We start from the raw sequence: 1,117,758 nt of genomic DNA, 5'->3' as shown, positions 1-1,117,758 counted from the left end.
CACTGGCCCACCTCTCACCGCCCGCCCCTGGGCCCCCCACCTCTCTGCCCCTTCCCCACTGGCCCACCTCTCACCGCCCGCCCCTGGGCCCCCCACCTCTCTGCCCCTTCCCCACTGGCCCACCTCTCACCGCCCGCCCCTGGGCCCCCCCACCTCTCTGCCCCTTCCCCCCCTGCCCCGCCTCTCACCGCCCGCCCCTGGGCCCCCCACCTCTCTGCCCCTTCCCCCCCTGCCCCGCCTCTCACCGCCCGCCCCTGGGCCCCCCACCTCTCTGCCCCTTCCCCACTGGCCCACCTCTCACCGCCCGCCCCTGGGCCCCCCACCTCTCTGCCCCTTCCCCACTGGCCCACCTCTCACCGCCCGCCCCTGGGCCCCCCCACCTCTCTGCCCCTTCCCCCCCTGCCCCGCCTCTCACCGCCCGCCCCTGGGCCCCCCACCTCTCTGCCCCTTCCCCACTGGCCCACCTCTCACCGCCCGCCCCTGGGCCCCCCCACCTCTCTGCCCCTTCCCCACTGGCCCACCTCTCACCACCTGCCCCTGGGCCCCCAGCACCCCTGTGCCCCTCCACCCCGCCCCACTTCTCACCACCCGTCCCTGGGCCCCCCACACCCCTGTGCCCCTCCACCCCGCCCCACTTCTCACCACCCGTCCCTGGGCCCCCCACACTCCTCTGCCCCTTCTCCCCCTGCCCCGCCTCTCACCACCCGTCCCTGGGCCCCCTACACTCCTCTGCCCCTTCTCCCCCTGCCCCGCCTCTCACCGCCCGCCCCTGAACCCTCCCACACCCCTCTGCCCCTCCCCCCCCGGCCTGCCTCTCACCACCCGCCCCTGGGCCCCCCACACTCCTCTGCCCCTTCTCTCCCTGCCGCGCCTCTCACCATCTGTCTCTGGGCCCCCCGCACCCCTCTGCCCCTTCTCTCCCTGCCCCGCCTCTCACCATCTGTCCCTGGGCCCCCCGCACCCCTCTGCCCCTTCCCCCACCTCTCACCACCCACCCCTGGGCCCCCCACACCCCTCTGCCCCTTCCCCCCATGCCCTGCCTCTCACTGCCCGGACCCAACCCTGGGCCCCCCACACTCCTTCACCCCTTGCCCCACACCCCGCCCCCTCTCCTGTTCCCCTTGTATTGGCTAAGCAGCTATAATAGCATTAGTAACACACTTAAGATTTGTTTTTGATGTATAGTTTTTAATTTAAAAAAATTCAAGGGGAACGAAATGTAGCAGCCCAGTGCCCAGTCATCGCTCCTGAGCAGCCCAGCTCCAGCCAAAAAGCAACTCAATGATGCCATGTTCATGTCAAAGCTCCAGACTAGAAGTAGGCCCCAATCCTGCCAGTGTTGCTCCTAGTCACGTTTCATATCAGTAAAGTTATTCACGTGCATAAGTGTTTGAAGGATTGGGCCCTTCATTCATACTTGCCTGGGGTGCTTTGTGGTTGAAGATTTCTGGAGTCATGTACCTTGCTTTCCTCTTAATCAGGGATGCTGGAACAATTGTAAGGGGGGGTGCGGAGAGCCCCACTGAACCAAACTGTAAACCCTGCATGTGATGGAAACCACTTTAAGCCAGGAGGTGGGGCAGCACCCCCAGCACCTGTAGGTCCAGCACCTATGCTTTAAATTACTCCCGCTGAATAGCTATGGGATTGCTCAGTCAAGCATTCCTTGGGCAGCCAAAAATTCCATTTAATCCTCTCCAAAATGTATAAATTGTGTAAAGCTGCCTATTTTAAGAAATGCATCATGATGCAATGGATACCTTCTCACTTGGGACTATGATTCCAGCTATCATTAAAAGTGTTAACAAATGCAAAATAGATCCAGGGACAAGAAAGAAGAATTTTTATGCCGCCGAGGCCCTGATGCTACACACGCTTTTGCACATGCTTCATTTTATGTGTGCCGCGAGTAGTCCAAGTTACTGCAGTTGGACTACTCACAATATGTATAGTCAAGCATGTGCATAAGCCTTTGCAGGATCAAGGTCCTTTTACTGGTCTCCGTCATACATTGCAACAGACTGTGATTCTACTGAAGGGAGAATTTTCATTTGAACAGAATAAGCTCTTGCAAAGAATATCAAAGGACTATAACTTTTCAAGGAGCAGGGTGCTCTGTCTCCTTATTCGCACTGCTCCCTTCACGTCGGTTTGAACTCGATTAAAGTGTGCACTTGTGCCACAGTCACTCCATAACCAAAAGAGATTATGACAATTTACTTTAGAGCACTCTTACTTTATTACACGTTCAGAGCATTATACGAGTTTCTGTGCTTGTGCTTATTGGTTGTGTGAACTTGACTCATCCTGTTTGCTCTGGAGACTTTTTTCCTCTCCAAATCTTTGTTTTGTACTTTGTATTCAATATGTGGTATTAAAACAAAAAACAAAACCCCAACTATTAATGCACCTACAAGATAGAGGAAAATATTTTGGTAAAGGGGAAAAAAGGTTTAGCAAGCCTCAGAAAAATGTTTATAAATAACATGGGAGGGGAGAGATTGTTTAAATGATGGAAATTATCTTCAGAATGCCCTTTTAAACAACATTACCTTCAGGGTAGATGTCAAAACAGTGAGATGAAAAGAATCACCTGGGGAAAGGGCAAGAGCCCCGGGCTCCAGCTGCTTTGGGTAGTTTTCTCATTGCCTTGTGGTTTTTGAGTCTTCAGGGTAATCTTAAATCATGTTTTCAAGATTTTGTCTAATCCTGAGAGACTAGAAACTTGTTTTTTGTTTTTAATTAAAGCTGTGATTCTCACCTAATCGCATGCCTCCAGAAGCTGGGGATTTAAGAAAAAACACCAAATATTGTAAGGCATACAATAACATCTCAAGAGTTGGCAACATAGTGTTTCATAGTCTGCCATCCCACTTTGTAACTACTACCCCTCCATTTCAAGAGGAGATGGGCTCAAAACCAGTACCTTTTCCCAAAACCAAACAAAACCTCCCCTCTCCCTCCACCTTGAACACTGTAATTAGGCATCTTAGCACCTGAGGCAAGCAAGTATATTTGCGTCCCCTTCCATTTTTGGGCCATTTTTCCACGCTCACAGTTTTGTGCGCTGGTTGGCTGCCCCGCTCTTCCAGCCCTGGTTGCGGCAGTGCTGGGGGGTTGCATAAAAGGAAGAAGTGCTCAGACACCGCAGGGCAGGGCAGGGCAGGGCAGGAAGCAGTACGGAATAGCTACGAACCATCAAACAAAATGCAGGCAGACTGGACAGGGGCGGATTTTGCATATTGAAAATCTCCACCAGTTTTGCAGATCCACCCCCTCAGGCTTCGAACTTCGTGTGTTTCCTGGGTTCCCATCAAATGGGCCCTGGATCCAACCCCCCAGCTTTGGTTTGGCAAACAAGATTTCTCCAAAACTCAACCCCAAATCCACCGCGGCGTTGCCCACCTCTGATTGCAGGGGGACCCTGCTCCTCCTCCCTTCCCCGGGCCGCGGACACAGGGCTGCTGAGGGCCCTTTAAGAGCCAGGCACAGGCTGGAGCTAGGCGGGCCGGTATCTCCCGTCAGTCCCAGGCCGCCGACTCCCTCCCTCGCCGGGGAGCCTCCTGCGCCTGGCGCTGTCCCTTTAAGAGCTGGCCGACGTGGCAGAAGCAGGAGGGAGCAGCGGCTTTCGCGGCACTTCCTGTGCAGGCGCTGGCAGGAGAGGCAGGGCTGCGAGCGCCCAGGCAGCAGGCGGACGCCCAGCCGGCAGGAATCCCCCTCGGCAGCACCCACCCAGCCACCCTCCCTCCCTCCCTCCCGGCCGGCCGGCCGCCGAGACCATGGGCCAGAATGACCTAATGAGCACGGCTGAGGACTTTGCGGACCAGGTGGGTGTCTGTCCCTCCCTCTGATCCCTTCCCTAGGCTGGAGGCCTCCTCCACATGGAGGGTGTATCCCTCCCGGGGGCTGTGGGGTTCTCCCACCGACATAAAGGGGGAATCGGCCTGTGATCTGTACCTCTGGCGGGGTGTCCCCACTTCCCCCCCCCCCCCACCCAGAATAAATGGGAATCGGCTAATCTTGCGCATCCCTGAATGAGCCTGCTAGGGGGTCCTGCCCCTCCCAGGATAATGGGGTGGGGGATCAGTCGGTGGTGTGTGTCGCCGGCAGGCCAACACCCTAGAATATTGGGGGGTTAGGGAAACAGTCTGTGGTTTGTACACCGGAGAGACCATGGTGTTTGTCCCTGCCCCCTGAATAAAGGAGGGGATCGCTCAGTGGTGTGTACCCCTGAGGAGCTCTGGGGTCTGCCTCTCTCTGATCTGAGGATTTCATTAACTCAGCCAGAGTTTATGGGCCTCTTGGGTGGCTGAGGGTCTGTGGCCTGCAACATGCAGAAGGTCGGACTAGATGATCATGATGGTCCATTCTGGCTTTACAGTCTATGAGCCGTACCCTCCCACCTCAAGGATAATGGGGAATCAGTCAGTGATGTATATCCTGGAAGGGACATGAGGCATCAACCTCCTTTATTCTCAGGGTGTGACAGTTGGTGGTAATCCTGCCCCCCACTAACTAAAGAGGTATTTGTCATTTTTGTTACCCATGAAGGAACGGATCTTGCTCCCACCCTGGAGCCTGCATCTTGAGCCTTGTTTGAATGAAACTGTCAGATCAGTGCTGTAACCCTCCTCTCCTGGGAGCCTGGCTTCTTCCTATCTGTTAATAAATGTAAAGAGCCCCATAAGGGGGTGAGGAAGGCCAAGCCATTCTTCCTATCTCTCTCCAAGAAGTGTCCAGGTGGCATGTGGCAATAGGGGATATGCGAAAACAAACGTGCAGTGAAATGATAATGGAAAATCCTAACCCCAGACTGCTCTTAGACCATGTCCAGAATCATTAAGTGGAACAGATGAGGAGGAACCATCGGTCTCTGTCTAAGCTTTAGGTTCAGAATAAAAGTCAACCCGGATTGTTAAACATTCCTTATAAACTGTCCTTGTAGATGTTGACGCCAACCTAGACGGACCATCTTGTGCTGTTGCGTAATACAGATATCTATGATAAGTCAAAGCTTAGAATCGCTCATCTTGCTGTGAGTGAGCAGAATAGTATGAATGAAGCGTTCAGTCACTCTCTTTGTGACAGTGTCGTAAAGCAAGATCTTTGTTGGCTTGGTGACCAGTATATTTAAAATGAGGTAGTAACATCTGGCTGCCTAGAGCTAAGATCTGAAAAATCGGACTTGATCTGACTCTAGACTTCTAAAGCAGGATGAAGGTTGGATGATGCATATTACAAGATCTAAAATGGATATGTCACCCTTGAATCTCTGTAACTGACCAGCACTGGAAAAACCTGCCATTTGCTGTCTTTTCTAGACAGATGGCTTGTTTAGGGCCAGATTCTGCTGTCTTTATGTTGATTTCAGTGGGACTCCGTATGGTGTTTGGTAGTACTCAGCCTGAATAAGGGTGTCAAAATCAGGCCCAGTTTGTCTTGTTGACACATCAGAAGTGGGAGGACAAGATAAACAGTTACTGTATTATAAGGACTCCTCATTGGTTTTGCTGATCCAGACTAACACGGCTACCACGCTGAAACCTGGCAGTTGCTGTATTGTGTTCATACCCTTTGCTAAATGTTATGACTCTGGAGTCCTAGCTGCTACTGAGGGTTTTATTGTTTTAATATCTGTGTGTTTATTCCCATGTGACTATTTCTGGGATCTTAAATATTTCGTAAGAACTCCTGAATGCCTTTTTGTCCAGCATGAAACCATGTCTGCCCCCTTCCTGGAATAACTTTCACTGACACAACTTTATTTCTCTTTGACCTCATTTTATTTTAAAGTGACTATTCTTAGCTACAGCCTATTCCTGATGTTTGTGGACACTCAGCCATCAGATTGCAAAACCACGCTTAGGTTTTGCAAGTAAGTAATTCATTTGCTAACTCTAGGTCCAAATAGTTGACCCCTGCTTATTCTAACCACTACCTATGCTGCTAAAACACAGACCCATACGCATGTGGGAGTGAGTTTACAAAACAATAAGCACTGGGTATATTTTTGCATGGTGGGTATTTTGTATTAGGGAAGTTCTTAGCTCATTTGGAACAAAACATTTGAACTGGGATTAGACTGAAGATTTTTCAGATGGTTGGGGTGGGTACATCAGATTAATACCCTAGACATCCTTATTCCTTCCCATTCCTTGTTATAATAGTTGGGATTAGCTAATATGCTATTGCTTTCTCCCCAGGGGTGTAATGAGCAGGTTATTAGGGAAGCTCGAACCTGTGACCTTCAGCACCCAAAGCACAGGCATCTGCCCCTTGACCTTAAAGAGTAATGCTGCTAACTAGCAGCAGTAATAAGCTTTTAAGCCGTATGTGGACCAGCCACTAGAGGGGAATATGGCACACTTAAGTGTGTTACAAAGCTGACAGTGTTCTGAAGGAGAGATAGATTGGGGTTAGGATTGACCTTGGCTCTGGAAATGGTCTTTCTCTTACAACCAATGTTTGTCCACTTCATGGGTGTGCAATACAAGACACCTGTTCTTGTTTGGTGTTTTTCTTAACTGTGGGCTTTAAGTTGAGCGGGCTTTGCTGGTTGGCAGGTGTGGGTGGCTTAGGGGAAAACCAGCTTCTCTGATTTGATGGGATAGGGAATAATTATTTGTAGTGCCCAGTACAAACAGAAGATGCAGTCCCTTCTCCAAAGAGCTTACAGTCTAACTGTAGGTAATGTGGAATTGTTTCCTGGGTCTAGGCCCACATCTGCCATGAAATGGAAAAAAATCTCCATAACTGGGAGCAAAACTTCTCAAGGATCAGTGCTGAGAGCTTCTAATTGAATACAAAATGTTCAAGACTGAGCCTTTAACTGTGTTTCTAAATACTGTCTGCATTATCCAAAGCTGAAATAGCTGTAACTAGGTCTTGCGTTGAGTTTGCACTCACTACCTAGATTTGCAGGAGCAGTTGCCTATCTCTGAGGGAGCAGACTTCTGGCTAGTCTTCCATTTGTGCTGATATCACTTGAGAAGGTGGTTGTTTGGCACTCTACTCCATGTAGAGAGGAGTGCGGGGAGACTATGCAACTACTGTAAATGAGTGAAGTGATTCTAGCTGGTGGAAGGAGTGAGTGTGATGCCCAAACCATGTTCCTGTGGCCAAAAATGCAGAGTTTTCTTTAATCTTCCATCCCAAGGGCCTGTGAGTGTGCAGCTGATCAGATCTTCCTTCTGACCTCTAGCTTTCTGAGATAGTTCATATAAAAACAATGGGGTGAAGAAACGTTTTGGTATTAAACCTGGTCCTTTCATTTTCCAGTGAAGCTAACAGAGCATGGAAGGTCCTTATTTCAGCCTGGCATGTCCAAATAAGTGCACTGATCCTGTTTAGTAATAAGCCAAGCACCCTACTCCTGCCATAATATGGAAGTGTGACATTTGCTCCTATGGAGAGGATGGGCAGCCAAAGACTTGATGTGCCATGAGCCCACCTGGCAACTGGAGTGCTGTGAATTGCACTCAGGAGGCTTGTGTGAAAAAGGGAAAATGGAATGCTATGGGGAAACCTTAAAGCTCAGAACAACAAAGATGAAACCCTCTAAAGAATAAGATGTCCAGAAAGCTTCTGGCCTGCTCTTGTCCTTCCTCTGACCTCTTTTTAAAGTGACAGAGTGAGCCTATAGCAGCGTTTCTTAAATGCGGCCAACGTGGCTACATGCGGCCACCAGTGGCTTTTCTTGTGGCCACAGCGTCCTGGGCTGTGATTGGGAGAGGGGCTAAGCAGCGGCCCCTCCTCCCTGTTGCTCCTGGATGCCCCACCTTGGTGTTGGTTCCTGGCACCACATGCAGGAGTTGGGCCCTGCCCCCCTCTGAAGACATCTGGGGCACGGTGTTTGAGGAGTTCTGGCCCCCTTCCCCCCGCTGGCCCTTGCTGCCTTCCCCGACACCCCATCCAAGGCTTAATTTGTCCCATGTTTGCTGGGGCTGAGTAAATCTGCTGTGAAAAGTGATACCTGTATGCTTGTTGATATCACTTTTCACAACAGACTTACTAGCTAGCAATAAATAAATTGCAATGATTTGGACGCGTATATGCACACATGTATTTGTTTTTCCGAAAACGAAGTATTTTAGGGAAAAGTGAGAGAGCGGCCACCAGCAAGACTTGGTGGCTGCACTCTGAGGCTACCAACTAATTTATCTTGAGAACCCTTGGCCTATAGTCCCTCTTTCTAAATACTGACTCCTCCTGGGAGGAGGGGAGGTGTCATTATCCCCACTTAATAGACGGGTTGAAACAGAGAGAGAAGAAATGATTCACCCCAGGCTAGAGTGTAGAGTTTGGTGCCAGGCGTGAAATGAGATCTTCAGCATTCCTTGCTCCCAGTCCTGTACTTGGGCCACTGGCTCATGCGTCTCTCCATATGGGAAACAGAGCGGCTCCACATCAGGGTTGCAGGGATGGGTCCTGTATCTTTATCAGAAACACAAGTCTGTAAACAGTATGTTGCAGTCCAAGTGTCTCTGTGCTGTTTGCTTGGCAGCTGCCTTTACCACTTTGATCCTAACGGTCACTAATTCAGGAATAAACAGAGGAGTCTCTTTCCTGGTGAACTTTGGAGCATTCTTCTTGTTCCTGTGTCCCCACCGGCATTGTGGAGATGAGAGCCCCAGGTGAAGCTTGGCGAAATCAGAGCTGCTTATAAAAGAGCAACTGCTTGCAGTGTGCGGTGGTCTTGATTAAAAAATATAATGCGGGGATGGGGAGTTCACTTAAGCACCTAGGTGAAATACAAAGCTAGGTTTGCCCAAGGTAACATGAGACATCTATGTATGTACGTCCCAACCAACCATCATAAGGTATTATCTCCCCCACCTTGTTTCTATAAGAAGTTTTATGTCAGAGCCAGGAATAGAATCCAGATCTTCTGGCTCCCAGTTCTGTGCATCAGTCTTAAACCCATCATATATCTACAGTCTCCCTAGCTGCTGCTTTCATTTTTGCTTATTACTTTGTAAGTGCCATAAATTAGCATTGTGCTTTAGAGGTGTGTATGTATAGAGACAGACCTTGCAACTTAGACCAAAGATGATGGGGTGATAACAAGGGATGGGGTTGGGAAGGAGGATGATTTGATCACTTAAGGAGACCAGGTGGGTGAGAGAATATCTTCTGGCTGGCCAGCTTCTGTTGCTGAAAGAGACAAGCTTTCAACAACAACACTGCAAATCACTTAAGGGAGTAAAGCAGGTGAGTCAAAGATTCGAGTTCTTTATTTGTTGTTTGGATTACGTAGCCTCCTTGAGGAAAGCCATTTGGAGAAGGGACTTGATCCAGAGAATGCTGGATCCTTGCGTGTGTTTATTCCTAAACTAAGAAGAGTATTTAAATCTGTCTGTGTCCTCCACAGGGCTTGGTTTACTGCCCTCATAACCTCATTAGAGGAGAAAATGCCAACACAAAGCCCTTCTGCAGTATGTGTTAATGACATGGCTGGGAGTGAAGAACCAATTGTCCTCTCAAATAATATTGTTTAGTTTTTCCAGCTTTGGCTGTGCTTGTGTGAGATGCAGTCTTCAGTGTGGTCCATGCAAGGCCCACAGAATAATAGGTCATTTGATATTCAGTGTATAGAAAACCCTAAACTACAGATGTGCCATGAGTTTAACGTAATCTCCTTCCCTCACTTGAATAATTTTAGTTTTAGGTTAAGTGTATTGTGTCAGTGAAGCTCAGGTAATTACATTCTGTGTACCTCTAATTCCCGGGTAGTTTCAGATGGATAAGATTTTAACTTTGTCCTAATCTGTTACTATGAACTGTTAAACAGCTGTACCCCAGAGGTGGCTGCATTGCAACAGTGGTTGAAGTGATTCTTACTATAGCTATAGTTTGCATGGTGCTGTAGGGCATTGAAATGAGATTTATAAATCATGACTACTAGAGATGGGCCCAAGCTGTAACATGTGGATCAGCACTTCCATGAAGTTTGATGTCTGGATCTGGCATTCTGGTTTGGTCCTATTGATTCAATCCCACCAGTAGAAGTTGCCCATTCTAGATAAATTCCACTGTACCTAGTTAAATCACTGAGAGAGTTCAGTACATAGGTACTCTGAATCCTAAAATCACTAGACACTTCTGATACGTGTCCCGCGCTATCATAGTTAACTATTGCTTTCTCCTCTCCTCCTAGATCTCCTCCGTTAGTCTTACACTTTTTTGTTGCGCATTCTATTTCTGAATTTGCCTCATTTTCTCTACCTTTGCTATGAGCAGTGGCCTCAATGCTTACATGTGAGTTGCATAAACACAGCTGTATGCATGACTGATGTCAGAAGATGGCTTGCATAGCATTGGTTGCCTAGCATTGCTCCCACCTTCAGTCCATCCTACTTGTCTTCCACTGATTGGATCACAAGCACTCATGTTTACTAGGCAACAAAATTCTTTCCTGTGTGTGCTAAGAAGGGAGGAAGCCTGAGTGAGGGAACAATTTACACTTTCTATCATAGGCTGTTTGGTTTCAGGGAAGGTGACAACGAGACTCGTCCATGTGACTTATTACAACAAAAGATGGCAGGTTCCAAAGCTGATTCTGGGAAGTAGAGCTGCCCCTTGGCAGTTGTGCTTATTTTGCAACCTTTCCACAGTCATGTTCCTGCTGATCTTCAAGACAGCAACCTCCCATTACACTCTCTCACCTGCTTCCGTTCTCTGCAGAAGTTGCCAGGGCAGGCTTCTCTCCACCTTTCCATTTTCCTGCTCCTGCTTTATCAAATCATTTTAACCTCTGCTCTTCCCCTCGCTTTAGGCCTAAATTTAAAAACTCCCTCTTGTAGAACGTATAACTTCCTCCCTCATTGGCTTGTTAGTGTGACCGATTTGTTGTTTAACAGTTGAAAGTTCTCTATTGATCCCTACAATTGTATCTGTTCATCTAGATCAGGGGTAGGCAACCGTATGCCCGCGTGCCGGAGCTGATTTTCAGTGGCAGTCGCACTGCCTGGGTCCCGGCCAACCATCCGGGGGCCTCTGCATTTTAATTTAATTTTAAATGAAGCTTCTTAAACATTTTAAAAACCTTATTTACTTCACATACAACAATAGTTTCATTATATATTAAAGACTTCTAGAAACAGACCTTCTAAAAACGTTAAAATGTATGACTGGCGCACACAACCTTAAATTAGAGTGACTAAATGAAGACTCGGCACACCACTTCTGAAAGGTTGCTGACCCCAATCTAGATACTTTCCAGACAGCCCCCATCAAGGAAAGGAAAGGTTTAGGAAGACTTTTTTTTTGTTTTTTTTGTTCTGTTTTTTAAACTGCCTCTCATTCCTCCTAACTCTATTCATAAAATCGCACTCTGAACCACCTTAAATAATTTGTGGCCCTGCCTGTCGCTTTTCAGACCTGTGGACACTTTTTCCTGGGCCTGGACTACACCTAAAAATTAGATTGACCTAGCTATATTGTTCAGGCCTGTGAAAAATGTCACGCCCTGTGCGATTTAGTTAGGTTGACCTATCCCCCATGATAGATGCAGCTCAGTCAGTGGAAGGATTTTTCCATAGACCTAGCTACCACTTCTCGGAGAGGAGGATTAACTGCACTGGCAGAAACCCCCTTCTGTCAACGTAGGAAGAGTCTATACTAGGATGCTGCAATGGCACAGGACTGTAGACATACCCTTAGTTAAACATCTCTAAAGCTCTTCCCACAACACACAGTCAACCTGGGGAACTCTTTGCCAGAGGATGTTGTGAAGGCCAATACTATAACAGGGTTCAAAAAAGAACTAGATAAATTGATGGAGGTCCATCAATGGCAATTAGCGAGGATGGGCAGGGATGGTGTCCCTAGCCTCTGTTTGCCAGAAGCTGGGAATGAGCGACAGGGGATGGATCACTTGATGATGACCTGTTCTGTTCATTCCCTCTGGGGCACCTGGCATTGGCCATTGTTGGAAGACCAGATACTGGGCCAGATTGACTTTTAGGCTGACCCAGTATGGCCATTCTTATGTTCTCTCCAGCTTCTGATGTAGCTGAAGAACAGGGGAAAGCTGCTGTCAAGGTGGAGAATCCTTTCTCCCTTGTAAAGGCCGAAGTGTACAGAATGCCCAGGGAGAGGCCTCCCTGCTCTGAGAGAGGCCAGGTCAGACCCAGAATTACATGCTCCCATGTGGGGGAGCTGGATTGAGGTCTTTAAGTCAGTGTGCACACACTCTCCCTTCCTCTGAACCCTAGGAAGAGCCAGCTGATTTGGCTTTCTCTGGCAGGTTGGGTTTGCATACGCTTTGGGTGGCGAGGAAAGAGACAGCTGTTTGAGAGTCTGTTTCTGACCCCCTCCAGGAATTCACTTGGCATTGGCACAATCTGTTCAAACGCTTGGGATGAAGAGTCTTCATTTCTGTCTTAAATGTAGTTAGTCTGTCACCTGGGAGAGCTTGTCTTAACATCGCAGTGTGGTATATTCTAACAGGACTCAGAGCTGCAAGCAGGGCAGGTGCCATTTGCTCGCTAGAAATCTTTTTTAGCAAGCTGTGGGTCAGTATAAACACAGAACTACTCTAATTCTAGGCCCAGGGTGGATATGGCACTTTGAATGCAAACATTTTTCACACCCCTGAGCGACACAGTTGTGCCGATATAGGTTTGTAGTGTAGACCAGACCTGAGTTAAGGATCTCTAATCAAAACTTGATCCTTGGAAGGTGGATCACAGCCTGCCTCTCTTGCCTTGTGCATTTGGGCCTTTTCTTCCAAATCGGCCACTGTTTTTAGCAGGTCTCTTACACACTTGCTGCATGCTCTGTACGCTCTCTACCTAGTTGATGGTACGAGCCAAATGTAGATCCCGTTCCTCTTGTTCTAGGAAGAAGACAAGGCTGCCCCCTATTTGTGACTTGCTGGTTGTGTATTCTTTTTGCATGGGGATTTCCAGTGCAGTGCACTGATGCTAAAACAGGTGCTTTCAACCCTCCTGATGCCCAGGTGTTGAGCTATTATGCTTTCCTGTCCAACGTGGCTGATTAGGGTGTTGCTGGGTGCTTTGAAAGCTTCTCCGTCGTTAGACTGATGTTGGAAAGTGCTGTTTCCTCCTGATTAAAATTCATCAGATGTCTAGCATGTTGCACAAGCAACACCTCAGATTATTTCCAAACTGAGGAGTAAGACTTGCTATAGAAACCCTCTAGTTCTTTTCTGTAGGCATTCTATACTTTCTATCCAGTACTTTTGGAGCATTTAGTTCTTTTTTCCCCATGTCTCTCTGTGGAAATCCTGCTGGAATTCTGTGCCACTGTACAATGCAGAATTTGCACAGAATTAACGTTCCCCATAGAATTTTAATTTTTCCTGATGAACCTGTGATCTCCCGTGCATGGCAGCCAGAGCCTCGCCATGCGCAGGGCTGACAGTGGGAGCCGCAGCTGGATGCAGAATTTTAAAATATTCACAGAACCTTTAATTTTTTGGTGCAGAATTCCCCCAGGAGTATCTGTTGTTTGTGATAGTTTCTGTCTCTGCTACAGAAAAGGACCCTTCTAAATCAGTCTTGGTATTATCACAAGGGCCATAGAAGCTTGATCTGTAATTCTTCTTTCCCTGTAATCTTATCCTCTTCCATGGAAGTCACATGGTTTGTTTGCTTGTGTTTGTTAGCAAAGTCAACATGATTGCCTAATTGTGAGAATAAGGTTTATTAACTTGTAGAGGCTGAGTCTGGGGCCCCATTTTAAAAAATGGGAACAAAATTACAACAGTTATAATTTAAAAAAATATATAAACAATACACTTACTGGCAGAGGATAACATTTAAAGCATGCCAAATTTTGGGCTTGAACTTTTGGATGAAAGGTATAACTTTGTTATGTACAATAATGATCTGTTTGTTTTGTTTCTCCACTTGGGGTGCATGTAGGAGTTTCTTAGGTAACTCAAATACAGTTTGAAGCTCTCTTAATCTGCTATTCTGGACGAAGAAAAGAGCTCATTTGCAATTTTTTTTTTTAACTTCACATTGGTTAATTTTAGGTCACATCTCCCTTGTATTAATGTGTATTTAATTGTTCGGTTTGTATCTCACTAAATGACAAAGATCATAAGAAATGTATCTCTCCAGATTCACTCATCTAGCTGTTTGAAAAACATTTATATTCAAAAATCCCAAAGTATAACATTCAATCTGTACGTGGTTGAGGTTTGTGTTCAAAGTATGTTTAACTGACTTGAATCTTGACCCTTTAGACTCTAGATGCACATGAGCAAGACTAGTGTAGTTTGCTCTTCTGATATTAACTATTTGGGCATGTCTGTTGTGTTAACATTTCTGCTCTGTTTTTACTCATGCTGACCTTGAATTAGGCAGCAAGGAAGATTTCTAACTTGCACAGAACTTGGAACATCCTTTATTAATTGGTTAATTATGGTGGTGGGAATAAGCTTTTAGAAGTGCCTTTAATCTCCTGCTGCCCAGCTGTTGTGAAGCCAAATGTTGCCAGAGCTGCAAAATCATACTAACTAAAAGCAGAAAGTGAAACTGATTAGTCTAGTTTCATTGTCCAAACTGAGTAAAATGCAAGAAGTGAACGTCATAAACAATGAGAAGCTAACTTAATTTTTTTTGGTCAACATACATTTTTACTAGTTAGTTTGCTGACTCGATTAGCTAAATTCTCTGCTAGTATAAATTGGTGTACCTCCATTGACGTTAACTGAGTTGCATCAACAGAACATGGTCAGTGCTGGGTGTGACTCTGTACCTTTTTTAAGTTCCTGTTCCCTAATGGTACAAGAAACACTTGTGCAAGGGGACCAACACAAGATATATACACTGTTTTTTTCATTGTGAATTTCCTCTTTGTGGCGTTCCTGATACCTTTTTGAAGAACACCTCTTCAGGTGGGTGGGTTGGTTGGTATTGTGGGGTCCCCCCCCGAACATAGTTTAGATTCTAACACTGAGTAAAACGACTTGAATCAAAGTCCCATAAATTGTTTTTAATACATACTGTGTATGAGTTGTAGGAGGTTATAACACATGGTTCCCCTACCGCTAAACCAGGAGTCTCTGCAAAACCTGGCATTTCTGCATCAGGAGTCAGGCTTTTGCATGCATCTGGCTGTGACATTGCTCAGCGGGAACTGCCAATAAAATCAGGAGATAGGCACCTTCTGCTTCTCTTCTTCTGCTGTTTAATTTAGAATTGACCATATCTATCTCACATACAACCCCTGACAGATGTCACTTGAATTACCATTACCTCACTTTGTCAAGGATGTAACTTGACTGTTCTGCACCTGGTGTTGATGCCCTAAATATGTTTCTTAAATAAACAGTCACCTCACTTTCAGCCAGTAGGCGTTTTCTGTTACCAAATGTCTGCTGGTACTATTACACCACTGCTTTCTATACAAAAAGTGGAATGTGCTATTTGCAGGTTTGTTAAGAAATAAACAACTTTTATTAATACCTTTCTGTACCAAAGGGATGGTTGGTTGGGTCGGAGGAATAACACCGGACACTTTTTAATATTAACCGGGGATCAATGCAATGGTTCTAAATTTTCAATAATGGAGTGCAAGAATCCAACACCCACGTGTATGCCAGCTTGCTCTAAAGGTACATATAATCATAGCAACTGCCTGCAGAAACACAATTGCTGATTAAGTCATATGTGTTCTAGGTGCCCGCATGTGGCTCCCTTTGCACACCAAAATTGTGGCCTTTTAGCCTGAGATTTGTGTCAGAGCATTAAATCTACAACCAGTTATTAATCCCCCTCAGGATATGCCTTGGTGCTCTATTACAGTTATTTAAATATGAATGAAGACTCAAACGATATACTAGCTGAGAACTGGAGAGTGAAGAGGTGATCAGATTTTTTTTTTTAATATGCAAATATCTTGCATGTGTGTAATTTGCAAAAGAAGCTAGACTCCTCAGGGTGTATGTTTTGGTTCTGCTCAGCAGTAGTTGCTCCTATATAATCTATAATTCTCACAATGGCAGAGTGATCTAATGGTAAATTTTCAGCATTCTGTTCACAGGATCAGACACAACTTTCCTTTCCAAGAAGAGAAGCGGTGTGCTCACTTCCTCGTGCCTCTTGGTGATATTTTTTTTAAATACTAGGTTGCATTGAACTGTAGTTATATATAACTGCCTAGTTCATCTTCCTGAGTAGTGTGTTTTTGTTATGTGGGTTGTGATTCTTAATGGGACTAGGGGCTGACCTCTGTCTCTGTATGTGTTTATCCTTGAAATCAACTAATATCCTATCCAGGATATCCAGTTTTTCATCTACAGTCAAACCCTTTTAGTATTGTATAGGAGAGTCTTAGGCCTGATGCCACAATGTGTTGATATTTGCAGAGGAAGAAGTCAGTGGAAATTTTGCCCATGAGAACAGGGGAAATGTAAAGGCATAGGTGTGTTAAACCAGCATGATATCGAGAGGGTTTGGCTTTATCTAATTCCCCAGCACATCTGCGTTCAGCGGGATCCTTGTGGTGGAGGTGGGTGTATCCATGTGCACACGCCAGTGATATACCTGCAGTCTGCAGAGGGGCATGGCTCTTGGTTGCCTTGGACATTACTCCTCCTGCACTGTCTGCCCATGTAGTTCCTGCGAGTGACGAAGCAGTACCTTCCCCACGTGGCCCGTCTGTGCCTGATCAGCACCTTCCTGGAGGATGGCATCCGCATGTGGTTCCAGTGGAGCGAGCAGAGGGATTACATTGATGCCACGTGGAACTGTGGCTATTTCCTGGCCTCCATCTTTGTGTTCCTAAATCTCTTCGGACAGCTGAGTAAGTGGCTCTTAATGGCCTATTAGGGCAGATGCCAAATCGCCCTAGTGTTTCTGGCTCATGTTAGCATGGGAAGCCTAGTTTATTTTTCTTTACCCATCAAGCATTTTATATTTTGATGATGCTTCATAGGTTGAATAAAGACTTTTCATTGGCCTCCCCATGTTTTGCTCCTTGACTTTTGAGTCCCCATGGTACCTCTTGGTCAATGAAAACTCTCTGAGGAGTCCCTTAGTTGACAGTAGTATTATCTATTTAATTCTGTATGTGTACCCAGATGTTGATAGGTGCATTCTGTAAATAAAATACTTCCTGTATTTAAAGAAGAATTCATCCAATATATCAAGATGATTACAGTGCCATGTTTTTCTTGCCTCAGCCCAGTATTGGCTCTTATAGAGGTTAATGTCAACTGGAAAAATTATTTTTTGTCTTGTTTTTATACGGGAAGCATTTCAATCCTGCCCTGTTCACAAAAGCAATAGCACTGTGTTAGTTCATGAGGACTAGGAAGTGGAAACAGACTTGACACTTCAAGTCTAGCTTCTGTGTTCATGCTGAGTGAACAGTATCACTGGTGGGAAAGGAACTAAATTCTCCCTGTTTTATATTGCGTGTCCCCCTTTTTAAAATTGTCTCACGCACTCCAATTGCCTAGTCTTTCAAAGTCCTGTGTCCAGGGTTGGTTGGTTTTTTGTTTTTTTTTTATTTTGTCCAGGCAAAAATTTAATTTTGCTAAATCTTTTCCTCTGTAGACTTTTTTTTTTTTTTTTAGTCAAGTTCTCAACGTGGAAATCCGCCTGCTGGGAAATGCGATCAGTTTTCTTTTGAATGCAAGATTTACAGGAAAGCTTCTGTTTGTTTGTTTAATATTCTGTACTCTCGAAAGAACTATATCATCCTCCCACCACCACCTCAGGAAAGGCAATATCCAACATCTACATACTTGGCTGTTTTTTGTCTAACGTCTTGTGACCTTAAGCGTATGTCTACATTACCATAGAGCCGGGGTCAATTGACTCGGGTTCAGGCTGCAGGACTAAAAGTAGCAGTATAGACATTCAGGCTTGGGCTGGAGCCCAGGATCTGAGACCCACCCAGCCACCTTGCAGGGTTTGAAACGGCGGGCCCCAGCCTGAGCCCAAATGTCCATATTGAAATTTTATAACCCCCCACTCTGAGCTCCACAAGCTGGAGTCAGCTGACCTGGGCCAGCTATGGCTGTGCTGCAGGTCTTTTATTGCAGAGTAGATGTACCCTTGCATGGCACCTGCCAACTAGTACGATGTGCCAGGGACTAAACAAAGATTATGTTTGATCCCTTGCTCCATCACCTGGTGGAATAATGGAGAGATGTTCTTCAGGAGCCATACGACAATGTCTCACTGTGGAGAATGCAGACTTTAAAGCTGACCCCCCCCCCCCCCAAACCAGCAGTGTTTTGATACCAGATATCTCCTAGCAGAGGCTCTCTGTGACTTGGCTACATGAAATCCTTAACCTGCTGAAATTCAAACCAAAACCAACTGTTTCCTGTGTGAGCTGGAGATGTGGTAACGCTGTTTATTTCCCTTCCTCAGGCGGCTGTATCCTGGTGCTGAGTAGGAATTTTGTGCAGTATGCCTGCTTCGGCTTGTTTGGAATTATAGCATTACAGGTAGGAAGCCTCAAGTCTTCCAAAGTACAGTCCCTATCTTTCAGGCCCTCCCCACCAACCCCAATGGGACTGATCTGTCTCAGTTAAAGAAGCAGGAAGGATTGCCCTGCTCAGCCCATTGAGCCCACTGCCCTCCTTCAATTGGCCATGATCTCTTATGGCAACATGGTTACAGCTGTTCTTCCTCTGACATGCACAGCGGCAAGGTATTCTCCTTGGATGCTGATGCAGATCGGATCAGCCAGCTGTTTTTTCCAAGCACTGACAAGTATCGAATCAATCCTGTCCCATATAGTAGGAGGAGGTCCCCTTTGCAACTCACATGAGCTTCAGCAGCCTACTGCATAAGAGACCTATAACTGATTTGGTCTTGACCCCACAGTGATTGCTACAAGAATATCCCAAAGTGGAAGGATCCCCATTGAATGCTGAAAAAACAAAAACAAAAAAAACTTATTTTGGACAGGAAAGGTTTTCGTTAACATTTTGTCTAAAGCAGAAGAGTAGGAGTTATAACTTCTGGGTTCTATTCCCAAATTCGCCACTGACTAGTTGTGTGATCTTGGGCATTTAGTTTAACCTTCCTGCCTCTCTATTTTTCCCCATCTGTACAATGGGATGGATACTTGACTGCCACAGGGGATTGTTGAGGGTTAATTAACTATCTGCAAAAAGCTCAGAGTCACAGATATGCGGGTGATATAAAAAGCACCTGGGCTAATGAGTGAGCCTGACCTTCTGCATCCAAAATAGATTCTCATAAAAGCTCCTTATTGTCGTCATGCCAAACTACTTGCTAAACTAAGTAACTTTTTGTAAGATGTTATTGATTCTTACATCCTGCATTTAATCACACTGGCTTTGAACACTCTCTAAAAGCTCTCCCTTTTCAAGGAGGTGGAAATAGCTTAAATATTTCAGTATTTCTTTTTTTCTTTTCCCCTCCCAGACCATTGCTTACAGCATTCTATGGGATCTGAAGTTCTTGATGAGGTAGGTCCTAGTTCATTTTACTTCCCTGTACTGTCCTTGCAGACTTGCTTCTGTGCATGTCACTCAGGGACAGGAATGAAGAGGTCTTTATAAAGGTCACATTTAAGGCCATCTCTACCCGACAAACTTTGGTCAACGCAAATTACGTCGGCACAAAGCTGCTGCAATCAATAGATTGCTTGCGCAGGTGCATACTTGACTCCTTGCGTCAACACTGCATATGCTTGCCAGGAGTGCTTCTGTCAATGTGTAGTGTACCATGGATAGATATCCCAGTGTGCAACCCACCACCATCCAGTGCACTGTCTTTTGGGGAAGTTTTGGCAATGCATGGCAGGGCAGAAATGAGTCGCGCGGAGTGATTGGGAGCAAGGAGTCTCCATCCCATAATGTCATCTATGTCCCATGTTGTTTGCACCTTTTTAAAAAAAAATCCCACAAATGCATGTAGTCTTTGATAGACGCTTGGGGCCTGCATAGCTCCACGCTATGGTCATAAGCATTGCAAGCGCTGGATGCACGATCCTCTTGTATCTGCAGAGCCATAAGAACTACTGAATCAGTGGGGGAACATGATGCAATCTTGGAGGGCAGATTGCTGTGGGACATAATGAAAACCAATCCAAGGTTGTTGGCATTCTCACTCATTCAGGTAGAATAATCTTCATGACACATCCAACAAGCTCTATGATGTGGCTTTTATTTTTCTTGCACTGACCTGTAGATTTTTTTTCCTTCTCTATGCCCCCCTCTCTCTCTCCCCAGGAACCTTGCCCTTGGGGGAGGCTTGCTGCTGCTTTTGGCTGAGTCACGGTCAGAGGGGAAAAGCATGTTTGCCGGGGTCCCCACCATGCGGGAAAGCTCCCCCAAACAGTACATGCAGCTGGGTGGACGTGTGCTGCTGGTCCTCATGTTCATGACACTGCTACATTTTGATGTTAGCTTCTTTTCTGTAAGTATCTGGCACAGAACTGGGAGTCAAGGCATTGGGCTTCACTGCTCTGCTACAGCCTGGGTGGGATCCCAATCCAGCAATTCTTCTCCTTCGAGTCCTCATCTATTTCACTGGGTCTCCTTATGTAAGAATGCCAGATTTGGGTCCTGTCAACTAGAGATACCGTGTTCTGAGTTAATGTCTATAAAGCATGTGATCTGCTTAGCACAAAGTGCTAGAGCAGGATAAAGTATCAGTCTTTTAACTAATTAATAATTGAGCCTTTCTTTAAGCAGTAGGGTAAAAAATATTTCTTCAGGTCTGAGTGACAGCAGAGAAACCTCAATCCAAACTACTCACCTCTTCATAAACAAGATCTTAGCTTAGGAAGCGCCAACTTGAAACTAAATTCCAGGGAATGGTACGCCAAAATCTACACTCAGGGTCCCACACAAGCTGAGGGTTGACCCTTGCAGCCATCAGTCACGCAAGTCCTGCCACTGGATCATTGTAATGAGTGGGACAATTCACATGAATAGAGGTAGCTGGAAAGAGCCCTTTAGTTACTGAAGGAACTTAGAGATGTCAGATAATCTAGTGCTAACCTGCCCTAGCCCATCTGTATCACAGCCAGGATGGGTAAGGATGGTGTCCCTGGCCTCTGTTTGCCAGAAGCTGGGGATGGGCAACGGGGGATGGATCGTTTGACTATCTCTTCTGTCCATTCCCGCTGGGGAATCTGGCTACTGTCGGAAGACAGGATACTGGGCTCGATGGACCTTTGGTCTGATCCAGGAGGGCCATTCTTGTGTTCTTACAGCAGCCTGTTGAATGGCCTTTACCTGAGCAACGCTGCAGCGACTACGCCGCCTCCATGCATGTTTCTTTAAGGCTACGTCTGCACCTACAGGCACTACGTGTGTAGCTACACACCCCAGTGAAAGGCTCTGGCGGTGGGGAAAGACTCCTACAGCTGCCAGATGCTTTCACTGTGGCAAGGAAAGGCTCTGACAGGAGGAGGCAGCAGAACATGACACTGCTAAAATTAGCAGTGCAGACATGGGTGGCATGGCTTGAGTGTGCAGGGTCTATACCCTGAGGTGTGTAGGACACTCTGCCCACCCTAAGCTGTGGCTTGCTGTCTACACTGCTATTCATACCTGTGCAAGCTGGGTATGCAGTGCCTGTGCTCTATAGGATACCATAACATAGCTGTGTATAACCCTGACTCTCCTCTTTCCTCCCCACTCTGCTCCTGCAGATTCTCCAGAACATCGTGGGCACAGCCCTGATTATCTTAGTGGCGATTGGCTTTAAGACCAAGCTGGCTGCCTTGACTCTGGTCATCTGGCTGTTTGCCATCAACATCTACTTTAATGCCTTCTGGACCATCCCGGCCTACAAGCCCATGCATGACTTCCTCAAGTACGACTTCTTCCAGACCATGTCTGTCATTGGAGGGCTTCTTCTGGTGGTGGCGCTGGGTCCTGGTGGTGTCTCCATGGATGAGAAGAAAAAAGAGTGGTAATGGGAGCAATGTAGCTTCTCAGGACACGACAGCTTAGGTCCAGGACGGATTCTCTATGGATTCAACAAAACCTGCCAGCATTTTACATATACCTGCTCCTGCTGTACCTTCCCCTGTTAAAGGCACAGATGTCTTGAGAATTTAATTTACAGTGGCACCAGTAATCTGATGATAGATGAGAGATCCTACTACTTCGAGGAACATTGCCTAGGGTTATTTTATTGTTTTGTTTTTAACTTCCTAGAATTGGAACTAACCCAAGGAATCCACATTTCATTGAGTACTTCAGTATTGGCTTTTAAATTTTAAAGTATTGTGAGCAGATACACAGTAGTATCATTCAGTGTGCTGTTTGGTTATTTTTTCTGTTTCCTTTTTAACTCTAACAAGTGAATACCACATTCCCCTCAGAACTAAAACGCCTCTGGGTATATAAAATCCAGCTGCTGGTTAGAGCATTGTTTGTACAATTGGAGAGTTATGCTAAGAAGACATTGGTTTTAAAAATTACAGTATTCTCTACCCAGGTCTGAGCAAGGGGAAGGCCCTTCCACACCCGGAGGGAGGGAGGGGAAAAAGAGAATGTCAGAAGCAGCTGCATCCTTCTCTAGGTGAGGAAAGAGATGGTTTTATTCATCAAATGTCTCATTTCTGTTCCTGAGCGGAACAAGGGGGTAGTGGTGTTTATATTGCTTTAAAGATTTCAGTAAGATGGGGGGGTGGATTAGTGGGAAGGCTCTCAAGACAGATTTCATTTTAAAAGGTGCTGTGCCAAAATCAATCCTTTTCAGCATTTTCCACCCACCAACAAAGGGGAGCAAGCCAGGCAGTGATTCAGAGACAGCTCCTTTCAGCAACCAACCACCATTTATCTAAATGTGGCTCCAGGTTCTTTCAATGTGAGCAGTAACTGTTGGAACCAATATTTGCAGAGCTGTGAAAGACCCTGTTCCTGGCATTGAAAGGCAAAAGCTCAAATGGTTAGCATTTCATAATGCATGCAGGTCCGCATCACCTCACCAGTGGGTTCAGAGCAGTGTCTGATCTTCCAGCCTAGAGCACCCTTTGCTTTCTTGATCCATTGCTGCCAGTCTCTCTTGTACATGCAAACTCTTTTTTTTTTTTTCCCCACTGTGCAACAGCAGGTACAGAACTCTCAAGGGAAAAGCACGTGCTCTAGCATCCCAGTACAGACACTCATGGGCTGGGGGAGAGAATGCTTTCCTGAACAGGCTCCATTGTTCCTGTATTAAACAGTATGCAAAAATCAGCTGTATGATGCCTTACTGCACTGATTCTCAGTCCTGTGTCTCAAATGGCATCTGCCTCATTTTTGACAGTAGTAGCTAAGACTTCTAGTGAGTAGAACATACTTGACAGTGTCTTAACGGCTAGGGGAGGTACCTTATGCATTTTAACTCTCTGCTGTGCATTTCGCTCAGAGAGGAAATAATCCTTTAGTGTAAGTGGGTTGAAAGGAAACAGAGGTCCTGACTTTGCCCCATCAGCGTAATCTCTTCTTTCACCTCACATTCATCCCTGCTGGGAAGGGGCATTTTAGCCTCTGCTAGTGGCCTAAAGTGGTGGGATGGGTTTGCTCGTTTTTTTGGTTGGTCTTATTGACTTGGACTGTGTGAGACACTTGCCCTGTGACCTTAACTAGCAGCTCAGCAGGCTAACTGCCCTGGTTTCCTGCATCAATGGCTCCCTTCACCGTAGCTGCTTACATCTCCACTTTGAAGAGCAGCCCAGCTCATCATCTCCAGCAGGCAGCCAGCTCCTGGGCTTTCCTCCCCAAGGGATGCTGCTAAGCCCATTGACCTGGACAGCGCACTCTTGCCTTTACCCTGGAAAACAGGATTCTCAGCAGCTGGTGATAAATAGAAAAGCCTCCAAGAATGTTCAGCCACTTACACTGCTCGTAAGGGAGAATGGCCTCTGTAGTGATAGAGGGCACTATCACTGGAGAGATTTCTTAAATTAATTTGAGAGCAAGAGGGTTTAATAGTTATCCTGTGCCCCCCCCCCCACCCCCAGCAGGTTTTGTAGGAAAGGTTTTTGCCTCAGCTGCTCTTGCAGTGCCTGTGTCTTCATTGTGCAGGAAATGAGATCTTTCAGCTTCCTCCTGATGTTCAATACATAAAAGATATGACTGACTTTCACACTGCAGTTACAACAGGCAACTGTTTAGAATACACACATGCTCCTTAGCTGCAGCAATATTCTCTTCCAAACATTCTAGCTGCTGTGGGCAATTCAAGTATTTATAAGTGAATAGGTAGAAACAGCTCTTGTAACTACCCCTTAATTAGCTTCCTTAGGGTTAATCCCCTCATTCTGCCCAGCTAAGGAGCTTGATCACTTCAGAAGAGGGACTGTTTAATATTTCAGACACTAACTGATACAAAAAAAGGAGTACTTGTGGCACCTTAGAGACTAACATTTATTTGGGTACAAGCTGGGTTAAAACAAACCCACAGGAAATTCCTCTCTCCTGGAGAGGCTGCCTGCAGCCCCATAGGAAGTTCAGGCATCACAAAATAGATGTTCCCCTTTAGGAAAGGGGAATGTTACTAGCCATTTGCAGCAGGGATCTTGCAAGTAAAGTACAACATCAGCAGTAAGGAGAGGGCTTGTTTTTAAATACACTGCTCTCTTCCTACCAGTACCCTACCCAAACTGACTTTTTAGCCAACGTGTCCTTTGCAAGAGGGCTAGCTGTTTCTCACATGCGCTGCTGTACCACATATCTCCCAGAACTGATGCAGTGACTTCTCTAACAGTTGGAATGCTCTCTCAAAGGCAGGATGTAATCTACCAATTGGCTTTGCAAAGTGTTCTGAGTTCACTTTTTTTTTTGTTTTGCTTTATGTGGAAAGAGAAATAAGTATAAACTCTCATTTTATGCTGTATTTTGTATCTTAGTTGTGTTTGAAAATGTTTTGATTTTTGGAAACCATCAAAATAAAACTATGGCATCTTTGTTGTATCCAGCTTGAGCGCACAGTTGGTGACCCTTCAGGGATGGTGTTCCCTGGTTAACACTTGGTATTAATATCCTCTGTGTAGCAGATTCCTGGGTGTTGTGAAGTGGAATAAAAATGACACCCCTTTCAGCAAAAAATAAGGCACCCAATCATTGGTATCTCAGTCAGAGCTTGGGGATGCCTCAAGAATCAACCCTTAACCCATTTGTGCTCCAGCTTACTAAAGCCCCCTCCCCATCAGAAACAGATGGTTGGAATCTGACAACGGGGCAGGCTTTTCAGTAGGACTTGTGCCACCCTGCCCCATTTAGACAACAACACTGCCACATAACTACCTCCAGCCAACTAGTGTTTCATACTTATAGAAAAGTTTATTTTCCATTGGCTGCTTTCCTGAAGCTTTTGGGTTTTCGATGGTGACTCTTAAATTTCTTCTTTAAGGAATTCAACTGTGGCTGTGGAGAGAGAGAAATTGCACTGTCTTTCCAAGAACCTCTGCATGTGTCCAGGGTTAGAATGCTCGCACAAAGCATCACACCAAACTTCTTGTTTTTCAAGTTGAGAGTGTCCATACAATCCCAGTCCTAGTTATTGAGGACACAGGGCCAGTAAGAGACAAGACTTGACTTCCAGCTCCCCTCAGCCCTTGTATAAGATCTACAAACAACATCCCCTCCCTTTCTCCCAACAAATACAGTGTCTGTACCAAATGCTCCTCATAGAACTGAGCCATAAAATACTGCAGATCCTGTTCTTCCCCGGGTAGAGGAAGGGAGACAAGGAGGAAATCTACCTCCTCCCCTCTGAGTTGTCTTCTAGAATCATCCTTTTAATCAGCAATGATGTTCCTGAAACCCAGACCACTTTACACATTCAGGGCCTGAACATGCATTCCTGCTGTTTTCCAAACACACAAGGACTGCAGGATCAGGACTAAAATGTCTGCTCCTGTGAAGAGATTCCACAGGCAGAATCAGGAACACTGAGAAAGGGTAAAGGGGGCAACTTGATAGGGTTTAAATCCTATCAACCTTTTCATTCTAAAGGAGACTGATTAAGGAGGGAGTAGTGGATGTAATTTTAGGACCTAAAGGACACTTCTGTCTCCTTGGCCTAAGATTCCCACTCCTGGGGCAGCAAGCAGTAGGATTCAAACCAGGACTAGACATTTGTATGGGTAATAATATCCCCAGTTACTCTAGCCAGGATACAAGTTCACTAAAGGATAGAAACCCAATACTTCAGGATCTAAGCCAGTCACGAGACTTCCAGGGTCAGGAGGAAACATCCCCTGAAAGGTGAGCCCATCTTGCATCGGCCCCTCTCACAGACAGGAGAGGGGATGGATCATTGGTCTAATCATGCAGTACATCCTCACACACAGAGGCTCACCTCTGATTCTGCAAACACTCTCCCTTGATGTGGCTGTGCATGGCAGCACAGCACTCACCTTTCCCCTTTTGTTGCCAGCTCGTCTGGTCTCGTCCATCTTTTCACTCTCCTCTCCATTCATGCTGCTGTTTTCCTCTGCAGGCTTGGCCCCATCTTCCTCGCTGTCTGTCACAAAGTCATCACCACCTTCCCTGTCTCCTTGCACCACCGGCCTTTTTTCTGGGAAAAGCTCAGCTAAAACACAAAGTAAGGCCCAACTTGGGATCAGATTCCTCTGCCTACTGCTTTGACTTAGCCCTTACTCCAATGGCTTCCCAGGCAACTTTCTTAAAGGTGTTTCATCAGCAAAGGCACTGGAGGTTGCAAAACTGAAGCACCAAATTCCAGTCCTTTTATCAGCAATAGCTGAATATCCCCGACAGCTGGGCAGCACATTACTACCAAGACACCAGGAAGACAAATATAACCCCCGTATTTCAGTAGTAAGTGTCCAGTACCCTTATTAGCCCAGCTACAGGGGATATTTAGCAGACATACTCCAGTAGCCTTACAACCCCACCTCTCCTCCAGTCTTTTTTAGACAGGAACTTAATAGAATTCACCCTACCTGGTAGGAAATCCTCTGCAGGGTGGGTGGGATTGTAGGCTCCAGGACTGTTCTGGGAAAGGCAGAGGAGTGCATGTCGCCTGTGAGCATGCAGGTTCCGGCAGGTCCTGTGCTGACAAGTGCTTCTCCCCTTGTATGATCTCAGTCTTGGTGGCGATTCAGTGAAAATTGGCATTTAATGCTCAGGATCTGGAGATTCCCCACCCACTCTGGATTCTGTGTTTAGGAATCACCACCTTCCCACATACATGTTGTACGTGCCACGTGTTCCTCCTGCTGGCATTACACCAGTAAAATCATTGGCTGGATCCAGTCCTGCTGCTGCCCTCTAATGCTAGCAGGAAGGAAACGCTACATCTCTTTTCCTACAATTTTGTTCTTTTCTGTTAGCAACCAACAATAAATTATCTCCAGGCATCCCTCCCCCATGCTGCTAACGAAGTTTAAATTGACATTAAATTGAGTTGGCTTTGTGGCTTCCCAGCGGGTAGCCAACTAGGAAGAGGAGGAGCCAGGGAATAGAAACTGAGAGCACCCCTTTAAGACAGTCAGAAAACACAAAAGCTCTTGCTCACATGGGTACAGGTCGCTCATGCTATCATCTGTGTCATCTTCTTCCTCTTCACTGGACATAGGCTCCCAAAATTCTCCCTTTCTGCGGGGCTGCCTGCTCCCCTCGGCCTGGTCATCTCGTCGCCGCTGTCTCTTCTGCAGGAGGCAGGCAGGGACGTACTCCACGCCCTCCTTCTGGCACTCCTCATCTAAAAACAAACCAGGCAGGGCTCATTCACAAATAATGCAAATGGTTCAAGAATTTGGTGGTCTCGTTAAGAACAGAATGGACTAGAAGCAGAGCACAGTGCTAGGCAGCACGTCAGAAATGCAAACAGCATCTATGAGCAGATCTAGAGGGACTTTAAGCAGACCTAGGGAGCCTAAGATTTTGTCACGCTGCCCATATTTCGGTTTCTAGCAGCAGCAAAGGGGGTGTGTGTTTACTGTTTGTGAAAGGTGCCCTGCAGACTGGAGTCCACTGAGGAAGTACAGCACGAGCAACACCAATGCCAGCTTCCCACACACACTGCCCCAACTCTCACTGGGAGATCCCTACGAGAGCTGCAGTGTAGTTCAGTCTTCCTGGTCCATTCAAAACTTGGCTTATCTGATGAGAATGCCAATAGTACCTACAGATACTGTAACTGCAGGGGAGATGTTTTATATGAGGTGGCTGCTTGCTCACCAGAACCTGGACTGGGATATGCCAGCTCACTTCATACAGGCCATCAAGCAGCCAACAGATGCTGACATTTAGTCACTGCTGACCTGGGCAGGATCTGAAGACCAGTAATCTGCAACCTCCAGTACCTTTGCTGATGAAACATAACTATGTCAAGAGCCAGACACAGTTAGTCTTGAGAATGACTTGAAGTCTTAACACAATTCCCCACAGATAGGAGCTGTTATGCAGGTTTGCATTAGTGAGGCCCAAGAAGTTCACAAACTGTGGTGTGCAGATAGGTGGCTAGTCACTTGGTACCAGTTCCTCCCCATTTCCAGCTGGTAAGTTGTACTTAAGGGTGTTAGGGGGCTTATTCCTTCACCCACTTACTTCCCTGGTCCTTCTCGCATGAACAGAGAGCAACAATACCCGAAGTCCAAAGGTGCAAACAATTCGATGTTTATTGGGGTGAACTTCCAGCAAGCATGATTCCAGTTTCCTTCCTTAGTATCCTCCTTCCCAGCTCTGACACCACAGAGCCTTACACCTGTATCCCTGTTCCCATTCCTACCCTTAGCCAAACATGATTCCAACTTCCTTACTCCCATTCCCTGTTCCCATTTCCCCCTTTAGCAAAACATGATTCCAATTTTCTTACCCCCATTCCCTGTTCCCATCTCCCCCGCACACCCACCCCTCCCACCCACACCCACTTCCTCATTGACTACAGATTATATAGTAAAACTTGAGTTCCGCTTAGCTATACCTTAATCAATCATTTTCCTGAAATTTAACTAACCAATCCTAACATATTGTAACATGATTATGTAACCAATTATATCCCACCACCTTAATTAGTTTACACCCAGCAAAATTAATTATACAGCAGACAGGAACAATCACAGAACCAGAGAGATTATACAGACAAACAATAGCAAAGTGGGAACTATAATGACAAAACAATACAGAAGTGAGGATTTCACATCCCAGCTATTGATAAGTGAGTTCTTGCCAGACAGGATGCTATCAAACTAAGTTTCCTTTTACATTTTCTAGGCACTTCCCTTTCTCTGGAGGTGATAGGAATACAATCCTGTCCTGATAAGTGCCTAACAGCCCAATAGCACCTTATTTCAATGTGACTAGTTTGGAATGTGAGGATGTGACTGTTCGCTTCCCAGCTTATGGCTGCCTCTGCTGCTTAGCCAAAGGTCTTAGCCTAAGAACAGGGCCTCAGACCATCACAGTAAGAGAAGGCCCTTACACCAGCAGATAGTGATTTTGATTCTTTCTTTTATACCTCTATAATTAGCCAAGTGATAAGAATACACCTAAATTCTTAAAGTACAGGCCTTTGCAGACTGGCCTGAATATCTTTATCCTAACAAAGGGCAGCTAAAAAAATATTAAATAATTTCCTAATTACATTTTTGGTGCAAGTAACAATTGCCACAGGGACATTACGAGATCACAAATGGAAGGAAACATGTCTACAAGGCAATCCCTGAATTAAAGTGTGACCTACGCTATTGGAAAGTTTGAGAATCCCTACTTTAAAGTAGACACTCCAATTTGTTCACTATAGGAAACCATTGCTCTCTACTTTTGAAGTCACCCTTCCTTCCTGGCTGGGGGAAGCATGCAGGAGCACTGCTCTGTATTACTGCCATGCTGCAGAACGATTTCCAAACACTCTACACATGCATAGCAGGAGAGCACGTTAAAAGGTCAGAAAGGGAAGAGAAAAAACACAGCAGAAGACGATAGAGCCACTTACATTTTTTCAGCGCTCTCTGATAGCGCCTTCCTTGGACATGACGCAGCACATGCTCTGGAAGCCTGTTGATGTGCCTGAGAGTGAGCTTGCAAAACAGCTGGTGGCTAGAGAAGAAAAACCAGACATGCAGTTTAGTAAAATTATTATATAAAAGAAATGAAAGTCTCTCACCTCTAAGCGGCCAGTTCAGAGTCAAAAGCTGCTTTATAAATGCTTTTCCAGCCCACTGGATGGATACCTACTTAAACACTCAGGCATCACTCCCCCATTGGCCATACAATTAACAATAGCAAGAGCTCCATGTGAACATTAAGGAAGAAACAGACACGCACGGATTCTTAGTACTGGGCACAATGTGTGGCTCGAATTCGCTGTAGTCAAATGCTCTTGCGGTCTTTATCAGTCTCAGATACTTCTTGCCACTAGTATAAGCTTGCAGCTCTGGCATCCGACATGGCAGCTCGTGACCTGTCAACCTGCATTTTACCTGAGCAGCCAAAAAGGAGAGAAGAAAACAGCCTATTGGAGCACTGCAAGGGCCCCTGTGATACTCTGGCTCTTTCCAGGCTAGGCATAAAGGTCTCTAACTCCTCTTCCCCGGCTCCAGACACCCCCAAGCAACCTTCCCTGCGGTTTACATCATTTTGGTCCCCAAAACCCCACCCCTAACAGAGCAACGGGCAGGGGTAGCAGACCCCTCCCCTGCCCACCCTGTGGGCCCTGTCTGCTGGGCTGGTATCCAGAGGTGCAGGCAGGGAGATCTGTGCTCCCCTTCATGAGCGCTGCACCACCCTCCCCCTGGCTAACACTTCCTCTGACTTGGAGATCCCCCCACCCCCGGACTGGGGTCCGCCCCTGGGCTGCTCACCTCAGCCCACCCCCCCTCCATCCCTGGGACTGCCCCCCTTCTGCCCCAGGCCACTCACCTCAGCCCGCTCCCCCTCCATCCCTGGGACTGCCCCCTCCCCGGCCACTCGCCTCAGCCCGCCCCCCCTCCCCCTCCGGGCCACTCGCCTCAGCCCGCCCCCCCTCCACCCCTGGGAGTACCCCCTCCCCCCCGGGCCACTCGCCTCAGCCCGCCCCCCTCCACCCCTGGGACTGCCCCCTCCCCCCCCCCCCCGGCCACTCGCCTCAGCCCGCCCCCCCTCCCCCTCCGGGCCACTCGCCTCAGCCCGCCCCCCCTCCACCCCTGGGAGTACCCCCTCCCCCCCGGGCCACTCGCCTCAGCCCGCCCCCCTCCACCCCTGGGACTGCCCCCTCCCCCCCGGGCCACTCGCCTCAGCCCGCCCCCCCTCCACCCCTGGGACTGCCCCCTCCCCCCCGGGCCACTCGCCTCAGCCCGCCCCCCTCCACCCCTGGGACTGCCCCCTCCCCCCCGGGCCACTCGCCTCAGCCCGCCCCCCCTCCACCCCTGGGACTGCCCCCTCCCCCCCGGGCCACTCGCCTCAGCCCGCCCCCCTCCACCCCTGGGACTGCCCCCTCCCCCCCGGGCCACTCGCCTCAGCCCGCCCCCCCTCCACCCCTGGGACTGCCCCCTCCCCCCCGGGCCACTCGCCTCAGCCCGCCCCCCCTCCACCCCTGGGACTGCCCCCTCCCCCCCGGGCCACTCGCCTCAGCCCGCCCCCCTCCACCCCTGGGACTGCCCCCTCCCCCCCGGGCCACTCGCCTCAGCCCGCCCCCCCTCCACCCCTGGGACTGCCCCCTCCCCCCCGGGCCACTCGCCTCAGCCCGCCCCCACTCCACCCCTGGGACTGCCCCCTCCCCCCCGGGCCACTCGCCTCAGCCCGCCCCCACTCCACCCCTGGGACTGCCCCCTCCCCCCCGGGCCACTCGCCTCAGCCCGCCCCCACTCCACCCCTGGGACTGCCCCCTCCCCCCCGGGCCACTCGCCTCAGCCCGCCCCCCCTCCACCCCTGGGACTGCCCCCTCCCCCCCGGGCCACTCGCCTCAGCCCGCCCCCCCTCCACCCCTGGGACTGCCCCCCCCCCGGGCCGCTCGCCTCAGCCCGCCCCCCCTCCACCCCTGGGACTGCCCCCCCCGGGCCGCTCGCCTCAGCCCGCCCCCCCTCCACCCCTGGGACTGCCCCCCCCGGGCCGCTCGCCTCAGCCCGCCCCCCCTCCACCCCTGGGACTGCCCCCCCCGGGTCCCCCGCCTCACCCCGCCCCGGGACTGGCCCCCCCGGGCCACTTGCCTTATTGCCCGGCTCGACGAGGCGCAGCACCGGGTGCTGCTGTAGGAAGCGCTGAACCTCCGCGGGCACCTCGCACATGATGGCGCTGGAGGGTGGCGGAGCCCGGCCGCCTCCTGCTCCGCCCCGGCCCCCACGTGGGGGCAGCCGGCCAGCCTAGGCCCCGGCCCACGCCGGAAGTCAGGGAACCCCGGAGGCTCCGGGAGCCGGAACCATAGAGAGCAGCGGCCGGCCGGCCGGACACCCCCGACTTCCGGTGGGAGCCGGAAGAGGAAGCAGCGGAGGCGGGGCGGAAGAGCCGGGGAGCGGTGCCCCGCTGCTGCTCGCTGGGGCCGCTATGGCCGGCTGGGGCCGGTTGCTGCCGCTGCGCAAGGCCAGCTACCAGGTAGGAGCTCGGGGCCCCCCTTCCCCGGCCGGGGCCCACAACTGCGGTGGGGCCGGGGCTTGCCCGGGCTGCCCGGTGAGGCGCAGGCCACCCCGCGCTCCGCTGCCAGGCTGGGCCAGGGGCCTGAGCGCTGTGTCAGGCCGCCTGCCCCTCGCTCCTGCCGCGAACGGTGTCGGGGAGGGAGGGAGCGCTGGTACCCGGCCAGGCCTCTCCTCGCCCTGTCGCGGGGGCTCGGGGGCAAGGTGGCCATGGGCTTGATCTGTGCTGTTAGGTTGGGTGTATCTAGTCTGTGGGCCCCCAGGGGTGTCAGGCCGGGGGAAGGGGTGTAGGTAGGTGGGGGTGTGTGGGGGTGTTTATTATGAAAGATACGCTGCTTGTTTCCAGCTGGGGTACTCTGAACAGAGAGGTCTCAAAAACGGAGTGAGGCTCGCTAAAATATCCCACTGAAACACAATTGGGGAGGAGGGGTACATTCATCACAAAAGGGAGCGTGTATAACGACTGCTGTAAATGAAATCCCCGTCTGTCTGGTCTCTTAAACAGCACCCAGAACTCTAGTCCCTTCTAAAACCGTCTAAGGATACATTAGGTTATATTAGACGTGTTAAATATTGCATTATTGTCAATAGCACTGTGTGCCTCCAAAGTGCTTAGTTAATGTTCCAGGCTTCATGTAAGCTTAGGCTGAACACATCCTGGTTGGTCTGCTTGCGCCTGCAGTCACTGCACCACTTCTGGAGATTACTCATTTTTGTCAGTTAGACATTGAGCTTGTGAGATGACTGAAGGACATAGATAAATGGGACATCTTGTGTCAGGGATTAAGCCATCCAGTAGTGTCCAAATCCAAATGAAGCTAGTTCTAAAATACTGACCAATAACGACTGACAGCTGTCAATCTGTTATTAATCAACATGATGATGTTGGTAGGGGACAAAGTATCTGAGTCTGGCCATGTCTGTTAGATGGTAATATGCCAACTGATTTAATGAAGCTCAAAAGTTATGAGGTACCAGAACTCTGGTGGCATTTATAGCAAGGAGATGTTCCCAATCATGTTAAGAAACAGCATCCTAATTTGTTCTATCTGATTTCTAATACAGAATAACATGAAGGTAAAGAGCAGTCATAATTGAACTATATTCCTACAATTGAAATTTGATTTTAAATTCTTTGTTTTGTAATCTAAATCAGAATGAGTTAGGGATGATGGTTCAAAGGAGATCTACAATACCTTTTCCCCAGCAAATAAAATCTTATAAGGTCACTGTGACAACGATTATCATGTGGGGCCAATTGCAAAGCAGAGCAGCTACAACAGGGGTTCTCAGACTCGGGGTCGGGACCCCTCAGGGGGTCACAAGGTTATTACATGGGGGGGTCATGAGCTGTCAACCTCCACCCCAAACCACGCTTTGCCTCCACCATTTATAATGGTGTTAAATATATTAAAAAGTGTTTTTAATTTATAAGGGGGGGTCACACTTAGAGACTTGCTATGTGAAAGGGGTCACAAGTAAAAAAAAGTTTAAGAGCCACTGGGCTACAAGATGTCTCTCATTTTGTTTAGATATCAAACTGTTTGGTCAGAAGAAATTTTTTTGGATATTCTCTTATTAAAGCACATTCTGGTCTGGTTCAGCAAAATAAAGGTAAGGGAGAATTTTTTGGGTCCTACTCAGTTTGTCTGATTCCAGAAGGTGTTGTATTTTGAGCAGCCATGTACCTGTGCTTCATTGCAACAATATTTGGTATGAGGAGAGTGAAAAGAGGAATAGCTTCTGCTTTGGTAGTGGGTAATTTATTTTATTTTAAATGTATTAGGATTCAATGTAATTAAAAGGCTATTGTCATAAATAGAGTTCTTTCACCCACCTCAAGGAATGCAGGGAAGATTAACTAATTATAAAGCTCTCTGAAGATGAAAATCTCCAAGTGTCCTATTAATAGATACCTCATATAATGTAAATAAAATAGCTGACTAGCATTAAGCCAGTAGAATGGTAGCTTTGGAGCATGTTCACCTTCCATTTCTGATGGGGCAAACCCTGCAGGAATTTAGCTGGGTCCTGTTTCTCATTTTAATGTATTCCAGAGATTTGCTTGAGACCCTGCAGATGTGGAAGTTCCACAGCAGCTTCTGCTAAATCTGAAGAGGATGTCTTATTCAAGTGGGGCCTTTTACTGATCCCCCTCACCACATTTTGTCTTGGTACATGGCAGGTAAATACCACCATTTCATTCTCCTGAGATATCTGAGCACTTAGGAAGGAGTGGAAACTGTTCAGGATGGTGCGTGGCCTAACTCAAAGACATGGCCCTCTTAAGTGGCAACACAGAGGGTGGCCAACCCCCAAATTTGACCCCCCCCCCTTTTTTTTTTTCTTTGTGTCTGTTGGCAAATTCCATGCAAGTTTGAGGATGGGAGATTCATTTTCCTTAAACCTATGTTTTAGTACTCTTTTTTTCTCCCTAAAATGTAGTGGTCTCACTTTTCAAATCACAGGCTTTCCTGTAATAGACCAATGTGACCCATGATGGAGGAAAAAATCCTGATGATGATATGGAGTTCCCTCCCCAAATTGCAAGAACTCATTATAAACAGCTCCCATATATATGACACTGCTGTGCACTACTACTTGTGCGTTTGTGCATTCCCAGGTTCAGCGTCGGAAGTGGAAGCTAAAATTGATAGCAGATTTGGAGTCAAGAGTTGCGTCAGAGCCCGTTCCTCTGCCTATAGAGTAAGTGTGAGAGTTGGGATGCTACTGTTTGTTTATGTAGCTCCAACTATGTGCTAGGAACTTTAGACATAATCCTCATCCCCAGGGGCTTACTAGATGACATACAAATGAAGGGATGCCACAAAAAACAATGTGAACAAGAAGGGAAGGAAGGTAAATGTCATGTTAGTTCCATTATTTTAAATAGGGACTGGGAGCACGTCGCTGGGAGAGGCATCATGCAGTGCCATAAATATACGCAGTACTTTTAAAGACTTGCAAAAAGGCAAGGTCTCTGTCTTGTAGAGTTTGCAGTATAATTCAGACAAGTATGATGCACAGGATGACCACTCCGGGGCAGGAAGCTATTGGAGGTATTGCTGGGGATGAGATCCATAGAAGGGACAGTGTTTAGGATTCGATCCAAAGACCACTGAAGTCAATGGAAAGATTCCCATTGATTTCAGAGGGCCTTGGATCATGCCCTCAGTACCTGGGTTCTGGCCGAGCATGGAAACCGTTTGTCAGATGGAGGAAAGCGGTGTGGGAGAAGGGTTCTGTTAGATCACATGGCCATCCAATACTGAGTGTGAAAACACTCCCAGTTTGTGCAAATTCGGGGATTGAGACAGGAAGGGAAATCTCTCCTGTTGATTTGGCATCTATGTGCTGTGTTAGCAGGAAGCAGACCCTCCTCCTCTCTGACTGGTGTTTGCCTAGCTGGGACACATAAAAGTGTTTGGGTGCAAGTGGCATGGAAGAGACTCAACTGATTTATGCATCTGTGAATGCACTCAGAATACTACTGACTGATCTTACTGTGAATTGATGTAACCTTTTCTCTTGTGCTACTAAATTATGAAGCCAGCTGTTTATCTCAAGGGCATTCTCTCCTGCCCCCCCCCCTATTTCCACTGTTGCTGGTGCCTTCTTTGCTTTACTTGCCACCTTGCAAATTCGTCCATGGGGGAATAACAGGAGGAAGGAGATAAATCCTAAATGAAATTATGGAACTCACTGCATCTTTCATCTCCGTGCATCATGTTTCCCTGCAGCCCCATGGAGCTAAAGGAACTGGAGTACAGGTCTGTAAAGGCCCGAGGGTATTTCGACCACTCCAAGGAGCTCTATATTTTGCCACGTTCATTGGTGGATCCTGAACGAGAATCCAGAGAAGCTGGACGGCTGACATCCAACCCAGAGAGTGGAGCAAATGTCATTACTCCCTTCTACTGCACAGATCTAGGGTATGTTCAGATACTAACCAGAGAATCGTGTGTATTACTGCTGTGCTACAGCCAGGCACCTGAAACTCTGAAGCATGTGTTGCTTCCTCCTCCCTTCCAAAGATTGAATTGCAGCAGCTGGACTTGTATAAATCATTCTTTTCCCCTTATAAGAATCTTCCTGATAACCAGTAGGGCCACTGAGCCCTGACTCCGAATTGTTGATTACAGTGGGTTTTAAATACATTTAACAGGCTAAAAAAAAGTGGCCACCAAACGCCTGGCTTGCTAACCTCCTTGGTAGGTAGTTCAGGAAGTAGAGGAAGGTGATGGGAGTTCTGCTTTTGCTTGTGAAGGACTTTTTCTTTTCTTCTCTCTGTTTTTATATGTAACTGTAGGATCACAATTCTAGTCAATCGAGGATTTGTCCCTAAAAAGAAGGTGAAACCAGAGACCAGACTGAAAGGACAGGTAAGAGGAATAGCGTAAAGCCTCACTAGTTAGAGTTCTGCTGGGACTGTCTGGGAGAAGCTGTTCATATGCCAAGTAAGACCACTAGATGCGTTTGGCACCATAGTAGGTCACATGACTATTCAATATCTTGAAGTGGACGGATACACTGTACTACTCAAAGCAGGTGGAGTTTTTCTCCCCTTTGGCTTGAATGAATGTAGTGCTCTTTAAAATGAGAAACTGATACTGATCTGCCTATTCCTCTGCTACACATCTCTGTCTTAACCTGCGGCACCATCAGTTCTCCCCTCTGTGGGCCTTGGATGGTGCTGGAGTTTTATGACCCAGATAAATATTCACCAGGGCCCAAGGGAATTTTGGAAAGGTATAAGCTGCAAAGAAATCTGCTGTTTTTTTGTTCCCTTCCTTTAGATCCGAGACGAAATAGACCTTGTTGGAGTGGTGAGGCTGTCGGAAACCCGGAAGCCTTTTGTGCCTGAAAACAACATAGAAAAGAACCGCTGGCATTACCGTGACCTGGAGGCTATGGCGAGGGTGACTGGCGCTGAGCCCATCTTTATCGATGCAGATTTCAGTAAGACAAAGGGGAATCTAGCTCTTTGTCTATCTTTTGTCCAATCTACATGGACCTATCTCCTCCTCAGTTTGAGAGTGGCCTAGTGTGTCTCTTGCCCTGAAATCTGTAATACCTGTGGGAGGCAGAGGAGTCCTAGTGCAGTGACTGACAGAAGTACTTTGCTTATTTTTCTTAGTGTAGAAATATTAATTTGCTAACTGGCTTAGACTTTAGTGCATTTCTCTAGAGACTTACCTCAGGCATTTCAAGACAGTAGGCGGGGCAGACAGGTATTGCACCTCTATCTTTGTTTCCTGTATTTTGCCAAGTTTAGTATCTTGAATAAGATTACCAGCACTGCAGAATGACAGCTCAGTATACAAAGGTGCATGAGAATTCTATGTTCTCACCTCCATTCCTATAGCAAGGGGCCAAGCCAGCACCCACAGAGAGATAAGAGCACCTGTTTCATGTGGCTGGGCTCAAGAAGGAAAACAGCACCTGTTATAGAATGCTGCTGCTACAGCAAAAATATGTTTTATATTCACCATTGAGCTCCCAGGGAAGAGTCAACTCTACAGCTGCAGTAGGTTTTGCAAATAACTCAAGAAACTTGTAGGCACAGTGGGTAATAGGATGGGGAGATACTGACTCCATTGTAGTTCTGATTCTAGAACAGTCATGTGCGATGCAGACTATTAATTTATATTACCATAGCCCCAGTCATAGACCAAGACCCCATTGTGCTTGGTGTTGTACAAACACTATTCTTTAAGCCTGTTTTAATCTGTGGCACCATATTGCACTTATAGGGAGCACAGTCCCAGGGGGACCCATTGGAGGCCAGACAAGAGTGACCTTGAGGAATGAACATATGCAGTACATAATTACCTGGTAAGCCTGCATTTACTATTACTTTAAGCTTCCAGAGTTTAAATTGGCTGACTTACTTAAGCTTCCAGAGTTTAAATTGGCTGACTTATGCAACACTGGGAGGACTGAAAGTGAGGGAGTTAACAGCATTGACTCGAAAATATCTGGCTTTCCTACTGCTTCGCTTTATGGCCTGTGACAAGTCACTTAAGGAAATGGAGGCCCAGAAAGGCTATCTGTAAAATGAGTTCTTTTAAGGCCTAATGTATGGAAAATACGTGGAGATCTGTGCATGGTAGATGCTCCAGTAATCCAAGCTGCAGCTACAGAGCAGTATATAATATTGTCTGCCAGCCCTCCCCCTTTAAAATCACCCGCTGAAACTGTCTTGTTCCCTTTCTGACTGACTCTTCCATTCCCATTTGCAGGTATGGCTTATGTGCTGCAACATCCTACATGTGGTACAAAAAGTTCATACAAAAAATACCCCTCTGAGAGAAGGCCCCCTATGGGTCTTTCCTTGATGCAACACATACAAGACCTCAAGCTCTCAGAAGACCCACGGAGAAGAAACTGGCCTGACTGTGAAAGAACCAAATTCACAAATTGCAAGTTTCATTTGAGTCTTCATCCCAAGCTGGCTCTGGCCTATCAAATGCTTGTTGTGGCTATGCTGCTCTGTAAATCAATGCAGCTAGTGAATGACCATAAAACTGCTGATCAGCTTCTGTAAAAGAAATCTGTAAAGCCAGATGTTCTAGCATCTTGAGTCTGGCCACTCCCTGGAAATTGGTTGTAGCTGCTTCTTGGAAGCATTGAGCCATGGTTGTGTAGGGCTTATGCTATCACTGCCTTGCCTGTTTTTGCATAAGGTGGGGAAGAAATATTTTCAAATTGATTACTACTTTCACCTGGTGTAGGTGATAATTCAGGAAATGGTTTATCAATCACAAGGAGGTATGAGGTACAACTTGAGTACTTCTGTCATGATTGTGGAAACTATTAGAAATACCTCTCAAAGTTCACTCATGATCCAATGAATCAGGTCCTCTGGATTGTTTTATTAAAGAATGCACTTTACAGGGGAAGGTTTGCAGATGAGGAAATAAAGGGCTCTTTGTACATGTGGTCTTTTGCTCTGTGTATATCTGAACCAAGAACTCACCATGTCTTATCAGCTAGGAGATATTAGATCCTCTGCACTTAAGCTTCCTTAACTTAATGGGGTAGGTGCTATAATACTAATAGTTGAGGTAGCCCTGGCATTACCCTGAAAGTGTCTATGCCCCACCAGTGCTGACTAAGGGGTTCTTTCATCTATCTCACCTTTGGGGCCCATTCTGGTAGATATGGTCTGGGCATGCCTAAACCTACACAAGGAGTGGGGGAAGGATGCACCCCTTAACCTTTAGGCTAGTAGCTACAATATCTGTGCAGGATACACAGGTTCAGGCCCCCCCTGTAAAGGCAAAGAGTAACTAACTTCCTTTGAGAGGCGGGGCTTAAGTAACAAGTTTTGTAGTGGCTAACTTACACATACTGGCTTTTATGAATCCCATTCTTTGGTAGCTAGGCTCCCTCTACAATATTCAGAGTGTTAAGTGCTAAACTCTAGGTTGTGAACAGCAGTTGGCTAGTTCTGCACCTTAGACAGGGCTTCCTTTATATTAACTGATAAAAGCCTAGCTACAAAAAAAGTGAGTCAGCATTTATCCAATGACCACCAAAAACAGCTACCTCTGTCTAAGAGCTTGCCCACACAAAGCTATAATGCATACTACAGCAGTGGGATTTCTAAAGCACGCTAACAGTTCCCTAGTGCTAGTTGAAAGAGTACTACACTAAAATGCACAAGTAAAGGTTACTCATTCCAGTAGTACATACTGTACATTTGTTACATGTACAAAGAGCTACGCTTGAGGGCACTCTGCCAAAAACTAAAAATTCTGCACACTTTAAAATTCTGCAAATTTTGTCAAATAAACATGGAGGCTTCAATAGAGCATTGGGGAGCACAGGCCACTGGCTGCATAGAGGGGGGAAGACCACTGTGCAGCTCCCAAACATGGAGGGATTGAGGTGTGGGTTGAGAGGGTTCTACATGGGGCAATCTGGGTGCAGGTGGTTCACTGGGGGATTAGGGAGATCTGGATGCAGATGGGCTTGTTAGGGGTTCTAGGTGCAATGGTAATGGGACTCTGCAAGGGGAGGCAAGCTGAAGGTGGTTGGGGCAGGACAGAGCTTAGTGGAGGGTCCAGCTGATAGGAGAGTGGCACTCTGGGGTGGGGATCTGGGTCCAGCTGGTTGAGTTACACTGAGGAAGCAGTTGCCTGTACAAGGATCCCTCCCCCCTGCAGCTGAGAAGCCATAGGTGCAGAAGGTGGTGGGGAGGGTTGTATGACTTCCTTTGCTTACCCCTCAGTCATTTTTCTGCAGAGAAACAAGAAGCTGTGGAGGACAAATTCTGCACAGGCTCAGAACTCCCCAGGAGTTTTCAGCATCTACATAAAACTCAGAAATTGCAAACACTAAACCATGGAAAACAGAAGTGCCCTCTTGACATTTGCTACAGTAAAGCTTGAGCCTGTAAGCAGGCCTTGACAAGGCTTTTAAAAGGCATGATTTTGATTTAGGTATGTCAGCTACATAATTTAAGGCAGTCAAGTGAAAATAGTTTAATATAGCTAGCTTGGTACATGCATAGTTATGTTTATTAGATCAAGCTTAGAAAATTAGAATGAGTTAGATCAGTGGCTCTCAAACTTTTGTACTGGTGACCCCTTTCACATAGCAAGCCTCAAGTGTGACCCCCCTAAACACACTAACACCATTACAAATGCTGGAGGCAAAGTTGGGTTTGGGGTGGATGCTGACAGCTAGTGACCCTCAGGTACAACCTTGTGACCCCCTGAGGGGTCACAACCCCCAGTTTGGGAACCCCTAAGCTAGATAAACTAGCTTTTAAATCACAGGCCTGGCCTACAGTCATGTATCATCATAGCTTGTAGACAAACCATACTTGCATCCCCAATAGGGATTATACTGCTTTAGCAATACAGGTCTTGTGAAGAGTATTTCAGACAAATCCACAACAAACGGTTAGGGGAAGGGACTCCTCCAAGAGCCAGAAGGAAAAAGTCTCCTGTTTTACAAGTTGTGTACTGATTAAGTGCGTCACTGCACAGGAGCAGCAGGTTCAGTTCCTAGCTTTGCAATGGGAGTCCTGAGGCCCAGTGTACTGCCATAGCCACAGGTCCATTTAAAGAGAAAAGTGGGCCATACATACATGATGCATTTAAGGTTAAATTTTCTGGTGAATTTCACGAGGTTTTACAGCATATATGTATTAAGGCAGAAGTTATCCAGGACACTACAGAAGACTGGCAGTAAGGGGTAAAGTGGTTTCTAGTTTACTGAGTCTTTGCAGTAGGTTCAGTGGCTTCCTTCTTTTTGTTAACTGGGTTTACACTCCCAGCACTAAGGGATTGATGAACACTCAATGGCTATTCAGTTCTTGTCTTCGCATTTACTTAGGACTCAAGTGCTTTAATACTAGCTTTTTTGAAACATCCCAGATCAGATGCCATGCTGAAACACTGTTTTAGATTTTATTTTTTTATGTACAGAAAAATTTATGTCCAGTACATTTAGCCCAGCTTGGTGGCTAGTTCTTTAGCCTTGGCTTTCTCAAGCTTGGCAATGCGAGCCACTGATTTTGGCCCCAAGACATTACCACCCCAGTGACGACGGATCTAGAGAGGGGGGAAAAAAAAAATAGGTTAGGCACCCTTTCCCAGTAAGTCCAGCATAAGCTATCAGAATGATTAGTTAACCCTTTATCCCACAGTGTGGAACTTTAACAGTTCAGTTCCTGCAAGTCACTGACTTCAGGTTCCAGATGCTTAAAGAATGTCTGTATTTGGCAACTACATCACATCTTCCCCATGATGGATTTACTAAGCAGATTGTGAAAATCACTAAGACTGAGAAAAGAATGGGTTTGAATTCACTGAATTTGTACATAACAGTGAAACATGATCTGAACTGGTATCCTGGGAGCTGTAATTTTAACTCCAGGAAGCCCTGGTTCTGGAAGGCAGACTGCAAAGTTCCTATGAAAGGACCAAAAGGTGCTGTGTGCAGAGGTTTGGGCCTGTCAGACAGTTGGTGTCATTTATTTCTAGCTACTTGCACCTAAATCTGCACTGTTTTCCGCTTCTGTCCAATAAGATTTTTTTTCAAGGAATCTTGAAGTGTATGGGCTCAAGACGGATGTTGACACAAAAAGGGCTAGTGGCACAGAAATTCTTACCTCATCATATCTATCATTATAGTTGGTCTTGACAGCCTCAACCAGCTTGGCTAGGGCTCCTTTATCCTCACTGTAATGAGATACTAGCATTAGTTCCTTTGGAACACCCACAGAAATAGCAGCCGCATTTTCTGAGGAACCTTTTGTCTCAGGGTTAAAAAGCTCTTAATGCCACATGATTTTTCAGGTGAAGAAATTCTATTTGCATCATTGTCAAAAGGTCCACCATTATTAAAACCACCATTTAGCATGGCCTCTCCATGCAGCAGACTGACAATACTTCACAACTATTCCCCCTCCCAAACGGAGTCGGGGCCCAGGCTCCAGCCCAGATGTCTACAATGCAATTCTAAAACCCCACAGCCCAAACCTGAATCAACTGTCCTGGGCCAGCTACAGCCATGCCATAGGTTGTACTACTGTGTAGACATATCCAGATTTACACCTGTATTAACAGTGGTTTTATCAGGCCCTATGTACTGTTCAGTTTTTTAAGTCTGTTGGTACTTAGTCTAGAATAGAAATCTGGTGTAGCTTTTTCTTTGGAAGATGGTCTTCCCCTCCCACCCCCCAATCTTTAACTAGGAGGATGGCTGTCTGCTCTCTGCTTCTGAGCTAATCAAATTTAGATTCTTAGAAAGCATGAGAACAAACTTACGGGTTAACCTGTGTGAAGGCAACACTGGTGCAGGTCTTTCTGTGGACCAGCCGCCCCAGTCTGGCCTTGCCCTTGATGATACAGTACGGAACTCCCATTTTGCGGCACAAGGCAGGCAGGAAGACCACCAACTAGGAAGAGATTAAGGATGTGTAGGGTCAGAGGCCCAAGAATGAAGACTACCCTCTTGGCTTTGCAACATGCAAATAAAAGGGTGGGCTTTGGCAATTGCTCAGGGTTAAAAAGCTCTTATATAGTTTACTCTTCATGGTTGAGTTTCAGGTGAAGAAATTCATACATCATTGCAATGGCCAAGCCTCACTATGTAAAAGCCAAGAACTCTACCACTAAGACCATTCAGTACAAATTTGGTTTATTACATGTTGTACAGAACATGCATACAAAGTAACAGTAACAAATTTCTCAGATTCTTTCAAGGTTAGTTTTGCTACTTCATAATGAAATAATGAATAATAATGTTTTCTATAATGAAAAATGTCTTACTATGCCTTTGCCTGAGCTAGGCTCCAAACCTGGCATAGCAAATTAATGCCAATTATGGCTTTACCCTTTCCTAGCTCAATCCAGTTAGAGAGTTGTGTTACTGAATTACTGATATTGCTCCAGACACCCCTAGAAGTCCATATAATAGAGGGATCTGATCAGGACTATTTTAGAACAGAGTACTTACAAAAGAATAAGCCACTTACCTCAATGGGATCCACATCATGGGCAATCACTACCAGCTGAGCTTTCTTGTTCTCTACTAGAGTAGTGACCGTGTTGACACCTGCAAAGAAAAATCAATGAAGTAAGGTCTTTGCTATGGCCAAGTTTTTGAAATAGCCAACAGAAGGCCTTTGAGTATTACATGGCTTGTATACAGATCTACGATTCAAGGGACAGTTGTGTGTGGCCACCAGCTCCTACCGATCAAGATTTGCAAGAGAAATATTATATGGACAATCTGCTATAGCTCAGGGTTAAAAAGCTCGTTTTGTTTGCTCTTCAGTTTGCATTTCAGGTGAAGAAATTCATACATCATTGCAATAGCTTGTCCAAGTCATTGATCAATGTGGAGAAGGAAGAACACAAAAGAAAACAAACTAGCCTACTCTTGTCAGTTGTAGAATAAGGCCTTGTCTCTCTAGACACCAAGGCAAGTTAAACACAAAACAAATGTAGACAGTTACCAGCTCTGAGGACAGGTGGTCTCTTAGTAGGAACATCCCCCTTTCCTGCAGCTTTCTGCTCAGCACGAGCCAGCAGCCTCTGTTTCTTCTCTTGCTTGGTCTCGGGTCTGTATTTGTGAGCCAATTTCAGAAGTTGAGTAGCTGAAACATAATCCAGATTCCATTAGTTGCCTTAAAGACAGGTTATCCCCCCCCCTCCCCACCCCCCAAAAAAAGATACTTTTGTGCATCAGCGATCTTGGTGGTGAGTAGTCATCATTAATGCTCAGATAGCAAATATTAATCATCATCATCTGCACAGTGTTATCTTATTCTTGCACTACGCAGCTCTAGTGCCAATTTTAGGCTCTGCTGCTGTGCATGTACCTTCTCATTTGCATGTCACAAGTTAGATCTCTTCCTGGCACCCCTGCTTCATTCATACCAACATAGATATCTGCTCATAGTATCAGCCAACTAAACCCCTCTTTCTACAGGATCTATGGTTAAAGTGTGGGCAACTTATCCCTTGTTGTCCCCCTCCTTGTAATAGAGGAGCACATTTTATATCAGCCTCCCAGATAACTAGTTACTCTGTATTACTTAGGCTGAAAATTCTTCTATACTTATTGCTCTTTTACAAACCATTTCCGTGCGTTGGCAGTTGTATCTTTCTGACCTCCAGCCCCAATTTTCCCCTTATTCTAGCTCAACTTATCTGACTGCTGTTCCCTCCACAAGCCTGCACCCCAATCCAACTCTACTCAGGAGACTATTTACAGTGATGCAACTGGGCCCCATACTTTCCATGTACACTTAAGGTACATACTAAGGTCCAAATTCAAGATCAGGGCTCTTGTATTTTTGGGAGAACATGGAGAGTGGGAATGATCTAACATTTCCCCAGACAGATAGTGAACCCTGATGATGCACAGGTGTGTTCAGATAGCTCTTGAATGGAACTACAAATTCCCCCTCCCCCACACAGATCAGTATCAGAACCCACACAAAAAACCTTTCAAATTGAATGTAGATTTTTACATGTTAAGTCAAAATTTTGTTTTCTCAGACCCTCATTATAAGCAACTAGAACCAAGAAAGGTTTTTCAGATCTTGATCTTACCTGTTTGGCGGTCCAAAGCCTGGGTGAACTGGTTAATTGCAGGGGGCACCTTCAAACGTTTGTAAAGAATGGATCTCTGCCGCTGGAGTCTGATGTAGCGTGGCCATTTCACAAAACGTGTCAGATCACGCTTGGGCTGGATATCCTGTCCTGAAACACAGACCACCATTCAGATGCTCCAAAGCCATTTGAGTACACTATGGAGCACAGATAGGAGTGCATCAGCGATCTTGGTGGATATACATGTCAGCACTATCACTCAGATAGCAAATATTCTTTTGCATCATCTGCACACAGTATGAAAAGCTGCTGTTCAACTATTTTAGCAAACTATGCGGGGGGGGGGGGCGCACGGGTGGTGTCAGGTCTGGTCTCTGTTAAAACCAGAATTTGAGAATGTTTTCTACTACCATATTCAATCCCTGGTCTCCCTCCCCACCACTCCTAAACCCAAGATTTCTGTCCACAGCCTATTAGAAATGGCATTTCTATGAAAGGCGCCCATTTACACCACAATTAGATACTCATCTTATTTCAGACAACCATAATATATCCCTATCACACGATGAACTCTGCTAATTGCTTAACAATGCTTTACCACCAAAACATAAGACACATCTACATTAGATTTTCATTTAGCATGTCGTGTCTGTGCAGCCAGTAAGCCTAAACAGTTAACTTCACTATCAGTTGCAGGGGTAGAGGAAGTCCACACTACAACTTTAATCAAATGCAACAAAAATGTTGGTTATGCCTGAGACAAACACCATTACCTATTCAGAGCATTATCTCTTGAACAGCAGCTGAAACAGTCCAAAGCACCCCAAATGCCCATTTACTCACCAATGCCAAAGTTCTTGGGCCTCTTCTCGAAGAGAGGATTTACAACCTTCTTGGCCTCCTGCTTCTTGACTACAGCAGGGGCAGGTGCCACCTTCTTGCCCTTAGCCTTCTTTCCTTTTGGCTGCAAATGAAAGAAATGCTAAATTCCCTCCATTCAAGCCATGCCCGCTTGGAGAGGCTTATGTTTGTTAAAAATGGAGCATATTAGTGTGCAGGTCTAGACCCTGCCCTTGCAGGGGGAGCCATGATGCCTCAACCCCCTCCTCTTGATTATTGAGGCTCTTTTAAAGAGCCTCTTGTAAGAGATTTTGCTTGTGCAGATCAATGAGCCATTTTTCATCTCACTCAAACGCCCTTAGTCACAGAGAAACTCCGCCCAGTGCACAGCAATGTCCCAGCAGAGAGCTGCACCTAGTCTCCTCCAAATGGTGGTGTTGATGCTTTGCGATGGGAGCAAGAGCCCCCTCTCCCCCGCCCCAGTAAAGAGGAACTGGCTCCTCACACCGTCCTGCAGTACTGAAACCAGAAGTGATTATCTGCTCCGCGAGGAGACCATTCAGCAGGCAGACCCAGGGGCTTGGTTTGGACGCGGGTCCCAATCGCCTGGGTCTGCCGCATTTGAGCCGCGGCATACCAGGTGGTGCGAAGGCCCTTTGCTGGTTGGGGGCGGCTTGAACCTCAGCCCGAGGGGGGGAAAAAAGAGACCGCGCAAGGGCCGGGAGAAGAAACACGCCCGCCGGGCCGGGAGTCTCCTCTGCGGGTGCGAGTCCCCCCGGCCCGACACCAGAGGCACCGGCCTGCCCTTGTCCCCGGGGCCCCAACCCATCTCTGGGAAAGGCGCCCGAGAGCCCAGAGACGCGGCTCCCCACGGGCTACCCTCAGCCCCGCAGGGCCCTGCTGCAGGCGGCGGAGGCCCCGGCCGGCCCCGACTCCCGCAGACCTCGAAAGACAGCCCGGCCGGGCCCCTCCCGGGGGCCGCGCGTCCGCCCCGCCCGGTAGCGCCCGGCTACGACCCCGACGAAGGGGCGGATGGCGGCGGATTCACGCTCCCCCCCCGACCCGGGCCCAGCAGCAACCGCCGACACTCACCATTTTGGATTGAGGTGGAAAAAGAGAGAGCGGGGCATACTGGGTAATATATGTATGGAGCTGGAAATCCCGCGAGAGCGAGGCAACGCTCGAGAGAGGCAGGGAGCAAGCAAGCCGGAGAGGATTTAAAGGGGCCGTGGTCTACTTCCTCTTAAAGGGGAAGTTGCCGACATTACCCTTTCGTGACCCCCTAACCTAGGGGGTGGTGGGGCTGAAACGAACAAAGGACGGAGCTTGTGGACGTAGAGACTGGACTCAGGAGATGTTCTTGTGGTGACCCCTATATTGGATGCAAATAAAGAACCATGGTCTATTTAATTAGGGGCATTTTAGGGAAACCCTGTTTCCCTGAGCAAAGCAGGTATTTCTCTCTCAAAGGTGTATTTCTTCTACTCCGTTTACTATTTAAAATGGTCAGGCGAGGTCCCTTAAAATAAGGGGCAAGTGGTCACGCTGTGTTGTTCCTTGTCTGGTGGAAGTGAATGGGGACGTTGCTATTAATGCATTACATTCCACAGCATGAACCAGACACGAATGGAAAGCTTAAGAAAGTTTTGCACCAGTTTCCCCCACCCCTGCTCAACTAGGGTTGGGCCATGCATTTACTTTGGAATGGGGCCTGTTTATGCCCAGACAGGAGCTGGTACTTTGTGTCGGTGGCTCTGCCTTGTGCTCAAGACAAGCTTTAATAATAATAAATACAGTCTCACTAGCTCTTCTGGCTAGAAATTCTTCGAGAAGTGACAAATGGAGGGATATCTGCCGGACCCTTCAGACAGCCCAGCTTAAATGCTATAGGCCGATGCTTTCAAGGCTGCTTAAGGGGGGGCGGAGGGGGGGAAGAAGAGAGAGAGAGAAAGGGTCCTTCCAAGTGATAAAGGTTTGGAGCAATTCTGCAGCTTCCCCCTTGCATGCACGTCCTTAAAGCATGTGAGGGGTGCCTTTTTAAAGAGCAGGGACTGCAGACATTCTAGTGTCTGACCAAGCCGCAAGTCAGGGACGGGGAGACAGACAGACAGACACCCACACCCCTACTGCGGCTTTAAAAAATGTGCTCGCTCAACTCTACTTGAAACAGGTCCTAAGCCGGGGCAAAGGACTGGCGTCTGCAGCAGCCAACCACCGGCGAAGAGGCGGCCAATCTAGGGGAGGCGGGCGTGCGGATGGCCAGCGGGGCTTGCTCGCCGCGAAGCCCGGGCTGAGAGCAGCCGTGCTCGGGGCAGGTGGCGGCCGGGAGCGGGCAATGCCCTGCGTCGCTCGCTGGGTGAGTGAGGCAGAGCCTGCAGCACGCACTGCCGGCCGTGGCTGCTTCGAGGGAGGGTGCCGATGGATGGATCCCTGCTAGAGATGGATCCCTGCAAGTTCATGCACAGCCCTGCCTGCAGGGCGAACGCTCACTCCAGCAATCAGGGAGGCTACTAGGTACCAGAGGGCTTGGCTAGGGGGACCTTCTTTCCCGTCCCCAGGGAGCTGGTTTGCCGGGGATGCTGCCTGGAAATAGCTGTGGTGGACCCCTATAACGTCCCCCTGCGGCCCCTGAGAGTAACTATTCGCCTAGGCGGATCTTTTGTTTAAATTGTTGTGTAGATTTAAGACTGCAGAGCGGCCCAGTCCTGCTCTTGTTGGTCAGTGGGAGTAGAATTGCAGCCCTTACTGGTTAGGGTAGGGAGAAGAGATTGGCTTAGTGGGGTTTTGACTCCTAGTAAAATTAGGAGTTTCACAGGAAGTATTTAGATATGCTGGTGTAATGTTGGGCTGGCTCGTAACAGGCTCTCTCTTCCTGCCTTTCAGTTACAATCTAATTTAACACAATGTCACAACAACGAGTCCTGCCTCAAAGTAAAGAGACCCTCCTACAGTCCTACAACAAGAGGCTGAAAGATGACATCAAGTCAATCATGGATAACTTCACAGAGATCATCAAGACTGCTAAGGTGGGTATTTGAAAGAAGGTCAATGAAGTCAATACCTATTTAGTAGCAGTCAGAGCAAGGCATGGGTATAGAAGTCTATCCCAGAGCCCATTCAAGTTTTATTTCCATTAGTTAGAAGAACCCTCTAATCCTAGACAAGGGAACAAGTGTCTGTACATAACAGACACAAAAGTGTTAAGTCTTATGTAAAGATGGATTTTTTTAAAACATTCTCTCCCTTTCCATAGTTAGATTTTAGGCAAGCTATCTGAGAAGAGTCAGTTTTCTGTACTACTTAAAGGAACAAATTTCCTCTACTAACGTCACATTTAACAACTATATATCAAAACACTCTTACCCCAGATGTATACATCCTGGAGATGACTCCTAATAACCTTCAGCTTGGAGCACCTTCACAGTTGTGGGGTCCCTAAATCTTGGTTAACTTGCTTTGTCACTACAAAATCAGTGTATCTATATTTCTTCCTCCTTTTTACTTAGACTTGTTAACCACTCTCCCAGCCTATAATATATAGAACAATCCTCGGGCCTGTGACCAACTAGAATAGTCCCCACCTTCTTACACCAGCTTCCTCATGTAAAACACCTGTGGGTGAGGCAAAGGCCAATTAGCTACTCTGGAAAAGGCAACACATTGCAGATGGGGATTTTCTGACAGCACTAAACAAAAGAATAGATCTGTTCATCCTGAAAATAGCTGTAGATAATCAGCAAACTTCTGATCGGACTCCTTGTTTTCTAACGAACTAATAGAGACTAATTAGCTCTCTCACTGAAATCTAGAGCAGAGGTGGCTCAGTTTGAGTGCTGGGGAAAAGTGATCCTTGTCTATAATTTTTTGAGGTGCTTTGGGATCCCTTTGGATGAAAGGCACCATAAAAATGGAAGATTATAATTTAGGCCCTGATCTTCCAGTCAGTGGGACTATCTGCATCCTAATTATGCATTTGTAGGACTAGATCCTAAGGTAACATGGGTTGAAATATAAACATAGATCCAATAATTTTGTTCAGAATGATCGTTACACTGATCTGAAGGCTAGAAATACCCATCCAGCTCACAGGAAAAGGCTGCATTTGAAAATTAACCAGTGAGATGTAGGTGGCTCATAGAGATTCAGCAGCTGAAGCTTTCACTTCCTGGAGTCAAATTCTGCATTTATGCATCTATTCTGCATGTACACCAAGCTTAGCCTTATTCTTCAATGAGGCTTTAATAGCTTTGCAAGGGATGAGGGGAGGTTGATGCCAAATTTGGACTCCTGAGTTTTCAACAGTTCTTTTTAGCAGGTTACTAGTGAACAGCTGCAAATTATGCTACTCAGTTTTCAAACAAACAGTCCAATCAAACAAGCTGGAAGTGCTGGAAAATCAATGGTGGGAAGAATCCAAGAAGACAGTCCAAGGAAAACAGAGAGGCGAACATTGTTCTGCACAGCAATTGATTAACATGAGGGAAGAGATGGGAGCTCAACAAATGGTGCACTCTTAACTCTGATCCTACCAAAAGCATCTGCTAGATGGGATCAGGGACATAAGCCCCTTTTATATGTGGTTTGAACTGAAACAAGATATTCTTTTAAGTAATAACCTCTTCTGGGATGCAGGAATATTGGGTGAGCTGAAGACACATGGCTTTTTTTAAATTGATTTTTAGATTGAAGATGAAACCCAAGTCTCTCGAGCAACCCAGAGTGAGCAGGACAACTATGAGATGCACGTCAGAGCTGCCAATATAGTAAGTACAGCTTGTGTGCCAAGCCGGCGTGCTGCCTAGCGGATCTTGTGTGTTCTGTGCTCTGTTACAGCATCCATGAGGAGCACTCAGAATACTAATGTCAATTACTGCCAGAGGTGTAATCGTCACTGGGTGGCTTTCCCAGTGCAAAGGAAGGGAGTGATTTTTCTGTTTCCTCTGGATTTCTCTTTCAGTCCCAACCCAAAGCTACCAACTTTCACTTTTAGAGCTGCCCAGTTTTAACTGGTGAGGCCCCTGACTAAAATCCTACTCCTGGCTTGCAATGTTAATACCTTCTTTTGCCTTTGGTTGGTGACAAAACATACAGTTCTGGGTTTATACTACTGAAGGCTGTGCTTGCCTGTGAAACAAAAGAACATCATTGTTTGTGCATAGAGTGCCAGAAGGCTGCACAGTACCCAGGGTGTGCCTGGACAACTGTATTGTGCTAATGCATTCTTCTCTGGTACTGCAGGCTTTTGGCTAGCATTTTAGCCAAGTTGCTCCCATGTTGCAAAGTCTGGTATCAGGAGGCTGAGGGAGCAGCCCAGCAGACCATGTTGCAGAGCCATGGTAAAGGACCCCAAAGTCACTTTGTGTCCGTTTGCTTAATATTTTATCCACCTTGCAAGGTCCGAGCTGGCGAATCCCTGATGAAGCTTGTGTCTGACCTGAAGCAGTTCTTGATTCTCAATGACTTCCCCTCCGTGAACGAAGCCATTAACCAGCGTAACCAGCAGCTGCGGAGCGTGCAGGAAGAGTGTGACAAGAAGCTGATCTCGCTGAGGGATGAGATTTCCATTGACCTGTATGAACTAGAAGAAGAATATTACTCTTCCAGGTACAAATAGGGCCATGGACTCCCATGTACTAACAAGCCTCCTCTTGTCTCCAGCCCTTTCTGAGAAACAGGATAGGAGAGCAGATTGTCCTTAAGACACAAGCCTAAATGGATATTTCCCCTTAAAATTCACACCTGTTTTTAATTAGATCAAACTTGTCTTCTGCAACCTAAAACAAGCTATCGAGATGCTAAGCAGTCAGGCTGATATGGGGCAGAGCCTCTTTGTGTGCTCTTTCACAAGTGTCTTAAACTACATAACATGCCTATTCCTTGTAGCTCACCCCCACCAACTGTCTGAAATCTGTTTAAAATGAACTAAAGGGACATCATCAAGTAGCTTAGAATCGACATTTTTCTATCTCTAGCAGGGTGAGAGGGTTGGTGGTTTTTTGTAAAAACTTACCACTAATGTATCTTTTGTGAAATCTTTTTAAAGACTTTCAGTAGAACATAGGTTCTGGTGGATACAACTTTTTTTCCCTCCTAATATTATTGCAACCCCCAACATCGCTAGTTAATGAGGTCCAGTAAATGAAAGTGACCAGAATCCGATCTGAAAGGGACTGGTTTGGTTGCACTGTCCAAGCTCAGTGAAATGCAACAAATTCTAATAATTACAAGCCACATCTAAACACCACAGACAAATTAATCAACAGCATAAATGGTAAAAAGCAAACTAGCTCTTTAAACTTCTTTCACTTTTAATAAGCTTTGATAAGATGATTTTTTTTTAAATTTTATTATTTTTTAATTCCCTAAAATGTTTAGTGGTAGCTACAGATGCTCAATTCAACTGGAATTTAGAAAATCAGGCCGCCATTTACTGGTAATGCAGGTATTTTAGAAATAAAAGTTAGCCCAACAGTGTCCCTTTAAAATTGATGCATTATTTTAAGAAAATTTACCTTTCATAGCTGCGAAAAGGAGAGCAACAATTATAAAAAGATGTCTTAGGACAGTGAGAGGCCCACTAAATATTTTGGAGATGAGTGGAAAGGAAGTTGAGTAGGGTTACACAATGCTGACTGATCTAAGCAAAAATTCTGGTCTTAACTGGGGTCAGGACTTTATTATTTCATAACTTGATTGGACAGCAAAGCAGTCAATGTTGTCTAACAGGGGTGTGTGCAGTTATGGTGACCCAAATGTGAGCCTGTGATGTGTGTTTGTGGTATTGTAACCAGACACTCTGGCATGTACACTTGTGGTTCTAAAATGGTTATTTTAATCTTTGGACCAATGGGTTCTGACCATGCTAGTGTGGTCTTTTATCTACCTAGCTCTGAAACTGCACTAAGCAATCATTCCTAGCAGAACTACTGTCTAAGCAGGAGTGGGGGGGAGGGGAGGTTGTCCCTTCCCTCCCCCCGTTGTACCAAATCAATCCATTCTTCTGTTTCTAATATGAAGTGCTCGTTTGGTGAGAAATCTTGCCTAGAATATAGAGCTATGCTCTCTTTAATGACCCCTCATGTCCTGTAGCTGCACCTAGTGTTTTATCCACTGGTCCTTGAGCACTTATTTCCTTTTCCTTCATGTGCCATCGGCTACAGGTTTTAACCAATCTTTATTTCTGCACCAAAGAAACATGTGAGTGTTTAAATAGAAACAACAAGTGGCTTATTCAAAGTACTTTTATAAATGGTCATAAGGATTTTTTTTAACAGAATTTTACTGTCTGATGTGGAGAAAGGGGTTTCTATTTTGTATTAAAGCACACATGGCTGTAGGATGTTAATTGTGTTTAAACGGCTGTAAAGAGTCAGTGTGTACCTGGAGAGGGCGACATGAAACTCATTCTGAGAGCTCAGCTGGGGGTCAGTAGCTGGCAGCTCCTTGTGCCGCCTAGGATCAAGCATATCATTTTGTGCTATAGTGGCCTGATCCTGCTCTCACTTAAATTGATGGGAGCTTTGCAGTTGACTTCAGTGGGAGCAGGACAGTAGGATTCCACACAACCACCATTCCAAATTGCTCTCTCAATCTCTGGTTTCCATTGGTGGATTTTCACCATCCCCAATAGTTAGAGCTTCAGAGTTTAACACTTGAAACACTGTTGTTTCCTGGCATCCCTTTGGGTGAAGCTGCAGAGCACTGCGTTCTCTGCACCCAGTCTGTTAGCCTCCGGCTGGTCCCTATGTATTGGTAGGGCCCAAAAGTCCTTGTGCAGACAAAACTCCTGTTGACTTTACTGCTTGTCTGTGAGAGGACTATAGAATTAGACTCTGTGCTTTTGGGTAGGTGTCACCTGGAAGGGCATGTTCTCACTCCCATCACGGTAGCAGGGGTTTGGGAGACACTCTTGCCCAATATACTGGTAAATACTGCGTGTCCGTAGGGTTTTTGCTAGTAAATATTGACTTCGTGAGGAAACTTGCGAGCCAAGAATCTTTCAAAGCAACTCATGTGCTTTTGTGTTCTAGGCAGGTGCCTTCCCACACAGTCCCAATAGTGTGCCCTGGGAGAGCATTTAACATCTCCTTTGGGTTCACATCCAGCCAAGCCTCAGGGTTCTCTCCACTGGGAGGCTGGATGGTGCCTTGCAGAGCCCCATAGCAACTATGAACTTTGGGTTACTGACTGGAGAACTGTAGTGTAAATTTTGAGGTCTCTATAATTTGGAGGGAAGGGGGGGGGTCAGGGAGGGAGAAGAAGGAGAGATGCCCACTTCCTTTCCAGAGCTGCATTCTACCCGGATGCTAGGCTGAAGAGTTCTTAGTAGTCCTCCAGTGTGAGGTGTGCTGGACACCAGACCCTAGTGCTCTGGGATCCGGTCCTGAGGGGCTGAGATCCAGGAGTAAGGGAGAGAAATGGTTAGTGGATTCAGGACTAGTGGCAGCTTTGTTTTGCATAGTCACTGCAGGATGTGATGCTAAGCCTTCATACCCCAATGAAGGGACCTCACTTGGTAATAGTGCAAAAGCTCCAGATGCTAAGCCCCCACCCCTCTTCTCTAGCAAGCCCAGCGGGGCAACTGCTGGGAAAGAGATGACTTGGCATTGAGTGAATTCTCTGTAACCGCCAAAAACCAAGTGTCTAAAATCAGTGACCTCCTCATGTGCTTATTCCCCGAAGATGTAGCTCCGTGCACTCCAGCTTGCCTTCTCCAGCCACTTGTGGCTGGAGCTCTGAATTCCTGGTCCACCATTCCCGTCTCTTTGAGAGCATGGCTTGATGACTGGAGGGTGGGTTTGGAGTTCAACCTGTTAGACACATCTCTTCAGTTCAGAGTGTTTAGTCTCATATATATATATTTTGCTCTTAAAATATTTCCCAAAAATCTCTATTTGAGTCTATTAATGGTAAAACAAACCCAAGGGGTCCAGTGGTTTTCTTGGTTCTGTTTTATTTATTTTGAACACAAGCTACTTCCTGTTCCAGCACTCACTTCGGTCTCTGGGTGTCTCTTGCATGGGCAGCTCCTTCCTCTCTTTCAGCATTTTTTCCTCTATTTTTATTTTGGTTTATAGCCCTGCCACTGTGCATCCGCCTCAAACTTCAGAGTAGGAGCTAGGGCAACAAAGGGACAAGAGATAGCCACTGACTTAGGAACACAGGATTTGCCATAACTGTTCACCTTACTGGTCCACCTAATCTTATACCCTGCAGTGGTCAACCACTGTCGCCTGCTTTTTCAGAGGAGCTGAGCACACACAATTCCTGTTGAAGTTAATGGGAGCTGCAGGTGATCAACACCTTTGAAAGTCTGGCCAAAGATGCTGCAGGAGAAGGCATAAATCTCCCATAAATCTTTGCCAATCTTGTAATGCTGGAGATGGGGGAGGGGAGGTTTCCTGACCCCTGCAGTGATCCTGCAGCATGAGACTCAATTGTCCTTTTCTTAGCACATAACTTTTGTAGCTATTAGTCATAACACTAGAGTAGGGGAGAAGGGGGTAGAGACTTTGGGGTTTTTTGGTTCTTAACAAAAAGAATGGAGTGATGATCTTACAAATACAGACCTTCAAACAATTCAGTGACAATCTAGTAATGCTCCTTGAAAGAACTTAAAGTACATTTTTTGGTGGGGTGGGGGGAGGTTGTTTGTTTTTTGCCCCATGGTAGATCAAGAATAACCCTGATTCTAAACACTTACAGCCCAAACTTTTAAAAACTTTTAGACCTGGGTTTGAGAGGTGTAGAGTATTCACAGCTCCAAGCACCTGGAGTTGTGAGCACACTCTGCTTTTCTAAAAACTCAGGATCAGATGTCTTAAGTTGGGCACCCAAAATCACTAATGAAATTAGGGCCGAAGGGTCTGATTCTCCTCTTGGTTGGTTCCTGATCCAACTCTCAGTGAAATTGTTAGAGATGAAACCCTGGCCCTGCTTACGTGAATGGGAGTTTTGCCATTGACTTTAAGGAGGCTGGGATTTTGCCTCAGGTGTCTTTCCTTTGACTTGAATGGGAATTAGAGTGGGAGCACACGCCAGTTTCAGACTGGAGTAACCCCACTGGCTTCAATGAAAGGACTCCTGACCCTTCCCAGGGCAGTGAGATCACACACCAGCCTGAGTCCTGTTAGGGAACATCAGTGTCATGAGACTCGTGATAAAATTATGATCCACAAACATGATGTCCATGTATCAGGGGGTAGCCGTTTTAGTCTGTATCCACAAAAACAACGAGGAGTCCGATGGCACCTTAAAGACTAACAGATTTATTTGGGCATAAGCTTTCGTGGGTAGAAAATTCATCTGAAGAAGTGGGGATTTTTACCCACGAAAGCTTATGCCCAAATGAATATGTTAGTCTTTAAGGCGTCACCGGACTCCTCATTGTTATTATGTCCACGGATGCTTTTGCCATTTTCTTAACACTTTGCTTCTGTCTTGCTTTCTCTCCCCGCCTCTTTTTTTCCCCCCCTCCGCTCTCTGATTGCACCTCCTGTCTCTCCTTACTGGGGTGGCTTGTTCTGGAAAGCTACAGTCTATGTGACACCAATGATCTTCCTCTGTGCGAAGCCTACTGGAGAGAAGACCCTGCCGTGCTTTCCCCCGAAGGCCTCTCCATGCCTCTGGCAGCTGCCACGGCAGAGCAGAGCACTACAGCCCCTCAGAGCTCAACCCCATCGCACCCTCACGTGAACGGGCACGGGGCAGGTCCAATGGAGCACTCCTGAAGAGGATGCCGTGCCCGCTGAGCACACTCAAACCAGTGGTGCTGAGCTGCTGGAGTCTTCCCAGCTGCTGAATTGGGCCAACTTTCTCCCACTGCTGGAATAGCCTACTGTAGCTGTGTTTGCAGGTCAGCTGCTGCCGTTCACTGGATATCAGCAGTGTCTTCTTCACCTCTTGAGCCGCGCCCGTGAAAGTGTTCCCATAGGGGTATGGTAGAAGTAATAGGCCAACAGGAAATTGACTGCGGTAGCAACTTTGAGCTAGGATTTATCTGATGTTACCACATGATGGCTACATGTAGAGACCATTAGGAGCATGGAGTTTGTTTCCATGTGAATCCCGGGTTGGGAACATGTTGTTGCGCTGTGCAGGAATCTAGTGTATTCTGGTTCTGAATAGGAAATTTGGGTCAAGGTTTGGGGTGGGTTTTTTTAGTATTTATTTCTTCCTAAGACTCAAGTTAACCAACATTGGGGTGCTTCCTATATCAGTATTCTCAGCCTCTTCCTCTTCTGGGGTGGCACTAAAATGACTTCTGCTGTAGTTTACAAGAATAATAACCTCCTCAGTACTTGTATATAACACTCTTCACCCTCAAGGTGCTCTGCAAACTTGAATCCTTGTGCTCAGAAACTACTGAGATGGGAGAGCTAAAACTACCTGGACTCCCCAGAACACCGCTGCCACAGACATAAATACTATTCCCATTGAAGTGCAAGGGAAACTGAGGCAGCAGTGCAGTGACTTGCCCAAGGCTATAGTTGGAGGCAGTGTCAGCGCCAGGATTAGAATTAAGGACTCTCTGGCTCCCAAGTGGGTGTTCTCTCATAGCCTGAGACCACTGCAAACTGCTTCCTCCTTTCAGTCATTTAAGCTACTTCTACTTGTATAATTGAAAGTATTTGAAATGGGATGTAACCATTAGATCAATGTCCAATCATTGTTGAACTACTGGTGTACCCAGAATGCAATTAAGTCCCTGGTCAGTATTCTACTGTAGCTTCACACGTCTCTGTGGGGTTGTTTTTCCCCCCACTCCATTTGTTTTGTAAGTAGATGGCTGAATAAAACTAACTTTGTTTTGTATAATTTTTAAAGTGTGTGTTTTCAGCTGCAAGGGGCGGATGACGTGAGCATCTTGTGTGTGTATGTAGTGGGAAGAGCATTTCCCAAAATGTTCAAAGCAAATATGAACCACTCCAGCTCCTCTTCCTGCTGATACTGAAGTTGGGCTATGTAGAAGAGTTGATTATTGCTGAGCTGAAACCTACAAGGTGAAACAGGAGGTCCATGGGGCTTGTCTGGGGAGCTGCTTAGGGGCTTTCTCAAACGTTGCTATGCTTTCTCACCTACATCACAGGCCAGTGCTTTGACTCAGTCTGGATGTTACATCTCGGGGTCACAGGTGTAAAATCTTTGTTGCGAAAGCCTGGCAACATGCAGAACATTAGCATCTAATTTGTCACTTCTCAGATAGACCCTACGGACACTTCACGCACCTCACATCTTGCTATGAAAAACTAAGGCTGAGATTTCCAAGAAGAGTTAGGCACCCTGCTCCCACTGAAAGGCACCTATGAATCCTAACCCACTGAGGCCCCACTAAAAATCCCAACCGAAAAGATCACTGTCCAAAATAATTCCTGGGGAGGATTCCCTGTACCAACCTCATGTAGTGCTCTTAATATGAACACTGCTTTAGTGCCATGAATCCAACTAAAATGTCAAATAAGGCTACTGTGGTCTTTGCTAACTGGGAGAGTAACTTCTATTCTAACACGATTTTTATTTTACTTCTAAAGACCAGTAAAGCTGCATTGCGAGTGCTACCCTAACAAGTCCTTACCAGAAAGTCCTTTCCGCTCTCCCTTCGTCACAAGGAAAAATACTGTTAGGGATGCAATTTTGCAATCCTTACTCAAGCTAATGTTCCACGAACGTTAACCTGGGTTGAGTGTGAATATGTGGACTAGAGGAGCAGGACTTACAGCTTGGGGACTCAAAACCATATAGAAATACTCTTGCACAGTGATTAATCAACTGTGCCCACTGCAGTGTTTACAGTACTTTATTAATAAAAGATAAACATGGTATGTTATCTTGTACACAATGCATTAGGTCATCTGTAAACTACAGGTGCACTTCCTGGATGGATATAGCAGGATTCTCTACTGCCGCATTGTACAAAGAGTTAATATTAGTTACATATTTGCTCTATGCTTATTTATTGTTGCTAACTCTCATGATTTTAGCACAGGTTCCATGATAGTTGGTGTTTTTTTTCTCAAAGCCCAAGTTCCTGGAGTCATGTGATTTTATGAGCATCTGAGCTTCCACTAAAAAGAAAAAGTTTCTACTGTGAAAACGTGATCCCGTTCAGTCAACCCTAAAGACTCAGAAACACAAAAGCAACTACAAAACACCTGAAGTATATTATTTTTTAAAATCTCATGATTTTTGTACATTTCAAGTTGTCGGTATTGTGTTAAGTACATTAAAATCAGGATGTGTGTGTTCTGTTTAAAATATTTCAGAATAAATAACACCCAGGGCAGTTTAAACAAGATTAAGGGCAAGGTTGTTTCCACAATCCCCACCTATCTTAGTCAATTTACATTTGCATAATTGCATCCTGCCTCCCTAAAATTCCTTGTGTGGTTTCAATTCACTGCCTGGCCTAACTGAAGGATGACCAGATAGCCAATGTGAAAAATCGGGACACCTTTTTTTCAGGGGACCGATATAATTGCGTATATAAGACAAAGTTCCTACTATTGGGATGGTCCCGATAACACTGGGACGTCTGTTCGCCTTACCTAACAGCTATGTTGTGTTGTAAACTGTTCAGCGTCAGCTGTTCCATCCTAGAAGTGGCTGAATTTTGGTGACTGGGCAATGAACTTGTAAGTTAGTTAGCCTCTAAGGCGCCACAAGTCCTCCTTTTCTTTTTGCGGACACAGACCAACACGGCTGCTCCTCTGAAGCCAGAAATAAAGCAGGAGCTCCTGGTGTGGACACAAGTCTGGAATAAAAATTACTTTATTCGGGAATAATTCACTCACCAAGCAGAATAATGATGATGGGATAAAAGTGGCTTTATTCTGGCATACTGTCGGCACCGGAGGAGCTACGCCAGCGAGTGGCAGTTTGTAGACAAGGGGACAGAGAAATCTCTGGGACACGTACAAAGAGTCTCTCCCTCTCACACACACACGCGCAGAACTGGTTTAATTTGGACGCAGCTGCAACAGAAGGGAGCCGGCAGAGGGGTTTACAAATTCAGCTTTCAGGCGGGCACGGCAGTGCCGAGGGAGCAAGGCGGGGGCGGGGGATCGCTGGGGAGCTGCGTGCGACCGGCTGTAGGCACAGCCTGGCCCAGCGGCCTGCAACCCCCCCCCCACCACGCTGCGGCGATACAACAGAGCGCGCGCCGCAGGGCCCCGGGGCAGGCCAGGCGGCCCCACCCCGAGCCCGGCTTCCCCCGCGGGCCCCGCCCCTCGCCGCCTCCGCCAATGGGAAGCGAGGGTGCGCTCTGCGTTCGGCTAGCGCTGCCTGCCCGGCCATGTGGGGCCCTGGCTCGGCTGGCAGGCGGAGGTGGCGCGCGGGTGAGGCTGCTGGGGTCCCTCCACGGTCAGGGGGCGCCTAGGACCCTCCCGCCCCCATTGCCCCCTCCCCCTGTGCCCCCCATTGCCCCCTCCCCCAGGAACCCCCTTCCCCCATCACCCCTCCCCCTGTGCCCCCCATTGCCCCCTCCCCCAGGAACCCCCTTCCCCCATCACCCTTCCCCCTGTGCCCCCTCCCTCCCCGCTGACCCCCGCCCACCCCCGTAGCCCCCTCTACTGTCCCGACCCCCGCCCACTCCCCGTGTCCCCTTCTACTGTCTGCACCCCACCCCTGTAGCCCCCTCTATTGCCCCTCCCTTCCTCCCCGCCGTCCCCCCTTTCTCCTGCAGCTCTCTCCCCCAGTTCTCCCTCCCTCCCTCCTCTTCTGTGTTGCCCCGTGCAGTTATAAAGTTGCTACCCAAGTCTACGTTATTTAATGCAAAAAGAGAAATGTAACAACGCCCCTTGTCATTCTCTCATTAACCAGCTTTTTTTTTCAACATCTAGGGCAAGGAGATGGATGTTGCAGCCCTCTGGACTTCATTCGGTGCTGGTGGCCCTGCTCCAAGGAAGGACACGTGTGTGGAGCGCATCATCGCTTGAATTGAGCTGCTCTTAGTTCTGGGGCACTACTGTGTAGATTCTCCTGTATTTTATTGCTGTTGCTGGGTGACCTGGATTAGACATGGCTAGTCTGGCCACCAAAGACTCATACCTGCAGAGTTTAGCTAAGAAAATTTGTGTGCAGCAGGTCCAGGAGCCACGGAAAAGAACGTTTGGTATTATTTCTATTTGCCCTGTGCAATGAGACTCCATTTCTTGATGCTAATTTCTGATCTCTAGAAACCCTGTCTTGTAGCATGGTTTTCTTAGTAGGGTTATTAGGCCGTTTGATCTGGTGTGTAAGACTTGGTAGGTAAAAATCAAACCATACTATAATGTGGGCCCTGATCCTGCAAACATTTAAGCACATGTGTATCCACTCATTATACTCCACACCTGAACATCGCCATTATATGAACAACATATCCCCATATCTCAATGTCTGTACTTTGACCCGTTAACCTTTTACCCCAATCGGGGATATTACAGATTATGTATTCCTTACGCCACCTGATCCTAAACCGAATTTTGCACTCCTTGATAATCTGCACCTTATTCCCTGATAACCAGAAACTTCTATGCTTAAACTCTGTACTGTTTTATTTTAATATCATCTTAATACAGTTACTCACATGATTAGCTCCCTTGACTGCTATGCAGCTGTTTATGTGCATAAAATTATACACATTTAAATAGTTGCTGGACCAGGGATGTAGGATACAACTGGGCTGTAGCTGGGTTCTCCTAATGTCTGTCATTTTAACATAGATAAAATCTAAATCCCATAACTAAAGAGAGGTTTATGTCTGCATTAAAATTAGATGCAGAATGTTGCTGGGTGCCTAATTTTCAGTAATATGTGGTTGGTGAGGGGGACAGTGAAGAAATAGCTGTCCTATTACTTTCTAAACCTTTCCTGTGCCTTTCAGCTTCCAAGCGAGCTGGGTCTGGAGATGCTAGCAGCGAGCCGAAGAAAAAGAAGAGAAAGAAACCCAGAAAGCAAACTGAGAAGGCAAATTCCCCTCCAGCTAAGCAGGCAGCACCCAGTACCAGCAAATCTTCTCCAGCTAAGCAGGCAGTACCTAATCTTAACACATCTACTCCAGCCAAACTGACAGCACCCAATGAGAGCAGATCCACTCCAACTGGAACAGCAGTGAGCAAAACTGAGAACGGAACCACAGGTGAGAGGGCTCAAATGGCGGATTCACAGGCTAAATATGTCTGAGCCAAGCCATGTCTTTCTTCCTTCCCCATGCCAACAAACTGGGACTGGGAAGACTGTTCAGAGTCTCCAAGCACAAGTACTGAGTTTGTCCTTTGCTAAGATCAGACTGCAAACTGGCTCTGAAACTGAGGTTCAAGACAAGCAAGTTGTAATGTTGCAGCTGGGTACACTTACTGGAGATGTGCAAAGGAGAGTTGTCTGTAACTGCAGGGGGGAAAAAAGAGACTCTGTTGGTTCAGATCTAATCTAATTTTGTTGAAGCTTTTTGTAAATCCTAAAATTGACAAATATTTCCATGAATATTTAAAAATCTAAATTCCAACACAAACCGTTGTTCTTAAACTAATAAACACTCAATTGTAGGGCTTGCCGCCTAACTGTCCCAGCACCTGTAGGGCTCTAGACAAAATGGAAACTGATTAACTGATTTTTCATTGTCCCAGTTGGGAGAAATGAAATATGGATCATGTGTTGTACAGCAGGTTGGTTTAATGGACTGAACCACTACTGTGGAATAACTAGATTCCTTGCAGCAGGGGTGGCCATCCTGAGTCTGAGAAGGAGCCAGAATATACCAATGTACATTGACAAAGAGTCACAGTAATACGTCAGCAGCCCCACTGATCAGCGCCTCCCCCTCCCTCCCTGATCAGCTGTTTTGTGGCATGCTGGATGGGGGGAGGAGCGAGGGGACGGGGTGGAAAGGGGTGGAGTGGGGGCTGGGCCTGTGGCAGAGCCAGGGGTTGAGCAGTGAGCACCCCCCGGCACATTGAAATGTTGGCGCCTGTAGCTCCAGCCCTGGAGTTGGTGCCTATACAAGGAGCCGCATATTAACTTCTGAAGAGCCGCATGCGGCTCTGGAGCCACAGGTTGGCCACCACTGCCCTGGAGCCATGGTTTTGATCTTAATAGGGTAGAACTCAGCCCTTGTTCTTTGCAGCTATGTCATTTTGAGTTCTGTGTTTGGGGATCTTCTGGAAGAGATCTTTTAAGGGAAAAAAAAACCCTCATAAAATTCTTTCTGCGTGGAGCAGATATTTAGCTTAAATTTTCCTTTTCTGCAGTCCTTTGTAGCATGTAGTATAGTTGCCTTTCCCTGGTACACTGAATATATTTAGTCTGCAAAACCCTTAGAAATCCTTCAGCAGAATATACAATATTTTTCTCATTAAATGTTCTTATAGAAGTGAAGATTGTGTGTGCGCACGTGCACATGTGAGACCCAGCTTCACAAGGTGGTTAGTAGGGGGTTTTCTGGAAACATAAATCCCTTAAATCACCGCTTCTCAATCTCTTCATATTGTGGATCGCTTCGTCAACTAGCAATTGTCACGTGGCTGACGCCCCTGCCAGTCCCCACTTACTCTGCAGCAACTAGAGTGCTTGGTCACCTGAAAAAGTAATTTTTCACACATTGCTAAGGAGAGAGGCTGAAAATAAACTCACTCTAATTTGATCGCTATGGCTGCTTGGTTCTTTGTTTCCACTGCCTGGGAGTATGACTTCTCCTTTACAGGCACCCTGGAATCTCCCCAAGCAGCAAGAGCTGTAAGCAGCTCTGATCTCCCTAGGTCACTCTGCACCTGCTTCACCAATGTTAAAGAGGCAACTTCCTGAACCACAGTTGGAAATGCCACCCTAATGTATTGAGGAGTTGGGATATGTCTGCACTACAGCTGCACAGCTATGGTGCCGCAACTATGCCACTGTGAAGCTGTAGTGTAGATGATGTAGTTAATCAACCTCTCCGAGAGGTGGTGCCTAGATCAAGGGCAGAATTCTTCTGTTGACCTAGCTGTATCTATAGTGAGGGTTAATATAAAGTTTTTCACAGCCCTGAGCAGTGTAGCTAGGTCAATCAAATTTTTAGGCATAAAGCAGGCCTGTGTTTGAAAAGGTGTGTTTCATATGAATAGAGAGGAGAGTCTTTGTAATTCTCCCCCCCTTTCAGTCTTCAGTGAAAAGGCTTTTGTCTGGATTTAGACATTCCCCCTTAGTGTTTGCAAGTGTGATAGCTCAGAGCTGCACTAAAGGCATGAGAGAGAAACTGACCAGCTGCTGGATGGTGCTAAAACATTCTTCTGGGCTCAACCACCTTGAATAGTGTTAGGGATGGAGGGGAGGAAATTCTAAAGAAATGTTCCTTTCTAAGGAAAGTGCGTCTTGCATTTCCTTCCTGTGTCCCACTGGAAACTGTCAAAGATCTTTCCAGTGTGACTAGTGCCTTATTCTAAGTGAATTACTTCATTCTCCCACTCTTTTTACCAGGTGGAAAAAGTGATCCCGGTTCGTTTTCTGCTGTGAATATCTTGCGTCAGAGGTTACATGAGAAAATGCAAGAAGTCTCTGGTCAGGTAAGGGCGTTAGCCACACATTGGATAGGTTTGTTGGTCACTTTTTTCTCCCCCCTGCAGTGCAGCTTGTTGCTGGGAGACTGGGACTGAGTGGCCACCCTGCAATATCCAGAGCTTGCTAAGTGACCTGTGAAGGGAATTCATTCTCATTGAAGATGATGTGTTTGGGGCTGCCTCCTGGGGGACACTCCTATTGATGTCACTCAGGGTTCTGTGCATGAGTTGAAGGTAGTGTATGGCCCAGAGTGACTAGGAAAACTAGATAGACCTCTTTGACAGCCAGTTCATACACGCCAGTCTTGGAGAACATCTACCCGACCAGAGGAAGGGCACTGTGGTGGGAATCTCATGAGAGGTGAAACGGCTCCAGAATCAAGAGCTAAGGAAACCCCAAGGTCTGTGGACTCCACATAGTCTGAAGTCAGGGACAGTAAGGGAGAAGCTCATTCACAAATGTGTGAAGGATGGAGGTTAGGAGAGTCCCGGAAGGCTGAGATCTAGCAGGATTTGAGATGCACAGCTGGAGTTGGGAGTTCTGGGCGCCCAGCACCTCTGAAAGTCAGCCCCATAACTTGGATTGTCCTGTGATAGATGGTAAATGTTTAAGGTGTTTGAGAAATGTAAATCAAGGGAGTTGTGGTCATCTCTGCTGTAATATCTAAATTCTGTACAACCCCTTTACAGCCTCTCTTTCTCTTCTGGCCTGTCCTTTAGGGTGGCACTAAAGAGCTATCACCAGCTGTGCTGGAGAAGAGGCGCCGAAGGAAGTATGAGAAGGAGAGAAAGAGGCGCCGGAGAAAGGAGCTGAAGATGAAGGAGAAAATGGAGAAGAAGGGAGCCCAGGAGGCAGCTGCAGCTGTGGAGCCGCAGCAAGCAAAGGAGGAGAACAAGGTTGGGATCATCTTCAACCAGGTCAAAGTCTGTGAGGAGGAGGAGCTGAGCAAGACAGAGAAGAAGAGAGAGAAGAGGAAGAGAGTGAAGGGAAACCTCACTCCTCTGACAGGCAAGAACTACAAGCAGCTGCTGAGCAGGCTGGAAGCCCGGAAGAGCAAACTGGAGGAGCTGAAGGACAAGGACCAAAAGAAAGCCATGGAGCTGGAAAATAAGATGAAATGGACCAACGTCCTTTACAAGGCAGAAGGCGTCAAGATCCGCGATGACGAGGAGCGTCTGAAGGCTGCCCTGAAGCGCAAGGAGAAGCGCAAGGCCCAGCGCCAGAAGCAGTGGGAGAAGAGGACGGAGCACGTGGTAGAGAAGATGCAGCAGCGGCAGGACAAGCGGCGTAAGAACATCCAGAAGAAGAAGGTGGCCAAGGTGGAGCACAGGAAGGACAAGGCCCGGAAGAAGGGTCGTATCCTGCCAGAGGACTTGGAGAAAGCTGGTGTGAAATGAGACTAGGGCTTCCAGTGTTGGTGGCCTGGAAATGGACACTCAGCCTGTGTTCATGGAGCTTGTTGTGGGATCTCTTAATAAACTGTTTTACAAAACTGCTCTGATACCTGCGCCTGGTGCCATTTATCCTGTAGCCACCCAAACGCATATTTAGGCACCTATGGATGTGGCCTGATTTTTTCAGGGGTGCTGAGTGTTGGGCCTGGGTTTGGTTTACTTGGCTGCTTAATGTTAAGTTTGGAAGATGCGGGCCCTACTTCTTCTAACTTCATGATGCCCAAAATGGAATGTTTGTATTCCAGGTATCCGCTGACTAGCTCTCATTTCTCTCAGATTGCAACGGTTTATCCCTGTGGGGGAAAATCCGTGGCATCTCTCGTTCATTATCACTTAGTCTGTAGCATGTTAGCGCATCTAAAATTGCATAGAATCTGATACAGGCTTTTGAGGTTTGGCTCGGCCCCCTTAATGCCTTCCATGGGGGGCATGGATCAGCGTTCACTTCACGCTCCCCATCAGTTCGCAGCCTGGAGAAGCTAATGATCCAACCAGCAGACCAATTTTGATGATGGTGCCTGGCCCCCTGCCAGCTGAGGCACATTGCACATATGCAAAGATGATGCCTTACACACCCAACCCGGTCTTTCTAACTTTATTCATCAGCTGCAGGTCTCCACGCACACCCCCTTCCCCTATTTCCAGTTTTGAGCTCAGGGTGAAGTTCATTTTTGATTCCGCCCTTCAGTGCCAAAAGGGGCTCTTACAAATTGTGAACTAAATGGCAAGGAAGGAAAGAGCTGTGTGTAGCGCCATGCTCTTAAAGAGCACCGCAACATGCTCCCTGGTAGCCACTCTCTGGCCACAGACACCAGAGCTGGAGCACAGGGTTTCCATATGGCAATGCAGAGACAGAGTTCTGTTTTCTGTTGTACCAGCGCAAATCTATTTTCTGTAAACAACAGGAGTGGAACTTCCATGATCATTCAAATTGCCAAGTTTGGGGGGGGGCGTCCTGTTAACCTGATCTTTATGGGCTGATTTATTATAGGCTTGCAAATAATCTGACCGGAAAATACTTAGGTTCTTGTCCTGAAATCAGGTTACAGAATTAGAGAACGTGGAGAGTTCAGTACTTTGTCCAGCTCCTTGGGATGTGTGGCAAAAGACATTCACACTGAGGACAAAGCCAGGCTCTAGAGATTTTTATTAAAATAAAGGAATTATCAACACTCCAAACCATCCAGCCACAAAGCACTAGTACAGTTCTGTAGACTCTTGTGGTGTCATCCTGTTACCAAGCTACTTAAGCTAGCATACACACATCCTTCCTTGGGGACCTGGGAGTGGGAGACAAAGGACCAGCCTCATCTCTGGCATGCCTGATAAATTCAGTGGTCCAGGTTCCTCAAGCCTGAGATGGTGGAGATCAGGGTCAGGTGTTAAGTAGCTGAGCTATATTGCAAAAGGTGAGTTGAAACCCAAAACAAAAGATGCCTTAGGCCAAAGAGAAGGAAAATGATCTAACCGCCACATGGGGGCTTGCCCTGGCACTATCCTGAATATTCACATCATTGCCCAGCCTTCCATCCCCAAATCGTATTTCCTCACCCAGATAAATCTCAGGGTACTCTTACACTATTTGTTACAATATTCTCAAAACCGTAACCTTTGGCCTGAGCTGTTACTTCCATGTTCTTGCAGTGTACCTGGAGGTTATCGGTGTGTTCCAGAATTGTGGTAAACACATTCAGTTCCCCCAAGTTAAAACGGGTAACAGGTAGGACATTTCTCTATGCCAAAGGTTATAGATACTTCTGGTAACTTGCTCTATCTAATCATAGAGGGTACAGGCCTGTAGATTCTTTGCATTACAGCCAAATATAATGAAATAATGTTTACTGAAATTACTCAGTACAAAAACATAAAACAATATCATCAAACCAATAAAGAAAAACATATAATCTAGCAGGCTAGCCCCATAGGCTACGCAACCACTGCCCCTAAACAATCTGGAGGTAGTCCATGTGTAGATCCCCCTACTGCTCCTTGAGCATATGTGGTCTAGGTACAATATTGTTCCCTGCATACACTACAAACAGCATGCTCTGAGAAACCGGGGTAGGGGGGTGTTTCCAGTTAGTGGGAGCTCCTTAAACTGAGTGCCTGTGATTTGATAGTAACATAGATCACTATGAGCTTTATTGCGGTCTGTGCTGCATAGACATCTACACAGCATTCATTAAACTGCCAGAGTCCAATCCCACTGTACATGGGACTCACTTCAAAAACCTGGGATGGATTCTTGGGGGCCAATCTGTTGTTTTGTTCCAAGAGTGAGACTGGGCATGTGGCAGGGATGTTCCCAGGATACCATATTGGGCTCTAATCAGAGGATGGCAAAGGAGGGGAGATCATGAATTCATCGGCCAATTTTCATTGACTCTAAATAGGGGATGGAGGATGATAATTAAAGGGGAAGGAGGGAGGGAGGGGTGTGCTAGATCTCTCATAATGTCTTCCAAGTGTTTAATTGAGCATTTACATAAGTTTTAATATAAGAAAATGTTCTTTAACATCTGATCTTTTGGTTATTCCACTGTCCTCCATAGCAGCTTCTGGGTACATGTGAAAAAAATAACTAAAACTTGCAAACCCATCAAATGAGATGTGGGCAAAGGTCAGTGCAAAAGCTCGTCTGCATTTCTAAGGTGTCCATCACCATGGCATCTAGGCACCAATACATCATTTTAGAAGTAACCAACAGTCCTCCCTCGCTCCCTCTCAATTATAGTTTGAGCTGCTCATGTATGAGGCATTGAATCTAGATGGCTTACTCGAGGAATAAAATGTCATCTGATAGTATCCCTTTAACTCAAAGTGTCATCTCTAGAGATGGAAAAAAATTTCCTAGCACTGCCCACGTTGGCACTGTGCCCGTGAGAGAGGGTGCCTTGCTCAGAGCAGGTTTGCTCCAAAGGGCATGATCACCTATGGGCTCCTGGAAGCAATTTGGTGGGTGAATGCATGGTATGGTGCAGGCACATTAGGGGCACCACGTAGTTAGGACAATGTTCTAGTGCGGACAATGACTCAAAGTGGCTCCCTGAGGCATATGATACAGCAGGGGTCAGCAACCTATGGCACGCATGCCAAACATGGCATGCGAGCCAATTTTTAATGGCATGCTGCTGTCTGCCGGACCCGCAAAACCTTAAATTAAAGTGAATAAATGAAGACTCGGCACACCACTTCTAAAAGGTTGCCAACCCCTGTGATACAGTCATTTAAAATCAGTACAGCAGATCCTGTCCTGGTTTGTGCAAGTGCTTTGGTGGAAAGGAGCCATTAGTGTCACATCCCAGCAGCATCTGAGCCAGATTCCCCCCCGAGGGCTTGAGGGAGCACCAGGAGGGCACACTGACCACCACAGCTGCTGGCACGTAAGGTCCAAAAGAAGCAGGGTCTGCAAACTAGGGCATTTACCCAGGTCCCCAGCCAGTTAGCTCCTGAGGGGATGAATGCTGTAAGCAGCCATAAGGCTCACCTAGTAGTATACCCTCGCTCCCCTCGCTTTGCCTTCCACAGTCAGGGTGGCTCTAGGCCAGGGGTCGGCAACCTTTCAGAAGTGGTGAGCCAAGTCTTCATTTATTCCCTCTAATTTAAGGTTTCACAAGCCAGTCATACATTTTAAAGTTTTTTAGAAGGTCTCTCTCTATAAGTCTATATATTATATAACTAAACTATTGTTGTATGTAAACAAGGTTTTCAAAATGTTTAAGAAGCTTCATTTAAAATTAAATTAAAATGCTGATCTTAGGCCACCGCCCCACTCAGCCCATTGCTGGCCTGGGGTTCCATTCACCTAGGCTGGCAGCGGGCTGAGCGGGGCCTGCGGCCGGGACCCCGGCTGGCAAGGGGCAGGCAGGCAGCCAGAACCCCAGACCGGCAGTGGGCTGAGCGGGGCCTGCGGCCGGGACTCCAGCTGGCAAGGGGCAGGCAGCCAGAACCCCAGACCAGCAGTGGGCTGAGCAGGGCCTGCGGCCGGGACCCCGGCTGGCAAAGGGCCAGCAGCCAGAACCCCAGACCGGCAGTGGACTGAGCGGGGCCTGCAGCCGGGACCCCGCTAGCAAGGGGCCGGCAGCCAGAACCCCAAACCGGCAGTGGGCTGAGCGGGGCCGGTGGCCGGGACCCCAGACCGGCAGTGGGCTGAGCTGCTCAGCGTGCTGCCGCTCAGCTGCCATTCTGTCCGCCGTCTCCTGCCAGCCAGGGTCCCGGCTGCTGGCCCCGCTCAGCCCGCTGTCGGTCTGGAGTCCTGGCCCTGTCCACATAGAGTGGGTACCTACCTTCTCCCTGGTTCTAGCCATTCTCTTCCTCTCTCTACACTGAGATGAGGGTGGGAGTGCGCTGAGAACAGGGCTGTGGGTGAAGGAGCAGGCTGGGACTTGGGGTTCAGGGTCTGGCCAGGAGCTAGAATGAGGGAGGGGGCTCAGGGTTCGGGCAGGAGGTTTGGGTGTGGAGCACTTATCTGGGCTGCTCCCATTTGGTGTGAGGGGTGGAGGTGGGAATGTCGGGGTGTGTGTGTGCAGGAGCTCCTGTTTGATGCTCAGGGTGGGAATGGGTATGTGGGGGGTGCAAGAGTCTGGGCATGGGGTGGGAGGGTCTGGGTATGTGGGGGGGGGTGCAGGAGTCAGGGCAGAGGGCTGGGAGTGTGTGAGGGGGGTGCAAGGGTCAGGGCAGAGAGCCGGGGGTGTGTGAGGGGGTGCAGGGGTCAGGGCAGAGGGCTGGGGGGTGTGTGAGGGGGATGCAGGGTCCGGGCAGAGGGCTGGGGGGTGCAGGGTCAGGGCAGAGGGCTAGAAGTGCGTGAGGTGGGTGCAGGGTCAGGGCAGAGGGCTGGGGGGGTGTGAGGGAGTGCAGGGGTCAGGGCAGAGGGCTGGGTGTGGGGGGGTGCAGGGATCAAGGCAGAGGGCTAGAGGTGTGTGAGGGGGTGCAGGGGTCAGGGCAGAGGGCTGAGGGTGTGTGAGGGGGTGCAGGGGTCAGGGCAGAGGGCTGGGGGGTGTGAGGGGGTGCAGGGGTCAGGGCAGAGGGCTGGGGGGGTGTGAGGGGGTGCAGGGGTCAGGGCAGAGGGCTGGGGGGTGTGAGGGGGTGCAGGGGTCAGGGCAGAGGGCTGGGTGTGTGTGGGGGGGGTGCAGGGTCAAGGTAGAGGGCTGGGGGTGTGGGGGGGGCAGGGTCAGGGCAGAGGGCTGGGGGTGTGTGTGTGGGGGGTGCAGGGTCCGGGTAGAGGGCTGGGTGTGTGTGAGGGGGGTGCAGGGTCCGGGTAGAGGGCTGGGGGTGTGTGAGGGGGGTGCAGGGTCCAGGTAGAGGGCTGGGGGTGTGTGGGGGGGTCAGGGTCAGAGCAGAGGGCTGGGAGTGTGTGAGGGGGTGTAGGGTCAAGGTAGAGGGCTGGGTGTGTGTGGGGGAGCAGGGTCAGGGCAGAGGGTTGGGGAGGCAGGGGCAGGGCAGAGGACTGGGGGTGTGTGAGGGGGGTGCAGGGGTCAGGGCAGAGGGCTGGGGGGGTGTGAGGGGGTGCAGGGGTCAGGGCAGAGGGCTGGGGGGGTGTGAGGGGGTGCAGGGGTCAGGGCAGAGGGCTGGGGGTGTGTGTGGGGGGGTGCAGGGTCCGGATAGAGGGCTGGGGGTGTGTGGAGGGATTAGGGATCAGGGCAGAGGGCTGGGGGTCTGTGAGGGGGGTGCATGGGTCAGGGCAGAGGGCTGGGTGTGTGTGTGAGGGGGTGCAGGGTCCAGGTGGAGGGCTCGGGGTGTGTGGGGGGGGTCAGGGGTCAGGGCAGAGGGCTGGGGGTGTGTGGAATGCAGTCCTGCATATTAACCTCAGTAAAGTCACACCAGTGTAATGTGGGAGAGAATTTGTTCCTCTGCATTTTACCTGCACACATTTATGTATATATTAATATAGGACTCAATCCTGACCCACTAAAGACAATGGAAGTTCAGTCGGTGCAGGATAGGGCCCATACTTTTTGATCTATTTGGGGAATATGGATCATTGTCAATAAGAATATTAAATGAAATACTGCACTGGCTTTCTATCAGATGTAAAAAGCACTTTTATTTTGCTGTCCCCATTGTCTGAGTTGGTCTGTATATTTACAAATAATTTTTGGGGAAAATCTAATACCCAAAAATCCCAGGCTCTGAGCTGGATTTGTAGCTTTCTTTGCATTCGTCTAGCATGTGGCAGAAACCCACCATTTGTGAATGTAATTATATGGCAGTGACAGTCTAAATCTCCAGCTTGATTGTGCAATTCCTTGTAAGTAGCCCTAGTCAAGTCAGTGGAACAGCTTGCATTAGGACTACTTGCATGAGTAAGGATTTCTAGACATTCCATATCTCCCTTTCTTTCCTCTGTAAACTATAGATTTCATAACCCTTTCTTCAGGGAAATGTCAGTAACCAACAGGTTTTCCTGAAGCTGGGTTCACTCTGGAGAAAAAGAGCAATTTGTGTTTAAGAACTAACCCCTGCCCCTAAAACGTTTCAATCTTTTGATTTTTGATCATTTGTGTGATCCAAATCTGCACGGTCCAGAATCTTTAGTAAGACAGAATACTCTCTCCATGTTTCTCTTGCCCACCTTTTGAAGGTTTAAATTACTATGGAAAATTTCATGGAGATTACCTTAGAATTGCCTCAGGGATTGTTCCCTGAAATCACATGCATCGCAGAAAGGAAATGGAATGCTTTATAGCCATTTTTTAATTTTTTATCCCCAACTTTTTACTGTACAGTCCTGGCTCCAAACCCTGCAGTCATTAGTAGATGTGTGGGGTCTGGCACCTGCTAATCAGAGAGTAAACACCTCCCCTTGGCATTCAGTTTATATCAAGCAGGTTTCTTTCTTTAAAAGAACAGGACATTGTCCAGATATATCTATAATATCAGACTGCATGATCTGAATCAAGTTGCCTAAAAATGTTGAAGAACTGGTGGTAGCTGCTTCCATTGTTGTTGCTGAAAAAGCATTGGACTATGATTTATTTTGCCTTCTGGAGTACTCTGGGCACAGGGCAGTATTTTCAGGGGATGTGTCAGGGACAGTTGTAGAGCTGCATATGATGTGGCCTTTACAGATTTTTAGATGCAAATTGGAGCTAGCCAAAGAAGGGTGTTTCCTAGCAGCTGATCCCTTCTATTGCAGCATTAGATCCACTGGCAGTGTTGGTGGATCCAGTCCTGTCCAACGAATGCTGCTCAGTTAACCAGCCTGTATGGGTTACCAGTGAGTGCTGGCTTTTGAGCAGCCCCATTATCCATTGGCTTGGATGTGGTGAGTTAATTTCAAAGGAATAAATGGGCCCAGAGGGCCAAGGGTGTTAACAGGACACTGTCACTGTACAAGCACTAAACAGTTGAACATGGTTTGGGGTTTTTGAATACAGAGCCCTTGGCCTGTTTAGCCCCATGGCAACCAATGCCATTAAAAATTGTTATTATCTTTTATTAAAGATACAGTAAAAAGGGAAATCAGTTGAAGCATTTAAAATGTAATGCATTTATTAAAGCTTTCATTTAACGAATTTCCCTTCCTCCCTTTCCCTTTAGCTGGGGTTTTTATAAGGAAAACCTTCTCTTTGATAGTCTTTTAGATGATATTAATAATCATAATAACTGCCATTTTTTGGAGAAAAGAGCAAACCTTAGTTCAGAGGGGCTAGAGCTGCTGTTATTGTTAACGTCTGATCCAGTTTCTTTAAACACAAAACAAGATAAACACAAACAAAAGAGAAGAAAAAAGATTAGCAAAAATAGAAAATGCTGCTTCTGTCTCCACTGGGAGGTAATTTTTGGACATGTAGCCACTAACTCACAGGAAGTTTGGTTTTCTAGATCAATCATCACAGCCAAACAGCTTATTGCTTAGATAGAAAAGCAAATTGCTTCTGGGGATAGAAGCTTGGCACAGTAATATGTGGACTTGGAACCAAAAAAAAGATAATGTTTTGGAGAAGAGGGACCTCGGACAAGTTTGAAAAGATTTGGTCTAATTTTTTGAAACCTGTGATTAATTCCTAGTGAATGGAAACCAAGATGTCGCTCTTCTTTCCTCTCCCTGCCCCATTTCCTTCTCCTTTCTCTCTGCCCATTCCTTTACTTTTCTGTTTTCTGCCTCCCCTTAGTTAGCAGTGGGAGGGAATAGATATTTTTCAATAAAATATAAATTAAAATACTTCTAAATTTTACTCCTGGCTCTGACATTTTTCACTGCGCCTCAGTTTTCCCACAACAAAATGGGAATAATAATAGTCACTGTAAAGTGCTAGGTAACTACTGTCATTATTTATTAGTCTAGCAAAAGTTTTATGCAGACTGTGAATGGCAAAAAAAATCTGCTCATTTTTTTCTCAACAAGCAGAACTTTTTATAAGTGAATTTCATACTGGTGGAAGCTGCTGCCGTGGCAGCCTTGAAAACTGCAGACTCCTTCCTATTCACACAAGTACTTACAGAGGTGGCAGCAGTACAAGCTTCTACCAAATTGCTTCACGTATCAGAGTGGTAGCCGTGTGAATCTGAATGTTATAATTCTTGACACTATCAGATGCTTGTTCACCTGCACATCTACCAATGTGATATATGCCATCATGTGCCAGCAATGCCCCTCTGTCATGTACACTGGCCAAACCGCACGGTCTCTATGTAAAAGAATAAATGGACACAAATCAGACGTCAAGAATTATAACATTAAAAAACCAGTCGGAGAACACTTCAATCTCCCTGGTTACTCGATTACAGACCTAAGTCGCAATACTACAACAACAAAAACTTCAAAAACAGACTCCAACGAGAGACTGCTGAGTTGGAATTCATTTGCAAACTGGGCACCATTAACTTAGGCTTGAATAAAGACTGGGAGTGGATGGGTCATTACACAACGAAAAACTATTTCCCCGTGCTTATTTTCCCCCTGCTGTTACTCACACCTTCTTGTCAACTGTTGAAAATGGACCACCCTGATTATGACTGCCAAAGGTTTTTTTTCTCCCGCTGATAACAACTCACCTATTATTACTATTAGGCTTGTTCTAGTTGGTATGGCAACACCCATTTTTTCATGTTCTCGGCGTATATATATCTTCCCACCGTATTTTCCACCGCACGCATCGGATGAAGTGGGTTTTAACCCCCAGAAGCTTATGCTCAGGTAAATGTGTTAGTCTCGAAGGTGCCACAAGTCCTCCTTGTTCTGTTTTGCTTCACGTCTGTGACTCAGAGCCAGATTCACGGAGTCCATGCGGCGTAACTGTGGTTCAGACTCAGTGGATCACTCGCTTCTGGGCCTCTGCTGGGACCCGCTGGTGCCACAGGTAACACCGGTCCGCTGGCACTGAGACCAGCACCGCCCTCCCCGGAGGCCGCTGAGCAACCAGCAAATGGCATCAGCGGGGCGGGGGGCGGGAGGCAGGGCCCCCGTGCAGCAGGCCCCAGAGGGATGACGCAAGCCTCGGCCCGCCTCCCTGCGTTGCCCTGGCAACAGGCAGCCGCTCGGAGAAGGCGTGCCGGAGTTGACAGGTTCTCGCGGGAAGATGAGCTCTCGCGCTCTCTCTGTCTCCGGCGCCTGGGGTTACCATGGCGACTAGGAGACTCTGGGCCTAGCCGGGAAGCCGCGCTGCGAGGCTGTTCAGGTAGTAGGGCGCTTGAGAGATTAACCGCCCCCGTCCTGCTGTGGGCAGGGGTGCTGGGGAGAGTGACCCCCTATCTCTGCTGGGGCGAACCGGTAGCCTGCGCCCCGCTCTGGTCCTGCCGGGGGGGTTGGTAGAATTCCCTCCCCGTCGCCATCTCACCGCATCGGAACCTCGCTGCTTCTCATTGCTCTGATCCACGCGCCCCGTTCATTTCACGCGAGCGCTAGCGGCCTCCCCCCATTTCATAGAACCAGAGTATCAGGGTTGGAAGGGACCTCAGGAGGTCATCTCGTCCAACCCCCTGCTCAGAGCAGGACCGATCCGCAACTAAATCCTAGGGACAGACTTGTCTCACATGAAAACAAAAAAAATCTCACTTTGGGGGGGAGGGATAGCTCAGTGGTTTGAGCATTGGCCTGCTAAACCCAGGGTTGTGAGTTCAATCCTTGAGGGGGCCATTTAGGGATCTGGGGAAAAAATGGGGGATTGGTCCTGCTTTGAGCAGGGGGTTGGAGTAGATGACCTCCTGAGGTCCCTTCCAACTCTGATATTCTATGATTCTATGATCCCAGCCAGGGCTTGGTCAAGCCTGACCTGAAAAACTTCTCAGCCAAGGTGCAAGAGCCGAGGCGGGAGGTGCCTTGCTCGGGGCTCAGGGGCCAGGCTCTGCTGTCCAGAATCTAGGTTATGGAATCACGTATCAGAGGGGTAGCCGTGTTAGTCTGGATCTGTAAAAGCGGCAGAGTCCTGTGGCACCTTACAGACTAACAGACGTATTGGAGCACGAGCTGTTGTGGGTGAATACATCCGACGAAGTGGGCATTCACCCACGAAAGCTTATGCTCCAATACGTCTGTTAGTCTATAAGGTGCCACAGGACTCTTCGTAGGTTATGGCAGAAACACACTGCCAAATCACAGCTGTGGTCTTCATTAATAGCTTTTTGGATGGTCATCATCATTGTTTTTTGAGTTTCTGTGGGTAGAAGCTTTGCATAACTTTTCTCTTACAGCCCTGATCTTGCAGATCCTTGTGCCTGTGTGGATCCCAATCATTTCAGTGAGACTGTGCAGCAGGCACAGGGATCCACTCTCATGAAGTGATCTTGCAGGATCAGGGCCTATGTAATTATTTTTTTTTAAAGCTTTCAGTAAGCAACAATATTTCTCTGCAGCGGGGTGATGGCAACTCAATTTTTTTTTAATTTCACTGACTTCAAAATATGTCTGTATCTTAGTGGGCTTTTAATAGTTTGTCTTGAGTTTTTAAAAAAGAATTTAAAATGTATAAGCTTTTCTGTTCCCCTGTTTATTAAGGGTCTTTCAGAGACAAAACTGCCTACAACCAGAAACCCAAATCCATCCCTGTGCCAATGCTGGGCTTAAATTTAGGGACTGGAAGAGGCAATGAGGACAAGGTGCTTTTCCTATCCTGGGGGCTGCCTGGGATTGCCTTGATGCCTGGCACAGATTAGAGAACCATGAAAGTTACCCCAATTTGCTTGCCTGCTGGAATAACTGTTGTGGGGTGTTGCAGAATAGCTAGATGGTAGGCAAGTCCCCACCCCACCCAGGGCAGTCCTGTCAAATGCACAAAGTAAAGAAACCACCAATGTTTTTACATCTTTAAGTTATAATAATTGTAGTGTATATTTATAATGATATAGAGGTGCAAAATTTTCAGATCGATGTCTAATTCTAAAGTTGATGGTGTCCTTTAAAGATTTAATTCTCATGCCTCCCTCTCTCTTGTGCCCTCTCCCCCAAGTTGGTACAAGGAAATTGTTCTGCAAACAAGCCAAGAATTGAGGACTTTGCAATATGGTGCTGGTGGGAGCAGTACGTGTTGTCCCCAGTGGGAAAATCTACAGGCAGATCTTCGACGATGAGGTACAGGAACATCAGAGTCTAAGCCAAATTTACTGTTTTGTTCCTGCTGTTGTGAATTCAGTAGTTAGACCAGAGATGAATTTGAACCTTTTGGATTTTTGGTTTGTTTTAGCAGAAAATAATTTTAATATTGTCAGGGTGCCCTCTCCATCAAACCCTTTAAGATCCTACTATGTGTCTTTTGAACCTCAGAATGTATTTGCCAAGCCAAAATTTGCTATGTTAATGACATGGCAATGATGGCTAAATTCAGAGGTTTAGTTTGCCAGACTCAGAAGGATTTGGCTAGTGTACACAGCTCGTTTACTTTTTAAAAGGAAAATCAGCATGGCTTAGCGGTTGGAGCATGGGACTTGAAGTCAGGGTTACGTAATTTCTGTTCCTGACTCTGCCACTGACTTGCTGTGTGACCTTACGCAAGTCATATAACCTTTCTTTGCCTCGGTTTCCCCATCTGTTAAAAGGGGGATGTTCTTGCTCATTTTGTAAAGAACCTTGGATGAAAGATGTTATGTAAGTGCAAAGAATTGTTTATTACTTTATCTCCTATTCAGCCACTTTTACCCCATTGTTTTCAGTGCAGCTTCTTTGATCTTCTCTGCCTTCAGTGGATTACTGAGAATTTTAACACCTTGATTATGTTTCTATGAAGGTGCAGTTAGTACGCTCTCTGAAGGAAGTGAGAAACAAGGCAGAGCAACACAAGTTTCCTATGAACAGTGGAAGGATTCCTGTGGTTAGGGACTTGGAAATGTGTGCTGGTAAAGGATTGTTATCTCATCGCCAGCAGAAATGGGTTGAGGGAATGCCCAATGATGACTTCACTGAAAACCCAGTGTTGTACAGGTATAGATTGGAAGTATACATTTATAATTATATCTGGTTACTGGTTGGGTTAAACCTCTTTGAAACTAGTGGGTATCACAGCCAACCTTCATTATTGATAAATGTAAGAAACAGTTAAGCTCCTTTATGGAACCAGCTGAAACAATAGCAGCTTCCACCCAGAACAAAGGCACATGTCACCACCCAAAGTAAAGGCACATGTGGGTGGAGGGCTGACACTAGGTATTGTTTGGTGGAAGTGTGTGTCTCTGTCTTTGTGAGAGGGGAAAAAAAGAAACAGAGAAGCTGGGAGAGAAACCGCAGAAAGCCAAAGATGCAGCCAGAGCAAGCACTGGGAATGTGGCCCTGAGAAAGGCCGAGAGAGATAACTTTTGGTCTAAGTGCTAACTGGAAAGGGGCTTGGAACTGTGAGTAAAGAAACTGTCACCTGCTGTGTTGAGGGAAACAGGACTTGGTACATTCTTTGTAAACAAACAGGGTTGCATCAAAGAAAGACCTGACTCCAACATCCATTTCTCCTCCTAACCAAAACAACCCACTAGATACCAAATTTTGGCCCTAGCTACTTGGGTCAAAAAGGGGTAACAATATGTATTATGACTAAGGGCAGTGAGGTTTGGGCATTGAACTGGAAGCTAGGAACTCCCTGAATTTTAATTGTGCTTCTGGCAATAACTCCCTCTGTAGCATTGGGAAAATTACTCAACCTCCATGTGACTCAGTTTTCCTAGCTATGAAGAGGGGTAATATTGGCCTACTGCACATGGATTTGCGAGGATTAATTAGCCAGTGTTTGTAGAGGGCTGCATATTATGGTTTTCATTTTTAAAAGGTATTGTACTTCTTTTTTGTTTAAAATGGTCTAGAACTATGCACAGTTTTCATTGGTCTTTAAATTGCATTTATTTTTAGAAAAGTGACTATGTAAAAAGGGTCCCTTGCTAAATAGATTAGCATCTTGTATGCCTTTAAGTCTGATGCACCTATTAATTACGAACGAAATTCTACTCCTGTTAGACCATAGGTGTAGATCAGCTTTGGAAGAATGAAAATAGTCTGTTCTGCTTCATGCATCCTCAACAAAGTGTCTGCTAAGTTCTAATTGCAGAATCTCTATTAACAGTCAAGATATAAGAGGGAGAGAAATCATAGTTGGATTTGCAGATCCTAGGTGGACTTTGCAATGAATAAAATAGTCTTTGAACGTGTAAAGTAAGAATATTGTATCTGGAATATCACTGAACGAGAACAAATATGCTGTTCAGTGTGTAACCATAGCCATGACCAGAAGTGGAAGTAAAATTGAAATCCAAGTTATACAAAGGTGATACCTGCGTTAACAGAACTGACACATTTTAAACCCCCCATGAAAAGTTTCTGTCTCCAATGCATTTGTAAAACATGTGAGAGATGTTCCTGCTGGCAAATATCTTGTTATCTGTGAGGAAAGTCAGGTCTGTCCTAATTGAGAATTGGTCATTGCTCTCATAGCAGAACATGAGAAGACTATAGTTTTAGAAGTGACACAAACGGTCTATCCAACTAGTGTTTTCTTTTTGTCTCATTTTGCTGTAGAGTCCCTCTAGTATTCTAGTATTAGTATAGTAGAGTCCCTCTAGTATTCTAGTAATTCTGAGAACAACCACATAGAGAAATACATTGTGCCCCACTGACTGGAAGAGTCAGAGGGCAGAAAAATGTACTTTTGTATTGTAATGTATTTCAAGTACTTTTGCCTAAAGCTTGCCTTATATTTTGCAGATTGCCTCTATAGTTAGTATGTATTTAATTCTGGGATTTGTTGCTATTATGCCATTATATTCTGGGTTATTTTCACCAAATGAGCTATGATAAAGAATTTGGCCCACTTCATCTGTGAAAATAGTAACATTCATTCTGTGAAACACTAGCCCCTCCAAATTCACTACAATTATGATGATGCTTATGGTCATTTAGATTTTTTACAAATGAAGCTAATTTACAAAATGTGAAGCAATGCCTTTTGGAGATCCCTACTTTTTCTCGTATGGCATAGGTCAAGGCTTTCATCTCTGTTTCTATTTCAGGAAAATTACATTTAGAAAAGCTCAAGAAAGTGAAGATGTGATTGCAGCCCGGGAAGTCAGAGGCCTCAGTGATTTCATTAGTAAATTTTACTTACTTCATCTTACGTTATTTTTTATGATTTTTTAGGAATTCTCCAGATGGAAGGGAGGGAATAATCACAGAAACATTTATTGTATTTTTGTACTTGTTTGATTACTTAGAATGAATAGATGTGGAGTCAAATTCAGCCCTAGTATAAGCAGACCAAAATCCTTTGATGTCAGTGGAGTTTCACCTGTTTATACCAGATGTGAATTTAATAGCTGGTGTGTTTTTGTCCATTACAGAAACAAAGCTTAATAACAAACACTAAAAATCAATATTTGGCTTTCAGAGAACCATTCTTTACAATACAGTATGGATTAACCTTTACCCTTGTAGACTTTCTGTGATAGGAAAAGCATTTTAGCACTGTTTTGCAAAAATGTAATGGGCAAATATTTATTGTAGAGCTCCCATATCTCACTTAGTGCATCACCTATTAAAATCCATATCTTTCCAGTGTATACCAAGGGGCTCTGCCCTTTCTCCACTGCAAATATATTCTCCAAATAATTATGTGATACTGAATTAATATTGTATCACAAGGTTCCCTCTGAGTTTTTCGCTCAATAACTTGTTCATGTGTGAAAATTAAAGACAAAGTTTTCTAGAGGCTGGAGCAGGGGAATGGGAGTCAATATTTCCTGGGTTCTATTCTGTGTCTTTACTATTTGGCAAGTCACTTAACATCTCTTTGGCATAATTTTCCCTATCTGTGAAAATGGAGATAATATTCGCCTACCTTACAGAGGGAATGTGAGACTTAATAAATGTATTCAAAGTGTTTTGGCATGATAGGATAAAAAGTGCTGCATAATTGCAGGGTGCTATAATCTGTGCCCTTTTCTATTTTGTAAGGCTTTGGATCTTTTCTGCTGCACAAAGCCCAGAGATCTTAGTGTTGATAGTGCATTGGTGTCTACATTAGACATTCTGCAGCAACACATCCAGTCTGCATCATCTTTATTTTCTTCCTTGGCAGTTCCTGAGAAGACAAACAGCAATATCATTGAACGCCTCTCAGAGCGCAGACGAGGCCGTCACAATGAAGCAGTGGCTGTGTTACACCAGGAGTTAGCCTGCATTGGGAGGGTGAGACTCTAGGTAGTCTGGACTGTTATATTAGGGTCAAGGCCTAGTACCCAATATCTCACTCACATATCTGCCTGTTTTAGGAAGTGGAACCGTTCATTTTGGAGTCTGGAAAATTGCTTTTGACAAAACTGTCAGAATCTGATAGAGCCATTGAACTTCTGTTCAAAAAGATTGAGAGTGACACTGATCTGGAAACCTTTTCAATCAAAGTAAGGGAGTGTATTTGATTCGATCTAGTTCTCTAGCTCAAGCCCTTGTCTCTCATTTTTTCTTTGCTTGCCACGTGTATATATAATGTCTATTTCTACCTCCTGCTGCAGTCATATTTTTTCATTTTTAGTTTTCCAATGGGACTGACATTACATTTCTTCTTGCAGAGTTTTGAGGAGTTATGGGATGCCATCTCCCAGGAGTCCTTGTATAGAAGAGAGTGGATTAAAGAAATGGATGAAACGTTAATAAAGCTTGAAGTGGCTCGAGCTGAGAAAGTGAGCTAAAGTTTGAATGGTTATTAATTAATTGCTGGATTAAGAATTTGTTCCTAACCCTGGGTAAGGAGCAGGAAGCAACTTGCTCCCTATGGGTTGTATTCTGCTACAGGCCCTGACTAATAGCAGGTTACTGCCTTCCTTTACTGGATTATCCTGTCATTCTTTACCTACCTGCACAGGTGGGGAGAGATGTGTACCATGTTCACAGCCTCTGCTTCCTCCCTCCTCCATCCCGGCACCTGCAACAGACACATGAAGAGGCCATGCAGGTGTATGTGAGGTGTCTGAGTCTTCCTTCTGCCGCTGCTTGGTTGCTTTAGAGCAAAGCCATGATCAGACCCTAAAGTGTTTGTCAGTATGCAAATCAAACACCACCACTAGTAACTTCTATGTACTATCTGATTATCCATTGTGACTACCATTGTAACATTTCCAGCCTTTTAAGCAACCAAAACCTCTTTAGAAGGAAGGGTTGCTTATCATTTATTTATTTGGATTTATAAAATGCTTCACTTTAGGCACATATGCAAACGGTTGCATACAAAAACACATGCTAGTATTACAGTGTGAACCAATGTCCACAACAGAATCGTCTCAACTCATCAGGACTGCTATTTTTCTTTCACCCATGCTATATCTTTCTCAACTTATTCTTGAGGAACCTGGGAAAAGAAAGACGCCTGGCTGTAATGAGTCATTCGCTGAATAATTGTAAACATGATGGAAACAAGTAAACAAACAAAATCATCCTTGGCCCTTGAGTACCCATTTTCTGAAGTATATTTGATCTCCTGTAGCATTGATAATGAACAGTTTTACTTCAAGCTCCAATATTTGGTTATCACTTAACCTATTCTTTGTTATAATATGATAGTATACAACTCTGTTTTGCCAGTCTTTCATACAAACTGTAATAAAATATGAAATACAATACGGTTCATAATAAAAAGTCATTGCATGTATCAGGATCAGGCATATAGCTCCTTACATATGAGCCATGAAACTTCTCTGTGCCTCAATTTTCCCATCTGTAAAATGGAGATAATGATATTGCCCATCTTTTCAAAGCTTTTTTAAAAGATAAAATAGTATCTTTTACAGATGAAAAGTATGATATAAGTGTTTAGAGAGAAAACACTCATTGGTTCATTGGGTAGGGTGCAAGCCAGGGGTTTGGGAGGTCTAGTTTCAGTTTCTTGCTTTGCAGAAGACTTTCTGTTCGCTCTTGAGCGAGTCACTTATTCTCTCTGGGCCTGAGGTCTATCTGTAAAGTGAAGATACTAGTATTTCCCTACCTCACAGAGTGGGTTGTGAGGATAAATACATTAAAGCTTCTGAGGTGCTCAGATGCTATACTAATGGGACAAATAAGTGCCTTATTTTCTTATCCCTATTTAAGGATCTCCTCACAACGCCTCTGTGATGTATGAGGAATAATATTTCTATTTTACAAATGGGTAAATTGAGGGTCAGAGAGTTAGATGAGTTGTCCAAAGCCACACAGGAGGTTGTGACAGTGCCAGAAATAGAGCTCAGATTGTCTGACTTCCAGTCCTGTGCCTTAGCGACACATATACAGCAGCAAGAGGCTTGTGTGCTTAGTGCTGTTGTTTAAACGGGGCCTTGGATTTGGCTGTAAATATCTAAGAGGAAGTTGATTCAAATGTTTCACTTCGTTTGCAACCTGTCTATGGTGATCTACAGCAGTGGCTCTCAACCTTTCCAGACTACTGTACCCCTTTCAGAAGTCTGATTTGTCTTATGTACCCCAAGTCCACATCACTTAAAAACTACTTGCTTACAAAATCAGACGTAAAAATACAGAAGTGACACAGCACACTATTACTAAAAAATTGCGTACTTTCTCATTTTTACCATATAATTATAAAGTAAATCAATTGGAATATAAATATTGTACTTCCAGTTACGTGTATAGTATATAGCGCAGTATAAACAAGTCATTGTATGACATTTTAGTTTGTACTGACTTCATTAGTGCTTTTTATGTAGCCTCTTGTAAAACTAGGCAAATGTCTAGATGAGTTGATGTACCCACCCTGGAAGACCTCTGTGTACCTGTAGGGGTACACATACCCCAGTTGAGAACCACCAATCTAAAGGGTGAGGTATATTAAGTAGCAGTTGATTTTAGTAATGGTTGTATCAAATATTTTAGTAACTATGTTTTTATTATGTCTTTATTTATTAAAGGTGTCAAATTTTAGAAGAAAAATACAATAGTTTGTCTTAAGTCATACATCCAGCTTTAAATCTGTGCTATGACTATGTATTTCAGTCAGCTGAATTTTTTTTTTAAGGAAACAAAACATCTATGTCTTATTTCAGATCTCTTGTCTTAAGAAATACTGATTTTTTGGGCTCTTTCTTTTTTCTCTTTCCTTTCATTTCCCAGATAAAAGATTTACTGAAGAAACATACCAAGATTCTGGAGGATATTTCTTATCTCTTACCCTCTGATGTTCACAGGTTCATACATACTGAAGCCATGGTAAATCTCTCATATTGATATGCAGTCATTCATTTGTCTCAGAGGCTATATTGAAAGTAGCAAGATGGAATACTTCCTGTGTACTATAAGGAGTGATTAATTTTCTTCCTCTTTCAGTCGGGAAGTGTTAGTCACTCTTCTACCTCTCTTTCAAACTTATCACCTTCTTAACAATGAAAAGATAAAAGAGCTGAATCATCATTTCTCATAACGTTTTTCAGCTGCAGTTCCCTCCATCCAGGTGCTGTCTTATCTCTCTGACATACATCAGTATTTTCCAGTACTCAACAAATCATTCCATTCTGAAACATATAGGTCCATTTTCCATACCTTTTTACTGTCCATTAAGGAAAGAAAATATCCTTCATTTTTAATATGTACAGTTCCCTCAAGCTAGGCGCTGACAGCGATATGATCAAAATCAGAGTGTTTGCTCACTCGTGTAATTCAGCTGGGCATACTGTGTGAAGGCTTTTCTTTCAACATATTTTTATATTTATAGCATTTACCTCACTGGATCATACAGCTGGGCCATTATGTCTAGTATTCTGCCTCTAAGGCTGTGCCTAAGCTGGCAGTTTTCAGGAAATCTCCCACTGTTGCAGCTCTACAGCTATGGGAGATTTCCTGACTGTAGACAAGGTCATCACTGTCTAATACCTTGTGCTTCAGAGAAAGTCTAAAACCCTCCCAAATTGCATATGGCTATTGTGCTATGTCTGAATCAGTGACTTCTTGATTTGTTCAGTGCTGTTGTTCAAACATATCGTCATCCCAGTGCAGGAGGAGTGTTCTCTATTGTACAAAATACTCCCCATTTATGCTCCCCATTTTCCCACTGTCTCTCTAACAGTCTCTTCTAGTTCAGTGCATTGCGCTGGATTAAAAAACTATAGCTGTCAAATTTTTGTATGCTTTATGCTGCCCTTTATTCCTCTTTGTATCTTCCAATACACAGATGATAAACCAAGCCCTACTAGCCAATCAGAGGGCAATAGCCAAGTTGTTTGTTAATCTGATGGAGGCAGACCTGAAGAGGGAGCTGTCTCAATGGTTCAAGTGGCAAGAGAGGCTGAAGGACTGGAAAATCATACAGAAGGACTTTGTGGTTCGCAGTTTCAGGTCTGTAATTCTGCAACAGATTTATATTTTTAGTGGGATTGAAACTAAATGACCAGACCCCATTTGTGTTTCTGTTACAGAATAATCTTTGATTCTGTTCTCTTTGTAAAGTTAACAGTGTTCTGGCAATTATGCTGGCATTTATACTCCTTTTTAGTGACTGGGGTTAAATCTATGTGGTTCAAAATAACTTTTAGATGTCAAGATACAGATTGTCCCAAACATACCTTTATTTAAATGGTTACTTGTGTCCTGCAGAGAATTTATGGCAAGGAAGGAGGTACAGGAACCCACATCTGTAAAAAGAGACTTGGAGAACATGATAAAGGACCAGATTTCACTTAGTAGAAGGAGAATGGAGCTTCTGCAAGTTCTTTGGTATGAAGTGAGAGACAGAAAAAATAGTGTTTCTTGCTATAGTGAACAATGCACCTGATTTGACACTGTAAAATGGACCAACACAGTACTAAATGAGCCCCCAAACTTCTTTTTATCTTTCACTGGTGAGGTGATGCTCATGGTTTTCAGTGGGCAGATTGTGTTGAATGAAAGTGTCATTAAATGTTTCATTATTAGCAATGTCAAGTAGCTGGAAGTAGTGATGTACAGGGATGATAAGAAGGAGAGAAAGGGGAGACAATTGGCCCGGGGCTAGAGCTCAGGGCCCCCCAAAATGTCTGTAACATCCATGAAAAGTGAAATGGAAGGGGGTGGAGACCCAGCGAATATGATATACCAGACCGCAAATTTCTCTGAATAGGCCTGATGTAAAAACTCTAAAGAGTAGAAATCAGTGGCTCTGGAAGTACAATATAAATAGTGGCAAGTCAGGATGAATGGGAAGGTAAAAATCCCACAACCCTAACTTGGCCTGACTGAAAAGTTTGAGTGCCTCTCTTGGGTATGGTGTGAGATTTTAGTATATATAGTAAATAATCAGCAGAGGAGACAAAGGAAATCTCATACAATATATCTGGGACACCCTCCATTCTAAACCAGAAAAGTTGCTATGTGTATAACCTATTAAAATATTCTAATTTTAAAATAATGATTCCTTTTCATTTTAAAACTAACATAGCAACTAAACAGAAAACAATTCATCTGTTTTCCAGAAGGCAGCTTTTTTGCACAAATTGCAGCCATCTTTATGGTTTTGCCTTGCTGATTTGGCTGAAAATCTGTCTTCTAACAAACAGAATGTGGAAAAACAGTAGTGCTATTATACTACTTCACAGTTTTAACCCATTGAGAACTGGAATGGATTATGTATGAAATGTATGTGTCTCTTGTTTCTTATTTTGGTAGTGATTTGTTGCCTCCGACACATTCAAAAGCGGAGATAAATGAATGGTACGAATCTCTTGTGGCTTTAAACAAATATATAGGTAAGTGAGGAATTCATGACAATGAATTGGGATTTAAGCAATCATTTTCTTTCTAAGGCCATGATTGAACTGTACCATGTGTCTATACATACATCTGCTGCCCTGATCTTGGTCTCTCCATTTTTTTTTTCTCTTTAGAATGAGGGGGGGAAAATGATCTGAAGTGATTCTTTCCTCTACGTTTTGCAGTATGCCTTGTCTTTCTATATGTGTGTCTTCTAGACTAAACTTTCCAGGCAGGAACTGTCTTGATAGTTGTAGCCTGTTTAGTAGCGCAAACAGTGTTGGACTGTAATAAAAATAACAGTTCACCATTACTAAGCATAATGGCAAAAAGATTTGGGTAGAGGCAGCCGAGTGATGTTGGCTGGTAATGCCCATATACGAGAGTCAAGTATGCCAGTAGGGTAAAGTGAGGTTAGACACAACTGTTCAGTCATATTCACATGTGTTACAATGTGAAATGGTGAAGTCTTCACACTGGACTCTTAGTTACTTTCCTTCTTTTCTAAAGACACCCATAATGTGCAGCATATGATGATCATTCGCATCCAGTATGAGAGAGTTTGCCAGGAATGTTTGGCCAATGTACAGCTATGCAAGGTCAGTGTCATGAGAATGAAAGTTGCTGAATTTGGAGACCCAATGAAGGATTTTGGTAGCAGCGGATCATCCAGTATAACGTCTGGTTTGAGACCCACTATTTCAGCGTGGCAACCCAAATTACTCACGAAGTTCTCTTTTATTCTGTTAGTCAAAAGTATGTTGTGTACTTTACTTCACAATAACATGGTATTTGTATTTGGAACGTGTAGAATAGCAGTAACAAATACTAATTTAGTAGAGGGAAGATGTTATGCTTATAAGAAGCACACAGAATCTTTTTAAAGGGGATAAGGCAATAAGCTGCATTTATTGAGAGTACAATTTAAGCATTAAAAATCAGCATATGCTTCCATTCCCTCACCCCCAAAAGAAAAAAATTTAAAAATGGGTTCTTCAGCTGGATCTTATAGTTACCAGTCCTTAGTGTTGCTTGGTCAGTTCCAGTGGCCAGTTGAAACTGCACAGGAGGGAGGGGAGCTTGGTCTCTGTCAAACACATTCAAAGCTCCAATGTTGCTGCAGAACAAACCCGAAGTCCCATGGCAATACACCCTTCTTTTATAGTAATAAGTTCCCATACAAGTCTATGGCCCTTGCTGTGTCACACTGGAGCTGTCAATCATGATTTATTCAGGGTTGCTCTTAATTAGCATTATTTTGAGTTGTTACCGGGAAGATCCGCAGCTGTTTCTTATCTCATAGCTCTGGCTTAACTACTTATTTTGTGCCTGGGTGTATGCCTGTGCTTTAGTGTCATCAATCTGTCATCCAGGTGATTCTGATAATAAAGTTTGTACCTCTCCACTCCCCTTTTGACCATCCGGCCCAGCTGTCTCTTCTCAGTTAATCAGTATACCATACATTTTTCATTCACACAGCAAACAGTAAATAAGACAATAATTACAGCCATAAAACTTTTGTCCTTCTAAGAACAATCATTAACACAATCAGCAAAGAATAAACTCAGAGCAGTTTCTTCTTACTAATTCAAGGCTACAATTTGTTCTTACTAATTCAAAGCTAGCAAAATGGAGTATAAAGCAAAATAAGCAAAATGAGTACAATTTACTCAAGACAATTTCTCCCCATTAGGCTTTTGGCCTACAAAGAGAGTCCACTACTTAAGCTAGGAGATTGAGAGTCAGGACTCCAGCATAGCCATGGTTCGCTCTGTGGCCTTGGGAAAATCATTTAACCTCTATACCTCAATTTCTCCATATATAAAATGGGGATAATACTACTGACCTGCGGCATAAGGGGGTTTTGAGGCTTAAATCCACATTTGTAAAGGGATTTGAGAGTTTTGGATGACAAAGACTATGTGTAAATACAAAGCATTAATTATTTACAGTTTTCTAGTATTTGCAATTCAATCACAGGACTCAAATATCACAGGCATTCATTTTCTGAAACTATTACTGATTGTTATAAACAGTATGTCATCAAAGACTTAGTGCTCTTCCTGTTGGAAGGGTACACAACTCCTCACCTTGCACACCCACTGTCTATTCCCAGCTTAATTTTTCCTCCATTTAAAGTTTCCTCAGGAAAAGATACTGAAGTTGGATATTTATTTCTGAAACTATCAGTTCAAAAGAAAAGAATGCATGTTGAGGTTAAACAAACTCTGTTGAACCATGCAATATGTTAACTGGGATGCCAGGTACATTAGAGAGATAAGGTGGGTGAGGTAGTATCTTTTATTGGACCACCTTGTGTTGGTAAGAGAGACAAGTGTTGAGCTTACAGTGAGCTTCTGGTCCAGACCTGAAAAAGAGCTCTGTGTAGTTCGAAAGCTTGTCTCTCTTACCAACAGAAGTTGGTCCAATACAAGATAATACCTCATCTACCTTGTCTTTCTAATATCCTGAGACCAGCACGGCTACAACAACACTGCATGCCAGGTACATGTCAGTAATGTAATATTCCTTTCCTTTAGGATAAACTGTTGAGTTTAAAAGTTTGCACAGAGAAAGAGGCTGAAAAGGTTGTGAATCCTGACTTCTTCAAGATGGTTGGAAGGCTGCAGCGTCGGTTTGAACAGGAGCTGGAGCAGATGGATGTACGTTTACTAAGGCCATTCTTTTTATTGCATCCTGGGAATAGTCAAATCCAACATCTATCCTGCAGTCTATGCTGGTTTAAATTTTCACATTTCATTTCATTATTCTACTGATGCTCTGTTAGAGAGTGTGCAATGATATCGACTACTTATCCTGTAAATAGAGACGCTTGAGGCGATTCAATGATAGTTCATAACTTCTGGTTTTACTTTTACCATGACTATATATGAAAACAACTGGCCTGTTTTGCTCAAGGTTCTAGATGGCTAAATAATTCAGGGCTCATGCAGAGCTTAACTCTGTGGTTGCTACTCTTGTGGGGGATGGATGGTCTTTTAGCTGAAGTACTAGCTGTGAATTTTTATTCCTGACTCTGTCGCTGACTTGTTGCGTGTTCTTTGAGATCATAAGATGGAACGTGATGTATAAGTGCAAAATATTATTATTTTGTTGGCCTCTTCTATTTGTTTACGCTAGCTATTGTTTTTAACTTGTGCTAATTCTGTGCTAATTTATATGGGAAAGGAGGTGGGTTTCCGGTATTATCCACCAACAAAAGAGGACATGAATATTTTTTTGAGTGGTAAATGAGCTGAGCTTTAGCCATATGTATATGTTTTATTTTGATGTATTTACACATGACTATTAGATGTCAGAAAGCTATTTTTCCATCCATTGTCTTCGACTAATAAAGCATTATAGTACATATACTGATATCAGTTATAAATATCATAATCTGCAAAGTCATCTGTGAGGTTCATCCACTTTGGCACTTTGTTTTAGATTTTATCAGTGGTGAGAAAAATGTTCACTGAATTTACAGGACTGGAAAGGAAAAAAGAGTAGTCCAAAATCAGAGGCTGTGCAGTTGTTCTTTCACACTCTGTGTTCTAAATATCTTTCCAGGTTCTCATACCTTGCTCTTTGTCATGGTACCTCAGGGCTTCCAATTTCTGAAAAGTGGACTACTACCCCACTCCAACACCCCCACCCAAACAGCATTGTGGTGCTATCTTCTAATCGTATGATATGTCATTGAAAGTGGTAATGCTAGAAATTATATTGTTGATGGTAATATAATTCCCATTAGCACAGTTGCAAGAACAGATTGGATGGTAGTGACATGAAAAAAGATGGTGTTCTCTGATTCTTGCTGTACTTTCTGCTTTATCAGGTACCTGTAGGATTCCTCCAGGCAGCCTTGGCAAGTCAGCTATCCCCCTACTACTCATGCATCTCTACTCCCAGATATCAGTCTAATAATAATTTAATGATAATTTGTTCTATCCGTTTGATTGTTTTAGAGAGACTTTGAGGATCTGGCTAAACATATTGAACAGGGTTGCAAAGACTTGTACAAATATTTCCAGCAAGCTATTGTCCTTTGGGATGAACATCAGCTCAAACTGTCCCAGCAAGAAAACGAACTTCAGGTGAAACTGAGTGAGTGCCGGCGGAAACATGAAAACCTAAATCAGGTACAATCAAAAGTCTAAAATGTTGGTGTGGTGTAAAGAAACCACTTCCTAGCAAAAAGATGCTATTGATATCCAAAGAATCCTTTATAGCAAGTATAACTTAAAATGGGAGTGTTTCTCATGGTTTCTGCGTTTGGAAGGTGGCTGCATACTGCTAAGTGTATTAGTCTAATATCTGATACATCCTCTGAGGGAGACTATATCTTATTATTGACAGGGGAATGACCTCATTTATCTAAATTGGTATTTTCCAGCTCTAGCAACTAGAACCTTATTATTACTCATATGCGGTTGCATGCACATTCACAAGGAAAGTCTTATGCAGTTACAGAACCATGCATGTATATTGAGTTATCACATCATATTTGTGTTCTGTGGCTTGATAAAAGGATATTTTCAGGGCATTGTTCAGAATCTTTAAATGATTTTCGTACCTGTCAACTTTTGGAAAGAAAGCAGCATGGTCTCCCCTCTCTATGTAAGATCACTTTGCCCCTTCTGGAATGTCTTGTGCAGTCTCCCTGATCTCCCTGTACCTTTGGCAGAGGAAGCAGTAAGTGCCAATGGTGACTGAATTACTGGATATAGAAGCCTAGTCTGGATGTCTGTTGTTCATCAATCAAGATCTCACTTCTACCAGGCTTGATAGAGCCCCAAAGAAGTGGATGAGGTAGTGCTGCTTGATGATGAATTTACCAGGCCAAACATCCCAGATGGGAACTGAGACAGAGGTGTTCTCACATGTTATCTAGTCTTCACTGTTCTTTTGCTTGGGCAAATTCTATCCATTAGAATCTTCAGTAACTACTTTGGTCCTGAAATGATGGGCCACCATGACTAGTCCAGGTGTCAGTGAGACTCTGGAGGTAGCTGAGGAATCCATTTTCTCCAGAAGCAGAGGTGAGTCTTTGACTCTTCCTGTGGTTCACTGGAGTGCCTGACTGCAGTGAGTAGTTTTGGTGAGCTGAGATTCACATCACTTGCCTTGGCCAGTGACAAATGTTGTGTTTGCAAAAGAGCAATAGCCTTGGAGTAAATGCATGTAACACTCACAAGGCATGTGCTAGCTCTTTACAATAAGTTCTTGATAGCTTAAAACTGAAATTCTCTTGCCTTATATATATTCTTTCTCTCCATTATTCTCTTTCTTACATGCATGGGCAAATACACATAGTGCTGTGATCACTTATTCTTTTTTAACGGGCACTTGATGCCTCTGATTTGGGGGAAAACATACTGTCCATAAATAGACATAAGGAGTTCGAGACAAGTTAGATCAAATTTTGAGCCTCAATAATGCCCCTTTAAAGTATTATCTAATGTATAATTAAAATACAGACGTGTACATGAAACTAATTACTTGAATCCTAAATAGATATGAAATATTTGGGCTTCTTACAGCTTTATGCTTATTGTTTGTTTTTCATATGGGCCCAGATAAGGGAAGCTAATCTGGATATAATTTTGGACAAACTGAGAACACAAAGCTCTGAGGGAAAGCTGAAGAATCTTTTAGGAAAGGCCTTTGCTTCTCTGGATGACATTAGAGCTGGGTATGTATTCTGGATTGTAGAAAATGTGACAAACATTCCGAGTGAGGGATGTCCAAATCTTGATAAGACCATTTCAATCACATTTGTGTTGTATTTTGAATGCATTTGTAGAAAAGCCAAAATTGCACTAGCTACTTCACCTTCAGGAAGACTAATGTCAAATAATGTACTCTCCTGTCTTATTGCATTTGCTCAGAGTGGGCAAAAAACTGTTGGCGCAGAACTCTGCTTTTTTAAAGAGTTGGGGGGAAACAAACAAATAAATAAATACGTGATTTTTAAAAAATGTCTTTCATTTGAATTTCTTGGGTTGACCTCATTAGTGTTCTGTATTATGCTAAGCTAGTCCAGGATATGCTAGCATAAAAATTAATGATTTAATCACAAGAACATTGCAGTAGCCCTGGAAAGTAAAGATCTTAGATAATGGACTGCATAGGTCAGGAAATTGATTTATGCCAACAACTTCACTTCTAGATCACATATTAGATGCAGATGTATATTATGTTCACATTTAATTTTTATTATATTATGTAATGAATTCTCTTAAATAGCAACCTGGTATTTGACAGGTATGAGGCCTTTCACCAAGACATTGTGAAGATGGTAGCATCCTACCCAGAAGCTATACTGAAGGAATTGATTTCTTATAGTGCATCCATTGGCCAGTATTTTGGCGTAAAGGAAGTCTATAAACAGGTATAAAGAAAACAAACTTCTTATGATTTGAAATCTGGCTGATGCATTGTTGTTTCATTGTTGGGGATCTTGCATTCAAATCCATTTAGATTTGATCAATCAAAGATTAGATCAAATGAAGAAGAGTTTTGGCCACCATAGGACTGAGGTTCATTGGCAGAGCTGAGTGAGGGAGACTTTTTGCATCATCTGCCCACACTGTGCTTACCTCCATCCTAGTCTCAAATCTGTCATTTTCATGGCCTACGTTTCAACAACTTCACCTACATTTTAAAACAGAAAAATTAGAATTAAAAAATCATTCAAATCTGGATTACATTTTAGAAATGAGTTCCTTTTAATGATAAATTATTACTTTGAACTTTCAAATGCTGATGGAGTACATTAATTTTGGAAAGTGAAGTGAATTTGATGTTATTCTAAACAAGTAACTTGTCACCTTTGTTTCTTTTTCTTCTCACTCTTATCCGGGGAGATGGGCTCTGCATATGAAGAGCAAGGTAATGTTTCAAGAGTACAAATCTTTATTTTTTTAATCTGTGCTTCTTTGGAATGTGACTGATGACATTTCTGTCTTATTTTAATTGGGAAGTATTTGTTGAAGACTCAGAAGTTGAAAATATGGCAGAGGCGACAGGGGATAGCCTTCTACAAGAAACTGAAGAAACAGAGCAACAGGCTGAGAGTTTTCCACAAGGAAGTACAGAAGCAGAGCAGCAGGCTGAGAGCCTCACAAACAAAACTGAAGAAACAACGACAGTCGAGAATGAGGAGAGCATTGTACAAGAAACTGAGGAAACAGAGAAACCAGGGGATGAGGAGAGCACAGCTCCAGAAAGTGAAGAAACTGAACACTTAGAGGACAGTGAAGAAAGTGAAGCAAATTCATTTGAGGATGGAGATAGTCCTGCACAAGTGTCTGAAGAAATGGATTATTTGAAAGATATTCTTCCTGAGTCTGAGGTAGGTCTAATTTCTTCATAAAAATAAATCAGCTTCAGCACAAATGCAAATCTTTTTGATGTTTATACAACCAAATCACATATGGGTCTTTCCTGTATTAGTTTAGTGACGTTCTGTAATATGTACCATTAGGTATTTAGAGCAGCTGAAGATTCTGTATTGAGATGGTGAAGCCCATACATTAGTGCATGACCATTCCCTCTTGCACTTTTCCTGTCCTTTTTCCAAGAAACAGCCAAAAAGAGACTTTTCTGACGTGGGTCTGTTTCCTTCCTTCATTTAGTATTGTCAGCCCAAGGTGATGATATAACACTATCTCTATAGTTCAATGTTTTCTTTTCAGGTCTGTACTTAGTGGAGAACCTAAATGGTCAGTGCCGCAATGTAACAGAGCCTTTTATGTGAGTGGCGTGCCTCTGAATAGTTGGGAGTTGGTGGCAAGACATTAAAACAAAGTTAACTAATTAGTGTAGTACTAGTCCCTCACCGTATGTCTGGCCTTGCCACGTGTGTGTTCTGCACATTTCAGCAGCACGATCCTGAACTGGAATTCTTCTCATCCCCTGACATTAATGGTCCTATTAGGTCAACCCAACTGGGAACCAGTAAGCATTTTGCAAAGAGAAAAGGAGTACTTGTGGCTGTAGCTCACGAAAGCTCATGCTCAAATAAATTGGTTAGTCTCTAAGGTGCCACAAGTACTCCTTTTCTTTTTGCGAATACAGACTAACACGGCTGCTACTCTGAAACCTGTCATTTTGCAAAGGTTGTCTCAGCTGAAAATCACTCTTTGCTTTGTGTATTTTACAGCTGACAGAAAGAAAAACTAGTTCCTAATTGTAATATTGCTTTGGGGACATAGGGAGAGCTGAGGAAACTCTCTCTAAATTACAAAAGAGCATTTCAACAAAAAACTACAAAGGCAATTACAAAATCTATAGTGAAACTAGACAACCTTTCAGCCCATATATCCGAGCATTTGCAGCTCATGTTTCAAAGGGATTGAAATAATAATAAAACTCAGCAAAGAGGATATATCTGTATCCAGATCTTAATACGGTTCTTTAAAAAAAATCCAAATCATGCAGACCTTTTGCTGGCTATGCTGTAAAGTTTCATTTGTATTATTTCTGGAGACACTGACAGAGGTACTGGTGACCTGAAGCTAGTGACCACCCTGAAGTACTAGGATATTCTTAATTTCTCTGTAGATTGAAAAAAATTGAATGACTACCTTCTACTTTTTGCCTTGCACAAACACTGCTAGGCTAACAGCAAAGTATCAGCATGCTGAGATGCACAAACTTGCGTGCTCATTATAGCTTTGTTTTCCAAATTAGGAATCAGAACATGGCTCATGATTCTTGAAATCTATAGGTTCTCAACATTAACCTGTGTATGGCCCATGTTAGTAGGTCTTTAAAAACTTGTCAGTAGCAAAGATAACAAATGATGATTTCCTGTTACCTTCCTAGGTTCTGTTCCATGATTACAGTGAGGCTGAAAGCTGTGAAGTAATAGCAGAAGTCTTCACCACCTCTAGTGGGAACACTTACTCAGTCCTTGGGCATGAGGAGACAGGCAAGACCAAGACCTCCGAGATCTATTATGCTGCATTTGCAGAAAAAACACTTCCTGTGTACCTGGAGAATGTGCTTGTACCAGACAGCTTGTTTACAGAGCTTAAGAAAGAGTTAGTAGAGTTTAGTTTGTCCTTTTTTCTTTCCCCTAAGTAATTGACACACCTCAGAAGGTTTGGAGGTAAAGTTTGAATGAGCATCCAAAAGTTATCTTAATGCTACCCCTTGTTATTATTATTTCCAAAAGAATAATAAGAAACATTTTATATTGCATTCCATCAAACGTTTAAGTCTTACTGCACCTCTGTGAGGAAGACGTTATCCTTATTTTAAAGACTGAGGCACTGAGAGGTTACTGCCTTGTCCAGTCACACAACAAAGCACTGGCAGAGCCATGAACTCAAAGCATCTAGCCTCCAATTCCTTGCTCAAAATTCTGAACCCTATCCCTCCAAGTCCCTTTTCTTATCCTTCGTTTTGACAAAGCACCAGCTCTTCTGCAGTTGTATTTTAGCAGTTGTATTTCGATTGAAAGCAGTGGATTAACTATATCAAAGAAATCCAGGGCAGGATGAGTGAACTGAGATGCTGTAAAGAGAATAACAAGTTGGGCAGGCTAACATTATTTATGTTTGATTGTTGTGCGATTGGTGAGAAACCTTATCTCAGTGGAGTCAGACTCCTCAGAGCTTGTTTTTTTTTTTTACTGAGATCTTTGAAGAGTTTTTCTCCAAAATGAAATCCTTTGTCTCTCACACACATGCATGCACTCTGTCTCCCAAAGCAATGTGTTTGCTTTTCAATCGTAGGATCCGCCTCTGCTTTTTTGAGCACCTCGAGAAGTGGTTTCCCCAATCCTTGTCCAACTCCTGGATCATTGTAACAGCCAAGAAAGAGGAGCTGAATTCGGAACTGCAACTGCGTCTTCACATGCATCAGCCAAGGCGCGCGCACATAGAAAAGGATATCCATAATGTCAGAGCTGGTACATATATTCACTTTGGGCATCACATCTCTTTTTTAGAGCTCTCTGGGTGTGACTCATAACGTGGCACAACAGTGGCTAGTGTTAATTGATTCAATATTGGGGAATAATGTGGGTTCAAGGGACCTTTTCCAGCTCCTACCCTAAACTTGCTAGTTTCTTACATATTGTGGGGGGGTTTTAACTTTCCTTTTTCATAGCTCACATTTGTTTTCTCCTGGTTCACACTAAGAAGAGATTCATGAATGACCCTCTGAGCTGATCGTTAACAATGCAGAGCATCCACAGGTCCCATTGAAGTCAAAAGGAGCAGTGGATGCTCAGTACCTTTGAAATTCAGCTAATAATGTTTTGTTGTGGCAGACAAAAGAAAAAGGGGGGATTTTAGAATAGTTTTAGAGAAAGAAGTGACAAAGTTTAACAAGAGCCTGGATGTAGGAGAAGGATTGAGGTGTTGAAGGTATCACTGAGGTTTAAAGCTGGCCAGAAAATGAAATTTCTATCCTGTGGAAAATGTTAAAGTGTAGGAAAAAATTACATCTCCATTTGGGATGAAAAATAGAAACCTCTATATTTTTCGCAGGACAGACATTCTAAAAATTTCATTTTAGGTCAGCTTGCTATCTGGCTGCCTGGAAGGCTCTTGTCAATGTCTCTTTCCCTCTTATATCCAGCACTCCAGCTCTCTGCCTCCCTGTCTTTCAGTCTCCCTGCTTCCCGTCCGGAGAGGGCAGGTGGACAGCCAAGACGTTCAGTCTCCCTGCTTCCCCACAAGCTTGGCTGCAGCTCCCCTTCAGGCAGAGAACTGGGAAGCTATCATTTTGATTTTCCTAATGGAAAATCAAATTTTTTTTTTCAAAATTGAAATTTTCCCACAGAAAAATTTGGCTTTGCAAAAGGAGCATCATCCATTGGACAATCATTCAGACAAGAAATTTCCCAACCAGCTCTACTGAGGTTGCAAGTCTGGGTGATGGGAAGGATAGTGGAGATGTCAGCAATGACTGAGAAGGGAGGGAGAGGAGAAAGCATAGGAGCAGAGGGGAGAAATTCACATTTTAACATATTGAGTTTGAAATAAATCCAGGAGAAGTCAGAGAGGCATTCAGAGATGGAAGAAAAGTCAGGGATACAAAGGCAAATTTTCCTCTTCTCGGTGCTAATTTCATGGCTGATATGAGATTTGCCTGGTTTGTTTTCACCCCTCTTTTCACACCACCAGCCATCTTCTACTGAGCATAGTGGCTAGTTGTTGGGGTAAGGCAGAGTCACCTGTGTTGGAAGTCAGGAGCGGTCATGTCATGCTTGGGCTCAATCCAAGCTTGAGGCGATGGCCATCTGAGAGTATTTTCCTTTCCTCTCAGCGGAGTTGCTTCTTCACCAAGACCGTTTGGAGTGTCACTGTGCAGGGGTGGTGGAAGCTTTGACCAAGGAGAAAAATGAGTTTATGAAACTGAGAGAGGACCAAAATAACATCAGCAAGAACTTCGGCAGAAGGATCCAGGACATGGAGGCCATCTTCCTCAGTTCCACTAAGGCTGAACAGTAAGCACATCATGAGTCTCATGATTTGTGAGGTTTCCCACTCCTGGACTGCATCCTGAGTCTGCCTTATCCCAGATTTCCTGAACAGCAGCATGTATCATCATTCTTTGAAGCATTTATCATACTGTTTGATTGCCAGACAGCTCATTTGACTGAGGTAGGATCATTTGATCTAATTATTGTTCTGTCCACCTTCAGCTGGACAATAACTCAGAGTGGGACAATCTTTACCAGGTTCTTTTGTATAATGTACAGTCACATGACTCTGTGATCTAAAACAGAAAAGCTTCGGCATAGAGGAACAGATACTTGTACACGCTGAGATCAAAAAGCTCATGTATCTGAGACATTTATCATTATCCAGCCTTCGTACAGTATTTATTGCTCTTCTGCTACTTTTAGGCTTCTCACCCATGTTTTACGGCAATTATAATAATGAGGGAACAATGGTGTGAAAAATAAAACTAAATACAAACACACTTTATCATTCCCAGGATACAAGAAGGCATGTCCAATAATGTTTGGGCAAAAATGAAATAACAAATGGAAATGACAATGTGTAAATAAATAAGAGGAAAATTCCATTTACATTCATTTATTTGTGTGCGTGTGTGCCCGTCTGCGTATATGTACTAACTTAGCTCACACAACTATTTCTCACAACAGTGATGGTGTCCAAACTATGGAATAAACATAAAGATTGGACCACGCTGAGTTCTTTTTTTCCATAATATCCTTTGCAAGGGAGACACGTGGAATGCTTTTCTCACTTTAATCTCCATTCCTTTGAGTGATAGTCTTCATTACAAAGAAATCCTTTGGTTAACTCAGTTAGACTCTCTGTTTCCTCTCTCAGTGCACTGTAAAACCTAGAAACCCCAGGTACTGTGAAGTCAGTTACTCCAGGTCTCTTTGGCAGAAGTAGAAGTTAATATCTCAAGACCAACACCTTCTGTGCCATTACTCTTTAATGTGTTACCTCATAAATATGAATAGGAAAAGTAAAGCCTCTTCCGGGTTTATCTCCCTGCTAAGAAACTAAAGTCATTGGTGAATTTTATAATAATTTTAGAATAAAGTAGAAAAAGCTTGTTTCATGTATCCAGATTTTATCCAGGCTACCTATCCTGTATACTAGCAGCAATTGGCAAGTTAGGTTATGATAGCACATGTATGAGATTCCTCTTTCATACCACTGACTGTTTGCTAGTAGTGTGTCTGCTGTATGCTGCCACATCAAAACATTCACAATGGAAGGGAAACAGAAGCGCACTGATTAAACTCTCATTCTTCTGGTACCTCTAAGACACAGCAGCCTTTAAAAAGGAATGTCTAGTCTTCCATAGATTTCCCTGAAAAGGCTGTCTTTTGTTATTTGCTCTTAGGTTGGTTGCTCTAAGCAACTCTCTGCACTCAGAGCTGCTTAATCATGTAGAAGTTATCCAAATATCCCTGCGGAGTTACCGGAACTATTTAGAAGAAGCCTTGGGGAAACTACGAGATTCAAATGTGGACTTTCTTAAAGCTTGCAGGTATAAGGGGGAGGTGCGAGTGTGTTTATTTCTATATCAATCTCTGTTTGCCTGGCTTGTATGGTTTTATTTCTCTCTCTCTCTCTCTCCTTGTGTCCTTACCTAAATTCTGTAATTTATTGTCAAGTCAGCAAAATAAAATTCAAGTTCATCCTTTAAAAAAGTGTATTGCTAATATTATAATAGTGTTTTCATCCCATGAAAAAATATATATAATAGGGATTGTTCAGCTAAGGATTCTTTTGAGGAGGTGGCAGAACCCTAAGACAATTACTTTCCTTTCTCACCTATTGTTTTCAGATTGTTTTCAGAAGGAGGTAACTTTTCTCCAGAAGAGGTGGAGTTCTTCTGTAAGCGTCTGGAGAAAGAAACGGGACGCATTGACTTCATTGAAGGCTTAATCATGATTGATATGGAGAAAATGGAGTCAAACTACTTAGAGCAAGTGGGCAGATCTTCATTCCCTTCTAGTGTTCAAATTCCTGGCTGCTGCTCATGTAACCATTGTAATCCCCTGTGTTCCTAGATTTTGGTTGTGAGACTTTCTTAGATTTAGTTAATATTTGTGTGACATGATAATAATGGAAAATGATTATATAAATGCTAAGTGTTATTATTAAAGGCTAAGAAAGACAGGTTTAAGACTGATTTATCTCCTGATTTTTGGCTTTTGTTTTCAAGGCTACTGAGGTTATCAACAAGTTTGAAACAAAATTCCATAATCTTGCAGTGGACCGTCTCTTCATGGAGAAAATCCAGAGGTTTCTAACAAACCTACAAGTGAAAATCAAATCAGAGGTACAAATACAAATTCCAGAACTTTAGTTTGGTTCAATCTCAATCATTTATATATTTCACTTATTCTATCCAAAGGGGTTTTGGCTGGGTTTGGAGAGACAAATGCGCAGATGGGACATAGGTACAATGTTTTTATCTATTATTTAAGGACTGTGTTTTCCTCTGTCATTGCCAGCCTTGAATCTGGGGATTTAGGACCCAATCCTGCTCCTGTTGCAGTCAAGTAGGATCGCACCCTAGGTTTGCAGCACTTCACTCTAACCACCTACAACTAAATAGACCAGCCATCTGGTTGATGCAATATAGGCCATGAAAAAAGAGTTACTGTTGTAAATCACTGAATTTGGCTTCCATTTTGGGTACCAGTGAGTCAATGTTTTTGTTCTTTGAAAATAAATAGTATGCTCTTTCATGAGGATCTCTGTGCTTGCTCTCTCCTGGAGAAATCTTTTGATAGTTCTATAAATGTTTGAGTGTTCATTTATCTCAACTGGGTTTTCATTTCACTAACATCTGCTTCTGTTCTAGGTGGCAAACTCCAATTTCCAGGCACAGACATTAAACTCTTCTTTGGAGAAATTCCTTAAGAAAATAGATGCTTGTGCTCATCCTACTGTGGATAAAGAAGTAAGTTCCAAAGAGACATCATGTAGCTGTATGATGTGCATGTTTGTGTGTGTCTGTTAGTATCCACCATAGTTCATTGTAGTCAAACTGGCATGACATATTGTATTGAACTATAGAGGGAAAAGGAGGATATTGCCAAACCAGCAATAGGAAAAGTGCGCACACATAAATATATAGATTTTTTTTAAAAAAAAAAAGTCAAGAAAAATACCCAAGAATATAAATAAAGCTTTTGAGAAACATGAATTTTGGTAATGAGGCTGCAAAACTGGCAGTGCCAATCAATCCTCTTTAAATTATCAGAAAGTCTTTTTACCTGCTTTTGGAACAGTGAACTATCAGATTCGTGCAGCTGCCTACTGTTTAACAAAGGAAAAATTCGTAATACATAATAAAAAATCAGCTACATCCAGGGTCATGTGGCACAGTAGGTTAATGCATAGGCAATTTACTTGAGGAGCACTGAGTTCAAATTCTAAATTTTGACCTTGTTCATAAGTGGAAAATTAGTTCACCCTGAAATGAGTCTCCATTTGTGCACATCAAAAAAATCACCAAACAAGTTGACGTGGCATTCTTCGCTCAAGAAGCTGTTGTGGAGAGGCTTACTCTAAGGTGTCCAAGGTAACAAAGAGCCAACTCAGCCTGTCACACAAAATTGTTTATAAAAATGAGCAAAACTTGAAGCAAGACTGGAAGAAACAAAAGTTTACTACCACTACTCAAGGACTATGTTAAGATCCTGACTGGTGAACAAAAGAGAATGGAATCGGAAATTAATTAACTAAAATTGATGTGTTGGAAGGTTGTCTTACTTGGTCCTTTTGAGGTCCTTAAAAAGAGACAGGGGAGGGAATCAAGATGCCAGGATGAAGGAAAAGTAGACTGAAAGGAATTAACTTTATCATTATGGTTCACACTCCTATCATCTCTTATGACACGGGGTCCACCATGATACCATTGGGCCTTCGTCAACCTGATCCTGAGAGATGTCCTGGCCAGACTAGGCCAGAAATAGGGATCCACACATCAACACCTGGAATGTGTCATGTGTCTTTTACCTTCCCAACCTTATTTCTTCTCTTTCCTATCGCTCTCTTTTTTGCCTTCTGTTTAATAAGAGTCTGGCTTAACTGACCAAGACTATCTCTATCGCAACAGTGCCATGAGCCCTTGACCAATGAGGCAGCTAAAACCAGTGCCCTAAACAACAAGTTTGCCAGGTTTTGGAGTGGCTGATGAGGCCATGTGTTTCTGTAGCAGTGAGGTTGCAGGTGAAAGTCATCACCAGAGACAGATGCTGCATTTTCTGCCTTTGCTATTCTTTGCTCTCCCCTTCTGTGTGTATTTGTTTTGTGTAGTCTTAAAGGAAGCAGGACTGGATTTCAGCAACAACAACATCAATTCCAGACCATCTTAGCTTGTTTTTTTTCTTTTCCCCAAAAAGGACAGTTATTACCATCTAAAAGGCTGTCAAACAGGAGGTTCTCACTACAAAAACTCTCTACAGCTAAAAAAAGAATAAGGGATATTTTTAAAATGTAAGCTTTTCTTAATACTCTACATTTTAAATGATTTAATTGTTTTTTCTTCCTTTTTCTATATCTTTAATAAAAAGTTATAAAGATTTTTAATGACATTTGTTGCCCTGGGCTAAGCAGGCCGAGGTCTCTGTACTCAAAACCCTCAATCATGTTAAGCTGTTTAGTGTTTTTTCAGTGATAGGGTCAGGTTAACGCCTTTGACTCTCGGGGGTCCATTTATTCCATTGATATTAACACAACAAAGTTCCTTCTCCATGCTTCCTCGCCCTACTATATCACAGCTGATAAGAGTCATGAGAAGTTGCATTGGTAGAGACACTAAAACCACTAGTCCTTCATTTTCCTGACCAGCATATTCACACTCAAAATTATTTTCAAAAAAGAAAAACATCAGCTTCTATAGGCAGTGAATTGATCCCTTGGTTTCCACGAATGCCTAGATACAAGTGATAGAACAGATTAGAAACATCTTCGACAGACAGATGTGATATGTCAACATGTTTGGTACATTCTAAATTTTCTACCATATTGAGCAAAATGCTATCCACATTATCCTTTCCTTTTAACTAGGCTGTGACTTCGGAAGAACTGTATGACTTTGCCAAAACTGTGATGAAAGAACTGAAAAAAAGGAGCAAGTATCTCAATTGCCTACTGGTAACAACAATCATCCCCTTCTGTACTGTAAGATAACAGGAGCCGGAATTGCTATATTTTGTGTAATCTTCGGGTGAATTTTACTATTCAAATGCAAACTATTTTGATTACTCCTGTATTTTAAAAGGTTTTCAGAATGCATATTTTGAATTTTCAGGTAAAGCGTACGTATGCCATTGAATTTCAAATGATCACAAGCTGCCCAAGAGGTGGTGATATAGGGCCCAATCTTGCAAGGTACTGAGTGCCTTCAACCACCAATGAGGCTATCAAGTGTTGAGGGTGCTCAGGACTACTCAGGAGATGCTCAGCACTTTGTAGAAGGTGATCCTTAATGAGAGGTTGTGCTTGTGCATGCATGTGTGTTTGAGTGTGTTTTTAAAGGTTTCTTTAAGGAATTCAGATGCACTTGCTGAAGGCTTTGATGGGATAGCAGATTTTGTATCAGGTGATTAATCTTCCTTATTGGTTGGTACATCTTCTTTATAGAGTGTTTTATTTTGTAAACTAGAAGGCATCATTATTATTAATTATATTTATTTGAAGATTGCTTGTAATAATTATAGTTATACTTAACTCTTAACCTCTCATAGCTGCAGAAAGGGGAAAAATCAATTGGAAATGTTTCTAAGTTATAAAACGTTTTCATCTAGCCTGTGGGGCAGCACAGATGGTAGCCGGCACCTCCATGGAATAGTATAACTAACTTCCTGTTCTCTTTAGTAATATCTAATTTTGTTTTCCTTCACTTCCAGGACCCCATCCCAGCTCAGACAGAGTTTGCATTACGAGGTTCCATTGCAGCTGCAATCCGATCAGAGAGTCTCAAAGAGGAGAGTAGGATGATGGTTATGGAGGCAGATAATGTTCCACTGTTGAATTCAAGCAGAATTGGAAAGTCAGTAATTGATGATGTAGCAGTAAGCGTTATCAAAAATTTACTCCAGTAAGTAAATGCTCTCTGTGCCTAAAGCTGTTAGTCCTTTAACTTACTTAATTTTTTGCTCACTGTCATGTTGTGCACAGGAGGCAGTGTAAGCAATTCAAATACATATTTATTACTTTTGCCCAACAATTTATGTTCCTTTGTGTGTCTTGACAATTTTATTCTTAACTATTGTTTCAACTAATTTGCCCAGTACTGATGTTAGACTTACTGGTCTGTATTTGCCGGGATCACCTCTAGAGCCCTTTTTAAATATTGGCGTTACATTAGCTATCTTCCAGTCATTGGGTATAGAAGCTGATTTAAAGGACAGGTTACAAACCATAGTTAATAGTTCCGAAATTTTGCATTTGAGTTCTTTCAGAACTCTTGGGTGAATGCCATCTGGTCCCGGTGACTTGTTACTGTTAAGTTTATCAATTAATTCCAAAACCTCCTCTAATGGCACTTTAATCTGTGACAATTAATCAGATTTGTCGCCTACAAAGGATGGCTCAGGTTTTACTAGTTCTATTAAATTTCACTAGTTCAACTAAAGTGCTGTAAAAATAGATGTTAACTGGCTACTAGTTTTCTGGCTTCAAGGGCATTGTTTGAATTAAAGGGAGATAAAATGTTACGTAAAGGTAAAAGTATGAGGAAAATGTATAAACGTTAATGAATAATTAGACAGTGGATGGTGTGAAATGGCAAGCTCCAGACCTTTTCAATAGCATGCTTGAGTGTACAATTGTGCTTGCAGAAACTTCTAATTTACAATTATGCTAGCTCATTTGAATTGTTCTCACGCAAATTATTGCAGTTAGACGTGCATTTGTAAATTTAGCCCTAACATTAGGCAGTATCTCAGAGATTAAAGTGCTCTCAGACCATGACAACAATAGAGAACTGGTAGCTGGGTATTTAGAAGCCACATAGCTCTTAATTTTTGTTGCAGAATTCAGCAACCAAAGAAATCTCCAGAACTGCGGCATGAGAGAGATGATCGCTCACAGTCAGTAGCAGGAGGTATGCAAGCAGTCTTTTTACTGCTGAAGTTTTCTTTCTTATGGATTGACAGAAAGAAATATATATTTTAACTGGAAACTCTTAATATGTGACTATATATTTATACCTCTGAGCAGGAATAAAGTACATATCAGCCTACTACAGGCCATGTTTTTTCTTGCTTGCATCATACATGCCAGTTGACTGGGTATGTGTGCACCAGACATCCTTTGGGATATGGCGTGCAGGGAAACATACTGGATAGCCATATCTCCTAGTACTGTCTTGAGAGGTTTGGATGAATCCTGTCCTGCTGCTTATGAGAAGGAAAGAGGCCCCCTACACACTCTTTGTCCCCAACCATATGTGTCAGTATACAGGGGACAAGACTTATCCCTATATCTTTATGTGAGTGCATATATACTCCCATTAGGAGAAGGCAATGATATTCTCTCTCTCTCTTTTTTGTTTTTGTTTTGTTTTAAATGAAGGATTATGTTGGTTTAGGTAAAGTGTTTGTGGCAGCTGTTCATGTAATTCCATTGAGGTTTTGAAAGTGGCAGCTCTCCATATAACTCCCATGGAGGTTAATAGGAGTTTTAGAGCTAAACCCCATGCAGCACTTCGAAAATGTAACCGTGATGGAGATCCAGTAATAGAGTAAGCCCTCTTCCCACATCCTTGCCTTGGTCCTAGACATGATACAATGTGAGCTTTCTCAGGCTGCCTAATCAATAACCTCCCTCTGACATGGAGAGTCCACTCTGGGCTAGCCATACCTGCTCATTTCTGAGCCTCCCTTAAGCAGACACTGCCATTTGTGTCAAACATGTGGTAGTTTTATGAGGACACACATTCACCAGAGGCTGAGTTGAGGCCATCAAACTCAGGTCACTTAGTACTTCAAGTTGGACTTAAATTCTGGTGTGAAAAATGAAAGCGGAGAGCTGTAGCCAGAAAAGAACCCAACTTCTTATGAAAGAAGTATCTAATCAGGCAGGGACAAATTGGTTTGGATGAGATAAAAATATGCTCATATCTTCATCCAAACCTTTCTGAGGTTCAGAAACTGTTTGCTTAACTTCTCTGTATGTTTTCCACTTGCTTTTGTTTCTAATTTAGTTCAGGACCTGAAGTGGAAATACCAAAACACAATGAAGCAGACTGTTCTTTTGTGGCTGGATTTTACCCTTGTCTTAAATGGCACTGCAAGGGAATAAGACCCCTGAGCCCTTTCTTACCTTTGTGAGATATACCTGGATCTTGGGCCTGCATCTGGTGCAGAGGGCAGCTCCTAGTTTCTAGATTCTCTTCCCATGAGCATATACATGGAATGGGGCTGGAGGGAAGCCAGGAGTGGCAGAGGCTCATACCTCTTCCCTACCCAAAGGTGATGCAAGGAGCCCTTCCCTGGGTAACTGCTGGGGCAGCATACCTACATCTTGCATAGAGTAGCACCTAGACTTCTGGGTGCTGAATCCAATTTAGAAACATCTTGATGTTTTCTCTTCACTTGTGTCAATTAATGTGAGGAGTACTCAGCATGGAAGTGAAAACACATGCTGTATAAATGTATAGAAATGACTTCAAATTTGACTTACAGAATTTACTTCTTTCCTTATAAGGGATTTATCAACCCATTTATCAGCCGATTTATCAAGCAACTTATCAGGCTCCCACAGCACAGAGAGGTTCTGTTTCAAATCTGCAGGCTGAAAATCCCCAGAACGCTGTTCTTTATAGCAATTTATCTGTAGGACCCAAGATGTCTACCTCTGTAAGCAAAAAGTTGTCAGTGGGGAGGTAAGGACTATGGAAAGAGAAACTCCAGCATCTTGTGTATGTGGGGTTTTTTTTGTCTACTTCTCTTTCTTGTCTAACACTAGCCTGCTTTCCATCCTCCCACACATTCTCACTACTGTTGGTGTGAGCCTTTTCCCCAGCGGTGCCTACCATCTGGAACAGCTGCGCTGTGTATTTGTGCCTTATCTGCTCGCTCTCATTTTAAATCGCGTCTCAAACCTCACCTCTACCTATTAATTTCTCTCTCCCTCTCCTATTTCAGTTAATACAAAGGGTTTGGGGATGCAGGTTGATGCTAAGTTGTGTGTATGTAATATAAAAACACACAGTAATTTCCAAATATATGGATGTGTGTGTATATTATTGATAGCACAGACAACACAGGTATTCGCAAAAAGAAAAGGAGTACTTGTGGCACCTTAGAGACTAACCAATTTATTTGAGCATAAGCTTTCGTGAGCTACAGCTCACTTCATCGGATGAATGCGATCCGATGAAGTGAGCTGTAGCTCACGAAAGCTTATGCTCAAATAAATTGGTTAGTCTCTAAGGTGCCACAAGTACTCCTTTTCTTTTTGCGAATACAGACTAACACGGCTGTTACTCTGAAACACAGGTATTATAATTTTCAAATGTGGGTGCCTAAACTGGATGTCCTATTTTGGAAACTCAAGTTGGCTCTTAGACACATTAAATGGGCATTTATGTGGCTAGATGCTAATCTGTATGCAGTGTAGTTGTAGTGATATTGATCGCGGGATATTAGAGAGACAAGGTGCGTGAGGTAATACCTTGTAGTGGATCATCTGTTCTAAAGGAAGGTCAGGAAATAGAGGATCTGGAGGGCCCATAGGAAGCAGAATCCTGAGAACGTCTCTATCAGATGATAATTTTCATGTAATATAAATGTGGGGCATGAAAATCTTCCCAGCTTTTTTTTTTTTAATTTGATAACGCTCATATGACCATAGTATCATAAACAACTGGTGAGAGGGGGTGGAGAGAGACTATGTATTAAAAGTCTGAATTCTTTTGAATAAAGTAGAAAATCTTTGCCTTTTCAGCATACAAAAATACTCCAGAACAGGTCGAATTGACAAGAAGTTCCACATCTTTGGAGAGAAGCCTAAAGAATCTGAGTAAGTTTGCTCTGTATTTCGTAAAGTATTGATCCAATACACCATTAAATTGCTATTTTTGAAAAGCTAGATTAGACAATTGTACAGTCTTAATGTGAAGTGTTAATTATAGGTGTGGTTGTTTTATATTATTTGATGCATTGGACAAAAAGGGGTGGGACACAAAAGGAGAAGGGGTGGAAACCTGTCAAAAAGCATAATGTTGGAAGCTATGGAGCTATATTATATATGCTCTTTAGTGTAGAAATTTAGCTGGTTTTGCCTTTTTTGTTATGCTACACCTAATATTTTCTGCATGGGCTTTTGTATGTGCATTTTACTCTTGTCTTTGCTTGCCTTGAAGAGGAGCTGTACCCAGAGGGATGGGGTCATCTTAGGCATTCTTACAGCAACGTACAAATATATGTTATTTACATTGTATTTATGATTATTTTAATATATGTACCTCTCATATTCAATGAGATAAAATGTTTTTAAAAGTCAGAAATATTCCTAGTACCAAGTACTTTTTGGATTGTCATTGTGTTTTGGTTTCAGTCATTTTAAGGGGATTATCACCTGTATTCTCTGGGAGGGTAATGATACCTTGCTGTATCTTGCTGAGGTAAGAAAACTTCATTTTCTGCAGTAAATTTCTACTATTGTGGATTTACTCCGGTAGTAGCTTAGCAATTTGGTTCTACTATATTGCATTGGAGCTCCACAATAATTTGTCTTACTCTATTAGTGCATCCAGTGTATAATAATAATAATAATAATACTTAATACATGCATTGGCTTTTATATCTTAAAGTTCTGTACAAACAATAACTAAACTTTATACCATCCCTGTTTGGCAGAATAGCAGGTGTGGATGAATATACATACCTCTGCCATAGTTATGTGATAGAAAGGCTTCATTACCAACACAACTCAAACCCTGTTAGTTGTAACGGGATCAGACGGTAGGCGCAGATTAAGACAAAATGGAGGTGAAGAAGTCTTGGTCTCAGTTTTTCACAGATAAGGTATAAATATACCAAAATGCCCTGCTTTTAATGGCCATAACCACACCTCAGTGTCATGAATTCAGAGACTAGAACATCACCTTAATAACAAGATGATTAGGAAAGCTGAGATCAGAGACTGGATGTGATCTAGTTACAAGGGAAAGAGATTTGACAATACGCCTGATATCTGGTAAGGAATCTGCATTCTCAGCAAACATTCCCTCTCTGAGCTCAGGTCAAAGCTGCTGGTAAAGTTCAAGTCGGGGAGGATAAAGGTGGCACAGAATGAAGGGGAGGTTGAAAGCCCTAAAGATCCACTGTACTGATATATTTGCAATGGTTACTCTTAGACTGGACACTTTGTCAAGTCCTTTTCTTTACCACATCTTTACCTTCCAAAGGAGTTTTACCGAAAGGATAAGCATCAAATCACGAGGCCTGAATATCTGCAAGAGACGTTTGACCATTGTGCAGAATTGTTTGGGCAAAAGCTCCTGTCTTATCAGAGCCAGACGGATGATTACCATAATTCCTGCCTAATAGGTAAAATCCTAGGGCTTAATACGTTGTCATATATATCAATTGGAATTGAAAACTGAAATGATCAGAAGTCCAGAGTTTTCTTAAATCAGTCTTGGGCCAATGCCAATGGAAGAAGAAGGAACCAGAGTAGCCTTAGTATAAATGTAAGGTCCTGTTATCATTGAAAAGGCTGGAATCTCCGCTTTCAAATTATGCAGTTTTAAAGCCTAGTTATGTTTCCACTCCAGTCAGTGGCAATGCTCTTATTAACTTCTGTGGGACCAGAATTGGGCTAATTACCTGTAACTGGAGTGCTGTCAGTTACTAAAATTATGTGAGAAAGACCACTGGAAAAATATTTAATTGAAAGACCTGTACAAATGCTTCATGACCTGTGTGTGTCTCCAACCACTGGTCCTGTGAAAAAATTATCCCTGTGAAAGAAAATTCCAGTCACTTTTGGCACTTATACTATACATTAGTTTGATTGGTTTCTGGTTCCGTGACGTCAATGTCTGTATGTGACACAAACCTTCCTCTGGTTGTACCTTTTCCACCAGAGTTCTGGGATCAGTTGAAGTTGTTTGAAGAACATCTCCCTCAGATCTCCCATCTGGTTATCGACAGCCTTCTCAAAGAGCATGAGCAGCAGCTCAGACACTTCACTGATCAGATCCGGCAACTCTTCAAAGAACAGCTGGAAGAATGGGACAATGCAAAGGTATAGTTTATGGGCATGCTGGAATACCCTTCCACATAAGGTATCCACAGTGTGACAGAACATGTTATTGTCATTTACATTAAACTCATTTGCTTGCTTATGCCACTGACTCCTAAACTACCCGCTGATTTAATTTCCTAGTTTCAGTCTCATGTTTTTAACTAGAATAGTTAAACTTGGAGGTAAGTTCAGGCTTTCAAAAGCATGTTAGGATTTTGTTTTGTTTCCAGTATTTTTATTTGCTGTCATATGAATCTCTGTTCTTTGATTAAAAAAAAATCTCTAAGTGCTGTGTGTTAAGTGGAATGGTGATCCTTAGTTGACACTAGTAAGCTTGTGTGCACTATCCCTTTGGGAGCAGAGAATCTGGAAGTTCAGTGAGTATTCAGTGGATCAGGGCTGGGCACTCCAGAGGAATGCTCGGAGTTCTCAGGTGCTATGTGCTTCTCGCTAACCTATACGGAGAGAGCGAAGCCTGCAAAGGCCTGCAGGACAGTGTTAGTGCTGCCAGAGGCTGGTGGAATCAAGGGTCTGACCCACAGTAGCTACAACAAGACTTCCTTGTGCTAAGGGCAGGTGATAGAGAGGTGCCTCACAACACAGGGGACCCTTGAGAAGCATCACAATATCACTGATATCTCAGGGTTCTCTGCTGAAGCCTATCTGCTTCCCTCACCCTCTGTCATCTCTCTGTCCCCACTCTGATCTACCTGGGGATTCTCTCTGTGCAGCTTGTGGCTGTTCTTTATAGGGGAATCAGCTGATCCCTGCTCAGGTGTATCTCCTTAGTAACTAGGGTTGGCTGGCCCCAGGCCTTTAGCCATTAAAGGGCATGCCACCCTGTTACAACCGATACACAAAAGGGTTGTGTTTCTACTTATCCCTCTTTCTCTCTAGGACCTAGTCACACATTCTTTACAAAAAATGCTAGTGATGTATTTGTTTGATTAAAGGCTGAGAACAAGAACAAACTGCGTCCAGCTCTGGGGCACCCGGACAACTTACTCCAGCTGGAGGCTTTGTGCCAGAAGGAGTTAAAAAGACAAAAAGACCAAGCTGATGGGATACTCCTTAACGCCCAGAAACTGCAGGTATGAATGACATACTAGACTGTGGCTTGTTAGAACCTATTTGATTTCTTGCTCAAGGTCAGAGGTTGGAGTTTAGGGTGCATTTTACCTCCCCATTAAAAGTGAACTGGAAAAGATTTTTAGTTTTAGGCAGCCCCATTAAAGACAATATCATATGACTCTTAATTCTGTGCTGTCACCACTAGACCATGCTTTCTTCCTAAGATTGTAGTCAATCTGTTGTTCGCATGGGGTATTTAGTCACAGTGCAAACTGAGGAAAGGGATGAACTTGCATTTGTCTGCTCCCATAATGACAATATTCTGGGTTCTGAAGCTAGTGTTGTAGTGATGGCATGTGAGAATGGAGTAATGGTGACATCTCCTGGTTAGCTATCTTAATTGCAGCAGGTGATGAGTGTTTTCCCTGTGGATGTTTCAGTTTTCTGTTTAATCATTTTGTGCAACTCTTCGGGCAGATTCTGTCTAACTACACAGATCTTCTTGTGCCATTTTATAATTTACATCAATCTGATCAGTGACGTGTTTGCATTCGGAGCATTCCAGAGAGGCCACTCTGTGAGCTTTTCATAAAGTGCTGCTCTGTAGCTGTTGCACAAAAGCAAAGTTGGAGAGTTGTGTAACTCCTCAGAGCTGCTCTGAAAGGAGATGAGATTCTTTGGAGGGAGAACTTTTCCCATCTGCACTCATACTTGAGTCCTAAATGATAACTGTGTCCCCATAGGCCTGTGCTGCTGAGTGTGCCCAGAAATTTGTTTCTGCGCTAGCGAGCCTCACAGAAAAACTGCTTCTGGAGTTGGATGAAAGTATCACCATTGATGATATACAAGTAGCAAGTAAGTCAACTGAATGGAACACTTACCCAGTTCTCCACTTCCTTCTTGATGCTTTCAGTAAAATGTTGTTAAAAGGAGAAATAGAGTTCCTTCTGTAATCTTCTGCACTATTCCTTCTAGAATTGCATATGCCTATTGCTTTTCATAGCTATATTTCATTATACTGAATAACTTGTAATACCAAACGCTGTCATCCATTGCTTTTTTCTATAGTGTTCCTTGTCTAAAGATTTCAAGGGAAGTTTTATGCAATTTAAGTTTTGTAAAAAGTACCCAGAGATTTGGATGGGTGCTATTCTGGTTGCTTTTCAGACTAACTACAAGTACAAATTTAGAGTTTGTGATTTCAGATCAAGTTCTCGAGAGCGACATATTTGCATCTCCCTTCTTCCCTGACTGACACTGTAGGTGAGGTTCTGTGCTGTGCCCCTTGGAGATGCAGCATAGACAGCACAGACGGGAGGAAGTGGTGAGGGTCCAATGATAGTTTGTGCACGCAAATTCAAAGTTGTCATGGAGGCTAATGCAGCCCCCGGATGCTCTAATTACAGCTGCCTCCCAGGGCTGCCTGTTAACTAGTTTGTAGCCCAGAACCTTACCCCTGCCACCCCCTACTCTGGGTCTTGTGATCAAACCAGAATTGGCCCTGAGGATGTTCCAGCACCTCAGTCCCACCACATGGCAGTTCAGGATGCTACTAACAGGGTTCTAGGGCCAATTGGAAAACTATTTCTGTGCTCTGGTGATGGGGTTTAGGAATAGGAGACCCTTGAGTACTGTGAAAGGAAAGAATTTGGATGATCCACTGACTTTTGCAAAGTTACCTCTTGAAAACTGAAAGTATCCAGCTTTGTACAGTTGCTTTGGAGCAATGATATGTAGCTGATCTTGTTTTGCTGTTACTAAGTCTGTCCTTTGCTATGTCCCAGAAATTGAAATGCCAAAAGAGAAGATCTCCACCTTAATCCGTCGTAAACAAGCTGGGCTTTCTTTAGAGATCCATGACATTAAGCCATTAACTGAACGTGGCAGCAGGTATCACTAGTATATATTGAATGCTTCTCTGTACATTCTGTCAAAAATGCTTCTGGGTACTGTCCACACAGTTTTCTACTATACTTGTTGATGTCACTACACTTGTTGAACTTCCTAAGTTCTACCCACAACAGTTACGATGTTGTTTCTCTAGTAACTAATGTACTTCAGAGAGGGGGGAAATGCCTACCTCAGGACAAACCCTACCTGTTTTGATCATGTGACCACATATTAATCAATGGGATTCACACATAACAAAAAACAAAGCATTTTTTTGTTCTAGTTTTTTTTAAATAACTAAATTCCCCACTCCTAGGCTAAGAATATGAAAGACAAGTATTAATCTAAATTCTGCTTTTGTGGAGATTTCTTTCTGGAAAAAAAAATCTGTATTTCCTCTTTAGGTATAACTAGCAGTAGAATCGTTCTACTCCCTTACTCCTCCTCCTCCACCAAAAAGTTTTTAAAAAATTTCTTGTTTGTGGTTTTAAGGACTTGGCCAGGAATACCCAAGACCACGCTCACAGACGGTCCAGACCATATTCTCTGCAGAGAAACTGCCTCTGTAACAACAGCCAAAACTACTCTGGGTCATGTTTCAGCAAAAGAAGCAAGAGATGCAGCCTATGTGGTTTGTGCAGGGGAGAGGTGTAATTTCAAGGGGCTATAAGAGAAGAAAATGTATCTGCTCATAAAACCAAGGCACACTGCGAGTCTTTTCAAAGATTATAGTCAGAATCAATGTGACTAGAAATCCCCTCTCATTTCCATTTCTTTATGATGGTGACAAAAGTAGAAAGTGCTTGAGTGATTTCTGCTGAGAGCCTTTTCCATCAGGCCCTTCCCCACTTTTCAATAGGACAAAACAATGAGTGTTGCCAGAACAAATGATCACTATTGTATGTAAAGTTGATGATGATGTAGAGTTGCAGTTTGGAGAGTAACAGTGTTGTCAGGATTTCCCCCTCGTGCTGTTTCAATACAGCACTCATTTCTCTTCCCAAAGTCTGCAATTTCAGTCTTGGATCACAAGGCTAGTTCTCCCTTGGAGTGGAATGGGTAGTAAGAGCCATTCCCATTTCCATCCTAAATCCTGAGTCATCTCAGATTTCTCTGCCACTAGCAGGGTCACTCTCTCGTCACTTTGGTCATTAGGAAAAATGAACAGATTCCATTCCAGACTCCTTCAAAGCCCTCCAACTCACATTGCGAATAGCTCAAAGAACAGCAAAATCAGCAGCTGGGGAGAGGTGCTTTGTTAAGTCCTCATGGGAATAAAAGATCAATGCTGCTGGGCCAGTTCTGGAAGTGACTTTATTTCAACAATCATTTTGTATGGACAGTAAAAAATATATATATTATGGCAGAGGTAGCAAGACCATAAAACCGTGTCAGTTTTATATGTGTAGTAATGATGATGAAGCACTTGCCTCAAAACACTCCTGTGAAGTAGGAGTGGTGTATGCGTAGATGTATGTAAGTAATATTAATCAATGGTATATATCATATAGTACATACATGCTGCACAATAAAATATATTTTGGTAAGGCAAAATGAAACAATGTAGGTTCAAGAAAACCATTTTCATTTTTAGAATAAGAAATCATTTGTTTGGTCTGGAGGTTTTAATGATGGTAAAAGGTTCACAACTTCCCCATCCTGTCTAGGTGATGTACCTCAGAGCAGCTTCATCACACAGTTTAGCTCGTCTCTTTGCCTTACTGAGTTGTAGGACAAAAGTAGATTTGAGACTTAAAGCCCTTCCCCCTTCTAGAACAGGTAGATCTTTAGTCACATGAACTCACTGAGGTGAGATAGAGAATCTTACATTTTAACCCAATGTATACTTAAAAGCAAAACTTAAATATTTATTTTGTTTATTTCAGTACCCATTAAATAAAGGAAAGGAAAGAAGGCAATGAATAATTAAATACCTGTGTAGCACTATTGTCAAATATGGAAAACAAGTGGCCAGTACACAATCATTTGACACAGCAGAGCAGGGCATGGAGTTAGAAACTAAAAGAAATGGCAGGTATATCTGATCTTAACCAGTTTCTTCTTTTTGGTTATTTGTTCAGAAATATAAGCATAAGCTGGAAGAGGAGTTTGCCAAGATTAAGGAGGAAAACACAGCCCAGCTAATGAAGGCTCAGCGCTGGGAGGGTTGGTGGAAACAATCTGTTCAGAAGATAAAGCAGCTGTATGCTTGAACCTCTTGTTACATGTAAATCTGTGTTGATAATATATCAGTATCTTTGTTCTACAAATAAAACTTTATACTTTACTTTATTAGAGGAAAAAGTATGAACATCCTGCAACTTTCCTAGAATAATTGGTGAGTGTCTGTAACTGGTCCATGGACAGTCCGTCTTTGCTGACTGGTCTGTGTCCAAAGCTGATTCTGTCATGAGAATAATTAGTTGTGCTTGTGTCTCTTTATAACAGCCACTAACTGATGGAGGTTAGGAAGAAATTTCTCCTCTAGACTAGTTATTTTATAATTGTCCACTGTTGGATTACTTGAACCTTACAGGATGCTGCATTAGCTGCACCACAGCTCTGATCCAATCTGGCAATTCCTGTAACTAATGTACTTGATACCAAAAGGCTGATTGGTCTGTAATTAGAATAATCTGTAACACCTTTTTAACATTGCTGCCCCCTGGAATAATAGCTGATTATATGGAGAGACGGGCTATTTTTGTTAATAACTCAGACACTTCAGTCTTAAATTTCTTGAGAATTCTCGGATTTATCCCATCCCTTGTACTTGTATCCAGACTGAAAATGCCTTGTTCTTCCCTCCTAGAGCTTATTTTCTAAACCTTGAATCATGTACATTGTTTTCTTCTGAGCTCTTTCTTTCTCTTATTTCAGTGAACTTTAAGGACTCTAGTCTTAAGGGGTCAAAAGTGTACATGCTTTAGCTCATCTTCTGGCCATTTAAAAAATTATGTTATTACATGCAGATAAATTCAAGCCTCTTCGGTAGAATTTTTTAACAATCCTCCAATCATTCAAGCTAGGGCATAATTAACATACTAATTGCATGAATTTTTTGAGAGACGGGTTTGAACTGAGGGCAGGGAGTTGCTGTTAAGTTGTTCGTTTGTTTGGAACCCCATGAACTGTTTTATTTTATTGTACTCCAGCAGCTCTACTCTGAAAAGAGACTCTTTGGGCCAGAACCTTAGCTGGTGTAAATCAATATAGGTCTGTTAAAGTCAATGGAGCTACATCAGTTTACTCCGGTGCTGTAAAAGTGACCGTGTGAGGTTTAATGGTTATTGTCTTGACAATTTCTATGTCAGATGCACTCAGTTTGCCACCCCTCAAGCTTCAAGATCAACCTGGTCTCTAAGCATCAGAATGGTTTCTTTCCTTCTCATGCATCATCATCAGAAGTAAACTTCTGCAGGCCCCTATTAACTCTTGGTGGCAGCTCCATTGAACCAAATGATGCCTTCAGTGACAAGGATACATTTTGCACTATTGTTTCTTGATTCTGATACCTTTATGTGGAGTCCTTTCATGCTTACTGTCACGTTGTCTGGAGTGGCTCATAACCGTGAGTGCATGCCTCAGGGCAGACTGTCAAGAAGCAGGGCAGAGACTCCAGATAGGTTGTGTGTTCTATAATTAGACTTCACCAACCCAGTAACAAGTATGAACTCCTAAGTGCTATAATAATCTTACCGTGGAGTCACAGACCATCCCTTGGGGCATTCCAGTCTATTTTGCAGCCAGGCAAGCTGAACTTAGTGACAGTTGGTTGCTATACACCAGTGGTCTCCAAACTTTTTACACACAAGATCACTTTTTGAATTTAAGTGCAACCCAGGATCTACCCTGCGCCTTCCCCGAGGCCCCTCCGTGCTCACTTCATCCCCCTTCCCTCCGTTGCTTGCTATCCCCCACCCTCACTCACTTTCACAAGGCTGGGGCAGGGGGTTGGGGTGCGGGAGGGGGTGCGGGCTCTGGGCTGGGGCCAAGGCATTTGGAGTGTGGGAGGGGGTGAGGGTGCAAGCTCTGGGAGGGGGTTCAGGGCTGGGGCAAGGGGTTGGGGTGCTGGAGGGGGTTCAGGGTGCAGGAGGGGGTATGTGATTCTGGCTCTGGAAGGGGGCTCCGGGAGGGGCTGGGGGTTGGTGTGCAGGAGGGGTGCGTGCTCCCGCTCGGCGGCACTTACCTCGGGCGGCTCCTGGTCAGTGGTGCAGTGGGGCTAAGGCAGGCTCCCTGCCTGCCCCGGCCCCATGCCACTCCTGGAGTACATCCCTGTAGCCCGGAGTGGGGGGTGAGCATTTGGCTCTGTGCGCTGCCCCTCCTTGTAGGCACCGTCCCCACAGCTCCCATTGGCCGCAGTTCCCCATTCCCAGTGCTTGCAGGCAGGAGCAGCACACAGAAACCCCTTCCCTCCCACCCAGGGGCATGCTTGTTGCTTCCAGGAGCGGCAGAGCGCCAAGGCAGGCAGGGAGCCTGCCTTAGCCCCACTGTGCCACTGGACTTTTAGCAGCTGGAGATCGCACTGACTGTTAGAGGCTCCAGGGTCAACCAGTCGATCGCGATCTACTGGTTGGTGACCACTGCTATACACCAAAGATTGCAAAATATTCAGGTTGCTCCCAGTTCCCAAGAGACCAGTCACTTACCCCACTTACATTGATCTCACACCAAAGACAACGCCTGTAGCCAATCCTATAGTAAATTACCTAAGGGTTTATTAATTAAGAAAAAAATGAGAGCATTATTACAAGGTTAAAGCAGGCAAGCATATTATACACAAATGGGTTACAGTGTATGGTTTCAAAAGGTGACAGAGTTGTAGTAATCTGTCAGCTCTGAATAACCTTTTGGTCTAACCCAGGTTGACACTGGGGATCTCTGCTTCTGTTTCGTAGCTCCAGCCCTGTGAGCGTCCAAATAGCAAAAGACATGCAAAAATGTCTTGTCAGCTATTTTAATTTCCTTCTTCCAGAAGTCAAGATGATGGGACGAGCCTTTTTGCAGGGAGCCTCTTCATGGACTGAAGGAGCAATTAGCAAAATCTTTGCATGGTGATGTCCCACAATGGTCCATTCAGTTTTGATAGGTCTGCTTGATGGGCAGGAAAGGATCCCTCCTGACTGAGTTTGCAGTTTCACAGCAAATATTTTTACAGTTACAAATCAAAACCTTAAATATTACCTTATAGCATGTGATAAAGAAATTATAAGATTAATGCATGCAGCAACTTACAAGCATTTCATAAAGCCTACACACTAAACATATTGTTAGGCTACATTTTTGTCATGGGTATTTTTTGTAAAAGTCAAACAAAAATTAACAGCCCCTGACCTGTCCATGACTTTTACTAAAAATATCTGTGACTAAAACTTGAGCAGGGGGCTGTGGGTGCTGGGGGAGGTGGCCCAGGACCCTGCTGGTGCTGGGTAGGTGGAGTGTTAACGGGCCTGGCAGGGGCTCCCTACCTGGTTCCATGTCCCTGCAACTCCTAGGTGGCGGAGGGGCACAAGCGCTGGCTGCCACAGTTCCCATTGACCCCCCGACCCCTCCGCCGCTTAGGAGCTGCAGGACCATGCCAGTGGGAGCCTCCCACCCCGAGGTAAGCACCCCCCTGCATGCTCCAATCCCCTGCCCCTAGTCTTAAGCCCCCTCCCATACACCCAAACTGCTGGCCCAGGGGCTGCCCTGCTCAGGCAGCCCCTAAGCCAGGACCAGCTGCTGCAGAAGTCATGGAAAGTCATGGAATCTGTGACCTCTGTGACAGACTCGCAGCCTTCGTAAAAAGTCCAATACCCATTTTACTCATGTTAACACAAGTGAAACAGACTGGTTTCCAGCAATGAATTTGTCAGTGCTCTGCTGAGGCCGAAAGCCTTGGCAAGAGCTGGCGTCACACTCACTGTAAATGCTGGTTGCTATAAAGCAGGCAAATGAGTTTTGGCCTGTGTTTTGCAGTACTCTCTCTCCTTAGATTTTATAGGTATTCCCTATGGCAATTTTCTGCCACTTGATCCAAGACTTAGGAGGCTGCCATTGTTAGCACTGATGTGGTTATGAAATGGGCTCCCCGGCAGTGGCAGATGCTGTTGATTCTCTCATCCTCAGGGGACATTCGGCACATCACATGTAATATCGAGTGTTTGTTTGTTCATGCACGCCCAGGCTAATGGAGAGCTTTGAATTGCAGACCCTTTTTGCGTGGCCAGTCAATGCCAGGTATGTTTTCGAAGGGACCTATCCTGGAAAACGATCCCTTACTCTCCCAGATCTTGGGAGACAGGCCAGTCCTCGCTTACAGACAGCCCTCCAACCTGAAGCAAATACTCACCAGCAACTACACACCACACCCCAGAAACACTAACCCAGGAACCTATCCCTGTAGCAAACCTCGTTGCCTACTCTGTCCCCAAATCTACTCTAGCGACACCGTCAGAGGACCCAACTGCATCGGCCACACCATCAGGGGCTCACTCACCTGCACACCTACTAATGTGATATACGCCATCATGTGCCAGCAATGCCCGTCTGCCATGTACATTGGCCAAACCGGACAGTCCCTATGTAAAAGAATAAATGGACGCAAATTGGACATCAGGAATGGTAACATACAAAAGCCAGTAGGAGAACACTTCAATCTTCCTGGACATTCTAGAACAGATTTGAAAGTAGCTGTACTTGAACAAAAAAACTTCAGAAACAGACTTCAAAGAGAAAAACAGCAGAACTAAAATTAATTTGCAAATTTAACACCATTAATTTGGGCTTGAATAGGGACTGGGAGTGTCTGGCTCATTACAGAAGCAGCTTTGCCTGTCCTGGAATTGACACCTCCTCATCTATTATTGGGAGTGGACTACATCCCCCCTGACTGAATTGGCCCTGTCAACACTGGTTCTCCACTTGTGAGGTAACTCCCTTCTCTTCATGTGTCAGTATATTTATGTCTGCAGCTGTACTTGTCATGCCATGCATCTGAAGAAGTGGGGTTTTTACCCACGAAAGCTTATGCTCAAATAAACCTGTTAATCTTTAAGGTGCCACTGAACTCTTTGTTCTTATTTGGGGGGAGGGTCACCTTTTTGGTTAGCAGACTTTGTCTAACGTAAAGCACCATGTGCCTTAGAGCTCATCATAAGGCTTTGGAGTGGATGGGCAGGAAGGCCTCTCTGGTCCAGCCAGTGCTATGTGTTATGATAATTATACACAGCGCTCAGAGAGTCGGAAGGACGTTTTCATCAGAGGCACGCCAATAAATGCAAGTCGTCTCTGTTAGTATGAAACATGGTTGTTTCAGTCAAGTCAAAAATTACTTAGACAAGTTAGATGTCTTCAAATCACCAGGGCCTGACAAAATGCATCCTAGAATACTTAAGGAGCTGACTGAGGAGATATCTGAGCCATTAGCAATTACCTTTGAAAAGTCATGGAAGACGGGAGACATTCCAGAAGACTGGAAAAGGGAAAATATAGTGCCATCTATAAAAAGGGAAATAAGGACAACCTGGGGAATTACAGACCAGTCAGCTTAACTTCTGTACCCCGAAAGATAATGGAGCAAATAATTAAGCAATCAATTTGGAAACACCTAGAAGATAATGAGGTTATAAGTAACAGTCAGCATAGATTTGTCAAGAACAAATCGTGTCAAACCAACCTGATAGCTTTCTTTGACAGGGTAACAAGACTTGTGGATAGAGGGGAAGCAGAAGATGTGGTATATCTCGACTTTAGTAAGGTTTTTGATACTGTCTCGCATGACCATCTCATAAACAAACTAGGGAAATGCAACCTAGATGGAGCTACTATAAGGTGGGTGCATAATTGGTTGGAAAATTGTTCTAAGAGAGTAGTTATCAGTGGTTCACAGTTGTGCTAAATGAAGGGGTTGGGGGGTAGCTCTCTTTTATGGACACCCAGCCAGCCAGTTAGCTATAAAGTCCCTCTTGATGTCTGTTCTCTGCTTGCTTTACCTGTAAAGGCTTTAAAAAAAAAAAAGTCCCTCAGGTAAAGGAAAGGGAATGGGCACCTGACCAAAAGAGCCAATGGGAAGGCTAGAACTTTTTAAAAAGAGGAAAAAAGCTTTCCCTTTGTCTCTTTGTTGTTCTCTCTTGGCTGAAGAGACAGGAGCAGCAGGAATGCTGTGTAAAGTTTGGACCAGGTATGAAAAATCATCTTCCATACCTAGAAGGATTCACTGGGACAGGCAATGTTTAGATAAATTCAGGTTTGTTTCTTTATTTTGCCTTGTAGACTTCCTCTGTGCTAAGCTCAGGTATTTTTGTTTTCTTTTGTAACATTAAGCTGAACCCCAGGGAGCCATTCCTGGTGTTTAACCCCTTTTCAGTCGCTCTATAAGATCTAGCAATAGCTTGATTTGCCAGATGTGTTTCCTTTCTTCTTCTTTTTTTTTTAAATTTACCTTTTTTAAGAACATGATTGATTTTGTGTCTTAAAAGGTGTGTGCATATGTTTTTCAATTAGCTGGTGGCAACAGCTGGGTTTCCCTTTTGTTTGTTTTCTTTCTCGGCTTCCCCAAGGGAGGGGGGGGGAAAGCCGAGGGGCCTCAGGAAAAACTTCCCAAGTGAGTTTTTCCAGGATTTGCAAGAGGCAGTTTTTCACTTGGGTGGTGGCAGCATTTATGAAGCCAAGTTCAGAGAAAAGCTGGAACTTTGGGAGTTTAATACAAGCCTGGAATTTAATACAAGTATTAATTTTTAGAATACTTGCAGGCCCCCACCTTCTGTACTCGAAGTGCCAGAGTGGGGAATCAGCCTTGACAACGGTCATGCTGGAAGGACATAATGAGTGGGGTCCCACAGGGATGGGTTCTGGGTCCGGTTCTGTTCAATATCTTCATCAATGATTTAGATAATAGCATAGAGAGCACACTTATAAAGTTTGCGGATGATACCAAGCTGGGAGGGGTTGCAAGTGCCTTGAAGGATAGGATTAAAATTCAGATTGATCTGGAGAAATGGTCTGAAGTAAATAGGAAGAAATTCAATAAGGACAAATGCAAACTACTCCACTTAGGAGGCAACAATCAATTGCACACATACAAAATGGGAAATGACTGCCTAGGAAGGAGTACTGCAGAAAGGGATCTGGGGGTCATAGTGGATCAGAAGGTAAATATGAGTCAACAGTGTAACGCTGTTGCAAAAAAAACAAACATCATTCTGGGATGTATTAGCAGGAGTGTTGTAAATAAGACACAAGAAGTAATTCTTCTGCTCTACTCTGCGCTGATACGGCCTCAACTGGAGTATTGTGTCCAGTTCTGGGTGCCACATTTCCGAAAAGATGAGGACAAATTGGAGCAAGTCCAGAGAAGAGCAACAAAAATGATGAAAGGTCTAGAAAACATGGCCTATGAGGGAAGATTGAAAAAATTGGGTTTGTTTAGTCTGGAGAAGAGAAGACTCAGAGGGGTCTTGATATCAGTTTTCAAGTACATAAAAGGTTGTTACAAGGAGAAGGGAGAAGAATTGTTCTTCTTAACTGCTGAGGATAGGACAAGAAGCAACGGGCTTAAATTGCAGAAAGGGAGGTTTAGGCTGGACATTAGGCAAAACTTCCGAACTGTCAGGGTGGTTAAGCAATGGAATAAATTGCCTAGGGAGGTTGTGGCATCTCCATCATTGAGGATTTTTAAGAGCAGGTTGGACAAACACCTTTCGGGGTGATCTAGATAATACTTAGTCCTACCTTGAGTGCAGGGGACTAGACTAGATGACCTCTTGAGGTCCCTTCCAGGTCTATGATTCTATGGTTCAGTGCCTTTTGGTTGTACTATCTAAGAGCCTGACTGGGCCCCTCCTGCCCACATTCACTGTGTAGTACCTTACTGCAGGAATATTTCCTTGCAATATTACCAACCCTGAAGGTTCAAAAATAATGACTTAGGACCCCCCCCACCCAAAATCATGAGATTGGCTCAAAAATAACACTTTTTGAGGCTTTTGATTTGCCTTCTGGTATTGGAGCTGTTAGGGGGGTCATGTTTGCAAGCTTTCTTTGCAATCAAGAGAGACAACTTACTTTTTTAAAAACATGCAAGCTGAGATTCCCACCTCATCACAGAGCTCCAGGAGCTGAGGCTTGCAGAAAAACACAAGACTCGTTATAAAATTGCATGAGTTGGCAACACTGCACTGGGCTCCTGGCAGTGCTGAGCATTATGCCCTGTAGTGTTTGCAGGATTGGGCCCTTGAAGGGTTAATGTCTAGCTATTCCACCTGGAAGCAGGCGGGGCACACCCTGACTGTTTCCTAGGAGCAATGCACACATTGCTCTATCCAAGGACAAGGGCTAGATATGAACCCTGAGAACTTGATTGTTTGGACAGCAACTGTGGGAGGTTTCTTTAGCCTGGGCTCAAGGCCTGAGAACCAGGATTGTAGTAGATAGAGGATGGTAACTAAGCATATGAATCAACGTCATACATTCCTTTGTGTAGCAGCGTGTAATGCTTAGGGGGAGAAATATAATAAAAGGAGAAGGTGGAAGGCAGGGGGGGCAGAACAGCCCATCTCTGCTGACCAGCCTGTTTGCTTGCATAAAGCTGTGTTCTGTCTCATCACTGAACCGCAACAGGGCCCTGCTGTTATCATTATGGGCTTGCCTGAGCAAGGGCCAGCCTGCAAGCTGCACTGCCCCAGAAATAGCTTCAGAGACACCCCTATTAGGCACAAATCTCCTGATGCTCGCCTCTTGCGCTGGGTCTGGGAGGTAAACCGTCTGCTACAACTTCTCCAGCCCCCAGCTGCAGTCAGCTCTGTGAATGGGCCTGGGGAGGTATTGTTCTGCCCCTGTATGCCCACCTGCCCATTTTTGGAGGGAGGCAGGGCACACAGTCCTTGCTTCCTCCCCCTCCCCTTGAGCTCCCTACCAGCAAACCTGGAGCTACAATCCAGGCAGGTCTTACCCAGCCATACTCCCCTGCCTGGCTGCATAAGAGCCAGCCAAAAACCTAGCGCTATAACCATTTAAAAAAACATGTATTCAAGCTTTGTACCCAGCACCTTTGCCTATGCTCTCTGACTGCCTGCTGCATGTCTCTGCCACCCTCCCTCTGCTCCCCTCGTACAATAGCTTAATGGAACAATAGTAAAAATCTTTACATTGGGTAGGCCCTGGATACATATAGTGCTTCATTCTCCAGGGCTGTCGGTCTGTTATCATTTCCCAGAACGACGTTAAAACACGGAACAGGAGGAAAATTGTTGCTCTGGAGATGAGACCTCTTATGCCAAGACTAATCCTGGGCTGAGTGTTTACCAGTGCGCAGTTGTTATTCCTCCACTAGACATTCTGGCTGGACTGCAGTCCCTGGAAACAATCACAGCTGCAATGCAGCGGCACTTCCTGCTCTCTTAGCGCTGTAATCAGGAGAGGCAGGTCTGAGCACAGGAGAACGGCAAGGAGGGAAGGGCTGCTAGAAAATCTGGCTGAGCTCCTACTTGGGGATCTGCAGAACACTCAGGTAAGAGTCCGGAATTGCCAAACGTGACTCTATTAGGATTTTAAATGTCAGGCTGCCCTGATCTTTCTTCATTTCTTGGCAAGCACTAACTCCTCCAGTCCAGATACTATGGGCACCATGGAAATGTGCGTGTGATAATAAAGAAACTTCATTTGCTTTCTGTTCTCCATTCTGTAGGAGTGAAATTAGAAATGGGGAAATACTAAGGAGTCCATGTAGTGCATTGCCCACCCTCCCCTGGGCCCACGCAGGATGGATCCCCGTGGTACATTCTCCAGTGCTGTGTGGGCAGGTGATATCCAAGCACTGTTTACAGCTAAAGGGCAGTCCCCAGCAGAGACCGCTCTAGGCACAGACTAGCTAGGCAGCTGTCTGGGGCAGCAGATTCATCAGCAAGTTGGGATGTTACCCACCAGGCACTAGCTGTCTGTGTGTACCCTGCTGATGCAAATCAACGGTTCATTAAAGCACTTTGAGCTGGTCCCTCCTGCCCTTCCCATGCCATCAGCTGCCTTCTCTAGTGTCCTGCTCCATCTACCCCCTGTGTCCTATTCCCCAACCCCATCTGCCCCAGGATCTGCTCTCTGCCCCATTTTCCTAGCCTCTCCCTATCCTGTTTGCCCCTCACTACATCCTGAACCCCACCCCATCTGTCCTCTGTGTCCTGGTCTCCCCCGAGTCCTGGTCCCCATCCCTATCCCATGTCCAGGCTCTAGTCCCCCAGTATTATCCCTCCATTGTTCCCCCATGGCTTGCATCCCCAACTTCTCCCAGCTACATGATGGGGACTCTCCACCCTGTAACGTGGTGCAGCTCCACTTGCACCAATGTTGCCAGATGTCCAGTTTTTGACCAGAACGCCCGGTCGAAAAGGGACCCCAGTGGGTCCGGTTGGCACCACCGACTGGGCCGTTAAAAGTCTGGTCAGCGACACAGCGGGGCTAAGGCAGGTTCCCTGCCTGTCCTAGATCCATGCAGCTCCCGGAAGTGGCCACCAGGTCCCAGCAGCCCATAGGCACATGGGTGGCCAGGGAGGCTCCATACGCTGCCCAGTCCTGAGTGTCGGCTCCGCAGCTCCCATTGGCCAGGAACCGTAACCAATGGGAGCTGCAGGGACAGCGCCTTCAGGCACGAGAGCAGCACAAGGAGCCTCCCTGTCCGCCCATGCGCCTAGAGGCTGCAGAGACCTGGCAGCTGCTTCCTGGAAGCTGTGGTAAGCGCCGCCGGGACCCCTCACCCTGTCCCACACCCCTGCCCCAGCCAAGTGGAAGTGAGTGAGGGTGGGGGAGAGCGAGCGACAGGGGGGGGGGATGGAGCGAGTGATGGCAGGGCCTCAGTGAAGGGGCGGGGCAGGGGTGTTCGGTTTTGTGCCATTAGAAAGTTGGCAACCCTAACCTGCACTGTAGGGTGCCTTTTGGATTGACCCAGAGGGATGTCTTGGGATGGGGTTGCTAGATGCCACCTGGGGAGGGTACAGCAGATCGAGCCGAATGCTGCAAGTCCCAGCACATGCTGCTCTTGGGGGCAGATCTGTAATGCGGGCCTGGGTAGGGCTGCTGGCTCCTTTGGGGCCTCAGTGGCGGGGTACTTCCAGGGAAGCCTCTAAAGGAGGAGTTTGCTGCTATATTTGCCTCTCTGTCACCCTGAAAGAGAACTGACTAGGGGTGGGGACAGGGAGCGGCAGGGTTCCCATCTGTCTGCATGAGGCATCCTCTTTGAAATGTGGGTGCTGTTTTAAAGGAATCACTTTGGTCCCATCCACATTTCTACCAGATCCTGGGTGGGAGCGACAGTCACTTACCCACCCACCAGGCCAGGACTGTAGCCAGGTTTAGCACCTCAGTTCGATCCAGTTTGTGTGGACCAGACTTGAGGGGGCTCCGCCCCTTACATCGCTGCTGGGGTCTCTGTTCCCTGATCTCTGGGCCTCACACACAATCGTATAAACCTGGCACCCATGTTAAGGAACTGCCAATGCTCACCGGGTGCACACTGTCTAGTAGAGGGGGGCAGCACACGGAAGTCCTGTGTACAGGCCTGCCAATGAGGGAAAAGGGGCAATTGCTCAGGGGCCCCTGGTGATTTAAAATGTTGATTGTCTGGAGCAGCTGCTGGTTCTTTGCACCAGCAGGAGCTGGGAGCTGAGAGCAACACGCTGGGCTGCCAGGCAGGAGGGAATTGCCTTGTGTTGCCCCTTATCAGACCTTCCAGCTGTTTAAGGTGTGACTCAGGGTTGTGTCAGGGCTACAGAGACCACCCTGAAATAGAGATCCATTATTATCTAGTCTATATTATGGCTCGCATCTGTTCCATATTACAGGGTGTTACCTTGACTATGGCAGATCCCAATTTGCCTTCATCTCATATGCACATATGCTGGGATCTTTCTGTCTTGGGCAATTATTAGCCCATGGAGGCTGGTATCTATATTCTACAGTGATGACTACATTAACTGTACCTACCCTCTGATATCACTGAGTCCAGCAGCTTACTAAACCTCAAAAAGAGATTATAGCTTTATCTGAACAAGTGGCTTCACGCAGGTTAGGATAAAATTAGGAGGGCTATCAACCTCCAGGCTTCGGGACATAACCAAATGAGCCACTGTGATCAGGAAAAACTACAAGGAGTCCTTGTGGCACCTTAGAGCAGCTTATATGTAAATATACAGCACATGAAAAGATGGGAGTTGCTTTATCAAGTGGGGGGTCAGTGCTAATGAGGCCAATTCAATTAGGGTGGATGTGGCCACAATAGTCTATTACAGTATAACTAGCCAGGGCATTGTGGCCATAGTGAGGTTTCTCTGATGCAGCTTGGGAAGACAGCTGTAGAGACTAGCTGGGCTCTCAGACTGTTGCAATCCAACCCCTGCTGGATTCCCGCATGCGCAAGAGGAGGAATTAAAACTGTGAGATAAAATGAGCCACATAGCATTTCATGCTTCCCTGTGTGTCCCTTGCTGTGGGATCTTTATACCCAGTTCGAAGACTAGTGCCTCATCTTTTGTCCATGGCCGATTGAGAACTGCTGCGAATGGAAATTTGTCTTTTTTTTGCTTCACTTTAGGAGAAATGACTTGCTGGAAAGTGGTGAAATCTGTTCTCATACTCTGCCTGATCCTCATTCCCATATTTATCTGGTGAGTATCTACTGCTGGCCTTACTTACCCACTGACTCATACTCGAGGAATGCTCACAGGCAAACACTGCTAGTGATGCATCACAAACCACTTGGAAGGAGACTTTATTGTTACTATTTATACTTTGCATGTATTTCTGGCCCTATACTAATGGCTGTTCTGCACCATTCCAGGGGTGGCTGTCTGTCACCAGTGGTGAAGGGAGCCCTATATATTTACATGGTTTGCAGTCTGTAAAACACTTTGATGTAAATAATAATAATACGACTCCTTTACTTTAAAGTTGGAGCTTATTGGACATCAGCCGTTCATGGTGCCCTTTCGCATATGACCAGCAGTAAATTAGTCCAAAAATGTTCACAGAGGTTGTATATCACTGTATTCTGCATCCGCTGGTGAATTGGCTAGATAAGCTAGCAGGCCGTCTCAGGCTCTGTGTAGGATTCTGAGAAAACCTTTGAAAATCCTGACAAGTGCTGGAAAATGTCTTCCTACCTTTTAATGCTTTCTCCTGTTACTTACAGGATGACTGTCTGGAATGGGCCAGTCCACTACCTTCCACACTACCTTCCTTGCCCAGAAATCTTGTAAGTATCCAGTTTGAGACCGAGCTGAAATGATGACTTGCCTAAAGTCACACAGTGTGTCTTGGCTGAGGTGGGACTAGAACTGAGATCGCCTAGTTCCTGGTCCTTTTCCGTGGTGACTGGATGATTATTATTATTTGTTATCTACATCGCTGCAGTGCTTAGAAGTCCTAATCTTGGAGCCAGGCCCCTTTGTGCTAGGCGCTATACAAACACAGAACAAAAAGATGGCCCCTGTCCTAAAGAGCTTAGGCCCAGATCCTCACAAGTATTAGGACCACTTACTTCCATTGATTTCAATGCAAGTTAGGGGCCTCAATACCTTTGTGAATCTGGGCCTAACACCTAAGTAACCATAGGATCTTAGTCAGTGGTGTTAGACAATATCATTCCCCACTCCATGTCACGGTCTATTGTTCTTGTTAAAGATTCCATTACTTAGAAATGGGAAACACAACATTCTGTAGGGAGAATAAGAATCTAGACGTTTCGGGTTGCTTCTCAATATACTCAGCTTGAAACATTCACTGTCCATTAAGATGCATATGCCTCTGAAAGCCATTTTATCCTGGAATCTGTTCCAGCTGATGGAATAGCTCCCTTCCCTCTTCTTTCTTTAACAGGTCATATGTTCATAGTTTAATAAAAGCACAGAGAGCTGCATGCAATCACTCTGTGGCTCCCTCACCTGGAGTTCCTCATCTCCCTCTTTCCCTCTAGTATTTTTGTTACACTCCATAACCATAGGTTTCAGAGTAGCAGCCATGTTAGTCTCTATCCGCAAAAAGAAAAGGAGTACTTGTGGCACCTTAGAGACTCACAAATTTATAAGCTTTCGTGAGCTACAGCTCACTTCATCGGATGCATTCAGTTTTTCCACTGAATGCATCCGATGAAGTGAGCTGTAGCTCACGAAAACTTATAAATTTGTTAGTCTCTAAGGTGCCACACCTACTCCATAACCATGTTATTTGGCTCTGCAAAGCAATTTGGGATACAGAAATCAAGCCGTTCTGAATGGCTACGAACAGCACCACCCTGCTGTGTGAGCTCAGCAACTGCCCAAGTTATCTTTAAACAAATCCAGTGCAGCAGGCGGTGGAAGGAAATCTGACCGAGGGCATCTCGGCTAAGCCTTCAGGTAATGAACTCCAAGTAGGCTGTGAATGTGTGGCTTAGCGATGCTGGAAATCCCGCCAGGCTGCTTTTCTCAATAGGCTTGATACTGGCTGCAGCAATGCAAAGTGCTGACCACGCTGCACTGAAAGCTGTGCTCGCCCAGGGATGATGCGGTTAAGAAGTGACGTGTCAGTTCTCAGAAATATAGGGCCAGGTTCTGCGCTGCCTCTCCGGAGCGGTTTAGCGCCTGTGTGGGAGAAGTCAGGGTAAAGGTGGCTGTCAGCTGCCCTCCTGCGCCCGTGTTCTGGGCAGCTGCAGCGACACAAGATCAAAGCTAAATTCTAACCTGTAACGGAGGGAAGACAAAACAGACGTGCCTGCTCCCTATGACAGAGCCTGCAGTGGGGTAGGGGTAGCGGAGGGCTGTCTACATCGGCCCTCTGCGGCTCCTGTGGCCAGTGGAAATCTCCTGCAGCTCCTCGACAGTCCACTGATCGGAATCTAGAGTTTTCTGTTTTGTCTTCCCTCCGTTACAGGTTAGAATTTAGCTTTGATTTTGTGTCGCTGCCCAGTGCTGCTGGGATCTGTAAACAAAGCTGGTGCCCCTTGAGTTCTCACCAGCAACGAAGAACTGGAACTTTGGTGTCAAACAGTGTTATTGGTCAGAGGAGAAGCCAGTATTCGCTCCCCTGTCATTGTTCTGGCGTTGCGGGGCTAAGAGGAGGACAAATGTCCTTTGGTCAGCAGGTGGGAATGGAAGCCTTAGCCCTGCTGAGTAGCACTCCTGCTTGCATTCCAAGGGGCTTCAGGGGGACACTTGTATACGTGTGACTGCACGTGAATCAGGCTCAGATTCCCTGGCCCAACTCTCCTCCCTCTACATCGCAAACCCCATCTCTCCCCAGCTAAAAATTCCTCCAGTAGTGGGGGGGGGCGGTGCCCCAGTGGGTACAGAGCCAACAAAGTGCAGTGCATGCTGACAATCCCTTGCTAGCGTGTATTCCATTGGCTTATTGCCCTGAGGCTCTAGCCTTCTCCTGATTCCCCCAGAGAATCTGGGAGGTGTAAAGGACTCCCCGAAAGCCCCCAGTCTCTCCCACCCCATGGGGTTGTGTGGCGAGGTGCCATTTTAAAGGACTGGTTTCTCTAACGGCTCTTAAAGCTTTACCTAGGGAGGCAATGCATGCAGCCCCTGCCAGGCAATGCAGCTTGTGCGGTAGGAGCAACCAGGGCCTGTGCTTTGAGGAGTATTTGGTGCAAGGACCAATCCTGAAACTGACCTGCCCCCTTGTGTCAAGGAGAATGTACAGACCTTTCCCTCTTTCCTTCTTCTTATGCAGCTCCATGAAACTACAATATGCAGAAGAGAAGCCTGTCCAGCTTTTCCCCCAGTAAGCACCAATCTTTGTAATGTCTCCCCTTTTAAATGCTTTTCCTCTCCTCCAGGCCTAGTCCTCCATTATTCAGTGGATGTTTGTTCTCCTTTGCAGGCTATTTTATCCTCAGCCCAGATTACTGGATCAGAAGTAAGTCTCCTCCCAGGACAGTCTGATTCTGCGACACCCCCTCCCCACCCCCAACAACTGATGCGAATAGCACCACTGACTTCAATTCGGGGCGCCCGGGGTCTGTCAGGATTGGACCCTTTAAGATGACGGGTCAGATTGCAAAACGCTTAATCACACTGAACAGCACCTTACTCTATGAGTAGGCCAATTGAAGTCAATGAGACTGCTTGTGGAGAAAGATACTACTCAACAGGAGTAACGGTAACAGAATACAGCCTCATGAAGACTAATGGGTAGCTGTGTCTCATCCCCAGGCTGATGTATTATCTTCCAAATATTTTGGTGTTTGGTGTCTTCGGCCTCATTCTCTTTTAATCCTCCCCCATTAGCCAATGAGGAATGCCTAATTAGGTGAGCAGATGCTATGGTGATGGCCAACGGTATAAAACCCCAAGAGAGGCAGTTTCAGTTCCCTTTGGGTGCATCATTAGGATTTGGAAGGATCCTTGCAATGCTTTTCCATAGTGATGACTTACCAGAGAGAAAAGTGCAGTCACTAATCTTCCCCTGGCTTCAGCAGGGAGCTGAGCATGCTCAGCACCTTTGCAGGAGTGGGCCCAACAGGAGCAGTGTGTCTGACGCCTCTAACAAGTTCCCTTCATTAGCCACCATTTTAACACCTAACGTGTGTCTATCCATCCATGTTTGCATCTCGTTTCTGTTTTGCTAGGACACATGGGGCCTAATTCTCCTCTCACTCACGCTGGTGTAAATTGAAAATAACTGCAGTGAAGTCAATGGAGTTATATTGGTGTAGGGTGACCAGATGTCCTGATTTTATAGGTACAGTCCCGATTTTGGGGCCTTTTTCTTATATAGGCTCCTATTACCCTGCATTCCCTATCCCGATTTTTCACACTTGCTGTCTGGTCACCCTATATTGGTGTAAGTGAGAGGAGAATCAGGCCCATTGTGTGGTATTTTATAGCAGCTTTTTGTGTGAAATGTTTCCGGGGAGAGCTAATTAGTGGTTGCATATGCTTCGCTGAGTGTATAAATACCATGGAGGATGAGTCACCCAGAGAGATCCAGTGAAGCCCTTTGTAAGGAGAGGAAATTGGATACAAGGGATAAACTTACTCCCAGGGTGTCCAAAAATAAGACCTCAGATAACTGATCTGGAAAGAGAAGATCTTGGTTAAATTAATGTGTTTTCTACATACAAAACCAAATTCTAGTCTTTCTCCCCCATCAGTTCCTGAATTTATTTTTGTCTCAATATATCAGACTTCCCTAATGTACAAGGAAGTCACACTCAAGGCTCACCAAACATTGTGTCCAATCTGACTGAATCTGCTGCAGCTGAGCTACGATGCAATACAATGTTGGGCCACCAAGCTATTCCCCTGGTTCCTTGAACCTAGCTTACATGCCCTCTGTGGCCTTAGGGGATCTGGGTTGGAAGGTGGGGTCGGGAAGACAGCTGCATATTGGCATAGTCCCAAAACGTGGCCAAACAAGGCTTCTGCTAAGTCTCAGCAACAAATCTCAGGGTCAGGCAAGCATCATAAAACATACCTCATAAAACACTCCAGAGCCCTTGCAAACAGCCCTTCGTATAGGAAGAAGGATAAAATGTGAGTGAACTACTGTGGTCAGGTTTCAGAGTAGCAGCCGTGTTCGTCTGTATTCGCAAAAAGAAAAGGAGGACTTGTGGCACCTTAGAGACTAACCAATTTATTTGAGCATAAGCTCACTTCATCGGATGCATTCAGTGGACTGTGGTCAGGAATAACAGGCCTCTGTTACGTGTGCATGAGATGCTTACACTGTGCAGGTGAAAGAGGGTATGGATTTCCCTTAGCTTTGTTACATGTCCGAATGCTGGACCAGATATTAAAAACATTAGCTATGATCCAACATATGAAAACTACATTTCCAGGCTGGGATAATGCAGTGCCATACCACAGATTGCCCCGTTGCCATGGTTATGAAAAGACAGTTTTGTTTAATTTTAATAATTTTGCATATATTTTAAATCCATATGCAGCTACCCGTATAGGCCTGCAACAGATATAAGGAGGGTATGCGTGGCCTCCCCCTATGTGGAGTTCAGTGGCCCTGTGCAGAGATCCCATGGGCTTAAGTAGGATGTAAGTGGAGCATGGACCTTTTGCTAGCCCCTCTGCACAGGACTGGATTTCACCCTAGGAGCAGAAATTCAGAGCCTGCTTTATCTTGCTCTGAGGCCTCCTGCAATGAGGTGATGGAAGTAGCTGGAGAGAATCATATAGTTATGAATAAGGCTGCGTGTCTGTCACAGAAGTCACGGATTCTGTGACTTTCTGTGACTTTTGCGGCTGGCTCAGGGGCTGCCCGAATACTCAGGCACCCCTGGGCCAGCAGCAGCTGTAGATTAGGGGTGGGGGTGCAGGGCGGTGGTTACTGGGGGGGCGGGGGAAGGCTCCTTGGAAGCGGCCGGCATGACCCCGCAACTCCTGACCTAGGCAGAGGAGCCAGGGGGCTCTGCACGCTGTCCCTGCTTGCAGGCACTGCTCCCGCAGCTTCCATTGGCTGTGGTTCCCAGGTAATGGGAGCTGCAGAACCGGAGCTCGGCGGGGGCAGTGCATGGAGCCCCCCTGGACTTCCCTCTCCCTAGGAGCTGCAGGGACACACGGAGCTGGGTAGGGAGCCTATCAGCCCCACCAAGCCCCTCCCTGCCCAGCACCAGCTGGGGTCCCGGGTCACACGCTGTCCCCGTACCACCCAGCACCAGCAGAGGTCCCAGGCCACTCCCCACAGCACCCATGGTCCCCTCCCCACAGACCGCCCCCCGAGCACTGAGGGCCCCAGCCCAAGTTTTAGTTATGGGTAAACAGTACAAATCATGGACAGGTCATGGGCCATGAATTTTTGTTTACTGTCCGTGACTTTTACTAAAAACACCCGTGACTAAATCGAAGCCTTAGTTATGAAGCCTCCAGGCTGCCGTGAGGGAAAATTTCCAATGGGGGAGCCTGGCATGTTTCATGTACAATGGAACTTGAAGGGTTAACTATTGACTTCACACATGCATTATCCAGCATCTCTTTCACAGCCGTACTGGGCTCAGACCAAAGGGGACTGTTTCGTTTTGTTTACTGCCCTTCTCGTCTTCCTTCAGGCGCCAGGACGTGCTGACTCTCACGCCTTGGCTGGCCCCCATTGTTTGGGAAGGAATTTTCAACTCCGAACTCTTGGACAGTGCCTACAAGCCACTGAACCTCACCATAGGGGTGACAGCCTTTGCCGTTGGCAAGTAAGTGAGTCGCACAACGGCTCTGGTTCGTGAGGCAAAAGGTTTGCGTCCTCCCAAAGCTCCCCAGCCAGCATTGTCCCCAGTGTTGGTCCTCCCACAGAGGACTAGGTGGGGGGCAGTGAGAGCAAGAGGAGGGCAAAGGTGGAATTAAAGGAGTTGCTCAGAGAAGAGAGACCAGACTCGCACAGGCTAGAGAGCTGGGGTCAGGAACAACCTTTTACGTCTGCTCAAGTTTCCCCTCTGTAAGAGTAAGGGCCTTGTAACCTGTTGGTAGCAATGACACTGGTTAGAGCCTGGCCTGGTGGAATCAGCTAGAAATAGGCATCATCATCCCTTGCTCTTGTATTGCACTTGGCATCAGTAGATCACCAACGACTTTATGCTTTACACCATTAGCCCCCTTTTACAGATGGGCAAACGGAGGCCTAGAGTGGGGAAATGACTTGCCCAAGGTCGCCCAGCAGGCTAGTGACAGAACCCAGGTTTCTGGAGACCTCGGCCAGTGTTCTAGCCACTAGACCATGCTGCCTCCCAATAGCTCAAGTAGGTTCTATTGCTGCCTATCAGCCCTGCTGTGCTGAGTAACACCGGTGCTAGTCCAGTGCCACACCTCCTCTGGCATCCAAGCCACCGGCTCCTGCTGGCCTAGTTACGTCAGGCCTGGTCTTTACTTAAAAGTTAGGTTGGCATGAATCACTCCTCCAAGCGCCGTAGCTATGCCAGCCTAACCCCTGGCTAGGTCTTCCATCACCTTAGCTACAGCTGCTCGGGGAGCTGGATGACCTGCACCGATGGAAACACCCCTTCCATCACTGTAGGAAGCATCTACACTTCAGCGCTACAGTGGCACAGTTACAGAGCTATCGTCATGCCACTGAAGTGCCCGAAGCGCAGCTGTGGCCTCAGTCAGGCAAGAGGTGTGAGCCCTGACTGACAGCACTGTGCTGGCAAAAGCCCCGATGAAGACGCAGCGCTATGGGCAAAGCCGACCTTATACTAGTAGAGCTTGTTTCACTCCGGGGGGGTTACGATACCGGTATTTGCCGGCATAGCTGCGTCCACACTGGAAGCGCTTTGCCAGTGTAGCATATGGGTATTCCTATACTTGGTAAAGCCTTCTAGAGTAGACAAGGCCTGGCAGGAAGGCTGGTTTTATTACATAGATAAGTATCCACCAGTGAGTAGGCCAAGACCACCAAACTCCGTTCGCTGGTATAATCGAACTCGGACGTGATCATCTCCAGAGGCTGGCATGCAATAACCTACCTTGCCAGCCATCAACCCGCAATTTTAGAGAATCCCAGGAACAGGAGACGCAATGTCCGTCAGACTTTAAATTAAACGTGTGGTTTTGATGCTGAGTGTAAGTCAAATGACTCCCCAGGGACTTGCCCCATCTGCCAAACTGGAACCACATGGGTGATCATTAGACAGTCTGAGAAGAGACCCCTTCTGTGATGGAAAGACCTGCTGCGTGCGCTAAGCCAGGAGCGTGAGTCACCGCTGCCCCGTGTGATCATTTACACCCACACGGATCAGACTGATGATGTGTACAGCGCAACGGAGGTGCGATTGCCGCACGTGTAGACCCAGCTGAGCTAGCTCGGGTGCTAATAGCCGTGAAGCGGTGGAACCCAGGCTGCAGCGTAGGCCAGCCGCCTGCGTACACGCCCGCCAAGGAGCCTGGCTTCTTGGCTGACTAGTGCATGCTGCAGCCCAGGCTGCCACAGCTTCGCTGCTGTTGGGACCTGAGCTAGCTAGATCAAAGCTTGCTCGGGTACGTCTACACATGCTGCAGTCACACCTCTGACTGTCATGTGGACGTATCCTAAAGGGCCACATGAGCTGTAAGGCCACAGAGAAGCACAGTCAGCAATTTTGAAAGTCCATCCCAGGTTCTCTGTGAGACTAGCGAGAGCTGGGACATGTGGGATTTCTAGTTCATTTCAGGTAGTTGACCAGCCAAGGCATGTTCTTTAGTGTCTCTCTGCCCTCATCTAATGTAGCGCTATTCCAACCCATTGCACCTGTAATGTGCCCATCGTTAGAGCAGTATCTAGGCAAAACTCTTCCTACCACATCCTAGTGTACTATAGACCCCCAGTAACCTGGGCCACGGCCCCTCTCCTCCATGGTGCTATGCATCAATACCTTTGTGTCTGCACAGGTACACCACATTTGTGGGCCGCTTCGTGGCTTCTGCGGAGAAGCTCTTCATGAAAGGCTATCGAGTGAAGTACTACATCTTTACCAACGACCCCCAGGTGATCCCCAGAGTCCAGCTGCAGCCCGGCCGGAGCCTCAGCATTGTCCCCATCAAAAAATACTCTCACTGGCAGGAGATTTCCATGCGCAGGATGGAGGCAATAAACAGGCACATCGCAGAGGTGAGCCACCAGGAGGTGAACTACCTCTTCTGCCTGGACATCGACATGGTGTTTCACAACCCATGGGGGGCGGAGACTTTGGGTGAGATGGTAGCAGCCATACACCCTGGGTACTACAATGTCCCTCGCAGCCAGTTCCCTTATGAGAGGAGGAGCTCTTCCGCTGCCTTCATCCCTGACAGCCAGGGGGACTTCTACTATGCAGGGGCCGTCTTCGGCGGGCTGGTCAAGCAGGTGTACGAGTTTACCAGGGCCTGCCACATGACCATCCTGACGGACAAAGCCAACGGGATCATGGCGACCTGGCAGGAGGAGAGCCACCTCAATAGGCACTTCTTTTCCCACAAGCCCTCAAAGCTCCTCTCCCCGGAGTACGTGTGGGATGACACCAAGCCCAAGCCGCCTGAGGTGCGCCTGATACGCTTTTCCACGGTGGATAAGGACTACAAGGAGATACGGGACTGATGTGTCAGGCCCTCTTGGAGGTATCTAGCCCTCTCTTTTTTGCCATGCAATCAGGCCCTTGATCTGCTGCCAGTGCAGGATGTGTCCCAGTCAGTGTTTTGGCTCCCCTCTGTGGATGGATTGTGGAGCTGGCACTGGGAAGGGCAGGTGGTTCTTTCAGCTCAGGGATGGTGTAAGGTACTTGTTGAGAATGGTGTGATGATGCCTTAGTGATGGTGACTCCTTGAGCTACTTGATTCCTCTTCCCTGTAAAACTGGGAGGCTGCCAGGGCCTGGATGGTGGCCTTTTGCCAAGCAATACCAAAGCTTAGAATCCCCTGTGTGCTGGTTTAAAAGAAAAAAACCCAAATTGTAGTTTGGTCTGAGCCTGGGCAATAAAATGACAATCAGTCCTGTCAAACCTCAGCCCTGAATGGAAAGGTGCTGTTAACTTTCATGATGATTTTCACGCTCCAGAAGCAAGGCTCAACTCGTAATTAGCCTGGGGAACTCATTGCCACAAGTCATTGCTGAGACCAAGAATTTAGCAGGATTCAAAAAAAGATTGCACATTAATCTGGATAAGGAGAATATTCACAATTGTGGTAAAAAAATTAAAAGAATAAACAAGGAAGAAATATAAACCCTCATAGTGCAGGGCATAAACCAACCTCCAATGATTGGGGTCCTGAGGAAGCTTTTCCTGGAAGAAGGTTTTTCTCTAGCTGCCTCCCACAGGGTTTATTGCACCTTCCTCTGAAGCAGCTCGTTCCAGCCACTGTCAGAGACAGGATACTCAACTAGACAGAAAAATGATCTTACCCTGTCTGGCATTTTCTATGTTCCTCATATCCTGCCCAGTTTTGCAGACCCAAGAGATCTGAACAGATCAGATACAAATCAGGCCAGCATCTGAATGTCTGCATGCATATCTCAACCAAAGCCAACCTCTGAACCTTTTCAATGGTTCATATCTCTCTGTGGATCATTCAGTCTTCTCTGATAAAGAAAATTTGGCATTGAGGTGTCCAGGCGCATCCCACTATTCAGTCCATTCCAGCGTTCCTAAGCTCTGTGAAATAAATTGGCTAGAAGCTGCTGGGTTGCTGGGAGTAACAGTAACACCTAATGTGTTTTGTAGCAAATGGGTTAATTTCACTTTGTCCTATTAATGAAATACTGCAGTGAAATGGCAAGTTCTACTCTGGGGCTCCCTGCTCCAGCTGAATAACCTTGACGTGACAGTCAGAGGAGGGGGAGTGGAGGTGCGAGGTGGGCCGAGGTTACTATTTGTTTGGCATGAGAACAAGGAGAAGCTGATCTGGGTACTGGGAGCCTCAGAACCCGACTCTTCCTCTGGAACCAGAAGAGAAATACAAATGCAGGAAAACAACAATCACCTGCAATGGTGGCTGCCTAACTAAGGCCCAAATGCCACCCACCCTGCTGAAGCACCTGTGCCATAAGCATCTTTCAAATAGCTCCCGAGGCACACGACCGAAGAATAACGCACGTCTTTGCCACGCTCGTTTAATGAGAGCTGGTAGAGAGATCTTGGGGAAGAGCAGAGACTGCCTGAGCACAGCTCTGCTCCTGCACTGGAAAGCAAGGAGGGGAGGGGGCAGAGGTGAGAGGGCTAAGCGGTCTGTTTCCAAGGAAACCGTTCAAAAAAGACTCATTTGGCAGTAGAGGGAGGGAACATGGGGAAGAGGCAGCTGGCTGCTCTTGCCTCAGATAATTGCTAAATGGCAGTGAATCAAGCGGTCCATTTCCAAAGGCGAGTGGCTAATGCGGCTATTCCAGGCTATTCCGATTATCACTCAGGTGTGTCACTGTGGGCATTTACCTGCTGCAATGCATGTTAGACAGGCCCTCAGCATTTCCATTGTTGTTATACATTTTATGGGCAACACCCCCTCAGCAATCATCACCAGCTGGACCCATTTTGCTCTCCTGTGATGCTTTCTTCATTAGGGCTTGGATGCTGATGTGTGCCTTAGAGAGATATTTGGATCCCCTATTAAAGTGCCCACCTTGGAGAATTGTGCTCCTCATCCCTTCCTCGGGACCAGGAGGCCAAAGGAAAAGCCCCATCCTATTTCAAGCCTTACGCCCCTTCCCCCCAAGATCTCTAGCTCTTATTTGTTATTTGTATTGCAGTCGTGCTTGAAGATCCCAGCCAAGTTCCAGCTCCCATTGTGCTGGCTGCTGTACACATATGGATTAATAGGTTATCAGGCCAGAAGGTACTATTGGGCTCAACTAGTCTGATCTCCTGCATACAACAGGCCATTGAATTTCACCCAGTGAGGCCTATGTCAAGCCCATAACTTGGGGTTGAGCTAGAGAGTATCTCGTAGACAGGGATCCAGTTTTGGCTTGAAGACTTCGTGACGGAGAATCCACCACTGCCCTAGGTCAGGTGTTTCATGGGTGAATTGCCCTCACTGTTGAAAATGTGTCTTATTTCCCATTTGAATTTGTCCAGCTTCAGCCTCCAGCCATAGGATATCGATCTGCCTTTGTCTGTTACATTAAAATGCTCATTGCTATCAGAAATCTTCTCCCCACCAAGGTTTACAGACTGTGACCACGTCATCTCTCCATCCCCACCACACACAGCGAGAAGCAGTCCCTGCCTCAGGGCCATGCAGAGGGGATAGTACCTGCTTTCATGACAGCTGCTTATGGGGCCTCAGTTAAAGGTGTCTGTATCCAGCTGTTTGAGAGAAGTTGCAGCTTTGCTTCCCAGGCTGCTGCTAACCTGGTGCTTTCCAGCCAAATCAAAGGCCCGCAGTCACCCCAGTGATTGGCATAGCATAGGGTCTAAGCTGTACCATGTCATGGGCCGTGTTGTCCCTGGCTGGCCCACACGCTGCAGCTTCTCCCTAGGGCTGACCTCCTGTCATGCAGCCTGCTCTGCGAATAGCGCTTTGCGGGGCTGCAATTTGTAATTGCATCTGGGGAATCCCTGTGCATCCAGGCAGCAGGGCTGTGTGACAGGCGAGATGCACGCCCAGCCTGGGAGGAGGGGGTGGGGCCCTGGATTAGCTCATGCTGGCTGAGAGCAGACGGGAACCAGTCCTCTGCCATCACCTCTCCCTGCTTCACCCCTCTGGAGCCAAGAACACTCCCTTCCCCCAGCACTAGCAGGCAGCTTTGGCTCCTGTGGGAGGAGAGCTGGAGTCTGTCTATGGCAGCCAGCCACAGGGCACCATCCGCTGCCTCTGTCCGCTCCCAGGTGGCCTCCGTAATTAGACAACAGCCTGATTCTTCTTTTCCCTACAGCTCAGGGTGGCATTAACACCAGGGCAAAGTGGGTCTAGATTGCCATCATTCCAATTGGGTGGCACTCTGCCCTCCTGTAAATGATGGCCTGAGACCCAGGCCCCCGGAGAATTGGGCTGCCTGGGGTGGGAGGTCTGATGTAGGAGAAACACAAATAAGGAAACCACTTACCTTCAAAGGGGAGTGCGTGGGCTGAGGCCTGAAATGAGCCTGGAAGCATCACTCCATCACAGTGTCAATCTAGGGTATCATTGCATAGGGGAAACTGAGGCACCCAGCAGTGAAGTGACCTATCCCTTTATTTGGTGGCAGCACGCTAGACTGACTCTGCTTCCTGCTGTAACCACTGGACCATGCTGTCACCAGAGTTCTCATGCCAATGGAATTGAGTTGATTCTAAGTGTCCACATAGTACCATATTAGAGTATACATTAGAGGTAGAAATACAGGACCAGATCCTCAGTGGGTGCAAATTGCTGTCACTCCCTGGAAGTTAGTTCACACCGGGTGAGGCTCTGGCTCACTGCTTTCAAGATATTTCTGACTCAACCTCATCCTTGACCAAGGGCCCCCTGTTCCATCCATCCCCCTCCAGATGCATGGAACAGACTCATCGTTCATTGTCTGTCTAATGCAAGACCCTTCTGACAAGCGTTTTCTTTCCCTCTCTTTGCTGATTTCTTGTGCGATGCATTAAACCACAAAAGGAAGTCTGCGGTAGGCTGCTGGGGACAGAAACCCCCAGTGTGGAAGAGAATCCCGAGAGAGGCCAGCTAGTGACCCACTTGATCCCGTCAATGGCGTGGAGTCTTTTCTGTGCCAGGCCATGCTGGCACCACTCTGTGGCTCCCGTTTTGGCTACTCTTGATCCTCCTCTAGATCCCATCTCAGGCCCTGGTGCTCTGGGTCATGTATCCGAAATGTCACTTGCAACCAGTTAGTTTAAAAAAAAATAGTAGCCTGCCTCCCCCTACCCCAATTAGGGGGCTGGTTGGTGGCTGGGAAGAAGGGAACTGAGGTGGTCTTTAAGGGAGCTATGACAGAGGCCTGTGGGTAGTGTATTAGTTGTAAGTTCCTCGTGCAAAGCCAGCACAAGGAGGCTGGGAAAATGCAGCAAAACAAGTGCTTCTGGCCAGCTTAATGACATGCCTGGGCAATGAGAGGAAGCATGGTCCAGTGACGGGTTTCTGAGCTGCAACTCGGGAGATCTGGGCTCTCTTCTCCGATCAGCCACTGAGCTGCTGGGTGACCTTGAGCAAGTGACTTTCCACCACTGTTCCCTCTAAGCTGTGCACGTGTACGCACGCACACAGATCTTAAACCCCGCGCACACGGCGAAACACCGCACGCACTCCGGTTTTGGCGGCGGTACAGAAGAAATTTTTTGCGCACACGGCCTGTTAAAAATTAGAGGGAACATTGCTTGCCACCTCCGTTTTCAGCTCCCCTGCCCTTTGCTTTATCTGTTTAGATTGTGAACTCTTCGGGGCAGGGACTGTCTCTTGCTCTGTGCACTTACAGCACTTCGCACAGCGGGATCACCGTCTTCATATTAGTAGAAATAATAATAAAAACAAGGTGCGCTGGTAGGATTTCTCCCCCAGTGAGCAATAGGGTTGCCTTGGCGGAGCTTCCTCCCTGAGCACCCCGGCTCTGCTTCACAACACTGCTCCTGGAGTCGCACGTCCTGCGGGTGGCCACAGCCATGCGTGGGGATCTGCAGAGGAGATGTGTGCCAAGAACACCAGCAATGTGCCCAGCCCCCTTTCTGTCTAGGAGTGACAACAACCGCAATGGGAGGTGTGGGGGTGATCGGGAATTGGAGGAGGAATGCTCCACATCAGTCTGCCTTCCATTTACACTGAGACCCCCATCCTGCCATCAGAGCTGTACCTAGGACTGCAGGAGCAACTCCGTTGGGAAAGTTGTGATGGCTGAGTGTACTGGGCGTGTGAATTTTAAAGCTCAGTAACCCTCCTTCCCCCATCACCTCCCAAATAGAGATACTTTAGTTAAGCTTTTCCAGACTTAGTTACAGATTCACCTAGATGCTTTCAAGCAGAACAAGTTTAAGGCTATCTGAATGCAAAACCCTGGCAGCTTTGAACCAGGAAACTTCCCTTTTTCTCTCTCGACATTGAACTGATTTAACAAGAGTTAAATGCTAGTAACCCTTTTTTAAGGATTTTATTCTGAGCCTTTGTAGCAACATTTTGCCATGAGCAAATTTTACCATCAACTTAAAGGTCCAAAGTCTTTCAAACCTGTATTTTCTCCACTGTGCAGCTGTGGCTTGTTACTATGATTAGAGCGTTCATAGTAGTGTAGTGACATCTAGTGCCACTGGGCGTAAATGAGAACAACCTTTGTCCATGATTCTCCTCTTCTGTTGAGTTTCTATTCTGTTCACAGAGCCATGGATGCCTACATTCTGTTGAAGGTGAAGGAGACTACAAGAGACAGTGAGGCATCGGGGGGCTAAACGTGGAATCCAGTCCCAGCTCTGCAGCTGACTTGCCTGTGGCCTTGGGCACATCACTACACTTTTCTGCCTCAGTTTCCCCACCTATAAAATGGGGATAATCCTTCCCTACCTCACTGGGATGTTGGGAAGACGAATTAATGTTTGCAACGTGCTTTGAATACGTAATCATCATATAAATGCTAAGGCTTATTTTATAAGCCAGGAAACCAGAGAGAATCCCCTACTGGTCTTGAAAAGTTAAGTTCCGTTTTCCATTTCTGCACAGCACCAGCTGCCAAGGGTGGATAGCAGAAGCTTTAGTGTGTTTCAGCTGAAGAACTGCAGCTGTAGCAAAGCAGCGACCCCTCTAGTGCTGAGTGTGGTGCAGATGGAGCTAGGAGATCCAGTTATATCTGCAGTCAGCAGTGTGAGTTCTGGGTATGAATGGAGCCAGGCCCTAGTATAAGACATAAAGCCACAACTCTAGCCTGGAGGGGAGAGTTTTGTCAGCAGTGTCGAGTGTTATAACAATACAAGAGCTCTGTGTGTACAAACATGAACCCGTTTATCCTCGCAGCACCTCAGTGAGCTCAGGATTATCATGCCCCTGGTACGTATGGAGGACGGAAGCTATGAAGTTAAGGGACTTGCACAGAGGGAGTTGGTGGCAATGCTGGATTTAAAAGGCAGGAGTTCCTGCTCACCATGCCTGGCAATAGCCTGCTGAAAACGATCACTCAGACCTGATAACAGGTCTCAGGACACCACAAACTCTCCTCTGGCCTTTTCTTGGAGCGATCTAACAACACTGACTATAGACATACACGCTCACTGGTTTGACTGCGGCCTAGCTCGGCAGGAACCCAGAGCCGTTCTCAAAGCTATGCCGTGGTCTCTGTGTAGGGTTGCCAGGTGTCCGGTTTTTGACCAGAATGTCCAGTCAAAAAGGGAACCTGGCAGCATCTAGTCAGCACAGCTGACTAGACACGAAAGATCGGGTTGGCCACAGTAACCGGCCTCCACGCCTGTGGGGGCAGGAAGTGCAGCAACGGCGGCTGCAGCCACATGGGTGAGCTGCTCTCTGCTCAGCTGCTGACACGCGCCTGACAGAGCAGTGGCTGGCTTCTGGACCGGGCTCCAAGAGGTAGGTGCTGCCTGGGAGGGTGGAAATCCTGTCCACCCCACATTTTGCTCAACTGTGCCCCAGTTGTCTCCGTGCCCTGGCCCCTCGCTCCGGGAACCGACCTGCGCTGTGACCCGACGGGGCTGGCCGGCCGGCTTCATGTCATCTCCTCCCAGCCTGACCCTGCAGGCAGCAGGTGAGCCCCGGGAGATCGGGGCGTGAGCGAGGGGGGAGGAGGGAAAGGAGTGAGTGGAGGCGGGGCCTCAGGGGAAGAGGCGGGGCAAGGGTGTTCGGTTGTCAGCAATTAGAAAGTTGGCAACCCTATCTCTGGGAGATTAGTGGTGGTTCTCAGTCCAATTCTAGTGGACAGGGGGCCACCACATGCTGGAGACTGGAGCCCCTTCTTGACCAGAGACTGCCTGTAACCTCTCAACCCAAGGAGTAGCTCCTGCACCACCTGAGACGAGGCATGTTGGTGGGGTTCTGTGTTTCAGAGGACTTCGGACTCCAGGGCTGCCAGGCTGGTGCCAGCCGCATTAGAACTGAACTCACTGCTTGAGACCCCATTTTTACTGCTCCAAAAGGGCCTGGGGACCCCAGCTGGCCTGGCCCTGCCGTTCTAATCTGAGCCAGCTGCCCAGGACCTGACTGGGCCCACGCTCCGCCAGCGTGTGTGGGCGGCCTCCTCTCCCCTGAGCTCCTGCCTCTCCCAGCATCCCTCTGAAATGGCACATGTCACCGCCCTCATAAATATGAACAAGGAGTCTCCTTTAAACAGCAGCCTTTCTGTTTCCATGGAAACCCCGTTCTGCTCAGCCCTCTTCAGTATCAAAAGCTTGGCACTCCAGCAAATTGATCGTGCGTGGAGATTTCCAGCAGCTTTTTCCTCCTTGCTTCCATTTCAGGTGTCCGTTTGAACAGAGATGAAACGGCTGGGGGTGGATGTCGTTTGCGCAGCAGCCCCACAGTCACGATACCACACGGCGCTAGAGGATGCGGCTCGGCTTGGCTAATTAGATGGGTCCTGCTGGGATGTGGCTGGCTTTAGTCCCCCAGCTCTGCTCCCTCCCATTCCCCTGCCCCCATTGATAGCCTTACAAAATAGCTCTCTCCAGGCAGGAATCATTGCAAAAGGCCTCCCCCCTCCTGGCTGGGCCTGGTGCAGGGGAGGGGACTCCACTTCTGGTGGCTGGTTTGGCACTGAGCTCTCTGGGTTGGCATGAGCCGGGGGGTGTGGTGAAGGAGGCAGTGGTCTCTGTGCTCAGATGGGGATGGTGCATCTAGGGGATGGGGGTGGGTCTGGCCACAGGTAGCGGAGGAATCAGAGGGAGCCCTTGGAGTTGTACCTCCTACAGGGCCCCACACTTGGTCCGTGGAGGTGAAGTGCTGAGCCAGCCCCTGCTGGCCAGCTCCAGAGGGAGCCAACTCATTGACTGGATGGGGAGACTCTGGGAAAAGGTGCAATAAGGGTTTCCAGAGGGCCCATCCCACTCCACTGGATATCCCCCATCCCTAGGGGCCCCTCCAAAATATCCCCCTGGCTGTTGTGTAACCCATGTCCCCCTTCGTGTTAACTAGGTTTTCTGTCTGCTGCTGAGAACCTAATCTGTTTTGCCTCTGCCAGCGGCCTGGTGTGTGTGAGAGCAGAGCAGGGGAGGGAGCAGGGGTTAGTCACCCGAGGGAGGAGTGGCGTATCTGGGAAGAGACAGGGACCAGCCTCTACTGAACACAGCTGGTGCCCTGCAGGCGACCGAGTGGCAGTGTGGGCTCATCAGTCACCGCGTGTTGCTCCAGCCCAGACAGGGAAACCAGCTCAGATCAAACCCAGCCCCTGTCCTGAGGTCTGACAACACTGGGCTGACATCCCTCACCAACCTGTTTGATTCAGGGCCGGTCCATGGGTCTGGCCCATGCTTTGAAGAGGCACCTGACATGTGTCACTACAGACAACACACCATCACGCCCAGCCAGTTGCAGGCCCTACCTCTCTCTGACTGACATCAGCCCCAATTTGAGCCTGCCTTTGTGGATCTCTGTGACTCAGCTGAGCCCCAGATGGATCTAATGGAACAGCAGCATCTGCTGCAGACTGTTAGTCCCACGCTGGGAGGAGCAGGGCCTCCTGGGGCAGCCCGGAGGAGGGAACTGGTCAGAGGCGCTGAGGCAAAAATAGATTCTTCTGTGTGGCCTGATCCCAGTACTGCGTGTGGCAGCGTGCGTAAACAGATGTGCAAACCCAAGAGACCTCAAGGGGCTTTGCTTTCTCCCACGCATCGCTTGAGCACTTTGTGCTGGGCACGTGACCCGGAAGGTAGATCCGTTTTACAGGGTGGTGCTGAGGGGGAGAGCCAGCAAGCAGGTAATCCAGGGCAGTGCCCTCCCTCTGCCAGGCTGGTGCTACGCCCTCACTCCCTTCCGTTTGCAGTTTGCCAGGTGGCTTTTGGCAACGAGCAGCCCCTTTCCGCTCTCCCTGCTGGAGCTGTGACAGAAAGAGATGCCCAGGGACACTGTGGTGCCATAATAAACTCATCAGATTTCTGCTGGGGTGCAAAACACCTGCCTGGGAGTGCAGGGCAAGGAGAAATGTGTTGAGTGTGAGTGACATCTGGGTGTCTGCAAGTGACTGTGTATGTGTGTGACTGTGCACCTGTCATGGACTCCGCCTGGGGGATTGGTGTTTATGAGTGACTGGTTCTTAGTGTAACTGTGTGTGGTTGTTGTGTCTGTGTGTAGCAGTGAGCCCAGTGATTGTGGGTCTGGGAATGACTGAACTGGGGTCACTGGTGCCCAGCTAACATGGTTTTGAACTCAGCTGTCTTTGTCTATGTGCCATAGTGCTTGACCAGGGGCTCATTCAAATATTGTGCTTAGCACAATTTACTGCCAACTCATTTGCTCCAGGCAGGCGAAGCCTGGGCGTCTGTAAGACCAAACCCTACAACTCCAAGGGGCTGAGGAGCATTAGGGGGTGGTGATCTTAAATTCGAAGCACTGACACCATCCCTCCCCTAATCTCCTGGGAACTCCCCTGTCTCCTCGGTTACCCCAGGTGGGATCAAAGCTCCAGGAGGAAAGGCTGACCTGGGCGGGGGGGAAACCCTGCCTTTCCCTGAGCCACACGCCGGCTGGATCTCGAGAATCATCCGATCGCCTGCTCCAGCCCCGCCTGGGCGATTGGATTCCTGGCTGCTTCGTTTGCAACGATTTTTTGTTGTTAATGCTGCTGCTCTCCTGGCTGCAGGGAAGTTTCTCTGCCCTGGAAAGGGATCCAGCGCAGAGACCCGGGGAAGAAGGCTTTATTCTGGAGCTCCCCTTAAACGCCTGGTGCCTGATTCATTCCCTCCCCTTCCACCGCCTTTGCACACACACGCTCACGCTCGCTTTGCAAATTGTTGCAGCCAAGCCGTGTGTTGGCTTTGCAATCTGCCGCCTGCAACGTGCGTTTGTTGGAAAGCTAGCTAGCTTCCCCCCCCCCCCCTCCGCCACCGGGGCACGAGCTCTCGGGTCCCACACGCTGGATTTCCTCGCAGGAGGAAGAGGAAGAGAAGGCAGGGACTGGGAGCTTTCCTAAAGGGGCAAAGCTACTGCTCCGTGGGGTTGTTTGCAGACAATGGGAAACTGACCCAGCCCCCCCGCGAGGAAATGTGTCTTCTGGAGACTGCTCCCGTCCTTCGGGTCCCTGGATCCTGCTGATTCCGCGTGGAGCTCCGAGCTGTGGTTTTGATTTGCAATGTGACCATGGCAGCCCTGTGTCGGGGATGCCGGCTCATCACCTGCCTCTCCTAGCCTGTCAACGCCTTGAGCCTCTCAGCCCTGACAAGGGATCTTACCCGGGGGATTCCTTCCTTCCAGCGCCAGGAGATGGAAGGCAACCGGTGACCCAGCAGGGCTTGGGGTGGGGGCTAGGACCAGCTTCCCCTCACCCCTCCTAGCCAGAGCACCCTCCATCTGAATCCCTGAGAGAGCGGCTGAGCTGATGGGATGGAGGCCTCTGGATACCTTTCTCTGTGAGGACCCCACCGAGGAGATGAGAGGGAGATGATGATGATCGACACACAGGTGAGCTTGACAGGATGGGTGTCCGCGGTGCTGCCCTGGTCTCTATGCCGGTGAAGTGGGATCAGCGGGATAAATACTTAGATCTCCTGGATTGGCACCATCCCGGGTGGCACTCAAGCCCCCGCCGCTGGGGAGATTCAAGTACCAGCTCTTACCCAGGCTGCTGCTGCACCGGGACGCTCAGGGTCAGTAGAAGCCACCTGTGTTAATTAGGAGCCGTGGGATAGATAAATGGATCCACCTTCGCTGCTCCCAAACGGTCTTGTCTGATGCACTGAGTGAGATGAGGCGGCTCACATTTACTTACAGAAGGCCCTGTGTGCTAATTATATTTCCTGTAGATACGTGTGCAGGGTACAACCCCGACCAGGCAGCCACTCGGCTTCTGCCACCACATGACAGCATCCCCGAGGTTTCCCGTCAGGTTTTGTTGAACCTCTTGTTAATGCCCCACACGTCTGTTGGGCACGGGGCACGGTGGCAATAAGGGGGGCATGGCCTGGCATGCTTTGGGTGGGTACAGGGGACAGATGGCAGTAATAGGGAAACAGACCACGGCAGGCATGCTTGGTAAGGGGAAGTAACCACAGGGGAGCTTCCCATTCTGAGTTCTTGGTCTCTGTGAAAATGGCCGAAGAAAATGGCACACTGCATGTGCCAAAGGAGGTGGGTCATGGAAAGGGGAGGGATCCAGAGTCTAAGAGACCAGGTGCTTTTAAACTAGAGACCAGCGGTTCTCAAACTGTGGGTCGGGACCCCAAGGTGAGTTGCGACCCTGTTTTAATGGGGGTCGCCAGGGATGGCGTTAGACTTGCTGGGGTCCAGGGCCAAAGCCGAGCCCCACCACCTGGGGCTGAGGGCTTCAGCCCTGTGTGGCAAGGCTCAGGTTACAGGCCCCCCCCCCCAGCCCCCAGGACAGTGGGGTTTGGGCTCGGGCTTTGGCTCACCCCCCTATCCCCACCTACCCGGGGTGGTGGAGCTCGGGTGGGCTTAGGCTTTGGTCCCCCTCCTGGGGTCGGGTAGTAATTTTTGTTGTCAGAAGGGGGTCGTGCTGCCATGAAGTTTGAGAACCCCTGCAAGAGATGCTTCAGTCATCGCTGAGCTGAGTGACAGACTGGTGGGCAGCAAATGCTCCCGAATGGTGAGACTCTGCTCCACTGTGTGATGGGCTTGGAGCCACATAGGCAATGCCTAGGCCAAAGAGACATTAGAAGATGTCAGGCCCCCTTGCACTGTCCCTTATGCCCCAAACTCTCTGCACCATCCCAGCGCCTTGATGGGGCAGGCTCAAGGTGAAATGGGGCCTAGGCAACCAAATCGCAGGGCCTCAAACCCTCTGGAGCTATTTCTGGGAGTGGGTTGAAGTTGGAAACATTTGGAGAGTGGGTCCTGGATTGGCATGAATCCTCAACTGGCTCCTTCCTCCCACTCCTGCTTTTCCCCCATCAGTTAACCCCTAAGAATTTGCATGTTCTGACAGATGCATGCCTGGGCCAGATGCTGAGCTTCCCACCAACTCCTCAGACTGGGGGACCTGATCTTCCACTCTCCTAGGCTGGTGAAACATCACTGACCTCAGTGGAATTCCCCCTGGATTTACACCTGTGCCCGTGAGAAGAGAATCTGGCCCTAAGCATGGAAGCACATCCTGCAGGCGCTACCCTCCATCTGGTCAGCCTTGAAGCACTGCCTGGGGTCTCTGGGCTCTGCCTGTAGCAGGCACCAGAGGAGGGCCTGCCGTGTGAATTTTAGATTGATGCTCCCCCTCTAAATCCCAAACCTGCACGCGGACCAGTCCAGCGAGTGACTTCCAGACTAAATCCAACTCCTAGAGCAGGAGGCAAAATGTCGGCTGAAGGGAGATCCCTGCCTCTCCCTTTGTTGGAGGAATTACATGGGCCTTTGGGGAGAAGGGAGTGATTGTTGCATTGGCAGATTCAAAACGGGAGGAGCCTCTGATAACACACTGATCTCCAAGGGGTAGTGAGCGAGGCTGGAACCAAACTCTGGTCAGTGCCTTTTCTTGAGTGTTGGCCTGAAGTTTAGCAGAGAGCGGAGCCTGGCCTGGAATGACTCTTCATCCAGAGCTCCTCCTGGCTCTCAGCTGGTCTGTGGGGGCTTGGACTTTGGTACCAAGGAAAGCTGACAGAGGGTACACAAAGGAGTCCAGCTGCCATGATGTCCTGGTGGGGACATCCTGAGTCTTTCACAGACTGGTTCAGCTGGTGTATTTGGGACCCCTATTTCCAAATGTTGGTGCAAATTAGGGGCCAGGGGAGCCCCTTTAGACACCAGGTGCTGGCAGGTCAGGGGGAGAAAGGCAAGCTGTGCAGATAGCACCAAGGCAGACCTGTGGCAATGGTTATCCTCACGCTGTAGCCCAGTGCGGGTTCCCCCCTAGGGCCCAGTTTGCTCTGAGAGCCCGTTTGGGGTTTTCCAAGACCAGTTTTCCCAGTGTCTTTGGGTTTGTGTTTCTTTCTGTCACTCCAAGTATTTCTGCTGCACTCCTTGTGCTGGGCTGTGGGGCTGCTAGGGGCTGGGGAGGCTGGTGAGAAGCAGCGTTCCCGGCCCTGCGTAGGAATCCTGGAGAAAGCTGCATTGCCCACAGACTCGAGCTAGGTTTCCAATACATTGCTATAGCAATGATCATTCCTGAGGATGCCAACCTGCTATCTACATTGTGATAGCCGAGGAATCATTTCACCTGCCATTGCCTCAAACTCACTCATGGAACAGGAGTCGCTAGCCAGCCTCGTACACACACCAGCCTAGGGCAGTAGGAGGAGAGGAGTCCAACCGGAGCGGGGGGTGGCGGGGGCAGATAACTAGCAGATTCAGGAAAGTGCAGGGGCAATTTAGAGAAGCTGAATGTCTGTTCCCCCACCCACCCCCTTCTCCCCACTGGAATGGCCCAGGACTGCAGGGTGACAGGCTGACACTTCCACAGAAATGACCAGGAGTCCGAGGACTTTGCTTTTAATCTCTTCCAAAAAGAGCAGCTTATGTCCTCATCGATCAGCTTCGGCTGATGCTGAGTGCACTCAGCTCCCCTTTGTCAGGAAGGCAGGAGGCGGGGTTGGGAGGTAGGGTTCACCTGCAAGATGTTGATGGGGAAAAGCGATTGTTTGCCCGTTTTGACAGAGACTGTCCCAGGCGGTGTTTGCTTCTTTCTCCACACTGGGCTGGCTACAAGCGCCTTTATATGAAGGTGTCGCTGGATGGGATTTAGCACAGTGTCCCTGACCCATTCTGCCCCCTGTCCTGCTGCTCACTGTGCTGAGTGAAGGACAGGATCAAGCCGCAGGTTGCCCCACACACTCACATCCCACTGCTGGACGGGGAGACCTGGCCAGTCAGTGAGCGGCTCAGTCCCCATTCCCTTCAATGGGAGCTGAGCACCTCACCAGCTCCCAGGCCCACGTGGGCCTCAAGCAGCGGTTTGTGCTGCTTGTCTCTGGCCAGGGGTTCCCTCAGGCCCTGTGACGGATGGACATGCCCAGGAAGGAGGTGGGATGGGCTGGGATCTGAGCCAGGATGGTGGAGGTGGAAGGGCATTGCCCGAATGCTACCTGGACTTCCTGGCTGGTGGCTCTCTATAGACAAATACAGCTGCTATGGGGGTCCTGCCATGGCTGGGAGCCGCTGTCATTCCCCGCAGTGCTAGGGGCACACAGGTAAGAGGTCACACTGCTTCGTGAGGCTCCCCATGACTTGCAGCCATCTGGGCCTCAGCCAGTGTGTGCGCTCACCTCCCCAGTGCCAGCCTGCGCAGTGGATAAATGGAGCAGGGAGGGAGCTGACGGCTCAGTGTGATGCCTCCCCAGCCCCCTCCCTCCCTCCTCAGGGTAATCGAGCTTGAGGGTGACATTTGTTGAATCATTCTTGAAAAATCAACACCGGTAAAAGGTTAGAAGAAGGGGGGGAGGGGGAATTCCTGGTCCCTTCCCGGATCCCCGACCCTCTGGGGAGCTGGTGCCGCAGAAGACAGCTCGCACCGTTGGGGACGCAGAGCTGGGACTCCCAAAGGGCTGCAGCAAGCCCCCACCTCAAGCCATGGGCAGGGTGGGAGAGGTCGGTGCTTGGGAGGGTTCTAGATGGGTGGCAGTGGTGTCGCTGGCTCAGTAGGGGGCGCTCCGCTCCCTGCATCGATGTCGTGTGGGTGTGTTGGAGGGCAGAGAGGGCCTCTGTGTGCAGCGTTACCGTTCCCACTACAGTTCTCTCCTCTCCTGATTGATTGTTTGAACGTTGGAAGTGATCACTAGGGCTGGGCCTGAGCCCTGTGAGGTTTGGCCCCTGACCCGGATGTGCCCAGAGACTGGGGTTTGTCTCTGGGGCTTGAGCCCTATTGTCGCTGTCATGCAACCCTTTGACGTTACTGTTACAGGTGGCTGCTCTAATCCGGGTCTATTATCCTGGAACAGGAATGGAACCACCATGGGGGCTGGGGCGGCTGGGCAGTGCAACACCCCCACAATTGGTATGGGAGACTCAGATCCATCCAACAGGCACTAGGTAACAACCTGAGCTGTGCCCCATGCCTGGGCATGACCCAGGAAGTCTCTGACCTGCTGCATCTGGAGAGCTTGACTGTCCAGCAGGTGGCGCTGTTGCTTTCTCTATGGAATATCAGCTGGTCACCTCTCATGAGTCCACTGGGAAATGTGACCCACCTCCAGGGCATGGGCTTGGCGACTCCCTGTGGCTCTCCTCATCATGCTTGGGTAGCCTCAGTCTGCACAGGGACCTGGACTTCCCCGCGGGGAGGAGGGGCTGGCGGAAGGTTGGGGAGAATGATCTTTGCCTCTCAAAGGCCTTGGTGCCTGAAGACAAGGTTTGCTTTGCCATTGATGGTGATGATGGTGATCATTAATACAAAGTTGCATTTATTAAGCAAGGCAGTGGCTGTCCCATGCACACTTAGCTAGGAGATCTGGGTTCCATTCTCAGTCCTGCCACTGATCTACTGCATGACCTCAGGGAGGTCATGGTAACGTCTCTGTGCCTCGGTTTCCCCATCTGTAAAACAGAGATAATGATACTGACCTTCCTTTGTAAAGGGCTGTGAGATCTCCTAATTAAAAGCACCATATAGCCGCTAGGTACTATTTATAGAGGTCTTGATCCAAAGCCCACTCACTTTGGTGAGAATCTTTCCATTGACTTTGATGGATTTTGGATCAGGCCCAAAGTACCTTTCTGACCGAATGACCACAGAGTGCATAATTAACTATGCACAGAAGTTACTTCACCCAGCCCTGAAATGCAGCAACTTCTGGGATGGGGCCTGGCAACTGTTTAACTACCACACTACCCCAGTTTAGGACAGGAAGTGAAGAAGTATCCTCTATGCCATAAAACTGCAAGGAGGGCTTAGGTATGTGGAATGTACCAAACACACCCATGCTGGAGACCAGTTGGCACAACTGGGTGAACATCCCAGAACCCAAGGGTTACATTTCAGAGAGTTTAGGAAGGCAGAGCAGACTGACTGGAGTTGGAATGTACCCAGCGTGGTTATCTCAATAACCAAAGCGCTCTTCCGCATTTTGTTGGGATTATTTCCACTTGAATCCTGTCTCCCAGGATCTCAGTAATGGGTGCTGTGATGCAGAGACTCTGCTGTTTCATGAGTGAGCACAGCATGCATCTCTGCCACCCCTGAGACCGATCTTCCATTTTATTAGGAAAAGCCAAACCAAGCCTTCATTTGGCACATGAAGCTGGGGGCTCATGGGGGCCCTGCTGCTGTGGCTGGAATATAGAAAAGAACTGTATGAAAACCAGCATGTAAGGAGCAGCACACAGGGATCACCTCTTTTCCTCAAGGACACTTCAACCCATCAGAATAATCCTTTGCCCTCTCTGCCCCCTTCCCTCAATGCATCTCCCCGTGCTTCACGAGCATTTATGTCTTGCATCCCTGTGAGGTTGGACTGTATTGTTATCCCCATCTTACAGAGGGGGATGCGGAGACGCAGGTTTGGTGGAGCGGAGAACAGACCCAGGATGGTGGCTCCTGTCCCTACATATCTGGGGCCTGGAGTTAGAACCCGTCCCCAGCCCAAGTGATAGAGGGATTGGGATATTGTCAAGGGAACAGCCTGCCCTTGCGTTGAGAGTTCTCCCTCACATGTGCGGGATTTATTCTGCTCTGGGGGTGTGCGTAGATCCCGCTGCTAATGCTGATAGGACACATCCAGTGACAGGAGAGAGCTACACAAGGTGTCCCAGCCATCTCTTATTTAAAATGCACTGTTCACCTGCACCCATCTGAGGTCCTTCCAGGGCACAAATCTCAGAATGCGGCCCTGCGTTACTACGGTGACGAGGGCCGTATAAGTACTCAGATACTGAGGCCCTCATCACCATAGTATCCCACTGCTTTCTTCTGAGGTTCAGATGATTGGGGGCAAGGTGGTGTATTTTTATGGGAACCTGACACAAAGCTTACCATACAGAACGTACTCCTCACTGGGGCCGGAGCTGCATGAAACGCCTTTGCCTTTGTCTGCTGTCTAGATCTAAGCCCCTGTGCTGCTGGTATTTGCGTCAGCGGGTGCTTTTGGCTGAACCATGATAGAACGTGCTCTGCTCTTGCTTGTGTGAGAGGAAGCTGATATTAGGGACCCATGGCTTAACTCCGGTGGCTGTAGCATAGATGGGACATAAAGGCTCTCAGCTGATGGTTGATTATTAATTTGTATTTCAGTATTGTCCAACTGAGAGCATGGCCCGTTGTGCTGGGCACCGCACATACACATAGTGAGATGGTCCCTGCCTCAAAGAGCTTCAATCTAAACGGACAAGACGAAGGTCAGGAAGGGAAGTGGAGGCACAGAGAGGTCACATGACCATGCTGAAGGTCACACAGCAGGTCAGTGGCAACGCTGGGACTGGAATCCCGGTCTGTTGATTCCCAGTCCAGTGCTCTGTGATGCCTGGAAGGAAACTGACCTGCCCTACAAGGTGGCTAAAGAGATCAGGGTGAAGAGGCCCCAGCAATGAGGAGGGCACTTTGTGCTCTTGGCTTTCGGCAGAGGCTGCTATAAAAAATTTCAGCTGCCAGCCATTAATGTGCTAAGTGCACTGAATTTACCACATGCCCAGATCCTCTCTGCATGGAGCCATTCCCTGCCATCACTGCTTATCAAATGACCTAATGGCAACAGCAGGGAGAGCGGCCTGGACCTTGCTGGGGCCCTTTGTTCTATTACTGACATTTGATTGTTGCTGGGTTAGCTGTGGCTGGGAATGTCTGACCGGCTCAGCCCCGGTCAGTATCACCGGATGAATTCCCATCAGGTCTGTGGTGGGATCGCAGGTTTGGTGTTCCCCAGGGATCTGTGCCACTGGTTGAGTGACTTCTCTGGGCCCTGTTAGCTCGTAAAGCAGCCTGAGAATGACTGTGCATTCATCCCAGGAGGGCTGCAGAATCAGTTGTCTAACGTCCATCGAACTGGCTTTCTCCTTTGTATCGGATGTTCTGTTCTCCACATTCTTTTGTGTCCCTGCTTTGCGCGCTTTGGCCATCAGTCAAAGAAAATGTTTGTAGACACAAGCTGACGTCAAGGGCTGCCTGGTGACTGCATGTCATTGATCACAGGCTTCCAAGACAGAGCTCCTGCTCCCTGGAGGCCTGGTGCAGACAGTGGGAGTTCATCCATTCAGGAGATCGTTGTGTGCCCTGACAAATTTATGGTCTCTGGCTCCTCCTCTGTTGCTGTCTCCTTGGAGCATGACTGAGCTGGACAGAGATGGGATGCTGGGTCTCTGTGCCAGACTTTTCTTTCTGAGCCCCGGGCTGGCAGACGTCTGCAATGGAGGGCGGGGGGTGGGATGGCAGTGAGGTGGGCCTTGTTTCTATTGAACTGTCTGTCCCAAGCAGGATAACAACCTTCATTATGTTGCCTAGAGAGAAGTGTCTTCAGGGGGATAATTAAGGGGAGAGGCTGTGAGACAGAGAAGGTGAAGGATGAGGGAAAGCACCCAGGGGTGAAATTGGAACCAACCTAAACACACGCCCATTACAGAGCCAAATTGTCTGAGGTTCTGACACGATCAGCCAACCCTCTCCCCTGGCCCTCACCCTGGCTTCTAGCCATGACTGGAAGCTGAGGCCACGTGGGACCCTGTACCTGAGGGACATCCAGCCCACTGCTGGAGCCTCGGGAGCTTCAGAGAGGTTCTGGGGCTTGGTGGTAGAGCTCTGGGTTGCTCTTCCCAACCTGGATTCCAAGCCTTCCTGAGCTTCCCCATCAAAGAGCGTGAGGAGGTGGTGAAGATAGGAGGAATGGGGTGAGTGGTGCTTAAACTTCTGGAGGGAACTGTTCAGGGGACACTCTGTGTCGGGATTTGACGTAAGGCGCCGTGAGCCGGGCACAGCCTCCCCCAAGGCTCATGCTAGCTATTATTATCCCTTTGTGTTGACATATGTGGTTCCATAACAGCCATCTCCGTCTCTGCCCCTCGCCGGTTTCTCAGGATGGTGAGAACCTGATATTCCTTTTCTCCCCTTCCTCCAAAGCTTCCCCACCTCCCACCTCGCCCTGCCTCAGCTAAAAATGCCCCGCTCCTTTTTTAGACAGGACATGAACTCTGTAAAGGTTGCATCCGACACATTGGCACTTGCCAAGTCGTCCTGTAGAAAGAGAATGGGTCGGCCTGCCCATCAGCTTTGCACCCAAGGATGCATAGGGGTGGGGAGTGCAGGGGTGTCTCGCTGTGCCTGGGGAGATTATTTTGGACCCCTGTAAAGGCCTCCAGGTTCCGTCCTGTTGTGCATTCCTGGCCTCACTGCTGCCATCTGATGCCAGATTTCCTGCCATGTGTTTACTGCCATGGGAGCAAAGCAGCCGCTCTGCAGCATGTTCTGTGCTCATAGGCCCGTGTGGCCTGTGTTTCCAGCCTCCCAGTGCAGCAGTGAGGAGTGCTGGCTGGAGACTTGACTAGTGTAAATAACTGTGACAGGAATTTGGGAAGGAACCTATGATTGCAAGTCAGTGAAAGGCCGGCACAGCAAACTCTGGCTTCTTCCCTGAGAAAGAAGGAAATGGCCCATCCAGAGGATGCTCTCTGACGCATTGGGTTATGGAGACCTGGCTCCGAGAATGGCTTTGAGTGAACGGGATTTTGGCCGACGGCTCAGCCTCTGTCTGGTTCCTCCAGGAAAGGGTGGTTTGACGCTTGGGGATCAGGCAAAGGCCAGGGCTGGAATAGCTGGGTGTAAAAGGTCAATGGAGGGTCCCAGTTCTGGAACAGCAGCAGAGGCTGAGAGTCAGGACTGAGGTCCCTTGGCGGGGCTCATTAGACAAGAATAGCAGAGGGTGCACCAGGTTCGGGTTAAGGAACATTGGCAGAGTTGTGCGTGAGGAGCCCTGAGCTGGAATACCAGGGGACAGGAAGGCTTCCAGTTGGGACAGTGGTGCGTTGGCAGAGCTATGGGCAGGGTGGATTTGATTTAAATCAAATTGATTTAAATCATGATTTAAATCACTAGTCAGGAAGACTCGATTTAATCATGGATTTCTACATTAAAGTGCATTCTTGTTGGTTGTTATAACATTAATACATAATTCTTCACAACTCAGCGATAGATGTAGGTTTCATTTTTAGAAGGTAAACACTAAACATTTTTAAAGTGATTTATTTTGAAAACTTTTCAGATTAGTTTTACAGCTATATCAGAAAATGAATGATTGTTTGGTTATTTCATTTACCAAAGGTAATTGAAGCAGATATTTATGAAGTCATTGGGCGGTGAACTAGCTCCAATTCAACAGATTAATCATTAACATTTGGAGGATTTTCTTGCCATGCTTTATTAGTCGGAGAACATCACCAGACAAACATTTAAATTGTTTTATTTAACTAAAACAACGTTATGTTTTCTGGATTTTTTTCTTCAACAGCAAACATATAATATTTTAACAAAACAAACATATGAATTTTTGAATTTAGTTAAACATTCAAGTTTTTAAAAATCAGGTTTGTTTTTGTTAAAATTGTTTTTAACTAAAATAGTTAAATTAAATATTTAAAAAACAAAACAAAATTAAATTAACTATATCAGCCAGGTCAACATGAGAAACTTAAAATAATGGCTTCTGCAGCTAACTCAGTTGTCTTCACCTTCATTTTCCTGTTTGTTCACAATCTGGAAAAGAAAACCAAGCTTTCCTGCTTTTTCAGGTCCCAAACGATTTCTCAATTTGGAATGAATTAGTCCAAAGGAAGAAAATATTCTTTCCACACCAGCAGAAGAAGCTACTGCTGGTAAAAGTGAGATTATCGCTTCAACAGTCTTTGAATCCTAGTGCTTAAGTGACTTCCACGAGTTCACTGGTGTGACTTTCTTTAAAACATCATCAGCAAACATATATTTCTTGAATGGCTCTTATTTCCAAACTGGGTCTCTTTTACGGCCTGCTGCCATTATAGGTTTTCCCTTCTAGTGAGAGAATGGTATGGTAGATCTCAAATCAATGAAGGCTACACTCAGAAAGACCTCAAGACTGCGGGAATATGCTTCTCACTTTTGTTTCTACTGCCTGTCCCTCCCTTCTCACATTTATCTCCAAACTTCTCCTTGTCCAGATCTATTCCGCCCCTAACAATCTTCTATTCATTGAACTTTTTGAAACTTTGCACTTTTAGAGAGAGGTAAGGGATTGACTCTGTGTACACAAATTTGCAGAGGGACAATAGGGTTGAGGTCTGTTATTTCTTTCCTCTATATATTATTGATTTATTTAAAAACATTTTTGCTGTTAACAAGCATGTTATCTCTGGAGACACATATTCACAGTTTGAGAACTGTAAAACTAAGCATCTCTGATGGTATCTTCTAGACTGAGCATTGGATAAATAGATTATATAGGTTAATCTTTCTATACAGAAGCCCCTGGAACCCCATAAGATTGGGTCCCTAATCCATGAACTATTGGAACTCATTTACAAAACTTTTCTTAAACATGACATGAATATATTGTCTCATACTATAGAATTAGAATTTATAATCCTTGTTCCATGATGAGATATTTTTGAACTATAATGTATCTTAATTAAAACTATCTTTAGATAGGTTTTTCCTCAAAAAACATTTTATCAAAAAAATCCAATTTAAATAAAAAAAATCCGATTTTTTTGAAATTTATTTTTTAAAAATCATTGATTTTTATCCACCCTGGCTATGAGGAATCCCCGGGCTGGAAGAGCTCCGCGAGTTTGTGGTCAGAATTGCAGGGCTTTCTCTGTGTGTGCGGTGGGCGCGGGTCCGAGGACCGGAGGAGCCGGGGTGCTGCAGGGCAGGATTGAAGTACCCTGGTCGAGCCGTGTGGTGACCTAGCCCAGCTGCACTGAGGTGCTGAGCGGACAGATGGGGAAGGACAGAGCAGACAAGTCTGCCAGGAGGCGTAATGTGAGACGAAACCTAGGGCAGCGGGAAGGCCCTTGCTACGGGAGAAGGTGTTTCTCCCTGCTGTCGTGTGGCTTCAGTGGCTTGGCGAGCGCTAATCCCATAGCAGAGGGGCCTCCGAGTGCTGCACTGGGCCCTTTGGGCCAACAGGAGATGGAAAGGTCGTGAGTCTGTTACCCAGCCAAGCGCTCTGGAGCAGCGGTGCCTGTTCTGCTTGGCAGTGGTTCAGAGTCCCAGCAGGCTTCCACATTTCCATGGCGATGGGGCGGGAGTTCCTGTCAGCCGCGCTGTCCTCAGGGGCACTGAAATAACAAGGCTGGAGTGAGCTGTGCTGCGTTGTGATCGGTGTACTCCAGTTCCTGTGGCTCTGTAGCCCAGTCTCAGCACAGGCCGGATGGTCACAACTCTACCCCATGTGGGCCAAGACTGGGTCACTCCCCTCAGGGAGGCCAGATTCTTGTGGCAAGAGACAGATTAATAATAAGACTCTGCCCTTCTCCGTTAGGAGCACTTTACAAACAACAGCAGCGCCCCGCAAGGTCTGTCGGTATCACCATTCCCATTCTGCCCTCGGGGAAACTGAGGCACAGAGTGATGCGGCAACTCACCCTAGTCCCACAGTGAGCCAATGGCAGAGCAGGGAGCAGATCTCACATGTCCTGACTCAGCCCTGTGCTCTAACCACTAGGCATGCTTCATCCCAAAGGCTAAGTGGGATCCAGATCTGACTGGACAGACCATTCCTCCCACTTGTCTTCCTCCTGCTCTTCTATCCCAGAGGAGGATCCCCAACCCAGCAGCAGCTTGAACCTTTGTACTCTGCCTCTTCACCTGCTGCACCCTCTGAGTGCAGAGCCTGGATCCCACGGGTTCATGGCGCCCTGCCTTGATCTGCTGTTGGTGAGTAAGGCCACGTGCTCTGAATTATGTGGATGCAGCCAGTGTTCTTGAGAGCAGATTCAAATAGGGGGAAAGAGCCCCTTTCAGTGGGACTGGCCCATCGGGCACTAGCCCCTTTGGGAGTATATGGGAGTGATTGGAATGCCAATCCCACTCGTGCCAGTGAGGTGCAAAAAGAGAACAGCTTAAGCATCCATATTCATAATCCAAGCTGGGAAAATATGAGGCCTGGCAGTTGCCCAGCGTAAGAGAATGACTAAAGGGGGGGTCTGTGGGTGTGCTGTGATGTGGGAAATGCTGTCGTTGGTATTAGGCACCAGCCTGACATTTGGATTGCCTGCCATTATTAAAACTCCTCCAGTGGCATTCTTCAGAAGAGTTGGGCCCGAGCCCCAGTGGCTTGGCCAAATCCCAGTCATCCTGTGTTGCCTAGCAACGTTTCCTTGTTGGCTCACTAGGATACAGGATTTTCCTTCGCTCCTTGTCCCTCAAGCTCCTGTGTAGAGCTGCTGGTGCGACTGCAGTGGCTTTGTATCTCCTCTGCCTCGCGCCTGCTTAGACCTGGCTGCAAAACAGAATTGAGTCCTGCAGGAAATTCCGAAATTTGGTTTTGTCCCGAAATCTCAGAATTTTTTGAAAAATGAAATATCTAAAAATACTTCCTTTCCACTGATAAATAAAAGTCACAAAATGTTTTGTCCTTTATCATGATGAATCTTTTCAGCCTTTTTGAGATTTTCTGTGGGAATCTCCATGTTCCTGCAAAACATTTAGCTGTTGTCAAATCAGCATAGGGAAACTCTTTGACCAGCTTTCCTATCGCCTCAGAAAAGTGGCTGCATTTCAGTAGGGCATGAAGTGAAGGAATTCCACTGTGTTCCACTGGGTATGGACCCATTCCTAAATGCTCTTACATATGTGACTAGCCCTTGTGCAAAGGGTTCTTACTGACTGGGTTCAGGCTCTTGTAGTTTGTAACTCAGAGAGCCCTCTGAGGATTGCAGCAGGGGCTCTATGAATCTGTGAATAAACTCAGGTGCAAGTGTGTACAGAATCTCTGTGGCAGGGTATAAGACGATGCAAAACTGGACAGCGCTATTGAGAGCTTAAATGCATGGGATGTTAGAGATTTTACTCTGTATTAGGTGGTGCTGTGCACTTTAAATCTCATGGAAAAATGGCCTCTTTCATAATAATGTGACACATATTATCACCTAGTTGCACAATGTTTTAACCAACTGTATTGGAATCTTTGGGAGCATAAATTCCACTGGCCCGGTCGGGGACTAACAGCTGCCTCCCCCATCAGGGTTAGTGATTTGAAGGCCTAAGCATGTGCTCCCCAGAAGAACCCAGTATCTTTGTGGGAGGGGGGAGGGGTTACAAGAGACAGTTGCACCTGCAGCTACACCCACCGTTTCTCCGCTTTTGGGAATTCACCCGGCCTTGGATAAAGCCAACAGGCCGTGTTCCCGGGCTTTGTAACACTCTGCTATTTACATAACCCCCCTTTGCTCCATCCTCATTCCAATGCTCTTTGAAAGTGTGTTTAGTTAATAGGATTATAAAGCTTTCCTGTCGTTAAGCAACAGAAATCAATGCTCAGCCCCAGGCCTGAGCTTAATGTCAGTTACAATGGTCTGTCACTAGGTGGCTCCAAGCCTCCTACCTGACTCAGGTTATGGCAGTGGAAGACCCAGAGCGGAGAGAGCTGGCACAGGGGAGCCTGTGCGGATGGGCAGGTAGGCAGCTGTCTGAACCGGGTCCCTGCATCCTTTACCCTGCTGCTCAAGCCCTCTGAGGGCTGGTGTTAAACCCAGATGGTAAGAGCTTGTGTGTGTCCACCCACAACAGCTGCCAATGGGGTTCTGCCTGGTGGGTGGTCCCAGTTGGCTGCAATGCCTGGGATGATGGCTCTTGCTCAGGCTGGCCTCTGTGTGGACGGGACCGCCTGAGGCAGCCTTCCCAGCCCAGTCCCACAATGCAATGCGTCAGCCCCTGCTCCCAACAAGTGCCAACCACATGGGGTCGTTGTTCTCAGAATGCACCAAGGGCAGAAGCTTCCATGCATTTCATACAGTCACTGCAGTGGCTTCCTCACTTGGTGCTGAAGTCCAGGGAGCCAAGGCACCTGTTTTCTTTGGGCCAGGGGAATCTTCCTGCCAGGCCTGGTAAATGAGCAGCAGCCCCATCTCACAGGAGGGCTTCCCCTTCTCTCTGTTGGTTTATAAAGCATCTGGAGCCAGCCTCCCTCGACTGAGTGGTAGCTTTGCAGAGGGCCCCCTGCTAGTGCAATTACTGAACAGAGCTATTTGACGCAAACCAGCTCAGTCCCAAATCTGTGAGTGGCTGCAGAACTGGCTCTTGTTGGGAACCTGGCAGGGATCCAGTCTTCTCTGTGGTAGGCTGAACTACTGTGCTCCAGAGGCGGGGCCAGGCCTGGGAGAACTGATATTTGACACCAGCCCTCAAGGAGGTCAGGGCAGGACCTTTGCAACACCTGGATTGTGTCCACCAAAGCAGACAGCCCTCCTGCCCCACTATGCCCTTCCCCTGCCTCCCCTCCCTCCGAGCGAGAGTGCGGGACTAAAGCCAGACTGCGAGGGGAAAGGAAGAGATGCAAACTAAAGTGACTTTCTCTCTCTGGTCCCTGGGTGCGGCTGAGCCAACTTGGAAAAGGGAAAGGTCTGCAGAAGGGATCAGCTTCCCACGCTGCTGAGGGATTGGCTCCAGCAATATTGGGCAGCTCTTTGTCACGGTAAGGGGTGGGGAGATGTTGAGGGACTAAATTTTTGTGCGCATCACAAAGGAAATTCTCAGTAGAAAATGGACCCGCTCAAAGAATCTGTCTCTATGATACACACTTTCCATCCACCCACCCACCGCCCGAAGCAGAGATGGTAAAAGAATGGATCACCTGTCAAATGGAAATCTGTAGAAAAGGCCAAACCTGCAAAGCAAGCACTGAGAGGAAGGACGGCCTTCCTGTGTGACTCCGGGCACATCATCGCTTTGTGCCGCAGTTCCCTGCCTGTAGGATCTCCTGGCTTTTGTCTATTTAAATTCTTGTAGTGCTGTCAAATGTCACAATATTTGCTTTGAGCCCCAGCCCCTGGAGACAAGCTTTCGATGAGAATCTCTGCTTTCATTTTTAAAAAGTGTCTTGCTCACGTGGCTGTGGAGAAAAGTTTGAAAATGTGACCTGAGTGTGTCCTAAGGGCTCAGAAATGAGAAGACAAGGAAAAAGAGCTCCATACGTGCTTACCACATACAGAGGTATATACGTCTCTATGCATACATATTGCCCCTTCTATTGATCCATCCAGGAGAGGAAGGATGATCCAGTGGTTTGCATGCTAGTCTGGGCCGTGGGAGACCCAGGTTCAATTCCTGCTCTGCCACAGACTCGCTGTGTAGTCCCTGGGCAAGTCACTTAGCCTCTGTGTGCCTCACTTTCCCCACCTGTCAAACGAAGAGGGTGGGGGGTGGGAATGGGCTGCTGATAACTGGAGGCTGTAAAGCACCCAGGAAGGAGTAGGGCTATGAAGGGTGGAGCAAGGGGGTAGAACTAGGAGTTATGAGATGAAATTAAGAAAAGGAGTATTAGTATCAGGAAACACTTCCAGTCCTCCGGTGCGATGGGCTGGGCTGTGGAATGGTCTCCAGAGGGAGGCGGTAGAAGCCTCCTCAGTAAGCCCTGGAGAAGGCAGCTCTGTGCTGACGGGAATAATCCTGCGCTGACTGGGAGGGAAGGAGGATCCTAGGCCTGGCCATGCCTAACACCTGTGAGTTTGTGGGTGCTTCTGCTGTGAGGAGAGGAGCCCTTCCTGCACAGAGCACTCTCCTTTGTGTGCACACACGCACTCTCTGGTGGACACCTGTTTACATGTGTGCTCGCACACAGGGAAGCACCCTGCCCTGCTGGGGTTCTGACTGCATCACCCAGGCGTGCAGGTTCCCTGGACATCCGAGGAATCCTGTCTCTAAGGCCCTTGCAGAAGAATGATAATTGGTAACTGTTGAGATGGCCGCAGCTTGCTTGTGTCGTCATTTCTGCCAGCCCCAGGGCACCTGTGGATTCTCCAGACAAGGCAGCCAGAGCCTCACCTGCAGCCAGGCTGGCTTCTGGGCCCTGCAGCTCCTGCAGGCTTGGGGTTGGCTGGGTGGTGTGTTGGGGATGAGGGGGGCTGCCTTGGGTGGGGCCTTCAGAGCTGTTGCTTTACCCCTCTCTGCTCCAGCTTGGGCCCAAGCAGGGCACTGCACGTGTAACTGTCTGTTTTGCACGTTCAACTGCATAGCTTCTGCTCACAGTGGCCTTGGTTCTTGTGCACGCCTGTGTCACATGGGTGCCTGGTTTTGAAATGGGCCCCTCTTCTCTCCATCTGCCCCAGAGAAAGATCCTTTCCTGGCTCTTGGGAGTTTCAAATGCATCAAGCTTTGCCCTCCCTAGGGGCTAATCACCTGCTTCATAGCTGCTCAGCTTCTCTGCCTCATCAGGCCCTAATGAGGTGACCTGTCCCCTGTGAGAGCACAATGGGGAAGCAGATCAAAGTGGTTCTGATGGAGCTGTCCGTGTGCTCCCCGGGTGCCTAGACTCTCATGTGTGCCTGAGAAATGCCTCTTATTTCTCAAACCTCCCCTCCCGCCATTCCCCAGGAACGATGCCTTCAGGGAAGTGTTAACGAGACGCAGAGAGGGGGAGATAGGCTGGCTAGAGGGGCAAGGGGGCTGCATATGGTGGGAAGCAGCCTCTTGCTGCTATTACCCACCCTTTGCTCCTTCTGGGTGCATGGGAATGCCATTTTTGGATGGGGAAGAATCTAAACAGGATTCCTTTGCTGGGATTTACTGGGAAGGGCTGGGAGTGCTGGGGAGACAGCCCAGCTGTGGTGGTGGGACGTGCCTTTTGTTGCTCAGTAGCACCCCTTCTGGTTGATAAAAGGAATGCCGGTGGCAGACTTTACAGCATCTCCAGAAGTCCTCCGCTGGAAAGATGATGAGGCAGGAGGCCTGGAGGTTAATCCGGGGCAGAAATGACAGTGAGCCCCACTGGCCTAGCACACTGCAGAGGGCGCTGCTAAGGTTGCGGCAGGGTTGGTGTACTCATATGCAGTGCAGCCACCTGATGAAGCAAGCTGGTCAGAGTGGAGCCAGCTGGCACACTGCTCTATCGCAGCAGTGGGGGGGAGGCAGTGGGGGGCCAGGGAGCTCGCACTGGTGTTACTCCCCTTGGCTGGGCGGGATTAGTCAGGAATGATGCAGGCCTCTGGAATGGTGTTCATACCCGGCTCAGGAATGCTCCCCGCTCTTGACAGGGGATTCCTCTCTGACAGCTGCTGCTGTCTCACCTAGATGGAATAGTGTGTGTGTATGTGAGCATGTGTGTGTGTGCGCACGGGGAGGGGAGAGTCTGAGTCACCGGGGCCAGCTAGGACAGGCCCACCCCTGTGACCTAATACCAAACCCAAACACTGCAGGTCTGACACCTTGACACACACTCTCTCTCTCTCTCTCTCTCTCTCTCTCTCTCTCTCTCTCTCTCTCTCTCTCTCTCTCGGGATCGTGTCAAAGCTTAGGAGAGCCTGGGGTGGGGGAGAGGGAGTATGAAAAACAAATCTAATGTGGCAGTAAATTCCGTCTATTTCCCATCTGTAGGGTCTCTACTTTTGCCAGTCTAGATGGCGGGGGTGGGGGAGGCTCACAGACCCCTAATGCAGGGCACAGGCTGCCCTATAGCTGAGAAAACAGGTGGTTGAGTTTTTAAGATGAATCTGCCATGGGGGGGGAGGGAAATGATGGGTTTAAGTAATGGGGGGTGCAGGGGTGGGAGTGATGAACTCAAGGGAGTACAGTGACCCAAAACAAACGGCTCTAGAGAGTCACGAAACCGCAAGCTGCACCTTTTCTCCGCCTCCCACAATGGCTCAGAACTACCTCCTGCCCCACTGGATACACCATTCTGCTTCCCAGCTGTTGGCCCCACCGGGCTAGCCCCTTCCCAGCCCTCTGAGCTCTGGAAACGAGAGGCTATGTCCCATCATGTGGCAGACTCAGGACTGACTCGTCATCTCCGTCCCCACTATGCAGTCAAAAATCCATCTGCTTACACCTTTGCTCTGTGCCGGGTTGGTGGTAACCTGGCCGGTAGCATAGTGAATAGCGGATACCTTTGTATCATGTGGGCAGACAGCTGGTTTCCAGGTAAACAGCAAAATAGATTGCTCAGTTTCCAACCCGTCCCTTGGCTGACACCCTTTCAGTGCCCCATGTGACTCAAGATCAATGCTAGGCGTGTCTGGGTGAGGCTAGGCATCGTTGTCAGGGAGTGTGGGCAAAACACCAGCGCTGGAGGGGAAAAGACGACAGATGTCATTTGGGAGGCGTGGCCGTTAAAGAACAGCTGTTAGACAGATGTTGTGTCCCCATCCAGAAGTGAGTCACTCACCGACAACATCCTGTTGTAGGCAGTTTTCAGTGGGGGATGGAGGTCCAGTTTCCCTGACTGTCCATGTCCAGGGAAGCCAACAACAAATACAGACGATATTCTGTAGAACTGACTCAATCACACTGATAAGGCACCACACCTGGGCAGTAATAGAGGGCAAGGGACATAACAGGGATCGTATCACCTGCAGAGTGGCCTTTGTGTTTCTACCTATCCCTGCAGCTGCAGAAGGGCTCCAGTTTGCCACGTGTTTTTGGTTTTTAATACCTGGGGAGCCAGGGTGAGTGATGGGATGGGGCAGCTGTATTTATCAAAGAAATGTGGAGGTATTTATTAGCGCATGCATGCAGCTCGTATGCATATTTGTGGGGTCTGTCTTCATGCATATGGTGGGCTGTTGCGGGGGTGACTGGATGGATGCACAGGACATGTGCATCCATGCCTCTGTGCAGTGTGTGTGCTGTGTTCTATGGTGTGACATTCATCAGGTCTCTATCACTCGACCCCATCTTGCTGTTGAAGCGGACGCTGATTACGACCTGTACCTCTGTCTGTCACCGCACCCAGAAACCCAGGGTGTCCAGCAGAACTGGCTACGGAAATGGCCTCTGGCAGATCACATGCTCTTCAGAAGCAGGGGGTTTTCTATGGAAACTCAATAAATTTTGTAACCATAGCAACCCCAAGTAAAGATCACCCCCCGTCTCCTCCAGATGAAATACCCTTCATGACAGCTCAATGTTACCAACTCCTGGGGGATTTATTTCAGCTGGAGAAAGCACTTTAGCGTTGAATAAGGCAGTTGGATTGCAAGCAACAGAGCTGCTTCTTCTTCTTTTTTTTTTTTAACTGATGAATGAAGATGTGTTTAGAAGCAGAAATGACGTTCATAGATAACTGCCATTCCCTCCTGACCCGGTGTAAGAAGCAGCCCCTCTGCTATTTTGGTGCCATTTCCTAAAAACACCCCCTTTGTTCCCCTCTCCTCCCGCCCCAAACAAAACAGGCTGCTTGAGATGCATCTGTATCCGATTTTTTTTTTTTCTCCATCGGTTAGGTGGTTGTTGCATATGGTCGTCTCCATGGAGACAGAGCCCGGCTCTGCCATATCCTAGATACCTGTTTGATTGATGGTGAGCAAAACCAACAGCTCATTTTCTATTTGGAATTAAGTAAGGATAGCGACTGGGATCTCCGCTACGTTCAGGTCCTGGTGTGAAATTCCAACCCACACAGGAGCTTAAAAATCAAAATACATCAAGTGTTAAAGGCGTGGAGGAATCCCGTGAAAACTAATTGGTTTTCCCTTTTAATGCTCGTTAGCTGTTCAGTTTGCATTGCTAATTGGCGCTCTGAATTTATTAAAAGGCGCTTCATAAGGTCTTGATTGCAAATGAATTTCACATGCCTGTCTCTTCTGGGGAGCAAGGGAGTTTGCAGAGTGATGGGAGTCCATGGCATTCCGTGGACTTGGGAGACAGTTCAGGCAGTGGAATTTATTAGGAGTTGAACTCTCTGGTTGAAGACGGAGAGCATGTCAACTAATCCACATCCTCATCTTCAGGGCAGCTGGCAGCAACACTGGGCTTTTCCTGACTGGCTCCACTGCAGAAGGAAAGTGAACGCAAGGAACAGAAGTAGCCAGGTGTATGGGGATCCTGTGGCAGAAATAAGCTTTGATGGGAATGAGGGTGGAATGTTCAAAATGCTTCTTCGCCATTCAGGGACTGGAAGTCAGTGCAGCTTCTGTTCTTATGTCCCTTAGGGCCAGACTGGCAAACGTATCTTAGGTGCCTAAAGATGCAGATAGGCATCAAGTGGGATTGACAAAAGTGCCTAAGTGAATTAGATGCCTAACTTCCGTTGACTTTGAATGGGACTTAGGCACCTGACCTCCATGGGCACATTTGTGAATCTGACTAGGTGCCTAAATACCTTTGTAAATCTGGCCCTTAGGCTCTTTGCTAGTCCCACCCAGGGGGATTCTGTAGAGGGACTCTGTGAGGATAAGATTTCTGTGTTTATAAAACCAGATTTCCTCCCTCTGTTACTGCTGGGTATCAAAGGGGAAGAACTTCTTGGAAACCTTATTTACTTTTCATTCCTCAGACTGTTTTATTTCCTATTTACATTTCTATCAGCTTGGGGCAGTGAAAACAAAAGGGTCCATTTCAAGGTGTTTCTCCTGAATTTCACATTCTCCTGTGTGAGCAGGATGCTGCTATGTTTGGGTTGCAGACAGCTCACGGGGTTGTGATTTCCTTTGGAAAGCAAACTTTCCATTGTCTTTATGGGATTTCTTTAATAGCATGGAGCCTTTGATGTTTGACTTGTAAAACCTTCAGGTCAGATTGTGCAACCCTTGGTGAACACTGTCTCCTGTGAGCTGTCTACTCCCCTAAGGTCTTGCCTATGCTGCATTTTTAAGTCACTCGGTACAAATCTGTGCCAGGTCTTTGTAAATGGTGTCTATGCTTTGGGTTTGCACCATCGCAACTACACCAGTGGCTAAAATTTCAGTGTATACAAGGCCTTTTGGTTTACAAATGCTAGCTTCAGTGCCCTAAGTTGAACTGATGATGAGCAAACCTCACACAGCAGCCTTTTCCTTACAGTCTGCAGGGATCTGCTGGGCAATCAGTCTCACAGCCGAAAACCTGGGAGCATTTTCATAAAGGACCTTGGGGGTTAAAAACCACCCTGTGTTGGGAGAGGTGCATGTCCCAGACAGGCAGTTGTCTATCCATTAGGGCAGTGGTGGACCAGTCAGAGCCCGCGGGGACCTGCGTAGGAATTCCTAATGAACTTCCCTGGAGTCATTCCTTTCCTGACGAGACCTTTACTGGAAAGCGGCGTTTTCCCAACAATGGTTGCCAGCTGCCTGGCTGGACCTGCAGGAAACAATCAACCGCAAGCTCCTGTGCAAAATTGATGAGGTGGAATTTTGGCCATATGCCCAAGTCCCTGGGGATCCTTGTGGAAAGTGGCTGGCTTGTCAAGAGCAAGGGCAATCTCTGCATTCCACTCCTGTTGAAGATCCCTGATGAAGCCATTCTTCAAAGCTCCTGGGATAGGGTCACTAGTTTCCCCATCCTACCAGAGCTGTTGGGAGAACACTGAAGGGGAATGAAACATCCTTCGTGGATGGAGAAGCTTGTGGTGTCCTGGCAACGACTTCAGATACCTGATGGGGACCAAGGAAGAGCCTGATTCCCCCAAAGAATCCACCCCAGGTTTTACCCAGTGCATGTTGGGATCATGGTCGGTGGATTCTCCTCTGGAGATCATATAAAGCCGGTCACCTTCCTGACCAGCAGTCTCAGAGCTCTAGTTTTAAGACGCTGTCAGCAACAGCAGGGTTGGCTTAAGTCTGGGAGTCCATCACGGGTGAGAACTGCTGCCTGTCGTCTAGGGACATGGAGCAGAATGTAGGATGGGGGGCTATGAACTTTGTGAATGCAAAGGAGTAATAGCCTGGAGCCCCACTGCTGGGCCTCTGCTGGTGCCTCCCTGGCAGAGCAAACCCTTATCTTTCCCTTCAGCCACCTTTCCACCAGATCCAGCTGCTACTTGTTCCAGGTGCGCCTGCCCTGTGTAGCCCCCCAATCTCTTGCTGCCCATGCTCCTCTGTTGCAAGTGGCACCAGCCTTTCCCTTGGGCCAGTCCAGGGGACCTAATGTTTTGTTTTTCTTTCAAAGTCTTTTGCATGGTTTCTGACTCTCCCTGAGAGGTTATTTCCCCTCTTTGACAGCTTTATGGCTGCCCTACGCAGAGGTCACTGAGCTCTGGGGCTTGCGGAGCAGCCACTGGCCCCGTGCCAGCCATGTGCTGACTTGGAGACAATTACCCCTGTCGCTTTTCTCTTTTTGCTGCCACCGGGGATGGGGACAGACCCATCCACCAGGTGGACAATGGGCCTCGGTTTCCATATCGCCACTTAATTAATTGCAGAGGCTTCCATGGGAAAGAGCCAGGGAACTGTTCTCCTAGGGGACTTCAGGGCTTGAACCTGACCTCATTTTCCTTCTCCAGATGTCAATTCTGCCAGTGCCCACATACACTGGTTCATTGCGTGGTCTGATGGCGAGCCTAAGCTGTGCCCCCTGGCTTGTTACTGTAGGGATGTGTCCCACTGTGGTTTGTCGCGTGAGCTGGGCTGTGTATACTGGAGCCAGGATTTGAACTTGGGTCTTCAGAGCGGGGTCTGAAACCATGATCCCCTGCACCTACCATCACTGGAAATGTAGTTGGGACTTGAGCTCGAACCCCAGGGGAAGGGAACTAAAGGTCCTTATAGACCATCCTACACAGAGGACTCCGGTCTCCTGCTTTAGAGCATGAGCTGATCAGCACAGGGGCAGGGAGGAATTGCTCACCCCACCCTCTTGTAGAGCCTTGCACAGCACTAATGGAGTGCATTAAGGGCCCCTTTCTTAGGGGTGCTAGCAGAAGGTATTGGTTCGCACTGGAGGCTTTAAGCGCCATCTAGCTGGTAAAACCTATGAAAGAGCCCCTCCCCTGGCACTGCTGGGGGCAAATTCCCCCGTCAGCGATGCCGGGGTCAGTCCTTTAGGACTGATTCCCCATTGCTTTAAGGGCTTTTCTAAGCATAAAGTGGCCTTTGGGTAGGAGCCATCCTGACTGGTGTAGGAAGAACATATGGGTTCTACACTGGTCCCCTCACAGTCCCCAGCATCGGGGCATAGTGGGAATGGTTAGAAAGAAGAAGAGGGTGTGGCTGGAACGCTCTGGCTATTCTCAGCTGCCCATGAGCCATAGGCAGCCTGAGCTCCCATTAGAGCAACCTCAGAGCTGCTCTAACTGTCCGAGAGCCAGGCAGGCCCCTGGACAGGCCCAAAACATGGGCGGCAGACATGCCAAACCCATGGGGAAAAAACACAGAAATTGGACTTGGTTTTGGCTTAATTGGCTTGTGAGTTGCTTGTTGGCTAGTTTGGGGCTTGTTGCTTGTTTGGCTTGTAGCTCGTTGCTTCTTTTTTTTTTGATCGGCTCCTGGCAAGCAGGGGCAAGGGGCAAGCAGGGACAATGGGGTGAGAGAGTCAGGGGTGCACAGCGGGCCCACCACAGTCCCAGACTGTACGCTGGGGGGCCTAGTCACTTAGAGTGTTGGGGTTCTTAGGGATTGGATTGTTTTGGCCTCGTTTTGTAATGGGATTAGCTTGATTTTTGGCTTATTGTGAAGGTTGGGGTGCTTATTTACCGTGTGAAATTTGGCAACTGTGCGGTACAAAGGTGGTATTTAACCCCACCCTCTCGGTTGTCGCCCTGAGTGCAGGCCCTGGGTAGCAGACCCTGGGCCCACGGAGCTCAGCAGAGGCCCTGCAGATTTACCACAGTGTAATGGAGGGAACACTCTGGATCTCAGCCTCTCCCGGCTGTGCCCTGGTTTATGCTACTAGACAGGGATGTTGCTGGGCCTGAGGCAGCATCGCCTCTAGTAGGCACAGCCCCCAGCTCCGGGTAGCTGGAGCCTGGGGAACAGTTCCAGCAGGAGGCTGGGAAAGTCCCCTCCCATGTGCCCAGGGACAGGCTATCTCAGCAGGGCTGACGGAGCGTGCCAGGCCCCCTGCCCTGAGAGGCAGTGGCACAGAGGAGGCTGTAGCTTTTCCCCATGAGGCTGTGCATGTGTGAGGCCTGCCCGGGCCCAGGGGCTTGGACAGCTCTGGCTTGTGTGCGAGTGACGCGCCCACGTCGGAGGAGGGCAGGAAGAGAGCGGCAGTGGCTCCGAGGCTGAACGCTGAGCAGCCGGTTACCTAATGGCAGAGGAATGCAAACCCCAACAGGTCCCTGCCCGTGCTCCCCGGGAAATCCACGTGTGCTCCAGGCCAGGCCCTGTGGCCAAGGCCAGCCGGATGGAGATGGAACAGCAGGGACAGTGGAGATTCAGGCCTCCTTGTGTGTGCCCGGAGCCGAGGGGTTCCCGTTCACTGCACCCCATCATGCTGCGCCCCCACAACCGGCTGCGCAGGGGCTCCCTTAGCCCCTGGTGAATATACCCAGTGTGATTTTGAAAGGCCTCTCACGCCGCACAGCCAAGGCGAAATATTCTATGTGCCCAAGTTGGCACAGCTGCCAGGTGCCGGGGTGAGGGTCCAGGAGGGTCAGTGCGGGCCGAGACAGGGCAGCTCTCTGCCACCAGTGCGGCAGATGGGAGTTTACACTCCGCCGTTGGCCTGTCTACAGAGACTACCTGGAAGGGGGCTGGTTGTGAGGGTCGCTCTCGTTAGTAGGGACCCGGCAGAGCCATTTGAAATCATACCTGTTGGAATCTAGAACTAGCCCTGCAGCGAGTACCCAGGGGATTCCAGCCACTTCCAGTCTGCTCACTGGGCCCAGTTACCTGAGCCCTCTGGCCTGCTCCTTTGTGACTAGCCATTTCCACCAGACGGGACAGGCCTGATTTCAGGCCCTGGTGGGGATAAGGGCCGTGGCGCCGAGCGGCCTTGCCATCTGGCCGGAGCCGGTGCTCTGCTGCAGGGTGAGGTGCTGAGCCGCGCAGAGCTGAGCAAAGGGCAAAAGCAGCAGAGCCATGCTTCCTTGGGGAGCAGCCTCTCTATAGCCAGTGCCCATCCACCAGGAAAGGCCAGGAGGACACAAGTACTGGGTGGAGACACCCCAGGGGCCCTGTTCTGTGACGGATCCATATGGTGACCAGCAGCCTCGTTTCACTGGGTCCCCAGTCTCCAGATGTTGGAGACCAGTGCAGTTGTCCCAGCAGGTCTCTCATTTGCTCCTCTGCACCCAAGAGGTGTGCTCCTAATGCAGGTGAGCAGAAGGGTCCTAGGGACGGGGTTTGCTGGGGAGACTGACCCATGGAGGCAGGGACACTAAACTCCTAGTGGAGGGAGAGCTCCCCGCTGACACCGATCCAGTCACTGCTGATGGACATTATGGGGGGACATGCTCCATGCCCAGAACATACCTCCAGCAAAGCCTCATGTCAAACTCAAGGCACAATGCAATGGACTCCGTGGCTGGCAAGGCTCCCTGATAGGTGGCATTGCCTGGCCCATGGGGCAAAGCTTTTCACGAATGAAATGATTGAGAATCTCACCTGGTCCGTTTTAGAAATGCACTGCTCTTCCATAACAGGAACCCCCAGCGCTCTCTGGGCATGAATTATTTGAGCCTCCTGGTGCCCCTGTGAGCATAGGGAAGCATTTGTCTGAAATGGTACCTCACACTATACAAGAGAGGGATGGAAAAAGGAAAGAAAAGGGGGAGGATAAGGCTGAAGTTTGCCCTCCCCACACACCTATTCCTCCAACACAGCTTGCCTACCTGACACAACAACCACAGGGAAATGCTGTAGCTACAGCAGACACAGTTCGATCCTAATAGGAAATCAACAGCAGGCAGGACCTGTTGTGGCTTGGAGACAATGCACAGGGGTTTGCGAGTGCCATGCATGTAGATGAGGCTGGAAACCCTGCGCCAGTGCAAAGCGGCCGCAGGAGCTAGCAGCATAGATCACACCAAGTGAGAGGAAGAGAGGCTGGGGAAAGGAGCACGTTGTGGCACGCTTGCAGAGAAGGGCTGTTTCTCAGATCTCGAGAACATCGCTGGCTGCACACGCACACGGAAAGCCTCTTGGTGTGGCTCCGCGGCTCTTTGATTTGCAAGGAAGGAAATAAGACCTCTTAGTGCAGCAGAAGCAGCAGCTGTTGGCAAGATGCACTGGCAAAGCTGATCAAAGGGAGAGCTTCAATCTACTTCATCTCCAGGGCTGGACTTACTCTTAGTCTAAGAATTGGAAGGAAAGAGAGAGAAAAAGAGGGAGAGAGAAATCTTTCCAGTGCTGCGAAGATGGAGGCAAAACCTTTGTTCAATGTGCAGAAGGCTCTGGTTCAGCCCATGCAGATGTGCATGCTGGATATTCCCCTGAGTGTCCAGGATGATGATGTGAGTACAGAGAAAGCAAGTAAAAGGGGTGTACTGCTCGAGGGGGTGGGGATGGGGCATAAGGAGCTGGGAGGGGTTTTTGATCCCCATGCTCCCATCCAACCAGCAGCATTCCTGGGAACGGGGAAGTTCTGGTGAAGTTAGAGCTGCTGAGGGCTGGTGTAATCTCCATGAGCAACAGTTTGTCTCCTTTGCAGAGGCGTATTTTGTGGCAGACTGTCTCTTGCTCTTCCAAAATCCAGGGGACCAAATATGGGAGGAGAGGGTGGGGGAAACGTTTCTAGAAAGTTAAATGCATTTCACCAGTCAAAGCAAAAGAGGATGTTTGTCATGTGAAGTGGGACAACAAGTGAAACCCCATTTCTGTGTCACCCCAGGGCAGCCTGTTGGTATGGGTTGCCTTGTGTCAATGCAGGACAGTTCTGATGTGGGATTTCAGAGGCACCATTCCGCTACAGAGCTTAAATCTCCTTCCGCACAGGCTTTGTTTTACACCTTCAATCACTGACTCTCCAGCTGTTTAGTAGTTCACTCTGAGCTAGAGTCTGCTCTCTATTACTCTAGTGCAAACCCCACTGGAGCAACTCAGAGTGGTATTTGGCCCATTAAGTGCAAAATTCCTGTCTGGTGCATTTGGGAATCTCCTCCTCAATGCTGCATTCAATGCCAGGAAATTCAGAGGCAAGGTTCCTTCAGCAACCTTAACTCTGCCCAACGTGTGAATACATTACAGACCTGATTACACAGCACTGGGCCATGTGACACGCTGTACTGCTCAACGACCCAATATCACTGCCCCTCTTTCCGTAGGCTTAGACACACGCAGGTGGCATCTGGTCTCCCTGTTCATACTTCATGTTGGGTGTTCATATGGTACCCAGTCCTGGTCCTGTTGGTGTCTGGGGTAAAACTTCTTCTGGCTTCACGGGGGGCAGAATTGCGCCCATCATGGGTATATCCAAGGGGGGCAGGCGGAGTTTGGTTGTTGCAGGGACATTACATCTGAATTTCTTGACAGTTGTGCAATTAACGTTTTGATGTTGACGTCACACTTATTGATTGAGTGATTATATTTATTGATGTGATTCCCATGTGGTGGCGGTGGTTTTAAAGAGACCCAAAAAAGACAAAGAAGGAGAAGGACCTTGTGCCTCCCCTCCCCCACACGCCCATGTGGCAGGTTCCGGTCCCAGCAGGGAGGGAAACCCCCAACAGGCCGTGCTCAGCAGCCTGGGAAAGTGTCTCCATAAATAAAAAGTGACTTGCACAGCATCTGCAATTAGATACACCCCAGGGCTTTGGCCAGGAGATGCTGGCTGGCTGCTGTGGCTGTGGTAATGAGGATTCCTGGGTGGCTGCCACACAGCTGGCTGGAGCTAGGTAACCAAGCTGTGTACGGAGAGGTGCAGCAGGTGGGGGGCCAGCTGCTTACAGGGCTCAGCACTTTGCAACTCCCACTGCAGTGACTGGGGCTTGGGGGCAGCCCAAGCTTCTCAGGACCAGCTCTGAGGGGCGTGGAGGAAGACAGGAAGCTTCGTATTTCAAGGGAGTGAGGAGAGGTGTGCAGCCAACCCACACCCTCCTCCAGCGCTGCAAAGGGCTGGGGCGAAGAGGGCCGGATCCTGCCAGTGGTCCCGTTGTCCTGACACTTCCGTCATCTCATTCTCCTTCCCATGTCTGTTGTGCTCACCGCTGCGGTATCTGAGCACCTGATTTGCCTGTATCTCTTAGGGCAGTGCCTCCTGGCATCTTGTTCATCATTTAATTTGTCTGCAGTGTGTTGGCAGGTTCCTTAAGGCTAGGGTGACCAGATAGCTAGTGTGAAAAATCGGGATGGCCCTGGGGGTATTAGGGTCTTGTGAGGGTAAGAGGCACCTATATAAGACAAAGCCCCAGTAGTGGGATGGTCCAGATAATATCAGGACATCTGGTCACCCTATTTAGGACCAAGGGGCTTGTACAGCCCTAACCAGGCTGAGTGTTTCACTGTCATGTAACTGAATTCAGAAGTGTAGTCAGTCCAGAATCCATTCCTGCTGGGCAGGGAAAGCCAGTGCTGGATTTACCTGTGACTGTTGGAGCATTACCTAGGGAACTCGCTGGGCTGCCCCAAGACAGTTAGAGGATTCTCTGGGAGATTAATGTAAACTAAGGAAGACGAAAGTCTGAACTGGATCTTTATGCTCACCTGAGCTGGCCTCTCAGGACTGAATTTAGGAGGAGAAAACCCTGGCCTGGATTGATCTGGAACGGCCTCTCCTTGTTAATGTCACTCCTGGTTTTAGAATAACAGCCGTGTTAGTCTGTATTCGCAAAAAGAAAAGGAGTACTTGTGGCACCTTAGAGACTAACCAATTTATAAATAAAATTGGTTAGTCTCTAGGGTGCCACAAGTCCTCCTTTTCTTTTTACGCCTGGTTTTACTGCACGAAGTCAAATTTGCTTTTATTTCAGACCATAAACACTGTATTTTAGGAGTTATTTCCATTAACCCCTTTGCAGCTGCTGGAACATGCACAGGTCTCAGCAGCCAAGTCGCTGTGAGAGGCCCAGATAGTTGGCTGGAATGTCAGGGTGTGTCCTGGTCCTGGGGTAGCTTGTTTTTGGGGTGCCCCTGGCTCCACCAGAGAGCTGTTTGTCCTTGAACATACCAGGTCTCCTGTTCAGGATGGAAGGGTTAATGGGCATTTTCCTATGGCCTCAGGTCTGGTGTAGATTCTGAATTCTGCTCTTAGTTACTTTGGAGTGAGTTCAAGGTAGGAGGAGTTGCTCTGGATTTACACCATCATAGGTGAGCACGGAATTTGTCCCAGCTTTCCCATTGCAAGTACAACTTGAGTGCCTCAGTGTATGGCTTGTGCTTTGTCCTGAAACTCTCCTAATTTAGGAGAGTTACAGGGTAATTCAGGACAAAGCGCAAGCTATACACAGAGGGTGTCAAGCTAACTTGAAGGGAGTTATTCTTGTCCATCATGCGCAAAGCAATGCTGGCATTTTCCAACTTCTTGGCCTTCCTGCTTCTAGCAGAGAGCATTTGGATTCCAGCTGGGCGAGTGTCACAGGCAATGCTTGGGAGCAGACTGCGGCTTTTGAGTAGAAGGATTAGCATCTGCAGGTTGGAGATGGGCTCCTTCTTGCTGTGTATAAACTTGCCTTGAGTCCCTGCAGTCCCTCTGCAAGCCTGGGAAGAAATTAACCCTGTCCATCAGCCCTGGGAAGTGGGGGAGCAGTTGCATACAAATATGCTGGCAGAGCTGGCATCCTTTCATACTCCTCCTCTGCTGGTTGGCACAGCTCACGCCATAGTGGAAACTTCAGTGGGGAAATCCAGAGCCGTATCTCTCATGTGCCAATAGGGAAACTCCACTTGCACAATCTCAAGTGCTTACTCGCGCTCTCTGCCCGGGGGAGGCCAAATTGAGCATATTATTCCCGGCATGCCCACGCTCATATCTTCTGTTGCTGTGCTGGCAGCATCACCCGCCCGCCTGTGGCAGGACGGGGAGACCCACCCCAGTGAGAGCCAGTGAGGGGTGCCTGCCCTGGCATTTCCCCTGAAGGAGGAATCTCAGCTTCCCAGGCCGCCTCTCTCAGTGGAGTCAAGTTTGGAAATCTTTGGTGACCCTGGACCGTTGGGTATTTGGAGAGGGGGATCTCTGCACCCTCTGATCTCTGTTCTCCGGCCCCCCAGGAGATCCCCAAAGAGACTCTTTTGGAGACGTATTTCCCAAGACCTTTCATGGTCTCTCATTCCCAGCCCAAAATTACAGGCAGTGATTGTTTCACCCCAACCCTTGGCTCAGCAAACCAACTCCACGTCCCTCCCAGCCCAGGGAGTGGAAGCCTGCCCAACTTGGAGTGCAGTTTCCAGGGACCTGTGTTCAAATCCTGCTGCAGGTTACAAGCATGAGAGGAAGTTGGTCTCCTCATCCCCAGTGGATCTTTGTCCGCTTAGTCAAACATCACAGTTCATGAGAGGGGCTGGCAGAGCTGCGTGGGGGCTGGAGTGTGGGACAGTAGGGGATGTTGTGGGTCAGGACAGTAGCACATTGGCAGAGCTGAGTGGGGGGGGCATGGGCAGGGGATTCTGTGGGTCAGGATGGTGGTGCATTGGCAAAGTTATGTAGAGGAAAACTTGTCCTGTGTCTGCCCTTCACTGGATGTGCCTCCAGTCAGTGAGATCAGATTCTCAACTTCCCAAGCAATGAAATTCATCCAGATGCAGAATGAGCAAATGATTGAATACATGGGCCCCGCCGCAGTGAGCAGGCCCCAGCCCCGATCTGATCTGCTAGCAAGAGAGAATTTGGGGGGGGCCAGGCGGGGGAGATAAAAAATGAACTTCACGCAAAGGGAGGCAGCAGCTTCCCCAGCACTGTGCTGCCTCAGCAGAGTGTGAGTGCCAGGGGCTGAGTCACTGACCCGCTCACGCTGCCTGATGCTCTTTCCCAGAAGCTCCCAGGCATGTCAGCGAGTCGTTTTCCCTTGCACTTGATGATGATCAGCCCCCACTCCCCCCCCCAGCGGTTGCTGTAGGCCCTGCTATCTTGCCGTGGAGCCCGGTCCACTCTTTGCCAACAGCATAGCACTGCCAACAGACCCCTGCAGCGCCTCTTCCCAGCTCCACCTCTCTGCTCCCTCCCTGATCAGGCACCAGTACCGCCAGGTTAGCAACATGGCACCTTTGCTGGCTGCCATGTTCCACCCCAGAATTGGCTGCATTTCCACAGTGGGTGGAGAGATACCTGTAAACGTATGGTGGAGCCAGTTTGTCTTAGTGTGAAAGATGCTTTCCACGTAGTTTCAGGCTCCCTGCTGGGTGCTGTGCAAGCTTCTCCACACACAGCCTGACCCCAGCGTTCTCGGGTACCCCAGAGCTTCAACGCGTACAGCATTCCTAGTTCACTAGAAATAATCACTGCCAATTAACTGTACTGATTTTGGAGTGCCTGTGGACAGAGCAGAGATGAATGAAGGTAGACAGCTAATAGAAATTTGACTGTGTGGATGGTTAGACATACCACTTGTAGTAAGAGGCAGTGTTAGCTGGTAAGTAGAGCATTGGACTGGGATTCAGGAAACCTGGATTCTTTTCCAGTTTTTACTGTTGTGACTGTGGGCAAGTCACTTTGTGTCTCCGTGCCTCCGTTTCCCCATCTGTAAAATGGGGAAGAGGATGCTGACCTTCCTTTGTAAAGTGTTTTGAGAGCTATTGATAACATGGGATCGATTAAAACTATCATTGCTGGGCCTGATTTTCAAAATCTGGGCAGCCTAGGGCTGTAGTGGGGGGAGGGGGGAGAGAAGTCTGTGCAATTGCACAAGTAATTGGTGAGTACCATTGTCATGATTGTGCCTGCAACATCAGGTCTTTGGGCTGAATGGCTAGTGAAGTATTTTTGCCCCCAGTGCGGTGGCTCTTGGTTTTTGAAAAGGAGGTCTAAAGTGTGTGTTAACCGTGCCAAGCTGACATGTTTTTAAACATGACTTGTCCTTTGTCTGCACCACTATGTTTAACCTCCTTTCGGGTAACATGCTCTCTAACATGCTGCATTTTCCCAGTGCATCTGTACCCTATTGTGGGGCTTATTGCAGTTCCACTTGCAGCACGATGCAAACTTTGCTGCTCAGTGGGAAGCAGTGACCTCGCTATAGGAGGGCTCCAGTGGCTGTATAAGCCTGTCCAAGCATCCCTTGGGAGGAGAGAAGGATTCAGACCATCGGTCAAGGGGGAAGGACAGGCGTGCAGGAGTACAGCAGGGTCTGGACAGGAGCTCTTGAGGACAAACGGACACAGGGTATCAAGAAGACAGATGGACAGGAAGAGGACTATTGAGAGGCACTAGGGGGAGAGAGAGATGGGCTCGGGTTAGCTAGATATTGGAAGGATAGCTGGCCAGGATGTCTGGAGGATGGATGGATTTGGGTGGGAGCTCGGGAGAACGGATGGAGAGGGCACCCGAAGGAGAGATGGACGGCAGATTCAGGTGGAAGCATAGAAGGGCTGCCTGCAGCTGGGGAAGTGGAGCCCCTCGCTGTGGCCTGCGCCTCTGGCTCTGATTAGGAGCTCGTCTGGTGTGATTTGGGGCCAGGAGAAGACATCATTCTCCAGGTATGCAGCTGCTGTTGTCCCATCTGGCGATAACGTCAGGCGGCCCTTTCCCATCCGTGATGGGAAGTCCTGGCCTGGCTCCAGGCTCAGTGTCCCGGACGCGCCCCTCCCGCAGGCAAGGGGGAGATGGACAATTGGCTTTGTGTGTTTTTAAAACAGACGTAATTGCACCGGGGGCCATTTGCTGAGTGATAACAAGGCTCCTGTCCAGCAGCTTCATGCTGAGTCTCTATGCAATATCCTTGTACAGGCTGGGGTGCAGCACACCCTCAAAAATGCCGTTCCCTGAGAATGGGGCCCTTCCCCATTGCCCTGAAACCCACCAGTGGGCAGCAGAAATTGGAGAGCTCCCCTCACCTGCCGGGAGTGTCCAGGTGCACAGGAAGAGCTGTCTATTAATTGGAGCACAGACCTGGGGGGATGAGTTCTGGGTTCTAGTCCAAGTTCTGCCACTGACTTTCTATGGGACCATGGGCAGGTCACTTTACCTCTCAGGTTCCCTGTCTGTAAGATGGGGCTTGGTAACCCTGTCCTCCATCACGGGGTTGTGAGGGTTAGCACATTAAGGGCTGTGAAGTGCTTTGAAGTCCTGGATTGCAAGGTATTAGTTTGGTGCCAAGGGTCTAGTCTAGACTAGAGCCCATTGAACGTGGTGTTAAGTGACTCTCAGTAACTCCTGTGGGTTTTGGATCAGGCTGCTGGTGTCTGAGCTTGGCAGGTTCTTGAACCTGTGTCCTGCACCATGTGACCCAAACCCTTGGGCTGACATACCACAGTGCTGTAGGTCCGGTCGAGGGGCAATGGCAGAGCTGTGCAGGAAGCTTGACTGTGGCCCACCTGTTCTTGGCCTCTTGCTTCCACGACTCAGCAGAAACAATTGCAAAATCCACCCCAGAACAGCAAGAAAGGCAAAATGGGAAGGATTGCTAAAGAACCTGGAGTGCTTTGCCAGCAAAAGAGCAGCTGCTTCTATGGCTGTGCAAGCCGATCTGAGAAGGGGAAATCCATGCACTGGCTGCTGCAAGCAACGCACACTGGTTTTTGGGGGCATCTCTGGCATATTTGTAAATGCTTCATCAAATGGCACTTTACAGTACACTGCTTTGCCAGCTGAACCAGCAACATCCGCACCCTGAGAGACAGTTGGAAGCTGCAGGATCAGGAGGGACGAGTGCGATATGTCCCATTATGATGTTACACTCTATTACAGGGAGCAACGCAAAGTACAGTGTGTCAGCCTAATGGTTTGGCTCACTTGGTGCAGGAGATCATAGGTTCAAGTCCCCATTATTCTGTGAAGCAATGCAATCAATCCGCTCCTGTACGGCAATGCATTATAATGCAATACAGTCAGTCCAGTGCTGTATTACAATGCACTGCATGTTAAAATGCAATGTATATGGTCCATTCCTGGCTAGAGTATGCTGCAAAGTAATGCAGTGTAACACAACCATTTATATAACCCATATCACTGTAGTACCTAAGCGCTACATAAGCTGTACAGAGAAAAACAACTGTGGACACTCTTATTCCAATAGGAGAGGGCCTTTTTCCCTATTTAACTTACGTTGCTTTGGAAGGGTTTTAATGCAAAGCAGATCAACCACTCTAATACCAGAATAGCAGTAACCACAAGGGGTTATAGTGGTGTAACTATAGCAGGGTAACTATACCAGTATCACTGGTCAAACTTTCCTGTGCAGACAAGCCTTAAGTGACACAGGAGCACAAGTCCTTGCACTCCTCTGTCACTTGGATGCTTTTCCAAATTCCACCCCTTAGTCAGAGATGTTCTCGAGGGTCCGTTCCCCTCCCTCTACCTGCACAGCAGGTTTGACTTCAAAGATATTAGAAAATATTTTCCACTCAATGGGCTAATTGGTTAAATTGTATTTCACATGCTGATTTATTCCTTTAATATATTTTTCTCCAGCACTCTGGAAGCTGGAAGATAAACACTTAGTTTTGAACTTAGGCTCAGGAGCCGAGGCAGGAGATGGGAAAGACATTTTAGGGCCCATTTTACCCAAGTGCTAGATTGTTCCCTGCCACATTCAGTGCTTGGTGCAGTTGAGCTTTCGGAGTAAAAGCAGGCTGCAAGCCCTGGGTATCTTAGGTTTAACACTGGCCTATGGCACATACAAAAAGAACTTTCAGATCAGCTGTAATGAGCTAGTAATTTACTGGTTTCAGAGTAACAGCCGTGTTAGTCTGTATTTGCAAAAAGAAAAGGAGTACTTGTGGCACCTTAGAGACTAAATAAATTGGTTAGTCTCTAAGGTGCCACAAGTACTCCTTTTCTTTTAGTAATTTACTGTCTACAGCACTTTACAGCTTCAAAGCACTGTGCAAACATCAACTAATCAGTCCCTGCAAGGCTCCTAGATGGGAATACATGTTGTGCCCTTGCTCACAGAGGATGTGCTCAGGGTCCTACAGTGAGTCAGTGGCAGAGCAAGGGTTAGAACTCAGAAGGGCTGAACTCCCAGGTCCATGTGCAATCCACTTGAGCAGACTGCCAACCTCATACTCTTTTACTGGGGTTTAATCCTCTTCCTTAAGTAAAACCCATCACAGAAGGGAGGACTGGTGCACAGGGGAGGCAGTGTGGCCTAGAGGATGGAGCATTGGATTGAGACCCAGCAGAAGGGTCTAGTCTCTTTTCTGCCGCTGGCCTGCTGGGCAACCCTGGGGAACTCTCTTCCCTGCTCTGTGCCTCAGTTTCCCCATCCATAAAATCTGATAGATTTTTCATGGAAGAGTGAAATGTAGAAGGTTTCTCTTTTAGGGAATGAGCATAGAGACTGCACTGCTGTATCCTTTCACCCATCCACATGGTCCTTTTGTGTCAGAAACTTCATTCTCCAGGGCTCCCAACCCAGCTCCTTTCTCCCAAACTCACTGCTAACAGCTTCCCAAAGGGAGTAGCCCTGCGATGCTAAGAGCCTCAGGGAGTAGTTTGCTGCCTTGCATCAGCACATCCCAGGCTGGCACACAGCCCATGTGCCTCTCGTGGCCTCCTCATCAGCGTTAAGTGCCTCTCTGTCTGTGGCTATGCAAGCCCGGTTTTGTTCTGCATGCATGAACGGAGCAGACACGTTTTGCTGGTGTGTCTGGCTGTTGCTGTTGCTCAGCCTGTGTTTGGATTAATCCGTAGGCTTCGCCGGCGCATGGGCTGTTTGGATGGACTGACAGTCACTAGCAGCCCCGGTAATGAATCAGAGACATTGTCATGTTGATCTCATACACTGTGTCTTTTCCACTGCCCCTGCACTGTAGATGTTATCGGGAGGGTGGAGCTGCAAGCTAAAAGTTGGACTGTTTCCTGGTGAAGGCTGTCGTTCAAAACAGCACACCCTCTCCCCTCGCTCTCAGCACAGAGCACCAAGCCCTTCTGTGGTGCGGCGCGAAGGGTGGGCTGGTTTCTTTGGAGAAAACTAGAAACCACAGAAGAAGTGATCCGGACCAAATCTGCCCCTCACATCCAGAGGTGTAAATCCAGAGGCTGTTCTGTCGAGCCGGTGAGGTTACTTTGGGTTTACACCAGCCAGGCTGAGAGCTGAGTTGGGCACCACGAGCCATGAGGACTGTGTCTGCGCTGACAATTTTAGACACCGCCCCCCCGGGTTCTGTTGCTCTAGCCTTGCACTGCCCCTGCAGTATGAGTGCTGGTGGACTGGTTTCCAGTGGTGTCTCACCCTGTTCTGAGGAGGACTGGATGGCAGCGTGGCCGGCTACACGAGGGTTCCCATGGTTGCTAGTCCTCGTGGGGCTGCGCTGGTGCCAGAGGACTGCCCCAAAATTGTCATTGTCGACCAGGCCTATTGCAGGTTCTCCTGTCTGTCTGTGCTTTATTCCCTGAGCATAACCCAGCTGGTGACGTGTGTTTCATTTAACAGGCCTCACGTTTATCTTTAATGATGGTTTCAAGACTCAGCAAAAAACGACTCAGCAGCAAATGCCAAGAATAACCCCATGCGGCTCTCAGTGCTTTTCATCTTCAAAGCCCTCTGCAAACGTTGGCTGGTCGCATTAAATGGGAATGTAATTAATAATCCCAGCCAAACCCTTCGTTTGCCCAGAGTGCAGGCAGAGAGTTCTCCGCGAGAGGCCCTCTGCTTTGGAGCCTTGGGGACTGAAATAGCTCAGGTTTGTTGGCCACCTGGAAGAATCGTTTTGCTCAGGCTCCAGAGGAGGGAGGCGCCTGGTTTGGGGGTGTTCTCGTGGCGTGTGTGGTGAGTGGGAGTTGGGTGCCGTTTAGCTGAGGAAGCGAGGGGCCTGCGTGGGGGTAGGTGCCAGGTTTGGTTATGTGTCCCTGTTCACGGGTGTCGGAGGCAATGAGAGGTTTCAGAAGGGCGCCTCTTTGTGTACATTTATCACTGGAAATAAATAAGTAACGCAAGGTCGCTGCGGTGACGGTCCCAGCAACACGCGCTGAAGGCGGCATGAGCATCAGTCAATTTGATGAGACTATATTGGCATGACAAGCTGGCCGAGGGTTGCCCCTCTCTTGTCTGTCAGTCAGGTAAGAACCACGCAGGCTAGGGTTACACCTGGGGCCTCATCTCCTGTGCCCATTTGGCCGTTGCTGCTTGACCGTGGAAACCTCACTCACACACCCAGTCATCCCGCTATCCAATGCACTCCCAGGCTCCTCCTCTCCACAGCAGTTCCCTCACACTGGTTTCCTCTACATCACATGCACACGCTAGGGTAACATCTGATCTCTCCAGAAACGTACGCTGGTGAAGTTTAGAATGTGCTGTTATAGGCAGGTCTTTGTCCTCTCCACCTGTAGGCCCAGTCGGTTTATTCAGAGCAGGCCTTCCCTTCAGAGACCCTGGGGAGGTTTGTCTAAGGCAGAGCTTGCCTCAGGTGGTCAGACGGATCCTCTACAAGTAAGCCACCTCTCTCCGCCCCTGGCCCCAGTGGGATGTGATCAGGGTGGGAAGCACGTGGAAGAAACTGCCCAGGTGATATCTGTTGTATGGTAACAGGACATCAGACATCGGGGCTGGCACTAAAATGACAATCCACTAACGGACCCAATGGCAGGTTTGTGTGGGATGGGGTGAGACGCTGCAGACCCTCCCGGTGAGGGGCATTGGAGGGCCAGGCTGCACAGGGGCTTGGGGTGCTGCCGGACCTTCTGGCTTGAAGTGGTTTTCGTCATATTCAGTTTGGTTCAGTGGTTCTCAGCACCCCCACTATACAAATTGTTCCAGCCCCCTGACAGGCTGCCCATTAGGGTGCTTTGCCCTGAATTCCTTTTCTTTCCTCCAGGCTGTGTCTACTGCTTTCCCGGCTTTATCTGGCATGTGGGTCACAGGCCAACACCACTAGAGCATGCGCTTTCCATGATCCATCAGTCCAGACTCCATCGCTCAGACCATATCTTCCAGCTGCGGCTGGGAGGCGCCAGGGAAATTGGGAGAGATGGCGTTGGGTGCTCCCTCTGGGCTCCAGCAGAGGGACATCCATACACCACTGCACACCTAGAAATAGCTTCCCCTTGTAGGAGGGGTAATGTAGCAATATTTCATTTGAATGAACAGCGCTGGCTGGGTGTCATTGCACAAGCTGTGGGATTGGTGCAGTTAAAGCAACTTTAATGGTTACTGTGCTGCAAACTGGGAAAGAGTTGCCACTTCCTGCAATTGTTCGATCAACCTGCTTTCAGTGTACAAGAATAAATGACTGTATTTTATCCACTTCTGGTGGTAACCGTTGCAGTGCAAAAATTAGAATGAAACCTGTGTAAAATACCATGTGCCAGATCCTCAGCTGGTGTAGAGCAGGATAATTCCAGTAAAACTATCCCAGTTTACACTAGCTGAGGACATGGTTTGATGTAAATGGTTTCACCCTAAAGCTTGTCTCTTGTCACTCCATTTCCCTCCTTGTTCATTCTGTTCACCTAGTACCCAACATCCCTCTATCCCATTACCTCTGCAGCTCCTGGAGTCTGGGATAGCTTTTCTCTATGGCTCTGCCTCCTCCGCATTCCACCTAAGATGGTGTCTCATCTTCCTTGCTTCTGCCCCTTCATTTCTCTCCCCTTCCGCTCTCATTTTTCATCCCGACGTTGTCACTAGGTCATCTCACTCCGTAAAGCGTCTGGTGTTGCAGCTTGTGCAATGATCCATAATCAAGCCCTGTTGGGGCGCCTGGTCGCTGATTGTAATTCGTTACCTTTTCTGAGTGCTGCAGCTGGACAGAATAAAATTTAGCAAATTGTCTGTGGACAGTGCTTAATTTGTAATGAAAGAGGTGCCGGGGTTCAAGCAATTTTTTTTACATTTGTAACTGATGCAGCAAGCCCTGAGGTGCTGGGGCTACGAACTGCCACTCCTTGCAGCCCTTGCAAGCCCCAGCACAAATTCAGCCCTGGCTTTGGGAATGATGGAACGCGATTGGCTGCTGCTGAACAGTTGCATTCAATAAGGGTCTGTCGATACAATTTGCTGTCAGCTGTCAGTTTGCATCATGGCGGATGGGTTTAGGACAGTACCATTAGAAAACTGGCTGCCGTTGGGAGCGCTAGGAAGGCTGTGTGTACATGTGACTAGGAAGATGGGTGGGTGTCTTTAAAAAAAAAAAAGTCAAGTCAATGTATTGACTGATGTGGTTTGTTGTAGCAGTTCAAACACAAGTGCTGTAATTTAAATCAGTCATGTGGGGCTAGGTTGCCTCTGGACTGAGCTGCCGCACAAGGGCATAAGGGCCTCCGAACACTGTTGCATGCCCTTCCCAGGTCTTGGATCGAGAGCCCGTGCACTTTCTCCTTTCTCCCCACCATCTCCCATGTGGGCAGGGGAGTGGCCAAGGCTGAGCTCTCCCTCCCCCAATGCACCAGCCCTGGCAGGGAGCTGGCAAAGGGAGAGGACAGTAATGTGATATGGGTAGGGGCCAGCAGCAAATTACTACCCTGCTAGAGTAAGGGGAATGCAGGGAAGGACTGGTGCTGCCCTGGCGTCTGATGCCTTCCCTCTGCTACTCCATGCAGCTCAGCTTCGAGTTCTGAACTGTGGCTCATCCGCACTCAGATGGCCTCCGTGGGGGAACGGGGTTTTCTGGGCGATGAGTTAAGCCCAATCATTACACCCTCCAAAAACACTGCCATTCACTCCTCTGGGAGGTCAGACCCGGGGGCTCCCTTCTCCCTGTTGCGACAATAAAAAGCACAGGCCACAGCCATGCTCCCCTGGGGAGAGAGGAGTGGCAGAGATGGGGTGATCATGCTGAAGTTTGGGTAAACTGGGCTTGCATCTAAGGGTCTTTGTTGGAGTGAAACAGAAGCTGCTGGCCTCACAAAGAGACTTGTGTTGTGCTTGCAGCTCATCTTGATGACTCAAGCTCTGCCCTTGTGGTTTATGGTGTCGACAGAACCTGTTAATGGAAATATAGCCTCAAGTTACATGTATCTTATCTCTTGTAATGCATAGGGCATCTGGACTATCAGTCAAGACACCTGTGCTCTGTTCTAAGCTCTGCTACTGATTCACCATATAGCCTTGGCCAAGGTACCAAACCTTTCCGTGCCTCAGTTTCCCCACCTATAAACCAGTTACACCTCCTTTCTAATGGGCTCTGAGATCCAGAGGGTGCTATATAAGTGCTGCACATCACGGCCATGACTCAGGACAACATATAAGCATGTGTTTAGCTTTTATCGCATTCTTAAGTGCTGTCCGGAAAAGGAATGCTTTCCTGAACTGGGGCCTCCGGGTCTACTGCTGCCAGCCTTACTCACATCCAGCAGTACCTCATGACTCAGCTAGCCTCTTAATTTCAGCGTGACTGTTTGCATAGTAAAATGCTACTCCCTGTGTGTCAAGGATGGCATGATTCAATAATGATCAAGAGCTGAATAGTATAACCTCTTGGGTTTTACTCTCATGCATTTTCAGTATTGATGCCTCTGCTGGAAACCTTGGTCACACCCCACCCTTACGAAATGCAACTCTCCCCAGGCCAAGCCGCCTTTGCAGTTTGCAGGAAGGGGCCTTTGATTTGGAGATGTATAGAAGCTGTTTGAAAGATGCCTGGAACTGAACAGTGTGACAATCTCAGCAGCATCGAGCTGTGATCCTAGCAACAGGCAAACAGATGCGCACCAACTTCCTCTTTACAGCTAGTGGACTGAGTGGAGGGGGTTTGTGCAGCCAGCCTGTCAGGCTCTAGGATTTGAGTTCAAGATAACTTAAAATAACCTCTCTCTGCTCATCCTTCCTTCCCCCCACCTCTCAGTTTTTATCTGCACAGCTCTGGGTTTCTTTTTCTCTTTTCATCTTAGATCCGCTGTACGAAATGCTTAACTTCCAGAACCAAAAGAGAAGTTAGAGGCTGCCAACACACGAATAAAGAAGTGTGATTCTCAGTGTTATTTATGGCTGGTTGAACAGAGCAGCCATGAGCAGCTGCAATACACACTTGAGAACACTAGTAGGAACTGAGGGGGCTGAAAGCGAGAGGAAAAGGAGATGGCAACTGCTGTTGTATTGTTGTGAGCTCGCTGAGCCACTCCTCAGCCGCTGGGGCAAAACCATCCATAGATCCTGCACTCCTCCTCTGTGGGGTCGTTTGGCTATGGCTCCACTGGCCATTCCCCTGCCACGCCCCTTGTGACTCCAGCCCCTGTAGTCACCCAGGCCCATGTGGGGGCTAGGAACTGAAAAACAGTCTCTGTTGCACCCTGCATGGGGACACAAAGAGCCAGATCAGAGCAGCTGAAAATCCAGGGGTTCTCTTTCCCCTTGGTACATGGATGGCTTAAACAGTGGCTCCGGTGAGTCTCAGCTGAGAGAGGGTAAGGGATGGCTGGGCCATGGGCCCAAACTCCGCTCTCCCCCGTGCTCCACAGTGGTGGTTCCACCAAGGCAGGGGAGGCCTTTTCTGCAGGGATAAGACTCCAGTGGCTGGATTTACTAGTCCAGCCTCTTACTTATCGGATTAATTTTGCTGCAGCCCTCAGAAAAACTCCTGTCCCCAGGCGTAGGGGACATGACAGCTGTTAACAATCCAGGCCATAGCAACCCAGCAGCAAACCCCACCCAAGCGAGCAGGGAAACATAACAAACCCCAATCCCCCTGCCTCTCTGGTTTCCAGAAGAGCCCCTCCCTTCTCCGACCCACAAACTCCCCAAACTAGGGGCTTTGCAGCAGACTCTGCAGATCCATGGGAGGAGCCAGTTTCAAAATCCAGGTGCCCTGCTGGGGTCCAACCTTAGAAAAGGGCTTATTTGCTGCATACTTCCAAGCTGGTGCCTTATACCTGTCAGCCCTGAGTGAATTCTTGCTGCTGAGTTTCAGAGCCCAGTGTGTGTAATGGAAATGCTGACACGACTCCTGGCTAGAGCATCCTACATAACAGTGTGGTAATTAACTGTTGATAAGGAGATAGTGTTACCAGACTGATTTAAGCAATAAACCTTCATCAATTGAGGCTGCTCAGCAGGAAGTAAAACAACCCATCCATCTGCTGAGAGGAGAGTCAAATAATGTAGCACTGCTCACTAGACAACTCACTGTACCCCCACGGGCAGGACGTATCCCAGGCTGTGAGGAGATCTCTGCAGGGATCCTACACTGCTGAATGGGGAGGGATCCTCTTTCCTCCTGGGCCCGTGGAAGCCAATGGAGAGAGTCTCATTGACTTCCATGGTGGCTGGATCTGGCCCTGAGCCAATGCTGGTGAAGCTGCTTTCCCCAGATCTCTGATGGCAGCAAGGAATGGATGCTCTGTGTGTGTGCTTGTCTGCTGGAGGCTTTCTTCTGAGGTGAACTTCTCTAGCCCTAGGCGGTGGGAGGCAAAAGTCCTGCTCCTTGAAAAAAACCCCAGGCCCTGCTTCTGATAGACTGCCAAGAGCCAGCAGCCCAGTGCTTGAATTATGGGGAAACGATAGGGGGCCCTGACTGGCAAGCAGCTTGCTTCAATTTAAACAGTAGGGAGAAGGAAGGGAGCCATAAGACAGAAGTGAGGTGGGCCCAGGCTCCCCATAATTCAAGTACTGTTCTCAGTTTTGTTCCAAATGCAAATCCCAGGCATAGGGTCAACATCTGAAGGGTCAACAACCCCAGGTAGTCAAAAATCATGAGCCAGGCCCCCCAAAATCATGAGATTGGCTTAAAAAATACTTGTTGAGTTCTTTTCATTTGGATCGTGAGCCTTCAGGGAGCACTCGGGTCACGCTTTCAAGCTTTCGTCTGCAACCATGGGGATGAGAAACAGCCAGTTTTTAAGGAACGCTGAGATTCTTGTGCAGTCACGTGACTTCAGGATCTGGGGCCTCCAGAAACACAGCATAAATTGCAAGGCTTGTGATTAAAACCACGAGAGTTGGCAGCACCGCTCGACTACAATGACACCGGTGTGGGGTGTGGGTGAGCGACACTGATGCAATGTCAGCGGCGTCACTCCATGTTTGCCCCGGTGTAAGAGGTGAATCTGGTCCTCTGCCACTGGAGTCCAGTGTTGTTTGGAAGAAGTCTTGCTTGCAATTGAAAGGCATCCAGACTAACATCCCTTCCTAAAACAATGCACAGTGGAAACCTCTTTTAGTGCCAGTAGAAGAGGCGGAGGGAACATCCTTTGTCTGTGTTGTTAACAATACCAGGGAACATTTAAATGACTTTAAATTTCTTACTTGCTTTTTGTCACTGCTGCTGTTGAAGTTGCATTTCACTTAGTTTGGGGCCTGGACCACGGAACTTTCTCTTTCTGACCCTCACGCTAGTTTTCCTTTCTGATTTTCATACGAAAGACAATGATCTTGTGTGTGGATTGATACTACTACAGAAGGACGTTTAAAATTCCATGCATTTTCCGATGTTGGTCCCTGCACAGCCACGTGGGTGAATTTGGGTCGAAGTGACGTGCCCGGGGTCACATACCAAATCAGTGTCAGAATCAAGACTAAAACCCAGGGGTCCTGATTCCCCGTCCTGTGCTTCAACCGCTAGAGTCAGACCGTGTAACATTTTCCTCTCTGCTACGAAGCACTTCCTCAGACTTCTCTGTTTGAATCCTGCCAGGCTGTGCTCAGCATCCTCCTCGGTCAGCTGCTCGGTTTAGATCACATCAGCTTTCCACTTTTCAGTTCACCTAAGCCTGACAGCAAGGTTTCATTCTTCACTTTAAAGCTCGTCAGCTCTCTTACGGGGAGCTCCCTGCCTTCTACAATGCTGTAGTATTGCTTTCCATTTTAAATGAGTTTCCTTCAACACCAAATGCTTACAGGGCTGCTGTTGCCACCTGTCACCTCCTCTGCCATCCTTTAAATTGCTTTGATCCTATTGTTTAATTTGACTCCATGGTAAGCTTGCGCCCTGCTGTGTTAGGGGGCTATTGGTGGCTTCCAGAGAAGTCCCCCTCCCCGTGCCCTCCTGCAGTGGGGGGTCAGACAGTAACTGCAGCTGTAGGAATGTTAGAGAAGGTGCTTGAGTGGTGTTCTAGGTTTGCCGAGGTGCCATTCTCACAGGCCCCAATTCCAGCTGCAGGGCAGGCCTGGAGGATAACCCATTTCACACCGTTACTTAGAACTCAGTCCTCTGTCCCTGTGGGCTTGTAAGTGAGAGCCAGTGTGCCATGCACAGGCTGGGCAGATTCATAGAGACAGCTAGGAGACTGCTACATCCATCACCAAGAATAGAACCATAGACACTGTTCCACAGCTGGAGAGCACGGCCCAGATCATGCCACGTACGAAGACCGTTCGGCGCCGTCCCTCTTTTCTGTCTGTCCGCTCCATGGGCGAGTGTGTGTGTTCCTAATGGTTCCATCATGCACCTCCCACTGGGATAGATCAGAACAGAAGGGAACTGGGATAGAAAATGTATTGGGGCGGAGCTGGCAGGCACGTGCCCTGCTTAGCAAAGTTTCTTCTTTGTCTCATGAGGCTTCTCTGTTGATCGGGTGCCAAAGGCTGTTTCTGAGATTCTCTTTTTACTCAATTCAGCTAAATGTATCATTTTGGCTGTATGTGGTTTGCTGGAAAAAATGTACTCACTGCTCTTGAGAGGAGAGCGGAGCCAGAGCCTGATTTCTCAGACCCCCAAGCTCCGCTGCCCACAATTCATGCCTCACACCAACCCCCCAAATTTGCAAACCAGTTCCCAAATTATACTTGGAGGTGCTGTGGTCTGAGTGCTTCGAGCAGGGGTGGGGAGGAGGGCAGAGAAAGGCTAAAGATGATGGTTGTGTCAGAGTGAGGGAATGACCCCGCCCCAAAGATAATGTCAGTGAGGGCCCCCCAGCATCCTAATGCTGGCTCAAGGAGTGGAGAGGGAGGGGTTTATGTCAAGTTGGCTGTTTTCCCAGAGCAGCTGAAACAGTCCATAACCCAGAGCAACAGCTATTTCACCAACTGCAAAGCCCGTGCTAAAAGCCCAGATGGAGGGGAGGACGCAGGCATGGTTCAGGAGAGAGCTTCTTATGCCCCCTGGATAATTCTCTTCTGATTTGACTGGGGCTTGGAAACCAAAAGCTAGATTTACTGAACTGAGCGGGAGTTTTAACAAGCCATTAGCTTTGCACTTTGCTAAAGTTTACCCCTCTAGATGGAGCGTGTGGGGAAGTGAAGATGCTCTCTAGGCCCACTGGAACTGTGTACAGGAAGGCATGGCCCGTAATATACATGGACTTTGTGCAGGGTATAGGAGAGCTTTATCTGGTGTGCACTGTGCAGCCACAGACATTAGAAGGATCCTATAGGACAGCTGCAGGCAAAATGCTCCTTGGACTTCACAGCTATCTCCCACTTCGGCTTCATGCAGCCAAAATGTCCCAGAATCAGGAACGCCCTGGTACGTCTTGAGTCCCTTCCCCCATTGTCTCTCTCAGCTGCTTAAGAAGAGGGTGAAGGAGAAAACTGTGAACAAACTGTGTAGATCCAATCAGAAAGAATGGGTTCCAATTCAAATCTGTTTCCCACCCCCCTTCCCCAAAAAACCCACATGCAGTTGGATTGATTAGGTCCAGACAGAACTGCTTCTCTGTGAGATCCAGACAATTTCCTGCTTTGGTCGCTGTGACCATTAGACTCTCCCCTGGCCTGGCATCTCCTGCTGTGGTCAATATTTCACAGGCAGTTGATGGTTAGCGTCACTGCTGTACACACTTTTGCATAATTAATACTACTGTATATAGCTTGGAGATATTGCTTATGTACATTCCACTCATTTGTCCCCCCACCCTCCAATAATTTAATGTAAGGGGAAGAAATAGCGAAATACATAGAACATCCTCCATAGATTCTAGTCCCTAGTGGGTGGGGAGGGGAAAATAAGCTATGCCCAGTAAGTGCCTTTATAGCTTGGGCTTTCTTTTGGGAAATGGTGAGGCAGCTGGGACTCGGGAGCTAGCTTGACTTTGTTCTGTGCATCTGTACAGCCTCGAGTTGTTATCTGGTCTGCTAAGATAAGCAGGGATGGGCTCTGTCATTCCTTGAGTAAGAGACCTGTGAGGAGCACGTAGGAGTTTCAGGAAATGATGATGGTGAAGAGAAATTGACATTATTCCTCCTGAGTCAGGCCTGTGATCTCCCAGCATGGTGTTAGATGGAGATGTCACCACTTGGATCAAGTGCAACATTGAGGTTCACCCGATTTGGGTTTCATTGTACAAAAGAGCAAATTGTACGTGCTCACGGTGTGAAATTACTTTTATTTTAGAATAAAGGGACAGTCTCAATTTGAAAACGGAATTTAAAGAATTTAGGTAGTACGCCTGCCCTGTGTCCCGGCCAGTTTTAGTGTTTTCCCAACCACGTTTTCCTATGAAAAATATTTCTCTCTTCCTTGTGTGACAAAGTTCCTGCTCTACCTTGGTGGGTCTTGCACTTATAGGCGGATTTGCTCACCTTGGAGCTTCATGGCAGCCCTCAGCTTGGCCGTTTTTCTGAACCCACAGTCCAGGTCGACTCCTCCTGTGTCTGACCAGGAGTTGGGAGGATTTGGGGGGAACCCGGGCCCGCCCTCTACTCCGGGTTCCAGCCCAGGGCCCTGTGGAATTAAGCTGTCTGGAGTGCCTCCTGGAACAGCTGTGCGACAGCTAAACTCCCTGGGCTACTTCCCCATGGTCTCCTCCCAACACCTTCTTTATCCTCGCCATAGGACCTTCCTCCTGGTGTCCGATAATGCTTGTACACCTCAGTCCTCCAACAGTCCACGTTCTCGCTCCTAGTGCCTCTTGCTCCCAGCTCCTCACATGCACACCACAAACTGAAGTGAGCTCCTTTTTAAAACCCAGGTGCCCTGATTAGCCTGCCTTAATTGATTCTAGCAGCTTCTTGATTGGCTGCAGGTGTTCTAATCAGCCTGTCTTAATTGTCTCCAGAAGATTCCGGATTGTTCTGGAACCTTTCCTGTTACCTTACCCAGGGAAAAGGGACCTACTTAGCCTGGGGCTAAATATTTGCCTTCTATTATTCTACTATAGCCATCTGACCCGACCATGTCACACTTGCTACTGTATGAAAGACCCATGTAAGCAACAGGAGAAACTGACTAAGTGGCTCAACTGGGAAAACAGTGAAACTGGCTCTACACAAATCACTGTCAAACAATGGAGGAAAAATATTTTTCCTCTATTTTCTTTCAGTTGTAGTCGCTTTAGCTGGTACTTGTTACAATCACAGATGAAAATATTCAGAGAGAAGGGTGATGTTAAGCTAACAGCATCCTTTCAAGCAAAAAAGCACAAGAAAGAACAAAAGTCAAGTCTCCCGGGGAGAACACAGTGTGGTCTCTTCTGTGTAAAAGGCTGAGCCCTGGGATCAAAATGGCTGCTGAACTGTGCTCACAGGGAGAGTGCTTAGACATATAAAGTTATAGGGCATGTAAAGTTCAAGTTCCCATACAAGGTGTAACACATGGAAAACAAAGGCATCACAAATTCACAGTGACACGCATCACGCTGGCCTCTTGTGATCATTAAAATATCCCATGACACTTTGCGCAAAAGTAGAGCTGTTATCTCTGGTTTTCTGGACAAATCCCAATGTAAATAGCTACATTGTGCCTCTCTAAATTCTGCATGTAGTTTACATTGGCTAAGGTAAGCTTCCCTTCCCCTCCTGATAACAGTTGTGTCGTATTGCAGTGTACTGTTATATAGCCACTGAGCACCTCCCCAGAGGTAGCACCTGCATGAGAGGTGTTGTGCAAAACTGTCAGACAGGGGCTTTTGAATTCGGATTGCCTGGGGGGTGGTGCCTGTGTCCTTGTGCTGCTTCTGGGCACTAGCTGTAATTAGGAGCTGGTCTGGCTGTGTGAGACAGTGTGTATGCTTAAAGGCGACTTGGAAGGAGAACTGAGCTCCTGGGCTAGCACTTGTGGCTTAATCTAGGGCCAGAACCGGCGCTAGGAATAAGCAATTGCTAAGGGCCCCAAGCAGCTCAAGGGGGCACCCTATTAATCATTAGTATGTGTTGTGAGGGGGCCCCCAAAATATTCCTGCTGAGGGGCCCCAATGGGCTAGCACCGGCCCTGTCCATGGCTCCCTGTGGGGGGAGCGGGCTTTGCTGAGGAAGAGCAATATATCCCAGCTGGAGAACAGGTGCCACTGGGTAGAAAGGGCACAGAGTACAAAGCCAGAGTCAGGCTTTTTAATCAGCAAAACAGAGAATCCCAATCAGTTCAAAAGATTCAGTGGTTCCATCCTGCGAAGCACCATGAGGCTGAGTCAAATGGTGCAGACCTCTCAGATCTGAAACAGCAGGCTGAATGTCTCAGGGAATTAGGAGCTGTCTACCTGGGAAAGTCTTTCCAGATTAAGGTAGGATGTGAATGTAAAGCGGAATAGCTATTCATAATTCTGCAATTGCTCCCATGTAGACACACTTATTCCCGAGGAGCAATTCTGTAATTCCTATTCCAGTGAATTCTCTATGTAAACAGGTCCTAAAACTGTTCTTAGGGATTGCTGACTGGGATAGGAGTGTGATGGTTGCATCCTTCCTTGCTGTGTTCTGACGCACATCATCCAGCCCTGGCTTGGACCAGGAAATTCAGGGGGGCGCAGAAATGGAAGTTTTTAAAAATAAAATGAAACAACAAAAAAGTTTTGGTTCAGGATTCAGTTCAAGTCAACCTGAACAGAGCACTGGGACTAATATTTCATAACTCTTTGTACTCCACAGTCCTTTGCATCCAGAGTGCCTCACAAGCAGCAATGAGTTTAGCCCTCCACCACTCCTGTAAAATAGGACGTATCCTGAGACACAGAGCACTGAAGTAACGTATCCAACCCCATGTAGTGAGTTAGTACTAGAACTGGGACTAGGGCCCAGACAGCTTGTTGCCCAGCCTACAGTATTCCCCACAAACCACTAGAGCAGGGGTTCTCAAACTGGGGGTCGGGACCCCTCAGGGGTTCGCAAGGTTATTACGTGGGGGGTCATGAGCTGTCAGCTTCCACCCCAAGCCCCGCTTTGCCTCCAGCATTTATAATGGTGTTAAATATATAAAAAAGTGTTTTTAATTTATAAGGCGGGGAGTTGCACTCAGAGGCTTGCTATGTGAAAGGGGTCACCAATACAAACGTTTGAGAACCACTGCACAAGACCAGGCTGCCTCTCAGCCTGGGAGTTTACCAAACTCTCTGAAGCAACAGAAGTCACTAGCTGATAATAATCGGGGGGACACTCCCCTAGGATTAGATGGTACGTGCCTGTCCCCTCCTAAACGGAGAGCTGAAAACAGGGGTTCTGAATTCTCTGCTCTGATGCCTGCTCCTCTCTGTTAGCGTTTTTGCTTTCAAAGGCCTGAGGGAGATGTACATTGTGTAACTCAGAGACCAATGTACGATCCCAGGACAGCTGCTTGAGATATTTGTACAGTTACACGAGCTTATGCGTCAGGACTTGTCCATGCCAATGTTCTGTATGAACAGACATTTTGGAATTGTGCATTGTCTGGGTGGAGAAACCCAGGCATGCGGATAAGGAGCGAAGGGTCAGTGTATGGCAACGGGAATGTGGGGGATTTATCCAAACAGTGTATTGACATGTGAAGCATCAGCGTGTGATGACAGCACGTTGGTGCGGGGGCGGGGAGCTTTGTCACTCTCTGAGCCAACATCAGGATGCAAAAGCAGGAACCGTGCTGCATGGGGAGCGGGATTGCAGTGGGATTGTTTTGTTCTGTAGGAAATACAAACAAGTGGAAAGCATTAGCGAGGAGCACAGGGGGCTAAAGCTGTACAGGGAAGTCAGGGTGAGGTCTGGAGATCCAGTGTGGGCAGAGCTTTAGATGTGTCATTTATTGCTCCCTCTTTCCCCTTGAGGTAGATGTGTCTATCTCCATTGACTTAATCCATTTCCCCCTTTCCTCTTGTTTCTGGGAAGCAGGACAGACCCTCTGGACCCACTCCATAGTTTGTAGCCCCCCAGTGGTAGATTGCTGCCTTGTCCCAGCTGTAATGGTTTCGTCCTGAAGTTCAAACAAACACTTAACCTCTCCATGAATCTTTAAACCCGATGGTGAGAGAGGACCCTGCTATCCTGGGGACTGGGACACAGCACGGCTGTTTCTGTTTTCTGCATCCCCTTGTTCCTTCCCTGCCACAGTGACAAAGTGGCTGAGCAGAAGCAAAAGGCAAAGAGCCATCAATAGGGTTACACTGGACTTGAGGAGAACACACAGGCAAGAATGGTTCAAGCATCAATCAGGCTGTAATGTAGACGAAGAGAAGCTGAGTGATACAAAGTGACGGCTTTATGATCCCATCCTTAACTAACCCCACCGTACCCTGATGCCGTGAGGTCCCAGCCAGCCCCTAAGGTAGTCTATTGCAGGATCTGGGGGCCACTGGAGTATTGTGTATGCAACTCCCAGAGTGGGGAGGGGAGGAGGCCACACATAAGTTTCAAAGCAGCATACTCGCTCTGGGATCATTATTTGTGTGGGTTTGGCACCTTCCGTCTCAAACCACCTTAAAACCATTAATGCATTGAGCCTCACAGCTCCCACACCCCCAATGTGGGAGACAAGTATTATCATCCCCATTTTGCAGATGGGGTTACTGAGGCACAGACAATTTGAGAAACTTGCCCAAGGTCACACAGTGAGTCAGTGGCAGTACTGGGAATAAAGCCCTTCTCTCCTGCACTTTAACCACTAGACATTTTTCCCCCTCTGTGGCATGTTGTAAGGCAGTCAGGAAAGGAGAATGCAAACCACAGAAAAGAAGGGGTTCTTAAATGACTGAGGATGGAGAACTGGGATGAGAACCAGGGGGCCGTTTCAGAAGATTGGCAATCACTTGGTTTCCTAACCTCTCCAAAATAAATTGCTAAATGGGCAAATACAGTTTGAGGACTGGGCACTTTGAATCCTTGTGTCTAAATATAATATTGTCTTCAAATAAGCTCCCCAAATGCTGCCACTCCAGCCAGCATGAAGCCCGGCACCCGGAGATTAGAACAGAAACACTGACGCAGCCTGGAGGTGAGCAGTGCTGATGGGCCAGGAGAAAAACGTTGGAATATTGGACAGATCGCAGAGGCTCAGAAAAAGCCTGGGGCCCAGAAGGGCTGAAAACGATTAAAATCGTCTCTGTGGGATTTGAACTCTCTCTTTGGGTTGGGTTTTGTTCTTTGAGTGTTTGGAAATAAACACATTGGTGTGTTGAATGTAAATTCCCTCTGACGCCCGGCAGCCCGGTCTTGCTGATTGTTCTGTGCAAGGGGCGAGGTTACTAAGCATTTCTCTGGCTAGTGCTTCGAAGAAGCAGAGGTCAAGAGGTGGACGGATGCAGAGTGATCCAGAGGCCTGGCTTGGAAAGTGGGTGCTGGATCTGACTCAGTTTCCCCATCTGTAAAGTGGCGGTGATGATACATGCTCAGGGGTCACATGGAGATTAACATGATTTGCAAAGCAACGCTGGTGCTGATGATCAGTGCTAATGCTAAGGGACGTGACCTAGGCCACGTGGCCACCTCCTACCAACCCTTTCAGTACCTCTTCCCCTCACTCCGGAATGTTTACAATAGGTTGGTGCCAGCATTAGAGAAAGTGTGCCCCCTAGGGTGTTGGAGGAAGGCTGTAGGAGCCCACGTGCAGCCGGCACAGAGCCCTGCTGATCCTGGGCTATACAGATAGGCCAAATCTAGGAGTAAGATGGGGATGGGAAGCGCTGTAAGGGGGACATGAGGAAAGTGGCCACAGGGAATGGGGCAGGGGGAAGAGATACCACAGGAGAGAGGAATGAAGAAACCTGGGGTTAGAGAGGGACTGTGTGAGAAGTAAGAAATGGGAGTAGTGGAAGAAGTAGAGAGAGAGGCACAGGGAAGGTGTGTGTGCGACAGGTGTGATGGTGTGTGTGGGGGGCACAGACTGTGGGGGGGATAAATGAACAGGGAAAGGGGAGGACTATAGCAGGCAGGGATGAAGAAGAGAGACAGGAATAACCAAAGGGAAAAGGAAACGCACAAGGCAGGCAGGGAAGGAAAAGAGGAACTGGTAGGAAGTGAAGGAGAGAGAGAGGGAGAGCAGGGACACACAGACACAGCCTCAAGGAGAGAGAGACAGAGAGTGTGTGTGTGTGTGTGTGTGGTTCCAGCACTGATTAGAGAGGGACACAGAGGGATGGAGTTTGCATCATGCTCAATTCCTATTCATTGGCCTAATTCTATTCCCACGTTAGTTAATAGGAGGTTTACCACGGACGTACGTCAGCGGGAGCACAGTTAGGCCAAAGCACTCAACGTGCTGTGAAACCTTTCTGCTGTGGGTAAAACCCACATTGCCATTTTATCACAAGTGTCATGTTTCATGTTATTTCTTAAAGCCCCAGCTCCTGGAGTCATGTGAAAGCCTCATTTAAAAAATAGTACATTTCTAGTCTTCATGGTTATGAAGAAAGGCTTGAAAATGTGATCTGAGTGCATCCTACATGGTCAAAAGTAGGAGGTAAAGAACACCCAATTAGGTTAAAAGTCATGAAACATTTTAATAATCTCATGATTTTGGGAGGGCTAGTTCATGAATATTGAATGCGTGGGGCTGGCAGTACTGAGTAACTGTTCTGCGCTTGGGCCAGTGACTGTGGTTTGAGTGTTTTGTTTTTCAGGCCCAGAAAGATCCCAGGAGAACAGAGAGGAAACCGTCCAGCTATTTTTAAAGCCTTATAGTTTACTTCCTATCATGTATTATTTGTTACCCACTATCATTAGTATTATTCCAGGGAAACTGTCTTAAGTGGCCAACCAAGGGACCAGCAAAAATTAGTCACCTAGTGGAGCTGCATCTTTTAGTAAAGGACAAACATAGCTGAACTGGAGACTGGTGCGAAAGGCATGGGTCTGCCTACAGAAAGTGATGATGATGATGATTAGTCTGTATTGTGGTAGTGTGTAGGAGCCCTAGTCATGGACCAGGACCCCATTATGCTAGATGCTGTACAAATACAGATCCAAATGACAGTATCCGCCCCAAAGAACTTACAATCTAAGGGTATGTCTACATTAGAGCTCACAGTGGTGCAGCTGCACCGATGCAGTGAGGTAGCGAGGTCTAGATGTCTTGGCTTCCAGTCCTTTGCCTTCACCACATGCCCATCCAGCTACTGGTGAGAGCCCTGAATTTTAGCAATCACACACATGGATTGCCAACTCTCTCTATTTAGGAGGGACACTTTCTGTGTGTTAAGCACAATCTCTCTCTTTTTTCTACTGAGTCCCTATAAAAAATACCCATCCAACCGATTTCAAAGGAGTGCCCCTGTTCACCTCCCCATGTGTTCCTATTTATAACTTCCAGATGTTGCCAGGACTGCATTCAAATCCAAAAAGGAGGAAAAGTCTGCTGATTGTAGGTTCAGGGTCTCTGCTGGTTTCCTGCAATTTTTGCTCTTTGTTAAAGTCCCTAAATTGGGGTTTAAGAAAACAAGGAAAAATTTGTAGCCTTCCAGTGTCTGGGCTGATCACCTTTCAACTGATGCACCATTGTTCCTTTGGAGTCTGCAGATAGGCTGGGACAATAGCACGGATTACTCTCATTCATCTCAGGGGGCTGTTAACTTTCAAGTTGACTCATTATCACTTTAGTGTTGGCTTTGTTAACCCTTTCTTTACCCATCATCCTGGCAGAAGCTTCCAACTGCTCATGTGCTAATCTAAAAATACAGCTGGATGTACTTATCTCAGCCTGATGTTCTCCTAGGTAATGTGGCTGTGGGGTTTCGAATACACAAAGAGTTTAATATTCTTTCAGCTGTTCGGAAAACTGAGACGTGAAAGTCCAGGTTCTGACCTTGAGATTGGGACTCCATGTTTGCAGGATTGCACCTTTTAGCAGCAGTGACAGCTAATGAACAGTTTTGCCTGGTTCTTTTTGGTACTTAATAATAGTTACAATATGTGGATTCAGCATCTGTTTGGGGGCTCAGAGCCCATTGGTTAAGATCCACAACCCCCTCCCCATGCTGGCATCATGAACCATGTACTGGGTCAAATTCAGTCCTGCTGTAACCCATTTGCATGGGAGTCTTCACCTGTAGCCCCTTGATCTCTGGTACAGCAGGACTGAGTTGGTTCTGCTCTCAGGCCTTCTGCACCCACCGAGGGCACCAAGGAATGTCCACGCTGCATCAGACCTATGGTCACATCCTGATACTGACTTGCTGGGAGATCTTGGGCAAGTTACTTCATCTCCTTGTATCTCAGCTTCCTCTTCTGAACAATGGTGGCACAGACCATGACCCACAGCCCTAGGTAGTTAATGATTGCATAATACTTTTCAACATTTCCAGTAGCTAAGGTGGGACAGGTCCTGCCCTCCGCAGGTGGGAGGTGTGTGTGTGTGAGGTGCTGTCCCTGGGGTAGGCAGTTGCAGAGCGAGCCTGTCCTGGATTGACCCCGCAGCAGCTGTCCCGCAGGGCTGGCTGGGCTCCCCACTCTGGCCATTGTGACTTGGCCCCTGGTGCCACAGGGTCGCAGCACTGCTCAGGTTTGGCCCAGCCCGCTGTTGGCAGCAGGGCAACCTGGCCAAATCTGAGCGAGTGGTGCTACTCAAATTTTGCCTGGTGGCTGCTCCCCTCCCATGCCCCCATCAGGGGGTTCAGGCCAAACCTGAACAGCACTGAAACCCTGTGCACTAGGGACCAGGTTGCAAAGCTCAGAGGGGGGAGCCAAGCCCAGCCAGGCCTGTGGGACAGGAGCTGCTTCAGCTGTGGTCTTTCTTTGCAATCTGGGGCTTCAGGGATCAAAGAAGGACAGTCCCCATGAAAGCGGGAACTGTTGGGAGTTATGTGATTGTTCAGTGCTTTGAACATGGGGTTTTTCATACTTGCCCAGAGTATGAAAAATCGGGACAGCATGTAGGGGGTAATAGGCACCTAAATAAGAAAAAGCTCTGAGTATTGGGACTGTCCCTATACAATTGGGACCTCTGGTCACCCTAACATGTGGTGCTAAGGGTTAATCTCTCTCTCTGGTCTGGTCTGTATTACAAAGGTTGCAATGGTGTAACTAAATCAAATTCTAATCTGCCTAGACACCCATGCAAACCACTAATGTACGTGTCTGAAACTGAATGATTATTACTGTATCACCTAGGGACCTCAGTCCTAGGCCAGGACCCATTGTGCTAGGTCCTGTACAAACACATGGCAAAAAGACAGTCCCTGCCCTGAGGAGTTTATAGTCTTTGCTTACTTGGTTTAGTTTAATTTGATAATTTAGGAAGCTAAATTAAATCAACATTAAACCAGGCCTGAAGGGGGTTAAATTTGTCTCCAGCAGGGATTCCCGCTGCTGTGACTAGATTGATTTTAAATAGATTGAGTTACAGGGGTGCAGCTTGTCTTCGGCAGACCAGTCCTGCCTCTCTCTGTGTGCGGGTTTCTCTTGCCGCAGATGTGTGTCTCTTGCCATTTAAAGCTCCCTGCCAGGGTCAGATTTTCAAGGGCTCATGATCACTGCCAGATTTTCCAAAGAGCTGAGCTGAGGGGAGCATCTCCCATGGAGGCCCCAGGGCCCTGTTTCCCAAAGCAGCTTCCCCCGGCTGAGCTCTTCTGAGAGCCCGGCGCTCCAGCTTCCCGTCGCGGGTGCTTTGTGGCGATCGGCTCCCGTCCTTGCCGGACCCTGCCGATCCGCCGGGGGCTGAGGAGAGCGGCTGCCCTTCCCCTCCCCGCCAGAAGGGCCGGCTCCAGCGCCTGGCTTTGCGGGTTCCCCTTTCGGCCGCGGCGGGGCGGGCTGACGCCGGGGCTTCTCCCGCGGGTGGGTGGGATCAGGCTGCCCAGTGCATGACAAACCCGCTGCGCGCAGGGGAGCCGCCGGCTGCTCGGGGCGCGTCGGAGCCGCCGCCGCCGGGCTGGGGCTGGGGCTGCGGCGGAGAGCGAGCCAGAGCCGCGCCGCGCCGGGCCGGGCCGGCAGCGGGTCCCGATGGGGGGCTAGCGGCCCGGCGGCTCCCACGGTGAAGCGCGGGCGGGCGGCGCGGCGCGATGCCGGGGCGGGCAGCCCGGAGACCATGTTCGAGAGCTCGCGGAGGATGCGGAGCCTGTGGGACGGCGTGAGGCTGGAGGTGGCCGGCGAGAGCAGCGGCCGCCCCGTGGTGCTGCACAGCTTCACCCAGCTCGACCCCGACCTGCCCCCGCTGGAGGTGAGGCTGGGGCTGCGGGGCGCGGGGGGCCCGGCTGCGGGGCGCGGGGGGCCCGGCTGCGGGGCGCGGGGGGCCCGGCTGCGGGGCGCGGGGGGCCTGGCAGCGGGCTCCGGAGCGAGCCTGGCAGCGGGCTCCGGGGCGGCTCTGCTGGGCCCCGGGTGGGGAGAGAGCCCCGCTGGGTCTCAGCAGAGCTCAGTCCGGGGGCACGCTGTGGTTTAGACCGGGGTAGTAAATTATTATTTTCCAACGAGGGGAGCTTGTCCCATGGAGGCACCAGGGCCCTGTCAAGGTCCGGGCACCAGGGAAAATAATAAATTATCTCCTTCCTCCGCCCCCAATAATAAGTAAATACGATTTCAGGGTCTGTTCCAAAGCACCTGGTAGTTTGGCTTTGGCCCGCGGTCTGCCTATTGACTACCCCTGGCTTAGTCTGTGTGAACGCCTGCTTCAGGATTCACTTATAGGCTTTGTGTTTCATTCTCCCCTCCCCACACAACACAGGCTTTATAGAGGATTGATTTCCCCCTTGGGATTTGGTGCTCTGGGTTATTGACATCATAGCTAAAAAACACTTGGGGGTCCTTAGCTGCTTTACAGTGCAGGTAACTGTTGGGGAGAGTGTGCATGCTCCCTTTTCTCCGGATAGGGACTCCTGGCTTGGTTTGCAGGTGCTGTGAGTTTGCACAGTCTCTGCCTAGTGTGTTTCTGATGCTGGCTTGTGTTGTGTATCTGATGCTCAGAAGCTGAGCCCTGGCATGGTGAGGGAGGCCGGAGCATATGGTGCAGGTTGTCTGAGAAGGAGAGGAGCACAGTTGAAGGTATTTTGGCAGCACGTTTTGCCTTTCACTAGGAGTGGGTAAATAGCTGTCCTCTGTGATCTCTTTACTCCCCCTTATGCCATTATCCTTTTGGCAGGCCTGCTGCCAAGCTGGAATATCTATTAGGAGAAACCAGAGAGATGCGCGCCATCTGATGCAGCTAGCGGAGAGCTAGAACCAGGGCCTTTAAATATTTTATTTGAGAGTCTGGCATCCTGTTGGAGGCTTGCGGTCCCATCTGCTCTGACTCTAGCTGCCTGTGAAGGCTTTGGGCCTGTCCAGGTTGCAAAGGAAGACCCAAGCATTCTCCCCCATGGTGAGGAAGACCATGGGGATTGGCCTAATGGGACACTCAGTGGAGGATGCAAAACTGTCATACTCTAGGGCAAGACCGTGGCTGTTTCTACTAGCACCAGCCCCCAGCAGCTCTTGCTGGCTTCAGATCCAGGCTGCCCTTCTAGGGGGATGTGTGACACACAAAACAGCCTGCAGGGTGGTGGCTGCTTTTTGTCAACAAGGAGTTTGGTTATGAAACCTTCACATGTTGGGAAAACATGGGGGACCCTGATCAAATGAGAGGTTCAGCTCAGGGAAGGGAGTTGGCATAGCACAGCATAACATAGGAAGGGAACTGGGGGCTCTCAGGTCAATGTTGGAGACCCACAAAGCATCCCTTGGTATGTCTCTGCAAGCCAGGGCTATGCCCATCAACCACTTCTCAATCCTCTGGGTCAAAAAGAGCACTGAGCCATTCATTCACTAGGATAGTGGCTTTGGCTCAGGGTGGTGAGTGTTCAGAGACCTTCCATCAATCCCTGGATAACTAATGCTGTGTTTCACAGCGGGCTCATTCATTCTGTCTAGTTCCTTCCGTTGGTGGGATGGGGGAAGTTGAAGTGTGCACATGTGTCCCAGTGGTGATGAAGAGATTCAAACCAGAATGGGTCAGCAAGATCCATTTCCATCAGTATTTACAGCCCTATGTTTATCCAGCCCTGGATATGTCTTGCTGTTGAGTAATCCCACTAAAACTTTTGGGATTACTGCACAGATAGCTGGGGATGGAGGGAAGACCAGATTTCAATAGGTTGCAGGGCAGAGTAGGTAGCACTGGGATTAACAGCCAGTCCCCATGGCAGAGGCAACTTCCTTGAACAGCTCCCTGCCCATGTAGAGCCCTGGTCACTCAAAATCTGAGACAGGAAGGAAAGGAAGTATCTGTGGCACCTTAAAGACTAACAGATTTATTTGAGCATAAGCTTTCGTGAGTTACAGCTCACTTCATCGGATGCATGCAGTGGAAAATACAGTGGGGAGATCTTATATACACAGAGAACATGAAACAACGGGTGTTATCATACACACTGTAACGAGAGTGATCAGGTAAGGTGAGCTATTACCAGCAGGAGAGGAAAAAAAACCTGGCTTCATGGGGCATTGGCTGTGTCACCCCAGGCCTTGCTTGTCTGGTCCTCTCGCCCCATGACAGGTTTTCTAGGGACCGGCCCCGTCAACACTGTAGAAAGTACACAAATGTGCCATTGAGTCTGTTTTCCTTCCCTCCCCCTTCCTCCTGCTTCTCTCTCTCAGGGGTGGGCATAGTGACATTGTTTAGAGCACATCATCTGCTTCTTGTTATGTCTGGCAGATCCCCCTGCGCTCGCGGAGCCTGGCTCTTGGCTGGGAGAGCATTCGGCGCAAGTGGGCGGGGAGGAGCGCCATTCTGCTTGTTGCGCTTCTCCTGGTGGGAGAGCGGTTGAGCATAGTGAAGCCCTCGTGCACTCTGGCCCGGGGCTTGGAGTTCAGAAGTTTGGCAGGACCCCAGGACTCGCAGCAGGGGTTGGAAAAGGGTGATTGGGGGCATGGTATAGGAACAGAGCTGGCTTGTATCACCCCCTGCTGGCAGCCTTATGGTAAAAACACTGAAGGAGGCACCTGTTTGGTTATTTGTTTGGTTTAATGGCCCCTTCCCCCCCTCCCCCCAGTCCTCTGACCAAGGGGGGTGTCTTATCTCAGTACTTCTCCCTTTTGTTGACTGAGGGAAAGAGAGTCGTCTAGTGGTCAGAGCAGTGGACTAGGCATCAGGATTCTTGGGTTCTATTCCTGACACTGCCACTCTCTCCCTGTGTGAGCATTGACAAGTCACTTCTCTCTGTACCTCAGTTTCCCCATTTATAACATGGGCATATTGCTACCTAACCAAGAGGGGTGTTGTGGATTAAGGCTAGTAAATGGTTTTGAGAGCCTCACAAGGAACATGCTTTGAAAGTGCTGCTATTCTGATTGAATTGTATAAGGGCCTATTCGTTCCTCTTTGAGTGTTTTTGTGTTTTGTTGTGACAAAACAACTAGAGAATGGCAAACTGTTAACTCAGTGCTGTTGTGGCAACTTCCTCAGCAGCAGCCTGGTGTGACTAAAAGCAGAGATGAAGTCGTTCTGTGGGACTTACCCTGGGGGAAGAACTCAGTTTATTTTTTTTTTTTAAATGAGAAAAGCTTTGGAGACATAAGAATGGCCACACTGGGTCAGACCATTGGTCCATCTAGTCCAGTAGCTTCTGACAGTGGCCAGCGCCAGGTGCTTCAGCAAGAATGAACAGACCAGGCCAATTATCGAGTGATCCATCCCCTGTCGTCCGGTCCCAACTTCTGGCAGTTGCAGGTTTAGAGACACCCAGAGCATGGGGTTGTGTCCTTGACTGTTTAGCCACTAGCCATTGATGGACCTACCCTCCATGAACTTCTCATTCTTTTTTGAATCCTGTTCTACTTTTGGCCTTCACACTCTCCCCGGCAATGAGTTCCGCAGGTTGACTGTGTGTTGTGTGAAGAAGTTTTTCCTTATGTTTGTTTTTAAACCTGATGCCTATTAATGGACTGTGAATGGAAGTTAGAAAAACCATTGATAATCTGTCTCTAAACGCCTTGGGATGCATGAAGAATCCCTGTAATCAAGGTCAGGGGAGAGCCTAGGGTTTACCTTGACCTGCTGATACATGTTAAAACGACATCCACCTTGTCCAAGCTAGAAGTTTACCGTGTGTTAATCAACACATGGCAAAAAATGTAGGTTTTTTTCCAGACTTGGCTTTTATTCATTCCTGGCTCAAACCTTTTCTATGCATTGGGCCACAGCTTCACCAATTGGTCCAACAAAGGACCAATGCTTATAATAGGGCTTCATGAAAAGCTGTTTATCTTCTAAGTGCATATTCTCCTCCTGGCCTCAGCTGATCTCCTGCGATGCCTGTGGAGCAAACAAGCCCACACTGCTCTCTGTACCATGTCCAAGGCATCATCTTGATGTCTCCATTCAGGTTCTGTTATACACACATGCTGCATCTTCCTTACGCTGGGGGAAGGTTGTACGGTTGCCACCCAGGCTGTACTTGTACCACAGACAATAAAGAGGCCTGCTGTTGTTTAGTTGGTCCCTCGGTAACATGAATTGCTCATGGGACCAGTGCATCACACGGTATGGTTTGTGGGAGAGGAGACCTCTCTTCCCCTGGCCTCCCGCGTTTGGTTTGGGGAGCAGAGATCCTGTCTGCACAGAGTGCTCTCCTTTGAGCTCAAGTTGCATCCTGATAGTCTCCTGCAGCCCGCAGGGCAATCATGTGTTGGTATTTCCTGGATGGGGATCTACCTTCTGGCACTGTTCCAAAAGGTGCAGCCCCGGCTGCGAAGCGGGCTGAGGAGGTGGTGATTGTGTGTGCAGAAGAACATAAGCAGCCAGGCTGGCAGGATTTTTTTTTTGTTTGATACCATTAAAGCGGGATGGGGGAGAGGCTTCCAAGTATGTTTGTATAAGGATCGTGTTACCTGGAGATTGCTGTCTCGGTTTCCATAGGAGGGAGGGACCTTCCAGAGCCTGGATCTGTTTGGGGTGTAAGTGGATTTAGTGCTGGATTGGCAGCCCTGGCAGAGGAAACCTCTTCTTTATCCACAGGCTCAGGCTTCCCCACCCACCCCTTCATCATGCCTCTGCCCTGCCCTAGGGGGATCACCTGGCAGGGATGAGGAAGGAGGTGTGGGTTCTCAGCCTGGCCTGGCCACTTATTCCTTGGCCTCCCAGGTGAGAATACCAGTGAGGGGACTGAATAGTTCCAGTGATATTGGAGCTGGATACTGTCAAATTCACGTCACATCTGCCCAGATCAGTAGCACCTGAGTGTTGGATTTGAACCAGTGACTTAGGCTTACAGGGCCTGATCCGAAGGCCATTGATGCTAACAGGAGTCTCTCCATTGACTGCAGTGGGTTTTGTGGCAGGGACCGTCTTGTAGTTCTGCTTGCACCAAACCTAGCACAGTGAGCTCCTCCGCACTCCTGGAATGCAGATAATAAATAGTAGCTGGCTTTGATTTGATTGAAGTATAATATAGCTACCTTTTAGTTCTCCAGCAACCAAGCCGTGATAAAGCTCAGGCTGAAGTGATTGTAAGCTAATGTTGAGGAACTGGGGCTGAGTAGGAGGGACCTGTGGGAGGAGACCAAGACTCATGTCACTTGCAGAGTACTAGTTTTATGTCCCCTATTGGGGTGTGTGTTACAGAATCTCCTTTGCTCCTTAGAATCATAGACGATCAGGGTTGGAAGAGACCTCAGGAGGTCATCTTGTCCAACCCCCTGCTCAGAGCAGGACCAACCCCAACTAAATCATCCCAGCCAGGGCTTTGTCAAAATGGGCCTTAAAAACCTCTAAGGATTGAGACTCTACCACCTCCCTAGGTAACCCCTTCCAGTACTTCCTTCCTAGTGCTCAGAGCATTGCCATAAACCCTATGAAGTCAAACCTGAGTTAGAGAGAGGGAAAGGGCAAAGGAGTATTGGCTGTTTACTGTTCGGGGGTGGAACAGGTTCTGCTCACAGAGAGATTTCTCAATGGGATAACAAAGGGATGCCTGTGCGGGTTTGGTACCGTTGTGTGTTGGGAAGCCTGGCCCTCCCTTTGGGAGTCCTGGGGGCTGTGATTGTAACCCACTGGCAGTGAGTCTAGGAGTGTCAGTGAACGCTATGTTCCTCCATTGCACTTCGGCTGGGCTTGTCATTGAAATGGCATCTATACGGGCAGGCCCATCCTTTCTGGCACTTTGATTAATTGCCAGTCACTGCGTGTGTGTCCTCCCCCCCCCCCCCCCCCGGGATGTATAACTGAAACAGCAGTCAGGAGCTTATTTAGGTCACTCCAGACCACATTTAAAGGCCTAGCGTCCTCCTAATCTGTACTTTCTCCAGCGCCGTTGCAGTCAGAACTGCCCAGTGGCTCTTCTGTTCAGGCAGTTGTATAAATAAACACAAGGAATGTGGTTTTGCAGCGCTGTGGTGCTGTTGCAACTCACAAATATCTCTGCATTGCCGATGGACCCAGCAAGGGGGGGGAAAACTGTTGCTAAGGAATGGGATTTGGATACAATGCCGGCTGAGCTGGCCACATGTGGGGAGAGCATCTTACCCGTGACTTCGCTTTCTGGGAGGTGGAATTCCAGCATGAGCTCGGTCTGTGGTGGAATTTGTGCGTCTCCTCCGTATAATGGTATCTGCAAAGGGAGTACATGAGAATGTGCTCATATGGGTAACTGGACCCTTCGAAGGGAATGCTGAGTGATAGGACGCATCCCATCAATGGATTATATTGTCTGTCTGGTGCTATAAATGTGCCAGGCATCTTATAGATCCAAAGATAATGTCCCTGCCCCAAAGAGCTTACAGTCCAGATAGTTTGCAGTCAACATAAAAGCTACCTAATTAAAAATGTTTTATATGATGCTCATGCAGTTTATCCAAACGGCCCCAGAGGGCCATTCTCTTTTCCATGTAAGCATCAGTGCACTGCAATGTAAAACTGACGTGTATGAGCGTCTTTCCCATCCCCAACATCCCCCAAATGGCTTTGATGTTGGTTATCTGGAGAATACATTCAGGGTTATATTGCAAGGGGCAAGTGTTCTATTGAAACTGTGTCCACAAACCTACATTTTAACAGACCCATCCAAACTGGTCAGTGATGAAATAGTTAAGTGGCCTTGCTACTTAAACAGTCATAGTTAGCATCTCAGGGTTAACATCCTATTGAGCTGGATGGATGCAGTTCACGCCTCTCAAGGCAGGCCCCATCCAAAGCCCATTGAAATCAGTGGAAAGATTCCCATTGACCTCAGTAGGTTTTGCATCAGGCCCTTAGTCTGTGTCTTCACTGCACTGTTAATCTGGGTGACTGGCCCCTGGGTCAGCCTTAGCATCCCCACTGCAAGGCCCTTCTCGCGTTACTGTGACCTCACTAGTTATGTACTTGCCCCATGTGTCTGGGGCTGTATCCTATGGTTCTTTGGGACAGAATCCTAGAGCGCTCTGCACACTCAATTGAGGGTGAACCTGTTTGTCTTTTGGGGGGGAATTGTGGGATTGGAGCTTTAGCAGCACTCAAATGACTTTTGCTCCCATCCTTACTGCAAAGTGGATAGATTGGAGCTGAGCTCGGCTCTGACCCATCCCTCCACCTGAGTAAACTAGCGTAAAGCACCTCCAAACCTGGGTCAGAGGCTTTTCTGTGTGGATGGTAGAGGATTCTGGGCTAAAACCCAGGTAAGAGCCTGGATTAATTGTGCAGTGAAGACAAAACTGTTAGAGCTGTTCTCTCAGGCTGTCTGGAAACATGGGAAGACCGTACTGCCAAGTCTAGAAAAAACTGTTTAAGACAATGGAAATCCGAACCCCTTTAGACTCTCACGTAGCCGCTTTCAGAAAGTGCTGTTAAATCCTGTTGTCATGTGCCTGTTCAATCCATGCTTTATCCACAATGCACTAGATTGGGCTCCCTCTTCAATAAAGATACACTTGGACATTGGTCCCAAGGCAATTAAAGAAAGAGACACAGCGAAAGAGCACAGTAACACCAGCTGGTTCTGTGGAACTGTCCCTAGGTCCTCTGCCTTGTAAATGGATCCACCACTGCTTGACTGGTTCAGCTCAGGCTGGCTGTGAAGCAGAGGGGAAGTGAAAACCAAGTGCTAGGCTTCAGGGCTAAATTGTGCGTTTAAATTTCGTCCTCCCCTCCCCCAGGTAGGAAAGGGTATGTCTCTGGAGACAGCTAATGATCTGTATCTCTAACTCTTTTAATAGCTAGTTTCAATACATGCAGTTAGCAAAAATAAATATGTAAGCAGCCCTGCTGACTTTGATGGAGTTGTTCCTGCCTATAAAGGTGTTTGCATGCAAGGGTCCTCAATTCTGTTCAGACAGATTTAAAAAGGGTGAGGCTTTGCTTTCTGTGCTGTCTGCCATGAATTCCCTTATGCCATAGAAATTGGAGAGAAGAGAGTTCCTCTACAGATTAATCACTGGGCAACACTGGTAATGGATTGTTAGCTCTCTGGGGCAGGGATTGCCTTTGTTATGTGTTTGTACAGCGCCTAGCACAATGTGTCCGGAACCCTCTGGCTCTACTGCAATATGAGAAAATAATAACTGTAACTTGGCAGTAACATGGAGCATGTCATGTCTATGGCTTTCTTTTCCTTTAGTGCTATGCAAATGCTAATTAGTTAATGAACATAGAGCATGTGTCCCCAGGGCTCCAGTTTGTTTTGGTTTTAACAGGACAGTTATTTGACATTAAATAACTACCAAACATACCTGAGGAGCAGCAGTAACGTAACAGCTGGCATTGTCAGAGTGTTGTCAGAGCTTTGAGCTGACATACATGCATGTGTAATGCATATTTATCTTGCATAACTAAACAACAGTGGGTTTGTTTTTATTACTCAGCTGGTCTTTTGCTTGGGTTCATCTCAGAAATGTGACTGTACAGAGGGAAATGGCCTCTTCTTACTGCTCACATTGGCTTCTGGGCGCTTTCTGAATCGTGCACCATGAACGCAGCTGCCCGGCTAAATTCTGATTTCTCAGTCCTTGATGCTGCTGATACTGTAGGAAGCAGGAAAAACACAGCTTAAATTTCCATTCACCAAGGTTGAGCTTTCAGTGCTGGCATTTGGGACAGTGGGGGAGAGAAGAAAAATTTTGTTTTGACTTGCAAACGAAGCAGATTTAATAGGAAAGTCAATGGTGGTGACTTAATCTGGAATGCTGAGGTGTTATTTTTAGAGTTGCTTTTCTCTCTGTTAACCACATTTTAACAAATAACAGCTGAGCAGAATGCCTGTATGGAAATCTGGCTTTTAAACTGTTCCCTACCCGTAATACAGAATGTCTTTCTGTATGACAGAGCAAAACCACTGAGATTTCCCCTCTCTTTATAGTGAACGTGTTTCCATAGTGACGCGAAACCTGAGAGTCCGCTCCGGGTGCCTGTTTGAGGTTGATGTTTTCAGTTTAATAGATTTGTTTGTTTTGTTTTTTTAACCTGAATTAACTTCAAGGAACATGTATGTGCATGTGTGTACACACAAATTCCTTCTCTTAGTGAAGCTGGACAAAGCAAGACTGTTTGGAGCCAAAACTGTAGACGGGAACTGAAACTGAAATCCTGACTCCAAACCCCTGGAACTTTGAGGAAACTTGGATCCAGCTGAACCTTTCAGCTCAGGCCAAAAACTTGGGGTAATTCAGCTCTGGGTTTGTTTTATCTGAACCCTCATAAAGTTCAAAAAGGTCTGGGTAAATGGTTCTGCCTTTGGCCCCTCTCTCTTGCAGGGTCTGGCTCCATGCACCAAATTCCAGTTGAAGTCAATGGCAAATGAAGATTTGCAGGATGTAGCTATTATAGTGAGTAAGGCCAGGATTGACTTGATCTTTCCCCAAATGCTCTCCATGTAGTTTCCAGGAGTGTCACTGAAAGCAGGGCAGGGGAAGGCTGTTGTTTGGTTTGCCTTAGTCAAACAACAGAACTTTCCTCCTGCTTGTTTTTACTCAGCTGCACTTTGGAAAGTGGGTATTTTGGTTAAACTTTTCTCTTGCCTCTGGTGTTTAAATCCCTTGGCTGGAGCCTCTGGATGGATGGTGCGGCACCATTGCCTGTTGCTAGTTTGCAGCTCTGTGGCTGGTTGGCCGTCTCTTGACGATGTCATTTAGTGATGGTGTCCTGGTCCTCACAATGCAGCTTAGCTTAGTGTAGGCACTGGCCTCTCTTTCGCTTCTGCGAGCATCTAAATGACTCAGGACATCGCTATGGCTTACTGTTGGCAGGGTGATGTAACTAAGCCCCTGTTTCCTGCAGTAAGAAAAGGAGTACTTGTGGCACCTTAGAGACTAAGCAATTTATTCGAGCATAAGCTTTCGTGAGCTACAGCTCACTTCCTCAGATGCATATCGTGGAAACTGCAGCAGGCTTTATATATACACAGAGAATATGAAACAATACCTCCTCCCACCCCACTGTCCTGCTGGTAATAGCTTATCTAAAGTGATCATCAGGTGGGCCATTTCCAGCACAAATCCAGGTTTTCTCACCCTCCACCCCCCCACACAAATTAACTCTCCTGCTGGTGATAGCCCATCCAAAGTGACAACTCTTTACACAATGTGCATGACAATCAAGTTGGGCTATTTCCTGCACAAATCCAGGTTTTCTCACATCCCCCCCACCCCCATACACACACAAACTCACTATCCTGCTGGTAATAGCTCATCCAAACTGACCACTCTTCAAGTTTAAATCCAAGTTAAACCAGAACATCTGGGGGGGGGGGGGTAGGGAAAAACAAAAGGAAACAGGCTACCTTGCATAATGACTTAGCCACTCCCAGTCTCTATTTAAGCCTAAATTAATAGTATCCAATTTGCAAATAAATCCCAATTCAGCAGTTTCTCGCTGGAGTCTGGATTTGAAGTTTTTTTGTTTTAAGATAGCGACCTTCATGTCTGTGATTGCGTGACCAGAGAGGTTGAAGTGTTCTCCGACTGGTTTATGAATGTTATAATTCTTGACATCTGATTTGTGTCCATTTATTCTTTTACGTAGAGACTGTCCAGTTTGACCAATGTACATGGCAGAGGGGCATTGCTGGCACATGATGGCATATATCACATTGGTGGATGTGCAGGTGAACGAGCCTCTGATAGTGTGGCTGATGTTATTAGGCCCTGTGATGGTGTCCCCTGAATAGATATGTGGGCACAATTGGCTGTGTATATATAAAGCCTGCTGCAGTTTCCACGATATGCATCTGAGGAAGTGAGCTGTAGCTCACGAAAGCTTATGCTCTAATAAATTGGTTAGTCTCTAAGGTGCCACAAGTACTCCTTTTCTTTTTGCGAATACAGACTAACACGGCTGTTACTCTGAAACCTGTTTCCTGCAGTGTTTCTGATCATGTTGGATTGTGCCATAACTTTCATCTCTGGATTTTTTTGAATGCCCCCCAGATTTGAGTGTGTCTGGCCCTGGAGTGGATTCAGACCCATCTCTGCTAATGTGTAGATGGGTCTCAATGAGCCTGGGAAGCTTTGGACATCCTGCAGAGAAGCCCCTGAATGCTTGGCTGTTGAGTTGCATCTTCTCCAAGCTGTCAGAACTTCTTGGGGCTTTGGATCTGGGCCATCAGTGCTGTAACAGCCTTTTATTGCACTGAAGTAATTCCCTCTCCAGTCCTTTCCAGGGCCCGGAGTCTGATCCCATGCAAGTGAACAGAGAAAGTGGATGGGGTGCTAGAGAGTTCAGAACCTCCCCACAAAGCTCTGGTGTCGCGAGAGGGGACAGTTCAGGGTGGTCCTTCCTTCCGCTCAGCCCCTGAAACCCAAAGAGTTGTGGGTGGAAGGCAGGAACCTCTGCCTCTCTTGCACACCAGTGCTTACGCAGTGACGGTGGATGTTGCCTACGGATCCCAACAGCTGTTGTTTTGGGGCTGCTGAGGCCCCTCCAGCAGTCCTTGCCCTAGAGAAATGATTTTAAACAGGAACGTGGCTTGGAATTCAGACTGAGGGGATAAGTCTCTGTGGCGGCGGGTAGCTGGTAATCCGGAGCAGGTGAATGAGGCTCCGCAAAGGGAAACAGAGTGCTAATCCAGCTCTGGAAAGTTTTTGAGTGGGAGGAGCAGACCAGTTAGCCCACCAGCATGTGTCTGCAGTGGCTTGTTAAATTGCTGCGTCTAGGGATGAGCTGACTTTGCTCAGTGTTTATTATTTGATTTTCTGTGCAATGGGAGCTGCAGGTACTCTGGTAACATGACTGAAAGGCGGTCCCTAATATCTGTAATGTGCTGCTGTCCTGCCCAGAACGTGGCCTCAAAAGTGCTAGCTCAGGGCAGGGGAAATGGCCCCTGGGCAGAAGCTGCCTCACCCTAGGACGTATAACCTAGGATATTGATTTTAAATCTTCGTGTTACAGGGGATTTCTTGGCTGCATCGCCAAATGATCAGCCTTTGGGTGGTGCTGGGGTGGGCTGTGCTGCAGGCTATGCATGCACAAATGCAATGCAGGCCAAGCAGGGATGAGGGGGATCAAGGGACTATGTTCAGGCAGGTAGCAGAGAAGACCATTCTCAAGCCCTGATGTTGCCCTAATTCTGTGCGCTGAGGGCACAGAGCCTGGGTACTCTTTTCCACCTCGCTGGGGCTGCTCTCAGCAGCGTATGCAGGGTTGGGCCCTCGGACCCTTTCGGGCAGGAACTGTGGTCAGAATGTTCCGACCTGGGTGTTTACCAGTTAGGCTGCTCGGTGCACAGGTTAGGCCCTTAAATGAGAGTAACTTGATTCTCAAAGGTGCTGAGAACCTTCAGCTCCCATTGTCTTCAGTAGCTCAGCACCTGTGAAAACCAGGCGGCTTTAATTCCAGATATTGATGTTCAGCTCCCAGGTGTCAACTTGTTGGCCTGTGACTCTCTTTCCTGATTGCAAGCACCTACCGACCTGTGGGCGCCATCTCTGCAGTCCCAATAATATGAGATTTTCCTAATTACAAAACAGAAGCGCTTGCTGTCAGGTCTCCTCCCCTCCAGCTCTCTTTTCTCCTCTCCCTCCTCCCCCCCCATGGCAGAACCGACTCTGGGGGCTGGGAGGGTAACCATCTGAGAGGAAAATCTCCAACTAATCAACATTGCCAGGCACATCCCCATTTCACGGTGGTGGAGCCGAAGGAGACACTGCAGCATAGGGCTCTGTCATGAAATCTGGGCAGTCAGAAGGCTGTGGGGAGCGGCTGGGGGTGGGGGGGATTGAACCCTCTCACGCGGTGCAGAACAACCCAGAAAGCACAGCAGTAACAAATGGAAGAGTCATGCGTCAGCTGTGTCCGGAATCGGGGGCGGGGAGCATGGCCGGAGAACAAAAGCCCTCGTTTTCTTTCTCCCTGCCTTTCACAAACAGCCCCGCGCTGGCCGCTGCATTCAATGGACCTTTCCTGCATTTTCTCTACTTCAGCTGTTTACTGGGTCACCCTAAATAACAACAACAACAGAAAGAAAGCTAGGGAGAGAGAGAGGGTGGTTTTTTGATTGGCTAGACTGTACAATGAGACCCTCTCTGCCTTAATTAATACAGTAGCAGCATTGAATTGGGTTACTTGAGTGCATTGACCCTGCCGTGCCATGCGGATCAGTGGTGGGGCTGGGGTTCACAGCTTGCAGAGCACTCAGGCCATAGATTTTCGGTGGGGTGTCTGGGGATTGTATATATCTTTTTGGGAACCCTTCGCTAGCCGCTTCAGTGCCGTTACATTGTGCAGGTGCAATGGCTGATCCAGACAAGGGTGCAAATGAATCTGGGTATCTAGGACCTTGTGGCATCCTCCTTCCTGTAAAAGGGGAAGAAGCTGAGGTAGAGAGATTCTGGCTGACTTTTCAAAATAGCCCACTCACTTTCGCTGCCCCCCTTTTTCATACACCAGCCTACCTTGCAGAAATCTGAGAACCAGCTGCGCCCACTGGTTTCTGCTGGAGTTGAGAGCTCATCACCTCTGAACAAAGTCCATGCATGTCCCAAGTCGGACACCTGAAATAAGTGCGTGCTTTTTTTGGAAAATGTTTTCCTAAGTGATTTGATGACTGCCAAGAGAAGCAGTTGGGGTCACCAGGACTCTTAAAATGCCGGAATTCTTGACTCTTAGGGTTTGCCTAGGCATAGAGTTTGTACCAGATTAATTAAAATCTGAATGTAATCCTATTTAAACTGGTACACATCCCTGTGTGGACACTCTTATTTGAGTTTGTGTGGCTTGCTCTGGTTTAGCTTAAATCAGTTAGGAACAGCCCCTCTTAAACTGAAATAAGCGTGTCCACACGGGGCCTTGCACTGGCTAAAGTAAAGCAGTGCTAATTTGTGTACAGGCAAGGTCAGATCCCTTGGCAGTCATCTTCATCAGCAGAGAATGTCGGTGCCTTAGAGATGGCTAGCACTGATGCAGAGATCCTTGTTTCCTCTTGCCAGTCCCAGACACTGACTTGATCTTTATTGCCACTTTAGTAACCAGGTCTGCATTAAAGGCATCCAGTGGAGTGGGAGGTGGGGGTGTGTGTGGAAAAAACAGAAGTGAGATTGGAATCGCACAGCTAAAACATGTTTGAACTGCGGCCAGTTGATGAGTTACAAGCTAAAGCTGGTGGATTATTGAATAGGCAGCTATTTACAGAGTAGTGGAGCTGCAGTGAGTGGCTGCTCTGGAATGGTGCATGGATAGGAGAAGAATGGATTGGCCCCTGTGGAGAGGGTTGAGGATTAATCCCTCAAGAGGAGAGAAGCCCCCCATTCCACTCCTGTCCCAAGAGCTCAACAGGCAGCTAGAAACCAGCGTGGACTCATTTTAAATCACAGCAATTTAAAGCACCAATTTTAATCATGATTTAAATCAACAATCAGGAAACCTTGATTTAAAGCATCAATTTTAATTGTGTTTTGCATTTGTACTTCAGTTATTTCCCTAAAGAGAGGTTGATTCTCATTGGTTGGTAACCATTAAAACATGTTGATTTGCAACTAATAAGCTTGGCACTAAAATTGGTGCTTCTTTTTGCTAACCAGAAGGTTACACTATTCTGTACACATTTATTTAAACAATTATATAGCTTGACTTTGGGGGTTTTTTTTGTTTTTTGTTTTTCCCCCCAGATTCTTAACTTTTACATTTTTTATGATGTTAAAAAATGGTGAATGATAGCTTTCATACTTGTGATTTGGTGTCAAGCTCTGTTTGGATGGAAATTCAAATTCAATGCACAAAAGATATATTTTAATTTTTTTATTAAATAAAACTTCCTTAAATGTGCTGGATATATAAGGAGAAAAAGGTTTATCAAAATACATTTTGCATTTAAAACTAACAGGTTTATTAAACAAAGGAAGTAAATTGTGAGGTTTTTGCAGGAGTGGTGGGTGAAATTCTGTGGCCTGCGTTGTGCAGGAGGTCAGACTAGATGGTCATAATGGTCCCTTCTGACCTAAAAATATCTATCTATGAATATTTCTGGTTACCATAGCCTTCAAGATTTTAAAATTGATATCTCTCATCCTTTGATACCTAGTTCTTATTCATAGATTAAAAGAGGAATAAAACCTTTTCTGCTTTTTCATCTCCTCGGTGCAAGGGCTCTGTCTTCCCTATGTGTTTGAATACCATGTGTAGCACAAAGGGGCCCTGGTCATGTGTGTGCACTGCCATAACATAAATAATTACATCTGCTGGACGCATTTCTATTATATTCACGAGAGAAGGTGGGTGAGGTAATATCTTTTATTGGACCAACTTTGGTTGGTGAAAAAGACAAGCTTTTGGGTTCATGCTTTCAGTGCAGAGATTTTTTCCATCCAGATTAAACACGGAACCTTTAATTCTCTAGTCTGTCAGAGTTCGTTTTGCTCATTTCTAAAATCAAGTGGTAGATTTAGGTTTTGCAAAACACTAAAATATTTGATTTTTTGTAAGCCCAATCCCCTTGTGTCCTCCCCACATGCCTCCAAACCAGAGTTATTTTTTACCTGGCTCTCATTTTAATTATACATGTTCCTAGGTTAGCAGCGGGACTGAGGACAGATAAGTGGTTCTAATTCTGGCCTATCAAGGCTGCGAATAGTGATGGTCAAAAATGCAGGTAGCTTTTTCTTGGTTTTCAAATCATTGCTAGGCAGATCTTATTTTTGCCAAAAAACCAAACCCATGGGTCAAGTACTGGCTCCCTGGGAACCTACCCCCGAGGCATGGCTGGAAGAAGACAGAAAAATCACTATGGTTTTGATTCGTCTCTAAGTTGTAATGATGTTGTTGCATATCAAATGCACCCATTACAATAGTGTCTAGACACTTCCATCTCTGGACCCCTCTCTCTCTCTCCCTCCATCTCCTGCACCACGTCCCTGCATTTGGGGGTCAGATCTACGTCGTTTGAGTCCTTCTGAAGTGGAGTGAGTTACCGTCAGACACTCTCTCTGTTTAATCCGATGCAGTGATACCTATTGTTGTTTTGTGTACTATTGGCCACCCACAGTGACATTCTGGTTCCTCTTCCTTGTGCCCTAAGCTGTGCCCTCGTGTGTGAGCAGCATGTGGCCATGCGTGGCTGCCGCTGTATATAATTTGTGGAAATGCAAGCTTAAGTTAACAAGAACAGAAAGCTCAGAAATGTGGAAGCAAGGGCTGAAATTGCTGTGTTGGCTGGGTGCTTTTTGCCCTGAGCTTTTGGGTGGAGGGAGAAACGTGCAGCGCTGAGTTTTCTCATGAATTCCATCACCCTAGAAAAGGAGCTGTTCCCAGAATGCCTGTCTGTCCTTGGAAGTCCTGCCTCTGGGGAAGCTTGTCCGTGTAGTTTTTCATATAGGGTGCAACTGTCTGCGTGCACAAGTGGCCGTCGTACATTGTTGTGTTCAGAGATGTGGGGTTTGGATTAAATCCAGCGCCCCGGTGTCTCGCTCAGTCAGTGCTTCCACACTGTGGAGTGCAACTCTCCTGTGTGTTCCATGTAAGGGGCCTGAGTTTCAGAAGCTCTGAGCCCTGCGGTTCCAGCTGAAAGCGGTGGGGACTTGGTGGGTGCTGAGCACCCCTTTAAATCCAGCCCGTTATTGCCAGCGGATGAGGAGACTGTGTGCAGCAAAGAGGTGTGGGTGTGGCTTTTTTTTTTTTTAAACCCCCTTTAGAAGAGAAACCAGACCAGAGGAGAACTCCGTCTCCCTGCACTGCCTCGTGTCTGAACGAAGAGGTTTAGTTCCTAATCCCCAGCCACTGACTCACTTGTGCAAGTTGCAAAGACTCCCTTGTAACAGACCCCCATGCCATTGGGGTTCTCTTCTGCCAAAACAATGAGTGTGGATTTTAGTAACTCAGGCCAAGGTTTTTCCGAAGGGCCTAGTGATTTTGGGTGTCTTGACTTGAGGTGCCTTAAAAGGGCCTACTTCCCCCCCCACCCCACCGACCTGAAAATTGGGCCCCTTAAATGTGTGTCAGGTTGGGCCCCCAAAACCACTGGTCACTTTGGAGAATCTTGGTCAAAATGGAGCAAGCTGTGGAATAGTTCCCCAAAGGAAGGGACGGGAGCCCCATCCCTCGAGTCACTTAAAATTCGACTGGACTTAATACTGGAGAATATGCCTGCATTGGTTCCCGACAGTGGGGGGGTTCATGGGTATCTCCCAGATCTTGATTTCAGTCAGGGGCAACTTGAGGTTTCTAAAGCCATTGAAAATACTGGTCCTTCAGGTCCGGTAGCTCAGGCTGGCTCCGCTGGGGCCAGGGACTGCAATTTTCCGCTCTTAATGCCTAAAGTAAAACAAAATATGCATTAAGTGTGTCAGGAAATCCTGACCTGCAAAGCCAAGCAGCTGATGGGGCGACTGGCCGCTCCCATGTCTTGGGGGAAACCATTCTCCTCTGCTCCCTCACCCCCATTCAAGTTTGGCTTCTGGCCCCTGGTCCATACCTTTCCTGTTTTCCCCTTTGTAGTTACTTTTTAATAGGGCTTTGGAATTGTTCCTTGACTGAAGTGGCTCAAGGACAGGAAGGAAGGAAGGCAGAGACTCTATAGAGTTGGAAGAATACATCTCCATCTGTTTAACTTCCTGACACTATTGTTCTGATGCTTGAGTGATTAGCTCTCAGGGATGGAGCCGCTGGAGGCTACAGTGGGCTTGGTAACCCACAGTAAGGGAGGTTGGCCCTGTCTCCCCTTCCAGTCAGTGAGACTGGAGAAGGAGACTGGGAGTCAGGATCTTTGGGTTCCTTTCACAGCTGCTTTACTTTTCTGTGTCTCGGTTTCCCTATCTGTAGAATGGGGGTGATCATGCCTGCCTTTCTCACAGGGGGACTGTAAGGTGCTGTTCAACGTTTGTGCTTTGAGAACCAGGGATGAAGGGAGTTGTGGAAGTGTGTATGTTCCCTGTATTGCGGCATGCGGTGTCTTGGCAGTGGTGGGGCACCTGCAGTTCCCATTGGACTTCAGAGGAAGCGAATGCAAGGACTTCACGCCACTCAGGGTGTGGTTAGCATCTTGCTGGGTTGAGCCTGTTGCTGTTCTCCCCATCTGCTCCCACCACCCAGTGCAGATTCAGCTTCCAAAGGACTGCTCCATCTTGGCTCCAGAGACCATCAGCTCAGTGTTGCTGGGTCTCTCCAAAGCTCCCTCCCTGGTTATGTGTTAACAAAGATGTAATGGTTGAAAGGGGGTTGATTTAAAGCACCTCTGCCTCAGTGTTTGTGAAGACCCCATCTCTCTGCACAGTGAAACCCTGCCCCTGGAGAATAGACAACAGCAGGGCCTGAGGGGCAAAGTTCTAGCTCAATGGGCATCCGTGAGGTTTTTGCCTCTTGTGATGGTTTCTCAGAAAGGCTGGCCCTACATGCTGCCCCAGGTGCAGTTGGTGCTCTACTGGTACCTTAAATGGGTGTCCTACATTCCTGGCACCTTAAGTTGCTTGTCTACCAAGGCCCATGCTAGCAGTAATCTAGATCTGGTATGTTGTTACGCAGGGCATCTTTCCCGTGTCCTTGGCCCTTGGATACCACGGGGATGGGGTTGGCACAATAATCAGAGTATGGCCTCTCTCGAGGACATTCTGAGCATGGCACTTGAAAGGATATGGCTTAGATCCCTGTGTGTAGATGGTGAGGGGAGGACAATCCCAAGGGGTGGGGAAAACAAAACTCTGCTGCTTGTATTGCCGTTCTCTGGCATTGCATGGAAATCCCCCCAAGAAAACCTCTTGCGTTGCTTATTCTTATTTTAGACAAGCAGAACAAGGCGGAGCTTCTGCCTTTGTGTCCGATTCACAGAAAGGAAGCTGTTTTTCTCTCACTAGAGAGGGGTTTTTTTGTTTCCTTTCAAGCAGGGTCACATGTTGTGGCTTATGTAAGAGGCCCAGAAGTAACTGCAGTTCATCCTGATGAACCCAGGCTTCTGCTTCAGTGAATGAGGGAAACCCTACTCAGGGCTTGTGTGAACCCTGGGGGAAAGGGGCATAGGTGGAACACATTTCTAGAGGAAGCTTCTTGGCTTTCTCTGAAGGACTCTTCCCAAGTTATCAATGAGTGAGCGCTGTCTAGAATGGGGCACCGGAAATCTTACTTTCACTGACCTTGAAAAAGTCACCTACGTTTTGATCCGAAGTCCGTTGTACAAAATGGAGCAAGCTGTGGAATAGTTCCCCAAAGGAAGGGACGGGAGCCCCATCCCTTGAGTCCCTTAAAGTTCGACCATTGCATGCAAAGACTCTCATTGACTTCAATGGGCTTTGGAGCAGGTCCTTAATCTTGTCTAGGCTAGCATTCTCAGCCTGTTAATTCTCAGCAGGTGCAGAGCCACTGGTGGCGGGTGAATTGTAGACAGGGTTAGATGAGATGACGGTAAAACACGCTTGAGTCTTGGCCTGTACGGCAGCCTCCACTTCCACTGCCGCTGGAGTAGCTGCATTTATTTGGAATTGTGCGTCCAGATCTACCCTGTGGTAGTAACCGCTCCAGTGCCCTGTTTTTTCCTATCTGTGTAAACAGGGTGATGGTATCTCTTGGGGAAGGATGCAAGGTATCATTCACTTAGGCTCAAATAATAAACAGTAAAGCATTTGTGTTCCCCAGCTGGAAGGTGTTAGAGAAGTGCAGAGTCTTATTATTTAATCCAGATGCTGTCCAGGATGCCTCAGTGTAAAAATAGCTTCTCTGTCACCTGTATTGCAGGCTGATACCTTTTTAATAACAGTTCATTATCTGTATTTACTGACGGCTAAGTGTGAACTAATGGGCACATGAGTTAACTCTTAGGCCTTGGTAATTGTGTGTTAATTGTTTGTATGTCACCTGCAGTGGCTTTGTCATGCCCACACTTAAATTAAGTCACACACTTCCTCTCCTCTTTCACCTTAGTTGACTCATCTCAAAGAAGTTAAAAAACCAAATTTGTTTGCCACTGTTTCGGAGGCCTTTCAGGAGCCTGTTGCCAAGCCACTAGATCTCACCTCATTCCCAGTCCAACTTCCTGTTCTGTTTCTGCTAAATTGCAGAGTAAGGGGGAAATATTAGTGCAGATGTCAGTTTGGGCCTTAGCTGCCTCTGTGTTTCTGCTTTGTTTTGCTTCCTTAGTTTCTGGCCAACATGTGCAGAACGCACAATCAGCAGGAAAAAATGGGGAGGAAAGAGGAAGCTGATGCCAAGAATAAAGATTTAATATTTAATAGAGTCCCATCCTAGCAACCCATCAGGCCCTCGGTGCGTGCCTGTCCTATGCCCATCGGATATCCGTTTACTTTGTGCATGATTTGTCAAGAGGGTATCGCAAAACTCATCGGGGGAAAAAATAACTGAATCAGAAGGACTCAAAGTAGGAAGGAAATGGAGTTTGCACATATATGTGACAAAACAGGGTATTCCATCTGCATGTGACATGGAACTCGTGAGTGGGATTGATTGCTGAGTCATAACATTGCTTTCCCTTTCAGCTGCATGGCAACTCTGCTAGTGATTCATGGATTAAACACTGGAAATTTTGTACTTGCCAATATATGTCTGTTTATATTTTAATTAGGTGAATTCAGTTTTAGCAGTCCTTCAAAATTCTGCATCAGGAATTTATAGCGGCTGAATCAAGCTCTGCTCTTAGTTATACCCAATTAAGGGCTGATCCTGACTGGTACTGGGCACCTCCAGATCCCCGTTCACTTTGCTGGGAGGTACAGCTGCTGCTCAGCATCTCTTGGGATCAGGCCATAAATCCAGAGGAACCCGATTATCACCAGATTTACACCAGTGTAATTAGAGAGCAGAATTTGCTCCGCAAGTTAGATTATGGTGATTGCACGAGTGGCAAAGCAGAAACTGACCAACTCCATGTGTGTCCCTGTGCAACTGGATAGGTCCTTTTGTGGGAGCAGGGTTTGGTTTCCTCTGAAGCATTTGGTGGTTGCCATCCTAGAGAATAGGGACTAATAGGCTGATCCGGTGGGAAAATTGCATGTCTGAGGGTGTAAATTACAGGAAACATTGTCTTTTTTGTGGAAACATCAACAATTTGGGACAAACCCTTCTGGCTGAAATGGTTTTTAAAAGGCGTTTCTTGGCATTCTTTTTAAGCAGACTGGGCCTAAGAATGGGTGTGAGGATTTGTGGTATAATTAACACTATCGTAAGGGATATGCCTTGACTTCAGAGGAGCATGTGTGTGTTCCAGACGCCCATACTTAACCACGTTCCCATTTCACTGATCCCCATCTAAGGCCTTGTCTATTTGGACATTCTTATTCCAGAATAAGTGTGGCTTGTTCTTGTTCCTGAAGCTAAACAAGCACAACTACATGTGGAGTTTTTCAGGAATAGCTATTCCTGGATTACTCTCTGCGTAGACAAGCCCTAAGCTGTGAAGTCAATGGGGGGTGGAGCGGAGGGAATAGTTTCCGCCGTCTGTAGCTATGATGGAGATGGCTGCCTGCAGGGATTGGTTCAGGGTGGCTTGGTTTGTTGGTTTATGATAGAAATGCTTCCTGCAATCTCTGCTGGAGAAGCCAAGGGACTTCCATGGCTGAGAACTCCAGGTTTTGCAGAAATCCTGGAAAGACCCTTACCCAGCAGACCCACCATTTGCATGACTCCCTCTTCCCCAGACAGAGCTCGCTTACGGGGAGCGTCTACCCCAATCCAATGCCCAGGTTAAATCCGTGCAGTGGCAGTCACCACCAGCTGGGCTCAGTTTGTGTCTGAGTAGGAAGGCAGGGTCCCAGCATGGGAGCAGCTGACTGGGGTCAGATCCTGCTCCTGTGGAAACCAGGCTGTTCTCTCCACTGGATGGGGTTTCTGTAGCAGCACAAGGTGTCTCCGTCTCCTCAGCAACAGGCTCTCGGAGCCGGCTGCCTAACTCAGCTTTTCAGCTGGAAACTGGGAGCCAGGCAGGCTGCTACAGGAGCTGGTCGCTGCCCACCAGGCTGGGGCCAGCCCATTTGCTTCATGCGCTCAACCCCGGTATTGCATCAAGTTTGTGTTTTCCCCTCCGAGGCGCGCAAAGGTGAGCGGCCAGCCCAGGTTAGATAAACGATGGCGCAAGGGGTCCCTGTGGCCGTGCAGGGCGGCTTTCCTGCCTTTTCGCGGGCATGTGTTATGGTTCATAAACCAAAGTGCAATGTCTGACTGGGCCAAACCCATCCCTGGGGTGGGTCCGTTAACCTCAGTGGCTGAGAAAGCCCGTTGCGCATCACCCACGGGAACTAGGAGGGCTGTTGCTAGCCACCGTTCCTTTTGTTCCTTTGCTCGCTCTGCAGTGTCACAGCCCAGCTTTCTCTCTGTTGATGTGCTGTGTGTACACAGGAGGGAATTGGCTGCAAGCCTCCTCTGGGTAAATCTCTCCATTGAACTGGCTTAGCCAGGTATTGCTGTCAGGTGTGTTCTCCATAGGACAAGTGGCAGGTTTATTGTATGTCAACATGTTTCGCCATTTTGGGCAGGAAAAGGCGGGGAGGGAGGGATCCCCCAGTGTTTTAAAAGGATCCGGATAAATCCTCTTAGAGGGAGTTTTGCCTCAGCAAGCCGTAGGGAGGAAGGGCCATAGGCTTCTGTGGAGCCGTTGTGGGTAATGGAGCTAAATTGGCCTCATTGGCCTGGAGGCCTAGAGCCCAGTTCAAGGCTGCTTTGCAGCTGCTGTGACAGCTATGCCAGCTGGAGGGGAGCTTGGGGAAGCAGGCAGAAGTTAGAGCAACCATCAGAGCTGCCCTAACCAGCCTCCTGGACCAGTCCAGACCTCAGGATCAGTCAGGCGTAAACTGCCACTCCTCGCCCCCCCACCCCAAAAGCCCTTTCTCTGTGGGGGGCAGAATGGTCTTTTGGATGAGCTCTAGGGCCTTCAGTTGGGCCAGAGGATTTGATTCCTAGCGGAGCTGTAGCCCTCCTGTATGGCCTAGGTGCAAGGCACTTAGCCCCCCATTTTCCCAGTGACTGCTAATTTCGGGTGCTCTGCTTGAGAAAACAAAGGCCTGCTGTTCAGCCGTGCCAGGGACCCGCAGCCCTGTTGGCTTCAGCGGGACTTATGGGTGCTGAGCGCCTCTGAGAATGGGGCACCAGGCACCTCTGGTTGAGCACTCAAGAACCGCCACACTCAAAATGTGGGGGCACTGGAATGTAGGCCAGGTCTCTCATTTGCACAAAGGGGATCCTGGCACGTATCCCTCTCACGTTCGGTGTTGGAACCCCTGACACTAGTATTTGCAAAGCGCTTCAGGGTCTGTAGAAGGTGCCATCAAGAGAGGGGCAAAATATTGGTACCTGAATGCCCTGGTGATGGGTCCATTAGAAATGGCTGGGGACAAACCAGTCAGTGGCATGTCACTGCAGTGCCTCCTGTGGATGCGGTTTCAGAGTAACAGCCATGTTAGTCTGTATTCGCAAAAAGAAAAGGAGGACTTGTGGCACCTTAGAGACTAACCAATTTATTTGAGCATGAGCTTTCGTGAGCTACAGCTCACTTCACGAAAGCTCATGCTCAAATAAATTGGTTAGTCTCTAAGGTGCCACAAGTCCTCCTTTTCTTCCTGTGGATGCAGTAATTCAGCCTCTCCTGTCTGTATCCAAAGCCCACTTCGCAGGCTTTCCCTGTGTCTGAGCTTCCCTGCTGGATGTTGTCTCCCGAGCAGGTTCCCTGCCACAGGTGCGATCCCTCGCTCCAGTGCAGATTGGTTTCACTGTGACGGTTTGTTTGTTACGTGTGTTGTGATTGCACGGCCCAGCAGTGAGGCGCAGAGGGCAGAGTGCGGTGTTCCCCTGTGCGGTTACCAGAGGGACTAGGAAGTGCTCCAGGGGCTGGAATGGGCAGCAGCCCAGGCAAGGAAGGGAGAGCAACTGGAGCACTACTACTACGTTCTGGCAGCTGGGAGCACTCGCTCCCAGGTTAAAACCCACCAGGGAACGCTGCCGACCTAGCCCCAAATGCTGCCGAAGTGTTAGCTGCAGGGGGCGGGGTTCTTGCTCTGATCAGCGTCAGGCACCTTGGGCCTGATTGGCAGAGGGGCTGAGCACCCTAAAGGCAGTGGGAGCGGCTGTGTCCGAGCTCGAGGCTGTGATTTTTGGCCCTTGGCCCCCCTGCATTTTGGGGAGGAGGCGAGTTTTGGGGGTTCAGCTCTCCTACAGTTTGCAGGACAGGGGGTTGAGTGACCAGCTTATTGAGCTGGCTCTCCCAGTGCTTGTGCTGCTGTTGAAACACGGATGCATTAGGAGGTGCCCCCCTTACCGATGCCTATCTGTAGGTAGGTAGAACCCCCCCCGGTACAGCACTCTAGAGCTCTTCTTACATTAGAAGAGAAGTACCTGTAGGCTTTGCTCCCCCCAAAAAACCTTCCTACCCCCCCCCCCAGGACTGATGCCTCCTGATTTTCATATTTAAATATGCAAATGTCACCATCTTGGCCTCCCAGCCATTCCCAGGGCTAAATTCCCCCATGCCGTGAAGGTAACTGCGCTGTTTCCTCTCCCCATGGCAGAGCTCCACACAGGAGATTGGAGAAGAGCTGGGAGACGGAGTGATCTACAGCATATCGCTCCGGAAGGTGCAGCTCCACCATACAGCCAACAAGGGGCAGCGATGGCTCGGGGTAAGCTGGGCCCAGCCTCCCTTTGTCCTCTCTGACTACAGCTGTGCTGATTTCCCCACGCTTGCTCCTCCTTGTGCCTTCCGAGCATGGCAGCAGGTGGCCTTCGGGGTGTCGTGGTTCCAGCAGGGTGGGCACATGCCACATAAGCCACAGGTCCAGTTCTTAGCATGCTAGGGGCAGCGTTTCCTACAGCGGCCAGGAGATCCATTCGTCCTTTCCCTCTCCAGGCCTGTCATTGCACCTACTGTGGCACTCATTGTGCTGCCTGCAGGCAGGTGGCTGGCTTGGGGATCATGGGCATACAACAGTCAGGGTGAGGGGATGGAGCACCCCAGCCAATGTGGACACAGATGTTTCGATTTGCCAACTGCAGCTCCGTGCAGGGGGTGACCCCCCAATAGGACGGCCTGATGAAACATGCTCACATGTGCCTCATCCTCTTCCTGCTTTGGGCATTAAACTGGGCATCCCCATTTTGGGGTCTCCTACCAAGAGCTCACCAGCACCTGGCCCTGTGTCTGGATTGAGTGTGCATGGGAGAGTTCAAATCCTTGTCTGACTCCTTGCCAGAGTTGGAAGGAGAAGGTGCCTGACCCTGGGGAGGCAGGAGGAGCCATGTGATTACTTGCACATCAGGAAGGGATTGGGAGGGATGCAAATTAGGCTGCCCTTTGCAGAATAGGGCCCCAATCTCCTGGGAAGGGCCGAGCACACATTTCCCACTGAAATCTGTGGGAGTTGGAGAGCTCCGTGCTCAATGGGATCTGGTGCTTTGTTCCCTGGAGAAGAAGGGGTTAAGAGAGGCTCTCTCTCCTGCTGAACAGCCTGTCTTGGAGGAAGCCGACATCCTTTTTGTCCTTCCCATACCAACTCAGACACGGCCAACAAAAAGCCTCTCCCCTCCGGGAGCTGGCATGGGGCCGGGGGACCAGACAGGCCCGCAGGAATGCAGCGCTGGGTATTATTGTTTCCGGCTGTCCAATTCCATCACATTCCAGTGGCAGAGCGGATGGGCAACCCCTGCATGGGAGCGCTGAGAGAAGGATCCCGGAGCCATAAGGTTCCAGGCCTGGTTTTCCCTGCTGCCCGCGGGTGGGTGTGTCTCATGCAGAGTCCATGTGGGAGCCCTGAAGCCAGTAGAAGGAAGAGGCGGCTGCTGGAGATCCTCATTTTGCCCTTCCCCGCCTATTGTTTTCTCTTTAACTTTCTGTTTCCTGAGCTGAGCCAGGCAGGTCCAGGCCGTGGGCAACGGGGAGCCAGGGATGCCAGCCCTTCTGTCTGCTTGAGCAGGGATAACAGATACCAGGGGTGTAGGAATGGGGAGGGCATAGCAAGTTGGATCTGCTTGGGCACCTCCCCACTGGGACAGATTGCTCTGTCAGTAGAGGGGCGGACTGGGCATAGGGCTGGAAGCCAGGAATGCCCCAGTTCTAATCCTGGCACTGACAGCCTCTGTAGCCTTGGGCGAGTTGCTTGGCCTCTCAGTGCCTCAGTTCCCCCCCCCCGTAAAATTGGGGTAATCACCCCCCCCCCCAGGAGTGTCATGGTGAGTCTTTAGCCAGACCTGCCTGGACACATGTGCTGGTCCAATTCTGATTTTGTCCCTCTGTGAGCAGCGCCTCCCATGGGTCACTAAACAGAACTGCAGCTCTCACAAATGCATGTGCGCTGAGCAGGATCTCCTTGCATGGAGCTTTCCAAGTGCCCAGGCTAGGGGGAAACGCAAGGCCTCTAGGAAGGGGGCGGAGCTCTTGAGCCTTTTGGTTTCCAAAGGGACTTGGTTCCCCATCCCTACCCCTTGTGACCTCCCTGTCTGTGGAGCCCATGCTTGCGATCATGCTTAAAGGAGCAGGCCCATTGCGGGAGCGTTGCCCTGGCCTGATTGAATGCTGCAGAAGCTCCTGGGGAAGCTACTCAGGCTTTACTGGACTGAGTCCCTGTCCACACGAGGGAAGTGACCCACTGGTGACGGATTCAGTGGCGTAGCAAGAACCAGCACAACGTCCGCATTTGTCCTGTGCTCATTCCAGCGCTGCTTTGCACTGGGACACCGTCCCATAGCGCCCTGAAGGGAGAGGTGCCCTGGCACCATTAGGGAAATGATTGTGTGTGTGTGTGTGTCCCCCTTGGGGCCTGGCTTCCTCAGCTCTGCGCTCGTGTTCCTCTCTCTGTCCTCCGCCTAACGCCGTCCATCATCCCCCACCTCCAGTTTGAGAACGAGTCGGCCTTGAACCTCTACGAGACGTGTAAGGTGCGGACAATAAAAGCTGGGACCCTGGAGAAGCTGGTGGAGTATCTGGTCTCAGCCTTCAAGGGCAATGACTCCACCTACGTCACCATCTTCCTTTGCACGTACCGGGCCTTCGCCACCACCAAGCAAGTGCTAGACCTGCTGCTCAACAGGTGATGCTGCCTCTCCCTCCCTGTGGTGCCCCTGGGGTGGTGCTCAGGGTTTAGCTGATCGCCATATTTGGGGTCGGGAAGGAATTTTCCTCCAGGGCAGATTGGAAGGCCCTGGAGGTTTTTCGCCTTCCTCTGTAGCATGGGGCACGGGTCACTTGCTGGAGGATTCTCTGCTCCTTGAGGTCTTCAAACTACAATTTGAGGACTTCAATAGCATAGATATAGGTGTGAGGTCTCTTTTAGGAGTGGTGGGTGAAATTCTGTGGCCTGCATTGTGCAGGAGGTCAGACTAGATGATCATAATGGTCCCTTCTGGCCTAAATATCTATGAAATCTATGAAGTCTGTGCCCTATCCGTGCCACGATCCCTCCTGTGCCCCACACCCCCATGTTCCAGACAGGCGATTCATGCAGCTCTCTCCTCCGGGCCCTGCTCGTGCGGGTTCATGCCTGCCTCTGACCATGGCTCAGCACCTCACATCACAGCTGCTCCTTGGGGGGGCCCCTCTGGGTTTAGCGGGGAGCTGCCCCCATTCCAGCCTCAAAACTCTGGCTGGGCTGGGTCCTCTCCTCTCATGCAGACTGAGTGGGGGGCAGGGTGGTGGGGTGGTACTCAGCCATGCTACAGCCTCAGGGATGGAATAGTCCATGTAGCGTGTCTTTCCTCCCCTCCGCCCTCCCCCCACCCCCCCAAGGCCCATAGCTGGGAGTGGAGATCTTTGTGTAGTCCCGGATCGACCAGCTCTGCCCTTCCCTTAGCCCACCTGTGCTCAGGGCCTTCCAAGCCCGACAGGAGGTGGAGCAGGGCACATCCCAGTACTGTGTGGAAAGCTAGGCTAGGAGAGCTGCTCCTGCTTTCTCCAGAGACGTTAGCGTCCCCAACCTTGAGTCCTTTTTCATGCTGCTGTTTGTAACTGGAGCTGTATCGCCCCCACCCCCTCCAGAGGCAGCCTTTCATTGTGCCCCTAGCACAGCGCATTTGCCAGGACGCCGGAACAATGGGGGCAATGTTAGCGGGAGCGCATACCAGGGAGCATGTATACTCCCGGGATTGTCCGGGCATTGCACTCTGTGTGGGGGGAGGAGGGGGCCTTATGGGCCATGCGATGACTACAGCAGGGGGGAGACAGTGTGAACTCTGCTCTTCATGCCTGTGCTGTCCCTCTCAAAGGGCCAGTCCAGTCCAATGAGTCTGTGAAATGCCCAGAGCTGCCTCGGTGCCGGGTCTCAGCATTCCTAGATCAAAGCCAGGTCCATCCCACCGGGTACCCTGTTCTGACCGTGGCCAGTGCCTGCTGCTTTAGGAGAAGGTGGCCCTCTGTCTTCTATAATGCACCTGGTTCATTATACATTGAAATACTCTAAGAGCATCACCGTGGGGGTGGGAACACTGATTGATGGATGTTACAATGGCGTTCCCAGAAGTGCCGCCTCTGGGAATGCTGTCCAGACGTGACAGCCCTGTCGGCTGTCTCAAGCAGTGCGGGTACTTCAGGAGATGCCCATGGATGCAGTGCCACTTCCCTGGCACCAGGCTGAGCCAGAGAGACATGGGCTAAGCTGTCCAACTCTGAAACTGGTGTGGTTTCATTGAACAAGTTGGTGACTTTTGCCTGCCAGCTGCAGCTTCTCTTTGCCTGGCAAGGTATGCATGGGAAAGGGCGACCTGTCGTGGTTGCTTAGGGTGGTTGTCCCTGTGTGCATGGGACATGGGCCGGTCCTGTCGTCCCCCACAGTTTGAAATCCAGAGTCCTCCTAAGGCAACCCTGAGAGTCCACAGTGGGTACTAGTTGCCCCTCCTGGCTTGGCAACAGGCTCCTGAAAGGCCCCTGGCAGGAGTGCATGGATATAGGTGTCTTCGGAACCCTGCCCTGGCTGAAATGCCTCGTAAGTCCCCAAACTCCATGCAGGGGGTAGGACTCATTTGGCCGGGGGCAGGTGGTATGCTGGGAAGAGATCCAGAGCGAAGGATGCCTGCCTGCTCCAGCAGGGTCGCTGTGGAGAGGCAACTGCCCAGGGGTGTGTGGTTTAACTGGCGCATTTATCCCCTTGTCAGGTACGGCAAACTGCATGTCCAGGTGAATGGGGACCACACCAGATACACTGTGGATGAGAGACTGGAGCTGAAAAAGTAAGCATACCTCTGCTGCCATGAGCCCTCCACTCGGCACCAGGGTAGGGAGGGAATGTGTCTGCCTGGCCCCTCTGCTCTCTTCATGGATGGAACTGTCTCCCGGTGCCAAAGGACCATCCACTCTGGGCTGTGTGCTGTGGAATTAGGTCTAGGAGGATACAGGCAGGGAGAATGCTGGGCTGAGATGGGCTGGGATTTGGATCGAGTCAGAAGCTGGGAACTCGGATTGGGTGGGTCTTGGAAAGAAGCCAGGAATAGAATCCAGGTCTCCCGAGCCTGTCTCCTTCTCCAACTGCTAGGCCATGTGTCCTTGCCTGTCAAGGTCCAATTTGTTGAGCTGTAATATCCTGTGGCAGTGAGTTCCACAGGTTAATGATGTGACACTGCTGAAAGTACATTTGCAGCTCTGTTAGCACATTTGGGGGATGTTGGCTCTCGGCTGATGGGCATGTGGGCGCTCCGCCATCAGACGTGTACGCGTACGTACACTTTGGCACGCGCCTGCACACAGGTGTCACTTTATGCCCACTTTTAACAGCCAGTCTGTCCGTCTGCTTCTCCCCAGCACCATCTCCTCCATCCTGGGTGCCTGGCTGGACCAGTATTCTGAAGACTTCCGCAAGCCCCCAGACTTCACCTGCCTCAAGCAGCTCATCTCCTACGTGCGCCACAACATCCCTGGCTCGGACCTGGAGCGGAGAGCACGGATCCTGCTGGCCCAGTTCCAGCAGCAGGAGCACAGCGAGGCAGAGGCAGACGGTGAGCGGTGCTTCCTCCCCGTGCCCCTTAGTGCTCTGTGTGGTGTGTGTCCTGGGCTTCCCTGGTGACGCCTGTGAGAACTGCGTGTGAGGGCCGTCGGTGGGGCCTGGGTGGAAAGGAGGAGGGTTAGCACCCCGGAGGATCTCCAGAGCTGAAAAACCTGCCACATGACCAAAGCCGAATGAATCCACCCTTAAATGAGTCCGTTCTGTTCTGCCCTGCCCTCTTGAGCCCCTCGGACCTCTTCGTGCCCACAACAAGGGGAATTCAGTTTGTAAATGACCCTGGGAGGATTCAGTCTGGGGAAGGATGCTGGCTTTCCTTGCATTGGGCGGGAGTTCCTGCAGGCACCTCCTGTGCGCCCTCCTGGCCTGTACAAGATGGGTGGCCTGAGGGGTGTGAGCGTGTCTGTTTGTGTAGGGGGAGGGGAGGGCAAGCTGTGTATCGGGATGTGGGAAGGGGGGTTAGGGGGAAGGGTCTGGCTGTGGTGTGGGGTGTCTGTATTTGGGGCGAAGTGTGTAACTGAGGAATGGAGGGTTGTCCCTTTGTCATTTCCCCCTGTTTTTCTCAGCTGCGGACCAGACCAGCTGCACCTTCCGGATAGTGGAGGAGAACGGGCTGGGGGAGGGGAAGCCAGACTTCCTCGCCTTCTCCCAGGAGATGGTGGCTGAGCAGTTCACGCTGATGGATGCTGTGAGTACTGCTGCCTTGCCACGGAGTGCTCTGCCCATGTGCTTGGGGTCCTGCCCGTTTGCGCTCTGCTGTCTGCCTGGCCTCTGCTGTCTGCCTGGGCTCTCGCTCTCCTGCTTGCACGTTCCCTGCTCAGAGTTCCCTCGAGAGACCCATCTCCAACCCTCTCTCTTCCAGGAGCTGTTTAAGAAAGTGGTGCCTTACCACTGCCTGGGCTGCATCTGGTCCCAGCGGGACAAGAAGGGCAAAGAGCACCTGGCCCCCACCATCCGCGCCACCGTCTCCCAGTTCAACAGCGTCACCAACTGCGTCATCGCAACGTGCCTGGGGGACCGTTCCCTCAAACCGCAGCAGAGGGCCAAAGTGGTGGAGCGGTGGATTGAAGTGGCTCGGGTAGGACTGTCCTCTGTGATGCCAGCCGTTGCCCAGTGGGGTCTTTCTGGGATGTCCCTTGCTGGTGCTTGAAGCAGTGTAGCCCAGTGGATAGGGCACTGGCTTGGGAGGGGGTTCTAAGCCCCGCTCTGCGACCCTGGGCAAGTCTCAACTTCCAGGGCCTCCGTTTCCCCCTCTGTACAGTGGGGATAATGATACCCGTTATAAAGCCTTATGAATGGGGATAAGAATTGTAACTAATGGCAGGAACTCCCTGTCCCACCTACCATGCCCCCACTAGAAAACTAGATCGTTTTCCAAGGAGCCCATGGCTGAGGGGGACCAAACTAAACCCCCATCATCTGTGGGTTTGAGTAAGTGGGGTTCAGCTCTGACATCCCTCTGCCTTGGACTTTTGATTCTGCAGAATGAAAACTCGGCCAGTGCGGTTCTGTAGAGCTAAAGTCACCCATTCCTGTCTGTGTGAAGGGAGACCCCCGTTTGAGGGGCCTAAGCCTGGGCTGGGACCTACCTGAAAAAGGTTTGCAGGGAGGGGAGGGTACAGATGGGACTCGAGATGTTAAGGGGCCAGCTGCCCAGCTGGGCGAAATCAGCATAGCTCTGACTTCAGTGGAGCTGCACTGATTTACACCAGCTGAGGATTTGGCCCTAAAAGTCTCCATGGCCAAAGGGGGAAACCAATAACTATTGCCTGGCTGCCATCTTTCCAACTAACATTAAACCTTGCCGCCTCCCTGTCTCCCCTCAGGAGTGTCGCATCCTAAAGAATTTCTCCTCTCTCCGAGCCATCCTCTCCGCCCTGCAGTGTAACGCGGTTCACAGGCTGAAGAAGACCTGGGACGAGGTGTCACGGTGAGCGCAGCCCCTTGAGTCCCGTGGCCGGAGTGTTAGCATAGTTTGGGGGTTCCCATCTATGCCACAAGCTGTAACGCTGTCTGACTCACATCCCAGGGCTATAGCCAGGGCCTGGTGATCGTGCAGATGGCACTGTGATCATTTCGGCTCTCCTCCTGGAGTGTGTCCAAAAGCCAGGGACCAATGTAAGACATTTTGCTGTCTTATCAGCATGAGGAAACTACGGTAGATCCCACACGTAAAATATTCCTGGATACCCTCCAAAATGGCAGAACTACCCACTAATGCTGTGATCAGCTGGGTCCTTCCCAGGGGCATGGCCCAGCCTGGAAGGGAATGTTTCATTCAGGCAGATTCCCAGGCAAATGAGGTCAATAAATCTGCGAGCCAAAGGGGAAGAATGGCCATTCTCCCAAGGCATGCTGGGAAAATCTTCTCCATCGCCTAAGAAAGAATCCAGAATACAAGCTGGTGTTTTGGGGAAGTGGAAATTTGGAGAATGAAATGGACTCGTGGTCTACTAGCAGCGTGGGGCTTAGAAAGGGGCATAGGCTTGCACAAGAAGAGGGGAAGACAGCCCCAAACGGGTTGGGGACACCGGTGCTGATGCCTCCTTGTTTCGCCCCGAACAGGGAGAGCTTCCGCACTTTCCACGAGCTGTCGGAAATCTTCTCGGATGAGAACAACCACTCGCTGAGCCGGGAGCTTCTCATTAAGGTACCAGGAGCTCAGAGTCTCTCTACACGTGGGCTTGTTTCTGAACCGGGGGTGGGATGGGAGTTTACCCTGATGCTGCCCAGTCTGCAGTGAGGATGTGTGGAGCAATGGGAACGGGTAGTGAAGTCTATAGCAGCACATACCATGAGATGATAGAGGTCTTGCATGATCTTTAAAGCATGCCCTTTACAGACACACTAAGTGTGCACACACAGACAAACTTTTTGCACGCTTCTGCACCCAATGGGAATGTATATGGGAGTGTGGGTGATTTTAAAACCGAAATGAGGATTCCCTCTGAAATATTTGCATCTCTGATGTTGCAGCCTTTTGCTGGAACATGAGTGTCAGGAAGTGAGAGACTTGAAACTGACTGGGCTATTTCGGCTGCCCAAGATGAAAGGAGAAAGGGGCATGTGGTTTGTAGAATCCTCCCCAGTTTTAACTGTCAGGCAGTGTTTATAATACACACAGGGGAAACTAGTTTTTCATGGGCCAGATCCTCAGTCTATGTAAATCGATGGCTCTTCAGTGGAACTACATCAGCTGAGGGTCTGGCCCAGAACTTCCAACTGGACAGTTTCCCTTTAAGTCTGAAAGGGGCAGAGCAAGGCGGCATGTTGTGAATGGCTGATGCTGACAGCCTGGACTGCTGAGCATGGCTCTGATTGGGCTTGGGCTGCAGCCAGCTCTGGCAGCAAGGAAATCCCCAGCGAGGGCAGAAGATAAGTAGGGGAGAGGCTTATCTATGAGAGAGGAGTGTCTGCAGAGGGATTCCCTCCCCTTATCTCCCTGGAACAGAGGTAAAGGAGCTCTGGCTGTGTGAGCCCATGCCAGATGCCGGCTGTGAGATGAACTCCTGGACTGGCTCCTTGCGCATGCACACACGCGTGCTCTCTCTCATATATGTGCGCTTGCTGGCCTAGTGTGTGCAGCCAGCACCGCGGCAGCCGCCCCCGCCTGTTAGCTGCCTAGAAAGGAAGTAGCCGACTTGGTGGCCAAACCAAGACTGCATCTGAAAATCTCTCTAGTGGGCCTGATTCTGCTCTCGTTCACACCACCGTGGCACAAGAGTAACCCGGCTGATGGCAGCAGCCTTGCACGAGGATGCAGTGGGTGCGAAAGGAGTATTGGAGCCTGCTTGTTACTGTATTGCCCAGTGTCATGTATGGAGCTTTCATTCTGGCTCCATGTAGGGCTGGGCTTAATGGTTCTGTGCTGGAATCGCCTGGCTGCCTGAGGCCCCAGGGTCAAATCCCAACATCAGAGGGGTGTGTATAGGATGTTGTGCACCAGGTGGCTGCTCTGCCCCAGAGGTGGCTGCATTTTAGCAGCCCTGCACATACAAAGGGCCTGCCCAGAGTCCCACTGTCATAGATTGTCTGTCATAGAATATCAGGGTTGGAAGGGACCTCAGAAGGTCATCTAGTCCAACCCCCTGCTGAAAGCAGGACCAATCCCCAACTTTTGTCCCAGATCCCTAAATGGCCCCATCAAGGATTGAACTGAAAACCCTGGGTTTAGCAGGCCAATGCTCAAACCACTGAGCCATCCCTGATTTTAGGGTGCGCAGTGAGTGCTCAGCCCTTCTCAGGCTCGGGCCCAAAGCTTGTAAAATGCTGCTATAGAAATGTCCATCTCCGCATCAGGGCGTTCACTCGGACGTTGCATCCCATCTCTGTCTGGGGCTGAGATCACAAAATCCAAAAGGGAACAGAGCATCCCTTTGATGAGCTATTAATATGTACGTGTGTGTGTGTGTGTGAGAGAGACGGAGAGAGAGATTGAGATGAGGGGAGGGCGGCATGACTCATATCGGGTGAGACTCCTCCTGTTTATAGCATGAATGCTCAGCTTTGATCATGTTCCCACCCCCATAGAGACAGAGGTCTTGTCCACATGGGATGCTATACTGGTATAAGGTAGGGTGTGAATTTAAACCGTTATCACTATACCAGTTTAACTCCCCTTGTGGGCGCTCCTGTTCCGGTAGAAGAGGGCCTGGTTTCACTTGAGCAAATGTCGCTTTGGAAGCTGTTTAATAATAATACCCGGCTCTTTATCTAGCGCTTTTCACCTGTAGCTCTCAAACTGAGGTACAGAGGGGATGTGCCTGAGGTCACCTAGCAGGCCAGTGGGAGAGGTGGGAACAGAAAACCAGGTCTCTTGCGTCCCAGTCCAGTGCTCTGTGCAGTAGGCAGCACTGTTTAAGATGAGCCAAAAAAAAGCCACTCTTAGTCTGGGATAAGTGTGTCCGCATGGGGAGTTGTGCCAGTAGAACTGTAGCAGCTTAACTGTGCTGATATAATTCTACACCAGAAAAGTCTCCCACATAGACAAGCCCTTTGCCCCTCAGCAGGTGGGTGGCACTTCTGTAAACCTGGCTGGGTGGGGCTCCTGTGTTCCCTGCCCTACCTGAATTTCTGTCTGACAGCATGAGCTGCAAGGCAGGGAGTGGGACTTACCCAGGGTTTGCAAAGCACTGTCTGAATTCTTGCCCCAGGAGGCCTGATCTTAGCGATCAAGGAGAGCCTCTAGCAGGGACGTTAAATCAATAAGCCAACCTATGTCGTCTTCCCACCAATCCAGGAGGGGACGTCCAAATTCGCCACCCTGGAGATCAACCCAAAGAGGGCCCAGAAACGGCAGCAGCAGCAGCGGGAGATGGTGAGTGGCGTGGCCGCCCGTTGCTGGTAGCTCACTCAGAGCTCTGCGGCCGTCGCTTGTGTGGGGCTCACCCCGGCTCTCTCTCCTTTTCCAGGGCGTGATGCAGGGCACCATTCCCTACCTGGGCACCTTCCTCACAGACCTAGTGATGCTGGATACTGCCATGAAAGACTTCCTGGATGTAAGTATTCCCCCCCCGCCTCCCCTTCTCTGCCTGGCTTCCCTCACTGAGCCCTGGAGCTCCCAGAAACTGGCTGAGGGAGGCTGTGGCTGAAAATAAAGGGCTGGATCCCTGCATGGTGAGACTCCCGGGACGCATGGGTACATTACTGAAGTCACGCTGCCCCCTAGCGTGATGCAAGGCCTCGCCTGTCTTGCTCTGCGGGATCGGTTCCCAGGGGGAGGGGTTATTGGCAGCTGCGGGAACCCTCGCTTGCAGGTTCCCTGTAACCTTTGTTTGATTTCTATCTTTCAGGGGGGGCTGATCAACTTTGAGAAGAGAAGGAAGGTGAGAGCTGTTCACGTACAGCCGAGCTTTCAGCTTGAGCAGACCTGGGTTAGAGGAAGGGGCTGACTTTGTGCATCCAGGCAGCTGGGGCCCTGCAGATACCTCAGCCCAGTTGGGCTCCCTCATTCTGAAGTCTGAAGCTTCAGTAGCTGGCTCTGGGGGAGTGGTTCCCTGGGGCTCTGAGATTCCATGTATGGTGCCTGTCTAAGACACACACCCCTACCTCATGGGGCAGGAGTCTGGGGGTCTGGTCAGCCAGTAGGAGCGGGCCTCATTCTGTCTCTGCCTCGGCTCCCTGCAGGAGTTTGAAGTCATCGCCCAGATCAAGCTGCTCCAGTCGGCCTGCAACAACTACAGCTTCACGCAGGAGGATCGCTTCGTGGAGTGGTTCCATGGCGTGGAGCGGCTGAGTGAGGCTGAAAGGTGAGCTGGGCCCGGAGCCAGGGGCTTTAGCTACCGGTCCGTCTGCAGGGACCCAGCACCTTCCTCCTCTGGATGGGCCTCCAGAGCGTGGGCTGTTCTGCTGCTCACCCTCCCTCTGTGACGCTCTGCTGCCTGGACCCATAGCGGGACCCTTTGTCTCCTTCAGATCCAGGCTGCTGAAAATCTGCGGCTGAGCCCTTAGGCCCGTTGCTCTGTCCCCTCCACTGTGCGCCGCCCCGAGCCGCCTCCCTGCAAACCCCAACGCACTGGGCGAATCTGGCACTGGGAAAGGGGTGCAGGGTTGGTGACCCTGCAGACTGACTCCCCCAGAACAGGGGGCGTCTAAACACCTGTAGCCTCCCCGCTCTTCAGATGCCAGGCTGAAACCTCAGGACTTGGACCACAACCCCACCTTGCACCCCAACTCCTGAGGCTGTCAGAAACCTGCGGTCACCCTAGTGCTGTGCGTGGGCTCCAATCCGTTCCCTTCCCTGCACTGTTAACATGGCTAGCTCTGGAGGGGGACCCTAGCCTCACCTGACTGAATCTTTGCTCTCTTCCCCTCTCCTAGCTATAGCCTCTCATGTGAGATCGAGCCCCTGTCTGAGTCGGCCAGCAACACGCTGAAGGCAAAGAAAAACACAGGCATCATCAAGCGATGGAGCGAGTGAGTCTCCCTGCTCCCCTTCTCACCAGGGCCCCAAGCAGAGATGGGCTGCCCAGAGCTAGCGGCCAGGCCAAGCTGTGGGGGGTGGTATTTGGGTAACTGCTGGCTGGCATGTCTCCCTCCAGCCCCCCGCTCTTGACCCAAGTGCTGTGGGTGAAACCAGCCACAGCAGCGAAGGGCGCCATGGGCCGAGAGTAAGGGGCGATGGCCAAGCTGGGGGAGATCCTAGGGGGCTGCCTGTTAACAATGAGCTGCATTGGCAGAGTTTGGGCCCCAGGCCTGGGATAGCAGGGGTGGCTGCACTTCAGGCTGTGGGTGCATTAGCACATCTTGGTTGTGGGGTCAGGGTTAGAATAGCAGTGGGGCTGTGCGACGTTAACAGAGCTGGGGGAGGGCTCACGGTTACAGAAGGGAACTGCTGGAGCTGGAGTGCAGGCAGGACACTGGGCTCTTTCTAGAGCGGAGGGAGCTGGGCCTGGGACAGAGGCTTCAGAGGGCATGGGGTGGGTGCTGCGGGGCAGGTTCCCTGGGGGCGGGCAACAGAGGCTGCAGGGGCGGGCGTGGGGCGGGTGCCCCGGCTGCACGGTGCATGTCTGCTTTGTTCCTTCCTGACCGTATCTGTCTCCCGCGTCCTGCAGCCGGCAGGTGCCGAGCACTGAGCCCTGCACTAGCAGCAGCTCCCACTCCAAATCCTTCGACCAGCTCAAGTGCGGGCAGTACCTGTGCAGCGGGGACGCGGCCGACTCGGTCAGCGTCACCTCGGCTGGCTCCAGCAGCTCCGACGTGGAGGAAATCAACATCAGCTTCATCCCCGAGTCCCCCGACTGCCAGGAGAAGAAGGTACAGGGCAGCTCGCTGGGCTCTCCTCGCACCCAGGCGATCAGGAGCCAGGTGCGCCCATTGCAGCCCCGCCTCTGCCCTGGGGGGTGGGGGTTCCCCCCACGCGTCTCCTAAAGGCTGGTTCTAACCTGGAGCAGATGGGAGGCTGAGCCCCTCTCCTTCCATCCCTCCCGTCCAAGGCATGAGTGGGGGTTGTCATTGGGAATTCCCTGCCCCCCCGCTGTGGCTGTAACTCCCTTGAGCAGAACCCCCGCTCCTCTCCTGGCCCTGGGGGTGCAGTTGGGGGAGACACCCGCTTTCCTCTCTGGATGGAGATGCTGAAGCCGGTGCTTGTCCCTCCTTCCCCCCCAGTTCTGGGAATGCACCTCGCTCTCCTCCCTGGACACGTCGGGGATCGGCTCTGGCTCCAGCAGCGCCTCCTCCTCCTCGGTCTCCTCCACCCCGGTGACGGCCTCGCGCACCCACAAGCGCTCCGTCTCGGGCATCTCCAGCTACTCCTCCCTCTCCCTCCCCCTCTACAACCAGCAGATCGATGACTGCTGCATCATCCGGGTTAGCCTGGCCGTGGACAATGGCAACATGTACAAAAGCATCCTGGTGAGCACTGGGTACCCGCAGCGCATCCGGGGGAGGGGGCTAGTCTGGGCTAGTGCATCCGGGGGAGAGTCTGCTGCGTGCCCAATCCCAGAGCCTCCTGAGGCAGGTGTTTGATCCTCACAGCACCTCCTGGCAGAGCTTGCAGCGGGAAGGACAGAGGGCGATTGCTGCTGAACTAACAAGCAGGGGGGCATGGGACCTGTCTTAGGCCTGGCAGCCACTTCTGGGTCCTTGTCCCTGATCCCTGGATTGATGAGCACTCTCCCCTTCCAGGTGACGAGCCAGGATAAGACCCCAGTGGTGATTCGCAAGGCTATGGCCAAACACAACCTGGACGGGGACCGGCCGGAAGACTACGAGCTCGTTCAGATCATCTCAGAGGAAAGAGGTACCTAGGGCTTCTGCTGGGACCCTGCCTCTGGCATTAACTGCCCCTCACAGTATCCTTCGCTTCCTCTCCCCTTCGGTATGAGGCTGTCACCCCAGACTTCTGCCCCTATCATGAGATGGAGCGTGCCCTCACAGCGCCCTGTGTGAGCAGAGGCCCTTGGGCAGTTCAAAAACACCTCTGCTGGCCAAGGGAGACTAGAGCGTGCTGCTGCTGGGATGCTTGGCCTGAGCCCTTAGCTCTGCACCACCCAGCTGCAGAAGCCGCTGAAAGGAACGAGCTGTCCTGGTGTTTGCTGCTTCTCCCAGGCCAGCTGGGACCAGGCCCTGCAGAGTTGGGGTGGGGAAGCTAATGGACCCATTCTGAACTTTGTGACGTTTTGGGTCTGACACATGTTTTGTCTGACACGGTCCCCCCTTCCTAGGGCCTTCTGGTGTCCCTCGTAGCCTGAGCTGCCCATGTTACACTGGGGTATGTCTACACAGAAGCTGGGAGGTGTATGTCTCGCTGAGCTAGGAATTACATGTGCTAGTACTCTAAAATAAGGCCTAAACTTTTAACGGGGAGAAAAATGAACCATTGGAACAATTTACCCGGGGTCAGGTGGATTCTCCAGCACGAACAATTTTCAGAACAAGAGTGGATGTTTCTGAAAGATCTGCCCTGGGAATTATTTTAGGGAAGGTCTGTGCTCTACAGGAGATCAGATTAGATGGTCACAACAGTCTCTTCTGAGCTTGGGATCTATGAAAACAGCAGCCGGGGCTGCAGCTGCGCAGCCAGGGGCTTGGGCTGGTGACCCAAGGACAGACCATAGCTCTCCCGTAGGGTTGTAGTTGGGTAGCTAACCCCAGCTGCTGGGGCTATGCTATTTCAGCACAGTAGCCTGAGTAGAACTAGCCTGTGTACATCTGGCAGCTGCTGTGTAGGCAGAACCTTAGATGGAGCTGTCCACAACTCCTTAGAGGGGATGTGCCCCCCAGGGAAGGAGCTACTGGAGCTGCTTCTGCCATCACTTTCTGGGGAGAACATTCCCCTAGAGTCGTAAAAGAAAGGATGGCCCGGCGCTTAGGGTACCAGCCTGGGCTGCTGGAGACCCAGATCCTGTTCCCTCTCCACCACAGACTTCTTGTTAGACCTTGGGCAAGTTGTGTAGTCTGTGGGCCTCAGTTCCCCCACCTGTAAAATGGGCCCTCCCTCCCAGATGCTCTGAGCCAGAGAGATTCCCTGTGATCCTCCCAGTGGCTGAGGCAGCCCCATGCCGCTCTCCTGTCTGTCAGGGAGGTGAGCACCATCTCCGTCCTGCCAAGGCTGCAGCACTTGGCCAAAGTTAAATGTGAGTCAGCGGCAGAGGTGGGGCTAGGACCCAGGGGCTCACCCTGTGCAGTCCCAGCCTTGCTCTACCTTGGCTCCTGGCTACGTGCTCCTTCCCCTTCCGTGAAGGCAGCCGGAGCCCGTGGGTGACTTAACTGAACTCTCCTTGCAGAGCTGAAGATCCCTGACAACGCCAACGTCTTCTACGCCATGAACTCTGCTGCCAACTACGACTTTGTGCTAAAGAAGAGGGGCTTCTCCAAGGGCGTGAAGATCAAGCACGGCTCCAGCTCCACCCTGCCCAGGATGAAGCAGAAGGGCCTGAAGATTGCCAAGGGCATCTTCTAGCCATGGCTGGGCTGCACCCCTCGCTGACTGGGCTTCGAGGGCAGCCTGCTCTGGGCCTGGCTGCTGGTCTATCTTTACGCCACCCGGCCTGGGTGAGGTGAGCCAGCCTGACCCGCGAGGAAGGGTATCACTCTCCTGGAGCTGCATGGGCGGGTGTGGCTGTGGCCTCTCGGTGGAACCCTGCGTTCCGAGCCGGGCGCTCTCCTACACGCAGGCTGGGTTTTTAACTCCTTCCAATGTGTGACACTGCTGTGGCCGTCGGGTCGCCCAGAGCTGGGCCCTGCCTCTCTGCCTTAGGTGCCTTCTGTCAAAGAGCGGAGGAGAGGACTACTTGCCAAGGGCCCCCTTCACCTACCTGCAGGGGGGGCCACATGCAGGGAGTTTTAGCGGACTCCCTGGAGCGAAAGAGCTGAGCTCTCCCTCTCCAACGGGGTGTATCCCCTCCTGTGCTGAGTTGGGCCCTGAAGCTGCTTTCCCTCCAGGTCCCTCGTTCCCCTTCTGGGGTAAACTGGCAGCATGACCATTTTGCATCGCCCACCTGCCCTTGGGGAGCTGCACTTTGCCTCTGGACCATTCCCCTAGGGACACGAAACTGAAAACCACGCAGCTGCTGTTCCACAGGATCGGTGGGGCATCCTTGGTGTGATGACCTGGCCGGTGGCTTTGATGACTCAGCTCTGCAAGGCTGCTTTTTCTTTCTACTGATCCTCTGGGTTGGACTCCCGTGTCCCTCCAGTGCTCTATTACTTTCAAACCTGCACCAAAGATCAAATGCCAGTGTCTCTTCGTCGGCAAAAAACACCCAGCCGGAACTGCCATCTGAGCCAGGAGGAGCGGAGCCAACTTCTGTACAAGTGTCTGTAAATAGAGACTTTCTTTTTGGTTGGGTGGGAGAGGAGCAGCCAGGTGGGGCTAACAGCCCTGGGCTCCATCCACCCAGCCCCTAGAAAGTGCCACTTACATTGGGCTTTAAAAAGACTTTTTTAAACATTTGACAATGAAATGGAGGAGGGGTGTGAGCAAACTTTTGTAAAAACAAACCCCTGATGTTTACTGAATCTTTTTCAATATTTATTGGTTGTAAATAGGACCGTCAAATGTGTACATTTTTACTAACCCTCCCCGCCCTCCGCTTGTCTTTAAAGTTGCTGGGAGCCATCTTTGTAATGGCTGCCTTCTGTTGTGTGCAGGAGTGGAGACTTTTCCACATCCCCTTTGTTTCTTTATCACTAACAGGGAATTGCTTCAGCAGGGGAGAGAAAAAGCCCAGTTTTTTAAATCACTGAACAAAACACTCACAGTGGGGGGGCTCTTTGTTCCTGGAGCTCCTCAAGCCCTTTCCTGTTTATGCCCATGCCCCTGCCCATTGTAGCAATGCTGGTGAGCCTGCCAGCTCTGGGAGCAGACAGGACCTTTCCTGAACAAGCCTGTAGGAGTGCTAGTCCCTGGGAGCTGTCTTTTAGGAGCCAGGTCTGTAGGACCCTGTTGGAAGTTGCCACCTGACCTGCATGTCTCATCTGTGCTGTGACTTGGGCCATGCAGGGAGGAAAGCTAGACACAGGTATGTAGAGGTAGCGTCAAGCTGCGGGGAGCATGGGGAGGGAAGCTCTTATCCCAGCATGACTGTATCCAGCGCATGCTGACCTTTCCCGGGACCTGCCTGCTCTCTTCCACCCCACTTCTGTCTCTAGCAGCTGCTTCTGGGTTGGGTGGTAACTCCTAGCAGGGCCTTGGGCCTGTCACTCTGGAGTGTTGCTGCTTTGGGGTCTGGCCTGGGCACTTTGTAAAGGGCATTTGTTCATGCATCTGCATGGGCCTAAGCTTCAGGTAATACCCTCTCTCCTCTCCTTCCCTCCCCCACCCCCCAGCTCCTGCACATGAAGGGAGCCATGGCCTCCTTGAAGCAGGAGCCTCTCCTCTCTCCATGGCCTGCCTACAGCGTCTCAGTGGCCCCTTTGCCAGGCACAGCCTCAACAAGCTGGACCTCCTCCGCTGGAGGCTGAATGAGCGACTCCCCGGCTGTGCTGCAAACCAAACCCCTCCAGCTTCCGCCAGGCAGCTGAACCTGTCCCCTCCTTACCTGAGGAGTATTGTAGTATCAGGGGAGGCTGGGAGGAAGAGATCATCTTCATGCAAGGACTCTCTGCAGATCAGCCAGCATGGCCAGCCTGCAAGCCTAGGGCATTCCCTTACCCTACACTACGCTGTGGCAGAAAGTGCCTAAATGCTACTGTCTTGTGGGGGCGCCCTGGCTCCAGAGGATCCTACAGGGTGAACTGTCACTGTGAAATATTCCCTTAACTCCCTATGAGAATGTGAACACCCCTACATCCCACACACTCACAAACTGACCCCACCCCCACTGCCCTCTCCACTGGACAGCTGCCTGCTCAGCTTTTGTACTGCTCTGTGCCTGAACACCTGTGCCCACTCCTGAAATTAAAGGCAGGGCAGGGTCAACTTCCCTGTCTTTCCAGGTGGGCTCAGCTCGCCCCATGTGTATGTGATCACTGAAGCTGGATGTATTATATGTATGTATTTTGTAACACAACTTCAATGAAGGAGCACACTGAGCGGTGTGACATGTACACAGCAATGTAATTAGTCTTTGCAATAAAATACCAATGTGCAAATGTCACAGCCAGGAGGCTGGATGCAGTTTGTCCTCAGGTGCTGGCCTACCACAAAAATGAGGAAAGGACAAAGGCTGGTGCTGTTCCTGCGAAGCCCTGGGCTTCTCACCAGCCAAAAGAGGAGCAGGGAGGGACTGATGCCTGCAGGGATTGCTCGAGTGAGTGACATTTTATTGCTAGGAAAAGAGTGAGGCCCTGAGGCAATTGACAGGATTTGAATCACTGTGTTTTTTCTATTACTAGCAGGTCTGCTCTTTCAGATGGGAGCAGAGATGGTCCTGCTGGATTGATGTCAGCAAACTATCTACTTCTCACCTAAACAGACTGGACCCCAGGTTTCCAACACTGAAGTAGCATTGCATTAGGCCACTGAATCCCACAGCGAGAGCAAAGGAGGAGGGTCAGGACCTGACAGCTGGTCGTAGCTCTACCCATTCTGGGGTAAGTCAGTTCCCCATCTGTAAAACAGGGCTAAATATCTAGTTAATATGGTAGAGATTTTAGTAGGGTTAGCACCATGCCTGCATGAAGGCTTAGGGCCAAGTAGCATTAGTGAACTGATCTCATCTGGTGTAGTGCAGGAGAAAGCAGCCAGCTTTCTAAACAGGGCTCTTCTGTTGCCGAGGATTGTCAGTCAGTGACAGCTTTATGAAAGACCCCCATTTCAAGCAACTCCTTTAAAGTCTCTCTGTGCAAGGTTTGACCTTTACATGAAGAGCAATTTACTAGGCCAAGATGATGATGCAGGTTTGATGAATGGCTCCATGCAACAGGTGCCACCAGGTATATTTTTCACAGAACAAAACTGCCCACTAAATTTGATGTCACCCCTTCTCCCACCAGCTCTGAATGTTCTTAGGGAAAATTCTGTTGTAGTAAATAGACCGGAAGAGGCCAGGAGGTGCAGCCAGAAACAAGCATTTAATCAGAATTTGGCGAGGAGGAGTAGTTTTTTTTACAGAATTGGTGTGCTGGCCTGGCTCTAATCCAGGAAAGGTAAAGAAAGGTCGGGCAGGCTCTGGTAGGTCGTATTCCAGAACTGCACGTAGGAGGCTCTCAGACCTTGCTTCACCGAATCATAGTTGATGTCGCTGTTGATTTCGAGGTAGAAGCTCTCCTCCTGAGTGTAGGGTATCCACCTAATGGGTACAGTAGACGTCCCTTCGTTGGGGTCACTGAAAAAGCAGACGAAACAGCTGGTATTAAATGCAAAGCTGCCAAGGGGCTCACAGGTCAGCCTTTCTAATGGCCTATAAACCTGGGAGAGGGAAGCATTTGCCTGCACACCTTTTGAGGAGCTAGACCTAAACCTTGGGGCTGCTGGGCAGAGAAATGTTGTGTATGTTAGTACAGTGAACTGCCACGGTGCACACCCAGGTTTACACTGGAACACCACTACCTCACCATCACGTTCAACTCAAGATCCCAGTTCAGTGTGTTTGCCATTCCCCTATAGCAGGGGGACCTAGTGGCCACCTACATGTGGGTGGGTGCTGCAGGTGTGACAGATTCCCCCCCGCTGTGGGAAGATTGCTCACTGGAATTTTGCATCAAGCTGTGCAACTAGCAGGGCATTGCCCCACACAGGCTGAGTTCCTTACCCGGTTCTGGCAAAGTTGGTCCAATAAGCTATCAAGGCCTTTGAGACGGTCCTGTGCTTAGGCCAGTAACCCAGTGGGGTGCTGAAGGGTTTCCCAAAGACATATTGAAGGTCATCTGCATGGTCTGCCCCTACCCAGCTGGGGTACACAGGCATTCGAGAAGGCTGGGAGAACACATAGGAGTAAGTCTTGGCATTCCTACACAAACCAAAATAGATTCTCAGCAAGTGAAGAGGATCTGCACCACCATTACTCCCTATGCACAAAGTCAGACAATATTGGCACTGGAAGAGGTTTGGTCTTGCAAGATCCATGCACTGTCAGGTTAAAATCCTATTACAAATACTTGCCCTTCCATTTTACCTTGGCCACCTTGACTTGAGCCGTACAATTTTTTTTTTTTTAATAAAACCTGTTTCCATGGGAATCTTTAAATGTTTTCTGGGCCCTGTGCGTAAAAGTTCATTTTTACAAACGAAACCAAATTTGACCCCACGAAGACACATTCGTGGCTGAACTGAGTCACCAACCTACTCCTAGGGTAGATAAAAATCAATGATTTTTAAAATGTAGGTTTATTTTTAAATAGAAAAAAACTAATTTGGAATGAAGATACATTATTAAGGCTTAAATTTACTATAACCTATTAATCATTTAAATAAAAAATATTAAGCAGTATATATTTGCTCCCAAAGTGTTAAAGGTAATCAAGTCACTGGCTGAGCCCCTAGAACCAGAGTTGCGGGGCTAATCCAGTTTTTGACAGCAGTAGCCTCTTCTGCATGTGCAGAAAGAATTTATTTTTTCATGTCAGTTTATTCAGCTGGCACAGCCCAATGACTAACTCAAAGTTGAGAAACTGACTGGGAGTTGCAAAAGCAGAAATGCTTGTTTTCCCATATGACTAAAAATGAGATCTAAACTTTTGAAAGACAACAGTGACCAGAAATAACCAGTTCAATTCACTAACTACAGTTGATACTTTAATACAAACCATGTTATTTACAGTAGCTTATTTTAAAATCCTGGTTCTGTGCATTTAATAAAATTTCAGTTTCCATCCAAATGCAGCTTGACACAAGTAAAAATATTCATCTAGTAGATTAAGAAATGCATGGGTAACCATTTTCTAAGTAAAATTTAAGCTAAACTATTGCTTCGAGCTATGGTGTAACTTCCAGGGTAGCAAGAGAACCTTTACACTTAATTTACTACAATTAAACAAGTTTGAGTGGCTACCAAGCAATGAGAATCAACCTTTCTTTAGGAAAATAAAGAGCAAAACAAGATTCCAGTGACTGTTTCCAGCTCGCTGATTTAAACCATGAGTAAAGTAGCTGAATCACAGACTCTGCCTCTGGGCCCACCATAACCCTCTCGGACTCACCTAGCGTTCGCATTATGCAGAGCAAGTGCCTGCTGCGTGGGACTCAGGAAGAGGTAGTCTGTCTCCAGGTCCACCACTGTCCTTTTCATGACCTCCTGGTCAGGTTTGTCATTCCACAACTGGGTGTATAGGGAGAATGTGGCATTTGCGGCCTGCACCCCCTTCTTTAGAGTCAGCCCCTGCACCAGGTTGTAGACCTCATCTCTGAAAAGACACAAAACATCTTAACTAGGTCCTGGTTCTGAGCTCACTGCTCAAAGCAATAGATCTTGGTGCTATAGATGAGATACCTTCAGGCAGTAGGCTGCTAGTGTAAATCCAGCTCAAGGGTGACTGCAGGTTACCATCATCCTGTGACTCACAACTGGTAGCTCAACCTTTGGCAAGGCTTGCAGCCTGGGAAGACAGCTGGAAGCTAAGCTTGGTGTAGCTGGTGAATGTGACTTTCACTTCCAGCCCTGCCTGGGTTCAGTTCCTGGCTCCGAGGGATTCAGCATCTCAATTTTCTATCCCTTTTCCCTTCCCAAAGAGCAGGAAGGAGCCAGGGGGATTTGGAGCCCTCTAGAATACTGTTCTATAGAGGTCCTTATGCCCAGTGACTTGGTACAACTGTTGCCCACTGAGTCAGCCTTGTTCTTTACACGCTACTTGTGAAGCCAAGAAACTTTTGCTTTCTGGAACGCAGGATGTCTGACAGGTGAGGGACCCAAAAGCCCCCACCCAGATGGGGGGGGAGAGAAGCCACAAAGTAGTTTGAAAGCTGGAGGAAAAAAGGAAGAGTTCTCCTTTCTAAGCCCCTGGCTAAACGATACAAGAGGCAAAGATCCAGGCTGGCTCTTGGAAACTGTTCTCTGCCCTGCCATTGCATTCATATGCCGCAGGAGCAAAGCTGGCTCTAAACAGGTGCTATTTTGGCCCAGGCCTGATCTGCAGCGGTTCTCAACCTTTTGTATAGGTGACCCCTTTCACACAGTAAGCCTATGAGTGCGACCCCCCTTTATATTAAAAACACTTTTATATTTAACACTATTATAAATTGTGGCGATAAAGCAGGATTTGGAGTGGAGGCTGACAGCTCACAACCCCTCCAAGTAATAACCTTACAACCCCCAGTTTGAGAAGCCCTGATCTATGGGAGTGGTGGTGTTATTGACAGGGCGCCCAAGCCAATCACTGCATTGCCAGTTCTCAGGTGCTCTACTCATTGGTTGTCCCCTTCTCGACAAAAGCCCAACTTGCTTTTCCTTTCTATGGAACTTACGCTGTGATCTTCACAAGCGGGCGGTTGATAGCAGGCATGTCAAAGCCAGCGAAGAAGTGCCCGTCCATGTTGTTTATGCCCGCAATGTAGTCAATGTCTGCAGCGTTAGCGAAGAGATTCTCTGGCCGGTCTGGGAGGAAATCTCCATCAACCACAGGAATGAAAGAGAGGTAATGGACTAGAGGATCTGCAGGAGGGAACAGAAACAGAAATCCACTATACATCTGTGAGAGGAGCCAACAGCCCTCGTGCCATGGCCGACAGCTGCTTTACACAGGGAGCTTCTGGGTGATATCCTGGCTGCACTGGCATCAATGGGAGTCTTGCCACTGACTTCAGAGGGGCCAGAATTTCCCCCGTTACATAGTGGAAGGTGAGCATATACCTATATACTATAGACCTCTCACCTAGCACACCCTATGGCTGCCTTGCACAGGGAGCTTCAGGGTATATACAGTATATAGTGCAAGACAGGCTTTAGCCAGATATCACAGACACTGCATTAAGGTGGCAGGAGGGCGCAAAACAGCAGACATCTGTGTCAGACCAGTGTCAAAGTCAGCTAACTCGCCCACCCAAGGCTACAGAAGAGTGGGGCTTGCTCCTGAGCGAAAGCTCCTCCGTTCGTTCCAGCCCTGTTCACCTGCTGCCAGCAGCAGAGGATTCAGACATGGGGCTGCAGGGCAACCATTCTTGTGAAAAGCTAGTCCTGTATTCACTGAATTGGCAAACAACACTTCCCTACCAGCTGTACTGGGAGTGGGTCTTGCTGGCTCATATGCCCCACCTAGTGGCCCAACTGAAAATTGCAGGGCAGTGGCAATTTTTGAGCATTGCTCCTGAATTCTGCTCTCTGCTTTCACAGAATATAAAGTGTGGTACAGTACTGGCCAGTACAGCTGTCTCCAAGGGACACAGAGGTTGTGTTAAGCCATGCCATGGCTACCTCGGTAGTGCAGCTCCACTGTGCTAAAGAGAGCAGCATCTTTTCCAGCATGATCAATCCCAGTCAGTACAAAATGTACTTTATTGAGCTGGGGGCTGACATCTTCCCTTATCGAATGATCAACATAATGTCCCATCTGCTCATTGACTGGGCTCTGTGGGCACGCAACACACAGTGCCCTGATTCCCATCCTGGTAGCACCCACTGACTCACATGGCAGGTTGACTAGCGGCAGGTGATAGGCCAGCGTCACAGCCTGGGGGTCGGTGACCCGGAGGCAGTTGCCCATGGCCGTGGTGTTGTCCGTAGGGCAGCCCACCTTCTCTGCCACCTTTGGAACATGAATGAGAGAAACTACCTTGTAGTTACACTCCTAGCCATTGTTGGCACAACCAGCCAGGAATTAGCACTGAACTAATACCCATTGGGAAAGGGGGAGTTTCTTTTTAATCCTAGAGGATTTTGTTTGCAAGTCTCCATCTCTATGGAGTATTGTCCTGCTCTGAACACTTTTGGTTTTGCTTCTGCTCCTGCTTATTAAATCACCCTCAGTTTTTCACATGCAAGACAGACCTTTAACTGCAGGAAGTCTGGCCAGGACAGCTGGCCTCAGCTTGGGAGTATCAGTGCGTCTCTGAATCCAAAGGCCTTGGACAACTGGAGCACCATTTGTCCTCCTGGAGCTGTAACTACCGTGCAGCTTCTCCCAGGCTCAAATCTGACAAAGACCCTAGGAAACTCTTGCCTCAGGACACTGCCCTACTTCTGGAGTCCACTTTACCTTGGTAGCCCAGAAGAGAGGGTTCTCCTGGATAGCCCAGGGGCACAGGCCGACTCCGCTTTGGCTGATGCCTCGTTTGATCAGCCCCTTGTTGTACGGAGATAGTGTCTGCAACATGGAAGAGAAATAAGAAGGTTATTTGGTATCAAGTCCTGAAAAGATCCTTCCGTATTCTGGCATGGCCATGGCAGAGAGCTCCAGCTCCCATCCAGGCTTTACGTGGGACTCAAAAGTCATTAGCTCTTTTCAAGTCTCAATTACAGTGTCTCAGGAATCCAGGGACTCAATCTTCTAAACCACCAGGCAGCTGAGGTGCTCAGCTATAGAGCCAGCAGGGCAGTACAAGAACCCCTATAGGAGAACAGAACTGGGGCTGAAGATAAAGAGATGCTGTTACATTAGGGGAACCCTAAGGTGGATCATCACTTGGGAAAGCAGTACCCTCCAGATCTGGAAGGTTTAGAAAGGACATTTCTAAATCAAAGCTGAGAGAGCAGCTGTGAGGAAAACAATTACTTTCTCTATCAGGGTGGGCTGCTCAAAACGGGATGTTAATTAACCCACTGTGGCTGGACCTACTCCCGGGACAGCACCTGCAGTGAGAAAAGACCAGCAACTGTGATGGGGCAGTTTTGACCCTTCACAAAACTGAGGGGAAAAGGAACCCCATGATGGCCCAGCGGCAATCACACACCTGTAATGAGACACTGGCGGCACCAGCTGACTCCCCGAAGATGGTGATGTTTTCTGGGTCGCCCCCGAAGGCCTTGATGTTTCTCTTCACCCATGCAATGGCCATGTGCTGGTCCTTTAGCCCGTAGTTACCTGGCCAAGGGAAGGCATTTACATTTCAAGGAGGAGAGTTGAAGCAGTGAGGCTCAAAGCCCACCCTGCCCAGTGCCCCCAGCTCCACTCAGTATCAGAGCTGGGGTTAGAACTCAGGAGTTCCTGGCTCCTGCGTTCATGTCTATATGTTTTGTGAAGCTGTGCGTTCAAACAAGGGCTTTTTCCCTCTCAACACCCATGTTCTCCTCGTGCCACATGCTGAAAAGAAACCAAGATCTCGTGCTGCTGGATGTTATCCCCAGCTATCACAGAAATCACTGCAGTATCTTAACTCTGCTAACCGTCTGGTCAGAGAGGAGAGACAAGATGTGCTGGGTGGGTACCCAACCCATCTAACAAACGCCAGCTGTGCCTCAAATACCCAATCCACTTGCAGCCTCTGCTCCAAGTATAAACGTGGGCCCTCTCATCCTGTGAGAGAGATCTCTTCTGCCACACTCCCCCATACAGAGTGAAGGTGGCACCCCGCCGTGCGTGCGTGAGAGAGGGGGACATAACATGAGACAGCTCAGTATGTTGTGTGAGGGGAGTGTGGTGGCAGGAGATACCCCAGCGTGTGCGGAGGTGTGGGGGCAGACTGGAGGTCTCTGGAGCAAAGTGAAATAGCTGCCATACCTGGAATACTGGCATCCCCCGTGCTGAGGAACCCCAGCGGTCCCACTCGGTAGTTGAAGGTCACCACGATGACGTTTCCTCGCACTGCGATTTCCTGGCCGTCGTAGAGGTAGTTATTGAGGAAGTTAGCACCCTGCCCACCTCCCACGAGGAATCCGCCTCCATATATCCATATCATCACCGGCAGATTTGTGGACACTGCGGGGAGGGACAGACCACACAGAGTCAGACGAAAGCCCTTCCTTGTCCAAATGAAACCAAGTCCCTTGATGCCACGTAGGCAGGATACCACCTGTTGGGCCCATTCATCAGCAAGTACTGCCTCACTCAGGCATAAGCCCATCTCTTGTGTGAATATACAAACATCTGACTCCAGGTCCACCTGGCCACAGACACAGGCAGATGATTCATCATGACAATGGACTTAGGACTCAGCTACTTTGCTCTATCAGGGCTTAAGGAGCCCGGGGCAGCAATACAGTGCAGAAGAGACACCCAGCATGGAACTCCAATCTCTACTCGCCAAGAGAAGCACAAGCTCTCCATGGAAACAGGTTCAGTGTTGTCTCCAGTATCACCGTCTATCCTCCCAGAGCCTGCAGGGAGGGTCATGTCCACAGAAACACAGTGCTTTGCAAGAGAACTCACCATAACGGGAGTGGGGGCTGTAGCTGCCATAACCCGAGGAGCCCACTACTGCCCATGGAGTTGGGGAGAATACATGACTGCAGACTGACAGCCCCAAGGGAGTCTGTCAGGGATGGGCAGCCAAACACAGAGCTGCTCAGGCCTGCAGAGAACCTTCTCCCTAATCACCTAGTGTTACCATCATGCCTGTACCTCCTTTCCTGTCTTGAGGGATCCAGATGTTCAGATAAAGACAGTCCTCTCTCCCACGAGTACTGGTTTGGGTGAGCGTGACCTGCAGACAACGGTTTTTGTACTCCTTGGCCTTCAAAGTACCTCCAAGGAGAGAGAAAACAACATCCCACTTTAGAACCCTCGGTTCCATCCTGCAGGCCTGTGACTCAGGTCCCATTCCCGGCCCTCACTCACCGCCACGGCGTTGTTTCCAACTAGCAAAATAGCTGTGATGAGACAGCCCCTTTCTGACTGGCCACCTCATACCCACGAGACTGCAGAAGCTACAACGACTTTAAGCTTGCGGGAACCTCGGGAATTGTGGCCACAGAATCTGCAGGTTCCTAGCTCTGTCCCTGCACTTCCACGCAAAGTTCCTGTCTACAATCATCAGCCTTTCTAACAGCCCGGGCAACGTCTTAGTGACATTCACTTAGTGAATGAAAGCAACATACCCAGCTGATCACCTGAATGAAAGTGCAGTATGTTACCGCTGAGGCAAGGTATGCCACAGAGAAGGGCAATGACAGAAAAGGGGAACAGAACTTTATGACGTTCATGAGGGTGGAGCAAAATATATCCCCAAATAAAATCATTGGTAGCCACCCTTGACCAGCAGGGGTATGAAAGCTAGAGCCCCTCGCAGAGGAGGCCTCTGTCATACTCAACAAGATGGCTAATGCAGTATTGGGGAAACAAACCAGGCTTCCAAAATGGTATGAGAATTAAAATGTTCTGGGGATGAGGGCAGAAAACAAAAGATATTCTAAATGTGTGTCTTACCATCCCAGCCAGGATGTTGTTGGGGGTCTTCAAAACTCTTTGGAGGAGCAGCAAAAGGGATTCCTTTGAAGATATCGACGTAGTCACCAAAGAGACCCAGTTTTTCACTGATGCCCTCAACAAAACCTCCTTCAGTGTACACTACACCCAGCTAAACACATGCCAAGAGGAGAGAGGGGACAGCAAACATCTTCCCGTGAACGCAGATAGGCAGAATTCACAGCAGGAACACAAATCTCCCCAATCATTCAGCCCTAAGATGCATTCGCTATGAAAACAGTATGTTTCCACAGTAGTGGTGTTCCTAACCAGACTTCAACTGAAATAGCATCCTCTGAAGACTCTTTATAAAATTAATGACCACCACACTCTGTTAATGAATAACTTGCACTTGTGTTCAGGATTTTATCCAGCAGGCATTTCTAAGCGTTTTACAAATATTAGATGGTGATAAATCCTGACTGCATTTTACAGATGGGGATGTTGAGATACAGCAAAGGAGTGACATGAAGTCAAAGGGAGTTCCAGCAAGAAAGTTTTGAACTAAATGTTGTTTTATGCAATACTGAAGATACCAGCCCATGCAACACAAGGGTTGGGATTTTTAATGAAGCTTAAGGAGTCAGGCACCCAGATCCCCTTGAATATCAACACACTGGGATTCTCAATGGAGCCTAAGTATCAGACTTACTCCAACTGGCCATTTCAAGGACTACAGAAGCAGCGAAATTAACTCATAACGAACAGAACTGGACCTTAAATTACTTTGCAGAGAATCTTACAGTCAAGATATAACAGATGATATGCAAAAGGTAAATGTTTGCCACCACCTGCTGCCAAAAATTATCACAATGGGCTCCCTAATATTGGACCAGGAGCTGTACAGAAGAATAAATCCTACCCTTCAACATTACTGAGGAGGCAGGAGCTGCTCAAACAAGTTTGAGCATGCTCAGGGAGACACAGCAGGGAGAAGGCTGGGTGGCTCTCGTTTCATTGGATGAAAGCTACCCAGATACCAGGAAGGCGAAGATGAGCATTGGCAAGAGAAACATAGGCCAGCCCCATTCAAACACTCTGGGTACACGTTAGCTGCCTGCACTCAGTAGCTAGAATTGCCCATTTCCATTATTTACTTTATGCAAAGTTAAAAAAACCAGCCCCTTGCTACTTTGCTTTCCTACTTAACCACAGCCCACCAGTACACAAGTGTTTTGGCTGGTGGATCAATACAGTTTGTAAAACTGCTTCCCTGTCCCTCACGTCCCTTCCTGACATGCCCATTCAGACTCTGTGGAAAGACCATAAGACAGGGCTCTGCCACACACAGGATGTGGAATATCCCTTATGCAGCTACTCTGAAGGCTGCCTTGCAGTTCCGTCGCTTTCCCGAATTCACAAAACAGTACAAAGGAGTAGAGAGAACAGAAAATTTATCCCAAATTAATGCATAATATCGAAGAATAAGTTAAAACTTATTTTGCTTGTATTTGATTCTAGATATATCACACAAGGTATGCTTCTACTCAGATACCATGGTAACCAGCCCTTTCTGTGTACTTGATCAAATTTTTCTCAAAAATGCTCTGTTTGGGTTGGAACTTTCCACATTTCATCTCATCTGTATCTAAGTGGTTCACTGTGCTGGAAAGTTGACTTAAGGTCTGTTCAGCTACTGATGTATTAAGGCAATTGGTGGGAAAGAGATTCAGTTTGTTTTATAAAAAAAATCGGTTGCAAAGTTAAATACAAAATTAAAACAGATGATATTTAAAAACAAACCACTCTGGAAGAGTTAAATTGTGCCTGAACCTAAATTCCTGGCATGCCCAAAATTCCCACTGATTTCAGTGAGTTTTGGATGCATGCAGGGTCAATGGTATGTTTGAGAATATATATTTTAAAGTACATTGCAAATAAAAACAGTTTGTTTCGTTATATTGTTGCCTGCAACTATTGATTAACTCCACAGTGCTCCAGGTATATTTTAGGTATCTCTAAAGTGGCAACATTTAAAAGATACTGAGTTGCGTAAATCAGTATTGAACAATACTATAGCGTCACAGATAAAGTTGTTTCTGTTCTTTAAATCCTGGTCAAAAGGGAAAAAAAATGCAAAATCCATGAATCAGGAAGTGCAAACATTAAGGTTCTAATGGCAACAATGAATCACCCACACATACCCCTTAATAGTATTTTCAATAGCTAAACGTAGAACTCTGTATAAAACAGGTGTAAAGTTTCCATTGGAATGTTAAAATGAGTATTTCCCAAATAGGTGTGCATTCAGATTTGCAATCTGCATATTGCAGTACCAACAAGGTTTCCGCACTTAATAGATTCCTTTTCTTACTCAGAAAAATGAAGAGGAAGAAAGAAAAACCGGAAAGTGGAGTGCTGCAGACGATAGTTTATATCAGCGAGGTAGTAGGCAACGAGCTATACATTAAAGGAGAACTGCAAAGGAAAGGAAAAAATGGGTTGGAGCCCTTTATATACTATAAAATAGCAAGGGGACACAGCCCCCTTTTTCCCCTTTCTCCTTTAATGGAAGTCTTAGGTAACTATCCAAAATAGCTACATCTGTTTTCTCATCTAGCTAATGGCATACAAAACCTTAAAAGCACATTTTTCTTCTACCCAGGCAGCCTGTTTTCACTCTAACACAATTTACCTTTACACTGATGGTTATGCATCAATGAACTACCTCATACTTACTGTTGTAGCCCTTGCTACTCCAAGGTAGCAGGCTAGGGCAAGGCACAGAACCTCCCAATGACACATGATGCGTGCTAGACAAGCCTGTCCCAGCACGTATGCCTATATATACGGAATAGGAGTGCAGAGAAACTGGCACATGTCCACGCACTCTGCGGAACGCCCTTCTCGCTGCCGTGTGAACCAGCAGAGACCACGCACACCTGCAATTCACCTGGCTGCAACCAAATCTTCCATTTCATGGTTGAAAATGTAGATAACTGGCACTAGAGTATGAGAGACCTCCAGCTGTTGCTGTTATGGGCTGGAAGCCAACTGTTTCATGAGTTCCATGTCTATAAGAGTTCTATGCGGGAAGGGAAAAGACTTAAGAAGGCCCATGTATGCTACATTTAAAGTTAGGCTAAACCATGCATTAGAAAACGTACTATAGGCCAGGCAACAATCTTGCACTGGTTGGGGATTGGAGAATATAAGACTCAACAGGTCCCAAGAGATCTTTAATTTCTATGACAGAATGTCAGAAATTCAGCAAAACAACAGCATGTTCATGGCTAGAGGTCCCAGGCTCCAAGCATCTGAAGCTGTGTGTTTCTGTCCCCACACTCTCTCGATGAGCAGAATCAAAAGCCGGCTGATGACTGCAAAGTTGTGGGAGTAAATGCCTGGCAGGGACAACATGCATCATCATGGAGAAGTGAATTACTCACTGCCATGGAAGTCTTTTCTAATTTGAGTTCCTTCCTACTGCTTTTCTTTCCAACTTCTCAAGCTGATCGAATGCAGAAGGTGCAGTCAATGTACAAAGAATATTTTATTCCCACTCAGAAGAGCAAAAGGCAACACATCCCAGTAACTGCGAGGTATGGAATTCCTTCCTGAACTTCTCTCTCATCTTTACCCATCAAACTGAGGATGTGAACCCAATCAGTGCATTTTACAGGGAAGAACAAACACAGAAATCCAATTCAGGTTTTTCTCCTTACTTCAAGTGAATTATCAGTCTGATCCGGATCTTTGTCTCAGTTTATATATCTGACCACCAAGTAAAACTCAGTTTAGATGAACTCTCTTAATCCAACTCTTAGTTAAAATTCTCAAATCAGAATCACTTACCTAATGAATGTCCAGTTTACCAAAATGTTTCTGTTGACTCAAAATCATTTTGGGGATATTGGCTGTATTATGTATATCTACACGGAAATCCATGAAAGAATGTGTTATTGGAAAAAGGAAGAGTTTTATTAGAAAAATAGACAGGGGGTTCTGTTTCATGGGGAGATGGACTTTCCCCAAGAGAAATTACTGTTTGCTTCTCATGCATATGCAAAGTTATTACAGATACCTGCACATGTCCCATTGGATAGACTCCACATTTGATTTAAGCCAGCCCAAATGACACTCTCCAGAGCCTCTTGATTAAGAATCAGCAATGACCTTGTTCGATACAGAATTAATTTTGTTTGAAGTTTTTCCCACTGACCCAGACACTAGGTTTAGAATGGTGTGACCTTCACACATTCCCTGCAATGGTTCTAATGAAAGGTTAACACTTTGGGCCCAAGAGGCCAGTGGAACACCTCTGATCTGGGTTGGATTCAGCACTTGTTGAAGTCTCTGACATATCAGAGCTAGCAAGGATGAAGAGGCTCTCAACTTCTGGTAAGAGGAGACAGTACACTAACATACCCTCACAATGGCTGTCCTAGGAACACCTATATGGTCTCAAAGGGAAGTATAGATCTCTTTGATGATGGGATCAGATGTTGCAGTTTGTAAGCACAGGGAGGGAAGGGAAAACAAACAACAATCTAATGGCCAAGAGAACCAAAGCAAGTGAAATCCCAACCAGCTCCACTCTGACCAAAAAACTGCCAGAGTAAATGCCGGCCATGCATGTTGCCTGGGATGGGCCAGCATCCCACAATGCCACCTTCACAAATGCTTGTCACCCCAGCACTGTGAAAAGGTGATCTTTAGCGCCTGCACCTTCAGAGTACTTAGCACAACTGCTAGCACCACATCCCGTGAGCCATGAGTTTGGTTAGCATCTTCCCGAAAGCCTGGTCATGATTCCATATCCCCCAGGGCTCAAGGAACAAAAGTTCCAAGCAGCCTCATCCTGCTCGCTCACTGTGTCACACATAGTCCAGGATCTCTGTTTCCATTTCATTCTCGCTCCCATCAGAAGGCTTGAAGTCCTCCTCCTCCTCTTCATCCTCTTCCTCTCCAGAATCGTACGTCAGCTGTTCTTTGCCATCTTCAGTGTTCGACGTACTCGAAAACAGAGCTTAGTCAGAAAGAGAAGAAAAGATGTCAACATTACTTCCCTCCTCACTAAAACCGGGGACGTGTTTGCAGATAAGATTAACAGAGCCAGCCAGAAGATGTAAAAATGAAGATCATAGTTACAGTCAGGCACCTTAATAAAACCAAATAAAAAAAAAAAATCAAACAAAAGCAGCTTTCCTGTGCCAGGAATTCTAACAGAACAAGGCCAGGAGGTTTTGCATTTAGAGTGATCGTGCATCTCATTCCAACTGAGACTAACCTAATTCCTTGGGCCAGGATCACGACAAGAGACTTTCCTCTCCTGTCCTTGCTCTATTACAGTATGCTATTAAACACATTAATGAAAAGATCCAGATGCCTCCAATTTGAATAACTATAAAAACATGAGTAAGAGTATCATGGAACGAAGACATTTAAAACCTAGCCACGATGACATTGGAAAGGCAAAGTTGGGAGGTTCTTACCCCCAAACTATTTCATACTCATGCCTCCATTCACTTTGCTGGTCTTCAAATGGCAAAATCTAGTTACATTTTCCCAGTGCCACAGAGTTTTAGGTCTTTTTCCAATGGCCTAACCAGTGCTGCTTTAAGAAGAGCAGGTGTCCTGCAGGTATCCAGGTTGATGACATCAACTTGCACATCATGCTAACATTGCAAGTGAAGAATCTAGCCACCTACATCTAACCAGGCAGACTGAGTCTCCTACCACAAGAGGAGGGGATCTACAGCAGGAAACGAACAGACAAGTTCCCAGTGCTACTGCAAAGTGCAACACTGTGACTCAGCTGCTCCCAACAACATGCCCCCCTGTGTCTCGAAACATTTTTTTATAACATACCCTCCAAGGCTCAAAACCCCAGAGCCATCCTTACCGGGTCTGGTGGATCTGATGATCTGCTTTATCATCAGAGACATGGTATCCCTCAGATCATCACTGGTCTTCTGAAGGCACCACCCGTCCCGTTCTGTGCATTCTGCCTCCATGCCATCATTCCGATGGATGATTTTCTGTAAGCTAAATAGCCGTCAAGAAAAGAGTCAGCCTCCGGCAGCCAGATCTGACTCTGAAACCTTCCTATGCCGCCAAACACCACACAGGGCACGAACAAGGCTCCATTGTTCAAATCACTTGTGCTGTTTGCCCGAACGGCCACACTGCTGTGTTTCTATAACTCAGCTTTTTACAAGGCTACGCTGTTGACCTATTACTCAACCCCCAACCTGGAGGGTCAGTGGACTGCTCTTCATCTGGTCCCTGCCCTATGACCTGTCCAGCCTGAGTGGCACTAGCAGGAGTTAAAACTTCTGCTGCTATAGTTTTCAGAGTCACTGGAAGAACCTGCAACCAGAAAAATCAGTGTGATTCAGGGTTGCATTCATGAAACAGATTAAGTAATAAAGTTTGTAGTGCTCCTCCTCAAGGATCTCGTAGCATGTCACACACATAAGACCTCCATCGTAGAGCTCGTTGGGAATTTTCCTACAAAAAAAGGCAGTTTCTGCAAAACTGAAATTTTTCATTGGAAAATTTAAATTTTGCCTACGTTTTTCAGTTTTTTATTGTGAAAAAAAATCAAAACCAACTATTTCATTTCAGGTTGATTCAATCCAAACTGGAATATTTCATTTTGGTGAAAAGACCCAAAACATTTTGTTTCACATCAGTTCGATTGTTCAAATGGTTTAGAGAATAAAAAATCAAATTTTTTCAGAATATTTTGTTCTGTGAAAAATTTCAATATTCCAATGTTTTGTCCCAGACTGAGATGAAAACACTTGTTAAATTTCAGAATTTCCCACAAGTTAAGGCCAAATTTCGCTCAGCTCTACTTGCTAACCACCTGTAAAGTAAGAAAGTTATTTCCAATGTACACAAGGAAAGAATGAGGCTCAGATAGATGAAGTACCTCACTCAGATTGCATGAGTCAGTTGCAGAACCAATAAGAGTCCCAAGCCTGTGCTTCAATCACTAGATCATGCCATGCTTTTCTTCTCAGGTAGGTTTCTCTGGCTGTGCTTTGTTCTACTTGCCTATCGTACCTCAACTATGTCTACCCTATCCCTCTGTAACAACATATGCATCTTATGAATGCAGAGGGAAATAAGACTGTAAATAAAATGCTTTTCTAAATGTGATGGCTAGTTGGTTACATTAAGTGTCTATAGTGTATATTTTTAAACCTATAGGGGTACATGTGTACATGAAAATCCAAACTAAAGTAACAATGCATTTCCCCAGAATTATGTGACAATTTGTTTTTCCTTCTGCAGGTTAAATATTTATCCAATGGGAGTAGGGCCTAACCTACTCCTGTTGAAGTCACTAGGAGTTTCCCCACTGATTTCAATGGATTGGGATCAGGCCCAAAACACGTGTTGGGAAAGTATATTTTGCTAGCTCATACAACTTTACTGGGAAGGAATTTCCACTGTAAATAAAGTCTGTCTGTTGAGAAACTAGGAATCTCCTAAGCATCCGGGTCAAGGAGAAAGATAGGAGGTTAGGTACAAATGGGGGCCTTTGTACTCAATCATCTGCAAAATCTCCCTTTGTCAAAAGATCCAGCTAATCGGGTGCAGTACCTGTCCACATTCAAGTCACAGAGCTGATAAAACATCTGTCGATATGGAGGCAGATCTCCTTCCTGGAAGATATAGATGGAGTCCTAGAAGGAGGCAAAGACAAAGATTCAATGGGCATTCCAAATCATTTCCACACCCATACATTAGAGATCCTTCCTTAAGAGCTATTTCAGGATCCAGGCATTTCCTGTAAGAGTTCAGTTCCCTGGCAGGAAGAGGAGTGTGAGAGAGCGTGTGAGTCTGTGTGCGGTAGAGGACAAAGTCAGACTGTGGATGCAGCAGAATTGCACTGCAGCCTGCCAGCCACAGCAATCAGAACTAACACAGCAAAGTTCTGTGGAGAAAACCATTCACACCTATTAACAGTTACACTATCACCCATACTTCAAAATGAGGAAGGGGGGAGGAATTGCCATTACAGGAAAATGGAGAATGGCAAAAGTATAGACTACCCTGTTCCCTTATTTCTTTTGCTTTACTGGATTCTACAGAGCAATCTGAAAATGCACCATAATGGGCTTAAGAGTTTGCTATTCATAGCACTCCACAATCTGCTTCCTGAAATGCAATGTAAGTCTCATTCAAGGCAAGGGCTGAATGTATGACTTTCCATGCTTAGAAAAGACATTAAAAACAACAGCAAACTTTGCAGTGATGTGGATGACTACTGGCTTTCCAGATAAGTCTACCATAAGGTTAGCTAGAGAGGCAATATCTTTTACTGGACCAACTTCTGTTGAAGACAGAGACAAGCTTTCAGGTTTACAGAGAGCTCTTCTTAGCTAGTCACTTGCATCTCCAAGTAAAATCTGTATCAATGCCCATAGTACATCTGGGTCAACACTGCCCCCAAAAGAGTGACAAACCATAACAGATACCCTTCCTATTACACCACTCCGAGCTCTTGGTAGGAGAGAGTAATACCTACTTTAAGTTTGTACCTGCTGGAGGCAGGTTTTTTTGCACTGGATGTACTCGCTGTGTCCAGCCCATGTTTTAGGTCCTGTACACTGACCGTGTGACTTACTGAAAGACATAAAGGAAGAAGATTCCTGAAGTGCACAATAGTTTGCACTTCATGGCATAGTATAGTATTTTAGCTGCTTCTCTACTTCAGTTCAACTTTGTTGGCAGCAGAAAAATAGCCAGCATAGCAAAAGTTAGCGTAAACATTCATTTTTCATTCCTCCACTTCATTCCCTCTACCCTGTTTTCTGGCAGTTGTATTGCCAGGCAGACCATTTCTGCAGCTACTGGGAAGTGTTTCTGATACAGCCTCATTCAAATAGACCCCTTTTCTAATTTCTGATCGCTCACCTCCCATTATTACCCCTGGCTCCATCAGCCAGACATGTCTTAAGACATGCCTCAAAGGGCAACACTTCCACAGGTTTTAATAGGGCACATATATCGCGATCTGAGATAAAGGAAACCCCAAAAATCTACTGAAATAAGTTGAACTGTGTTCTCTTCACCCACCAGCAGCAACGAAAAGATGAAATGAAGAAGCCACGGTAAGCTGCGCACCTTTTTCCAACCCCTTTGCCTGTTCGGCATACCTGGTTTTTTGATAGTGATGGGCAGGCTGTAATTGTATGTGCTGCGTTTTGCTTTCACGGGCATGTCGCTAGGGGCGTAACCTGGAGGCCAAGAAAGAAAACAGTTTCTGAACAGAGATCAGCATCCTGTAGAATATTCCAGTTTTTATAACACGGGGCGTAGGACTAGGGTTTGAAAGGAGAGCCAACCAATACTGTGTTGTTGATTTTGGTGAGATGGAGAGAGAAAGAACAATCAGGGAAATAAAGCTATTTAATATGACAAGGTGGGAAGATGTGCCCTGTCACTGACTTACTGCATGGTCATTAGACCTCAATTTCCCCCTCTATAAAATAGAGATGATAATACTTAGAGATTTAGTAGTTTGTGAAGAGCTCTGAGATCCTTGAAGAATAAGCACTATCATTATTGTATTGAAACCCCCCCACAAAAAAAGAGAGACCTAAATTTACATCACACATCTAAAACTATGGCAGGGAACGTATGAAACTGAAGTACGAAAATGCAATAAATGAGGTGTTTTGTACAGAGCTGAGCACTACACTAAACTTAAATAGGCCAAACGAATTGGTAAAAACAACACACCCCAGATGTGTTACAATGGTATAAACCAAAAACTCATGCAATGGCATAAGCTAAAACAGGGGTTCTCAAACTGGGGGTCGCAAGGTTATCACATGGGGGGGTCGCGAGCTGTTAGCCTCCACCCCAAACCCCACTTTCCCTCCAGCAGTTATAATGGTGTTAAATATATATAAAAAAGGTGTTTTTAATTTATAAGGGGGGTTGCATTCACAGGCTTGCTATGAAAGGGGTCACCAGCACAAAAGTTTGAGAACCACTGAGCTAAAAGATCTTAAACTCTCACTGTGTTGTCTGTAGCATCTGATAGGGCACTATGGGATTTTTCTTGTAGGGCGGATGAGGATGGATAAGAGCCAGATGCATCCTTGAGTTCATAATGCACATTCCTCCATTTTGCACAAGTCTTATGTGCTTTTCCAGCTGGTGGCATTAAATGTTATTATTATTTATTTTTTTAAAAGAAATTGCTTCTCCAGCATTAGTTGGCCAGATGGACAAGTCATCCTTGTAACAGTCACTCAATTGGTCCCTTCTGGAAGTGGAAGAAATGACAAAGAAACGAATCCTTAGGTGGCATTTTAAATGTCTCCCCCTTCTGAAATTGTAGCAGGTCCTGGAGTGGGAAGGAAGATAACAAGATACCCCACTGACACACATTTGTGTTTTGAACATAACAAGGAAGGAAGTTGAGTAGCTTTTTGTTAGGCCTGGAATATGCCCAGTGGCCAAATAAAAGTCCCTTCTGCTCCTCTAACTTGGGGTTATCGGATGTCCCCATAGATTCTAGGGAAGGAAATTCAGAAACAATCACCGATACGACCTCCTCTCCCACACCTTTCTGCGGACAGAAAGCTTGAGGAAAGAGGCCCTGAGGGTTTAAAAACAAATGGAAAGAGATGACAGAAGAGCTGTGGGGGGGGGGCGGCGTTTTAGTGAATCTATTTTGCTTGGGCCATTTTACCATATTTCATTCCACAGCGAATTCTGAAGTCCAGGACTTGATAAATCTTTGCTTCGGGATGTTTCCTGGGGTCATACCCATACCGAACCCACAGGCTTCTCCAGGGACCTGTGAGCTGCACAGATACAGAGTATGAGTGGTTACAGGAGACAGTACAGAGATGCAGAGTTTAATGAGCGCAACAGTGTTACCCCAAAATATTTATTTTACAGATTCTCCCTCCCTCCCTCTTTTCCCCCTTTCAACACACGCATTTAACACCTAACCTTGGGCAAAGGAAGGCTACATGCTGCAGATATTTGTGATTTCAGAAATGAAGTCCAAAGCTCACAGCAGACTGTTTTTGAGGGCTCCTGCTAGCATTTCCAGACAGACAGTCAATTTGACTGTTTGTTACTATAACTTTAAGGCAGACCAGAACCAACAGTAGCACAAAGCCACTGCATCACTCATTGCTTTAATTGGTAACTATGCGTGGGTTCCATTTGGAAGCAAGATTTTCCTCCTCTCTCCACCCCTCCCAAAAAAAGTTGGAATTCCTACTTAAGGATATTTAATGCAAAGCTTTGGGTACCAGACAGGGGAATCTGAACAGTAGATAACCAGGAATTGTCCATAGACATCCAGCTGGTTCTCTCATCCCTTTGCCCCCAAGTCTGCCTCAAATAAGAACAAGCTGCACAGCAGGTATACAAAGAAACTCACCATATAATAGGCCAAATATGGTAGCAGAAGTTTAAGCTTGTCCGGATGGACACTGATATTGGCCTTTACAGCATTCCGAGACCAAATGGGACGAATCTCAAACAGCTAAAGAAACACACAAAGTGGAGAGTAAGCGTTAATAATGCCAATTTCGATTTCCTAATGGGAATCTGCTTTTTATTACAGCCTCTGCCCCAGACTAAAAGCTGTCACCGCATTTCTACAGTGCAGCACGATGGCAATGGAAAGAAAAGTAAAAATAAGCCTTATTTAAGGGATGTTGGCACAGCGAGGGAACAAGCCTGCCTTTCATCTCTGAAGAGAAAGGCTCAAATAATAACTTGGGTAGCACATGAAATGAACAGTGGTCTCAGCTTAGTCCCTAGGCAGTGGCCTGTCCCATCAACAAAAACACACCAGAAAATTCAGTACAATAGATGGGCTCTGCTCCTGAATGGCTTGAGAGCTGGTAGGCTCAGGCAAACTGAAAGATATGGTTTCACAATATATGCCCACATGAAAAGGATACATTTTCAGAGCTATGGGTAGGGTTTCAGACACATGACATCCACTGCCTTTAACAGAGTTGCTCCTGATAAACTTTCATCCCATATATCTCACATTTAAGAACACATAATTCACTCAAAGTTTAAAATACGTGGGGAAGTGGAAGAAGGTAATGGATGTACCACCTGGCTGTTCAGGTTTCAAGTAACTTAGGATAATTATAGCTTCTCCTTGGTGGTTTAAGCCATGCCCTATCCTTCAGTGTATTTACTCTTGCTTCCAATAGAATTTTCATAAAACCATGAAGAACCCTAAAACTCTTGGCAATGAGAATTGTAAGTGTCCTGGGGATCTAATATTTCTATAGCACCTTACACCTCAAGATTTCAAAGGACTTGGCAAACATTAAATATTATAACCAGGTACATCCATGTTATCATTCCCATTTTACAAATCAAGAAACAGAGAGAGGGATAAAACACTGACAAAATTACAAAGCAAATAAGAGGCAGAAATATAAACAGAACCCATGAGTTCTGGCTTTCCGTTCCCTGCTCTAATGATCAGACCACACTGTCTCATTCACCATCACATTTATAATACAGCACCTTGATCAGTCTTTAGAATCCTTTGTGGAGGTCTGTAAATAATGTTAAACACAGATATATAAAATAAATCCTTGTAGATAGCAGTTTTCCGGGAAGTCAAAAAAGTCACTGAAGGCAGCTGATGAAGTTTCTCCCACACACTGTGCACTGGGGTGGCTTTTGGCCCAGTCCCTTCCCCTGAGATTTGGCCTGTACCTTTCTCAGCTCTTCCTCCACGTTTTTATCCACAGGATTGGTGCACACTTTCTTCCAGGTCTGCACTGCAGGCTCTAGCGGCTTAGTGGGGATGTCATCATCATCAAAGTTCACAAAGATGGCATTGTGTGGTCGACGGGCCCTGCTGAGGCCGATCAGGTTCTCACAAGACACCTGGGGATTGTTGTAGCCATCCCTAAGAAGCAATGCAAAGTATTAGTCATACTTTCTTCCTCCTCCTCTTTTACACTTAGTGGCCTCCACTGAACCACGTGGAAAATAAGTTTATTTTCTGGTCTTAGAAAAAGTGGTGGTGGGGAATTGCATTAGGTAGAATAAGGGGTTTCTGAACTAGCCCTTTGCCCCTCAAGATCTAGGGTCGGAAGATATTTGGGTCCCAAGTAAACATGGATTTGGGTAGTCCAAGCTAGGTCACCATTAAAGACTCCTTTATGGAGTAGTCCAGAGTGAAAAAGTTGAGAATCACTCTTCCAATGAGAAAACTATGATCGATGTCCAATACCCCTAGGACAGAGCTTCCATGTACTGATATTAACTGAAATAAACCTTACTCCAGTGGTCCCCAAATTTTTGAGGGTCTGCGCCCCGCCGCCCCCTCCCTGGAGCCGGGAGCAGTGATGCGGCTCAGGGGCGGGGGAATGTGGACGAGGTAAGGGGGCCGAGGCTGGGAACAGAGCCACAGACAGGGGCCTGCAGCTGGGTACGGAGCCACACTGAGGCTGGGGATGGGGCCAGGAGCGGAGCCACGGCTGGGGGCAGGAGCAGAGCTGGGGGCGGGGCGGTACTCCCCGCCACTCGTCCCTCCCCAGTGGGGGCTGGCATGAGCCTGCTATGCCCCTCTGAATGTTCCTCCACGCCCACCTACAGGTGCATGCCCCATAGTTTGGGGACCTTTGCATTACATGTTAGTCACTCAATCAGAATTTTCAATCCACAAAGGCAGGCTTAGCTTCCATGGGTACCTACTTTATGTTCCCATTGCTACAGTCACCAAGAGTACAGGGATATACAGGGAGATAAGGCAATGGAGCAGTTAAAAATTCAATCCTGGAGTCAGATTATATTTATTTGCACTTTTTAGCCCCAATGAAGGACAACAGTGAGAAAAATAAAGATGTTTCTCGTGGGAGACATCACAGATTTCATTTATGGCAAAACAAACAAACAAAGTAACAGAAGCAAACAGTGCCAGTGAATGCTAGCCCAACAACACATGGCATGTGCTCTTGCACCACTCTCCATCAACCTCCAGCTCACTGGAAACACATGGAAGCCAGCCAAAAGGCCAAACTGATACAACTTCACATTACCATGCAGTGTCCAACTCCCACTCTTAGGAGTGGAAATTTTCTCTTATGTTTAGATGCAACAGACCTTCAACCCAAAGTTTCACTTGGGAACCCGCCAAGAGTGCCTAATGAAACAAAAAGCTTTAAAGCAGCTATTAAAATGGGATTTCTCAGCTCACCTGCCAAAATTTCTAGGGAGGGGGAGAGAGAGAGAGAAAGAAGCTGCCAAATAGTCTCAAGCTGCATCTCAATACTGGGAGAAGAGTGGAAATTTAAAACAAAAAAAAATAAAAGATTTATTTTGTTATAGTTTTAGTTTGGGTTTAAAGTAGACAGAAGGCTTTTAGGGAAGAGAATGCATGGGATGGAAAATGGACACGCAGGTGAGATCCTAACTCTTTATGTTTCTGAGGGAAAAACCTATCTAAGATACTTATATAGCATTCATCAGTGTAGTGACAGAGCACCTCACAGTTGATACTGTATTTTTCCTCACAAACATCGGTGAAGTAGAGAAGTGCTATTATCCCCCTTTTACAGATTGGGAACTGAAGCACACAGACAAGTGATTTGCCCAGATCTCACAGAATATCTGTGACAGACTGAAATTAATCCAGGTCTCTGGAGTTTTAATCCACAACCTTGACTATGAGGCTATCCTTCCTTTTTCTCAGAACCTTGAATGCCACAAGCTGGAAGTCCTCTGCCACAATGAGATTTGAAATCACATTAATACTTTTCCAGTAAGAACCACATTTACATACTGCACAATTCTCTAGGATACGGCACACTATTTTTGATGTTTGTTTTGAGACTGCCTGAAAGCAAAGTGAGGTGAGATTGCAGTGCTATCCACCAGGCTGTATTTCCCAAAACATGATCCCATTAATGGCTCTCTCTTACACAGTGCAATTTCTCCACAGGGCTCCTTTGTTCAATCCCCAGTAGGCTAGTGCAGGATTACTTCCCCACAGTATACTTTCTACCCATTTCTTCCTTTTTTTTAAAAAAAAATCTCTGTGACAATGGCACTTGTTCCCCCCAAACACAAAGGAAGTCCACTAAACTCAAACCAGAAACAACTTAATAGGCCACAAGCCCCAACTAAGCAACCCCTTATCTCCACTCTGGAGAGACCTATTTTGTGCAGGTGACTATAATTATCATCTCAGTTAGTTCAGAACAAGAATAAGGAAACAGAAAGTAGTGACTTGCCCAAGACCACACACTTGCTAGTGGCAGAGCTCTTGACTTTCAGAGCCTCATTTAGCCCGTGCTACCTTCCAAGTATTTTTGTCCATATTGTATTGAAACAAACAAAGCTAACACAGAAAGAGAGATATAACAAAGGCATATAACAGTTATAGCTGTTTGCCCTGATGAGGCATATGACTGAAATATTTTAAAATGCTGCTCTGAAAGAGCACAGATTCCACTATTAAAAAACACTCAGTGGTATATTGGTTACTTTAATTCTATTTTTTTCTCATTTCAATTACATAGATAGACTCTGGACAAAGAAACAAAAAACAAAAGCGTCCTATGCTTTGGTCATGATCGCTGCCTGATACAAACAACATGACCCCCAAGGTCATCAAACCCCATCATTTTTCTTATAGGCCATTTTGAAAGATCCTTTACTACTGAACCACGCCAGTTATACTACAAGAGATTTCTTCAGGTTGAAGCAGGGATATCCTCCCAGTGAACTTGAAAATTCAGATTTTATAAGTGATATGCTGGCCCAGTAAAAGGTTTCCATTATCTATTCATTCAAGAGACAATGTAACTATTTACTACATCACAAGAAAAGGCACTGACCGGTGTTGTACATCTGGCCGATAGAAATAGTCTATAGGGGTGTCCAGACGTGAAAAAATAGGTGGGGGGATGTAGAGGGGCAATTCCCTATTGAAGAATTCCTCCTTTTCTGGTTTGAGCATCAAGACCTTGTCATACATAGAGATCTGTTTGCTATCAGGTCCAGAATGCATTGCCAGGTACTGGAAATCAGACATTCCTATGAGGAAGGAAAAGTCAAGATAAAAATGTGTATCAGAGACAATAATATGCTGCACAATACCTAGTTCTCCTTTCCTCAGACAGCTCACTCAGGGAAGATGCTGTTTCCTGAGCTGAGTTAAATGGGCTAGGTATTAATTCACGTTGGGAAGCAGCACCACGGTCCCCCTACACTGCATTCATAAAAGCACCCTAGAAGCCTTGTCCTACTTTCACTTTCAAAGCATAATACTTTCTATTTCCTTATCTTAAACATCTGCCAAGCAGTCAACTAAAGATTAAAAACAATAATACATGAAACTACTACTTTTCCCCTTCCTCCTGCATAGGTGCATCCATTATAGAACATCTTGGATTACACCATAACCTAATGCAACAGCAGAGAGAACAATGTATTATTAAGTCACAGTACAGAAGGGGGACGGTATCAAATCCAGGTCACACATTGAGGTCCCTAGATACCAGCACTGTAAGGCTGACATGCAGGGTTTTCTGAACACACTGTTTGTTGGACTCAAGCAAGAGGGAGCACTGCCCTTTTCCCACCAGAACTGCTAGTCACTACTCCACACACATGGTCCGATGAAATTACTACCTTGAAATTTGTAAACAGTGGAGACAACCCCAAGAACTTCCATTTCAAACTTGACTTCCTGTTGGGTTTCTCCTTCAGCTTCCAGCTGCTTCCTCCTGATCTTCCTCTTTACCTTGAACAGCATGGAGGAGGTAGGGAAACGGTTGGCACACACAGGATGGCAGTAGGGATCCTTGGGGCGGAAGTACAACTCGAGCCTTTTTCCAGGGTCGGCATATATCTACATTACCAAGAGTGTAAGCACTTTTCAACATCAAATTTGTCCCTCCAAAAAAACCACTGAATTTTCCTTTGCATCATACCCCCTGCCCAATCCACCTCCAAACCAAAACGCTATCCCTGTCTTCCCTTAGTGACCATCACCTCCTTTCCACAGAGCACCATGCCAGAGCAAGTCTCTTTACCCCAGAGAACCATAGATTCTCACACTCTTATTTACGGCATTGCCCTCCAATTACAGTCTATCTAATACCCCTACCTGAGCCCTACTCTAATCCCAACACGTACCTTATGGGGTCACCCACAGCAAGCGCTGAACTGGATCATCCACCCTTACTCAGCACTCTAGACCCTCTTCCCAGGGCTCCCTTTATCCACGACAAATACCTTCATTACCCACCCCCCACCTCTGAAGTTAACATCTCCAACATCTCCCTCTATCCTTCGCCCTCTGCTTCGCTAGGATAGCCCCCAGCCTCCTTCCCCTTGAGGTCCCGTTAACCAGGACATCTCCCACCTTCTGAAAAATCCCAGGCCCTTCTCACTGTAACCCAGTCAACTCTTACCAAGAGCACCCTGTTCCCAGCCCCCCTCCGCAGCGCACCCCCACCCGCTCCCTGAGATTTACTGGGACAACCCCTCCCCCAGGAAGCCCTTAGCTCCATCCCCACGTTACCCCGGATGACCCGCACCCAGGGAACCCCTCACCCAGGAACCCGCCCCAACAGGCCTGCAACCAGCCAGGAAAGCCCCCGCCACCCGGGCATCCTTTACCCAGGAAGCCTGGTTACCCCGAGCTCGCCCTCCCCCCGGGGCCCCCCTTACCCGGGACACCCCCTCGTCTCCCCCCAGAGTCTGCAGCATCTTGCCCACGTCGCGCACCAGGCCCGGATACTCCACGCATACCAGCCGCGGGCCGCGAGGCAGCTCGAGCACGGCCGAGCCCTGCTCCCCGCCTCCCCCGGCCGCCATCTCCCGCCGCGCCGCCTCCGCCGCCCGGTTCTGCGACACCCCCCCCCCTCCGGTCCGCCCCTCAATGCGCTCCCCCAGCCGGTGCAGCACCAAGGTTCCGGGGAAGAATGGTTCCTGCCACAACAACCTGCCCCCAGCCAGACTGCAAGGGGGCGAGGTGGGGGAACAGCGCCCCCTGGAACAGCCTGGCTCTTGACATTCCATAGCTTCCCAGCCCCCTCTCCCAAGGGCTTTGTGGCTCAAACAAGGCCTGACAGCCTTTGTGTGGCTCCCACCCGCCTCCCCACCCGCTTTGTGTGGGTCCTCCTGCTCCAGCCCCTTCATTTGTGCCTCTTCCACTTCTCTGCAGCTTGGAGACCATTAACTAGCTTCCCTCCCACAGCGCCTTTGCTTTCACCCCCAAATCCTCACCTGTTGCCTCAAGTCCTGCGTGCGGCTCCCACACACACACCTCAGCCTGTAGCCTCCATGCCCTTGTGTGGCATCTCCCAAGCCTGTACTTTTTACAGCTCATTCACCACTCTTCCATTCAGATTCTTATACCATCCCTATTATTCTTGTATCTGGGTGCCTTCCAACGATGCACTTCTGATGAAGTGAGCTGTAGCTCACGAAAGCTCATGCTCAAATAAATTGGTTAGTCTCTAAGGTGCCACAAGTACTCCTTTTCTTTTTGCGAATACAGACTAACACGGCTGTTCCTCTGAAACCTGAGTAACATGGTGAGCCTTAAGTGTAGTTCCTTTCCCAAGGACCCAGGAGGGGGAAAGAGGCACAGAGCAATGGAGTGACTTGCCCCTCAGGTCACACAGCAGATCCATAGTAGAGGACAGAACAGAACCTGTGTCTTCTGGCTATCAGGTCAGTGCCCCATTTATTGTACCACATTGTCCTCCTTTGTTTTCCTTTTAGTACTGGTAATGAACCTGGAGAGCTGTTTTTTTCTGGGATGTGCTGATGTAAATTATGGAGAAAGCCGAAGGTAGATAGAACCTATCATTTAAAAAATTAGTGCTTATAGAATCATTGGGCCTTATTTTACTGTTTTGGCTGATTTAAATCAGACATAACTCCACAGCAGAGAGTGGAGTTACACATATTTTAATTTATCTCTAGTGTTTCATTGTTTTACACGTCTTAAATTTATTTTTTTTTAATTGTTTGCTTTTCTTGTTGTTGCAGCTGTAGTTAATTGTTTTGTGCTACACCCAGAGAACCTTGGTAAAGGGTGGAAGTAGTATAGCCGATACCAAGTGGTCAAAAGACATGAATCAGGACACCCAAAATCATGAGATTATTTTACAGATTATGAGATTTATAATAAATAATTAATTTGGGGTTGTTTTTATATACTTTCTGTGTTTTGAGCTCTCAGGATATTCCAGCATCACATTTCTAAGCTTTTCTCTGCAACCATTAAGGTTAGAAACTGACTTTTTAAAAAATGAAAGCTCAGATTTGAAATACTCGCTTGTTTTTGGGAGCTGGGGCCTTAAGGAGTACACTAATTATCTCAAGATAATAGTGAAAATCAAGATAATATTGTGAAAGTTGGCAATATTGCAATTAATAAAACAATCATCATTTCCTATTACATACTAGGTATTGAAAGAGTTCTTGCAATAGTTGCTGATTAGAGAAGCAAGGTAGATGAGGTAATATCTTTTACTGGGCCGACTTCTGTTGGTGAGCGAGACAAGCTTTCGAGCTTACACAGAGCTCTTCTTCAGCTCTGGGAAATCTACACAGAGTGTCACAGCTAAATACGGGGTGGAACAGATTGTTTAGCGTAAGTTGTTCAAGGTTAATGGTCCCTAGAAATACATGTTAATAACTTATGCTAAACAATCTGTTCCACCCCGTATTTAGCTGTGACGCTCTGTGTAGATTTCCCAGAGCTGAAGAAGAGCTCTGTGTAAGCTCGAAAGCTTGTCTCGCTCACCAACAAAAGTGGGTTCAATAAAAGATATTATCTCGCCCTCTTTGTCTCTCTAATGTCCTGGGACCATACAATTGTTGCTGATATTCATCTGACCTACAGCAGGGGGCGCATTAGGACAGAATTCAGCTGATAGCCGCACTGTGGTTTGTTAATCGAACAGGGTGTTGTGGTCATTTAGAATAAGAATTAGACGTCAATAATTCCCTGGGTGAGCACAATAGGAAGTCAGTGTTCGCCATGACAGAGACACTTGTTTTTAAGTTAATATTTGAGAAAGAATTAACATCTTACAAAGGAATAAAATACTCTAGAGTTGCTAGGGAGGCTCATCATCTGCACTGATTCAGGTACCGGGGGACATGGAAGAACTTGCAGCCCTGTGGCTAGGTTTGGATGTTTGCCACCTACCCACTTTTCCATCCTTCACTCTTATGCCAGCTCTCCCTATCTATTAGCATGGTGGTTTCTGTCCATTTGAAGGAAAAACACATGGGTGGATTGACCCTGACTCTGATCCTTTCAGGTCAGTGGGAGCTGCAACCACTTATGCCAGGGCTGAGTATGTCATCTAAGATTACCAAAGATGCTGTTCATGTGACAGCCAGTAAAAGGGACTCAAAGAGCATTGGTGTTTCCCCACCTCCCCATCCCACATTTCTTCTGCTCCTCCAACCTGAGATAGGGCAAGTACAGATGTGTCAGTTCTCTGCTAGCTGTGGGGGTGAAGAGCTTTTTGCATGAAGTACCCAGTTCAAATATTGTGAGCTGGATCAGCAGTCTCATATGGGTGACTTATTTTTTGTTGTACGAGATACTTAGCTTCCCAATAGTCAGTTACATTAATGTTCAGCCCTGTTCTTATCTCATTAACTGTCACCCAGGCTATAGTGTTGAAGAATGAATACTTGCCACAATAATACATTTCCAAGGTCCTAATGTGTGACTTTAACAGGTTTCTAATATGCACTGGTCTACAGGTGTGGTATTGTTCTGATCAGCAGTACCCCATCTCCAGTACACAGAGCTTGGGTTTCCTCTTGCTTACACTGGTGTAAATAAGGAAGAGTTATGTTGGTGTGAAACTGGTGTGAGAGCAGAATCAAGGTTCACAGTTTTCATCCGCCAGTATACACAAACACACATACTCACAACTTGACATCACAAATTCTTGAGCAACTTTTGTGAATTCTGCGTAAGGCTGACTTTCTGGCTTTCCTGCTATGTCTTCATTTTGCATTTGTGTTTCCGTCTTGTGTACAGCTCTATCTTGGAGTTTTGCAGACCTCAGGGGGACCACTGGAATGGCCCATGCTGCAGGAAAGGAGTGGCTTGTGAATACTAAATATGAACTGGGAAACTTTATTTTCTACAGGATAATCCTAGATCATCAAATATGGGCAATATAGATCTCTTCCTATAAAAGGCTGAGCCATTAAAGATTCCATGGCATTTCTTGTAAGAGTAGGGGGGTCTTTAATTGTTATGTCCTGGTCAAATTCCAGTTTTGGAAGTAATATTTTTTCTATCTAAACTGTTGCATTTTCTTTTCATTTTCTCTTCTGTCATGGAGTATTGCTTTGAACTGTTAAGCAGCTGCCACATTCTACTCCAGAGGTGGCTGCCTTTTAATGGAAGGTGAAATGGTTGCTGACCAAGATTTTCTGAAGTAAGTAGTGATGCTCGGTGCCCAACTTGAGATATCTTAAAGGTGCCTGATTTTCCAAGAACAGCTGCTCAGCACTTTCTGAAAACCCAGCCCCTTTAAGGTGTGTCTCACCTTGGGCACTCAGACTTTTGAAAATGGTAGCCAGTATTTTTGTATTAGTATTAACACAGAAAGTACTTTTGAAAATAGCTTGCATGATAGAATGGGCATCATATTATAATATTAAACAGATTGGACCAAATTCTGCTCTCACTTACAGTCTTGAAAATCGAGAGTAACCCCATTGACACCAGCACAACTACGAGCAGCATGAGCCCCATTTCCGCCCACGCTCCTGCATTGTATTGTACTGCTAGCAAGCTCAGCATTTGAAGGTATTAGCACTGCAAGTTCTTAGCGCATTTTCATGTGTTTTTTATTCGACAAAAAACAAAATAAAACAAAGAAAGTCTTCATAAGTCCTGACAGTCACTGGGCCACATGACTCTGTCGCCCTTTATCTCCCTCTTTGTGCCACACTTTCCCCTGCTCATCTCTGTAATCTGACATTGTGATTTGTTCACTTATATGCTTGTTTTTCTCCTCTAAGAAGATTTGCTGAATCATCGGGGAGGAGGCAGGGGCACGGGAGGCAGCTGGCGGGCAGTGATAAAACTGCGGCCACATCCAGCCTCTAGGTTTTGCCAGTGACAACCTGTCAGTTTAAGGCCTGAGTCACATTCCATTTCTGAGCTAAGATTGCTGGGGACACTGGGATTGAAGGAGTGGGGCAAAGGAAGAAATTCCCAAAAGTTTAAATGATTGACTTTGACAGCTATTGTTTATTATTGTTATTAATAATAATAATAATTTGTATTTTTATTACCATGGGCCCAGAGCCCCAAAGATATTGAGGCACTTAGTTCCCATTGAAATCAATGGAACTTAGGCACCTAAATACTTTCAAGTATCTGGGCCGAAGCACATGGGAATCCCAGACGCGGACCAGGACCCCATTGTGGTAGCACTGTACAAACACAAAACAACCAGGAGGCTTCATGTTACCTCTCCTGTGAAGCTTAAGAACATACGAACATAAGAATGGCCATACTGGGTCCGACCAAAGGTCCATCCAGCCCAGTATCCTGTCTACCGACAGTGGACAATGCCAGGTGCCCCAGAGGGAGTGAACCTAACAGGTAATGATCTAATGATCTCTCTCCTGCCATCCATCTCCACCCTCTGACAAACAGAGGCTAGGGACACCATTCCTTACCCATCCTGGCTAATAGTCATTAATGGACTTAACCTCCATGAATTTATCCCATTCTCTTTTAAACCCTGTTATAGTCCTAGCCTTCAAAACCTCCTTAGGCAAGGAGTTCCACAGGTTGACTGTGCGCTGAGTGAAGAAGAACGTCCTTTTATTTGTTTGCAACCTGCTGCCCATTAATTTCATTTGGTGGCCCCTAGTTCTTATATTATGGGAACAAGTAAATAACTTTTCCTTATTCACTTTCTCCACACCACTCATGATTTTATAGTTCTCTATCCTATCCCCTTAGTCTCCTCTTTTCCAAGCTGAAAAGTCTTAGCCTCTTTAATCTCTCCTCATATCGGACCCGTTCCAAACCCCTAATCATTTTAGTTGGCCTTTTCTGAACCTTTTCTAATGCCAGTATATCTTTTCACCCAGAGATCTCTGTAACAAGGCGGCCTGCCCCTGTAAGGGCCAGCAGGTCTTGGGTCAGCCAACCCTGTCCCATTCACCCTGCCCAGCTACACCTGCATTGGGTGTGGGACTTAAAAGGAGCTCATGTAAGTGTCACTGAGACTCCAGCTAGGGAGTGATAGGAAGGACAGAAGCCTGGAGCTGCAGGTGAGTATTGAGGGAACAAGACTACTTTCTGCAGTGAATAAAGGAACAGAACCCTGATCTGGGAAGGAGGGTTGGGATGCCAGACTCAAGGGAAGGAAAAACAGTGAACTGGTGTTGGGTCCTGTAGGGTTAATATGTTAAGGGCTAAATAAATTGGACCCCAGAATGGGAGAGTTTTAATTGCCATTGGACTGTGAGGTGGAGTTCTTGTGGAACTTTATAGGGATGGAAACTGAGGCATGGCAGTGCAGAGCTACCCCAGGCCACCAGAGGATGCTTGGGAGGCAGCTGCCAAGTTACAATCTCAGAGCACTCTACAAAGGAGTATCATTATCGTGATTTTACAGATGGGGAAACTGAGGCACAGTGGGGCAGTGATTTGCCCAAGGTCACTCAGCAGGCCAATGGTAGAGCCAGGAATAGAATAGAATAGAATAGAACCTAGGTTTCTTGAGTCCCAGGCCTGTGGTCTGTGCACTAGGCTGTACTGCCTCTGAATGCAGCTGAAGTTCTTCTAACTCTCTCTTTCAAGGGTTATTGAAGGGCAGTTCTTGAACCTGACTCACTTGCAGTCAGGCTGGTGCAGGCTGGATCAAAATAAATGGCCGGCTACAGCAGTGAATGATTGACATGCTGACTCACCAGGCCCCGGTGCCTTTCAGGATGTGGCTCCTTAAGGAACAGTAATGCTCCAGTCTCTTGACTTCCTAGTCCCCACTTGAGGCAAAAGATAACTTATATTTTATAAAGGGAAGAAACCAACAGGCTTGGCCACTGCCAAAAATCCTGTTAAAGCTCCTAATATAGAAGGGCCTGGGAAGCGAGATAAGTCCTGTTTTAAAATGACCCAGTAGGGAGCCAAAATCAAGGGGGTAGTGGGTTGTTTTGTTGAAACCTTTGAAACTCAGAGTGGCATTGACAGAAGTTGGGAATGGATGAATCGCTTTAGAACCAGCCTCAGCCTTCTAGAGGTGTGAAGGGATTGGACAGTGCACGGGGCTGGTAATGGGCTGGAGAGCAGTAGATTATGGAATGGAACAGAGGGGGCTGTGGGAATTTGACCCCAAAGTCTCTTAGTTCCCTGAGAGGAGTGAGGGTATCCTTCCCACAGAGTAGCATGGCAGATGGTGGCATAGGACACTGGGATGCTACCCACTGTTTCATTAGCAAAGAGTGAAGCAATACAAGTTAAGTTGAACAAATGGAACTTTATTAAACCCTGTGCACTGCTCTGTTCATTTGACTGAGGTGCTTCCAGTCTAAGCAACCCGTTCCATTGATGTCCAGTCGGTCCCCCCAGGAAACATAGGCCCTGAGACTCCAGTTTCACTGATCATGATACATTCGTGGTGCAACACTTCTTTTGCTGATACAATCTGATGCTGCATGGACACGGTGCATGGGCAGAAGCAACCAAGTGTGACTGCACTTTGCCAAAAAAGTTTTATTAAGTAGCATTATGCTGGCAGCACTACGCCTGCAGAAATATTGCCAGTAAAACTTTCTAGTGGAGTCTGGACAAGCCCTAGGTCATCAGTTTGAATGCAGCCTAAGAGCCAGAGCATGGCTGGTTCTGATGCAGGGTGAGGGCCTGCAGGTAAGCAAGGCTCTGTCACAATCACAGTCCTTGCAGAAATGTATAAGAACATAAGAATGGCCATACTGGATCAGACCAATGGTCCAGACAGCCCAGTATCCTCTCTTCCAACAGTAGATGTGTCAGAGGGAGTGAACCGAACAAAGTGATCCATCCCCTGTAATCTAGTCCCCCAAAATGGGAGTGCTTCTTCTAGGTGCCTGCCCCAGTGATGTACAGCACCCTGAAGGGGGTGGGGAGGAGTTATAATGGTTCTTTCAGTCCATGGCCTCTCTGCTGAGGCTGCCATCAAAGTGTCCACAATGGTGCTTATCTGTGTGTGGCACATATTACTACTTCTGTTCAACACAAAACCCAAAACCCACTCAGCTCCCTTTACACTGTGCTGGGAATTTAAAATGAGTGGAAATGTAATTGCTTATTGGGCCTTTGGCTTTGCTGGCTATAAATGCCATCTACTCCTAAACTCAGGCTCCTTTATACTGCTGGAGTGGTGTAAAGGGGCCTCAGTGTAAATGGGTATCTGGCCCAATTGCTCAGCTACATATTAAAGCAGCTGGGGGCTTGTTGTTTCTCTCTGATTCCCCTCCCCTATTTTCTTCTTTTATAAGTCCCCCCTACCTCCCAAGGAAATTATACACAAAAGCCCACATTAATGCTGCATTGAAGTCTCAGATTTGATCCACAAAATGTCAGGAAAGCTAATGTCCCAAAACAAATGTTTTCTCAGCCACATTGAATAGGTAGTCTGCTCAATAACTGGCTGGGCTATTTGCTGGAAATCTGAATGTACACTGCTGGCAAGGCTCCTGTTAGAATCTTAACCTTTGCATTTCCTGGAGATTTTATGGTCAAATTTGCAACTTTCCTGTTGCATTTAACATAGTTATTTGCATGGAACAGGTCTGTCTGTTGAGGCCTGGTTGGGCTTGACAGTCTTTTCCTGCCAATCTGTCTGTTGTTCAGATGAAGTGGTTGGAAAGCACGCTCTTTCTCCAGCTCTCTCTTTCATTCAGACGCTCTGATAAGGCATGGGCTGTCCTATCTCACACCAGGAGCTGTTCCTCCTCCCTAACAGGCCCGCTTTGCTGGCTGACAGTTAGCAGCCGGCAGTGCTTGATAAACTTATCAGACAAAAGCTGAGCTCGATGCATGGTCAGCTCCTCCCCAGCCTCAGATTTCCCCACTCCTGCTCTCTCTACGCTTGCTTCTCTTGCTCTTTTGCCCTTCCTGATTGGCAAAGGGAGTGCTCCTAGGTCACCAGTTCAAAACCAGTCTCAGGGCCAGAATAGCAAATATTTGCCTTTAAACTGCTCCTTGAAAATTAAATCTTCAGTGAAACCAGACTGTGGCAGGATGATTCTTAGGCTTAATGTCCCCCTAGGTCTCTTTCCTTGGGATGTTCTTCACAGTTGCACATACCATTGGTGGTCTGGTTTGTTCTTTCTCTTTATTCTTCCTGTCTCTTGGGTATGTTGGGGGGTTATTATAGTGCTGGGGGGTTATTATTTGTGTGTCTGGTTAGGATGATATTCTCTTTCATCCTCTGATAGTTCTGGAATTAGATTGCTTTGCAGAGTTATTTTTCTAATTAACTATTTGTATTCTAATAATGCCTAGAGGGCCCAACTGAGATCAGAGCTTCATCATGTTGGGCGCTGTTTATATAAATAATGAGAGTCAGTCTCTGCCCTGAAGATCTTACAATCTAAGTGGATAGGGCAGACAAAAGGTTGGAGAAAGGAGGTATTCTCTCCATTTTACAGATGGAGAACGGAGGCTCAAGGATTAAGGGACAGGTTTTAAAAAGTGGGTGCTGAGCAATTATGAAAATGTGAACTAAGTGATTTGCCCAAGGACACAGGAAATCTGTGCCAGATCTCTGGAGCCCTAGCCTGGCCACAAGACCAACCTTTCTGTCGACATTGACTCATGATATGTTAGAGTGCCCTTGTTCAGTAACTCTGCTGCATAGATCTGTGTTGTCTCAGTCCTTCTCTACAGAGTACATTGACTGTCATAGCTATTCTGGTATAATTTAACTATTCCACAATAATGCTCCCTTGTGGACTCTATTCCAGAATAAAAGTAATTTTTATCCCAGAATGGTTACTCCACTGTGTGAGTGGAGTAATTCTTTCTGAATCAAAGACACTTTTAGTTTGGAATAGAGTGTCCATATGTGGATCTATTCTGGAATAGCTAAATTATACCTGAATAGCTTTTCTGGAATAGTTTATTCACAGATATGCCGGTCAACTTCCCCCCTGTAGACAAGGCCTTAATAATAGGAAAGAATCTTTATTAGACTAACGGGGAACATGTTTCTGCAGCTGTATTGTGAGACTGACTAATGTCCTGAGGCTTCCATTTATGTCCTCTGTTTAGAGTGTAGAGCGGTGACTTGCTGATCCCCTTGAGCTGAGAGAAGCTCCCAAGGGATGCAGCACTTGCAGAGAGGTGGGGATTTGGGCTGGGAAATGGGCTTATTTGTTTTCCCTTTCAGTGAAAACACTTCCTCATAACCACAGCTCAGGAGGGAGGCAACAGCACTTGGCAAACAAACTCCTCTGAAACCTGCACTTGCTGGACATGCTTAGGCTGTTTCTGAAGAGTGTGTGGCTTGCTTCTGCCCTACCCTGGCCTAGAAGCAGCCATTTTGCTTAGTGAGTGTCCGCTACTCACAGACCTCACCTGCACTAGGAGAACAGAAGGGTTCTTCCCTGGTGCTAGCTAACATGTGGTAACCAATACGAGGTAAAATCCTAGTAGAGATAAGGCATCTTGTAGTTTTCACCTGAGTCAGCATAAGTCAGGTTAAAGACTAGGGGCGGCTTTTTTACACTTAAAACGCTGCATCAGTACAGCTGCACTGCTGTAGCGCTTAAGTGAAGATGCTCCTATGCTGACGGGAAAGCTTCTCTCGTCAGCGTAGTTAATCCACCTCTGCGAGAGGCGGTAGCTATGTCGACCAGAGAAGCTCTCCCCTTAGCACAGCACTGTCTACATGGGGGGGTTAGGTCAGAATAACTACCTTGCTCAGGGGGTGTGGATTTTCACACCCCTGAGGGGATGTAGTTACACCGATATAGGTCTGTAATGTAGACTGGGCCTAGGCCTCCCCATAGTCTTTCAAGAGGCTCTGATTCAGGAGAGGACTTAAGCGAGTCTGTTTCTATTCATAGCAACGCTAATCTGCTGTCCTGAACAGAGGTGCTTTCCTGAAACTGGCACAGATTTTGGTTCCCATCAACACCCTCCAACCTCACTTACTAAAGCTTTTTTTCTTGCTGGCACTCCCCTGGGAAAGTATTCCCCTCTCCTTTCCCTCCTCCCAGCTCTTCCCAGTTTTGATCATTCCGGGGCCAGGCTATGTCCAGACAGATCCATGATCAATAGCATGCAGCTGGGCTGGAGCCCTCTATGGCTGAAGGCTGCTGGGAGCAACTCATTCCCCTCCCCCACCTTTTGGCAGCTGCCCGGAGGGATCGCTTTGCATGGCCCTCATTTGCTAAACAAAACAGTCCAAATACCAGGATTTCTTCCTCCAATAAAGGAACGAAGGTGTTGGGGGAGAGACATGGGAGGGGGGAAGGGAGGGCTCAGCGAGGAGCAAAAACAGTCAGCTCTTTCTTCAGCCACAAAGATTAGTTGAGATTTTTTGTTATGTTATCTGGTTTCTTGATTGACTGACCAAAATGTTCTGATGCTGGGATAGACGGTGGGAAGGGGGCTATGTTCAGAGCAGTCAAAATTGGGAAGGATTTGTATGTTTGGGGAACAAGGGGGCAGGTGTGTCCGAATCTGATGACACCAGTGGCCTGATCCTGTAGGGTACTGAGCACCACCAACTACCAGCTAAGTCAGCTGAGCAGCTCCCAGGTTTGGATGAAGCATGAGCCAAAGGGAAGCCCTTTACAGCAAAGCCTAGCCCATAGGCTAACTGACTTCTCGAAAGAGGCTGTATGCTGCCTAAAGGCCTCCTCCCTATCTTGTGCCCATGATCTGTTCTCTGCTGACAGGTCTCCTTCCAGAATTCGGACCTGAAGGCTCTTCCACCAGCCCTGTGCAGTGTGGTGTGTCTGTAGGCACAACTGCTTCCTCCTTCCCTCCCTCCTTCACGTGAATTTCAACAGTTTTAGGTGATGCAGATTAAAGTGTGGAATTGTGCAAAGGAGAATCACTTAGCTCCATAGTGTTGCAGCTGTGGGCCTTTTGCTTTTCTTCCTCCTTTCCCTTTCCTTTTCAGAAAACCAGGGAAATGAAATGCAAAAAGCTCTGTTGGGGCAATGTTAGAGTGCACTGACATAGTCAGCTCAGGTGTGTGGGAAGTGTGTCAGTGCAGAGTGCTGTAACAGGGCTCCCACTGGACAAAGGAGCCTTTTGTGTTGGCAAAGACGAGGACAACAGAACTGTGATTTCTGAACAAGCGGTGTAACATGAAAGGGTGCTTAGGGCTATGGCCCACACTCATGTCTTGGGTGTGCTGTGAAGCCCAGTAGGTTGGCCTGAAATGCACTGTTGTGCTTAGAACATTGTTACTTCATTGTGGCTGTGACTCAGGTTTCCCCACCCCTATCCTCCTGGTCTCATAACCCCATGCAGTTTGGAGTCCTGGTTGGGTAACTGGATCCCTTCCTCAAGAGGAGCCATGTTATGAGATAAGAGCAACTTACATGTTGACCCCAGTCTGGGGCCTCTCAGGCCCCTTCTCACAGGGATAAGCCTAGATTCTCAAGGATCTTGTGAGGAAAGACCTGCAGGGCTCTGCCCAGTTTCCTCCTGGCCTGTGATTAAGCTCTCCCCTCAAACTCCACATACCTATGAAACCCCCTTGGCCACCACCCAAGAACAAAAGCTATAGGGAAGGGTAGAAGCCAAGAGCACAACACACAAAGCGGGGATGGAAACCAGTTGGAAAAGGTCCCCTGCACCCATTGCATGGAATGGAGGCTGAGCAGAAATCAGGGAATGCAGGATGCAGAGGAAATGACCAGTGTCCCTAGAGCTATCCATTGTTTGGCAGCAGGGAGCAGTGCCTGGCCCTACCCCAGGTATACTGTTACCCTACGTGAAGAATAGCTGTGGTATCTCAGCCTCCAACCCAATAAGTTCTATCCCTTCCCCCTTTCCCAGGTCACCTTCCATTTCTTCCCGTCCCCTTCTGCCAGCTGGCCTCATTCCACCACCCATGCTCCTAGAGATGTGCTCTGAGAGACTTCTGGGCACGGGGAGGCTTCTAGGTCAGGCAGACCCTTCTCCTGTTGCATTTGATCTGCAGATGAGCTCTCAGTGCATGGCATCTTCTGGCCACATTGCAGCTTTCAGTAGTGGAATGCCTGAATATCATAGTACCCCGAAAATGTGTTTCTCTAGAGGCTGCCTGTCTAGCCTGTGTCTAAAGTCAGCCTTGCATGACATGAGACTCCAAGATATACAGGGCTCATGTGATCACATAATTAGCATAAATGTAGGGCTGCCATTGCTTACTCCAGTCTAACAACTCTTCAGTTATCCAGTCAGCTCAGTGATACCAGGGCTGATACCAAGGCAAAATAAATGACTGAAGCGGGTGAGTGGCTTTGGTTCGAAGGAAAGAAGTTGGCTGTGGAGGCAGGGATTCAGGAGAGGAGATATCAGCCCCCTCCCCCAAGCAGCGACTCTGCCATCCCATGGAAATCAGTGATAACAATGGAAATGTCCCAGACACAGCAGCTGTTGTTTGCTAGTGCTTGGAAGAACCAGCTGTCTGATTTGTTTTTATGAGTGGTTTTACAGGTTCTCTTGGTGTAGCTTCTATTCAGGCCACGCCAGCACTGCAGTGACCAGCTCTGCCCCTAACTTAGTCCCAAACACCTGCTGCCACAGAGCATAAGGGCGGGAGGTTGGGAGTGGGAAGCAGTCGAGAGGTTCAGATACCTGGGAACTCCTTAAATATTTTTTTTATAGATTTTAGGGGTGCAAAATAAACAAACAAATCGCAATCAACATTTGGATTCTTGGCAGCACTTCTAGTAATCTTACAATGACTTTTTACCCTGCGGAGGGGTTGCACACGCTGTGTGTCCCCGAGTATGTGTGAGTGTGTGTGTGCTTGCTGTCCCATTCGTAATCCTGAGAGTGATTCCTCAGTCCCATTTCCCCCCACTTGTTGATACCCAACCCATGAAGCCCTGCCATTGACCAGGATCCTAACATTGGCTGTGATCTATTAAAAGAGCTGACCAAATGGGAGCTGACTATAAGTCTCTCTCAGTGTATTACCTGCTGATGGTAACTGTACTCTGCCTATATGGGGCTCTCTGTATGTATCACGCTGTGAACAGGACCAAAACCTGATCCAAGATTTCTTTGCTGGTCTGAGTGTAGGCTCTGAGTAGAGGATGCTCTGTAGCAACTGAGTGTGCCTTAGCCACTAGGTTATGCTGGCATTTCCCCCCAAGTGACACTTTAGTTCATGGCGTGGACTAGGCCCCTGTGATACGTAAAGAGAGAGATTTGTAAATCAGACAGATTACTGCAAATCCAGTGCTGGGCATGGTCAAAGCCTTTCTTGAAATTTGTGTCTTTAGTCCACATAGTGTTGTGATAGTCTTCCTCCCCCGGGTGCTGAGAAGAAACATAGCGTTTATCTGGGAAATCTAACAGGCCCGTACAGGTTGTTACAGTCTGGTGTATTACAGTAAAAATATACATTACAAGAAGTATAAATACATATGTAAATGTACAAGCAAAGGAGGGGAGAGTGTTTTGAGTGGCCAGATTGCATATTAGTGGAAAGTAGCCTAGACACAGCACAAACACTGAGGCTTTTATGCTTCACATCCTCGGCCAGAGCCATTGGGGTTACTTTGGATTTACCCTGGGGTAACTGCGAGCAGGATTTGGCCCCTTTCCTCCTGCCAGTAAATGAATTCTCCACTTGCATCATGTCTTTCCTGTCTGTAGGAGAGTCACTGCAGGGCTTTTTGTTTCCTTCATCAGTGCTAGGGTAAGGAGAGGGGCAAAGGAACCGACGCTGCATCCCAGCCTCAAGCTAAACACAGCGATGTCACTGTTTGACACAGTGTCCCAGGCTGACTTGGTTGGGGCTGCATTGCCCCTCTCATTTAAAGGCACGTCTCTCCCTAACATAGCACTTTGCCCTTCTCTAGTGTCTTCCAGCTGAGGGTCTCAAAGCACTTGACAAGTCTGGATACATTAATATTTATCGTCTCCATTTTACAGATGGAGAAGCTGAGTCAGAAAGAGGGGAAGCGCCCTGCCTGAGGTCACATAGTGCGGTTGTAGCAGAGCCAAGGAAAGAACCCATGGCTCTTGTTCTCAGCCCTGTGCTTTAACTGCTAGACCAGAGAGAGAAGGAAATCCTGCTACTTTGCCTTGCTAATACTTGTGGGGTACTCACATACTAATGGGATGGGTGCAAGATGGATAGATCAGCTTCTTCTTTTATAAGAGTGACCGGGAAACAAAATTCCCCATGGTCCTGAATTCCGAGTAGCTCAGAAGTCCATGTAGGTAGCCAGGTGGTACTAATATGGGCATGCAGCATCTGATTTTTAGTTTCCTCCCTCCCCCCCCCCCACTCTATTGTAAGATAAACATGCAGTGCTACATATTTTTCACCCGATAACAAAAAGACTCCTGTTGAAAGAATGTGAATCTAGGTGTATGTGCCCCACATTTATGCCCTCTGTGGGAACCCTGTTTTAGCTGAGCGCAGCTCATTGAATGCAAATTATTTGCATGCCCAGGCCTTATCTTCCTAACCATCAAAGTAAAGCGTGGTTAGGGAACCCGCCTGGCACAGATTGCTAGTCAGTTGGTGTCATCAACCCAGGAGTCCCTCTGTGTTGCCAGTGGATGAGATGAGCCAGATCCAGCACTCAGTGTAAATCCAGAGTAATGATGACTCCAGGGGATTTACAGCCGAGTAACTGAGATCAGAGCCTAGCCCAATTCCTATGACAAAACTAGACAGTGAGTGCTCCTGGCAGTGCCATTCTTGGTCACGCACAGGGGGATGCGGGGTAACACCAGGGAGGATGACGTTGCTGTGCCAGTCCCACAGGGAATCTGGGCAGAGATAAGCATTTAACAAGGTGGGTGCCCCAAGCCAAGCAGAGGGAGAGACGAGGCCAGAATACTGGTGGGATTCCATGTGGCTGGGAGTGGGGGTCCAAGACAGAGCTCGGGGCGCGCTCTCACTTCAAGCTGTGCTGGGTCTCCCTGTGCCGCCGCAGGTCCACCTTGCGCTGGAAGCCCTTGGCACAGAGCTCACAGCTGAAGGGCTTGAAGCCGGTGTGCTTGCGGCTGTGGGTGATGAGATTGGAGCTCTGGCTGAAGGCTTTGCCGCACACTTGGCACTTGTGGGGCTTCTCCCCTATGGGACAGAAACAAACCATCACGGATCCAAACTGAGGTGGCTGTTTGTGCTGGGCCGATGGGCGTGGGCAGTGCGGGTCTGTTCGCCACACACTGCCCTGCTGATGTGCCGCCACGCGGCCCTGTAGGGCTGAGAGGGGAGCTCGGCCTGCAGAGCCCATTCAGTCCCTGGTCTCTCTGCCGCGGCTGCTCAGTCAGTGCCCCCTCTGCTCTTTTTCACCCTCTTTTTGTCACTTTTTTCTCATCCCCCGTCTCTGATCCCTGCACCTCTTCCCCAACTCTCCCAAGCAGAACACAAACTCAAACCCCCTACACTAGGGAAAATGGGCTCATCCCTCCCGCCTGGCATTACGGACTGGGTCCCAAGGGGGAACATTCAACCCCTGCAGGGGGCCAGTGGGACTTCATTGGTGCCGAGACCTTGTGCTGCCCCCTCCGCCTCCCCCCCACCCCCACCCGCACAGGTGTGAATGCATCTATCATACCCTCTGGCATACATGCAAAATTAAAAACACATATGCTGAGCCCACAATTGGACTCACCATCAGCATCTTTCTGTACATCATCTCAGTGCATATGCACAAGTGTGTGCGTGAACACCGGGCTCACGTGTCTGTGTACATGTGTGCACCGGTGTGTGCATGAATGTTGTGGGCTCGGGTGCGCATGTACAGGTGTGCAGGTTAGTGTTGTCAGTTCAGGTGCATGTATGCACGTATAAGTGTGACTGGTGTGTGTGTGCGTGTGTCTGTATGCGTGACTGCTGTGGGCTCAGGTGTGTGTGTGTGTGTGTGTGTGTGTGTTTCATGTCAGAAAGGTTTCTCACCGGTGTGAATGTAGGTGTGTTTCTTCATGTCCGATTTCTGGTGGAAGCGCTTGCCGCAGTACTGGCAGGGATAGGGCCGCGTGTCTGAATGGATCAGGAGGTGGGTGGACAACGTGGACGAGCGTTTAAAAGTCTTTCCACACATCTTACACTCAAAGCTTCTCTCCTGTTGGGGGAAATGAAATGTTGGGGATCAGATTTGTCATTCACAGGTGAAGTGATGGAGCCCAAAGCTAGCAGAAAACTAGGCAGGCTAGCAAGTTAGACAAGACAAATCAGGTAATCCTCTCCTAGGAATACTATTATTATTATTCATTTGTATTGCAGTAGCACACAGCAGCGACTAGTCATGGACCAGGAGGATCCCATTGTGCTAGGTGCTGTCCAAACACAGGATAAAAAAGTCTCTATCCCAAAGAGCTTAAAGGAGTCTAGTCACTAGATTGTGTCATGCAGGAGGAGTGTATCACAGGAGGAAACTATTGCAAATGAACCACTGACATGAGCAGGGAATTACCAAGGAGAACATTGAGATTTGTGAGAACAGAGAGCCAAGAATGAGGTCCATTGTCCTCAGTCCTCCTGACTGTTGTGGATGTGTAAATGTTTTTGGCACTGGTGTTGCTCTGTTGGTGTGTCTGCAGGAAGGCTGTTGTGTTTACCTGCTGGGGATTCCCCCTTTGTTATAGCAGATGGCTGCCAGCCAAATTCCTGTATCCAAATACTCTCAAACTCTGGGGTGGCTTAGACCTGAATGTCAGGGTGCGCCTGTCTTGCTGCAGTGGACTGAACCAAAACCCTGGTTATCCAGACAACCCCTTAACTCTTAGGACATTTGGATCTGGCTCCAGATCTGAATGTTGTGGCCAGGGCCAGCCCACAACATTTTGGCACCTGAGGCGGAGAGCTCAAATGATGCCCCCATGCCCCCTCGCTTGGGCCAAAACTTTGAAACTCTGGGTCCTAGTGGCGCCCCCCAGTCTGGCACCTGAGGTGGCCTACTCAGTTTGCCTCATGGTAAGGCCAGCCCTGGTTGTGGCTCAGACCCATCTCTAGTTATGTCTGTTCCCTCCCAAACTCCCTGCTATTTTTCAAGAGGGCCTGCCAATTAAAGTCCAGCAAATCATATCATGTCACGTGAGGTGTGCCACCAAACCTAACAAGGAGGACTCAGCACGAGCAGGGATTTGCCCAGAATCTGCTTCGAGGTATCAGAGGAGCCAGCCCCTTTCGGAATTCAGTGCCACGGGTGACTCTGCAATGCCATCGGCTCCCTGTTGGCGACCAACCTGGGAGTGGACGTTCGTGTGCTGCTCCAGGCTCACAGCGTGTCCAAAGGTTTTGCCGCACACATCACAAGCAAAGGGCCGCATCCCACTGTGAGATCTTCGGACATGGACCTCCAGCCCATGTGGGGTAGAGAATACCTGGAAGAGGAAAGCTGCCAGTGAGGATCCTGGGAGCCAGCCATGTCTCCAACTCTATTTTCCAGTTCCCTCTCTTTGTCTGATGTTTCCCTCCAGCTGCCCATATTAGCTGAGCCCAATCACAGAACTATTTCCCCAGCCAGGAGAGTGAATAGCTAGCTGTCTCCGCTAGTTCTACTTCTGGGCTAGTTAAAATGAGGTGCTCTTATTTACCAGCAGAGAGGGGCTCAAACCAAACCCCTGGGAACACACCCGCTCTTCCCAAACTTTTATGCTGGCTCTGAACGTGGCAGCTAGCCTTACTCTCCCAGTGGGCTAAGCCAAAACTCTAGATCCAAACTTTAGTGATGTTCAGATTCAGATCCATATCCAAACTCTGTGGCTTATGGCAATCTCTGCTCAGCAGAGCCAGGTTCTTGTTTACAGAGACCTTCTGCTATCAACTTGATCGTGGTTGGTAGTGTAGGTGCCAGTGCAGGAGCTATACTTTTGGTGTGGCATGGGTGGGGGAGCACTGAGCACCAAGTACATGTTGCCTGCATAGGCTCCCGGTGCCCTTGGCTGTATCGGACCCATGGTATCCATCCTCCAGCTGGGTCCCTTGTACCTTAAATCAAGCCTGTGGGACACTGGTGTATGTATGTGATGAAAATCATCCCAGGCTCCTCCCCAGCCCTATGGCTTTAGTTGGTGATGTACCTTGTTGCACTTCACACAGTGGTATGTCTCCAGGTCCGGTGAGTAACGCATGCTGTAATCAATAGGCGGCTCAGAGCTCGGCAGGAGGTGGCTGCCATACAGACTAACTGAGCGCTCCAGGAGGGCTGACTGCATGCTGGAAGACATCTGCCTGTAGCTGTATGGAGAATGGAAGGCATCCCAAGAGAATCTGGGCTTGTAGAAGGTGGGGGTGCTTGTGGAATTGCTGCAGCCCTTCACTTGCAGAGCTGGGACGGATGTTTCTGAGGTGGCAAAGGAGAAGGAGAACAGATTGGCAGGCTTTCTGCTTTGCCTGGGTACTCATGCAAATGCTCCCAGACCTGCTCAGCAAAGTCATTTTATTACTGCTTAATATCTTTAATGAGAATACAAGACTCAGGAAAGCTACAGGGAAAGATTAGTAACCAGTGCGCTTCAATTCAAACGCTGATCTCATCTACAGATGGGCCTAAGCCACAGCATTCAGATCAGGATACAGTCCCTTTCATGGATGCCCAGACCAGGCCAGGGCTTTGGGAGAGCCTGTGTAATGAGACTAGTGCAGTCTGGGAGCTCGAGCCTCAGAGAGACCTGCAGGATATGGCTGTGCCTCTGTAATAAGTCCCCTTTGCATTCATTACTGTCTCTTCTCTCTTGTGCAGGAAACGACAGAACGAGCTCACCGTTAGGGGGGTTTGACATGTTTCTAATCTCAGTCTGAAATGTATGGCCGTGCTGTCTGGCATGAAACAAATCTATCCCAGAAGCACAGAGGGAAATGCTGCCCGTGGGAAACACAGAAAAGCCTTCTCATAACTCTGGTAGGTGGGCAGAGCTGTCTTAATTCTGCTGTATGTGGTCTAGGAGCCACCCTAGACACAAATCTGTCCCAGCGTATGGTGGCTGGATTAGCTTCATGTTGCTGATACTCTAGGCAGGGCAGTTAGTACTTCCCAGCAGCTCAGCTTGTACTTCCTAGTTTGGTGCGGTGCCTGTCAATGGCCTGCTACATACAAGCAGACTGGGCAACCTACCGCAGACGGAGAACAGAGGGGTTGAGGTACTAGTGGAGACTGTCATCAGGTGGTGCTGTAAGAATGTGGTGGTATGGACGTGTGTGCACATGTGGGGCCATATGCAACCGTGACAGTAACAACCCCAGTCTATCTCTCAATCACCAACATCTCTAAGGTGCCCATACTGTAGTAACCATATGCCAAGCTCATCAGATTTAAAGGCCACCAGGGCCTATGAGGTAGGGAAGAGATGCTTCCAGCACTCATGTTATCTTGGCGGATATGAGACTTCCCTTTAACACGGGGCTAGTGGTGCTGGTGCCGATGGGCCGTGACATTCCTACATTCAGATGTTGGCTGTGAAGGTGAGCTAGTGGATGAAACCCTCTCAGAATCACTAGGCCTTTAGTTGGTCAATACCTCATATAATCTGGAATAATATCTCTTGATCCCTATTTATTCTGAGGTCCTCGTTACCAAAGCAACAACCATTGTGCAATTCTTAGATTCATGAACCATTCAGGGCCAGGTTTTCAAAAGGGCTCAGCTCTGCCATAAACAGTGTGATCAGAGGTGTCACAATGGGAGTCAGCTGGGCACTGAAGTCTTTTGAAAATCTGGCCCTAATTGTAGGTGCAGAGCATGTGAAAATCAGGCCCTGAGCTCTTTGGAGAGTCTGGCCTTGTATAGCTAACCTTGAGCGGGAGGCCCTGACAATGTCCTGTTCAGATACAGGGCAGGCGCACCTTCTTCCTTCAGTCCAGCACGGTCCTTGTCTTGTTTTGGAACAAGGCATTCTGGGTACTCGCTTTTGAACTCTGCGCTGAAGGTCCTGACTTCTTCTGATGACTTGTCACATGGGGCTGTGATCAGAATGGCATCAGGGTTAGTTTATTCTAGCTGGCAAAATATCAATAATGTAATGAGTTAGCGAGTGTGTATGAATGAGTGTGTCTGTGTATGTGTATATACTACATTGTCCTCTGGTGGAGGGAATCAGAACTGCTTAACTGTGTGTCATAAGCCCTGTGGTGCTAATGGAGATTATTCTTAGCTCCAGAATCAGGGCCTGTGCATGCTGGAGAAGAAGAATCTGAATTCTATCGTTGCCTTGACGGCTCAAGTGGAAAACCATGGACTGGGAAGAGGGAAGCAGGGAGGAAGGAGTGGGGCATTTGGTATGCAGCAGGCTGACAGCCATGAAATCCTAAGTGTCCAGGGGTTTGTTACAGTAAGTTGCACATATATAACACCTTTCATCCAGGTGCTTAACAATCATTAACAAATTCAGCCTCACCGCCCTTCCTGCAGAGCATTCAGGATTATTATTCCCAAATCTAGACAGATAAACTGAGATTAAAGGGCTTGTCACATTGTGGCAGAGCTGGAAACAGAGCCCAGAAGTCTCCTCCCTACCCCAGCGTTCAATGACCCTCACATTTTCTACACCTGGCCAGGCCATCTCTAAAACAGACCCACCACCTTTTGCTGGTTGGCAATAGGAGATGGAATGGGCCTGTTCCAAGTGTCTGAATTGGTCTGAGGCCAAGTACTGGTTTCACCTCTCTCCTTGCTCAGCAATGGGTTGACCTTGGAAATGGGAGGAGTTGGGCTATCTGAAAAGGGAGAGTGTCGTAGATTTCAGAAGAGGCTGGGGTTTCTTGAGGGTAATAGAGATCAGAGAAAGGCCCGGACCCTTCCTTGATACTGAACTGGACAATACGACTCTCCAAAGGATGGGGATTTACCATGCTGTCTCTTTACTTCTTCCCATGAGGGTATGGCAGGGCTAGGCTCTAGTTTCACAGATGGGGCCAAAACAAACTGTAAATTGAGCCTGAATTTGAATAAAGTAAATTTGAATGGTGCCTGAGGGGTGCAGATAACTGCCCCATCTGTCCTGCTCCAGTGACAGCTGTGGGAGAATGCATGGGAGGAGAGAGGGGTTGGTAGGGGCGGGAAATCCATCCACAAAAGAAGGCTGGTTTAAGTTCAGGCAACACACATCAGCTTGCCCCTCAAGTTCCTCACTGTGAAATAGTCAGGGGGCAATTCCTTCCACGGTCGTGACTACGCTGGTATCCTGTCACCCCTCCATCCTGCTGTGAAATTCCTTGCAACTCACCGGCGGTTGGTATTGCACAGACAGTGGGGTATAGACACAGGTTACGCTGCAGCTGGGGTGTGATTTGCAGCTCAGGTAGACATATCTGTCTTCACTGCACCCTAGCTTAGAAGTGAGGATGCTGTGGTGCAGGCTTCAGCACCACCTGTGCAAGCTAGTGTGTACCTCGATGTGTACCTAGCCCCCATGGAAGCCCAGGCTATAGGGACCTTGCTTCTATTTTTAGTGAGCTAGCTAGTGCAGGTATATCTACACAAGCTGCCATTCACTTGCGCAGGTGCAGCATAGAAATACCCATAGCGACAGTGCACGGATGGGGCCTAGACAAAGAGTGTATGTGTGGCAGATAGGTATACAGGCAGCATAGTTAGGCACCCGTGAAAATTCATCCACCAACTCCAAGCATTTCTGATCGCTCGTGGATGTTTGCTGGAGTCAGCTGCCGTGGCTGAACATAAGTGCAGCGAGATCCACACAGGTTTCGCTGCATGTCCTAAACCTGCCCTCTGGGGGGAACATGGGAATAAATATTTATATTTAAAATGAAAGAAAGCAGAAGAAGGGAGGGTTTTTTGCAGTGATTTCCATGCAAGCAAGGCAGGGATCTGGGAATCAATAGAAACACATTTATTCAAGCTTTTAAATTCACAGGTGCGAGCAAAGCCCTCCAGTATAGTATGGTATCTCTGTGCTGCCCCTGGAATCGCTAAACCATCAAGTCAAAGGGGAGACACAAACAGAGGCCAAATGCAGTTTCTGAAGAAAAGGTGCAATTCCATTGACTTCAACAGGGTTGCACCTGTTTATGCCAGCAGTGGATTTGGTCTAGAAGCAGGGCAAGGGAGAAAGCACGTAGAGGGGAAGCCACTGTCTGTGTATTGGGGCCCTTCACTCACTGTTTAATCAGTTCATACTCACGCTTTACTCAAGCTAAACGCCCATTGACTTCAATAGGCAAGTTTCTTAAAGAGGTTCCCAGCTGGTGTCACAGCTCTGTGTTCCAGCATGGCTTTCCAATTGCTGTTTGCCTTGGTGTACTTCAGCAAGCCCAGAGGATGCATCTGACTCACCAAGACAGAGCGATGGTATGGGATCCCATGTGGATACAGGCAGGTCCTCTTCCACAGAGTGGTGCTGGTGGTAGGTATGGGCCTTCTTACTCTTCACCAAAAAAGAACGTGGCATTTTCCAGGCACTTCCTGGGCAGAAACATTGAAGGATGGGATAAATAATGGTGAGGGACAGAAATGTTTTCTATCACTCTCCACTCTCCTACCCCTCAGCTCCTGGTGCTTTGATGACCAGAAATAAAACCCTTATGTCATGTTTATGGATGAACAACCTATACTGAGACAGAGCATTCAGTTGAAAGATCCTGCTCCCCCTACTCCTAGCCAGTCAAAGAGGAATGGCTGCAGGGAATTAGGAGCTGGGATGGATTCAGCTCCAGGGCAGGAGACTGAAACCCATGGACAGGGCAAGAGGAGCACCATGTCATTGTCAAACACTGTTTGTCAGTGGCTGCAGAGATGACTGCAAATCTCAAAGTGCTTTAATATAAGCCCCCTGCCCTTTGAGGCAAAGAAGTATTGTTATCTTTATTTTACAGAGGGAGAAAATGAGGCACGTTGAGATTAAATGATTTGCCCAAGGCCACACAGTGAGTCAGTGGCAAAGACAGGAACTGAATGCAGAACTCCTACTCCCCAGCTCTAGCCGCTAGACAATGCTGCATCTCTGATTCTAGTCTTTTGAATGGACAACAAAGTGGGAGAGCTGGCTGGAAAACATCTCTTTGGGCCAGAGGGTGTCTTTCTGTTCTGTATCTCTACAGTACCTAGCACAGTGGGGTCCTATTCCATGATGGGACTCCTAGGTGCTGCCACTGTACAAATGCTAATGATGATAACAACAAAACAACGTGAAAGACATGCTGAACAACGATAGAGAGGGAGCCTTGATCTGATGTGGGGTTAAACTCTTTAATGCACATGAAATTTCTTTACCAGCGCTGCGAGATGATTTGGCTTTTTATCTGACAAATGACAGTCAAAGCAATGGCATAGCAGAAGTGCTCAGTGGGAAAGGGTTACACGCTGTCTCTGAAACAAACACTATGAGGCTGTTGAAATGCACGAGTTAGAAACAAACATCAAATGCTGGAATTTAATCATATGAAATTCACTTGCAGTGCATCTGTTATCTTTAGTACCCAGGCCTACTCCCTCCCCACTTCCCAAGGGCTAATAACTGGTCTTGTGCTAGAGAACATGGGAAAATGTTCAACGTTAGACACTACAAGGAGATCAGGTGATCTCTTATTTGCATACACATTTGCATTTTTCCCTATACTTGTTCAGTACAGGTTTCAGAGTAACAGCCGTGTTAGTCTGTATTCGCAAAAAGAAAAGGAGTACTTGTGGCACCTTAGAGACTAACCAATTTATTTGAGCATGAGCTTTCGTGAGCTACAGCTCACTTCATCGGATGCATACCGTGGAAACTGCAGCAGACTTTATATATACACAGAGAATATGAAACAATACCTCCTCCCACCCCACTGTCCTGCTGGTAATAGCTTATCTAAAGTGCTGGGCCATTTCCAGCACAAATCCAGGTTTTCTCACCCTCCACCCCCCCCCCCACAAATTCACTCTCCTGCTGGTGATAGCCCATCCAAAGTGACAACTCTTTACACAATGTGCATGATAATAAAGTTGGGCCATTTCCTGCACAAATCCAGGTTCTCTCACCCCCTCACCCCCCTCCAAAAAACCACACACACAAACTCACTATCCTGCTGGTAATAGCTCATCCAAAGTGACCATTCTCCCTACAATGTGCATGATAATTAAGGTGGGCCATTTCCAGCACAAATCCAGGTTTTCTCACATCCCCCCCACCCCCATACACACACAAACTCACTCTCCTGCTGGTAATAGCTCATCCAAACTGACCACTCTCCAAGTTTAAATCCAAGTTAAACCAGAACATCTGGGGGGGGGGGTAGGAAAAAACAAGAGGAAATAGGCTACCTTGCATAATGACTTAGCCACTCCCAGTCTCTATTTAAGCCTAAATTAATAGTATCCAATTTGCAAATGAATTCCAATTCAGCAGTTTCTCGCTGGAGTCTGGATTTGAAGTTTTTTTGTTTTAAGATAGCGACCTTCATGTCTGTGATTGCGTGACCAGAGAGATTGAAGTGTTCTCCGACTGGTTTATGAATGTTATAATTCTTGACATCTGATTTGTGTCCATTTATTCTTTTACGTAGAGACTGTCCAGTTTGACCAATGTACATGGCAGAGGGGCATTGCTGGCACATGATGGCATATATCACATTGGTGGATGTGCAGGTGAACGAGCCTCTGATAGTGTGGCTGATGTTATTAGGCCCTGTGATGGTGTCCCCTGAATAGATATGTGGGCACAATTGGCAACGGGTTTTGTTGCAAGGATAAGTTCCTGGGTTAGTGGTTCTGTTGTGTGGTATGTGGTTGTTGGTGAGTATTTGCTTCAGGTTGCGGGGCTGTCTGTAGGCAAGGACTGGCCTGTCTCCCAAGATTTGTGAGAGTGTTGGGTCATCCTTCAGGATAGGTTGTAGATCCTTAATAATGTGTTGGAGGGGTTTTAGTTGGGGGCTGAAGGTGACGGCTAGTGGCGTTCTGTTATTTTCTTTGTTAGGTCTGTCCTGTAGTAGGTAACTGCAGTTTCCACGGTATGCATCCGATGAAGTGAGCTGTAGCTCACGAAAGCTCATGCTCAAATAAATTGGTTAGCCTCTAAGGTGCCACAAGTACTCCTTTTCTTTTTGTTCAGTACAGTGGCAGTAAAAGCAAAGCCTGGTATATTTTACCCTGGAAAGTTTGTAGTAAATCCTGGCTCTGTGTTGACAGGGAAGTGTTCCTCTCCCCCTTTCCCTCTCACCCCACCCCCACATGAGAGGAGTTGAAGCATAATGTACATATTTACTAAAAAAAGAAAAAAGCCTAGCACCTGTAGAGCAAGAATGACCTGAAATGTCTCAGTGAGGCAGGATAGGGCAGCCAGGGAAAGTTGTGAATGGATCATGGAAACACAGCAACTAGAGATGGGAAAGGTCTCTGAGTTCATCTAGTCCATTCTTCAGGGCCCAGTGCAGAAACTGACCTAGAGTATTTGAAATATAATTGTATAGGCTAGTGCTTTGTGCAAGGGACAGGGGAACAGATTTCCAAAAGCATTTAGGTGCCGGAAGGTGCAAATAGGGTGACTAGTGTGATTTACAAAAGTGTCTACGTAGGTTAGGTGCCTATGTCCCATTTAAGTCAATAAGAGTTAGGCACCTAACTAGTTTAGGTGCTTTTGTAAATCACACGTCACCCCATCCTCATCTTTAGGCACCTAAATACCTTTGTAAATCTGGCCCAGGGCTCCTATCACTTAACCCATCTATTAGGCCAAATCTTGAACGCCCTAGTCAGATTTTACTCTGAAATAGGCTCACCTGGTTTTCTTCAAATTTTACTAAGAAAATTTCAAGTGACTTGAGATTAACATGTGAAAGTTTGGGTCACAAGGAGAATTTTTTTTTTATGTTAGAAAGTTAGAAGGGGACCAATATAGAGCTGAAAATGAACAGCGTATTTTAACCATCAGTGTTGATTAGCAGGCAATGACTCCATATTACCTAGTTCTATTTACTTTCCCATAACTCCCTACTGAGGCTTCTTTTAAGCACCACAAAGTTACAGGGCCCAGTCCTGCAAGTCAATGTGTGTAGAACTGCCACTGAAGTCAATAGGAGTTTCCCAGGTGGGGTGTTTGCCAGATTGGGCCCACAGTGTTTCATTTAGATACACTGGGCCAAATTCTGCTCTCAGTTCACTAGAATAAATCTGGAATAGCTCCACAGAAATCAATGGAATTACTCCAGATTTACACCAGTATAAATGACACCCAAATTTGGCTCAGTGTCTGTATGGCAGATAATGGCCTGTGCCTAGTTTAACAATCTTTTATGCACTACTGAACGTTGCAAAAGGAAGTCCCCCTCCCCCCACCCCACATTACAGAGAAAACAGGAACTGGGAACCCAGAGTGTAGTTAATTAACTGCATCAGATTATATTTGTGATTCACACGACCAAATGTGAGGAAAGCTGGAAGCACAGATTGTGAGAGAAAAATATTATCTCCCCCTGAAACACAGATTATCAGTAGCAAGTGGTCAACTGCTACTAATATCTAACCATGATATCAAGGGAAACCAGCACTATGGACCCCACCTTAAACAGACAACACATGTATTATTTTATAGGCTTGCCAGCCCTCCAGGATTGTCCTGGAGTCTCCAGGAATCAAAGATTAATTTTTAATTAAAGATTATGTCATGTGATGAAACCTCCAGGAATACATACAACCAAAATTGGCAGCCCTATGTCTTAAGCAACCACTGAGTCTTCCAGCACAGTTTTGTTCAACCTTTAGTTTAAAACCCATCTTTTAGGGAGCTGGTTTTTGCTGGTCTCTTTGGTGACAATCCCTTCCTTGGATGGTGATCATCCGATGAAGTGAGCTGTAGCTCACGAAAGCTCATGCTCAAATAAATTGGTTAGTCTCTAAGGTGCCACAAGTACTCCTTTTCTTTTTGCGAATACAGACTAACACGGCTGTTACTCTGAAACCTGTCATATAAGAAAGGTTTCACTGATTAGCCAAGGATGTGGCTCAAAATGTGACTGTTTTGGCTTCTTCTTGGTTCAAAAGAGAATGTAAATTCAATGTCAGACTTATCAGAGTTACTTGTTTACTGCTCAGTTACAGAACGCACAACTGGCTACTGTATTTTCCAAGCAGCCAGAGGAAGCCCCAGGGAGAGTAGCCAAGTTACAATTCTGGCTTGCAGCATGGAAAAAATATTCCTAGATTTTTAGATCAAAAGTGGCTCGTGATTTAGTGATTTTGGACTTTTTGATTTTTGGGTGCCTAACTTGAGACCCTTTAAAGGTCCTGATTTACAAAGGGTGGGTGGTCAGCAATTTCTGAAAATCAGGCCCCGTTAATGCATCTTTGGTACCCCCAAAACTGAGGCACCCAAAGTTACTAGCCCCTTTTGAAAATCTAGGCCAATGTTCACAATAATATCTTATATTTGCAGCACACCTTCCATCCCAAAGGTTCCTAGAGCCTTTAGGACACTTTTGATAGGTGGACAATAGAATTTATAGGGACATCTAATCAAAAATGTGTAAGATGTACTGCAGTCACATTGTTACACTCAATGTACAAGAACTTCTATTAGAATGTCTTATTTTCAGGGGTTTCTGACTTCTGTTTGAGCTGAGACATGGGGCCTGAGCCTACATTCCTTGTGCATCCCTGACTCGCACTGAAATGAATTGGAGTTTGCAGTGCACAAAAAATGCAGGATCAGGCCCTTTGTTAGTGCTGTAAAGGGTTCTTGTGCCTGTCAGAAGACTGCTGTTATGGAGAGACAAATATGGTCTTCATAGCTTAGACCCTGATCCTGCAAACACTTACTCCCGAGTGAAGCACTTACAGCTGTGAGTAGTCCCATTGACTTCAAGGGGAATACTCACAACAATAAGCAAACATTCGATAGCAGATGTTTTCAGGATTGCAACCTATGGACCTAATCCTGGAAGGCACTCAACACCATCCAGAATCAGGCCTTAAATTTGTTACATATGTTCCATTCTAAGACAGACTTTCATCTCCTTGTAACTCCTGAAATTCAAATCTCTCTATCTCCGAATTTGGAAAGTTAACTCTCAAGATGAAGGAAGCTTTTTTCACTATGTTTGAAGGAAATCCACAACAGACTTTTAGAGTTACAAATAAAATACATTTTCAGATGGGTTGCTCATTGTACAAGTGTTCAGCCCAGGGGAAAATATTTTCTTCTTCCTACAAACTTTAATTGATATTATAGTTTTTTTCCCAGTATTCTGGTGCAAAACAAAACAAAACAAACAACAAAACCAAACCAAAGCACAAACCTTATAAAAATAAAGAACTCTCTGTTTTACAGAAGATTCTACATTATGAAGAAACCTCACTATCATCCGCATGTATTTTAATTTTTTTGAGTACTGACAAAATAAGAGGTTTTACGGGCTCCTGACGCTTTGGATCTTAAGTAGCATTCAAAAAGACTTTCAGTTTTTTAAACCAAAACTTAAACTCACTAGTCCAGCCTTATAAAATTCTACTCATTAGGAATGAGTAATTTGTGCTTGTTTTTAGTGGAGAGGTAAACATATAATTAGTTCTTCATTATCATGGTAAGGTTGGGCAAATGGACGTTGTGCCAGGGCTGGCAATTTTTCATAAAAATTTTGCCCATAATGTGGATGGAAATACTCGCCCATCTGGATTAAATACATTTTTTAAAAATAAAGGGATTTAAAAAGTGATTCCAGGATTGTTCATTAGGAGCGGATTCATTGACTTCAATGGGCATTGGATCGGGTGTCAAAGGATAAATAGCTTTGACAAGGTACTGTAAAGCAAATCCTATATTCCTTTAATTTACAGGCTCACACATCGTGTGGGCTTGTCATTTGTTCACTCTCCTGACCAGTGCATTGAGCCGATCTGGCTGTATGTCAGGTGGGAGTTCAAACTTATTCCATATGCTAAAAATTATGCCACATTAATCAACATATTTAAGAGGGGGAAAAACAAGTTAAATCAATTGGTAAACTGGAGCCAACAATACTAAATAATATGGGCCAAATCCTCAACTGTTGTAAACTGACATAGCTTCATTGAAGTGAATGGAGCTTTGTGAATTTACTTAAGCTGAAGATCTGGCCCCATGAAAATATCAATTAAAAGAAAAAATGTAATATGTTCTCATTGCTGAGATACAAAGGGGCACATCTGGAAATGAGTTCTGCTTATAGGTGCTTGTTGTGACCTAGGTGTTTAAGGGCATAGTAATATCTTATCTGTACCTTTTTTGCTGTTATCATTCTCTGCTACTAATTACTTAAGTGTGTGTGCATGCACATGCCCGTGTGCATGTGTTTAACTTAAATAAATGTACAGTTTTTAAAAGGTTTGATCATTTTATCTAAGCACCTTATTATCCTGAAAAAATCCCCAGCACATGTAACTGACTCATGTGGTGGGATATATCTGCAAACACAAGAAAAGAAAAAAGAAAAGCTTATGAAGACACATCATAGGAATGAATTCAACAAAGTCAGTAAACGTGTAAAAAAAAAAAATCACCTGTTTGGGGGGCTGTGGTTTGCAGGAATCAAGCTCAGCCTTGAAATCTCCCCAGACAGACCCCCAGCAAGAGGTCTTCTCTTTCTCTTTTTGTGGCTCTTTCTTCCACTTTTTCACTTGGTAGCTGTCTTCTGAAATAGATACTTCTCCTTTTTTCTTTCTGTTTTTTGCCCCTGTTCCCCTCCCTGATTTTTCAATCAGATTATTTGTGTCAAAATCTGGCGGTGAAGAAACAACCAATGGAGAAGCAGAGCCTGCATAGTATTTGCTTATCAAAACTTTCCAGGACTTTGAAAACTTGAAGAGAATTCATGTTGCTCAACTATGCTCCGTAGAAGCAGTGCCCTTAACACAGTGGGGCTTTCTGCTGGAATAGTCTTTTGTGATACTGACAAAGTGCATGACACAGGGAAATAATGTACCAAACAGACTTTACAAAAAAAGAAACGGCTGTTAAGGAAGCTGTATTTGTACACACATTCATTTACACATCACAGCTCTCAGACATCTCACCACTCTCTCTCATACACACACTCACACACTTCAGACTCATGCACAAAACCATTTAATGCACATACACAAGATTTTTTTTATTTCAAAATGTATCTTTACCTCTGCAGTCTACATGGAAAAAAGGATTAGATACCTCCATCTAATATCTGCAAAAGATGCTTGTTAATGATCTTGTATTTTTGCTAAATGTATGCGTGTAATGTATATACATATTTATTTTTGTTGCATGCATATGTATATGCAACAAAATGTACATTATATGCGTGTAATGTATATACATGCAACAAAAATAAATATGTATATACATTACACGCATACATTTAGCAAAAATACAAGATCATTAACAAGCATCTATATGAATAATTACACATACTTCATTCACATATGTATTATATAAATATATATTTAGAAAAATGCAAGTTAATTAATAGACCTCTTTCCAATATGCTTTTCCACTCAAGAGTAAAGATAAGAATTTGTACTTCTGTAGCTTCCTTCACCCGAGAATCACAAAGGAATTTACCAATATGAAACAACTGAACATCACAACACCTTTGTGAGGCACTTTGCAAATGGGGAAATCTAGTCACACAGAGGTAAACTGACTTGCCCAAAATCACACAGTGAGTCTGTAGAGAGCTGGGAACAGAATCTGTGAGTTCTGAATACCAGCAACTTGCAATAATCATTAGACAGTGCCCTCACTTGCTGCACTGATAGTTATGTGATCTCCCCAAATGACATGCCAATAAAAACTTGTCCTCCACTTTCTCCTGTTCTCTCTGATCTTCCCTATCAGAGACACACTTGTATTATAGCATGTGCAAAGCGTTGTGCTCTATCAGCATGCTCAGCAATGTACAGAGCATGGAGTAGACAAGGTGTCTGCCCAAGGAGTTTACAATTTAAGAAGTGTAATCTAAGATTAGATGCATATCCATGCATGGAGTACAGAACACGCTCATGGATGCCATCAAAGAAAAGCTTTCACTTAGTGGAGTTTTGCTGCTCAGTAGGAACCTTTTCAAATACACCTTATTTTTTGGAGAACCAGTCCACCAGAAATCAGCGTGTCCTTTTGTCCTATACAGTTCAACGTGGTGCAAGTATAAGGAAGCAATACCATTTCTTTTACAGTTAAAAGAGATCCTGTTGCAATGTTACAATCATCCTGAAGAAGTAAAACTACTACATATAAGTGACAGGTATTTTAGAGTCTACTCATAATATGCAGTGTTGTTATAGCCATATTGGTCCCAGGATAATCGAGAGAGAAGGTGGGTGAAGTAATATCTTTTATTGGGCCAACCTTTGTTGGTGAGAGAGACAAGCTTCCAAGCTACACAGAGGAAGAGCTCTGTGTAGCTCAAAAACTTGTCTCTCTCACCAACAGAAGTTGGTCCACTGAAAGACATTACCTCATCTACCTTGTCTCTTTACTAATGATAGTTCTTGTGAGGTTTTCTATTTGTGGTGCCATCTGCTGGTGCTATCTCAAATTACAATGCACAGCCAGCCCCCAGCCCTTCAGACTCCTTACTTCACCAGGACACTAGACAAGGCAAGGGCCGTTGCTATAGGTTTTGTTGCAACATTTAGCTCTAGATCTAGACTTCTCCAAAGTTCAGAAAGATTCAGATCTTAAGGTTTTTGATTCTGTCACATCTGTGATTTTGTTGAAGGATAATTAATTCTTGTTGTTTATAGAAGCAGCATCTCCTCTACCTCCTCCCTCCTATTCCCCCCTTTGATTTTTATTTATCTAGCAGAGTTTTGCATGAAAGAAACTGTTCACAAAGCATTCTGCTGGCAAACTTATTTGCATCCTCTTAAACACAGACATTTGTGGGATTACATTTTCCCCTACAAAAACATGCATTGTGAAAGAAAACCAATAAGTGAACTGGAATTTCAGGGGGATTTTATGTGAAGAGAATTGCAGGAATTAAAAAAAGGGAAAGATGACAGGCTGGTGAAAGGGTTGAGATGTTATTTCATGACACACTTAGGGCTAGAATCTGGTTCTGGGACTGTAGTTGGGGAAAACAGTCACCCAATCGGGCATGACTCTATTAGGTTTTGTTTGCTGGGCAATCTGTGCAGGGAACCCAGCAATGTACTCAATAAATTCTCACCAAACCCAGCTGGTTGAATCAGGTGTCAAAGGCTTCAAAGCGTTTAGCGTCCAGCGCTCACTAGAAGGATGACAGCTAGATTCCTGGGCCTCAGTGACCAATGGGGAGGAGTACAGCTGGAACTATGACATTTATACCAGCCAATCCACTGTCCCAGTTTGCCATAATCTCCCAAAGCAGAGATGTCATTGCACACAATCAGATCATTAACATAATAGGTACAGTTGTTTTATTAATTATTATATGTAGCCCAACACAGCCTAGAGGCCCAACCAAGATCAGGGCCCCATTGTGCTAGGCACTGTACATAAGAGACAGTCCCTGCCCCCAATCTAAATACACAGCACAGACAAAGGGCAGGAGGAAGGAAGGATTATTATTATCCCTATTATACCTCATGGAAAGTTGAGGATCAAAGAGTAACTATTATCACCCTTCCTTCAATAGAGCCGCAGCTGTCTTTACTGCATATTAACTCAATTGTATGTACACTTGAGTTAGTCCCCCTAAGTTAGCCTACCTTGAATGAGAGTGGCCATGCTGAAATAACACTGGAGCTGCTGTGTCCACACTGGAACTGCACTCACTTGTGTGTGGTACTAAGAGTTCTGGGGGCACATCCCTTGGTTTTTAGTGCCACATTAAGCTGAGCCACACTATGAATTCTTTCCCAGTGACGTATGAGAGTTGTCTGTCCTTTCTGGGCACACAAGGAATTGTGGCAAGACATTGGAGGACACTAGCCTATGTCCATCCTACAGAGTGGTCATGTCAGTAGCTGATGAGTTGTGATCACTTGGGTTTTACCCGAAACGCCCTGATGGGCTGCACAACTTGAGTTGAAGGATTTTGTGTGTGGACAGGGCAACTCTCATGTCATAACTCCAGTTAACTTTGCAGTGCAGAGAAGCCCATTGAGAGAGCTCCCACAGCAGCAGCTACCCCAGAGGCACACCCTTTGAGGGGGATTCCCACTATGGATACACTTGGGGCTGTATTTTCTTTCTGCTCTGATCTCCACTGGGCTGATGTGGGCACAATACATATCTGTCTGGCCCTGCTTCAGCTGATTCATTCCCCATCTCATCTGTTCCCCCTTGAAATTTCCAGGACCAGTAGAGCACCCTCTGCAGAACCTAGGAGGAAGGAAGGCAGGCTGCCTGCCATGGAGGGCTCAAGTGAGACTGCTTAGGTTTGTGCTGGCTCCTTACACAAGGATGAATTTCACCCATGGTACACTGGGGGCATACTGGAGGCAGGACTATTTGTGCTGTCCACTGAGGACAATTTAATTCTGAGTTTTGCTACCTGCTCTTAATACACATCACATGCTCAGATGGCTCATGATGGGCAAATTAAACAAATCATTGAAGTATGTAGGTAAATAAGACTAAGCAAGGTTAATTATATCACACAAAAACCACTCTTTATGCACTATTCTTTCCTTTTTGTGTCTGTCCAGCAATAAGAAGCATGTGCAAACCCCTCCCAGCTTGTCTGGGTTTCCTTTTGTGCTGGTAGTACTATGGTAATTAAGTCAATGCGGAATAACACCACTAATTGCTTCCATTTCTTTTCTGAAACTCAGCCTAATTTGAGATCTTTTTTCCAGGAAGATTAAATAAACATGTCCCCAGCACAGCAGGGAGAGAAAAAAAAGCCCACTCAGCCCAGACTGGAATAAAAATTAATTATAATGCACAAAGCAGGACTAGGTTAGAGACATGCTCACATCTAGAAACTCTTTCTCACCCTACAATAGGATGACCTATTGCAGGTGCAACATCAACGGAAACAAGCTCAGAGGGATCTCAGTTCCACAGGGAGAGCAATCAGAGCTGTAACATATGCCATCTAGTGCTGCAGTAGTTAAAGAGCAACGGATACCTCACCAGTAGCATTATAATCCTGCTTTTATTTTCCTTGAACCTAGGCTCTATCTTGCCACCCTTATGAGAGAATTCTCATTAGCTTCAAAGGGACTACTAGTATGAGTTGCAGAATCAGGCCAGAGGTTCACAATCTGTAGCCTGTGGATCACCAGAGAGCCACAGAACTCTTCCTGCTAGCCCACAGAATGAAACTTTTTTGAGAACCAACCTATATGGAGACTGGGGTGCGGGGTAAAGAGATGGTTGGTGAGAGGTCCATGAATGGTCTACAAAATTAAAAGGCAGGAGAACCCCTGTTTTACATAATTTCATTCTTCCGCCCTAAATTCTTGCACTTTGAACTGGATAAGATATACTTAATCTCTAAACCTGAAGGGGTGAAATGTTATGCATCTTCCCACAGTTGCTGCATTTTGGCAAGGGGTGAAGTGATCCCTGTGCAAGGTTTGTACATCAGCTCATAAAGCATTTTGCAATCCATCACTGTATAGATCATTAAAAATATAAAGAATGGCATGAACTTTGCTAACTCAAAGTAAAAAGTAGATCACATTTTGAGCATACCAGACTTCAGAGTTTTCCTGTAAATTTTTTGCAACAATGGTGCATGCCTCCATACTGTCTTGTAAATATTATTTCACATAAACCTAAAGTTATCCTCGGATCATGTTTTCATGCTTTTCTGCACAACCCTGAGCCTAGAAACTTTTTTTAAATGAAAGCTTAGATTCTCATAGTATCCCATGAGTCTGGCTACTGTGGCACTAAGTATGTGTCTATCGTGTCTTTGCCTTAATCTGGCCTGTGCAAGGATGTATCACTGCTGGGGAGCCGAGTTTGAGGAGTCCAGCTGAACCCAGGTGGTCACATTTTGAACATCTGCACAATCTGCTGTGAGTCTAATCTCATTCTGGTATCTTGAGTGGGCAGAGCTTGGTGTGGGCAGAACTTAGTGGGACCACCACTGTTCTCTGGTGAAGGCCGTGGAGTTACATCAGGGGTGGAACTGGGCCAGCGTTGCAAGGATGTTTCTTTTTCAGATATGCAGTACTATTATTTTTACACATGGTGGTGCTGCAACGCATTCTTTGTCCCAGGTTAAAAGTACACTGGCAACCACAGCAACTGACAGCCTAAAAGAACGGAATATTTTGATAGCTGTGAGTTTTCAATAGTGCCCCCTGACACACAGCCATATGCTTTCTTATACCTTCCACGTACTTTTACAAGTAAGGTAGTTTTGTTCTTTGTGGGCTATGAAGGAGCTTGTTCATTGCAATGTAAATTTGAAATGGCACTCTGGCTGATAGATTCTAGGACAGCCCATTTTGTACATTTGCAATGGTAAGGTTAAAAATTACAGCACTCCATGGGAATTACATGGCTAAAAAAAATTTCAGGAGTTTCCAGAAATGAAATTTACCATGGCTTAGAGAAGACAAAAGGAGGATAAAAATGGGGCTTCGTTAGATCCCTGTTTTAAACTGGTAACAGTACGATCTGTGGATGAATGGAAATTGCAAAGGTGCATTACACAAGAAAACAGAGAGATGTGCTGCTCGTTTGATCATTACTTCACCAAAACAGTACTTCCAACTTCAAGCATTCAAAAAGCATGAGTCAGGGCCCCCCAAAACCACAAGTGGCAAAAATCTTGAGATCTTTTTAAAAAAGTAAGTGCTGAGGTTCTTTTCATTTACTTTTCCGTTTCTGAGCCTTGCTTCATGTTTTCCAGCTTTCCTCTGCAACCGCGAGGACTAGACATATCCTTTTTTTTTCAATGAAAGCTGAGAGCCAATTGATGCCAGGAGCTGGGCACATATATTGCGAGACTTGTGATAAAGTCTTGAGAGTTGGCAACACTGCATAGGAGCACATTCTGGTTGAGAAGGTCAGGGGGAGGTCTACATAGGTCACATTTATATGTAGTGTAACTCCATGGATTTCAGTGGCATCACCATCTTCTGTCACCCTGGCAACATGGTGTCAGAGTATTGCATTGCATGGTGTCAGAGTATTGCAGAGTATTGCTGTAATATTGCCGTGGTGCGGCTGGGGCTTCTCATTGTAGATGTCAACGCAACGGTGGCCTCATTGAGCGTGGCCATGGCGTGTTGTGACTGCGTGTCTACCGTGGCATGTCACCATGGTGGTGCCACAATGAACTGCCGAGAGCCACTCTGTGTGGCACCTCCTGTGTGCGGCTGCGTGCGCCCTTGGCACTGTAACATGACAGACAGCCTGCCTGGAAAGCTGCCTGAGCTCAGCACTCAGACACCCTTGGGTGCTAGGCGCTGAGGCTGCAGCAGGTCCAGGCCCACTACCAGAGCCATCCTGCCTCGCCCCCACAGGCAGCAGGCCTTGTTTACCTCCCAGCCTGACTCGCCCCGCCCACTCCCTCCCGAAGACTCCGAATCACGTGATCCTCAGCCGGCGCTTCTTGCGGCCCTCTCCAGAATCACGAGACCGCTCTGGGGCCGCTTCGCTCCCTCTTGAGATAACTCCGCGCCATTTCGGCGCGGGGCATCCCAAGCCTGGAACGCGGACCGCCGAGGGACAGAGGCCGCTCAGAGGAAACAGCGAGGGCGGGGCGCGGGCAGGCGGCGCCGTATCGCGCAGACGGGGCTGGTCCCGCGCACTACTTTCTGCAGCGGAGGGATTCGAGGAGTGACTAGCTAGGCTGGGGGTGGAGAGGGGAGGAGGGAGGGAGGCAGGGCCAAGATGGCGGCGCCCTGTGGGCTAGAGGAGCCCCGAGTGGTAAACAGCTGAGTTGGAGAGAAGGAGGGGTGAGTATCCTGGACCCGCACCCAGGAGGGAGCTGGGGAAGAGTGAGAGAGAGAAAGGAGGGGGAGGGATAGAAAGAAAAGGGCGTTAGAGAAGCTGGGAGTGAGGAGGGGGAGTAAGAAGAGGAGGGATAGAGGGGGAAGTGGATGGGAGATGTGAGGAGGGGGAGGAAGGAGAGGAGGGATGGGGGAAGGGGATGGGAGATGCTCGGAGTGAGGAGGGGGAGGAAGGAGAGGAGGGATAGATGGGGGAGGGGAAAGAAGGGGATGGGAGATGAGAGGAGGGAGGGAATAGATGGGGGATAGGAGAGAGGAGGTGATGAGGGAGAAGAAGGGGATGGGAGATGTTAGGAATGAGGAGGGGGAGTGAGGAGAGGGGATAGATGGGGGAGGAGGAGAGGAAGGAAAGAAGTTGTGGGGGGAAGAGAGAGGATGAATAACGTGTAATTTCCCCCTCCCCCCTTGTTTGTGTCCCCCAGTTAAACCTGGTCTTTGTCATCAGCTCCCCCATGTGACTCTGCCCAGACACGGCTCCTCTGGGCATCTCCTTTTAAGATGGTTTCTCTCTCTATTTTGTTTTATTCATCTGGTGCATTGACTGTGGAAGCAGACTCTGCACCTTCCTTTCAAATGCTGAGTGGCAATTTCCAGACCTGACCCCAAGGACTCTCACACATTTGCAAGGGGGACTCATTCCTTTGAGATTAATTTTAAAGCAGTTTTTAAAAGTTTCTTTCTCTGGTGATAAAGGATTTTCTCATTCTCTTGTGGAATGGCTGATGTGTCAAGTCAATGGAAAAATTGTTTGGATACTATTAACTTTTTAAAAAAAATCACACTTTTGCTTGAAAATATTTTGTTAGTGTTACAAGTAACACCTGAAAGGACTAAATCTAAGAGGGTAGAGACAAATTATTTTTTTTCTTTCTGTCTTTGTTTACTTTGTATGTAATTTGTATGGGGGAAGCAGAATAATACAGTCAGTCTCTTTCTCTTATTGTTTGTGAGAGTCTCATACAAGTCAACAAGGGAGAGAAACACAGGCCTGTAAGGAGCATGTGGGTCTGAAACCACACAAATTGGCAGGGAGATTTGGAAGCAGCTGGAGTGTACAAAACCACTTGAAACTCTTGAAACTGGATGCTGAGCACCTCCTAGGAGATGCTAGAATTGAAGGTTTTCAGGATGCCATAGGATCAGACTGACAATTATTATAAGTTATTTTCTGTACAAGTCACTGTAAGCTTGTCAGAATGGAAGTGGTATTATAATGATACTGTTAGATCAAATAACTCTTTTCAATTCGTTTGTTACTAACAATATTTTAGACATTTGAAAACAAAGAACTAAAAATTAGATCTTCCACAATGTATGCAGTTTGTTTTACTTTTTTGTGATAAGTAAGAATACACACTTTTTTTTGTTGTGGTTCTTAGTTGATTTCATTTCCTGTTGTGCACTAGTACAAGGCTTTGGTGTTGCATTATAAACACTGCTGGGTAATGTTTAAATGCACACTAAAATCATTAATTAAAAAGAGCTTTATAAAAGAGAGAGAGTTAGTTTTGTAACTTTTTTTGAGCAACGAAGGAGACCCACATGACTTCATTGAGAAAGCAGGTTTTGTTTAAACTAAAATATGATGGTTACAGCAGCTGATGTAGATAAGGTAAAATCACTTAAATTAAAGCAAATCTCAATTCTCTCTTTTTTTTGACAAGGTGTCTAACACTTGAGTATAAAAACTAAGGGTTATATTGACTAAAACTACTTTGCTCTTTGTTAAAGGGCTTTAATCTGTGGTGTATAGTCCAACTACAGATATTTTAATAAACAATCTTTTGGTTTCTGTAGTGACTTCTGGATTAAAACATACATATGTGATCTAGAACTGATGCTGATTAGTAGGATGCTGATTTTTTTTTTATCTAACCCTAGCAGTCTTGCACTATCAAAGATCTTGTTCACCTCATGTTGCAAATGGAGTATCTGATCACTGACGCTGGTCTTTACAGGAACTGAATGTTCTACCATAGAAAACAATCAGAAAATATGCCTTCAACAATGACAAGTCAGCAAGTCAAATGAGTAAACACAACAGCCTCTAATGGTGTCCTTGGGGGACTGTGGGATTTGTATGATATGTAGCAGCCAGGTGTATGGCTTTTTAAAGGGGTATTATAATGGCTTAGGATAGAATTCACAATGTAGTGGCCACAAACTAGGTCATTTAGTTTAATATAGTCAGTGGGATTACCGGAACCAGAACAGCTGTATTTAGAAAGGCAAATGTTTGCCTTTGGTATGCCTTGTGTATCTGCACTGTTTTCTTTCTTACCTTACATGCAACCCAGAGAGTATCAAGTATTTTCCTTAATTTCTATGGGAGTTAAAATGCTTAGTCTAACCAGACTAGTTACCTTATCTGTCTTGCACTATATTCAAGAGCAGGGTAGTTGCAGCCCAGTTCAGTGAACATGTGCCAAGAGTACTGTTGTTGACAAAAATTTGTTCTCAAGATTTAGGAGAGGCCTGATGCTTATATATCTCTGTGGAGTGTAGAGCCCTTCCCTTGCCTGTTAGTTTACCTAAGGGATCTGACAAGGTATTTACTATTTAATAAAAGTAGTATAGTAAAATGGATCACTCTGTTCCTTTTTTTAAGTAATCTATTTTGAGTCTTGTAAGCAGAGCTAAAATAAAAAATTCTCTTTCAGGTTAGTAATGGCTTATTAGCAGTAAGTCCATGGCTTCTATCAAAGAGCCAAAGAGTATCAGCCCTACCAAGCTTCATTCCCACCCCCCACCCCCTTTCCTGACGTGCTTTTTTAATTTTCTTCTTTTTTTCCTCTGTCAGGTATTTGTAGGGAAGCAATTAGCATAGTATCTTGGCACAAAACACAATTTCAAGAGAAGCATAAAAAACACTGAATTGGACTCTGCTCTTACAGTCCTAGGATTTGTCTGTTTAACCTTGATTTTTTTTCTTTTTTCTTCCTTCCTGTTGAGGGTAACCTTTTGCAAAAAGGTAGATGAAAATGGACAGGCTAGGTAACTATGATTTTAACTCAGTAGTTGGTAAGTAACTAGAATTGGCAGCTTACATTGGACTTGAAAGTGAACAGGGCAGAGGAGATGTGTGATGTGTTACTAGTGGCTAATTCTATTGAAATGCAGGCTGCCACATATTATAACATGCTGGAGTTATTGTTTGGACTGTTGTAATCCCAGCTACATAGTGGTGTTGGTTAAGACTAGACAAATGTGTGCATCATAGTTGCTAGGTCTGAGAGGAAACAGTGCAGCTTTGTAAGTCTGGGAGTGGAAGGATATCTTTTGCTACTTTCTGCAGCCAGAGGGAAAAGATGAACTTTGCATGGCCTTAGGGTAATTACTGTTTTGACAGTTGGAGAGCCCATGTAGTTGTAGAGTGTGTGGTCAGTGCTTTGGTTAGCTGTTCAGTGCTTCTCTCTCCATACAAGCATTACTCTCTTCTGAGTTGAGTTACTGTTTTTCATTGTCACTTATTTCATCCATTATCTTTGTGGCAATGATGATAGTCTTACCTGAAAAGGAAGTGTACAAATGGGCACTGTTAGGATATTGATGGCAGTAGAACCCATGGTGACACATAGGCTCTCGGAAGTCTTGTATCTCAAGCGAGAGGAGACAGGATTGATCCTTTTGGGACTGTATGTAAGTGCTGCTGAGGATGAGGAGCAATTGCTTATCAATTTCTGAGTTCTCATTGAAACGAGTGATTACACCACCACTCACTCCCATTGTCCGCTAATGCTGGTTAAGCAGCACTTTGTGGTGTCTGCCTAAAATACTAATTAGGTGGAGTAGTATGAGCCTGAAGGTTTGTCGTACCATAGCCAAGTCTAATTCCTGATTGTGAAGAGTCCAGGGTGTTAGTGGATGTCATGTGCTGTTGAAGCGTTTCTGTGTTTGGTAACATTTAGTCCCCCTTATGGGGTGCATCTTGAAACAATTTGTTGGCCTCTTCTCCCTCCCCCCCACCAAACGTAAAGTCATGGCAAGTGGGGTGAAATACTGATGTCAGCAATAGAAAAAGTGCCTCACTTGTCTGAATCTGTATTACTATAGGAAGTGGTATTACCTTTATGGAGGAAATGTGTGTTCCTTTCTTCTGCTTGGGATAAAAGCTCACAACAGAAGAAAATTTTCTCTTGACAAAAATGTGTGTGGAAGTCCTGTACCCTACAGAGAGATCCCATTATCTCTTTCACTGTACAGATGCTTTGTTTACCCTTTCCCTTCTGGCCTCAGTCTATTGTTCCTTGACTGGTTACAATGACTTGTGGGCAAACTGCACCTTGAAAAGAACACATCGTTTATAGGTCCCATAATTGAGGTTTCCTGGCTTCTCCCTCTTTCTCTGTAGGCCAATTCTTTAGTCCTACTGCTTTGACTCATTTAATAAGATTCTCTTTTGTGAAAGCTCCTGAATGTAAGATTAGGATAATTTGCTATAGCTATTTCTAATTTTTCAATGGGAGGGGATGAACTTGTGTGTGTGTGTAAACACTTAAACAAGTTCATTTCTTCTTTTCTTTTTTTTAATACCCAACCAAGGGATCTTGACTTTCCTTGTAGAAGATATTAAAATTAGCCACAAAAAAGGTATAAATACTAGGGGCTAAAATACCTAGTGATAAACTGGAAGAAAAGTTATTGATTCACCATTGTCATCCTGCCAACTCCAAGCACTGACAGTATCTTGCTGAATTTACTGTCTCTAATAGGGGACTGAGAACATGCAACATGCAAACTGGGAAATAAGGAATTTTGTTTTCAGTCTGTCTTGTGCACAGTGTAAACGGCGATGAAGGAAGTGACTTTTCTTCACATTAGTACAAGGGTCAGATGGAGAGCTGGTTTACTACTGACAATATTCCAAATCCTAGTTGGATATAATAATACCAAACAGCTATGATAGTCTTCATCTGAAGATTTCTGTGTTTTACATAGTAGGGTTAAGTATCTGTATTCCCCACCTTACAGAAGAGAAACTCAAGTGATGTCTGTGTTTTTTGCAGAAGATTATACAACAGGTCTTTGGACAGGAATGGGTATACATCTTCCAAACCTGTGTTTTTCATTGGAACACATTGCCTCCTTATAGATGTTAAATACTTTCCCAAAATTGACTTTAAAATTGATTTAATTATTAGAGGACAACTTGTAGCTTAGTCTTCAAGAGTGATGTGGAAATATGAGTTCCTTTGTCTTACAGTGAGCATCATAGACCAGGTTGATCAGAAAGCCACAATTGACAGCTTAAGACTATATCAACAAATAATTCATTTGAAACCCTGTGTCGGCAAAGTATTTAATTTGCCTTAAACGTTTTTAGTTCATGGCATTGTGTTACTTGCTGTTTTCATTTAACTTCAGCAATATATCAGATCGGGTTGCAAGATGCTGTACAGTATAAATTTGAAACTTTTATTTAGAATGTTTTTACACGTGTTTAAAAAAATCAGCTTATTGGAGTGAAGATTGTTAGTACTTCTATAAAAATAGAGCAGTAATAATGTACAATCCACTGACTGACATGTCTTGTAGGAATATTCTGCATTTACTGGCACAAGGTCACTCCAGGGTTTAATTAGTTAGGGAACCGAGTAATTCTTTTAGATAACTACATCTCTGATAGAACAGCCATGTTCTTTACTATCCTCCTCATCTTTGTCAGGTTTTGTGAAGACTAAATTTAAACAGATTGACACCCTAAAAGTTTGACATTCATTTATCTGCAGAACAGGTACATCACCAACAATGCTTCCCCACACTCCTCTCATTGTGTTGTGGAACCTTGTGCTTGAGAGACGTATCTGCTTTTCCTACATGGGCATTTTTCTTAATTTCCCACTGGTATACTAACACCAATATAGCTTCACATGCTCTAATGATAGCAAGCACACTAGTGAGGAGCTGCTGTTGGTGTTATTACCACTTTCATCTAGACCTATTCTGAGCATTTATAGAGGATGCTTTTTTTTTTAAATGAAAGTCTACACTCTGTCTACAGTAGTGGAAACCCTACTGTAGGTGTACCTGCCTTGGTGGTATGACAGAGGGAGATCAGAAGAAAAAGGACAATGTAGACAAGTCCATATAGAGTAAAAGAGTAGGCTAGAACTTACGCCCCTTCTGTTTTTGGCCTCTTGGTCTCAAAATAGGTGTCGCTTGTCACTGTTTTGATGTGGATATGTGCACTAGTAATGACTTAGATCACCAATTCTGTTAATTTAGGCAACCAAATAGTTGTGAAATAATAACTTTACTTCACTATTGTTCTGGAATGGATTCACCAGCATCCTATGTTTGGCAGATTCCATATCCCAAAAAACAATTGAGGCATCAAGCTCTCTAACTCCATTATATAATCTTGCAGATAGTGGCCACGGAAATCAAGGAACGGGCTGCTTGGTTGTAGACCATGCTGCTTGCAGGCAAGCAGTTTTCTCCCATACAGTTATGCCAATGTACCTCAATCCTGATGTGTAGTATGCCTATTAAAAATGTGGATGTCTCAGGTGAAGGTTTTAACTGTCAAACTTAGAGGTGTAGACCTACTCAGAGGGGAGTTTGAGACTAACCCACTTGTGGTCTATTCAGGTTGAATGCAGTTGCTGAAGTGAAAGGCCAGTGCATTAAGTCTCTTGAACGTAGGCTAGAGAGCGGGCTAGCTGTTTTTTTGTGTTTTGTTTTTTGTTTCCTTTTTTTAATAAAGGATTGTGTGTTTTATTCCTCTCTCTCCTTCATATCTCAGTTGCCTTAATAAAATGCAGTCCCTTTCCCAAAGGCTCACATTTTAACTTTGGCACACTCTGGATGCTCGTGTGGTCCAATCCCTGTAAAAATAAAGAACCACCCATCTGCTTTGGAAAACACTTGAAAACAAGCTGCTGATGAGAATTTGAAACAGGTGTTAATAGTCTCCTGTTAAGTATCTTCCATTGGAAGTCTTGCTATTGATCCCAGTTGGAATCGTCAGTCAGAGCCTAACAGTCAGACTGTGTGAGGGGATAGCTTTTACATTTGAAACATTTGACTATTGAAGGACTCTGAACATAACACTGCTTGTTTATAAATGGACTGTGACATTTCACTTTGACTGTCCAGCCATGACTGCTGAAGACTGAATTAAAGTTTTATTGCTAAAGGGAAGAGCAAAGTGTGTATGCTCTAGCCATGCTAGTAACATAGATTATTGGAACATTATTGGATAGTTTGTTGCGAAAGATATAGCTCTTGCAAAAACAACTAAGTTGCCAACTTTGAACTTGCAACCATTTTCCTCTTACTCTTCACACTTCTGTCTTTCTTCTGTTGGGAATGGTCAGTGGTTATCACTTTGTTAATCTTGTCTTTGTTCCTACACATGAATGTGTATTTTTCCTCACTGTCCATCCTGAGAATGACAGGCAAAAACTTAAGTAAACTAAACGAGTAATGAGATTCACTGGAAGAAGAAATGGTATTTCTAAGTCAGTTAATTGGAAAACTGAAATACATCATAAGTTAACCTACATCATTTCTACTGTATAAATTGCTCTATATGTGCTAAGAAATAACCCCTCTCACCTCCCCATACAAAATCAAGCCCACGTGCATAATAACTTTTCAAAAGCACCTCTTTTGAAGGTGTATAAATATAACTTCTTGGCTGCCACTCTACCCAGTTACACCAAAAACCTTTTTCTTCAGAGGATCAAGTGATATCGCTCCCCTTTGAGGGGCCTGTGCTTATTGCTTGTATAGGGATTGACTCAGTGGTCTAAATCTTTCTCCTTTTCTAACTTTTGCGATTCTATGCAAGGCCAGGCAGCTGTATTGTGACAGTCCCTCAGTAGGGTATCTGGTGTGTCCATGGCTTCACCCGTGAACTGGATAAACCCAGCTCACGTTTTAAAACACAACTTATCAGTAAAGGTACTGAGCATGAGAATCATTGAAGTGTCAGGCTTAATAATTATATGATCTTATAAATGTCAGAGACTGCCCTACAACCCCCAGCTAACTCATAGCAGTGTGTCCAAGTAATAGAAATGGCCCAAAAGTTTAGGTGTGTGAATGGAATTATTTTCTGTAATGAATCATCTTGAGATGCGCAAGTGTGTTTATTTTTATATATATGTATGTATATAAAAAAAGTACAGCTTCCTTTTTTTTTTTTTTTGAAGCAATCCTGTCAACATAAAACATGTTTATTTAAAGTCCTTGATTCTGTTACTAACACTGTAGACAAAACTGAATTTTAATCTTTTATTTTCTACAGTTTTAATTTTAGTTTTGTATCTTGCTCAATTTGGACAGCAAAATGAAATGGTCCTCTTCACTTCTGTCTAAAGTCCTCTTCTCTGCTTCTTCTCTGGTTCATGATTCTCTAGGGGAATGTTTAAATACAAAAATCTTGTGTTTATTAAAGGTATACACTAAAAAACGTCTCTTCATAGCAGATTTTGTAAATTCATACCATTAAGCACAAATATGAATGTGGAAGCCAACATTTTGTTGATTCTCTTGTGGCTTTAAGCTATCAAGAACCAGAAGAAGTAACCATGCAACTTATTTGGTTGTTACTCAAATTGGGGGCTGATGTTGTAATGCAGGAACGACAAAACTGCAGTGAAACATAACAGCAGGCTTTTTCAACTGCTTTATAACAGTGTTAATGGTAGCATATGCTAACCTCTCTATCCTTTTTTCAATTCAGTGATCATGAAAGGTGCCAGATTGACAGCACTGGAAACTGAAGTCCTACTTGTCCACAGAACAGGTACAGCATACCCAATAGCAGTTAAAAGCTTCCCCTGCACGCTCTGTTGTATTTCAAACCTGATTTTGAGGGAGGACTTCTGAGGGGGGGAGAACAGTTCAGGACTTGTAAAATTTGTCCAAAACCTACTAGCCAGAGGTAAATACAAAGGGTAGGGCCCTCACCAGTGAGATTATTGGTGGGGGAAAGCCTAGTGAGACACCAAGGCCCTTCTGCCACGTCAGCTGCTGGTAAGTGTGCTGTCCCTGGACGCTGCTGGAAGGAGGGAAACTCCATCATTTGCATCAGGTTGTGACTAGTAAGCATCTTATCTAAAGCCCTTCCCTAGCTGCTAGAAGGGAGGAGGTTTCTGTCTTGTCTTCCTACTGCTAAGTTCCTGGCTGCTGTGAAGGCAGGGTTGTCACCACTGTTTCTCAACCTTTTTTTTTTTTTTCATTCCTTCTCCTTGAATAACTCAAGTGCCTGTCTCTGTTCATAGCTTTCCCAAGTAGTGTTAAGAGTGTGAAAATTCTTGATTCATTACTGCTCACAACATTCTGAATATTGGCACTGAAACTGTCCGGAGTTTTGTTATCTTCATACTGTTTCTTGGTAAAGCTACGAACAGCAGTAGTCACCGGAGCCATCCTAGCAGGTTTAGGAAGATGGCACTACAGCTGGTTTTATTTGCAAACATAAAAGCTAGGAATTTAACTTTTAAAAAATGAAAGCCTGAAATCTGCAGAAATTTTTGGCTTAAGTCCTTCTCTTCCCACTCTAAGGGGTTCTCGGAATTCCTGTTGAAGCTCTGAGTATCGATCCATTTCCTCCTCCTCCTCCTCCCCACCCCCCCATCCTTTCCAAACACTCTTTCCAAAAGTTTGTGTGATGGTGAAGTAATGCATTGAAATCATTCAGTTTCCATGAATCTAGGACTTTTCAAATATAGAAGTTTAAGCCTGTGTGACTATCTTTCTGGAGCTTGGAGAGTTTGGTTTTGCTGGTCCCTGACCAATTTTTACAATGACTGTATAGCAGCACCTACCATAATGGGGGTTGTAGCCTTTACTTTATTACTTGTATCCATTTGGTGGGTTGTGTTCATGTCTTGAAATTGGCATTTAATATTTTTCTTTTCAGAAGAGCGGGCATAACACTTAGCTGTTCCCAATGCTGGAAGCAAAGAGTAAAGAAAGATGCCACAACAGTAGTTTGGACTTCATCCTGTAGACCCATGCACACTCTCATTACCTTTGTATTTGGGAATGAGACAGGATTAAATGTTTAAGATAGGCATTTTCACAATGAATGTTGGAGGATTTGAATCAAAGTGAAGGATTTGGTCTCCTTGTTCCAGGACATATACACTTGAGATACTTGCAGTTTTCAAACACTCTCTTTTTTACAACAGCAAATGCACTTCATTTTCAGAATCTGTTTTAATGCAATATGATGAGTGAAACTTTAAATGCACAAATCAGGAAATTCAAGGCAATGGTTCCCACAGTGACCAGAATTCTGCTATCCTGTACTTAGTATTACTGTATGCTGTTAAATTTGTGTTTTAATACATGCAATGTAGCCACATAGCAGCTGTTATCAGGAAATTCAGTTATGGTTACTACAGCTGCTGTTACTTGGCTTTACTGCATGTAGTAAGTCACACACTGAGCAGCACAACTTAATACAAATACAGGCAGGCCAGGGAGGTTCTGGTTACTGTGGGAACTATAAGTTAGAATTTTCTGATTTGTGTATTGAGTTTTGCTTACAGTATTTAATTAAAGCAGTGTTTAAAAATTAAGTTTGCTTACCCTTGCTGCAAGATAATGGTTGTATCTTTGTTTTTCATTGAACATATCTGAGTTAAGAATATCAGAATTAAAGGTGATTAGAAGATCTCATTGTCAGTCAAGTTATTTACTTGAAAGAGATTGGAAAATGAATTTTCTTTATAAAATGTTAGAGACTAATAAAAATTGCACATAGAAGACTTTTATTGGGAGCGATTTACCAAACTTTTATCAGGTTGTATTTGTCACAATTGATAACTCTGGATGCTACCTGATTGAAAAGGGATTCTTTACAATTTGAGACATTTGCTATCCCATCTATGTGCAGAAGATTTAAATAGTTGACACCTGTTATAACAGACACACTTCAAGTAGACTCTAGAGTCAAATTAAGCCTCATCCTGTCCTTTTTTTTTATGGGCAAACACTCCAATGTGAATGAGAGTTTTCTGTGCATATCTAGGTTAGGATCAATAAGACATTGCCCTTCTTAGTTATTTACCAAGCTGCCTCTTCACTAAATTGCATTTGTCTCTACTTTTCCATTGACCAGCTGGTATGCATTCTTAAAATCTTTTGGTTATTCCTTTTGTGTGCTACTAGCACACTCTTCTCAAATTAGAAATTGTACTAAATAAGTTTTCTTCTAGGCTTTCTAAAAATGTGGTGTTCCTAAGCAAACATTTGCTTCATACTTTACATTCTTTAAGGAACCTTTCACTCAAGATCTGTGTACTGAGCTTCAGGCTCTTTAAATGACGTGCTCTCTAATACAGTTCAGTACCTCTGGGGAGAGCCGTATTTGAGTGGTAGTATGGAGATACTTTTTTAGATTTTGTTAGTCTCTAAGGTGCCACACGAACTCCCTTCTGTTTTAGATCACTTGAACTTAAACAGAAGTCCTTTGCCGCCTCCTGATATTGTTGACCTTAGTGCGCTATGGGGGGAGGGGATTAACCATAATTTACTTAGAGCTGCCCCTCTTATCTCCCCTAGGTAAAGCTCATGGAGTGCTTCAGCAAATTATCTTTGCATCTGCAAAGGCTGACCCTTTCTGATTTCTAAGTTAACCTTGTCTTTATTGAGCAACTAGCCCTTGTTCTAAAATAATAAAGCTAATCCATTTTAACGCTTTACTAGTAACTCTTGGGGGAAAAAAGTACAACTTAAAGAGTCTTATTTCTCTGCTCCAGATTAACCAGGTGATTTCCATGTTTTGTTTATTTTATATACATATGTGATATGTTCCTTGTTTAGCACAGTTCTAACTCTTATCTACTGGGATTTATTTTCTAGATTGTTCATACTATAAAATCAATAGTTGCCTTTCCAATTTGGGTGTAAAGGTCGATTATAGAATAACTTCTAAAGTGAGACTTGTTAACACTGGTTCTCACTTGGAATTAGAGAGTTGTGATGCTTGCATTCAGAATGTCAAGCTGTCAGCACTGCAATGTAAAGCTGACATCAAAACCAGACGATGGCAAGTGTCCAGTTTGCTTGGCTACAGCCACGGTAACTGGTTTCAACTATTCAGCCTAGATTTCAGTATTTGCAAAATGCAGATTATTGTGGTAAGACTAAAACGAGGCTCTCTGTGGTTACTTGATAAAGGCTTGTCTTTCTATCACAGAAAGAGATAATTGGTAATAGTTGCTTATTCAGCAAGAACTAACTTATCTGAGATTTGGTGATCTAGTAAATGTTTTAAATGGCTTTATACCATATTTTTCCTTGAAGGACCAGGAAGGAGGTTGCCCAGAAGCTTGAATAACTGAAATGAAAACATCAAAGTTTAGTCCTTCAAGGTAGAAAAAGAGGGGAAACTTATAACTTTAAAGTTTACATACTGCTGATGATTTAACATGTTTTTTGATTCACAAGTGAGATTAAAGGGACCTTCTACAGATTTCCTTTAAGAATACATTACGCTAGAAGGCAGAGGTGGTTCTCCCTCTTCCCCCCCCCCCCCCCCCGAAGTGTTACGAAGCACTGCAGTTGCAAGTAGGATGTAGAGTGTGGACTTGTGTATTTTGCATGGCATGCTTCTGTATGAAAGATTCAAAATGTAATACAACATTTTTCTAACTCGCAGGCTTGCCCTCTATATTAAATTGAAGTAATTTCTCTTTCCTGCTCTGACTGAATCTTCTCTACTTCAGTCCTTGTTTAGAAAAACATCTCAATACATGTGAAAGTGCTAACTGTGGGTGTGAATCTGAACTTTGTATCCTACCCAGTTTCTTAATCCTGGGTATTAAAGTCCTGATAAAGTTGACACTGACTGAATCTACAGCTAAACAGTCTAACAGATAAACTACAGCATCCCATTCCACTTGACCCATAATAGGCTGTGATCTTCTTGCTGCTGTTGATTTGGCTCTTGACTTCAAGAAAACAGAGCAAGATACTTTTAGTGAACTTCTCTCCAGTTTGACTCATGTTAGAATTAAATGTTTCACCTTATGTTCTTAGGAGCCATGATTTAACTATTTGTCAAGTGACTGGTTTGTTTTCTGTTGTTCACTTTTTCCTTCACCTTTATGCTAAATGCTTAGCTTGCTATTGTCCAGCTAAATATGAACTCTGACTTTGAGGGTTCCAAACACAAGATGTCAAGTATCCGGGGTAACCATGTTAGTCTGTATCCACAAAAACAACAAGGAGTCTGGTGGCACCTTAAAGACTAACAGATTTATTTGGGCATAAGTTTTTGTGGGCTAGAACCTACTTCATCCACAAGATGATGACTCTCTTGCTTTAGGAAACTTCTAACACAGTCTGCCATTCTTGGTGTATTCATGAGATTGTGATTTCTGCTAGTTGGGCAATAAACCAGGATCCCAGCATTGTTTATTGTGGACTCAGAGCAGGGCGGTATGTGTAAATCTGTGCTTTGACTCCTAATCCACTCAAGTTTGTCTTTGCTCATTTCACTTCCTGTTTGTGATGTGCTGTTAACTGTACTTGTTCCCTCTAAAAAATTAAGTGGGCAGGCTGTAGACTACTAAAGAATGTGATTTGCCATATTTTTCAGAATTTTATCTATATAGGTGATAAAATTATCCTCCCTGTAATTCATACATCTTGTTTCATGAAATCCAAGCAAGTAGTCAGAAATGTCACTGTGCTGGTTTTCTGCTAGTCTAACATTTTGTATACCTTTTGGGTAAATAAAATCGCCCTGTCCCATTTAGTAAGGATCAACATGTTTTAATTTGAATGTAGAATAACTGTCTGTTTGCTGGCGTTATCTGGAGAGGTTGATGTTTTACTTTTCCTTTGGGTAAAATAAAGAATGGAATTACATTAGTAAATTATGGAATTTTGGCTACTAGTTATGCACTCGGCAATGGCTTATGCATCCATGTGTTCAAAATAGGAATCTGAAAGGTTAATGTAGTAAAACATTACTGTCACAAAAAGAAAGGGAGTACTTGTGGCACCTTAGAGACTAACCAATTTATTTGAGCATAAGCTTTCGTGAGCTACAAATTGGTTAGTCTCTAAGGTGCCACAAGCACTCCTTTTCTTTTTGCGAATACAGACTAACACTACTGTTACTCTGAAACCTGTGATTACTGTCATAAAACCTGGTCTGAATGCAGTTCAGTTTTGCCCTATGTATATTAATACAAATGTGCCACTCCCTATTTAGATGTCTATATTGTGAACAAGATTCCTCCTATTTCAGAAAAGTCATCAAAATTCTTGTCAGCAGCTGGCTTGGTAGACCATTTTTTGCTAGTATGGTAAATATTTTTCCTTGCCCCACAGAAACTGTACAAATTGCTAGTTTAGTTGCAGGAAACCTAATGCAATTAGGCTGCAGATCATCCCTTTCTAGGTTCTAATCCAGCTCCATACTACTTTTATTGGAGTCCCCTTACAGTTGATTGACAGATACCACCATGTTTCTTGGGTCATACTCTTGCACAGTTAACTTCATCTGCACTTTATTACCTCCCCCCACCTTCCCTTTTTCCGTTCTGTACCCTTTCCCACACCAACCTGTCCACTCAGAGTTGATCTCATTCACTAAAGGGCTATGAACCTCTGGAAGAATGAGGAGGGGCTGTAAGTAAGTCTCTGGAATGAGGCTGGATTGCAGCTGACCTGAAAATATGGGAGGAAAGAGAATCTTGAGTATGCAGGCTACTTCCTGAGTGTAGCCTGGTATGTGTGAACTGTTCTAAAGCCGGGCTGCATTAGGGGCCACTGTGGGAGGAGGAGGAGGATTGGTGCTTTCAGGGAGCTATTGCCACTTTGTTCACAGCTGCTTTTTCTTGTAATCATAACTGGCTGACCAGATCTACACTAAAGATTCATAGCACTCTGATGAGAAGGGCGTAATCCAGGTGTCTCAGCCAACATATTCTCAACAAAACAGGGTCTAATGTTCAAGGTTGCATATAATGTATTGGTTTCATTGAGTGTGAAGGGAAAGTTATAAACTTTCTCCCATGCATGTGCATAGGAAAAATATCCCTAGTAGCCTCTTCAATTTAACATTACAGCAGAGTGAGAACTCTGCTATAGTCAAGATTAAGACCAACTTTTTCTGTTTAAAGCTCAATTCTAAGTGCTCTGAAATCTACATGGTTACATGGATTGACTTGAAAGTTGGAATGCCTCTTGGAGGCTTGGGTTATTTTAGTGATCCAAATTTGGGGGCATTTGACCAAACGGTTCCAGAAATATAGCACCCAGGGAAAAAGCAGTTTTGGTTGAAGTTGCCAGAACCTGTCAACTATCTTTGCTCACTGATAGAGCTCAAACCAGGGCTCAGCTCATTGCACCATGATCTCAAAGATTATCCCAGTAGAGTGCATGGCACCCACTGGGGAACATCAAATTAAAATCTTTTTTCAAAAAGAGTTTGCTTCTGAGTTATCAGGCACACAAAGAGGCATGCAAGTATCTCTCTATGCACATGCTCAGTGTAATCTATCTGGAAAACTACCCCGTATTACAGGGGCTGGGTGGCTCTGAGGATGTTTTAAGTTCATTGAATCTGAGCACTACCCAAGGCACTGTGAGGTAAAATCCAAGCGAGGGCAGAAATCTGAAGGAAGAAAAGTTGGTATACTGCTCCAGTCTGCCTCTGGCAAAGGGGAGGGGGTTATTTTGGAGAAATATAATCTGAATACAGCAGAATAGTCAGAACGTGCTGAAACTATTTAAAAAAGAAAAAAAAAGAAAACTGTGCAAGCAAATGCTTGCTGGGAGGGGAGGGTGATTGGGGTGGAAGAGTAGGTGAAGTGGGAGGGGAGAAGATAGGAGAGTGGGAGGGGGGACAGGGGAGTGAGTGCTTGGAGAGCTGGGAGAGGGCAGGGGCACATGTCAGCCCCACATTCCCCTGCTCTGTGTTTCTCCTGAGGGCATTCTGCACCTAAAAATTCTGCAAATTTTATTTGTCAAATGAATGTGAAGGCTGTAGCATGGCATGGGGGAGCATAGGCCACTGGCTGCACAGAGATGCAAGATTACTGTGCACCTCCCCCTGGGACCTGGACTCAGCGGTGAGGCTACACCCAATCCTGATACAGCGCAAGGACAGGGCCTGCCCCAGAAACACCCCAGGGCCGTGCTCTCCATACCAGGTGTGTACAGGCAGGCTCAGCAAGGCAGGATCCAAGTGTGAAAGGGTTTAGTGTGGGGGAATCCAGCTGTGGGTTCAGAGGGTTCTGTGTGGGGCAGTCTGAGTGTGGGTGGCTCAGTGGGGCATTTGAGTGTGTGGGAGGTCTGGATGCACAGGGGCTTGTTGTGGGGGGGCAGGATTCTGGGTGCAATAGTAAGGGTACTCTGCAGGGGGGTCCAGGTGAAGGTGGTTGGGGCTAAGTGGGGCGGGGGGTTGGGTGTGTGGAGGATAGAGCTCATCAGAGGGCTCTGAGTGCGGGGGGCTCAGTGAGGGGTCCAGATGCTGGGGGAGAGGGACTCAATGGGGTGGGGATCCAGGTGCAGTAGGGGGTTGATAGGGTGGGGATCCAGGTGTGGGTGGCTCATCAGGGTAGTCCAGGGGGAGTGGTGCTCATTTGGGGGGGGAAGGGGTAGTCTGAGTGCGGAAGGGTTGGGCAAATGGGGGAGCAGCTCCTTGTACAGTGATCCCTCCCCCTGCAGCTGAGGAGAGATGGGTGCAGGAAGTTGGGGAGGGGAAGGAGAGTAGAGTTTGCAGAGCTTATCATGTGGGGGAGAAATCTGAAGGTGGGTCTGACACGGCCCGGATGCTGTGCAGGGAAAGAGGAAGTCCCGTCCTCCCCACCCAGCTGAGCCCAGTGCAGGATAGGAGCCACCAGCTGGGTCTTTCCTAGTCCCACCTCATGCCCCACAGTGATTTACCTCTCTGCCGGCTGCCCTGGGCACCCAAAACATATTGCTGGGAAGGGTTGCATGGCCGCTCTTGTGGCTTTCCTTTGCTTCCCTCCAGAAAAATTACTTTGATAGTGAAGCAAAGAAATATATGGGGGACATAAATTCTGTGCATTCACAGTGGTGCAGAATTCCTCCAGGAGTAACACTGTGTGTGTGCTGTCCTTGGGTCCCCAGCCCATCTACAGTGGTGTGACCCTCCCATATGAGCCGGGTTCTGGAGGAGGCTTGCCTATCTGTGGAATGTCTGAGCCCCTGCTTCTTGCCCCTTGTTTGTGACATGCTTCGGGGGTGGGACTGCACATCTATGGCAGTCTGTTCCCCCCTTCATGTGAGCCAGGTTCTGGAGGTCCCTGAGCCCCTATCCCTACCCTACCATGCAATCTGAGATCTGCGGGGTCCCTGCTCTGCCCCTGCTCCTTATCCCCTATGTGTGCTGGGATCTGGGGGACTCCTGCCCATCTGTGAGGTATGACTCCCCATCTCTCCCCATGTGAGCCAGATTCTTTGTGGGGGGTTGCTTTTCTTTGGCGGGGTCTGAGCCCCACTCCCTTCCCCTTATGTGAGCTAGGATCTAGAGGTCCATGCCCTCTGGAGTTGTCTGAGCCCCCTCTCTGACCCTCTCCCTGTGTGTATGCCAGGATCTGGGGGCCCCATCCCATCTATGTGGGGGCTGATCCTATCTCTGCTCCCCTGCATGTGAGCCAGGTTCAGGGTTGGGGGGGGCTGCCTTTGTGGGAGTGTCTTAGCTCCTCTCCATACCTCCCCTGTGAGCCAGTATCTGGGGAAGCCCTCCATCTCTGGGTGGGGAGCTTAGAACAGACATGCTCAGAGCATGCACCAAGAACACGCTGCTGAGGCTGCGGTAAGGAACTGAGAGTGGGTATGCTTGGCACACATCTGGAACTCTCCAGCAGTGGGAAAGGTAGAAAAGGAATGCTTACTGATGTGAATGGAGCAGCTCTCTGTCAGAGTTATTGTTTCAGGCTGTATTCATTTCCATTAGGTACTCTCGTCTCAATGAGAGGTTCTCAGCTGAAAGAATGGGCCAGTTAATATCTCTGAGCCTACAACTAAGGCTATGTCTATGCTACTGCCTATGTTGGCAAAACTTACATCACTCAGCGGTGTGACTGTTCCACCCTCTGAGTGACCTAAGTTATGCTGACATGAGCGCTAATGGGCACAGTGTTATGCTGGCAGGAGAGTTTCTCCTGCTGACAGTTTGTTTGTGGGGGTGGGTTTTTTTATACCAATGGGAGAGCTCTCTCCCATCGGCATAAAGGGTCTTCATCAGACGCACTGCAGTGATGCAGTTGTAGTGCTGTATGTGTAGACATGGCTTAAGTTTGAAACCCACTCTGGGCAGAAATCTGAGTGTGACGGGTTGCCCCCCTTTCAAGGTGCCGTTTGATGTGCTGAGATCCCACTGAGTCCACCTGTTCTGCCAGCATAGGTCCCCTTTAACCTGTCTTGCTGAGCCGGGCTATTAAGCCTCCTCTAGTACACACATAGGCAGGGCCACACCCCGCTGCAGACACAGATTGAAGTCAGCTAGCTCTGTGTGAGAGGATTCTCCCAGCACTCACGGGTACACCCCTTTTGAGGAATAAACCCAAAATAATACCGTCTTGTGCTGTAGAGAAATATATACAATGTAAGCTCATAAATTTGCCCCCTCCCTCACTGTGGAGGAAGAGATGCATAACTTCTTGCACTCCGCAGTTAGAAATTGCGCAAACTGGGTTTAATAATAAACCAAACAAATTTATCAAGTATAAAAGGCAGATTTTAAATGGTTAAAGGAATAGTAAACAGAACAAAGAAGATTACTAAGCAAATAAAACAAAACACGCAAACTAAGCTTGATTCACTGAAGAAAGGGGTTACAAAATGTAATTTCTCCCTGAATGTTGAATTAGGCAGGATGAGGAGTTTCTACAGCTCAGAGTTCCAGATATTTCTTCTTATAGACTGGAACTTTGTCTCAGTCTGGACTCACCCCTGCCTTTCCCTTCAAGTTAGTTCCTTTGTCCCTTCAGGTTCTTTCAACAGTCCTTCCTCTTGGGTAGGCAATGGAAGAGAGTCCAGTTTGCCTTCCTACCCACCCTTAAATAAGATTTACATAAGGCGGGAATCTTTTGTTTCCCAAGCTTGCCCCCTTCCTTCTCTCCCCCTCCCCCCCAGTGGAAAGTTACAAGAAGTCCAAGATAATGTTTAGTCTTTAGTATTAGGTGACAAGACCACCTGACCTAGTATTCAGAGTAACAGCCGTGTTAGTCTGTATTCGCAAAAAGAAAAGGAGTACTTGTGGCACCTTAGAGACTAACCAATTTATTAGAGCATAAGCTTTCGTGAGCTACAGCTCACTTCCTCAGATGCATATCGTGGAAACTGCCACGATACGTGGCAGTTTCCACGATATGCATCTGAGGAAGTGAGCTGTAGCTCACGAAAGCTTATGCTCTAATAAATTGGTTAGTCTCTAAGGTGCCACAAGTACTCCTTTTCTTTTGACCTAGTATTGTCACAGCTAAGTCCCAGTATGCCTTCCTCCTAATGGCCCATCAAATTTGATGGCCTGTTGTCTGGTGGGTGTCTTCGAAATACACACCCAGTAATTGTTACATAGTCCATATTCCTAACTTTAGATACAGAAATGATACATGCATACAAATTGGATAATCACATTCAGTAAGTCATAACGTTTCCAGTGATATCTTACATGAGCCATCTTGCATAAAACATATCTTAGTTATGTCATATCCATATCATAAGCATATTTTCATAAAGAATATGGAGTGTAATGTCCCACTGAGAATGAGCTGTAAACAGCTTAGAAAAATCTGTCTCTGTCAAGGTTTTTAATAGGAGAAATGTTAGCTGAGTACAGCAGAATATTCAGAAGGTGTGAAACTATTTTTTGAATAGAAAATAAATTACATGTGAGAATTCTCACTGGAAGGGGAGGGGCAAAAGAGTAGGTGGTGGTCGGGGAAAGGAGAAGTGAGGGATGGGCGTATTTTGGGGAGAAGAATAAATGGAAATGAGGAGTTGGGGAGAGCTCAGGTTAAGGGGGAAGAAGTAGGGATTAGGGATAGGTTGGAAAATAAGGAGTGGCAGAGGAGTTGGGGGGCAGTCAGCCCTGAATTCTCCTCTTCTGTATGTGTACTCTAGGATGTAGGGGACCTCTGCCCTGCAGGAGTCTTAGCCCCTCGCCCTGCCCCTCCATATGAGGTGGGGGGACTGAAGGTAATACACGTTTAAACATCTGAAAACACCAGAAAATAAATAGTTTAGATACACATCACCCATGTGGGGTGGGAGGGAGCTGGCCAGAATGTGGTGGGGAGGCGCTAGGTTTGGAGGAAGGGCAGACTAGGTGAGTCTGGGGCCTGAGAGGGGAAGACTGGCTGAAGCAGAAGTCCCAACTGGAAATGGGTAATGGGAGTGAGGGGCCCAGCTCTGTGCAGCTCATCTACATGTCCAAGGCAGTTTGCCACCCTTCAGTAAGCTGCTGTCTGTGATACATGTATGCAGCAGCATAAGGCAGGAGAGAGCAAGGAGCAATTTTTCTTATGTATTAATGGCTTCTACAGTGTCAACTAATGTCTTAATGGGATGGGAAGGGGAGCTGGAAATGTTGGTGGGGGGCTACATGTTGCGGGGAATGATGGGCCAGGGGGTGGAGAAGGAAAAAGAGAGACATCAGTCTTCTCTCAATGCTTAAAGTTACCTTAACAACCATATAATAAAACTGTCAAGGTTTTGGGACACAGACCATGGATGAGATTTCTCTCACCAGCCCTGTTAGCAACTAGACACTGAATATATTTCAAAGCATGATCATTATTCCCATTCCACTATCACAGAATATACAGGATGAGAGAGGAGCACTGAGGAATCGTATAGCAACTATGTGGCTTCATGGAAAGACCACTTGACTGGGACTATTCCTAGCTCTGCTATTGGCCTGCTGGGTGACCTTTGGCAAGTCATTTCACCCCTCTGTGTCTCAGTATCCCCATTTTACAGATGGGAAAATGATGTAAAGTTGACATTTTCTGGTGAAATGCAGTATATAAAAGCTAGGGGTATGCTTACACTTAAACCTCTACAGTGGCGCAGCTGCACTGCTGTAGCACTTCAGTGTAGACACTACCTATGCCAGTGGTTCCCAAACTAGGGGTGCTGCTTGTTCAGGGAAAGCCCCTGGCGGGCCAGGCCAGTTTGTTTACCTGCCGCGTCCGCAGGTTTGTCCGATCGTGGTTTCCACTGGCCGCTGTTTGCTGCTCCAGGCCAATGGGGGCTGTGGGAAGCGGTGCGGGCCGAGGGACATGGTGGCCGCCCTTCCTGCAGCCCCCATTGGCCTGGACCAGCTAACCGCGGTCAGTGGGAACCACAATCAGCCAAACCTGCAGACGCAGCGGGTAAACAAACCGGCCTGGCCCGCCAGGGGCTTTCCCTGAACAAGTGGCGCCCTTAGTTTGGGAACCACTGACCTATGCCAGTGGGAAGGCTCTTCTATCAGTATAGAAGTGGTGGTAGTTAAGCCAGCAGAAGATAGCGCTAGGTTGACAGTAGAATTCTGTACCTGGGGTTAGGTTGGCATAGCTATGTCTCTCAGTGGTTTGGATTTTTCACACCTATGAGGGATGTAGCTATGATGATGTAAGTTCCCAGTATAGACCAGCCAAGGGTCTTTTGATTTATTACATAGTTATAGCAGCATATCATCTGCAAACCTGTGTGAGAACTAAAATTGTCTAAATGACCACTATCGCCTATCAGTAAATATTTCTCTTTCTGTTTAAAATCTAGGAAACTAAATAGCAAAAAATGTCGTCAATGCAAAGTTAATGTTTCCTGGGGATAACTTGTGCCCTTTGAGAAAATTAAATTCAGCAAACCTCAGACTTGTGAAAACCAGGAAACATAGAGTCATGGTAAATGCCAACACAACTTTAACTTTACCCTCTTTCAGCGATGCACCAATACAGCTATGATACACACACTTCCATTCAGTCCATCTTACAGTGAAAAGGCAATTTGTCCTTGCCCTGTGTTCAAACACTGAGCCTCTTCTCCCAACACAATAGAACACTTTAAAAAAATTTAACAGCCATTTTATACTGTTTTAGAACTCCTGCACACTTGAACACAGGATACCGTCTAAACTTATCCTTTCCTGTACCCATCATTAAATCCAGACTGCTCTCATATCCCACTTCACTACTGGCAGTACCCATGGCAAAGAGACCCCCAGTGCCTTGCCACTGATACAACCTACACAGTTCTGCATTGAAATAATGTAGACTGGAGCTTCATGGCACATATGCACCTCTTTCCTTTGATAATATACATAGGGGACTCAGGCCCAGATCTCCTAAATCACAGCTTTCCCAACAGTGTGTTCCTGTTGCTAACAGTGTATTCCTCCACCATTCAATACAGCTATACCTAACACTGTGACTACAGCTAGAGCGCATGCATATAATTCCCATTGGCTGTTGCCAGCTCTAGTGGGGCAGAGTTAAGGTTCTCTGAGCATTTACCTTAACTCTGTATTTCCTGGTTTTCAGAAGTTCGAGTTCTGCTGAACTCGATGTTCTGGAAGGGTACAAGCTATCACTGGGCAGCCTTAATTCTGCACTAACAAACGTTTTTGGTATTTAACTGTCAAAAAGGGTAATATTGCAGCTACCAGTATAGCAGTGATGAGGTCTTTGAGATGAGAAAGATATATTCTGTTATCTGTACTCTGCTCTGTCTTCCCAGTGTGGTAGGGGCACCAATGAGGAACCTGAAGAAATTTTAACTTGCACATTTATATAACACGTGCATAAGCCTATAGTAGTAAACAGAATGGCCCAGCAAGCAAATATTGGTGAGCTCCTCTCTATGTTGGATTCTTCAGTTCTGCTTGTCCAGGAAGATATAACAGCTGTCTTCAAAGATAACCTCAACTCTGGTATGTGCCTCTTAGATGTTAAACTGGAGGGTTGGAGGAAGCTTTGTAGAGAAATAAGCAAAAAGTTGAAGTTCCCTATCAAATCTACTCATTATCTCCTGCAAATGTGACTTACTTTGAAGAAACCCTCTGTCAGAGGCAGTGATTGCTTCAAGGATTAATGCTCCTTATGTTCCTCCTGCTAAAAGAGGCACTTCTTGGAAGGTCTGATAAACTGTAACTCCTGGTTCCTTGAGACGGTGGTCTTGACCCTTTTATAAGGTTACTAGGGTTTTGTGGTGTACTAAAGAAAACATGCACACCCCGGTTTTAAGTAGATATCATGCTCTCTTCCTACCAAGTACGTCCAACAAGTGAAGGTGTTTCATCCACGTCAGTCACTTCAAACAATGCCTTCTCCTTGTGAAATGCCATTCTTCATTTTGCTATACAAATGCTTTCTGCTACCTCTAAGAGCATTCCTATGGCTATTAGTGGACCCATTTCAGTGTGGAACAGCATCATTACTCCCCTTGCCCCTAAACTTGCTTCATGTGGGGAACGGAGGAGGGAATCCAGCTGATTGCCAGATTTCACCCAGCAGCATGGAACACTAGCTGTAGACTCTCTACAAAGGTTTAGTCAGTGTCACACATCTAATCATTTAGTTTGGGACACTTCAGGAAATCCTGGTGTCAGTTTTCAGGAAGGTCTGTTTCCTCTCTCTCACCAAGCTAGACAATCAGAGAGACACTTGGGGGTGGGAGAATATAATTGGGAGGTCTCATTTTTAAAAACCTGGGTAACTTTTTAGAGGCACTTGTAAGAATAAAATTGCAGAATTGAACAACAATCTTTTACAATAGAAAATTTTTGTTCATTTTAGTTTATAACCTGTCCTATTCCTTTTTGTTGCTGACAACAATCTGTAGACCGTGGACCGATGCTTGTGAATATGCTAGTAGATTACTACTTGGAAAACAATTCTCAGCAGGCATTGCAGATCCTGTCCACATTGCAAGAGCCTCATGACAAGGTAAAATAACTTAGTTTTTGGAGAAGATGGAGCATGGCAGATGTTACTCTAGTATTAGAGAAGCTTCTAAATAGAAGGCCAGTTAAAATTCTTCTTTTCCCTTGATGTAGAATCAATTGATACATTTTATCTGTGTTGTAAGAATGGGTTGAGTTTTGTTTTTTGTTTTGTTTTGTTTTTAAAAAACTAAACCTAAACACAAAACTTCATTTTGTTTCATGGATTACTTAAACTGGGTCCATGGCTGCCATCAACTTTACATGTTGATCACGAGATGAAATTACAAAGCTCATAAAAGATCTTTCATACAGATACTTAATATCTTTTACTGTAATGAATTGCTTTACAGCTTGTGGCAGCAGCTGCTTATTACTGTTACTAGATTTGTTTCCCATTGAAGGGAGGGGAAAGTGCAACTGCACAAGAATATACAGGGATTCTGCAGGCATGTGGGAATTTTTAAATGAACACTTGGCAAAACTAACAGCTGTTTTTTTTCTGCTATGGCTGAATACTTTGGAGCAGAATGAGTTTCCAAGCACAATGACAAATTCTGTTTTGAACAACATTTTGTTGTCAGTATCACCACAGAGAGACTTAATCCGTATCCCTGTGTTGTACTCACAGAATTGTATTCAGTCTGGCTCCCTAGACACACTTGTAAAACGCATGTAATTCCTGTAACTGAGAAGAGCAACTTGTCAAACATACAGATTGGTGTCCTTTCCTGTTGTTCATCAGGTTCCTGTAAATATTTTGTAACATTTCATTTCATTTTCTACTCCTCCGCCTCCTCCCCCAAATTTGGTTTCAGCACCTACTGGACAAAATTAATGAATATATGGGCAAAGCTGCTACCCGTTTACATACTCTCTCACTGCTGGGTCATGTGATAAGACGACAGCCATCTTGGAAACATAAACTTTCTCAAGCACCTCTCCTGCTTTCCTTACTTAAGTGTCTTAAGGTAAGAACTATGTCAACACTGAGTATTTATTATATGTATTATAAGGGGCCCTTGCTGTAATATCTGGGTGCCATTTGCATGAATTGGTTAGGGGAAAGGAAAATTTTGAAAAATAGTGAGTACATTCTCTATTTCCATTGAAGCACACTGGTGGAGGAAGCTTACACTGACACTTCCCATGTGGTAGATGTTCTGTGGATCACTGATAATCCTAGGTCTGAATGATTCTTGTTTTATAAACACTGAATTTTCCTAAATTGTACAACTTTGTATCCTTTGCTTTATGAAAACATGTAAAAAGTTAAGATACTAAGTTAATATAGGGAGAAAACAATGTTTTGTGATTAGCAGGAAGACTGCAAGTCAAGACTCCTGGTTTCTTTTCCTTCCTGTGCCCCTAACTTGCTGAGAGAACGTGCCAGACACTTGACCGTCCTGTACTTTTATTTCCCCATCTGATAAATGAGTAGTAATTTATATACTCTGTGTGTATCTCACATGCGAGTTATGAGAATAGATTGAAGTTTGCAAAGATACATGAATACAAGGTACCGAAATTTGCATAATTAGTTATAGTAGATTAGCATTAGTAGAGTCACTATTCATAAAGTTTTGTTTATTTTTTTCTTTTAAATTGGAGGCATCGGGCAGACAGAATTTACAGTTTGGGACCTCTTCAGCTACCTTAGATTTATCATGCAACAGTGCCTTCAGCTAACATAAGTGTTTTGTTTCAGCAGTGCTCAGTTTTTTGGTCTGTATTTCAGCAATCTGACAAACTGGTTGTAGCTAACCTCAAGTTTTAATACTAAAGCTCTAAACTCAAGATACAGATTATTATGCTCTGGTCCAAATGGTTTCATATTTATCATGTTTTTGGCCTTGTTACTATAACAGGTATACTATTTAACTTGTGTGGCTGTACAGAAAGAGGCTTGTATGCATGTAAGAGATGTTAACATGAGGACAGCTGGGGCCTAGTTTTAGTCCTCTGCCAGGCATGTGGGGTACCCAGATCAAATTTCAAATCTCTTGGGCTCTGGAGGCAGAGCATGTTTAGCTCTAGACAGGCAGAGGTAGGTATACCAGTAGTGGTTCTCTCCATTCAGATAAGGAACTGGTATAAAGACTGCCTTTGAAGAAAGTTAACGAATTCTTAGGCAGCAGGTCAGTGGTTGGAAGACAGAATGGTAGCTGAATCCCTGACTTTCTCTTGGGGATCTGCAAGATTAAAGGGCAGGTGTGAGAGTGAGTCAAGGTTTGGTTGGTTTAGATTACAACCTGATAAGGGTCCTTACTTTAAGGATGCCTAACTATGTGATGTCCATTGTGTACCAGTGCTGCGTCAGGAAAAAATGAAGCTTTTCCATTTGAATTCTGACTAATACGACTTTTCTTCATTGCAGACTGACACAGATGTTGTAGTACTCACCACTGGTGTCCTAGTGTTAATAACCATGCTGCCAATGATTCCACAGTCAGGCAAAATGTACCTTCATGATTTCTTTGGTATATTTGGCCGTCTCTCATCCTGGTGCTTGAAGAATCCAGGTGAGAGATCTGACTTTGTTGCAAGTATGATTCAGTAGCACCATTTCTCTGACTGCTGGCGAGCACTTTATCTTGGGAGACTAGCGGTGGGCTGCAGTTCTGACTCCTGGGGTTAGTTAAATGGGGAAAATTAGATACTAAACTCAAAGCTGTTTCTTTTCTTTGACAGCTAATGTCTGGATGTTGCTCTTGCACCATGGTGCTTATTGGTACAACACTCTGAAATGAGGGATTCTGTGATGCTTTAAGATCAGTAGTGCTGTTTCTGCCACTACATGGCAGGAATGCAACCCTTAGAGCTCTAAGGATGTGGATGGATAGTTAGGTCTAGTAGATGGAAAGGTGAGAGAAAACAACTAGCTTGAACCAGGTGCTAGTTTGGAGGCTCTCAGTTATGAGTGTTAACTATGGATGTAGGAATTTCTGACAATGCTTCTGAACCAGTAACCACTAAAGTGCTATTAGTATTAGACTTTTCATTTTAACATTGATTGGTCTTAGTCCATTCTGACAATCCATACGCCATTTTGGGGCACTATTCTAGAAATTGTATGTCTTCTGTCTGTGTGACCCTGTGAACAAACGCCATAGTTGAGTATATAGAGGGGTGATTTAGAAGGCTATTTTGATATTGACTAATATCATAGCTGCATCTACAGGCCAGAAAGACAAGCCAGTAGTTACACAATTCAAACTTGTGATACTTTTTTCCCTGTGGTTATCGGATTTTTATTTGACTTTGAGCGGAAAGGGGTATCCTTATTGATTTGCTTAGTGTTCAGTCAGTCATGCAAGCTATGATGGTTGAAAAAATAACTCTTCTGCAAAGGAGCCAATCTGAATAGAAAGCGCTTTGTTTTAAGGATTTATTATGTGTATTGCTGTAGCATGTAGGCTTCCTAGCTGTGGACCTTAGGTACTATACAAACACAGGATAAAAGACAGCCTGAATGAATACTCCATTCCTGATTTTACTTTTTAGTTCAGAGCTGATTGACACTTGTGACATGCAAGTGCGGCCTCTCCTTTCACACAGATGATAGTGTTAAGCATTGCTAGGCTATTGTACTTCCAAACTGTCATTTGTCTTGAATCAGAACAGACATTCTTAAAGCACTATCTCTTAACTTCTGACGCTCAATTTCTTTGATCTCATCAGCACAATTTCTCTTCTTTCTCTCCTCCAATTCCATCATGTAAAAAGGCTCTAACTATTTCCCCCAGGTCATGTGGCAGAGATCTATCTCGTCCATCTCCATGCCAGTGTTTATGCACTCTTTCACCGCCTTTATGGAATGTATCCTTGCAACTTTGTCTCCTTTCTGCGCTCTCACTACAGTATGAAGGAAAACTTGGAGACTTTTGAAGAGGTGGTCAAGGTAAAATATGGCTTATGTTCATATCAGCTAAGAAGGTGTAGTTTATAGCTGCAAGACTGTAGTTATCTGCCAGAGTTACTGCATTGATATAATTGGATTGAGTACTGTGCAGTGAAATGGGATCATGACAGATTACTGGCAGAATGAACCCTTAGTGGAAGCAAAAACAGCTTTCTAAATACAAGCAAGTCTGAAAAATTAATCTAGCTGTCACACTTGTGTAACTGTCCTCTAAACTTTTAGCCCTTGCCTATTTCAACTACTTGTTGTTGCTCCATTTTTGGAGTTGAATATGGTACGAAGCTTTTTCAGAAGCACTAAATACATATTTCTGTGTTTTGCCCCCACTTTTCCAGCCAATGATGGAACATGTACGAATTCATCCAGAATTAGTGACTGGATCCAAGGACCATGAACTGGACCCACGAAGGTATATAAATTCACTCCTCTATTAGGAAAGGCTGTGAATGAGCAGTCTTTAGATGGTCTTTTTCAGGAGGCTCACAACAGAAATTTGTGCCTGCCAACAGAAAAGTCCTATGCCAGTGATACTCTGCAATCAATATTCTAAGGTACCCCAGATAAATCATAAGGTTTCTGCATCCTAGCTTTCAGTTGGGGGTGGGGACACAAAAATTGTTGGAATAGGTCATTTACCAGTTGTTTGTTTGGGGGTTGAACTTCATTTTGTGTCTGGTGGGTGGATAATTACAATACCTGAGGAAGATATTTTAGTTATGGAAGAAACCAGTTAGTACTACTGTGATGTAACAATGTTATCGACAACTAATTTGCTCATTTTTCTTAACAAAATAAAGAGGAATCTGCAGGCTCATTATGTGCATTTTGATTTGACATAAGCTACCCATATCTGTTTCACTGGGTCAAGTTTTAATATTGTGTTTTTTTACCTTTGGCTCATTAGAAGTGCTTAATAGAATTTAAGTATTTAAAATGGCTTCAGTGTATCTGATCTGGTGCCTAGAAAATTCGATTCGGTTAACAGATCAATTCTTTTAACAGGTGTGTCTTTATGTGGCCTCAGCTGTACTAACTTTTAGAAATAGGCCCATTTGCCTGCAGCAGCACCACTTGCTGCTTTTCTCTTGTCTCCACAGGCCCAGCAACTGAAGAGGAGAAATTGATTCTTGTTCCTGCACAATAGTGCTCTTCCCCTGCTTTGAGTCACTAGGAAAACACTACTAAATGGGAACCCATTGACTATCACAATGATCAATTTTGCAGGCTTCTCCCAGCTGCATTTTGGGGTGGGGGCAGGGCAACACCTCTGAAGAGTTAGATTGGCACAGAATTGTCAGTTAAAGCCCTTTGGGTTAGTATCTTGCATAAACTATCTTACTTCAAATGTTATCTTATGGCCAAAAGCAAAGCAGCTTCTAAATGGATAACTTCCCATTTTTTCTTACTATACTTTAACATGCAATGAACTTCCATCCTCTGAGGTCTTGGTCTGTTCTAATTTGACTGCTGAGTTTAGTTACTCAGTTATACAGAGAAGAGGTGTACAGAGTGAAAGAAACAAATATAATATTTGTGCCCAAAACTTAAAACAAGTAAAACTCCTTAGTTGGTGTACCAGATAGCAATTTGCAAAATAGTTTCAGATTCTGCACTGCTCGTTTGTCTAAATTTGGACTCCCAACATCTGAGGGTAGCTGATCTGATCTCTCCATGTATTGAAGCTCAGGACCATTCAAGCCTTTGTATGCTTTTCCTCCTTTCCAGAGTGCTCCACAGAAGACTCTGCTTGGTTCAAATAGATCTATTTCAAAGCGGTTATGTTTCCAAATTGGAGTCACCTCTTATGAGTCATCTAGGTGCAATTTCTTTGTAAACTGTCTAAAATGTTGCAAGGCACTTGTATGGTGCCTCAGTCGTGTTTCAGATGGGATCATGCAAAGCTGGCAGGAACACAAATGAGCCATCCGACAAACCAGTTCCTAATATGTCCAGGAACCTTGATTTAGAATCATAATTAGCTTATTTAAGACTAACTTATTCTTTTGGCTCCAAAAACTATCTGCAGGTGGAAAAGACTAGAAACTCATGATGTTGTGATAGAATGTGCCAAAATTTCCCTGGACGCAAAAGAAGCCTCATATGAAGACCGCTATTATTCTGTGTCACAGCCAGTCAGCATATGCTTGCAGCCCCGTCAAACTGACCCCAATGCCAGTCCTTACATTGACACACACAGCAGCTACGGTAAGAGCTGATTGGCACTTTTAATATCCATTGGAAGCAGACCAGCTATGTTACAAAAAAATCAGTTCTTACTATTATACCCTCCTTAGAGTTCAGTTCTGCAAGGCGACTTTCGCAAAAAGAACATTCTGTCTTTGTCTCTCCCCCCCACCCCCTTCTGTACATGCGTATGAAGTCCTGATATTACTGTTCTCTAGCAATGTCACAAAGCTGTGTCCTTTTTCCTTGAAGGATGAGCTAAGACAATTCCTGTTGCCTTGTCTGTCATATACTCAGAATTGACAGTAGTGATTAGCTGGTCAAGTGTTCAGCACTTTGAGAATTAGGCCTCTTTAAGGTTGCACGCTCAAATACTGAAAAAATCATTAGCCACTTAAAATTAGTGGTGTTATATATTTTGCATGGATGGAAAGGGATAAATCTGCTCTCCAATAGCCAGATTGTGTATAAGAACGGATGAGTGGATTTGATTTTTTTTAAATAAAAACTTAAATATCTGCAAGAAGGACCATCAAGACCTAAATAAGATTTGATAAACTAACATGAATGTTCCTTTTCTTTTCTTTTTTTTTTTTTTTAAACTCCAGGGACTTCCACTTCTACCCCTTATTCCACTCCTAGGCTAACCCTATTACAAATGCAAGGGCAGCTACCTCCGATTCTGAGCCCACAGTCTTCGCGGCTGTCAACTGAGCCACAGCAGGTAATGCACCTAACCATGGCATACCAGCTTCTTATTACAAAGATGTTCACTCTTCAGTTCTTAAATTGGCTTTTTCATTGGATTTGGATATTTTAGAAATAAGTGCATTTTCTTTCAGTTGAGCAAGCATTGCAGCTTCCTAGTATAACTTCTGTACCTAATATAGTAAAGAATTAAATGTAATCCTCATTTATACCTTTTTGTTTTTGACATTTGGCATTGGCCAGAATGTGTGTATTTCATTTAGGTTTTTATTACATATGCCTAATTGATTTGCTTATATTGTGAGTCAGGTTACCATCTGGAGCCCCTCTGCAGTTTGTGGTATGACCACTCCACCAACCTCTCCAGGAATTGTCTCGTCAGAGTCCTCACAAACTTCATCACAGCCTTATAGCAAATATTTTAGCACACCTGGTATGTACTGCATTTCAGAGTTAGTATTTTAATGGGTTTTTTAACTTGGTCTAGAAGTGATACTTTGTTAAAAATATCTGTGTAGATACTTAGGGTTGCATACAGGCTCTTTAAAGGTGAATCTAAGTGTATTTGGAACTTCTTTAAACTGCTTTTCCCCTAAAAATTCTCTTATGTAGTTTGCTGTTTGTAAGTTTTGATGTCTTTAGCTATATCATTACTCTACACTTGAATGGAGCATACAATTTTTTGAATGGCCGTCTTAAATGGGAACTGCCAATTCTGCATTTGAGTTCTCCAAATCAGCATTTAGACATCCAAGTACTCATTTACACAGCTAAGTTCTACTGTGAACACTGATACAGAGAACTGGGTACCCCGAATTAAGTACCAAAGTTTGAAAACTGGATGTCCCATATGAAACTGAAAATTGTGAGGTTTGAATGGCAAATCATTTGAAGTGTGTATTACTTGAACTTTATGAATGTGAAATTAACTCAAATAAGAAGGATATGGAGTTTTAATGGTGATTAACCTTTTCTTTGCCTTTTGAGCAGGTGGAAAAGGAACCCCACTAGGAACACCAGCCACCTCCCCTCCTCCACCCTGCATTTCAGATGACTTTGTGCACGTTTCACTCCCTCCAGCTGCTGCCACACCTCTCAAGAAGGTAAAGACAAAATGTAACTTGCAGGCAAAGCTGGCTTCAGTCTTTGGGTTAACTTTTCATGAGAACCTGTTTTTCACTCATGGTTGTCTGTGTGTAAATCAAAAGTATTTAATTATGAAAACATAGTTTGGGCCTTAACACAAACTAACAAATTGCCTGTAACTTCAGGCAATTTATATTTGGGTTAGCCTGTCTCCGAAGTCCTTTATCAATTTACCACTTAAAGTCATCTGTCTGGAAAAATTCCCTCTCACTGAACATGTACTAGAGGCTGCTTTATGATAGATGTCTGTTGCAAAGAATCCTTATTTTCTTCCAGGAGGACAAACCGGATCCCGGGAGGCCTTCGCTGTCCCGACAGCAAAATGTCATAAACAGCGAGAAAGCATTGGGTAAACTACATCCTCTTCTCCCAGCTCTCAATAGTCTTACCCCAAAGCAGTGATCTCATTTGTGGATAAATGTTTCCAGTTACGAAAGACTTCTCCCTTGCCCTTTCTCCATTTTTTTTCCCCATCCATTCCATAGTGGTTCCAGAATCCCACTCTAGCACTACGATTCAGCTTAACTTCACATGATAAAAACTTTTTATTTGTTTTCTGTTAACTATTCATCTCCAGAAATACTTTGCATGGACTGCCTTCTTAGCTGCCCCTCATCCCCACCCCAGTGTTCCACAATTTAAATATTTAATGTTTGGAACACAGAACTAAAGTGAAGGTTGCAAAAGATTAAAAAGGAGAAGTTCAAGCTTTGAGGATGATCTTTGGAAGCTCTCTTATGTTTAGATTCCTCAACTTCAAAAGGACTTGCAGTGTTATGCATCTATAAGACTGCCCAGGTGTGTTCCTTCACTGCGTCAGCAGTTCAGTATAGACTCTTTCCCCTCAAATGCTTCTGGAAGCAGAACTTGGTATTTTTTCATGCTCCTGCAGTGTTACTATATCACTGCATTTGAGAGAACCCTTTCTAGTTACTTGTGGAGTAGTAAAATCTATAGAGAATGTTTGAGAGAAAAGTGTATCTTACTGGAAAAGGAATCTGTATTTGCCATTTCCTCTTCCCTCTATCCCACAGCCACACATCTCTGGAAGGGGTGGGAAAGGACTTTGATGGCACCACACTTAGGATGTTAAAGAATTGCTGTAGAAATGTTTTCAGGGTGGAGAAGATGCTGGAATTTAAAACTAGCTTTCCACAGTGGAGTTGTCTTGCAACACTGGTATCTGAACTTTCTGGTATTTGGCATTTGTGCTAGACTTTCCATTGGATTCACAGCTTGTGACTGAGCTGCGAACCTAAGGTTTCTGTCCCTGCATTGCTTAGTATGTGCCTCTCTATCATCTGTCTCAGACTTTTGATCTGTTATTCAGTCACACATGGTTTAGTTTATACTGCATTCATTCGGTTAAGCTTTTTTTGTAGGTAAGTACTGTTTATTGGAGCAAGATGAGTGTTTTAAAGGGAGTTTAGATCTGGCCTGGAAATCTAGCAGTGCAAACATATTTGAGACGTAAGCTTTGTCCTTCCTTTTCGTGGGTAGGAGAACTGCAGACAACGTACTTCTCTTCTGTGGAGGAGACTACCTCATCTCACTCTGCAGTAACACTTCTTGTCATTTCAATATCACATTGGCTGTCTCTGGAGGGACCAGTGACCTAACACTTCAGGACTCTTTGATTTGCGGGTGGAGCAGAAATGGGGTACGCTCCTGTTTTGGGGAGGATCTAGAGGGATGGAGAATGTTGTTTGAAGATTATTTCAGCAGAAGTGGAAGATATCATATTGTTAAGTCTTATGATGACATATAGCACCTGTACAATTAATTTTTGTTTTTTTTTCTTCAGAAGTGCCTGGCAGTAAAAGTTCTGTAAATTTAAGTGATCTTCCAGAATTTTTAGGTTGCCTGGCCTCTGATGAAGATAGTGTTGAGAAGGACAGAGAAGAAGGTAATGTCTGTTGGTATTCTTATGTAGGTTTTATATGCATTTAGACCTCGAGCTAGTATGGTACTGAGTTTGACGATGCAGACTTTCTAATTTTATCAAGCCAGTTATAAATGAGTATTAGTTATTACTGCAGCCAGAAGAAAATGTGTGGATTCAGGGAACCTATCGGGGATACCAGCTGCTTCTTGATAAGTATTCCAAAAGTGGCATAAATGTATAGTTAGTTAATTTCACCTTGCTTCTTATCAACTCTTCCCCTGTAAATCAAGAGACTTCATATTCAATATGCAGCAACTCTGCACATATTTCTGATGAGAAGGAAATATCCTTAATTTCTGAAAGAAGTTGTTCCTGTCAAGGTATACTGAGCCACACTGCCCTGCTTAATTGTTGTAACCCCCCCTATTGGCTTTGTCTTCCTGGTCCATTTAAATGTTCTATTTTTGAAACCTCCTCCTTTTATGCAACAGTCCTCGTAGCGATCCTTATCGTTTACATATGTATCAATGTAAAAATCGGATTATTTCAGAAGTAAGTGTAATACATAAATAATAGTAAACCCTTCTTTACATGACTAGTGTTAAGGCTGTATTTCCTCTTTTTAATCTGGGAAGAATTTCTGACTTTGAGACAATCAGTAAGTCCCGAGTTAACTCTGTGGACTCTTTTTTTGCACTGGTTTTAAAAAAAAAAATTACTATTTATAGGCAAGTGGAAAATCTATTTATTTTAAAATCAAGGATCAAACTATCTTAATTTTAGGACATTATCATTTACATTTTGTAAGAATGAATTACTTCTGTGCACCCATCCCTGACATACATGATGATTACATAGTCCCTTTATAAAATATTCTGGTCAAGATAATTTTGAAATAAAACTTTATAATGTTCCTTAATTAGCATGCCAGGCTAGATGGCACGGCTCTAGACTTTTCTTCTAGTGACTTTATTTGGGGCCTGAGCCAAAGTCTATTGAAGTCAATAGAATGATTCCATTGACTTCAGTGGATTTTAGATCAGGCACTTATAGTATCTCTTTTCACTCTCCCTTAAGATTTTTTTTCCAAAATTTTATAGAGTTTTTAATATCTACAGGTTAACTTTCCTTTTTTCCATCCCTGTTCTGTTAGTTTTTTGATATTCTGTAAAACAGCATAATATCTGTATTTTCTAGATACATAAACAGGGATAGCCATTATTTAAAAAAAAAAAAAAAATGGTTGCAATACCCTTAACTATTCCTTTGAAAAATTATTCCATCCTAAAGTCTGTACTTATTTCCAGTATTCACAACAGCCTTCTTTCCCCACAAGTAAAAAATCCAAACTCTATACTAGGAAGTAGTTAGCAGAAAGGAAAAATCAATTTCCTCTCTGTCAAAATTTCTAAAAACAAACTTATAGGAGGATAAGCAAATATTTGATTTTTGTATAAAAATAGACCCCCTACTTGCTATGTGGAAAATTCACCCTTATGGAGAGGCCTATTGCAAGGTTTATGTACCACTTAAAACCCTATTTTGAGTATTTGAGTGAGACAGTAGTCAGTTTCATAGTAGTGTCTTAACACACATTGTGTTGATAGGGTGTCCTTCAATATTTTCTTCATATTAGCACTATAAGGGACGATATAACACTTTTTCCATGTTTAGTATAGTTAGTCTCCCTTTTTCTTACAGATGTATGTGACTCTTTAATTCAGAGGCGTTTTTTCCTATGGATAAACTAAACAATATATTTACAAATTTATCACTCTTCTTTGGAACTTCAATTGACAAGGACTCGAATTAGATAAAAAAACCCCAAAACTCTAGAAACAAAGTGCATTGATTTACATCACCAGTTTTGATCATGATTTAATTCAACAAGCAGAAAACATTGATATATATAATTCTTTATATTTTTAATTACTTTCCTAATGAAAGGTTGATTCTCATTGGTTGGCGACCATTAAAACATGTTGATTTGTAACTAAATATAGTCTTTTTACACAGACTTTAGTGGTGCTTTTTGAAAACCAGGAGGATACAATATATCTATATACCTATATTTAAGCAATTATATAGTGTGACAAAGTTCCTGCTCTACCTTGGTGGGTCTTGCACTTATTGGCGGATTTGCTCGCCTTGGAGCTTCACGGCAGCCCTCAGCTTGGCCTTTTTTCTGAACCCACAGTCCAGGTAGACTCCTCCTGTGTCTGACCAGGAGTTGGGAGGATTTGGGGAGAACCCGGGCCCGCCCTCTACTCCGGGTTCCAGCCCAGGGCCCTGTGAAAATGTAGCTGTCACAAGTGCCTCCTGGAACAGCTGTGCAACAGCTACAACTCCCTGGGCTACTTCCCCATGGCCTCCTCCCAACACCTTCTTTATCCTCGCCATAGGACCTTCCTCCTGGTGTCCGATAATGCTTGTACACCTCAGTCCTCCAACAGTCCGCGTTCTCACTCCCAGCTCCTAGTGCCTCTTGCTCGCAGCTCCTCACATGCACACCACAAACTGAAGTGAGCTCCTTTTTAAAACCCAGGTGCCCTGAGTAGCCTGCCTTAATTGATTCTAGCAGCTTCTTGATTGGCTGCAGGTGTTTTAATCAGCCTGTCTTAATGATCTCCAGAAGGTTCCTGATTGTTCTGGAACCTTCCCTGGTACCTGACCCAGGGAAAAGGGACCTACTTAGCCTGAGGCTAATGTATCTGCCTTCTGTAACTCTCCTACAGCCATCTGGCCCGACCCTGTCACAATAGCTTAACTTACCTCTATTTGGTTTCTTAATTTTCACATTTTTTATTGTTGAGAAATGCATCGTTCACCATTGTCTATTTACTGAACTTATTTTTTTTATTTTTGATTTGTGTAAAGTGCTATTTGGATAGAAATTCAAATTCAGTTAAAATGCACAAAAATAACTTTTTTTTTATTCAATAAAACTACCGTAAATGTGCTGGATACATTTTAAAAAAAACTTATCAAAACATGCTTTGCATTTAAAACTAACGGTTTTATTAAATGAAGTATTATCTCTAGTTAATGAATTGAACTGATGATTTCTGGTCAGTGTCTTTCAAGATTTTAGAATGAATAGATCTCGTTTTTTCATACCTAGTTTTTATTCATAGATTGGAAGAGGAAAACAAGCTTTCCTGCTTTATTCAACTAGTTCATTTCAGTGTTAAGAAATTGATTGGAAGCTGAAAAACTGAAATGAAGAAAAGATTCTCTCTACACCTGCAAAAGAGGCTACTGCTGTCAAAAGCTGGTTTAGCACTTTCACAAACTCTGGTTCCAAGTGTTTATCCAGTGACTTTCACTATTATTCAGTGGTTTGACTTCTTCCTAAAACTTAGCAGCAAATATGAACTGCTGAATATTTTTTGTATTTGATTAAAATGATTGTAATTTGTAATAAGTTTAGGCCTTAAAAGAAGTTGTCAATTTTAAATTAAATTTTAAGTATTTAATGAAATTTTAAAAACTTCAATTTTTAAATGACAGGTTTCAGAGTAGCAGCCATGTTAGTCTGTATCCGAAAAAAGAACAGGAGTATTTGTGACACCTTAGAGACTAACAAATTTATTAGAGCATAAGCTTTCATGGGCTACAGCTCACTTCATCGGCTGTATAGAATGGAACATATAGTAAAAAGATATATATACGTACGTACAGAGAAGGTGGAAGTTGCCATACAAACTGTAAGAGGCTAATTAGGATAAGCTATTATCAGCATAAATGTTTCTTAGTTGGTGTTTTTATTCACCCTGTATAGAAAGGCTGGTTTATTTTATTTGCTTTATTTCTAGCTTTTTACCCACAAGCTAGTTTTTCCAATTTAATAAAACTTACTCTTATTTGTATTATCTTAATTGTGGTAAATAATTTAAATCCTATTGTGTATATTCCGAAATACTTTGTCTGGTGTATTTCAATGTGAAAAATCTTCCCAAAGTTTTAAGAACTCACTTTACACTTTTGAAATTACACTTTGAAAAATTCATCTCTCTGACATAAAGCCATGAGTTAATTTGCATCCCTCAGTTTTGATATTGGACCCTGTTCTAATTTTACATTAAGAAAGTGTACAGGATTTGTATCCCAGGTTACAAAGAGCAAGCCTGAGTGTGTGCCAGGTAAACTGATGTCTAAATGTTCACAGAGTTGGTTTGGGGGCGTTCTATAGGGGGTGAAAGGTGGATTGTCTTAACACAGCACCAAACTTATTTTTTTTAAAGCTTTTTTGCCTATTAACTGCCTTTCCTTTTTTTTCCTCAGATGCAATATCAAAAGAGATTTCTGAGATCACTACAGCAGATGCTGAGCCCGTGGTGCCTAGAGGAGGATTTGACTCTCCTTTTTACCGCACAAGTGAGAGTCTACCAGCCTCTCAAAGGAAGCCCCATTCAGTAGTCTCCAGTGTTCAAGGACACAGTCTGAACTCTGAACCATTAGCCTCGTCTCTAGACAAATCTGGGCCTGAGGGTGCACGAGACACACCAAAACAAGCATTTACTCCCATTGACAGACCCTGTGGAGCCTCTCATGAAGGCCCTGCTGGTATCAGGGTAGGCCAATCCTCTATGGAGACCAGTATCCTCACTCCCAGCCCTTGCAAAGTATCAGCACAGAGAAAAATGGGGTTTGGGAGCGGGCAGCATCCCTCATATGAGCACCTTTTTGAGGTTGCATTACCAAAGACTGCCTACCTCTTTGTTAGCAAGAAGACTGAGGAACTGCGAAAGAAAGTCAAGGGAAACCAGGAAGAAGACTGCACATCCTCCACCTCTCCAATGGAAGTACTGGATAGACTGATACAGCAAGGAGCAGATGCACATACCAAGGAGCTCAACAAGTAAGTGTCTACAGACCTTGCTCTGCAAACACTTGGTTACCATTTCATTATTCCTTTCCTTGTCAGTTCATATATCAATAGCTGTGCCTAAAAGGCTGCTTTGTTTGGAAACCAAGAAGCTCTGCAGACATGGCTCTGTAGTCCTTATATTGAAAGTGCAGAATTGCTTCATGTTAAGTCACCTCTTCAGAGGTTCCTAGCTGGACATGCGTGAGTTCTTGAACGTGAACTTTATAGCCAGAAAGGTAGCTTAACATCTGTATAAGTAAAATGTCTTTATGAAGGTAGAAATTACCACATCTGAGGTGGAAGTCAAACTCAAACAGCTTAATGGGACTAAATCAGGCAGCCCAGATAATCTCCATCCTAGAATATTAAAGGAACTGTCACATGAAATTGCGAGCTCAATAACAAGGATTTTTAATGAATCTGTAAACTCAGGGGTCATACTCTGACTGGAGAATTGCTAATATAGTTCCTATTTTTAATAAAGGGGAAAAAGTGACCCAGCAAACTACAAGCCTGTTAGTTTGACCTCAATTGTATCCAAGGTCTTGGAACAAATTTTGAAAGAGAAAGTAGTTAAGGACATAGAGGTGAATGGTAATTGGGATAAAATAGACATGGTTTTACAAAAGGTAGATCCTGCCAAACTAACCTGATCTCCTCCTTTGAGAAGATAACTGATCTTTTAGACAAAGGAAATGCAGTAGATCTAATCTACCTGGATTTCTGTAAGGCATCTGATATAGTTCCACATGGGAAATTATTAGCCAAATTGGAGCAGATGGGGATTAATATGAGAATTGAAAGGTGAAGAAGAAATTGGTTAAAGGGGTGACTACAGTGGGTCATACTGAAAGGTGAACTGTCAGGCTGGAGGGAGGTTACTAGTGGAATTTCTGAGGGTTTGGTTTTGGGATCAATCTTATTAAACATTTTTATTACTGACTTTTTGGTTTAAAAAAAAAAAGAGTTTGTGCTAATAAAATTTGCGGTTGACACAAAGTTGGGAGGTATTGCCAATACCAAGGAGGACCCAAAATATCATACAAGAAGATATGGATTACTTTGTAAACTGGAGTAATAGAAATTGGATGAAATTTAGTAGAGCAAAATGCAAGGTCATGCATTTAGGGACCAACCACAAGAATTTTTGCTATAAGCTGGGGACTTATCAGGTCAAAGTGACAGAGGAAGAGAAAGACCTGGGTGTATTGATCACAGGATGACTATGAACTGTCAGTGTGATGCAATTGTGAAAAAGGCTAATGCAGTCCTAGGGTGCATCAGGTGAGGTATTTCTAGTAGAGACAGGGAAGTGTTAGTACCATTATACCAGGCACTGGTCAGATCACATCTGGAATATTGTGTGCAGTTCTAGTGTCCCATGTTTAAGAAAGATAAATTCAAATTGGAACAGATGCAGAGAAAGGTTATTAGGATGATCTGAGGAATGGAAAACCTACCTTATAAAAGGAGACCCAAAGAGCTTGGCTTGTTTAGCCTAACCAAAAGATGGCTGAGGGGAGATATGATTGCTTTCTATAAATACATCAGAGTAATAAATACCAGGAAGGGAGAGGAGTTATTTAAGTTAAGCTTGAATGTGGACACAAAAACAAATGGCTATAACCTGGCCACCAACAAGTTTTGGCTCAAAATTAGGCAAAGGTTTCTAATCCTCAGAGGAGTGAAGTTTTGGAACAGCCTTCCAAGTGGAGCACTGCTGGGCAAAAAACCTACCTGGCTTCAAGACTGAGCTTGATAAATTTATGGAGGGGATGATATGAGGAGATTACCTACAATGGCATGTGGCCCATTGGCTATCATCAGTAGCAAAAAAAACCCAACTGCTGGAGACAGGACACTAGATGGGGAGAGCTCCGAGTTACTACAGAGAATTCTTTCCCAGGTATCTGCCTGTCGAGTCTTGCCCACATGCTCAGGGTCTAACTGACTGCCATATTTGGAATTGGGAGGAATTTCTCTCTGGGTCAGGTTGGCAGAGACCCTGGGGGTTTTCTCCTTCCCCTGCAGCATGGGGCATAAGGCACTTGCAGGTTTAAACTAGTGTAAATGGTAAATTCTCTTGAAGGTAAAGTCTTTAAACCATGATTTGAGGTTCTGGGTCTATTTCAGGAGTGGGTGGGTGAGGTTCTGTGGCCTGCCATGTGCAGGAGGTCAGACTAGATGATCACGATGGTTCCTTCTGACCTTAAAGTCTAGCAGTCTGTGAATAACCTAAGGACTCTTGCTGCCTTTGCTGATGGAGCTCAGCTGTGTTGCTAAACCTGATGGTGAGGAAGTGGAGGACCATTGGCTGCCTCTCTCTAATGTGGCTTAGATGCTTGTCTGAGACAAGGTTAGGTTGAGATAAGTCAGGTTATGTCGGCCTAATAATATCAGTGTACACACTGCAGCCTTCTCCCGCCAATATAAAAGTGCCCTTCTACATTGACAAAATAACTCACCCTACGCCTCTCGTGGAGGTTTTTTGTCGGGGTAGGTAGGGCAACGCAATTTCTGTGTAGACACTGCTATTGGCTGTCTTGTCAATTTCAGGGCTCCATGCTGCCAGTGCCTGGCTCCCCACTTAGGGAGCTGAGAAGGTCCAGCGGCTGCTCCCACTCCCAGCGGAGAGCCAAGAACTCTAGGGGGAGGCTGGTCCCCCTGCTCCTGGTGGGGAGCTGCATGGAGCTGAGAGTCCTGGCTCTCAGCCCCCGCGCGTGCGTGCTCGCGCTCTCTCTCTCTCTCTCTCTCTCTCTCTGTCACACTCGCACTCACACACCCCTCTTCAGTTAGTGGAACCACTCCTAGGGAGGATGTGCACCACTGACAGAAGGAGGGTAATGTGGACATATGTCAATTTAAAGTCTGTAGTGTAGTCATGCCCTTAGATAAAGTTGTTCATGAGGGCAGAGTTATGTGTCCAGTAATGGGGCGAAGTCTAGCGCCCAGGAGAAGCATAGCAATTCCTTCCCCCTAGTGTGAAAGTCAGGAACTGGAAAAACTTGTTTGGGCCAAGGTGTAAGAAGGGAGATTCATATATGGATGCATCCATGTCTGTTTTCATTTCCTATTATGTACTCCCTTCATCTCCTTATCCTACTTCCTGCTTCTCCCCTTTCTCAAGCTGCTTTTTACACTTGGGACAGTCTCTCCCATTCTGTCTACCAAGCATCCTTTCTGTCTTTCAAATTCCGCCTTAAAGCCCACTTCTTGCAGTGATCTTTACACCCTCTTACCTGAATTATTCTCGAGTATGATGTTTCATTTGTTAGATTGCAAAGCCTTAGGGACAGGGGCTGTATTTCAATCTGCCTTGTAAAGTGTTCACTTACAGCGTATATAGAACATAAGAATGGCCATACCGGGTCAGACCAAAGGTCCATCCAGCCCAGTATCCTGTCTCCCGACAGTTGCCAATGCCAAGTGCCCCAGAGGGAGTGAGCCTAACAGGTGTGGAAGAAAACAGAGTCTTCGCTCTTAGGTTGGTTGCAGCAAGTCAGAGACAGTCTTTATTCTCTAGCAGTTGCAAGGCGGGAGAGAGTACACACAGACAGGGATTCCCCCTTCCTCGGCCGGTCTCTCAAAAGAAAAACAATTATGTCAAGCATTTATACCTTTTGTTACATACAATAATAATCAACAGCTGCATTTTGTTTATACATATTCCTTCCTGATATCTTATTTTTCTCAACAATTTCTGCTATAGTCTGCTTTCCATTCTTATCTTAAAGCAAGGTCCCTTGTAGTTTTCCCATCCGCTTCACACAAACCCCACTTCTACAAATCTTGCGTTACTAGGGTTGAGGTTGGCCTATTTCTTGCTCTGTCTCTTAACCAAACTAAAATAACTGCACACAAATCTTCTTTTCCCTTTCACACTTCCACACAGGTAATGATCAAGTGATCTCTGTCCTGCCATCCAACTCCACCCTCTGACAAACAGAGGCTAGGGACATCATTCCTTACCCATCCTGGCTGTTAGCCATTAATGGACTTAATCTCCATGAATTTATCCCGTTCTCTTTTAAACCCTGTTATAGTCCTAGCCTTCACAACCTCCTCAGGCAAGGAGTTCCACAGGTTGACTGTGCGCTAGTGAAGAAGAACGTCCTTTTATTTGGTTGCAACCTGCTGCCTATTAATTTCATTTGGTGGCCCCATGTTCTTATATTATGGGAACAAGTAAATAACTTTTCCTTATTCAATTTCTCCACAGCACTCATGATTTTATAGACCTCTATCATATCCCCCCCTTAGTCTCCTCTTTTCCAAGCTGAAAAGTCCTTGCCTCTTTAATCTCTCCTCATATGGGACCTGTCAAGGTTCCTTCCCCACTCTGAACTCTAGGGTACAGATGTAGGAACCTGCATGAAAACCTCCTAAGCTTACTTTTACCAGCTTAGGTTAAAACTTCCCCAAGGTACAAACTATTTTACCTTTTGCCCTTGGACTTTCGCTGCCACCACCAAACGTCTAACCGGTATTATTATTAAGAAAGAGTCCGTTTGGAAACGTCTCCCCCCCCCCCCCCCCAAATCCTCCCCAAACCCTTCCTTCCTGGGGAAGGTTTGATAAAAATCCTCACCAATTTGCATAGGTGACCACAGACCCAAACCCTTGGATCTTAAGAAGAATGAAAAAGCATTCAGTTTCTTAAAAAAAGAATTTTAATAGAAGAAAAAGTAAAAAAGAATCACCTCTGTAAAATCAGGATGGTAAATACCTTATAGGGTAATTAGATTCAAAACATAGAGAATCCCTCTAGGCAAAACCTTAAGTTACAAAAAGACACAAAAACAGGAATATACATTCCATTCAGCACTGCTTATTTTTCTCAGCCACTTAAAGAAATCAGAATCTAACGCATATCTAGCTAGAGTACTTACTAAGTTCTAAGACTCCATTCCTATTCTGTCCCTGGCAAAAGCATCACACACACAGAGAGAGAGAGAGAGAGAGAGAGAGGCTTTGTTTATCCCTCCCCGCAGCTTTTGAAAGTATCTTGTCTCCTCATTGGTCATTTTCGTCTGGTGCCAGCGAGGTTATCCTAGCTTCTTAACCCTTTACAGGTGAAAGGGTTTTCTTCTGGCCAGGAGGGATTTAAAAAGTGTTTACCCTTCCCTTTATATTTATGACAGGACCCGTTCCAAACCCCTAATCATTTTAGTTGCCCTTTTCTGAACCTTTTCTAATGCCAGTATATCTTCTTTGAGATGAGGAGACCACATCTGTATGCAGTATTCAAGATGTGGGCGTAGCATGGATTTATATAAGGGCAATAAGATGTTCTCCATCTTATTCTCTATCCGTTTTTTAATGATTCCTAACATCCCGTTTGCTTTTTTGACTGCCACTGCATGGACGTCTTCAGAGAACTATCCACAATGACTCCAAGAACTTTCTCCTGATTAGCTGTAGCTAAATTAGTCCCTATCATATTGTATATGTAGTTGGGGTTATTTTTTCCAATGTGAATTACTTTACAATTATCCACGTTAAATTTCATTTCCCATTTTGTTGCCCAATCACTTAGTTTTGTGAGATCTTTTTGATCTTCTTCACAGTCGGCTTTGGCCTTAACTATCTTAAGCAGTTTAGACAAACTTTGCCACCTCACTGTTTACCTCTTTGCCACCTCACTGTTTACCCCTTTCTCCAGATCATTACGAATACATTGAATAGGGTTGGTCCTAGGTCTGACCCTTAGGGAACACCATTAGTTACCCCTCTCCAGTCTGAAAATTTACCATTTATTCCTACCCTGGAAATTTACCATTTATTCCCTGTCCTTTAACCAGCTCTCAGTCCATGAAAGGAAATTCCCTCATATCCCATGACAACTTAATTTACATAAGAGCCTTTGGTGAGGGACCTTGTCAAAGGCTTTCTGGAAATCTAAGTACGCTGTGTCCACTGGATTGCCGTGTCCACATGTTTGTTGACCCCCTCAAAGAACTCTAATAGATTAGTAAGACATGATCTCCATTTACAGAAACCATGTTGACTTTTGTGCAACAATTTATGTTCTTCTGTGTGTCTGACAATTTTATTCTTTACTATTGTTTCAACTAATTTGCCCAGTACTGACGTCAGACTTACTGGTCTGTAACTTACTGGTCTGTAACGATAAACTGTTAATACTGTGTTTTTATTTTCAGATTGCCTCTGCCAAGCAAATCTGCTGACTGGACTCACTTTGGAGGTAAACAAGTTTTTCTTGGTTTAGGACCATAAGTGTAGTCCGTAATCAGTAAAAATACATTTCTTTGTATCTTCTTCTACTTGGTTTACTTAAATGGTGGACTGCGTATTTGGCTTCTTTCTTTTCAACTGCTGCAGTTCCATGATGACCGTCATTAGGATCAGTGTCAGAGTAGCAGCCGTGTTTGTCTGTATTCGCAAAAAGAAAAGGAGTACTTGTGGCACCGATGACACATTTCATTTTGTGAGCATCCAATGAAGTGAGCATCTGATGAAGTGAGCTGTAGCTCACGAAAGCTTATGCTCAAATAAATTGGTTAGTCTCTAAGGTGCCACAAGTACTCCATTTCTTTTTGCGTCATTAAGATATAGTTTATCTGCTCAGCAGACGGTGCACCTTTGTGTTTCAACATTACAAGTTTCTTTTTCTTTGGAAAGTGATAATTGCCTTTCCTGCAGAACCAAAAATATTGCTATGTGCTTTTTTCCCCATTAGATTGGAGTGGTACTCATGCCCATTATCAAATCTGCAATTGCATGTACAGGCCTTCTTCAAAGGGACACTCGTTCTCTTTATGGGTTTGTTTTTATGGCCACCTATGCAGAAACAAATTCTACTCAGGTGAATGGCCCTTCAGTTTTAAAGCTGAATTCCACCTGGTTTAAAGACCTACTTAAATATTCCCCCCGCTCCACCCCCAGCTGATCATAACTCAGCCTAAAACTGAAATCTTTCCTCACCATTTTAACATATATCTCACAGTTTTGTCACCTTAGGCTTCCTTTTGACTTCCATGATGGTAATATTTACTCCTCTGGGGAGATTTAAAAAAATGAGCCGGTTGAAAAATCAATATAACTATGAGGCAGAGGGGTTTTAGAACAGAAGTTGTTTTTGGACACATTGGTCTGGTTCCCTTAATTCAAATATGTCCCTTGTCTTTCTTCACTTGAGCCATCTGGAAGCTCCACTTAAGTCATAGCTGACTTAAGCACAGTTTTGTCAATCAAAAATCTACTTTGTACAGTGTTAGAAAACTTTTCAGTGTTGCCTGTGCTTAGGAATGCTTTTAGATAAATCTGTCTTACTAAGGTAGGATGGTGAAATAACAAAGGAGTGTGAAATTGGCCTGTCTTAAAATCTTTCCCGTGGCTTTTTGGAAGACATCATCTCTTGAAATATTTAAAACTGACATTTTTAGATGGCTTGAGGCTAATCTCAATCTTACCACTTTTAGATGGTGCAGTAAAAGCCATGTCCTACAATTTCTCATTACTCTTTCCCAGAAATAATAATGTAAGCCACAAGCACAGCACTCATGAGCAACCTGCTTATGAGAGACAAAAACATGTAATGTAAGAGAAAATGTTGGCAGGGAAACAGACTTCAGTTTCAGGCTTCAAATAGTTGTTGTATTATTTTTTTTAATATAATTATGAAGGCTATATAGGTTGGAGGAATGAGCCACAGGCTTAGAAATTGGAAGGTCCTAAATTCTAATTCTGGTTCTGTCACTGATTTGCTGTGTAACTTTGTGCAAATTAGTTCTTTCAGATTCTGTGGGTAAAACTTTCAAAAGTGTCTTCGGTAGCACTGGAAGTCAGTGGAACGTAGGTAGCTTAGGCTAGGTCTACATAGCAAAAAAAAAAATGTAGAGCCCAGTCTCAGAACCCAGGTCAGTTGGCTCAGGCTGTAGGGTTAAAAATAGCAGTATAGACAGGCTAGAGCCTGGGCTTTGAAATTTGTCAAGGGGGGAGGGTCTTAGAGCTCAGGCTCCAGCCTGAGGGGGAATGTCTGTACTGTTATTTTTAGCCTGGCTGCCTGAGCCCTGTAAGCGCAAGTCAGTTGACCCAGGCTCTAAGCTGGTGCCGTCAGTTTTTTACTTTGTAGTGTAGACATAATCTCACTCACACTTTCTAAAGTATCTAAGCCATCTAAACACTCTAGAAAACTTTACCCCCTTCTGTAAAGTGTAGATAATAAATTAGTACTGTGAACTGTGGGTATGATGAAGATTCAAGACTGTATAAAGTTTTGAACATGTAAAGTTTTGTGCTAACTATTGATACCTTTATTTAAATTCCTAATTTTTTCCATTCAGTTTTGAAGTTAAAAAATAACCCTGGAAAAGAAGAATGGGCCTGAAAGAGGATGTAAGTTTGAATGTATGTAATAGAATCAAATATATTTAGCAGTAACCTCTGCTCTGTCATTTAACTCTGTCTAGGTTCTCCCCCTTCAGATGAGATTCACACCCTGCGTAACCAGCTGCTTTTGCTACACAACCAGTTATTGTATGAGCGCTTCAAAAGGCAACAACATGCCCTTCGGAACCGGCGACTCCTGCGGAAAGTGATCAAAGCAACAGCACTGGAGGAACATAATGCTGCCATGGTGAGCAAGGATTTAAGAGTTGGGCATGCCAAGAAGTGCTACTAATACATCACTATCAAATCTATGAATGCCTGCCCCAGACAACATCTACTATAGTATCATAGAACTTTAAAATCTTTTAAAGTATTTATTTTTGAAGTTTTTTCTTGTTTTTAAAGTAACCGTTGAACACTCCAGTTTTTGTGGAATAGATTGTGGATAATTTTGATGCAGTATGATTAGTTGAAACTGGAAATTTCCCATAAAGGGCATTGAACTGAACACATACATGAAGAAGCCAGCTGGCTTAAATAACTGCCAAACTTAGCTTAGAAAGATGTTGTGATTTAACAGTTAATGTTGTGCTTGCTTAACATTTGGGCAGTCTTAGCATTAGGCTAGTAACCTTGTTAAGTTTCCTGAAGAGGTACATACTTTCCATTTGAGGAGGAAGAATGCTGGCAGAAAGCTAAGTATTTCAAGTGTGTTCTCCCTTTCAGAGTCTCTGAATCTGGCCCTAATTAGTGATGGAAACTTAGTTGTGTGGAAACCATTTGAAATAACTTTAATCTTGTTTGAATTCTTAAGTCCATGTTATAAAAGCTGCCATGTAAATTGGGATCTTTATTGCAGTCACAGCAAAGAGGCTAAGAACGAAGTAATTATTGGAAATGGAACTACCCTCTCTTCCCTGAGGCTGTCCCTTTAGGTCACTACTGGAGCATGGGGTGATGTGGAGGAACATACATAACTGCTGACCATATTTCATGGATGTAACTTCAGTTTCCAGTATGTTCAGCCTGGCATCTTTAACCATTTCTTTAAAAAAACAACAAAAAAAAACTTTTTATATGAGGAACATACTAAAGTGCTGTAACATAGCCAAGTTTGAAGATTGTGCTATTAGTGGGTTTTGGTTTTGATCCTTTATTTGGTGCTTGACTTGGGGCAGTGGTCTCTGATGTACTAGTTGAAGTAGCAAATCTGGTCATCTGACTTTTGGTATATGGTTCCGGACAGAAAGATCAGCTGAAACTACAGGAGAAAGATATCCAGTCCTTGAAGCTTAGTCTGCAGAAAGAGCAGGCCAGGTACCACCAGTTTCAGGAAGAACATGATAATATAGTGGCTCAGCTTCACAGCCAGATCCGACAGCTGCAACATGACAGGGAAGAATTCTACAACCAGAGCCAGGAATTGCAGGTATGAAACATAGCATGGAAAAGCTATAGTGAACAGATAACATAGCTTTAAAAATAACCCCCCAATGATCTGGCTCTTAAGTATATTAAACCTCTCACTTCAATCCAAATAAGACAACATGCAGTTAAAAATTCATCTAACTAATGTGATTCTGTTCTTTGTGGCTTTGTTTTATTTTGCTTTGAAATGGAAAATTGCATGCCTTTCACTAGTCCGTAGATGATGATCATTTTTAGTGTTTAGTCTGTAACTGCTGATTATGCTGGGTGGGGGGAATGCTGGCCATCCTGCCAAATGTGTATTTTGCTAGATTTGTGGTACAGTTTCAGAACCTTAAGCCTCTTGCTGTTTATTTAAACAGACCAAGCTGAAGGACTGTAGGAATATGATTGCAGATTTGAGGGTAGAATTAAAGAAAGCCAACAACAAGGTGTGTCACACAGAGTTGCTTCTCAGCCAAGTTTCTCAGAAGGTAAGATTCTCCTTGTGGCCCTTCTGTTATGTCTTTTTTTGTTAGTACCCATTTCAAATTTCTCTTCGTTCCTCATAAGGCCTCTATCACTTTGGGTAAGCTGCTCCTCATACCACACTGAGTTCCATGGTATTGATTTTAAATGAGTGAGAACAGAAAGAGTATGAAAAATGTTATGCTGAAGAAATTAAATGTGCGTTGTCCTGATGCTTCTGAAATCTCGCTCCTCATTTTGGGTCTGGCCCGCATTTGGAATTTCACAGATTGAGCAATGCCTGAGGGCATTCTGTGCCAAAAATATAAAAATTCTGCACACAGTGTTTAAAAATTCTGCAAATTTTATTTGCCAAATAAATATGGAGGCTCCAGCTTGGCACTGGGAAGCACAGGCCACTGGCCGCACAGAGGTGGGAGATCACTGTGCAGCTCTTCTTCGCCCCCCCGGCCAGGACATGGACTCAGTGGTGAGGCCGCACCCAACCCTGACACAGTGCAAGGACCAAGCCTGTCCCAGAAACACCCCAGGGCCCTGCCCCTCCATGCCAGGTGTGGGCAGGAAGAATGCAAGTGTGGAGGGGCTTAAATGTGGGGAGATCCAAGTATGGGTTGAGAGGGTTCTGTGTGGGGCAATCTGGGTGTGGGTGACTCGGTGTGGGATCTGGCTGCGGGGGAGATCTGGATGCACAGGGGCTTGTTGGGGGCAGGGTTCTGGGTGCAACAGTAATGGGACTCTGCAGGGGGTCCAGGTGAAGGTGGTTTGGGCTTAGCGGGAGGGTTTGGGGGCGGGGGACTCAGTGGGGGTCCAGATGCTGGGAGAGTAGGGGTCCAGATGCAGCTGGTTGGGCATCAGTGGGGTGGGAATCTGGTGGTGGGTGGCTTGTCAGGGTGGTCCAGGTTCAGGGGGCGTGGGGCTCAGCAGCCAGATTCTGAGTGCGGGTGGGTGAGGCTTGGCAGAAGGGTCTGGGTACGAGGGGGTCTGGATGCACCTGGGTTGGGCAGATGGAGGAGCAGCTCCCTGTACAGGGATTCTTCCCCCTGCAGCTGAGGAGCGATGGCAGTAGGAAGCGGCAGGTGGGAGGAGGAGTTTTGCAGAGCTTCCTGCAACTGGGGAAGAAATCTGGGGGTGGGTCTGACCTGACCCTGGATGCCATGTAGGGGAAAAGGAAGTCCCATCCTCCCCAGCCCAGCCAGGACTAGCAGCTGAGCCTAGCACAGGGTAGGAGTCACCAATCAGGTCTTCCCCAGTCCTGCCCTCTGCCCCACAGTGACTTACCTCTCTGTTGGCCGCCCTGGGCACCCAAAACATATTGTTGGGGAGGGTCTCATGACTGCTCTTGTGGCTTCCCTATGCTTCCCCATCAGAAAGTCATTTTACTGCAGGGAAGTAAAGAAATCTGTGAGGGACATAAATTCTGCGCATGCGCAGTGGCACAGAATTTCCCCAGAAGTAATTAATAATGTGCTTGGATTAAAACTTTCTGTATGTTAAAGAGCTCCTGTCAGAAGTTAAAGGGACTTCACATACAAATGGAGAAGCAGTTACCTTATTTGAAGCAAACTGAGGGGTTAAGCTAACTAAATGCTGCATTTGTCTCATGGAATGTCACAATTTACCAGAAGCAACTTTGAGTAACATCCATTCACTTGATTGTCATAATTGCCTGCTACTTTCCCTAGGCACCATGGTTTGATTTTCCTTTTTCCTCTCAGTAAAAAATAACCCCCAGATGTAGTGCAGGTCAGGTGTGACACTTAGATTAAACTGTTCACTGCGGACTCTTCTTTTTTTAAAATTTTTTTTTAAGCTTTCCAACAGCGAGTCAGTCCAGCAGCAGATGGAGTTCTTGAATAGGCAACTTCTGGTTCTTGGGGAGGTCAATGAGCTGTACTTGGAACAGCTGCAGCACAAGCATGCAGACACAACAAAGGTACCGTATGTGGGTCACAGGCAAGGCTTTCCTGAAAAGATTTGTCTTAGGATCATCATCAAGTTCAGCAGTGGCTTTTCAGTGAAGAAGGAAACTCTTTATAAATCAGCAAACAGACATAGATGTTTGCATCCAGTTTCAAAGCAAATGAAGGAATATACTACTGTGATTTATCTTTCAGTGAGAGCTTTTGTGTTAGTCATGCCAGGCTATCCAGTCTGTCTTCAAATAGCTTCTTGGATGGCATAGTTTTTACTAGGTAAATAATGGTTTTTACTGCACCAGGAAAAACTAGTTCATCACAGTTTAAGTCATTTTCTATTTTAAAAATTGTTTAATTGATGCAGACCACATTACACTTAGGTTTAGTTATACATTCAGATTGTTACATAATGCAGTAGATGCATAGATTAATTTAGAGTTGCACAAATAAAAAGTAAAAGTGCAGTGGACGTAATACTAATATATGTAATTATTATACCGAACATTGGAATGACTGTGCATTTTGGTTTGGTATTTTCTCAAGGAAGTTATTCATGTCATGACTCATTTCAGTTTTCAGTATTATATAAATAAAAGTCGAAAACATTATAGGAAAATGACAGTAATGCAGAGTTGTAGGCTTGACGCATTGAGCAGTCAGAAGCATGAGAATTGCAAACTACCAGTCCATTTGGCCATGCATCAAAAGACCAACTTTGATATAATAGATAGACTGAGCTTATTCCTCAGTTTTGAATGGGTATATCCAAAGGTTGAAAAGATTTGTTCTCTGCTTGCTGAACTCACTGGATGTGGATGCAATTATTTTTCTCAGTTTAAACTGGATTTAACCTGGTATTTACCAGCGTCCTGGCATAAACTAGCTTTTCCTGGAAAATTGCCAACCCTTAATAGGTTCAGTGACCTTGGAAACTTACATTTGTATCACCCTGGAGCAGAAATCCATATTGCATATCATTTTCTAGGTGAAGGTAAAAAGAGAATCTGCTCCTTGAGATATTGCATGGGAATGCGCTTAGTGTTAATACAGTAGGTCTCAGCATGCAGAAGTAGTGCCATGTCACTTCTTCAACAATTGTCACCAAAAGTGCTTATCTCTGCAACCACACATACGTCTCATGCTCCTTGCTTCTTTTTTTGTAATAGTTCTAAGGACCATATGATTTTATTACCCCTGCTCAGGGAAACATTTTTGTACCAGTAGGGCAAGTGACATTTACAGCACAATGTACCTGCTTTTACATGAGAGACAGCAACCAGTAAAAGTGAACTGTAAAGCCAAAAAAAGTGCCCTTTTGGCACTTTGAGGGCCACATTTCAAAGAAATTGAAAATTATCCATTCTAATCTGATACAAGATTACCCCTATTGGAAAGGGCTTAAGTAAGGAACACTGATGTGCTAATAAATTCTGGTCATGTGGAGCTATATTCATGGTAATTTAGTATCCCTGATACATTCACAAATTCTCCAATTCTGCATCTCTTTTTTTGGACACTTGCTTTGTTTCATCTTGCATAGAAATTATGCTATCTGTAACTGTATGCACACGTATAAATACTACAAACCATATAGGAATCCTGTCCCTATTAAAGCCCTATTTAAAACCTTTCTTCCCCAGTGAAATCCTGAGAAAACAGATTTAGACTCTTCAAAACAAAGGGGCATGGGATGGATCTACTGTTGTAGATATTTTACTATATCTGATGAAAGTTAGCCTTTTTACTTATGTGACACTAAATGGTATATTGCTCAGGAACACAGAATACCCCTCTTTTTCAGGAAGTGGAAATGATGCAGGCTGCTTTTCGGAAAGAACTGGAGAAAGCAAAATTCTGTGTTCAACAGCAAAGCCAGAGGCTTGATGCCTCCCAGAAGCGGATAGTTGAACTGGAGTCTCAGCTTTCTAAGAAAGATCACCTGTTACTGGAGCAAAAGAAATATCTGGAGGATGTCAAAATCCAAGCAAGGTTGGGATTTCAACTTCAGTAACTAATACTAACTTACATTATAGATAAAGTTGTTTGCCATTTTGTTGTAGCTGTAGGTCCCAGGATATTAGAGAAATAAGATGGGTGAGGTAGTATGTTTTATTGGACCAACTTCTATTGGTGCAAGAGACAAGCTCACACGGAGCTCTTCTTCAGGACTTGAAGAAGCGTGTGTAAGCTTAGAAGAAAGCTCGTCTCTTTCACCAATAGAAGTTTGTGCAATAAAATATATTACGTTGTTATAAATAAAATTCAAAAAATGTATTGGCAGATGGGTTATACTTTGAGAAATTTAAATTGATAGTAATGTGTTCTTTGTATGTTCAGAGGCCAGCTGCAAGCGGTAGAGAGCAGATACAAAGCCCAGAAAAGAATTACACAAGCATTTGAGCTGGAGATTTTAGATCTGTATGGCCGATGGGAGAAGGATAGCCTATTGAAAAAACTTGACGATGAAAAAACAGAAGCAGCTGAAGCAGCAGAAGAAAGGTAAGGACAATATTACAAAACTTGGTGAGTGACTTGCAAGCTGCTTGAGGTAAACCTCCCTTAGTAATGTTTAGCATTCAGTGTCTGCCATCCTTAAGTATCCAAGTACTTTACTCACCTTTGCGAAGCATCAGTTTTTCTCATTCTTACAGGTGATGAAACTGAGATGAGTGGCTTGTCCAGGTAACCCAGTGAGTCAGTAACAGAGTTGAGAATAAACTGTAAAGGAGCTCTTTAGTAACTACAATACTATGCAAACTAGCTACACCTGAAACCCATTCCAGTAAAACACTCTATTTTCTCTCTGAAGAATTTGAGTTCCAGTAGCTCACATCCAGGACCTATCATTTTAATCTACAACCAAATAGAATTTTCTTAACTATTCTAATTGCTGCATAATGAATCTAGTTTAGCTTGTCTGATTGGGCAGCTCTACCCTTTGTAACAATTAGCTGACTGACTAGCAGGAACTAGTGTAGGCAGTGTAGACAATACCTTCTATTTAAATGGGATGTTGTCCAGGGAAATAGTTTACTCCATTAGCACTTTTTGTTCCTGTTGCATTAAATAGGGACCGTTAGGATTGCTAATATCCAAATTTGGATGTTATGATCTAATCCAAACTGCTGCATTAGCATGAAAGTTGCTGAACCCTCATTATGACTACAAAAGTCTCAGGAATTGACCATCTTTTCTGGTCTGAAACATTGTCAGTTATGAGGCATTGTTTCTCACAACTTATCTGGATTTACCATCATCACACCAAAACTTGGGCATGACTGGCTTGTGTAGAAGATGTCAGAGGCATCTCTTTTATGCTAGCACATTTGAATTGAAGCTATCTCGAAGTCAAAGAAAAGCTCTCTATTGCTTTCATTGAAGTCTAGAGACTTTTATCTGAGTTTAAAAAGGGATTCTCCACTGGGGGAGGAAATAATAATAACCTTGATTATACTCAACGGTTACCTTTGCCCTCTTAGGAATTTGTCTGTTCTGCTGATTAGCATCCACCTATATATGATTTAAATAAATCCTTCCCACTCATGAAATGCTTCCTGCTCCTAACCCTGTAGTAATTTCAGAATGGCTACAAAAAACAATTGGTATAGTGAGAGCAGCTATTGTTCAGGTCTGCAGCAGGCAAAGGATAGATCTACAAATCCAAGTGGGAACTATAGCCCCATTCCTTTCCTAAAGCAGTGAGGATGCAGGTACATCCTACCCTTTGGCTCTCTGCCAGTCCTGGACCTACGACCACCACTAAATCTGTGATGTTGGTTATGTTTCTGGCTGTAGTATGTTCAATGGTTTATGCTTTGCTGCAGGATTGATTTGAAAGGAGAAACTGGTGAGGGTATGTTTTAGCCCATCTGCAATGGTAGAGTTAGAAACTAATCAAAGTAAACTGCCTTTTTCTCCAGCAAGCTTAATCTCTTCATGGTGTACCTTTGCTACCATCACTTTGACTCTCTCTTTCTCTGTCTCATTCCAAAACAGGTTGGATTGTAGTAATGAAGGATTTGCAGACTCTGTGGCAGGATACGGTGAAGAAGCAATTGGTAGAAATGGAGAGACCAAACCTCCGAGCACCCGGGGTGGTGGTAGTAGCACTAAAGGCAGCGGCAGCAGCAGCAGTGAGTTGTCCACCCCAGAAAAACCCCAGAACCAGAGAATGGGTCAGTTCAGCAGTCGCTGGGAAGCACCCATGTTGCTGGAGCCTTCCACTAGTGTCCCACTAACTGTAGGCTCACTCCCCAGCTCCAAGAGCTTTCTTGGAATGAAGGTGCGTGAATTATTCCGCAACAAGAGTGAGAGCCAGTGTGATGAGGAGAGTATGACCATCAACAGTCTTTCTGACACTCTAAAGAGTGAACTATGTAAAGATCCAAGCATGGTGGAGGTAAAGGCTCCTTCAAGCCCTGACAACCCCAGTCCCTCGCCCATGAACCAGGAAAGCAGTGTTGGACAGCTTCATATCATGGACTACAATGAAACTCATCATGACCACAGTTAAAAAGGAAGATAGTCAATCAGTGTTATTTTCATATTCTTGGCATAGAACAGGAGGCGTGAATGCAAGTTTAATTAAAAGCTTTTATGTTTCATTGGTATGAGCAGCTAGCTCGTGGAGTGGAAACAGGACTGATGTTTTTTTTGCAGAAGATGACTGCTGAATGAATGCAAAACGGATTTAGGGTCTGGAACGGTAATGCCCAACCTAACTTTCTTTTGCTTCTCCTCTCTCAAATCCCATCAGTAGTAGTGTGTACTAATTTGAAGGGGCAACTGTTAGCATTTATAAGTATTTTTTCCCTTCTCCCCTCCCCAATGAGTGGTTGCATCCTATGAACTTGAGTGCAATATGAGGCCAAATTAACTTTTGTGAATCTACCTATGAATGGCACCTTAGAGACTAACAAATTTATTTGAGCATAAGCTTTCATGAGCTACAGATCATTCACGAAAGCTTATGCTCAAATAAATTTGTTAGTCAATAAGGTGCCACAAGTCCTCCTTTTATTTTTACCTATGAATGCTTAGTGCTTTGCTTAGCTGAAATATCTCAGCAAGCTTCCAATTTAGAACAGTTAATTGTGTTGCCCTTGCAGGTGACTTTGGTTATTATGTTCTGTAAAGAAGCAAAACCAGAGTTTCTAGTGCATTCATCTGAAGGTCTTTATTTTGCCTCTTTGTTTTCCCCCAACTTTAGTCTTTATTAGATTGGACTATGATCAAGTGACTAAATGGTTAAAGAACAACACATATCTGCAAACTGATGTTGCATTCACCCCAATTCATAATCATTGTTTCTTTTGTCCTTAACATTTCCTGGAAAATTACATGTGAACAAATGTTGTCCCACCCCAAGGAACTCCAAACTATTTGCTGAGGTCTCGTTAAAACACTATTGCTTCTGATTTTTTTCCTTGGGTGGGTAAGGAGGATGTTCATTGTTTGTTTGACAAACTGGTACTTGTCTGACCTTAAATTGTTGCATGAGTAGAGGTGATGAGAACTGAATACTGAGTGCAGGAAGATCCAGACAAGGACAGTATGTAGAGATTTTGTGTAAAGTAGTGGGTTCACCAAAACTTCCAAGTGAGCATTTTGAAGAAGATTCTGCAAATGTTTCTCTAGGCTGGGAGACCATTGTGATGCCTGGACTCTTTTCATTGTGGTCTTTGTCCAGGCTGACCAAGACAGCCTCATTCTGGGTTGAAAAATCTCAAACATTCTTCTTCCCAGGAGTAGGTTATAAGATTCCAGGCTTGATTCAAGAATAATTGGATAGACTCCCAAAGGAAGTCCTCCCCACAGTGCTATTGCTCTCTTGGATACAGAGGTCATGGCAGTCCAATTTGTGGCTACCTAGTTTTCTCCTTTTCTCTCTCCTTCCCCCTCCACTCCAATTTCCCAAGCAACTGAGCTTGCTGTTGGGCCAGTGTATATAGCTCAAAATTATATACAGGACCCAATCCTGCAGCCTTCCCATCTTTATTATTCCCATTGAAGTCAATGGGGAGCCTTGCATGCTGAAGGACTTTGGGATCAGGATTTATGTCAGTCATCAAACTCTGGTTTCCTTCTTGTCAGAACAGAGATCCATTATTAGGAAAGAGAGAGAAGTTCATTTTTGTGAGACTCTGATATGTCTTGGGTCCAGGATTACTTAGTCTGTAATATGACCTTTTCAGCTTGAGAGCCAAGCTGCAACAGTATTCATTTTGTTCCTACTTTTACAGATGTAGTCTTTTTTTTCCTTAAACAGTCTACATGGGTGGTGGTGAGAATTTTCTGAAAGGTAACTACACTTGTACTCTGTTTTTCTAGCTTGACCTAATCTAAATAGGGATAGAACTGATCAAAGCAGGCTGGCATTCTGCTAACCTGACAAACAGAGCTGCTGTGATTTCCAGTCTTCTCACCACCACCCCACCCTCATTGCCCAACCAGACAATACCTTCCCTTCCATTCCACCTCTCCCATAACACCTATGGTCTGTATACATTTCTGCCTTTCAGCCAGTCCTGACTCTGAAAGTAAAGGTGAACTTCAGTGTTTTGTTTTTTTTTTTTTCAAAGCTTGAACCTGCACAGAATAGGAAATAGTGTCACTTAACAAATGACATTGACTGGTTTCGTTGACACGTCTGTAGGTTTTCTAAGACTTGGTGGTAGTTGCAATAGTAAATGAGTGAAGACTCAAAGGCTTCATATCCCACTCACCCAGAAGTAAACAGTTTGCACATTGCCCCTAAAAGGGCTAGCTCAGCTATTGGGTACGGTTCTGTCACGGGAATCAGAACATCCCTACAGTTTGGCAATTCCCAACAGACTATCCTGCCACATGGTGACTCACTTCTTTTAGTGGAGGGTCTTTTGTTGTTGTTAGTAGCAAAAATGCTCTGGAGCTAATCAGAGCTCATCAGTAGGTGACCTTTTCTCTTTTAAAAGGATGTTAGCACTGGGATGGAATCAGAAACCACTTTAGAAGGTTTATCTATGGACCACAAAGATTATGGAGGAACAAATTTTGCCATTGTTTTTTGTAAATCTCTAAAATTATGGATCTACTTTATGTAGTAACTTGCATTTTGTTTAAAGGGATCCCATCAGTGAAGTGGAGACAGATATTTTTTAACTGACTGCTTTTAGTTAAATCTAAAAACACTGTCTTTGTCAAAAGTTAATCTGTTCCCTGCCTCGCTCTTTATAAGCATGTTAAACAATCCACATTAAATGCCATAAATATGAAATACAAGGAAAAATGGTACAATCTAAGCTAAAGAGAACTTTAAACCAAAAGGAGGTTTTGCTGTCCTTATTAGAATGTTCTAAAATGTCAAGGCAGTTGCTTGTGTTTAACTGTGAACAAATAAAAATGTATTGTTTTGCACTACTCTGTGTTGAGCTCTCTGCAAGCTGTGCCCTCAGGGTGAAGGATCTGTGCCAGTAACCTATACTGACTAAACGTGAGCTGTGCAGGAATAAGATTAGCATTAAAGCGCTTTTCATAGCATTAAAGCACTTTTAGAGGTCCAAGTGTTTAATAGTATTGGGAATGTTACAAAACGGATAAATGTCCTGCCCTTCAGATGGGGTCCTTTATATTTCTATAACCTATTTTTATAGATAGCATGAGCAATTTTTCCCTCTTTGCAAAATAGCTTTGATGTTGTCATAGCTATGTATAATCCAGTAATTTAACTGCACATATAGTTTTCAGTGTTAATTCTGTGCCAGACCTATTACTTCTGGTATCCAAGCATATCTACAAACCCAGAGATACCTGCAAGTAGTCTGGATATTTGACTTGTCTTCTACGTAGCACTGCTTGCTGGTCTGGAGGGTAGGACTATGATCAGAATGCTGCTGTTCATCTTCTACAGCAGGGGTTCTCAAACTGGGGGTCGTGACCCCTCAGGGGGTCAAGAGGTTATTACATGGGGGGTCACAAGCTGTAACCCTCCATCCCAAACCCCACATCACCTCCAGCATTTATAATAGTGTTAAATATAAAAAGAAGTGTTTTTAATGTACAAGGGGGGGTTGCACTCAGAGGCGTGCTGTGTGAAAGGGGTCACCAGTAAAAAAAAAAAAAAAAAAATTGAGAACCACTGTTCTACAAGCAGCCAATGATAGTTGAACATCACAGTGGTATAGTGAGCTATCCTTTCCAGAAAGAAAGCATTTACCGTTGTGACTTTATTCCAGATGTCAGCTTCAGATGCCATACCTGAAGTTCCCAAAGAGAAGTTGAGTGTGTTTGGAGGCCCCCAAAGACAACAGAAAAGTGTCTAGTTGTTGGAACACATTTAACATCTACTGCAGATGACCCAGTTAGAATCATCTTAAAGGTCTGACTTGTATTAGAATCTTGCCAGCTAGTTTTACTATGATTAAGGTTGTGACTACATAACAAATTCCACTTTGGGACTTTTTACATAGGAGTGTACCAGCGTAGGGAATTGTATGCACTGAAGGACCAATAGACCCAGAGAACAACTTCTCAAATGCAATGGAACAGCCATTCTTAAATACAGATGAGTCAAAAGATGTTTCAGAAGCTGACCTGTGCTCTTATAACATTCTGGAATCAGAATGAAAATCTGAAAGAGCACAAATGCAACTTTTTTTTTTAAACTTGCTCTTCGAGCATGAATCTCAGTGGTGCAGTTAAAGTACTTTGAGCATAAAAATTAACACTTTTAAATGCATGAACCAACTTGGACCGTTTGATGCTGCCGGAGAGATCATATTATTTTTGCACAGGTCAACTACTTGTATGGGGATAAACTTCATCCCCAAAACAGGATTTATCCAAAGCCTACCACACTTTAATCCCTTACTGTGAGGGTCAGATGGTGTGGGAAGCCTTGTTGTGACTCTCTGCACTGGGATGAATTTTTCCAATAGGATGTAAATGGCAGAAAAACAGCAGAAACAGAATCTTGACTCTCTTTTATTGAGTGTTACATATCTCAATACAAGTTTAACATTCAAAAACTGCTCTGACCAGCATAAAAATAGTTAACTATATATTTCCACAAAGGTAGAAAAAGAGAAATAAATTATCCTTGTTACTTTCTAATGCTCATAAACACAACCATGAATAAGAATCATACAACAGGAGAGGAAAATACTCAATTACTCATTTTACTGAATCTGTACAAGAATTCCTCAATGAATCTTGATTTTATTACTTTAGCTATTTAACTATTGGTGCAATGGTATGGATTTTAAAAACAATGTGAAAAATTATTTGACATCTGAGGATGAAATATTTTAGGAAATGAACAAAAATTGATTATCCAGTTGCCTTCTTGATTTGTAGACATGCTAGAGGCTTGACTTGTAGGCAAACAGCTAAAACTTAAATGTGCTTTGTTTCTGAGACTAATTTTAATCCCAAGTGGTTTTAATGATTTTGCTGCCCTTTGTGATTACACTTCCAATGGGCCTGAGTTTGCAAGTCCTTTTCCAAGGCGTTCTCTCACAATCAAGACTATTTCACGCAAGCTTTGGACTCATTGCTTGACACGCTTTAATGTGTATATCAGTTCATAATTCTATTTTTCTAAATTCACATTATTTTTCCACCTCTGTGTTAACCAAAAATAAGTCAGTGGAAGATTGTAATCTCAAATCAAAGTCTTGATCCTATCCCTCAAAAGAAAGCAGAGGAATGGGGGTCCTCCACTTCCAAAATACGATCACTCTGTGGTTTTTACTTGTTCAGTTGAGTTACATAAAATATACTCTTCCAGGTAAAAGATCCAATGGGCTCATAGTAACTGAGTCATGAGTGATTAACTGTTTTTAAATCAAAACTACTTTTGAAATCTACAGTCACGAGTTTCTGATCAATGTATCGCATCTGGGACTTAGTTCAGAAGGAAAAATGTTTTCAGTAAGACAGCTAATGGCTAATGGCTATGAACTGTCTTTCATGGGTGTTTCACTGCAGTAGTTTGTTCTGGATTGCACAAAACAAACTGTCCAAATTCAGGACTGAATTTAGACATAGCAACGCTTATCAATTCAGTTTCAAGATCTTTGGCATCCCTGTTGGCTCATCTTAATGCATCTGATGAAGCGAGCTGTAGCTCACGAAAGCTTATGCTCAAATAAATTTGTTAGTCTCTAAGGTGCCACAAGTACTCCTTTTTTCTTTTTGCAAACTGCAGAGTGTTAGTACAAACCCCACAATATAGTAAGAAGATTGTTGCTTGAGCACTGATGTCTGGGATTCTTGAACTTCTGATAGGGTAACAAGCGTTTTTCTGATTTTTTTGTTCACTTTAAAATACTGTTGTAAAGTATACTTATTATTGACAGCATTCAAATTAATTTAGTGGATATGGGCCAGTGCATTTCCAGACATAGAATTCTGTGTGCTTTGCTGTACATTGCTGTTGTGCTCTTCAAAAAATGTACTGTGTGTCATGCTGTCCCAGAAAAAGCACAACAGGTTGATCTTCAGGAACTCCTCAGTCCACAGTTGCTATGGCCCTGAGCCAAACTCCTGGTTCCTCTTCCCATCCTTCCAGTAGCCTGGCTTTCCTCCCAGCTCACAGTTCTGCTGCCACGTACCAGACTCTCCTTTTGACCTTCTTGTTGTGTTCTTTAGTGCTGCTTCCCAAACCTGACCACTAGAGGCCTCCATGACTCTGCCACCTCACTCAGAACTAATCTTTTGAGCTGCAGAGCTCAAAACTCCCTGTTGTGATTCCATGCAAGACTTTTCAGGTCTAGCTGAATCCCTGACTTCCTAATTGTTGACTTGATCCTGGCTCTCTTCTGGATGGCTTGTAAGCAGCATCCTTTTGGTTATGGTGTCTCCAGTCTTAAAGATTTGGTTTTTAAAAGTTTAACCTAAGGGGTATTTTGGATTTGATACAGGTTGTTGATTGATGCCATCCCCTGTCTAAATTGGATCAGAACTACAGAAGTAGTATGTAGCATACAGACAGCTGGATTTTATTGGGATCCTGTGTACTCTGCTTGTATCTGTATTTGTCTTCAGAAGGAAAAGCAGGTGATCAAGGAGATCTTCAGGAACTTGAGGAACACAAAGTAAGTTAGTTTGGCTGCCTGACAGGCTTCTTGTGTTTGTGGGTATGAACTTGGAAGACAAAGTTAAAGCAAAGTTTTTTATTACAGTGCTATGTTTGGATAATTACATTCCAACTACCGCAATTTCTACTCAGTGTCAACTGGATTTATGGCAAGATGGTACTCTTTCCAACATTGCCACTAGGTTGCTGCTGCAAAGCTGATTCTTGTCTCTTCCTACCCTACGAACCTTCTAAATTTCTCTCAAACTTCGCTCTATCTGAAGTAGTGGTCATCTATTTTGTAGAGGAAAACTTGTATAGAAACTAAAGTAATTTGGACAAACTGTTTTTGCAACTTATCTTTGAAAAAATCTTCCAAAAGACCATTGTCATGTTATTGCAAAACTATAGTTTCCCTAGAAACTTCCAATTTTTCCATTCAAGAGTCCATGAGGAATTTTAGTGAACAGGACTGGGTGAGAGGACTGGGGCAGTTAGTTTTGGAATTATTCACTAATTTGCTAAGTTTAGGAACTCTTGGGTAAGACATGAGCAACAGCTCTTAACTTGTTGGGTGGCAGGGTTCTGATATTTAATACACAAAACTGAAAGTGAACTGGTACTATGTTAACCTCAAAATTAATACGGTAGTTTGAGCTGATCAGAAGCCAAATATTGCAGCTTACACGATATAAAGAATGATGTTAAAACTGGATTTTCAGATCTTATACTAGTGCAATAAGACCTGGTCTGTGCCCAGGACTAGGAGTCAAAGCTGGGATTAGAAATCAGGAATCCCCAAAACTTGGACTTTGGCCTTGGGCAAGTCACTTGACCTCTCACTGTGCCTCAGTTTTCCCATCTGTAATTTGCCGATCTCACAAAGTTGTGAATGACTTAATGTTTGTAAAATGCTTGGTAGATGAAATATGCCTGTCTGCCCACCCTGCAATTTTTGTTTTGTTTTGGGGAGATTTTGTGCTTTCCCTCTTCTAGAGTCACTGAGCTCCCCTACCATAGTAGAGATTCTTTTTTCAGACTTATGCAGCTGCTGGAACAATGTGCTGATCAACATACGAAAATGCACAAACAAATGCTAGGACATTTATCTTTCATATACCATAACTTTTGATTAGGCTGGCAGACATTTACAGTAAGTGCAAATTCCCTATTTTCATACTATTTTTTTATTTAAATATAGGTCAGAACGTATGGTCACATAACCACTATTCTCAGAAATCCTAAACTGCACTCATTTTATGTAGCAAGAACAGATAAGTGATAACTAACTGCTTGCCTTTGACATTTAAAATACAGGTATTTAAAGAGAATATAACTGAATATCTGTTTTAACAATTGCATTTTTTAATTGCCATTTTAGTCACACTTGTGGCCCTTTTAAAACTAAATTTAGATGGTGATTTCTGATCAACTTGTACTGCAGTAAAAAGAGTTGGTAGTTTTAATGAATGGGAAATACCCTTGTTAGATTTCCCCCCTCTCCCCACCCCCAGCAATTCTGCTGTGTGGCATAAGCACAGGCAAAATAATGGAACCCTGTTACAGTGAGAGTAATTAACCATTGGAACAACTTAATGAGGGTTGTGGTGGATTCTCCATCACTGGAACAGTTAAAATCAAGATTGAATGATTTTTATTTTTTTTTTTAGAAGATATGCTCTAGTTCAACCACAGCTATTGGACTTGAAGCAGGAATTTATTCAAGGAAGTCTTGTGTCCTGTGTCTAATCTGGAGTAGGGTGCAGCTGTGGAAGTTCAGACTGGCTGACACACTGATACTGAAGAAGGGTTGTTTTTAACTTGCTAACACAGGTCCTGATTCTTCTCTCACTGAAATCAGTGTCAGTGTTCCCTTTGACTTAAATGACAGAAGGATGGGGGCCCTAGTTTTGCAAACTCCCTTAAAATGCCAACTCCAACATCCCCCAGTGTTTGTTGTGTATGTGGATCTGGAGACACTCTGGATATTGGTTGCAGATGTACTTTCAGTGCTCTGCAAGTCTCAAACTGAGCATGCTCAGCCAGCCTTTTCCAGAGGCGGAGTGATACCCTCTGGGGGTTTTCCTTTGCTGCTGGTAGTATTTACACCCACTCTCTGGGCTGACATAGCAAGGGGCTTCAAGAAACTGATCGTTAGTGGGTAAAAATTATTCTTGTTGTAGCCCCTTTCATCTAAGGATTTTAAAAGGTGCTTTTACAAACAATTAGCTTCCCAGCCCCTCTGCTTTCCTGAATTTCAGATTGGGAAATTAAGCCACAGAGGTTAGATGACTTTTACCTAAAGTCATTCAATGAGGCAATAGCAGAGCTGGGAATAGGACCTGGAAGTGGTAACCTTCAGGCCCATGGTCTAACCAATAGCCCACATTTCCTGCTTAACAGTTCCTGCTCCAGAGAGCATTTTATCTGTTACTTGTCTGTACAGTGCCTAGCACAATCAGGCCTGAAACTTGACTTGAAGTATTTAGATGCTATTAGTGACTTTAATTTTTCTCTCTAAAGCCACCTCCATGATACAGCTATTAAATAAAGCCTTCTACAGGAAGGTGGCTTTTTTGCTAGTTAAAATCTTTTCTAGCAACTATGTCTGTTAAATAGCCCAACAATCTTCAATCTGTTCGAATTCCCCAGTAGTTTCAGTTGAATAGGATCACTTAAAAATAATTGACGTTTGCTGAAGAAATCATGTCTATCCCAGTGCTGAGGGTTAGTGCAATGATTCCTGTACATCTTATGAAGAAGTGTGTGAGTGGTGGGGGAAGAGAATGAGAACAAATACATAGAGGGGGAGGTGAAAGTTCACCTGTAAATACTTCCGAACTGCCATTCCCTCCTGCACTTCCTTGTTTGCTCAACCCTCCCATCTCAGTTGATACTTGTTTCAAAAATCTGGTCATCTTAAGGTAATAGCACCCCCATAATTTTAGCAAACACAGCCATGCATGCACGGGAAACTTTTATTCAGGAGTGTCTTCAGGCAGGAGGCAAAAGAACAGGAGCTAACTTGCCTGTAGGAGGGGAAAAGAGCAATCAGATACAGGAAAATACATCAGACTATCAAGATCTTGTTAAGAGCTTAGTTAATGCTTCCATAAAGCATAGAGCAAATGATACAGATCAGTTCTAAGTGATAACTGTGGGAAGAGAGCCTACAGATGGACTGGCTTTCATAACCTAGTCCTGGAAAGGTAGATAGCTAGCTGGCTTCAGAGACTCTGTAGGAAGGCAAGGATTTAAAAATACTTTGCACTTTTCTATGCACACTCCATCAGCTGATCTCAAATGCCTTACGGCTGTTAATGCCCCAAGCATCAAACACCTCTGTGAGGTAGGTAAGATGTACCCAAGGGAAAGCAGAGGCACAGAGACCTTGAAGTGCAATTCTACTCTGAAAAGAGGCTGTGTCTGAAAATGGTCACCTCTTCCTCAGTAGATCTGCTCCCTGGATTGGAGTCTTGCACACTAATACTAGTGATAAATAACTTTTTCCTCTAGTTAGCCCTGCATAGCCAAAACAGCTCTGGGAGAGTGAGCTGGATTCTGTTGTGGTTCACACACTGACAATTAAACTACAGGACCACATTCTGTCCTCACTTACACCTATGCAACCCCATAGAAAGTGAAGGGGTTGAACGGCTATAAATGAAGTCAGATTTTGGCTTAGTCTTTGTTACTAGTATTGGTGTGGGATGCAATGCACCCAGCTTAGATTTCAGATAGCAGGCTATTTACAACAGTAAGTTTGAGCAACCTGTAACCTGAGAAAATCAGATAGGAAGTCATACAATTGGACTTCAGGTGACTTGCCCAAGACACAGCATTGGTGAGAGACCAGAATCTGATTAGTCCTAACTCCATCCACTACCCTCACCACTAGACCTGTCAAGGAGGAATACATGTGACATATACTACCCCTGTTCCCACTCTTTCTCTGGATCTCAGTAGAAAGGTGTCTGATAAGATCTAGGTTTATTTGCTTTTGGAGACTTACAGGACTACCTATATTCAGAACTTGGGTCAAGGCAGGAGGAAACAACTGAAGTGAATACTGGATACCATATTTAATAACCAGCCACCTCTATGCAAAAGATGTATGAGCTTTGTTCCTTTTAAAAGGAGTGTTTCCCAGGTGGTTTCCAGGGTCCATTGAGAGATTTCCAAGTGGTACTCCCTGTGCCATTCAGGTGCTTTTTTTTACCATGCTTACTGTTCTGCTCTCGTGAATAGTCCTTGTAACTAACCAAGGTCTGAGTAGCAGTAGTGAGGATAGCGGGACGTGGGCCTAGGGGAGCAGATGCCTTTGCTGACACATCCTGCTGTGTTCTCTTCCGAGAGTCAGCACTTCCATCACTCACATTTTGCAAGAAGTTCCGAGGTAACTTCTCACTGTGGGCCACCCATGATTTCATGCAGTCCAGGACTATGGGTATGAGGCTCACCACACCTCCATAGTGGTTCTTTGCTTCATCGCAGCTCAGGTGATTCACCACATCATGAGGGTACCTGCGGGGGGCAGGAAGCAGTTATTTACCAAATAGTAAATAAACACACATGGAACCCCACAATGCCACTTTCAGGGTCGCTGCTACAAGTACATAGACACTTTCAATTACTTTCTCAAGACAAAAGGTCAGTGATGGTCAGAACTAGACTGTGTGGCTGAAATCGTTCCTGTCCAATAACAATCCTCACCACTGGGCCCAAATCTGGTTGCCCCCAGATTTAATTTCAACAGCGTGTAAAAAATACTTGACTCTCCTCTGCTCGTTGCTCAGTTGAAATAAACCATTGACAGTGTGGGGTGGGGAAACCCTGTATTGCCATTGCATGTGACTTCAGTATTCTAGGCTGCGCATATGTTACATTTCACTAGCACTGAAATTCACAAATTAAAAAAAAAAATCTAACCATTTGTGAGTGGGGAGTAAATAGTATTGGGGGAAATTCTCCAAAAACCAACGGGATTACTGGGGCACCCTTGCTCTTTTACTGGAATTAGAAGACCTAGTCACATGGCTTTAATGGATGGGTGGTGGTGGTGGTGGTCTGGAGTACAAATTTTGCTTACATCCGCAGAGGACCATGCCTCTCTGATTGTTTCCCAGCTTTATAAGTGATGTGATGTTTGCTTTTTTTACAATGAGAAATGTATCAAAGTGAGCTGATAATAGACCTACTTGGCTCGGATGGTGCTCAGGTCGTTGCTGGGGCTAACGAGCAGCTTGCATTTCTCCAAAATATTGTTCGTTACACTGGTACCAGGATGCAGGGCTTCTAGCTTTTGGCAGAGTTTGTTCAGATCACTACAGATGTTCAAGAACAAAAGGAGGATGCGTCTGTCGGTAGTGTTGTTACAGTGATGATCCATGTATGCCTGCACCTGTGTAATGCAACATGTACAAGGAAGGGCAATATGTAAACTGCACTGAAACTAGTTCAGACAAGCTGGTGCCGTTTTTATTGCTTTACATTCAAAGGGCTGCTTCGATGCAGTTTGTGTTATATTGCAGAGAAACTGCCCTCTCAACCCTGGCTCCGAAGGAAGCAATGTGCAGTGGAACCTACATGCAATTGGATTTCCGGAGCCTGCCTGGGTAAAAAGCTTCCTCTGTTCCCATGCAATAGGATTTGGAGAGGTGTGGCTGGTGAAATCCACTGATGTGCAAATCCTTGGCCATTCTTCTCCCTCCCCTGCTGGAACAGGAGTGCTGGCCGAGCTACTGCAGCCACGTGGCCAGTGTGGCTCCATTACTATGATCTGAGGGTGTTTCCTGTCACCTTTTTTTTTTTTTTTTTTTATACTAGTGAGTGGTGGATCAAAATTAAAGAGATGAAATGACTAGGTACAAGGTCTTCCTGCCGAGTAGCAGGAGGTGGATTAGTTTGAACCTTAGTCATTGACATAATAATTTACACTTACAAAGCATCTGTATTGCTAAATTTATTATTTAATAAAAATTAAGACTAAATCTCAATGCTAATTCCTGGTAGAAACTGACATTTCATAACACAATCTATCCAGATACTCTTCTGAATAGTGAACAAAGCCCTGGCGTTATTACAGTAGAAAAATTAAATCGTAATGAACCCTGATTTTGATGACACATGCTGTCTCCACATGCAAAGGGATTGATCCTGGTGACGTAATATTGCTCTCAGCACAATTGTAATTTTATTGAGATTTTTTTCCCAGTCTCTCTTCCAGGCTCTGAGTTCTTCACATTATTTAAAATATTCAATATTTTTGAAAGTTCCAAGACAAATTACATACCAACTCAGAACCCCCTACTCTCTAGAGACATTCAGCCCTCATTCCATCATCCCACCTCTCTAACACAGCCATTATTTAAAAAAAACACTATAGAAAGATACAGTAGCTCCAATACCGGGGGAAGAGGCAAGTAAGCTGCTTACTACAACAAGTGTGGCAGGGGAGGATGAGTTTGTTCGTCTTGTACTGTATATTTGTGGTTAGGAGTGAGGTGGGGAAATGGGGTGGTTAGGCTAAATTGTCTAAAGTGGTACTGAGCAGTATAGCATTTGTATAAATGGGTAGATCATCATGTAGATACTTTTGTATCTATTTGATCTATTGTAGCATATAATAATGAGTTAATAAACAGATCTTACTAGAGGGGTTTGTATATAGTTTCCCCTAGCAAATAGTTATTTGCCACTGAAATATACACAAGCGCATAACAGCATTATGCTATCCCCATCACTACTGGCAGAGATCTTTGTGCTGATTTCTTTGTTACCTGTCCAATACTTGCTACAGGCCTGATCTTGTCATGTGCTTCCTCTCTGGTGTGGTCCAGTGCTGCAATAAATGTGAACTGCTGTTGCTGGAAGACCTTGTAAGTCTGTTCTATGTTTCTCAGACACTCTTTTACCTCGTTCATTTTCCCGCCCTCCTGGATTTTGAAAAAGGAGAGGGAGGAAGTTATTTTTTTAACGTGATACAATTTTACATGTGCAACTTTATTTTCACCTACAGCTCTAGCCAGATGGGTTGAATTGCCCCCCAAAAATGAAAAAAAATCAAGAAGATGGGAAAATATATTGTGTTAAGGCTCTGCAGCCCCAGAGCGCCAAACAGTAAGTCAATGAGGTAGTAATGATGCTGCAAACAGAGGCAGAGAACCCAGAGGGGACCACTGACAATCAGATGCCATAAACCCTAGTGGATCTATTGTAAACATAATGTAGCAATGCATCTAACACAATGCTGTGAGAGGACCAAAGGGAGAAATATCTTCTCTTATCCAGTGTAAAACTATTGCCCAAGCGGCTTGAAAACTGTCTTCTAACATTAAATGAAGGCCAGCTTGAGAGGCAGTGTGCAGTAAAGTGCGATGGAACAAGGGAGACCTGGACTTGAGGTTAACCTCTGGCTCTTTCACAGCAAGATGGGGGCCTGGCAAGGGGTGCTGATTTCCAGTGCTGGTCTTGTATGAATGTAGAGGCGGTGTGAACACTGCCTAGGGCTACCAGTTTCTGTACTCCCTGCATCCCCATAGTTGTACCTTAACTTGCCTTGCTCCTACTCCGGAGATGCTGCTATTGTTCTTTCCCTTTTGATCTTCCTCCAGTTTAAAAACCAACAACAAATCATTACTATTGCTCCTAGCCCCAGCAATCTAGATGCTGAAGGGGCACTGTGGGCACCACCACCATTTGCATGTCCTTGGGTAAATCTGGCTCTCAAGTTCTGGGGTCAGAAGAAGGATTCTTAGAGTGCCCATAAATGCACACACCACTCAGCTGGGAGTGGTATTAATACTCCGAGGATACAGTGCAGAGCCAGAAGGTGACCCAGAATGAAAGGCAAAACTGTCCATGGTTCCAAATTTCATGGCTGGATTTGTCAAGTGTATAGTTACTTTTGGGGTGCCTTCTCCATCAGCAGATCATGAGGATTTCCTCTCTTACGGACTGAACATGGGCCACCTCCCAGTTGCTAAAATCCCCCATCTCTACACTTCTGATGATGCCCCATAGCAACAAGCACCCTGATGTCCCTATCTTCCTCCAATACTAGTTTGAAATCTTCCTGTATCCCCATAATCTGTTTTACCCAGCTGCCAAACCATCCCACTCCCAAATATGTGGTGGAGTTTATGGATGTATGCCTGAGGCCCCACACATCCCCACATAAAAACTATAGCTGGCCCTCAGAAGCCCTCATGTTGGAGTGAGGTAAAATCTACATATACTCTGGGATGGGTGAGGATGGGAAACTCACTTGGGTGGGCTTAGGTTTGTCCCTCTACCAAGATCAAAACTGATCACAAAGAAGCTATTTACACTTTCTGCATGTTTAATAACTAAGTAGCAATTTGGCATTGAAATCCACAATGTAAAAGTCTCCAGTGGAGAAAATGTATTTTTTCCCTCAATCCTAATAGTTTGACACAGCAAACATGTTTACATTTCTGCACTAAAAATTGTTTGTTTGTAAAAGGGTAGAGATTAGATCAGAAATATAACAAATCTAAATTAAATACAAAATGCATCTGACTTTCCATAAAAAAAAATGGGTAATATATCTTGATTCTTCCCAAAGGTACTGAGCACCATCAGCTCCCATTTGAATTCAGTGGGAGTTGGATTACATAGCTCCTCTAAAAATCAAAGCACAGGTCAAATGAATTTATTTGCAGGTGTCATAAATAGGCTACAACTCTGTTAGGAAAAAAATGTCCAAAGGGGCCAAAAAAAAGTATAGGTCTACAATGGATTTCAGAAACAGAGCAAGTAACAGGTCTGACTATTGAGTTTTTACAAATATAGCTTGTACTCCTTACTATTAGGGTTTTACTAGCAAAATAATTCATTACAAGATCTATTAATGGATGTTTTTATAAGATAGTAAATAGGTTTAACTAAAATTGTATATTCTTGTCTAAAGTAGCTCCCATTCCTTACCATGCGAATTGCTTAAAGTCTTACACTTCATGGGCAAGTTTGAAAAACTTTTGAGATACCTTGCCTTTAAAATCACCCTCTGTAACTCTCCTCTTACAATTTATTTTTATGAGCAAGTTTTCATTCAAGTGGAAACTCTAGCAGCTTGGAAGATACAATAGGTCCTCAAATTGCCTTTAAGGTTTCAATGGGGCACATAGGGCACCTAGCACTTCCCAGAATCAGTCGTGGCATTCACTTGTTCCTGTTGCTTGTTCGTCATCTCTACAGTCCTGCCTCTCTGTGACATCAATACAGTTTGACTGTCACAAAAGTGAGACTACACTAAGAACAGACAGACTAAAACTCTCAATCTCATTTTCATCCAGTAGTAAATAGAGACAGGAGGATGGATGGGATTTTCCTAGGAATTAAGTGTCCTCACAGTGAAATTCAATGGGATCTGGGAACCTAACTCCCTTAGGCTCCTCTGAACACTCCCTGCTGCTGTGTAAAGTGCTTTGAAGTCTTTAGCAGAAAGGCCTTAGACAAGAAAAAAAGTTGTTTACTAAACGGCACACAAGGAATTGGTTTCGATTAGCGTGGCTGCCAGTAACGCAGCATAAGCAAACTTCTCCAGCAACTGACTTATGCCAGAAGTGCCTTATCTTGTAAAGCGTTCTTGAGGCTAACTAGGGCCTTTAGTAAAAACTTTCACCGACTGACCAGGACCCTACAGCTCAGAGAAGCTCATGATCAATTCAGTTACAGAATATAAGCCTACTCTTTATCTCTTGTCATTGTTAACTTTTGCATGTTGTCAACCATCCTCTTTCCTTACCTGTCTTACTAATGACACCTTACCTTATTCAAAACGGTATTTAAAATCAAGTTCCCTTCTTCCTGTTGGAGGATTTATTTTCTATAGCTGTCAAGGCAGGAGGTCAGTTTCACTTAGCTGCTGGTTAGTTTCGACAGCAGCCCCTCTAGGCTGCGCTGTTTGGGTCGCTGATAGGACAGAGGCGGGTTGGCTCAGGAGCCTGGCCGGTAAGTGGGATATGGAGGGGCTGGCGGAGAACGGGGCTGTGGCCTTGACCAGAGGCATGGTCAGAATTTTGAATAGGCAGCTTCAGCCTTTGGGGCCCGCTGCAGGTGCATTGATCGCCCCATGCATCCAAGGGCTGAGGGGCTCGCGGGTGCGGAGAGGGCATTTGCATTGGCTGAGGGGCACCCCTTATCCCAGCCCGGCAGACTGGTGAGTCCCTCTGGCCAGTCCAGACTCCGAGCTACACTCACCTGTGGCTGCTGTCCCACCCCTGCATGTCCCGGACCTCCTGCCCCCGACACCGCCTGTTTCCCGGAGCCCTGCGGGCGCCAGCCCCAGCTGCGAGCTCCCAGCAGGGCAATTGTTACAACCGTCTCCCGAGGTAACGGTGACGTAGGGTATCCACGTCTCCCCCTGCCATAGGGCAACACAGACCAGGGGGCGGGGGAAAGTCAGTTTGGGTCGAGTAGGGGGAGTGGGCATTGAGCTGGGCAGCATTGGCAGGGGGGCTGTGAGGGGCATTGTTGGCGGGGAGCATTGGCAGGGGCACTGGCAGGAGACCATATGTGAGGGGGCAGGGGCACTGATGGGGAGGCAGGGGCTGTGTGGGGGAGGGCCGGGGGCACTGGCAGGGGGCTGTGGGGGAGGGGTACAGATAGGGGGTTGTGGGGGACGGGGGCCCGGGAGGCACTGGCACGGAGACTGTATGTGAGGGGGCAGGGGCACTGATGGGGAGTTGTAGGGGAGGCAGGGGCTGTGTGGGGGAGGGCCGGGGGCACTGGCAGGGGGCTGTGGGGGAGGGGTACAGATAGGGGTTGTGGGGGACGGGGGCCCAGAAGGCACTGGCACGGAGACTGAATGTGAGGGGGCAGGGGCACTGATGGAGAGTTGTAGGGGAGGCAGGGGCTGTGTGGGGGAGGGCCGGGGGCACTGGCAGGGGGCTGTGGGGGAGGGGTACAGATAGGGGGCTGTGGGGGACGGGGGCCCGGGAGGCACTGGCACGGAGACTGAATGTGAGGGGGCAGGGGCACTGATGGAGAGTTGTAGGGGAGGCAGGGGCTGTGTGGGGGAGGGCCGGGGGCACTGGCAGGGGGCTGTGGGGGAGGGGTACAGATAGGGGTTGTGGGGGACGGGGGCCCGGGAGGCACTGGCACGGAGACTGTATGTGAGGGGGCAGGGGCACTGATGGGGAGTTGTAGGGGAGGCAGGGGCTGTGTGGGGGAGGGCCGGGGGCACTGGCAGGGGGCTGTGGGGGAGGGGTACAGATAGGGGTTGTGGGGGACGGGGGCCCAGAAGGCACTGGCACGGAGACTGAATGTGAGGGGGCAGGGGCACTGATGGAGAGTTGTAGGGGAGGCAGGGGCTGTGTGGGGGAGGGCCGGGGGCACTGGCAGGGGGCTGTGGGGGAGGGGTACAGATAGGGGGCTGTGGGGGACGGGGGCCCGGGAGGCACTGGCAGGAGACTGTATGTGAGGGGGCAGGGGCACTGATAGGGAGTTGTAAGGGAGGCAGGGGCTGTGTGGGGGAGGGCCGGGGGCACTGGCACGGGCTTGTGTGGGGGGTAGGGGCTGTGGGGGACGGGTCCTGGGGTGGGGATTTGGAAGGCGCGAGGATCTGATTCAGCTTTTCTCTCCCCCGCCACGTCCAGACAGCGAAGGGCTCGTGTCCACGCCCTTGGGTGAGAGGCAGAAGGGGGGGGGGGGTCATTGACTCGCCGGGGCACGGACACGCCGGGAGCAGTTGCCGCCCCTTTAAAGGAGTCTGTCGCTGTTTGATGAGGTCACACGCCCCATTCCGAGCCTGGGGAAGGCTCGTGCCGATTCGGGGGCGGGCGAGGCCTCCTGCGTCGCGTGGTGAGAACGTAACCTCCTTAGCGACGAGCGGTTGCTAAGGGTGCGATGGACGCTACCTCCAGGCCGCTCCGTGTGCCCCGGGAGATGGGCATTTATGCGGAAAAGCACGAGCTCTTCCAGCTCCTGCAGGTGAGGGCAGGGGCGGGGAGGCCGCAAGTCCCTTCGCCCGCAGGTTATACTGATGGAATAACAGTGTTCCCCCCAGCCCCGGAGGGGGGACACCTCCCAGTATGCACTGGGGCACCCAAGGGCTTGGGGGTGGGTATGGTGGTGGTTATCAGCAACCAAAGTTCCCAGCGTGCCTTGGGGGGCCCAAGCCAGAGGTGAAGGGAGGGTGGTAACAACTATAGTTCCCAGCATGCACCAGCATTGGTTGGAGGGGAGCCCCCTATAAGGAGGACTGCTCCTAGCATGCATTGGGGTGCCCAGCGCAGGTGGGTGGTGCTTATAATTCCCGGCACTGGTTAGGCTGCACCCAGCATGCAGTGGGTTCTGCCCCATGTGTGGGGGTTTAACAGTTGCTGCCACCGTATGCTGGTATATTGGACATATTGACAATTCCTAGCACGCACTAGGTAACCCTACTCCAGGCCTGGGGTTACCTGATGCAGACTGTTCCTGAGTACCAACATGCCACAGTATATTTGAGGACATGAGGCATAATGACTGTTCCCAGCATGTGGTAGAGTGCTCAGAGGAGGTGTATAAACCATTCCCAGCATACAGTGGGGTACGCTGAGGGTGGGAGAAAGTGTAATGACCATTCCCAGCAGGCAGGTGAGAGCTGTGGGGTGGAGGGGTTCAGCTCCATGAAGAGTGATGCTAGCACTTGCTGGGGTGCATCTGGCAAAAAAGAAGCAATGATTCCTCGGGTACATCAGGGCACCTCTGATATGCAGTTGGGCACTTTTGGTGCAGGCATCACTTACAACACGAGGTATCTGACCATATCTTTCAAGATATATTTATGCCTGTATCTGTAATTTTCACTCCGTGCATCTGAAGAAGTGGGTTTTTTTACCCACGAAAGCTTATGTCCAAATAAATCTGTTAGTCTTTAAGGTATCACCGGACTCCTCATTATCTTTCAAGAGGGAGCACTGTTTATGTCTGCAGCCTGGGGTGTTGTCAAATTAATCATAAGGAAATATGAATCTCTTTGTATCCCCCATGTATTGAGGTTATCGTTATTTATTTAAGCACTATGATTCTTTACTTTTCAAGCACTATCTTGAGTAGTTTGCCACTCTGGAAAACTTAGATGACACAGTCCCTGTCTCAAGGAAATTGGACAAGCTATATGCTAGAAAAACATAATGCACTGGCTATCAACAAGGTTTAATTGCAATCTATAATTCTGTAAAAATGTTGACTGTCTGTGGAAGAAAGGTGTTGAGTCGATCAAATGCAAAGCAGGCCTGATAAGTATTATACTTTGTGGATTGTGATGGAAAGTAGTATGGTAGAATAGTAGTAGGGAAATCTGTATTTAAAAATTATGTGAAGGTACCTGCCCTTTTTGAAACTAGATTAGTGAATTAATGCATAATCTTAATATATGTTGGGGTTTTTTTTGGGGGGGGGCATTGTCTATTTTGTGCTGTTTCATCAAAAAATTATGCTCTTGTTGTGCCTTTTTATGAATATGTACAACTAATATGAAACCAATAAAAACAGAGTTACAAAGAAGCCTTGTTATTTTAGTAAAGAATGAGATTGACTTCTTAGCCAAAAAGGAGGTTGTGAGTTTCTACAGTCTGTTCCTTAGGTCTAATTTACTTATGTTGAGCATTGAAAAGTTTGTTGAGGGATAAGAGTTCTAATATTGTGATGAACATTGTTATAGTTTGTTATAAAAAGTGTCCATAACACATACCAGTGTTAACATTGTTCACATCCTTATTTTGTGCATTAGGAAGATGGTCTCTTCTCAAATCTCACCCCAAAACATACTTTTTCTCCTTTGCATATGCCTTTTTTTCTCTGTCTCTACTATTATTTGTTAGCTCTGTAACTTAATCATGTTATTCTGTGAGAATTTTGAGATCCACTTAGTATGAGCAATGCTGTATAAAATTTGTTCTTTAACATAAAACTTCATTCTGCATGCCAAAGAGAGGTGAAAAACACCAGCATGACCGCACATCACAGAAAATCCTTCTTGGACTGCTAAGAGTGAATCTGGATCTGCTCAGATCACAGCTTTGTTAGCCATCTGAGGGCACAAACACACACCTGTAAATAATAGCCCCAACTCTTCAACATTTATGCATTTACCTAACCTTAAACACGTGAGTAAAATTAAGTTTGTGCATAAGTGATTGGAGCACTGGAGCTTAGAATCATAGAAGTAACAGTCATCAACAGCTCAAAGAACCATGTGTCATCATAACTTCACAAGTTTTCTGGGTTTGTTATTTATAATCTTTAAAGAATCACTGTCAGGTAAACTTAGGTGCCAAATTTGGTTTTGGGGGTTTTTTAAAATAATTTTTTAACAACATAGTATATTTTTTCATGTATTTACACTGTAATACCAATGAAAACAATTTTCTTTCCTGAGATTTAAATATTTTCCTGTGGTGTTTGTTACCCAGATGTTGCAGCATGAGCACTTGCAAGTGAAACTGGTTAGTTTATTTTCATTGTCCAAACAGCATAAAATACAGAAGGTAAACTGCATAAATTGGATAAAATACAAAAGGTAAACAGCATAAATAGTCAGGCAGATATGCTGTAGATTCATTGCCCCTCACACACTCAGTTTATCGAAATGGAACAGGAGATGTGGAATTTATTTGGATAAATGGGGTTTTGGATATGAGTGTAACTGTGGCTCATTATGTTTCCTACCTTTAGTTAGGAAGGTTTTGGATGTGAGGCTTTATTAGGTTAGAAATGAGTTGCACACAGTACTCTGGGAGATAAGGATTAATTGGTGGACGATACCAAGCTTGGAGGGGTTGCAAGTGCTTTGGAGAATAGGATTATAATTAAAAATGATCTGAACAAACTGGAGAAATGGTCTGAAGTAAATAGGATAAAATTCAATAAGGACAAATGCAAAGTACTCCATTTAGGAAGGAACAATCAGTTGCACACATACAAAATGGGAAATGACTGCCTAGGAAGGAGTACTGCACAAAGGGATCTGGGGGTCATAGTGGACCACAAGCTAAATATAAGTCAACAGTGTAATGCTGTTGCAAAAAAAGTGAACATAACTCTAGGATGTATTAGCAGGAGTGTCGTAAGCAAGACACGAGAAATAATTCTTCTGCTCTACTCTGTGCTGATTAGGCCTCAACTGAAGTATTGTGTCCATTCTGGACGCCACATTTCAGGAAAAATGTGGACAAATTGGAGAAAGTCCAGAGAAGAGCAACAAAAATGATGAAAGGTCTAGAAAACATGACCTATGAGGGAAGATTGAAAAAAATGGGTTTGTTTAGTCTGGAAAAGAGAAGACTGAAAGGGGACATAACAGTTTTAAAGTACATAAAAGATTGTTACAAAGAGGAGAGAGAGGAATTGTTCTTCTTAACCTCTAAGGATAGGACAAGCTGCAATTTAAGTCCATTGGTTCAAGGGAGGTTTAGGTTGGACATTAGGAAAAACTTCTAACTGTCAGGGTGGTTAAGCATTGGAATAAATTGCCTAGGGAGGTTGTGGAATCTCCAACATTGGAGATTTTTAAGAGCAGGTTAGATGAACACCTGTCAGGGATGGTCTAGATAATATTTAATCCTGCCATGAGTGCAGGACACTGGACTAGTTGACCACTTGAGGTCCCTTCCAGTCCTATGAGTCTGTGATAAATTCCCATCATGCAACTTCCTCCATCCCATAATACCATCCCTATGGCATAATTTTCAGACCTTTTGTTAAAATCCCACAAACCTGCATGGCAATTGTCGCTGCCTGCTATCTCTGACAGAAGCGTGGAGCCCGCACAGCTCTGCCCTGTTGTCATGAACATTGCAAACACAGGACATGCGATCCTCAGGTAATTGAGGAGCCGCACAAAGTACCGCAACAGTGGGGGACAGGATGATTTCTTTGAGGAGGGACTGCTGAGGGGCACAGCAAAACCAATTAAAGGTTGATGGTGTTCACAGAGCAGCTGCAAGAGGTGGATCACTGCTTCTGGGTCAGAGAAATGAGCACTGAATGGTGGGATTGCATCGCAATGCCTGTTGGGGATGACGAGCAGTGGCTGCAGAACTTTCAGATGCAAAATGCCACATTCCTGGATCTGTCTGCCGAGCTCACACCAGCTCTCCAGAGCCTGGACACCAGAATGAGAGCTGCATTGATAGTTGAGAAGCAAGTGGTGATTGCAATGTGCATGCTTGCAACACTGGATTGCTACCGCTTAGTGGGAAATAATTTTTGAGTTGGTTAATTGGCTAAGCAGGACTGAGATTCTCAGCAGTATGCACGACATCGTGGATGGATTTGCAGCTATGGGATTTCCAAACTGCAGTGGGGTGATAGATGGCTTGCATATCCATATTTTGACCCCATCTCACCTTGCAACACAGTACATCAGTAAAAGGGCTACTTTTCTATGGTTATCCAAGCATTGTGAGTCACTGGGGTCACTTCACTGATATCAGTAGGGGCTGGTCAGGGAAGGTGCATGACACTTGTATCTTTAAGAACACAGGACTGTTCAGAAAGCTGCAAGCAGGAACATTCTTTCTTGATTGGCAGATTATTACCATTTGTGGTGATGAAATGCCAATAGTGATCCCGAGGAACCTGGTTCATGGAGCCTTACACTAGCCAGCTTGACACTTCCAAGGAAAGATTCAACTACCAGCTCAGCAGGTGCAGAATGACAATTGAATGTGTTTTTGGTGGATTGAAGGGACACTGGTGATGTTTACTCACTAAATTAGCTCTCAGTGAGAAAAATATCCCAATGTTATAGCTGCCTGTTTGTCCTGCATAATATCTGTGAGGCAAAGGGGGAAGGCAGAGGTGGAGCATCTGTCCGCTGACTTTGAACTGCCAGACACCAGGTCTATAAAAGAGCTCAATAGGGAGCTACGCAGCTGAAGGAGGCCTTGAAAGAGCATTTTAACAGTCAGCAATGTTAATATGTTGTGCTGGACTATGCTGTGCCTGGCCCTGACGTTTTGGGGGGTGTTTGCAATTGTAGAGTACATTTATGAATATCACACTGGTTACTGGACTTTTATAATGATTACAGTGTGTTTTGCACTGAACCTATGAATTCTGTGATCCTGTTCAACTATAATTTAATGTGTGCTTTCGATAGCACTAGGTATTCTGCTGTATATGTTATGAAGTAAGATAAATTAATTTCCAAAAAATAAAAATGTATTGTGTAACAAAAACAGTGCAAAGAGTAATGTGCAGTTAAAAAGCAGACTTATAAAATAAATAAACAGAACAGAGCTTTAAAATTAGGACATGAATGTTTTCTAGCAATTTCAGTTCATTTCTGCCAAACATACATCAACCATGGTTCTCACAGATCAGTATGTGTGAAGCTGTGGTTTTTGTTATTGTCTCCTGGCACGGAGTGGTAATGATAGGGATATAGCCCATGATGCCATGTGGGGCGTAGGGAGCAGGTGAAATGGAGTTCTCCACTGATTGCAAGGGGAGGCGAGCACTTGACTGTTGGACCTGTAGGACAACAGGAGTCTGCAGCATTTGCATTTGCTGCCTGAGATGCCCTTTTATACCCTGGGGCATCTCCCTCTCCTTTTCCTGCTGGATCTCCTAGGCCTTTCTCCTGTCTGCTCTTTCCTTCTCCAGGCTGACTTCTATATTCACCCACCAAACCCTCTGCTTGTGGTCCAAGACAGCAGTGGCCTGCAGGATCTCACTGAACATGTCCTCCCAAGTCTGCTTCTTTCTTCTCATCAGGGTCAGGCATTCTGTGGGTGTGAATGGGGCACCCTTCAAGGCTGCAATGGCAGCAGCTATGGATAAAACAGACAGGTGTATCGTGTTTACAGTCACAAAGGAAAGCAAAAGATAAATTTCAGAACTCCTTTCCCCTATTCCCATAAAAGTTTTAAATCAGATATGCTTCAATCAAGACACCTCAGCTTTGGTGCACCTCTGTACAACACCACTGTCTAGCTGGAGCCATAGTGAGTCTGGCTTGCTGAGGGTGAGGAGAGAGTAGGGTGAAGAGTGAGTTGTCTGGTTAAGTAAACCAAAAAAAATCTGGCCCCTATTTCTGTGGGTACGAGTACAGGGCAATGGCACTGCATACTGGTGCTGTATTCCACAGGCAGTGTGATTTTAGCTGTTATCTCACTTCTGAGGCTAACAAAGGCACAGAGAGCACAGCAACTGTTGGTGTCCTGAAGCTGCCCAGGCCCTTATCCTGCTAGCTTGTTTACCCCAGTGGTGCCTGCTGAAGTCGTTGCAGAGTGGTGTAGGAAAGTGTCCTACTGAGGAGGGAGAAATACAGCAACCTTTCCTCATATCCTTTGGGAAAGGATTTGTACTTCCATGGAAGTTTCATTGATATCCCTCAGAAGTGTATAAGGGACATCCCTGTATACATAAACTAATCAGCATTCCACCCCACCCAATAATACAAGGGAATGAAAAGCAGATAACTCTACCTCTGTTTGTTGTACCTCTGTGTCTTTTTGTACGAGTGAAACAGTGAAAAGCAGATGCCTGTGTCCTGCTAACTTGGGTTTGTGCTGGGTACCATCTTCACATTTAAACTTTTTATGGGAGAATACATGCATGTGCTTATCCTGGTCTCTTCCCCTGGATTGGGCTTGGCTGGCAGGACTGGTTAGACTGTGGTAGAGTCTTGAATAGATCTTGGCTCACTCATAGCTGGACTCCCCCCACCATGGGACCCCCGCCCCCCTTGTTCACAGCCTTGGTCTCGGACTCCACTGAGGAACCCAGGGTGCTCTGCAGGGTGCTGGTGGGGTCTCCGCCAGGTATGGCATGCTGCTCCCTGTAAAACTAGCAGCAGGTCTGAAGCTCTGCACCAGGTTGAGTGTTGGCCTCCCCGGCCTTATGAGATGCCTGCTGCAGTTCCTTCACCTCTTCATGTCACTGCTGCTGATCCTTGTCATACCCTTTCGCTTTCGTCCCCTGTGCAATCTTTCTGTAGATGACCATGTTTCTACGAGTGGTTTCTAGCTGTGATTGCATAGCCTCTTCTCTCCGGAGGCCCAGGAGATCCAGTACCTCCTGGATACTGGAGGCCAGGAGCATGTCTATAACATATCGCCAGCAGGATCGGTTGGAAAGTTGCACACAACAAGGGAGAGCTGCTAGGTGTGTTCACCAAGCTGGCAGTCAGGAAATGGCATTTAAAAAATACGCAGAGATCAGGGGGTAGGGATTGGCTTCTGGTCTCCATGACCTGGGCAGTGGAGTTCACAATTGTGATCAGAGTGATCACTGTCAGGCATTGTACAACACCTGCTGGGGGAGTGGTAAGGTTGACATATGTCACTCAATGTCTACTTTGCATTGTGTTGACCATGGTACATCAACCATGAATCAATGCCATTTGGGGAGGTGGTGTTACTGCTTCTCAAGAATGGGGTGCTTACATCAGCGGGAGACACATTTGAGTGTAGACACATGAATAAATAGTTGACATAAGGCAACTTATGTCAAACTAACTTTGTAGGGTAGACCAGTCCTTAGGCATCACAGAAAATGGAAGGAGGTTTTATTGAGTTAGGTCCTATATTCCTAAAGGCTAACCTCCAGAGCGTTGCGTCCGACAAAGTAGGTATTCACCCACAAAAGCTTATGCTCCAATACGTCTGTTAGTCTATAAGGTGCCACAGGACTCTTTGCCGCTTCTCCAGAGCGTTGTTGCCTGCTACCAGAAATAATATGCACCACCTTATTATGATAAAATTCCAGCACTGAAAAAGCTAAGGAGTAATATTAGAGACATTTTTCACATGTAGGTTATGGACTTATCTGCTGTGATGGAGTGCTGGGTAGTTACAGTAAGAGTGTCTGAAAGTTAGGATTCCTGGATATTATTCCAAAGTCAGTGCAAAGATATCCATTGATTTCAGTGGGAATTGGATCAGATCCTATATGAACCTGAGAAATGGAAACGTGACAAGGTTGTGGGCATGGTGGAAAGAAGTTTGTGCTCTTTTTTTTTTTTTTTTGGTTCTTTATGAAGTATGAAGAAGACTTGAAAACAATATTTTTTTTAAGGCAGGGTTTTTTACAACAGAAATTCAGGTCTTGTCTACCCTTGAAGCCTGTAGGCTACCGGAGAACTAATAGGATTATGACCAAAAGAGGATGGGGAAACTGATCAAGAGGGAAAGTTATTTTTATTTACACTAGTCACAATTCCTTATTTTTTAATTTGTTTGTGTTAACACTGACTTGATTTGGCTGAGAAACGTTTGGGACAAAGGATGTCTTTAAGATTCACCATCCTGCCCTTTCAATGAAGGTCTGAGAGAGCTGACAATCCACATTTCTATGTTCTCCAAGAAGCCTTTCAGCAAGAACAGGGAAGACCATATGTGAAATTCTTGATACTTTTAGGGTAAATCAAGTAAGGGGGGGGAGTTTATAAATAAAATAAATAACAGCCCCCAAATCTTTCAGGCCTTCTTGCTGCACCATAAACAATAAAAGGTCCACACATCCATTTATTTTCCTTTGCAAATCGTCTTTGAACCGCTATGTACTTAGTCTGTCCCTCTCTAAAATGGGCTTCATATTTCCCTACCTCACAGGAACTTATGAAGATGAATGAATATCAATCTCTGAGGTCCTCATATGAAAGATTGCTATAGAAATGCAAAGTATCATCATCATCATCATTATTATTGTTATTTATTTATTATTATTACTACGGCTGTGTTAAATTTCCTGCTGAGTCTGTCCTATTTACTTTCAGAACATGCTTGAAGGGTTGTTAATCCATAAACCTGATGAGCCCATCCAGTATATGATAAGCCACTTAAAGCAAGACAATGATCATGGTAAGTGAAAATGAGAGACCATATGTAGTTCAACTCGTGATTTATAAACCATTGTTGTGAAACTCTACTTCAGTTGGTAAATGGTGGATAAAAGTTTTCAGCCTGTGTCTCAAATTTTTTTAAGCAATTTGGAATAGTTATTGGTAAGATGTTTTTAATTTCTTTTCTAGTGGATAATCAAATAAAAATGCACTTTAACTGTTATAAAAATGAAATCCTCTAAGGGAATAACAAAGAGTTCTAGTGTATCAATTATTAATGCTTTCTGTGCCCCATCTGATATTTTCTGTTGTCTTTAAACTCGCTAATTACCCCTTTTGTCAGGTGTAAAATTGGTTTCCCATTCTACCTGGGCTGGCAGCTTCTCTGTTTTTTTGAGTACTTAGTTACTTGCTACTGTTAATGAGTTCCACAGCTCAGTGGCATCTCAGATGAAGGAACAGCAAGCATGCCTACCCATGTGTATAACAAAACCTGATAAATTGAATAGGAAGTATGTATTCTGCACAATAAAAGCATGTACACTCAATCAAATTATTTGATTTACAAACTGTTCACCCTTAGGCAGATTATATTTGGAGATGCACAACTGAACTATAATTTTTGTTCTGCATGAGCTGTCAGGAATAGCTGGTATCACGTTGCTTTGATGTTTCTTTAAAACCATAGTAAACCATTATGAAAGTTCTGCTACAGCATCAATGAAATCATTATCACAAGAGATGCTAAGAGCTCTTTCTCCTTCGTGATCAGATGGCTGTCAACTGAAATGCGGCTAAATAGCAAAAATCAAATCCTGCAAATTGTGTCCAGCCTGTTCTGATGTGGGCAGCATGAGAAATCTGATCTGTTTTACAGCCCCGTTGAAAGTATACAGATGAGGAGTTTCATGAGATTTTATAGAATGCTGATAAATCTCCATCACACTGAGCTAAGGCTTGTTCTTTAACCCCACAGTATTATTTGAACAGAATCAAGCAGGTTGCCATTCATAACTTCAGTAAAACAAGAGACTAAAGAATGAACCACAGCAATTGTTTGTCAAATGAAAAACTGCTATCTGTTTGTGGTTTGAAAGAATCTATTAAGATGTGGAAGGAACTCCAATTAAAATTAAAGCCTAAATGTTGTTTTAAAAGTAAATTTTATGGAAAACAATGTAAGAGAAATCTGTAGTAGAGATTATATTTACTTTTTGATCATGGTGGAAGGTGCTGACTCTTTAGAAGAAAAAACCCTTATCAGAGCCATCAGTAAAGTGATGAATTTTCATGAGCTTGCCTAGCTAAACAGGTTTAGCCCCAGAGAAATTTTCAAACAGAGATGTGGGAAAAAGGTATTGCAGCTACCCCAGGTGTAAAGTTAGAAAATCTATTTAATTAACAACAGTATCTAAAGCACTCTTAAAAAAATACAAACAAACCCAATGATTATAACTTACAACAATCCTGATGAAGCTTTTAGGTCAAATCTTACGTGACTGGGCTCTCGTACTCAAGGCCATGTGTTAGTGTTCTTTCATGTGATTGTTCTAAAAAGTGAGAGCGGTGTGATGACTAAGCTATTTTTTAATGCAAAGATGTCTGTTTTGTACACTTTATCTGGGTTTGTGCTAATAAAAGGTTTCCAGAATCCAAGTAACATTTTTTTTGGTGAGTACTTCCTATATAACCATGCCCATGATGAAATGTTACAAAATTCTGGAAAAATGTTAGTCTTGTACTGTATGCTTCTCCGGTTCAACAGAGGAGTTGCCTTACATGTTAAGTTATTTTTTTTGCATTAATATTAATCACCGAATCATTTGGACTTGACGGGACCCCTACCGAGTCCAACCCATCCTTTTGCATTGTGCCAGGAATAATTCAATTCCATCTAAAACTGAATGCTAAATGTTAAGACTGCTTGGAAAAGTAAATTCTGTAACATCTCAAGACTCAACGTTGAGATGTGGTTTATTACCAAAGAAAAAGGTGTTGGGCAGATTTCTCAGTGTTCATTTAGTTGCCTGTGTGGACCTCAAGCATTTAATATTAACTGTGTGCTGATTTGAGGGGTTAAACATTACATACAGTGAGTGAAGCTCTGGTTGTGCCCTTGTGTCATATGTTTAGGGGAAAATGCCTTAGAAGATTCTTACAAGTGTGCAAATGAGTAAATCAGTGCATTACACTGCCTCATCTGCTGCCAGCCACTAAGCAGAGAGAAAACCAGATTTAGTACAAAGTGAGCATTTACAGTAGCCCTGGGCAATATTAAAGCATGATATGGTGTATATAATGGTACGTTTCGTTTTTCATCAAACGTTTGTCCAAGAAAGTTGTGTATTAAAGCTTCAATACCTAAGGGTTTTCTTGTGAATTTTAAATCATGCTCCTAGTTAAACCTCAAAAGGATCTGTGGATGGAAAGGTTTTTTGATTTTCTTTGAAGTGGTTTGAAGAAGTTGATTAGTGTTGGCACCCGAGCACTCTTTTATGACGCTGTTTATAAATAATTCCTCAGTACCGGGCTGAGTTTCAAGGTGTTAGATTTTAAGAAACTAGGATTTAATCACATTACATTTGAAAGAAATTAGGTGATAAAAACAGCTGATGTATCCTTTTAAAGTATTTTTCGACATTGTGTACTAGTTCTGTTGCGCTTGCAAGAACCAATACAGGGGGAGTTTTCCTTAAACCTTCCCAGTCAAATAACTTTGTAAAGATTAAGCTGTAATTTGGGTTCTATGAATGTTTAAAAATTGCACCTGCCCAACTGCTCCTACGTGTTTGGAAGGTCCTCATAAAAATACATTTCCCATTCTTTCCTGTCTGCTGAGATCAGAGAGTATATATTCCTTTTGGTTGTCATGACCTGGGGAGGTTTTTGGCTGGATAGATACCCTAACTCATCTTCTTTGACCCATACTACTGCCAATAAATACCTATCAGTCACTGTTTTCAAGCCTGATTCCTTCTCTCCCCGCAATGGAAAGTGGAGAGGAAAAACCCAAGGTGTTAATGTAGCATGACGATTCAAGGGATCACAGCCCAAAATGCATGCGTGCAAAAAAAGCCTCAAATCTTTCTCAAGCAATATTTCCCTTTCTCCTTGTTTTTTCACACTGCTGATCCTTCCCTACATCACCGTAGAATGAGAATAATCATTGTGTTGTCTATATGATAGTAAATTTCTTGGGACAGGGGCCTTATTCAGTTTTTTTATTCTTTAGGTTGCCTTGTACAGCTGTGGCACTATACGAATAATAAAACTGGAACTAATAAATACTAAAAGAGATGAGACAGGAATTTGTGTGCTAAGGGAAAAGAGGTTGCTGCCATGGCAAGTAACTCTTTTTCCTTCCTTCCCTCTTGCATCCCCTCCGTATGGAAGGGAGACTGACATGCAGCAGATAAACACAAAGGGAGAAAAAAATGGAACTTAATGCTGACTAGAGAAATTGAGGGCATTTAAATGGATAGAGGAGAAATGTGGAGTAGCCCATTTTCTCCCGTGATTATGAAAAGTTTTAGTGTCCCACAGGTAATCTGAAAAATGTTCCGTATACATTTTTTTTCTATTTCTACCCATGAGGTAGCTATCCTCAATAGCAAGGAAAAGTGCCCATTTTGCAATGTATAAACCTTCCTGATCCATGACATAAACTGTCTAGAGAAAGGTGTGAGTTGAAATTATATTACTCGTGTTTCATTTTCTAAAAATGAAAAGGAAATGCATTATTAGTACAAAGTAGTAAAATAAGAAACTATACACTTTGAAATTTTCCATCATACTGCAGATACAAAATTAAAATACTTTACTGTAAGATGCATCAGATCAAAACCATTTAACCATTGGCCTGCTAAACCCTGGGTTGTGAGTTCAATCCTTGAGGGGGCCATTTAGGGATCTGGGGCAAAAAAAATTGGGGATTGGTCCTGCTTTGAGCAGGGGGTTGGACTAGATGATCTCCTGAGGTCCCTTCCAACTCTGATATTCTATGTTGGGAATAAAAAGAAAAGTTAGAAAAATAAGTATTCAGTATTTATGCCCTGTTTATGTGAGTTACAAATAAGCTACCTGTGCTTAAAGCTAGATATGTGCTAAGTGCCTGGCCAAATCAGAGTCTTAAACGTGTTAACTATGGAAATTAATTAAGACATAGCCATGACTAGTTTGGTCCCCCAATCCTGCAGTCCTTACTCAAGCAGGACTCCCAGTGAAATAACTGTATTACAATATAATTACATATGTTGTATATTATGTAATATGGAGAAACAATAAAGGTGTCTTGCCTTTCTGTATTTTGACATTCATGTATATTTATTCTATAGTTCCAAGAATTTGTATACTTGGTCCACCCGCCTCTGGAAAAACCACTATTGTAAGTATATTACCTTAAGTGTTATAAAACTGCACTGCCATATATTTGCAAATAAGAACTTGTTCTTCAGTTATGCTAGAATAACTATGTATTTAGAAGTCAAAAGTCTTGTGACTATAGAATAAAAATAACTTTTATTCCTGTTTTGTGGGCTTTTGTGTGCCATAGTTTTGGCCTGTGCCTAGATACCACAGTGATAGACTGACTAGATTAGATTAGACAGAAGCACAGGCACCTCAGAACAGGGGAACTGAAAAAATGTGAGAAACGAGCGGTGTCTACACAAAACAACCTAGCAAGCCTATTACATTTATGGATTTGAGACATTTAGGTTCAAATTTTCGGAAGTGTTTTCTAAGTTTTGGGTGTACAACTTTAGATGTTTTGGGCTTGATTTTCAGAGGTGCTGGTCATACACAGCTCCCAATTAAGTTGGAGTTCTGGGTGCTTGGCACTTCTGAAAATCAGGCTTGAGGGGTACGATTTTCATAGTGCCTATGTGACTTAGGAGCACAGATACTATTAAAGTTAGTGTTTCTTAATCACCTGGGCACTTCTGAAAATTCTACCCTGAGTGTCTAAAGTTGGGCACTCAAACTTAGAGGCCACTTTTGAAAGTGTGATTCTTAGTGTACTGTTGTGTGTGTGTGTGTGGTGGGTGGGAGGGGAGGGGAAGGAGGGAGTTGAGCCACACAGAATTTAAAATGTGTTAATTGTCACAACTGCTTTTGACTTAAAAGTTTTACAGTTTACAGGACTACAGTATAACAGTGTATTTTCCAAAAAAAAAAAAAATTATGGCTTTTTATCTTTTAAGAATTAATATCCATTTTTATTTTTATTTTTTAGAAACTTTTTTCAGATGCAGTTAAGACTTGTCAAAGAAATGGTCTTTGTACAACTAGCACCTTTCTCAACAGCTTCCATTCTCTGTGTGTATTTAAAATCACATTTGCAAATTTCAGGGACAAAAATAAGTTTCTACCGTTTTTTGTTTTTTGGTTTTTTTTCCTCTCCTTTTGGCAGTGCAGAAACAGTGCAGTTGTGAGATAGGGAGCTGGATTCTGATCTGGTTTGTGCATCATTGAGAAAATGGTTAGCTGGTTCAGCAGCAGGGCCAATATTACTCTCATTTACGCTGGTACAACTCCATTGAAAACGATGAGGTTGCACTGGTGTTTATTTTCCGTGTAACATAAATATATATTTCCATTATGTGGCAGGGTACTGGTATCTTCCCTTGACAAGATGATAAGACTTTATGGAATTCCCAGCCAAAAAAACTTTGTGAAAATGGTGTTAAACTTGTAAATACACATTAAAAATGTAAAAAGGGGAGGAAACAAACTTTAAAAGAACTGTGGAATTTCAAAGAAAACATTGAAAAGCTAGGAAATTAAGTTAAATTAAAAATTTTAGACAATACTATGTAATTAGAGAATTAAAGTACCATACGTTATCTATATTCTGTCCTGATATCCCCGCCATCCAGTGCACCCTACTTGAAAGATAGGTACTTGATCGACAAGTATTGTTGTATATTACAGCCAGCTGCCCTATTCAACCCGACATATAGCTTCGTGGTTGGCCCCTGACCTCTCGTGTCTGGGAGACATCTTAAATCCTATGTAGTCAGTGGGAGTTGGAGATGCTCAGTACTTCTCAGGTTCAGTCTTATAATTTGGTGGTTCATCCATAGAGTTTAAGAAATCTGTAACTCCAGACACCTTTACAAAATTCCCCCCTGGACTGATATACCATGGTTTACATAGTTGAGTTTCAAGTGTGTTTAGGAAACTATATTGGGAAAGTGAGGAAGAGGTTAAGTGAGTCATTCAGGCCTTGTCCAAAATGTGCTGAAGTCAGTGGAAATACTCTTTGATTTCAGTGGGCCTTGGATTGGAACCTTTGTGCTTATGACTTGTAAAAGGTAAGTATTTGGTGTTGCCATGTTGTGAATGGAGGACCGTCTGTGACCATGGAGTGGGTGGGTATTGCACAGATTATGCTGAGTATGATCACAGTGTAATGGGAGTATTTGGCTCATTATTCAATGTCTATCTAAGGTATTAGAAACCTATTCAATTACTTTCTAAGCCAGGAAAGATGTCATACAGGCATAAGGTTGTGTCATTAATTTGGATGGAGGGTTAGGGGCATGGATACAGAGTTAAGGTTGTTTTTGTGTTTCTTAACAATGCATATTCATATTTGTCTGCTTTTTTAAGTTTTACCTTAAAATCAGTTTTTCCTGGCTGTTCAATATATATGGTTTTGAAAACTTCAGCATTCTTTTATTTCCCCTTAATTTACTGATAAGTATTCACAACCTTAATTACATATTAACAAAGCATCTGTTCTGCAATGTGAGTACTTATTAAGCTTAGAATTACGGATTATTTGTCTAAATTGGAGGCTAGGAAAATACTGACTTGTTTTGCTTTCTGTGGGGCTTCTGAAAACATATTTTATTTTCTTTGCACCCATCTCCCCCTGCCCCTTCTTTCCCCAGGCAACATGGCTTTGTAAACAATTGAATACCCCTTGTATCACTCAGGAGACTTTATTGGAAGAAACATTAGAGCTGACAAAAGAAGTAACGGCATTTCAAGAGAGAGGACAGGTATGTAGGGAGAGGTAATGGTACCAGCTCAGTGCGCTACGGAAGACAAATTATATGACACTGCCATGATTTCAAATGGTGGACAACTTGATCAGATTAAAGTATATAGTTTTGCATCAATGGTGGTTTGAACATGGGTGTACGAATTCGTAGGTGCAGGGGTTTCCATAGAGACAAAATAATCTTTTTGCTGCATATGATAATATGAACAGAGATAAAAATATGCTATGACACAGACAGGGATGGGAGAGACAGGGATTGGCAATGATTGAAAACCTTAACATTAGATTCTTATTAGATACTAGATATACATTTCTGGGTATGCACAGTACTGTTTAAAGAGTTATACGGTTTCACAAGAGAGACCCTGTTCTGTTTTAGCATGTTTGATGATCTCCATTAAGTAAGCACTATTCTCTGGGGTCTGTTTCAGTACAAAATACTTCCAGAAGATATGTTCATGGAGACCAAACACTTCGATGTGACAGAGCTACTTAGCTATGTAGGGTTGATTTTTCTGTAGCATGACACAAATAATGTACTTGGTGCACTAATTTAGAGTAGTGTGCCAATCTAGTCATTTGGTGAGTGCAAACCCAAGAGGCACTCAGGCTGAGGAGGCAGCAGCAGGGTTAGGAGGACTTTTAGAGTATGTGTGTACTGCAGTGTAAGCCCAGGGTTTGAACTCAGGCTCAAGACTAACACCCCTTCCATCTAAACACAAATCATGCTCACCCAGGGCTCAGACCCAGGGTCCCAGGACTCGATGAGGGTGGAACCTCTGAGTCGGGACCCAGGTTTCTAGCCCTATTGCTTTGTAGTGAAGATGCAGCTACACTGGACTCACACTCTCAGAGTCCACCAAAAGTATTCCACAATCCCAAGTGCCGACTTTCTTTGTCCTCTGTACAGTCAAGTTTGGTGGACAATGAAGTTTTCCCACACTGCACCTGAACAAAGGGCTAGAGTGGCCACATTTTGGGAAGCCATTAGGAAGTCTGGGATATGGGTGGTTGGACTCAAGTCCACATAATGCCATGTAGATGCTGGGGTCCCACATTGGGACCCAGGGTTCAACAGTTCCTAAACTGGGGTTACAGTTGAATGTAGATGCTGAAGCCCTTGGTTAACAAACCCAGGATCTGGTAGGTTAACCAACTCAAGTTCTACTAATCTGGGGTTTACATAGCAGTGTAGACATACCCAGTTCCTAGGCTGGCCAAATTTAAATGCTCCAACCAACCGTCAGAAGAGCATTTGTTTCACTACTCTCTCTGAATTTATTAATCCTTCCACCCCACATCTATGGCCCAGTACTCTGGAGCCATTCTTTCCCCGTCCCTAACATCTCATGGAAGATTTTTTGAAATAAGTTGTTCAGTGAGCATTTTTGCCAGTTGACTTGAGGTATGGTATTGACATGAGAGTTACTTGCCTTGTAGGTCAGTGAAGTAAGACGTACAGCAGTGGTTCTCAAAGCCGGTCCGCTGCTTGTTCAGGGAAAGCTCATGGCGAGCCAAGGCTGGTTTGTTTACCTGCCACGTCCGCAGGTTCGGCCGATTGCGGCTCCCACTGGCCACGGTTCACCACTCCAGGCCAATGGGGGCTGCGGGAAGGGCGGCCAGCACGTCCCTTGATCCGCGCCGCTTCCCGCAGCTAGTGAAGATAGAAGAAAATGAAATGGGGGAAGGATGTCCTGAATAAATCGGGTCAGCACCCTCTTTACCCTCCCTGCCACAAAAAAATAAAAATAAACCCCTGTATTTATTACATTGAATCAAAGAGTAAGGTTTGGAGATGCCTCGAGTAGCACTCCTGGTCTGAAGATTTGTGAGGAAAAAGTCCATCAAAATCACTGAGACTACCTCCAAAACGTCTGCTTTTGAATGGGATGGAATAGGTTGGTATAAAAATGGCTTTTATTGAGAAAGTGAACTTTAATAATTTGAGTGAAGGGTTTTTTTAAAGATTATTTTACTAGATTCATGAAACTCAATTCAGAGAGGGGGAAATTTAAAACAAAAATTCCCTTTGGTTTAATTACTGTAATTATTAACATATCTCAGACTGAAGAGAAGCACTTTCAAGGGTGTCCTTTTGGGCTTACTTGATTTAAAAACACTGATGGTGTAGAAGATTAAAGCCAAAGATATCAGGGCTAATCAAGTGGCAAAGAGCATCTGAGAGCTGAAATCGGTGGTGTTTTTGTGTTGTGCTGTTTACACCTTTGTTTGTAGGATGTTAGCTACTAGAGGGATGACTTTCATAAATAATTTTTCCAATTCCCTTGCATGATTTTGTCTTTTCATGTATGACTGTTATGACTAAGGATGAAATTCTGGCTCTATGGAAGTCAGTGGGAGCTTGGCCACTGATTTAATTGTGCCCAGGATTTCCCCCTCAAAGATTTTTTTTTTTCCTCCTTGCTCACTCCTTCTGTCCATGATCTAAACCCACTTTTGGCATAAGTGGCCATAATTCCAGTGGTGAATTTGATGCCATATGCACACTTTGCACCCATTAGCACTAAGAGGAAAAGGGTGAGTATGCAGAGACTAGAATACAGAACGCAATATACATATAGCTCAATATACAACTGGGCACTAAAGAACTGCAAACTTCTCCAAAGCAGTTTAATAAATGAAATGAGCTTATGTTTTGTAAAGTCCATCTTGAAGATCATCCATTGCAGTTTAATTTATTTAGATGATCATTTTACTTCGTGTGTATGAGATAACCAGGGCTGAATTAGCCCAAAGGCCAAAAAGCTCAGGCATTCATTAACTTAGTATACCTATGTATTGTTACTAGAGCTGGGCATGTACTGCAAAACAATTTCCACAAATATTTATTCAAACTTTTTGATTAGTTCACTTTGGCCCCATTTGCTTCCTGTGAAAATTTGAGCATTTGAGTTTTACTGGCCCAGAGGTTTATGGAATGGGGATTTTAAATGTATGATTATTCTCAGAAACTGAATTTTTAAATTTGCACATGCAAGCATTCACTAACCCATGGTCTAGCACTGACTAATGAGCTCAAATAGTGACAGCCAGCTGTCATCAATATACATTTACAAATATTCAAAGAAGAAGTCAGATATTTTTGAATACTGGATAAATTTGAGGGAATCATGATCTGCTAACAAATATTCCATGAACGGAAGTAGAGGGTCCATTTTTAGATAAATTATTGCAAATTATTTCCTCATCTCTAGTTATGGCAATGTTAATACAGTAGAAACCACCTTCAAGTTATTCCTCTAGTGAAGTGTAATGATTAAGTATTTAAAGATTTACTTATTTTGTCAACTGGCTAAAACAAGAAATTGAAACAACTATAGGTGTTAGGGGCTTGTGTGGAAAGTTTGTTCTTTGGACTGTAGCAAATTGTAGTGCAGATATTTGCATACTATGTAATTACTTAAAAGTGCTCTGCTGTTGCGAGTCAGCACCTGCATAGTCTCCCTGTGTGTTTAAAGGAGAAATAAAGAAGAGAAGAAAAACAGAGGCATCCTTATCTTTGCATGCTCAGTGATCAGATCTGTTCCAGGACAAAGCACTACAAAAGAACAAATAGAAAATGTCTGTATGTATGAGTCGCATGGTACGCACACCCCATCCTCCTTTGGGGCATGGTGGGGTTGTGATACCACCACAGTTACAGTCTACCAGACAGTCTTTAGGCTGAAAGCAGCACGGCCCAGAGGTCAGAGACAATATGGCTGCCCTTGGGGTCAGGGCAGTGCAGCCCAATGGCCAGAATCAATTACAGCGGCCTTTGCATTCAGGACAGCGCGGCCTAGTGGCTAGAGTCAATTACAGCATCCCTTGTATTCAGGGCAATACAATACAATAGTGTAGTGATCTGGTCTAAAGTGATTGAATATGCCCTATTAAAATATTAAACAGAGTGGTGATTTTGTAGACTACTGTTTAGTGAAAACTTCACTGACCAGGAAACTAAACTGGAATTGAGCCATAGTCTTCAGAAAGATCTGGCTTGAGTGCTGATAAAGTGCAGCACCGATACATATGCCCTTGATTATTTTTCTCCGGCAAATTCTGGTCAAAAAAGAGGACTAAGATTACCACTGCAGTGAAAGAAGTTAGAATAATTTTGGTTTAAATTGATTTGGCAGGGCTCAGCAGAGTGGACCCCCTGGCAGTTGCTAGCCTTTCTTGACATGACACATCAAAGAAGTCAGTAAGACACTAGCTGTTTCTGATAGCAGCATGACGCACCTTTGGAAGGTGACAGACTCAAAGCCACAGACCCAGGCTCCAACAATGAAGGGCTGCAGGAGGCTTTGACGCACCACCCTATGGGACTGACTGACTTTCAAGAAACAGAGCAATTTCTTTCACTTTTTCTCTTTTACCTGCTTGAATGCTGTTTCGTGAATGGCTGATATTAGGAAAATGATTGAGAATTGGAGACATTAGAGATAACAAAGACCTAATTGGGTCATCTTGGCTATTCCCCAGCAGGGGCAGCATTGTTCTCTGTAGTATATTCTTAAATGCTTTTTCCATCCAATTTTAAATGACTTGCATAATGGAGCTTTCACCATTTCCTTTGGAAATTTTCCATGGTCTAACAGAGATCATTGTTAGGGAATCTTTCCTGATGTTCAGCCAAATTTTCTGTTGTTCACTTTCATCTAGTTATACCCACTACGTTATCCTAAACAAGAAGACCAAAAAACGAAACAAAAAAACCCCAAACGAAACCTTCTTCAGGTTTACACCCATCAGATTGTGTGGTGAAAGCAAGGAATGGGGAAACCCACAAGTGATGTAAATGTTTATTTGGAACAACAAACATCAAATGCACATAATCAAAGAGTTTTCTGAGTTAGGTGGAGGATAACTTTGAGTCAGAAAGTAGAATATCCAACTAGAGAAGTAATCCTGGATCTAGTTCTTAACAATAATGGGGAACTCAATGAGATTGTGAAAATTAATAGGGGAGCTTGGTACCATGGACCATGAGCTGCTTCAATTTAGCAGAGTAATTAATGATTTTGCTGAGCAGTAGAGGGTTTTAGACTTCTGCAAGGTACATTCTGGAAAACTGCAAAATTAAGGTACTTATCCTGCAATGAACTCTGTGTGGGCCCTTGGGGGTCCGCCTATGCAAAGCTCATTTTAGGATCAGGCCCCTAGTGAATAAGAAGTGGTAGAAAGGGATTTTAAGATCCACCAGTCTGGATGACCTAAATAAGGCTTAATATGTTAAGTTCCAAAGAAAAAGAAGTATCCAATGTACATTGCCTTTATGAGGATACTCAGTCAGCTAAGACTTTTAAGTAAAAAGAAAAAGAGCCAACTGCCCTAGTAATTTAATAATTAATAGTTATCTTAACATTGATAGAATGATACTCCTTTATGGTATTAGAGTAATTAGCTAATGAATTTACCAAACCATTATTCATTATTTTTGAAAAGCCATGGAGAAATGGGAGGTACTAAAATAATGGAGAAATACAGCTGTGATACAGCCTTCAGAAAAAGAAAGAAGGGTGTTTCTGACAATAGCTGCCAAGTGAACCTAGTAAAACAATGGAACAAATATTAGGGGAAAAAATCATTAAACATCTAGAATAATATAATCTCTTCTGCTATCTGACATGGAAGATATTTGCTTATGAAATATTGCCAGAAAGTAAAGATATTGAGAAGTTGGATAGAATACAGAAAAGAGTAACTGAAAGGAATGGGGCTGAAGGGGTTTAATTATGAAGAAAGATGAAAAGCTTTTGTTAATGTTTAATTTGTCTGACTAACAACTACAGCTTTGTGGGGTGGGACATGATAATTGTCTGCCGATATGTGGCGTACACAGCACAAATTATTTAGGGAGATACAAAGAGTTATTAATTAGGAGTATTGCGATAAAATAAAGAAAGGGAAATTCAAATTGATTATCAAGAAAACTTTCCTGACAGCAAGAGCTACAAGACCGTTGAATATTTTCCTAAGGGAAGTTGTGGAAGCCATATTGCTCAGAACATTAAAAATTACACTGACTTAAGCTCTAAACAAAATATGGTAGGGAACAGTCTTGGCTTACCAGAGGATGCACTAGGTGGCTTAATAGATTTTTTTTTCTATATCCAATTTCTTTGAGTCAAGGATCCTGCATTATGTTTTCCCTCTAAGTTTTAACATTTAATTGAAGAAAGCGACCATGGGTGTGTGGCATGATTTGATTTTTATAAACCCATGCTAGTTATTGCTTGTAGTTCCATCATCCTGTAGGTGTTTACGGATTATTTTCCTCTTGGAGAGTTGTTTGGTTATTTGAACAGTGATTTAAGTTAGGTTCTTTCAGTGAGTAATTACCAGGATTGCCCTTTCCTCTTTTTTTGAAAAGTTAGTGTCCTATTTGTGTCTCTCCTCCTCTCCTCCAGTATTCAGGTGTTTCTCTAGTTTTCCTTGGCTTCATAACAATGTCAGTAGCTCAGTACACTTGTTAGCAAATAATTCATTTAGTAACCCGTGTTGCAGACCATCCAGACCCGTTGAATTAGTATAGATTGTTTTTGTTAATGCATTCTTCATTTTTTCTTACTGTCTGTACACTTTTCATCTTTTTTCCTTGTTATTAAAAAAACGTTAAGTAGCTTTTTAGAATCATTGTGAATTTCCTGTCTCCCACTTCTCTTATTAGTGAACCTACAGTATTTGTATTTGTTTTCCTCTGATATATTTGTAAATTGTTTCCCCTAATTTAAAAGGAGAAATGCTTTTGGGAAAAAATATGAAGGACTGTTTTAAGAACACAGGAAATTAGCAGTGTATATATGTAAAAAATTCAGAGATATAAGATTATAAAATACAGTATTTGAAAATCATGTTCTCCCTGATTGCCAGTGCTGAGTTCAGGGTTCTTCATGTCCCATGTTACAGCTGATAACATCACTAATGCCACAGACCTTGTCCTGTAAAACAGCACGTAGACCAGAATTCTTCTGAAGTCAGTGGGACTTCTTATGATCATAAGATTTTTTTTCACTTGCAGGATTGTGGCCTAACACAATAGTAGGAGTGTGGATCTCGGGGCTGTTTACATGTTCATGACATGTTTAAGCCTGGTAGGTGAAAAGCAGAACCATGAACTCAGACCTTAGCAAGTAAAAAGTCATTTCGTTTATTTTTAAAATGAATTTCTGTGTTCTTTTTAACTCAACATATATGTTGTGCTAATGATTTGGGGGTCTCAGTTTGATTGATTGATGTATTTTAAGAAGACATTTCAGTCCACCATTAGCCAGAGTGCCTGAGTGATAAAATTCCTTTTGAACTCCATTGTGAATATTCAGCCTTTCTTTTTTTGTTTTATTTTTTGTTTTGTTCTTTCTTTAGAAAATTCCCAATGCACTGTGGGCCAATCTGATCCAGGAGCGTCTGTCAAATGTGGACTGCATCAAACAAGTAAGAATTGCTCCTTGGAGGGCCAGTGGATAAGCACTTACAGGACTCACACACAGTAGTTAGCATTCCAAGTCCCGAGCAGAGGAGGGAATGGGAGCAAATCAACAGGGACTGAGGAGCGGATTGCTTTCTTGAACATCCGTGGAGGGAGTTTGGAGCTTTACTAGCAGGATGAAGGGGAGGATGAGAGTATGCATATGCTAATCGTATAGCAGTGAGATGATCAAAGGTTGAACAAGCATAGCTTTGTTGATTGCCTGGGGCAACTGGCAGTTACAGTGGACAAAACAGATAAACAGAAAATACGTAAAAATCAATATATTGGTTTAGAGTTTTAACTTCCCTTGTAGGTGGGGAGAAAGAGCCCTAATGTTTATCATTTCATTTCAATCTCCTCTGTTTCTCATCATATCTTTTTTTCCCCCTCCATGCTAAGAAATGCTGTATTTGAACATATACTCTTCCCAGTAATCATTAATAAGTTAATTATTAGGTTGCAGAAATGGGCAAATGAATAGGCTCGAATATGCCCATGGGTGCAAGAAATTCTTTCCTGTGGGCTTTGCATAAATGTAAGGAGGGTGTCCTAAACTGGAACTTCTGAAGTAGATTAATACTGGGCAAACTGAGTGGTTTGAATCTGGACTAAAGGAAAGCCCAACCCCCTCTTGTGTATTTCCTTTAGATCTGCAGAAGCTGTTATGGTTATTGAGTCAATAATCAGTCCATTAATAAGATTGTTAGAGCCATAACAGTCTGTTGGGTATAAAGCCTCTTTTTGAATTATGCCATAACACAGACTATGCAGTATATGGTGCACTTTTCTAAAAGCACTGTACAGACCACAGTCTACATTAGGTTCACGCAGTCTGTGGTGTATCAGCTGAACTGTGCCTCAGTTTACCCACCTGCAGATGGCAATTCCTGCCATGACAGGGATGTTGTGAGGTTTGCCATTTAATAAAACCTTGTCCCTTTTTGACATCACTGCCTGGCTTGTTCATTGAATAAAGCAAGACAGTAGCTAATGTTGAGATAATGTCTTATTGAAATACTGAAAAATCCTCTCCTAAAACAGCCTTAACAGATAATTGCAGGTGCCAAAAATATCATGTAGCCCATGAATCTGTAGTGTTTCCATGATTTGTACTGCATTTTGCAATGTTCTGCAAATTCTAGGCTTTTGTTTTAAGAGGAAAAATAGAGGCCTTGTTTATTTTACAAAACCAACCACATTTAAACATCCGGGGCTGGAATAAGATTGTAACATGTCATGGTCCCATCATCACAGGTGAGACCAAACCATGGGCCACCACATACTTGGGCCACTACCTTGTGCTTTAAGATTGTAGATTTTGTGGCACAAGTAGTGTAACTCTTCTATCTATTTTTGTTGCAAGTACATAGCTATGACCACATAAGTGGTGTGGTACTGTCCAGTAGCAGAAAATGCTGTCCAGCCGAGCAACAGCTGAAGTGTGCACTGTTCCATTGCTCAACCCATTACCACCATTAAATCTGAACTTAAAAGTTTACATGCAACCATTTAAATGACAAGGTGGAAATTAAAAAAACAAAAACAAAAAGGAAACCAAATGCAAAAAACGGCATTAATACACTATGGTTACATATTTGCAGTTCACAAAAGGCCAAACTGTGGTACCATTATTTGCGTTATGTTGTGTCTTACTCCTTAAGTAATTTCATTCAAATCTAAAGAGAAGGCATCAAAGGAATAAACAAATCACAGTCTGTAAATTCCTATATGGGGAAAAATATTTAATAAAGCGCTTTTCAATCTAGTGGATAAAGATATAACACAGTTCAATGACTGGAAGTTGAAGCTAGACAAATTCAGACTGGAAAGAAGGCGTACATTTTTAACAGTGAGGATAATTAACCACTGGAACAATTTATCAAGGGTCCTTGTGAATTCTCCATGATTGGCAATTTTTAAATCAAATTCGGATGTTTTTCTAAAAGGTGTTCAAGTGGAATTATTTTGGAGAAGTTCTACGGCCTGTTATATGAGGTTAGACTAGATGCAAAATGGTTGCTTCTTCCCTTGGAATCTGTGAATCTATTAAATTATTGCTACATATTTTACAAATAAAGTTATTTTAAAATACCTTAATATATATTTAGCTAAATATGTATTTACTAAGGAGACTGGAGTCATCCAAAAAATCAGGGTATGCTTTGTAACATTTCAATAAGATTTTTTTCCAAGTTACCATGTATTCAAAAACCCCAAACAAATATATACCATAACTTTACAAAAGGAAATTTATAGACCAAGTACCTGATTCACCATTACATTAATCCAGATTTATGCCAGTGTACCTCCCTTGAAATCAATGGGGTTACAGCTGCATAAAACTGGAGTAGCATAATGATGAATCAGGCCCCAGATATCTAAATTACATCATCTATGATGAAAGACACAACTTTATTAGTTCAAGCTAATGCTCCTTCCCTAAATCTAGCTGTTATTTCCCCTTTGAATCCTCATGGTATAGTGGTATGAGTCCAGGACAGAAAAAACTATGGAATAGCTTTTGAGTTCATTATGTATAAGACTTCCCCTCCCCCTCCTTTTTTAAATGGCCTATTTTCTTTGCATTTTAGAATGTCCTGGCACACTCTCCATCTCTCAACCACTGGGAGATTTGAAACAATCATTTTGAATTGTTAGAAAGAAATTAGTAAAGAGTTTGGGAAAAAAACCTAAATGTCTGGGAAGTGGTTGTCAGTTTTCCTGTACAAAATACTGTATGCCTTAATCCATAATTTATCTGTTCATTTTGAATTTGCAAAGTAGAATTAAACTTATGCATTGCAAATCATTATGCTTGAATTATTTGGGTCTGCCTAGTTTCTCTTAGAGCTTTTTTTAAGATGATCTGCCTTTTTTTTTTTTTTAAATGGTGATAGATGTTTATCCCTTCAGGCCAAATATCTGGTGGTATTTACTGTATTTGCATAAATGTACTAAATACACTCTGGAATTAAGCCTTTCTGTGTAACTGTAGAATGTGTTTAAAAACACAACTATACAATACACAGTCTTGTACAATTATGTGATATGTGGTTTAGCAACTGCTGAACTCAAGTGAAACCAATATTGTCAGTTGTGGGTATAATTGAAACCGAGCAGAATGGGGCAATAGAAACAACCAAAATTTTACATCGAGGTAGTGCTATGAGACTGTCAAAGATCTGTGGCAATTCTATGGCAAGGAATGATTCAGTTTATTGTACGATTGTTGCCCTCACAATTGGATATGAACATTTTAATATTTCTCTAGTTGAGTAAAATCAGCATGCTTATCATGCCCCCTAATAATAGTGACACAATTCTCACTTAGAAGGCAGGGAGTATGATTTAATGGCTAGACCAGGAGAGTGGGAGGTAAGACACCTGATGGCTATAAAGTGCTAGATGGAACTGCTTGCTTGTTCTCAGAGGCCAAACCCACTGAAATAAAAATAATTACAAAACACAGCAAAGCCCAGAATGAAACCCAGGAGTTCTGACTGCTAACCACTAGACATACTGTCCTTGCATTATCAAAGAAAGGAGTGTCTATGCTAGGTTTTTATTTTTACTCAGATTTGCCACCATAACTACCACTGGTGGAACTCCACTGCTGGTGGAAGCAATGGGGTCGCTAGCGTAGACAAGGTTACAGGCTGCCACTAGCGTTTTTAAAAGCATGTTTTTTAACCATGGTCAGAGCAGACCTACTGAAATGATAGCTGCTGGTACATTGTGTACATTAGTGCTTCCATTGTTGTCACCAGTAGTGGAGGTGATTGGTGGTAGAAATGGTGGGAAATTTTAGAGAAAGAGGTTATGTGCAGACAAGGCCTTCAAAGCAGATTCTGTTTACTGGTGAATAATTCTTCAGTTTAGGAGTTTTTGAAAAGCACCAGAGTATTTCTAAACCTTCTGTAATGTACTCCCATCCCTCACAGAAACCATATTCTCTCTTGCTGAAGCACACACGTTTTTAACTGCTAAGTTTCTTACATGTTCATTGTGGTGCTATTAAGATAAGTGTCGACATTCTTCAATATGCAGACAAATTCCACTCTTCTCCAAAGGTCCTGTGCACACTACACTTTTTTGCCCCATATTTTCCACAGTTGCTAATGCTGTTTAAGCTCCACTAGTGGTGGCAATGATCGGAGCTTGAGTCAAGAAAAGGCACTTCCAGCTGCTGACATTTTAAGCATGTAGACCTACTCTGAGTAGGACATCATGATGTTTAAAATGCCAGCAACTGCCTGGAACCCTGTCACTCCCATTGTTGTTACTGCCAGTAGAACTGAACCAGTGCTTGCAGTGATGGGACATTTGGGGCAATAAAAACTTACAGACATCTCCAAAAAAGCCAAGTTAAGCAAAAAGGGAGTGCTTGCTACTAGTTGAGTTAGATGTGAATAAGTTCACTGGGCTCTAGAAAGAATGTATAATGGTGCAGTAATCAACAGCCACTAAACGTAAGGCTGTCCTCTACTTGCGCATGCTTAATTTCCATATGAAAGAGGATCAGTGCATTTTTATTACGCTTTTTAAGTGAAATCTAATACAATTAATATTGTGGACTGTAGATTTTTGAATTCTTTCTATAGATTTATGCTATATTGCTCATAACACAATTCAGTATTTTATACTGAAGATGTTACTAGATTGCAGGAGCAGTGTGCTGGACTAACATAGTACCACCAGCTGTTTGTTTTATTTCTCCTTGTGGTGTCATTGGGCTGGCATTAATTGCACAGCTTTCATCCCACTGACAGTAGGAATACAGAATTTTTTGTGCCATTGTTTTGACACTCACAGGTTTATAGATGTCACAGGCATCCTCTAAGGAGTACAATTTTATTGATCAACAGCTCTGCTGAGATTGTATGTGTGTGTTCCTCTAACACAAATGTAGTTAGGACTGCAAGGGATCAGGCAGGTAGGTCTTACAGCATACACAGAAAACTTATTGCAGGCATTATGTTAGAACAAGGGACCTGTGAAGCTGATATGAGGATGTTTCATCTTATAGGGTTAGTACATGGTGTCTATAGCTCCACTGGCTATTACCTAATTCTTGGTGCTGTTGGGATGTAATTTTGTGGAATGAATTTATAGAACTGGAGAAGTCTAGTGTAGAGGTTGGTCAGTGGTGAATTTGCACCCTTAGGAATGGCTTTTTGAGAGAGTGGCAGTTGAACCTTATGTACCAGTCTCAAGATCATTTGGGAACTTAGCCTTTGCCAGTGATTAACTTGAGTAATTGGGGTATTTTACTTGTTGATACTAAGCAGTTTGGGAGAGTTGAAGAGGCTTTCATTGATGTGAAAGAAAAGATTGCTGGTGGTTGGGTGTAAAAAGTGATGAACTCACACTTGCATTGGCTACAGGAACTTTCTTTGGTTATTGTTTGGTGGATGAGATCATGTAATCATGGGCCAAATCCTGCCTCCTGTTTCATCTGTGCAACCCCATGCAAGTTGATAGTGTACTGTGTTAGTGTAACAGAGGGGAGAATTTGACCCATTAACATTAATTTATTTGTCTAAACAGGACACGGCTTCTTATTCAGTACTGAGGCTACCAAAATGCTTTTTGTGTGGGAAAAGACTTTCCTGTCCAATAGAGAGATTGACAAAGTGTGACCTCCTCCAACCTCTAGTCCTCCTTGTGACGGGTTGCCCCCGTTTCACCCCTGTCTGGGGTGCCACCTGATGTACTGGAGTATCCCTGAGGCTGCCTGTTCCACCAGCCTGGGCTTCCTTACACTGTCCTGCTGAGCCAGGCCCTCAGGCCTCCTCCAGCACACACACAGGTGCAGCTCCAGCTGCAGAAAGACACAGACATTGAAATCAGCACTGTATGGGAAGGCTTCAGCTAAGGAATTGCTTAGCACTCAAGTGCACACCCCCTCTGGAGTGTAAACCCCAAATTGTATTGTCTTGCGCTGGACAGAGAACTATACAGTGTAAGCTCATGAAATTCGTCCCCTCCCTCAATGTGGAGGAAGATATGCACAGCTTTTTGCTTCCCAGTTATGAATTCCACAAACTGGTTTTAGAGAAAACAAAACTAAGTTTATTAGATTTTAAAAAGATAGATTTTAAGTGATTATAAAGGATAGCCAACAAATCAAAGCAGATTACTGAGCAAATAAAACAAACACACAAACTAAGCTTAATATACTAAAGAAACTGGTTACAGATAGTAATTTCTCACCCTAAATGTTGTTTTAGGCATTTCTTTCATAGGCCAGACACCTTTTCCAGCCTGGGCTCAGCTCTTCTTCCTCCCCCACTTTTGTCCTTGTTTCTAAGATGTTTTCAGCAGTCATCCTGGGCAGGGATTCAGTGAAGAATGAAACCTGATTAACTCATTTCCCTGTCTTAAATAGGATTTACATATGGCGGGATTTACTTTGTCTTTCAGTGGAATTCCCACCCCTCTTAGTTGAAAATACAGGTATTCTATGATGGAGTCCAGTACCAGGTGACATGATCACATGGCCCTGCAGTGTCAAATCAGCCACGAGTCTAAGGACATTTGTAGCATTCCAGGAAGCTTCTCAGAAAGGTGGGAGATTAGCATCTTCAAAGTCCTATTGTTTTCCCCTATGGCCCATCCAGACTGATTGCATTCTGTCTTGTGGGCGTTCCCCAGGTACAAACACTTTTGTAACTGATACATAGACAATATTCCTAAGTTCAGATACATAAACGATACATGCATACAGATAGGATAATCATATTCAGCAAATCATAATCTTTCCAATGATATCTCAAAAGACCCATCTTGCATAAAACACATCTGAGTTATGCCATATTCACAGAATGGAGATAACAGTATCTCTATGAAGAATATGGGGTCTAGTGTCACACTCCTAATACCGACAAATTGCAGGAATCAGCTTGTCAGTAGATACTGTCACATATACTGCCCTCTGCATAGTGATTATTGTGGCATCTTTGCTAGAGGTATCCTCCCCGATTCCCTTTGGTCTTGTTCCCCCAGTTCATAGGGATGGAGGAAGAGGATGTGCCCAGTACAGAATAAATAAAGGAGTAGTTCACTGCAGAAAAGATTGTACAATTGAAGCTTATAGAGATGCCATCAAAAGGCCTGAGACAGTGCATTGTATTGGCAAGAGGTATGGTCATGGGAGAGTTTCAGTCGGTAAAGGTCATGCAGCCTACATCAGTCCGGATGCTCCTATTCTTGTAAGAATTATTATGTCACCTTTAAGTCTGTCTGCTTATCTCACTATTTATACTGCACTCCATGCCCCGGTATCTAACAGACTTGGGTCCACAGAGGACTATATTCATTGATAATTTTTTGTTGTTTGGTTACCTCTCCTTTCTTTGGATGGGAGGGAAGGGCATATAATACATTTTTAAAAAATCTGAATGTTGTGGGAAAACAATGGTGGAGACATTTTGTTCTGAAGGCAACAAGATTTGTGGGCTTTCTAATCTTTTATGAAAGGGCATTCCAAAGCTGTGGGCCTGTGGCTGAGAATTCTTTCTCAAGTCTAATGTGATTGAGTGTTGATTTTCTGCATTTCTTCACTCTTTGCCTCGTTCTAACCCTATCTGTGTAAATAGCTTTCTGTTTTTGTAATGAGTTTTGAGGATGCTCAGGCCAAACACTAACAAAAGAAAGCTGAGTGTCAGTGTAACTATTATTTGGGTGGAAGGTGTCAGTCACAGATAGGTTGATAGCAATACTGCACTGTAGCAAAGGACACCCATGTTTGAGAATGACCTTGGGTTTTGTCTGCTTCAGATTGCTTGAATTTGAAGGAGTTAGGTGATATCTGTACAAATACCTCATTGCTGCTGATTTACACAGTGAGATAGGTCTCCAAGGAGCACTTTACCTGACCTTAAGGCAAGAGCTGAATGCTGCATTTATCACTGTCTTTAAGTTGGAGGGGATTTGAGGGTCCAGTTGTGGGGAGTAGATGATGGCCCCAGAATGAAGCATTATGGAATCCTCAGGATCCTAGCTTTTATTCACGGCTAGATGTGAGGATGTGCTGCCCATGCTTGGATGCCTGGAGGTTATTGTTATCAAGAAGAGAAAATAGATGGCTTCATAAAGAAACACATTCTTATCAAGTGAAGTTACTAATTACACTTTAATGATAGTCAGGAGGGCAGAAAAGACCGGTGTTTGCATAAAGCACGATAGGCATATTTTAAGTCAGGTCTTGCTCTGCTGTATGTTGCTACCTCTTGCTTAGTTCCCAAGCCACACTCCCTTTTTACTGTCTTTTTCTTTTTTTATCTGTGACATCTGCTTGGAGCTTGTCCCTCCTGTGATACCATACTACTTGCAGCTGTTCAGACCTCCAGCTCTGAGCTGTGCATGGGGTGCCCTGAGCATACGGCCTTTTTGATGTGTGATAAAACAGAACCAAGCCACTGGGGGTATGGAGAGGGAATGCATCAGAATATCAATAAACCTGCTCTGAACAAAGCTCCAACTCTGTGGTAGAATAGACATTTCACTGAAGTGTCAAGTAGATGGATAATATATTCTAATTAGGGACTATTGGTACCTCAGAATTCAGAGACCTTGGAAATAAGATCCAAAAAGCTAACTATTTATATAGGGTTTATTTATTATGTATTTGTTTAGTGACTTAAAATATATTTGTTACACGCAGCTATTCACTGAGCTATGATTTCTTACTTAAACTTTTAGCCATTAAATTGTATGCGATCTGCTTTAAGGGACTTTGGCATTTGTATAATTGTATGTGAATCTTATGAAGTGTGTTGCATCTTGTTAAAAAGATCATCCTCTATCTTTTGTTCATTGCCAAGTATTTGCTTTTGAGCTGTAATGCTTCTAAACTGCCCTGGCACCAGAAAGCTTGTAATATGTTGTTTAGTTTGGATTCCAAAGAATATTAAACTAGGAATGGAGATAGTGGGTCAGGTCCTCAACTGGTGTAAATTGGCATAGCTGTATTGATGTCGGAGGTGTTATACTCATTTACACCATCTTAGGATCTGGCCCACTGTGGGTACAGGACTCAGTTTCACATGTATGACTGAACAGATCACATTTACAATGCCTAGGATCCTAACATACTGCTAAAACACCGTGGAACCTATTTCTGTTTTCTCTCCTCGGTAACTCTCAAGGGAAAAACTGATTTTTTAGCACCTGTGTGACCTTATTCAGTGGTTCATCCTAATTTGATAAAGCAAACACTGGGAGTGGCAAAATATGGCTTGCAGTTACTGGAGTCTTTTTTTATTGTCCTCAGATAACTGCAGGATGGCATATGAGTGAAATCGGACTAATTAGGGAATTTTAAGTAGTCTACTCTATTTTCTTGTGTAATTAGAATGCCCGGATTTCCTCCTACAAAAGTCACTGAGGTATGTTTAGCTGAAATAATTCTAAAATCTTTGTACCCCATAGTGATAGAGCTTCAGATTTATGTGGGAGATGACGATGATTGCTAGCTAATGCAATACAGTATTAAAATGTCTTTTTTCATACAAAGATATGTTCTTTCAGCTTCCTTACCACCTCAGAAAGTTATTGGGAGTACAGTGACAAGCACTTGTTCAGCTAAACAACTAACAGAGAGAAATTTAGACAAAATTTAGCAGATTTAGACTCAGGAGACATAAGAGAGGTAGATTTCAGATACTGCATCACATAGAAATTGAGTAATGCTGCAGCACTCCTGTGGTATTTCATAGATCTGTAAATGCTTCTTTTTTAAAGACGTTCAGTCCAACACTTATCTGGCTATAACAAGGACTTAAGGGAGCAAAAGGATTTTCTTTCTTTTGCTCTGTTGCTTCATTAGCTATGGGAAGTAGGTTTCCATTACTATGAGTTTTCCTGTATAATTTAAGAAAATAATGAAAGAGTGCATATTTTCTTCAGTGCTCATTGCTCTTTAGATTTGTTTAGTTTCTCTTTTTTTTAATCCATGGTGTGGCTTGGTATTCCTTTGAATATTTCAAAATTGTAGTGGTGGGTTTGTGCTGTTTGAGGGTATTTTTGCCTTTTGTTTTGTTTTTTCAAGAAAGAAGACATTTGTTTGTATCCTTTTAGGTTTTTTAGATTGAAACTTTAAAAATAAATCACGAGTAGAATATGTAAGTGTCCATTTTACTGTGATGATGTTATTAGTGCATGTCATTTTCCAACATATTCAACACTGCAAATGGTCAGTTTCTTTTCTCCCAAACATCCACAGTAGAACAAATCTTATGCTCTAGGTCATTGAGATGCTTTTCTCCCTGCTGGATGAAATTCATTTTTGGTACTGAGTACAAGGTCCCATTTTGAGGCAAAACTTTGTGTGCAGGCAAAGGGGCATCACATCTGTATTGTGGAGGGGTGGACTACCCTCTGCAGAAAGCTGGAGTAACCACTTTAGAGGGACTGCATTGCAACGCCCTGGTCTGCCTGCAGATTGGGATGTGTAAATGTTATATTTCCTTAATGCCTGCTTAATGGTTCACATCAAATCTGATTTCTTGGGCTTTGGGCGGATGTGGGTGTGAATTCTACCTTAAATAAAGGAGAAAGGATGATATTGCAGCTAAAGCACAGGACAAGAAGTGAAGAGATCTGGTTCCTGTTACCTCCTCTGATTCCCTGTCTGAACTTGAGCAAGTCACTTCACTGCTCTGTTCCTCAGTTTTCCTGTCTGATAAATGGGGATAATAATTTGACCTGTCTGATTTCACTGCCCAAGCTGAGTGCTAATAGTTCAAGTGGTGAAAAGTACATTTGATTTAAGAAATTATTTCAGTTGTAATAAATTGAGATGATGGTGTTAACATGTGAAATTATTTTTTAACATCTGCTGCTAATTTTTGGTGGTGTCTCTTTAAGTTTAATTTATATTATTTATAATACTATGTGAACTTAATGAATCATACAATGAGTGAGGAGGAAGATGGTATATAATCTTCAATAGGAATTGGAAGTGCAGTCAACTGAAAGATGGCTTTATTTGCAGTTTCTCATGTACCAAAATCTTCCATAAATGTAATATTTTTTTAAACTATCCAAAATTAGGAAAAAAGTTAATCACATAAATGATCTAAAATATGGCAAAATAGAAATAAATCTGGATAAATTCATTTGCATTTAGCCAGTCCCCAGCTCACTGCACCCTAACTTTATGTATCCTATAGAAATGTTAAGAGATCAGCTTTCTAGAAAAAAGATGAACCACAAGGCAATAAGAACTAGGCATTTAGAGCCAGACCTTGGCCCATGCTATGACCCCATTGTACAACTCTGCTGGCATAAAGGGGCCGTAAAGCTGCCCTAAAATGACATCTGAAGATTCCCCCCAGCAAAGAGGAATTCCAGACTGGTTTACAGCTAGTCTGTTCTAACATCTAAAATCCACCCCCACCCCCATATAGGGTTATGTCGGGGCAGTGCGCTTGGAAAGAACATGGTATACCCCAAATATCCCCACCTGGCATTTACACCATAAACTAGAGCAGTGCTGAGGCTGCTCTGACACATGCAGAGTATGAACTGGCCCCCAGTTGCCTCTCCACCTTCTCATGTCCTGTGTTGAGCATATCTCAGTCAGATCCAAGGATCCAGGCTTTATCCAGATAAATATTCAAGAGGTAATAACTTGATGTAACTAGCAATATTACCAAGGGCTCAATCCTGGGGGAGGTGTGTGTGTGTGCTATGTCCTTAAATCCCATTGATTTGAATGGACTGAGAATCAAGTGCTCTTGACGCCTTACAGAATTGGGTCTCCAGTGATCTGTAGATGTAATTAAATCTTCTTGACACTCAAAAATCTCAAAAGTGCCCAGTACTGAAACTATCAAGCTTTCAAAACATCAAACTTATAACTACCTCCACTCACTGGAAGTGATTATGATATTCCATAGATGAGCTCAGTGTTGGAAGAGTCTTCATCAGTCATTCATTTAAGAGGTTTGTATGGATTGTACTAAACAATTTCTTGGATGAGTACTCTGAATATGTTCATTATCCAAATCCTCCCCTTGTTTTAGGGTCAGTATAAGATTATGATCCTAAATCTCTTCTAAAAATATTTCATAGGTTGAACTTGTCCACTAGGAAAGAATGAAATGAGGTTACAATTGTTTTTGTCTGAGCAGGTGAGATAACTCTGTGTTTCAGAGAGGTAGAAGGAGATTCAAATGTTAACTGATATTTTAGTCTGGGAAATGGGTACATTTTCCGGAAACATTTGGGAAGCCCTGGTCTAAATGCATGACTTATTCCTGATTTACACTGATGTGAGATCAGAATCAGATAGTCTGTGTTCAACAAATGGGATTTTTAGTCATAGGATTTAATTGTTAAGATTCCCTCTGTTTAGATCAATAATTCTTTCATGTTTTTTGTGCAATAGGGTTGGATTTTGGAAGGTTTTCCTGAAAACCGGGACCAAGCATGGATGCTGCAGTTAGCTGGCATCACTCCGAGACATGTTGGTAAGAAATACAAGATTGTTTTGTGTGCCAGAGGCGAAAGCCACTACTGACCTAAACAAAAACACCTTAAAACGTTAAAACCAGTATTTCTTAAATGCGTATAACATGCCCAAGAGATCAGAGCAAACCAGAAACAGTCACTGGACTGGAGAAAATGGCTAAATGCCCCCCCCCCCCCCCGAAACTTTGGGGCAGTCTGTTGAATTATTTACCCCACCTTACCTAGATGAACCTTTGTCTTCTTACCACTTCGGAGCCCACTACCTCCCTCTAGTCCAGAAAATTCAAGCCTCTTCTGGCAAGTGACTGCAAACAGCTGTGCCTCTCTGCCTCTCCATTGAGTCTAAACCTCCTCTGACCTCAGGACCCAAATCTCAAGGATTCTGCTTTAATTGATCCCTGGGAGCAAAAAGGATCTAAAAGAGCCCCCAAGCCATTCCCTCTGTATGATAGAATAATAAATACAATTTACTGAATACACACAAAATGAAATGGAAACACCCAGGTCTTAAGCCTGACCTTTCATGCCACAGGTGGAATCTTGGGCAAGTCAAAGCAAAGATAATTCTATAGTGGCAGGGCCTTGAAGGACAAGACCCTAGCACCTGCCCTGCCCACCTTCGGACTGTCTGCATTTCCAAGTCATTATTAAATAGGGCCCTATCCAAAATACATGAGAAAAATGAAAATTGGGGTGAGGGTGGGGCTGGTGAATATGATTTAAAATCTGCACAGCTCAAGTGTGAGTAATAAACCAGCCCCAGTTGTAGTCAGCAGAGACAGGATAATTTGCTACTTTGGATTTGATTTGTACACAATTCCGCTGTTAGTAAAGGAATTCAGAATCACTGTGATAGTGTTTAGAAAAATATGTATATTGGATAGTACTTGTATGTAGTACATGTGTTTAAATGGTCATTTCTGAAGGTAGCTAACAGTATTGAAGGTCAAATTCTTTCCTCAATTTTATCGGTATAATCAAGAACAAAATAGCACCCTTAATTAGAATATAAATGAAGAAGAACCTTGCAAGATCGAATGCACATGCCTAAATTAGTTGAATTTAGTAAGTGAATGACCATTAAAGAAGCAAGATTATTGCATCACAGAATGTACTAAATTGAACTATGTATTTATCACAATATATTTCTTCCTAAAAGTGCCACCTGACTGATAGTTTTGGCCAAAATTTTCCCCCAAAATCAAATGTTCATAGGTAAAATACAGGCAAATAAGGAAAAATGCTACAAATGGGGAAGATGGCTAAATGTAGATGAACTGCATCAATCCATCCTTACTTGCAGAGCACACTTGGAAGCATCTCCAAGAAATGAAATCAGTAACTAACTGAAAATGCATTTCTATTCTGTTTCTTCTATGCTTAGTCGTGCTGTATGCTCCAGACACTGTGCTTATTGAGAGGAACCTTGGGAAAAGGATTGATCCATCCACAAAAGGTGTAGTATGCTTTTGTTACTGATCCCATCAGGAGAACATTTTTGTGTCAACCCAAGAGACACTGAAGTGTTGATGCTTTTAAAGTTGATTTTTACTGCTGTCCCTTTACGATGTGAGTAGGCAATGTAATTCTGAATCAGATGTTGTTTTAAATTCAACTTATATCATTTTCTGCACCAATTTAGTGGGGAAAGTATTTGTAAAGACCTGTTTTGCGGCAAGCAGCACTGCTGTATTACAGCACAGGTCACCCTAATGTGTAGTTACACCATAAGAATTTTACTGTTTACTATGGCATCTTTGATAGACCTTGAATGTCTGCCTCTCCATAAAAGGCAGTAACACCTTTGGATAACCTCCACTGTGTGTGATGCCAAGTGGGAGAGCCAACAGGAAATGGCAATGTTGCAGGTGGCACGCTTTGGATGTTCCACAGGAATCCATGTCAGTTGTTTCAGGAGTAGCACTGGGAGGACATGCTGAATAAAAGCCATCTCTTTAATTTGCTTTTCTACAAAGGCCTTGGTTAAAGTTCAGGGTAGGAGCCAGGAAATCTAAGTCCGGTTCCCAGCTCTGCCACAGACTTCTCGTGTAACCGTGGGCAACCATTCTGCACCTCCATCTCCCCATTTGGAAAACAGGGATAATATCCTACCTTACAGCTGTGCTATAAGAATCAATATTTTAATGCTTAAAAAGTGTTTATTGATCATTAGGTGGAAGGTGCTAGGGAAGTGCAAAGTATTATTCGTATTCTTAATTAAAGGCTTGATGTTACCAGATATGCATAGATCTGTTCTGGAGATCCCAGTGTGTAGTGGTAGCGGGCACTAAGGGACATAAACATACCTACCCCGCACTGTCACATGGCTGGCTAGTTCTCTCTGCCACTATCTGTCTTCTTTGTGGAGCTATGCAGTAGTAGTTAGGAAGGAATCACTGTGCTTCCCCTCTCCTTATGCCCCAACCTAAGGTCTTAGTACAATCTAGACCTTGATTATGATGAGGAACCTTTTTGCAAACTGAACAAGTTCTATCAAATTCTTTTTCGTAATGGGTCCTAATTACTGTTTAACTTCTAGAGGTGTACCATACCACCTTTGACTGGCCAAGCGACCCTCTGGTGCAACAGCGTTTGGTGGAGGCAGAAGGCATATCTGAACAGGAGACTGCAAAGCACCTGCTGGAATATCATAGAAACTTTCCCAGAGTTTTCCAGATCTATCAGCAAATATTAAAATTGATCAATGCCGACCAACCTTGTGCAGACGTATTCTCCCAGGGTAAATATCGATTATGTACAATTAGAAGGAAATTTGATAGCTGACAAATTCTCATCTGAAAGATTTCAGAGAGGTAGCCGTGTTAGTCTGTATCAGCAAAAACAACAAGGAGTCCTTTTGGCATCTTGGAGACTAACAAATTTATTTGGGCATAAGCTTTCATGGGCTTTAGCCAGTGGGTTTTATAATAAATTTGTTAGTCTCTAAGGTGCCACAAGGACTCCTTGTTGTTTTTTCATCTGAAAGAGTGATTCCCAAACTTTAGATAGGTTTCAGAGTAGCAGCCGTGTTAGTCTGTATCCCTAAAAAGAAAAGGAGGACTTGTGGCACCTTAGAGACTAACAAATTTATAGAGCATAAGCTTTCGTGAGCTAAAGCTCACTTCATCGGTGTAGCTCACGAAAGCTTATGTTCTAATAAATTTGTTAGTCTCTAAGGTGCCACAAGTCCTCCCGAACTTTAGAGACAAGTGTGCCAAGTTATAGGACTAAGATCTCACCTGTATCAGTCAGTGTTGATTTGCCTCTAATTTGATTGTGTTCCCTGTAACTTGCTGAGCTTGGGCTGTTCCAGACAGCTTCTTTGCTGGTTAGAACAGGCACGGTTGAATGGGAGGTCGTCTTGGTTCTGTAACCCTTACTCAGAACGAATAGCAATTCCTCATAAGAGCAGTCCCATTGGGGATGGAATGTGAGTAAGGGTTACAGAATCATTTCCTAAGTGATGGGGAAGCCTAGAGCTGCAGTTATAAAAGCCTGCAGTATCCATATTGGTACGCATACTGGAACCACTGCTAGTCTCTTGTACAGGTACTACCTGCACAAGTCTATTAACAAGTAGTGGTCGTTCAAGGCAGGTTGTATTTCATTATATAAAAGTTGCCTGCACTGAAAGGTTTGCTATGTGGTAATGCTTTGTTTGCTTTTGTTCAACTTTACTTTGATGCATTCTGATATTGCATGTCGATTCTTCATGAAAAAATGAGGAAACTGTCGGGAAGACCAAGTGATAATGTACTTTGTATCTGTCAGCCTGTTGATGGTCTATTATAGCCCTGTAATTTTGCATCTCAAAAAGGTCTTTTTTTAATGACAAGTGCTGCACTTTTAAGATAAACAACTAGGAAGTTTATATTCGGAATTTACACATTAATTACCTCTAAATTACTTAATTAAATTTAAAAGTTCATATCATAATTCATAAATCATGCATTGAATTGTAAATAAAAATTTGAGTGCCTGAATATTAATTATTATTAATTAATAATGTAGTGAGATAAATTGAAAACTGGAATGAAAAAAAATCCTCTCTAGATCTTTTTCTGCAGTGCATCAAGCAGCCAGATATTTTTTAAAGGAATAATTAGATGTGGAGACTGTCTGGGGGATCATTACTCCTAATTAACTTGGTTATTTACTGCAAATTAAGCATCATTTGTAAGCAGGATGGTTTGCCAATAATGTTTGTGCTTTTGGATACCCTGGTTGTGGAAAGTGCTTAGAATAAATAGAGCCCTCCTTGGTTAGCTGACATTTGTTTTTGGATAAATTATGTGATAGACAGATTATGATTTTCAAGATTTGTATGTTTAATTTGTATGTTTAATGACAGATGTGGGTGAGAAAGGGAGTCAAGAAATTGCAACTTCATTACATTTTTAGGAACTGAGGGTCTGGTTCTGATCCCACACCAATTAGACACCAGTGCAACTCCAATGACTTAATTGGAATTGCTTCTGATTTATTCTGGTGTGAGATCAGACTCACATCCAATATATTCAGTGATCTCAGCTGTACAGCATTCACCATGGTTTGGGAGCAAGGAATGTATCCCATGCACTATGATTCAGTATGATTCAAGTGCTCCTTAGCAACTACTCCCAGTTCAGGAGCTAGAAATGTCAGAACTGGAATGTGCTATTCTGACTTTTTTCTACAGTAGGAGGTACAAGGATCTGGAAATCAGACACAAAGGGGGATCATTAAACAAGTATACGTTAGTGTCTCAAAAACACGTAAAATGCTAGATTAAAGCACCAATCCCTTAAAGTGCCAAATGCAGTGAAGGAGAACTTGTTTAAAATATGGGATTACTCTTAAAGGGAAAATCAGTGTCTAAGATTTGGATTCTTGTACCCATTTTATTAGACTATTATAGTGTGCATCACAGAGAGTCATAGAATCTATTTGAATTTAAGGTTGTCTGGACTGAAATAGTCATTCAGACATTCAGTTGTGTCTTCCATAGTCCATACACTATTGTGTAACATGGGAAATTTAGAGTCTTGCTTAAATGTTTCTATTTCTCTTTAGAGAGACAAGGTAGGACAGGTAATATCTTACCTCTCTTATATCCTGGGACCAACACGGCTACAACAACATTGTATATCTACTTTGTCTTGTTCATCAAGGGCCTGATCCTGAAAGGAGTATGGGAGTTGAGGGTCTCAACGCATTGGCAGACTGTGTTCCAAATATTCTGATGATAAAATATCTTCATTATCAAGCTAAACCTTACTGTACCTTCTTTCAGACCTATCTTATCAACTTTTCTTCTAGGACTGCAGCAAAGTTGGGATCACTGTAATGCAACAATTTGAATTATTCTTTACAAGGTCTATGGTCTTTTCAGAGTTCCCAGGAGATGGGCCCCTAGACTGATATAAAATTAATAGTTTCCTACCCAATACAAAGCAAGATCAGCAAAAATTAAGCCGTGTCCAACAGGGAGAGTGGAGCTGGGCTGAGAACATCAAGTTGTCTTTACCCTTCATGCAAAAATTATGTGCACAAGAATAAAATCACATGTAATTATATGGCATCAATGCTATATTGTGTCATGACTTACTAGTCCCACAAAAATTTAAAACATACTAAATAGGGGGGCATTAATCACATATGAAGCTGGGGAAGTGTCATGACAAATTGATATCCTGCCTCTTTCATAATTACCATATCTATTTGTTTAGAAACTACCGTAACTATTAAATGTAATGATATCCCCCTGCAGCTTGCATGGTAAGTGTAGCTAAAAAGCAAAGCTGGTTTCTGTTAAAAATTGCATGGTAAAAGTGCAGTTAGTAATTGAATCTCTCCTTTAAAGTGCTTTGAGATCCACTGATGAAAGGCACAATATAAGTGCTAAGTATAATTTAGCTATACTAGGATTCCTAAAATGCCTGTCACCATAGTATGGTAAGTTACAGATAGAATATGTCAGGTATGTTGGAGCCCTGATCTCAATTCATGTAATACAAATAAATGATGATAATGTCATAGTTATAAATAAAGAAATTCATCAATTATTGTTTCTGTTAAGAAAGCAAAAGTAAATGGATTTTAACTCTTTTTATAGGCTTCTAACTTTCTTATCCTTCTGTTACCTTTCTAGCTCTGACCTATGTCCAAACCTGGTGCCGATCAGCTGCCCCCTTTACACCACGGATTCTCTTTTGTGGACCCCCAGGCAGTGGGAAGAGCCTGCAGGCAGCACTAATAGCTCAGAAATACAGCATTGTCAACAGTAAGTTCTCAGTAAATATGCACTTTGCTCCATTCCCTCTTTCTCTCCTTTTGATCATTTATCTTTTGCTGTCTTTCTTTCTTACTCGCTCGTAAAATTTCCCTGTTAGTCCATCACTGTGGATGTCAAACTTTTTGCGGGGGGGGCTGGAAAATCTTGCAATAAAAAAATATTAACCAATAAAAACATATATCCTGTGCCAAACTAGCTCCAACATTTTTTTTAGTCATCATTTTTTATACCCTTTAGATCAGTAGTTTTTCATGTGTTATACACCAGAGGTACTCCTGTGAATAGTCTGTAGTGCTCTGAATTCTCCATCGCATCAGTGGGTCTTGCATAATGACTTTGCACTTTCAGATGTCTACTCAGTATTGGGAGGCTTTTAAAAGAAAAGTGGTTTTGAAATGGGAAGAAGACTCTTAGTGTCTTATTATGTGTAATAATGGTGTAATATTGTGTAATACTGGAAAAACTGCAGATATTTTGGAATTGTGATGTAAAATTGCATAGCTGATCAGCTCTTCTCCTTCAAGTAATATTTAAGCAGATTTCATTAGTGTGCTTTAAACACCCAAAACCCTACAATAATAACCAGAAATAATAAGTTTTAGGGAAAAAAGACAGCAGTAGGCCTGATCCTGCCTCCTATATTGATGTGACGAGTCCTGTGGACTTAATTGAACTCTTGCTGAAGTCAACTGAAAGAATTCAATGAGAGCTGGATCAGGCCCTCAGCAAAGCAATCCTGTGAGATTACTCTTGTGAATAAGAACTGAATGATCTTACCTGTGTTATTACAGATCAGAAAATGTCATTAAAAATGTTGATGAAAACAAAAGAATACATTTGTCTACATTGCTGTGGAAAATTTGGCTTTTTGTCAAAAAACAAACCAAAATTTTAGACAGAAAACAAATAATTTTTAGATTTTGATTTTTTTGACAAAAACTCAAACTGTTCTGCAGAAGGTAGACACCTTTTGCAAAAAAAAAAAAAAATATTGTTGAAAAACCCTCTTTTCTGTCAAAACTGTTTCGACAGAAAATTTTTGACCAGCCCTACATTTACACTAGTCCTAGTCATGGCCCAATCCTGTAAGTGCTACGTGCTCAGAACCTGCAATGAGTTCAGTGTGAGTTTGCTGTATGGATTGCAAGAGAGGGCTCATACGTTCCTTAAGCTCATTGCCATTAAAGGAAAACATTTTCAGTCCAGATCTTTAGCAGGTATAAATTGGTGTAGCTCCACTGAAGTCATGAAGCTATGTTGAAATTATGCCAGTTGGGGATCTGGCCCCTGTATTTTTTTATTTTGAACAATTATCATTTTACTTAAATGCTTCTGAAAATACACTACAAATAATTAACAAACATTATCTAATAAAATTAAAAAAAGATAAGAAACCTTATTTTTAAATCTGTATAATAAAAAAATTAAATCTGTAGATAGAATTAGTAAAACCTTACTGTACCTTGAAGTATGTTAATTCCATTATGTTACATTGTATCTTTATTTTTAAAAATATTTTATTAATTTTAACAAAAGCTTTATTCTTTAATGCAGTAATGACTGTCATTTGACTAATCAAAAATAAAATTGGTTGGTTACACTTTCTCTTTAAATTCTTCATATTTTGTATATTTCTATACACTTTTCTGAACTTTATAAGAATAGACTAAAGTTTGATTTAATATTTTAATATTTCATCTAGATATACAATTTGCATTTTATTTTCCATAAAACAGGCCCATCATCATGTACTGAAAGACCATGCCATAGTGCGGGGGTCGGCAGCCTTTCAGAAGCGGTGTGCTGAGTCTTCATTTATTGACTCAAATTTAAGGTTTCACGTGCCAGTAATACATTTTAACATTTTTAGAAAGTCTCTTTCTATAAGTCTATAATATAGAACTAAACTATTGTTGTATGTAAAGTAAATAAGGTTTTTAAAAGGTTTAAGAAGCTTCATTTAAAATTAAATTAAAATGCAGATCTTATCAGTTTAGTGTGATCCTTGCCCTTGCTTTTCCTTGCTGAGTTTTCCAATATCTGGCATGTATTTGGATACTTTAAGCTGCACACAGGCTTCTGAGTGATCAGTTGTTAACCGGCTCCGAGAGGGACAGAGAACAGATTTCATGTGTGAAAATACCTGTTCAACACAGGTTTGTGGATCCAAATGCTGAAAGCATTGCAAACACAATTTTCTTCAAACAGTTAGATTTTACTGGCAGGGACGTCCAGCAGGTCAGAATAGAAGCCTCATGATCTCTCTCGGTAGCTTCAAGTGCACTCTGCAGATCTCCAATCTTTGATGCCTACAATTCTTAGCATTTTAACTGAATGAGCTGCATTTCGAAATCTTCAGCATCCATCCACTGAAATAAAATCGCTTTCGTTGAACTTTTCAGGTTTAGTCAAAAAAGAAAGCATTGGGTCAAATTGCTGGAAATCTTGAAATCTGTCAGAAAATTCCGATTCCAGTTCTTGCATGTAGATTCTAATCTCAAAGTCAAATGCAGTGTGCGGTTCCACATGGTGTGATAGTGATGTAAGCAGCAAATCAGGACTTAAAAATATCCCAGCACAGTGGCACTGGAACAATTTTTAAGGTGGGGGTGCTAAGCTGTGCTCTCTCTTTCCCCTGTCTGAATCCCTCACTGCCCCAGGCTAGGGCCAGTGGGCCACAGCTGGGGATGGCTGTAGAGCCCCGGCCCAGCAGCTGGGACCCCAGGCCAACAGCGGAGCCCCCCGAGTTGGGACCTGGGGCCAGCAGCAGGCTGAGCAGGGCCGGTGGATGGAACCCTGGCTGGCAGGGGCTGGCAGCCAGTACCCCAGGCCAGCTGCGGAGCCCCCCGGACTGGTGGCCAGGACCTGGGGCCAGCAGCTGGCTGAGCAGAGCCAGTGGACGGAACCCCAAGTGACATGGGGCCGACAGCCGGTACCCCGCCCAGCAGCGGAGCTGGCCAGGACCCAGGCAGTGTGAGTGCCACTGAAAATCAGTTCGTGTGCCGCCTTTGGCATGCGTGCCATAGGTTATCTACCCCTGCCATAGTGCATACAAAGGGATTGTTATCTAGTATTTAGCACAGATGATTGGGAGTCAGGAGTTTGTGTGACCTTATACAAGTCAGAACGTCTCCATGCCTTAGCTTACCCCTCTGTAAAATGAGGATAATACTTATCTAACTCGCTTAGGGGTAATGAGGCTTAATTAATTTGCTGGGATGAAATGTGCCATATAGGTACAAATATTGTTATTTAATATGCAGTGGCCTGATTTGGTATCTTAATTCTAAATTTCATGATGTTCTGCTTATTTGAACTTTGAACCATCATATTGCATTAATACAGTTTCATGAACATAATTCTTACATGATTGTTAAATGATCCAAGGGGCCACTTTCTTGAACTGCATATTATCCAGTACCTCTAGCAGAACTGTTCAGATGCTGTTCAGCAAGTGTAACTTTATTCAGTAATTATAAGTTTTATAAAAAGTGAAAACCCCACCAGCTATCCCTTGAGTTATTATTTTAGTAACGTATTTGATTAGTATCTTTCTCTCTGCGTCCGTTTTTAATATGTTCCTTGTCAAAAGTATTCTTTTTTATTCAGTATTCTCCCTTGCTCAATCTCTTTGCTTTTTGGTTTGCCTGGCCAAAAAAACCCAACCCCAAAATCCAAAAAATCCCACAACTTTTATTTTATTCAGTGACCTTTTTCCAATATGCAGCTTCTTGGGTTTTTTCTCTTTCTTGCTTGCTTCCTTTTTAAAATTTAACCTTGTGTCTTTTTGTTCCTCCTTCCTCTCAGTTTGCTGCGGGCAACTGCTAAAGGAAGCTGTTGCAGACAAGACAAAACTTGGAGAACTCATTAAGCCTTATTTTGACAGCAGATGGCCAGGTAGGGCATGTTGTTGTCTTACTGCATTGTAGTTACTAGTTCATGGGAGAAAATAATCTGTGGGAGAAATTCATACAGCCACTGGTGTAAATATAAAGTTACTTCATTGATGCAGTTTAGTTATTCCAGATTTACACTGGAGTTAACTGAGATCAGAATTTTCAGTTGGTAAATCTCTTCAGGGTAACTGAGACTGAATACCTATGTGAGTGAAGCCCAGACTCTTTACTTCCAGATCCCATATTTGAATTCTAATTGTTGTCCCTGAATTAAAATTAGGAATCTGGTGTTGTTTTTTTATCACTGGTAGTTTGTAAAACACAACAACCTTTTGATTTTCATTTGAAGCATGCTCTGATGGAGATTGTCTGTCTGGTTTGACGCAAGTATTTTAACTTAGGAGAAATGCTACTGCAAGATTTGTCCCATAGGATTTTTTGGTGAGGGGGCACCATAAGAATTTAACAGTTTTGCCTTTGGGAGGCTGACGAGTGATTATATTGAGAAAAATGGTAAAGATTGTAAGCTTCTCAGGTTAGCAGCCTAATCTTATTCGGACGTTAATTGCCTTGCACACTATATATATGGCCATAACGGTGCAAGTCAATTAACAGCCGAATACGGCTAGGCTGCTGCCCTGAGAAGCTTACAGTCTTTACCATTTATTCTTATAGATATGAAAAAGACCCCACAATTCCAAAGGGTAGGCTGTATATCAATGTGGTGAAGGAATGCTTGTATTTTGGCAAGTACAAGAGCCTAGACACTATAGGAACCTCCAGTCCTTTTTCTGGCACCATGCCAAATAGTTACCAGAGGAACAAGTATTACAGGGAAATAGTCTTGCTGAAGATGGAGAAATCTCAGTTAAGCTTTAGTATTAATGGAGTTTTGAGCAAACCCCCTCTGAGTGCAGGGAAATCTGCATTGTCTTTTTTTTTCGGAAAGGAAAGCCATTTGGTGAATTGGAAAGCCCAGCAAGTCCCCTCTTTCATACAATAGCTTAATTCTGAGATTGAATTACATAGATCCGAAACGTGAGCCTATAAAATTAACTGATGTTCCCCAGATACCATGTCAGGAGACAGAGTACTTTTTGAAGCATTTCAAAAAGGCCTCCGGCAGGCTGCAGTATCCTATCCTCTGTCAATTTGTCAAACCACATGATAATAATTTTTAACACTTAACTTCAGCTCCACTGAATGGGTCATGTTCATTGCTGGTGCAATAACTCCATCTGGTTCAAGATATGTAATACAGTGTGACAGTCACCATCTTGGCTGACATCAGGGATTGAACCAGGGACCTCCAGAACATGGAAGTATAAGCTTTTACAACTTGAGCCAAAGAGGGTAGGTTGTATTATTGGGGTCTGCAACAGACGCATCTCCTCCGTCGATCCAGCAGTGAGGGGGACACACAAAGGACACTGACCAAGTGGATTACAATAACTTTCACACGCCTCCTACCACCACCGCGTCGCCGCCCCTTTGTCTTGGAGCTGCCATTTTTAAGAGAAGGTTCTATATATTTCGAGCATTAAGGTATTTTCAGTGCTAAACTTGGTGGTCATATAACTCAAGGGTAGGAGACCTATGTGGGTTATTAGTAAAAAAAAATCACAGAAAAAACATTTATGTATGGGACTCCTCATGTGTGAAGTTACTTGCATGCCTAAGTGGTTGCAGGATCAGGGTCCATGTATCTTTCACAGTTTATAATACTTTTAGACACTCTTATGCATATTCCATTTTCACTTTCTCCTCAGCCCACTAGACTGAAGAACAACTATTGTAAAGACATGCCTCTCTAAATTTCAATTATAGCTGTTTTCAGAGTAGCAGCCATGTTAGTCTAACAGTCTCTAAGGTGCCACAAGTACTCCTTTTCTTTTTGCGAATTATAACTGTGTTGGGAGCCTGGGTGAATTATATCCTTATAGGAAAGTCCTTTAAGAGCTTTACCATGAATGCTTCAAGTGTATTTTACAAACTTCTCCTTAATGATTAAGGTCTTTAACAAAGATGTTGGGAGCATTTCCAATATGTTAAAATAATTGGAAGGCTATTAATATCCTAGCCAGTCCAAAAAATACATCCTTCCTTAGTCCAAGTGAGCTGCTTTCACTTCAGCAAAATGAAATTGGAATTATAACTTCCCCAGAAAATTAGGAATTATTTCAAATTTATGTGAACGTATTTTTATTGTAACATGCAATAATGCAGCTGTCCAATTCTTATGTGAGCCATGACTATTCCTGTGCACTGTGCTAAAAATTTTTCCCATAGTTTTTGCTTATATATACACTGTTTGTTTGTTTTTGTTTGTGGTGGGGCATACTACAGAATTAAGGACTGAATAGCAATAAATATTATATAGCAGTATCAGGAATAATAAGTTCTGTGATTTCACTAATCCTCCTCTCCAAGGGATAACAAAGAATGAATATACATTAGTAAACACTAACAAGAATTCATTAGTGCCCTCACAAAGGCCTTGAGAAAATGAAAGAGCATAGCATACTGAGGAGAGAAGATGGCAAAGAATTCCATTTAGAATGGTGCAAAAATGCAAGCAGGTTAAAACAGGAGAGAAACATAGATAATACTTGACCGAATTTGGTCTCGGGGTCACATGTCAACTGATTACTTAATTAGCCAGCAACTGGCAATATTTAAAATGTGAAAGGCAATTAATATTTGACTGACCTTTTCATGGCATCCCTAGCCCTCTGAGCCAACAAACCCCACAGGGTATAGACAAAGGGGCCCTATTCCTCCTTCCAAGCAATGACTCATAAATGACATCAGCCACTACGGGGGAACCAAACATAGCCCCTGTGAAACCTAACCCCCAAGTTATTATCTCTCAGAATCATAATAGTCTTAACATCATGTGACTTCTCTGAAACTCTCATATAAAGCCAAGTTTTAAGACTGGCCTGAACCCGGCCACTCTTTTTGTGGGCATAAGTAATTGCACAGTTAATGTCAGTTAGATACTGAAGTACCACATTGTGCCCATGAATGAGACATTTCAATGTCTGACATTAACTGTACCCACAATATTGTACTTTCAAATTATGGGCGTGAAACTGGAGGTCAGCTTTTAAAAATCTGACCCCAACACATAAACGCTGCAGCAATGTATGACAGTTTGGCATATGCCAATAAATTAACAACTAGCCCAGCTACAGAGCATAAAAACATAATGAAAATGCTTAAGGAAGCCAGTAACAAGCAGTAGTACTAAGATCTAAATGTAATAGTTTTATCACAGAGTCTAGAAGTGGAATAGCCCTGTTAAGGCATCATTTCTCCTCCTGCCTATTCAAGATTGTTCTACTATAGTACAATCCTTGAGTACTTTGTCCAATAGAGCTTCCACCACTTCCCTTGGGAAACTGTTTCATAGTCTGAACTTTACAAAGGCCGTAAGTAGCATTATCTGTATTTTGCAGATGGGGAACCGGAGATGTAGGGAGATGATGTGAATTGCCTAAGGTCACTCTGCAGTCCAGTGGCAAAGCTGGGCATAGTGCAAAGTCTGGAACTTGAAGTGTGCCCATAGCATCCACACTGGGGAGTTACTGTGCAGCACTTTAGTGCACACTGCTATTCACAGTCTGAACTGAGGGGCAGGGTAGACATGCCCTAGACAGTGCTGTGGGGCTGTTTATGTTATGGCAGCCTGTCCCTGGCTGCCTATGGACAGCAACACTGCACAGAATCTTCACAGTTGTAGGTGCTGTAGCTTCATCCCCAACACCCACCTCCAGACCCACCCTGGCAAACCCCTTTATGTCAGACCTTGCGAAAGTGTCCTCAGATGACAGCCTGTAGCTGTCTTCTTCACTTCCTGTGCCAGAGGAATTCTCTCACAGGCCTTTTTGAGCCCCTTTGCGTTGCTCCAGCCTTTTTACTGATGTAAAGGGGTCAGAGTGGGGGTGAGACACTCTATGCATCACGTGGTAAATTTGAGCCCTAAATCATATAGTTATGTGCTACCAGAAGGATCTTGATACTCTCCTTTCCAGCAATATAGTGGCGTTTATCTGGGTTCATACCAGTTCTTAAGTTCTGGTAGATAAGCACAGCTACTCTGTTAGCTTTTAAAGATTTAAAAACAATCACAATTATTCTTGGTATTGCCGGGGGATGTTTTCCCTGTGATTGTCCTTTACATAGATTACATGTACTACAAGAGGACCCCAATCTTATATTCAAACAATTCTATTATTCAAGCCACTAACAAACTCTGTACATTTCTATTCTGTGCATTTGCTTACAGTCACACTCTCCTGAAGTTCCAACTCCTTGCTTTATCAGCCTCATCCATGTTGTTCATGGTGATTGATTTGGCTTAATGAAGGCAGCATAAATGTCCTTGAGTCCATGAATTTTTAATTTCCCAGGACACTTATCCTACACTTTGTGCCCATTGGATAATTAAAAAATGTATTTTCACTCAAAAGTTCAGCATCCAAATTCTTTCTGTCTGTCATGTCCATAGAGTGATCCTTTGGATAACCAGTCTGAAATGCACTGACTATTCCTTAGGGGTTCTTTGATCTTGTGTTTTCACCAAGTGTTAAACATGAATTATTGCTAAATTTACTCTTGACTGTATGTGAAAAGTGACAGTATTAGAGTTTGATCCCAGTTTTCTGGAGCTAAATCCAGTGAGTCTAATTCTCCATTCCCGCTTTTAGTTAACAGTGTTACTGGATGTTAGTGGTATGGTAATGCTGACCATTCTCACTCTTTGCACGTTTTTTGCTTGCTCTGTGCATTGGCTCATGCCAGAAAGCCCATAGTCAACAACAACACAAGGCCCACATTAATCCAATCTATTTGATTCCCTCCAAAATATTATGGAGAGGCTGTTTTGCAGACCACCTCTCTCCTACATCCTTTTGGGACATAGTCAAGGAATCTACATGCATAGGGACCATTCATGTACACTCTTGACCTTTATGAACAGCTACCACCTACTCCCTAGATTATTATTAGTAATAGTAGGGCTAGATTGCACATGGAGCAGATCTCTGCCAGAGTACAGGTGCACAGTGATGCTGCTTTTGCCATTTTTCAGATGCCTGTCAGAATATGATACCTTGGGAGGACATTAAAACTTCAAAAACGTGTATCAGATTTTTCAGTTGAAATCCTTCCTGTTCGGTATGTGAGGAGTGTGGTTTTATTAACAAAAATAAAAGCAATAACTTCCTGGGATGTGAGGTTATCACGAGAACACCAAGGTTAATCTTCACATGAGAAGGAATTCATGTGTCATTCTTTACCTTTCAAACATTTGCATGTGTTTATCAGAGAGATGGGATGGAAGAATCACTGCTAATTCATATACCTGTTTGGAATACTGCAATAAGCCGAGCCCAGAAAAAATTAAACAGAACCATGCAAAGCAAGCACCAAAATGTAAAAAACTAGATGCTTCTTTTCAGCTGGGAAAAGCACTGTTTGTTTGGATAATGGCTTTTCCACCAAAAGGGAAGATTGAGATAGTAAAGATAGCTGATTCGTGGAAGATCGAAAACATCCTACTATTTGCAGCCTTTTAGAGTCAAACACAAACAATCTGTGTTGCTTTTTTTTTCCCCTTACCTTTTCTATTTATAAAATAGTAATATCTGAAGCAGTCCCCAATAGCATTCTACATGTGGGGGTATAAAATATGGGATTCCCTAATTTCTGAAATTACTAATACAAAGTATTGCTATACAAATGTAGCTTTTTTTTTAAATCGGCATGATTTTAAAGGGGTGCTTTTGGTGCAGTCTGTGAAAGTTGGGGTCCCCTGGCAATGGTGATCACAGCCTCCCTGAAGCACTTCATTCCTTTTGACAGTAAATTAATATTCTCATCACTAAGTGTGAGCTAAAGATTTAACAATAGAACAGCTTTCTCTTTTGTTAAAAACTTGGAAAGAGCTTGAGAGTTGAAAGGAGAAGTAAATCTTGATATCTAAGGAGGTAAGCTTAGTGTTATTTCTTGTTTTTAACAGCGTTGTACTGGCGAGCTGCAAGCTGTCTGAACATTGGAGAGAGACCCTTTGGGAGCTCCATTGGTTTTCAGCAAGTCTTTGCATGCAGTGTGTTTGTACTAGCTGAAGACAGCGCATGGCTCTCTAAATAATTTACAAGTTGATTAATAGACTCACATGGGTATAATTAGAAGAGGGAGAGACAGCAGCTACAGTAACGGGTACAGTGCTTGGGGGAACTAGAGACTTTATTTTTTTTAAAGAAACTTTCTAGGGTGCTGGGCGTTTGAAGATAAGTTGGGAAGAGCTCAGTGCCTCTTCTCTTTTGAAGTGGAAATAGGACAGTTTGAATCCGTCGAGTTTAATTTTTCACAAGGTTTAGAGGCCCTGCAGTGCAACTCCCTTTTTATTATTGAAAAAAACTCTCCACTTTTCTTTCATTTTTCACATATGCACGCACATACACATACAGTCCAAACAGATTGATTTTCTATTTTATGAAAGTTCTATTTATACCCAGGCTGTACATTCATCTGGACCTTCTGTACGCCACATCTATATCACGAATAGACGGTATAAAGTTATAGAGATATTTATTAACACACCACACTTAAATTTATACATTTTTAAGAACCCTTCACCTCTGCTTGACAATGCTTTTGAAGTGGCTCCGTTTTTCAAGTCAAACTTTTGACTTTTCCACTGGGACTGCTACAAAGATTTCTTTATGGAAAATAGGTAGGAGCCTTTTTTTTCCACTAGTAGAAAATTGGTGGTCAGAAGAACAAAATAACATTTTAAAATATAGATATTTTCCTTTTTAAATGCTAATGTTTCAATAGAAAAGGAGAGGTTGTAGACTAGTGAGCTGTACATCAACATACGTGGGCTATATGTTGTCCCTCTGTTTGTCTGAGTTTTGGTGTTATTTTTTTCCTTATGTGTTTGAATTGTCACAGTGATGAGAAATTAGTGTCCCCTTTTTTTTTAATTTAATATCCTGGAATCTATTGGCTGTATTTCTGCTCAACACAGACCAGCTAAAATTGACAAATACTGTTACCAAATATTCAGATCAGAAATGGGCCATGGTGAGAATCACTCGGCAAAGAAATAAAAATCCCAAAGACCCATCCTGTTAAAATGAAGATCCCATCTTGGACCCCAGATCGGAGGAAATAGATACTAGTGAGGGTATTTTCCAATGCAGATAGATGTGAGCATTAATTAGTTAATGGGCCTACTCTGATTAACATAAATGAAAGTTTTGCCATTGGCTTAAGTGAAAGTATGATCATGACCTCAGGTCCTGATCCTCAACCCTTATTTAAAATTATTACTTGTATTTTGGTAGTATCTATTAATGACCCTTACTTAGATGAGAAGTTCTATTCAAATTAATGGAATTATTCACATAAATAAGGGGTGCAGGATGGGACGCATGTTACAAGGTGATGTGTGTCCACAACTCCCATTGATATCAGTGGGCCCAATCTGCAGAGTGCTGAGTGCCCTAAATCTTGACTGATGTCAGTAGGAACTGAGGGTGCTCAGCACTTCATAGGATGAAGCCCTGTGTTCATAAAGAGCTTTGAAGAGGCAAAGTGCTACGTGTTAATCATTTAAAATTTATTTGACTCCTTCTTGTTTACAAGAATTCTTGGGAAGCTGACAAATATCTTCTTTCCCTTCCCACTACTCTCCATCCTGCCCAGCTGACTAAACCAGTGGCTCATGAGCACTAGACTGCTAACTTGGTTTCTGTTTTGTTTTTGTTTTTAATAACAAATTTTATTTTCCCAGTGGGGTTAAGTAATCACATCAATTTATAAGATACCTATGAAGGGGAAAGCGTATCACATTTTGGCAGCCACCTTTTTTATTCTGTAAATACTAAAAATTAAATTCTGTGGGTATGTTTCATCCTTGTGGGTACGTTTCATTAGGAGCCATGTATATAGAATCAGGCCTTAATGCAAAACTGAAATGCTGCTTTTTTTTTTTAAGAGGTTTAAAAAACATACTTAGCTCTTACATAACGCTGTATATTTTCAAAGCATTGTATTAACATGAACAAGCTGTTCTGTTCTCCAAGTGACAGGAAAAATGGCCCGGTGGGGTTCCAGATTTGTTGCCTTAATGACCCCTTATCAAGCTTGTTCAGTTTAGAAGTCAAAGATATTTTTTGCAAGTGCTGGCCTAGGTGCTTTCCTTCCTGCACATCGGCAGCAGTAGGAAAGATTCTGCAGGCCAAATTCTTCCTTCAGTCACAAACCCTATGATCTTCAGTAAAAATGCACAGGTGTAAATGAGGGAAGAATCTGTGTCTTCGGTTGCACAATTCCAGTAATTCAACATGAGCTGACAGAGAATTCTATTTGCTGTCCTGTAGCCGTATTGGCTCTGCAGTAGTAGTACAAATGTATTTTTGTCCCTAACATTAGCAGATAGAACTCTGAATACATGTGGAGAGCAGAGATGTAGAGTAAACTGATGCCATTTTTACAGAGTCACTTGTCAGATTAGACGCATCACTGTGAGGTAGGGAAGTAAGTAGTATCTCCATTTCGCAGATGGTGAAACCGAGGCAGAAAGCTTGAGTAACTCCCTTTAAAGCCACGTAGCAAGTCAGTGGCAGAACCTGGATTAGACCCGAGGAGCTCTGGTTCCCAGCTCACCATGGACTGGAAAAATTCAAATAATATTTTAGAAGAGAAACTAAGTAGCTTTTTATGTACCAGCCTTTGAGTTTGGACTTCTCTGTTTCTCCTGCTATAACTAAGGATATCACTAATAGCTACATCGGTATAGGGAGCTGTCTTTCTTAGTTCTTTAAGCGTGAAGAATATCATAACGTGTAATGGGGCAAACAAAGACTCCCAAAACTCACGCTTTGCAGCTGAGAAAAAGAATGGTCAACTCCTTTCATTTAAAAATATGTCTTGTAATTTTTAATTCTACACATGTTGTATTAATGATTTAAGTTCTTAAATATCTTTTACAAATATTTTCACTTCAACTCTAATATAGCTGCTTTCTATTAAAAAAAACAAAAATCAAAGCCCAAAGTTATACCATATTATCTCTGTAAAACCTTAGGAATCGAAAAGCTTCTCATTTGTCCCAAGAGGTAAAAAGTTGAGACTGTAGAATGGAAATACTTGGATTATTATATTTTACTTTATTACATAAAAATAAGTATCCTAATTCTGATGACAAGTCCTACATCAGCATAGCTGGGGATAGTGAATATGAGAATACAGTAAGAGTGTTTTTTGGTTTTGTTTTTTATTTTGTTAATATTGCGCAGTGCTTTGAAAATGCTACATAAATACTGGTTATTATTTATTAAATTTTCTCTTAACCAGATTAAAAGTGGTTTCAGAATGAATAAATAGAAATGCTTCTAGAATCCCCTGGGTCAAGTAGCTAAATCTCTGCACTTAAAGGAGGTTAACAGAGCAACTGAGAAGTATCTTCGACAGTCTCTGTAAATTAGCCAAAATTCTATGCTGTTGATTGGCATATAATACTGGAAATGGCCCACCTTGATTATCATACACATTGCAAGGAGAGTAGTCACTTTAGATAAGCTATTACCAGCAGGAGAGTGGGTTTGTGTGTGGGGGGGGGAGGGGAGTGAGAAAACCTGGATTTGTGCTGGAAATAGCCCAACTTGATTATCATACACATTGTAAGGAGAGTGATCACTTTAGATAAGCTATTAGCAGGAGGTGGGAGGAGGTATTTTTTCATGCTTTGTGTGTATATAAAAAGATCTTCTACACTTTCCACAGTATGCATCCGATGAAGTGAGCTGTAGCTCCTGAAAGCTTATGCTCAAATAAATTGGTTAGTCTCTAAGGTGCCACAAGTACTCCTTTTCTTTTTGCGAATACAGACTAACACGGCTGTTACTCTGAAACATATAATACTGTGGAACTCTATTGTCGGTTGCAGTTATGGACAAATAAGAGTCTGCTCTATAGCAAGTCGTGTTTTCTTGTTCCAGCCTTCACCTGATGAGATTCTGCAGAAATGCATAATTGAAACTTCTATACAGGGTCGTCTCCATTTCATAATTTAACTTGCCTTTTCCCATACCTTGTCTGGAGTGATTACCTTGTGTGTCAGTAATCTCATTTTACCAGCAGGTGGCAATAAATAACAAACAACAGCATCGAAAAAAATCCTTGCCTAATGTGATCTCTGTTCTGTTTATTACTATCATAGGCATCTACAGTAGTCATGATTTCTTGTAATATCAGTGAGGAGCTTATGAAAGCACCAATTGAGGAGGCTCAAAACCATAAATGCAGCTTCTGTGTTAAGGAATTAATGGTTGCTTCGCTATCACCATACTACATGTTAGCTGTCACTTGAAAAGTCCAAAGCTCAGTGTACAATGGAAAGCCTCATTTATATAAACCTCTTTGCAATATATTGTGGCTTTTATACTGCATGTAGTTTTGGAAGTCATCTTCAAAGTGTCTCGAGTTTCCTAGAGAGTCATATCTGAGTCCATGCACATACCCTGGAAGTCGAGGTAGGCTATATATGAGCGTCTGAATTAATAAATTCACATTCAAAGGAACAGAAGACTAGATGACTGCTGTTCAGTGATGTCTGAAGCCCCATGCCCCCTGCAAGTGCAGGGAACTGAACATATGTTACTCAACCATGTGTTCCTGCTCAATGTTCCAGGAGAAGGTGAAAACTCCCCAAGGCTCCTGCCAATAATAGTGTGGGGAGGAAATTCCTTCTACAATCAACTCTGTGCATGTGAACAAAAATCATCCCTCACTCCCATAGCTATTCCTTTTTGCACTGATTTACCATTTACCTGAAGAATTATATTTATTTGTATGTATTTCATTAGGTGAAACACAGTGCATAATATATGGTAAGAAAATCCTTCTGTCATCACAAATCTGGTGCATTGGCAAGGCTGAATGAAGGTATTGGTCAGCCTACGCCACAGTGACCACAGTAAATCACTGTTTAAATCTCTCTTTAGCACATTAAAAAAACCCAAATGAATATGAACTCTAACAACCCTGAGGCCAGTGAGAAAACTGAAGAACCAAATAAAATTATCCAGTGTGGGTAATCTGATGCTCTTGGAACAATAGGATATTCATATCTCACTCTTTGCTAAATTTATGGTTGACAGGACAATCCAGGGAAGTAGCCCTTGGCAGTGGTTTATACTCAGGGCAAGATGTTAACTGTCAAACATTGAGATCAGGCCTCAGGCATCTGAATTAACAGTGAAAGACTTAGACCTAGCTGAAAAATCTCTGTCTAAGGAAATGATAAAGGCTATATGGACAGTATTATCAAAGGGACTTTAAACTTTCTGCTGCTGCACAAAACTGACAGGACACGTTCCTGCAAATGCATTTGTGCTGTACTTGAAATCAAGGATTTATAGGTTTGGAGAAGTGAGTCAATGTCTTTCAACATTGTGTTTTAAAGGAAAAGATATTGGGAAGGTATTATTTGAAATATGAGGTGTTCAGCTTGGAACATGTGCATTTTATCAGTTCTACAAAAGTATCCTTTGTGGATCCAGAGTCCTGGCTTATCCGCACCCTCTAGTGCAGTGGGTCTCAACCTGTTTATCAGTGGGGACCACATATGCGGCCCACAATGTGTTACCTGGCCACAGGTTGAGAACCACAGTGTCCCCATCCCAACCCCCCGAATCTTGTAGACCTCTATACCCAGCACCTCCTGCCCAGAGTCCCCTCCACAGAGTGGGGCCAGGTGGGGGGCCGGGTGGCAGGGACCCTGGACCCTGCTCTGTGGGGCTGGATGACAGCTCCAATCTGCTGGACCCCACTGCATGGGGCCGGGTGGCAGGGCAGCCCTGGATCCCTGACGTGCAGGGCTCGCCGGCAGCCCCAGACACGCACTGTGCAGGACTGGCCAACAGCCCCAACCCCAGACCCCGCTGCACTGGGCAGCCCAACTGCCCCTAGCTGGGCCGCGGGTTGAGAACCACTGCTCTAGTATTTCACTCTGGAGCTGACTGACAAGGTGATTTAATAAAGTTTACTGTATCTCCGAGAAAGCACTGGAACTTGCATGCATAGAGGGGCGTAGTACATTGTAGCCTCCCAAGTAATATATTTCCTTCCTTCCTGGTGTGCATGAGAAATGCTTGATTGCACTGCTCCTTTTTAGGTCTTCATGAGAGAAACCTTCCACCACAACTTCACTTACACAGCCTCTACTGAACCTCAGAGCCTCTGCCCTTAATGTACCACTTCTTTGCTATCCTGTGTCCTGTAGCAGCCAATAAAGATAAAAAAAATTTAACTGATCAACATTTCTGTTCTCTTATTGTTTCTAGAGGTTTTTTGTGACGGGCGCAAGCTTATAGGCCACATTCCCATGAGTTTCATCAGTGGGTACTTTGTGGGAAAGTTTGCAGTCCTTTGGGATGAATGACAGGTTCATGACTTCCCTTGAATACCCATCAACTTTTCCTACTGTTTTGGCTATTTTACAGCAGACTGCTGCAAGTGTATGTTCATTAAACGTTCTACATTATCTTCTGATCATGTGTGTTTGCACTGTACTCTAATGTCTGAAAACTAGTACTCATGAAAAGTGCTGATTGACTGTCCTAGAGACTGAAGTTCTCTTGTTATTCAGAGAATGGTTACAGCACAAAGAGCAGCAGTTCACACTTACCCACACCACCCTGCCAATGTGCCTCATCCTTCAATTGATTGGATCATCTATTAGGTCAGGAGGCTGATTCAATCTTCGTGTCTAATTCAAGGAGTTCAGCTGTATGACACAGGTCATGTGTCCACTGTGTCAATGACTGTGAGATAATGGAGACATGCTAAGTTATCTGCCATGAAGCATTGATACTTATTTGGCAGGTATGCACAGTAAAGCAAAGAGCATACTTCCTTAGCTAAACATCACAATATAATGCAGATAATGCAATGTATGGTTCTGAGGCAAGGGACTCCCATTGGTACTTATCGTACATATCACCGTATTCATACATTCCAAGGCCAGAAGGGACCACTGTGATCATCTAGTGTGACCTCCTGTGTAACACTCCATAGAACTTCCTCCAAATAATTCCTAGAGCAGATCTTTTAGAAAAAAAAATTCTAATTTTGATTTTAAAATGGTCAGTGATGGAGAATCCACCATGACCCTTAGTAAGTTGTTTCAGTGGTTAAATACTCTGTCTCTTAAAAATGTATGCTTTATTTCCAGTCTAAATTTGTCTAGCTTCAACTTCCAGCCATTGCTGGAGATCTTCTACATATGCTTTGTTGGAAGATATTAGGGATATTCCTCTATTCTTTCTTTGCACTTCTGTATGGGGCTGGTCTGGAGCCGAGCTCTGCCATGTATACAGATTATGGAGCACCGTTGGTTCCTTGTCCACAGCTACTTACCCCTGTCCCAATGTAGAGACATCATTGTGGTTCTGCTGCCTTGCGGACTCTGTGCTAGTGGCTGAACTTCATTTCTGTGTCTTGATCTCACTAGCTAATGGGGATATGTTTCCACAATACTTAATAGGGATATCCTTCTTGGCTAACAATCTCCACAAGTGGAAATCTCTAAAAGTCTCTTATATTTGGACTTCTGTAAAGATAAGAAACCTCTCTAGAGCTTCATTCGCCCAACTCTCAGAGACAGAGTTGGAAACTCACACAAGTTTAGGTTGGGAAAAAAAAAAAAGATTATTCAAAGCTCATGTGCTTCATAATCCCCCTAAAGCATGTAGATTGACTGCCTCATCAGAATGGCTCTAAATTCTACTTTGCTAGCAAGCACTCTTGGTCGTACGCTTGAGGCCAGTGGATCCAAGGCTAGTTATCTAGAGACTGTGTATCACTCCAATTACAGGTTAGTAATTTCCCTCGCAGTCACTAGGGAGTTCCACATGAATGAAAAGGAATTCCATACCCCACAGTTCTTCATTATGTACTACTCTGTTTGTACCACAAGGAAGTAAGAATAATATGGATTTCTTTTCCCCCTTTTATTTATTTATTTATTTATTTATGGTCTGCCGAGGATGTTACAGTTTTAAAGCAGCTGCTTTAACTGTGACTATTTCTGTTCAAGGGTGACTGATGTACTTTGTAACGCCATTGAACAGCCTACAAGCTATCTTCCCCTACTGTATAGAAGTGATAGTTATGTTTTCTAATCAGAGCCTGCTGTCTGACTTGTTTATGCTTCATTTCTCACCATCAAACTTAGAAACACAAGAAAACATGTAAACATATACACTGGTGTGTGTTTATGTACACATGTACTGTACCGAATATATAAAGTGATGCATGGCTATCCATTTGTGTTGCTGTTATCTAGTGACACGGCATTGAAATTAGCAGCATTTCATGATATACTTGATATATTCAGCATTGCAGATATGTCTAGTACATTGCACAGGAGTCACACCATTAACGGATGAATTGTTGGTTCACCGTACAGTAGAATTTTTCCTTTTTATCTTATGGCTGCTACACTCTGGCCAGAAGAAACCGTCACCTAAGAATTGGAATCTGATCACTCACTCAAACTAAAGACTTGCGGAAGGTAGCCAGGGTCAGGAATAATTCCACAATGTTCCCTTCACAGTTTCTTTTGACTTTTTTGTTTTAGGGTTTGGGGGGTTTCCCTCCCATTATGCAAGAAGCAAAGACTTGGCACCTTAAATCTGAGGATCCCTGAGATCTGCTGGAGGGGATATTGTGTACCAGCCTCTTCCTCTGTATCATCTTCAGGGCCTTATGCTGCTCCCTCTATTTCCCTGTTTCACTTTATTGGAGCCAGCAAGAGCTCTTGCCAGCTGCTGCCTCTGGAATCCTGCATGAAAGGGTATTCTACATCAGTAATGGGGCTCCAGTGAACAGTCAATACGGTATCACTTAATTCCTTTATGAAGTAGTGGTGAAACATTTTAAGGAATCTTTAAAAATTTCCATTGATATGAATTGGGCATCTATGTAAACTGTTCTGAAGATGATTATTGCAGGCATCATGAATATCAAGACAGAAAGTCCAGTCCTCAAACCGGAGATGAAGGGAACAGGAGGAAATTTCCACAGCTTCTCTTTAGTTGATTTCTTAATTTTTGTCCTGGGCTTTTTCAGTTTTGTGTTAATCTGTGAAACTCCTGGAAAAAATAAAGAATTCACCTTTATTCCCTCCCCACAAAATAGCCAACCAGTGGGGGATCTCCTGTTCCTTCTGTCTCTGGATGTAGCTCTGATCTTCCTCTTGTTATATATATATATATATATCATCAGTCTGACAATATGGCTGCTTCTTTCTTCATGCTGGCATTTTACAGAAGTACCTCTTGTGATTTTGTCACTTCACATGGGATCAGGTGACTGGAAAAGATTATATTCCATTGCAGTTTTCGTTTAGCAGATGCTTTTTAGAGAAGAGTACTATCCTTAACTTGTTAGTGTGAAGTGGGTATCCTCAATTAATACACTAATCAGTTTTCTAATTAATTCCCTATGGTTTTCTTTCATTTTTGCTGGCACATTGAAGCCTGAGAGCAATTCTGTAAACTCAGTGATTCAATTCCAAAAGGAGAAGTGGTGAATTTCATGGCTGAGGGTTAAAGGCTCTGAAAAATGAGAGAATAAGCATGTACTGGTGCTGGAAATGGAGTGGCAGCTGTCATAGATTTACAGGAGTCAATAGAAACAAGACTCCCCAACAACTGGGACTGAAGGGATTTTTCCCTTGTCGATGATGTTGAAGTTTCAGGAATAGAAAGTGGGGGATGCAATGGAGATTCCATTCTTTAAAAATTGCTAGAAACATGGACTATACAGTGTGTCCTGCAATACACAGCACTTGTGATAGTATCATGTCAATGGTAACATACCCAACTGAAATACATGTGTGCACCTGTCTATTTGCTGCAAAGGTGAGTCCCAGCATTACAGATCTGAAACACATACTTTGGTATGAAAACTTTCCACTGTACTATTGTATGCAAATGCTATGGCAGGATGAATAATAAAATGTCGACATTCCTTATTATGGATTTATGTGGCAATCCATTATTCTTCTTTGTTTCTGATAGGACCCCTAATGTAATAGATACTGTGCAAATACAAGAGGAGGCACTGTCTCTGCTTTTTAAAAATTGTTTTAGATGTTTGCCCCTGTAAGGACTCCGAGTAGGTCTTTCTGATCATGCTCCCTAACCACTTTCATGGGGCTAGTTGAGTATTTGCTTCTAAACCTAATACATCAGATCAGCCCTTGGAAGTTTGGCAATAGTCCTTGTTCAGTCCACTAATTTAATTCTTCAATAAATCAGTAGGAATAAACAATGATAATGGAGTATCTTGATTGAAGTAGTTTAGATTATGAAGGCTATAGTGAAAACTGAGCCATCCCTCCATTCTCCTCTATCCTATAAAATTAAAACAAAGGTTTACTTGGTTCTAAATAGCAGTTGTGAAACCAATCAGAGCCTTGTAAACAGAAACAGCAACAGAGGTGCTAGAATTCTGTCTGCAAGCTAAGGAAGACAACACTGCAACAGTTTACAATTGTTTCACATTTGGAAATTTATCTCTCAGTCAAAGACTAGAAAATAATTATTATTTTTACAGGAAAGCTTAAGGCCAGAATATACACTAGGCACTGCTGGAGAGGAGCCACTATGAACTGCTATGTTAAATATGTTCAAATACCGTTTGTTTGTTTTTCCTCCACAAAGTAGGTATTTAATCCAATTTACATCATTGCCTGTGTAGGTCTTTATGTAGTCATGTCACACAATTGAGAGTTAAAATATGGATAATGTAGATATACATAGATAACTGTTTATGAGAAAAATTACTCTGTATGCTTATGTAGGCAGTATTTATTATTTATATTGTGATTGTCCTGAAGGCGTCAACAAGTTTGAAGCCCCACTGTGGCATTGTACATACACAGTAAATGATAGTCCCTACTCAAAAAGCTTACAGCTTTCAAACATTAATAACTTTTTTGTATCCAAGTTCACTTCATAGCTAACAAGAAGCATTCTGCTGTCTGCTTAGTGCTGAAATTTGACAAACAAAATAAGCGGTGGTTTTTTGGTTTTTTTTAAATCCTCTCCAGTCCCAGACAACATCATTTTAAAGTTACTGACAGATCGTCTCAACAGATTAGACTGCATGACTGACGGTTGGGTGCTACATGGTTTCCCAAGAGATTTAGATCAGGCAGAACAGATGGTAAAAGCAGGAATTATTCCAAACAGGTAAGACTTTAAAAAATGTTTTTAATAACAATATGTATTATTCTTGTTTATTTGTTATTCTTACCTACTTTAATCAAATCTGAGAGATAAAAAGGTCTTATTCTCGTAGAAGCATTTGATTCCTTTTATCCATTTTTTCTTGGCTCATTGAAGAGTCAGTTTTTGTATGGGTAAACACTCTTTTTTTTTTTTTTGATCCACTTTTTTTGATTGAGCCAGGAGTCTAAGGGTGGGATTTTCAAAAGAACTCAGTGTTGGCCTCACTCAGGTCCCACTGAAGTCAATAGTAGTTTTACCATTGATTTCAGTGGGAGCAGAATTAGGCCAATGATGAGGGCTTCAGAAAATCCCACCCTGCAAGTTTCGAGAAGACTTATACTTAGAACTAGGTGCATCATTATTATTCTGAGGACTTTAAACAACAGAGTCTGGCTGTTTATGCTAGTTATAACAGACTGGCAGACTCTAGGACCTTGTACAGGAATGAGGGCTCCCCTTTTGAATCATCCCAATGACAGGTGCTTGAACCCTGCATAAAGATGCAGGATAAATACTGTGGAGTCATAGTGACAGATGAATGTTGTTAACTCCAGCCAGAGATATAAAAAGGGTTTAGAGCTTCTCTGTTAGAGAGAGAGAGGCTAGAACAGAGATGTCCTGCAGGGAAAACCTAGGGACAGCCAAACTTGGGGAGCAAGCTGAGGTTGAGATTTGTTTTGTGGTGGTTTATCATTAAAGCCAGACCCCAAGAAGGGGTTAAATTTGGACTATATGCAGTGCATATATTTTGTTAGAGCTGGGTGCAAATTACAGCTGCTTACATCTGTGTATGTGTGATCTCCTAGAATTATATTGGTATGGCTGGGACCTCACTATGAGATCAGTGTCTTTTTGTTTTATGTGGAATAATGAAAGACAATGTGATGTTTGTATTTGATTTTAGCTTATTAAAAGAATGTTCAGGAATGTAGCGTGAGGGACTGAGTTCTTGGGGCAGAAACTACTCAAACATCATAAAAGAACTGTTATAACCTCTTGAGAAAATAATCTATGGCACTCTCTGCGCCTGGTCCACAGAGGGTGGGAGTCTGTTACAGCTCTCAGCTAGAGTTCCTGGCTATTTAGCTCAAGTTGTTAAGATTCCTGCTTTCACCTCAGGAGGTCCCTGATTCCAGTACTTGGGTGTTGACCAAGATGGTGGCCATCACAAAAGCACATGTTAGAAATTCTTAGCTCCTAGACTTCCAGAGCTAACCTTGAAAAAGGCAATTCACATGCAAAAATGTTTAACACAACACTGAACTGGCAAAATCTCTCCTTCCCCCAGCTGTTTTTCCATGTGACTGCTACCCAAGGCTACAGTGGAAGGAGGTGAAAGGGTAGGATTGAGTTGGGAGAGGAGGTATTGCGAATATGGCAAGGAAAGAGAAGGGAGGGTGTTGTTTTTGTATAAAGTCTTTGGTATAGAAAAACTATTGAAAACAAATATTTTTAAAAGAGAAACCAGTTTCCTGATGACTTGAGATAAAGAGGAGAAGATGCTTAAACCCGTGTCAGATTAGGTTAAATAATAGCATTTCCTGGAAGGTGCATTCATAAACAAAAAAAATTAAGGGACTGAGTATACATGACTGGGTATACATGACCATAAGTAAGGCTACAATTTAGTCATGAGTATTTTTAGTAAAAGTCATGGGCAATAAACAAAAATTCACGGGCCATGACCTGTGCATGGCTTTTACTATATACCCCTGACTAAATCTTAGCTGGCGGGTGGGACGTGGTGGTACTGTTCTTGGGGGCCAGGGGAGGGGGTGGGCTCCACTTTGGGGGGGGGCAAGGGGACCCCTGCTCTGGGGCAGGGACTGGTGGCCAGTGTCACCAACTGCTGGGGGCCACTGAGCAGCGGCTGCTCCAGCTGACCCTGGGGCCGCCCACCCACCGGTGCTCCCGTCGCCCCCAGGATTGCTACTCAGATGGACCCCAGGGCCAACTGCACAGGCCACTGCTTGGGCAGTCCCCAGGGCCAACTGCCCGGGACTGCCCCATGCCGCTGCTCTGGCCACCCCCGGAATGCTGCCTCGGGGCCACTCCAGCAGCACCTGGCTGCAGAGCCATTCTGGCAGCAGCTGGTGTGGCTGTCCCTGGGGCCACCTGGGCCAGTTGCTTGGGCGGCCCTGGAGTCAGCCACACTGGCTGCTGCAGAAGTCACAGAGGTAGTGGAAAGTCATGGAATCCATGACTTCCACGATCTCTGTGACAGACACAGAGCCCTACTCATAAATAGGTATATGCATGTGAATATTCCCATTGAATTCACTGTGCATGTTTGCAGAATCAGGGCATAATAATGCACATAACAGTGGCTGGTGTATAAAGGCTTAGATGTGAAAATTCCACTCTGATCCATGCACTCAATTCCCATCGGCTTTAATAGAAGCTGTATGTATGTATTTCAGTACAGACTTTGGCCCTTTACTGTTTTACACAGAGGTTGAAGTAAGGGACGAAAACAGATATCATGCTAACCTGATTGATTCTGGAGTTGATTTTTTTCCATGAAACTGAAGTACCAGGTATATACAGAAAGAAAGAGAGAGATTATAAACAAAGGACATATAGCAATACGGAATAGAAGGGCTGTAATTTAGTTTCTCTTGTGATGCTAGTTATAAAACACTATCTGTGGTGGTGGTGTTTTTGACATCAGTAGAAAATCCTGATAGAATTATAGCCTTGAAATCAATCTGGGAATAGAATGCAGAAATCTATAAATCAGACACAAAACAACCTACAAAGTCTCATTTTAGGAGGGCTCTGTAGATGAAATTAAATTAAAATAAATTTACATATATATCAAGTTTATTATTAAAATCTAGTCACATCAGTAAACAAAATTATTTGTGAAAGGGTACATTACTCTGTATTTTGAACTCAAAGTAGACCTCTTTGGCTGATCGGAAAACAGAGTTATTGTCTCGTTGTCAAGTCATAAATCTGTTCCTTAGAGCTAATAAATGGTTAGTGTTCAAATACTATGTTTTATCAGACTCCCACCTCATAAACCTAGTGCACATAATACTAAATTATACACCATTGAGCGGGATCAATCTCCTGACTCCTCCGTCTTATGGAAAGAGAAACAAACCTAGTAATTGATGGAAAAAAAGAAAGAAAATAAAGTTATTTGAAAACAAACAAAATGGGCTATAAAGTTAGTTAAAATGTAATAATAAAAAAAGGGCATACAGCATCAGCCACTGCATCCAAAGACCTGCCCAAGAACAACGAGGAAAATAATTCATTTTCACATTGCAAATCTAAGGTATTAGATTTTTTTTTAAAATTAGTATTAGAGCAAGACTAGCCTGCAGACTGGTGCAGGGACACCTGTATTCTATCAGACAGAAATGTCCTCCTGTAGCACCAGTCTTTCTGTACTCTGAGAACACATGCGTTGCCTTCTACAGTCCTCCTTATGATGCAGTTATAGCATAAGTGGACAGGATCCTAATCGTGTTGAACTGTGGCAGCCTTTAGGGCAAATAAGAAGCTGAATCTATTAGTGGTCTCTCAGCCTCCTAGTAAAGGAAGACTGTTAACCCCTTCGTGTCTGCAGTAAATGAGAGTCCAAATATAGTTACAGGTTAGCATCAGATGCTCAGGACTGCTGATGTTAAGGGTTCAGTGTAGTCCTTTATCAAAGCAGGTGCAAATGTCAGTTCTAGCTCTTGTTCTTTTATTACTAGAGCTAAAATAGAAAGTAGATTGTACAGCTCTGGATGTTTCTAAGATACAGTAAAACCTCTATAAAAATATGCTGTTCCACCCTACATATACAAGTATGGACTAGGTCGAGGGGCAAATTGTTCTCCAAACAATCTAGAGAAAACCACAGGCCAAATGAAAATATCAAGTTTGGATTTTTCTACAAAAGTACACATTGAGTAAAACAGAGCTACAGCTCTTTGCCAAACTTACAGCTGAAATAAAGTTCACCAGCAACAACGTAGGCTATTACTATTATACATCTCCTGTTATTAACTTCAGCTCCCAACTGGTGCACAGCTCGTCTCAGTCAATTCTGAATATAATGACAATGATCACAGTCACATCAACTGAGTGTATGAGAGCACATTTGTCTACAAACTGACTGCATTTGTCTGTGCTTGCTAAGGAATAGAACTTCCCATTTCACTGAAGATGCACTGAAAAATTGCTTTGTGTCATGAATATCATATATTGATTCAGCGTATTTGGACTCAAAAAGAAGTAGCATAAGACCGTTTAGCTCAAGGCCCAATAAGCCTGTATTATATGCCTGTTATCAATGCCTCTTCCCCAACCCCTCAAAACTGGTAAAACAACCCCTCTTTTTGTTACCTTATTGTTATTGATCATACTGTAAATATTGAGCTGGTAAGTCAAAACCCCTGGATTCTACCATTCATAACTTTCCTAATAATTCATTTTTAGACTATATCTTTCCATGCGTGGACTCAATCCGAAATGGTCTGTTTTTATTTATTTAAGTTTGAGTATAATCCATAACACATTTGATTTATCTGAGCAAGAGGAAACAAATTTTCTGTATTAAACACCACACTATTTTTATGCCTGGATAACTAAAATATGACTCCTGCTATAGTTCCTATTGGCATGTTAGCATCCTTCATTAAAGACATGGCTTCCATTTCATTTCTGCTATGGGCTCTGTAGGAAGCATGCAGGCCAAGCCAGGTGTAGGGATGCTCTAAATCATGCATCTTCTAGATTCCCTGGCCATGCCCAGCTCCCTAGTCTGGGCTGCTCACTTTTTGTGAGCTCTAGCTCTTTGTAAGTCCCTGAGAGAAAGGAAGTTGTGACCACCTTGTGCCACTGCAGCCTCCCTCTAGTGGACTTTCTACCACTGGTGGTCCTGTGGTCTGATTTATGTTGGCAGTTTGTTAAAGTGCCTGAGAATGTGTGTGCCTTGATACAATCTCTCTCTCTCTAATGTGTCCACCACCAAGATCATTTGATTCAACATACAACCCCTTTCTCTAGCATTCTCTATCTTCTCCCTAGTTCTATGATTTGGTATCTTGGGCAGGAAGAAAGCTCAATCCTGTCTGTCAATCCAGAGCATTCCAGAGATAATCTGGATCTTCTAGGGAACCTGAAGAAGACCATCAAAAACTTAACCTAAAAGCACAGTATTGGATTCACATCTTTAAAATGTAATCATAAGGTGTGCACAAGAGTAAACAAACCTGCCCTAATAGATCAGCAACATTAGTGCACAAGAATTGGTTGTTATCTTTCAGACATGTTTGTTTTAAAAAGTTATCAGAGACCCACATATTCTTGTAAAAAAATTATTTAACTATACAGTACTGTCTACTCACAGGCAGCAAAAGCACAGACAGCCTTGTGTGTTGACCATAGTAGCCTTTGTCAAGGGACAGTTCCTCAGGAGTTCAAGTTGCTAGAGTTAATTACTATTATTTATAGAAGTCTCCATAAAGGGCGTCTAGAAAACAGGCAAACTGGCAGGTGGTTGAAGAGGTCTGAGTAGAGAGGCAACCTGCTGTTCTCACAGATATTGGCCAGGAGCATGATGGAGGCCCCCTCATGGTGAATATGGGGCGTTGCTATGTTACTAAGTATTGGCAGCCATGGCAACACAAAAAGAAGAGGAGTACTTGTGGCACCTTAGAGACTAACCAATTTATTTGAGCATGAGCTTTCGTGAGCTATGAAGAGAGCTGTAGCTCACGAAAGCTCATGCTCAAATAAATTGGTTAGTCTCTAAGGTGCCACAAGTACTCCTTTTCTTTTTGCGAATACAGACTAACACGGCTGTTACTCTGAAACCTGTCATGGCAACACAGTTTCATGTAAAGTCCCAGTAACACTGTGCATAGCTTTGATAAGTTCTTCATCGACCAGGCTCCTGTGAGATGAGTGACACCAGACAGGAGCACAGTACTCTGCTGCTGAATAGCAGAGGGCAAGGGCTGATATTCTAAGCATCCAGGTTGAGCCAGCCAATTCTGAGAAAATTGTTCTGAGTGCTAACTTTGGCTGCTGTCTTCTTAAAGTGGTTGCGGTACAGCAAAGACCTTTCCAATGTCATGCTGAGGTAACCCAGGTTTGGGTTGTGCTGTTTAAGAAAATATTTAACTCGTGGCTTGCGCCTACATTATGCAGATGAAATATGCTAGAAACCCTCTTGGAAAAGTTAGCTGCAGGTGCCATCAACGACAATAGTCTGCCATGAGCTTCATATCATTCAGGACCTTGTCAATTTCTGAGAAGGACTGTGCTTGATAGCTGCAGATGTTGTTGGCATAGGTAAACTTGCACGAGAGTGTTTCTGGCAAATCGTTGATATACACATTGAACAGTTTTGGTGAAAGAACTGAATCTTGCGGAAGACCGCTAATCTGACACTTCCAGGAACTGCAATGGTCACCCATGTTTAGTCTGAACTGCCTGTTTTGGAGGAAGAGCTCTGCTACTTCAACCACCCAACACAGTGTAACTCCAGAGAGTTTACACAGAAAACTTCTGTGCCAAGCCATGTCATAAGCAGCAGTCAAATCCGGGAAGATGGCTTCTGTCTTTAGATTTTGTTGAAAACTGTTTTTGATAAAGGTGGTCAAGGCCAAGACTTGATCACAGGTGCTGTGTCCTTTTCTGAACCCTGCCTGCTCAACCTGCAAGACATCATCCAACTCCGGAGTGATTTGTAGGAGGTTTAATTGGTCAAACACCTTAAAACACACTTACGGAAGGATATTGGGCGGTAACTCACCATGTTGTGGGGGGTCCTTGCCCAGCTTGAGAATGGTAATAATCTTTGCTTGACACCAAGGGTGTGGTAGCTTCTTTTCATTAATGACCCATATATAGAAATTAGTGAGCCACTGTGACACCGTTGGTCCAAGGTGCTTAAGGAATTCCAGCAAGATGTTATCATACACTGCTGCTGTGCCTGGTTTGATGGAGTTAAGGGCCTTATCTAACTCAATGACTGGGAATGGTTCTGGTTGACTTCTGCCCACACTCTTATGTTGAAGATGACCCCATTTGACATATACTTTGTGTATAACTCGCTTTTCCAGAGGAACCTTTGCTACCTGCAGTAGATGACTTGCAACCTCATTGGGCTGAACCAGTGGATGATTTTGGCCTGGAGGTCATTGGGCAGCACCCAGCCAGCCAATCAGGTTCGAGCACTTCCAGCTAGAATAAGTGAAGTCAAGCTTTGCCAGAAATTCCTTCCACCGAGTGCACCTGGCAGTGTCTAGAGATTCAGTCAGTTGGTCTGCAATATCTGGGTTGCCAGATAATTCAAATTTCCTGAGCAAGGCTTGGTAATTGGCACTCAGGCAGGGAGTGTAAATTGGTCGACAGCCCCGTGCTATGACTGAAAATGCAGCTTTGTAAATGGCTCCTTGGAATTGGCAATAGGCTTCATCAACTGGGATACTATGCGACAGAATGGTAACCACACTATGTTCCAAAGCATTGGAAAACTTTTTCCAGAATGTCTTACAAAAATTCCGCTGATGCTTGATTGAATGATGGGTAGCTGGAACCCAACGTGGATGAGTGATGGTCTATGTTGGCTGTGAGGGAAGTTATCAACTACTATATGACTTGCTAGTTGTGGATGGCCAACTAGTGAACTAACCCAACAAAGGTCGGGTGAGTACTCTTTCGAGAGAAATATGCCAAGTTGTTTTGCATCATGAATCAACACAAAGTTGTTGTTAATTGCCCAGTCCTTGAACCGTTCACCGTCGTCATCCAAATCCACATACTCCCACTCAGAGTGATGACTGTTGAAATCTCCAATGAAGATTGCTGGATGATCAAGTGTTGGGAGGCCCCAGTGCAAAGTTGGTGACGTATATATGTTCGCAATCCAAAAGCTGCCAACCTGGATTACATGATAAAAATTGGAGGAAGAGCATGGAATAGCATCAGATATGTTGGAAAGCATGTATGTTGCATGGCCAAGTTTAACATCTGAGAAATGTGAAATGGTGTCAAAGCCATCAATACCGTAATGTTCTGCTACACTGATAGCTGATAAATGACCTTTATGGTCACTTATGCCACCACAGGATATGACGGTGGAATCTGCTTGGCATAACAAGTGGTCTACAACAACAGTCATCAATCACTATCTTGTCACGAACCCAACCATCTGCCCACCAGGTTTTGACCTGTCAAGGCACCTGTGGTTATCTCTGAACCAGTTTCAAACAGGACAGGGCAATTGTGTGGCCAGTCTCTTCAAATGGGTTTTCTTTAATGACCCGTGATGTAGATCTGGTCAATTTAAGACTATGTTGCATATCCTTGATGGGTGCCAGCTGACTTACTTCAACAGCAGGCTACTGGCTTTTTACCTGGCTGATGATGATACTGTCAAATGGCTGGGAACACTGCGCATACACAGAGAGAGAGATTTATATTGCTATTATATTTATCTGACTCAAAGATCAGAGCCCCATTGTACTACACAAGTAACAAAGCTGACAGTCCCTGCCCCAGAAAGCACACAATGCAGATGTCAGATGGAACACAACAGGTGGACAAAATGGACACATGAAGTGGGTGAGTTAGGAGGAGGAGCTAATTCTAAAATTAATAGAGGTTTATGGCATACTTCACCAAATTTCCAGTTGTCAGATCCCAAAGTTTCTTTACCAATACAGAAAATACTTTAAATATGACTCTAGAGAGTTTATTTTGGAGATCATATTGCTTCTTGATCGGACTTCAAAAGGATGTGGCTGTGTCTCCAATTATGTCACTTATCTAATATTTTTAAACTTCTTTTTCATCTGATTAATAATAGCCTGTATGCCAATAACTTAGAACAAGGATAATGTTGTTTTTATTTCCTAAAATAGAATCTGGGAATATATTAAGAACAAAAGGAAAAAATTAGAATGCAAAAAAAGGATTTTTTTTTTTATCATTTGGTCTTTACATGGAGCTTTCATATTTCTGCAGCTGATCCCAATGTGGATTAGGGATAATAAACAGCCTATTAATGGAGGCCTGAACTAGGAAATGGAGTTTGAATCAGCAGCAAAATTCAATGGCTGGCGAAGGTTAATAACTCCATTACTACCAGCTTTATTTTTTAGCCGTTTGAAGAGCTAGGTGTTAGCCTTATCTTACTCCTCGTTAATTGAGCTAATAGAATCCCTGTGACCCTACCATGCTGCCATTATCTGAGAGTTTACCAGACATGGACTAGAATACTTATCACTGAATATGTATTTCCACAGATGCCTTTTCTTTATCAGAAGAAATATTTTTGTTAAAGATAAGAACTTCAAATTCTTTTTTTTTTCAACATTTCCTTGCTGTTCTTTGTAACTGACATAGATATGGAAAAGAAGGTAAATGACTTAATATCTTGCTTCGTTAATGAGGAAAAAGGTAAGTCCCAAAATAGTTGTATCGAGAATCCATATAATGACTGAATTATTCTGGCATGGAAAATGTTACAAGGGCATTTTTTAAAACATGGGTCAAATTTAAATGCTGGATTATATGTATTTACAATAGGCATGCATTTTAACTGACGATATACAAAAATCTGTGATGAATGACGGAGAGGTAAATGTTATAACTTCTCTTCCGATTTGCTCCTCATTTTCACAAGAAAAACACAGAAAAAAAAATAAGTTTGGTGATCAAGACATTTAAACCAATATAATAATCTTCACTAACATCAGGAATACAGAGAGAGGGATTGTAAGCAGGCACCTTTCCCAAACTACGCTTATAAATACAGGCAACATAGTATACAAGGTCCAAACATATCACTTTACTGGACTTTGGCCTTATCAGTAAAGAAAACAACAATAAGAATGATAAAGATCAGCACAAGCCTTTTTCCCAAGTTTGGCTGCTTCCTGGGTTCCGCACTCAGCACTACTCAGCCCACACACTAGATCCTCTTCTCCTAGAAATCTGCTTCCTTCTCCTTTATATCTGTATTAGAGATTGAGGCATCTGTCTCACTGAGTCAGCAGACCCCGCGTAATTCTTTCTCAGCAAGATCGACAGCTGCTAACTGCGTGTGATATTTCAAGCAAACACTGCCAGCCTGTTACATATATATGTAACTTATTTATATATAACTCTAGACATTGCTGTCACATTCAAGAATTCCTTTCGATAAACAGACCACTTGCATTCACAGAGGCAGCTCAGTTGGATACTTTTTGGCACCAACTAATCCCCTATATTTAGGGCCCTACCAAATTCACGGGCAATTGTGGTCAATTTCACAGTCATAGGATTTTAAAAATAATAAATTTCATGATTTCAGATATTTAAATCTGAAATTTCATGGTGTTGTAACTATAGGGGTCCTGACCCAAAAGGGAGTCCTGGGGTTGTAAGGTTATTGTAGGGGGGTCATGGTCTTACCACCCTTACTTCTGCGCTGCTCCTGGTAGCTGCTGCTTTCCAGCCATCCGGGTCTGAAAGCAGTGCAGAAGTAAGGGTGGCAATACCATGACTCCCCTATAATAACCTTGGAACCCCCCCAGCAACCCTCTTTTGGGTTGGGACCCCCCAGTTTGAGAATGCCGGTCTTCCCCGTGAAATCTGTATAGTATAAGGTAAAAGTACACAGAAGACCAGATTTCACGGTGGAGACCAGATTTCACGGCCCGTGACGTGTTTTTCACAGCCGTGAATTTGGTAGAGCTCTACCTATATTTAATGTGGAGAACTGCACTCAAACCCCTTAACTGGCAGAAGTCGCTCCTTGCCCAGAGAGGTGTGAATTTCTGTGGCCTGGATGGCAGAGGGGAATCTTTTTTTCCACCCCTCATCTCACCTGGAGACTTGGGCACCTTAGCAGGAGACAATAAGAGTGTGGCAAGAGTGATGCCTCACACTCCCAGTAGCAATGAGGAACACTGTCATAAAGTCATGGAATTTAAGGCCTGAAAGCACCACCATATTATCTCATCTGACTTGCTGTGTATCACAGGCCACCAGTACCACCCAGCACCTGCACATTAGACTAAGGTATTGCAGCCCCCAGGAGACTGTTATTTTGTGTCACAGGGAGAGCATAGGAGGGACCTAGTTACACCAATGTCTGAGGCCCCTGCAATAGCAGGGAAATATTAAATGAGATATACCCAGATAATCCTGGCAAGTGACCTGAATCTCGTGCTGTAGAGGAAGGCGAAAACCCTACCAAGTCACTGCCAGTCTTACCTGGGGGAAAATTCCTTCCTGAACCTCCATATGGCAATCTGCTAGACCCTCAGCATGTGAGAAAGCGCCAGCCAGCCAAGCACCAGGGAGAGCGAGAATGCTTGGTCCAAGCAATCTTTAATACAACATTAAATGAGATGATGATGCCTTCTCTGTACTTCTAAACCTGACAAACCCCACCTTGCTTTTGACCTTTCCTTCCTTCCTCTTTCCCCATCCATCACCAAGGATTATCCTTCTTCACCAGAGAACATTTGGAATTGTTTCCTGTCCTCCACAGCGTTTCCTCCTAAGAAAAAACAACAGACAAAGACAGAGAAAGGCAGCAAGGGTAGGAAACCAGTCAGAAAGATAATGCCTTCATCCTCATAGGAAGGTGAAGTCTCCTCCTCCTCTTTGGTTCCTCTAGAGACTGAGACTCTTTGACTCAAGTGACTTGGACAAACTGATTTGGAAGATTGCTAAAATGTTGGAGATTGAGGAGACAGACAGTAAGTTCCTTGATGCTCCCCAGGGGGAACCAGAGGATAAAATAAAAGTCTGAGCATTCCCTCAAAAGAGATTGATGCCTTTTCTGCAGCTCTTGGTGCAGCTACCGTATGACCTGCTGTAATGGGGCTGTCACCCACCTCTTGCAGGTGCCTGCTCTCTGGCTGGTATGTGCCTGCAATCACTCAGTTTTGAATGGGGTGGCACCCCCCTCTCGCAAGCGCCCCTTCCCCCAGGCCGACAGTTTTCTGGGGGGGTCTTCAGTGACTCAGCCCTCCGGCCGAATCACACACACTGTCCCCCCCTTCCAGGGTATGCAGTCTCTAGTTCTTGTTCATGGCCCTGGTATGGAGCTGTAGTGCAAAGGCTTCCTCCCTGGAGGCACTGCTTTCTTCAACAGCCCAGCAGGGGCCCATCTTGGTACATTCAGTTGGTGTACTTTCAGCAGCCCTTGCCTGGGCTCAGTCTTCAACCAGACCAGCAGGGCCCATCATGACCTGGTCTGGCTACGTTCTGGGCTCAGTCCCTTGGGCTCAGCCAGCCTCCACTGACCTGTCCATGGTCCTGCTGCTCTTTTAGCCAGCCAGCCACCCAGTCCTCCATTGTTGAGCTCCAGGCACCAACTGACTGCTCTGTCTCTGCTGCCTGGTTCCTTTTAAATGGTCCATCTGGCCCCTGATTGCTGTCTCCTGCAGCCACTCTAGGCTACCTAGAGGACTTCTCCTCTGCTCTTTCCTGGGCCAGGGTGAGGCAGGGCCGAGAAGTGTCCAGCAGGGAGCCTCCTGACCTAACCCACAATGTCACACCTGTGCTGTCCCCTTCAGGGCCTCTCTATCCTGGGGTAAAGCCATTAACTTATGTGTTGAGAATCTAGAACCAAGCATAACCAAATCAGCAGAGAGTCCCTGCATCTTCATAACACCCTTTCATTTATGGGGGATGCTGCACGTTATCACGAGATTCGCCTCTTGTTCTCTGCTCTGTTCCAGTGTGGCTAGAGGGCTTTGGTCATGGGAGGCAGATGCTGTTTTTGGAAACTCATCTGATACAGGCTCCCTTTGATGGTAATGGAAAAGCAATGTATTCTTATTCAACTAGTCTAATCATCTGATTTGTGCTTTTCCTCCCATAACTCTCCTTGCTTAGGTCACTAGAAAATCAGGACAGACAGAGCCAGCAAGCGTACTCCTAATAGCTCCTTACTAACCCCACAGAACTTGGTTCACCAAAGTCTCCCAGTTTGCTCCACATTAATTCTAGTCTTAGTGACTTTTTGACTCAGAATCCAATGAGATGCCAGTATCCCAAGACGTTATTTTAGGCATTGTCATGTTGAAACTGTAAGTCCAGGCTGCAAATTTGAGCTGAGCTTACTTGCTACTTTTATTTAGCCAGTCTCAATAAAGTTTGTCGTATGTCCAATGTTGTCATTTAGCATCACTCCATTTCCTAAAATGTAGCATCAATAGAACTGACCAAGTAACATAAGATGTACTGAAGTCTTCTACTGTGATAGATCTGGCCATTTCATCTTAATTTCTTCATTCCTCTAGAGTTCACAAAAATATCTGTGTTCATTCCTCATTCCGCTAGAGTTCACAGAAATATTTGCTAGTCTGATTGTAGATGTTTTAGGAAGCTTTCATAAGGAAGCAACTGGAGGCAGGAATTGACTGGGACCAGAAAAACTTTTGGCAAATAATAATTGGGGTGGGGAAATATCAAATGTATTATGATGTAGCATTCTAATCTTCTGGGGACTGATCCCGCAAGAGATCAAATGCTCATTGACTAAGTCGATAGGAGTTTTGTCTCTGTAAGAACAGGGGGATGGAGCCCATAGTAACTGAGAAACAGTAGTAGGAAAAGGAAGGCTATCACATTAGTTTCAGCATATTGGACTGTTGACATTTTACCTTTTATTTCCAGTGTTTGTGCTAGAAAAAGTCTGGTGAATATTATTCTGAGTAAATGTGGAAGGGTCCTTGCTTCTGGGTGGGTTAAAACTTAGTTTATGAAAGTCTGTTACTACCTTTGCTATCTGCCTTTGAGGGCACAAGTGCAATTACTTTTGAAGCAACTACATCAGAAATGTACATTACCTTTGAACCTCATGGCTGCCAGCTCCTAGAACTTTGGGAATAAAAACATACGGTCAGATTCTGCCAACTATACTCATCTTGAGTAGGACCTTACTCCTCGAATACTCCTTTGGAATCAATGGGACTACTCCTAGAGGAAGGCACTACTCAAAGTGAGTAGTTCTGACAGAATCTGGGCCATAGTGAAATCCACAGACAGAGCAGGGAATATGCTGCTTTTACTTAGGATCCTAAAATCGTCTGTTTAGAGCTGAAAATTTGGAAAGTGAATGCATCCTTTTGCGGCAATACAATCCAGATGGGGTGGTTAGAACTGTCAAGTGATGCTGCATGTTGAATGCAGACGAGTTTGTTATTACCATGAGGATTAACAGATCTAATCTACATTAAAATTCCAATGGATTTACTGATGTTTGCCTTGCACCAAGATATTTGCTCAGTATTTTCTAGTAGGTAAGTGCAGGATAATTTAAGACTGAAGTCAGAAATGTAATATCATTACAGCTATTATTGTGGGGAAGATATTGTTGGAGCATTTTCCTCTTCTTACAGCCTCAATGGGCCTGACTCTCTACTACTTTGCATCTCATGCGGTCATTTACACATGTAAACTGCCACCATTCTAATTTGGTACCATTTCACACACACTTTGCATAGGTGATGCCAGGTGCAAGATTGTGGTATGTAAGTTTCATATTTTCTATCCTTAAATGCATTATATTTACAAGTTCTCTATTAATGCTGTTTTTCTCTCTTAGTGTGGCATAGGATGAATTTTGAACCAGGTTTGCTTCTTTTCCATATAGACCTACTATGATGCCAATTTTTTTCTAAAACTATTTGTTTCTGAGAAGCTTATGGGCTTCCTAAAAGCAGTGTTACACATTGCACAGATCAGCAAAACAGAGATAATTAAATTCCCTTTAGATTATAATTCTTATAATATGAACTCTGATAAATGTCCCACTAATATGTGTTCTTGTAGTCTTTTTGGTCCCAGGATATGAGACAGACAAGGTACGTAAGATAATAGCTTTTATTGGACATACACTGACCTGAAAAAGAACTTTGTGTGTAGTTTGAAAACTTGTATTTTCCACCAACAAAAGTTGGTCCAATAAAAGATATTACTTTACAAACCTTGTCCCACTGATATGTACTAAATTAATGCATTTGAGACATCTCACAGTACATCAGGTTAATGTTTAGCAGAGAACAGACCACAAAATACTTGGCACTTGATTTAAGTATTGATGAATAAATCTCACCAGTTTTAGTAAATATAAGACCGAACAGTTAACAAACTAATTTCCAGGCTAAGGACAAAGGACCAACTTCCTCCCTAGTGTAACTGCAGTGAAGTCAGTGGAGTTGCAGTAGACAAGAATTCAGTCCCAAAGGTTCAAAAAACAGAGATGAACGTAAAAAAACTGTATTTTCCCTCATCCATATCATACTTTAGGAGTCTTCAGATTTCACTTCAATTATCTATCTTTCTTACTGAAATGTTGAAGCCCGCATTACACTTAAGAATTTATGAGCTCAAATACAAGATGCAGGTGTTGGAAAGCTTTTAGAGATTTTTTTTTAATGCTCTTTCCCCTTCCAAAAAAGACAACTTTAGGACAGAATTATTTCTCCAGTTACACCTGTGTAACCTCTGTAACCAGGGCTGCATAGACATAACTGGGGCAGAATGTAGTCATTAGTTTTTATAACTTCGTCACAAATGTAAATACAGCTTGAAAACACACTGTCCAGTTCTTTTAACTTCAGTTGGAGAACATTACTAGAAGCCCAATTATAGTGACATCAAAGAGCATGATGGTTTGAATTCCTGCATGTGGTATTGAGTTTTATTTATTTAAAAAAAAAGAAATTGTAAATAAATTTCTGGAATGCATCCTGCTCACTGGCTTTTAAAGAGCATTTTATTCTCTTAGACATGGTATCTTATACTCTGAGTCTGCAATCCTTCCTATTGTTGAGTAGCAGTTACTCAGGTGAACAGTCCCATAAAAGTCAAAGGAACTTGCCTGAGTTACGGTTCCAGAATTGGGCCCCTAAACATCTTGACATGAGAAATTTAGGACCAAATCAGTTTTCAGGCTCTTTTTGGTGCACTCTATCTCCATATATTTGCATTACAAACATGCAGTGTTAAAAGGTCCAGCTTTCAAACCCTCCCTTCTAGGGGTACCTCATTTTAACTTCCTATGGTTTGTTAAGCATCATGTTATTGTGGTCTTAGGCATATGAGAGCTCTGTCTTTAAGCAGAATGATATTTTAAATTACTGCCTTATGGACAATTTCTGCAGCAGTTCCTATGTTTCTCATAGTGATATCTTCCTTTCCCCCACCCCTACCTGACCCTGCTATAGATTTCAACTGTTGTTTAACCTTGTTGATGTTTTGTCTATATTTGCTTTAACCAGATGCCCCTCTTTGCCTGCAGCACTGGGACTTGTCCCCTCTCTCCTATCAACAATAATTAGCTTTGTAAGACTAATGGAAGAAATCGTGTCTAATTACCCTGTTGAAGGCCCAATTATGTTATTAACATTCGTGGGCTATAAGCTAATGATGAAGAGAGCCTCTCATTTGCATAGCATTAAGGTAATTGAGCTGGAAGCTATGGGGCAGATAGTGGTGATGATAGCAGGATTCTGTTACAGAATGGATAATGATGACCGGAGCAGGACGATTCACCTGACAGGTTTATTAATTAACAGCTATCTGATTACCTAGAAGGAATGGCAAGTGGCAACCCTTCTGAAAGGCTTGCTTTCTATTTTTTTAATGAAAGATGCTGTATCAGTGCTAATATTCTAGTGTAATTTATGGTAATGACAGAGCAAGCCTTTTACTTAAGGCCTGTATAGAAACCTATTCTGGGACCAACCAGCCCTAGCAAAAATGGCTTATGATTTTTCAGTCCTTCTAAACATACTTTATTCTGCACAAACAAATACAATGCCAGTTACGTTGCTTAAGCTATGCACACAGTGCCCTTAGAATATTGAACAATTCAGTGTTTTCTGGGAGTTTTACTTTTGTAAGGACTGCAGGAATTGGCTCTGCAAAAGTGTTGCCTTGATTATTGGTTTCAGAGAGAGAATTCTTGTGATTTAATTATTGTAAACTTAAGGCTCTGTGGATCATCCTGCTTTGTATAAATTGGGAGTAGAGATGACCTTATCCTACATTTAACCATAGATACAAACGGTTTTGCGAAGATGCTGAGCCTTTAAAGCATGTGGTTTTTCTTTCTTCAGAACATTCTTCAGGGTGAAACTCCACCTTTTTATTTTTTTCAGTAGCTTTCAAATTCTATCCAGTTATACTCCAAACATAGATTCATAGATTCGAAGGCCAAAAGGGATAATTTTTATCATCTAGCCTGACCTGCTGTATAACACGGGCCATTGAACTTCCCCAAAATAATTCCTTGAGCAGATCTTTTAGAAACACATCCAATCTTGATTTTAAAATTCCCAGTGATGGAGAATCCACCATGACCCTTGGTAAATTGTTCCAGTGGTTAATTATTCTCAACTTTAAAAATTTACAACTTGAATTTCCAGTCTGAATTTGTTCTAGCTCGATCATCCAGCCATTATCGTGTTATATTTTTCTGTGCTAGATTGAAGGGCCCATTATTAAATATTTGTTCCCCATATAGATATTATAGGCTGTAATCAAGTCACCCATTAACCTTCTCTTTGTTAAGCTAACATAATGTCACTCGCAATAAGGACTGGAGGTAGACCAAAGAAGTAGTATTGACCACCACTAAATTAGATGGGAACTTGGAGGGCTTCCATTTTAGACTTTTTTTAAAGGAGCTGTATTCTCTAAACACAAACATTGCTCCAGATTTAAAGTTAGTTTTGTTATATCTCTGTCTCCTATTACAACTGTATTTTCTACTTTTACCAATTGATCCCTTCCAGAGGAAGTCTTCTAATTCTTCGTCTTCCAGAAAGGTTTGGCTGGTTCTTATATTTTCCAAACTTCAAATACCAAGTGTTCCTCTATCTGAAAACAAGAACTGTTCTGCAACCAACTAGTCCCAATCTTTGCTGCTAGCCTTTAAAATTCATGATGGGATATTGTCAGTCTCCATTGGGCTAGCTGATGTCTTTAAACCTTGTGATCTCCAGGCCTTCCCCAGTGGTCGAGTTACACAGTGCATCCTGAACAGCCTCTGACTGGACAAGTTTCAGAGAAGATTGAAGATTTTAAACTTTAAGCTCCAAAAAGCCCTATCAGTGAAGATGGCAGTAAACTAAGAAATTATATGAGGCCTGATGATTTGGGTCTCAGTAGTAATAGGATTAGGAAGGGCAGGAGATGTATTGACAAAGTACCTTCTCCATTATTTTACAACTGCAGAACATCCTTAAATCAGAAATTCTCCTTGGATTCTGGTTATGAGATTTGTTTTTGTTTGGTAAAAAGGAAACAAAAATATCCAACCACATTAATCCAATTTGGGGTAATGCTGGACTTTCAAACTAATCAGGGCTGGTTCTGACATTATAAATGACCACTGAGGCTGACTAACTGGTACACTAGATGCCTCTCTAATGGATCTAAATCATTAGAGGAGCTCATGATCAAAAGGAGGAAAGGAAAATGCCTGGATAACTAAAGATGAAACAAATGAGCTTGCAAAGAGCTCGTAGAAATGGCTTACAGTCTGATCATTTTATCAGTGTTTATGACTAGCAGCTGCAGCACAGAATAAAAGATCCAACTGTTAAAATGCATTGGGAGAGAATCCCTTTCTGTAGCTGTGCACATGTGTGGGAGATGTGAATTAAGTGGTGAGAAAAGTATATATGTAACATTTACAAGGTGTTTTTTCCATCTCCTCTTGCTGGCATGTGATGGTACAAATCCAAATGTCCATATTTGTGTGTAAATTACATAAAATGGTTGTTCAAGGATCACAATATAACAAGTGAGTAGTAGCTTAGCCCGAATTTAAAGCTTAGCCCAGAATCTCCCTAGTTCTCATTATGTTGCTTTAATCACTAACCTGCACAGCCAGTGTTGGATAGAAATATCTTTACTATATAAATTAGTTTTCCTATAAGGCATTCTGTAGCTCACTACAATGGCTTACTGTATAATGTAGACAAACATAGCATCAAGCCAAGATTTGATAGATCAGGAATTATGTATTTAATTCAGAGTTGTGTACAGAGTGCTCATAAAATCTTGATCATGATAGAGGGGCCAATAAACATTTGGGAACATAAATATTTCTGTAGGAAATGGCTTTGTGAAACATTTAGTTGTTGAGCAATAAGAAGAACAGAGAAAATCAGATGAGTAGAAATCTCTAGGTACTAATCTGATGGGTTATATATGTTGCAATGATAATAATATTGAGAGAGAAATATTATGGGACTAGAGGCATCAAATACATAGAGCCCTGCACTTTTTATTAATGTCTTCATCTCCCTGTACTTCACCCCACATACAAGAATAGCACTCATTGCTGCCCCAAAATTTGGCTTTAAAGGCAGTATGGTAAAGGATAAGGTGGGAGTGCTGACTAATCACTGCTGTTTACATGACCTGGGGCAGAAAAATCTGGAGTGAGGACAAAAGCCCCATGAAAACTCTGAGCTGCCTCTGGTATTTGCATGAAGACAGGCACATCCCTGATATCTTATACAGGGGAAGGAAGAAGTCATGATCCAGAAATGCTGTCCTCAGTGACTGGTGAATTAAAGAACCCTCTCCTCCTCCTGACTGACATAGTTAAACTGACCTAATTTTCTAGTGTAGACCAGGACTTATTCCCATAAGGGAAGGGGAATAAGCTCCATTGGTATAAGGCTTCTTTATGTTGGTATAAGTGCACCCACACAATGGCTTGTACCAGTATAATTATTTAAGTAAGCAAATCACACCCCTAACTGAGATAGTTATATTGGTACAAATACTGTGTATCATTCAGGTATAATAAATAATCCAAAATAGAAACAATGGAGGCAAAATATGGATGTAGATTTGTATCTGCTGCTCATAAGGAAATCTTTTTCTTTGAGAAACATTTCAGTGTGTATGGTTTCCTGGAATACAGCCAGATAGCAGAATATACTAGATCAGAAATTGTAAATTCCCCATGATCCAGGCCATGAGGTGAAGGGAAAGAATGAGGATTTGGAATGAGACTTTCGTCCATTAGGTGGTGCGGTGACACTGGTGGATGATATGAAGGTTCCCATGATAGATACAGGAGAGCTGTGTATCAGTATAACCTGATCTTTCTGATTTCTAATGGAAGAGAAAGAATAAAAGGGGAAGCAGACATGATCTTGTCACACGAGGGTAGAGATCTCCTCTATAATTTCGTACTGTTCCGTGACTTCCATTGGTGATCAGAAAGAACAGATAAGCCTAGACTAAGGTGATTTTGATCTCTCCAGGTTGGGCCAAGCAATGCTTCCAAGAATGCAACTCCCTCAACGCCATCCACCTCAAACTGGAAAAGGCCTGGGGCCCCAACACATGTTCATGGGTAACAGTCCCTTTAGCAAGGAGTCTGTCATTCTTTCTGACTTTCATTGCTCCCAAGAGGAGGATCTAGGCTCCCTCAAGGGCTGGATATGCCTTTGAATTTCATCTCCAGTTACATAAAGGACAACAAAGGCGGCACACATCAGTGCAGTGAAAGTCTCCAAAAAGGAGTACTATGTGGAAAGAGGGACCAATCCCCCCACGGATTGCGAGGTGTTACACACAGCAGTAACACTTCCCTAAGAAAGGGACCTAAAGAAAATAATGAATGAGACTACACTTGGCAAAATACAAGTTAATGCATGTGGGGGGAAATAATGTGAACTTAAAAGAAGAACAGGAATACTTGTGGCACCTTAGAGACTAACAAATTTATTAGAGCATAAGCTTTCGTGGGCTACAACCCACTTCATCGGATGCATAGAATAGAACATATAGTAAGATATATATATATATATACAGATAAGTTGGAAGTTACCATACAAACTGTGAGAGGCTAATTAGTTAAGATGAGCTATTATCAGCAGGAGAAAAAAACTTTTGTAGTGATCATCAAGATGGCCCATTTAGGCAGTTGACAAGAAGGTGTGAGGATTCTTAAGGAAATAGATTCAATATGTGTAATGACCCAGCCACTCCCAGTCTCTATTCAAACCCAGTAATGGTATCTAGTTTGCATATTAAATCAAGCTCAGCAGTTTCTCGTTGGAGTCTGTTTCTGAAGCTTTTCTGTTGCAAAATTGCCACCCTTAAATCTTTTACTGAGTGGCCAGAGAGGCTGAAGTGTTCTCCTACCGGTTTTTGAATGTTATGATTCCTGATGTCAGATTTGTGTCCATTTATTCTTTTGCATAGAGACTGTCCGGTTTGGCCAATGTACATGGCAGAGGGGCATTGCTGGCACATGATGGCATATATCACATTGGTAGATGTGCAGGTGAACGAGCCCCTGATGGCGTGGCTAATGTGATTAGGTCCTATGATGGTGTCACTTCAATAAATATGTGGACTTGGTGAGGCAAACTCTGACCGATGTCAGGCATTTGAACTAGTCTGCCAGGGGACCAGCTGGCATTACAGGGCTTCAGTTAAAGAAGGGTACTGACTGGAGACAGTGATTCTGAGTACACTGTGGAAGGCAGTCTACAAACATCAGGCAGTATTTGTTACAGGGGAAGGTCTGAAGGGTAAAATAATAAACACATGAGAATTTCAGGGGAAATGATGTTTTGTCTTTCTCTCGTTCCCCTTTCTCTCAGCTTTTCTATAATGTCCATTATGCTTGTGTATAGGTGCCGATCCAGCTAGGCAACACGGGGAAAGATATTTTTAAAGAATCACTCTTAAATATTTTAAATGACCAAATCGTAGAACAAAACGTTCTGGCGACACAGCTAGCAGTCCTGTCAGTATGTAGGCTGAAAAATAAGAAAAGAGCCAATAAAAAACCCTCAAGTTGGGAATAGCTAATTGGGATAGAAGTAATGTTTTGGCTTCAAGGATTTTTCAGGGCTGTAGAGAAAAATAGAATAAGATTAGAAAATATTTGTCCATCTTGTATGACAGATGTGGGGGAAAATGCTGTCGCTCTTTACATTTCTTTTTTTCTCCTAAAACAGCAGCAGGAATGAGCTGGCAGGCACAGAGAAATGCAGTTAGCAAGAGTAATCGGAGTTGAAAGTTTGACCTTTGGTGATGGAAATTTGATATGAAAAAAGGGCTTTTGATAATTTCCCCATCCAATCAGATAAGGGAGAGATCTTGATCCTGTTTCCTTATTTGCATGCTGACTGATCTCATTTGAAAACCCAATCATTCAGAAATATAAAGAAGTCAACAGAAGTGTTACAAGTAAGGAGCTGTTTTATCTAAAAGGTCTGCAGGATGTCATCTTCTGTTTTTCACTCCAGCGGGCTGATCTCTTCTTCTTGGTTCCATGTTTTTATTGGCAGGATGAGTCGAATATATTGAAATGCAAATAGTCTTTTCCATACTGACCCAAAATATAGGATTTTTTTTATGATTGATTGTATCGAGGGCACTTCAAAAACAACAAAGAAAATAATTTCTGCAGTGCTTCTGATTTCATGGCACTGTCATATTCTGATGTCTCCTGTCAGCAGTCATTGGTAGAGAGCAATTTCTGTGCGTGTCCCATCTCCATCTTTCACTGCTTATGTTGGAATCTCCAGGGCTACATCTTGATGCAGTTTATCATTTCTGGGAATGGTGTGTCAGGTCATTTAGCTTATGTCTAAAGGGTCTTGGAAGTTTCCTTCCTTGGATGTCATAAGGCATTGAAAGAGTAAAATTTGTATTTAACGTATCTTGGCAAGTTGCAGATCTGATTACCCCAGAAATGGGTTTAGTTCTAAACCTACCCATACAGCTCCTAGGCTTTAAATTGTATACTTAACTAACCAGCTGATCACCTAGCAATTCAGATTTCAAATTTTAGGCACTACTCACTTAAGGGAGTTTAGCCCCACCTTTATTCTCCCAAATAAACAGTTTAACCATGCATTTTTTCCTAAACAGGCGATTGAATTTCCATTCTACTCAACTAGGCAGTGGGGTTAATGGGAAACTTTCCTGTTGTGTAACTGGTGTCATTATTCCCTACTCCAGAGCCCACCTGCTTAGTTAATGACTTAAACCTAGGGCTAAATTTGCATCGCTTGACTGACCCAGAAATTGAGGATAAAGTAACCACTTTGAAGTTGGCCTGTATTTAAATAGCTCTGACTAAAATGAATGGTCTAAAGTTTTCTTTGACATATAGCCTTGCTAACTTCAATGAGGCTATGTGGCGTGCAAGCCAGGACAGAATTTTGCCCTATATACTTAAAAGAAAAGTCAGCTGTTACATTAAAGTCTGCCCCGCCGTTATTTAAATCAAAGCAGCAAATGAAATCACAAGAAGGGACACCAAACATACCTATTACAAAACAGGAGAGCTCTCTCCTTTGTCTAGTCAATGGGTTTGATTTGAGACCTCCAGATTCTATAGCAGGTTTGCCCACAAATCCATCTGACTAAATAGTGAGTGTGCAGCCCTACCTCTCCAAACACTGATTCTGAGTGCTGCCTGCACACATCAGAACATGAATCTGGTTCACTTTATTCATGAAGGGCTCCCCAGTCCGCTTTTCTGAGTTGCTTTAAAAAAGTATGATTTATCCAGTTGTTTTTCTGCCGGGATCTTGTTCCACCCTTTCTTACTCTTGCAGGGCCTTTTTTGAAATGCCCCTGTACATGAGCTCTCCTTTGCCCTGCTGTGTTGGAATAGAGTCCTTTTGATTAAATAATTCATCCTGAAATATAGATCTTGCATTTTCAATTGCAAATGTAAATTCCAGAATTCAGTGGTTTTGGCTGCTCCCCATTGCTCTAGCCCCTCAGCTGTTTGACACTTTCATTTGTCTCTCCATAATAGTATCTCCCTGAGGCTGGGTAATCATTAGTGAAAATTCTTTGTAGTTTCATGGGCAAGGGGAATGACACATTAACCCAGGAGTCTTCTATCACCCCACCTTTACTCTTGCATTGGCATATTTTGGCCAATATTTTGGCTTTCCAGAGGAACATGTTTAGATCCCTCTACCAAACTCCACTGGGTGGCCTATGTCTTGTGCCAAAGACTTAAATCCCATTTACACTGCAAAATAACCATGTTTAAACATGGTTGTGGCCAAATTGTTACAAATTTTACTTCTTTTAAGAATTAGGCTAGATATCTACCAGGGTTATAATATAACTTTTTCTGTCTGCACAAGCAAGGAAAAAGCAAATTATAGCATGTCTTGGACAAAACCATGTTTAGAGGGTATTTTTGTAATATAGATGGAGCATAAGGTAGAACCTCCATCCCTATGTAGCCAGTAAAGGTAACTCATACAGTTGGAGGAGTTTTCCTGAGGAATTGCCCAGCATTGCATTTCCCATCTCCAGCCAGCTTGGGGAGTGATGCATCAAATTAATGTCAAAGTCAAATTCCACAAGACATGGTATTACGTTGTACAACTGTTAGACCACCAAGCAAGCCTGAGTTCATTATATCGAACACTGCGTACTGTGGGTCCTAGATTGATGTGACCAGATTGTAATCCCAGCAAGAACCATCGTATTCTGGTGCTTCGAGCATTGGTCAGGAAACCAGGAACTCCTGTGTTCTAATCAGGCTGTGCCTCTGACTCACTGGCTAGACATGAGAAAGTCACTTAAACTCTCTTGACCATTGGTTTTCAAACTAGGGAGCTCAACAAAGTTATGAAGGGCCGCAAAGTAGGGCACAGAGCTGCGGTGGGCCAGGGCAGGGCAGAAGCGGGGAGAGCACACAGGGAGTACCTGGGGTGGGCAGGGAACACAGCCCCACTCAGCGCTGTCCCAGCACAGCAGCAGCCTGGTCCCCTCCTGCTCTACCTCTTACAGACTGCTGAGAACTCCTTGCATGCTCTCCCTGTTGCTGCCCTGCCCTGGGCGCCTGGTCAGCTGCAGCCCCATGTATTTTAAACTCCCTGGAGCCTGCAGGAGCGAGAGGCTCTGGGCAAGGTGTAGGAGGGAGAGGATCCTTGGTCTGCTCTGAGCCACACTGCCTTTGGGCTCCAGCTGGGTTCCGTTGCTACCATGGGTGTGAGCTGCCCAGTGCCTTTGATGAGTCACTTTCTGCCTCAGACAGATGGGAGTTGAGAGGCACAGCAAAAAAAAAGTTTGGGAACCTCTGTTCTAGATCTAATACCGAGGTGATGTGTAAGGCAGTGTAATTTATGTTCCCTTACATTCCCTTGCAGAGCTGGCTGGCCTTGCAGGAATCAGGATCCAATCTTTCATGAGAAACTCCCCCCGCTCCATAAGATGTTTCCTCAGTGAATGAATGCAGAGGTCTTTCTCCACTCTCTCATATACTGAATCAGTCTTCTGTTCTGTATTTATTCACAGACAGGGCGATCCCATCTGTTATAGTGTTCCTTTTTACCTCCACGTGGTGTCAATTGTTTGCAGTTGGCTTTGATGGTTTTCCATGGACTATTCTGGGATGAGGCAAGGGTAGGCAGTTGAATAATACATTACATAATCAGATAGCTAGGGAGGGGTGACAACACCCTCACACTTCAACAGGTCTCACTGAGACATATGATTCCCTGCTAACTAACTTATACTCCAAGACCATGAGGGCATCATTTTCAATATAGGTACATTATTCCTTAAATATTACCCGTAAACGTATCTCACAATGATTATAGGTATTAATAAGTTACAAGCTTTCAGTAGAGACCTCACAAGTTACCCTTCATGGATAATAGCATGAAAATGCTGTATTCGGTGTAGTGAGTTTGTCAGGTCTGAGACAAGAGTTGCTTGTAGAGAACATCGACTTCTTTACCAACAATGGGGATCTGTGTCATGGGTTGGGGTGGGGGTTGAGAGAGACCCACACTCATCTGGACATAGCAGAATGGTAGAGGAGGAGTCAGTAAGGGCTCTCTCTAGTGGGTTTGTGGGAGGAGATGATCCAGACCATAGTAGCTCAAAGCGGGGTTGTAAAAATCATGTAGTTAATGTTTGTACAGCACTTTGAAAATATAAGGCATTGAGAGTATGTCTATGCTACAAACCTAAGTCAACCTATATTAGGTCGACTTATAGCCACTGCAGTAATTAATGCGGTGGTGCATGTCCACACTACCCTCCTTGGGTCAGTGGTGCACATCCTCACCAGGAGCACTTCCACCGACCTAAGAGGGGCAGTGTGTGGACCTGACAGGCTCCTGGCAGGTTCCTGCCCCCACAAACTCCCAGTTCCTCACAGGGAGTGGAGGAAGCCGCCTGGGGCTTCTCCCCTACCTGTTCCCTGTCAGGGGCTTCTCGCCCCCGGGGAGCAGGGTCCAGCTGTCCCAGCTTCTTCCTCCCAGCTCCCACTCCCGCCATGAAATTGACAAGACAGCTGATGTAAGGGATACAGTGTCTGCATAGAGACTACCTTGTCCAAACTACACCAACATAAGCCTTATGCCTCTTGTGGAGGTGGAGTTATTATGCTGGTGTAGTAGGGTACTTACATTAGTGGGAGGAAGGCTGTGGTGTAGACACTGACATAATTAGGTCAACATAAACTACCTTATGACAATCTTCCTGATTAGGGAACAGTTCACGATAGCAATCCTTGTTATCCACTTAAAATTTTGCTTATGTATTTACCTGGCTTTTTATTTAGTGGCATCAGTTAGTACCAATGATTTCCAGGCCTAGACATCAATATAAAGTATGTGAGATCCCAGGCTGAATGGGCAAAGGGTGACAAGGGTGACATTGGGCTCATGGTTTTGAGTCTGGTGTGTTCATTTGTGTGAGAGAGTTCCTTGACTTGCCACTTTCTTGTCTGTGATTTTATGTCCATTCACCAGAAGGATTTAAGGTGGTAACCGCTAATATCTTCAGGAATATAGGGTGTATGTGTGTTTGTTGTTTTGGTTATGTACTTTTCATTTTATCAGAGAAATGTGCCTGGTTTTGAGAGAGGGCTGCAGTAGCCTGACTGATAGGCAGTAAGTGTTTTAGTGGATCTGTTTAATCAAATCCAGTGGCCTGTCAGCTAGGGGTGTGTACTTTGTAAAAGCAGAATTGGTAAATTCCCCCTCCTTGCAGAGTAGTAAACTGAAGTTGTTGGTATGAATAGCTAGCACGACTCAGCAGCTCTCTAAATTAGACATAGAACATTCTCCCAGAAGGGAAATCAGCCTCCTTCATCTCCCATGTATTTCAGAATACAGAACCATGTAAGTTAAAACATGATGTATATTATCTGTGATAATCATAGCAATTCAACTCTTTCCTTCTGGACCTTTTTATTTATTTATTTTTTAATCAAACCCTCCCTCAACCCCCAATAAATAAAAAAGACTCAAGTGTTTAGTTTCCTAATATTTTGTCTGCAGTGAAGTCAGCATAGAAAATTAGTGTCCAAAAAGTTGTAAAACAAAAGACTATCCTATGTTTCGCCTTTTAATCATGTAATTGCTGAGTGACATTTAACTCTAAGGCTTTAAATTACTCCTCTGTCAGCCAGCCTTCTCCTTCTGCCCCTTCTCATCCCTCCCATCCCCAATCAGCCTGCTTTTGCGGAGTAGTGCTTTAACTACACTGAAGTTTGGCTGGGCTTCTACATATTACAGCAGCGACACGAAAGCAAACAATTCAAGTATTTGAGAACAATGAAATATGCATGGCTATCTGTGACAGCCCTATAAAGCAGGGCAATTAGCCGCGTAATCCCAGAAAGCCAAGGCGACCGGCAGCCCATGGTTCCCTATTAGTTAAATGCTTTTTGTACGTCCTCATCCCATCAAATCAACTAACACTTCCTTTAATTGGTTCATGAATTATACAGCTCTGCTGCATTATAATTTAATCACCAGTAAACATTCCTGGGGCCCACTGTAAAGTGTATAGCGCTCATTAATTCGTTAATTTCAGCAGATGGAAGAGGAGATTGGATGAACGGTGGCAGTACAGAGCGCCTTGGGCAATGGAAGAAGGAAAAAAAGGTGGGGGGCCGTTTATGTTTTTTAAGGGCTGTCAGAAACTCAATCTGTGAGCTGTCAGCAGCTTGGACCCATTTCTTCCCCCTCCTTCCCATCCCTTCACCCCACCTACAGCTGAAAGTGACTGACGGATTCATATGGAGGCTTGTCAACCCGTCTTTAAACATCAAGCCAGTGGGTAAACCGAGCCCAATGTAAATTAATTCTTGTCTTACGGGCCCCCCTTTCTCTGTCCCCATGAATATTTCATGGCAGGAAGCATAAATATTAATTCTAATAGCTCTGCACAGTGGTTATTATTTCTGTTTTATGACAAATATTCATAAAATATTCAGGACCCTTTTTTAGAACATTTACACACTTGGTTGTGAAATTTTCCAGCTTCCTGGGGACACAGTAAACATATTGGGGTTCTCTTGATGGACCTTTTTCCCTCTTAATTAATACTACTTGATATTAATATTTAATCAGATTTAGTTTTTCTTTTCCCCAGAAGTGAACCCTATTAGATTTGAGGGTTTATCTGACAGTATTTAAACAGATAATTTTTATTCCCTACGATGAAATTAGTTTCCTTTGACACACATATATAAAATGACACATTATAATCCACTCTTTTATTTTTCCCAGTACACTTTTTGGTGTCAATTCTTTTGTATTTATTTATTTAATAACCAAATACCCTACCAATAACAAAAGCTAATGTTTAATGCGTTCTCCCCTCCCCCCCCAAAAAAATCATTCAATGCAATATTACATAGCAGCAACAAGGATAAAACATTATTTTTGGTAAATTTGATTGTTTAAAAGGGGGAGGGGAATATAGCTTTTCTTTGTTAAGCACAGGTTGTGCCAGTGAAAAAGGTGCAGACAAGTAACCAGGACATCAACTGTAATATGAGTTTGTTGGTCCTTAACCCTGGAATTCTTGCACTGCTCAAAATTTGCTCTGGAGAATCTAATTATTGGAGGGGAGCACGGTCAGCTTCTAAGGAAACATTAAAATTGCATTTTTGGGAATGGATTCAGATTCCTGACCTCAGGCCTTGAGGAAGCAGAGGCTTTAGAATATCTGAGAGGGAATTCGATTAACCTTACAGGTAGGGGAAACTGTGCCAGCTACACATTACTCTGAAGCAGCCCTGCTGCCATCTTACTCTGTGATTCATAAAGCACCACGGGAATGAGCTCCAGAGGGAATGCAAAGATGCTAGAATAATAGCTGAGAGTAAGAAGAAGGGAAAGAATAAAAATGAGGGGAAAATGTAAAGCAGTTTTGGATGGAGATACTAATGCATCCAAACCCCCTGCCTATTAAGGGTAGAAAGGGTTAAAACTGACTTCTCAAAAGAAGCTTTAAAAATGTATTGAAGACCCCAGAATGGAAACATTTGCTCTGTATTTGTGAGTGCTTTTCAATGTGCCTATGGAACATTTACACAACAGATAATTCTTCAGACCACTTTTGAATTGAGTAGCTTTCCCTGACACAATAAATGGGACCAAAACCTCAGCTGGTGTAAACTGATACACCAATTTATACTAGCTGAAGATCCAACTCACTGGTTTTGTAATATAAATCAGCACTGATGGTAATTACATAGGAAAGTTATATTTGTTCTCTATGAAAAGATGGTCTTGGTACCCACTATCAGTGATGCTGAGATAACAGAGTGGTGTGCTGTGATGTGGGTGGGCCCATGACATTTTGACTCCTTGGGCTGCTGGAGATTGAGCACAGCTCGGAAGTGATGCTCTTGATCTAGGGGAGGGAGAGCCATCTGACTCCGTCATGGCTCTGCCCTACTGATTCATATATAGAGCAGCATGACTGCAGCCACAGAGGAAGTTGTTCATCTTGTTCTCCTGGCCAGAGGCCAGGTACTGGGAATAGTGACCCACTTAGCTTCCTTTTGTAGATATTTGACAGAAACATAGCTGTTGAAAAAGAAGAATCTAGTGTCTGGAAATAGCTTGATATCAAATGAATTATTATAGGATCTCGATGACAGCTTCACTTTCGTTGATTAACCTGTGTCTTAGATGTTATACAATGTATTCTTCCCTTATGGTTAAAGCCTAGAGGCTAAGATTGCTTCCCATAATAATACCCCACATCTTTCATCGAAGGATCTTGAAGGCATTAATTAATTAAACCTCCCAGCAGCCCTCTTACATAAGTAAGGGATAAATACTTCACCCATCACTGAGCAGGATGCAGCAGCGACACTTAGGACAGGAAATAAAAAATACAGTGTCCGGTCAGTGGTTCAAGCACATTAAAAGATTGGTGGGATGTGTACCAGTAGTGGAAATATGTACAGCTCAACTAAGGGGGACATAAGCAAGACAGACAAAATGGGGGGAGGGGAACATATCCCTCTTGTTCCTCCTAGTGGGTGCACCTAAGTATCCAATTGAACTTTCAGAGGAAATTTAGGGATGCAGAATGTACAAAAACTGAAATATGGCCCGCCTATTTGAGCTAGCACCCTGATTCTTGGGGGGAAAAAGCATCATCTGACCTTTAGTGACCACAAGTGGTCAGGACCTCATTTTTATATCTCAACCAGAAGATGGCATCTCATCCCAGACTAGTTTCAGAGTAGCAGCCGTGTTAGTCTGTATTCGCAAAAAGAAAAGGAGTACTTGTGGCACCTTAGAGACGAACAAATTTATTTGAGCATAAGCTTTCGTGAGCTACAGCTCACTTCATCGGATGCATTCAGTGGAAAATACAGTGGGGAGATTTATATACATAGAGAACATGAAACAATGGGTGTTACCATACACACTGTAACCAGAGTGATCACTTAAGGTGAGCTATTACCAGCAGGAGAGCGCGGGGGGGGGGGGGGGGGGAAGAGAAAACCAGTTGGAGTACACTTCAGTCTCTTTGGTCACTCAATTACAGACCTAAAAGTTGCAATTCTTCAACAAAAAAACCTTCAAAAACAGACTCCAACGAGAGACTGCTGAATTGGAATTAATTTGCAAACTGGATACAATTAACTTAGGCTTGAATAGAGACTGGGAATGGATGGATCATTACACAAAGTAAAACTATTTCCCCTTGTTTATTCCCCCGCCCCCACCCCCCACTGTTCCTCAGCCGTTCTTGTCAACTGCTGGAAATGGCCCACCTTGATTATCACTACAAACGGTTCCCCCCTCTCCCACCCCCGCTCTCCTGCTGGTAATAGCTCACCTTAAGTGATCACTCTCCTCACAGTGTGTATGGTAACACCCATTGTTTCATGTTCTCTATGTATATAAATCTCCCCACTGTATTTTCCACTGAATGCCTCCGATGAAGTGAGCTGTAGCTCACGAAAGCTTATGATTAAGTAAATTTGTTAGTCTCTAAGGTGCCACAAGTATTCCTTTTCTCATCCCAGACTACTTACTTAGCCAGACCCTACTAAGCTACTTAGGCCTGACGTGACCCAACATGGGGTGGTATGGCTGTAGGCACTTCCCACAGTTATTTGACAGTATATATTTCAAAGATCTCCTTTGAAACTTTCTTCAGCTAGAAAATTAAGGCATGGGGCATTCAATTTAGCCAAACCCAGCAGAAATAGCACAGGGAGATAGAAAGTACATCAACCAGTGTCAACTGAGCCTATATTGCACCAGGGCTTTCTCACCACTTTGGCTGGCCTATGGTGTTTCCATGCCTGCCTTTCAGAAATGTGTGTGAGCACCATCTCTGAGTTCTGCTGGTGGGGACTGCTGAATCAGCACTCTCTCCAAGAGCCCAGCCTCACCTGCTTCTTAGCCAGCACTGCCTTTTATCTCAGTTAATGGAACTGTGGCTATTACATTTCTGGAGCCAAGTCCTGCAGCAGAGTTCCTATCCCCAGCGAATTGTGCCACAGGTAAAGCCAGTGTAAGCTGCTAGTGAATTTAGTTCTTTGTATGTCCCATCAGATGTATGGTACTTTGCTAATGTCTTCGTTTTCTAACTTCCCAACACTGATTTTGACAAGCTCTATTTGTCTGTCTGCCTTGGAAAAGTTGGTTAGTTTTTTGTTTGTTTGTTTTTCTCTGTCCTGAAAGCGCATTTCAGACTCAACTCGGGGTGTTTAAATATCTGATAGTAAAGTTTGCTATAACTTTAAGATCACACAGGAATCTGATCCTTGCATCCTCCTCCTTAAAACAGACTGATGTGGTGCATTGTAAATTGCAAGGAGCGCTTGCTAATTTAGTAGTTAATGACAGTCATAGACAGTGTTTTTCTTGCCCCTGGAGAGGTTTTAGACACAGCTGGGGTAGATTTGCCACTATCAATTATGCACAGTTTTAAACAAGAAATGGCCGGCAGGGGCCTCTTTTTTGTGTGGTGTGCAGAGCGTGCAGAATGGGAATATTGCAGCTGCTACCTGTGTGCAAGAGGGAAGATGTATAGGATTTTTTAAAAAACAAGAACAAGATGAATAGCCCGCTATTTTTAAAGTTGCTGTTTCAACTTAAAAGTTAAAATGCTGCATTAAAAGTGGCAAAGAATTTTTTTAAATCTAGGCTTTCCAACTTCATTGCAGGAGAACTTGGTCCATCACCAAGGCTGTCACAAGAACACCAATGGTCTTGTGTCATTGGTCCTAGTCTGTCTGTAAATGGTACCCAGAAAGGTAGCATTCTGCATGGATCTTTCTATCTGAGATCTTTCTTTTTATTTCTTAATAATGAAAAGTTATTTATTTATTTAGATCTGTTTTTAATGTGCTGATCAACACACTCCCAGACAGTAATTAAACAAAATGGGACAGATTTGGTCTCAATTACACTGGGGTAAATCTGAAGTAAAGTCAGTGTAAATACTCTGCATTTACATCACTGTAACAGAGATCAGAATCAGACCCATGGTATATATAAAATGGCACAATACCAATAGTGGATTTTCCCAGCCATCAGCCCCAGAACCCCACTCAACTGCTTTGTCCCAGGAAAGCCTGGTAGAACAACTAGACTTAAATCCCAGAGCCAAAGACTGTTGACTGAGAACACATTGCCAGCAGCTCCCTCTTATTTTAAAGTAGGGAACTATTAGTCTCAGTGCCTCAGCTGACTGCAATGCACCATGGTATCACTCAAGAAGAGAGATGGTCTCTAGATAGGCAGGCCCAAGCTATTTAGTGTTCTGTAGGTTGAAACCAGCACTTTAAACTTCCCCCAACCATTAATGGTTGGTTAGGAAGACAGGTGCAATGTGTTCTCTGTGGGAAACACCGCTTAGCAAGCAGGCAGCTTGTTGCCCTTTCCAAGTAGCCTTACGAGGTAGCTTCGTGTAAACGCATCACAATAATTCAGTCCTGACTATATCCATGAAGAGGGAAAGGTTGACACTTTCTTTTCAAGTCCAAGTGAAAAAAACGTTCTTGGTAGCTGCTACTGCCTGATCATCCATCCCCAGAAAGGGATCCATCAGCAGTTGGAGAGCCAACAAGATCATCAGGTTGCAAAGCTTCATAGCAAATTGTGGGAAAATCTCCTATTGGGGGTGCTAGTAACAACCCTGTCAGTACTTATGGTTGCCTGTAAGAGTTAGCCAATATCTATGTGGTATGCTGCATATGGCACGCCACATTAATATGTATTACATGCACAACATGAATATTGTACATACTCTATTCTATCTGACTGTTGGGTAGTTATGTTAAATCATATAACTATGAATTTTATTATGCTTTCCCCATATTATGCTGTTCACGCATGTATCCTATATCGTGTATCCTATAACACTTTGTACGGTTGAACTCTTTCGTTGGCATAGACAAACACAAAACCCATCAGAAACCAAATGTATGAATAGTATGTCCTTGTACATTTCGGAGGTATCTCCATGGCCCAATGACACCTGGAATTTGATATTCAAAACAAAGATAAGGGGGGAGCGATAGCTCAGTGGTTTGAGCATTGGCCTGCTAAACCCAGGGTTGAGAGTTCAATCCTTGTGGGGGCCATTTAGGGATCTGGGGCAAAAATTGGGGATTGGTCCTGCTTTGAGCAGGGGGTTGGACTAGATGACCTCCTGAGGTCCCTTCCAACCCTGATATTCTATGAAAGTGCAGGACCGTATAGAAAAACAAGATTAGAAACTGGTGGGTTGAGGCTGGGTGATGTATAGAGTGCTTTTAGCATATAAACTATCGTATAAATACATGTAGTCTTGAATGCATATTTTTGAAGCAGAACTATCATCTAAGGTGAATGCTGCGAGGCTGCTTCCCAAGAGGGCTTGTACGTATCACTCCTTTTCATGTTCTCCTGCTTTGTCTTTGACTAATAAACAGTTTAAGCTTGGCTATTTGGTCTCTTGAATATTTTTAATTTTGAATCCTGAGCATAGCCAAGCAACTGGCTATACCTAGTTTACTTAAATTTCACTAGGACATATCTGACTTGAGCCTCAGACAGTTAACCCTCATCTGTGCCTCACTTTCTTCTAGACATGGGACAAGTTCTTCAATCACACCCGCCAAACTGGAAGAGATGGTGATATAAAGCTGAGTGTCGTCATCATCCTGAAGACAATGTATGCTGTGGTGGTTCACTAACCCTCTTACTGATTCCATATGCAGCATATGGTGCAGACAGGCCAACCGCATAGAAACCTGCAAAACTCAACTTGGGGGCATCCTCAGGGCAGATGAACAACTACACAATACAAACCTCTGTTTGAGTCGCTCCGCTCCTTCATATCTTCCTTCGCGAGGGTTCACGAAGTCAAGTCAAGACAAGTCAGTGGCACTTCGTGCTCAGTGGTATTGATGGGAGCTCTGTGGAGCGTCGGTAGTGCTCCTAGAGCTGCTGCTGTTGTGGCTCTGATGTCAGCTGCACCAGCAGAGAGCGCAGCATGTAGATTCGTCATCCCTCAGCGTTGCTCATAAAGAAAAAACACAGGCTCAGTTTGGTGGAGAAGGCACTCGGCCAGGTTTATTGTCGACAAAGCACGGTACTAGTGCCCTGGCTCAATGGCTATCGGTACACGAAACACATGTATGCCTGTGACAAGGTAGCGGCTCAGTCAGCATAACCTAATGCTGTTCTGTGGGCCAATACAAAGATGCCCCTCCTTCGACTCTCCTTTTATACAGTGATACAAACAAGTTACGCATTACCTTCCTTATGTTTTTCATTATTATCCTGTACCTTGTACCTGCTAATTTGAAAAAAAGTCCTCAACCATTAATCTGTCATTCCATCCTTATCTTACGAGGGGTCAGTGTGTTCCTGTACCCTTTTTTGGGAATTTGTATACGTAGTTATTTGAGAACTCTGGGTGTTCTTGTTCCAGCCTCTCAAGTCACGAATGTGTTTACTTGGTTAGCTAATACCTGGTGTGTTACTATTCTGCTAAGGCCAGGACTACTTTGGTTCACCCTGCCAGCTATGCCTAGGGCTCCAGCAAGGCCTACAGTAGTTGGCAGTTAAGACAAATTTGACATGGTGACCTCATTTTTGTTAGTCACCAAGAGAAGATCCACCAGCACAACCAGGGAGCCTCTAACAAATGGCTAGCCTAAAACCAAAGTGACTGAGGGCAAGAAGATCTGAGGACTCTAGAGGCTGCTGGAGATGTTCTGGAACAATCTTCTCAATAATCTTCCCAAAAAGGGAAGATTTCAGACAGAACAATAATTGGAGAGAACTTCCATGTCAAGAGATATTTCCTTGAGCAAGCAACTGATCACTTATTTAAAAGAAGCTGGCATCTTGCCTCCTGAAGAGGAGATATTCACGGTCTATACCAACAATGGTCCCACTGCTTCTCCATTTGCCTTCGCTAGCCAAGAGGAACATAGATCTAACTCACAAGTCACAGCATAGAGCGCCCACAGCAGATCAGTGAGTGACTCCAGTCACAATTCAAGTATAGAACGTTTTGTTTGTTGTGCCACCAGTCATGACTCTACCACTGTAGAAACAGATTGCTTTGGCACAGTGCAGTTTTATCCACAAAACAGCATAAAAATTCCTCGGGATGAGAAAAACTTAACACCATCACTAGATGAAAATAACTTGAATTAACCAGGTTGTTCACCAGCCAAAACAGGTGTGGTGATCACAGCAAGGTGGATGTAAAGAAACCTTCCTTTGCCTACTGCATGACTATGGCACATGTTTCCTGAAATGCTTTGTCACAGTTGATCCAGTTTGGAATGAAAATTCTACCACCAATGCTCTTGGCAGGATCCTTCTTACTCCATGAGTCACCGTGAAGCCATCAAAATACCATGGTGACTTATAAGGCTTCAGACAGCAAAGAGGCTGTATCAATAGCAAGAGCAAAAGATGACTGTAAGAGTCCTATTAGACAATCAATAGTACTCTGTCACCAAAGCAGCATTCTTCCCCAGAGCCTCTGCAAAACCAATAGGTTCCCTCAAAGTCCCAGAATGGAGCAACAAAAAAGTCCTTTGCCTTGACAGGCAATGACGGTTACCATCAATCTTATCAGTCTGTGGGACTTAACCTTACTGCTGTGCCCTAACGCTCTAAGAGATTAGATTGGTAATTTCAGATACAGTGAGGAAGAGACAGCGTTCTGATATCTCTCTCACCTTGTTCCTTTTAACTGCTTTATTTATTATTTCATTACTTAGGAAAACTACTAGATTGACAGCACTGGATCCTTAAGTCTTCCTACCATCAGTGGTATATGTACTTCCCTAATATTGCCTGCCAACATGCCTGAACTCTGACATAAGGGACCACCACTCGAGGAGAGAGCATAGTGTAGTACCCATGACCCAGTCGATCCTTGGCCTGTACACTGAGACTGCCAACAAGACTGCCAGCCTGTGGTGGTGATTTTTGTGATGGGGATATGTTTCCACTGGGAACTGAACTGAGACCCTACAAAGTTACGTCATGTAGGACACCAAACAGCAATCGATGCTAATAACTTTTGGTCACTACTGAGCTAGATGAGATTTGAATCAATGATGTAGAGGGGAAAGATTCTATGTGCTGCTCCCCCCAAGCCATCCAATCTTCTATTAGACATCTTATGCCATCACTGTTGGATGTTTTTCAATGACGTATGGTTGCATAGTTAAAATAGCAGCTTGCCAGCTCTGAAATAGAAGCAGTACCAGATGCTAATCCATCACTATAATGTATTATTATTCTTTGATATTACACTACTTTTCCTTGCCTTCCTGCCTATCAACCACAGTGCAAATTTCCTATGGATAGAAGATACAACACATGGCAACACACAAAGACATGATGATTCCTAAGGAGAGCTTTATGGAGTGTGCATATATAAAAGATATTACATTCTTCAAGGGTAAGGGGCCAAGCAATGGGCCCAATCCAGTGTCCTTTGGGAGTCTTTCCATTGACTTTAATGAATGCTGGATCAAACTCTGTGCTTTTTAAAATCTAAGGAGGACATAATGTTGTATCTGTGAAGTATTCTAGACAGAAGTCTTACCAAAATATCACTCAAACAGTTGGTGGGCTGAGTTAAATTACCTAACCAAAATCATAGCCTCTTGAAGAAACTGACGCAGGGCTGGAGGTTGGTGGTGTTTTCCAGAAACACTTTCCTGAACAGAAAGAGAATGATTATGTGCCCAAGATGTGCATTATACAGTGGATTTATTTTAAAAGTCTCTCCCGTATTCCCCATTAATGGGCTAGGTTGGACAGCCCTTAATCACATGAGTAAGCCCCATTAGGTTGTACAGGAAGACCCTATGTGTATTGGAAATATCTCTCAAACTGTTATAATCTTTCTAGTTAGAAGCATTTTAACTGCAGTCACTAGCTATATATATTTTCTCTTTTACATTTTTCCATTGAATATATTGCTTATGAGTGATGAGCCCTAGAGATTGATATAATCCTTATCCACAGAACATGTACGGTATGTACAGTTTGGGCAGGGCAATGCAGGCTTCTTCACACCACATGTAGGCCTAACCCCTGTTCTGAAAAGGCTGTCAGATTTGATTCTGTGATGTTGTATGGTAAATTCTGTCATGTGTTGTTTTGGGGAAAAAAACACATCTTAGAAAAGATGTCTGTAGTCTCCTACATCTTCCCCCTACACTTTTCTTTAATGGTGACACCAGACTGGATAATAAGAAGAATCTTGTATAAAAAAGATGAGTCTCAGACAAGGCTTTCAGAGTTCATTTTGTTTGCAGCTTTTTAAGTACAGTTTTTAGGCTCTTCTGTTTCAAATACTATAATATTTTTTGAGTTAGTAACTATGAATTGCGACAAGCTTTCTTGATATGCCAGGTTATAATCCTTTAACTGTTCTGTTTATTTCAGAATATAATAGGGAGCTGTATCAATTATCAGGGCTGTATAAACATTGTTCCACTCTACTAGAATATTCATCTCGAGATATATCATCAGATGTTACCTATTCTGACAATCACATTTTTGTGCCATTGTTGGGCAAGAGAAACAAAGAAAAACAAAATGTTAGAGTGTAAGGGATAAAAGAATGTTGGAACTATGATTCTTTTCCTGTCTTTAGAATCTCCGAGATCTTGAATGTTTTATTCCAGCCTGTTATTTTGTTACCACAACGTGAACAGAAGTCATTATCTGTAAACATTTGAAGAGAGAAATGATTTTCATAACTTTAAGTCCTACAAAGAATTCTAGTGATCTGTTATATGCATGCCAAGGTAAAGCTCAGCCTTTCATCTGGTCTGATTCCAGCCAGTCAGTGTAAAATGTTTCTTTGGTGAATGTCTAAAACATACAGTATCTTTTGTGAGGCAGACAAAAATCAAAATAGGAAGTCTGCCCTCGAAGGCAGAAATTGTTGTATTGTAAATAAATCTACATTTGAAAGCCCACAATCCTTTTTTTTTTTTTTTTTTAAGTTTAGTTCCATAAGTTTGGAAGGATTTTTTTTTTGTTCTTTTAAAAATTCCCATATGAAAAATTTCCCTTTATGTGACATCAGCACAGTCTGTGGAATATCCCACAGCCTAGTGATTTATATCTACTCTTCATAAATGTATTTGTGAGAATTTTCTGCTTAAGAGTTTATGAACTTGAATATAAAATTAATAAAAACATTACAGTGAGGTTAACTGACTTAGGAAGATAATTGTACGACCGGGGCAACTCTATTTGTTTCTTTCAGTTGATACAACAGTGTAGCTCAGGGGGTTGGTGTTTGGAGCACGCCTTCCAGATTGGACCCCAGAGGTGAGAGAGCTGCTCCTCCACCTATTTTGTCTTGGTTCATGGATCATATCAGGGCTTAGGCAGAAGATGGATGTCAGGGTATCAAGAGTGAAGCAGCACTGCACATGCCCAGAGACAGAAACTTAGGTGCCTCGGGAACTTCGACAGAAACTTTGACAGAAATTGTAGGTGTCAGGTGAGTTTAGGTGCCTGTAGAGTTAGGTGACTGCCAAAGAGAGGTTTTGTGGATCACAGTGGTGCCTAAAACGGGACTTAGGTGCCAAAGTCTGGGGTTTAGGTGCCTAAGTACCTGTGTGGATCTGGATCTAGGGTCCGATTTTTACAAGTGCTGAGCAACTACATCTCCAGTTATAGTTAATGGGAGCTGCAGGTGTTCACCCTCTGAAAATCAAGCCCTAATTGTCTGTCATATTGGCAGTCTCAACAGAGGAACCAAGTGTTGAATGCACCATGGCAACCAAACTCCCATAGCAGTGGTCCCTCTGGGTCAGGTTTGAGAGAAAGGACAATTCTATGCTGGCACCAAACAGTGACAATTAGTATGTGATGGATTCCAAATCTGATTCCATACACTGCTACAGAAGGATGTCTGGGGATGGAGTTGCAGGAGTGGGATGTAGGAGGACTTGAATGCTGGGGCACTGGTTGGAAGTAGCCATACTGCAATAAAGACAAAGAGATAGAAAAGGGAGAAAAAGACAAACTGGGCTCTACTTAAGATGTCCACTGGCACAAACACTAACAGTCATACAGTGTTGCTGGGGTTTTTTACGGAAGAAATTGTAGAATAAGGGAGCAATCTCCATCCTGCAATTGGAGATGCTGTTACAAGCCAAACTATTTCTCTGTCCTTGAGAGTCCACTGAAAGGCTAGCCATTGGAATGATCTTCCATCTGGCTCTTGCAGAATATTAATATGACTTGAACTGTGAATTGGGTTTAGAGAGTGGATTCTGAGAAGGTCCAGAGGTAGCACGGACTACTGGATGGCAAAGGAAATGTGAAACCCCCTGACTGATGTATGCTCAGCCTGTGGAAATCAAGTATGAGTCTGCACTGTATTATTTGTTATACGCTGGTAATATGCTTGGTTCTGTATAGGACACGTATAAAACAGTCCCCAGCCCAAAGAGTTTATAATCTAAAAAATATAAGAAAGACCAAGATGCAACGGCCAAGCTGAAGAAAAGAGTTTCTTTACATGCATTATGCTTTTTGACATTGACCTCGGGGTTGTTCAAAATTATTTCCTTTCTCATTATGTGTGCATTCCTGTAGTGTAAATATTAATTCATACTGTGAAGGCCACAGTTACTATTCTGAGGATGTTAATGTTGTTCCTTACTGTTTGTCTACAATTAGGATATTTTTCCTGAATCTCCCATCTGAATCTGTCATGGAACGTCTGGCTCAGCGGATGATTGATCCAGTCACAGGAGAAAGGTTAGCACTAATGTCCCGTGTTTAACAATTTGTAAGGCTGCCCAGGTGGGTGAGGTAATAACTTTTACTGGACCAATTTCTGTAACTTCGTAGGGCTGTCAGCAAGACAAAAGCTTCTGACAAGCTTCGTAGAAAACTAAAGAAAATCAAGTGGACTGTGCTCTTGCTTAAGGATACCTGAAAAGGAAAAGGTCATTCATCGCCCCTCAGGTACCAGCTCTCCATGAAGGAAGTTCCAGACCTCAGCTCAGTGCAGTTTTAAATCTCTGATATCAAAGTCCATAGCAGCAGTTGATCTAACTTTTACATGTTCCATGAAAACTAAAATGGGTGGCAAAATAATGTTTAGGGATGATAATGCTATAAACCAGACTGCAATAATGGAAGGCTTTCTAACAGAGGCACCTGGAGATCTGGCCGCATTTGATTTCCCCAGTCCCACTGATGGCTTCTTGTGTTGTGAAATATTAATGCATTTGTCCCTCAATAGATCAAGCTTTTATTTGAGCCACTGGATATGAGCTCAAGTTTCATATGTGACAGCTCTTCGTAGTGGCAGTCACTCCAGCTTGGTGGGGTCAGTGATCTTCAGGCTCTACTGATCGATCCATCCTAACTGTTCTAGGAATAAAGTAACAAGGAAAACTCTTCCTAAATTCCTTCCAGAAGTGGTACTTGAATTGCACCTTACATTTGTGCTTTATTTTTGTAAGTAGTACATCAATTTGTGAGCAATATTAAACCCCTATGCTGAGAAACAGCAAAACAATATTTTACTTTCCTGGTAGATTTGGATTGTATGTCTTACTGCCTTCCCAATGCTGAATCAATAACAAATGCTGGGAACCTTCTAAATCCTAGTCCTAAAGGGTTAAAGGCATAAATACTGTATTTATGTCAAAGTGGTACACTATTATTCAGACATTTCACTCTAGGTGCAACATGTAATTTGCTGTAATTATTCTCCCTCCTTTTGTTCTAGTAATAAGTGACACAGTTATTCAGCAGAAGTTAATGCTATGAAGCAAATCTTTGCATTTCTTATCATTAGGATTAGTCTCTACAGTATCTGCTCTAGTTAACACGCTTTCAGGCTTTAAGTCTTGGTTTTAGTCTTCCCAAATTCATTGTGAATTGATGGAGGTATGTTTTAGATGCTACATCTAATCCTGGGCATTATGCTACTGCAGCAATGGATCCAATGAAGTGAAGGGAGTAGGCTAGCCCTCCATCGTATTCTAACTTGTACTAATGTAGGATGAATACACAATATCCAAGACAGTGTCTTAACTGGACTCTGCTTTTCTTCTTGGTTTTGTATTTATCCAACCATCTTATCTACGTGTAAGTCTCTTGCACATAAGACTATTTTCAGGGTGATACAGTGAGAAGGACGAAGTTGTTTCTTCATTTGAGGAAAATAAATAATTCACCTGAAATAGGACTGTGGCATCAGTTCTGAGGACCTGTTTACAAAGCAGTTTTTAGTGATCTTCACAAGGCTGTATCATAACTTTGCAACATGGGTAAAGCACATTTTGGTTCCAGCTACACAGGCAACCCAAACTCTGCTACAGCATTGCTAGGGGGCTCAGGTTATAAAAATGTTCCTCTGACTTACTAAAAATTGTGGTGTAGATGATTGGGCTTTTGCTATTAATTCCAGAAAGTCAAAATCTTGTGCCTTTGGAAGGCATGGTTAGAAATATCCACAATCCAGTTCAGAAATGGGTTAACCGTCTTCCTCTCCCCTTAATATATAAACATACGCTCTTCGAAGACAGATTGATGGTGATCCTAGAAAATCCTAACAGGATTTAATATATTCTACGTGGTACCCTCCATGAGAGACAGGATCAGGGGAAGGGTGGCTTGTGTCTTCTTTAGTTCAGTGGTTATGGGCTTTGGGCCAGCAGCATTCTGTAGAGCTCCTTCCAGCACGTCATAAACTTGAAACCCTTTGAGAACCAAGCAGCGGAGTACTAGGGCATCAGGAGGGGGAGACGGGTCCATGAGAGGGCTTTTCTTTTGGAAGACGCAGTACAGAGCCATTGCTCTGGCCAACTGAAAAACAGCATGACCTTAATTAACATTGTTTGTTACTTTAAGAATCTTTTTAGCTGATCAGTTGTAGATTTGCTGTCAGCCAGCCTTGGGAAGCCCTTGTCCCTTATGTGCACATCCATGGACTTCATGGGCATTGTTCACCTAAATCCATTTGAACTCACCATTGCCAGCTAACTTTCCTCTGTGGCCTTTGGGACAGGTGGGTCTAGAGGGTTTGCACAAGTGAAGGTGGGGGTGGAGCAGAATCCCAAGATTACAATATAGAACTAGAACAAACTGAATCTGGATTAGGCTCTGCAACAGGCCAAGCTTGGTATGCCCTTGAAGTCTTCATAAAAATTCAAATTCCTGCTAACAGAGCCCTCAAATGGAGCATCGGCTGCTGTAGTATAGACTCCTGCTCAGTCACCTATGGGATTGATTGTGCCAAATCAATATTTAGGACTAGATCACTTCAAGAAAAACTCATATCTCCAAGTATCTAGGATCCCTGACAGTCATGATATCAAATAAATCGGAAGTATCAACTTGTCCTAAACTTTCCCAACATCTTTTTGACAGAGCCTAACTGCCAAGTTAGTTGCACAGCAGGGGACACCTATTTGGATAAGCAAAAACAAACCGTGTATTTGGTAACATCTGTCACTTCCCAGATTTTCATTGTGAACTGAAGTGGGGTTTGTGTCTTATCTCTAGATATCACGCCATGTACAAACCAGCTCCATTACCAGAGGTCCAAGCTCGTCTCAAGCAGAACCCTAAAGACACTGAAGAAAATATCAGGATTTGCCTGGAGACCTATTACAGGCATGCTGGCGACTTGGAGGAGTTTTATGACAATGCTTTCTACATCAATGCTGACCAAGACCCTTATGTTGTCTTTGAGTATATAGAAAGCTGTATTGTTAAGCCCCTTCCACACAAGTCCTGACATATTAAAAACAGCAGTTCCAGCTAGTCCAAAATGCTACCAGGCAATGTCAATTAGTTGGTGACTTAAGACTCAAATTTATGAGGCTAAATTTTTTTGCAAAAGCTAATATTAATGAGTAGGGATGATTTCCCAAAACCTTGTAAAATGAAAAGCTTGTTTGGATTTAAACTTTTCCCTGCGGTGTTTATAATCCAAACATTGCAGTATTGGGCTAGTGTCAGGGACCTAGAACTCAAATGGACTGGCACTGTCTGAAGTGAGTGAAGTGCAGAGAGTAAACAAACAACATAAACGGTGAAAAGTTTCAGTGGTTCAAGCTCTTTGTTTTAATAATCCCAGAGGGTGAGACAGGAAGAAAGTTCATTTTTTAGAAATTATGTTTAAACTTCCTCTCCTTTTCCAGGTGCGTGATTCAGGGAAATGTGGAATATTAAACCTATTTGAAGTGTACTTGTCTGGAGTCATACTCACTGCCACTAAACAAAACCTGCAGCCTGACCGCGTGTGTGCTGCGCTGCTGCAGTTCTCTGTACGGCGTACAGTTAGGATGGTGGCGTTCATCATCATGCTAGTCTAGGATTTAAAAAACAGGGCACTAGGGCTTTGAAAATGAGGATCAGTGGTAGCAACAGCAGAGTCTGAAGTGTTGACAGGATGCAAGTACTGTTACCCCCATGTCACTTCAGCTTGCTCTGAGTAAGTGCGGATGAGACAGCAGTAAAAACACCCACATGTTGTCTGCACAATAGCATCTACTACTGCAGTATTATAGGTCCTAATAGAGTGACTGGGACAGGCTTCCCAAGGGATGCAGAGCAAGTGAAGCTAAAACAAAAGCATATATTAACACACCCACGAAATGGGTCACAGATTCCTCTGTTTCAGAATTAAATTAAACAGATTATCTCTAGCCATTGAGACATGTACTAGAGCCCTCCTTCCTTGTGGAGTGAAAATCCAGGTTTCTTATCCTGCCTCATTCCTTGCTGCCTGAGTGCAGCACCTGTGACTGCCTTAAATTAGCCACAGCTGAACTGCCAGAGCCTAATAGTAGCCATTTATCAGGAAGTAGCAGATGATGAGTCACACACACAGTCTTTCTGGAGCAAACTAGAGCCAAGGAGCAGCCATGCCAGGTAAGTCTGTTTTCAGTGGAAGATGCTCGACTTTAGCCAACACTTACCATATTGCACTACTGTTAACTAGATCACTCCATATCTAGGGCAACGCTGATTCCCTCCTGATCCTGGGAAAGGGTTGGAGAAACAGCAGTCTGCAGGGATTGGGAGAAAAGACAGGAGGAGAGTTAGACCCTTTACTATCCCTAAGTGTTCTCAGTGCAGAGAAGGCACTAAAAAATGAAAGGGGAGCTTCCCCAGGGTCTTGAAGGAAGGGAGGCTCCTACCTTCTCCTTCAGGAGCTGTGTATTCCCTGCCATGCAGTCCCCCAAGAATTCTTAGTCTCCAAACAACTTCTGCCTGGTCCAGATCCAGTGCTTAATTTGCAATGAAAGAGGCGCCCAGGCTCAAGCAATTTTTTTTATATTCATAACTGATGCCCCAGGCTCAACCCTAGCAAGGCCTGGCACAAATTAAGCACTGTCCAGATCATAGTAAATAAGTTTCTATGCTTGTGGCTGTTGTGATCATGTTTGTCCAAGGTTACACATAAATCAGCAGGAAAGCTCCTGTAAAATCCTCTCCTTGCACATACAAAATACATAGGTGAGCCTCTCCATTAGCCAAATGGCCCAGGGGACACTGAAATGTTTGGGATATTTGGGGTTCAGATAATCAGCCTTTAAAGCTGAGATTTTTTTCAAAGCGTCCTAAAAGATTAAAAAATGAGAATCAGGTATGCAAATGCCCTACACAATTTAGAAACTCTCAGCTTACGTGTCTGTGTTGAAATCTAAGGAAACTAAAGCTACTGCCACCAGCAGCGTGAATCACTAATGAATTTTGTGCCAAGAAATTCCAACCCACAGCACCAGGGGGCTAATGGTGAATGTAGTTTACACAGGGCTGGGCCTGACTGCAATACCCTCTCGTGAGGCTGGGCCAGTGGATTTGTAACAGTTCCCCAGTTACAAATGTGCTGTTCGGTAACCAAGTTGGACAGCCGTTTTTCCTCAATGGATATAAAGACATGCTTTAGCCTCTAGGCATAATTGGGAGCCCTTCTATTAATAATACATAGAAGCTCATCTTGCTAATATTGTCTCCATTTGAGTGTTCCTGCTAAATATTTTGATAGTTGAAATGGATCAAGAATGCATTTAAATACTGTTTGCGCTGCAACTAGGGTACAAAGGGACAGTGCATCTTTAATTAGACAGGTACATCTGCTTAATTAATTTAGCTGTAAAGCCCTTTTTCCTCTCCATTCTTTCATCTACATGCGAATGCTATATTAGTTCCACTCTGCTGGTTCCATAGAAACTGAGAAAAAGAGCTCATCTCATTGAGATGCACTTGGCATGTCTGTGCATGGAGTCTCAGGTCAATGGTCAACCCCCAAGGGTTTGCAGCAGGCCTGAAGTGCAGCACATAAGGGTTAGCAGAACATGCTAATACTCTTGTAGAACTCTCCCTCAGAAACAACTAAAACAATTGACATTCATTTAATTACTGTAAATGAAACAGCCCTTTGCATCACTTTGCATAGTAAAGCCTGTTAATACCAAAAAGGTTCAGTGGCTGGAAGAAGGAATTAGGCTTTTATAATTGGAATATGGCATTTTAAAACCAATTAGGAAACTAGGCTTGAGTTTTTTAGCATCTTATTCTGGCCAAACAAACATTAAGCAACAAGAAAAACAAGGTAAAGAGGAGAAGGTAGCAGCACAGCAGGGAAAGAACTTCTTATTTTGGAACGCTTGTACAGCTCTGAAATGTACAGCTTGGATCTTCCCACTGTGTTGCAAACACACTTTGCGGAGAGGGGTGTTTGGAGGTTGTATTGCACAGTGCATCTTACACTATTAATTGGGGAGCTTGGCAAAGAATGAGGTAAGTCCAGTTGCTCCACAAACTTCCACATATACCTGTTGGAAAAAGGAAGCATTTCTTCACACAACACTTAGTTGGCCTGTGGAACTCTTTGCCAGAGGATGTTGTGAAGGCCAAGACTATGTAACAGGGTTTTTAAAAAAAAAAAATTAGGCAAGTTCATGGAGGACAGGTCCATTAATGGCTATTAGCCAGGATGGGCAGGGATGGTGTCCCTAGCCTCTCTTTGCAAGAAGCTGGGAGTGGGCAACAGGGGATGGATCACTTGATGATTCCCTGTTCTGTTCATTCCCTCTGGGGCACTTGGCATTGGCCACTGTTGGAAGACAGGATACTGGGCTAGATGGACCTTTTTATGGTCTTATAAAATGACACATCTTGGAGCAAATCATGCTGCAGGATGAAGTTTGAATGGCTACAGGCAGGAATGTTGTTCATTTGATACTGTGTCAGCAGTGGACCCCCACCTCTCTTGTAAATGTGAAACAAAACCTGGTGGAGGGGGAAAGGTACTTATCCCCACTAGAGGAATACAAACACTAATTCTGCAGTGATGGTGCTGGTGCAAAACTGTAAAATAGGTAGACATATACCTTCAGAAGTAAGACACTATAGGAACAATAAGACTGTCAATGGGTGGAGGGAGAGGGACAAATGTAGTTCAAGAGATCAAATATAAACCAAGAAGCTCCCAAGAATCCTCCTGTGCTCTGAAAGCCTTGTTAGGATAAAACTTGCATGCAGCTCAATGGGTTGAGACTATACATTCTGTCTACCATTTCTTGCACTCCAGGCCTGCTTCCCCTAGATGCAGCGGGAGAAGGGTTAGTCTCAAGTAGGAACAAACTGAGGTCATGACCATGAATTGCCTCTGGCTGCATGGATGCAGCTACAGAAACAGGGCTCAAGACTTAATTTGTTCCTCATTTGTAGGTTGTTTTTTTTTAAATGCTGAAATTGTTTCCCATCTAGAAAATGACTTGGGTCACTCTCCCCCCTCTACAGGAGAGGCCGTTTGAGTTTTGGGGGGTAGGAGAGGGAAAGGTGCATCAGCTCACTTCATTCATATACAAAAAGGAGGTGCCCTGGTGTAATGGCTAGCACTCCCTTGGCTTTAGCTTCCCCAGGCAGGGATAAAGGTTAATTTAACCCTCATAACCCTAATGAGGTAGTTACCATTTGCAAAGCATTGCAGATCTGTAGATGGAAGAATTACACAAACATTTATTTTAAAGAATAAGTGCACCTATAAAAATCTTTGGTGACAATACCTAGTTTTGAGGTCTTGTGTGCAGGTAGAAGTTAAGATTCCCACTAGATGTTTGGAAGCGTTCTGTTGTTTTTCCTACATGAATTTTGTCAGAGTTGAGGGCACTGGAGTTCTTTTATACTGCATCCTAACTGTGTGATCATCCTCTGAGGAGGTAGCAACACCACAGAATGTGTTTGCTGTAGAACAACTAGATGGGTCATGAAGAAGCCCCTACCCAAGAGCATGGATCTAACATGCACAAGCAGCATTTGCCAGTACAAGTTCTCTCTCACATAAGGCCTTGCACCTGAGTGAGCCGATCAGCTCAACCAGCATGGACCCCTATAACTAAGCAATGACCACACACTTGCTCTGTGGTGAAACCAATACAGCAATTTTACTTCTGTTCCTTTCCTACTCCAATGGGGCCCCAGACCCAGAGCATGTACTCGAAGGACTGGTGATAGTGAATGAAAAGATCTTACAGGCGTACCTTTTCATAGAGCAAATTCTATGCATAATAAAACCTAAATCCCTGCTTTAACTTTTAAAAAAATAAATTTATATATATCCCCCCATGCAACCTATAAAGCTTCTAACAAAACCTACATAACCATCACATCTGTATATTTGGAAGTGGATCACACATTTCATTTATATTTACTACTTTTAGAGTTGTTAGTTCTTTATCAGTTTTAACTTAAAAACCTGCCCCCCTCCCCCCCCAGCCCTATTGGACCAAATATGGATGTATACCTTTCAGCAGTGTGTCTTACCAACAGGAGAATAAATATAAATCAAAGAGCACATGAGTATGTTTCACACACACGACTTGTCAACCTCAAAGCAGGCATTTACTGAGTTAGGAACAGGAAAGAGGTCCAAAATTGAAGGTGGCAACATGAAGGCCTGTTTTCTTGTTGACATTCAAACTATCTGTATATTTTTCAATTATTGTCAAGATGACAGAATACAAAATCAAGTCATTGTTAACAAATGGAAGAGAGGCAAGCTTCGTAGTACATTCTCTCCCCCCACCTTCCCTGATTCCACTGTGCTGCCTTGAGAACATTTAAACCCTTATTTCTCTGTAAATAGACTAAGATATTGAGCATGGTCCTTGAAAATAGCAGAGAACCCCCTTCTCTGCAAAGGCAGAAAGAGCTGGTGGAGGGCATTTCAAAGGGAGAGCAGCACCCTGGCCCTGTTCAAAGCACAGAATCAAAACTATTCCTGTCAGTCGGTATTAGATGTATTCACTAGGGTCCCAAATTCAAATCAATCAGCTCTGAGTCCCGATATTGGAAGGTACTCAGGATCTTCAATTCTCGGACTTCTGTGGGAACTGAGGGTGTTCAAGTGTTCAAGGACCACTTGAATTATTGGTGCAAGGCTCATCTTTTCAACCTGCAGAATTGGCATCAGGCTGCCATATTTAAATATTTGTTTAGAAAACAATCAGAAAACCTGATGAATTAGATACATTAACTGCACAAATTCCTTCCACAATACCAGGAGTGGCCAGCCAGACTCATTGGCCAATACTTCACCCTTCCCATGTCCTATAAAACATGTGAAGAGCCTTTCAAGTTTAATAATTGAGCTTTTGAAATGTGCTTTGATTTTACAAACCATAGGGGTCTATTCCCCATCCTGCATAGCTCCAATTTATGCAGGTAGAAGCTGTGGCTGTATCAAGAGGAGATCTCAGCCCACCTTATATTTCTACACCATGAAGCCATTCTGAAGAGCTGTATTCTTTAAACCACCAGCCCCCTACTTCCCCCTCAAATCTTGGGAACCCATGTTTCTCCCCTAAAGCCATCCCCTTATAATGCACACATAATACAAGAACTAGGCTGTTTGTTTATTTGAAATAAAAAAGAGGGGTGGGATTACAATGCTACTGTTGCAGTATACAAAACACATCATTCAAGTTTGCTTCACATTTACAAAAAGTGCCATATACACAGCATCAGTATTCACAGCAACTTTGTCAGACCCTCTTATGAGCTGAATTTGAAATACAAGGGAAATTAACAAATATCCTTCCATTCAGCCTGGTAACTGAGTGGCCTGCCAGCTAAACTGTTCCCACCCCAGAATGCATTTAAGTGGCCTTTAGGCCTGAAAAGATGAATGAATAAATTAACTTCCAGCTCCATCATTAGGTCAAAAATGTGTCAAAACTTGAGAACTCCTCTTTGAACACTTCCATTGCCCTCAACTTTCCCTTTGCAGGACCAGTTAACTGCAGTAGTATTAAATAAAGAAAATACCACAGGACTGAACATGGCACCATCTGTAAGGGAAACAGCAGTGTGTTAGGTCCTCTATGAAGAGGAAACTCCACTGCCATCATCTACCTTCTGGCTTATCCCACTGAAGTCTAGGATAGCATAGGGAAAACCTTCACTTCTAGCCCTGACCTGCACTGTAGTTAGCACTAGTAAGTAACCCAGGTACCACCCAAGAGGTGGCTGCATTCAGCAGTGAAAGCAACACCGGCTGCGTACGCGGTCAGATGCCACATCAAAGGCAGTAAATAGATCACACATACAAAATCTAAAGTGGCAGGGGCTCCGGATCTTTTGAATTAAGAATATAAGCTTTAGTTTTTAACACTAAGTAAAAATGGTGAAAAGCCCCATGTCCCACTCGTAAAAATGATGTACAACCTGATGCTGAGGGTCTGGGAACATTTCCAGTGTAAAAATATTCACACATACTTTGTACAATGTAACACCAAACGTAGAGTTTAGGATTAGGATAGGTGTTAATTTCAATTAAAACATTTACACATAGCCCTGCTTCACTACAGTTTAATGCAGACAATAGATCACTGTACATAGTTCTGGGTATACATTAGTTTGTGATACATGAAAGGAACTAGCCAGGCTTGAGGTTTACACAGCCTAAATTCCAGATGCATTCTGTATTAGAGCAGGGAATTTAGCTGAAACTTACTGGAAAATGCCAATTCCTCAAAACTGAAATGTTGTGGAGACGTACCTGTTTTGATCAAACTTTCATTAGGTCTGATTCAGGCAGAGCAGGGACTTGAATCTGGCTCTTCCATAGCCCAACCATTAGGGTATTGCTTGTTCAGTAGTGTCTCTGTTTGACTAGAAATGCTATACCTGACGAACAAGTTTTATCAAAATCAGGAGAGGGGTCTGCTGCCTGAATTCAAGCCAGGGTTTGACCCTGTCTCTTCCCCATCCCAGTAGTGTACCCTAGCCACTGGGCTATAGAGTCAGTTTTTCTGGCCCAGTGAATAATTAGTCATATGAAGTGGAACCGCTTCAACAGGAGGTTGTGGGAGAGACACACTCTACACCTTAGTGATGAGGGCACCCACCTGAGATGTGGGAGGCCCAGGATCTAGGCCCTTCTCAATCTGGGTCTCCCACATCCCAGGTGAGTGCACCGGACCATTGGCTACACAGGGGTGTGCGTCTCATTTTCCATGAAAAGCTTCGCAAAAGCTAGATTTCATTCCCACAAGAACAAAAATTCCAAACCCTCCATTTTTCACAACATGGAAACCTTGTTTTCTTGTCAGCCCTACTCTGCATTTCAACTGGACTCTAGCATCCTTAAGGGAACTTTAGATTCCTAGACTACACAAAGCTGATGAAGTCCCTAGCTCCACATATAAGCTCTGCTTGTTTATGTAAAATCAGGGCAACTTTATCAGTTAAAAATGTACCAGTGTAAATCTACCAATGCAAGCTAAACCATTGGTTTGCATCAGTTCAGCTGCATCAGTTTTAAACTGATTCAATTAAAAACTGGTCCAATTTGTGTGTTTTGACCAGGCCTGAAAAGGAGGCTTCCAGAGGTACTTTAGACTGGAAATTTTAAAGGGTAGAAAAGAAATCCAATAGCTACTCAGACAATTTCATTTTTATTAACCAAGTACCTACAACTTTAAATCTGTTTTACTTCTAAATTATTATTTAGGTCTTACCTCTAAATCTGACTTTGAGGGTTAAAAGGATGAGTACGTTAGTCCCATTCCCAGCTGCAAAAAGATAATACAAACCAGATTTAGTGCTTGAATCTAGCAAGGTTTGCATGTTTACTACCTTCCAGGAAATATGACCTTTTAAAGCAGAAGGTGGCTACCAGAATGAATGGACAATTGAAACTCATAATGAAGACAGTGAAGGCTGGCAGGTAAAACAAACTAGCAGCTGTTTCTTGATTCATTACAGCAAGCACAGGCATATGGCGTTGTTCCACTGAAACGCCTGGCCGCTCCATTCAAAAAAGGACACAGGATAGTGTGGTTAGGAGTGCCCTGCTCTCTAAGAAGCTGACCAACACACAATTATGAGACCTGGGGGTTTGTTTTAGTAGACTTGCTTTTTGCTGTTTTTTCTGTGCCTCTACGAGATGCAGGATTGAAGTATTTGAGCCTAAAAATCCTACATTTTGACATAAGAGCAGTAGTTTGGGTAGTGCCGGTCTCCTACCCAAAAGGATAAGGAACCCCCTTTTGGAGAGAGAAGGTAGTTCACCTTCCCTGACCTTTCTGCAGAGGCTACACACAAGGGTGTCAACTGAGGATATTTGTGATTCCATCTATAAAGAATTCTACTGTTTCACAAACTGCAGAACAGCAGACAGAAGGACTGTGTGTTTAGGATGCTACTAATCTCTCGCACTAACTAGTCCTCAATTTTATTTTGGGCATAAGGACAGCACAAAAGAGATCTGAAATTTGTAAAGGTATATAAATACAGACATCAACTAGGACTATCAAAATTCACATTTAACTCTTCTCTCAAGAAATCCTTAGCAGTAATGACAAAATAAATGGGTATCAACACACTGAGTGTAAAGTCACTATATGATACATGAGCCACAAGGGAAATTCACATAATATGCTGAGAAACGTTTATTGGGTTTGTTAGAAATCCATGAACAAGCACTAACATAGTCTTGCAGGAAAAACCAGTGATGTACAGCAGAACTAGCAGCCTGGAAGGGGGCATTTAAAAACAGGCTCTTTCTAGACTATTTTTTATTTATATTCAATTACTTTTAAATGTAAGGAAACAATGGAGAGAAGAATTAATACTCAACCACTGGATGGGGCTGGTATAAAAATAAGTGCTTTCCATTGCTACTGATCCTGACATCCAAGGAATGATTGGAGCACTGGAGCCAGTCACTGCCACTCCAGCTTTCCACCACAACATGAGTGATGGTGCTTTGACAGCTATAAGAGAAGAGGTTTATGCACCAAATTATCACAAATCCGGACAGTCAGTGCCTTTCCAGAGCCCGTTTGTGAATCCATCATAGCAGTTTGGATTTCTTAGCTAGCACCAACAGAAGAGGATTTAGCTGCTCTGTAAGCTCCCATTAGTCTTACCACAATAAGAATATATTGTTCAGTATTTAATTACCCGTTTACACAGTTTTAATCCAATTAACCCAGTGTACTGCCTATTATGTATTAAACTCACAGTACACCGTGAATAGCCTCAAACTACAGGCAAGGCAAGGCTTGGGGAAAACAGTTACACTAGTAACTACTAGCTTCTTCAGCAGTTCCAATAATTTCCAACAGCGAGAACACCCCAGTATCCTGGCATACACACCAGTTAGGTAGGAATTGCTTGAGGTCAGGATGGAAGATTGATGTCCGTATGAATCTTAGTAGTTAGAGGCATAAGAAGCTATTCCTTATCAAGGATCATGACAGATTAACTTGAGGCAGAGAGTAGGTGATAGATCTATATATATATATAGATATTTATCTATCTCAATATATATCTCCCCTAATCAATCCCCAAACACAACAGCAAACAACTTAAGTCTGTCTGTGCATCACCTTCTGTATTGTATTTTAAGTGCAATGCAGTGACTCCAGCTTATAGTATCTCGGCTGGTCCTGAAATATTATTTAGTCAGTTTTAGATGATGGCAAGTTACATTTGAAATGGGCCTCTCAATTATAAGTCAGATTTGGGAGCTCCAAGTTTAGTGTCTTTATAACAAAAAGCTGGGAGAGAGTCTACTAAAACCTTCAAGCATCCACTTTCATTGCAAAGGCAGGTCCTCGCTTCAGCATTAGAGGTACAAATTTCAAAAGAACCTCAGTCCATTAACTTTCAAAGGGCCTTAGGTGCTTTTACAAATGTTAGCTTAGGACACCAAGTTTCTCACACAACAAAAATTGGGTGCCAATACCAGACTTTACCTTTAAGGCAGTGATTTTCAACCAGTAGTCCGTGGACATCTGGGGGGCCACAACTATGTCAAAGATTTCCAAAGGGGTCCTCACCTCCACTGAAAATTTTTTAGGGGCCAGGAAATGAAAAATGGTTGAAAACCACTGCTTTAAGAAACCACAGATTGGTTTAAAAAACTGAAATCCCAAAGATAAAGCAGTACAAGAATCTGTGTTTTGTAGAGTAGAAATACCATCCTCAGACACAATTCTGCCATGAGGGGGCAAATCCTGTCTCCCACCCCTGCAAGAGAACAAGGTGAGGGGATCTCTGCAAAGAACACCTTTCCCCTCCCCGCCCCCTCCTCCCCACAGCTTGTATAGCAATTTTCCCCAGGAAGGACCAATCTAGCCTTATGAATCTACCACACTCATAACCATGGTATCTGGGTGCTAGTCCCATGGAGTTTCTTCTACATTTCATTCAACTGTTAGTTAAAAAGGATGGTGGCTGAGTACTGATCACTTCATCCATGTTTCAGTCAGACTACCATGATTTCATACTCCAACACATTTGCTCTGCTGCATACACATGCTTTAATCACAGAATGGTTCCAGAGGAATCCACTAAGACAACATGTGCCACAGCAAAGTTACACAGCCAGGTGTGCAAGCCCCACACTGCTGATTGTATTTGCTACATGTCAGCACAATCACAGTATGGAGCGGAGAGACACATATGGCCTCTCCCCAGCTGCTTGCTCTCATCTTGCAGACTCCCAGGAAGGGCTCCTCAGACTATAGTTGAGACAATGACTGTTCCATTCCCCTGTGTCTCATTTTGGAATTGTGTAGTACTCCCATGAGCTGCTGGGGACAATGCCAAGCACCCTCTCAGAGGAGAGCAGTTCTTGTGCAAGACTGTTCCCTATTGAACTGGTATTCTGTCCAGTCTACTGTTAAATGTTCCAGGGAGAGAGACTATTCCACAATAATGTATTTAGGAAGAGCAATGCTTAGGGTGTTGATGTAGGTTCTGCAGGTTGTTTCAATGCTCTAGAGAAACAGGACTAAACCTATTCCTAGAATGACAAGTGATGGGCACTACTCAACAGCTACAAGTTATTTCACTAGAGGGAAGTTCTGAGAAGGTAGGTGAGGGAGGGAGGGAAAAAAAATCCAGTGGGACACTACTGGTCTGAAACTTGCTATTTTATTCAGCTCTCAACTAATTGCCAAAAAAAATGACATGGCTTTAAAACCCACAGTACCTCTTGACTCAGAGCAATAAGAAACAAAAGCTGTTTCCATAAGGAAATCTGAGACTCTCAGCTATCCAGTGGCATATAAACTTGCAGGTTGTGGGAAGACTTTAAAATCTCATCATCTCAACTGCCACCATGTACAACCACCAAATTAATCTAATTTGAGTGTCCACTACCTTGAAAATTTCTGAAGCTAAACACCAATGCTGAAAGTAGCTTGGACTCTTACCTTCCAAGTATATAAAGCATTAGGTTCGAGCTAGGGCAGTTTGAGAGAACAGCTGCTAAAATTATACCATAATTAAAGCAAGTCAGTAATCAGAATAATGAGTTTAGGTCTAATACCTTCTGGTCTGCCAGACCTAGAAATACTTCAGTGGACCAGTAGATTTTACAACCACTAAGCCTGAAACAGAGATTAAATCAAATTTATCAGAAAAATTAGATTTCATTTATATAATTTTTTTAAAAGCTCCTCTAACCCTCCCCATGATTAGAATTATTTCAGAAGGGCAACAGAATATTCGACTAGGACCAGTTGATTAGCACTGTTTTTTACAAGAGCCTATAAAGCTTTACTTCTCAAGGCCATTACCCACCACCAATCCTAGACTATCACAGCATTCAGATTGGATTAAAAATGATGCACTTGTTTCCCCAGGGAAAGGAGAGTTAGGTAGCATCTGAGAAGGGAAAGGAATCCTACCACAGGCACAACCTTGGTACTTGCCTCGAACTGTGCATACAACAGATGTCAGTTCAACTCTGAGCATTCCAACTGACAATGGTTTTCCATTGCTTGCTTTGCTAGCTGACACTGGGAGCTACAAACTCTCTTTGCAAATATACCACTAAGTTTATTTCAATTTGTAATGCACACCAATAAAAAACTAAACATTTCTTTAATACAAGTATGGTATCACTCCCAGGGATATTTACAGACAAGGCTATGGTTATTTTACAAATGAACCTTTTTCTAATCTTCTGAATTATTAGAATTGTCTATTGTAGGAGCACTATCATGCTCAACACATGAAACATTGAAATGTAAAGGCAGCTGGCTTGTTTGAATATGAATTGAGATGTGACTGCTCCTAGTAAGGGTAAAGGAACAATAGGAAAATGTGCATAGTCATTAAGTCAAGAAAACTTAAGCATCAATCCACACATGCATTTGTTGAATACTGTCTGGATAATTCCTTGCTGCTCTCAAATACCTAATACAGTATTTGTGCTCTGTAACAGAGTCCACATAAAATGTTAATGCATAACAAGCTGGTGCGCCATAGATTCACACTCTTGCTTCCCACACAATAAGAAGCCTGGAGAAGTGAATTTTACACATCATGCATTCCACAAACAAAACAACTAAAAATCTTTTTTTTCCAGGGAGCATCTAGTGGACTGGCATTTTTAAGTAGAAACAAAGAATTTTGGATGGCCTGAGAAAATGGTTCTTAACCAGACAAGATGGATTCTAATGACAGAAACTCGTTTTGGAATTATTATTCCTCTGGCACTTTGTAGAAAGTTGAAAAGGAAATGTCCCCCACATAAGTTGGGTCCCAAAGGCAGAAAGGACAATTATCCAGTGGGACAGTCAAAGAAAACACTGTTTCAGTGACAGTGACAAACAGGGGTTCCACCAGGATAATTCACACACGTTTCTGAATGCCTGATATAATCACCTTTTATTTTATAACTACCTCAGAACAGCTTCACCAAACTCTGAAAGTTTTGGTTAGATATTTCCCATCTAATTTAATACTTCTCTTTTATACTCTATTTACTATAAAAAGCCAGTTTAAGAAAACCAAATGACAACCAGAAATGACTGGTTTTGGGTCAAGGTATTGCAATGCTTTTGAAGAGAATCCCACTGCCTGATTGGAGGGAAGGAAAAGTGGTGATTACTGGGTTATATAGGAGGGGAGCATGGTACCTGTTGACAGTGTGTGAAATGAACTGAAGAGATCAGGTGTTAGCACAAGTGTGGTAAATGGTTAAAATGTATTTCAGAAAAGGATAAGGAGATTTGATCACCAGATATTATACATTTTAGAGTTGGGTCTCTGACATGGAATATATAAATGCTAATATTGTTTACTTATAACCATTAGAATTTAAAAACTTCCTCTTGATCCATATTTGGCACAAGCTGCCGATTTTAGCTTTCTGACTGCAATTTTTCCCCCCAAACCCTGAGAAATACCAGGAATTATTTTGCTAGTTATGGAGTGAAACATCTAATGCAGTGGCTGACTTCTCTCAAGTGGCTAAAATTGACATGCAGGTCACTTAAGAAATATATTAGAATCACACATTATTTCTGATAGTTTAATATTCTGTGGTACAGTGAGTGCCAGTACTCATTAAGCAAACAAATAGGAGCACTGGAGACTGAAGCCCTCTTCCCACTAAGACTGTTCAAGAAGTGCCTCCTGCATTCTACCTGCTGGGATGCTCTCACCCTTGAGAAAAGCATCCAGTTTTCACCAGAGATCGTATTCAGGCTGCATGCTTCTCAGATTTCTGATCTTTCAATAAAAGGAAATTTATCCAATCAAATGCTGATGCTTTAACAGGGTCCATGGTTGCCTCAACATTGCTCCATAAATCCCTTGTGCTAGGTATTCAGAGGATGCTCTCATTTCTGGAGTATGAAATGGGTCATTACACTACTGAGCTTCTTGAACGTCAAGTGCTCTATTTACAGGGTTAGGAACAGTGTCTTCTGCCTTCAGTAAAATGTATATACTCCTGCACCTTCTGCCTCTTTCCAGACTGAATGGAGTCTTATGCAGTAGAGAAAAGGTCTTCAAGCTTCCCACAGCTTTCTCTAGAACACAGGAGAATCACAGAAAGTACAAGGTCCTTGCAATAACCTCTTGATCCATTCAGGATCTGCAAATAGGAAAACAAGTGGTTTAAAGCCCAAGTTACACAGAAGAAAGATCACAATGATGGATGAATATTTTGCTTCACATCCTTTAACTGGACCAAACTTCTTCTACAAAAGTCTCTGAAATGATGTTTTGAGATGTACATCTGACAAGACTCACTGAAGATTTAGGATGAACCCAACTCCTCATATTAATTAATTTAAATGCCATTTCAGCAGAAAGAGACAAAGTTAAGGCTGAAGCTGTCCACACCACCCTATAGCTTGCCTAGGTATTGCAGCTTGTCTTTACACACAAACAAGTCTGCCATGCACAGACAAAATGGGTAGAGTTTAAGGACAATTTTCTGCTATAACTTAGTGATCTTGTTTTTGTGAGTTGAAATTAGATCTTTGAATTACTGCAGTAATTCAGTCTCCCATATGTAAAATGAAGCCAGCAACGCTTTCTCCAGCATTTTAGATCCATTTGTAGCTGATCTGGTATCGATGAGAATTAGACCTCACAAGTTCTAGGAAGGGAACACACATGCCTGTAGAATAAAACTTCCTTTGAGATCGCATCAGTTCTGCAGAAAAGTGCTTTGGAAAACCAGATAAGTTCATATCCTCCCTGAAGAACAGCATTACAAAAATACCTTAACGAACTGAGGTTTAATATTTTGCCATCAGACACAGTAGATACATTTTTAAATGTTAAAACTTGGACATAAAAAAACACTGATTTCAAAGAACTATAAGGCATCAGCTGCAATTCAAAACAAGTTACTACAGAATTTCTGTCTTCTCAGATATAGGAAAAGCATGGAAGTTCAGAATCAAAAGACCTGCTCCTTCAATTTGATTACATTGTCTAAACAAGCTGTATTTATCACATTTCAGAGCCTAAGCCTGCAAGATGCCAAGATCCTTCTAAGCTTGTGCTGAGAAAACTCACCTTTCATTGAAATCAGTGGTGCTCAGCATTTTGTAGGATTGGGCTTGCAATTTGTACATGTAAAGAAATCTAAACAAATTAGTATTAATCTATCTGTTGTAACACTCCAGCACAGACTGCATATGTACTTGGCTCATATTAAAATGCAATACATATTTACACATGATTTTCTCTAATTATTATATTCTAATTAGGGCTTTACAACTGTGACACAGACTACAGTCAAACATCACGAAGAGTAGAATGTTACTACTCCATTTGATAGCTGCCTGCAATAACAGTTAGTCATTGAGCCGGATCCATGTCACTATACAGATGACAAAACACTCGGTGAGAAAATGCAATCTTGCCCTTTCAAGCCACGGAAGCAGCTCACCTTCTGGGGTTGGATGCCGTGCAATGCTGTCATGAAGCAGACACCTTCTGTATACCAAACTCTGGCAGGACTGGTAGGTTAAAAAGCACCTGAAAGGTGGCAAATTGCATCATCAAACAGAAGTTTCTAATTGTATGCTTTATGACAGAGGGATAAATTCTGTTCTCAGCTAACAGCTGTGCTTCTGTCAGGCTGTGTAAGAGCAGCATTTACCCCAATATCACTGATTACATCATATCAAAACCTTTAAAAAATATGAGTTAGCATTAACATTTCACATCTAACTTAATTAGCCAAATTACGTAGGCTGGCATGAACTAATTAAGATTGCCTTGTAATAATATACATGTACAAGAGGTCAGAGGGCAACATATCAAGGATCAGGGAGGGAAGTATTTCCACTATTGGCTTTACAATTTTAAGCAAAATACACCTGAAGAGACGAAGATTTTGAGAGCTATTTTAACGGACAGTCATTGAACAGCAATCACCATGATTTAAAGATGCATGCAGGTTTTATGTACTATCTTAAGGGCTCACAACACTTAGAAAGGTCAAGGGACTCTTCAAGACAGTGGATTCTGTTATCAGAATAATGAATTCACACCAAAGGCTGTGGCCAAACCTCTACTGACAACCACCATTAAGTATCCAATTTCTTGGTCTTCAGTGTTAAAAGCTTTGTGAGGATTCTGCACTCTGGTCATTCTGAAATGATGTTAAAGTAACTCTGGGCATGCAAATTGACTGGTTTCATTAAGACCCAATCAACTGCCAGATTTGTTTTTGGCAACCAAGTAATTTGAGATAAGAAGCATAAATAGCCAGAAATGCACAAAATATATTTCCATAGGGACTTTTTCCTCTTCTACCCTCCCATCCAAAAAGCTATAAGCCATTTGATTTTCTTTGGGGGTGGGGAAAGGAGGAGAAGAGAAACAAAGCGTGAATTAGGAGCACTGAAGCATTAGTTTTGAAAATAAAACAATATTCAAAAGAATATAAATAAGGTCAAATCTAGGCCTACCTCCCTCCCTCTACAATATCCCTTAGTTCTTTCTCACTCTTACGAAGAGAGTACCAGACACCTTGTCTGCTTCCTCTCTTTTCTTTGCAGAGCATGGACAACATGCTCCATGCCATTAACTCGTTCACAATATGAGAATATATTTTACATTAGCTACTGAAATGCCTTCCACTCATCCAAAACAGAGAAGAGAATCAAAGCAAAAGCTCCTTAACCGCTTACCTGAGCCAAATGTGGCCATTGGAGCAGACCGCCTGTTTGCGATCTGTGAATGGCAGGATCTCTTTACACAAGCTGCAGTGCTCCGGGAAAGTCTGTTTGTTCATTTTCTTTAAGATATGTCCAATCAGCACCTGGGAACACACAGCAGTCAGCAGTGTTTACAGGAAAAGACTGCCTGTTGAAAGGTGGAGAATCTCCCAGGATAGCATGATTTCAGAAGAAAATACAAGATGCAAAAATCCAGTGCACTCAACTGAATTCAAATGAAAGAAAAGGCAACTCAAATACATAGTGCTGTAGTAGAGATGGATTGATTCACATGCTATTCATGCAATCGGATGGATTTAATTGCCTAACCCCACACATCACTGAAAGGGATACAAAATTTGTTTTAAAATAACCAGGATTTTTGGTACTTAAATGCTAATGGTGACTGGAAAAAAAGCAACTTGGACTTGAGACCCACACATTCCACCACATTACAGAACATCAAAGGCAAGACACAATTTTTTTTAAATAAGTCTCATGGCTGTGACAATGGAGGAGTTTAAAGTCCTGTTAATTATTTATGAATCTGATGCCGTTGTTTTAGCAATCACTATCAAACACAATACATATAGCTGTTCCACTGAAAGCCTAAGTATTAGGTCAAATTTATTACCATACTTGTCATTTATAATTTACCTTTGACATTTCAACGGATACAAGCCATATCCCTAAATTATGCTGAAGAAATATTTTAGGCAGGTACAACAGTCATGACTGACAGAGGTTCATAACAGAATTTGAGTGGTTATATATATATATATATATATATATATATATATATATAGCCTAGAAATCTACACTGCAACGAAACAGCCCCAGAGCCCAAGCATGGCAAGCCTGAGTCAGCTGACATGGGCCAGCCGATGGTTGTCTAATTGCAGTGTGTGCTCTAAGTCTGAACATCTGGTGGCAGACCATTCTCAGTAGAGGGTCTCTTGCTTCTCTTCTTTGTCTGATACAGCACACGTTTGCTAACTTCATTACCCACCACAAGGAACATAGTTCAGAAAAAAGCATGAGTGAACAGAGTTTGCTGTGATGAGTATTTTTGTTTTCAGGATTGGATGCTGCTCTTGTATTTAAGTTTTACTGCAGAAGGGAGAATTGTAAACCTGGGGCATGTTCTTGACAGTGCTTGGATGCAACATCCTATTCAGTTACGTTTATTTTAATATTTTTAGAATATAAATGGACCCAGAGGTTCAGGCAATAATACATGTTTTATAAATCAAATTTTAAATTATGTCTTTAAGATACTTCAAGTCAATTGATTGGTTTTCCATTTACATAATTTTTTGAAACACTGACTTTTACAATTTTTTTTGTCATTTTAAAAAAAAATCTCAAACCTGATGCTTTCCTTGATTTCATAACAGCACTACTAAAGGAAGTGTGTTTAAAATAAGCCAAATTTATCATTTAAAATGAACAGTGACAATGTTTTACATAAAATATTTGTATTCAAGAATTAAAATTTTGAAGATGTAATAACTGATTTTGGGGGGAAAAGGCCGCCTCCATTTTAGTGTAAATAGATGAAGTGATAGATAATCCTAATCACAGGGGAAAAAAACAAGGATGCCCCCTTCTACCACCACATTCTTTCAGATCACTTAAATTATTTTGAAAGTGATTACAGGTCTGTCGTCCTCCCCAGTTTACCCATCCCAGCAGAAATGTATACACAGGTTTGTTCTTTACTATGCCTGACCCAAATTCTAAGGTGTGTATTCAGATTTCCCACATCCAGCACCACCCACCATCCTCAGTTGGAGAGGCAGGCAACTAATCTCCAAAACAGATACAAGCAACCATCCACCTTCTGCCCCCAAGGGAGTAAAGCTGAGAATGAAGAAAACCAGGAAATTTTGTAGCATGGAATCCCAAAAAAAATATACATGTGCACTTACTCGTGCTGTTCTGTCATCATAGCCTTCATCAGACATTAAGAAGTCACAGACTCCTCTGGTAGGAATGCTGGTGTTCTCTGTAATCCATGTATGCAAGTAGACTTCTCCCAACACTCGCTTCATGTGTTCCCGTGTCAAGTGCATTTCTACTGCTTCAATTCGTGCCTGTATTTCAAGGAGCTTCTCCTCCATTGGCTCATGTCCTCCTATGTCACTTGAGTGGACAAGAGTGTCATCTGCTGGATCATCTGGGTCTCTTCCTTTGCTCACTTCACACAAACTCTGCTTGCTGGCCTGTTTTGAAGTTCCCTCTTCTTGATGATCATCCTCAGTACTCCCCATCCCAGGGGAATCCGATATTAATACTTTTGTGTCCTCATGTGAAGGCCTCCACATGACCTCAGATGGAGTTTTCTGCATTGACTGGTACAAAATTCTCAAGAGGAATAGTTTAAAACGCCAAAAGTAAGTAGATCCACAGCTCTCAATCTTTTTATCCAAGGCTTCTTGTAAGAATTGAGGGATATGCTTATCCTTCAAAATCTTCCAGCGCACAAGGTCTGTCAGGTCCACTTGTCTGAAAAGATTTTGCACAGAAGACTCCAAGAGCTGAGCAGCTGCCTCCTCAAATGTTTTGAGAGTTACAAATTGAACTTGATAGTTTTTGTTTACAGGGTGAAGGCCGTTGGTCATACCCTCTGTTGTAATAACTGCTAGGTATGCGCCACATGGGCTTACAGCTATCCCGTGAGTCCGCACAGAGCCAAACACTTCAGACAGCTTAATAAGCTGATGCTCAAACTTTAATGCAACATCTGTGAAGATGGGAATGAGTTGCCTTACCTTTCCGTCACTTGAGCACGTGTATACTGTGCCATTCTGTTTATCCGCAGTCATGGATACAATTGGTAAAGAGTGAAGCCCTGTCACATGGGAATTATGGACATTCAGACCTGCTTTGGATATCAAGAGAAGACACCAAAACACATAAGATCCTCTTGCAGCCACTACTAAGCTACAGCTACATTTCTGGTAAGGATGGTAGAGAGGAATACATTTGATACTGTGTACTGGCAACTGGTCCATTTCTTGCCATAAGACAACAGGTTGCCTGAGCGTGAAGTAGCCTTTAACTGCTTTTAAGTTGACAGGAAGGATTTTAACTGGTCCAAAAGCACTCCCTACAATGAGTCCACTCATCTTTCGGTTGTTGTGTTCGTATTCCCACCAAGACAAGACGCTAGGGGAATTTATTCCTGACTCTATGGTATTGCAAGAAGTGATGGATTCCTTACCCACAAAAGGAAGCTGAAATTGCCAAACGGCAATGTTTCCGTTTTCAAAGAGTACGGCTAGGAGTACACTGCCAACATCTCGGCATTCATTGTTGTGTTTCACTTGCTGGGTGGTGCAGATACCTGACCACTCCATACGGACTGGAGTCTGCATGCTATGCCGTCTCTGAAATTCTGCAAAGTCCCCTAGTTCTCCTCTGGGGGTCTCAACCTTCGAAAGTTTGTAACTGGTTTCATACAGACGCTCCCCATAAATCTCTGTCAGATCAACCAGCTGCACCCACTGTAGTCTGTTAAGATTAGCATGGATGGTTAATCTATTGTCCATAGTTAGAGCAGCTAGAAGGCATCTTCCATTAGCATCACAGCCCAGTGGAGACCAGCTGGAATATTTGAATCCTCGCATAGGTGGTAGTGACTTTCCTTCAGGGTTGAATACTCTATCTAGCATAAAGGTTTGACTAACAGTTGGATCCTTAGAGCTTGCAAACTTTTCCTTACATTCTGCAACCTCCTTTTTTGAACCAACCTGAAACAGAATAAGTACTATTAAAACACAATTTTACAAAAACATTTCCTAAAACAGTATTTTAGTTGTACTATAACAAATATCAATTTAATAATTCTATGTGCTGTGTCCAATACAGGAGAGAGGAAGGAGAGAAGGATTTTAGCTTCCATTAAAATCAATGGAAGACACGGCTGAAAGTATGGCCCCTATTCCGAGTAAATCTTAAGATGTGACCTTCAGCATTTGTGTCCAGTAGTTGAAAGGTACACACAACACTAAAGTGAAGCACTCCCTCATACTGGTGAAAAGAGGAAAACCCAATTGCAAATGTGTAATTTCTGCTACGCTAATCATGGCCTTTTACACTTCCAAAAACAAACAAACAACCTGAAAAGTAGCATGTAGTAATACACTCGGTTACTGTCATAAAAGTTTTTAAGTATCCTAGAATATCAGGGTTGGAAGGGACCAGGAGGTCATCTAGTCCAACCCCTGCTCAAAGCAGGACCAATCCCCAATTTTTGCCCCAGATCCCTAAATGGCCCTCTCAAGGATTGAATTGACATCCCTGGGTTTAGCAGGCCAATGCTCAAACCACTGAGCTATCCCTCTCCCCCTCCCCCAATCACCATGAATATGGATGCAACAAATGCACAAATAGCTACTAGCTACTTCCTCAACCAACAATAGCCCCAAATTTTGAGTATTCCTGTGAGATAGCATCTTCACACATTGTATATTTTATTAAAGAGACACACTAGAAAACTGAATCAAACCAATCAGTTTACGATCAAAAACTCCGCACACCACTCTGTGCAGGCTAGACAACTTATTAAAATATTGCTTCCATAAACTTTCCTACTATAACCTTCCCCTCAACGGTCTATTCTCTCTCTACAAATTACAATGAAGCCTCCAAACTCACTTAATCCTGTGCATCATCTAACCATGTTTATGGGAAGGTCACACACACAATTCTTGATTACCTGCAAAAGTTTACAATGACTGTCACTTTTGGGTTTGGAAGGGTCATAGTCTTAGCCTACAGGGCATATTAACTTACGAATTATTGCCTCTCTCCTGAGTACTGAGCAGTGGTTACATATATATTAAGTATCAGATGAGTACAACCTAAAATGTTCTAGTATTGCAGAGAAGCAGGATTTGGGAGTCCTCATATGACATCAGAGCTGTTCCAGGCTGAAACAGGCCTGGTAAGGCTGTGCTTACACTTTTCCATCAAAATCTGAATTATGAAGCTGAAAGATGCAAGTAAAACTCTTACTTCAAAAATTTCCTCTTTATCCCCTCTCCCAATTTGCATGTATTTGGCTTTTAGTAAATTTAAAACTATGCTTTGAGGCCTCTTAAAAATTGCCAACTATAACTGCATTTTGTGATTGTAAATTTCTCCTTTCCATTTGCAACTCAGCTGAGAACATAAAAATATTGACAAGTTCCCAAAACTGAAGTCTTCTGTTTATCCACAGAACAGATAAAGCAAAGGTGCAAGCTTCTTCATACTGTTCTCTCAGTGTGTCTCAACTATGATCTGGAGAATCAATCCTAGGAACAGATGGAGAGTTCACTCTTCTTATCCCTTTTAACTCTTGTTTCTGTGGTGGAAGAGGCAACAATGTGTTGTGAGCCAGGAACACCAGCCCATAAACTAAGACCACTTCAAATGAGATTACTGGTTATGTCTTTGTTACTAATATCCCTTCAGTAGATTTGAACTGGTTGAAATGCTCTGATATTTTGAGCCATCTAATTTAATATTTCTAAACTTACTGCTACTGGTAGCCATGTTGCTAAATGTGACACTGGCAGTGTGGAAGATCTTAGATCAGATCTGCTGCAATCTTATGAGTATTTCATATCTGTATCTCTCAGACATACTTAATCAGGATTGGGGTCCTTCTGTGCTAGGTTCTATATAAAACAGATACAGTCCCTGGCTAAGAGATCTTACAGTCTAAGAAACCTACATTAATAATAACTGAAGTTGCACCTGAGTTTACTCATTGTCAATCTGCAACAACGACACTGAGTTTTACAACCCGTGCCTTTTCCATTTAAGTTTAACCCAATTAGTTAAATGAGGGGTTTAAAAAGCCATTTAAGGGTTTGTTTACATTATGGAATTTTGCACCACTGAAGATGCACTGCATCAGTGTAACCTACCTCTGTTTGAAACTGCTGCAAATATTGGGGCAGTGCATCTTTACTGGGAGAGGTTTGCACTTGTGTAGCTAGACTGGTGCAAAAATCCATAATGTAGACAAGCCCTAAAATCAGCCAAAGATTTCAGGCTTAAATCTTTATATGCTAGCAGTCAGCAAAAACAGGTTCAATGGACTCTTTGGACATGCAGATATAAATACACTTAGGACACTCATACTAGTTTTTCAGTCAGCAAATAGCATACAACATAGGAAACTGCAACGAGACCAAACCGCAGTTTACACATCCACCCCAAACAAATCCCAAGGTAACATATCTGATATTAGTGTCCATATTAGATCTGACATTAGGCTCTTCTTAAAGTCTGGGAGAAGTACTAAGAATGTCACAGGTACAAGGTAGAATAGATTATTTAGCATAAGTAGTTAACACATCACCTTGAATGATCTCTTAAATTTAGGGTAAGTGGCCCTTTAACACCTCTGCAGTCAAAGAACAAAAAAGGGTGGTTGGTGAGTCAAATTGCTGTAATAAGTCATAAATGCAGTGTGTCTGTTCAGTGCATAATTTTAGTGTCTAGCAAAGTTTGAGTTTAAGCTCCCAGATTTGTCTTTTGAAAGTGCTGAGGACGAGGACTGAAAGGTCAGATGAGTGATCATTTTATAAAACGTGTATGCCCACAGGTGATGGGGCATTTGTGTGTGTTATTTTCCTATATGAGTTCATTTGAGAACATATGGATTGTCTGGTTTCACCCATATAGTTGCTATTGAGGTATTTAGTGCACTGGATGAAGTAAACACAGCTGCTACTTTGATCTGTTTGGTACAGTCTTCCCCACTGCACTTCTAAATGACAATGCATTTTGCTTAAATAATCAATACTCTTCTAGTTAAACAAATTCTAGAGTAGAATGGAAGCTGATTTGCAGTCTCATACAAGACTGACAACAGCAAGAGTGTCAGTAAAACTTAGTCCTAATTAGAGTCTTTTTCAGATGCATAATAGTTGCACACTGAAACAATTTCACTTGGACATTCCTGGGATAAGCACAGGTGTAGTTTTAGTTTGTGCTTTAGTGCCTAGAACTTTTTTCAAGAGTTAGAAAGTCAAGTCGTTGCCTAGCCTACTTTATAAGAATACCTTAAAACTGAAAAAGTTTTGGGAAGTCTAATTTACTTGTAACTATTAATGCTTTTTTTACTTTCTGTATTTAGTTCCTCTTAGGAAAAGAAAACAGATGAGCAGTTTTACTTTCTGGTTTTCATGTACTAGGAATAATGCTTTAATCATGGTATAAACAAACTACAGGGAAATTTTAAAATCCAAAATAAAGTTTAACTTCTGAAAATTCTGTTTTAGTTTTCTTTTAAAGAAGTGGCTCTGAAAATAAAGAACTAGGAAGGCTCAGGATATAACCAAGGTAAATGTTTTTATTTAAATAAATATTTACATTTAATGTACTATCCTGTATTACACCGTACAACAAGAACACACTGAAATGTGCCCTACACAAAATGAAAGTAGAAGAAAAAGGACAGGGGCACAGATAGCCCAGTGGTTTGAGCATTGGCCTGCTAAACCTGCAGTTGTGAGTTCAGTCCTTGAGAGGACCATTTAGGGATCTAGAGCAAAAGTTGGGGATTGGCCCTGCTTTGAGCAGGGGGTTGGACTAGATGACATCCTGAGGTCTCTTCCAACCCTGATATTCTATGACATTGAGTGCCCTTCCCAAACCTGAAGAAAAGCTCAGTGTAAGCTTGTATCTTTCACCAACAGAAATTGGTCCAATAAAATATATTACCTCACCCACCTTCTCTCTCTAGTATTGGCAAAGATGCAGTCAGTCTACTCTAGGAGCTGCTCCAAGAAGCAAACCGAAAGCAACAAGGTTTTTTAAAAAGTAACGTTTAGAATGAACATTCTCCATACTATTATTTTGCGTGGCACTGATTGTGAACCCGCTATACATAGATGGACTCAGCGAATATACAGGCAATACTTTGTACTGTCACACACAAACGGATGTGACAAAAACCTGTTCTTGCTGTTGTGTACAATGGGTATTTATGTGGTGTGTCAACACAGATCCTGCACTACTGCTGTACTCATGGACTAAGAAGTTATCTCCTAAAGTTTATCCCAGGATAGAAAATTCGTTTTCCAGTAATTAATCCTTATCTGGATTAGCCTGGATCTGAGGAACAGCGGAGGTGGAGTCAGGGTGAGAGAAACTCCTCTAGTAAACAAAGCCACATGTTCCAACAAAACACAGGCCAACCTCTGACAATAGCAGCAGCTGTGGGAACGGGATTGGACCAAGAGCAGGGCAGCCTTAGGAGAGGGGGGTCACAGCGCTTTGAACAGTCAGTGGCGTGGTCAGGTCCAAGTGGTCTCGCCCTCAGCAGGCGGCTCCTGCCTCTCGTTTGGGGGGACGGCTGGAAAAGGCGAAGGGCAGAGCCCCGAACTAGAGCGCAGGGACCGGGAGAAGACAAGGATGAGCGTGGGGAGGGAGCGGGGCTCAACCCTGCAGCCCCCGGTCGGGAGAGGGGCACAGTCTCTCCCCGGCCCAGGGGCGCTGGTCCATCCGCGGGGCAGGAGAGGAGGGTCCCCAGCCGCCCTCCGCCGCCTCACCTTGAGCAGGCAGCCCGCGGCGGGCGCGGGCACGGCCGTGCGGTGGATGACCAGCTCCTGCCCGCCGCTGTGAATGTCGCTGAGCTGCTCCAGCACGGCGATGCTCCGGGCCGTGCTCACCGACACCCGGTGGTCCTCGGACCAGGCCAGCGGCTCCAGCCCGCTCACGCCGTGCTGCAGCCGCACGGCCGGCTCCCGCCGCACGGCCGTCAGCCGAAACCCCGTGCTCGGCCCCGCCGACACCGCCTCCTCCGCCGGCGACTCGAGGCCCGTCGGTGGCTCTTCCCCGCCCGAGGACAGCGCGGGACTCCCCCCACTTCCAGCTGCCGCCTCCGCCTCCGCCATCTTGCCGCCGCCTCACACAAGCCACTCGCCGCGCATGCGCGGCGCGCGGCGAGACCGTGGCCATAAAGGACCCATGCCCGGCTTGGGTTAGGGGTGGCCTACCCACTGCCTGACTAAAATCCCTTCCTTCCAGCCGTGGATGAGAGCAATAACTAGAGTACGTGGATCCTTGAGTCATGATCATGGTGCAGGAGGAAGAGTGATATTATCCATAATAGTGATCAGTAATGATGTTGCACGGGGGCTATAATTATAATAAACCACAACAATACTTATTAATATTGCATGTAAACTAAAATTATATTACCCTGTCATAACAATCATCCAAAAATGATGCAGGGAAGAATTTACAATAATGTCAACAAGTGTTATGACATGATGGCAGAGATTTAATGAATAATCATAGAATCCTAGGACTGGAAGGGACCCGTGAGAGGTCATCTAGTCCAGTCCCCTGCAATAATAATACTGTGCAGCTGTATACTAAATAATATTACTATATTCTACACATTGCATTGACAGTAATTACTGTTATTAAATTGAAGATTTGACACTGTAACCTTCTCAAGGCAGGGTCTTTTTTGTTAGGTGTTTGTGTAGCACCCAGCACAGTGGAGTCCTGGTATATGAGTGGATCGCTTGGGTGCAATACCAATAAAATAAATAATAATAAAACGAAAACACTATGTTCTCACTGGACCCAAGTGAAATCCAAATTAAAAGGCTTTGCCTGCGGAAACTATGCAGGATTTGTAACAGTTGGATCCTCAGCCCCTGGCAAGCTCACAGCCCTTACTGCAACCACTAAGTCTGTGTAGCTACCTGACCTGCTGCTCATCCTCACCAAAGATACTTGGTGGCCTTACGCTGTATGCCAACCCATTGTCCTGGGGATATTGAAAGCTGTACACATGGATATTGACAGTGAAATGCATTTTAATTCTTCTGAAATACATGGGATCGGGAGAGATTTTTGGAAGAATAAAATAGGGAAATGGCAAATATTTGGAATAGGGATTGTAGGGTAATTTTTAAAGCTGCTTTCTTTGGAAAGAAGAATTTTTGCTCTACAAATGTAAAAGCGACATTTTAAGAATCTCACTCATTTATTTTGCAAAAAAAAAGAGAGCCTTCCTTCTTCAATTTTTTCCCCAGTTTGAGAGCAGCCCAAGTCGGTGAGATTTTAAATGTCTCATTGGTACTGCAAAAAAATCTTTCCTCACAAAAGAGAGAGGGAGACTTTAAACATTGCCCTTCAAATTAAATCCCTCCTCTCTCAGGATGAATGTAGGACCCTGAGCTGGTTGGCTCAAAATGAAATAATCTGTCCAGAAAAGTGCGTTTGCGATTTGTTGTTTAGGGGACTTTGGAAGACAGCTATGTTTGGGGTCCTCCCTCACTGGGCTGAGCTGGGAGTGGGTAGCACGTGTGGGGTCTGGTGTAGCTGGCTGCTGCTAAGTTGAACTCTGCCTTGGAGCTTCGGGTTCTCTGCAATCGCATGGGTGTCTCTGTGGAGTAATATGCTTCAGGGCTGTGGTTTTATTGCAGATAAAGGCCCCCTTCAAAAGCTGTGTATCAAACCATGGAGGCAGATGAGGGATTGATTCTCAACGTGAGTTCTCTGCCTTCCCCAGAGTCCCACCATTCTGCAGGACACAAGAGGTGCCGCAAGCCACTGCCCGGCAAGGACAAGTGGGTATGTTTAGTTCTTCATCCGAGTCTGATACAAACAGAAAAAATACTTTGATCAAACTATTCCAGAAAAGAATTCAAATGCAATATTATAAACCTAAACTGCTATGGCTTGTGATTTGCAGCAAGTCATTCCCTCTTTTTTTTTTTTTTTAAGATTTGAAATAAGCATTAGTTATAATTCACTTCTCTGTAACTGGGTCCACTGCACCCAGTTTGGGCTTGAGTCTTTCTATGTTTGGTCTCAGTCCAAAGGAGAGTTTTATATTATTTGTTTGATTCGGTGAGACTCACTAACACAAACCAGTACCAACAGTATGCTTCCCTTATGCCTAATTTAAAAGCCCCCAACTTTATAAAAACTGCCTGATCCTGCAATGCTCACTGCTTACTCACTCAAACCTTCCCATTGTCTTTAGTGCAGCTACTGATGTGAAGAAAGACTACTCAAGTGAGTAAGGGTCTCAGGATTTGTTCTTTAGGCCCCAGTGCTGCAGCTGGATCTGCCTGGGCACATCATTGTGGGGCTCCGCACAGACACAGCGGTCTACCCACACATGTATGTAAGTGAAGGATTTTGTCCTGGTTCCTTGATCCTGCAATCGATCTGTGTGGACAGGGGCCTGGTCGTAGCACCACTGACTTGGCTCTGTGCGGACGCAGAAGTCCTTCATTGCAGGGTCAGAGCCTTAGGCCCATTAAATTCAATGGGGCTGTTCACAGGGTTAAAGCTAAGCACATGCACACGTTTTTGTCGGATTGGAACCTTAGTTTGTGAACTCTTCAGAGTAGGGACTTTGTCATAGTCATAGAGGTTAAGGCCAGAGGGGACCACAGATCATCTCGTTTGACTTCTGGTATATCACAGGCCACCACCAGCACCCGCAGTCTTCATTTGTCTTGAATAGTACTGAGTGTAGTTAACAAATGATAATAAATATTGTTAATATATATATATAAAAATCATTGTGTAGTCTGCAAAGAGATTCCCTTGTGACAGGTCTTGATCAATAAATTAAATGCTGAAAGGGCTGCACAAGTATCAACATCCAAGAAAATTTATAGCGCTAAATCTTGTGCTTTGGAGTCTGTTGGTTTCCACCCCCATGGATGGAATTTGCACCCATGCTGAGTACCGTTGAAGTCAGTGTGTCTCTACGTGAGTGCAAAGGTCTGCCCATGTAGATCGGATTTTTGGATTAGGATCGTTGGCTGTGACTGTCGAAGTGAAAGAATACATCATCTGATGGGCATGATTTTGAAAATGTCACGTGTGAGCCTCTTTGTAACTTAATCCCTTTAGAACTCTGGGTGCTAGGAAGATTCTCAGCAGGCTACAGGCTGCCGCTTTCTCAGTTTATAATTTGTTCTTGAGTCATTCGAAGATTGTTGAATTTTGTGTACATTTTCAAAAGTACCTAAGTGACTTAGGCACTTCTGAAAATTGCATAATCAATGGAATTATAGGATTCAGTTAGCAAGCTATTCCCCAGTAGAGGAGAGAATTCTGAAAGAAGTTTTTTAACATCATGAGCAAATGACAATATCTTCTTAAGCACTGTGAGAGCATGATGGTTTTTAAGCGGATGCAGACGTGTTAAAATTATTAGTAGTAGTATGAAAATGTGTGTGATGTAAGTGTTTGAGGGCATGGAGGTTATGCTGATATTAGAAGGGGCACATAGGAGTGGGTTTGTTGACATCTTAACTGCCTGATTGGGGAACTTTTTTAAGAAAAAAGTGTTACGTTGACAGTCCCCCTTTGAATTTCAGCACATTTTGGACGAATGTATAAGATGTTGGACAAGATTAAATAAGATAAATCAATGGGGGAAATGACATGGAGGGATAATAAAAAATATTTAAAGAAAAATTGATGTGCAGTCATCTTAAGACTTCTGTTAGCCATCTATGAAATAAGGGCCAGACCCTCAACTGGTGTAAATTGACACAGTTCCATTGATGTCACTAGCATTGCATTGATTTACACCAGATAAGGAGCATGCCCTAGGAGTTTGTTTTGTAAAGGCCAATATAATTGAAGAAAGAAAGGCAGAACATAATAAGGGGCTTGAAAGGCATGTGCTGAGAAGGCTGGAAAGATTGCAGAATGAAATCCAGAATGTGGAGGATAAGGAGGAAATATAAGGACGAGTAGAGAAAGAATAGAGGATTGCTCAGTGAGTTAAGGTGATTCAGAACGTTTTCAGGTATGTAAGCAAAACGACGTGACTGATGTAGGACATGCATGAGATGGTGAAGGACATTCAGCGATGGAAGAAAATTAAATTAATTGTGTGCCTCAGTATTGACAGAGAAATATGGGGCAAGCAAAAACATTTCCAAAAGGAAGCAGAAGGAATTTCAAAAGAAATTAGGATCACTGTAGAGCCAGGAATAGAGAGATCAGAATTCCTGAAGTCTGATGGAAGCACAGGTCAGAATCAAGGAGGATTCATCCCTGAAAGAGAGAAAGAAAGACGAGGGGTTGAGGTCTGGCTTCAATTTGATCATGAGATTTGCACAGCAATGCTTTGGATTATATATATTTTAAAGAGGGTACTGTTCAGTTACTATAGAAACTGAATCAGATACAGTAGTGATGGGCACCAAAATAAGAATTTAGATTGTTACTATTTGTATTACAGTCTCTGCTCTGAAGAATGTGAACAGATCCAGTTGTAAAATCAAACTCTGTTCTCTATATGTGGTCATGAAGGTTCCAATAGGAAGAGATTTGAAACTCTCTAGGGCCTTAGGAAGGGTATAATATTGCATAGTTAATCCTTATGTATTAATCCATCCTGTTTGTTTGCTATCACTGAAGCAACCTAAAGCTCTGAAAAGGAAGCTCCAATGGGCAGACGAAGGCGCACCTTCAAAGCAGAAACACAAGTTGTCAGTATCCCCAATCAAGAAATGCACTAAGGAGGCTAACATCTGCGTGAAGGGAAATTTGTCATCAAAATCTCCTCCAAAGAAGCACTCGGTTGACAGACAGAATGAGAGCCTAAGTAGCAGACCTTTCATTAAGACGTCTTGTCTGTTTAAAAACAACCCTGAGATTCCAGAAATTCGCAGGTATTTTAAACAAACAATCCCACACACCCCACTAAAATGCTATTGATTTATCACCCTTATATGTACAAAGTATGAGGCTTTGTCCTTTTTCTCCCCCATTGCTATGTACTTGCAGTCTCATCATCCATCTGGTATGGTGGTTTTCAGCCATTTCTAGACCAGGATCCCCCATCCATGTACCTTGGTTCTAGCCAGGCGCCTTCTCCCATTTCACAATCTGGGAAGGTATAAGAACCCATGTCGAATAGAATAGGAAGGGCAGGGTAGTTGTGACCCCCATGCTGAGAGCCTCTGATCTAATAAGGCAAAAATCCTGATTCTGCTTCTGCTGAAGTCAGTACGAGTTTTGTCATTGAATTAAGTGGCAGATGGAAGAATTGGACCTAGGGTTGGTTGGTATTTTCAAAAGACCCATGGCAGAGAGTGGTCTCAAACCACTCAAATAGACTGTACCTCTCCCTAGATTTATAACACTGTAGCCTGGAGACCATCCTGGTTTGCCCTATGGATTTAACCTGGCTCTAAACTGTTTTATTTCTTGGATGGTCCTTTATGAATCCCATGCCCTTTGGTGGGGTAGGCCCTCAGGAGCTGGAGTAGGTTCCCTAGCTGCTGTTAACAATGTACTGATTAGGTAGTTTTCCTTCATTGTCTGTTGTTGTGCTGGATCATGAAAGGAGGCTTTAATGGGAGCCCCTGTAAAGAAAAAGCAGCATTAAGTAAGGGGTCAGATTCACTTTTGCTGTCTCCAGAAGGTGCAAATTACATTAGGATTCCACCAATAATGGGGGATTCCCCTAGAGGGTGCCCTAGGGATGTGCTGAATCAGCATATTCCATGCTGTCCCTTCCCCAGGCAGATGTCTTGTTCCAGGCAGACTTTCTGCCACTGGGATTTTTGCATTGGAACCCAAGCTTGACTCTCCTGTGAATCTGGCCTGTAGCCTGTGGGTGTTTGGAACTGTCTCAAGTTGCTTTGGATTATTTCTCCTAACTTGCAGAGGTGGAGTGAAACAGGTGCAGGAAAAAGTTTTCACTTCGGATTCATTCAGCCAGCTGGACCTCCATCCCCATCTGGTGAGTGCTAGATGGGCAACAAGGTCATTGTGTAGTGGTGTAAGGCTGTTTTACAGAGTTGTTTTTAATGGGTCTTTGTTTGGGAGGGTTTGTGCTTTTATACGTGGAGATGAACTTTTGGAGGATATCCCCCTGTGAAGTGAGACATGCTCCCTGTAGGAACCGCTCCTGGTGACTCCGATTAGCTCACTAGTGATGTTGCCATCTGAGGGCACCTTTTGCATCAACCTCCCAATCAGTACCCTTAGCTGTGCTCCATCCAGTGTCAGCAACCCACATCAGCGCTACATCCAGATGCCATTTCAACACCAGTAGCCCATATCCCCACCAGTCCCAGGTCATCTTTCTCAGCTAACACCAGGCCCAGCTGGCACCCAATCCCACTGCATCCAAACACCTCCCATGGTTTCATGTGGGTTGCCAACCAAAATATGTTGAGGATCACTCTGAGGCCATGATTTGATAGCATGTCATGACCCGTCAGGATTAATAACATTTTGAGGGACTAACAGGAATGCTTGTAGGACCAGTGAACTTTTCCAAGCACTTGCCTGGACTAGTGATCAGAGAGAGGGAGAGAATACCATGCTTTGGGGTGTCTCCCTCTCCTGCATTGCAAAAGTCATGAAAGTGAGTACTATAGAATTAAAACCTTTTAACACTGTATTTATCTCTTTAGGTTTCCACAATAACCACTGTCTTGAAGCTGTCTAGTATGACCAGGTAAACTAACCTGTATAAAATACTTTTCACTTCTGTAGCACCTTTCACTGGATGATCTCCAAGCACTTTACAAACGTAATTAATTCATAAGCCCCCACAATTCCTGTGAAAGTCTACGGGAGCTGTGAGTGTGCCACACCTCCAGAAAGCAAGCCATAAAGTAACTTGATGTAGAGAGTCATTGGCAGTGCTGGAAATGGAACCCAGGAGTCCTGGCTCTTGGGCTTTAACCACAAAATCATCCTTATTTCTATTTAGCACAAATAACATTTTTCTGTTGCTCTATTTTCACAAATCCCCATTTCTGGTGTAGTAATTTTCAGCAATAACTGGGAGAGCATCCAGGTTGTGTAAACCCAGGTACATGGTTTTGAAACAATTGAAGGGTTTTAAAACCTCACATCTTTATTAATACTTTGAGACTGATTTGGTGTTTGGTGTTCTTAATTTGTGTTCTTTGTTACGTAGTGTTCAGAAGCAAACTATTCCTGTGCTGCTAAAAGGCAAGGATGCACTGGTGAGGTCCCAGACAGGGTCAGGTCAGTATTTAATTGACAGTGTTCCTTACTCGGGCACAATATCATTTGGATTACATATACTTAAACTAAGCGTTACGTTCACCTGTTACAGTTTGTGAAAATGACAGACCAACAACACTGGCTAGAGACAGGCACACTGTAGATACGGGGTGTGCAGATTTCTTCCATGCAGCTCCACCAGTGTATCTCAATCATGACATGCATCTGCCAGCTAGTCCCAAATCCAAGGAGCCCAGCAAAGGCCAAAGAAGAAGCCACGCTCAAGGGGACCAGTGGATCCAGGCTGCACGCAGTGTCATATTTTGAATACCTGCTCAGTCTTTTGTGAGCAGCATCAAATTTTGCCGATTCACATAGGTGGGGCTGGAAAGAGTATCACCACGTTTTTTCTCCCAGTCTGACCCCATGACCCATCAAGCTTCCCATTTGAGGTTTCTGGCCTCTGACCTCAATTTAGGAGCAGTGGGATCTCTGTTTTTTCATGATTCACTTAAGAACATAAGAACGGCCATACTGGATCAGACCAAAGGTCTGTCTTCTGATGGTGGCCATTGCCAGATGCTCTAGAGAGAATGAACAGAGTGGGGCAATTTTGAGTGACCCATCTCCTGTAGTCCCATCCCAGCTTCTGGCAGTTGGAGTTTTAGGGACACATGGAGCACAGGGTTGCGTCCCTGACCACCTTGGCTAATAGCCGTTGATGGACCTATCCTCCATGAACTTATCTAATTCTTTTTTGAACCGAGTTATACTTTTGGCCTTCACAGCATCCCATGGCAGTGAGTTCCACAGGTTGACTGTGCATTATGTGAAAAAGTACCTCCTTTTGTTTGTTTTAAACCTTCCTCCGATTCATTAAATTTGATTTCCCATCACTACTGAAATCTACAATTTCTACCAGTTTTAAAATGACATAAACATCTTGTTGTTTTTCTTACTAAGGTAAAACTCTTGCCTATGGTATCCCCCTTGTACAGTCCTTGCAGGGAATGAAGTCAAAAATACAGGTATGTACCATAGAAATAAGTGTGCTCTCTTTTATTTTCAAAGCAATAAAAATAAACTACAGCTGGTGCACTGAGGTCAGTAGTGTCTCTTCCTGTTATGATGGTTAAGCAATCTCTCTCCCTATTTAGTTATGACATTTTGGAATTTGGCCTACATGACCCTCGTACTCTGTAAATATAAAAGCAATATAAGAAAAATATTAAGGGCTATATGTTCCCCTACACTTAATGTAGCACAGAGGGTGGATGAATGGGCCAAAATCTTAAGGTGGGGAGTAGGGGAAGGGAAATATCTGTGTAGTGGGAAAGGTGGTTACATGGCAGATGTCCTCCACCACTCCTGCACAGCTACCTCTTTCCTTTCTGCAGCAATAGAGCCTGGCTCCATGTTCCTGAAGCAGGAAGAGTCGGGGAACAGCTGCTTTATCTTATACGTTCCCTCTCAAGTCCATCAAGAGTTGCCATGCTTAAAGCATTTGGAGGTTGACACTTCTAGGAGCAGCAGTAGCTCCCTCTCCGTGGTTTTTCAAACCCTGATGGGAGTGGTCAGTGCATGCCGGGAGGCTAGCTTCAGAGCATGGCAGTGGCTCAGAACTAGGGTGGAGGTCCAGAGACTTGCAAAGGCAGGTTCCTGGTATGCTTTCTCCTCTTCACGTCCTGGCCTCCATATATTTCAACAGCCTCTCTCCATTCAGATCATCATGTTGACCCAGGGGATGGTGCTGCAGATCCGTCCTCCTGTTTTGTGCCTCTTTAGGATGTGACAAGGGGGGTTTGTTCTGAAATTGTTTATGGGTTGAAATAATTGCAGAACAGCCTGGGTTGTCACTATCTGTCTGTTGTGTGTCTAATTGTTTCTGTGCATCAAATATTAGTGTATTTCTGCAGACTAAGAAATAATATGTGAAATTGTATAGATCATATATAACAGGTGTGTGTAACATAATAAAATCTTAGCTACATGATCAGCATGGTGGATTTCACAGTGCAAAAAAGAGAAGACCATCCTCTGCTAACATTTAAAGGTTGTTAGCACCAGGGAAGGAAAAAAGATTTGTTTATGATTATAAGTAGGAGTAATGGAATGACACTGTGCAAAAACAAATGTAGGTTGAATATCAGGGAACAACTTCCTAACGGAGCTCTGCCGTCTAGTAGAAATTCACTAGAAGCCTTAAGGAAAGTGATGGAATCTCCATTGCTTTGAGTCATTTCAAACTGGACTGGGCAATGCAGTGAGGGGGACAATTCTGTCTTGAACCTTAGTAGGATTGATTTCATGAGCGAATAGCCACCTTTGTGTTCTATGATTCTCTGAGTTCACAGTGCATTCTGCTCAATGGTACCCTGTCTCTTCTATTTGCAGCGCAGTGATGGGCCTTATGCACTTATATTAGTTCCAACAAGAGAGGTAAGTTAAGTCGCCTTTTTTCTAAGGTTCATGCAGGCATTTTAGAGTTGTGGTTCTTGTTACTTTCTCAGGCCCTGAGTATTTGACCATTGATTCCAGTAGGAGCAGGTTTGGGCTCTTGGCAAGCTCAAGAGTGCTCGTGAGATGTCTTAGCTAGTGAGAAGTTTACGTGAAAACTTTCAAGTGCAGGAGAGTTCAGTGCCTCCTGCCGTACACTCTAATTTCCATCCTAAGTTACATTATAACAACTTTCAGCATGGCAGTGCTTGCACTAGTTCTTGCTCTGTGATCTTTTAGGGATATCCTTGATTTTATTCCAGTGCCGAGGGGTAGATTTTCAGGTAGAGATTCGTGGCTCGTGTCATTGCCAGGAGGAATTATTGGCCGAATTCACTCCTGGCATAAGCATTTGCGACTCCATTGCAGGGAGTGGAGTTGTGCCCACAACTACCAGTGGTGATCTTTGGCCCACATGGTCTCCAGATCCCCCACATGGAAATGTTTCTTCCCGGGATATCCCATATGATCAGCTGGCATGTTACCAGTTAGTGGTGAACTATAAAGAGAGGCAGTCCAATCTTGATTTCAGTTCTGTACCCCATGTGTTCCCTTCTATCAAAGTCTCCCTGTCATCTTTAATTTAACAAAAAGTAAGCATTTAAGAGTGAGAGATTTGGGATGCCCAGTGGGACAGTTTGGTGGTTCATCTCTTCTCTCCTTTCCAATCCTTCACTCAAATCTTCCCCTTCCAGTAAGAATATTTGCTGTCAGTATGAAATGTTTTCTCTTGCCTTCAGTGCCATACAGAAGTAAGCTGGGGAGAAACATCCAAGTTTCCCCTTGTGTTTAAGAATTGGTGGCAACACTGGAAGCTCCTTGGCTTAATACATAGGAAGGGAGAAATTTGTCTAGCATGGGAAGGGAGAGTTTGAGTAAAATCAGTGCTGCAAACGCAACGGTTTATACAGACATTCCTGTTGATTTTTAAAGCCCCTTTTCAAATCCATCAGTGAATGTATACGCAAACCAGGAGTTTGTTTGTTCTCTGAACTCTTGCTTGATTTATTTTATTTGCCTTACAAAGTCAATTTCAGAGCAGAGTATCAATGTTTTCCATATCAAACGCTAATAACTTCCATGTGGAGAATTGATCACAGGTAACTAGTTTTGGGCACAATGTTTTATGCAACCTGCATTGCAGTATCTCAGCTCAATTCTGGGAAGGGAGAAGGCTCTGAAGCTATTTTAAATTTTTTACAGTGGCAAACTTTCTGATTCCCCAGGATGCTGCATAAATACTAAGCATGTTCATAAAATGGATTAAAGGGTTGCTGTTGAGTACATTTATAAAGTTAGTCTGTGATTACAATTGGTATTATTTTTACTTTCCAGGGTTTGTAATGGCCTCTTTGAAAGTTTGGCAAATAAATAATATTTAGCACTTGCCCACGTTTCGTCAGAGGAATTCAAATCATTTTACCCACATAAATAAGCCTCACTCATATACATGTGCAACGTGTGCTCGGTAAATGTTATCCCCACTTTGCAGGAGGGGAAATGAAGTTGCAGAAAGGTCACATGGCATGTCCTCGGTCGCACACTGAGTCAGTGGCAGTGCTGGGAACGCAACCCACAAGTGCTGGCTGCCAGTCCACTGCTTTAACCCATGGTTTACACTCCCTTTCTCTAACAGTTTTCTCCTGGAAGACATTCCATATTATCCCACACTGGTTTTAGTGAAGGAAAACCCAGCATGCCTTGGATAGTTTCTTTCTTGTGCATCAGCATCACCGAAGATGTCAACGGAAACGTGCACAGCTCTGAGAACAGTGTTTATTAATTTGAACCAGCAGAGGGAGCACAAGACATTGTTTTTGTATAGGTCCAAAGCAAATAGAGGTTTCTTCCTTTTTGCTGACTGTTTAATTGATAGGATACTGGGTGGGGTATATTTTTTTATTTAATAAAGATATTTAGAATTCATCACCAACATACATCACCAGTTTTTAAGAGTCTGCAGAAAAATTAAAATTTGATATAAATTGTGTGAAGCTATCTTTCTAGTACGGACGTGTCAGACTTCCATAAAACTTTATTTTCCATCTGTTGATATCTGCAGCTAGCCCTACAGAGCTTTGATACAGTCCAGAAATTGCTGAAGGTAAGGATTTCATTCTTTATTTCCTTTTCACTCCTTCCCGAGCCTTTTGCTATGAGATGCTAAGCATCGTCACTTCCCCTAAGCGCAATAGGGAGTTGAGGGGACTCCGTACCTAACAGGATATCTAGTCCTTAAAGTAAAGAATAAAACCAGTTCACTTTGTTTTTAACGTTCAAGGGAAAGCTGAGCACATTTAAGCTTGATTTTCCCTATTGGATGTTTTCAACTATTCAGTGACTGCTGTGATGATTCTTTCTAATACCCTAGGGAGCTAAATACATATTTGTTAAAGAAGAGTAGTAGATATTAAAAATAGATTTGTTGCAATGTTTTGTTTTTAGAGATGCCTGCCACTGCTTCAGAATTTCCATGTCTCTGAATGGGAACTCTTACCGGGACAGATACCACTGGACTCAGACTGATGTTAGACAGAGAAGGCTCTGATGTAGTAAAATGGGCCTCAGGGAATCAGAGGGCCTCTTGAATGTGTGCGGAAATTTGAGACTTGCAAAGTGTTGTGTTGGTATTTTTTTTTTTTTAATTTGGTTAAATTAACCCAAAGAAAATGACGGTAAGAATATTAGAACGCCCCTCACAACAGCTTTAGGCAATGGTCCTACAAACACTTACTCATATGTTGAACTTTACTTCCGTGAGTAGTTCCATTGATTTCAATGGGACGACGGCCAGTGGTAAAGTTATGCCTATGAATAAGCATTTGCAAGCTCGAGGCCTTAGTCTCTGCCTTCCCATGCAGCCAGCTAGTTTCCCAAGTCCTACCCCATCACCCTACTGTCAAGGTGTTTTTTTTTAAAAATTATACTAAAGACATTTTAAAAATATTTTAGTCATTTTTTCTTTGTAATTAAATGTCATAATTAAAAGATCTTTGATATTAAATTCAAGTCTTCCTTTTAACATTGGCCAATTGCATTCCATCAAGATCTAGAGCAGTTAAAGGTGACATTTCAATGAGGAGGGGAAAATTGGACTTGCACTCTTGTTTTCTTCTTTCTTATGTGTAACAGGTAATATCCACACAAGCAAGACTAAACCTGGTTAAAATACAGTCATGGCCACTGCTTTGTTATGGTATGATGGCCCAGTGTGGTAAAATTTGTAGTGTTGGTGAGGCCTACATTTCCTGGTATAGCTAATTTCTTTGATCGGGTTTTTGTAAGGGCTTCCCATAATGATGAAGGGGTGGAAAGACATTTCTGTAAGGAGCTGGCTGAATTCCTGTTGAAAATATTAATGCTGCTGGGATTTTATTGTGTTTGTTAGGGCACCTAGAACCTTGGATACATTCCTTTTAAAATATTTATTTATTTGATTTATTATAAGTTTAAATGTAATAAATTATTGGCGATGGTATGCTGGACTAGATGGTCCAATGGCCCGCTCCGTTAGGGGAGTTCTTGTATTCCTACATGGCATGTCACAAGCTGAGCAGTGTCCTGGCCTTTACATATCTTGTGGTTAATTATGTACCGTGTTAAAACTTATGTTCCATCTTTCTTCCAAGCCCCCTCTTGAATGAGGTGGAGGGGGTCCGTATTTTGTTTTCAACTGTTAAAAACTGGGCTTCGCTCTATTCTGCTGGAGATTAGGACCCCATTGACATCAATGACAGAACTCCTATTGACTTCAGTGGAGCTGGTATTTCACCTTGGGAGCCTTTATTAGCCCAATAACAAACCTATATAAAGGATCTTTATTATGTTTCTTTATATTTTGCTTGGCTATAGGAAGATTTTGCTTAAAAGGCAACAGGAAGAAATAGAATCGCAAATTGTCTTTGATCATTTAGGTTACACAGGGAGGAGGGGGAGACTTATTATACTATTGGAAGCGATGCAAAAATGATTGTATTTCCATCTTCCCAAACAACATTAGAAGCAAGTTAAATAGCTAGAATTAAATTTACCACTGATATTTAGCTGCAGGTAGTACAGTGCACGTGGGCTGTATCTGTTAGATCAAATCAGAAGCACAGCTATAAATCTGAGTTGCCTATCTTTTTGTCAAGAAAAATCAGTTTTGGATTAGTATCAGGCCTCTTCTTAAGACTACTTCATATAGGTCTTGGTTTACCCCCACTGTAGCCATTTACCTGGATTGTGCCTGGCGTGCTAATGGGGGGAGAAAAGAGGAAGTCTGAAAAAGCCAGGTAGGAAGCCAATTTCTTAAAATTATGTTTGGGTTCTACTTGTATCCTTTCATCTGTTTCTATTGCTGAGAATGCCTTTTTATTGGGAGAGATGCTTGTGGCTTGATCAAGGGGTGACCCCCCCCCGCCCCCGATCTTACACAGAACTAGTGACTGGGTGAGCAGGGAGCATTCGCCTCCCTCAGTTAGCTCTAGTTTTAAAATGTTGATGAGCCTTCTGATGAGATGACCCCTGTCGAAGTCAGTGTTTTTCTTCCTCTGACAAACACCTATATTTGCTTAGTCTACAGCACTGACTGAAACAGGAATGTATTTGTCATGGAGATAACAGCTGGATTTTTTCCCCCTACTGTTAAAATCTCACCCTTTTTATTTAATTGTAAGCAAATAATCCTAAACAGTGTTCTTGCATAAGTGGATATTACATATATAAGAGCTGTGTGGGAACCAACATTCCCATTTAGTGGGAAATTCCATGATTTTGACATTTGTTTTAGTTCTGAATCGGAACAAAACCAAAGATTTTCTAAATATTCTGCAAAACAATTTTCAAATGTTGTTTGTTTTGATTTTGACTTTTTTAGTTTTATGTTGTAATTTATCTTGTAAAATAGATTTAAAAACAAAAAATTGAAGTGTTCTATTATGAAGAAGTCAAAATGGAACTTTTCAACATTATCAAAACCTTTCATTTTAATTTTTTTCAAAATTTCCTCAAAAATCAGCACTTTCCCACAGAAAGTTTTGATTTAGATGAAAAGGCATTTTCCAATGGAAATCCTTTCCATTGGAAATTTTTTTTGCCAGTTCTAATACATACATGTACACCTTGTGTGGTTAAAAATCAAAACTTTTTTTTTTTTTTCATTTAAATTATTTTTTTAATGAACCTTCTATGGTTAAATTTGCTGTAAGCGATTAAAATCATTTAAATAACATTTTAAAAATATGATGCTTCACTGAGCCCTCCTCAACTCTGAGTGAGTTAATGCTGCTTTTCAAATTATATATAAAATCAAGAAGAAAATGCATTTAATTTTTTGTGATCCATTCAAACTTATAAATGTCACAGCCATGTTCGACATTAAGTATCCGTATTATTGTCCGTCTTTCTAATGAAGCAAATGCTGGTATTTACATTTTTTCGAAATGGAAGTATTTCCAGATTGTGTTGTGCAGAAAAGCTTTTGCCTTAATTGCTACTTAAACTGAAACTAAAAGTATGTGCAGAGGGAATGTTTTCTTCATTTGAATTAGTTCATTCAAAGTTGGGAAGCTGATTGGGAGTTGAAAAGGCAGGGAAGCTGGTTTTCTCCTCCAATCTATGAATAAAAACCAGGTGGAAGACAAAGAGGTCTACTAATTCTAAACGTTTGAAGGATGTGGTGTCAGATGTTCAGAGATATTACATAAGAACGGCCATCCTGGGTCAGACCAATGGTCCATGTAGCCCAGTATCCTGTCTTCTGACAGTGACCAATGCCAGATGCTTCAGAGGGAATGAACAGAACAGAGCAATTACTGAATGATCTATACCCTGTCATCCAATCCCAGCATCTGGCAGTCAGAGGCTTAGCTATCTTGGTTAATAGCCATAGACGGACCTATCCTCTAGGAACTTACCTAATTCTATTTTGAACCCAGTTATACTTTTGGCCTTAATGATGCTGATAAGTGCCTTTTGGGGTTTTCAGAAGTGCCAAAGCAGGCTGGGTGCTAATTCTCTTTAATTTCAACTCCCATTGATGTCAATGGGAATTAGGTGCCCAACCTGTGTCGGCACTTTTGAAAATCCTACTATGCACCTATCTGCATCTTTAGGTGCCTTTGGCAGTGCTGGGAGCTAAAGATGAGCCAGCACTCTGATCACTTATGTACCATCAGCCCTTCTCCCCCACACAAGGCCTAGTGGGGATATGTAAGATAATTAACTGGGAAGGCTGATGAACCAATTAGCCCATCTATAAGAAAGGCATAGGGAGGAAGTAGTGGAGAGAGGGCCTGGGCTAGCTGAGGCTGGTGTGTTCCGAGAGCTCAAGTAAGGGAGATCTCTGTTCCTCCCTAGCCCTGTGGGAAAGGGCTAAAGGTGACGAAGCGCTGTAAAAAAATTCGCTGCACAAGATTGTGTTGGGGTTGGTGATGGGAATGTAAATAAATCACATGAAGTTGCCTCTTACTGCACAGAGTCTGAGAAGTTTCTGGGGCATCAGAGTACGGGGACAGAGCATGTCTCGGTACAGTGCCTACATACCTTTGAAAGTCTGGCCTATGCTGATCAGAAATAATCCATCAGTTCACTAACTACAGTTAATATTTCCTTTGTTTTAGAAACCAGTTTTAAATGCAGAGCTTGTTTTGATAAACTTGCTTTTTTTTTCTGGTACATCCAGCACAAATTTAAAATGCTGGTTTTGTGCAATTTTAATTGAATTCCAGTTTACATCCAAATGCGGCTTGAAAAAAATCAGAAATTATCATCTAGTAAATAAGAAATGCATCACTTGCCATTAGCTAACATTATAAACCATGTAAAATTCAATGAAATGTATGTCCAGCTATAAAATTGCTAAAGTAAATGTGTATAGATACAGTGTATCCTCCTGGTTAGCAAAAACAAGTACCAAATTTAGTGTAAAAGCTATATTTTAATCATTACCAACCAATTAAAAAAAATTCATTCTAAGGAAAATAACTAAAAGGTACAAATGCAAGAGAAGATTTAAAATCAATTCTTTAAATTTAGGTTTCCTGCTTGCTGATTTAAGTCATGATTAACAGTGATGATTTAAATCAGTCTACCCAGATATAGGGGGTGTGTGGATATCTGTATTTTTATATTATTGTTTATATATAAGCAAATTGTGTGTGTGCACATATATTTATGCACACGATAGCCTCAAACCCCCGTTATCTAAATTTGTCACTGACATAGGAAAACCCCCTGCATTTATGAGGACAAGACTTGAGAGCCAGAAATGCCTGTGTTTTAATCTCTGATATTGGCTCACTTTGTGGCCTTGGGAAAGTTATTTAACCCTGCCTGTGTAAAATGGAGATTAAAATATTGGCCTGTCTCGCAGCGGGTTGCATTAATTAGCTGTATTTGTACAGCATTTTGAAGATAGAAAACTCCATATTAGTGCCATGTATTATTTATATTAATGATGGAAATGAAGAGCTAGTGTAGTAGATAACCTGAAGAGTGAAGTGAGCTATTATATGATAATACGCATGCTGCTATCCAAGATTGGGCACTTCTGCAGAGTAAAGCTGAAAACTCAGATGCATCTCTTGCAAACTAGGGATGAGTTGTCCTTGGTTGCTTTTTAGCTGTGTGAAGCATCTTCTCTTTAAAGAACTAGAGTGAAATCCTGGCCCCACTGAAGTCAATGAGCGTTCTGGCATTGACTGTAGTGGGGATGGGATTTCTCCCCTGTACTATGCGGGCTCCAGTTCCCAAGTCCAGATCACTGCTATTACCAGATTAAGGATAAACTGTGAACTCTTTATTTAATTTAATTTGAACAGATTACGTAAAGGAATAAATATTCTCATTTCAACTCCTGGCCGCCTGATTGATCACATCAAGTCCACAAAGTGCATTCACTTCCGTCGTATTCAGTGGCTGATTATGGATGAGGCTGACAGGTAAACTTTTAAGTGTTTAGACATTTGACATGGATAACGAGAACCTCTACAGCTACATTAGATAATGTATTCAACATTTTAAAAATAAGAGATCTAAACCGTAATGCTCCAGGGCATAAACCAACCACTTAGTGCCTGGGGTTTGGATGACGTTTCCCTCTGGGCAGGTTATTCTACAGCTGTCCATTACAGGGATTCTTGCACCTTCTGACACATCTGGTGCTGGCCACTGTTGGAGATAGGGTACGGGACTAGACAGGCCACTTGTCTAATCCACTATGGCCCATCCTATGTTCCTAATTGGCTCATGTAACCTTGAGCCTTCTCTTCCTTCTCTTTTCCTCTCTCTTCCCATAATGTCTTCTGTGGTCTCCATCTTATTTGCAGGATCCTGGACATGGGCTTTGAGAAGGATGTGACCGTGATACTCAATGCTTTAAATGCAGAGAGTGAGAGGCGGCAGAATGTCCTGCTCTCAGCCACGCTCACAGAGGGTAAGTTATAAATTGGGGAGTGGTCCTGCTTTGAGCAGGGGTTGGACTAGATGACCTCCTGAGGTCTCTTCCAACCCTGATATTCTATGATTCTATAGACATAGTTGCTGGAACTAGGGATGCTGGGGGTGCTACTGCACCCCCGGCTTCAAGTGGTTTCCATCATAGACAGGGTTTGGTTCAATGGCTCTCAGCACCCCCACTATATCAATTGTTCCTGCAGCTCTGATTGTAGAGCACGCCTAGACCATGCCTCTCTCTCAGGTCACACATCTCTCATGTATCAAACATTGAAGTCTGTCGGAATGTTTTGCCAATTTCTTGAAAACGTTACACCTACATCAACCTCAAGCTGACCTCTACTGCTCCTGTAGACCAGCATGCCTTGCTCTTGAGGTGCACATGTTTATTCTACTACATTAATACTCAGGGAGACAAAGCGGAACAATTTCCTACAGTTTACTTGCAGAGAAGCTTCTGCTTTGTGTGTAATGGATTTTGTTTGGTGCAGGAGTAACGAGGTTGGCCGATATCAGTTTGCATGATCCAGTGAGCATTGCCATTGTGGATGAAACCTGGGACAGAACCACACCAGAGCAGGAAGCCATGTGTTCACCAGCCCGCATGGTAGAGGAAGGCTTTGCCATACCGGAAAAACTCAAACAGCATGTGGTGCTGGTTCCCAGCAAACTGCGGCTTGTCACCCTAGCAGCTTTTATCCTGGGGAAGTGCAAGGTGAGGCTCCGTCTGTGTTGTATTCACACCTGATTGGAATGAAGTGGCTCATGAGCATTTCTGCCTCCTATTTTTCTATAGGGTCATGCAACTGAAAATGAAAGCGAGTAGCAGATGGGATTGTGTTCTGCTGCATAAAATCCAATGGCCGAAGTCATTCCATGGTAGCCTGATTTTGTCTGTGAACCAAATCCTGAGCTCCTTCCTTGGGCTAAACTTCCACTGAATCCAACTCTTGTGTGTGTGTTTTCAAGGGCTCTGGGGTTGAGGGCCAGCTCTACATATATGGTGTACACACACACACGCACACACACACACCCCTCACCCCCGTTTGGAAACACGAATACCTAAATTGCATTGTGTTCTGATGAAGGTCAGACTTGGGCTCAGTCTAACTTCCTCTGGTCAGGAGTTGTGGAACTTGGGGCCTTCCACTGAGAAATCCCTTATTTCAGCACCCGAGGAGCCCAGCCTAGGCTCTGTCAGCTGCAGTGTTCCAGTGGCATACAGCTGTCTCAGATTGGGGCATTGCCTGGTCCTAGGCCATCAAGGGCCATGTGGCTTATATCTAAGACTTCGATCTGTGTTCAGAAGTGAACTAGGAGCCAGTGGAGTGTGCAGGGCACCAGCGTGAGCTGTTCCCCTCTGTCTTCCTAGCTCAGCCGGGAGGCTCCTGTGTGTGGGATGGGAACTTTTGTTTTTAGCCGCCAGTTTATGTGCCAACATTTTTAATTGGTCTGTCTTCGGATGTATTAGAAACTGAGGTCATTGGGGGCTCAGAGAATCGCCCGAGGCTTATAAACATGGCCGTGTGTGTGTGTTCTTGTTCTCCCTGCAGTTTGAAAAACGCCACAAGATGATCGTTTTTTTCTCCAGCTGTGAGCAAGTGGAGTTCCATTGCAAGCTCCTCCTGAAAATCCTGCTGGGAGGCCGAAAGGCTGAAGAACCTGAACGTTTGCCGCTCCCCCCTTCACACTTAAAGTTCCTGCGACTACACGGCAACATGGAGCAGGAGGTGAGTACCGCTGAAGAGTGTATTAAAAGTGGAATGGGCTGAGGACTGTCCTCATTTGCCCCTCCACCCTAATCTCCTCCCCCACAGGAAAAGTTTTTTCACATCCTCTGTTTTGTTCTACAACCACATTCCAGTTACGTGACTGGGGTAAAACTGGTACATCCTAATAATACGAATACCTCGCTTTTATATCGCCCCTTTGATCGGTGGCTCTCGAAGCCCTTTACAAAGGAGGTCAATATCATCATCCCCTCTGGTACATGGTGCTAGGACTGGAAATTGGTCACTCACTGTGCTGTTGAATCTATGCAGCTGTGCTTCTAGGCATGTTATGGGTTCTTTATACCCAAGGGATCACATGGTGTGAACAGAACACTGGTGAAGGGGTCTACAGGTGCTGTCTTGTAGCAGAAACTTCCTCTTCCTTCTCCTCCTCTTCTGATTCCAGCCTTGGTCAGCCCTCTTAAGTGTGGCAACATGGTCCAGCAGTTAGGGCACAGGTATGGGAGTCCGGAGACCTGGCTTCTATACCGGACTCGGCCAATGATCCATTGTGTGACTTTGGGTGAGTTGTTTCACCTTGTGGGGCCTTCGGTTTCCCCATGCATTGATACGCAGAGTGATCCACGCCCACGAAGCGCTACGGCAAAGCTGTGCTGTTGTTTCAGTGCGCTGATGCAGTCACACAATGTTCCCCAGTGGACAAACTTAAACCATTGCCCCTTCGTGAGCCTACATTTTCAGCTTTCTGAGCTAGGCAGGAAAGTTCTCTGACTAGCAAAGGAAATAATCGTATAAAATAACATTTATTATGAATAACATTCAGGACTCGGTCAGCCAGTGTATCAGCTAACAAATTGCTGGCCCCATTATTATGGAGCTGAGCAGAGTGGCTTTGGCTGCAAAGAACAGTCCCGTGGGAGGGAGTTGTCTGGCAAGGGATTGTATTACAGCAACCCAACGAAAGATCACCTAACAAAAGCGACTGGTGTGTTGGTGTTGGATATGCAGGGCCTCGCTGACCAGCTGATTAGAATAAGATTTGATCCAGAAGGAAGTGAGAGGCCAGGAGAAGCGTGTCAGTTTCTGCTGTGAATGTTCATTCTCTCTTAGTAGGAGAGTGAAACGTGTGAGCCATTGTCTCTGAAAAGACAGCAACCCTCTCCCTGCCCCTCTCCCAGGGGGAGAGTCACTGCCCTGCCCTGAGCAGCAAGGCAGAGGTGGCAAATGAACAGTGCTCATTTGATGAGGCAAGAGGTGAAGAGCCATTGTTTCTCTCGCTCATTCCCATCCTGCCAAGACCAGGAACATGTGTTTCGCTGTCCTGTATGCTGGCCTTCCTTCAGCCTGCCCGCCTGAGAGCAAGCAGGCCTGGTCTGGTCCGACTCTACCCCGACCAGCTGTTAAGGCAACAGAACGCCACTAAGTAGCTGGCATCAAGGGAAGGGTTTTGCCTTTTTAGTACCCAGTGTGTAATTAGTGCTTGATGTCTTCAAATTAAGAGCATTAATGGAGCTAAATTGTGGATCCCATATGGTACTGCTGAGCACGGCTGCTGTCAGTGTCAACAAGATGCAATGCGTTCTTTTCTTCCGTTTTTGTTGGGAGAAGGTTGGGCATGTCAGGGAGGCCCAGGCTGCTAGTGTCCTTCCTCGGAGCAGAATGATGCGTCCAGCCAGGGCACAAATGGGTAAAGATTCCATAGATGCCTCTTTCATCTAGCCCCCTGCTAAAAATAGACCTATATTGATAGGGATTGGAGCTGGAGCAAGGCTTGGAGAGTGAGGGCAAGGATACCTTGGGGGGGAAAAACCTGCTGCCAATAGATACCAAAGAGACGTGTGATATTCTTGAGGCTAGAGAGAGCCTGAGCTAGAGAAATGGAAAGGGTGAGATCTAAGACAACTCAGGAAAGTAGATTGGGACATGTTCACTGACTTCCCTCAGCTGAGAAGAGAGGAGAGGTGGTGGAGACCAGGTGGTACAGTAAATTAAAGCATTCACCTTTTGCCTCTGGAGACCTGGGTTCAAGGATTGCCTCATGTGGGTTTGATGGGATGATGTAAGTCAAAGTCCCTTTTTATTTCACAAGAAAATACAGTGTGGTTGGATGCAATAAACAGTGTCTGTTCAGGAAAGTCCCAGGGCTGGAATAGCAAAAGGTTCTGCAGGTAGAGCTGGAGGTGAATTGGTGGAGCTGTGTCGGGTCTTGGCAGAGCTGTGCGAGGTGATGTCAGATGAGCCCGTGTTCCAAGCTCTGTTAGGGTGAGAGACGTCTCTGGTGACAATTCAGTGTATATGGCCCAGGCCATGGTGACAAGGCTAAGCTGCTTCCCCACATGCGAGTGTCTTCCTGGGGATGCTGATGGGGGAATGGCAGGGAGGGTCTCGCTTTAGAGTGGGTTCGAGAAAATGTTTCATTCAGCTCAGCAGTTGATGATTCTGATACTTAAGCCCCACAAGATGTGAGTGCTGCATGGATTGGGGGAGAGGAAAGCAGTGATTTTTTTTTTTTCACTGTCACAGTGCTTTAACCCAACTTGATCGCTAGGGGGAACCTCATAGACTCTCCCAGGCAGAGTTATATCTAAGCCAGCAACTAGACCTGCCTCCTTCTAGTCCAGGGGTGGGCAAACTTTTTGGCCCTAGGACTACATCGGGTACAGAAATTGTATGGAGGGCCAGGTAGGGAAGGCTGAGGGCGGTTATGCCACCCCAAACAGCAAGGCATGGCCTGGCCCCCACCCCTATTCCAGCCCCCAGGAACTCCCACCCCCATCCAACCCCCCTTGCTCCCCACCCCCTGACCGCTCCCCTGGGCCCCCCCCCCATCCAACCCTCCCTGCTCTCCCCACCCCACATTACCTCTGGGGTTGGGGGACTCAGGGGGGCTCAGTCCTTTCCCTGTGCATTTCCCCTACTCGTTTGGCTGCTCTTCCTGGCATTCGGGCAAGGCTTGCTTCCTGTCTGGGCTTGGCTGCTGGGGACAGGGGCCAAGCATGCTGGAGGTGGAAGGGGGCCCTGGTTTGCTCTGCCCCTTTCCCCAGCAGCAGGGCCCAGGCTCCTTGACCACCCCCATGCAAGCCCTCCTGCTCCTTGCCTCCCCCCCACCCCCTGAACTCCCCCTGACCATGCCGCCCTGGAGCACCAGATCTGGCCGCTGTAGCCGTGCCACCCGGCCGGAGCTGCAGCCATGCTGCCAAGGTGCTGGGGGAACTGTGACTGTGAGGGAGGGAGGGGAGCAGAATGGGAGGGGCCAGGGGCTAGCCTCCGCCCCGCTCACCACGCTGCTGGGGAGTTGAGCTGGCTCCTTTGCAAGCCTGTCCTGACCCTGCTCCCTGGCAGGAGCTCGGGGGCCAGAGGGAGGGGTCCTGTGGGCCGTACTTTGCCCCCCTCTGTTCTAGTCCAACGTAAACTACTGTTTTCTTCTTTGGTGGGTCCTTTTCCCACAGATACAGGTGATTCTTTTCAGCATACTAACATCACCCTCCCACCTGCGTCTTCACAGGCCCTTGGGATGTTGGCCATCTTGAGCTGGGCATATGCATTTGGGCCAGCACCAGATGCTGCACCTTCCTCGATGGTGTGATCGTCTTTACTGTGTGGAATGACACCACTATTGCCATAGATTTTTTTCTCACTTCCAAATCTCCTAAGGTGCTGGGATGGAGCCACAGAATTCCACCCACTTCTCGAAACTGGACAGAAATGATGGACGATGAAGAGGGTTCAAACATAAACTGTTAAATTTTAGTTATTTGCTTTACAACAGAGTATAAACATGTGCTGTGTTTCTTTTATCCTCCAGGAAAGGACAGCAGTGTTCCAGGAGTTCTTACAATGCAAGACAGGCATCTTACTTTGCACTGTAGGTAAAGTAGCATACAACATGCAAAAGACTATATGGGTCTTGATCTGGGAGTGGGAGAGCAGATGACTTGGTGATAGGAGACCTTGACTTAATCCTGACTCTCTAGGGGAAAGGCATTTATCGGCTGTATGCTGTAGTTTCCCTCGCTTGTAGAATAGGAACTTTACCGCTCTTTGTAAATTACTTTATGATCCTTGCATGTAATGCACTATATGTAAAGCGTCTGTATACCTGCATGTCTTGGAAAATGTGTCCATTTGTGGCAACTTGCCCTACATGTGCAGTAAACGAAAAGTTGTCCTGACTTGATGACTATCCCAAGGTTAAAGACACAAACATGCAGGGATTAAAGGGAAGACCAACCAGAGGACTACTTCATTATAACTGTGTTTTGCTTTGTTGCTATCCATGGCTTGCCCTTCAAGCTTCCTTCAAGGGTGGGGAGGGAAATTGCCATGCTCTACTAAAGTTTGCTGGCACCTTTGTGTAGATGTGGCATCTTCCACTTCTAGCTTCTGACCGGTCAGTGCCACAGCTAGCCTGCTGCAGTGGTGCAGAAGGCTGCACGATTTGCTCTCTAATAGTGGCAGCTGTTGATCTGAAAACGTGTGAATCTTGGTGATTTCGACACACGGCAAACTTGTAAATTACAGTGATCGGGAATAATTAGAGCTGAGAAACCCTCTCCAGCTCTGAAATTACTCTCTTTGCTGTGACATATTGTTCTTAAAGGGAAAAGGTGGCAGGTTTGTGGGGGTTTGTAGTTTAATGTATTGTATGTAAAAGCCATAGTTTGCACTGGGATTACCAAGCCTGAATAGAGGAGCCTTTGACTCAGAGTGTTGCTTCTCCCAGTTTGTGACACCTGCAAAATGTGCCCATCTGATGCTAGTTCTGGCCTGAGGAACCCACTTCCGTTTGCTGCTTGACCTTGATCGAGTCACTGTGCCTCGGTTTCCCCGATAATATCAAGATAATATTTATCTACTGCGACATGAGGAGGGCTGTAAATCTTATTAATTCGCTGATGTTTGTAAAATACTTTGAAACTAATACTAAGGCCTGGGCTACACGGGGGGGGGGAACGGGTTCGAACTAAGATACGCAACTTCAGCTACGCTATTCGCGTAGCTGAAGTCGAAGTATCTCGACTTACCTGGCCGACCTCACGGCAGCGAGTCAACCGCGGCAGCTCCCCCGTTAACTCCGCTTACTCCTCCTGCCGAGGTGGAGTACAGGCGTTGCTTCAGGGATTGATTTATCGCGTCTAGACAAGACGCAATAAATCTATCTCCAATAGATTGATCACTACCCGCCGATGCGGCGGGTAGTGAAGTCATAGCCTAGGTAATGCTAAATACTATATAACTGTTATTTACTAGAATCTGTGCTCGCGCTCTATATTAAAAGCATTTTCAGGGAAGTAGCATATTACTGTGTAATTATAGGCCAATCCCAATTTAGAAAGCAGCATGCAAGGCTGTGTGAAGGTTTGATGGGTAGTAAATGTAGGTTTGCTAACAACATATTGTTCCAGTTTTCTGCAGAAGTGCAGATGGAACATAAACATGTTGTCTTTTCTGTGTGGCATATGTTCAAAGTTATCAAGTCTGTAGTTTTGGTCCCTCCATCTCCCATCAATGCACAAATTCAGATCTGCTTTAAGTAGATGGATGAAGTGCAAGGGGAGTGAGCCGCAAAATCCATCCACAGAAGTTAGGGAGAATTATAATGAGCACGGTGCAGCTGTGCAAATGCACCTCATTCCTGAATTTCAATACATCCCCACCTCTTCTGTGCCGATCACATGGCACAAAGGGCTGGTTTGAAAATTCCTTTTCACTTGGAACTTGATCCAGGTTTGGAACCCAGAATCCGCAGAAATGAAAGGCTGGTGGCTTAACCCTCTTCCTCCTGCTAATCATTGTGCCATGGTTTTAACTGGGTGATTCTCAACATCTAAGAACCGCAGTGCATAGTAGATGCTTTACCGGATCACACGAGGGCACAACAGTTGGTGGTGGGTGAAGCTTTCTACTTCCTTAAACCAGCCTGTTGCTTTCTAGCTACATGCCGCGATCATCTTTAGCACAAATCTAGACAAAGGCAGTTGGAGAACTAGCCTGTTTTATAAACCGGAGCTGCTCCTGGGTTTGTGCCCTGCTTTGTTCATTTGTCTCAAGCTATGACTAGGCGGCTGCAGGAGTATGTCTCTGGGCTGGTGATCTTTAGTTAAGTACATTTATACTCAGCATGGACCCTTTATAAACAGCTGGGAAGTTGGTGTTGGTTCCTTGGGCTCACAGAATCCAGCTGCAACGGGGCTGGGTGGGAAGGGAGAGAACGGGAAGATTTGGTTACCTTCTTCCCAGGTAGAAGTAGAGGGAGGAGACTGAGCCTTGGACAAAGAGATAGAGATGAATCAATTTGCTGGGCACCTGCTCCTGGGAGAGACCATTCAACAGGAAGATGGATTGGGAGAGGAGACGCAGTCTACGACAACCTCCTTTACAAGATACTCCGCTCTTGGGAACAGGGTGGGGACAGACGGGAAGATAAATAGGATGAAGGGGGACAGAAAGGAAGATACTCCAGTGGTTAGGGTGCTAGCCTGGGACTCTGGAGACTTGGATTCTGTTCCCTCTTCTACTACAGCCGTCCTCTGCGACCCTGAGGATGTCACAGAGGGCTTGTCTGTATGAACACTTAGTTTGTGGCAAGCCGGGGTATAAATCTACCTTGCACTAGCCTGCTGACTGTCCACGGGGACCCTGCTGCTGCACTCTTAACGGTTCCTTAGTGCTCTTTGACTTACCCCACCGTGAAATGGGAGTTGATTAAAGCACACAAAGGAGCTTTTAGTGTGTAGCTGCAGGATCCACATGGATCCTTAGTATGTGCGGACTAGTGCAGGTCCAAGTCACACCCCAGCTTACCACAAATTAAGTGTTCGCACAGACAAGCCCTTTGTCTCTCTCTGTGCCTCACTGCCCCGTCTGGAAAATGCGAGCCATATAAATACCTTAGGGAAAGAGAGACACTTTAGCACTATTCCCGAACTGCAGGTGCCACCTAACACGCACGTCCCCAGGGCAGCCAGGAAATGTGCCTGCCTACTAGTTCATTGCTCTATCTGACAGCCGGTGTCTTCTATACAGTTGTCATTCCCTGACTAGCAGTGAAAATGTTTCACGTGGGGGAGTTCCCAGCCCCTTTACTAGAAAGCCCTCTACGTGCTTTGTACCCATAAGGTGCCAGGTCTTGCTCACTAAACGCAGGCTTCTGTTACTTAACAAAGAGCCATGGAAAAATAAAAATCCCTCTTCCTTCCTATTTCTCTGTGACTCCGGTGTCTCTCTCACTCATCTTTCCATGGTGGCAGTCCCTGTGATGCTTTGTTTCTTTCATTATTTATATAATATAATATAATTTTTTTTTTGCCATGCAAAGTAGGCTGGCAAACAAAGAATAAAGAGGCTATGACTCTCCAAGGGTTTCCTGCAGCTGAAGTTCTGCGCAGCTTCCTTCGGGATGTGCCTTTTAAACAAGTTCATCTCTTCCAGGGAGAGAGGAAAGATCATTTGGAGATTGTTTGCTGTTTATTCAGTCACGCTAACTCATCTTGCCAGTTTTCTGGCGGCCCCAGCCAAGAGCTTTCGCCTCTGACAGCTTCTGTGCTCTCTCCTTCCTCCTCTGATTACGCAGCCCAATCTGTCACCCTGCCGGTGGGGGTCTCTACCCTGCTGATGGCTTTCCACACTCAGCAGTAATGACTTTTGGCAGGCCGGGTAAGCACGAGAGCGCCTTCCCCAGCTCAGAGAGCTGTTAGGCCCTCTCTCCCTGTTAGCTAAAGCACTTTGTGAGGTTCTTTGGTAAATAAATGAGTCATTTTAATCCAACTGACAGCCTGGCACCTGAGCAAGCTGCCTTCCATCTGTACTTCTAGGCCTCATGTAGGCAACCAATTGTCAAGCCCAGGATCTTCAAGACCTCACCATTGAGTGTCTTTCAAAAGCGACTTTAGTGATTTCTTTCACCGTCATTAGGTTGCACAAGAGCGACCAAGTGGACCGAGGCCCAAACAAAAGTTTCATGTCCATCGGTAATGTTTTGTGGCAATTCACCTTGTTTAGCTTCCTTAGTCACTTCCCTGACCCCACACCCTGCCACAGGCAACTAACACAATCTGGTGACAAGAATCGGTGAGAGCAGAAATTCCAACAATTTCAGTGGTCCCCCCGGCTGGATACGTCCTGATGCCATGCCCTTCTGCGGCTTCCAGTCTAGCTGCAGATGGGATCAGATGAAACACGTGTATACGGCTTCTGCGGTTTTTTTCCTCCTTGCTCTATCGCTGTTCCTTTCACATCGTTCCTGTAAAATAGTCTCCATGTTCCTCCCACTCCCGGATGGAAGGCCCATTGCTGTGGAGGCAGTGCACTCAGGCACCAGGTGGGAGGAGGAGCTCCTGGCTTGGGCCAGCAGGGATCCCTACAGCTGATTACGGAGTGGTGTTGATAGGCTGCAAAGGGCATTTTCTCGCTTTTGTCATGTGCCTTGGAAAAACTAAGGGGAGCATTAAATGGAAGATCCTCTGGACTTCCTCATGAATGCAGAATAGTCTTTTCTCACCTGTAATCTCTGGGTCTCTATCGTTTCCACTAAAGATGTGAAGTTAAGAGCCAGATTTTCAGCCCCCGTCTCTGTTTTTGCGGGAGCAGTTCTTGTGCCCACAGATAACTGTGGTCACCTTTTTGCACTCACTGAGTTGCAGGCCTGGCTCTTTGTAGTGAAGTGATAGCTACCTGGCTGTGTTTCAGATCAGCTGGGTAGAGATGGAATTATTGATATTTGCACCAGCAATTTCTTTGAGGCCACGTGCAAATCTGGCCCTAATTGTACTAGCGATGATATCAGCATGTTCATTACTGACATGCATTGTACCGTGCCTGGCGTGCTTCGACACACTGAGTGTGGCAGCGTATCTAGTTATAAAGTGGACTGGGGCTAGTCAGAGCTCATTCTCATATCTCTGCTGCGTGTGGTAAATCCCACTTCTATTAACTGGGTCTTTAGAATGGAATCGAATAGCTGGTCAGAACTGAAGGAGTTGGTCAAATCAAATTTAAACCTCGCTTTTCTTCACTGATACCAGGATGTCACCTCTGGAGCATTGAGAACCGCTAAATGTGACCATCTAGTCTAGTTGGTGCTTGTAAAAGGGATATTTATCCCCGCAATTCTGTAGCTCTGTCTGGTACCTTCCCAGAGCAGATTCCCAAAGAGTATTTTATGGAGGTTTATGAAGTAAGAATCTCATCGCATATGGGGTGTCCCAGCAGCAGAAGGCGAATAGGCTCAGAGTTCTACCACCGAACTGCCCTGTGCTGCTTTCACACTACGCAGTTTATAGGAATAGGATCCACAAGAGACGCACGTGGGCTAATGTTGAGGAATCTCTGAAGGACTGCAGAGCTTTCCAATTACCAGTAAATCACATGACCTCATTTTAAAAGGCTGGTATAATCCTCAAGAGAATAAAGGTTAGTAATTAGCAAACTAAACTGAATCCTGCTGCTGATACTGAGAAGGCAGCATGGCCTAATGAACTGAGCAGGAGTCTGGGAGCCTGGAACTCCTCCTAAATTCTAATCCCAGCTCCTACCCCTGACTCTCTGTAAGGACAAGAATTAACCTCTTCATTTTTCTGACTGCTTTCCCAAATGTACAATGGGGATAATGCTGTTTACAGCAGTGGTTCTCAACCTGGGGCTTGAGAACACAGGTTCAGAGGAATAGGGTGTATTGACCTCTCTGATCTTCCCGTACTGCTGCAAAATTGATTTCTCCCTATTTATTTGCTTTAATGTTCTTATGTGACTTTTTGCACCTCTGCTCATCTGACTGTAGGAGTGAGCCGTTTCATAATGAGCACTTCAGGGCGAAAGGATGTGTTGACTTCTAAGGGTATGTCTACACTGCAGTTAGACACCCGCGGCTGGCCTGTGCCAGCTGACTTGGGCTAAGGGGCTGTTTAATTGCAGTGTAGACGTTGGGGGACAGGCTGGAATCCAGACTCCATGGCCCTGCAAGGTGGGAGGGTGCCGGAGCTCGGGCTGCAGCCCCAAGCCCAAACAATGACATCATAATTAAACAGCCCCTCAGCGCAAGCCCCATGAGCCCGAGTCTGCTGGCACAGGCCAGCCGCAGGTGTCTACATACCCTAAGTAGTCTCTATGCAAAGTGGCTCCTGTTTGACTTCACTTGGAGCCACAGTGTAACCTGGCTGGCGTTCATGGGAAGGCCTTTGCTGCTGGAACTTCGGCTTCCTAGTCTTTCACGTGCGTGGGAGTTGCTTGAAGACACTTCAGTGGGCGGCTGACACACTTTTAGCACATTAGGCTCCTACTTACATTCTTAATGTGTTCTATTTTGCAATGAGCTGAAAGATACATGTGTTCCAAAACATTTCCCAGCAGAGGCAAATCTGCATACTGCCACTGTACTGAGTGGGGCAATTGCTAAATCCAAGGAATGTGTAAGGATGATACTGATGCTGCAGGAAATCGGGGATGGGGATTTTGAAGCTATTTTGGAGGGCAATATTTAAACCTTAAGACCTGTTCGAAAAGGTTTGTTTGTAATCTTCACTGGCTGTGGGTATGTCAAAGGATCTCACTCAAAAGTCCTTCTGTAAGTTGGTAAGCCAGTTCACTAGCCAGTGCTTCGTATAACTCTCCCAGCAGCGGCAGGGTTTCAGACTGTTCTCTTCAGGGCTGAGTTTTATTGCTCCAAATCAAAACCTGTTCAGTGTAAATCAAATGGCTAGATCAGGTCCCATCTTCTGGAGGAGCCCACCTGCTCCCTGCAAGTCTTGGTCTCTACTGAAGTGCTTGTTGGCCTTTTAAATAAGAAGCAGGTGCTTGGAAAGTAAACTCAGGCAAGTCGGTTTCCACTCTTAGGTTCTCATGCACTAGCACAAGCTGAAACGTCCAGATTGCAAACATTGCATTGGAACGCTTAAATTCAAACAGTAACATTGTTTTCAGAGGGCTACATACTGCCACCCTTAGTCATAGTGGATAGTATCTTCCTGTCTGAGCACTTCCGTTTTCTTCAGTGGCACAAATCAAGAAGTAAGGCATCACGAGCATGAGGGGGGCAGAATCTCTCCCATAGAATTTAAAGGGCCAAAGACTCAGCTACCATAAATCAACATAACTACAGTGAAGTGGGTATATTTACATCTGCTAGGGTCTGGCCCAGAATAATGAAAATATTTCTGGTTTTGTAAAAACCCTTTTTCGACTTTGTTTTTGTTTAACTCATAAACATTGGTTTTAAACTTTCTGTCTGTCTCTATTTAAACAAAGTATGTAAAACTCCCACAGCCTGAAACTCTGCATTTCCCCAAATATCAATCATTCTGAATGCATTGTATCTGCCTTTATTTTGTAAGCAGTTTTTAAAAATTGTGGTTTTTTTAAATTACTTTTAAAGGATGTCGCAGCACGAGGATTAGACCTGCCTCAGGTCACCTGGATTGTTCAGGTAGGTTTCCGTGTGTGCGCGTGTAAATAAATACTATATACTCGTGGTCAGACAAGTGAAACCTTGTATTGATACTCTTATACCTGGATACAATCCCTGAAAGCCGGGGGTCCATGCTAGGTCAAGTCCTACAGTCTCTGCGTAAGTGCCGTGGTCCACAGGTGCAGTAGATCCCACAGGATCGGGGCCCAAGCTTCCTTCTGGGTCACAGGATTCCCAGGTACCCTCTTTTTCCACAGCAGGATTTGCCCTTCTTTTGAGTGGGAGCTGGATCGAACCCTGAATAAATGGCAGGTTGTAAGTTCAAGGACTGAGGGCGAGAGAGGAGTGTGTGTAAAATATTGTTTATAACTTTAAAATAATTGTAAATTTTATAAGTTGACTTTGAAAAATACAAGGAGAAATATGGAACCCAAGATTTTCACCTACTAAGGGTCCATCTCCATTGCAGCTCTGGGGTGTAATTCAGGCACGCTCTAGCTTTGATCGAGCCAGCATGTTAAAAATAGCAGTGTGGCTGTGATGGCCGCTGGCCCAAGGTGCTGCCACCTCCCAGCAGATGTGTAGATGGTTGGGTACTAGCATGCTATGTTCACCAACAAAAAAGCCTTTTAATTTCTAGCACGCCCCTCGATGTAATTAGTCTGATTTTAATTTTAGCTAAAAAAAAAAAGAGATTTTGTAGCAAATAGCTGGTCAGAGGAGGATGGGGGCAAAGTCTTTAGTTTGCAGGCCAAATTTATTTATCCAAAGATATAGTTGCCAGTGCTTGAACACAGTGCAAATTATCTAAGGCCCTGGGAGACTTGTGCTTGTCCAGAAGGCGAAAGCTCGGTTGTCTTGAGAGCAGTGTCCATGAGCACTGACCTGCAGAGAGCAATTAGATTGCTCACAGCGTCTTACTCAGACCTCTAGCCAGTAGAATTTTTGCCAAAGGGCACAGATATAAAGACTAAAATGGGCTTTGGTCGTTGGGTTTTTTCCAAGTAAACTGCAGAGGGCTTACTTCTAAGCAGTATCTCTGTGCGTGTTGGTTTTCCAGGATGATTTGGGGGAGGACGTGTCCCAATTTATAGGACCTGATGCTGCAAATTGCTGAACACCTTTAATGCCTACTGAAGTAAATGGGTGTCACTGGTTTATTACTGGGGGCTTAATCAAAATGTTAATAGTGTCTGATGAGTAGAGATGGAAAGACAATTGGTCTGTATCCATCACCTACCTCCTACATAAAGAGCTGTACACCTGTACTTTGCCTGTGGTTGTTTTCTGCCGAGTAACTGGCACTGATTCACTTTAAATAAACCAGAGCAATTTAGCCTGACTTTGAATTTGAATCCTTCTCCTTTCTCCTGGCAGCTTTTTCTCCCAAATGTACTGCAGGCAGCTTATTGCTCTGTGTGGGCAATCTTGTTTTTTTTAAAAAAAGGCAAACAGATTACTGACAAGCCTGTGCAGAAATAAAATTTAAAAGGCGAAGAGAGACATTGAGATGGGGAAACTGTCCTATTATCTGAAACTTGGCCAATGTGTCACATTCTCATGTCAAAACCCTGCTATGGCTGATGAGGCTGAGCTGAGTGATGGTTCCAGGGATCAGTCCGATGGGTTCTTTATAAACAGCCCCTTTCTAAGGAAGGCAAGGCACCCAGATCCTCTCTACGTTAATAGACGAGGTGCCTTGTTTATAATTAACACCACCGTGTTCTGTTAATTCCTCCTTTTCCCTCTCATGTTTCCTTCTGAAGTATAACGCTCCGGCTTCGCCTGCGGAATACGTCCACCGAATTGGGAGGACGGCTCGGATTGGCTGTCACGGGAACAGCTTGCTCGTCCTGACTCCTTCGGAGGCAGAATATGTCAACTCGCTGGCTTCTCACAAGATTAAGTGAGTCAGAAACCTGAACAAAAGTTTCAGCTCATCTCAGCTAATTAACCTTCCATGGCACTTGCAGAGGGACTGTGTCTTGTACAGGTTTTAATAAGAGTTATTAATTCTTGTGCTTCAGGACTAGCCACAGAATGGCAAAAAGAGGGAACTAAAACCTATAAAATCCTCAGTATGACAAATTTACTGTGTGGGGGACGGCAAGGAAGGGAACTATTGTGCACAGTTGTTACCTTTAAAGCCCTGTGTTCAGACTTTGCCTACTGGAGGTCACAAGTCAAGTGAGCACCTCTAATGGCTACTGGACACTTGTCCACGTTGTCAGAGTTCATGCTGTCTCTTCACCAGAGATCCAGGACTGGCATAACTGGGGAGTTGCAGGTCACAGTTGAGAGAGTTGGCCAAGCCGTGCCCTATGTTTGGGCTCAGGACTGCAATAGTAGAGACTCTTGGACGTCCTACTTAAGAGAGGCTGGTAGAACTGTACAGGGCCCTGGCACTGGGATGGCATGAGTGTTGCAGGCTAAAAGTGAGGTGTATTGGCAAAGCCTGGGGAGGAGGCTTCAGTAGCGCTTGCCGGCTCTGGCTAGTCAAAGAATGTGGGAGTATGGCTGAGGAAGGCCAGACAGGCTAGTAAGGATGCCCAGAGCCTACATATGGATGGCTGTTCGGCAGTCTGCATGAAATGAGGTCTTAGTTCTCAATGGACAAGCATCCACATCACAAAACCCACCACCCTGTTAGTCCCTCTCTCAGCTCCCTCCTGAATAAAACCGAGGATGAACGTGTCATGAAGACCAAATTGCCTTCTGACCCTTAGAGGTGACCCAACATGAGGTACATTGAGAGGTGGGGGAAGTTTGCACTGCCTCTACCTGCTTTGTGTATAAATAGGAGTTCTGTGTCTGGGAGCCATCAGTCTTGAAGTTGTTGTGAACACTAAAGTCTTCCTCACAATTTAGGAGGGAAAGAGCCTACCTCTAACTAGGGCTGTGCATCCTAGAGTGAATCCTCCCCATCCTTGCTAATCACTGCTGTTTTGGAGCGCTCGTTACTCTGCCACCATGTCCCAAATCTCTTCACCAGCCATTTGGATGTTCACACCTTCCTGTACTCCTCGTATCAATGTCTCTTGTTGTTCAGAACAACAGCCAAGTCACATCACTGTGATATACAATGAACTGGCTTTTATTTTGCGCGTGTATGTATGGGGTGGAACAGCCCAGATTCTAGTTTGGTTTTGGATTCTTGAAATAAACTAACATTGGCAACAAATACCAGATTCTTCTAGGCAGTGAGCCATTTAGTGGTCTAACAAAGAGCCATCCATCATCCCAGGAAACAATCTATTAAGCAGACACCAGCAAGACCTGGAGCGCTAAGCTGACATGTTTTGGGGTTTTTTTCCTTCTCTTCCATGTAACAAATAGCACTGACATTTTAAAGGTGAAATCCCACATTTTTGTGAGTTTTTAACTCCAGGTAGAAAGTTGTATTTTTGTTTGTGTGAGAGAAAGAGGTGAAATTGCATGTTTTTATTTTACTTTAATTTTAATTAGCAAAGTTTCAGCCTTTTGGGTATTTTTGAGACGTTTAAGGAGCAGTGTCTCCTGAGCTTGCTAGCAGTTATAGCAGCTAAGGAGACCTCTTGTTGAGCTGGATACTGATCGTTGGGTGTCCTTAGATGTTATGTTCCACAGCTTGACTGGAGGAGGTGTATGTGAATGTATTTTAGCCCTTCTGAAATCAGTACAGCCAAATTACACTGAGTATATTGTCTTATTTTTCAATTTAATCTTCGTAATAAAACTTGCACGCAATAGGATTGCGGGCCTCTAGAAGAGTGGAGTGTAATTCACCCACAGTTACCTGATCAGAGAAATGTGTGGCTAATTGGGACAGGCTGGTGGTTTGGCTTGTATGTAGTGGCATATCTTGTTCTCTTCCAAATCATCGTGCCAGTGTATGTGAGGGGGCAACAGGCAAGAGAGGAGTGCTAAAGAATTACCGAAAAGATTTGGAAAGGCAACTTGAAGCTCAGGGCAGCAAGTGCCATCCATACAAATTGCCACCACACTTCATAACCTGAGCGTTACGGTGATAATCCTGACCATTTAAATTAGGGTAGAGGGCAAAAGCCAGCAGGCGCTGGACTGCCATGAGAACTTTTGTTCCTGGATCTTCTTTGTATCTTTCTATGAAGCCTGCATAAGTTGTTTGGGTTTGTGGTTTGTTTCTTTGCTTAACTGAAAATATGCTTTTAATCAAAGTCCTGATGGGTTTATCGGTTTATGTAAAATAGTAGGTAAAATGTGTTTCTAGGAAGACAAAGCACAAGACAGATCGCTGGAATTTTGGTGTAAATTAACAGCTATGCTGATTTATGCCAGCTGAGGATCTGGCCAGGAGGATTTTTTCCTCCCACAGTGGGCATTGGGTTTAGGTTCAGAACTGTTCACAGTCGTAAATAATCAGAGCAGATGCAGCATGTTCCTGAATGAAAATCTCTTTCAGAATTAGGAATGATTACCTTTACTTCATTTTCACCTGTACCTGAAGTCGTTATTTGGCTTCTAAAATCTCAGAGCAGGGTTAGCCTTTGCCAAAACCGTTCCATTTTGGCTTTGCTGAGAACAGTAATACCCAGTGGGTTCAGGAATGCTGTATGGTTTCCTTTGCAACTTTGTTTTCTTGCTTTGCGTAATTTAATGTTACGTTTTCCCTCCCTAGCCAGAAATTCTCTCTCTCTCTTCCCCCCCTCCCTCCCTCCCTCCCTGTCATTTCTTATGTATTTCCCTCTTTTTTTAAGGTTAGATTCCAAAATGGTCTGCCTCAGCCCTGTGTGTAACTAAAAGATTTTCCTTCAAAGGAAGGAAGCAAGAAGCAGAAGAAAGTCAGCAAGATATGGATATATATATTTTTTGCTTATGTCTCTTTTAGTTCCTTCAAGTGTAATCTAGCCGCGCCTGCTTCGACAGCCATCAGATAATTTCTTTATCTCCTAACGGCTGCCTAACTAATTTATGAAGGAAAGCGCATCCACTTGAAGGCACCAGTCGTTCCCCCCATTTCCCCTTTGCATGATGCTCCCCGCTGTGAACTGAGTTTGCATAGCTATAAGGCTGTGAGCTGGCACCATGCCAGGAGAGAGGAGCGGGGGTGACATATCTCAGGCAAATCAGTGTCAAAGGCTTGACATGTTCATTCACAGCTTTGTCAAAGCAACCTTTGGGGGTATGGGGAGAAATGCATTTCTCTTGCTTAAGTGGTTGCCATTTATGTTTTAATTTACCGTTATGCTTTTCAAAAACAAACAGAAAAACCCTCAGTTGTCTTTTTATGCTCCATTTCCCTTCCTTCCATTCCCCTGCCTCCCCTTTCCTTTCTCTACCTCTACATTCTCTGTGAAGGAATCTTCTCTGTGCAGGATTTCCTAGCTGCATAAGGGATGATGCTTGCGTTCCACATAGGTTGGGATCTTGGCCAATGCAGAACCATAACTCTCAACCCTTTGGACCGAATCATAACTTCTCTGGACTGGCTCCGCTCCTTCATGGCATGTCATGAACTTGATGTTTCAAGAAGTTGTGTTCACCTCAGTTTCTTTAACTGGGTATGACTGAAATAGCAGGGATGGTGTGGTACTGCAGGTCACAATCAAGGTTCATTAGCAGAACTGTAAGGGGAAGCTTTCCCATGTGCCATGCTTGCATTTAGCAGGGTGATTTAGCGAATAAATTGTGGAGCTGTCAGTATTTACTCTTGGGTTCTGTTCCTGGTTCTGCCATTGACTCCCTGTGTAACCTGGGAAAAGTTATTTAACCTGTCTCTGCCTCTTTTTCCATAGCTGCAAAATAGGTCACCTCTGTTATCCCTGTCTTGCAGGGTATTGTGAGTATCGAGATCAATTCCTATTTGTAAAGTGCTTTGAGATCCTCAGATGCAGGCACTGAAGTGCAGAGCATTATTATTAATCTCTGAATTCACCAAATTTAAGAAAACAAAAATAATACCTTTCAGAATCCTTACATTCCTATGATAACGTTGATCGAGAAAGATTCCTAAACAGTGGTCCAAACTCTGCTGTCCTGTAAACAGGTATAAATCCATAGTAACTCCGTTGACTTTGGTGGAGCTACTTTGGCTTTACATCAGTGTAACAAAGAGAAGAATTTGGTCTTTTGTATAGAGGGATCTATCTACCCACCTCTGAATGTAGCCTCTTGGGAACCCAGGCCCCATCCTTCAAACATTCATGCATGTGCTTTACTTTATGTATTACAACTGGGAGTGGAGAGCAACACATCCAGTTAAAATGACAGGAGAAATTGAAATAGACAGCATGAAAATAAACACCCCTTGCGACACTTGGCTATGACACCAGATTGTCTCCTTTATTTCAAAAGGCTCCATGGGATTTTTAATGATCACAAACAGGCAGGGCATTGGTTTTACACGTAACCTGAAAGAGATGTTGAAGTTTCACTTTTTTGACTGTGATCCCAGAAAGGAAAGAAAATAAAGTCTTAGGGCTGGCATTGAAAATGGCTGCTGAGGCTATGTCAGACTTGGTGAGTGAGCTTATCCAACAGGGAGACTGGGTCTGATCAGCCCTAACCCAAGTAACATTGCATTCAATCGTAATGATTGCAAGATCTTGTGGGAAAGGGAAATAACTTGGCTGGGAAATGGATGCTGCAAGCTAGTAAAACAAAGTCCTTTACAGTATTTTGTTTTGCAGGATGGTGGGGGATGGAAAAATCCTGGTGATCCCACTCTTTTCCCCTAGCCTCTAGACCCTTTGTTGCTGTCACCATCCTTCTGGGTGAGAATATACTGATTTTAGGAGCTCCTTAATCACATGACGAGCATCATTGCTGAGTGACAGTGAGGCTGCTTGGTCCCTACTCCAGAGCTGTATAGGCTGCCTTTTACAGAATCATTGAAATGTAGGACTGGAAGGAACCTCGAGAGGTCATTTAGTCCAGTCCCCTGCACTCATGGCAGGACTAAGTATTAACTAGACCATCCCTGGCAGATGTTTGTCTAACCTGCTCTTAAAAATCTCCAACGATGGAGATTCCACAACCTCCCTAGGTAATTTATTCCAGTGCTTAACCACCCTGACAGTTAGGAACCTTTTCCTAATGTTCAACCTAAACTGCCCTTGCTGCAAGTTAAGCCCATTGATTTTTGTCCTATCCTCAGAGGCTAGGGAGAACAGTTTTTCTTCCTCCTTCTTGTAACAACCTTTTATGTACTTGAAAACTGTTATCATGACCCTCTTTGTCTTCTCTTCTCTGAACTAAACACACCTAGTTTTTAACCTAGGTGTTAGATGATAACACCATCCTGGCCACTATGGATGTAGAAGCCCTCTACACCAACATTCCACACAAAGATGGACTACAAGCCGTCAAGAACACTATCCCCGATAATGTCACGGCTAACCTGGTGGCTGAACTTTGTGACTTTGTCCTTACCCATAACTACTTCACATTTGGGGACAATGTATACCTTCAGATCAGCGGCACTGCTATGGGTACCCGCATGGCCCCACAGTATGCCAACATTTTTATGGCTGATTTAGAACAACGCTTCCTCAGCTCTCGTCCCCTAAAGCCCCTACTCTACTTGCGCTATATTGATGACATCTTCATCATCTGGACCCATGGAAAAGAAGCCCTTGAGGAATTCCACCATGATTTCAACAATTTCCATCCCACCACCAACCTCAGCCTGGTCCAGTCCACACAAGAGATCCACTTCCTGGACACTACAGTGCTAATAAACAATGGTCACATAAACACCACCCTATACCGGAAACCTACTGACCGCTATTCCTACCTGCATGCCTCCAGCTTTCACCCTGACCACACCACACGATCCATCGTCTACAGCCAAGCTCTGCGATACAACCGCATTTGCTCCAACCCCTCAGACAGAGACAAACACCTACAAGATCTCTGTCAAGCTTTCTTACAACTACAATACCCACCTGCAGAAGTAAAGAAACAGATTGATAGAGCCAGAAGAGTTCCCAGAAGTTACCTACTACAGGACAGGCCTAACAAAGAAAATAACAGAACGCCACTAGCCGTCACCTTCAGCCCCCAACTAAAACCCCTCCAACGCATTATTAAGGATCTACAACCTATCCTAAAGGATGACCCAACACTCTCACAAATCTTGGGAGACAGGCCAGTCCTTGCCTACAGACAGCCCCGCAACCTGAAGCAAATACTCACCAACAACCACATACCACACAACAGAACCACTAACCCAGGAACTTATCCTTGCAACAAAGCCCGTTGCCAACTGTGCCCACATATCTATTCAGGGGACACCATCACAGGGCCTAATAACATCAGCCACACTATCAGAGGCTCGTTCACCTGCACATCCACCAATGTGATATATGCCATCATGTGCCAGCAATGCCCCTCTGCCATGTACATTGGTCAAACTGGACAGTCTCTACGTAAAAGAATAAATGGACACAAATCAGATGTCAAGAATTATAACATTCATAAACCAGTCGGAGAACACTTCAATCTCTCTGGTCACGCGATCACAGACATGAAGGTCGCTATCTTAAAACAAAAAAACTTCAAATCCAGACTCCAGCGAGAAACTGCTGAATTGGAATTCATTTGCAAATTGGATACTATTAATTTAGGCTTAAATAGAGACTTGGAGTGGCTAAGTCATTATGCAAGGTAGCCTGTTTCCTCTTGTTTTTTCCTACCCCCCCCCCCAGATGTTCTGGTTTAACTTGGATTTTAACTTGAAGAGTGGTCAGTTTGGATGAGCTATTACCAGCAGGAGAGTGAGTTTGTGTGTGTATGGGGGTGGGGGGATGTGAGAACCTGGATTTATGCAGGAAATAGCCCAGCTTAATTGTCATGCACATTGTGTAAAGAGTTATCACTTTGGATGGGCTATCACCAGCAGGAGAGTGAATTTGTGGGGGGGGTGGAGGGTGAGAAAACCTGGATTTGTGCTGGAAATCACTTTAGATAAGCTATTACCAGCAGGACAGTGGGGTGGGAATAGGTATTGTTTCATATTCTCTGTGTATATATAAAGCCTGCTGCAGTTTCCACGATATGCAGCTGAAGAAGTGAGCTGTAGCTCACGAAAGCTTATGCTCTAATAAATTGGTTAGTCTCTAAGGTGCCACAAGTCCTCCTTTTCTAGTTTTTTCAATCTTCCCTTATAGGTCATGTTTTCTAGACCTTTAATCTTTTTTGTTGCTCTTCTCTGGACTTTCTCCAGCTTGTCCACATCTTTCCTGAAATGTTGCACTCAGAACTGGACACAATGCTCCAGTTGAGGCCTAATCAGCGTGGAGTAGAGCAGAAGAATTATTTCTTGTGTCTTGCTTACAACACTCCTGCTAATAGATCCCAGAATGATGTTTGGGTTTTTTTACGACATTGTTGACTCATATTTAGCTTGTGATCCACTATGACCTCCAGATCCCTTTCTGCAGTACTCCTTCCAAGGCACTCATTTCCCATTTTGTATGTGTGCAACTGATTGTTCCTTCCTAAATGGAGTACTTTGCATTTGTCCTTATTGAATTTCATCCTATTTACTTCAGACCATTTCTCCAGTTTGTCCAGATCATTTTGAATTTTAATTCTGTCCTCCAAAGCACTTGCAACCCCTCCCACCTTGGTATCGTCTGCAGACTTTATAAGTGTACTCTCTATGCCATTATCTAAATCATTGATGAAGATATTGAACAGAACCGGACCCAGAACTGATCCCTGCAAAACCCCACTCAATATGTCCTTCCAGCTTGACTGTGAACCACTGATGATTACTCTCTGGGAACAGTTTTCCAACCAGTTATGCACCCACCTAATAGTAGCTCCATGTAGATTGTATCTAGGTTGACTTGCCTGCCTGGAAGTACGCTTTGTGTGTTCCAGTGGAGACTTGGATGCACTCCATGCCTTGTTGAGCTGGGGAATGATATGATGGGTCTGTACGTTGACCTGGAGTCTTCCACATGGCAGCATTAAGCAAAAGAACTTGGCGAAAAAAATCTGTTTGTTACATTTAGAATGCTGTGATTTAAAAATAAGAGCCCCTCTATGCTTTCACATGGGCACAGATAGAAAGGTAGAAAAAGATAGAAGGTAGAAAAACGTGGAGGAGCAACTGCATAATATGCCAGAAAAAAAATTTTGGCCCTCAAATTTTCCCAGAATTTTGGTTTAATTCTTAATACAGTACTGTTCATACAGCCAAATATTGGTCCTACTGAAGCCAATGGAAAAACTTCCATTGGCTTCAATTAGCACAAGATATGACCTATGAATGCTTATACCTGCATTTCAAGCATTTGTTTTTCAACACAATATTTGGGCGAGGGGGTTGTTAACATGTGGGAGAAAACCTTTCCTATGCTAGAGTTAAAAATGCTCTGCCCATGAAGGCTAAGAATGCTCCGTCTCACGTTCTGTAGTCTTCTGAGGAGTCCACCACTAAAACAAGGAAAGATGAGACCTAATAAAAAATAAGCAAAAAGAAACACTTTCTTTTCTGGGAGCAGGGGAAAAACCTTTCTTGTGTCTCAAAATGTAATTGTAAATCAGGAGTATCCATCCAGCAGGTGTGTTTCCAATGGGGTCCTGCGGGGGTTGGTTCTTGGCCCTATGCTATTTAACATTTTTATCAATGACTTGGAAGAAAGCATAAAATCATCACTGATAAAGCTTGCAGATGACACAAAAATTGGCAGTGGTGAATAATGAAGAGGACAGGCCACTGATACAGAGCAGTATGGATCACTAAATAAACCGGGTGCCAGCAGAGAATATGCATTTTAATATGGCTAAATGTAAATTTATACATCTAGGAACAAAGAATATCAGCCATACTTATGGGATGGGGGGCTGTGTCCTGGGAAGCAGTGATTCTGAAAAGGATTTGGGGGTTATGGGGGAACTGAGGAGGAGAAGAGAGGCTATTTTACCTCTATATTGGGCATAAATGCAACTGCTGCTGGAATACTGCGACCAGTTCTGGTGTCCACAATTCAAGAAGGATGTTGATAAATTGGAGAGGGTTCAGAGAAGAGCTGTGAGAATGATTAAAGAATTAGACATCAGAAAACATGCCTTATAGCAATAGACTCAAAGAGAAGGTTAAGGGGTTACTTGATTACAGTCTATAAGTATCTACCTGGGGAACAAATATTTAATTATGGGCTCTTCAATCTAGCAAAAAAGATGTAACACAATCCAATGGCTGAAAGTTGAAGCTAGACAATATCAGACTGGAAATAAGACGGTACGAGTGAGAGTAATTAACCATTAGAACAATTTACCAAGTGTATTGGTGAATTCTCCAGCACTGACCGTTTTAAAATGAAGATGGGATGTTTTTCTAAAAGATATTCTTTCGGAATTATTTTGGGGAAGGTCTGTGGCCTATGTTATATAGGGGTCAGACTAGATGGTCAGAATGGTCCCTTCTGGCCTTGAATCTATGAATTTCTCTCTCTCATATATATGCACACACAAGTGCACAAACTCAATTCCTTTCTTTTGCAGGTCACCTTAATGTTTATTAAATCCTTTGAGTTCGTCCAGGTGTGTTAGAGGTTCATAGTCTTATCAATTATTACTGTAAAACTGACCAGCTCAAAATTACTGAGGATAGGAACCATATGAAAACTTTATCTGGTACTTTTTCCATAATACACTAATATTTCCCAGTTACCCTGCTTCTTTTCTCTAGAGCTAAATTAATAATTTTCAGTTAAACCTTAAAATTGGAAGTGCTAATTATTGAAGACTTTATGGTAGGTGAGAGCCAAGAATCTTCCAATGGACTATAGTGTTCTTCACTTCCCACCCATGGCTACTGTTACGTTAGTTTCCGCACCATTAAAGTGTGTGATAATTTTTCCCTTCACTTTAATGGGAGCAAGATTATGGGTGAAATCGTGGCCCTATTGAAATCAATATAAAAAACTCTCATTGACTTCAGTAGGACAAAGATTTCACTCCAGGTCTTCAGACATCTCCCAGGTTCCGTGTCTGTTATGGCAGTGTTGTAAATTGTGTCTGAAGTGAGACTTTTTGGGAGTGAAAAGCACTATAAAAACGTATCTGGCATCATCTCAGGCTGAAATTTTAGGCGTTGGTCCCTTCTGCCCCGCTTTACCATTCTGTGGCATTTTTGGGATCACTGGTTATGTCTGATCCCCTTGGTGAGGAATCGAGTCCACTTTTGAAGGCTATGTCTCCACAGCCATGCCCCTAAAAGTTACGCAGTGTAGCGGCTGTTTGTTGGCTCCCCTGCCGACAAAAAACTTCTACCCCCAACGGGCGGAGCTGTTCACACTGGCACTTGTCGCGGCAAAACTTTTGTCTTTTGGGGGGCGGGAGGGTTTACACCTCTGAAAGACACAAGTTCTGTCGTTCAATTGCCGGTGTAGACACAGCCGTATAGAAAGCTGTGCGTCGTCTTTGGGAAAAGAGGAGACATTACAATTTTTTTTTTCTTTTCTGCTGCGTCAGTGTCTCCGAGATGAAGATGGAGGATATTCTGTCCAGCCTGATGAAAGACGATCGTTTCAAGGGGCGCCAGTGGGGAAACAAGGTGAGCAAATGTTCCGATTTGGAATTGCTTAAATTTTCGTTTCCTAACCAAGCATGACAAATAGGCTTTTCCTTGGCTCTGTTTCTTCAAGCCAAGGGATTAGCAAACCCATGATCTGGGCAGTGCAAAATGACAGTTGAACCTCTCTATTCCACACTTCCCTAATCTATGTTCCTTGAAAGTTTTGCCCCAAAACGTACCTCTACAATGCTCAGCAAAGATTTCACAGTAGGTCATGCCGTAGTGAGGGCTTTTATGGCAAAGAAACTGCATTGCTCTTTTTACAAACCTACTGCAGACCATTAGCTAGCAGATTCTGACCTATTTTAAGTGATTACAAACTACACAATAGTCCTCCAAGTAAATAAACATTTTTTGTGATGCATTCTCCAGGCTTTTTTAATCCTCACCTTGTTTGCCCAGGGCCTGATCCAAAGCCCATTGCTGCAGATGGGAGTCTTTCCACTGATATTGGTGGGCTTTGGATCAGCCCCTTCCTTGCTCATTCCCAGAATGTAGACACTTGTAATGGATCTTTCAGTCATTAGAGCAAATTGGAGAGTATTGCTGTTTAAGAGCCCAGGTCTTAGATAGAATGTGAGTGAAAGTCAAGCATTATCCAGGTTTATTTTTCCACTCGCTCATTATTTTGCCAATTCACTCGTTCCATTACATCACCCAGCAGTCTTCAACTTGTCCACTGTCTTCCAGTTTCCTACTGACGGCTCTGTTGGGAACTGTGTGTGTTCCCATGGCTTTGAAAAATAGTCATCCTTCTGTTATGCCGTACATCTTCTACAATGAAGATCTGTAGATCATCTGACATTTCTATTCAAAACCCATGTATTTCTGGCCCTTTGCTAAAGTCAATATATAGTATATACTTTTTTTTATTTTCTGTTGTATGTTGCCTGGAACAAATCCTTATTGTTCAGGAGTGTGGTCTGTAAAGTAGTCTAACAAATACATAGTTTAATAAGCGTGTGTGTTAGTATAAAGGCTTCATTGGTGTGAGTTTGGGATTGCTGCATTCTTTAAAAATGACCTAACGTACCTTTTCTGTGCATAAAAATGTCACCACTTTGAAGTCCAGTATCCTTGGAAGCAGGGGCATACACAAGGGGGGACAAGCAGGGGCACACCTCCTCCAAAAGTGATCATATTTTATTCTTGTGCATGCTCCTGTCAAGAAGTAAGCTTTGTGTGTACCGTTGGAGACTTGGAATCCCCTTTCAACGATTATAAAACTCCCAATTTCTAGCCCTGCTGGCTCTAAAGATATCCCACTTTAAATCTGGCACTGGCCCAGGGCAGAATATAACCCATCTTGGGCCAGTGTAATTGTGTTGTCTGGGAAGAGAAAATCTTTCTCTGGAAGGTTTCGGTTTGGTCTTTCAATTGCAGCTGTTTTTGAAGCTTGTGAAAATCAGGGCCATGGTGCATTGAATTGAGAACCCAACGACTGAGGACTCTCAAATCAATGGCCACTTTTGAAAACATTGACATTAACAAACTCTTTGTGCCTCATTTTCTCCATCTGTAGAATAAGGCTAACCGCTAACCACACCAAAATAAACTGATATTTGGAAACTGGTTAGTATTCCCATTCATTACTTGTGGTAGTGTCTAGAGAACCCCATTATGCTAGGTGAGGTACGTATAACAAAAAGATAATCCCTGCCCCAGGGATCTTGCCAATCTAAAGTTGAAATCCTGGCCCTTTTTAAGACAATGGGATATTTGCCATTTAATTCAGTGGAGCTGGGATTCACCCTAACTGTGGGAAGTTGGTGGTGCTGCCTGACACAGGTTTAAAAGACTTTGACCAAGAGAGGAAATATCTTGTTACGGGAATGTCCTGAAAAATTTAATAGGGATGAAACCAATGTAGTTCTATGGACATTAAATAGGATTCTATAGACATTACTCTTTAAAAGCCTATAAAATGTAATAGAGGATGCAATCCTTTCTATGGCAGCCTGTAGCATTCTGTGTCAGGGATCTAATTCTCTGTCAGATTCTATAGGGTGATTTCTAAAAGGTCTATGGAAAAGTTATCATCCCCTACTAAATGCTATAGGACTTCTCCATAGGGCCAGTATAGCGAACGAGGAACAAAATAGACTGTGTGTGGAACAGACAGCGACTGCAAGTTTTAATTTCCGCTTGTTATGAAGGATGTAACCGAACCCAGTCATGACTTTGCTACTTGCAAGTTACAGAGTTCTCTTTACCTTATCAGCTCTCCACGCATGGAGTCATGTATACGTGAGACTTGTGCACACAGAGACCTCATTATAATGCTCTTCGGCTCTCACCACCTTGACTGAAGTCCATTATAAATACCCCTTTGGAACACACATTTTTGGGCTCCTGTGAGCAACGGGGGAGTGAGCTGAAGTGCCTGTAAAATGTATATTTTATATTTAGACACATAAAATATATATGTGGCTACATCTGTTCACACACCTACAAAGAGAATAAATCTGATCTTTCAACTTTTATGGGGGGAGGGGTAGAAAAAAAAATACCGTGGTGGGTTCTAGGGACTGTGCAGGAGGATCAGAATCAGCCAGGCAATAAAAAGTTATTAAAACAACATCCTTCATTTTGTTTTCCAGTATCACAGAAGCAGGACGTGTTATGGCCTCGCCCTTCTTTTTTTAACCATAAGAACATCCCTCCTGTTCTCGTTTCTATTAACCCTCTTCCTTAATGAACTTGGAGATTTCCAATATCCTTCCCCTCCTTCCAAAAAAAATTCCAGTCTTAATAGGCATACGTTTCTCTCTTATGAAATAGAGAATCTATCTTTTTTTTTAGCCTGCTTGCTTTTTCTTTTCTGTGATGTCACGAAATGCTCAGATAAAATGAGTTGCTCCTTGTGTATATTATTATTTATTAATTATTATTATTATGGCAGTGCCTATGGACCAGCCAAGTATGTGGTGCCATTGCGCAAGGCACTGCACAAACGCAGAGTAGTAGAAGCTTTTGTAAATGAGGCGGAGTATGTAACATAGTGTGCACACATGTACACACACACGTACACACACACGTTCGTACACACACTTACACACACACACACAGAGTTTAGCATGCGTTCATTACAAAGGTTAGTTCCGCTAACTGAGGCAGTAAATATATCTGGAAGGAGAAACAGCCAAGCAAACCAATACTGCGATGCATTATCTTTTGGGCCTTGGCATATGGTAGAAGGGCCTCAGATGTATTGTCTCTCTGACTTGAACAGGGATGCTCTCAGGAATGAGATTTACTCGGGTGTGTAAAGGATGCAGACTTTCTTGTAGCTGCCAATCCACTCGTTTTATCTGTCCACAGCCTCAGACAGTGGTGTATGGTGGGTTGTTTTTTTTTTTTACACTGCTCCACTGAGTCAGTTTTAAATTTAGATTTTTTTTTTTTAAAGACCAACCTCCCTGGAAGGCAGGAATCAAAACCCAGATTTCTTCATGCCCATTAAGGGGCAACTTTAAAATGAAATCTTTCTGGCAGGGTTGAGGGGGATAGAAGAGAAGGAAGGAGAGGAAGGAGGAAGCTGTTTTCTAAGTACGTTATGTTTTCTTCCATTTGCTTTTTTTTTTATTATTTTTCTTGGGCTGACCTCACACTTTGGAAATTATGCACCTAGTTTTTATCCCTCGTTTTAGTCTTACTCCCACCCTCTCCCGCACCAGCAAGAAGAGATGCCTCATTTTGAAGCCTAAAGGGGGAAATAAGAAAAGTCCTTTGTAATATATTGCCATATTATCACTAAATCCCCTGACAGTTGTGACACAGAAGCAAGTCACCTGTCACTTAAGCTTGAGGTCTCTTTAATTTTCTCCTGGAATTCGCACCAGGCTGTCTTTAATTTGAGGCCTTTATTGGAATTCTGAAACCTTTCTGCCTCCCCAGTGCTCAGATCTATTCTGAGTGCTGTTACAGAATGTATACAATAACCAACAGAGGGATTCGGAGAGGGCTGAAGCGCTGTTTATTTAACACTCTGGAGGGATTTTCGTGCTTATTCGGTCCTGGCTACCCGGCTTTCAATATCGCTTTGACAACTGTTATGCCCTTCTCATTAATTTTAAACAGTTAAAACACAGGAAAAAGAGAAAAAGTTTTCATTATTAAAGTGCTTTACTTTTTAATAACAGAGGATTCTGTCCGCCAGGGGAAAGGGCAACCTCGCTAATTTCACATTCATATTAAAAAACGCAGGGAAGGTGACACTCTATGCTGCCTGAGAGGCTTAACAAAAGAAAAAGTGGGGAGGGGAGAGAAAAAAAAGTTTTATGTTTCACGTCAGTAGAAACTTGATAATGACAACGACAAATGTCCGCTTTTGTGAGGTGGCTCCACTTCTGGCATATTATATCCTTGCATGGACCCCCGACTGCGAAATAGCTCATCAGATTAGTTATTGTTAATAATTCAGTTCTCCACAGGTGTAAGCAGACATGACTGCATTTAAGTCAGCCTTGCACCCTGTGTCACCAGGAGTGAATTTGGTCTGCTGTGCTTTGTAGCTTGGAGATTATATAGAGACCTTTTTTCCCCAAAAAATCCAGTAAAATGACTAGATCCCCTTGTCTGCCGTGCACAGATGCAATACATGGGACAATGGTTGATGCATGGGAAGGTGCAGAGACGTCATTGCATAAAGGGGCTCTCTGGAAGGAAGTGAAGAGGGCACTTAGGGTGCAGGAAGGAAGAGATTGTTCACGGTGTAGGAAGACAGTAGGCCAAGAGTGGAAGAAAGAAGTGGAGAGAGCAGCTTGGATGGAGAGTCCTGGGAAGTGTAGGGAGAGGAAGATCAGTGAAGACGAGAATAAGGAGCAGGAAGTTGATAGGGAATGAGAGAGAACGAATGTGGGGGGGTTTAATTCATTGTCCTAGGGCAGGACTGGTTATATGGATGGATGGATTGATTTACTCCCTGTTTTACTTAGCATAACATCATTCTAAAACGCAAGAGAAAACTGGGCCCAGTGGTGTCAGTCTGGAGTAACTCCACTGATCTGGATGGAGTTATTCCAGACTGACTCTGCTGTAACCAAGATTGGAAGCTAAATTGGTGAATCCAAAGTGGCTGCTAGCAGGAGGGGGGGAAAACATACGTAATAGGTGTTAGAAAACACAAAATTAAACCTGATTTGCTCCCGTCACGAAGCAGTGCTCACTGGTTGCTTTGACTTTAACATCTTTATCTATACATATTTTTTTCCCTAGTAATATTGAGAGGATTACCCTCGTTGGCCCCGGGGTGGTTACTGTGTGATTTTACTGTTATTAAATCTATTCTAAACTGCTTCATTATTCCTGACTCAAACTCTGTCTTTCCTCTAATCCTCCCACCGCCCTCCTAGAAATCTCGTGGCGTGAACCCCCAGGAAGTGCGGGAACGGGCGACGGTCTTGCAGACCGAATTTGAAAATTATGTGCACTCCAGTGAGGGAACTGTCCGGTGGGCAAAGAAAGGTCAGTAGGTTTCTTTAAACTTATTACCGAATGGCTGATACAAACTGAAAGGATTCCCCTCTGATGGGGAAGTCTTTGGGGGAAAGGCCTAGCAGAAGCATTCGGGGCCAGTGTCTCTAAGGGGGGTTGAAATGGAAGCAGAAGGCTTTATAACGATATTAAATATTAATTTCTTATTTTCACGTATTACGCACAAATGAGGTTCAGTCTTGGCTTTCATTAGGATTTGCATCCAGGCGGCTCTGACCTAGTCACGTGAGTGTCTAGGTTGTGTGTTACAAGGGGAAGGTCAGAGGCAACTGGCTAACCTCATCTTGGCTGTAACTGCATTGAATCCACTGTTCACACCAGGGGTGCATTTGACCCAGTGAGACAGAATGTCTTGGAAGAAACGCCTAGCAGCCCTCAGCCAAGGATATATTTCCATTTGATGTGTGTGTACGTGTGTGTACGTGTGTGCATGGAGGAAAGCACACCAATAGCAGAGAAAGCACAATCACTGATAACTACAATGATTATTGCATCTTTATGTACAAATCTGCGGTTTCATCTTCTGTTTTTGCCAGATAGGATATGTAAAGTATGGTACAGAGCAATGCAGTGAGTTTTTACCATCTATACCTAGATTTGAGAATATGGAAGTGGGACAGGGGGCAAGAAATTGTGTCTGCTCTGGGGGAAAATTACCAGGGAAGTGGCCAGAGATCCTGTACTGATGCACTGCCTCCTGGCAGAAACCAAACCAAACAATATGAACTGTTACAGCCCTCCTGTTCTGCAAGGCAGATCTGGGGCACAGGAGAATGTGCATGCAAAAACAAAGTACCTGTTGTGAAGACAGTATCCAAGGCAAATTACTAAGTGTTACCCAAACTTAATATTGGATGCCCTTTCGAGGACCCCAATCCTGCACCCAAGGAACTGAACCATCTATGCTCTAGGGTAAATGTATAAGTAGATTGTTTGTTTGTTTGTTTGTTTGTTTGTTTGTTTTCCTTTTAACTTCTTCCTTCCATCTACTTCGCCTCCTGGTCAATTTCTTCCCATCCCACTCAGGTACGGACTAAACGTTGCTGTCCTAACTTCAGTAGAATTCCCATTGGCTTCAGTTCTTCAGAACTTCCCATTAACTTCTAAGAGAGGAGGGTTCTTTATGAATTCACTCTGTGTATTGAGTTATTAACAATCTGAATCATCCTTACCAAAACAAAAACCCACCATAAAAGCGAAATACTTTCCTTGTGGATGGTAATGTCTGCCAGAAAAGATCATTCTGTTTTAAGGTACAAATAAAGAAAAGGACCACAGAGCACCATCTTGTACATGCTGGGGAGGGAGAAGATGCGCCCAATATATCATGTAAATTCAGGATTCAAGGCTGTTGTATTTAAATGTAAGACAAATGGCTGGGTCTGTTGCCAAGAGGGCTATTTTCTGAATGTCGTGCTAGCTTCTTGAGTAAGGGTATAGTGAAGGAATCATGCTTAGTAATAGATCTTCCTACCCTAATCTAATCTGTACATTTCAAACGGCGTGCATCAAGATGATGATGAGCAAGGAACTGGGAGTCAGAATTCTCGGGTTCTGGTCCTGGCTTTCACTTTGGGTATGTCATAGAATCTCTCTCTGCCTTGTTTTCTCCTTTAATTCTTGCCTCCCTCCTCTGGAGGCCTGGGAGGCTTAACTCATTCATGTTTTAAAGTGCTTTGAGCTCCTTGGATGGAAGGTGCTAGAGACTTGCAAAGTATAGTAGCCAAACCTCGCTGTCATGGGTGTTGCTATGCATTGCTTAATTGATGCTATAGTACTTTTATGGTTTTTAACCAAGTACCTCAAAGCTGATTACAAACACAAGGGCCAAGCCCTCCTTCCTGATCAAATTCTTGTTCCTAACGAACTAGGCTTCTTGACATTCCAGTGAGTGTCCCCAGTTATCCCCATTTTACAGCTGAGGAAACTCTGAGGCCGAGAACCGTTCCATGACTTGCAAGTGGTCATGCAGAGTCAGCAGAAGGGCTGGGAATAGTCCTGGGCCCTAGTGCCCTGCTCATGTCTCCAGACCACGCTCCCTGTAATAGACTGTGACAAAAGGAAACAACTGAATGGGCTTGAGTCCTGTACAAAACATATCCATGTCTGTGCAGGCACAGTGTAACTATACACACGCTCTTGTTGCTGAGCTACATGCTGATGACTTTTGATGGCTGCTGTGGGGAAATGCATACAGAATGTCATGAAATGTTGAAACATGATGCACCCACTGTTTGTCTTGAACCAGGGCTGCCCGTCCCCCCTTCTCCGGTTCCACTATTTGCATATGCAAATTTTCCATCACTGACTAGCTTCCATAGACTCCCTTCTTCCTCCCCTTCCGAGCCAAGAATCATGAATAATTAACATTTGCAGCTGGCTTTTGCCTTCATGGCAGACAAGCCATTGGAAACCATGCCAGCAGTGCATTTGTTTCCCTTTTCTGCATTTTCTCACCAAGTCAGTGGTAACGTCCAGTGTTTGATTACAGGCTACTTCCAAAAGGATTGGCTCCCCAAGGTCCTTGGGATCCAAGCGTTTTAAGTGCTGTAAGGGACTTTATAGCTTGGATGGAAGTGAAATAGTCAGTGGGCCAGATTCTGAGCTGATGCAAGTGGGTGCAGCTGCCTTAGAATTTTTCATGGGAGTTACACCTTACAGCAGGAGTGAATTTGACCCCATAGCTTTATTGAGAGAGAGGAGGAGTATTGGGATTTTGAGAGCATTCAAGCTGGGTCCTTATTGCTCTTGGTGTCTTATCGAGGGCCTCTCCAGCAGACTGCGCCTTTGAAATGTTAAGCATCCTCTCCGAAAACACTGGTCCCTAGTTGTTCAGATGTCCCTGAAAGACTCCCGGTAGGAAATCAGGGGAGGGGTGCGAAAGGATTCACCTGAGTTTCTTCTCATCGATTGGGAAAAGGCTTTCGCTTTACTCAGTAAACAGAGCTTTGATGGATTCCCAAGGTCCTTCCAGGAGCTGAGCTGTTAAAATGACATTTTTATTACTGTTCATAAACTCCACGCTCCTGCTGCTGCTGAGAGATTAGATTTAAGCTGTGGGCAAACTTGCTGGTCCAGTGGCTCAACAAGCAAGGGCATGGGAGGTTAGAGTTTAGAGCTTGCTGCTGTCGGGGACTGTGAGAGGGAGCTTTAGGTGCAGGTCTGAGTGGGAGGCACGAATGGGAGATTTAGTGAGCCAAGCAGGGGATTTTGGAAGTTGGGGGTGAACGTCGGTCAAAGAGTGTCCCAGTAGCAGAGAGGAAAGCTGCAGCCTGAAGTGTGGGTGCCGTTAGCATTCTGGGATCCCCTCAGGTGTGGTTCGCAGTGTTGCCATTCATGAGACTTGTCCTTAGAGCAGTAGGATCTGAGGAAGGCATTAGAGGGGTAAAGACTCAAAGGAAATATACATGCTGCTGGGGTTTTTTTTTTTCCCCCTTTTAAAAAATGAGCTCTGTTCTCAGCCTGGTGATGAAATGGAAAATCCATGTGTCTCTCAGGTATTTCTAAGGGACTAGCTGGTGACTGGCGAAGAATTTATTGGCTGCTGGGATTGTGGTACCGGAGGAGTCTGCCCCCCACCCTCCTCACAACCTTTTCTCTGCCTCTCTTCATCCCACTTCCTTCCTGTCTTCTTCCTCCTCTTTCCTCCCCTTTTTCCCCTCTCAAAGTTTCTACTGGACAAGGGCACCAGCTCAGTTCCTGAGCAGGTGGAAGACCACCACCCTGTTGGGCAGGGGGACAGTGTTTAGAAGAGGCAGACCTGTGCAAACCTAGTGTATCTTCATGTCGTTTCTTTTCTGCTCCTGACCTCTCTCCTCACAACATTCCTCCTCCTACAGGATTGCACTAGTACTTCACATATTTTTAATATCCCAACCATTCCTAGAGCTGATATCCAGGGTGTCACAAATGGCTAGGCAACATCCTTTCAGCTGAGACAGGCAGGATGGAATAGGTTTAAAAAAAAAAATCTCTCTCTCTGTCCTTCGCAGCACTGCAGTCTTTCCTTCGCTCCTACACCACCTACCCCAAGACCCTGAAGCACATCTTCCACATCAAATCCCTCCACCTGGGCCATGTGGCCAAGAGCTTTGGGCTGAGAGACGCCCCTCAGAACCTCAGCACCTCCATGGCTGCCAGTCCAGGAAAGAAAACCAAACTGAAACCAAAAAGGTAGGAAGGTCCAGCTCTCTGGAGCCAGGGCCACGTCATGCGCATGCAGTTTTTACCCCTGGTTTGAATGTTTTCTACCAACGGGGCTGAGAAATAATGGGAGAAAACTGGGATAAATTGAGGAGCAGAAAGATGGAGATGAGGACACAAAAACCACCTGCCCCTCTGGGTCCACTGTTTCTACTGTCAACACAATATCCCACCATCCAATCAGTCAGGAGCCTCCCCCAGGAGAGAGAAAAGAAAAAGGCCTGATAGTTTCTGTTTGCAGTGGAAAGAGCTACTTCAAGAGGGCTAGCGTTTTTTGTTTGCCCTATTGACTTCTGCTTTAATAACAGCCATCCTCCTCTTTACAAGCTGTGCTGGGGTCTGGGGTCATGGAGAGGCCCTGGGGTTCTGAATGACTTGCTACCCAAAAGTCACTCACAAGACCGTGGGATGCAGTGGGTGGCTCTCAGGAAAAGCATTACCTGCTCTGAGAGGAGGGCGACTCAACTGCTACTGAGTGCCCACATTGAGTAGACGATACACTGTGCTCCTGGCCGTCCTCTGGCCACCTGTGAAGAGGCAGAATTTCTGTGCCAAGCACCTTTCGGGACACATACACACGCCATACAGTGACAGCACTCTCATACACACCTGCCTACAAGACATAACCGTGTCACATCTGCCTGGCGCTGAGCTGCACTGAGGCATGGCTGTGTGGTATGTTTCCCCACGAATCTGCTAATGAGCATGCGGGGGGGAGAGAGGTGCTGTTTCATTTGGCCTGTTAGGGTCTCTGGCTCTCTAATCTATTTCTGTGAATGAACACGCTTCCCCCTTTCAGATTGTGTTCCAAAATAAATCCTTGTGCGTTCACTGTGCAAAGCTATTCACTTCTGCTGCATGATCCGAAGGGCATTGGCAAACCTGGAGCTGGTCTATGGATGTGTATCAGTGTAGCCTGGCCCACTGTAATGTCACTGCTGCACATGAGACCTGGACAAGAGAGTGACCTTGAAACCTGTTGTGGGAGAGTGGGCATGCCACTGAGGTGAACTGCCTGGGATGTGGGCAGATAAGGGAGAGCAGCGTTTGAGCGAATGAACCTCATAAATACAAGCAATGCTGCTGGCTAATCTAATGATCCTGAACATAGGACGGGGAACCGGGAAATTCTGGCTGTGATACTGGTTTGTTTGATTAGGCAAGTTATATGATTTCACTGTGCCTCAGTTTTCCGCCATGCTAATTGCAGTGTATACTTAATTAGTTTATTTTCCCAAAGCCTTTATTAGTCCTAAGTGTTATTTTGATATGCTTTATTACTAAACACAGCTAAACTGGGTGTTTGAGTGGGAGCTCAGTCTTAAAAAAATAATAATAATAATAATTTTTTTTAATTACCGTGTATTTTGGCTTCCAGTAAATATCACCTTTTCTGAGTTCAGTTTAGAAGCATGAAGATGCTCCTGTGTGGATCAGCAACTCTGCATCCGGTAGCTCTGAGTTTGCTGCAGTTGTTCTATTTCTATCTTCTGGGCACTTATTACCTCTGTGAAAACACCATCTCCAGTAGGCCTTTTGAACAGGAAGGTCATGGTTTGATAGGGAGTTTTTTCTCTCCCCTTTGAAGAATTCATGTGAGGAGGAAATCAACCTGCCAGAAGTGTGTGTGTCAGGGGGCAGAGGGGCAGGCAGGGTGGACGGGATACAAAGGATGCTGTGAACATTCCAGGACACAGTGCAGAACGTGACACATTTCACAGCTTGGAATCTTTCTCTCCCATTGACAGTTAGTCCGTCTCCCATCGCTGCCATGCTCTAGCACCTCCTGGAGCGATGGTTCTCAACTTATTTACCATTGTGGGCTCCACCCAATACTACCTGTATGGCCCTGAGGATGTCACATGGGCCGCAGCTCTTTGCTGATTGGGCCGCAAACAGCCTGTGGGCCGCAGGTTGAGAACCATCCTGTCCCACTACATCCTTCTCCCTCCTGGAGGTATGTTCTCTGGGACATGGCCCTTCACACTAAATGTTTGCAAGAGATAATTGTTTTCACTTGAATTGATTCCTGAAGAGTATCCCCAAGTCAGCAGAGTGCTTTGCTTTGCTTTGCATGTTACTTCTTATACCGTGCAAATACTGTGTTCCACAATACACCTTCCCAGGCTGGCCCTCTGGGTATTCAGAAGCTGAGACCATGATTTTCCCACACGCTCAGAAACAATTCTGCTGTAGCCTCTCCCTGACCTAGTTTAATGCAGTCTCTCATGGCTGGTATTCCGCGTTGGATGGGGAAGCACTGGCATCGAAGGCATGGTGAGGAGATGAACGCTTTCACTTTAAATTTTTTAAGTAGCGACTCTCCTGTTCATTAGCAGTGAGGCTGCATTAGCGACCATCGATATCACGGCAGCCTCCTCCTCTCTGGCCTCGGCAAATGCAGTTGCTGCTGCAGAAAGGGTTTTCCTGACTCGCTTTGAGACCGTAGCACCCTCTCTTTGCGCCCTCCGCTGGCTCCCCTTTTTCCACCACAACAAGCACCAACAACTAGTCTTCACTTTTAAGGCCTTTCATGGCGTATTCTCATCCCATTTATCCTCTCTTCTGTGCTACAGAAATGTAAACTCCCACCTGCGCTCTGCCGGTGATGCCTACACTGATTGCCTATTTGTCAGATTTCCCTACAAGTGGGGTTGGTGCTTTCCCCCATGCACTGTCCCTTACGCATGCAAGGAGCTCACTTCATCTGCAAGGCATTATCCTCCCTGACGTCTCTCCGCAGAACCCACCGAGACCTACAAAACACTTGACGGTGGGTAGGCAGTAGGTGTGCTGCAACCGTGGCTTATCACTCTCATCGCATTGTTGCCTTGCGTTCCGTTCCGCCCATCTGTTTGTCAGATCTACCTCTCGTCTTAAACCTAGACTGTAAGCTCTTCTGGGCAGGGGCCGTGACCTCCTGAGGTCCTTTCCAACCCTGATATTGTGTGATTCTACATGTTTGCACAGCACCTAGCATTACTACTGGCTTCTCAGCACTACCGCAGTGTAAGTAACACATCGTCATCGTCAAAGCAGAAGAATGGAATTCAGAACTCCTAGATGTTCTGTTCCCTTATCTGCTACCGTGCGGCCTTGGGCGTGTCACCAAAGCTCACATTTCCAACATTAGGCACATAAACAACAGCTCTGATTGTCCGAGTCACAATACCCAGTGAATTCAGCTCTGAAAATCAGGCCGCTGAAATGGTTTCATACAAATTTGGGTGTCTGATTTTAGGTACCCAGGGCCAGGCACCTAGCTGGTGTCAATAGGCCCAGCATCATTGGAAGCCTTGGGAATTATGCCCATTTACACCATCTGAGAATCTAGCCCCCCAGATTTGAAACTGTTGACCTTAGCTTCTCCGTATCACAGCTGGTCAAATGAGGATGATGCTGGTGAGACAGTTGTGAGGCTTAATTAATGTTTGTAAAGTACTTTATAAATCTGATGGTCGCAAAATGTTACTTGTCACTTGCAACTAACCGTGTTCTTGGGCCAGATCCCTAGATCCCCAGAGGTGCCCTGCATCTGCACTTCTGCAGTTCCTCTTCTTTCGGGATTTGCCTCTTTACCATTACACTAGCAATCCCACCGTTCCGACTACAGGCAGTGCCTCATTGGTGCTCGTGTGCCTGCAGGAAATTAAGGAAAATGCTGGTGCAGACAAGGTTTAGTGGTTGAACTACAACCAGGGCTTCAAACGCTCCAAACGTTCAGCGGGTTTGAATCAATCCAAATGACTCACTGTTAATAAATAGACCGATAGTTGTTTGTCAGCAAATCCAGAGTTGCACAGACCTGTTGCGTTACCTCTGGGTTTAGTTGCGGGTCTCATCCTGTAACGCAGACTGGGCTGATGAAGTCTCTCCTCGGTTTGCTGGTGAAGGTTGAATTTGTCTGCCAGACTGGGGAAGGATGGAACAGCCACCCCTGCTTTTTAGAGAGCTGGCTGCAATTTGTGTTTGATCAGACCCAGGCAGCTCTGGCTCATCCAGTGCTTTATGCATTCCCACCCCTGCAGTCTGCCGCACACAAAGCCCGTTCTTCCCGAAAAAGTCTGCAAAGGCCTGATCTGTACACAGTTCTTGTACTGGTATATTTATGTTGGTTAGGGGAGTGATTTTTCCCCCAACTGTTTTATGCCTTTAATAGCTTATTCCCCTTCCCTTACAGCATAAGCTGTAAGCTCCTTTACACCAGTACTGCTGTATCCACACTAGGGGATTCGTACCAGTACAGTAAAAGTGGGGCAACTTTTGTGTGTAGACAGGGCCTAATGTGGGCTGTCTTGGTTCTTGTGTGACCAACCTTAGACACGGTGGGCTTGGTTTTCAGCAGCGCTGAGCCCCCATAGCACTCATTAACTTGTAATGTTGTGGGTGCTCGGCACCTCTGAAAATCAGACGGTTGGTGTTCCAGTTGCTCCCACACAAATGAAGGCCTTTCTGCTCGGAAATGAGGCAATACGGGCGCCACGGTCCTGCTCAGTAGCCAGAGCAGAGGACTTGCTCCCAGTAATCGCTTGCCACTAAAATGTAGCTGTGTGTTTAAAAGGAAGAAAGTCTCTTTTCGTTAATAAATGTCTGTTGGACTCTTTCTGTGTAATGGTTGCTGCAAACTCGTATTAGCAACCATTTGCCATGCATTTAAAGTACTACTCCGCATAATGGTTTATAGGCCTGTGACATCTCCAGCTCATGCACAGACCCTGGAAAAGGCAAGGGGGGAGGGGAAAGAGATGCGGGGGGCGGCGGGGCGCGAGAGTTGGAGACAGCATTGTCCTTGCTTTGAGAAGCCACCGGGGATAGGCCCGGGCTCTGCCTCCTGCTTCAGCTGACCCTTGCCAGCAGATGGGCAACAGGACGGGAATGCCCTTGTGAGCCAGGGATTTAACAGGGCTTTATTTAGGGAAGAATAGCCTGCTTAGCCGATAAAGAGCATGTAAGATGGTATGGGGCGGGCTTTGATGTCTTGCTGGCCCAGCAGGGAGCCAAGTGATGACTGACAGCAGTGTGTCACAGGATTACTCGGCCCCTGACAATGCCTCTCTCTGTTCCTGTGATGTTGCTAGTCTGTTACAGCTACTTTTTCTGTTGTTATGTGCCTCTTTAGGTGGCATTCCTCCTCCCCAAGCCTCCTACCCCATTAGAGTACAGACAGGCTGAAGATACAGTAGGTAGCATGAGGCAGTGGGGAGGCATTAGAACAAATGGCGTAAGAGTGACTTGAACGCTCATGTGTACATGGATTTGTATAATTGCAGGTCAGGGAAAGTGAGCAGGCTTTGCACAGGCCGGTCACGGCTCAGACTCCAGATTTCAAACTTGGGGCAGCTGGAAAATAAAGAGTCCACAAAGTAACCAGAGTTGCCCTGTACAACGATTGTTGTTCTGTGCAGAGCCTTGTTTTTTAATTAACTTTCTCTCTGTGTGTATGAGAGAGAGAGAGAGAGAGACTATGTTAGAATTTATAGTGAAAAGAATAGTGAATATGGGTTCAAATTCTGCTCTCAGTTACATCAGTGTAAATCCAGAGTAACTCTCTTAATTTCTGTAGAGTTACTCTGGATTTACACTGGTGTAACTGAGATCAGAATTTGGCCTGCGATTTTTTTTTTAATTACTTGTAAAATGCAGGCTTGAAATAATAGCAGCACAGCCATGGAACAGACTTTCTTCTTCATAGCATTTATCACGTGATACTGCAAGCGTCGGTTGTCATATGGTAATTACACATTGTGTCCAAACACCCGATATCTTTTTAGTAGTCTGCAAACCAAAGCCCCATCTCTCACCACCTGCATGGAGAATAAAGAGCAAACAGCTCAGAGAAAAAGAAAGAAATAGAGAAATAAAATGCCGGGGCTGGAGGTCATTAAACGGACAAAGACCAAGTTGTTGTTTTTTTTTTTCATTTTTTCAAACATCCTTCCTTAATCACCCTTAGAAAGTCCAGGTAGAAAAGCCAAAAACGGACACCATGGCAGCCAGGAATTTGTTTTGTTGTAAATGCTGAAACTCTGAATCACACCCTTTCTATCCTGAATACACACGTTTGTTTTCTCTGTCTCTTATGCTTGCTAGTACTCTTCATAAACTGTTTGGGTATAAACTGAATAGCCCCTTAACAGTACCGTTCTTTGCAAGACTTCATTCGGAAGATAGCATGTTTATATTAAAATAATCACTCAGGATCTTCTTAGAAGGTTGAAATGCAGCGTTTATTTAGCAGTTGTGTAGGAGGAGCTGGCAGTTTTCTCTCTTCTGTCAACGACAGTGGAACTCCTTGCCACATGATGTCATTGTGGTCACAAACTTACTGAGCTTGAAAGAAAGATTGGATGTTTATAGGTTAACAAGAATAGCTAGAGTTGTAATTAATGCAGCCAAAAAAAAAAAAAAGTTTTGGAAGGGGAAAATACCTAACATTTTAGGGTTTAAGCCAATCTCTATTGGGGATCTGGATGAGACCCTTTATGGGCGGAGGGGCGGGGACAGATTACACCCCATCTGTCTATCGAGGGGTTCTTACACCTTCCTCTGAAGCAGCTGGTGCTGGCCACACTCTGAGACAGTACACTGAACTAGATGAACCTCAGGTCTGATCCAGTCTGGCAGTTCCCATGGTCCTTTGTGTCTGAATGCTGTTCCAGATCCATTCAGTTATTTTCTCTGTGTGAGGGGCTGTACGTGAGATAATCAGGATGGGGAGTGCTGCTGCTTGATTGCCAAGCTGGACTGGGAATTCTCTGCTTCTCTGAAGCCATTTTTCAGTTACAAAAGCACCAAAAAATCTCGGGAACCACCAGCTTCTAAGTCAATTACAGTGATTCCCTTTAACATTAAAGGCTGATGTTTGAATATTGTCTCTTTTCTGGGAGGGGAGGAAAGGGGATGTTAAAATAAGGAATAGAACATAAAGTAACAAATGAAGAGTTATAAAGAACATAGGACTTACCCGATCAGCCTACTCGTCTGTGTTACCTGCCTCACAGGGGTCTTTATGAGGCTTAATTTAATTAATGGTTCTAAAACACATTGAGCAAAGTGACATCACCAGGGCCTTTGGCAATGTCCATTAATTGTTGCTTCAGGGAAAGGGAAGAGGTATGGCCTTGTAGTTAAGACACTGGGCTGGGGTTCCAGCTGTGCCGCAGACTCCCTGTATGACCTTGCTAAGTCAAGTCACTTCATCTCTCTGTGCCCCTGTTCCCCATCAGAAAAATGAAGATGATAATCCCTCTGAGGTGATGTAAGGATAAATGCATTCATGAGTTTGATGCACGTAGGTATTACAGTGGGGCTGTCTAAGTAGCTAGCTAGATAGAAAGGTTTAAAAGCTCTTCTTTAGATGACCAGCTTTTTAGTGTAGAGGTCAGACTTGCAGGTCTGTAAGGTGCGTAGCACTCTGGCCAGTTGGATGGTGAATCGGTCTGTTACGTTTTCCTTCCCCACTAAGGGCCCAGATCGGAGGGTGTGCTCAGTTCCCTCCACTCCCATTGACTTCAAAGTGAGCTATGGGTGTTCAGCACCTCAGTGGTTCGGGCCATATGGCTTTGTCTACATTAGGAAAATTAGTACCTGTTTCTCAGCACAGGTACAGATGCAGCATTGCTACCAGAGATGAAAGCATTAGCACAGACTGGGCTCAGGTGTTTTATCCCACAGTGTCATGAAAGCCTTCTCAGAATTAGATGAGACAGTGGTGAAAATGCCTGTGCCCATGTACATCACCATTGCTGCGGAACATTGATCAGCTGGTCTCTCCTCTGTCTCCCCTCCTCTAAGTAGTGACATGGCTATGCTTGTTCATCTGATGAGCACTTTGACATGGACTACTTAGTGGTCAGTTATACTAACGCTCCTTGGAGTGATAAGTTATACCCCAAATCATATCCTTCTCCTGATTGCTAGACAGCAGACTCTCACAACCGCCCCACACCCAGGCACTGCTGGAGATGCAGGGGTGGGGAGCAGAATGGGATGCAAACTGGTACCCTTTTTTTTTTTTTTTGGTATCCTTGGTGTGACATCTTTGAACTTTTCTTTGGCATTGACAACCTTGAAAAGACTGACTCCTCTAACAAAAGGGCTCTCATAGCAAGGCTGCAGCTGTATCTCCCTATGAAGCAATAATCTAATCATTAGAAGCAGCTTGCCTGCCAATTTTTGTGTGGCATTTACAGCTTCCTTAATATCACTTAATTAGTCAAAGGCAAATCTGGAGTTTTGCCCATTGAGGGATTTCACTCAGTTTGGTTGATGGACGGTCTGCTCTGCAAAAAGGCAAACAGGGCCAAATGTTAGATACAAGAGAAGGGCTGGAACCACACTCAGAAATTCAAAGTTGATCCAAAAAATGCAGGAGGAATGGCCGGGAGAAGAGGAGCTAGTCAATAGAGACAAATGCACAGTAGTTCCACACGGTATTTCAAGCGAAACAGGCAAGTCCTTTTACCAGCATCATGGTGCTACCAGAAGGTTTGTCCTGAGAGCAGAGTATGCTTTATATCCATCATATGCATGCAAGGCAGAGAAGGTTCTCTTTGAATGCCTGTCTTATCCCACCAAAGCCACAATACAGAATCTTTGCTCCATCTTTTGGCTTTGCAATGTTCTAAGGCAAGCAGGTAGAGCCAGAAAATCGCAATGACCAGTGCTGGAATTGAACACCTTTCTCTATTTGAAGAGTCTCTTCTGCCTGTTAGGCCAAGGGAGTGAGTAGACATAGGCCAGGGTGCTGTGGGGTGAACAGCTCTCCAGTTTCATTTTTCATCCTGTCTCCACAGGGAGATGAACAGTGGGTGGTTGGTAAGTGAGAGATCTGTCCGTTCTCTTCTGTGTAGCTATAGTGTGATCGACCTAGATAATTCTACGGTTGGGTTCTTTATTGGTTAACGTTTTCTGCAGCAGAGCAACAGTCGATGCTCCGTGTCATCCAGTGATCTTTTCCCTTCATCTTACCAAGCTTGTTTGCATCAACCGATGACATTGTATGTAGGCCATCTGTTGACGTGTCGAAAGGCACGCGGCACCGTTGATGAATTCTTTGCCCCCAAAAGCCTGGGTTGCGTTGGCTGCAGATGGCTCGTCCAACACGATAGGTAAAAAAGCAGGTGTTGCATCAGCCTTGGCCCATAGGTATCCCAGCCCTGTTGCCTGGCACAGATTCAGCCGCAGGATGGAATTAGCTGTTGGAGATGCTGTCAAGCAGATTGATGGCGTGATCCACATTGAAATGTTCTCTGATAAATTATACGGGCCGCTCAGTTCTTCTCCAAAGACACACCATGAGTTCTAGGTCTGTGCATCAGAACTCAATATGCTTTCTAAACCTGGCGCAATTCTGGGAACTCCTTGGGTTGTTACAACCTACACGTGTTGGTTAAAGGTCATTAGGACTTGTTGCATTGCATTGCACAAGGGTTTCACACAGCTGAAGACAAAGAAAGAGCAGGCCATGCTGAACAAAGATCGCTGAGAATGAGCTTGTTCACAGTTAAGGGGCGATAAAGATATTATCAGAAGGATTTCTTGGAGTTATCAGATTTCTCATTATGGCCCCAAAACAAGAGTATTCTCCCAAATATGTGCCTTTGAACTAATCCAGCACATAGGAGTTTTTGAATCCAAGATGAGTGTTCTGCACAGCTCTTCAATTAAACAAAAGTATCAGTGAAACATAGCATGTTAGAATTTTAGTGTGCAAATTAAGGATAGCTTCAGATTTTTTTTCTGTCTGTGTCTCTTAGTCCTTTCCAACAATGAATGTTTGATATTCTCAAACCATGAGCGTATTTTGCATATTCTAGCAAATTGAATCTGACAGAAGTAGCCTTCTCTGTTGGATATTCAGGACTTTGATGCACAAGTTTTAGAACCAAATAGGGAACACTAGAGTTACTACAGAATTTACTACTCCAGGGTTCAGTGAGAGCAAAGCAAAGTGTGGAGTTAATGTTCCACTGAGTTCAGAAAGCTACAGTGGGATTTTCAAAAATGCCTAGAAGGTTTGGGAGCACAAGTCTCATTCAGTCCCATGGGACTTGTGCTTTGTTTTAGTTCTTTCGAAAATCCCACCCCAAAATTATAATCTTAGATTATAAATTTACTTATAGTTTAGTAAATATTTTGGGAGCAGGAATTGTGTGTTCCAACGAGTAAATGGACAGCAGTAACGTCTAGCGCTCTCTGTCAAGAATCAGGACCCAGTTGTGCTAGGTACTCCTAGACTAGTGGTTCTCAACCCACGGCTTGCGGTCCATTTGCAACCCAGTCAGCACACAGCTGCGTCACATGTGACATCCTCAGGGCCATACAGGTAGTATATTTATTGTGTGAATGTATGCCATATAACACATAGAGAGCTGCATATGTGGCCCACAATGGTAAATAGATTGAGAACCACTGCTCCAGATATACAATGAAAAAAACAATTGAGCATATTGTTGATGATACCATAATAAAAATAATAAACAATAAAATGACAACCCTTTGCAAACCTCTCCTAAAGTCCTTTTCCCTCTCATCTTTTAATTTTATCCATCCATTACTGTGCTTCCAATAGGATCCCATTTATCTGAACTCTGAACCACCAAAATGTTCTCATATCTGCATCACAGTCATATCCCCCAGACACCAGCATTTGGACTTCAGCTCCTCTGCCATTTCTCTAAATGCTTTACGTCCCCAGAACACTTCTTGAATAAAGAGATCGCACGGTAAATCAGAAGGTTCTAAACCCAAAAGAGGTGTGCATGTTGTCACCGTGTTCCAGGTGACTCCGCCATGGTGGATGTCTTTCAGGGAGCACACTGGCAGCACTACTAAGAATTAGTCTCTCTGTTGTGCAAAACAATAATGATTCTTTAAACCGGGGGGCTGGGGGGAAAGAATCTGTACAACAGCCATGAAACCTCTGTTCAGTTTGGTATTCCCTTTTTATCTTGTGTTTGGACCAGCCAAAGCCTTGGTTGGGAATGAGAAACAATGCATCATGGAGAACATTGAGGGGGGGGGGAATCATTCTTCTTTAAACTCGCATCATCTTAGTTCTCTTGTTGAATTCCCAAGACTGACTGACTTGATCCATATTTTTTTCTACTTCGTGATGTCACAGGTGGATCTTATGACTTGGAGACTGAGAACAAATCTCAGGAGCAGATGATCGCTTCAAATGGGCAGATAAAAAACAGAAATTATAGAGAAGCAGAACAGTTTCTGGGTGTTTGTCTCACTTCTGTTTCTTCCTCTCAGTTGTCCAGAAGGTCTCAGCATCTGAAATGTTCCGAAACTTGGTTTGGTGCAAAGCATCAGTAGCTCTAGTCTTGTTTTGGATCTTGGCTGTCATAGAATATCAGGGTTGGAAGGGACCTCAGGAGGTCATCTAGTCCAATCCCCTGCTCAAAGCAGGACCAATCCCCAATTTTTGCCCCAGATGCCTAAATGGCCCCCTCAAGGAACTGACAACCCTGGGTTTAGCAGGCCAATGCTCAAAACAACTGAGCTATCCCTTCCCCCTGTGTCACACGTCATTTTATGTTGAATGTTTCCCTGGTTTTCCTTTCCCTCTGCATTTTACCATCAGTTGTCTTGGAGTCTAGAAGGTGATAAACATTTGAGTCCACTGCACTAGCAAAGCCATCAAGCGCCCAAGACAGTGTGAAAGTGGTGATTCATGCCTGGTACGGTCTGCTGGCGTTCTCAAAGTGTGGGTTATATTTCTTGCACCACGCAATGGTGCTACAGGCTTCAGAGCAGCTAGGCTAAAGGATGGTGCTTGGAAGATACAAGTCCAAGAACAGGCATTGCATTTTGCTTTGAGGGGAGGAGAGGTTGTTGGGAAAGGCACCACCATCCCTTCCTGGTCAGTCTGCATTTAGGAGCTGCCTGACCTCCTGCATAGCGATAGCATTCTGGGGTGGTGACTCGGATTGTGGGACAAGGTGGGGATGGGAGGAAACTGTTATTTTTAAGAATAGTGAATACTGGGAAGAAAAAGAGCAAATTGCCTCATTTTTCCACTCTAGTATGTTCTTTTCTCTTGTCTTTTTTTTCCTGCCAGGCCCCATCACTTTTCCATTTATTTTCTGTTGTGTCAGTTCTACATTGTCTGTCTCTCTTTTGGAAAGAGAAACCAAGAGGTAGGGATGGGGATGTCCTCCTGAATTCACACTCCAGCACTTGGCACTTTACAGAGACCTCAGAAATGTTTTGTGCCGGGGGCGGGGGGTGTGGTTGAGGTTGACCTGGCTGCCAGCTTCTTACACTGATAAGCCCCTCTGGATACTAGCCTGGTTTTGTATTCAGCGTGATGTAGAAATCGCCTGTTGTACTTAATGTGAGTCAGATGACTCCAGGTTATTTTTTCCCCAGGAGTGCTGAGCTTTTTCCTCTTTTGCAAACTGGCCGCATCCGGCCGCCTTCATCTTTGCTCAGGATAAAACAAATCATTTTAGGCTGTTTCCTCTGCTCCCGTAATTGTCTCTCTTCAGAGGCTCCTGGTGCCCTGTTCTCCAAGGCTGCAATTTAATTACAGGTGTGCGCAGGCAGCTTTAAGTGTGGTCTCTTATTCCTACCAGTGTGGAGGTTTATTCCCCAAATGACACCACGCAATTACTGGCTTCTATCTCTCTCTCCCCACCTTGTCCCCCCACCCCTGCCCCACTGCACAAACACAGCTTTGTCCCCACCCTCTTAATGAAGTGATTAGAGGGACTCCAGGGGGACTTTGATCTTACCTGTCACCTGGCAACACTAAAAACATCTTCTAGATTTCTGACAAGAAAGAACAGGAACCAGGGCTGTCTCTGGGTAGAGGGTGCCAAGTTTCTAGCTGTGTATCCCAGAGCAATGCGTAGACCTTTAATGGGCCTGGCACTAGAAATCAGGGTGTAACGGTGCCCCTGAAATGTAGATGGAGTGTGCTCTTGACATCTGTCCCTGTTAGTGCCTCTGATCCAATATTGCTTTAGGTAATTCTTCGCCGGAGTCCAGACGCTGCAAAGATCTGATACAGTAGGAACATATTTCAGAGTAACAGCCGTGTTAGTCTGTATTCACAAAAAGAAAAGGAGGACTTGTGGCACCTTAGAGACTAACCAGTTTATTTGAGCATGAGCTTTCGTGAGCTACAGCTCACTTCATCGGTAGGAACATAGGAATTGCCGGACTGGACCAGGCCCATAGTCCATCATGAACGGCATCCTGCCTCTGATGGCAGCCAGGTCCAAATGCTTCAGAATACAGTACAAGGAACCCCATAATGAACAGTTAATGGAATGTTTCAGAGTAGCAGCTGTGTTAGTCTGTATCTGCAAGAAGAAAAGGAGGACTTGTGGCACCTTAGAGACTAACCAATTTATTTGAGCATAAGCTTTCATGAGCTACAGCTCACTTCATTGGATGCATGCAGTGGAAAAGTTAATGGAATGACTTGCTTATAGGGGAAGTTTCTTCCTAACCCCTGACATTTAGTGTCTATCTTGTGCCCTGAACTTTGACTTTTTCTGACCCTTTCATATTTTACTCCATCTAATGAAAGAGAAGATTGGCTTTTTGTATCCATTTAAATGTTTGCTCCTCCTCTGAACTGTGCTAAAATCTTGGCATTTCAGAGTCGGGCTGGGACTGTGTGTTGAGAAACCTTTTTCCTACCAGTGCCCCTAAGTTACCTGGGTTTGCAGAACTCTACCTCAGACGTGGAGGGCTGCTTTTGGAATGGCTCTTCTGGAAGGAAGAATTTAACAGGCTGTGGATTTCTCTGCCCATCATGAGTCCTGGTTAGGGCTCAAGAGCCTGTCATGTCTAGGTGCTGGATCACAGAAAGAAACCTTGGACAGTCCCCCAGTTATGGGGACATGGTTAGGTTCTATCTGTCCTACAGCTGTGTTATGCATTTGTAAGCCTTTCTGCAGAGCCCCTTACCATAGTATCTGGGGGCCCCACAAACCTTCATGAATGTGGCTGTACAACAGGGTGTGGAGTGGCAGGGGGCATGTTATCATCCCTGTTTTGCAGCTGAGGGAGCTGAGGCACAGTGAAATTAAGTGACTTGCCCAGCGTTGCACAGCAAGTGTGTGACAGAGTCAAGGACTGAATTCAGATCTCAGATCTTTGTGGTTATGACACTGAGCCCACAGCCCAGTGTCATAACCACAAAGCCATCCTTCCTCACTGTGGTCATCTGTAGACGAGACCCTAGAGATCTACAGTAACTCAGAAGTCAGTGGAGTTTCCGGATTTTACTCTGGTGTAACTGAGATCAGAATCTGGCCCGGTGATCCTGACCTTCCAAATTTACTATTGCTATAGATTATTACTACTGCCTAGGACTCTTTCACCTCTTGTTTCAATAGGGTCCCGACACCAACAGCAACGCTATATTTGTCTTAGGTTTCAGAGGAGCAGCCGTGTTAGTCTGTATCCGCAAGAAGAACAGGAGGACTTGTGGCACCTTAGAGACTAACCAATTTATTAGAGCATAAGCTTTCATGGGCTATAGCCCCCTTCATCGGCTGCATAGAATGGAACATATAGTAAGAAGATAGATATATACATACATAAAGAGAACATGAAAAGGTGGAGTAAGAAGCTAATTAATTAAGATGAGCTATTATCAGCAGGAGAAAAAAAAACTTCTGTAGTGATCATCAAGATGGCCAATTTCAACAGTTGACAAGAAGGTGTGAGGATACTTAACATGGGGAAATAGATTCAATATGTAGGTAACTTCTGGGTACTCTTCTGGCTCTGTCAATAGTTTTTTCACTTCAGCAGGTGGGTATTGTAGCTTGATAGAGATCTTGTAGGTGTTTGTCTCTGTCTGAGGGATTGGAGCAAATGCGGTTGTATCTTAGAGCTTGGCTGTAGACAATGGATCATCGTGTGGTGTGTCCTGGATGGAAGCTGGAGGAATGTAGGGAAGTATAGCGCTCAGTATAGGGGGTTGTTTATGTGACCATCGCTTATTAGTACATTAGTGTCCAGGAAATGGACCGCTTGTGTGGATTGGTCTAGGCTGAGGTTGATGGTGGGATGGAAATTGTTGAAATCGTGGTGGAATTCCTCAAGGGCTTCTTTTCCATGGGTCCAGATGATGAAGATGTCATCAATGTAGCACAAGTAGAGTGGGGGCGTTTGGGGACGAGAGCTAAGTCAGCCATGATTAGTGTAGGTTCCACAGCACAGCTCCATCGATTTGTGGCACTGGTTACAGGAAGCAGCCTTTCCTCTCCTGCATCCCCATTCCCTGCCTCTCCCTCTACAGCTGATCACTGTAGCAGGGGGTATTGATTTACTAATTGGGCAGTGATTTCACCTGATTGATAATAAAGTGGTGTACAACCTCCCTGCTGAGCTGAAATTCAGCCTGGCAGCTACTGATAGATTACTTGTCCTCAGCAGCAAATAGTTCTGTGTTGTTAAGTAAACTTATTTGTTGGCCAGTAACCCTCAAATTACTGTCGTAAGTGCTTGAAGACGCAATGAAAGTGTCCGTCTGAAACTTCATCATATGTTGAGAAACTCACTTAAATAAGTAAGTGGTGACTAAAATTACTACCTAAATAAAAGTAGGTGACTGTGTGTCAAGACTCCTCGGTTCTATTCCTGGCTGTTCCCCAACTCATTATGTGACTTTGGGTGGGTCATTTCACCTCTGTGCCTCAGTTTCCCCCTCTGCTAAATGACCTGGCACTTGGTAGACAATATAACACAAAATGCAAGACCAAACGCCTGTGGTTTCTAACGCTCTAGTCTAGTGCATACCCGTGTATATGAATGAATATCACTGCTAGAGCATGCTCAGGGCGTTTGTTGTCTACCATCACCTCATGTAGAAGAGCAGATACATTCTTACCTGCTTTGCAATGGGCTCTGAGATCCATTATTGCTATTTATTACTTATATCACTATAGCACCTACAGGCACCTACCAGAGCTGGGGCTCCACTGTGCTGGGCACTGTGCAGATCCATAGTGAGTGATGGCTCCTGCACTGAAGAACTTACACTCTAAACAGACAAGACAGCCTAAAGGCTGGGAGGGTAAACAGAAGCCCCAAGAGGGGAGGTGACTTGCCCAAAGTCACAGACCAGGACCTTGTGGCAGAGCCTATAGAACAGGGGTGGGCAAACTTTTTGGCCCGAGGGCTGGGTAGGGAAGGCTGTGCCTGCCAAACAGCCTGGCCCCCTCCCTCTATTCGCCCCCTCCCCCTTCCCACCCCCTGACTGTCCCCCTGAGAACCCCCGACCCATCCAACCCCCCCTTACTCCTTGTCCCCTGACTGCCCCCCCATCCCACCCCCTATCCAACCCCCCCCCCGTTCCCCAACCCGTGACCACTCCAGAATCTCCACCCCATCCAACCGCCCCCTGTCCTCTGCCTGCCCCCCGGAGACCCCCGCCCCTAACCACCCACTGCTCCCTGCCTGCCCCCCAGGATCCCCTACCTACCCAACTGTTTTCACCGCCGCGCGTGTGCCGTCCCCTCACCATGCCTCTCAGAGTGGCAGGAGTTCGCAGCCCCGCTGCCTGCGCATTGGCGTGGCTGTGGGGGAAGGGGCTGGGGGCTAGCCTCCTGGACCAGGAGCTCAGGGGCCGGGCAGGCTGGTCCCGCAGGCCGTAGTTTGCCCACCTCTCCTATAGAACCACTAGAAGATCCATTTTGGAATGTAGCAGCCAGTCAGAATACAGTTGTCTTTGCAACAGACTCCGGTGCGGAAGCTGTCACAATTCCAGGCAACTGTACCTGTCTTCCCCCTCAGAGGTCTGGCTCATCAGCCATCACCTCTCTTGGGGGAGACCTGCATCTCTCTTCTTCCTGACTGGGGTTTTTCCAGGCTGCACAATTCCGTACCTACACTGTGTTATTTGCCCACAAGCCAGAGAGCCTAAACAGGCCAGCGTCGGTGGCTCTCTTCAGAGGCCAGAATTGCCCTCATGTATAAGTTACCACACAGCAAGCACATGTATTCTTAAGGTGGAAGAATCAAAGAGAAAAAGTACTAAAAGAATAAAAGAGCCTAGTCACATGCTAATAAACTTACTCGAGATCACCCTGCCTGCCAACTCCTGCGGGTGCTCTGATAGGAGTCAATCCTTCAAACCCTTGTGTTTACAAGTTCATAACAGCGATAGCTCAGAACAAGCAGACTCATGCATACTTTTCCCTTATACAACTTGATCTTCCTATTCCAGGAATAGATAATCCATATGGTCCCTTCCTCAGGGCATAGCTTCAAAAGGCTGGGGTTTTGCATACCTGGGGAGGAGGCCAGGAATTTGTATTCACGTCCCCCTAGATATTTCTCAGGAAACCCACTTCATACGTATTACCCCAAAAGACCATTCTTGTCTGCTGCATTGTTCAGTACAGTCCTTTGGTCAGCCAGGCCCACAATAATACAGAACCTTTGTATCTCATACAGTGGACTCCAAAGATACTTAAACTTAGTTCAAGAAGGTTTTTCCAGGCTATTGCAGGCAATTGCCGTATCTGCCACAAAAGTCGACAAGTTGTATGTGTTGTTTGCAGGCTACTGGCAGAAATAATTGTCTTGGGTTGGGGTATTTGTTTTTTTAGCACAGGGTTTAGTTCTGTTATAAAATATTTTCATTGCTCAGTGTCTTAAGGCTGGGGGTTTTTTTTATTTGAAAACTGCTGTGTCACACACTTCATCAGCCGTCAGCACACACACACCCTCCCACCCTCCCCCCGCCAGAGCATTTGTTCAGAACAAAGGCTCCCTTTTAAAAATGGCATGATATTTTGCCACTTTTATGAAAAACCTGTCACAACAATATCTAATTCTGCATGAGACAGAATTTAAAAACAGGCATCAAGGAGAGGAAGCTGCTAATGCACAAATGTCACTTGCACAGCTGTAGAATAAGTAACCCACCAAACTGGATTTCAAAAGGAAAGAAATGTAAACTCCTTCTCTTTGCTCTCTTCTTTTCAGGCCTGACCTTCGCAGGAAAACCCAAGGCAAACGCCGCCTGGCTGAAATCTTGCGATCTGAATACTCTAGTGGGATGGACTCTGGTGTATCCAAGGTCAAGAGAAAGAAAAAACATGGAAAACCTGGCAACCAGAAAATGCTGACCTGAACTGGGAGTTTCCAGCCCTTTGCTGCAGAAACTAGTTCTGGAGAATGCATGGGGCAGAAGGCAAAGGGACATGCAACGCAAACTGAGGTGCACCAGAATTTAACAGAATTTTTAAAAGGCTAAACCCTCAGAGAGCTGAGCCTCCAGAAGACCTGAATGGGGCTGAAATCAAACATGTCCTGTTCTCAGTCAAGATTGCTCCGTTGCAAATAAACGCAGCTTCATGAAGATGCACAAAGTTTCTAAGTTTTGCAGTGTTAAGCCATGACCATTGTTTTTGTAAAGAAAATTTGGAGCAGTCACATGAAGTGTAGGGGGAAATGTGCAACCACCAAAATATAAAGTGACCATCAAATGGGTTAAGATAGGAGCGGAGTTCATTGGGGTGATTATGATGTTTAAAAGGTCTATAGGAACCAATTGTTTAATTTTTTTTAATAGAGAAAGCTGAAGTATTGCAGTGGGCATTACTACCTTAGTTGCTTATTCTAAGGTTAGCTAGTATGCAAGCCTTAGTCTGACCTGAACAAACTGTGGCATTTGGGCCAGATCTCAATGGCATTGAAGTGAATGGCAAAACTCCCAATCACTTAGGAACAAGATTGTATGTAAATAGACAAAGGACCAAATGCTCTATTCCCTACTCCTGTCTCGGGCAAAATTTATAGGTAAGATTTGTCCCTGAATCCTTCAGGATTTAGCCACATGTAATGTCTTGCTTCTCAGCACAGAAAAGTCTGAGAGGAGCATTTCTAACACTTAATGATACCATCATTTTGAAGCGCGCCTTGTTGCTTATTCTGAAAAGCACATTGACTTTAGCTGTTCCTGGCATCGGTCAAGCTTATTTATTTATTTTCTTCTCCTTTTCAGGAGTATATTGTAGGCTAATTGATTTGTCTCCTTGTGTTCCCCTGTTTGCCTTTGAAGTGGAAAGACCCAACAGCTGGAATTTCTTCCTTCCTTTATTTATTTTATTCCTCATCTGAACCCAGGAGGGAGGGGACTCCTGGGAGTTCTTTGTGGTGTGATCTGAGAGAGGCTGTGATTGGGCCCATTCATGATTGCCTTGCACTTGGAACGAAATCCTAGGCCCTTTGAAGGCAATAGCAAAACTCCCCGTGATGTCAGTCGGGCCAGGATTCTGTTGGGTCGTCATTCTGTGCAGGAGATGGTGCTTTCTCAAGGCCTGGTCTGAGATTGCAGAATGAGTTTCCCACTGGAACTACGGACCTTCACAAACTTCACCACCTTCCGCTCTGAGTGCAAGGCTCATGGCGTCAGTCTGCCTTCTCTAAGAAAAGGACAGAGCAAACACACATGCTAAAAAACAAAATAAACGCGAACCAAAACACAAACCCTACCAAAACAGTGCGCTCCACTGCACACACCATTCTCCCCTGGGGAGAGGATGAGAGAGAGAGAACAAACTACACATGACAGATGTTAGTCATGTCGCCTAATGCACGACCGTAAGGGGCTCAGATAGAACAGCAAGGAGGGTGGGATAAGAACGTATATGAAACTGAATTCACAGCAGTGCAAAGTGGGGTTAAAATTTGCCCGAATCAGCATGGTATCCACTTGGCACTGAGATAAGTGATGACACACGATGCGGAGTAACAGTGAGTTGGGTCTCGTGTTGCAGAAGGAGAGCAATCAGTCCAAAAGTGTGTATTTTGTCAAGAATAATTCTTCCCTTCTCCCGGGCGATCACTGAACAGCGACTTCCTGGTTTGACAGCAGTAGTTTTTGAGAAAGAAGGATGTGGAAAAACTGAAGGGCAGAGAGTAGGAGGGCAATCAGCATTTATTAGATTAAAATTAAATAAAGAAACCACCCTCCTGATATTTGTGGGAGTGGAAGGGAATGGGAAATCAGGTTTATAAAACAACCTGAGGCTGAAAATGACTCATCATGTGATGCAGAAAGTGTAAGCTTGGGGAGAATTGATCCTGTGCATGAAGGGTGGGAAAAGTATGACCTTCTCCAAGCTGATTGTCATATGAGAATTAATAGAGACTATTGGTGAATTTATAATACTAAAGACCAGACAACACATGTTAGTCAGACATTAGGAAATCTCTTCGCTCTCTGTGTTATTGGGGCATGTAATGGGCTTGATGAAACAGTGAGCCATTAAGCTTTTTTACCTGTATACTTTTCTCTGTGAGCCGCACCATCTTTTAGTTGAGAGCTGCGGATTAATGCTGAGTGATTCTGGGAAGGAAGGTGGGGGAGATCATCAGGAAAAATGGTAAAGGAAATAGATGTATAGTTAAAGAAAAGTCCAAGATCTGATCATGATGTTGAGGTCCCTTCTGCAAACCTGGATTTATGGGTGGGTTTATCTGTAGCTAAATTCTGCTCTCAGTTACACCTGTGCAGCCGAACTGATTGCATTGTCTGTCCCAGAATCTGTATTCTGATCTAGTTTATCACTTTACTGCCCAGATAATACAGGAAGGAAGATGTAGCAGCTTTAGCTAAATTTAAACCACATTTAATATAAATCATACAATATAAATATTGAGTGTTGCTCTTGGTATAGAGATTCTATCTCGGTTGTGTGAAAACCTCAGCATAATTCTACTGTATATTTGTCTGTATCTTTAAATTTTAAAGGGCGCCTTTATTGTCCCATTGACTTTTTGTTTGATTTCACAGCAGAGTTTGGTTTTAAAAGTGATAACGCCTTTTGTTTTTAATTTTCAGTTAATCCCACCTCTTCTGATATGCTGCACTTCAGATTTCCATTCATATATACCCTTACAATCAAGGAATTCTATTCCTGGTGTGTGGATGGAGCCTGGAATTCTCATTCCAAAAAACGCTCCTGCACTTTCTTGCTTACAATCTAAATAAACATGAGTCCAAAGATGTAAGATCCATGGGGCAGTGACCATATCTTTGTCTGTGTCTGGCATAGGGCCAAGTAAGGGGCCAGATCCTACTCTTTTCAAGGTCAGAAAGGGCCCTGCCTGGGTGGGACTGGTACAATTGTGCTGCACAATTGGGGCAGACTAGCAATTCATGCTCTCCCAGAGGCTAAGTGGAACCATCCCAAGAAAGCTGAAGTTGGTGCATCATCCCGTGGGTGCTTTTGATCTCCACTGACTCCCCATTCGCTTCAGAAGAGAATTCAAGATTCTGCTCCTAATGTACCTTTGGGCTGGGGCCTGGTTCCAGCAGAGACTGCCTCTGAGACCCTCCAAGACAGCTACGCTGCGCAGATATTTGAAATGCCCCAGATTTCACCTCTCAGATGCTGGCAGGGGGAGGTGCTGTTGGTGGTAGGGCTCCACTTGGGGCTTCCTTTCCAGAAGATCAGGCTGAGCATGTTCAGATCTAAGTTGAAGACACCTTTGCTATAAAACCTTTTCCCTGGGCCAATGCCTGTAATCAAAAACAAAACAGCAAAACTTCCCTGCCCATCCAAATTCTCATTCCTCTGTAACCCAGGGGAGCAGAGAGAGAAACACCATTTGTTCAGGACTCGTGCTTCAGCATAATTTGTTCAGTGCTTAGATGCTAGGGTAATAGGTGCTTTGTAAATACCTTTGATGGAGAGCTACTGCAGCGTGATGATTCTGCTGATCTGTGGTCTGGAATGGAGGGAAGGGGGGTATTCCTTCAGCCTCTGCAGAGAACCCCACTCTGCTGCCTGATCACTCAGGCTGTGACCTTGTTCCAGCATTTGGCACAATGGTTGCACCTGTTTACACCTGAAGTCAACGGTTAGAAAGGATCATTGACCGTCCCTGCATTGAGAAAGGAACAGACTAGCGATCCACAGGCATGTATATGTCCTTAAGTGAATCACTGCTTATACAGTATAAACAGTAGGCCAGACTCTGATCTCACATAGACTGGTTGGGATGCAGAGTAATCTTACTGACTTTCATGGAGTTGCTTCAGATTTACCATGTTCGAAATGGGAGCTGGGGTTAGCCCCCTTGTCATCCATTCCTCCTGCAGCCAGCTCCCTTAAAACCGAAAGAGCAAAGAATGAAGATGGACCACAAAGTTGGACAAAAGATCCTTTCTGTGCTTGGAAACCTAGATTGCATTTATAGTGGGCCTGACAATTGTACTAATTTGTTGATGTTTCAGAACCCAAACTCTGAACAGAAAGCAAAAGATTAATGAAATGTTTGTCAAGGAAAATCTTGGCCCTTGGGGGAAAAATAATCCTTGGACTAGAACAGTTGTAGTCTTGTAGCTGGTTTCTTTCACATGACTGATGCATCTCATCCAGCATTTGATTTCAAAAGTTTTTTTGTTTTGTTTTAAAGCCATTGCACCAGGTTTAATTCCACTAAGAATTCTCCAGGGATTTTATTCTTTGCTTTAGAGTAGAGCCCAGGATTGCAGCTGCACTTGGCAAGATGATGTACAAACAGCTAGTAATAAAGCAGGCCCTGTCCTGAGGACCATTGCATTGCAATTTTCAGTATATTGGGGAAAGATAGTCTTGTGGCTAAAACACAGAACTAAGACTTGATGCAGCTGAATTCTATGTCCACCTCTGACACAAACTTGCTCTATGATTTCTTTGGGCAGTCTCTTCCCCCGCCCAATGCCTCAGTTTCTCCATTTGTAAAATGACGATAATACCCTACCTCAGAAGGGTAGTGTGAGGTTAAATGTTTTAATGGTTTCAAAGCACGTTGGGATCCTCTTACAGAAGGTGCTATTTACATGGGAAATATACTTCATTATTATAAAGGGCATATACTCAGTGTGGTGTTTTCACTAAATTGTGATTTTAAAAAATTAACTGTTTCTTTTACTGTGACTATTAAAGCTCCCTTAAGGAAACAGCTCTAACGTTCAACACCTCTCCACTTTCTTTACCAGAAGGACTCTAGTTTGGTCAGTTCCTATTCCCTAAGCTTGATATTTCTTTTGGACTGTAGCCTTGGTTTCTCCTACTGCAGTAATTTTAGCACAAACACTATGCTAGTTAATATTTTAATAGGCTGGTTAAAATCCACTTTACCATGGAGGTTTCCAGCTTCTTCCAGGTGTGAATTAGCAAAACAAATTTAAATATTGCCATTCTAAACTTGTAGGGAAGCTTGTCCTTCATTAATGTAAGAGATGCAATCTGCTAAGAGGTACAAGGACAATTAAATATTGGAGAATGTCTTTGATTTACATTCCTACTGGGTAAATGTAAGAAAGGTTGCTGTATTTTCTCTGCCTTCACTCTCACAAAATGAAAAGCGCACCCAGTGCAAGTTGTCCTTTGATAGATTTTTAATATGATTTTAAAGAGTGTTGTTTGGCCTCATTCTTATTCAATGAGATTAATTTAAAGCACTTATCCCCTGGGTTTAAGTCAATCCATGTAGGATTTTGGACTGGGTTTGTTGCATGGGGGGTTTTGTTTGCATGCTGCTCTGAGAGACTCCTTTCCCACTTCATTAACCCTGAGCTGGGGACAATCCCTCCCATCCAGAGCCGGGGATTTACCAAACCCCACCATTCAGATGCAAAGAAACAGCACCCTCCACAAAGGCAAGGGGGCTGCTTGACTTAATTAGTTGCTGTGCATTTTGCAAAATTATAACAATGCTGACATACTGTCAGGAAGAATACAAAACAAAATAAATAGAAACAGGGTCAGCTCTGGATCTGGCGTTCCTTAGGCCTGGGAGATTCTGGGTGTTATTTCTTCGAAGGCTTTTTCCACCACCCCATCCTCCCCGAGATCTCTCCATCGTTGCCATTTACATGGAGATCCCTGGCCCAGCCTGGTCCCCCCCCCTTTCCCAGCGTCCCTCGCTGTAGTAATCACTCCTGCTGCAGGGGCTGGTCAGGGGCTAGTTGTTTTTGATCAGCAGCAGTTCGCCCTGCCCGAGGTAGGGTCCCATCACGGCGCCCCCCGGGGCGCGGTGCTAGCGGCCGGGGGAAGGCGTGGGGCCCACCACGCTGCAGCCGGGGGTCATTGGGGTGGTTAGTGGTGGGGGGGGTGTGACAGGTGATGGGCGCTAGACTTGGCCTGGGCTCTGTGCTGAGAAGTTTGCAGAGCTGGGTTGGGGGAGGGGATGGCCGGGGAGCTAGGACCTGCTGCACTCTAGGGTCCCGTCCCCGTCCCCCCCCGCACGGGAAGGGCAGCGTGCGCTCAGACGGGAGTTGTGCAAGGAGCCTGGCCCACAGGTTGGCCGGGGGGGCGGCCCAGGGCTAAGCCTCGCAGCCCATCTGTCGGGTCCCCGGGACGGGTAGCCGCTCTCAGCCTGTCCCGGTGACCAGCTGCTGGGCTAGCTGGCTGCAGCCAGATGAGCGACACTTTTAAAGGGTGGAAACAATCCATTTTCCAAAGCGATCATTTAAAGCACTTAGGCAATTACACACTTAAGATTAGCGTTAATAATTCACCAGGACCGCGGCTAGCCCTGCGCCAAGGCTCCTCCACCCACCACCCCGCAAGGTGCGAGGGGCCGGGACAAGGGGGCTGCCAGGGATCGCGGGGGCTGCCGGCTCTGCTCCCCACATGCCAGCACTGTGGCGCTGCTTGGGTTTCCTCTGGGGCTGATCCTGCTGGAGTCTAAATCGGGAGTGGCTCTGGAATCAGAGGGCCTGATTCCCCTCTCCCAGGGGTAGAAATCAGGAGTGACTCCCTGGCAGTCAGGGATGAGTCTCCTTTCTCTGAGACACGTGTGTAAATCAGCATTGACTTCTCTTGAGCGGGTGGAGTTACAACCCAGCAGAATCAGGCCCCCTCTTTGAGTGGCCAAAATACGTTTGCCCGTGGGTGAGAATCGTGGAAACTTCCCCCACCCCCTTCCCTTCGGCTTCTTTGATCAGCCAGAGTAAACACCATAAAAAGGCCGCGAATGACTGGATCTGCTTGTTTGTAAAGAAGTTTATTTCCACATTTAAAAAAAAAGAGAGAGAGGGCGAGCCAGAGTTTTGTTTTGTTTTTCTTTTCTGATCTCTTTAAAGCCGCATTCTCCTTCGCTTCTTTTCCTTGCAAAGTCCAGACAGGAGAACCCGGGAATACAGACTTACAAGAATCACTTACACAAATACGTCCTCGGGGTTCACAAATAAATAATTCATATACATTTTGCACACAAGTATTTACAATTTTTTCTTAGTTACATACTCTCGGGTTAGCATGAAAGGGCTCCTCTTACTCTAGGTAATACTGCGACCCAATGGGTCGGTGCCATGGGGCGAGCTCCGAGCTGTTCATTATGAATCTAACGAGGGTCCAGATGTTGTATGTTTCATGTCAGCACACGCGGGCCATCCGCCTACCTACCCCCATTTCTGCACAAGTAGAATTGTTACTTACGAAGGCCAGGAACGGATGCCCTATCGCAAAGCGCGGCCTGGGGATGGCAGAAAGGAGAATGGCTAATACTTGGGAACAAACAAACCAACAAAAATGAGAAGCCATGCTCAGGTGAGCTAGTTTATTGGCAATTACCTTTGCCTCATCCTCCAGTCCTTGCTCAGGCAAAAACCACTGAAGTCGGGCGCGTGTTTAGCATGAGGGAAGTCTGTCTGTCTGTCTGTCTGTCTTTCTTTCTTTCGAGGAAGTGTGTTTGGAACTGCAAGGAACTGGAAACTCCAGCCTGAAGTTAGCCAGGGGCTGGTCCTGCTGGTGAAATAGAGCTTCAAGCCGGTACATAATTGGAACGCAGTGAATTCGTTGAATGGAAACAAAACCTGAGATGTGTTTAACGGTGTGTCTCCTACGCCCAGAATCCTAAACCTCCTCTTGTTATTGATCCTTTAAAACGTAATACGGCTTTTTTTTTTTTTTTTTTAAAAAGGCTTATTTAGCAGATTAATTCGGTTCCTCTCTTCAAACTAACTCCGTCTGAAAGGGGAACGCTTCTGAATTCTGCAGCTTGTGGAGATTCCTTATTTGATCTTTGGGTATTATCTGTCCCCAAGTCTCCTTTAAAAAAGAAAAGGAGAACTTGTGGCACTTGAGAGACTAACCAATTTATGAACACCCATTGTTTCGTGTTCTCTGTGTATATAAATCTCCCCACTGTATTTTCCACGGCATGCATCCCACCAAGTGAGCTGTAGCTCAGGAAAGCTCATGCTCAAATAAATTGGTTAGTCTCTAAGGTGCCACAAGTCCTCCTGTTCTTTTTGGGGATACAGACTAACAGGGCTGCTACTCTGAAACAAGTCTCCTTTGTGTGTGTGGCAAAGTTTAGTGCTAGAAAGCGGGGGAAGGGGCAGAAAGGCCTCAATGGGCAAAAAGAGAAGGGCGGGGGGGGGGGGGTGAAGCCGGAAAAAATCTGTGTTGTGCGTGTGCGCGGGAGGGGGGAATTATATCCCCTCAATGTTTTTAAGGAGGATATTTTTCAGTATTGAAAGGTCTTTCGGAATCGTCTGTGTCTGGGCGATCACAAAAGATTTGTCTATTTGTGTGTTTCCTCCTAGCTCCTCCGTGTCTCCCGCCCACCCCAGAGTTGAACAGATGCTTTCCAGGAAGTTGGAGTTGTCGTTTGTTAGGTTCCCTTTCTCCATTGCTAGGCAGGCGATCGCTCACCCCCTTCCAGGTTAGGCAGCGCGGATCACCAACCGCATCGAAAGAGCGCGCGAGATGTTCCTTTGATGTGTTTTTTCCTTTCCAGCTTCCTCTTGCTCCGTTAGGGTGAACGATGGTTTTGTGAGGTGGCTAGGCGGGGGTTGAAGTGCCAAGGATCCGGCCCGCCTCTCTCCCCCCCCCCAGGCTCGGGGTACAGTTTCTGATGGTCAGGGCGGTCTACGCAAGGGAGCAGAGGGGGCCTCTTGGCTTCCTTGGCAGCGGGCTTTGCTGCGAACTCGGCGCTTCACCGCGGTTGAGCCGCTCGCGGGAGGACGCCTGCCAGGGGGGGCAAAGGTGGGGGCGGCTCGCTACCCCCCTGCAGTCCGTGAATGAGGATCCGGGGTACCAAAGGTCTCTGCAAAGCCGGGGGAGGGGCGCTGGGACCCCGGTACAGATAGAGGGCCGCTCCGGGGTCCAGGTTGGAGACCAAGCTCTGCGGGTAGAAATAGGGAGATGGGAACATTCGCTGGAGGGCTGAATAATTCCCAGCTTCTGCCAGTAGCTCCAGTCCCACTGCTGTCTGCCTCTTCCACTTGGTCCTGGGGAGGGAAGCCAAGATACGCGGGTCAGGAGAGAGCCAGCATGCGACAGAAAAGCAGCCCCGGGGGTGCACCCCCACTCCTCCGACTGAGCGGACGTGGCCAAACCGCCGGCCTTCCATGGGCAAGAAACCTGAGCACCCTTCCAGAGTTTGCAACGCTCCAGCCCCGGCTCTCTCAGGAGCAGCCAAGCCCCTGGAGACCCCTGCAGCCCCTCCTGCAGTCACAGGTGGGAGAGATTTGCAGCGCCCACACCTGATATAGCTCGGGTGAAAGCTGTGGAATCTTTCACACCCACTCACACGCCTGTGCTGAACCGCAGGGCAACACAATCATTGATCTGCATGTTCCATTCTATGCAGCCGATGAAGGGGGCTGTAGCCCCCCAAAGCTGATGCTCAAATAAATGTGTTCCTCCCTAAGGTGCCGCAAGTCCTCCTGTTCTTTTTATTGAGCTGACGCTTGTTTCCAGAACCCAAATCCTCTTCCCGCAGCGATTTATTACCCCGACGGCCAGGAACGCGGGTGGACTCTCTGGATGTTAACTTTGCGAATATTAACGTGAAGTGTGTGTGGGGGGGAGGGGAAATTGACAAGAGTATTAATTGTCCACTATTTGTACAAGCCCACGTATAGCATAGTATGTTAGCAGTGCAATGCCAGCTATGCCCCCCGGGCAAAATGTGTATATTTTATTGCGTGTTGTGATCATGAGAGAGGTATTATTATTTATTAGTCACTCACAAGTATATAACGTATCAGATAGTATGTCTGATACCAGTTGCCTGAATATATTTTTTCAGCTCAGGCAAATGGCATCAGACATACTCTCTGCTATATTGTGTGTGTAAGAATAATTAATAATAATATGTGATCACAGCACATGGTAACATGTAACTGCACATACGCTGATCTACAGTGATTGGAAACATCCATCTCTAATTTGCCAGCTCAGGCAGGTGATTATCTTTCTATCTGTCTGATGTGATCATATATGATGATCACATGCTAAGACAGAATCACACGCTCTCCTGAAGAGTTCGGCCCTCTCAGACATTTGGATTCTTGTTGGTTTCTAATCAGTGCGCTGGGTTCTTAAAACGTTCACACAAGCCCCAGAAAATCACTTAAACCAAATTTAAACCGGTGTTTAAAAAGTTCAGGTTTCAGATGAAGCTAGAAGGAAGACTGAATTCGTACAAGGCCTTTTGGAAATCTGGGGAGAGAAATAGCACCTGGAATTTTTTATCGCGGCCTTAGGAGTTTAGTTGAAACCAAATAAATAACCCTAAACGGGGAAACTAAACTCTCACCAGATTTGTTCCCGTTCCTTCCCCCCCCGCAAAAAAGCGAAATGTTGTGATCGCTTTCTAAATGGCAATATTAAAGCATTGATCAGACCCGACCTGAGAAATACCCACATCGCTTTCTCTCTGGGGGTGGGAAAGAGAGAGAATAAACTACCCCAAGGAGCAGCCTCCTAGCTGGGCGATTTTATTTTGCGTCCTCCGAATGTCAGACCAGAGCCGCCCCCGCGCCCAGAAACAGGGTGAACTTTACTGGGCAGCGGGTCGTGCTGGAAGCCAGACGTGTTTGCTGCTCCTTTTGTTGCGATGACAATCGTTCTCCAGACAATGGCCGGAGCAGGGGTCAGAGCCCCGGGATGCACGTCGGGGCAGGCGGCCGGGGATCAGCCGAGCCTGTCGCTGACGCGCTAGGCCCATTTCCATCCTTAAATTATTCATCATCATCATAATTGTGTAATTACTGTAACTGGCGTTAATTATGGATGCCCGGGATTTATTATTAATGGGCCGATGTGTTATGCTGTTGTGTTTATCGAAAAGGACATTTCTTCCTTTTTCCTGAACGGTTGCTGGGGTGGGGTGGGGGCTTCCTGTTACCTGGATGGGGGGGGGGGCTGGGAATAGGAGATCCACACGGATAGCACGGAGGGGGGGGGGCATTGCTGCTGGTGTTTTGTTTTTTAAGCCAGTGACTATTAAAAGGAGACGAGGAAGACACGTGTTGCTTCGCTAGACCGCGGCAAGGCCCGGTGTGGAAGGAGCCAGGGGCTGCTCTCTGCCTTTCCAGCCCCGTGTGCCCATGGCTGGGTGGCTCATCTTCATCCCTTGTTCCCCAGCCTTTGTATGGGGGCGGGTTCTGCTTTCACCCATTGCACCCCCACCCAGGTATCCACTCTGCTGGGGTTTGGAGGCAGGTCTTCCAGGGCTTGCGTTTTTCATTGTGATTTTATGAAGAGCCCGTTCTAGGAGCGGCGTCCGAGCTTGGGGTGGCCAAACTGCCGCCTTCTGCGGCGGGGTCGGGCCCGATCCTGGTCCATGCCACCCGCCCCCCCCCCGCGCCCGCTTTCCTTGGCGCCCAGCCGGGCTGCTGGTTGGTACAGGGGCGGATTTCCTGGGCTCCCGCTCGGGGAGGTTTGGTTTTAGAGATAAGGGGCTGTCTGTCTTCCTGTGGTGGCTATGGTTCGCAAATCCCCGCTGAGCATTGCCACTCCGCGGCAAGCAGCGGGCCGCTTTCAGCCGCCCATCCCCTCGGGCCTGGCCTTTGCAGCCTGCATTCAGACCCAGTCTTTTTACTTTTGCCAGATAAAACCGCGCCGCAGCCTCTGGTCCCCGCTCAGCCCGCTCCAGCCCGGGACCTGGCACCCCAGCTACCTGGGCCCCCGCCCTTCAAACCCCCGCCCTTCGGACGCGCTGGGAAACCTGGCGGCTTTCAGGGACTCGCTTCAAAGCCACTTCCTAGTTGGTGTCTTGGGGAAAGCCTGTTTAGTGCATCTCTGCGGAAGATGCTGTGGGCCCAGAGGCTGCCCCCGGAACTCCCCTGGGTCCGGGGTGGGGGGTGGGAATCAGGGAGATTTGCGCTGTGCTGTTTTTACCTTCTGTTCTGGTACCACGTTTTCACTTGGGTGTCAGTGAGGTTGAGGGAGGCCGCCAGCTCCATCCTGTCCTGCACACTCAGGTATTTCTGCCTCTCAAAGCTCCGCTCCAGCTGGGCGAGCTGGTGATCGGTGAAGGCGGTGCGGGCTTTGCGCGGCTTTTTCAGCCTCACCGGGGGGCTGTCCCTGGAGCTGGAGATTTCTCGGTCCCCTTCTTCTTTCACTAGAGGGGGAGAAAGAATGCACATCGTGTCAGGGCAGAAAGAGAGGTGATGCAAAGCGGCTCTGGGTCGCTTCCTTGCAACAGCAGGAACAGAGAGGCTCAGGCAGAGAAAGAAATAAGTATCACACGCACACACCCTGCCCGGCTATTGTTTTGCAAATGCAAGCGGGCGAGTTTGCCCTGAGTTTTTTGCCTTCTCTCCTAGGCCCTGGTGTTCTCTGATCACGGCTGCCTTTTGGCTCTGTGAGGTTGGTGATGGGATTCAAATGTCATGCCGCTCGGAAGGAGGGTAATGCAGAAGAAGTTGGAAAAATAAGAGCAAATGCTGGGCATGACCGGATATGAGAATAGTAGCCAATGGTCCATGTTTCGTTTGAATACCAGAGATGCAGTTCAAAGAGAGAGAGAGAGAGAGCGAATGAATTCCTGGGGAAAAGGCTAATATATCCAGAGTATGTATAGGATACACCCAGGATTGACCCGTATTTTGTCTTTTAGTAGAAATCCTCATTTAAAAAATATATATAATTCTGCGAGCTCTTTGATTGAGTCCCTTTACATTTCCTCCTCCGGTGTCATGCCTGACAAGGGAGTTTCCCCATCTCCTCTAGGTTTACCCCAGTCAACCCGACCAATGCTTTTGCAATGATGGATCGGTTGATGTTTGTACAGGAAAAATCAAGTGTGTGTGTGTGTGGGGGGGAGGATCTGGATTTGCTGACCATAAAGTTGTGGAGCTGCGGATTTGGTGTTAGTGGGGGGCTTGTTAGCATGGCCTACTTTTTAATTCATGTAATGCTTAAAAAGAGCCACTTTTCACTGACAAATGATTGTTAATATGCTGTAAAGAAATGCGTATATCTCTGAGTAGGGCATACGGCGCACAGGCATAAGACAAATGGAACCCTTAAACGGGTAGAAGGAAACATTTGAGAAGTGGTGCTGTGAGGCCAGGCTTTTGCCATGATTTAACTTTTAAAATGCCTAATGAGAGGTTTTATTGATGGTTCATTAACGCAGGAAAGTCTCTGTGTGTCTATAATATACACACAAGCAGATCAATATATTACACAGACGCTGATGGCTAGAAAGAATGATTTACACCCGAAAACATCTGTACGAGATTGGAAAATCTAAGCAAGAAAAGCTCTGTTTTTCCCCCTCCTGAAAGAGATTATGTAACAAAAAGCTTCAGTTTATATAAATTGGCTGCATTAGGTTTTTACAGGGGTTTATGGTAAATTTCATTGTGAAAGGTTTTAGAAGTGACAGGGCTGTAGTTGAATGCGAGTTGATTTCTCTCTGTAGGAAGACAATAATCCGGTTAATTGAGCCACCAGGGAACGAAACCCTTCAACCAGAAATCCAGAATCTAGCAGACCAGATAGAGACAAACCCGCTGAATAGCTCTTAAACATGAGATTCTGTTTCATTTAATGGCGAAACAAACACCCACCCACCCCCATCTTCTCCCCCTCCAAAAATAAAATAAAATCAAATAGGGGCCGGTGGAACCAGTAGCCTGTGACTTCTGCAAAGAGGATAGTTTGGGAAACACCCTTTCAACGGAATCTTCACGATGTTTATTTCAGGTCTCAGGGTGAAGCGATCGGGGAGAAACTTTGGGGATTATTTGATTGGCCATTAAAGTTATTGCAGATGTAGCTGCATTTCCTTAGACGGCCATTGGAATTTGAGAAACATGATTTGAGCCAAACACTTAAACATTATTAAAGTTTGGACTTCTCAAAAAAGTTAATTGGGAAAGAGAGAGAGAGAAATGACTGAGTTTGGAATGGATTGTTCTCCCGGATTCCCAGAATCCCTGTTTAGCCACTGAACTTCCCTTTGGATTTCAGTCCAACTGAACACAAAAGAGTTTCTCTGATTTGCTCTACGACTAGTCAACACAGCTGGAAAATATGTTTAGCCCAGTATTTAGATGAGGTGCGGAAATAAAATAAAATAAAACACCTCCCTTAAAAGCTATTGCTTTGAAAAGCTCGCTCAATTATTAAGGGAGTTTTTCTTGTACATATCAGGGTCCCCCCCCCACTTAAAAAAAGTTAATGTTTTGGCTGCATAGAAACTCATGGGAAGCGTTTATTTTTCATCTGGGCTCAATCCCGAAATCCTTGTGTGCCAGCACGTTTTAAACAACCCTCCCATTGAACTCGGGAGACTCTGTCCGTAAAGCAATCGGGCGCTCAGGGTTATTTACATCAATGGGAACGAGTGGCTTCAACACGGAGGAAGGGGCCCTATCTTTGGGTCTGGGCCTTATATTTTTAAACAATTAAACAACTAGTTGCTTGTTACCATTCGATGCATGAAATGGTTTTCCGTTCCGCTGTATTTTATTCGAATGGAAACACACAAGCTACGAGTTTCTCCTGATAGGGAAGGGGAAAGCTGTCTTTGACTGCGGACTCCGCCTTGCACTGGGGAAGGGCTGGTTACTGCTAGTTGCCTTTTATTAATTTTATTATTATTATTCATTATTATATATTATTTAATCGATTACTATGAAATGGAATTTGTCAGCTCCCACTTGCGGGCAGCCTGGCTGTGCATGGCTTTGACAAGAAATCTTTCATGGTAAAAACTGGTTTGAAAAATTTCCTGTTGAGGATCAGATCGACATATATAGTTTATATTTTTTGCTTGAGGGGAGATACAAGCGTGCATTTCTTTTTCTACCTAGTTTCTTTCCCAGCTTGGCAGTTTTGAAAAGAGAGACAGGATTTAAAAATAAAGAAACAAAAAAGCTCGTAATGTTGACTTCCATTTGATCACCTTCCTTCAAAAGACCGGAGTCAATTTCTATTCCTCCCCAGCCAGATACATTTCACTTCTGCTTATTGTGAGAGGAATGAGAATATAAAATGCAGCTTCATTCGGGCATATTCAGAAAGTTTCCAAAATCTGCTTGGCAAATAGTTTGCTACCTAAACTATATTTTTAAAGAGGCACGTTTCCCTTACTTCCCCATGAATGAATTTAATATTTAGTTGTTGCTGTTGGGGTTTTTTATCTGCTGTAAAATAGAGGATGGGAATTAATTATAATTAAAATCGTGAGGCCAGTAGGTAAAACATTATTAAGAAAGATACAAATAAATAAGCAGCCAAGCAGAGAAGATCAAAGTTCTCTTCTTCCAAGGAAATTCAGGCCTATTTTACCACATTCCTCAATCTTTCTTTCAGTCACCCATAAATACAATATGCAGAAATTAGGAATGTTTGCAGCAGAAACCTTAATTCTGCCTGATGCATTATTGCATCCGAGCGGCGCAGACTTCAAACGGCCCCTTTAAAATGATTGTATCCCTTGTGGACTTTGTGCAGAGGTTAGAACTAGCGATCTGTAATGTTTCCATGTTAAAAGTTTTAAAAGAAAGTGCGAGAGACCGAATACACTTGCAAGGATACACCACAATCAGACACAGACGGGAAAAAACCCAACAACCCACCGGGGTTATAGAATGTCCCTCTCAAAAACGTGAAGTTAAAATCCCAGTCTCCTGCCAGGGTTTTTCACGAACTAGGATGAGAAGAACCTCTTCCTCCTTTCATGATGGAGCTTACCCACATTTGTATAGCTTGGTAATAGAGCTGATCCTTCTCGAACGGACTGGAGTGAAATTAATTCTGATCACCTGACGTTACTTAAACAATACCTTATTTTTAAAAACTCGCACAGCTTTCCCCCGTGTCTAAAAGCGACGGACAAATCTAACTTGCTGGGCAACCATTTCTTTTTGGGCTCTTCTAATCTGGAAATAGCTCGGAAGCAAAATTCCAAGAGTCTAAAGGTTAATTCTCTATGCGTGATGGATTAGCCAATTACCTCCCGAAAATGCAGAATGAAATTGCTAAAATAAAATATATTAATTGAGTTCTGGGGCACATACCACTCTTGTGATTCATAATTATTCAGATCTTTACAGGGGCAAGGAAATTCTGCGGGTTTAATCGAAGGAGCGTATTCATTTGTATTTTTTCTCCCCAAGTGATCTTTATATTCCTCAATCCGATGCTATAAATCCCCCCATCCCCCTCCTGACCCCACTATTTAAAGTTCGACCTGATTGTTTTAAACTCAAGCTTTGTGAAGTTTTCATTATTTATTCCTGATTGCTGGACTGTCGACGGGAGGTGTAAAGAATCAGCTTCCTCCCAGACACAACCTATGGGCTCAATAGCAAATCAAGATTCACCCCCACCCCCAAGAAATAACAGGGACCCAAAATCACCCCACCATCCCCAATTCTCTTCCCAGAGACAGAGGACCAGCGCTTTCTTGGATGGGAAGGGGGAGTGCAGGAAATGTCAAGCTCTTTAAAATGCCTTCACAGCAGAGCGAGGAGTGAAAAGAAAGGCTGGAGGGATGTTTTGAAAGCAATCCAATCGCTGGCTGGGGGCAGCTGGTCAGTAGCTCGGGCTCTCGCCTCCCCTCGGCTCTTACCTTTGTACTCCGAGTCCGACGAGGCGTTGCTGCTACTTTTGTCCATTTTCTCTCTAAAGTCCTCCCCGGGTTTGGCCGGGATTCGCCCCGCCGGCTCCGGGCCGCTCTGTCCATTGGTGCTAGAGTAAGGCGCGCAGGCTGCCAGGGGCTTGCAATCGGCGAGGATGTCCCTGATTAGGAAAGACGAGGTCACTGTTCTGGACTGGGAAGGCGCCGAGCTCTGCCCCGGCTGGAGGTGAGATTCCAAGCCCACGGCCACCCCTTGCCTGGGAGCCGCCGCCTCCAGGCATTCCTTCCCTGGCGAGTGGGGAGACGGGCACCCGCTGCTGACTTCGGAGCCGGGGCTTAGTTCCAGGGGGGACCTGCACTCCCCCATCAGCGGGTCTCCTTGGGGCGCGGCCGGGCTCCCCGCTCTGTGGGACAGGATGGAGTCGATCCCAAATCCGTTGGAGCCTTCCATGGCCAGGCTCGTCCCCCAGCCCCAGCCGATCGCTCGCACCCGGCACCTTTCAGGCGGACATTGGCCGGCAGTCCGGACCTGGCGGGGGAGGGTGGGGCTGGGGCAAGGCAGAGTTCAGCGTGGGGTCCAGGGAGCCCGTTGACCAACAATTCCCGTGGGGCGCGGTGCATTAGATCCAAGGCTCAGCTCTCCTGCTTCAGCATCCCAGCCAGCTGCGGCCAGGGGGAGAGACAGACAGACAGACAGAGACAGACAGACAGGAAGAGAAAAAGGATTAAAAAGTCAAAGTTTGCTTGGGGGGGACCCCCCCTCGATTTAATCCTAACTCCACCCCCCACCCCCCTCCCCACTACATCTATCAGCGCTGAACTCCGGCGCCCGCAGGGAGGAGGAGGAGGAGGAGGAGGAGGGGGGGGGGAAATCGACCCAACGGGGTTTTCGGCGCCGTAACTAGTTAATGATTCAAAAATCAATGTGTGGGGGTGGGGGAGGGGGGGGGGAAGGGGGGAAGGGTGCCCTGCCAGCACCTCGGCCGGATCCTGCTTTGGCGCTCAATAGCCAGGCTGGTCCCACGACGCGAGGCGGGATGGAGATTTCAGCACCTCCGAGAGCGCCTGGGCGGGCGCCTGGGAGCGGCGGCACCCATGGCGTCGGGGCGGGCGGGCCGCCCTCCTGGCGGCGGACGGGGCGGGCGGAGCGCGGCTCGGTTTCAGCACCGTGGACAGAGGCAGCGGCAGGCTCGACCCGCGGGCTCCGCGGGTGACACGTTCCCCTTTAAAAAAACCAACTTGTGTCACTTAAGTTTGGGTTTCTTCTTCGTCGTCTTCTTCTTTTTTTAAGGTGCCAGGGCCACGTGTCTGAGCATCCGCCCTTCTCATTGGCTGGGGTGCTTTTGGGGTGATGTCACACACTGACTAAGGAACCTGATCTCCTTTCAGTTTGATTAAAAGAGACACTGAATTAATTACAGCCCAGATCCAACTGTTTACAGGCAATTTCCACCCTGTTTGCTTTCATTACACCGCTGATGAAGCTCTTAATGGGGTTATTACCGATAGGGGGTAGGTCTGGGTTGATGTGTGTGGGGTTGTGGTTTTTTTTTTTTTTTTTTTTAACTTTTGCTTCTTCCACAATTAGCTGAATCATTAGTTCCCCTCACGCTGAGAAAGTTTTTCTGCATGTTTAAAAACAAAAACCCACGGACGAATGAGTTAAATGTGCTCTAAATACTGAAGACCAGACAGGAGTAGTAAGAATTCCTCCCCCTCCTCTTTAAATGGCAAGGATAAAGTTTTAGTGATTTATCTGTACATTTGTCAAACCCTCTTTCCTTTACACCGATTTTCATTTTTTTTTAATTTAAACTTTCTTGCTCCGTTGCCGGGCTCTGTCTAGCGAAATGTTTATTTGCTTTTGATGGTTTTTTTTTAAAACAAGATAGCACTAAAGACTGAGAAGTTGGAAATGACGCCACACCAGTAATAGACTCGTAAATCGAGCAATGGGCAATATATAGAGAGCGGTAGCGCAGAAAGAGGAAACAATAATAAAGTAGGAAACAGATCCGGATCAGGATTATCTGGCTTTTAATGAGATACTTATCCGATCCATCAGGTAGGAAGAAGTAACATACAAAGGCAGGTGTTACCCTACCATGAAGTGAATGTAACAATCGATAGAATGGTGTGCGTGTGTGGTTCTCATCACTGTCAACGCTAAAGAATTTTGCTGGATTGGCTTTTTCTGCCCGTCTAAACCCTTCCACAAAACCCCACGAGGGAATGGGACCCCACTGCTCATTAAACACCTAGAAATGATCTCCATGGCCGAGCACTCTTTCCTTTCCCGAGCTTCCAGTCCAGGGGAGGCGAAGCTGCTCTACCCCAGCCTCTCAAACTTCCAGAAATGCAGATGAAATAAAGGATCGGGGGCTGGGGAGGGGGATGCATTTAGGTGAGAACTCTGAAGGGGTTCCCCCCACCCCTTTTGTGGAACCATTTCCCTTCCTATTTCCCCAAGAGAACGATTTTTTCTTAGATTTTGGAGCTCTTAAAAAAAATCAAAATCTCCAGATCTCCGAAGATCTGTAAATCGCTGTCTCTAGTTTAAGGGCTCACAATACCACTCGGGACAGAGTTTGTAATTAATTCAAGTTACTCCCTGGCAATGCAACTGGGAGAGCTTCCAAGCCCCTTTACAAGGAATACACCTTAACAGGTTTGTAGACAAATCGGTCTGTCTGTCCATTCATCCAGGTACTTATATGTAGCAGTTTTTGTCGTTTCTGACGGGTCTTGGGCCCCCGCTTTGCATGTTACACTGAGTTCTGAGCAGCCCCTCGCCACAAAGGCAGGGAACGGCGTGGATCTGTCTGTACAAAGTTTTGTTATTTTTACAAATATTTCCCCCCCTCTTTCTCATTTTTTATTTATTTCCCTCTTCTTCTCCTTTCGCCCCTTCCATCCAGGCGGCTGCTGGCTCTTGTCCCTCCTCCAAAGATCCCCTTGGCCAGCAGCTTGGAAGCGGGCAATGCACCGAGCTTCGGGACTGCAGAAGTTGCTCCTTATCCCCAGAGAGGACCGAATGCGGCTGCCAGCTGTCGCAGAGGGGCAGACTCTGCCAGCACTTCCAGGACTTGCTCCTGGAGTTCTGGGTCGGACCTGGATCCTAGTCCTCCGCCCCCCACCCCCAGCACAGGCTCTCCCCATTTCCAGGCTAAAGATTTTCCTTCTCCTCCGCTTTCAAGAACAAAACCGAACAAACAAACCAAAATCTAGGGACGATTCTTAGCGCACCCTCCCCCTGCAGGGGCGGAGGCTTACCCCTTTTAACTGTGCTGTTTAACGTCGCTTCAGCGATGCTCAGCCCTGATCCAGGTTAATACTAAGCACAGCCCCAATGCTGCCATCCCCTGCCACCTCTGAAATTGACGCATGCTGTGAAATGGTCAACGAAAATCCAGGCACCTTACGCCAGTTCCTGAGAGAAGGTAACTGAACCCTTCCTTCCCCCGGGCTGTTATTTCAAACTGCTTGCCTATGGAGTTCTGATCTGGGGCTGGCTAACCGCTGCCTTTAGCCTCCACCTTGACATCGAGATTCCTCTGCCAACAGCCTCCAGGATTTTGGATACATACATGCTCTCTTTAATTATTGTTTTTTTCCCCTCCCCAGTTTCCTCCCTCCCAGCCAGGCTCAGCACACCAGCCGGGAGGGAAAGGAAAGCCCTCCGTTGAAGGAAATCTTGTTGTTAATCTGGTTAATTTCTTTCCCCCCTCGTTTTTAACAGAAAGGTTGGATAGTTTTAGTACTCCCTGCGCAAAGTCCATAAAGAGGCTTGTTTTAAGTGGCTTCTCATTCCATTGGAGTCTTCCTGCCTTTGCTCCGTTTCAACCAGAGCCAGGCCACGCTGCGGTCACTCAGCCCAAAGTCCTTTCAAAGGTGTGTGTGGCGGGGTTAGGCCTTTATCTGACACGCTTCAATTCTGACCGGACACCTGAAGTTGCCTTTTTGAACCGCCCATAGATTAATGGGGCTGATCCAAAGCCCAAGAAAGTCAAGGAAAAGACTTCAGGTGACTGTCAGGCGTCTGGCTCCATCCCAACCCCTTGGATCATTGCAAAAAATCTCTCTGCCGGGGGAGTTTAGAGTTGATACAAGTTTGGGAACGGGCAGCGCCTCTCCTAGCAGAGGTCAGGGCCTCATCAGAGCCCCGACTCCATCGCTTTCTCACTGGCGGCTCCGAAGGTGGTTTTTGAGTCGTTTGCCCTTTTTAACACGGTGCAGAGCACAAGTTTGGGACAGTCTCCGCCGGATTCCACCTGCCCCGAGGAGACAGGATTTTAAAATAAATAAGAACAATGGGGTCCAACCTACGAGGCCGGTTTTATGAATTTTAAAATCGGGTGAAAGAGACAGAAGTGGATCATAAAAGCTCTTTGTATTTCTGGGTAACCCTCCATTATTAGCTATGTTACGGTATCCCTCCCACGGCGCCGTCGCCTAGTATCCAGGCACAATAAGTAGCCAGGACTTTAGCCTCCCCCAGACAGAATCGGGTTAAACCGATTGTATTAGTGATCACGTTAACTGGATCGGGTTGATGAGAAACATCCTAATCGCCTCTTGGCTTAATTCTTTAGCTAAACCACGCAGCCTCCAGAGTGAACGAAATGAAAACCGAATCGGCCCCTTCCAGGGCTGTGCCATTTTCACTTTCCCCTGGTTATTTCTCACTCGCTTCATCCCCCCTTAGGCAGAGACCAGCTCGGGCTCTGCGAGGTCGCCCCAGCAGCCCAAACCCAACACCATTTAGGAGGCAGTTTTGGTTTTGCGCCAGGTCAGGTGTCAGGACAATGCAGTAGGCAATTGGCTTTTGAGATATGACAGGGCACGTCACAAAGCCATTCCCCAAGGGCTCGAAATCGAATGTTGCTAACAACAGCATACCATTAATTAATACACAAATATAAACGCTCAGTTTAGGGCGGGGGGGAAGGAAATTAATTCTAGGGAAAGTTGTGAAATTGGAGCCTCAGGTTGTATTTACTGGTAAAATATCAACATTAAAATGCGTTGGTAAGGTTCCCAGGCTAGGAGTCTTTCAAGGTCCAGCATAATCTGTCATCTCAACTTCATTATTTTTGGAGAGGAAATTACTACCTGTAGATTTGTTTTCATCCTTTTCAGAGTTTTTAAACAGTACACTAGGAAATCGGGTATTCTGCAGGCTCACTGGAATGAGGAGAGTTGATTTTAAGCTCTTTGGAGCAGGTTGTGTCTAAGGTTTCTAAATGAGGGATTATATTTATGTCTGGGTCTGGAACCTTTTCCTTTAACCTTCTACTAAACAGTCACTTGATGGTAAATGGCACTATCTGTAAATAAATTCTGTGGGGCAGGGACTGTCTTTTGGTTATGTGTTTGTACAGTACCAATCACAAAATGGAGTCCTGGTCTATTGCTAGATCTGCTGGGTGCTACATCATTAATAAATAAATATAATGAATGCATTAATATACATAAAGAATGAACGTTATGTTATGCCAGTTTTAGTCTCCCAAAGATTTGAACACATGCCTAACTTTGCCCATGTGAGTAGTCCTATTGACTTCAAATGAGTATTAATTAATTAGGATTTGACTTCAATTAAACTAATCAGTGTTGGCATGTGCTTAAGTTTTTGTAGGATCTAGACTTTTCACTGGCTCTACCTTCTAGCTGAATCTGGCACTGGGGGAGCCAATGCCGTGAAATATATTTAGAAGAACTGAACACTGGATGGAAGAATAATATAATAAATATAATATGATATGATATACTTTCCCCTTCTTATTCCTCTTCCATCTGAGGATCTCAAAGCACTTTCCAAGCAATGAGTGTGGTACTCAACCCTCCCTTTGTGAGTTAGGTGGACTTCAGTTAGATTTGCCATATAGAAGGGTAGTTAAGCATGTAATGCCATGAAGTACTGAGCACCTCTTACTGGACTGCCTTCATTTCCCATTGACATCAGTAGATGTTGAGATTACTCAGCATTTCGCAGGCCTGGGCCCCAGATGACTTGTTCTAGGTCTCACTGCTAGTCAGTGGAAAATCCAGGACTAGAACCCCAGTCAGTTGACTCCTAGGCCTGTGCCTTGACCACACACTGTATTTATTATATTCTAGTTCCCTTGGACTATGTTAGATCAATTGTACTGGAAACAGAGGATCCCTATTTATCCATAGCCACAGCAATAACCTGTGTAGTAGAAGCAATGCAAGCTTTCTCCATTACTCCATCAACATAGAATCATAGAATCATAGACATGTAGGGCTGGAAGGGACCTTGAGAAATCATCAAGACTAAACATGCCCGGTTTTTAAAAAATCTTTCCTCATAGATCAATTTTCTAAATATTTTATCATGTTTGTTCTTCTCCTCTGGAGTTTCTCCAGTTGTCCATGTCTTTCCTAAAGTGTGATCCCCAGAATGGGACACAGTTCTCCAGCTGAGGCCTCACCAGTGCCACATAAAGCACGACAATTACCTCTCATGTCTGACATATGACACTCCTGTAAATAGACCCCAGAATGATATTAGCCTTTTTCACAGCTGCATCACATGGTTGATGCATATTCAATTTTGTATTCAAATCCTGTCCTCTAAAGTGCTGGTAGCCCTTCCCAGCTTGGTGTCATCGGCAAATTTTATAAGCCTATTCTCCACTCCAGTATCCAAGTCATGAATGAAAATAGCGCATAGTACCAGGACTCACCTCTGAGGGATCCTCTTGATCTGTCCTCCCAGTTTGACAGCAAACCACTGACAACTATGCTTGCAGTTTGGTCTTTCAACCAGTTGTGCACCCACCTTATATTAATTTAATCTAGACCACATTTCCCTAGTTTGCTTATGAGACTGTCATGTGGGACTGCGTCAAAGCCTTATTAAAATCAAGCTATAACATCTTTATAGCTTCCTCCCTATCATGGATATGGCCAGTAATTTTTTCAAAAAGGAAATTAGGTTGGTTTGGCATGATTTGTTCTTGACAATTCCATGCTGGCTATTCCTTATTACCCTATTATCTTCCAGGCACTTAAAACGTATCTCAAACCTGAGCAAAGGGCCCCATTCTAGGGGCAAGGAAGTCAAGTAGTTCAGTTTCCATGGCCCATTTGCTCATTGGTCTTTCTGTTAATAATGTCAGGAGGTCAATATTGCAGTCCTTGCACACACCAGATGCTCACTGATTGCATCAGGAGTTTTGTCTGCATATAGTGTGCAAGGCTGGGTCTTCAGTGTCAAATGTGCAGGTTTCTTTTGTGATGTGCACTCTTGTCCAGGAGCAAGTGGAATGAGCCCCATCAACTCCTTTCACAGCATGCCACCATGAAGCCAGCAGCTGTCAACAACTTTGGGACACTGCTCATCTGGGACGGCGGTGGACTACTGATCAAGAAATGAAAGTCTGTGTGTTCTATTACCAAGCCCCAGGCACTATGGCCCTTAAAGGTATTTTGATGCCTAGCTCCCAGGGAGATACCTTTGAGGATCTGGGCTTAAATCTTTTAGTTAATGAGTGCCTTATTACAGATTTTAGGGCCTGATCCTGTGGGGTGCTGTGTGTCCTCCAGCTCCCATTGACTGAAGCAGGAGTTGGGGGCACCCAAGACCTTTGCAGGATCCGGTCCTTATGATAGGCTTGTTGCCCAGTGATTTTATACAACACAAGTGCAGCTGCTGTTAAAACCCATATTCCTGAGGCGTTTCTGTTCATAAAACACCAGGAGTGCGCTGTGCAAGCACAAAACCCCACTGAGTTTGAGCTGAGCCTCCTGCAGTGTCCTCATATGCCTCATATGCCTCACACCCAGGGACACGGCTAGGGGTTTGATGTCCTGTGCCATTGACAAACATCCATTCCTTCCTCCGAATCAAACTCCTCCTTACCTGTTAGAGCCACATCCTCAGAGGCACAGGGCATCTAAAACTCCCATGGGCGTTGTAAGAGTTCATCACTTCTGAGGATTTAGCTCTCACTGCCCTGTAGGTGACCGCCCGTCCTGTTTATGTGGTAGAATCAGACCTGCATGCTCCCGAGTGGGTGTGAGCTGGCAAAGAGAGCCCCTAACTCAGGGCAGGGGCTGTGAACTGTAAATGATCTCAGTCAGTTCGGGTGAATGCGTGCAGATATTTAAGGCAAGGAGATTTCAGGTCAGCCTGGGTGCTGTTATAAATGGAAGTGATCCTTTTTTTTTTTTTTTTTTTTTTAAATTAGCAGCTATTTCTTGTATAACTCTTGCCACAAAAAAGTCTTTAAACCACACCTGGAATTATTAAGAGGCTAACCTATAAAAATATCCCAGTAGACTCTATTAGGCTAAATTCATAGTTATATGATGACATGTAAACTCTGCATTTACTGCAAGGGGCATATAGTTCCAGCAGATGAGGGAATGCAGCAGGGTCGATGTGCTGTACTTGCGATATTCTAACACCTAAATGAAGATCTTATTAACTAGTAGAAAGGCCCGCAGAGCACAAATAGAAGGGAAGAGAGGGACAGGGGGTTCTGGGAAGATGATAACATGGTAAAGGGGAATCAGAGTTAACCTGCAGCTTTGTGCTTTGCAGAAATCATTAACTAGGAGGTGTTTGCAAAGAGGCCTCAGCTGTGGGGAACCTGCAAGAGCATCAAAATCTTAGAGTTACCAGTGGGTGTCACTACAGGACAAGCAGCATCCTGTAAAGAAGGGCTGGGGAAAGGGGTGGGGGAAGAAAGCGGATCTGAAAAACAGGATGCAGACCTGGAAATACCATATGACTAGGTGAGACATCTGCATATTCTGTTCCCCCCCAGCCCCTGCTTTGTGCAGTACCAAGATTCCCTTTGCAACAAATTAACCAATACATAAAACAGCTTTTAGAACTAGCTGACACAGCACTTTGCATTGTGATGTACAGATGAGAGGACCCTAATTTTCTTCTTCTGAGTGAACTTGGTGCTAGATGGGCAGCAGCAAGTTCAGCATCTCCTGCCATTGTGCCCCAACCTGCAATGTGAATGGGGTTCAGGCTCCATGGCCCATTCAGTCCTTGGCCTCTCTGCAGTGACTGACAATAAAGGCATTAGGGTGGGAATTGGTTCAAACTGAAGTGGTGTGGATGCGGGTCCAGTCGGACCTGGAGTGAGGTGCACCCACTTCTTTCTGAGCAGGCCACCAGATTGCAGCAACTTTTGCCCTTGGATTCAGCCTGGCAATCTAGAGGTAAAACACTCCACAGTCCATTACCAGCCAGTCCCCTTTAACACTCTTTTATTTGACTCAACCATTCTCATATTCCGTCTGGGCATCTGGCACCCACCACTGGGAAAACCTCAGTATTCCAGCCAGCAGGGACCCATAGTATAGTATAGTATGGAGAGGTACCTAAACCCCTTTCTTTTCACAATTTCATATGGAACAGCCTTGCAAGATGTAGTGATTGCCCAAACCCTATTAACTTCTATAGGAGTTGAGGGCATTCAGCATGTGGGATCAGACCCATGGAGCTTAGTTCTAGTCTCCTTTTCACTGTACTGACTTTCTGTAAGCCCACAGAACTCAAACAGCATTCGTTAGGCCCACGGAAAGTTTTTTTTAGCCCTGTACTAATGAAGCCCTTCTGGGGAGAGAGATGTTATTATCATGGTCCTTTCCCCTTTTACCCAGCCTTACAATGAGCTGACAGGTCACTTTACATGGCCAGGGAAGTTGTTTTCCTGTTGTTGAATGGCAGGTTGTGCATGAACCTAATCATAGTATATAGTTGAGAACTTGTTGCAAATGGTTTATTAGATGCATAGTGGCTTGGCTCCAGGATTCAGGTTATAAGCCAAATCACTTTTTAGCAAAACAAGACATTTAAGGCCCAGCCTTCTTCCTCCCCAGTGTGATGGGAAAGGTCTCTTGTTACACCCAACTTCTCTCAGCTCAGCACATCACATCACATCTTACTATTAGCCTGCCAGTTACTTTGTATCTGCTCTAGTAAGAGACCCACACTAGACAAAGAGAAATATATAGAGCACCTGTCTCTGGAACTGGCCTTTTATCTCTCTCTCACCAGGCTTAGCTGGGCTCAGGTGTGCTCAGGGTGGAGCAGTGAGGCAGACACTCCCTTATATAAATGGGTAGTTAAGCAGCAGATGCCCCTAGGGGCAGGGTCACTTAGAAATCTCAGACACAACACACCAGGCCTAGCTCGCCCCAGGGAGCTGCCAGTGTAATGGAGTCATCCCTCCAAGGTAAGAAAAGTGCTTGTTTGTCCCAGTGTCCAGATCAACAATCTCACTATTCATGCAGGACTCTGTCCCATTATGCATAGGTGCCAAAGGTCAGGCTGGAAAGTCTGATATTCTTAAGTGGAAGCCCTGTGCTGGGCACCAGTTCTGGAACCATCAGTTTGATCTCTTGGCTGGCTTCAAGCCCACCCAACTCTCTATTAGAATTGTACATGGGGTTGGGTGCTGTGAGGATAAAACCCTTGAATGATTGTGAGGTGCTAAGGAACTGCAGTGCTAAGGGCTGTGTAAGGACTTAGCTTGATATGGCCACTCAATGAGAAAGGAATGATGCAAACAGATGTTTAAAACATTGTATTTAAATATAACTGGTACAACGTGAGACATGTTAATAGAGCTGAAAAGCAGAAAACACAGGAGTAATTCATTATTCAGCAAACAGTTTTTCAGAAAAGCAATTAAAGTGATCAGACCCATTATTCAGAGGCAATTTCTTAAGGTCATAGAATCATAGAATATCAGGGTTGGAAGGGACCTCAGGAGGTCATCTAGTCCAACTCCCTGCTCAAAGCAGGACCAATCTCCCATTTTTGTCCCAGATCCCTAAATGGCCCCCTCAGTGATTGAACTCACAACCCTGGGTTTAGCAGGCCAATGCTCAAACCACTGAGCTATCCCTCCCCCAAAATAAATCCCACTGGGAGTGGCCTTTTTAAACTTGCCAGTGTAAATGCTGCTCTTTAGGGGCAGGTCTGGGTCTTCATATGTGTTTGTACGGTGTCTAGCACAAAGGGGCATATAAGTGCGTTACTGTAATATTTATAGGAAATAATAAAAATTGTCATTACTTGTACTGAAGTTGGTTGAGCTTGTAAATTCATTTGGTAGCCCTGTGGAAAATGGACAGGCCTGATTGCTACAAGGAGCCAAGAGTTAATCAAGTACAAATGTCATCATCATTGTCTGGCTTCAAGTAAAGAGTTACTTTGCACTAAGGCCCTAATTCAGTAAAGTATTTAAGCACATACTTAAAGTCCAATTGAAGTTAAATACATCATTAGATGCTTTTCTGAGGGTGGGCCTACTGGAGGACTTATTTATCAATTGGAACATGTTGAAAAATATTATATAAATGATAAGATATAAGTCAGGGAACTAGGGACTGTTACTCCCGTCTAATGTACTATGGAAGAAAGAAGAGCTATCTTCAGTGTAGTCATGCTATGTAATCAAGCTAGTAAGGGTGGCTTTGTGCTACCATTTTGAATCCAAGGGAGAAATGCACTGTAGCATTATTAACCTGACCACAGTAATGGATTTTTTCCTGTTTGCCAGAAGCTGGGAATGGGCGACAGGGGATGGATCACTTGATGATTACCTGTTACCTGTTCTGTTCATTCCCTCTGGGGCACCTGGCACTGGCCTCTGTCTGAAGACAGGACACTGGGCTAGATGGACCTTTGGTCTGACCCAGTATGGCAATTCTTATGTTCTTATTTGATATGATAAGATTGGTTAAAATGCTTGCATATGCCCCTAGTGAAGAAATGTATATGGCAAGCCAGAAACTGGTAAATGTGCTGATTTATTCAGTTACAACATGAATGTAGCCTTTCTAAACTTGAAAAAATAATTGTACACTAGAATAAAAATCTATCTTATATTGCTAACTTAGTATTCTAACATATTACATTGTTCAGTAAATGACTTCTGTGGAGCTTTCAGGCGGCTGTATATATGCCCTGGGTAAGGGGACCACATCTCACAGGCATTTCTGAGTGGTAGACACTGAACGCCTTTTTATGAGCGTCACGGTCTGGAAAGGTACTGAGATGAGGACCAACCTATAATGAAAGAAGCAGATATATGATTGGTTACAGCGAGCAGAAATTCAAAGAGAAGAAATTTGTAATATGAATTGAAAACAGATTACAGTTTAGCTCATCGGCTTCAGTCTTTTTCAGAACATTATTCCACACTCTAAAGAAAGTTGCATCTGAAGAAGTGCGGTTTTTACCCATAAAAGCTTATGCCCAAATAAATCTGTTAGTCTTTAAGGTGCCACCAGACTCCTCATTGTTATTACTCTTAAGAAAGTCAATTAACAATTTTAAAATTAAGACTAACTCTCTGGTTGGCTGATGAGTATTTAATCATGGAGATAATCTTGTTAACATTCCAGAAACAAGTCCTATAACCTCATTACAACAAATCACTCATTTAAGCTGACATTTTCAAATGTCCATGGCTAGAGCTTGGCACCTGCACAAGTGGGCTCATTGTCAGAGGTGTGGAATGCATTCCACTCCTCACACTGAAGACACGAGGAAATGTTGTTGTTTTGGTAGCACCTAGAAAACCCAGTCAGGATCAGGGCCTCCTTGTGGTAGGTGCTGTGCAAACATACTTAAGAGACAGCTGTTGCCATGAAGAGCTTACAGTTTAAATGGACAAGAAGACATAGAGTGGGGGAAAGGGATGGAACATATTAGAAGAGTGATCAGAGTGATAGTTGGCAGACATCATATTAGTTCCCATGACTTTTTTTTTAGAGTGGTGGGGTGTGTGTGTGTATACATATACATACACAGCAAATATATACAATATCTATGCATGTATGTGTGTGTATGAGATTGCCTATTTAGATTGTAAATTCTTCTGGGCAGAGACTAAGGCAGTCAAAGGGTGCGTTTAGATTATCAGCAACTCTGAAAATATGGCATTTAAGTGCTTTCATATGGATTTAAGTGCTTAACTGTAGACACTCACATTTGAAAACTCTGGCTATAATAAGTGTCTCAACATCACAGTTGTAACATGATAAATCTCTCTATGAGAAGAAAATGGGTATGAGAGAGAGATCCCAGAAGCTAATGTGTTTTCTCTTAAAAATTTGATCATTTTTTCAGTGTCTTTTAAGAGTCAGAGCTTGGGATTCTCAAACGTGTTTATTGTTGGGCTAACTCTACTTTTGAAAACCATGAGAGTTTTACCACTGATTTGAACTGAAGTAGAATTGAACCAGGTAGAATTGAAACTGTGTGCTTTTGAAAATTCCACTCAAATACTTTAGGGACAAATGGCATCACTTTAATATACTTGTTATTTCACATACAATGGTATTAATTTTTCCATTAGACTGTGTGAAACTGGACGGAAGTGCTACATTTTGCAACAATTCTAGTTTATATATAAATATTTGTTGTATTTCTCTCCCACCCCACTTCAAGTCCAGAAGCTCAAACTCCTGACTCAACTTCCTCCATTCCAACTCTTTATTCCCTAACTGAAGTCATGATATCATTTGTTACGTTGGCATTGCATGCTGTGAGAATGACTACCACGAGCAGAACACAGGAGCAGGGGAATGCATCGCGGGGGAAAAAAATCCCTCTTTTCATGCAGGGTCCTTTGTTCATAAATATAAAGAGGACAGAAGAGAAATAAAATGTTGTTTAAGCAGAATTGTTACTAGGTTTGTAAGGATCTCCTACAAGTTAACAGCAGTATTCTGGTGTCTTGTGTATAAACTACAGTACAAGTGGATGCATTCTATTAGTGTTATCCAGGGTAAATGCTGATTATGGTTGAATGAGACTAGTCCTAGAGTCAAAATTCCTACATTAACTTCCTGGCACAAGCTGACACCCTAAATTTGGAGGGCTACTTTTCACAGGGGTAATAGTTTAAGCTTAGCAGCTTCCAGAGCATCTGAACACGCTGCAGTTAGGTGGACCTGGAACTAACCCTCCAGACCTATAACACATAAACTCCTGGTTGCGTTTGAGGCCCTAATGACAGAGGCTGGCTGCTTATTCACTACCTCACCTGGGAACTTTGCACTGAGATTCCACCCTACTAACACCCAAATGTAGGAACAATGGACAATACGACCAGTTAAAGCCCTCCACAAACCTATGAACAGCCTAAGGCTTCTGACCTCGGTATGAATAAGTGGGAAGCACCAGGTGTAAGTTAGGGGCAAATTTTGCTTTAAAAAATGAGAAGTCCTCTGATAACAAGGGTCATTTGAGAAGTATGGATTAGTCCCAGGACAGTAATTATAGTCAAGACCGGGATGGCTTTATGTCAGAGGTCATGATATGACAGAGGTTGGTACAAGAAGTCAATGCTAAACTGGTGAATCCTAATCTCTGGCTGTTCCACTTCTAATTCTCATTTTAAGTGATGGACCAAATAACATTTTCTCTAGAGAACTCTGATAATCTAAACCATTATTCTGATGGTGTTTGAACTGCAATACTGAAGTCTCACATCTGATACACAAATTGAAACAAATCATGTGAGCGGGTGCTAATGTACAAAGTGCTTTTTTAAATGTCCTATGTTGTAGGGTTTTATAGTTGTAATTACTTTCAACTCAGCTCATTAAAAGCAACTTTTAACTGAAACCATATTTTAATGTCAGATCACACCAAGAATCTATACAAGCCTTTTGCAGGTGGATTGTATTTAACATCTGAGCTCACATCCAGGAATTACAGGGGAAAACCCTTATTATGAAAAATTAGAGATGCATATTTGTGGGTTACTTCCACATAAATTTCTCAATTACACAAAGTCCTTTTAGCTGAGAAGGAAGAAAAATATAAAGAGTCACCTACTGAGCATTAGCATTGTTGTGCAAAAGTCGTTGCAAGTAAAGGCTGATCTATCGTTTTAATGGAGGATGGATAAATAGTACAAAAGACAATAAACACGGAGGGCCTGATCCTCAGCTGGTGAAAACTGGCAGAGCTCCAGAGTGATGCTGAGGATCTGCCCCTGAGACTTTTATTTTGCTCCAAGTATATAGGAACTAAATTTGTTAGAAATGTTTTACTAGAAATCTACATTTATATTACCACTTTAGCCCTTTGAATGTATAAAGTGATTAGTAGTATTTATTAATGAACAGGGCTCCATGGAAGAGTGGCAGAATAGTTGATTGACATAACTGGATTAAATTATTTGAAAGATTTGCTTTTGAGGATGAACCTGTTAAGGGATGCTAGGTGGGGAATGAATGGGGTCATGGCTTTTCTTGCCTAATGAAAGGACCTGCATCCAGTTGCCTGTTCCTTTTGTGAGCTTTACCCCAAACTACACACGTATGGGGAGGTGGGATCCAATCCCTGTATGACTCTTCATGTTAATAAAAAGGATGCCCCCAGACTCCCCCTTGTTTCCCCATCACCCACTTGATTTAATCCCTTTAGCAGGTGACAAAACCCTTTCTTAAGCTTCCATCACAGGAAAACAATCTTTACTCCCTTTCCAAAGCATCGCTCATTTACAGGATCCTAACAAAGGAAGGCCCTTTTAAGTTTTCTTAAAAAAAAAATCAACACAAAATAACTGTCATATTTGTAGATTTCTTTCCAGCGGAAAATAGCACACAATATGGAAGACAAGTACACACGTGCACTCTCACCTATATATACAATATCCCCATGCACACACACACACATATATATGGATGCAAATGATTTCCGTGAAGCCATCACTTGTGAAGCTTGACAGAAAATAATGAGAAACACTAAATCTTTTATAAGGTCAACAGTCGAGCAGCTGTCAAACAAGAAAAGAATTTAGCGAAAGAGCCGCAAAAACTTCCATCGCCTCATTAAACCCAACAGGCCCGGGCCTGGCGTGGTGAGGAGACGCCGGGGCGCCTCCGTTTTGTGTCAGTAATTTGCGGCGGAGGAGGAGTGAAGACGAAACAGTCAGCGCCGAAGGGGCCTAGGGGGAGGCTGGGGAATCGTTAACGCGCCAGGAGCGGCCTCGGTTCCTAATTGGAAGCATTGGGCATTATCAACGGAGGATTTGCCTCTGCTCCCTGACAGCTATCTGGGCCTGGAATGATAGCCCACTTGTCAGTGTAAAAGACCATTAAAAACAAACCATTTTGATTTAATTGGAGGCGGTGCGCTGGGGGCCCAGGTGAGGAGCCTCATCAGCCGATGCTGGCTGCTGATGCTTTTTTCCCCCTGTATTGATGGGTCCCCCTTGCCACCTCCCTTTCAAAAACTGTCTGGGAAAGAGAAAGAGGTACTGAAAGATCCTTCACAGTCACATTGAGAGCTGCTTTCAATAGGGTTGTCAACAAATGCCATGACAAGTTACAGAGCAGGAGGTATTTTTAAAGCAGATGTTATTCTGTCCACAGCTGCACCAAACTCAGAGAGTTTAGCATCTGAATTATTAGGGTTATAAATACTGTGGCTATTACTGTAGGTAGAGTGGTTAGCAAGTTAAATAAATGGAGGGTTATTTCCCTCCTCACACTCCACATTTTCTTTTCTAATTAAAAGGAAAATAAAGAGATTAAAAGACACAATGGGGTGTTTGTGTGTGGGGGGAATATTCTTATTTTGCTTCAAAAACATGAAGATATTCAAAAGCGACTAGCATTTTTTTTGTTTGTCTTGAGACACTTTAAAGGGGGCTGATTGGCAGAATGTAGCTGCTCAGCACTTTCTGAAAATTGGGGCCCTTTAAGATGCGTTAAGTTGAGCACCAAAAGTCCCTTGTCACTTGGCCTTGGGAGGGTTTAGGGCAGTGGTTTTCAACCTTTTTTCATTTGTGGACCCCTAAAAAATTTTCAATTGGAGGTGTGGATCCCTTTGGCTATCTTAGACACAGTCTGCGGACCCCAGAGGTCTGTGGACCAAAGATCAAAAACCACTGGTCTAGAGGAATTCACTCATTTGGACCTTCAACTAGCTCACCTTGACACTGGATCCAGATAACTTTCACATTGGCTGTCAGAGCATCCTGGGGAGTTAAGCCCAGGACCTTGTGCGTGCTGAGAGCCTATTCTCTAGACCAACAAACCTGTTGGTAAATGTGTCCTGTGTTGAAGGTAGAAAAGGGACCCATGGTATGAAACATCAGGTGATTTTAAAAAGCATTTGCATGTGCTTAGTTCATAGTGAAAGTAGTGATGGAGGTACCCTGCAGTGCATGCTGAGGACACGATTTGTATTACATGTGCAAAACGATGTTGAAAGCAAACTGGTCGGAGTCCATTTGCTCATGGTTAAGTGTCCCCAGGATGGGAAACACCAGGAGAACAGGCACCAGCTGCCAACCCTTGTTGGTAGCCAATGAAGGGGACAAGAATTTGAATGAATGTGGATACTGAGCTTACCTTCTCAGCCCTGAAGGTGTTAGTATGGGGAAGATTACGCATTGCCTGTGCTCTACCTTATCTTATGGACACTTTGAGGCCTTCAGTCTCCAGGGCTGTCAATCTGGGATCTTCCACCAGCACCAAAATCACTCCATTTTTTAAAAACAAAATGTGGAGGAAAAGCAATTTAAAACATAGATATTTTTTTACCCATCAAAAACAAGAGCTGGTCTGAGCTGCAAAGTTCAGTGTGTATGACTGGATCTCAGATTTTGGCATGGTTCGTTGAACGTACAGCGGAAGTGGACCAGTTGCAAATCAACTTACAAATGGTTCTGAGGTATTTGGGTTTAGGTTTTGGATTGGGCCTATCTCTGATCAGAAGATAAGATCTCTTTTTAACAGAGAACTTCAGGACCCGATCCGGCTTTCCCTTACATCAGTGTCAATCAGGAGAAGTGGAAGGAGTTGGAAGAGCAGTGGAGACAGTCAGAGGGAAAAGCAACGAGGGCCATCAGTGCACTGGGAAGGAAGGGTAAACTGAGGATTGCTGAAGAAGGCTTAGAGACACAAGGGGAGAAGTTACTAATTACACTGTAGACATGGAAAGGGATACTGGTGAAAATAGGATTACTGGGGTTATTAAATATATGGGAAGGGGAGTACCAGGGGCTGTGATCAGAGCTGCCATGCTGGGTGAGGTATCGGCCACCATTATGCAAAAGTGTTAGCAGAAACCAAAGTGATTTTAGTGCTTGTGGCCAACACTTGAGACTAAAGTCCTCAATTTATCCATAAAACAAGGATTGCACAGGCAGGAGTAAGATTCCCCTCACGTTGCCCCAACCCAGATCTGGAAGGGTCACCTGAAGGGTAAAATGGTAGTTCCATTTTCCATAGCCCATTCAATCTTTGGTGCCTCTGCTGAGAATATCTGCCTTAGGTTTTTATATAGTGTCTATCACTGAGGCATCTAACTTGCCTACAAGGTGCCAATTAAAGGCCATCGTGGTATTTGATGCAGAGCTCTGAGTCCACTAGGAACTGGACTGAGATCCACCAACTCATTTGACATAGGCTGCAAAACAACCCTCAGATGCTATTGACTCTTGGTCAGTCAATATTCTGACCGGAGTTAGATGTCAACTACAGCTTAGCATGGAAAGCTCTCTTGGCCATTACTCTATTCTCTAAGAATGATCTAGATCTCCAGGAGATGAGTTTTATAACACCCTGAATGTGTGAAGTTTTTTGCTGTCCTCCTCAAACTTCTGAAGATAAATGCCAGATCTAAACAGCTGGCCCAGTGTGTATTACATATATTCAACACTGGTTATTTAAGCACAGGGTAAGGCTTTTCTGACAAGACAACAATTGCAAGATTACATGAGCTGTGCTTGTCAGTTCGGTTCCTTAGATAGATAGAAATAGAGGTACAGCAGAAAAAAACAAACTCTACTCTTTTTTTTTTTTTTTATTAAACCTCAACTGTTAATTTTTGTGAAGGATCAGGCTGTGAGCAGATATCCGATCCCTGGTGAGAATCAAATTCTAGAGCCCAGAATTTTGCTGCAACATTTATACGGTGGGGATTCCTTAATTACTTTCACTGGAAATTTACCTGACAGTGCTTTCTCAGGTAATGCAAGGCATATTCAAGGAGAGCTCCTCAGCCGTTGACAGTGTCTTTGATTTTGTGCTAGGTTGCAAATTAAGTCTTTTGCCAAGGTATCCTAACACTTGCTTGTCAATTGCTTATCGCTTATTCATATAGCGTATTGAGTGCAGCTTATTTTATCTGTTTGGGAAAGCAGTGTCTGTTGACAAATGTTTTGTCCAAAGTTGTTGTGGGATTTCTCTTTTTTCTTTTTCTTTTGTGCCCAAGTAAACAAGAATACTTTCCCTGAAAAGCGAGCCTGCATTCCTATGTGAGTTTAAACCTCTAATGAGTAAAGAGACACTAATGCGTGTCAATGACAGTGTGTAGGTATATTTATTCTGACGGGCCATTTCTTCTCTTTTATATCAGTGCAATCTGGAGTAACTCCACGCAAGTTGGCAGCCAGTCTGGATTTATACCAGTACAACTGAGACTAGAAGCTAGTCCAGACTGTCCAATTTTGGCTTACTGACATGCTAGCTTATTATTAGTATTAAACATTTATGTTTGAGTAGACCCAAAAGGCCCCAACCAGGACTGGCTCTCGCTGTGTTTGGTGCTGTACAAATGCTATATTTCAACAGCAGCTTCCTGCCAGAATCAGAATTGACACCTAGGACTAAATTCTGGTTAAACCAAAACAGGCAAATCGTGACCCTTAAACAGATAAAGGGTCAGATACATCCGTGATTGAGATATGAGGTCAGAAGCCAAGCTGGCCCAGTGCATTGCAGAGAGCTAGTCATCTTTGGAGTTGTCACTGATTAGATTGCTGTGGGTCCAAATTTACCCCTCTCATAGGGTTTGGTTTTAGTTTCAAAAGAAACTCAAAATGAAACACAAAAATCCAAGCCAAATCCTTCTCCCCAGTTCTGGCTGCTCCAGGGTTCCTTCCCCAGGACTGCTCAGCCTACATCCTGTGTCGTCTTTCTAGAAAGCCACTTCCACCTTCCTTATATCCAGTGCATAACCGCAAAACACAATTCTTTCCAGCAGTATCCTTGCCTATTAGCAAGGTGAGGTTTTAGGCAACCACTGTCAGATTATGACAGCATGATTCATCAACTCACATGGTAATATTCAAGGAGGTGAGTCCAGCTTTTTTAGGTCCCCAAAATTACCTTAACCTCCTTTCTCCTTCTGAAGCTCAAGATTTTCATGACCTCTTCCTTTTCAAACCATTCCATATAGCAGCAAGGTATTCAAAAAATAAAAAAGGCTTTGTAGCAGCCCCTCTACAGCATAAATGCAGAGATGTCACTCTGTGCCCCTAATGTGGGAGCACAAGGTTGGTTTGTATTTAGGGGACACACAAGAACTGTTTGGTTCTGTTTGCTTTGACTTGCAGTTAGTTAGCACTGCAAAGGGTTGGTTTCTTTAAAGCTTGGGAATGTTTGGATCTGGGATTTCATACAGCGAAATTTGGGTCCCAAATTTCCTTCTTATAAATTTAATTACCTGGCTGCTACACGGAGTGTCTTGCAAAAAGGGCATTGCTGGAATCCTGACCTTCAGGCCTACAAGGAAAAACATCCTTATAAAATAATGGGAATTTGGTTTATTTAAAGGCAAAACAAGTTTATGGCCAAATTCTGGGTGGTTATGGGCATATATGTGTTCTAGCCAGTGAAACAGCTTGCATCGCCCCCAGTCCCGGCTCCTCTGATAAGTTACAGAAGAACTCATTCTGCACATCCTGTATGCTCAGCATTGCAACGGAGCATAACAGACGCTACCAATGAGTAAGGGAGGTGGTCTACGTATTTATGCACATGCCCTTTCTCAGTGGCTGGCCACTGATTACAATCCCTTGTGTATTTAGTCCCATGTCTAGAAAGGACAGATTGTCTAAAGGGCTCAAGGTGCATTTCTCTGGGCTGTACATAGCTGGAATTCCCCTGCATTCTGCAGCGTATGTGCGTAGTTGTATCTAATCACACACAAGTTTGTTTTTCACTGTGCAGGATTGTCCCTGTCCCTGCACTCGCTAGAGTGTGGTCCCCTCAAGACTAAGTTTTAGGAAGGAGAAATAAAATGGGCCACAGAGAATTTCTTGGACACACGAGAGCTGCATTAGCAAAACTGGAACCCAGGAACTGAAACAAAACTAAAACAAATCAACGGAAAAGTGTCCTTTCCCTTCTTTGGGTGGGTGGGTAGAGGCTTCCTGTTGGGATAAACAAGGGGTTAAGCCTAGAGCAACTGCCTGTTGTGTCTTATAAAAATACCACAAATCAGCAACTTTCACTAATGAACTGCACCTTGGTGTGTCACTGGTTCCCCACTATCCTGTTATATCAGCGAGCTGGGCAGTGCCTGCCAAGCTGGGGGCCCCAGGAGAATCCGGAATCAGGGTTAGTCTTCCACAAAGAGCTGTTAAGTAAGAACAAACTGTACAGTGAATGAAAGCTTGTAAATCAAATGGTTAGCTGAATAGCATGTGCCATTATTCTAAAGCAGTGGGGCTGAAACCTAAATCCAAACGACAATATAGTCAATTTTTCTATACTTTAGTGACTGAATGACTATGTAATGTCATGGAACCGTAGAGCTGTGGAGAATGGACAGAGGCAATTAGTGGAAAAGAGCAAAGCTCCTTCATTTCCTCCTCCTCCTCCCTCCCACCAGGCACTAGTTTGAGGTCAGGTGAAAGTCCTCGGTGGATTCGGTGTTGACTCCAGTCTAAGGGCTGTTGAAGATCTGTGCGCCCAATTTCTGCCCCTCTGCAAGTGACCAGAGCAAAGCGTATGAGAAATTTTCCTCTCCTTTTCATAAGCTTAAAAGAATAATGTAATTACCATAGGATTTATTCTTCCATTACAAGGATGTGATGCTACAGGGCGCTCAGCCCTCTCACTTCCCATGGAAATCAATGTGAGATCAGGCCTGATGTTTATAAGGCACCTGAAAGATGATGTACAAGGACAAAGTCTGATCATTAAGAGAGAGGAAGCTTCACACCATTTGCTCTCTCACTGCTGCTGTTGAATCTCCTTCTCTTGGAGCACCTACGGGGAAAAATTAGTGGGTGCTCTGCACCCACTGGCAGCCAAACTCCAACCTCCTGCCCCACCTCACCTCTGCTCCGCCTCTGCCTCCTCCACTGAGCGCGCCATGTCTCTGCTTCTCCGCCTATCTCCCAGCGCTTGCCACTGCCAAACAGCTGTTTGGTGGCGTAGCAAGCTCCAGGAGGGAGGGAGGGGGGAGGAGCGGGAATGTGGTGTGCTCAGGGGAGGAGGCGGGGAAGCGGCGGGGCCGGGGAAGGAGTCGAAATAGGGGCAGGGAGGGGGCGGAGTTGGGGCAGGGACTTTGGGGAAGGGGTTGGAATGGGGGTGGGGCAGGGGGGAGTCGAGCACCCTCTGGTGTGAGCAAAGTCGGCACCTATGATATCCACCTCCTAGCAGAGCTGAGGCTTGATTAATGCTTGTCAAACTCTATGTGAGAGCAAAGTATTAATACAATATCGGTGTCCATTCAGGGTGCCTTCCAGAGGAGGGTCTCACAACATTTTGCAAACATCAGTTGAACTTTACAACCCTTCCACCCCCCACCCCATTCCCCTCATGAGATGAGAAAGCTTTATTGTCCCCATTTTACAGATGGGGAAACCAAAGCATAGGATTTGCCGAAGTTTCTTGGCAAGTCTGTGGCAGACCTGGAGTGGAACCAGGATCTCCTGCCTTCCAGTCTTGTATCATAGCAACCCTTCTCCTGAATCCCCAATTACCCTCCACAGCTAAATAACGCAAGACAGTATATTAAGTGCCCTGTGTGTTATGGGGCACATTAGACCAAAACATTATGCTCCAAGGCCGAGAACCATCTGCTGCACTGCCGTCACCCTCCCTCCTTGCCATTCTCTGGGCTAGTGTGGCTGAGAAGAATACGCCTTACCCATACGCTCTAGACAGCTGCCATAAACTGGCTTTAAATGCTCCTCCTTCCTTGGGGGAAATGTAGCAGTGGCCAGGAGGTATAGGGGGTTCTTTCGAGTTTCCCCTGGGTAATGCAGAGGCCCCCAAGAACAGAGGGTGGAGCTGGAGAGCCATTATAGTTAAAATCCAGCTGTGGGCTGTCTGATTTGTGGAGCTCCTCATCTCTGCTGGAGCACCTCCCTGCTCTGCTGGACCTTAGGAACCATACAGCGCTGGCTTCTGCTCCAGAGGCAGAATTCTGAAAGTGCACAGGAGTGGGGCATGGCGAGACCAGGGTGGGCTGGCTAAGGAGCAGTGACGAAGATTGCAGGAGATGGTGCTTGGGAGAGGGTTTCTTGAGAGAAGTAGGAAGCCTGGGAGAAGGGGGCTGGTCTAGGGGAGCTGTTAGACTTTAAACTGGTCTATAAACAGTTCTGAGTGCATAGACTTTCTTGCACTAACTGATAGGATCCAGTCCAGATGCCGTTTAAGCCTTATGAGAAGCTTCTCCTGACCTCTTATGGATTGGAAATCTAACGGGAACAGACTCTTGAGACTTATATTGTTTATTAACTCATTGATTTTTTTTAACCCCATCACCAAAGCATCGGGACATATTATATAGATTAAAGGTAGCATCATGTTAAACTGCCTGCATTGACAGCACTATCTGTCTCCTCCCTGTGCCATCATATTCAGTTTTCACTAAGACTGCAGCCACTTAACCACAACCAAGAAAGTGCTTGTGTAAAAAGATACCTTGCACCATGCACAAAAGGTTGGATTATACCTCCTGATTCTGCCCTGCTCTGAAATATCAGGAGACTAGGCTTTCTTGTATGATTCTGGTATTGCTCCTTCTTGTTCTGGCTGGAATTAAATAAATGCAGCGGGCACAACTGAAGTTCATCCAACTTCTTAAAACCTCAACAAACGCTTGGGTTCAGTGTAGTTCAACAGTTGAATCAGTTAGTATTTTAACAGAACTGTTTCACCACCCCTCATATGAAGTTATAAGTGGGAGATATGTATTAAGACCAGGGATTGGAAAACATTGAGTAGAGGTACATGGCCATGGAACTGTCAGCCATAGCACCATGCATCTTCTTTGTTTTATTATTATTGCTGTATTAACTTGGCAAATAGTTTCATGGCCGTACAATGGAAATATTTAATTTCCCTTTATGGGAACCCTGCTCTGAAGCCCTGTTGAGCATTGCCTTTCCCAATCTAAGTTTTCATATGGACTGATAGCAAATCATATCTGCAGCTGGGGAGAAGCAACGCTTTCCAGATTAATGTAGTAAGAAATAGAAGGATTATGGAATCGATGGGCCTCTACAGAAAACTGGCTAAGGCCTGGATCCCACAAATGGAACAGTCCCAGCAGACCAAGGGAAGAGCAGATAGAGAAGAGCTTGGAAAAGAGAGTGCATGAGACTGCCTGTGTGGGCAATATATAAAAACTCAACTACTCTCACGGACAAAACAAAAGGGGGAGAGTGAAAAAGAAAGAGAGAGAGTGAAAAATGAATAGTGATGGAAAGGTCCAGGGTGAAAGGAGCTATAAAGCAAAGGCATGCCCCAGTATCTTGTGTGACTTGCACAATCTGTTTAACAGCGATCGGTCATGTTCTTTCCCTGACATTAGCTGCAGTAGCAGCTCCGAGCTGACAGGCAGCTGGGATAAATGATTACTGGCATATGCTAATAGGACAGACTTAGGCAGGACGTAAGAGGCATACATCAAGGTGGTGCAAAACATATTTCCTGGTCGAAACTCTGCAACTTGTGTAAGTAGATTAGCTTCAGGAAGCCACGAATCCTCTTCGTTGTTTAAACTGCAGTTTAAATCAACGTAGCTGCAAAAACTAATTCCCACCCCCCACCCCGAAATGGTGGCCAATGCTAAGGGGTTTTTTATAATAGTATCTATCAATGCCAGATGTGGCCATGTAAACTCCCCACAGGTTTTGGATTCTCAGGCTTTCAGTTGTTTTCCCCTTCAGCCTAGCTCCCTTCTTCGTTTTCTTTGTAAAATGCCCCCTGGCTCTGTACTTGCGGTCTCTCTGTAATTTACACCACAAACAAACATCCCAGAATTCAAAAAAGCACCCAAGAGTGCAACGGGGGGGCAGAGATTAATACAGCGAGGTGCTTAGATCCCATGCTAGGACATGAAACCTTAACCTTGTCTCTTATCTGGATCAAATTAGGTAAGTGTCATGTGGTTCTATAAACCTCAGCAGACCCTTCATTCAATCTCAAGGAGACTATTGTCAATCAGACAGTTTAGAGGAATACCAAGAGTGCAGACATTTCTGGAAACCTGTAATTCTCAGGGTAACAATACTTCTTGAACCAAATTAACCCGGCGTGGTATGAATTATTTATAGAGCTAAGCAACAAGATGGCACACTTTGTAAATGCCTGTTTTCTGAACAGTATTGCTTGCTCATTTCAAGGGTACGTTTGAGGTTCAGTTATTAATGAAGAATAAAAGATCTGGCTCGTATTAAGAGCGAGGCATAAAAAGATGCGTTTCTAATCTGGCAAAGCTGCTGAAAGTGTTCACAAGAATTTGGCAAACAAATAGCCTGAAGGAGGGAGTGACTTGGAGGTTCCTATTTCCTCCATATCTGTCTTCTAGGCCCCTATGCTGCAAACACGCACATTCTTAACTTCAACCCTGTGAGTGGTACAACTGAAGTCAATGGGGCAATTCACATGCTTAAAATTAAATATGTGTAAGTGTTTGCAAAACTGGGGCTTTAGATTGCAAGCTCATCAGGGCAAGGGCTGTCTTCATTGTTTGCTTTGTACAATAATACCAAGCACACTGTTGTATAGTGTTAAATGGGGTACACATGTATCTGTGCAGGTGCCCAATCATACCTTCTGAAAGTGGGGCATGTGCCAAAGGGAATCCAATTTCACAGGCTGTGGTGGTTTTCTGAGAAGCGTGGTCCGAGTTTCATAGACTTTATTTTTCTGCAACTAAAGGCAAATAAGATATGGGAAATAACCACCTAGGAACAATCCTATTCCAGTGAAGAGATGCCTTCATGGATAAGATGATCTCCAATATGCAGTGGCAATTTAGACCTCATCCCGACAGAATTATAATTTTGTGAATTAAAGACATTTCTTGATAAATCATTTTTGGATCGATGGTCTTTAGAGGCAGCCTTTGGGTAAAGGGGATACTCCTATTTAATGGGTCTCGGTTTTCCTCTCATATTAACTTTTAACTCTAGCTGGCATTTATGCAGAGAACATTTTGCTCAGGAAAACCTCAATGTTCAACAAATGTAATAAGCTGATAAAACCATGCAGAAGCATTGTTTTCCTCATCACTATGGTGCAGCAACCCCTGGAGTGAAACAGGGCAGCTGTTCTGAAGAGAAAGAAGAAAATTATCCACATTTAACTGAAAGGCAGAGGGATTTTAGATAAGCAGATGATGTAGTTCTGATCTGAGCAGGGCATAAAGGTTAATGGGCCTACTCTTGCAAAAATGGTTATGGGATTCTTAGTGACCAAAAGTGATCAGGACCTCTATTTTATACTCCATCCCAAAGGGACCAGCACAGAGCCCTATTCTCCATGCTCGAGCAGTGGTTCAATAGTGACCCAGGAGAAGAGTCCATCTTGCAAGGTGTGGATTTCTTGACTGTTGGCCATTCAAGTACTATGCTAGCATGACCATGCTTAGCTTGTAGCACCTGATAGACACATAAAGTGCTACAGATTTTGTGAACTTTTTTGGCTATATGGTGAAACCTGGGATTCTGTATCACCTAAGTGCAGTCTAGTGTTTAGGTTTGCATTCCTTAATTCAATAGGAGATGCCTGCAGATTTCAGGAACTCTTGAGAAAATGGAGGGAAACACAATAGTCTCTCTAAGATTAAAAAAAAATCAGTCATTAATAGATCAGGTAGCAATGTATTTTCCAACATTCCAGACAGTGCAGCTGTAAACTAGCTGCTAATTAAAAACATTGTATTCTTGCACTTCAACTATAAAACATACTTTGTAATGGCAATAATACCGCTGAAATTGGTCATTACCATATTAACTCAACTCTTCCTTGAGCCATTAACTAATAAAACCAGTCATTGGCTGCTTTTAAATGTTATTACAATATTGCTGCATATAATGGTGCTGTGTTTCACACTCGGACGACCACTCTGCCTGCTGGAGACAGACAAGCAATGCTTAGATGCCTTTACTAATTTTAACACATGTTGGAAAGTATGTTAGGATGGTCACTGGTCCCAAGTAACTTGCACAGAGTCCATCTCTGGGGGTGACATTGTTCTGAGATCTTTCACTGTGACTCCCAGGGTAAAGATAAAATTCCTTTGAGGACTCCGGAATGTCAGAAGACTTTGGTCCCAATTGTCATTAACAAAAAAGCCGCTTCCCACTGCAGCAGCGAAAAAGAGGCCTTACTGTTAAGGACAATCAAGCCCATTCATGTTAATTGATATGAGGGTTTTCAATCACAGTGGGAACCTTGGACCTGATTTTAAATGGTATTTAGGCATCTAAAGATGCAGATTGGTGCATAGTAGGGTTTTCAAAACTGCCTAGGTAGGTTAGATTCCTAATTCCTATTGAAAAAAGAACAGGAGGACTTGTGGCACCTTATAGACTAACAAATTTATTAGAGCATAAGCTTTCGTGGGCTACAGCTCACTTCACTGGATGCATAAAATGGAACATATAGTAAGATGTACACACATACAGATAAGTTGGAAGTTAGCATACAAACTGTGAGAGGCTAATTAGTTAAGATGAGCTATTATCAGCAGGAGAAAAAAAAACTTTTGTAGTGATAATCAAGATGGCCCAATGCCAACTCTGTCCACATATTTATTCAAGTGACACTGTCATAGGATCTAATCACATTAGCCACGCCATCAGGGGCTTGTTCACCTGCACATCTACTAATGTGATATATGCCATCATGTGCCAGCAATGCCCCTCTGCCATGTACATTGGCCAAACTGGACAGTGTCTACGCAAAAGAATAAATGGACACAAATCTGACATCAGGAATCATAACATTCAAAAACCGGTAGGAGAACACTTCAGCCTCTCTGGCCACTCAGTAAAAGATTTAAGGGTGGCAATTTTGCAACAGAAAAGCTTCAAAAACAGACTCCAACGAGAAACTGCTGAGCTTGAATTAATATGCAAACTAGATACCATTACCTTGGGTTTGAATAGAGACTGGGAGTGGCTGGGTCATTACACATATTGAATCTATCTCCTTAAGTTAAGTATCCTCACACCTTCTTGTCAACTGCCTAAATGGGCCATCATGATTATCACTAAAAAATTTTTTTTCTCCTGCTGATAATAGCTCATCTTAACTAATTAGCCTCTCACAGTTTGTATGGTAACTTCCAACTTATCTGTATGTGTGTATATCTATATCTAACTATATGTTCCATTCTATGCATCCGATGAAGTGGGCTGTAGCCCATGAAAGCTTATACTCTAATAAATTTGTTAGTCTCTAAGGTGCCACAAGTACTATTGTTCTTTTTGCGGATACAGATTAACATGGCTGCTACTCTGAAACTTAATTCCTACTGAGTCATTCAGGGTTAGGTGCCAAGGGGATTTTGAAAATTCCATTAAGCATCTATCTGCCTCTTTCAGTGCCTAAATACCTCTAAAAATCTTCCCCCGTCCCTAAAACATATACTCAGTTGTACAAATCTTGAGATTTGCACTATATAGCTATGGTGGTGTATGCTGACATAGAACAATGCTCTAGATACCTGCTAGCTGAAGCGAAGCTGACTTTAATGGAAAGGAAAAAAGAGAAATACGGACATTTCTGCAGAGGGAAAATGCTTTGCCGCAGAAAATGCAGTACTTTAAGATCTTTTTGCTTTGTTTTGATGGTGCTATTAGCAGCCAGGGAACCAAAGCTCCATCTTTAAACGTATCACTGATCTTAGAGCAACTGACATTTAGGGCATTGCCTTTTGCCCTGAAAAATCCCACAGGTATTTATAAAAATAAAAAGGGGATGTAGGGAGACCTTGCTTACCAGCAGCTCTTGTTCTCCAAATGCATTGCCTACATGAAGTGGCTTTGTAGGAAGAGTCCTGGCCCAACCATGGAACCTTTTTGAGCTGCTAGGGGCTGAGGCATGTCTCTCAAACCCTACACTCTTAGGGAGTGAGAGTATAAAAGCACTGTGCCCTCCACCCACTACTGAAATGTTTCCAACTCTGGGGAGGAACAAAGCAGTGGCTTAACAGTGGTCAGCAAAGCTACACAAGTTTAGGACAGGAAGTGAGGGATACTACATCCAAAGTGCTGTTACCTTTTTTTTTTCCACTTGCTGGGTATTGGCTACTGCCCTCTGTTGCTCCATCCACACCTCCTTGTACCTGTGCTGGAGAAGGTCGAAGAGGGGAGTGGAAGGCCTACAAAACATTCAGACGATAAAATCACAATGGGCCAAAGCATCCCACGGGTACACCCATTTGGTCCCTCTAAAAAAGACTTTGATTTATGTCTGCAGAGGATGGCAAATGCGACTGGTGAGAATGTTATGGTTATATCATCTCTGCTGGAAATACGAAAATCTGTTTTGATGAGAGGGCCCTGCTGCAGAAAGAAACCGTAACATGTACGCTCACACAGCACTAAATGCCCCATGTATAGTATTTGCTCAAGATAACCACGCAATATATAGTGTAAGCTTCCCTAGTGCATTCACCACACTCCGATCACCAAATGTGCCTTTCTGCACAATATTGGGGCAGCTTTGGTCTCCAGCAATAAAGGTCTCTAGTATGGTGGAAGGATCGCAGCAGCACCTTGCCTGACAACTCAGTCTGGGACCCAGCTAAGACTTAGAGACAGCACATTCTAGCCTTCTGGACTTGGGGCATCCATTCTGGGAACCAAGTAGCTCAGGGAAAAATGATAAAAGGCTGTGCTGAGCCTTCACATCAATATCCGAGAGCTTTGAGCTGTGATTCTGGCCCTGACAGGCCTCCAGAAGTCCTGCCTTGTCAGTCGTTCCCCACCCATCTGAGTGGTAGTTGCCTCTGAATTAACAAAGGGGCACAAAGAGTGAGGTGGTGTGACGAGAGGCTCTGAAGTCCATCAGACCTCCCATGTGCCAAAGAAGCTGAACCAGGCAACAGCAGGGCCGAACTGAAGGCCTGGCAGACTGGGCCTGGGAGGGGCTTCCAGCTGTAGCGGGACAAAGGGAAGATGCTGATAAACACCTTGCCCATTAAGCAACTTAAACGAGAGTTGAAATGTTCCATCAGAAAAATGATCCATTTGTGCTCAGAGAGGAAGGTCTTGAAAAGCAAAACCAAAAACCTCCTCCTCACTGACAAAGAAAATAGACATTCAGGCCAAGGTCTCCCAGTCTCATCGTTCACTGACCTCGATCCCTGCAATCAGTATACAGAGGAGCCAGAACCCATCACACAAACTGCACAAAGATTCACAGATTCCAAGGCCAGAAGGGACCACGGTGGTCATCTGGCCTGACCTGAGGTATAACAGAGGCCACGGATTTAATTCCTCTTTGAACTAGCTCAGATCTTTTAGAAAAACGTCCAATCTTGATTTTAAAATTTCTAATGATGGCAAAGCTACCCCTGCCCCCAGCATGAATCCAGTTGCAGGCCTTGCATTTCACACCCTGATTCCTAGCATGGTAGGTGCTCTTCAAATTTTCTGTTTTGCTTTGTTTTTGTTTTTTTATTCTATTTTTTTTTACCTCCTTCCCCACACTTCATACAAAACAACAACTACTATATCCGGGAAGGAAATACAATTAAAACAAAAGAGAGAGATTACGGTATCCCTGACACGGCGGTTTAGTGATCATTACAAGTGATGATGTCTGAAGTGGTGGGTGTACTCAGGCCTAAGTTTAAGCCCGACCCAGACCTAAATTGGATCCAAGACCACATAAGCCAAGCCCAAAAGAGTCTAATTATTTTCTGACTTGACCCCGACTCTTTCCCCTCAACTTAAGTCAGTGCATCTGCAACCTCTGGCCCATGGGGTTGGCCTAGTGGTGGCTCCATGCTCCGCTCCTGCCTGCCGTTGCCCCCGCCTGGGCTGTGTGTGTTGTGAAGTGAGAGGTGCTGTGATTCCTTGGCACACTCACTCTGCATTGCAACAGCAAGATGGTGCTGGCTGGCAGGAGCAAGGTAGGAAGCTGCCCTGGCACCAACCCTATGGGCAGGAGGAGAAGAGCTGACCTGAACCCGACACTTGTAATTGGGTCCTGTTCGGTCTGGGCTGGGTTGCGGGGCTCTGCTCTGAAGCTCATACAAAATTTTAATTTGTAGAACTACTGACTATAGGCCCTAACTGAAATCAGGGCCTCATTGTGCTAGGCCCTGTACAGACATAAATAAAAGGTAGGCCCTTCCCCAAACACCTTAATAGTTCAGATAAAATGTGGGAGCAGGGAAGGATTATTATCCCAATTTAACCAAGGAGGAACTGAGGCACAGAGATTAAATGGACTTGTTCAAGGTCACATAGGGAGTCTGTAGGAGAGCTGTCAACTGAGTCCAGATCTCCTGGGTCCCAGTCCAATGCCTTCTCCATGTGCACCAAACACATCCTGCCTCTTAAAATAAAGTTCTTAAAGTTGGCAAAGAACTGGGAGAACCTTCTTTTTTTTTTTCATTTTTTAAATTTTTTGGGGGGGGAGGGATGGAGTCTTAATAGTAAAAGTCTGACTTTAATATCACACTAAATACAGTGTTTTCGATGTGGCTTCCCAACAGGCTCCACTACACTAGCTGTGTGTGAACGGATACAATGGTGAAATGCTCCCGCCAGGAGGCATGTACAGGGCATGTACGATGCCAGAGGTAACATGCTCAGCACATGGCTTAGCTAAGCCTCGAGGAACAGAAGAATAAAGAGAGTAAAAAGGCAGCTGCTTCTCAGCTAGTATCCTGGCTAAATGAATTGAGCTGATAGTAGCCAGAGTGGCAAGCTGTGAGAATCGGAACTGTGTGTTTGCACCCTTCCTTCTTTGTGACTTTGGTCCGAGGAGGCAGGGCAGGTTTAATTTCACCAACCAATGTGAAAGATGGAGCAATAGCAAGGAAGCAGAAAACATCCTTACTGTGAATACAGTTCGTTTCCTCAGGGTGAGTTTCATGATTGAGAAATGGTCTGAAATAAACAGGATGAAATTCAATGACAAACGCAAAGTACTTCACTTAACAAGGAACAATCAGTTGCACACATACAAAATGGGAAGTGACTGCCTAGGAAGGTGTACCGCAGAAAGGGATCTGGGGGTCATAGTGGATCACAAGCTAAATATGAGTCAACAGTGTAACGCTGTTGCAAAAAAAGCAATCATTCTGGGATGCATTAGCAGGAGTGTTATAAGCGAGACACGAGAAGTAATTCTTCCGCTCTACTCTGTGCTGATTACACTTCAACTGGAGTATTGTGTCCAGTTCTGGGTGCCACATTTCAGGAAAGATGTGGACTGATTGGAGAGAGTGTAGCGAAAAGCATAAAAAATGATTAAGGTCTAGAAAACAAGACCGATGAGGGAAGATTGAAAAAATTGGGTTTGTTTAGTCTGGAGAAGAGAAGACTGAGAGGGGACACAACAGTTTACAAGGTGGTTACAAGGAGGAGGGAGAAAAATTTTATTTAACCTCTGAGGATAGGACAAGAAGCAATGGGCTTAAATTGCAGTAAGGATGGTTTAGGTTGGACATTAGGAAAAACTTCCAAACTGTCAGGGAGGTTAAGGACTGGAATAAATTGCCCAGGGAGGTTGTGGAATCTCCATGATTGGAGGTTTTTGTTTGTTTTAAGAGCAGGTTAGACAAACCTGTCGGGGATGGTCTAGGTAATCTTAGTCCTGCCTTGAGTGCAGGGGACTGGACTAGATGCCCTCTTGAGGTCCCTTCCAGTTCTACGACTCCATGATGGTATTTCCAGCAGCAAATGTTAAACTAAAAACGCTAAATGATGAGTAAGTGAAGGGATCTTGATTTTACTATTTTTATAAATTCTCCTCCCCACACACCCTTCTGATGAGGAATTCTTCCATTGCAGCAGCAGCAGCCTATTACAATATGTAGCCACCAGACACCCTGCTCTGCTTACTCCTGTAGCATAGCCTTAGTTGCCACTACTACAATAGGAATGCTCTCTTCCAGGCCTGTCCAGGCCAACTGCTAGGTGGCATTAACAGCAAGAAACTACCACCACTGGCTAGCAATCAGGGCTACTCCTGTATCCTCCTGCACCAGGAGATTGTCTTCTGTGGAGAGAGCATGTCCTCTGGTCCACAGAACCACTCCCTTCTTATGCTTCTAAGTTTCCAGCAGGACTCAGTCTGAAATCAGTAGCAACCAGCTTTTAAATGCCACTCGTGCTTGGAGAATCTTTTAATAGTGCAGAAGGATGCCAGCAGTGTATATGCAAATACTAACTCTTCTGTTTCTGTTTCCTTCACCCCTGCGGTGACTTTTATTACTTAATTATTGCACGCCACATGCTTCAGAACAGCCTAATCTATGGTCGTGTTTTCTAATGATACTGGATGCCCAATCTAGCCATGTACACCCCCAGAGGCCATTTGTATGGGAAGAGACATCTTTCTACAAATCTACCATTTCATAGATCACATGCTGCTGGGGTCGGTCTTTTCAAGCATTTGCTTACCAACCAGCTGCTGACTCTAACCATTCACCAGCTGGCTAGCAAGGGGACACCACGACACAAAAGATTACACTGACTTGTCCCTTGGTTTCCTTTTCTCCCTCTGATTTGAATCTACATTCTAATCAGGGAGCTTGGCAAATTAGATACTAAAATAATTTACTAAAAGAAAATGCAGAACAGGTCTGATTGTGTGAGGTGCTGAGCACACTTTATCCACAGGAGAGGGCCCCCAGGGGAAAATTGGCAACTCTTGAGCAGGTAACTTAAATTTGACAGCCTGGTTTAGTAACTCAGTCTACCTGGGTACGTTTGTTTAGTCCTGGCAAAAACACAATACAAAGCCACACACATTAACTTGTTTGCTGCTTGGCTGATCGCCCTTTATTTACTGTTTGGATGGTATAGTGCAAGCCACTGTCCCAATGGTGCGGTGCTTGCATATTGCGTCATCGGAAAGCTGCTAATACAGTACCCACCAGTGTGACAAAAGGAACAGAAAGCATCACTGATTGCATTGGCTTGCAGTGTGCAGAAAGATACATTTGGAACACAGAAATGATCAAACTGGGGACAGAGCGGTGACACATCTAATCCACTCCCTCTGGTGTGTCACTTTATGGCCACCATCTTTCTGGTCCACTGGGATTCCCTCCCGCATTGTTCAGAAGGGTTGCTGCTGTGTGATGTTGCTACCCACCCCCCCAACAGACAGAGGGTGCTGCCCCACTGTATATTCAGCTCCTCTCAGAATGGATATGAAACCCAGGCTAGGGTCAAAGCACAATAGTGAGGGTGGGAGGAAGCTTGTGCTGCCAGTGTCACTGGAATATGTGTCATCAAGAAACAGAGGGATTCAGTCTTCAAGGCTGTCAAGACTGCACCTTCTACCAGCACTAATTTCACTTCTACATGGTACATAGGGGGTAAAGGTGTAAGTGTGGTAGGGATTCCACGAAGCTTTGAATACAGACTCTGGTTATTCGTTCTGCAACAGAGGCATGTCTTGTAGCTCCACGGAGGTGACTATTTAACTGTGTTGAATTTACTGGTTGAAAGATGAATTTGGGTTTGATCTTCTTCTTCAGGGATCCTTCCCTCTTGTGATTAATTACAGTGAGGTCCTGATCCTGCAAGGCTTTTAAGCACATGTGTAATTTTAAGTGACTCGCATGTTCAAAGTTACACCCATGCTCAAGTGCTTGGCTGGAGCAGGGGCTTATTATATCTTTTCATTGTGGATGCTCCACCTTGTTTCTCCAAGATCCTCTATGAGCTAAATGTGGAAAAGGGAGTGGAGGAGGGGGAAAAAAGAACAGTTCAGCAACAATAACTTCAACCAGAGAAACTTCAGAGGGAAACCCACTCTTCGTGGGTCAAATGCTGGTCCCACCGAAGTTGCTAGGCGTTTTGCCATTGATTTCAATGGGCCCAGGATTTGGCACTAATGCAGTAAATCTCATCTGCAGCCAGACCTAAGAGGAAATTCACTTTCACATTAGTGTTACTCAAGGAGAGGAGTCTCTTCCTGTAGCCCTGATTAAATGTCTGGGAACAGATGCCATTGTTCTAAATCAGGCAGACTTTGTTGTTGTTGTTTTGCAGATGCTTGTGTGGGGGGTGGGAGGCGGCAGCCAGTCAAAACATTTATTATGGATTAAAACAAAGCTCCTTCACAACAAGTGAGATCTTCTTTGTTTTGGCACAAGGGCCCTGCCAGGGGAAGGAGAGGAGAGAAAAGTTTTGATGTGATGTAACAAATTATTTATACCTGTGGAAAAAACCCAGCCTCTTCCGTTTATAGTCACCTTGTTCGAGCCATTTCTAATGCTGACATTTCCTACATAGTTTAAAATTTATTTATGCACATTTTCGAAACTATTACCCTTGGAACATTTTCTGTGTCTTTAATAGACTCCTCTGCTAAATTATTTTCAAGAGACAGGATTTATAACTACATTCTATAGAAATGACAGGCTCCTGCTAACTTGGTTATATGATGTGGTAGACTCTCCTGCCAGAAATCTCTTGGAAAAGAAACTTTCAGCCTTTTAATGGGTTCTTTTTACTGTAAAAATAATGTTAACTATAATAAAGTATTAACACACATTAAAATGAAATGGTGTAGACCTTAAATGAGCTACAAACTAGTTAAATCTATTCCCCGCAATGTGATCCTTCAGTGCTTTGCAACCGATACCACGGAGCCGGGATTTATCTAAAATGAAGGCACTGGGGACATGCAAGAGAAATGGTAATTATAATTTGCAAATATTAGTCTGACACTTTCTTTGTGTATGTGTGTATAAATCCTGACAGCTATGATTCATGCGTTCTGCCCAATAGTGCTCTACCGAGATTAGACGGGATCCTTTTACGGCAGGCCATCATCATATCTGCCGCTCATTAAAACTTTGTGGAGAACGAGAACTTGCAGAAAATAGGGAGCCGTCAGAACCTTCTGAGGGACTTTCGGTACACGCTTGTTGAAAGGTGTTTGAGAAGGGAGCCTTGGGTCTGACAAACTGGAATTTTAGTACTCCTCTCCGTTCACAGTGGGGCAAAATAATTGGTCATCAGTGACTACTAATTTGGTTTAGTAGCCAGAGGCATTTTTTTTCTTCCCAGAAAATCAATGACAGTGCAGAGGTCTGTTCAACGTGATTCAGCTCAAGACGGGTCCTCATTTAGCTCTTGATGCTCCTTCCACTGGAGACAGCTATTTTGTTACGATGAAATTTAAATCTATCCACAATACTCGACTCTGAGTGTGGCACCACTGTAGTCAAAGTTGTGACAGTTTCCCCTCAAACTTATTTTCGAAGATTTAAACACTGTCCATTAAAAAAAAAAATCACATTTGGCAAAAAGTTGGTGTAAAGGACTGTGCTCAGGAGGAATTTTTTAAGGCACAATTGGTTTGATCACTGCTGTAAAAGGGTAAAAGCTAAACTTGTAGATGCTTTTCTGTGCTTAGTGTAAGTCAAAAGCAGATCAGATATAAACATTTAGGGCAAAATTGAGCTCTTGAATTGTCCTGGTAGATTTGAGTTCCAATATATTGCCTTTCCTACATTACAGGTCACCCACTGATAATCAATGAGATAAATTGGCAGGCAGAGCAGAATGACAGAATTTGTCACTGGATTCACCCATATGTAGGGTGCAGCTGATAGGGCCTATTGCAAAAACCTGTACATGACAAATAGGGCTTTAATAGGAGCAGGAGCTAGCCTTACCTGGTATTTATGCTATAGACCATAATAGCACCAAACAATTAGATGAGTTATGGTGTCACCCACCTTCCTGATGGCTTAATCAATTAATTTTTTTTAAATGGAAATGTGTACAGAACAGATTCTGTAAAATGAACATTGAGTTTAGCTGAGTTCTTTTGGGGACTGGGCTGCTGCTGCTGTTCAGAGACTACTCATCAGTACAACTGACTTCGGATGTCAAGGAGTTAAATGCACCAAAAGCCAGGAAAACTTAGATTTAGGGATGACAGGTGCAGCACACGAGCTACATAAAACCATGTCCTGTTGAGATGCCACCAGGACAACAGGGGCAGGCAAAAAATGTAGGCCCAGTCCTATTATTTTTGGTTTGCGTTGGTTTGTCAGGCCCTAGCTGCTGTTTTGCTGCAGCAGATTAGTGCATGAATAGATGACTTTTCCAGCTGGACCCTCCTTGGCAAAATCTCTTTCAAACCAGTTCCTCCTCCTCTAGAACTGAGCAGTGCATTTCCTCATTCACAGTCCAGTTGGCAAAGATCACAGTAAAGGCCAAATTTCCAAACATTGCGAGAAATGCAAACTTGGCAAGTACAAACTCAGGCTTTTTTTAATGCCTATGGTGTGCAAAATGGCTTGTAAGGGAGGGTGCGCGGACCGATTTGCAGATTTTCTGAAAATTCAGCCCTAAGGGGACTGGCTTGATAAAACCAAAGCCCAAGATAAGAGTTAGGGTTGAAACTTTATCCTTAAGCTCATGTCTCCAGACAGTGGGTGATTTCATTTGCTGTACCATATGTGCTATACTAGAGCTTCTGAAGGACAATATATAACTCCTGCCTTAGAGTATACGCTGGTTTCTGGGAGCAATCAATGTTTACATTAAGATCTTGCTTTTTACTGTTAAAATTTGGCATGGCTTAGGCCCCTTGTACGTCCTAAATGTGTTAGACCCGTTTATTCTTAACCCCACTTTTTACAATTCTCTGACCTGAGGCTGCCATTAATTCTATATGTAGGAGTCCGATGGAGCCATTTTCTTGATGTTGCCGCCATTTTGTGGAATTTGTTCCCTTCTGATATCAGGAACTCTGAATTTCTCACTGCCTTTGTAGACAAAGTCTAAGGAGACTGAGGTCTTATTTTTATTGGCTTTGGGTTACTGTTTGTTTAGCTTCTGGCTTTGTTGCTTTTGTCGTAAAGTGCTGTGAGACAGTAAATGTGGATAGCACCTTATGAGCCTTTTATTGTATCTTTTCCGTGAATATTCTCCTTGTTGCAGAAAGAGTTTGTTTGCATTGTGGTGAGATGAGTTACCCTCCATGTCGATGCAGTGTAAATATCTGGTGGCAATTGGTTTTTGGGAAACAATCATTTCTAGTTACATGGTGGGACATGACATGTTAAAATCTTGCTACACCACACCAGCCAGGAAAATGTCCAGGTCACAACAGTGCAACCAATACTGCAGGCCCACGGTATGGTCAGATTGGCTTAAATTTCAGCCTCCATTCCTGCAGTATGACTCCCAAGGGGCTAATTGCTGGGATCCTCACACTGCGGAGAAGTAGCTGCTCCTCCCAGTGGGAGAGAAAGTAACACATTTACAGAATGACCTCTTAGCAAGATGCCTGGATTTACTTCTTTATCCTCATTATTATTATTATCCATCTGGATACTCACTGAACAACTTTCTCCCTACTGAACTCGTCTCTGTGTGCCCACTAACTGAGCAAGAACTTGTGATTTGTAGATGGCTTCAGAATGTTAACTGGGGAACTGGTGCTACGATGTGGATTCCTCATTGGGAAATCCAATTCATTTCCTGGACCTCTTCAAAGCAAAAGTGTCCTTAGCAAGGCCATAGACGGCAGCAGATTGCCTTAAGCAAATGGGGTTTTCTGTTGATTCCTCATTCCATTTTTCTTTTTTTTGAAAATAGATGGAACTTTATTTTCTTGCCATTAGGGTGAGCCTAGACTAACAACTCCGAAATCAGGAGATGGGGAAGGGACACAGAGACAGACATTTGCTCTCTAACAGTCAGGACATGGAGATGTAAAAATGTGATCTGACATTGACAGTTATCACAATTTACAGGTCATCATATGATGGGCCCTGGCCGCAGACATGCTGTGGGTCTATATAGCACCTAGCACAATGGGGTTCTGGTCCTATCGAGGTCCCCAGTGTGACAGCAATTTAAATAATAGTAAAGAGCTAATGCTTCATACCAGGCTGCCCAGGCAGGTGGACAGCACAGGAAAATGCCGACTACACTAGCGGTGGTATTATGCTGGCTCCCCACCCTTCCTTGTTACTGATGAGCTAGAACTAGCTATCTATCCACCATTAATTTGTCTCTCTGTATAGCCCAGCAGGAATCTGGGGCATGATTACAGCTATGGCCCTTGCTTGGGAGGCAGGCATAGCCCAGCCATCCCCCTGCACACTGCCTGCCTTTCGCTTGCTTTAATTGTTCCCCTTTGGCCAGCAGACCTGTCTGTTCTAACAAGGACAGTCAAGAGGAGGGGGAAGTAATTGAGGCACTTAACCACACTCACAAGCGTTGACTTCTGCAGCTAATTAGGAAAGAGGGCCGCTGGGCTTTTTGTTATTTTTTAATTGTGGTTTATGCATAAAAGCTAACGGCAGAGGAGGGACATATATTTAACAGCAAATTCTTGACTTCTAAATTTGTATAAAAGGTCATTTACAATTTGTTAACATTTTCACAAGGGTGAATTCAATTAGCCGCTCCAAAAGTCCCTACACATGTGCACACGTATTCCTAATGAGAACGATGGAAAAACTAGCAGGGCATTAATGTCCTGCCTCTTTATTTTCCTAAGGAGCTTGCAGAACATAAAGTTACCTTAACAGCTTCACAGAACTCTAAATGGGCCCTGGCAATAAACCCATAGAGAAGCCAGAAAGATCATTTTTAAATGCTCTCCACTTATCCTCACTTTTTGTTAACCACTGAAGAAAATAAGAAGAGACAAATTGGTTAAATAAAAATGGGGACCAATTTTTTGCAGTCCTTATGATGGCAAATCTCCTAGTGAAATCAGTGGGTGTTTTGCCTACACAGGGGCTGCTGGATCTGTGCTGCTGCAGATTCCTCTGAATTTCCAGTGTTTCTCTACTACTCTTTGGAATCTGGATGGGGAAATAACATACATTATTTCACTGTGGGCAGCCAATGAGAGAACTTCTTTTTCGAAGTGTTGGAGGATCCGTTATTTTGCTCAGAGAGCTCGTACGTATAGGACAGTAAAAAGAATAAAATCCATTGTAAACATACACTTTAAAAGATTTATCAGATGCTCATAGATGTACTTAGGAGTATACGTAGTTACAAGAGCACCAATTTGCTTTACTGTTTTCTCCCAAGCTAAGAATACAAGAGACACCCTCATACCAATCATAAGCACACGCACAAGCCCATATCTTATATACAGGGTACTAAGTCCAGCTCTTACCGTCCACTAAATAACTGACTTCACATGTTGAAGGTTGTGCAATCGCTGTTAGGCAGCTCAGCTGTAATTGTGACCAATTTAACCTTTTGATCTTTAGAGAGGGTAAGGAAACTAAATATCTATATTTTTCCTTCATAGTTGTTTGAAAGTCTGTGTCTTGCTCTCTGAAAAACGAAGGCAGGAAATGGTTATTCTAGAAGCTGGCCATTACAAACCAGCTGGCCTTGTTCCTAAAGCACAGTTTGAAATGCAGGTTGGAGTGCTCTGCTCTGGCTGAGCCTTAACCAGCACCAGCATTCGATGGGCAACCATCAAAATCAACAAGTGAAAGAAGAGTTGAGGAAACCAGTCGTAGGGGCCTTTACTTTCACTCGGTACTGAAAGAATAGTTACAGCAAAAATAAAGTGTTTGAATCTATATTAGGGCTGGTAGAGACTTTTTTTGTGAAACATTTAAACAAAAACTCCAATTTTTTTGGTTTCCATCAAATTTTCTCTTCTAAAATTTTCAGGTTTTCATTGTAAAACCATAATTTTTTGACAAAAACCAGATTTTTTTGGTGAAAATTTCCATTTAATCCAAAAAGCCATTTTCTGTTTGAAAAAATTCTACCAATTTTTTTTTTACCAGCTCTAATATATATACAATCAAAGCCCACACACACCACATAAGGGGATTACACATGTGTGCGGGCAAATTCTTTCCCCTTTCTTTTGCTATTCAGGATGAGCTATTTGATAAGAAGAAATCTAGATCTTAAGTTTAACACTAAGGCCATATGCTGCTCTCCTTACTCATCATGCCTTCCATAATAAGCAAGACTTGGTTGTACATTAACAATGATATGACAGCTCATTTTCTCTTAAAAAGAAAAATATCCAAGAGCCTGAAGAAGTTGAGTAGAAACCATAACTGCAGCAAATATCCATATTTTACCAGAACCAATATTTGCATGAGTACACTCAAAGTTATTTAAAAACAATAACAATACTTAGCTTTTACAGAGCACTTTGCATGTTCAAAGCACTGTGCAGACAATTAGGAGAACTGCAGTGTGCTATAAAAGAGAATCACCCTCTAGCAACACTACAGCTAGTTAGCAGGAAATGTAAATGTCTCCAATATAATAAAAGAATTATTCTTGAAACAGAAGTTTCTCTCTTGACAACATGAGGATGGTGGTCAGGACACAGAAAATACATGTTGCCTTTGGCTGATTGTCCAGTTGGGGTTAGTCCTGATTTTTTTAAGGTTAATTTCACAAGAGCAAACCAGAGTGATCATATTTATCTTACAACAACTCTAGAAATTCCTAATTTCCTATTCAGTCCAATAGTGAAATGCATTTCTTGTGTCTCAATCTACTTCCTGACAGGAATGTTGAGTCTAGTGGCGCATTGGCAAAGTATGAGCATTCTCTAAGGGAGAAACTAACACCAGTCACAGTAATGGTCACAGAAACACTTGTCACTAAAACCTGTGAAGATGTTGCCATACGGTTGGGACACTGGCTGGGACTTGAGAATTGAACCCAAGTCTTCCTGCTCCCCCACAAACTTCTTGTATGACCTTGGGAAAGTCACTTCATCAGATATTTAAAGGCATTTAGGCACCTAAAAATGCAGATAGGTTTCTACTTGGATTTTCAACAGCACCTACGTGCCCCTCTTATTGATTTAAACAACAATCCCCCTAGGTCCTATCTGCATCTTCAGGGGCTTAAATTCCTTTAAAAATCTCCGCTGTAATGTGGGGATAGCAGCACTTTCCTACCACACTGGGGTGCTGAGGATAAATATATGAAAGATTCTGAGGTGCTCAGATACTACAGGAATAGGGGCAAGATAAGTACCATGGCTGGACAGAGATGTTAGACCCATTTTTCAGTGCTAACACCACAGAGCAAGGTTTTATTTAAAGTGAAGGTGCCAGGGGAATAAATGCAAAGGAAACGGTAACCATCATCTGCAAACATTATGTAGGTATGTTACACTCTGTGTAGGAGATTCTCACCCCGCCAGGGTGTATTTAGCTATTGCAGGAGGCAACACTGATGACGGCCGTTTTCCTTCAGAGAAAGCACAGAAACCTGTTTACAATTCAGAGGGGCCTGAGCGTGTGCATCGGCAGCAGCCCAGCCATTACTCCAGCTCTCGTACTCAGCGGACACACTCTCTGTTGCAAATCCTGGTTCACACAAGGTAGCTCTTGTAAAGATCAGAAGCTGGAGCATGAATCTGAGAAATCTGATTGGAGGATGCCCCATGGGGGAGGCCGGGACCCTACCACATCCTCGTTAGTGCTGACCTTGGCACAAGCACTGCCTGCTGATGGATAGGCTATGGAGCTGGACAAGACCCTGGGGAACCACTGTATTATCTATTATTGTCCCATCAGCGCCTCCCCTGACCCCTCCCAACTCTGAATGCCACAGGCATCAGGGAGAGAATAAATCTATGTCTGATACTAAAAGAGAAAGAGAGAGAGAATGAAAAAGGAGATGAAAAATGTCCTTTTTATGACTCTTACAACAAAGCTGGCCACATGGTTTGTAGAAAACAATTCTCTGGGCGGGGGAGGGGTGGAATCAGCAAAAAGCAGAGTGGCTAATCAACCCAACCCCTCGTAAACTAGTCAAAAGCACTCATGACCTTCTAAGGTAACATCCATTGGAACAAACAGGCCCCATAACTTCAGCCTCGCTCTAATGCCTACAACCCTGTGCGTACGAAACGAACTGTGGAATATGCATCCACCAAGATTGGAAAGTGCCATTCTCAAAAGCATAAGATGATCTGCCTTACTATGGAGAATGTACAGATCAGGATTAATAAGACCTGGATAGCAACCAAAGCATTATGCTCACATTTATTTTTATTCTGGATGAGCCAAAATGGTAGGGAAGTCTACTCTCGGTGCCCTTGGAGAATGCCTGACATTAGTGGCTGGGGGACACATATAGGCCTGTGTCATGGCAGTGGGGCTAATATCTGAAATGAAGGAGGCCAGAGAAACACTACTCCATTTTGAAAAGGAGTCTGTGCATTATCCATAGGCAGCAATATAGTAATATAGAATATGTTCCAGTGACAGTAAAATTGCTTCCCCCACATGAATTTACCCTTATAACTCCTGCTGCTGTTCTGAAATGGGAACTAGAGAGCTGATTCTGGCTCCTCTGGGCAACCTTGGTGGCGTAAAGTGACCACAACGGGCCATGGGAGATTACCCCAGTCCAGATGCAGAGCAGGGCCAGCATAAATGTCCCTATGGTGCCGCCTCTCTGTCTTCAAGTGCTCATAGTCAGCCCTATGTGGGATTCTGGGGTGCTGTGCAGCCTATAGGCAGTTTAAGCAGAGGTCCTGCATAGGGTTGCCAACTTGGTAATATTTAAAAACTGGACACTCCAGCAGGAGTGCCGGAATCTCCCCTGTCCTACCTATTCCCCCCAAGGCCCTGCCCCGCCTCTTCCCCTGAGGCCCCGCCCCTGTCTACTATACCCCTCTTCCCCCTGTCATTTGCTGTTTTTCCCCTCCCACTCCCCGCCACCTAGGTCAGGGAGGACTTGTCTGCGGAGCCGGGGCCAGGAGGTGGTCCTGGCTAAGTAGGGGCCAGAGTGGGTGATGACCTGGTGCCTCCACTCACAGTAATTGGACTTTGGGTGTCCAGTCAGTAGATCTGACTGGACACTGTCAAGTCCCCCTTTCAACTGGACTTTCCAGTTGAAAACCACCTGGCCACCCTAGGACTCCTGCAGCAGCCCAGAACAGAGGCAATGGTGGCATAAAGTCATCTTTTCCCCTACTCCTCCTGAATTGTGCTGTCTGCTGTACCTCAGGAGATGAGGCCCAGAGTAGGCCCTAGATAGTCAGATGTAACTTTGCTTCATTTGAATATGATGTTCACCAAAGCCACTTTTTTCTAAAGACATTTGAGTTCCCAGCTCCTGGAGTCCATGAAGGGTACGATATGTTGCAATTATCTCTGCCCTTTTACCTCCAAACACCCCATCCCCTTAACTGAGAGTGCTCTCCCAATGATCAGCAGCCACAGCTGAGATGTAGTGGTAAGGCCCTACCAAATTCATGGCCATGAAAAACACGTTATGGACCGTGAAATCTGGTCTCCCCCCATGAAATCTTGTCTTTTGAGTGCTTTTACCTTATACTATACAGATTTTATGGGGGAGACCAGCATTTCTCAAATGGGGGTCCTAACCCAAAAAGGAGTTGCCGGGGGCGGGGGGAGGGTGTCAAAAGGTTATTTTAAGGGAGTCGTGGTATTGCCACCCTTACTTCTGTGCTGACTTCAGAGCTGGGTGGCCAGAGAGCGGCAGGCTGCAGCTGCTGACTCAGGGCCCAGCTCTGCAGGCAGCAGCACAGAAGTAAAGGTGGCAACACCAGACCAGGCCATCCTTCCTTCTGCACTGCTGCTGGCGGCGGCTCTGCCTTCAGAGCTGGGCTCCCGGCCTGCAGCTGCCGCTCTCCAGGCACCCAGCTCTGAAGGCAGCGCTGCTGCCATCAGCTGCATAGAATGCAGGGCAGAAGTACTGCAACACCCCCTACAATGCAATGCCCCTCTGCCATGTGCACTGGCCAAACTGGACAGTCTCTACGTAAAAGAATAAGTGGACACAAATCAGATGTCAAGAATTATAACATTCATAAACCGGTCGGAGGACACTTCAATCTCTCTGGTCGTTCGCTTTCTGATCTCAAAGTGACTATTCTTCAACAAAAAAACTTCGAAAACAGACTCCAAGGAGAGACTGCTGAATTGGAATTCATTTGCAAATTGGATACAATTAACCTAGGCTTGAATAGAGACTGGGAGTGGTTGAGTCATTATACTAAGTGAAACTATTTCCCCTTGTTTATTCCTCCTCCTCCCCCTCCCCCCCCACTCTTCCTCAGATGTTCTAGTTAACTCCTGGAAACCTACTGGAAATGGCCCACCTTGATTATCACTTCAAAAGGTTTTCTCTCCCCCCACCCCACTCTCCTGCTGGTAATAGCTCATCTTAAGTGATCACTCTCCTTACAATGTATATTTTTTCATGGTCTGTGTGTATATAAAATCTCCTCACTGTACTTTCCACTTTATGCATCCGATGAAGTGAGCGGTAGCTCATGAAAGCTTATGCTCAAATAAATTGGTTAGTCTCTAAGGTGCCACAAGTCCTCCTTTTCTTTTTGCGAATACAGACTAACACGGCTGCTACTCTGAAACCTTCAATAACCATGTGACACCCCCCTCCCCAACTCCTTTTTGGGTCAGGATCCCTACAATTACAACACTGTGAAATTTCAGATTTAAATAGCTGAAATCATGAAATTTATGATTTTTAAAATCCTATGACCATGAAATTGACCAAAATGGACTGTGAATTTGGTAGGGTCCTATGTATTGGGCAAGAGCTTTGAATCTGCAAACGGAAATTATTTAAATGTACCAATAATTAAGTGACTTTTTAAAATAAGTGTAGTTTTGGCTGCCTGACATAGCAAGCCCCAGAAATCTCCAACATGCATGAACTAGCCTGTGCATTTTGGATCTGCTTAAAGCCTTCTGACTGGGGTCTGTAAATAAACATTAACAGACATTACAAATACAATGTAGCATGGCTAGTATAGTTTTCCAAGCCATAATCCACTAAACCCAGAGGCTGCTAAAACAGAATCTCCAGACCTAGAATAAATCAGTGACAGGCCAAATTCCACCTTGATTTACAACTTCGGCAGCCCTGCTGAAATTAATGTAAATTGAGATAGAATTGGACCCAATAACTTTTGCCCTTGCTGGTGGTATCTTTAACTCACCAGTTATGAGAAGTGAGTTAAATATCCCATAACAACTCCTTAATAATCCTAGTAATCCTAGTAATTTGATTTTGTCTATAACCTGCTTTTAAAGTAAGGGGATAAATACAATCAGCCTGCATAAAAGGTGGCTATTAAAGAACCAGCAAGATGTGCTACAATAACTTTAAATTAAAAGACTGGTGCCTCTTTCCCTGATGCTGTGGGGTCTGTGGATTTTCAGTAAAACTTTTGAACCTGGCCTAGATCTCTCCCAGGCAGCCATTTAACCTCCCGTTTATGAAGAAATAAAGCACAATTGATGTTGATTTTGGTCTGCGTTAGGGGATACTTTTGCAACATAAAAGCCCTTTTGCCTGCAATTTGCAGAGCAGCCCTGTCACATCAGCAAGGGCTGGTACTGATAAAGATAAAGCTTTATAGCTGGGGCATTTGCTACTAACAGCAAGCTAATGCTGCATTTTCATTTTGATGCAATTAATGTTAATGTCTGCTACGAAAATTGTCATTAAATACCATTTTAAAATCCATTCAATTTGCATATGCAAAGCCCATTTACTATCACGTAAAATACACACCACTGCTCATCATGTCTTTTCCCTTGAATTTGTAGCTGCTATTTATTTCTTTTGTTAGTGATTAGATTTCATTTTAAAAGCTAGATAGTAATGTCTAGCCTAGCCCCTGGCAGAGCACAAAAAACCTACAACATACAACCACAGAGGCATTTCTGAGCCAGGTTCAGAAAGTGTTTGCGGTCCTTTTGATGCACCTGAATGCTTGTGATACAAACTCTTACTGGCTCTTAAAGGCTCCCCTCTTCCCACCCCTCCAGTGGAAGTGAGAGGGGAGAGAACTGTGGAGAAGTCCACAGCAGGACAGGGCTGAAGTCAAAGGGTGCTAAGCAGGATACTTTCTACTCTTCCTTGTGGGTGACTAATTCCCCGCTACAAAAGATGAAGGGGAAATTATCCTGGTCAAGATGCAAAGGGAAGAGCCCCATGAAGCTGTGGGGCTTACCCCCCACCAATTTTACACCCCCCCTCCCATACAGTAAAACAGATGCAAGTTAAGGTAGCATTTATGCCTGCTGTGTGCTTCGTAAAACCTTTTTGAAGGTGTCACAAAGTGCAATGGACAGCTCCTCCGCTCATGGCAGCGCAGCTACTGGCCCAGCTGGGGACTGAATAAGGTGATCGGGGCCCTGTGCCACAATCGGAGTGGCAATGGCAAGGTAGTCCCCTCCCCTCCTGTAGAAGCAGAGGTACAAGCCCCTTTCTCTCCCCCAGGAGTGGTTGCAGGGATAGCAACAAAGGTCCACTTTCCCTCTGGAGAGGCAAGAGTAGCAGCAGGGGGGCACCTTAGTATTTACCCCTGCAACCAGCATGTGTCTGCTTGGGGAGGTGGGGCCCACGGCACTCATCTCCTCCTGCTACACTCAGAACTCTCTGAGGTCCAGTTGGTGGGTCTCGGCGTTAACTCCCCAGTGAGAGGCAGGGCCCAGTTTGCACCTGACAGAGCTATTGTTTCAGACCATCTGCAGACTCAGACAGGAATTATTGCATTGGTCACACTTAGGTCACGTTTTTGAAGTTTTCTTTGCACCCATGAGGGCTAGATGTTTACTTTTTTAAATGAAATATGAGATTCTGATGTAATCACATGACTCAAGGAGCTGGGGCCTTAGACATGAGCTTATTGGGCCTATGCTTTAAGGCATTCCTGGGCCTAGCCATGCTGATGTAGATGAGCAGGGTCCAGGGAAAGCAAACAGGGAGGGTCCCTGCATGCAGCTGGCCAGGATCCCTAGAGTTGGGAGTCTGCTGTCCTGCAGATTTCTGGCTTTCTGCACATTTGTGATCCAGCTGCTCACTCCATACACCCTTATCCCATGGTGGAGAATATGCTGACTCCACAGCTCTTTCTGGGCCACGTAGTTCTTGTCTGCATCCGTATTTTTGCAGCGGAGAACACATGGATCATAGTCTTATAATTACTGACAAATATACAGGTATTAAACTCCTGCTCTAAGGTCTGGATCTGACAGAAACAACCAGAAGCATCATGTCACAGTGCAGGGAGGTATTTATCCCTCTCCATTCACCTCTGCTGCAGCTGCCCCAAGATACTGCAGTAAAAATACTAATGAATTGGAGACTGTTTGGAGAAGTCACAAAAGTGACACCCCATATTGCCAGACTTGTGGTAAAATCATGAGTAGGAGAGTTGCTTTGGAGACAAAAAGGAATTTTTAAGTCTTAGTAGCATAATAATCTGGGAGTCAAGTGGAGAGACTGTGACCAAAACCATTAGCATCCCCGTCACCAAAGACAAACCACAAATTTTAAAACAAGCCACTCAAGGTACTAAATAGAAGACTATACATGTACTAAATGAATAAATAAAGAGGCATATGTGAAAAGCAAATATTCTGTGCTGCTCCATACATTATTGTTTGCATGATTTTATTGTTCATTAAAAAACCCAATAAATTAAAACCCTCTGCAATAGGCTGTTATGATTTGTATGTTAGTAGAGGCTGACCCAGTCTGCAGCTGCTTTGTCTCCCTCCCTGGATGACTTTCAAATTGAGCTTTCTAATCTCTCAGCCCTCTTAACCGAGACCCTGAGTTATTTTGCTTTGTTGTTAAACCTCTGAAGAGTATACGTTTTATTCCTGATTATATTTATATACATATATGGTTACACAGGTGCAGAGAAATGGAGATTCAGGCCCTATGTTCTTTACTCATGCATATACAATGACTATTTGATGACCTATCTATTTGGATGTATATCTCCAAACATAGAGGTCATCACATATGCATGAATATAGTATGTAGGGCCTGATTCTCTAATGCCCTACACCTGTGTAATCATTTACACCAGTAGAAAACAGGTAGTTAGATATCTAATGCTAGCCTGCATGCCTGCAATTAGCTATGCCTCTAATTAAATGCTGGTGCAAAATTGCATCCACAAAATGAGTGGCCCGACTGAAGCCCCTTTAAAAAATACATTTGGCACTAATCCTTTAACTCATATAACTGAATCCAACTAATTGAGGCTCTTGAGATTATGGGTTAGATTCTCCATTGCTCAGCACCTCATGTTGTCATTTACATCAGTGCAAAGTGGATGCCAAATGCTACCAAATCTGAATTTTATATGTATTTTGTACTCGTGTAAATGGTTACATGGCTGCAGAGTGATAGAGAATTAGGCCCTATGTACTGTGCTACAGCAATTCAGCTCACAGCAAACCTCCCTCAAGTCACTGTTTGGAGAGACAGAGATGAGGATCAGATCTGAGTGGAGAATCTAGCCCTTAGAGAAGCCTGGGTTTTCTCCCTCTTACCGTGCTGGAATTCCGTAGGTCATATCTGGAGGTACTCTTGGGTGGGCTCTCTTAAAACGACTCTCGTTATCTTCATTGCAGCGGATGTCCTTGAGCTGGCGGTACAGGTTGTATTCACGTGCTGTGACATAACCAGCCTTAACAGCTCCACGGTTCATGGCAATGTAATTCCGTGGCATCTCCCTTGGGGAAGGCGGCCTGGGTTTCATCGAGTGCCAATGGCCTATCGCTAAGGCCAGAAAGGAATACAAGAGCCAGAACAAAGAAAGTTACTAGAATTTCATTTTGAGTAACCCATCCTCGGTGAATCTTGTTCTGGTGCAGAGGGCCAGCTCAAGGCCTATGTACTGCATCAGTGAGAATTAAGTGATGCATAGGCCTTTTGCTTGTCCTCTACTCAGAGTGAAATTCAAACTGCATTCACATCAGTGTGGTTCAAACAGAGACCAGTAAGAAAATCCACAAATCTTAAGCATAGAGTTTCTCAAGTAAATTGTTCCTATTTCCCACAATTTCCCCACCTCCAATTTGTAATGCTCAGCAATTTTGACAAAGCCGTCCATTTTTTTCCTCACTGAAAGTTACGTGAATTTTCACAGGTGTCCAATGCAAAAGCCAGCTCTGCTCATGAAAGTGGGCCAATTCATGCACATCTTTGCTTGGATTTGGGCCCGTCTCTGCTCAGTTTTCACATACATGAGCAAAAGTTTCTGTAAAGGTGGGTCAGCTTCAAAAGTTGTAAGGAACTGTGACAGACCTTGAGTTTGTGAGTAGCTGTGCATTTTCTTAGAAAAACTTTGTATACTCTTATGACGGCCTCTGCTACAGGACAGAAGGGTCACAACAATCTGACTTGGTCTTGATTGAAGCACATGGTTATTTTCATATATTCTACCCTATTTATGTGAAGCAGGATTTTTTGTGTGTTTGAGTACCGGGCTTAGCAATTGGGTACAGCAAAAGCAAAGCAAAGGCCTTGTTGATATTTGGTAAAAGCAAAGGCCTTGTTGATATTTGGAATTAGACATGATTCAACTATTGTAGCCTGGCCACTGGTGTAGCTGCACTAATACGAGCCCCGAGTGTAGAAAAGGAAAGCTGCGACTTGCACCAGCTGACCTTACACTGATTTCAAACAGGAGTAAGCTCATCTGGAGCATGTTACAACTTTTCTGGTCTACGCTTTTTGGGCTTGCACTGGTGCAGCTACGCCTGCTGCTGGCCATTGATGGTTGAATCCCAAATATAGACAAGGCCAGGGACTCTTGCACACAACAGTTACCAAATGCCACAGATGGTGTTCATGTGAGCAGGTAAAATGCTAGAGTTCTTACTCTCCCGCTTCAGCTCAGTGAGAGTGTTTTCTCCCCTGCACTCCTCCATTGCTATTAAGACTTTAATAGGTACAAGGCATGTTGTTACACTCTAACCTGCCAGTCGTTTGGTGCCATCCACGTGGGGGGAACCTTTTAATAGCCTCTAATGGCATCGCTAATCTTTACTTGCATTGTCATACCTTCAGGTACTCCTCCGTCAGCCCCATGAAGGTATAACCCATATGCAAAGTCATAGCCTGGAAGAGTGTAGCAGCTTCTCCGAGGTTTTCCGACTTCCGCCTGCAAGGGAAAGGTTTGGGAGTAAGAGGGTGAGAAAAGTAAAGATTTCGCTTAACACGTTAAACTCCCTGAAAATAGGGATTTGTAATAAAAGCTTGGACAGTTAGGCCCTGTTTACACTAGGGAAACGTCTCAAAAAGTTCCCCATGTTGCTAACACTAGTTTGGTTCCACTAGTGTAGGCAATGCTGGGAGTTCTAGCATAGCTGCGTTGCTGGTGTCATTTTAAGCGCCATGTCAATTCGACTTACTCTGAGGAGAGTTAGGCAACACAGTTTTTAAAATGGCACCGCCGGCTTGGAACCTTTTCTTCATGTTGCTAACAAAGGTGGAGCTTGACTGGTCTTAACGAGACTTATTACACTCTCAGGAATGGTATGGAAACAGGTCTGTCCCATCTACATCAGCAGCTAAATTGTTGTCATCTGCAGATGGGGCTGGGCTAGGAGAGCCTGTTGGTGACAATAATTTTCAGCAGTGGGTCATTTCCTAGTGTAGACAGTGTGACGGGATCTCGGGGGCGCAGCTTGGGACTGTGGGACTGCTGTGCCCCCTTAACTTGCTAGCCTGGGCTATCTCACAGTGCCTTGCTAGTGACCAGCAGCAAACCCCTCCAGGCACTGTGATCACTCAGCACAACAACATGTGGAGCCTCACACCAGGCTAGTTTACATGAATGCTCCCAGAGCCACTCATGAATCTCATAGAGCAAGGCACCAGCCAAATCCCCCCGCTCCCAGCACTGTACCTCAGGAATATACCATTTTGCACTGCTCAAGATGAGCAATGCAGACTTATTAATTGGTTCACCACTTCATCAATGGAAAGTGAATATACACTAGTCTTTGCAAATCTGAGCAGATTTACCACACGCTTCAGGCAAACTCACTGGTAAAGATAAACAGTAAAACAAATGTATTGACTACAAAAGATAGATTTTAAGTGATTATAAGGGGCAAAAAGTTAGTTACCAAAATAAAATAAAATATATAAGCATGCAGTCTAAACTCTCAACCCTATTAAACTGGGCAACATCTAGATTAAGCAGTTTTTCTCACCCCACTGGATATTGCAATTCATAATATACAGGTTTGTCCCTTAAACAGAGTCTTCTGAGTGTCTTTGTTGCTTGCAGCATAGGTGGGGGCAGGAGCAAGGCGAAGCATGGGCCCCCTCTGTTCTGTTTTACACCCTTAGCCCATATGCTTGAGAACACAAGTCCATGAATGTTTGGTGGGCATTGCTGAGTCCCCAGGCAAGGTTAATCAATTCCCCTGGTGTGGCCCTATGCAGGTAAGTCATTGAATTGTAGCTCCCTTGCTGGACAATGGCTGTTGATGGTTGTTTGACACCCTGCCCGGACATTGGTTACTCTCCTTGCTCTTGTCTCTGGGGAGCTAATATCTGGCTGATTCCCCAATTTACAGCATGTTTTAGTGACCACCATACAACACAATTCTCATAACTTCATATGCACTAAAGATGTACATATTTAGATAGAACAGTGACTTTCAGCTGATTATAACCTTTCCCCTGATACCTCCCATGGCGTGCTTTATCTGCAATATATATACAGTTATATACAGGTGTGTGTGTGTATATATACAATTATATACAGATGAGGAATATGGGGGTTACAAGCCACTCCCCCAAGGTATAGTATGTCACAGATAGGTCCCTTGAAGTGTGGCTACTGACTGAAAAGTGACACTATAAAAACGGCACCTTCAGAAGGAGATGCTCTTGTTTTGTTGAAGGAGGCAGGAGCAGAACTTCTGCACATGGAAAGGCTTCTTATTTTCACACTTTAATTTTTCATCTATGCAACATTATTCTGTATTGCAGAATAATAAGGGGTTTTCTTCAGCCCTTGTTCATGAAAATTACCTAGACTCTCCAGGTCCTTCATTACATTCAACCCCTCTCTTCCAGTTTGGACTGGTGGATGGAAATGACAGGGATGGGGGAAGCAAACTGACCATTCTTACATTTTGTCAGAGAAAAACATTACTCAGCAGGTTTGTCTACAGGGGTTTGTGCCAACATTTGCTTTAGGTTGTTTTGATCTATGTGTGTTTGAATCCCCCTGTCCCAAATTCAAATGAACTACAAATCTCAAAACAAAACTCAGTCAAAACCATCAAGGTTCACCAGGTTTTGAGTCAAAGCTGTGATATTTTTATGGGTTTTTCCCAAAATTATAAACCAACCTAGAGTTACTGGAAAAGTGGGGCGAGACTTGCTTAAGAATACATGGATTTGAACTATTAACATAGTGTATGTTCAGATCTGCTTGGTTAACTCTGAGAAGATCCATCTGTTTGAACAAGGTTATTGGAGGGCTACTTCTGAAGATTATACCTTTGCAGTGTCTAAAAGTCCTTAAATTTCTTTCAGCTCCATTTGTGTCTTTCATTTACAAGTTGTGCATCCCTTTTGAAATTTGGAACTAACCCCAGAAGAGTCTGTCATGTTCTCACTCCTGCCTGGGAATGATCAATAATCTCTGAGAAGCCAAATCTAAGCAACCAAAGGGGAGAAGAAAACAAAAAATATTAGTGACAGTGTTCGCAGTTCAGAAAAGAGAGAGCATGAACCCAACACTTCGTTTTTATTTAGTTTTAAAATTAACCCCCTTTTGCTCTCCTCTGTGTGTCCCAGCTTTGTGGAATCTGTGGGATTAACTGACCTCACTTCCCTCCTTTATATTTGGACCATGATCTCCATGGTGAAGTCACTCTGAGATTTGTGTGTCTTGAAACCTTATTGGCTTTTGAAAGGAAGGGGGCAAAGGGGTCATGACCGGCTGCCCGAAAGCTTATGTCTAGTGAGGTTCTGCTCTCGGATGGCTGGAGCAAGGTTACGCAATGAGCTCCCAAACCCTCTGCAGTGGACCTTGTTCTTTCTGTGGGGCTTGGGATGGGATATTTTTCAGTCTAGAGAAGGTATAAATATGAAATTGCCAGGTCGTATTATAAGTGATAGGGTATCATAGGGTCAGGTTGGTGGGATGGGTGTGGAAATTCTCAGCTCTAGTCACATGTGGATGTTTCAAAATCATCAGCAGTGAGACAGTGAGTGGCCAGCAGTTGAAATATATATATATATATATATATGTGTGTGTGTGTGTGTGTGTATATATATATATATATATATATATATATATATATATATATATAAAATTAATCAGACAACATGTGTCCACCACTGGATGCAAAATCTAATGGACATGAAGTGAATGGATGTGAAATCTGATGGGCTAAGCTTTCTAATAACTAAGAGTTTGAAAAAAGTTCACACGATAGCATGTGACATCATCAATGTCAAAGCCTATCCTTATGCTTGAGAGATCTATAAAGAAGGAAGCATTGAGATATAATACTACCACTTAACAAGTCTCTTCAGTGAAAAGGTAGCAGAACTTCTGGCTAATTGTTTCCTTTATTGTCAGATGGGACAAAACTTTTTGCAATGGAAGTATAAACACAATTCATGCAGATTATAAAATTGCAGTTTATGAAGATATGCAGGAGTTATTACAGCACATTTCAAAACAGTTATGTTTCAAGGACTAGTGAGGCCTTCAGTCTTGCAGAGCTCAAACAAAAATCAGCTAATAAACTAGGTATTAGATTACTTTAAAAGCAAACATTTTACAGAATCAGTTACACATTGGCTCTTATCTAATGTCTGCCTAACTGCGGGTGCACCAAATGGCAACACTATGACTGTGCTGTCAAAGATCTTCACCTGACTTCTACAGGAACTGAACTGAGCTTTTAATCATTATTTCTGATGCTGTAACCTATACACAGGAAGTAACACTTTGGTGGAGGCAGTACTATGGCCTCAGGATGTGAGTGGTCACTACCAAGTGAAAACAACGCAAAGTCCTTGTGGTACCGTAGAGACTAACAAATTTATCTGGGCATAAATGTGACTGGATCACTACAAAAAATAATTTTCCCTCTCTTGATACCCCTTCTTGTCAACTGCTGGGAATGGGCCACATCCACCCTAACTGAATTGGCCTCATTAGCACTAACCCCCCCACTTGGTAAGGCAACTCCCGTCTTTTCATGCGCTGTATATTTATACCTGCCTACTGTATTTTCCACTCCATGCATCTGATGAAGTGGGTTATATCCCACGAAAGCTTATGCTCAAATAAATTTGTTAGTCTCTAAGGTGCCACAAGTCCTCCTGTTCTTTTAGTGATATTTAAATGACTGTTGTTACATTCTAGGATCAACACCCTTTTGAGATATAGTAGGCAATTCGTATCTCTCTGGCCCAACCGCTGCTCTATCTGCAAAGCCTGAAGCAACAGGAGGAAAGAATTCTTTGGGAGGGCAATAAAACCATCCCCACTCTAACCTGACACCTTGGTGAGCAGCAGCTGCATAGAGGCTCCAGTGCTCTTACAATAGTTCAGTAGCTGCTTTGCACCCTTGTGAGAAGGATTTAGCCCTTGGGTTGGTGCAGTGGCAGATACCTTGCGGCATGCCACCAAACCCATCCTTCTGTGCAGCCTCTCTCCCGCTCAGTGGAACAAGAAGGGCTGTGATGCATTGAGAGCAGGCGTGTCAAACCTGTGGGTTGCATCCGGCCCGCAGCACGGTTTAATCTGGCCTGCAGACTTCCTATGAATTTTCGGGCTTGTCTACACAGCTCCAGAGAATGCACTACAGGGTTGTGATTTGTAGAGCGCACCAGTGTGTTGCATTCTAACTCCCGCCATTTAGACCCTGCCAGCATGCACTGATATAGTCCTGTTCCAAACAGGGCTACGTCAGCTTGCATTAAGGAACATGTAGTGTGCGGCAGGAGGGTCTGCATGTGGGAGTTAGAGTACAACACACTGGTGTGCTCTACAAATCACGCCTCTGTAGTCCAGACTCCGGCACAGCAATCCAGCAAAACCTCGAGTACATGTGTCAAACCACGTGTTCGCATTTGAGGCCCTGAGAGGCATAAGACTGGTGGAAGCTGGTATGTGTCCAGACAAGGGGAAATGGCACAGAAGAGTGCTTACCTGCAGGCTGGAGAGGGGACCTACCGCCAACCTGGCAAGTCCAAAAAAAAAAAAAAAAAGGAAACTTTACATAAGTCAAAAGATGAATGCTGACTGTGGCCACTAGACCAGCAGACGCCCCTTTAAATGAAAATAATAATAAAAAAAACCCCCACCCTTTGGTCTACCCTTCCCTTTCTTCACTTCTTTATTCAGCTTGTGACAAGTGGCCATTATGTTTTTATTGGGGAGCAGCAGTCACTAAAATCTAAAACAAACGTAAGTCATTACTGCTGTGGTTTATTTTTAATCTCTATTTTAACAACCTTTGCTGAATGTGGCCCGCACCCAGTGGCAGGTTATTGGCTCAGGCCTGCCATGTGGATGAGTTTGACACCCCTGATTTAGAGTGTCCTGTGCCCATGGAGGAGGTAGGATTTTGCCATTAGAGTATTATTTCATTCTGCAAACCGACTCAGCCCTGCATCCATTCTTATTCAGAACAAAATCATTACAAATGGAAGGACTAGAATCCATTTTTTAAAATGAAAGTTTAGGTTCAGAGACATGGAGGCCACTAGAGAAATCCTGCTACACTGAGCCACGAGTAGCATTATTCCTGTTTTACAGATGGGAGAAACTAAAGCACCAAGAGGTGAAATGACTTGCCCAAGTTCACTCAGTGCATCAGTTGCAGGGTGGGGAATAGAACCCAAGTTTTCTGTTACCCAGCCTTGAGCTTTAACTGCAAGATAAGCCTCCCCTTTATCTATTGTTCCATATGTTAGTGATTTTAGGTATATTTCTAGTAAATGACCAGGACTAGTGAGAAGTTAGTGAATGGAGGGAGGGGGAAATATTAGCAATGAATAAGGCTGGAGCTCGTACCAATTGTCCTTGCTATTATAGAATCATAGGACTGGAAGGGACATCAGGAGGTCATTTAGTCTAGTCCCCTGCACTCAAGTATTATGACAGGTGTTTGTCCAACCTGCTCTTAAAAATCTCCAATGTTGGAGATTCCACAACCTCCCTAGGCAATTTATTCCAGTGCTTAACCACTCTGACTTCAGTTAAGAAGTTTTTCCTAATGTCCAACCTAAACAGCCCTTGCTGCAATTTAAGCCCATTGCTTCTTGTCCTATCCTCAGCAGTTAAGAAGAACAATTTTTCTTCCTCCTCCTTGTAACAACTTTTTATGTTCTTGAAAACTGTTATCATGTCCCCTCTGAGTCTTCTTTTCTCTAGACTAAACAAACCCAATTTTTTCAATCTTCTCTCATAGGTCATGTTTTCTAGTCCTTTAATATTTTTTTGTTGCTCTTCCCTGGACTCTCTCCAATTTGTCCACATCTTTCCTGAAATGTGGCGCCCAGAACTGGACACAATACTCCAGCTGAGGCCTAATCAGTGCGGAGTAGAGCGGAAGAATGACTTCTCGTGTCTTGCTTACAACACTCCTGCTAATACATTCCAGAATGATGTTTACTTTTTTTGCAACAGTGTTACACTGTTGACTCATATTTAACTTGTGGTCCGCTATGACCCCCAGATCCCTTTCTGCAATACTCCTTCCTAGGCCGTCATTTCCCATTTTGTAATCCTTGAAAATGTCTCCACAAAAGCAATGTGTCTACCTTTTTTTAAATAACTCCAGATTAATAGCAGCTATAGAGAGATGCCGCATTAGATACTGCAGATTACTGCAAGGTTTAATAATTTCATAGAGTCATAGAATATCAGGATTAGAAGGGACCTCAGCAGGTCATCTAGTCCAACCCCCTGCTCAAAGCAGGACCAATCCCCAATTTTTGCCCCAGATCCCTAAATGGCCCCCTCAAGGATTGAACTCACAACCCTCGGTTTAGCAGGCCAATGCTCAAACCACTGAGCTATTCCTGCACATCCTGGTTCCAGAGACTGCCTATTCAAAGGGTCTGCAGGGAGTCTGTACATGATGCCACCTCCATGCAATTACATATAACCCAGAACCAATAAACAGCCTCCTCCTGAGCAGGAAAAATTTGACATAAAAGGCAAATTGTGGTTTTATAGCATTTTTCAAATATATGAGCTCAGGCTTTTCCCTGGGATCCTCTCCTGATACCACAGAAAATGATGATTTGGCGTCAGAAATTAGTTATTAAAATGAAGGAGATGTGTTGTGGGGGAGAAACCCCATAGAAATCCCAGCAAAGGCAGAGGCCTGTAACACTCTTGCAAATCTGTTTGAAAAAGTTTAGGTGAGATTTTTAGCATGGGGGACCTCATAGGATTTGAATTTTTCCACAAACAGAGCTCATTTATTTCATAGTCAAGAGGCCTGATTCTCTTTTGTGCATGTTGTGCAGTCATTTACACCACTGCTCAGTGAGTGCATAGTCGCATCTGGTTGCATTTTACAGCCCCATGGTATAAGTGACTACACAAGATGCAGGGCAACAAAGAATCTGGCCCAATAGGCCAAACCCTGAGAGAACCCATGACTGCCACTGAAATCAGTGAAACTGGGAGGTTCTGAACACCTCCCAGAACTTGGTCATATACGTCCTTCCACCCAACTGCTCACTTGTGTAAGGAAGTCTCCTTATTGGCTATAGAACGAAGGCAATCTTTGTAACAGTCATTAAGGATTAAAGTTTGCCTAGTTCATGAATTAGCAAAAAACTATTATAACTTTATCAGTCAGTTTGTTGTTTGTCATCAAGTGATTAGATGTGCTGCATTACTAAATGCTTCAGAGAGGCACCCAAAGTGGATGCAAAGCCTCCTGTCTCTTCCCCCACCCCACCAGCATTGCCTCCTTTCAGGTTTAGCCTGTCACAAAGCTGCTTGGCTGGAATACAGATCTGTCTGACAGCTGTCCCCATCAGCAGACAACTTCATTAAACCTCATTAAGATGTCATCTCTCTGCCTTATTTCCCACCTCTCCACTCTAATTAAAACCATCTCACTCTGCATCCCAGGCGGTCCTAATTTTCTCTTGGTACCTTCTGCAAGTTTTTTCCCTTTATGATGTTAGCAAGGAAAATCAGGCATCTTAAATCAGCCCATTCAGAAAAGACGACCCTGTTTTTTTCCCCCCTGAAGCATTCCCAATACATTTAATCATCCTGCAGAGATCACATCCTTCCAGGGATGAGAGTGAGAGAGATGTCACCTTGAGACCCAGGCCGTAACTAACTCTTTCCATATATTCATTGAGGATGCATTTAGAAGGGTGGTAAATGTTCTATTGCCTATAAAAACGATGAATTCCATTTAAATCTGAGTACGCTTGTCCATTTTGTTTGTTTTTTGGTTAATCAGACTCTTAAATAGGGTTTGTGCTGGGGGGGGGGTTGGTTTATTTTGGAAATAGATTGTGTATGTGCCCTACTGCCCTCTGCTGGATAGAATCAGAACTGCTCAGCTACATGTCATAAGCCATATACAGCACAAGGCGATCGCCAGATCTCACTCGGGGGCAAAGAAAAGCAATCTGCTTGGAAGTGGGCCTGTTTCATTGTGGAAATGGGACGGATTTCACATTTTCACCAAAATGCAAACATTTCAAGCATTTCCTATTTTGTTGCAAATACTTTGTGCACCTCCCATTTCATATATACTTATAGCTTATCAACCCCCTACGTTCACTCATCTAGGGAGATTTAGAATGTGAGAGGTATAGAAAGATAGAAAAAGCCTGCAAAGAGAGCTACACAGAGAGAGGGAGGCATGTATTTTTAATCCCTGTATCTAGCACAGCTCTTCACTGGGAGGGGGTGCTCTGGAAATTCATGAATTCTCCCTGTGCTTTTATTCAGCTGGGCATACCCAGCTCCTTCCTAGATGATTCTATGGTCTTTGGTTGCCTGCAAACCCCATGCCTGTGCCTTTTCAATTCATATGATCCTGTTTCTTTCCCTACCTTCTGTTCCACTTTTCATTACACCCCCTTGTACAGTAAAGCCTCCCATCACGCTGCCATTACCATTATTACTGCTGATTTACTGCGCTTACAGAGTGAAGTGATTGCAGTGACATGGCCCAGCATTTTCCCTCCCTTCCCCCCGTGACAGCTTGAAATCAAGCCCCTCATTTGCATTTACATGATCTTGCTGTGCAGCTTATGAGATCGGGAGATTTATTTGCTACTTAGCTTGATGTTTGATTACACTCTAAGAAGGCGGTGAGCTACAAAGTGCAGGGATACATCAGATCCGAGCTACTGAGAGCCTCAGGGGGACAGTAACTCAACATCAGGTTTAGGTATATGAGAACAGGAATGTTTGGTGTTTTGAAGGAGGCAAATTTGATGAGCTTAAAAAAAAGGGAGGGTGGGGGGAACTTGTTTGCTCCCTTCCTGCCCAAAAATGATTAGTAAAATGTGGATGCTGTTTTCTAAAGACAGCTCCAGCTTTGTTAGCTCTGGAGAAATGCTACCTGGCAGCTAGTTACAAGGAGTTTGCTCCATATAACTTCCTTTCTTGAGTGGAGGAGTAATAACACTCAGCGCTTACCATCCTCAAAGCTTTTCATAAACACGAAAGGTCGAATTCAATGGGAGTTTTGCTTGCTGAAAGCCCACAAAATTTGACCCTAATTTATTAATCCCCACAACACGTCCTTAAGTAATAATCCCTATATTACAGTTGGGGAAAGAGAGACCGAGAAGCTCATTATCTTGTGCAAGACTGCAGAGGAAATCAGGAACATAGCAGGAAATAGAATTTATTGGTTCCTGGCTCAGTCTTGTGGTCAGATCACCAGACCACAGATTACTGCCACAGAAGTAAGTCAGAAAGAGTGTAACTGTACGGGACTGTATATCAATGGGTGTTGCATCCCATCTGAAAAGGACTGCTTGGACGTGATATAATGTCTATGAACCTGTTAATCATAATATGATGCCAGTTGGAGAATGAGCTTTGTATGTTGGTACATTAGACACAATACAATGTCAAATTAATGTTAAATGCAGAAACCTACTTACACTCAACATCAAAGACAGCACGTTAGGGACCCAACCTTGCATTTACACATGTCAATAAAGCTACTTACATGAGTAGTCCAGTGAATTCAATTAAACTACTCTGGTGAATAAAGTGACTCACGTGCATAAGTGTTACATATTCAGAATAAAAAAATGCAATGGCTAATATTCTCATAATAAGCTTAAACTCACCCACATTGCACATATTATAGATAAAGCTATTGCACGCAATGGAATAGCTTCTAATCCAATAATGTGCAAATCCTAATTTTTGCACTTCCTGACTTCTGAGTGCTCAAAACCATAATCTTCATTTTACACAAGGTAAGAATTTTTTGTATTTAATTTCTCTCCCTTTTTTTCTTAATTTAAGAAAAGATTACTAAATGCTCCTCTGGGCCAGGATGCATCCGTCGTTCTATAGTAGGGGTTGGGCAAACTTTTTGGTCTGAGAGCCATATCTGGGCATGGAAATTGTATGGTGGGCCATGAATGCTCACAAAATTGGGGTTGGGGGTTGGGGCTCCGGCTGGGGGTGCAGGCTCTCGGGTGGAGCCAGAAATGAGGAGTTCAGTGTGTGGGAGGGGGCTCCAGGCTGAAGCAGGGGGTTGGGGTGCGGGTCGGGGGGTGAGGGCTCTGGCTGATAGTGTGGGCTCTGGAGTGCAGGAGTATGGGACTGAGGGGTTCAGAGGGTGGGAGGGGGATCAGGGCTGGGGAAGTGGGTTGGGGTGCTGGAGGAGGTAAGGGGTGCAGGCTCCAGGCAGCGCTTACCTCAAGCACCTCCTGAAAGCAGCAGCATGTCCCCCCTCCAGCTCCTATGAGGAAGCATGGACAGGCAGCTCTGTGTGCTGCCCTGTCCACAGGTGCCGCCCCTGCATCTCCCATCGGCTGTGGTTCCTGGCCAATGGGAGCTGTGGGGGTGGTGCTTGGGGCGGGGGAAGTGTGCGGAGCCCCTTGGCTGCCTCTACACATAGGAGCCGGAGCGGGAGACATGCTGCTGCTTCCGGGAGTGGCGCAGAGTCACGGCATGAGCTCGAGAGTCGGATGCGGCCCCCGGGCTGTAGTTTGCCCACCCCGATCTAGATTAATACAACAGGGGTTAGGGTGAGGAGTTTTAGATACAAGTATTACAGTATCTGAGAATAATCTGTTTTTCTCAGACACTGGGCCAAATTCACCCTTGTGTAACTCCTCTCTTTTCACTGAAGTTACTCTAGGGATGAATTTGAAGATGCAGCACATAAACATGGGTCAGGCTGGGGTGGGGGGGTGGCTTTCTGCCACCTTTGTCCCTCCTGAAGTTCCGGGCTATTGTAGAGGTCAGCATGGCACCCAATGTAAGTTGGAGCAGCCGCAGGGACTATCCCCACAGCTGCCAATGGGCTGCTCTTCAGTCCAAAATACCTGTAGTGCAAAGCACTCTGACCATTTCTCCTCCCATCAGTGTAGTTCTGTGCCAGGGGCTGCATGGGTTGGGCTACCTACACTGGCCTGGTTCTGGGGGAAATTCCCCAGAAGGCCTTTCCAGTCCTTTTGTGCTGCTATAGTGAGGGACAGAATCTGGCCCCTAGTTTACAAAGTATGGGGCGGGGGGAAGAGTTATTGCTCATTAGATTTCAATAGTGTTTCTATACTGTAACAATTTGCCCTAACATCAATACGTTTTGTGCTAAATCTTGCCATTGTATTGTTGCAATTGACTTCATTGGGTTGCATGGGGGATGGGACTGTGATAAGAATTCAGCTTATGCTGTATCCAAAAGGATGGCATGATGCTTTTGTAGCACTGAAAACGAGTAAAAAGAAATTTAGATCTCCAAGTGACTTACAAAGATTGGTGGGCATCATAACCCCTATTGTACAGATGGGGGTGCTGTGCCAGAGAAAAGTAACTTGTTCAAGGTCACCCTGCGAGTCAGTGGCAGAGGAGAGACTAGGGCCCCATTTGGTGCCATATCCCCAAGCTCCTGTTGTACAGGTGATATTTTAGATATAAAAATGGGATGAAATAATAAATATTTAGCAGATCTGTGACACGCTCATTTGGCCAGATGATCAGTAAAGGGTTGAATATACTGGACAGTGGAGTTAGCAAGTTTGGAATGAATCTTGAGAAAATAAAACAGTGATAGGAGTGCTTCAAAAATAGAAATCAAAATTACTGAACTGTTTTAAGTTTTGAAGGGGTGCAGGGATCATTCTGTGTGTGTCTGTTTTCATTTCTTTATAGATTCATTAAAAATCCCTCCATGTAAAATGAAAGTGAACATGATTAATGTGCTAATTCCTGGCTCTTCCATACCATAGACCAGAAGAAAACATTGGCTCCAATGACTTGTACTCTGACATATTTCATTATAAAGTGTTTGGCTTTTTTAATTGTTATTGCAGTGTCATGTTATGGTTGCTAGCCACAGGCGGAGCACTAGTGGTATAAGTCCTGGACTGGGAATCAGCCACTTTTGAGTACCGGGTCTGATCGAAATGCCTCCTGTAACCATCAAAGGTGAGACACGTAGCCCCTGTGCCTTAATTTCCCCATTGGTAAAGTAAGAATAATATTTAGCAACTTCACAGGTGGGGGTTGCAAGGTTTAACTGATGTGTATAGAACTTGAAAGTGCTACTGAAGTGCTAAGTGTCGTTCTTTCATTTGAAAGATTTTCCCTGTTTAAGCTGCTGTTTAAGAAACGAAAGTAGCAGAGGCTGGTGAGGGTAAGCAGGATGGGCATCATCTGCTCTCTGGCATGGTCTTTACTCACTGCTCTAAACTGGCTTTCGTGCCTCAATTTTGCCTACAGTGTCAGATGTCACCGGCCTCCACTGAGCGAAGGGTCTCTGCCTCACTCTAAGGATTGTGTGCTGGCAAAACATCAACATTTAAGATGATGCTGAGTCACTCCAAATGTGCAATCACCAGACACCCGAGTGGATTGACCGTGCTGAAAAATAACTGATTCGGTTTAAAAAACTGGGACACTCAGGTTGCATTAACTTTTAGGGCGGATTTTAAAATTGGTGGCCAAGTGAGGGGGCACAGAGAAAGAGAACACTTGCCCCAACTCATGAAGGAATAATCTCCAAGCTGGGACAGTGACCGAGAAATGCAACGCTGGCTCCTTGTACAGTAAAGTCCACATTTAACCAGGTTGGGCAGAAGCACAGTCAGAACTATTTGTCTGAAACAAAAATCCCTCTTTATGGTGATGTGCTTTATGCTACAGCTCATCCTACTATGCTCTCAGATGACAGCTGTAAAGTGAATTTAATAACATGGCAACTGACCATTTGATATAGCAGAGTTGGGGCACAGGGCCTTAATATGTGATCAAAGAGGTCTACAATTAGAAAAAAGAAAAGGAGGACTTGTGGCACCTTAGAGACTAACCAATTTATTTGAGCATGAGCTTTCGTGAGCTACAGCTCACTTCATCACATCTGATGAAGTGAGCTGTAGCTCACGAAAGCTCATGCTCAAATAAATTGGTTAGTCTCTAAGGTGCCACAAGTCCTCCTTTTCTTTTTGCGAATACAGACTAACACGGCTGTTCCTCTGAAACCTACAATTAGAAAGCAATGCTCTCTCTTAGCTGCTGTAGAGTATTGAAGAAGCTCAGTTGGAAACTTATTTCAGTTGCTCTTTCTGAAAGGAAAAATACTGTGGCTCACAAGCCTCCCTTTGAATAAGCAAGTAAAATTTCCCAATAGAGCCCTGAGACAGGATACAAACTAGTCAACAGGTGACTGACTTTGCTGGGTTTTTCAGCATTGTCGAGACGTTTAGTTATGAGCTACCCACTCCAAAAATATGGTTGATATGTTAACCAGAGGGTAAAAAAGTAGGATGTTCCTGTGGTTAAGTCGTTGGAGTGGGGCTCAGAAAAGCTGGGTTCAATCCTCTGCTCTGCATCATACTGCCTGCATGTCCTTAGGCACGGAGGTTGAAATCCTGACTCAGCTGAAGATAACGGGAGTTTTGTTATCAACTTCACTGGGGCCAGGATTTCACAGAGAGAGATAAAGGACTTGTCCCGGTGCCCCACCTGTAATCGTGAGGATGATAATACTTCCCCTTCCCACACCTTTTTGTCTGTCTTGTCTATTTAGTTGTAAATTCTTCAGGGCAAGGAGTGGCCCTTACTATGCATATATACAGTGCCTAGCGCCCTTACCTTCACTGGTGCCTCTGAGCACTACTGTAATACAAATAACAATAAAAGATTGAATGGGAGTTTTCTTAGATGGACTGAGAGTGCATCTCCAAGGGAAAGAAATCCACTATCTGGTACAGGAGCTAGACCATGCGAGATGCTGGTACATGCAAGAACTGTTTGTACTTAGTTTTTAGTCTTGAAAATTACCATGAGATATGATACTACAAGTAATTATTAAAGACTTAAGAAAGAGGCTTCCCTATTATATAAAAGACTCCAGTGATGATCTTTATCCAACTTGTCAAATGGGCGGACTTGGTGGAACTGAATAATTTTCTTCTCTTCTGCACAAATCATGAATGCTAGTCATACTTCAAGTCTGAAGCGAATACTGTGAGGCTGGTATAGACCAGCTTATAATTACCAAACTAGAGAAAAAGAACAGCATTTCCTAATGAATGACAAGCCACTAGGTGGAAATCTAATTTGGTCTAATTAAGCAGCCTTTGTGAGGATTTGTCTTTAGATGAAAAGAGGGAGCCAAAGAGATCTAAATGCAAATGAACTCTATCTTTTTGGTTTTAAAGGGCCAGCCAGATATGAAAGTATTTACGCACACACTATTTTCATTCTTCTTCATGGGAGTATTTACCAGCCTTTTAGTTTTCACCTAACAGCTACATTTTGCTCCCAACTTCTGGTAATTTGTAAATGCTTATTGCACTGTTTCTTGACTGAGAATACTTTGAATACAATATCTGCTAGGTGGACAATTCTGACACCAGAATCCCACAAACAGAAAATCGGTTTTCCATATAACAAGGAAAGAGGCGATTTGCTAGGGAATGAAATTCCAAGTTTGGTATGCTCCAGTCTGTTCATGGTGTCAGGTAACCCTGGAGATTTGTGGGGGTTCCTTAATGGATTCTGAGCTCTTCATCAGATTTATACATTTATCTTTCTGTCTACAATATGAATTATTTTATCACTGATAAGTCAACAACATCTGGCTCAGTTTTGCTCTTTCTGCTGATTCCGCTAAGATGGCATTGTGTCTATCAGGTACACACCTGCAAATTGGAAGTTCTTAAGTGTTTAATTTAGATCAAAAGGAAATATTGAAAATAAGTTTGCCTCTGCTACTAAATCTGCTCTTGACTTTAGGCCAAATATGCTCTTGTGCCAATGTACAGGGCCAAAAAAGCAAATCTAGTCTCTGTAAGGGTGGTATAGTTGATGAAGTGCACACCAGAGCAATTCTGCCCCAGAGCTAGCACACAAGCAAGACAAGGCAGATAGATTGGACTGTACATATTATGCAAGGCTGCTAGGCAGGAAGAAAAGGGGGCACCTGGTCAGAGCAAAAGTGGGTGTGGATAGTAGTGGGTCTGAGCTGTGAAGTTCAGATCTGAACTTTCCAAAGTTTGAGGGGTGTTCAGATCCAGGGCTTTCACTTGAGCCCATCTCTAAACAGGGACACCTAAATTCATGCTCCTCACATGCATGACTCCTAAAGCAACATAGACACCTTGGGTGGAAATTTCAAGAGTCTAAAGTGATTTAGTCCCTATTGGTTTGCAAGATGGGGGTAATACTTACCTACTTCGCAACTCCTCATGAACCTCACTGGTACCACTTTATAGAATCCTTCTAGAACACTGAGGCCAAATTTTGTCGAGATTTACATCCACTGTGAGCTCAATGAGTCAGGGGAGAATTAAGTCCTTGGTGTTCACACCCTGCAGACACTTATGTAACCTGTCCCCTGCTTTAGCCGTGCTATGCATATTTTGCACTTTTGGTCCTTCCTTATAAATCACCTGGGGCTCAGTAGAACACAGTGGACCTCATGGTCTCCGCGAGATCCATGCAACAAGAGCGATGTCAAGGGAACTGAAAAGTGTAACGGAGACCAGGATTTGGCTCAATGCCTTTCTGTGGAGGCAATGTTACTAGGCCGTGGGTACAATCCAAAGCAGACTTCCATTGGCGTAGAACTCAGTCGTGGGGGCCAAAAGTTGACCCTCTGATACGTATCTGTTGGCTGCATTGAGGGTTGCACACGTTAATTCAAGGGAATTGGTATTTGTTGTATATGTATTAGTCAATACGTTCACAGTGACTTCCAGAGCCAAACAATCTGATATCAGAGATTGGCAAGCAATGTGTTACAGTCAGGCAACCCCTCTTTGTTTGCAGTGCTCAGACCTCCCACAGGAAGACACAAGGCTGCGATAATTGCAACAAATTACCAACTTCTGGTACTTCTTGGACTGAATAATTTCCATTTTCATCATAGAACAGTTAAAAGTTTTTGCTACTAAAAAGGATGCTGTTTCTTTAATGTAATAAAACCTCAGCAGGACAGAACATCTTTACTAGACTATCCCCCACAATTCCCATAAGAAATCAAATATAATCCTATTTAAGAAGCTTTAAATAATTTTGAGCTTTCATATTGACATATTAAAATGCAGCTTAAAAAACGCCTTCACTGCAATCCCTTTACAAGGGTCAGGGATATAAAATTTGCAGAAATATGATTAGTAGATCAGTTGGAAAGACATAGGGAGCGGGTTCCAATTTTACTATGTAAAGTGCCATTCTGCATCAGAAAGTGACTGTAAAAGCGGCCCCTTCTTACTAAATGGATCTAGTCCCTGTGTCTCTTTAGTCAGATCAGCCCCCTTTAGTGCTTTAAGCTTTTACACTTAGACCTGCAGAACCAACGTAGCTAAGGAAGAAAGAGCTAGATTCTACTCCTTGTGCACCACCAGAATAAATGTTCACTAACTTCCAGTTATGGGACAAATCAGTTACACTTGAGCAAACACATTGGATGTCACAGAGAACATAATCTGAAGATAGAGGAGATGCAACTATGTCATGGAGTACAGTGGGGTTTCCCAGATGTCAATGAGGATACAGTTTGGCCCACAGTCAGTTTGGCCTGCTGGTGGTGAGTGAGAAGACAAGAACCCATCCTGACTTTCAGATTCTGAGGTGTGGAGATGGGAACAACAAACATATTTTTATTTGTAAATGGAACATAGTTGCTATTGAAATTATTAGGAGACAATCATGGGATCCCACAACACAATTTCTACAGACTTACATTTCACAGTGAACCTGAACTTTAAAGCAAAGGCTGAAATGGGCTCCTCAAAGGTCTAGAAAGAAATTCTAGCCCCACTGATTTCATTCCCAGAATTTGAAATTTATTGGATGTTGCAGCTGCCTGAAAGAAGACATGCCATAGGAAGCACTTACGCTATTTGTAAGGTCAGGAATAGAAACCTTAAACCCTTTAGGTGCATCACAAATTGACTTGGTAGCACACAATCTAAAGATAGTTGTGTCAGAAAACATGCGGTGAAATATCTTCACTAATATTCACCCTGTGTCTGTGCATATGAACTTCAAGTGTGGGCTTCTCTCTCCTTCCTATTGATGCCCTGAACCAGTAAATATGTCTTTCTTGTCAGTGTCCAAGTTTGGCTTTTTCCACTAATATGTTTTCATGATCTGAACAAGGCAGGATTTGCTGTTCTGAAGTTTATCACAATACTCCCTTCACTTTTTGTCATATGAGAACTGCAATATCACTCCAGGGAGAAATATATGCTATAATAATTGCATGCTTCATTATCACAATGTGAATGCAGGGGTGTGTATCTGTGTATACAATGGGCCATACTCAGCTCTATTACACATATGCAACCCCCACAGACATCAAAATCTTTGCATGTGTAACCGAGAGCAGTTTTCAACCCAGGCTATTAGAAAAATTAGATAAAAATTTCTAACCAAACATAGGGAAATCAAGTGGGTTAAATGTCTCTCTTCAGGCAAAATTTTGCCCTGAGTTACATCTGTGCAATTCTATTGAAATCAGTAGGCTTGCATGGATGTAAATGACAGAATTTGGTCCCACACCTTTGAGTATATAAAATATAATGGACTCAAATTGTGCTGCCAGCGATAGGTAAACTCAATAGGGCTTGCACATGTGTAACTGAGAGAAGATTCTGGCCCATATTGTTTACTCTGTCCCACAGCAAAATGTACTCGGCACATTGAAATTTAATAGCAAAACCAGGCAAGCAAATCACACCCTCCTCATTACATAATGGCACTTACTGTGAAAGCTTAATGTGTCAAACTGTTTCTCCAGGCAATAATGTGACTAATAACTTTACTTCTGCCTAAGGCTGGACTTTGGTCACGGCTGTCACAGATTCTATGATTTTTGTTGTCCCCCCCGTGTCCCCCCCCGCAAAATATCCATGATTTTGACATGTTGGGACTCATGCGTGTGTGTGAGAGCGAGTGGGTTGAGAGACGTAACAGCTCAACAAACTGCATGGAGAGCTGTGGTGGTAAACCTGGGTCTGTACAGGAGGCAAACAGAGAGAGTCTGATGCCACAAGGGACCAAGTGCCTTCAGTTCCCAACTGAGGTCAGTCAATGGGAGCAGAGTTGAGTATGCCTGACACCTTACACAGTCTCGACGATGAGCTCATGCAGAAAAACTGCAGTGACACCAAGGACCAGAACAGTGATCACTTGGTGAGATCTTTAATTCCCTCCTGAGTTTTCTTCCTGTCCTGCTTTACCCTGCTAAATTTTTACACTTAACCTGGCTTTCCAATTATTGCTTTGGGTTTACAAAGGTCATTCTGGTATGGTCAAAACTGCAATTGAAGCTCATAGACTAAGAACATAACTTATTTTTTCCACATTTTTAGTTTAAATAATTTGGGGTACATATTAAAGCCAGTTATTTTGGACTTTATTACTATATTTCCGTTAGTCCTGCTCGTGATTTCCTTGTTCCTTTCTTCACCAAATCGCTACAATAAAATACCAGCCCTACTCATGTCTATCGCTTTGTCTTTATTCATAGTTTTTGTTGAAAGTCTAAAACACCGTGGGTCATACTGCTTGTCTAACATACATTAGTAATGCCACTGATTTCCAAAAGGGCTAATTGTGTGAGTAAGACCAGCAAGACCTGGCCCTAAAAAGCCAGTATTTGCTACATCAGATGTTTTCTGTGCTTCAAAATTCTGTATGTTCCCTTATTACTCAACTCTTACAAAAGGATTCTGCTCTGTTGGAGTTCTGACCCATATTTTCAGTGCAGCAGCCCAAATTTGGTTGCTAAAAGGTAAAGATACATGCGGCTCCTCATATCTCTCCCAACCCCTGTTCAGCTGCTGTGGTATTTTCCTTCATTATTCTGGTGCCTCAGACAGTAAACCCCTCTAATTTTCTACATCGCAGCTATTTATTTAAATGCTAACTCACATTATGAAGTGATAATCCACAAGCGCAGGAGATAATTTATGAAGCATTTAAATTAAGAGGAGCAGCTAATTGGGAGCATGTGTCTTATAAGCCCTGCTAACACCAGAAAACTACAAATTAGGGGAAAATGGAAGATATTTTTATCTTGCCTTTTCTTTTGATAATGCACTAAGAAAAAAATATTACCATGCATCACACAAATACTGCTGCTCACAGAAGTCTACTATTCCTTTTCTCTTATAGCCAGTCAAACACGCAATGCTTTCATTATTATAAATACCTCATTATAACACACACAATAATCTTTGTTCCTGAAGAAGGTGGGAAGAGGGTTTTTTCCTTCTAAATAAGGTGGAATAAATTTTCCCAGAGAGGTTCCCTTCTCAGCCACACACCGTAATTTAAAGAGCAAAGACTCACTGGTTATATAGGGATGCTGAAATGCATTTAATTTAGGGCTGCATTGTGTTGTATGAATTTTATTGGTTTCTGCTGAAATTAGAATATAAATGGCCATGAATCAGAGAAGAGTAAATTTACTACGATCACAAAATTGTGCAGAATGGTGGCTCAACATATTTGGAAGCAGATTATATTTGGGAAGCTCCATTTGGTTTTTGATACCAAAGCTGAAAAATGTAAATCTCAGCAAGGTTGAGTGGTGGCTCTTTGTTCTTAAGGGCCACACTGCCCAGAATTAAAATACTTATGCACCCCAAGTACATGCAGTTCCCAGTGGGACAGCTGTACAATAACTGTTTCAGTGTTTCAAGTTACCGTGACCATCCATCAATTAAAAGTCCATAAAATACAGCTGGGCTAGAGCTGAATGCGTAGGACAGGTCTCAACACATGGCAGCATGCACAGCTGCTCTGAAAGACTGTGAATATCAAGATACTTGCCAAACCTCCAAACACAGATACCCCAAATTTTCAAAAGTAATTTGTTACCACAAACACGAGGATGGAATACTCAGTGTATTTACAAAGTTAGTTCCTGTTTTCATGGAGTGCAAAGTACCGTTGGCCACTAAAGGACGGAATCTGTTACTTCATAGAATCATAGAATATCAGGGTTGGAAGGGACCTCAGGAGGTCATCTAGTCCAACCCCCTGCTCAAAGCAGGACCAATTCCCAACTAAATCATCCCAGCCAGGGCTTTGTCAAGCCTGACCTTAAAAACTTCTAAGGAAGGAGATTCCACCACCTCCCTAGGTAATGCATTCCAGTGTTTCATCACCCTCCTAGTGAAGAAGTTTTTCCTAATATCCAACCTAAACCTCCCCCACTGCAACTTGAGACCATTACTCCTTGTTCTGTCATCTGCTACCATTGAGAACAGTCTAGATCCATCCTCTTTGGAACCCCCTTTCAGGTAGTTGAAAGCAGCTATCAAATCCCCCCTCATTCCTCTCTTCTGCAGACTAAACAATCCCAGTTCCCTCAGCCTCTCCTCATAAGTCATGTGTTCCAGTCCCCTAATCAGTTTTGTTGCCCTCTGTTGGACTCTTTCCAATTTTTCCACATCCTTCTTGTAATGTGGGGCCCAAAACTGGACACAGTACTCCAGATGAGGCCTCACCAATGTCGAATAGAGGGGAACGATCACGTCCCTCGATCTGCTGGCCGTGCCCCTACTTATACATCCCAAAATGCCATTGGCCTTCTTGGCAACAAGGGCACCCTGTTGACTCATATCCAGCTTCTCGTCCACTGTAACCCCTAGGTCCTTTTCTGCAGAACTGCTGCCTAGCCATTCGGTCCCTAGTGTGTAGCAGTGCATGGGATTTTTCCGTCCTAAGTGCAGGACTCTGCACTTGTCCTTGTTGAACCTCATCAGATTTCTTTTGGCCCAATCCTCTAATTTATCTAGGGCCCTCTGTATCCTATCCCTACCCTCCAGCATATCTACCTCTCCTCCCAGTTTAGTGTCATCTGCAAAATTGCTGAGGGTGGAATCCACACCATCCTCCAGATCATTTATGAAGATATTGAACAAAACCAGCCCGAGGACCGACCCTTGGGGCACTCCACTTGATACCGGCTGCCAACTAGACATGGAGCCATTGATCACTACCCATTGAGTCCGACGATCTAGCCAACTTTCTATCCACCTTATAGTCCATTCATCCAGCCCATACTACTTTAACTTGCTGGCAGAATACTGTGGGAGAGACCGTGTCAAAAGCTTTGCTAAAGTCAAGGAACAACACGTCCACTGCTTTCCCCTCATCCACAGAGCCAGTCATCTCGTCATAGAAGGCAATTAGATTAGTCAGGCATGACTTGCCCTTGGTGAATCCATGCTGACTGTTCCTGATCACTTACATCTCCTCTAAGTGCTTCAGAATTGATTCCTTGAGGACCTGCTCCATGATTTTTTCAGGGACTGAGGTGAGGCTGACTGGCCTGTAGTTCCCAGGATCCTCCTTCCCTTTTTAAAAGATGGGCACTACATTAGCCTTTTTCCAGTAGTCTGGGACTTCCCCTGATTGCCATGAGTTTTCAAAGATAATGGCCAATGGCTCTGCAATCACATCCGCCAACTCTTTTAGCACTCTCGGATGCAGCGCATCCGGCCCCATGGACTTGTGCTCATCCAGCTTTTCTAAATAGTCCTGAACCACTTCTTTCTCCACAGAGGGCTGGTCACCTCCTCCCCATGCTGTGCTGCCCAGTGCAGCAGTATGGGAGCTGACCTTGTTCGCGAAGACAGGCAAAAAAAGCATTGAGTACATTAGCTTTTTCCACATCTTCTGTCATTAGGTTGCCTCCCTCATTCAGTAAGGGGCCCACACTTTCCTTGACTTTCTTCTTGTTGCTAACATACCTGAAGAAACCCTTCTTGTTACTCTTAACATCTCTTGCTAGCTGCAACTCCAGGTGTGATTTGGCCTTCCTGATTTCACTCCTGCATGCCCGAGCAATATTTTTATACTCTTCCCTCGTCATTTGTCCCATCTTCCACTTCTTGTAAGCTTCTTTTTTGTGTTTAAGATCAGCAAGGATTTCACTGTTAAGCCGAGCTGGTTGCCTGCCATATTTACTATTCTTTCTACACATCGGGATAGTTTGTCCCTGTAACCTCAATAAGGATTCTTTAAAATACAGCCAGCTCTCCTGGACTCCTTTCCCCCTCATGTTGTTCTCCCAGGGGATCCTGCCCATCAGTTCCCTGAGGGAGTCAAAGTCTGCTTTTCTGAAGTCCAAGGTCCATATTCTGCTGCTCTCCTTTCTTCCCTGTGTCAGGATCCTGAACTCGACCATCTCATGTTCACTGCCTCCCAGGTTCCCATCCACTTTTGCTTCCCCTACTAATTCTTCCCGGTTTGTGAGCAGCAGGTCAAGAAAAGCTCTGCCCCTAGGGGGTTCCTCCAGCACTTGCACCAGGAAATTGTCCCCTACACTTTCCAAAAACTTCCTGGATTGTCTGTGCACCGCTGTATTGCTTTCCCAGCACATATCAGGGTGATTAAAGTCTCCCATGAGAACCAGGGCCTGCGATCTAGTTGCAGAGGTTAGGAATTTCAGCCTCTTTGGTTTCTGGTGCTTTGATCGCAAAAAGGCCTGTAACTATACGAGGAGGATTGCTTTGCATAGCTCCCTTAGTGTCCACCTCTGGCTAACAATGGAATCTAGAAGGAGCAACATGGGTACATAGATAATGAAACCTGCACTAAGGACCATGCTCAGATGCAACCACTCTAGAGTAGTTAACAGTACCATTTTGTTTGATCCTTAGTTAAAAGACCACCTGTATTAGGCAACCAATTCTTGTTAGGTCCCTGGTGTGGTTACTTGAGACAGGTTTCATTGGCCATGTAAAATATTACACACAAATTCCTACCGGTCTCAGGAATGTTTGTAGAGCGCATTATGGTCCTTGGAAGGAAGGTGCTATGAAAAGGTATGTGAATTAAACACACACGTGTGTGAACATACCATGGCTATAAAATATCATTTTAATCTTTGCATTCCTATTTCTGCTCTTACAATTCCCCCTCACCTATACCTTGTCAAGTGCAGTCACAAAACAGGCTCTGGCATTACCAGTGTTGCACTTCAATCCAAAGGAAGCCATAAATCTGAAACTTCAATCATGTCTTTATGATCATTCAGCAAACACAGATGGAGGATTTATTCAATGTGGGATGGCAAAGAGGAAACTGCAGGGGGTTATTGAAGGAGATATTGGTTTAGCTAAGGCAGAACTGCTCCCATGGGCCTCTCTAGGGGCCAGCCGATGAACAATGACAATAACAAGGCAATTACAGGGAAGAGGGTGGGGAGGGTCAAGTGCTTTGGTAAAGACAGGTAAGTTTCCAGCATGGTGGCCAATCCAAGGCTGTTTGTGCTCTTCAATACTAAAAGATTGTGTGTGTGATTTTATCAGTAGTCAGGGTCCTAAGAATGCAGCAAGTGTTTACAAAGCTAGGTGGGTTTCCTTTAGGAAAACCCTCCCCCATATTATTAATAGCTAAAAGTCACATAGCTAAGGTGGATGTGATTTACTGTATCCGTTTTCATGCATTTAGGACTAAATTCTTGTTCTCAGTAGCCAGGCTCAGGGGATCCCATCTTGGGCTGGGGATGTGGAAACCTTCTGTCTTGTGCTGCAGAATGGCTACAGAGCAGCACCGTGGCTGCTACTGCAGCCTTGGATGTGCAGGAACCCCTGTGACTAGTGCATGCCACCTCTGTAGGGAAGAACGGCTGGTGGATCTATGTGCTCAAGGGGATGCTGATCCTACACTATGGACCATAGGGACGCTTCCACTGATCAGAGCTTCACAGCATACATGGGTGGGGGTGAGGGCACTGACCTTCCTCCTTCCCATTCTGGAGGAGAACAGAACCATGTCCAGTAGGTTAGAGTCTGCCATGGCTGTGGAGGAGGGTGAAGAGTTTGGTCAACACAGGTTATACTAGTAATAATGGGGTGGGGTCGGGTGGGGGAAGGGCAGTGGAGAGAGAGTGGAAATGCAGGAAGACGCAGATAAACTGGAAAACGTTCTTTGTCTCCATCTCCTATCTGGTATAACCAGAGCTCTGTTGTGCGAAAATCTGCAGTTGCTCTTGAACCAGCTTGACCCTGCGGGTCCTCCTGAGATTGCTCACTGAACTGGTGTCCAACCATTGCAGAGCTAACTAGCAGCACGGCTTGTAGGGGAGCATCATTTTCTAATCTTACAAACAGGACAGAGAAGAACTTGTGTCCTGCGTTAGAGGCCCAAATCCTGCTTACCTTACTCATGCAAGGAGGCCCACTGAAATCAGGGTCACTGTACACATGAATAAGGGCAGCAGGATTTGGCCTGGAATAATTCACTTCAGTTTACTCCTGGGCATAAGCATGTTGATGATTGATAAGTCCCTTGCTATTACTAGTATTCTCAGCCCCTTAGCTTTTTCTTTTTTTAAACAGCAATGGCCATTTTCAAAAGCCAGAGTAGAAAACAAAAGCAAAAGAACAGCGTTCTTAGTTCTGATATACAAAGCACAAGAGGTGAGCTAGACAAATAAGCAGGCATTACTCCACTGAAATGAATGGGATTGTGCCTGCTTTCACAGGGGCTGAATGCGACACTGATGTAGATGGGGGCTATTTAGTCAAGTCCTAAATCTTGGTGTAGGGCCTGATTTTTCATCACTCAGTCTCATGGAACAGCCAGGACTGAGACCAGGAGAAAACATGGACCTTCCTCGGCACAATCCCAATACAGAGGATAGAATCATAAGGGGGGGGCATTGATTATTATTGATTTGTATTACTGTAGCACCTAGGAGCCCCAGTCATAGGCCAGGACCTCACCATGCTGGGGGCTGTACAAACCCGGAACAAAAATGAGGCACCAAAGATTTGGTTGGAAGGGATCAAAGCTGTTAGGCCCCGGGAGAGCTGGACCCTACTATTGCCCCCAAGAGATTAGACATTTGCTTGAAATCTGCATGTTTCCAGCATGTATTAGAGATGTGATGACAAATTTTTCTTTTTAAAAAGAGACAGTATCACAAAAGCAGGAACGAAAGCAATTCATCCCCACCTGTCCTACCTTCCCTCCCACCGTACTGCTGGCTTCCCCTTCCCGTGCCAGCCCCCAAGCTGTTAGTGTTAGCCTGCAGACGGAGGTTTGAAATATTACAAGGGGGGGTGCAGGCAGTGCTCCCTGCGGCCTTGCCCCCGATGGCACGAATGCAGACATAAAATAACCAGGCAACATCAGTAACCTGTCGCGAAAGACCAGCTCCGAGGCGAGAGTTTTCCTCCCTGCCGTGACTGTTAGCTGCAATGTATTTCTCCCTGCACTAAGCACCGTCTTTCCCAGGGCTGCATTACGATGATTTATAAACCCCATTTCTGTGGAAAACTAATAGATCAAAGTGAGGGGAAGGCAAAGGAGACACAAGCAGCTGGAGGAAGATATTGAAGCATGAAACAAAAACACAAATGAAAAAATCGTTTGTGGCACAAGCGAACTGTTCCGTGTTGCACTTTTATTATAGAAAAAAAACAGGGGCATCTGTATTTTAATCTGCTCTTTTAAAGACACTCCATTCTGTAAATCTCACTCTGAGGCTTGCTTATGTATGTACTCACACGTTTATGTTATTAAATCAAACATTTATTCCAACATTTTAGCCCCTCTAGACATTTAGCTCCATATTTTTGATACCTTCCACATTTTGATCAAGATCCTGTTTTCAGTTCTCTAGGACCAGATTTTCAGGGAATGCTAATTCACTCTGGCTGAATCTGAACTTTAAAAATGTTTGTTCGCAGATGGAAGGTTGGGATTGCATTTTGCAAGGGGCATAGTTTAGAGATCTGAGTGCAGGACTGGGAGCCAGGAATGGCCGTGTGTCAAATCCTATCTCTGACACTAACTTGCTCTGTGGTATGGCTTGTCACTTACCCTCTCTACTTCAGTCTCCCCATCTATATAATGGGGAGAATGGACTAGATTAATTGATAGTGCAACTATCAATTTCTAGCAAGATACATAAGGAATTAATTTGAGCCAATATCACATACCAGTACTCACTCTGTGTTGCAATGATTATTTGGTGCATTAATGTTTGTAAGAGCTTTGGAGATGTAAAACTAATTGGGGCTTTTTGTGTGTTCTGCTTGACTAGTTCAACCATCTATATTCACCAGACATCCTTTATTTCAAACAGAGGTAACTGTAGAGAATAATTATCAAAATAACCATAATCCTCAGCACTTTGAACATACATAAGTGCTGCACAAACATTAACTGATACCTACAATTTCCCCACATGGCGTATGCATAAATGCAAATGGTAGGACAATGGATTAAATGTAGTGAACTGGGGCAAACAGCAGCATTGATGTGAAACAGATATATTTCGTAAGGTTTTAAGGGGGTTGTAAATAAGTGTACAGATGCTCAAGATGGAATTCTGCTGCATTATGTCAGTGTGTATTTGTCATTTTTGAATGTTTCCATTTATAAATTTTTTTTACATTTTTTGTGTATTTAGTTTTTTGTGGGGTTTTTGATGGCAATTTCCAGTTGCTAATTAATATTGCTGCCTAGTATCACAGTAACTCCAGGGGGGCTATCTTGCTAGAGCTCCTACGTTGCTGTTGCAGTCTCTAGGGTGCCTTGTTTTCCCCATTTCCAAGGAGGCCTTGGTATCAGTCACACTCTGAGAAACAGCCCACTCATGCTACTTCACATAGATATGTACATTGTTGAATTAAGGAAGTGCCTGTGAAAGGTGCCAGCCCCGGAGAGTCACGTCCTATGTTCAGTAACAGGACAGGAACAGCATGGGCAGCAGAAGAGCACATTTCCCTCACACGCTGATTTGCAAAACCTTGGAATGGAGGGCCCACCTCTAGGGATGTGGGGGGAGTTGACTCTCCATGACACACTTGGGTTCTGTGTTGAGAAACTGCCAACAAGTGGGGGCTAAACAGTGGCATTTGTGATGTGGACATCTGCCCATTAAGGACCAAATCAACTTCATTTCACATAGTCTTCCAAAGAGCCAAAGGTCCATTACTGACCTGGACCAGATCTGAATCCGTATCAGAAGCAAAAGTCCATCCCCGCTCTTTCCCATGCCCTGAGCAATCTGATCTCCTTTCAATCCACTGGAGAGGTAACGTTAATGACATGAGACAATCACCTGTTTTCTCTCCATGCCCCATCTATAGCACTTCCACCATGTGCTTGTCTACTGAGCACAAGACTAGCAGTAATATCATTAATATTTTAGGTGGTCTGTTGCATGATAGAAAGATTCAGCAAACACATTCTTTTATTTCTATAGATACCTATAAAATTGCTATACATATCTGCACCACTGGATGGAATCTGAACTGCTCAGTTGTCATAGGCCCTATGCTGAGAGCAACTAAAGGAGATTCTTCTTTAGCTGAAAGGACCTCTGCTTTGAAGCAAGAGGATCTGAAATCTCTCCTTCCTGTCACCATGAAGTTTGGAATGACCATGGTGTGCAGCATGGTGACAACTGTGAAGTCCCCCCTGCTCTAGCCATTTGACCACACTCCCTATTACAGCAAGAGGAGACAGTCATATCTGCACAGTTCATTGTTACTTAGTAGGTATTTTAAAAGTTCCAGCACTCCGAACAATATTCTTTTCCCAGATCCCTGTGGCCTGACAGAACTTGATCCTGTTGTTCTGCTCCCTGAACATGCAGAGAACTGTCGCCTTCATCTATGGCTGTACAATGAATGTAGGGAAAACAGAATCTCAGAGCTGAGATCTGCCATGTAATGTGAGAGGAGCATTTTGTCCTATAACTTTAACAAGGTGGTAGGTTAAAAGAAATGCAGCTAGGGAAAAATATGGGGAATGTTCTCTCTCCAAACAGGCAGTGCTCCACTTTGCAAAAACACCAGGGATTCCCCATGTGGCTTAATTTATTATTTTCCCAGTTGTTAAATGCCAAAACAATAAAGCAAAATCTATTGTTAGCTTTAAAAGGCAGGTGATTTGCATATGGTTGTGATAGCCCTACGGCTGCCTTCATTTAAACTCAGTAAGCTGAGGTACCTTTATAAATTACGACTTGTTTTACATCTAATATACTGAACTATATTAACATAATATTAAGGGGCTGACTTCACAGCTTAATTGCTGATCATGTAGAAGGCTGGTTTAGCAAAAGCATCAGTCTAACATTGCTGTTGAGGTCTGAGGTAACATCAGATCGAATACTGCACAAAGGGGCTGTGAAATGCTTGTTGACTAGCATGGTCAGATGCTCCCCCTGAGAGAGCGCTTGAAAGCCTGGGTGATTTTTATTCCACTGTTGGTTCACCCCATTGTGCTAGAAGTTACCAGCCTACTTGGACCTCTGTCACAGAGAATCAGCAAGACAGCACAGCAAGTGTAAGATACTAGCTGTAGAAAATCCCACTGACAAAATCAATGCTTCTTTTTATTTCAGGAAGACTTTGCACAGATAAAATAATATGTCGTGAGATATCACTGTCTGGCAGAGCCATGCTCTAATCATACAAGCCACCCCAGCAACTGGACCACCAAAATTGTCTTGCAGAGTTACCTTCTGATGTCACTATCACCATAGTACCTCATCTTCCCTGCTCGCTCTCCCCGTTTTTTTCTGTTTGACCCTCACTTGTGTCATGTTGAATTTAGAGAGTACATGTATTTGGGCAGGGACTGTCTTTAAATAATTGATACTGATAACATTGGTCTGATCCGCACCTACATCCAAAGACCATATGCTGCAGCTGAAGAAGAGTGTATGTAAATCTCACTTGTTCACCCCCTGGATCATAGGCTCGCTGAAGGCTGCTCTAAGTTACTCTGTCAGCCAATAGCACCAAGAAGATGACGTGGCAGCTGGGTCCTAGGTGGGCCTGAGGATGTATTGGCCTCTGCTCTCTATGTTGCTTTCAGGCAGGTGGGCTTGTGTGGGAACTGTTATCAGCTCTGCAGCACTAGAGAATCACGCTACCTTGTGGAATCCTGAGTGACTGAACCAGATGTGTGGTGGGAAGTGGCATACTGCATGGGTAAATCAGGCCTTGCATATCAACTGTGCAGTAACATATTACAAAAACCTAACATTTTCAGGACTAAATCATGTCCTGAGTTGTGTTCTGGACAAGAGGCCCTCAGCCACTGTATGGCAGCCACAAATACAGAAGAGCAGACTGAACGGGTATAAATTCTCTCTCACACACTCTCTTGCATACCTCTGAGCACCACATATAGCGCTAAAATCCATGGGAGTTTTAGACTCTGAAAGACTTTAGGGCTGGGGCCAGATTTTAGTTTTTTTAAAATGTATCTGGGTTGACAAAGTTGTATGTCAAGTTTCAGGCCAATGAGATTTCATAGAATCATAGAATCATAGAATATCAGGGTTGGAAGGGACCCCAGAAGGTTATCTAGTCCAACCCCCTGCTCAAAGCAGGACCAATTCCCAGTTAAATCATCCCAGCCAGGGCTTTGTCAAGCCTGACCTTAAAAACCTCTAAGGAAGGAGATTCTACCACCTCCCTAGGTAACGCATTCCAGTGTTTCACCACCCTCTTAGTGAAAAAGTTTTTCCTAATATCCAATCTAAACCTCCCCCACTGCAACTTGAGACCATTACTCCTCGTTCTGTCATCTGCTACCATTGAGAACAGTCTAGAGCCATCCTCTTTGGAACCCCCTTTCAGGTAGTTGAAAGCAGCTATCAAATCCCCCCTCATTCTTCTCTTCTGCAGGCTAAACAATCCCAGCTCCCTCAGCCTCTCCTCATAACTCATGTGTTCCAGTCCCCTAATCATTTTTGTTGCCCTTCGCTGGACTCTCTCCAATTTATCCACATCCTTCTTGAAGTGTGGGGCCCAAAACTGAACACAGTACTCCAGATGAGGCCTCACCAATGTCGAATAGAGGGGAACGATCACGTCCCTCGATCTGCTCGCTATGCCCCTACTTATACATCCCAAAATGCCATTGGCCTTCTTGGCAACAAGGGCACACTGCTGACTCATATCCAGCTTCTCGTCCACTGTAACCCCTAGGTCCTTTTCCGCAGAACTGCTGCCTAGCCATTCGGTCCCTAGTCTGTAGCTGTGCATTGGGTTCTTCCGTCCTAAGTGCAGGACCCTGCACTTATCCTTATTGAACCTCATCAGATTTCTTTTGGCCCAATCCTCTAATTTGTCTAGGTCCTTCTGTATCCTATCCCTCCCCTCCAGCGTATCTACCACTCCTCCCAGTTTAGTATCATCCGCAAATTTGCTGAGAGTGCAATCCACACCATCCTCCAGATCATTTATGAAGATATTGAATAAAACCGGCCCCAGGACCGACTCTTGGGGCACTCCACTTGATACCGGCTGCCAACTAGACATGGAGCCATTGATCACTACCCGTTGAGCCCGACAATCTAGCCAGCTTTCTACCCACCTTATAGTGCATTTAAAAGAGCAGAGTTATAGATCCCTGAAAATTGGGGTTTATAATGGAAATACTGGCAAATTCTTAACTACAGAGAAGCTACCAGGCATTGCTACAATAACTGGCAAGGAGGAGAAAAATCATACTATTTTTCAGTGCTTAGCTAAGAAATACAACAAGAGAGTTTATTGCTTACAAAACACAGCTGCACTCCCTCAAATTGGATGAAAAAATGAATCCTGATAATTTATTACAGCCCTAAAGTCACAAGAATGTACCCATAAATTACTTTTTGGAGGGTGGGGAATGGTACCACTGTTACCATTCTGTACAACTTACTTATTAGTATCATAATTTATTATTATTATTATTATTATGCCCTGCTGCAAATACAGAAGCAGATAAAATTCAAATCTATTAAAAACAACAGCTCTACTTTCTCTGAGCCACTGTGGGACACCATTCCAAAGGAAATGAGATAAATTACTAAGATGAATGTATGCATCTTGTATTACAGTATGTTGCTTGTATATATGCAAGTGTAGAACTAGAAAGATAATTTAACCAAAAAAGACAGAGTTGTGTTAAGTTTTATCATTCAGCACGGACGACTTGATTAAGTGTCAAATGGTCAATTAAGTATTTTTTAAATGGACTGATTATTTGTGGAAGAGCATATATGTTAACTTTGCATAAATTAATGTACATAATTGTTGAAATACCTACCTTGTTTGTAGATCAAATGTGCCATGATTCTACATGTATTTTAAAATAACTTTTAGCCAGGTGTTGCAGGGCGGTAAAGATTATCCTGATATGACTGGATATTATACTGTTGGAATAGGCATCCCAATGTGAAAGAAAGATAGGAGGAATAGTAACAGGCCAATATAGCTCCATCAGGAGCTCTTTAATGACCTACAAATCAAAAAGAAATTTTACAAAAAGTGGAAACATGAACAAATTTCTAAGGATTAATACAAAAGAATAGCACAAGTATGTAGGGACAAAATCTTATGGCACAAAATAAGTTACACCTAGTAAGGGACATAAGAGATGTTCTATAAATACACTAGAAGCAAGAGATACACAAAGCAAAGTGTATGTCCTCTGCTTACTGGGGAAGGAGAGCTAATAACAGATGTCACTGAGAAGGTTGAGGTGTTTAATGCCTATTTTGCTTCAGTCTTCACTAAAAGGTTGACTGTGATCTTGCTCCCACTGAAGTCAATAGGAGTTTCCTATTATCTTTCCTCCTCTTAATTACCTTTTTAGGTAGATAGTTGAGCTGACAAACAAAACTGTTCATTTACTTTATATACAGAAACAACTAAGGCACCGAAGGGGGACTTTCCTTTCTTAAGATTCTAAATGAAATTCTCTCCTTTCCTGATGCACAGATGGATTAGCACAGGTGAAAACTATACTGAATGGTTTATTGTGCAATACCCACTGTCCACTTCTGGAGGCATAGGACTTGTCTCCACTTACTGGGGGATCAAGTGCGGTGATCAATCCACTGCGGGTCAATATAGCGGGCCCAGTGAAGACACGCTAAATCTACTGCCGATCGCTCTCCCGTAGCCTCCGGTACTCCACCGGAATGAGAAGCGTACGGTAAGTTGACAGGAGAGTTTCTCCCATTGACCCAGCGTGGTATAGACACTGCAAAAGGTCGACCTAAGCTACGTTGACTCCAGCTATGTTGTTCATGCAGCTGGAGTTGCGTAACTTAGGTTGACTGAGCCCCATAGTGTAGACCTGCCTATAGGTTCAAAGCCTTGTTAGGTCACGACAGTGTCAGTGAGTTTGGTGGTCATGGCCTAATGGATATAGGTCCCCATCACTGTTCTACTATACAGTTGGATGTGGCTGATATTCTCTGCTCAGGAAAGGCCTGGAACCCAGACATGAAGGGGTGTGTCAGCTCAGGACTAGAGTGCATTGAGAGGCCTGTGTGCTGAAGTTTGCACTCCACCTACCCGATAGTCTTAAGTGTATCTCTAGCCTTCTATTCAGCCAATTGTGGTTTTTTAAAAGAATTTTGTGTTTGTGATACAAAATTCACGTATCTTTCGAAGTAATCTAAGAGTTGTGTGGGTTTAGACAGCTTCACTTTTATGAATGCTGTGGGTCTTCTCACAGCAGAGTTCATGAAATAGAAATCCAGCTAAATCTCAGTGGTCCAAAATGTAAACAAACTTAAGAAGAAAAGAGCCAGCAATCATTTCATCTTGCCTTCAAAGACTGCCACTCTTATCTTGAAAACAACATCCAAGTCATACAGTAGGACAACAAGACGTCACCATCTTACTAAAGAAGCAGTGGAAAAAAGGATAGAGTGGTTAAGCCAGAAGATGATGCCACAAACTAGCTGTGATCCTGCAGATTAGAATATTTACAGACCCACAGGTGGCATTCATCAGTATGGAGACAGATTTTTACTCCTGTACTTGCACATTGATAGTAACGTGTATTACTGTATATCTATCTATCTATCTACCTATTTGGCACATGCTTTTGTACTACATGTATTTCCCTTTTTTGAGTGGGGATTAGGTAACATGTAAACGAATTGTAAATTCTGTTCTTAAAGTAAAAACTGAGAAACAATTTAAAAACAAACCCTGTAGGAGAGGGACCTGCTGCCTTGAGAGTTGTAAGATGTATAAAATGCAACTGCATATGTACAGGTATGGATTCATAAAGCTCCATTTAACACCCTATCAAATCTGGGATCATACATTAATTAACCCTCCTCCCTTCTTAAAATAAAACACTAAAGTCAACTGTGGGGGATAGGGGAGAAAGACGGTTGCAACTTGTTCCTCCTTCATTTGAATCTCAGTTGGCAAACCCAACTATTTTAATGGATTTTATTCTTTTTTTTTTTTTACTGGCATTGGTTCAAACCATAATTAGCAAAATTCTCAGAGGAGACTGAATTTTCACTCTCCAAATGACAAACGGTGGATTACATTGATATTCCTCCAGATGTGGCATTTCCCTTCTTGGCAGAGAGTAAAACAGTTGTTCAGGTGGCTTTGGATATCTGCCTTTGTTCAGTGTACGGTAAAACTCCTCCTGAGTTGTCGTATCTTCTAACACCTCATTCTTCCATTGAATCCTCTTTGATTTGTAGCATTCGGCTTCCCTTTGCACATACGAGAGGAATTTAAGTAAGTTCCTTGTAAGATTTTGGTGTAGTGAGTTAACTAGGTGTAGGAGGTGAGGTTAGGAAAAGACACCTCTTCCCATGTTCAAATAAATGCTCATTACACTGGGCTTAGTCTCACTTACACATTGATATTCGTCTCTTGGATGAGGGTCCTAATCTGCTGTTTCCCATTTAATTAAATGGGAAAATTGCAGACAAATTCCTGCTGGTTCTGAAATGTCATGGATGGACCCAGTGGCCAGCTCTGTCCAAGTTACTTTTGTAAATCAGAGAGACAATCTAGTCTCCCCACAGCATAAAAAAATGTACATTTTTCTGGTGGTAGGACATGGACGACATTACTACAAAACTCGGGGTCTTGTAGTTCATTGGCTATGGCTGAATTACAAAATGATGATGTCTGTATAGAAATAATTCATTATGCTCACCAGTGTTAAATGAAAACTGGGGGCCCATAGCATTCCACTGCTTTTTTGCATGGAGAGGATGACAGACGGGAGAGCAAGTGTGGGAGAGAACTCCAAGTGACATTTCCCCTTCTTCCCGATATACTACAGATGCCCCGCTAGATAAACTGTTCAGGATTGGGATTCCAAGAGGACATGGGGTAAAACGTTCAGTGGTGGAGTTGGCAATATGGCTGCTTTACATGGCATTATCCCTTTTCAACCTCACAGAAATTTTGACTCATTAATTCTGGTCACAGCAACTGAATTTCCTCATTTATTAACCCTGCACCTTCTACACCCTCTGGTGATTTTGGCGATCTTGTGTTCTGGCCTGGCTAACTCTTTAGGATCAAAAGAAGAGCCTCAGAGTAGCACGCAGGGATGGAGGGAACTGCCTCTACGTACAAAAACCCTGAGATCCTCATGTATCCTGGGATATCCCATGCATTGGAGAGCCATACCTGCATCCTCTACATGGGGAGGAAATGCCTTCCTGTGAATGGGAGGGCACCTGGGAGTCACACAAGTTTAAACTCAGGGAGCCCTTATGTCCGGCTGCATGTTACGGGCAGCTCCACTGAAGCCAGTGTTTTTCAGGCACCTTCCCCTTTCAATGGGGGGGAGAGGATGATGTGAGCCTAAGTAAAGTCATGATAGTGAAAGTCAAAGTATAATGCAAAAACAAAAAGAGTACTTGTGGCACCTTAGAGACTAACAAATTTTATTTGAGCGTAAGCTTTCCGATGAAGTGAGCTATAGCTCACGAAAGCTCATGCTCAAATAAATCTGTTAGGCTCTAAGGTGCCACAAGTACTCCTTTTCTTTTTGTGGATACAGACTAACATGGCTGCTACTCTGAAACCTGTCAAAGTATAATGACCACACTTATCTTTAGTGTTACATCACATATAAGGGAACAAACACAGATAATCCCAGTATTACAAGATGAACACTGATCACACAATGTTAAAATAAGTCACCCCTTTTAATGCTTTGTGATCGCTGGTCCTTTGTTTACAGTTTTGGATCTGCTTTGTTTTTGAGGGATAAAGACCCTACCAGCTGGAACAAACATGAAACTTTCCCTTTTTTATTTTCTAGTATGTAATTTCTTTTGATTCACAGCTAATAAATAGGTCATCTTGTACTTTAAAAATGCCAGCATGCAGTATTTCAGTGAAATAGTGACTCTACATTAAAAAGCTGTCAACTTCACTGCAATTTTTTGGTACCCCGCACTGTGGAAAGATGCCTTGTCATTCATGGTTCAATGCTGTGTTCCTGAAATATCTCTGCTTCTGCATAAATAATGAATGTTGCATGAAAATATCTGGCATGAAGTCTGATTTTCATTCCACTCTAAGGAGTGGTTGTACATACTCTGTATTTATTGGTTGATCTTTTTACAAATCTTATTGAAATCACAGCTGTGGTGATAGCACAATCCCTGCTACCACCTGCATGCAGGTGTTCTTACTGACTGTATTGTCTGTTTTAAGTCACCATAATTGCTGCCTGAAAAGGACACTGTTCCATTTAGTGCTGGAAATGTAAAGACAAGCTGGGTAAATAATAATTTAGAACATTGGTTTTCTTTGAATATTCTTTCATTTTTACTACATGATGGAGTTCTGTTTTTCCTCACACAGCATAGGCTGATCTTGCTTTCTTGAGGAGCTCTTAAAATGGAGTCTACTTTGAAAAGTGAGAAAAGCATCTTCTTACTCAGCAGTTCTTCAGTGTAGGCAGATCTGCTTACTTGCCTAAGGTTTTGCTACTTTTTACTCCAGTCAGTGCTCCGGAGACAACACAGAGATGGGGAGATCTGGATTCTATTCCAGATCTTGTATTACCAAGAGAATTGTTAACTTAGGTTCCAACTGCAGAATCTTTATTGCGGGTGGTGCCCAAACAGGAACAAGCCCAGCTCAACCTTCAGATCCCTGAGTTTATTCATAGATTGTAAGGCCAGAAGGGATCACTGTGATCATCTAATCTGACCTCCTGCACAACATAGCCCATAGGACTTCCATGAATTAACTCCTGCTTCAAGTCTAAAAGCTGTGGGTAAACAAGAGCATCTTTTTTAGTAAAACATCCAATCCTGATTCAAATATTTCCAGTAATAGAGAATCCACCACAACTGTTGGTAAATTGTCCCAATTACCCTACAGTTAAAAAATTTCACCTTATTTCTAGTCTGTATTTGTCTAGCTTCAAGTTCCAGTCACTGGATCTTGCTATACCTTTATCAGCTAGACTGAAGAACCCTCTATTAGATTTCTGACCTTGCAGTATAGCAAGTATACTACACCAATATTATTACCTTTATCAAACAACCCATGTAATCTCATAAAAAATACCAAAGTTAGACAAGACCTATTTTCAATAAACCCGTGCTGATAAGCATAAATCATGTTATCCTCCATAAATTCTTTATTAATAGAGTCCCTTATCAGTCATTCCGTTATTTTGCCAGAGATCAATGTCAGGCTGACAGGCCTATAATTATTCAGGTCATCCATTTACCCTTTAAAAATACTGGCACAATATTAGCTTTCTTTCAGTACTCGTTCAGAGAGCTGGCTTTTAGAAAAAATGGGTCAGATCCTCAGCTGATGTCAATTGGTATAACTACATTGACTTTAATACAGTTATCATCAATTTACACCTGCTGAGGATCTGATACTGCTTTCACAGAGTCGATTTTCAAAGTAGAAGCATGCTTGAAGCTTGAACAGATGATCCTGATACTGTTTGGTATTGGTTTCATTCTATTAAACTTTTGCCCACATTAAAACTGGGTAACATGAGCATGCTGGAAGAGAGGCATAGTGTGGGTAAACTTTAAAACAGTGACTTCCAGTTGATATACAATTGTAAATAGCTTTAAACCCACTATCAAGCTAAATTGCCTGAGTTCCAAACTAAAGATCTGATTCTGTAAACAGTTACTTATGTGAGTATGCTTTATGCACATTAATAATCCCACTGAGTGAGCAGTCCCTATTTTTGAGTGAGTTTTAAGTGTCAGAGAGGAGATACATGGTTTCATGTGGAAATCACTGGCCTACAACTATGCAAAATTTGGCAGTTTCAGTTGAGTTTCTCTGAGTTTTTGGGTGCATCTGGACACGAAATAAATGGGATGCAAGCCCCATATAAGCTGAAAAATGGGGGTGGGTAAGGAGTTTGCACAGAAATCCCTGTGAACCAAATTGCTGAGATCCATGAGGTTCTACAGTAATTTAATTTTGTGTGTGTGTGTGGCTAATTTCCCCATGCCTGTTGTTGCTAGAAGCATTAGCTGGGGCAAAAAGTCAGAGGACTGACCCTAACAAGGAAGAGGCCTGGGACATGCTAATAGTATTAAAAGGTTAGGGCATGCAGACTTCTATTAAATGGAATATTAATTGAATTCCTGACATCTTAGCTGACCTGTGACACATTCATGGGATAAACAGTGCATTTAATAGCGCATCATGACTAAAGCCTCTAAATACTATCAAGCATCAGTACCAATTCTTCAAGATATATTACAGGCTCGACCCTTGGGGCGAGGATGCCTTGAAAATAGCCCCCCTGGAAGTCTTGGAAGCAGCACATTAAAATATGTTTCAAATGTCTTTATTCTCTTTTCAGTTCAAATTCAAAACCTGTCCCCCCATGCTCCAACAACAACAACAACAACACACACACAAAATTTTTGTTGTTGGCACTTAATATATTCAGAAACACACACTTTAAAGGCCAGACATTAAGATTTTAAACCTATCAGCACTGTACAAGAAAGGTTTAAAAAAATTCTTCTCAACCCCCCCAGCAAAAGGAGATTAAAACGTTAAAAAGACCAATTAAGAAAGGAATCTCATGGCAACATTTTCATTAACCCTCCCCTAGTTCTTCTTTCTGTCTCATTAGCCATTAGAGAGAGGAAGGATCATTTTAATTAGCAGCATTGTAAAGCTTTATTTAAGGCAGCCGTCCCTCCTGCTGCTCTCTGGATTACCCTGTCGGCTTATAAATACAATATCAAATCATTACAGCCAAAAACAACATCACTGAAGGGTTTGGAAGAAAGGGGATCCGCTACGGTCAGTGTTTAGGGCTGTTTAACAATGTCCTTTCTCCTTATTCAGGCATAATTCAAGCGTAATATTGGGCTTCATAAAAAACAACTCAATATCCTCTTACAGCAAAGCCTTTTCTAGTTTGAGACTGCCATGTGTTCTCTTTCTTCCCTTTTGTTTTCAAGGCAGTGAAAGCACAGAGCCACATCTGATAGGATCGACATGCTAGATAGGATCGCAGGTTTTCCAAAGTCCCAAATTAGAATTACTTGTTAAATTCTCAAATCAAAAGGACTGATGCACACAAACAGGCCTGCGAGGAGAAGAAAAGAAAACAGTGCAGGTTTGTATAGCCTGTCACAGTTTCATAAATAGGCTCATATGAATTTTGGTGGCATAAAATAAACAATTTACGCAGATCTTATGAAAAGGCAATTTTCTTTTTCTAAGCATCACTTGCTGGATTTCATTTTTGCACAGAAATGACCCAGGTAACACAGTTAGTCATGAAATCATACTGTAACGTTTCACCAATATTGAAACAGCTAACTGAAATGTGGTCTCAGAGCTAATACAAGCATAAAAGGACAAATTCTGCTCTCTGTTACACTTGTGAAGCCAATGGAGTTGCGCAGCCGTAATTGGCCCCCAGACTATTATTAGTAAACAAGAGATGGGTCCAAATCATTAAGTTCTGACCTGGAATCAGATCAAAATCCAAATGTCCTCCTGCTCTGGGGAATGTTCTTGTTCAGCACATTATAGACAGACCTGAGCATTGATGTCTGGATCCATATCTAAACTTCCCCAAAGCTGGGGGGATTCAGTTACTATGGTCCAGCTCAGGACCATCTCTAATTTTTACTAACCAAAGCAAGGCCCCCTTCCTTTGGGCCATATTGTCGCAATTTGTCTCTTGCATCAATGTCCTGTCCATTACAAACAATTCATTTCTTGAAATGGAAACTGCACAAAAACTTCATCCACATTAAAGAAATTGTATTAAACTATTAAAATTCATCATTCAGACCTGTGTGCTACTTTACTTGACCTGAATAGCTAAATATAGATTCTTCTGTTTGAATTAACGTTATCTCAGTTCATCATCGAACATTGCCCTGCATTTTCCTTAAAAAAACATATTGTTTGCTTATGGACATTTCAGCAATTCTTAATATTTCACTGTGGTGTTTTAGACACCAATGCCCATTGGTTCTGGAGTCTGTTTAGTTTAGATTCTCAGAGATAGACCATGAAATGAACTAAATTGAAAAGTTTCACAAGTGTTTTTGCCAGACCTTGTAGTGGTTACATCTTCCAGTAAGATGAACAAAAATTATTGGACTTCATCTAGTGGCCTCAAATATTTAAGAATGTTTATGACAGAAAACATGCAGCCCAATTCTGCTCCTACTGAAGTCAATAGCCAAACTCCCATTGACTTCAGTCAGCATGAGTAGACCAATAATTTTAATGAAGAGTGAGTGTGAAGACAAGGATGTGTGAAATACGCAGTTCCCTTAAAATGGTGATTCATTTTACTACAATGATGCTTAGGAAAATGAATACAGTTAAACCTTAGCTAGCCAAATCATGAGAATCCACAAAACTAATTTATTTTAACCAAAGTCAAGTTTGTTGTGTATAACATATGCTGAAAAATGACACACTTATCTAAAATTCTGTTATCTGAATTATTTCATATCCCACATCTTATTTGGATAAATGAGGTTTGAATGTACATACATAATGATATGTAATCTAAGAGTCTCAGAAAAACAACTGAAGCAATTTCACTGTGATGGAGAAGAACACAGGTGAAAATTAAAAACACTGAGGCATTAGATCCAGAACGACACTAGTTGAATAGCCATCGATAATCTGTATCCTGGAACTTTGGTTTGGCATTTGCCTTTGTCTACAGCAGTTCTTGCTATTGACAGTTCAGGTGCTTCAAAATGGCATCCTGATCCTGGAAAAAGATGCTCTGGAGTGGCAGAAGGAATAACTGACACTGGGCACTTAGATTTTTTTTGCCCAAGCTTTGGCATGCTTTTGGCTTATCTCTAGAAAATCTACTCTAATTAACATGATCTAACTAGATGTGTCACTGGGAAATATATACCAGCTTCCTTCTTGTTTGATATTCCTTGCCAGTCTACAATGGACCCTCTTCAGATGTTAGATACCGACAGCCTGGTTAGGTATGAAAAAGTACCTCCCTGTAAGGAAGACAAATCCTAGACAACCTATGTAGCATTTCTAGAGGCTGTATATATACTTACTATATTGGAAACTGCACCTCTACATTAACTATAAGGTTTGTCCTGAGTCTACACGAGACACTCCACTTAATCTGGGTGTGCTTAATTGGGAAATCCATTTAACTGGGTCAGTCCCCTAGGGAGCATATTTAAGAGAATGATGGTAAACGGTAGTGACTGCTGTTTAAATGGGACAGTTACCAAAAATTCTGCTTAATAGGGACACATTAAGTTAGACTATGTTGAGGCTACAAGGCCTATGCCCACATAGTCCCCTCACGTAGATGCAGTGTATGCTGACAGCAGTTCTGCCTGTGTACGAATACCATCACCCTGTGACATTAGCTGTGTTGACAGCCACACTCTTCTATTGGCTTAGCTGCGTCTACACTGGGGTTTTGTCGGCAGGGCTATATTGGGCAAGGGTGTGGTTTTTCTCACCCCTGACAACATCGCTATGCCGATATACATTAAGTGTAGCTCAAGCCTTAGTTTTCAGAGTAGCAGCCTTGTTAGTCTGTATCCACAAAAAGAAAAGGAGGACTTGTGGCGCCTTAGAGACTAACAAATGTATTTGAGTGTTGCGGTTCAAAGACAAGACAGGACAAAGCTTTTTGCAAGCAAGCAAGCTGGTCTGCTAACGGGCTTCTTCCTGTCAGCTTTCCACCTTCCCTTTTATTTCTCTCCCTCCTGCGCATTACATATTCCGACCGCAAGAGGCATCAACAAAGAAATAATATGATTTTGATTAATATTCTTATTTACCAGCCTCTGTCTACTACAGTCCTTGTTCTCAGGCCTTGAGCCCAGTCCAAGGAAGCTTCCCACGGTTCATGTCCTCTGGGCGACTTCCCCTAGTCCATGTCCTTGGACGGAGCAGTGTGTGCACTGCTCCTACACAACACTCAGGGTGTGCCCTGAATGTTTCCAGGTGCATGAACTCTACATGAACCCTTCATTTGAGCATAAGCTTTTGAGAGCTACAGCTCACTTCATCGGATGCCTTAAGTGTCAATCAAGTGGTGCTTAGCAGGTGTAATTTACATTTGTTAACTATAGGGTGAAATGCACTTCACCCACGTAAAGCTCAGCCAATCAGCCTTTGTGCGCTGCTCTGCATGGGGGCTGAAGAAATATCAACCTCCTCAACTCAGGGAAACTACATGGGCCACTATGGCGGCTGCTGTGTTCCATATACAAGATTCCTGGCCGCTGATTTGTATATGTCTTTCCCCAAACGCTTTCCTGTGTGTTGACATAGACACAGTCTACACTGACAGGAAGAGGAATTCTGCCAATATACCAACAGCAGTGCCCCCAAGCACTCTTCTGTCAGCATAGCGGCATCTACACTGGGGATTCTGTTGGCAAAGCCATGTCACTGGGGTGTGGCTCTTCCACATCACTGACCAGGGTGCTGACACAGTTTTTATAGTGGGGGTGCTGATGATGGAAATCAGGTATTTGGTGTTTATTACTACTTCAAGTCAGGGGGTGCAGCAGCACCCCTAGTTCCAGCACCACTGCTCCTGACTGCCATAGCTGTGGCAGTATACATTTTAAGTGTAGACCAGGTCAAAGAACCAACTTCCCCAAAGTGGCAGGGGGCCTGTGAAGGCATCCTTTCACACAGGGACACTGTGGAGTTTCCAAGGCACAAGGAATGGGCACTGCCAGCAATGAGTTTCACCCAGAAGAGATTCTGTCAAGTGAATTTGGTCTATTTGAACCCAGTTCTGCTCCCACTTTTGTCAATGGGAGCAGGACCAGTATTTTGAAGTGTATTTGTTATATATAAAATCAGTACTTTTTCCAGAGGACATGATGGCTCAAGAGGTTGGGAGTGGGATAATAGAACCTTTCAGCTCAAATCAAGCCTAGATCAGTAGTGGCTGAAAGAGGTGGTGACCTCTGATGGCTGTTCAGCAGCCTCTGTGAAATGAGCTTGGTCAGTCAAAAAGGGCACACAAAGAGGACAACTGAATTACATACCCTTCTTCCTCTAATTTTCCACACTTTCTATCTCCCAAAACTCTATCCCAACCCCAGGAAATTTTCGCTTCCCAATAAAGGTTTAAAAAAGTGAATAGGAACGGTTAAATTATACATAGCTCAAGCTTTGGTTTTGTTTAAATATTCTGAAAAAGGGGAACAAATGATACAGCAATGTTCCATGAATATACAATATGCTGTTAAATATTTGTGTTGTAATAACATAGATATTTATACATGTCAAGACACTGTAATTGAAATATTTTATTGGAAATGACCTGAAATCAATAAATAAAATATTATCCTTAAAAAAAGTGAGCTTGGTGTCAGTCTGCTTCCCAGTGGTCAGTGAGCACACCACAAACATCCCCACCCCAGCTTGCACTAACTGGCAATCTCTGGAGACAGACCAAGGACTGAATGGGTCACACAACCTGAACTATTGTCACTAGAGGTTGATCATCAAAATTAAGGTATATTTGCAGGGGCCAATGTGAGGGAAGCTTGCACTGCCGATGCCCAAGCTGCAAGCCTACGGTTTCAAGGGCTGTCAATTTCCAGTGAGTACAAGTGCTAAATTCACCTAAAAACTGGGGGTGGGGATAAATAATAACTTTGTGTAAAAACTTTAAATTAAAAATTACATACATCCACTCAGTAATTTTCTTTTAGTATCTTTTAAAACATCATGTGGCCTATTTATTTATTATCATAGAGTCAAATGCTTTCCTGCCCCCACAACCTGAGTAAATGAGCCTTGCACAGAGGAATTACATTAGAGCTGGAAGAGACTAAATCCTCTCCCTGCTCCCCTGGCAGCAGGATGAGAGAGCTGCTTTGCAGCCACTATTATAGTCCATGGATGCTCAGCTAATTGAGAAATAGGTGCCTTAGAGAGAAACAGCTCCTAATGCCCCTGTGAACAGAGTACACTGGATGGACAAATTATGGCGATCCACAGGCCACACAATTTGGCCCCTTTTTTGAAGTCCTCAGTGAGTGACATCACAGATTCACTCTTGCATGGCTTTTCTCTGATCTGCCTCTCTCCCTGTGCAACTAAAGATGCTGTGATTTGGGGGTGTTTCATAGTAGTGGGGAAGCAGCGGGTGGCATTTGACTCATGGCAAATATTAGAGAGACAAGGTGGGTGAGTTAATCTTTTATTGGACCAACTTCTATTGGTGAGAAAGACAGGTTTGTCTTTCCAAGCTTCCAAGCTTGTGTCTCTCACCAACAAAAGTTGGTCCAATCAAACAGATTGCCTCACCCACCTTGTCTCTCTAATATCCTGGGACCGACATGGCTACCACGTCATGGAATATATTACAGATGCGACTGTTACAAAATGACTACTCATGACAGCACATTTTTATTCTTGGTGTCTCCATTTGCTGTGACTGTGTTCTAATTTTTTTTTCAACACAAAATTAACAAAACTTTTTGAAGTCAACAAATCTGCAGAAGCCACCCCAAACCCAGCTGCTAGAAAGTTATAGGACAACACCACAAACCCTAGAGCTAAACAAAAGTAAGGGCTGGTTATCCTCTAAAGTGGCAGATTTTCACATAAAATATAATTAATGTGCTAACACATCATCCATTTTTGTATACACAGGCTGATTGCTTTATGGGGACTGTAACCGGAATAGGTACTAACTCTACTAAATTTTTTTTAACTGTTATGAACCCAATATTTTTCCTGACTCTGCTTTCTATTGAGATTAATAACCTGCATCATCACCTCATTAGTTTATTTAGATTCTGTCATGTTAGGAAATTATTGTTTAGCTCAGCCTTGTCTTTCCCTTCCACCCTTGCCTTCTCTGAATTAAGTAATATCTGAGGAAACCAACTAATTGCAACTCAGTCACTGTAATGGGGTCTGCAGTACAATGTTGCGACGTCTAATGGAGTTTTAATTCCCCCCCCCCCCCCGCAGTGAGTCAACATTTGCTTAAAGAGAGGAAAATGTCATTGCAAACCATTGCCCCAAATGAGTTTGGTAACTGAAAGGCTACGTGAGGCTTTCTTTCAGGTACATAGTAACTAGGATCCATGGGCCACTTCCTCTTTTATTAGGGGTGAAATTCATTAAGGGCCCTATCCTGGGATGTGCCGAGTGCTCTCAACTCTCATTGAACACTGTGGGAGGTGTGGCACTTGGGATTTCCCAGAAGCAGAATCAAACCCTAAAGGCTTACAGGTGCAGAGGGCCTAGCATGGAGGAATCTACACTTGCATGCACATCCCCATTGGAGAAAATTCCAGTATAACAGGAGAGACTGGAATCATAGAATCATAGAATCATAGAATATCAGGGTTGGAAGGGACCCCAGAAGGTCATCTAGTCCAACCCCCTGCTCAAAGCAGGACCAATTCCCAGTTAAATCATCCCAGCCAGGGCTTTGTCAAGCCTGACCTTAAGCCTGGAATCCCAAAGAGTGACATTTGCCCTGGTGTGGAAAGCCTATGCTGGGGGTAGGTCACTGGATCAGGAATTACAAGGATCCAGCAGCCCTAACTTCCCCTCACAAGGAAGCCCGTGGAGCTATGGCTCCTTCTGTGTGCCAGTGGCTGTAGGGGTTGAGGGACAGAGGACGCTCTGTTACAGCCCTACACCCTGACTCTGGGTTAGGAAAGTGCACTTCACATGCCCATCTCTCCCCTCCCTTCCCCCCACAAACCCCCCAACTATCAGTGCTCTTACACAGGTATAGTGAATGTCACCATAACCCTAGTTAGAAAGAAGGGTAAAGCCCCAGTCCTGCTCCCACTGAAGACAGTAGGAGTTTTCCCATTTTCTTCAATGGCAGCAGGAGCATGTGCTACATTGCTGTAGAAAAAAATGTCTTAAAAAGGATAACCATCATACAGGAAGCCATCACCTTGGCAATGTGAGGATGCAAGAAAATAGAAAACACTGGAAATCTGAAAGATTACAGCTTGTTGTAAGATATGTTCTTTAATGTTTTTAAAATAAGTACATTGGTTATTTTACGAACTTTCTTTGCAACAGCATGGATCTTTCCAATTTCTGCTACTTTCTAAAGGATAAGCAGGGTCCTTCCTTCCTGCATCAAATGCGGCCTTGCTAGGAAGCACCTTTTATAATGACAATCCCCTCGGTGACAGAGGTGACCGACCTATTTACAGAGGGTGAAATTCACCATCTGCGGAGGGCTCATTTGAGGCCCTCCACAACATCCAAAGGTGGGCTCCTGTGGCCACATGTAGCTCATGCATGATGTGGTCCTAAGCTGTTTAATGTGGTACTTAAATGGCAGGCAGAACCTGGTGTGGGCCCCATGCACTGGGATGAATCTAAACCTCACTGGAGATATTTAAACTGTGATAGGTGTTTCTAAAATATGGTTCTGACCAATCATTTTTAAACACACATTGGTCTTTAGTAAATATTTCGTTATCTAAAGTCTTATTATTTATGATTCCTATTGTGGTAGCACCTAGGAGTCCCAGTCCTGGACCCCACTGGTGATAGGTGCTGTACAAACACAGACCAATAAGACAGTCCCTGCCCCATAGAACTTACAATCTAAATTACAACAGGTGGATACATACAGTTGGGGGAGCAAATGGAAACAATGAGACAATAGAATTTACCACTAGACTTTTCCTGTTATGGGATTGTTCACAGTTCTTACTACAGCCAGAAATTACAGGTGGGATTCTCAAAGGATCCTAAGAGAGTCAAGCACCCAGATTCCATTGCAATTCTATGGGAGGTAGCACCTAATTTCCTTAGGCACCTTTGAATCTCTCATCTTTTACTGCTATGGATTAATGAACGTTCTTCTTGGTGAACGCTGACACATTTCTGTAGTCAATCTGCCTTTCCCAACCTTTTGCCAGTTTAAAAGATTTGAAACAAAGCCACATTATCTATGATGCAACCAATTTCAGCAGCATCTGATTAGCACAGAGGGGCTGCACTTTCCTGACTACGTTTTGCGGTGATTTTTTATTTCTAAAACAAATTGATTGCCTCAAGAAACAACGGTACATTTTTTACAAAATGCATTATTTCCAGGATTTTCAGGATTGTGTAGGGAAATAAAGTTTTGCAATCCTTCCCCTCATAATAAGTCTGTCCAAAAATGATGTTGCTCATTCTGTTGAAAGATGGTTTCATTTTCTACTCAAAATTGGTATGAAAAATTTGCCTTGCCAAATGAACATTGTGTACTGAACTTGTCAAATCCTCTCTCCTGACACAAATAAAAGATAACATTGGGTGGCAGCATGTAAAACAGTCCTGACAAGACAGCTAGGATGGAAGCAAAGAAATACATGTTTCTCTTTTCCTTTTCTTAAGAAAGGTAGGGGAAAGGGCTGTAGGAGTGAATGGCCACTTGTTACAACTAAAAATACATTATCTAAGAATTTAATAAGACATTTCTGTGTGGGTTTTAAGGAAGATCAAAGTGATCCTATTTCCAACTAGCAAAAACATGATGAAGTCTCAACTTTTTCCAGGTACCAAAAAGCTGCCAAAGTGCAGAGTACAGCTGAATGAAAGGGCTATTCATTCAAAAGTTTACAGTGGCACAATGTAGGCTGTAATTACTAGCTATAACACTGTGGAAAATTATTCAAAGTATGTTTAAAAATAAATAAGGTAAATGATAGCACTTTCATTAGATCTGTAGTCACACTATGTGAGTGACTTTTTTTCCTATTAAAATTGTTCATGGAAGGCCGTTAGCTGTTTATCAACTCAAAATTACATTTCTTCTCTCTTAGGGGTTGCCTCCGTTAAAAATCACAACAACTGCCTAGTTAGTAACAAGAAAAGACTCCTAAAACTGCAATTTTAGGGGGGGAAAAACCACAAGCATGAAACACAGATTGCACCTTCAAATCCCCAAAGGCATCACGCTTCTTTGTTCTGCTAAGAAAAATTAACCTCAATCTTGGCTCAAGGTCCCCCGATTGATTATCATAGTCATTTAAATACTGTAATCTCATTTTCAGCATCAGGGAAGGGGAGCGAAAAGAAGAAAAAGAGAGTGAGGGGGAGAGCCGGGGCGGGGGAGGGAGAGAACAGAATAAATTATCTGACAAAAGGAAAAAAGGCCTTTCTGCTTACGGAGCCTATTTCAGATCCTTCCACTTGATTGGAAAAGTTGATGAAGTTTAAATGAAGCAGAATTAGAGGCTCAGGCCACTGAGTATTGATGGGGGCCCATGGAAGAATGTGCAATTCAATAGGCCTGATTTCTGTGGAAAACAGGGGAAAGGCCTAAATGGTATAATCTTCAATCAAATCTAACATCGACACTGACAAGGCAGGGTAATGAGATAGGCCAGATCAGGCATGTTGGTTAAAGAAATTAATCCCTCTTGCTGCACCAAGAGTTCAGCTTTGATGCCTATTGTACAGACCCCTGTCCCAGCCTATCTAAATGCTAACTAACTGTGAGTGTGATCTGGGACTGTGCTTTTCATTGCTTGGGCTAATCTGATAACAATTTTATGTCTCTGATTATGGAAGCAGAGATAGCGAGGGAGCCCATAACAGTGGCTATGGGTGGAAAAGGAAAGGAAGAAAGGGGTGGACATATAGAGAGAGAACAAGATACTTTTTTTTTTTTTTGGATGTGAGAGGATACTTACGTTTCAGTGTGTATTAGTGCTTTAACACACCATAATACTTGGTAATTATTGTCCTTACAATCGCCTCCTGGCCAGCTGATCGGTGTCTCATGGGACTATGGAAGGGGACACGTAGCAACCATGGAGGCAAGCTGAATGAGTCATAGCAAAACAAACTTAAAGGGACATTGCCAGCTTAAAAATCATACTGCAAACAAAGAAATCTCTTTATCTGCGTTATAAGCATAAGCATAATGAAAGCAGATTTTTAAAAAAAATCCAAATTGCTCTTCACTAAATAGTCTTTAGCTCACTTTGAACATTTGCCATTCTCTTACCTTGAGAATTTAGGTAGTGAAGGTAGTTTCACTTTTACTTTTAATCAAGTTTCACTTGCAGGTTCTAAGTGCTCTGATTTTGGGTTACAACCACAGAAGGGGATGTCTGTTTAAGAATAAATATTTCTACTGGTATTAAAATATATGTATATAAAATAAACATGGTATGGAATATATATTTCTACCCATCTATTTATCTAAAATTTTGGTCCAAGTTTCATTTGACAGTGTTACTTTAAATCAATTCTATATCAAAACAAATGCAAACAAAAAGTTACAATACAATGTAGCTTATTTTAAAGAATTGTAAAAGTTAAAGTCAGAATATCCTTGAAAATTCAGGACTTTGTGTAATCTATATAGAGTAAAAAGAAAAGGAGTATTTGTGGCACCTTAGAGACTAACCAATTTATTTGAGCATAAACTTTCAGCTCACTTAAGCTTAAATTGGTTAGTCTCTAAGGTGCCACAAGTACTCCTTTTCTTTTTGTGAATACAGACTAACACGGCTGTTACTCTGAAATCTATATAGAGTTAGTGGCCAAGGTGAGAACTAAATCATTACTGCAAGATTACAAAGATTTTAGATACAATAAATAAACATAATACCTAGCCTAAGGGAATTAGCATGGTAAGGAGTTTTTGCCTTTTAAGAAAGTGTGACTCACTCTCAAAATGTTGAAATAAAAAATTGGTCCCTATGACCTTTGTAATGGCATTTGGTTTGATCTATCTTCTGCCATCCAGTACAAGAAAAGATGGACAAATTATTTTCACTGTAGTAAATCCTCTAAAAATAAAGAGATGCTCTTATGACTTTCCTCCAGGAAACTAGAAATATACTTGTGTGCTTGAGAATTTTTCTTGCCTTCCCCATTGTGTAGTGCTTATTTCTTCTGGATGTTGCAATTCCTTATTTGAGCCTCTTCAGGTTTTTTTACTGTATGCTCAGCCTGCTTTCTGCCTGCTCTTCCAGAGGTGCTGTGTTTTTTTGTTCCAGAAGGTAGGGCCATTATTGTGTTCTTACGAGTTTCTTTTAGTGGAGTCTAAGGTGTTGCTCGCAAACTGCTGGGTACTCTGCCTCTGGAGAAAGGCTTGTGAACAAGGTGGTATCATCAAGTATTTGGTTGAACTAGTAGAGGGGAATAAACTTTAAAAAGAACTGTGAGAAATTGAGTGGTGCTGGCCGATTCTGAAGACCTCTCTCCTCTATTTAAAAGGGGCTCCCTTCCTCTGAGTTTCACTTGGAATTTGAATTAATCTGAGAACACCAAGAAAAAAACCACCACCCTGGTTTGGCACAGTTTTAGGTCCACACCATAAACTGGTTGCTAGCCCAAAAGCTTCTTCAATCTTTCAAAGACACAGTCCAAGTCTTAGGTTTGTCACAAAACTTTACACCTTGACACCGCTCCAGCTGCACTTAGTGGCACTGCAGCCTCATTTTATGCATTGCTCCATTTGTGACCTTTTTTCCCTTCCAGCTATGTTCTGTCCTCCTTTAGCTTAATTTCTTTGAGATTTCCCAGCACTGAAGGTTCTCACAAGAGGCAGTGTAGATGTTCTCTGCTATGACAACACTACCATTATGGTTACACTATTACAACAATCCAGTCTAATGGTTATTATTGTACTGCCTAACTTTAATACTGCTTCTTTAAATCAAAGCATCTTTGAGTCTTTATTTCCATTGTATTACACAGATAAACACATGAGATTTTCACCAACATAAAGGCTTTCACCTTGTGATGTCTATGGGTTTATTGGTCTCACCAATTTGTATTGTTTGGTTCACATAAAGGATCAAAACTCCCTCTTGCTCACTCTTTTATATACTCTATGCAGTCCTTTCGGCCGAGCAACTATCCATTTAAATGTGCTACTAGTAACTGACTCCTCTGTCCACTGACCCACATTTGTCAGTTTCTAGCCTGAACCCTGATGTGCCTTTAAATTATTGTTAGAAAAATACAGCATTTTCATTTGTAAAGAATATTTATTTACTACTTTGAAATGCTTTATGAATCTCAGCAGTGACCATGTAAGATGTGGGACAGCACTGAAGCACACTGGGAGTTTAACTTCTTGGGTACCAAATAAATTATGTTTAAAAATTTAGATCAGATCATGCTGAGAAGGGAACCCTTAGAAGTCAGTGGACTGGTTAAACAAAGCTCAAAAACCAGTCGAATGATTACTCAGCTACCCAGCCCTACATTAATGTATTTATCTAATTAATTATTGAGCTACACTCTGTAGATTTCTTGGAACACACTTTTAAAAACGTAATGCTGGCCTTAGATGGCAATAATATAATCATAATATTTAGGACTCAAAGTGCTGCACAAACACCAATTCATCCTCAGTGTCCCTGAGTGGTAGGTACAGAAGGCACCACATGCAGAGAATTTGGGTAAACAGAATAATTAACATAAAATAAACAAAGACTTTGGGCCAAACCCTGCTCATTCCACTCATGCGTGTCGTATAATTTAGATCAGTGGGAATACTCACATGACTAAGGCAAGCTAAGACTTGGCCCCTTAAGATGTTTTGAAGAGGAGATTTCTTGGTTCTGAATAACTGAGTCGATACAGGAATTGGGAAAGAGAACAATAACTTAAACCAACAAAACTGATAATTAAGGGGAAGTTACTTAGAATGCCTCTGTAGTCCAGATCATGGCAGATAAACAACCGCCATGCCACATTTGGCCCTCTGACTGGCAGCCTCCACGCTAATGTCAAAAGCTGAATGGGCTCTGAAGTCTTGAACATCTGCCCAATGTGCAGTGGCAGTCAAAAAGGCTAACAATGTTTGGAACCATTAAGAAACTGATAGATAATAAGACAGAAAATATCAACATGCCACTATATAAATCCTTGGTACACCCTTGAATACTGCACAAAGTTCTGGTTGCCCCATCTCAAAAAACATATATTAGAATTGGAAAAGGTGCAGAGAAGGGCAACAAAAATGATGAGGGGTGTGGAACAGCTTCCATCTGAGGAGAGATTAAAAGGACTGGGACTATGCAGCTTGGAAAAAAGACAATTGCGGAGGGAAATGATAGACATCCATAAAATCATGAATGGTTTGGAGAAAGTGAGTATGGAAGTGTTATTTAGCCCTTCACATAACACAAGAACCAGGGGTCACCCAATGAAATTAATAGGCAGCAGGTTTAAAATAACCATAGGGAAGTACTTTTTCACATAACGCACAGTCAACCTGTGGAACTCGTCACTAGGGGGTGTTGGAAAGACTAAAAGTATAACTGGCTTCAAAAAAGAATGAGATAAATTCATGGAGGACAGATCCATCAATGGCTATTAGCCAAGATGGTCAGGGACGTAATCCCATGCTCCAGGTGGCCCTAAATCTCTGATTGCCAGAAGCTGGGACTGGACGACAGGGGATGGAACCCTTGATAATTGCCCTGTTCTGTTCTTTCCTTCTGAAGCATCTGGCCACTGTTAGAAGACAGGATATTGGGCTAGATGGACCATTGGTCTGACCCAGTGTGGTCATTCTTATGTTCCTATGTTAACTATCATTTCACTCCTAGATTTGGTCCCTCCAGGTCACAGGGGGAGGCACATACATGAGGCAGTGAGTAGAACCTTGAACGGTTGCTGCATATGCTCTATCTGTTTGGCTACGGTGATGATTTTACTATATGTCAGTCTGTCACCTTTCACAAAGACACTATGTTCACACAATTTTTTTAAGATGCATATGAACATTAATGTGCTGTGTTATGAACATGTTGGTAAATTTCCGTAGCGATGATCCTTTTTAAAAGGAAGCCCTTATTTTAGTAACTTAAGGTCCAATCCTCCAACTCCTACTCTCACAAGGCTGTGTACAGATTCCCTACGTGAGTGAAAATTGCAGGATTCCACCCTAGGTTAATCTGAGAAGGAGGAGGAGCAGGGATCTGGTTATTTTACCAGTTGCTAGCAATATTGTTTTATAATTTTTTGTAAATGTGCCCTGATACAATTATGGAGAAATTTCTAAAATAAATAATAGTGTGAAGGTGTAAATCTAATAGTGTCACAAGGCACAGCAATGCAGTTTTGAATCTCAGTGCATTAAATAGGCATGACTTACTTATTGGGGTGATTGCGCTTGCCAAGAAAATGGTGAGAAACCAAGTGGCCAAAGATTAAGGAGAACATCTTGACTTTGTAACACTGGCTCATGCAAAGACAGAGGGTGTTGGTGACACTAGTTGACAGCTGCAGTTTCACCATGGCACATGGATATAACTGTGCAGTGGGTGCTTAAGAAAAGAGAATGATTAGGGAAGAAGGGTGAAGATATGAAATCGGATTTAACTATAGGTACAAGAAACTAATCCATGATGATTACAGTACACACAAAAAACGGTTAAGATGACGATGCTGGGATGCAGGTGTGCTACAGAGGCCCGAACTGCAAATGAAGGTGAGTAACCCTGCAATAACTCACGGGTGTGCTTAGAGATAGCCTTGATTAGTACATTTTATAAGTTGAAATAAGAACACAAGAATGGTCCTACTTGGTCAGACCAAAAGTCCATTCAGCCCAGTATCCTGTCTACTGACAGTGGCCAATGCCTGGTGCCCAGAGGGAGTGAACCTAACAGCTAATGATCAAGTGATCCATCTCCTGCCATCCATCTCCACCCTCTGACCAGGGCCGGCTCTAGGATTTTTGCCGCCCCGCTTTTTTTTCCATGCCCCCCACCCCAACTCCGCCCCTTCCCAACCCTTTCCCCAAATCCCCGGCCCTGCCTTCTCCCCCGGGTGTGCTGCATTCCTCCCCCCTTCCCCCCCAGCTCATCTCCACTCCACCTGCTCCTCTGAACTCGCCGTCCGCTTCTCCCCCCTCCCTCTCAGGCAAGGTAGAGGCAGCGTGTTCAGGGGAGCAAGCGGAGCGGAGGTGTGGGGGGGAGCGCAGGAAGTTATGGGGGCGGGGGGTAGAGGAACTGCTCCCTGCCCCAGCTCACCTCTGCTCCACCACTGCCACCGCTCGGCTTCTCCCTCCCTCCCAGCCAGGCTTGCCGCACCAAACAGCTGTTTCGCGCTCAGCAAGCCTGGGAGGGAAGGGGGAGAAGCGGAGCAGGCGGAGGTGGAGTGGAGGCGAGCTGGGGCAGCGGGGGCACATTTCTAGGGGCGGCATGGCCGGAGCCCTGGTGCCTAGAGCCGGCCCTGCCTCTGACAAATGGAGGCTAGGGATACCATTCCTTACACATCCTGGCTAATAGCCATTAATTGACTTAACCTCCATGAATTTATCCAGTTCTCTTATCAACCCTGTTATAGCCCTAGCCTTCACAAGTTGTTGTTGCTGAAAAAGCATTGGACTATGATTTATTTTTCCTTTCCCTCCCACCACACATATTTATAGCTAATGTCTTTCCTTAACTTAGTTTCCTTGACTTCTGCAGGGTGTACTATAACTTTAACTTGATGCAATATGGCTTTTCTTTCTTGTCCTCCTCTTCCTCCCTATCCTTTATGCCCCTGAAAACAAAATTACTTCCTGGAGTGACTTTCCATGTTTCCATAGTCTGTAACGAATCAGACTGTTTAGGAGTATCTGATAGCAATATTATTGAGGCTTTTTGGAAAAAATAAATCTGAATGCCATGTTGGGGAAAGGTTCCAGCCTATTAGATACCTACATACCAGGTGGAGCCCCTGCTGAAAGATTCTGGATTGATGGCCCTGGAAATAGAAGTACTCTGTGTATCCATAGGTTTCAGAGTAACAGCCGTGTTAGTCTGTATTCACAAAAAGAAAAGGAGTACTTGTGGCACCTTAGAGACTAACCAATTATTTGAGCATAAGCTTTCATGAGCTACAGCTCACTTCATCGGATGCATACTGTGGAAAGTGTAGAAGATCTTTTTATACATACAAAGCATGAAAAAATACCTCCCCCCACCCCACTCTCCTGCTGGTAATAGCTTATCTAAAGTGATCACTCTCCTTACAATGTGTATGATAATCAAGTTGGGCCATTTCCAGCACAAATCCAGGTTTTCTCACCCCCTCCCACCCCCTCACAAACCCACTCTCCTGCTGGTAATAGTAATGGTAATTGGTTAGTCTCTAAGATGCCACAAGTACTCCTTTTCTTTCTGTGTATCCATAGAATTGCCATAGCAAGGGCAGCAGCAGGGCTAGCTTTACCCAAACTATCTCACTTTGACTTGGAAGGAATGGAAGTTCAGTCTCCCTGGCCTACTTAATCCATTATTTCTCCACTGTGACTGCAGGACTAATGGTGATGGGATCTGCATTGTCATCTCTCATGATTTTATCAGAAGTTTTGTGATATTTTTTACTTGTTTATAAAGCCTCAGCTCATGTACTTAAGTTATTGCCTGAGTATCCTAGCTTTCATTTTTTGTTTAAAGGCAGTTTCTAGCCTTTGTGGCTATGGATAAAAGCTGGAAAATGTGACACCGCCCCAGAATGCTACAACAGAAGGCAAATAAAAATAACCTAAGATCTGTTGCTTTTAAAATGTCATGCTTTTTAAGCCAATCTGATGATCGTGGGGAGGTTGACTCATGATTCTGGAACTCTTAGAGGGTTAGCAAACCGCTGGTGTTTTTTGTGGTGGGGAAGCCTGAGTTCTGGGACCCCGACAGACCTGCCTGTTCATGGAGGCCAGCATATTTAGGCATTTTAAAAGTAGCTCTCTCAAGGTTAGTAGGCCACAGCTGCACAGGGCTCTTGTGTGGCAACTCTGACCTTTTGGATTCTTTCCATCCTTGTTTTCCAAGCTGCTGCTTGCTGACACTGAAGTAACTTTTTAAAAAATTGCATCTGGCTTTTCTATGATACTCAATGGAGGCAAACTAGTATGTGTCTTGGGTCACATTCATTCCTGGTGTAGTCAAGTCTGGAGCTTCCTTTCTTGAAAGTTCCCCTTTAAGTGGTTTACAAGTAAGCACATGCTTTGGTACCCATATCATGGGACAAAATGTGATTTCTATGCAGTGCATTTCTCCGTCTCTCTCAAATTACATCTCAGATCACAAATAGCTTTGGACTGTAAACATTACACGTTCAGCCAATGTAAGACCAGTTTTTGGAAGGTGCTATATAACCTCAACTCCCAGGATCAGCCTTAGAGCTTTGACTGAAGGAATGTTGGCCAGGATACCAAGATTATCATCCATTCTTTTTAAAGAGTGCTATAGGATCTTTAATTGCCACCTGCAGAGATATCAGAGACACAGACAGAGAAAACCCTTTTAAAATGTCTTATGCAAAAGCTTGCTCCTTTACCAGTTCAGGACTCCCATCGCCACGCTCCTCTGCACTAACAGTACCGGACATAAACTCAGGCCTTGGAGCTAGATTTGAGCAAAGTGTTTTCTTGGCTCCTCCAAGAAATCATATCAGCTGAGCGGTAGTGACACAGGTAACTCTAAGCCCAGTTCTGTAGTTCTTAAATTGACTTCAGTGTAAGCTTTGTCTCTATAATAATGTTGTGTGGGTTACAAATGCATATCAGTTATGATATATGATACATATATGACAGGATTATCCCAATTTATATTTTTTGTAAACATACAATTTATCCAGCAGATTGGTTGTTTATGCCTGTTTTGATGTAAAGCATGTGCATTAATTGTGAAAAGTGCTTTTACCCAATACACGGTAGCTACTGCTTAACTGAGCATGACCTTAACTCTCAAATAAATACATAATTCTTTAACACCTTTTTTAATAAAGGGGGAAAATATTGACTCATTTTATTACAGAAAAATCATAGTGATCTGTTAACATCTGTCCTTATAAAAATACTTCTAAAATTTTAGTTGGAGGGAGGGAAGGAATGTAGTGCAAACTTGTCCCAGGCAAATTCCACTTATAACAAAAGGAACTGTCATTCGATAACATAGCTGAAGGATCCAGTGAGTTAACAGCCTTCAGATTTTCAGGTTATAAAATGAAGTTGGTTTTGAGATACAAGCAAAAAAATAAAACTACTTTTTTCTTTCACTCCCACTATATAATCACCAAGTTGATTTTTAAAGAAAAAAAATGAATTGCTGGAAGGCTGGAAGTTTTTAGATTATGTTTAAAACCCTGAATTTTTATGGCTAAACTATACACCCCATGGAATTGGGGTGGGCGAGATTATAAAAGGAACTCAAGCCCTAACTACAGTGACACAACCTGAACTGTATTGGTGCGAATGGCACCACTGTATGTTGTAGTAAAATGAGGAAATTAAGCAGGAGAGGCTGCCCCCAAGGGGAGAGAGCAAAAAACACAGACAGTCAAACTGCTTGCAAACTGCTCAATGCTGCTGACTCAAGAGAGGCTTGGCATTGACTGAGGTAGACCTTGCGTCTCCCCTTCATCCTGTAACAAGAAGCAATCACAGCCCCACAGTACTGCAGGGAGGAACACGAATAGGTCAGCATTTTTTTCCAGCCCTTAGCTGAGGATTGGGAATCGAGGAGTTGGTTGATCCTTGAGGCTATTCTGCTAGTGCCATCAAGAGGACAAAAGCTGTAATTCAAGTGGCTGCCAGGGGGAAAAACAAATCAGTTACTCTTTCATACCTACAAAACTGAGGTCTGCTCAGGGCTGAGCTTATGATGTGCAGGGCCCCAAAGTTCCAGAAAGGCTGCGGAAGAGAAATCAGGCTACAAGCCCCAGTGCTGAAGTTTGCGTGGGAATTTGCTGGTGAGTGGTTTCCTTTAGCTTTGGATCCACTGCCAAAGGGGTGACAGAGCCGGCCTATGAATTGCTGAACTCATACAGGCTGCGGGAGCCCCTCAAGAGCAGGGTCCCAGAGCTGCTGTTTGCTTATGTTTATGACAAGCCCTCCATTTACTTATACTGCTTTGATGATATTAAATATAAATTCCATTTAAATTAGATGCAAAACAGGAGGAGGAATGGAGCAGGCACTCACTGAAATCACTTTTTTTTTAAAAAGGCCCAACAGTAATACAAACAGTGTCTACGAAAATGCTGAAAGACTTGGAATGCCCCCCAAAAGTCAGGCTTTGGTGATTTCTGTGAAGAAGCAGAACCTTACCAACATGAATATGACTGAAGAAAAAGGTGACAGAAAAAGGCTAGTCTGAAATGTCTCATTCAAAAGAAGAGACCTACAAGAAAGTTTACAAGGTGCTCAGATCCAACAGTGATGAGTGTTTATAAATATACACAAACATATGTTTAGCAAGAGATTTGTTCTTCAGCAGTAACATGAGAAGAATTTAAAACAGCACCAAGTCTCTCTGAATACTCAATGGATGAAGTCTGGTTACCAAACTCTTTCTGAGTATGGTACTAAAAGGAAAGCCTAAAAGCCAGAGATTAGAAAAATGTCACACACACCATTTTTAATAATTTCAAATTGAAGTGAATTTAGTAACCAGGGAAGCAAGAGCCTAACTGTACAGTCATCCTCTCAGAGGATGCTAAGCATCCCTGTTTAGTGTTGCTAGGTGTTGATAAACAGCTACCAAATCCAGTGGCTGCATCTTAGCAGTGTGTGATCTCTGTCACTCCCTGAGCTAACTCCCAGGGGTGTTGTACCTCAGTGCTGAGGTGCAGTCAGCACCCATTGTTATTCTAGTCCTGACCTTGAGAGCATGCCAGCCATGCTCAACATTGTGGTAACTTATGTGGATATGCAAGTAAGATGTAATCAGCAATTCATTTTTCACCTGTAACTAGGGAAAAGCTGAGCTTGGGGAGTGCTCTGCTCTGAAATTTTGATTTGGGCCCATTTCCACTTGTGATGTAGGCTGTGCCCTTCTCCATCCTATTGTTTTTAAATGAGAAGTAACAGTTCTCAACCCCTTCTCTCCATAAGCACATTCTTACCTTAAAGCCTCAGATTAAGACGTTTCTACACTGTTTGATATTTACTGCGGGATTCCCATTTCCACTGTCCCACAAGCCCTGAACAGCTGCAAACTTGCCAAGTTCTCATTTTCTAACACCTCCCACTCCCAATTGATTATTCCCCCCCTGAAATCCTTTTCCTGCTATCATTGGCAAAGTTAAATTGTTTTTTAAATGAACGATCTCTCTCTTCTTACAGTTGCTCTAAAGAGATACCTGAGGCACAGTGAAGGATCTGACCATTGAGACAAGCTTTGTGGATGTCGTTCTGGCTTATTTATATATTAAGATACTGCGGTGGGGAGAGAAAGGGGACGACCTAAAGCACAAATTATGTATGTACACGAGTACTGAAATGCAGCCAGTCTAGGATGGAAGATAAATAACAGACACACAACACAAGGCACAAAAGTAGAGGGAAATAATACTTTGCCCAAGGACACTGGGGCAAACCTTGCCACAAAAAGTACCCTAGGATCTTTAGTGTCCACACAGAACCTCCATTTCTAAGGTCTAGTCTGAAAGGCACTCACAGTAAACTGCATGAAGCTCAATTTATCCACCTCAGAAAGACATAAGCTGAGCTGATATGGCCAAGAAGTCTGGAGGTCTCAGCCGTGGTTTTAACCCTAGTACTCTGGCTAAAATGTCAGCTTAGGCCTTATACCTGGCTAAGCTAAATCCATCCTCTAAATTTACAACTGGATGCAGGACTCTTCTTCACCTCTTGCCCTCCATTATTGTTTAGTGTTGCTAGGTGCTGATAAACAGCTACCACATCCAGCACCTGCATTTCAGGAGTTTATGATCTCTGTCTGTCCCTTAACTACCTACCATGGGTGTTGAGGCTCAGTTAGTTAATATTTATAAAATGCTTTGAGATCCTGAGATGAAAGGTATTATAGAAAGGCAAACTATTATTGCATTACTATTTTTGGACCAATAAGCCCTGTTCCTGCTTATTAATGAAAAGATACTAATCTCCTTGAGTGAGAAAGCGAAAGAGAATTAACATTTTCTGTCACTACTATATAGATATGTGGATTTCTTTTCTTTTAGTCTCCCCCTTACCCAATATTTCATTCTGAAAACTTTTAGCAGTTTTGGTGGCCATGGGATCAGTATAGGCTCCCTCTACCCCTGCACATACAACTATTCCCTCCTTCTCTTGGTTACTGTATGATCTCTAACCCATTTTCTCTGTAGCTTATAGTACGGATGGCAGATGTTTGTTTCACTAGTACCCTTGTAATTGTTTTTGTTATAGTGTAAATTCTGTTTATTGTTGAAAAATTAACAGATCTAAAATTGTTTACTCCAATGGAAAGCTTGTTTCAAAATACCAACATTTATTAGTAAGTAATTGTATTTTAACGAGTATGTTCACAACTCCTCTCTGCCTGGAGAGTTTATTTTCAGAGATCGCTTGCATCTCAGCATTAGTAAGAGCAGGACACCATTGCATGATATAAATGTATTAAATGCTGCTCTCTAGCGTTTAAAACTGCACCAGCAAGCACTGCTCCTCTATTCAATACTTACAAACCTGCTGTCACTGCTCAGCAACTTTACTATGTCAAGGAGATCAAGGTCACTGGTCTTTATCACAGTCATATAGTAAATTTACCCTGCTACTACATAATCTGGCATTTCTATTTACCCCTTCTTGGGGGGAGAGGGAGGTACTTTGGTTGTGGTGTAATCTGGATCATTTTCTGCTGAGTGGGGAGACTCCTTAGTGGGACTGGGAAACCATGGAGCCTCCCCTCCAGGAATGAGAGTTCAGGAACTAGCTCTCTGTTCCCCTGGGAGAGGTGTGTGGCTCAGAGGCTTTTTCTTATCCTTGGGGGACATGGATGGAGTGTCTTCCAAGGAGGTGGGCACCCAAGTACCTCACCTTGAAAACAAGTTGATTCTACACCATGCTCTCCCCCGGAAGTGTGAAATCTACTTGTGGAGGGATTGCTCACTTAGGGTGGAGGATGGAGTGATGAGGGTCCTGGAGGGCTCTAAGATAGGGGAGGGTTGTATCTGGGGGCTCCTATGGAGGGTTACCCCTCTCCTTGGCTATGAGTGGGGTCTTCACTGTGCAGTGTGGGGGACGGTGGGTATTTGGGGCAGGGGATCCCCCAGGCTGGGTGGGGTCTATGGGGGGGTCTCTGCTGAGGGGGGCCCCCTCACCTTGGCTATGAGCGGGTTCTGCACCATGCTGTCTCGGGCCACCCCCAGCCGCTCGTTCTCGCTGCCCGGCTGCACTTCGGCCAGGGTCCTGGGCCGCCGCGGCGGGGGGCAGATCTGGCTGGCGCTGCGGCGCCGGGGGCGTTCCTTGGGGCCGCTGGGGGCCGCCGCCATGGCCGGGGGTCCCGCTCCGGCGCTCGGGAACAGGGTGCCGCTGGCTCCCGGCCCCCTAGACCGCACCACGCGGCGGGGGGTGGGGGAGGTTCGGGAGTGGGAAAGCGGAGACACCCCCCCACCTGGGGCAGAGGCACCCTGCGCTCGCAGGGAGAGACGAGAGGCAGAGACCCCGGCCCTGAGACCCACCACACCGGGGCTACAGCTCTGGGGGGGGGGCCCAATAGGGACCGCTGTGAGGAGACGCCCCCCCGCTTAGTGATGGAGCGGCCCGTTGCCAGGACAACGAAGGACGCTAACAGGCTCTATAGAGTAAGGAAGAGTTTGGGCGTGGGGAAAATTACTAAGGGGCGGGGGGGTCCCAGGCACTAACCCCGCCTCCATCCTTAACCCCTGCAGCTGCCCTGCTGGGGAACTGGCCCTTTGACAGGCCTTTTGCTGTTCCAAAGCAGCAGCAGATGGAGGAGGAAACCCGGGCCCAACCTACATAAGAATGTCCCTACTGGGTCAGACCAAAGGTCCATCTAGCCCAGTGTCCTGTCTTCCAACAGTGGCCAGTCCCAGGTGCCCCAGGGGAATGAACAGAACAGGTCATTATCTAGTGATCCATCCCTGTCGCCCATTCCCAGCTTCTGGCAAACAGAGGCTAGGGACCCCATCCCCGCCCATCCTGGCTAATAGCCATTGCTGGATCTAGCCTCCATGAACTTATTTAGTTCTTTTTTCAAGCCTGTTATGGTCTTGGCCTTCACAACATCCTCTGGCAAGGAGTTCCACAGGACTGCGCGTTGTGTGAAGAAATACTTCCTTTTATTTGTTTTAAACCTGTTGCCTATTAATTTCATTTGGTGACCCCCAGTTCTTGTGTTGTGAGAAGTAGTAAACAACAGGACCTTATGTACTCTCTCTGCACCAGTCATGATTTTATAGACCTCAATCATATCTCCCCTTAGTTGTCTCTTTTCCAAGATGAAAAGTCCCAGTCTTATTAATCTCTCCTCATACAGAAGCCGTTCCATACCTCTAATAATTTTTGTTGCCCTTTTCTGAACCTTTTCCAACTCCAATAGATCTTTTTTGAGATGCGGTGACCATATCTGCCCACACTATTCAAGATGTGGGCGTACTATGGATTTATATAGAGGCAACACGATATTTTCTGTCCTATTATCTATCCCTTTCTTAATTATTCCCAACATTCTGTTCATTTTTCTGAATGCCACTGCACATTGAGTGGATGTTTTCAGAGAACTATCCACAACGACTCCAAGATCATTTTCTTGAGTGGTAACAGCTAATTTAGAGCCCATCATTTTATATGTACAGCTGGGATTATGTTTTCCAATGTGCATTACTTTGCATTTATCAACATTAAATTTCATCTGCCATTTTGTTGCCCAGTCACCCAATTTTGTGAGATCCTTTTGTAGCTCTTCACAGTCTGCCTGGGTCTTAACTATCTTTAGTAATTTTGTATCATCTGCAAATTTTGCCATCTCACTGTTTACCCTTTTTCCAGATCATTTACGAATATGTTGAATAGGACTGGTCCCAGAACAGACGCCTGGGGGACATCACTATTTATCTCTCCGTTCTGAAAACTGACAATTTGCTTCCCCCAAAACCATGGAAAGATTAAATGGCTGCCTTAGCTCAACATTACAAGGGACACCACCTCCCAGAAACCTAGTCAGTTACGGGGGAAACATATCAGGTAGTACCTGGAACCTGTAATATAGCTGATTCCCTCCACCCCCAGCCAACTCTGGTATTTTTATAATCCTCTTTTTTCGGTCCTTTCTATTCCATGTGAATGCCTCAACAAATGACAGGGGAACTGATTATATCCCAACCTGACAATACAAAGTGCTAACAGAAAGACAAGGTGGGTGACGGTGAGGTAACATCTTTTATTGGACCAACTTCTGTTGGTGAGAGAGACAAGCTTTTCAGCAAGCTTGTCTCTCTCCAACAGAAGTTGGTCCAGTAAAAGATATTTGCCTGGCAAATGGGAAGCTGTCAAAGTAGACTCATCAGGGTTTGCTGGAATTCTGTCTGCTGTTAGCTTGCAGCAAGACTGTCAGAGAGGGAGGGACAAGAGGAGAGCCATTTGATGTCTGAGTTGAAGTTGTAACTAGTAAAAGAAGCACACATGGATGATTCTATTGAGGAACTGCTCACATTACCACTCTCCTTGAACTGGACTCATACTATGATCTATTGTTAATATCTGGTTAAATATTGTTGAGTGGAAAAACATGGTTCACACCAATTTAGCAAGCTTAATCAATTTCAAAACTTTATTAAGAGAATTTTAGGACAATATACTACTACCTTCAAGCATAAAATATAAGTGCATAAGTAAAACGAGAAAGGATAATGATCAGTTACCAGTCCTGGGGAGCAGGTAGGCGGTTTCTTTCATCACCACGTCCTTACTGGGTCAGTCGTGTGTGTCCTGCATTGCTCTGATTGTTTTCAATAGTTCACATAATTTTATACCCTTATATAACCTGTACATTTGCACGATGCCCATATCTAATCATTAATTTTCCTTGTCCATATTTGATCTCTCATGCTATATGCATGCTGCATTTTTATATCAAAACATCCTAATTGGTTCCTTCATATCAATCATGCACAGATCACGCACAGTAATACATGTCATCTCTTCCATTCATCTGTTTCCTGTTTTTCTCAACTTATCTATTTTAGCCATCTTGCTCTTGTCCCTGACACGGGGCGGGGATATTTTGTTCTTCTCAGGAAGTCTGTTCAATATTTAGCAAGCATCTGTGTTTCTTAACTTTTAGAAGCTAAAGAACTAGTGAAATTTCTCCCTGGCTTTGGAGTAGTATTCATGCATGAAGGTACTTGCACACCAAAGTTTGTTAAATACCAATCCATACAGTTGTGTCCTGGACTGTAAAGAATGCATGGATTTTAAGGCTTCTTAATCACTGAGTTGAGAAGCAGAGTGAAAATTCTAGATTCCTTGTAATACTTCCAACACATCTTTTTGGCAAATACTACTGAAGCCCCATTAAACCTTGTGCATACATTCAACTATAGATTACTCAAAAAAACACAGACTCCAATCTTAAAAAGACTTGTGCCTAGCCTTAGCTTTGCACTGCTCACAGTGCATAAAATTAAGTATCTGTGTATAAAGATTGAGTATTACTTTTGGCACCTTAGAGACTAACAAATTTATTTGAGCCTAACAAATTGTGTACGTCTTTCCAGGATCACAGCCTAAAGTTGTTATACCCCCACTAGAATCTGACTGCTATAATCCTCACTGAAAGATTCAAATTTTTAATTTCTGAAGGAAATGCATCCTTAAAATGTTGTTGCTAAGCAAATCTTTTACTCACCTGACCCAACAGCAACCACGAAAAGAAGCAGGACATACACTTTTACCAGTCGCTGTGATCGGCAGGACAAAGCAGAAAAGCAAAATGCCCACTCGGCAAGGTTAGCTGCATTTTTACATCAAAACATCCTAATTGGATGTTCCACTTCAGATCACTGATGATCATCATGCTGGATGAGCTTTTGACCAGATGTGACAGGCAAATGGATATTTCTGCTTTTAGCTTTTTAAAGCAAATGAGCACCACGCACCTCAACTGTGCAAGTTCTTTTTTTTTTTTTTTTTTTTTAAAAAAACAGTCTTTGAAACTTCTGTACTGCAGGCAGGTGCACTATTGTGTCCGGGTGAAGTGATTTGCAGGAGCAGGCCTTCCCACCAGCTAATGACATGGTCGATTTAAAATATTTTCTCACCTGTATTGCTCAGGCAAAGCGAGAATGGAAATCTGTAAAACACAGTTTTTGGCCACGTGTTTACTTTTGACCTTCCTGCCAGCTTGACCAACAAAAGCAGCTCCCCAGGCAGGTTTCCAGGAAGCTGTAGGCAGGGTGCCAGGCTGGTTGTTAGGCTCTGGTACCACTGATGTACAACCGGGGCGGGGGGGGAACGGGACCCATGTGTACTGAGGCCTCCGTGGGACGCGTCGGGCTGTGCAGATTTCCCCTTGGACGAAGCCGATGGGCTCAGCAGCGCCCCGTGCGGGACAAGGGGGGGCTTGGCTTGGCTTGGCCCGGCCCGGGGGGGGAGGGGATCGGCCCAGGTGGAGCCCAGGCCCAGTCGGCCAGGCCCAGCCCGCTAAGGAGCAGGCGCGGCGGGGCCCCGCGTTCTCCCCTCCCGAGCGGAAGCAGCGCAGCCGCCAGCCCGTGACAGAGGAACTCAGCTCCGTTCCGCCTCAGGTCCGGCGGGGGACACTTCCGGTCCATGGGGCAGCGGAACTCGGCTAAGACACTTTCGGCCCGGGGGAAGCCCGATGGCGACGGGCGCTTCCGGGAGCCAGGCGGGCGCGTTGGTGGTGCTGCTGTGTCCTGCGGAAAGCCGAGCCGGACCGGTACGGGGCGGGGGGAGCGGCCTGAAATTGGAGTAGCGGGGAGATGGTGGGTCGGAGGAGTGACGGCGATGCGGGGCGGAAAGCGGAATGGTTTTGGGGTGGGGGTAGTGGGGGAGGGATGAAGGGTTGGGGGAGTGAGGGGGCGAGTGGGGAGGGATGGAGGATTAGGGATGGGGCAGTGAGGGGAGGGATGGAGGATTGGGGGCAGTGAGGGGGCGAGTGGTGGGAGGGTTGGGGGAGTGAGGGGGCGAGTGGGGAGGGATGGAGGATTAGGGATGGGGCAGTGAGGGGAGGGATGGAGGATTGGGGGCAGTGAGGGGGCGAGTGGTGGGAGGGTTGGGGGAGTGAAGGGGCGAGTGGGGAGGGATGGAGGATTAGGGATGTGTGAAGGCGTGGATGGAGGATTGGGGTACTGAGGGGGTGAGTGGGGATGGATGGATGGAGGATTAGGGATGGGGTAGTGAGGGGAGGGATGGAGGATTGGGGCAGTGAGGGGGTGAGTGGTGGGAGGGTTGGGGGAGTGAGGGGGCGAGTGGGGATGGATGGAGGATTAGGGATGTGTGAAGGGGGCGTGGATGGAGGATTGGGGCAGTGAGGGGGCGAGTGGGGAGGGATGGAAGATTAGGGATGGATGAATGGGGGATGGATGGATGGAGGATTGGGGGCAGTGAGGGGGCGAGTGGTGGGAGGGAAGGTTGGGGGCCGGGAGGGAGGAAAGGATGGATGAAGGGTTGGGGGCAGTAAGGAAGGAAGGCGGGGCTAGTGGTTCTGTGGAGGATTATGGGCAGAAAGCGTAATGGCTTGGGGCAGAATGTTACGGGATACCAGAACCAAGGCCCTTTGTGCGGGAGTAAGTGCGGCTGGGGATGGTATTTTGGGAAGAATCGCAGTACTAGCTTCAACACAGTAACTTGCCTCCCTGGGGTGGGCATGTGATTCAGCCCTACCATTCTCTTGTAACTACTGTCTGGCCATGGAATGGCTGTTGGTGTGAATTAATTTAGGGTTATCTATCAGGTAATGAGATGATAAAAACTATTACTGATTAATCAGTTCCTTTGTTGGCAGACTCAGCAGAGAGGCCAGAGAGTCAATGGTTCATGGCAGCATGCTTGATTTCTTCATTTAGTTAATGTAGCTGCAGCTATAAATGGTGTACTGTGTGGCTCGAAAGCTTGTCTCACTCACCAACAGAAGTTGGTCCAAATAAAAGATATTATCTCACCCACCTTGTCTCTCTCGAAGAAAAAAGGGGAAGGAATAGAGGAAGCCCTCAGAGGGTTTGTCCCTACTGAAGATTTTTACCTTGGGTTAACTGATGGCTAATTAACTCAAAAGCTTTATCACTTTTGTATACTAGTCCTGATGCTCTCCAAAACATTTCCCCAGCTACACTAGGAACAAACCTTTGGAGTGTGTCCAGACAAGCCTTAACCTTTACAAAGGTGGTAACTACCTTGTGTCACGTTATTGACTTGAACTGGGACCATATAGAACATGGTTGCAACCAAGGTCCTGTAGTGGCACCAAATTTTGTATAAAGGGGGTCAAATAAGGTGTCTCAGACAATGTTATGGTTTGCTGGTTATGACTGTGTGATCTGTATGCATGTATAATTTTTGTATTTAAAGTTATAAGTATTGGCTCTATGCTGTCTGTATTTCAAACTTGGGCTATGCTTTTCGGTGACACCCCAGATGAGGTGGTGTAAGCTCTGCCTAGCCTGCTTGATGAAGGCAGACATGCCTTGGGACTCAGCAAGGTATGCAGGAACATGCCTATGGACAGAACTTTGAGGTTTTTCCATGCCATGTGATGGACAGCTTGTCTTTGGAACAAAGGAAGAAAGACCACATGGCAAGAGAATATAAAAAGCTGCTGCAGCTCCTTCATCTTGTCTTCAGTCCTGCTTCTTACCTCTGGAGGAACTTTGCTACACTGAAGCCTTGAACCAACGACTGAAAGACCCATCCCAGCTGTGGATGTACTCCAGAGACTTGATTTGAACCTGCAGTTTATTCTATCACTGCTACAAGCCTGAACCAAGAACTTTGCCATGACTGTATGTAATTGATTCCATTTAACCAGTTCTAGCTCTCATCTATATCTTTTTCCTTTTATGAATAAACCTTTGGATTTTAGATTCTAAAGGATTGGCAACAGTGTGATTTGTGGGTAAGATCTGATTTGTATATTGACCTGGGTTTGGGGCTTGGCCCTTTGGGATCGAGAGAACCTTTTTTCTTTTACTGGCTTATTGTTTTTCATAACTATCTGTCCCCATAATGAGTGGCACTGGTGGTGATACTGGGAAACTGGCATGTCTAAGGGAATTGCTTGTGTGACTTGTGGTTAGCCAGTGGGGTAAAACTGAAGGCTTCTCTGTTTGGCTGGTTTGGTTTGCCTTGGTGTGCATAGAAACCCCAGCCTTGGGCTGTAACTGCCCTGCTTTAAGCAATTTGACCTAAATTGGCACACTCAGTTGGGTCCCACCAGAACCAGCATCGTTACAGTGGCGTAGTCATGCTTGGATCCACAGAACCAGGTCAATTCAACTTTAAGTCAGAACCCCACGGTATCCAAATTTGAATTTTGGTATTGAGAGTTTGGTTGGTTAAAGAGCAGTTGCAATGGGTGAGCGAAGAGCATATGAGCGCATTGGCAAAAAAGGCCCTGGAAGGTTTGTGTTCAGAAAAGGCGATAAGCTTAAGAAAGAAAGCTACGAATCAAGAACTGAGAAGGTTTTTTTCCCCCCCACTCTCCTGTTGGCAATAGCTCACCTTAAGTGATCACTCTGTTGTTACAGTGTGTATGGTAACACCCATTGTTTCATGTTCTCTATGTATATAAATCTCCCCACTGTATTTTCCACTGAATGCATCCGATGAAGTGAGCTGTAGCTCCCGAAAGCTTATGCTCAAATAAATTGGTTAGTCTCTAAGGTGCCACAAGTACTCCTTTTCTTTTTGCAAATACAGACTAACACGGCTGCTACTCTGAAACTTATACCTTAAGTGTTTCCTGTGTGGAGAATTGTGACAGTGAAGGAAATGTACCTGTGTCTGTCAGGAGAATTGACTTGCCTATGGAGTTGTCTGTGAACAGCCCTGTGTGCTGGGACAAGGGAAATGAGATCCCAAGCTGTGTGTCTGGTAAAGGATAATGTGTCTCCAGCTCTTCTTTGTCTGTGGAGCAGACAGAAGGTGCCTTTCAGCCTGTGATGGCAGAGAGTAGTGCAGTTGTCTCAGAGTTGGTTCTGAATTCAATTAAGGCCCAGGAAGGGAATGGTCCTAAGTTTGTATCTGCTAGGGAGAATAGCCCTGTAACTAGGTTGCATCCAGTTAGTGTTGTAGCAAAATCCCAGAGACCAGACAATTCTTGTGCTTGTATTTTGCCTGTTGCTAATGTGTGGCTGGGAAAGAGTGTAGCAACTCTGTCTAATCAAGATGATACCCTAGCCAGGGAACAAGGAGAGCAGAGAGGTGATTTAATTGTGTTACTTACTGATGGTGTGGAAACTTATAGCAAGAAGGAAAAGATTCCTGAACTTGTGTGTGGCAAAGGGAAGAAGAATGCTTCTAATCTTTTATCTAGGGAGTCTATGGGTTTGCCTGAAAGGGAATTGTGTAGGAATCCACCTGATGACCCAAAGGTGATCGTGAATGTGAGTGCAAGCCCTAGGTGAAGAGGGTAAAGGCAAAATTTCTGTGAGGAGTGAAATGCTGCTTAGAAAAGCTCCTAGGGAAAGGAATCCTCATGGTTGTCTTTGCAAGCAGTTTTCTACAATTGAAGGGCGTGAAAGTGATTTAATCAAGAAAGTTTCAGTTCCTAACAGCCAGAAATTTACTGTTGTGAATGGATCCACTGACTTTCCTTTTGAAAGATCCAGCGTGGATAGCTTTGAGAAGGTCTCAGATGGAGTGAAAGCTGGTAAGAAAATTGAACAGTCCTATAACCAAGTGGCTGTTTGGGGCCAGCTTGTTGGGGAGACAAGGTTGTTGAAAGAGGAATGTCTCCATGTAGATTCTGTAAGTGAACAGTCTGTGTCTCAGGTTCAGAGGGAAGACTGTAACTGAGTCTGCAGAGCAGAACAGCTGTGTAGTTAATCTGTCAAGAATGCAGGGGATGGCAGGTATACTTTCATCTCTAGACACTTATTGGACCAACTTTTACCTAGTCACTTTTCAAAGTAAAATTGCATTTGAAAGCACAACAGCTTAAATGTTTTGGTTCTTTAGGAAAACTGGATGACTCTGAAGTAGTGCCAGTGGTAATTTTAACTATCCTTGTTTTTCTTCCATGTAACTCTATTTAACGGTGTTGATGTGGAGATTATCAAGATATCCAATTGTATGTTGTTGACTTTCATGAAGTTTTCTTGTGTAAATTATGACACTTGAGTAAAACTTCTTTTCTTTTTATTATTCAGGGAAAGTGAAGCAGACATAAGAAGCAAGTACAAATTATTTTCGTATCCTGCACTTTATAAAGATGAAGAAGAAAAACAGAGAACATAGCGAGAGCCTTGAAAGCAACAAAAAGAAATGTATGCAGAGTGTGGAAGTTTGCCCTCATTCTCCTTTGCTCTTTGAAGATCAGTCTTCCCAGGACATTGATGTTCATAAAAAGAAATCAAAAAAAAAGAAAACCAAGCAAGAGAAACAAGACTCTTGGCTAGATAATTCTTGTATCGGTAGGAAGTGTGAAATTAATAATGAAACTGTAACAGATGCTTCCAAAAAGAAAACAAAGAAAAAAAAGAAACAGAAACACAGTGATAGTGAGCAGGAGCAAAATAATGTACGCTGTATCCATGTGAACCAGGAGGTGGACACAACTTTGGAGAGTGTTGATTATATTTATGTAAATGCATCTGCTAAGAAGAAAAAAAGAAAAAAGAATTTGTCAGAAGAGCTGGATGAGGTAAACGAACTGCCTGGCTTGTATGAATTTGGAAATGATTGCAGAAGCCAAAAAAAGAAAAAAAAGAGAAAACAGACCAGCCCCTGTGATACACAAGAAGCCAGAGATGAAACCTTCACATCATCGTTTTTGTCAGATTCAGAACAAAAGTCTACGTCTTCTCAAGAAAGGAATGATGAGGTTATGATGTCAGGGTCATCTACTAAAATGAGCATCCCAATAGTGCCAAAAAAATGCCACAAAACCCATGAAGGTGGAAAATCCTCCAAAGAAGATAAGGCTGATATGACAAAGATTTCTTCAGTAATTGATGAAAATCCTCTGGATGTGACTGCTGACATTTCTAAGGTTACTTCAGAGGGTAATAATGGCTGTTCTGAAGAAACTGTGGTACCAGTTAGAAAGATTGATTTCCCTTTCCAGTCACACTCTGAACAAGCAACCTCAGAAGCTAAGAGAAAGTAAGGCTTGAATTTTCTCTCTCATCATTTCTATTGCATCCATCACATAGTTATCTGAGCTACTGCATTTGGTGAAGTAAAGTATGTTCTAAACATTATTTCACTATGAATAATCAAAGGTATTAGTAACAGAGAGAAAGGGAAATGTTATAAGGCAACAGCATCTCTCTTAGTAGTAGCCTCCATCAAAACGTCTATGGATATAATCTACATTTACATGTTGGGGATTTTGATGACCTTGACAAACCATTTGATCAGGATTTGGTATCAAATTCCTTAATGGAATTACAGCTATATTGTAAGGTTAGAAACAGGTTGGGTTGAGGCAAGGAATATAGTTCCTTACCCTTTGTCTGAAGAATCATAGGGAGGTTGATAATCATCTACAGCATTGAGCTATATAATTCTTCTCTTTACCAGGTTACCAGAGTCTGTGGCATCTGAAAATGAGGAAGACCAGGATGTTGGATTTACAGAATCTGAAAACTCTATGATGTTGAATAATGAAGAGTTCCTTGAAAGTTCCATGTATTCAGCAATGGATTTGGAGACTCTCAAAAGGAAACTGGAGGAGTTTATTCCTCAAGTGTGGACAATGTCAGAAACAACAATCCTAAAGATGGCTGGGAGAGACCTGATCAGGTTTAAAAAGTTTAAAGAACAAGGTGAACCCCCAGGAGGATACTGTACTGATTGGGGGACTGAAAATAATAGGATAGAGGAGAATAAACAGGAGATTTTATATAGATTCATAGATTCATAGATTCATAGATATTTAGGTCAGAAGGGACCATTATGATCATCTAGTCTGACCTCCTGCACAATGCAGGCCACAGAACTTCACCCACCACTCCTAAAAAAGACCTCACACCTATATCTGTGCTATTGAAGTCCTCAAATTGTAGTTTGAAGACCTCAAGGAGCAGAGAATCCTCCAGCAAGTGACCCGTGCCCCATGCTACAGAGGAAGGCGAAAAACCTCCAGGGCCTTCCAATCTGCCCTGGAGGAAAATTCCTTCCCGACCCCAAATATGGCGATCAGCTAAACCCTGAGCATATGGGCAAGATTCATCAGCCAGATACTACAGAAAATTCTTTCCCGGGTAACTTGGATCTTACCCCATCTAAAAACCCATCACAGGCCATTGGGCCTATTTACCATGAATATTTAATTACCAAAACCATGTTATCCCATCATACCATCTCCTCCATAAACTTATCGAGTTTAATCTTAAAGCAAGATAGATCTTTTGCCCCCACCACTTCCCTCGGAAGGCTATTCCAAAACTTCACTCCTCTGATGGTTAGAAACCTTCGTCTAATTTCTAATCTAAATTTCCTAGTGGCCAGTTTATATCCATATATATATATATGGTGCCTTTCATGTCCAAAATATCTGGCTTCCGGAAATTGAAATGCAGGAGACTCTATCACAGCTTCCAATTCCAGTGGAATAGCAGCAGGTTAAAATTATTAAACAGAAAGACAAAAAGTCTGACTTAGCTCCAGCTAGAGTATTTCTTTAGGACAGTGGTCCCCAAACTTTTTGTCCTGCGCCCCTTCAGCCCCCCACCCCAGAGCTAGGAGCAGGGCTGCGGCTCCGAGAGGGGGGATGTGGACAGGGGTAAGGAGGCCAGGGCAGAGGCCACAGCTGGGGGTGGGGGCAGAAGCAGACGTTCAGTCAGTGGCTGAGGCCTGCAGCCATGACTGGACACGGAACCCAGGGCGGGCAGCGGGGACTCCGAGCTGGCAGCTGCAGCTGGGACCCTAGGCGCAGGGCTGGCGGCCAGGACCCCGGCATGGATTCCCGGGAGCGGGGTGGCAGCCAAGGCAGCAGTCATGAGTGGAGCTGGGCAGTGCTTCCTCCCCGCCCCCTGTGTGGGCTGGTCCAGGCTCTATTCCCTCCTGACCCCGAACATTATTCTGCGCCCCCCTAGGAGGGGCATGCCCCACAGATTGAAGGCCTCTGCTTTGGGATGTAAAACATTTACTGTCTGAATATTGTTTCCTTGTTCTGCGTTATATTCTGTTAAAAATGATCGTTGCATTCTATCTGTGCACAGCTCTATTATGTGCTTATTCCCAGTTCCATTTTTCTGTTATTTCAGTCTTTGTTGGTGCACATTATCCTGGCACCCAAATTACAATCACGAGGGTACATCTAAATCATCTCTCATTGCTCCCTTTCTCTGTTAATTGCTATCTTATCATCTGTTTGCCAACATTTCCTGTAAACTTGTCTTTTCAAGATGTAATGCAAATGAGTTGTCTGAGTTTTTGTTTTCCTAAACCTAACTTATTCTATATTCCAGGTAAGCCTATCAAGTTTGGCAGGTTTTCTCAGAAGGAAAATACTCAAATACAGAAGAATGTTGAAGACTTTTTATCGCTTACAGAAATAGAGAATGCAGAGAAACTATTATTTACCTACCGGTACCCAGAAGAGCAAGAAGCCATCACCAAATTAAAAACAAAATATGCTTTTGGTATGAAGATTGGTGAGTATTAATTATAGTTCCACTATAGATCCTGCCCTCCAGTATATGAGGGCATCATTTGCATGTCTTGTAAAATGATCTGTTTAAAAATGTTCAATTGTAAATCTTATTAAAATGAAAGAAACACAATTTTGAGATTACATATAGTTGGTAAAATATCTTTTATGCTGTTGTGAATAACTCTGTTCATTTGTGATGGGGTTGGAGATTGGGATTCAACTTCATGTCCCCTAGCAAGATTAATTGATTTTTAAGACCATTATGATCCAAAGGTGCAATTTGTGCCATTTCTTACTGGCTGGGCAATAAGTAAACCGACTGGCTGAAATTTTCAGAGCAATCTAGGAGGCTTATTAATGGTTGCGATTAGTCTAAATCCCTTAGGCTGCTTTGCAAATCTTAACCATTGTTCTCAGTGTACATGATAAGCTGGCAAATTCCGTGCACAGTGTTGACCTAAACCAAAGGAAATTAGATTACTAAAAGAGGCAGTTAGTCAAAATGTTTGTGTGTAAAATTCTATTTGCTTTGCTCCTATCTTGGAAAATTAACTATTGAACTTTTAGATGATTTCCCAAATTACTTGCTAAGCCCCGTTTTCACGTGTGCTAGAAAACAGGATCAAACCATTTTTTCTCTTCTAAAAGCAGATGCTTCAAATAGCATACTTGTTCATCTGTGTCTTTTATCTATTTGATGTGCTTTCAAAATGACTTTTCATACTACATTTATTTTGTGTTGTACTAACTGTTTAACAAAACTATTCAAAAGATTCAATTCAAATTGGTCTCAACCCCTTTTTTTCCCACCCCATTTTCTTCAGCACCATAGAATGTGTTTTTATACTGATTATATAAAATCACTGATCTTTTTCTCATTACTATGTTATGTTACTTTCCTCAGTAGCCTTTCCTCTGTGTCAAATATATTTTTAAACTGTATTATTTGTCTGTCTTGTAGCTGAAGGGATTCCACGGCCCTGGAAACAGGTATATTTTCGGGCAAGGAAGATGTTTGACCCAAACAACTATAAAGGGAGGTAAGAAAATAATTCAGGCAGCATCTGAATTCACAAATTGTCTCAGATGTTCACACATTAATTTATTTCAGTTTTAAAAACCTATATACTAAGAGGACCACTCCCCTCCCCTGATGTGAGAGAACTTTCCAGTTATTAAAACAAAATAATGAATTTACACTGTTCTGCTGACCAGTCCTAATTGATTCCAATTCCATTACTATTACATTGCAACTCCCATGTAATGAAACACCCTGTCCTGCCCTCAATCTAACCCCTACACAAATATCTGAGCAAAAAGTTGAACCTTACAGCATGTCTGGAAGGTTAAAAAATCTGGGTTTTGGCAGAATGGGAAGAAGTGCATTTCAGAATTGAGGGTCTCTCCGAGAATGCTCGTCTGTGAGTTTCGACTCCAGAGTTTCTGTTGTGATTGCTACTCTGTTTGTGTGAACAAGGAGGGAGGGGCCATCTTAAACAACGCACATCTTTTGATGAGTTTGACGCTGCATTAGACAAAGCTCTTATGGTTGCAGTCAATTTGGGTTCATTTAAAAACAAAATGTGGCATGTATAATTCATTGCTGGTCGGTCTTTTTCCTTTTAAAACATAAATTGTTGAGTCCTATAGTCTGAAAATTCCATGTCTCATAATGACTGCATGAATAAAGTGTAATCTCTCCAAGTACTGCCTCTGTCAGAGTTCCTCTGCCAAGTCTATGGGTTTACAGTCACATTTTTCTACTCTAAAATATTTTTCTCTACCTTGTTGCATCATCCATGTAAACGGGGAGACTGACTGTACAGGGAATATGTGCATTTGACAGTGAGTAAAGCCAAAGTAAACAAACTAATATTCCTGTAAGTGTAAGACTAGAGAGAGGAAACAGTCTGTTTCAAAGGACTACTTATAACAGGAGCAGGTATCTTTTCAGACTTTTTAAAGTTGATGTTCATCTATAGCAACCTAGGGTTTTTTGGATTTGCAATTACACAAATCAGACGTCAAGAATTATAACATTCAAAATTACAACATTCAGTTGGAGAACACTTCAGTCTCTTTGGTCACTCGATTACAGACCTAAAAGTTGCAATTCTTCAACAAAAAAACCTTCAAAAACAGACTCCAACGAGAGACTGCTGAATTGGAATTAATTTGCAAACTGGATACAATTAACTTAGGCTTGAATAGAGACTGGGAGTGGATGGGTCATTACACAAAGTAAAACTATTTCCCCATGTTTATTCCCCCCCTTCACCCTCCACTGTTCCTCAGATGTTCTTGTCAACTGCTAGAAATGGCCCACCTTGATTATCACTACAATAGGTCCTCCCCACCCACCCACCCCCGCCTCCTGCTAGTAATAGCTCACCTTAAGTGATCACTCTCCTTACTGTGCGTATGGTAACACCCATTGTTTCATGTTCTCTATGTATATAAATCTCCTCACTGTATTTTCCACTGAATGCATCCGATGAAGTGAGCTGTAGCTCACGAAAGCTTATAGTCAAATAAATTTGTTAGTCTCTAAGGTGCCACTAGTATACCTTTTCTTTTTGCGAATACAGACTAACACAACTGCTACTCTGAAACCTGTACTTACTTTTTGCTATCTTAGGTATTCTGAGGACGAAAAAGAAAGATTAAAGAAGTATCATGCTATACATGGCAACAACTGGAAGAAAATTTCTGAGATGATGTCCCGCAGTACCCACTCAGTTGCAATGAAGTATTCTCAGATTAAGTCCCGTAAGACATAATATGAATCATTTAAAAATAACAGTTCACATTTTAATTTACCACTCTAGCAAGTATTTTTAGTATAGTTTTTGGATGTTAGGAATTAAACAGTTCAGGAGGTTGATTTCTTTCTGGAGGTTCAGGACGTTGCATGGGTTCTTACTTTTCCAAATCACTGTTTTCGGTGCACAGAATTTTAGAAATGTAGGGCCAGAGGGTATCTTGAAATGTCATCAGGTCCCGGCTCAGTCTTTTCTCAAGACAAAAAATGTCCATTTTTTTTGTTTTGTTTTTTTAAACCTTTCCTCATTGGTCAGCTTTTCTAAACCTTTTAACATTTTTGTTGTTCTCTTCTGTACTCTCTCCATTTGTCCACATCTTTCCTGAAGTGTGGTGCCCAGAACTGGACACAGTACTCCATCTGAAGCCTCACCAGTGCTGAGTAGAGTGGACAGTTACTTCCCTTGTCTTACGTATGACACTCCTGTTAATACACCGCAGAATGATAATTAGTCTTTTTTACAACTGCTTCACATCATTGACTCATATTCAATTTTAGATCCATAGCCAGCCATTCCTCATTTTGTAGTTGTGCATTTGATTTTTCCTTTCTAAGTGTAGTACTTTACACTTGTCTTTACTGAATTTTATCTTGTTGATTTCAGACCAATTCTCCAGTTTTGTAAAGGTCATCTTGAATTCTAATCCTGTCCTCCAAAGTGCTTGCAAACCCTCCCAGGTTGATGTCCTCTGCAAATTTTATAAGTATACTCTTCACACCATTATCTAAGTCATTAATTAAAATATTGGCTAGTAGTACCAGAACAGACTAACCCCTGTCGGACCCTACTAGCTATGCCTTTCCAGTTTGACAGCAAACCATTGATGACTCCTCTTTGACTTTGGTCTTTCAACCAGTTTTGCCACCCACCTTATATTAATTTCATATAGACCACGTTTTCCTAGTTTGGTTATGAAAATGTCATGTCGGACTGTACCAAAAACCTTACTAAAATAAAGATATGTCACGTCTACCCCTTCCCCACATTCACTTTGTTAGTAACCTTGTCAAAGAAGGTAATTAGGTTGGTTTAGCATTATTTGTTTTTTGACAAATCCATGTTGGCCATTCCTTTTAACCCTATTGCCCTCTAGATGCTTACAAATTGCTTGTTTAATAATTTGTTCCAGTATCTTTCCAGGTATCTGGAAATCAGGTAAGCTAATCAGTTTATAATTCCCTGGTCCTCTTTTTTTAAAGATAGGTACTACGTTTGCCTTTCTTCAGTTCTCTGGGACCTCACGTAGATTGCGTCAGCTAGTTTCTGAAGTACACTAGGATGAATTTCATCAAGTCCTGCCTACATGATTAACTATATCTTTATATGAAATTGATAAGTACAAGCACATCTTATAAGAGGCACAGAGATGAAGTGATGCACTATTTTTCCTTCAATTTTCAGCTTTGTTTTGGACATTTATTTAATAAGTGACACCACTGGCATTAGAAAAGGTTCAGAAAAGGGCAACTAAAATGATTAGGGGTTTGGAATAGGTCCCACATGAGAAGAGATTAAAGAGGCTAGGACTTTTCAGCTTGGAAAAGAGGAGACTAAGGGGGGATATGATAGAGGTCTATAAAATCATGAATGGTGTGGAGAAAGTGAATACGGAAAAGTTATTTACTTGTTCTCATAATATAAGAACTAGGGGCCACCAAATGAAATTAATGGGCAGCAGGTTTAAAACAAATAAAAGGAAGTTCTTCTTCACTCAGCGCACAGTCAACCTGTGGAACTCCATGCCTGAGGAGGTTGGGAAGGTGAGGACTATAACAGGATTTAAAAGAGAACTGGATAAATTCATAGGGGTTAAGTCCATTAATGGCTATTAGCCAGGTTGGGTAAGGAATGGTGTCCCTAGCCTCTGTTTGTCAGAGGGTGGAGATGGATGGCAGGAGAGAGATCACTAGATCATTACCTGTTATGTTCACTCCCTCTGGGACACCTAGCATTGTCCACTGTCGGTAGACAGAATACTGGGCTGGCTGGACCTTTGGTCTGACCCAGTATGGCCGTTCTTATGTTTATGTTCAAAATCTAGATAGGCTCCTTTGGTTTTCTAGTTTAAGTCTAAGGCAGTTAGAGCCAGATTTTCAAAGGTATATAGATGTCTAAAAATGCAGCTAGATACCTAAGTAGGATTTTCACGATTTGCCTAGCTGCATCATTGGGTGCCTAGACACCTTTGAAAATCTGGCCCTGGGTGCCTGACTCTCACTAGATTTCAGTGGCACTCAGATCACCTACCATTTTAGGCTCCTTTGACTATCTCAGCATAAATGTTTACTCACAAGGCCACAGTTTTCACAAGCCAAAAAATACAAAGGAATACAATTTAGTGAGCCAAATTTCTCTTGCTGTTGAACTGTCCTCTGCCAAGGGTTTCATGTAGTGCTTCAGGATCTGATGTGTGAGAGAGAAATCACAGGAAATAGTGTGGCTAAACTAGCAATCTCTTGGGTTATCAAATTCCACTTATCTGCTCAACTGCTTACTCAGGAGTTGCAGGTTGCTACACTACATGTAAAACAGAGCAGCACCTGGCATGGAATGATCCAGGAACTACTTATTTAATCAACTGTATATAGGCCTAACTAAATAAAATCAATTGACTTATTACATAATAATGTATATAATGGCATTCCTTAGCTATGAGAATATCTGTAATTTCCATGTACAGGGAAATATACCCTTTGCAAATTCACATTATATTTAAGACAGATTCAGTTGGCTGCAGTCCCTTTAGACAAATAAATGGCTAAGTATACTTTTTTGTTTTGCTGTTTCTCAAAAACGAAAAAAAAAAATTTGACAACTCTAATCTGCAGAGAGGAAAGATGTTCCTTGCTTCATGGGATGGCAGTAAAAATATTCACTGGGAGGCTTTTGTAACACAGTGGCTGGTGTTAAAAAGTAGACGCATTAGTATGTGTCACTTCCCCATGCTTCTCCATTGCAAAAATAGGAACATATTTCCAGTTAGCAAAATAAGTAATACATATACACTAGCTACTGTACAAGTATTCCTGTTATGTTTTCAATTTAGTACTTATGAAAAGTCAAGAAAACTTGTTGTTTTCTGGAGTAATTAAATTGGAGATTGAAGCCCAAACAGTGCATTAATCTAATATGAATTCCCCCCTCCCCCCCTTCTAGTTCCCACACACTCTAGTTGCCATATTCTGATATAGAATGTTTGAAAAGTTGCCATTGTTTGAAACTGCATTGTAATTTAAGGTAAGCTATAATTCATCAGCAAATATTGAGAAAAAAAATCACTGTTCTTTAGGAGGTCCATTTCTATTTTTCCAGCTCTTACTACAAGCAACAGATGGCATTAGCTTATAACAATTTTTTCTTGTTTTCCTAATTAGTTCTTTGCACTGCACTTTGAAAATATAATGTGTTTATATAAACAATAGGTATCAGAACACTCCTGGGCGAAGTAGGCAAGTATGATCTGCATTTGTCAGACAGGGAAATTGGTACAGAGTTCAGTTATCAAAAATGGATGCCTAAAGTTAGGAGCCTAAGTCTATATTTAGGCATGCAAATAAGAGGCTCAACTTTTCAAAAATGGCAAGTACCCAGCAATGTCTACTCAAGTCAGTGGGCATTGCTGGGGTGCTTGGCACTTTTGAAAATCAGGCCACTTATTTGTATGCCTGGATATGGATTTAGGCTTCTAATTTTTGGTATCCTTTTTGAAAACTTCAGTCAAAGAAGTTAGGTAACCTAGCCAAAATCTACTGAAGGAGTTAGTGATGGGTGCGGGAATGGAGGTCTGGAGTTCCTGGCTCCTGGTATTGTCCTTTGTTCACTTGTGATGCAGGATCAGACACTTCTTTTTCTCTTTATTTTACTCACTTATGAGAGGTGCTATATAAATCAATAACTTTATTTAATAATATAGAGGTTAATTCTGGTCCTTGGAGTAAGGAGGAGACACAGAAGCTAGTTCAAGCAGTGAAGGAGACCATTCAGCAGAGGGCTGATTTGGAAGACATAACATCCTTGCTACAGGCAGAGAATTCAGATGGAACTCTCTCAGTTGAACGTGAAAAACTGTACAAGAACATATCTTGGACTGAGATAGAGGCTAAAGTGGGAACCAGATATTGGAGACAGTGTAAACAGAAATGGTAAGGTTTATTTTGGGTCTGGCTACTAATACACACTTCTGGAGTTACCTCTCTTACCTTCTTGTTCCCTTTCCCCAAGCTAGATGTACTGTGGCATATGTTTGCATGATTAAACAACTGGTCATAACAGATATGTCACATCAGTTGGTTTAAAAAGACTTTCTTCTTTCTCAGTTCCAAAACTTGTTTATCTGTGCACAGACTATAGCCCCAATTCTGCAAAGACATAAGAATGTGCATAACTGGAAGTGGGGCTACTTTCACGTGTAAAATTACACACACGCTTAAGCCTTTGCATGGTCTGGGCCTGTTCTATTGTTGTCTGTGACAGTGTGGTGTTACATATTATGAATTTTTTTTTTTTTAAAGAAAGGAGGCAACTTCATAGGCACAGTTGGTGGTTTTCATCATAGTAATGAAAAGAAATTGTTAGTGAATTGACGGGAAAGTAAAAGTTTTAAGAAATAGGAGATCTAGAACCAAAGTTTGTCCTTACACTAGTGCAAATCTGGAGTAATTCCACTGTAGTGGAATTTGGGGGGAGGGATAGCTCAGTGGTTTGTGCATTGGCCTGCTAAACGCAGGGTTGTGAGTTCAATCCTTGAGGGGGCCATTTAGGGATCTGGGGCAAAAATTGGGGTTTGGTCCTGCTTTGAGCAGGGGGTTGGACTAGATGACCTCCTGAGGTCCCTTCCAACCCTAATAATCTATGAATTACACTGATGTAAGTGACAAGAGAGTCAAGCCCCCTAGATTTGAATGTTGCATTAGACTGAGCCTCTTGGATCTGAACACTTTCACTTACAAAACATGTTAGCAAGCTCATAAGAGAGGTAAAACCATTGGAAGGTAGGGCAGAAAGGGTCTTAGAGGGAAAAGCAAAGCTACAGAGCCATATAAGACAATTAACAAAACACATAACTTTCTAATTTAATGGGGAACAAAAACAGATCTTTTTTTAAACCGCAACCTTGATGATTTCCCCCTCCCCCCCCCCCCCGACATGATGGGAAAATGCCCTTTTCTTATCTTTGTTTTCCCTAGGATTTCAATTGTAACAAAGAAAATGTCCAATGGGCAGAATGTATATGGTGGGACTAAAGGTTTACAGGCCAAAATCGATCTTATTAAAAGGTATGGATCATATTTGTGCAATGTTCTATGGTTTTTGTCTAGGGATCATGGGTTATGTTATGAAAGTGTCCTGGTTGATAAGAACCTGCGAGTAAAATAAAAATCTGGAGTACATGTAAGGGAAAAGTGAAGAGTGGGAGGTTTCTGGATTATTAAACTCAAAGGACAGTAACCTCCATGGTGTTATATTCCACACTTAGGTTTCTGTAATGTTTATACAGGCATTTTGTAACAGAAAAACAGTTATAAAGAACCCTAATAATTATCCTGGCTTGACTATGTAAAAACAGTACTTTTATACTCAACAGAGCTGCTCCTTGTGTATGTTCAGATTCATATTTGTTGTCCATTTCTTTTTATTCTTGTTAGTCCTACAGAGCCAACACAACTGATATTGAGCAAGTAGTTATGTTCTTTTCCATCTTGTGCATCATCGAGAAAATTACTTAAATTCCAATCAGTAACCACTGTGTAATCCTATTGTGTTCAGTGGTTTTGCCACAGGTGAATGAGAGCATGATCTGAAGACTGGCAGTTGCATGCATGTTAAGTATTATTGAAGACCTAATTTGACTTGCAGCACCTTTATCTACTGGTAACGAAGCATGAGATGGAAAGAGTGTAGGCTGAATCTTCATGGCTGGCACTTGGAGAAAAATGTTTCTACTCTTGTAATCCGAGCACACTCAATCTGGAAAATTTCAGCGCAAATAGATAAAACTTTCAGAAAGATATAAGCAATTCAAAAAAAGGATTTTAATTAACTAAATGCTTCTACTTTAGCACCTTAACTTATTATTATTATTATTGTAATTTATTATTTGTATTATCGTAGTACCTAAGAGCATTAGTCATAGACTCCATTGTGCTAGGCACTGTACAAACACAGAACAAAAAGGTGGTCCCTACCCCATGGAGCCTAAAATCTATAATACAATAGACTAGACAATAGATGGATATAGACAGTGTAAGTCTTGCCAGTGCACATGAAACAGTATTTGAAAATGCTGTTGTGAGGACAAGGAGTAGAAGATGTTTTCATGTAGCTTTGTCTTAATTTGGCAACCTTAATGTTGCATTAACAGTTTATGCACTTAACACACAAGCACACTTGCACACAGATTTTACCAGCCCAAAATATGCTGTGTCTTGTAATGGGGAGGAGGAACATGGACTCAGGGTTTAGTTAACTGCCGTCTCAGATCTCCCTATAAGTTCCTTCTGTGTTTTGATTCTCAGATTGTATGAAATGAAGGTAGAAGACGCTAATGAAGTGAACTGGGAAGAGCTCTGTGAGATATTTGGGTAAAAACATTTGTTTGTTTTTTGGCCACAAACAAGTAGCATTTATTATACATCTTATCTGGCTTATGCTACAAAGGAATCCACAGATCTGGACCCATACAGCCTCATGTATTCCAGTGTTAGCCTTGATGTACTAATGCTAAAGGGACAAGAGTGTCTTGGTCAATATTTTCTATTCATTTGGGATCTGTATTCAGTGGTCTAAAGACCAAAAAGATTTTAGCTAACACTGTGAGAGGTTAGTTAATTGGAGCAAAAAGTGCCATTCCCATGAATGGACGCCATTATAATAGTGAAACTTCCCAGTAGTATGTTGTATCACTAATTTTGAACCTTTCTCTTCTCAGAGATGTCCCTGAAGCCTATGTTCAAGCCAAATTTTACAAGTTAAAAGCTACCAGTGTCCCTTCTTGGCAAACAAAGTCTTTTCCCGGTTAGTATATTTATGGTTGCATTGTGTGTCATTCTGTCAGGTTTTTCCCTATAGAATTTGACTAAGATCATACACATTCTATGATTGTTTAATATTTTTGATGTATAGTTACACAGTAGCACCCAATCACTGATGCATTGCACAGTGTCAGTCTGCATTGCCCAACCACCCTAGACTTGGAACTTTTAGTACTACTTTCCTTGGAAAGTATAATTGTGTACTGATAGGATTACCAGTGCAAGCTCTACCCATTGGATATGCGGCTCCTAGTAGATATTCAAAATATGGTCATGCATGGTCTCTATGCTTGGCTTCCTCTCAGTGAGACCAAGTACGCCCATGGGCTCTGCTGGGGAAACTTGGACCTGACTTGCCCTGTATTAGACATGTGTGTCCCACTGGGCTTCTTGAACGTGGCTCCATAAGGGTGGCAATGTGGTTTATATGCTTTGTAGAGCTCTGCTAGTTTCCCTTGGCTTGGCTCTTTCTTGATTTGAGGTGAGATGAAGTGGTGCTTTTTCCAAGTCAACTTGCTCGTGGTGCCAAAATGAGCGGTCATTATACATTGTGCAGGTCTTCATATATTCTTTTCCGGCATGCTTTGAGGAGCCATGAAACTGTTAACAATATTGAATTAATACCCACTGTATGAGATGAATAGGGCAGGTCACACCTATCAGAGCAATTGTTTTGTGTACCGCAAATGCAGTCAGATGTCAGTGTATCAATTATAAACTCAGTTCACATTTTCAATGCTATCTCAGCAACCATAACGGCTAGAAAATTAATTTAAAAATAAAAAGCCTAGATTCTGGAAAACAAGGAGGCAGAATGAAAAAGGCATTGGTAACCAATTTGAGCCTTGATGGGTACAAACAAATGACAGTGGTGGAATACCAAACTGTGAAGGGTGTAGGGCATTGAGGTTTCCCATTAAAAGATTATATTAAATTATTCCTTTTTAAACCATTCCTTTTTAAACCATCAGACATTTAAGTGGAGATTGTTGCAACATTTTTATAGTGTTGTACACATCCATCACACCTTTAAACCAAGGTTCTTAAAGCATTTACAATGAATTAAGCCTTACCAAACACTTTGTAAGATTGTATTATTATCCCCATTTTACATGTGGTTAAGGGATTTACTCAAATTCACACAGTGAATCATTGACAATAAGAAAGAGGACTCAGGAGTCTGAGCTCCTAGTCCACTAATCTGCCACTCAACAGCATCCATCACATAATACCTTTCTGATATTAAACAAGAAAAACTTCCGTTTTGAGTCTGTGATTAAGACTATGCAGAACAAATTCATGGTTAGAGCAGAAGACTAAGAGTCTCAGGATTCCTGGGTTCTATTTCCAACTTGCTGACTTGCTCCCTAAGCGTAGTCAATTCACTTCTCTTTGTCAAAGTTCTGATATCAGTAAAACAGATCTTAGGCTTATGGGGGTACACTGCAAACATTAATGTTAATATGGTGCCTTGAGATTCTCTGCAAAAAGTGCACCATATACTCTTAGCACATAAATGCAATTGTTAATATAAAAGCAAAAAAAAGTCACAATATGTTTAGTTTTGCAAACCTTTATGAGAGAACTGTTTGCTAATGAAAAGACCAAGATGAAATTAAAACTAAACTGAGTGTTGTTCATTTTTAAAGAAATAATCGATTACCTTTATGCTGAGACACTTCCATTGCTTGAGGAAAGATTAGAAAAAAGGCACAAGGGTCCTCAGAGTTGGGACAGGTCGTCTTCCAGCTGCGAGAAAAAGGTTTTCCAGTTTAGCGACATCTTTGACAACTGTGAAGATGATGTTGATGACAATGACTGATTATCCTCCAAAATGCTCCCTCTTTGCACACCCCCAAAATGAAAAATGGATTCTGATTAAACTGGGGTTAAATCAGAAACTGAATGTACATGACCATGAAATAATGGGAAGAATGAAGACACGCAAGCCTGCTTCTCCTGTTTTGTATTGAAGAGAGAAGTAAATGTAGATTATTTGTTGCGGTATCTTTGTTACTAGAGACTTTTAACCTTATCTTCAGATTGTTTGGGGAAGCTAAAGGTCACTTTGTACTGGACTTGTGGAAACACTGAAAAACAATATTTTTTTCTTAATACTTCATTACAAATTTGCTAGAAGTCCTGGGTAAGCCTGTCTGAGTGAATTTAGGTTTTCAGCATTCTAATGTCAAATTAGGATCTTTTTTTTTTTTTTTTTTTTTTAAAGGCAGATTTTTTTAAAAAGAGGTCCATTTATTTTAAGTCTGTGTAAGTAGAATTTTTTTAATTTGCTGTGTTCGGTATTTAAAAAAATGCAACAAACTGTTTAGGTAAGTAGAGGGTACCACTAGTTTTCAGAGATAACAAGAACTGGGGATAAATCAACTTGAAATCTAATGACTAAGATTTTGTAGATTCTGTCAAACATTTTCCACCTAATTGAAACATTGGAATATTAATGGAACCAGTGTACTGTTAGCCAGACTGCGGAGAATTGATTGCTATATGGCTAATTTAAGCTGTTACACTGGACAGTCAGTAACTACACAGTTGCCCCCTTTCTCCTTGCACCCCCCTTTGCTCTGACTGACTAAGACAAATCCATTTCAGTTTAATCATTTATATGACCCAACTGATTTTGATACTGTAAAAATGGTCAAATAACTGAAGTTTATAAACACTCTATTGATCTGAAGAATTTTCTTCAGAAAAGTGGACTTAAGAATCTTTATTACATAGCCCACATTGGGCACTGTAGAAGTATTAGAGTAATAAATTTTTGAAGAGTTATGGAGCATTTCTGGGCCTCTGGTTAAATAGTATCAGTTTATAAAATGTCCAAATACATAGAGGAGCCATAGTGTGGTCTCTTAGGTACATCATGTGTTTTTATTGGCCTGTGCATTTTATATTTTTCTTTTTAATCAAAAGTATTAACTTTTATGAGTAAAAACTTTTAGGTGGTTTCCTAAGGGCTTGTCTACAACTGAAAACTGTTCCAGAATAAGGAAGGGTTTAAGTTTAGTTCAGAAAACTATATTAATAAGATGGCTTATTCTAGTGTCAAACTCTGCGTTTATGCTTAGTGTATGCCCAGTGTGGTATGTTGCCAGTTCTTCAATATCCAAATGATCTATTCATAGTTGTTAAAACCAGACGATGCCATTGTGGTCATCTAGTCAGACCTCTAGCAAACACAGGCCCTAGGGCTTCCATGAATTCAGTTTAGAAAGCTATTTATCTGCTGAGACCTGAAATTTGGGTATTTCTCCAGCAACAGTTGATAACCCAATAACAACTAAAAGAAATCAGGGAGCTGCACTGTTTTAGATGATTGTGACATCTTCTGTTGCTGCAGAGGAACTGTAGAAGCCTGACTTGTAGTTTTAGCAGCTATTTTGTTTTTAAAACAGCTGTAATATGTCCTGCATAAATTGTTAGTAGTTTTGGAGCTTGGGTTACTCTGTTTTAATCTTTTATACAACATTTTTTTAATGTTTCTATGAAAACTGAAGTGATACACTTAAGATTTTCTTAATTTTTTTTAATATAATGCAGAGAGAAAATACTCAACAGATCATATATTCCTTTTTTCTTGGAAGTCTTATTGTAATATTTACATAGAAATAATGTTGATGGACAAGATGAAAATTGTACATATGTCTTCATTTTATGATTTAATTGTTGTAAGATAATAGCATTTTTCTATAAATAGATGAAGAGAATGTAAATAATTTGCTGAGACTGTGCAAGTAAAGTTAGTCTTTGTGTAGGGTTTGTTCATTACATTTTCTATAAAGTCTCATCAGAAAATGAGGATACAAGCAGTATTGCAACCTGTTATGATATTTAGTGTATTACTTAAACTTCCAGCTCCTGGAGTCAGGTTGTTAGGTGAGAATCTTATCTCTCACTTTAAAAAAAAAAAAGTTTCCAGTTTGAAAACTGTAGATCTTAGAGGCTCAAACACCAGAAGGCAAATAAACAGAATCCAAAATTTATTATTTTAAAGTCTCGTTTTTAAACCAATCTTGATTTTTTGGGAGTCTGACTCATGATTTTTGAATGCGTGGGATTAATAATACTGTACAAGTGGATGCTGGCTAATCCTGGCCTACAAAGATCACATTTTAGCATCTGAAAAACTGAGATGCTTGTTCTGATTGTATGCACTCAGCCAGACACACAAGTGATGTTGTCAGTTGTTGGTTCTGTGTGTGTTCTTTCTGTGTGCTGCACTGGCTGTGGCCAGGTAGCCAGTATAGCAGACTCTGATCAAACTGCCCAAGAAGAGCAAGTTTTCGTGAGCTACAGCTCACTGCATCCAATGAAGCCAGGTTTATTGCAAATAAAGCACAATATTAATGCCCCGGTTCAAAGTATACTAATACATGTATGCCTGCGACAGTGGACCAGCTCAGTGAGCAGTAGAATATTCCACTCCCCCTCGGCCAGACAAAGATACCCCCTCTGTGACCCCTTTCTTATACACTGATGCAAACAAGTTAGGTATTGCCCATCTGACGTGGTTGGTTACCACCCTTTACCTTGTACTTGTTGGTCCAGTCAAAACATATCTATCCATCACCATGTCATCCTGACCTTATCCTTAGGAGAGGTCAGTGTGTCCCTGTTAGGGTGACCAGATGTCCCAATTTTATAGGGACAGTCCTGATTTTTGGGTCTTTTTCTTATATAGGCTCCTACTACGCCCCACCCCCTGTCCCAATTTTTCACACTTGCTGTCTGGTCACCCTAGTCTCTGTATTATCTTCGGGGAGTATATTTACACCATAACTTTGTATCGAGGTGTTCTGGCACAATCCTTCTGGAATGTGTTTACGTGAATACTTAGCACCTAGGAGTGCTTGTGTTTTTGCAATGCCAGCCCTGTTCTTGCCAAGTTCATGTATTGGATAGTGAACTGCAAGCAGGCATCTGCTTTGTAACAAGGCCTGACTTTTGCTTGTAGCCTGGCTCTTGCTAACTTTGCTTTATATCAGCAGGGCCTGACTTTTGCTCACTTTAGTTCAGCCCTTAGGCCTTGTACCAGGCCCCATGTTTCTGGCTCTTTCTTCCTACTACATTCCTCCACTTTTTATCCTTTTATGGGGAGGATGTTTTACCTGCCATCCTGGAGAAGCACAGTACATGGACTGAAGATGACCCAGTGGGCTAAATACTGTTATATGACCACCTTACGTTACTATCCACACATTCACGCCCCTCTGTCCCTTGCTGCACAGTCCCTTGTATGAGCCTGGGACAGATTTTATTTTCCAAGTGTTTTTAGTCTCTAATGGAGGGCCTGGGAATGTTAGATCTGGGACTTTGATTGAGGAATGTAGTTTTATAGTTCTGAAATATTAGGTTAGGCACTGTTACAATGTAGTTCCACAATACTATGTATATGAAGAGGAAAACAAAAATTGGGAGTAGCAACATCACACATGAGGCCTTCATATATAAATGTCTTGTGGTTAGTTACTACATAGTAGGTCCATCCATGTTACAGGTTATCCTTACTGCTGGTTGTTACCATCTGGTAAGCTTTGCTGGGCAGGAGACAGGATTGGCCTGAATTATTATGGCCGCACATTGGTGTTGCGAAGTCAATATCATTCCTGGCATAACAAGCCATGGTGCAAAGCTCTTTAGGTTTGCATTGCTCTATGACAGAGGCTCTCAAACTGTGAGGCAGGACCCCATTTATGGGGTTGCCAGGGCTGGCTTAGACTTGCTGGGGCCTGAGGCTGAAGCCCGAGCCCCACTGTCTGTGGCCAAAGCTGAAGCTCGAGGGCTTCAGCCCTGGACAGCGGGGCTCAGGTTACAGGCTCCCTGCCTGGGGCTGAAGTCCTTGGCTTCGACTTCACCCCTGAGCCCCGCCACCCCTGGGCGGCAGGACTTGGGCAGGCTCAGGCTTCATTCCCTCCTCCTGGGATTGTGTAGTAATTTTTGTTGTTGGAAGGTGGTCGCAGTGCAATGAAATTTGAGAACCCCTGCTCTATGATACATCAGTAGTGGATGTAGAGCCAGTTGTTTCTTGTCGATGCTGTCTTCCAGATAACCTACTGAATGGACAGTAACCAACTTATCAAATATTGCTGTGTTAGGATTCACTATTGTTAACCAGATACTGAACAAGATTGTTTTAAATAACCTGTGACTCAGTTAGGATGCTCTATCACTGATCCAATATCATGACTGATATTAACAGGGAATTTGTCTACACAATTTGACATATTGCCCATTTACCATTGCTTTTGTTATACACTGAGGACAAGACAAGTTAGCTAATAAGATCAGGTGATTTTTCTTTTTTAATGTTCCCTAATGAGTTGGTTATGGTCGTTATTATGTAACTGCCATAAGCAGTACAAATAACTTCTTTATTAATTTGTGTTTTCCTTGTCTTCATGTTGTTTGCTGACATTAGTTTGTTAATTTTTATTTGTGTTTGATTAAACAGTTTTAGGAATGTTATGCACATTGTAAATGATGTACCGATTCTTAATACCATGAGAGACAGTTTCCACTGCCCGGTTGTCGAAGTAGTTAGTTTTGTTAAATATATATATTTTATATTACTCCTGTTCCAAATAGATCTTCAGAGTTAGATAATTTTGAAATGTAATTCATAATTCTACTTAGATTTTGGAGTCTTCTATTTTGAGCGATACCAAACTGCAGAATGGTCCTTTGCCCAGCCCTCCAGTCTTGTGTACGTTCCTGATAAATGCTAGGATATTAGTTAACATGAAGTATACAGCAATAATACAGTTGCTTTTACACAGTAGCCAATTTCACCCATATTTCAGTGCTAAAGATTTAAAACCACAGGCACATGAACTTACTTTGCTTAATAATACACAGTTTAAATGACAGACCTGGTTCAACTAGTGGTTTCTAGCTGATTGCCTACTTAACTGTATATATATGGTAGACGGAGGTGTAGTTCACCAGTCTGTTGTTTGTAAAGCTCTTCATTTTTCTTTTCTTGATGCCCAGGGGTTTCTTCACAGTGCACTGATATATTCTGGTGTCTTCATTGAGTGATATCTTCTGGTGTCCTCGGTTTGTGGGATGCACCCTTAAACAGCTTAAGTTGGTAAACATAATACAGCTTTTGCTTGTTTACATTTCGCTTGTTTTCAACCCATATTTAATACACAGATTAACTTTAGTTTGTTTACAGTGTAATAGGGACCAAGTCTCTTATAACACAAGCTATGCTTCTGTTCTCATTTTCCCAATTTAGCACAAATAGACCAGGTTTAGATACTTTTGCAGTTATGGCATAGACATTCTTTTTCACTTCACATGGACTTCACTATTTTTTCGTAATAAATATTGTGCTTAACCTGCTCAAATAGATGATCACAATCTTCTGTGAGCAGGTGCACGCCTCTGCTGAGCATTCTGGTTTAGCAAAAGAATTAATAACAGAGTTTTTACCCAGGGTTTTTTGGGTTTTTTAGAGTTAATTTGCTTGCGATACCAGTTCCACTTTTGATATACAAACTTTACCAACCACAACTTCCCTTGTACATAACATAACATATATAAAAGAAAAGGGTATAAAAATTAAACCAGACTGAATTTTAAGTGCAGGTCTATGTAAACACTTTGAGAGTATTACATTTTCATGATGTTTTGTTTGGGAGACTAAGGTAGAAACCTGTTGAAATTGGTTAGCTTTAAGGTTTTGTGACATAACCAGACAGTATATATTCTATTTTTTACCTTTTTGCTATAATATTCTTACAACTATATTTCAGTAATTAGTAAAGGCACTGACAACTTTATAAAAACCCAAACAAGAAATAGACATTTTATTAATATCGCCTTTACATTCATGTTAAGGTTTCCCCTTACATTTTTTCCGTTGAATAAAAAGCTTTGGGATTAATAAAAAAATTCTTTTTGTTTGCAATTGCATTATTTGTTGAGGCAAAAATAATGTACATATATTTATAACTGAGGCCTTTTTGAGCTTTTGCAAAAAAAATTGGTGGTGGTTGTTGTTATTATTATTAGTAATAATAATATGGTTATATCTAGGGCCCTACCAAATTCAGGGTCCATTTTGATCAATTTCATGGTCCAAGGATTTTAACAATTGTAAATTTCATGATTTCAGCTATTTAAATCTGAAATTTCATGGTATTTTAATTGTGGGGGTCCTGACCCAAAACGGAGTTGGGGGGAAGTGGGGGGGGGTTGCAAAGTTATTGTGAGGGGGGTTGCGGTACTGCTACCCTTACTTCTGCGCCGCTGCTGATGGCGGCGCTACCTTCAGAGCTGGGCAGCTGGAGAGAGGCGGCTGCTAGCTGGAACCCAGCTCTGAAGGCAGAGCCGCTGTCAGCAGCAGTGCAGAAGTAAGGATGGCATCGTATGGTATTGCCACCCTTACTTCTGTGCTGCTTCTGGTGGGGCGCTGCCTTCAGAGCTTGGCATCTGACTGAGAGCTGCTGTGCTCCCGCTGCCCAGGTCTGAAGGCAACGCAGAAGCAATACCACGACCCCCGCTAAAATAACCTTGCAGTCCCCCTGAAGCTCCCTTTCTCAGACTGGATGTCCTGACCGAAAACACCGGTCTCCCCTGTGAAATCTGTGTAGTAAAGGGTAAAAGTACACAAAAGAGCAGATTTCATGGGGGGGAGACCAGATTTCACGGACCGTGATGCATTTTTCGTGCCCATGAATTTGGCAGGGCCCTAGTTATATCCAGTTATATAGTATTAAAATAGCATAGTATCACTTATATTTTAAAAAATTTTAAATTGATATTTGCTGCAACAAAATTAACATTGGTTTGGTTATTTGGTTCGAATCCATAATTGTTAATTTGTTGATTTGATTTTAATCTGACTTTAATTTGACAATTGTATTGTTTTATCTTTAGTTTAGTAGTTTTTTTGTAGTTTGTTAGTTATGTCGTCTTGATTTTATTTTTTGTTTAACTTTAATAAAACTTAAGTTCATTATAACATTGAATCATAATAAGCAACTGGTCCAGAACCATTGAGAATCTTGGTGAATTTCAACCAGTTTTCTAAGGAGCCTCCCTCCCTCTTAAATTTACTCCTTTGGTTCTCACAAATGCCTCTTAAGGAGGACATGTAAATTAATTAAATCAATGGACGTTATGAGGTGCTGAGCATCCTCAGAGTCAGGCCTTGTGGTAGTACAATAAACCTTGTTTAAGCTATCACCTAAATTGTTTGTCCAGTTTATAAAGTGAAATAGCTACCTCTTTAAAAAAAAAAAAATTAGAGTAGGTGTGAAGCCTGTAACAGTAGTAAGAATTGCATACTAGAGCCAGTGTGCAATGGCAGCCTTCAGTACAAGTAACTGCTTGGAGTAATGTGCAGATATCCTGTATCTGCCAGGGAACAAGAGGGAGACAGCTTGCAGAGGGAATGGGATAGGGGAAGTAGCTTATCACTCAAGATCCCTTTCCAGCACTGGAACCAGAGAGGGCAGCAATTCTGACTGCCTTATTTATTTTGACACTTAGTTTCTGGTCTCTTTCACCAGCAGGACTGGATGAAGAGAAGTCCGCCACTCTGCATAGGGATCTTGGGGAGAGAGGCATTTACTATCCCCTATCAATGGGACTTGAAAGGGAGGTAACAACACCCAACTTCCTCATTCACTTGTTTATTTTGAAGAAACAGAAGATTGTAGAGGGCAGAAGGAAATGCTGTCATCTCAGAGGTGGAGAGGAAACATGAGGTAGAAACAAAGTAATTGTAAGTAGAGGTAGAAAAACAAGTGCCACCAAAAAAAAAAGAAAAAAAAAAGTTAGGCCAGAAATAAGAGAATCAACACTGACAAAGCTCTGTGTAGCAGGCTCCTGTTATGAATGAGAGCACAAGGCTCAAACAGTACTAAAAAACTGAACTGAGACCCTAGAACTCCAGTGATTCAAACAAATATGTAATTTAACATATGTTCATGGAACATTAATGGTCTCAGTGGTGTTAGAGAGAAAATGCTTGAGTATGTAAAATTACCAAAGGCTGAGACAGCAAGGTTACAAGGGATGCATCTGCAGCTAAGAGACACTTCAAAGTTGGGGAAGTGTTAGAGTGGCAACAGCTAAAGATCAAAAGGGGATTAGCTGCTCTTTATCAGTAAGAGTCTAAATGTACATATTAGAGGCTGATAGGAAAGGCTGTTAAACTTGATGGAGCTCTCCTAATGCTAGGTGTAGCGTCCTCTAGTTACCCACAGAGCGCCTTTTACTTGAATTAGTGCAGTCTAGTGGACAGAGACAGATGATGGGCAAGTCACTTCAGCTCTGTTTGTTTCCCCATCTGTAAAATGGGAATAATTATACTTAGCATCCTTTGTTAAACACTTTGAAATCTGCAGATAAAGAATATAATAGCTGGATGATGCTGATATTCCTCCATCAGAACACAACATCAGTCATGCTCCATGGTGACGGCAGTTGCATATTGGACCCCTACTGGGATAAATCATCCCCAAAGGCCTTGTCATCTGAGCTAGAGTTCCCTTAACTGCCACTGGCTTCACAAATGATCATGCACAAATTAGGGGCAGACTTGAAAATCAGATAAAAAACACCATGCACAAATTAGGGGCAGACTTGAAAATCAGATAAAAAACACCATGCACAAATTAGGGGCAGACTTGAAAATCAGATAAAAAACACCATGCACAAATTAGGGGCAGACTTGAAAATCAGATAAAAAACACCAGTGTGATTTATAAGAGAGATAAGACAGGTGAGGCAATATCTTTTATGGGACCAACTTCTGTGGGTGAGAGAAACAAGCTCTCAAGCGTATACAGCGCTCTTCTTCAGGTCTGGGAAACTAACTCAGAGGGTCACTGCTAAACATAAAGTGGAACAGTATTTTTTATTTACATCTGGTTATAAATCATGAATCTCAAGATTTTAGGATTTGGCCTCTGATTTCACTGTGCTCAGCTCTAGCATCAATGTCAAACCTTACAGCTGCCCCCGAAAGAGTTGAGTGTTATCAGCCCAGCTCTGCCACTGACTGCCTGCCTCTGAGCAAGTTCCTCAATTTCCCCAGCTGCAGAGTGGGGGCAATGGTTCTGATCTGCTTCACAGGGGTGGGAGGTAGGATGGTGAGAGGGGCTCTGAGCTGCTGGGCTGGCAGAGGCTAGAAATAGGCTCAGTAGGAGCTAATGGCAGCGGTGTGATAATCACACCGAGTGTAGGACAGGTGGTACCTGCCCAGCCAAACTGTCAATTCTCCCCTCCCTTTCCAGTTCCTCCCCGAATATGTTTTTAAGTCTCCTGCCCCACTTCCCCTTCATCCCCCTTTCCCTTGAACCTTCCGCTGGAGCCTCCTCCACTTCTTCCTGCCTACCTAGGATAGCCACTCCCGTGTTCCCAGAACAGTGGTTATTCCGGGAAGAGAGTGGGCCCGGGCCGGCCAGCATGACCCAACCCTGGCCAGCGCGACCGTGTACCCAGGGTGCATGCGAGGGTCGCGCCACGAGGGGGCAGCACCAATTTCCCGGTGCGCTGCCCCGCCGGCGCGGGCAGGACCCCACAGGCACCGTGCGCCTGAGGCCACCCTGGTGGGGGGGGGGGAGGGGTGTGTTCAAAATGGCATAGTCCCTGTCTTCTGCCCGCTAACGCGATGCCTGGGTTTGTCCCAGTACTGGATGGGGGGGGGGGGGGGGGCTGTCAGGGGGAAACTGAGGCACAGAGCGGTTACAGTCCAGCCCGACACAGGTCTTTATGCTCCTCATTTCCAGGGGACTAGCCCAGGCTGGGGCCAACCTCAATTGAACCCACGTCCTCCTAGGCTAGTGCCCTGGACCTCTCCTACGTCGCTCCTTCTCTCCCCTTTCCGCGCGGCAGCTCCTTCCCGCGTCTCTCCCGCCGGCCGCGGGCCCTTTAAGAGCCTCCCCCGCCCCGCCCCCCCCAGCCTGGGGCGGGGCCCCTCCAGGTTAGAGCTGCGCGCTCCTGGCCCCGCCCCGCCCCGGAGGAAAAACAAACTCACTTCCGGCCGCGACACCCGGATGGGCCGGAAGTGAGGAGAACCCGGGGTGGGGGCTGTGCCGGGGGCTGGCCTGAGGCGGGGGAGCGTTGGCTGGACGCCCACCGGGGCCATGGTGGCGGAGTAGAGCTGAGGCCCGCGCCCAGAGGTTGGTGGTGGGAGGAGGTGAGGGGGCAGCCGAGAGGGAGGGAAAGAGGAGAAGCCCCCGCGCCTGGAAACGTCCCCCCCCGGCCAGTGCCCCCTCCCCGCCTGTGGAAACGTCCCCCGAGCCTGGAGACTGCCCCCGGCCAGAGCCCTCCCGAGGGGACTGCCCCCGAGCCTGGAGACTGCCCCCCCCCCGCCCCGGCCAGAGCCCTCCCGAGGGGACTGCCCCTCCCCGCCCCGGCCAGAGCCCTCCCGAGGGGACTGCCCCCGAGCCTGGAGACTGCCCCCCCCTCCCCCCGCCCCGGCCAGAGCCCTCCCGAGGGGACTGCCCCCGAGCCTGGAGACTGCCCCCCCTCCCCCCGCCCCGGCCAGAGCCCTCCCGAGGGGACTGCCCCTCCCCGCCCCGGCCAGAGCCCTCCCGAGGGGACTGCCCCTCCCCGCCCCGGCCAGAGCCCTCCCGAGGGGACTGCCCCCGAGCCTGGAGACTGCCCCCCCTCCCCCCGCCCCGGCCAGAGCCCTCCCGAGGGGACTGCCCCCGAGCCTGGAGACTGCCCCCCCCCCGCCCCGGCCAGAGCCCTCCCGAGGGGACTGCCCCCGAGCCTGGAGACTGCCCCCCCTCCCCCCGCCCCGGCCAGAGCCCTCCCGAGGGGACTGCCCCCGAGCCTGGAGACTGTCCTCCCCCCGCCCCGGCCAGAGCCCTCCCGAGGGGACTGCCCCTCCCCCCGCCCCGGCCAGAGCCCTCCCGAGGGGACTGCCCCTCCCCCCGCCCCGGCCAGAGCCCTCCCGAGGGGACTGCCCCTCCCCCCGCCCCGGCCAGAGCCCCCCCGAGCCTGGAGACTGCCCCCCCTCCCCCCGCCCCGGCCAGAGCCCTCCCGAGGGGACTGCCCCCGAGCCTGGAGACTGTCCTCCCCCCGCCCCGGCCAGAGCCCTCCCGAGGGGACTGCCCCTCCCCGCCCCGGCCAGAGCCCTCCCGAGGGGACTGCCCCTCCCCGCCCCGGCCAGAGCCCTCCCGAGGGGACTGCCCCTCCCCGCCCCGGCCAGAGCCCTCCCGAGGGGACTGCCCCCGAGCCTGGAGACTGCCCCTCCCCCCGCCCCAGCCAGAGCCCTCCCGAGGGGACTGCCCCTCCCCCCGCCCCGGCCAGAGCCCCCCCGAGCCTGGAGACTGCCCCCCCTCCCCCCGCCCCGGCCAGAGCCCTCCCGAGGGGACTGCCCCCGAGCCTGGAGACTGTCCTCCCCCCGCCCCGGCCAGAGCCCTCCCGAGGGGACTGCCCCTCCCCGCCCCGGCCAGAGCCCTCCCGAGGGGACTGCCCCCAAGCCTGGAGACTGTCCTCCCCCCGCCCCGGCCAGAGCCCTCCCGAGGGGACTGCCCCTCCCCCCGCCCCGGCCAGAGGCCCCCCCGAGCCTGGAGACTGCCCCCCCCCCCCCGCCCCGGCCAGAGCCCTCCCGAGGGGACTGCCCCCCCCCCCCGCCCCGGCCAGAGCCCTCCCGAGGGGACTGCCCCCCCCCCCCCGCCCCGGCCAGAGCCCTCCCGAGGGGACTGCCCCCCCCCCCCCCGCCCCGGCCAGAGCCCTCCCGAGGGGACTGCCCCCCCCCCCCCCCCGCCCCGGCCAGAGCCCTCCCGAGGGGACTGCCCCCCCCCCCGCCCCGGCCAGAGCCCTCCCGAGGGGACTGCCCCCCCCCCCCGCCCCGGCCAGAGCCCTCCCGAGGGGACTGCCCCCGAGCCTGGAGACTGCCCCCCCCACCCCTGCCAGAGCCCTCCCGAGGGGACTGCCCCCCGAGCCTGGAGACTGCCCTGGCCAGTGCCCCCCGCCCCCCCCCCCGAGCCTGGAGACTGCCCCTTGCCTTCCTGAACCTAGAGACTGCCCCTGTCCTGGCCAGTGCCCTCCAAGCATGGAGACTGCTCTTACCTCAGCTCCCTGTTCCCCTCCTCCCCTGAGCATGGAGACTGTCCTTGTTCCAGTGCCCCCAGAACATGGTGCTCCTGTTCCCCAAGCATGGAGACTGCTCCCTTGCCAGCCTGCTCAGCCAGTCCCACCTACAGCATGGAAATTGCCCCCTTCTCTATTATTCTCCAACCTCTTCCCCACAGACATGCAGATCTAGGAAGTAAATTCTTCTACTTCCCCAGATCCCCATCACACTCAGTTTAGAAGGTCAGCTCAAATCCTTACCCCAAGTAGAATTCCTCCTTTTGTAGAAAATATACACACACTCCTCTCCCATAGTAATTGGGCCCCAGTTGCCAAAAAATTCCTCCCTGTTCTTCCACCACTATCTTCCTGTCTTCCTTGCCATGGAATAGAAGATGAGTCCCCCTCTGGGATGTCTTCACCTGTAGCTGAGGTCAGGTATCACTCTCCCTGTCCAGACCAGACCTTTCATTTGTTCCTGAACTGGCAGAGATTTACCAGGCGTTCCAGAGGCAACACTCCTAGAAAGCATATGCTTAGTTTGTTCATGCCCTAACATTTTAAAAAACATTTAACATTTTTTAAAACACTAATGGTCCTGTCCTGTCCCATTCCACAGAAATCTTCTTAAGCCTGTGGAAAGTGTAATGTTAAATGGAGTCATCTAGTTATTTTGAGGTACAGTGTACAGATGTTGCTGAAGTACCTTTAGTAACTCTTAGGCAGCGACTTCTGGTTTGTCCAGTGATGTGGAGCAGCTGGTTACACTATAGGGAAGCTGCTTGCATGCAAACAACTTGCAAGGGGGTAACATCTGTCTTACAGGATTCTGAGAATAAATTAGCCAGTACTTACAGTGACTTGAACATGCAGTGTACTATATGTGTTAAATTTTCATATATAGTTATGATTGAATTCTATTTTCTATTCTAATCCTTTTTGTTTGGTTGCTCATAATTTTAAAACTAATTCCTGAGGTGCTGAAATTTTCATGGCTTGCTTTCAATCTGGAGGTGAATTAATCTGTTTTTGGAAAAACTGAACAAAATTGGGTGCATTATTTTTAAATTTTCAATCAAAAAGTTTGTACACGGGCTAATTCAGTGACTAAAAACATAACAAACTTAGCCTGGTTTGTAGATCTCATTGAGCTAGAAGGAACAGAACAAGTTTGAAGAAAATTGGTTCAGTAATTTTAAAGTTAAAAGCATGTAAATGGGGAAACTTCCTGCATGCTTTGTAGAATTTTGCTATATGTCTTGACAGATTGATCCAAAAGATACAGCTCTTAAACGTTGGAGTGCTGAAGCACTTTCCATTGGAGGTGTTAGTCAAAATTACTTAGCCAAAATTAATGTATTATTGAAAGCTGTGCACCTATGCTTAATGTATTGCTTTCAGCATGCTTTGTGCTGGAAATGTATTAAAAATTGTGTAAGCTTTTATTGTTTGCATTTGTAGAGATCATCAAGGACAAGATAGTGTTCTCTGTTTTGCTTGGGCTTTAAGTAATAAGCAACTGTTGTAATTGTTGCAAGATTGTTAAATTAACTGGATGCAGATATCTAAGAACCTTGGACAGTAGGTGCAACCTGCATGGAAAAGGAAGATTAGGGTATGTCATGAGATGAAGGAATTTGGGGCATTTTTGTGTCCATGATAAACAGGGTTATAAATATAAGTAGAAGTGAGGTAATGATTTGGAACAGAATGAAGATGTAACTTCTGCAAAAACCTGTTCTTCAGATTGGTGAAGTATTAACTCATTCCTTTCTGTATAGTGCTCCTGAATCTTTGACTAATAATCTTTTGATTACTAAGCTTGCCTAAGCTTTGGTTATTTGACCTATCATAACACTGATGGTCTAAAACTGAACCCTAATAGAAGTGATTTAAAGTCTGAGAATGTGTAGTGTTTGAGTTGGTGAGGAGTTTGAGATGGCCTTGTTTTGATCTTCACATTTGTAAAGCAGTGTGGCTAAGACGTCTGAGTTCAGAAGGCATTGTACAGCACGTAACAGAGGGCCTCAACACTGATTGGAGGTTCTGGGCACTACTGTAATAACAATATTAAATATTTATTAATGTGTCTAGCAAATCAAGTTTTCAACAGTCAATGATGTGCCCTTGTCTCGTTGAATAAGGTATGCAATGAATGAAGGAAGACTCTGTAGGCGGCCTTGCTTTAATGATTGTGCACCTTGTGCAGGATAAGACATTCTGGTGGTTCTTAGACAAATAGTTTCAGATTATAATTTAAAAAAAAAATCTAGGTAATTCCTTTAACAAAATCTTGGTGAGAGTGTTAAAGTTGCAGGTAAATTCTCAGAAGTCAGGAAATGCTGGTTCTTGCTTGGATTATTTAGTGCAAAAGCTAACTTGGGAGAGAGAATATTTGTAAAAATATACTTGGCCTGGTCTTCCTTGGTTGCTGTAGGAGATGGTTTTTATTTTTTACTCTACTAAGTTGTGTTTGGCATCCTTGTATTGCTGGAAATATTTTGATGATGTCATAAACAAAACCATGTGACTTAATTGCAACATCAAATAGGAGAAGAGGAGTTGAGAGAATTGCCCCTTGTTTAGACATAACTCTTGTATTATTAACAAGCCAGTGATGCAAATGATAGAAAAATGTGTTGAGTAAATGGATTTATATTTAAGATAATTAAAACTTTTTCCAGTATGCATGTTAATTAATGTTCATAAGAAATGGCATAAAATGAGGGAAACTAATTCATTTTTAAGCCAATAGATTTCCCTGGGTAAATCAGCAAGATAAAAAACACGCATGCATAGCAGTTTTGTTTGTTATCTGGGGAATCTTACTACGTTTTTGTTTTTCACTCACACTTCATGTTCTCTCAAAGTCCATATCAGTGCTGGGCTTCACTATTATGGAACCATGTTCAAACATATTCCCGCAAAGCCCACAGAAATGAACTTGTCAGAGTTCAGTAGTGTTGTTCTTTGGCCCAGTTACAACACAGTTCCATTTTGTGGTGGAGACCTGTGCAATGACTTAACCTTGTAATGGAATTCAGTAAACTGAAATGTATGGTCTTGTCTAAGTTACATAACCAAGACAAGCTGTAAATTGGTCTCCAGATGTGGTGAGATTGATGGTGTAGACTGGCCCTGAATTGATTTCTATCATGATTTGGTCACCATTATGACTCTTCACATGATGGTGGTGGTCCTCTAATCTTAGGTTTTCTAAAAACTTATTATTTAAGTATTTAACATAAACATCATAGGACCATATTCTCTCACCTGTCCTCCCTGAGTGATTTCATACTCTGTACTTAGTCCCATTAATTTCAATAGGGCTGCTTGACAAGAAAGGTACACCCCAATGTGTGGACAATGGTGGCAGAATCTGACTTACAGTTTACATAGTCTAATACAGGGATCCTGAAACTTTTCAGTGTGGCCTCCATCCTATTCGAGAAATTCTCATAGACCACTACTTCCTTTTCATTTATGGTTATGTAAGGTCACAGTGTCAAGTACAGAAACTGGTATCAGAAAAAAAATTAGGAAAATGTTTTTAATTGCGTTGTAATGCAATTTAGCATCTGGAAGCAAGGAGACTCAGTAGCATGGAGCACCAGCAAATGCTTCAGGGAAAAGCAGTAGTATGCTGACTACAATTTGAGCACCAGTGAAGGCACAGTCATGTTAAAAAAACAAAACAAAACGAAGAGTACTTGTGGCACCTTGTTGTTGTTAAAGATTTAAGATCCCTGTAATATTCAAATTAACTTGTGATATTTCAGCCACTTTTTAAGGATAGGTGGGCTATCTTTAGTAATTAAGAAAAGTCTACTAGTTTTAAATACAGCTGATTTTTGTATGGTATTAGTGAGGATATATACTGATCCAGTTGTAGGCCAGTATTATGCAGATGTATGTTTACTAATAGACGTTAACCAAATGATTTATTGGAATATTTGGTCAGGAAGAATAAGTCAATGTCTGGTCCTAGAATGTTTAGAATACTGTGGATTTGTGAAAATATTTAGAAATGCTGACAAGAAGTGCCCATTTTGGAGACTTTTATTATTTTAATTATAGTGACAGAATATTAACTTTGATTAGGTTGTTACTCCAAGCTGTGCACTATGTTGTTTCATTAGGGGAGTCTCATAAACGCAATAGAAATTATCTGGACTTTATTCTCAATTTCAAGACCATTCATGTTTAGACTATTGCTCATGGAGTGCTAGTTCACCAAGGCCTCCTTTCCAAATGTCAGTAGTCATATGATAGCTAATTGCTCCACACACAACAGATATTACTGATGCATTTTAGGCTAAACCCATAAAAATTGAAACTGACACACAATTTTAGGTGATAGCTTACTAAATATTTTCTCAAGTTACTAAATATGCATGTACCTCCACTTTCATAGCTTCATAAAGTAGTATAATATTTGCCTAATTCAAGACTGTGTCCAGCAAATTGAGGAACTGTCCCTTTCAGTACCATTCCTGTGTGGGTTAAGTAACAATAACAAACCAAGTGCACAAACCCTTTTTCATAACGTGAGTACCTTTTAGGAAGTGATACTAATAAATTAGGTTGTCACCTTAACTGATACAAAGTGAGGAGAATGAAAACGTTTGATTCATAGCCAGCGTATACCTTTAGTATTGGTATTAATAAAGCTGAGCACCTGTAGTTACACAATTGTTATATAGAATCTATTCTTTGTTTGTTTATTATTAGCTTGGTAGAAGTGATAGAATTTATCATAAACTTCTCTTATTCTGAATGTAGAGGTAGCCACTTGTGGGAATGTCAGGGATGACTACTAAACTGAAAAATCTTTAATCCATTTTCCTAAATCTAAGCGATGGCTTCATTGAATTATGAGAATCTTAGGGAGCTGAAGTAGAACTAATCAAACTTTGTATCGATAAACCCTCGTTTTCACAAACAAATGTTCTGATGCATACGTATATTAATATTATATATGTTGAAAGAGTTCATTAAAGTTGTATTGTGGGTTAGTTATCGATTCTTTAGTTACATGCAAGGTGAAATTTTTCATATCCGTGTTATCCAAATGAATTAATTGTAGGAGTAATAAAATACTTTTTAATTATTAGTTTTTAAATTTTGTTTTGTATTTCACTGGGAACTGTAGGTGTTCAAATGCTCTGAAAATGAGGCCACTTCTATGAGGTGCATAAATATGGATATAAATGCTTAAACTTGGGCACTTACATTTGATTGTTTTGGTCATAGTGTTTTAAAAATCATATATGACCACTGCATCTGCACATTACAGAAATCTCTAGCCCTTAGCATTTAAGAGATCTTGGTGAAATTGGATCTTATTACTACTTTCAGTGTTTTGATTGCTAATAACTCCCTCCCTCTTTCTATGTGTGTATCTGAAGAATGAGCACATGTTGTTGGTGTACGCCTGGTGGTTCCTCCACCACCCAGTTCCTAAGAACTTATGCTTCCAAGACTTTGTCTCCTGAAGATCGTGCAGCAGCCAATGATGATCTCTGTTACTGCCTGGAATGTGTGGTTGAATATCACAAGGCAAGGGATGAATTGCCAAGCTTACTGCAGGAGGTAATTGTCTCCTACTGAGCTGCACAGAATAAAAGCTTTAATTGAGTTACCTCAGAGGGTGGGATTTGATGGTGGTTAGGTCTGACTGAGGGAGAGGAATTTTGTGAGGGCTCTGTGTTTAGCTGACTATTGCAGGAGGCATATGCTACCATTTAATTGTAAGTTCTTGTAATGTGCTCTATTCCTGTATTTAAATACAGAACTTTGTCCCAATTATCAGTCTTCTGTCTAAAATAATGATAAAGCTATTAACTTTATTCAGAAATGAATAAATTATTCAAAACTTTATTCATTAAGTACCTACAATTTCTGACTGCCACTAAAGTTACTTTACTTATTCTATAATCAGTCAATTCCAAATTGAAAATGTTGATGATGATCTGTGTCACCTGAGTTCCATGCCCAACTGTTAATATTTTCTCACCATGTCTGCAAAGTAACTTTCCAAAACAAAGTAATGAGCTCTTAGAATCTCATCAGGAGTTCCACATGATGTTAAACATCCTCAGTCTTAGCAACCTGGACAGACTATTGTCTCCTTTTTCCTTTTCCCTGAATAGATCTTATGGGAGTTGGAAACCTCCCGTCTCATAGACCACTTTGAGAAATCCATGAAGACAGATATTGAAGAGGATGATGAATTATTTATAGTGGATGACAATGGGGAAACTAAACTGTCTGGTTACACAGGCCCAGATTTTGAGAACAACCTGCGTGTACCTCTTCTAGAAATACTGAAATACCCATACCTGCTGCTACATGAACGAATCAGTGAGTATCTCATGGCTTACACTTGAAAGAATCTAGTATTCTCACTATTGCAGAAGGTGAAAATAATTATTTTAAACAGGCATTAGTGAAATGTTTAGTTGCCCTACTAAAATAAGGGTAATATTTCTTTAAGGAGTAAAATAAGTTAGCTTGTCTTGGTGTTGGTTAATTTTTACCATTTATGTCTCCTCTTGTTTAGGTGAGCTCTGTGTTGAGGCTCTTTGTAAAATGGAACAAGTTAACTTCTCCTTTCAGGTCTTTGACAAACATCCAGGCATTTATCTGTTGTTGGTACACCCCAATGAAGTGGTGAGTTATTTCTCCTACAATGAGAATACAATCAGAAAAATTAACTCACTTTAAGCTTTTACTGGGCACTTCTGTTTCAGGGATTTGACTGTGTACGTGTATCCTTGTTCATATTTGGCAGGAGAAATACGCCTGTTGTTTCAAGGTTCAAACATTTCTGCGGTATCCTCCTCATATAAACAATCCATAGAAGCATGTAACCTTGATTAGTAATGGTATTAGTATGTCTTGGCATATAATATTCCTATCCATGATAATAAGTGATTGTTTTGCAAAATCAGCTGTTCTCAGCATTTTTCAAGAGCATGCAAGAAAGAAAAGTCAGTGCCACGGCACATTAAAGTCAGCAGACTAATCAATGTTTACTGTTTAATTTGAGCCATTTGTAACATTGTTAACATTTTGGGTATTATATGGCTTTTCTCAAGGTGGATAATAGGAGCACCTAACAGTTTAAAGCATTTAATTTCTACTGAGTCTTTTCCTAATTTCACCTGTTCTGGAGATTGAGCCTCATACTGAATTGAGAACCTAAAGAAGCAGGTGTTTTTCAAAATAAAAATTGTACCGAAAGGAAATTCCACTACATAGACTGAGTTTAAATAACATTCAGATTGATTTTATTTTTAATTACAAGATTTGGAAAAACAGAGTTAAGGTTCAAAATTCAGCATGATTCTTCATTCTCCTTTTTTGGCACAGCAGGTTATTCAATTAGAATTTGGATAGGAATACAATCCAAAGAAAATGGAATTCTGTTGCCTGTAAAGAAAATAATTGATTGAGAATGGGGGGATCAGAAGTGAAGGAGAGGAGGGAAATGCATCATGTATTCAGCAAATGAAGTTCATATAAAGTGGAAAGTGTGGTGCAGAAGCTCACAATATGTAACCCTGCATCACTGATACCTGTCAAGGGACAAAAGCCATGGGACTTTGTTTTCAGAAGTGATGAGAACTTAAAAGTTCAGTTAAAGTCAATAGGAGTTGCAGGAGTTCAGCATCTCTGTAAATAAAGATCTGTGCTTTCAAACTGAGTCCAAGTATATTTTGTATGCCACTCTTTCCAAGATAGCCAAATACAATGTTCATACTCCAGCCGTGTTCTAGGATGTTGAGTCTTTCCATCTCTGTTATCATTTGTTTTTAGTCACTAAAAGCTATATCCTTGGGTAGTCTGAGGTTCAGAGATCTTGGAATTACCTCCAATGTGAAATAGAAGTGGTGAGAGTGGCACTGTCAGTTGGAATAAGAGACGGCCAGGAACACACTTCCTCCCCAAATCCTGTAATTACAGAGCATTCCCATAGCATATATAGTGACATAGCACACAGAGTTTGATATTACCAGCAGGCACAGTTGTCCTTTATTTTAGTCTTCTTCATTCTGAGACTAGTGGAGGCTAGATGGTATTTTTAGTTGTATGTATCTGAACGAGGTTCAGGGAGGATATTTTAATAGGCCAATCCTAGACCACAATGGGAGGTCTCTGTGCCATATGTTCTAGTTCGAAGCAGACCTTGAGGGCATTCATAATGTAGTAGATGGCGGTAGCTTATCACCTTTTGAACCCAGTCCCTTAAGGAATGGTAAGAAAGTGGGAATTTCTGGGGTGCATCTGGGTTGAAAATCACAGGTATTATCAAAATGTCGATATTTGCAAGCCAAATAGCATTGGAAGACCAGAAAAAGACCTACGGAAGTAATTGGTACAGAGTTGTTCACTCCCTTGACATAATCTTAACTCTACAGGGAGACTTAGATTATCCTACAAAACTGCCTTTGTGTACAACGAAGTGTGAAACTCTAGGACTCCAGCTGGAGCTGTCCTGATCTTGCTGGTAGCTTCAATAGCTGTGGGAAGGATTGAGGAGTGGTGGTTATATAGAATCCACAGAACACCTGGATCTTAGGATCTAAGCCCTGATACCATTGAAAGGCCTGCTGTGTATCTTGAGGGGATTCATAGTACACTTTAGGACTAAGGCAGGACAGAATGTCCTCCTTACCTCACTTCCGAGAAAGTCAGTGAATAGTTTGATATGAGTAAGCAACTTTGGGTGTGTAGATCAGGAGGGATATAAGGGTTTATAGTAACCTAGGCAGGCTATTCACCTTAATATTCTTTTTATTCCACAGGAAGAGGTGAGTATTTGTCATTTTTTCAAGTTATTTGATATTGTGTCTGTGGATCCAGATTTTACTTGACAGAGTTTGATAGCTGGTATGGATGTGGATCTGTAGGCATTTTAGGGAGGCTACCCATTGAAAATTCTGCCATTCAAACTGGTGTACAAGCTGGTCCTGAGAAATGCATAGGAGATATATTACCCTATTTTATAATCTGACAATATACTGTACATAACATAAAAATGGCCATACTGGGTCAGACCAAAGGTCTATCTAGCCCAGTATCCTGTCTTCCGACAGTGGCCAATGCCAGGTGCCCCAGGGGGAATGAACAGAACGGTAAGTATCAAGTGATCCATCCCATCGCCCATTCCCAGCTTCTGGCAAACAGAGGCTAGGGACACCATCCCTGTCCATCCTGGCTGATAGCCATTGATGGACCTATCCTCCGTGAACTTATCCATAGTCCTTCAAGTATGTCAAAAGATGGATTCTGGCTCAGTAATAAGTAGACAGGCATCCTTCACATACAGCATTAACTTATGGTTCCTTAATTGCACTTCTGTCTGTGTTAAATGTTGATCAGTAAAGTTTCAAGGATATCAAACAAGTCTAGAGATAAAGAGTGCCTCTATCTTGTGCCTCCAGTTAGATTTTGCCCTTGAATGTATGCTTTCTAACTCTTTTGGATTTTTTAGATTGCATTGCACACAGTTTGTAATATGCACGGGGAAATGTTTGTTTATGCTGGAAGAATACTTGATTCTCACTTTCAAGAACTTGCCCTTAGTACAAATGTATTTGACCACATTTTATTAGGAATATGGCTGTTAAACTTACAGCTTTTTCTGAGATTCCTGTTTGTCGTATTCCTTTTAGTAGTAATTAAGTATTTTTTTTAATATATAGATTCGTCGATGGGCCATCCTGACAGCAAGAAATTTAGGGAAAGTCGACAGGGATGATTACTATGACTTACAGGAAGTGTTGACTTGCTTGTTTAAAGTCATTGAGTTGGGGCTGTTTGACAGTCCTGATATTTATAGTTCTTCAATGATTGAGAAGGGGAAACTCATTCTTCTGCCATCCCATTTGTATGATACCACCAACTACAAAAACTACTGGCTTGGTGAGTGTTTGTTCAGTAGTGAGCTGTATTTGTGCTTGCTCTCCCCCCCCCCCACCTAGGGGTGGGGGTTGGCTGTGGCATTTCTTTCAAGTGGCAGGCCAACCCCTACGCTCTGCTCTGAGTGGAATTCTGCGATTCACCCCACTTCTAACTGAACCCCTAGGTTACAGTGCCTCTGGAGAATCCTTGCTAGAGAATCCTCTCTGGGAATTGGACCAGCTGGTAAACGCAGTAACAGAGAACAGCTTTTTCAAGACAGAGTATGATTTATTTACTCTTAGGAACATTACAAGCAGGAAGAAAAGGGTTAAAAAAAGCCTAAATGCATATTGCCTTACCTAAGCATAGCCTTTCCTTGCTAGTTTAAGTAGGTTCCACTTGAACCAGACACCTCTCAAACTCTGAAGCTTGGTGAAACAGGATGTACCTTTGTAGCTGCTGCTGCCTCTCTGTGTCTCCCCCTCAGGACACAGGCTGTCTTTTATTCATTTCAAAGATTTCTTTGAAAGTTCCCACCTGAAGATCTCCGGTCAGTTTCAGGAACCCTGTTTGAAACCTTAGAACTGGCTTGTTCGCTTCTTTAGATGGGGTTTGGAGGTGCCTTCATCCATTAGATTCTTGGTATTGTCCAGGCAATTGAATTCTGTCTACAGCTATTGTTTTGGGTTCATGCAGGATTTAACCTTTAGTCGCCTTTTAGCTGGCAAAATACAGTAACCACCAAACCCACAGGTATATCGCTGTTCTTCATGGGAATATTCATTCTGCAAAGTTAGAGTTGTTGAAATTTCAGTTAATTCTCTTTGGATCTTGTCTCAAGCCCTATGAGATCAGTGCAATCAAAGTTCTTGAAATGTGTAATGCATTTTGGGAGTTGTCAAATAGAAGAATTCTAACTGTGTCTGTCCAGGAGGCTCAGTAGCTTATTTAAATTCATCCGCTTCAGGTTCCTCTGATGCTGATCATTTCCTCTGAGAGCTTTCATTGCAGTGAGCTTTGGAAAACAGTACTATTTAGGTTTGCCAAAACTTGAAGGGAGGAAAAAAATGGATCTCCTACACAAACGTAAAGACAGATTGCTTTCATTGCAGGTATCTGTATGTTGCTAACAGTGCTGGAAGAACAAGCTATGGATTCTTTGTTGCTGGGTCCAGATAAGCAGAATGATTTCATGCAGTCTATACTTCACACCATGGAGAAACAAACAGATGGTAATTAATTTTAACTGATGAGGCAGTGATAGAGATTAAAAAATGGATTATGAACAGTCATATTCTGGTTGTGATATAATTCCTAATAGAACTTACTACTTTTGTTGAACAAATTATTTTTGGTATAGAAGTATAATGCCAAAGACAGGGTTTCTCAGACTTCAACATTTCATTCCTTCCCTGATGTGAAGAACAGTATTTGAACATATACCTTGAGACAAACACTGAAAAACAAGGTTCAAAGGGACTTTGAAAAGTGGAGAAAAGGTGCCTCTTATGGCTTTATGGAGCCATATGTAAAGCGTTAGATGAGGGCAAACTTTTTTTTTCTAATTAGTGGGTGATTTCCCCTTAGAAGAGATGGTGCAGTTTTTTCCATGTGGTATGTATTCTGGCTCTTGCATTCTAAAGGGAAGAAGTCATTCTTCCAGGATTATGTTTTTACCTTTCCTGGAAGCTGAATTTCCATATCCTCCTGATTAGTGGTGTGAGAGACAATTCAGTGAAAATGGAAAGTTCATAGTTGTGTGGTAACTATTTTAATTTGCAAAGGTAACATTTCAAACTTTGTAGTTCCTGCTAATTATTTTTCGGATCCTTTTTCTGAGATTTGGATGTTTTTAATTATTTATAAGTTTCTTTTTGTAATATGAGAAGAAAAAGATTGGATCTTTATAAGTGCAATATTTTCATTAAAGAAAAAGTTTATAATCTTACATGAAGAAGAACACATATACAAGAAAACTGTATAGTATCATTATCTCAGATCTGAAGGAGCTTTAAAAGGAAATATCCCTTCAATAGTTGATAGATTATTCTATTTTAATTAGCATCTAGATGAAGCAACAAAACAAAGGAAAAGAGGAGGAGGAGGAGGAAAAGTTAAAATTACTCAAATTGTGGTAAGAGCCTACTGTACACATGAGGATCCTCTCCTTTTTTATCTTTTTCCTGAAGTAATTGCATCTAAACATCTAAGACTTTTTTGCTTTGTCAGTCATAAAAATACAACCTTTTACCATCAAAAATTAGTGCTAGTCTTCTGGGGTAAAAAAAAAAAAGCCTAAATACCAATATAATTCAATCACTTTTTAATTATTCTGCGCCCCCTTGTTAGTGTTATGTGAGCTAGAACTCGAAAAATGGAGACTATGTCCTGAGTATAAAATTGAGCTTTAACATTATCCGAACTAAAGGAGATAATTAAGGTCTGGGATTTCTGCAGACAAAGAGTCTTGTTTGCCATCAATTTTTTTATTGGCAGAGTAAATTTATAATCAGATATTTTGTCAAGTAACAAAGGAATTTCTTTAATAGCATCTTCTCTTTCATTTCTTTTGGTAATCCCAGTACTCTAGTTTTTAATGCAAGAGTTGTTTTTTAAAAACTCAAGAGTTCTTCTACAGAAGCATATGTTTTCTTGAATCAGTGAACTTCTAGCAAATTTACATTTATCTAAAGCAGATTGAAGCTTCATTTTTTTAGCTGATGTCTGTAATTTACTTTATACTGTTTACAAATTCCTCAGTTTCAGTTACTGTGGGAAAAGAATCTGATTTATCTGCACTCATTTTAACAGTTTCCAAAATATCCTCTAAAGATATATCAGATTCTGATTCTTAACAGCTTCGTTAATGAAACTAGAATGGAATGCTGAGAATGAGTTACTCTGTGCTGGACACTCAAAATGCTGTGTCATTTTCTGTACCAGAAGAGAAGATGCTGATTTAAAAAAAAAACAAAAAAACCCTTTATCTTTGTAGCTGAATCTTCTTAGGTACTTTTCTCCATTGAATCATTAAAAATTTTCTAACTGCAGAAGTCTAAATAGAAGATTCTTTTGAACAAATCAGTTGACAAAGCTGTAAGATTCAGATATTCTTCCCTGTCTAGCCCTGTGTTCTCCACACAAATACCTGTAAATAACAATAATAAACACTTTTACCAAATCTTTTTATCTCTTCAGATTTTATTGTGTTTAGAGGCAAGAGGGAAAAAATTAAATTTCTCATCTTGTTCACTTCTTCTAGGGAGGGGGCTCCTAGCCACACTAATGGCTAGGCAGGGGAGGCAGGCCAAACAGAAGGACACAGTGGCTGCAAAAGCTGAAATATAAAATAATCAAAGAAAAATAGAGCTCTTTCTCAGACATAACACTCCTTCCCTGGGCAGCTATATGAGGCATAATAACTCATCTCAATAATATATCTCTTACCCGCGCCCACCAAAATATCAACAACCAAAACAAAAAGGGAAAAAGGTAGGAATGACATAGCTTTGCAGTGAGGGGAAGCTTTAAAAATTATCATCCATTTTATATCTTCCCTTCTCTCGCTCCTCCAGGTTACTTGTTATAGAGGGAAAGCGTGGCTGGTCTCAGACCTTATCTGCAAAACCAGTGTTGCTTCTGAGGGGAATTTTTAAATTCTTCCCTTCTCCTCTTCCTCTGGGTGTTTTTTTTTTAAATTTTTTTAAGACTTTTTTAGGCTTAAACATTATTTTTAAAAGTTGTAATCCACTTTTTTTTCAATGTTTAAACTAATAAAAGCACTGAAATGAAGAATTAAATTCACTTTGTATTCAGCTAGCAGTAGGAAAGGGCAGAACACTTCCCCCCTCAACTGTTCATGATCTTAAACTGTTACATTTCAGATGAAAGCATTGATCCTTTCTGGCCAGCGCTGCACTGTTTTATGGTGATTTTGGATCAGCTCGGGTCTAAAGTATGGGGTCAACTCATCGATCCAGTCCAGGCCTTTCAAACCATTATCAACAATGTCAGCTACAACAATGAAATAAAAAATATACGCAATAGTTCAAGGAGGTGAGTTCAAGTTTTAAAATTTAACATAGTGTTTGAGTTGCATCTTTTAAGAATAACCATAACATCTTTTAAGAGTAATCATATATTAGACATTCAAAATTAAGCAACCAGCAGACTAGCTAAGTCACCCATTCAACGGTCTTTTTTCATTATCATTAATGAGTGAAGTGAAAATAGTAAATGGCATAAATAGGTAAATTTGATTATTAAAACTGCGAATTTTTAAACATCAAAGCAGCTGTTAGTAATACAACTAAGGACGATCATTTCAAAAAGGATCTTGTTCAGTTAAACAACGTGTTTATGCAAGTACTTATTACATTATATTTCTTCCTAGTATATGTTAAATCCTGAAGTCATTTTCCAAATCTGTCATTTAGTAGTAAGATCTCTCTGAAGCCTGTAGCTTTCTTTTATGCAAGTTCTTTAAAGCACCTACTTGGGTTGCCAACCCTCCAGGATTGCCCTGGAATTTCCAGGAATTAAAGATTACTCTTTAATTAAAGATTGTCATTATGATGAAACTTCCAGGAATATATCCAAGCAAAATTGGCAATCCTATCTACCACACTTGTGGGCACCATAAAATAATAGAACTAGAACAATCTTACACATTCTAACGTACCATATTAATGTTTTCCCACATACATTTTATCACTTGCATCAGTTAGTAATAAAATGTGGCATCTGAAACTGTGAAATCTTCTCTGACTCTTATTTCACTTAGTTCATGAATAATTTGCACGTCTTGGAGCAACTTGTATTTCTTTTCTTTAGGACTAAATCTGAACCAGAGTCAAACTATGAGGAAGAAATGGTTACTTGCAGCCAGATAGTGTATAATTATAACACAGAAAAGCCCAAAAAGGTAAATTCAAAAAAAAAAAAAGCTTTGTATTTATTTTATCTGCTATTTTTCTGATTCATTTATTAGTGTTCTTGAGTAGGTTTCTTTTCAGATATATTATTTTTCTCTATTTGTAATTTGTGTGCACTGGATAGAAGTTTGTCTCTAGGCACGTTCACTGTTTACCCAGTATAGTCAGTCATTTTTCTTCCTGTTTGTGTGGATCTTTCGTGGAGCAATGGAGGAGAGAGAAACATTTTATAAAATGGGCATGTGTTGTGGTAAAACAAAAATTGGTAGGGGAACTAGGAGACAGGTGTTTGTACGTGGAAATACTTTTTACCCATTTTTAAGTTTCCTAGATTTTTATTTGACAGTGTCCCTTTTATATCCTTTTTGTCGGTTTATGGATATTTTTAAACTACTGTGCTAAATATGTAATGAAGCGACATGCCATTAAATGTTTGATCTACTGAATACTTTGGACCCATACATAACTTACTTTTTTAACTGTTTCTGTTTATAAGGAACACACTTGCATCATAACTGTCACTCAACTTTTGTATCTTAAGCAAAAGTGCTGTGACTATCTGATATCAAAATAGTGCAGAGTCTGTAAACATTTAAAATAAAGTACATTTGACACTTTGACATGGAAACTCATACTACATACTGTGACTGGTGCTTTGGTTTTTTAAATGACTAAGTGAACTGTTTTCAATATTTTAATCTCATGGTTTATTCTTTGGGACTTGGAGAAGTTCCTTGTGTATGGTAGAGTTTGGTCTTGTTTAGACTGTAGAGGTAAAATGGTTAGTAACTGATTTCTAGGATGCCACTGAACTGCTGTATCAAATCAGTGCCCATAAATAAATAATGAGCACTATTTGTAGGGGTGGAAGCTAAAAGAAATTTTTGGCTGAGAGTATTGTTTGGTAAATCAAAGCAATCCAAATGAATAATAAGAGTGATATTGTGCAAAATACCTAATGAATAGTTGATTTGTCTTTTTCTATTTCAGGATACTGGATGGAAGACAGCCATTTGTCCGGATTATTGCCCCAACATGTACGAAGATATGCAGACATTGGCTAATGTGCTTCAATCTGATATTGGCCAAGATATGCGTGTCCATAACAGCACATTTCTATGGTTTATTCCTTTTGTTCAGTCCCTAATGGACCTCAAGGACTTGGGCGTGGCTTATATAGTAGAGGTCATTCACCATCTGTGCTCGGAAATCAAAGGCTTTCTCAGTGAAAGAGTCCAGCAATGTGACAAAGTTTCTGAATTTTTCATCCTGATTTTGGTGTCAGTTGTTGAACTACACAGAAATAAAAAGTGCCTGCATTTGCTTTGGGTTAGCTCTCAGGAATGGGTGGAAGCAGTAGTGAAATGTGCTAAACTTCCAACTATAGCATTTATGCGCTGCTCTGAAAAAGCACCTGGAAACGCTCCTAAACTTACACCAACAATATCTTCACAGGCTTCTAACTCTGTACAGCATGCTTGCGTGCAGTTGATACGCAGCCTTCTTCGAGAAGGCTACCAGTTAGGGCAACAAACTGTTTGCAAACAGTTTCTAGATAAACTCAATCTGCTTTTGCGTGGAAACTTACCTATGGGTTGGCAGCTGAACAACCGGGAAACTCAGGAATTGCAAATGTGTTTAAAGCAGGTAATAAGAAGTATAAAGGACAGATCATCAAATGCTTCCATACCTGTGGAAAATAGCGTGATCTGTACAAATTTGCCCACCATTCCTATAAAGCAAGAGAAAGGGACAGCCAGTGACAGGTGTCAGATGAATATACAATACAGGGATAGCCTCAGTCCCCCATTTTCTTTAGCATCTGGGAGCGATGAGGCTTGTCAAGAGAGTTCTTCCCCAAGAAGAAGAGGTATCTGGGAAGAGGAATATAGGGAAATGTCTTTTAACAATACAAAATTATGTGTAACTGCAGAATGCCTTTTGACAGATATTAAAAAAGAACCTCATGATAGGTCATTTCAGGAATGTGAACATCCCGATAGCTCTGGAGCAACAAAAATACACAGGGATACCCATAAAAATGGAAACAACTACCAAGTGCAGGGGAACCAAAATAAGAATAACTCCTTACTTAAACAGTGCTTCAACACAAGTCCTCAAGTCTGTGATTTCAAAAGTCATGCTATATTGGAGAGAGACGAAACAGAAGTGAGGATGCCAGAGTGTCTGAATGCTCAATCTTGTTCCAGTTCTCATGAAGACACTCACAGCTCAAATGGAAAGGATGGAAGTTGCTCCCCTAATTCCTGTTCAAAGTTTAAAGTAGATCCTGATAAAATCACAAATTTGAAAACCCAGGTACAGAATGCTGATTGGGCCACAAAACTATTGAAGTTAATGAAGCAATCAGCTTCAAATTCGGAAGTAGACCAACTACAGTCTCGCTCTGAGAGTCTCTGTACAAGTAAAGATGGCAGCAGAGATCAGGAAGTGAATATTTTGAATGAAGGTGAAACCTCAGTTAACTTTAATACTTTAAACGCTTCTGAAAATAAACAGGAGAATAGCATGAACAGTACTTTTCAAATCAAGCTGCTCTCTCTTAAGCAGGAATCAAATGACACCAAGGCAGATTATTCAAATTCCATTAAAAAAGAGGCTGGTTTGGAAGAAAGTGAAAGTGGAGGTGAAGAAGACAATATTCCACTTGATACGTTTATACATTATTTAAAGAAAAAGAGATCCCTTTCAGGAAGATCAAGTTCTTTGCCAAAGCCTTTACTGAATAAAGACCTGAACACAGAAATACCAGATCAAGGACAGTCTAATTCTGGCAGTTTATGCCCAAAGAGAGGTGACCTCAAAGATCAAAAAGTGAGCATGCTACGTACAGATAAAACTTCAGCAAATTTTAACAGTCTATCTAGTTCTGAAAATAAAGAGGAGATACCTAGGAATGCTCCTCTAATCAGTCCGCTCTTAATTAAGCATGAGTCAACTGACAGACTGTTAAATTTTTCAAGATATTTTAAAAGAGAAGGCGATTCAGAGGAAAAAAGAAATAATGAAGATAATGCAGCAGTTGCATGTGATTTGGTGAAGCAATTTGGAGCTAGCCCCTTAACAGACTCTCAGATCGATAGAGACCTTGATAAATTATCCTTAGCCGCTTATGCCAAAGGTGTCAATTTTCCTGTTGATTCAAGCCAAGAATGCTCAGTACGTCTGAGTCACATTAAAAGGAAAGTAAAAGGTGCTGTTAGATCATCCACAAAGGGCCAAAGTAATGAGTCCTCTTCTGATGCAGATTGTCCCAACAATGAAGTCATCGTCATTTCAGATTCTTCTTCTGATGAGGAAAAAAAGTTGGATATTAAGAAACCAGTAAAAAAAGATGTGTATATGTGTCCAGAAAAACAGCCTTTAACACCTGACTATGTTTCTGATAGTGCAAACAAAAAAGAGCAATTGGAGACTCATAGCTCCCCTTTGCCATGTGAGGAACATAATTCTCAGTTTTTTGAGTTTGAAACTGAAGACGATGTCTTTTCAGTCTGGCAAGATTCTCAGATAAATGATGAGGAAGTGAATCAGGCACAGGAACAAGACTCTAACTTGACATCAACAAGCAAATGTGCTTCAGATAGTTTTGAGTTGGCAGATCGTATAAATGACTGGGGTTATGATACAGATTATATCAGTGATGATGTCATTGAAAAAGCAGAAGAGGTCATTGAAAGGCAGGTAGATTCTCTGTCTCATAAGGAAGTTAGTAAAACTGGCACGAAATCTGAGGCAACTTTTCAAGAGCCTGCTATCCAGGGAAATGCAACTGCTCAGTCTGAGAATTCTACTCAGCCAGATGCTGTTGCTAAAGACCATGCCAAAAACACAGGCTTGATGGAACCCAGAGCATCTGCATCTAGTGTATCATTAGCTTCAAAGTTGACTATTAAAAAAAGCACTTTAAGCCCAGGCAAAAGCTTAGCAAAATCCAAGTTGGTAAGAACTGCCCTTAGAAGTCCCAGAAAAGTGAGCCTTAAAACTGTGCAAAACAAAAAACTTCCTCAGACTAGTTCTAGAAATACTGAGCCTTGCAGGTCAACCCCTGCTGTAGTTCCTCCAAAGAAAGTTCACCAGTGTCCTGAGCCAACTTCAACTGTGGTCAAACTTGGCCTAAAAAAGGCCCCCCGCAAAGCATTTGAGTTATCCCAGCGATCCTTAGATAGTCTGGCTGAATTGCGCAGTTATGGGAAAGCTGCTGGGGCAGTTCAGACTCCACAGAAACAAAAAACTAAATTAATTGCTCCACAGAATCTAGTTACAAAACATAATAGAAAAATGTTAGCCTGCCAAGATCTTCCGTTTCGGAGGCAGATAAGACCCACACAAGTGGGGAGAGGGAAAAATCAGATAGGAAGTTCTGAGGGCAGAAGGAAAAAAATAACTGAAAAGTCTGATCCAAAGCACCCAATACAACAGCCTGTGGATTTTGACCCAGTATCTGCTGCGGGAACTAGTGAAAAACAAAAAGCAAGCACAGCTGAGCGGGTATGGTGTCCCTCAAGCAATGATGGGAAAAAAGTGAGAAAAAGCTTCTCACCTGGGAGAAAGGAAGTCCAAACTACACACATGAGTAAAATGGCTCCACATGGTTCTAAGGAATCTAACATGAAAATAGAAGAAAACAATATGGCAGTTCCTGCATTACAGATCAAATCATGTTTTTCTTCATCTTTAAATGGAGACTACAAAAATGAAACTGCAGAGAGAGAATATGTTGTCCCTCTGGTTTCCCCATCTACACCTAACTTTGAGGGGGCAACTCTGGAAGTGAGCAAGCCTAAATTAAATGAAGAGAGTGATGATGATTTATTTTTAACTCAGTTAGATCCTGTGGATATGGAAATGTGTTCGCAGATGGAAAATGTTGGCGATATTATAATAGCTAGTGAAAAAGAGCTAGTAGACACGGAAGTAGATGCTACTGAAAGTCTGCTGCAGAATGAGCCCTTAGGTATTGTGAAATGCAAGTACAAAGATTGTACAGAACAGGTGGAAAAGACAGTGGAGTACTGTAGGAAGCATTCTGCCTCTGATGCTTCAGATCATCTCTTTGTCAAGCCAGCTTTACCACCTCGTAAGCCTGAAAAACCTTCCACTACTAAAATTTTCAGCTCAAATAGCTCTTCACGGAGTGCCAACCTCACGAAGGATCTTGAAAATATTTCAAAGCACTCGTCATCAAAAGCCAAGTCAAATGTGGTAAAATCCAGAGTGTCCAAGACAGGGAATCCAAAAGCTGTATTGACAGAGAACCAGATAGTCAAGACCCCAAGTTTCAGCAATAGTCTTCAGTCCCAGAGTTCCAGCAATGTTCTCCGGCCCCAGAACATGCAGACAAACAGTACTTCATGTTTTCCCAACAGGTCTGCCTTGGGGGCTCATTCAGGGCAAGCAAGAGGTCTCCCTTCCTTTCCACAAGCAAATGCTCTTGTCACTCAACAGCGTGATCATAGTATTTTTGTTACAGAGATTCTGAAATGGAACTATGAAATGTTTGTCAACTTCAGCCAGTTTGGACTTCCACATAATCTCCTTCAATCAATTATGGTCTCTGTTCCTGTCAAATTTCAGGGATACAATGACTATTTTAATATATTTTTCCCCTTGATGATGCTAAATGCCTTTGAAACAGTAAGTAACTTATCTGCTTTTTTTATGAAACTGTTACCACTTTAAGTTTGTTTTCATCAAGCATAGAAAATTTTAGGAAGAGCTAAAAGAACTAGGTACCTGCTCTTCTTAACTTCTGAAAATGTTATTGTGCCTTGATTTAAAAAAAAAAAAAATCTTAATGATATTTGTACATTTCTGTGGAAAGGACAGGGTTAGAGCTTAAAATGTTATAGCTTAATTTAGTGCTCAAAAAAATGACATTCCATGAGCACTGTTGCCATGCCCTCTGCACTCCCATCCACTATAACTGAGCTCTTTCAGTTAACTTTAAAAAGGCCACCTGCAAAGGGAAAAATTGGGTTTGTGCCCCTTTTTCTTCATAGTGTATAAAGAAGACCTAAAAGGGAAAATCGCAATGTCTTTTTACAAGAAAAAGTCAGGTCTTGGCTATTTTGTTTTCCAAAAATATGTTAAGAATGAATAGATCAGTCAGGCTTATGACATCAAGAAGCTTTGTAAAAGAGATCCAGTTGATATGGGAAATGATCTTATTTCAGACTGCTTAAAACTTTAACATCAGTGTAACACAAACATTTGCTAGAAAAGTGTTCTGGTAAAGATACAGTATCCCTGTCCCTTCAGTTAAGGAAGAACTCTGTGTAAGCTTGAAAGCTTGTCTCTTTCACCAACAAAAGTTAGTCCAATAAAAATTATTACCTCACTCACCTTGTCCCTTCAATTAGCGTCTGAGAGTGCTTTCAAGCTCCACCTTTGCATCCCCCCAAAAGTCCTTCAGCAGAAACAGGGCAGATAAGACTTGACAGTAAAAAAACTAACAGAAAAACTGTTTTTGGAGCAGACTGGTAAGAAAAACCCTTTCAGGCTTCTTTCTTGCACAAATATTGAATGTTGTTCCATTTTGAAGGTCACCTTATATCTTGACCTGCAACAGTACCATCGGTTTCGCTTCATTTCTGCCAGTTCGCTTCAGTACTGGTGCTCTTCACTAGTCATGACAAATCATGGTGTAATTTTAGAACGTAATTTATCCTTATGAAAAACAACCTCCTAAAATATTTTCATATAACTTCCACTTTTATTACATGCAGGTTGCACAGGAATGGATAGAAAACCAGAAAACAAGAGAGAAAAATTGTTATCATTTGCACTTACAAAATTTCTGCGCTGACTTGAATCGAGCAGATTTTACAGGTGAGTATTTATGAAAACACCCAGTTTTCTGGGGAAATAGGCAAAAATACAATGAATTGAATTAATGAATTAAAACTGAGTAGTAGAAATAGGTGTAGGAGATGCTCAAATTTATGTTGTGGTTACAGGTCGAACCTGAGGCCTAGTTACAAATACAGTGATGACCTTGGTATAAATGCATAAACAGAAATGTACTTTATTGCCAATCTAGAGAAAACACTGTGCCAGTCGGATATGGCACAACTATTACTCCTCATTATATAGGAGCAGTTTGCATGTGACATCCAGAATGCCCAGATTTATAAGACTTTTCCATTGTTTGTTTGAAAAAAGGTACAAAATACATGTTGGTGAAAAGTACCCCATGCAAGGAATTCATGCTTCAAAATTGCTCACTATGCCAAGCTGTTTTCTAAATATTTTAATATATCAGATCTGACCCATTTAGAATTGTTTGATGACAAATTTCCTGGAAAAGGAGATGGGAATGAAGTAGCTTTTCGGCTTATTTGGTTTCATGTGTCTGATCTGAGTCCAAGATTGGTAACCAGGTACTCTTGAGTTATAATCCTGCTTCTTGCATAGATTCCTTGAGCCTTGGGCAGGTCACACACTGTAAAGTCTGCATTTTTGTAACTTTTAACCATTTTAAAAATTAGATGCATATTTCAGAAGTGCCTGCAATAAATGAATAGTTCAGTGGTTACCCAAATACGGCTGGCTGTGCCCATGTTAATTTTTACATTGTTCCCGGTAGCATGCATTCGGGAAAGTGATCTGGCAAAACAGCTTCATCCAAAGGATGACGACTTGATCTTTTTGGTGGTGCCTGAAAAACAAAACACCTTTACAGAAGAAAGTGAGATGGAGAGCCATCTAATGTATCATGTTGGTTTTGTGACCCGCTTCTCCCGTGCATCACTCCGTGAAACGAGTAAGTAAAAGTCGTTGAGAGATATTATAGTATAATCCACTAGGATGGGAGCTGGTTCTTTTTGCATGATGACACCATATCTTTTTATTCCCTCCAAAGTCATATTTCTCTAAATCCATTCTAATTGGTACATTTTTAACTTATTTTATTTGTATTTATTATTTCTTCTTTAGTGTTTGTCTCCAATGGCGAGCTTAGCAAGAGTTTCTGCAACAAATCTATTGTCTGATCATCTAAATATAAATTTGAGAACCCTTTTACTCTCCAGCCAATATGGCTTGTAAAGGTTATAACAGTGCCACTGTTAGTATTTGATCCTTGTTGTTCCAAAATTAAAATGTTACCTTTATTTGGGCCTGTCCCTTAATTTAGACTTTCCAAAGTACTATTTAATTAATCAAGAATTAACAATTCGTCTAATCAATAACCAATAATAATTTAAAAACTGTGATTATGTTTAGTGAGAGGGGTTCTCTTGAGTCTGAGTTAGTTTAATAATAACAAACCTCGGATAAGTTAGCTTGATTGGATTTATTAATGCTTAGTAAACACAGCACATACACTGAGAGAAATAGTTACCAACAGCTGTGAAAGACTTTTCCCTATATTTCCCTGACAGCATGCATTCAGTCTGCAGATACTCTACTTCCTCCTGATTTTTAAGGGCAATTATTTTTACCGTTATCATGTATCATTCTGGTCCTTATGTATTTCCTCTTTTTGGTACAAACTTGTTATCTTAAGGTCTTTCCAAGATTCCCCATAACATTGCAACTTTTGAACTGTCTCCACATCTATTGGTTAGTCATTTTTTAAGCCCTTATTTTAGACGTTTATTTGTTTTGTGTCTTGCAGGTAGTACATTGATAAAATATCTCCGACAACCATTTTCAAAATATTCTAAGGGTTACTGCTCAGTAAAATTCCACTCTGTAAAGTTAGCTTCATCTTCCCTGTGAAACATCATGGGAGCCTTGCTCTCAGGCAAGCCTCAAAATCTTTCTTGGTCTAGCTGAAGTGTCAACAAACCTTTTACGGGTACCATCTTTTTCTATTTTAAAAAATTTATGGAGACCCCAGGAATCAAATCCTTTCTCAGCAAAAGTGGGCCATATAATTAAGTGGCAATTTCCCCCTCTCTTTTGAAATGCTGTTTATGATTTTTATATTCACCCTCCCTCAGAGTCATGTGTTGCTGCGACCCTGATAAAAATCGGACTCCCTTTATAACACCCTGTTATAACACTCCCTTTATACCACACTGTTCCTTAGCTGGCTGAAAAGGTTTCTGTTTAGTTATGTTATACACTTATTTCCCACACAAGTTGAATGCACTTACTTACTCCTGGGAAGTAATAGACCAAGAGTCTAATCCTCATGTGCCTCCCATGTAGCTGACCTAGACATTGTTTCTTGGACCTAGTTGTAAGTCTCTTCAGCGTGTCGTGTGGTAAACTAGAAGTGGAGATCTGCTGTAATGGGTGTATAACATTTTTATATAAAGTTGGTGTAGCAGGGCGTGCAGTCACTGGCACGGCTCCTCAGGCTGGTTGTCCAGGAATGAGCTCATCCAGCTCAGGAGCACCTCCTCTGGCCGGTTTCTCGCCCTTTGTTACCTGCCCTGTTGTCTCCACCACCTCTGGCCCCGTGTCCCTTCCGGACCCTGGTGCCCCTTTCTTTGGGGTGCTGCCTTATGGCAGTGCCTCCACATTCTGGCTCTCCCCACCCAGGGGAACCCAACCCCCTATACCCACCTTGCCTCAGTGGCTCCTGCCAGTCATCATCTAACCCATTCTCTCAGGGGAAAACTGCAGTCTGAAATGGCCGCTCATCATTGGCAAGGGGGTTGAACCTACTGCCTTTTTTTGGCCTGGCTGCCTCCCTGCAGCCCTAGTATCTCCTCAGGCCTTTGCTGCAAGGCCTCAACCTGTGAGGTCACCAGGCCAGAGCCCCCCAGCTCAGCCTGCCCTTTCCCAGTACTGCTCTGTCCAAGGTACCCCTGCTTGCTCTCCTAGGCAACCTGGTTCTCTCTTCTCCCCAGCTGGAGCAAGAGTCTCTCTCACTCTCCCAGCCTGCCCTCTTTTCAGGGCCAGCAGTGCCCTAATTGGGTGCAACCACACCTGTGGCTGACTACCCAACCAGCCTCTCCTGGATGCTTTTAACCCCTTTCTGACTGGAGCGGGGTGACTGCACTGCTACAGTTGGTTAAAGCCTTGGTATTCTGTCCAAGTAAAGACTGACAGTGAATAAGTGCTGTGTGTACTCTTTGGGCCCCGTCCTGTAAGATACTGAGTGTCCTAACAATTTCAGCTGGAAAATGTTTAACATCTTCCAGAATCAGGCTGCAATGCACTAAGATGTGTTGGAGTGAAGAGTTGCAGGAGTAGTAAAATTTGTATTTGAAAAGAAATGTAACCATCAAACTTGAAACGTTAATGTAAGAAGAATAAAATATATGGTTGCTTTACCATGATGCTCTTTCTTTTAACAGGGCAAAATGAGCAGCATGTTGTCTGTCACCTTTCTGTCCAAACTCGAGGCAATTTGTCATACTACATAAATCAGCCAGTGAAATGTGTAGTGGTCAGCTCTCTAGTGACCACGCAACGAAGGTTCAAAGGTCTGCTACTGTTGAGCAGGAGTCCTCTGGCTAAACCCATCATAAATCCAAGTTACACTGACTTCTGTCCCAGGGATTTGAATGTAACTTCAGAGAGCACTGTAAGTCCTGTAACTAAGTAGTAAATGGTGGTGAGGGATGACAAGTGAGCAAATTATTTTACCAATTTTGCTAAATTGTTAGAAAAGCCATCCCAGTATTTGGGTGCTCACTGAACGTAGTATTGGGCAGCTGAGCCAGGTTCAAAAGCATCTTTGAGTGCCAAACTCCATGGAGTTGATGAACTTTGTGCCTAGATAAGGGGCTGAACATATGTTCAGATGCCTCTTTTTTGTTTTGATTTATGGCACTGTATTGATATCTGTTTTAATCAAGAAGCACTCCCGTCCGCTGTTTAGTGGAGAAATATCTGCTTAGGAGTTGAGGGGGTGGTGGTAGAAACTAAAAGAAAACTAAAAGAAGGCATGGGAGACCTAAAATCCTCTCAGTAGCAGCCTTCAGGTCAGGGGTGTGCTGTGCAGAGAGAAAACTCAGTCTCAGAAGTGTGTGCACTCTATAAGCTCTTCAAACTGAGGGCACGACAAGAAACACAAACTGAAAGCACAGAAACTTTTATTGATGACTTCAGTTAACAGAACATTATTTTTTTCCCTTTAGACTTCCTACATGAGAGACTACAATGCAGATCAGAAGAAGGCTATTGAAACTGCTTATGCTATGGTGAAGGAGCATCCAAGACTTCCCAGAATCTGCCTGATCCATGGGCCACCTGGGACAGGGAAATCAAAAACTATTGTTGGACTCCTGTACCGTATTCTGACAGAGGTAGGTGAATATGGTTACATATTCCGTCAGGCATTCCACCTTTGCTCACCCAAGAGAAGCAGTGAAATGAAGTAGTTGGCAACATGAACTAAATGTAATCATTCTTAAAGTATTTATTGTAGTAACTACTAGAGAATATAACTCATTCACTTTTATTTGTTTGGTACTGAATAAGAGGCTGTGAATTTAATTGGCTACTAGCTGTGACTCTGGTATTGAAACACCACATGCATTTTGGAAAAAAAAGTTATTAATTCCAGCAATGCTTGAAAAACAAAATGCATAAATCTACTTTGCCTAGCTGCTGCATAGTTAGCAAGGTAAGAAACCTGAGTCATCTGTCACAGTAAAATCATCACACCTGTTAGTTTTCATGTTAACTCCCTATACATTAGCCAAATGTATCTCCATTAAATAGAATTCATGCCAATACTTTGCAGTTTAAGCAGAAGTCACTGTTAAGATTGGGTGGTTCCTTGAGAGAGGTCCCAGTAAAGCAGTCTTCCAGATTAACCATATCCTGTTTGAGAGGAGTGTACTGTCTAACTTTTGAAATTAAAAATCTGGACTAGACTGCTGGTTTTGATGTCTTGTTTATTAACCTGCAGAGGTCTGGGAATGAGAATCCAGCTCAAAACTTGAATGCCAAGATCAAGCGAAACCGTGTTCTGGTTTGTGCACCATCCAATGCTGCTGTTGATGAACTCATGAAAAAGATAATCTTGGAATTCAAAGAAAAATGCCAAGACAGAAAAAATCCTTTGGGTGTGCAAGTTTATCTCCATATATAAAATGGGTAACATTGAAGGAGAAAAAGGAACTGTTTAACCAGGATGCAATTGCTTCATATCATCACTTATTCATAAAGCATGTGTACAATTACAGTGCTATACAGATAAGAGTAAGATACGTTCTCCCCACAGAAGAACATAATCAGTATGACCTCACATTCCCTATTGATTGCTTTCATATGTTTCTCTAGAATGTGCATGGTATAACTTGTTTGTCAGTGACTATATTGCTTTAATAGCAAGCACTTACAAAACTTTGCAGCTTGAAATCACTGTCATTGACCCTTTTCCTCTTTTTGTGTTAAAGTATTAATACACTTTTTTCTCAATATGGCTCAAAGGCTTGGATGGACGATTTCCATCTTTATACTGAAACTATTGGAATTTCCAGCTCTTATCAGTTTGAGTTGCCATTAAAGGTCAGGGTAAAATGTTTTTGCAATATATTCTGGAGTCGGTTCACTTTGTGGTTCTATTTTCTCTCACTGTTTGTGCTTGTGTGAAATTGACAATGTCTAAGCAAAGGGAGGGATTGCTCTCTACTTTGGTGGGTCAGTGTTAGGAAAAGTGAATTACTAGCAGGGAATATTCCAGTACAAAGGCAAAATACTGCTGTCAGAACTGCATGCACTGTTTTTTAAACATGGCTTCACTGAAGCTCTCAGGGATTCTTCCATATAGCTGATGTTTACTCCATATTCATGTGCCTGCATTTCTGACTGTGATCTCATAGCAGATATGTAAATGTGCATCAGAAAATGCCCTTTTTAAATGAGAAATATTGTAGATAATGAAGTCTAGCATAACTAGCTCCTATCTTGAATCTGTGATCTGAAACTGTGGTTTATATACAGGAAATTGTGGAGATATAAACTTAGTGCGACTCGGTCCAGAAAAGTCAATAAGCACTGATGTCCTGAGATTCAGCCTGGACAGCCAAGTTAGCCACAGGATGAGTAAGTAACATGCAAAGATGATTACTTTAGTTTCCTTTATAAGAATATGGTCTTGAGACTGGTTATGGGATGTGCTCAGTTCCACTGGACACAAAGGAGAAACTTCATGAAGGCAGGTATTTATAGAACAGCCTATATTATGCCACAGTGCTTTTATAAGGAACTTGTTTTCTCTACGGGCCTAAAAAGGGGGACACTGTCAATATAGATTTGGCCTAAAACTTAAATTTTGTATTTTTTTTTAAAAAGTAAACAGCTTTTATAAGGCCAGTAGATTTTTCCCGCAAATAAAAATCTACTGAGAACGTTTGTATTTAAACAAACGCTTCAGTAACATTTGAAATCTAGACACTGTGGCATTTAAAAGCCTGGTTAATAAATAGAAAGGATACTGACTTCATTGATTTTCGTTGTCCAAGGTGAGAAATGCAGGAAGTAAAAGGAATATAAACAATGTCAAGTAAACTGGGCGCCAGTCCTTTCATTCTTAGGTGGTGCTAGTCACATAGTTTTTTTTAAAAAAAAAAAAATTGGTCTGTAACATTTAAATTTCTCCTTTTAATTTCCTCCTCATTTTATTTTCATAGACAGGGGACAACCTGGCCGTGACCAGGATATTCACAGGAAAAAGGAAGCTCTAGATCGCCAGCTGGACAGTCTCTCTCGGCAGCGTGCCATGGATAGATGTGATAAGAGGCAGAGGGTAGTTTAATTTTGCTTTGTAGTTTTTTTCATACATCTTCATTTCCGTGGAGGCTCAATCCACAAGAGTTCTTCTTTCTAAACCGAATATACCTTTCTCAATTGTGATGGGAAGCAACGTTTTCTTTCATCCCTCCAAACACATGGCACTTGACCAATACTGTTAAAATAAGCCAGGAATTAATAGCCTTCTACCATAGAGGCATTTGTCTCTGTCATTTAGCTGTGTCAAAGTTCTAGATAAGGCAATGTACACACCTGGAACTCTCTAAGGCAGTTTGCAGGATCCTTCATTTACTTTGTGGTCAGCTAGAGGGAATAGTCCCTTCTTGCTCACTGTAATTGGCACTTAAAATCTTTCATGAATTCATTTTCTTGTGTGTTTTTAAGCTTAGGTTTTTTTTACCTTTAACCCTGGAATTGGATACATATCAAGCAGTGTTGTTATGCTAAACAATCAGTTCCACTTTTTATTCAGCTGTGACACTGATTAACTTTCCCAGACTTCAAGAAGAGCTGCATGTAAGCTTGAAATCGTGTCTCTCTCTCCAACAGAAACTGGTCCAATAAAAGATATTCCATCACCCACCTTGTCTCTTTACATATCAAGCAGTCAGACAAGAAACATTTTTATGACTGATTGTTATACTTTACTTCACTTATAAGTCTCCCCTCAATTTTTGCTTTAAACACTTGGCATACCTGTGTGTTGCAGCTACTTGATAGTAAATTACAGTGCTTAGCTTCATGGAGACAAGCCAGTGTAGTGTGTTTAGGAATCTGAATATCTTATGTTGTCAACAGCTCACAGTTGTGTATCTTTTCTAAGAAACTGTGGTCTGCATATACAGGTACACTTAGATATTAAAAGGCTGTAAGTTGAACATGTTTAGATGTATAGAAAACCTTGAGGCCATAGGAGAACAAAGGAAATGTGCATTGTTAATTACTCTTGATACGAATATTCCAGTTCATATCTTTCTTTCAGAGTCAAAAGTTAGATGAGGAAATTGCCAGACTTTCAAGAGAGCGGCAACAACTCACTTCTCAGCTGAGGCAGGTAGGAATCTTTCCTCAGGGCAACTCTTTAAAACAAACTTAGTTAATTTGTATAGATGCATCATTTTTTCATCTCTTACAAAATAGATGGTTCTTGGTTTTGAGGTTGCTGGGAGGATTTAAAAGTAACTAAATAAAACTTGAGTGAAAATCCAGGTACATTCTGCTGGCAGGATTTTACAAAGAAACAGATGGGAAGTGTGTTAAAAATGTAACATCATTAGTTTAGGGTGAATTTAAAATAATGAACAATCTACCCACTTGAGCATTGTTAGGAGCAACAGACTCTAGGGGAGACATCTATTATATATGAACTTTCCCTCAGGACTCCTTCCCTTCACCATCCTACTCCTAAACATCTGGCTGAAATACACTTAAATGTTTTTAAGCAAGTCAGCACACAGGAATTGGGGGAATTACTTGGCTTATGGAGAATGATGAGGTTATGTAAAGTAATTTGATATGCTCTTAGAGGTAGAAACACACTCTGATGCTGAGCTCTTTTGCCAAAAACAGAAAATAGGGCCAAACTACAGGCAGCTATCCAAGGTATCATGAAAGCTGGATCTGTAACGGATATAGGCTGTTCATGACTCCCTACTTTGTCCTAAGGAGTTAAGGAATGTGGTGATGGTGAACTAATTCTAATACAACAATTGTAAAGTCTGGATTGCATACATACAGACATAAAAGTACACTTTCAATGAAGTTTACATCCTGTACAGCAATGTCTTGTAAACTACATAGAGATATTGTTGTGTTTGGGAGTTAGTGAGAGCAAAACCTTAGTCAGGCAGACTAAAAATATTTGTTTCATGTTCAGTTTCTTTTGGTATGAGCTAATATGCCTCCAAAGGAGCTGACTTTAGTGTAACCATATGTTTAGCTGTTTGAATTGGCCAAACTGGTAGATGCTGTTATCACAAGTCAAAACAGATGATTAAGAAAATTTTAAATCCATCTAAAAGAAGCACGATATTAAGAGTCTTGCCCTTGTACCCAAAGGTTGGAGGGCGCCCTCAGGAAGTGCAGGCTAGCATCATCTTGGAGTCCCACATCATCTGTTGCACATTGAGCACAAGCGGAGGCTTTCTGCTGGAGTCTGCTTTTCGCCGGCAAGGACTTGACCCTTTCAGCTGTGTCATTGTGGATGAGGTCAGCAAAGCTATTAGTAACTATAAGCAGTTTAGTATCGATGGCAACAGCTGCAGCATGATATTTGGAAGGATGGAGAAACATCCATTATAAAGCTAACGTTTTTTGTTGCAGTCTTTCCTCAACACTGCTTTGTGGCTTCTGATGATAGGCTCTCCTCAGTGCCAGAGCCAGACCATAATCCCCAAACTATGTTCTCTTCTGCTTAAGGCAGAACACGATAAGGCTACACACACTGTTTGTCAGCCAGGGGCCTGAGGCCTTTGTAGATAGGCCTTTTTTGTCCTAGTTATAAATAGCAACCATCTGAGTCCATGTTCTACGATTTAGCAAAGTCTGGGAGATCCCAGACCCATGAAAGACGAGAACAGCGTCAAAGTTCATTACTTCTATCATGTATCTGTTACTCAGGTGGGAGATTAATCTGAATTAATCTAAACCATTGGTTTTCAAACTATGGGGTGTGTCGCTGTGTGGGGGCACAAGGACCTGACTGGTTCTGAATTTTGTCTTGTTTCTTCAAAATATTCCTCTCACTACCTGAGTCTTTTGGCTCACCTGCTGCCGTGAGGCTCTAAGAACGAGGAGGAAGGTTGGACTAAGGGAGTGTGGCCCCTCCCTTTGCAGGAGATGTGCGGGCGGGAAAGAGCATTCCAGCTCACTCACCTCTCCAGAGGCTGAAGTGCATGTGTCCCCTTGGGGGGTAGTTCTTGCCTGCCCATGCATGTGTGCTTGGAATTGCACCAGAGCCAAGGGAGCCTGTAGCCTGTGAGTGATTTTGGGAGTCTCAGGGGTGGGGACCTGGCTTCCTGCGTATCCCAAGAAGGGGATGCTCATGGGCTGGGGAGCAGCAGGTTGCTCTGGCCAGGATGGCCTCCCAAACCACAGAAATACTGCAGAAATACTGTTTCTTAGAAGGAGAGGGATCCACATGGGACATGAATCTCTGAAGGTGAGCACAGCAAAAAAAAAGTGGTGGAAACTTTCCAGATTGATGGGTTATAAATGTTTCTGTTTAGAGAGCAAGGAATATTTGCTTTGCATGTAATTTCATATTGAGAGCAATTTATTTTAGTCGTCTTTGCTCAGATTTCTTAAGCAAAGCAATATTCCTTCTTTTGTTTTTTTTAACTTTGAAAAATGAATGTGTTGGGTTATTCTGAGTACGTTTTAGGAAATGTAACACTTATGTTTCCTCTTTTTGGCTTACAACTCCTACTTCATTTATTCCTGCTTGTGTATATGAAAGGCAGGGCAGTCATGTGAGGTTGAAACTCTGATTCCATTGACTCATCGCTGTAGTAAACTTGTCCTTGTTGGAGATCCCAAGCAGCTGCCTCCTACTGTAATATCTATGGTAAGCAGATTGTATTTGTACCTTTGGTAACGGAGTTGTATAATGGAAATAGTGAAAGGACAATAATGTCTAGTAGCACAGACTGCATAAAAGTATGTAATCAAGGCTAGATGGGACAATTTGAACATATAAAATACAAGGGGGAAAAGGATGGTCCAGTGGTCAGGGCACTAGCCTGGGACTCAGGTGATCAGGTTCAATGCCCTGCTGTGCCACAGACTTTCTGTGTGATGTTGGTCAAGTAAGTCACTTAGGGTATGTCTTCACTGCAGCTGGGAGTGAGCCTCCTGACACAGGTAGAGAAACTCACCCAAGTGGGGCTCACGCTAGCTTGCTAAAAATATCAGTGTGGACATTGTAGCTCGGACTGGAGGTTGGGCTCTATATTCCTATCTGTATGAGCCAAGAAAGGGGAAACATTGAATGTAATTCATACCGCACATTGCTTTTTTACCTCTGAAACTGCATGTTGGAAACTTTTCTTATTGGATAGATTAATAAGAAATATAACCTCATTTTTTTTTCCAAAAGATCCACTAACTATAAAGCTTCTGACTGGTTAATGCCAGTAAAATTCTGCTGAAATGAAGGTGCAGATTTACTGACAAATACAAATTGTGAAAACTAAAATATAAATATCTGTAACGCTCTCAAACTCAGTGTCTTGTTGGTGAGTTAAAGGTGTGAAAACGAATGTACAAAGCTGCAAGTTTAAGCCCATATTGGATTTCTTATGATGCACCTAACACCACAAAAGTCAGTCCTGTGTTTTGCCTCTGGCAGAAAGCTCAAGAGTATGGCTATGATCAGTCTATGATGGCTCGCCTGCACAAACACCTGGAGGAACAGATGGAGCAGAATGTTACAGGGAAGCTGCCCGTTTTACAGCTGACTGTACAATATAGGATGCATCCTGACATCTGCCTCTTCCCATCCAATTACATTTATGGCAGGACTTTAAAGACTGACAGGTGGGTCGCATTCTGTTTGTTTTGTTAGTAGGGGTATTCCAGCAAAAACTTAACAGCACTTAGTTATTTCCCCACATATCAATCAGTGTACTCCTTTGCCCGTAGGATTTCTTTCCAAAAGAGGGAAACAGATGTTTGCATAACTGGCGTGGAAACTCCCATAGCCTTCTTCCAGCTGTTGTCTTGGGCTCATGAATTAACTAGATCATAATCTCAAAGACTGGGCTAATTCTCTATCACCAAGAGCTCGGTTTCTTGCCTTGGTATACATTGATGGCATAAGGAATTATGGAATCTAGAAGAGAAGCTGAAAGTCTCCTGAGTTTTTTTACCTGTCGTAAATAAGTGATGTATCAATTCTCATAACTCTTGATGGTTGCAATGGTGATAATTACAATTATTTACAGAGCAACAGAAGAGAACAGATGTTCTTCAGATTGGCTATTCCAGCCATACCTGGTCTTTGATGTAGCAGATGGCCACGAGAAACGGAATAATGAGTAAGTTCTCTATTCTCCTTTCCACCAAAATCTAAATCTGCTGGTATAATTAACTGCAGAATGATTTTTCATACATGGAACGTAGCCAAAGCTCCATTCTGAACTAAAGACCTGATGTTGACATTCAGTAGTGGGAGAACATTGTTGCTCAGGGCACGAGTTTGGCATGTCTCTGATGTAAATATATTATCTTGTCTTTATAAAAGGGCTTGGGTGTAAGTGATTGTATATCTGAGTAGAGTCAGGGCTATCCTTCCTGATGTAGTTATCTTGTAGTGAACCAGAGACCCTGTGAACAGCCTGTTTACTATCTGGAATGAGTGTCATTAACTTTGTCAGGTTTTTTTTCCTTCTAACTCTTTTCATATCCAGTTTGGGACCCACTTACCTTTCTGTGGGTGCAGGGTAGTGTTTCACAAGTCTTTAAATGTAGTGGTGTTTTTAGTCAAGGTCACCTGCCCTTTCTTCTTTTCTCTGCTAATCTCCAGGGCTTTCCATGGCTGTCCAAGGTCAATCCATGGTTACCTTTGAATGGCTCCAGTTGCTCCACATAAAGTTTGCTGGCACTTAGTTCTTCCACCATGGTTTGTGCTGAATCTGTCTGAGTATGGTTCAAAGCACTATTGTCACAAATACTTAGTTCCAGAGAGTGAGTGGTAGTGTCTGACCATCAAATGGCTCTACTACATTGGTCGAGGAAACAACGTTCAAAGAGAAATCCCAACCCACTTTCAATTTAAAGTCCTGCTGTCTTCTAAATAAAAAAGCACACAATACATGTAGCACTGACTGTTTGGACTTTCTCTGCTATGTCTTGCTCCTCATGCTTTCTTCATTCCCGTATTCAGACTGCTATCTCAACTGTTTTGTATTGTTCTCAGAGAACAAACTCAGAACTGGTAGGTAAGGTCCCATGGGAAGAAAATGTAAGGGGAAAAGAGTTCAGGAGAGCTGGCAGTTTCTCAGGGAGACAATATTGAAGACACAACTGCTAACAATCTCAATGTGAAGGAAAGATAGGAAGAATAGTGTGGCTCCATCAGGAGCTCTTTAATGACCTGAATATCAAAAAGAAATCTTACAAAAAGTGGAAATGTTGACTAATTGCAAAGGAGGAAGTACAAAAGAATAGCACAAGCGTATAGGAACAAAATCAGAAATCTTTAAATACATTAGGAGCAAGAGAAAGATGAAGAAAAGTATAGGTCCTCTACTTATCGGGGAAGGAGAGCTAATAACGATGACATCAGGAAAGCTGAAATGTGTAATGCCTATTTTGCATCAGTCATCTCTAAAAAGGTTAATGGCAACCAGATACTCAACACAAGTAATATTAACATCAAGGGGTGAAGGAATTCTACCCAAAATAGGGAAAGAACAGGTTAAAGACTATTTATTTAGATAAGTAGGATATATTCAAGTCGTCAGGGCATGATGAAATTCATCCTTGGGCACTTAAGGGCCTAGCTGAAACAGTCTTGGAACTGTTATCAGTTATCTTTAATAACTCCTGGAGGAGGAGTGAGGTCCCAGAGGACTAGAGAAAGTCAAACATAATATTTATCTTTGAAAAGGGGAACAAAGAGGACCTGGAGAATTATAGACCAGTCAGCTTAACTTTGATACCTGGCAAGATACTGGAACAAATTATTAAACAATCAATTTGTAAGCACCTAGAGATAATAGGGTTATAAGAAATAACCAACATGGATTTGTCAAAAGGAAAAAGCAAAGCCAAACCACCCTAATTTCCTTCTTTGACGGGGTTACTCGTCTACTGGATGGGGAGAAGCAGTAGATGTGAGAGATCTTGATTTTTAGTAAGGCATTTGACACAGTCCCACATGAAATTCTCATAAGCACACTAGTGAAATGTGGTCTACATGGAATTACTATAAGATGGGTGCACAACTGGTTGAAAGACTTATCAATGGTTTGCTGCCAAACTGGGAGGACGTACCTAATGGGGTCTTGTAGGGGTCAGTCATGCATCTGGTACTATTCAATATAGTTATTAATGACTTGGATAATGGAGTGAAAGTATGCTTATAAAATTTGCAGATGACACCATGCTGTGAGGGGTACAAGGAATTTGGAGGGCAGGATTATAATTCAAAATGACCTTGACAAATTGAAGAATTGGTCTGAATTCAACAAGATGAAATTCAGTAAAGACAAGTGTAAAGTACTTCACTTGGGAAGGAAAAATCAAATGCACAACTACCAAATGGGGAGTAATTGGCTAGGTGGTAGAACTGCTGAAAAGCATCTGGGAGCTATAATGAATCAAAAACTGAATGAGAGTCAACAGTGTGGTGCAGCTGCAAAAAAGGACTAATATCATTCTGGGGTGTATTAATAAGAGTGTTGTATGTAAGGCATTAGGTGGTAATTGTCCCATTCTGCTTGACCCTGGTGAGGCCTCAGCTGGAGTAGTGTTCCCAATTCTGGGCTCTCTCCAGTTTGTCCAAATCTTTCCTAAAATAGAGAGTCCAGAGGAGAGCAACTAAAATGATATGATGTAAGGTTTAGAAAAACTGACCTCTTAGGAAAGATTACAAAAACTGGGTGTGTTTAGTCTTGAGAAAAGGTGACTGGTAAGTCTTCAGATATGTTAAGGGCTGTTATAAAGAGGACGGTGATCAATTGTTCTCCATATCCATTGACAGGAGGACAAGAAGTAATGGGCTTAATCTGCAGCAAGGGAAAAGTAGGTTAGATATTAGGGAAAACTTTCTAACTACAAGGGTACATACATTGGAATAGGCTTCCAAGAGAGGCTGTGGAATCCCCATCACTGGAGGTTTTTAAAAACAGGTTGGACAAACCCCTGTCAGGTTGGTCTAGGTTTACTTGGTCCTGCCACAGTGCAGGGGGCTGTACTTGTTGATTTCTTGAGGCCCCTTCCAGCCCTACATTGCTGTGATGCGTGGGTGCAAATATAAATAAGTGTTCATTTTGTGACTGTGTGGAATTTAATCCCTTGCAGCCTGGTTTGGTGTCCCACTAGCTGCCATTTCACACTGCTAACTCTAGCACCATTTCTCCAGACCCCTATGACCTCACTGACTTGCTTCTCCCTGCTGAATTCTAAGGGTCTGCTGTCACAAGACACACTTGCTCCCCTCCTCTATAATTTCCCCAGGCATTAGAGCTCACATGGGACCAATAACAGAGCCTTTCACAGGAGAACAAACTGTGAATGGTGTATGTCACTGGTGTATGTCAGCCCTAGCTTGGCGGTGGCTTATAAGTGCTTTGCAGCATCTTTCATCCAGAGATCTCAAAAGGATAAAGCATGAAGAGGCACAGTAAATCCTAGCACATGAGCTGTGCTAAAGTAGTGAGTTTAACAGTATGTAAATGGTTTTGATGTTGTTTTTCTTCCTCTTTATCTTGTTCAGCTCTTTTGCTAATCCCCAGGAAGTAAAGCTGGTGATGGAAATAATGAAATTGATTAAAGAAAAAAAGAATGATATTGGTTTTCGTCACATAGGAATAATCACCCCTTACAGTGCACAGAAAAAGATGATTCAACAAGAACTGGACAGAGAGTTTGGCAGGGGCAGGTAAAAATACCCTATATGTTCTACCTGGGATGAAATCCTTTGGATGGAAGATTTCCTTTTGCATTTCCTCTGTCAAATATTGCAGTAGGTTAGAAACTGTAATCGTTAAAATTTTTTTGTGCTGAGAAAAAGTACTGACAATTGGCTGCAACTGGTTAAGCAATTACAAGCATAGAGCAGCATTCAAAGCTTTTTCTCTTCATAGTGCTAGTGAGGTCCTTGGGTACCATTCTCTAGTTTGGATCTCTTTATGTGATCTGATTTATACAACTGTTCAGAATAAAGGTGATAAAAGAGCACACTTCAAATGATTCCTGAACTACAGTGAATCTGAACCACATTCTGGCATAATCTTGGCGTCTGAAAAAGAAAGTGAATGTTTTCAGAAAGGAGGGTCATGCACTGTATCTTTTTTTTTTTTTTTTAAAGAAATAGTTTAATTTACAGCATGGATTATGTTAAGAGGTTAACCTTTCATAAAAGTGCTTAGGTTATTGGGATAAGCACTTGGTTAAAATCCAAAGATGAAAATTTTAAACAGCTCAAAATTCCTCTTTCCTAGAGCGGGAGAAGTAGACACAGTTGACGGGTTCCAGGGTCGACAGAAAGACTGCATTATAGTGACGTGTGTAAGAGCGAACAGCACACAAGGGTCAATTGGGTATGTCTTGCCCTTTTTTTAAAAAAAAAAGGGGGAGTATTGGTGACTTGAAGTCTGCACACACCTAGAGAGACTTTATTTACATGTGTTCTCTGCAGAATGTCAGTAAGAGAACATCAAGGAGATATCTGTCTGGTGTTTTTCATCTCTGCCAAATTAAGCATTCTAATGGTCACCCCTCCCCACTGATCTCCTAAAAGTGGTCTGGACAGGGGGTGCTATAGAAATACCTAACTCTTATGTAATTCTTTTCTTCAGTAGATTTCCAAGCACTTCAAAATATTTACTGTATTTCTTCTCTTAGCGCCCATGTGAGGTAGGGCAGTATTATCCTCGTTGTAGAACAGGAAACTGAAGCACAGTGTGGGGCTAAGTGATTTGTCCAGGTTCTCACACAGAGTCTATAGTGGAGCAGGGAATTAAACCTGAGTCTCCCAATGCCAAGTATTATAATAATCTGCACTGAGCACAGATTAAATTGCGTGCATCCTTTGGTTTGCCATTTTAATTGTCTGTTTAGTTTGGACAGAGATGATACACAGCCATTAGTTACCCAGGTATCTATCTTCATGCTATTAGCTCTGCTGTGCAATCTTACAAATTATATTCATATGGCTGTGTATTGTAACTTTGTTGATATGCTGATCTTCCTTTCTTTAAAAAAAAAAAAATTATTCATGATTATGAATGAAAGTGACTTATTTATATAGCACTTCCAGTGCCAAAGTATTGCTAAACAGGAAAGTGGTTTATAAATATGATTCAGAAATCCCTAATCTAGATGATTGTTTGGGAATGGGAGCCAGGTGTAATTCTGGTGCTGTTACTGGCTGGCTGTTACCCTCTTTGCTTCAGTTTGCCCCTTTATAAAGGTTAAAAGCTCACCCAGCTGTTCAGGCTTTATTTGTACATTGCTTTGGCAATAAGATGCTCTTTAAGTTCTAAGGGCTTGTCTACATGAACAGTTAGACCGCTCTACCCTGCGCTAGCCTGCTACAGTCTAACTGTCCCTGGGGATGCTGCTGACATACATTAACAGTTCATTAGACCGCTTTGATCTATCCTTCTTTGAAATGGGACTAGCTGAAAGCGCTCTAACAAACTGTTAACATGGATCACCAAGGGTGTATGTGGACAGGCCACGGCTGGCTGGTGTGGTGTAGAGTCACACCCCAGCTTGCTGCAGTCTAATTGTTCATGTAGGCAGGCACGAAGTATTAATCACTGTGGTCTCTTCAAAGCAGGGTCCAACCACCTTGGCAAGGTGTTACAGGAAATTTGCACCACCGCTGCCTGTGCTATAGATTATTGTGTAGTGAGCAGAGGGGCTTTGCTCTTCAGGGTAACCAGTCCAGCAGTGAATTCACTGAAAAAGTGACCTACAAAGGGAGCAAAACCCTGTCCAAGAAGTGACACTGAAAGGGTATTTCAGTGGGGGGAGAAGGGACCCCTGTAGATTTTTTTTACCTTAAAACTATCAGGAATATCAAGCTGTGCCTTCCCATTTTTTAGCTGGAGAACCGCATGGTGTCTACACTAGGGAATTTTACCTCAGAAATTCCCCTGGTGGGAGCCCTAACATAGGCCGTTCTCTGGGTTGCAATGTTTTTACTATCGTATGTGTGAAACTGCTGAAGAATAGGGTTCATTAACATGCTGGTAACACCAGGTATTGCTGTGGGACCTGTTTGACTAAATTGGTGTCAGCCGTGACGAGACTTGTTTTTGCAAAATTCTTTGTGTAGAGTAGGCTCTGGAGTTGGGAGCTTTCTCAATCCTCATTGGAGGAGGAGTGGTAGCGTTATAGTCTTTAACAGAGCTTTTTTCCACAAGGTTCATCAGGAGTTTGAATTAAGTAGGTGCTAACAAAAATTGAACTTTAAACAATGAATAAAACCTGTAATTCTAACAAATTTATTTGAGCATAAGCTTACGTGAGCTACAGCTCACTTCTTCGGATGCTGTAGTTCACGAAAGCTTATGCTCAAATTTGTTAGTCTCTAAGGTGCCACAAGTACTCCTTTTCTTTTTGCGAATACAGACTAACACGGCTGCTACTCTGAAACCTATAATTCTGTTATCTGTAGAGTCCTCTGGCAAAAATAGGGTAGACAAGATCTAATATTTCCAATGTGAAAACTTTTTTGTCAAGGAACAATAATGTCAGGTCTCAAAAACCATGACAAAGCAAAAACGGCACCAACAGTGTGTTTCTCCTTTGCAGGTGACCTTAAAATAAATAAAATATTCAAGCACAGTGCTGAAATATTAAATAGAACGTTTTCATGTTAATCATACCAAATATTATCAATCTATTTCAGTTCAAGTCAAAAGGAAGCTCAAAGTCTTGACAGGAGAAATAAATTTTGATCTCTTCCATCTGTGAGTCTATGCAGGGAAGGGAAGTGGCAGAGGGAATAGGAAGACTTTGGAGACTGTTTTAAGATGAAAGAAGTAGTGGCTACCAGGAGGGACTGGAGATATCATTGAGAAGGGAAGCAGCAGCAGTAGAAGCTGGGGGGAGAGAGATTCTCTACAGGGGATTGAAGATGGCAAAGGGAGCCTGGGTAACAACCAAAGTACCTTGTTTAGGGGAGGGCTGGCTGCTGTAGTGGGAACAAGGGATGGAGGAAAACCCACCTTCTTTGTAGTTAGCTTTTTTTTTTATTTCCGCAATTGTCACTTCTTAAAAATAAGAACTAAAGTTCAGTTAAGTGTGTTGGAAGAAATAGTACAGCAACTTAATTTTGTTTCATTATTTAGGTTTCTGGCAAGTCTTCAGCGTCTGAATGTTACAATTACCCGAGCCAGGTACAGCCTCTTCATCCTTGGAAGATTGACAACGTTAATGGTAGGTACAGTGTTGTAGTCTGGTGCATCTCTGCCTGTTCTCCCTGTTAGTTCAAGTCAGGAATGAGAAAGTGAAAGTCATTCCCAACCCATCCTTGTGTGAAAGAGGAGTCTGTGTTGGGATAAGGTTGCTCAGTTAAAGCAATCCAGTGGTCTGAAAGCTACTCTTGGGCGGAGTCAATTGTCCTGTGGCTGTGTATTACACAAGAAGGCTTTCTGAAGGGAGAACTGTATCCATTGTTTCAAGCCAGGCAAATGAGATGCTGTTCTGTAAAATGGCTTGCAATAAAATTTATCAGTAAAAAATACTGAAAGTATGAGGGGGTAAATCTTCTCCTCAGTGGCAGCATGAACGAGAGCTGGCACTGGCAAGCTCCACAGCCTGACGGTCAGAATCATCCCCTTTCTTCCCTCCAAAGCCAAACAATAAACCAAACGAAGCTGCCTTCCCCAGTCCTAGTGACCCCTTCAGATAGGGAGAAGACCAGAGGACCCACCAGCCCCAAATACTCCCCAGATCTGCTCCCCATTCCCTTTTAGAGCAGAACTGCATAATATCTACTGACAGGGCCCTCCATGCCTGAGGAAGAGTTGGTTTTCCGCTGTAGCACATGTTGAGAATGCAAATTAAGCATAAAGAGGCCAGTTTAGTTCCAGGTACTGGCTTGTTGATGTTGTCCTGTTCACCCCTTTGCTTCCAGAATTTGTTAGATCCTAGGCATGGTGGCATAAAGTAAGGAGGAAAAGGGGAAGATCTTAGCTTATTTCACTGGGATCAAGTGTACTGCACTTGGCCAGTTTTGCGGTTATTAGTCGGCATTGTAATAAGAATCAGGACTGCTGGGACAGTTTAACTGCTGTAGCTGGCATTTCTCATTCAGCAGAGAATCAGTAAATGTCCCTGTTCTCATTATATCATTGTCCTTGCATATAGTGACTTGTTTCTAATATAATCAATCTAAGAAACCATTAGATTTTACTCATTTAGGAAGCTAAAATGTCTTTTTTTGAATTTGAAATTTTTAAAGGAACACTTTTCGCTTTTAAAAAAAACCACACTTTTGTCTGAATTTTTACTTACACATTTCAAGTAATGCCTAAGATAACCAACTGAAAAAAATTAGATTTTTTTTCTATTACTTCAGTTTGTTTACCTTATGCACAAAATGCTATCAAATGCACAGTCAGTTTCACAGTTTCCCTGGGATAGTCAGTTTTCCCTGCGTGTGGGTCTTTCACTCCGAAACAGTGGAGAAAAACGTTTTTACAAAACAAGAAAATGTGACTGGACCCCCACAGAAATTGACAGGGTGGAATCTGGAGCAGGTGTAGTAATTGAAACTGCTTAAATTCACCTTTTAAAAATTGCCTATATTTGAAGTTGGTGTCCCTTATCCAGTAGTGTGCAAATTTATCAAATCGTGCCCCCCATTACCATTCAGATAATTTGGCATGCCCCCTCCATTATTGTAATCTGAAACGTTTTTCATGCAGAAGTAAGAGTAGCAACGTGTGAAAAGTGGTATTTGTCAATATCACTTTTCACAGAAGTCTTAGCACCTCATTGCCAGCAGCAGCAGAAGTAAGGGTGGCAACTGGGGGCTAGTAAGTCTCCTATGAAAAGTGATATTAACAGAATTTCTTTGCACGCCTGCCCTAGACAAACTCTTGTACCCCCCGCAGTTTGCACACCACTGCCTTAATTTTTCAAAAAACATATTCTTTTACTGTATCTCATGCACCACTAGGGGGCAATCACACCATATTCTTGTCTTGTATTTGGACAAGGTCGAAGGACCGCTGTCCTGACAATCATAGTTACAGGAGCTGTCAGTTTAAATGAGTTTGTACGATGATGGCTAAAAGTATCCTCTCTGTGTTGGATCAGTGGGATGCTGTATTGCTTTTTAATGAAACTTTTACTAAAAATCCTTTCATCCCAGAGCAAGTGTACATATAGTTCCCGTGATGGCTATCAGAAGTGAGGTTGTGTGGATTAAAAATAGGACAACATGCACCCTGAGATTCCTGTGTGCGCTATTTGCTAACTATTTTTCTTCTTTCAAGGACAATAAAGACTGGAATAAGCTGATTCAGGATGCTCAGAGAAGAGGCGCTATCATCAAGACTTGTGACAAAAACTATAAAAGAGATACTGTTAAAATTCTGAAGCTCAAACCAACATTACAGCGGCCACTCTCTTATCCTCCTACTGCTGCGCTGTCAGAGAAAGCTACTCAAATGCAGGCGTGTTTGGGCAATGATGGGAAGAATAAGGTCCCCAACAGAAAAAGCAGCAATGACTCTGGAATACTCTCGGCCTGTGCTGGCCTGTCAGCACAAGGCAATGGAGTAGTAAGACAGGCACCAGAGTCTCAAGCTTTGGGTTTCAAAGGAGTCACTCTTCCCACACCGGTGCAGCCTGCTGTTCGAGAGAGACCACGGGATCCAAGACTGGCTAGGAGGGCAGAAGCGACAGGGAAGGAGCAGGCCTCCAAGAATAGCAATCCATCAGCCCTGAGCAATCCAGATGTGACATTGTCACGGGGACCTGATGCATCGGCAGCCCACTGGGGTCAGATCAGCACTGTGCAGCCTGCTGTCTCCAAGGCGGAAAATTCCAACAAACCCAACCAAACTGTAAGACAGCCGGACATGCTTTTCACTGCTTCCCATACAGCCAGGCAGGACCATGACTGGAGAGTTTCTGTCTCCTCAAAAGAGGCAAGAACTGGCAGTAAAGAAGACCAGAAAGGTAATGAGTGGAGCAAAGACAAGGACTGTCGGACCCCTGCAAGCAGAAGAGCATTGGAACAACCCCCAGAGAACAAAGACTTGAGTGAGGCCAAGAGGAGGAAGGTCTCCTATTAGCTGAAATCTTTCTAGGATCAGCAGCGGCTGGCAGCCTTGCCCCCACTATATAAGCCCCTCCAAAACCTATCCCTGCCCTTAAAAATATGGACTATATTTAAAAAAAATAAATATCTAGTTCACCTGGAACTCCTTCATATTGCTACTTTTCTACTAACAGATCCAGTTTTTCCCATCCCATCACTGACTGTTGGGTGAATTCATACCTGAAAAATCATATCCTTGGAGCTTTTGAACTGAAAAGTTGGGGAATTGCGCCATATGTAATGGCAATAAGTTTGAACTATGATCCTAGGAAGTGAAGTGCTGTAAATGTTGAATTGATGTATATTTGTATAGCATACAAAATTATTTTAAGATTTAATTCAGCAAGCGTATTGCTGCTTGTTTCCGTGCCCGAAAGCTGATTTCAGAGTGGAGCAAATTTTTTTTATAAAAAAAAAAAAAAAACTGAGAGAAAACCTCACCAGAGATTTTCGGTAAGTCTAGTTTCTTTAATAGCAAATAGGACATTTTGAAAAGGCTGAGAGGGTGGTAACGGGTCAGATGGCTTTTGATTCTTTCTGAAATTCCACTGGTATCTGGTGGAAGACAGTGAGAAGGTTGTTTGTGTGCGTGAATGTTCAACAGAATTCTACATATGGTGTGTATATATATAATTTTTTTTATTTCACTTCCCCATTTTTTCATAGGAACAAAATATCCTTGGCTTATGCAGATGTGCCTTGAGTCTTACTTTTGGTCCTTATTCTTCAGCTGTTGTCCTTAGCCCTCTGATTGTGACATCAGTTTATTGCAGTTTGAGTCTATAGACTGATGGCACTAACTGTGGCTCAAGACACTGAGCTCCCACTGAAGTCGGTAGTAGTTGAGGACGGTCAGATTGCATGAGCCTGGTTAGGCCTATTGGCTCCAAGTGAGGAATAAGCAGCAGAAGTTTTTGAAATCTTTATCAAAGATCCAGTCCATCCTTGATGATGATGATGATACTTGGCTTGCTTGGTAACGGAGCACGTTGAAATCTGCAGAGATGAAAAGGCTAGCTATATAAGAGCTGAGTATGATTATTACTATTACTGGATTCTGTTTACTCTGTAGATGTAGAATATCTAACTGGTAAATGAATAAAACTGCAATAACTAATTTTTTAAAAACAAAAAAAAAAGCCCTACTCATGTGCATGTTTTCGTAACCGAACCAAAAAAAGAAGTGCAAGTGGAGTTGTTTCTAAATAGAATATGTTCAGAGTAAGGCATCAGTTGCTCTTTCAGGAATATCATGAATGTCTAAGTGTATAAAGAAAGTGAATAACATCTGTTAGGTGTACTATCTGTTTTGCATAGAGACAATACAGAGCTCATGTTTTGTTTGCGTGTGTTTATTTAGCACTTTGACGATCTGTCACTGGCTAGAGCCAGAAGTAGTGTGGGCAAGCAAGGTGCAGATTTTTTCTTTGGACCTTTGATGATGATGCAGCTCATTTTCAACTTGCAAATACCTCTACTATGGCTTTTCTAAGTTTGATCTGAGAAGAGATTACCATGGTATGCCAAATCATTTCATGCTGTGGACAAATGACACCTCAGAACTAGAAGGAAGCCATCAAACTTGCTTTATATGTGAGCTCTTGTGAGATAGAACCCAGCTTTCTTAAGATGCAAAATTAAGACCTAGCTCCATTAAATTAACGGGAGCAGGTTCTCGGCACATCTACTGAATGACTTATGCCCACCGCTGCACAGGAGGGTTTTGATTCTGTTAGCATGCTGGTCTTTCCAGTTTCACCACAACATAAGAAAATTGGGCTAAACAGTCGTGCCAATGGTTTTGTTTAGGTTTCCCTCCCGATACTTTCATTGCAGTGATTAATGTTGCCTTCTTCCTTTCATACCGACAAACGGCTGCGTGGTGCTGGTGGTGTCACAGCAAAATATAGAGATGACATAACCACTGTCAGAATAATAGGACAGTAGCCTGTGTGGTAAACTGTAAGCTGAACTGGTCTGAATTCACCCATCCGAGCTTGAAATAGATGGGTTTTACTAGCGACAGCTGAGTGCTAGGTATATTGGAAGGCTATATCTCCTGTATCGGCATGGCGCAGCTCATGACCTGCTGTTCTCTATTACAGTGATGGTAAGGAGAATAAATGGGCTAAATTCTGCCCTTAGATAGGCACAAGGAATAATGCCAATAACAGATGTTGCCCACAAAATTTGAGGGCAGTATTTCACCTCAGAGCTTTGTTTCATATGTGTACTACATTAATTGCTAGCACCGTACGCACCTTAAACTGTCATGAAAGTCGTTCAGAGTAGCGTGTGATGTAACTTGCGTTTGCGGGGAGTAGAGCTGTTAGAATGAGCTGCTTGTTGTCGCACATTAGAGATCTCTGTATAACTCCTAGTTGAGATTCATGCCCTGTGTGTATCTATATCTAGGCTAAATAGGAACACTTTGAAATGCTGTCTCCCTTATAAACCTGTTGTATCGGTGCAGTATTGGTTAAAAAGGCAGGGTTAATCAGCTAACCGATGTAGTTCCTATAGCTATGGAAACTATGCAGTGTATATTCATGTAAAAAAACTGAAGACAAAGTCAGTGTAAATCAGGGAATGCTTTTCTAACGATTAACTGGAAAACTGTTTGTTTGTCAAGCAAATCTTCGAACTCTTCCAGTCTTCTTTTTGTCAGATCAGCTGCACATTCCAGAATGTAAGTTCTATCCTGAAAATGACACTTGTCAGGTGCTGGAAGGAATTTTATTCTGATGTCTTACATTGCCTTTGTGGCATTACATCACCCATGCTTTGTATATTTTATATCTCCTGCCTCTGTATAGGGAGAAGTGATGAGCTGTGCAATTTTTACTACACAGGGATAAGTGGCTTGTGCGTGCCTATCTGGACCCAATAAATCCTGTATTACACGCACTATTGCTTAGTGGAGTTGTATAACTTCTCAATAAACCCTGTTTGATTGAGAGACTGCAGTACCGTTCCAGTTTACTCCTCAGTTGATACAAGGTTTTATTGCCTTTACTTGCTTTGTATATGTCGCCGCTTTGTCCGTCATTTCTCTGCACTAGCTCATTCTGCCACATCAGTCTGTTAATGCTCTATTTTGTTTTTGAATAAAAAATGTTTGAGTTGAGTTTGCCCTTTATGTTAAGCATTTTTCTCTTTATGCATAGCCCAGAATTGGTTGCTTTTAGTAAAAATGAGAGTTCATGTGGAATAGATTAAGTTTTTAATTAGTATTTTTCTTCCAGCTATATACATAACACTTAATGTAACCAGCAGGCAAACTGTGATCCAAGGCACTTTCTTCACTTTGAGAGTTTAGACTAAATGTATTACAAAAATAAAACCTATGCCAAGATGCACACTGATACGGTGCAGTTTTAACGTATTTTCATCTCAACTGTTTCTTTTGCCCATGCATCATGTAATCAACCTTTTAGTAGAGACTGATGAACATACATGCAATCTACATTATGTTGTTATTTTGTTTTCTCCTCCTTTGACTGATCTGGCTAATCCCTCAACTATGCAAGTAGTCTTGTACTATTCTTTCTCATGTATTTTTGTTTCAGAACTATTAAGTGGCAGAATAGCCATCGGAAGACCCCCGCCCACCCTCTTGCACGTGTATTGCCTAGATGAATCATTAATTAATGAATGTATGGAAGACTGACCGCATGTATTTTAATGTGAAGCAGTTTAATTTGGTCTTTGGACCAAATGAATTTGGAGGAAGAAACTTTAAATGTGTTTGAATCAATGGCTTCTGTTTTTTTCCAGCTCATTGGCTTAATTTTCAATGCTATAGCAGCTCCTTTGTGGTGATTGTCATTTGTTATCTCTGAATAATAGAATGGGATTCCCTTGTGCTTATAAGTGCTGAAATATACTCTGTCCAGAATAGGTGGCCTTCTTGTGAAGGTGGAAGAGAATTGCCCTTAGAGGAGAATCAGACACTGTCTGTTAAGGCGGTATCCAAACATTGCCTAATATGAGTATCTTCCTTTTGCAGATTTCACTGCAGTTATACAGGATACAGCACCATAACCTCAGTCTGGCACTCAAGGTACCTCCCTTCATGGTATCTATACAGAGGTCAGATTTACTAGCCAAATAAAAGCAATAACCTAGTTCAGAAAATGTAGTCATACCTGGTACCTTAACTTTTTGTCACTTGTGTGAAGTGCTTGGCATTTGACTGTTACAAATGCACCCAAAGCCTACTTAACTAAATTTACTGGAAGGGGGAAGGTGTTCACATGAAATTAAAAAAAAAAAAAAAAAAAGTGTCCCACTGTCAGTAACACAGATCCAGCTCCCACTGTAGCAACGTTAGGTGCTCTATAGTAGACAAGGCTCTCATGGCCATGTATTTTTAACATTTTCTGTCTAACTCTGCTTTGACTAGATCTAAACCACACGCCATTAAAAACAGCAGCAGCCCCCAGGGCCTTGTCTGCTTTCGAGCTCTCAAAGCCACTAAAACTGGGAAAGTGGTGGAAGAATTTTCAGAAGAAAAGTCTAATGTAGACAAGTCACGTGTGGCTTGCTGATTTGAAGGCAACTTGGTCCAGTGAACAAAACAAAGGAGTGGGCATTGAGGTATCTGGGTTTGAGTTGTGCTACTGACTCAGAGGGCAGCATAGGGCAAGCCATTTATCCTCTGTGCCTGTTGCCCAGTGTCTAAAATGGAAGTAATTCTTCCCCTTCTTTATGAAGGATCTTGATCTCTACTGATGCCATGTAAGTGCCAAGTATTATGTATTTCCAGGTCAAAACAAGTGATGAGGCTAGAGAGCATGTTCCAGTAAATGAAGGGTAAGGCAAGATTTATAAGTATGTTGTAGTTCCCTTTTTAAAGCAAGTGTTAAAAATGCAGGGACTTCAGTCTTTTTTTTTTTTTTAAGCAACCATTTGAATGTGCAAGCTGATAGCTATACTTTAAAATTAGGGCATAACATTGTTCTGGTGGTTGACAGCTGAAGGCTAGTTGGTCATTTGCAGACTATATTTACTCTAGCAATACCACAACAACCAGAAACATGTTTCTAAAATGGCAAGACACTCTCCTCTATGCTGCATGAATAAATAATTCAGAGATGAAACAAACTGCTATATTGTAATTGGGATTTATGGTGCTAAACCGTAGAATACAACTTCTATCCACAAAGGCTCCATTCCCAAGTCATATATAAGGCCTTTCTAAATCCCTGGAAAAATCCATTGCACTGTTTTCAGTGCAAATAAATCTAAACTAAGCAGTGAGTTGTATATTAAATGCCTCTGAAAGATGAAGCCTGTTAGCCATGTGCTCCTGTCTGCTAAGGTACAGACTCCCTTCCCATTAGTGTCCAGGAAGATCATGGGGAGTGAGAGGTAAATTTATCTTGTACACTTGTTACATCTGGTATGGTTCAGCATGTATAAAACTTGCTTTCTAGACTGGCATATGTGACACTGCCCAGTGCAGTCTTACTTAATTGCTGTATCAAGTAGAGAATTTGCTCTTCTGCAGTGGGATTCAGTGCAATCTGGACTTGAGGACCGTTACTGATTTCCGCTCTCTCCCCACTTTAAACTCCCAGATCACTGCAGAGTTGCATGGGGTTTCCTTCAGAGTCTATCACTCCTGCTCCTGGCTAACCGAGGGTCAATTTAGAGCCACTTTGCAAAATTCTCAGCAATCTTTAGAGTTCCCCACCATTATGGCCCATGACAACAGATTTTTTACATTCCTGTCCCCCTCCTTTTTCCCCCCTTACACTCCCCGACCCCAAAACCAACACTTTTTCTGGGCAAGCAAAACTGTACAAGTGTACTTTAGAGCAACTTGAAACTCTCCTCTGCCCCTGGTGCCTAAATGTGCCACTCCCAACCAACCCTTACGTGCCCCAGCAAAGCACTCCAGGTCTGGCCATGGACTAGGAACATTTCCTAGAAGATGCTGCTTTAACTCTTATCTTATTTAGAACTAAGAAAACACTGAGCTTCTGCTTTTATTTACACTTGGGGCATTTCATGAAAGCCAATTAAAGCACAAAATGTTGCTGATGGGACAAAGTGCTGATAGCATGTGCTGAGTTCCTTTAATGGTCTGTATTTCCCCCTTTCAGATAAACTGTCCATTTCCTAACCATTTAAAAAAGAACAACTGTCCTGTGTGGCTCTCACAAATTCTAGCAAAGGTAGATTTTACCTGTCTTCAGCTGAGAATGAATATGGTTAAAAGCTTTCTTGGGTGAGTGAATTTGTGCATAAACCCAAATGACTGATTTTTTTCTCTTTTCTGTAGCTATGGTGATAGATTCATACTGGCGGCACTATTTAATCATGCCAGACAACAGGTCTAGGATTGCAGATTTTTTGGTGGCTTTTATTTGGGTAAACAGATTTGTTATGACACCACCAAATAGTTAAAGTTGGAATACAATTTGAGGTAAATAGGAAAAACAAAGGTCTGTCTTAATGCTTGTTTAAAGAGGTCAGCATTTTGCAGACTGGTATAATTTTAAAAATAAACAGGCAAACCAACTTAAAACATTAATGTGAGTAGATTTTCTAGGAGGGTGCTGGTGCCTTTTAAGGATTTTTTTTGTTAGCCTTCCCACAACTAATATTTCCCTGCCTATTTAAAAGCATAAACTTTTGCTTCATGAGTGACTGCAGCTTCTATATGGGTCTTCCAGAATGTAAACATTCATCAGTAGCATGTACCTAAGATGAAGGATGTTTCTTCTTTTTGTATTATAGTAAAGCTATTTCTCCTCTGTGTGGATACTTGTCTTGCATGTTACCTTTTGTCAATATGCTCAAAGCACTGAAGTTCTCAAAGCTTTGAAAAACATTTCCTTTTTTAAACGCTGAATTTGTGATTGGGGAGATGCGTTTTCAGTTGTATGTCCTTCCTGGCTGCATAAGTGCTAAATTTTAAAATGAAAATGGGCTTTCTAAAACAGGACCAACCATAGCAGCTTTGAGTCTGTCTTTATGAGGGGACCAGAACTCCTCCCCTTGCTTTCTAACTGGCTATTTGGAGTTGTCCTAACCAAAGTCCATGGATCATTTAATTTGCCTTTGAGACAATTCCTTGGTGTCCGTGTTTTCCTATGGTTAGATTACTTTAGCGTGGCATCCTCTTCTGTCTAGGTAGGTATTTATAAAGAGCCCAATACTAGGTAATAGGTACCATGGTTTTTTTCCCTTTTTTTTTTTTTTTTTTTTTGCACCATGACTTCAGCAGCTGTAACTTGTGTTGTATCCCCCTTGTGGCTACTCTAAAGGATAACAGCCTACTTTTGTTACTAGCTAAGGAGGAGCTGCTTCGGCTCAAGTTATAGAAGCCCGTGTGTTGGTACTGAAGGTACGTGGTCTAAACCCTGCTGCCAACCTGTGGTGAAAGGGTCATAACATCATTACTGCTTATTTCTCTCTCAAGCCATGCAAGGAAGCCAGTGACATCTTTTTAAGAATGCTGTCTAATGTAATACTGCCTCCTGTCCAGCAGCCATTTGCACATAGGCTCTAGCTGGTCAGTTCCCAGCAGTGCCACCCTTGATTGTTTTTTTCCCCCCCATGGAAGCTTTGTGTTGATGTTATAAATGTTCCGACTTCCAGTGCAATAAAGCCACTTGAGCACAGAGCGGGGGCTCCAGTAGCTGTGGAGTCTGTCTGGGGAAATGGTTTTATGAAGTAGTAAATTATTTGCAGTTGCTTATAATCTAATTTCCTAGAGAAATAGTAGCAGTTGGACAAGGAAATGTGTATTTTCCCCCTCCAGACGTGCTTTTAAGGTCTTGATTTAGTTATAGACTCTCCTATAAAAACTGCTTGCAAGAATTGTAACTCATGGGGACTTTATGTGGTAGAGCAAGAACAAATGGTAGCAACAAGCAGCATCTAGCCAATTCTAGACAATGTACAGCTGCACCAAAGAAAAGGAGAGAATGCCTCTGCCAACAAGTTCATGAAGTTGGCAGTACTTAAACTCCCTGTACCTAAAGGGTCAATTCAGCCCTTCTCCCCTTCTGTGCTGGATTGAATCAAGTTCCGTGCTCTTTGTATGTGAGATCCTTCATATGAAAAAATGAGCTCAAAGGAAACAAGACCTCTGGATTTAATGATTCCATGATACTATTTTCATTGAACGAGAGAATTTTTCCTGTCTTTACTCAGGTTTTCCCCTTCTTTTACAAAGTAGTGGTCCTTTGCCATCCTCCACTGCAGCGGTGGCTACATTTCAGAGGTTCTAGTTGTATATAGTTTTTGAAATAGAGGGCTGAAAGATTCGAAGTGGTGTTGTTTTCAGACCTGGAGTACTCCCACTGCTGGGTACAAGCTATGGCTTAGAGCCGCAAAGTGGGAAGTAGGGGCGGTTCCTATATGAAGAGTATCAAAAGAGGAGAGATGTTGATCTGGGAAAGGGCAGTAGCATGATACTTTGGGTAAGGATACTAGAAATGGAAAATGCCAGTGGAGGACTGGTGGAAAAACAATTTCTGAGCTACCTCAGGCTGAAACTAGAGCATTGGAGTTGCTCAGGGAGCAAGAGATCTAAAGCATTCAGCTGGGGGATCAAACTGATTGCTCAGTTTGCAAATTATATCACGTACTGCTTCAGAATTCTCCAACCCCCTTCCATGTGGAATGTCTTAAAATACTTCCCCCTATGTAGCATGTCCATGAGCTTTAAATCCCTTCCCATATTTGAACTAACACCTGTAAGTTTACATTGAAGTCCAAGATTGACGCTGCTTGTGGCTTCAATAAAATTTAAATTCCTTAGATCTTAAAGACAAAACAAACCCCCAGAGGGTGCACCTTGGTATTTGAGTCAGAAAACACAAGAGGACATCATGTATCAAAAAATAAGTCTTTACCTGTAATTAACTTTGCACGCAAAGGAAAACATGGTGGTCAAGCAGCAATTAATAGTTGCTTTACTGTAGGATTATACACCAGAATCAAATGCTCATAGTAAAACGTCCCTTTAGGTTGTAGTCCTTTTATAGCATTTAATTCAAACAAAAATAATTCTCTACCAAAAAAGTATTTGAACCGTACACTATACGGAAATGCCTGGATAAGACATTGCACTCTGCTATACCATGCGCACAATGGCCTTTTTGTTCTGGTCAAGTGCAAGAAAAGGAAATAAAAATCCAACAACAAAAATACAAAACTTAATAAATTCCGCAACTAGATTTGTAGGCAACGGTATCCCTAGGGTCCACCAGGTCAACAATGAAACATGGGAGTATGTAGCAAGGATGGACCAAAGAGTCCCCCAGGGATGCCTTGGACTCCAGTCTCTAGTGCCATGGGGCTCTGGAGCAATTAGGACTGGCTCTTTCAAAACAAGAAAGAAAATGAAACTACTGAAAAGTTTAAAAAAAAAAAAAATCCTTGGATTGCGGCACTGTTTTGGCAGGGTCCCCCACGCCCTGGAACCAGAGCCCCCTGTGCGAAATGGGGAACGAGTCACTGCTTTTAAGGAAGTGTGTGTGACAGGAGTCCTTTCTAATGATAGTAAAGTACTGTCACTTCTGCACAACGGCTGTCACAGTTCTCGCCCTGCAGCTCAGCAGCCAAGTCCGTGTTGCAGCCACCTCTGTCCGGGGCGCGGATGTGTGAGCAAGGCTGCTGCTGGTGGAGTGACAGGAGTCAGCCCCTGAGATGCTGTGCCTCCCTGTGGACAGGGGTCTGAATGACGTCATGGAAGTCCTAGAGTAAAGGAAGGCTGAGGAGGTGGTGCTATGGAGGGCTACCTATGACCTTAGTCTCCTTGCCTCCTCTCTCCCCCCGCCCCCTCTCCCTCATGATGCACCTTGACTTGGCTCCCTTGTGTTTGCAATTCAGAAGTCCAACAAGCGTCGCAGCTGGAGGATGAGTGCACTAATGAGGAAGAGGGTTAGGCTGAGGTATGTGCTGGAGGCAGAATTGCAGGCCTTGTTGTCAGAGTCACACTTGGATTGCTCACACAGGACGCCTTTGTAGCCAGCAGGGCAGATGCATCTCTGGTTCTGGTAGCAGGTGCCACCATTCTGGCAAATCAAGAGCTCCTCGTCACAGACATTGGCTGCAAGGTGAAGAGGGAAGAAAGAACACGGGGAATTACTCCTGGATACCTACAGCCCTGGGGCCTTAAGATTCTGCCCTGTGCTATAACAAAGGTTTATTGCCTTCAATTTAATTAAGGGGTGTTGAAGGCTACGCCACTGGGCTGCCATCAGGAACAAGGTGTAGCTGAAAAAGCCTGGGTTAAAACTGTAACTAGAATGTGTGGAAAGAATAGGAGGACTTGTGGCACCTTAGAGACTAACAAATGTATTAGAGCATCAGCTTTCTTGAGCTACAGCCCCCTTCGTCGGATGCATAGAATGGAACATATAGTAAGAAGATATATACACACACCCCCATAAAGAGAATGTGTAGGCTGGCTTTTGCTCAGGTCTTTTTTCAGGCCCTTGGTATAAATCCAATTGCCCGGCAGCACCAGTGCAAGTCTAAGGCCCCAGACTCATAGGAAAACACCGTGGCTGCAGACTCTGCAATAACATAACATTAATGGGGTGGGACCTCAGTATTCCACTGCTGTTCTCTGAACAGCCCTATAAACTGGGCTCTCTGCAACTACCTCCAATTGGCAGCTGAGCAAGTCTTGCTAAAGACGACTCCCTCCTGCTGGCTCACTTCATCACTCCTGTTCTCTGGCCATGCCGGAGTAAGGGCTTTGCCTTGCCTGGGGATCCTTGGGACAGCACGCTCTAGCTCATTCCACAGCTGTCAAGTACAGTGGCTTTATGGCTGCTGCTGTGCATTTGTTACCCTGCTACTACCCGCCGGCCTGCGGTACTTACGAAAACAACCCTGTCTCCAGTAGTAATTGGGAAGGCAGTCGTCACACTTAGGCCCGGAGGCACCTTCTCTGCATTCACAGTAGCCAGTCTCATTACAGCGGTCGTGCAACGACCCGATTTGATTGCAGTTACATTCTGTCCAAACACATGGAAGCTAGTTACTACATTAGACTGTGCACACTGAGCGCCAGGGAGCTCTCCGTGCCTTGCTGACAGGGCCTTGAAAAGGGCTAGCAGTGTGAGCTGCCCATTTAATCCTTGACTTTTAGGAGCGAACTGTTACAAGTACTTTACAAGTACCCCACCTTGCTCTGGGCTGCCTTTCCGCCACAGCAGTTTATACCCAGAATCTGCTCTACCTACTACTAAAATGCAGCTTGTTCTGGGCTCCCCAGAAGTGATGGGAAGGAAAGGCATATTTTGGCCAAGCTTCTCCCCTTACGCAATGTACCACTGGCTCAACGTCCACACACGAGCTTGGATCTCAGGATTGTAGCTGAAGGGTTGACCACACCAAACTACCTGGAAGTCCATTTAATTGCCTCAAAAGTGAAGAGGTGCTCTGAGCCTCTGCTGTCGTTCGGAGGGAGACTCGGTATTTTCTAAGTGGATACTCAGCCCTCGGTGTCAGGGGGGTGGGTGGTATTGATTCGTATTACCTCAGGGCCTAGCAGTGCTAGTGGTAGACCAGGCCCTTGTTACGCCAGGCACTGTACAATGGCTTCTAGGGCATTACAGATCCACCCCACCTCCCTCTACCTGTTCCAACCTTCTTGTGCTAGAGATTTGGATGAGCTGCTCCAGTTTGGTGGCCAGTGTGACCCAGAGCTCGGGTGCTACCCGCTCTGCAGCCTCTCACTCTAATTGGGAACCTCTGTCTCCAGCTGTCCTTTTGTACTCCATTGGAGGCCAGCAGGAGTGGGACTGATTGCCAGGAGAGCAGTTCCATGGAGGTGGCGGAGGAAGTAGATGGGGTGTTGGTTTGGTAGCCCTAGAGCTGCAGAGTTGCTGGGTAGGGCGCATGTGGCTGTTGCCGCTCACCTCAGGGGCGGGGGCGAGGTAGCTGGGCAAGGGCCTGGATTCTGGATGCAGTTATGCCACTGATGCTAATGGGGTGACATTCGTGTAATGGGGTGCAGACTCTGCCCTCTTCCGCTGGAGCAATAGGGTGATGAGTAAAAGGAGGAAAATGACAGAAGAGAAATGGAGAAGGCCCAGTGCCAACCTGCTCCTTGATTAATTCACATCAGTCCTCCAAGATGTGACTCAAAGCCTCCCAGCCGGGAGCTGGTGTAAAGCTCAGAAGAGAGACGTTTTACTCCGGGCTTGTGGAATGTTGGCGGCATGGGGAGAAGGGAGTCCTCATCACTGGCTCAAACGGGTCAGACCCAGCAGCAGCGCTGTGTTGCTCAGAGGGACTGGCAAGAGCTGAGCCTTTCTCAAGGCTGAGTGAATTAGTGCCCAGTGGGGCAACAGCCCCAGGGATCATTCAGAGTGCGTGCAGTGGGGAAGAGCACAGCAAAGCTGCAGTGACTACCTCCACTACTGAACCGTGCCATGGGTGGGGATAATCCAGCAAGAGCCGGATAGCTGGGGCTGGCAGCTAGGCTGGCTCAGGGAAGTGGGGATAGCATATCGGTTACTGTGAGTTTGCCCGTTCAAATCCGGGCTTGCTTTCTAGGACAGTGCAAGCTTCCCCTATCCTGGGCTGTCAATGAACCTGACCTGAGCTGGAGCTGAAAAACCTCCTTTGGGAGAGACAGAATTATTTCGTCTTTGAGGCCCATTTACCCCTTGGCCGCTCTGTGCCGATTGCTGACCAGAAACGGGATGGCCACCAGGCTCCGTTCTCTCAGGCCACCGAACAGCCAGCGGCTGGTAACTACTTTCAGCCGTTATTAATTTCAGCCACGTGTGAAGCAGCGACCTCGTGAAACTCCCCAGAGAGCAGTGCCTGCCCCCCGCCCTAGCGCCCCAGCTCCTCACCTATGCACACGTTCTCGTCGTCTAGCTCAGCCGAGCCGTTCCGGTAGAAGCCAAGGCGGCAGTGCTGGCAGTGCTGCCCCCTGGTGTTGTGTTTGCAGCTGACGCAGGTCACCACATTCAGGAAGTCGATGTAGCTGCAGCGGTTGGAGTGGCCATAACACTCGCAGTCTGGGCGGGAGAGAAGCGAGAGAAGTCCCTGGCATGCGGTCATTCCCGTGGCACTGGGCCAGAATGGCCATGCACCATCAGAGTTAATAAGGCAGTGACATGAATCCAGGGGACTCAGGTGGGTTCTCTTTTGACAGTACAATCCCTCCCTCCCCCACCCACCCACCCCCCAAAAAGTGGAGACAGCCAGCTAGGTTGGTTGTGGCTCTGTGCTGGCATGTGGGTGATCAGGGTTTGAGAGTAACTACCCTGCTCTCACTGCAGGAAAAAGCAGTTTTTTAAGGCCTTGTTCCTCAGGTGTAGATGGGTACACAGCCTTCTAAGCCACAGGCCCGCAGTTTTATTTCCAGGAGCAGGGTTTTTATCAGGGCGACAAGTGAGCGCTTTTGTCCTCAGTCTCCATTAGACACACCAGAGGATAAGATGGCTAGCAACGTCTGTCTCGTGGCACTGACAGCATTATGGCTCAGGGCGACAAGTTTGCCTGGGGAGCTTGAAGGGATAATGGGGAGCGGACTGGCACAAGAGAGGGGCCGATGTGTGTCTAGTCCACATTGCTAGTTCCACCCCGCTTCAACATTCCGCTGTCATAGGCGGCATTGGTGTGTCCCTAATCACCAGCAGCAGAATAAAGAGGCTGAAAGGGGCAGAAGGTGCAGTAGAAACAGGCCCAAGCTGCAAAGGACAGACCAGGTCTGACCTTTCCCAGTAGTTGGGGGATTCTGGAGATTTGGTTCAAGCCTATCTTGACTGTTAGTGTAACACAAAGGATGGCAAGGAAACAGAATGCAAGTGACAAGTTGACATGCGCTGGGGGGGGGGGGAGGTGATGGGGAAGGGAGTGAGATCTGCTTCTATGAAAGAGCCAGGCAGGGTTTTCCCCCACAGTTCACAGTGCCTTTGAGATGAATTGTAAACACTGAATCTCAGTGAAATAAATTTTGCCTCTTCAGTTAATGTTCAAGGAATCTTCTAATTGGGTATTGGTGGCTGTTGTAGGTGTGTGACGGTTATTTTATCATAAGGATTCTTTCTTATGATAAATAGCAGATGTATTCAGAGACAAGTGTAACTGCTAGTCTTCAAAGTGTCTGACATCTCCCTGACCCAGGTAGGTGGTGTTTGTGTTTTTTAAAGGTGAGGAAAATCTTGATCACAGAGTTAGAAAGGTCCCTCCAAAGCTTGCAGTGTCTTAGTTTCAGTTTTCTGTTTTCCCACCAACCATCATTTCTCCCTCTTACCTCTAAATGTTTCAACAGGTGCCACTGGGCCAGAGCCAGATTTGAGCCTGATGAGTTTGGAGATCTTTGAAGCCGCTTGGAAAAATTAAAAACATGCTTTTTCTCATCACTTAACACACATTCACTTCCTACCCTGCGGGCGAGCAGCTCTGGTGCTAGAACAATAATGGAGTAAGCCAAGAACATCACGTTGGCATCGCTGAAATCTATTTCTGCTCAAGACAGCTGGTGGCTTTCTACATTTCTCATTTGTTTTTCTTTTCCCCCTAAAGTTTGGTGCATAAGAAATTCCACCCATAAAAGTGCTCTATTGCACAGAGCTCAGTGAAAAGCAGAGTTATTGTTCCTGGGTCCTGCCCACTGCTTTACCTACGTGTAGAGGAATGAATCAGGTTAGACAGTCAGACTAAAGATATACAAGTCTAACCATTTAAAAATACCTCTTTCCGTGGACTCCATTTAATGTAGGTCACCCCAAATAGCATACAAAAAGATGTTAGCAATTTATAGACTCAGACGTGGAGGACTGGAAGGGACCTCGAGAGGACTTCTAGTCCAGTCCCCTACACTCAAAGCAGAACTAAGTATTATTTAGACCATATTACCCAGTGTTACCTCACCCAATTAAGACTGAAAGAGCCACTGCTCTAAGGCTTAGGACCAGGCAGGGCTCTCCTAACAGCACCCAAACTACCCCACCAGCCAGCTAACGTACTACAGCAGGAAGTACCTGGCGTCTTTGCCTGCTTCTTGCCAGCAGAGCGTGCTGTGTGTCCTGGTTTGCTCTTTGGAGCAGCTGCATGTGAGATTAAAAAAAAGATACAGCTCAATGCTCAGGAAGAGAGAGGGCATTCCCAACAGCAGTGGAAGGTAAGTAGCCGGGCAGCCCGAGAAGGGGACTTACTCGGAGCTGTCCCAGCAGAGAGAAACATTTGCTGCTAACATGCCCTTTATAGCAGTACTTCAGTGCATTACCATAGCGATTACATTCTTGGCCTTTGCTTCCAACGAGGGCTAATGGGTTTCAGTGCCTGGGATGCTTTGTCCTTTTTAAACCCTAGCAGGGATGAGAAGAGGCTGACAAACAGGTTTGCTGCCTGGGTGGGGGGCGAGCTATAACAAAAAATCAGGTAATAAACTTAACACTGCTATGTTCGTCCAAGTGCCCACACTGTGCTCCGTGCTGCACAAGGCGGAAGATGACACGTTCTCTTCCCAAGGAGCTTCCAGTGTGAACACAGCTACAGAGCTGTCTCGCTAAGGATTCCACTTTCCTTTACAAACATTAAACTTCACAACACGCCCAGGCTGTGGGAAAGGGCCAGTTATCCCCCACTTTGCAGGTGGGGAAACTGAGTCACGGGGGGGGAGATAGTGGTTTGGTGAAGTGGGAATCCCAAGGCTGAGTCACCTGTTCTAATCACTAATTCAGGCCCACCCATTGAAAGCATTCTGGGACCCTAACACTCTGAGCTGCATTTGTCCCAGGGCTGTCCCCCTCACGCTGGTGCCAGCCTTAGGTAGTGTAGCTACTCACCGCTTACCTGCCCTATGGGAGTTCTTAGGCCAAACAAAGTACTGTCCACACTCATGTACCCTAAGGGGAAAGTTCACCCCAGTGCAAAGGTGTCAGGGAGATTCAGGGCCTCCTGCAGACCCTCTGCACAGGGATGAATTTTACTCTTCATTTCTGTTTAGGAAGAACAGTCAATCAGCCAGCAAGAGCTGGAGCAGGAGCCCCTGTGAGGTATAGTTTCAAATATGCTTGAAATAGACTTAAAAAGAAAAAAACCCAACTAACTTGTTTCCTGCGGGAAGGGGAAGGAGATGAGACAAGCCTCTTTCATTTGACAGTAAACAGCCTAACCCCTCTCGAATTACAAACGGCTCACTAGCAAAAAAGCCCCAGCCTCACACTGTCTGTCTCTCTGTTTTTCCTGCGCATAGCGGTTTCATAGCTGGCTTTCATCTGAGGAGCACCAAGCACTTTACAAGATCTTCATTAGCAAAGCCTCCCAAAGGCCCTTGGAGGTACAGTAGGTGGTGGTAGCTCTCTCTTACAATGGGGACACTGAGGCACAAGGCAGTTAAGTGACTAGCGCACAATCATATCGTGCATCAGGTGTGGAGCTGGAAATAGGCTCTAGGAGGCCTGATGCCCAATACCTTGTTCTAATCAACAGATCCCCACGCATTTCTCCCAACCCATTGCTGCGCTTATGACCCTTCAGCCTCCCACCTTGCTAGGGTCTAGGATGAGTGTCTGCAGCACCAGGTAAAATGGCCCACTGATAGACGATCACGAACCAACCAGCAAAGTGACACCAGTGAGCGTTATTTTGTAAGCAGCGGATGCTGGCTGAGTAACACCCCTACCCCATCCCAGCGGCTGTCAGCTAAAAGGCTCACTGTGCGTCCCTTCATTTCTGCCATCCCTGGGAGAAGCTGTGTCTCTCAGCAGATGTGCTTCTTTCTGAGGGGGAGAGGGGGAGGGATGTTGTTTCACTGCATCATGCTAGAATGGCAGTGACCCCCCACGAGGGCAAGCTCCCGCCTTACAGCGCTTCAGAGGCATGTTCCTAACAGCATAGCATGGGTGCAGCTGCTTAGCTCCTCTCAGCTGCCCTCTCCAACCAGGCAGATGGAGCCACGCACCTCCCAGCGCCTTTGGGCTAGATTTAGCTCAGCAGACTGGAGGGGAGGAGGACACTGCAGGCTGCATCCCCAGCACTGGCCGGGATGAGGTGCCAGTTACAGGCAGGGCCAGCTGCTGGATCGGGCTGCCAGCCACAGAGGCACCAGGAGGGGATGACGCAGCCTGTGTAGCCAGACCACTAGGCCTCACATAGCACAAATCACAGCCCGGGGCCTGTTCTTAGGCCCAGACAGGCCTTGTCCCGAAGAGCTGCTGGCAGTATGATGCCAAGCACAGTGGGGCCTCCGTCCTGCCTGGGGGGACGGTAGGCAGTACCACAATATACATCATAATAATGAGGCCTTGGTGACAGGGAACAATTGGCCGGGCATGGAGAGGAATGGTCAGCCTTCTGGCTGCTGGTGAACCCTCTACACCGGTGACAGGGGCTAGTGCTCAGAGAAGGTGGCTGGGAGCCAGCCCCCCGGCAGGGTCCTTCCCCTGCTGTAACACGCCCATTGTGTAAAACGCTGGCAAGTTACTTAATTGCCCCGTGCCTCAGTTTCTGCAGCTGCAGCAACTTTTAAGTGAGGACTCACTTGCCTTTGCAAAGCACCTGTTGAGCCTAAGGTGGCCGACGCGAGGGCGAAGAGTTACTCAATGACAGAAAAGGAGCACTTGGCCAGGCTGGGGTGCTGGGGGGGGCCACTGCAGGGTTGCTGCTAGCAGCCCATTCTCCAGTGCTTTATGATACTGCCCTCTGGAGAACAGCTATGGGGTTAGCCAGGACGAGAAGAAAGGCTAAAAGACACACTGAGGGCAGCCAGGCTCTGTCAGGCAGCCTGTTTGCTGCAGTGCTTCCGGCGATCATTTGGTCCATGCAGAGAACAAACAGACAGTCACCAGAGTCTCCCAGGTGCCTCTGCACCTGCGTTTTGTTACTTCTCGCCATGTGCCGCGGGCCTGAGTTTCCATCCTGACTAGTTTCAACAGCAGCCCCATCAGAGAAAAGTGAACCTGGCAGGCAGCCCAAGCTATTGCGAGCCCTTAGGCAGTTGACAGCCCTTGAACAGGTGGGCTGTTTCCTATCCCCTAGCCAGGTGGCTTTAGCCTGGGGGGGAGCCTCGCTAGGCTGATGTTTCCATGGTGACAGAGCCCCAATCCTGCCTGTGTATTCTTTTTGATCAGCTGTGATCAGAGCAGTTCAGCTCAGTGCTTCTGTCTGGCCTCTTCTCCCACTGTCGCTGCTCACCAGGCCGGGGGATTGGCACAGGATGAAGGGCAGTGCAGCCAGCAGAACGCAGCCCCCCCCGCCCCCTACACACACCAGAACACCTGCACGCCTTTGTGCCAGTCCCCAGGGCCGTGAAACCCTCCAACTCAGTGGCATTTAGGCTCAGCAAACACTATGGTTGATTTTGGGGGGGGCCTTTGACAGGACTGTTCTGAATGTAATTTGTGGCGAGGTGGGGGGGCTGCAGAGGTAACAAGGCAAATAGCAGGAGATGGTCCCTGATGTCCCACCCCCTAGTAAGGGATTGAGGGAAATAGTCCCACCGGCTGCCTATTTCCCTGAAAGAGGGATGAGCCTAAGTAAAAGAAAAGTGAATGAACACTTTGTGGGGGAGGAAGCATGAGGGATTGGAGACACCCCCCCCTCCCTTCTTTCTTAATACTTGGGGGGGGGTCACACGGGGAACCTCCAGATCCCAGAGTCAACTCTGATGCCCTGGCACCTCCCCGCCCCCCCCCCCCAAGCCCCTGTTTGGCGCAGCACGGCAGGCCGGCACGCTCGGCCAGGTTTGGGGCGAGGTAGTGTCTGTAACACAGGCTGGGCGCTCACGTCTCTGTCGGCCAGTTAGTTGTACCTGGGCACAGTGGGTGCGAGAGGCTAGCGCAGTGGTGCGTGCACAGTTGGGCTTTACACTCACTTGAGACAGCCTCAGCCGCTGAGGCGTGGTACAAGGCCATGTTAAAAATCAGCCCCCGGCTTCTCCGTTGCTGCAGCTTGCAAGGAGACTGGCTTTCGCTAGACGCCTATGGCTCTGAGGAACCCAAAGGAAAAAAACTGTCTGGGGGGTTGGGGGGAAGGTTTAAGAATCCAGGGATCAGCTAATTAGGCTTAACTATGTCAGTCCAGGGTGGCCGATTAGCCTAATTAAACTAGCCATTTGATTGGTCAGGGGGAGGGGCGTGTGGCATTCTCAGCTGCAGCTGGTGAAATCTCTTCTAAATACAGCACCTGGGGCTGGTATCTTTTCAGTTAACTGGGTGCAGGGCCACAGCTTCTAGCTAGGAAAGCAAAGCTCCAGTCCAACCGGGCATCAGGCTGGTTGAGGGAACTGGTTCCTGTATATTACTGGCAACCAGTATGAGGACCTGGGAAAGCACCTCCCCTCCTCCCTCAGTGGGTTCTAAATAAGCTTGTTGAAAGGTCACCAACTTTATCTCATTTTAAAAAATGGGACTTTTCTGGCATCTCCCACTCAGGGCACTCCAAGTGATCCACAAGCATGAGTGGATGTAGAATCACAGGCACCCCTCCAAGGTAAGCTGCATCACCCCCTTTTATACAGAGGGGGAAACTGAAGGTGTAGAAAAGAGAAGTGACTTGAATATGGTCACATTAAGTCAGTGGGATAGCCAGAGAGAGAATCTAGATCTTGCAGCTCCTCAAGACCATCCTTCTTCCCATCCCAGTCTGTCTTCATCCATTGTTCCTACAAGCTTACGAAGAAAGAGCTCCAGGATACGGGCTGAAGAGCGTTCGTTGCCTTAAGGGGCTAGTCTAGCCCGAATCTCTTATGGTCCGCCTGGGAATTAGCTACCCATTGTCGGCTCCTCCTAGTGAGTCATTCTAATAACTGCTATGCGTCTGCATTTTATTGACCTTGGAAGAGAACCCCCTCGCTCTGTCCTTGCTTCCCTTTGACACAGGCTCCGAGCCCGAGAGCACCTCCTTACCTCGGATGTTTTCAGGAGGCTCCTGTGGAACAGGTTTGGGTCCAAGCCTTGTTGGGTTTGCTGGACGTCGAACAGCTTGAAATGGCACCAACAAAGAAAACATCAGCTTAATGTAGATACTGTATTTGTTCCTCATAGAGGCTGTGCAGGGAGCTGATTCAGTCAGACACATTGACTCCGAGGGTGAGCAGTATCAAATTTCTCTGCCCCCCCCTCGCAATTTCTAAAAACCATCATCGCTCCATGGACATTAGGATCTTCAACAAGGGTTAGAAGCAGTAAAATTACCTTTCCTCATGCAAGGAGCTGCTGGGTTGGCTGGCAGCATGGCTATTCTACAGACTATACAGGAGAGGAAAGCTGTGGCTTGAATCTCACCAGCTACAGAGGATCCTCTAGCCACCATTTCTAACTCCTTCCTTAAACAAAAGGGATGCCTGTTAGCTCACTTGGCAACAGTCCGAGTGGTAGAAATTTAGGTTGGTCTTGAAACACTTTTAACTCCACCCAGAGAAGAAAGCATCTGTCCCTGTTAATTGACAGAATGCAAGACAATTACTTTCTTCTTGTTTTGTTTAAATATCTTCAGCTCAGAATCAGCTGGATTTCACATAAGCAACTCAAACCTGATGAACAAACCGCAGGGGGACTATTTGAGAACACAGATCTGAGGGAAACCCCCTCACGGTGGTCAGACATCACTGGGAGCCCAGCCACTTCTAATGTACCTTCTCAGGTGATAGTAAATCTTAGCACTTATATAGTGCTTTGCATTCATAGATCTCAAAGCACCCTGCAAAGGTGGACATCATTAGATCTATTTTACAGACCAAGCAACTGAGACAGGGGGAGGGGAAATGACTCAACCAAGGTCAGATGCAGATGCAAAGGTAGAACCAGAACTCGGGGTCCCAATTATTCCATAAAGGCCATTAGGAGGACCCTACAGATCTGGTACACTTTCTATCAGCACAATCTAGCATAGATATGGATAATATGTATCCATCTCTCCACACACAGTACCATATCTACGTGTAGTTTAGAGCTGGGCCCAAGCCACAAAGATTTCAAATGCCCCAAAGTTGGGGCAGTGTTTGGCTTCAGGTTTTTGGCTTGACATTGTTATGGAGATAGGGACCAACAGTGAACTCCAGAACTAGGTACGAATTCCAGCCCTCCATTCCAAACCCCTCGCATTTCCAGATCTTTGGTTTTCATGTGGGCCCAACGCTAATACACATTACCTTCTATATTAAAAGGGATGCTAATTTATACAGCAGGAACTTGTCAGGAGCTCATCGACTGGGAAACAGGGTTGGATATTGCCAGTCTGCTGCCAGCACTTAGCATATCCGTATGAACCAGGAAGGAGGGGCACTAGGCAAGGTAAGCTGAGCCTCAGGCTCCAAAGCCCAGCATGCCAACTCCTGAGATTCCCTCATGTAGTGTATACAGCGCACCATAGTCACATACGCACAGGGCAAGAAGCCAAGGAAACATACAGAGTCTATGCACTAAACAACACATTCCTGACAATTTACAAAGTTACTCCATTTTACAAACACAGTTTACAAACTCAAGAATCTACTAGATTTCCAGGATCCAAGCTGAGAACAATCTCTTCTACCATTTATCATCTTCATCTTTCATGTATATGACTAAACCCAGAGGCTCAGTCTAGCTTCTTCACATTACCAGTGGAGTGCAGGGCATAGACAAAACCAGAGCCTTTCCTAGCTGGGCTAGAGAGAGAGATGCATGGAAAGCCGAGCTATAATTCTAGTAACAAGCAATTTCTAAGCATCAGTCCCTACGTGGACTGTACTAGCCTGTTATACCAGTTCAGCAGCATGTCTCCTACCTTCTTTGCCAGGATCAGCCTTGGACTGGGGGGCGCCCACCTGCAGTGGGGCAGCTGCCGATGAGCTGGTGAATTCTTGCAGAGGTAATATAAGAAAGTCACATTACAAAAGGGGTTGAAATAGCCTTGGGTTTATGAGATGAAGGGCCAGATCTCCTGCTGACATAAATTGGCAGAGCCCCATTGACTTCAATGGAGTGACACAGACTTATTCCTGCACCTATACAACTGTGCAGCTTGCAATGTTTCAGACACCACCCACGTTAGGTATGTACCACCACAGGCATTCCTTCATTTCTGAGGCCTTCGCCACTAGAGGCACTGTGGGATACTGACCAAGTGCAGAGCCAAGGGCTATAAAGTGTAGAGATCGACTGCAACACACGGTCACTGGGAGCTGCAGGTGTTCTGCCCTTCTCAAAGTCAGGCCAGTTGTTTAGGTGTCTAGATAGGGATTTAGGCATCTAATTTTACACACCCATGTCTGACATTTTTGGACTCTAAGTAGCTTGACAAAAATTACAGGAAATTGGCAGGGTGCTAGAACAGTGTTTATAGTGTGGGTGCTGAAAGCAGAAACCATTGTTGGAAACCATTATGGCTTCAAGCCAGGGGGTGCTGGTGGACCCCAAGTATCCCCAGGTTCAGTACCCCTGAAGTTGGTATCAGAGGCAAGATTAGAACTCGGGAGTTCCTAACTCCCAGGCCTGTGCTTCGGCCTTGCCTATTTTCTGAAAAATCAGTGAAAGAACTCAAGAAACTACTGCAAAGAAATTAAAACAACAAGATGGCTGCCCATTTGTGTAAATAACTCACTCGTTGAAAATAACTCTCTGTGTGCCCTCCCCACTGGGTCTGTAGCAAATCCTAGTGCCACAGTTTTGTTGACAATCTTCATTCTTGTGAGTGTACAAACCAGGAAGTAAAATGAAAAAGCCCTCTTGTTAACTTCAAGCTTCAGTTGAGTAACATAAGGAAGAGGAGAAAAAAAAACACCCCTCAATCTTTGCCAAATTTTAAAGAACAAACCCAAGAAGAAGAGAAATGTGATTTCCCAGCCCCTATTAGGGGATTATAAACAATGCAGAGTAAGAAATATATGACCAGCTCTAAAAGTAGGTGACAGTATCCTTTTCGTTGGGAAAATGGAAGCCGATTGATATTAATATGGTGTTAAAGAGAATATGAAAAAAGCCCCTCACTAATTGGCAAGGGTTTAATTAGTCACAATAAAAAAACAGCCCTTGAGGCATTTTGCTTTTTAGTCATTCACACACACCTCCACTTGTTCCTCTTTACAGAGTCAGGAGAATTATTAATGCTCTTTATCCCAAGAACTTTTCCCTTGTAGCTTTGTGACATTCACAGATGGTTTTACATTTCAGGGGTGGGTGTGAGGTAAAGACACAAATTTCTCCTCCAGACCCTCTCAGTTAAAATTAGAGTACAGCAAAAATCAGGACGGTCCCATCACTGAGCTTTTTCAATGCAGACAAGACATGTTCTAGGTCTTGTCTATACTGGGGGAAGGGGGTTCCAATAAATTGGACGTTTCTTACACTCTCTCAGTTGTGGGAAGCATTTGCTAAGTGCATATGAGCCTCACATTGAGAAAAGGCTGAAACTGGATTGTTCAAACATTAGGAAGCCAACAGAAAATAAATAAATACGGAAGTGGAGTAGCTAATATTTATGTAGAACCTATACAAAACCGATGTTTTGCACTCCACTTCTGTGCTCCTTCTGCTGGCTCTGTCAGAGCAGTTAACCAACAAATTGCTTTTCCCAGAGCTGAACTGATACCATTGAGATGGTTGGACCATGAACCAAAAAAAAAAAAAGAGAGAGAGAGGTAGAGAGAGCTGGGGTTTTTTGATCACCCCAAATCTGGGGAAAGAATGTCACTGCCTGACAATGGAAAGCAGAAAATCTGATGGAATCTGACAAATTTCTATGAGGAAATAGGAAAGGTAAATTAACAGATTAAGTAAAGCACTTGATTAATTTCTCTTCAGCTTGACTCCTTTAGTTTCCTTTAGTTGTCTCTCCCCTTCAGTGTCCTTTGGCTGAGTTTAGTTTATGTCCCTGTTGGGGACACTGGGGCATGGCCACTAGGTAACTCGAGGGGATGGAAGACCACGAGTGTCCTCGGCACTGGGTGCCGGCAACATCCCTATGTTTTTAAATGGACGCTATTCCCCCTCCCATCTTGGATTTGCTCCTTGGCAACATGAAAGACAAAAGAGGTTCATACTAACACACAACCACAGCTCCACTTTGACCACAAAGAACAATACAAGCGGCTAAAAGGAGCAATCATCTAGTGGATCTATGCAACTTGAAGATCAAAACCAAATCTAATCTGCTCTTCTAGTCTACGTTCCACATTCTTCTCCCGACTGCTGCCAGCTAGTACATGACAGCACAAATGGGGAAGGGGGGGAAAATCAGTCTAGCTTTAAATACCTGCTTTTTTCTGCGTCTGTTGGATAGGCACAGAGGCAGGGAGCTCAGCTGGCTGTTTGGCAGTGACTGCTCAGGGTGGGAAGCAAAAATTGAGAGGGTAAAAGAACTGAACACATGCCAAAAGAAGGAGAAACAGCACAGAGACAGGGAAGCATTTGAAAGGAAACTTTATAAATTTCTTCGTGGCTAACGCTGTGTTTAAAGTACAGCTGGGACCTGAGCAGCAAAATTCAGACCTGGATTTTGAACCCATCTGAAGGGGCAGGTGGAGAACGCTGGGGTTCTGGCCCAGCTCTAGGAGTAACTCCACTGACGTTAATAGAGTTGCACTGATTTTAAACATATTTAGCAGGGCCAATCAGAATTAGGGCCTTGTCTTTGATTCCTATATGGGCCTAGTCATGTACACGTAATGTATTGTGGCCACATGTGTGCAGGCCATAGCCATCCATGGGGATCAAGTCCAGGACTTTCACACCCTTGCCATTTCAGCTAGAGGAGTAACTCAGTTAGCTGTCAGTCCGTAGCAGGCTGTTTTTCTCATCAGGACCAACCACGAGATGGAATCACAATGACACGCATTAAGTAGGCAGAGGAACAAAAGAGGGAACAAGAGGCTCGAAGCTCAGCCCTGCCAACCCCAATCTAGAAACATGGACGTCGTGTTGCAAATTTTGCAGCCTGGCACCAGTTAATTCAATGGAAGAAACCAGTTTTGCACAGAAAGTGGGTCACAGGTCACCTGCTCTTTTTGACAGGCCATTAACACATGGGCAACTCTCTGGAAGGGTCATGTTTAAGAACAGCTGGGAGTCTCATGCAGCCCTTGGGATCATAGTTTAAGCCTCTCTTCCCAGCAACCTCCAGTCATAGATGTTGTTCTTCAAAAGCTTTGGAGTCACCCTGAACCATCTGGGCCTTGTGGGGCTAGAAAGGCCATGAGAACAGGTTTTATTGTTGGCATTTGTTCTGATCTGGATTAGAACCTAGAGCTGCAGATACTGCCTGGGAAAGGAGAAATCATTAACTGAAAAGTGAGTGGTGTAAACCAGAACCTTCAGAGAGGGGCTGGTTCCAGCCTAGAGAATGACAAAGGTCCTGTGTTCAGGGGAAGATGGTTTGATTCTTCTCTCAGAGCTGTTCACCCCTCTCTAATAGAAACATGCAGCTTTTCTGCCATCTCCCCCTTCCCTCCCCTCCCATCCCCTCTGCTCCCCCCCACTCCTCGACAGACCCCAAGCATACCAGGAAGCCAGGGCAGCAGATCATTAATTGCACCATAAGGGACAGATGCTCAGCAAGATGCTCCCTCTCTCTCTAACACACACACACATGCACGCGCGCGTGCGCTATATGCAAAAGCATTTCTATGGTCAAATATGGATAAAAATCACATGACATTGGGTACATATTACGTATATGTAACCCAAGTTTCATTATTACAGGTATGTAGATAATATACACACATTCTTCACTATATATATGAGCATAGATGGGCAAGTATTATTTCCATTTTACAGATGAAGAAACTGAAGTGACTAGCCCAAGGTCACACAATGCCTTAGCGGAAATGGAACCCAGGCTTCCTGATCCATCTAAACCCCCATTGTAAACACTAAACCATGGTGCCTCCATGAATATATCTATATTTGCATAAACACACTGTGGCTTTGTGGACTGTCACATGTGGGTAGGAGGGGAAAACCAAGCAGCTGACTCCAATTACCCACTCCACTCAGAGGCTGCTGGGAGTGGGCAGGGCCTGGGGTTTAGCTAAACTCATTCCAGGGCTGAGAGGAGGAGAGGTAATACCCAAGGAGATTGGAGGCTGAAGGAGTGCTATGTTAGGGGAGGAAAAGAGCTCAGAAAGGGTCCAGAGAAGATACTATCACCCTTGGGGAAAAGGTAAGATACTGAGTTTGGGGAGAGTTGGGCACAGGCTGGGGGCCACCTCCCTAGGCAACTATGGATTTGCCTGAGAGGTCAGAGAATTTATAGGGCAATGGGACTGAAGACTTTAGCTGAAGATGATGATAAACTAAATATAGGTACACCCCCTTTATAAGTTCTTCTACATTCCCTCTGGTGTTCTTTCTCCCGCCTTCCCACTTCTGTGGTGGTCAGGGTCCTTCTGGCCGACCAGGCAATGGTGACATTTGGAGCTGTGGGATCTGGACCTTAGCCACAGGGCTAAGTCATGTTAGGGATCATCTGCTGAACCCCCCCAGGCCTGGTAAGAATCCACCAGCTTGCACACACAATCAAGCTTTGCCTTTCCCTCAACTGGCTTCCAGCAACTCCCCCAGAAGACTGACTGTTACTAATGTACTGTGGGTGGAAAATGTCCCCATGGGAAAATCAGATCCAGAAAGCACAGCAGCAGAATAAGTGCATGAGGCTGTAAACTAACAGCAGAAACATTTCATTTCCTCTTCTCCAAAAGAAGAGAGAAACCAGGCCTGCATGTAGTTTTAAAAAAAACCAAACAAACCTCCTCCTCCCCCCCACAAAAAAGTGATACAAATTATCTCTAGTGGGCAATCTAGAAGATATTAAGAAATAATGTTCTGGGACTTCCAGTGTGTGTGTTCAGCCTGTCCCCAAGCATTTTATGGAATCATTCTGATGATCATTAAAGTATGGCTCTTCCCTCTAAATCCACTTTTTCAAATGTAAAATTTCACAGATTATATCCTCAGGTCTGGCCAAGAGGGGCTTGGTACAGGACCCAAGAGGCTGAGGAGCAGAGCAAAGATAGCTGATTCAATTCCTGGCCCAGCTTAGAGCACCCTTAGGGCTGCTCTAAATTACACCCCCCTGCAATGGGCCCTGAGGGGCCACTCTATTAGCTGGGGAAGCACTAGAATGCAGCAGTGCTCAGGCCAGGCCCTCTTTCCCTGACCATGGCATTATGCTATGGAGAATTCCCTGATGCAAGAAAAATCCTCAACTGCCTACTCAGGCCGATTTTCATCATTCTGCTGGAAGGTCAAAGCAGAAGTAGGAGTGTGGAGGTCCTGCCCCTGCATTTTGAAAACTCCTTATTAGAGTTGTGCAAAGAGGAGAGACACAAAACCAGCCTTCTAAATCCCACATGCCCCTTTGCTTGGGGTGAGTCAAGTTCGTTTGTTCTTTTCTGGTAAAGAAACAGGCAAATAAAACCTCAGATTTATTTCTCCACAATCCTGGGCCTCATTATAGTACACACATAAGAGCGACTTTTGTGGCTCCGCTATTCATTCTCAGGAGGACTTTGAAAGGCTGCTCTCAAAGTAAAAACTTCAAAATGATATCTTTAGACTCCCCCACATTCCAGCTCTGGCCTCTACTTCCTGGTCTGAGGCAAAGGGAAATGATGCTCCGATAACCTCAGAGCAGCAGCAAAGGATAGACGGACAGATGAAGGGTCATGCAACAACCTGCCTCTTCTAAGGAGCAGACTTTGGGATTGTGGTTCACTGTTGTTGCTGAAGAGGGAAGAATCTGTGTATTATTAATGTTCAAGGCCCAGATGCCCTTTCCCTGAATTGAATTAAATTAGGGATGAACATTAATTAGGCTTTCTGCTGGCTGGGAGGATCTCAACCCATCCAGTGTGATTTTTATCCATGTCCCCAGAAACTCCTACAAGATGGATGAACAAGGAGTCAGAGGAGATAATCTTCCTTTTACAGCTAATCATTGCCATTCAAAGAGCTGCAGCGTGAAGCAAAGCTGGTAGAGAAATAAGGAAGTGGAACAAGCTAAGGGACCTATCTGTACTAACATGGGTAGGATCTGCCTTGCGGGGTGGAGCTTGGCACCCACCTGGCTGCTGCGTGGTGACAGGCTGGTTAGTGGGAGTGGTGATTGTAGTTTTGGGTGTTGTAGGGGTAATGGGTTTTGTAGTGGAAACTTGCAGTGGTCGTTCATACGCTAACAAGAAACAAAGAAAAGAGGTGGAAAGAAGGCGCTGGAGGGTCTCTGTGGCTCTCGCTGTTGCTTCTTATGGTACACAAAATCCTAAGCCCATGGGCACCTCCATGATCTATTTTCATGGTGAAGAAGGCACACAGGGCCTGCTCCCACTCAAGTCAATGCCAAAACTCCCACTGAATCTAATGGAAGAGAATTAGCTCTAAGTCCCTGTAAATTCCAGCCATTACTATTCATATAAAGGAGTAGCAAAAGCTGCTCATTTCTCCTTCCTTACTGGAGTCATCTCGGAGCCCTGAGAGTATGCCTGTGGGAATGGCTCTCACCTGGCCCCATGGGTTCCCATTCTGCAGTCACCAACCAGCACTCTACAGAAATTACATCAACATGCTGTCCCGGGGACTTTATCCAGTACACTACCAAAGGGGATTAACAGTGACCACTACAAACCAGCCCTCAGCTGGTGGTTACAGAACACAAGGACAGCCTCACTCCTGAGAGTACGTCACCTACCAGGAACTGGGGACACTGATGACCAAAAGCTGCAGGATATCTACAGAAGAAGCTGCTGGGTTTGGGGGAGGGGGAGTAACCAATTCCAGAGAGAATTTAGCACTGGGACAGTGTTATATCTGTGATGAGAGACCAAGAAGATTCTGTGTGCGCGTGCATGTTTCGGTTGGGTTACTACATAACTTTACTTTGTTGGCACGGATGTTGGTTTCAATATTGACAACTTTATCACTAACTCATTGTTAATTAAGCCTAAAAAGGACAAGAGAGAATGAGAGTCTGTATCATGACGGGATAGATAAAGGCAAAGAGAGGTAGGATTTGCACAGTCATGTGGGATCAGAAGCAGGCCACACAAGCCTTTCCTGTCTGAAAGCTTGACAATAGCTGTGCCATCTCTCTCCTATACATTTGAGCTCTCTGATAGCAAAGATACTCCGAGGCAAACCTCCTAATCAGCAAAACAATTCCCTTCAGACCACAAAAAGGTGATCATAAAAATCAAATGACGTCCCTTTCACTTAATAAATTCCAAAAAGCTAACACTGGATTATTTAATACAAATAGGCCAAATTAATCACTGGTAAACTCCTGAAAAGTCAGGGGAGTTACCCCAGGGATGACGGAGTAATCCAGGAACACTACTTGATACCATGATTTGACTATAATATTCATTCTATTCCAATTCTCATTGCTCTGACCAGTAATAATAAAATGCGAGGGATTATAATGAATATAAATTCTTCAACCTATATCCCTGAGTCCTTGCTTGTCCCACAACCTCATGTACTGCAGATTATCATGTTTAATTTCATAATAACCTTTAGCTAGTTTAAATACTTAATTCAGGTCACCTCTTGTCTTCTGTGAAGGCTAAATAATCCCTCTTTAGCTGCCCTATGCTCATAAACAAGCCCATCTATCCCATTCACCATCACATTTCCACTGTGTTCTCTCCAGCTTCACCATATGGTTTTCAGAGAGTAACCTGAGCCACAAAATGCAGATCTATATTCGAGGTGACCCAAAGTTTGAAGGTGCTTGGTCTGCAGAAATCCCCACTGAAATCAATTGCTTGTGCCTCAAATATTACATTTATATAGACTTTTATTTTTAAATGGATGGCATGATAGGCCCAAGGTAACCCAAACTGAATGCCGTATCCAAGCATTCAAAAACAGCTCCTTGGAGCAGGAGTCTGTAAAACTGGGGGGAAAAGTTCACTGCAATCATTGGTGTTTTTGAAGAAGTGTGTTGTTTTTTATTTCCTTTCCTGTTGCCACTCTAACGAACCTCATGGGGAGAAACCATGCCAGAGAAAGAAACAATGGGGTTACTGAAGTCAAAGAAGGAAAATAGAAAGCTCTTTGATGGGACAGACAATGAGAGACAATTAGAGAAGAAGACTTATTGCCTGGCAGATGATAATGAGCAGAAAAGAACCATTTGTCTCCCAAGTGATGTGCACAGGGCCCATGCGCTGAAGATGTCACATGCCAGCAGTTCAGTTACATTTTTTACTTACTGCCAAAGGCCGAGCCTGCAGCTGCACCTGGAGGAAAGGAAAAGAAACAGGGTCAGCAGAAGCCGAGAAGCCATTGTGCTAATTAACAGGAGTCTTGCTGATAGTTGCTCCCGCTTGCTGCATCTTAAAAGCTGCCTAAGGCAAATCGTGGAGGTGACCAGACAGCAGTGGCCTTGAAAATGTTTGGGTTCTGAGGCACAGGCTGAAATCTACCCGCAGTGGCGGCGGGGAGGAAAGCCAGCTTGCATACTGCTAATAGAATTTCTTCTTAACCCTTTTCCTGACCTGCCATTATGCCCAATAAGGGTCATGTATGCTTTTGAGATTTGTCATAGTCTCTTCTGAGAAACCGTGTGATGTGAACTCAGTCAGTGCTGCTACGGCACTTGCTCCACATCGCCACTGCTGCATTCCCAAAGCGCGGGCCCTGACTCATGAGTGGATTGTATTGGGGCTGGTATTTTTCAGGTTGGAACAGAACACCCAGCAATGGAGGTTGGGGGAGACGGGAAGCCGCATCTGACCTGAGGCTGGGAGGTTTTGGTGGGAAGAAGTTGCCTCTAAGTTGTATATTCATTAGGGGTGAGGCTGAGGGTGCCAGCTTCCAACCCCGCTAGTTTATTGGTCACAGGTGGGGGGGAAAGTTTGAAGACTGTTTAAGGTCACATTTAATCCAGATATTACAGTGGAGATAAACATCCAGTAGTCAGGTTTCCCCAACCATAAAGAAGGTGGCTAGCAATGAAAATGCTATGACGACTGATGAGAAAGGCCTTTGGAGAATTGCTTCTACTCCAGAAGTTGGCCATAAATCTGCCAGAGAGAAAGTTGAAGGGAGAGAGGATGAGATGGGTACTGGCAGGGGGAGCAAAGTGGAGATATAGGGAAGGAAGAATGAGTGACAGATGTCCAAAAGAGCAAGAAATGGAGGGAAGAGAAGTGGGGATAAAGAAAGTGAAGAAAAAGGAAGGGGAGATAGAGAAATGGAGAGAGATGGAAGAAAGACAAAGAGAATAGCATGTCATTGTCCCTGTAAACACCAAAAAAAAAACCTCTCCCAGGATCCTTTGAAGGAACACAGACACTTGGCGGTAGCTGACAAGCTTGTTCTCTTTCAAAGAACCAGCTCATCTACCATCCCTGGCAAACACAAAACATTCCTGTCACGGCCTTCGGAGCCTGTATTTCAGCTTTGATCATCTTAAAGCACATAAATCTTTCAGAAATGGAGGGGGAGAGAAAAAAGGATTCTCTTTGGTAACACTCAAGGCTGCTACTTAAAAGGCTGGAGTAGTTACTGCGGCTCGGTGACATTTAAGCAAGCCTGCTAATGTAAACTGGACATAACCCTGGAGATATTGGACTATGTCTGGTGTCATCCTCCACCAACATTCCCGTGCTCATATGATGATGATGATGGCTTACAGCCTTGATGTTTGTTCTTGTTTTCATGTGAGCATGTACCACAGCACGAATGCAGCAGACAGTTAATTGCACGGGACTGTAGCTGTGCTGAGGAACAGGAACGCTTTTGTCTTCTTCACTGTGGCCAGATACTCCATGATGTACATATGAATAGCTTCCAGCTGACAATCTATAGGGCACCCAACACTCCTTTCCATCCTCCTGTTCTTCAGTCTTCAGTGCAATTATTGTGCACTGAATTGAAGGTAAACACATTCCCACAGTTGCTTGATGATGTTTTCTTTAAGGGACATAGAGTAATTCAGAGTAAAATGCCTATTCAAGGCCATGGACCTCTCTGAGGGCCTACACCTAACCATCTGTGAGCCTGGATACCATTCTGTCCATCTACATCCATTTACTCCAGCCACTCCACTACAAATAGTCATCAAGCTCCCCTTCCATCTACCCACGTAGCAATCAATTCCTGTGCACACTGAGAACCGAGCAAATGTTCACTTCCACTGTAAAACCAAACCTGCCTCTTCTGCAGACCTGTGCATTGACTCCAGATGGAGGCATCCTGAAGCAGTGCTCACTTAACTTGCAGGCACTGTGCAGAGGGCCAGTGTGCGGGCTCAGTTTAGTATAGTGACTTACATGCGTTAGGGGATCCGTTGGGGAGAGGCAGGTAGGAGCCAGCCCGCCAAGATCTGGTACGAAAGTTCTTCTTGCACTTGCCACAGTCCTGGCCAGTGGTGTTGTGTTCGCACTCACACTGCAGGCTGCCCTCCTTAAAGGAGCACAGGTTGGCATGGAGATTGCATTTACACCTGTAGGAGGAAAATGAGAGAAAGAGAGAGGTAGAATGGTACACAATGCCACCGTGGAACTCTGCCAGAGGATGTTGTGAAGGCCAAGTCTATAACAAGGTTAAAAAAAGAACTAAATAAATTCATGGAGGATAGGTCCATCAATGGCTATTAGCCAGGATGGGCAGGGATAGAGTCCCTAGCCTCTGCCAGAAGCTGGGAATGGGCGACAGGAGATGCATCACTTGATGATTAGTTGTCCTATTCATTCCCTCTGGAGCACCTGGCACTGGCCTCTGTTGGAAGACAGGACACTCGGCTAGATGGACCTTTGGTGTGACCCAGTAGGGCTGTTCTTATGTTCTCAGGACAGTAAGCCATCCGCTCCCAGCTGAGATGGACATGCTGTGTAGCTGAATGTACAGAATTAGATCCAAGCTAATTACCCCTTCACAGCAGCTCTGACAAGGGTTTCATGGCACTCACCCATGTTCCTATTGTGTCTGGCATTTGTGCTACAAGGATTCATTCACCTATTTATGGAGGATCTGAAACATCTCTTCCAATGTGAGCGGTATCATCCTTTAACCACATGACTGCAATAGGACAGGACTATCCATGTTTATAAATCATAGTAGTGAATGGCACAACCTAGCCTGGTAAGATCAAGGTTCTAGGAGACAGGAGACTCATGGAGCAACTGCATCTCTGGCCACTTTTATATTTGTGCCTAAAGATGGATTTAGGGGCCTGACTTTAGGCAACCAGCTTTGGCCTTACTTTCTAACGCTGTGCCTCTCTCTTCTCATCAGTGAAATGGGGGTAATGTTATGAGGCCTATTTATAATGTGCTTTGAGATCCTTGGATGAAAGGCATTATCTACATGTTAAGGTCTAAATTCTGTGCTGACTCATGCCCTGTGCAACACCACTGAATTCAATGCCACCGCACCAACAATCACCAAATCTTAAGTGAAGATCAGCAAAATCTTTTCACCTGTGATCCAAGGCAGACTGATGTTAAATAAACCCTCCATATCAATCCAAAACACCAGACCCCCCAGTTTCACGTGTTCTTCCCATGCTGAAATCCTAGGGGGATAAGATAGGGGAAGGCTGACTCTGAGAATCATTGAGATCACCCAGAACCGCCCCCCCCCCGCCATTTTCTTCTTCTGAACTATCTTGGGCCCTTAGACACACAGGATATTAGAGGAATAGCTCGTGTTTATATTAATGAGTCACGACCCTCAATCCCCAAGCAGGTTGTTAAAATTAAGAGCCTTTCTCCCAGGGGGTGGAGTAGTGATAGGATATAGAACCTTTTATCCTGAGACCACCCATTGCAATCCAGCCCTGATCAGTGATGACTGAAAGTTATGACCAACTGATGGCTATTTGGTGCCCTGTGTGAAATTAATGTAGTGAGTCTCAGGCCAGTTCTTAGTGGACAAAAGGCCACTTGTCAAAAAAAAAAATCCTCACAACTTGCTCCCTTTCTGGAAGTGTCCAGAGAAAACAAAGAATGAAAACAGTACTAAGCACTTTGCAAATATTAATGACTAAACTTTTAATGAACCACTGCAAGACTGGTAGTCCTTAAATACCCCCATTTTACACATAAGGACTCTGAAGAAGAGGGGTTAGGTAACTCCTACAAAGTCAGAGCTGAGATTAGAACTCAGGGCTCGCAGGCCTAGGCTCAGGCTATGAGCCCTATAGACCACAGAAACCGAGTACCCTGCTTATCCTACAAGTAGTTCCTCTAGGTTAGGGTTGAGGTACAATGGGCCTGATTCTTTACTACCTTGCACCTTGTGTAATCATTTATATCTGGGCAAAGGGGGTGTAGAAATGTAACCCCCCATGTAAGTGAGCAAAGAAATCTGATTGGGTAGTACTCATTTTTTAACGGTGTAAATGATCAGAAGGTGCATGGCATTGGAGAATCAGGCCTATTGATGGGACAGTGCATAAGAGAAGCTTGTCTGGCTACTTTCTCTGCTGTATCTGTTCTGGGAATAAACAGATGACATTAGTCTCAAGAACCGTAAACCCGGTACTGTTCACCTGTACTATACCCAGTCAAGAGACAAATCACAATCTCTTGTGGAAAATATTCCAGGAGCAGAAGTTTCTTTAGAATCTCCAAAGAGTCCCATACCCATGTTTCTGATCCACGGAGTCTGCCCTTGCTGTGATCCCATTTGTGCATAGCTGGAAGATTTTACTCATAAGTTATTTTTGTTTCCTTGTTCTTATTTCCGGCAAACTATTTACTCACATGCCATGCAGAAACTGGGCGGAGTCCCTCCTCCCCAACATACTATCATTGCTCATCTCTGACCCAGGCAGAGAAGGAAATATACACTCCATAAGGGAGCAAATTTGCACTCTCAAGCAGGAGCTGCCAAACACAGCATGTTATGTTTGAGTGTCTGTGTTACTGCAGGCTGGCAATGGCAGGTAACAGCTGAAAGAGCTAAAAACCATAGCACTTAAAAACGCTGGGAGCAGCTTGTAAATCAGAGAGTCTGGAAAAGGGGGTGTTAGCCAGCACTTATAAAAAAGGGTCCCCATGTCTCAGCTGTGATGGGTTCTTCCTTCTGTCTCTGATTGAGGGAAGTTTCTGCACTGATGTCCTAACCCCCTTGAATAGGCAATGACCAGCACTCTGGAGCATGGAGCCTGACTCTGTGAATTATTTAGAGTCCACAGAGCACTGGCTCCTTCTCTTGCTATAAAATTAACAAAAGAAGAAGGGGGAGAGGAGTAAGCAAATAGCAGGTTAAAACAGGTCAGAGCATCACCATTGCTGAGCTGGCCCAGGCTTGAGTCAGAGAGCAAGGGCTTCGGGGAGGTACAGCACTACTCACTCTTTGTGAAAGGGGACAACAAAGTGCATGATTCAATTCTAGCACCCACCATTTAAAAGCCAGCATACAAACACTCAGAAGCAGGGGTGCTACACATGGGCAGCCTTGACTTCACAGGCTAACTTCTTCTAGCTCCTCACTCCCCTTCTTTCAGACACTCCAGTGGTCAAGGCCACGCGTTCCTCCTCTCATTTTCTCAGCAGAGGAGAGATGGATTCCTGATGCTCCTGAGGCGGCACTGATCCCAGAGCACAAGTTGTCCTCTCCCCCCTGCAGAACTGTTAGCTCCAGGTCAAGGGATGGAGACGAGATGGAAGCTTAAAGTATGACCAGAAGGCATATAGGCCTAAGGCAGATGGAACCCTAGCACTGTTGTGTGCCAAATGATCATAGAATCATAGAATATCTGGGTCAGAAGGGACCACAGGAGGTCATCTAGTCCAACCCCCTGCTCAAAGCAGGACCAATCCCTGATTTTTGCCCCAGATCGCTAAATGACCCCCTCAAGGATTAAACTCACAACCCTGGGTTTAGCAGGCCAATGCTCAAACCACTGAACTATCCCTCTCCCCTACACTTAGGCTTTTCAGAAGAGTGGAGCAAAGGGCAACTCCCCCTCCTCAGTTCACCGGTGGAGCTGTAAGTTTGGTCAGAGCAAAGGCCTGGATGACAGGGCTCCTGGTTCTGTTCCTGGCTATGCCATAGACTTATAGGCAAGTTACTTCACCTCTTTGCCTCCAATTCCTCATCTATAATGTAACCCTTCTGCCCGTCAGAGTTGGCAGCAACAAGGGCCGGGTTCAATATCTAGGGGTTCCATTCCAATAACACAATGCAAACCGGCTCGAGCCCCCACCCAGTGACCTGGGACAAATATATACCACTCCCGCTGGGCGCCTCCAAGAGGCGATACTTCCCCTCTCGCAAGCACATAGTCTGAGTGTAGCAAAAGCCTTTTAATAACAGAGAGAAACAATGTGGCATTATGTTGGGGAAACACCACCAACAGGATTCATAACACAACCCATGAGCAAAAAAAAACCCACCCCAGGCAAATTGGGGCATGCCCTTTTCCCTTTGGTTCTTGAGTCCAGCAACCCCAAAGTCCCAAAAGTCCAATGCCCCAAAAGTCTCTGTCCCTGGTCAGGGCAGCCCCAGAGTTCGAAAGTTTATCTGCGGAGCTTTACCTCCCAACCTGGGTGGAATTGGGACGGGGGTAAGAGGCACCTTACGTGATCTGAAGCTGACCGCCCCATAGCTCCACAGCAAGTTACTTCACCTCTTTGCCTCCAATTCCTCATCTATAAAATGTGTCTAATACTTCCCAGTGCAGCGTGGATAATGCTTAACCAATCAATATTTGCCAGCTTCTTTGGGAGCCTCAGGAATGGAAAGGTATTATAGCTCATCCCTCTGCCGTGCACACAGCTATCACATGACAAGGGGACCAAAAGCCACTACTGGGCATAGGCCCCGGTACCTTTTACAGTCACGCATAGGTGCACTGTTGTAATGACAAGGCAGCTGAGGCAGATCATGTGCGAAATGTGACAGTCTCTTCATGCCCCAAGGCCTTCCCCGAGTCAGAAGACTGTTCACCACCAGCTGCATTCCCACGGCAGCAACAGAGGCTAACCAGGGTTATTCAGTCATGGCCTGGACCTCCCTGGGCAGGGCCTGGGCAGCTCTTACAATAGAAAGGTGCTGCTGAGCTGCTAGTGTCTGAACTTCCATCTGCATGGGGCATTTTACTAAACATTTCTCTTAACTTCACCTGCAGTCGCATGGCACAATGATGGGGGCAGAGAAGCTCACCAAATCCTCTGCCCTTTTCTAGGGCTCGCGTATCTCCCCCACTCTTCTAGGGGGGTTCCCTGGAAGAGCTGAGGTGCTGCACCCCACCATGGAATTTGAACCTGCTCCTAACTACTAGGCCTCTGATACCAAATCTCAGCCAGAGAGTGGGATGCAGCCCTGACTTATCTTACAAGGAGCGTGAAAGAAGGGTCTCTGCTGGAAGCGGGTAGACATGCACGCTCATGACCTGCGTGCGCACACAGAGCTCACTGCCCATGATGCACAGCGGCCAAGCCAAGCGCCAGCTACCGGATCAGCACTTGGGGCTGCTCTCAGTCCTGGGGCAGTGGTCATGCATTCCTCTGTCACGCCTGCAGGGCATGGCTGAGGAAGGACAGGCTTCTTGGGTCAGCCACAAAATGCTTCAATCTGTCTGGCTGTCGGAGCACGTCGAGATGACTGGGCACTGTGCTTCCCAGAGAGGGCTCTCGCTCTCTAATGAGCGTAAACAAGCAAAATTAAATAAAGAGCAAGCAAGCAGCAGAGACAGCCCGCCGCCCTCCCCCTTTAGTCCCAGGTCAGCTATTTCTCGCTGCCTGGCCCTATCCATAGCACAAAAGTTACCTCGTCCAAAGGATCAATTTTGCCAGGGAATTGCTTTCTGAATTCGGCCTTTGAGAATCATCCATCTAACCAGAAAACTATAACTTGAGCGGCCTGACCCCACAACACAGCACTTTTCAGACCAATCCATCAGGATGCATCATTTAATAATGAACAGCGGAGCAGCTTAACATGGCCCAGGCTGCTGATCCCGCTGCGCTGCTGCTGCCTGGAGCAAAACTTGCCACTCCCGTCCCCCATCCACATCCCCAACTGCCGCCCCATCTTTTGTTCTGCTTTAACTCCTTCGTCAGGGTTGGCTGGGTGAAAACAACTCTCCTCCTTCCATCACCATCAATGCCTTCAGTTCAAGGACATACGCTTTAGCTTGGCAGCATAGGGGAAAGAGTGCCTTTCTCTAGCCAAGATCCAGCAGGCAGAGAACGGAGAAAATAGCATTAGTCCAGTCCCAAGGGTTGCAAGCCTTGCTTCTCTTTGCTCCTTTTTATCAGGTACCCAACTGTCTGAGCCAGGGCAGGACCAGGAAAAGGGGTTTAGGATCTAATCAATTATATTAGAGGGGTGAACAATGCCACAAGTCCTAGCAGAGGCTACTGTGCACCTCTCCATTCTCAGGGCGGCCACAACTCCTTTCCCTTTCTACCATTATAAAATGATTACACCAGGGAGGTCTGTCTGGCTCAAGGGCTGCTAAAGGGAGAGAGCCTTTCCCCCTTAAGTTGCTGGTTCAAGTCTAGACCAGGTGACAGTGGTTACCATTTGATAATTATTCAATGACCTTTGTGTGAAATGAGTGTGGTGGGTCTCAGTCCAGTTCCTCATGGGTAAGCTTCTCTAACACAAAAACCCAGCAGAGGAGGTGGCATCAGCAGAGAGGCCAAGTACTAAATAGGCCATAGAGTCTCAGCTTCTCTCATCCCCAGCCTCAGGGCAATATGGGGGAAGCATACATGGCTTGTCCATGCTGGGAATAAACAGAAGAATGTCAAACAGAATTCCCTAGTAATAGGCCTGAATGCTGCAGTAACGCTACAGTATTGGCTCCAAATGCTGTAGCTTACATTACAGAAGTATTTATTGATTTTTAATGCAGGTCCTTTAGCCGTCCTCCCCTTCCCTTTTGAAATGACGCAGCGTGGCCTAGTCTGCCAAGGCCTAAGCCAGGGACACAAGGATAACCGCAGGGCGCCAGGGAAAGTTTACAGGTGTGTAAGCATCATTTTGCAGCCGTGAAGAACGTTTCCTAGTCATCTCCATTTCTACGAATCAGCATTCCAGAGGTCTCAGTGAGAGAGGCACGTCAGTGCCAAGTCTCCGCGTAAGAGATGGAGGGCCAGCACGCTTAAGGTTTGTAAATGAGGAGCCGACGAGACTAAGGCAAGGGCAGCAGACTTCCAGCATAGCTGAAAGAATGAAAAAGGCAGCCACCACCCTGGTATTTCATTCATCATAAAATTAAAACATACATAGTTTTTTTTAAAAATCCATGGAGATAGTCTATTTGATTCCCACGTCCTTTACAATCATTGAATTCAGTCTCACAATGCCCCGTGAGCTAACTAAGGGTCCTTATCCCCATTTTACAGATCAAGAAACTGAGACAGAGAGAGATGTTAAATGACTGTCCACATAGTGGAGGTGCTGAGAGCCATTGAAGCAAACTGTAAACCCTGTAGATGATGGAAATCACTTCAAGCCAGGGAGTACTGCCATACCCCTAGCACCCCTAGTTCCAGCACCTATGTGACGTCCCTCCCCACCAAAAAAAATCACCATGAATCACTTCAGTTGCAGAACCCATAAACCCTGACTCCCAGTCCTCTGTTCTAACCACTGGACCACACTGTAATGCTGCTCTAGGGATGGGGAAACACTCAGTAAGTGGGTAAGTTATCCTACTCGCTTTCCTTGCACTCATCACCTCTGAAATCTTTTTGTCCCCAGTACTCACTCTCCAAGAGCTTTAGAGTCATAGATCCCAAGGCCAGAAGGGACCATTGTGATCATCTAGGCTGACTTCCTGTGTAACACAGGCAGTAGAATTTCCCCAAACTAAAGAAGGAGCCCTGGCCCCAAGCCCCCTCCGTCTGAGTCAGACATACACACTGCACATACAAGCAGCTCGAGGCATCCAGAATTTCCAGACAGGCCTGTGACTGGCATACAAGAGAGTGGTGGAAGGGGAGAAGCTGGGTTCCTCCAGTGCTTTCTTCCACACCATTTCTACAGTGGGAGATGACCTCTACCCACCAACGTCTCTCCTCCACCTCCACCTGTCCTCCCTTCCCTCCTCCATCACCTGCCCTCTCTCCACAACTGAGAGTAAGGCCAGCATATACTTCAAAGCTGATAACTTTGCCACCATCTTCTTAGCAATGCAGATTGCGTCTCAGGCTAGAGATGGAGAGCTTTCCTAATCCCCAGTCAGAGACCATCTAGACTCACCCTGGAGCTCAGCAATGGAATTGCTCCAAATTAAAATCCCTGCTTCCACCCTGCTTATCACAGCTGGCATCGGGAAAACTCAGCACAGGTGTGGAAAGCTGTTATTGTCTGCCATCCAAAGGATGGATTATGATGACTTTCCACTGAATTGTTTGCTCACTGTAACTGATGAACCTTTAATGAGTCTCACGGGACCATGTGTTTGAAGGGAGCTCTTTCCTTTCTGTCCCTGAGAAAGTCCCTCTTTCAACTAATCTTGGCTCTCGTGAATACATGAATAACTATTTTCCTCCCTTCCCGCTATTGTCATCCACCGCCTGTGCTTACACACAGCACTTAGGCAGCTCTTGGACGATTAACCCTGTTTCTACCTAATTCTCTGCAACTGTTCTGGCAGATCAGCAAAGCATGAAGCAACTATTTCACTGACCTCGCAGCAAGTCTGCAAATACAACATACAATGGCCATTGCACTGGGACTCTTTGTGCTCCATCTGTGCACCCAGAAGCTAGTGAAACAGTGCCCAGTGAATACAGAATGTAGGTGGCTCCCTGCTTTCCCAGAAAGAAGAGTTTTTTTCTATTTGGATTCAAATTCCTGGAAAAAATAACCTAGTCTGGGTTTCTCACTGTTCCAGATTGTGACGTGGGAAAACATCACGTGGTAAATCAGCCCAAGTAATCTCAAGGTGCAGAAGACACTTGTCATGACAACGTCCGATGGCTTCAGCATGAGGTTCACATCCTGCTATTTGATCTTATAGTGGGGTCTGGAACACATGACTTATGAGGAGAGGCTGAGGGAGCTGGGATTGTTTAGTCTGCAGAAGAGAAGAATCAGGGGGGATTTGATAGCTGCTTTCAACTACCTGAGGGGTGGTTCCAAAGAGGATGGTTCTAGGCTATTCTCAGTGGTAGAAGAGGACAGGACAAGGAGTAATGGTCTCAAGTTGCAGTGGGGGAGGTTTAGGTTGGATATTAGGAAAATCTTTTTCACTAGGAGGGTGGTGAAACACTGGAATGCGTTACCTAGGGAGGTGGTAGAATCTCCTTCCTTAGAAGTTTTTAAGGTCAGGCTTGACAAAGCCCTGGCTGCGATGATTTAATTGGGGATTGGTCCTGCTTTGAGCAGGGGGTTGGACTAGATGACCTCCTGAGGTCCCTTCCAACCCTGATATTCTATGATTCTATGATCATATGACTAGAGATGGGCCTGAATTACATGGGATTACATGGGATCCGAATCCCCAACGCTGCCACCTCTGAACCCTGGGGAAATCCAGATCTGAATGTCCAGATCTGAATGTCCCCATTTCAGCTTCAAACCACCACTCCAGGTCTGAATACAGGCTACACTGTTGGGATATTCAAATCCCAGTCTGAACTTGGCAGCTTTGCATAAGGCAGATTAATGTCCTGGATCCTCATCGTGTGGAACAAGATATGTGTCACGCTGCCTCAATGTGCAGGACACTTCACATAATGCATCCACTGTACAGTGCCTGACAGAGCAAAGCACCATACCGATTAAACTCATCCCCCGAGATGCTTTTCTCCTCCCAGCCTCCATAAGCAATACTCTCCACAGAGATTCCTAGCACCACAGAGTTGTTATGGACTGGTGAATTCTACTGGAACCCTTGAGGGAAAAGAAAACTATTTGTGCCGCCCTTAGAAATTCATTTGAAGTTGGGTTATCAAGAGAAGACCATCTAAAAGATGCCAAGATGATTAGCATAATGGATAGCCACTCCATTGGGTGCAGCAAGTCATTTTAAATAAATTGCTACTCAGCAGCAGTCAAAATATTGCTGAACTTTGGAAAGGATTTCCCCTTATCATTATTTACATGCAGAGCAGTCTTTTTAAAAACCTTCTGAGGTAGGGGTTTGGGGGCAGACGAGGAGGAAGGGTGAAAAGGATGTACCACGGATATACTAACATAAATATTTGCAGAGTAATGTGTATAAATGCTCTCTGGACTTTCTCCTGGAACGCAATAATGCCTGCAATTGAGTTCATTGGCCAAATTTAATTTGGGCTCCGGTAGAAGTCTCTTTATATTAAGTACTTTAACATACATCACCTCCTCAGTCTATCGATGAAATTCTATTATTTGCTCAGGACCGGACACAACTCGGCAACAAAAGGAAAGAAGGCTCCACAAAACAAAGCCAGAGGCAGGTAATAGGACCTTGGGCATCTCTCAGCTGGCATTGATGAAATGTCACTAGTGCTTGGACAAAGGGGGAGCGTTCTGTGTCTCCCACTCTCGCCCCCCCTTACTGCAAGCCTGCAAGGACTCTCCTCCATTTTGCAGCAATTACAGTAATAGCATTTAAGAGTCTTGGGGAAATATAAGCAAACAGCTGATGTGAGTTAATAACTTAATTTAACTATACGGCCTGGAGCAAGATGTCTCTTAAATTAGTTAATTCCAGTTCAGACCATTTCCAAAGAAACTCCATCCATATAATCCTCCTGCAGCGAGAGAGAACACACTCAGCCAATGGAATATTGCATCATCGGAACACTCTCCCTAGCTGACTGGCAATCCTCAAAGCCAGGATACCATAGTTTATTGGGTGCCAATCACCCCTAACTTGGGTGACACATACCACACCTCTTGGAAATTCCAAGAACAATGCAGGGAAAGAGTGGTAGGAACCTTGTACTCAGTAGCAGCATCTCCTCAGAGGGAAACCCAAAATGTATTACAACATTTTGCCTTGTACCCATGTGTATTTTTCATGCTGCTAACAGGTGGAGATGCTGCTCCCAGACCCCCCTTCATTCCTCAGTAAAACATGTCTGATCGCTGGTCAGTTGTTCATCAAAATCTAAGAACCTCACCTCTAAAACAACCCAGTAGCAGCTGTCAGATGACTGAAGATAGCAAGCGATGTTTCTACACATGTGGAGATTCTCCTACAACTTTCTAAATAGACAGAGGGTTAGGAAATTCCGTGCACTGAAATACAGGCTGAGACCAAACAGAACTCATTTCACACGTGTACCGATTTCCAGATTCCAATCTGGGTCCTAAACATGAAAACACAAAGGGCTGTGGCCACTGCACCATACAAAGGGACAGAATCAGGAGGCTGCAGCTCAGCTGAGCAGAGGGGTAACTGTATTTCTTTTGGCAAGATTTTTTATCTAGTACCACCAACTGTCATGTTTTGCGGTACAGGATGACTGGGAGGGCAGCAAAGAATACCCCCCTGCATGTGACCAGCAGTGGACAATTAACCAGCTGCACTATAAGGCTGTTTGGGGAGGGTCATGTTCCTTTGAGTCTGAAGCTGCAGGTACTGGCCACTGCGAGAGGCAGAATAGTGGACTAGTGTTTTGGTCTGGTATGGCAAACTCTATGCTCTTATTCAAGCAGAAAGAAAGGCAACCCTGGTAGGGAATCCATGTGTAAAAGTGTGTGTACCTCACAGCAGCATGAAACAACCGGAGAAAAAAATTACAAACCAAAGCATTGGAAGGTGGAAAATTTAAACCAAAAAATACCCACCACCAACAAAAAAACCTTCACAGAAAGAAAACAGATTGTGAAGGGGGAGGCAGGGAATCTAAAACAAACAACCTACAAAACTGAAAATCATCTCTTCTAATTAATTAATCCTTGGCCTGACAAAGGCCTAGCAGCCGAGGTATTATTATTCTCTAAGCCTATTTCACATGTGCATTTTGTAATATAAATGACATCTCTGAGCTCACATTCTGCAATTTTCTCAGAGGACTACTTAGGTCTAGAAAGAGAGAACGAAAGAGAGAAAGGGAAAAAAAAAACAGGGAAGAGAGGAAGAAAGAGGAATCTGTTAATTAGTCTGAAATTGAGTCACTTCTCTCAAATCTGATTTCTCATAACTGAATCTGTGTCCTGGCTATGCCACATTAACTTCAATTACTGCTCATTAATCCCTCTGGGATGGAGTTTGCCCTAGTGAATGCTGCTGTGCCTGACATTCCAGAGAGGAGAAAATTACTCCAAAGAGATGCTGCATGATAGGAGTAGAGTGTGGCCTTTTCTATCTCACCTGCCTGACGAGCCCACTGTGACTCTGCACACAGGAAAAGAGACGAGGAGCCTCATTCATTTAATCTCACATGGTTAACTGCGTTGGTTGCTGTTCTGAGCAGAGAACTAAGCTGTGAACAGAGAGCTGTGTGGAAAGGTCTTTCCATTTCCCTCCCTCGCACTACCCCGACTGATGCGCGGGCACACACTCATGCAGGCCAAGCGCTTTCTCGTTTCTATTCCTGTCCTAAGGTCTGTGCATCTCCAGTTACTCAGCAGATCAATAGGGACAGGATGGAAGAAGAAAAAGAACACCAAGGAAGAGCGAGAGAGTAAAAATAACCTGCCAGACGTGAACTGAGAAACAGACCTAGCTGAGCTAGTGTGACGTGAAGGTGCAGACAGAGAAGGGTGCCTGTGTGCGTATGTATGCGCTTGGGGGGATAGCAGAGTCAATAGTCTGCTCCAGCCAACACCACACTTAGCCCTCACAAAATGGAGACCTCCAAGCCTACCCAGAGCTTCCATGGATTGCCCCACATTCTCCTCCAGGGTACGTATGGTCCCCGGAAAAGTGCGGCCTACAGAATGTGGATGTGAGAATGAGGCCAACAGCTTCCATTAGTCTGAGTCCTTTTAAGCTCTGCCCTGCTCTTGTTCCAGGAAGTTTTGTCAGGTTCCTGTGATAACTTTTCTTCTAGAGAAGCTGGGGATGGGAGGTTTGGCTGGGAGAGCCCAGGAGCTTGCAGAAATGCCATTTTGACCGAAGGAGGATTTGTGTAACCTACCAGCAGGACTACGGGTTCTGGGGTGGCCCATCCAACAGCATCACAGTATCTGTAACAGGAACACACTGTTCTGCAGAGGAATTAGATAAACTGCACTGAATTCATGAGCTAAGTCTAGGTGACAGAAGTACATAGGTGTAAATTTTTAACAGTGGGAGTAATTGACCATTGGAACAGTGGTGGAGTCTCCATCACTGACCATTTTTAAAATCAAGATGGGATGTTTTTCTAAAAGATCTGCTGTAGGAATTACTGTGGGGAAGTTCTCTGGCCTGTGTGATACAGGAGGGCAGACTAGATGATCACAATGGTCCCTTCTGGCCTTTGAATCTATGAAAGCTCCACTGAGGCATACGCTGTATTGGTGACAAAGGGTTTTGTTTAAGTGATGATCAAATTCTTCTCCTGCCTGTTAAAGCCAATTGGAAACTGGCTAGCCACCTCGATGTACTCCAATCTCATCAGTATCAGAAACGAAGTCACTTTATACCAAGATGCTGGAAGTCTGCAAGAGGAGTCAAAGTTGCCAGTCTTACTTAACTGATCGGAGGGCCACTCAAACTGAAACTTGGTGATGGACTATTAATTAAAAGAGAGGTGCCTAAATTTTGCCCACCAGAAAGCCACCTATGCCTCAGAACCATACCCACTGCAGCTGCTCCCATTTGTAATATGGAGGAGCAACCCACAGAGACTGCTGTTCCTAGCATGCAGTGTTCCACCTTCATCCAACTGGCTGTCCAGATCTGTAGGTCACTGGATCCCACATATTGCAGGTAAGTTTTTTTCCTTCTGGTTTTTAAAATGTTTGTTTCTTTGTAATTATAGTCTCCCTCTTCCTTTGTAATCTCCCTTCCTGATCCTCAACATTATACACCATCTTATCTATGCACTTGCACCTTTCTGCACACCGCGATTCATTCCCTTGCCCTGGAATCACTCAATACCCTCCCCTCCTCCTTCTGGCCCACTGAAGCAGTCCTGGGTATTCTTAGCTACATCTCTCTTTCCAGTGCAGTGTTTATATCAGTCTCTCATTGATTTTTTTCCCCCGTACTTGCACCTGGTGACCCTTCCTTGCTGAGCTGTACACAGGGTTTGATTTGGTTTTAAATACCTGCGTCCTAATTAGCTTCACTTACAGTCAGTATTAGATTAGTTTCCAGTGAAAACCTGCAGGCTGGAACTGAAGTAATCACAGGACTCGCGGGGAGGGAGTCAATTCAGATGAAGACTCCCTCCCACGCACCCATGGCTCCTCTCCAACAGGCAAGAATTCCTCCCACCACCCTCTTGGCATTTCAGTTGCAGAGCTGGCAGCTGTGGGCAAGCCAGACTGAGGGACACCTCTACCTCTCCGCCCTCAATCTGACCCACAAAGGGCCTGTCCTCTTGGGGAAAGGACAGAGCGATTACTAGCATGAACAAGGGGAGAGCAAGGGTAGCTGAAAGCTGGGTCTCATTTTATCAGCAGGCCTAAAGTCTGGGAGCGGAGAAGAGGCTGCGTAAACAGTTCCGATTTCAGCCCAGGGAAAACTCAGAGTACTCAGAAAGCACCCAAGCCAGTGTGCTTGTGAAGTCACCCTACACAGCTGAAATGTTAACTGGAGGTGAGTGGAGGGACCAGGGGAGCAGAGATGCCACTGTTCTGCAGCAGGCATGGGCAGCCTGCCAGCTCTGGCAGGAGGGAGCTCTTCAGACACTTAAAAAGCAAAAACAAAACCACCCATAATTGTCCCCCTACTTAAAATAGTGCTGCAGTTTCCACTGGTCATTTGTAGTCTAACCCTCCCTCCTCTTTGCCCTCCCCTTCCCTGTGAGCCCTAGAGACGCATTACACAACCCACTGCGGCTTCTACTTGTTGGAGGAAAGAACAAATAAATAAATCAAAAGTTAATCTCATTAAGTTTGGGGTCAGAGCTGGCTTTAGCTGCTGAGGCACCTCGCTCAGAAGCCGAAGCTTGAATGGCAAATATTGAGTAAGTGGAACCCCACACAAGGGCTGGGATTTTGTTTTTAACCTTCCGTGCTGTGAAGGTCTCATTTACTTTCCTCTTAATAACAGAGAGAATGAAAAATATCACAATGGAGAACGCTATGCAGCCCAGAAAGGAGGGGCAAATATCAAATGAAGTACCCAGTGCAGTGCACAAGAGAAGGAAAAAGTCTCAACAGCTATAGCAATTCCACTGAATGTGAAAAAAGCTCCAGCATATTTATATTATATACCAATTACTTTATTTTAACAAGTACAATGGGTGGGGAGGGGAGTCCAGCCCCTTCTGCTTTACTCTGAGCCCTACTCAGAGCATATCTTTGGTGTCCCCTACACTACACGGCTCAATGATTGCAGGATGGCTCAGGGTTCACAAAAACACATCACTCCCGAAGCATTTGCACTCAGTCCTGCTCACCTGAGTAAAATACTGGAACCTCTCAGGACATTTGTGACAAGCTGCCCTTTGTCCTTGAAGTGCCCCATGCAGTCACAGTTACTCCTCAGCCTTACTAGTCACCCAGAGGGGCTCGATCCAGGCTGTTTGGGTCTTCAAGGGGAAAAAAGAAGTGGCTGGAGTATGGAAGTGGGAGCAAGGGACTCCTGAGTTCTAATCTCAGTTGTGACACCAACTTCCTCTGTGACCCTGGGCAGGTCGCATGACTTCTCTAGCTGGGTCTCCACCTCTGTAAAATGGGGCTACTAATCCTTGCCTGCCTCAAAGAGGTGTTTATGAGGCTTAGATAGTTAATGTTTGTAAAATACACTGTGTTTGGTTATAGCATTTCTTATGATGAATAATTGGACAGTAGGCAAATCTCAACTGGATTGTAAGCTCCATGGGGCAGGATCATTTTGGTTGGACTACGTACACTGACGGTGCTGTATAAATAATACTAGATCTTGGGTTTGCCCACACAACAGGTACAAACTTTGTACATTTTTGAAACCCAAAGGTCATTATGCAAAGGCACCAAGTATTTGATCCTAATTTACCCCTTTCAGAGATGAGACCCCTTCCAACCTTGTCATGGCCCCACAGTCCAACCAAACCTAATAAATTGATACACCACCTACAACTGTCATGCCAACACAGTCATTCAAAGTGTGCTTACTGGAGCTGTGAATTGATTACCATGGCTTTGCCACTGCTGTCAGTAACCACACCGGCTGCTTCCACACCAAGCTTTCAGCGAGCGCACCCTGTGAGAAGTGGACTCCCAAGTGGGCTGAAGGAGGAAAGGGAGATACTGGCAGGAGATGGAGCGGAAAGTAAAGGTGTTCACTGTTTTCTGTGAGGAAAATAAGGGCAAGGAAAAGAAAAGAGGGTCTAGGCACCTTCCTCATCTCCTCTCGTCACTCAGCTTCCCACTTTTCACCCTCTTGCCCTGTCCCTTTGTTTCTTCTCTCTCTTGCTCTGTTCTTTTCCCTCCTCCCCACATGTTTCAAACTGCCTATGCGTTCTACACCACAAGCCTGACATGGAGGAGAGCAGGGCATGCTCTCCCACAGGGAAATCTGCTAATGCAGAGGGAAGGGCAGGGATGTGACACCCAGATGGGGAGCTCCCTGGTTAAAATTCCACCATCAAACAGAAGGGAAAGTTGGGGTGACTTCCTGTATCTGATGGACTCACCCACTCACTGGACACTGCTCAGTCATCCCTGCCAGAGGCTCAGAATAATACTTCTGAAAGGCAGATTTTTACTTATTTATTTTGCCTTTGGAACAGAACAGATTGTGCCCAGCAAGGACAGCTCAAAGTCTGCCCCAGGTGATGCTGCCTGTGTCCTGGGTTATAGTTCTGAGAATGTATCTTTGTTTAAAGGGAAAAACAAACACATGGGTTCCCCAGCCCCTCACAGTTGCTCCCTGTGAGCAGAAACGTATGTGGTTACTTGGCTGCATTGGCAGCTAAAGGGGAAAACTTTTGTGGGAGCCCCTGCTAATAAACTGGCAGCCCATTGCTGAATTAGGGCAGCTATGAACCTGGGAACCAAACTTCTCCCCTAATACAGTGCACGCACTGTGCTCCCTGCATCACCCTGTCCCCCACTCCGAAAGAGAGGGACCCTTTCATTTCTTTGCACGGTTTCCTTTTCCCGGGCATGAATTCAGAAAACCCAACCACGGTGGCACCTCCCAAACATTTCTACTTGCAAGTCTTAGCAGCAAGCAGTTTGGAAATGATACAAGATGCTCTTCTGTCACTCTGGTGATCGTTGAGAGCCTTGCTAGTTGGGTGGGAATTTTTCCCTCCTGCTTGCAAGTCTCACACAAGCTGGATGGGAAATTAGCCAGCTCGGCACTTTTCCACCTTACTTTGCTTTTTCAGTTGATGTCATAACGTAACATATGGCATTGCACAGAGAAATAAGCATTGAAACCAAGGGAAACAACAAAATTGCCAGTGGGATAAAACTTCACAAAGACCTCTTGTGACTAAAACACTGACAGCCTGGGGTGTGGGGCTCAGTGGGGTAGACCATCATCTCTGAAGAGCCAGGTTCAAATCTTGACGTGCATCATAAATGAAATGGAGTTCAGTGATTGGAGCCTAGTATCCCTCTCCACCAGCCTTCATATATCACTCATCATCTTAGACAACCTTAGAAAGGTTTTCAGGGCAGAGACTGTCATCCTGTGTTAAAGGGCTGGAATAGCAGCGGAGTAGGTGTCAGGACTGAGGTGAATTGGCAGAGCTGTGTCAGTGCTCGGGACTATAATAGCCGTGGTTAATGAAGGGCAGGACTGAGGTGTTACTGGAAGACTTGTGTGCATATAGCAGCAGGGCAAAGTAGGTTCTCAGTGGATGCTATTCCAGCCCTCTAGCCCGGGAGATGAATCTCTTATTTGTGATCCCTTTAACACAGTTAAATCTCGGGTCACATCTGAGTGGGTGTTTGGCCTTTCCCAACAATCTACTATGCTACCTGATAGACTGCGCTGCTAAATGGGTTTGGGGGTCAGATAGTTTGATGGGCAGAAGAGCAGCAGTGCTAGCAAGAAGGGAGATCAGTGAAGGGGCTCGAGGAAGCTGTTGACCTAACTCAAACTTACCCAATATTCAGAGGCATCCCTTGCTCCAGGGTGAAGATGATCAACTTTTTGACATATATTATGCCATCCCTCTGGTTGGAGTGAAGGAAAGTCTATGTTTACATACCAGAGAGCCTCCTGTACTTCTATGCTGCTTTTCATTTCAAAGTGTTTTATAACATTAATAAAACCTCAAAACACTCTAATAATATAGGTATTAATACCCCCATTTTATTGGTGGGGGGCAGTGGAGATACAGGGGAGCTGAGTGACTTGGCCCAGGACAAAGAGCAAGTCTGTGGCAGAGCTGGGAATAGAACTCAGAACACCCACTTCCCAACTCTTTAATCTCCTGCTCTTGCTGCTAGATTGGCTATTGTGTTTGAGTGTGGGGACTCAGCAATTCTTCATGGCAGACTCTCACAGTCCCTTCAGGAGGCTCATTTGTAATCCCGTGAGGGGACATGCCACCCATCTGCTCGAATGTTGATATTGTCTTGAATTGGGAGAGTGGTGAGGAAGGGGAGAAATACTGAGTTGATGATCTGATGGGTTGACAAACGCATATAGTTGGGTTCTTTCTGATATTAACACTAGGTCCCCTTCCCCATCCCTCCAAGAAGAGAGACAAACATGGATATAGTAACTGTTACCTGCCGGTGACTTCAATGTTGGAGACAGCATAGAAGTATTTGTACAAGTTCTCCCTCTGCACGTAGGTGCCCCCAAGTGCCGGTCTTAGCAACCTCATCCGCAGGTCAGTCATGGTGAAGAAGTCCTTCAAGCCCTTGGCGCTCTCCAGCCTGGTGTACAGGTTGTCCATGTTCCTGAGGTCCTGGCCAGCGAAAATGGCAAAGCGATCCCTCACCTCCAACCGCACGTTCTTCTCCTTCTTGGAGCCTGCCCAGCGGGAGTACTCCTCTGTGCAGATGATCCTGTTGGCACTGGTAGTAGAGAGGTCTCTGACCCGCCGGGCTGGCATGCCAAAGGCTTCCATGCAGTCATCCGCATAGTACTGGTATGGGTGCCAAGTCCTCCCATTGTCCAGGGACTTCTCCAGCATCATGATGGTGGGGCGTCCGTACTCGAAGGTCACCACAATGTCATCTGTCAGCTCTATGCTCTTGTTCCAGGAAAGTGTGATGTTAGCCAGCAGGGGTTCTGGGTAGCGGCTCCAGGTCACACTCTGCCAGTAGGTGGCCAGCCCTTCATCCTCTTTGTCGAACATCAGCTTTGGTGGGTGGGCCAGGTCAGGGGTGGAAGCGTCACACTCATCACTGCACAGGTATGGGTTCTCCTGGAAGATGAACAATAATAAGAGAAGAAGGCGAGCCTTAGTGTTGTTAAAGGTGGGGCTGGTAGTGCCAACTATTATTCAAGCTGCCCACACGTCCCATGACAAACATCCTGTTTCCAGTTTCCTATAACATTGCCAAATTTTAACCCTTCAGGATGAAATTTGATATGCTGGGTATCTCTCAGGCTGAAATTTTGGGAAAATTTCAGACAAAATGGTTCAGCCATTTTCAAGATAAGGCTAAGAGAAAAGGTGGGTGTTTTGCCCATGATTGAGACTGGATGAGACCAAGACCGGAGGAGGGGAGAGACATACCAGATGAGGAGCCAGGAAAGGGGAACTTGGACTGACAGGGCAGGAAGACTGGAACTGGGTAGAGAGGGGAGAGGGAAGATTGGAATTTAGACATAAAACTGGAGAGAGAGCATAGGACTGGCTGGGCAAGGAGACTGGGACTGAGACAAGGAGCCAGAGGTTGGGAAGAGACAGGACTGTGACAGGAACAAAATGGAGGGGATGGAGCCAGAAAGGGTCAAGCGTGGGTGGGAATGGGCAGGCACTGAGGTCTATGCCCACTAGAGCACATTCCCTTCCAGAGCCAGGGAGGAAACCCAATATTCCTCTGCTGTCAGCAGCTATCTCTGAAACTCACTGGCAAAGCGTGTGTTTCATCCCCCTGCCGGGCTGGCCCACAGAGTGGATGAGAATCCCCTATTGCTAGCACTGACTCCATTAAGTCAAGTGGCAATGCTCTGTGCAGTGGAACGAAAGGTTCCAGCCCTGCTGATGAACTGTGTGGGTGTCAGTGATGTCACGTGATGGAATTTGTTTATTCAGTTTGTCTTCAAAAATATAGGAAATCTCTCACACAACCTACAAGAAAGGAACATTATTAAGGTTGCACTCAAAAGTTAGGAAATGCCAGAATTAAGGCTGTCTGTAATTAAAGACTGTGTCATAATGCACGTGCCCAAGGGAATTGAATTCACATTGCACAAGCAACCTTAATTCTGGCATTTCTTAACGTTTGAGTGCTTGACTTTGTAACTTTAGTAATATTGGTTTGATCCAGTTGTGTGTAAAGAAACAGAAGCCTCTGGAACCACAGAAGGACAGTAGTAATTAGAGCAAAATTATCAGATTAACAAACTCTTCTCCTGGTAAAAGGACATTTGATATTAAATCGACACTTCAGCTAATCTTTAAAACAAAAGGTGCTGGGTAATTTTCTTCCCTTTTAACTACACTTGCATCTATGCAAATGGAATAAGGTGAATCAATGCTATGCTTCAGACTCACTTGCAGAGGTCAGGTACGAATTTAGAGCACTGCACAATTGGCCAAGTGTTTTGTGATAGTTTTCCCCATCTTCCTTTGAAGGAAAAAAATACATTGGCCACTAGTAGGTTGGATGGAACAGGGGCCTGATCCCATATGGTAAGGCTTATGTTCCATTGTGGGGGGGGGGGTGTATGTGTATATCTATATATATTTATAGAATACTGGTATATAATTTAAGATATAATATAGCACAATCATCCAACTCCCTATAATGAGGGATTACTTGCATTCATTACTGAAATGCAGGCACCTATTGGATGGATTGTAGGAGTTATTTACTAATACACAGCAGCACTATATGAAAGTGGCTGATGGAAAATGAAGAAACCCATATCCAATTGAAACTGTAGGAGAAATTTAGCATTGGGTCATTGTTCTGCTGCAGTACGCTCAAAACTTCATCATCATGAAACCAGGACACTTGCTGGTTTAAAGTAGAGTAAATGGTGGATTCTCTGTAACTTGAAGGTTTAAATCATGATTTGGGGACTTCAGTAACTCAGCCAGAGGTTATGAGTCTATTACAGAAGAGGGTAGGTGCAGGCCACAGAACCTCAATATGCAGGAGGTCAGACTAGATGATCCCGATGGTCCCTTCTGGCCTTTAAGTCTAAGACAGCTAATTTATTTTACTGGGACAAACAAACAGGTAATAGTCCTGGTACCTTGGTTTTGCCTCTCATCTGAAAGATGGCACAAATAGCAGCAAAGCACCTCTTAACACAAGGGTAAGCCATATAAGTGGGAAAAATGCCACTAAGGCAAGGTCTACACTAGAAACTTTTGTCTGTTTCCTAATATCCTTTAGGGCTGTTGTTTGTTTTAACAACATTTCTATGCTAGCAAATGCCTACTGCAGACACAAATTATACTGGTTTAAAAAAAAAGAAAAAAGATTTTGCTAGCATGGTTTATTTCATTCAGGGAATCTCTGTAAACAATGTTGACAAAAGCCCTCTTTTGCCCATAAAGCTGCATCGGCACTGAAAAGGTTTTCTGTAGCTTTACTAGCAAACCTTTCAGTGTAGGCTAGGCCTCAGAGGCTCACTTTCCTCTGGGTTTTCCCTGGAGAGGCTTCTTTTCTAGTAGTGACCAGGCAGGTTCACACAGGGGACAAACATCATGGGGAAAGAACATCAGAGTCAAAACATAACAAGGGATATGGACAATGCAAGAGAAAACACAATATGCAAAAACAGCACCGATGAAATCACTGCAAAACAGAAACATACATGGTATAAGCATTTTGTATGGGGTGACACACAACAGTCTTGCCCCAGGAGCACTGCAAGGAAAGAAAGGTGCCTCTGACAGGCACTATTCTCCTCCTGCTTCCCCCTTCTTCTAGGGGGCAGCAATTTACTGCTGGGATAAGGATAGCAGCAAATTAGGATGCCCATCTCACTGACTCAGGTGTGGGCTGGTGTGTTTAGGGAAGGAGGAAGAGGAGCAAGACTCTACCCACGTCCCACACACCTGTTCTGAAGGGAGGGGAGTAGCGGATGCGTAGCCTGCTTACTCCTATACATCTGAACCCAAAGTCTGCATAGCCCACGCAGGGGTGTGAAGGATGTCCATATTTCACTTTATGCCCCATAATGAGTACCCAGTGCAGGGCCCAGTCTAGCTGTGGAAGATACAATAAGGTTTATTAATTGCACATTAAATGCTGTAACAGGACACGTGCAGACATAGTTTAAAGAAAAGTGAACATGCGAGAAGATGGAGGTTGGGGTGATGGGGTGCTTACCCCACACAGGTGATGGAAGGGTTAATGTGGGCTGGAGAGGCCAATTGAGTCCACCTGGTTGCACCTGGAGGGTGGGTCAGGCCTAATTAATGATGAAACCCAGCTGGGAAGGGGCTGGGTGATGCAAACAGAGGAAGTTTAAAAAAGAAGGGAGCTGCAGGGGGGGAGGAACTCTGTAGTCACTCTTCTGGTAGTAGGGTAGGAAGGGGTATAGAAGGCACAAGATGATTCTTGCAGGGGGAAGAGAGCCCAAGGAAAGGCTTAGCGGGGGAAAAAGATGTGGCAGCAAGCAGTTTGGTGGAGTGAGCTTTGACTGCTAGTCTTAGGGTCTTGGACTGGAACCCAGTGAAAAGAGCAGGCCTGGGTTCTCCTACCAGCCACTGGGGAAGGTGGTGTGAAGTCCCTGATGTAAGGGGACAAGCATTTTTGAGGGCCCTGAGAAAAGGGCATAGGGACCACTGGACCCAGGATTGATGGTGGCAGACTGGATGGAGGGATTGGACAATTATTTCTGTTGGACTTTCTATTAAACTGGAAGGGTTGGACTAAAATGCAACCTGGCTGGAGGGCTGAGTCATGAAAATAGGTGGACCATCACAGGGCTACAGCAACTGTCTGCATGGGCTGCTAGAGAGGGGAGAATGTCTATGCCAGGCCCAGCCATGAGAGGGGCACTCCAGTAGTGAGTCACTCATACAGTTGGGTACAACCTCACAATAGTCATCAAGCAAGTCACAAAGGTAGTGACTCTCTCCCTTCCTCTCCTACAATGAACTTTGTTGTTGTTTTTTTAAAGCTCATTAAGATGTTCTGTCTCTTGAGATACTCAATAAATTTCCAAATGGTAGGTGGATTGCAGCTCCGTATGGAGGAGGGGGAGAGCAGAAGCAGATGGCTAGCCTTTAGCTCCTGTGTTGGTTCTGAGAAGATCATTTAAAAAGTGCCATTGAAACAATTCCAGGTATTATTTCAGTATCTGTTCCCTCATGCATGCAGGGAGACCCTAGGTAGATTATTTTGAGGATTCAAGATATTTACACTTTCATTATAAAAGGCTTACATGAGCTGATTTGACTTTTTTTTTTAAGTCACATGCTACCATTCATGGCTGCTTGATTATTCTCATGGCAATCTGATGTTTCCATTTTCCTATTATTTTGTATGCTGTATTTTGGTCACTATTTTTTCTGTTGTGTAATGATATGATACCACCCCTGTTTAGCTGGTGAGACCACACCCCAAGGTGGCCGAGCAAACTCCAATAGCCTAATCTGAGTACAGGTTTTATAATGACCAATTAGAGGCACTCTTGTGCTATTATATCTGGAAGATCTGCTTGAGAGCATGAACTGTCTAGAAATGGGTTACGGTGACTGTTCAAATCCAGATCTGAACCTCCTCAAAGTCCAGGTGAGTTCAGATTCAAGGTTTTGCTTCAGCCCAGTATAGAGATGGAGCCTGCTGCAATGTTCAAAGCCTGATAAATATTTACCCCAAATGTAAGGGTGTTTGGTTCCAGAGTTTGGATTTGGGATCCATCTCTAAAAATTATGCCCTGGAGCTGAAAACATCACTTACAATCTGATCCTGCAAGGTGCTGAGAAACTCTTAAGTGGTGCTTAGTGCACTAGAGTTGATGGTGCCTAACACCTTGCAGAATTGAGTCCTCAGACCATACCTATCAAGAGGGAACATGATCCAAGTTAGTGAGCGATAGGCAGATGATCTTGTGCATCAGACACGAAACTGCTTAGGTACTGAAATACCAAGAGGAGTAAGGGCATGGAGGTCAGAGAACCAGTTACAGGTTTATTGAGAGGCTAGCTGAGAAAAAAGAGATTAAAGTCTGGCAATACAAAAGAATATAAATACAAGACACTGGAGCTGGACTGGTTATTCAACTGGGGTGAAGAGAGATGGAAGGTATAAAAAAAAAATCTGGATGCAAAATGAGAGAGCCCTACAACTCTATAAAACCAGTTAGTTTTTAGGGCCTGCTCCTGCTCCCAGTAAAGTCAGTGGAAATTTTGCAATTGACTTTAATAGGAGCAGAATTTGGCCCTTAATGAAGATGGGAAGTTGTTTGCTTTTCTACCAGATAAACCACTTGTGTATTATAGCACAAAGTATGTGTGTGTGTGTGTGTGTGTATATATATATATATATATATATATAATTTTTGTAGATGAAATTACTTTATTTATTGTTAAGATGTTGAATGCTTTAAATAAGCTAGACATTTGTTATGAACGATGAAAGCCGCACAAAAATACAAATGTAGCCCTCTGTGGATCTCCATGCCAGGAAAAAAACAGAACAGAAAACCACTAACAGCCTAGTTGGGGAAAAATACTATATTTAAAAAAAAAAAAATCAAATACATTCTGAGCTGGGCTGTGAAAAATACAAATATTAGTGTCACCCCATTTTTATTGTGAAATTTCATCCAAAATATTAATTATGGTCCTGTTCTTGCAATCTGATTTGCTTGGGCCCTTGTGCCTGCACACACAATGTGACTGGAGTCGATGGAACCCCATGCAGGTGTAATGTAATTGCTTCCTGGGTCAGATTGCTAGGTTTATTGTCAACACAGCCATTTTAAGAGGGCACAAATTTTGCTTTTCACAAAATAAGTACTATAATAGTAAAGAAATGTGACTAATACAAATGGAAGATTTTGCCTCAAGACAAAATATCAATTTTGATACTAAAATTGGTCCTTGAAATAAAGTTTTGAATTTTAAAAATGGAAGATTTTCTTAAATAGGACAATTTCTAAATGAAAATGCATTTGTTTGACAAATAATAAAACAAAACTCAGTGTTCTGTAGATTTCCCCCCACCCCAATCTAGACCTGTGTTACAACACCAACACACACAAAGCAAGAACCTCAGATTTTTGGAGGGTTTTCAGATTTCGTTGCAAGTACTGCAAACAGCTGTGGTATAGAGGGACTAGGATGAAAGGCATTTCAGTCACACCTACTGCGGCTGATATCAACTGCAGGTTTAGAAGGAACCTGACTAAAAGTCTGACTTTGCTCCTTTGGAAATCAGTGGCAAAACTCCAATTGATTTCAAAGTGAACACGATCGGGCCATAGGTAAAGTGACAAAAGACTGACGGCAAGAAAAGAAGAGGTTTGGCAGTGTTTCCGTATTAGGGCCTGATTCCATGAGGTGCTCGGCACCCATCATTCCCACTGAAGCTAATGGGAATTGTGGGTGCTTGCCACCTCTCAGGATCAAGCCCAGAGGAAAAGAGTAGTGAAGGCTAGTGACAACTGACAGTAGTGGGCAAATTTGACACACACAAGGATTAGGATCAGAGCCCGTTTATGGAAGCAGGTAAGGACAATATTCTGAATTAAAACAGGGACTAATAAAAGCAAGTTGCAAAGGGACTTTTTATTGATTCTTAGCTAAAATAATCTAAGATTCTTGGTTTATCAGGGACACATCTGGAAGTTTCGATAGGAGACACTTGTGTTTTGTAGGAAAAATATCACTGAGAGGAATTAGAATTTCTGTGGCCTTCAAGTTTTTTCAATTTGGGGCAATTTCAGAGGTGGACACAGTTGGAAATCTGTATGCAATTTCCTCCCTGTGGATATTGGTAGCTAGATAACTGCAGCTAACTGCATTCACCCCCACTCCTACCAGGTTGCAGTCCTCCCCCCTTAACACCACTAGCCCATCCTGATTGCACTTCAGGTGTCTTAAGGACCTTATGACACAATTGAGAGCTCCTTATGCTTCTAGTAGGGTGCCATATGACCCTGCCTTTGATTTCCATCTTAAAGATTAGCTGATTAGTCTACAAAGTCCCTGTTTTGCCTAGGACAGCAACAAAGTGCTTAAGTTAGGATCAAATTTTATTCAGATTCTGCAAAGGCAACTGTAGACATTATTCACTTGCACCTGATTACTGGATTTCCTGCAATTAGTGCCACAAGGAGCAGCAGACATTACAAAAGCACATTCTACTGTATCAAGCAGTGCTCTGATGAACCATGGGTGTCTTTTAGTCCTCTTTCCTCTCGCCCCCGCAAGCAACCTGTCAATCACTGAGAAGATTGACACCCAACAGCCACAGGAGATGTGTAAATCTCTAACCTCACTGCTGTCAAACCCCGTTCTGACCTGACCTGTGGAGTCGGAGCTCAGCCTCAGCTCCAAGCTCTGAGGAGCAGATGGTCAGGAGCACTAATGAATCAGCCTGTGTATTTACCCTGCCCGCTCCTGCTGCGGAAAGGTTTAAACAAACAGCGCCCATAACAACATTCTGTCTCTCTCACATATGCTCACAAGCACAGAGAGATGTATTCTATTTAATGCAGTTGGTTATTGTTTTTCTTTGAAGCACAAAGTTGGAGTTGTTTGTCTCGGAGACTGCAGGATAAAGCTGAAATTTTCATTCCAGTGCATTTGATGTTCTGTTTCTCTTCTTTACACTTAGCCGAGTTCCCCAGATTAATCCTAGGATTAGAGGCCCTATCAGCACTAATATTCTGCCAGCCCCAAGTGCTCTTCACAGCAGCTGATTATATTGTACGTGTTCGACAGGCACCCAAACATCATTCCTTTTATTTTCTGTCCCTTTTCAGGGGGCAAAGGAGTGATTTGCCTGTGCTAGTTCCTAGTGCAGATCTTTGTCCTCCCGCCCCCACCCCGTGAGTTGGGTATGGAGCCTCACATTAATCGGGCATCTAGTAACGTGGTAAGTAGGGCAAAATAAAACTCCATTGGCCTCAATGTAAATACACCAGGGATGAATTTGGCTCCTGGTGTCATATACCTGTAATTCGAATAAGGCCTCTGACCTTCATTCTGATGAAGGTTCTCTAAGCACTTTCATTATAAAACCCTAACTGCGGAGGATTATAACAATACGTGGTGGAGAAAGTTAGAAGACGGGATAAATCAAGGTAATGAATACTGGATTATGGGGCTGCCCTCTCTAGACCACTGGTTCAGAGCTCGTGCAGGTCGATAGCAAACAACCAACAGTCCTTAGCACTCGGTGGCCTTTGCACAATAAGTTTGTCTCAGGCCAGTTCCTAGCAGGCAGAGATCACAAAAAGTCCACCATAACTGGTAACATAATTGGCAGTCTCAACAGAGAGAGCAAAACACTGAGTAGGCCATGGAACCTGAACTCCACCATCCATACAGATGGTTTCCTCCGCGCCCCAGAACAGGTCTGAGGTAGATTGGTGAAGGAGGAAGTGTGAACTGCCATTGTCTGTGCAATCCCTCTTCTGTGGAGAAAATGGAGAACTTTGGTTGCAGAGGAAATCAATCTGTCCCCTTTCCCAAATAATTAACTTCAGTGTTTAAAACAAAAACTCCTCAACTTTCTTTTTTTGTTGTCGAAGCTTGAAATGCCCAGGAGAAGCTTTGGTTTTTAGTGACCAGTTTGGGCTTGACTTTCCTTTATCTGAGTTCCTCATCCCACCCCCAAAATGGGACTCGTGAGACGGGGATTCCAATTCAGCATCAGAGTTACAGGTAAGACACTCCTGCAATGAAGGTTTAGCTGGGCATCTTTATTTTATTTTTTTTTGGTGACTACTAAATTTGCCAAAATATGCAGTCTCTGGGGCACCAAAACTATTCACAAATTTGGGGTGAAATCAGTGAACAGCTTCAGCCAAAAAAAAAAAATTCTTAAATTTCCAAAAAACACTGAAATGGGTGGTTTCATCCATTTTGAAATGTTTTGACTTTTCATTTTGAAACCATGTTTCATTTTGAAACACAGGTATCAAACGCAACAAATTTCATTTCAGGTCCAAGGAAATATTTCATTTGACCCCAAATGATTTTTTTTTTTCATTTTGGCAAGGAAAAATAATCCGTTTTGGTTTGAACTTTTTTTTTTAAAGAATTGTTTTAGTTCAGCCACTGAATTGAAAAATCAGTTATTCAATCAGCTCTGTGTAGGACAATCTTAGAAAATGTGAATCGTTAACAAACACCAAATTCAGAGATCCTTAAATCAAAAACTATTCTACTATCTTCAGCTGGCTTTAATTAAAGAACTTTTTTTTCAAAAATAAAAAAATATGACTATACACCAGCTGCTTAAATATTTTTTATTTAAAAATAGCCTAGTTAAATATTTTTTTTCTTGCTGCTTTTGACTCATAGGGTCAAATGTTGTGTCTGGATTTAAGAAAGGACAAGGTGATTTTTATAACCAAAAATTACATTTGTAGGTAATTACATCTCATGCTTCAGGGCATAAACAGATAACTTGCCAGTGGTCAGGATGGAATTCCCAGAGAAATGGAAATATTTCACTGACAATTAGTTTTTGCTCTTCACACATTTGGGAGGGAAGAGATGGGTGAAACAGCTATAATTAATTTTTCAGAGATTATTTCTAACAGCTGGCAAGCAGCATAACTCGCCAGCAGAGGCATCTGGATGCTTGAAAATAATCTAACACGTATATGTGGTGAACCTCTCTCATACTAAACAAACAGTTCTGCAGTATTTCCACCCACCCCCTATACAAAGTTGCTCAATTCACCCAAGTGCATCATGGGGATATTTACATCTTCCTCTGAACCATCAAGTATTGCATAGTGCTAGAAGACTTGAAAGACCCATAGTCTTCAAATCATTGCTGGTTTTGAAATTACAGTTGATCAAAACACATTCCTGAAACAGAAGTAGCTAAACCAGTACGAACTGGGACTGGGTCTCATACCACCATTCTGAATCAGGTTAGAAAGCATGACCTAGTAGCGCCAGCCAAGTGAAATTCTGCTATCCTGAGCCATGTATTGAGTCTGGTGCAAGACATCTTTAAAGAAGGAAATGAGTCTAAGCTATCTGACTTCTGAAAACTTCAACTAAATTGTTATGTTGGTATCATCTCAGATGCTCTTAAAGGCAAGGGGGAGTGTCTGGGGGCAGGGAATGGGGTGAGGTTAGGGCATGGTGGTGCTGACTCTGTGCCCTCTCTCCTATCTCTGGCTGGGGTAGGTGGATAATGAGGCCATGGAAGGGACTGAGGCTATATCAGACTGTGATGGGATTATTGGTTTGGAAAGACGAAGCCGCTCACAAATTATTACATTGAAGCCAGGACTGTGTGCAGTGCATGTGTGTGCCCCGCTGGCTGAATTTTTTCATTCAAAATCTTTTTATAAAAAAGGCCTTTTTTTCCTAAATGAAAATTTCAGTGGAAAATTGTCCTTTTCTTAAAGTTATCGAGTCTCTCCATTGGGAAAAAACACTGGAAAATTTCTGCATGTTTTTTGTGGAAAAAAACAAAAACAAACCCAAAGGCTTTCTTCCTTTCCTTCCAAATTGTGGGAAGATACAGTAGATTGGACGGAAGATTGTAAGGGGGGGGGGCAAAATACAACCCCCTGAAAACCCGGTCGGGTAGGTGCACCTGTAAATGACCTTGTAGCTATAAGAGCCTCACTTACTTCCTAAAAGCGAGCAAACCTGAGCTGCACAGCTGGAGATGGAGGAGAAATTGCCTTCTTATTCATTTTCATGTTAAACAAACATTCTGAGGAGAAATTCGGAAATGGCCATGTACATAGGAAAAGATTCTGGTGAGATGTCAGCAGTTATGTGACACATTTTAGAAGTTTCATCCTCCTAGGAATGTATCTGGCCTTCTCCCTAAGGTGATGGCACTAGGGAAGAGAGGCAGATGAGGGGTGGGAAGGATGGGGCAGCATAACTTGCATCCTTTCTGCCCTTCCCCACATCCCCTTCCACCTCTGCACTAGCCACCAGGGGCTCGTCTCAGGGCAGAGAAAGCAAAGGGGCGAAAAAAAATGTCCTTACTAACAAGCTGTTTCCTGTTTGTTGGTAAGAAAAGTCAGAGCTGGTATGAATTATTAACACAGTAGAAATGGGGTCCCTGTACAGAGACGCTTCTAATTCTGGCTCACCCTCATGTCACTCATCCTCTCTCCTCCCCCGCTCCTGTGGTTTTCGCAATTGATTGCACTCTTCCCTATTCTTCCCTCCTTCCCCCCCCCCCCCCTCGGTTTCTTTTTCTATTTCTTCCCAATCAAAGGTTGTCTGAGTGCAAGGTCACTCCTCAGCAAGGGGCATTAGGAAACATTTTGTCTGTGTGCTTGTTCAGGATTCCATGAGTCAGCAGAAACAGACACCACTTTGTCTGAATAAAACAGCCCTTAGTAATCATAAGCCGGGATATGTCTAGTAAGACATCTTGCTTCCACCCCCACCCCTTTTTGTCTTGAAGCAGATATACTTATTCTGTCAACCGCATGCAGTTCATCCAAGCCCCATGTGTTCCCCTGGGCCTGTCTTACCATGGAAAGAAATAGAAAAGATTCAACCTATATGTCCAGGCTACTTGTTTCCTTCCCCCCGCCTCCAATCTATTATATTGTGAATTCTAGAAGGATCTTGTTAGTGCTTTATTATAGTCCAGCGGTATTCGACAGTTACTGCTGATAATATGGTGCATTCTTTTCAGCCCAACATCTCTAACCACTTTCCAAACGATAATTAAGCTTCATAATTATGAACACAGTTGTGTGGTAGACAGGCACAGTACCCATTTTACAGACTGGGGAAATGAGGCTCAGAAGACTTAAGGCCCAACATTACAGAAGCAGCCCCTGATCTTGGAAATCCAACTCAAGACAGGTTGTACTCTGATTTTCAGAGTTGCTCAGCACTCACTGCTCCTACTGACTTCAGATGGATTTTTGGGTGCTTAGAATTTCTGAAGATCAGGCCCCTTACGAGGTTTACAGCTGGACACCCCAAAATTGAAGCATCCAAGAATCAGAGACCACTTTAGAAGATTCTGGCTTAAGTGACTGGCCCTAATAAAGTGAGTCAGGGTCAGAGCTGGTAACAGAACCCTAAAATCTCAGCTCCTGCTCTAACCAAGAGACGACGTTCCCTAGAACTCAGTAGTACGTCCACCTCATGAGGGTAAAGAGGTGAACTGTCTCTGCCAAGGTTATATGAGGCGTGGTACCAGGGTCAACTGAGCTAGCTAAGACAGAGAACAAAGAGTTTGCTCTTCCCATTGGCAATAAAGGAGTGACTGAGAGTCTTCATATTCCAAGCTGGACGGTCATGTTTCTGCCGTCACAGAACTGGGTACAGAATAAAACCCTTTTATCTTGCCTCTTAAATCTGCACTCACCCCAGGGACGCAAGTAGTTTAACCAACATTCTGACAGGTCTGTCACAGCTCCACTGTAGTGTTTTCCATCAGTAGATCTCAAAGTGCTTTACAAAGGAGGGCAGTATCATCCCCATTTTACTCATGGGGAAACTGAGACACAGCAGTGAAGTGACTTGCCAAAAGTCACCCAGCAGGCCAGTGTTTGAGCTGGGAACAGAACCCAGGTCTCTTGAGTCCCAGGTCAGTGTTCTACCCACTAGGACACACTGCCTAGAAATTTACATGTGGGCGGAGTATCACAGTGACAACATTTTAAGATGTAACCTTTCAACCCTAGTGAACAATTTATCTTCATAGTAAAAAAAGGCTAGAAACTTTATTTTAAAGACAGCTTGACACTGGTATTTCTAGGGCCCTGAATAGATGGGCTGCAGCTTTGGGCTCCCCAAAGTTGGCCCTGTGTCTGTCTGCTGATTGTTCAAAGATATGTAGTTTGTGTTTTCCCCACATCATTAGAGGTCTGGGCAGAGGTATATATTATGCTTTGAGGAGGCAGGGGTTAACAGTTCTCTGTGCTGAAAATTCCATTCTTAAGAAGATAATCTCCTCTTTGCACCGGGCAAATACATGCATCACACGCAGCCCCAGCTTCCAGGGAATAATTTTTGAACAGCTCCTTCTTTCTGAACCGATAATCCCATCACCATCAGATACAGTCCTTTCACCTCCACAGCCTTGCCTTACCTTACCTCTTTACCCACCTAACCCACCACAGGCAGGCTAAGATCTCAGACACAGGATTGCCAGCAGTGACTATTTGTTCTGTGAGTTTGATTGTGGATTAACAGAGTGACCTACAGTCCAAGATCCTCCAAACAAACAGGGCGCAAAGTGATCAGAAACCGTATCGGAGATAAATATACGTATACATTCAAAGAAGCTGAGGGAGATTTAACCCAATGTTCTCAGCACCTCTTTATTCATATGTTTCCTGGTTCTCTCTTCTTGCATTGACAAATTGCTGGGGGGAATTATTGCCACCCTCTCTCCCCTCTTCCCTTCCCCAATGCTTGTGGCCAGGAGTTAGCTTCTTGGCCTCTGTCCCCAATCAAGCCCCTGACAGATTTGGGGCCTGGATCTGGCTATGGCGATAAATCACGCGTGTGTGCATGCGCACACGCAGCATGAGAAGGAACACAATCAAAATGACCCACATACTGAATAGTAAGTGCATTATTGATTCAAGACTAAGAAAATGCTTAGGAAGTAGTAAAAGTGTCCTGCTCTTTAAAAGCTTATACGCCTCGTAAGCTCAATACACGCAGCCTTGGCAGAGAGACTGTCTATGCTGACATTAATATTTTATTATGTAAAAAAAGGCCTAGATAATTTGAATGGGGGAGGGCAGGACACAGGGGTAAGGGTGGAAAGGGGTAGGGGAGGTGAGCTGAGAACTGATGTGGGAGTTCCTAAAAAGGCTGGCAGGGATTCTCTCAGCAAAGCTTCATGCAGGGAACTTAGCTCATATCAAAATGATGGATACATGAGTGACCACCACTCTGACCCTTTGGCCTAGTATCATGGCTCCTGTGTATGGCACTTTAGCACGTACTTCTGTTTTATGTAAGAAATATTCCAGCAGAATTACATAGCTATTATATTCTTTAAAAGGCGAAGTATTAACACAAATTCATGGCCATATTGGACTTCAGAGGTGTTACTGTCAGTCATTAGTGACACTGTTTTGGTGAATAGTAAATTCACCAAAAAATTGTTTTGGGCGACCAAAACTATTCATGAATAGTCCAATTATTTCCTCTAAAATAATGGTGATGGAATTTTTTTTTGAAAGTCAAACTGTTTGTTTCAAAATTTTCTAGACCAACCATTTAGTTTTTTTTAAATCAGTTTTGGATTGAAATTAAACTATTTTTGGTTCAGCTACTGAACCGAAAAATCAATTATCTGCTAAGCTCTAGACAGAGCTGTAGCTCACGAAAGCTCATGTTCAAATAAATTGGTTAGTCTCTAAGGTGCCACAAGTCCTCCTTTTCTTTTTACCAGGATCACAGTAACTTAACAACAACAACAGGGGACAGAAGAGAGATCCTCCTTCCCCAAATTACTATCATTTTGAGTTTTCATTAGTTGCTAGCAGTACAGGGCCATTGACACAATGGAGCAGGTCTGAGTCTGTCCATTAGAGGGCAGAGGTGCACACTCTAACCAGTTCAATACACCTGTCTTTCTTTAACCATTTAATTGTCCTTTTCAGTCCAACCCCTGTGCAGGGATTAGAATGCAGGGGCATTCTCTGAAGCACTGGCTGGCTATTCCTCTGGAACATGAGCATTCCAAAAAGGACATGTCTAGTACAAATGGTAACATGTAAGATGATGTGGGCTTTACCTGGTACATGTACTTTACATGGTACATTAGGCAGTACCAAAGTGGCTGACGAATGCTCTAAGAAAGTGACTTTTCTGTCTCTCCATAGAGAGCGCAGCGTCACACCCTTCTGCAAGTGTACAGGGACACAAAGCTATTAAGTACCCACGCGGTGTGAGGGAGCTTTCCCACTTCCTTAAATGTGTTTAGCACTGGCAACGGAAGATTCTTTTCTAGTTTGCGTTTAAAAGGAATTTGTAGGTGTGCACTTGGAAACGTGCATAATTGTTTTCCATTAAAATGTACATACACACCCACTTCTCTCTCATGCAACACCCCTCAACCCTCAGCTCCTGGATTAATCCAGATGCACATCCACCATTCCCATGCAAGCATACACTGACATATCACTGTCTTATGCACCAGTGTGCTACACATGGGGCCTGATTCTTCATAAACTTTGCCTTGTGTATAGCAATTCACACCGGTGTAAAGTGAGTTCAAATTGTGCATAAAAACAAACAGAACGGTTGTGGTTTAGACCAATTTTGCACAGGTATAGGTGAGAGCACAACATGTGATCAATCTGGCCCACAGAGTCTGCACAGCTACATATACCTGAATGCACTCTCCATACTTAGTTCTGTCTCCCACCTTCCCTCATCTCTCTACCTCTGAACTGAGTCTGGAACCTGCTCAGGAAAAGTTAGAGAATAAAGTTGAGTTCCACTGGAGCTAGGGGTATCCTGTGGAAAAACAAATTCACTCCCCACCCACCCCAAAGCTGTCTGTGTGTAGGCACAGAAATAACTGGGTAGATGCATGTGTGCAGAATGCTGTGGAGTAACCACAGGTTACTGTCTGTATGAGAGTGATCTTTATCAATAGGCTAACATTGTCTGCCACTTTTTGGGGTTGGTCTTCCAACCTGCAAAATGCTACCTCCCTGTGGTTCAGTCCAGCAGGACCTATGAATGCTACAGATACCAGATGAAGTCACAAGATAGCAGCACTTTCTCTGCCCCACACTCTGAAAGAACTTCATATCTGCAGATGATCATGCTGGAAATGGATCCACGGTACCCTATGACCCTCTCTGCCACTTTAAATCCTATTATTCCTTTCCCTAAACATCAGATACTTTCTTTTCTGGCAGAGCCATGTGAATGGTAAAAAATATCATGCTAAGTATATAAACAAATGCCCATCAGTGTGCTAAACAATGTCTCAAGGGATAGGAGGAGATGATCCCGTAACGAGAGAATGTGTGCGAACGTGCCAGTGAGCAAGAAAAAATGTTCATCTTCCATACAGTGGTTATAACAATCCTTTAATACTAATACCTCTATAGAGGATCTTGAAGTACTTTGTAAACCTTAATTTATTAAGCATCACAGCTACACTGTGAAGGCAGGAAGTATCAATGCCCCCATTTTACAAATGGGGAAACTCACAGAGAATCTAAAGGACTTGCCCAAGATCACAGACTGATCAGGATTAGAACTAAAGGGCTCCTGGTTTCCTTTCCTCATCTCAGTCCATTAGACATTGGTGCCTCACTAAATATCTTCAAGCCAACATGAGTATCGTCATGGCAATGCTACTCTTCTCCTTGAGCAAGTCACTTGAAAAAAACTCTGCCTTGGTTTCCCCTTCATTAAAATGGGGATTATAATACTGACTGTTCAGTGCTTTGCGTTTCTTGGATAGAAAACGCTATAAGTGTTAAATATTATTACTTGCAGTGGTTCTTGGCCAGGATTCTGCAGCCACAGTGCTCCCCATCCTCCCCCACCTTTCAACTTCCTTGACCTGACTGGAGTTTATGTATTGCAATGGACAGTCCATGTGGATGCATGAGAAGCAGGGGCTTTTTGACATTTTCCAGCGCAGGAAAATGTGTACCAGGTTGAACTGTTTGAATATAAACAAGGGACATCTTCACTAATGAATCTGAACTGCATAAAGCCTGTGGGTCGCCGCATATTTAGGGAAAGACACTAATTTGAAAGGAGGTATAGAATGATGCTCTCTAAAGAACTCCTGCTAACGAGGTCACTGAAAACCCCACGTGCATAATAAGTTTGACAAGTCTGAAATTTGGGCTCTTTTACTTGAGCATTGCTGAGTTGCTGTTGTATACGCATGAGTGAGCTCACAAACTAGGTCAGAAAATGAATTCATTAACCTAAGAGACCCCATCGCCTTAAATTTGTTGGCATAAGATCTGCATCTTTTTGTGGTGGTCAGACATGACTAGGGTGGTTGCTCCTTCTCTCTCAAACAATCAATTGCATCTGTCTGCTCAGACAAGAGACAGCATGGAGGAAACCAGCAGTTCTCCGTCAGATCCGGCTGGGAATTTTCTGGCAATGTTTTTTCTCCGTCAGATCCGGCTGGGAATTTTCTGGCAATGTTTTTTCTCCGTCAGATCCGGCTGGGAATTTTCTGGCAATGTTTTTTCTCAGAAAATGCCAATGTGTTGAAACCTATCCTTTTTGCAGGAAAGGATTGGGTGCTAACACATTTCTTGACTTGAAATGTTTTTGTAAAAAGTTTCTAAATTGTCAAAATACTGTTTCAATATTTTCTATATGAAATACTCCAGTTTTCTGATTCAAAATGACTAAGAAACTTGACCAAGACCAGGCCAAATGAGCCAGTTGCAGAGCTGGTATTAAAACAGAAGAGTTCCTAATCTAGATAAACGTAATTTAGATTAGAAATTCATCAGAGCAGAAACCTGTCATGTATTCATTATCTGTAAAGTGCCATACACAGCAATCTATAAATAATAATACCAGTAACAGAAAAAAGTTCTCTAGTTCCATGCATTATCCTGTGCCCTGGGTCTGTGTTTGTTCCACTTAAAGGAAACTCCATATCACTGACAAAGAAATAAACTCTTGCTTTTACTTTTAAAAATCTACTGAGTTCTCCCCAATACTTTCCCCTTAATATGAACTCCATGAATTTTACCTGAAGTGCCCAACAGTAACACGCATTTGCTGCAGCCTACCTTCGGAAAGAACATAAGCACTAAGCGTGTTCTTTCCACTGGACCACAATGCCTCCTATACACGTCTTTGGAGTAATTTCCATAGAACACTATTAAATTCTATAGGACTTTTCCGCAGTGGTAAAAATGGCTCATTCCCTTTCCCCTATCCTTCACAGAGGGGTTAGCCGAAAGTTCACTGTATCATTTAAATCCATTTGGCAGCCTAATTTTGTATCACCATGTTTTTCCATCAACATTTTGAGAAGAGTTGATTGTATAGTGGGACATTATTCTCATCACAAGATGAATCCTGCTTCATGCATTTAAATAGATCATTGAACTGATTTAGCTAAAGCTTGTGTGGGAAACTCAGTCTACACAGTAACTTCTAATTTAAGGCTGGAGATGCACTCCCCCTTAGAGTACATCTACACAGCAGCTGGGAGGCCGACAGACACGCACTAGATCTGCTTGAGCTAGTGTGTTTAAAAAACAGAAGTGTGACTGCAGCAGCGCAGGTGATGGTTTGAGCTAGCTGCCCACGTTTGCACCCAGCAGGTTAGTTGGGATTGTACTTGTGTGGCTAACCCAAGCTGCTGCCCATGCTGCGGGGGCCAAATTGCTATTTCTAAGCTCTAGCTCAAGCAGAGCTAGCAGGTGTATGTCTACCTGCACTGGGAATCATGCCTCTCAGCTGCTGTGTAGACCTCAGGCTCTTTTTGTACAATATGTCTACACTAGAAATACTACAGCTGTAGCTCTGTAGGGTAGACACTTACTACACCAACGAAAGGGGTTCTTCCATCTTCCACGTCTCTGAGAGACGGTAGCTAGGATGATGGAAGAATTCTTCCGTCAACCTACCAGTGTCTATGCTGAGGCTTAGGTTGGCTTTATTATTTTGCATAGTGGCATAACATTTTTCACAACCCTGAGCAAGCGATGTAGTTAAGCCAACCTAACTTTGTGGTGTAGATCCCCCAGATTATTAGAGCATTCAAATTCTATGGTACCTAAGTAGAACCTTTGGTTGCTTTTGCAGCCAGAGCTGGAAAATTTTAATACATATTGGGGTCTGGCAGCAGGCAAGGAGTCATCGACCTTAATTTCAAATGCAGCAGTGAATGTCACACTAACATCAGTGCTGTTGATGAAGGTGATTAGGAATAGGAAACTAACTCTGAGTCCTACCCAGCCTTTCCTCCCAAATTTGGAAGTAATACTGATCAATGGATGGAATTGGTGCATTAGAAAACCTTTCGCTCCTGATTTAAAGAAACAGTAATGCTTTGTTGCTTGCTTTTCTCCCACCACTTTCATCAGAGGAACTCAAACCATTTTAAACATTAATTTAGCATCCTAACACCACAATGTTGGTAAATATGGTCCTTCCAAGCTTACAAAGGGGGAGGAAAAACATCTTCACAAAATGGTATTTGCCCACCCCTCCCCCAGCCAAGTAGTTACATTAGGTTTTTGATAGGTGAGTAAAATATCATTCATAATTTCATCATCTTCATGTTAGAGTAAGAGGCTAGATTTTGTGCCTGGACTGATAAATTTTGGCATAAAGAAGTGAAATGTCTTTCCCAAGGTCATACAACAAGTCAGCAGAAGAGCTGTAAATAGAACTGCAAGGAGCTCTGATTCCCTGTCCCCTAGTCAAACCAATGATGTTTTAAAGTCAACAGAAGGTAGGCTTGAACTTATGAAAAGCAAGAGGGGAAGTGGATACACATATTTGTCATTGCTCATGTATGCTCCGAGATCACTAAGACATCACACGCAGTTTCACACTTGAAGTTTTACCAGTTTTCTGGACTCAGCTCCAGTAACGTAGGTAATATAAAACAGATAGTGAGGTTGGCTTGTTTATTTCCTGCCAGGACATTGTGTGAGCTGGGGGGTGGGGGTGGGGCGGGCGGGGGCAATTTTAGTCGTGGCTCAAGCTAACAAGAAGAGTTAAACCATCAGTTGTTCGGACCCCTAGATATGTTGTGTCAAGGCATCTCTGAGAGTGTCTTTGGAAGAGCATTCTTTAAACAAGCCCCATTTTCGTGTGGCTTTAAAACTTACAGAAACAACATTAACCAATGGTGTAAAGACCTAACATGAGGATCCATTCAGAGAAGTTAGCCAGGAATCAACACAGATCACATGTAGCTGAAGGTGCAACAAATAAAGTGGAGCTCTTTCTTTTCACAGACTCCTGTCAAAATCAACAAGCTATATTTACAGATGAAGCAATGCTGACACTGTAAAAAATACCCCTGACCCATTAATATGGGCTAAGAGCCCTGCCCTCTGTCAAAGAGCACCATGTGAATGAGGATTAGCACCCCCCTCTGCAGACTAAGGCTAATTCACAATGGAAAGATGGGCTGCATGCACCACGGAGGTATTCTAGCACAGTGACAGCTCTCTGTAGCATTAATCAACAACTAATTATATGGATTACAGTTTTGGACATTAGCTTGCTGCCGCACCTCTCTAGTACCTGAGGGCTGTAGCTGAGCATTTCCCACCCTGATCAGAATGCATTTGTTATAACTAGCTGGGAACCCTAACATTTGCCTGTGTTTGGGGCAGAGAATGTGTCTTTTCGGTGTCTGTAAGTTGCACTGTAAACCTACACAACTGTGTTAATTGTAAATAATTAGTCTTTTGCAGACCTGGAAAAATAAAGTACAAATGTCACATTCTCTTCTCAGTGGCATCAGTTCATACTCAATAGGGGCTGACTCTGTATGTCACAGTGGGGAATTTGGTCCAAAATATCTGGATACCGGAGTGTGTTTTATTAGAAAGGACATATTCTGCCACTCACCCCCCAATAAAACAGCTTGATGACAAAGTAGCTTTGTATCAGGTAATGCAGAAGCATGCTACTGCACTCACACAAACCCATAGAAAGATTTACTATAGAGCAGCAATTCTTACTTTCCCTCATTTGAAATCTGGTTTTAGCTGTTGTATGCAGCACACTGCAGCTGGTCTTTGAAATTTCACCCTTCTCCCCAAGCACCCTTGGTTAAGAGATCTATTTCCTATTAATTTCTAGTCTCACTTTTAGATTCATTCAGGTTCTTATTCATCCATCCATCCATCTTCCCTGTCCCCCCCCCCACCCCTTTTCCAGCCATCATGAAATTTACAATTCATTTTTTCAGGTGACCCTGCCAGAAGGGTACTGACATAAACAGGAGAAAGTTCAAGAACTGTGAAAACAAAACCCCTTACTTTAATAATCAGCAGGAATGCTCTGTGGAGTGGAAAAAGCAGCCAGATGTGAACAGAAATTTCTTTAGAACTGGGACGGTACAGTACTCGGTAGAGTTTTTGCAATCCCCCAGACAACCACCTCAGCCTATCACACTCCACTTTTCAAATACCATCTGAAAACACTCCTCTTTCAGAATTGTTACAGTTTTAGAGCCTGATTCTGAAGGCTGCAGAGTGTCTCCTTGACTTCAATACAAGTTGAGGGTACCACACAGAAGGCATCCAACATCTTGCAGGATAGCCACCTTAACATGAGCTTCTGTGCAGGACTCCCCTCCTACATCCATTTTTAATAATGCCAGGTGTTTAGATCACCATTTCCTCTTTATCTACTTTGAAGTTCTTAATCATGTATTATTAATCTTGTGTGTAATTTTATTTTTATTTCAATTGTCTGTACAGTGCCCTGCACACACCTCGGCACTGAGTGCTTAATTAGTAATTAAATTATTATTTTAACTAGATGCATAGCAGCCTGCCATTACAGAAGACACCTGAGAGAAGAGAGATCAAAACAGCCATCATAAAATTTACTCTGCTAGAAAGCCATGCTCTGAGGAGTGTCTACTTGCTCTGCATCGGTAATTAAAAACTACAGAGGAGAGCAAATGATTGAATATATTACTATCAGCTCAACAGGAGAGGAAAAAGTGTGTGGAGAATGTAATCATACACCATAGTTAGCTTTGCTATACAGCATCTAACACAACATTTGTGGGAGTTGCTAAACCTGCAATTCTTGAATACAGGGACTAAGGATTAGAAGCCACAATGACTGATGGAGAGCCCTGGGATTTTGCTCATAGGTCCTTTACACAGGGCCATTATTCTTTGCTCACAGTCCTCACTCCCGCACTTTAGATTGTCTTCTCCTCTCTGTGTCAATAGGTGCTAAGTCACCACGCAAGCCCTGTGACTGAACCAACCACCTCTTCCAAGACTGGCTCTCTCTCTGCTGACCACAAGGGGCTGCTCAAGGGTAAGGGAGCATATACCATTCTCCATGACAGAAGCTGTGAAAAGTTACCATGGTGGCCTTCCAGCCAAAGGTGCAGAAGTCCTAAGAATTAGACTCCATCCTAGGTTTCTCTCATAGCAGCACATTGTTCTACCCACTGAATATTGGGCTGGCTGTCTACTCTGCTTAATTTTTATTATTACATTTCTATCTACTGTTATATGCAACATTATCATATACCTCTTTACGCCTTTAGAATTTATTCAGCATTGGGAGAGGCAAGGGGTTTGGTGGGGATGGCCCAGGAAGGGGGAATGGCAGCTTGAGCTGGGGTTTTATAAGGCTAATTAACTAACATGATCCGTTAATTTTTCTAAATGGAATCTCTGCTATTTTTAATTATGTTAAACACCAGGAGTTTAAGAAAGAGGCAATAAAAATTAAAATAAACGGAACAAAATGCATAGGATGAACAGATACGTTACCTGAAGAGGCTTCAAGAGTCACGCTCTACCTTCATGATATTATATTTTACCATTGGGCTATGATGGAGAGTTATTACACAATTCCTAGGTTCACAGCTCCCCCAGGTACTTATTTAACTGCACTGTTAAATGCATGGGACCCTAACTCCACCTTCAGCTACACATGCTTAACTCCCATGAATTGTAATAACAGTTGCACAAGTGGGTCTGGGAGCAGAATTTGTCACATGATATAGAAAATGACTTACAATTAAATACTTTTGTTCCAAAAGTATTTAATTTCTGTTTGTTCTTCAAGGAATATATTTGGGTGCATTTTGTTGCATTACAAGTTGAAACTTTAACAAGATGTCAAATTATCCCTGTTGTACAACTCAGTTAATATCTATAGTAGGACTGGTATGTTTATTCTGGAGTTAGCTGTGGAAGTGCAACCAAATCCGTAATAATATTTTGCATTTCTAGATCCGTTTCTTTCAAGGTTCTCCAAGCAGTTCAGGTACGTTATTTAAGACACAACAACCATGTAAGACAGGAATTATTATTGTTACATGTAATAGATGCTGGCTCATTACTGGCTAAATACATTTATGTAGTGGGTCGGTAAATTTCTAACTGACCTCCTGATAGGTCAACAACACCAAGGTCTGATGGAGTGTTAACCAGAGTGCATTGGTGAGTAACTGCATCCTGACGAATTCAGTGAAATCTGTTGTTCACCTTTTAATCCCTTTGCAGCCAATCAGATAAATGGAAATCTATGCCTCTAGACTGACTTATCAATAGTTAACTATATTCTTGTGGACCTATAACTTCATCGGTCCTATAAGAATATTAGTTTAAAAGAGAAAATTGTTACAAATTTGGAATTAGTGGACTTAATTACTAGATGTTTCTAATGAAAACACTCTGAACATATGTAACAATACAAATGTTGGATTTGTATTTTGATGAACATAAAGATTTGGCATCAGTTAGCTTTAGGTCAATATTTTCCTCTTGGGATAATAAATCTTGATTTTTCTCAAGAGCAGTAAATGAACTGCTTATTTTGCCTATTTTACAGATAGGGCAACTGAGGCACAGAGTTCATGTGGTTTAACTAATCTTAAATAAGTCAGTGGTAGAGTGGAGAATAGACACTGAGAATCCTCACTCCCAGCCAGTTGGTCTAGCCACTAGACAATACTCCCGCCTCAACACAAATAATTGGTGATTTAGAATCTGTAAAGAAGAAATTTCCCCTTTCAGTGCCATTAGGATGGAAGCCTCTTCAGTACATAGTTTGATTGTTGTCAATCTTCCTTAAAAATGTGATTTGATTTTTTTTTTTTGACTCATCATGGTTCTAACGTTGTATAGTTTAGGAAAGGACTTTTAAACCATATTGCTTTGCTGTTTGTTTTGACTTCTGAATTCTTTAAACAAAGTAATCCTTGTGAATTACAAATCAAATGGTCCTGCCCAGCTTTGTGGTGCACTCAATAAAAGGCAATGGTTAATATTTAAGGGAAAATAGGTTGAAGATTTTAAATACAAGAGTGAGTGTCTGGCTATGGTGCCTCTTCATGTTGAAGATGGAGAAAAGAAAAGGGGTAGGCTATAGGGATTTCTCACTATGAAGCTGTTTTGAGATGCAGGAGTCTTACATGTAAGCCATCTGCCTCTATGAACCAAAATATACCCTTCCTTTCTATTCAGCACCCTAGCACACACTTACAGAACATCTACTCATCACTGATAAAATATGGCTCCTGAGATTAGTATTCTGTGCCATTGACATAGGAGTCCAGTGAACTACACAGACCTTTGGATCCAGATTTTCAGAAGTGCTCTGCTCCCATTTAGGCACTAATTAAGTGGACGTTTTCAAAATATGGATGCACATTGGGCACTGAGCTCTTTTGAAAATCTGGCCCTAGTGACCTAAAAACATCATCCATCCCAAACTGATAACAAAACAACTGATCTTCAGCTTCAGTGATTCTTCCTTTGATCTAAGGACTGTCTTCATTATTCTGTTCTGTGACACAGCACTATCTCCCACTCTTAGGCTGTTCTGCTGGTATTTACATGTTGCAGCAAAAGATATGACAGGGGAGCTTCTAAGAAAGATGAATGCTATTGAGAGCCAGACATGTAGTATAATGCTGATTGCATACTTCATTCACAGGCCTCAAAATCATTTTGCAAACAGTTACTTACCACCCCTGTGTGATGATAAGTATTCTTCCCATGCCACATATGGGGAAACTGAGGTCCTAGGGAGATTAAAGGGATTTCGCCAAGGTCTCACAGTGAGTCAGTGGCAGAGTTGGGAATAAAACTAAGGTGTTCAGAAAGGACAATGAGGAGAACAGTATAAGAACCTAGATAGACAAGCTGATTTCAAGTTCCTTGTTCTAACTACCAGATAACAGTGGCACTGTGATCCAGGGTATCCTTATTACCCATTGTCTCAGAGCTACAGTACTCTGTCTCTGATGACATAAGCATAATTAATTACCACATCAACTAGGAAAACAAATGAAACCAAATACTTACATGAGTACAGAATCTCTCAGGGGGGTCCCCACAGGTGACTCCTGGTGGATCCACTCTCACTGTCACATAGTCCTTCATTCGCATGGCCTTGGGCTGGCAAGCATAAAACTCCCATGATGGGCCATCATCTGTGGTCACCCAGGATTTGCAAATGTCATAGTGTCCCATGGCCAGAGGGAGACAGTGCAACAGAAAAGCAACCAGGTGCAGCATGGCAACTGATACCAAGCGCAGAGTCCCTGGGCAAAGGAAATGCCTAGAGTCCCGAGAAAGGCAGCTACTGGACTAGGGGTTACTGTCAGGATCAGCATGGAAACGTCTCATTTAAAAAATTATATAGCCTAAGGAGATCCAGATGACAACAATGGCCCAGCTCTGTATGCTGTGTTCAGACAAGGAAAGTCTCTTAGTACAGAAGCCAAGTTTGCAAGTCACTTGATCTGGAGAATTATAGACAGCCCTTCCAGAACTGCTGATCAGCGGTCAAAAGTCTTCCTTAACTTAATGGTTTTTTTGTTTTGTTTTATTTGTTTTGCATAAAAGATCGTCTACATCAGTGTGAAAATATCTAGAGGTGACTCTACTCAATCAATAGCGCTATCAAGTTCTGATTCGCTGATGAAATTTGATAGGAGAAAAATTGGAGAGGCTATATGATGAGGCTAGATCAAGTTTTCTTTAACCTTTTCATCTGCTACCAATGTATAGTTTTTTAAAGTGCCTTAAACTGTGGTGTGCCTTAAATAATTATTTTTTAAAAAAAAAAAACTTTATTTAAAAAATATTTAAATGACATTATTATCTATGTAACCTTGAAATGGGAGACTCTTTGGTCCTAAACTTTACTTCTTTTAAAGGGCAACTTTTCTGACAACATAATTTGGGTGGTAAATTTTGCAAGCCATCTAAACCGATTGTCCTATGGTCACTTTATTGAAAATAAGACCATTGACTTGTTTGTTTGTTTCTTATTTTGCTTCTTGCATTGGTGAAAAGGCATGCACGTAGGACAATTTCTGGCTGATAATGACAAGTTTCCAAAGCTTCAGCTACAAACCATCCAACTACCTGCAGTCTCGTTTCTTGTTCATTATAAGGGGAAAGGGAGAGCTCATTAGCAAGCACCACCTGCAACAAATTAAAAGACAGATTAGCTGGAAGAAAGGGGAAGAAGGTGAAACAAGGTTTGCAAGAACACAACTGTCCCATGGAATATACAAAAATTAGGCTGAGCTTTCTAGGAGTCATGAGATTTAAAAAAGCTTGTAAGTGAGACATACAACTTTAATAAAAACAATCCATATTAAAATACTTATGGGCGTTCTATTGTATAGAAGGTTTGTATCAGTAGCTACCTCAGTTAAGGGTATCTGATTTTTAACAGTATCTGAAAAACAATAGCACTAATGGATCTCTAAATTATATCAAGAAGAAATGATAGGTCATTAGAAGATTGAGAATGGACCATGAATAGGTAGACATAGACAGGAGGGATAGACAGACAAATTGATAGTCTTACAAAATAAGCAAATAAATAAGGTAGCTAGGCAGACAGATACACAGTCCAGTATCCACAGACAGGATTTATTTGCACAATAACATTTAATGAAAACAATTTAAAGTACTAATAACCTTTAAGGTTTCCTAATACACGAAGATCAATGACCTCTCCCGGTATTCATTTCAGATTAAACAAAAAAAAGTGTGTAATCTTTTCCTCTCTTGCCACTGGAGTATAAAAATCACAAGTAATCACAAAACAAAATAACAAAAAAAGGCAAACTTCTCTCAGCATTAATCCCAAAGTAGTTCTATAATGAGAGGTGTGAAGTGTGTTTTCAGAACAAAAACTTGAGCAATGACTAATTCTCTTTCCACCTGAGTCTACAACTCCCTTTCCCCCTCCAGAATTTAAAGATGACTTTGCCTGCATAGTGTGTTCAGTATTTGCTTTATCATGAACCTTGGTTACTATGTGAAACTCTAGGTTACAGATCCATTGATCCATGTTAGGGGGATTCATACATCTATGTTAACATCTCCCTCCCCGCCCCCTTTTTTAGACTGAAGGGTTTCTGACTGAGATGAATGAATGCAGAAAAGAAAACCAATCTTTCATGCTTCATCTCTAGTTGTTCAAAGGAGAGCCAGTTATAGCTTCATTGACCCTGAATAAACTCCCCAAAAAAGAATAGTCTGCTATTTTTACATTGAGTAAATTTAGTAAAAAAAATAAAATGGTGTGACACAGAAGTGTCTATAAGCCCTGCTGACATCAGAGCTGGTTTTTTATTATAAAAGTCAGTGCCTAATTATTACATCAAATTGGCCACCACCAACTGGTAAACAACATCACAGAGAAGTAGAGATTTCAGTAGAATACACAAACCAAGTAAGGTAATTTTCTGTCGACGGGCACTCCGTGCTGTTATCTTTAAGAAATTATTTTCATAACCTTAAAAATAATACATTTTGCACTTGAATGGTTGACGGAGGGAGAAGCTTAAGAAGGAAAGACTTTATACTATCTATTAGTTGTTTTGTTGTTATATTTGGCAAATATCACATATTCCCAAGGAAATAAAAATCTGCCTGAGAATATATCTACAATTAGTCAAACAAGCACATTGTCTCCTTGTTATAGTTGTAGTGTCAACGTTTTAACCGTACAGATGTTTTGCAGAAATAATTCAGTGTTGCTCTGAAATAATATGGCATAAAGCAAATACGGAAAAAAAATCTTTTGAAACTACAGGTTTCACCCTGATCAGTTTTGTTTTGTCCTTGGAAAATAAATCTTCACCCAATGTAATTAAGAAACTGTAGTTCACAGGAACAAATAGAATCAATGCTCTTTATTTTCCTTTAAGAGTACTCAGCAATCACAAGGGACTGATAGCCAAAGTATTAAAAACACAAAATTAGATTTTATCTGGGTATCTGGACTTAGCTCTTTCCTTTTTTTATTGGATCAACCCTTTATTGAAATAACGAGACAACACTTTGAGTTACAAAACACTGCTCTGGAATTAAGTACAGAAAGTAAACTTGATGGAGTTGTCAATGTTCTTTCCAGAAGTGTCGCCTTGAACTATAAAAATCAAAAAGACTGACACACACTGTGTGCAAGGAGATTTTTTAATCCCCTCTCTCTTTTTCAGGATGATAATACCCCTTTTTAATTCATTCTAAAGAGCAAAGTTAGAAAATATACCCCCAGCATGTAATACAGCAGGCACATGATGTTGCAAAGCTCAGAGGAGAACCATATTCCCAACAGAAAGATTGCAAATCTCACTCACATTTAGCTGCTATCCTTAATGCATTTGTGGTTCCACATAAATTGATGCTGCTTTTTTTTTCTTTCTTTCTTTCTTTCTTTCTTACCCCTTTGCATAAGGACTTTGAGATCATTCAAGGACTAATGTTAGAAAGCAGGCAAAATAGGAAATTAGATGTCAGTGTAATATGATGATCTCTAGCTTTGCATCACTTACTCTGAAACTCTAAAAAAAGTTTAAGTGGAGAGAACAGCACTTCCTTGGCACAAGAAGGGTGAAAGCTTGAGAAATAATCTAGAGTGTACTTTGCAAGGGTCGTACAACTAACTTTAGAGAAAGAAAGTGGAGGAAAAAAGCTCCAGACAACTTGTTTGGAAATTAGAGCTTGTTACCAGGGGACTTCGCTATTAGTCTCTATCTTTCATCTCTGTCAGATAGGGAAAATTGCAGGCACTGAAAATTCCAAGATACTGGTTAATTTCATAAAAGTTTTCCTGCAGAAAGTTGGGTGCAATCAATAAGGTGAGGCTTTTAAAAATATTTGTCCAGATAATATTGCACTTGGAATTTGTGTGTCCTTATAGTTTTACAAAGCCTCCCCTAATCACAAAAATCTATGCATCATCTTTTTACAATAGGCAGAGCAGAGTAAATCATTTAACATCTGCCTAAACATATGCAGGCAAACAAATTATTGCATAGGTGCACTTTATCCATAAAAGCCAGGAAGAGAACTGCAGGGGGGAGACTCTAAGGTTTTGTGTGTTTCCTGCTACTTTTGTTTTTTCCAAACAAATCAGAGCTCTATTAGATAGATAGATAGATAGATAGATAGATAGATAGATAGATAGATAGATAGATAGATAGATAGATAGATAGATAGACATGTTTAAAATGTGAAAAGCAGCCAGTCAAGGCAGAGTTAAGGAGGGGAGGGGACGGGGAAGGCGGACAGAGCACTTTGATAGAAAAGACTGAAGTGAGCCACCCTGTAACTTCACACCTTTCAGAAACTGCTGGACTGTTAATCTCTTGCCCAAACACCCGGAGAAAGCCGCCGTGGGAGCGATGGGTTGGTCACAGAGCATCCTCCCCAAACGATCCCTTCCATCCAGATCACAAGTTAAAAGGAAAATTAAAGAAACGGGCAGGGCACCGCCCGCCAGTGGCCCCATCTTGCTCACTAACTTCTGCCCAGGGAGGTGGGTGCTTTGGCCAGCCTCAGCGGCGGCTTCCCACCCGCCCGCCGGCTTTGGACAAACCCACGCAGCGGAGGGGGGCAGCTCCCTGCTCAGCGATATCGGGGGGCCCTCCCCGCCTCCGATTTCCTTCCCTCCCCCACGCCGCGGGATTCCTTACCGGGGCTCGACGCTCCTGGAGCCGCTGCAGCGAGGGAGGTTCCGCCGGAGCTCCGTGCCAGGCGGGCGATGCACACGCGTCCTCTCCTCCTGGCTGGGGGGGGGGGGGGAAGGCTGCTCCCCACCCCTCGGTAAGGACCAACCTGCCAAGGCAGCGTCGCAGGGCTTGGCGGAGCGGGCGGCTGGGCGGGGGGGCGGGGGGGAGAGGAAAGGGGCTGCGGGGGGGGGGTGGTAAAATGGGGGGGGGCGGTGTAGAAATTTCAACCCCCTTCCCTCCGTCTCCAGGGGGAGCTCGGAAGCCCGGAGCAGGGATACGAGAAGTTGAACTTTTTCGTACCGCAAACACCCGCGGCCCTACCCCGCCCGCCGCCCCCCCCCCCCGGCCAGAAATAGAAACCCAAACCCAAATTCGCATCCGCGCCCCGGGCCGGGTCCCCAGACACCGGGGCCGGTCCCCCGCCTTGAGCTCAAGGGCAGATGGCAGGGAGCTTTAGGAGAGCTCCCTCCGCCCCCGCCCTCGCGCCTCTCCCGCAAGTTAATACTGAGGCTCAAAGCCTTTTGCCATCACTTTCAATCACAGTCCTCGCTTTTATCTCAGTGCCTGATCCCGGGCTGCGTAACTTCCTCTGTGGAGCTTTCCCCCACACACCATCCCACCGGCGAGCAATGTGCTTTGCTTAAAGGGGCAGGGAAGGAAATGCCGGGGCGGGGGAGCGGCGCCAAGGAAGAGAAGGCAGCGGGCGGAGGATGTCTTGGGCAGCTCTGCGAAGCGTCCTTAGCTTTCAGCACCACGCTCCTGGACACTCGGAGCATGCAGACAAAGCAGCTTCTGCCCAGTCCCAAGGGACCGACCCCCTCCCCTTCCCCCCCCCCATGTGATTAATGTGCATACCTAGATCAACTGAATAATGAGCACGGTTAGCTTGGCATCGTGTTATTGCAGGGATATGTGCAGTTCTTTCTGGGTAAGTTTCACTACCTCTGATCAGATAACGAAGGGTCGGGATCATTGGGTGTGCCCCTCTTCGTACATGGGGTGGGGAGCTGGCTTTTTGGTTTGTTTTGCTGCTCTGTTTTTGTTTTGCAGATATTCGCTGGTGACAGGGGATCCATGTGGCCAGCCGCTTGTGATTCAGCGCGCCTGCCGTGAGCTCTGCGCCCAGAAACCTTGGGATCATGCTTCTCCTTTACTCTGAAGCGACAGTACAAATAAGGCTATGGGGTGTGTGTATGGGGGGGGTGTTTGGGGGAGCGGGAGGTTGGGATTAAGGGGGAGGAATCAAGCAGGAGCTACTGAGCCTGTTAATCAGATAATAAAGAAATACCTTGGTAATGGTGGGATGTGCTTTTGGATTTAACCAAACCAGATTTTCTTACATGAGGCTGGGGATTATCATGGAAATCTGTAATGCCTGATAACACTTTCCCAGCAGCAGGAAGCAGGAGCTGTAGGTGTTGAGAGCAACTCTCCTGTGACCAAGAGGCCGGGGAGAAGAATATGCAGACTATGGCTATGGACTGGTGGTTAACTCAAGGGCAGGTGAAGGTGCTAAGCCCCTCTGTGCATCAGGTCCATAATTCTAATGTAAGGCCTCAACATAGATGGGTACTGAAAGGCGGGATCATTCCTAAACATAAAGAGGCAAAGGGTCCAAAGAGAGTGGCACATTCTTGGTGTATACAAAAACAGAGATGAAGGATTTATAGGAAAAATCCAGAAAACCCACCCCACCAAAATAAATATGTCTGTTCCTTCCCTCTAAACAAACCTTCAGTAATTTCCCAGCCAGAAAATGCATTATCTATCCCTTATATGTTTCTGTGGTTTGCATTATCATTTGCTAACTGTATTAGGTCATACCATTTGCTTTGGTCCACAACTCTGAGACCTTGATATGGCTTTCCCTGCCTAGGAATTCCATAAATACATGCAGAGGGATCCCTCTGTCCTGAAGCTGGGTGGATGTAATTTAGAATTACCCCAGCGAAAGGGGAAATATGAAAGGGGAAATATAAAAACAATGTCTCAAGGCCAGGTTGTGGTCCAAACTATGTGCCAGCACAAGCTATAAAGAGGAGTTCACCTGCAAGACCCCCTTGACTTTGGGTCTGGGCACCATTTAGAGGGGTTGGGGTGGGAGAAATCTGGATCCACTTCCACGCATCCAATTTGCTGGCCAGTGAGCAGGTTACTACTCTCCATATACCATTTTTATTGTAATGTTTATTTCATAATAGCAATATTACTTAGATATAGGGCATTGCCTGGGGATTCATGGTTGGCTAATGTCCCTAGGCTTCACTGTGTACCATCAGCTCCTCCCCCTGGTCATTAATCCCCTGGAAATTCCCTGTGTTTTACCTATTACTGCTTTATTAAATTTTATGGTATAGCCACAGGATAAAAATGAGTTGGTATTTTATTTTCATTCTCTCTAATAGCTATGGCAAGGACCGAGTAGTGTGCTATTTATTGACAACAGAGTTAAATGTTATGTATGTGTCATTAGGTTTCAACTGAAAACTAAAATGCTTACAGGAGAAGTCACACTTCTAAACTGCTCTGCATTTAAGGATAACTCCAGTCATGTTGGTCAGCCCTGCAAAGTTCCAAAGCTCAACATAATATTTAAATACACACAGGTAAAATGTGCTACCTCAAAGCACTTTACAAGCATTAACTAAGCATCACAACTCCCCAGAGAGGCAGCTAAGTATTGCTATACTCATTTCACAGATGACAAAATGAAGTGACTTGTCCAAGCAAACATAACAATCCAGTAATAAATTCAAGAATGGGACTATATGGTCTCTACTTCAAGAATACTCAGAAATAATTGAATATTAAGGTTTTAATTACAGTTTGGTATTTCTGATCTTTGTTTTGATGAAAAGAGAAATTATTTGTGAGACTAACCAAAAGAGGGACCCAAAGGAAGAAATTATTAGCCAATCTCTAACTGGCTGTGATTCTAGTTATACAACCCAGAAGAAAAAATGGTGACTAAACAATATTTAATTTTTTTAAATGTGCATTATTTTTAAAACTACATTTTTGGTGATTATTAATGCTGAGAACTGTTTTCCGCCTTATGAAATTTCAGTGCTGAACAAAATAGGTGCAATTTTCCTTTAAGGTCCAATTATGCCATGTGCTTACTCAGACTGAGTAGTACCTTACTACACAAGTAGTCCCCAGTTGCAAATCAATGGGACTACTTTGATATTCAATTACTACAGGATGAGTAAGGCTGAAGAATAAGGCCCTTAATATTTAATTCAGTTTTTGCTCCAGAAAGTATTAGTCCACAGAGTTTAGGGGGCCAAAGTGTAAGCAGATGTGACTCCGCTGACTTCAGCTGAGTTGCACCTATTTACACCACAGCTGCATTTGGCTCTGCAAGTTCAAAAGGTTGAATGTCGTTTGGATATGTTGAAGAGAGTGAAAAAAATGTAGAGGTAAGGTGTTTGCCCAATTCTACATCCAGAGTAGAATAATTCAAAGTACAAAAACGTTAAACATTATGCATGGTGGGGCTAAATTCTGTGCTGGTGCAAGCAGATGCAATCTCCCTGACTTCAATGGGGCTACACTTGCTAACACCAGAGATGAATCTAGCCCCGAGAGCTACCCAAGGTTACTGATATATTAATAATTGTACTGAAAAAGGATGTCTCCTTTGAAGATACCAACACCTATATAGTCAGTAAGTAACACACTGTATTTATAGCTCTTATCTAGCACATTGCAGCAGGGTCTCAAAGCGCTTTATAAAGGTGGGTAAATGTTGTTAAAACCCATTTGACAGAAATATATATTTCTTTTACATCTGATTGGCTGAATTTAACACTCACGAAAGTGTGAAGCTAATGACAGTGACCTGAGCCAAGGATAGTGTGAAAGACCAATGTGGTGGGTTTCAAACACAGGTTACAGAGTAGCAGCCGTGTTAGTCTGTATTCGCAAAAAGAAAAGGAGGACTTGTGGCACCTAAGAGACTAACCAATTTATTTGAGCATAAGGTTTCATGAGCTACAGCTCACTTCATCGGATGCCACAAGTACTCCTTTTCTCTTTGCAAGCACAGGTTAGCTAACCTACCTCAATCACAACCTGCAACACCCTTGCTATTCTAGTCCTGGCCCTCTCCATAGTGGAGATTGCCCATTATTCCAGGCTGCTGGGCAGTGTTGTAGGGAGCATAAATGGAATGTAGGAAGAAACCACTAAAGTCATTTTCACTTGGGACCTAAGTGAGGTGTCCTGAAGTGAAAATCAGTGCACTATGGGTCTGAACCCATGTCCTTTAAAGTCAATTGCAAAACTCCTATTGACTTCATTCATGCAGGATTAGGCCCTACTCACTACCCCACCCATTGTACCTTCCTCGCTGAATATGAAAAGATATCGTAAATTGTTAAGGCTGGGTAAGTGAACATTTCCCAGCTATTTGCCCTTCATATGAAAATAAAACTAGTGTATTTTAAAACACTGCGAGGCATGGTATTTTGCACTCAGGGCGAAACTCTGAAATCCTGCACAAAGCCTGAGGAACCAAGCTTTGAATGGCTTTGGCACGTGGAGAAGTCTACCCCACTTCCCTGCAGTGCTGCACTTTAGCAGATGCTGCTTCAACCTGTGGGCTGGAATAACAGTAACTACCCAGCCACGCCTGTTAGCAGGGGTATTCCCAGCCACTGGATGTATGTAAGTGTGGCTCTGGTGTTTCTGCAGCTCAGAGAGCTTTACAAGGGCCCTTAGTGAATGTTACCCTCACTGATTAAATAACCAAAGGAGCAGTGACTGTGCTCTCTAGAGGGAAGATGCTATTTCCTGCCAGAGGGACAGCTGGAGGGAGGGGGGGTGGGATTTTCAGCATGCAAGCACTTAGACAGATCAAGGAAACTGGGATGCAAAGCATTTTAGGCTATGAAAGGTTGTTGTGCAGGGAAACATGAAGCTGCTGTTCTGTGAGGGACATAATGCTTCTCAAAATGCTTGTGCAAGCCAAACTGCTTAACCATGACAGGTCATTGCCCCTTTAAGGAAAAGAAGCATCACAAGTTTAAAAAAATGTTTTCTCCACCATCTTCTCTGAAACACTTTGATCAGTTAAACAATACTAAAGCACATTAACTCCAGAAAAGTTCAGCCAGGTGATGGGAAGTGCTTCGCCTTGACACAGGGAAAATAAGTCACTCTCAGCCCCTTGTCTTTTGTTTCATATATCAAATCACAGTACAGCCAAGCAGCATGGCTCAGGAAGTGCTTAAGATTTATTTGATTTTTAGGAAGAGAGCGGTTCCCTGATCGCCAGCTCTGGGGGAAGAGGTAAGGGTAAAGCAGAAGGGGCTTTTAGAGAAGGAATCTATAATTAACAACCCATCAGAAAGGGAATTTGCCTTTCAGCTTATTATATAAATGGAGGTATTTGTTTGAGAGTATATCTTTTTTGGCTCCAGGGGCTTCTGTGCATCCTTGATGGAGCCCTGAAGATTCCTCTATTCCCTACTCTCTCCTTCCCTACCATCACCATACACATTTTAAAACACTTCCCCACCACGCCTCTCCCCACTGAGGCCTAGCGTCAACCATCCTTCTGGCTAAGAACTGGAAGAGGTATTCCCTCTGGAACCCATCAGTACTGCTCCTCTACCCCGCATAGGATTCACTGCTGAGTGATGTGAGATGCTTCCTCTCATACCTCAGGGCTGTATGCATTTCCGTTTGCAGTACTCCCAGCCGCTGTCGGCCCTGGAAAGCAAGAGATGGCAATCTTAGACTTGAATTAGAAGTTTTCCATGGATTCTTTTTAACGCCCAGTGTATGCAGCCAGGTGCACGTCACCTCTAATGGAGTTGACAGCAACAGCAAGGGGTTTTAGGTTAGTGGTTGAAGAACACGCTTGTAATGAGTGAAGTAATTGAATAAATGCTGACAATTTGATATGGAAAATGCATGATCAGCTAGCTCTAGAAGGTTGAGTTGTACTTTTTCTCTCTCTTTCTCTCCTTTACACTGTAATACACATATTTATTTTTTACTGAGCAGGTGATCTGTTCAGCTGCACAGATGCAGCACATGCACGTGCTGATTGCTAAATAACTGACCCAGTTATGCAAATATTGTACTTGCATCATTGGAGCTTAATAAATACATAGATAACTAATTCCAACACTCCACTTTCTCTCTGGGTAAATCCTGGTTGAACAATCCAGTCAATATTATACTCAGGTCTATCACCAATCATGGCAGTAACATCCATGTAGGAAATAATGGTCACAATCTCTCGGCCAGACAAAAATGAAAAAGAGTCCGTCCTGAGCAGGTACCAGTGAAAGTTGATCATCGAATAATAACTGTGAGTCTACACAGATTTCCCCATCGCAAACATGAGTAACACATTGTAGACAAACTTCCTCAGTGAGAGGCGGCCAATGTACTCTTCAGTGTTTGTTCCTGTTGATTTTCCCAACCTACCATCACCTCTGTTTTATCTGGACCATCTAAGTTGGAAGAGAGAGTCACAAAACTGGGTGTCATCTATATATCTGCAAAGTGAAGACCTGGTAGCTCATGCCTTCTCACTGGTCCTCCTGGCTGCCTCATATATCTGCTAAACCAAAGGAAGGATAAGATGGAATCCTGTGGAGGTCCACATGTTGGGAGCATCCTTGGGATAAAGGAGCAATTGCCAATGCAAGCTTTTGGGATCTCTTTGAGGGTTAAGAACTAAGCCACTGAGCAGAGCCATCCATTCCCCGCAAAGTCTGCAGGCATATAAACAATACCCCATGGACTATGGTATCAAAGGCAGCCAGTAAATCTGAAAATATCAGCATGGATACCTCAGTTTTAACTGTCACCAGGAGGACACCATAACCGCAGTCTCTGTGCCATACCAGTTCACTACCCGGCTATTTAGGATGTCTAGACTTAACATGCAAGTTGTTACATTAAGAAAGTCTTAACTTTTATGTAATTAAAACAATTTTTTTTCTTAACTATTGATGTGGAACTGCACTTGGACACATACATATATGCGCACATATACACACACAGAGGAAAAGGCAAAAGTAAGGGGGATAACAATTCCATAAGAATAAAATGAATGTGAACTTTTCATCCTGGAAATAAATTCAAAGAATTGGTTAGCACAAAAGAGGAGAAATAGCACCACATGACAATGCATTAAGGGCCAGGAATCCAAACTTAACATTGAGTTTTGTACTCAAAGAAGAGGTAGGTGTGAGTGTGGTGTCTTTAGATAAGGTCAGGATCATATCAGACCCAAGTCATCAATTATTATATGGCCAAAATGTAAGTTTATTTTATCTTTATATGTAAAATATTTTTACTTACAGAACTCTGTAAAATATCTATATGTGATTTAACAGGCAATATATTTTGGGAAAGAATTAGTCTTATGTTTTTCCTATCTTCACTAGGTCAGCTGTGTTGATTTTCTATGGGATTGGCAAGTTCAATTTATTTGTGTTACTGGTTAAGATTTATCAATGGTGTAACATATTTCACTTGTTTGGCAGATTTCAGAAACAACTGTAACTTCTGTCTACAAACTTCAGATGGAAGAAGACAACCAGGTGGAGTTAAATGTTGCGAATGAGAAAGGAGAGACCGTAGCAATGGATTGTGAAATCCTTACAAATCATTGGGGCTACTTGTGTAAATAATGGTTGCAGGATCTGGCTGATAATTTTATACCTGTAATTAATCATTCAACTTCATGTGGGGTTTTTTTGTTTTTGTTTTTATTTTTTGAGATCTCATAGGGATATAAATGCTGCAAGCATTACTAGTAGAGCGTTCAGGATCTGGTTCATTGTTTGTAGAGCACATTGGGATTGTTTGGGATGAAAGGCTCTATGTAAATATAAATTACTAAGGGTTTGACTCTCCACTCAGTTACACTGGAATAACTTGGTTAATTTCAATACATGGACTCCCTATTTTCAATGGTGCAAAGAAGAGCCTAAGGGTTGAGGTTTACATATTTTTCCTCATATTTTGTATATTATTTTCATACTCAAAGGAAAAGTAATAGCTGCTTTGTCTGTTAAGGAGAGGTGTGCGTGTCTATATATAGATATCAGAGTAACAGCCGTGTTAGTCTGTATTCGCAAAAAGAAAAGGAGTACTTGTGGCACCTTAGAGACTAACCAATTTATTTGAGCATGAGCTTTCGTGAGCTACAGCTCACTTCTGAGCTGTAGCTCACGAAAGCTCATGCTCAAATAAATTGGTTAGTCTCTAAGGTGCCACAAGTACTCCTTTTCTTTTTATATATAGATACACACACACACACACAGCCAGTGATGACTGTGTTGCGCTTTTTCACTCAAATTACACTTTTGTGAAAATTTATAAACTAAAATTAAAATCATCTGCAAAAACAATGGGTTTCAGAGTAGCAGCCATGTTAGTCTGTATCCACAAAAAGAAAAGGAGTACTTGTGGCACCTTAGAGACTAACAAATTTATTTGAGCATAGATGAAGTGAGCTGTAGCTCACGAAAGCTTATGCTCAAATAAATTTATTAGCCTCTAAAGTGCCACAAGTACTCCTTTCCTTTTTGCAAAAAAAAATTAATGTGAAATACAAATAATGGAAGAAGCATGAGATGTTTTCCCTTTTTTTTATAACTCGTGGTCACTGTGTGTAAAAGCTTATTGCATGGCAACTGCATTCACACATCTCTATAATAAAATATCCTAGCAGATGGATCCACTATTAAAGTATATCCCCCAAATATGCGTATTTCATATTCATAACAAGATGGCACTAAGTACACATGGGATAAACAAGGCTGATACAAACACAATAGCATCAGATTAATGAAAGGGTGAAAGGAGGTTGGTTTAGGGCACCCTAAACTGCTAGGAACCCAGTTTCTCATATTAATAATCACAGCTCAGTCCAACTCCCACTGAAGTCAAATGAAAGTCTTTCACTGATCTGAAATGCAGTTCGACTGGGCTCTTAGCTACGGCTAAGATTGGTACTTCATGAATATCAAGGGTGATAATATTATTGAATAATGGAGACAAGCCCAAAACTCAGTATTTGGAACTGGATTGTGAAGACCCCAGAGTTTGAGACTGGTCAAATCAGGGGGGTTGCTCCAGCCTACTATGAAATTAGGGTCTACCTGAAATTCAGATTTTGATCCAGATTCAGATTCCAAGCAGCCACAAAGTTCATGTGTGTTCAGATCTTTTGGGAAGAAGAGTCCCTCTATAATTTAATAAAGTAACATCCTATCAAACACTGGGTGTTAAAAAGTGGGGTTTGGGAATCTAAAATCATTATGCCTGGATTCCCAAAGAGGCTTTGGTGTTTTGATGCTGAGCATTGCAACACCTAACTTTTAGGTGCCTAGAAAAATCCCAGAAACAAAGCCCGAGGTAGGTGCCTCATCTTCCTATACAATAATGGGGTGAGATAGGCGCCTTAGAATGTGATCCACAAAAGCCAGTGTGCAAGGTGGGGAGTTGCCTAAGCCTAATGGGAGATGTCGATGAGAGGGAAGTGTCCAAAGCGCTGGCCCTCACATAGAGATAGGTGCCTAAGTCCAGGATGTAGGTAGGTGCCCATCTCTGCTAGCTCTCTGCTAGCAAGTCACAGCCAGGAGCCCCTCTTCTGCAGTCATGTGGCTAAGGCATCGAAGCTGGTTTTTCTGAGAGTGCGTTAGGTGCCTGCCTCATTCCACACAAAATGGCCGGAGGAGGAGAAGGTGCCAACTGTATAACTTTTAGCTCAGTGGTTAGAGCACTCACCGGAGATGTGGAAGACCAGGTTTAATTCACCCCTGTGCCTGAGGGGGAGAAAGGGTTTAAAGAAGGGTCTCTCCCCTCTCAGGTCAGTGCTCTAACCAGGGCCAGATTTAGGGGAAGGCGACCCAGGCAACCACAGGGTGCCAGGCTTGTGGGGTGCCAGGCTCAGGGTCCTGTTTTTGTGGCTAGTGACAAAAGGGAAAATAGAATGTTTGAAGGAAAATGTTTCAGATATTTCCGATGTAGATTCATTTTCCACTAACCTCCTCGAATGTTCTGGACCTTTGTAGAATCTCATGAAACCTTCCAGACTTTCTGAGAACTACATTTTCCTTGAACCTCAGAATGTTGTCAGCCATGCCCTAGCAGGTATATAAGGAGCAGGGCATCACCATTCAGTCAGTGATATAAGAATGAACTGAAGTGAAGTGAGAGCCCAGCTGCAATATTGTGAAGTTATATATATATATATAAAGTTTAATATATTGAGGGGGAGGGGCGCTGAAGACGCTCCTCACCTGGGATTCATAGATTGCTCTGAAGGCTTAGGCAGAGAGAGAGAGATGTCCGGACTCCTAGAATGAAGCCGCACTGCATGTGTCCAGAGTCAGAAACTTGGGTGCCGAGGGAAATTTGACTGAAATTTTAGGTGCTGAGTGAGTTTAGGCTCCTACAGGGTTTGGTGGGAGTTTTGTGGCACCTAAAACTGGGATTTATGGGCCTAAATCCCAGATTTAGATGTCTAAATCTGAGGTGTAGATGCCTTAGTACCTTTGTGAATCCTACCCTAAAATTCTTGTCACAGAATGGCCCTTTCCCTTTCAGAGGTAAGAAGCCAGTGCACCTGCGCCTGGAAGCAAGCTGTGCCTGTTTCTCCCTTTCCCTCTCCCTCTCTCCCCTTCCCCGTCATGGGCTTAAGGGAAGGCACCTGGGGCTTGGAAGGGAAGGAGTCTGGGTGAGTCTGATAAGAAAGGGGCAGAGAGAGATGTAGGCTTCTTCCCTGCCTGCTCCCTGGGAATAGGGAGAGAAGCCAGGAGGCCTGGGTAGCAGGAGAGGGAGTCTCTGGACCAAGAGGAAAGCCCAAGGGAGCACCTTGTGACCACACTCCTGTACAAAGGGCAGACAGCTGGGAAAGACTCTGGAGAATGATGAGCTTTTATTAAGTCCAAGGTGGGTGGATGTTGTGTTATGGCTTCACTTGAGTTTTTGAACTCCAGCAGGGAACTCTGGGGGTAAGCCACAAGCTCTCCTGCCTGTAGGATGATTGAGATGAAGAGCCTTCGGTCACAGATGGTGGTGGAGCCTGAACCTTTTGAGTTATGGTATTGGGCTATATTTTGTGATTTGAGTTGTCCTTTATGTAATTTATGTTGTTAGAGTGTCTTTTATCCCAATGCATTTAAATGACTAGATATATTAGAATCTTTTCTCTCACCATTTAATTACAACCAGCTCTGAAGCGGAGCACAGTAGTTCTTTAGTAACATGACACAGTAGCTCAGACCTGGAAATTAAACTGAATCTTGCATTCAGTTGTAATTAGGCAGAAATTTATGACAGTAGATTGTATGTAACTCCACAAATTAATCCCAGTATTTTTGACAAGTTAATACTAATTTTGCATTGAGTGCCATGAGATCTTTTATGATCACAAGTGCACCTTTTCCCATCCCAAAACATTTAACAATACAGTGCCCTCTAGCACTGGGGCACTGGCTCAGTAAGAAGAGGGGCACCTACTGAATAACACCACCATTCACTACAGCATCCACAACTTGCCTTGGAGATTTTACTTCTCGAACTTTTCAAGCATGTTCTGCTAAGTGTGGGAGAGCTGACAAGAGCACAGTTCCGAAGTGGTATGGATGGCTCTGTTCCAGGGAGTGGACTCAAGTATGCCCTGACTCTAATGAGGTGGAGAAAAGATTTCTTGACATCTTGTATCCTACATACAAATTGTATTCTCTTACAATAAAATGCAAGTAAAGAGGGCCGTTGTGGCCAGGCTGCTAGGGGAAAGCATGCTCCATGATTTGTGATAATTTATTAAAATTATTTTAATATCTTGCATTTAGATTTATATGGGACTTCTCAGATATTCACATGCAGCTGCTAACTAGCAAAATGCACATGAAGGGAGTGGAGAGGAAAGGACAAAAGCTGAATCATATGGAACATGCTAAAGGATACTCAGGGCCACATCTTAGCCTTGTTGTGGCTGCTTTGTGCAGGGATGGTGGCACAAAGCTGCCATAAATCTGGTGGATTCAGCTGCCTGAGGATTCCTCTGTGAAGTGAGTGTAGGAGAATTTCCAAGTGGAGCAGCACCACTGTCATGGTTTCTATATCACCCTCCTTCCTGACCATAGCCGTAGTGACCACTGATCTCTATGCTCTGAAGATTCCCAGCTGCTGAAATAGCCTGTTGGGGCTGGTTGTGTGAGGCTGACCCAATTTAGAGCAGCCCTACTACTGCCAAATTGCAATTTGGGACAGGCTGAGTGTGCCCTGAGTCAGGGGGGTATAAAGGTACTTTAAAGCTATCTTTACCCCCACACTAAACTATGTGGGGTTCTGAATGGCTTGACCAGAAGATTTCACCCAAGTCTTTACACACAGCTAAATTGATGAAGTCTCTTCTGAAAGACGCACATTCTATAAGCTACATGGGATTTATTTTATTTGTTTCACATGGAGGAAGTACTGTATCAACCCTTGTGGGATTTGAACCTGTAATTCTAGGGAATTAAGATGGTCCAAATCAGTATGTTAGACAAATAAACCATCCTTTTAGCTTCAATAGGCATGGATTGTACTATGGTGTTTGATTGGACAAGAAAGGAGCCAGCTCGTTCCTTCGGTTCATATAAAACCCTAGGAAAAAATGTAGCAAAGCCTGGCAATAAGTTGTTTAATTCAGAATATGTTCATGCTATTGATTGACATATTTCACTGATGTGAGGGAAAGGTAACTGGTGAATTTCAAATGGCATGGTCATTTCTATCTACTGTTGGCAAGCTGGAATTACCAAGTGACAACTAGATAAGTTATGGTCTTGACACACAGTTTTTCATATATTTCATGAGACTTCCTCTGAGAAATCATCATGGATAATGCTATCATAATCTCTTATTTACTTTGGACCATACCATGGCTGTGACAATACATAGTCATATGTTAACAGCAGCTCATCATTTGGAACGTGTAACAACTGGAAAAGGAAAATAAAATGTATTGATTTATAGTAACTAGTGTTTTTGATGAGAACTAATTATTATTATTATATATAGTGCAGCAACTGTGTTTTCATATGAGAAAATAACATTTGCTTATATTAAAAATAAGTACTATACATAATATTTACCTTTACACTCTCTCGTTCACTCTCTGACACACTTATAAAGTGGTGAAATGTGGAATAGTAAAGGGAAACCAGTAATAGAAGTGGGTATTTAACTGAAGGTTAAACAAATATTCTGGCAACCCTGGTAATTCTTTAAATTGGTCACTTGAGACAGTATGGCTCCTTTTTGGCGGTGATCTATAGTCTACATTTCATTGTATTTATTTTCATAAGTGTTACTCATGAATGGCAGCATGAAGCATAAAGAAGCTGTGGAGAATAATTCACATCCCAAACAACTAACCCTAAAAAAATCTGTAGCACATTAATGACCTGAGAGGCAGCATGACAGAAACTTTATAAAGCCAAATTCTCCTTTCTCATCAACAGGGTTGCTTTCTCTCTAATAGTCTCTGCCTTCGTGTCAAATGCAGAACTTTTATTATTGTCAGTAGTATTTCCATACATGGGGCCATGAGATTAAGTCTGTAATAAGAGGTCTTGAGCCCTTCTGCTTTAATTTCTAACTCTGCTAACTATTGTGATAGAAATGGAGAGCTATCTCATCATGTATGCAATCTGTAAGTAATTGCACAAAGATGTCTCCTTACAGCCTGAGTGTCAGCACTGAATAGATGGATTGGGGGCTTCTTGAAAGACAGCACTACACATCTCTGCATCATCATTTGCAAAAACTTTAGTTAAGTATCTTAAATTCCTTGCACAGCAATACAACCAACTGCCTCAGCTTCTCAAGGGCACTATACCTTTGATAATGAATACATTTAAACAAAAGAGAGGGGGGAACCTTTCCTGAATATAATAAAGTGCAGCTTTCTACTTTCATATTTCATGGGACATGAAGGTTCATCATTTATTGAAAATATGATGTGGACTATCAGTAACATCCTGTCTAGATTTCATTTTCAGAGGAAAATGCCTTTGCAGTAAAATTACCCAAAACTGCTTTTCTCAGAGAAAACCTTTTGTACTGGATATTCATGTTCAGGCTATGCTGCAATGTTCTCCAGCATATTTTCTCCCTCTTTTTGTTTCTTTTATATCTTGTATTCCCAATTGAGAAACTTTCTATTGCAAACCTATGTTTTCTTTAAGTTTAAAAATTGTAAACTCATCATGGACAACTTTCCAAGTTTCATTCTAAGATTCCAGTTTTACTGATATCATCCCAGACTGACTGAGCACCTAGGTCAACTTAATTAGAGCCACTCCTCCACAAAGAAATGTTGGGGTCTCGACTACCACATAAATTCCTTCTTAGCTAGTACAATCCATTCGTCATGAGTTGCAACTCAGTGTATCATGACCAACATTTTCCAACTATTAGCTCACCTGTCACAAGAGCTGCACTGTGTAGACATCCTCACTGCAATACAAGGTCTAAAGTATACACTGCCTTTGAGCCTCATATTGTACAATAATAGATGCTGTTAAACACCACAGGGGGTATCAATGAGCTGATGTGAGTGACGCAACTGAATGTCAAACCCCAGGCAGCAGAGCCAACAAAGAGGGTTAAAAGTTAAATCAAATTTCTATTCCATGGCAATAGACTGTAACCAAACAATTCTGAAGACTGGGCGCTTTGGATGGGGGCAAGGAAATAGCAACTAAGAAGGAACTAGCAACTAGCAAGGAAAGTTTCTGATAGTCTCTTGGTTTTTTCTACTATCATCTGTCCCAGAGACAATTTCCCTCTCCAACATAAAGTCTCTGATAAAAGAGCTAAATCATGTAATGGATAAATTCCACTAAGGACTAGACTGAGACCCTCAAATTAACAGCCTGGAGCCATACCACCTTGGGCTGTGATCCTGCAGCCCTCGCAAGCAAAACAACGTTCGGATGCTGGGTCAGTGCATGGATGGGACCTCTATGAAAAGCCCCAAGCACTACAGGAAGTTGTGCTGGCGATTCAGAATAGCAGTTTCTCCTGAATAGTACTGAACCAATGCTGCAGTATTGGGTCAGGGGGTACTGTGCATCTAGAGGTGCTGACTTTCAGGTGAGATGAAAAATTGAGATACTGACTACCTGTAATAGTTTCTGGCTACAGCATGTTACTGGACCTTTAAAAGGGAAACTGTGACTGGTTAACTGATCCACAGCTGGTCTTAAGAGGAGCCCCAGGGACTTAAAGGAGAGAGAAACCTGGTGAGTCAGGAGGTGAGAGCTGCTTGAGGCAGGAGGTCCATGATAGAAGATGTAGGTAGGTCCTGGCTGAAGGCAGGAGAACAGTAAGAGGGAGCTGCCTGCTGGCTCTCTGAGCTGGGGAGTAGCAGCAGAGGGCTGAAGGTAGAGCAGCAGTGGAGGGGCTTACTTGCTGACATCTCTGCTGGAGCCTGGGGACCTGTAGAAAGGCCTGGCTGTTGGCCCGTCTGGGACATGAGACGTTAATGGACAAAGGGGCCTTGGGGATGCTTCTCTGGTAAGGATGAACTCCCAGCACAGAGACTGTAAGGTTCCTGCTGGAAAGAGTGGGGTTGCACTCTAGCTGGATAGGTTGGGGTGGCTGCCCTGGTAAAATGGCAGGAAAAGGACCAATGAAGAGTGCAGGTGTGATGGAAGATACACGAATGTGGGGTGTCAAGGGACTAGATATCTTGGGATTTTAAGGATGATATAATTGGGGTGGGGGGTGATCAATGGACTACATTTTGGAACTTTTGTTATGAACTATGTGCACTATGTTTTTGTAATGAATTGGCCCCAAGGAGGGGTATGTACTGAAGTAAGAGAGCCTGGCATGGAGTTACTAAGGATTTTGAAGGAGGGAAACTGAGGCAGATGCACTTGCTGTGCTGCAGCCTGTAGCAGGAAGGTGTCCCAGGTGGGGCTACCTTGTGGCAATTCCATTGCAATTTTGTAACATAGGGTATTTTGGCCAAATTATAACCTGCTTTACTGTGTGATCTCTACATAAGGCTTTGCCTACATTTTTCATTTTTGACTATAGCACTGTCTTCCCTTCCTATCTTAAGCTGTTCATTGGTGCTATGCACTATTAAACTACTGCTGTGTTCCACAACAAATGTGCTTTCATTTAGTGTTGGATTAATTCTTGGGGAGAGTGTATTAGCTTGTAAACTGCTATATAAATAAATGCAAGATATTAGTTACTACACTTGGTGTCCTAAACTAATTTAGAACTCAGCTCTCCGGAGAAAGGAGGTTCATGCATTAGCTCACTGGGTTATGAAATCCTCATCTGCAGAAGCCTAGCAATTTACATTTTTTTTTACCTGACTATTTCATGCAAACAAACAAAATGACCAGTTTGCTTAATACCTCCTCATTAGGCATGGTCTTCCAAACACTGAAATGCAATGTTGTGTTTTTCCCCCATACAATAGATTAGCACCTCTTAGCAGAGCTGGGCCACAGCTGTATTCACCTTTGTGAATCCAAATAAAGAACCCTGAAGAGGAATATATGACTTGATGTCACAAGCCAGGGAAAGAGAGAAATCCCATTAAGAGGCTAATCAATACTAATAGCAAAGAGTAAGATTTTTTAAAAGCCTCTCAATGAAGTCAGGCAGCATCTTACCAGTCAGTCAATGGAAATGGAAGTGGGAGAGAGAGAGAGACCCTACTTTGGGAGGGACACAGAGGAGATGGGTCGCTGATATGGTACAGCACGTCCTGGCTGATGTGTGTAAAAGCTTGCCCAGTCTGATGATGTGGAAGGAACACCACAGCCTGAAGGGGTATGGGAGACATCAATTCAGTGTCCTTGCCGCCACTTTCCTTTCCTTTCTCTTAACTCTTACAACTGCTGTTACCCTCTGAAAAGTGATACTGTAAAAGTGACATTGAGGGTGTCAATGTTTAGCCTCACTCTGCAATTTCCACATTTGTTCAGGTCACAAGACATAAGGAGTTGCTGGGTTGTTGGGTTTTTTGTTTTGTTTTCCCACCCCCAAATGGCAGTAATCTTCACCCTGGGATCAGGAAGTCAAGGTGGCTTCCTCTCTCCCTTCATCACGGTGACAAAGATTCTGCAGTCAGAATCTGGCTAACAATTTTGAGGGTGATACATATGAGGCAGAACAGAATCCACCACACTTTCTCATAGCTGTACCAACTCTAAAGGATCAATAGGTGTAAGATCTTGTTTACATCAGAGAAGTTACAAGATAGGTTTATCTGCTCCATAAACATCTGAGACATAATACCATTTTAAACGTTCATTTCTATGAACATAACTGAACTAAAATCTAAATTACATTTTTGGCTTTGTTTTTATATTTCTCAATCTTTCTTAGCTGTAATTAAGGCTGTTTTGTATGACTCATACTTGTTTCTCTCTTTTTATGCCATTAACAGTGAATTCAGTGCTCAGGAAAAGCATTGGACTGACAAGCCATGCAGACTGAAATCTTCAGAGCAGGTAAACAAAGTCCACAGCAGTGCCAGTTTCCTCAATGCTGATCCACTAACATGCCTCATTTCTGACTCACTTCCATGGTGAGAAGGTTGCTCAGTCTCTAGCTCTGTCAGTCCTTGGTCACTCTACTGAAATTGCCTCAAAGGCAGTGCCTCCGTATTTTCAGAAAAATCACTTCCGCTTATACAGAAGAAAGCAATAGCAGGAGACACATGCAAAGTTAATGTGTGTGTTAATGTTCAGGAAGCATATTGCTTAAAAGTCAGTACCCGCTTTAAAAAAAAACACCTCAAATTGATGCGTGTAGAACAGCTATCTGATAATAACGCTTTAGGAGCCCTGAACACCATGAGTCACATTTAAACCAATGAATTAGAAATTTAATTTATATTATATTGCCAACCCACTTACCCATCCACTTCCTCCCCTCTGGCATGAAATACCCCTGCCTAACATGGTTTGGTTTTGGTTAATGTGCCAGCAAAAATGGTGCCAAGCAATACACATGCATGGAATACAACTATGTATGTGTGAAAAATCTTAAGAGCAAAATTCAGAGCTCCATAAACTGTCCTTTGAAAGATATTCAGTTGATGAAGGCCATTTGTCATTATAAATGCAGTAATAGCTGCACAAGGAATTTTCAATGTACAAAATGTGTTATACAGAAAAAGAAAATCCTTGTAAAGGGGAACCTCTTGCTATAATGAGGATCCTTTCTGAAATAGAGTTGGCTCTGGTATAAGACTATTGCTGCACTGCAAGCCATGATAAATATTATGTCAAAGCGAACACCACCTCCATTTCTGGAAGACGACAAAACACAGCCTAACAGAGGATGAGTTGCAGCCCTACTGGGGGAGCTAGTACATCCTCAGAGCTTTCTGTTAAGCCTTTCATTTTTGCAGTGGTCGCACATTGTGCTGCTCAGTCTAAAGTTTTACCAAAAAGTCCATTTTAACACCTTAGCAGAGACATGAAATATGCCTTGTGCTTTGGGGCTAGGTTGGAAGGGGAGGGCTGCATTTTCCCCTTAGTGTTGTGTTCACAGAAAACTTGCTCTCAGACCAGTCCAGAATTTTGTAACGCAATCCCACAAGGTCATTCCCCACCAGCTGAGAAAAGCATATATGAGCCTACTTGTTAGAGTGCATTGGGGTTTGGTATTCTGTATATATTTTTTTTCCACAATGCAATTACCATTCCTGCATAACTTATAATTATATTGTACCAAAATATCTAATATTGTATCAAATGTGCTATCTGAGGGCACACCTACCTGTAAAAATACTGTACCAAATATTTATCTGTATATGTGCCTATAGAACAGTATTATACCAACTATTTGTTTACTTAACCTGCATAGCAATAATTTACAAAATATTTACCAGTGTACGTACTTGTATAATTATGCATATAGTTGGATAACTACTTATTGTGCAAGCGGCAAAGAGTCCTGTGGCACCCTATAGACTAACAGATGTATTGGAGCGTAAGCTTTCGTGGGTGAATACCCACTTCGTTGGATCTGCTTCTTTTAATAAAGTGAAGCTTCTTGTTACAGACTCTGCAACATCCTTTGTAAGAGCTTCTTATTAACACCAGGTTAGGTATCCAAAGTGTAGGAGACTGAACTATTTTAAAGTGCTGAAATCCCATGAATAATTAAGTAGAGGTGAAACTCTATTTTTCCACCCCAGAAGGAAGCACAGGGCCCATAGTATTTACACTGTAGCTCCCAGGTTAGGGCTATGCCACAGACAAACTTCAGAGGTACCACTCACCCAGTGTGAATTGCTCCATAGATGTTATCCAGTAGTGCTTTCCAAAGGAGACAACTTTGATATTGGTAAGCAAGGAAGCTCAGTCTTAGACAAACTTAGGTGGCAGTAATCCAAGCACTTGCTCCCCTTATTCCATCACTAAACAAAGAGAAGTTTAGTGTTATCATTGACCAGAAAATCCTACATTTCCCATCAAGTGCCAAAACAAACAAATAAAAAGCAAACCTATGCTTGACCATTCCCCTTGTGGCACTCCAACAGAAATGATTGATACGGTTAAGGTTTAGTTGTAAGAGAGAACTTGAAGATACCTAAATGCCTTGTCTATGGGGAGCGCTGTTGGCTGAATTATTCATACAAATGCAGCATGAATGAAGAATCAGCACACGTCTTTCCTACATTTGCTTTCCAAGCTAGAATGTAAGCAAATCACCATAAAATCAGTAGGCTGACTTGGCTGGCACTTTTTATTAAATGCAAAAAAATCAGTTTTATTGTGCCAAATTAAAACCTGATGCAGGTCCAGTGAAGTTGTTACACAAGAGATGATTTTGGCCCACTATCCTAATAATGATTTATCAGTCACTAGGTTGTGGAGGAGAATATCCTTGTAAGGAAAACAAGAATGTAATGAAACATTGGAGGTGGGGAAAGAGCAATAAGAAAGCTATTAAATGCTTCTTCATCCTAAATTCATTGTAGAGAGAATGGGGTAAGATGAGATTTTCTTATTGTGGGGAGAAATGATGTGTGTGTGTGTGTGTGTGTGGTGTTTTTGTTTGTTTTTAAAGGAATTGGTGACATTAAAAATCTGTGTCTTACGCATCAAGCTTTGAAGTACTCCCCAAGCTTTTCCTTTCCCTGTTTATTCTCCTGCCAAAACTTTGATAGCTTCAGCTTGCAAACCAGCAAGTTCAGAGATTCGACTGTGCCTAATATAGTTTTTTAAAAAAAATTGAGCATGAATTTTACTACAGCTGCAGCCTTCACTCATCCCATTTCTGATCAAGTCCAGCTATCCTAAGTGAATGGGACTTCCCAAAGGAAATGAACTGTAAAGTTTAATGAGAACGGTTTTCTCTGATGGTCTGTTATAAATAGTGGATTTCTAATGGGCTTGAAAAGGCTTTTGTTTTATCCAATGGGTGAAAGAAACCTTATAATTATTTAGGGAGTGGGAGGTGGAGACACAAATCTGTCTCTCAAACATTTTATAATCAGAATATTTTATGAATCAACAAATCTGTAACAATGCAGGACACTTTTGAACAGCTTATTGTTTTGTGAATAGACTTCTGTTTGCATATCAAGGCTATTTTTTAAATGACAATAAACAGCACTGGATCAATATTCCTCATGGGGGTTATTCTGTCCTGCATCAGGTACAGCATCCCGGAAAGGGCACCAGATAGCAGACTTCACAGTGCAATCCCTTATTTTAAATTTCTGTAGTAGTCTACAAAAATTCTCCAAAATGCTAGAGCATACAATAGAGATACTGCAGTGTTTGGGGGCTGTCACTGCAGTATACTTTGTTTGTTTGTTTTTTTAAATTAAAATTAGGAACGTTTTTACCTCTTCCTCTTTGTTATATTTGTCTGCTGTAGAATATTTTTCCCTTGTGCCATTTGTAGGAAAGTTCAATTGTCTTATGTTTTTCAGGAGTCATGTTTTTGCCACATTTTCAGAAGTACTGCTGTGATTTCAGGAAAAAAGTACATTAAAATATAATCGGCAATGTCAGTTATTATTATTTAATTTGGAAAGTTGAAGTGTTAAATGCAACAAAGCAAAGCATTATGTTAAGATGGAGTGTTAAAACATGAGTGGTAGCAAATACTAATTATTGTAGCTTCAGTTTCATACAAACTAAAATGAGATTTAGTCTCAGATGGTGACATATGATATGGCTCCTTCAGGGGAAACACTTTTTGCTAATTTGTTAAACTTGGATCTGGTTATCTGAGCAGGGCAGGTTTCCAAAGAAAGAACCAGGAAATGGATCAGTGCAGGTGATACCTGGGTACAGAATTAAGCCACTTTTTATGTTAGGAAGGCTGGGGAAGTACTCACTCTTTGGTGAACGTTGAGAGGAAAATGACGTAGGCCTCATATAGTACATGTAAAAGTTTTGCCATCATAGCTATGTTGGTTATGAGTGTGGGGAAAAATCCCAGCCCTGACTGACATAGCAATGCCAGCAAAAGCTCTAATGTCGACAGTTATATCATCAGAAAAGTCATTTCACCAGCACAGCTTAGCTTGTTCAGGGAACTGGTATAAGCTAAACTGGCAAAAGAATTATGTTGCTGGTATAAGCTATGCCTCCATCTCAACAAGGAGGGTTTGGCAAACCCTTTCTAATGTAGACAAGGTATTAGTATCACATCTCCCAGATTTGTGAACAGCAAGGGTATGTGAGTGCAATATGCAGTGGCTCTTCAAAACTGTTTGCATAACTGGGTTTATGAGCAGTGTTTCAATGATCCCATTTACTACTGTTTATAACAAATAGCATACTGATTACTAAACTGTGAACCAAGGTGTCTGTGCAGGGGTGGATGGTTGCAGTGGGGCAGGGTCTATTCAGGCAATGTTTGTCTTCAGAAGAAAGCAGGTTTGGGGAAAGATTGATAAACCTGTCTAGGCAAGAGATGACTAGTGGAAATGGGGTGGGGTCAGGAGAGGATCAGGGAATCTGCTTTAGCTGCAGAGAAACTGAGTGAGGATTAGGAGGTTTCTACAGGTGGGAAATGTCTACCATGGGAATGATTAGAAAATCTGTCCAGGAACAGGGTGACTTCAATAAGAGTGGAGAGGAAGGGTAGAACACCTTGGAGAATCTGTGTTAGGAAGCAAGCAGTGGAGCCTAGTGACATACATTAGTGTAGCTTATTTGTTCTTGGTCCAGACTTTATCTGAAGAATAAAATATCTGAATTTCACCTCCACCTAGTTTCTGTAGAAGATTTGCTACAGTTCTCTGGGCATTTTAATGTTTTATGATCAATTCTGCTGGCTTTTCCCAGGCTCCCTTCTTTATAATATGAGACATTAACCAGAAAGAAAGTGGGGCTGTATTCAGTCCAATGAGAAAACAGGACAGGTAGAAATATAATGCCACTGTTTTGGGGGGGAGTTTGTTGTGGTGGTGGTTTTTTTGTTTTTGTTTTTTTAATTAAAGCTAAGTATTTCTAATGCACCCATCACCATCATATTTGGGCTGCAGTTTGTTGTTTTTCACAGACTATAATGTGATTTCTAAAGTTTGGATGATTGTTAATGCTCATGCCTAACCATTAAAATTATGTTCCTAGTTAAACTCAAGGGATTTACAAATTTGTTTTGCGACTCCAAAGTCCCAGTGAATATTGTGATTCTGTGATGCCCATGAAAGGTTGAATTTGAAGCTGGTAGAAATAGTGTCAACCTCTTAGGAGGTAAGTAGCCAGTCCAATTGTTCTGTTGATATAATGCTTCTAACTTGTGCTTTGTTGGTTATGTGGCTACTTGGCATCTAACTGAAGATGAGCAGGGAGGGTGTAGTTCCTGAGGAAGCTCCAAGAAGATCCTCTGCTCAGGCAATTCAGTGGAGCTCTTTTTTAATTCAGCACTTGTGTTTTGAGCAATAGTTAATAAATGTCCCAAGAAAAAAACCTCAACTAACTGGGGAATGAAAGATAAAAGAAGGGTTTTTCTTTGCTTTTCTTACCGACCAGTAGTATTCCACTGGGTCCAGAGAGCTGTAGCTAATAATCCCATGTAAATGGGGAGGCTGCAAACAGCACCACACTATGGCGCCTCCCTTCAGTGATGGGAACCTCTTCTGTCCTTCCCACCCATCTTGCAACCTTTAAGTTTCAAGCCTACACCTAGTATAATGAGGTGTAAAGGAGGGTTGGGTTGAGTTTCAGAAAGTACCTGGCAAGAGGAGCAAGCACAGATGCTCCTTTTAGTTCAGTGACAGCAGTTGCTTGGAAAGTTGGAGACTTGGTTCTGACTTCTGTCCATATTAAGTGTATTTATGGTTTGTGAACTGTGATCTATCAGGGAGATGCATGACAACCTTCACCCAAAGTTTTCCTGGTTTCTCAAGGATTTCATTAAGCATTATCCAGCCATCAAATCCACAGCCTCGGTAGCAGCACTTAAAGATATAGTTTGGCTTCAGTGAAGGAGAGTACATATGGAAGTCTGGTTCTATTTAAATTAGAGATGGTGCAAAACAAAATCTGACATTGTGAACTTTCAAACAATTCAGATTCTAGTCCATGTTTAAATTGTGTGTCAGATTCAGCTTTAATGAAAACTAAGAGGGTGACTGCTGGCTGGACTAAGTGGAATTCAGCAACAGAGTAACACTCTGCAAACCAGAAATCTTCAGTGTGAAAGTAACTCCTTTTTATTCAACGTAAGAATTGTGTATGGAGTTTAGAACACTGGTGCATCTGCTGACCTGCAATTCTGCAAACTCTGGAGTTTGCAATTTCCAGACCAGGAGCTCCAGAAAAAGGGGAAGTCTTCCATAGGGTGGGAATCCAGAGAGGATCCCAACAAAGGGAGTATCTAGATAGAATCTCCAATATATGGTAAGTATTCTTCAGGAAAGTGAGTGGCAGCCCCCACCCCTAATACAAGAGCTCTGGCCTCAGCTATCTGAAGTTTCAACTTGTGCTCTACACTTGCACTTTACTGTTTTTTCACTGACTTGAACCCAGGTCCTCTTGGCACAATAGAGGCTTGTCTACACTGGAAAGTTACGCCGCTATGTTTTCCCTTTTTCTGCCTGAAAGTGCTTTATGTCCATGCACATACAAAATGTCTTATAGCAGTTTATCTTACTACTTAAATCAAAATACTTAAACTGCTTCAGAATAAAAACAGGACAGCTTGACACCATCCTGGTTCCCTCCCTTTTGCACCTCCTGCTGCAGTTCAGGATGGATGTAGCAAGGTATCTGCAAACCGCTTAGCCACACGCACGATCAATATCAGAAAAGATAAATCTGCTGCAATTGACTACAGGCTGTACTGTCAGTAACTGACTATGAAAAATGATCAGTACTTGAATACACTGCATTTTTATCTTTAAATCTTTCAACAGAAGGAGTGTCAATATCAGAACACTAAATAATCTCTAGATAGCAGGAAGATTTTTTTTTTTTTAAACAGAAGATGGATGTTGCCTTTTGGAGACCTTAAATATTGAAGCATGGAATTAGCCCAGCAAATCTCTTCAGGTGGTTGGCTGCCTAGACTTCCCTCTGACTTAAGACACTTTTATTTTAATTTTTGTTTTACTATGGGAATTACATACAGGTGGACAAACTCTGTTTTCAGGTAACACACTTGGGGCTAAATCCATCCCTGGTTTAACTCCAGTGACTTTAATGAGATTGTACCAGGAATTAATTTGGCCTTTGGAAATCGTTAGTTTTAAGGGGAATTGATAGGGTTTCAATAACTCTAGCATGCCCTGTGTTGAGAGTGGGGTGGGGCGGGGGGAAATAGTTACTGACCTCACTAACTGTTCGTTGAGATGTTGTCTATATGTATTTCACACTTTGGCTGTATGCACTTCTTGTGTACGATATCTTTTGGCAAGCAGTGTCTGTTGGACTACACCTGCAGCCTCAAAGTCCACACCCACACACACCTGAAGGCATAAAGAGTGGAGTGGGCCCAACTGTCCCTCAGTTCTTTCATCAATATAGAATCCCAAAGGAGTAGGACTCCATAGTTGTGGGGGACGAAGGTAGGTTCAGGACCGGCTCTAGGCACCAGCAAAGGAAGCACGTGCTTGGGGTGGCACAATTCCGCCACCCCTTTTTTTGCTTGGGCAGTTGCTCTTGGAGCTGGGGTGGCAAATTTTTTTGCTTGGGGTAGCAAAAAACCTAGAGCCAGACCTGGGTAGGTTATGGAATCCATGTGGACAACACACTTGAAGAACCAGTTACTGTAAAGTCAATAACTTCTTTCTTCTCTGAATGATTGTCCACATAGCTTCTACTCTTGGTGACTAACAGGCAGCTGTCTGTTTGCCTGGAGGTGGCTTCTAGGATTCCTACTTAAACACTGATTGCACGACAGTCCTACCAAAATGTGCATCCAGTCTGGAAGCCTCTACCAAAGAATATTGCCTTGTAAATGTGCTGACCAAGCTCCATGTAGCTGCCCTACACATATTTCAGAAATAAGGTCATTCTTCAAACAGCCAGGAGAGGCTGCCTGAGACCCTAGTGGGATGAGCTGTGAAGTGTCTAGGAGGATCTAACTTGGCTAGATGATGATATATTCTTATACAGTTGGAGATCCATTTTGATAATCTGTGTGAGCATATTGCCTGACCCTTAACACTACCATCGAAGCCCATGAACAATCTAGGTGTGCTCCTGAATGATTTTGTTCTGGGAAGGTAGATGCCAATGCTTGTATTTTATGACGTTTAGCTTCCCCTGGGGAAAAAAATTAGGAGATGCATAAATTAGCTCTTATGGATGAGGCCAGAATATGACCCTGACCTTATGAAACCCTGTGTAAGGGAGATCCACCATAAGGGCTTGAATCTCCCCTACCTTTCCAACTGATGTAATGGCTACTAAAAAGGCAATCTTCACTGATAGGGAACAGGGTGCTCAGGGCTCAAAGGTGGGACTCATCAAATCTGTTGCTATACTGAGGTGCGAAGCAGGGGGATCCTAAACCAGGGGACAAACATCAATAAGGGCCTTAAAGAATCTTGCCACAAGAGGGTGAGAAAATACTCTGTGGCCCTGGATAGAAGGGGGATCTGCAAATATGGCTGCTAGATGGACTGTTATAAAACTAATACAGAGGCCAAATTGTTTCAGGGCTAGTAAATAGTCCAGTATTGCTGAAATGGGTATTGGCTAAAGAGACCAATAGTCATGAGATTCCCAAATAGAAAACCTCTTCAACTTAGCTTTATACGTCAGGCTAGCTGACGGTTTCCTGCTTTGGAGGAGAATGTTATGAACATCAGCTGAACAAGGTGTTTCAGTCAACATCCAAACTGTCAGATGTAACAATGCTAGGTCCAGATGCAATTTACAGTTATTTTGCAAGATTGTTTGGCAGAGCAGGGAAAGTGGCCAGTGGCTGTATTGAGAAGTTCACCAGATTTGAGTACCAGAACTGTTGGGGCAATCATGATCATCAATCCAGCGTCTTGCCTCAGTTTCCTCAGGAACCTCAGTATCATGGGGATCAAGAGGAAGGCATACATTAGTCCTGACATCCAGAAAATTAGAAAGGCATCTGACAAGGAGTGTAGACTGCAGCCCCCCCCCCACCCCGGAGCAGAACACTTAGCATTTCTTGTTCTGGTCTGAGGCAAATAGGTTTACTGATGGATATCCCAACCTGTGAAAAACCTTGCCTTCTCTAATATAAACACATAATAATGCAGTCATATTTTTTTTTAAAAAAACAACCCTATCAAAACACAATACTATAGTGCACACTCAATTTTCCCCTGAGAAGAGGCTGACAGGGAAAAAACAAATCACACTCTGCAAATGTTAGTCATGTCAATTAATGTCCTTCGGTAAGGCGGTGGGACATTATGGTGATGAGGGTGATATAAGAAGATGAATAGCATGGAATTAACTTGAACCTCCTCCAGATAGATCAGGCAAGTACAGAGCTGTCCCTTGTATACTAAACAAGGAGGATTTAGAAATACCGGTTATTGTTTCAGAATTGCTATTAAGTGAACAGGAAGGGTGAAATTTCTCGAAGGGTGAAATTTCACCCTGGTACAGAGCGCACACACGAGGCCCTATGTGCCATTTTAGGTCCCTCTTGGCCATCTCAGTACCTAATTTGTAATAAAAGAGGTGCCAGGGCTCAAGCAATTATTTTACTTTCGTAACTGATGCAGCAAGTCCAGAGATGCTGAGGCTATGAACAGCCAACCCTAGAGGTACCAGGGAAAATTAAGCACTGGGCCCTCTGCATGGATTTAAGTGGTGCAGAGAGCCTCGTACAGGCCCTCTTCAGTGGGGTGAATTTCACAGTGAGGGATGCAATTTTAATTATGCTTCCCAACAAGCTTCAGCTGCTTGATGCACAGTTGAATTGAAGGATTCAATTTCCCTACGAGAGCAATAGAAATTAGAGACTTGAAAAGCAGTCATAGATTAATTCAAGGTTAATCTAACAACTGAGTCAAGCGCAATTCAACTGAAACAAAATTGTTTCATAGAAATTACAGAACTTGTCTTACAACAAATTTGAAACTTTCCGCAAGGCAGATTCAGGTCTACAAGACGGCAGCTTCTTTTGATTGAGAGTTATATTATTTTTCATTATGGATATTTACAACTCAATTATTCCTTACAATCATGCCTAGAGATTAGAATATCTTTTATATTACACCGGCGTTTACCTTTAACTATAGTCACACATTTATGTAGAGACCTGTGTCAGGAAAGAGAAAGGAATGCTTGAGAGGACCCAATTTGAGAACCCACTTAAGGGGTGTATGTGCTTAACATTAAATATGTGCTTAGATGCTTTCCTGACTCGGGATGTTTTCCTGAATCAGGACCAGAGTGAAGTAGACTCTGAATTTCCCACTGAGCCTCTGTTTGTTATATCTATTGTCTGGAAGATTTTTCTATGCTAAATTGATGTTTAAACTCATCCAGGCTGTCCTCCTGGATGAATTGATGAGTCTGAAACAGTTTGAAAAAACCTGACCTGTGCAACTGTTAAATTTATGATGATTCAAAATTGATAGTGTAATCTGGGAATCCCAAATTTTCATATCTATTTTCAACCATAAGCAGATTTTATTGACTTCATTTTTACTGTTGGAATCACCCTTTTAAAACAGACAAAACTAGTGAAAAGAGTGGATTAAAAAAGAGACCATAACTGAAACGTGCATACAAGGAAGGCTATGGTATAAAGCATAATAAAACCATGCTCTTATATAATCCTTGCCATTCCAGGACCTCAAACTACTTGTTAATTATTGAAGCCTAAAAACACCCCTGAAAGATGACTATTTAAAAAAAAATTAAATACAGAGAGACAGTAACTATTGACACAGGGTCAAATCCTAGAAAGCAAAGCACAGCCTGTGTATCTAGGCTGTGCAATTGGGTTTTCCTCTCTGGCAGTGGAGGAATAACCAATCAACATAACAGATGCTACCACAAACCTAAGAATTCAGTAGCTTCTGAAGCTCTTGTGCCCCTGTTCCATGAGGATCAAGGATAGTGGATTTGCACAGTTGTATATTGAGCGACTGCTGAATCTGGACTCTCCACATCCATGGAAGTAGGATTTGCCTCATGTGAAACTGACAGAAACATATCCCAGGAGTCTTAACTTTTAGTTGCCTGCTGTTGCCCCTTGACATACCAGTCTTATGTACCACAATGCAGTAAGATTTAAAATAATACGACAGAATCCAGGAGGAAACCCTAGTTTAACCACAGTGCATACTGAACATACTGAGCCTAACCCTGTTGCCCTCAGACAAAACTCCTAGTAAATTCAACTGGAATTCTGCTGCATGAGAACTGCAGGATCAGGATAAAGGATTGAGCCAAGAAGAAACAATTGGATCATTCAGTCTCATCCCCCTGCATGTTGCAGTTCATCTTGTCTACATTATTTCCATTATTTCCATTTAACCCGCTCCTGATAGCTGTCCATTTGAAAATATGCAAAAAATACAGACAAAATTTAAATATGTATTTTTACATATTTAAAAAATATACTGGTGCAAATTTTCAAAGAAATGGCTGTTTGAATGTAATAGTGCAATAGCCCGTGACTCAGAGCTCAATTTAAAGAAAGAAGCACATATGTTTTGAGCAAACATCAGTATTCAGACTGAAGAGAGGAAAAAGTGTTTTTTTTGTTTTTTTGTGTAGTGTTTTTTTTTTTGGTGTGTGTTTAGATGTTGAGTGGACTGAATACAGTATGAATTTATCTACAAACCATCTGTGAATTCTGGTATTTTTTGATGCCTTCACAGATCTAATTTTAAGCAGTTATTTAGCTTTTAAATAACGAGATATTCTCCCCATTCAATATTACACCAGATTCTGCACTTGATCTTTGAGTAGGGGGAAAAAAAGCAGCTGAGTGTATTGCTCTACAGATTGCACATGGAATAAAACAGCAGTCTTTTATTTTTGCAAGTAAAATTTGACATATTTTTGGGACAGAATATTACATGCAAAAAATAACATCTAGTTTGACTGGGTACAGATTATTTTTGCATTTTTGTTTTAAATTTTCATGTGAATTCAGTGCTGGTGTAAGGTGCGAAGTTGGCAGCCCTGGAGACTGAAATCCTCTATGTTCTGGGGAGAAATGGCAGCAGCAGGTTTCCCCAAACTGCCTTAAACCTGATCTCAAAGGGGCCAACTTCAGGGGGCAAAAGGCAGTTCAATTTCCACAAGTAGCCTGTTCGGTCCTCGGCCATTGTGCAGAGCACAAGAATACCAAATAGGTATAGGATGGGAGATTTTGTGATATGGACATTTCTTCATTGGAAACTGACTAACACCTCCTAGCTGTTCCACATGGGAAAATGAAGAGCCATCAATTGTGGTAGCCCTTTCAGGACTGGGATTATCTTTAGGTTTGTGTATTATATAGCACCAAGCTCACTGATGGTGCTGAACAAATACCAGTGACAATTTAAATGATTGAGGATTGATAAGAAGGAAGTATGATCAAGTGGTCGGGTCTGCCAGAGGATTCAGGGCCAAAATCCCTTCCACCACAGACTTCTTCTCATACCTTGGACAAGTCATTTAGGGTGTGTCTTCACAGCACATTTGGATTGAGTTATGACTCTCACAAAAATCTCTAGTTTGAATTGAGTGCTGCTTTAAACTAGAGCTAGCTGGCCCATTGTGGGGTGGAGGACGACAACTTTAGCTTGAGCTTCTGCAGCACTCAAGCTTTGTAATGCAGTGGGGATACAACAGCTCGAGTTACAACTCATCAGCAGTCAATCCAATCACTCTGCTAATCTAATGTCTCTCTGCTGATAATCATATCACCCGGCATAACTCAAGTGTTTCTGAAGTGTGGAAGCTCTCACTTCAGCTAGGCTCAAGTTAGAACACTTGAGTAAACTGGATATGTCAACACTTCTAGCTGGGGGTGTGATTTCCAGCTTGAGAAGACATACTTGTGCTAGCTCTGATCAAGATAGCACTCTAAAAATAGTTTAGTCACAGCAGCATGAGTGGCAGAAAGGGCTAACTAGCCTGAGTGTGTACCTAGTATGGCTATACTCTATTTTTAGTGCGTTAGCTCAATTAGTAAAAAGAAAAGGAGTACTTGTGGCACCTTAGAGACTAACCAATTTATTTGAGCATAAACTTTCGTGAGTTACAGCTCACTTCATCGGATGCATCGGAGTAGAGCTTTTGAGGATCTAATCTAATTCTACATGCTTGCACAACCTGTTTAGTTCAATGGAGTATATTACCAAGTTTTGCCATCCAATACTTAGTTTTCTCCTTCCTAATATTGTTTCTTTCGTCACGCTTCTCTCCACAACCTTTTTATATTGGTTATTTTTAACTGTATATTTCTTTTCTTAGAGTCAGAATTTTTTAGTGTACATTCTGATTCTAGCTCTGCCACTGACTTGCTGTGTAGCTGTTAGCATGTCACTTAACCTCACTGAGTCTGACCTGTCTACATTACAAGTACAACTGAGCTTTTGTATCTAGTTTGTGACACTCCTGTCTGACTCATTTTTAACAAACACAGTAGAGTTGTATCCATACAGCAGCTATTTTCATAACACAGCCATGTGATAGCCAAGTGTGCATGTCCACGTCTATATTCTGTAACCATCAGTGTGTTCTGGGCAGGTATTCCATAGCACCTCAGCAAGAGATAGTGCCTGGAGTACAAGCACCAGCAGAAAAAGAGGCACTTTGGGATATCCCAATCACACAAAAAGCTGAGAGGTAGGAGAACCAGCCAAACCCATTACACAAGCATGGTTGGGGTCCTGTCTATGCTGCAGAAAGTGTGACAAGCTTGTTACAGGAAAACAACCTTACACCAAAATTAGATCACTATGAACAGTGAAACATGCTGTCTGTCATAATGTGTTAACCAGGCTGAGTGACAATACAAACCACATTTAAACCCAACAATGTCACTGACTAGTTACAAACTTGATTAAATGTTGTAGTGTAGCTAAAGTCTCAGTTTCTGCCAGCTGTAAAATGTATAATATTTATCTAGGGTGTTGTGAGGAAGAATTAGTTAATGGGATCAATCCTACAATTCTTCCTCAAGAAAAAGTCCTGTTGACTTCAGTAAGACTCAATGAGTAATTAATACAGACTTGAACGCAATACAATGTTTTAAAGACAAAAATATAGTCATGATTCCATGTATCCTATGATTGCAGCTGGAGAATTTGTCACAAACTATATAGTCTGCCACAGAAATCCTAGAATCATAGAACTGGAAGGGACCTTGTGTCCACTGCATTCATGGCAGGACTAAATGTTTTCTAGACCATCCCTAACAGGTGTTTGTCTAACCTACTCTTAAAAATCTCCAATGATGGAGATTCCACAACCTCCCTAGGCAATTATTCCAGTGCTTAACCACCAGTTAGGAAGTTTTTCATAATGTCCAAACTAAACCCCCCTTGCTGCAATGTAAGCCCATTGCTTCTTGTCCTATCCTCAGAGGTTAAGGAGAACAATTTTTCCCCTCCTCCTTGTAACAACCTTTTATGTACTTGAAAACTTTTATCATGTCCCCTCTCTGTCTTCCCTCCTCCAGACTAAACAAACCTTTTTTTTTTTTTTTCAATCTTCCCTCATTGGTCATGTTTTCTAGACCTTTAATCATTTTTGTTGCTCTTCTGTCTTACTGTCTCCAATTTGGCCACATCTTTCCTGAAACGTGGTGTCTAGAACTGGACACAATACTCCAGTTGAAGTCTAATCAGCACGGAGTAGAACCGAAGAATTATTTTTTGTGTCTTGCTTACAACATTCCTGCTAATACATCCCAGAATGGTTTTTGCTTTTTTTTGCAGCAGTGGTATACTGTTGACTCCTATTTCGCTTGTGATCCACTATAACCCCCAGATCCCTTTCTGCAGTACTCCTTCCTAGGCAGTCATTTCCCGTTTTGTATGTGTGCAACTGATTGTTCCTTGTTAAGTGGAGTACTTTGCATTTGCCCTTATTGAATTTTATCCTGTTTACTTCAGACCATTTCTCCGGTTTGTCCAGATCATTTTGAATTTTAATCCTATCCTCCAAAGCATATGCAACCCCTCCCAGCTTGGTATCATCCACAAACTTCATAAGTGTACTCTCTATGCCATTATCTAAATCAGTGGTTCCCAGACTTGTTCCGCTGTTTGTGCCGGGAAAGCCCCTGGCGGGCCAGGCCGGTTTGTTTATCAGCTGCGTCCGCAGGTTCGGCCGATCGCGGCTCCCAGTGGCTGCGGTTCACTGCTCCAGGCCAATGGGAGCTGCTGGAAGTGGAGCGGGCCGAGGGATATACTGGCCGCCACTTCCAGCAGCTCCCATTGGCCTAGAGCAGTGAACCGCGGCCACTGGGAGCTGCGATCGGCCGAACCTGCGGACACGGCAAGTAAACAAACTGGCCCGGCCCGCCAGGGGCTTTCCCGGCACAAGCGGCGGAACAAGTTTGGGAACCACTGATCTAAATCATTATTGATCTAAATGCGAAGCAAACATGAGAACTTCATTAGAAAAAAAAGTTTCCAGCCTTTATGATTAGGAGAAATAATTCCAAATGTAAGCCAATACTGTGTTGTTTTTTCTATGTTAAACTGCCCCCATTCATTTCAAGAGATGCTCAGCAGCTGACAGGACCAGTCTCAGTATTTGTACAGCAGAACCTCAGAGTTATGAACTGACCAGTCAACCACACACCTCATTTGGAGCTGGAAGTACACAGTCAGTCAGCAGCAAAGACTAAAAACAAAACCACAAACACCCCCAAATACAGTACAGTGCTGTGTTAAATGTAGACTACTAAAAGAATAAAGGGAAAGTTTAAAAAAAGATTTGACAAGGTAAGAAAACTGTTTCTGTGCTTGTTTCATTTAAATTAAGATGGTTAAAAGCAGCATTTTTCTTCTGCATAGTAAAGTTTCAAAGCTGTATTAAGTCAATGTTCAGTTGTAAACTTTTGAAAAAACTACCATAACGTTTTGTTCAGAGTTACAAACATTTCAGAGTAATGAACAACCTCCAGTCTTGAGGTGTTCATAACTCAGGTTCTACTGTAGTTGATTGCCCTGCCCACCTCCCCACCAACAAAACTTCTTTGTATTATCATAGACAGGTCACAGGCCATGAATTTTTGTTTACTGCCTATGACCTACCCATGATTTTTACTAAAAATACCTGTGACAAAAACACACTGAATTCCCCACCCTACAACCCTCTATCACCCCACCTCTGTCTCGCACCCATACTCCCCGTGCCCGCTCCAGACCTCACTCACTCCTTACTGGTTTCAGAGTAGCAGCCGTGTTAGTCTGTATTCGCAAAAAGAAAAGGAGTACTTGTGGCACCTTAGAGACTAACAAATTTATTTGAGCATAAGGTTTCGTGAGCTATAGCTCACTTCATGAATAGCTCACGAAAGCTTATCCTCAAATAAATTTGTTAGTCTGTAAGGTGCCACAAGTACTCCTTTTCTTTTTACCTTCTTACTGACTTCACACCTCTCCCTACCCTCACACTGACTCCCCGCTCCCCTACGTCCCCTCACTGACTCCCTACTCCCCACCTCTCTACACCCCCACACACTGACTCCTCACCCCTTATGTCCACCCACAGACCTCTCTACCCCTTCACTGACTCCCTTCTCCCCACCTCTCTATACCCCCACACACTGACTCCCTTCTCCCCACCTCTCTACACATCCCACACTGACTCCCTGACCCCCTACGTCCAGGGCCGGTGCAAGGATGTTTCACGCCCTAGGCAAAACTTCCACCTTACACCCACCCAGGAGCCCTGCGGCAGCTTCCCCCCACCTCGGCCCAGGGAGCCGCCGCTCCACTTCTCCCGCCTCCCAGGCTTACGGCACCAATCAGTTGTTTGGCGCCGCAAAGCTGAGAGGGAGAGAAGCAGAGTGGGGCGGCATGCTCAGAGAAGGAGGTGGAGCAGAGGTGAGTTGGGGCGGGGAGCGGTTCCCTTGCACGGTGCCCCCCGTTATGTGCTGCAGGCGGCCCGCCCCGCTGCACCAGCTCACCACCGCTCCACCGCCTCCCTGGAGCGCGCTTTTGGCTACCCCCAACCACTTGGCGCCCAGTGGCCAGTTTGCCTAGTGGTTGCACCGGCCCTGCCTACGTCCACCCACAGTCCTCTCTATCCGCTCACCGACTCCCTGCTCCCCACCTCTCTATACCTCCCTGCCCCCCTACGTCCACCCACAGGCCACTCTATCCCCTCACTGACTCCCCGCCCCCTACGTCCACCCACAGGCCACTCTATCCCCTCACCGACTCCCTGCTTCCCACCTCTCTATACCTCCCCCGCCCTGCTACGTCCACCCACAGACGTCTCTACCCCCTCACTGACTCCCTGCCCTCATCTCTCTATACCTCCCCCACCCTGCTACGTCCACCCACTACCCCCTCACTGACTCCCTGCCCTAACCTCTCTATACCTCCCCGCCCCCTACATCCACCCACAGGCCACTCTATCCCCTCACCGACTCCCTGCTCCCCACCTCTCTATACCTCCCCCGCCCTGCTACGTCCACCCACAGACGTCTCTACCCCCTCACTGACTCCCTGCCCTCATCTCTCTATACCTCCCCCACCCTGCTACGTCCACCCACTACCCCCTCACTGACTCCCTGCCCTAACCTCTCTATACCTCCCCGCCCCCTACATCCACCCACAGGCCACTCTATCCCCTCACCGACTCCCTGCTCCCCACCTCTCTATACCTCCCCCGCCCTGCTACGTCCACCCACAGACGTCTCTACCCCCTCACTGACTCCCTGCTCCCCACCTCTCTATACCTCCCCGCCCCCTACATCCACCCACAGGCCACTCTATCCCCTCACCGACTCCCTGCTCCCCACCTCTCTATACCTCCCCGCCCCCTACATCCACCCACAGGCCACTCTAGCCCCTCACCGACTCCCTGCTCCCCACCTCTCTATACCTCCCCCACCCTGCTACGTCCACCCACAGGCCACTCTATCCCCTCACCGACTCCCTGCTCCCCACCTCTCTATACCTCCCCGCCCCCTACATCCACCCACAGGCCACTCTATCCCCTCACCGACTCCCTGCTCCCCACCTCTCTATACCTCCCCGCCCCCTACATCCACCCACAGGCCACTCTATCCCCTCACCGACTCCCTGCTCCCCACCTCTCTATACCTCCCCGCCCCCTACATCCACCCACAGGCCACTCTATCCCCTCACCGACTCCCTGCTCCCCACCTCTCTATACCTCCCCCGCCCTGCTACGTCCACCCACAGGCCACTCTAGCCCCTCACCGACTCGCTAGCCCCCCGCACAAGACTACATTTCCCAGGCTGCCCTGGGGCCGGCGCGGCCCCGTGGTGTTCCCGGCGCTTCTGGTTGCCAGGCTCGGGAGGCCCATTCGGCTGGCTACGGGGTAAGATGGCGGAGGGGGTGCTGAGCCCCGGGGTGAACCTGGAGGCCTTCTCCCAGGCCATCGCCGCTATCCAGGCGCTGCGCTCCAGCGTCACCCGGGTGTTTGACTGCCTGAAGGACGGGATGCGGAACAAGGAGACGCTGGAGGGCCGCGAGAAGAGCTTCGTCTCCTGCTTCCAGGAGAGCCTGCACTCGGTCAGCCGGGACTTGAGGTGCGTGCGGGGCCGGGGGCGGCTGCTCGCCGTGAGGCGCGGGGGCCGGGTTGGGGGGCGGCGGCGGGACCTGAGGGGAAGCGGCGGGCCGGAGAGGCGGTGGGCAGAGGCGTGGAGGAGAAGGGGTGCCCTGCGCTCGGAGCGGAGCTGGGGCCTGGCTTCGGGGAGGCCGGGCCGGGTGCACCCAGGTTTGGAAGGGGCACCCCCAGCTGGAACCATCCCGTGAGCCAGCGAGCCCCTGGGGCGCTGCACCGCCCCTGTCACTCCCCTTTCTGGCTGAGGAGCGTCCCTCCGTTTTGCGCGGAAAAAGGGGGGAGAGAGATTTTTAAATAGGGAACGCGATTCGACGAGCACAACAAGGCGCGGGGAGGGCTGGCCATTACCTTTCCCTCCTGTCTTGGGACTGACTTGACTTGAAGTTGAACGTCGACTTAATTTTGTGGAAACAAGCTTATTTAAGGGCTAGGACCAGTTTGATGTGTTATCGGCACAAACGTTTCCCCTGCAGTATTTGAAATAAAATAAAATACCCCCCCTTCCCCCCTCCCCAAAAAAGAAGTCTTAGCACTAAGGACCTCAGAGTGAAACTGAGGGCAAACGAGCCACACTGACTGAACAGAATCTACCTTTTTAGGTTGGGACCATGGAAAAGTAAACAAAGAGCATAAATAGAAGTAGACTGGATTTTCAGAATTCTTTCCGTTTTAATAGGTGTTAGTAAGTAACGTTGTTTGTGTATAGTGTTTGATTTTAAAGTTAACAGCATCTCTTTTTTAAAAGCTACATTTCAAATTCATCCCGAAGGTTGAGTTTTGATAGGGTGCATCAGAACTGAGAGGTGGTGAGCCCAGTTATCAGTTGTGTGGCTTATTGGGGTAGATTTCTAACAGCTCATCAGCAGGGGATATTATGGTCTCATTGTTTCCCTGTATTCCCCATTTGTCTATTTCCATCTTTTGTCTCTTGTTTTATATTTAGGCCCAGGTTCTCAGGTGTGTTTAAACACCTAACTGACCTAACTTCCATTGGAGTTAATGAGAGTTAGGCACCTAAATATCTTTGAGGATCTGGGCCTTAGTTTATCAACTCTTTGGGGCAGGGACTGTCTTTTTGTTCTGTTTGTACAGCATCTAGCACCTAAGATTTCCAAAGGGGTCTGCACTTCCATTTGAAGTTTTTTAGGGCTCCACAAATGAAAAAAAGGTAGACCACCACTGACCTAAGTGAAAGAGGAGGAATTTGTGGGGTACACTAGTTTAACAAAAGCAACGAGGAGTACTTGTGATACCTTAGAGACTAACAAATTTATTTGGGCATAAGCTTTCGTAGGCTAAACGTGGGTTTAGCCCACGAAAGCTTATGCCCAAATAAATTTGTTAGTCTCTAAGGTGCCACAAGTACTCCTTGTTGTTTTTGCTGATACAGACTAACATGGCTACCACTCTGAAACTAAAAGAAAAGGAGTACTTGTGGCACCTTAGAAACTAACCAATTTATTTATTCGTGTAGCTCACGAAAGCTTATGCTCAAATAAATTGGTTAGTCTCTAAGGTGTCACAAGTTCTCCTTTTCTTTTTGCGAATACAGACTAACATTGCTGCTACTCTGAGCTCTGAAACTAGTTTAACAATGATGCTAAACTTTGTTTGTAGGATAGGAAGCCATGGAAATTATTTTTCTCCACCAAATCTTATATTTTTATACAAACAACAAAAGTAACTCTCAACGAATGTACATTAATCTAAGTGACTGCTTGTTCTGCTTTTGCCTTTGTGCTCCTATGCATCTGGTATTTTCATTTTAACATAGGACCTGATCCTGCAAAGGGATCGATAGTTATAATAACAGTATTATAATAATAATAATAAATATAATACAAGAAAGCTAGCTAAGAGCTACTTGAACAGATCCCTTTGCAAGATCAAGGCCTCAGACTGTAAGCTGTTTTGTCTTTATTTGTTTTGTAAAGTGTAGTGCTGTAAAAGTTATCAATAATCATATCACTGACTCTAAACATTCAGTAACTTCTCTGTAGACTAGGGAAAATCATATAATTCTGAAACCTAGGGTAACCAAGAACTCAGTCCAGATGAGTGACATTTTATTACTTACTGCCCCCCCCCATATGAGCTGCTGTGTTGCACTTAAACCAATATGATCATAGTGAGGCTGTGAAGATAACTAGCTTCCTACTTGATTCCTTGTAAACACAAGAAAATTAAAGGTGCAGATAAGATGGAGGTCTTTCTCCACTACTTTGCTAAATTTCTATTTTGACAATACTCAGCTGATTTTTTTTTTCTTCTTCCCCTGGCACACACACAGAAATTGCACTTTGGTTAGTTCCAAAACTGTGCCACTTTTTTTTATTAGCCAACCAAATTTGATGACAAAGTGTCTGTGAATAAGTTACTTGAAATATTTTCCTGACTTTCATCTTAGCAAGAGAAGGTATTCTTACCCATTTTTATAAATATCTAATTATTTTTTCTGAAGTTTGCAACATAATTGGATAGATATCATTTTTATTATTTATAGAACAAGCAAAAGTGAGAGAGGTGCTTTAGACACATAATAACATATTTAAATTACTGAATGAAATAAGGATCTGATCAAAAACCTGTTGAAGTCAATGGACTTTGGATAATGCCATAAAAAGGCAATTTATGTTTAATGTTGCTACTGTGAGTAATCCCACTTATTTCAATTTGCCTGCTTTCAGTAGTAAAGCTATCATGTGCCTAAATGTTTGCAGGAATGGAGCCTTAAGGTGGTGTGAGACATGTAAGTCAGAGGGAATGATAGTTAAGGCTACATTTTTGTCATGGGTATTTTTAGTAAAAGTCATGGACAGGTCATGGGCAGTAAACAAAAATTCACAGCCCATGACCTATCTATGACTTTTACTATATACCTGTAACTAAAATTTGGGCTGGGGCCTGAGAGTACTCTGGGCAGGGAGCAGTCCGGGGGCGTTGGGGGAGGTGGCCCAGGACCCCTGCTGGTGCTGGGGTGGGGGGAGGGTTGGTGGGGCTGGCAGGCTCCCCTACCCAGCTCCATATGTGCCTGCAGCTCTCATTGGCTGGGAACTGCAGTTCTACCAACCCTTGTCCAAAATATTCTGAATCTTCATGGCATGTTACAAAGCCCATGTATTTACCAAGGTTTTTGGGGAGGGAGAAGTGTTGTTGTTTGGGGGTGGTGTCATTTGTGATTTTTCGGTTAATACTGGTGATTAAATGCTTGTCAAACTGCCTTGAGCTTTGGACAAGCATTTTTAAATTTTTATGTCTAAATTGATTTTTTTTTAATTGTGAGATGTGTAAGGACCATATCTTACATGCACACTTGATTGTTCACTCCACACTATCTACAGTTCTTACATAAAAGGTGTTTGTTTTTTTACTTCTAGTGAACTGGAACGTCTGAGCAATCTAGTAGGCAAACCATCTGAGAACCATCCTCTCCATAATAGTGGATTGTTGAGCCTAGATCCTGTACAGGACAAAACTCCTCTCTACAGTCAACTACTTCAGGCCTATAAATGGTCAAACAAGGTAAACAATGTATATCAAATTGCTAATGAATAGATCTTTTGTAGACTGAAGTAATTAAATAATAGGGTGGGTAGTTGGTGTGCATTGGTATATAATGTTTGGTCCGCTACAAAGGCAGAACCCTATGTATTTCACATTATCAAGGCTGCAGAACTTATGAAACAGAATTTAAGCTTTAATTTTAAAAAGAATTAAAAAGTTTTTAATTCTTATGTTTGTGAAGATAATATTCCAAATGTGAACTGATGTTGTATCGTCATTGTAATGGAGTGTGGAGGGCCAGGTGGTCAAGTGATTGGAACTGTTGACTGCCAGCTCCTGGCTTCCCTGGTCAGGGTGCTCAGTCTTTAAGTCAGTGGGGCAGGGGGACCCGGGCCCTCCCACTCCACCAGGTCCCAGCCCAGCGCCCTGCGTGAGTCAACCCCTGAGCAGGGGACCTCCCAACGGGGAGTCTGTCTACTGTCCTGGGCTGCTTCCTATTGCTGTCGCTTCAGTTTGTGGAGTGGCCCCTATAATCCAAGTTGCTGTGGTGGCTTCTCTCTAAGTAGCATCCCCTCGTGGACCTTGGGTGCTGTCCTGCTGCAGTCCCAGATTCCTCCGGGCAGGGCAGCCATAAGTTTGGCGGAGCCAGAACCCCACAAGGTCTCTGTGCTTTAGTCACCCAGTTACCTCTTAAGCTGGCTCTCTGAAGTCTTTCAGCCAGGGAGCTTATTTTCTGCCTTGGCTGACAAGTTAGTGATCCTTCCCCTCAGGTAGAGAGGCAGCTAGCTCCTGCCTCTCTGCCAGTCAGCCCTGAACTGAACCAGGTTCTCTCCTTTTCTCCTCCCCCACCCCACCCCCGGCCTGGTACTGGCTGCAGGTACAATGGGGCAAGGCTAACTGGGCCCAAAGGCCCTCTTTAACCCCTTCCATGCTGGTGGGCAGATTCTTCACTTCATCAGGGTCATCTGCAGAACTATCCACATTTCTCTTGGTGGGGTGTAACTCTGAAACTTAACGTTGTGTTGTCTATTCAAACTGATGGTCATTTTAGCACAGATATCTTTGTAATAATGCCCTTATTTGTCCTTGGAGGAGGTACCAGACTTTGTGGCAGAAGGCAGTAGGATGCTGAGGTGGAGAACTAGGAGTTTAAGTCCCTTCCAAACCTACTTGCGAGAGAGAAACTGGACATGCATCCCTTTCCCTTTGCCAAAAGCCTCACCTGCCTCCCATGCCTTCCCAAATGCTAAAACTGTCCCGTCTTGCAGCTAAAACCTCCTGCTTCACACCTCCCTGATAATTATTGGTGTGTACCTCTGTACAGTAAATATAAAAATCTGTCGTATATTTACCTCTTCTGGCTGTATAAATTAAATTAAATAGCAGAGTAAACCCCACAGTGAAGACTCTGCTGATCATATTGTGACTTTTCATTTTTAATTCAATACAGTCTTCTATTTTAATTTACCTGTAGTGCTGCAGAATGTGTAGTCTGATGCAAAACTCAGTATTAGTTTAATTTAAAGTGTGATTACCCACCCCGCCTCCCCGAACTGATTTTTTTTCTGTTTAAAGTGTAGTTATTGTCAGCAGTTTGACTTTCTTACTTAGCAGACCTGCTCCCTGGGTATAGTCAGAGACATAAAACCCTGTTACTGAGTTTTGTTTTGTTGACAAATTCAAAATGAAACACAAAATCAAGTCCAACCTCTCTCGCCAGGCTTGGGTGCTTCCAGTGGGTTTTTCAATCAAATGTTGCCAACCTGTTGTACATATTTGCTTACTTTACAAAGTTTTTTTTTTTTTTTTTAAATAACAAAAATTACTTTGTACCCTTGTGAGGACTCCAGAGCCAGGACAACTAGGGGAGAGTGTGAGGTGGATTTGTGTATGGCGTATGTTCATTACTGGTAAGAGATTCTGCAACTGGAACTTAGCTAATAATTCTGATGATGCGCAAGAAAGAGCAGAATCCATCTCTCTTACACACTTGTATAGGTTTTGTAGAAGTATCAGGAATAAAAATTAGCAAAAATTATTTTGGGCAGTAAAGTAAGCAGGTCTGTGTTCCAGCTGTAGATGATTTCTTACTGGTGATGCCTGACCAAGAAAGACTCTCAGATTCCAGGATGAATTTGGAAGGTGACTTTTCATTTGTAAACTGAGCAAATTGATCTAGTGTTAGTAAGACCCACAGAGCCCCACACTATCATTTTTGCAATAGTTTTTCAGAGTGCAAATGCATGTTAACATTTTATAAATTAGGTGGAATTTAGTGCTAATAGATGCTTGTCTTTTGGGAGGGGGGATTTTTTTTTTAGTGGAAACGTATTGTACAGATCTAGTCTATAATAAATAAATATATATATATATATATATTTTGCATTTAACTAGTTATTGTCTGCTTGATGCATCTCTAAATATTACCAGCTTCCTTTCCTGAGTTTCTTGTAATCTGCAGTCACCTCCTGCTGTCTTTGCAGCACTTGGCACTGGTATATAGATTACCTTAGTTGCTAACAGCAGATCTGTCACCCGTGTGACAGCTTTAGCCATCCAGTGGCTTTGCCTGTAGCTGCAAAGATTCTAGTGGTGTTCAAGCATGCTGGTGCTTAATTTTTCTTCATTGATAAACATGTGTTATGAATAAAATGTAATTAGCATAACTTTAAAACATGTCTTTGGCCACCTCCTCTCGCTACTGTATGTGTCCCCTGTTTGGAAGGGAAGTTTCAGTAGTGGTAATGTGTGGATGCACTTTTTCTGTCTGCATTTAATTTTTAATTTGTGACCCCTTTGTGGCTTGCTTGTTGTATTTTTGATGAGCTGAGATGAGGGCATTTCCCTCTCCCTTTCTCTTTAGATGGTTCATGCATTACTGATTACATGAATAATCAAATGGTTGTTTGTGGAAGATAAAGAAAGGCGGGGTGTGTGTGTGTGTGTGTGGGGGGGGAATTGCTAGGGTAGGATTCCAAAAGACATTCATAAAGCACAGGGAAAGCAATTGTAGAAGTCTTCTACTGTTGCATGGAGCCATACATACCCATTTAACTTTTAAAACCATGGGAATTCAGGTAGTAGACTAATATCAATAATAAGTGAGTTACTTTTTGGGAGAAAAGAAGTGAAAATACACTATCTTAAGACATTTTAAATGAATAGCTTTGCAATACTTTGTGTATGGGAACATTTTATTTCATAGAGCTTAACAGAAAATTCTCACTTTATATAAATATTAAAATGGGAAATTAAGGATTCCCTTGACAATTTTAGCTTCATTTTATCCATCAAGTGTGAACGTGTATAACTGTGGTTAATGAATATTATGTGGAGACCCACATTTCAAATGGCGATTAGTGTCTTAAGGCTTTGGCCTGGGGCCACGTATTTAGTTTATACTTAATAGTTGTGGTTTTGCAGAGATTTACCCCAAGAACTTACTTTGTTGTTCCCATGAACCACAAAACCGGTTCCTTCTAGACCTGAACATCTAAGGTTTGCCTGCTCCAGGGCTACAGAAGATTATAATGAAAGAACTAATTCTTTCCCTAGAGAAGAGTTATCTTGGCTGCTCTTTATTAACACCTGCTATTTTGATATTTACTTATTGTAGTTTTTGCAGATGGTAAAGTTGTACGTGTAATAGAGACAGCTGTGTTCTTTGGGAACACAAAACAGCTTGTTAAACATATTAGTTAAACACACATGAATCTGCAAAAGAACTTTACTTTTACAGATGTTGCCTAGCAAAGCTTACAAATTTTAGCTGATATAAACACCGAAAGTTGAAACTGATCATTTATAAGGGAGGAATTAGATGGCTTTTTGTTTGCTTTGGCTGACTTGCTGTTTTAAGGCAGAAATTATATAGCTCAATTGAGTTAATTCCTCGTCCTAGAGCTCACGGAGACATGACATGTCTCCATTAGTCAGTATTTAGGTCTAATATATGGAGTGATGTGTGGTTTTTGGTTTTTTTTTAAACTGTTTCTTTAAGAATGGAAGCTAAGTTTTTAATTATAATTGAAGAACCATTTCCCAAATTGAGCTTTCTGTGCATTCTGATTTAATGCTGAAGATATATATTGGAAAACAAGAAAAGAATTAGGTATCTTCCTGTAGGTGAAACGCTGATTGGATGTTGGTAAGTTATGGTGCTCTTTGGAACCAGCAGTTATCTTTTTTTAACACTCATTGAGCTCTGCCTAATGATTAGAAATTGTTTTCTGTTTCAATAATCATGTACATATGGACAATTGCATTTTTGTACTTTGCTCTGCCAAATGGATCATGGCCTGTGGATGTGTGGTCTGATATTATTTAGACCACTCAGCACTTCACCTGCAGAATAATACTTTTCATTGTTTTCTAGTGTGCATCCCTGCATTACATCAGAATTCACAGAAAAAATCTTATGGGAAGATAGTACCACAATTATAATTCTACACTTGAGGAACTGGTTAAAAGTCACTTAAATTAGACTGAAATACTGACAAATACAGACATTTTATATCCATATATGTTTCATACAAAAATTATATTAAGGTGGCAAAGCCAAGTGTTCAAAAGTTAGGAAATGCCAGAATAAAGGTTGCCTGTGCAGCCTTAACTCTGACTCCTTGTTTGTAAGCATTATATTAGCTTTTAATTATATGATCATATACTATTTTTATACCACCTGATTCAGTGCATAGGTTGAGGGGTGCTCAGAGGCTGAGGCAACTATTTAATACTTGTATTTACTGCATGCTGTCCAAATGCTGCCCTAAGTATGGAATATTTTCATAGCTTTTTCTGTTGTGCTCTCAAATGTTAATGAGTTCATCTTTACAACTTCCCTGTGAAGAAGGGAAGTATTGTTATCCCAATTTTACAAGTAGGGAACTGAAGCACATTGAGAGTTAGGCCAAAATTTACAAAAGTGCCTACTGACTTTGGGTGCCCAAGATGCTGGTACCCTGAGATTTCAGATGTGTAGAACACCTGCAACTCCTATTGACTTCCATTGGAATTGAGTGCTCAGCAGTCTTGAAAATTAGACTCTAGGTAGGTGTCTCAGGTAGAACTCCCAAAAAAATGAACAATCAGTGACTACCTGTGCAAATTTTGTTTTAAATGACTAATCTAACATCACATCTGTGACAGAACCAGTGACAGAACTCTCTTCTACTGGATCTCAGTCCTGTATGCCTCATCTTTCTGTTGAACATATTTAACTTTCTGCTGCAAATGAGGCCATGGACTTACGGATAACCACTTCATTCACTAATCAACCCTGCCTTGTGTGCTGTCCATTCTGTGCATTGAATGATGGAGTGGTCTTGTGGAAAAAAAGTAGGTGATTGTCTAATTTAAGTCTGTTTTATAAAGTATACACAATTATATTGGATACATGACATCTAGGCTAATTTAATTTTTAATCTATTAAAGCTTGTAATATAATAGCTATCATGCCAGTTGTAGCAATGTTTGAATTTGGACTAAATTTATCATCTTTGAACACTTGAGCTCCACCTCATTCTTTGAGTCAGATGTACCTTTGATCCTTCATCCGCTGCTTCTGTGAGGTTATTGCTTGTTCTGTATATTCATCCATCCTCCTTGCCCTTGGGGTGTCATTTGTGTACCTTAGCCCTGTGCATGCCTGAGGCAATGCCTGTTAAGGTGTATTCATTGATTCCATTGGAACAGTAAATGTGTCGCATACTGTATGTCAATGGAGCTAGGTGAACACTTTCATAGGAAAAATGCTTCTTATCTTAAAGGGACATTTTCAAGTAGTTAATGCCTCAGGTTTGACCTTTTTAAAGTTAATCATCTGGTAGAGAATTTTTGCTGCTTTGAAGGGAGTGTGGAGAGGCACTATGTCTAACCCCCATCAACCCCTATTCCTGGTGGTCTTAAAGTTGTATGGCTGTTCTGTAGCAGCAGACTTAAACATTGTTCCTGGAGCTGTTAAAATTAATCTTGCTAGTAACAAAATTCCTAATGCACAAACCAGAACAAAGTCTTGTAAACACTTTCAGCAGGGAAAGAAGTTGAATTTTCAGACTTTCAGTGGATGTTGCATAAAGTGTGTGGTGTGAAACTTTTGAAAGAAACATAGCATATATTCAAGAGAATAATTACATATTTCACTTTGAATCAAAACACAGAAATAAAGCACTATACTATTCTACAGTGGTTACATGATACATTTTTTATTATGCCTAAAGTGATGCTTCCAAATTTTCATCCTTGTGACATGTACAAGGATGGGTGGTGATGGTGGTAGTTAGAACAGAATCAAGGTTGCATTAGAAAATTCTGTTAATGGTATACTTGGGGAGGCAATATTATGTAGTAGTTAGAGCAAGTGACTTGAAATCAAAGTTCTGAAATCTGACACTGACTGGCTGTATAATTTAAGGCAGATTAATTAATTTGTCAGTTTAATCATCTGTATAAAGAAGATTATAGCTACTAGACCTTAAGATATAATTGATATGTGTAAAGCATTATAAGATCCTTAAATAAAGGGTGGTGTGCAAGTGCAAATTATTAGGAATTCATTTTAAAACACCAGATTCTCTAATACAGAGTATGAAGTTAAATTGAACCAAGATAGAAAATATTATTGTTAATCTGCGTATTGGACTTGAGGAAACTAATGACATGTTGTAGGTTTAATATTTACTTGATAGATGATTTTCTTTCTAAAATGCTTACATTATTTTATCCGTAGTATTTTACAGATAGTTAAATATCTAACTTTAGTGTTAATTACCATTAGTGAGTTAAAATGATTTAGTCACTCGAGAAAAGAGAAACTACATGTTCCTTTTCTGTTTATTAAATTACCTTGTTTCCTTCTAAATTATTTGTGTCGATTGTGTTAGTTGCACACCTGAAAAAGGAAATCAATAGAGCCTCATCGAGATAGTCCAGACTTGTTAGGCTGTCCTTGATAGCTTGGTATCGATTAGACACAAATATTGGGCTTAACAGCAATAAAATGCCATTAAATGTTAACCATAATACTAGAGGAACACTGTTGAGGTAATTTTTTTTCTTCTTGATTGTAAAGTGAAGCATTCATTCCAAGGAACATTAATTTTAATTGCTGGATGCGCTCAAACATTTTGAATTTAATGCAGTTTTACAGTGGTATGGGCAATGTAACTGAATTATTATGTTGGCAGTTCTTTGGAAACTGGCATATAGCCAAGATGATGTACTCTAGGGACTTCGTCCTATAAAAATGCAGGGTTGTAATATTTTGACATGCTGTTACAGGGGATCCAACTTTTACTATAGATATTTCATTCATCCAAAGGGGAAATGTTTTCCTTTTAAACCTATTGTAACATCAGCTGGGTGATACATGTGCCTGGCATATTGAGAAAACTTTATTATGATAGCTTGGCTGCCTGGGAACTAATTGCTGAGGCCCAGTGCTTCTGAAGGTTACTCTTGAAGAGCTATCTTTGCTGTTCAGGATACAAATGTTAATGTTATTAGTAGATTTTTGGCTCTTGACATACTTGATGAGTAGGATGGTGGTCTAGAAAAGTGCCTGTTTAGGGGAAAGATTTTAAATGATCAGACCTTTGGAGTTGGTACTCCAGTCAGTGGAGGAGCAGTTGACAATAATACCAGTAGAGCTTAAACACTTCTGTTGGTATGATCTTATGGTTTAGACTAGGAGTTTGGGCCCTTGGATTCCATTCCTGACTTGCTTACTAATTTTCCTTGTAACCTTGGACATGTCACCAAAATCGCTGTGCCTCAACTTTCTCAAGTGTAAAATGATATAATACTTCTGAGTCTAAATATGTGTAAAGTGGAAGTATTATCCAGTTAGTCACTAATCTTGTTCATTTGTCTGGCAGCTTGAAAAATGCCCTTATAGGTTTCTAATTCTTTACAATTTTTTGCAAATGTTTTGGTGAAATGCCTTTAGTCTTCTGAATTCCATTTTCTGAATATTCTGACTTTGAAAGGTTTAGGGAAGAGATGATTACCTCATCCCACCTAACTGCCATAGGTATTAATTGTTCCTTTGTGCTCTACCTGGGGTACAGTTAGTGCCATTATTCCTAGATTTGTCTCAGTGACCAGCAGAGGGGTGGCAAAATTCAGGTGGAACATAAATTCTCTCGGTGATTTCAGTGTTAGAGGGTAACATGGAGGAAGACCATCAGATAAAATGTGTTTATGCCAGTAATTGTCAATAACAAAAATGTCACTGGAGGAGGAAAAATAATTGCCTAAAGGGTCACCAAGATTATAAGGGATTTTTATAAAAGTGAGAAAATTATTTGAAAAATTACCATTACCAACGGGGAGGAGGGGGGCTGGACACTGCTGAGTATAGTACAGTATTTACTCTTCCTAAAAAAACACCTGCTAGAGCAGCAATTGGGGAAGAAAGAGACAAGTAGGAAGAGTAGGACTACATCAGTTATGCCCATCTATTTTTGGTGAGGGATCATTTTTTTAGTGATTGATACAGGAGATTGGAAGTCAGGTCTCCCATGTTCAGCTCCTGACTCTGCTTCTGACTTGCTGTGTGATCTTGAGCAAATCACTTAATCTCTTTGGGAGCCTGTCCCCTACCTACTTCACTGGCATTGAGGCTTAATTCATCTCTCTACAGCACTTGGAGACAATCAGCTTGGGAGTGTATATATAACTACAAAATATCATTCTCTGACATCTGATAAATCATTTAAAACAAAAGGAAAGAAATTCCTAACGTCACATGAACATTGAGATACATGGTGGCTACTGTTGAAAAGTGCACAGAGGTATTCCTGCAGGCTCCTGTTCAACAGGATAGTGCATTGTCATGAAAATTCCCAGAAGGAGACTACTTAAACCAAGAAACTTCTTAAATGAGCCTTTTGTCTCTGAGCATTGCAGAACAGTGGGGTTCACAGTGCTGGTTAATATCACAGGAAAATTTGTTTAATCTGTATGAGCTAAATATGTGATTAGATATAAATATTTTGTGTTTCACAAAATAGGAATCACCTAGTCCAGGTCTCATTAACCAGTTATTCTGGGAATGTCTGCTGCAGAGGGACCACCTATGGTGCAGTGTTTAGGTACAATGAAGGTAAGTTAATAGCAGCCATAGCTCAGAACTGCCTGGTCTTCCTGGCGGTCTGTTTTTTAACATTAAGGTTCTCATATCCACTTATGGTGAGTTTAATGTATTCTGGATTATATAGTGTATTGTTGCAGTTCAGTAGATACCTTGATGTCCCACAGAGATCATGCTTTTGTAATGTGTGCACCACTGTGCTTTTCCTCTGCACACAGGAACCTGCCAGCTCATATTTTGTGTTCTCTAAGATGCTTTCTCAGGGCTGACTGCAGGATGGCCTTAAGAAAAATGGTGAGTCTCTGGTGCTTGCCGGTACAACTTGTTCTTTGATTAATTTATCTAATCTAACTATCCTGCTATCAACCCGAGAGGGTAATTTATTCACAAATTACCCTTTAAACATAGAGGAGTCTCTCAGATAAGCACCCTGTTGATCCGTTTCAGAAGATCTGTAGTATTCGTTCAACAGATGTGTGCATGAGAGAGAGAGAATGCTACAGCAGCAACACTGGTTTAGAAATTAAAATTCTAGCATTTATCAAAAAACTTGAGTACAATATTTATAATATTAGTGTTAAATGTTTAATTTGAAAATGAGTCTGAATTTCTTGCGTTTGTGTAAAGTGCCATTTTTACACATCACCCACTTACATGGATAATAACATTCACTATTACATTAGATAGAATTAAAATATATAAGGAATATAAACCCTCATGCTTAAGGACAATGAGACACCCCCAACTACTTCAGAGTAGGAAGAAATCTCCCCTGTAGTCTGGCTATTCATTGTGGGCTTCTTGCACCTTCCTCTGAATCTTCTGGTGTCAGCTACTGTTGGAGAAAGAATACTGGATTAGAGGCACTGTTGGTCTGATCCAGTGTGACAGTTCCTATGTTCTTCTCTGTCAGCTACGTTTCCACTTTTGTCTGTGAAGGTGGAAGATTCTCTTTAAACTCTAAGAAGAATTTTAAAAAGGAAGTGGTTGTAATTGGAAGTTATTTTCTGTATCTTTGTATTACCAACAAAACTCCAGCTTACTCCAGTGGTGCAGAATTGAGCCCTTAGCAGGACTAACTGCAGTAATAGAACTAGGAATCAAAGGAAACTAGAAGACCATAATCCTCATCCTTTTTTCCCTTGCCCCTAAATGAACCTCCTCACTTTTCTTCTCTTTTAATTCAGCATTTTTCCTTTCTGTTTTCCCCTTCCTTCCCCTCTGTTGCTTTTAGAGTTTTGTATGATTGTCTTCCCTCTTCTTCCCTTTGCTTCTTCCCCATCTTTTTGTTTGAGTACTAGCCCCACCTTTTTGTGGTTGAGAATGTATGCATGTGATGTGATTTCTTCAGATTCCAACTCCCCCATTTCCCCCAATTAAAACAAAAAAGGTATACATCTTAGCGAAGCCCCCTTTGGCAGAAGAGAGCTTTACATGGATTCTTATGAAGCTCCTACGCCCCAGACAAAAGAAGTTGCTATGGAGTAATGAGGCTCTCCTAAGGGCCAAGCATACTACCTTCCTAGCACGCCTCATCCTTGCTGGTCTAAGGAACAATACTTAGGTCTTGCCTACACTTAAAATTGAGTTTGACATAGCTATGCACTGAGCACTGTAGCTATTCTAACCTAACTTCTGGTACAGACATGGCTGTGTCAAAAGAAGAAGGCTTCCATGGACCTAGCTACTGCTCAGTGAAAAGGATTGCCTATAGCGATGGAAAAATCCCTTCCAGAGCTGTAAGAAGTGCCTACACTATGGTGCTTTGGGGGCATAGTTACAGCCACGTAGCTGTGCTGCTGTAGCACCAGGAGCGTAGACGTGACCTCAGTTGGATGACTGCTGCCACCTCAGCCTGTCTGTCCTTCAGTTTTGGTCTCCCTCGCCTCCTCCATTGTTCTCTTTCTCCCCCTCAATGTTACTGTAAATCCTCCCTTGCCAACATCGGAGGATCACGCTTGTGCTGGTGACCTTACAGTGCTGGCCACAAGAGCAGAATAAATTTATAATTTTTACTCTGCTCCTGCTGGCATCACTGTAAAGGTGCTATGGGTAGCAGGGGACTAGTGGGATTTTACCACAGAGTAGCAGTGCTGTGCCAAATTTAAACCCTTGTACAGATCACAGGATATGCGTATGCTTTTCTTGTATAAGTGTGGTGAAGATGAGCAGTTCTGTCATTTTAAAGATACAAGAGAATTAACTAGGAATCCTTGGTCCATGTCTGCTTTTATAATTCTATAATTTTAAAAAAAGTAATCGTTTGATTTTACATTTTCTTTCCCAGCAGGAATTATTTTAATCATTTGCATTAGGGTGCTGTTGGCGAGGATAATACTTCATATGTGCAGCTAGAAGATGCACTCCTTATTTCAAGTTGTTAGAATGCTTTATAAAATCTGATACAGCCCACAAATATATTATACTGTGCTTGTGTGCATGGTGGTCTGTTGTTGTGCCTTTTGCCTTCTCTAATGCTGTAGTATCTTTCAGGGCTATGATTAAAGTAATGCCAGAAGCAGTACAACTCTCACTTTTCTTAGTTATGAGAAGTGATACACTAATATACAGTGCATCGTAAACCCCAACAGCTGAGTGTTGTTTCATATGTCTCTAAGTATTAATATCCTAGCTGTTAGCACATCTCAGGGTGAATATGATCAATGTTACTGTGCTCACCAAAACACTCCTCCTCTTCCCCATCCCCTCCAATTTTTATTCCTCTCTCTTCTTCTCTTATTCCTTTACAAGAGCTGTATGAACAGTTCATTTTTGGGTGGTTGAATATGCTGTAGATAAGCCAGTGAGACCACTCCTCCTTTCTACCTCCATTTTAATTTACATTGTGTAATCATTGCATACAGCTGGTTAAAGTTCCTTAATTTAATTTATGTTAATAATAAAATTTGAATTAAATTGAGTCATGCACTTTTACAGAAGTGTGTGATTTGTATGGCATCTTGCTCTTCCACATACCACATTGGGGCTGTAAAAAAATGAAGACAAACATTTATAGAAGGTGATAAATATGACAAAGTATAACTGAATGACATTATTATGTGGGGGTTATGTGAAGAGTCTGAAGCAGAATTCTTGGGTTCTGCTCCTGCTGCTGTTGTTCCTAGCACTGTCATTGACTCACTGTGTCACCGTGGGCAAGTCACTTAACCTCGCCATGTCTGGTTCCCATTAGTGGAATTAATACGTAAGGGGTAAAGCTCAATGTTGATGCAAATATGGCTATTGATACAATTATTTTTTGTATAATCTTAGGTTATTACAAGCTTGCCTGCATCTTTACTGAATTTTAGGAGATATTTTCATGCATACAAAACTTGGAGATTATGATAGCTCCCATGCTTATGTTTTTGGTTACTTACTTAATTAAACAATATGTTCAAGCTAATTAAGGAAATTCCTCCAAAATCTCTGCTTTCTGTCAACCAGTGACAAGCACCAAAAGTGTCCAAGGATGACACCACGTTACCCATAAAACCATATTTATTATCACCAAGCATGTTTACACAGACACTGGAATGCTACTTTATTACATACACACATTTCAAAACATGTGTAAAAGAGAATAATATAAGTGTTAGTTGTTTGTTATGATTCATGCTATGAATAGAATACTTGATAGGAATTTTAATTGCAAGTTGTAAAATGTACTATGCATGGTAGCTTGTAAATCTAGGAACTATTTGGTCAAAAACAAATCAATACGAGTGTCTTCTCAAACAGGGCACGCACCCCTTTGGACAGGACACCAGTTTCAAATAAATAGACAAGTTCTTTATCTCAAGAAAACAAACTTTGTAAGACATTTATTATTTGTAATCCGGTCCACAAATCCATGACATTGGAGTCTCTGTTGTTCTATTGACCTTGCAGGCAGGTCAAACTTGTCAGTCAGTGGCAGGAGAGGTATGGCTCTACCTCTGAGAAACTGACAGTTTTTTGCCTCTCTTCAGCTGCAGGCAGGCAGACCAGACCAGCTCCTCCCTGCTGGTGGGGTGGAGGGAACCGGGGGTGGGAGGAGGGGGGTGGAAATCCCCTGGCTCTTTATCAACAGAGGATTTCCTTTCTCCCTATAGTCACTGGGACTCTGTGTCCCTGTTCATGCACATGGAGTGCAGTATGGCAGAGAAGTCTAAGAGAGGGGAAACTACAAACTGCCGCTCCTGCATCTCACCACTGATGGAGTGCCTGGATGGAGATCTTTGCCTGTTCTGTGGAAACTCAAGAGCCTCTTCAGTATCCCAAGCAGGAAAATGCCTAGAAAGCAGTCAGTGGCAGTGCCTCAGCCTTAAAATCTCCCAGGCCTGACACAGGCAGCAGCCCCATGACCATGCAAATGGGGGCTTGGAGCATAAGTTGAAGCAAAATGTTGAAGGATCTGGGAAGCTTCCTGTCCAGCCACTGAAGCCTGCTCTCACAACCCCAACTGTTGACCATGAAGCAGCTACCCAGCTTCTCTCTTGAAGTGTGGTGGCGGCAGGGAGCTACTGTTTCAGAGCAGGCACAAGAAAGAGAGTCACATAGGGTCCCTTGAGACCAAACTCTTCCTTTCCACAGTATGCTCTTCCCCTCCCATTCTTGAAATGTTTCAGGATATTCCCTCCCAGTGTCTGCCCTCTACAGTCTTCCATTGTAGCAGGTGGACACTGTGACCCTCTAGGGCTGGAGCCTGCTCAAGTGATGGATAAGCTAGTAGTCCAGCGGTAAGGGACACATGAAGTCTGGATTTTACAAATTTTGGAATCTTACAATCTTGTGTGTTTGGTGAAAAGCACAGGCTATGCCAGCTACGAAACTTAAATTAGTTTAAAGCTTTAATAAGACATTTTAGGACAATATATTACCACTTTAATTAAGCATGAAGCTTAAATAAAGCAGATAGAGCAGGATAGTGTAATGATCAATTACCCAGTCCTTGGGTGGAGGTTGGCTGTTTTTGTAATCATCAGATTCATGTTGGTCCAATCTGGTGAAGGTACTGCATTGCTCCACCTCTCACTTTGTTAAACACACATCCTTTATACCTTATCCTGCTAAAACTCTATCTGGTACCTTCTTATCTATCCTTTTATAACAATTATGATCCTCCTAATTCAGTCCAGCTGTCTTTCCGTTGCTTTAATGTATTTCGTTATTTTTTACAACAATTGTCTCATTCTTATCTGCTTCTTGTGGCTTTTGTAGTTGCTGGTTGGCTAGTTCTGGTCAGTCAGAATCCCTCCTCCCTAGTCTGTTTTACTAGGGAGCTCTGCATGTGGCTAATAAATCACATATTGTCTGGTGTGCTTTGCCCTGTTACCTACACAGACCAAGAATCTACTGTAGATAAGACGCAAACCAACTGTCTGATGTTTACAACCTTTTGAAATTGTTTTAGCAAAGATTTAAAAGCTGTGTGAGTAAGACACATACAGAAAGCAGAAAAGTTTCATTTTACTTTTTCTTGTAACACTATTAAATATATGATCTATACTTCTCTAACACTAACGTACGTTTATCTAACAGTTCATTATTTGGCCTGTCGCGCGATTAAACAAGAATAGAGTACCATTTATTTAAATATTTTTGGATGTTTTCTACATTTTCAAATATACTGATTTTAATTACAGCACAGAATATGAAGTGTACAGTGCTCACTTTATATTTACTTTTGATTACAGATGTTTGCACTATAAAAAAGTGTATTTTTCAATTCACCTCATACAAGTACTGTAGTGCAATCTCTTTATCGTGAAAGTTGAACTTACAAATGCAGAATTATGTACAAAAAATAAAAAATCTAAAATTTTAGAGCCTACAAGTCCACTCAGTCCTACTTCTTGTTCAGTCAGTCACTCAGACAAGTTAGATTACATTTGCAGGAGATAATGCTGCCCACTTCTTGTTTACAATGTCACCTGAAACTGAGAACAGGTGTTCACATGGCACTGTTGTAGCTAGTGTCATAAGATATTTATGTGCCAGATGTGTTAAAGATTGATATGTCCCTTCATGCTTCAGCCACCATTCTAGAGGACATGCGTCCATGCTAATGAGGGGTTCTGTTCGATAACCATCCAAAGCAGATCAGAGCAACGCATGTTCAATCAACCAGTAGAAGGTTGATTTTCTTTTTTGGTGGTTTGGGTCCTGTAGTTTCTGCATCGGAGTGTTTCTCTTTTAAGACTTCTAAAAGCATGCTCCACATCTCATCCCTCTGAGATTTTGGAAGGCCCTTCAAATTCTTAAACTTGGGTCGAGTGCAGTTGTCATCTTTAGAAATCTCACATTGGTACTTCTTTGCGTTTTGTCAGATCTGCAGTGAAAGTGTTCTTAAAATGAATAACATGCTGTATCATCATCCGAGACTTCTATAACATGAAATATATGGCATAAAGCAGGTAAAATAGAGCAGGAGACGTACTATTCTCCCCCAAGGAGTTCAGTCACAAATTTAATTAACACATTATTTTTTTTAACAAGTGTCATCAGCATGGAAGCATGTTCTTTGGAATGGGGGCCAGAGCATGAAGGCGCATACGAATGTGTAGCATATCTGGCACATAAATACCTTGCAATACCAGCTTCAAAAGTGCCATGCGAATGGCTGTTCTCACTTTCAGGTGACATTGTAAAAAGAAGCTGGCAGCATTAGCTACCGTAAATGTAAACAAACTTGTTTGTCTTAGTGATTGGCTGAACAAGAAAAAGGACTGAGTGGACTTGTAGGCTCTAAAGTTTTGCACTGTTTTGTTCCTGAGTGCAGTTATGTAACCAAAACAAAAAAAAATCTACATTTGTAAGTTGCACTTTACAGTAAAGAGATTGCATTACAGTATTGTATTGAATTGAAAAATACTATTTTATCATTTTTACAGTGCAAATATTTGTAATAAAAATAATACAAAGAGAGCAATGTACACTTAGCATTCTGTGTTGTAATTGAAATCAATATGTTTGAAAACGTAGAAAAACATCCAAAATATTTTTAAAACGTCAATTGATATTCTGTTTAACTGCAGTTAAAAGGGCAATGAATCATGATTAATTTTTTGAGTTAATCACGTGAGTTAACTGCAATTAATCAACAGCCCTATTCATTATATATTTCTTTACAAGAGTTATCAAGGTTTGTGGACAGGGATCATAAATTATTATTCTTCTTTCATAGAAAACAAAGAGCTGACTTGACTTGTAGTGCAGGGTCCTGTCTCTTGGGAGACAGGAGTTTGATTTTTTTCTCTCTGGTTATAGTCTTGTGTCTTGGGCCAGTTGGGACTAGAGTTATGGTGAAAGTCAGTGCTCTAAGTATGGGAGTGGTGATTGCAGAACACCAGAATTATTATTTTATGACAGATTGTTAGGGTATTTTGGTCAGAGAGAAGTTTCTTAGCTTTCATTGCAGCATTATTGGTGTCACAGTACATCTCTTGGTGGTTGAAAGAAGGAATAAGGGACTGGTAAACTGAGAATGGTAAAAATAGGAGCATCTTATTCAGAAGTACTTGAGTCCTAAATCTTTGCATTACAGTGGTTATACCTACTTTTGCATAAGCTCTTGCTTTCAAGTGAGCATGGGAGAGTTTGTGCTTGAATGAATTATAAAATTCTACAATTTAGAGATGGACACGACCAATGCAGGATACTGTAGTGCTTTATCCTGTCTAATTTTAGATGGCTTCCATTTGCAGAAAAAACAAGAGACAAAACCAGAATCTTTTGTCAGTGACATTAGTGCAGTTATAGCATGCTCTGGTAAAACCTTCTGTAGTAATAAAAGTAGGTTTAATAAAGGCCTTTAAGATGACTCATTCTTCCAGGTACTGTTTCTTGGCCATTATTTGACCTCTTATAAAAGTAACAAGTTTTACAGACTCCTGAAACATCCTGAAGAGATCAATAATTGTCTTCCTGTCATTAACCCCTTTGCAAGGTGAACGCTGACTGAAGTCTTGGCTTAATGATATTAGGCTGTAGATGGAATGCTTAAAGCTGTTATTGTATTGCATGTACATTAATGGTCGTACCATTTGGACAGTCGTACCAAATCACTACTGGCTAATTCTATTTAGCAGGAATGAAGTAACCTCACCAGTCAAACATTACTCTCTTACAGTTCTAAACAACTCATGAAATAAGCAGGTGTACAGTGTAATGAATAAATTGATGGTACTTTTACCTATTAGCTTATTGGTAATTTTCGAATTTATGCTTATTACAATGTTTTAAACATCTCCAATACTTTGAATGCTATGTCCTAACATTTGGTGTAACTTATGTGCTCTGCAAAAATGACAGCTTTGATTTAGAAAAGCTAAAAACTTTAAATATCTTGTTTCTTCCAGGAACTTACCCAAGAAACTGGCCAGTTTAGGAAAACACTGTAGAACTCTTTGGCCAGGCTTTTCCACAAAGGCTGGTCAATCCGTCCATCCGTCCATCCAGGCTCTCCTGTCGACATAATGAAACCACCCCACAACGAGTGGTGTTAGCTCTGTCGGTGGGAGAAGCTCTCCCACCAACGTAGCTCTGTGCACACTACCACTTATGCCAGCAAAACTTATATTGGGAGGGGGGGTAGGGGGGTGTTTTTTTCCACAATCCTGAGCAACAAAAGTTTTGCTGACATAAGTGGTAGTGTAGATTACTCATAGACTCATAGATATTAAGGTCAGAAGGGACCATTATGATAATCTAGTTTGACCTCTTGCACAATGCAGGCCACAGAATCTCACCCACCCACTCCTGCAATAAACCTCGCACCTATGTCTGAGCTATTGAAGTCCTCAAATCATGGTTTAAAGACTTCAAGGTGCAGAGAATCCTCCAGCAAGTGACCCGTGCCCCATGCTACAGAGGAAGGCGAAAAACCCCCAGGGCGTCTTCCAATCTGCCCTGGAGGAAAATTCCTTCCTGACCCCAAATATAGCAATCAGCTGAACCCTGAGCATGTGGGCAAGATTCACCAGCCAGATACCCAGGAAAGAATTCTCTGTAGTAACTCAGATCCCACCCCATCTAACATCCCATCACAGGCCATTGGGCCTATTTACCATGAATAGTTAATGATCAGTTAATTGCCAGAATCATGTTATCCCATCATAACATCTCCTCCATAAACTTATTGAGTTTAATCTTGAAGCCAGATAGGTCTTTTGCCCCCACTGCTTCCCTTGGAAGGCTATTCCAGAACTTTACTTCTCTGATGGTTAGAAACCTTTGTCTAATTTCAAGTCTAAACTTCCCAATGGCCTGTTTTATATCCATTTGTTCTTGTATCCACGTTGGTACTGAGCTTAAATAATTCCTCTCCCTCTCTGGCATTTATCCATCTGGTATATTTATAGAGAGCAATCATATCTCCTCTCAGCCTTCTTTTGGTTAGGCTAAACAAGCCAAGCTCCTTGAGTCTCCTGTCATAAGACAGGTTTTCCATTCCTCGGATCATCCTAGCAGCCATTCTCTGTACCGGTTCCAGTTTGAATTTATCCTTCTTAAACATGGGAGACCAGAACTGCGCACAATATTCCAGATGAAGTCTCACCAGTGCCTTGTATAACGGTACTAACACCTCCTTATCTCTACTGGAAATACCTCTCCTGATGCATCCCAAGACCACATTAGCTTTTTTCACGGCCATATCACATTGGCGGCTCATAGTGATCCTGTGGTCAACCAATACTCCAAGGTCCTTCTCCTTCTCCGGTACTTCTAATTGATGCGTCCCCAGCTTATAACTAAAATTCTTGTTATTAATCCCTAAATGCATGACCTTACACTTCTCACTATTAAATTTCACCCTATTACTATTACTCCAGTTTACAAGGTCATTCAGATCCTCCTGTATGATATCCTGGTCCTTCTCTAAATTGTCAATACTTCCCAGCTTTGTATCATCCGCAAACTTTATTAGTACACTCCCATTTTTTGTGCCAAGGTCAGTAATAAAAAGATGAAATAAGATTGGTCCCCAAATCGATCCCTGAGGAACTCCACTGGTAACCTCCCTCCAGCCTGACAGTTCACCTTTCAGTAGGACCCACTGTAGTGTCCCTTTTAACCAATTCTTTATCCACCTTTCAGTTTTCATATTGATCCCCATCTTTTCCAATTTAATAATTCCCCATGTGGCACCGTATCAAATGCCTTACTGAAATGTAGGTAAATTAGTTCCACTGTGTTTCCTTTGTCTAAAAAAATCTGTTACTTTCTCAAAGAAGGAGATCAGGTTGATTTGGCACAATCTACCTTTTCTAAAACCATGTTGTATTTTGTCCTATTTACCATTGACCTCAATGTCCTTAACTAGTTTCTCCTTCAAAATTTTTTCCAAGACCTTGCATACTACAGATGTCAGATTAACAGGCCTGTAATTACCCGGATCACTTTTTTTTCCTTTCTTAAAAATAGGAACTACGTTAGCAATTCTCCAGTCATACGGTACAACCTCTGAGTTTACAGATTCATTAAAAATTCTTGCTAATGGGCTTGCAATTTCATGTGCCAAGTCTTTTAATATTCTTGGATGAAGATGATCTGGGCCCCCTGATTTAGTCCCATTAAGCTGTTCAAGTTTTGCTTCTATCTCAGATATGGTAATATCTACCTCCATATCCTCATTCCCATTTGTCATGCTACCATTATCCCTAAGATCCTCATTAGCCTTATTAAAGATGGAGGCAAAGTGTTTGTGTAGATATTGGGCCATGCCTAGATTATCCTTAACCTCCGCTCCATCCTCAGTGTTTAGTGGTCCCACTTCTTCTTTCTTTTTCTTCTTATTTATATGGCTATAGAACCTTTTACTATTGGTTTTAATTCCCTTTGCAAGGTCCAACTCTACTTGACTTTTAGCCTGTCTCACTTTATCCCTACATGTTCTGGCCTCAATAAGGTAGCTTTCCTTGCTGATCCCTCCCATCTGTTAGGATATAGATATTCAGGCGTGTCTGTAAAGGCCTATACTCTAAGAATTTAGGTGTATTCTTATCACTTGGCTAGTTATAGAGGTACAAGAAAGAATCAAAATCACTGTCTGCCGGTGTAAGGGCTTCTCTTACTGTGACAGTTTGTGGTCCTGTGCTTAGCCTAAGGCCTTTGGCTAAGCAGCAGAGGCAGCCATAAGTTGGGAAGCGAATGGTTACATCCTCACATTCCAAACTAGTCACACTGAACAGCTATTCGGCTGTTAGAAATACAATCCTGTCCTGATAGTGCCTATCACCTCCAGAGAAAGGGAAGTCCCTAGAAAATGTAAAAGAAAACTTAGTTTGATAGCATCCTGTCTGGCAAGAACTCACTTATCAATAGCTGGGATGTGAAATCCTCACTTCTGTATTGTTTTGTCATTATAGTTCCTACTTTGCTGTTGTTTGTCTGTATAATCTCTGTCTGGTTCTGTGATTGTTTCTGTCTGCTGTATAATTAATTTTGCTGGGTGTAAACTAATTAAGGTGGTGGGATATAATTGGTTACATAATCATATTACAATATGTTAGGATTGGTTAGTTAAATTTCAGGAAAATGATTGGTTAAGGTACAGCTAAGCAGAACTCAAGTTTTACTATATAGTCTGCAGTCAATGAGGAAGTGAGTGGGCGTGGGTGGGAGGGGATGGGTGTGTGGGTGGGGGGATGGGAACAGGGAATGGGGGTGCGGAAATTGGAATCATGTTTTGCTAAAGAGGGGAAATGGGAACAGGGAATGGGGGTAAGGAAATTGGAATAATGTTTGGCTAAGGGCAGGAATGGGAACAGGGACATAAGTGTAAGGCTCTGTGGTGTCAGAGCTGGGAAGGAGGATACTAAGGAAGGAAACTGGAATCATGCTTGCTGGAAGTTCACCCCAATAAACATCGAATTGTTTGCACCTTTGGACTTTGGGTATTGTTGCTCTCTGTTCATGCGAGAAGGACCAAGGAAGTAAGTGGGTGAAGGAATAAGCCCCCTAACACCATCTTCTAGATATGGCCTTACATCTGAAATTGAGCGTTTTTCAGAGACATTCTAGGGTTTGATTGGAAAGCAGAGCATGACTGCAAAGAGCTACCTTTTTAAAATATGAAATACAAATATAGAACTGTCTTTTACACTTAAAAAGGTAAAATTCAAAGCTAAGCTACCAGTCTTCTCTTTGTTTGCCCCTTGTGCTTAGATTCTTTAAGTATTCTTCTGTCCCTGAATTCAAACGCTGTAGTGATCTGTGCGTACCCTGTCAGGTATACAGACGCAAAGGAATCAATTAAGGATTGAACGGCAGCCACGTTTTTGAATTTCCTTGCTTTTATCATAGTTAGGCTATGTCTACACTAACACTTTTGTAGGTCGGGGTATGGAAAAAGACTCACCCCCGACCAACATAAGTTTCACCGACAAAAGCGCCGGTGTGGACGACGCTATGTTGGTGGGAGACGCTCTACTGCGGACATAGCTACCACTGCTCACCGGAGGTGGTTTGATTATGCCGACAGGAGAAAACTCTCCTGTTGGCATAGAGAGACTGTAGTATAGACATAGCCTTACTTTTGTCCTATGTAGACATGTCTCTCTTTCATATGTATTTAAATTAAATTAAAATATAAACTTTTCATAGGTGTGTGATCACATAATATGCAACTGCAGCAGTATTGTGCTTTACTTTTCTGAACATAGAATTTTATTTTTGCATATGAAGTCTCATTGAAATCAATGGTGCAAATATTTCCTGGTGCGTGTGTGCGCGCACACTTCCTGCTCCGAAAGGCTTCACTCTTTTATAATCCTACACACAAGAAGAGAAAAGAAACAGCACACACATGCTGCTACGATATATCTTGTCAGCCACACCCATTGCATTACACCTATAGCTGCTACAGGTAAGGTGAAATATCTAGGATAGACAGTCATCAGGTTGGTTTCTGTCTTATGCTCTCTAAGGTATGAAAACATTTGAGAATCCCTGATATTCACAATTTGACATTTTTCCCCATCCTAAAAGCCCAAAGCAATAAATCTATACTAACAGAACTTTTTTTTTTTTTAAAGAGGTTCTTTGAGGTTGTCAGGGTCTGAAATAATAGAATGTTACTATATTTGTATTTTTGGCTGACTGTTACAGTAAAAACAGCTGAATCAGTTTGTTGGGTCTTGACGGCTTGTTTCCAGTTTTAGTCTAATTCAGGTTGAAACAGCTGCTACTGATATCTGAAAAACAGTTTTATGATGGAAATGACGACATTCTCAACTATAGCAGTGCTACAGGGCTCTATCTTTATTTCAGAAGTTGGCTTATCCTTGCATTAAAAGAACAACCCATTTAGAGGAAATGTCACTTTTAACCTACATCAAATAAGTGTGATTTATTTAAAAAACTTTGTTCTTCTACTGATACATTCAACCTTGAGGTAGATTTCCCCCCCCCCTCCCTTCCTGAAGAGGTTTCATTGCTCCTTTTTAAAAAAACAAACAAAAACAAAACAAAAAACCCCACCATTCTTCATTTCACAGTATTTAGATTTTTAGTCTAACATTCATTGTCCTACCCATATGCTTTGTTGTATTCTATTTAGGGTTTTCTCTGCAGTTGTCAACATGTTAAGGTCTAACAAGTTTCCTGGCCTGCCTTGTGGTTCAGTTTTACCCAGAGCAGAGCACTGCATTTCCAGAATTTCATAGAATGTGTCTTAAATTTGGCTTATGCCATTTGAATTGAGTTGGCTAGTATAGCAGTGCTGCTTACCCAGTCTGGCTTTGGGTTAGATGTTGCCTCAGTTTCCCCCTCTTGGGCTTTCCAGTAGCTTGAACAAAGGATTTCATTTCTTGAGTAATACCACTTCTTTGGGGTCTGGGTTTATTAACAAAGTTCACAGGGAAACGGCATTTTCCATCAGCCTTTCCTAGCTGGCTTACAACACTTCATGCTGGGTTCTTAGTCTTGTTTCCACTGAGGCTTTCCTCTAGCAGACTTATTCTCTGCACTCCAGCCATCCTAGCAGGCTTTCACTCCCAAGGCCCTCTGCGTGGGAGCTAGGAATAGTCTCTCTGCATATAGAAGTCTTGCTCTGCTCTCTATCAATTAGCAACTCCCAAAGTTTTCTAGCTGGAGTCTTTCCTTCCTGCCTGTCCACAGGCATCTGTTTGGGTTTTTTTTAATGTCTTTCCCCTACCCAGGAAGGCCTGATTTAGCCATGCGACCTGCCTGTTGTGACTTTGCTAGTTTTCTCCACCTAGGGAGGTGAGCTAAATGTGTTACAGGTGGGGCTGGAACCATCTCCCTTTCAACATCCAGTCACCCTGTTATAGCTAGATTACCTGGTGTAACCTCTAAAGCTCTGTGTAGTAATTAAATAGCTCACAGAGGTGATCAGATTTGCAGAATCTTCTGTGGCATACAACATGATGGTTCCAACTTGGGGTTGTCTACACTGGCACTTTACAGCGCTGCAACTTTCTGGCTCGGTGTGAAAAAACACCCCCCTGAGCGCTACAAGTTTCAGTGCTGTAAAGCGCCAGTGCACCAGCGTTGGGAGCTATTCCCCTTGTGGAGGTTTTTGGTTTGTTTTTTTTATAGCGCTGGGAGAGCTGTCTTCCAGCGCTATGCTGCAACTATACCGCCATGTTAAAGCGCTGACGTGGCCAACACTTTAATGTTGCTAGTGAAGACATGGCATTCAGACATCCCACCAACCAGTATTGACTTCTTTGTTGCCAATAATCAGCCTTGGAGTAAGATGTCCTGAATGCTGTAAGGAAATTTTGTCTTTACAAGGAGGAGGGAAGGGTTGTGAAGAACTGTTAAAGAAGAAAAGTGTCTGCTAATGACTCTTAATGTAAAGAATTTGTGAACTGTCTGCTACCTAGTTGACTTCGTGAACAAAAAGTGGGAAATAATTCTGAGTGTGGGAATTTTGAAAGCTCTCTGATGGGAAAAAATTCTGGGGGAAAGGAAGTGTGGCCTTATGGATTAGGGACTAGACTGGGACTGTGGAGATCTGGGTTTTGTTCCTAGCCCTTTAACTAGCTTGTTGGGTGACTTTGGGCAAATCACTTCACTTCTATGTGTCTCAGCTTTCCCATCTGTAACATTGGGATCATGATACTTCCTTCCTTTATAAAGTGCTTTGAGAGCTACTGAGGAAAAGTGCTATATAATAGCTGGATCATAATTATTATTAAACTGAAGTATACTTGGGCATCTTACAACTTATGTTTTAGATTGCTTTGATTTTTGAAGGTTTCAATACTGTTGTACATTGCCTCTATTCTCTTTATCAGTGCTGTACAAGATGATAAAACATATTCATTTGATTTGTTGAAGTCTTCCTTCATTTTTCAAATTGTAGTTTATTTTTTCACCTTGGAAACAATGTTGGCTTGAGCTGTGTGGTACCAGGACTAATTTAAATCAGAAGCTGTATTCTAGAGTTATGTGAACTGGAATTGCCTTTTGTAGTATACATTGTAAGGGAGGATATACGCACAGAAGATCCGTAGTACGTTTAAAAAACAAAACAAAAACTCAGATTTTGCAAGAATTTCTACTGTGAGATAGTGTCACAGATTAAATTATATATCCACAAAATACCTCAGTATTGTCCCCTCTCAACTTGTGTTTAGGGATAAAGGGAAGGAGGTGCTTGACTTCTTGATCTATTTTCTCTGGAATCATTAACATATTTGTGTGTCCTTTCTTTTTCTGTAAATGTCAGAATATTATGATCCAGCATTTTGCCCAGCAAAGTCTCAGGAATATTTAAAGTTTTTTTCCTTGAATATTTTTTTCCCACAGTCTAAAGATCCTGATTTGGGGCCGCTTTAGGATTAAGTTGGATTACTAGCATCTTCTTTCCATCTCTCTTGTGTACCTTGTATGAATAGGTCCTAATAACTATTGATATTGCATTCATCCTGCAAGAAGCTAAGACCTTTATTGTCTGCTGATGCTGCAGTTTTGATGTTGTGTTTTTCTTACAAGTAAAATCGATTGAGACAAATCTTGGTAACTTTTCCAGTGAAATAAAGTGGCTAGGCCATTGAAGCCATTGAAGGTTGCGCCTTATACAGGGCACGGTCTTACATCACATGCATGACTTTTTCAGCAGAATTGATTAGTTGATCCAGTAAATTTAAAGGTCAAGCTTAATCACATTTCAGGAAGGTTGAAGAAGATATAAAATTACTACTATGCCTTACTTGGCTATGTATCTTCCTTTGGTGCAATTTGCTTTTCACAGTATATCTCTTAATTTACTCAGCTGGAGTATCAGTGTTTAAAGGGCACAAGTCAACACACTTTTTCCCTCTTATAAATGAGGGAGCCTGTTAGTGACTTGGAGAAACAATTAGCTGTCTTTTAGAGAACTTAAGGTGGATGAGAGGATTCTACAAGACTGCAGAAATGAAGGTTATAACTCCCTTTTGCGGGGGAAGGTGTGAGGAGGGATGTAGGCTCAATGTTTTTGTTAACTCATCCTTACAGTTGCTGGAGTTGACAAATTCAGAAGCCTGCTGATTTTGGCCATTGGAAGTGTGTTGCTGCAGAGCAGATGGAGGGGAGAGACTGCATGACAGTTTTTGGCAGGTGGGGACTTTTTGGTTGTAGGGAATCAAAAGCACAGCTTATTAGTGGTGGTTTATGCGACAGCTTAGTATTCTGTAGTTGTCCATAAAGACCAAGCTGCTTTGGAATGTTAAGTTTTGTAAGCATGGTGTTTCAGGATCATGTTCCTATTCAAAAGATAACCACATCTGTATCAGAGTAACAGCCGTGTTGGTCTGTATTTGCAAAAAGAAAAGGAGTACTTGTGGCACCTTAGAGACTTTTATTCAATTTATTTGAGCATAAGCTTCCGTGAGCTACAGCTCACTTCATCAGATGCATACTGTGGAAAATACAGAAAATGTTTTTATACACACAAATCATGAAAAAATGGGTGTTTTATCACTACAAAAGGTTTTCTCTCCCCCCACCCCACTCTCCTGCTGGTAATAGCTTATGTAAAGTGATCACTCTCCTTACAATGACAGGTTTCAGAGTAACAGCCGTGTTAGTCTGTATTTGCAAAAAGAAAAGGAGGACTTGTGGCACCTTAGAGACTAACCAATTTATTAGAGCATAAGCTTTCGTGAGCTACAGCTCACTTCATCAGATGCATATCGTGGAAACTGCAGCAGGCTTTATATATACACAGAGAATATGAAACAATACCTATTCCCACCCCACTGTCCTGCTGGTAATAGCTTATCTAAAGTGATCATCAGGTGGGCCATTTCCAGCACAAATCCAGGTTTTCTCACCCTCCACCCCCCCACACAAATTCACTCTCCTGCTGGTGATAGCCCATCCAAAGTGACAACTCTTTACACAATGTGCATGACAATCAAGTTGGGCTATTTCCTGCACAAATCCAGGTTTTCTCACATCCCCCCCACCCCCATACACACACAAACTCACTCTCCTGCTGGTAATAGCTCATCCAAACTGACCACTCTTCAAGTTAAAATCCAAGTTAAACCAGAACATCTGGGGGGGGAGGGGGGTAGGAAAAAACAAGAGGAAACAGGTGCCACAAGTCCTCCTTTCCTTTTCTCCTTACAATGTGTATGATAATCAAGGTGGGCCATTTCCAGCACAAATCCAGGTCCCCCCCACCTCCAACACACCCACCCACCCACCCTCCTGCTGCTAATAGCTTATCTAAAGTGATCACTCTCCTTACAATGTGTATGATAATCAAGGTGGGCCATTTCCAGCACAAATCCAGGGTTTAACAAGAACCTCTGAGGAAGCGGGGGGGCGGGTTGGTTAGGAAAACAAAGGGAAATAGGTTACCTTGCATAATGACTTAGCTACTCCCAGTCTCTATTCAAGCCTAAGTTAATTGTATCTAATTTGCAAATGAATTCCAATTCAGCAGTCTCTCGCTGGAGTCTGGATTTGAAGTTTTTCTGTTGTAATATCGCAACTTTCATGTCTGTAATCACATGACCAGAGAGATTGAAGTGTTTTCCGACTGGTTTATGAACGTTATAATTCTTGACATCTGATTTGTGTCCATTTATTCTTTTACATAGAGACTGTCCAGTTTGACCAGTGTACATGGCAGAGGGGCATTGCTGGCACATGATGGCATTTATCACAATGGTAGATGTGCAGGTGAACGAGCCTCTGATAGTGTGGCTGATGTTATTAGGCCCTGTGACGGTATCCCCTGAATAGATATGTGGGCACAGTTAGCAACAGGCTTTGTTGCAAGGATAGGTTCTTGGGTTAGTGGTTCTGTTCTGTGGTATGTGGTTGCTGGTGAGTATTCGCTTCAGGTTAGGGGGCTGTCTGTAGGCAAGGACTGGCCTGTCTTCCAAGATTTGTGAGAGTGTTGGGTCATCCTTCAGGATAGGTTGTAGATCCTTGATAATGTGTTGGAGGGGTTTTAGTTGGGGGCTGAAGGTGACTGCTAGTGGCGTTCTGTTATTTTCTTTGTTAGGCCTTTCCTGTAGTAGGTGACTTCTGGGAACTCTTCTGGCTCTATCAATCTGTTTCTTCACTTCCGCAGGTGGGTATTGTAGTTGTAAGAATGCTTACAACTCTGAATAAATTCCTTGTTGTTTTTGTTGCAACCATCAAGAATGAGACAACTGCTTCACCATTGCAGATGGCCATTGCTCCTTTCAGTTGATGCAAAGAAAAAGAGATATTGCAGGACTGAGAAAATAGTTTAATATAGTTAGTCTGGTGAAACAGCAAAAGGAGTCTTAAAATGGTAAAGGGTTTGATGGGAAGAAACTGAATTTAGGTTCACTGTCCAAAATGAAATTTAGAGACACTTTCAAGTTTTTTTTTATCACACTATCAGATTTTTTTAACCTATTACTATGATTTCTGTAACTGAAAGACGTTAAAGAAAAATATATTTTTTTGTTAGCATTTTGTAACTTGGCGTGTTTCGTACTTGTATGTAGTAAGTTTCACTATTTCTGCTATATGAATTAAACTGAGTTCCTCTGTGTGGGTCTTTCATGCCATAGGGGGAGAGAATAACATTTTAAATTGAAAAATGGGATTTTAAAACAAAAAAATTTGGCAGGTGTCTTGGGACAGGTATAGATCTACTTCTCGCTTATTTTAAAATTGATAAAATTTAAAGTTGACAATGTCCATTTAAATATTTGTGTGTGGGGGGGGGTGAGAAAACCTGGATTTGTGCTGGAAATGGCCCAACTTGATTATCATACACATTGTAAGGAGAGTGATCACTTTAGATAAGCTATTAGCAGCAGGAGAGTGGGTTGGGAGGAGGTATTTTTTCATGCTTTGTGTGTATATAAAAACATTTTCTGTATTTTCCACAGTATGCGTCCGATGAAGTGAGCTGTAGCTCACGAAAGCTTATGCTCAAATAAATTGGTTAGTCTCTAAGGTGCCACAAGTACTCCTTTTCTTTTTGCGAATACAGACCAACACGGCTGTTACTCTGAAACCTGTCAGACAGTGTGTGTGATCTGATGATGGTTTACATTAAGAGTGCTGTCAGTCATACTGTAGTAGCACCTCACTAATTTTACCTTTTGTAAGTCAGTACATAGAATCATTTTCACCAAAAAAGTGTTGCTTAACTTCTCAATAGCAGAGGGAGTGCTCTAACGAAGTCTCTTACTCAAATTCAGTTACCCTATAGTATATTTTTGGAGGCTATATTAATTATGGTATCCTTAGTACAGTTATATACATAGTTGAACAAAACGCACTTTTATTTGCCATATTCTTTAAGCTTATTGGTTTGCTTATGTGCTAACTTGCAAATTTAAAGCTTGTCTGTATGGGGAAGTTAGTGTGCATCCAGCTAGGGTGTGGATTCACAGGTCACTAGTCCATTAAACTAACACTCTAGCTTGTTGCATATGAATTTCCCGAGTAGACAAGCTCTTGGTAATTCACAATGAATTTCCCAATTATTAGTAAGAATTAGTGATGTTCTCTTGTGGGGACTGGACTAGATGACCTCTTTAGATCCCTTCCAATCCTATGATTCTATGATTGTGTGTAGAGCAGCGGTTTTCAAACTGTGGGTCAGGACCCCAAAGTGGGTTGTGACCCCGTTTTAATGAGGTCGTCAGGGTTGGCTTAGACTTGCTGGGGCCTGGGGCTGAAGCCTGAGCCCCACCATTCGGGGCTGAAGCCCGAGGGCTTCAGCCCTGGGCAGCAGGACTCAGGTTACAGGCCCTCTGCCTGGGGCTGAAGCCCTTGGGCTCTGGCCTCCCTGCCTGGTGTGGTGGGGCCTGGGCGGGCTCAGGCTTCGGTCCCCCTTCCTGGGGTTGCATTGTAATTTTGTTGTTGGAAGAGGGTCATGGTGCAATGAAGTTTGAGAACCCTTGGTATAGAGTATAACACAGTATGACTTCAGCAACTTTGAACCAGTGCTGGTGGCTGACTCTGGATAGGACAAAAACAGATAGAGTTAATTTTTTTTTTAAAATTCCACACCCTTTTTATTGTTTGGGGATTCTTTTTCCGTGGCATCCCAGACTGTAGGTAATGTATTCTTGTTTCTAGCAGGTGCAAACAAAGCTTTTGGAGATGTCATTGTCCATATATAAAGGGCTTTGCTTGTTCCAGTACTTATCTTCAGCAGGAGGGAAGAACTTCTGTTGGCAGCCCTGAGATTCCAGGCTTTTCTTTTATCTTGCTTTGAGTGGTTGAACACCGGATGCCCTTCAGATAGTGACTCTCCTGATACTTAGCATTCCCCTGGATTGCACCTTCTCCCCGTCCTTGCTCCCCTCTTTGGGCTTGATGCCCAGTTGGGCTGGCACCAGATGTGACTGCAGGTAGGTAGTCCAGTCTCTAGTCACTGGCTTTTGCACCTGCAGAGAAAAGCAGCAAAGAAGGAGAACATTAATGACAGGTTTTTCAGGGGGCATGGCTATGTTCCATTCAGGCTGCAGCACTGCCAACCTCAGAGTTAAAAGTCATAACTTAGATTTCAATTTTTGTAAAGTTCTTGGTGGTTCTTATTTTTGTTTTAATTTCCCTCCTCCTCCACTGAATTTAATAGTGATAATGAATAAAATAAATTAACAGCTTGCTTTTACTCCTGGATTAAGGTTATCTTGATTCTGCTGCTGTTGGTGTCATTTTAAAAATGTTTGGTAGCTAACTACAAGCACAAATGATGGAAGCCTTCTGTGGGATAGTCTTGCAGAGGAATTAGCAAAGTAGGACACAGGTAGAGGGATTAAGTAGGATTTCTAGTGTTCCACTCCTAGATTAACCACCTCCCTGCGGTCTCAAGGCTATGATCAAATCCTTTGTCACTTACCAGTTTTTCTAAAATAACTGCATAGCACTCCTTTCATGAAGTATGTCTTGTCCTCTGATCCTGTGTGTACTCTCATTTTGTGCATATGTAGTATGTGTAAATATATAGTGTGACATTATAACCCTTGCTTATTTAATTGTCTGCTTTTCTTTTTGGCGAATTCTGAGGCAATGTGCAATTTTTGCTGTGGCTTTACCCAAAACATTAGTGATCTTTTAAAACTGACAATGACATACAGTAGTAGTAGAAGTGTGTGCTTGGATGGACTGAGGGGACACTTCTTTGAAGTGGTCTTTCAAAGTGAATTTTGCATTGCTCTGATGGCCTTCTAACTTCTTTGTGTGTTTTGCTGTGTCAGCCACAATATGAGATCTGAAAAACAAATGTCTCATGTTTGCCACACTTTGCAGTAAATGTGGAAAAACTATACTTTTTTAGATAAATGATGGACCAGGCAAGGTCTTCACAGAAGCTTGCATGATCAAATCAGAGTGGCAGCAGGTCCTTTGTGATTTCCCTGTGGCTGATAAATCCAAGCACTACCTTGAAAGACCAGTTTTTGTTCTTGCAATGTGTTTACAATTTTTTTTTTTTGTAATGCCTTGTTGATGGCCATTTTCACTTAAAAGCTGTATGTCAAAACTGACAATTTTTAAAGAGTGGGAATGTGGTTACTCTTTTCTTACAAGCTGTGTTGTATGTTACACTGATCAGTATATTACAACAACATTGTTTTGCAGTAACTTAAAAGCTAGAACATATCACTGAGTGCAATTATATCTTTACTAATTTTCCAGACTACAGTACATTTTCTGGTTGTAAATAAATGTTTCTGTGTTGGATGGAGAGCTATTTGCAAACCTTTTTTCAAAGTAAGAAATTGAGAGAAGGAATATAACACTGAAGGAATGCTCAGTATATATAAAGCTGTACCTCTCTTTCTTCCATCATCTTCCCTTCACTCCTTTCTTTAGCTTGCCTCCTTTCTTGAGTTTGGTAATTCTAACAGATGGTGGTGTTTTCGAATTAAAACAATTTAATGCAAGATCCATTAGCTGCCAACATAAAACACCCTTTATAAAAAGGAAAGAAACTCATTATCAAGTGTATTTAACCAAAGTAGGTATTTAATCTTTCTTAATCATTTGCATTCTTGAGAAGAATGATAACCAGTGGCAGCTGTCATTGCAGGCCAACCCCTATGAATATGCTTGCTGGTAATTACTTTGTAGGATCTCTTTTAATTGTTTGGTTGGTACACTGTACAAGAAGTTTTAAATCCAGAAGAAGTAAGTTGTATTTTGAAAGCATCTCGTTTATGATTAATTTGATTTCATTTTTTCCTTATTTGATTGATACTCTTTCAGGAACAAAACACTGTCCCGTCCCGTCCCCCCCGCCCCCCAATGGCTAGTGGAAACAAAAATACACTTTCTGCTTTAGTGGTATATGCATTTTTATTGCAAACTAAAAATGAGTACTGTCAGTTCCTGTACAAATTGAGTGTGCTTTAATGTGGATTCATTCTAGAAGGCTACCCTATTCATTTTAAACCTGTAGCATAATGCAGATAGTATTTTACCATGGTACTTTAGAAACTTATGAATTTATCCTTTTGTATTTTGAATTGTAACAGCTTCTGACTGATATCCCTTTCTACTCAACATTCATATGCTAAAATATTTGTTCACTCTTAACCAGATTAACTTCCTTCATCTGTCTCTAAAATCTGGCTTGAGTTGAAGTGGAACTTTCTATTCATAAATTGCTGCAGCTTCGTAAGGGGACATTTTGACAAGTAATGTTTCCTCTAATGGTAGAGAGTGAATAAACTATATCTAACTGTTTTAAAGAAGGTAGCCCTATTTTAGTCTTGATTGTGGCATCCAAACTTTCCATACTGATGGGGAATAAAATCTCTTCTTTCTCCCAACAATTTTATTACTTTCTTCTGCTAAAGGTTTACTTGATTGGCTTTGTTTAGTGGACCAAATTAACTCTGATGAAGATTGTTGTCTTGTCTAATGGATGTTGGTGTAGTGATGTGAGAATTGCAAACTTAACCATTGTTTGGAAAAAAGCTTGCCTACATCTAAGGTTTCCCTCTCTCTCTCTATCTCATGTGGCTTCCATTACCATAATATCTGTGACACACTGAAGTGTAGATGGTGTGACCTCGTGGTTGGAGCAGGAGTCTGGCTTAGTGAGTGGAGCAGAATTAGAGGACTGAGCTGGAGTTATGGTCAGGAGACAAGCCACTCATCAGAGCCAGGAGTTAGGAATCAGGAAGTCAGAGGTAGGTAGGGACTAGGGCTGGAGCAGAGCAAGCCAAGGGCTGGACAGATAGGTCTGGCACAGGTGTGGGTGTAGAATGCATTAAGCAGCCACTGTGCTCCAGTTGCTGCCAGGCTTAAATAGGGGTCTCTTGGCCCTTCTGTCCAGTCAGGAAGCGCAGTCACTTAGTGAGGGTTTATTGTGCCCAGCCGAGCTCATTCGGTTGCTATATTACCGTGCCCAGAGCCAGCTGACAACACCTGAGCACCTCACAACCTTTAATATATTTATCCTCCCTACCTCACGGGGTGATGTGAAGTGTTATCCCCATTTCACAGATAGGAATTGGAGGCACAAAAAGACACGTCACACAGGACCTTTACAAGGTCGCACAGGAAGTCTGTCCGAACAGGGAGTTGAACCTGGATTTCATAAGACCTAGGCTAGTGTCCTAATCACTAGACCATCCTTCTTTTTCACTGCAGATTTTTTTAAAAAGCTGTCTTTTTTTCTGAGAAGATAGAATACATCTTAGTCTTCTGTGGCCACTCTGATACTTCATGTTTCAGCTGGTATGGGATACAGATAAGGAGGCTGCATTCACTTCCTCTATCCAAGTCAAATACTATTCTCCTCATTTACACCATATTTTTTTATCTTATGGGGGCAGCAGAGGGGAAAAAAAGGCTTCATGCTTGCTTCTAAACCCATGTTTTCATCCATGGTGCCATTATTAGGAACTTTTGTACATTTTATTTTCAGGTATTCCAATGATCTGCCTTTCCCAAAGGTTACAAATTTAAGTTTTGAGAATTTATAAATGTTTGGCATTCAGTTATGGTGACCTGGGAAATTCAAAAGTTTTCAAAAATGAAAATAGTTTGACCTCCTTATGTGTGTGCCATGGAATCTATTCCTGCTCGTGTGTGCATGCTCTTGCTCTTTGCATTGAAAAAGCCCATTGCATCTACTTAGGTTCTCAAGGACTGGAATATTACTTACATCTGAAACCAGTCAGCTGCTTGTCTGCTCCAGAATGCAGTTGGAAATGTTCCTCAGCAAATGTTGTTTGTGTTCCGTCCAATTAAATAAGTCTGCCAGAATTAAAAACAAAAATTACAAAACCCATAGTGTGCTAATGCTGTACAGTTGCAGTCTGTGCCATCTCCATGGTTTTGAGCCTTCACTATGCACGGTATGCTCAGAAGACTCTTCTCATCTAAAGCTGAGTTAAAAGTATGCCTAAATAGTTGATGTTCATAGGCATTCTGCATGGTGGAGAATCAACAGGGGAAAACTACTTGTGCCAGTCATATTAACTCATTTATTTCACAAAATTATGGTGGGATAGCTGTTATCTTCCAAAAAGCCTGAATAAACCATACTTGTGTGTTCTGGAAATAAATTCACAATATAATAGCGTCTCGTATTGTAATGTTCTCTGCCTCTCTTGATCACTTCAGTTCTTGACTACTTTTCCCTTTTACATAGAATTGGAAGTGCTTACAATTCTTCACCACTCTTTCCAGTCCACGGCACGGGTTCATAGGTTTTAAAATTCCAGTCCTTTTTGCTTCAAACTTCTCTTGACAATGTCTTTTCATCGTATCGTTGGTTTCCCATATCCTTTCTTGCTGCCCTCTTCCTCCCAGGCTTTCTTTGCTGGTCATCCTTCTCCCATTTGTATCACATGTCCAGCCCACCCCAGATATGCACTGTCCAGCCTGTTGATCACTGAGAGTTCCATGTTTATCTTCCCCCCTAATTTCTTTCATGCCGACTCTGTCAAACTTCCATCTGCCTGCCATTTTTCTCAGTATATTCTTCTCTACTGCCTGTGTCTTCTGTATGTTCTCTCCTGCTCTTGATGTCCTCTTGAAATGATACAACTTTGTTCACCGTGGCTGCCGTGGCAACTCCAGCTTACTACTGCAGCATCCTTGTGCCTGTTGTTTTTCATGGATCCATATTACATAGCCATTTGTTTTCCTTACTATCAAAGCATTGGGCTCAGTAGCGTAAATTACTAACTGCTCCATGGTTTTAAATTGTTCCTCTTAGTTTAGTGTGCCATGAACAAGTCTTCAACTGTTTTAAAGCATCATTTAAAACTTTCACTTAGGCTTTGTCTACACCAGGGGTTCTCAACCTTTTTCTTTCTGAGGGCCGCCCCGAAACATGTTTTTTAAAACTCCACGGCCCACCTGTGCCATAATTGGTTTTCTGCATATGACAGTTAGGGGGCGACATTAAGAGGTAGCAAGCTGGGCAATTGCCCAGGGCCCCATGCCACAGGGGGCACCGTGAAGCTAAGTTCCTCAGGCTTCTGCCTCAGCCCTAGGTGGCAGGCCTCAGGGCCCCAGGCTTCAGCCGCATGCAGTGGAACTTTGGCTTTCTGCCCTGAGCCACAGCAAGTCTAATACTGGTCCTGCTTGGCAGACCCCCTGAAACCTGTTCATGACCCCTGGTCTACACTACAAACTTTAGTTGATGCAAGTTACGTTGGCATAAAGCCACTACAATTAGTATATCACTTGTGCATGTGAATACTTGGGTCCTTGTGTCAGCACTGGGCATGCTCACCAGGAGCGCTTTTGTCAATGCACAGTGTGGTGCACCATGGGTAGGGACCCCAGTGTGCAACCTGCCACAATCCAGCACACTGTCTTTTGGGAAATTTTGGCAATGCATGATGGGGCAGAAATGAGTTATTCAGGGGTGACTGGGAGCAAGGAATCAACTTCCTAGTGTGCAACTGTCTCCATCCCATAATTCATATATATCCCATAAGTGTTGTGCTTTTTAAAAATGTCTTACAGACCCTCCTCGCTGTCCGCCGTCTCTGACAGAAGCACGGAGCCTGCATAGCACTGCACTATTGTCATAAGTGTTGCAAGCACAGGACTTACGATCCTCCAGTATTTGCAGAGTCGTAAGAAGAACTGAATCAGTGGGGGGAACATGACAGTTTGCTTGGAGGACTGATTGCTGAGGGTCATAGTGAGAACCAGTTCACGGTTGTTGGTGATGTTCACAGAGCCTCTGCAACCCACCTTGCCATGGAGTACATCAACAGAAAGGGCTACTTTTCTATGGTTATGCAAGTGCTGGTGGATCATCGGTGATGCTTCACCAACATCAGTGTTGGCTGGTCAGGGAAGGTGAATGATGCTCGCATCTCTAAGAACATAGGACTGTTCAGAAAGCTGTAAGCAGGGACTTCCTTTCCTGACTCATGGATTGCCATTGGTGATGTTGAAATACCAATAGTAATCCTGAGGGACACACCTACCCCTTTCTCCTCTGGTTCATGAAACCAGCCACTTTAACAACACTAAGGAAGATCAACCACCAGCCAAGCAGTTGCAGAATGACAGTTGAATGCGCTTTTGGTAGTTTGAAGGGACACTAGCATTGTTTACTCACAAGACTGGATTTCAGTGAAAAAAACATTCCAATGGTTATAGCTGCCTACTGTGTCTTGCATAATAGCTTTGAAGCAAAGGGGGGAAAATTGTTGCCAGAGTGGAGGTGGAGCAGCTGTTTGCTGAGTTTGAAAAACCAGACACAAGGGCTATTAGAAACAGGGACACTGGAACAGTTTTTATAGTGGGGGTGCTGAGATCCTTTGAACCAAACTGTATACCTTGTATATAATGAAAACCACTTCAAGCCAGGGGCAGCACACCTAGTTCCAGTACCTATGATTGAAAGAGCTCAACACAAAGCTATATAGCTCAGGGAGGCTTTGAAAGGGCTCTTTAAAGGTGAGCCACAGTAATGTGTTATGGTGTATTGTGCTCCACCCGGCTCTGCTGTTTTGGGGCATGCTAGGAATTGTGTGGTGTTTGGTGTACGTCTCTGAATATAACAGTCAGCCCGCATTTTAATTTTGCAGTGATTGCTGAACATTTATGATTACTACACTGTTTGTCACTGATCCTATGAATTGTGTCACACTGTACAGTAACAAGAAGTGGGTGCTTTCAGAACTGCTATGCACTCAACTTGATGATCACTTTAGATAAGCTATTACCAGCAGGACAGTGGGGTGGGAGGAGGTATTGTTTCATGATCTCTGTGTGTATATAAAGTCTGCTGCAGTTTCCACGGCATGCATCCGATGAAGTGAGCTGTAGCTCACGAAAGCTCATGCTCAAATAAATTGGTTAGTCTCTAAGGTGCCACAAGTACTCCTTTTCTTTTTTCAGTTGCTGTATGTGAAGCTGGGGTTGTCCTTCATGTCCCCTGGTGTGGAGTGGTAGGAGTAAGAATGTGGCCCCCAATGACCCATAGAATGTTGAGGGGTGGTTTAGGGAGGTGCTCTAATGGAGTTCTCCATGGATTGCAAAGGGAGGTGAGCCCGTGATTGTTGAACCTGTAGGCCCACAAGAGTCTGTAGCATCTCTGTTTGTTTGCTGCCAGAAAAACCCTGATGCATCTCCCTCTCCTTTTCCTGCTGGGACTCTGGGACCTGTCTGCTTTTCCTTCTCCACTCTGTCTGCAGTGTTCACCCTCTCGGCCCTTTGCTCACAATCTAATGCAGCACTGGCTTGCAGGATCTCATTGAACATGTCAGTATTCTTTCTCCTCTTCATCTGGCTGAAGTGTTTCACAGGTGTGGAGGGAGAACCTTTCAGGTTTGCAACAGCAGCAGCTGCAGAGAAAACACCCAGAAGGTAGCATTGTCCAGTATAGTCAGTGAAAAGTGAACATTAAGATTCAGAATGTCCTTTCCTTACTTCCCTAAAGTTATAAATAAGACATTTATTGAAACGTCTGCTTTGAAGTGCATGTGCATGGCACTACTCACAGTATAAACTATAGTGAGTATGGCCTACAAGGAGTGAGGAAAATGAGGAGGCAATTGCTCAGCTGTATGAAACAATGACTGTAGGGCAATGGCACTGAACACTGGCACCATTTTCCACAAGCGGTGGTGATTTTAGCTGATATCTCACTCCTGAGGGTAACAGGCACAGAGAGCATAGCTGTTGCTAGCACCTGAAGCTGCCTAGGCCTGTATGTTGCAATCCTGTGTACTGCAATGGTGCCGGCCAAAGTTATTGCTGACTGGCAAGGGAAGTGTTCTACTGTGGAGGAAGAAATAAGGCAGTCATCTCTAGAAACCTTTGGGAGAGGATTACAGGGTACTTCCATATAAGTTTTTCATTGAGATTTCTTAGGAGGATTCAAGGGACATCCCTGTGTACATAAACTGCTTCACATGCCCTCCCCCTTGCCTAACTCGGCTGGGAATGAAAAACAGATAACGATGCTACTATGAGTAAATTAATGAAAAGTCAGTAGCTGTCCTGTTAAGTTGGGGATGCCGTCAGTACATCATTGTCATTGGAAATATAAGTACACACTTACCCAAGGTTCATTCTCCTGCATTGAGCTTGCCTATGCTTGATTGCTGGAACTGACAGGACTGTGGTGAAGTCTCAAACAGGTCCTGGCTCGCAGTATAGCTGGATCCTTTGGTCACATGTCCCCCATTTTGCACCTCATCCTCACTGTTCATGCCAGGGGCCTGAGACTTGGGCTCCTTGAAGGTGTCCAGTGTGGTAGTGGAGTCTCCGCCAAGCAGGACATGTGGCTCTTTGCAAAAGCGGCAGGTCTGCAGCATGCCTCTGATATGCCTGACACAGTTCCTTTGCTTTTTCACGGCACTGCTGCTGGTCCCTCTCGTACCCCTTCTCCTGCATCCCCTGTGCAATCTGCTCTTAGATGTCTGCTTTCTACAGCTGTTCTGGAGCTGTGCTTGCACAGCTTCTTCTCTCCACAGGTCCAGAAGATCCAGTATCTCCGGACTACTCCAAGCCAGAGTTTGTACACAGTACGGTCAGCTTGGCAGTCGCACACACTAGTAGAGAGCTGCTAGGTGTGCTTGCCAAGCTGCACAGTCAGGAACATAAAAAATTCGCAGGGCTTTAAAGGGGAGGGAGGCCTTCCGGTCTCTATGACTCCTGGACAGTGATGGTCACAGTTGTGTCCAGAGCGGTAAGTGTCAGGCAGTATGGGACAGCAGCTGGAGGACTGTTAGGGTCAGCATAAGTGATACAGTGTTGACACTCATGCTGTCTTGATCTTGCTATATCTACCATGGCTTATCACTGCATTGTGAAAGAAATGTGAAAGGAACAGACTGGGTGTTGCTTTGGGTACTACATGCCTTTACTGCATCATACTTGGCAAATCTGCCTGGTTTTTGATATGGCATCAACTAAATTCTGGGCAATTGTCTTTAAAGCCAGAGATATTTCAGCATTTATGGGGAAGGTAGGATGTCCCAGATTCAGTTGCCTCCACATCTGTATGAAATTACGGTTAGGGCAGCTCCTTCAGTCAATTTTTGGTGAAACAAGCCTGATGCTGTTTGAACCCTGGAGAGAATAGCCCCTTGGTATATGCCTTCCATTTATGGCTATTACTTTTCATGGTTACTACAGAGAATAAGGGGAGAGAAGGCTGTCCTAATCCTACTGACTACAACCTTTTCAAGGAGAAGTTGGCCCTGAAAATGATGGCCAGTCCTTCGTTGCTCCTGCACAGACCAGATCTCTTGGGAGCAGATTTGGCGTTGCAATTTGTTGATTCTCTTCCTGACATCATAGCTACTGGGAGGCAAAGACTAAGAGAAAAGTTACTCCCAACAAGTAGTAAGTAACACTTAATTGAAATATAAGGAAGGCTGGACTCCTTTAGTTTCTTTTGCATCTGAAAGATTTTTCAACTACTGGTGACATCTCTGTTGGTTTTTTGAAGAAAAGTACCATTAAGCCAGGGGATAGTCATTTTAGGTTACTACTGCCACTATTGTAGGCCTTAGTGACAGCATTAAGGGATTGTCAGAGGGACTGAAGGGCGTCTACGCTTGATTTTTTTTTTTTTTTTTTTTGTCCATAATTTTCCACTATTGCTACCACTTTGTCAGCTCCATTAGTGGTAGCAATGATGAGAGCTCCAGTATAGACATGGGTCCAGGCAGCTCTTCGCATTTTAAGCCCCTTTTCACATCTCCCTCTGCTCAGAGGAGATCTATGTGATATAGTGCTCAAAACAGCAATGGCCACTAGCACTCCCACCATTGCTGCAACTAGGGAAGCTGGGTCAGTGCAATAAGGGGAAATCTGAGGCGTCGGGGTGGGGAAATCCTAGCATGCAGAGGCCTTTGTGTCTCCTAGGAATGTAAAGGAAGTAATGCTTTACTTTCTGGTACTAGATGTGTTATTTATAAAAGTAAGAGTTTAGTATATTAGGAAAACTTAGAAGTTGATTTCCATCTCTATCAAAAATGTGGATGCTGGAGGTTTTCTACTTCCTAAGCTCTGAATTAACTCCTTCAGGCTGTCTGTCTGTGCCAATGGTACTCAGAATGGGGAGCTTTGTGCCAAGGAGGAGTTCTGTGTATATGTTTCATGTGTTGGGTAATGCTACTTTGCATTTATAATAGAATCTTCCATCCAAGGATCTTTAAGCATTTAAAACACATTAATAAAGTTTAATCTTACAACAGTCTGATAACATCATGCCTGTTTTACAGGTAAGGAAATAGACACTTTCAAAATTGTGGAAAGGCTTATTGTAACCCTTGGCAAGTCACTTAGATCCACACTTTCAAAAAGAGGCCACTATGGTTTTTTTGGTATGTGTTTGTTTTTCTTCCCAAACTTGAGATAACTTGGGTCTGGTTTTCAGAACACCCAAAACCCCAGTTGAAGTCAGTGGAAGCTGTGTGTGCACAGCCCTTCTGAAAATTAGGCCTAATGTGTTTCAATATGGTCACCCAAAATCTGTGGCATCTTGAAAATGTGGACCTAAATGACTTGCAAAAGGTCACACCAAGTCTGTGGCAGAGTGCAGGGTAGAAAGAGCCACTTTCTTCCACTAAGATGTGTGTGACCTTCTAGGTGCCAAAGACATTTCTCTGAAGGTGGCTGACAGATGTTCATACTCTGAAAGGAATACTACTTCCAATAAGGAAGAGAGAATAGGTAGCTGAAACCGCTGTCACTTGCCATTTCCTGTCTGGTGGAAGAAATATAACTCTTTGGGCTGCAGTGGAGCACCAAGTTGCAGAAGCAAAACTCCACAAGGTGCCCACACAATTGTTCAGTATTACTGGAGTAATTGTTGGTTGTTAATACATGTGATTTACCTTGTAGTGAATGTGCCAAAGAAACTAATGTGGGTAGCCACATTAATGTAATTGAATTTTTTACCTCTCTTTTGTGATGGTCACTGCTGATAAGCAAAAGATAAATGGTTTTTATTTATTCCATTAATAATTAAGTACAGAAGGCAAGAAGGCTTAATCTCTTAAATTGGTACGCTGATGAATCAATGCTTCCTCTGCTCCTTTTAAGATTTTCTCAGTATTTACTAGTTGTATAGTGTGAGAAAATAAGAAGGGCTCCCTTTTAAATGAAGAACTAAAATGTCTGTGGCTCAGATGGAAGATGCTTAAGTGGTAATTAGGTTATTGAGAAGTGCCTGGATGTTCCTTGGTACTGCAGGACGGCTGATGCATGAAAAATCAAAGGCATATCAGTTACTTTGCAATCCAGTAAAAGTAATCATTTAGGATTTCCCTTTGTTTTTAACTGTGACATAGTAATTTAAAACTGACTGAGTCTCTAAACTAAATCTCCTCTGGGGATATCTGAGTGAAGGACTAGTTAAATGGGGTGTTTGTGTGATTTCGGAATCATTTTGTTGTGAATAAGATAGTACAGGTCATTTGAGTGTTTAGGGGTTTTGTGCTTTTTGGATGCTGCTTCAGTGAGCTGAACACTGTGATATGTGCAGATTTAGTATTTATCAACTTGGGTTTGGCCCTGCGAAGCATTCTCTCTTCCCCTCTATTCCTTTGATTCCAATAAAGCGGAGCACATATTGTCTTGCATCAGATATGTTCGTGTTAGTTGGTGAGGGATGACAAGGTCATGTGCTTGTAGGGTAAAGAAAGGAAAAAATCACATACTTGAGCTTCCCCCCCAAGGTATTAAAAGTTGCAATGATATACATGGTTTCATTTCCATTCATGTAGGTATGCATGTGATGCTACAGTGCTGCTTCTGAAATTGGTACTATTACATTATTAATATTACTGATCATATCAAGAAAGTGTCTTGCATTTAATATAGGAAGAAGAAGGTTCACTTGCCCCATATGAAAAACTCAAATTGGATCTAAAGATGCCATAAAAATTTTAAAGGGACAAGGTCAGATTGAAAATAATGTATTTTTAAAATACAAATTCTCTTACCTGTATTACTAAAATCATTTTAGCCTGTTAAAAGTGAGGCGGTTTTAAACATTTGGATTACTTATGATTTTTACCACTGCATGCTGTTTGTCCAAGCTGAGAAAAGTAAAGAAAGTAAACAAAGGTAATGGACTGTTTCTAGCCATTTTCATTTCTTAGCTTCTTTGCACTAATAGGAAATTCGGTGCTTGCCTTCTAAACACGATAGAGAAATATTTACTTCCAAAAAGTTTTTGTCTCTTTTTTAAGCTATGAAGATTTTTATGTACGGAACCATGCTGAAATGGTAAAGCACAGTAAGTTGATATAAAATTGATTGATAATCTTACCAGTATATCATCTTGCTTCTTTGCCACTTTAGTTAGTTTTCACTTTTTAAACTTAAAATTGAAACTCTGTTAAATTCCATTATTAAAAGTTATATCAAAAACAAAAGTTGCAAAGAAGTTAGGAGATCAGGAGTCAAGGTTGGACATGCAACCTTAAATTGGCCCCCTGTTAGGTACATGTTAAATGTCTTTAAAAACATGATTACAAGGTATATTTTGCCCACTGTATCTCTCCCTCATTCAGTACACAGGAATGGACAATGCTCGATGAATGAGTAGCTATTCAATATTTTGTTTTCATCATTCAGTGTGTTACCACATGCCTTATTTAGACACATGCATATCAGCCAAACACTGCACTGAACACAGAATTATTAATTTACATAATCTTCCTTTCCTAATTTCTTCATGGTCTTTTTTTATAGTGCTTATCACAGTAGCATATAAGTGCTAGAAACAAGGAAACTGGCTGTATAAGAGGGGGAGAGACACTCCCATGATTTGGAAAAGGGATGTGTAGTTGGTGGTGGTCTTGGACTATGACTAATGCTCAAAAGTGGTGAGGAAACTGAGGCAGGGAAATGCATATAGGTGTTTTGCAGTGTGGATTTGATTTAAATCATGATTTACATCACTAGTCAGGAAGACTCGATTTAATCATGGATTTCTACATAAAAATGCATTCTTGTTGGTTGTTATAACCTTAATACATATTCTTCACAACTCAGAGATAGATGTAGGTTTCATTTTGAGAAGGTTCACACTATAGTGATTTTTTAAGTGATTTATTTTGAAAACTTTTCAGATTAGTTTTACAGCTATATCAGAAAATGAATGATTGTTTGGTTATTTCATTTACCAAAGGTAATTGAAGCAGATAGTTCACCTCCCAATGACTTCATAAATATCTCCTATTCAACAGGTTATTAATTAATATTTGGAGGATTTTCTTGCCATGCTGTATTAGGAGGAGAACATCACCAGACAGACGTTTAAATTGTTTTATTTAACTAAAACAACGTTATATATTCTGGATTTTTTTTTCAACAGCAAACATAATATTTTAACAAAACAACATATGAATTTTTTGAATTTAGTTAAACAAGTATTTTAAAATCAGGTTTGTTTTTGTTAAATCTTGTTTTTAACTAAAATAGTTAGATAAAATATTTTTTTTAAAAACCCAAAAAGTAAATTGACTATATCAGCCAGGTCAACATGAGAAACTTAAAATATTGGCTTCTGCAGCTAGCTCAGTTGTCTTCACCTTCATTTTCCTGTTTGTTCATAATCTGGAAAAGAAAAACAAGCTTTCCTGCTTTTTCAGGTCCCAAACGATTTCTCAATTTGGAATGAATTAGTCCAAAGGAAGAAAATATTCTTTCTACACGGGCAGAAGAAGCTACTGCTGTTAAAAGTGAGATTATCTCTTCAACAGTCTCTGAATCCAAGTGCTTAAGTGACTTCCACTAGTTCACTGGTGTGACTTTCTTTAAAACATCATCAGCAAACATCTATTTCTTGAGTGGTTCACCCTTAGCACTGAAGTTTATTATAGTTGGCATTATGGGGGGATGACTGCTGGATGTCCATGTCATAGCCAGCTCTTCTTCTTCAGCAGTTAAGGTTTGACCCTGGTGCTGAGTATTGAGAGTATCTGCAAGAAAATGAGCTGGAGATAGTGCTTGTCCCATTCGTTTTTTTAATGCTTGTAATTTAACTCCGTCGTTGCATATTTCTCTTTTTAAGATATTACTCAGTTCCTTCCAGATTTCAACAGCATCAGCAGTAAACCAGCTATTTCCCTGCATTTTGTTCAAGGCTACAGAAATAGGCTTCAGGGGACTCAGCATGTGTTCAGCGTTTCTCTTAAGCCCAATGTTGAGAACTTTGGCTGTGACAGTGCCATCTATTTTTTTTCATGATTTTGTTCACGAACTGTCATCAGATTAGGCCAGTTCTTGATCTAGTGCGCAAAACAAGTCCACGACTGAGTTCCATTGCACGTCTTGTGGGAGAGTTAGCTTGGTTCCTCCCACTTTTTTCAGAGCAACTGCTGCAAAGTGGTTGTTATGGAAGTATTTTGCAATTTCAACATTAGTCTTTATCTCTGGAACACTGAAGTCTTTGGCTAGGAGGTGTATCAAATGAGTACTGCAACCATATGTTGTTAGCTTGGGACTCTCTTCTAAATAAATTCTTCTAATCTTGGGTACATTTGCAGCATTGTCTGTGACCAAGCTGCGTACTAGACATTTTGAATTTTTTTTCCACAGTTTGTTATAGCTTTTACTGCTACTTCATGTAAGTATTCTGCTGTGTGTGCATTTCCTGATGTATCAGTTGTTTCTGTAAGGAAGACATTCCCTTCTTTTGTTGTCACACAAACACATACAACAGGATAATTGTGGACATTGTGCAACCCATCAAGACTCAGGTTAACAATGTCACCCTCTAGACCTTTTGCATACTGCTCAATTTCTCTTTCATTTGCTTGCGACATCTGCTCTGTTGGGTGGACTGTATCCTGGTCTTAATGACTGAACCAGGTTAATGAAGTGTGGGTTCTCAATCATACGGAAAGGAGAATTTATTGCATAAACAAACCGGGCAATTTTTTTCATCAATTACCTCTTTTTGTAATCTGATGGTTCTTATCACAAATTTACCTATGGTTGTTTCTGGATGACGGATTTTTTTTTTTTCTTTTTGCTACAGGTGATTTACTGTGGCTATGTGACCTACATGATGTGACTGAAACACTATCATTGGCAAATAACTCTGAAACTATAGAAAATGGTGGTGATCTTGATGGTGGATAGCCTTCAGAATCCTGTATGTTGAGGATGGATTTTCCTATTATTTAATTATTATTACCGTACTGCTCATTTAGTATTACTCATTGCATTCGCTGACACTCAGTACTACTTTAAGGTGAAATTGTAAAAGGAAGATCTGCCTATTTCAGCTATTTATTTTATCACAACTGCATCTAAAATGATAGAACCATAGAGTAACAACTATATTTTTTGCTCAAACATGAGAATTCAAGAATAGTCTAAAAGGAAGACAGGCTGTCCTTAAGAAAGAAGTATGAAATAAAAAAGTTTACCAACCTGAAGATCCTGCATGTTCAGACATGTTCTTTTCATCATCTTCAATGCAGCTTCCTCCTGAAAAGGAACACTTCTCATGATGTTGTTTCATTCGGGCAGCCAGGCCTTGCATTTGTTGCGCTGTTTGCATTTTGCACTCATGTCTGTCTTACCCACAGGTAGAGGAACTTCATTAAAATATTCCCAAACTGGGTCTCTTTTACAGCCTGCTGCCGTTATAGGTTTTCCCTTCTAGTGAGAGAATGGCATGGTAGATCTCAAATCAATGAAGGCTATGCTCGGAAAGACCTCAAGACTTCTGGAATATGCTGCTCAAACGTTTCACTTTTGATTTCTACTGTTTGTCCCTCCCTTCTCACATTTATCTCCAGACTTCTTCTCCTTGTGCAGATCTGTTCCGCCCCCAATGATCTTCTGTTCATTGAACTTTTTGAAATTTAGCACTTTTAGAGAGAGGTAAGGGGTTGACTCTGTGTATACACATTTGCAGAGGGACAATAGGGTTGAGGTCTGTTATTTCTCACCTATTTATTTATTTATTTATTTATTTATTTAAAACCATTTTTACTGTTAACAAGCATGTTATCTCTGGAGACACAAATCCACACTTTGAGAACTGCAAAACTAAGCATCTCTGAGGTATCTTCAAGACTGAGCACTGAGTCCTATTGGGTAGATAGAAAGATGAACCTAAATAATCTATACAGAAGCCCCTAGAACCCCATAAAATGGGGTCCGTAATCCATGAATTATTGGAACTCATTTACAAACATTTCCTTAAACATTACATGAATATATTGTCTCATAATATAGAATTAGAATTTGTAATTCCTATTCCATGATGAGATAGCTTTGAGATACATTATATCTTAATTAAAATGATCTTTAGATAGGTTTTTTCCTCAAAAAGCATTTTATCAAAAAAATCCGATTTCTTTAAAATTTTTTTTTTAAATAATTGGTTTTTATCCACCCTGGTGTTTTGTCTAGGTCTGTATGTGTCTATATTTGGAGGGGATCACCCATGTGCCTTTTGTTGTCCCTGAAAAAATTCACCAAAATTTGAACGGCAACCTTAAGTTGGCTCCTTTGTGCATTTTAATAATCTTTAATTGCATGATCCCATACTATGTTATCCACACAATCCCTGCCTCATTCAGTGCACAGGATGGACCTTGCTCTGCCCATAAGTCGAGGTTGTGTTGTAAATGAAGCTGCTGTCTGTAGGACCCCTTTTTCATTTGTTTGCTGAAGTTGGAAGGTATGTAGTGAATGAGGTGGAGAACTGGAAGAAGAAAGGTTTGTTTCATGGTTAAGGCAGTTGAATGCCAATCTGGAGAACTGGATTCTATCCATGCCTCTGCCATAGAGTTCCTATGTGATGCTGGGCAAGTCATGTAAACAAAAATTTTCATTGGTGTCCACTGTGTGTTGCTCATTTCTGGCTACCCAACTTGAGACATCTATGGAGAAGTGCTGAGTAGCTTGTAACTGCAGCTAAAGTCAGTGGGAGCTCTGGTCTGAATTTATGAAGTTCTATACAATGCTAAATATTCTGAAAAATCTGGTCCTAGGCATCTCAGATTGGGCACCTGAAATTAGAGGATACTTTTGACAATTTTGGCTTTAATCTCCATGCGTCAATTCCCCATCTGTTAAATTGGGAGGAACTAAGATACTGTGATGCGTATTGACAGGTTTCAGAGTAACAGCCGTGTTAGTCTGTATTCGCAAAAAGAAAAGGAGTACTTGTGGCACCTTAGAGACTAACCAATATTTGAGCATAAGCTTTCGTGAGCTACAGCTCACTTCATTGGAGCTGTAGCTCACGAAAGCTTATGCTCAAATAAATTGGTTAGTCTCTAAGGTGCCACAAGTACTCCTTTTCTTTTTGTGATGCGTATGACATTGCAGGGAATTTGTCTGTACAATTTATGAATTCTGGTTAATATTGTGAAGTTGTTGTTATGAAATGCTATGTCTCTGTGTACCCACCAGGGCTGACAAGGCTTTAAGCATGTCCTTTGCAGACAGGGTACTATGGTGGGTCATTAATGACTGCCTGTTCAGGGTGAAGCACCTTGGGACAGTGGGTTAGCTGGTTGGGGCCTAGAAGTAGCTACTTCTTCCCACTTGTCCTGCAGACAGTGGGGAATGGAGAGTGGAAAGAAGGAAAAAAAAAAATAAAGGTGACAAAGCAGGTATTTAGAAAGGATTCATGGGAAAGACTCAGGGAACCACCCAAGAAGCATTGGGTAGGACAGGGGAAGGCAGGAGACAGAGCAGCCAAGGTGAGAGAAGGAGAGCTAGGAAGAGAAGGCTCCATATTTGAGAAGATAAGTGATGCCCTACAGCAGAAGCAAGGTAGATTAAAAAAAAACAATTAGAAACAAAGATTTTTTTAATTTAAATTAGATATTTTAATTACAATTTTTCTTTTTTAAAAATAAACCTATTAAATTTAAATTTGAAATTAGTAAGACTTAACATAGGTTGTAAAGTTTACTGTAATCTATTAAAATAATTTAAATAATGAAAATAATATTTTTTGTAGTACATATTTGCTGCTGAAGTTTTAAACAAAGTCACACCAGTTCAGAGATGTGAAACTCACTTATTAAACACTGGAAACAGAATTTGTTAAAATGCTAAACCAGCTTTTGACAGCAGTAGCCACTTCTGTAGGTTCAGAAAGAATATTGTATTCATTTCAGTTTATTCAACTAGTTCAGTTCAGTGACAGTTTCATTCAAAGTTAAGAAACCAGTTGGGAGTTGAAAAAGTAGGACTAAATAACTCCTGCTTGCTTGGATGCATGGGCAACCTTTAATGCTTGACTTTGCAACCTTAGTATTCTTTTAATGTAACTTTTTTTTAAAAAATGTAATTGACAATATATGTTATGAAATGAGTGAATCACTCTCCCTCTGTATGTTGGTCTCCAAATCTGAAACTTTTATTGAGACAGCAAAAAATCACAGATGTCACTGCAAAGAGTATGTTATAAATATCTAGATAAATATAGTAAAAAGCTTTTTTTGGATCATGTTTCTTTCTCTTGGTGGTGGGGAAGGGGTAAATAAAATAATTGATGTGTGCACTGTTAGCTGTCACCCAGGTTTCATGTGTGGTATCTCTCCTTTGGCATGCATATAGCAGCAGCACATTTAGCACCTCGCCCACAGCATCCACCTCCTGATAGCAAAACTTGCCAATAGAAAAGCATTCAGCACTTCATTATTTCTACAACCTGAGTGCATTTGCAAATTAATTGATGTGTGGGAGGAAAGGCATCTGCTTTGTAAAAACCTTTAACTATTGCAGTAAAACTAGAAATAAAATTGGTTGTCTATAGTACGCTGATATGTGGTTACAGGTAGTGTGGCCTCCAGGATAATTTTAGGTTTCAGAGTAGCAGCTGTGTTAGTCTGTATTCGCAAAAAGAAAAGGAATACTTGTGGCACCTCAGAGACTAACCAATGTATTAGTCTGTGAGGTGCCACAAGAACTCCTTTTCTCCAGGATAATGGGGCAACTTGATGCCTTTTTCTCCAGTCATTACTGACTTGGGTGCTCACTTTCTTTAATACTGCATTCTGTCATTTGAAACACACATTGTTTGCTAAATAGAAACCTTGAAAGCAAATGGCAGACTAGATATAACACACTTTTTTTTCAGAGTAGCAGCCGTGTTAGTCTGTATCCGCAAAAAGAAAAGGAGTACTTGTGGCACCTATAAATTTGTTAGTCTCTACGGTGCCACGAGTACTCCCTTTTTTTTTTTGTATAGCTAGTGGTTTCTTATATGTTGCTTACTCAGCACTAAGCCAGATTTTCATTAGACCTATGAATGACTCCTAATTTTAAAGGCTCCTAATCTTGTGGGTTAATTGTGTTACCCTATAATACCATTATAATTTCCCATGGAAAATAATATAAAGCATGTTCCATTTGTGTACTCATAAAAATCATTAGTACTTGCAGAAAGTCTTGAATAGTAGAGGGAAAAAACAAACTGTTCTGATTCCCTCCCACAAAAGGTGGTGGTGACTGTCTTCTATTTCTGTTTGTTTAGTGTCTTGAACTATACCCATTGCAATGGTATCTGAGCTCTTTACATATAAGATACTGGTAACTTCAGTCAACTAGTGAATGAATATTGAGTAAGCACTTCTTAGCTTAAATTGTACTCTACTGTATTTCCTCACTCTTTCTAGCTTCTCTGATCAGTTAATTCACCCAAGTGTTGCAGATAAGGGTAAGAATATGTGATCTCTTCTCAGAAGTAAGGATTACGTAATCCATAGCTGTTACTCATTATGCTGTGGTAAAAGAAATCTGTGCAATGAAAGAGGTTTTGCAAAGCAAATGGCTTTATTACACCAGTTCAGACTACTGTACTTTTTGGATTTGGTTGTAAAACATCTGTGCTTTTTGCACTCCCTAGTCTGAGTGTGATATTTTAACAGATGGACAGCTAATTTTTTTATAATCCAGTCCCGTCCTTTCAAATGAGGAGAAGAGATTCTTATTTGTTTAACTTGCTGCTGTTAAGAAAACCTCATCTATATAAAGTAGCATGTTGTGCACTTAGGTCTTGGGATTTGAGAATTTAATACAGCTATGCAGTTAAGCACTGGAGTTTTTTTTCACAATCACGATTTCGTACTATAATCTTTCTGCAAGTGTAATGTCAGCTATGCTTGCACACTTATTTCAAACCTCATTAAAGCATCATTTCCTTGTTTAGTTTTTAGATTTGTGTGCTTAATCATGGAGCAGGCACGTTGTTCAAACCTGTTTATTTTTGTTTGGGGGCACATATTAACTTGTTTCCTTTTTCTTTTGTCATCCTGAGTTATCAGGATTCTTATTAAATATCCTAACTTTTCAATTAAGAGTTATTTCCAAATTTAATTAACCCCGAATGGAAGGTAGGAACTGCCTTTTCACTTACGTTCAGGTTTCCTGGTCACACTTTTATATGTTCCATCCTCTGACTATTACAGAGTTTGTAAATAGTTTTGAAATGCCAGTTTGTGATATATGGGCCTCTTTAACATTTCTTTGATTTATGTGCAGCCCGGTGGGGAAAAAGCAAAGGAAGCAAATTATGCTGGGAAAAATGTTACCAAGCTTCACTTTTTTCAGTTTTAGTTAAAAACTACACTTTTATCAATCAAACCTGATGGATTTTGTTTTCCTTTCTAAAAGCATTCATAACTTAACTCTTTGAAGGCTTGAGAAATTTTTGGCCAAGATTTTCAAAAGTGACTACTGATATTTTGGGTGCCCAATTTTGAGGCACCTTTGAATGGCCTATCTTTTAGAGCTGGGTTCTTAGCACTTTTTGAAAATAAAGGCCCTTTATGTCATTTCAGTTAGGGCCTCTAAAAATTGAGGCACCCCAAATCACTGTGTACTCCTGAGTATCTTGGCCACATGTTTCTCCCAGTGTGTACAGTCTAGATTAGTTTTGCACAGACTTTATTGTATAAAAGTAAATTTTAATCCTCAGAAGTTTAGATTGAAAATGGATTAAAATGAGTTTTCATTAGAATGTATCCAAATAATGAGTTTTGCAGTTTTATAATCTGTTCTCTCGAATTCTAGTCATTAATGTCCTAATTAAGTGCAAAGCATTACTTTTTCTCATGTCAGAAGGCCTGTTTCAGTGCAAAGGTACAACATATCCTGGAATTCGTGAAAGTCAGTCTTGCTGTCGGCTTGAAAGTCTGCGTAAAAACGGATTGATATCAGCCATGACCAGCACCATGGACTCAGCATGAAGAAAAATGATCTCATGGCACAAAGATATAAAAAGATTCACCTGCATGGCATTGTTCTTACATATAACCAGATGAATCCTGGAGTTGTGAACTCTCTCCAGTAAGTCACAGTTCTACACTTTACTTGCTGATAAATGGATGTGGATGCTGAATCCAGCTTTTATTCCTGAAGTCATCTTAATTTTTCATGAATTTCAAGAGATTGTATTGCCATTATTATGTCCCAGGCTGTCTCATCCAAAGGAAGAAGCATGGAACACATTGGAAGTGAGAAGGACACTTAAAATATACAAGGTAACCCATAAGTAGGGCAACGATTTTGTCACTGAGGTCAAGGAAACCATGAGTAGCAGAGACCTCCATGACTTGTGTCCCCCGCCCGTGACCTGTCCATGGCTTTTACTAATAATATGCATAAGAAAAATTTAGCCTTACCCATAAGTCTAAGGAACTCTGCCATCAAATGTAAGAAAGCATCAACATCTTTTCATCTCAAGATGAATGTCTCTGGAGTATAGAAGCTATAAAGCAGAGCTGTTTGGAGCATGTTTTCTGAAACTAGTAGAGGTGTCTTAGGGAGAGGCAGAGAAATTTGTGCTCCATATGAAAAAATATGCTGGGCAGCCACGTGGTCATCCATATGCGTGTTTGGCCAAAGGGTGCTACACTCAATAGTACTTCAGTGAACTCCAACATATTCTCTCTAAATATTCATGTACATAGGTTGCATCCTAATAACCTGTTTATTATTTCCACTCTGAAGTAAAGACTGATGATGATCCCATTATAGGACCTGTCCGTATTGAAGAATAAAAAAAGTAATGTTTACCTGAAAATTTCATTTACTCAAGAAGTGGAAGTCTACAAATGTAACCTATAGTGATATAAGTGAATCCAGAAAAAAACAGGTTTCAGAGTAACAGCCGTGTTAGTCTGTATTCGCAAAAAGAAAAGGAGTACTTGTGGCACCTTAGAGACTAACCAATTTATTAGAGTATAAGCTTTCGTGAGCTACAGCTCACTTCATCAGATGCATATCGTGGAAACTGCAGCAGACTTTATATATACACAGAGAATATGAAACAATACCTCCTCCCACCCCACTGTCCTGCTGGTAATAGCTTATCTAAAGTGATCATCAGGTGGGCCATTTCCAGCACAAATCCAGGTTTTCTCACCCTCCACCCCCCCACACAAATTCACTCTCCTGCTGGTGATAGCCCATCCAAAGTGACAACTCTTTACACAATGTGCATGACAATCAAGTTGGGCTATTTCCTGCACAAATCCAGGTTTTCTCACATCCCCCCCACCCCCATACACACACAAACTCACTATCCTGCTGGTAATAGCTCATCCAAACTGACCACTCTTCAAGTTTAAATCCAAGTTAAACCAGAACATCTGGGGGGGGGTAGGAAAAAACAAGAGGAAACAGGCTACCTTGCATAATGACTTAGCCACTCCCAGTCTCTATTTAAGCCTAAATTAATAGTATCCAATTTGCAAATGAATTCCAATTCAGCAGTTTCTCGCTGGAGTCTGGATTTGAAGTTTTTTTGTTTTAAGATAGCGACCTTCATGTCTGTGATTGCGTGACCAGAGAGATTGAAGTGTTCTCCGACTGGTTTATGAATGTTATAATTCTTGACATCTGATTTGTGTCCATTTATTCTTTTACGTAGAGACTGTCCAGTTTGACCAGTGTACATGGCAGAGGGGCATTGCTGGCACATGATGGCATATATCACATTGGTGGATGTGCAGGTGAACGAGCCTCTGATAGTGTGGCTGATGTTATTAGGCCCTGTGATGGTGTCCCCTGAATAGATATGTGGGCACAATTGGCAACGGGCTTTGTTGCAAGGATAAGTTCCTGGGTTAGTGGTTCTGTTGTGTGGTATGTGGTTGTTGGTGAGTATTTGCTTCAGGTTGCGGGGCTGTCTGTAGGCAAGGACTGGCCTGTCTCCCAAGATTTGTGAGAGTGTTGGGTCATCCTTTAGGATAGGTTGTAGATCCTTAATAATGCGTTGGAGGGGTTTTAGTTGGGGGCTGAAGGTGATGGCTAGTGGCGTTCTGTTATTTTCTTTGTTAGGCCTGTCCTGTAGTAGGTAACTTCTGGGAACTCTTCTGGCTCTATCAATCTGTTTCTTTACTTCTGCAGGTGGGTATTGTAGTTGTAAGAAAGCTTGACAGAGATCTTGTAGGTGTTTGTCTCTGTCTGAGGGGTTGGAGCAAATGCGGTTGTATCGCAGAGCTTGGCTGTAGACGATGGATCGTGTGGTGTGGTCAGGGTGAAAGCTGGAGGCATGCAGGTAGGAATAGCGGTCAGTAGGTTTCCGGTATAGGGTGGTGTTTATGTGACCATTGTTTATTAGCACTGTAGTGTCCAGGAAGTGGATCTCTTGTGTGGACTGGACCAGGCTGAGGTTGGTGGCGGGATGGAAATTGTTGAAATCATGGTGGAATTCCTCAAGGGCTTGAGCCAGGTGCTTAAATACGGTTAAAAATCTGACCTATGAAGATTGTCCTTTCAGGTGAAAATGGGATGCAAACTGGCCCCCCCTTTTTTTGCCCCCCCCTTCATGAAAATGGTTTGTGTGCTGTAATGATGGAGTCCTCCTGGAAGGTTGCAGATCATAGTATACTGCTTAACTGCTGCGTTGAGGTTAATGCAGCTAGACATTTTAATATAAATAGTTGATTTCAGCCCTTCTTCGCAGCACACCATTTATGAAGTTTCTTCAGATTTTCTGTCTTCCAAGGACATCAAAATCTCCTTGTTACCAAGACAGAAAACCATTCTTTATACCTCCACAGCTGCCACCTGAGCCTGTGACTTCAAAGATTAATTCTAGGGCTTTGGAAAATGTTTATCTTGGTCTTTCAGGACATAAGAGAAGAGTCTTCAGTTCTAAGTTCCAGTGGCTTTTTAAGGGACCGTAGTAGCAATGAAGGTTGATGCTAATTGTATCCTTATCCAGTTTTAACAACCTGTTTTCTCTGCTACAGATCCTTTTTTCCCCTTCAAGAAGAATCCCTTTGTTAAAAAGGGAACATGGCTTTTCTTTGTGTATGAATGATTTTTAGCTCAGCAGATAGTAGGGTTATCCATTAAGAATAACATACAAATATAAACGTACCATGTATAAAAGTAAGCAATTAAAAATGGTACCATTTTGAATCTAAAACCAATATGAAATATGATCACTTGCATATTTAGCTAAGAAGTGGTGGATGTGACACCGTCTGTACCAACTAAATGTACTCAGGTTCACAGATTTCTTCTTCTTTCCTTTATTGCTGAATATGTTTCTAGACCAGTGGTTCCCAAACTTTAACAACCTGTGAACCCCTTTCACTAAAAAGTTAAGTCTCACAAACCCCCTCTTAAAAATGAATATTCCAGGGATTTTCTCCTTTACCTGAGTATAAATGATAAAAGCAGTGATCTTGGAAATATAACATTTGTTTTTCTGACATGCTTATTACACACTATTTATTATTATTATTTATCATGACAGTATTTTTATAAATTATAAAAACGGCAACTCTCTTACAAGATCTCACGTTCGTAGCTTGTATCACTTTGAATAAGCCTGTTATAAGACAAGGCTCCTACGTTTCATCAAGGAGTATCAGATGTGAAACAGCATGAAGGGATTTAAGAAGCCAACTCAGAGTTCCTCCTACACAAGCATTCAGGTCTTGAGCAGTCCAGGCAAACAATGTACGTTACAACAAAGCTTAAACTTGTTCTTTGTAATAATTTTGAAAACAACACTAGCTGCCTATTTAATTTAAAAACAGCAAAAAAAATCCAGCTTTCTTTCCATTTCTTATAAGGAATCTTGAAGTTTAAATCTACTCAGTGTGATAGATATGCTTGCTTTGATCTGTTTAGCCTTTGGAAGTCCAGGGGCTCCAGGCTGTTGGCCCCGTGCTGCCCGGGGTCCCTATGGAGAGCTCTGTCCGCCATTAGGAAATTTTTTCCCGGGAACCCACTGTAACATTTTGCGAACCCCCGGGGGTTCCCGAACCCCAGTTTGGGAACCACTGCTCTAGCCCATCCCTTGAATTCTGGAGGTGATTGTGGTAGCTTCACTTCACTTTTTTTGCACTTGTGACCCTCTAGGGATTCTTCTTTATGCCACTGGATTGTACCTGTGTTTCTAGGTAAGTATCAGTTTAGTTTCTTGACAACTTGACAGTTTTGAGAACTGCATGATTTTTTTCAGAACAATTTCAGAGATGCATATGGGGGCTAAAATATGGGGTATCGCCACATGCAGTTTACATATTATATAAATGTAACTATAGTGGCTTGGGCCAAGAAAAAGGTGCGTTCAGCAACGCCGCAGGGAAACTCTCTTCCATCCTTGGGGCACCTGTTCCAACCCTTTCCACCCCCAGTAAACTTACACACACCAGAACAGTACAATGAATGGAGAAAAACAACAGGGGGATAAGATAGGGAGAGCGGTAAAACAAGGTTTACATCCAACACGAGGACCTACAGGCCCACAATATGAAAATATAGACATCGAACAATGCATCTAGAATCAGAGTTCAGGAATCCTGGGTAAAGTTCTTGTCCAGCAGCGAGTCTTGGGTGCTCCTGGTCATCTTCGGCAGCAGTAAATTTTCCCCAACAAACCCCTCCAGTGCCCTCTTTTGTCACTCTGTACAAACCTACACAGAGCGAAAATCTCCCCACTTAACTAGCTACAGCCTCCCTCCTTACTCCCCATGCAAAGTCACAAGCTCTAGTACTCCATAGTTCCATACAGCTTTGGTGACAGTGATACTGGGTCTGGATCTGGTTTGTCCTCACAGTGCTTCTTCTCGCTTCCGTCCTGGGATGTCCCAGGTCAGCTGCTCTGTCCCTTCTGGGCTTCAGGCTGGTTCTCTACTGCTTCAGTGTGTGAGGTTCGTGCGCGCGTACACACTCTCTCTCTCCTCTCCTCTTCCTGGAATAACCAGCAATTCCTCTGCCTGTGTATGAACTTTTAAAGGGGTCATGCTCTCTAAACACCAAAGGGGTAACATAAATATTAGGGGCAAAGAGTCCTGTGGCACCTTATAGACTAACAGATGTATTGGAACATAAGCTTTCGTGGGTGAATACCCACTTCTTTGGATGTGTGTAAATATTAGGTTTCTTTAAACTAGAGAATAGTGTGATTTTGATATAGTCTCTTCAGGTTGAAATTATCCCAAAGTGCAGTTAAATTTTACCAATATAATGACCAAGTAGATTTCAAAACACTTTACAAACCTGCATGATCAGCAGTGTCTCTTGCACAGACTTGGATACTGCAACCTTTTTTATTAGGGGCAGAATGGGGATGGAAAGTTGATCTGGATAATGGGCCTATTACCAACGCTTTCAGGAAAGTGCGATGGATTTGTTAACTTCTACCTGGACATAAACCAGAGACCAGCAAAGGAGTCTTTGGTGTAATATCTCATATGAAGGACAGAACCTTTATTGGTCCAGCATTCTTAGGGTGATGTTGCAATTTTAGTATTTGGGTAGGAGCCTAACTTTGGAAGCCTACCTAAATATATGGACTCTATCACCATCCTTTATGAGCCCCTCACAGTAACCTAGTCAAGAAGGGGAAATATTATCCCCTTTGTATGCTCTTAAACGCTCTGTAAAAGAAGTATTTAATAGAGCTGAGGACTGAATCCAGACCACTGATCCAGTGCCTTAAATGAAAGGCCAGTAGCGGCTAAGGAACTTCTCTTGTTGTTCACCACCATAGTGACTTTTTATATAAGGTTTTTGTTACTTTATATAAGTTTTTTTCAGTCTCTTCAAAAACTTGCTCCAGGTGAATTATTGCGGAGATTAAAATCCAAAATGTTCCAATTACAGCTCATCAGGAGGAGCTTGTACTACTTCAATTAGCATGAAGCAAGTTCTTAATTGTTTTTATTTTATTATTTTTTCTTTAAACATACCTGCCTGATCCCATTAGACTGAAAATAAAGAGACATTTCAGTCAACAATTAAATATTGGCATATCGGGACGAAATGATACTGGAATTCCTTTGCTAATCTAATTAGCTCTTGGTAATAGGAATATACTGTTTTATTTGGTTTTGCAAGTCGCCCATTTCTTTCACTACAGTGGGTTATGAAGTTATGTTGCCCCTCAATTTTCCCCTTCTTTCCAACATCTTAACCCGTCTCTGAAAGTAGTAAGGAAGGACAAGCTTGATAAGTTCGCTGATTTAGAATCAGGAGTTCCATACTGAATTTTTTTTGTTTTTTAAAAGAAAATATGAGACAAAACTACACTTGAAGGCTGCAGTCTGACATTAATTAAAACAGCACTTACAGCATAAGTATTGTGCTTAGAGAGAATGGAATGAAATAGACATAATGGAGAGAAATTCTAAAATAAACAATGTTTAAAAACAACACAGACTGAGAAAGACACAAACTTTGTTTTCCTAGCGTGCCATTTCAGAGAGCATTTTCCAATCTGCCAGTCTTGGGAAAGGACCCACTCAACTCTCTTCTGCAGGCCTGGGGAGCAAATGTAGGTCTCTTTAGAATGTTCCATGACACTATGCATATGGCTTCAGTACAAATAGAAGCCGTTACATGGACGAGATTTTAATAGTAGTGCCAGCTCTTTAAAAGAGGACAACTGTAATACTGGGATTTGAAGGAAGAAAAGTAATGGGATAACAGTTCTATTACCCCCACAGGTGGGGTACAATACTTGTTGCTTAGGCATCCTAGTGAGTTGGAAGGAGTGTGGGGAATATAGTTAAAAAAAGAAAAGAAAAGGAGAACAAAGTGTTCTAACTGAGTTGGAAATCTAGAACAAATACATGATGTCTGGCTTTCCTATTAATTGGAAGGCCGGAAACCTAGTTCAGCAAGAGAAAATAAATAAGTAAATAAATTGGAGAACCTGCTCTTTTGGTCTGTTGATGCTGTTTTGACCAAGTTGAGAATTCAGCTATACTAAAATGATCAAACATTGTTTAGAATTTTTTTTTCCAAACTGGCCTCATTATCTGAGATACTCTTTTAAAAGTGTATCAATTAAAGTAATGTAACTTCTCTCTTGCCTGCGTTCGTCTGCGAAGATGAAACCGAGGGAGTGTTCTGTTGGCTTGCTCATAGCTGGGTTCAAAAGAACTACTACAGCTTTATCATAATAAACTCCCTTGTTAGCTGAAAGGGAGAAGTATTTTAATGAGGGGCAAAGTACTGTGCATCTTAAAAGGAGAGAAATGTGCATGTTTTTGCTAATGTTATAGTGGTCTTAGAAAGTCCTGTGATGGATAAGGATCTGTCATTGCTTCCAGGAAGCCCCTATTCTCAGGGAGGTTGGAACCAGATACTTTTTAAAACAACTCCCTCTTGCTTCCCTCTCACCCCCACTGCCAAAAGCACTTTATTTAAAATATGATATACATATATGTTCCTGTAATATTTAAAATTAAGATTTTGGAAAAAGTCACCTTGGGGTTATAAGAACGAACACACATGAGCTTTCTGGTTTTAAACATTTTTTTTTGAAGCAAAGTAATTACTCAAAAAATAATTCTAAGGATTGTTAATATGTCAATTTATTGCACACAGTGAACTGACATGATCAAATGCTCCAGGTGCTTTTTCAGTTTCTGCAAGCTAAATAATATCTTCAGTAAGTGGAGTGTAATGGCTTGTTTTGTCAGCAGTCAACACAAACAAAAGGCCATTTGATATGATCCTAATGGTAAACCTTTGACTGCCAGAACCTGGGACTGGACAATAGGGAATGGCTCACTGGCTAATTGCCCTATTCTGGTCATTCCTCCTGAAGCATCTGGCTCCGGCCACGTCAGAAGACAGGGTATTGCGCTAGATGGACCATTAGTGTGACCCTATTTGGCCAAACTTATGTTCTTAGTATTTCACTGGTGGTAAAGAGGTTAGCTTCTCACCAGCCAGTTGGATTTCCCCAAAACTGAAAGTTACATGGATGAGTTGCTGTAATAGTGCTTTTGAATGATGGGGAATCCTGAGTGGCTGATGTGATGATGATTTTTAATGCTGTCCAATATGTCAACATTCAGGTACAACAGGTAACTTACATATTTAATCTGACAGCTGTTGCACACATTTAGCTGGCAAAATGCTAAACGGTAACTGTCAACAGCAGCTTGAGGGTGGTGATCACTGAAAATATCAGAATACAAGAAATTTCTGGCAGTCTAGCCATAGCATCTGATTTCTGGGACTGTTTTTATTGAAACAGTATGGTTACATTTGGAGAAATATGATACCGGTACGTATGCAAAATACCTTTAATGAAATATTTAGAGCGTCTGTGACTAATCCGTTCGAGTCACATCTTTGATGTAACAAGTTAAGTAACTCATGAGACGGCTTATTGGTCTACTCCTTCAAGGTGCTCAGCCTCCATTGAAATTAATGAGTTGAAAGCACTCCACATCTCACAGTAAATGCTGAGCGCTGATTGGACCCTAAGGGATCAGGTTGTACCATTGTTTCCTGAGGAGTGAAGGCAGAAATCTTTTCAGTCACGTGACAAACTCTCTGAATGATGCTCAGAAGGAGTGAATGGACCAAGTCATAGACTTCTTGAACTGGTTTCATTCCTCTCCCTATTTGTATTGAATCCATTCTTGACCTATGTCTTCTGTTAAACATCCCAGGCTGGCTTGAGCTACAGAAGCCAAATATTTTTTCACCATCCAGAAGATAGTGATTTGGCTTTTAAACGGAGTAAAACTAATAGCAAGTATTTTACAGTTTATTAATGTGAAGGCTATGATTCTCTCAATATTTTGTTTTTAAGTAATACTAATAATTACTATTTATACTAGTGTTTCAAAGCACTTCCCCCCCCCCCCCCAAGAAATGCTGGAAGTATGCCAACAGAGGTGTTTGTGGCCTGTATCACCTATATAGTAGTAATACTGAGAGCAAAATAAAGGCGTTGAACTATTGCATGCCAGAGTGAACAAGTAGAGACAGGCAAAGCAGTAAAACAATGGAGTAATACTATGTGAAATTATATATATTTGCACTGTCTTAAATATTATCTCAGCCGGTCATTAAAGACAGCCTCATTACCTAATTCTAATATGTTGTGAATCTCATGTCTTTCTTAAATGTAATTTTCCTGGAGTCAGGCAATTGCAAGAGAATCTCATATTTCTTTAGAGAATTTCTAGCCCTCATGGCTGCATAAAACTCTTGACAGCACCTTAAAGGCACAGAGACCACAAGGCAAATAAACGAACCCCACAAATTTTTTAAGTAAATAAACCTGATTTTTTTTAAAAGGTCTGAATCCTGACCTTTGAATAGTTGGGGTTGACAATACTGGTTGTATATCCCATCTGTAGGATAATTCCGATACAGGAAATTTCTGATGATAGAATGACTAGCAGTTTTTTAATTAGCTCCTATAATAACTGTACTGTAATAATTTCGTGCTGGGAATAAGGGACTTTCTAAAAAGCCCATGAAACCAGAATAATAGAAAGGGTAACTGCAGATGGAGTAACAGAACAGAAAACCTAGAATAACCAGATATGATGAAAAGGTGTATTCCCTTCCCCCAGTCCTTTATTCTGCTCACATTTGACCATGCCATAAAATGAACATATTATCCTGAAAAGTAGAGAACTATTATCGACCTTTCCGTCGTCCTTTTTGAAACAAGAGTTGCTCTCATGAACATTAGGAGATAAATGTGTGCATTGTAAAGTGTACATTTTATGTGTATATACCACATTATGCATTAAATCTCATGCCTGTATTTGTAAATAGTAATAAATCTGAATTACCCTTTAGCCTTGGTTCTGTTTTTCAGACCTGTGACTAAGGAAACATTTTCCCAGTCTTTTTGGTTCAAAAATGCATTGTGTACAATACAGTATGTAATGCTTAAATAATGTATAAATGATATTGGACAGGAGTTTCCTATCAGTTTTATTAACTTTGACCCTTTCTCTCATTATAAAGATTTAAAAAAAAAAAAAATTTATGGGCCCTTATAGATTTTTGACAGTTGGGTCTGTGTTCCTGGAAGTGTAGAATGGGGTGGGTGGGGGTGTGTGTGTGTGTACACAATTAACAAAAAGTCACTGAATTACTGGGAGTCAGCATTCAAGGACATAGTTTGTTTTCTGGAATACTAATTTTTTAAAAAGGGTACATACTTTTCTTGTACCTGGCCCCTAAGTGTGAAATATACCAGGAGGTCTCCGAATAGGTATCACATTTTAAAATGGTAATATTAAGAGTTCATCTGTAATAGTACTATTTTTTGCTCTCTCTTTTGAGCAGGTGGCCAAAATGATGTCATTTGGGTAAAATACCAGTCATGCCACTCTGCACAGTGAGCATAACTCTTCCAGAGTAGTGTCAGCAGGGACAAAATGGCTGAGTTTGCACTGATCATAATAAGATGCAATGAAGAAAAGGGAAGGGAATGTTCCTAGAGCCAGGAAGGGGTCTCCTGCCAAGCTGTCTTTCCCTTTAATTCCATAAAATACTGTGCATGTTGCACTCATTGCAAATTCTGGTAGTGGAGATAGAAAACTAAGCCTCTGACATTTTGAAACATTGTCTTTCAAACTTGTAGTGTCCCTTTCGTTCATTGATTTCCCATTTAAGAAATTTGTAGGAGAAAAACAAATTTGAGCAAAATTCATTGGTCTAAGATGAGTTGTTAGAGCAATATGATACCCCTCCCTTTCCCTAGCTGAGAGTAGTTCTGCTTTTATTAAGAGTGCTATACATCTTTGTCTGTGTCATAGTGCTGTATAAATCACATGGCAAATCGACCAAGTAAATCAGGAAGCTGTTAAAAAAGCAATAAGGATGCTCTGAACACTGACATTTAAGTCTTATTGGCTCACTGGATAGCTTCATTCATTTTTAGAGTAATTTTCAAGGAGATAATTTTAATTGGTTTTGTTTCTTTCATTTTCAGTCACAACACTGTAGAACGGTGGTGTGTAAGTGGATTTTATTTTCTAAACATTGTTAGGTTATGGCGAGGAACCTATGACATTCTTATGTGGTGGTCATGGGATTAGTTTCCCTCAATTGTAAAATAGCTGACCTTTTCAAAACAAATGTATAGACACTTTGACAAAACACTGATATAGGGCTACAGATATGGAAAGAATTCCACTTGGCTAACATTGGATAAATATCTGGTGCTTTTTACTTCAGAATCTGGGGTAGGGTGAACCTCCATTGAGCAGGATGTTTTAAGAAGTGTTAAGGTTAATTTGTAACTTATCGATTTCATAATTTGATTTCACCATAAAGACACCAGTACGTCTATCTGAGAATGAGCTCAGTAAAATTGTCTTCCATGTTCACATACATCCTTCACATATTGTCTTTCACTGTCAACTAAAATAAATGCCTGGGGAAGACACCTACTTCAGATGAAATTTTCATTTGCAAAATGAGCAGGTGCAAGCAATTGGGGGAAAAAAAAAAGCCAGATTTTCCTAATGTAGCCAGCTTCCTGATCCTCTTCTTTTAAGGATCCCTGAATCTCTTGGTTTATTGTGTATGATCTGTTACCCATTCATAAAAAATTATTGTTATATCTGTTTGTATAGTAAAATATTACTTCCTTAAATTAATGAGAGCTATGTCCAGGTTCACAAATTTATTCTGCACAGAGCAGCAAATTATGGGATCAGTTTTCCTTGCATCTGAAATAAATATTAAAGAAAAATTGGCTGCCTCTGTAGGATTTAGGTCAACTTGGACACAACATACTGTCCTTAATTAGTTTGTATCTGTAGCTTATTAAACACTACAGTTTTTAATATATCATGGGCTCTGCTTTCAAGCCTAAAAGAGTAGTCTAGCAGAAATTATAATATTGGTCACAGGTCATTCACATAGGTAAAGCCTCCTATAAAACTAGCATGGTGACTTCAAATAGGAAAAAAAATCCGAATGGTTGTTGGAGAGAGAGAGAGAATGTTCTACGGTTTTATGAACAAAACTGGGTTTCAAGAAATATTGATTCTGTTACTGACTCACCTGCACAACTGCTGTGTTATCTTGGTCAAGTTACTTAACCTCTGTAGCTTAGTTTCCTTGTCTATAAAATGGGAATATCTACCTTCCTCATGGGCCTGTTGTAAAGTATAACTTGTATTTAATGTTCATAAAGTGCTTGTATGGATGGTGCTATAATGTGCAAAGTATTAGTTGCTATCTTACTAGCAGCAAGTAGCTGTTGTGTTACTAAGGATGCAGGAGATGAAAATCTGAGATGTACAGAATATTGCAGTTGGGCAAAGGGGAGGATTTTTAAGGCACTGTCTCTCTGCTGATTTCACTTTGCTCTCTAGTTGCAGTACCATGCAGGGCTAGCGTCTGGCCTTTTGAATCAACAGTCTTTGAAACGTTCTGCCAACCAGATGGGAGTATCTGCAAAACGGAGACCAAAAGCCCAACCTACAACTCTTGTTTTACCACCTCAGTGAGTAGTGGAACATTTTTGAGAGAATTCTTATTGTGTGATGTTTTTTATTTTTAATTTAAAAAATTAACCTTGTAATATTAAGAGGCTTTTGCTGTGGGCTTGCTCTATAGAGGAGTGAGACCAGTAACTGGATGGGGACTATGGGTACCATGAAAACAATGAATTGCTGCCTGTCAGTCTCCCTGAAAGTTACTTTGGACTCTAACAACAAATCTGAATTATAGGAATTCTCCTTTCCAGATGGCCTTGAAAGTATTTTTGCAAGATCAGATTGACATTGAAGCAAGATTCTTCATTAACTGATCAGTGACTAGGAGATTTGAGTAGGTCTTTTCAGAAAGTCCTAAAAGACTGGAGCCAAAAAGTCTTTGGTGCTAGTACTTTCTTGTCAAATGCCTGTTCTCAGTCCATCTGTTCACCATATGTTAATTTTTCATTGGATTGAAACCTCCTTTACAGGTGACAAGCAATTAAGAGGACACCTAGAAAATGTTTAAGGACATAGACAACAGCACTCTAGGCAGTCTGTGTTGCAATGCCAGAAACACCGAGATACCCACAACTAGGCTTATAAATAAGTAAACTGTTTAAAATATTTAGTTATGTATAAGAAAAGTATTATATTAGGAAATTAAGTGTTAAGTGATTATTCAGGGTACTAACCATCCTTGTAGCTGGTAAAAATGGACTGCTGCCTTTCATGTAGAACAAGATCCACTGATGTATAAATACTGTATTGCATCTTTGTCACTGGAGTCTGTGGCACTGAGTCAGTGCTGGATCTAAAGGAAATCCAAGCTTTCTTAAGATAAAATGAAATGAGAGCAATCGGCAGAGTTTTCTCCTTGTATAGTAACTTTAAACAGCTAGTAATTCAAAAATCTATAAAGTGTTCTATCTTCTTACCAATATATCAATAGCAGGGTAGTTAAAAAGGCTGCTTTAGCAAAATTACATGATGTGGAGCCAAATATCACTCTGTTGTATCAGTGTTACTGCATTGACTTCGGACTGCGGTGGTAACTTCGGTAGACTTTGGTTGAATGTGATTATTTTTCTGGCAGAGGAGTTAAATTTATTTGGTAGAGAGAGACAAATTCCATTTTTAATTATGGTTCATGGGCTAGAGTGTTGTGTTGCCAATTCTCTCAATTTTATTCTGAGTCTGATGACGTTTGTTGTTTTTCCTCATAGCCCCAGCTTCTGAAATCCTATGATACGGGAAAATCTCAGCTTACTCTTTTTTTTTTAACCTTTTTTATTTTCTTGGTTGCAGAGGGAAGCCTGAAAATGTGATCAGAGTATATAATGGGTTGAATAGAGCCTTAGTGTAGTAACTAAACTTGTTGTTACAGTCATATTATTGTTATTTGTTCAATACCTTATTGCCACGTTCAGCATCACTCAGTTGGAAAATATGCTCACCTTAAGGATCAGCTATATTTCTCTTCTCCTCCACCTCACTTTTTCTGCCCTCTTCCTTCATTAACTTTTCTATTCTCTCTCTTGTCACTGTTCTTGTGTCACTTCTTGTTTCTTCTTTCTGAATTTCCTTCCTGCATCAACTTCCAATTGCCACACTCTTACCCTTAGGCTTTACTCCTACTTCTACCCCATTCTGCCCCTAAAATAAGCAATGAAAAAATTAATGTTTACACTTTGTATTGTTAGGCTTCAGAATCAACATGCCAGTGAGGATTTTTTTTTTTTTTATTGGTAGGCAGGGAAGTTCACCTCTTGCAGCCTGTCCGCAGACTCAGACTGTACTGCATCTGTCATACTTGATTCATGTTTGGAAGGTTTTCTTCTCAATCATGAGAACTAGAATTCCCCCTCCTCACCCCCCAATGGAAGCTGGGTATATGCAAATTCTAAATATTTCCCATGGACCACATAAATTCATCATGAGGGCTGGATCAGACCCATCGTCTGGATGTCTAACTGCTTTGGCCAGTGGTGAGAACAGAATTGTGGCAAGTTTAAGAGGTGTCTGAATTGTTGGCAATTTGAAAGATACAGTTGTTTGAAAATGTGGCTGGCATAGTAATGTCACCCTGGGAACATCTCTTATTCAGATTCCTTCCTGCCTGTGATTAGTGATTCATGGCCAACAAAATAAATTGCAGCAGTTAAAAGATTATTGAGATAAAAGGGTACATTATTAATATTTTCCCGTTGGGGTGCGAACCTTTCCTCTGTGTTCTATCTTTCCAGGTGCTCAAATATTCTCAGGTTTTTGAGGTGGGGAGAGGGAAGCTTACTCAAATATGTTGCATGTTGGGAGATCAGTTGATGCCTCGGTTATTGTATGCATATTATATAACTACATGCTGTGGTGCTATTGCAGACAATCTCCAGTAATCCTGGTTTCTCTAATAGTGAACATATAATTGCGTTTCCGTGGATTAAGATGACTACATGTTGTGCTACATTAATTAATCAATATTTGATGTGCTTGTTCTGTCTGATATTTTTGTATTTGGCAGTTCATTGTTATGTTTAATGTGACATCTTATATCAAAGTATAAAAATGGTGTGACAAATGGATTACGTTGTCCCAATTGTGCTATAGTTTCATGGGTATAATGAGTTCTCCCTTCTCATTTTTCCCCATTCCTCATAACAGCAGAAGCAGCATGGGAAGAATCTTTAGCACAAACAAGATGTTTCCTTGAAAAGGCATTTTAGGAAGTGAAGAATTCTTCCCACCACTTTGCTATTATTTATGCCATGGAAATTCAGTTATCTTGTATCTGTTGTGTATTTGAACAAATAAGCATTTTTTTTTATTTTGACAAATATTCTTATTTCAGCAAAAATATTAAGTTGCAGGTCTTTAGTAGCATTGTCTTTAGGGATTCAGTAACACTTAAATGTTATTCAGAGCAGTAGCATTGCTTCAAATTTTCTTAATGCACGGGGAGATAAAACTAGCTTTGCACTTTCACCAAAAGGTCCATGTGCCAAACCATATTGTAAGCCATGGTCAGATCAAGGAAAACTGAACCAGTCTTCAGCTTATGTTGGAATCCATTTTTGATCAAAGTTGTAAGTGCCAGAACTTGATCACATGTATTATGACTGCAGTGAAAACCAGCTTGCTCTGGTGCTAGCCTGCCTTCCACAGATGATGAAATTCTTTGCACAAGCAGATACTCGAGGACCTTTAAAGCAAACGCTTAGAAGTGAAACTGGCTGTAGCTTGAAGGCAAGTGTAGGTCTTTCCCCGGTTTCAGCAAGACAATGACCTTCGCTTGGTGCCAGACTATAGGCAGTCTGGATTCCCGCAGAACTTTGTTGAAAACTCAAATGAGCAATTCCTGAGGGTGAGGACCAGATGTTTAATGAATTCAGGTACAATTCTATCCTGATGCAGTAATCTATGTCAGACAGAAGAGGAATGCCAGGAAACTACCACTCTACGGCTCAGGAAATAAGATGGATAATGACATGGATAAAGAATTTTCTGAAGGCCTTTCATGCTTGCAGTGTATCCCAAAGGCTAATTATATCCAATTAGTAGCAAATGGAGCAGTTACATTCCCTTGTGAAGCTGGCAATTCAAAACTTGAGTCTCCCAGATGTGGTGGCGCAGTGTGCTACAGCAAATCACAAATAGCCCAACTATTATAGGGTTTCTAAACTACTTTAGTAGGCTATATTTCAACCAGAACCTATTACCTGTGTTCTTTTGCCTAGCAACAGCATGTTTACTCAATAACCCCTTTGGTCTTTTAAATCCTTACACTTCTGAGCTGCAGACCAGAAAGGCTTCTGAATATGCCTCTCTAGTGCAGCTAAATGTAGCTGGTTAAAATATAGAATATTCCATTTATTTGAATAAATGTTCATTAGAAAACTGCCAATGGAAAGAAGTAGTAATCTAAAATATTTTTTCTTAGTGGAACAAACAATTGCAAGGAAAACAAACTTGGTAGATTTATTCATACTTTTTGACATGAGTTTGGGCTGGGATGGGTTAGTCTTAATTACTCTTGAAAGATGTACATATTGAAGCATCAGCATGACATATATATGGCTATAAATTTGGCTGTGGATGAGTATTGTAAGACGTTGAAGGTTTCTCATCTGTTTAAAAGGAGGAACAACCATGTATTTAGTGAAGCCATCATTTATTTCTTATGGGAAAGGCATGTGGTGTACAAACTATCAGGAATCCCTAAACTTAAAAGGCGGGCTACATACTCTATGAAGTGGCTTGTAAGTATTGCCAGTTGTTATTTGAGCGGTTGCAGATATGTATTCCATTCAAGTGTGTGAAATCCATTTTTCTAAATTCCAGGTAAGTACATTTTTAAAAAAAACTAGTCTGTCTCTTCCCTTCTGTTAAAGAAATGGCATCACTCTGGGCCCTTAATACAGTGCTAGTTGCTCTCATGGGTCTTCTGTTTGAGCCCTTGGTAACCTGCTCTCTGTCCTTTCTTTGCCAAAAGGCAGCTTTACTCATAGCCATAACTCCCTCAAGGAGGGTGAGAGAGTTGCAGACTCTCATGGCAGGACTTCCCTATACAGAATTTTTTAAAGATAAATATGGTGCTAAGGCAGCATCCAAAATTTATGTGAAAAGTGGTGTCACGGCTTCACCTTAACCAAACATATATTAACCTGTATTCTATCCTAAACTGCATTTGAGTACGGAGGAATAGCTCCATCATATACTGGATGTGAGATGATGTTTGGCGTTCTACTTAGAGAGGACTAAGCAGTTTAATCATTCCTCTCGACTGTGTCTCTTATGCAGAGCAAGTAAAGGGTTAGGCAGTTTCCATGCACACAGTCTTTAGGTGGATTACTTCCTACAGTACTGCAGCGTATGGAGTACCTCAGAGACTGGTAGCTCATTCAACTAGGGCCCAAGCCACTTTGGTTGTGTTCCTCAGTGTTGTTTCTATATTAGACATTTGCAGGGCAGCTATCTGGTCTTCAGTACATATTTTTACCAAGTATTAGGCAAACTTTGAGAAAGTGGTTTTACAATCATTCTTTAGTCTCTCAGCCCCACCTCCTCCAGTTACAGGTTTTGAATCACCTGAGTAGAATATACATCTGCAACAATGTGAAGAAGGAGAAAAATGTTTACTAACTGTACTGTAACTATTGCTGTTCAAGGTGTGGGTGAAGGTGCATATTCCACCCACTGTCCCCTTCTGCACTGGCATCATTAGCCCTGGATTCTGGTGTGAAGGAAGAGAGGTGGGTCAGGGAGGCACTGCCCTTATATAGCCATGGGAAGGTCTACGGGGCTGAAAGGCATGAATTTCACCTGGGCAGGTGCTGTTAAGCAGTTACCCAAGTTTGATGCGCTTGGTGTATGAACCCCTGAGTGGTATACACCTCTGCACCCAGATCTCAAATTATAGTGCAGGTAAATAACTGCTTTTGCTCTGCTATCGTTGAATCTTGACAAGAGCCTCTAGTGTTGTTTGCTTTCCAGTAGCAGATTTCTCTAGCAGTTAAGTGGGAGAGGAGGAGGAATGTTATGATGATGGTCCATCTCTCTCTTCTGATAGCAGAGATCTACAAAAGAACATGTCTAGTGATGTGCTTCTTTCTCCCCTCCTCAGTTCTAACAGGATTTCTCCTTTCCACTGAGGAGACACATTTGACTTAACAAACTTCTTGTCTTTCTCCTGCCTTCTGCTGAAGAAATAAGGACTTGATTTTCAGAGGTGCTGAACACCTTCAACTCCCATGAAGATAACAAGAAGTTAGATGCACTCAGCACCTTTTTAAAAACTAGAGTTGTGGTCCTGGTTTTCAAATTGAACAGGAAACAGTGACTCTTGTTCTAAGTTCTCTTGAAATTTAAAGTAATACTGGACATGGTTAATGTAATAACATATGTTGTATTATTTCTTTTGGCATTATATGTTGAAAGTAAATTTTCACTCATTAAATTGGCTCCAAGGATCCCTACTCCTGGAATCCACATGCCATAGCATGTGGAATTCAGTACTGCTGAAAGCAGTTAGTCTTAGGAAGGTGCTCCATGCCAATGCACAGCCCTGCTGAGAGCACAGCAGACACTCTGATGTGTTACTGTACATCTGAGAAGCAAGATCAGCATGAAACACTGTGATATGGTGAAGAGAGAACAGGGTAACCATAGTGAGCTCACTTTATTTATTCTTGGCATTATACTTGTTGGCAAACACAGGGTGGTCTATTAGTATTAATGAGATTTTTTTAGGGGTATCAAATAAAGACTAGACCCAATAGTTTGTATAGCTTTATAGATAACTGAACTGGAGTATTGAAAAAAACACTCTTTCTTAGAACTGTTCCAGTATCTAAAGTTTAAATTATTCCCTAATACAATGGTTGAGATTCTCACCACTCTGGATGTTTAGGGTCTTCCATTATGACATTCATTGTATTGGGAAAATAGGTTTCTACTTGCTAAGAACTCTCTGGCTCGTGGTTCAATTGACAGAGAGGCCTGAGTATAAATGAGGAGTAAAGTTTTTTCTATGTGGTGGTTTTTTTGGGGGGGTGTGATGCTTTTTTTTTGTTTTGCTTTTGGGCTTTTTACTTTCACTGGAATATAAATGTTTCCAATATATTTCCTAAACTGACAAAGAAAGCATCTGAACTAAGTGGGTGAAAGTTTCTCTGAATCTAAATTCAGGCCTTTAATCTACTTTCTGTGAAACAGGACCAGGAAAATGACTCCTTTATATAGAAAAGACATCTATAAAATTGTTCAAGAAATCTAACATGCACAACTGAAAGCCATGAAAATAGTTTCTTTAATCTTTGGTTTAAGTCAGGGAGTTGTAGGAGGAACATGGCCCAATGGGTTCTGCCAATCACACACTTTCTCACTCCTTAGCATTTTCTCCTTGTGAATGCATAACTGCAGCACTTTGTTACACACATTAATAGGAGAAGACACCTTTGTGTGGGCCCCTCCAACTAAGATGTCAATTGGGGGATGGAGGATCTAGAAACTCCTTCACTGCCTCTCCTCACTGGTTGAGGAGTTCATCTCTTTGGGGCCCTCTGCATGAAATTGAGCAATCAGCATTCAAATAGCAATATAAATGGTTTTGTAAGACATGAGAAATGGTTTGCCTACTGTATTTAGATTTGTTTTTCATAAACTAAACTGAGGCATTCCCATTTAGTTACAGAAAAATGACAATAAAACCTTGCATATCTTGGAAATCATTCATCTTTGATCACTCACTGGTCAGCCTGAGTCTTTTCTGTCTTGGAGATCTTCTTGGGAGTTCCCCATCTTTCACCCAACTGGTTATTTAAGCCCCTGTGTCCATGACAAGTCTTAGGTGGTTTCTAAAGTTCATCATCATATCAGACAGTCCCCGTCCATATCCTGCCTTATCTTCAACTAATCCTTTCAAGGTAGCTGCATGGGAGAAAAAGGTCCTTTGATGATGATATAGCTTCCTTTCAAACACTAATTCACTGGTTTAGCAGACATCTCTTTTTCTAGGCTGAGAAAAATAAAATTACAGATATCCATAACTCAGTTTTTACCTTTCTTTGTTTCATATTACATGTCACTTATTGACATGCCATTTTCTCTTTAACAGTCAGGTTTTTTTACCAGTTTTAATTGTATTTACTTTTACTTTTTCACACAATGCACAATTAACCTGTGGAACTCATTGCCATGGGGTGTTGTGATAGCCAAAAGTATAACTGGGTTCAAAAAAGAATGAGATGAGTTCATGGAGGGTAGGTTTGTCAGTGGCTATTTGTCAAGATGGTCAGGGGTGAAATCCCATGCTTGGAGCAACCCGGAACCTCTGACTGCCAGACCTAGTGGTCGTCTGGGTTAGAGTGCCGCCAGTCCACTACCACTTTGTGCTGTCTGGTTTGATAGTACCATAGAATATTTAGAACAGCTAGTTTGCCTGTTTAATGGATCTGTACAAAGTATCTGCACTCACTCATGATCTTTTCTTATTCCATATATATTCTAACATTCTGTGTATTTCAAAAACAGATTATTTTTTTAAATGAGTACAAAGAATGTCCAAACTGATAAACTTTCATAGGTTTTTAAGGCCAGAAGAGACCATCATGATCATGAAGTCTGACATTTTGCATTATACAGGCCATAAAATTACACCCAGTAGTTCCTGAACTGAGCTCAGTAACTTCAGATTCCCAGTTAATTGTGACAGCTAATTTATAAATCTTTGGGAAAAGGGACATTTATAATGGAAGTCCTTACATAATCCTAAGTAATAGTGTGAATGGTACTCCAACACTTATTACATCATTTTATAAAGAGCAGTCTGGTGTTTAGTCTCAAATTTAACTTTTGGAAAGGTTTCTCTTAAAACTATTAAAGACGGAAAGATCTAAAAATCTGTGGCAGCAGCTGTTGTTGGTTTTTTGGGAAAAGTCATCCAAAGTTCTTCGTGCAGTTCTAAAGTTCTGCTTTGCCCCTACTGTCAGGGCTGTATTAAGTGGCAATATTCATTAAATACCACAGAGATGATATGCAATAAAGAAATAATCCTCAGGCCAATGTCTATACTTCTCTCCAGAAGAGTTAAAGTTGAGAATGTAATTAAAGATTAAAACACTGTTTGCATTCTGGAACATGGAGATACCTTTTTGTACATGATGGGGAATTGCATTAATAAGGAAGAGATCAGTTTCCAATAACTTTCAATACTAGGAGCTCATTGAATATCCTCAGTCATATTTAAGTTTCTCACAGTATTCCTTTAGCTTTACTCTTGCAAGACAGTTCAACTGGAACTGTAAAAGGATATGTGCTGCTCCAGTTCAGTGACTCTCTTGCTTTCCTAAATTAATCTTTTTTTATATGAAAAAGATTAAAAGTTAGGTCCTTATAGTGCAGGACGCAATGATTTACATGGAAAGGTTTAGTTACCTTTCAGTGTATAAATCTTGCACTATGTAGCTATGTCATTTACCTTAATATTTGGTGTCTTCATGAGTATGCATGGTTTGCATCATGTTAAACTTTTTTTCTCATTCTCTTTGGTAAACACACTAATTAACAACTAGATTTCCTTCAGATGGTTTTGAGTGGAGCTATTTTTGTGCAAGTTGCAGTGCAGTACTATAGGGTGAGGGCACACTTTTTATTAATAATTAATTGGCATGCTGATATTTGTGTATTCAAAAAATATTTATGCACCTTCGTGATAAATTCTGGAAACTATATTCCTAAACCACTCTGCAGAAGCCTGAATAGAAAGTGACTGACTGTAAACCTTTCTGTGCCGATTATTTGACTTCATCAACTTGTTAAATACCTTTTACTTTCACCAAGAGAGCTGTTACTAGCCAATGGGTTTGCACTGTTTCTATCCAGAGCATTACAATAAATAGTAATTCTGTTAAATATTTTTCACTTGCTTTGAAATAAGATCCACAAGTGCTTTGACAAATGGACTGAAATATTATCTAGTTTCACCGTGGCTTTTGTAAGTACCTAATTGTCTACACTAGCCATGTTAGAGCACGGCCACGGGACCACTGTGACGTGGGCAGTGTAGACATGCTTTATTGCTGAGGGAGAGCTCTCCCAGCGATTTAAAAAAAAATCAAACACCCCTAACTAGTGATGGTAGCTTTATCTCCTGGTGCTAAAGCGCTGTCTATACTGGTGCTTTTCAGAGCTAAAACTTTTGTCACTCGGGGTGTTTTTTCACACCCCTGAATGACAAAAGTTTTAGTGCTGATAGTGGCAGTGTAGACACAGCTTTAGTAACCTCTGCTGAAAGGCTGTTTTGAATTGGCATTGTAGGCTTTTACTGGGCTAGAGAAAGATCTGCCACTGGATGCACAGAGAGCAGAACTGTGAGTTTCAGATTTCGATGTGTCCACTAGACTTTCTAGTCGGTGGACATGTGTGTATGTGTGGAGTAGCCCCGTATATGTAACCTTTCTGGGGAAGAGGGGGCACGTGGAGGAAAAAAAAGTCAAGAATTTCAGACTTTCACAAAAATTTGTGTCCATGTGTATTTATGCTATAGTACATATGGCAAATGGAACAAGGGAATTTTCCTCACTGAATCATGCTTCACATCTACATATTTCAGTAGTCGGAAGGTAATATACATCTACTTAGTATATATTCATGTCATTGATTTCATATTTGTTAAATCTGGGAAATTATCAGTGGATTAGAGAGGTGGCCCTCTAAATTAGGGTTTTGTAATTAAATTGTAGTGGTTGAGTACTTCAGATTATTAAGCGAATCCAAGAATCACTTTTGAAAGTTATGTTTTATTTCTTTAAAGGAAAACCACAATATAACGATATGCTAACCCATGCTCAGAGAACAGTGAGTCACTAAGCAAATACTTCTAAAGTGTCTGAAATATAATAAAGAATAATTAACAAGCAGACAGCCACCATTCTGATAGTTTCATGAAGCAAATTAGAAATTAGGACTGACAATATTTGAATGCCATTAGCAACCACTGAAAATATGAGCATTTTAAGTTTTGAAGTAAATTCTATATTCTTTGGTCCTATCCTGTGAAATCAACTTTTTCAAATAGTTTTAGATAAGAGTTTTTAAACTTTTTCATAGAGCAGGACCACATCTTATTAGAAATATTGTCTTGGATAAATGTCTCCTTGTATTCCTGATTGCATGGATGTCATCTCCTCCTGTTCATAACCCCATAAACATCCCTTTTGGTGACTATAGCAATTGCTATATGTAAAAGTGATACTAGAAAAGTATTTCACTTCTCTTAGCTGCCTCTAGTGCAATAAGTATTTAATTTGTCCTTTCTGAAGATTTGTTCTACACTTTCTAATTCTTTAATCTCTGCTTTCTGTTTATTCTGTTCCCCTCAGCTGAAAACAATCCCTTATTCAGTGGCCTCACAGTGAATGTGTATCTGTCAACAGTCTATCGTACTTCTTGATGTGACTTTTTAAAATTATTATTTAAATAATGAAAATCAGAACCAGTCTAAATATTTTATATAACTCCTTTGAGTTAATTGGTATTTATTACCAATCATTTATTTATTTATTTTATTACCAAATAATATTATTATTTCAGTGGGAAGAAAAAACAATTTTGTTTTGATCCATGAGGGATTTTAGTGGATTTGGTCTAATCCTTTCTGTATTACAGGTCTGATAGGTATGTTTCTTATTATCAGTTGCATAAGGGTATTTAACACACCACCACACAAAAAAAGGGGAGAAAAGCTCCACCTTAACTAATTACTTTTCAAAATATGATTTCATAGTAGAGAAGAAGTAATCAGCTGTACTTCGTTTGTCATATAAAATGTCAGTGTTTTTGCTCCTTGGTTCAGACGCATCACATTTAACTCTGAAACCACACATGGCTTGTGCAACATAATTAGAGACATCTGAGAGATGGAAGGAAGTTTAGTTTTTTGATCTGAGACTGCTATGGTCATCGACTATCCCTTTTAAGTTAAGACTGTGTGTTAATTTTTGTTGTCAAGCCGAGCTTTGATTAGATGGCTATAACATGCTTTAAAGAACAGATGTGAAATAATAGAAAATAATGCGTTCCAGTTTTAAAATTTGCAAAACATTAAAAAATGTACAGTGAAAGGACCAGTTTTGCACTGGCTGGCATTGGACTCTGTAGGTATGTCTATACAGCTAAGAAAAACCCACATCTGGCCTGTGCCAGTCAACTCAGGCTCGCGGGCTCAGGTTATGGGGCTGTTTCATTGCTGTGTAGACTTCCTGGCTTCCCAGAGTTCTGAGGCTGGAAGCAATGAAACCGTCCTGTAGTCTGAGCCGAGCAAGCCTGAGTTAACTGGCACAGGCTAGCCATGGGTTTTTCTTTGCTGTGTAGACATACCGTGTGACCAAGTAAGTCTTCTCCATCACTGACCTCTGAGTTTAGGTATCATGTTTGTTACATTACACTCCATAACCTTTATAAAATTATGCTTATGATATGGATATGACATAACTGACATATACTTTATGCAAGATGGCTCATGTAAGATATCATTGGAAAGGATATGATTTACTGAATGTGATTATCCAATATGTATGCATGTATCATTTCTGTATCTAAAGTTAGGAATATGGACTATGTAACAATTACAACTGGGTGTGTATTGGGAAGACACCCATCAGACGACAGGCCGTCAGATTTGATGGGCCATTAGGAAGGAACAAGAAGACTGTGAAGATACTAATCTCTCTCCCTCCTGGGAGGCATCCTGGGACGAACTGTGACATTACTAAGGGCATGTCTTTGCTGGCAATGTTAAAGCGCTGCCCCGACAGCGCTTTAGTGTGTCTTTCATAGTCGCGGCAAAAAAGAAGAGCCGCCGCCAGCATGCCGCCGAAGACAGAGCGAGGAGAGCTGAGCCGCCGCCGAAGAATCAAAGGTCCAGGAGCGCTGCTGCCGCCGTGCCGGCAGCGGTGCTCCTCCTGCTGCGCACCCCTAGGGATGGTCTTGCGCACCCCACTTTGCAGACCACTGGTCTACACGGGCACTTTACAACGTTGAAACTTGCAGCTCTCAGGGGGGTGTTTTTTCATACCCCCGAGTGAAAAAGTTGCAGCGCTGTGAAGTGCCAGTGTAGACCAGCCCTAAGTCAGGTGGTCTTGTCACCTGATAGTAAACATTACCTTGGACTTCTTGTAACTTTCCACTAAAAGGGGAGGGGGGGGGGTCAAGTTTGGGAAACAAAGGATTCTTGCCTTATGTAAACCTTATTTAAGGGTGGGGAGGAAGGCAAACAGGGCTCTACTCTATGTCCTGTCTGCCCAAGAAGAATGACCGCTAGGGAAGGGAAGGAGGGAGTCCAGAGTGAGACAGATCCAGTCTGAAAAGAATATAACTAGAACTTTATGCTACAGAAACTTTGCAACCTGCCTAAAATAACATTTAGGGTAAGAAATTACATTGTGTAATCGTTGCTTAAGTATATTAAGCATAGCTTGCGTATTTTGTTTTATTTGCTCAGTAATCTGCTTTGTTCTGTCTGTTATCTCTATATTCATGTAAAATTCACCTTTTATAGTTTATAAACTTAATTCTTGTTTATAATATAATCCAGTTTGTGTAATTTGTAATTGGGTGGGTAAGAGGCTGTGCATACCTTCCTCCACATTGAGGGAGGAGGCAGATTTCATAATAAACCTTTGAGTCTGCACTCCAAGGGAGGTGGGCACCTGAGTGCTGAGGCAAGTCCCTTAAGCTGAGTTTTCCCAGAGCTGATCTGAATGTCTGTGTCATTCTGCAGTTAGGTGTGGCCCTGCCTGTGTGTGTGCTGGAGGAGGCTTAATTGCCTGGCTCAGCAAGACAGGTAAAAAGGGTGCCCATGCTAGCAGAACAGGCAGGCTCAGTGGTATTTCAGCACATCAGGTGGCATCTTAACGGGGTGCAACCCGTTACATTGTTATTGTCCAATCAAACCTAATTCTCATTGTTAATCCAGAAACCTGATAGTTCTGGCAAAAATTCTGTATGTATCAATCCACTTTTCATCTGAGATTTAGAGCCAAATTGTGGCTGGCCTTTACCTAAGGGAGAACTGGGAATGGGATAGCGGGGCAAGGAGCAGAGACCTCTTCTCTGTATGCTCTTTGGGATGCAATCTTCCCCCGCCCAAGGGGTTCAAGAGGGACAGCAAAGGGCTGGGAGGATATTGCATTACTTCAAGGGACACAATAAGAAATGCTCATCTCTGCAGTACAAGGAACTCAGATTAATTCTGCCTCCCTGACCTTTCCCAGGTGTAATGTGGAGCCAAAGCACCATGTACTCTGGACCATGTGCAATTTACTCAATCAGCATGACAGAGTGATGTCTCCTATTTCCAAGTTTGTTATTCTACACTGTCTATACTAAACTGCATTATGTTTACTAAGATAATATAGAGTACTGTGCATAAAACTAAACTGTATATATGGCAAACTAAGTATTTGATAATTTATTAAATATGGTAATTCCTAATAGTCTGAACCAGAGTATGCTTTTATGTACTCAGTTGCATATTATGGAGTCATAGCAATCCATAGTTAAGATTTCAAGAATCCTGTCCTTCTGGAAAGCATTATTTTTAATTCCTTCTTACTTTCCTGAAATAAAAATGCTAACTTTTTTGGCATAACATTTCTAATGCTTAGTCTCAAAGCTTAGGAGAATTTTTTTTATTGAAGTTTGAAAAAATAAAAATCAGAAGAAAAATTTGAGTGTTAGAATTGTGTATGAGAGAGAATCATTTTTGGCATCTGGTACTGAAACAAGTGCTTGCTTTGAGAAATGTACAATTTTTCATATTTTTAACTGTCAGAGAAGTCACGTTCCATTTGAAGGTTTGAACACATCTAGGTTACAGTTTAAAAAAATTAATGTAGTTAGTTATATGCCTGGGTAAGATTTAGCCAAGTGCTCCACCTACTATGTGCATTTGTTGTGTAAGTCTTCAGGAGAATGCACACATCTTATTCAGAGCTGTGTGAACTGCCAAGGAGGTGTGTAAGATCCAAATAGGACTCTTATCCCAGTGAATGATTCTGTAAGGGGAGCAGTTCCCTAAACTGCTCTCTGTGCTGGCTGGGAAGTTGATCCCAAGTGTTTGTGTTTCACCTGGTGAGTGGCTGGAAGAGAAGAGGAAGTAATTATCTGATTTGCTGTTCTCTGCAACTTTAGAAGTATGATTTTTTTATTTAAATCTTGATCTAATCTTCTAATGTGTTGATGTATCTGGCAGCAGGAGTCTGTGTAATAATCTTCTTTATTTTCTGACTCCAGAACAATGCTGATTGGTTTTTTGCTGAATTTTTTTCAGTCCCATTCAAGAATGGCACAGCTGTACATTTTCTTACAGAAGCAATTACAAAAAAAACAGCAGGCATTGATCAACACAGACTGACCAAAGAGAAGGTTTGACTATTCCACCCCAAATGTTGCTTATGATAGTCGTTTATATTTGTACATATTACAAAAAGGCAAGAGAGCTAGAAGTTCTTTAGTTCCAATAAAATATAGAAACTTCTGTTCTATTTACGGTATGGTAGAATTTCACTGCTTATTATAACCTGCTCAAAATATTGGCATTGTCTCTCCACTCTTCAACTATTTCATAGCAGTCAGCAGGGTAATGAAGGGCTCACATTATTGTAAAACTAATTAATGAAGTCTCTGTGTGGTGTAAGATACATATAAAATAACATTAGTTTTAAAATTTATATTTACTAGTATGTTATATCGCGGGATCGCCAATCAATCACTAGTATGTTATGCAGTATTATAAAGTAAGAGTAATCTATATGTATCAAACAAAATTAAAGTAGTAGTATTTTTGCTAACTCGTAAAATTCAGTAAATCACAATGGGACTCCTGATCATTAGTGCATATTAAAGTTCTGTTGCTTAGGTTTTTAATAAAACCTACTTCTGAAATGTTTAAATAGTAGTGAAACATGTGTAGTACTACATAATTGCTAGCGTATGATGTATTGCTTTTCACGTTACTATAAATATTTCATATTACTTCATTCCAAGATGCATTTAAACTGGAGCAGGTGAAGAGAAGAGCTACCAAGATGGTCAGGGGAATGGAGGGACTATATTATGAGAAGAGACTGGAAAAGCTTAGCTTGTTTAGTCTAACAAAAAAAAAGCTGAGAGGGGATAGGTTTGCTTTTTTACAAACACATTGGAGGTGTAAATACTAGAGAGGGTGAAGAGCTATTTAAGGTGAAGGACAATGTTGGTGCAAGAACAAATGGCTATAAGCTTGCCATGAACAAATTCAAGCTGAAAATTAGAAGATTTCTAACCATCAGCAAGGTGAGTTTATGAACTGCCCCCCCAGCAGGAATTTTGAGGGCAAGCAATTTAATTACTTTTTAAGAGAGAGCAGGACAAATTTATGAATGCAATTGTTTGATGGGGTTGCTTGTGACAGTAGGGGGCAGGGTTCAACAGCCCTGTGGATCACTTCTGGCTTATATTCCTAAAAGCTCATGTTTTAGGGTTTCAGCTAGCCACCTGCAGTGGTCAGGAAGGTTTTTCCCTGCAAAATATATATTAAAAAAATTGCGCAATTAAAAAACAAAATAAATAGTATTTTTCAATTCACCTAATACAAATACTGTAGTGCAATCTCTTTATCGTGAAAGTTGAACTTACAAAAGTAGAATTATGTCCAAAAATACCTGTTTTGTTTTTTAATGCAATGTAAAACTTTATACAAGTCCACTCAGTCCTACTTCTTGTTCAGCCAATCGCTCAGACAAAGAAGTTTGTTTACATTTGCAGGAGATAATGCTGCCTTCTTCTTGTTTACAACATCACCTAAAAGTGACAAGTATCAGAGGGGTAGCCGTGTTAGTCTGGATCTGTAAAAGCAGCAAAGAGCCACCTAAAAGTGAGAACAGGAGTTAGCATGGCACTGTTGTAGCCGGCATCGCAAGATATTTACATGTCAGATATGATAAACATTCATATGCCCCTTCATATGCTTCATGTTCATATGCTTCAACCACCATTCCAGAGGACCTACATACATGCTGATTATGGTCCTGCTTGATAATGATCCAAAGCAGTGTGGACTGACGTATGTTCATTTTCATCATCTGAGTCAGATGCCACCAACAGAAGGTTGATTTTCTTTTTTGGTGGTTCGGGTTCTGTAGTTTCCTCATCGGACTGTTACTTTTTTAAGACTTCTGAAAGCATGCTCCACACCTCATCCCTCTCAGATTTTGGAAGGCACTTCAGATTCTTAAACCTTGGGTTGAGTGCTGTAGCTATCTTTAGAAATCTCACATTGGTACCACCTTTTATGTTTTGTCAGATCTGCACTGAAAGTGTTCTTAAAGTGAACATGTGTTGAGTCCTCATCCGAGACTACTATTACATGAAATATGTGGCAGAATATGGGTTAAAATAGATCTGGAGACATACAATTCCCCCCCGAAGGAGTTTAGTCACAAATTTAATTAACACTTTTTTAACCAGCATTATCAGCATGGAAACATGTCCTCTGTAATGGTGGCTGAAGCATGAAGGGGCATTCAAATGTTTAGTAATCTGGCATGTAAATACCTTGCAATGCTGGCTATAAAAGTGCCAAGTGAATGCCTGTTCTCACTTTCAGGTGACGCTGCAAATAAAAAGCAGACAGCATTATCTCCTGTAAATGTAAACAAACTTGTTTCTCTTAGTGATTGGCTGAACAAAAAGTAGGACTGACTGGACTTGTAGGCTCTGAAGTTTTACACTGTTTTGTTTTTGAGTTCAGTTATGTTACAAAAAAATGTACATTTGTAAATTGCACTTTCACGAAAAAGAGATTGCACTACCGTACTTGTACGAAGTGAATTGAAAAATACTATTTATTTTATCATTTTTAGAGTACAAATATTTGTAATAAAAATTAATATAAAGTGAGCACTGTACACTTTGTATTCTGTTGTAAGTGAAATCAATATATTTAAAAATGTAGAAAAACATCCAATAATATTTAATAACAGTAAACTGTAACTGTTTAACAGTGCGATTAAAACTTAGATTAATTATAATTTTTTTTAAATTGCAATTAATTTTTGAGTTAATCACGTGAGTTAACTGTGATTAATCGACCGTCCTAGTAATTATAATTAATAAACTGTCCTTTGCCTAATCAGATCATTTGTTTATGTATATACTTAACTATGATTGCTGGAGCTATATTGGATGAATAGATAGGGTTTGGCCATAGTAGTAATATATCCCCCCTTCTTTTAACTGGATGGATGTTCATTACTTTCAGAGTTACCAGGCTTACTGTACCTCTGACCCTTACAGCTTATCTTCGAGAGCATCCCCCTCAGGTCTCAAGCGGTAAATTCCCTGGTGATTGGGGAAGAATCACTTGATACTCCCACTTTCAGACCACACCCTGGGCTGTAATCCACTCTGATCAACCACAAGTACCTCAGCAGCTCTGATTTATTTTCAGTACCTTCAGTTCCTTTTCCTTCAGGGAGCAATTTCGAGGGTCTCCAATAGCCAAACAGCCTTCTTAAAGTAAAGTATTATTTATTTAGAGCAAAACTATAAGAGAAAAAGATCTTAAAACAATAAAACTGATTATATGATGCCTAGTTTATCAGGTATCTATCTTCCATATGGGAATTGTGATTTATCTTAGCTTTTTATAGACACCCCATGCTGCCCCCCCCTTCCCCCCCCCAGCCTACTGCTAGGGCCTGGGTCACAGTCTCTTCCCTTAACTCACAACCAGTTCTCTCACCACTGATTCTGGGAGGGTCACTTAAGAACTTGCCCAGTCCTTTGGTCACCTCCCTTCTCAGATAGGTCACTTCTTAACTATCTATTGCCCTTTGATCTGTTTGTTCCTAGCACTGAGAAACAAGGCTTGCTACTTGGTTACAGGATATATAGGATTCTCATTGTCTTTCAAGTGTGTGTTGGAGATGTTCCATTGTGTTGCCTTCCTGCTGGTCTTTCGAAAAGCCCTCCATTAAGTCAGATCTATACTTTCATATAAGAAAGTCTAATAACTCATAACTAAGGCTAAGATTTTGTCATGGTTATTTTTAGTAAAAGTCAGGGACAGGTCACGGGCAATAAAGAAAAATGACTTGTCCCTGACTTTTTTACTAAAAATATTCATGATAAAATAGGAATGTGCTGAGCAGCTGTGGAGTGGCTGGGAGCTCCGGGGCTCCCACCACCCATGGTAGTTTAGAGCTTTAAAACCCACCTTCCCCTGCCATAGCAGCTAGCGGGGAGCTGCAGGCTACCTGCTACCCATGGTGGCTTGGAGCTTGGGAGCCTGCCGCCTCAGGCGGTGGGGTACCTCATAGCTCCCTGCTGCTATGGGGGGTGGTGGGACCTTGCAGTTCCCAGGTGCCAGGGCTGAAGTCACAGAAGTCTCCGTGACCTCCATGACAAAATCATAGCCTTAGTCCTAACTGTACAGTAACTTTCTCTCACTGACCAAGTCACTTACAGTATTCATAAGATTATTATATATCAGCTCCATGTTTGCCACAATTACATATCTTTACCACTTGTGTAGTATGTGGGCTTAATTCATTGGTAGCATGGCCCTGACTCTGCTGCCTTTGTTTAGATACTAGATGAACACCTATTCTTCTTGTTTTGAGCACATAGTAAAAAGAAGCCTTCAATCTTGTTAACTCACTGCTAGTCACATGAGGGGATTAATGATTGCTGTTGGTATTTAGGTGTCACATTCTACAGATTAATCCAGCAAATAGGATCACACACTGAGTCTGATGTAAAAAGAAAAGGAGTACTTGTGGCACCTTAGAGACTAACAAATTTATTTGAGCATAAGCTTTCGTGAGTTACAGCTCATTTCATGGGATGCATTCAGTGGAAAATACCTCTGAAGTCTCTAAGGTGCCACATGTACTCCTTTTCTTTTTGCGGATACAGACTAACATGGCTGCTACTCTGAGTCTGATGTGCAGCTCTGTGAGACTGTGAGCAAAGTGCTTTGACATAGCTCCCATCTGTTTGGCTGGAGACTGTCTGGGAGACTTCATAGTTAGACAGAGATTTAGCTCTCTTTTTTCAAACTTGGGCCATATATTGTTCTCAGTCTGCATGTATATCTCCTGATAACACTCACAGATCAAGTGCACTGCTTGGCCCTTAGTGAGCATTAGTGTCCTGGGAATTGCAGCTGTATTGTAAAGGAGCAAGTTTGCCTTACGGTAATGTTTGTGTGAGAGCAGCACCATTAAGAGGTGGCAGTTAATTAAAAGTTGTTCCATGGCCCCAACTATTAAAAGATGCCCTTGCAGCAGTTAAATGCTACACTAATATCACACTGTAGGGAATCCCTGTACTTTCAGTAAAAAGGAAGTTAGGGATAAAGATACATAATTAAAGATAGCAAATTCTGGTTTGACTGTCCAAATGGAATGTACACTACTGGTAGTGGAGATAATTGGCCAGAGAAGAGCAAACTAAAATAATAGAGGAAATTTGTTAAGAATTAATAAAATCAAAGTTTTCTCTTAGCCTGTGATTTCATCATATGAGTGTTTTAACCCTTTTTATCATGAGTGTTTGCAGTTGCTATGTTAGTAGTATTTTGCTAATGGGAGAGATCATTTTGAAAGGGTTAAATTAAAACCATTGCATACTAACCAGGAGATATAATGCATGCTAGCAAATCTTCCCTCTCCCCCCCCACAGTATATTATGTTGTCAGCTATAATAAACAAAAAAGAGTAGGTCCTCGCTAATTCATACTAATGATATGAGAAAAGCCATCAGTTTTTATTTTGTGGTTTAGCAAATGTGGCTTAGCAAAATTCTACTTGCAATGTACAGAACAGAATTATATTACATAATGAAGTTATTTATTGATGAATACACTTGTGCGTGATTTAAAATGAAAGCTAGCTGTTTCAAAAAAACAGTGCTAAAGAGTTTCAAAAGCATAGCACTAAATAGTTACACATTTTAGATGCTTAAACTATGTATTGTTAATGACATGGAAGGAAGTTCTAGATTTCGCCTTGTAATTAGTCTATCATGAAAGTCAAAGCCAATGTTGAGACCTATTGTAAGAAACGTTTTTTGCAGTTTGGACAACAACTCAAAAGGAAAACCCACATAAGTAATTACTATATTATGGTTACAGAAAGAATGTTGAATGTCTTTTTAACAAGAAAAGGTACAGTGTTGGCAAATTGCTTTGCTGTGCTTCCCTTACTCAACATTAAAAATAACTGTTACTTTTTTATTTTACTGCAGGACATTCTCATGGCATTAGTTTGTTTACAAGGAACCCTCTGGGTGGGTTAAATTACAAAGCTTGGGGAAGCATTCTAGTCAATGACTTTATGGGAACTTTCTTTTAAACACAGATCTTAGACCATCATTTTCTAACTGTTTTAAAAATATTTTGTTATACGTGTTTTGCTTTTGTATGTCCTGCCCTCCCCACTCCCAAGAAGGGAAGTGGGGAAGTGACATACCAATGCAGTCCCTAGAAAAGAAGCTTTTTACGCAAACTGGGAATAAATTTTAAGTGTGCTGCATGGGTTTGTAGGTAACCCTTGTTGATTTTTTTGTGTGTGTTGTGACTTAGTCCCTGTGTACTTCTTAGAAAAGCTGCTCCACTGTCTTTCCATCTCTGTTTCCTTTTGAAGGAGCCTTTTTTCTTGATCCTACATTGTTTTGAAGTATTGTTGTCATACCAGAGTTCTTGTACTGGCCATATTCTCACCCAGCAGCATGTGCTGGTATATCAAAATTTAAATTCTTGTCTCCTACTGACATTCCCTGTCTCCTCAGCAACCTTCTGCAGTTCAGAAGGGGTCACCTGATCGTGATGGTTGGAGCATATAACACTTTTACTTGTTCTAGTGCTTGTTTAGAAGTAATTTAAAAACAAATCTACAGACTCAGGGCTAGTCTACACTGGCAACGCTAACGTGCTGCTGTGGCAGCCCTTTAACGTGGCTTGTGTGATCACGGCGCTCTCCTGGCGCTCTTTAAAAAAAAAAAAATCCACCTCCACGAGGGGCGTAGCTCCCAGCGCTGGGGCATTGTCTGTACTGGTGCGTTACAGTGCTGAAACTTGCTGCACTCAGGGGTGTTTTTTCACACCCCGAGCAAGAAAGTTGCAGCACTGTAGATTGCCAGTGTAGACAAGCCCAAAGTCTTGTAGCAACAATGTAATGTGGAATGCAGATAATTTTATTTTGCTAAAGCTCAGTTATTTTCTTTTCCCTTGAACTCTCAAACTTTAGGGATTGCCATATGTTCATACAGAATGTTCAACTCTAAATCATGTTTCTCTTTTGTGTTGCAAATACACTGCTCTTTGATGTTTTGTTCTTAGGAATCTTTCTGTTTCAGGAAATGTCAAACTGTGCTACTTGATCTATGCGAGAAGACTGGATCATTCAATTTGTCTAATGTTGGCTAAGTCTACCAATACCTCCAGAATGATAGGTATAGAAAAGATACATTTTATGTCATCTGGCATTCCAGTCTGATCCATGGTTCCTTCTAATAAACTGTTTAATACCTCACAAAGCTTCATTGCAGAATGCTGGACAGCACATTCATCCATTACCTTGTTCATGCATTTGAAAGCAAAACAGATGTCTGTTCTAAGCAGTTATATTCAAAGGGCTAAACCATTTAGAAACTTTACCTCCACATTTATGGGGAATGATAGCAGGGGATTGAGAGGCAGCATATCAGGGCTTGGGGACTGCGGACAGGTCTAGGAGCCAGATTCTACTGAGTTCTAGTTATGCTCTGCCACTGAATTGTTTTGTTTCATTTGACCCTTCTGCCGTAGTTATACCATTTGTAGAACGCGAATAATAATACATTTTATAAAAGCACTTTGAGATCTACAAATGAAAGTGCTATATAAATTCAAATTATTATTAATGTTTGAACTGCTTCTTGCCTCAGTTTCCCCACCTGCAAAATGTGAATAGTACCATTTTCACAAGGATGTTGAATATGAATTAGGTAATATTTGTACAGAGCTTTGATGAGATAAACCACTAATATTAGGAGGATGCTTCCTCATTAGGAAAAAGTCTTGGTTTTTGAATCTCATTGTCAGGTAACATTCAAAACCAATTAGATTTTTTTAAAAATTCGAAGTGCATTAGTGGCATGTCCTAGGAAATGAATGATCGTATCATCCTACTTTCAAGATCTAATTGGGAGGCCTAGCTACCCTCTGCCAGGATTCTTACTGAAGAGTGATGTATTATTTTGTACCCCTTGTCTCCATGCTTTTAGGTACCATTTCAGTTATAGAAAGACAAAGTGCAGATGCATGAAATACTTACACAGCAAGCTTGGCTGGAGCCTGTCAGTCTGTTTCAACCTCCCTAGACTACCTGAGTCTTATAATCATTGAGCTCTTTTTCTGGTTATTACATTCAGTGTTTGGTGTTACAAACAAGCATGCACTAAAATGCAGAAGGTATCTTGGTGTTTGATGTATTTTTAAAAACAGAAGAGTTCTGTCCCAAAAAGCACTATAAAACTAAACTACCATCAAGAATGCTTATTTTAATCTACTTTTGTATCTTTTACATGCAGAACCTTATTCACTTCATTTTTGTGGTGCTCAGATTTTTGACCGTGGTTCAGGAAAGATGACACTCTTGTTCATGACAAGTTTGTATGTGCCTTGTAGACCACAGAATCTTAAAAGAACTATTTCTGAAGGACTAAGATACAAGTTAAACTTAGTTCTGGGTTTGGGGACTAATCAGTTAATGGGAACTATCAACCTGAAAAATCACATTTGTATCTGAAAATAATTTACATTCCTTGTTAGAAGTAACACATAAAAATATAACAGAAAGAGATCAATCTGGAAAAAAGCACATTCTTTCAGTTTAACCTTATGAATTTAACAACACTCTGTCTCTAATCAGTTTTGTTGTTTCACTTGTATAGTGAATTACTAGTTTTCATTTTTGTTCGTGAATTTTTCAAATGGTAAGAGGGATGAGAAAAATATTTTTGGAAAATGGGATTGTAAAACCATGAAAATAGATAGGACAGGTGTTCTGCCAGAAACTGCTCTTAACATTTTCTTCAATTGACTAGATTTAATGTTGCTGGTGTCCCTTTTAACCAAAAATAGATTACAGCCTGATTAACCAGACATCAATTAGATTTGCTGTGACCAAGTAACTTATGAGCTCAAGGAATAATCCCTAACTAATTGGTCTTTATTAACTGGTAATGGCTTGTTTCTTAGTTACTGTATGAGGTACAGCCACAGACAGATAACTGTTCCAAATTGGACAATGATCGCGGAATAACTGATTTTGGAATAAGTAGGTGTTGTACACTGTGTTTTTAAGATTAACACTTGCATTTTCCCCCCTCAGTGTTGGCTAGCATAGCCTATTGTAGTTGAAAAATTGAACAATTCATGGTGGTTAGCAAATGATTAACTACGGTCAGACACACTCTGATGACTTTATAGTACAGGTTAGAGAGCTCCTGCTCTTCTCTAATTGTGAACTGTCCAGTCTAAGTATGAATGAGCAAATATTCTAGACTTTGGCTTCCATTCATAATCGGCACATTCATAATAGAGCCTGTGCTTTAAATTCACTGGAGTGTGTCTGTAGATGTTTATCTTTCAAGCGCTACTTCTGTTAACCCTCAGACTGCTGAAGTTTTCCAGTTTTGCTAGCCATATAAGTGTTAAAGATGGTCTCGGTTGCTGCAGTGGATATTAAAATAACTAACGGATTCTTGTCTGATTGTATTAGGGATTGAGCTAGAGGGGGCACGTTAAAAATAAATGTTGCAATGTTGGATCAGTCAATTTGGCATGATTTATTGAACTTTTCCTCTTTTAGTTCAACAGTCTATAACAGCAAGGAAGTAGCCGTGTTAGTCTGTATTCGCAAAAAGAAAAGGAGGACTTGTGGCACCTTAGAGACTAACCAATTTATTTGAGCATAAGCTTTCGTGAGCTACAGCTCACTTCATCGGATGCATAAAAGTGGAAAATGCCACTTTCCACTTTTATGGAAAATTGCTTTTATGGAACTTTGTTAATGTGTGATTGTACTTTAAAAAGATAATTTATTTTCATTGTAAAGGTAGCTACTCCAATACCACAGACAGAAAATCAATTATAAATTTTTGCTAGTGCAGCTAAAATACTATCCTCAGCTGCTAATTCATTTTTGTTGTTCTACAATCACTCTCTTCCTTTTGTTTTTAATTCCCTTGTTGATGTGGATGGAAATTCTGCTACTGAAACATAGTGTTCTAGCTGTGGGTAATGTTGCTTTGGCCCCCAGCCTCTGCTTTTGTGCCATTCATCATGCTGGCACAGCAGCATGGTAATATCACCTGTTTAACACTTTTTATACCATTTACCATTTAAGTAGGGCCCTGACTCAGGAGAGCATTGAAACATGCTTAAGTTCACCCCTACTTAGGAAAGCACTTAAATACTTGCTTAACTTTCAGCATATGCTTTTTTTCATTATCTCCTTTATTCAGGCTTTCTCAGGGCTTACTCTAACTTGAGTTTAAGTGAACAAGAATTTTGTCATTGACTTTGGGAGTAATATCAGGTCCTTAAACTACTTGTAATATGTGAGGAAGGAGAGTGACTCTTGGCAACCTACATAGCCAGGACAGAAATATATCTTCTATGTATCACTGCAGCTGTCCAGATTCAGGCATTCTTAAATTGCCTATTTTGCATTTGAAATAAGTTTTGCTGCTTCTGCCTTCACTACTGAGCTAGTTTAATCCCTAAGGGCTCAATTCTCTAAGGTGCTGAACACACTTGAGCACAGTATTCTTGTTGACTAGAACAAAACCTTTCAGGGTCTGTAGCCAGTACAAGGAACGCATGAAAGGTTACCCAAATACAACTCAAACCCTCCAAATGGATTACCAGTTGCATCTCTCTTATGTGGCAGTGGGCAGGATGCTACATGAAGGTTGACAGCACACTCTCCCAAGGAACATGACACTTCAGCAGCATTTGTGGGGCACATCCCTGTTACGAGCACTTACAGAGCAATGATGTGGTCTTCCGTACACACGTTTATTAGTCAGCATGCTCTTACCACTATGTCAACAGATGAGACAAAGATGGATAAAGCAGGCTTGCTGTCCATCTACCAATGACAGTCCGAGCCCCACTGCCTAAGATAACAGTTTGAGATTCCCCTACAGTGCATTGGATCCTTACAAGCACTCAAAGAAAAACGTTATTTTCTGGTAACAGTTGTTCTTCGAGGTGTGTTGCATATGTCCATTACACGACCCACCCTCTTTCCCCCACATTGTTTTCTGGTGCAAAGGAATTGAAGGCGGGGCAGGGCAACTCCACTCTTTTTATATGGGTATGGAGCACAAGGAGACAGAGGGTGGAGCTGCCCCGCCCCCATGGCTACTGTGAGGAAAAACTCCCTGACACTGATGCACAAGATGCGCACATGTTTGCAGCTATGCAATTATCTTGAAGAACAGGAAGGTGAGTAATTGTTTATTATTAGGTTGCTCCTAACAGAAATCTTATCTGCTTTGCTTTGGTTTCCAACTATGTATTAATTTATCATTATTTTCTTATTATTTAATACATAATGTATTTAAAAAAACACAAAAAGCTGCTTGTATGTAGCCTGAGAGTATGGTGCATGGGTGTACTTCTCACGGGCTTGGTAGGTGTGCTACACGCTGTGCAGGGAGAATGAGTGCGGTAGTCTTCCACAGATACAAATTTTGGAATGTTTAGGCTGACATGAAATCTTTCTTTGGGGGAAAAAGTAGAGCTGCTCGATGGGATGTACATTTTGAAAGGTTTACCCAAAGAGCTTTTAATTATCAAAAATCTATGTTCATGGCCTCTTCTTACAAAGGGGTTTTGAGCTGAGAAATGTAATTACAAATACAGGCAGCCAAAAAAGAAAAATAGCCTAGCATAAGATGTGTGTTTAATATGAAGGAAGTTGAGGTAACCTTGCATTAAAATATACTGTCAATCATCTATGCATTGAATATCTCATCTTTGTGCAGGGAGTGTCCTTAACCAGGGCACAAGTGTAATTAAATCTTCTCATGATAATGATTTGCAGCTGACCTTTTCTTTATTGGGTCATTCTATTAGAATAATAAACCACTCCCCGCTGAGAGACATTGTTAATGGCAGACAAAAGAGAGACTGCAGGAGATCGTAGGATTGATGAATAGGAAAACATTGATCAGGCTGGTAGTGCCTTCCGAGTCTACAAGAAGTCTCTCCGGCTGCAGATTGCTCCTGCTAGAGAGTAAGCAGGACTTCTGAGAGACTATTTGGAAGGGGATCAGGATTCTTGCTTGCAACCATATGTGGTCCCTTCTGGTGCTTCTGTACTACATAAGAATACTGAACAGAGTAGTTGGTGTGGTATGTTGCACAGAATTGTCCCTTTGGACTCTGTATTTACTGTCCTATTGGTATACTCTTATGATGTGTGTAATACTTGGTTCATAGACTTTAAGGCCTGATTTCCTGCATGTTGCAGGCTACAGAATCTCGCCCACCCATTCCTGTAATAGACCCATAATCTCTGGCTGAGTTACTAAAGGCTTCAAATCATGATTTAAAGACTTCAAGTTACAGAGAATCCACCATTTACACTAGTTTAAACCTGCAAGTGACCCGTGACCCATGCTTCAGAGGAAGGCGAAAGCCCCCATATGCATTGCCACAACACTTTCAGTGCTTTTTAGCCGTATATAGGTCTATTTGCCATTCTAGAAATGTCACTGTGTGTGTCCAGAAAAAATATCTCCCTTTCAGTTACCTGTCTGTGGGGTAGCAACAGGAGCAGGTGGCATTTGCAATACAAAAAGAGTTGAAATATGGAATATAATTGTATAGGAAAAACTGCTTTACAAAAACAAGTAGGCCAGGATTTTCAAAAGTGACTGGTGATTTGCATGCTTTATGTTTGGGTGCTCTATTTCTTGGTACCTTAGCAGGGCCTGATTCTCAGAAAGTAGTGAGTGCCCCCACACTGAAAATCATAAGGTGTTTCAAATTGGGCACTCAGAAATTGAGGAACCCAAAGTCACTAGACACTTTTGAAAGTCTTAGCATTATGGTCTCCTACCTAAAAGAATATAGCTATCATTTTCCATTTTAGTTTAGTGTTCAGAAAATATATTTTTTCTGTTAACTTACTTTACGAACACCAGTTTCTTTTTTAATTAGTCAGTTGAACTAGCTTTTCATTTATGTTTAAGTTTTTTAAATGTTGGATTTATATATTGAGTCACCTAATTCTTCCGTGATGTAATTCCATTGGATCTTGAAGTAATAATGCAGTTTAATATTTTCATTTCTTTTTCTTTTTCTGAAAATGCTGAAGGTAATGTAGAGACGGTATAGAAATATACTTATAGGGGCAGAACTCTGTTTAGATTCTAGCTTTGATTTTTTTTTTTTGTTATATTTAGCGGAATTTTTTCTGACATTCTCTTTTCCTCTCCACATGCTTTAGCTGTACTACAGCTGTTTGGCACGTGAGGGAGGGAAAGAGGGGAGGGAGATGGGGACCTGAGTGTCAGAAAAGCTGTATTACCACATTAAGTCTTCTCTGACCTCTGCTGTGACTGCAAACTGGTTTCTTGTGATGTAGGGGCAGAACATCAGGTGAGAAGAAACTTGACCACAAGAGTGGGAAAATGGCCAAACAACTTCTTTTTTTTCAGTTTCGAAGTTACTTTGCATAAGTTTGTGAGCTGTACTTGGCAAGCCCAGGCGTAAATGGCATGGTAGACCATTTTCCTTACCAAATCCCATTTTTTAAAATGAAACAAACTCAGATGTATAAATGCCAGAAGTAATCTTCTGCCAGTAAGTGTTTTTTATTCTTTGATGCTTTTCAAAGCAATTTGAGGGACTTAGCCCTGGTCTACACTAAGAGTTGAGGCCGAATTTAGCAGCGTTAAATCAATTTAACCCTGCACCCGTCCGCACGACGAAGCGCTTTTTTCAACTTAAAGGGCTCTTAAAATAGATTTCCTTACTCCACCCCCAACAAGGGGATTAGCGCTCATATCGGCCTTGCCAGGTCAAATTTGGGGTACTGTGGATGCAATTAGACGGTATTGGCCTCCGGGAGCTATCCAAGAGTGCTCCATTGTGACTGCTCTGGACAGCACTCTCAACTCAGATGCAATGGCCAGGTAGACAGGAAAAGGCCCACGGACTTTTGAATTTCAATTTCCTGTTTGGCAAGCTGCAAGTGACCATGCAGAGCTCATCAGTAGAGGTGACCATGCAGAGCTCATCAGTAGAGGTGACCATGATGGAATCCCAGAATCGCAAAAGAGCTCCAGCATGGACCGAACAGGAGGTACGGGATCTGATTGCTGTATGGGGAGAGGAATCAGTGTGATCAGAACTACTTTCCAGTCTTCGAAATGCCAAAACATTTGTCAAAATCTCCCAGGGCATTAAGGATGGAGGCCATAACAGGAACCCAAAGCAGTGCTGCGTGAAACTTAAGGAGCTGAGGCAAGCCTACCAGAAAACCAGAGAGGCGAACGGCCGCTCCGGGTCAGAGCCCCAAACATGCCGCTTCTGTGATGAGCTGCATGCCATTTTAGGGGGTTCAGCCACCACTACCCCAGCTGTGTTGTTTGACTCCTTCAATGGAGATGGAGGCAACACAGAAGCAGGTTTTGGGGACGAGGAAGATGATGATGAGGTTTTAGATAGCTCACAGCAAACAGGTGGAGAAATCGGTTTTCCCGACAGCCAGGAACTGTTTCTCACCCTGGACCTGGAGCCAGTACCCCCCGAACCCACCCAAGGCTGCCTCCTGGACCCGCCAGGCAGAGAAGGGACCTCTGGTGAGTGTACCTTTAAAAATACTATACATTGTTTAAAAGCAAGCATGTTTAATGATCAATTTGCCCTGGCATTCGCAGCTCTTCTGGATGTACTCCCAAAGCCTTAGCAAAAGGTTTCTGAGGAGGGCAGCCTTATTCCATCCACCATGGTAGGACACTTTACCACTCCAGGCCAGTAGCACGTACTCAGGAATCATTGTAGAACAAAGCATTGCAGTGTATGTTTGCTGGCATTCAAACAACATCCGTTCTTTATCTCTCTGTGTTATCCTCAGGAGAGTGGTTACCTGGTTGAAATAGGGTGCTTTTCTTAAGGGGACATTCAGAGGTGCCTGTTCCTGCTGGGCTGTTTGCCTGTAGCTGAACAGAAATGTTCTCCGCTGTTAGCCACGGGCAGGGTGGAGGGGCTAGCCACGCGCTGGGGGGAGGCAAAATGCGACCTTGGAACGAAAACACATGTGCTATGTATGTAATGTTAACAGCAAGGTTTACTGTGAAAGAGTGTACCCATTGTTCATCAAGGGGGAATGTACCCATTGTTCATCAAGGGGGAATGTACCCATTGTTCATCAAGGGGGAATGTACCCATTGTTCATCAAGGAGAAACAAACAGAATTTTCACACCGTAGCCTGGACAGTCATGAAACTGGTTTTCAAAGCTTCTGTGATGCGCACCGCGCCCTCCTGTGCTCTTCTAACCGCCCTGGTGTCTGGCTGTGCGTAACCAGCAGCCAGGCGATTTGCCTCAACCTCCCACCCCGCCATAAATGTCTCCCCCTTATTGTCACAGATATTGTGGAGCGCACAGCAAGCAGTAATAACAGTGGGAATATTGGTTTCACCGAGGTCTAACCGAGTCAGTAAACTGCGCCAGCGCGCCTTTAAACGTCCAAATGCACATTCTACCACCATTCTGCACTTGCTCAGCTTGTAGTTGAACAGCTCCTGACTACTGTCCAGGCTGCCTGTGTACGGCTTCATGAGCCATGGCATTAAGGGATAGGCTGGGTCCCCAAGGATAACTGTAGGCATTTCAACATCCCCAATGGTTATTTTCTGGTCTGGGAATAAAATCCCTTCCTGCAGCTTTTGAAACAGACCAGAGTTCCTGAAGATGCGAGCGTCATGTACCTTTCCCGGCCATCCCACGTTGATGTTGGTGAAACGTCCCTTGTGATCCACCAGTGCTTGCAGCACTATTGAAAAGTACCCCTTGCGGTTTATGTACTCGCCGGCTTGGTGCTCCGGTGCCAAGATAGGGATATGGGTTCCGTCTATGGCCCCACCACAGTTAGGGAATCCTATTGCAGCAAAGCCATCCACTATGACCTGCACATTTCCCAGGGTCACTACCCTTGATATCAGCAGATCTTTGATTGCGTTGGCTACTTGCATCACAGCAGCCCCTGCAGTAGATTTGCCCACTCCAAATTGATTCCCAACTGACGGGTAGCTGTCTGGTGTTGCAAGCTTCCACAGGGTATTGCCACTCGCTTTTCAACTGTGAGGGCTGCTCTCATCTTGGTATTCTTGCACCTCAGGGCAGGGGAAAGCAAGTCACAAAGTTCCATGAATGTGCCCTTACGCATGCAAAAGTTTCGCAGCCACTGGGAATCGTCCCAGACCTGCAACACTATCATAGGATATCATAGAATATCAGGGTTGGAAGGGACCTCAGGAGGTCATCTAGTCCAACCCCCTGCTCAAAGCAGGACCAATCCCCAATTAAATCATCCCAGCCAGGGCTTTGTCAAGCCTGACCTTAAAAACTTCTAAGGAAGGAGATTCTACCACCTCCCTAGGTAACGCATTCCAGTGTTTCACCACCCTCTTAGTGAAAATTTTTTTCCAATATCCAACCTAAACCTCCCCCACTGCAACTTGAGACCATTACTCCTTGTCCTGTCCTCTTCTACCACTGAGAATAGTCTAGAACCATCCTCTCTGGAACCACCTCTCAGGTAGTTGAAAGCAGCTATCAAATCTCCCCTCATTCTTCTCTTCTGCAGACTAAACAATCCCAGTTCCCTCAGCCTCTCCTTATAAGTCATGTGTTCCAGACCCCTAATCATTTTTGTTGCCCTTCGCTGGACTTTCTCCAATTTATCCACATCCTTCTTGTAGCGTGGGGCCCAAAACTGGACACAATACTCCAGATGAGGCCTCACCAATGTCGAATAGAGGGGAACGATCACGTCCCTCGATCTACTCGCTGTGCCCCTACTTATACATCTCAAAATGCCATTGGCCTTCTTGGCAACAAGGGCACACTGCTGACTCATATCCAGCTTCTCGTCCACTGTCACCCCTAGGTCCTTTTCCGCAGAACTGCTGCCTAGCCATTTGGTCCCTAGTCTGTAGCGGTGCATTGGGTTCTTCCGTCCTAAGTGCAGGACCTTGCACTTATCCTTATTGAACCTCATCAGATTTCTTTTGGCCCAATCCTCCAATTTGTCTAGGTCCCTCTGTATCCTATCCCTGCCCTCCAGCGTATCTACCACTCCTCCTAGTTTAGTATCATCCACAGATTTGCTGAGAGTGCAATCCATACCATCCTCCAGATCATTTATGAAGATATTGAACAAAACCAGCCCCAGGACCGACCCCTGGGGCACTCCACTTGACACCGGCTGCCAACTAGACATGGAGCCATTGATCACTACCCATTGAGCCCGACAATCTAGCCAACTTTCTACCCACCTTATAGTGCATTCATTCAGCCCATACTTCTTTAACTTGCTGACAAGAATACTGTGGGAGACAGTGTCAAAAGCTTTGCTAAAGTCAAGAAACAATACATCCACTGCTTTCCCTTCATCCACAGAACCAGTAATCTCATCATAGAAGGCGATTAGATTAGTCAGGCATGACCTTCCCTTGGTGAATCCATGCTGACTGTTCCTGATCACTTTCCTCTCATGTAAGTGCTTCAAGATTGATTCTTTGACAACCTGCTCCATGATTTTTCCGGGGACTGAGGTGAGGCTGACTGGCCTGTAGCTCCCAGGATCCTCCTTCTTCCCTTTTTTAAAGATTGGCACTACATTAGCCTTTTTCCAGTCATCTGGGACTTCCCCTGTTCGCCACGAGTTTTCAAAGATAATGGCCAATGGCTCTGCAATCACAGCCGCCAATTCCTTTAGCACTCTCGGATGCAACTCGTCCGGTCCCTCCAGTCTGTACTTGTTTCCCGAGCCCAGAATTGGCGTTCCATGAACCTGCTCCATTAGCACCAAGATGCCCACATTGCCAGGGCCCATGCTTTGAGAGAAGTCTGTGTCCATGTCCTCATCACTCTTGTCACCGCGCTGATGTCGCCTACTTGCCCGGTTTCGCTTTGCCAGGTTCTGGTGCTGCATATACTGCTGGATAATGCGTGTGCTTTAATGTGCTCCTAATTGCCAAAGTGATCTGAGCGGGCTCCATGCTTGCCGTGGTATGGCATCTGCACAGAAAAAAGGCGCGGAACAATTGTCTGCCATTGCCCTGACAGAGGGAGGGGTGACTGATGACATGGCTTATAGGGTTGGCTTACAGAGAATTAAAATCAACAGAGGGGGTGGCTTTGTGAGAAACAGAATGGCCCCCTCAAGGATAGAACTCAAAACTGGGTTTAGCAGGCCGTTGATTTCACGGAGGGAGGAGAAAATGAATACAAAACATATCTGGTCTATTTCTTGTTTTGGTCCATTTCATCTATTGTTATACATCTTGCTGGCAGCAGACTGTACGACCGCTAGCCATCGTCCTCTCCTGGGTGCCCGGCAGAAGACGGTATGATTGCTGATTCTGGGTGCCCGGCAGAAGCAGTATGATTGCTGGCCATCATCTTCTGCTGGCTGCTGATTAAAAGACAGTGCACTGCCGGTAGGACTGAATCGTCATGATATGAAACTTAAAAGGGAAATGACCTTTCTGAGTCACTCCCATGTTTGCCGAGGCGCCCTTGACCTCATTGAGGTCAGCTAAAAGAGCACCCAGGACTACGTCGACGACGGCCACCAATCATACTGCACCGGCTGCTGCCAAAAGGCAATAAACTGCTGCTATGTAGCAATGCAGTACCGCATCTGCCAGCACCCAGGAGACATAAGGTGATGGTTAGCTGAGTGGGCTCCATGCTTGCTGTGGTATGGCATCTGCACAGGTAACTCAAGAAAAAAGGCGCAAAACGATTGTCTGTCCTTCCTTTCATGGAAGGAGGGAGGGAAGGGGAGCCTGACGATATGTACCCAAAACCACCCGTGTCAATGTTTTAGCCCCATCAGGCACTGGGATTTCTATCCAGAATTCAAATGGGCGGCGGAGACTGCGGGAACTGTGGGATAGCTACCCACAGTGCAACGCTCCGGAAGTCGACAGTTGCCTCGGTACTGTGGATAAACTCTGCCAACTACATGCACTTAGAGCATCTGTGTGGGGACACACACAGTCGACTGTATAAAAACGCTTTCTACAAAACCGACTTCTATAAATTCGACCTAATTTCGTAGTGTAGACATACTCTTAGTCACCCAACTCACATTGACTTTCAAGGGGAGCTGATAACTAAGAGCTTGGCTACACTTGCGAGTTAGAGCGCATTAAAGGAGCCCCAGGTCCACTAGGTCACTACCCGTCCACACTGGCAAGGCACATAGAGCGCTCCTGGTACTCCACCTCGGTGAGTGGAATAACATTTTGTGTGCCCCCGCTGGAGCGCCCTGGCATCAGTGTGGACACCCTGGTCCTATAGTGTACTCTGATCAGACTCCAGAAGTGTCCCACAATGCCTGTTCTAGCCACTCTGGTCATCACTTTGAACTCTACTGCCCTGCCCTGCCCTGCCCTGCCCTCAGGTGACCAACCGTCACCTTTAAATTCTCTGGGAATTTTGAAAATCCCCTTCCTGTTTGCTCAGCCAGGTGTGGAGTGTTCTCAGCGAATCTTTCCAGGTGACCATGACTCCATGCACCAGGCAATCCCCAGTATGGAGCAATGGCGAGGTGCTGGACGTCATCAGTGTTTGGAGGGAGGAAGCTGTCCAGTCCCAGCTGCGCTCCAGCTATAGGAATTACAATACCTTCGGGCAGATATCAAGGGACATGATGGAAAGGGGCCATGACCCGGACATACTGCAGTGCAGGGTTAAAGTGAAGGAGCTGCGGAATGCCTATCGCAAAGCCCGTGAAGCAAACAGCCGCTCCGGTTCTGCCCCTGTGACCTGCCGTTTCTACGAAGAGCTGGATGTGAAACTAACGGGTGACTCCACCTGCACTCCGAGTACCACCATGGACACTTCAGAGCCCAGTTCAACAAGGCAGGAGGAGGAGGAGCAAAATGGGAGCAAGGGTGCTGAGACGGAGGAAGACACCCCAGCATCCCTAGATGCATGCAGCCAGGAGCTGTTCTCAAGCCAGGAGGAAGGTAGCCAGTCGCAGCAGCCGGTGCTTGGGGAAGGACAAACACCAGAGGAGGTTCCCAGTAAGTGGCTTTTATTTTGGGAAGGAAGTGGGTTAGGGCTGCATGCATGCCTAGAATAGGGCATTGATGTGCTCTCTCACATTATGGTAATCTCTTCAAAGGTCTCATCCAGAATTTGGGCAATGTGCTTGTGCAGGTTTCTTGGGAGAGCCACTGTGGTTCTTGTCCCAATAAGGCTAACTTGTCTGCCCCACTGTGCCGTGTGGGGCGGGGGGACCATTGCTGCACACAGGCAAGCTGCATATGGGCCAGGGCGGAAGCCGCATTGCAGTAGAAGACCCTCTCTTGCTTCCCAGGTCACCCTCAGCAGCGAGATATCTTCCAGGACGAACTCCTGTGGAAAATGTGGGGACAGTGTTCAGTATAGGGGCCCCCTGCCGCTGTTGGCTCTCCCCAAGGTGCGAAAACCCAGAGGACAGTACAGCCATGAAACAATCAGTCACGCTTGACCTTGTGCTTACTCGCCATTTTGGGGCTCCCGTGGGTTATGTGAGCTCGCTTTGGGACAGGCAAATTATGCTATTCTGTAGACTGTGCTTGGCCTTAAGTATGAGGAAATCATTGCTCTGTCTGATGTGAATAATGCTGCCTCTGTTAAGTGTTGCATTTTGCCTTTACAGATGTAACCTTGAGATCTCAGCCGTCCATGTTATCACCGGCCGAAAGACTCCAAAGAATCAGAAAGAGGCCACGTAGAAGCAAGGAAGACATGTTGCATGAAGTAATGCAGCATTCAAGTAATGAAAATCAAAAAGTGCAGGAGTGGCAGAACAGTGAAAGGAGGCTCCGCCAGCAGAATGAGGAGCGCCAGCACAAAAGTGCGGTGCTCCGGCAGCAAAGCACGGATCGGCTGATAAGCATAACAGAGCGCCAAGTGGACTCTGTGCAGGCGCTCGTAGCCATGCAGGCGGAGCACTACTGCACCCCGCCTCCCCTTCCCTTCGCAGCCCTTGTCCCAGAACTCTTTCCCTTGTGCCCCCATGTCACCTCCAACTCAACATCCGGGTTCTTACCACCACCAGCTGCCTCCAACACCTGAAGCTTCACCACCGAGCCCTGAAAACTACGACCCTTACCCACTGCACTCAACCCCCATCACCATGCAATATAGCCATCCTGAAGTGTAGCACTCATTGCACAGCACTCCAGACAGGAAGGCTGAGTATGATAACAGGACATACGCAAATCTGTGATTGTACCATTCCCCACCCCACCCCCTTGCCCTTTCTGTTTCCCAAGCAGTTGTGTTTCTTTTCAATAAATGGATTTTTTGGCTTTGAAAACCTTCTTTATCATTGCATAAAGTAAAAGATACCTTAGCCCAGGAAAGAAACAGGCACTGCAAGTCAGCGTAGCAAACACAGATTCCTATGAACATTGGAACCACTGCACTTCATTCCCGTGCAGGGCATCAGACATTACTGGTGGCTTTCAGCCTCAAATTGCTCCCTCAAGGCATCCCTAATCCTTGCAGCCCTGCGCTGGGCCCGTCTAATAGCCCTGCTCTCTGGCTGTTCAAATTCAGCCTCCAGGTGTTGAACCTCCGAGTTCTATGAGTGAACTCATAGAGCCTGAGTGAATCGTTCACCTTCCCCTTCACAAATGTTATGGAGGGTATAGCATGCGGATATAACCACGGGGATGCGGTCATTGGCCTGTTCCAGCTTCCCATGCAGAGAGTGCCACACTACAGTCATTCTGCACCAGCTCAGTCTGTTGTTGAACTGCTCCTTGCTGCTGTCAAGGCTCCCTGTGTAGGGTTTCATGAGCCACGGCATTAAAGGGTAAGTGGGATCTCCAAGGATCACAGTGGGCATTTCGACTTCCCCTATGGTGATCTTCTGCTCTGGGAAAAAAGTCCCGGCTTGCAGCTTCCTGAACAGGCCAGTGTTCCAAAAGATGCATGCGTCATGCACTTTTCTGGGCCAGCCTGTGTTAATGTCTATATCACGGTGATCCACAAGCGCCTGAAGAACCATAGAGAAATACCTCTTCCGATTAACGTACTTGGAGGCTAGGTGGGCTGGTGCCAGAATTGGAATATGTGTGCCATCTGTTGCCCCTCTGCAGTTAGGGAAACCCATTTATAGATTCATAGATATTACGGTCAGAAGGGACCAACCATTATGATCATCTAGTCTGACCTCCTGCACAACGCAGGTCACAGAATCTCACCCACCCACTCCTGCGAAAAACCTCTCACCTATGTCTGAGGTATTGAAGTCCTCAAATCATGGTTTAAAGACTTCAAGGAGCAGAGAATCCTCCAGCAAGTGACAGACATGGAGACCAAGCTTTTGTCTCATCCCTTGAGGTCCCTCTGCAGAGGCTTTGAGTACTGTACATTGGTGGGACAGGGTGGAGAATCTCACAGATGCTGCCTGTGGTTCTCCTGTTCCATCAAGACCATTCTGATGCACTAACATCACTTAGAAAATACAGAAAAAGCATTCAGTGTCCCCCACACTGCTTTAAGATTGTGCAAAGCCATCCACAATGTCATGCACGTTACCCAGAGTCACGGTTCTTCTGAGCAGGATGCAATTAATGGCCCTGCAAACTTGCATCAATACGATTCCAAAGGTAGACTTTCCCACTCCAAACTGGTTAGCAACTGATCGGTAGCTGTCTGGAGTTGCCAGCTTCCAGATTGCAATAGCCACCCACTTCTACACCATCAGGGCAGCTCTCAATCTCATGTCCTTGTGCCACAGGATGGGGGCGAGCTTCTCACACAGTCCCACGGAAGTGGCTTTTCTCATCTGAAAGTTCTGCAGCCAATGCTCGTCATCCCAGACTTGCATGACGATGTGATCCCACCACTCAGTGCTTGTTTCCGGAGCCCAAAAGCGGCGTTCCACAGTGGTGAGCATGTCTGTGAATACCACAAGTAAACTCGTGTCATATGCGTTACTTGAGTCGATATTGTCAGAGTCCTCGCTGTCACTTTGGATCATAAAGATTGCCAAACGTGATGTCCTGGCGAGACTCGTCAGCATACTCCTCAGCAGTTCGGGCTCCATTCCCGCAGACCGAAAAGGAAGACAGAGCGCGCAGTACAAAAAACGTTGAAAGATGGCGCCAAATGTTGACGGAAGCACAGGGATTGCTGGGATGCGAACCGATACATCACGGGGCGTTGGGACAAGACCCAGAATGTCCCGCACCCTTCCCACAAGCACAGCGCCAGAATGGGACAAAGTGCTCTGTGGGATAGCTGCTCATAATGCACTGCTCCCAATGCCGCTGCAAGTGCCACAAATGTGGCCACGGCAGTGCACTTGCAACTGTCAGTGTGGACAGACTGCAGTGCTTTCCCTGCTGTGCTCTCCGAAGGCGGGTTTAACTCAAAGTGCTCTACATCTGCAAGTGTAGCCATGCCCTAACTCCTTTATGCCTTCTGAAAATCCCAGCCTGATTTAATACACTGTATGATAGTGAAACTCCTGTATAAAGTTGCGTTGGAGAAATGAGTGACACGGATATAAAGTGAGGGATTTATGAAGCAAAAATAAATTTTGAATTGTGTATCATGCATTCTAAATGTCTGCATTAGAGGGGAATCTAATTTATTAACACCTAATTGCATGTTGGTATATTCAGACCCCCACATTCCCCCGTCAAAAAACAAACAAAAAAACTCCACACTACACATACACCTTGCAGAAGACCTCTCTGGTTCCTCATTGTTTTAAGGTTAGATTTCTCAGTTCTGATCTATCACAGGCAAATTGACATATTTGTTAAAAACATAATCCTGAAGAGAAACTTCATGGGTTGATTACAAAATCCAATCAGAAAACCTTTTAAATTAGAAGCTCATGTAGCTTAAAATAGACAGACTTTTTTATGGTTTATTAAAAGTTTCTCCAGTAATTTGGTTACACTGAGTCCTGTATGTAAAGTACATGAGTTATTTATTTAATCATTTTTGTCATGCTTCTTACCATGGAACATCAGTGGTATCTATGGCTGGTATCAATCATGCCATCTCATATATTATTGGGTGAAGCATATAGGTTTGGATAAGGTAGCAAGCGGCTAGTCACATTCATTGTTTTTAAAAGGCAAGAAACTGAGCTTTACATTTACGCATTCATTCAGCTCTTCACTTCCAAAGATGGTCTGCAAATATTGAAAGTCTAAATGAGTGAACGTGGCTCTGCATTGAATTTGCTGCCTGAAATATTCCACTGTAAAGCATCTAGGGTCAAATTCTGACCCCTCAATTGACAGGGCTGCACTGGGTCTAAGTGAGTGTGGTACTTGGCCCCTGACAAGGGAACAGACCAGAAATGTTTGCAAGGCTGTGACTAGAACGCTAATCAGATGAGTTTACTTACAATTTTGAATTAACAGATTTTGAATTCAACAAATGTATTGCTTTAACCCTTTAGTCTTTTGTAACAAACCCAGCTCTTAATCTCATAAACTACATTTTAGCATATGGTCTATAAAGTGCTCTGGTTAATATGAGTGGTGCACTGAGGCCTAAATCCAGGCTCTTATCAGTCTGTCTTACATATGTGTATGGCCCCTATTTTACTATAGCATCTGAGTGCTTTACCTTTTTTAATGCATTTATGATCACAACACACTTGTGACGTAGAAGAATACTATATCCCCATTTTACTGATGGGAAGCCGAGGCACAGAGAACTGTGACTTGCGGAAGGTCAGACAGGAGCAGGAAATTTGAAATGGATCTCAAGTCCCAAATTAGAATGGTTACATCCTTCCTCTTTGAGTATATGGGCTGGGCACTAGAGAAATGCACATGGGGGAATGGATAAATTCTTCCTACCATCTCTAACACCCACTTTCCGTGACCAGCCCATGGAGCAGTTGCAGAGTTCCTGTGTAGAATCTGCTTCGACCCAGTGGCTGAAGTTCACAGCATTACAAAGAGGGTGCTTGCACCCTAAGTTCCCTCTAAGCCGCACAGCTGCCTATTAAGCCCCGCGCAGAGGCTCAGGGCTGTGCAGGAAAAGGTCCCCCTCCCCGCTGGCTCCAGCGCGGACCTGCTGCAGCCAGGGGAAGAGTGCCCCTCCCTGCTGACCCCAGTGCGGACTGGCCGGGGGACAGGCGCCCCTCCCCGCTGGTCCCATTGTGGACCTGCCGCGGCCGGGGGAGAGGCGCCCCAACATGGACCTGCCCCGGACTTGCTGTGGCTGGAGAAGAAGAGCCCCTCCCTTGGCCTGGCCCGGCCCAGGCCTGCCGGAGCTGCCGCACCCGGGGAGAGGCGCCTCTCCCCCTGCCCCGAGCTGCGGTGAGAGAGGGTTGGGGGGAGTCCTCTCTCCACACTGCAGCCCTGGGACAGCCTGCATCCCCATACTCCTGAGCCCCACCCCAGAGCCTGCACCCCAACCCTCTGCCCCAGCCCTGAGCCCCCTCCCACACTTCTAACACCTCTGCCTACCTCCACCACATGAATTTTGTTATGTGCACCAATATGAAGGTGATGTGTCTATATTGGTGCACATAACAAAATTCATTCCGCACATGGAAATAAAAAATTAGAGGGAACGCTGCTTTCACCCCCAAATGGTAGAACTGCTCTGCTTCCACTTCACATTTGCAGGGGAGAGAACTAGGTTTTCCTTTTAACATTGCAGGCTTCATGCTAAAATTCTATTTTTATATACGTTTTGACTGATAAAATAACTGAACAGATGAAAAACTCCTAATTTTCCTCTTTGCAACAGCAAGGGAGGTCAAGAGAGAACTCTGAGTCTGAATTCAAAGAGTTTACTATGAATTCTTCATACTTGTGGCATGTGTTTGAATCAAACCCGTGGATCCTCCTGTCCTCTACTTCTTGCTTGTCCATGGGGAATACTGATTCTATAGCAGCCACGCTTTCAGGCCTACCCTCACCACAATTGACTCAGGGAGGGATGCAGAATGTTTAATACAGCCGAAAACTATATTAACTTTCACTGTGGGTTGGGGAGAATCTGAGGAACCCAACTGGCTCCCTTCTCCTTCCCAACCCCACCTCCAGCTTTGTGCAGTCTGAATCTAGGCAAAATATCTGTAAGGGGCTTTTGCAGATTAAAAAGGGAAATCCTGTTGCCTACCTGGAACACTTCCATAGAACATAAGAACAGCCATACTGGTTCAGACCAGTGGTCCATCTAGCCCAGTATCCTGTCTTCCAACAGTGGTCAGTGCCAGGTGCTTCAGAGGGAATGATCAGAACAGGGCAATTATCAAATGAGCCATCTCTTGTCATCCAGTCTCAGCTTCTAGCAGTCAGAGGATGGGATTTGTGTCCCTGACCATCTTGGCTAACAGCCATTGGTGGACCTATGTTCCATGAATTTATCTCGTTCTTTTTTTTAATCCAGTTATACTTTTGGCCTTAACAACATCCCCTGACAATGAGTTCCACAGGTTGACTGTGTTGTGTAAAGAAGTACTTCCATATGTTTGTTTTAAACCTGTTGTCTGTTAATTTCATTGGGTGATTCCTGGTTCTTCTGGTATGTGAAGGGGTAAATAACACTTCCCTATTCACTTTTCCATAGCATTCATGACTTTATAGACCTCTATTGTATACCCCTTTAGTCATCTCTTTACTAAAATAAACATTCCTAGTTTTTTTAATCTCTACTCATATGAAAGCTGTTCCATCATTTTTGTTCTTCTATGTACTTTTTACAATTCTAATATATCTGTCTTGAGATGGGGTGACCAGGATTGCATGCAGTGTTCAAGGTGTGGGTGTACTATGGATCTGTACAATGGCATTATGGTATTTTCTGTCATATCATCTATCCCTTTCCTAATAGTTCTTAGCATTCTCTTAGCTTTTTTGATTGCCAGTGCATGTTGATTGGATGTTTTTGGAGAATTATCCACAGTAACTCCAAGATCTTTCTTGAGTGGTATCAGCTAAATTAGACCCCATCAGTTTGTGTATAGTTGGGATTATGTTTTCCAATACTGTGCACTTATCAATATTTAATTTCATCTGCCATTTTGTTGCCCAGTCACCCAGTTTAGTGAGATCTCTTTGTAATTCTTTTCAGTCAGTTTTGGACTTTAAAAAATTATTCAAGATAGTTGTGTTGGCAAATTTTGCCACTTCATTGTTCTTCCCCTTTTCCAGATCATTTATAAACAAGTTGAACAGCACAGGTCCCAGTACAGATTTTTGGGATATCCCCCTATTTGCTGCTCTCCATTATGAAAAGTGACCATTTCTTCCTGTTCTTTGTTTCCTATCTTTTATCCAGTTATTGATATGTGAGAGGACCTACACTTATGGGATAAGACTGCTTATTTTGCTTATGAGCTTTTGGTGTGGGACTTTGTCAAAGGCTTTCTGAAAGTCCAAGTACATTTTATCAATTGGATCACCCATGTCCACATGTTTAGTGACATCCTCAAAAAATTGTAATAGATTGGTGAGGCATGATTTCCCTAAAAAACCCCCATGTTAACTCTTCCCTAACATACCATGTTCATTTCAATCAATTTGCCTGACACTGAAGTTAGGCTTCTTGGCCTGTAATTGCCAGGATCATCTCAGGAGCCTTTTCTAAATATTGGTGTTACATTAGCTACCCTCCAGTCATCTGGTCTAGAAGCTGATTTAATTGATAAGTTACATGCCTACACCTGCACAAAAGATAGGTGCCTTTCTGTTAGCAGAGCCAAGCCCACACCAGCACTTTTGTTGGTAAAACTTTTGTCACCCAGCGGTGTAAAAAACACACCCCTGACCGACATGAGTTTTACTGATAAAGGTGGTGATGTGGACAGCGCTGTGTTGGCAGGAGAGGCTCTCCTGCCGACATATCTAACTCTGCTCATTGGGGGTGGTAAATCTAACTCTGCTCATTCATTATGCCAGCAGTAGAGCATAGAGCATTACAAGCATAATCCTGGTGGTAAAGAGCAGCTACACGGGAGACCTTTCAGCGTTACAGCTGTAGCAGTTAAGCTGTGCCACTGTATGGTACGCAGTGTAGCCATAGCCTTGTGTTGAGTAGGGTAATAGTCTCCTGCTCCCCATCCAGCAGAAACACCAGCCAAAAGAGTGATCTTTTGCCAACCTAGGCTCAGCTACTAGCCCATTTCTAGGAGGCAGGCCTCAGTTATAACAGCCTATCCTAAAGCCTAGCAATGGGCCTACAGATGAGGCCAGGCCTATCCTCCCACAGAGAGGTTCTGGCAGACTGCATTTTTCAGACAGCTCCGGGGTTCCTGCCAGGCTTCTTGCAGCATGTGGCCGGTCTGCTCTTCTTCCCAGCTAGCCTCCAGCTACTGGGCTTTCCTTCCCTAGACTATCACCTAGCACAGGTGTAGCAGGGTGAAGCTTATTGAGCTCATGGCTGCTCTTTAATCCCTTTCTGTCCAGCGCAGGGTTTGTATACCCCATCAGACCTTCCTTTTAAAGACACAAAATAATAATAAAAAAGTTTCTATTATTTAATTTCCATTGAACAGAGAAAAGTGAAAGGTGGAAAACTAGCCTTCTGAAATGGGGGGTGTGAAACAACTTTTTCTTTGACACTTCCATCCCTGCCCCCACCCTCCAACAAACCTAAGACTTGGTTTCCTGAAATCATGAATGTACTTACTGTGCCATCCTTCCATTCTTGCTGTCTGAGTGAGCTGCCAGGAAACTGAAATTTACAAGCACCCTGATCTCAAAATCATTTGGAGAACAAGATTCTCATCCATTCCAGTCAAAAGAAACAAGCAGATAAGAAGTTCGGATAGCAGGATTTGTGTGTGAGCACCCATAATTCGAGGGAACCCAATTGCTTTGTGTTTGCTGATAGGCCACCAAACCAAGATATTGAGATTTTAGTTTCACCCTGTTCTTGGGAGGGCTGTTTTTAATTACCTTTCTGCATCAGAAGACTTCAAACAGCTAAATTGTCATCTTAAATAGTAATATTTTTTTCAGATTTTGACCTTGTCATATGAGCCAAGTCTCTCTGTAAAGAATGAGGATGTACAGCAGTATGTGAGTTTTTGTATACAGTTGACCATTGCTTTTCAAAATGGCAGTCTTTTGGGGTCTTCATGTGTCACAATAAAACAATTCATTTTGGAAAATTTCCAATCACAGTCTGGGCAAACTGACTGAATATGGTTCATCTGACTAATAATGTTTCCCATACATACTAGTCACTTTAGGACACAAACAGAAATAGAAATTGTGTTGCTCGATATTTTGGTTTAGTGGCTTACTGAATTTTTTTAGCCAAAACTTTTAAATACATATATTTGTTTTCAGAATTCTTTTCCAAATTTTGAAGGCTCATAATGAAAACACAACATCTGTGAATCACTGGTAATTAGTCAAATGATGAAATACCACTTACATCATGATATATACTGAGCTATAATACAATTCAGTATTTCTTGTTCAGATTTATGGAATCTTTATTATTCCACACAATTTTTTCTTATACCCAGAAACATGTTTATCTTTAAAAAGTATTGAACCTTAAAAAAGGTTGATACTGCTAATTGCCCAGTTTAGCCTTGCTCCCAATTCAAATGCATTTAGTGTGTGCTAGAGCTTAAAGTAAAAGGTGTTTTGAGTGGCTGCTTGATATGTATCACTTTACCCAGAATTTGTACTAACAAATGGATCTTTATTGCTGTAACTTTACCATTATATGTCCCAATAATGTATTCTATTGGAAAGAGAGAAAAATACCTTGGCAAAGGAACAGATTACAAATGTAACATTCCATCACTGTTTGTAGCTTGTGGCTTGTATGCAATGATAAAGGATATTATTTTGGTAGCTATAACATTTGTCTGTCCTCTCAAATGTAGGAGGTTTTGTTTTGTTTTTCCTACTATCTGGGTTTCTCCTTCTGTCTCTTGAATTTCTGGTGTTTTCATTGTCTGGCTGCTTTCTAAATGAAACTTTGATATAAAAACCAGGAGGGCAAGCAAGCTTTAGAGGTCTATGTGGAAAATACAGCAGGCAGCACAGCACAGATTCAAAGGGAAAATATCTCCTAACTCTCCAGAAACTTAAAAAATATTTGAGAGGTAGAATCTGGACTTCTATTTCCTCTAAATTGCCACATGAGAAGAAACATAAATCTCCATCTATTGAACTCCAACTTTCATCTTATATTTGTAGGGATAAAACAGTCTGCCTTTTATCGAAGTAGAGTATCTTCATCCCAATAGGTGCTAACAGGTTAAGAAATATTAGATATGGTAGTGTGAATAACTGCAAAACACAAAACCCATCCACTAGATGAAAGTAGAAGTTCTGACATGCATGTTGGTGCCTTTATTAGATGCTGAGATTGCATAGACAAATGAATTGTCATGTTTATAGCTAAATCTGAAAAACACGCATTGTGAGCAATTGAAATTCCACAGAAATGAGAAACAAATTTCAGGAAACGTCAAACATTAAATTTATAATAGTTGAAAGAATGCATGTAATCTACAGAATACTATGTGCATGTGATCAGAGTTTGATTTAATCCACCAAAGTAAAAGACATTATTTGAAAAAGAAAATGATGCCAGAGACATGCCTATGCTTCCGTAATAAGCAAACTGCAACACTGTGATTTAATAAAATTCAGTCTTGGGATTCTGGTGAAACCTCTACTCTCCTGGTTTATGATGTTGCTAGTAACTCTCTGGGGAATTATATTCCTAATTCTCCCTCCCCCCATTTGTCTGTCTGGGTTTTTGAATCTTCAGTAAGTTCAGGGGGATTGTGTGAATAACATAAATGATCACTATGTTCTCTTTCTTCCAGCAATGCTAATAATGTGGTCAAGTATAATGCATTAAAAAAGTATAACAATGAAAACTTGGTATGCTTGCTATGCATCAGTCTTTCTACCCAAGGGTAAAATCTCACTGACCTGAAATGGATATAGAATGCATAATAGGTAACATACTTCATCCAAAGATCTACACGCCCGTCACAAAAGCAGGTTGTTATCATGATTCCTGTTTTACAGAGGGAGAAATGAAGCACAGAGCAGGGAGGTGAGGTGACTTTCTCCTGTTGCTGTTCTTCCATAGCAGAGCTGTCAATAGAATACAGATCCTTTTTCATGCCATTCTTGTTTTACAAGCTTGGACCCAAAATGATATGTTACGATTTAGGCCCCAGTCCTGAAAACAGTCCAGCTGGATTGGACCGTTGCACCTTGGGCAGAGCCTCACTGACTTCATCAGGACTCTGTTTGGCACAGGGGACCTGCCTATGTGGATCTGATTGCAGGATCAGGGCCTTTGAGAAAAGGAATTTGAGGTATTTTCTTTTTGTGACAATTACAGAGAATACAGTCATGAAATTTTTAATGTCTGCAGTTTTCTCCTGAGTAAGGCTGCGATTTAGTCGTGGAGGTCACGGAAGTCACGGAAGTCACGGAATCTGTGACTTCCAAAGACCTCCGTGACTTCAGCCAGTGCCGGCTGGAAGCTGCAAGGGATCCCCACTGCTTCCAGCCGCCATGGGCGGCAAGAGGGACCACTGCCGTTCCTAGCCACCACGGGCATTAGGGGGATCCCCAGAGCTCCCGGTCGCCATGGGCGACACACACTAATCAAACCCATTCTGCGGTCCTTTACATATAAAACTGAGCAGTCGTAACTACAGAAAATGTTTAACCATCATCTCCATGATAAAGTTACAGTTTCTGAATGTTATGCTACTTCAGGTTGGTTCTTAATATTGACTAATTGGATTGTATTTTGATTGTCTGTTAGTGTTCTGGTATCAGATCTTTGGACTGTCAGGACACCCATTGTAAGAAGTTTGCTCAGTGGTATTCAGTAAAACAGAAACTGCAGTAAAGATTTTCATGCTGGAAAATCAATATAAATGTATTTGTTTATGAGTATTTGCCCTTTATGAATATTTGCCCCTATGTTCTCAATATAAAAAGCTAACATTTGTACTCTGAAATTGTTTTAAAGGACAGTAGCTGAAACAGTGGTATATTATATTCTTAGTCTATTTTTAGGTGGAGTAAATGACTACTGTTAGTGTTTGTTAGATTGTAAAGTAAGTTCTACTTTTACAAACAGATGGAGAGTTTACACAATGAGTTTGTGTGCTGTGAAGTATTCATTCTGAAATCCTATTACCACTGATGTTGCACATTTAGGGAGGGTTGTTTTTCCTTTCAAGCTATGTATAAAGGAATTATTGACAATTTTCACAAAACATATAAAGACTAGTAAACAAGCTTAGACAAGAATCCAGTAATGACTGTAAAATAGACACATGCTTATTTTGCTAAGTACATTCACACATTCTAATGTCCCCAGCCCTCTTTTGATTACTGTTGTGGAGCTAAGGAGTTCTGGAAGAAGGTTCCATGCTAGTTAGAAAAAAAACTGTTTCAATACTATTAAAATCGCCAGTATGAATTTTACTGCAGGGTCCTTCTCTCTAACTTACACGTATTGTTACATTATATCACTTACATTGTGTGGTAGCATTATGGATTTATTTAATGCTGTGATCAGGGATCTTTTTGCTTTATATTTAAAAACAAAAAACCCAACTCCCTGCTCCAAGGTAATTCAATATAAACAACTGTTAAAGAATGTTATAACTGAGAATTTGAATGCTCAGATGTCAGGAAATGTCTGTCTGTCTGACTGAAGGGAGGCCATGAATGTGCACTTATTTGCGTGTGTAGAGGTGTGAGCTACAATTACTGGGGAATTATAGCTTTGAATTTCCTGACATCTGTGTTTATATTTTCAACAATAATCTCAGGTTAGTGCTGTTTTTGAGATGTTTTCTTTTTTAATTTTTGTGAGTCTCTTCACAGGTGGGATGAGGTGTCCACCCCACACAAGGCCTGACTTGTTAAAAAGGGCCAGTTAACCCTATGAGAGGCTGCACCTAGAGGAGAGTCAGGGCAGATGAGGTCTGATGAATGATGATGCCCAGCTGGGCAAGGGCAGACTGATCTAATATAAAACCAGAAAGTAGAGAGCAAGAGGTGGTGGCAGATAGGAACTTTCCAGTCATCCTCTAGAGAGGAGGGTTTCATCAGCACAGTGACTATCTTTGGCATCAATGGTGACTGCAGCATGGCAGATCACATTGTCAGGATTGGTACCAACCTCGGTGTTGGTACCGAGTGAGAATATGATATCCTTGCTGGTTGTCAGGGCACCGACTTCGGTATCTACCTCAGTGGCAATGCAGCCAACGTATTGAACTTTGCATGAGGCTGGATTTTTGTTCGCTTCTCCGGTGGTTGGCTTCTCTATGAAATCTGGATGACTTTGAGGATCCATTGGGATCAAGTTGGCAGCCATCCTCCCCCTCACCTTTGTTCTTGAGACATTGAGAAGGTGGTTGAAACCTTCTTTGTATCCTCGATTAGTACCAGGATTGGTACTGTTTCCACAGTAGAGATGGCCTCTTGGTCCAGTGCCTGCTGGCAACTGATGCTATACCCTTATCCTCACTGGCCTCCGTGGAATCCAGGGGAGGTTTGTCGTTCTTTAAAATCCTGATCCTACATCCACTTCACCCAACCATCTCGGGGTATTGGCTCCTCAGCCATTTTGTTGCAAACTCAAGCAGAGGTAGCTCCTTTGGAGCATGAGCACACTGAACAGGTATATACAGATATCAGTACTGCAGCAAGAGGTTCCAGTGGTTCATCTTCCTTTGTCCTCATCACCAGATGACTAGGCAGTGCCGGAGTCTTTCTCCCCAGTGCCTGGAGATTTTAAGGAGCATAAAGATCCTCTCAGAAAAATGGCTTCAGCGCCTTGCATATGCAGGCTCATTTTGTGCAAGGGAACGTGCATATTCGTGAACACTCTTCAGTCTTTGATCCTGGGAAGAGTCGTTCTCCCCATAAATGAAGCACTGCTGTGGAATACTCCAGCTTCTTTGACACCTATGGCAAAGTGTATGGACAAGTTTTATGTTACTGTGCAGGAGTTGCGTTTCTATTCATGTCCTGCCCCTAACTCGCTTATCCTGACAGCAGCCAAAGAGAGGTCAAACAAGGGAGGTTCAAGACTATGCCGAAGGCCAAGGAAGCAAAGATGTCGAATCTCATGGTCAGGAAAATATATTTGACCACCTCCTTGCAGAATTGCATTGCAAACCAGCAAACTCCACTGTCTAAGTATAATTTTGTGAATTGGGATTCAATAGCCAAATTCAATGACAAGTTGCTGGAATCCTCTAAAGAGGAGTTTAGGGCATTTATTACAGAAAGCGTATGGTCTCCATGATGTCTTTTCAGTCGGCACTGGACATAGCTGATGCAGATGGCAGAATTCTGCCATCAGCGGTTATGAACAGAAGGCCCTTGTGGTTGCAGAACTCTGTAATAGTGCCAGATATCCAGCAAAGTGTGGCCAGTTTTTTTTCCTGATAAAACAGATGAGATGTTATTCATTTTAAGGACTTGTGAGCACCTGTGCTTTTTTTTCACACCAGCCGTGAAAATGTGTCTTTTCACAGTCAGCAACAACAGCAGCAGCATGCCTGAGACTACTGGGCCATATGGCCGTGTCGGCTTACGTGATGTAGCATGTGAGGTAGCATCTTCAGTTGTGGAGGTTGGTCTGTTGCCCCAGTTCCCATTCATTGGACAGACTTATTTGAGTACCCCCAAAAATATTGGACTCGCTGCACTGGTGGACAGATCAGAACAGTGCGTACGAGGGGATTCATTGTACCCATCTTCCATGGAGCCAAACAGTAGTCACAATGCTTCCACAATAGGTTGAGGAGCACATCTAGGGATGTTAAAGATTCAAAGTTTGTGATCAGAGCAGAAGGCGTGCTATCTTGTCAATATGCTGGATCTTCAGGTAGTATATAATGCTTGTTGGGCCTTTTGGGATCAGCTTCAGAAAGCAATTGTTCACACACTCATGGACGATACCACCATAATGTATTATGTGAACAAGCAGGGAGGAACCTGCTCCAATCAGTTTGTCAGGAAGCAGTGAAGTCCTGCACTTCTGGAGCCAGGAAGACATCATGTCCACAACAGCACATTTACTGGACTCTCAAAACCAGCTGGCTGGTAGGATTTTCTCAGACAACCATGAGTGGTCCCTGAAGAGCGGTGTAGTGAGATCCATTTTCAGGGAACAGGGCATTCCTTCCATTAAACTTCTTGGCCCAAAGGACAACAAGAAATGTCAGTTTTGTTCCCGAGTGGGGCTTAGTCCAGGTTCCATATCCAATGTTTTCTCTCTGAACTGGAGAGTGGACCTGATGTATACCTTTTCCCCATGTCCTCTGATTCATCAGATATCCTCAAAATCAAGATAGAATATGCCAAGCTGATTCTTATTGTACTGGCCTGGCCAAAGCAGGTTCTCAGACTGTCGGCTCAGCCTCCCAAGACTCTTCCTCTCCTGCCCAACATGCTGATTTAGCCCATGGCCAGGTTGTCTGTCCTACACCGGGCAATCTACACTTCGTAGAATGGATGGATCATGGCTAAATGAAGAGGAAGGGCAATTTTCAGAAGCAGTTTGGAAAGTCCTGCTAAATAGTAGAAAGACATGTACTAGGCATTTATTTGGCTAAGTGGAAGTGTTTTTTGATTTGGGCAATATCAAAGGGATTTCAACCCATATTGGCTTGTGTTCAGGATAGTTTGGACTGCCTGCTACACTTAGTCCTGGGCCTAGCTCTTAGCTTCTTGAGAGTTCACTTGGCGATGATCTCAGATTTCCATATTCCTATCCAAGGAAAGTCGGTTTTCTCAAACTCCATTTCTGAAGGGTATTGTTTGCCTCTGTTCACCGGTGTAGGAAATGGTGTCATACTTTGCTGTCTGCCCTTATGGGTCCTCTGTTTAAGTTGATAGCAACCTGCTTGTTGTCTCTCCTTTCCCAGAAGAGAGCCTTTCTGGTGGCTAGAACATCTGCAAGAAGAATCAGCAAATTACAGACCTTAATGGCAGAATCTCCTTATATTCAGTTATTTCAAAGACAAGGTGTCCTTTAGGCTACATCCAAAGTTCTTGTCTAAGGTAGTGTCATAGTTTCACCAATTTATTTACTTACCTATATTTTTTCCTGAGTTATACACAAATGTGTATTAGCAACATCTCCATACCTGAGATGTGAGGTAGTGCTTGGCAGTCTACTTGGAGAGGACTAAACCATTTTGTTCATCTTGTTGACTTTTGTCTGCTGTGTGGATCGGATGAAAGGTTAGCCAGTCTCTACTCAAATGATCTCCAGGTGGATAACTTCCTATATTACCACAGCTTATGTGGTAGTTCAGATGATGCCCCCACAGTCATTACAGGCCCATTTGACAAGAGCATAAGTTTTAACGATGATCGATCACATTTCTCAGCAATGTCTCAATTTTGGCTTCCATGGTCTTCCATACATACTTTTGCTAGACATGCTATTACCATGGCACCTAGATCAGACATGAACTTTGGGAAGGCTGTTGTGCAGTCACTGTTTAAATAGACTCCAAGCCTCACCATCTACCGAAAATGCTTGGGAGTCATCTGGGTGGAATACACATCTCCAACCACTCAAAAAAGAAAAGATGGTTATATATCTGTACTACTTAACTGTTGTTCAAGATTTTGGTGCCGACATGTAATCAACTACCCTCCCACTGTACTGGAGTCTTTGGCCTTGGATTTCTGTGCAAAGGAATTGAGAGAAGTAAGGCCAGCACTTCCTTTATGTAGCCGGGGAGGGGCTAAGGCCACAGAGCTCAAGCACCACCCCTATGGGTACTGTTAGTTAAAAATTCTGTGTCTTTAGTGCGCTGGGTGCGCGCACCTGAGCGGAATATACATCTGCACCTACATTCCAAAGAACAACAGTTTCCTTACAGTTACATAACTATCTTTTCCTTAACAACCAAAATATCACTACCTATCACTACCAGTGTAGAGTCTAAAATAAACTAAGCGAAACAATTAAAAACTCATACCCCTTAGAGTTTGGAGTTTAGCCTGTTGACTTTTTAGATGCATGCTGGTTCAGCTATTTGAAATTTGCAGGTCTTTGCTGCATTTTTTTAAAGTGCTTTTGACGTCACTGTTGTATTTTATAAATTACTTACCTGAGGGTGATATTGCCAGGTAAGCCTGAAAGTAAATCTGCAGAAAAGATTTCTTTTGAATTTGCCCTGTCATTCCCCCCCCCCCTTCAGGCCTTCAGAAACATCATCTTGTGAAAGTAAAAGAAAAATAAGTGAGAATTCTCAGTGGTGTGTGGTTCACCTACGCAAAATTCTTCAGAGCTTGCTCTATGGGAAGAGATATAAATGAAAAGATGGCTGCATCTTAAATTTGCAGTTCAGTTTGGGCTTTGATCCGGCAAGGAGTTCCTGGCATGGGTGAATGTTCTGGTGTTCATGTGTTGCATTGGGGCTTGTCTACACTGTATAGAAAGTTGTACTACTTTATCTATACTTGTACAGTTAAAGCAGTACACCGTCCAGTGAGGATTTGGTTATGTTGGTGTAAAAGTGCTTTATACCATATACCTACTTCTGTAAGGGATGGGGAATAACTTATACTGGTATAAGTCAATGTGTTCACACTAGGACTTTTAATAGATTAATTATTTTAGTAAAATTAAAATAAAATAAAAATTCACATTCCTAACGGAAAACTTTTAACAGTTAAACTTTTAAGTACCAACCAGACCTTGGAGTTTGGTTGACCAGAGTTTGCTCCCTTGATTCCTCAGGACATCATAGACAGCACAATCATCCTTTTGACATAGGGAAAAAATTGTGTTTGTCTCTCCAGATGATCTGCCTGTCCTCCTTGAGAGACACTTAATAATGTGCTTGGGTTGGCTGCCTGAGAGAAATGCAGTTTTCCTCTATGGTGCAGCAAGAATTAGAGTCTTAAGGGAGTAGTGAAAGAATTAGGCAGTGTGAGAGGGGGAATAGTTCGAAACAAGCTGAAATGTAGGCAGGAGCAGCCTTGAGTTGCTCTGAGAATGAAGATGTGGAAAAAGAGAAGGAACCCAGAGAAGGGATTCAGAAAAGGGGAAGATGGCATTGAAGCAGCTGGAGGAGGCTGAACAATGAAGAGGAGAGAAGCAAGGAGGTTACAGTAGCTGAAATGAAGGATGATCAAGGCATACTAATGGATTTTATCAAGAGTCAGAAAATGAAGGGTGGATTTTAGAGACATTGAGATTTTGATGAGAGCCAAAAACTTCTGGAATTTTGGGAAAGGGACTGAGGTGTGTTTCCATCTTCAAAGCACGAATCCTCTGCTCATGCCAGCTGTCTAATTGAATGTTTCAAATCTGGTTGCTTTCTCAATGTGAGAATTTATTGAATCTCCCTTCAGGCGCTCTCCACTGCCCATCTGAGCATGCAGTGTCATTTCATGAGAACTGGCAGAGATCACTGGTTTAATAATTATTGTTAATGGGTACTGCTGGAAAGTCTGCTATGGAGCTGAATTTGCTATGTGCAAAGGCTTGCGCAGCAGATAGCTGTGGAATTAAATTATAATTTTCACCCCAAGATTAATAAATTATATTAGTATAAAAATTACACTAGAACTGTGGTTTTCCTATTTTTAGTACTATCTTCAGTACACATAATGCCTGACATCTGCTTATTCTCTTTATCAGAGTGGTAATAATTAAAACTCCACCACTATCAGTAACCTTAAATCACATACATTTACTACCTGGGTGCAGTGCTTACTGTTAGTCTGAAGTCTAGTGACTACTTATGGTAGCGAGCACTGTGTTTGGTTTGCAGGATCAGGCCAATCCATTTAAAATCTGTTGCTAATACTCTCAAACTATTCTTCAGTTGCTTTTGGATGAAAGCAGTTGGAAAATGGGTAGAATATACTTAAAAACTCCAGTGGGTTCTTATGAATACTTATTTAGTTTTACCTTAAAACTATTATTCTGAACTTCATTGTGTACTTGTCTAGATTTAATAAAAGTACCTATACCAAAGTATAGATTATTATATATTTACTTTAAAAAAATCAATATAGAATTCTATTTAATGAATGTCCACTAAATATCTAATTCACCATAAATAAGATGTTCATTTCCTCAACTAACTTATTCCTTAGTGAGCCCACTCATCAGAAAAAGACTGAAAAAATAAACAAGCCTTACGGCATAGGTTGAAAGCCAGTAAATCCAGGCTAAATCAGACAGGGATGGGGATCTAAGTTCCAGAGTTATGGACCCTTGAGGTGAAAATGCCCCCATCCTGGAAGATGGAGGCAGTCTCTGAGGTGTCCAGATCCCAAACATTTTTAGGCCTTTATAGGTCAAAGTGAATAGTTTAATTTTCAGCCACTGTAGATAATAGAGCAGAGGGCACAGATGCTAACAACTTACAGGCTTCTGCTATTTTACATTGTTGCTCTGCTGTGGAGGATTGTGACTCTCTTTGGAATCTGCTGGTCCACTACAGTGTTTTGAATGTCAAACTGAATATAATAGTGCTCATGACCACAGCATTTGCCAGATTTATTCCTGTTGTGTATCTCTCTTGTCTCCTCGAGAATTACTCCATGTCAAATTCTTTGTGAAGCGGCAGTGTTGTAAACATAATGGTGATTTTTCACTAACCTTTTGGTTTACCAGGATATCTGCTAATCAGGATGATTTGTGGGTGTGAAATCTTATTCTGTTGTTGTTGTTAGGCAATACTGCAATAAACATGATTAAGTACCAGCCAAAACAGGGCTCATTTTATGTTGGGCAGTATAGGTGGTCTTTGCCCTGAAGAGTTTACAATTTAAATAGACAGGACAGATGCAAGGTGGAGGAAGGGGTATAACATACAAGAAGAGTGAATATTATAATGAGCTGATTTATTGTTGACATAATTACCACTTATATATAAGGAGTAAGAAGGCACCAAAAGGACAGCCACGCTCAAAGCATGTAGAGTGCTGTGTGGGTAGAATATAACAATAGCTGGATGATTTATCAGAACACTGGCTTATTCACAGAATTGAAAGAGGAGCAGGACTCACCAATTTCAATTACTATTTGAAGTGATAGGCAGAGGGGTACATTGTTCATTGTGGATTTGATGGCATCTAGGGAGAAACTTCAAGATAGCCTTAGAACTTGACCCAAGAAGAGAGTCCATCTGTTTTCAGGTGTGTTTTTTTTTAAAAGGCATCGACATCTTGTCCTACCACAACCCCATAGATTGCATTACGAGAAGTATTACAGGAGGTCCAGAGCAGAAGGTTTAGCTCTGGTCTGGTCTGGTCTGAGATCAAGCATCTCTAGCACCCTGAATGAACCAGAATCTGGTGCCTGCTGCTGTATAAGCTATTTGGATAAATACTGACCCACAGCTCTAAAGAGATGCTGTGATTTGTGATACACTGAGTTATTACTCAGCCTGAAAGCTGACTCTGGTTTGATTAACCTGAGTAAAAGGAACCAAAACTAGTGCTGAAGAAAGACTTAGAGAAAGAAGCCTGGTAAGATATAACTTAGACTACGTTTCATCAATGAAAAAACAGGACCTGGAAGAATAAATTAATTTAAGCAAACAAGAAAAAAGTTGCTTTAGTACACAAGTGGTTATTTTGGGAGAGTTTCCTCTCCTGCTCTCCAGAACACCCTGAATCACTGTTCTAGCAGGACAGCAGCACAGTTTGTTTATCCCATGCATAAGAGTTTTCCACCCACTCTACAAGTATGATTAAACCCTGTTGTCTGGGCAGGAGTGGAGCGATATTCAGAGTTTAACAAGTCTTACAAATGTATCTTTTCTTTTCCTAATATGTTTTGGGTAATATTTGTTCTCCCTCCCTTCTCCCTCGGTCCCAGCCACAACCTCAAAACAGTGATTATCAATACAAACATTTTTAATGTTTAGATTTTTGTATTGAGTGGAAAAAAAGAATAGCATGCATCTTAAACGCTATGTGGGATAAATGCTATTTAAATCTTGCCTGAGCTGCTAAACATCACGCTAACATTGGATCACTGGATCTAATCCAGTAAAAAAAAAAAAGAGGTCATGTTAGAAAACTAAGCCATCTGTCCAATGTAGAATTGAAAGGCTTTTATAATGAATTACTTGTCCCTTTTACTCTCTTTTTGGGGAAGTGGGGTAGCTAGGAGGGAATCAAAGAGCATTATCGGAGCCGTGGCTGCAAAGCTGGCTTCTGAATTACTCCTACGTTGTAAACCTGATCTTTTTAGCAAACAACTGTATCTGAGTGTTCTGCAGAACTAATTAGTGTATTAGAAACAGCATTTTGTAACTGGCTTGGCGATAACATATGGCACAGCTTCAGAAGTGTCTACTGTCTGTTCCAGGCATTGCTCTTCTAATATAGGCTAGATGATTTTTATATGCTTATTGGCAACACTACTGGGAGGTTTTCAAAGAACTTTGACTCTCTGCTTTCCCTTTCCAGAGCTGATTTTTATGAATTTTTATAACAAAACAAAAAGATTATAGCATTTAGAATTAACTTTGGAGTCTCTGCTAATGTTTATGAAGTAGATGGTTGTCTTTGATTTCACCGATTGTTAATATAGCACTTGTTTATGGGAAAACTATTCTACCACCTGAAAACAGTATTACAAAACAGCCAGCAATAATGATGATCTGGGCACAGCACTCCAAGTCAGATCTAATTTTGTTTGCCAAATTTTACTGCATGTTTAAATGCATGTTAATGAATAATAAGTATTCGCCAGTTAGAGTATGGATTTTCCATTGAAGATATTCTTGTAAAGAATAATATCCTTTTGTTGTGAAGTTTGGAGTCCCACACTGCTCTCAGTTCAAGACATGATCCTGAGATATGCTGGGAACTTGAAGTTCCCATTGATTTCAGCATATGTCTGATTTGGCCCATTTATAAATTAAATGGAGAAACAAATCAGCTTTATTCTTGGATGAAAAAGCTAAGTTTGAATGAAGTGCAGAAGTGTTGAGAAGAGTGGGATAGTAGGGGAAGAGGAAGAAGGACAAGTGCAGTGTAAGGAGCAGGAAGATATATCTAAAGCCAATGTGGAGATAAACATGATACAATGTGTATGTGGTAGGGAATCTGATTTAAAGCCAAAAGAGAACTTCTAGGGTGTGGGAACAGGGTTTAAAAGCTGTTGTTACAGCTTCATTAGAAAATCCACCATTTTGACCAACTGGTGCATTAGATTTGATAAGATTTAAAAATTAAAAATCCTGTTGGTCTGTTTTTCTTTTGTGTCTGCGATGTGACAAAAGCGCCAGATTTTCTGACCTCTTCCCTTGTATTGAAAGATGCCCAATTTTTCATCAAATATATTTCAAATAATTTTTTCTCCTTTCCACTATTCCCTCTTGTATTTTTCTCAAGCACTTACTCTAACCAATGTTTATCAGCACTTGAAGCTTTCAAATCTGTAAACTGGAGAAAGTTGAGAAACATAATAAGTATATTGGAATACTTCCCTTCTGATCTGAGAATTGGTACGATAGCAGTCACAAAAGTAGAATTAGACTTCTCTACAGCACTTACTTCATATTTATTTTTATTTCAAATATTTGTACTTTAAAAAATAAAAGAAATAGTATTTTCAATTCACTAATACAAGTACTGTAGTGCAATCTGTTTATCATAAAAGTTGAACTTCAAATGTAGAATTTGAATGCAGTTTTTTAATACGTAAAATAAAACAATATAAAACTTTAGAGCCTACAAGTCCACTAAGTCCTATTTCTTGTTCAGCCAATCACTCAGACAAACAAGTTTGTTTACATTTTCGGGAGATAATGCTGCCCGCTTCTTGTTCACAAAGTCGCCTGAAAGCGAGAACAGGTGTTCGCATGGCACTTGTAGCTGGCTTTGCAAGATATTTATATGCCAGATATGCTAAAGAGTCATATGTCCCTTCATGCTTCAACCACCATTCCAGAAGACATGCGTCCATGCTGATGATGGGTTCTGCTCAATAACAATCCAAAGCAGGGCGGACCAACGCATATTCATTTTCATCATCCTAGTCAAATGCCACCAGCAGAAGGTTGATTTTCTTTTTTTGTGGTTTGGGCTCTATAGTTTCCTCATCAGAGTGTTGCTCTTTTAAGACTTCTGAAAGCATGCTCCACACCTCGTGTTAGGATATAGATATTCAGGCCTGTCTGTAAAGGCCTATACTCTAAGAATTTAGGTGTATTCTTATTACTTAGCTACTTATAGAGGTATAAAAGAGAGAATCAAAATCACTGTCTGCCAGTGTAAGGTCCTTCTCTTACTGTGACAGTCTGAGGCCCTGTGCTTAGGCTAAGGCCTTTGGCTAAGCAATAGAGGCAGCCATAAGCTGGGAAGCGACCAGTCACCTCCTCACATCCCAAACTAGTCACATTGAAATAAGGTGCTATTGGGCTGTTAGGAATACAATCCTGTCCTGATAATGCCCATCGCCTCCAGAGAAAGGGAAGTGCCTAGAAAATGTAAAAGGAAACTTAGTTTGATAGCATCCTGTCTGACAAGAACTCACTTATCAATAGCTGGGGTGTGAAATCCTCACTTCTGTATTGTTTTGTGATTATAGTTCCCACTTTGCTATTGTTTGTCTGTATAATCTCTCTCTGGTTCTGTGATTGTTCCTGTCCGCTGTATAATTAATTTTGCTGGGTGTAAACTAATTAAGGTGGTGGGATATAATTGGTTACATAATCATGTTACAATATGTTAGGATTGGTTAGTTAAATTTCAGGAAAATGATTGGTTAAGGTATAGCTAAGCAGAACTCAAGTTTTACTATATAGTCTGCAGTCAATCAGGAAGTAGGTGGGTGTGTGGGTGGGGGAAATGGAACAGGGAATGGGGGTGGGGAAATTGGAATCATATTTTGCTAAAGGGGGAAATGGGAACAGGGACATAGGTAAGCCTCTGTGGTGTCAGAGCTGGGAAGGGGGACACTAAGGAAGGAAACTGGAATCATGCTTGCTGGAAGTTCACCCCAATAAACATTGAATTGTTTGCACCTTTGGACTTTGGGTATTGTTGCTCTCTGTTCATGCGAGAAGGACTAGGGAAGTAAGTGGGTGAAGGAATAAGCCCCCTAACACCTCGTTCCTCTCAGATTTTGGAAGGCACTTCAGATTCTTAAACGTTGGGTCCCGTGCTGTAACTGTCTTTAGAAATCTCACATTGGTACCTTCTTTGTGTTTTGTTAAATCTGCAGCGACAGTGTTCTTAAAATGAACATGTGCTGAGTCATCATCCGAGACTACTATATCGTGAAATATATGGCAGAATACAAGTAAAATAGAACCGGAGACATACAATTCTCCCCCAAGGAGTTCAGTCACAAATTTAATTAATGTACTATTTTTTTAACGAGTGTCATCAGCATGGAAGCATCTCCTGTGGAATGGTGGCCAAAGCATGGGCATATGAATGTTTAGCATATCTGGCACGTAGATACCTTGCAAAGCCAGCTACAAAAGTCCCATGTGAATGCCTGTTCTCACTTTCTGGTGACATAGTAAATGAGAAGTGGGCAGCATTATCTCCTGAAATTATAAACAAACTTATTTATCTTAGTGACTGGCTGAATGAGAAGTAGGACTGAGTGGACTTGTAGGCTCTGAAGTTTTGCATTGTTTTGTTTTTGAGTGGAGTTATGTAATAAAAAAAAATCTACATTTGTAAGTTGCATTTCATGATAAAGAGATTGCACTACAGTATTTGTATGAGGTGAACTGAAAAATACTGTTTCTTTTGTTTATCATTTTTACAGAGCAAATATTTGTAATAAAAATAATAATATAAAGTCAGCAATGTACTCTTTGTATTCTGCGTTGTAATTGAAATCAATGTATTTGAAAATGTAGAAAAATATCCAAAAATATTTAATAAGTTTCAATTGGTATTTTAATGTTTAACAGTGTGATTATTTTTTTTTTGAGTTAGTCGCATGAGTTAACTGCGATTAATGGACAGCCCTACTTTACTTTTGGTAGACCTGGCTTTTCAGATCAGACTCACTCAAGAAATCGTCATCATGTGGTGTACATGCAGATAGTATGATTTAATGTTGTTCACTCTTTTGTCCGTTTTCCTAAATGGGGGTGCAGGGAGGAACTATTTAGAGGGGCAGAGGGCTGTTCTCTATTTTTCTTCCTTTTCATATATTTATCAGATGGTTTATTGATACAATAGCAGATTCTCCACATGTCATTTGCCTTCCATCCCTCTGCCTGACTCACAATTCTGGCTGATTGTCTTAACCAAAGGCATTCTCTTTTAAACCAATTTACTGCCTCTTAAAGATTCAGGATGTATTTTTTTCCATAATAAATCTCTCGCCAATATTTTCTGCTCTTTATAAAATATCAGTTATTGACACATACCAAATTTGTGTCCATGACATGGTATCTGAATGCAATGGAAATTAGAACAAGCATGATATCCAGGCTGTGGAAAAGAGATAGAAGAATGATGGAATAGTATATCTAGGCCAGCCTCCCTTGCCATTTGCCTATTACATATTTAATGATTCTGCATGAGAGCCTTGAGCTTGGATAGTGGGACATAAAGAGAGTTCATCTCCTTGTCCAGTGCCTCCATTCTGGAAAATAAAATATTTGTAGATAGCTTTCTTCTTGTTCACTGACAATGCATTTGCCTAGTCTTCTGGAATCCTACTAGTGCTAGCTTTGACTTTCCTTTGATCAGTGTTATGGTGCTTTGTAAAATAGACTCCACAAATATTTTTCTGTGCTTAAATACCATACCCACAATAAGAATGTGTGGAATTTGGTATAGGGTCTTTGTTGGCAATAGTATAAGAGTAGGGCCTCGAGTTGAAGAAATGGTTGAATATCTTCTGCTTTAACCTTATAGAAGTGGGAAGCAGGGAACTCAAACTCTAGACTAATTCAATACCTCTGCAGGACAGAGTAGAATATAAGAAAGGTGGGAGTAGCTCCTTAGCTGAGGAAGTAGGATAGAGTAAGTCCCAAAGGAAGGAACTATTGAGGCGGACAAGTCTGGAGTGCAAAGACTTAGTTTGGGGTAAGAGACCCCTAGGAGCAGTTACACCTGAGAACTTGGAGAAGCGTACAGTATATACAGGTTCATATAGTGTTGTGTTTGAATGGTCTTTTAATAAACAAACAACATGGAAAAGTGGCCTTTCGAGTTGGATTGGTTTAAATCAGTGATTTTAATAGTTTGAATCATGATTTAAATCAGCAATCAGGGAACCTTGATTTAAATAATATCTTATTTTGACTTTTGTACTTAGATATTTTCCTAAAGAAAGATTTGTTCTTATTGGTTGGTAACCATTAAAATGTTGATTTGTAACCAAATATATCCTTTACACTAAATTGGATACTACTGTTTGCTAACCAGAAATAGTATATCCATACATATTTATTTAAGCAATTATATAACTTAATAACCTGCATTTATTCAAATTCTTGACTCTTACATTTTTAATTATGTTAGAAAATGGTGAATGGTGTATCTTTTATTTACTAGATAATTTTTTAGTTGGGATTTGTGTCAAGCTACATTTAGATGGAAATGGGAATTAATTAAAAAATATACAAAAACTGCATTTTAAAACTGCTTTTATTAGTTAAATAAAACTACTTTAAATGTGCTAATACATAAGGGGAAAAAGCTTATCAAAGTACATTTTGGATTTAAAATGGATTCCTCAAACAAAGAAAATATTGACCATCGTTAGTCAATTAACCATAGTTAGTCAATTAATTTTGGTTGCCATTGACCAGATTTTCAAAGGTATTTTAGCACCTAAAGATGCAGACAGGTGCCTAGTGGGATTTTTCAAAAGCTCCTACACAGGTTAGGCACCTAACTCCCCTTGAAATCAATGGGAATAGGTGCCTAACCTCTGCTTGAGAACATTTGAAAACCCTACCAGGTGCCTATCTGCATCTTTAAGTGCCTAATGCATTTGAAAATCTGTCCCCATGCCCCTCAAGTTTTTAAATTGAGTAGATCTCATCCTCTCCTGCCTGTTTTTATTCATAGATTGGAAGAGGAAGCAAGATTTCCTGCTTTCTCAACACCCAATCGATTTTCTTAAATTTGAACGAATTAATGCAAATGAAGAAAATGTTGTTTCTGCACCTGCTATCTAAACTGAACCCAAATATAATTAAGGCAAAACCTTTTCTGGACAATTGAAATTGAAAATACTTCCATTTGCTCAATTCTAAAGACTGAAAATAATATACATTCTTAATGCAGTACATGGCATTGTGACAAATTTAGATAGTTTGAGTAGATCTCAAAAGGAAGATGTTTTCCCCTGATTATATATCTTATTAAAAAAGAAGCCGCTCTTTAACTCATTAGAATTTGAGGAGGCCTCAATTACAAATCCTGTTGCTGTCCTGTGCCAGCTGACTCAGGCTCACAGGGTTTGGGCTGCAGGGCTGTTTAACTGCAGTGTAGATGTCTGAGCTTTGGCTGCAGCGCAGGCTCTAGGACCCTGTGAGGTGGGAAGGTGCCAGAGCTCGGGCTGCAGCCCAAGCCGTAATGTCTACATTGCAATTAAACAGCCCCGCAGCCCAAACACTGCAAGCCCAAGTCAGCTGGCACAGGCCAGCCGCGGGTGCCAAACTGCCGTGTAGACATACCCATTGATGCAGTGCTTTTATTTATTTAAATGATGTTAATAGGTTCTGGGAAGTTTAGGCCTTAATGCTGATTGTGGTAATTTCAAATTTAACTTTAAACAGATTTTTTTTAAGGAAAGGTATTTAAATTTTATAAAGTCTGATATTTAAAATGTCATTTTTTAATCCATCCTCTGACCTTTCCTATCAGATTGTGGATTGCAAGCGTTGATGTGTATTCAGTTTTCACCTTTTCTAAGTGTAATATAGAGGTTTCAAGTGGTGTTTGGGAGAATACATTTAATAGGCAACATTTATCTTAATGTACATTCACTATTTCATAAACTGGGACAGCTTCCTATATCTGGAATATGATGACATGGTAAGCTATAATAGCACAGTAAAATAATTGCTTCTTTTTAATGCAAACCACTGTGGTGTTGTATTCTAAAGAGACTAGTTATGATTTGGATCTGTCCTTAAAAAACAAAGAAAAACCTAACTTTTCTAGTATAGATATAAGATTTAGCATTATTTTAACTTTCCTTACATAGTAAAATACAGAACATGTCAATGTTGGTGTGAGCCTGGCTTTATATATGCCAGACAAGTGGCATAATACTTCTAAACATTCATTTTTCATTCAATTTTAATTATCACCTGAAACTCCAAAATCTGTTGCCACAGCTTTTTATTTAAATCTGCAATAATTTGCATTGTTGTGTCCAAGGCTATGATGTGTATTGATTGCGGATCTGTTAAGGAGAAACTCCATGTTTCTTAATTAGCATATGGTTAGCAATGACCTCTTTTTTCACACACAAGTGACAGCTGAATTTGCTTTTTGCAGAGTCTGGAGTAACTGGATTCAAGTCACACAGACATATGCTTAGAATAGAAACATATCAGATGTAGGAAAGTTTAAAGTGACAGTGATCCATATCATTGATATGTATACTATTTATCTTGGAGTTTTGTGATGCATTTCTCCTCTTTCACCATTTTAAGGAAGATGTTCCTTGCTTTCACTGATTCTGACTCCACTATCAATTTCATTTGCATGGATAAAAACCATTAGTTTCCCTCTTCCCCCTTGTAACAGGAAGGATGGAGCAGTTTTTTACGTTAAAATGTTACAGTAGTTCCCTTCTTTACTTGTAATAAGAGGGTCGAGTTCACCAATTGCATGAGCAGGTACAACTCCACTAACTTACTGATGATGCCCAGCAGTGAATTTGGGTTAACTGCAAGATAGCAAGCAAAGCTTAAATGTCCCCAGTGAAAAGACTTCTTTGGGTTTTTTAAACAAATAAGACTAAAAAGAATAATTTAAAACATAGTTTAAAAAGCAAAATCTCAAAATTGCTTATCCTCCTTAAACAGTTCAAATAATTCCACGAGAGAAATAGTTTTTAGATGCAGAAATGTTTTACTTTCACTTTTGTGGTGGTCAGTTAATATTCTGAAAACTCTTTTCAAAGCCTAAGTGAGTGCTAACATGAAAACATGTCCACGTATACCTTCTTCCATTTGTAGCTCAGCAAGTCATGCTGTTTATAGATGCATTTGGCAGCAACCCACTAGCACCCCATCTGATCCTGTCCTTAAGGAGCCAGAGAGCATGCCCTGTATTTTTCTGCTTTGAAAAGGTTTTGTTAACTTTTTCAGAATACAAAGATTTTATGGTGGGTTTTTATTATTCCAGTGGCACAGTTCACACCACTAGAGTTAAGCTTTTCTATAAACCCTTGTTGTCAGTGGCTTATAACTTTGATATAAAAAATCCCTCCAGGCTGTTACTTAGTAATAATGGTCTCAGACTTCTGTTTCAAACTTTTTTGCGTTGTGGTACATATAAAAAGATATTTGAATTAGTTTTAAAACACTAATTTTTTTAAAAATCAAAAATAAATTTGCTCAACCATTGCAAAAATAAAAACAGTCAACATGGGGGTATGAGAACTCTGAAAAACTTTTTTAAAGCAACTTGATGGTTACGAAAGTGATTTTTTTTAAAATATTTCAGTTCATTTTTACAAATATACTTAGAATCATAGAATATCAGGGTTGGAAGGGACCCCAGAAGGTCATCTAGTCCAACCCCCTGCTCAAAGCAGGACCAATTCCCAGTTAAATCATCCCAGCCAGGGCTTTGTCAAGCCTGACCTTAAAAACCTCTAAGGAAGGAGATTCTACCACCTCCCTAGGTAACGCATTCCAGTGTTTCACCACCCTCTTAGTGAAAAAGTTTTTCCTAATATCCAGTCTAAACCTCCCCCACTGCAACTTGAGACCATTACTCCTCGTTCTGTCATCTGCTACCATTGAGAACAGTCTAGAGCCATCCTCTTTGGAACCCCCTTTCAGGTAGTTGAAAGCAGCTATCAAATCCCCCCTCATTCTTCTCTTCTGCAGGCTAAACAATCCCAGCTCCCTCAGCCTCTCCTCATAACTCATGTGTTCCAGTCCCCTAATCATTTTTGTTGCCCTTCGCTGGACTCTCTCCAATTTATCCACATCCTTCTTGAAGTGTGGGGCCCAAAACTGGACACAGTACTCCAGATGAGGCCTCACCAATGTCGAATAGAGGGGAACGATCACGTCCCTCGATCTGCTCGCTATGCCCCTACTTATACATCCCAAAATGCCATTGGCCTTCTTGGCAACAAGGGCACACTGCTGACTCATATCCAGCTTCTCGTCCACTGTCACCCCTAGGTCCTTTTCTGCAGAACTGCTGCCTAGCCATTCGGTCCCTAGTCTGTAGCTGTGCATTGGGTTCTTCCGTCCTAAGTGCAGGACACTGCACTTATCCTTATTGAACCTCATCAGATTCCTTTTGGCCCAATCTTCCAATTGGTCTAGGTTAAACTTTAAAGTTATTAGTACACAAAATAGTCTAAATGATATTGTATTTTGAACGTATATGTATATTTTTAACGTTCATGTTATGGTTCTAAACTTTGACTTTACTCATGAGCAGTAACTATTTTCATGAGTATTTTTAATATGTGTTTGCATTCATCTTTATAACGATAGTACTTGTGCATCATTATTTCAGTGTGGAGTTAGGTTGCAATATTATCTTTATTATCAATAATTATTACTTAATTCACCATAAGTGTGCATAGTGCCTTGCAGACAAAAAGTACAAGTTCCTTCCTGAGGTGTTTATAATTTAAATTCCATGAAGTACAAAAGGTTTGCTTTCTGAAATAGTGTATGTAGGTGGGGTGCTATAAAATCTTTAGGACCAACACTTCAGAATAGCTATATTAATCTGGCATTGTAAAGCCACGAATGAATTATGTAGGTCTTCTCAAACAAGAGGCAATATAAACTTTATGGCACCTCATGCTCCCACATGTTGTCACATATTCAATATAATTTTGCCAGAGTGAAGTGATTTTTTGAAAAAAATCACTTATTCTCATCTAGTTTAGAATTATTTCTTTATTGCTCCTCTCTCTGCTTTCACATTGGGTTGCCTTGTTTACCACAATATATTAAACGTGTGTGACTCTTTGAAGTATGTTAGTTACTAAGGAAACACAGCTGTCATTCGCAAAAAGAAAAGGAGGACTTGTGGCACCTTAGAGACTAACCAATTTATTTGAGCATGAGCTTTCATGAGCTACAGCTCACTTCATCGGATGCATCCGATGCTGTAGCTCACGAAAGCTCATGCTCAAATAAATTGGTTAGTCTCTAAGGTGCCACAAGTCCTCCTTTTCTTTTTGCGAATACAGACTAACACGGCTGTTACTCTGAAACCTGACAGCTGTCATTGGTATGAATGGAGTTCAATGAGATCACATTGCTAGAATTTCAGTGCTGAACTTCTGTTTCCTATTGCATTCTACCATATTATTCAAAGGTTGCATTTGTGAGCATTTTGTGTGCATTTCGTATTGCTCCAAAGTGATCTTCCAGTTTGCTGCTCTTCTCGCATTCAGCTTTGCTGGTGTATGTCAGAGATGGTTGAATGAAATGTAAAAAACTTATAGCATGCACCCAACTCTGACTGATGAGTTGGAAGGATGATATCTGAATTAGTGATTATTACAAATGTAATACAAAGTCAGTTTATATAATGTCATGGAACAATCCTTGACCAGTAACTGATGGCAAGTGGTATGACAGAAAAGTGCTTTAAAAGTATTTTGGGAGCACAGCTGTAGAAATGCTTGAAAATTCTAGAGGAGTTTTGCCATGAAGGTATGGAGGGAGTCTACTGATTTCAGGTGCTCTGTAGTAGGAGGAATTCTCTCACCTTTGGAAATGCAGTAGCTAATTAGGAAGAGGGGAGGGAATCAGCCATCCACCTCTTCTTCCTTTCCTCACCATTCCTTGCACGCATTGGCTGGAATAAAACTTCTGGCTTGTTACCTATTGGATGGTTTGTCAAGATGGATTTTGAAAACTGTACCACAATCTGTTTGTGATTATTTTCATTGGTGCATATGTGGCATAAATAGACTTCTAAAATTTTTGGGTTTTTTTGTTTTGTTTGGTAGGTATGTTGATGATGTGATCAGCCGCATTGATAGGATGTTCCCTGAAATGTCTATCCATTTATCCAGGCCAAATGGAACCTCTGCAATGCTTCTGGTAAGTTCCACCATTTGGTTTTGAGGTAATCCAGTGGGGGTTGAATGCTTAAAGGACTAATTTGCTGTTCTTAAAATGAATATTGCTAAAGACTCAAGTACATTTCAGAGTAGTAGTGTCCTGAGGCGGTACAATAATGTAGTTCATTTCTTCCTCTTGGTAAGGAAGATGGGAAAATATATTTGACTTAGTCCGAAAGCAAAAAGTACTGATCCAGTCCTGGAAGTCATATTGGCAGAGTTCAGAATCAGGAGGACTTTGTGGGAATCAGCCCATGGACATTGCAAAATGTGATTCCCAAGATCGCTCTGCATTTCTGATGGAGAGTTGCAGGAAAGATTATTAATTGAACAGGAAAAGCATTAAATGAGTTTGAGGGGAAAATACATGTCTTTAATTTTTGCACTGATAAAAAGTTTGATAAATAACATCAGAATGACAGAGAGTCATTTGACAGTAAAAAGATTTTGCCGTCTTGACTATGATCCTGATTCTGCAGCATTGAAGTAAAGGAAGTGTTGCCATTGAGTGCAGTGGGAGCAGGATCAAGTCTTGTTGCTGATTCTTAATTGGAGAAGCAAATATTCTTAGTATTAAGATCTTCCTATTATCCATATTCTCCTACTTTGATTTAGTGAAGGGATTAATCTTTTAATTTAGAGGGCTTTTTGTTTTGAAAAGAAAAGTAAATGGTCAAAAATAGCTCCTCTCTCTAAAGGGATTAATGTGCTACTTTAACATCCAAACTATTAGATATGATTGTGGAAGACTGAGTCTACCCAGCCTCAAACACGTTAACCGTGCCTTCAGCAGCATTATGAGGGAGGGCGAGTTTAATGGGGTAAAAAAATCCCAGTGAAATAAGTTTGTCAAATTATTTCTGGGTCATTGAGTTTCTGTTCCATGATCTAGTCAGGAATTTGGCATCGGAGGGAATGAGCAGTAAAGACTGGATTATCGATAAACAGGTCTGAGATATTAGAGTTTCTTCTGTTTGAGTGAGCAAGCTTTTATTCCACAAGGACCTATCAGCCACATCAATTTTCACATGCAGCTGCTGCGTTAATGTCAAGACGAGAGCATTTAAAATTTTTAGGGTAGAAGATTAACCTGTTGAAGGGTTTTGAGCAGTGGCTGTATGACACTTTTAATGTAGTTAGCTATTTTTGTGCTATCAAGGTGAGTGATAGAAGTCCCATTTTTTGGCACATTTAAAATAAAACAAAAAAATATATACTATGGGTGGGAGAGGAAGTGGATGGGACCTATTCAATCTTTTTCATCTAACTTCTCATTCCATTTCCTTTTATGATTAATTTTTCATTGTCACATACACAACTATGGAAAGATTGGATATAACAGCTGTGTGGGTAGGTATGGATATATATGTAGTTTAAAACACTGTCATAAAAAGGTTCAGAAACTAGGGTAATTTCTACAAGGGTATCCAGCATTAGCACTTTGATACTGTGCTGATGGTCTTGTACATGTTAGATAACAAATATCCACGTGGAAAGTGGTCTCAAGGAGACAGAATATGGGACCAGAAAAAGGTTAACCTGTTCACGTTACAGAACACATTTCTTGGTTTACTTAGTGCTTCCTGGCTCATTATTCAAAGTATTTAATCTTCTATAGTTATAGTGAATATTAAAATGAATCTAAAATCAGAATCTTTGACAAAATGTAGCAATACACTGGCCTTCAATTTCAAATGTTGGGTCATTTAATCCAATTTTACACTGATGATTTCATCTGTATTTCTCAACAGGGGGAAGGAAAGACTTGCACAAGATGTGCTGATTTATAATTATAATATCCTGGTGGTCATTCTAACCTTCTTTTTTGGTCACTTTGTTGGAAACTTCAGTTAATCAGATGTAGAAAAGAATTCAAGCTTTCATTTAATGTCCAGTCTGAGACCAAGCTAAACCAAACTGTAAACATATTTGACAGGTTTCACAGTAGCAGCCGTGTTAGTCTGTATTTGCAAAAAGAAAAGGAGTACTAGTGGCACCTGAGAGACTAACCAATTTATTTGGGCATAAGCTTTCGTGAGCTATAGCTCACTTCATCGGATGCATCGATGAAGTGAACTATAGCTCACAAAAGCTTATGCTCAAATAAATTGGTTAGTCTCTCAGGTGCCACTAGTACTCCTTTTCTTTTTGTAAACATATTTGTGACTCACTGTTAGTTGCCATCTAGAATCTGGGCTGTTTCTGTCGCATTTGTAGACTTTAGAACCCTCAGTATGGGAAAATTCCCTGTACATTCCTTAAAAGGATGAGTTTGTTTATCCATAAGTCTAGCTGTGTTGATATTTAGTTTCAGGTAATCAACTAACATCCCATTATTAATTTTCTTTGAACAGACAAAAAATTTTAAGAGATTAACTGAGTCAGAAGTTAAACAGCTGCTTTCATAGGCATTAAAACATGTCAGTTTGATTAATCAAATGGAACCACATAATATCTAAGGAGCCATAAAATGGTAGTCCTCATGATGCTTTTAAAGTCGCTCTTAGGTTTATTTATTTATAGCATTTTCTGTATGAGAACATATTTTCACTTTGAACCCAACTTTGCTGGATTCAGAGCAGCTCCTACTAAAGGCTGAGTGCCCTCAAATTATTTTATTGTAGTGGGAGTTGAGGACACTCAACACTATTTAGGACCAAGTCCCAAGCATACAATGTGATTTGGCCACATTGACAGAGTACAAGTAAGGAATAAAGTTGTTGGAAGAGACTCTTTTTTTGCAATAAGTAATAACATGTTGGATTGCACGATTAACTTGCCCTCTGTGTACCACCACTAAATCAAGGACATGATTACTGGTACCAGATACTTGCAGTGTACTGAACCAGTGATATTCACCTTTCGGTTGGTATTCACATAATCCACAATCAGAGATCATGAAACTTTGTTGTTTGTTGTATACGGTCATGTAATGATCATTTTTCTTTTCAGGCAGCTATTCCTTCTATTTCCCATCTGTGTCAGGCTATGTTGCCAATATGGCATCTTCCATTTGCCCCTCACTGCCATAACAGCTTTTGCTGGTTTCAGCCACAATCGGTCAGTGAAAGGGGCTCTGTGATGGGCAGTGAGACTGGTACCTGTGCCACTAGAGAAAAGTGAGTCTTCCCTAATACTTGTGACTTGTCGATATCTGAGTGAGAGTCCCAAGTAAGACCAGTTTAGAGTTTCTGCACAACGGCACTTTTTCTCTGCCACAACGCTTCCTGGTTCATTCCCTTACTTCAAATAGTGATTCAAAAGACATGTATTATTTTAATTTAAAAAATTTGTATCAACAATCTGTTTACCAAGTAGTCTTTATTAAATAACTATATAATCTCATTGATGCAACCTTTGTCCATCCCTTCCCTACTGTTTTGTCCCCGCTCAGTTTTGCATTATGTCTGAAATTATAGTGTAAGCTCTCTGAGGCAGGGGACGTGTCTTGCTTTTGTACTGCAAGGCATCCAGCATGCTCTAAAATAATTCAGCTGACCAAGAAAAGTATATACTTACTAATAAAGGTATTGGCATGAGGAACAAGTATATTAAGAAGGCCCAAATTGTTGTGACCTTGAGGGCCCATATTTTCAAACATTGGGCTGGATTGTGCCCTCTCCCTTTGTGAGTGGAAGAGACCAAAATGGTAGGTCAGTGCAGGGGATGTTATGGAAGGGATCTGCTGGGTCAAAAACATGGCCTCCCTCAATGTTAAATTAACCCTTCACGCTGTGTAACTCTCATTGTGGGGCTTCGGGATATGTATTTGGAATCCTGCTTCTAGGGAGCTGGAAGAGGGCACATGCAGAGGCCAAGAGAAGTCCATTTGTTTGGGGAACCAACCTCCCGTTTGTTCTATGTGTAATGGGGATGTAACTTTGATGTTCTATCCCAAAAAATCAAAGGCAAGACAATTCCACAAGGAGAACTTCATAATTTCCAGCCCCACGACCACCCCCTTCCCCCGGAAATTCTCACTCAGAGGATGATCTTGCCCTTCGTTTTAAAACATTTTCATTTTCAGACTTAGCAATGCATGTTCTGTTATCATGACCTTTTTGAGTGTCTAGTTTGAAGTTTTGAAGTTTAGCTGTTCTTAGTTATCTTTATGGGGGAAGTGGTAAAAATATGCTTGCTATACCTTTTATAACTTCAAAAGGATGAAGGAGTTTGTTCAAACTTTCCAAAACAAATCACCTCTGGGAAGAGAACTTACACTGAAAATGTTAGCCCAAAAGATTATTGTTCGAGAAAGTTTTGAGAATTTAGAAATTGTTTTGCAACTTTAACAATAGCAGTTGTGACTACTGTAATCCACAATTCCTTCAATGTCCCAAAAGTAGTAGTTCTCACTGGAAAGACACCATCTGGCAAACAAAAGTAGACCTGCAGGCTTGCTTTCAACTGGTAGTAACCTTCTTGCGAAGCTTGTCCATCAGTTAGCAGTATACATCTTTCAACACAAGTCGCAACCAGTAAGCAAGAAGATACTAACCTATTCCTAGAAGCATAAATGTTGATTCTGAAAGATTCTTACATGCAATCCTATGTGGCTGTTGCTTCTTCCAGACAACTGAGTCTTTTTGTGTTTCAGATTTATACACAGCAATTGTACCTCATTAGCTTGGATTTAGGCTGCATAGACCAAACACATAAATCATTGACATCTTTCAGAGCTGTGTGAAATCCTCAACTGATTTTAAAAGCTGTTTATCATGGTATTTCAGTGTGCAGTTTAATCCCAATCTACACTATTGATTTTTCAATTAATTTTTTACTTGTAGCTATGCATGAAAGAAGACAAACATTCACTTTAGATCAGCTTCAATAAAAGTGCTATGCAAAATTAATTTGCTATGGCAGTGGAGTGAACAGAGGACTCTTTTAAGGTTTTTCTTTGACTTTGTTGCTCAACTTCCATTAGCTTGCAATATTTAAATTGGGATGATAAACAGATAAACTTTTCCTAATATGTTAAGAATACATGAATTGTCTTAGACTTTTTGTTGTTTCTTTGATTATTTAACCTGTTAGATTCCACACAACATTCTTTGTAAAACAGGTGTGTTTCTTGTGAGATCAACTATCTTCTTTGTTACTTTGTGGTGATCACTGCCCGGGGGAAAGTATTCATCTCCCTAAATTAAGAGTTTGGAAAAAATTTTAGAACATGGACCCTATCTTAATAAACATACTGGGATTGATTCTCAATTATGATGTTCCTGTGCTTGAACTGTAAGCCACCCTAGCGCTCCCTGTATCCTGGGCTGTGAAGGGACCAAACCAGCCCTCAGTGTGAATTAGAGCACATTCAGAGATCATATCAAGCATACTTCCTTGTGATGGCAGCAGTCGTGCCAAAATGGGAAGTCATTTGTGACCCTTGCAGTGTGAGAGCCCTAAAAGTCACTTTTAACCATTTTGCAGCCTGCCTTTTAATAATCAGAAGAAGACCTTCAATTTTGAATGAAAAGTACTCATACTTGACTTAAATCCCTTTTTATGGTTGTAGTGAACCACTTAGTGTGAAGCAGGTAGACATTTTTATGTACTCTCTCACCTGGGCTTCCATAATGTCAAGATTACATGCAAAGTCACTTTTAACAAGATTTACAGTCAGCAGTTTTCTCCAGAAAGCGGCTGTACGTTCAGAGTCAGATCCTTAGCTGGTGTAAATCGATGTTGCTCCAATAAAAGTAAATGGATCATACCCTAAAACTTTAATAAATTGTGAAATGCACAATGTATTTCAAAATAATTAGAGCTTTCTTCCCTGTTGGCTTTCATATTACTGGGGTGATCAAAACTGGTACACTTTATTTGTAATAGGTAAAATACAGATTAAGAAGACAGGATTTTGTTTCTTTGCAGTGGAACTCTCCTGATTTTGGCAGACCCACAGAATATCATTTGTCCTTTTGTTCTTTCCAAACTAACAGTTTTCTCAAGTTTTACTATGATTATAAGGCTAGGAAAAGAGAATACCAATATTAGAAACAGTAGAATTGCCAGTGCAAATGTCATCTTTGGTTTTAAGGTAGAGTGTCTCTAAAAATTCAACTATCGCAATTGCCCTGTGTCTATAATGACTTTTCACAGTATGGTTCTTTTTCAACCATCTTGTGACCATTATCAAAATTCAAAACCTTGTGGTGTGATATTTTAATGATAATGCCAATATATATAAGGTAGCATATTTATTCAAACATCAAAAAGGGCTTTACAAATTAATGTAAGCATTATCTCCATTTTACAGATGAGGCACGGGAAAGTTGTGATTTATCCAAAGTCACACAGCAATTCAGGAATAGAACCAAGTTCTTCTGTTTTCAGTCACTAGACCATTCTGCCTCTCTCTGTCACCAGGACTGACTGCCTTCTAACGTTGTAAAGGCATATAAAAGGAACAGTAGAGCAGATATAAACACTGGGAAAATGTGCTTTAAAAAACACTGGAAGAGTTTTATTGTTTTGAGCTGTTTCGAGCTGTTTCTAACACACAATGATTTAAATAACTGAATTCTAATTTTGGAAAATACTTTCTGCCAAAACAAAGCTCGTTTCAGAAATAGCATGTTCTTCTGATATTTTTTTATCAAGCAATCTTTTTGATGATAAATTCATTGTATACATTTATACTGCTAGCTAGATTTTTACCTACTCCTTCCCTCATCTACTTTTCATGCCCTAAAAGGAGAGAGATTTTTGACATAGTTTCCATTCATTCTCATTAAAATCAGATAATTTGCATTTTAACTTTTAAATCTTGTTCCAGGCATTTTAAGCAGACTGATTGTATGGAATTGGGTCGTATTAATTGCAAATGGGCTAGACATCTGTTCACTAAGATGGAAGACTTTTTTGGCTCAGTTTTTGTTTTTCTATATATTGTAGCCACAGTGCTTTAATTAAAATTACCACCATTTTCTATTGGAAACCCAGTTTTTGAGGTTTATAATTTGACCATGAAAAAAGATATCAAATTGAATCTTGTTCTATCAGATCTTATCCTGAGAGCAGTTAAACATTTTTTTTATATATTTCATTATCCAGTGATTTAGAATCAGTCATCTATGCTTGAACAATGTAATGTTTACTTTAAAAAAATCCCTATTTCCCCCAATGCTAATCAGTATAAGGCCTCATCCTTAAAATCCTGCTTGTTGTTCTTGATTTCCTCAGCATTTGTAGTATTCCCTCCTCTATTTTTCTAAAGCAAAATTAGCAAATTTTAAAAGTGACCATTGTTAATATCTCCTCTCTGTATTTACAATGAACTTTTTATTGTGCATAAGCAAGATGGGAACAATCAACCAAATGTAAGAAAATCTTTAATAGGGCACTGATTAATTGTGAGGTTTTTAATATTTTGGAGACTTGCCAGTTTCCAGTATTTATCTGGGACACTGAGTTACAGCTTCTTTTGCCAGAGTCAGAACTAGGAGAACCAATCTCAAACCCTTGTCCCTGCATCAAACCCCACCTCCTTTCATCATCACAGTCTGACCTGCCTCCCTGTGCTGCTAGTACATGACTGTCTCCTCAGGTCAGGGACAAGCAGTGTGGAGGGCAGGTCACCTTATGGGTTGTAGATAGGAAAGAACTTCTATGGAACCAGCATAATCTATGAGCAGCAGAGCCCTGGAGTGTGTGTGTGCGTGTTACTCTCTACCTGCTTTTGGTGGGTGGGAGTTAGTAAGGTGAGGAGGCGAAGGAAAGAAGAAGGAGCAGGGAGAGGTGGAGAGAAGCTGGAGATGAGTTTATTCAGCTTCTATTCGTCTGTATAGGTGAATATGCATCCAATTCCAGAGTGTCAGCGATCCATTTTGACACTCTAGTAGAGCTTCTTATTTGTTGACGGAAGTCAGACATCCTTCCCATCCCATCCCAGTAATATTACTGTGGTATTAAAATTTAGAATGAGGAAAGTGAAACTTAAGAAACTATGTCTTCAGTAGCAAATTAATCTTCATTGGACTGGGATAATTATACCATAAATGTGACTGGCCCACGGGCAAAACCTGTCTTCTAACCTTTTAGCAATATTGTTTGCCAGTTTGGTCTCCTTATTAACAGAATATGCCTTGTTACTGAGGGAAAAGATCACCAACTGATCCTTAATATGGGAAAATCATTTAAAGACCTTAATTTGTGTTGACTTTTTAACGTGCACTATTGCAATTAAGTTAGATTAATGAAAGGTAAATTCCAGCCTCTACATTTTAAAAAAAAATTCTTGTAAAGAACCTAATTAGCATGTTGGTTTATTTAGCCTCTAATGGCTTAATTGCATCCTATCGTGCTATTTACAAATAGGCATCATTAAAGAATAATGATTGTGTGAGGGGAATTGCAGCATTCATACCAGCCTCAGATGAGAGAGAGGGAAAAATGGGAGGGAAAAATGGAGGGAAAAAATAGCTAATAGAAAGTCTGGTGCTTTTCTAATGCTCATATTTTCAATACACGTACAAATATGATTCGTGGCTGTTCTGCTGATTATCAAGATACAAGAGTAAAAAGACCAGTTCTGACTATTTTGCAAGGAGCAGGTGGGCTGGCCTTTTGCTGGTGAACGTGCACAGCTTCATTATGCTTTTAATTTGTTGATGCATCACTGTCTCCTAAGGTGAATGAAAACACACCCGGGCGCGCGCTCTCTCGCTCACACACATTCCTAGTGACATTAGGTATGCAAGTGAACTGAAAATAATAATTTTTTCTGTTTAGCTCTGCATTGCAGAGCATCTGCATTTCATATCAGCAGAGGATTCCCTGGAATTCTGAGAGGCAATCTGGAGTTGAGTGAATTTTCCTGCATAGTACTGGAACTTGGTGCCTTCAGCAACCTCTCTCCTAATATCAAAATATAAAATAAATCTAACAGAGGATGTCTATAATAGTATTTAATTAGTGCCTATAAGAGCCAATTAGTTTGTCATAATTTTCAGTACAGTACCAAAGTTACAAAGAGGAGATTTAAAGATATTTTCTCCAGACAGAATTTTGACCATTTTAAGCAAAATTTTGACCCTGCTACTACCAGTTTGGAGAGGGGGAGACTGTTTTTGCTTCCTTTTCTATCAGTAAGTTAATTAAAGTGAGCATTTTATAGGAGTCTAAGAATCACAAAATCAAATATTCAGATTACCTCTCTGAAGTGTCCCTCGTTTTTGGCTTAAAATGTTCATCTGCACTGTTCGTCATCTGTTCTATTAGTGTTAGACAAAATATTTTTAAATCTAGGATTTTACAAAGGGATTTTTATTTTACCCCTATTTTTGTCAGTAAAGTTGTATATTTCAGTACATTGTCTCTCCTTATCCTGGAGCTTCCCATTTTAGGAAACGGCATCATGAATATCTCAACTGTCAGATTGAGCACACAGTGGTTAAAACCAAGTTAGAACAGCATTGTTAGTAGACACAGAACCAAAACAGGTGCTACATGAGTGTTTAACTTGCAGCTGTTCCATTTTCAGTTCACAGAACTGTGGGGCATATTTTTCCATTCATATTAATTGAATTTTAAAGTGACCTTGTACATGTATTGATTTGAATTAAAATTTTTACATCAAGGGCGAGTTGGCACATATCCTACAGGCGAAATATTAAAAAGCCAAGTGCTGTCTAACAGGGTATCGACAGAAGAAGTTGAAGTTTAATGGGAAAAGTTTGCTTTAGAAGGGAAAAAATGTTGCCCACTTTAATTAAATTGAAAAGTAGCAGATCTCTACACTGATAGTAGCGCCCTATGATTATCATGTGTGCAGGTCGGGGGGGGGGGGGGTACATTGAGTGTTCATTTAAAAAGGACTGGCAAGTGGGACTTGACTTCCAAAAGAAGAGATCTGCACTGCTGGAGCTCAGAGTAGTAATATGGACTCTGTTCCACACTGAAAGGAGTTATGGGGAGCTCTTGCGGCTTCCAAATCTCACAGCATTCCCCACTTAGGTGACAGGCTGTTGTACAGCCATTGCTGAGTGGAGTATTACTGGCCTCATTCTTTCAGTGACATTACAGAAATTACTATTAATCATTCTTTACCACAGTGACCTTTCCAAAATTTCTGCCTCTAGTTCTGTTCCATTCCCTAATCCTTTTGACAGGAGCCACAACCCCTTCAGTTTGGGGATTACTCAAGTCCTAGAATAAATTAATTGCTGAAACCCCCACTCCCTCTTGTTCAGTCATAAAAACTACTGGAACTCCGCTGTCAAGAAAACATGGGTATAAAATAGGAAACTTAATATTCCAACACCTGGCAGCTGTGAAGAACCCAGATTGATAATTTTTTAAAACATAAGATTGAAAGTTGCAATGTACTTAAGTGCTAAAATTTAGAACGTTTAGCACATATTTCAATAACAGGTTCTTTCCTTTATTTGTTAGATTCATGTGTATACGTAAGTCATTTATAAAAGAGGGCAGGTGGCCTGGCAGTAAAGCTACGTTAGACTGGGTAAGATTTTAGGACTTTGTCTTCTATGGATACATTTTAGGACTTTGTCTTCCATGCCCGAGGATGGAGCATTAACTTGCCCAGTTCTTTACACACTCAAGTTTTTCTCCCCATCTCAGTCTCCATTCCAAGAAATTTAAGCCACATCATGTACAGGCTTTAAAATCAGCCTCATCCAACTCTTTGACCTGAGAGCAATTCCTGTCCTAGGCCTGAGGAAACTGAACAAATACATATGCCAGCTCAGATTCAGGATGGTAACAGTTGACTCTATCAGTCCATCTCTTCAGGTTCAAGACTGGTTCATGACTGGACACGTAATTCTACGTAGCCATCCACCTAGCCCACAGGATGCACCTGAGATTTGCATTGGGGTCCAATCACCATCAGTCCAAAGTACTGCCCTGTGGACTCTCCACAGCATCAAGGATCTTCATAAAATGCCTAGCAGTCATGGTACCCATCTGAGAAGAAAGCATTCACTTCTGCCTGTACCTGGATGATTGTCTGATGAAGACAAAATTTGGCAGGAGATGGCAGCAAGCTTGGAATATGCCCTCTTCCTGTTCATCCAGCTAGGTGTCCTGGTGAACAATTAAAAAAAATCCTCTCTTATCTTGTCACAGCTGTGTACAGGCCTCCTCGAGCCACTTTACCCTGTTTACAGGGGCCAGTGTGAGGATGAGAATCTCACACCAAGCATTGAGAATTACTAAAAGTGGTACAGTGATAACTAGGAGCCATGAGTTGAAATTAAGAAAAGAAAAATTCATAGAATAGAATATCAGGGTTGGAAGGGACTTCAGGTGGTCATCTAGTCCAACCCCCTGCTCAGAGCAGGACTAATTCCCCGTAGTTGCCCCAGATCCCTAAATGGCCCCCTCAAGGATTGAACTCAGAACCCTGGGTTTAGCAGACCAATGCTCAAACCACTGAGCTATCCTTCCCCCCTAAGTGATACTTGCATAGAATATCAGGCATGGAAGGGACCTCAGGAGGTCATCTAGTCCAACCCCCAATTTTTGTCCCAGATCACTAAATGGCCCCTGCAAGGATTGAACTCACAACCATGGGTTTAGCAGGCCAATGCTCAAACCACTGAGCTGTCCTTCCCCCCCAAGAAAGGGGCTTTGAACCCGCAGCCTCCTACACACTGGGCGCACACCACACCCCCCAGACTACAGCGGGCTAAGGCAAAAAATCAGAAAAACTACGGAGAATGAGATTTATTAGAATGTGGAATAGTCTGTCAAGGTTAGCAGTGGAAGCACCATCACTCTGGTGCATTTTAATCTAAACTTCACAAAGTGCTGGAGAACATACAGTAGAAAATAGTCCTCTACTGGCTGGGAGATGGATTTAAGTAATCTAACAGATATTTTCTCACTTTTATGATTTTCCATTGAGGAAAAACTATGTAATGCTGTCTGTATAACTAATCACAAAGACAGAAATCCTTGTTGGACACACATCCTGTTAACAACGTTAAAACTCAAACTAATCTTTGAAAAGTAAATTGATATTACATTAAAATGCTTTCTTAATTATTGTATTTTGTCAGTAATTAAGGCTTATTTCTTTTCTTATATTCCACTGGATCCTACAGAGGTCCTTTGACGCTAGTTTTACTTTTTATATGTTGTGACGGGGCAAGGCCAGATGGCTATAGAAAAGTAGTGGGAGATAGATCTATTAGCTCCAGGCTAAACAAATCCCTGGTACCAGGTTAAGTGAAATGCTGTTCCAGGTCAGTTAAGACACCTGAGGCCAATTAAGAACTTTCCAGAAGGCAGGGAGAAGGCTAGGTTGATTGGGACACCTGAAGCCCATCAGGGGCTGGCTGAAACTAGTAAAAAGCCTCCCAGCTTGTCGGGGGTGTGTGTGTGTGTGTGTGTGTGTGTCAGGAGCTGTGGAAGGAAGTTGCGCTGTTGGAGAGGCTGAGTAGTACACACCATATCAGGCACAAGGAAGGAGGCCCTGAGGTAAGGGTGAAGTGAAGCTTGAGGAAGTAAGGGCTGCTGTGGGGAAAGTAGCCCAGGGAATTGTACATGTCATGTTTCTAAAAGGTCAGCTACCATAGCTGATACTATTAGGGTCCCTGGGCTGGAGCCCGGAGTAGAGGGTGGGCCCGGGCTTCCCCCCCCCCCACCTTTGCCCCCTGATTAATCACTGAGACTGGGAGACCACAGAGACTTGCAAAGAGTTATCCTTGCAAGGAAGGATAACTTCTCCTCACCTCCCTTGCTGGGCTTATGATGAAAATGGCTCAGTAGACTGTGACCCTCGTCTCTAGAGAAAGAAGGGTTACATGGAGGGTCACAGTGAGCCTCTGAGGCTAGCGAAATCCGCCAGGAAACGCGGGACCCAGGGAGGCAAGGACAGAGCTTTGTCACAATGTTTACTCTTTACAGAATAAATTAAAAATAGAAGGGTAAATATCCCCTTAAACCTATTGAAATTGAAACCTTTTTTTATTCTTGTAGCTGTAATTTGCCCCCTACCCCTTTTATTTTTTTCCCAAAGGGGCATCACGCTAGCCTTCTTTTATTTCATTTTTTTATTAAGTCGAAGTTACAATGAAATGTTAACTTACTACATGGTACATTACTTATGCAGGATCAGGTTAATAGTCAAAGAATCTGGCTAAATATTCTGGCTTGCTGGTTGGGAAGTCCTCCTCTGAGTATGATAAAAAGGGTGACCCAATTTCTAACTAGGTGTCCTTTTTTGGGCGCTTATCATGTTTGTGTACTTGATATATGTGACCCGAAGAGCCCTAATGCCCACTAGCACAGGTACTCTGTCTCTCCTGAGACCGACCCAACTAACTCGCTTCACCCAATCTCTTGTCATGATATTTATCCAAAAGGTAAGTGTGTAAGGTATCATCTAAAAGCTACCACCGCTCTGGTTATTAATATCACTGTAAAATGCATATGCTAATGTTGTATGTGAAGTTATGAATTCTCTCTGTGTGATGTTACTAGGACATGTTTTAAGACAAGACAGCCTAGCCTAGGTAAAGGTGATAAACAGATCTGTCCTAGACAAAGAGAAGTGAGTTTACCTCAATTTACATATTAGCAGTAAACAAAGCCATCAAGCTAAACCAGGGGGTTATCCTGCTCCTGAACTCGACAGAGAATTAACGTGGGTCCTGTGCCCCAGGGAGACTGAATCTCCCGGAGGCCTTCCTGACTTGTAAGACAAAAACAACCCCTTTGGGGATATAAGGAACAGAGAGATACTCCATCTTTATCCTTCACCTTAGGAGACAAAGAAACAAAGCAATTTGATCTGTGTGATGGGTCTAACCAGTAAAAGCAGGAAAGGAGACCATGGGTGAGAGAAACCATCTTGAACAAAGACTGCATCTTGGTTGATTAAGTTTTGGACTTCTAGCTGTGTGTTTTCACTTTTATTTGCTTGTAGATATTTTTGCCTTTATCTCTTTTACTTGATATCACTTAATCTGTGTACTTTTGCTATTAACTTGCTTTGATTATAAATCAGCATTGTTGTGTAAGTTCCGTAAAGAGTATACTTCTGTAAAGCTAACAGCTTGGAAGTGTTTTACTGTCTCCATAAAGGCAGTGAACCTCTCACTTTCTCTGTGAGGATCCAAGAGAGGGACTGGTCCCTGCAGTAGGACGATTTGGAGGCAAATTTGAGGCTGGAAGGGTACTAAGATCAGCCTACAAGGAGTAACCAGGTTGCGCAAAGCCAGAGGATGGCTTGTGCGCTGCTGACAGTAGGGAAGCCATTTGTCAGGTTATAAACAAGTCTTTTTGTTATAAACCAAAACCAGTTATAAACCAGTTCTTTGTCCCCCATGTGGTAATGAGACAAACCCGGACATGGTTTTATCTGGTACTGGGCAAGGGAAGCCATAAAGTAGAGCATGCCGCTCCACCCCCGACAGCATAACCTCTCACACATGGTGTGTGCAAGATCATGCCAGCAGGAGTGGGGGTCGTGGTGGTGCGCTCTTCATTATGGCACCCCACATACAGTATGACCTTGCACACATGGTGCATGCAGTGTCACGTGGAGGGGGATGGGCATGCCAGCAGGGGCAAGACCCTGCGATTTCACACATACCAGAATGTGTGACATTCCAGGAATGTGAGAGTGGCCACAAGACACCCAGAGTTTCAAGGCAGACAGTGATTAAACCCATTACTGATCTGGGTGAACCCCAAAATGTCAAAGCTTGAAAGTTTTTCCAGTACATGTTTTACAAGGCTACAATTGCATAGGAGAAGTCACATTGCATGTAATATGCAATACAAAGTCTTGCTGCTAAAAACATCCCCTCCTTTTACATTTTTGTTAAAGTGAAAATGTTGTGCTTTAAACCCTGAACATGCATTTCAGGGGTAGCATTAGAAAAGTCTGATGATTCTTTTTAAATGTATTTGTTATGCATGCAGTTATGTTGGGGAGCGTAAAATATATTGAAACAGTCACATTTGCTCAGTATTTTTGACATATTGGGTTTTGTTAATTTAAGGAAGAGAGAGTTGTTTGGCAGTGTCATATCTGTACAGGTGAATTTCATGATCTAAAAAATTTTCTGACACAAATGGTCTACACTATTTACTTAATTCTGTCTTTTATTATCTGCCTCTCTTCCTCACACATGCACACAGTATTTTTGATCTTTATTTTCATCTTCCTGTAAAATTTTGCAAACTGAAATTCCCACAAATGTAAGCCATTAACTCCATGACCTTGTGAACACAGACTTCACCCAGCTCTCTTTCAGCTTTGTTTTTGTCCTTGTCTTGTTATTGACAGGTTACCTTAGGAAAAGTGCTAAAAGTGATAGTGGTGATGCGAAGTCTCTTCATTGACCGGACAATCGTAAAAGGATATAATGAGGATGTCCACACTGAAGATGGCAAGGTAGGGTTTCCTCATCTCTAGCAGGGCTAAAGTTCGTATTTACCCCGATACCCTGGTTTTTGAGAAACTACAAAAAAGAAGCCTCATCCCACGTATGTTTGCGAACAAGAAACCATCACAAGAGGCTCAGCCGATGTTTTGCAAAGCTTTTCAGCTTTAAATTTAGCACACTTCACTCAGATTCTTCATACCCAAACGTCTGATTTTTCTCTAAGCCCTGGTGCCCTTGCTTGAATTTCTAATTTATCACCTTACACCACAGTTGCCTCATTAATAGTGTCTACTGAGGAAACATTTTTTCAATGTACCAGCACATCAATAGCCCAGGGTTCACATTTCTCGTCTCTGAGAGCCACTGGGAAATCTTGGGCTAGTTTTATACTCAAGTTGATAAACTCTGTTATGAAAATCGTTGGTAGCCCTCAATAAGTTGCTTGTTGGTAATAGTACATCTCGAACAGCAGCTATTAAAGAAAGTGTAACCTGTATTTCCTTGAGTGATTTGCTTTATGAAAAATTCAACCTGCTTGAACCTCTACTTTCTGTTGATGGCACGCACTCCATATGGCTCTCTGTATAGCATCAGAAGATGTTAATGGGACCTGACAGCCTTCATCTTAGTTTTATTTTCTCTTTCAGAGTGGAATAAGCTCTCTTGCTGAGACACCCAACACAACTCACCCTTGCCAGTAACAAGTACTGAGCACCTCTGTCATTCACATTCTCTCAGGAGCTTTCTCCCCTTATTATGAATCCCATTAAAATACAAAGTTCTTTATAGCTAGATGAGCATGTGGCACCCATAGGCCATGTTATAATGAGAGATTTTTTCCATTCAAAAGAGGAACCCGTGTTTTAGCACACGGCAGCATGTTATGTACTGACCCTTAAGTTCAGTGGCTGAGTTTGAACCTCTCTTCCACAGAAGAGGTTAAGAGCTCTCTGTTAAAGGGAAGTACAACTCTGTTTTCCAGGTAAGAAATTCTCCCTTATGGAGTGGGGAGAATAGAAATTGCTTGAGAGCCCACTGGTTTTAAATCTGCACGCTTAGTAATGCAGATTAGGTACACCCTCACTTAACCATCAGATACACCCTGGAGCAGGAGATATTCTGGATATTAGTGAATAAAAGGAGACTCTTAAAAACCATAAAACCTCTGGTTTTGCATGCAAGTAAAACGATAACCCTACTCCTCTTAAAAAGCATTGATAATTTGATGAGAGGAGTGTACCATTTCAGCTTCACTTCCAGTCTTTGCCAACACTTGCAGTGAGACTGTATGAACTTGTGTCACTCACTCGTCAGCTCACTATTCCACTAGGCTAGTCTAGGACTTTACTAGTCCCAAACCTGAAGGCCCAGATTATTTGCAGGTATAAGCAGGCATAACTCCTTTGAGTTTGACGGAGTTGTGTCTACTTAAACCAGCAGCAATTTTGACTTAAAAATGTTGAGTGAATAAATATGTAGCTTGCTAGGTTGCCCAACTGGAATTCATATTGACAAGCAGTGGGCTACCTGTTTTTCCCTAATTAAATATGTTGGTAATTGGAGAGGAAGAGTAGGGCTGAACTCTTGCAGTAATGCTCTTTACTTTCTGTGTCTGCTGGGAAGGCGTGATTATAGTAAATTCCATTTCCTTTTCCCTTGTGACAGACGCTGTGGAAAAGAATTTTAGAGCGGTTGCCTACTGCAACTCCAGCTCTTCTACTCCCAGAACCAAAAAAGAAGAGACAGAGGAATAGAAAGGAAATGGAGAGAATTGTGGGGAGATTTCAAACATCATCTTTGAGAGAGAGAGCGAGAGAGAGAGAGTCAATACTTAGGATTGCAAAAGGAGTTAGGAAGAAATTTTCCTTATGAGCCGGTTATTTCATAGGTGTCCATTTCATGATGTCTTGCTTGTTTCTTGGAAGCATCTGGTACTCATCACTATGAGCGAGAAAATTCCTGACTAAATGGACCAATGGTTTCATCTACTGTGGCAATTCCTATGTTTCTGTCTTTATCATAAACCAAATAGGAAATAGAAGTTAGAACAATAGTAGTAGTTACATTGTGCTTTGTGTTTAAATTGCTGTACAAACATCATTCACTTAATTTTCCCGATATTCCAGTGAGGCAGGTCCAATAACAGTTTAAGGTGAAATGTGCACAGGAAGTGGCTTGGAGGAAAGGATGGGGAGAGTTTGGACAAAAGAGGCAGCAGAATTAAGAGGAGCCCCCTTACTGGAGAGTTCCAAGACATAAATAGGAGGCCAAAACTGGAGGATTAAATGTGAAGATAGGGCCAGAAGATTATTTGAGGTTAGAGTGGAAGGTGGATCTGAAGAGAGACATGAAGGCAAATGTATGTGGGTCAGGGGCATGAATAAGTTTTTATGTGGTTTTGATCTTGGAGAGGAAGAATGTTACACTAAATGCTGAGGCGTTTGGTATGAGAGTAGGGTAGATATTGATACTTCTAAGGATCAGAGTTTAGGATTTATAGATGCAGTGAGTTTGGTGGATTCTCTTGGACGCTGTTGAGCCACACAGGATTGGCATAGTTAGGAACAATTGGCAGTTGCAGAAAAAAATTTAGAGTAGAATAGCCAGGTTATTACATGTCATTATGGAAGTACATTGGCAGAGCTGAGTAAGGAAGCTGCCAAATAGCTAGCTTCTACTCTATCTGAGTGCAGCAAATGCAATTAGTCAATCATTTTTATTCTTATGAGAAAAAAATAACACTGTATTCAAAATGAAGAGGAAAAAATAAATCTAGCAGGCGGTCTTAACCTAACATGGGGAGAAATTGGACAATGTTTGTTTTGTGGTTTTTTATTTATTTATTTTAAGATTTCTGCATACTGGCAAAGAAATAAGGACCAGACATTTTCTGAAAAGGTCTGGTTGTATTTGAATTAGGAATAAGTTCCTACTTAACTTGCAATATTGTGGAAATTGCGGATTCCACAATATTAAGCTTCCACCTAAACTTTGACAGCGGGAGTCCTGCCATGAGTGGGGCTGACAGTGGGAGTCCCCACTCTCAGTCCCAGGCTGCCGAAAACAGAAAGTCGCAGAAAAGTAATAATGGACTTTATTACCTCAAATAATAAGATCCGTTGTTACTTTTCTGCAATTTTCCATGGCTTGTCCACAACTCAGCTGCAATTTCACTATTCAAGTAGGGCCCTAATTATGAAGCATTCAAAAGACCTGCCGAACTTGCTTTTGCCAGATTGCAAACGATACCCCGCACGCCTTTTTGTTGGATTTTTTTGAAAAACAATAGGTGAGACCTGGCAGCTCTTTCCATACAATAGATGCTGTATTCTGATGGTTGTGCAGTCTCCTCTGCTTTATTGCTGGCCCAGTACATTCCACCACATGCTGATGCATTTTAATTAGTCTGTAGTTGTAGAGGTGGCATTGTGCCTCCCCTAATTTCGAACCTTGACATACTCATAGTGCACTGCAATCCAGACATGGAAAGTAATTATTAGTAAGGCTAAGATTTTGTTGTGGTTATTTTTAGTAAAAGTCACAGACAGGTCACAGGCAATAAAGAAAAATTCACAGAAGCCCATGACCCGTCACTGACTTTTCCTAAAAATACTCATGATAAAATGGGAAGGGGCTGTGCAGGTGTGGGGTGGCTGGGAGCTCTAGGGCCCCCACCATCCGTGGGGGTTCAGAGCTCCAGGGTCCCCTGCCCCACTGTGGTGCCTGGTGGGGAGTTACGGGAGGGTCCCCCTGCCCTGCCACGGTGCCTGGCAGGGAGCTGTGGGGAGTCCTCCTGCCCCACCGTGGCAGCTCAGAGCTTGGGGGCCTGCTGCCTCTGGCAGCAGGGGTATCTCACAGCTTCCTGCTGCTGCAGGAGGCGATGGGACCCTGCAGCTCCCAGCTGCCGGGGCTGAAGTCATGGAGGTCTTTGGAAGTCACGGATTCCGTGACTTCTGCAACCTCCGTGACAAAACCATGACCTTAATTATTAGTAATGTCATCCAGATTCCTGAAAAAATAAATCCATGAAGCTCATCCTTAAGGGCAGGCTTTCATGAACAGAGCCATTAGTATCCTAATTCTGCTAATAGAAATAAAATTGCATTAAGATTTGTTTAGAGAGACAAGGTGGGTGAGGTAATATCATTTATTGGAACAACTTCTGTTGGTAAGAGAGACAAGCTTTTGAACTACACAGAGCTCTTCTTCAGGTTTGTTTGGCATGCTGACAGGCTGCTTTTCTGTAAATACAGAGATGGGGAAGAACCATGACATGGCATATTGGGTGCGGGTATTTAACATTACTGTTCAGACAAATTCCTAATTCTGCATTAGTTAGACTTACTTAAAGAAACATAAGTGTCTCAGTTGAATTATCATGTTAAGGAACTTGGGTTATGTTAATGCTAAGGCTTCATTAATTACCCCATATCAATAAAAAAAAAAGGGCAGCTTTTAGCCTCCTAGCGTAAGAGAGGAAAAGAAATAGTAGTATCAAAGGAAAGCTTCAAAGACAGCCAGAACTGTCTCTTGGGTAATTTCTGATCCCTGCATTCTTTCCACTTCAAAGCTGGATGTGTGTGTGTTTGGGTGGAAGGGGGGGTTGAATCCGATTCCGCTAATAAGTGTTGGCACCAACCGTGTTTGATATTAGATGCAGGGAACATTTTGATTTGTTATCGCCTTTGAAATCGTTCAGACGACCTTCAGAAAATGGTCTCTTGTTACTTATACTAGGGACGGGTGGGGAGAGTGGGGCACTGGGAAAAAAAAGCCCCAGTTTAATTCAGATGCAGAGGATGCCCCAAAATTGTGCTTTCAGCAGTTTTTTAGATACAAATGTGTATCTTGATTGAAAGTGAAAAGTTGACGAATAATAGATCTGTAACAATGCATTCTTTAGTACGCCTACCTTATTCCTCTTTTTTCATGGAGAAAAGTGGACAGTCATTTAAGATATCTGCATGTGTGTTGGGGTTTTTTTAAACTTGGATAACATCAGGTCTATAAGACATTTATTACTTTTGCTGTTTTTCGGTATTCATGCCAAATAATGAACATTCTGAACCTGTTAAATTCATCCAAATGCAGCATCTAAAATAGAAATTTTTAAAAATTTTGAATTAAACTGGAGAGGATCATATATTTGGCTCGGAGAATGATCATCACTGGAGATTGAAACTGAATAACAAATATGCTTTCCAATTATAACACAAGCTTTGCCATCAATCAGGTCAACCAACCAACATTCAGTTAGATGAAAATAGCTAGAAAACAAACTCTAAATTAATTTTCTGTGTGTCTTAAATTGTAGTTAGCTTTACAAGCATGTGTATTTGTTACTAAAATGTAAGACTGCCTTTCCCTATTCCTGTGTTGCCTCTCACCAGTTATACAAAAGGGAACTGCTAATGTCATCTTTCTCAGACACGTTCCCCACTAAATCCTGCCATTAGCACTCCCCTACCACCACCAAATCAAGTTAGTTTCACATCCTGACCTTGAACATCCTTTTTGACTCTCTATCTCTGTCTCTTCATTCTTGTATGTCATGTCACCCACTGCTCTGTCAGTAATGCTAGCCTTGACTGCCTAGTTGTCCAGTTCTCCTGCAACTGACTCCATGCCAACTCTCAAGCATGAAACATACTTCTTGAACTGATCCATAAGGTCACTCTACCTTCTCCTCCCTCCAAATCCCTCCACAAGACCCACTTCTGCTTTGATATCTACGAGAAGTAGGCTAGTTAACCATGTCTAGGTCTGGGGCCAAAAAGTCCAAACAGTACTCTTAAATGATTGGGAACTATTAACTTAGATACATTGCTAATCTCTGTAACCATGTGAACTTATTAATATTGCTCTCAACTTCTCTTCCTTTCACCATCTCAATCCCCTTCTCTTTTGTCACACTTGGGATATGTCTACACTGCAATCACAGGATGTGATTACAGCTCATGTGGATATAGCTGAGCTACCTTTAATCTAGCTAACTCGGGTACCTGCTTAGTGAAGCTGTGGCAGTGTGCAATTCAGCGAGGTCTGTACAAGGCTGCCAAGAACACTGGTTAAATTACTCATGCAGCTAGCACACACTTAAGCACACTCTCCTATAGTGTCACTACTCAGTACCTGAGCTACTTACATTAAAACTAGCTCAGATAGATACATACAAGCTGCAATCTCATTCCATGATTGCACTGTAGACCAGGATTGCTCAGGACACATTTTTTGGTGGCCTCAGAGCGTGGTCACCAACTCTTGCTGGAGGCCACTCTCACACTTTTTCCTAAAATACTTGATTAGCTTTAGGAAAACCAAATAAATATGCGCAGGAGGCTGTGGCCACATTTGAGAAATGCTGCCGTAAACCTACCCTCACTTATTGTGACTTGTTTCAATTTAGTTTGTAACCTCTGTGGAGCAGAGACGATGCATTTCAAAGGAGTTCTGATCATTATTTGGAGCCTTTGAGCATTACCATAACAGGAAAAAAATCAAAATAATTGTATAGCTATAATTTATTTTAAAGAAGGAGGTTGACCAAACAAAACTAACCTGTTTATATGTAAGAATGTAAACTTCAGCAGAACTTCGTAAATAGAAGCTGTTCCTATTTCTTGCCAAACACTTAGAATGTCTGATTTCTCCTTTGTGTACAAAAAATTGTTAAAATGTATAAACAATAATATAACTAAATGATAAAGATAACTCCAATGCAGTGTTAAAATTATACATTTAAGCCCAAGCGTAAATCGTTGCAGGATTGGGGCCGTAGGTTGCTATTGGCGGGGAGGGGAGAGCACATATCATGTCTACCTCTGTACAGGGCTCCAGTCCTCTTTTGGCCATCTAGGTGCTACCCGAGAGAACTAATAATCAGGGCCCTGTGTACTTCATGGCACAATGGAACCAAAAATCATAGCTACCCTTAAATTCCACAGCAATATTAGTTCATTCTACTGCCATTAAATACCCTGAATTCCCATCTTCCACCCATATACACTCAAACACATCTCTGGCTCATAGCTGAAAAAAACTCATTGATGTAAAATTCTTCATTTTACACCGTGTTTATTTTTCCGGATGGGTTTTTCCTTACTCTCTTCAGGTGTCCTGGCTCCATTTCTTGGCTCCCATAATGCCAAGTAATCCAGCTCAGAACCTCTTTCATCCTCCAGAGTGGGGAGCTTTTAGCTGTCTTCAGCAATTTTACCTCCCCAGCTTACTGGGCTTCAGCTGGTATGCTGTTGTCCGTGCAACAGCCCAGACTTTTGGCTCCTGTCACTTCCTGGCTACAAGCTGGACATGCCCACTCTAACACCTTTTACTTTCTGCTGCCTGGCTCCATGGAAGAACATGCACTTTAATCCCATTAATTCCCCTTTATAGGGAAAGTTGGGGCGCAAGACACAGCTGCATGTAGGTCCAAGAAGGGCAGGGAGAGAGAAGACAAAATGCTGGGCACATAGTTATAACAAAACAGTAAATTCAGTGGCAGAAATGCTGAATTCCATAGTATTTGGGGAAAATGCCAATTTCTATAGCTGCAGAACAATGGAGTCCACAGGGTTCTGACAGAAGTGAATGGATCAAGCCACACATCAGACTCCCTCAGCATTTTACTTGTAATTCATGTTTTTGATGTTTTCTACCCAACCATAAAGGTTAGAAATGATATTTTTAAAATGAAAGCTACATATCTCTGCAGCACAATTCTGCAATAAGTGTGATTTCCATGATAAGATTTGCAGATGAGAAATTATGACTATATGAGGCCCTATAGTAATAGGAAATAAGCTGGAGGTCAGGAAAGGAGGGAGGAAGTTGCCATCGTTGCTACCTCCACCGAGACAGTATATATTCTGAAGGCTGTGTTAAAATTGCACTAGCATATCAGTTGTGCTTGTGTAAATGTTTGAATCAGTCCCTTGTTTGAGAAGTGCAACCTTAACTCCTATTTGTTTGGTGTTTTTAGCTCCTATATTGTTGAAAAGTAAAAGGCATTGAAACCACAGATAGGTTCAGTACCCACAACCTTAAATCTAGCCTAACAAAAAAACAAAACAAAAACACACCCAGCTGTTTGGAAATCTAAGTACAGTTTTCAAAGGGGTATTTATTTGGTTCCTGTAGACCAGTCCTCTCACTTCATTCAGCTAAATGTGTTCTGTGTCAATTGTTGCTGAATCACTTACTCGTGGACACAGGACCAGCAAAAGATTAGAAGAAATGCCCTTGTTATAGAGACAGGCTGAAGCTGATAAATATTCACATAGATCAGCACAATCTCCTACAAATGAATTTAGGAGATCTTGCTGGCTCTGAGGTGGCACATTGGTTCAACAGGACTTATTTATGAGATTTCATACTACAGCTTTAATAAAATGAAACTTAAACACCGTATGCCTTATTCATTGCAAAACAAGGAATGTTTTATTTCATTAGATCCCTTCTTAGATGTGTGTGAAGGTTGGGGCAGAGCTGTCTAATGGCCAAAACCAGTACAAAGTCAGACTTCTGGAAATCTGTTGCAGCTCTGTGAACTTGAGCAAGTCACTTAACCTCTTTGTGCTTCAGTTTCCCCACTTGTAGGATGGGGATAATATATACCCACTTCATAGGAGAATTCTAGAAGATAACATATTTTTTGTTTCTTTGTTTTTTAAGGCTGGAAGGGGCCATTATGACTGTCTCATCTGAAGCATGATGCAGGTCATAGACCATCACCCATTAATTCCCACATCAAGCTTTTGTTTGAGCTTAAGCATAACCTGCAAGACCCTGCTTACACGAGTAGTCTTTAAATACATGGTCAGAATATTAAAGACACTGAGTTGCTCAGATACTACAAAAAGAACAGGAGGACTTGTGGCACCTTAGAGACTAACAAATTTATTTGAGCATGAGCTTTCGTGGGCTACAGCTCACTTCATCGGATGCATAGAATGGAACATATAGTAAGAAAATATATATATGTGTGTGTGTGTATGTATATATATATATATATATATATATATACACACACACACACACACACACACACACACACATACATACATACAGAGAACATGAAAAGGTGGAGGAAGAGGCTAAATTAATTAAGATGAGCTATTATCAGCAGGAGAAAAAAAACTTTTGTAGCGATCATCAAGATGGCCCATTTAGACAGTTGAAAAGAAAGTGTGAGGTTACTTAACATGGGGAAATAGATTCAATATGTGTAATGACCCAGCCACTCCCAGTCTCTATTCAAACCCAAGTTAATGGTATCTAGTTTGCATATTAATTCAAGCTCAGCAGTTTGTCGTTGGAGTCTGTTTTTGAAGCTTTTCTGTTCCAAAATTGCCACCTTTAAGTCTGTTACTGAGTGGCCAGAGAGGTTGAAGTGTTGTTCTACCGGTTTTTGAATGTTATGATGTCAGATTTGTGCCCATTTATTCTTTTGCGTAGAGACTGTCCGGTTTGGCCAATGTACATGGCAGAGGGGCATTGCTGGCACATGATGGCATATATCACATTGGTGGATGTGCAGGTGAACGAGCCCCTGATAGTGTGGCTGATGTGATTAGGTTCTATGATGGTGTCACTTGAATAAATATGTGGACAAATTTGGCATCGGGCTTTGTTGCAAGGATAGGTTCCTGAGTTAGTGTTTTTGTTGTGTGGTGTGTGGTTGCTGGAGAGTATTTGCTTCAGGTTGGGGGGCTGTCTGTAAGCAAGGACTGGTCTGTCTCCCAAGATCTGTGAGAGTAAGGGATCATTTTTCAGGATAGGTTGTAGATCTTTGATGATGCGCTGGAGAGGTTGTAGTTGGGGGCTGAAGGTGACAGCTAATGGCGTTCTGTTATTTTCTTTGTTGGGCCTGTCCTGTAGTAGGTGACTTCTGGGTACTCTTCTGGCTCTGTCAGTCTGTTTTTTCACTTCAGCAAGTGGGTATTATAGTTTTAAGAATGTTTGATAGAGATCTTGTAGGTGTTTGTCTCTGTCTGAGGGATTGGAGCAAATGCAGTTGTATCTTAGAGCTTGGCTGTAGACAATGGATTGTGTGGTATGTCCTGGATGGAAGCTGGAGGCATGTACGTAAGTATAGCGCTCAGTAGGTTTCCGGTATAGGGTGGTGGTTATGTGTCCATCATTGGGGCCTATAATACCTTAGATAGTCATGTGCCTACTGCAAGTAAAGCATTTTGAGGGATTTACTGATTAATGGTGATGTAGAAATGCAAAATAACCTTATAGGACAGATTTTTTTTTTTTAAGTGTGGATCTTATTGTATAAAATTCTTCTGATTCACATGGTGTATAAACCACCCTTGAGAACTGAAAACCTCTAGGCATTCTAACAGTGTACATATGTGAAATGGGTTTTGTTGTGCTGAGACTCTACAATGGTCTATCATACGTATCTATCAAATGTCCCTCACTTTATTCCTCTTATTGTAAAATTAGCTCAGAAATGCTGGGTCATGAAACTGAGATAATAGAAAACATTATTTATGTGGAAAATACCACTGCCCATTTTAGGAAACGGCATTATGAATATCTCAACTGTCAGACTGAGCACATAGTGGTTACAACCAAGTTAGAACAGCATTGTTAATAGACACCACTTTAAAAGTCCTGCACTACTCTTTTTCTTGTTGTATCCCACAGGATCCTGCAGCCCATATGTGTATATAACTAAAGCCACACAACTGTTATTGAAGTCAGAGGAAGTTGTCTATGCATATGGGCGGTAGAACAAGTGGAAAGGGCTAGACAGTATAATATTTCAGAGGAAACTTTTTAATATTTATTAGGTAGCCTAGCACCAAAGCACTCAAGGTTCCATACTACATTATTAAAAATACAATAAAAATATACAATAACTCATTTCATTAATTGTCTGTATGTGAAATGTCTGTAGTTGAATACTAAAGGATAATGAAGGGTGCAGCCTTCACAGTGGAATTTCACAGATGACAAGTTTTCTTGTGTTAAATCCTTAGTGCCAAGGATTCAAGTATATCTTCAGCATGAGATACAAAAAACTTGGCTTCCTTTATTAATATCACTTCAATTAATAGTGCTAAATGTGTCAATTTTGTGTGCCAGCCCGTCTAGTTTTAGTAATAGGAAATCACCAACAACTGGCTGAAGACTCGACAAAATATAGATGCCCCTGACACTTTTTAAATATAAATAAGAGATCTCTATAGATGTATACAAATAAATATTGGAAGTCTTTACTGGCCCTCCATCTAGCCATTATCAGTTGGTAATTTCCTTTAGGCAATTTAGGTGAGTCTTGACAGATTAGAAAGAGGACAGCAGAGTGGCTTTATAGTCTGTCTTTTGGAGCAGTTAACTCAGTAGCATAAACTCAATTTAACCTAGTAAAGTCCAGTGAGTGAATGCAAGAGAAAAATCCTAAAACATTCTGTTGAGGTTGAGCAATCCCTATCAGCCTGCACACTGGAAACCAAGGTAATGTTAAGAAACAAATATGCTCCTCTGTCTCTTTGTTTAGACTGCTTATTTCTGATGATTGAGGATTATAGATTTTTTTCAAGACCAATCTTAGTCTAATAAAATGTTCATCTGAATCTGTGTGTGTGTGTATATATATATATATATATACATTTTTTTTTTCTTACTACAGGTTGACATATGGTCCAAATCCAACTATCAGGTTTTTCAGAAGGTAAGTCCGACACCATTTACTTTCTACCCCGTACCTATAAGAGAAATGTGGATTCTGTGTCTTGCAGAACTTCTTGATTTTGAATAGACAAACACTTTGCAAAAGCAATTAGGTATTGTGTTATTTGTCAGCCATCTTAAATGTGACTATAAAACTTCCATCACGGCTTGCAAAGAACAAAATATAATCTCCAATGATTGAAGATAGTAAATAGGACAAAAATAGAATACACTTTTTTTTTGTTCTCAGATTTACACTTATATCCTGGCATATCTCTGACCCTAGCCATGGTGATCAGGGTCCAAACTATGGGACTTTCTCCTCTCTAGCCTGAGAAAACATTTTTTTACTTATTTACTTTTGAGCTTTAGTTTGATTAATTCTTTCTAAGTAGTTTAAGTCTAAAAATCTATTCTTTTGCTTTCTCAGTTTAAAGGAAAAAGTGCATCCTCTCTGGGGAGGGAAGTCAACAGGCACCATTTCTAAACTTCTCTGAAACAAATTCCACACATTCCTCTTCTTGAGGTTTAATTTTAATAAGTCAGTGAGACTTGGGCAGTTCTGAAAATTTTACCTTAAAGCTAGCTATTGGACCTGTTTGTCCTCTCATGCTCCTGTAAACTAAAGTAATTCCCCTGAAATCACGGGCATTCCACGTATGTGAGAATGGTATGGGACAAAAATAAGCCCAGTAAGTATAAACCTGCCAAGAATTTGAAGACACTTTTAGACATTGTGCTTTTTTTTCCAAGGCAAGTGAAATAAAATTTCTCTATGAAAACCTCTGGCCAAAATGTTGTAAGTTCAAACTGAACTGGCTTTAAATTACAATTTCATTACATTTAAACCACAGTTCGAGGAATTTAAGGCTCAAGCTACTATATTCCTTTCATCTACTTCTGTAGTTTGTGTAACAACTATGGGTCAGGGACTCTAAAGGGCATAAAAGAAGGGGTCAAAACTAAAGGTATATCACCTGTATTTGAGCATAAATGTTCCCAAAAATCCAAACTCCCTCCCAGGATTTCATGTGCAGTCAAAAGAAAAGCATTTTTGACCTATGATACTAACCCGCTAAAGATCAAAGGGGGCAGCTTTTTGGGAGGTAGGTAGCAGTCCCTCCCTGACTAGTATTAAGCCAGAAAGAATACCACTGTACCTCTTTCTTTACTCTAGAGACAGGTAAAGGATTCTTTAATCAGTTAATTCTTCTCTGTCCACAAAAATATTTTCTTTCCTATGTCAGGAAGAGAAGAATGCAGTGGAAAGTAAGTTAGTGCAGAATTAATCTTAATAATCCTTTATCAATAATGCTTTGAAGTAATTATTGCAATGGAACAGGTTTAGGTTTTTGCAATTAAGTATGTCTTCTGAAATTCTCCATGTGTTTTACATTATGATCTCAAGAGAAAGAGGCTGCATCTTCCTATATGTTTGTACAGTGCCAACTACATTTTGGGAATAAATGTATTGCAAATCATCATAATAGGCATTCCTTAGATGTTTAGTTTAGAATATATTTTTAAAAGGGACCAACCAACGTACTTAGTAATAGTTCTCACCTTAGTGCAATCAGTTTGAGAAGTGGGTAGAAGTATCCGCTACACATTCTAAACTGTAAATATAATTGGTAAAAAGATGAGGAATTCTTTTACAGTTTATGCCACCAGTTCAAAGCCAGCCCAATGGCTGCATAATAGTTAGTGAAGCAAGTTGGAAGTCTCAGTACAGTTCCTACTTGTTACATATCTTGCTATCACACTGGATGCTAGTTGGCCCTGTGATTTTACCTAGCTTCTAACTAAGATATTTATAGGGCAATAATCAGAGTAGTATCTAGGTGCAAAATGAAGATAAAAATTAGTTTGGCAGTCTCAGTTCAATCCAGAAGTTTAAGCATGTACAGTGGACTTCCCCTCCCTCCTGGGTGGTGGCCCGTCAGGTCAGAGGTGAGGTAGTTTGGTGAGAAAGTATGGGAGAAGCCTGTACTTCCTTTGTTCGTATCCCATTACCCACAGGAGAGGGGTAAGTCTTTGTTCTCTAGCACTGTCATTGCAGCACAATTAACTCACTAAATTTTCTTTTAAAATATTAAGTTAATTAAATTCAATGAAATATGTAGAGTGCTGGTTTGAATACATATCAGTAGTGAAAAGAAACTTTAACCATCTCATATCTACCTAGGGGCTGTATAGGAAATAAACCCACCAAAACTGACATATAAATCCATACCTTTAATACTGCATGCAGTTCTGGTCTCCCTGTCTCAAAAAAGATATATTAAAATTGGAAAAGGGTACAGAGAAGGGCAACAAAAATGATTAAGGGTATGGAACAGTTTCCCTGTGAGGAGAGGTTAAAGACTGGGACTTTTCAGCTTGGAAAAGCGACAACTAAGGGGGGATATGTTAGAGGTCTATAAAATCATGAATGGTATGAAGAAAGTGAATAAGGAAATGTTATTTACTGCTTCATATAACACAAGAGTCATGGGTCACCCAATGAAATTAATAGGAAGCAGGTTTAAAACACACAAAAGGAAGTGCTTCTTCATACAACACACAGTTAACCTGTGGAACTTGTAAGGCCAAAAGTATAACTGGATTCAAGAAAGAATTAGATAAGTTCATGGAGGATAGGTCCATCAATGGCTATTAGCCAAGATGGTCAGGGATACAAACCCATGCTCTAGATGTCCCTAGTCTCTGGCTGCCAGAAGCTGGGAGTGGATGACAGGGGATGGATCACTCACTGATTGCCTGTTCTGTTCATTCCCTCTGAGGCATCTGGCATTAGCCAGTATCAGAAGAGAGGATACTCAGTTAGATGGACCATTGGTCTAACTTAGTATGGCTGTTCTTATGTTCATTTTTAATTGCAAATAGTCTACAACTTTTCATTCATAATTGAAATAGAATTAAATTATCTGAATATTAAATTACTATTTATCATTCCTATCCAGGAAAACTAATCAAATAATATAAAACGGATTAGTTTAAAATAAGAAACACATGGTTGCTGGAGGGAGGAAGTCTTGTCTAATGGCTTGAGCGAGGGTCTGTTACGCAGGGGTTTTTGAGTTCTGTCCCAGCTTTGCCACTAACTCACTGTGCTACCTTGAGTAATCACTTAACCTCTCTGTGGATCAGTTTCCCTCTGTTTAAAATAGGGATTATACTTTCCTACCTCACAGGAGCTCTGAATCTTGGTTGCATTGCTTTGAGTTTCTTGGATGAAAAACATTATAGAAATGCAAGATATCATTTCTTCCTGAGAATCAGTAGCAGAGCCTATAACTGTGCACTAATAGGGAAATAAGTTAAAACTAGGACCTAGAAAAATATAGTCAACATTTCTAAACAGCTGGTGGAAAATGCTGTGATTTTGCTTTTTTTATTCTCTGATGAAGTTATGCTCCCATCAAATTCTTTTTAATACATTGAAATAATGATATAGCAACATGAGCTAAAGGATATCAGATAAAGTAGTGTTGGAGAAGTGATTTTAGTCTGGCACTCTTAAATCTCCAGAATAAATGTTTTCCCACCATTTTTTGAATTTATCTCTATCTGTCTACCCATGTCACAACATATCTGTATGTCCATGAAATCTTTCTCTATGTGCAGTCAGTGTTGACCCTTTGTGGAAATGGCTCAGTTTTCACCTTCTCAGAAGAGCAACAATGACTTCCACCAAGGAGGCTGGGAAGCCCTTTGACTGTGTCCGTTTCCTTTAATGCTGCAGAATCCATCATTCCTTTGAAGGGCAGGGACATTTATTTTTAAAAAGCTGGACGTAGTTCCCAAACTCTCTTCAATGACAATACAACAACATCTGGAGCTCACAAGATATCTGCTCATGGAAGCTGCAAACCTGTCAAATTCTCACAGGACTGCAGCATGCCTTTCTAGGTTAAGGACCAGAGACCTGTGATCCTTTATCCAACCCTGTCAAATGAAGCTAAATTTGTCCTGACTTTCGTCTGCAACCGTTGGCTGTGTCAGCAAGCCTTTTCTCTCCTCCTTATTAGACAGGATACCCATGTGTGTATAATACCAAGGGGGAGAACTCCCAGTGGGCCCATTACTGCTAAAATGTACAGTCATTTACTAAGGTTCCCTGGAGACTTCTTGAACTTCGTCCTGGGGTGAATAAGCTTTTATAGCCACCAAATCTACCAGCAGGGTTAGTCTCAGAGAATGGAACTTAAAAATAAGGGGGGAATATTTGAAAGGGCAAAACCACAAACAATAAAGAAAAGGTTTACTTGTTTCCATATTTTTCTGACATTTAAACTCAGCAGGTGCGGTGACTGTTTTGATCTTTAACCTCCCTATTTTAACACCTCACATGTCTTCATTCAGTAACCTAAGAGGAGGAATAAGACAAGAAATTTAGAAATATTTACTGTTTAAATTTTGCTGTGAAATCTGAAGAATAGAGGTGAGGGGTATGGAATGCCAAGTAGGTGACTTGAAGGAAAATATTGTAGTGACTGGAGCAAGCTTCATAGCTTCTCATTCAGAGGGAGAGTAGAAGGAAAAAGGACAGTGTAGTTATTTTTATTGTAGTGTAGTGAATGAAACACTCTACCAGTAGCTAACTTCTACCCTTAACTATCAGTTGAGCCCTTCAGTAACAAGATATAGTTAATCTGTCTAATGTAATTTATTCCTTCTCTTCCCCCACACCCCCAATTAGCTATTTGATCCATGGGCACCATGTAAACTCACATGTATTCCTGCCAATTCAGTCTTGTCCTACAGCACCCCTGGTAGCCTAATAGTGGGCTATCCTAAACAGAGATTCACAGTAGTCAGATTGCAAGTTGGTTGTATGATGGTTTCACATGTACAGCAGGAACTAAACAATCCTTTAGATTTCTTCTTTGAGATCCTACCTACATTTGAACCAAAGCTTCAAGAGATTTCGAAGAATCATAGAATATCAGGATTGGAAGGGACCTCAGGAGATCATCTAAGTCCAACCCCCTGCTCAAAGCAGGCACAATCCCCAAAGATAGTTGGCAAAACCAGCAAACAAGCTAGTTCCAGTATTTTCTGGTTAATTGTTAAACAGTTGCTTAGATTTTTCCTTTGTGCAGTTAGTCATGATCTTTAAAATATCTAGCGGTAGGAGGGCATTATGGATGATAAAATAGAGTGTGTAGACCTGAATGCATATGTACATGTTTTATAAGGCGAATCATGCTTCTGTCTTTTATTCAACAAGCTGTTTGTAATGTAAGGAAATGATCACAGTCTAAAAATTACAGTGTAAAAAAATCCTGCAAGAACAAGACAAGCACGATGAAACCACATGAGAATTGAACATATGAGCGAAAATATGTCTTCCACAAAAGAGTGCTTTGAGTAGTCATATATATCCTAGTGTTCGGGGTTCTATTTCTCCAAATTTTCAAATGCTAGTTTCTTTCAGGGAGGAGAGACAGTAGTACATCACTGACAGTGCCTGATGCTATTTGCATTTCTTGCTGTGCATCCGGGTCTTTGTCTAAGAGGTTTGCAGTCCCAAACTAATGAAGTTTAGGGCACAATTGTCACCATTACAAGGACACACAAGTATTGTAATGTATGAAGATGTATTCTTGTCAATAATATCTGAATAAAACAATGTGTGCATGAGCTGAATACTGAACTACTGATGATGCCTGCTCAAAGAGAGGAGAAGGACTGTTCGAGGATCACCTGGCTGATTGCTTGCTTCCATGATCAGTACTTTGCTGTATTTAAGTAGCTGGTTAAGCAAAGATTAAATGTCTGATCAAGTCCAAATAAGAAAACCAAGCAGATTAAATATTTCTGGTTTTCATAGGTTTTTGACACAGCCACCAAACCCTACCCTCAGGAAAACTCCTGTATCCTACAATACTATATTGAGGAAGCACTTACTTAAGGAACTTCAATCTTTTGTTGTTTTTCTTGTTGAGAGCTGCCTACTTCAGAACACACCATAGAATCATAGAATATCAGGGTTGGAAGGGACCTCGGGAGGTCATTTAGTCCAACCCCCTGCTCAAAGCAGGACCAATCCCCAACTAAATCATTCCAGCCGGGGCTTTGTCAAGCCTGACCTTAAAAACTTCTAAGGAAGGAGATTCCACCACCTCCCTAGGTAACGCATTCCAGTGTTTCACCACCCTCCTAGTGAAAAAGTTTTTCCTAATATCCAACCTGAACCTCCCCCACTGCAACTTGAGACCATTACTCCTTGTTCTGTCATCTGCTACCACTGAGAACAGTCTAGATCCATCCTCTTTGGAACCCCCTTTCAGGTAGTTGAAAGCAGTTATCAAATCTCCCCTCATTCTTCTCTTCCGCAGACTAAACAATCCCAGTTCCCTCAGCCTCTCCTCATAAGTCATGTGTTCCAGTCCCCTAATCATTTTTGTTGCCCTCCGCTGGACGTTTTCCAATTTTTCCACATCCTCCTTGTAATGTGGAGCCCAAAACTGGACACAGTACTCCAGATGAGGCCTCACCAATGTCGAATAGAGGGGAACAATCATGTCCCTCGATCTGCTGGCAGTGCCCCTACTTATACATCCCAAAATGCCATTGGCCTTCTTTGCAACAAGGGCACACTGTTGACTCATATCCAGCTCCTCGTCCACTGTAACCCCTAGGTCCTTTTCTGCAGAACTGCTGCCTAGCCATTCGGTCCCTAGTCTGTAGCAGTGCATGGGATTCTTCCGTCCTAAGTGCAGGACTCTGCACTTTTCCTTGTTGAACCTCATCAGATTTCTTTTGGCCCAATCCTCTAATTTGTCTAGGGCCCTCTGTATCCTATCCTTACCCTCCAGCATATCTACCTCTCCTCCCAGTTTAGTGTTGTCTGCAAACTTGCTGAGGGTGCAATCCACACCATCCTCCAGATCATTTATGAAGATATTGAACAAAACCGGCCCCAGGACCGACCCTTGGGGCACTCCACTTGATACCGGCTGCCAACTAGACATGGAGCCATTGATCACTACCCATTGAGCCCGACGATCTAGCCAACTTTCTATCCACCTTATAGTCCATTCATCCAGCCCATACTTCTTTAACTTGCTGGCAAGAATACTGTGGGAGATGGTGTCAAAAGCTTTGCTAAAGTCAAGGAAGAACATGTCCACCGCTTTCCCCTCATCCACAGAGCCAGTTATCTCGTCATAGAAGGCAATTAGATTAGTCAGGCTTGACTTGCCCTTGGTGAATCCATGCTGACTGTTCCTGATCGCTTTCCTCTCCTCTCAGTGCTTCAGAATTGATTCCTTGAGGACCTGCTCCATGATTTTTCCAGGGATTGAGGTGAGGCTGACTGGCCTGTAGTTCCCAGGATCCTCCTTCTTCCCTTTTTTAAAGATGGGCATTAATTAGCCTTTTTCCAGTCGTCTGGGACTTCCCCTAATTGCCATGAGTTTTCAAAGATAATGGCCAATGGCTCTGCAATCACATCCACCAACTCGTTTACCACTCTCGGTTGCAGCGCATCCGGCCCCATGGACTTGTGCTCGTCCAGCTTTTCTGAATAGTCCCGAACCACTTCTTTCTCCACAGAGGGCTGGTCACCTCCTCCCCATGCTGTGCTGCCCAGTGCAGCAGTCTGGGAGCTGACCTTGTTCGTGAAGACAGAGGCATCTCCCATTCCTTCCTGGATTTTTCTGAGCCTCACGGCTCTGTGGTTCCATGATGAAGAAGTGGTCTTTCTCTCCTCCAAGCTCAATATTTCCAGGCTTATTTCTTACGGAGCATATGCATGTGAGCTATGTCAAAACCTGAGCTGCTAAGAATACAAGCTTATTATGGCTGTCAATTAATCACAGTTAACTCAAGCGATTAACTCAAAACAAATTAACTCGATTTAAAAAATTAATCATGATTAATCGCAGTTTTAATCACCATGTTAAACAACAATAGAATACCAATTTAAATTTATTATAAATATTTTGGATGTTTTTCTGCATTTTCAAATATATTGATTTCAATTACAACACAGAATACAATGTGTACAGTGCTCACTTTATATTATTTTTATGGCAAATATTTGCACTGTCAAAAAGATAAACAAAAGAAATAGTATTTTGCAGTTTACCTCATACAAGTACTGTAGTGCAATCTCTTTATCGTGAAAGTGCAACTTTCAAATGTAGGTTTTTGTTGTTACATAACTGCACTCAAAAACAAAACACTTTTGTAACCAGGGTTGCAAGGTATTTATGTTTCAGATATGGTAAACGTTCCTATGCCTCTTCATGCTTCGGCCACCATTCTAGAGGATATCCTTCCACGCTGATCATGCTTGTTAAAAAAAATAATTCATTAATTACATTTATGACTGAACTGCTTGGGGGGAGAAATGTGTGTCTCCTGCACCGTGGCTTTACCTGCATTCTTCCTTATATTTCGTGTTATGGCAGTCTCTGATGACAACCCAACATATGTTGTTCACGATTTAAGAACACTTTCATATTTGACAAAACACAAAGAAGGTATCAGTGTGAGATTTCTAAAGGTAGCTATAGCACTTGACCCCAGGTTTAAGAATCTGAAGTGCCTTCCAAAATCTGAGAGGGACGAGATGTGGAGCATGCTTTCAAAAGTCTGAAAAGAGTAACACTCTGATGCAGAAACTACAGAACCCAAACCACCAAAAAAGAAAATCATCTTTCTGTTGATGACATCTGACTCAGTTGATGAAAATGAACAGGGATCAGTCCACACTGCTTTGGATCGTTATCAAGCAGAACCCATCATCAGCCTGGAAGCATGTCCTCTGGAATGATGGTTGAAGCATAAAGGGACAAATGAATGTTTAGCACATCTGGCACATAAATATCTTGAGATGCCGGCTTCATCAGTACCATGCAAATGCCTCTTCTCACTTTCAGGTGACATTGTAAATAAGAAGCGGGAAGCGGTATCTCCTGCAAATGTAAACAAACTTGTTTGTCTGAGCAATTGGATGAACAAGAAGTAGGACTGAATGGACTTTATAGGCTCTAAAGTTTTACACTGTTTTGTTTTTTAATGCAGTTATATAAAAATAATAATTCTACATGTGTAACTTGCACTTTCACAATAAGGAGATTGCATTACAGTACTTATATGAGGTGAATTGCAAAATACTATTTCTTTTGTTTTTTTACATTGCAAATATTTGTAATAAAAAATAATATAAAGCGAGCACTGTACACTTTGTTTTCTGAGTTGTAATTGAAATGAATATATTTGAAAATGTAGAAAACATCCAAAATATTTAAATAAATAGTATTTTCTTATTGTTTAAGAGTGCAATTAAAACTGCGATTAATCTCCATTGTTTTTAATCTCTCAATTAATTGTGATTTTTAAAAATCATTCGACAGCCCTAACGCTTATGTATGAATACATTATTTCTTCTTTGCTGTGTTTTGTGACCTCACCAAATTGCTTTTGCTCCCCTATATTATGGGATTCTCAGGCTTTTTCCTGAAAGAGAAATTGAGAAGATAGGAGCTGTTTGCCTCTCATTCATCTCTAAGTATTCTTTACTCTTTTCAGTAATATAAGAGCAAAGGGGCATTAAATTAAATTGAAAGGCAGCACGTTAAAAACTGTTACTGGCCACTCTGAGACAGGATACTACAACAGAGGAACAACTGGTATAATCCAGTATAGTAATTCCTATACTCTAACATCCTATGTTATTAGTTCTTTAAGCCCCTGTCAGCCTTAATAGTAAGAAACCAGACTATTTAATAGGTCCCCTTCATAATAGTGCAAAGTAACACCCCTACCTTTGTGTTTTTTGTCACAATTTGTGGAAGCACTTATTTACCCTTACCCACCCATAAACAAGACTGTACTTTTTAAATGAATCTGCAACACTGGAAATTCTGATATTTTTTCATTCCTGGATACTGTCCCCTTCTGAAAAGTGAAACCTCCAGGAATAATAATATGCTAGTGCCTTTTGTAGTACCATTGAGTGGATAAGAAATTTTGGAGAAAGGCTGAGGATAGGTTGGTTCAGACAAACAGCAAGGCTTTTGTTTGTTGCTATCAGTGTATGTTGATCTCATGAGCTATTTACAACGTTACCAAGCAAACAAGCTGAGCTGTCAGATGCGATAAGGAACTAGGGAGTACCTGCCTTTTCACTCTACTGCTGAGCAGCCATCTGTGCTCTGCATGTAGTTTCTCAGAGTGAGCAAATACCCAGACAACTCTACTCGCTGGTGGGGACCTAATTGTTATTCTTAGATAAAAAGTATTGAAAATTTCATTCCCATAAAGTCATGTTAAAGATTAGGTTTGATCCAACGGAAGCCTGGTGATCTGTGGTTTGAACTCAGAATGCAGGCATCTCTCTAGACTGGAAGAAAGATATGCATTCAAGCTGTGTACATTTATAAGCAGTTTGGAAACAGAAATGAACCAAAAAAGTTAAGTTTGGTGCCAGAGATCAATCTAAATAACTGCTAATAAGAGGGAAAGTGCTTCTATTCAAATTTAAACACAGTTGTATTTTGATAAACCAAAATCTGCTCATCCAGTCCAGTAGAAATGTAAGTTCATTCAGAAGACAGGACCCAAGAGCATGTCTCTACCAGTCAATTTTTATTGTAACTAGAGTCCTTTTTTGCTTTGAGACTCTGCTGTAAAATGTGAATGTGTCTGGTTAAATGATAAATATTTCATTTAGCAAAACTTGTCTTTAACTTCAATAGTGTATCTTTCATTTTGTTTGGAAAAACTCACAGGTATTTTCCAGAAGGTGAATTGTGACAATTGACGCTTTTTTGTAAAATCTCTTGGAAGAGTTTTTTCTGCGACTCAGAGTAGTAGTTGTCTAATCAGTTTGTGTACTAGAGGACACACTAATTTGGAAAAGGGACAGGTGAGGGGAACAGGAATGTTGTTAGATAGTGTAGAGAAGAGAAGTCCTGTAGATACAAAATGTTGTTCAACACACAAAATAAATTATCTTGCAACTCCAACTTGGATGGAGGAAAAAATATCCCAAAAATGAGCTGGTGCATGTGCTATTTTCTTTGCTTTGGCGTGAAATGATATTTCCATTAGTAAAGCCTTCTGCATCGATCTGTTACCTTCCTTTTTATTTTTTTTTAAATCTTGGACAGTTGTGCTTTGTTTTTTCATCTCTGTTTTGTTGGGTGTTGTTTGGTCCCCACCCCCCACCCACTAGACAGTTTGACATTTTTGCATCTCTTTTCTTTGCTCTGTTCAGCATCACAATGTTTGTTGCTACTTTTGGGGGGTGTTATTCCTCCCCTCCTCTTCCCAAAGTTTGACACCCACTTTGATCTTTTTAGAAGCATTTTTTTTCTTTATCAGCACTTGCTTATGGTATGAATCGCCTCCTTTTTGTTCAGAAAACATTATTAGTGTTCCAGCAGCGCTGGCATGGCTTTTATCTCCCTGTGGAATCTCATTAGCTTTACATCACAATAGGGACAGCATATGTGCAGCTATGCCAATGTAGCCAGTGAATTTGAATTTGTTAATGGCAATATTGCCCCACATCTTCAGTGCTGAGAGAAAACAACTTTGTTTTTCGGGGGAACTGTTCGAAGGGGAACTGTTATTCATAAATATCTTTAGACTGCCTGTTTATTTTAAAGTCTGGTACTGTCCTATAAATCTAAGTGCTATTTAAAAAAAAAAAAATAAAAAAATCAAATGGCTCATAGGATTTGAAGTGTGAAGAGGTTAACATAATCCATGAGATTTAATTAAAGGAATGACTGACTGGTTTAAGTTAGGAAGCTGTAAATTACTATTCTTTGTTATTAATAATTAACTATTTCATTGCTAATTATCATTATATTGTGGTAGCTCCCAAAAAACCCAGCTAGGGTCAGGGCCTCATTGTGTTCTGCACAGTACACTCATGGGAAAATATAGTCCCTGCCCTAAAGAGTTTACAATCGAAGGGCTGGATTCTGATAATCTTATTCACAGTCAGCAGCAATTTATTCCGTAAGTAGTACCATTTTAATCAGTGGTGCTATTTTCAGAATAAGGTATTAGTCTGCATGAATAATTGATGGCAGAATCTGGCCCAAATAAATTAGTATTTTTCATGGTATTAGTTTAAGTTAAATATGCTTTAAAACTGGGCTTGATGAAAAATAGGCTACATTGGTCCAACTAACGGTATAGGAAGTTTGAGGCAACCAGCCGCACTGTGTGAATCAGAGAGGAGCTTGTCTCTTTCTTGAAAAAACTACAAGAACACAACTAACCGCTGGACAGTGATATAATTTGATATTCTTATATCCAGGGTAATGCTAGTAAGCACCATAAGATCATAGTGATAGATTTTTAAGGTCAGAAGGGATCAGTTTGACTTCTTGTATAACATAAGCAGGAGAATTCCACCAATAATTCCTGCATCAAGCCCATACGTGGTGGTTCAGCTACAGCATATGTTTTAGAAAGACCCTCCGTCTTGATGTAAAGGCTTCAGATGGAGTGTCTACCACAGCCATGGTTAATTTGTCCCAATGGTTAAGTACCATCACTGTCAAACAAAAATTGCATCTTATTTTCAGTCTGAATATGTCTGGCTTCAACTTCCAGCCATTGGCTCTTGTCATGACTTTGTCTGTTAGATTAAAAAGCCCCCTGCTATCAGAAACCTTCTCCCCATGTGAGTTAGTAAGTAGACCATGAACATATTTGTGGATTCTTGGTTACAGAGGAGACCAAGAAGAGTGCTAAATCTGTATCAGTTTGATGTAAACAACCTTAAGTGGGACTTTAAGAATTATGTTTTCTTTCCTTTCTTGTTAGAAGAGGGTATCCATTTTTCCATGAAAATGTGGTACTGTACACATAAATAATCCTGTCAAATATGAAATCTTTGTGGGGAAGAGTGGAATCATTTTTTTAAAATAGTATAAAATAGCTTGACTTTTAAGAGGTCTTCCGTTCCTTTTACCACAAGATTGTCTACCTAGACAACTTAAATTTGGTATTGGAATTGAAACTTGAAAATGATTTCCCTCATCCAGAAAAGGGAAATTTGTGTATGAATAACATTTGTGAGTTCTCTGCTTCATCACTGTAGATCTTTTCCTCCATAGAGTAAATCAACATGACTTAAGGGAACATAAAACTTAGGAAAAGTGGCAAAAAGGAAATGTAGGCCTATAAAGAAGAGAACACTTAAGATTTTCCTCTGAAGCTGCTTGCTAGTGGTTCAGCTTGTTAATGATCCTGTAGTGCTACACTGGGTTTCCTTGTAGAGCCACAGCCAAGAGGGTATTATGCTACTCTTCTTCACTGTAGAAGGCTAAAATACAAGTGAAGCAAATTCCTTGATGTAGCTTTTTTTGAATATCACACTATTTTCTCCAGATTTCTGCTGATCATAATAAGTTATATAGAAAACCTCTGTAGTGCTTTCCAGCTAAGGATCTTGAAGTGCCTTTGTCAAGGTTCCTTCCCCACTCTGAACTCTAGGATACAGATGTGGGGACCTGCATGAAAGACCCCCTAAGCTTATTCTTACCAGCTTAGGTTAAAAACTTCCCCAAGGTACAAACTTTGCCTTGTCCTTGAACAGTATGCCGCCACCACTAAGCGTGTAAAACAAAAAACAGGGAAAGAGACCACTTGGAGACGTCTTCCCCCAAAATATCCTCCCACGTCCTACACCCTCTTTCCTGGGTAATGCTTGATAATAATCCTCACCAATTGATACAGGTCCAAACCCTTGGATCTTAAGAACAATGAAAAATCAATCAGGTTCTTAGAAGAAGAATTTTAATTAAAGAAAAGGTAAAAGAATCACCTCTGTAAAATCAGGATGGTAAATACCTTACAGGGTAATCAGATTCAAAGCATAGAGAATCTCCCTAGGCAAAACCTTAAGTTACAAAAAGACACAAAAACAGGAATATGCATTCCCTCCAGCACATCTTATTTTACCAGCCATTAAACAAAAGAAAATCTAATGCATTTTCTAGCTAGATTACTTACTAACTTAACAGGAGTTGGAAGGGTTGCATTTCTGATCTGTTCCCGGCAAAAGCATCACACAGACGGACAGAACCCTTTGTGTCTCCCCCCCGCCCCCGAGCTTTGAAAGTATCTTGTCCCCTCATTGATCATTTTGGGTCAGGTGCCAGCTGGGTTATCTTAGCTTCTTAATCCTTTTCAGGTGAAAGGGTTTTGCCTCTGGCCAGGATGGATTTTATAGCACTGTATACAGAAAGGTGGTTACCCTTCCCTTTATATTTATGACAGGCATACAAAGGTGGGTCAGTAAATTGAGGCATAAAAAAATTAAGTGACCTGCCCAGTGTCATTCAGTGAGTCATTAGCAGAATTAGGAATAGAACCTATTTCTCCTAGCTTCTAGCCCCCTTCTTTAATGACTTAAACCATGCTTCCTCCCTATAGTATTAGCTATTACCATGGTATTGCATTGTAAAGGTGCTTTTAGTATTTGTGTATGAAAACACTAATTACATTTGTGTCTCAATGAATTCTCTTGTGTAGAGAGCTAAAGAATGGGACTGTGTTTGAGAGAGCCACACAAACATCTTTGTGTTGCTATCTGAATATCTTGGGTGTCATGTAATTCTTTCTTCACGTCTTCCCTTTGAGATGTTATGCTGTTTCCATTTAAAGTAACACAACTTTGTCTGAAATAATGAATTAATAAGGAGGTCTTTCCCTTCTGTCTGTGGCACAGGTGACAGATCATGCAACCACTGCTTTATTGCATTACCAGCTGCCCCAGATGCCAGATGTGGTGGTCAGATCCTTCATGGTAAGCTTATTTTAAAAGAAATTCTCCCAGCTGGACTTCAGCCTGGTGAGAATGATTGATACCAGGCAGTTTGTTACACAGAGTAATTTTCCATATTGAAAGTGGTTAAAAATAATTATTTACTAAATTCCCTCAGGTCTCACAACTGAAGAAGGTAACCAATGTTATTTGTCATTAATACTCTTTAAAGTAAATAGTGCCGTTCTCAGTACACTGGGATGGATGGTATTCAAAGATTCCTGTATATGCATCTGTATAACTCATTATAGCTTTCAATGTTTGCTTGCTGAATCTTATCTGTGAAGCTGGTCTGGGGTCAGCTCTGAAACTAACATGCAAATGAGGCCAGATTCTCAGTTATGATCTGTCCCCTTTGGACTCAAGCAATGTAAAAGAGATGGATTCTGGCTGTCATTGGCCAGCAGAGAATTCCCTTTTGAGGAGAACCCCTCACTGGCTTAAAACCAGCAGAGCCATGTCTTTTACCAACCGCACCTTCTGGCATAGAGTGCACATTGAGGGATGGGAAAGGCCGTGTTGATAGGGCACTGGCTGGCACTCCACTTTGCTACATCAGTCTTCAGTTCATACCTGGTTCCTCAGGGACCATGCACCTCTGGCATAATTCTTGCCATAGCGGGCACAGACTGGCTCTCAGAATCAAGAGAGGAAAAGTGCGCACTCACACATGCACGCGCACACACACAAATCTATCCCACAGTTTTACCAGGAAGAAATATCTTAATTATTAAGTAGTACTATTTATTAAGAATTACCTAATTTATTTAAAACAATCTGTCTCAATATACAGATTTCAATTCAGCACATATGAGCTTCGAATATATTTATAATTTTGTTTGTAAAAACAGATTTTTGTATAAACTGTATTGCTGTCTGGTGAGTAAGAACAATGGTTCCTTATTCAGTACTCCTTCTGGCAGGATATAGTTTGGCAGTGGAAAACAGCTAGGGCTCAATCTACCCCGCCTACTGTCGAAGAAACACTTTTTCCCTGCTCATAAAATTTATGTCAACTTTTTTATAATTGTCCAGAACAAGTGATAGAGGCATGGGCATTTTTTAAAATCAGGATCCAGTTTGCTTTGTCTACCATCAGTCTCCACCACTCCTGGAGAAAACTTAAATTCACATGTGGAAAGTTGTAAATTGCTCTTTCATGTTCCAGTTGTTAGAAGTCTGATTTCAAAACAGTTAAACTCCTTTACCTATTGCATTTATTTAATTAATTTATAAAACGGCCACTAAGCTAAAATACTTGTGTAAAGCGCTTTTCTATTAGGGCGCATCTTACAATAAGATTCTTCAGCTCCAGAATGGCAGAAGTAGGTCTTACTGGTCCAATCCATGTTGCAGCATGTACCTGAAAATTAATGTTTCGAGAACTGGTAGCACATTTGCTTTTGCTGTGGACCTGTCGTATTGATTTGATAAAACACTACTGAAAACTTTAACAAAGCAAAAACACAAGCTCATCACAAGTATCAATATGTCGGTCCTTTTACATGTCGGGTGTTCAGTCCATTTGACAGGATGTAGGGTAGTCTTAATTTTCCAACAGGAATGAAGAACATTATTTTTCTTTCAAAAGGTGTTTAAGTGTACAATTTAACTTCATTTACTTATCTCTGTATTATAGTTCAGAAAATTTGATTTTCTGTGGTGCAGGCTAAGTCCAACAAAGCTGAAGTTAATAGCAGCAGCTTACCTATAGTATTCTGTTGCCCATGTCCCTAGTTACTGCTAAACCCGGAGATGATATAGTTCTTTTTGAGGAAAGTTATTGACTGCCTTAAATTCTGCTGCTATAGAGAAGGCTCTGATGAGGATGGAAGGATTTGTTTCAATAAATTCACTTGACCTCTTCTTCAGAGAACAATTTTCTCTTATTGATGTAATTCAGTAGGAATTTAAATGACAAGATTCATGTGCATCCTTCATGGTGTGAATCTGCTTGTCTTGAGTTTTTTAGTTGCATATCTCCTTGAGTTTGGAATTGAGTTATGTAATGCTCATTCTTATGTATGACAACCCAGTTAAGAGACCAAATCTTTACTTGGGAATGTTTTCAGCTGTTGTTTGCTGTTTATCACTTGACAACATTTTTTCTTTTGTAGAAGTGTCATCAAATATAAGATTTTATAGTACTTATTGGTCATAAAAATACTATGTTCAAACCACATTAGAAAGAAAATTAGTTAACCCGATGTGAAAGTCATATACTATATCTTCATCTATGAAGAGTTCAGGTTTCTGCACTGTGACTGCAGCAGAGGCGTGGTAGAGGAATAACAGAAAGAAAGAAACCAATATCTAATTTAACCAGGGCACAAGTATCGGAGAATGATCAAGCATAATCCTATGTCAGTTGGAATGTGAGGAGCATTGGTTGTCCATGGTAACCCTTTAGCTACAAATACCTTCTTCTCACAGCGTGAATTTCTGTTTACAAAGTTGCTTAATGAGAGAGAGTAGGGACTCCAGCAAAATGGAAAATCAGCTGTCTTGTGACCTTGTGATTTTCTGCATGCTTCCATTTCTATAAAATCACTGTATATCTTTCTGGGCCCAAACCAAGGTATGTTCTCGATGCTCAGTATAATTTTGTTTGACTGGAATGATAACATTGGGGAGCATCCATATCTAGTTTGTTTAATTTCTCACTATGCTTTTCTTTTTAGACCTGGTTAAGAAGTTACATAAAGCTGTTCCAGGCTCCATGCCAGCGCTGTGGAAAGTTTTTGCAGGATGGCCTTCCACCCACGTGGAGAGATTTCCGAACACTTGAGGCTTTTCATGACACTTGCAGGCAGTAGTAACACAACCCAGTCACTGGTCTTGGAAGAAGGAAAGTGAATGGGACTTACGGACAGAACAGGCCTTCAGATGAGCTCTGAAGAATGCTGATGATTCATTAGTTGATTCCCTTTCTGGACATTAATATACACATTTCCTCCTTTATTGAAGTTTTCTTACTGAGTAGTAAAGCAGCACTATGCATTTGACCATTAAAAAAGAAGTCTCTGTCCAAGATACTAATGAGGCTTTTATTTATTTTATTTTTACTTCAATTAATGCACAGGGGAAAAGGTGGGGAAAAGCTACTATTTTAGGCAGATCGTACGTGGTCATACTGGAGTATTTGTGCTGAAGTCATTCTCTGGGATCTGTCAGTTGTAGTCATTGTCATGAATAACTGAAATTTTAATGAGAATATTCGTGTACAATGTACATTTTGCTACAAAATTTACAATGGAGGAGAGCTTATTTTTGTGAACTACAAATAACTTTGTATTCAAAGAGTATATGTCATTTACTTTGTTACCCTGTAACATACTTTAGGTTCATTTTGTGTGTGTTTCACAGATTTTGACTTTTTAAAAAACTGGAATAATTTAAAAAAAAAATGCTATTGGAATTTTTTTTTTTTTTTTGCAAGGATGGTTCTCTGTGCTGCTCTTATTCTGGAAGAGAGCAGCGTGTTGATAAACATGAAATTTCAAAGGCATGTGACCGCTTGGAAGATGAATTGTGCTTTTTGAGAGAGGAAACAGATGTTTCCCTTTACTAAAATTGTAATGAAAAATGTTAGCAAAATCTGTGTGTATTGAGCAGTTATAAAGTATGTGGTGAGCAGTCACTGTGTGTCTAATTCGTTTGCCCTGTTTTAGTATTGAAAGTTGTAAAATAAATTTAGTCTTTAAGCACAGCTTCCGTAGTGCAGACACATACTTATTCAGCACTGTGATGATTAACATGTGTGGGGTTTTTTTCCTTTAACACTCTAGCTAAGTGTAACATGTCTGCCAATAGCGGCTGGTCCACAAAGAGCATAAGAGTTGTACTGCTACCAGCTAATAGCACAAGTAATAACCCTGAGCTGAAAGTCTCTGGTTCAGTCTTCACTGATGACTCAAGGTGGGGTTGTTGCAAATAAATGCTGATTGAGTGTAGGTAGTAACCTCATATACTTTTCTGGGTGATCATAGATTGTTTCTGTCCCAGTCCCTGTCAGTCATTTGGCTATGCTTCCCTTTAGTGCACCTTTATTACCTTAACAAACCTAATAAAGCCAGTAAGGGGGAGGGCTAGAGAAGGGCTGTCACTCTCTTAATTGTTTATTTTTCAGCAGATTTGATGTTGAATCCTAATGCTGCAAACTCATTTTTGTAGCCCCTTCAGTGGTGTGGAGAGTGCATCTTGCTGAAAAGTGAGAAGTTTCTTTCTGAGGACTTTGTTTTTAGAGAAGACTGTTGAGTAAAGTTACCTCCTCTTTGTGGCCATGTTCAGTAAGGTATTGCACGTAGTCCATTTTATGCAAAGAGCTTAAAGCACTCTGCTGATATAATTGGATTAAGTCTACAGTCCAGCTGTGCAAGATGCTATTATTTAAATAGGTACAGAAACTGAAAAATGGAGAAGTTGCAACTTGCTCTAGCTGTCATTGTATATAGTTATGGTACTGAGTGAAACATTCTTACATCCTGTTCCTAATGTGAAGGACTAACCATTACAACATTCATGTTTCAGTGTTAATGCAAAAACAGGGACTTTGTTCAGAATTTAAGAATTCCAGGTGTGATTCTATATCTGGAACTTTTTTAAGCCAGCCCAGCTTAGAGAGAGAGGAGACAGAGGCTTCAAAGAAGATACTCATATGTGATCCTGCTATTCCTTTTAAGGTTGCAAGGTGTGAATATACATTTGATTGATGATGTTGATGAATAGGAGTGAAATTTTATATATTTTATCTCGCCTTTTAATTTTTTAAAACTCTACAAGTGACCCCAAACAAAAGATTGCCAAATTGTCAATGCAAGTAAAGTTGACTTGCTTGGTGAAAACTGGTCCCATTGCACATACTCCTGCTCACTTGCTACTATTTGACCCATCTAGCATTCTGGGTGCAGAGATCATACAGGACAGAACGATATGTGCATCCCAGATGAGAGTGAATATTGTAGTATGGTAAGTGGACTTGCCATCACTGTACCTGGCCTGTGCATAATTTAGAGGGCTTAATTTTCTTATGCTGTCAGCTTTTTCTTTTTTAAACAAAAACAAAAAAAACCCTCAAAAGGTCATGATATGGTTGACAGCACTTTTCAGTAGGCTTTGGAGAGGCTTCTGTCTATTCCATTTTGTTTATACTTGGATAATGGTGTAGAAAGCAACCCCAAAGTTCACAGGAAAATCACATGTGAAATAATATATTGGAATTTACAGATAATTAGTTGCAGAAAACTGATTCAGCCAGTCTGTATGTTAATTGAGTTTGAAATTTTAAGCTTGTAATTGGCTATCCTGGTACCGAGTCAGAAAATTTCAGTGTAGGTAGCTGAACAGAAGAATTGTCTTGCTTATGGACATGTAGTGCAAATTCAGTTTACATAATTCCTTCAAAAAGCACCAGGTAGATGGGAATGTTCTCCCATACAAAAAGGTCTAGCATAGTACCTGGCAAATCGTGTCTTGTTGATAAGGCTCAGGAGAAAGAAATACAAAGCCAGTTCCAGAGGTGAAGTGTAAGGGTTGTAATATTTGCATTAAGGGGGATTGGAATATAACTGTGTCTAAATTGGTCCAACTTATGAACTGATGGACTGAAAAAATTACAATAGTTTAGACTTCACTTAATCTTACCTCAGAATTTGCCCCTAAAACTTCAGTTTGTTCTTTGTTCACCTGCTGTTAATCACTGGATCATGCATCCCCTAAACCAAGAAGAAACTAGTTTAGGGTTTTGAATTTTGAGGAATTAAAGCCTCAGGTCAACTCTAATCAAAACTACATTCTTATGGTGGAAAGCTTTCACTATTACACCTACCAACCTTATTCCTTAGGCAATGAATGTTGTTCTCCTTATTTAGTCTTAGGTAAAGAGATGGGCAGCAAGATGTGGCTTTTTTGCAGTTTGGGTAACTTTTCATTTTATTACAATCTGAGCATTCTTCACAAAACAGTTCAAATTATTTAAGGCAAATGATAATGAACATGTCTCCTGAGGAATGGTTAGCGATTTTCCCTATATTTAGTGTTGGAGAGAAGTCAGAACTGCATATTTCATGGTACCTTATTTCAGCAAGGCAAATTGCATTGTAGAATGGGGTGGTAGTCAAATTCAGCAATGGAAGTGAGAGAGACGTGGAAATTACCTATGCTATCAAATAACACTGCTGCAGTGGCTTTCTTTGGTGGATCAGAAGGTAAGGCAGGTTGTGTGTTACGAAGCTGTATTGTTCCAGCATTCAGACTACAGTACACTGATACATTAGTCTAACCTGATATTGCAAAGAAAATACACTGCACCATGATGCCTGTTGCCTCAATATCATTTTACCCTAGGTCAGAGCACACGGCTGTTCAGCCTTAAATAGGATGCCTGATGTGAAGAGATCACCCTTTCTGTCTAATGTGCAAACCCCCCTACTATTACTGTGTAGCTTGTAAATTTTAAAGGTTACAAAATCCATCTTTTCTCTAAGAAAGCAAATTTATTAATGTGAGAGCTTCTCTCATGAAGGGACCCCGTAGCAGATATTCAGTACATATTGCAGCCAGCTCTCCTCTTCCCTCCCAGCATGCACACACCCAAACCACTTCAATTTTTCTGCCGATATTGGACAAATGTAACAGGCTGAGTTTTTAATTTTCTACTCCCAGGTCTCCCTTGTCCCCTCATACATTTTTCATCACAACTCGCAGCTCTTTCCGTGCCTGCCCTGCGAACAGTATTGATTGACTGATTAAGCCATCAAGCTATGGCAAACAACTTTAATTTTCTAACCAAAGCCTTTTAGTTCTCTTGCTTTTCTTGTGTAGCTGTTACCCTTGTATGGCTTTTTTCATTTTTCTTTACTAACAAGATTTTTTGTGGGTTTTTAAATAGGACCTAGGCTACCAGAAGGGTTTATGCCCCACTAATGCCAATTAAAATATCAAGCAATGAAATATCAAAAGCTAAAGCTGGGGAAGCCAGATCTCATAATTTCACCTGGTTTAGAGAAACTCTGAATCACTCTTACTGAAACGTTTGGGGGGGGGGGGGCTGAAGAGTAAGAGTATCTTCGGCTGTTCTTGTTGCTCTGTTCCAAAAAAGCTACCAGCCCCAAAGCAATGGTCATTGTCATAAAACTGTATTTAGCAAAGAAGATGCACAGACCAGGAGTGTAATACAACTCATCCCGTCCGAGCATTTCACATGTGATACCTGTGTATTATAATAGATCAGGATTGTTTGATTCGGACAGTGCATTGGCAGACATATCTGAGAGATCTCTACTCTCATGTTATGAGATCCCCATTCAAGTTTACAAGTTCCAGTTTTGCAGAACTGGATGGGACCTGCCATAGAGCCTGCTAGCAGTATTTCAAAATCAGCCGCAGGGATTGTTAAAGAGCAATGTGAGGCTCAAATTTAGAGCTGCTATTTGAAGTCTTTAACAACCTTTAAAAATATGTAACAGTGGTGTTTGATTTCAAACAAGTTTAGGAGCAAGAACCCATTAAATTACACCTGTATGAGAAAAAGTGAATTCAGCTGCTTTTATAGTGCTCAGGAGTATCAAATACAGATAGTGATGAAAATTACTTAGTTTTTGACTGAGACCACATTTTCTGACAAACTTTACAAATAACACCTACATCCAGAGCAGCTAAAGCTCATAGTGCTGAAGCAGACATAATAGAAATGTCATCCTTTTGCACCCCAAACAGTGCCTTGTGTCACGCATCTCCCCTGCCCACATACTCTTAATCAGACACCAATGTTTTGGTGGCATCCATTCATTGGAGCTCCAGGATGGCAGAAGGGATGGTTGTCTTCAAGTAGAATCAGCTTTGAGCATTGAACACACTTTACAGAAATTAAGTGTGCAGAAATCCTATTGAATTTATTATTATTATTATTATTATTTATTATCTGTATTACCATAGTGCTTAAGAGACCTAGTCATGGGCCAGGACCCCATTGTGCTAGGTGCTGTACAAAGATCAAAAAGTCCAGGCCCCCAGGGGCTTAATTGAATCCTTTTTCTTTTTTTCTTCTCCATCTCATTGTCACTTAAAATACTATACAGCCCCCCAAAATGACTGTAAAAATGGCACTGAGTAACTCATGAATTTCCGTATCAGATTTGCTCAATAAGCAAATTAAAATGTTTTTCCTCCCACATGATTTGGTGGGGTTCCACATGTGTGTTTGGGATCACAGTTTTGCTTGAAGAGCTTTGGGTGGTGGTGGTGGTATGTGAGATAGAAGGAGCTCAGTTTAACTGTCAGACCCCGAGGTGAGTTTTCACGAATGGTGGTGGGAAAAAGTAAACTGGTCAGATATTATATGCAGTAGGCATAGTGGTTCTGCAAATCCACAGTGCAGTTTTTACAGCCACTTTTAAGGGTAAAAATGCAGGTTAAAAACCAAGGTAATTATGTCTGAATGGAAACCCTCACATCTCTGAGTTGTGTAATGATCCTGCAGTTCACTGTCTGAGACCTTGGTCCCTTTAATGGCAATGGATTGTGATAGCACATGTGCTGGTTTGGGGAATTACTGAAGAATATGGGGTAGAGGAGAAGATGTTAATTTCAAACCATGGTCGTGGCTCTGCTGCTGGCTCCAGTCTATCTAGCCAGCCAACTTCATAAATTTTAAAAAGATATAAACAGCAGCAGTATGGAAGAATAGGAGAATCCTGAAGGAACCGAGCGCATAAGTACTTAGGGCTTGTCTACACATACAAGTTGTAGCACTTTATACCAGTATAGTTAGGCTGGGAAAGATTAGATTTTTATCAGTAAATGTCTATTTCACCATACACACACAAACCAATGAAAAAAATTTCCATTGATGACAACTGAGATTTACAGATAGGCATAATAAGAAGAGTGCTGCTTGAGAACTTAGACTTTGATTGAAGGATATTTACTTTGTATAATTTGACACGTGATGTTGATGGTTTGTGTTTTAACGGTTCTAAGGCTTTAACTTTTTGAGTCGCCATATCTACTGTCATTAAATAATAAATTATCTGACTCCCTAATTTCCCACAACTGTGAAAATCAATTAAAAACTGGGGCGGGGTGGAGGGGAATAATTTTGTGCAAATGTGAAAATTTAAATAGATAAAAATTGAAAAAATGCTTTAAAATAGAATTGATAATATCCGTCAATTATATTTAAAAAATTGAATTTTGTCCAGCCTAAATATACAGTCCCCCCCTAGTGTGGATGCAATTATACTAGTATAGCTTATTCCTGTACCAAGATAACTGTGTCCACACTAGATTGTACCAGTATACCTATTTTGGTAACCCCTAACTGAGGGATTCTCAACCTTTGTCTTTGAGAGCCCCCTCTCCCCCACATACTATAAAAACTCCATGGTCCACCTGTGCCACAACAACTGTTTTTCTACATATCCAATCGATTAAAAACCAGGGCTGGCGTTAGGGGGTAGCAGGCAGGGCAATTGCCCGCAGCCCCACCCCACAGGGGACCCAGTAAAGCTGAATTGCTTGGGCTTTGGCTTCAGCTCTATGCAGCGGGGCTTGGGCTTGGGCTTTCTTCCTTGGGCCCCAACGACTTTATCGCCAGCCCTGCTCCCTGGTTTATTTTGGTGGACCCCCTGAAACCTGCTCGTGGCCCCCCAGGGGGCCTCAGATCCCTTGTTGAGAACTGCTGCCTTAACTGACATAGTTATACCTGTACAAAAGTAGGGGATAGCTCAGGTTAGGGAATCAGAGAAGGGAGATATGGATGTGTACATCTATAATTTAGGTTCTCAGTCAGACAGCTCAGTTTGATTTATTAGCTGGCTTATCAGTGGTAAATAAAGTGCAAACCTTAAGTGCTCTCATTGCTGTCTGCACCTCTACCTGTGTGACCTTATTATGGATTCATGCTATGGATTTAGTTCAGGTACATGCAGGGGGGTGACATTAACCTCAAAGCCTCCAAATGCTGGTTAAATCAATGAGTTTAGCACTGCAAGTCATTTTCCGGACTCCTCCCCTGGCTAAGGTATGGCAACTGTTTCCATGATCCAGATTTGAGTGTAGCATTACTTGTGGAACTCTTGAATTCCCTATGTCTATTGCTAATGTGTTATTGCTAGGCAGGGATTTCTCTCTTCAGCATTCACCTGGTGTCCTTCAGGAGAGATGATTCTTCACAAGGAAATGGAGAAACTGAGTGGTTTGTTGCTTTTGTTGCTGTTTTGGGAGAGAGGGAGTTGCATCACGAAAACATTCTGTTCTGCACGTAGGCATTTCAGTGGCATAGGGTTACAGTCCACTGCTTTGTGAGTGATATCCCGGAGATGAAACTAGTCTGAGTTGTCCCATCCCCTCCCCCACTTTTTTTAGGGAGTCTAGATCTGTTTTGGACATAAGATAATCCGTTTCCATAGAAGTGAGAATTTTTCATGAAGCTATTAGAATCTGTATTTTTTTCCTTTTTTAAAGCTGGATGATCAAAACAAAGAAGGTTTCCAGTTTTGATGCTTGTTAATAAGAAGAGAGCAATGAACTCTGGATGAGGTCATTTGGTTTGTTCCTTTGTAACAACCAGATTGTTTTATCACTTGGCTTTTTATCATCTGTAAAGCGCAGCAGCAGCCAATTGCCACTTTTGTACTGTAAAAATAAAGGGAGAGAAGAAATTGAAGGCATCTTTACAGGAATGTAAATGACATTTTATTATATATCCCATCCTCAGGACATTGTCTGTGGGACACCCACACTTTTTATATAATGTAATTTTTAAGCTAATAGTGAGGGTAATTTATAATGGGGGTCTGTTGTAGTTAGAAATGTGGGAGAGAACCCAGTAATGAGTAGAGTTTATGAAAAAGTTCACATTGCTCTAAAATCCAGGAGATTGCTGGTTAAGGCAGAAGACTTGTCATTGCACAATTTTTTCCTTGTGCAGAAGGCAAGGTTCTTTTTTATTTTCAGCAAGCAAATGTTAATTCTGTTGCCAAAATAATTCCTCAGCGCCCAGCCCAGGGAGGAAGAACTTAAAAATCTCTTACGTTGTCCTTTTGGAGGCTTCCAAATCAGAAGGAGGCTACAGGAATGTCCTTTCTGGACAGCAGTCTTCCCCTGACACGGTTGTTACACGCTGCCCAGAAGCTAAAGTCATGGATATTTATCTACCATTTCACTCTTAAGTCTTGTCTGCACTGAAAAAGCCTATTGTGTTAGACCATGTTGTGAAGGCAAGACTCTAATGGCAGTCCCTGTAGGTCATAGTTGGAGTTTTTTAGCTGGATTGTCTAAGAAAGCTAGGACAACTGACTGCTGCTGCTCATGCTGTACTGTTGGTGAATATAAAGAAGGGCAAGGTCTTCATTACACCTTTATTGAGCATAAGGCCACCTTAACAACACTGATATAATTAAAGTAGTGCAACCCCTCCTAGTTTGGACACAATTACACTGGTATAAATGTTGTTATACTTGTATTGCTGATTCCTGTTAGGGAAGAGGAATAAGCAGTACCTGCATAAGACACCATTATACCAGCATAACTATTTAAGTAAAATCAAACCCTAACAGACACAGCTATACCAGTACAGAATCTGTGGGGAGACCAGGATTCACTTACAAGAGAAAAAGGGCCAAATATTCTCTTGTCCTGCAGAAGCCAATTATGATCCTATCAGGAGTATTGAACAGTTCTTTGGTGAACATAGAACCTGAACATCTGATGCTGGGTAAACAACTTGTTTTTCTTATCACTTGCTACTTAACTGATCCCAGAATCTAGCACGCTAGTGCACAGTGCCTCTAGTGTTTACTGCAGCAACTGTGAATCATCTGTGTAGCCTACAGAATTTAAAGATCTGTATTCGAGCTGGGCAAATGCTGAAAAACAATTTAATAGTCACTTAAATTTTTAAACAAATCTGCTTTGATTACATTCTTGACTGTCTTATGCACTTTTTACAAGTGCTCTAGCAAATGAGTCCAGGAACGTTTCCAAAAACAGGAAATATGGGAAAATATTAATGGAAAATTAATTTTGAATTCATAAGCATTGGAAACCTGATTCTAAGCATTACTCTCATCCAGTTCTAAAGAGAAACACACCAAGGGATTTATATATCTAGTTACAGTTAACCAACAAAGCTGAAATTTCATCTATTGAATTCTCACAAGCTGCTTATGTGGAAATTATAGACAAAAAATTATTAACAAGAAATGTCACCATACCCTTTTGGTAGAAAATTAACCTTGATATTGGGGGCATGTGTACATGAGTGGCTCCAAGATGTCCATGTCTCTCATCATCTGCACTATTTGAATGAATTTTGGCTCTTTTGGAGTATTTTTAGTGCTTTTTTCTCCCCCTTGTAGCCTCACCGCTTTTAGTGGCCTCTTTAAAATGCCCAGAGGAAAGCAAAAGTCTTCAAAAGAAGAGTTGAAGCCCTATCAATGAGGGCTGAAAGATGTGTTGTAGTTTCTCTTTTCATGATACAGCCCTCAACCTTGGAACAGTATGAGGAGGAGTTGAAGGTAGTGATGACCCATAGAAACATGGTTTGCATAGGAAAATGAATACAATGCAGGTGTCATTTCCTAAAACTGAACAGAGGCTGGAACCCTCTATGTGATCTGAACAGAAGTTGGCGGTCAGGTCAAAGTGGCAGATAATGAAACTTCCTTCTGAGCTTGAGGGCACTGTAAACATTGATAAAAGAAAATAAACTTACCCTTCAAATTTGGGTGACCAGGGTAAGAGAGTCTGTTCAGGACTTGTAGTTAGTCAAACGGAGTTGAATCACAAAAATACTGCTTTGAGCAAGAATTTCTAGCGACAGAGCCTACTATAGAGATTTTATTATTCATTGTTTACTTAGAGACTCCCAGATAAAATAAAAATTACCTAGGCCTCCAAGAAATTATACTCTTTTGAGGAATCCCTGGTGATTCACACTATGAAGCAGTTCCAGAACTGGGATTTACCTAACTCAACACCAGCTTTGGTTAAAAGGAGCTTTGTCCAGACCAAGAAGCAATTGACTTGCAGTACCAACTGATTTAAAAAACTTGTTCTGCACATGCATGGTATGAATTCTCTATTAAATTTAGAATTAAGATACTATTTTTTGACTATGGAGTGACATAAATATGTAATATCGATATTGGTTGCTTAGGTGGTATGGATTTCCACTACTGTTTCACTGGATTCCTGTAATGGCATACGTTTTTCAGTATACATCTTGGAAGTATACAAAGAAATCGGTCCAGTCTTTTCATGCATGTTTTAATGAAAACCTGAGGAACTAATTAAAACATTGCCCTTAAGATTTTGTATTTTAACATTCAAACATCAGGAGATGCCAAAAGTAAAAGCTACTGTAGTAGTCTTAACTTACTCACCGTGCACATATGGTTCTGATTTTTTGCTCAGTTATACTGATGTTACTCCATCAATGCCAATGAAGTTAAATCAGTGTAAAACCAATGTAACAGAGTGAATAATCAGGCTCATGGAATATTCTGGATTATTGTAGTATTGTCATCAGTTCTTAAGCAGAACTCCCCATTGCAGTAACTAAGGGGGATTCTAGTGAAAATCAGATGGTACTGATGTTACATAAATGTATTAAAACAGGGATAATTCTGCTCTCAGAGATGACTCCGATTGATATCAGTGGGGTTTGCATGGATACTTGGGGATAACGAAATTTACTTTTGAGATCTTTGTATGATATGTGTCTATAATGCCTAGCACAATGGGCCCCCAATATGGCTGAGGCCTCTATACAATAATGCAATATAAGAGGAAGGGTGGTGGTGGTCGGCGACTTCCTCCAGAGGGTGATGGAGATATCCATCTGCTGACCCAACCTGACAATCTGGGGCATGTGCTGCCTGCCTGGAGCCAGCGTCTGAGATGTTACAGAAAGGTTGCTGAGGCTCGTCCGGCCCACTGACCACTACCCCATGCTGCTCCTCCATGTGGGCATTAATGATACTGCCAGGTCTGACTCTGAGCAGATCAGTAGTGACTCCAGAGCTCTGGTAGCAAGGCAAAGGGGTCATGAGTGCAGGTGATGTATTTGTCCATCCTCCCAGTTCAGGGTAAGGGCTCAGGCAGAAACAGATGCATCCAGGAGATGATAATGGCTATGCAGATGATGTCAATGAGAGGGCTTTGGCTTCCTCAACCATGGAATGCTGTCCTAGGAGGAAGGACGGCTGGGAAGAGATGGAGTCCATCTGACCAAGAAGGGAAAGAGCATTTTCATGCATCGACTTGCCAACCAGGTGAGGAGGGCTTTAAGCAAGGTTCAAAGAGGGCAGGTGATAAAAGCCCACAGACAAGTATAAAAAAAGTGACCTTGATAGACAGCTAGATGTTGGGGGGGGGGGAATGGAAAATTACAGTAGGATCATAAGAGCAAAATGAGGGGAAACCAATAGGGGAATCTGCTCAACAACTTAGATGCCTATACACAAATGCAAGGAGTATGGGGAATAAACAGGAAGAACTGGAAGCCTTCGTGTACAAACTAAATTACAATTTGATCCCACCAAGTGTTTGTGATGCCAGTTAATCTCATGACTGGAATATTGGTATATAGGGGTACAGTTTGTTCAGGCAGTGTCAAGCATTGGCAGTCCAGCTCAATGGTTAGAACCAGGCTGAGTGGGCTGGCAACCAGAGTCAAGGGTCAGAGCCGGAGTCAGGATACAGGAACCAGAGCCAAGGCTGGAGCAGGATCAGTGTGAATGCAGGATGTGAGCAAGGCTGGAGCAGGACTAGTGCTGACGTGGCAACATGGACAAATTGCTACGGATAAGTAGAAAAGAATAGCACAAGCATGTAGGGATAAAATCAGAAAGGCTAAGACACAATGTGTGTTACACCTAGGAAGGGACATAAAGAGCAATAATAAGAGGCTCTATACGTACATTAGGAGCAAGAAAAAGACAAAAGAAAGTGTAGGTCTACTACTTAGCAGGGAAGGAGAGGTAGTAATGGATGACACCAAGAAGGCTGAGGTGCTTAATGCCTGTTTGGCTTCAGTCTTTACCAAAAAGGTTAATTGTGACCACATGCTTAACATAATTAATATTAACAACAAGGGGAAAGGAACAGAAGCCAAAATAAGGAAAGAACAGGTTAAAGAATATTTAGATGAGATAGATCAGTGGTTCTCAACCAGAGGTACGTGTACCCCTGGGATACGCAGAGGTCTTCCGGGGGTACATCCACTCATCTAGCTCATATTTGCCTGGTTTTACAAGAGGCTACATAAAAAGCAGTAGTGAAGTCAGTATAAACTAAAATTTCATATGGCCAATGACTTATTTATACTGCTTTATATACTGTACACTGAACTGTAAGTTCAATATTTATATCCCAATCAATTTATTTTATAATTATATGGTAAAAACGAGAAAGTAAGCAATTTTTCAGTAATAGTGTGCTGTGATACTATTTTTATGAGGTGAAACTTGGGTATGAAAGACCAATCAGACTCCTGAAAGGGATACAGTATCTGGAAAGGTTGAAAACCACTGAGACTGATGTAGTCAAGTCAGGAGGCCCTGATGACATTCGCCATCATGTACTTAAGAAACTAGCTGAAGCAATCTCAGAACTGCTCATTTTATCTTAGAGAACTCTTGAAGGATAGGTGAGGTCTCAGAGAACAAGTACTATGTTTCTCCAGTCTTTAAAAAAGTGAACAAAGAGGAATGGTCTAAGATATATTTGGTCCTGTCTCAGTGCAGGAGGCTGGAGAGATGACCTATCAAGGTCCCCTCCAGCCCTACATTTCTATGATTCTATGTTTGTTATGAACAAACATGCTATTTAAATGCTATTATTCATTTTACAATATATAAGGGCAAAATTGAATCCTATGTGTATGAATAATGTGGGTGATGTACGATTACCAGGAGAGACTTGACTTCTTTCACACTTCCTGATTTTTGGATTGTTTAACATAACTTTGATACGTTTAAGTATAATGCTAGGATATACTCCTATGACACAGAACTATTTATTTCAGGCCATTATTTACAGACAGGTTTGCCATCATTTGTTGCTGCTGTTAGACGATATTGTTGATAATTCTGTGCTTCATTGTCTGGCCATTTTGTACTGTTATAAAGATCACTTTCACCCCCTCCTACTTAAAAAGCCTAACATATGCCTTTTTTTTAGCAGTCACCGCATAGTAGAAAAGAGCTGAGTCAGCTCTCTTTTTAATATGAGCCACTTCACAGCAGAAGGCAGAGAAATCAATACGCCTTACAGAAGTTATCAGAAGCATTAAAAATATTTATCATTAAATAACAGTGATATAAACAAAAAGTAACTCCTTCAGCCATTAGGATTAAAAGTGCATTTACTTTTCTTTCCCCAATTACTGTGACATAAGAAATCTGTTACCCAAAGTGAAGCATTATTTGATAGAGAAACAGTACGAAATAAATAAATAAATAAAGCATTCAGAAGGCAAAGTAATTTAAAAATAAATGAAAGGACTATAACACTGATTTTTTTTTCTTCATTGGAAACTGGTGAGGCTGACCAAACATTGCTCTTAAAAGAACACTAACAACCACTTTTCATTTTACTTTTTAACACTATGAATTCTCCAGTGTTTTACAAACTTAAAAGAACCCTTCATTTCCATGTTCCCTTCTAGAAGCTCGAACAAAGCATTCTTCATTTCCAGCTACAAAACACGTTGACCTTTTTTGCCACTCTTTCAAAGAAGCTATAGGCAGGGTTGCTCCCTTTTGTTGACTTCCTTGTCTGTGCTCTTGCATTGCCAATATCCATAAATAGGAGTCTTTAAGTTGACTTCAGTGGGATCTGGATCAGCCCCTTGACTGCAGTTTTTACTTCACCTGACAGAGAAATGCAGCCATCTCTGGGGTGGAAAACAGTGTCTATTAAACACTGTAAAGTAAAACAGTTTAGGCTACAAGTGAGAAGTATAGGTAGATAGAGTAGGTACCCAAAATGAAATTAGGCTAGGACATCAGGACTGGCACACCTTGTTCTTAAGATTATTGGGATTATTGCTGACCATACATCAGCAGCTCCTTCTCTTGTCTCATCCAAAAAGAGACACCTTCTAGTGCCACCTAACCCCACAGAGGGAGGGAGGCCAGTAGTCACACTGAGGGAATAGCATCATCTGAAGCATTGCCAACATCATTTCTGCAGTATCTTGGCTTTTCTTTGGTCTCTCATCCTAGTGCTGGCCTAACCTGATGCTACTGAATTTATAAGCTGTCGGGCTATGACAGCAAAACATGTAATTTGGTTGTAGGAAGACTTTTCCCCCCACCAGTCTATAATTATATTCAATTTAAATTTCTTCACAGTGTCTCTCTAACTTGTATGTCAACAAAATACTCTGGTATGTGTTACATATACTTTTTTTGCTCTGGAAAAAGTTGAAAGAAATATCTTAAGGTGCGGTGTAATATAAATATAAATCATCATTGAGTTGTTGTAATTTGGTTGATCAATCTGTTCTACAGATTTTTTTTCCTCTCTCATCTATAATGGTCTGTGCTTAATAGTCACCAGTTCAGGAACATTAAGATGACACCATCTCAGAAGAAAATGAGCACCACTTGAATTAAGAACTGTAAGGGAATTGACATAACCTGGTTTCTATGGATGAAGTGACCGATTGCCCCGCCTGTGTAAATTCTTCCTGCAAGATAGAATATGGACCAACATTAAAAATGGCCTGGAGTGAAGTCTGGTCATTTGCTCTCCTAACGTGAGAAAGAGTAATACAACCTCAGGGCATGAGAAGGTAACAAAGGGGCCATATGTTAGTACAGCAATAGAACCTCAGAGTTCTGAACACCTCAGGAATGGAGGTTGTCTGTAACTCTGAAATGTTTGTAACTCTGAACAAAATGTTGTGGTTATACTTTCAAAAGTTTACAACTGAACATTGACTTAATACAGCTTTGGAACTTTGGACTGGTCTACAATACTGCTCAAATTAATGTAACTTACATTGTTCAGGGTGTGACGCAAGTTACAACTACCCACGCGCTGTCCACACCAATGCTATGTCAGCACGAGATGCTCTCTTGCTGACATAGCTTCCACCTCTCACAGAGGTGGAGTAATTATGCTAATGGGAGCACTCTCCCGTCAGCATAGCACGGTTTCACCAGACATGCTACAGTCGCGCAGCTGTGCCAATGTAGTGCTGTAGTCTAGACTTGCCCTTTACCGTGCAGAAGAAAAATGCTGCTTTTAACCATCTTAATTTAAATGAAACAGGCAAAGAAACAGCTTGTTTCATCTTTTTTAAATCTTTTTTTAAACTTTCCCTTTATTTTTTTAGTAGTTTACGTTTAACACAGTATTGTATTTGCCTTTTGGGGTGGAAGGGTCTCTGTTGCTGCCTATTGCATACTTCTGGTTCCAAATGTGGTTGATCAGTTGGGTCTTAATTTGGGTGTTTGTAACTCTGATGTTCTACTGTACTTGATGAAGAGATAGAGATTATCAAGTACTGTATCACCCCTGGATGACAAACGAACGGATTTCACATGCACAGGACTAAAAGAATACCTACACACACATGCGCGCACATGCAACATAGCTGTGAAGAACTGAGATTTTTAAAAAACATCTCAAAGTCAAAGGGTTAGCTAGCACCCTGGGTGAAACTTTAAAGTCACCATACTTTTTTCACGCACTTTGCAGAAATTCAAGTGCAAAATAAATAAATAAAATAAAACGCCACTCACTGCAGCCTAATCTTTTCTTCTAAACTTCCCTGTAGTTTCACAGCCCTGCTTTTGAGGACCCTTTTGTACAAAGGTATCTGTGACATATGGATGTCCTCTATTTGTCCTGCTTTGAACTATGTGGCTGCAGCATTTTCTCCCAAGCTTAGTGCTAAAAATACTTTAAAGATAAACTCTAGTGCAGCATACTTGCCGAATCATTCTCACTCAGCGTTCTTCCCAGCCAATTTCCCTTACATGAGAGCCAGGTCTGCTGGCCTGATGGAAACTTTTTATTGATCTTGACACTTTGCAGTGGAAGGGGAAACACAGTGCCTTTCATCTTCTCCTTTCATAGAGCCATTCCTCTGTCAGTTTCGTGTTTGATGAGGTGAAGGTTGTAATCCAAAAAGATTGGAAATCTTTACGTGATCAAAGAATTCCTCCATGCAGCAGGAGTTCAGAAAGGAATGGCAGCTGAAACAAAAAGGTACAAAAATAGGAAAGGAAAGGGGAAGTTATACAGACAGAAGAGTCCAACATGGGGAGACTGTTGCTGATGGAAAATGGTCTCTGGTGTTTTTAAAAATGTAATAATAAAATGAGATCAGTGGACATATATCCTAGCCATTGTGTTTGCAAGGCAATCTACCCAAATAATACAAAAACAAAGCTATTGGGTCTTTACAATCTTACCCCTCCCCCTTTTGCGTTTTCATTAACTCCAGTCATTTTTGCCAGTGAACACCCAAGCGATAATATTGAGGCAATTTAGCAGGTTATGTGATCTGTGAAAAGCAGATTTGTGAAATTTGCAGATTGATTGTTGAGGTAAGTGCTAATGCTACTGACTTAATCTGATCTGATACTTCGGGAAAACCCTCCAAACTCTTAAAAGTGAAAGGTTGGATAGGAATAGATAAATACCTATTTCAGGGGTTGGCAGTACCCAACATTTATCCAGAGAGCAGGAGCCTTCTAGATAATGCTGCAAAATCGTATCTTCTTCCATTTGATGATGATGCAACTTGGCCCCTTATCTGTTTTTAAATGGATTCAATTTTGGCCAAAGATTAGTATGCAGTCAGGACAGCCATGTGTCAGCAGGAACAAGTGGGAGTGTCTGTGCCTGACCTTTATTCAGAACCCAAAAGGAGCATTTTTATTTATATGTATTTACTGCAGCACTAAAGGAAATCCACCGTTTCGGCCAAACACTCCTTACCTCACTAAAGGGGAATTTTTATTCCCCTTTTCTAGGCTGTGCATTTTCTAAATGTCAAGTATTACTTTGGTTTGCGTTGTCCTTTGAGTCTACATGGAAAGGTTTAGATAAGCTTTACATAATAAGAATTCATATGTGCTGGGACTTATCCAAGGCAAACCTTCTGAGATTTGGCCAGCACTAGTGGAGATATGTTTTCACTCCAGGGCCTTTTTCTGCAACAAGTAAATGTGTGTGATTGTGTAACCTGAAGATGCTTTCTCAGCACTGACGACTTTGGTGGCAGTTACAGTTTTATGAAAGAGGCATTTCCCAGTATGGCCTATTGGGAAGAAAGAGCTCTTCCAGATGTTGGGGTGGTCCAGTGGGTAAGGCACTGGACTATGATTCAGGAGAGTTGGATTCAATTTCTGTTTGTGACCTTGGGCAAGTCACTTCATCTCAATAATACTGTTTTCTCCCCCCTGCTTTTGTCTGTCTTATTGTCTCACTAGGTATATGTATAGTACCAAGTCCACTGGGGCCTCCATTGTGGTGGAGGCCTCTTAAGTGCTACTCTAATACAAATAAATATAATCTAATATGGTCATGGACTATATCTAATGTTGCTAAAACACCAAACACAGTTATGGTGCTATAGAAATAATAGGAACATCATATGTGCTGCATTCTGTGATTATTTTCTGATTGAGAATATGTTTAAGTAGACCAGTGAATGAGTGAGAAGATTGGTGATGGGAGTCGGTGTTTCCAGTTCAAGTCTAAGTCAATAGGGAACAAAAGCCATTACCTGTTAAGGTGGCATGTGTGAAATGAATTGACAACCTCAGCCTAATTTCTGGAATGCTGGGGGAAAAGGGAGATCTGTGTCACAACAAAAACCAACTTGCTTCCCTTTGATAGCACTCTCAGGAAAAAGGCCACAGAGACTGAACTTCCTGCTCATTCTTAAAGGCGGTCCTTCAGTGCCAGGGTTAAAACCTATGGGCTGCACAGCTGTGGGGAAGCCCACGTTTTTGCTTACCATGCTGTTCCTGCTCTGGGGGTGAACTGAGGATGTCAGCCTGCAGCATCATCCACCTGGCATCTTTCACGTGCATTACTTTCAACACGTGTTCAGTCACAGACTGGGAGGTCAGTCAGACTTGAGAGTTTACTTTGCTGTATGCGAAGCAAGGGTATCCCATGCACTCAAATAATGGGCAATGTCTAGAAGTTGGTTTGCTCCTCTTTGACCATTAAACCTTGCTGCTTTGAGTGTAGAATTACTGTAGGTATGAGTTTGAGTTGTGTACAATCAGCTGCAAATCAGCTTCTTCTGAGGTTGGAAGAGGCCAGGAAGGGAGGAAAAGGATTTCCGTACATTGACAATAGCTCCCATGCAGTTGCAGGAGTAGCTATGGAGAGGATCCATGGCCTCTTGGCCTTGGGAAGATTTCATGCTGCTTTTGAGAACCTGTGCCTAAGGTCCATTTACTTGGGCTTTGTGACTAGATCACATTTTTTTACTCTGTCTCTCTCTAATTTGATTGTAACCTACAGGAAGTTTAACTTGTGGCTTTGAACTCAAATTCTTCAGAGGGCTGGAGTGAGTGACTCCACTTCACTCTGAAAAGGTTCTTCAGCTGTACATCCCTAACTGAGGATGTCACTGCATCTTGAACTTCCCTGTGTTTCTGTTCTCTTCAGCCTGCAGAGTAGTAATAGCTGTTCTGAGACAAACTTTTATGGGCTCTGTCCTCATTCTATTCAGAGAAAGTTATTGATAGATTAATTTCAACAAAGACTAATCAATAATTTATGCCAGTGTTTTCACTCACCCGACACCAAGACAGACTTTGATATGATTTGACAGGGTCAGGCACACCTCAGTTTAATTAAACCTGATGCTGGAAATTAAAAGAAAAACTATTGGTTACTGGAAATGGAATCAATCTGTAATCAGTAACAAGGGATTGATTAAAAGGTTGGGTGATGCTCAGGAATGAAAGTACAGATTCAGCAGTCACTTTCTGATGGCCAGATTAACAGGGCATATTGAATGTAAATATGCTTACTGGCATTTTGTCATGGTGTGGCCTTTAGAAGGCAAGCTGTTTCTATGCTGTGATAAATGGGTTTGCATCTGGAGGAGTGCAGCTGGAATCCAGGGCTGTACGGTATCCTATTCAAAAGAAAGGAAGCATGCATTAACTGGCATCTTGTTTGATCATGGATGTGCAAGCAGATCAGGTTGGATACCTATTTCATGATCATCAGTGGCCTGCTATGATCCAAACTGGAAATAAAAGCACTGCTAATAGAGCATACTTCCTACTGGGTCTTGCAGCCAAGAATATCAGGGCCCTTTCCAAACACTAATTAAGTAGCATTGCAACAACCTTTGGGAAATGGAGATGTTATACACAGGGAGATACACCTCTAGGGTAGAATGTGGCAAGTCTGTAACAGCACAGCTGTTGAGGGTGGAAAGTGCGAAAGAATGCAAAGTGGTTACCGAGGGAGTCAGAGCATTCTCAAATGGGACCAGGACACTGGAAGAAGCCTGTTGACTCTTAGAAAAGCTGCCATGGGCTCTTGAATGACTTCAAGTGAATCAGGCCTCTGTTTGTCCATGTGAAAGGCAGCATCCCAGCATAGTTACCAATCATGCTGCATGGTGCTTGGAGGTTTTACTGCTTGTTCACATGTCATGAACTGGCTTCCCAACAGTGTGCTGGGTACTTGGAAGTTTTCCACCTAAATACTGACCCAGGTCAGCCTTGCTCAGTTTGTGAGATCCAACAGGCGTACAGCACCAGTTGGTTCTTCTACAGAGCATGAATAATATGAAAAATTGTAAACAACATGTATAGTGTAAAGATCTGTCCAAATTTGTGTCAGCTCATGAAAGTGGACAAGATGAGCCACCAGACTTCTCTAGCCCCAGTGATTCTGTGAGCTGGTTGAAAAATCCAAGATGTGGATGTGGAGCCATGGGTGGGCGGGGGGGGAATGGTGTAATGCACACAGCCATGCACTGTACTGTACTTGCCAGGCAAGTATCCAAAAGACCCGGGAGAAGCTCCTCAAGGCAAAAAGCCTCAACTAACAGGGCTATGACCTGGCTCTTTGGAGGCCACATGCAAGGTATCACCTCCCCGAGAGTGTTTAGAAGGGGACTGTGTCACCTTCAGAAAACTCAAGTTACAGATGAGTAGGATTGTGCTTCCACATCTTGATCATCTTGATTTTTTCCATCTGGAGGAGGGAAGAAAGCTTTGGCCATTCATTTTCTCTTTATCTAGGGAGTAAGATGGCACCATGGCAGATCCCTTCCCTTTTAATGGTACTTAGACTTTGTTGAAAAAAACATTGCCACTGTGGCAATCCTCATGCTACGGGGAAGGAAAAATATCTATAGTTCTGAATGAAGAGCTGTGATGTACTCCCGTGTAGGCACTTAAGCTAATAACAAGAGACAACCTATTGTTATACATTGTTAGGTGTCTCAAAGCTGTCTTGTGTTGTGCTTGGAGTCTTGCCACCAGAATTGGATTGTGCTGGTACATGTGTAAAGCTGGAATAACCCTTTTGTTAGTGGGGTAACTCTCGATCTTCACTAGTGTAACTGAGACCAGAATCTGTTTTTTCAGTTGTTGGGATTACCCCCAGAAGGCATTTCCATGAGTTGAGACATTGTTTTTAGAGCTAATATATGTAAAGCACTTTCATAACCCTCTCTGTGTACAAAGGGCAGGTCTTTCTGAAGGCCAAAGTGAAAATAAGTTGTAACCTCCCCTAAACTCTGCTTCCTGGAAGCCAGTTGGGGTGAGGTAACTTCCCAATGACAGCACAGCTCTGCAACACTGTGGCAGGGAAAACAACTACCTCAATGTCATACCAGTTCTTCAAAGTCCAGCTGAGACTCAATTATAAACAAATACAAGAAAGCTCTGAATTCGTTTGAATTGCAGATGGGGGGTTGTGAGGATGACATTATTTTCTTTTTTCATCAGCCTCAATAACTCTTAGCTTTCTTGTCACCTTGAGAGTGGAATAGCTGTTGGGTGCTGGGTACCGCGAGAGGTAATATATTTTAACATTTTAAAAGATTGCAGTTGAAACACGGAGCCGCAATGTGGCAAAGGCACATTCACTGAATAAAGCAGCCTTTCTAGTTAGCACTGTTGTATTTTTAGTTGAAACAAAAGTGGATTTGGTTTTTTTTAAAAAACTTGCTCCAAACAAGATGACTTTCTCATTTTAAAATACGCTTTTGACATCAATTATTAATATGCAGAATCTTGGAATAAGCTCAAAAAAGGTGTGTGTGTTTTTGTTTTGTTTAAGGCTTTCTAAGTCTGCTTCCGGCAAAGACGCAGTGTTTGGAGAGGTTTGGGGGGAAAGGCTTGTAGGGTGCCGCCCGCATGTGAACAGGCATTGCGGCGGTTGCATGTTGGGGGGTTGAAAGCCATTTCCTCCAGTGCCTGGCTTGTTTGGGCTTTGATTTCTAACTGACAGCCTGCTGAAGGATTGATCTGAGCAAGGATAAATAATTCATGAGCTTTTTGAGCAGCTGTGAATTTTGAAAAGCAAGTTCTGCACAGCAGACATTGTTGGGACTAAAAGAGCAGTTTGAGGAGAAAGCTGTTTGTTTGTGGTGGTGGTGTCTTTTGCCGTTTGTAATTTCCAATCTCCCCCCCCCCTTTTTTTTTAAGGGCCTGTCTTGTTCAGCTGGCTCTCAGCAGGTGTCTTTGGCAGTGCCAGAAAGCTGCCATGAGTGAAATATTTCCACCAGCAGAGTCCTGCCAAAGCACAATATGACTTCTTAGACTTTGGTGAAATAATTCCCCCTTTCAAGGGGGAGCATTTTGTGATGACAGGCCACCTGCCCAAGCACTGTTCAGAGATATTAATGCATGTTGAGAGCGTATCAGATTAATCTCCGGCTCCTGGTAACTGCAGACAAGGCTGAGAAATGACTTGGTGGAATATTGCACTAAAACATAGGGTTTGTTTCGTATTTATGTTGAGGCTCCTTCATGCCACTCTGGCAGTGTAAACTATAACTTACTCCCACTACAAGGCCCCTTTACACTGCCAGATAAAAGGGCCTGGCATCAGTGAGACTCAGACATACAATGACCACCTGATGATGATTTAAGTGGGTTACATTTTCCATGTTCTCTTCTAGCATTTAGTAGTCTTGCTGAGATCTGTGACTGTATCTTTGCAAGACCCAAGCGTTTG

The 1,117,758-nt window shown here is 43.4% G+C and overlaps 24 protein-coding genes, 1 long non-coding RNA gene and 5 other non-coding genes across 88 annotated transcripts; 14 read left to right on the top strand and 16 right to left on the bottom strand.

The window, feature by feature from the left end:
• The first annotated feature begins 3,504 nt into the window (after positions 1 to 3,504).
• On the top strand, positions 3,505 to 24,880 carry SURF4 (surfeit 4). Its single transcript, XM_073314036.2, has 6 exons — positions 3,505 to 3,827; positions 16,593 to 16,779; positions 18,360 to 18,436; positions 19,386 to 19,429; positions 20,195 to 20,381; positions 21,625 to 24,880. Exons 1-6 carry the CDS (start codon positions 3,780 to 3,782, stop codon positions 21,889 to 21,891), a joined length of 810 nt encoding a protein of 269 aa, XP_073170137.1. The 5' UTR covers positions 3,505 to 3,779; the 3' UTR covers positions 21,892 to 24,880.
• A 349-nt stretch (positions 24,881 to 25,229) lies between these two features.
• SURF2 (surfeit 2) lies at positions 25,230 to 32,280 on the bottom strand. The gene is made up of 6 exons (XM_073314039.2): positions 32,065 to 32,280; positions 30,206 to 30,360; positions 29,874 to 29,977; positions 27,453 to 27,638; positions 26,329 to 26,504; positions 25,230 to 25,333 (listed from the first exon to the last, which is right to left on the bottom strand). Exons 1-6 carry the CDS (start codon positions 32,140 to 32,142, stop codon positions 25,250 to 25,252), a joined length of 783 nt encoding a protein of 260 aa, XP_073170140.2. The 5' UTR covers positions 32,143 to 32,280; the 3' UTR covers positions 25,230 to 25,249.
• Positions 32,281 to 32,303: 23 nt separating this feature from the next.
• SURF1 (SURF1 cytochrome c oxidase assembly factor) lies at positions 32,304 to 39,425 on the top strand. 2 transcript variants are annotated; one of them, XM_073314035.2, is made up of 9 exons: positions 32,322 to 32,446; positions 34,017 to 34,098; positions 34,542 to 34,669; positions 35,108 to 35,190; positions 36,225 to 36,416; positions 36,794 to 36,866; positions 37,281 to 37,443; positions 38,238 to 38,319; positions 38,727 to 39,425. In XM_073314035.2, the coding sequence occupies exons 1-9, from the start codon at positions 32,399 to 32,401 to the stop codon at positions 38,791 to 38,793; spliced, it is 918 nt and encodes a 305-aa protein (XP_073170136.1). In that variant the 5' UTR covers positions 32,322 to 32,398; the 3' UTR covers positions 38,794 to 39,425. The 2 variants fall into 2 exon arrangements, with proteins under 2 accessions (XP_078705172.1, XP_073170136.1); XM_078849046.1 differs by lacking the exon at positions 34,017 to 34,098 and having other exon boundaries at positions 32,304 to 32,446.
• A 2,462-nt stretch (positions 39,426 to 41,887) lies between these two features.
• RPL7A (ribosomal protein L7a) lies at positions 41,888 to 47,581 on the bottom strand. The gene is made up of 8 exons (XM_073314038.1): positions 47,496 to 47,581; positions 46,407 to 46,527; positions 45,564 to 45,713; positions 44,462 to 44,602; positions 43,979 to 44,058; positions 43,269 to 43,399; positions 42,611 to 42,680; positions 41,888 to 42,050 (listed from the first exon to the last, which is right to left on the bottom strand). Exons 1-8 carry the CDS (start codon positions 47,496 to 47,498, stop codon positions 41,946 to 41,948), a joined length of 801 nt encoding a protein of 266 aa, XP_073170139.1. The 5' UTR covers positions 47,499 to 47,581; the 3' UTR covers positions 41,888 to 41,945.
• Positions 42,754 to 42,826, bottom strand: LOC140899450 (small nucleolar RNA SNORD36). The gene has a single exon (XR_012155335.1). It is a non-coding gene; the product is annotated as a small nucleolar RNA SNORD36 (small nucleolar RNA).
• On the bottom strand, positions 43,496 to 43,576 carry LOC140899448 (small nucleolar RNA SNORD36). Its single transcript, XR_012155333.1, has one exon. It is a non-coding gene; the product is annotated as a small nucleolar RNA SNORD36 (small nucleolar RNA).
• On the bottom strand, positions 44,241 to 44,318 carry LOC140899449 (small nucleolar RNA SNORD36). The gene has a single exon (XR_012155334.1). It is a non-coding gene; the product is annotated as a small nucleolar RNA SNORD36 (small nucleolar RNA).
• On the bottom strand, positions 44,687 to 44,759 carry LOC140899452 (small nucleolar RNA SNORD24). Its single transcript, XR_012155337.1, has one exon. It is a non-coding gene; the product is annotated as a small nucleolar RNA SNORD24 (small nucleolar RNA).
• Positions 45,781 to 45,855, bottom strand: LOC140899451 (small nucleolar RNA SNORD24). The gene has a single exon (XR_012155336.1). It is a non-coding gene; the product is annotated as a small nucleolar RNA SNORD24 (small nucleolar RNA).
• Positions 47,513 to 58,220, top strand: MED22 (mediator complex subunit 22). 4 transcript variants are annotated; one of them, XM_073314040.2, is made up of 6 exons: positions 47,513 to 47,856; positions 48,574 to 48,759; positions 49,287 to 49,429; positions 51,086 to 51,166; positions 51,799 to 52,007; positions 56,935 to 58,220. In XM_073314040.2, exons 3-6 carry the CDS (start codon positions 49,307 to 49,309, stop codon positions 57,131 to 57,133), a joined length of 612 nt encoding a protein of 203 aa, XP_073170141.1. In that variant the 5' UTR covers positions 47,513 to 47,856; positions 48,574 to 48,759; positions 49,287 to 49,306; the 3' UTR covers positions 57,134 to 58,220. The 4 variants fall into 4 exon arrangements, with proteins under 4 accessions (XP_073170141.1, XP_073170144.1, XP_073170142.1 ...); XM_073314043.2 differs by lacking the exon at positions 56,935 to 58,220 and having other exon boundaries at positions 47,515 to 47,856; positions 51,799 to 52,918; XM_073314041.2 differs by lacking the exon at positions 47,513 to 47,856 and having other exon boundaries at positions 48,404 to 48,759.
• On the top strand, positions 51,951 to 66,408 carry SURF6 (surfeit 6). 2 transcript variants are annotated; one of them, XM_073314034.2, is made up of 5 exons: positions 51,951 to 52,007; positions 61,241 to 61,512; positions 62,266 to 62,520; positions 64,833 to 64,918; positions 65,633 to 66,408. In XM_073314034.2, exons 2-5 carry the CDS (start codon positions 61,419 to 61,421, stop codon positions 66,308 to 66,310), a joined length of 1,113 nt encoding a protein of 370 aa, XP_073170135.2. In that variant the 5' UTR covers positions 51,951 to 52,007; positions 61,241 to 61,418; the 3' UTR covers positions 66,311 to 66,408. The 2 variants fall into 2 exon arrangements, with proteins under 2 accessions (XP_073170135.2, XP_073170134.2); XM_073314033.2 differs by lacking the exon at positions 51,951 to 52,007 and adding an exon at positions 60,640 to 60,736.
• Positions 66,409 to 73,832: 7,424 nt separating this feature from the next.
• LOC140899125 (uncharacterized) lies at positions 73,833 to 75,968 on the bottom strand. Its single transcript, XR_012155222.2, has 2 exons — positions 75,365 to 75,968; positions 73,833 to 74,997 (listed from the first exon to the last, which is right to left on the bottom strand). It is a non-coding gene; the product is annotated as an uncharacterized LOC140899125 (long non-coding RNA).
• On the top strand, positions 75,894 to 116,462 carry CCDC180 (coiled-coil domain containing 180). Of its 2 annotated transcripts, XM_073314009.1 has the most exons (38): positions 75,894 to 75,987; positions 77,755 to 77,876; positions 78,529 to 78,722; positions 80,789 to 80,868; positions 81,853 to 81,962; positions 82,046 to 82,174; positions 82,343 to 82,453; positions 84,870 to 84,965; positions 85,924 to 86,087; positions 86,346 to 86,465; positions 87,393 to 87,472; positions 87,987 to 88,075; positions 90,017 to 90,139; positions 91,445 to 91,618; positions 93,056 to 93,171; positions 93,744 to 93,870; positions 94,346 to 94,370; positions 94,463 to 94,833; positions 96,309 to 96,526; positions 97,223 to 97,398; positions 98,763 to 98,943; positions 100,329 to 100,475; positions 100,776 to 100,920; positions 101,157 to 101,273; positions 101,802 to 101,900; positions 104,015 to 104,101; positions 104,857 to 105,047; positions 105,985 to 106,055; positions 107,660 to 107,837; positions 108,902 to 108,976; positions 109,514 to 109,580; positions 110,367 to 110,508; positions 111,048 to 111,208; positions 112,162 to 112,299; positions 113,023 to 113,134; positions 114,064 to 114,169; positions 114,662 to 114,800; positions 116,251 to 116,462. In XM_073314009.1, exons 2-38 carry the CDS (start codon positions 77,808 to 77,810, stop codon positions 116,380 to 116,382), a joined length of 4,860 nt encoding a protein of 1,619 aa, XP_073170110.1. In that variant the 5' UTR covers positions 75,894 to 75,987; positions 77,755 to 77,807; the 3' UTR covers positions 116,383 to 116,462. The 2 variants fall into 2 exon arrangements, with proteins under 2 accessions (XP_073170110.1, XP_073170111.1); XM_073314010.1 differs by lacking the exons at positions 109,514 to 109,580; positions 112,162 to 112,299; positions 113,023 to 113,134; ... (1 more) ...; positions 114,662 to 114,800; positions 116,251 to 116,462 and having other exon boundaries at positions 111,048 to 111,131.
• A 5,837-nt stretch (positions 116,463 to 122,299) lies between these two features.
• Positions 122,300 to 140,648, top strand: GBGT1 (globoside alpha-1,3-N-acetylgalactosaminyltransferase 1 (FORS blood group)). Of its 4 annotated transcripts, none has more exons than XM_073314547.2 (7): positions 122,300 to 122,330; positions 128,727 to 128,799; positions 129,324 to 129,386; positions 131,846 to 131,896; positions 131,996 to 132,031; positions 135,177 to 135,311; positions 137,479 to 140,648. In XM_073314547.2, exons 2-7 carry the CDS (start codon positions 128,732 to 128,734, stop codon positions 138,161 to 138,163), a joined length of 1,038 nt encoding a protein of 345 aa, XP_073170648.1. In that variant the 5' UTR covers positions 122,300 to 122,330; positions 128,727 to 128,731; the 3' UTR covers positions 138,164 to 140,648. The 4 variants fall into 4 exon arrangements, with proteins under 4 accessions (XP_073170648.1, XP_073170647.1, XP_073170646.1 ...); XM_073314546.2 differs by having other exon boundaries at positions 122,313 to 122,396; XM_073314545.2 differs by lacking the exon at positions 122,300 to 122,330 and adding an exon at positions 125,501 to 125,657.
• Positions 140,649 to 148,747: 8,099 nt separating this feature from the next.
• RALGDS (ral guanine nucleotide dissociation stimulator) lies at positions 148,748 to 248,563 on the top strand. Of its 4 annotated transcripts, XM_073314059.2 has the most exons (19): positions 205,153 to 205,470; positions 206,211 to 206,288; positions 230,112 to 230,222; positions 232,432 to 232,625; positions 234,682 to 234,756; positions 235,325 to 235,518; positions 236,090 to 236,211; positions 236,386 to 236,601; positions 237,350 to 237,453; positions 238,089 to 238,173; positions 240,763 to 240,840; positions 240,935 to 241,021; positions 241,316 to 241,348; positions 241,650 to 241,771; positions 242,343 to 242,438; positions 243,077 to 243,278; positions 243,630 to 243,875; positions 244,149 to 244,263; positions 245,750 to 248,563. In XM_073314059.2, the coding sequence occupies exons 1-19, from the start codon at positions 205,339 to 205,341 to the stop codon at positions 245,923 to 245,925; spliced, it is 2,466 nt and encodes an 821-aa protein (XP_073170160.1). In that variant the 5' UTR covers positions 205,153 to 205,338; the 3' UTR covers positions 245,926 to 248,563. The 4 variants fall into 4 exon arrangements, with proteins under 4 accessions (XP_073170163.1, XP_073170160.1, XP_073170164.1 ...); XM_073314062.2 differs by lacking the exons at positions 205,153 to 205,470; positions 206,211 to 206,288 and adding an exon at positions 148,748 to 149,076 and having other exon boundaries at positions 243,077 to 243,329; XM_073314063.2 differs by lacking the exon at positions 206,211 to 206,288.
• Positions 248,564 to 249,460: 897 nt separating this feature from the next.
• CEL (carboxyl ester lipase) lies at positions 249,461 to 261,068 on the bottom strand. The gene is made up of 11 exons (XM_073313875.2): positions 260,358 to 261,068; positions 257,640 to 257,790; positions 256,836 to 256,958; positions 255,996 to 256,193; positions 255,229 to 255,359; positions 254,535 to 254,642; positions 253,967 to 254,084; positions 252,808 to 252,994; positions 251,547 to 251,750; positions 250,160 to 250,357; positions 249,461 to 249,733 (listed from the first exon to the last, which is right to left on the bottom strand). Exons 1-11 carry the CDS (start codon positions 260,421 to 260,423, stop codon positions 249,541 to 249,543), a joined length of 1,677 nt encoding a protein of 558 aa, XP_073169976.1. The 5' UTR covers positions 260,424 to 261,068; the 3' UTR covers positions 249,461 to 249,540.
• GTF3C5 (general transcription factor IIIC subunit 5) lies at positions 257,708 to 275,509 on the bottom strand. 2 transcript variants are annotated; one of them, XM_073313849.1, is made up of 12 exons: positions 275,328 to 275,509; positions 274,284 to 274,503; positions 273,488 to 273,686; positions 270,357 to 270,552; positions 269,047 to 269,151; positions 268,342 to 268,456; positions 266,795 to 266,875; positions 266,164 to 266,261; positions 265,236 to 265,318; positions 263,524 to 263,666; positions 262,492 to 262,647; positions 257,708 to 257,790 (listed from the first exon to the last, which is right to left on the bottom strand). In XM_073313849.1, exons 1-11 carry the CDS (start codon positions 275,472 to 275,474, stop codon positions 262,496 to 262,498), a joined length of 1,539 nt encoding a protein of 512 aa, XP_073169950.1. In that variant the 5' UTR covers positions 275,475 to 275,509; the 3' UTR covers positions 257,708 to 257,790; positions 262,492 to 262,495. The 2 variants fall into 2 exon arrangements, with proteins under 2 accessions (XP_073169950.1, XP_073169949.1); XM_073313848.2 differs by lacking the exon at positions 257,708 to 257,790 and having other exon boundaries at positions 261,578 to 262,647.
• Positions 275,510 to 289,194: 13,685 nt separating this feature from the next.
• Positions 289,195 to 817,807, bottom strand: GFI1B (growth factor independent 1B transcriptional repressor). 7 transcript variants are annotated; one of them, XM_073313867.2, is made up of 7 exons: positions 817,789 to 817,807; positions 298,086 to 298,217; positions 295,586 to 295,753; positions 293,875 to 294,137; positions 293,038 to 293,175; positions 291,749 to 291,914; positions 289,195 to 290,920 (listed from the first exon to the last, which is right to left on the bottom strand). In XM_073313867.2, exons 2-7 carry the CDS (start codon positions 298,198 to 298,200, stop codon positions 290,742 to 290,744), a joined length of 1,029 nt encoding a protein of 342 aa, XP_073169968.1. In that variant the 5' UTR covers positions 298,201 to 298,217; positions 817,789 to 817,807; the 3' UTR covers positions 289,195 to 290,741. The 7 variants fall into 7 exon arrangements, with proteins under 7 accessions (XP_073169968.1, XP_073169965.1, XP_073169961.1 ...); XM_073313864.2 differs by lacking the exon at positions 817,789 to 817,807 and adding an exon at positions 350,536 to 350,539; XM_073313860.2 differs by lacking the exon at positions 817,789 to 817,807 and adding an exon at positions 305,259 to 305,348 and having other exon boundaries at positions 298,086 to 298,214.
• TSC1 (TSC complex subunit 1) lies at positions 312,294 to 370,790 on the top strand. 12 transcript variants are annotated; one of them, XM_073313822.2, is made up of 25 exons: positions 312,295 to 312,584; positions 321,331 to 321,393; positions 322,513 to 324,973; positions 334,356 to 334,480; positions 335,313 to 335,505; positions 336,417 to 336,520; positions 337,335 to 337,487; positions 338,894 to 339,038; positions 340,263 to 340,417; positions 340,774 to 340,847; positions 342,465 to 342,643; positions 343,231 to 343,346; positions 343,640 to 343,763; positions 344,321 to 344,433; positions 344,753 to 344,825; positions 346,281 to 346,382; positions 350,646 to 351,222; positions 357,393 to 357,436; positions 359,664 to 359,830; positions 360,830 to 361,012; positions 361,374 to 361,484; positions 363,290 to 363,412; positions 365,197 to 365,384; positions 365,733 to 365,894; positions 367,392 to 370,790. In XM_073313822.2, exons 5-25 carry the CDS (start codon positions 335,400 to 335,402, stop codon positions 367,906 to 367,908), a joined length of 3,516 nt encoding a protein of 1,171 aa, XP_073169923.1. In that variant the 5' UTR covers positions 312,295 to 312,584; positions 321,331 to 321,393; positions 322,513 to 324,973; positions 334,356 to 334,480; positions 335,313 to 335,399; the 3' UTR covers positions 367,909 to 370,790. The 12 variants fall into 12 exon arrangements, with proteins under 12 accessions (XP_073169933.1, XP_073169923.1, XP_073169926.1 ...); XM_073313825.2 differs by lacking the exon at positions 334,356 to 334,480 and adding an exon at positions 320,893 to 321,042; XM_078849047.1 differs by lacking the exon at positions 334,356 to 334,480 and adding an exon at positions 314,523 to 314,669.
• AK8 (adenylate kinase 8) lies at positions 368,021 to 493,664 on the top strand. Of its 9 annotated transcripts, XR_012155214.2 has the most exons (15): positions 386,034 to 386,406; positions 395,186 to 395,270; positions 399,586 to 399,635; positions 402,148 to 402,258; positions 409,629 to 409,697; positions 422,129 to 422,210; positions 423,596 to 423,667; positions 424,751 to 424,951; positions 428,342 to 428,473; positions 432,293 to 432,382; positions 449,519 to 449,660; positions 490,139 to 490,219; positions 490,313 to 490,429; positions 490,710 to 490,927; positions 492,983 to 493,069. XR_012155214.2 is itself a non-coding variant. In XM_073313852.1 (14 exons), exons 3-14 carry the CDS (start codon positions 395,189 to 395,191, stop codon positions 493,215 to 493,217), a joined length of 1,347 nt encoding a protein of 448 aa, XP_073169953.1. In that variant the 5' UTR covers positions 368,021 to 368,100; positions 371,609 to 371,751; positions 395,186 to 395,188; the 3' UTR covers positions 493,218 to 493,664. The 9 variants fall into 9 exon arrangements, 7 of the variants coding, with proteins under 7 accessions (XP_073169953.1, XP_073169958.1, XP_073169959.1 ...); XM_073313852.1 differs by lacking the exons at positions 386,034 to 386,406; positions 490,313 to 490,429; positions 490,710 to 490,927 and adding exons at positions 368,021 to 368,100; positions 371,609 to 371,751 and having other exon boundaries at positions 492,983 to 493,664; XM_073313857.2 differs by lacking the exon at positions 490,710 to 490,927.
• Positions 372,348 to 384,826, bottom strand: SPACA9 (sperm acrosome associated 9). Of its 3 annotated transcripts, none has more exons than XM_073313873.2 (5): positions 384,676 to 384,826; positions 384,244 to 384,307; positions 381,231 to 381,386; positions 379,650 to 379,852; positions 372,348 to 378,975 (listed from the first exon to the last, which is right to left on the bottom strand). In XM_073313873.2, the coding sequence occupies exons 3-5, from the start codon at positions 381,372 to 381,374 to the stop codon at positions 378,582 to 378,584; spliced, it is 741 nt and encodes a 246-aa protein (XP_073169974.1). In that variant the 5' UTR covers positions 381,375 to 381,386; positions 384,244 to 384,307; positions 384,676 to 384,826; the 3' UTR covers positions 372,348 to 378,581. The 3 variants fall into 3 exon arrangements, with proteins under 3 accessions (XP_073169974.1, XP_073169975.1, XP_073169973.1); XM_073313874.2 differs by lacking the exon at positions 384,244 to 384,307 and having other exon boundaries at positions 372,348 to 377,480; positions 378,828 to 378,975; positions 384,676 to 384,816; XM_073313872.2 differs by lacking the exon at positions 384,244 to 384,307 and having other exon boundaries at positions 384,676 to 384,825.
• Positions 493,444 to 519,350, bottom strand: GTF3C4 (general transcription factor IIIC subunit 4). 3 transcript variants are annotated; one of them, XM_073313833.2, is made up of 5 exons: positions 518,982 to 519,350; positions 512,358 to 514,181; positions 510,400 to 510,530; positions 509,151 to 509,239; positions 493,444 to 494,493 (listed from the first exon to the last, which is right to left on the bottom strand). In XM_073313833.2, the coding sequence occupies exons 1-5, from the start codon at positions 519,324 to 519,326 to the stop codon at positions 494,423 to 494,425; spliced, it is 2,460 nt and encodes an 819-aa protein (XP_073169934.1). In that variant the 5' UTR covers positions 519,327 to 519,350; the 3' UTR covers positions 493,444 to 494,422. The 3 variants fall into 3 exon arrangements, with proteins under 3 accessions (XP_073169934.1, XP_073169935.1, XP_073169936.1); XM_073313834.2 differs by lacking the exon at positions 493,444 to 494,493 and adding an exon at positions 505,821 to 507,839; XM_073313835.2 differs by lacking the exons at positions 493,444 to 494,493; positions 509,151 to 509,239 and adding an exon at positions 505,821 to 507,839.
• Positions 520,738 to 596,066, top strand: DDX31 (DEAD-box helicase 31). 3 transcript variants are annotated; one of them, XM_073313841.2, is made up of 20 exons: positions 520,738 to 521,022; positions 523,846 to 524,099; positions 525,100 to 525,175; positions 525,855 to 525,898; positions 526,367 to 526,437; positions 527,380 to 527,444; positions 528,811 to 528,855; positions 530,975 to 531,016; positions 533,122 to 533,186; positions 536,715 to 536,834; positions 537,222 to 537,328; positions 537,840 to 538,063; positions 538,902 to 539,078; positions 542,887 to 542,946; positions 550,450 to 550,500; positions 552,249 to 552,388; positions 562,930 to 563,011; positions 568,387 to 568,498; positions 572,521 to 572,701; positions 590,699 to 596,066. In XM_073313841.2, exons 1-20 carry the CDS (start codon positions 520,909 to 520,911, stop codon positions 590,844 to 590,846), a joined length of 2,178 nt encoding a protein of 725 aa, XP_073169942.2. In that variant the 5' UTR covers positions 520,738 to 520,908; the 3' UTR covers positions 590,847 to 596,066. The 3 variants fall into 3 exon arrangements, with proteins under 3 accessions (XP_073169942.2, XP_073169943.1, XP_073169945.1); XM_073313842.2 differs by lacking the exons at positions 562,930 to 563,011; positions 568,387 to 568,498; positions 572,521 to 572,701; positions 590,699 to 596,066 and adding an exon at positions 557,720 to 557,907; XM_073313844.2 differs by lacking the exons at positions 562,930 to 563,011; positions 568,387 to 568,498; positions 572,521 to 572,701; positions 590,699 to 596,066 and adding an exon at positions 557,708 to 557,907.
• BARHL1 (BarH like homeobox 1) lies at positions 597,703 to 608,835 on the bottom strand. Its single transcript, XM_073314257.2, has 4 exons — positions 608,528 to 608,835; positions 607,541 to 608,212; positions 602,851 to 603,073; positions 597,703 to 599,951 (listed from the first exon to the last, which is right to left on the bottom strand). Exons 2-4 carry the CDS (start codon positions 607,998 to 608,000, stop codon positions 599,657 to 599,659), a joined length of 978 nt encoding a protein of 325 aa, XP_073170358.1. The 5' UTR covers positions 608,001 to 608,212; positions 608,528 to 608,835; the 3' UTR covers positions 597,703 to 599,656.
• On the bottom strand, positions 618,112 to 723,958 carry CFAP77 (cilia and flagella associated protein 77). 3 transcript variants are annotated; one of them, XM_073313870.2, is made up of 6 exons: positions 723,102 to 723,958; positions 658,606 to 658,705; positions 657,090 to 657,318; positions 636,833 to 636,935; positions 633,377 to 633,478; positions 618,112 to 619,616 (listed from the first exon to the last, which is right to left on the bottom strand). In XM_073313870.2, the coding sequence occupies exons 1-6, from the start codon at positions 723,135 to 723,137 to the stop codon at positions 619,494 to 619,496; spliced, it is 693 nt and encodes a 230-aa protein (XP_073169971.1). In that variant the 5' UTR covers positions 723,138 to 723,958; the 3' UTR covers positions 618,112 to 619,493. The 3 variants fall into 3 exon arrangements, with proteins under 3 accessions (XP_073169971.1, XP_073169969.1, XP_073169970.1); XM_073313868.1 differs by lacking the exon at positions 723,102 to 723,958 and adding an exon at positions 719,554 to 719,762; XM_073313869.1 differs by lacking the exons at positions 633,377 to 633,478; positions 723,102 to 723,958 and adding an exon at positions 719,554 to 719,766.
• Positions 724,035 to 745,883, top strand: TTF1 (transcription termination factor 1). Of its 5 annotated transcripts, none has more exons than XM_073313836.2 (11): positions 724,035 to 724,148; positions 728,578 to 729,532; positions 729,953 to 730,197; positions 731,845 to 732,030; positions 732,991 to 733,069; positions 734,668 to 734,798; positions 738,765 to 738,993; positions 740,038 to 740,127; positions 741,367 to 741,432; positions 741,780 to 741,865; positions 743,532 to 745,883. In XM_073313836.2, the coding sequence occupies exons 2-11, from the start codon at positions 728,640 to 728,642 to the stop codon at positions 743,702 to 743,704; spliced, it is 2,178 nt and encodes a 725-aa protein (XP_073169937.1). In that variant the 5' UTR covers positions 724,035 to 724,148; positions 728,578 to 728,639; the 3' UTR covers positions 743,705 to 745,883. The 5 variants fall into 5 exon arrangements, with proteins under 5 accessions (XP_073169937.1, XP_073169938.1, XP_073169940.1 ...); XM_073313837.2 differs by having other exon boundaries at positions 724,035 to 724,194; XM_073313838.2 differs by lacking the exon at positions 724,035 to 724,148 and adding an exon at positions 725,218 to 726,210.
• On the top strand, positions 753,919 to 803,245 carry SETX (senataxin). 6 transcript variants are annotated; one of them, XR_012155212.1, is made up of 26 exons: positions 753,919 to 754,040; positions 761,355 to 761,538; positions 762,099 to 762,309; positions 762,509 to 762,618; positions 765,657 to 765,876; positions 766,968 to 767,087; positions 769,740 to 769,911; positions 770,689 to 770,779; positions 771,780 to 776,447; positions 777,539 to 777,641; positions 778,399 to 778,575; positions 781,067 to 781,296; positions 781,853 to 782,020; positions 782,629 to 782,785; positions 783,666 to 783,767; positions 784,355 to 784,470; positions 785,458 to 785,529; positions 786,534 to 786,683; positions 787,933 to 788,040; positions 788,824 to 789,011; positions 789,419 to 789,511; positions 792,916 to 793,080; positions 793,643 to 793,741; positions 796,505 to 796,592; positions 798,659 to 799,941; positions 800,155 to 803,245. XR_012155212.1 is itself a non-coding variant. In XM_073313816.1 (25 exons), exons 2-25 carry the CDS (start codon positions 761,356 to 761,358, stop codon positions 799,460 to 799,462), a joined length of 8,595 nt encoding a protein of 2,864 aa, XP_073169917.1. In that variant the 5' UTR covers positions 753,919 to 754,040; position 761,355; the 3' UTR covers positions 799,463 to 803,245. The 6 variants fall into 6 exon arrangements, 5 of the variants coding, with proteins under 5 accessions (XP_073169917.1, XP_073169918.1, XP_073169921.1 ...); XM_073313816.1 differs by having other exon boundaries at positions 798,659 to 803,245; XM_073313817.1 differs by having other exon boundaries at positions 753,919 to 754,057; positions 798,659 to 803,245.
• NTNG2 (netrin G2) lies at positions 808,341 to 880,939 on the bottom strand. 3 transcript variants are annotated; one of them, XM_073313846.2, is made up of 9 exons: positions 880,263 to 880,939; positions 878,925 to 879,043; positions 875,623 to 876,750; positions 850,080 to 850,723; positions 831,680 to 831,852; positions 829,616 to 829,642; positions 812,328 to 812,495; positions 810,342 to 810,476; positions 808,341 to 809,560 (listed from the first exon to the last, which is right to left on the bottom strand). In XM_073313846.2, exons 3-9 carry the CDS (start codon positions 875,833 to 875,835, stop codon positions 809,337 to 809,339), a joined length of 1,584 nt encoding a protein of 527 aa, XP_073169947.1. In that variant the 5' UTR covers positions 875,836 to 876,750; positions 878,925 to 879,043; positions 880,263 to 880,939; the 3' UTR covers positions 808,341 to 809,336. The 3 variants fall into 3 exon arrangements, with proteins under 3 accessions (XP_073169947.1, XP_073169946.1, XP_073169948.1); XM_073313845.2 differs by lacking the exon at positions 878,925 to 879,043; XM_073313847.2 differs by lacking the exons at positions 878,925 to 879,043; positions 880,263 to 880,939 and adding an exon at positions 853,541 to 853,691 and having other exon boundaries at positions 875,623 to 875,709.
• A 35,248-nt stretch (positions 880,940 to 916,187) lies between these two features.
• Positions 916,188 to 1,096,273, top strand: MED27 (mediator complex subunit 27). Of its 2 annotated transcripts, none has more exons than XM_073314820.2 (8): positions 916,188 to 916,467; positions 919,880 to 920,024; positions 983,544 to 983,674; positions 1,050,592 to 1,050,685; positions 1,065,971 to 1,066,078; positions 1,077,715 to 1,077,756; positions 1,092,469 to 1,092,546; positions 1,095,246 to 1,096,273. In XM_073314820.2, the coding sequence occupies exons 1-8, from the start codon at positions 916,262 to 916,264 to the stop codon at positions 1,095,378 to 1,095,380; spliced, it is 939 nt and encodes a 312-aa protein (XP_073170921.1). In that variant the 5' UTR covers positions 916,188 to 916,261; the 3' UTR covers positions 1,095,381 to 1,096,273. The 2 variants fall into 2 exon arrangements, with proteins under 2 accessions (XP_073170921.1, XP_073170922.1); XM_073314821.2 differs by lacking the exons at positions 916,188 to 916,467; positions 919,880 to 920,024 and adding exons at positions 971,079 to 971,268; positions 971,396 to 971,462.
• On the top strand, positions 1,015,810 to 1,019,883 carry LOC140899391 (uncharacterized). Its single transcript, XM_073314819.2, has 2 exons — positions 1,015,810 to 1,018,511; positions 1,019,132 to 1,019,883. Exons 1-2 carry the CDS (start codon positions 1,017,989 to 1,017,991, stop codon positions 1,019,548 to 1,019,550), a joined length of 942 nt encoding a protein of 313 aa, XP_073170920.2. The 5' UTR covers positions 1,015,810 to 1,017,988; the 3' UTR covers positions 1,019,551 to 1,019,883.
• Positions 1,096,274 to 1,117,758: the final 21,485 nt, after the last annotated feature.

The sequence above is a fragment of the Lepidochelys kempii genome, chromosome 16 (genome assembly GCF_965140285.1).
Source record: "Lepidochelys kempii isolate rLepKem1 chromosome 16, rLepKem1.hap1, whole genome shotgun sequence".
In the NCBI taxonomy this organism is placed as follows: domain Eukaryota; kingdom Metazoa; phylum Chordata; order Testudines; family Cheloniidae; genus Lepidochelys; species Lepidochelys kempii.
This window is presented reverse-complemented; position numbering and strand designations above follow the sequence as displayed.

What these genes read in the sequence shown, in the direction of transcription:
- SURF6 (XM_073314034.2), top strand. Translation starts at nt 61,419, where the DNA reads ATGGCTAGTCTGGCCACCAAAGACTCATACCTGCAGAGTTTAGCTAAG. An exon ending in GCCACGGAAAAGAACGTTTG is followed by an intron (nt 61,513 to 62,265) that starts GTATTATTTCTA and finishes TGTGCCTTTCAG; the next exon opens with CTTCCAAGCGAGCTGGGTCT. An exon ending in AACTGAGAACGGAACCACAG is followed by an intron (nt 62,521 to 64,832) that starts GTGAGAGGGCTC and finishes TCTTTTTACCAG; the next exon opens with GTGGAAAAAGTGATCCCGGT.
- MED27 (XM_073314820.2), top strand. Translation starts at nt 916,262, where the DNA reads ATGGCGGAGGGGGTGCTGAGCCCCGGGGTGAACCTGGAGGCCTTCTCC. An exon ending in CCTATAAATGGTCAAACAAG is followed by an intron (nt 920,025 to 983,543) that starts GTAAACAATGTA and finishes TTTGCTCTCTAG; the next exon opens with TTGCAGTACCATGCAGGGCT. An exon ending in TGGTGGTCAGATCCTTCATG is followed by an intron (nt 1,092,547 to 1,095,245) that starts GTAAGCTTATTT and finishes TTTTCTTTTTAG; the next exon opens with ACCTGGTTAAGAAGTTACAT.
- TSC1 (XM_073313823.2), top strand. Translation starts at nt 335,400, where the DNA reads ATGGCCCAGCAAGCAAATATTGGTGAGCTCCTCTCTATGTTGGATTCT. An exon ending in TGACACACACAGCAGCTACG is followed by an intron (nt 342,644 to 343,230) that starts GTAAGAGCTGAT and finishes TTTAAACTCCAG; the next exon opens with GGACTTCCACTTCTACCCCT. An exon ending in GATGTCAAAATCCAAGCAAG is followed by an intron (nt 365,385 to 365,732) that starts GTTGGGATTTCA and finishes TTGTATGTTCAG; the next exon opens with AGGCCAGCTGCAAGCGGTAG.
- GFI1B (XM_073313867.2), bottom strand. Translation starts at nt 298,200, where the DNA reads ATGCCACGTTCTTTTTTGGTGAAGAGTAAGAAGGCCCATACCTACCAC. An exon ending in ACTGTGTGAAGTGCAACAAG is followed by an intron (nt 293,176 to 293,874) that starts GTACATCACCAA and finishes TTCCTCTTCCAG; the next exon opens with GTATTCTCTACCCCACATGG. An exon ending in ACACACCTACATTCACACCG is followed by an intron (nt 290,921 to 291,748) that starts GTGAGAAACCTT and finishes TCTGTCCCATAG; the next exon opens with GGGAGAAGCCCCACAAGTGC.
- SURF2 (XM_073314039.2), bottom strand. Translation starts at nt 32,142, where the DNA reads ATGTGCGAGGTGCCCGCGGAGGTTCAGCGCTTCCTACAGCAGCACCCG. An exon ending in TCGTCGAGCCGGGCAATAAG is followed by an intron (nt 30,361 to 32,064) that starts GCAAGTGGCCCG and finishes TTGGCTGCTCAG; the next exon opens with GTAAAATGCAGGTTGACAGG. An exon ending in GTGCCCAGTACTAAGAATCC is followed by an intron (nt 29,978 to 30,205) that starts GTGCGTGTCTGT and finishes TTTCTTCTCTAG; the next exon opens with CCACCAGCTGTTTTGCAAGC.
- LOC140899391 (XM_073314819.2), top strand. Translation starts at nt 1,017,989, where the DNA reads ATGACTCCATGCACCAGGCAATCCCCAGTATGGAGCAATGGCGAGGTG. An exon ending in AACACCAGAGGAGGTTCCCA is followed by an intron (nt 1,018,512 to 1,019,131) that starts GTAAGTGGCTTT and finishes TTGCCTTTACAG; the next exon opens with ATGTAACCTTGAGATCTCAG.
- BARHL1 (XM_073314257.2), bottom strand. Translation starts at nt 608,000, where the DNA reads ATGGAAGGCTCCAACGGATTTGGGATCGACTCCATCCTGTCCCACAGA. An exon ending in GTCGGACTCGGAGTACAAAG is followed by an intron (nt 603,074 to 607,540) that starts GTAAGAGCCGAG and finishes CTCCCCCTCTAG; the next exon opens with TGAAAGAAGAAGGGGACCGA. An exon ending in ACGTGGTACCAGAACAGAAG is followed by an intron (nt 599,952 to 602,850) that starts GTAAAAACAGCA and finishes TTCCCTCCCCAG; the next exon opens with GACCAAGTGGAAGAGGCAGA.
- TTF1 (XM_073313836.2), top strand. Translation starts at nt 728,640, where the DNA reads ATGAAGAAGAAAAACAGAGAACATAGCGAGAGCCTTGAAAGCAACAAA. An exon ending in ACCTCAGAAGCTAAGAGAAA is followed by an intron (nt 729,533 to 729,952) that starts GTAAGGCTTGAA and finishes TCTCTTTACCAG; the next exon opens with GTTACCAGAGTCTGTGGCAT. An exon ending in AAAATCGATCTTATTAAAAG is followed by an intron (nt 740,128 to 741,366) that starts GTATGGATCATA and finishes TTTGATTCTCAG; the next exon opens with ATTGTATGAAATGAAGGTAG.
- CCDC180 (XM_073314009.1), top strand. Translation starts at nt 77,808, where the DNA reads ATGGTGCTGGTGGGAGCAGTACGTGTTGTCCCCAGTGGGAAAATCTAC. An exon ending in TAAAGGAAGTCTATAAACAG is followed by an intron (nt 93,871 to 94,345) that starts GTATAAAGAAAA and finishes TTATCCGGGGAG; the next exon opens with ATGGGCTCTGCATATGAAGA. An exon ending in CCATAATTCCTGCCTAATAG is followed by an intron (nt 110,509 to 111,047) that starts GTAAAATCCTAG and finishes CTTTTCCACCAG; the next exon opens with AGTTCTGGGATCAGTTGAAG.
- GTF3C4 (XM_073313833.2), bottom strand. Translation starts at nt 519,326, where the DNA reads ATGGCGGAGGCGGAGGCGGCAGCTGGAAGTGGGGGGAGTCCCGCGCTG. An exon ending in CCGCGGGCTGCCTGCTCAAG is followed by an intron (nt 514,182 to 518,981) that starts GTGAGGCGGCGG and finishes ATTCTGTTTCAG; the next exon opens with GTTGGTTCAAAAAAGGAGGT. An exon ending in ATGATGACAGAACAGCACGA is followed by an intron (nt 510,531 to 512,357) that starts GTAAGTGCACAT and finishes GTGTGTTCCCAG; the next exon opens with GTGCTGATTGGACATATCTT.
- DDX31 (XM_073313841.2), top strand. Translation starts at nt 520,909, where the DNA reads ATGGAGGCAGATGAGGGATTGATTCTCAACGTGAGTTCTCTGCCTTCC. An exon ending in CTCAGCCACGCTCACAGAGG is followed by an intron (nt 537,329 to 537,839) that starts GTAAGTTATAAA and finishes TGTTTGGTGCAG; the next exon opens with GAGTAACGAGGTTGGCCGAT. An exon ending in GGCGCCAGTGGGGAAACAAG is followed by an intron (nt 563,012 to 568,386) that starts GTGAGCAAATGT and finishes CCGCCCTCCTAG; the next exon opens with AAATCTCGTGGCGTGAACCC.
- GTF3C5 (XM_073313849.1), bottom strand. Translation starts at nt 275,474, where the DNA reads ATGGCGGCCGGGGGAGGCGGGGAGCAGGGCTCGGCCGTGCTCGAGCTG. An exon ending in TGGAGGAAGAGCTGAGAAAG is followed by an intron (nt 269,152 to 270,356) that starts GTACAGGCCAAA and finishes GTGTTTCTTTAG; the next exon opens with CTGTTTGAGATTCGTCCCAT. An exon ending in CATCACTATCAAAAAACCAG is followed by an intron (nt 266,262 to 266,794) that starts GTATGCCGAACA and finishes TATGTCTTTCAG; the next exon opens with TAAGTCACACGGTCAGTGTA.
- SURF1 (XM_073314035.2), top strand. Translation starts at nt 32,399, where the DNA reads ATGGCCGGCTGGGGCCGGTTGCTGCCGCTGCGCAAGGCCAGCTACCAG. An exon ending in TTCTACTGCACAGATCTAGG is followed by an intron (nt 36,417 to 36,793) that starts GTATGTTCAGAT and finishes ATGTAACTGTAG; the next exon opens with GATCACAATTCTAGTCAATC. An exon ending in AGACCAGACTGAAAGGACAG is followed by an intron (nt 36,867 to 37,280) that starts GTAAGAGGAATA and finishes CCCTTCCTTTAG; the next exon opens with ATCCGAGACGAAATAGACCT.
- GBGT1 (XM_073314547.2), top strand. Translation starts at nt 128,732, where the DNA reads ATGACTTGCTGGAAAGTGGTGAAATCTGTTCTCATACTCTGCCTGATC. An exon ending in CTCATTCCCATATTTATCTG is followed by an intron (nt 128,800 to 129,323) that starts GTGAGTATCTAC and finishes TGTTACTTACAG; the next exon opens with GATGACTGTCTGGAATGGGC. An exon ending in ACAGCCTTTGCCGTTGGCAA is followed by an intron (nt 135,312 to 137,478) that starts GTAAGTGAGTCG and finishes GTGTCTGCACAG; the next exon opens with GTACACCACATTTGTGGGCC.
- SURF4 (XM_073314036.2), top strand. Translation starts at nt 3,780, where the DNA reads ATGGGCCAGAATGACCTAATGAGCACGGCTGAGGACTTTGCGGACCAG. An exon ending in CTGAGGACTTTGCGGACCAG is followed by an intron (nt 3,828 to 16,592) that starts GTGGGTGTCTGT and finishes CTGCCCATGTAG; the next exon opens with TTCCTGCGAGTGACGAAGCA. An exon ending in AAATCTCTTCGGACAGCTGA is followed by an intron (nt 16,780 to 18,359) that starts GTAAGTGGCTCT and finishes TCCCTTCCTCAG; the next exon opens with GCGGCTGTATCCTGGTGCTG.
- SPACA9 (XM_073313873.2), bottom strand. Translation starts at nt 381,374, where the DNA reads ATGAACGAGGTAAAAGAGTGTCTGAGAAACATAGAACAGACTTACAAG. An exon ending in CTGTAGCAAGTATTGGACAG is followed by an intron (nt 379,853 to 381,230) that starts GTAACAAAGAAA and finishes TGCATTACACAG; the next exon opens with GTGCAGGCATACATGGATCA. An exon ending in CTGAGCACCATCCGAGCCAA is followed by an intron (nt 378,976 to 379,649) that starts GTAGGTCTATTA and finishes TGCCCCCCGCAG; the next exon opens with GTACCCTCATGATGTGGTGA.
- NTNG2 (XM_073313846.2), bottom strand. Translation starts at nt 875,835, where the DNA reads ATGCTGCACCTGGTTGCTTTTCTGTTGCACTGTCTCCCTCTGGCCATG. An exon ending in CTGAGAGATTCTGTACTCAT is followed by an intron (nt 850,724 to 875,622) that starts GTAAGTATTTGG and finishes TTCATCTTCCAG; the next exon opens with GAGAACCCATACCTGTGCAG. An exon ending in TGCAGGCTCGGCCTTTGGCA is followed by an intron (nt 812,496 to 829,615) that starts GTAAGTAAAAAA and finishes TCTCCCGCCCAG; the next exon opens with ACTGCGAGTGTTATGGCCAC.
- RPL7A (XM_073314038.1), bottom strand. An exon ending in ACCACCTGTCCTCAGAGCTG is followed by an intron (nt 44,059 to 44,461) that starts GTAACTGTCTAC and finishes TTTTCTTTGCAG; the next exon opens with GTGTCAACACGGTCACTACT. An exon ending in ATAATGATAGATATGATGAG is followed by an intron (nt 42,051 to 42,610) that starts GTAAGAATTTCT and finishes CCCCCTCTCTAG; the next exon opens with ATCCGTCGTCACTGGGGTGG.
- MED22 (XM_073314040.2), top strand. Translation starts at nt 49,307, where the DNA reads ATGTCACAACAACGAGTCCTGCCTCAAAGTAAAGAGACCCTCCTACAG. An exon ending in ACGTCAGAGCTGCCAATATA is followed by an intron (nt 51,167 to 51,798) that starts GTAAGTACAGCT and finishes CCACCTTGCAAG; the next exon opens with GTCCGAGCTGGCGAATCCCT. An exon ending in GAAGAATATTACTCTTCCAG is followed by an intron (nt 52,008 to 56,934) that starts GTACAAATAGGG and finishes TGTTCTGGAAAG; the next exon opens with CTACAGTCTATGTGACACCA.
- RALGDS (XM_073314059.2), top strand. Translation starts at nt 205,339, where the DNA reads ATGTTCGAGAGCTCGCGGAGGATGCGGAGCCTGTGGGACGGCGTGAGG. An exon ending in AGCAGCAGCAGCGGGAGATG is followed by an intron (nt 240,841 to 240,934) that starts GTGAGTGGCGTG and finishes CTCCTTTTCCAG; the next exon opens with GGCGTGATGCAGGGCACCAT. An exon ending in ATCATCAAGCGATGGAGCGA is followed by an intron (nt 242,439 to 243,076) that starts GTGAGTCTCCCT and finishes CGCGTCCTGCAG; the next exon opens with CCGGCAGGTGCCGAGCACTG.
- CFAP77 (XM_073313868.1), bottom strand. Translation starts at nt 719,724, where the DNA reads ATGGCGGCGGCCCCCAGCGGCCCCAAGGAACGCCCCCGGCGCCGCAGC. An exon ending in AGAACCCGCTCATAGCCAAG is followed by an intron (nt 658,706 to 719,553) that starts GTGAGGGGGCCC and finishes TTTCCCTTGCAG; the next exon opens with GCGGAAGTCGGAAAACCTCG. An exon ending in AGCAAGTGGAAAAAAAAAAG is followed by an intron (nt 633,479 to 636,832) that starts GTAACAGCACTT and finishes ATTTGCCTTTAG; the next exon opens with TTGCAGAAAAATAAAGTCTA.
- CEL (XM_073313875.2), bottom strand. Translation starts at nt 260,423, where the DNA reads ATGTGTCATTGGGAGGTTCTGTGCCTTGCCCTAGCCTGCTACCTTGGA. An exon ending in GCCGCTAGTCAACCTGCCAT is followed by an intron (nt 252,995 to 253,966) that starts GTGAGTCAGTGG and finishes TCCCTCCTGCAG; the next exon opens with ATCCTCTAGTCCATTACCTC. An exon ending in CCGCTTGTGAAGATCACAGC is followed by an intron (nt 251,751 to 252,807) that starts GTAAGTTCCATA and finishes GTGTCTTTTCAG; the next exon opens with AGATGAGGTCTACAACCTGG.
- AK8 (XM_073313850.2), top strand. Translation starts at nt 386,323, where the DNA reads ATGGACGCTACCTCCAGGCCGCTCCGTGTGCCCCGGGAGATGGGCATT. An exon ending in AGCTCTTCCAGCTCCTGCAG is followed by an intron (nt 386,407 to 395,185) that starts GTGAGGGCAGGG and finishes ATTTACTTTCAG; the next exon opens with AACATGCTTGAAGGGTTGTT. An exon ending in TTTTGACAGCAGATGGCCAG is followed by an intron (nt 432,383 to 449,518) that starts GTAGGGCATGTT and finishes AATCCTCTCCAG; the next exon opens with TCCCAGACAACATCATTTTA.
- SETX (XM_073313816.1), top strand. Translation starts at nt 761,356, where the DNA reads ATGAGCACATGTTGTTGGTGTACGCCTGGTGGTTCCTCCACCACCCAG. An exon ending in ATACGCAATAGTTCAAGGAG is followed by an intron (nt 769,912 to 770,688) that starts GTGAGTTCAAGT and finishes TCTTTTCTTTAG; the next exon opens with GACTAAATCTGAACCAGAGT. An exon ending in GAATCGAGCAGATTTTACAG is followed by an intron (nt 777,642 to 778,398) that starts GTGAGTATTTAT and finishes TGTTCCCGGTAG; the next exon opens with CATGCATTCGGGAAAGTGAT.